Genomic DNA, 1,019,439 nt, shown 5'->3' on the forward strand with positions numbered 1-1,019,439 from the left:
CCAGGTTCCATTCTCTTATTTTAAAAATATTCCTTTTTTTAACTTAAAACATGTTTCAGAGCAGGTTTGTTTTTATTTCTTTTCTTTTTTTTTTAAATGAATGATTTGGAAAGAACATGGGCAGTGCCATCAGAATCTCCCCATTAGCTCTTACTCAGTATGTGACACTGAAAAATCTGCCAGTCTTGCCTTTTTTGGTTCTTCACCAGCAAATGGAGATAATCGTCTCCATCCCTGCAGAGCACTAAGGTTGTGCTCCAAAAGGCTCTGGCACATAACTCTCAACATTATTGTTTCTTTTACTGTTGATTTCAATCCAATTACTGTCAATTAAGTTAACATTTAGAGGGCTTGATAATAAATTCTTGATAATCATGTAGTAACTACTGCTTGAATCTTATTGAATATTATTAAAATATGTCTAATGATAGTTTGAATTTCCATGATTTAGTGAATTCTTTTTATGTAGATAAATCATCTTAAATTAGTGTTACTGTCATATAAACCATAACCAGATCAACATTTCTGATTTCCGCCTGTGTTCTATCCATCCGTTTGCAGTTAAGGTGGATAGATTTTCAGTAGGCAGGGTCTGTTTCCTAGAACTCACCTAATGACTGAACTCTACGGATGTGCCAAGGAGTTCGTGCCCTTGAGGAGATTACATTTTTTGGCGATAGAAGGGGGAGAAGAAAAGTAAGCAAGAGGGATTTTCTTTCAATTCCATGTGATAAAAAAGGTAAATAAGGGATAGTAGGGAACTGCAAAAAGACAGCATTAAGCAGAATCCCTTGGAGCACACACAGTGTGTTGGTATAAGCTACTTGAAAAGTATTCAGTTTGTCCCTGAAGCCCATCTGATTTTTATCACTCTACCATTTTCTCATCATACCTATTATATAACAAGCAGAATTTAAATATTTGTGCAAAGGATATGCTTGCTTGTTGGTGGAATTGTTAATAAATTACATTCACTCCTTTCTTCGAATGTTTCTGCTCCTTTTGTATATAAGTTCCATGGGTTTCCCATGAAGGATATTAATACCTACTGAAAAGAGTGACAATTGTGCTCATTGCTAAGCTGAAAAAATGTAATCTGTCTATCTGTTTTCTCTGCAGTACATAACACTAGAAAATCTAATCACCTTGAAATTGTTTGAAAGCAAGCACAAGAAAATTCATGGATGTTCACTATAGAATGAGCACAATAGAGCACCTCAGCTCATCTTATTTCAGACCAAAGCATTCTACAACTCCATCAAGAAGGAGCTAAGCTACATCAGGATAAAGCAAATACAGAGGTACATTTTTTAAAAACCCTTAAACAAGGTTTATGTCTGCTCTATTCTTCCCAATTGAAGCCTTAAAAAAAGAAAGTGAAATTACATGTAAGAGTCAGTGCCTTTATTTTTCAAGAGAAGCTAAAAGATGATTCAGTCTTACTTTATTTTCCCAAAGATGGCCTGCTAGGACTCCCTGCAGTGTATGCAATTTTAAGAATGATTGGTTTTCTGTCAAAGTAAAATAAATGTATTAACTTCAAAGAAAAAAATCTTTACCAAAGTTTCCAGGACAGTGTGTTTCCAGGACAATGAGTTTCCAGGACATTGGCTTAACAGACTACCTTTATAGTTATGAGTCTACACAGGGAAACTGAGGGTGATACTGGTTTCAAAAGTCACTTGAGAAGTATTCTTTTCACTACATTCTAAAACCACTGTGGTGGATTGATGATGTCTTCTTAGAGTGTTTGATAGACTCCGCCATTAGGAACGTCTGTGCCTGGGCTTTTGTTTTTGTGCATGTGTGAAATGTGTGTGTGTGCAAGTGTGTGAGTGCATATTCAGGCTTCATATTTTTAATAATTTTTAGCCTTATTATGTTGTCATTTTTATTGAATCTGTAGTAACATTGTCTTTCATTCATGATGGAGATAAATTGACTCCTGTCTTTTAAATCAACTTAACTACTAGTTACATCACTTTCATCTATCTTTTCATCAAAGGATTGCATTTTATTATATTGACTTTATTGATTTCCTCTACAGTTTGTTATTTTAAATTTCATTGATTTCAGCTTCTATTTGAATCATGGTTTTGCTCCTACTTTGGATTACTCTTTTATATCTTAGTTCTTTAGATGATGCAATAGATCTTTCAACTGGTTTGGGACATTTTTATAATAAATATTTAACAATCTAAACTTTTGTCTAAGCACTATTTAGCCACACCCCAATCTATTTATGTATTATGTTATGTTTTCATTGTTATTTTGTTTAAATGACAGGTTTCCCTGTCATTTCATCTGTGACCCATGATGCATGTACATGTATTTGTTTAGCAATATGTTGTTTGATTTCCAAATATGAGAGGATTTTCAGATCTGTTACTGTTACTAATTTATAATTTAACTCACTTTTCAGAAAATACATTCTGTTTGATTATAATTCTATTAAATATAGAGAGTGTTTCATGGCCCAATATATCATCTATGCTGGTAATCTTTCACTGTAGTTAAAAAGAATATAAACTCTTTCTTTGGAGTGGAGTGCACTATCAATGTCAATTAGCTTGAGTTATATTGTTCTAGTTTTCTGTAGTCTTTCTTATTTTCTGTCTGCTTATTTCATCAATTACTGAGAGAGAAGTTTTGAAATCTTCAACTAAAATTGTAGTGATATCTATTTCTTCTTTCAGCTTTGGGAGTTTTTGCTTTTTTCAAGTTTCTCTTAATAGATATCCCATGTATATGATTGTTATATTTTCTTAATTAACTCTTCCTTTCATCATTATAAAATATCCCCTTATTTTCTTTATATCTTCCTTTGAAGTTTGCTTTTATAGATGTTAATGTGTAGCTTCAGCTTTCTTATGGTTAGTGTTTTCATGGTAAGTCCTTTGTATGCTTTCAGTTTTAAACTATTTCTTTCATGTTGAAATAGCATTTCCTCAGATAAGATATATTTTGGTTTTAATTCTTTGAAGTTAAGTATGATAATCTCTATCTTTCTAATTGCAGTTTTTAGATTGTTTACATATACTTGTTTATATTGTTTAAGTTTCCCATTTGTAATTTGTTTTCTATTTGCATCATTTATACTTTTTTCTTTTTTTTCTTTTAGTACCCTTTTTGATAAAATAAGTACTTTTAGTATTGCATTTGAGCTCCACTTCAAATTACTGAGTGAACGTATCTGGTTTATTACTGGTTGTTCTAGGGTTTATAACATGAATCTGTAACTTATCACAGTAACTGTCAAATCATGTTATGCCACTTCACATGTGAGAGCCTTAAAAAACTGTATTTTCTTCTCTCCTCTCTTCATTCTTACTGTTATTTTTATCTACTTTACTTCAATATATTTTATTAATACCACAATATGATAACTAATTGGTCCTTCAATTATTTATCTTTTAAAGAAATCTTTGGAAATGTGTAAAATGCATTTACTGATATATGTCCATTTTCAGCACTGTTCATTCTTTTTTAAATTAAAATACCCATTTGGTATCATTTTCTTCAGTGTAATGAACTTCCTTTAACCTTTTTTTATAACTCATGTCTGCTCTTAAAATTTTTCCTACCTTGTTCATCTGAAAATGTCTTTATTTTGCCTTCATCTATTTTAAATAGGATATAGAATTTTCAGTCGACAATTGACATAATCAGTAAGTTTCCACTCCAAACTGAAATTCAAAGCCGTGTGCCATCATTCATTTTGCTATACCCTGACTTGCCCAATTGCCAAATAATAAGGAGCAGAGAGTCATATATGAATTATGCATGACTGGGTTACAATAAATTATAACAGAAAATACATGTTAAGCATGAATAAGTTAAAAGTATTGCTGTATGCATAGAAAAAAAATCATCCTTTGGGGGAATTTAGTTACTATGGTATAAAGTTTGGGAACAATTTAAATACTTTCCATTGATTAATATCTTTTGGTCATTATAATCCACAGTTAATACACCCATCCACACACCCATACCCTCCCTGTTCCACAAACACTACTTGTCTACATGCAAGCATACAGGTGATCAACCATACTTCTCTTTTCTAAGTAATATACAATTTATTTTTAATCAATCTCTACTAAATAAATGTCAATCTCATATGTTGAAGACATAAATTTTTAAAACTCCAACTTGCCTGTTTTAAGAAAAGTTTGGACTAATAATGATACTTGAGCAATTGTCTCTCCTTGCCAGACTGGAAATAAAAATATTGTCTTATAAACCAGTAAAATAAATATTAAAGCTTCAAGATATTTTTTTCCTGGTGAAGGTCCTCTTTTAGAATTTCTTTAAAAGTTCTGATCTGAACTGGAATGCCTTCCCATCCCCAGAGAAACCCAGCTTATTCCTACCATCAGTCACTAGCAGTGACTAAATAGCTAAAATAAGCTAAATAGCTATTTAGCTAAATAAGCTAAAAAGCTAAATGGCTAAAATAAGCTAAAATAGCTAAAATAAGTGACTAAGTAGCTAAAATAAAAAGAGGTAGGTATGGTCAAGTTTTTTGGATACAATTTGGTAACTAATTTACTCCCTTGGGAAAATCAGCCTCCGTTTTCATTTTAATATTCAGAATTTTCCCTTTCTTGTTCACAGTGCTGAGAGTCAGCCTTCTTCTCTTGTCAAATAAAGATGTAGAAGTTTCTACTTTAAAGCCTTATATACATTCCTAAAAAATGCCAAAAAATTTCTACAAAAATCACACACTAAAAATAATAAGGTTTGTGAGAAAACTAGGGTTGGATAAAAACAGTGAAAATCCCTTTGGAGTTCCAGTGAAACAATAATAATTTTAAAAATACTAGCACTGTTATATAGACAAAGACAACTGTATCCAGAATTATCATTTTTCAACATTTTCAACACCTTTTTGGGGCTTGTGTTTTCTCCTTTGGGATATAGGCTTTGAAGAAATTCTCTATTAACTGAAACCATTTTATCAAACTTAAAATTGTAAGTTCTGCTGAGCCGTATTCATTAACCATTATTATTAATACACAGTGCAATGTATTTGCAGGGTCTTAATCTTCACTTGTCACTTCTCTGTATAACTTGACGGTAAAAAATGTAGATGTTTCCGAAGACACTAAATCAGTTATTACACCAAAGGAAGGTACTTCCCAGGCTTATCAGGGTCTGTTTCAAAATCTGCAGCCAGGAAAAACAAACTGATCTTCGTATATTGGTAAAGCTTTTTCTTAATTGTGTGACAGTTTTCCCCTTTCCACTTCAAAATGTTAGCATTGTCTGAAAAAATATGAGTCTTTACTCTTTTCCTTTTTGTTGATACCACTTCTGTATTTACTCATGCCTAATGAGCTAATTCCAACTGCAGCAGAACAAACTCTATGCAGTATGCACAGATATATTTTCAAGAAAGTGAAAGCTATAAAGAAAGTATCTTACTCTCATGCTCTTTTCCTGTAAGAGGAAGGGACCAGCTCAGTCAGCCAGTGCCAAGCTCTTTTTGAGAGCTTGTACCAAGCCTAGATGTTCACAGTGATGCAACATCGTTGGGTAGTACAGGGCAAGAAGGGCCCTTGCCCACTATTCAGTATCCCCAGGGGTCCTATTCTTACTATCCCTGGATTCAGTTGTTGGAGTCGTCTTTCCTACGCTTCTTGACCTCCTTAATATTTTCTGCCCTTGGTCTATTCCCTCCTGTTTCTTTTTCTTTTCCTTCCTTCCTTTATTTCTTTCTAATAAGCCTTAAACTGAAACAAGCAAATAAACAACAAGACGAACAAAGGAATGGTTCAGTAACTCAATTAGTTCTGAAATTATTGCAAATGTTAAAAATTTTTATAATTTGACTGGGTCCCTTAAATCATAATGTCTATCCTAGCAAGACACCCAATGTGAAAATATATGTATCTAATTATAAATGATCCTCAGTTCTCTGTAATTAGCAAGGACTACTCATTCTCCTAGTATAACACCAGACAACTAACTTATTAACAATAATTTTATTTTTCAATTTTGAATTTTTATGTTTCACATATTAAAATATTTCATAAATTGTGCAGCTGTCTTTTTTTTTTTTTTTTTTTTTTTTGAGACGGAGTCTCGCTCTGACCCCCGAGCTGGAGTGCAGTGGTGCGATCTCGGGTCACTGCAAGCTCCACCTCCCGGATTCACGCCATTCTTCTGCTTCAGCCTCCCGAGTAGCTGTGGCTACAGGCGCCCGCCATCATGCCCGGCTAATTTTTTGTATTTTTAGTAGAGACGGGGTTTCACCGTGTTAGCCAGGATGGTCTCGATCTCCTGACCTCGTGATCCGCCCGCCTCGGCCTCCCAAAGTGCTGGGATTACAGGCGTGAGCCACTATGCCCGGCCGCAGATATTTTTCTTGAATGAGTACATTGTTTTTCCGCCCAGAGAAAATGTAGTAATTATCATTTAGTATAGGACTGATCCAAATATATATGTATAACAATGGGAAACTACGGGTATTTATTATTTCAGATATATTCAAAAAGTTTTTAAGTCCCTTGATAAATTTGAAAAAGAAAATATCTGGCACTTGTATAGATCCCTGGACAATTTCTGTTGTTTCCTCTGTTTCATATCTGAAGTGGAATCAGGATGCGTAAGACTTGCTGTGTTTTAAACCTACTAAATCACACTTTTTTAAGAGCAGAGTATTTGTAATGTTCTGAGAAGCATGCTACTATTCCAAAGGATCCCCTTTCCTGTCATGTTAAAATAACTTCTTAGCAGCAAAGGGAACTTCTTTCGTATTCTGATAATTTCTTCCTTATTTCTTTGTCTCCATAGTGTTTTGACACATTGTGTTTCCTTAGTCTCCTTGGTAGCTAAAGATAGCTCTGCTTTCCAAAGCAATAAAATGTGGAATTATTTTAAATTTCATGCTCTCAACTTTTTACGTTTTCTACAAGGGAACTTTACTGTTGGGGAAATAAAACAAACTGCCTTCATAGTCTCTTTCTCCTCTACTTCAGATCCAAATTTTCCAAACGCAGGACTTTCTTATACATCAATCAATACAATGTGAGGATGTTATTGCGTATGAATAATGAAGTGGAGTGGAGTGGAGTGGATGAACTGGATTATAACGTGACCAGAAGATACATTTGGCATAGGAATATGAACAGCCCTATCCTGGGATGAAATGATATTTCCTATTTAGGTAAAGATACCCTAGAATGTAGGATGCTTTACAAAATCCTAGTGACAAGACTTCTACATTATGGAAGAAGTGGTATGCTCTGTGTTTTCACTGAAGATCGAATTGTCAGTTCAGTTTTTACTAGAAAAATATAATTTTGTGTTCAAACATAAGTTTCGCTACCATTTGGCCACAAAATTTTACTGTCTCCCTGGTGAGTTAGTTTATTTGTTCTTATGTTTTCCATTTCCTTCATGTGACCAATATTGCATCTCTAAGATGCCATGGCTGTAATTTGTGAGAAGCAGGCAGGGGATGGAGAGGTAGAGAACTGTTTTAAGCCTTACAGAATTTTCCGCACTCTTTGATTTTCAACCATATACAAGAATGAATTTGATTAAAATTAATTTTACATATTTTTCTATTAGTACCTGATAAAACTGTTGCATCTGTTAACTGAAGAAATAAATTATTCATAAAATGTTAATATGTAATTGGTTAAATATTTAGAAACATATAGTTAGAGTATTGTCTCATGTCACCAAAATAATTTCCAACCGGAATAAAGATTTATATATAAAAATTAAACCATAAAATATGAAAGAGTACATTTAAGGAGGGGATGTTTTTTCTATATGATACCTAAAGTGAAAATGGAAAAAAAGGATAAACAGAATTAAGTACATAACAATTTAAAAGTCTATGTATTACAAATAGAGCATAAGTAAAGTCAAGACTAAATGAAAAACTGTAAAAATAGTTGAATATCATAAGATAAAAATTACTAGCTTTTTCAAGAATGAGCATTTAAAAAAACCAGTAAGAAAAGTTGAGGACTTTAGTGGAAATTGAGTGAAATTTATGAAGAGCTAATTTATAGAATAATAAATTCAATTGCTGGTAAATATATGGAGAAATTTAATTTCGCTAGCAAAAAATTAAAAATATGATAAATATATAGCACATATTTATCTATTGGGACAAAGTGTAACCATGTAAAACCAGTGAGTTTGTATTGCTATCTCATGGCTAGCATTCCAAGGTAAAAGCTAGTGGATCTGTGTGTGTGTGTGTGTGTGTGTGTATGTATAAATGTCTAGATGTGTTTACTTGTATGTACATTTATTAAGTTATATACTGTGTCTACCAAATTGGCTTATAAATTAAAAAGTGCTCATAAATTAAGTAAATAAATCCAAGCAATTTTCAAGTTCACCTGACTTAAGTAAATCATTACTAAACAAGCTGGCTTTAAAATTACTGGTAAAATAAAAATAAAATGTCTTCAGAATTGTCAGCATACATTGTTGTCTGGATTTTATATCTGTCTTTGACAGATGTTTTGAGATATCTGTGTTTGGCATAGATGGTTATAAAGCTATTTACCCAGCCAAAATAAAATGATCTTGGTTTGTGTGCCTTCTTTGAAAAATTAGACTAATTTAATGTTGTTAGCTGAATTTTCTGAGTTATTGGCAAAAAATACCTATGTGTTTAACTTTGAAGCTGTTCTTTAGGTGAGCATCTGATGTTTGCTGGCTATTAAAAAATGGTTATTTTAAAAGTGGTTAACAAGGATATAACTAGCTTTATAGTGTCTAATATCTCAGTTTATAGGAGTAATGTAGATAAATTGTTAAAAATGAAAGAATTGAGTACATGTAAATGAGATAAATGTTTTAGGTCAACTTTTTGAGTAACTGAAAATATTAAAATTATTTTTTATGTTCATTAAATATCTGGGTCATTTCCAACTAAGAAAAGGTTATGATATGGAGAAATGTTTCTAAAAATTACGGAATTGTTCTTATCTATAAAATGCTTTTATCTGATAGTTTAGGATTTCTTGCTTTTTAGGGTTTCACTAAAGTTTTAGGTTACTAAGGATAAGAATTCTAGTCAATACATAATTCTGTATACAAAATGTTCCAAAAAGTTTGTGTTGTTAGTGAGAAAAAGAATACTTTTCTCTAATTCAGAATTATTTAAAAGTTAGTTCAAATTACAGATTTAAAATGGTTATTTATAAAAGAATGTAGTAAAGAACCAGTAAGTAGGGGAGAAAGATGTGGAAAAAGTTATATATACATATATATATGATTATTTGTTTTTGGTAAGGAAAGTTATAAAGAAAAGGTAATGATTTTGAGGAAGGATCTTGTATGGTACATTTTTTGTCCTGAAGTAAAATGGGAAGAAGAAAGAAGGAAGGAGAAGGAGAAGTAGAAGGAGGAGATGGAGGAGGAGGAAGAAGGGGAGGGCATGTGCAGGAGGAGGAGAAGAAGGAGAAGGAGAAGGAGAAGGAGAAGGAGAAGGGGAAGGAGAAAATCTGGGGCTGAATGGAAACCCCAGGATGCTGTGGATGGTCTGTATAAGTCATATGTAGTTTTTCCTCTTCCTTTTCACATACAGAGAGAATAAAAAGTTGATAATGTTTAGATAATAAAATATTCTTTAAAATCTGATAGAGAATTGAAGAAATTTGTCTCATTAACATTTTCATAGTTAAAGCTCTTAGTCTTGATTAAAGCAAAATAAGAAATATTGTAAAGAAATGCATTGGCAGTTTGGCGATATTTATTTATTTATTTATTTATCTATTTATTTATTTATTTTTGAAGACAGGGTCTTCCTCTTTCACCTAGGCTGGAGTGCAGTGGCTCAATCTTGGCTCACTGCAACCTCCGCCTCCCAGATTCAAGCAATTCTCTTTTCTCAGCCTCCTGAGTTGCTGGAATTACAGGCACACACCACCATGCCCGGCTAATTTTTTTTAGTAGAGATGGAGTTTTGCCATATTGGCCAGGCTGGTGGCAATTTTTCTTTTTATATAGTTAAGAATGAAGCTGGATTTAGTGTACATGCTTGCATTGCTTCACACTATGTATGCTATTTTGCATGGATAGTGCTGGCACTAGAGTCCTTACTCGTCATGTGCCTAGAGCGAATTTCTTAATTGCACAGGATGTATGGTGATATTGGTGGACTTAAGGATATTGAATTGTGTATCAAAATAAAATATTCATTATATGGGGTTTGTAGACTCTAGGTAACACTTTGACCTCTAAGGTAAACTGAGAAATTTAGGACTGGTTTCCTGTTTATTTGTTTTTGCTTCTAATTTTCATTTGTTTTGCTGTTTCTTCTCCTTTGGGTTTTACTTGTGTATGCATACATATATAATCATATATAAAACTATAGACATTTTTTACCTTCCAGTCGAAGGCTTCTGTTTAGTTCTGTGAATATTTTGTTTCCTATGCATTTCTAGCAAGTCATCATCTGTTCTATTTATCTGGAATTCCTAGGTTGCCTTTGGTGGGGCTTGCAGGAATTGATGGAGCACACCAGCCACTTGGAATTTCATTGGTTTTGCTTGCTTCTGATAATCTAGACAGCTAAATAAGTAAAAGACCTATTTTTATAAATTCTGAACAGAAATAGTACATTATATGTTTTGTTGTTTGGAGAGGTGGATGAGTGCAAAAATATTTGAGTGATGTTTGTTTCCAGGGTGACTCAATTGAATCAACACTTTGGATTGGTTTCAGATCTTTCCTTTGAGGAAAAAAATTGTGAAATGAGTACAGTTTTAATGTTCAGGAAAGATTGGCTTTGTCCTTAAGGAAATTATATTGATTAGAATTTCTTTAAAACTAATTTAAAGTGACACTCACTTTTGATAACGAACATGTTGGACAGTCTACCCTCCCTTGGCAGGAAATTACTCTCATCCTGGAGCTTCTGTAGATCTAACCATTTTCTCCCTGCACCTAGCAGGCATCTCCTCTATCCTAGGGGCCATCAACTTCATTACAACAATCATCAATATAAAACCCCCTGCCATAACCCAATACCAAACACCCCTTTTCATCTGATCCGTCCTAATCACAGCAGTCTTGCTTCTTCTATCCCTCCCAGTCCTAGCTGCTGGCATTACAATGTTGTTAACAGACCGTAACCTCAATACCACCTTCTTCGACCCAGCTGGAGGAGGAGACCCTATTCTATACCAACACCTATTCTGATTTTTTGGTCACCCCGAAGTTTATATTCTTATCCTGCCCGGCTTTGGAATAATTTCCCACATTGTAACTTACTACTCCGGAAAAAAAGAGCCATTCGGGTACATAGGTATGGTCTGGGCTATAATATCAATTGGTTTCCTAGGGTTTATTGTGTGAGCGCACCATATGTTTACAGTAGGAATAGTCGTAGACACACGAGCCTACTTCACCTCCGCTACCATAATCATCGCTATTCCCACCGGCGTCAAAGTATTTAGCTGACTCGCTACACTCCACGGAAGCAATACCAAATGATCTGCTGCAGTACTCTGAGCCCTAGGGTTCATTTTTCTCTTCACTGTAGGTGGCCTAACCGGCATCGTACTAGCAAACTCATCATTAGATATCATACTGCACGATACATATTACGTCGTAGCTCACTTCCATTATGTCCTATCAATAGGGGCTGTATTCGCCATCATAGGGGGTTTTATCCACTGATTTCCCTTATTCTCAGGCTACACTCTGGACCAAACCTATGCCAAAATCCATTTTGCCATCATGTTCATTGGCGTAAATCTAACCTTCTTCCCACAACACTTTCTTGGCTTGTCTGGAATACCCCGATGTTACTCGGACTACCCCGATGCATACAACACATGAAACATTCTATCATCTGTGGGCTCATTTATTTCCCTAACAGCAGTAATATTAATAATTTTTATAATTTGAGAAGCCTTCGCTTCAAAACGAAAAGTCCTAATAATCGAAGAACCCTCCACAAACCTGGAGTGGCTATATGGATGCCCCCTACCCTATCATACATTCGAAGAACCCGTATACATAAAATCTAGACAAAAAAGGAAGGAATCGAACCTCCCAAAGCTGGTTTCAAGCCAACCCCATGGCCTCCATGACTTTTTCAAAAAGATATTAGAAAACCATTTCATAACTTTGTCAAAGTTAAATTACAGGTTAAACCCCGTATATCTTAATGGCACATGCAGCGCAAGTAGGTCTACAAGACGCTACTTCTCCTATCATAGAAGAACTAATAATCTTTCATGATCATGCCCTCATAATCATTTTTCTCATCTGCTTCCTAGTCCTGTACACCCTTTTCCTAACACTCACAACAAAACTAACTAATACTAGTATCTCAGACGCCCAAGAGATAGAAACCGTCTGAACTATCCTGCCCGCTATTATCTTATATCCTCTACATAACAGATGAAGTCAACGACCCCTCCTTTACTATCAAATCAATCGGCCATCAATGATATTGAACCTACGAATACACCGACTACGGTGGACTAATCTTCAACTCCTATATACTCCCTCCATTATTCCTAGAGCCAGGTGACCTACGACTCCTTGACGTTGACAGTCAGGTGGTCCTCCCAGTTGAAGCCCCCGTTCGTATAATAATTACGTCACAAGATGTCTTACACTCATGAGCTGTTCCCACATTAGGCCTAAAAACAGACGCAATTACCGGACGCCTAAACCAAACCACATTCACCGCCACACGACCAGGGGTATACTACGGCCAATGCTCAGAAATCTGTGGAGCAAACCACAGTTTTATGCCCATCGTCCTAGAATTAATCCCCCTAAAAATCTTTGAAATAGGACCTGTATTCACCCTATAGTACCCCTCTCACCCCTCTCCAAAGCTCACTGTAAAGCTAACCTAGCATTAACCTTTTAAGTTAAAGATTAAGAGAACCAACACCTCTTTACAGTGAAATGCCCCAGCTAAATACCACTGTATGACCCACCATAATTGCCCCAATACTCCTCACACTATTTCTCATCACCCAACTAAAAATATTTAATACAAATTACCACCTACCCCCCTTACCAAAAACTATAAAAATAAAAAACTACAATAAACCCTGAGAATCAAAATGAACGAAAATCTATTCGCTTCATTCATTGCCCCCACAATCCTAGGCCTGCCCGCCGCAGTACTGATTATTCTATTTCCCCCTTTACTGGTCCCCACCTCCAAATACCTCATCAACAACTGACTAATTACCACCCAACAGTGGCTAATTCAACTGACCTCAAAACAAATAATAGCTATACATAATACCAAAGGACGAACCTGATCTCTTATACTAATATCCTTAATCATTTTTATTGCCACAACCAATCTCTTCGGGCTCCTGCCCCACTCATTTACACCAACCACCCAACTATCTATAAACCTAGCCATGGCCATCCCCCTGTGAGCAGGCGCAGTAATTATAGGCTTTTGCTCCAAAACTAAAAATGCCCTAGCCCATCTCTTACCACAAGGCACACCTACACCCCTTATCCCCATACTAATCATTATTGAAACCATCAGCCTACTTATCCAACCAATAGCCCTGGCTGTACGCCTGACCGCTAATATCACTGCAGGTCACCTACTTATGCACTTAATCGGAAGCGTCACATTAGCAATATCAGTTATTAATCTTCCCTCAACACTCATCATCTTCACAGTTCTAATTTTATTAACTATCCTGGAAATCGCCGTCGCCCTAATCCAAGCCTACGTTTTTACACTTCTAGTGAGCCTCTACCTGCACGACAACACATAATGGCCCACCAATCACATGCCTATCATATAGTAAAACCCAGCCCATGACCCCTAACGGGGGCCCTCTCAGCCCTCCTAATAACCTCTGGCTTAGCCATATGATTCCACTTCTATTCCACAACCCTGCTCACACTAGGCCTACTAACCAACGCACTAACCATATACCAATGATGACGTGATGTAATGCGAGAAAGCACATACCAAGGCCACCACACACCACCCGTCCAAAAAGATCTCCGATATGGGATAATCCTGTTTATCACCTCAGAAATCTTTTCTTCACAGGATTTTTCTGAGCTTTCTACCATTCCAGCCTGGCCCCTACCCCTCAACTAGGAGGGCACTGACCTCCAACAGGCATCACCCCACTGAACCCCCTAGAAGTCCCACTTTTAAACACATCCGCATTACTCGCATCAGGAGTCTCAATCACTTGAGCCCACCACAGCCTAATAGAAAATAACCGAAACCAAATAATTCAAGCACTACTTATTACAATTTTACTGGGCCTCTACTTCACCCTCCTACAAGCCTCAGAGTACTTCAAAACCCCTTTTACCATCTCCGATGGCGTCTATGGCTCAACATTTTTTGTAGCCACAGGCTTTCACGGACTCCACGTCATCATTGGATCAACTTTCCTCACTATCTGCCTCATCCGCCAACTAATATTTCACTTTACATCTAAATATCACTTCGGCTTTGAAGCCGCCACCTGATACTGGCACTTCGTAGATGTAGTCTGACTATTTCTATACGTCTCCATCTACTGATGAGGGTCCTACTCTTTTAGTATAAGCAGTACCGTTAACTTCCAATTAACTAGTTTTGATAATACTCAAAAAAGAGTAATAAACTTCACCCTAATTTTAATAGTCAATACCCTTCTAGCCCTACTACTAATAATTATTACATTCTGATTACCACAACTCAACAATTACATAGAAAAATCTAACCCTTACAAATGTGGCTTCGACCCCATATCCCCCGCCCGCATTCCTTTCTCCATGAAATTTTTCCTAGTAGCCATCACCTTCCTATTATTTGACCTAGAAATTGCTCTCCTATTGCCCTTACCATGGGCCCTACAAACAACCAACTTACCACTAATAGTCATATCATCCCTCTTACTAATCATTATCCTAACCCTAAGCCTGGCCTACAAATGATTGCAAAAAGGGTTAGACTGAGCCGAATTGGTATATAGTTTAAATAAAACGAATGATTTTGACTCATTAAATTATGATAATCATATTTACCAAATGCCCCTTATTTATATAAACATTATACTAGCATTTACCATCTCACTTCTAGGAATACTAGTATACCGCTCACACCTGATATCCTCCCTACTATGCCTAGAAGGAATAATATTATCACTATTTATTATAGCTACTCTCACAACCCTTAATACCCACTCCCTCTTAGCCAATATCGTACCTATCACCATGTTGGTCTTTGCTGCCTGCGAGGCAGGAGTAGGCCTAGCCCTACTAGTCTCAATCTCTAACACATACGGCCTAGACTACGTACAAAACCTAAACCTACTCCAATGCTAAAACTAATTGTCCCAACAATCATATTACTACCACTAACATGATTCTCCAAAAAACATATAATTTGAATCAACACAACCACCCACAGCCTAATTATCAGCATCATCCCCCTACTATTTTTCAACCAAATCAACAACAATCTATTTAGCTGCTCCCTATCTTTCTCCTCCGACCCCCTAACGACCCCCCTCCTAATACTGACTACCTGACTTCTACCCCTCACAATCATAGCAAGCCAACGCCACCTATCCAACGAACCACTATCACAAAAAAACTCTACCTCTCTATACTAATCTCCCTCCAAACCTCCTTGATTATAACATTCACAGCCACAGAGATAATCATATTCTATATCTTCTTCGAAGCCACACTTATCCCCACCCTAGCTATCATAACCCGATGAGGCAACCAACCAGAACGTCTGAACACAGGTACATATTTCCTATTCTACACCCTAGTAGGCCCCCTCCCCCTACTCATCACATTAATCCACACCCACAACACCCTGGGCTCACTAAATATTTTACTACTCACCCTTACTGCCCAAGAACTATCGAACTCCTGAGCTAATAACTTAATATGACTGGCATACACAATAGCCTTCATAGTAAAAATACCCCTTTATGGGCTCCACCTGTGACTCCCTAAAGCCCATGTTGAAGCCCCCATTGCTGGCTCAATAGTACTTGCTGCAGTAATCTTAAAATTAGGTGGCTATGGCATAATACGCCTCACACTCATTCTCAACCCCCTGACAAAACATATAGCTTACCCTTTCCTCGCCCTGTCTCTGTTAGGCATAATCATAACAAGCTCCATCTGCCTGCGACAAACGGATTTAAAATCACTCATTGCATACTCTTCAATTAGCCACATAGCCCTTGTAGTAACAGCCATTCTTATCCAAACCCCCTGAAGCTTCACCGGCGCAGTTATTCTCATAATTGCCCACGGACTTACATCCTCATTATTATTCTGCCTAGCAAACTCAAACTACGAACGAACCCACAGCCACATCATAATTCTCTCTCAAGGACTTCAAACCCTACTCCTTCTAAGAGCCTTTTGATGACTTATAGCGAGCCTCGCTAACCTCGCCTTGCCCCCCACCATTAACCTACTAGAAGAACTCTCCATACTAGTAACCACATTCTCCTGATCAAATATCACCCTCCTACTTACAGGACTTAACATGTTAATCACAGCGCTATACTCCCTCTATATATTTACCACAACACAATGAGGCTCACTCACACATCACATTAGCAACATAAAACCCTCACTTACACGAGAAAACACTCTCATATTTATACACCTATCCCCCATCCTCCTTCTATCCCTCAACCCTGATATTATTACTGGATTTACCTCTTGTAAATATAGTTTAACCAAAACATCAGATCGTGAATCTGACAACAGAGGCTCATAACCCCTTATTTACCGAGAAAGCTCATAAGAACTGCTAACTCATAGTCCCATGTCTAACAACATGGCTTTCTCAACTTTTAAAGGATAACAGCCATCCGTTGGTCTTAGGCCCCAAAAATTTTGGTGCAACTCCAAATAAAAGTAATAATCATGTACACTACCATAACCACCCTAGCCCTAACTTCCTTAATTCCCCCCATCCTTACCACCTTCATTAATCCTAACAAAAAAAATTCATATCCCCACTATGTAAAATCCATTATCGCATCCACCTTTGTTATTAGCCTCTTCCCCACAACAATATTCATATGCCTAGATCAAGAAGTTATTATCTCAAACTGACACTGAGCAACAACCCAAAGAATTCAGCTCTCCCTAAGCTTTAAACTAGATTATTTCTCCATAATATTTATCCCTGTAGCACTGTTTGTCACGTGATCCATCATAGAATTCTCACTATGATATATAAACTCAGACCCAAACATTAATCAATTCTTCAAATATCTGCTTATTTTCCTAATCACCATGCTAATCCTAGTCACCGCTAACAACCTATTCCAACTCTTCATCGGCAGAGAAGGCGTGGGGATCATATCCTTTTTACTCATTGGCTGGTGATATGCTCGAGCAGACGCCAACACAGCAGCCATCCAAGCAATCCTATACAACCGTATTGGCGACATCAGTTTCATCCTAGCCCTAGCATGATTTCTCCTACACTCCAACTCATGAGACCCACAACAAATATCTCTCTTAAGTGCCAACCCTAGCCTTATCCCGCTACTAGGCTTCCTCCTAGCAGCAGCAGGCAAATCGGCTCAATTAGGCCTTCACCCCTGACTCCCCTCAGCCATGGAAGGCCCTACCCCTGTCTCAGCCCTACTCCACTCAAGCACTATAGTTGTAGCAGGAGTCTTCCTACTCATCCGCTTCCACCCCCTAGCAGAAAATAGCCCACCAACTCAGACTCTTACAGTATGTCTAGGCGCTATCACTACTCTGTTCGCAGCAGTCTGTGCTCTCACACAAAATGACATAAAAAAAATCGTAGCCTTCTCTACTTCAAGCCAACTAGGACTCATAATAGTCACAATCGGCATCAACCAACCATACCTAGCATTCCTACACATCTGCACCCATGCTTTCTTCAAAGCCATGCTATTTATATGCTCTGGATCCATCATCCACAACCTCAACAATGAACAAGACATCCGAAAAATAGGAGGTCTACTCAAAACCATACCCCTCACTTCAACTTCCCTCACCATTGGCAGCCTGGCACTAGCACGAATACCCTTTCTTACAGGTTTCTACTCCAAAGACCTCATCATCGAAACCGCAAACATATCATACACAAACGCCTGAGCCCTATCTATTACTGTCATAGCCACCTCCCTAACGAGCGCCTATAGCACTCGAATAATTCTTCTCACCCTAACGGGTCAACCTCACTTCCCAACCCTTACCAACATCAACGAAAACAACCCCGCCCTATTAAATCCCATTAAACGCCTGACAATCAGAAGCCTGTTCGCAGGGTTTCTCATCACCAACAATATTCTCCCCACATCTATCCCCCAAATGACAATCCCACTTTACTTAAAACTCACAGCCCTAGGCATCACTTCCCTAGGACTTCTAACAGCCCTAGACCTCAACTACCTAACCAACAAGCTCAAAATAAAATCCCCACTATATACATTTTACTTCTCCAACATGCTCGGATTCTACCCCAATATTATACACCGCACAATCCCCTACCTAGGCCTTCTTACAAGCCAAAATCTACCCCTACTCCTTCTAGACCTAATTTGACTAGAAAAACTATTATCTAAAACAATCTCACAATACCAAATCTCTGCCTCCATCACTACCTCAACCCAAAAAGGCAGAATCAAACTATATTTCCTCTCCTTCTTCTTCCCACTTCTCATAACCCTTCTTCTAATTACATAATCTATTACCCCGAGCAATCTCAATTACAATACACACACTAACAATGTTCAACCAGTAACCACTACCAATCAACGCCCATAGTCATACAAAGCCCCCACACCAATAGGATCTTCCCGAATCAATCCTGGCCCCTCCCCTTCATAAATCATTCAACTTCCCACACTATTAAAATTTACCACAACCACCACCCCATCATACTCTTTCACCCATAACACTAACCCCACCTCCATCGCTAACCCCACTAAGACACTTACCAAGACCTCAACCCCTGACCCCCATGCCTCAGGATACTCCTCAATAGCTATTGCTGTAGTATACCCAAAGACAACCATCATCCCCCCCAAATAAATTAAAAAGACTATTAAACCTATATAACCTCCCCCATAATTTAAAATAATAACACACCCAATCATACCACTAACAATCAACACTAAACCCCCATAAATAGGGGAAGGCTTAGAAGAAAACCCCACAAACCCTATTACTAAACCCACACTCAATAAAAACAAAGCATATGTCATTATTCTCGCACGGACTACAACCGAGACCAATGATATGAAAAACCATCGTTGTATTTCAACTACAAGAACACTAATGACCCCGATACGCAAAATTAACCCACTAGTAAAACTAATCAACCACTCATTTATTGACCTCCCCACCCCATCCAACATCTCCACATGATGAAACTTCGGCTCACTTCTTGGTGCCTGCCTAATCCTTCAAATCACCACAGGGTTATTCCTAGCCATACACTACTCACCAGACGCTTCAACCGCCTTCTCGTCGATCGCCCACATCACCCGAGACGTAAACTATGGCTGAATCATCCGCTACCTTTACGCTAACGGCGCCTCAATGTTCTTCATCTGTCTCTTCCTACACATCGGCCGAGGCTTGTATTACAGCTCATTTCTCTACCTAGAAACCTGAAACATTGGCATCATCCTCCTACTCACAACCATGGCAACAGCCTTCATAGGCTATGTCCTCCCATGAGGCCAAATATCCTTTTGAGGAGCCACAGTAATCACAAACTTACTATCTGCCATCCCATACATCGGAACAGACCTAGTCCAGTGAGTTTGAGGCGGCTACTCAGTAGATAGCCCCACCCTCACACGATTCTTTACCTTTCACTTCATCTTGCCCTTCATTATCACAGCCTTAACAGCCCTCCACCTTCTCTTCCTACACGAAACAGGATCAAATAACCCCCTAGGCATCCCCTCCCACTCCGACAAAATTACCTTCCACCCCTACTACACAATCAAAGACATCCTAGGCCTATTCCTTTTTCTTCTCACCCTAATGACACTAGCACTATTCTCACCAGACCTCCTGGGTGATCCAGACAACTACACCCTAGCTAACCCCCTAAACACCCCACCCCACATCAAACCCGAATGATACTTCCTATTTGCCTACACAATTCTCCGATTCATCCCTAACAAACTAGGAGGCGTCCTAGCCCTACTGCTATCTACCCTTATCCTAACAGTAGTACCTATTCTCCACATGTCCAAACAACAAAGCATAATATTCCGCCCATTGAGTCAATTACTTTATTGATTCCTAGCCGCAGACCTCCTCACCCTAACCTGAATCGGAGGACAACCAGTAAGCTACCCCTTCATCATCATTGGACAAGTAGCGTCCGTACTATACTTCACAACAATTCTAATCCTAATACCAGCCATCTCCCTAATCGAAAACAAAATACTCAAATGAACCTGCCCTTGTAGTATAACCTAATACACCGGTCTTGTAAACCAGAGACGAAGACCTCCTTCCAAGGACAAATCAGAGAAAAAGTTCTTGACTTCACCATCAGCACCTAAAGCTAAGATTCTAATTTAAACTATTCTCTGTTCTTTCATGGGGAAGCAAATTTGGGTACCACCCAAGTATTGGCTAACCCACCAACAACCGCCATGTATATCGTGCATTACTGCCAGCCACCATGAATATTATATAGTACTACAAATACTTGAACGTCCATAGTGCATACAAAACTCACCCCACATTAAAACCTCCCCCCCATGCTTACAAGCACGAACAGTAACTAACCCCCACAACTACCGAACATCAACCCCTCCTCCAAAGGCAATCCTCAACCCCTAGAATATCAACAGACCTATACATCCTTAACAGTACCTAGTACATAAAACCGTCCATCGTACATAGCGCATTACAGTCAAATCCCTCCTTGCCCCCACGGATGCCCCCCCTCAGATAGGAATCCCTTAATCACCATCCTCCGTGAAATCAATATCCCTCACAAGAGTGCTAATCTCCTCGCTCCGGGCCCATAACACTTGGGGGTAGCTAAAGTGAACTGTATCCAGCATCTGGTTCCTACCTCAGGGCCATAACATCTAAAAAGTCCCACACGTTCCCCTTAAATAAGACATCACGATGGATCACAGGTCTATCACCCTATTAACCAGTCACGGGAGCTCTCCATGCATTTGGTATTTTCGTCTGGCGGGTGTGCACGCGATAGCATTGCGAAACGCTGGCCCCGGAGCACCCTATGTCGCAGTATCTGTCTTTGATTCCTGCCCCATTCCATTATTTATCGCACCTACGTTCAATATTACAGCCGAGCATAACTACCATAATGTGTTAATTAATTCATGCTTGTTGGACATAACAATAGCCAACGAATGAACACGCAACCGTTCTTCACACCAACACTACAATAAAAAATTTCCACAAACCCCTCTCCTCCCCCCACTTCTGGTTATAGCACTCAAAAACATCTCTGCCAAACCCCAAAAACAAAGAGCCCTAACATTTAGCCTAACCAGATTTCAAATTTCATCTTTTCATTTTGATAAACGAAACAGTGAACACTTGGATTAAGTAGTAATATAAAAAAGGGTGAGACTTTCTAGTGATTTTTTATCTCAAGCCATTTATCAGTGATGGGCCTTCATGTTGTACTTAAAATATTTGCAGCTGTTGCACTGGTTTGAAGATTTTGGTGATGAGAGTTATCTAATTGAGGTAGGAGAACAGGGTCTGGGGGCAGGGAACCTAAGGACTTCCTAGAACTAAATCAAATAAAAAAACTCCAACTTCCTATGATCAAGTAAATAACTTTGTAACTCTACTTCAGCTGTAACAGGAAATATCCTCTTCATTTGTACACAGGGTGTGCATCAAGTAAATGACTTTATAACTTTACTTCAGCCTCTTCATTTCCATAGGGCATACAGCAAGTAACCAATGGGAAATATCTAGAGGATATTTAAACCCAAGACAATTTTGTAACAGAGCCTTTGAGCTGCTTGCTTGGGCCTGCTCCCCCCATGTGGAGTGTCCTTTCATTTTCAATAAAGCTCTGCTTTTGTTGCTTCATTATTTCCTTGCTTTGTGCTTTTTGTCCAATTCTTTGTTAAAAATACCAAGAATCTGTACACCCTCCACCGGTAACATAATCAGTTGTCGGTACTATATCTAGAAAGCAATCTTGGAAATACGTGGTGATGCTCTTTAAAAATAGCTGAAAGGAAATTATCATTTGCTTATACTTACTTTGTTCTTGTTTTGTCATATAGTATTTAAGTGAGAGGAGAGTATTTCTCATTGAATTTCCAAATCTGATATTTGCATTTATCATTTTTTAATGATGGAGAAAAAAGTTAGTTGTCTTACTCTGGTAAGTTTCGCATAGGACCTACGACATTTTTTATGTGTTCGGTCATAATTGCCAGAATGCTGGCAATTAGATATATGCAAAGAATACCTAACTACTTTAATACAGTGGTTTGAAGTACTGCAGGCAGTAATTCCCAAACACCAAATCACAGTGTTTTAATTTGTAACATGTTAGAGAAAATGATAGGATTTTTCTGCAGCATAAATATCCTATTAACTAAGGCCTGTGCTGTTAAGTTACAGGGCTTTGACTTTTGGGTCTAAAGAAAGCACCAACCCCTGCTACATTTTGAGCATTGACACCAGTTGAAGCATCATCACTAGACTAGGGAGAAGGTGACAATCAAAATGTATTGCTTTTGTGAGACATAGGGCCAGGAATTAAAACTATGTAATTCTCTAAGACCAGAGACTATTGTGGAAGAGATGGGTGCTTACAATTATAAGCGCCGATTTTGCGGGATAAGATTAGTTCAGAGTTTTTCTATAAATTAAACATTAATATCAAAGGCACTCTGATACAAGGCCAGCATCTGGGCCCATGTGTTGGAATAACAGGGTTTTCTTGGACCATTGACCTGGTATTTAATAGAAAATTGGAAAATGTTATAAAAAGTTTATGGAAATCTTATGGTCAAACTGATTAAAAGTAGGCAGATTTGTTTACGAGGTTTTATTAAAATCAATTTTCACATTTATTATACACCATGTAAAGGCAAACTTTTTCTCTTTTGAACAAAATGTTTGTGTAATTTTGAGAGAAAATATTTTGTTTACCTTCTGAGCAAACTGCAGGGAGAAGATGGAGGAAGGAGAGACAGATATAGCTGGCCTCATGCTGTCTGTATTAGGTCTTATTGTTTGGGAAACTGAGTCTCCTCTCTATCAAAAGGTAAAAGTTTTTGTTTTATCATTATGGATAAATGAATGACTGTTTTATGGTAATCAGTGATCCTACTTTATCATATCAAGTTTCTTAAAACCTTGATACTTGACAGACTTTCAACAAAATTCCAGGTTCTAAATTTAGTCTTTTTGATCTTAAACTACCTTTTTTGATATGAGGTTCCCTGAAGTCCAAGAGAGACATATTAGGCTTATTAGGTTTATTTGTTATGTTAGTGGAAATATTGTAAAATCTGAGGTGGTGTTTACCTTCCTTTGGGTTATATTTATACAGATGTATTGTTCATATGTGGTCCAGGATAGTACGACATTCCTAAAATTCTTAATGTATGTTGTAATTATTATGTTAAATTGTTGTATGCCACATAAATAACCAAATTTCCTTGTCAACCGTGTCTTTAACTATGGCTGTGTTAAGACTTTTGTCATCCACAATTGATGTTTTGCTTTGATCCTTCTCAGAAAAAGTGACTTATAATCAGCTACAGTCCAGGGTTTGCTTCTTTGGAGGAGTTCATGAAAAGGACTATTGAATGCAGGTTTCTGATAAATTTGGAGATTGTGCCCTTGGTTAGAGAGAAAATTTGCAGGGCATTAATTGAAAGATTGCTGTGTTCATAGAGATTACTAACCCAATATGAAGCAGAGAAGGTGTTGACATGCATGGACTGAACTAATGGAGAACAGAAATGATTTTTTATGGTGCTTTGGTTTGAAATATTGTGGATTGTTTTTGTTTTGCTTTTCAGAGTCTGGAGAGTTTTTTCCTTTTGAGCTACTTATAGTATTGAAATATACTTTATGTATATTGAGTAGAGTATACTTTTGTAAACAGAATTTGAGTCATTTCTTGGTCTGCCTAATTTCTCCAGAATTTGTAAGCTATTTGTGAATATTCTAATTAATGGCAATGTGTCTGTTTGCATACATTTAATAACCACAAGTTTTCTTTTGTAATGGTTATTTTCTCAGGGCTCTGACTGAAATGGCCATATGAGAGGTTCTGCCAAAGCCAATTTAGGAGAGCCTATGCGGACAATAATTCTTGCTGCACTTCATGTGGGTAATCAGGCCAAGTATATGGGACTGAAACATATTTTGCAGGTAGATTGGTCCTACTCTGTTTTGTCTTTGGAAGTGGGAGACTGGAGAGAGAAATATTGTATGTCAGAAGGAAACTCTATAAGAGTAACCTTTGATTCCTAGGTGGCTACATGGTCACCCATAGTATGGAGCTGACTGTGGCACCCCTCTTCATCATGAAGCAGCCAGAAAGACTGACAGCCTTTCATGATTAAGGAATTTATAAACAAAACAGAAAGGGGGAACTGAAACCAACCCAGTAATCCCATAGATCGTTCTTTTAGATGAACATAGAAATTGATCTTTCTGGTCTTAAGGCATGAAACTTATATTTGTTTTATCTGAGTTCCTTCCTCAGAATAGGACTTTCAGGCTCTCAAAAAACATATGGAAAAACTGAAACTCACCAGATTACCACATCCTGACAATGGGGCTCTGAATTTCTCATTCATCATGTTGCTTCCCTGCCCCTCCCTAGTTCCTGTTTTGTTTACACATTACTACATTTTTGTCCCTGCTATATAAGCCTCTAATTAGAAGTCAGGGAGATGAACTTGAGACTGAGGTTCCATCTCCTTGCCTGCAGCACTCAATGAAAGCCTTCTTCTTCGGCAATACTTGTTGTCTCAGTGATTGGCTTTCTGTGAAGCAAGCAGCAGGACCTAGACCAAATCCCTGGTGTTTCAGTAACAAGATTAGCATCAGTGTCCTATTACCTAGATTAAGAAAGAGTACAATATCAGTATCTTGGATTCTCTGTTGTACCCCACAATCATAGCTTCTTCTGCTCCCTCAGGATTAATCAACTTTCTAAATTTTGTGTAATGACAATCTCTTTATAAAAATAGTTTTATTTCCAAAATATGTACATCTATATAATATATCATTTAGTTTTTATTATTTTTAACAATTTTTGTATTCTAAATATCTTCTTTCAGTTGCTACTTTCTCTTATTGCAAAGTTTTTGAAATGTGTCGATGTTGTTGCATGTAGTTGCAACAACTACATGTAGTTCATTAATTTGTGAGAATATGTAGTATTCCATAATATAAATGCACCAAAATATATGTGTACATTTTACTTCTATTAAATGTTCAGCTAGTTTCCTCTTTTTTAAATGGTTCTATGAACGAGACAGAGGAGGGACTCCCTTTTAGAGGCCTCTTGGACCCCATAAACATGGAAATAAATGAAAATTTAAGTTTCTTCAAGGGAAATTCCAGACACCTAGCTAGCCCTGAAATGTAAATAAGCAACTTAATAAGAAAGAAGGAAGGTAATAGTAGCTTAAAACAATAGCCAAGGAAATTATAGTCAGGAGATGTTTGGTTCTCTATAGAAACTAAATGTAACATCTTTAAAAATGTTCCTGACTTGTTTATTTGAAACACCAAGCTCCACTGAACAGATTCCATGGCAGTACACTTCAGATAATGGGAATTGAAGACTGAACTCTGACCACCATTCCTTGTTCTAAATTTCCTCCTGAGGTGCCTGGAGGGAGTCACATGCAGAAACCAGAGCTAACAGTCTTTTCTGCTGGCCCAAAATTTTTAAACAAAGCTTCCTCCTTAGCCAATTGCAAATCAGAAAATCTTTGAACCTCCCTATGAATCCTGGTTCAAGATATCCTGCCCTTTTAGGCGAAAAGCAATGTGTAACCTCCATGTATTTATTTATGATTTTGCCTTTAATTTCTGCTTTCCCAAAATTTACTCCTGTCTTTTAAAAGTCTTACTTTAAAGCCATTGAGGAGGTCAGAGTTTAACCATAGTTGCCTGAGTCCCTTTGCTTGGTGCCTTGCAAATAAATACTTTCCTTTCTCCTGCTACAAAACCTTGGTGTGGATATCTGGTTTTACTGTCCTGGGCGAGTAGATCATAGTTTGGTTCTATAACATGAACAGTCCTATATTTTGCCACTTAATGCCACATATGCAAAAGTTTCTTTAAGCTAATATCTAAGAGCAAAATGGCTAGGCCAAAAAAATGTGCACATTTTAATTTTAATAGGTAATGCCAACTTTTTTTTCCAAAGTTGTTGTGATTTATATTTTTATCAGCCATGGCTGAGTTGCTATTGCCTCACATTTTAATGTACATTTGGCTTAATCTGATTTGTCATTTCACCAATTAGGTGCATATGCAATGGCATCTCATTTTGATGTTAATTTACATTTTTGTGATTATGAGGCAGGAGAATAGGGTCAGGAGGCAGGAAACTTAAGGCCAATTCATGCTGAGTCAAGGAAAAACACCAAGGTCTGGGGGAAGCAGGAAGTCTAAGGTCAATTGTTGCTGACTTCCCAAAGGTGGTTCAAAAGGAAAACACTTGCATATGGGGCAGAGACCCCAAGGCCAATTAACACAAACTTCCTAAAGCTACTCCAAAGGAGAAACCCCATCTCTCCATGCTGAGTAATAAAGGATCACAGGCTACTCTCCCTAAACCCTCTCCCTTCCACCAGGTCTCAGATGGAAAGGGAGAGTGCCCTGGATTGGCTGTGGGCCAAGCAGGGACCATCCCTTCATCTGCATAGGCCGCCAATTCAGCTCAGCCCTGAATTAGCCATGAACCAAATCCTTCATTCAGATAAGGAGTAACTGATAGGAACCTCAAATGGAGTACTTAAAAGTCCAGAAAAACTTGTAACTGGGCCCTTGAGCTATTTGCCCCGGACCCACTCACACCCTGTGGAGTGCTTTCTTGCTTTTATAAATCCTTGCTTTCACTGTTTCATTCCTGTGTTTTGTCCCTTTGTTACTCTGTTTGCATGTTTTGTCCAATTCTTTGTTCAACATTCCAGGGACCTGGACAGCTCACACTCAAGGTCTGCCTTCCAGTAATAATTATTAATGATATATGTATCTTTATGTAATTTTGAGCCACTTATATTTGCTCTTCTGTGAAATGACTGCTTGTATCTTTGCTCATTTTTTGCTTTTAGACAGATGGGAGAGGGCCAAGAGTTTGTCTGCTTCTCAGTTGCCTTCAGCTCAAAATAATTCTCATGCCAAACTGGCATATTTTGAGTGGCATATTCTGCTACCCTTCAAAAGTTTGGCAAGCTGAGTGGATAGACATTGTTCTGAGATAATCCAAGAAAATAGTCACAGAACTCTCACCTGTGCATGAAATGGACAAGGATGTATTCTTAAAGAGCCGGCTTGGTGCAGTGGCTCACGCCTGTAATCCTAGCACTTTGGGAGGCTGAGGCAGGTGATGCTGGAACCTGGGAGGCAGAGGTTGCAGTGAGCCAAGATCATGCCACTGCACTCCAGCCTGGGCGAAAGAGTGAGACTTTGTCTCAAAAAAAAAAAAAAAAAAAGAAAAAGAAAAGAAAAAAGTAAGAGCCTATGTGTCCCCTTAATGCTGATTGTGACCTGCAGCAGTATGGAGGTGAAGGAGTGATGGGCGACCCCTGTTTTCTGAGTGCATCAGTGACAGGTTCACCTGCCTTCCTCACCTTCCCTCTGTCAAACTCTTGCCTCGCTACTGATGGGCCTCTCTTCTCCTTTTCCTCACACAATTCTTCTCTGTTCTCTTTACTTCCTTTGTGTTGTTGTTTGCTAATTTCAATCTGCGCTCATATTTAGGCCTTATCTGAAAATGGCTGTGAAACTTGTCATGGTGCGCCTACTATTGTAATTGGATGCACAGCATGGGTTCTGTTTTTGCCTTTGTTTTCACAAAGCAAGGTACAAATGATTGGTTTCTAATGCTATTTTGAAAGTGGTTGATTTTCATCTGAATTAAACTGTGTTTATTTTCAGCTCCATGCTTGTGTGTTGGGGAAAGGACACGTGTGTGTGTGGGCATGTGTGTATGTGAGATTCAGAATCAATTCCTACTTTCTCCACAGCATGATACCCATAGCAATTCATTCTTAACAGGGAAGATTACAATTGAGGTCAATCATCCCTTCAAATTTGCTCATAAATACATTCATAGAATGACAATTTTGGATGAAAAGAAATATATAATAAATGAGAATAAAAAAAGTATATTGACAGTGTGCTTGAAACATTGAAAAAAGAAAAGTCAGTCATTAAAGACTTTTAAAAAATTGCTTGATTAATAATGATTGAGTTTTTATATTTTATCCAGATTTATTAACTTTCATGATACAAAATACTCCTAAGTGATTTCAGAAACTACCAAATATATTTATCCCAAGTCATTCTAGTTTTAAAAATTAATAACTTTTGCATAAATGCTGGACTACAGAGTCCCTATGAACATTGCTCAATGGCTTTTACTATAATTGAAACATAAAAAGTTCCAATCAGTATATTTAATGGTGTTGGACTCTAAAGATTTCTATATGCAAAGAAGTGTGAATTAAAAACAACTGTTAAAGTAATTACAATCTCCTTCAGTGAAACCTCATGGAGTCTCTGCTACTTCTAGTGAGGCTCCTCGTTGGCATACTCTCACTATGCAGGTTTTTAATTAAATTATTCCTTGATTATGTTACCCCAATTCCATGTTCCTTGTAGACCCAAATTCTTACCCAAAATCCTAGTTGTCGTCTCACTAACACAACATGTTTCCTCTTGTCATGGTCCTGTCTTCCTAGCCAAACTGAAGCTGAGCAGCCCTCAGGTCCTGTGTTATCTTGGGAACCGCATCGCTTCTCGAGCTCTCTTTTCTGAGATTACAAATGTCGATTTTTGAAGCAACTATTTTAATGCTTCACAAATTTACATCTTATACAAAAATGTGTGTGTACAGTAGTGTTGTGGTAAGGAAGACATGAATTACGTGGAAACATATCTCCCCAGGCTAATGAAACAACAGTGTCACTAGCTCATGTTTCTGAACATCTTCAAATGTTTTCTCAAGCAAATGATGCAATCATTATTTTTAAATATTTGCATTGAATATTGACATCGTTTCTCTAGTCTTATCTGTTCTTGAGGCTCAGGATCTGTGCTCTGCTTTTTGCTGACCTGGTTCTAGGTTTGTATTGATTTATTCATTCCCTTCAGAGTTTCCTTGGAATTTCGTCTTTCACCCTTGGAATCCTATTAACTCTCTTTTCCCAATTATCATGAATGATGTTCCTGTCTACCTATGATCCTTCTTCAGGGACCTGAATTCAAAGGAAACTGGTATAACTTAATGTTGTCCATTAGTTTCTTTGAATTTCTTCATCTTCTCTCATCTTTCTTCATGAGAATTCAGACTAATATGTATTTTTAATTTATTCTAGTGAAATATCTCTTATAGAATTTACTTAGCATTAACCATGATTCAAACACTGCAATAAATTCTTTGGTAGATATAATTATTCTCCCTTTTGTATGAAGAAACCAAGACTTAGAAATTGAATAATATTTCAAAGTTCATGTAGGTATTAAGGGTTGGAAATAATATGTAAACCTAGGCGTGTGTAATTTTACAACTCAGCTCAAACCACTTATTATATGGCTTCTCTTTTTTAGAGATTCTTAATGTTGGAATCGAGAATACTCTAAAATTATGATATGTAGCTCTTCCCTAGGAAAATATATTATTTTTATCACATAAACCATAGTAATTTAATAATACAAACCACAGTAATTTTTATCAAACGAGTAAAAAGAGAATTATACTTTTCTATAATTAAATATTTAGTTAAATATGTATATACTAGTAGGGATATAGCTTCTACATACTGCTTGTCTCCTATCCTCTGGTTTTTGTTTTTCTTTTTAACTTAGGGAGGAGCTGGGCTTATGGTGGATATTGGATATTTGATACAGATACGATCATACTTTTTAAAAATTTTCTTATTGCTTTGTTAGATATTTTAACATAACTATTTTCTATTTTTTACATAAGCATTTTAAAGTTATTCATAATAGCTGCATAACATTCAACCATGTGGATAAACCAAATTCAATTAAAAATTGTTCATATCCTATGTTTAATATGATTCTAATTTTTATATGTTAAAAGATTCCTGTGTTTTTCCTTATAAGTAATGAATTCATTGAGTATCCTTTTTAGAAACTTTTAATTTTATAAGAGTTTTTTTAATAGAAAAGTTGAGAAGGTTCGATATATATCTAGTATATCTAGTATCTCTATCTAGTATATAGAGATATACCTAGTATATCTATACTAGATATACAGAAAGTTTCTGTATGTCTAACATTCAAATCAATTTTGATACATTGTTATTAAGTAAAGTCCATAATCTATTAAGATTTCCTTAGTTTGTACTCAATGTCTTTTCTTGTTCTAGGGCCCCATCCAGGATTCTGCATTTGATTTAGTTACCGTGACTTCCAGGTTCCTCTTGGTGGCACCACTTTCTCACATATCCCTTATTTTTAATGACCTTGACAGTTTTGAGGAATACTGATCAAGAAATTCATAAAGTGTTCCTCTGTTAGGATTTATCTGTTTTTCCATTTCAGACTGGGGTTATGGGTTATGGGTTTTTGAATAGGTGAAGCTTGATTTTCATCCATCCTACCAAGGGTATACACCATCAACATGACTGATCTCTGTTGATACTGACCTTGACCACCTGGCTGAGGTAATGTTTGCTAAGATTCTGTGCTGCAAAGTTACTCTTTCCTCTCCTTTTCTATATTGTATTCTTTGACGGAGGTCACTATGTGCAGCCTACACTTCAGGAGTGGGAAGTCATGCTATACCTATGATAGCAACAGGAGACAGAGAAATTCTAGGTAGACAGTGGCAGGTCCCTGGCAAAGCCCCACCTTCAAGCTGAAAAGCCTCACACCATGGCCCAAAGTGAGAACTGACATCCCTGTTTTCCTGCTTGAATGTTGCCTTTTCAAAAACCACTTATGGCCCTGTCTCACCACTCCCATCCTGTGCCTATAAAAACCCCATATTCAACTGGCAGAGAGGAGAAACAGCTGGAAGTAAGAGAGAAGCAGCTTGATTTCAGAGGGACAGCTTGACGGTGTAACTTCAGGGAAGAATTTGGCTGGAGACGACCAGACTTCAGGAGAAGATTACCTTCCCGTCCTGTCCCCTTTTCAGCTCCCCTTGCTGCTGAGAGCCACTTTTATTGGCAATAAAATCACTGCATTTACCATTTTTCAATTCATTCATGTGAACTCATTTCTCCTGGATGCCAGACAAGAGCTTGGGAGCCACGAATACAGATGCAAAAGGCTGTCACACTTGCCTTTTACCCTTGCTGGCAGAAGGCAACCGCTGCACATGAAAAGGTAGAAGGCCCACTGAGTTGTTAACATTCAAGCCATCTGCAGATGGCCGAGCTAAAAGAGTACTTTAACATGCCCTATGGCACTTCAGGGATCATGGGCACCCCCCAAGATGCTGCCGCAAGGCCCACACGGAGTTTGCTCCTACCAGCACCCAGAAGTTCTCGCCCTGGCTCCTGCACCTGTTCATGTGTGTGCTCCCCCCTACAAGGGGTGGAATGCAGCGGGTCTGAGTGAGTGGAGTTTGCCCCTGCCTTACCAAAGCAATCAGCTGGTTCCAGTATGCATGCACTCTAGTTCCCTCCTCATTTGCTTACATGCTCCCTCCCAAGAGGAGTTGAAAGCTGTGGGCTGGGTAAACGAGGCACCCCTATTGTGAGTCCTGTGAAGAGGTCAGGGAAATATCCTGCTTCACCTATTTGAGGGCAGAATATATACATAAATTATTTTGAATCCTCTGCACTGGAGATGTGCCTCTTCTCCCCCACTTATGTATTTATTCAATCATTATTTATATCACTATGTACTCACAGCCTTTTATATTATAGTTTTAGTTATGATCTAAAAGTATTTTATTTATGTTGTTTGATCAGATTGTCCCAGGTTTGTCCATTGGGAGCCCTTCCAGTTGATTCCTGTGTCTCTTTGGCATAGTTCCATCGTGTGTGTGTGTGTGTGTGTGTTTGTGTGTGTGTGTGTATTTTGTGTGTGCACATGCAGGCATGTGTTTGAGCATTTTCTTTTCTTTCTGTCACTATGGGATGCTTCAAGCTTATCTTGTATATTCCTTGAAACAGAAAGTAATGTCATAAAGAAGAGATTGTAAAGAGCCCCTGCAGCTCAGGGCAGACTTTTCTGAAAATTGAAATTATCCCAGATAGCCACAGCTTTAGAAACTCTTCTAAAATGTTGCCTCTACTCTGTCCTCTGATAGGTCTGATGAACATAGGAGATTTTCACCTCCACTCTTACATTCTCACATTATACAGATTCTGGACTCTGCTGACAATGCCTTGAAAGTCAAAGACTTGTGGCAATAGAAGTATATTGAGGTGTGTTCTAATTTTAGGTGAATCAATACCCATTCTCTATTAATATGCCACAGCGACCATTTGCTGAGTGATTCTCACATAATTCATAGACTGCTGGGCTTCTAAGCTCCTTCTAGAAACAGGGTTTATGGCATCCCTATAGGCTGAGCAAGCACTTTGCTTCCTGTGTCTTTTACAGACCAAACCACTGGCTGTTGGGCATTTAAGTGCAGGAAATTTACACCAAGTACACAGTGAAGTGGGTAATGAATGCTGTCTTTTAGCTCCCTTTGCCCACACCTTAACAGAAAAGGACAGTGAGAATTTTGCAAAATAAGAAGGTAGGCATGTCTCCAAGCAGGGGGCTGATGACCTGTGTTGTGTCTTCAGGCCAAGTGGCTATGGGCAGTCCCTCTTTGGGTTTCTCCTACTCATGAAAGGGTTTGAAAAATGAACTGATGGGTGTCAATTAATGAATACTCAAAAGAAAGTAACATAATTCTTGAAGATAAAAGAACCATAATTTTGCCATTTCTTATATTGAAGGCATAAGGCAGGAAATTTATTTTCTTCTATTTTCTCCTCTCTACATTCCTTCAGATATCCTGGGAAAGAATAGGTTTTGGAAAAGAAAAGAAGCTGTTTCACAAATGCTTTGGCTTCGTTGCAATTCACATGCTTTGTCTTTGGGAAAAAGTTTTGAACCGAATGACTATTAATATCACTTCAAACTCTAAAATTGGCAGTGCCCTCAAACATTTTTAAAAACGTAAGATATGTACAGTAAAATATATTAATAACTTAAACTTCAAATAGGAAACATGTAAAATAATCCATCAGTTGAAGTGTTAAACTTGCATTGCCTCTCCAACTTTAGTAATTCTTCTCTCTCCTTCCCATTCTGCTTCTCTCCAGAGAGAGAGCTGTCATGCGGAGAATGAGAGAGAGCACCATGGGGTACAGCCAGACCTGTTGCATGCAGAACTAAGCCAGCTGAGGACAAAGAGGAAAGGGGCACAGAGGCGCATCTTCCTGAAACAATCGGTGTCCTCTTCTCTGCTACTGTGGATCTCTAACCGGAGAGGAGACAGGCAGAAAAGCCCTGTTTCTGGCTCCTGCTGAGACACTGACTGCCAGAGTAAGTCTGCTGTCTTCAGGAGCAAGGTAGCACCACGCACTGGGTCTACTTATTTCCTCAAATGCGTGAGATTAGCACTATTCCCAAGGGATACAGAAACTCAATTCTTAAGTTATTTACACATGAAAGTGAAAACTACCTGTTACATAAAATAATGAATCATAAATACATTTTATTTATTGTAAATTATCTAACTTAAAGACTACCTATAACATTTTAGTTTTAAGCTTGGTCATGAAAAATGCAGGCCTCATAAACCATTTAATGGGGTAATATTAATGGTTAAATCAAATTATTAGATATTTGAAGATTGCATTTTTTCTACTGAATATACAAAAGTTTCATTTTTTATTTTATGTTAATCAATGAAATATTTGACGTGCTTTTATGGCAGTGTCTTGGCGATCACTAAAGCCACTTAGCAAAAGCCATCACCCCAATGCTGAGACTTCTAATTCTCTGGTGTGTTTTATTGACATTATACATATTCTGTATCAATCAGGACAACTGAACCATGCTCAGTACCTGGGCAAGTTGTTTGTGCCTTTGCTGACAAGATTGATTACCCATGCAAAGCTTGAAATATTTAATTATCCATGATTAAATATAGCTTCCTTCTTTGGAATTTGCATGTTTATACTTTTTCAGAATTAAAAGAATGTGTACGTGTATATATAGCAACATCACAGAGTAGCATACTAACACAAGAAGGAAACCCTATGGAATCCATATGAGTTATACATTTGACAGCAAACATTGAGTCCTCTATTTAAAAAAATTAATGTACAAATTATTCTATATTAAAAATGACACCTCTGTTTCAAAATGTGGCTACTCCAATGACTGTATTTTTAGATGTTAATGTGGAAATACCAAATTAAATCTATTATCTACTATTATCTATCTATTCTTCTAAAGTGGAAATACCAACTTCAATTTACTATCTACTACCATGCTAACCACAACTTAGAATGTGGTTAGATATCTATCATTTCATGATAGTTCAGTCAGTTTTATCAATAACAGAATGTTTTCTGCAAAAATTCAGCCACTTTAGTAATTCTAAAATTCTGAAAAGGTGCTAGAATCAAAATTTAAAATTATTATCAACTGGTAATATCATATGCTAATAATAGCATGAAAGACAAAAATGTGCTCAGAGAAATGCAGGATAAAATGTCGACTCTCCCTTAAAGTAGAACTTTAAATCAAACAAATTCACTTGTGTTTAATGCAATTCAGGGAACAACTCTGTTTAGAAATGTATAGTACGTAGACAGAAGGCAGACTACCAAAGAGAAACAAATATTTGCTATCTGCGTGTAGTGTGTGTGTGGGAGTGTGTGTGTGTGTATACACAGACTGCCTAACTTTGGCTTCTGCTTTCAAAATGTGTGCTTTGTAGCACTTCTCATAACATAGAAGGAAGGCACCATGAGGCAAAGGACAGAGCTGACCAACAGAGATTATTGCTCCAGCTCTGACTTTCCCTAGGTCTCAGACTTTCTGTCACTCAGATAATATCATTGCACCTCGTCTTACCCACGTATCTAAGGGGAGTGTGTCATGGCCGACTTATGCTCAGCTCACAGGATGTGGTGAGCATTTAACTGTGCTCAGAGGTTATAAAAAATTGGGTTGCAGGAGAGGGTTCACATTCCTATATATAATCTGAACCTGTACTTAGGAGTGTAATCATCAAATTAGAAGAAATACTGTGTTTGTCAGGACTGGTGGAGGGGATCATTATTACTAGTTAGGTAAAGAGGGAAGGTGAGTTTTCTCAGTGATGGGCGTGGAATGAGAATACACACCTGGAGATAAAGCTATGCTGTATTATACCCAAACCTGGGTCTTCAAGCATCAGTCAGATTTGTTTTTAGTGGGATAAACTATTTATCACACTACAGATGTTATAATGATCATTAAGTTAGGTTCTTAATGCGGGGTCATCTGTGAACTTGGATAAGAAAAAAATATGTATGCCTTCAGCTTTAGTAACTTCTAATTGAAATTTGGTACTTTTTTCAAATATGAATGTAAATTTTAAAACACAGTAGCTTTGGACATACCAAGAAAACTCATAAAATTTTAAATACTTTAACATTTATATGCAGTTATTATGGATACATCAAATTTTTGTTTTGCTTATCACTATAATTATGGTATCTTAAAAAGTAAGTAGTCCTTATTAAATCATGGTACTTATTAATCCTTCATAGTTAGATCTCAATGTGGTTAATAAAAGAAGCACTTTTTAAATTGAATTTCAATATAATTTGTTTCCTTTGTGATTATATATATTTTAATCATTCTTCTGAGACAGGGATCATAGGTACACACTGCCAAAGGAATATTGGCAAAGTTTAAGAGCCTTTGTCAGTGCAGCATTTTCAGTGGCAGAGCAGAAAGTAGAGGCTGCCTTCCTATTTCAGCTTCTTGAAACTCTGAGATTTCTGAGGAGATTATCCTAAAGTAGAGATGGTAACAGGATGGGAAAAGAAACGGCTGCACACAGCAGGGAGAAGACCTTGCTAACCGACTCTCCAGGTGGTGGGAAGGGCCTCTGGGGGCTCTGGATCATGAGGTGCATGGAGAAGGGAGTCACCTGGGCAGTGGGGCTCTCAGGATCAGTAAGGCTGATGAACACAGCTTGACATGCCACAAAGTAGCCTGCAACTTCAAAGAACTGTGTGGACTTGGCCGTAAACAATGCCAGTGGTGACCACAATGGATTAGAACCCATACCCTTGTGTTCTGAGCTCCTGCAAAACCCCCTAACTCCCCACTCAGATAAACTGTGCAACATTTACGAGGGACAGGTTGTTTAAAAATGATTGCATCTGAAATTACAGAAATCTGTTGGCATGAAATCTGATTTATTTTGATGTAGAGAAAATGGAGTCCTTTCTCCTACATTCAAGTTTCTGAAGAATACATCATGCTGGTTACATTACTTATTATTTTATTAGAACATTAACATTTTTATTATAATCACTTTATGAAATGCAGTGAATATTATTTCAAATCCTGAATATTGGGAGGAATGTTGAAGCTTAATTTTTTAATAGCTTTTGTAAACTATACTCTGATTTGGAAGACATATTTTGGACTATTTCATACCAGACGGAGACATTTTTAAATGAATAATAATAACCTTTAAATATGATTACATGAAAATCAACTTTAATCTTTCATTAACGAATATTTATAATGTGTGTACTATGGAATGTACTGGACATTGTTAGAGGCATCAAAATTACAGCCATGGACAAGAGGCACAGGTACTAATTATAATCTGAAGAAGATAGGCAGATGAATGATCACAATAACTTTAGTTGAAGATGATGAATGTTATGAAGGGAGATGATGAGTACCATATAATAGAGACTGGTGAGTGGCTGGTAGGCTATTTTTGCTGAGTAGTGAGGAAAGTCTCTCTGAAGAACTGGCATTTCTTCTAAGACATCAATGTTGAGAAGAAGCTAGTCACACAGAAGCCAGAGACTCTGGGATGCAGAGGCTCCTGGGAATTAGTGAAAATTAACTGGGGCAGAAAGAACGCATGGGTTTCTGAACCTATGGCTAAGAACAAAGTGTGTGGAGATGCAGCCTTAGCCAAAAGCTTAGCCTTCCCATGTGGAATAGAATGCTTTAAGGGAAGTGGTTCCATTTGATAAAGACCATTTTAGATGCTACTTTCCAGAACGGGTGATGGAAACAAGATTGGATGCAGAGAGAATGGTAGGTGGAAGTGCTTCAAGTTCAAGACAACAAAGGCTTGAGCCATGGTAGTGACAAATGGAGAAGGAAGACTGGATTATTCAGATCTATATTTTGTAGTTTGCTCTTACAGGTTTTGATGAAAAAAATGATTTAGGAGACAGCAAGAGCCATCATATAATTTAGTCTCCAAACCACAATCCTTTTAAAGTAAAATGAGGTAATTATTACTGAGCCAGGACTAGAAGTATAAATCAGAGGATGTATTTAGAATAGATTTAAGGAAAGAGAAGAACCAAGACTGAGGTAGAGGTTTTGGCTTCATTAACTACACAGATGTTGGTGTGTTCCTGGGGAGGACCACAAAAGGCCACAGTAGGACAAGTTTGGGAGAAGAAATCAACTGCTCCCTAGTAGATGTTAGATCTGAGAAACCTATAGATTTGTAGTTGTTGTTTTGTTGTTTTTAAATCACTGGGACCTAAGTAAGGAGTTAGAGTTTAAATGCATTTAAGAGAAAAACATGTATTGCCAAATTTTTCAATAATTTTGCTGATTGATTTTCTAGAATAATTTGGTAATATTTTATAATTTTGCATTCCAAATTTGCTGAAAAATCAGTGAACCAATTTATTTTATAAGAAATTTTGTTAAGAAGCTGAAGTTCTCATTAAATATGTCAAAACATATTGCCTTTACACTATTGTAAATTACACAAAATTATTGTATAATTTTGCTTACATAGACTTGGCTCGCCATTTGAAAATTACAATAACGGAAAGGTTTCAATTCAACAAGAAGACTTAACTATCCTAAATATATATGTACCCAACATCAGAGCACGCACACTCATAAAACATGTACTTCAAGACCTACAAAAAGACTTAGACAGTCATATAATAATAGTAGGGTACTTTAACACCCCTCTGACAGTATTAGACAGATAGGGGAAAAAAAAAAACAACTAACTATGATACTCTGGACTTAAGTTTGACACTTGACCAGTTAGATCTAATGGGCATACTCTACCCATCAACCACAGAATATATATTCTTCTCATCTACACATGAAACATCTAAGATTGACTCATGCTTAGCCATAAAGCAAGTCTCAGAAATTCAAAATATCAAAATCATACCAACTTAGACCCAAGTAAAATAAAAATATAAATCAATACCAAGAAGATCTCTCAAAACCACATAATTATAAGAAAATTAAACAACTGGCTTCTGAATGACTTTAGGATAAACAAGTAAATTAAGGTAGAAATAAAAAATTATTTGAAATAAATGAAAACAGATACAGAGCATACCAAAATATCTGGGATACAGCAAAAACAGTGTTAAGAGGAAAATTTATTTCACAAAATGCCTACATGAAGTAGGTAGAAAGATCTCAAATCAACAACCTACCATCATACCTAAAAAACACAGAAAAACAAGAACAAACTAACTTCAAAGCTATCAGAAGAAAAAAATAGCTAACATCAAAGCAGAACTGAATGAAACTGAGACCCAGGAATCCATACAAAAATCAGTGAACCAAAAGTTAGTTTTTGGAATGGTAAACAAGATCAACAGACCACTAGCTAGATTAACAAATAAAAAATGAAAGAAGATCAAAATAAGCACAATCAGAAATGACAATGGTGACATTACAATTGATCCCACAGAAATATTAAAGATCCTCAGAGACTAGTATGAACATCTGTATGCACACAAAGTAGAAAATCTAGAGGAAATAAATAAATTTTTGCAAAGACAGAACCTCCCAAGATTGAATCAGGAAGAAACAAATATCAAACACCAAAATTGAATCTGTAAAAAAACGAAACGCCAACAAAAAAGGCCCTGGAACAGATGAATTCACAGACAAATTCTACCAAATGTACAAAGAACTGATACCAATTCTACTGAAACTCTTCAAAAAACTGAGAAGGAAGGACTCCTCCCTAACTCATTTTATTAAGCCAACATCACCCTGATACCCAAATCTGGCAAGAACACAACAGAAAAAGAAAACTACAGGCTAATATCTCTACTGAACACAGACACAAAAATCCTCAACCATTATTAGCTAACTGAATTCAGTAGCTAATTAGTTAACTAATTAATTTAAAAGTTAATTGAAAAATTAATTCACTACAATAAAGTAAACTTTATTTCTGGATGCAAGGTTGGTTCAATATATGCAAATTAATAAATGTGATTCATCACAACAGAATTCAAAAGAAAAACCATATGATCATCTCAATAAATGAAGAAAAGTTATTTAATAAAATAACTTTTATTTGTTTGTGATAAAGTTTGTGATAAAAACTCTCAACAAACCAGACGTCGAAGGCACATACCTCAAAATAATAAGAGTCATCTATGGCAGACACACAGTCAACATCATACTGAATAGGAAAAATTTGAAATGATTCTTCTCGAAAACTGAAACAAGATAAGGATGCCCACTTTCTCTGCTACTATTCAACATGGTACTTGAAATTCTAGCCAGAGAAATTAGGCAAAAGAAAGAAATAAAAGGCATCCAGATAGGAAAATAGGAAGTCAAAGTAACTCTCTTTGTAGACAATAAGATTCCATACCTAGAAAATCCTAAAAACTACACCAAAACCTCCCAGAAATGATAAATGATTTCAGTCATGTTTCAGAATACAAAATCACTGTACAAAAATACCAGTATAGAAATGCACCAACAACATGCAATCTGAGAGCCAAATCAAGAATAAAATCTCACTTACAATAGCCTCATACACACAAAAATAAAATACCTAGGAATACCGTTAATCAAGGATGTAAAAAATCTCTACAAGAAGAATTAGAAAACACTGTGGAAAAAATCAGAGATAACACAAACAAATGGAAAAAATATTCCATGCTTTTGGATTGGAAGAATTAATATTATTAAAATGGCTATACCGCCAAAAGGCATCTATAGACTCAACACTATTCCTGTCAAACTGCCAACTACATTTCTCATAGAATTAGAAAAAGTTACTGTAAAATTAATATAGAACCAAAAAAGAGCCCAAATAGCCAAAGAAATCCTAAGCAAAATAACAAAGCTATAGATTCAACAATATTCCTATCAAACTATGAATATCATTTATCATAGAATTAGTAAAAAGTATTCTAGCTGGGTGCAGTGGCTCATGCCTGTAATCCCAGCACTTCAGGAGACTGAGGCGGTCAGATCATCTGAGGTCAGGAGTTTGAGACCAGCCTGGCCAACATGGTGAAACCCCATCTCTAATAAAAATACAAAAATTAGCTGGGCATAGTGGCATGTGCCCATAGTTCCCACTGCTCAGGAGGCTGAGGCAGGAGAATCACTTGAACTCGGGAGGTGGAGGTTGCAGTGAGTCGAGATGGTGCCATTGCACTGCGGACTGGGCAACAGAGCAAGACTCCATCTCAAAAAAAAAAGTATTCTAAAATTAATATAAAAAAGAAAAAAGAGCCTGAATAGCCAAAGAAATCCTAATCAAAAAGAACAAGGCTGGAGGCATCACGTTACCTGACTTCAAACTATACCCCAAGGCTGTGGTAGACAAAGCAGCATGGTATTGGTACAAAAACAGACACATAGATTAATGGAACAGAATAGAGAACCCAGAAATAAAGCCAAACACCTGAAACCATCTGATCTTCAACAAAGTTGATAAAAAAAAGCAATGGAGAAAGGACTCCCTATTCAATAAATGATGCCAGGATAACCAGCTAGCCATACATAGAAGAATGAAAATGGGCCCCTACCTATCACCATATACAAAAATTAACTCAATATGGATTAAAGATTTAAATGTAAAACCTCAAACTATAAAAATGCTAGAAGAAATCTGGCAAATATTCTCAGTATTGGCCTTGGCAAAGGATAGATGGCTAACTCCTCAAAAACAATTGCAATAAAAACAAAAATTAGCACAGCAAAAGAAACCGTAAAAAGAGTAAATAGACAAACTATAGAATGGAGAAAATGTTTGCAAAATATGCATCTGGCAAAGGTCTAATAGCTAGAATCAATAAGGAATGTAAACAATTTAATGAATAATAATAATAATCCTTATAAAAAATGGGCAAGGTACATGAACAGACACTTCTCAAAAGAAGACATACAAGTGGCTAACAAACATATGAAAAATGCTAACATCACTAATAATTAGAGAAATGCAAATCAAAACCACAATGAGATACCATTTCATATCAGTCAGCAGTCAGAATGGCTGTTACTAAAAAGTTGAAAGACAACAAATGCTAGTAAAACTGTGGAGAAAAGGGAATGTGTATACACTGTTGGTGAGAGTGTTTATTAGCGCAGCCATGTGGAAAGCAGTTTGGAGATTTCTCAAAAAACTTACAACTATCATCAACCCAGTAATTCCATTACTAGATATATACACAAAGGAAAACAAATCACTCTCCCATAAAGACATGTGTACTTGTATGTTCATCATAACACTATGCTCAATAGCAAAGACTTAGAGTAAACCTAGGTGCCTAACAAGGAAGCACTGGACAAAGACAATGTGGTACATATACACAAGGGAATAAAAAAGAACAAAGTCATGTCCTTTGCAGCAACATGAATGCAGCTGTAGCCCATTATCCAAGAAAATTAACACAGGAACAGAAAACCAAATACTGTATGTTCTCACTTAAAAGTGATAGCTAAATATTGGATACGCATGGACATAAAGATGGGAACAATAAACACTGGGGAGTACTAGAGAAGGAGGAGAGAGACAGAGAGAGAGAGGGGAGGGCAAGAGTTGAAAACTTACGGACTGGGTCCTACACCCACCACCTGTGTGAAGGGAGCATTCAGACCCTACACTTCAGTTCAGTATTAAGTAATATACTCATGCAGCAAACTTGCACATGTACCCATGAATCTAAAATAAAGGTTGAAATTATAAAAACAAAACACAACATTACAAGAATTAGAGCATAGTATGATGATTCTTACCATTGAATTTTCTTTTTTTCTGAGACTGTCGTGATCATTGTAAACCTTGTCAACAGGAATGCTTTAATTATCTTTTGAAGATAATTAGGCACATTTACTCTTCAAGACATAGGCAGGGAATTGAAAAAAATTATGTGTTATCAAAATAACAAATTATTATTTGCTCCATACACTGTACTATACATTGAGTGCACAAATTCTATATAAATATCTCATCATATCCTATGGTAATAGTTTCCACATTAGGGATGCACCCCTCAAATATACACAAAATGATTCATTCTATATACACAAAATGATTCATTCTATATAATCTTTTAAAATTGTATTTCTGTGGATATTTCAATATTAACATAATATACAGTTATATTACTATTAACATAACATACAGTTGAGTGTGTGTGTATATATATATATATATACTCTCCTATAGTGCTAATGATCATAGAGCATATTTTCAACTTCTTTGATTTTTTTTACTTCATGGAATGAGCTTTAAGCCTGGCAAGACGGTAACCTAATATTTGGCTCCATGCTCATCCTGGAAAGCTCTAGGCTTCCTATTCATTTAAGGAAAAGTCACAAACCCTTGTCACAAGGCCTTCAGCAAATCACTTCATCTTTTAAAATCTCAATCTCCTTATGTACACAATCGGAAAATTTGAATAAATGGCTGGTTCGGTAAAATTATAAATGAGTAAATAATGACTGGAGGAATGAAAGGTCTTATTGGGATACTCTGGCATTCTTAGATACTCATTTCATTCTCAGATATTCTTTTTTAGTTTCTAAACTAGAAGGAAGAAATATTAATTCCATGTTTAAGATATCACAATGTAAGATTGAACTTTTCATGCCTTTTTTGAAATATGTATATACATACGTGTACACATTTTAACAGTAAATTGTAAGCAATGCCACTAAACATAGAGTAATATGTAAACATGGGAAAAAGTAAGTCATCATAGGTCACAATGTGGTAAAATTATCTTCTTTTTAAGTATTTATGGAAGATGAGTGGCAAAGAAAAATTTAGATAATTTATTAGATGTTCAGTTTTACAGAGAGGATAATATTTTTTAAAACACTGGAAAATTTTACTCAATGGATTTACAGTTTAATGTTGGAGAAATGTCAGAAACTAGTTATCTGCATACCTGCTGGGATTCCCCCTAAATTAAAAGATTTTGAAAAATAATTAGAAATGTAATATATGCAACCTTATCTTGTCTTATAGCATCCAAACTAATATATCAAGTACAAGAGTAAAGCTCTGGAACCACAGATTTTAATAGAGTAGAATAATTCTTCACAAAAACAATAAGGTCTACTAAAAATGTATGTATTATATAAGGCATGGTTTCAACTATATTTCCATAATATAATTTATGAAATCATAATGAAGTACATACTTCATAACAAGGTTATAAAACTAACTTGGGAAACATTATTCTGTTTCATGGAAAATAAAGTCATTTAGGTGAACTTCAATTTTCATTTCAAATGTCATAACTCTATATGTAATTTATTAAAAATGCCATCTTCCTGTCTCTGTAAGTTATTGAAAATGCCATCTTCCTGTCTCTAGTAAATCTGCATACCTATAATTCATTGCCAAGTATCATCATTTGAAAAAATTATCTAAGGACCATTTTCTATTGAAAAATCTCCACATATTTACTATATAGTATTTGCAACATGTAACTATTACTTGATAAGAATCATCACGTTTCCACATGGCATCCATAGAACAACTAATCTTGTTAAAATGTGTACATTGCTTTCTATTGCTCAATGCCATCATCATCATCATCATCATCATTATCACCATCTATTGGGCAAATACTATGGATGTTTCTCTGTATATCTATGTACTTGAAATATTTATATGCTGGAAGACATATCCTCTTCACCTAGATCTTTGATTGACTTTGTTCTGTCAGGTCATTCAGAACCCTACCAGTAGACAAAAGTTTTCTAGAATACCAGAAGAGAGAACTCTGGACACTCTACAATAACATTGCTAGAATGTGATGGGCTGGAAAAATTGGTTACAGGGAATGACTATTTGTTAGGCCATGGTTAGCTTGGGAGGACATGTTGAGAAAACTTAAAACAAATTCTTCTTGATAGTGTTTTTCATGTTTTATTCAGGCAAGGAATCATTTCATATGGAAAGCAAGTTAAGAAGTTCATTAGTAAGTACACTGTGCAGAGAAGCAAGCAGACCTCACAAGTTCTGCTTAGACTTCATAAACCGTGCACTGCCGGTTAGTATTAGGGTGCATAAAGCCCTCCAAATCCTTCCTCATTGCTGCAGTTACTGCTGGTAGAAGAGCAGAGATCTAAGGCTATGATGAAGTATAAGAAATTGGCATCTCTTGGAAGCAAGCTCAAGTCTTTGCATTTCTAGAAAATGTTTCTTATTTTTGCCAAGTGCCTACAGGCCGGTAGAATCAATTGGATGACTTCCACAGTGTGGTCCTAACAGAACAGCTCCTAGATTTGATTTTCAGGCCCTTTTGAAAATTGTGTGAGCTATCTAATATCCTTTAATAAGTCCCCTTTTCTGCTTAGATCAGTTAGTTTTATTGATTTGTAGGATAACTGTGACTGACAAGAGGCCTATGCCAACAGAGATGTGGAGAAGTTGAAAGCTTTCCTCAAGACAACTGAAACCAAGTCACCAAATGTCTTTGCTGGGACCCGGCAGAATGAGAGAATGAAGCCCTTACAAGCCCCTTATATTATTATCACTGTGGGAAGGTGAGGTATAGAAAATGAAGTTCAAGTCCCTGCTGTGGAAGAAGCAGAGAGAAGCACTGGGGCACGAGGATGCTGCTGAGATGCAGTTGCCAGCTGGTTAGGGCCCAGGCAGCACTGGGGTCCCCAGTGGTTAATCTGTCCCCTCTCCATGGCAAAGCCAGCCTCACCTATCTTGGAGCTGCAGAGAATGGGAAGGCATTCAAAAGGGAAACTGCATTTAGCAGGATTAAAACCATCCCTTGACAAATGTTGAATTTGTGGGACACATGGTTCTAAATAGAAAGGTCATCACAGATCAAAAAAATAGTTCTACCCTTTATTGCAATGCTCTCTTAAAACTGTAAAGACATAGAGGGATAAAGAGAAGTTGAAAGCAATCCAGAGTTCAGTTATTCACCATAAACAGATGCCATGACTCACTGGCCTGCATAGGACCCTATCCACAGGAGGGTTCCTGGGATGGCCCAGGTCCTGAAAGAGACTAGAAACCTCTGGCTGCTGTATTCACTTGGGGTGAGGTGGAGCCAGGCAAGGAGTGGTCATTCTCAATGCAGGAGATTGACTAGTCAGTGCTGTGATGCAGAAATTTGCTGAGTCCAACGTTGCTTTCACTATGTAAACTGGTGCCAGTTTAGAACTGCAGGTATTATGTAGTTAGTTTTTCTGACCATAGAGTTTTTTTTTTTAAAGTTATATTCATAAAATGAGGTATTAGTGCTGAAGCAAGCTAGCAGGGACAGTATTCAGTTCGTATTTTGAGTACATTTTCAAATGAAGAGTAAAACCCGCAGCTTATTAAGCAAGGGTTTCATTCTCCATGTGCACCAGACTGGACCCTGAGAGGCACAGATTTGGTGTTGCGCCCTCATCTCAGAAAACTGACACCAAGTCTAGCAGAGAGCATGGCCATCTGGGACAGAAAGGAGGATGGGTTCCAAATGTGGTTGAACCTGTGACAGAGTTAACAGCCGGGAGCTTCCCCAGGAGAGAGTGCCCTTGTGGATCTCCTCTAACCTGGGCTCATTTCTCCCACCTGGAAAGGAGGGTGGTGTGAGGATCCACAGGGAGACTCTAACCTGGGAAGAGTGGAGGCAGGAAGAGGAAGGACGCATTGATAGATACACCAGCCCCTGCCCAAGAAGTAAGAGGAGTAATTGTCACACATGAGTTATAGAAACAGTTGATTTTGCCACATTGTTATTTCATTTTGTGCATGAAGGGAAAACACACACTACAGCTAATTCATGATTACAAATCTTTTCCCCCTCTGGCTCTAATCTTACACTTAAAACAGTACTTCTTCCTCAATTATTTATATGTTATTTAACTAACCTCACCACTTTTAGAGAATCTTTATAATGTTCATTCATAGTCATGTAGTATTCATGTACATTTTGTTATCAAGGTTATGAATAATAAATAATAATATAAAAGAATGAAATGAAATCATGTCTGTTACCCTTTACCTTTGGTGAGCAAGTCAACACAGAGTTATCTGTGATTCAAAAACACCAGGTGGAATGGACATTTTGTATGAATTGGTTTGCCATTTGACAATGGTATTGACAGTCTTCACTGTACCACTCTCTGGAGAATGGATAGCTGTATAAATCATGATTTGGGGCATAGGTTTCATAATACCCCAACAATTATTAGATTTTAAAACATGTAGGATTTGAATAATTGGAAAATAAAAAGGAAATCTTGTCTACTGACCGGGACCTGTAGAAGAACCATCTCTCATATTTTAGTTTCTCAAAATTCTCAGCAGTTAATTTTTGCTGAGGAAAATTCTGAATCACATCACTCTTTATCTTTGCTTCTTCTCATTGACTACTACAAGACCAAAATATTGGTCAATTGTAGTATTTTCAGAAATACCTGGCTTATTTAGGGTATTATTTTTATCCCTGTGTCCTAATTTTGTCTACCTTTGTTTTCCCTTCAAGGTCGTGTCTTTAAATTTTTTCAGTGTTATATAACATGAATTTTAAAATTCTCCCAATTTTTTGGAAGAAATTGAGGGAATAAGTTGAGAATGAAGAAAAAAAACAGAAGAATAAAAAAATTCAGTTTAAAAAGCAAATCTAATTTATTTCAAAGTATTTTCTTTCTTGTGCTTTTAAACCATTATGGTTTGCCAATTGCTTATTCAAAATAGCTCTGAGCATCCCTGAGATCCTGAATGCATCTCAGAGCAATATAGCCTCCCAGACTTAGTTCTGCAGCCTCACACTGGTCCACTGTGGTGTCTTCATTTTTGGAAGCATTCAGTGAAATTGTTCCTGTAGTTCTTGACTTAGCTACTCTTCAGTTTGATGACTTGGCTACCTTTCAATTCAGTTCTCTGGTCTTTTGGCTGTAGAGCTTTTCTGATTCACTACAGTAGGTCTAAACAGCACCTCTGCCTTTTCTGTAGCCCCTTCAATGAAAATAAGATTTGCAGAGAGCCAAGCACAGCACAGTTATCATACTGCAAGGTAAAGCAGACTCAAAGAACTATTTCACACCAATGTCTTGTTTTCATTCTTTCTTTCCAGAAAGCTGTTCTATAAAGCTATTCCCTTTCCCTTAGGCACTGTGTGGATACCTCATATAGCAAAAGAATGATTCTGTTTTTTAAATAAATACATATTTATTTAAAGCTCTCATAGTTTAATTTGTGAGATTATTAAATAAACTTAAGTGATACAATTAATATCAGCAACTTGTATACATATTTATATTATCCCTTGCTGAAAATTAACATATCTACTTTGATAACATCATAACAAACATATTATAGGAGATTTCCACAAACCAGAATGTTCATTGATAATCCTCTAGAGGAGTAGTCAGTTTTATTTTGAAGTAATTGTTGGCAAGCTGTCAACTTAGAAGATGTGTACCAATAGAGAATCCTCACTCCACAAGGGGCAGAACTATTTTTTAAGATAAGAAGTTGGGGGGATAAAACAATATTTCCAAGTACTTTTCTTTTTTTTTTTTTTTTGCGAGACAGATATCATGTCAGGACGAACACTTTAGTCCATAAACCAAATATCTAAGGTCCCTGTAGTTGCCGCTGCCCATGCCCAGACTTCAAATTTTCCTCTGGGAATAAGGTATAAAATGTAAGATTTGTATGACAATAAGATATTAGGAACAAGAAATAAGAAGCAAGAAAACACGATTTGCTATAATAGCTATTTACTGTCCAGGCCAGACTCCTGTAGGACCACTCCTAGGCCAGAAAAGCAAGAGGATTTGATCAAGCAGGCTGATTCAAGCAAGATAAGTAATGCACTTTTTGAACAGGTGTTTGGAGAGCTAACAAATCTGTGCACCGCCAGGGAAGGCCTTTACGGTGCAGAAATAAAGAGAACTTCAGATTTGTCCCAAATTACAGGGCTTCTAGGTGTCTTTGTTTGAATTTCAGACTGATATGCACTTTCTAGCCTCAATCAAATACCAGCCTCTTAAGTGAGGGACCTGCTTCTCCTCCAATGAACAAGAGATTCTTGGAGACAGCATGCAACCTCAAAAGCACTGCTATTTATGTAGCTGACGTTGAGGGAAACTCACAGTCTCTGAGGATGACCTGGAGACTGGCATGAGGTATCTGTGAGTCTCAAAGACCTATGATGATTGTCTCAAATGAGATTCCCATTCGGTTCTTTATATACTGAACCAAATTTTAAGGCCAGATGAAGAAATTGGTGGGAGTAGATGGTATTTATGTCCTGAAGAATATTCTGGAACGACACCCTCTTGGGTGGAGAAGGAGCTACCCACAGGGAAGGGCATGGAAGATGTTTGGAGACAGTCATCATTTTATAAGTACTTGCTACAGTCTTTCTAAGATTAGTGGGGACGAATGAAGTATGTAAAGGTAGATTGTAAGGATCTGAAGGAATATTATAAGGTTATTTCTTGTAAAACACAAAAATGGATAGTTAAATAGAAAAGCAACCAAAAGACAGAGGAATTCAGGAGATCACCTGCATTCTTAAACTAAGGCTTTCACCCTAAAATAGGAAAGGAGAAGGAGTTACCAGAAGATGGCAAGCAGTTTGGGGTGACTCATCATGGTAGATATTCCACCCAATATGTGGCACCAACTGCCACTTGGAATGCATATGGAATATTTCCATGGGAACCTGAAATGAAAGTTGATTAGTGGATAATGCCACAGAGAGGTGTAGGAAGGATGAGGAAAGCCCTGCCCTGTGGACAAGCTGCATAGAGAGAACTTCAGTTATGTCTCCTTTTACCCATTGGACAAGGGAAAAACTGCAGGAGAATCCTCAGAAGAGTCCTCAAAAATAGAGAAAAAAAAAAAAAAAAAAATCATGGTGGTTCAACTCCAGAAAGTCATTCTGCTCAGTAAGCATAGAATCCCTGGCACTGTCCTTCCCCAGCACAAAACCCTGCAGCACAAATGCCAGCATGCCAAATTGTTTGAGGCATTGAAAAATTTTGTTTTTGCTGTGTTCTGCTCTATAAAATAGTACGACAAGGGTATAACTAGAAAATCTGTAATGAAAGATTCTGGAAGTTCTCCAAATGGTGATTTTCTGGTGGTGTAGAAAAGGCCTAGGAGAGAGAGATCGTGAAGACTTTCAATCCAAATAGCACAATAAGCTCTTGCTTCAAGGGGGAAGAAAAAAAAAAAAAAAAACAAGATTTACAAACAGCCTCATTCAGCAGAAGTTAAATCAAAATGCCAAATACTGAATGCAGATGAAGCTGAAAGATCCAGCTAGGGAGCTGGATGTGGGTAGTGAGGGAATCCAGGAAAGAAAAAGGCACTCCATACAAAAAGCTGGATGGAATCCATCCATGTATATTGAAGCCAGTTATTTGCAGAGCTTCCCAGCTCCTGAGCTGAGAACATAACTGCAGCCAGAGACTAACACCTACTATGAGCCCAGAAGGCTGGATGCCCAAGACTCATCCCTGCCTACAGGGGCTGAACCAAGTGCAGTGATTGGATGGCTATTTTCTTGAAGCTTCAAGCCACACTGAAGTGATTAAGATGAGCTTTTGGAAAAGAAAGTCTGTGTTAAAATCCTGACTCCAGAACTTACCATCTTTTGACATTTGGGAGATTACTTATACTTTTCTCTTTTCTTTTCTTTCTTTTCTTTTCTTTTCTCTTTTCCTTCTCTTCTCTTTCTTTTTTGCTTTTCTCTTCTTTTTTTTCTCTTCTTTTCTTTTCTTTTGAGACAGGGTCTCACTCTGTGACCCAGACTGGAGTATAGTGGTATAATCATAGGTCACTGTAACTCTGGGGCCCAGTGATCCTCCTCCTGCCTCAGCCTCCCAAGTAGCTGGGACTACAGATGCATGCCATCATGCCCATTTCATTTTTAAATTTTTTTTGTACAGGTGGGGTCTCACTATGTTGCCTAGGCTGGTTTCAAACTCCTGGCCTTAAGCAATCCTTCTGCCTTGGCCTTCCAAAGTGCTGGGATTAAAGTGCACTTTTCGTTTCTTATCTGTAAAATGGAAATAAAATTGCTGCCTATCTCAGAGAGTTACATGTAAGACTGGAATGTGTTAATACAGATAAATCACTTACAAGGTAACCTGGCCCTCTGAAGCACTCAATTACTGTTAGTTATTGTTTTTATTTCCATGGAAACCCAGCATATCATTCTAAGAATTGATTCTAGACTAGGAGCAGTGAAACAGGAAGCTGCTAAAGAGGTATGCATAAACACAGAGGGTAATTGAGCAAAAGAAAAAATGTCCACCCAATTGCCAGCAGTCTAAAAACACTGGCCTCAGAACACATGCAAATAAAAATTACTACCAAAACAAGTAGTTGACAAAATCAGCATCAGGTACATGACAACATTCCAGATGAAACCATTTAATGGAATAGTTTGAGAAGGACTTATAGAATAAGCATATCTAAGACATCAAAAAGATTAATTCAAGAATAATATCAAGAAAACCGCAAGAGATTGTGACCCTAAAAAAGGCAGAAATAAAACAACCAAAAATGTCTTCATAAGAAATAATTAGAAATCTTTGAACTAAAAAATAGTTCTGAGAACTAAAAAAAATTGCTACATAAGCCAAATATCTGTACTTGTCATAGTTAAGGTAATAAATTGAAAAACTGCAACAGATACATGAGACATTCCCAGAATACAACAAAGAAATGCAAACATAAACACATTAAGGGCAGTTCAAGACATAGAAGGTAAGTTGAGATGCTTCAGTTTGTATCTATTTAGAGTTCCATGTTAAAAAATATGAGAGAGACATAGCTGAGATTTTCCTGGAAATAAAGATGTCTTCCAACAAAGAACAACTAACCAAACGACTTCTGATTTCCAAGAAATATAGGTAAATAATAATTCAAATTTAGCAACACTGTAGTGAAAATGCAGAATATAGAAAATGAAGAGAAAAATTAAAAGCTAGCAGAGGGAACATTTAGAGTATAAAAGGCTGAAAGCAGGTTACTCACCAGTTATGCAGATGCCAGAAGACGAAGGATTATCTGTCTTCCAAGGGTGCCCAGAGAAACAATAAATCTGGACATTTATCACAAACAAACCACAGCACAAGACTAAGGGGAAAATAGCGATAGTTATAAACAAACAATGGCAGAGATATTTCACCACCCTCAAGCACTAAATAATTCAGTAGTATACCCAAGCAAGAAAGAAGGTAATCCATAGGAAAGCTATGAGAGAAAAGAAACCCTGAAAAACTCAATACTGATAAAATGTCAATGCACATTTACCACAGACTCTGAAAAAGTTACACTAATTAATATTAAAAAAATTAAGTCCAAGGCCGAGTGCTGTGGCTCATGCTTGTAATCCCAGCATTTGGGAGGCCAAGGCGGGCGGATCACGAGGTCAGGAGATCGAGACCATCGTGGCTAACACACTGAAACCCCGTCTCTACTAAAAATACAAAAAAAATTAGCCAGGCATAGTGGCAAGGCGCCTGTAGTCCCAGCTACTCAGGAGGCTGAGGCAGGAGAATGGCGTGAACCTGGGAGGCGGGGCTTGCAGTGAGCCAAGATTGCACCACTGCACTCCAGCCTGGGCGACAGAGCCAGCCTCCCACAAAAAAAAAAAAAAAAAAAAAAGTCCAAATAAAGTTGCCAGAAATATTAAGATGGAGGGAGTTAGTACTTGATGAATACTTTAAGTAGGTTGTTAAATCACTCTATTTTTATTTATTTTATTATTTTTTTTAATTTAATTTAAATTAATTTTTAATTTGTATGCATTTAGGGGGTACAAGCGCAGGTTTGTTACATGGATATATCGCATAGCGCTGAAGTCTAGGCATCTAGTGTAACCATCACTCATATTGTGTACATTGTACTCATTGCATAATTTCTCTTTCCTCACCCTCTCCTACCATCCCACCCTTCTGAGTCCCCTGTGTCTATTAATCCACACTCTGTGTCCATGTGTACACATTATTTAGCTCCCACTTATGAGTGAGAACACACAGTATTTGACTTAAGTACCATATGTTCTGCAGAAACATAGAATACTTCATACCTGCAACTCTTTTGGAAAAAACATATAAGGTTTATGTAAAATTCAGATGTAACTATTAGAGGACAGAAATATATCCCATAGCTTAGCAGCATTGTGCCACAAAGATCTAGGCATAGCATTAATCCCTAGTGTCTGAATAATGCTTCTTTCATGTGCAATATGAAAATAAATCTCAGGACCTTCAAATCACTAAACCAAGGGAAAGGTCAAGCTGGGAATTATGTCAGGCAAACCTGCCTCCTGTTTATTCCTAAATAAGATAGCTATGAAGATAAAAAAGCTATATATCTCCCTAACAATTTTCCCACAGGAAAATTCCTTGTGGACAAAGGAGAGAAAGAACTCAAAGTCATCCCTCTACTCGTAGGAGACAAACACATATCTGATGGCTTCCCCTGCCCTATTGTTTCACTAAGCCACACTAAGGCATAAGTGATGATTCCTCTACCCTTCTCTCACATGTAAATTGTGTATTCAGTGAAAGGCTCATCACAAAATCAGAAGAATGCAACTGCTTGTCTCCTATCTACCTATAACCTAAAAGCCCCCTCTCCAGCCTTGAGTTGTCCTGCCTTTCAGAATTGAACCAATGGACATCTTACACATTTTAACTGATGCCTGTCTGCCTGAAATGCATAACACCAAACTGCGCCCTGAACACCTTGGGCACATGTCGTCAGGACTTCCTGAGGCTGTGTCATGGGCCTGTCCTTAACCATGGCAAAACAAACTTTCTGAATAGATTGAGAATTGTATCACATGTTTTGGGTTCACAGGTGTGCTAGTTTGATGAAAAAGGGGAAGTTTCTGGAGCTTTCTGTGCCTCAGTTACCTCATCTTTAAAATGAGGATGATATTAGTACTCTCCTCATATAGTTAATATGAGGATGAATTAATGCCTGTGAAGCTTTCCTTATCATGCTGTGCACTGAAGAATTTCCCTTTGTGTTTCTTCCAGTTTCGTTATTTTCTCTTCAGGTGTGTCTGCCCTTCTGTATCTTATTAATAGACTACAGTGGCTAGGACCCACCCATTGGGTCTTATATATTAATGTCTGTGGTTTTCATTTTAGAAAGTTAGAGTTTGTTTTTGGAGTCTGCTTTGCATTCTAATATTGAGTCTTTCTCTTTCTTTAAGGATTGTTTAACTTCATCTTTGTAACCACATTAAACACTTATTTACATCCCTGTTTACATTGTTGTTTAAGCAGCTTAGGTCAAGTGCATTATTTCCCCCAAGAGTCTGTAATGCTTCAGGGCAAACTCATCTTAAATATGTGTGTGATGGAGGGAACATTTTTTCTATGAGGATCCCCCGAGGCATCACTGACATGAGACCATATTTTATGTTAACTTCTTAAACTGAAGTTTCTCATACAATGTAGAATTTGCATTCCAACAAAAATTAACCCCAAGTTTTAGATTTTTATGTAATAATTCCCCACACATAGAGTCCAGCAGAAACAAGCCACTTTGTTGTCTTCCTGGGCCAGTGGCTGATGATTTTTAGTCCTTAGAGTTGCAGCTTAATGCAAGAGTTTGAATTCCAATCCTCCACTTTTCTCAAGCCATGGACCTTAACTCCTAAGTTTCTCTACAGGCACTAAAGCCAAATTCCTTGAAACTACAGGTCAGGCTGCAGCCCCATCCCAGCCTGTAATAGCGTCGGCACATGTGCTCACTGCTGTAGCCCTCAGCTCCTTCCTGGTTCCTGGCTGTGGCCATTGCCTAGCTCTCTTGTGTCCTCCATCATACATCTCAAGCATCTCTCCATGTTTGGAAGAGGAGCTTTCCTGCTCATTGCTAGAATCATGACTTTGTCACCTACATTTTATTAAGCAAAATAATATAAATATTTACATTAATTTTAATATAATTTTTGTAATGTATTTTTGTTAACTTCCTGAGTGAGACTGCCAATGTTGTCTGCTTATACACCTTTCTCTAATAGCACTTAATATGAAATCGATTGCTGCATATCATGAGGGCTTCTTGCTAACTGAAGTTAAAGTTTTGTCAGAACAACTTCAGTATCATCAATACCTCTGTCGCTGATATAGTTGGAACTTTTTAATTGCCTTAAGAAGCAAAAAGAAAAAGATCAGTTTCATGAAATAACTCTGGCTGTTTGGACCTGTACTTCTACAGTTAGAATTTCGGAGGAAAAACGTTTTGGTTCTGTTTACTTATGCTCTAATTGGAAACAATGCCACGTGCATGATCAAGTGGAAAAGAGGAAAAGAGACAAAGGGAAGGGAGGATACAGAATTATGACATTATTAATATAGAAATATTCCATTTTTAAAATGTGTCAGCTCTCCAAAAAATTAATATGGGTCACAATACAGGATTAATGACCATACACATTAAATATGGAAACATCTGAAATTCTCTATCTTTAATTTGGTCATGTCATTTGGTGTGCAGTGATATGGTTTCAATGTGTCTGTCAATGTAGAGCTTGAGTGATTTTTTTCATGAGATTTAATATCCTTAAAGTATATGCTATGTTTTCATAGTATTTTTATATAGAGTTATTAGAATAATTTTTATCCAACTTCAAGTAGTCTCTACAAAAACAAGCAAATATTCTAAATGTAATTCAAAAAATCATTCAAATTTAGCAAATTTTGGTAGGTGACCATGTGTTGCTTGAACTGCATTTCTATTCTACAGACAGCACCAATTTTCAAATGAGTCCATATATTTTGGATGTAGAATATGTGACAGATTGAATTATTGGCCTGGTTCTTTACCACACTGAATACACATCCTTTACATCTAACTTTGAAGTTCTTCTCACTAGAGGTGGAAAATTCTTCCAACTTCACAAGGCTTGCTTTGGCCAAATGGAAGTTGACAGAAGTAGCACAAGCGGAAACTGAAATGTGTCTGAAATGTTCTGCCATTGCCATAAGAATAATTTTCCCACTAACTTACTGTTCCTACAGGTCCATGAAGGATGAAGACACAGAGAGCTTTCTAGACCATCCCTGTAGCTCAAAGTTGGCCATAGACAGACTCATCTCCAGCCATATGGTTCAGAGTAAATAATTATCATTTTAAGACAAAGTTATGGATTGGTTCCTTAATCCAAATAATTGCATCAATAGTTAAAATGCATTCTTTTAAAATGCCTAAATAATTATTTTGACAGTTAATCAAATGTATGTACCTAACATATTATTATTGATTTTTCAACAACAAAGAAGTTGACATTTTTGAGATTCTTTTTACTATTCAATTAATATGAGATAGGGCACTAAACCTAATATACCCTGAAATTAGAGAGACCACATAATATTTAATTTAAAAAGATTTCAATATAAAACTTGAAGCAGTTGAGTAGAAATTTATTCTGGCAATGGTAGCTGAAATAATTCAGATCTATCCTCTCGTTAAACACGATGAAAAATGCTGCATAAAATCAGAGATAAAACCTTATACAAGAAAAAAATCTCATTAAAACCTGGGCAAAGGCCATGAAGAGACACTTTTCAAAAGAAGACATACATGCAACCAACAATCATACGAAAAAAAGCTCAACATCACTGATCATTAGAGAAATGCAAATCAAAACCACAATGAGATAATATCTAACACCAAGTAGAATGGCTATTATTAAAAAGTCAAAAAATAGCAGATGTTGGCAAGGTTGTGGAGGAAAAGGAACATTTATACAATGTTGGTGAGAGTATAAATTAGTTCAGCCACTGTGGAAGACGGTGTGGCAACTCCTCAAAGATCTAAAGACAGAAATATCATTTGACCCAGCAATCCCATTACTGGGTATTTACCCAAAGGAATAGAAATCATTCTGTTATAAATACACATGCACACTTATGTTTATTGCAGCACTATTTACAATAGCAAAGACATGGAATCAGCCTAAATCCGAATCAATGATGGATTGGATAAAGAAAGTCTGGTACATATATACCATGGAATACTATGCAGCCATAAAAAAGAATGAAATCATAACCTTGGCAGGGACATGGATGGAACTGGAGGCCATTATGCTTAGCAAACTAACACAGGGACAAATACCTCATGTTCTCACTTATAAGTGGAAGCTAAATCATGAGAACACATGGACACATAGAGGGGAATAACACACACTGGGGCCTTTTAAAAGGTAGATGGTATAGGGTGACAGGAGGGAGAGGATCGAGAAAAACAACTAATGGGTACTAGGCTTAATAATCGGCCGATGAAATAATCTGTACAATACACCTCCATGGCACAAGTATACCTAAACCGGCACAAGTAACAAACCTGCACTTGTAGCCGGAACTTAAAATAAAAATTAAAAATAAATAAATAACTTAAAAAAACGCTTATTAAATGTTTCTTAAAACTTCTAAAAAGCTACCAAGCTAATGAGAAATTATGAGATCAAAATCTGTAGAAAGACAGGTCCCTGAGTTTTAAGACCAGGTTCAAAAGTGCTGTGATCCAAAGCCATTTGCTAATCCAAAAGAAACAGATGAAATATATCAATAAATGGGTGTCCACATGGAGAAAAAAGAAAATCCATACCTTATATTGTATGCATAAATCACTTGCATATAGATTAAAAACCTAAAAAACACAGTCCAAAAGTTAAAATTAATGTAGAAGCATATCTTTATATATTGAGGGGTAGATAAGTGACCGAGAGACTCGAGGAATTGCTTAACCAAAGAGGGAAGCCAAATGGTAACTAAAAATAGTGAAAAGTGTATCATCTCATTACTATTCAGAGAAATAAATGCACATTAGGCCACACTGAGACATGATTACATGGTCACTAGATGGTCTAAAATTTAAAGTCTGGCAATACTAACCCTCAGTAATGATGATGGTATGGAGTAAAGGATTATCATATATACCTACTGAAAACCCAATTTTTCATTACCTAACAAGCTTAAGATACACAAACCTATGGTCCCTAAATTTCAATCTTGGGAATATGTTAGAGAGAAACAAAAGTAGTTGTAGTTATGTATTGCTGCATAAAATGTATCTCCTAAGCTAGAAGCTTAAAAGAACACACAGTGATTATCTCACACAGTTTCTTATGGTGAAGGACTCCGGGAAAAATTTAGTTGCATTGTTCTGGTTCAAGATTTTCCATGAGGTTACAGTCCAGCTTTCAGGCCAGGACTGCACTTATGTCAAGGGGTGAATGAAAAAATCTGCTTCCAAGCCTATTAGTGTATTTATTGGGTTGAGTTGGGAGGGGCTTGGCTCCTCAGTAGCTGTTGCCCAGAGGCCTCCGTTCTCTGCCACATGGGTCTCTCCATAGGTTTGCTTACAACACGGCAGCTGCTTTCCGCAGAATAAGATATTTGACAGGAAAAGAAAGAAAGAAGGAGGAGAGAGAAAAATAAAGGCAGAGAAACAGACAGAGACAGACAGAGAGGTAGAGCAGGTGAGCTGGTGAGTAAGGAAGCAAATGCCCAAAACGGAACTGAAGACTTTTATACCTAATCTTTGAAGTGCCGTCCCATCACTTGTATCACCTGCTCATGCAGACCAACTTTGATATGATACATGGTGAGAGAGAACTACAGACTACACAAAGATGTGAAGACTGAGAGGCTGGGGTCTTTGGAGACTAAGCAATGAGCCCCAGGCAATATATACATGGATCTTCCAAAAACACGTTGTTTACAATAGCCCCAAACAGAAAAAAGCCCAGATGTTCATCAACACTAGGAAGAAAAAATAACCTTTGGTGTATTCATAAACTGGAATATTATATTGCTATAAGGAAAAATAAGTGATAGCCACAACATAGGGGTAACTCTTGCATATATAATGTAAAGTGAAAAGAATAAGACAGAAAAGAATAATTATACTGCCATACTTTGGAAATATTGTGGGTTCAGTCTCAGGCCACTTCAATAAAGGAAATATTGCAACAAAATTAGTCAAACACATTTTTAAATTTCCCAGTGCAGATAAAAGTTATGTTTACACTATACTGTTAAGTGTAAAATAGTATCATATTTGATACATGCACATACCATGATTAAATACTTTGTTGCTAAAAATGCTAATGATCCCCTGAGCCTTCAGCAAGTTGTAATCTTTTTGCTGGTGGAGAGTCTTCCTTCAATGTTGATGGCCACTGACTGATCAGGGTGGTGACTGCTGAAGCTTGGGGTGGCTGTGACAAATTCTCAGAATAAGATAATAATGAAGTTTGTTGTATCAATTAACTCTTCCTTTTATGAAAGATTACTCCATAGGATGAAATGATATTTGATAGCATTTCAACCACAGTAGAACTTATTTCAAAGTTGGAATCAGTCCTCTCAAACACTGCTGCTGCATTATCAACTAAGTTTATGTCATAGTCTAAATCCTTTGTTGTCATTTTAACAATATTCACAGTATCTTCCCCAGGAGTAGATTTCCTCTCAAAAACCACTTTCTTTGCTGATTAATAAGGAGCAACTTCTCATCTGTTCAAGTTTATTATGAGATTGCAGAAATTCAGCAATGTCTTCAGGTTCCATTTCTAATTCTAGTTTTCTTGTTATTTCTACCACTTGTGCAAGTACTTCCTCCACTGAAGTCTTGAACCTCTCAAAGTCATTCATAAATGTTGAAGTCAACTTCTTCCAAACTCCTGTTAATGTTGATATTTTTACCTCATTTGATGAATCATAAGTGTTCTTAATCACATTGAGAATAGTGAATCATCTCTAGAAGATTTTCAACTTACTTTGCTCAGATCCATCAGAGGAATCACTATGTCTGGCACTTATTGCCTTATAAAATGTGTTTCTGAAATAATAAGACTTAAAATTACCCCTTGATCTCTGAACTGCAGAAAGGTTGTTGTCTTAGCAAACATGAAAACATTAACCTCCTTGTACATCTCCATCAGAGGTCTTCGGTGACCAGGAGCATTGTTAATGAGCAGTTATCTTTTGAAAAGAATATTTTTTTTCTAAGGAGTGGGTCTCAACGGTGAACTGAAAATACTCATTAAGCCATCCAGTAAACAGATGTGCTGTCATCAGGCTTTGCTATTCCATTTCTAGAGCACAGGCATAGTAGATTTAGCATAATACTTTAAGGCGCTGGGATTTTCAGAATGGTAAATGAGCACTGATTTCAATGTAAAGTCAGCAACTGCATTAGTCCCTAACAAGAAAGTCATCATCTCCTTCCAAGTTTTAAAGTCAGGCATTGACTTCTCCTTCTTAGCCATGGATGTTCTATTTGGCATCTTCTTTCAACAGAAGGCCGTTTTGTTTACACCGAAAATCTGTTGTGTAGTGTAGCTACCTTCATCAATGATCTTAGCTAGATTCTCCGGGTAACTTGCTGCTGCTTCCACATCGGCACTTGCGATTTCACATCACACTTTCGTGTTATGGAGATGGCTTCTTTCTTTAATCCTCATAATCAACCTCTGCTAGCTTCGAACATTTCTTCTACAGCTTCCTCACTTCTCTCCGCCTTCATAGAACTGAAAAGAGTGAGGGCCTTGCTCTGGATTAGGCTTTGATTTACTGGAATGTTGTGGCTGATTTGATCTTTGATCTAGACCACTAAAACTTTCTCCATATCAGCAATAAGCCTGCTTCACTTTCTTATCATTCATGTGTTCAATGGAGTAGCACTTTTAATTTCCTTCAAGAACTCTCCTTTGTGAAGTTTCCTTGACTACTTTGTTAACTGACACAAGTCAGCCTATCTCAGCTTTCGACATGCCTTCCTCACTAGGCATACACATTTCTAGCTTTTGATTTAAAGTGAGAAACATTCAACTCTTCCTTTCACTTGAACACTTGGAGGCCACGGGCGGGTTATTATAAGTTGGCCTAATTTCATTATTTTTCTTCAGGGATTGTCTCAGGGCATCTGAGGAGAAGGAGAGATGGGGGAATAGCTGATAGGTAGAGCAGTCAGAACACACACAATATGTATACTTTTGTCATAATTAACACCATTATATATGCATTGGAGAGAAAATAAGTAAAGCTAGAAGTTAATTATAACAAAATTCAAGGTATAAGTTATATCTAGTGGGGTGGAGGAGAATGTGTTTGAACAAGAAACTGGAGGTTTCTGGAGTACTGGAAATGTCTTTTCTTAACCTGGATGAGTCCTCCATTGAATGTTTCCTGTGTAATTACTCACTATACTCTGTATTTATATTTTTGCATTTTTCTTTATGTATTTATAATCATGTCGAAACATTTAAAGGTTATAAAAAGTTTAACTAGCTTAAGTGAAAATCCATCCTATATGCATTACCACATTCTTAAATCTGACTTAATAATTGCTTAGAAATAAGCTCCTTAAATATTATAACATAAATGTAAAGATTCCCAGTGAAACAAAAATGTCTCATTGTCAAAGTTGATGACCACTGCCCCTGTTCTATGCCAATGTTCTTTAAGTTCAAAGGCATTGTCAAATATTTCTTAAATGTTGCACAATGGTCTCAGGGCTTCCATACACGATATGGATATTCAGAAAATGTTAGAACAGAAAAGGGGAGCAGGAAAAGAAAGAAGAGAGTGGAAGATGAAAGAGAGGGATCCGAGATCAAGGCTTTTTCTATGTCGACAAATAGACTTAAGTATCATCTTGCTAGTTTAACCAGTGTTAGTTATCCAGAAATATAATTGAGTGCTTCCAAAAATACATGGGAAAATGCTTGGCAAGTTATGTTTCCATACAAATATTATAGTCATTGGTCCAATATTTTTAGTAATGTATTTTGAATGAACAAATACCAAGTCATTTGAAAGAATTTTTATAATAATTTCTAAAAAAATAAGACTATCATTTAAATGTTACATTTTCCAATACATTCCACGTTTTCCAGTACTATGTAATTTTATAGATAATGTTAATGTATGAACATTTGAAAAAGCGGAAATCAACATTTTCATCAACTAATGCTGAGTTCAAAGAACATTGTTGTATTTCATCAGACCCAAAAGTCTAGGTCAGTGATTCATCAGATCCACTCTCCTGAATTGCTCTCCCCAGTTGACATCCCCAACACTGATGGTCATTGTGCAGGCCGAAATGTGAGCATTAACACAGCACCAAGTCTGGGCCACCAGGCTTCCAAAAAAAAAGCAGCATGTTCACCTGAAACCTTGGAATGGCTTTGTTTTGAAATAATACAATACAGTTTCAATAGTGTTTGGAATGGCTTCATGCATACAGATCTGAAATAAACACCTAGCCATTAAGATTTTGAAAGTTATGATCTGAAATGTCATGGAGGGCATTACCATCACATCATCTGGGGGCTCCTGATCACTGCACCCTCCTCCCTTCTAACACCATCTCTGGAAGGGATGAACTTCTTTACAGTCTTCATTATTTGTAGGTAAATACACAACATTTTTGTACAGCATGTTAAATGCAGTCAATTATATGTAGCACAAAATGCAACTCATACAAGCACTCCTTTCTGAGGCAATGTATATTATTACATGCATTGAATATAAACTTTAAGTAATAGTTCTAAGAAGGCAATAGCTAAAACAAAGTAAGTCACTTTCACTAACCCTCTCTGTGGCCCTCTGACCTGTTTCCCATGCAAATTCTTTGTGAACTCTCCTTTGTGAAGTTACCTTGACTACTTGATTAACTGACACAAGTCAGCCTATCTCAGCTCTCGACATGCCTTCCTCACTAAAGGAACATTCTGTAACACCAATGCTTGCATTGGTTTTGGCAATTTATATGCAGGCATGCCTGTCCTCTGCTGCTTTTGAAGTTTGTTTTTGCATCAGTTTTTTTTTTCCTTCAGTTCTAAATTGAGCATGAATGAAAAACATATCTAGTGTAAATGCAACAGAAAATATACTGCTCTTCACACCCTCCTGAATCCTAAGTTTCCAGCTTGCTGAAAAATATCAATATATACCTCATTTGCAGCTCTCTCTGCCCTGGCTCCACAAGCCTTACTGTGCATCCCTCTCTATTCCAAGTAGCTACTCTAAAACCCCAATGTGCATCACCAGCCTGATAATGGAAATACATAGACACATATTTTGAAAGAGATTTTTATTTCATCGTTCACTTTCCACACTGTGCACAGTTTTCGCTTGTAATTTCTACTTCCTGCTTAAAAAGGACTTACTCTGAGGTAGGGTAATGGTTGTTATCCAGCTCCACATAGGCAGATCCATGGGGAGATTCTTGGCAAATTATTCTTTTTCAGGGTATGAATGATCCACTTCAGAGCGTTAGAGGAATAACACTTGTGTAATTGCAACCTCACTTCTTAAAATCTAGATCTCGCTGCAAGTGAGCATATCAAAGAACTGTGTTCCCTATGAAAATTTTGATCTATATAAAAATCATGCCATCGTTAAAATTGAGATGGAGCAGTGTTATCATTCATCTCTTGAGATTTAAATATAACAAAAGTCACCTTTACCTTTTTTGGAATTACGACCTATGGGGACACATCACATAGTTATTGCATTGTTTCTGTCTAACTCAGTATTAACTGTGAATTTTGTGGAAATTAAAATTAGAACAGGGTGAACTAGTTGAAGTCCTAAAAGACTATATTGATAGTTCGGCTTCCATAGAATGTGCACATTTACCTTCCAGAAAACAGCAGGATGCTCCTCTACTACATTTCCTCTTCTTTACTTTGCTCAGCTTTCCAGGAAGTTGAAGGTTCAAAGTGGATCTAAAGGTAGACAAAGATGTATGTGAAAGTAGCAAATAGAGTGAGACAGTTGAATGAGATGGAGCAGACGTCAGCAGCCAGACACACATTTGAGGATGAGCCTAGAGCTCTTCCACCGCCCCTTTCCCAAAACAAGATACTGAAAACAGAAACACTTTGCAGCTGTGCTCATCGTGGTCAGACAGACTCTCCAGGAATATCATGAATATAGTGGCAGCGCTGGTGGGAGGATCCCACAGTAGGGGCCTCACATAGACAAACAACATGACTTGAAATTGGGATCTGCAGGTCACAGGCACCCCATAGCCACCCTCACAGTATCTTAGCTTCTTGGACAAAACCTCAATCAGTCATTGAATTTTCCTGAAGTAAGAGGCTCCTCTGATGTATATTCCAGAGCCCGCAGAGGTCAGTCAGGCAGCAGGAGGTTGAGGGCGTTTTAGAGCAGGGCAGGGTGGAGCACACACTCATAAGACCAGACAATATGTCAGAGAGAAGCAGAACCAGATGCTAGCTAAAGGCGGTAAGGCAGGTTTCATTCAGAGTGGCTGCATCAGGGGAAAGACACCAGTGTGACAAAAGCATTACTCACAAAACAAAAACCGCAGGCCATGTGACCCGGCAGTGTGCCAAAAGAAAAAACAGAAGGACATTAAGGGGTGAGGCTGGGCCAGCTGTGTCAGTTAGCTGGCCTTAGGGAAGTCAGGCCCCCACCACCCGCAGACACAGGGAGACCCCGGCCCTAGCCTTCCCACAAGAAAGACGTTCCTGGCTTGTGGAAGACACATGGATGTCTCAAAATGACAGAGAAAAACCCCACAACAGGCCCTACAAAGGACATCAACTCATCATTTTTTATGGCTGCATAGTATTCCATGGTGCATATGTGCCACATTTTCTTAATCCAGTCTGTCATTGGTGGACATTTGGCTTGGTTCCAAGTCTTTGCTATTGTGAATAGTGCCCCAATAAACATAGGTGTGCATGTGTCTTTATAGCAGCATGATTTATAATCCTTTGGGTATATACCCAGTAATGGGATGGCTGGGTCAAATGGTATTTCTAGTTCTAGATCCCTGAGGAATTGCCACACTGACTTCCACGATGGTTAAACTAGTTTACAGTCCCACCAACAGTGTAAAAGTGTTCCTATTTCTTCACATCCTCTCCAGCACCTGTTGTTTCCTGACTTTTTAATGATCACTATTCTAACTGGTGTGAGATGGTATCTCATTGTGGTTTTGATTTGCATTTATCTGATGGCCAGTGATGGTGAGCATTTTTTCATGTGTTTTTTGGCTGCAGAAATGTCTTCTTTTGAGAAGTGTCTGTTCATATCCTTTGCCCATTTTTTGATGGGGTTGTTTGTTTTTTTCTTGTAAATTTGTTTGAGTTCATTGTAGATTCCGGATATTAACCCTTTGTCAGATGAGGAGGTTGAAAAAATTTTCTCCCATTCTGTAGGTTGCCAGTTCATTCTGATGGTGGTTTCTTTTGCTGTGCAGAAGCTCTTTAGTTTAATTAGATCCCATTTGTCAATTTTGTCTTTTGTTGCCATTGCTTTTGGTGTTTTAGACATGAAGTCCTTGCCCATGCCTATGTCCTGAATGGTATTGCCTAGGTTTTCTTCTAGGGTTTTTATGGTTTTAGGTCTAACATTTAAGTCTTTAATCCATCTTGAATTAACTTTTGTATAAGGTGTAAGGAAGGGATCTAGTTTCAGCTTTCTACATATGGCTAGCCAGTTTTCCCAGCACCATTTATTAGATAGGGAATCCTTTCCCCATTTCTTGTTTTTGTCAGGTTTGTCAAAGATCAGATAGTTGTAGATATGTGGCATTATTTCTGAGGGCTCTGTTCTGTTCCATTGATCTATATCTCTGTTTTGGTACAAGTACCATGCTGTTTTGGTTACTGTAGCTTTGTAGTATAGTTTGAAGTCAGGTAGCATGATGGCTCCAGCTTTGTTCTTTTGGCTTAGGATTGACTTGGCAATGTGGGCTCTTTTTTGGTTTCATATGAACTTCAAAGTAGTTTTTTCCAATTCTGTGAAGAAAGTCATTGGTAGCTTGATGGGGATGGCATTGAATCTATAAATTACCTTGGGCAGTGTGGCCATTTTCACGATATTGATTCTTCCTACCCATGAGCATGGAATGTTCTTCCATTTGTTTGTATCCTCTTTTATTTCATTGAGCAGTGGTTTGTAGTTCTCCTTGAAGAGGTCCTTCACATCCCTTGTAAGTTGGATTCCTAGGTATTTTCTTCTCTTTGAAGCAATTGTGAATGGGAGTTCACTTATGATTTGGCTCTCTGTTTGTCTGTTATTGGTGTATGAGAATGCTTGTGATTTTTGCACATAGATTTTGTATCCTGAGACTTTGCTGAAGTTGCTTATCAGCTTAAGGAGATTTTGGGCTGAGATGATGGGGTTTTCAAGATATACAATCATGTCAACTGCAGACAGGGACAATTTGACTTCCTCTTTTCCTAATTGATTGCCCTTTATTTCCTTCTCCTGCCTAATTGCCCTGGCCAGAACTTCCAACACTGTGTTGAATAAGAGTGGTGAGAGAGGGCATCCCTGTCTTTTGCCAGTTTTCAAAGGGAATGCTTCCAGTTTTTGCCCATTCAGTATGATATTGGCTGTGGGTTTGTCATAGATAGCTCTTATTATTTTGAGATACGTTCCATCGATACCTAATTTATTGAGAGTTTTTAGCATGAAGGGTTGTTTAATTTTGTCAAAGGCCTTTTCTGCGTCTATTGAGATGATCATGTGGTTTTTGTCTTTGGTTCTGTTTATATGCTGGATTATGTTTATTGATTTTCATATGCTGAACCAGCCTTGCATCCCAGGCATGAAGCCCACTTGATCATGGTGGTTAAGCTTTTTGATGTGCTACTGGATTCGGTTTGCCAGTATTTTATTGAGGATTTTTGCATCAATGTTCATCAAGGATATTGGTCTAAAATTCTCTTTTTTTGTTGTGTCTCTGCCAGGCTTTGGTATCAGGATGATGCTGGCCTCATAAAATGAGTTAGGGAGGATTCCCTCTTTTTCTATTGATTGGAATTGTTTCAGAAGGAATGGTACCAGCTCCTCCTTGTACCTCTGGTAGAATTTGGCTGTGAATCCATCCGGTCCTGGATTTTTTTTGGTTGGCAAGCTATTAATTATTGCCTCAATTTCAGAGCCTGTTATTGGTCTATTCAGAGATTCAACTTCTTCCTGGTTTAGTCTTGGGTGAGTGTATGTGTCGAGGAATTTATCCATTTCTTCTAGATGTTCTAGTTTATTTGCATAGAGGTGTTTATAGTATTCTCTGATGGTAGTTTATATTTCTGTGGGATCGGTGATGATATCCCCTTTGTCATTTTTTATTGCATCTATTTGATTCTTCTCTCTTTTCTTCTTTGTTAGTCTTGCTAGCGGTCTATCAATTTTGTTGATCTTTTCAAAAAACCAGATCCTGGATTCATTGATTTTTTTGAAGGTTTTTTTGTGTCTATTTCCTTCAGTTCTGCTCTGATCTTAGTTATTTCTTGCCTTCTGCTAGCTTTTGAATGTATTTGCTCTTGCTTCTCTAGTTCTTTTAATTGTGATGTTAGGGTGTCAATTTTAGATCTTTCCTGCTTTCTCTTGTGGGCATGTGGTGCTATAAATTTCCCTCTACACACTGCTTTGAATGTGTCCCAGAGATTCTGATATGTTGTGTCTTTGTTCTCATTGGTTTCAAAGAACATCTTTATTTCTGCCTTCATTTAGTTATGTACCCAGTAGTCATTCAGGAGCAGGTTGTTCAGTTTCCATGTAGTTGAGTGGTTTTGAGTGATTTTCTTAATCCTGAGTTCTAGTTTGATTGCTCTGTCATCTGAGAGAGAGCTTGTTGTAATTTCTATTCTTTTACTTTTGCTGAGGAGTGTTTTACTTCCAACAATGTGATCAATTTTGGAATAGGTGTGTCGTGGTGCTGAAAAGAATGTATATTCTGTTGATTTGGGGTGGAGAGTTCTGTAGATGTCTATTAGGTCTGCTTGGTGCAGAGCTGAGTTCAATTCCTGGATATCCTTGTTGACTTTCTGTCTCGTTGATCTGTCTAATGTTGACAGTGGGGTGTTAAAGTCTCCCATTATTATTGTGTGGGAGTCTAAGTCTCTTTGTAGGTCACTAAGGACTTGCTTTATGAATCTGTGTGCTCCTGTATTGGGTGCATATATATTTAGGATAGGTAGTTCTTCTTGTTGAATTGATCCCTTTACCATTATGTAATGGCCTTCTTTGTCTCTTTTGATCTTTGTTGGTTTAAAGTCCATTTTATCCCATACTAGGATTGCAACCCCTACCTTTTTTTTTGTTTTCCTTTTGCTTGGTAGATGTTCCTCCATCCCTTTATTTTGAGCCTATTTGTGTCTCTGCATGTGAGATGGGTTTCCTGAATACAGCACACTGATGGGTCTTGGCTGTTTATCCAATTTGCCAGTCTGTGCCTTTTAATTGGAGCATTTAGCCCATTTACATTTAAGGTTAATATTTATATGTGTGTATTTGATCCTGTCATTACGATGTTAGCTGGTTATTTTGGTCGTTAGTTGATGCAGTTTCTTCCTAGCCTTGATGGTCTTTACATTTGGCATGATTTTGCAGTGGCCAGTACCACTGTTCCTTGAAAGGTACCAGTTGTTCCTTTCCATGTTTAGTGCTTCCTTCAGGAGCTCTTTTAGGGCAGGCATGGTGGTGACAAAATCTCTCAGCATTTGCTTGTCTGTAATGTATTTTATTTCTCCTTCACTTATGAAGTTTAGTTTGGCTGGATATGAAATTCTGGGTTGAAAATTCTTTTCTTTAAGAATGTCGAATATTGGCCCCCATTCTCTTCTGGCTTGTAGAGTTTCTGCCGAGAGATCAGCTGTTAGTCTGATTGGCTTCCCTTTGTGGGTAACCTGACCTTTCTCTCTGGCTGCCCTTAAAATTTTTTCCCTCATTTCAACTTTGGTGAATCTGACAATTATGTGACTTGGAGTTGCTCTTCTCGAGGAGTATCTTTGTGGCATTCTCTGTATTTCCTGAATTTGAATGTTGGCCTGCCTTGCTAGATTGGGGAAGTTCTCCTGGATAATATCCTGCAGAGTGTTTTCCAACTTGTCTCCATTTTCCCCGTCACTTTCAGGTAAACCAAGTAGATGTAGATTTGGTCTTTTCATGTAGTCCCATATTTCTTGGAGGCTTTGTTTGTTTGTTTTTATTCTTTTTTCTCTAAACTTCTCTTCTCACTTCATTTCTTTCATTTCGTCTTCCATTGCTGATACCCTTTCTTCCAGTTGATCTCATTGATTACTGAGGCTTGTGCATGCATCATGTAGTTGTTGTGCCTTGGTTTTCAGCTCCATCAGTTCCTTTAAGGGCTTCTCTGCGTTGGTCATTCTAGTTATCCATTCATCCAATTTGTTTTCAAAATGTTTAACTTCTTTGCCATTGGTTCGAACTTCCTCCTTTAGGTCGCAGTAGTTTGATCTTCTGAAGCCTTCCTCTCTCAACTCGTCAAAGCCATTCTCCGTCCAACTTTGTTCCATTGCTGGTGAGGAGATGCACTCCTTTGGAAGAGGAGAAGAACTCTGATTTTTAGAGTTTCCGGTTTTTCTGCTTTGTTTTTTCCCCATCTTTGTGGTTTTATCTACCTCTGGTCTTTGATGATGGTGACGTACAGATGGGTTTTTGGTGTGGATGTCCTTTCTGTTTTTTAGTTTTCTTTCTAACAGTCTGGACCCTTAGCTGCAGGTCTGTTGGAGTTTACTGAAGGTCCACTCCAGACCCTGTTTGCCTGGGTAACAGCAGCGGTGGCTGCAGAACAGTGGATATTGGTGAATGGCAAATACTGCTGCCTGATCATTCCTCTGGAAGTTTTGTCTCAGAGGAGTACCTGGCCCTGTGAGGTGTCAGTCCATCCCTACTTGAGGGTGCCTCCCAGTTAGGCTACTCGGGGGTCAGGGACCCACTTGAGGAGGCAGTCTGCCCGTTCTCAGATCTCAAACTGTGTGCTGGGAGAACCACTACTCTCTTCAAAGCTGTCAGACAGGGACATTTAAGACTGCAGAGGTTATTGAGGTCTTTTGTTTGTCTGTGCCCTGGCCCCAGAGGTGGAGCCTACAGAGGCAGGCAGGCCTCTTTGAGCTGTGGTGGGCTTCACCCAGTTCGAGCTTCCCGGCCACTTTGTTTACCTACTCAAGCCTCAGCAATGGTGGGCGTCCCTCCCCCAGCCTTGCAGAGGCCTTGCAGTTTGATCTCAGACTGCTGTGCTAGCAATGAGCAAGGCTCTGTGGGCATAGGACCCTCTGAGCCAGGTGTGGGATATAATCTCCTAGTGTGCGGTTTGTGAAGCCCATTGGAATAGCATAGTATTAGGGTGGGAGTGACCCAATTTTCCAGGTGCCGACTCTCACCCCTTTCTTTGACTAGGAAAGATAATTCCCTGACCCCTTGCACTTCCCGGGTGAGGTGATGCCTCGTCCTGCTTTGGCTCACACATGGTGCACTGCACCCACTGTCCTGCACCCACTTTCCGGCACTCGCCTGTGAGATGAACCTGGTACCTCAGTTGGAAATGCAGAAATCACCCATCTTTTGCTTCACTGATGCTGGGAGCTGTAGACTGGAGCTGTTCCTATGTGGCCATCTTGGCTCCATCCCTGGTGTGAGTTTTAATGATGAATCAATGCTGAGTTTTTAAATACTTTTTCTGTGACTATTGAGATCATCATTTTATCTTTATTTTTTATTCTGTCAATATGGTAGGTTACATTAAATGATCTTTGGATATTATATCAGTTTTGCATTTCTTTAATAAATCTCACTTGATTTATAGTGACGTAGTTTTCCATTGTTGTGACATCTATGTGTGGCTTTACTATCAGGATAATATTGGCCTCATGGAATGAGCTGAGAAATGTTCTTTCTCTATTTTCTGGAAGAATTTGCTGAATACCAGTATTAGTTTCTTCTTAACATTTTTTATTGATCTTACAGTGAGCCCATCTGAACCTGGGCTTCCCTTTCTGAGAAGATTTAAAAAAATTTTTTTAACTGCAATAATGTCTTATTCTGTCACTCAGGCTAGAGAGCAGTGGCTCATAGTAATGTAGAAGTCCTGGGCTCAAGAGATTCCCTGCCTCAGCCTCCTGAGTAGCTGGAACCATAGATGCACAGCACCAAGCCTGCTTCTGAGAAGATTTTCAATTATTAATTCAATTTCTTGTTATAGGTCTATTCAGATTTTCTATTTATTTTTGATTCAGTTTCAGTAAATTAATTTTCTCTTCCAGTGAATATCTCCAGTTCTTAAGTTTAAGTTGCCTAATTTTTTTTGGCAAAAGATTTCATGATTCTCTGCTACTCTTTTTAGTTTCTCTAAAGTGGAAATTTATGATTTGTTATCTTTCTATGTTTCAGTAGTTTGTGTCTCCTCCATTTTTTCTTTGTCAGTATTGCTAATGATTTATGAATTTTTTTGATAGTTAAAAAAACAGCTTTTGTTTTGATGTTTCTGTTTCAGTTTCATCACTTTACACTGTAATCATTTTATTTGCTTCCTTCTGCTTGCCTTGGGTTTAATTTATTCTTTTAATTTTAGTTTCTTAGCAAGGAAGTTGTTTCATATTTTTTATATGAAAAACTTTTGCTTTCATAATATAAGTGAATAAATTCATGAAATTTTCTCTAATGACCACTTTCAATGAAGTCCAAAAATTTATATGTTGTGTTTATTGTGTATGTTAAGTAATAGGGTCTAATTTTGCAACATTTGAATATTTGCTAAATATATTTGTTATTACTTCCTAATTTAATCTCCTTTTTTAGAGAATAGACTGTTATTTTTTCTTTTAGCACTTTGAATGTCATTCTACTGTGTTCTTTTTCTGATAAGCAGTTGAATGTTAATTACATTACTGTTCTTCTATACACAATAAGGTGTTTTTCTTTCCCTGCTTTTAAGATTCTGTTTTTATTTCACTTCAAATCATTTGATTATGATGTATCTAAGGGTAAATTTCTTAATGTTACCCACTTGGAATTTGTTAAGACACACCCATTTGGATTTATAATGTCATTGTTTTCATAAAATTTGGAAAATTTTTATCCATTTTTTTCTTACATATTTTTTATTCCCCTCTTTGTCTTTTCCTCCCGGAACGCTCATTACATAGACGTTTATATGCTTATTAATTCCCACAGGACTTTTTGATTTTGTTCATTTTTCTTTATTCTCTTTTCTGTTCTTCATATTATGTAATATTTATTGACATAATTTCAAACTCACTGTTTATTATTTCAAATCTTGTCTTTATCATGTTTAGTAAGTTTTTCCATCTGGTTCTATTTGCAGTTTATTTTTTTTGTTGAAATCCTTTTTTGAGGTGTTTTAATCATATTTTACTCTACAATTTTCATCATATTGTACTTATACAGTTGTATGAGATATACATCACATACCACAAAGTTTCCCTTTTAAAATGTAAAATTCAGCAGCTTTTGGTATACTTATAGTTGTGTGACCAATACTGCCATATAATTTTAAAAGATTTTCATCACGCCAATATAAAATTCATACTGACTAGCAGAAATCAAACCATTGATCTACTTTCTTTAGCTTTGTATTTGCCCATCACATTTCATATAGTAAATCGAACCATATGATACTTGTACTTTTGTACCTGCTTTCTTTCACATAGCATGGCCTTGTCAAGATTCATGCATGGTGTGATATGTCACAGTGCTTTATTCTTTTCTTACGGTTGGATAATATTGTATTATATGGATAAGTCACCATTTGTTTATTTATTCACCAGTTGATGAATATTAGTTTTATTTATTTTTTTGGTTATTTGGAATAATGTTGCTATGAACATTCACTATGAACATTCATGTACCAGATTATGTGTAAAAATATTTTTTCAAATCTCTTGGGTTTATACTTAAAATGGACTTGCTAAGTCTTATATAAATTCTGTACTTGACATTTTGCGGAACTGTTAAACTGTTTTCCAAAGTGACTGTATCTTTCTGCATTCCCAGGAGCAATATATGATGGTACCAATTTCTTCCCAACCTGGCCAAAACTTGTAAATGTCTAGTCATCCTAGTTGGTATGAAGTAGTATCTGATTGCCGTTTTGATTTACATCTACCTAACAACCAATGATGTTGAGCATATTTATATTGTATTAACCATTTATATATCTTCTTTAGGGAAATGTTTATTCGAATAATTTATCTATTTTCAAGTTGGGTTGTCATTTTATTGTTGATTTGCAAGATGTTTTTAAATACCTATTCTTGATTATAGAGCCTCATCTGATATATAACTTGCAATTTTTTTTTCTCCCATTCTATGGGTTTGCCTTTTCACTCACTTTGATGTGTCCTTTGATGTACAAAAATATTCATTTTGATGAAATGTGATTTATCCATATTTTGTTATATTTTTGTACTTTGGGTTTTATACCTAAAAACCCATTGCCTAATCCATGTTCATGAAGAACCACATGTGTGTTTTCTTCTACAAGTTTCAGTGATTCAGCTCTTATATTTAGGTTTTTTATTCATTTTGAGTTATTTTTTCTATTTCCTGTAATACATAATGAAAAAGTCATTCTATTGTATTTGAATATTAAGTTGTCACAGCACCATTTGTTGAAGAGACTTTTATTTCTTTATTAAATGACATTTGCACACAAGTTGAAACTCAATTGACCATAGATATATTGGTTTATTGCTAGAATTTAAATTCCATTTTATTGATTTATATGTGTCTTTTCATACAGTGTAGCTTACTATTAAATTTTTAAATTGAAAAGTATGAATTCTCAAACTTTGTTCTTTTAAAGATTTTTTTTTTTTTGGCTGTTCTGAGTTGCTTGTATTTCTGTATAAATTTTAGGATCAGCTTGCCAATTTTTGTAAAAATGCAGCCACAAATTTGAAAGAGAGTTTATTGAATCTATAGAAAAATTTGGAGAGTATTGCCATTCTATTTTTTTTCTTTTTTCTTCTCTTTCTTTCTTTTGTTTTTTTTTTTGAGTTGGAGTCTTACTCTGTTGCCCAGACTGGAGTGCAGTGTCACTATCTCAGTTCACCACAACCCCCGCCTCCTGGATTCAAGCTATTCTCCTGCCTCAGCCTCCGGAGTAGCTGGGATTACAGGCACCTGCCACCATGCCCAGCTAATTTTTGTGTTTTTAGTAGAGACGAGGTTTCACCATGTTGGCCAGGCTGGTCTCAAACTCCTGATCTCAAGTGATCCACCCGCCTCAGTCTCCCAAAGTGCTGGGATTACAGGTGTGAGTGACCATGTCCAGCCAAGTATTGCTATTGTAATATTATGTTTTCCAACCAAAATGTCTTTCCATTTACTTATATCCTCTTAAATTTTTTTCAGTGATGTTTTATAGGGATCAGTGTAAAAGGCTGATCTCATTGGTGGAATTGTTTTCTTTTGGATTATGCATTGCGAGTGTTGAGAAAAAAACTGATTTGGTATATATTGTTCTTGTACCTTATAATTTAATTAGCTCTAATAAAATTTTTTCTTGTTGATTCCTTAGGAGTTTTTAAAAATATATAATTTTCTACATAAGGAAATAGTGTTAGTTCTTACTTTTTAATCTGAATAGCTTTTATTTCATTGTTTTGCTTTTTTTCCCTGAATACAACCTTTAGCATAACGTGAATACAGAATGTGAGAGTGGGTCATCTTGTCTTCTAGATTTTGGGAGGAAAGCTTAAAGTTATTAATCATTAAAGTTACTAAACATTAAAGTATAATGTTTCCTGTGGGGTTTTCATAGATGTCCTTTATCAGATGAGGAAGTTCCTTTTCATGAGTGTATTTACTACGAAGAAGTGATAGATTTTGTCAAATAGTTTTTGTGTTTATTGATCACATGCTTTATTGTTCTTTATTCCACTGATATGGTGCATTGCATTGATTGACTTTTGTATGTTGAACCTACATTGTGTTGCTGGGAAGAATCCTGCTCTGTCATGGTATATAACTTCTTGTGTGTTGTTAAACTAGCTATTCTGGTTGAGGATATTGACATCTATATTCATAAAAGATATTGGTCTGTATTTTACTTTTCATGTAATTTCTTTGTCTGGCTTTGCTATTTAGACAATATTGACCTAAAAAAAATAAGCTGTGAAGTGTTTCCTTCTCTTCTCTACTTTGGAAGATTTTGTGAAATATTGGTGTCAATTAATTAAACATTTGATGAAATTAAATTAAACATGCTGGACATGGTGACATGTGCCTGTAGTCCTAGCTACTTGGCAGACTGATGTAGGACCATCCCTTGAGCCCAGGGTTTTGATGCCAGCCTGAGCAACACAGTGAGACCCCCATCTCTAAAATAATTAATTAACTAATTAATTAAACAGTGAAAACATCTGTTCATGTGCTTTCTGTTTAATTTTTTTTGCTTATCAATTATTTTTAGTTGTTTTGGGTCTGTTGGATTTTATATTCTTCTCTAATTAGTTTCCGATATGGTTTGGCTCTGTTTCCCCACTCAAATCTCATGTTGAGTTTTAATCCCCAGTGTTGGAGGAGGTGCCCAGTGGGAGGTCACTGAATCATGGGAGTGGAATTCCTCCTTGCTGTTTTTGTGATAGTGAGTGAGTTATCATGAAATCTGGTTGATTAAAAGTGTGTAGCACTTCCCCCTTCACTCTCTCTCTCTTCTGCTCCACCACGTGAAGACGTGCCTGCTTCCCCTTTGCCTTCCACCATAATTGTAAGTTTCCTGAGACCTCTCCAGCCATGCTTCCTGTACAGCCTGAAGAACTGTTAGTTAATTAAACCTCTTTTCCTTATAAATTACCCAGTCTTAGGTAGTTCATTTAAGCAATGAAAATGGACTAATATTGTTTCTACTTTTCTAGGATATATTTTTATGTCATCTAGGCTCTCTGATATGTTGGCATACAATTATTCACTGTATTTGTTATAGCACCACAAGTTTATATGCCCACTGTGTAGTAACAAATCAGTATACTGAGACAGTGGAATGTGCAGCAGAGAAAGAGTTTAAGGATGTCTGGGTGGTTGAGTGAAGGGATGGGAAGAGACCCTCAAATCCATCTTCCTGAGCAGTTCTGGGCTGGGATTCTTGAGGGGATTGTGGAGGACAAAGTGCTAGAAAATTGGGGTCTTTGATTGGTTGAAGTAAGGGGGATAAAATCATCAGGATGTGGAAACTGCATTCTTTAGTGAGTCTGTTTCTCAGGGAGTCCTTCAGACCATCTGACTTCGAAACATCCCACTGATATGCAGGACCTGAATAAATATCTCAAATGGAAAACATAATGTTTCCTAATGTTTACATCATTATCTGTAAAGAAGTTAAGGGGGTGAGAGGGGCAGTAGGCAGTGAACAACCATGAGGAAGCAGATCTGAGAGCAGGCTAATTAATGATTAATGTGGAATGTGCTGCAAGCTTGGTTTAATTTTATTTATCACTCTTCTTCCCTGTTTAATTGTATAAAGTATATAGGGATAGTTCTATAGTCTCTTGTAATCTGTTTTTATTTCTGTAAGGTCAGTGTTGATGTGCTTGTTTCATTCCTCATATTAGTATTGAATATTCTCTATTTTACTTAGTTGGTATAGTTAGTTGTTTGCTCTGTCAAAGAAAGTTCTCTGATTTAAATGACATTCTCTTTACTGTTTATTTTAATTTATTTACAACATAACATTCATCCTTTCTTTTCTTCTGTTTGCTTTAGGTCTAGTTTGCTGTTTTTATAGCTTTAAGCTGGAAGTTTATGTTACCAATGTAAGATGTTTCTAGTTTTCAGTACATATGTTTACAACAATAAACTGCTTTCTAAATACTGTTTTAGCTGAATTTCATAAGTTTTAATATGACATTTTTGTTTAAATTTATCTCAAATTGTTTTCTAATTTCCCTTGCGATTTCCTCTTCCTTTTTTTTTTTTTTGTTATTTAGGGGTGTGTTAATTATGACATATTTGTAAATTTTTTCTATTTTTAAATTTTTTCTACTTTTATTTCATTGTGGTTAGAGAAGATAGTTTGTATCATTTTAGTTTTTTTACATGTAGTGATACTTGTTTTACGGCTGAACATATAGTTCTTATTGGAAAATATTGTATGTACACTTGAGAAGAATGTGACTTCTACTGTTGTTAAGTGCTTGGTGGATTCATTTAAATACATTGGTTAAATTTACTTCATATGTTATGTTTCAGGTCTTTTAGTTCTTTCTTGATCTGCTGCATCATTTTCTATCATTTTTGAAAGAAATATTGAAGTCACCAAATGTTATTGCTTAATTTCATATTTCTCTCTTTAATTATGTCAGTTTTTACTTTCTGTATTTGGGGTTGTGTTGGTAGTTGCATGTAAGTTTGCATCAGTTATATCTTGATTGATTGACATTATAATCACAATAAAATTATCCTCATCTCTAGTAACAATTTATATTGTAAAGTATATTTTTCTTAAATTAGTACAGCCCTTCCAGCTCTCTTCTGTTTACTGTTTGCATGTTATGTATTTTCCCTCAACTTATTTATAATCTACTTGTGATTTTGAACATGAATATGACTCTTTTAAACACCTAATATTTGGGTGAGGCTTTTTATTCATTCCTCCAATTTCTATCTTTTTAATTGGAGTGTTTAAGTTATTTATTGATAATGAAATAGTGATAAAATAAGATTCATGTCTGTCATTTTATTACTTGTTTTCTGGTCTTAGGACATTTTTTATTATTACATTCTTCTATTACTGCCTCATTTTGTATGCCAGCCAAATTTTATCTGAAGTGACACCAACGAAATGCTAGAGCAGATAGCTCCAAGATTCTGTTCTTCCACAAAGGGGCTTTGAAAAACTTGCAGCTACTTTTAGAGCTAACTTTGTCAGAATCTGGAACACAGTCAGATGTTTAGAGCAACCAAACAAATGTTGCATCAAGAAAATGACATTTCAGAAATTTAGGTAAAACTTTGTGGCATTTTTACTTGCCCTTCTTCTACATCCTTTCCAGCTCAGTGGCATTGCTGAAGATTCCAACCTATTCTCTCAGTGTGAAAATCCTGGTCCCTGATTAAGGAGAAAGCAAAGTCCAACTTATTTACAAGTTATCATATATATATAATATATATATAAATATATATAATAATATATATAAATATATATATTTAATATAATAAATAAATATATATATATATATTCTAACTTGCATAGGAGCTACCAGAAGGACTGATGTAAAGTGAACATGTCCATTTTGCCTAAGTCATGGATCACACAGTTCAGCAACATGTTAGACATTGCTTAAAAATATTGTAAGGTGAACAAATACCCCCAAAATGCATGACACAAATGATTATAGTTGATACAGTTTCTAAGGCCCAGGGAGAAAAGCTGGACAGAGTTTATTTGGGAAATTAGGGAATACATAAACACTTAGAAAATTATATACATGCCAAGGTTATGATGTGTAATCATAAAAGACCAAAGAAGACCCTATGCTTTCAACTCCAGTTAATGATTAAGTTCAGTGCAAGCTTGGCTAAGTCAGCACAGAATTGATCTTCAAAGAGTGTGAGAAGTGGCTTACTTTGTTTTGCTTTGCTTTTTATTTGTTTAAACTCTTTCGGCTCTTGGCATTCAAGGATAACTGTCAAAACATCAGCTGAACACTAAATAAGCAACCTTAGTGACCAGAAACAACAAGAAACACAGTCTCTGCAAAAGTAGTTATGAAAAGCCACTATACAAGTGGACTACTACAGCCTCCAACAACCAAAACTCTGCAAAGCCTGGGGAAGGAGCAGATTCTGACTTTAACAGTAATCCCAATACATTATTCAAATGTCTCATTTTCAACAACAACAACAAAAATGACAAGCACATAATGAAATGAGAAAGTACAAAATGCTATAAAAGACAGCTCCAAGATTCTATTCTTCCAAAAATGGGCTTTGAAAAAATAGCAGCTACTTTTAGGGCCACTCCAAACCACTAAGTAAATTGGCAGAAACCATTACTAAAGAAATATAGATGTTGGACTTGCTAGAAAAAGGACTTATGATAATTGTCTTAAATATGCACAAAGAGCTGAAGAAAAACATAGGCAAAGAACAGAAGGAAATTAGGTAAACAATGTATGAACAAAATGACAGTATCACTAAGGAGATGGAAATTATAAATAGGGAACAAACAAAATTCTATAGCAGAAAAGTATAACTGAAATGATATGTTCATTAGAGAGGTGTATCAGCAGATGTGGGCAGGCAGGAGAGAGAATCAGCAAAATTGAAGATAGGAGAATTGAAGATGTACATTTGGGGGAACAGAAAGAGATAAAAATGAACAGAATGGGAGGCACCACGGAATTACGATCAGGCAGGCCAAAATACACATTATGGTAATCTCAAAATATTTGGAAAAAAAAAAAAAAGCTGGAAGCAGCATAAAGTTGATGAAAGACATTGATATACACATCCAAACAACTAAACCTAAATTTAAAAAAAACTCAAAAAATAAATCACACTTCATCACATTATAATCACAGTTGAAAGGCAAAGACAGGCTGGGCATGGAGCCTCATACCTGTAACCCCAGCCCTTTGGGAGGCTGAGGTGGGTGTATAACTTGAGGTCAGGAGTTTGAGATCGGCCTGGCCAACATAGTTAAACCCCATCTCTACTAAAAATACAAAAATTAACCAAGTGTGGTAGCAGGCACCTGTAATCCCAGACTACTTGGGAGGGTGAGGCAGGAGAATTGCTTGAACCTGGGAGGCAGAGGTTGCAGTGAACCAAGATCATACTACTGCACTCCATCCCTCCAGCCTAGGTGACAAAGTGAGACTCTGTCTCAAAAAAAAAAAAGAAAAGAAAAGACAAAAAGAATCTTGAAAGTATCACAAAGAAGCAATTCATCACATACGTGGCATCCTGAATGAGATTAATAACTGATTTTTTATCAGAAACCAAGGAATGACATATTTAAAGTGTTTGAAGAATAAAAAAGGCCTGTCAAACAATAATTCTATATCTAACAAAACTGGCTTTCATAATGAAAAAGAGTTTGGGTTTCTGGCCACCATGTAAGGATTCAGGAAATCATCACTTTCATTAACATATCAGGCAAAATATTGAATAAATGGAAAATCAAAAACTCCCCATGGATTAATTTGATAATTCTCAGGGCAAAGTGATGCTCCCCAGATTGGAGGGACAGAAGACAGGAAGACAGGGAGAATCAGTTGGTGGAGGAGATACCCACTTTGTGGGATGCAGCACTAAGGCAGGAAAACCTAAACTGTAACTGATAAATTTCTGAAGGTTCAGGGCGAAAAAGTTGGGGAGTTAAAAACTCCAGAAAAATCCAATCTTAGGACAACTCTTAAATTTTGGGAGTTTTAGCTCAAGGACCCCTACATGATTCTCAAACAGAATATAACAAAAACAGAAGCTCTTATGCTTCCAGAAGGGGGAAGCGGGGGGGGATTAACCATTTAAAATACGCTCTGAGTATTCTCTTATTTTTAACCAAGTCTTCCCTCAAGGCAAATTGTTTGACCAGAGCCTTAGGATAACCCTTAAAGAGCTTAATCCACTGTAGTTCTAACACAGATTGACAGACCTGGATGAAGAGAAATACTCAAGTCCAGCTGCTGCTAGATTTCCATGTGGGGAATGGCCCAGATCCAAATCTCTTTAGCCTTCCCATCTTGCCTAAGACAGTGGGGGAAACCCAAGGAGTACTTGTGATGATCATAGCCTAAAAGGAGAGGCTCACTAAAAGACTAAAACATAATCATAGGACTATGGAGTGCTTCCCCTCCCCTCCAATGTTACCTGGAGACTCTTGTATAATGACAGGGAATTAGAACTAAAAGAACTGCATATCTCAGACCTTATTAATAAGTATCTAGCAAACCCCCCAAACCAGAGGAAAGACAAATCAAAGGATATCAAACAAAGAACACCATTAGCTATAGGATACAGTAAAGAAGCTTAATTGCTAGAACTATAAATGACAATACAGGTCATTTACCTTAGTTCCTTTATCTAGTGCATTATGTCTGGCTTTCAAAAAAATCAAACACAATAAAAGCCACAGACAGACAGACACACACAAACACACACAGAGTTTGATGAGACCATATAAACGTCAGAACCAAACTGGAAGAGATGATGGAAATATTAGATTAGAACTTTAAAATATCTATAATCATCATGCTAAGAATTTTAATGGAAAAAGTGGACAAAATGTAAAAAAAGATGTGTAGTATAAGCAAAGAGACAGAGCATCTAAGAAAAAAATCAAATATAATGTATGTTAGAAATTAGAAACATTGTAACATAAATGTATTTGATGGACTCATTGCTTGATGAGATAGCAATACAAACTTCCAAAATTAAAATGAAAACAGAAAAAGCAATGAAAGAGACAGTACAGGTATCTGAAAACTATGGGACCATTAACATATGTGTAATGGGAATATCAGAAGGAGAAAAAATGTTTGAAGCTATAATAACTGAGAATTCTCAAAATTAATGATAGACACCTAACCCCAGAACTAGGAAGCTCAGAGAACACCATCAGGCTCAATACTAAAAAATATACACCTGTGAATACCGTATTAAATCTAAGAAAAATAGAAAAGAGAAATAAAAGAGCTTGAAAGACATCTGAGGGGTAACAAAACACTTTGCCTGTAGAGGAGCAAGAATAAAAATTGCATCAAACGTCTCCTCAAAAATATGCAAGCAAAAATACAGTGAAAAGAATAGGCTCACTAAAAGACTAAAGTATTTAAAGTGTTGAAGAAAAACTCATCAAGCTACAATTCTGTGTCCAGGGAAATTATCTTTCAAAAACTCTTATTTCAAAGAAATAAAAACCAAAAAAAATGAGAGAGGAAAGACTCAAGTAACTAAAATAAAAAATGAATGTGGGATGTTATGATAGAGCTTACAGAAATACAAATGATTAGAACAGAATACTATGAACAGCAGTGCCACAACAAACATAACAACCTAAACAAAAAGGACTTATTTCTACAAGCACAAATTTTCTAAACAAATTCAATAAGAAATAGAAATTTTTAACAGAACTATAACAAATAAAGAGTTCCAATGGTTAGAGAAGTCCAGAACCAAATGACTTCACTCATGAGTTCTAACAAGCATTTAAAAAAAGAATTAACACCAATCCTTCTCACATCCTTCCATAAAATAAGAAAGAAAGATATACATCCTCATTAATTATATGGTATTAGCATTACTTTGATTCTAAAGCCAGTTTAAAAAATAACAGAAATTACAGACCAATATCATTTATGGTATAAATTCAAATCATATGAATATGAATTATGAATATAAATGCCCATGTCCTTGACAATGTATTAGCAAATCAAGTTCAACAGCATATAATTGAATTATGCATCATGGCCAAGTGGGATTTATACCATCAATAGAAGAGTGGTTTACCATAAGAAAATCCATGTAATATACCTCATTGATAGAATTTAGGAATAAAAACACACAGGGTTATCTCAACTGAATTAGGAAAGGCGTTTGGCGAAATACAACCACTTCTCATGATAAAAATCCTCAGAAAACTGGAACAGAAGGAAACTTCCTCACGCAAAAGAAGATACTTTCCGAAAAACACAGAGGCAACATAATGCTCACTGAGGAAAGACTGCAATCTTTCCCTTTAAGGTTAGGAAAAAACAAGGATGTATACCTCCCCTGCTACTAATAAACCTTGTACTGGAGGTTCTGACCAAGGCAATTAATCAAAAAAAAAGAAATAAAGATTACTGAAAGTGGAAAGAAAAATTTACAGTTAACATGACCCTGTACGTGTTAAAACTCCCAAAATCCATAGGAAATCTATTAGAGCTAATATTAATACATGCAGAAAAGTCATAGGGTACGTTATCAACACAGGAAAATATACTGTGCCTCTATCTACCAGTAAATAAAAATATAAAGAACAAATGAAGAAAAAATTATATTTACAACAGCACCCAGAAGAATAAAATATCTTGGAATAAATTTAACCATCGAGGTAAGACTTGTGCACTGAATGTTACAAAGCATTGATGAGAGAGTTGAAATGAGACATGAATAAATGTAAGCCCACTTGTGTTCATGGGTAGCAATGGTAGACACTAAGGATATTATTAAGATGCCAATACTACCCATGGTGAGCCACAGATTTACTACAATCCTAGTCAAAATTCCAACAGCCTTTTATGCAGAAATGGAAAAGTCCATCTTAAATTCATGTGTAATTGCAGGAGGCCCTGAATACCCAAAATAATCTTACTTAAACTTTCCAATTTCAAAACTTACTACAAAACTACAATAACCAAAACAGTGTGGTAATGGTATAAAGATAGACAAACAGATGAATGGAATGAAATTAAGAGTCAAGAAATAAACCCATACATCTATGACCAATTGATTTTTTTTGTTTCCATAAGTTATTAGGAAACAGGTGGTGTTTGCTTACATAAGTAAGTTTTTTAGTGGTGATTTGTGAGATTTTCATGCATCCATTGACCAAGCAGTATACACTGCAACGTATTTGTAGACTTTTATTCCTCATCCCCTTCCCACCCTTTCCCCCTGAGTTCCAAAAGTCCATTGTGTCATTCTTATGCCTTTGCATCCTCATAGCTCCCACTTATGAATGAGAACATACAATGTTTGTTTTCCATTCCTGAGCTTCACTTAGAATAATAGTCTCCAATCTCATCCAGATTGCTATGAATGCCATTAATTCATTCCTCTTTATGGCTGAGTTGTATTGCATTACCACAGTTTCTTTATCCATTCATTAATTGATAGACATTTAGGTTGGTTCCACGTTTTTGCAATTGCAAGTTGTGCTGCTATAAACATGCATGTCCAAGTATCTTTTTTGTATAATGAGTCCTTTTCCTCTGGGTAGATAGCCAGTAGTGGGATTGCTAGGTCAAATGGTAGTTCTACTCTTAGTTATTTAAGGAATCTCCACACTGTTTTCCATAGTGATTATACCAGTTTACATTCCCACTAGCAGTGTAGAAGTGTTCCCTGTTCACTGCATCCATGCCAACATCTACTATTTTTTGATTATGGCCACTCTTGCAGGGGTGGTATCACATTGTAGTTTTGATTTGCATTTCCCTGATCATTAGTGATGTTGAGCATTTTTTCATATGTCTGTTGGCCATTTGCATATCTTCTTTTGAAAATTGTCTATTCATGTCCTTAGCCCACTTTTTGATGGGATTGTTTGTTCGTTATTGTGTTGATTTGTTTGAGTTCATTGTATATTCTGGATATTAATCCTTTGTCAGATGTATAGATTGCGAAGATTTTCTCCCACTCTGTGGGTTGTCTTTACTCTGCTGACTGTTCCTTTTGTCACGAAGAAGCTCTTTAGTTTAATTAAGTCCTAGTAATTTATCTTTGTTTTTATTGCATTTGCTTTTGGGTTCTTGGTCATAAAATCTTTGCCTAAGCCATTGTGTGACCAATTAATTTTTGATGAGGTTGTCAAGTTCATTCAAATAAGAGAGTGGTCTCTTCAATAGATCATGCTGACACAACTGGATTTCCACATACAAAAGGATGAGGATGGACCTTCCATAACAAAGCATACATAATAATTAACTCAAAATGGGTAAATTCTCTGATGATAAGAGCTAAAATTATAAAAATCTTAGAAGAAAACTTAGTTGTAACTCTTCATGACCTTAGGTTAGGCAATAGATTCTTATATGTGACACTAGAAGCACAAGCATCAAAAGAAAAAATAAATAAATTGGACTTCATCAAAATTAAATACCTTTGTGTGTCAAAGAACAATATCAAGAACATGAAAAGACAACAAAATTAATGGGAAAAATATTTACAAATCATATATCTGATAAGGGATAAATATCCACAATATATTAAAAATTCCACAAACAACAAGAAAAAGAGAAAATAGCCTAATTAAAAAGTGAAAAAAATTACTTAAATAGATATTTCTCTAAAAAAGATATACAAATAACCAACAAGTACATAAAAAGATGCTAACATCTTTAGTCAATAGATAAATAACAAATCAAAATCACTATGAGATATAATTTTACATCACCCCGAATGGCTATAATAAAAAACAAGAATGAATGAATGTAAAAATTAGCAAACAAATTACCAAGTGTTGGTGAAAATGTGGAGAAATCAGAACCCTTGGATATTGTTTTTGAGACTGCAAACCATGTAAGCTAGTGTGGAAAACATGTTAGAAATTCCACACACACACACACTCACACACTATATATATATATATATATATATATATATATGTGTATATATATATATATATATATATATATATATATATATATAACTCTATGGTTCAGCAGTTCCACTAATAGTTACATACCCCAAATAGTTGAAAACACGGATTCAAGCAGATAGTTGTATATCAGTTCATTGCAACATTATGTGCAAAGGACCAAAGGGGGCAACAAGTAAAATGTCCATCACTGGATCAATTGTTAAACAAAATAGATATATACATACAATGGAATATTTCAGCCATAAAAAGAAGGAAGTTCTAGCACACACTATAACATTGATAAACCTTGAAAAAGTCATGCTAAGTGAAGTAAGTCAGACACAAGGGGACAAAGATTGCATAATTTAACCTATATGAAATATCTATAATATGGTAATTATACAGACAAAGTAGATTAGAAATTATCAGGGGCTGGGATGAAGGGGTTCAAAGTTACTGTTTAATGGTACAGAATTTCTATCTGGGGTGTTAAAAACATTTTGGGGATTGATAATGGTAATTGATGTACAACATTGTGAATGCTATTGTCTTTAAATGGTATATTTAAAAAAAAAACTCTTATTTTAGGTTCAAGGGTACATTTGTAGGTTTGTTATATTGGTAAACTGACATCCAGTCTACACTTGATGGGCATTTAGGTTGATTCTGTGTCTTTGCTATTGTGAATAGTCCTGCGATGAACACAGGCATGCATATGTCTTTATGATAGAATAATTTATATTCCTTTGGGCATATACCCAGTAATGAGATTTTTGGGTCATATGGTAGTTCTGTTTTTAGCTTTTTCAGGAATCATCACAATGCTTTCCACAATGGTTGAACTAATTTACACTCCCACCAACAGTGCATAAGCATTCCCATTTCTCTACAATCTCAACAGCATCTGTGATATTTTGACTTTTACATAATACCACTCTGACTGGTGTGAAATGGCATCTCACTGTAGTTTTGATTTGCATTCCTCTGATGATTAGTGACGTGAAGCTTTTTTTTGGTATGCTTGTTGGCCACGTTTCCCTTCTTTTGAGAAGTGTCTCTTCATGTTCCTTTCTAATTCTTTAACAGGGTTGCTTGTGTTTTGCTTGTTGATATGTTTAGTTTACTTATAGATTCTGGATATTAGACTTTAGAAGCTTTAATTTAATTAGATCCCATTTGGTCAATTTTTTCTGATGTTGCGATTGCTTTTGGTATCTTCATCAAGAAATCTTTACCAGTTCCTATGACCAGAATGGCATTGCCTAGGTTGTCTTCCAGGGTTTTTATAGGTTTTGGTTTTATATTTAAATCCTTAATTCATGTTGATTTAATTTTTGTTTATAGTATAAGGAAGAGCTCCAGTTTTAATTTTCTGCGTGACTAGCCAGTTCTCCTAGTACCATTTATGGAATAGTTTTGTCAGCTTGTTTTTGTCAGCTTTGGTGAAGATCAGATGATATAAGTATGCAGCTTGGCTCTCTATTCTATTGTTTTGGTTGATGTGTCTGTTTTTGTACTAGCACCATGCTGTTTTGGTTACTGTAGAGCTGTAGTAGTTTGAAGTCAAGTAGTGTGATGCATCCAGCTTTGTTATTTTTGCTTATGGTTGCTTTGGCTATTTGGGCTCATTTTTTGGTTCTATATACATTTTAAAATAGCTTTTCCTAGTTCTGTGAAGAATGTCACTGGTAGTTTGATAAGAATAGCATTGAATCTATTCAATGTAAATTGCTTTGGGTAGCATGGCCATTTTAACAATATTGATTCTTCCTCTTCATGAGAATGGAATGATTTTCCATCTGTTTGTGATTTCTCTGATTTCCTTGAGCAGTGTTTTGTAATTCTCATTGTAGAAGTTTTTCACCTCCCTGGTTAGCTGTATTACTAGGTAGTTTATTCTTTTTGTGGCAGTTGCAAATAAGATTGCATTTATGATTTGGCTTTCAGCTTGACTCTTGGTATATAGAAATGCTAGTGAATTTTGTACATTGATTTTGTATCCTGAATCATTACTGAAGTTGTTTATCAGTTCAGGGAGCTTTTGGGCCAAGACAGTGGGGTTTTCTAGATATAGAATTATGTCATCTGCAAACAGGGATAATTTGACTTCCTCTTTTCTTTTTGGATGCCCTTTATTTCTTTCTCTTACTTGATTGCTCAGGCCAGAACTTCCAATACTATGTTGAATAGGAGTGGTGAGAGACGGCATCCTTATCTTGTGCCAGGTTTCAAGGGGAATGCTTCAAGCTTTTGCCCATTCAGTATGATGTTGACTGTGGGGTTCTCATAGATGGCTCTTTTATGTTGAGGAATCTTCTTTCAATACCTAGTTTATTCAGAGTTTTTAACATGAAGGGATGTTGAATTTTATTGAAAGCCTTTTCTACAACTACAAAGATGATCACGTGGTTTTTGTTTTTACTTCTATTCATGTGTTCATGTGATAAATCATATTAATTAAATTGTGGATGTCAAACCAACCTTGCATCTCAGGAATGAAACCTACTTGATCCTGATGAATTAACTTTTTGATGTGCTGCTGCATTTGGTTTGCTAGTGATTTGTTGAGGATTTTTGCATTCATATTCATCAAGGATATTGACCTCAAGTTTTACTATTTTTTTTGTTGTGTCTTTGCCAGGTTTTTGTATCAAGATGATACTGGCCCCATATAATGAGTTAGGGAGGAGTCCTTCCTCCTGCATTTTTTGGAATGGTTTTAGTAGGAGTGGTAGCAGCTCCTTTGCCAATCTGGTAGACTTTAGCTGTGAATTGGTCTAGTCCTGGACTTTCTTTTATTGGTAGGTTATTTATTACTGATTCAATTTTGGAGCTCACTATTGATCTGTTCAAGGATTCAGTTTCCTCCTGGTTCAGTCATAAGGGTTGTGTATGTGTCCAGGAATTTATCCATCTTTTCTAGATTTTCTAGTTTGTGTGCATAGAGATGTTCATAGTAGTCTCTGATGGTTATTTGTATTTTTGTGGGGTTGTTGGGAACTTCCCCTTCACTATTTCTAATTGTGTTTATTTGACTCTTTTCTCTTTTCTTCTTTATTAGTCTAGCTAGCAGTCTTTTTTTTTTTTCAAAAAAACAATTCTTGGTTTTGTTGTCTTTTCAATGGTTTTTCATTTCTCAATCTCCTTCAGTACAGCTCTTATTTTGATTATTTCTTGTCTCTTACAAGCTTTGTGGTTGGATTCTTCTTGCTTCTCTAGTTCTTTTTGTTGTAATGTTAGGTGGGCACGGCAGGCAGCAGGGAGAGGAAGTGGTGGAAGCAGCTCCAGATTCCACACAACAGGCTCACGCTAATCTCACTGACATTTCAGCAGTTTCTCATGAGTAAAAGTTTTTTGAGTTATTCATCTTTTGTCAAGTTCTGCACTCCTGAAAACATAAAGGTGTTTTTGACAATTCATCCAGTTTTGTAATTTCTCCTCCTGTTTTGTTTGCTTTTTGGGGGGAGTGGGGATTCCCTTCCTCTTCCCTCCACCATGGTTAGAAGTGCCTTTCCACCCTTTCTCTCTGCCCTAGTCTAGTTAGTTTCTATTTGTCCTTGAGTGGCATCTTCTCTGAATTACTTCCTTGACACCATCCAGCTTAGGATAGATGCCCCTTCTTCTTGTTTCCGTGGTATCCTGTGTGCTGCTTCAGTTAGCCATATTTATCTCTAACACCGACTATAACCTCCTTGAGGGAGTTCCTCTCTTTTCCTCCAATGTCAAGCACAGTGTCTGGTATTCAATAAGGAGACCAAAAATGTTTATGAAATTTCTATTATTATTATTATTAATAATTTTTATTACTATGCATATACTATAGATTGCAAACTGTTGTAAGAAAAAAAATTTTCTTTTTCACAGAAATTTGCAATATGCTATATGCATATTTGATGTTAAAATACCAATATTTTAAATAAATATTTGAGGTTTGATGCTAAACCATTTACTTCATCCTAAAATATCATGAGATCTCTCACTTCCTTGCCTTTGTACATTAATTCATTAGTTCATTAATGTGTGCCCGGATGAACCATGCCTACCTGCATTGAGATGTCAACTTCTCACTCTTGAAATCTCAAAGATCACTAGATACAGGAATAATTTTTTAATGCATGCCTGCCCTGTTGTTTAGCTTGGCTAATTGCTGTCCCTGCATATTCCCTCTCTCCTATGTCTTTATTAGAGAACTTATCACACTCCATCAAAATTTCTATTTAATTTATGCCACAGAAATAAATTTACCTTTTTATTTTCAGTGCCAAACACCATGACTAATACAAAATAAGTGTTCTGGAATAGTTTTGAAATAAATGCAATAGCATATATCCAATTAAATTCTTATAAAATCTCAAAAAAATCAATAAATATATATAATAACTTATTATCTTAAGGCAGAGACCTACCTCTTATATTTTATGTCTCTCTTGACACAATGGTAGCTTGGGTTATGATAATTCAGTATTTTCTCATCAATCCAGGTTAGTTTTTACATTTATTAATTTATTAACAAACATGTCTATTATTTTCCCAAATATTCTTATTCAACTATCCTCAAATTTTTAGGTACAGAAAGAGCATAGTGTATGTCCAAATTGCACATGACTTTAGCCATCGCTGATTTATTATCTTGCCAAAAATTATTATATTTACAACTGTTTTATATATGTGTGATGGAAATCAACCTAATTCTAGAATTCCAATTTAAGATGTGGTATGTCAGATATTACCCAAATAACATACTAGCAATTTTCAAAATAAAAGTAGAGCTAGTCAAAATTTATAACCTGATATTGCCATTAAAATACCATAAATTATTGAAAAAAAAGTTGTTCTTTAGGAGACTTTATAGGAGGGGCCTTATAAAAAGGAAAATGTAATCACTTTAGATTTGTACCTGCTGAGAGTCCGAGCTCTCACATTTGACTGCCTAGGTTTGAGTAAAACCTCTTTATTTACCAGTTGCGTGATCATGGCCAGATCATTTAACCTTACCTCTCTGAAACTTAGTTTTGGCATCAGTAAAAAGGGGACAGTAGAATTTAGATAAGTGCCTGGCACTTAGAAAACTCCAACAGGTGTCGGCCATTTTTACTATTGAAATTATTATTATTACGTTACTGTCTTTCTTGTGACCAAGTAGCTAGAAAGTGAGAGTGTTTTAACTCAGGACGACTTATAACGATTTGGCCATTTCCAGGCAAGGATTCTCGTGCATCCGAAAAATAGACTGCTTCTCTTTAAGCTAAATGAATTCAGGTATGCCAATCCAACAAAGGTACTGAGCATAACGCTAAAGACAATAAACACATATCTGAAAAGCAATAAACGTTTTCAATTCAGTGAATTTAAATGTTAGTTAAATTACTACACAGTGTACCTTTCACAGAGGCATGCTGCCTGTAAGATAATTAAGTCTTTTCAAATGGATGAAGCAGTTTCTCCTTCCCTGAGTAATTTACGCTATACTAACTTGCATATCAGCAAATAGCATAAACATGGTATACTCTTATCCTCTGAAGTCTGAAGATCCCATAGTAGATTGTCTTTAGTCTCTCCTTCCCTTTTCCCTCCCTCTCTGCTCTCTGTATTTCTCTCTTTCTCCCTTTCATGGGAATGTGTTCTCTGGCAGCATTATGCTTATGCTAAAGAGAGGGCAGCAGCTTACTATCAGGCCACCAGTGGAACCTCGGGGCTCCAGGGGATCACCAGCTCTGCTCTGAAGGCTGTTACCTGAGCTGTGGGAAGTGCTTCTTAGGAGCAATGCCAAGGCTGCTCTGCCTTTTAAGCGCTCTTCCATTATTCTCAGAACTGCCTCTCTTAATGGATGTGCTGTTTCAGAAGATGGAAACAAAGGGAAAGACAAAAATCTATTCCTCAAAAGCTATTTAGCAAAGATGTTCAGTGTGTTGGGGAGGAGATCATAACAGCTCTTTTCTCCCCACAGAAGTTCTTGGTCTAAAAATGACACTACCACCACCACAAAGAAATGACGTGTTCTCATAAAATTCCTATCTTCCACACATGAACACTTGTCTATTTCCCATGTTCTAAATAAATTACTGGACATATTCGACAGCTATTGTTCAGAACACAGGCTTCCTTTTCTCCCAAGCTGAATAACATATTTTGTTACCTTGTGTGGCACGGGTACTTTAGAAACTCATAAGAATTGTGAACACTTTCACGGAGAATGATGCATGCATTTTATCCAGCAATTCAACATGCAATTCATGTGGTTCATAGGACTTCCTGAAGTCCAAACATTTGAAAAACATAGGTGGCATATGTGTCTGTGTGCAGCATATAAATATGCTCATATTTAATTGTAATGAAAGCTGAGCAAATCAGAAAAAATATTGCAGGGCAATCTGAACATCAAAGCCAATTGCCAAATAGAAAAAAAAGAGGCAGGTTAAAGTGTAACTTTAAGTTAATAAATAGCCCTCGATCACTTGTTTCACTTGATGTCCAAATTAGATAATTTCTGGTGACCACTATGCTTGTTGATAAGCAAGATACACGTATTCTGAACTTTTACAAAGATAACAGTTGCACACAACCTCTTAATAGCTAAATGTAGTCTCCTTGAAAATGTCAGGCAATTACAAGTCTGTATATTTCTTTTCCATCTCTATTCTCCATGTTATGCCTTTTTCATTGTTTTTCCGTGAAAAGATTGCAGCTAAAAAAGTTGAAATTCTAGCCAAGGTTGTTGGTGTGGTATAATAAGAAAAAGGAAGCAAGAATGTTTTTGTAAATACACTGATATGAGTATACATTTTAGAAATAAAAGATAAATTGGGCTGGGACTTACAAAATGAAACACTGTAAATGATTAAAAATAGTTTTTCTTTCTCTCCCAAGTTTATTCAGAGACACAATAGTACCTTATAGTGTTAAGGGAGCTAGAAAATGTAGAAGCTTATGAGAACTGTGCAGCATTTTACAGAAGGAGACCAACTTGGGGAAAAATGAATTTGTTTAAGAAATTCAATGTCCTTTTTTATTGTGGTAAAATACATATAATATAGAATTTACCATTTTAACCATCTTTAAATGTACAGGAAAGTGACATTGACTACAGTCACCTTGTGCAATTATCATTACCATGCATATCCGGAAGGTTTTCATCATCTCAAACTAAAATTCTGCCTCCATTAGGCAATAAGTCTCATTCTCCCCTCCTCCAATCCCTGGCAGCCACTATTATATTTTCTATCAGTATGAAATTGACTATTCCAGGTATCCCATATAATAAATAAAATTGTATTATACCCTTTTACAAAGACTTCTTCCTGGATAATATGGCTTTAGAATTGATAACAGGATTCCCTATTTGCCTCAGGACCATATTGAACAGACAGACAATGGACCTTTTACATGAAAAGGGAAATAATTAATGTAAGCTATCTAAATTTTATGGCAGTAGAAAATAAAATAAAACAGCTAAATAATTACCGCAAAATTGTTCTTGTGCTGTTGTAGACAAGGCAGGATTCCTCAGTGTCCTGTAGAGTATTTTCAAAGTCTGAAGTTTCACAGAAGCCAGATATATTCTTCTCCTCAGAATTCTTCATTTAATTTTAATAGCATCTCGGTTTAGCCATTGCTAGGATCCCTTAATGGAAATTTTCTACTTCACTCTATACTTTCCACTGTCTCTTAAAAGTGATATTAAATGGCAATCAAGGAAAAGGACTGAGAGAGCCGTAAGAGGCCACAGAGGGGCCATTTCTCATCACACAGGCAAGATCTCTCTCTTGGGGCCTTTCCAGGGGGATCTCTCAGAGACAGGGAGAGTAACCTATTTGGATGAAATACTAAATAAGATGTAAATCCAGGAGAATCTTATGAATGTGATGCCTTGCAGAGGATGGAGACAAATGAAACCTTCAAAGAAGCTATGAAATATGAATGCAATAAGCAAAAGATTGAATGTGATGAGAATCCCTTTCCTCTTCATTATTTTATTGTACTTGAGCAATAATGAAGAACTAGCAATGTAAGGTATTTTCATTAGTTACTGGATACTTAGGTTGAGGAGCTGGAATGTTTTCCTAAGCACACATTTATAATTAATGTTAGATTACATTGCTGGATCCAGTTACAATGAGGCTCAATTTACTATCATGCTTCTCCACATACAATCATACATTTTCTATTCATCATTTTCACAAGTAGAATGTACAGTCTGGCTTACATAATTCCATATTTTGAGAGAGAACATTCAGGTTTATAATGTAAAATTCATTCATTTTTTTCAAAAAGTTTATTTAAATAACTAGAAGACAAGGTCAGGAGGTGAATAAATACATTATCAAAATTGTTTTGCTACGAAACGTATAAACATTTTTGTAAAAGGAAGAATGCTAAGATGGCTAGGTAAATATTTTTATTCCCCTTTCAGCAAAGACAGAATAAATTTGTCTTAGCTATAAATGCCAATATTATAACCCAAAATCTGTTAATCTAGTCAATTCACGGAAGTTGTGTTGTTTCAGTCCCCCTTAGCGTCTTCATATTTAAAGACTATGCTGCCACATTGAAGAATCATTTAGTAGTGATTATTTCGCCAAATTTTCAAGGTTTTGCAAGTAAGAACACATTGGCAAAGATCAGATCCTTGAAAACTAACTTAGCATCAATTGCTATCACCAATTGACTTGCCTCTGGATTTGTCTTCATGATTTGAGTAACATCATACATAAAATTTAAAAACATTCTAATTTATTTCTAGCATGGGTTGTGAAGCATGTTAGATATGTTTTCATTTCTCTCCCTCACTGAGGTTAAAATAAACTGGCAGCTGAAGATCTGGCTTCACAGACCTGCCTGTTTTAGCACCATCATTTGGGTAAATTCACATTCTCTCCAGTCACACTATGGGTTTTTTCTGTTCTCTAGGGTCAAGGACTGTGAAGGGGCTGAGATTTTGCCCTACTACAAGCTGACAAGTTAGCTTGCCACAGTTAAAACAGGAATCCAGGATCAGAGATAAAAGACTTTATTACTTGTGACGCAGCAAGCAGAATGAGCTTCATGTTCACATCTATTTCCCTTGTCTGCTAAGTCCCCTGGGGATGATGCAGAGATGAACCTAGATGGATGCTGTATTCACAGTGAGGTTGTGTCACAGTTGAGCAACACTGAGCTTAGGAAACCCTCAATTTTATAAGGGGGCTGCAAGTAGACCTGTTCAATCTTTATCCCAAAGGGAAGGATTATTTTTATTATCCTCGTCAGAAGAAGTCTTCCCTCTGCCCTGGAGGAAGACACTACACTACCTCTATCTTCCAAGGCTGGTTGCTACACAAACATCCTTGAAAAGATAGTATAGAAGAAAAGCTGCTACAAGACGTATAGAAACTCTGTAAAGAATCACGCACTCCAACATCTGTCTCCTCCCATTATTCACTAGAATGAAAGATACTTTCCTTTTGACATTATCTTAAAACAATGATGGGGGAGGATGAGGAAGAGTTAAAGTAAGACTTCTAAAACTGTAAGTCGTGGTCTATCTTATAATTTTCAAACACAAAAGTTCATACTTGTAAATATTTCTACATCACTTCTGATCCAAAAGGTTTAGCATTCTAAAGTTGTTGAATTTCATATGAGGTCCTGAAGCAAATTAAATGTTTATGTCCTGTCTTTTCTATTTTATACCATTACTTATTCAATGCATAAAAATTAAAAAATAAAGAATATGCATTTATTTGTCTCAAAAATTGAGAGAGTACCAACCATATTTTAAATGTAAAATAACAAACATAATTGTGGATATGGAATGTGTTGTTCTGTACTCTCTGTGGATGAATTTTAAAGTTTTCCACTGAATTCTTTGAATGCATTTGATGAAACGTTAAAGACATTAAAATATCTATGAAAAATTTTCTCTAAATAGAATTTATGCAAAGAAAGCAGTAAGTATTTAATACACTAAGCAAAATTTTTTTTAACCTACATAAACTTCTAAAGGATTTCACATAGAAAATTTATATATCAAACTCAAAATTCTCAATTCTTCCACAGCATTCTTTTAAAATGCTTCTGACATTAAGAATTGTTTGTTCACTGTTAACATTACATTAGCTGAACCATATCATGATCGTTAGAAATAAACTTTTTAATGTCCAAAAATAGATTATTTATAATACTGCACAGTTGTCCCAAATGTTCTCTAAAAATTTGACACCTGTACAATTAGAGACAGTAAACCTTCAAAGTTTCAGGAACTGTATTGCAATCAAGACTTCAAGAGCCTGAGCTGGAGGAGAATAGCCCGATGCTAGGTTATATTGGCAGCACTCTTCCTGTACCCTTTGGTGTTCTGGTGTGGGGCAGTGTGTAATCTGCTATCCCCAAGTCCTTGCTGCAGTTGCAACGGAGACTCCTCATGATGATCTTCTTTGCCAACCCATAAGACTTAGATGTTTTCATAAAAATGAGAGCCCTAGGGACCTGCAATGAATTGTGATCTAAAAGTAAGCCATTATTACCATAACTTCAGAGGACATCAGAAGACATCAAACAGTTTTGCTGCACGTGTATACATCTCCAATGGTTATGAAATGTTTGTGTCACGTCTATATTTTCTGTATACAGGATAAGCTAGAAAGGAGGAAAAAGAGTAATAAGAGAAAGAGTAAGTGAGGAAACAGGAGAAGCAAAAATCATCAACAGAGCATGAGAAAAAAGAGGAGAAAAAAGCAGAAGCAGAAATGAAAGAAGAAAGTAAAAATAAGAATAAGGTTAAAGAGTAAAGCTTTGGATACTACAAATGGTAAGCAAACATGGTCAGAGATTTAAACCAGCATTCTTAGCACAATTTTAAACATTCAGGACTATGGAAATATGAAACTTACTTAAAGGCAGACATAATTGCTTTGCATGAAAGTATTTCTCTATGACACCATATACATATATTATATATGTACATATATAGTTTATATAAAGAAACAGTAATATTTAAATTATATTCACAGAATAAAATAAATTTTATTCCAAGATTAAAACATATGTCTGGCCTTTATTTGTGAGGTTCTGCAATGTGTGTAAGAAACTACTTGTGAAGGGAACCATTCAGTTTCCTTCTAGGATGAGGGGCTTATTTGCATGTCAGAGTATGTGTGTTGTTTTCATACTTCCTAACTCAGAAACAAGGAAGGTTTGAAAAGAGATGAAAACACGATTAGCTAGGACAGCATGTGGTCTCTCGGGCTAAAGGTCAGACATATTTGCAATGTAGTTGAGGGAGAAGAAAGTTACTGGGTATAAGAATTTTCCACAGACCTGTGCATGCATTCCAGAGACCTTCACTGAGCCACTGTTAGAAACCGATTCATGTGTTCACTACTTGAAGTACAAAGATCATAAGATTCTAGCCCCTTTCGTTGCTTATTTCCTAGAGAGACAGGTGGATAAACAATACATTTTTCCCAACGGATTTGTTGGAGGATAGGAATCTGGAGCTATGTCCGTACTACAGGTTCAAGATCTAGGATCCAAAGGTCAATCTACTTTTCTAGGATTTGATTTATAAAAGTCAGTACATTTCCCCATTTTGCCTTAAAAACTCTAAAACGATAGCTAAAGGAATTGTAACTCAGTGTGAATGTGCTATAGAATTAAGTATCGATTGATGTTTGGTTTTTTATTTCTTACTTCATTTGCTTTCACTACAGGAAAAAAAAAAAAAAAACACTTATCAAGTGCTATATGAGCAGAGGCTGGGCGAGGGGGCTCACTCCCGTAATCCTAGCACTTGTTTGGGAGGTCAAGGTGGGAGGAGCACTTAAACCAAGTTGAAGATCAGCCTGGGAAACATAGTGAGATCTCTTCTTTACACACACACACACAAATAGGTGTATAAAGAGAGAGGAGATTGTGACTAATTAACTTGGTTGTTTGGAAAAGGAATCATGGAAATGCGATATTTGAATTCTGCATAAGATATTGTGTTAGTTAGTTATTGCAATGAAACAAATTACCACAAAACTTAGCGTCATGAATGTTGGTCATCTACTCTCAGACAGGCTTGCACATATATCCTTGTAAGCTGGAGGGATGGCTGAGGAATGGCTGGGCTAGGATAGAGTCAGCTGAGAAGACTCCGCTGTTCTCTGTATCATTTCTCATCCTCTAGCAGTCATGACCTTTTCATCGTGATGGGGAAAAAGGCCCACATGATAGTTAAAGCATTCAAGAGTTCTCAAGGCCCAGACTTGGGACTAACATAACATCACTCCTGCCACATCCTATTACTAAATGCAACTCTTCAGGCTACTCTGACTCAAGGGGTGAGAAAATGGATTCCAACTCTTTATGAAAACTGCCTAGACTCATCGCACTGTGTGGCTTGACAGAGGTAATTAATTAAATGTGTTATTTCAATCAATCCATTTGATAAGTAGGTAAATATTTAAGTAGGTAGATAGGTGCACAGACAGGCAGACTGGTAGATATGTGTCTGAACAACAGACTGTTACATAATCTATTGCATGGATAGATTATAACATAATACATATTTACATTTCTTCCGAAGGTTGGGTTTTCCCCCCTAAGGAATATTACAAGGCTATAAATCAGTATAAAAAGAAAGCAATGATCATGTTATGTAAAATCTATAGTTATTGGAGTGTATCACCACTTTTTATTTTTATACATTGCCTTTGGTATTGTCCGGTTGTGATGTTTTCAAAAAATAAACAAATGTAAGTTTAAGAAAGAAAAGGGATGAAAAGTTTCATTTACTTGTCTTTTATTATAACTTGTCCCTTATCAAAATCTGTATGAGCTTATTTTTTGGATGATCTTTTTTGAAGTATTTATGCTACATGAAATCTACCCAGGAGGACCCCAGAGAGAACTTCAAAGATGTTAAATGGTTCTCACTCCCAAAAAGTTGACTGAGAATGTTTTCACCACACTTGAGTGGCATTTTTATTCAGTTTTACCAAAGTGCAAGTTTTACGGTATTTACAAAAGTGCAAGAATTTGCTCTTGGGGAGCTGGGGAGTATGCCTCTAAAAAGCATATAGTCACCCTCCTGAGAGGCTGAAAATTTAATATTACAAGAGGTTTGTGATGCTGACACATACATATTAAGATACTGTGGATAGAGCAAATGAATAGTGGTTGTAAATATAAGCCCATAGGGAGAGTCACAAGTAATAGTTGCACATATGGATTTGAAATCAGGCTATCTCTCACTTAGGAAACTCTATGTAATGGATCACGGAGAGAATAACAGTATAATAGCATTCACCCATCACAATAGGTGGTTAATAGTTAATGATTCTTCCTAACAGAGTAGGCTAGCAAAATTTCTCTTTGACTACAGGCCATCTTATTCTCTCTCTCTCTCTCTCTGTGTTTCTCTCTCTCTCTCTCTTTCATACACCTCTCTCCATACACAAAGGCCATATATTTAGAAGCATAAAAGTAAGCAGGTACTTTAGGCTGATATTTGCATTGATTTGACTCTTCTTCCACCAAAAATAATTCAAATGATGGAAAAAGTATATCCATGAAGCTATTCATATAACATAAAAATTAAAAATACACTAAATGTCATAAAATAAAGATATGACAAATTATGTTACCTCCACATGATGGAGTTATATGCAGCTTTTACAAGTGATTATAAAGACTATATAACACATAGAAAATCTTACAGATTGTGTTAAATTGCAAAGGCTTGGTAAAAAATGTAAGTCAGTGGGGAGATGGCACATTGTAAAAAGTTAAGTGAAAATACAATAAAATTATAATGTAATTGGTAAGAATGTGTCAGATTGTTTTCTTCATTCCATTCCATTTTTCTTCATAGTTATCTTATTGGTTTTTATGATAAAATGCATTTATAAATAAAAATAATCACATACTATTCTTTCTGCAAAAGAAAGTGAAGATGATGAAAAGTGAAGATAGTAAAAATAATGAAGTGAAGATAATGAAAGCATAAGAAATGCAGATCAGAGTGCATGGGGGAATGTTTACAATGAAATCTGGTTCTATGCCTTTACTTTTGTTTTTGCCAGACTATGAAGAGTTTTAGTAATTTTACACATTAATAGCTATCCCATTAATTACACTAAAAAGTTAGAATTGTGAAGGCATACAAGGTGCACCTCTGTAAAAATAAATTCTTTATTGTAACATTGAAAACGTGGAAATATATAAGTATATTTTTTAAAAGCCACTCTTAAGGGAAATAACTACAATATTTAGGCTCTCATGCCTATAAATAACAAGTATTTCTGAAATCTGAAGAGCAAAGACACTATTTGGTTTAGTTTTGTATGTGCAGCAATTATCATACACCTTTATTCTTTGGTTGTTCAATTCTGAACTATTTACTAAGCATCTACAATCTTCTGGTGCATTGTTCTAGTACAGGAGACACTCAAGGCACAGAAGGTCTTTGGTTTCATGCAGCTTGTATTATACAGGGAGATGATTTTATTGAATGTTTTTTCTGTGTCGGTTGAGATGATCATATGATTTTTGTTTTTAATTTTGTTTATGTAGTGACTCACATGTATTGATTTGTATATGCTGATCCAACCTTGCATCCCAGGAATGAAACCCACTAAATTGGGATGAATTATCTTTTTGAGGTGCTGCTGGATTCAGTTTGCTAGTGTTTTGTTGAGGATTTTTGTGTCTGTATTCATCAGGGATATTGGCCTATAGTTTCTTTTTATTGTTGTGTCCTTGCCAGCTTTTGGTATCAGGATGCTATACTGGTTTTGTAGACTGAGTTAGGATTGAATTGCTCCTCCTCAGTTTTTTTGAATAGTTTCAGTAGGATTTGTACCAGCTCTTCTTTGTACATCTGGTAGAATTTGGCTGTGAATTCACCCGGTCCTGGGGTTTTTCTGGTTGGTAGATTTTTTTTTATTACTGATTTCCAAGCTGTTCCACAAACTACTATGTTTTCTAAAATTTGTACACTGTGTAGAGTGGACTAGAGGGGAATTGTATCCTAATTTTTTTAAAGAGAGATTGAATGAGCCAGTTTAGGATTCACAGTAATGATGCTAGGTTACTATACTTTCTTGTGCACATAACGCTTCATATATTGTTTTGATTATTTATGTTCACATTTTACTGTGTTTACATTTGTAAAATCATGGCAATTTAAATTAAGAATTTAAAAAATACACTTAATTTTGTAACTTCTTATTGGTCTGCTCAGGTTTTCAATTTCTTCCTGGTTCAGTCTTGGGAGGTTGTTTTTCCAGGCATTTATCCATTTCCTCTGGGTTTTCTAGTTTGTGCACATAGAGGTGTTCATAGTCATCTCTGAGGATCTTTTATATTTCTGTGGTATCAGTTGTAGTGTCACTTTTGTCATTTTTATTGTGTTTAGTTTAATTTTCTTTCTTTTTGCCTTAGCTAATCTAGCTAAGAGTCTATCAATTTTGTTTACACTTTCAAATAACCAATTTTTAGTTTTGTTGAATCTTTGAATGGTTTTGGGGTCTAGTTTTATTTAGTTCTGCTCTGATCTTTGTTATTTCTTTTTTCCTATTAGTTTTATTCTTGTTTTTCTAGTTCCTTTGGATGTGACATTAGGTTGTTGAGAAATAACAAAAAAATCATACACCAATAATTTCTCCTTGTGATGATGCATTCTTTAAAGATATTAAAACAAATTGGTGGACAGATAGAGACTGCAGACCCATTAAATTAGCTAGTCAGAGGAACCCTCTTTAAAAATGAGATGTTTGACCTGAGATCACAAGGGAAGACAAGGGGGTAGCCATGTAAAGATCTAGGAATAATATTTCAGATTATGGGAATGGGAATGGCACAGGCAGAGTCCAGTGTGAAAACCCAGAATGCCAGTGATCAAGAAGGAAAGAGTAATAAAATAAGAATCAGACAGGCAAAGCTAGACACGGCCCCAAGTGTATTAGAAAACCTTGGAGGGTTAGGCAATAGCATGATATGGCATGGTTCATGTTGTCATAAATTCATTCCTACAGCTGTGCAGGGAAAGGATTCCACAGGGAAAACATGCCACAATGAAATAAATTAGTAAACTGCATTAGTACTGACAAGAAACTCCAGCAGCCCGAACTAGAATGAAAAAGTTATATTGGAAGAAGTCCATGGATTTGGAACCTACGTTAGTAACAGGAGCAACAGTCTTTGTTGACTCTGTGGAGATGGTGGGTAATGAGAGAATATAAATATTGAGATAACTAGTTGGTTGTGATCTTTAAGCAGGTGTGTAATGATGCAATATTTGATACAGACATGGTCAAAGAAAGTTTTTCTGTGATGGTGATCAAGAATGTTGTTTTGGATACGTTAAGTTTGAGATCTCTAGTAAGTATTCAGGTAGAGATGTCAAATATATAACTTGTGTCCCTTTCTCTCCATATGAGTATCTTTAGCTCAATGGATAGGTAAGGACTCCCTACAGATTTGGAAGTCAATGTCATATAAATGATATTTAAAGCAATGGGAATGAATGAAATTATATAAGCAAATAATACAGATAAGTTCTGCGGAAATAATTTCTGTGGAATTCCAATAATGAGAAGTAGGAGCAAATAAGCTGTCATCAAGAAAGGCTGAAGAAAAATGGCCATTTGTGTGAATGAGTCACAATGGCCAAGAGAAGAGTGTTTCAAAAAATAGAAAGTCATCGAATGAGTCAAAGGCAGCCTGCAAGTCAGGTAAGATGAGTTAAATATAGTGAGGGCCAAATTATGACTGATGATGGTTTTGGAGATAGAGAACGCATTGGTATCTTAATAGAGAAGCTAATTAGATGTCTCTAAAGAAAAAATGGTATACTAGAAGGCGAAAAAATTAGCTCTCTGAAGACCACTTTAGATAATTTTTCCAAGAATTTTCTTCTGCTAATATTGAACACCAACTGGAAGTATCAAAGTAATATTTATTTCTTCTTAGAAATACATACACACACATTTATAGGCACACATGCACAGACACACATACTTGCGCACACACACATACACAGACACACACACGTATATTTTAAGAAGGAGGCTACTGAAATATATATGTATACTTATTAGAAAGGAGTATAGCTACTAGGCAATTAAAAACTATTTTATACCCTAGGCCAAATTGGCAGCATATCCTATAAGGATTTTTTTTCCCCAGTGGTCAGCAACTTGCTTCTGTGAATGATTTGTTGAGCTGTGAAGGGATTTCCATAGTAGTGAAATCTTGTGTGTGGAATTTCCACATATTTGTATACAAATTTTATCTACACCACACTTCAAATATAGCCATATTTACTGCTTGATGTTAATGAACAATAAAAATTCTCTGCAGCACTGTTCCTGTCAGAGAGGCATGGAGAGATCTTCTAGAGAGTGTGCCATGTCACATATGGACAAAACCTTGATCCAGGTGCTATTTATTAACTCTACTAAATAAGTTGCATTATTTTCATTTTAAAGTGAATACACTCAAAAAGTTTAAGTAATTTATCCAAGTGGCAGAAAGTAGCACTCTTGGTCAAGTAAGTCGGTATTCAACTTCAGAATTTTTGTGAATAGAAAAAACAGAAATACAGAAGAAAATGCTTAGGGAACTACTCTCTAAAATGAAATGTCTCTCCTAGGCAGTTGCAGTTAACAGTATCCAATTTTCTAAGCTTCTCTGGCAGCCACTTGTTACCTCCCGCAAAAGAAAAATTGAACTAATCTGAGGGACAGGTTTTTGTACCTCAGTCATTTGAGTACAAATTTCCATCTACTTTTGCCTGCAATACAAGTGCAAACACCCATGAAGTCCTCAAGATTTATCTGACCACAATTCAGCAAAATAGAACTCCTTAGCTGAGTAGAGGTATGATTGAGTAAGGGATCTTACATTCAAAGGGGGCAAAAGAAAATACAACTCAGTAACATTTCATCTGAAAACCCATAGAAGGATATTTTAAAATAGGATCACTGTTCCAATTCAGAAATAATTGGTAATAGATATGTAATATTTATTTGTACTTGGACACAATTTAAAAAAGCAGCTCAAAATTATACTGAAGATGTTAAAACTGTTAATTGAAAAGGGTTCAGATATGGGTATAGGCCTATTACAGCTCTATATCTATTAGGAAACATGAAGTAAACACAGAAATAATTAGAAATATATATTAACAAAAAATAGAACCTTTAAATGGAACCACCAGTTTTTCAATTGAGGTCTAAAAATTGTGAGCAAATGATACTCCACAGATGATAGGTGCTACTACCTATTTTTGTAGAAATATACAAGATATACAAAGTTTTTACATATGTTGATTTTTGCATATGACAGTTTATGAGGCTGGCAAAAATTATGATTATTATCACCATTTTACATATAGTAATGAGATGCGAAAATAGGAGGCTTCCGGAAGTGACACAGCCAACGTTTCACATAGTGTATAATGACGATTCATTTAGATCATATTGTATGGCGGTTTCAACTTACATTTCAAACTTCCTGACCCAAAGGACTTCCAATTGTTTACAAAATGTTCCACAAACTATTACGTTTTCTAAGATTTTTGCACTGCGTAGAGTGGACTAGAGGGGAATTATATCCTAGTTTTATAGAGAGGGATTGAATGAGCCAGTTTAGAATTCACAGTAATGATGCTAGGTTACTACATTTTCTTGTGCATATAATGCTTCATGTATTGTTTTGATTATTTATATTCACATTTTACTATATTTACATTTTTAAAATCATGGCAACTTAAATTAAGAATGTTTTTAAAAAATCATTTAAAAAAGACTTTGGAAAATCTGCTCCCGGGGTGAAATTTCTTAACATAATTCTTTAATTCACCTCAGCTTATTTGTCCCTTGGTTTTGTTATGTTGTACTTCATTTATATTCATTTGTAGCATCAGATGTTAGGCCGTATTTAATTTTCATCATCTTGATTTCCATAACTGGTTATACAACTTGATGAGAAAAAATATAAAGTGGATTTTGCTTCTTGAAGAAAAGACATCAAACTATCATAATCATACTGGGACTGTCAGTTCGTATTAATCAGCTGTTTCTGTTTTCTTTTACTGGCAGGACAGAGGGAGGGGGATAGAAAGATTGAGAGAGACCGCATAAAACTCAATCCGTGCTCAGGAAGAAGAGAATCTGTTCTTCTAGGTCTGAATAATCAAGTGCATATGTTTTTAATTAGCAACATCTTTGTACTCTCTGCTTCATTTAAATGCTCTTATTTGGTGTGTTGATTTTCTGTGATTATTCATGTTTCCGTATGTCCTGATAAAATAATTTTAACAATCAATTAAATCAACCTTAGTAAGCATAGAATTAAATACAGCAGAGAAAAGCTTCTTTGCTGACAAGGACGGATAGCCCCTGATTAGCATAACCCTCACACGGGGGGTTTGTTTTAATCATCTAACAAAAAGGGGGCATTTTCTGAAACACACACGACAGGTATTGTTTCTGCAGAAAAAAGAGGCACGTGTTTGACCACATTTGTCTAAGGAAAAGGGAAACTTCATTTACTATAACCTTAAGCAACGTTTTCACATGGACTGAAAAGCAAAAGACCCCCTTAAAAATTAGCCTCAAGCAGCAGATACTCTCTTTTTAGGTTTGTGTGTCTCCGTGAGGTCAGATGGATTCCCCAAACACGGTTTTAGAGAGAATCACAACCTTTAATAGATCCTCTGTTAAAAAAGACTGTTAGAGAAAGCTGACCAAGGGCTTCGTTCCACGGCGACCGTTTCCTGCGTATGCAGCTCCACACAGCGACCGCGGCCTGCAATGCGCGGAGCACAGCGCGGCCCCTTCCAGCCGGAGCTCGCGAGCCGCGGTGGCGGCTGGTGGCCACCCCAGGGAAATAAAGCCATTGCTGCTGCAGCAAAATGGCTCAAAGTTCAACCAAAGTCTGGCCTTTTCCTGTGAGTAAATACGCGGCCTGTTTGGTTTTCCGTCCCGAGTGATTCCCGGCTCAATAACGTTTCTCCTCCAGGGAGCCCACTGGAACTCCACTGGCTGTGCCGCCTCCTCGCGCGTCCCCCGCGCGCGCCGCAGGCCGGTGCTTGGAGAGCCCAATGTCCCCGGGAGGGAAGATCCCCTACCTGGAATGGATGGTTCCAGACCAGCGGGAACGCGCTCTAATCCTTGATGGAAGCAAGCGTGGGAGGAAAGCACAACATCTAGGACTTCCCTCTAGTGTCAGAACAGGAAGAAGAACCTGAGAAGTCGCCGGGGAAGGGAGGCCAGGAGCAGGCGTCCGGCCCCTTCCCACAGCCCGGGAGAAACTAGTGGTGCGCCCCGCCCCTCCCGGACCCCCGTCCCCACCACACACACTAGTCTTTCTCGAATTTCCTCTCATGTCTATCAATAACCTCCTGGTGCAGAAATCTACACTGCACAAGTTAGGAGCCTGCAAGGGCGGGCGGTGTTACAGTCTCTCTCTTTCCATCTTCCCCTTTTACTCCACATAGTTTCAAAGGTCCACATGGCCCTGGTTTTGACCAGTTTTCCAACAGTTTCAACGTTATGTATTTCAACTTCCCGTCTCAGTTCACTGGCGTCTGCACCCGTTGCCGAGTGTGGGTGGCTGAGCCCTGGGTGACAGCACTCGGGACCACGCACCCATACCCTTCTTTATGCTCGTTGTCAGCCAGTTGCCAAGAGCAGGAGTGAAGAGCCTGCAAGGCCCGGGAGAGCGCGGATTCCGGAGTAGGGAGGCGAGGGGGAAGCGTGGGAGACCAGAGGGAAAATGGGCTGAAAAGCCAAGCAAAAAAACAACGTAAATTGGGCTTTGCTCTGGCTTTACAAAGGCAGAGATTGTCGAGCCCTCTGACTGTCTTTGTGCCTTCTTTATCCCGTCTTTTGTGAAATAAGCCGTTTTCTGCCCCCACTGCAGGAGCCTAGGCTGTGGGCGACTCGCTAGCAATGCCCTGGGCCTCCAAGCTCCCTGCTCGCTGAGCTCAGCGCTGACACTCACAGGAGCTGCGTTCGCCGGATCCTCTGAGAGGCTCTGCAACGATCCCGATCCAATTCAGCAGCGTTTTAAAAGGTAGCCGAGTGCAGATGCTTTTCCTTGTCTTTTTCATTCTTTCATTCTCTGTCTTTTAAAATTTTAACAATAACCTATCATTTCCGCGTGGAGGGTCTAAGAATCTTCACTGGGTTTAATTTAGGAATTTCAAATTGGGTTTCTCAAAATTTGAATGTGGTCCCCTTAATTGGTAATCAAGATTGAGGAGTTTTCCAAAATATCCCTTTTCATCTTATGTAATTAAAGATCCACGAGCTTTCCAAAGAAGCTCTGGATTTTCCACGGTAGAAATCTATATATTTTTTCTCTCTCTCCCTCTCTCTCTCTCTCTGCCTCTCTCGTGCGTGTGTGTGCGCGCCCCTGTGAGTGCGTTTTCTTTCATTTCTGGCATTAGAAAACTCGTGCAGGGCCACTGAAAAGTCAGGGGAGGCTCAGATGTTATTTCCCACGGATTCCTGTTTTTCCAGAAACGTTGTCACCAAATAAGTATGAGACTGTTAATTTGGAGAAACAATTAGCCCCTACAAAAAAAAAGAAAAAGAAAAAGAAAAAGAAAAAAAGAACCGGAGGGGAGAAGGCTAGGGCGGAAGACAAGGAAGCTGCTGCTTGGATTCGCTGGTGGAGGAAAGTGCGACCTGGACCTGAGCTTGGGGGCTCCCGTCCCCTTGCTTCAGCACCAGAGGGGATGGACAGCGTCTCCGGACTGAGCTGCAGCCACAGGGACGGAACTACGCTGCCGCCGCCGCTGTCCTTGCCGCCACTGTCGTCGCCACGGGCAGCTGGGCTACTTGCTCCTCGCAGCTAAAAGGCGGTGCCTCCTATTACCCCCTCGCGTCCCGGCCCCCTTTCTTAATGGATGAAAAGTACCCCTCCCTCTACACCTGCTGTACCTAAGGACAGGACTCTGAGGAGTACTCTTGCTCCACGGATTAAACTCTCAGCAGCAACTTCAACAATCATTTTTCTATAGGGGCCTGGGAGGAATTCTGGAGGAGAGTAAAGTCGAAGTTCTTAGAAGCTCTGAGAAATCATGGGCCGTGCGGTAGGGGTTGAAATGCTCAAAGGCCCACACTTCTTGAAATAAACAGAATGGTCTTGAGTGGATTGCAACTCTTTTGGAAATAGCTTTGTAAAAAGAGGGTGGAGAGCTACTCAAAATTCTACGTTAGAGAGACTGAAAAGACATCTACTTTCATTGCTCGGCAGGTAAGTGATAGCGCTATTATTTTTGTTTTTTTAAACTCTAATGACTTGTCTTATGGTTTAACAGAAAGATCATAAGCAGTGTAATTTTTTCTGGGGTTAACGGGGAGACAAGCAATTTTGTTTTAAAATAATTGTTTCTGGATCATTGTGTGACAAGAAGAATCAAAATAACATACATGTTGCCTTACATAATTACAGTAAACTTTTAGCTGGCCATTTTTCTTATTGCTTATCTAATATCTTTTTGGATCTGTGCATATCTTGTTTATTTTTTCCTAAAACTAATGCAATCGTTTGGCAAGATAATTTTGTTGTCTTATGTATGCCATAAAAAGTGATCCTGTCTGTGTTACATAGTATGCAAGACTAAAAAAGTTAAAATAGAGAGGGTTTAACCATGCCCTCTAACATATTTTATATTGTTATACTAAACTATGCATGGGAACAAATACATGTATACATATACACCAGATTTCTCACTCCATGCCAACCTCCAAGTATACCTACACCTGTAGGATCTTATGTAAGGAGACACTCATATTTTTACTTAGCACCCTCTTTCCAGCCTTTGAAAGCTCAAGATTGCTTTCTCAAACCTGATCTGCCAGAAAGCAGAAAATGAGAAGCTTTAGTGTGCCTCTTTAGGAGAGCTGGATTTCAAAATCATTCTAACTTGTTAGTTCTGCAAAATACATTTGTCAGTGAAATCCAGAAAGTGATAGGGACCAGTAGGTTCCCAAAAAAACATAAACTTTAAAATGCTAATTAAATCTGTTTTCTGTTGATTCTTATTTCTAGTCTTCCCCTGGAGCTTTAAAATTACAATCTTTCACAGTGACCTTGATAAGCATTCTGATTTAATAAAAAGGGTCACTGGGCAAAAGCAGTTACACAAATTTATAACCCGTGCCTGACATTTCACTAAGAATCCGATCAATTCCAATGAGTACATTCAGTTCAGTGAAGAGTTTTGACTTGCAAGGATGGAATTTTACAGTCATGTAAATACATGTGATGAGATATGCATAATCAACTCTGTGAAAAGAGTCTACCCCTTTGAAAAATTACAGGAGATCTTTAGGTTTTACTTTTAATTTCACTGGTTGTGTGTAACGATAGTAAAATGGCTCTAATGCATATCTATACGTACCTTCCTTCTCAATTTTAACACAAAAATCATTGGAGGCCGTTACAGTGGCATTCATTGGTGGGGTGATGTCCTCTTGTTTTATATTGGCTGAGTGTAGCAATTACTCTGAGGAAAAATCATTCTTAACTGTCACCACTTACCATGAACCTGCTTGCTTAGCAGAAAAGGAGCAGAGGCATCTATGTCACTGAGCTCCTTGGGGGCTCTGTTGCCCTATATAGGTCAAGAATGATTATCTGAGGAGGAGAAACATGTATCATTGATTTGGATTCCTTCTCAGAAAACCTACAATGTGCTCTTAACACAATCCTTTTTTTCCTCAGTGGGAGAGGTATGGAAGTGAAATTATCACATGGAAGACTTAATCATATTTTAAGAGAGTTACAGCATGTCGTTAGACAATTATTTTGGCTGTCAATTAATTAACACAGAGGGACTCCCCTAGTCAGTAGGGCATAAAATGTAAGCAGAGAATGTGTTTCAAGAAGCACTCCTCTGTGTATATGGCCACAGTTCCCTCCTCAGGGGCAGAGGGGGCAGGCTTTCTCTATGTGTAACTGAAATCTCACAAAGTGAAAGTTACCTTTGCCTAATCCCTTAGGAGATTTAGTCACAGAAATACGTAACTCTAATTCACCCCAAACTCATGAAAGTGCATGGAAACCCTTGTCAATCCTTATCTGTAGGGAAATGTCCTTACATTGAGATAGAGTTTGGGAAAGCAACTTAATGCCTACCTAATGCTAATCTCTAATTGTAAAGTAGGTAGTCAAACAAACAAACAAAAAGGGGGTAGTGGAAACCAATCTTCATTATTATTGCACAGAATCACTTGTCTTTAAAGAAAAATCAACATTTTATTAAGGGATATCTGTACCCCACTAAGGACATCTATTTGCTTTGATAGTTATTTTGTTTTGCTAAAGAAAAAGGATGCATGAGGTCTTGGGAGTACCAAACACACTATCTTTTCCCCATTAAAAAAAAAAAAAAAGTTTTATTGGATAAGACTAAGTGTTGTTGGCTGTTGCTTACATTTGAGACTCAAAAGAGAAAAGTGAGATGGGATTACATAATCTAGAAAATGTAAAGTATATATAGGACCAGAGGATAATTTAAAATGAGCCCTGGAATCCATTCAATTGCCTTCTTCCAAAATGTTATAGAAACACTTCTTGATTAATTTTTGCATAGACTATATAAATATTACTTGTATATTCTAATGTAATTATTAATACCATGAAATCATATTGGATTTTAATGCTCACAGTTTGCCTTTGGAGTTATTTACTTGGGTTTCAATCAAGTTCAAACATTTATCAAAAAATATAAAAGTAAAAAATGACTACTGCTAATATTTAGTAATTGGCTGTTTTTGACCACTTAAAGATTTATAAATTCCAAGCAGCTAGCCTGCTTACTCACCTAGTTCTGTTAAGCAAGACAAAAGCCACTAGGAAAGAAAAAAGCATATTGTAAGCTAGAAATTATTTCCGTAGTAATCTCACCTTCCCAGAAATCTGTACAGTGTGTTATAGAATAGAATTCAAATGGAGAGAGATCTCTTATTTGGTATTTTCTTCCTATTTAGCTTAGCAGAGTGAGCACATAGCATGTGTTGGAACAGACAACATCCTGTGGTAAGAAACATGTTACACATCATGTTATAGGGAAACAAGTACTACTTGACAGTCAAAAGATCAGAATTTTTTAACTGCTGGCCATAAGATCTTTTACAAGTCACTCAATCCACTGCAGCTGAATTTTTCTTCCTTAAATTTGGGGATTCTTTACTTTTCAATGAAGACACAATAATTTATATACAGCTGATACCTGAACACTCATGAGATAAGTGAATGATGCCTACTTTGTGGGATAGTGGAAAGTCGAAATTCAATGATTTTGAGGGTGTTTTGGAAACAAGTGTTATATCTGTGAGTTATTATAAATAATTTCCAATAGCATTCATTCATTCATCAAAAAAATCCCACTAATTACTAAATAACAGGCACATCCCTTATACTTAACAACTCTCAGCATAGGGAATATAATACTTCCCTGATAATTCAGCAGTCATTTCCTTTACATCTCTTAATGGTATAAATATAAGTGATATTCAATGAAGGTGGACTTGGTTTCAAAAATATTTTATTACTCAGAACTGACACCACATTCTATATCAATTGGACAAACTTAGTTGACCTGAGTTTATTTCAACAACTTTCATTTTGACCTTCAAAGAATCTATCACGTCGTGTCATAATTTTCTAGTTTATAAAGGAGGATTAATGTTTGTCATTAGTGATATTGATAAGGAAACTCATAGGATGAAATAGACTTCAAAACTCCATATCCTAAAACATGCAGAAAGCATTGTGATTTGACTGCTGGCTTGTGAGCATAGAGTGAAATGTGGACAACATGCGGGCTGATCTAAGGGGCTAGCCTGGAAATGCTGTTAAGATGTTGTTTTGATTTAGTCCAAAGCCTAGATTTTATTCATAGGCCTCTTTAGGACATCTCTTTAGAAAACCAAATAAGCAGTATTTCATTGCTTATTTGCTTTTCTTAGTCGGGTTTTAAACGTCACTATGATTTTTTCAATGTAATTTATCAACATTTGGTCTGTATAGATTTCTAGACTATCACTAAAAATATACTGACAGTATGCTTAGGAAATATAAGTCAATGTTTGGTGTTACAGTTATTTCCAGCATTGTTTTGTGGTTAAATTATATAATTGCACCAGAGATAAAAAATTATATCATCACTTACTTAGTAATATAATTCAGATTTTTTTTTTGTCAAATACACACACACACACACAAAAACCCAGAAACAGTCAAAAACATAAAATGAAAAAGAACTGAGAGTAAGAGGTCATTAAAATAATGTCTTGAGGCCAGAGAATTTATCTTTGAATTATCCTTAAATTTTCACTGTGAAGTTTCTTCAGCACATTCTACACACTGAAAGAGTCAGAAAATCATTTTGGGTCTCCTGAATTTGGTCTTCAATTTGTCAGCAAAGATAAAGTGATCATGTTATATTTTTTTTCAAAAAGAGTATCATTAAATCAATTCATTTGAATACTTGCTTATTATCACTTCATCATATGTAATGTACATACTTGAAGATATTTTTAAAATTAAAAATTGTGAAGTAATTATATGCTCTATGTTTAACAAATTTACTCACAATTTCGGTCTAAGATTTAGTTTTTTAAAAGAATAAGTAATTGCCTGGTAAATTCACTAAATAAGCTAATAGAAAATAGAAATCTTTTAGAAATGGCGCCAAAATTTTAACAATAATGTGTTACTTATATAAAACTATGAAAAGGCCAAGTACAGTGGCTCATGCCTATAATCCCAACACTTTGGGATACCGAGGCAAGAGGATCACTTGAAGCCAGGAGTTCAAGACCAGCCTAGGCACCACAGTGAGACCTCGTTTCTTCAATAGAAAAAAAAAGGTAAAAAATAAAAAAATAATATCTGGGTGTGGTGAATGTGCCTGTAGTCTCAGCTACTCAGGAGGCTGAGGTAGGAGGATCACTTGAGCCCAGCAGTTTGAGGCTGCAGTGAGATATAATCACATCACTGCACTCCAGCCTGAATGAGATTCTATCTCAAAAAAATATATATATTAAAAATAATAAATTTTATTTGAATCTTCTCAAGGGGAGCCACAGTGAGAAATAAGTATGTGAGATTAAGAAATTTAGAGTATAGATGAGAAAAGAGTATTTTATGGTTAAAAATGCATCCAGTACACACAAAATCTGAGGTTCAACATGGTTTGTCATCAATTGGTTGTGTGGACTTGGGTAAATCACTTTATCTTAATTTAACTGCTCATCTATATCCTTGGTCCTGTTGGTAAATCATTATTATGTCCATGAGAAAATAAACAATGTCTATGTTTAGTTGAACTCATAAACTTTCCTTCCACATCTGTCATGCCATTCTTCTTGAAAATGTTTCCATGCTCTCATGGTGGAACATACATGGGATTTAGAATCAGACTTAAGTTCGAATCCTGTTATAGAAATGGCATTAATGACAAAAACTTGGGCAAGGAATGTGAAGTCTCTAAGTCTGATGTCCACTGCCGTGTGTTGCTGGGAACAGTTAATGAGCAAATTGTATACAATGGCTAGTACATTGCCAGAGATTTGTTGAAGCTGGTGAGTGTTATGACTTAGCCTGTTAGACTAGTCTATGCACATGGCTCTGATCAACTACCGCTCTCTCATTTCTCCAGATAAATCCCCCATGCTTTATATTCTCTTCCAAACATACTATCCTCATCACCACATAGTTCTTTTGTTAATGCTTTGTTCTAGACTTTCCCTTTTCTGTTTTCTTATTCAAACCTATATCTCTTTGCATAGATTGTAAATTCAAATGCCCTCAGGGTGCAGGCAGTTCCTGTAAGGAGGGAGGCTAGCCAGTGAGATCTGCATCACACTGCAGAAAGTGAGCCCGTCAAGAGTCCTCGACTCAGCTCTGCTCAGTTAGAACAAAACGTGAGAACTGAAAACAGATAATTTTGTGTGAAATCTACTTTTTGTTTTACCTAATTTAATTGTTAAAATTTTGCATGTAGCGAAACAGACTGCATGCTAGATTCCACACATAGCTGCCGAACCTTTTCGTTTCCCATTTCAGTGATATTTAATAGAAACCCTAAATTGAAATATTTAGTCAGATTTTTTCCAGACCTTTTTGTTTTTATCTAGAAATGAGACAATGAACCACGACTTGATGAAAAGGTTCATCTTAATATGTTTTTACAATTTTAAAATAAATAAACCTAAAAAATAATGAGTGGCTGAGATAAAATAGATACTTCATGTTTTTGAATGGGCAAAAGTTTTGTGGGGAAAAATTAACTCATAGAACAAATAGAAATGAAGATAGGTCAATAATATTACATAATATGTTTTATTCCAGCATCTTTTCCAGCTACTGTTTTTGCCCCTCATACACATGCAACAGCTACAATAACCCAGATAATAACATTGATTAACAGTGAGACTAAGAAAAGATTATTAGTTATTGACTAATATCTGCAAATATCCCTTCTTCCCAGAATACAAATTTTCTACTTTTGTGCCTACTCATATGTGTAAAAACAGATAATTTCTTTAGAAAGTTATTTTTTACATTTCATCAGCAAATTATAACACACTCTATAGAATATTCTGCTGGGTTTCACAAATTGGAGGCAGATGTCTTATTGTATGTTCAGTGATGTAAGTCCACACACCCACACAACCGCACAAACACAGGGATGGATAAGATTATGCTTTGGTTTGATATATGGCAATTTTTTTTTGTAATTTCTTCTTTTCTAATCCTTGTTAATAGTGACTGTGCCAAAGAGAAAAACAATTCTGCAGTTATTGATGGAAAAAAAGGAGCTTATTTTGCCTAATTGGTATTTGTATATTTTAATTTCTTTTTTTGCTAGAAGTGACAAAATCCCAGCTTAAAGTGGCTTAATCCAAATAAGCAACTAAATAAAAAATATATTTGCAAAAGAGAATTACTGGCTTATGCAGTAGCAGATTATAGCAGGTATGGCTTGATTAAAGTGTTCAAATACTATCCGCATTCTTCAGTGTTGTCTTCATTCCAAAGTACGGTTTGCCTACGTGATAAGATTTGCCTCTTTCTCTGTTCTCACTGTCTTTCTCCCTCACTCCTGTCTATGTTTCTGTTTCTGTCTGTCTCTTTTCTCCCCCTCTCCATCATCTCTTTCTCTGTCTTACTCACCTCCTTACCAGTTATAGGTCTACAGTGTTTCCTTCCCAAATCCAGTTCACTTCCTCAATAGTTCCAGTAGATGTACTGGGATTGACCAAGGGAATATTACATATTGGGCTGGATCTTGAAGTAGGATGGGCTTTACAAAACCACACTGATTGAGGGGTATTAGTTATTGACTAATATCTGCAAATATTCCCTCTTCCCAGAATACAAATGACTAGCATAGTGCAGTTTTCAGCGAAAGGGGAGACTACATTAAAGGATAGAAAAGAACAACACTTGTCCTCTACAATACTAGCGAAGAATCTACCCAAGATTTCTAAGTCACTGAATTTATCTACTGCTGAGGGAATACTCAGCAAAAGTGGGCTCATTGGCTTGTTGTTTCTCTAAAAGCTTTTTTTCCCTAAGGAAAGAATGTCTTAAGATGAAATGTTTGACTTTAAATGTAATTAACATATCAAAGTTTTGTGGGTGTCCTTTTACTATATTATTAACAAATGAATAATATGAAAACGACACACAAGTGGATTAAAAAATCATTGGGGGTAAAAAAAATAGTTATTCCAGAACAGTTATTTTTTCTATATTTGGTGACTTTTTTCAGTAGTTTTAAATGATATTTCCTTATTTTACATATGGTGAAGCCTGTTCCAGCTTAGCTAGACTATTTCCCTTTTGTTTTCCTGGTCTGGTTTTAATCTTGAAGAAGTAAAACTCCCGAAAGTAGATTAATCTACTTGTGTACATTTTACACCATTATTATAGATAAGCCAATCAAGAGTAATACAATAGGGCACACTTAGAGTCAAAGTAAGTCAGATTGTGGTAGTTTGTCAAATTCATTAACTTCATAAATTAACTTTATTTTTCTCTTCAAACACATCTTTTTCTCAACTTAAGACTTCTTTTAAGCAATTAGAGAAAACTAAAATATGTCCATTATCCACCTAAGTCATTTGCTTTTATTTTCCATATTGTGTTCTTTTCCAAGAAATCTCCTTGAAGTTGGAACTAGAAGTTTCAGTATAAAGTCTTCATAGGGCATAATAAATGCATTTTGGAAAATGTAACCCTACACTTTAGTTTCCATTCGTAATACTATTTTCTCACATTCTATGTGTTATTCATGATTGTTAGAGTCCTGTTTTAGGGAATCTCATGTGATTCTCACAGCAGGACTAGGAAGCTGACTTTTTCATTCCTGTTTTGCAAATGGGACAATCAAGCTCCAGGAAAGTTAAATGCTTCTCTATAGATTAAGTCAAAATTGAGATTTAGGATCAATATTTAATGCTTTTCTATTCATAAGTGGTTTAGGAAGAAAAACTGCCTCTCTTCTTATAACACCTATTATAGGCTTGACTTGCTTTAGATTGCAGTAAATAAATAAAAAAAATCAACAACAACAACAACAACAACAAACAGAACAGCTGAATTTCATTGACTTTAGTTTTACTAACTAAGTAACTGGAGGCGTTTAGATTCTCAAGAATCTTGAAGGGTTCATGTGTTATCTTGATCTTAATCTTATACAAACAGAGAGGTTTTTGGACAGCATAATCACATGTTGAAAGTCATATTTTACAAGCTTCAGGGAACCATGGTGGACCAGGGTTGATTCTATTGCAGAATTCAGACTTGAGATGATGAGAGCTGGACCTAATTGGGTGAAGTTTAGAAATTAGCCTATTAAAACTAAATGACTAGATGTTAGTGATGCCACTATCAAATAAAACAAGAATCAGGAGGAGGCCAAATGAGATAGTGTTGTTGTGTACTAGGTAAATGCTCACATAAGTAAGTGTGAAATACGCTTCTTTGGAAGGAAAGATGTGATACCTGACATGGGACATGTCAAATGGATAATGAGAGGACATAACAGCCAAATGCAGGTGAAGAACCCATTAATTTTAGAAAGAGGGTAAAACCTGACCTATCTAACTCAGAGCTACTGAAGTGGAGATTACTGCTAAAGCTATGAAAATTTATTAGCTATTTGAGGGAATAAAAGAAAAACAATTGTTTACAGACATAAATATCTTTCAAAAGTAAGAAAAAAATAAGAGAAAAGAAGGTCATAAAAGAGTCGTAGAAAGTGTAGGGGAAAGGTATAAAGGAAAATGCATACAGTTCTAACAAACATACCATGGTTAACAGTGTTGATACTGCACAGAGGTGAAAGGAATGGATGTCTGAGATTCCTTTGGGTTTGCTCAAAAGCAGATCACGGGGCATCCTGGAGAGAACGATTTCTGAAAAACGATTAACATAATGTTTGGACTGTCAGATCCTCAAGATCAAATCAAGGATAGACAGTAGAAAGATCACGTTCATTCTAGGAAGATAGTAGGGATCAGAAGGGATTTTGTGACAAGGGAAAAGCACTGCAGAATTATTGCTGACAATGTGTGTTATCTCCCTTATTGCTTCCGGTTTACAGCCTGCTTTAGAATTAGGTGATACTGCATTTCTGGGAATATGAGTGCTTTGTTGCATTTGATCACATCAGGTCTGTCTGTGGTGATTAAGGTCTAGTGATTGGAATTATAAATGAGAGTATAGTCAACCAAAAAGATACACATACTACCTGGGAAGACATCTGTTTAAAGTTTTCTTTTCTCCACCTCATTATATATTCAATTTTAAGTGATCATGTAAAATATGCATAAAATATACACATAAAATAGTCAATAGTTGCTCATTTGTTTTAGCCACTGAAAATTGACTGAGTTCTCCACTTGGAACATGTAAGGTAGTGTTGACTTTACTTGAAAGGCTGACATCCATTTCAGATAATGGTGTCTCTTTTTATTTTATCATCCTATTATATTCTCTTCTATGTGATTTGTCTTCTCTGCCTTTCATGTTGTGTACAATTTTCATATTTTTCTAAAAGAAATTTTGGAGCATGAAGAATGCATGCAAGCGGTCTGCAGACCCATCTAAACTTTGTTAGTAGACTTTATATCTCACTGTGGCTCAATGACCTGGAAGATAAACTGGCCCTGTCTGTTCCATCAGAACAACAGGAATTTCCCGAGTTCAGGCAAACAGAAGTTTGCTTTTGTCTGATACTCAAATTTCTCTCTCAATCACTCAGATTCTCCAGATAATTGCCTGGCTTTTTTCTTGGTACTAGAGGAGTGAATTATCTACTTTCTGGAGGCCAATTAAGTTTTCTAAACCACTAGTGGGCATTTCAGCAATTACCTTTTCAGTGCACTAAAAAGCTCCTCAGTAACCCAAAAGAATTAATGTACCACCAAACAGTGGGCAATTTATTCCCTCACCACTGATGAGGGCAGACAGTTTAGAGCATTAATGGGAGCATTTACATTGAGTCACAGTGAAGTATGGAGTCACTGAGCTTTGGTGAAGCTAACCCATGGAGGGTGAGGAGGTGTTTATCACTGTGGAGAAGGGAGGAGAGACAAAGGAGATGATCCCTACCCTTAAAAGCTGTAGATAATGCTGTCAGCCATTATCTGGAAGGAATTCCTATATCATCATCTGTATATTTGGCAATAATAGGCAAGTTAACAACCTATGGTCATGAATAATTATCTGGTTTTAGAGTTGTATAAAAGTATTCTTTGTGAAATAATCAACTCTTTTATTTTTTCATGTACTGACCATTGCTATTTTTATCCTGGTCCTGTTTGTGAAATGGGATAATTTATTTCTGTCAACTAAAAAAATCAATGACTTGGATGTAAATGAACCTACTACATGTAACTGGTTTTGGTTTTAACTCTTCTCCTGTTTTTCTCCATAAATGTACTGATAAATGTAATGATTCGTGTCTACTTTATTAATTACTGCTATTTCCTGCTGCGGTTGATATTCCACCTGAAATATCTGGAAATTCAACTGAAAGAATTGTTTAAGGCCCTTTTTCTTAGGTCTCATGAATCATATTTCAAGCAATATATGCATATTACTACATACCATTCTACCGAATAACTCAAAGATATCCCACCTTGTTTTTAGGAGATATTGTCAAAAACATTGACAAATACCAAAGATTTCCTAGTCATGCTTACGAATTGATAAAATTGTTTGGAGAACTAAACAATTCTACTATGTATAATTCAATGTTGGGATTTTGTTAAAAGATATAATTCATTTAAATCTTACCCAATCTTTATTTCTGTGAAACATTTTTGGGAGGGGAAAATATGGATAAAATAGGCCTAATAGTAGAATAATCAATTAAATGAAGCCTAGAAATTATTTACATTATTTTTATAAGCATATAAAGTCTTCAATAGCCTATTTTCTTCTGAGGAGAATTAACAAAATTCCAAATGAAATACAGTCTCTTCCTTCAATGTGTACTTCCAGAACATTTGCATAAGATCTTCACTGTAATGAAGCCAAATTACTCAGCCTTTTCACGTTTATAAAGGATACATGTTAAGACATTGAGTCCTAGGAGGAAGATGGCACTTAAATAAATGAAAGTTTTGAGCATCAATCTCAGACTATATTATAACTGCTCCTAATGAACATGGAATTTAAACAACTGGAACAAATCCAATAAGGAGAAAAAAAAAAAGGTTTGGCATCTGATGAATTACTTAGCATATCTTTTTGTAAAGAATAAAAGCTCTCTGGCTTCCAACAAAGAGTTTGTGAGCTGTATGGCAGTGTTTTGAACAAGGAGATCATTTATAAATGCTGTCTTTATTTGGGAAATAATTATGGGATGCAGCTGCAAGTTTTAATGACTTTTAATAAAGTATGTTATAAAGTGAATTAGCAATAAATGTCTAACAGATGATACTGAATCAAGACATTAAAGAACATCATTAGATCTATATCTTGGATTGCTAAAGCAATAAATGTGTTTTTGTTAATACCAGTGGTTTTTTAATTTTCTAGGACATTCTGAAGGAAATTTTAAGGCAGGTTAATTTTTAATGAATAGGGTTAGTCTATCAACTAGCTCTGCTAGCCCAGTACAATTTTAGATATATAACTAATAGGGTATCAAAGCTGAAAACTCTTAAATTTCAACAATATATAGAATTATAAAATAAGTTTCACCGGTAGTATCTGAAAATACAGTATTTCAGCCACTTAAATTATTATGACTTTCATAAAGAAAGGTATATGTACTTTATAGAGGAAAAAAAGTTTGTTAGAAAATCTGTGTTCAACACTTGCTTTGCTGGCATTACCACGACTAAATTTCAATGTCAGGTGGTCAGAATACCAATGATCAGGGGCAAATACAGATAATAACCCACATTTCCTGTTTGTACAAGTAACTGTGCCAACTCAGTATGCAGAATAATGCAGTAAAAATTTGTTTTAAAAACCAAGTTTAGTTACCAACCTCCAGAGGTGAGCAGAGCCGGGCTAACATAGCATTGTGATATCACTATAAGCTGGCTTTGGAAATGTACTCACAGATGATCAGGTTAGGAAGCTGACCCTCAGAATGTCTGCAATTTGTTTCAAGTTTCAAATTTAGTTTATGAGGGAGTTTAGACATTAATTATGTTTTATTTCATGATGATACTCCAAAAAGGCTAAAGAAAAGTTGAATAATGTTTAATGGGTACCTCTGTATGTAACCATAGTTCAGGGCAAATGAGCAATCTAGGATGCTGAGAAACAAGAGAAGAGGCAAGTTGTAAGTCTTGCTTGACTTCTCAAATGATATTCAATCATGGTTGAATTCCCTTCGTAGATGCAGCTATTGGCCAGGTGTAGTGGCTAATACCTGTAATCCCAACTCTCAGAAAGTCTGAGGCAGGAGGATCGCTTGAGGCCAGGAGTTCGAGATCAGCCTGGACAACAAAGTGAGACCCCCCCATCACTACAAAAAGTAAAGTAATTATCCGGATGTGGTGGTGTGTGCTGGCAGTTACAGCTACTCAGGAGGCGGAGGCAGGAGAATTGCTTGAGCCCAGGAGTTCAAGGCTGCAGTGAGCCATAATCATACCACTGCATTCCAGTCTAAGCAACAGAACCAGAACCTGTCTCTAAAAAAGTAAATAAATAAAATAAACAAATTACAGATGCAGCTATGCACAGCTATGTTATATTTAAATAATTACTTGTCTTTTAACTTTTTACTTTAATTATAAACTGAAAGAAGGTTGCAGACATAAATTTCTCATGAAAACTTCTCCAACTTCCTTAATGATAACATCTTACATAATTGTAATACAATACCCAAACCAGGAATTGATATTATACAGTATTGACAAATACACTATAGCCTTATTTAGATTTCACCAGTTTTTACCTGAACTAATTTGCCTGTGTGTGTGTATCTGTCTGTCTGTCTGTCGCTGTGTGTGTGGAGTTCTGTGTGGTTTATCCCATACATAGATTTGTATAACCACTCTCACAATCAAGATATACAACTGTTTTAGCACCACAAATAAACTTCCTTGGTTTATCTAGTACAGTGTGATTCACACCCAGCTACCCTGGAAACCACTCTTCTGCTATCTCTACAATTTTGTCATTTTGAGAAAGTTACATAAATGGAATCATATGGTATGTAGCATTTGAGATCCATTTTTTGCACTCAGAGTAAACTATCCAAGTTGTTGCCTGTGCCAGTAGTTTATTCATTTTAATTGCTAAATAGTATTTTGTGGTATTCCAGCTTTTCCAATCTGTTTGCTCATTTAGTGATTGAAGGACATTTAGGTTGCTTTCAGTTTGGGGCTACTGTGAATAAAGGTGCTATGAATACTCATGTACAAGTAATTGTTATTCAGTAATAGAGAACTGGAATATCTCCCTATGAGCACACTTGATCACTTAATAGGATGTAATAACAATATATTTTGAGAAGGTAGGTAGACCAGATACTAGAGAATGACTTGAATCGGTCATACTAAGTTTTAAACTCTGGTTTTCATGGATGGATGATGGTTTTTTACTGGTTGCCTTTTCTCTATTAGTTTCAGATATATAATACTGTAAAACAATAATAATGTTCTAGAAATTAATGTAAAATTTAAACAAATCAATAAACTTCCCACACAAGTATCGATTTTCTAAGAAGAGGTTCTAGGTAATGTCATATTTACTTGATTTTACAATTACCCATATGTTCTATTATGAAAAAATAAATAGGTTTGTGAAAGGTAACAAAAAATCTACACACAATTTGTGCAAGTATAATTTTTTTACAATTTATGTTTTTTAGAAGTTCACAAATATATTTATAAAAACTGGAGCATATATTGTGCCATAAAGAAAACTATGCTGAACTTCAAATGATTAAATTTCAAACACCATGATGTTATATCAATACAATTTAATTAAACATAAATTAATTAAAAATAACTAGAGTTTTTCAACAAATGAATATGAAACAACTGAACATTCACATGCAAAGAAAATGAGTCTAGACATAGACCTTAACAGTCTTGACAAAAATTAACTTAAAGTGAACCATTCATCCAAATGTAAAATTCAAAACCACTAAACTCCTTGAAGATATCATAAGAGAAAATATAGATGACCTTTGGTATGGCAATGACTTTTTGGATGTAACATCAAAGGCATAATCCTTCAAAGAAATAATTGATAAGCTAAATTCATTAAAATTAAAAATATCTCCTCTGTGAAAGGCAATGTCAAGAGAATAAGAAGACAAGCTATGGAAAAGGAGAAAATACTTGCAAAGGATATATTTAATAAAAGACTGTTATTTAAAATACACAAAGAGCACTTCAAGCCCAACAATAGGAAAATAAACCAACCAATTAAAAAATCGGTAAAGGACCTTAACAAACATCTCACCAAAGAAGATATGCAGGTGGCAAATAGGCATATGAAAAGATGCTCAACACCTTATGTCATTAATAAATTGCAAATTAAAACAACAGTGAGATGCCACTGCACAACAAAAAAATTAGAAAATTAGAATGGCCAAAATCTAAAACACTGACAATACAAAATGTTGACAAGAATGTGGGGAAACAGAAACTTATCCATTGCTGGTAGAAATGCAAAATGGTAGAGCCACGTGGAATACAGTTGGGGACTTTTTTACAAGACTAAACATACTCTTAGCATACAATCTAGCAATCACACTTCTTGTTATTTACTCAAATTGTTTGAAGACTTACGTCCAGCAAAACTGGCTCAGGAATATTTATAGCAACTTTATTCATAATACCAAGCTTGGAAGTAATCAAAATATTCTGCAGTAAATGAATGAATACATAAACTCTGGTACTTCCAGGTAAGGGAATACTAAAATAAATGAGTTAAAATAAATGAGTTATTAAGCCATGTAAAGACATGGAGTATATGTGGAATATATGTTAATATTAACTTGCTTAAGAAGTTGAGAATATATTTTAAATATTGTTACTTAAATATTATGGTACTAAGTGAAAGAAGCTAACCTAGAAAGGCTACATATTATATTATTCCAACTATATGACATTCTGGAAAAGGCAGAATTATGGAGACAGTAAAAAATATAAAAATCATAATAAATTATTGATTGCCAGAAGTTAGGGGGAGGGAGGGATAAGTAGGCAGAGCATAGATTTTTATCACAGTAAAACTAATCTGTATGACACTATAATAGTGGACAAAAGTCATTATATGTTTGTCCAGACCCACAGAATGTACAGTACCTAGAGAGAACCATAATGTAAATGATGGACTTTGGGGCTGGGAGTGGTGGCTCAAGCCTGTAATCCCAGCACTTTGGGAGGCTGAGGGGTCAGATCACAAGGTCAGGAGTTCAAGATCAGCCTAGCCAACATAGTAAAACCCCGTGACTACTAAAAATATAAAATAATAATAACAAAAATTAGCTGGGCATGGTGGCGTGCACCTGTAGTCCCAGCTACTCAGGGGGCTGAAGCAGGAGAATCGCTTGAATCTGGGAGGCGGAGGTTGTAGTGAGCCGAGATCACACCACTGCACTCCAGCCTGGGCAACAGAGTGAGACTCTGTGAAACTCTGTCTCAAAAAATAATAAATAAATAAATGAATAAATAAATAAATAAATAAATAAATATAAAAAAGATGGACTTTGGGTGAAGATGTGTCCATGCAGTTTTTTTGTTTTTTTTGTTTCTTTTTTTTGAGACAGAGTCTAGCTCTGTCCCCCAGACTGGAGTGCAGTGGTGTGATATCAGCCGCTCATTGCAACCTCTGCCTCCTGGGTTCAAGCGATTCTCCAGCCTCAGCCTCCCAGGTAGCTGGAATTACAGGCACTCACCACCGTGCCCAGCCAATTTTTTTATTTTTAGTAGAGACAGGGTTTTGCCATATTGGCCAGGCTGCTCTCGAACTCCTGACCTCAGGTGATCCTCCCACCTGGGCCTCCCAAAGTGCTGGGATTATAAGTGTGAGCCACCGCGACCGGCCAGAGATTCTTAGACTGTAATAAATACATTACTCTGCTGGTGTGCAACAAATGTTGATAGTAGGCTAGGTTGTGGGTGTGGCAGCGCAGGAGCTATACAGGAACTCTCTGCACATTTTGCCCAATTTTGCTGTCAATGTAAAACTGCTTTAAAAAATAGTATATTTAATTTTTTAAAAATTAGAAAATTTTCTTGTTTGTAAAATTAAGAAATGCTTTTCCCCAATGCAAGAAAAAAATAATATTTTTTAAATCAGAAAATATTTTAAACAAAAAAGTAATAAAATGTTATACATATGATTGTTTAGGACATGGATAATTTATAAGTAATTCTCTAGCCTTAAATATATTTTTGGAAAGAAACAAAGAATAAAGATGACTAAGCATCCATGTCAAATATTTTAAATAAATCTAAAAATAATCACAGTGGAATTGGACAAGAGGCTATAATTAATATAAGAATGTAATTAATGAAAACAAACACAAACATAGTATAGGAAAACAAAGACAAAGCTGGCTTTTCAATAGATTTATATGTGAACAAATTATGGTAGGACATCAAGAAAAAGGGAGGACTTAAATAACTAATAAAGAAAATAAAATCAAGATAAAATTTATTTAAAAGTTAGTAGTATATTGACAACCACTTCCCATCAATATTTTAGAAATTTTATTTTCAACTTATAAATTCCTAGAAAAATATAATTCATTGGAGAGGAAAGGATGAAAGCAGGGGGCATGGGATTCATTCCTCTCCTGAGGACATGATAAAGGCCAGCAATTGTTGAGTTTCCAATATGCAAAGAACTAGGGGTCATTGCAAACTAGTGGATATGATTTAAAGGGCTTAGTGCAGGCATAACAGAGTTAACCAAAATGTTGCCAGCTGACTTAACGCCCTTTAAAAAATAAATTTTATAATTGATTTAGGTACAAAGAACATTTTCCTTTTTTTTTTTAATGTGGCTCCTCTATCTGCTTTGAAAATTCAGTGTGCTGAAAGTGTCGAATTCCCTTTTGCTACAGTTTCCCTGTTTATTAATATGAGTTCATTTTATAGGGAATCTGAATATAAACAACTCGAAATTTTAGAGAATTGTGGTGGAAGTATCACTCACGTTTGGTAATTAAAATACAAATTGTCAAATTGGTTCAAATAAAGTAATAAATATATCAAGTACTTTTGAGAATGAAAAATATAAACAATGATTTCCTCCAGAAAATTCACTTTGGCACTATTTATGCTTTTTTACAATATGCTCTGTTTTCTGTAGTTTGGAAAAATGTGTCACTATTATGTAAAATTTTTCCTGCCACTTACTCATTCCACTTCCTGACTTTTCTTTTTGTACCCAAATGTTCATAGCACCCTTATCTAGTCAAAATTAGAAATAACCCAACAGTCCATCAACAAGTGAAGAGCAAACATGGTACATCCACACAAGGGAAATTTTTCAAGCAAAAAACAGCAATTATGTATTGAAATACTTATTGATACATACATCAACCTAGATGAACTTCAAAACAGTTATCCTGGCTGGGTATGGTGGCTCATGTCTGTAATCCCAGCACTTTGGGAGGCCGAGGTGGGCAGATCATCTGAGGTCAGGAGTTCCAGACCAGCCTGGTCAACATGGTGAAACCCCGTCTGTACTAAAAATACAAAAATTCGCCGGACGTGGTGACACTCGCCTGTAATTCCAGCTACTCAGGAGGCTGAGGCAGGAGAACCGCTTGAACCTGGGAGGCGGAGGTTGCAGTGAGCCAAGATAGCGCCACTGCACTCCAGCCTGGGGGACAGAGCTAGACTCCGTCTCAAAACAAACAAACAAACAAATAAACAAACCCAGTTAGGCTGATAAAAGAAGTCAGACCAAACAAAGGGAAAAAAGAGTACACATTATATGATTCCAATTACATAAAATTCTAGAAAATACAAGCTAAACTATAGTGGAGTGGATCAGGAGCTGCCTGGGACAGGAAGAAGCAGGAACGTCAGGAGAAAGGGATGACATAGAGGCCTGCGGGGACTTTTAGGGGTGGGGTTCAGCGTGCTGATAATGGCAATGGTTTCAAACTATACACTTTAAATATGTGCAGTTTGTTATATGTGAATTATCTCCATAAAGCTGTTACAAAATTAATTCTGGCTTTTTATTTGTACTGTTTCAAGGTGAACTAGAACATTTAAAATTCTCTATGTAGCTCACATTACATTTCTATTGGAGAGTACTGATGGAGATCTAACTATGGTTTTTCAGGAAATATGAAGGACAATGAAACATGCTAACCACACCACTGGGATCTAGTCAGCTACACTCAAAATGTGGAAACCATAGTGAACAAATGATTAGGCTTTTTTCAACAACTAATGACAAGGGAAACCAGAGGTAAAAAGGGTCATGTGAAAAATACCAACCAAATGCAATGTGTAGCTTTTCAGACTGTGATTTTACATTTCCTTTCAGAGTTATTCAGCTGTCTTGGTGGCAGCCAGTTCTCTTTTCTTTCTCCTTTCCTCTCTTCTTTCCTGCCTTCCTCCCTCCTCCTTTTGAGTTCCTTTTTGAAACATTATTCCTGTCAGATCCACAAGCTAATATTTTTGGCATAGTCATTGACTTGTCCCTCCCTTCTTTTCTTTATCCTATCAGTGATCAGTCTTAAATTCGGCCTTGTCCTTATCTTTGAACCTGCCTCTCCCTTCCCTGGCTACAAAAGTAGCCTCATTATTGGTTCCCTGACTCCTTTCAAATCCATGCCATGCCACTCTGTCTTATTTTCTGAAACCCAAATTCTAATCATTCCATGACCTTGACTATTAACCTCCATTGGCTACCCACAACTGACCATGTAATTCCTTGGTGTAATTTGTAAAGCTATTCTCAAGCTGAGCCCAATTGTCTCTCGAATCTCATATATGATCATTGCCCATGATGTGTTCCCAAATAACAGGATCAGCTCAGTGTGTGCCAAGCATTTTGCATGCCTTAGCTAATTTAATCCATATAATAATCCTAGAAGGTAGATAATAATTATAATCCCCATTATTTTATAGACAAAGGAACATGTGCATGTTTATTAAATTGGATACTCAGGATGAAAATCATCACTACATAGACAGAATTCAAATTAATTGCAGGGCTATACTGTTCTTCCAGTGCCAAAAGGTGCATTTGTGGAATTTCTCTTTGTCCCTCCCTATCTTACCATGCCTTCTTTCTTTCTTTTTCTTTTCTTTTCTTTCTTTCTTTCTTTCTTTCTTTCTTTCTTTCTTTCTTTCTTTCTTTCTTCCTTCCTTCCTTCCTTCCTTCCTTTCTTCCTTTCTTTCCTTCCTTCCTCTCTCTCTTCCTTCCTTCCTTCCCTCCTTCTTTCTTTTTCTTCTTTTCTCCCATTGTTTCTTGGACTTCATAACAAGAGTTTATTTTTTTCCTATGAAAATATAAATTTAAACTAGATAACATATTTTGACTGTGTAATAAATTTGTACAAATTGTATTAAATTTCAAATCTTGTTCTAGATGTTGCTCTTTTCCTTCAGCATTATGTTTGTTGGAAATCTCACCATGTTGTTTCTGAAGCTTTAGTTCAGTATGTGTAAATGTTTCATAGTATTCCACAGTGGTGCCCTATCACGTTTTACCAGTCTGTCTCCTAGAGATGGATTCTTAGGTTATTTTCAATTATCAGATACTATGCATAGTAGTGAAAGAAGACTTTAGGATATTTCTCTGATTAACTTATGAGTCTGCCGATTCAAAATGTTTTCACATTTTAAATTTTATTTAGTACTGCAGACTGTTTTCAGAATGGCCGTTTCAATTTATACTTACTCTTTCCACTAGCGTGTTAAAATTTCTGTTTTCTAACATTCTGTATAAACTTTGGCATTAGCCACCCTTTAACTTTACCGTTCTAATGGGCATAAATTCATATGTTGGCATCTAAATTTGTATCTGTATTACTACTAGTGAATGTGAGAATCTCTTTAATTTTCTTTCAACCATTAGGCCCTCATCTATAGCTTGTCTATTTATAGTCAGTTGCCAATAAATAGTTTAATTGAATAAGACCCTTGTCATTGACCACTTAGTATACACACCACAAATGCTCACTTAATAAAAAGCAATGTACTACACTTTGTTTGTTGTTGTTGTTGGGTTTTTCTGAAACAGAGTCCCACTATGTAAACCATGCTGGTCTTGAACTCCTGGGCTCAAACAACCTTTTCCACTTCAGCCTCCCGAGTAACTAGAATTACAGGTTTGGGCCACCATGCCTGGCCTGCTTATTTTTTCAAATTCCTGCTATGTCTTTTGAGTTGGCTCAGTTAACCATGGGTAACAAGGCATAAAATGACCTTTTCAAACTATTATTAAGCCTTTTAAAATAACCAAACTGAACAACTTGTTCTCTGTAGTATATTCTATGTTTAGCAAAGGCCCACCCTCAATTTCTCTATTCTGCTAGAAAGCATTGGGTTTCAGAAGTTCTAACCATGGGCTTCTTGGAAAGTCAGCAGCTCCTGAGAGGTCTAGGGTCTAGCAGGCTGAGAGCATCTCTTTTCTGCCTTTTACTTAAAAAGGAAAAATGAGGAACAATAAAACATGTGGAGTAAAATATAAGCAAAACTGAAAAAGTCTTATGATACACAATAATAAGATAATACATGAGAGGATATTTGAATCCGACATAGCATGAGATGATTTCTTGGCTTCTGGGAGTTGACTCCATCAGGCTTTGGTCTGTATAATCTGGAGTCTGTGAAATTTGAGGTGCTTGGGTTGAACAAAACCAATACAGAGAAATTGCACACTGAGTCCTTGAGGTTGCAGGATGGCACAAACCAAATGCCCTGAAAGACCTGGGAAATTGCACCAAAAGGTAGTCAGCTAGGTAACATGCACCAAATACATTGAGCAGGGATGTGCAAAATGCCTTGAAAGACAGAGGATCCCAGCACCCAGGCGGTACTATAATCACATATCTGAGGAACGGCTGTGCCCACTCTTGGGGTGGGTGGTGGTTGGTTAGCTTAGCGAAAAAGTAGATTTTCCTGGGAAATACTGTCTCAGTGAAAAGGGGAATGGCTAATTCAGTCACAGTGGCAGGTATATCTTTATTTCTACCTACTTTATCTCTTAACTTGATTATATACAATATGAAATTCATGTAAAAAAATCCTTTATTTTGACTCTGTTTTTTATGAAGCAAACTTTCATAACATTTGGCTTCCTCTCAGGTTTGCTCAAGGAGAGACAATGTGTTCAACAGATGACATTTCTGTACAGTCTCTTTCACCAAATGACGTTTTGTAAATACTTATTGAGGACCTAACATGTGCCCAATATTGTACTAACAACAGAGAACTCAAAACAGTTATGACCCTGTCCTCACAGAACTTGCAGTCAGATGGTAGAGAGAGATACTAAATATTAAACACAGAAATATTAAATATTTTAAGTATGTAATCATACATGTGAAAATAGAACACATGTTGCAAAAACATCATGAGACAGGATACTGCTTATGTGAATACTTTAGTCTCAGGGGTCAGGAATGACTGCTCTGAGGAAATGATCTCTTAGCTGATATTCTAAGTTTAAAAAACTTTAACTGATAAAATCAACATATGTTTGATGGAGCAACGTTTAAGGCACTGTTGGAACAGCCCTTGCCATTTAGAGATGAGAACATGGACTGGACTGAATTCATCAATAAAATGCCCCTTTGTGGGATGCATCTGAGTGGGGCACCCCCTCTTCTCAGGACAAACTCTTCAGTCCCGTAGCACTCTGCATTCAAGCTCTGACAACGCAAGAGTGGGTGGTTTCACAAAGGGGGGTTTCCCTTTGACCCTTTCCCTGCTTTCTGTCCAAAAAATATGAATATAACAACTCCAGCCTCCGTGCAGTTCCTTTTGAGGAGACTTAACATTGCTGAAGATGTTGAACAGCTCCCTTCTAGAAGAACCGCCCTCTTCCCAGAAGAAGTTGTCTTTATGGAACTCCTACACCTTTAAGACTCACCAGAATGGTCACCTCACTTATAACTGATATTCAGAACCTGATATCACTTTCTTCTGACTTTTCCTCTGAAATTCATTAAACAAATGTTTATATATTATATTAATATATAGTATATTTACGTTAATTTATATACATTATATATTTATATTTATATATTATATATTTACATTTATATATATGCATATTTGAAATGGCTTTGAAGCTGGTCATGGAGGCCTTTTCACCTGCTTCAGGTTCTTGGGCAGCCTGGCCTGCAGCCTGAGTGAGCCTCTCTGGGCTCTGGCTGCCTGCCTGCCTTGAAATCTGGCTGATGTTCCAGCTGGAAGCCTGTGTCACGTTCCACTAGCAGATGCCCTGAACTCTGGGATAAGTCTGTAATTGAAAGGTAGGAAGCTTTCTGGATAGAGGTTGGATTTGTCATTCTAATATATGTTAATCTGTCTAGAAGGATATATATTACCTTTTCTCTCTCGCTTTTACCATTTTGTGTTTATTTACTTGTTTTTAGATTAATAGATTTTATTAGTATGCAAGACCTACTGTGAACATTGCACTGGAGTAAAAATTTCGAGAAGTGTTCAGACATATGTTGGTCATATGTTTGACATGAAAAGGTATACAATCTAGTGGCATATATGAGAATGTATACAAATAATTAGAGATAAATATAGCTCAAAAAGACAAAAGGGAGGAAGGGTACGCTAAATATAGACTAGGACAGACCTGCCTTTTCAATCTGAACATTAGTAGAAAGGAGTAAAGGTAATATTGTAAACCTTGCCCACAAAATCTGATAAGAAGTTTTCTGAATTGATGCCCTATTTGTCTTGACTGAGACCTACCCAGGACTGAAGACAAGGAAAAATTTACTAACAAGTATCATAACTTTCATTTGCATATCACTTTCCAGCTTACAAAGCTCTTTATAGACAACATATTTCTTTTTCAAAATAAATTTTATTTTTTGAGTAGTTTTTAATATACAGAAAATTTGCAAATGTGGCACACAGAGTTCTCAAACACCCCATACGAAGTTTCTTTTATTATTAACATCTTACACTCGTATGGTATATTTTCTAAAATTAATAAACCAATATCAATGCCATTTTTTTTACTACAGTTCCTACTTAATTTAAGTTTTCTTAGGTTTTATCTGCTGTTCTTTTTTCTGCTTCAAGATCCCACCCAGGACACCACAGGACATTTTGTCCTCATGTTTCCTCAGCCTCCTCTTAGTTATGATCATGTCCCAGACTTCTTTTATTTTTGGTGACCTTGAGAGTTTTGAGGCATAATTGTCAGATATTCTGTGGGATGTCCCCATATTGGGGTTTCTTTGATGTTTCAAGTATGACTAGATTGAGTTTATGTGATTTGAGGTGGAAGACCACAGAGGTAAATTGCCATTTCATCGCATCCTGTCAACACAACATATCACTGTTGATGTGGACTTCAGTCACTTGGCTGGGGTAATGTTTGTCTGGTTTCTCCTCTGTAAAGTTACTTTCCCTTGCACTCCACCCACCTCCATACTGTGCTTTTTGGAAAATAGTCACTATGAGGATTTAGGCTTCATCTCTTGAGGGTTTATTATCTACAAAAAATATTTGCAATTTCTCTTCATAAGAGATTTGCCTCCTCTCCACCATTTGATGTTCAAATCTAATCATTCAATCAGTATGAACTCATGGATGTTTATTTTGTAATTTCAGTCATAATGCAATACTCCTTTATTCTGTTGCTCAATATGTTTCTTTAAAAAATATTTAAATCCACCCTGTTCAAAAAGAAGTTGGGAGTGAAAGAACGGTTCAGAAAGGTGAGGTGATTTGCCAAAGGACACACATCCAGGGATTATATCCAAATTATGGTACTCAAAGGCTGTATTCCTAGCTTACAAAAAGGGATCCTTCGATCTAGTGGAGAAACTGGCCAATTAAAGAAAGAATTGCAAAGTGGGTGCTTGCAGTATAAAGATGAAATGTATGTTCTAGTAACTATTGATAAATACTAAGCACTAAGTACAAGTGCTAATATTTTAGGATAATGTTAATGCCTTCACATCTCTGAAACTGCTATTGCTCTTCCTGAAACACAACAAAGAGGAACAGAATATTTGTTCAGGCTAGGAGAATGGATTTAGGATACAAGGTATGAGTGTGGAAGGATCTTTTTGTCTGAAGGCTTGAGAAAACTTCCTGTATTTCCAAACGACTTCTCTTTTGTCCAATTTGCAGAATTTTAATCCTTGCCCTTCTGGCCCTATAAGCCATGTATTTAAAATTTCACTGTGAGCCCCACATTAATATAAAACTTATTTGGATGAAAATATTTCTGTACTTCTAGTACTTTCAGATTACATTGCATTTCCTCTTCTTTTAAAATGAGTCTTTCTTGGAAAAGCAAACTTTTACATCACAATGTATTGTATTTGAATTTTATTTCCATTTTAATTTTGGTTCTATAAACATATTTTAGTACCCACTTAAGTTTAAATGCTTAGTTTTTGTTATCCCATTAATTTGATTAATGCATTTATTTTTTTAAAAGCTTTTAAATATTAAAGCAGGAAAATTTAATCTCATTATAGTTCAAAAGCAAATAAAGTGGTTACAATATGAATGTAGAATTAAGGAATTTTATCTCACTGTATTATCACTGAAGTATTTGTTGTATAATAATTTTAAAAAATATGTTTAAATGTCCCCTTCCAAATTATTTCAGCAGTTACTATATCCTTATGTTGTATACCTCTTGATTCTGGTGTGATAGGATCCAAGTACCAAGTCTTTGAAAGGTCCCAATTCTGACACTCATTTCACAACTCTCACTGAGAAAAGGGCAGCTCCTAGGAGAGTTAAACAGTATATCAGGTTTGACTTTGACTTTATAGAGCTCTGTAGGCTGTAGGGTGTGAGTCTAGAATTCTATTTTAGGGATTAATGGAATTTGCTACATCCTTCATTCTACAGATCAGTAGATGCTGTGCTAAGAAGAAATATTTGGAAAAAAAGATATTTGCATAATTTCATAACATACATTCTTTCTTTCTTTCTTTTTTAAGATGGAAATCATCATTCTCAGTAAACTATCACAAGGACAAAAAAACCAAACACCGCATGTTCTCACTCATAGGTGGGAATTGAACAATGAGAACACATGGACACAGGAAGGGGAACATCACGCTCTGGGGACTGTTGTGGGGTGGGGGGAGGGGGGAGGGATAGCATTAGGAGATATACCTAATGCTAAATGACGAGTTAATGGGTGCAGCACACCAGCATGGCACATGTATACATGTGTAACTAACCTACACATTGTGCACATGTACCCTAAAACAAAGTATAATAATAAAAAAAATCCATGTAACGTCTACTTCACCTTTAGTTAATAAATGAATTCATCACCTGCAAGAAAAAAAAAAAAAAAAAAAAAGATGGAGTCTCCCTCTGTTGCCCAGGCTGGAGTGCAGTGGTGCAATCTCGGCTCACTGAAACCTTGATCTCCCGGGCTCAAGCGATTCTCTTGCCTCAGCCTCCTGAGTAGCTGGGACTACATGCGCCCACCACAATGCCTGGCTAATTTTTTTGTATTTTTAGTAGAGACCAGGTTTCACCAGTTGGGCAGGCTATATATTCTTACTTCTTTAATCTGAGTACTAACTACTGATTTTTTAATGTATTTGGTATTGTTTTCCATTAAAATATTAAGCGCCATGTAATTTTCTCCTGTGGTGTGATGAGTATTCTGAATAGGTATCTAATAATTATAGATTTAGTACCCTACTTAAGATACCTGGTCATTTATTTCATCTTTAGTCTTTGGATTTACATTGTTCAAAACAGTGTTGGAAGTCTGGAAGGTTAACTTCAATACTTGAATACACAAACTCACAGACTGTTAGAATCTATGGCTACAGGATTGCCCTCCTCGCAATGTGGAACTTTTGGGAGCAGCATCCCAGCAGGCCTTCTATCCTCTGCTAAAGCTTACAGAATACAAATGCTTTATTTTTAAAGGTAGTGTGGTCCATCGTAGGGCAGCTCCAAATAATTAGAAAGCTGAGGTCTGCATTCATTTAACCTTTCGTCATGGGTCTTATGTTAAGCAGCAGTTGCCCCAGTAATGCTGCCTTATAAACAAAATGACTTACAATAAGCTTGAAACAAGCCTTTGTTTTCACATTCACCAGCCAGCAGATGACCCGTGTTCAGCTGATCTATGCAGGACTCAGTCTTCCTGCAGACTCGCTGGGTTCATGCGCTTTGCCTGCCAGGGCCCAGGCTAAAGGGGCAGCAGTTGTGAGTGTCCTTTTCCCTGTGTGGATGACTAGAGCATGACAGGCAAGCCTCAGCACACAGGCACTGAAGGCCTCTGCCTGTGTCAGTTAACTCAAGGTCTACGTGTCAAAGCACATGGCCAATCACATGGCCAAGCAGGAAAGGAGCAGGCCCGGACCCTTTGTGCACAGTGGGACCAAGAACAAGGGGATATTTGCTGGACAATAATTCACAATATCCTTCTCCTTAAACGTCATGGCTGTATGAAAGCAGGTCATTATAAGCATCTTCTTTTTGCAAATAAAGTAACTGACAATCAGAAAGATTAAATACCTTGCTCTCTAGGTTTTACTAACTAGGAAAACCAGGAAGCGAACTTGGATCTAAGTGACTCAAAAGCCCCTATTTTTTGCCAATGACCTCTCTAGTCCAGCATCTCTATCTATCATCTATGTATCTATATCCTCTATCTATTATGTATTTATAAATGTAGGAAGTACTTTCCTAAAGGTTTATCTTTTCCAGCTGTACCGTTTTTGAGTTACTGTCAGCATTCTTTTTCTGTTGTTGTTCATGTAAATCTGACTCCTGGCTACTTTTGTCAAAATTATTTCATACTCTTAAGCACATAAAAGTCCGTTACTATAACTGGATAAAATATTGTAAATAACTTTGTAGACATAATAGTTCAATATACATTCTCTCTAATTTAGGCTACAATGAGACCGTGAATAAAATCTTGAAAACTCTGGGAGATACGTGTATGGTGGTGGGATATATACACATACCAAGGATTTCAATCCTCCCTAAATTTTACTTGGGCTTTTGAACATTTTAAATATTTGAAAGGCACTGGTTTTAACATGGCTTGCAGTAGCTTTTATATTATAGAATCAAAAAGGAAGTGATTTCAGAATATTCTTTTCTTTACTCCAGAAATAAAAAGCTGATTTTTTTTTCTGTTCTTTGGAAAAGCAGGGAAGTGTATTAATATTGAATTAAGTCTCACAATATTTTTTTGTAGTCAAAGTGGGCCGTCTGATGTAATCTGAATCTGGTTAATTTTATGAAAATCAACCATTACACGATATTCTTGTTCCTTTTACCTAGACAAAATCTAAATCATGAAAAGATGAATGTTGTATCTCCATGAAATAATTAATAGGACATGTAACTTCTAGTTGGATTCAAATTCCATTTCAATTACATTGCATGTTCTTTCTTCTTAAAATTAATGTCCCCAAATATTCATATTTTCAATGATTATATTAGCATATTCAACATATATGTTTAACACATTCACAACAAATTTAGCAATTCGTAATAGCTACAAGAGGTATAAACAAGAGTAAAAAGAGCAGTTTTGGCCAAGTGTGGTGGCTCATGCCTGTAATCCCAGCACTTTGGGAGGCTGAGGTGGGCAGATCACTTGAGGCCAAGAGTTCGAGACCAGCCTGGCCCACATGGTGAAACCCTGTCTCTACTAAAAATACAAAAAATTAGACAGGCATGGTGGCACATGCTTGTAATCCCAGCTACTTGGGAGGCTAAGGCAGGAGAATTCTCAAACCTGGGAGGCAGAGGTGGCAGTGAGCCAAGATCCCACCATTGCACTCCAGTCTGGATGATAAGAGCGAAACTCCATCTCAAAAAAAAAGAGTAATTTCTGTCCTCAATCCGTTTACAACTTTTTCTCAGTGATAAGATAAACATGACCAATGTTTAACCATTTTATGTTTCAAGGCCATAAAGAGCTGTCCTGGGGAATACATTCTTTTTGTTGTCACCACTATCTTTATGAGGGTCCAAAGCAACCAGGGGGCTTTTACCCCGTTTCCACTGATACACACGTACACAGTATAAATGGCGTCTTCCAGGAAGGATGCTTCTTCTTAAACTTAAATGTATTCTAATATCACAAAGACGTTGTCTATGTAGATGAACATATTTGTGTTTCCCAACAAGGAGTGACAATTGGTAACAAGTTGTACATTGCTAGAAGACTTTTTAATCTCCTTGAGAGTTGCCTGAGGAGTGACTTTGTGTAATTGTAATGACCAATTTCTAACTTTTCTGGAGATCAAATCACAGGAGCTTAACATTTTATAGGAAAATGCTCAAATATACTTAAACATCATCCAAAAAATATGTTTTGACTCTATTAAGGCTCTGTGTTGATATTAAAATTTGATATCAGGCCTGGCGCGGTGGCTCATGCCTATAATCTCATCACTTTGGGAGGCCGAGGCTGGCAGATCACATGAGGTAAGGAGTTCGAGAACAGCCTGGCCAACATGGTGAAACCCCCTCTCTACTAAAAATACAAAAATTAGCTGGTTATGGTGGCAGGAGCCTATAATCCCAGTTACTCAGGAAACTGAGGCAGGAGACTTGCTTGAGCCTGGGAAGCAGAGGTTGCAGTGAGCTGAGATCTTGCCACTGCATTCAAGCCTGGGTGACAGAGCATGACTCTGTCTCAAACAAACAAATGAAAAAAATAAGAAAAAACACAGAACCTCTTAATTATTCTCTCCCTTTTAATCTCATAAAACCTCTGTAAATTAAACTCCACAGAGACTGATATTTTAATTATTTTAAAAATCTAACATTAACTCAATTCATGTTCTAAGCTGGGCCTCCAAAAACTGTTTTATGTATATCATCTTATTATTCATTAATTATCATGGGTTATTTTACTGTGGTGAGGAAGTTGAACCTTAAAAATGTTTCGATTTTCTCTACCAGACATGAAGATTGTAGATCTATTGTTGTGAGGAACACAATGTCTTCCCCACATCTGCTGATTTTTCTCTCATGACCCTTGTTTGGTGCATTTTTTACTATGTAATTTAAGATATTTCTTCAATTTGAATGTTGTAGTCACTGAACAATTACTATCCTCTTCTTAAATCATCTACTGAATAGTTTAGTTTGAAAATTATGTTCCTGGACTTTTGAATGTTGTACTCGAAACTTCTTAAGTACTCTTGTTATTTTCTTTGGTGCAAAACATCCTCTGTCTCCTCTAGAGGCTGTATTTTGGTACAGTGTTCTTGGCTCAGTCATGATTGGTGCCTAAAGCTCAGTTTCGGCAAAATTAGTGAGAAGGATGCAGTGTCTCTGCTCCTCGGGCTGGAAGGCTGTCAGTCTTTTGCTGAGGCACTGGAAAGAAGCGGTTCTCCCCTGAGCTGCCTTACCTACAAATTCCTAAAAGCCCCCAGGCTCAGGGCATGGAGAGGCCCAGTCCACCTTTTGGTCTTTCCTGCTACTTCTTCCCTGATCTTTGCCATCCTTCTCTTTAAGTGCTGCAGAGCTTCTGAGATCACGCCTTCCACAGGAGAGGTGCACCGATCCTCACCCACTGGATTTCAATTCTGGACCCAAAGCTCCCTCAGGTTAAGTAGGAAAGTTCTTTCTTTGTTCTCACGCTACACACCTTTAGTGTTTGAAGTCATATTCGTTCTGTCCAGGCCTGATGGTTCTAAAAGTTGCTCTTCTTAGGAAAGGCACTGGTCATTGGTTTGTGGTTGGTGAAGAGACCAGTGGGGATGTTGTCTAACAAATACTTACCAATGAATCATTTGAAATGGCACCACACATTTACATGAACACAAGAATGGATGTCATCATGTGAAAAATGGTGCTAGCAAACTATTCTATTTTATTTTAAAAAAATAATTTACAGCTTAATTGAAAATCAAGATGAATACTGAATCCTTAGGTGTTGGACTACATGTATCTCAGTCCTTATGTTTTATCTATAATTCACTGATCTTCTTGAGACCACTCTCTTTTTTTTCTTATAGACATGAAGCTCACTTCCTGGTATTATAGTTGCTATTTTGAATTGCATAAATCCATGTGAAATTATTTGGAGTGAACTTTATTAATTCCTGGCCTTCATGTAGCTCATTGTAAGAAACAGCATTACTTCATAGATGGACTCAGTGATGTCTACGATTTTTATATTTTTCCGTTAAATATGGAATATTTAGATCTTTCTTGTGGTAAAAGAGACATCTAAATTCCATGTGCTCATAGGTAGGTTGCTTGCCTAAGATTGCCATACTTCCAAAAGCACAAGGGAATACCTGTTAACCCACGTTTGGCTTCATTGAGCTATCCTGCTCTAGTTATGTTTTTGTGGACAATTGTTAGTGGTTGAAATTCTTAAGTATATTTCAGTTATTATTAAAGTATTCCTTGGCCAGGCGCAGTGGCCCAGGCCTACGATCCCAGCACTTTGGGAGGATTGCTTGAGCCTGGGAGTTCGAGACCAGCCTGGGCAACATGGTGAAACCTCATCTCTAATAAAGATACAAAAATTAGCCAGGTGTAGTGGTGCACACCTATAATCCCAGCTACTTGGGATGCTGAAGCAGGAGAATTGTTTGAACCTGTGAGGCAGAGGTTTCAGTGAGCTGAGATCATGCCACCACACTCCAGTCTGAGATACAGAGTGAGATGCTGCCTCAAAAATCAATCAATAAAAAAAAAAAAATAATTATTTAAAAACGCATTCCTTAAAGGAAAGTTCAAAGGACAACTTATGTCATTATATCTTTACAGACTCTTCTCTGAGTAAATTTTAAATGTTGCTTGCTTAATTTCTATTAAAATGAATGTTAAACATGTTATCATCTCAAAGTCCCATGGCACATGATAAATGCAATGAAATTGTATTAATATAATTTATTTCCCAGTTAATTACAATTGGAATGATTTTGAAAAACTGCTCAACATTTTATATGCTATTCCTCTAGTAGTTCTTATTTGTGCTAATATTTATGCTATTTTTAAAATTTTTAAATGGAATTGGAAATCCAGGGGAGATTTTTTTGTCAATTAAGTAAAATACACCTTATTAATATGCCAGTATTTTGTCATACTAATGTAACTAATTTTCATACCATTATACTATACTAATTACTGTGCTAATTCATCTTATTATTAGGCTATGGCAAATACTTAAAGTTGAAGGCAGAGATATTTCATCTGTGAAAAGGGAAATAATCAGTGGACTAAGAAATAAAAGTAGTATGTTGTGTATTTTGCTTAAGAAAAAGGGTATGTTTGATCATGTATAAAACGTCTAGGCAGTTGGCTTTGATTTGGCATGCAAAAAGGCTGTGGACTCCTACCTTCACATCTGCTAAATGTGGCTATACCAAATGCTACCCAGCTCTCCTCTACTTCTCACAGCTCTGAGACATGTGAAGTTCTCCTGAAATTCCAGAAAATATTGTCACTATTGTGATGCTGTGCAATTCTTTACTTGCAAAGAGCTCACTTTATTTTTTAAAAATAATTTTTAAATGTTATAAATCTGCTGTCCGAACAATACCTAAAACGTCTTTTGTTCATTGGTTATTCATAAAACCCTTACAATCTTAGGGTTGGCAGAGAATTTTAAATTAATCTATTCTAACACTTGCATTTGGGGGGATAGTAAAATTGAGACTAAGAAAGATTATATCTTTACTCTGACTTTATGCAGATAGTGGTCAAAGTAAAGCTAGAAATTAGGTTTGCTGACATCTAATTCATCATACTCTTATGCTACGGAAAATTCTTAAAGGTGAAGACAGCAATATTTTATCTGTGAAAAGGGAAATAATCAGTGGACTGAAAAATAAAAGTAAAAATAATCAGTGTTATTAAGAGAATGCCTAGTGGCATTTGGTTACAATATCTAAATAAATCCTCAAAAATCTTGAGAGACAAATGAAATTAGTCCATTTTACTGCTGAAACCACTGAGACACAGAGAATGTAGACACTGAGACGCTGGCCCCGTCAGATAACCAGGAAATGGCAGTGCTGTTAATGGGAAACCTGATTCCTTAGAAGTATCCATTGAACTCCTTGAGGCAATTTCTGAGTGAAGGGAGTAGTAAGGGTAGGTACTGGGAAATATATCACCCAGAACTACTCTTTTGTTTGTTGTTATGAGCATAGTTGGGACTGGATTGATCTCAAGAAGATTTTGGAGCCTGGGGAAAGCTTTCTGCAAGAAATGTTATTTTAGATCTAAATGTTTTTATCATCAACAGACTGTTCTTATAGTGCTTTTATTGTTTACTGCTTTTACTGTTTGTCTTCATTCACATAACTTCCATGTGCTATATACCGTATCATGCCATGAAAAATAAAACAATAAAACAAGCCCCTGTCCTCAGAGAGCATCTGAGGAAAGACAGTAGACAGATTATGAGAAGTGTTGTAAAGACTTTTTTGTGCTGTTGTGTTAAACAACCCAAAATCCTGATGAGAATGTGGGGAGAGAAGACCTCCCTCTAAGGGTGAGAACCGAAGAGAGGCATAAACGATGGTGAGAGGCATAAAACCATGGTGAGAGGCATTCCACAGAAGAGAAACAACTCACAAACGAGCATGGAAATGGGAAAGATCTTGGCCTGTCTGACAAATTAGAGGCTGCTGTGGCTGGAGCTCAGGAATGAAGAAGATGCTAGCATAGAATAGGTTAGAGAAATAGGCAGTAGGCTGAGGGTTTAAGGAGGTACGTGGTAATCCACCCATTATTGCTACTGTTATTGTTGTTCTTATCAACAGCCACCAAAAAGTATCTGACTTGGGATGAGGCAGTGATAGGATTGTGCAGAGGCTGATGCCACACCAGTGGACTAGGCCACACATGACAGTAATGTAGATGTACAGATAGATGCTGGCAGATTTGGAATGTGTTACCAGAGTTAAATATATAGGACTTTTTAATAGCTTTGACTTAATAGGTAATCATAAGAAGAAACCAAGGTGGACCTTCTAGGTGTTTGACTTGGCTAACTAGTTGAGTAGGATACAAATTACTGAAATGGAAATAACTTGAGATAGAACAAGTATTGACTGGTGGCATAGGCAGAAATCAATTATTCAGTATCATGTACGTTCATGTAGATAAATTTGTTGCCTTCCATGCAGAGATGCAAATCAATAGGTAGATACATGAGTATAGGGCTCTGAGGAGTCTGAAATTGACATATAAATTTAGAAATTATTAGCTTATAGGTGAGATTTATATTTATAAGAATTAATGAGATCACCAAGAGTGACAAGAAGATTAAAGTCCAGGAATGACTTTGAAGAACTCCAACATTTAGAAGAACAAAGTAAGGAGAAACCAGCAGAATAGACTGTGACAGACAGGGCTCTAACAGGAAACAATGAAGTCAAAGCCCCTCCCCCTCTTGTCCATAGATACAGTAGACCAACTCACAGAACTTCAGTCTTCTCTCCAGGGATCCAGCCAGTCTGAGAGGACCCTTGGGGGGAAACAGAGGATAAATTTCCTGTCCTCATTGTCCTCTGTCCTTCCTTGGTTCTCTGTTGATGCTGCCCATTGGCTATATTTCCCTGGGAACTAGAGATTACAAGTGCCCTTACCATACAGGTCGGGGTCCCAGGTGCTAAAGAGGGTAGACAAGCTGGGGAGTCATCTGAAGATGCCCACAGAAGGTGCCTGGCACAGAGAGTAAAATATTTATTTTAAGATTATGAAGATTATATGCTCTTTTCTTAATTTTGATGATATGTAAATGCAAAGGAAATGTAGAAGATATCTATTTGTTATCTCATCAGGGTATGTTCAGAATTAAGTTACCTGAGACACTGGAAATTTGCTGGAAAAGTTCATAGCCCTATTCAGGCATTGGTATTGTTATTGCTGATGTCGGGTAGCCCATTGAGTAAAGGAAGACACATCCTGTCAGAAAAATAAAACCAGTTTTGTGCAGATTCCGTTTGCTTATTGGAAAATCCTGTCTGTGAAAAAGGTACTATTTCAGCTCTGCAGAGGCAACTTGAAATTATTTTATGTAGTAATTGCATAACTACAACTTGCTGCTTTTTCCTTCATGCACTTCTATTATATTCATAGCAAAAATGTTCTAGATTGAAAACCAAAAGATGGAAATTCCTTTATTTCTTTAGTGAAAAAAGTTAAGGATTGAGATCATTTAATAATATTTTCTGTTACAATCAAATTGTAGAAGACAAGATTAGCACCGTTATGAGAATGATTTGTATAAAAAGATTTGTAGTCACTTAACATCTATTTTAATTCAATCTTTATCTTTCTGATAATTGTAAACTAACTGGGTAATTTTTAAAGGAAATACTACCAGAGAGAGAATCACATATGGTTAGAAAGTAAAACTTAAATGAATGCTATTGTCTTACAGTGTAGTAGTTAAATTAGTAGGCCACATTCAGAGAGATGTCAAGTAGCTAAATGGTTCAAGCACTTGATTAGTAACTATGTATCAAACATAAAAGTCACCAACAGCTCTCCTTTATAAAAATTATGTTAGGCTGTAAGATCTAATAAGTACTGCAAGTGAAAGTGAATTTGTAAATGCTGCTATTTAGAGGAGAAAGGTGATTTGTTTATAAGTCTTATTCTGTGGCAATTTTTCACCAAGAAATACGTACTCAAAAGCAATACTTGAAAGAACCAGAAACTGTATTTTCTCTGCAGTTTCTTTCAGTCTTTAATTTTTTATTCTAATACAATTTGTATTTCTAAATTGTCATGCTAAATTGAAATTTTACATGACAGAAGCCCTTAGTTAAATCTTCCCCTCTCATAAAATACTGAGCCAGAGACTGATGACAAAGCTTATTTTCATTATTATAAGTCCAGGGTTTTTCTTTTCCAATGTTAATGTTTCCTATTTCTTTTTTAAAGCATATTGACTTATTGTTCTGCAATATTACTGTAAGTAATATGTCTTATTGTATTACTCCAAAGAAGAAACTTTGTATTCTAGAAATATTGTAGAAAACTACAATAATTTTTAATTATTTGGGATCAATATATGCTAAATGTTTATTTTCCAGTATTCCAGTAAGCAGAATGTTTAACTGGCATCTATTTAATTGGTCTGTTATCAATGACTCAAAAAATGTGATCAAATCTGAAGTGTTTCCATGAACATCCAAAGAAAGATTATGCTTGGCACAATTTTAATATTAGGTATCTTTAGTGTTATGTTTATAAAAGGTTCATAATTTATACATGTTATAAGTGAGAACACTCTTAGTCAGAATATTTGGCACACTTCATTTCCTTTCAAGACCAAACACCAAAGACTTTGTGTAATCTATTTCAATATACATTCAGTTATCTCCTAAATCTGTTGTGTGTACTGACTGGACAAATCACTCTTTGTTTTTTGCTAGCTAAAATAATTTTAAACCTAAAATGATCTCATTAGATTGTATTCATGCGGTAAAGTGATGTTGTCTTCCAGCAGAGTTCCAGTCCCTGCTGGCTCGATGGCAGGCTGTCTTCATAAGGAGCTCAGCACGCACATTGCCCTGGCACCTCAGGCGAGGCAGAGCCTTGCACTATGGCAGGGTCCAGTGAATGCTTCAAGCCTCTTTAGCCCATTCACATGCACAGGCAAGAAGTAAAGCTCTTACAGTTACAAATCCACTGGGAGTACCTTTCCATCACTTACTTGTCTTTAATGGGAAATGAATTAACATGATTGGCTCTTACCAGGAACTTAGTAGTATTCTTTTGATTTTAATGGACTTGCTGCTTACAAATGTTGTTAACTCACCAGAAAGGGAGGAGTTCCCAATATTCACATTGGCAGTACTCTCCTCAGTAAAAGACAAAGGCTAAATCTTTGTCCAACATTACTAGAGGTGCTGCCAAACCACTGTGGTGGCCCACGCTGCAAAACTGCATTGTCACACATGAAAAGGGCTCTGTATTCCATCGCTGTGTCATCATGGAGATTAATATCATTTATAAGCTTTTCTCAGGCTTGTCGATTTATGGGCAGTAAGCTCTGAGAAGCCCTTGACATTGACTTCTGAGCCCTTGGCAAAATAATTCTAGGACCCAAGTATGTCATCTCATTTTCTATGCCATGTTTCTTCTGCTTTCTTTTCATTGCCATATATTGTTTTCTGTGCCAGAATACGTTTCTCTCCAGCTAAACAGATTTGCTGATCAAAGAAGTCTCCTGAAGTGTTACATACATCAATTGCTATTTATTTAACAGGTTTCACTGATACTAAGATCATAGGGATTTAAAATTCTGATCTGGGTTACTTTCATTTTGCAGAAAGATGTTTAACTTATTTTTGCATATATAGTAATTTTAGGTTCTGCAAAGACATAATTTAAGCATTTGAGCAAAACACATTGTACACTTGTTTGAGAACCTTACAAAGCCAATATAGTACAATTGAGGCAAAACCTAAAACAAACAACCCAAACAGTGTCCTTTGACTGAAGTATCCAAATTGACAAAATCTAATCTTTTCAGATAACTGGCAATCTTCAACTTTATTTTGCTATTTTATACAGTGGTTCTAGCATATCTCCTCAGTGTGTGTTAAAACTAATGTGGGTGGTAAGTTTGGTTCAGCTGTGAAATTGGATGGGTCATGTACAGCCAGGCAGTTCATAGCATAGGGTAGCTCTGACCAGACACAGGTTTGTCTCCAGATCCACATTTAAAAATTGTACTTTTGTTGATTAGTGTTTCCCAATTTCATTTATTTTACTGAGGGTTGCAAAATAGCAGTTTTCTAACTGGATTATATTCTCTGCATGTATTTGTTTTCATTTTTCTTTTTTTTTAAATTTTATTTTGCTGAACAGCTATATGAAAGGATCAGACAGACATATTCTGGACCCACTGATCATCCTCCATATAAATAAAAGCAGGAAAACAAAGAAAAAAAATGGGACTTTAAGAACCACGGTAAATAATATATTAACTTAGATAAGCATGGGTAATTCAGTCTCTCTCTTTTTTAAAGATTTTCTTTCCCCTCCTCCAGCTTTATTTCAGCCAGATATAGAAAGACAAATACTGCATGTTATTGTTTATATGTGGAATGTAAGAACTCATAGAAACAGAGAGCAGAAAGGTGTTTTGCCAGGGGATAGGAGGGTGAGGGAAATGGAGGGACTTTGGTTAAAGGGTATGAAATTTTAGTTACAAGATGAGTAAGTTAATTCAGTCTTTTAAGACAGCATGCTAAAAAGCTCTAACAAAAGTAGCACAGTCAGTAACCTAACCCAGTTCTAGAAGCACAGCATTAAGATGGTGCTTCTGCACCCCTAACTGGTGTTCATGTGGGGATCCTGAAGAACTGTATGGGTCTTGTCTCATTCTCACAGTTTCCAGCAGACAGCCATGTTTTGTAAAAAAGATTGGGAAGAGCAACATCAGCAAAATGCCATTCCCCTGAGCTAATTTTAGCTATGACAGTCCTACATAGAGTATATTTCTTCTCATTCTAATGAAATGAATTCATTTTCTAAATGTATTATTAACTACAGTTGTTGTTTATCTTTATGTTCCTTTACTTCATTATTGCTGTACTTTGTGTGAAGTAGTTTAAGCACTTGAAGTTGGTCTAGCCTCATGTAGGGGGGTAAGTGTGTCATGATTAGTGTGTCTCCACACACCAGATGAGTGACAAGCAGGCAGAATGTTTGGCAAGGATAGTCCAGCAGGAAAGAAACATGTTCCAGAATGCAGAGAACCCTCAATTACTTGATTTTACAGTTATGCAGATAAATGTAAAAACTGGAATGTCATTCAGTCTGAGCCAGGTTACTTACTCAGATGCTTACCTTCCCCTTTGCCCTTTGGTTGGGTTTTGGAGAGTTGACTGAAAGGGGTGATGGCTTTAAAACTACACAGATGAAGCAGACTGCACAACATGGGGAGACCCTATCTCCACACAAATTTTTTTTTTAAAAGCCAGGCATGGTGGTGTGTGCCTGTAGTCCCAGCTACTCAGGAGGCTGAGACTAGAGGATGGTTCGCACCGGGAGTTGAAGTCCAGCCTGGGCAACAGAGTGAGATTGCATCTTAAGAAATAAACAAATAAATAAACATTATTCAAACGACATAGGACTTGTGGATCATGAGATTAGAGTCTAGCTCTTAAAAAAAAAATTCTGCTGTCCAAGTTTAATGCTTGAACTTCCACAGTTAAAGATTTAACTCTTCAGTGTTGGTAAGAGGTTGGGAATTCAAATAAATGTGGAGACCACGAAATGAAGGTAGGTGAGAGAGAAGCCATTTACTAGGGCTCCAGGGAAGATGCAGAGGCCCACAAGAGGACAAAGGCCCAGCCTATGGGGATCACAGATCAGCACTTTAGGTTCACTGTAGGGCTGAACACAAGGCACACATCCAGCAGGGAGGCACATACCTGCGGACAGAATGGTGGAAAAATGATGTCCATTTTGACAAAATAGGGAGTGAAAGGACATCCATTATGGAGAGATGAACAGCTAACAGGGGGCAGTGTCCTACAATTCCAGGAGTGAGTGGCTTGTCAACATTTTCTTTGTTTTCTTTCTTTCTTTTTTTTTTTTTGGAGACAGTCTCGCTCTGTAGCCCAGGCTGGAACCCAGTGGTGTGATCTCGGCTCACTGCAACCTCCACCTCCAGGGTTCAAGCAGTTCTCTGCCTCAGCCCCCCAAGTAGCTGGGACTACAGGCGCCTGCCACCACGCCTGGCTAATTTTGGTATTTTTAGTAGAGACAAGGTTTCACCATGTTGGCCAGGCTGGTCTTGAACTGCTGACCTCGTGATCCACCCGCCTTGGCCTCCCAAAGTGCTGGGATTACAGGCGTGAGCCACTGCGCCCAGCCAACATTTTCCTTCTAATCCAAGAATTTACTACTATGAAATGTAGTTAGGCTCACTCTTAGGCAAAAACAGTATAGCACATAATTACAGATAAATCATTACTGGTCATAGAGTAGAAAGATAATTCTTATTATCAGAGAAATTTCTCCATTTGGGTCCCCAAAGCAAAGATTATGGCCTTCATAACAGTGTAAATGTAGCTTCAAACAAAGCCTAAAGTATCTCGTGTTTGAAAGTGTGCTTTTAAGCATAAAATTACATGCTTTTTGATCTGTTAGTTAATGTGCAAAATATGATTCTCCTTGCAATATACACGTTAAATTCATCTAATTAGCTCTTTTGAATTTTTTTGTTTGCTTCATTATTTCTCAACTACTCAAAATAAGTAGCTGATATGAAATTCTCGATATTTTCATTAGTAATTGTTAAATCATATTGCAAGCATTTTCTGATTTATGGAAATTAGGCTCAGAGGAAAAAGTATGGGTGCCAAGGGCTTTCTCCTCCCTCCTTGCTGTCCCTGGGAAAGAGCATGCTGGTGAAAAGCAAGAAGGGAGGACAAAAGGGGGAGACAAGTCTTTTCTGTTATTCTTGATTAAATGTCATTGATAAATAGGACGCCATTGACTTGGAGCCCTCGGTTTATGGGATTCCAAATGCTCTGGCATCACACTCATTGGCCCTTGACTTGTTTTCCACAGAGGTGTTGTTAGCACGCTAGCAGTCACTCCCCACTGCCCCATCTCAGCTCTACACAGACACTAATCTGCTTTCTGTCTGTATAGATTTGCCTATTTTGGACACTTCATATAAATGGAATCATACAATATATGTGTTTTTTGCAACTGACATTTTTACTTGGGACAATGTTTTCAAGGTCCATCCATGTTGTGTAGCACGTGTCAATACTTCATTTAATTTTATGGCTAAATAACATTCCATTATATGGAAATGCCACATTTTGTTCATCTGTTTAGCAGTTGATGAATATTTCACCTGTTTCTACTTTTGGGCTATTATGAATAATGCTTTTGTGAACAGCTGTATCCAAGTTTTTGTGTAGAGAAGTACGCTATAATTTACAGTTAGTTTTTAGAATACAAATGGTAACCTTTCCCTATCTGCATGGCCCACTTGCTTATCCATGAATGTTACTGAAGTCCATTTGAATCCTTTAAGGTAAAATGGATGAGGATTTCTAGTTTAACCCTTATGCTTTTGAGATTTAAAAAACTGGATCCCATGAAATTAATAAATTACCCAAGGTGTTACAGCTAATTAGCGTCAACAGTGTAACTCAAAATTTGCTTGAGATTCAGTTCAGCATTCTTTTACTGTGCATTGTAAACCCACACAGGGTGCAACTGAACTAAGCTGAGATCATATGAGCTGACCTGAGAAGCTTCCTTTTGTAACTGTTTTTCTTTGGAGAATAGATTTGGTTTCCAAACAGACCTATATCTAATTACCATATTTGATGCTTCATAAGAATGTGTGTGTATGCAGTGATTTATCTTCTTGACTCTCAATTTGTATCGATTTAATGTAACAACAAATATCTATTGAGCATAAACAATGCTGTTAACATTGAATATTTTGGAATGCAAAGGCAATTACAACTGTATTAATAAATCAAGAGTCAAGATAATACAACAGTTAATAATAAAGTAGGTAATGAAGGGTTAAATTGTATGTTTTTGGGCCACTTACAGCATAATATACAGAATTGATTGCTAAAAGATGGATTTTGATCCCACCTTTAGTAATAATTAGAAATCTGATTTTGAAAAAAGAAATCTATTTCTTTGAGTGAAAGTTACATTATCTTTGAAAGGACAATATGTTGATATCTAGGGTGCCTTATAGCCATAAGATGCTACAGTTCAAATGGCACCATGTGTTAGAGTAATACACACATATATGCAGAGACATATAATGGGCAGATGCTCACATATATCACATGTAAGTGAGTCAGAAAACAAGGTCATCATGAGGAAAGAGCTCTAAAATGAGCTGGGTCTTGTTCCAACTCTGTGGTGCCACTCAAAGCCCATGTGACTCTCTGAGTCTGTATTTACCTCAGATAGAGACAATAGATGCATCCTGCCCTCCTCTTCCTCTCGTTGGGATGCAATGAGATGATGGCCCCTCTATTCTTGGGTAGAGCATTGAATATCTTACGTGGATTAAGGAAATGTGGAGGACTCCCTAGGGCCCTACACAGGAAGAGCATTATCAGGAGCGGAAAGTTACCTGTATAGGAAAATGTGCTTTTATTGAAATACTATCTTGAAAACTTTCTATTTGATAGGACTGTCATCTTCCAGAATCTTACATGCTGGCTTGGGCAAGAATAAAACATATGGACAGTTGTCAGTGGATCTACAGGTTTAGCTAAGCTTGGTTATGCAGGGTCGCCCTGTTCTCTGTGGAGTCTACTTCATAAACATAGCTGGACTATTTTTATCCCCCCTCAGAGCTGTTTCCATTTAAAATAAATTTCTATTCATTGTTGTTTGCCAGGCAAAAATCATATGCAGCAATGCTACTAACATTGATATTTTATTTAAACATGTTGATAAGAATGTGGCACCTAATAAGAAATCCATATCCCACCATCAGCCATAGGCCCAGAATCCACTGTGGATGAGAAACTTTTGATTATAGGAAAAAGAATAATTGGTGCTTTCTAACCTGTAGAAACTTGGATGCCTGTTGGAGCCACTTGCTATTCCTTAAACATAATCATTCTTGCATCCTGACCCACTTTCTTCCTGAAACAAAATTTTCAATATTGTCTTTTTTGTTGCTGTTGAAGGTCTGTGTTTGCAATGATTACCTTGCTAAATAAAAACTTCTGAGTATTTCTACGTCACTGCTAAGAATAATATTTTAGTGGAATTCCTTAGAATAAGACTTTCTGCTATACATTATTGCACGAGAATATGCCTGATATACTTAAAAGAGAACAATGGTAGCTAACATTGATTGAAAGCATCTGTGGAGGCAGCTATTTGTTGAAATGCCCTCTCTACATCAGATCACATGGCTCACATTTACCTCGTAAATTTGGAACTCCTGTCACCCTTTTCTAATGGAGAAGGACACAGACTTGGGAGAATTCAATGACTTGTTGAAACCACACAATTAAGTACTATCAGGTCACCTCTTGAGTGTCCATCCAACTATAGAAAAAATAGCATCTTTTCTACTGGCTTTACAAAAGGGATTTGTAATTGACTTTGAGGGAGTTTGAGAATGGCAAGAAAAGCCATGTCAATGGCAGCCGGACAAACATTCTCCAGCTTCCCCTCTGCTCCCAGGGCCTCCCTGGGGCTCAAATTAGTAGGTTGTCCTTGAGTGGACATTGAGAAACAAATGCAAAGCCCTGTGGAAGGCAGCTAAGGTCAGAGGTGGAGAGGAAGAGGTGTAGGGTGGGGAGAGCACAGGTGACTGTCTGTCCATAAGATGAGCTTCATAATCAGATGAGGCAGCTAGTTGGAATGTGAGGTCAGCAAGGATGAGAAGCAGATGAGACTAGCCCTGGGGCATGCAGGAAGCTGAGAGACTTGAGAGAGTGTTCTTTTTTTGGGGGGCGGGTGATATCTAGGGTGCCTTATAGCCATAAGATGCTGCAGTTCAAATGGCACAATGTGTTATTTTGAGTAACACACACATACATGCAGACATATGTAATGGGCAGATGCTCACATATATCACATATAAGTGAGTCAGGAAACAAGGTCATCATGAGGAAAGAGCTCTAAAAAGAGCCAGGTCTTGTTCCAACTCTGTGCTGCCACTCAAGGCCGATGTGAGTCTCTGAGTCTGTATTTACCTCAGATAGAGACAGTAGATGCATCCTGCCCTTCTCCTCTTGTTGGGATGCAATGAGATAATGGCCTTGCTCTGTCACCCAGGCTGGGGTGCAGTGATGTGATCTCAGCTCACTGCAACCTCTTCCTCCCAGTTCAAGAGATGCTTCTGCCTCAGCCTCCTGAGTAGCTGGGATTACAGGTGCATGCCCCACGCCCAGCTAATTTTGTATTTTTAGTAGAAATGGGATTTTACCATGCTGGCCAGGCTGGTCTTGAACTCTTGACCTCAAGTTGTTCCACCTGCCTTGGCATCCCAAGTTCTGGGATTATAGGCATGAGCCACTGCGCCCAACAAAGAGTGGTTCTAACCACAGATTCCTGGGCTGTTTGTAGCAGGGAGGCAGGCAGTATCTGGCAGGAGCAGGGGTACAGCCAGGGATCCACGACTCCTGAGTAGGTGCTTCTCAAGCCAGAGGTGGGAAGTGCAATCCAAGAAGTGACCGTCTCCTTGCAGTTTCATGACAGCACCTCCTGTAGTTGTAGCAGATGAAAGCTAAACAGATTAGTTAAAGGAATACATGAGTGGATGCATGAATAAAGTATAAGGGAATGAATCCAACCCTAAGTTAGAAAACCCTCTTCATCCTTAATCATACCACCTCCATGGTTTTCCCTTCCTCAGGAAGCAAAGCGCCAAGACATCTACCCACAGCATGTGCTGTATGAACGGTTTGCTGCAAACACTCTGCCAGGATTCAAATAAACAGGAGATCAGAGACTAGTGTTGGAAAATGTCTTTTGGCACATTGCCCAACTGTGATCTTGGCACGGCTGATTTTGTTTTGGTTTATGTCTTGGGCTTTCAATGTTCATTTTCATACTGCTGTTTCACAATTTTATTTTCTTTTTTGAGTCATAGTTTGTAAGAACTTGGTTTATATTACTATTCCAATGCAATAGTGTTTTTCTTTTGGTATGTAGTATGTTCTCCAATAAATTAGAAGTCACTAGTCTTGCCTCTTTACCATGCAGAAAACTTTCCTGATCAAGCAAGCATTGCCCCTATATCTTGCTCCTCTCCATTCTGTCAGCTGGGTGGAATTCAGTCCAGTGCTAACAGGTTGAGGTTTCCTTTACTACAAGCTACTGGTCTTTGCATTGTACCTTCTGATGATTGTTTAATCTCAAATGCATGTAGCAATGCTATGAATAGCTCCCACTTTATTTCAGTGAGTTTTAAAACTTCATGAAAATAGAACTTCACAGAGACTTCATTTTCTTCTCTGTTTTCCATAGCCAATATGATAAAACGTGTTTGTAAATCTTTTCAATTTAGAAAGACTTTTTCTTCAGCTTCTCATCAATGTCTGATCTTTAAGAACTTATACATAAAGCTCAAAATGAGAAAAATAGCTTGCATCAAATCCATTAAATTCCCAGAAGTTATTTTCAACTCCACCCAAGTTAAATTAAATAACATGTATGCCTCACAAAAGTCACAGCACCTTGTTTATAGTAGGCACTCAGTGTGGTTGATGTGTCAACTTGTCTAGGCCACAGTACCTAGATATTTGGTTAAACATTATTCTAGATGTTCCTGTAAAGGTATTTTTTAGATGAGGTTAATATTTGAATCAGTAGACTTGGAGCAAAGTAGATTACTCTTCAAGTGGATGACCACATCTAATCAGTTGAAGACCTTGGAAGGATAAGACTGGCTCCCCACAAGGAAGAGGGAGTCTTGCCACATACTGCCTTCAGGCTTGAGCTGCAGTGTCATCTCTGCCCTGGGTCTGCAACTAGCAGCTGACCCTGCAGATTTTAGACTTGTCATTCTCCACAGTTGCATGATCACATGAGCCAATACCTTCAAATCAATCCCAATGTTTCTCTAGTTCTCTCTCTCTCTACATAGATAGCTAGGTAGATTGATAGACAGGTAGATGATAGATAGGCAGATAGGTAGAGATTATATACATAGGTGAATAATAGGTAAACAGGCACAGGCATATACTCTATCCGTTCTGTTTCTTTGGAGGACTCTGGCAAATACTTACTGACAGTTGGATTAGTCCTTCTTTCTTCCCATGTGGGAAATCTCTGGAACAGGTGCGTTCTACTCACTTTCACCTTGTTTAGGCATATTTGTTGAAACAAAGTTTCCCCTTTTCTCATTTCTATATTTTTATTCTATTTTCCGTTTTTTGCCAACATTTTGATATTTATCCAGTTCCATGATAGTAGGTATTCATTAGTGATATCTTCCAAAAATTGTCTTTGTTACCTCCAAGATAGATGGAATTATTCTCAGTATAATTTTGAAGTTTAGTGTATTTCTTTTTTTTTATAATTGATAGCCATGTATGGCACATTAAGTATTATCAAGCCACATTAGAAATATAATTTAATATAAATTAGAGTTTATTTATACAGTAGTTATTAAGACAAGTTAAAATTAATGGCATACCGAACAGGATAGGGCATGGGATCTCTGACCTTTATTTTCAGTTAAAATAGAAAACATTGAAATGATACTACTGTTTCATGAAATGTCTAGTATGACGCTCTGGCACTGACCACACTCGTCTATTAAATTGGCATGATTTAGCTATCACTGATATTTGCCATGAATTCTGCTTATACCTATGAGGGTGATAAAAGTCAACTGTGACAAGCTACACATCAATTTAGCAGTAAGGATACAGTTCTCCTGTGGATTCTAACAAATCTAGTACAGAAGGAGGCACTCAGTAGGTGATGATGATGATGTTAATGGAATGTAATACCCCTTTTTATATGAGTTTCTTTATGAGCTTCTGGTTATGTATACAGTGACTGAGGCCTGGATATATTTGCTAATGCAACAACTCACTGTCTAATCAGTCTGTTCTCCTCTCAAGGACATTTCACTTTGATTCTCATGCTTACTCACCTTAACAAACAGAAAATGAATTCAGAAATGAATAATTGTGCTTATGAGTGGAAGCTCAAGAGAATCCTGCTCTGGACACCAGGACAATAGTCTCTAGGGAAATGTGAAATCTACATAAGCAGACACTGGGTTGCTTTTAGCTGCTTAATGTGGTTGTTGTCATGCGCCTTGATTGCTCCAACCTCTCTAGCCCCATCAGAAATGTTCCATTTTTAGATAACAGAATGTTTTTCATGAAAATAACACAAATAGGGCCCACTCTGTCTTTTGCAATTTCAAAGATATTTAAAACCAAATGGCATATTACAAATTTTAGTTATCATCCTCCTCTTTTATCTATTTTTTCCCAAATGTCATTTCTACTAATTCAGTGTTTTTCTAACTTCCTCCTGTGATCTTTCATCTCCTTTCATTTTACCTTTTCTTTCAGTTTATATGGAAATTAAAGGGAGTCCATTTTTGAGTTCCTGCTGTTTCAGTGTTTTATGCTGGACTTTCTTATGCCTCCCCTTCATCTACCCAACTAAACTCTGTGCATCTTCCTTGTTATGACTTTTTGCTGCAAGTATACTCAGCATGTAATGTTCATCTCTAGAATATATCTGGTTTCTATTTCTGATTCAATTTCTACTTGCTCAAGTCTCTCTTGGACTATTTTTCTTGTCTCTATTGGGAAAATCTGAGAAAAAAATAGAGTTTGGAGCCTAATTAGGTTTGAAGCTTTAGTAAAGTTGCTTCTTTCAAGCCTCAGTTTCTGTCTTTGTAAAAAGGTATATTTATAGTTATTAGTCCATAAAATCATTGTAAATTTGTTGATTTGTACGGGAAATACAGTCAGTACTTTTAGTGTTTAGTTACCATTTTTGTTTTTCCTGTTTAAAAAAAGTCTATAGCTTATTCCAGTCTTTTTTTAAATTAATTAATTAATTATTATTATTTTTTTTTGACAGAGTCTCGGTCTGTTCCTCAGGCTTGAGTGCAGTGGTGCAATCTCTGCTCACTGCAACCTCAGCCTCCCAACTTCAAGCTATTCTCTTGCCTTAGCCTCCCTAGTTGCTGGGACTACAGGCACCCGCTACCACATCTGGCTAATTTTTGTATTTTTAGTAGAGGCGGGGTTTCACCATGTTGGCCAGGCTGGTCTCAAACTCCTGACCTCAAATGATCCATCCACCTTGGCCTCCCAAAGTGCTGAGATTACAGGTGTCAGCCACCATGACCAGCCTATTCCAGTCTTTTTGACTAAAACACATATTTAACCTATGGAAATAATTTATTTTTATTTTACTTTTATTCCATGGGTAGTGAATTTGTAACCAAGAATGGGTATGATGACGTGTGAAATTATTTCCTTTACTATATAGGCATATTTTTATGTGCTACTTTGTGTATATCTAGCATATATTAAATAATAAATAATTGTTCGATGGTTATATTGCAATGCAAATAGATGTTTATGTAAATTTAGTGCCATATCACAAATTTGCTAGCAAGATTTTTTTCAATAATCTATAAACAATGTCAAGAAAATATTTTTGTGCTTTCTTTACTATTTGGAGAGCACTGTATTACAAAAAATGCCAGGAATAATAACAATAGCTTATACTCACTATTGGCCAGGCATTGTCCCAAGGGCGTAAGTATTTTATCATCCTCATAACAGTCCTTCGAAGCTGGGCCAGTTGTGATTTTTATTTCACAAATGAAAAAACAGATGCACAGTAAAGGTTATTTCTTCCCCAAAGTCACATGGTTAATGGCAAGAAAAAGGGGCTTGAAGAATGCCTGTCTGGCTTTGGAGTCTGTCCTCTTAGCATGCAGAAAGCCTGTTCTCAGGGAGCTTACAGTCTGTTCTCAGGATGGTGTTTTGTCACATGTGACACAGCCATTTGTTTCATCTTGTTTTATCTATTATAAAATCTACTTCTGTAGACATGAGACTGTGAACTTTTCTGTATTGTTTACTTTCTGCTTTGGTAGACACATTTGCTCATTGCACATACGTGGTGATGCAAGTTTTTCATCTGATAAAATCTTCACTTTTCATTGATTTTTGTTCTCAATTTTTATTAATTTATTATAATATATAAACTTTGTTTAAATCCAAATTGGTTAATTTGGACAGGAAAAAAAAGTTCAGTAAATATAATTTTTAGCCTTTTCTCAACCTGCCTTCACCATAAGAGTGCCAGGTGTCTGAGTTCAGCCCTTTCTCTGAAATAGCTTTTTCATTTGTAGTGAGAATTGATAAGTGTTAATTATCACTGAAAGTGAGATTAAAGCAGTGAAAAGTTCCATTAAGAAGAATTAATTACTAGGCTGGCATTTAATGGAAAGGTCTTAAGCAAATAATAAGATGCCATCAGCATCTTATTACATCTCGCTACTGACATTTGTAGTTAAAGATCATGATTATCAAATTAATCTGGCTTTACAGCAGCTTCCTCCCTGTCCCCAGGAGTGTGCACTTTTCTACACAGATACAAGAGTGAGGGTATTCTCCTCAGTCTTTGTCCTATCCGTCAGTGTCTTGCAGTACTTCAGAGAATCACCCTATTCATCTTCCAAGTCCAGTTATGCTTACTCTATACCTGGTGAACAGTCTTTGTTTTTTTTTTTTCTGCAAATAAATACAATGGTCTTTTCAGTATATGTCAATATATACCATTGGAAGGAAAGATTTTGGGCAGAGCAGAAGGAAAAATGTATTTTGTTCTTCCAATTTCTTTGTGTCCAAAGCCATTGCCCACATCCTTCATTGAATCTGATGATTTAAAATGTGCCCCCAAAGTCTCCAGTACTTACCAAAACACAATATATTTGCTTATGAAATTTCAGCACCTTCTCTTCCCCCCCAATTATGGTGTATTTTGTCTCATGTAAAGATCATTAAACTTTTTTGACTTTTGCTTCTTGTGACTTGAGAATTACCAATAAAGAACACAAGCAAAAATATTTTACCCATTAAGTTGGCACAATGTCTTGACATTGCATTAATTTTTCAGTTCCAAAATTTTCATAAGATCTAAAGTGGAAAGATCCAGATCACTAGATGCAATACTGAAAGTATAAGGGCAAGAACTTGTAATAAAGTTTAAAGTTTCCAGGTTTCTACATGCAAAAGACATCTCCTTATTCAGAGGAAATAATATCAATTTGGGAGGATCAGATGTAGCTTCAGGATGCAGGTTATACCAAAGAGATAGACCCTTATTCTTCCAGATAGACCAAAGCTATAGCTGGAAGAATAATGAAGACTTCTCCTTGAAAGAGAGGACCTCCCAGGCAAGCAAGAAGCCATTTATCTCCTGCAATCCAATCATAATTATTTACAGGTGCTGTGTTCCAGAGTTCCAGAAAACCAAAAGGCAGACACATTCCGGATAGAACTGGGGATGACAGATCTTTCCCTTGGACTGATGAGCACTCCAGGCAAAGGGTGATACTGAGGCAGAAGAATATATTTCAGACTGCATTTAAAACTCCAGAGACTTGAGTGCCAAGTAAAGGAGTTTGGATAAAATCTGGAGGAAGGGGACAGAGAGAGAATATTTTTGAGCTTTGGAAATATTAACTGGGAATTAGTGTGTAAAATGAATTGGAGGCAGAATGATAGACAGATTAGGTGACAGCAAAGTAACTAATGGATTGGTGGCTTGTATGTGTGCTGCTTAACTCAAAATCTTCTGCATTGATTATTTTTCTTTTTAATAAGGTGGTGAATAATTTTTTAAGAGGCTTGGTTTACTTTTTAAATTTTTTTCTTTTAATTATTTATGAGTCTTTAATAATTCAGAGAGAGGCATTAATGCGAGGAAACCTTGGATTTGCTTCACCACAGGATGCCATAAACTACTTTATGGGAAGTTGTAGAATTTACAAAAATTCTCAAAAGCAAATACACATTTTAATTCATTTAATCTTTTTTTTTTTTTTTTTTTTTTTGAGATGGAGTCTCTCTCTGTCGCCCAGGCAGGAGTGCAATGGTGCAATCTCGGCTCACTGCAACCTCTGCCTCCCATGTTCAAGCAATTCTCCTGCCTCAGCCTCCCAAGTAACTGGGATTACAGGTGCCCACCACCATGCCCAGCTAATTTTGGTATTTTTAGTAGAGACGGGGTTTCACCATGTTGGTCAGGCTGGTGTCAACCTCCTGACCTCAGGTGATCCACCGGCCTCGTTCTCCCAAAGTGCTCAGATTGCAGGAGTGAGTCACCATGCCTGGCCATTCACTTAGTTTTTCAAGTTACATCCATTACATATGATCATGTAGGGTGGGGTCAGGTTAAAGAAGAGAGATACCCTCACTGTCAAAACAACAATGACATCATGGTGTATGTTCCAAGTTACAGAATTTGAAAAGTTGCTATTTCTTCTTCACTCTTCCTCAGCCACACTCAAAATGCTGTTATAGATTCATGCTGCTTTTTGATGGTGGAATAAAAAACCTGTGTGTGTGTGTGTGTGTGTGTGTTTTCAGGCTGGTGTGCTATTGAATCCTTATAAAACAAGACTGTCTCATGTTTTTATTTCTTATTTTACTCAAATTGCCAATACAAATACTTATTAAGGAAACAGTTAGACCAATCTCAGGGTGACTTGAGAATAGGATTGGTGTAAAGAATGCAACTTTTACTCTGGTTGGCCTCTTACTGCTAAAGGGTTTCAGTGATTTGACAACTCCAGTAATATCTCTGTATCTCACCATCTGGCAAAATTTCACAGTGCCTATTTGATGAGTAAGAGGTGCTACGAGATCATCACGAGGAAATTTCAGCACCAACAAACAGCTTCAAGAATTGTTTATGCCCACTGGGTAGTGCTGCAAACAGACACATACACTGAAATATGTTGCTTTGTTTTAGAAACACATGTACTTTCTGTTGTAGTTTTAAATTTTTTTCAGTAATGCATGTATGTTTAGCCGTACTCTTTTTAATTCATTCAACATCTAGCATTTAGTGACCCTGTCTGATGTGAACAGTGCTTCTCTTCCAGGGACTAATGCAGTTGTTTTAGATTATTGTTTCTTCCCTGCAGCTTCCAAAATAATTAATAGCAAATCACTCATTTCATTTAAGAAATAGGTATTTCCTCCCTTGGAATCCAAATTATATTTAGATGTTTTTATTTGTCCTCTATTCCATAAGATCCCTGACCACGTAGAGGGTCAGAGAAGGTTATAACTTACGTAGCTCTAATTCGCATGTCTCTAGAGAAGAACATTCTGTCGTCCTAAATTCTGCAGCTAGTGAGACTGGCAAACCACTTATTTTTAATGCTAGAGACTCCTTTCTCCCACCTTGAAGAGTTGGCAGCTCTGGTTAGGGAATGATGCCAGATCTAAGCAAAGCTGACTTAAAGTATAGGTAATCTGGGACACCAGTGGTGCTATGAATGCACACAGGACTCAATTCCCAGCTGGGTTCAGATGAAAAGAGTCTGGCTGATGAATTCTACCACAGGTACAAGGAGGAGCTGGTACCATTCATTCTGAAACTATTCCAATCAATAGAAAAAGAGGGAATCCTCCCTAACTCATTTTATGAGGCCAGCATCATCCTGATACCAAAGCCTGGCAGAGACACAACAAAAAAAGAGAATTTTAGACCAATATCCCTGATGCACATCCATGCAAAAATCCTCAATAAAATACTGGCAAACTGAATCCAGCAGCACATCAAAAAGCTTATTCACCATGATCAAGAGGGCTTCATCCCTAGTTTGCAAGGCTGGTTAAACATATGCAAATCAATAAACAATCCAGCATATAAACAGAACCAAGACAAAAACCACATGATTATCTCAGTAGATGCAGAAAAGGCCTTTGACAAAATTCAACAACCCTTCATGCTAAAAACTCTCAATAAATTAGGTATTGATGGGACGTATCTCAAAATAATAAGAGCTATCTATGACAAACCCACAGCCAATATCATACTGAATGGGCAAAAACGGGGAGCACTCCCTTTCAAAACTGGCACAAGACAGATGCCCTCCCTCACCACTCCTATTCAACATAGTGTTGGAAGTTCTGGCCAGGGCAAATAGGCAGAAGAAGGAAATAAAGGGTATTCAATTAGGAAAAGAGGAAGTCAAATTGTCCCTGTTTGCAGATGAAATGATTGTTTATCTGGAAAACCCCATTGTCTCAGTCCAAAATCTCCTTAAGCTGATAGGCAACTTCAGCAAAGTCTCGGGATACAAAATCAATGTGCAAAAATCACAAGCATTCTTATACACGAATAACAGACAAGCAGAGAGCCAAATCCTGAGTGAACACCCCTTCACAATTGCTTCAAAGAGAATAAAATACTTAGGAATCCAGCTTACAAGGGAAGTGAAGGACCTCTTCAAGGAGAACTACAAACCACTGCTCGATGAAATAAAAGAAGATACAAACAAATGGAAGAACATTCCATGCTCATGGGTAGGAAGAATCAATATCATGAAAATGGCCATTCTGCCCAAGGTAATTTATAGATTCAATGCCATCCCCATCAAGCTACCAATGACTTTCTTCACAGAATTGGAAAAAACTACTTTCAAGTTCATGTGGAACCTAAAAGGAGCCTGCATTGCTAAGTCAATCCTAAGCCAAAAGAACAAAGCTGGAGCCATCATGCTACCTGACTTCAAACTGTACTACAAGGCCACAGTAACCAAAACAGCATGGTACTGGTACCAAAACAGAGGTATTGACCAATGGAACAGAACAGAGCCCTCAGAAATAATGCCGCATATCTACAACCACCTGATCTTTGACAAACCTGACAAAAACAAGAAATGAGGAAAGGATTCTCTATTTGATAAATGGTGCTGGGAAAACTGGCTAGCCATATGTAGAAAGCTGAAACTGGATCCCTTCCTTACATCTTATACAAAAATTAATTCAAGATGGATTAAAGACTTAAATGTTAGACCTAAAACCATAAAAACCCTAGAAGAAAACCTAGGCAATACCATTCAGGATATAGGCATGGGCGAGGACTTCATGTCTAAAACATCAAAAGCAATGGCAACAAAAGCCAAAATTGACAAATGGGATCTAATTAAACTAAAGAGCTTCTGCACAGCAAAAGAAACTACCATCAGAGTGAACAGGCAACCTACAGAGTGGAAGAAAATTTTTGCAACCTACTCATCTGACAAAGGGCTAATATCCAGAATCTACAATGAACTCTAACAAATTTACAAGAAAAAAAAAAACAACCCCATCAACAAGTGGGTGAAGGGTATGAACAGACACTTTTCAAAAGAAGACATTTATGCAGCCAAAATACAGTGAAAAAATGCTCATCATCACTGGCCATCAGAGAAATGCAAATCAGAACCACAATGAGATATCATCTCAGACCAGTTAGAATGGTGATCATTAAAAAGTCAGGAAACAACAGGTGCTGGAGAGGATGTGGAGAAATAGGGACACTTTTACACTGTTGGTGGGACTGTAAACTAATTCAACCATTGTGGAAGTCGGTGTGGCGATTCCTCAGGGATCTAGAACTAGAAATGCCATTTGACCCAGCCATCCCATTACTGGGTATATACCCAAAGGATTATAAATCATACTGCTATAAAGACACATGCACACGTATGTTTATTGCGGCACTATTCACAATAGCAAAGACTTGGAACCAAGCCAAATGTCCAACAATGATAGACTGGATTAAGAAAATGTGGCACATATACACCATGGAATACTATGCAGCCATAAAAAAGGATGAGTTCATGTCCTTTGTAGGGACATGGATGAAGCTGGAAACCGTCATTCTCAGCAAACTATCACAAGGACAAAAAACCAAACACCGCATGTTCTCACTCATAGGTGGGAATTGAACAATGAGAACACATGGACACAGGAAGGGGAACATCACACACCGGGGCCTGTTGTGGGGTGGGGGGAAGGGGGAGGGATAGCATTAGGAGATATACCTAATGTTAAATGACGAGTTAATGGGTGCAGCACACCAACATGGCACATGTATACATATGTAACTAACCTGCACGTTGTGCACATGTACCCTAAAAGTTAAAGTATAATAATAAAAAAAAAAAAGAAAAGAGTCTGGCTGAGGTCCAGATGAGATGAAATTTACTGCTTCACTTTGGTGAGTCTTGGCTTTCATTAATATGCATCAGTGTATCTTTTAGAATTAGAAATATTTGAAGCAAGGAATAAAAATGAAAACACAGTATATACTGAAGAAAAGAGTATTCCTGTTCATTTGGCATAGATCAAATCAGTTGAACTTAGAACTGTAGAATAAAATTACAGATACAGAGGTCAAGAAAGGAATATTTGGAGAAAATAAAAATGAAAACAACAATGATAAATTCGGATACCATTTGGTAACATATAGAATTTCATTTCAACAAAACATACTTCTACAATGCTATAGTAACGACATTAAGTTCTGTGTTTTCATTCAAATTAAGTAAGAGAAGATTCTTGATGCTAAGAATTCTACCTTCTTAGTGGAAATCATATAAATATTTTACCATAAGCCCCAATTTTTTATGTCGTTAGAATGTTAGGCTGTTTCCTCTTTGAATTCATTAAGAGTATTCATCATTTCAAGTTTTCACTTTTTTATACTAGGAAGTATGCTGTTTTCCAAAGAGAATGCATGTAAGTTACAAAATTTCAAATCATCCAGCTTCTTTATTTTCCTATCTGGAAGCACAAGCCACAACTCCATTAGCAAAACATAGTAACGATAGCCCGATAAAATTAATTCCCAAAAATTACCTTAGAGTTTTAATCTTTTCCAAATGGAGGCCAATAAAATACAACAGCCACAATAATATTCCATTGATGAGCGCCAATACCTTCCTAGCCCTCCATGTTGTAGCGGGTGCCTTCATATATTTTATTTGCTTCTTTGGACTTCTCAAATATTCCATGAGATAAAGAGTTAAAGCATGATTAAAACATCTGTTTTCCAGAAAAGGAATCTATATGCCCAAGGGCACATAGTTAACATATGATGAAATCATCTTCAGGTCTTTCACTTCAAGTTCCTTGCTCTTTCAACTATTTCTCAAGACGAATGCAAAAGGGGTTATTTTTCTTTTGGTGTCATAAGAGAGCCCTGGCCTGGCCTAGGAATTGGAAGAACATAGTCCTCAGTGCCAGATCAGTGATTTGTATAGGCTGTGTGACCTTGTGGTTCCCTACATCAACTGTAAAATGAAGGCCCTGAACTAGATCATTTTAAGTACTTACAGCTATAAAATCCAACGACTCTATTTAAAATAATGTAAGAAGCTTAAGAAAAATTGCATCTATAATAAGTTTTATTGCTGAAAGTTTTCCAGAATGTATCCTGCAAACTACAGTGCCACATATGTTAATATATATATTATGGCATAAAAGAATCTTGTGGGTAATTGGTTTTGGGAAATGTAGAGTAAAACAAAATTAGTCATAATCCCTTTATGGCAGAACTTCTCTGTGACTAACTTTCCAATTGCGGAGTGAAACTAGAGAAAGAACATGGAGAGTGCACAGGTCCAGGCAGGGTCCATGGACACGTCCATGGAAATGATAGTCCAGGAAAGGTTCTCTGAGAAAAGCTGTTATGTCCAAACTGTCAGTGATGGTTCTCAATGGGCGAATCATGGCTCTCTTCCAAATGGACCTAGAGGTGGCTATGGGCTGTGTACTTAAAGACATATTTGGCGGAATAAAATTAAAAGAAGTTTCTTAATAAATATAACTGCAAACTAAACTTTTAGACTGCCTTAATTCATAATCACCTCAACTGCCAAGATTATTTAGCAATATTCAATTGATTTTTTCATTCTTCTTTACCTATAGTAGTGCTGGATAAAAGGATTTCTGGAATTTCTTAGAATTTCATATTAAGAATATCCAATTATCTTTGCCTTAGTATGCTTGTTGATGTTGGTGATATGATACAAAGCTATTCAAGGAAGCTTCCTAAGGTTCATGTTTCGATTAATCGCCACAACATGCACAGCAGCGCATGCCTTCAAGATCATTGGAGCTGTGCAGGGTTGTCAAATTGGCATGCAGTCTCTACAATCTGATAAATTTTTTTTCTTATTACTGTTTTCAGGATGAGAATATGAAGCTGATCTGAATGCTTTTGACATCCATAGGACTTGCAAGATAGCTCTCCAATAACTATAACAGACAGGTTCTCTATACACATAAATCATAGGTAGTCCACAAGAAGGGGACTCTTATTTTCAGTCCGAGGAAAGATTTCTCCTGTTTTAAAACAATATGACTGTGTGCCTGCAAGACTCACAAAACATATATATGTGTGTGTGTGTGTGTGTGTGTGTGTGTGTGTAAAGGCTCCATTCTTGATATATAATTTTAACAGTTTTTGTCTTAGAGACAAATTAATGGGATTGAGAATTTGTTAAATTGACTTTTCTTCAGCACTTTTTCCTACTTATTTGTTTATTTTCATGTTGGTGGTGAATTACATGAAATTGACTTTCATTTATTTTTTTCAGTGAACAGCTAGTTTTACAAACTACATTTGCTCCGTGAGTTAGTTATTCTTATTTTTATTTCAAAAACTGTGATGGAGAAAGAATTGGAAAGAAGACCTACTACCATTCTTGGCAACTATTACTAATTTTGAGATGCTTGTCTCAATTTACCCCAGAAGCAATGTTCATCCAGAGGTACCTTGCAATCAGTGATACATTTAATTAGATCCTATATCTTTTTTGAGAAAAGCAAGGCCTGATGTGAAGGCTCAGTGTGTGTATATTTGTGTGGAAAATGGAAAGAAATAGGAAAAGAAGTTTTTTTGTTTCATAAAGTGATATTTATATGAAATTATATTAGCTAAGTGCCTCAGACACAAACAGAAAGGATTGGATGGCAAGTCATCCACTTATTCTCTGTGTTTTTGCATTTTTGTATTTCTTCTAAAAATGTACATATTGCCTGATTTCTGCCAGGTTGTGGGGCTGAATAAGCAGATAGTTCCCTAGTTTCATGAAACTTTCATTGGAGTGTTTGTGTTTGGGAGGATAGGAGGAACAGGAAATAAGAAACAGAAATAGCCTGTGGAGTGTTCCTGAGTGTTTGGCACAGAATATTTAAATGTCATGCCAAAAGAAAAGTGTCTTAAATTTGTCCAGGGAAGCCTGCTCTGAGGAGTGAATTTTAAACTGAGATGTAATTGACAGAGCAAAACCAACCATACCAGGATTAGAAGAGTTAACAGCAGAGCGGAGGTGCCCAGGTAGGAGTGAGCCCACAGGTTAGAGGAAGCAAGAGAAGGGAGCTCTGAGTCCTGATCATGCAGGATATTGTAAAGCCAAGGAGAGAAATTTTGCTTAAATTCTGGGTACAATGGGAAGCCACCACCATATTTTAAGCAAGACTAAATGGCATGCATTTTTTGATTTTGAAGAGATCATTCTGGCTACTATGTGCAGAAACGAATCATAGAGGAAAGCAGCTCAGAGACTGGAGGTGGGCTTGTCTCAGTGACCATGGGCAGAGGCTGACAATTTACAGCAGGAAGTGCTTGTGAGAAAAAAATGGATATAGTTTAGACTTTGATTCCATGTTTTAATAACGAGGTGTGGGAAGGCACAGTCCTTGCAACTCAATTCAAAGAGAAGAGCAACCAGTCTGAGAGGGAAGGTGGGTGGGAAGTGGAGAGCTTACAGAAGTGTCTGCAAGATGAAGTAAGGATGAATGACAAGTCCTCTCAGCAAGCCAAAGCACACTCAATAGATAAAAATGGGCATATGACTGCAAAGCATGTTTAACTTCTTGTGCTAGACCCATAAATAATTTAGACTGTTTTTTTTCAGAAATTAAAAAAAAATCAGGCAAAGCAATTAAGAAAATGTAGGGACTGTGCTTTTTTTCATTCCCATTTTGAACGCAGTGCTTTGTTTGAAACTAGGAAGGATATGAAAGGTTGTTTTGAGAGTGCTCCATCCCAGAGACCTGTGCAAGGTCACCTCCATCTCTGAAACCCAGCCCAGTGCTCTTACTAGTTAGATCTCATCTTTATATACTGAATTCATTATTTTTATCTTCCAAGATCAGAACATTTTCAAAAGAAAATTTAAGCAGGAAAACAGAGCAGCAAACAGAAACATCCGAGGGTAAGAGGCTAGGCATGTGGCCTGGGCAAGGATCTCTGAGGGGAAAGATGCCGATGAAGATCCTATTTGTGTTCACTTATCTTTACTCAAAGGAGACAATAAATAAATAAATAAATAAATAAAGACCAGATGCCCTTTTCACCCTATCTTACATTCATTCCTCTTTTCCATTGTCAATCCTGTCATAGGCAGAAGATGGAAAGGGGAAGGCTTCATAGCAAGAGCTGATCAAAGATAAAGTTAGAAGGTCAGAAGACATGCAGCCTCTGTAGTGGAGATGTGGCACCACAAACACTGCTTGGGCGTTAGACGGTCTTCAGTTGGCTTCCCAAGAAAGCTGTTTACTAGATTTGTGACCTGGGGAAATCCTTGGAGCCTCAGTTTTCATATCTTCATAAGGGGAAATAATAATAATACAGATGCCTGGAGGATCATTTGTGAATACCTGCAAAATATTTCCCACGGGGCCTGTTGCCAACCCAGCTCACAACCGTCCACTCAACCTAATGGACGTTGGGATGTTGAAATGCAGGTCACTATTTTCTTCAAAGCCCTTTCTGCCTTTCTACAGTAAAGAGATGCTGGGATATGAAAGAGATTTGAAACAACTAATTCCCCAACTTAGACTAGAATGCACTGAAATAGAGAGAGAGGGAGAGAGAAAGGGAGAGAGAGAGAGAGAGAGAGACAGAAGGAGACAGAAGAAAGGGGGAAGAGGAGAGGAGAGGGAAGAAGAGAACAGGGCTAGAATGGAATGAGCTAGTCAGGAGCTAATTAATGACCAAAGATGAAGAAAAGAAAGCAATGCAAACAAATGAAAATGCAGCCAAGGCAGAGCACATTGGATAGGAATATACTTAACAGAGAAGTGTCTTGCTGTTGTGCAGGCTTCCTCAATCTAAAATAGCATGTGTGGCCTTCATTCATGGCCACGATCACTGAAGTGGCTCTGAAGTGTCTTTGTACCTGTAAAAATGGGCTTGTTTTGATTTTTTGAACATACAATTAAAATTGTTGTCTTTATTGTAAAGGCCCATGTTTCATTTAATAGTCTACCAGAAGTATGAGGACATCACTTAAAAACACTTAAATTAGAATGAAATAGTAATACAAATAAAAATAAGAAAAACAGCCATTTTATTGAGAGTTTAGCTGAGTTGGGCAGTTACTTGTTTCCCTCATTATCTAATGTTGAACTCCAGGTAGCAGGTTCTATATTTCTGTTCATTTTAGAAATGAGGAAATGGATGTTTAAGAAGTTGAGTAACATCCGAAATATCTTCCGATTATTAGCTGACTTCGGGATTCAGTCCTGGGTCTGCCTGACCCTAGACGTCAGTGTCACTAACCACTATGTTAGGAAGAAAATATAGGAGATATGGATGAATAAAGGTAATCTTCTTCCACACTTGGGTAAAATCACAAGCTTGGGAGAATTGACACCATAATGTAGGAATTCTTCCTTGGACAAGCTGAAAATCATTCTATTTCGGTACATTAAAAGCCTTCACACTGTTAAGATTTTGGAGAAGAATGAGCGAATTTGGTAGTGTAACTAGCAGGCGGGGAAGGACTGTCCCTTATGGCTTGGCAATGAGCAGCAGGGCAGTTCACAGTGGCGAGACGCAGACGCCTTTGGGGCGGTGCAGCCAGAGCGGAGTGCGCCTGGGACTGAGTGTCCTCCTCGGGGACTGCATGGGCCCCGCACCGCCGCCTGCCCCGCGCCACGACAGCCCAGAGCACGGATGGGATGGGCCCAGACTGTCCTACAGCAGTTTCAGCAGGCGAGGGTCTGTCCAGCAGCACCTAAACAGCTTTTGTATGTCCTGTCTCCAAAGTGTGTGGCTCAAAGTCAGGTTCTGTGCTTTTGATGACAATATTTTCTTTGGCTCGGGATCATTTTCATCTGTTGCCCCTTCTGCCCAACCTTTGCACTTCCCCCCGGTCCTCCTCACCCCTTCCCTTCCTCTGCCTGTCTGCACACCAACGTCCTTGGGCTCCCTCATTCTCCAGTTCTTGGCTTGGTCTGACTGGGGACTTCTCACACCTAGCTTGTCGTGGCGCTCTAGGGCCATTGCATCTTGGTTAAAAGGCCTGTCTCTGCAGACTGAAGGCTCTCTGCGGGCAGGACCAGGCCAGTTTGGCTTCTCCCTGCCCGCCCTCGGAGCCTGCTCCAGGTATACTGGCTGAATGTTCTGAGAGACCCGCGGCCCAGGATTGCTGAGTCGCTTATGTGTCCGCTGTTTACAGCTGTGCGTGCGTGTGTGTGCAGGGAAACAGCCAGGCAGATGCACATGGTTATTTATATCTTCAGATTATTTCTGTGAGGAAAATTCTATCCTGGTGAAAGAGCTTGCTGTTGAAAAACAGTAACTGTACCCATATAGACACCACAGTATTCGCTCAATGTATTTGACAGGCACACTCATATTGTCAGGGTAAAAGGAGGCAGCAGCTTCTTTGAAATGCAGGGACAGAGCAAGTGACGAGGAAAAAAACACACAGCAGGTATGTCCACATTGTTGTGCAACCAATCTCCAGAGCTCTTTGATCTTGCAAAACTGAGACAGCGTACCTATTACACATCAAACTCCTCGTTCCCAGTTCTCCTCCAGCGCCTGGCAGCCACTATTCTACTTTCTTTCTCTATGAATTACATTACTCTGGATATCTCTTCCAATTTTTATTATAGCCTGCTTGACGTTGTAAGGAAATCAAATGTTTGGCCCAGTAGCCATTCCCCTCTCTGCTTGCTCCATCACGCTGAAAATCAACTGGTAGCTTCAGCTCTAGCAGACGGAGCCCTGAGCTCTCCTGACTTGCACATGCGCTTATAAGTACACAAAATGCCCTGCTCCCTAGTTTCTGCCTGCACGAGTTCCTCCATATCCCTGCCCCAGGGCTTCCTGCTTTACTTTCTCCTCACATCCCTTCCTGTAGACTCCTTCGCAAAAAAAAAAAAAAAAAAAAAAAAAAAAATTATGTTTGCTTCATGAGCTCCCAGGGCACAGCTTTGCTGTCTCTCAGCTGCCCAGCCGACTCCACTCGCAAGAACAGTGTGTTCCTGAATTTTTTTAATAAAATAAAATAAATTGTACTTTTACATTATACATTATAATTGAGTGTGGTAGAAATAAAATTTAATTTCAGGTACTTTTGATAATGTGGCTCTGGGGTTTTTACTGAAAAAGTAAAAATTCAATAAAAAGTATTCTTTAGGGAAATGTGTTTTTAAGCCTTTTAGACACTTAAAGCTAACTTTTGGTAGGGGTTCATTCACAGACTGTACACTTTTATGATTTCTATTCATATTTTTCTCACTTTTGCTTAAAAAAATCTTTTCTTAGAGAAGAACTGTTTTTCCAATAAAAATGGAATGAATTCCCATACATTAGTCTCTTCTCTGTAAGTGCCCTTCTGAGCCCCATGCACACAGAAGAGAGTGAAGACCAGTGAAGCTCTTTAGGGAGCTAAATAATAGATGCAGATGAGTGTCTAACATCTATACAGACTAGGTTCCTGATAAACATTGAATTGAATCTCCTGGCAGGCCAGGGTATTAATCTGGGGAGAAGGAAAGCCATGTGAGTTAAAAGGGGAAGTATCACAGAACAGAAGCAAACAATAGTACCTGAAGTAACCTTAGCAATAATAGCCTAATAGCAAATGAAGAAAAGGAGAGATGGGAAAAAATAAACTGGCACCAGAGACCCCTGGGAAAGACTCATAATTAGAGGTACCAATAAAGGCAAATGTAAATACAGAGCCTCAGTCTTCTAAGGCCTCAGGCTCAGAAATTTTACCCATGGTTGCTAGACCATGGAAGTCACTGTTTCCTTTATCTTGGAGGCAGGCTAGACTGAAATGATAAAGAATCTGGACTCTGACATTTAGATTTACAGTAGTGCACTATTGTTTGTAAGGGCATTATTGATTAGAGTAGGGCAAAAAGATGGGCCAACATAATTTGTTTTAGTCTATCCTGTATTATGGTTACTTGTTTGTCTGCCACCAACTATGAAATGTGACTTTAGGAAAGCAAATATGGCTATCATTACATCTTGTTATAATAAATGAATAAAAGTGAATCATTTTATCATTTTCAGGTGGTCAATAATAGTTGAAATACTATAATCTTTTATGCATTTTTAAATTTTTATGAAATATTTTCCTGTTCCTCCCCAAAGGCATATAAAATATTTTGCTTTCAATTAAAAAATTAAAAATATTACAAACAAAACAATCCTTGCCCTCTTTGGGCTTTCAGAGTATGTAGACTTTCTAAAAAGTCTTTGTAGTGAAATAAAAAATATTTTAAAAGTTAAATGATGTCTTTAGAATATCTTAATTTTATTTTTTGTTGTTGTGGGTGTGAATATTATTAATTTTTTACCACAGGTCCTTCTTAAAAAAATAACTAATAGATAATAAAATCTATGGAGAAAACAATAGCTTTAAAAATAAAAGTCTTTGAAAAAAATGAGCATGGTTTTCAAATTGACTTGATCCAATCAAACTCTTATGTCTCCTTTAAGTTAAAGATGCTTTCCTAGTTCCACATGAAATCACTTATAAAAAGAAAAAGTACATCTATGCCCTGGAGAATTACTCAGTGAGTATGTCAGATCCTTCAGTTATAATATGTATGGGCACATAAAAATTTATAAGTCTCAGTGGTATGCAACTGCTCAGGTAGTTGGCATCTGAATCCTTCATTTTGAGAGCTCAAAATATTTTGTGAGTTCAGGTGACTTTGACTTCTTCAGTAAATGTTTTTGGCATTTTGGGCCCATCTGCTCCTTGGTAGACACAGTTCTAAACTCTGGAAATACAAAAGAATTCTGATAGCTAATTTTGAATCTTTTCTAAGTTTGAATCCATAACTATATATATTCATTATATATAGTGCAAAATATCACATATATGTATACATGTATACATACATAATGTGTGTGGGTTTATAAATATGAAATTCACCAGGTGCTGTGGCTCGTGTTTGTAATCCCAGCTACTCAGGAGGCTGAAGCAAAAAAAAAAAAAAAAAGTTTGAGCCCAAAACAGTGTGTGTGTGTGTGTGTGTGTGTGTGTGTGTAATTATATTTACTTGACCAAGGACCAAGGATGCTACCTTAACTTGCATTTATCTTTACAAAAAAATAGATGGCTTAACCTAGTATAGTTTAGATCATTCCTAGTTTTATTTTTAGAAAACTAATCAAGTGGATATTTGTCTATTAACACTTATGTCCATGTTTCCTACAATACTCATAGAAGATGTCAGAATACTTCAGAATTAGTATTAAATTGTGAGAGATGGGAACTACAGTAAAATTGATGTAATCCAATTCAATTGAGTTGTAAAGTTATTGATTTTTAAAAAGCATTAAACATTATGCACTGTGTATACTTTTAATACAGTTTTTCAAAGGCTACAGTGCTTGTCTAAAGTTATACCAATGAACCTTTATAAATGCAGTTTCCTCTCATCCCTACCCAAAGGATGCTTCAGGAAGAGGGGGATTTATACCACAGTCATTTCATGGACCGTAAAACCTCAAGTGTTATGCCATAGTTATGCAATCATTTTGATGCTTGACAACTTGTCTTTGATACATAATTATATTATTTGAAACTCAGCTATAACTGAAAAAGGAAAAACATTAACATAGGAACTTTCTGATTAATCATTGTAAAGAGCGAGTTGTCTATTCATCAAGTAAAAGTTTAGAGAATTTGAAGCAAAAATAAAATATCTGCACATTTTTCAAAATTCAGGTAACATCTTTATAAAATTGTGCATTTAATGTGCGTTATGTGTATATATCATTTATACTGCATTCAATAAGAATATCAAATTCAGTCTTTAAACATAAATAATGTGAATTTTATATATTTAAATAATCCTTTTGTTTTGTTTTTTGGATTTCTAAATACAAATAATCTCATTTGCTTTTTATTATTGAGAAATTTATGAGATCACAGCTTACATAACCAAATGAGATAACATGTATAAGAGCACTGAGTGTGGTGCCTAAACACCCAATAATTCACTGCTCTTGCCCTGGATAGCCCTGACTTACCAGCTGAAGGCCAACATGGGTCCTTGTCAGTCACAGCAACCAACAGAGGCCCCCAGAGAGGGCTGGGATGGTGCTGTCTACTTCACTGCCCTGATGCTTTTAAAAGGTTTGCAGAACAGTGGTATAGAATAATCACAGTTATTGAATTCTTGTTTTGCCCCCATTTAAAGTAAGAAGATAATGTTGCTCTACTGAAAATTTGAAACTACGTTTCATTTTATTCATGAGAAAATTCATTCCCAGTGAGATGAATGGGGGGTACTGTTATCCTGTGGCCTTGGTAGGACTTAACTTTCATGGATGTGCCAGTTCAGTTTATTACTCTGAGGCACAATTCTGCCTTGTTCTCTTCTATAGCCACTGTATTTCTTACTATCCATTATACTAGTTTTCTTTTGTGACATTTTATCTTTCAAATATTAGATTAAAAATCCTGTTTGGAATGAAGCTCAAACATTTGGCAATATAGTTCATGCTGTGAGAATTTCTTGTTTTTACTATTTCTAAACAATATATTTCTCTTGGATTGGATGGGGTCAAATATAATTTTTTTATTTTTATTTATTTATTTTTTTTTGGTGAGACAGATTTACTCTTGTTGCCCAGGCTGGAGTGCAATGACATGATCTCGGCTCACTGCATCTTCCGCCTCCCAGATTCAAGCGATTCTCCTGCCTCAGTCTCCCGAGTAGCTGGGATTACAGGCATGTGTCACCACTCCTGGATAATTTTGTATTTTTAGTAGAGACGGGGTTTCACCATGTTGCCCAGGCTGATCTCAAACTCCTGACCTCAGGTAATCCGCCCACCTCGGCCTCCCAAAGTGCTGGGATTATAGGCGTGAGCCACTGCGCCCAGCCTAGATGGGGTTAAATATAAATTATTTCCAGTATCAAATGAATGACTTGAGATATAAAATTTTCCTTAATGTTTTACACCTAAATGTATAACTTATATGGTTCAATTACTTGTATTGTTTGTTGTAAAATCTTATTTAAAAAATAAATGTTGTTTTTAAATTTTATTTAAAAAATAAGATCACTACATTTCATGCAAAGTAAGTTGAAGAATCGATACTTTATAGTAGGAAGAGAATCAGCATGCTAAGTACAGCATGCTAAGTATAGTTTAAGGAATTCTTACATGGCTGATTTCATTAATAAGATGGCACATTCCCCAATATAATAATAGCATTAAAAATGTTTGGCTGGAGGTGTGTCATGGAAAGTAAGTTGTCTCTATAATCTTAAAATTGTAAGCATCTGTATCATAAAGCAATCTGTTCTTCTGTTGGAGTATGTTTGTTTACCTCTGCCTTACCAATTTCCGGAAGGAAAATTGTCTGAAAGTTGTTTTTGGTTGAATTCTAATTAATCAGCTTTCCCTCTGGTGGCCAGGATTAGATTCCTAAGGTACTAAAATGTCATAATAATGAATTGAGAATGAAAGTTTCAGAGGCACAAAGTGATGGTTGAAATATACTGAACATGTTTTAAAAGTGGAAGCAACCACAATGTTTTTTTGTTTGTTTGTTTAATTTTTATTTTTTTGAGACAGGGTCTCACTCTGTCGCCCAGGCTGGAGTGTAGTGGCAGGACCTCCACTCACTGCAACCTCTGCCTCCTGAGTAGCTGGGACTACAGGTGTGCACCACCATGCCTGGCTATTTTTAAGAGAGATGGAGTTTCACCGTGTTGGCTAGGCTGGTCCCAAACTCCTGACCTAAAATGATCTGCCCATCTCGGCTTCCTAAGTGCTGGGATTACAGGCATGAGCCACCGCACCCAGCCTACAATGTTTTAAATCTATTAAAATCAATATTGAAATCACATTTCTTATTATCTCTGTAGAGGATATTAACAATATTAAGTTGTGATACCATTTTGTTAATGTAGATTAGGCTTTTAGTTATAGATGACAATAGAATTTTTTTATCATTACAGTATGAGGGGTTAATGACTAAAAATAGTTCATATAAATTATATTACATACAATAAATACAGTTAAATAAGGCGCATAAACAATGGCAATGCAAGTTTTGATAATCAAATTCACTACTGCAAATAACTCAGCAGAAGGGATGGTTTTCTTCAGTTATTTGGTGGCATATTCTCTCATGATAGGTAATACCAAATTCATGTGATTGTTTTTTAAACTTTGATTATATTTATAGACACCTGTTTGGCATTCATTCCATGATGATAATGATAATGATCTCTATTTGACTTAGTAAATCTGATATGACCTTTATGTTTTATAAGTACATATTTTTCATGTATCAAAGGTTTCGTAGAAGTCTACTTATTAAAAATCCAAATAATTTCTTTTTATAACAAAGACCTATGTGAGATAGGCTTTATAGAAAAGTGTTAGAGTTCTACAAATAAAAGAATTAGGTTCATTTGAATTTATTGAAGTGAACAATATTTTAGTATTAGTTCTATCATAAAAAAACCTAAAAACTTTCAAAGCAAAAGTTGTGCTGATCAGATCTATCGAGGTAAGTTTCTGGCATTATGGTAATGTATAAAATAAAAAAGGGGAAAAATATGCTCAGATCAACAGAAAAACTGCAATAATCTGAATTTCTTGTGCCAAGCAGAACTGTATATATTTTACTTCCACTTTCCCGATAAAGGATCTAATTGGGTCACTGTTCTTCAGATAATGAAGAGTGTTCTACAGTGTAGGTGGAGCACTCATTATGACCCCCTCTCATATGACTGGCCTGAATTGGAGTAAGATTCTAATTATTGATTAAGTCAATTGTGGTTAAGCTGGAGGTATCACACCAAGCAAATCATTGGGATTGTGCAATATTAATGACTTTTCCAATTTCTTGTGTTGCCACTTTTATCAGAATATGTGTACATGATACTCCGTATAGTCCAGATTAAATAATAAACATCTGAGTGGCCATGCCTGTAATCCCAGCACTTTTGGAGTGGTTCATGCCTGTAATGTGGTTCATACCTGTAATCCCAGCACTTTTGGAGGCCAAGGAGGGCAGATTGCTTGAGCTCAGGAGTTGGAGACCAGCCTGGGAAACACCATAAGACCTCGTCTCTACAAAAAGTACAAAAAAAACAAAAAATAGCCAGGTGTTGTGGTGCATGCCTGTAGTCCCAGCTGCTCGGGAGGCAGAGGTGGGAGGGTCACAAGAACCCAGGAAGTCAAGTCCATGATCGTGCCACTGCACTCCACCTGGGCGTCAGAGTGAGCCCCTGTCTCAAAATAGATAAACAAATAAATAAATAAATATGTAAACATAAATAAATATCTGGGTATGGAGAAGAAAATTCTTCTGTAATAGATGCTGAGATTAAAATGCAAGAGTATCCCAAAATTCCTAGCTAGAATGAGCAATTCCATTTGCCCTTAGCTTATGTTGGGAAATGAAAAGTAGGTTATGTTGGGAAAAGTATGACAAATTACATTTTGGAAATTCTGAGTTTGAATAGCATGTTGGTTTCCATGAGGAGATACTTCCAATTAAGTTGAAGTGTCATACTGGACACCAGGAGGGGGAGTAGTATCTAAGCAGATGATGAATATGTAGTGAAAACAATATATATAAGAGTGTCAAATACAAAATCATAGGATGCCTGAAAAATTAAGAGTATAAATAAAACATACAAGAATAAGAATGAGTTAGAAGAATAATTTCCAGAATGGCAATGTGAAACAACCATAAAAATTAAAATTATAAAACAAAAGTAAATAAACAATTATTTAAAGTCTCTGGAAATTATCTCAAAGGCATACTGCAGGATAAGATACACCTAAAAAGAGTCTTCTTGGGGTCACAACAACCTCAAAATCTGTTTCCAAAATCTATTCTTGAAATAGGGCCCAAATTTAATTGGATCAGACAGTGGAACAATTTATGCCCAGAGCATTTTTGAATATAGTGGTGAAATTATCCTGAAATTAGTGGACGCTAACAGCCTGCTATAATATTAGGTCGGTGCAAAAGTAATTGTGGTTTTTTTCCTTTAATTAAATTAACCTTTTTTTTTTTTTTTTTTGAAATGGAGTCTGGCACTGCTGCCCAGGCTGGAGTGCAGTGGCGTGATCTCGGCTTACTGCAACCTCTGCCTCCCGGGTTCACGCCATTCTCCTGCCCCAGCCTCCTGGGTAGCTGGGACTACAGGCGCCCGCAACCATGCCCAGCTAATTTTTTGTAATTTTGGTAGAGCCGGGGATTCACCGTGTTAGCCAGGATGGTCTCAATCTCCTGACCTCGTGATCTGCCCACCTCAGCCTCCCAAAGTTAAATTAACCTTTTATTAAAAGTTATGCCACTACCTTTAATGGCAAAAACTGCAATTACCTTTGCACCAACCTAATATTAGCAATGAAGGAAAGAAAGAGTCAAAAGAGCTCTATTAAAACCATTGATATCCCAGGGTGACTGTACACAGGCTCAAGGCTGTGACTTGTGAGGAGTGACACCAGAGACTGTACATGGCAGGAAAAGAGACTCCAGAGAAATAATCTAACCAAGTAGCTAGAGAGACAGACACAAAACAACAAAATGCCTTGGGATAATGGGGATAAAAATGGGCGTGCAGAGTTGTTACAATATATTATCTAAAATGTTCAATTTTCAACAAAAAAATTAGGACACAAAAACAGAAACTGTGTCCCATACATATGAAATAAACCAAGTTACAGTAACTTCTAGATGTCAGATTTAGCAGAAGACTTCAAAGCAGCTATTATCAATATGTTAGAAGAATTAGTGCAAATGATACACAGAGTAAAGAAGTGTAGGATGACAATGTCTCATCAGGCAGGCAATATAGGTAAATAGAGAAAATTATTTTGAAAAGAATCAAATGAAAATTTTGGAGTTAAAAAGCACAATCAATAATTGAAATGAAAAATATACTACATGAATTCATCAGTAGATTTGAGCTGGCAGAATAAATAATCAGAAAATTTGAAGGTATGTTGCTAGAGATTATGCAATCTGAAGAACAGAGAAAAAGAAACAAAGAAAATTTAATAGAACTTTAGAGAATAACCAATGTGTGAATAATGAGAATGCTTTGCACAAAATACTTTGATATAAATGAAAATGAAGTCACAACACACAAAAGCTTATTAATGCATAGAACTTAAGCACTACATAGAGATAATTTTATAGATTATATGCCTATATTTAAAGAACATTTCAAATGAGTAACGTCGTCTTTTTCATTAAAAAATGAAAAAGCAGCAAAATAAACAGAAAGAAGGAATAAAAAAGATAAGAGAAAAAATATAGTAACAGTAATTTACTATATATTTAAATACAACTGAAAGAGTTATTGGAATGTTTCTAACACAAAAAAGTCATAAATTCTTGAGGTGATGCATACAATTACCCTAATTTGATCATTATAGAGAGCATGCCTATGTGAAAACATCACCTGTACCCTATAAATATATATAACTATTATGTATCCAGAGTCACTAAAAATAAATTTTAAAAAATGTAAAGTAGAAGATATAGAAAATTGGGGAAACCAAAAGTTGGTTCTCTGAAATCATTTTCTAAAATCGACAAACTTTTAGCTGGAATGACCATTTAAAAGAGTGAAGATTCAAATTACAAAAATCAAGAATGAAAGAAAGATCTTAATAATGACCTTACAAAATTAAAGAGAATGATAAATTAGTACCCTGGAAAACTGTATACAAATAAATTCAATAACTAAAATGCAACGAATTAACTCTTAAAAATGATATAAACTATAGAAATTGACTCAAAAAACAGAAAATCTGAATAGATATATAAGCAGTTAACAGATTGAATTATTATTTTGAAAACTTCCAACAAATTAAAGTCCAGGTTTTACTATACCTTTCCCTTCTGGTGAATTTTACCAAACATGCAATAAATAGTCAATATAATTTTTAGCAAAATCTTTCTAAAAACATGGTAAGATGAAACACTTCCCAACCTACATTACGAGGCCAGTGTTACCCTGATGCCAAAAACCAGGCAAAAACATTAAAAGAAAACTATATACCACTGTCTCTAGAAATATAGACACAAAACTCCTTGGTTAAATACTAATGAATCTAAATCAGCAACCTATTAAAAGGAATATGCATCATGAACATGTTTGATTTATTTCATGAATACAAGGTAGTTTTAACATCTAAAAACCAAACAACGTAATATATTGATACAGTAATAAAGAAAATCTGTGTAATTATAGTAATATGGAAGTAATATAAAAGAAAAGCATATCACAAAAGTCAATATCCTTTCATGGTAGAAACACTAAATAAATTAAAAACAAAAGTAAACTTTCTCAATTTGATAAAAAGTATCCATGAAAAACCTATAGCTAACATAACTTATTGTGTAAAACAGAGTATCTTTCCTGTAAGATCAAGAACAAAACAAGGATCTGTGCTCTTGCCACTTCTATGCAACATTATTAGAAGTTCTAGCAAGGGTAGTTAAGGGGAAGAAAAAAGAAATGAAAGAAAGAAATACAACCGTCTCTATTTAGAAATCATATGATCTTGTACATAGAAAATCATAAATTCACCAACATTTATTAAAACTTATAAATGAATTCAGTAAATTATATTTCTATATACTATAATGAACAATCTGAAAATGGAACTAAGAAAAACAATTACAACACCAACAAAAGGAATGTAAGACTGAAACTATAAATAATTGGATGGCAACATGTCCCATATTGATCAAAAGAATTTATACAATCTTTATTAGATTCCAGCTTGGTTACTTATATAATTTTGCAGAAATTGACAATGTGATTTGAACATTCATATGAAATGCAATGGATCCAGAATAACCAAAAAAATCCCCTAAAAGAACAATGTTAGAGGCCTTACAATTTCTTACTTCTTGTATATATGTATTACAAAACTACATAAAATACATAATGTATTACAAAACTACAAAAATCAAAATGGTGTAATATTGGCATGATGATAGACATAGAGGTTAATGGAATAGACTTGAGATTCCATAAATAAACACCTATATTTATGGTAAATCTATTTTCAATTTGTGCACAGGCATTTTAATGGAGAAAGAAGTATCTTGTAAATAAGCAGTGTCAGGACACATGTAAAATGATTAAGTTTGACTCCTTCCCCACATAACAAACATACTCAAAATGGATCATAAGCATAAATAAGGCCTAAAACTACAAATATTATTCTTAGAAGAAAACATAGAAGGAAGTCTTCATGATGGTGTGTTATAGGAAGACTTCTTAGATATGGCCAATAAGCTTGAGTAGCAATAGAAAAAATGGACAAATTGAACTTATCAAAATAAAAATCTTGTGTTCTTCCAAAGACACCATTAAGAGAATCAAAGCGCAGCCTAGAAAACTGGAAAAAGTGTTGGCAAATTATGTATCTGATGATAGACTTGTATACAGAATACATGAAGAGCTTTTACAACTCAATAATAAAAAGACAATAATTTAACTTAAAATGGACAAAGAGTCTGAACAGGCTCTCCTCCATAGGAGGTATGCGAATCAACAATAAACACATGAAAAAGATGATCAACATCTTTTTACCTGCCAGTTGCAAATCAAAACCACACAATTAAATGGCATTTCATATACACTAGGATGCCTGTGATCAAAAAGAAAGGTAATAGAAAGTGTTGATGGGGATATGAAAAAATTGGAGCCCCGATGCAAGGCTGGTGGGATTGTAAAATGGTGCAGCCATCTGTGAAAACACTCTGGCCGTTCATTAAAGTGTTAAACTGTGACCACACAACCTAGGAATTCTACTCCTAGGGTTATACCTAAGAGAAATAATAACATAACATTTATCCATACAAAAACGTGTACAGCATTATTCATAATAGCCAAAGGGTGAAAATAACCTAAATATCCATCAACTGATAAAGAGATAAACAAAATATGGTACATTTCTATAATGGAAGAATATTTGAGAATAAGAATAAGAAATAAGAATAAGAAAGAAGAAAGTAATAATACATGCTCTATAACTGAGATGAGCTTTGAAAACATTACGCTGTTGAAATAATCCAGTTACAAAAGAGCACATATGTTGTGATTCCATTTATATATAATGTCCAGAATAGGCAAATCCATAGAGACAGAAAATAGGTTCGTGGTTGCCAGCATATGGGGTAGAGAAGAATGGAGTATGAATGCTTGTGAGTACTTCTCTTTGGTATGGTGGCATGTTCTAAAATTAGATAGCTGTGATGTTTGCACAACTGTATAAATACTACAAACCAATGAATTGTGGCATTTAAATTGGTGAATATTATGGTGTATAAATTCTATCCCATTAAAGCTGTTAAAAAATAATGTCTTAAAGGAGAATTCTTAATGATTTCTCCTCCTGAGCTCTCATTATACTGTACTGTTTCCACACCTCCCTTACAACATGTCTTCCTTTGCGGGAGCAGAACTGGAACACACCGGAAACTTATACGTATCTGACCCATATTTTTGGAGCTATGTAACATAGATTTGTAAATAGAAAGAGACTTTCCAAATTACATTATTGTATTGTAATAGTTTTCAGAATAAGAATGTAAGAAGTTAAAAAATATTCAGAAATGGTGTCACGTTGTATAATAGGTCAAGATGTGTGGGAGAAAAAAGTAAGAGAGTAGTGAATAAGCAAGGTCTACAGGGACTAACTGTACCTCCATTTGTAGCAGGTCCACCACCGGGCACTAACTTGGCAATTTTGCATATTAAGATTTGATATATTTTACATATTAGGATTTGATATATTTCTTAAATTTGGGGAAGATTTTTTATTTCAAATGTAGTTTGAAAACTATTGTTTTATTACATAGGATTTTCTACAGAAATTTGCACACTTGATTTGAAGCAAGTTAACTTTTCTATTATTAGAGACACTTCATAGTTAACTAAATCTTGGTGGGTATAAGCCTTAAGTGCACACAGGGAGCCTCAGCAAACTTGTTACCTGGAAACTTAAGTGCACACAGGGAGCCTCAGCAAACTTGTTACCTGGAAACAAACTCCCACACATCTGCATTGACAAATGGGTAGTGTTGGAAGAAACTTAAATTGCCTTTCATGATAGTGCCTACTATCAGCAGAAAGGGGGAATTCTAAGAAGCATGCTTGTCCTGATTAAATGCTTTGCCATCACTGTATGGGTGGAAGTGGGTTTTATTTAGTAATGGACCTCTTGAGAACAATTATGTTTTATGTATTGCTTTAAGTATTAATTTATAGACATAGTTCAAAATATAATGCTGAAAGTGTATTCTTAGTAAAGTGCTCACACATACTAAAATCACCTTTATTAGAATGACACTAGTGATAATTATATTTTGATTTTGCATTTGTTCACTTTCTTGGCTAGAGATTAAATACATGTTGATAGTGGAAGTTGAAAGCAAAGTATTATTTCTGCAGAAATATGTAATTAATAAATGCCATTTACATGTTTTAAATCTTTTTTTGTGGAAAAAAACACTAGTCATTGCATGCATGCTTATATGTATACTTAAAATTATCATATCTTTAAGAAGTTCAAGGAGAATGATACATAAGGGTTTTATTCACCCAAAAGGTGGGAATAAGACTTTTCTCTGGGCTTATTTTTCCCACCACATGCATGGGAGTACTGGCAGGTGCAAAGCCCAGAGTAGGGTCAGGGCCAAAGCGGGAGGGGGGCACTTTACAAGGTTCTCTACATATGATTCTTTGACACTCACTCTATTTATTTCTTTTTTTTCAGTAATAGCTTTTATTTAAAAATTTTTCTTCCTCTGTTGTAAATTTTCTGAGTTTTTTTTTTGTCGTTGTTGTTGTTTTATTTTTATTTTACTTTAAGTTCTGGGATACATGTGCAGAAAGTGCAGGTTTGTTACATAGATATACATGTGCCATAGTGGTTTGCTGCACCTATCAACCCATCATCTAGGTTTTAAACCTCACACACATTAAGTATTTGTACTAATGCTCTCCTCTCCTTCCCTCCCACACCCCGAAAGGCCAAGGGTGTGTGATATTCCCCTCCCTGTGTCCATGTGTTCTCATTTTTCAACTCCCACTTATGAGTGAGAACATATAGTGTTTGGTTTTCTGTTCCTGTGTTAGTATGCCAAGAATGATGGCTTCCAGCTTCATCCATGTCCTTGCAAAAGACATGAACTCATTCTTTTTTACAGCTGCATAATATTCCACATGTGTATGTGCCACATTTTCTTTATGCAGTCTACCATTGATGGGATTTTGGGTTGGTCCCAAGTCTTTGTTATTGTGTTCTCTGGGATTTATGTTGAAGAGTGGTGTTGATTATTGAACGAATGAAACATTATAACCATTATATTCCTGTTGAAAATACCTTTGAATTCTTAAGCATGTAAACATATGGGGAAAGTTCTCTTCCTCTCAAATCCTTTCTACCCTCTACCTTTAACCTTCCAGTCCCTCAGGATATCCATTATATAGTCTGTAGTTTATTGAATTTTACTACAAGCCTTTTCAGTGTTTTTAAATTGTGATGGGTGTATATGTGTACATACAAGTATATGGATATACCTATAAAACTTATTTCCTGTAGTATAATATGCTTTGTCTTAGTATAATTGAGACATGAAAAAATAAATTCTTCTTTCCTATTATCCACATGATATTGGGTATAATATTCAAGATTATTATTTTTATTATTCTTTTTTTTTTTTTTTGAGATGGAGTCTCACTCTGTCACCCAGGCTAGAGTGCAATGGCCCAATCTTGGCTCACTGCAACCTCTGCCTCTTGGGTTCAAGTGATTCTCCAGTCTCAGCCTCCATAGTAGCTGGGGTTACAGGCACCCGCCACCATGCCCGGCTATTTTTTTTTTTTTTTTTGTATTTTTAGTAGAGATGGGGTTTCACCATGTTGGCCAGGCTGGTCTCAAACTCTTGACCTCAGGTGATCCAGCTGCCTTGGCCTCCCAAAGTGTTGGGATTACAGAAGTGAGCCACCGTGCCTGGCCAAGATCATTATTCTTATAATGGAACTTTATAAAGAGCTATGTGCTGAATTGTAGTAACCCAAGAAATACGGATTCATGGCTTAAAAAACTGTTAAATATTATGTAATATAATCCCCTCACTTTGACTATAGCTACTCATTTTTTTTTTCTCTGAACCTAAGAAACATCCTCATATAATGAGATGAAAGATGACAATGTTTTATGTAGGAAAAGTCAGGAACATAATAAGACACTGAATGGGCTAAAGGGTACCTCAAAGGTAGAGAATTAAAGATAATGGCTACTTTTTCATTTCATTTAGAATCATCCCAGATCTTAAAATGTAGTAAAGGACACTTTATTATTTCAATGCCCTCATGGGTCTTATAATTAACAGAATGTAAGTGCTAGGAAAAAGTGTTGTAATTACATAGCCAAATCACCTCATAATTTAAATAACAATGTTGAGGTCCAATGGTAAGATGATGTGAACTTGGCCTTTTCTTTTAACATGTGAGAATCGAGAGATTGTGAAAGACTAATGGAAATGAAGATAATAATGAAATAAGAGAAGAAGAAATAATCAGTGAACAGAGGTTTCAAAAATTCTGGAGTGAATAAAATCCTGAACTCTGGTGAAGAGTTCAACATTAAGATTGGCAAGGCCACTCAATGGAGTGTGAAACAGAAAATGAAAAAAAGAAAGGACAGTTGCAGCTATAGGAATATTTGTGGGAGTTTAGATTAATGTTGATGTTATTTTTAGGTGGTTTTTTAAAAGAAAAATACAAAATAAGGCTATTTGCTGAAAATAAATCAGGTGGCCAGAAGGTTATGTTTGAGAATAGAGAAATTGTTCTGAATTCTTGTCTACTGAGAACTGGAGAGAGTATTGACATAGAAGGATTAGTGGGAAGAGCTAAGAACCCAGTGGAGTCTGGCATTCACAAGACAATGGTAGCACTGATGTGTGCATTTGTTTAATTTTTCTCCAATAGCATTCAGCAGTTCAAGGTTTTTGCAGAGCTGGCAGAGAATTCGGATTTATTCAGGTGAGGTCCCCCACACACAAAGTAGCAGGTCAGTGTAAAAGAAGAATACTGCAGTGAAAATGTTCAGGATATTGACAGAGTAGGCCTTGGAATCTCTGCTCATTAGAGAGAGAATGAGAAGTCAGCTCTAGAGGAGCACACCTTCTGTGGTGTCTGTGTGGGTCACCCTCCATGCCTTATGCTCAGGCAGGGCTCATTGCCTTGTCAATAAATCCTCATTTTACTCTGTCACTTACATACCATTTATTCAGCTTTGTATTAGCTGATTGCAAGATACTCTTATGCCCTAAAGTTTTTTCTCATTTGATGCCTATGCATCCATATCTTTAAGCATAAAAACTGGGTATGTTTTAATGAATCTATAACTTCATGCTGATAGCCAGGGAGTAGAACTAGAAGGAAAAACTGCAAGTAGAACTCTCAATTTTATGGAAAAAGATGAAACCTTAGAAATTAGTTACTGTAAACTAGAAAATATATGATATTTACTTTTATTATTAAAATTGAATTTTTTGGTTTGTCTTTTTTATTGCCATTTTAGAAAACTTTCTTCATCCTTCCATTTTCTCAGATTTATATATAAAGCTAAATAAGATAGAAGGTTTAACGAATAATACTGCTTGTTTTCTTCTGAGATGATATGATTTTTGTAAGAGAGGAGAAAAGGCCAAATCACCAAATAACTTGCATTACAATTCTTGGAAATAAGGATTGTACCACTCATTATTATTCAATAAGTGTATCAAGGTAAAAAATTAAAGAAGAAACAGTAAGAAGCTTTTTTTTTTTTTTACCTCCACAATGTTTGTTGAAACATTATTTAAAGAAAGAGCACTTCATTCTCCATGTCCTTGCCTTCTCCTTTTCCTTCAGTTCTAATTTTATCCAAAAGCCTCATACTGCATCTTGGAGAGAAATATTTTGTCACCATAAAGCTTGGAATAAGGACAAGCTTAAAATACAGAATATACTTTCTAAAAGGACTTCTTAAAATACTATACATTAAAATAAATTTTATTTGAATAAATGACCAATTGCCAGTCCAAATGTTTACTTACAGTATCTATACTGTCTGGCAATTATCTAGATAGATATGCCAACACTTTTCGCTACTTTGTCCCATCAAAAGGGTTATTGTTCTAATAACTATCATTTCACAGACCTTGAATTTTTAACATCCGGGACCTTCATATTAACAAGGAACTAAGAAAGTTTCTTGCTTTCTGATACAAATTCCAAGATAGAAGCTCATATTACATAGTTTTTAGATTGTGGCAATCCTGGAATAATTATAATTGCATAGCCAAATCACTTCATAACTTAAATAAGAATCTTGAGGTCCAATAGTAAGATGATTTGAACTTGTTTTATGCTATTTAATAGACTTATTTTATCCAATGTCTGTGTAATGAGTGGCACACCTAGAATATAATTAGCTTTTTAAATGGGAGCCTTCTGTGAGCTACTTACTTACTTTGTCCTTTGAGAATATAAAATTTAAGCTGTATTTACCTAAACTAGGCAACTCTGTGACTCCACGAAGCTGTTCTCTGTCTAAATGAACACTGAGGAATCAGAATTGTACACATTTTATTGTGATAATTATATGCATACAATTGTCTTGGGTCTATCCAAAGCTGCACCATCCACTTTTGTATCTCACCCCATTCCCTCTGGCCTATTCAAGAGCATCGCTTTCCATAAATTCTTTCCTTTTTCTATTATATCTTTAGTCCCCATGCCTTCATAGATTAGTCCCATAAGTATATAAATATATTGTTATTTTTTCAATCAAAAAAGCTAAAAGTTAATTTTCTGTAATTACCACCTTATTTCTCTGCTCCCTTAACTCAGTGGAGTCATGTACTTCTTGTATCTAAATCCTTCCCTCCTTTATTTCACTATGAATTCCTTCAAGTCCTATTTCTCCCACCTGGATCACTGAAAATTTTTAAGGTTACCACCAAAGCTTATGTTGCTAAAACAATAAACACTCATCTTAGTGAGACCTAGTGGATTAGCAATGAGTATATTTGTCACAACTGATCATTCCCATACCCTAGAAATATTTTATCACTTGACTTCCAGAAAAAATTTGTGTCCTGGTTTTCCTACAATCTCACAAGTTACTCTTTCTTAGACTTTTTTTTTGTTATTGTTGTTTTTTTAGCATCTTGATCTTGAGATCTTGTAGTGTCTCAGTCATTAGAAATCTATTGTTTCATCTGGTTTCATGTCTTTAGAGATTATGCTAAGAATAAAATTTCCTAGTCAACCAAGACTTCTCACCTGAAGTCTAGACGCATATACAGTCATCACTTTTCACTAAATAATGGGAATACTTTCTGAGAAATGTGTTGTTAGGCAATTTTGTCATGTGAACATAATAGAGGATACTTATACAAATTGAGATGGTAGAGCCTACTGTACACCTGGTCTATATGGTATAGCCTATTGCTCTTAGGCTACAAATCCATACAGCATGTTTCTGTCCTTGGCAATTGTAACAGCATGGTAAGCATTTGTGTATCTACACATACATAAACATACACATACATAACATAGGTAAAGTACAGCAAAAATACAGTATATAAGATCAATAACGGTATGCTTATATTGGGCACTTACCACAAATGGAACTTGCAGGACTTGCCGTGGCTCTGGATAAGTGAGTGAGTGAGTGGTGACTGAATGTGAAGGCCTATGACTTTACTTACTATACATTGTTGTAGACTTTATAAACACTGGACAGCTAGGCTAGACTAAATTTATAAAACATGTTTTTCTTTCTTCAATAATAAACCTTAGCCTGCTGTAACTTTTTTACTTTATAAACTTAATTTTTTTAACTTTTTGACTCTGTAATAACAAAGCTTAACACACACATTATAAAACTGTACAAAATATTTTTTAATATCTTTACTATACTATATGTTTTATTTTATTTTTAATTTTTTTCTTTACTACTTAAGCATTTTGTTAAAAATTAAGACACACACACACACACACACACACACACACACAGTATCCTAGGCCTACATAGGTTCAGGATCATCAACGTCACTGTCTTCTGCCTCCACATCTTGTCCCCCTGGAAGGTCTTCAAGGACAATAACAGGCATGGAGCTGTCATCTCCTGTGATAATGATGCCTTCATCTGGATACTTCCTGAAGGACCTAACTGGGGCCATTTTTTAGTTAACTATTTTTTGTATATGTAGAAGTAATAATGATAGATAATGATAAAAATTGTAGTATAGTAAATATATAAACCAGTAGCATAGTCATTTATTATCATTATCCAGTAGTATGTACTGGATAACTGTGTGTGCAGACTTCTATAGACTGGCAACACAGTCTATAAAATGGATTTGTTGACATTCACTTGTGTAATGCATTGCTTGACACTGTGATGGCTACCATGTCACCAGGCGAATGGAAGTGTTCAACTCCTTTATAATCTTACAGAACTGCTTTCATATATGGTGTTTCTTTAACCGAACCATCATTGTGGGATGCATGACTGTAAATGTAGTTCAACGTAGATCCTCAGAGGTCTAAAAAGAATTAAGATGTCCAAACCTAATTCTTGATTTTTCCTCTCAAACTTTTCCACTTTTCTTTAACAGTGCCCAGTTTCACAGTTGCTGAAGTCAAAATTTTCCTTCTCTTTTTCTCCCTCTATATTTACATTATTAAGAGTGTAGCAGCTCATTGTCTCACTGCCTCTCTGCTGCAATCTCCTCTGAGCAGCCTGGGTGAGTACGGTCTTCTGCCTGGAAGCAGAGTGTTTCCTCATCTGTCATTATTCACTCTCCTCCAGTCTATTCTTGACACAACAGCCACAGTGATCCTGTTATAATAAAGTCAATTCAAGTCTGATGAGTATCTCTCAGTGACTTACATCTCACTCTCCATGGCCTATGATGAGTCTGACCATTCGTCTCTATTCTTTTTGAACATTCTCTAGGCCTACATGGGCCTCTTTATACAGCGCTTTGCACCTGTGATTCCATGTGCCAGAACACTCTTCCCCCAATGTCTGCATGGCTCTCCCCATTTCTTCCTGGGGCTTAGCTCCGATGTCACCTTCACTGCCAGGGCTTTTTGCCCGTTTCCTGAATCCAGGACTCGGCTCTCCCACCGAGCCAGTGCTTCCTGTTTCCACCTTCTGCTTTATTTTCCTCTGTGGTACTTGACATTAGCTGGTATAATAATTACACTAAATACTTCACCTGACTTCATTTGCCTCTGTCCACTAGAATGGAACCTCTTTTTAGGAACTTGAATGATTTTTTGTCCCCTCTATTTTGTTTCCTGTTGTATTCCCAGGGCCTCGATCAGTTCCTGGCTTAATACATATTGTTGAATTGAATAATTGTATCTGGTATTGACTTGCAATCCTTCTTCACTACAAGAGAAATAAATCATCAGTTTGGTAAGGCCAAGAGAAAGTCTGTTCATTCATTTAACTTTTGTTTTTCATTTAGTGCTGACCATGATGACTGGCACCGTGCCACACTGGTCCAGATGTCATCTTTTCATACTGCAAGTTCCTGCCATATGATCTGCTTCTGTTTTTCCCACTTGTCATTGTGTTGAAATGATTGATTGCTTACTTCCGTCCATAGCAAAGACATTTCCATCTCTTTCTGACTGACATTATTCCAGTTCAGATTTTAAACAGAAGTATCATCTAGTATATTTCTAAAAATCTATCAAGCTCTATTCCTCCGAGTTTTAAAATCACAGAATGGTAGAAGTGCCTGTGTGCACTTTGCAAACTGCTGCTCCTCCGAGTTGTTCTGGAATGGGTCTTATTTTTTTTTATGTTGTGCTTTAGTTATGTTTTTCTCCTTCTCTACTCCCCTTTCAGATTCTTTGTGCAATGTAAAGGGTGTTTAAAGACTTACATTTTTGTGAAAAGAATTAAACTTCAGTGCATAACCTGACTTAAGAAAAGCTTGCCTGTAGTGCAAATATCACAGACTCTGTTCTACTTCTCATAAGCAATATAAAATAGTCTCCTTGGCTGCAATAATTGAAGCTTTTACGCTCTCGTGCCCCTAAATGTCACATAAATGTATAAGAAATGTATCTGTGCTTTACAAATATAGTCAGAAATAACTGCTCCCTGCTAGTTACTTAATGTACTTCCTTCTATTCTTGCTAGAGTCCTATAGATCTGGACAAGAGGTTATCCTTCCTGTCAGTAGCAGACAAGTTTGTTTATTTTAGGAGAACAAGTGAAACTGTTTCACCATATCTGAACTCTTGGCCCTCTGAAAACATCAGAGCACATTTGCCAAGAGATAGAGTTGTCAAAGCCTTTCTTTTGCCTTCAATTTTCTTTCCAGAAACTTATGTTAAAGGTAAACAAAGCAGGACAATAGATGACATGGTAAGGACAGATTTTAATCAGTCATATGCCACTGCAATAGGGAAAAGAGTCCAGGGTGAGCTGAGCTCAACTGTGACTTGTGCAGAAATGACTGTGTTACACAAGCATAAGTGAGTGGGGAGTGGGTGTGCAGGGGCTTAGTATTCAGAGAAATGGAAAATTACAGAAAGCAGAAATGAGGGTTCGGTCTGTGTGAAACCTATCTGGGTTTTTAAATTGGTGCTTATTGAAGTTGGGTTCCCACCCTCCCATAGAGACTGAGAGATGAGGATCCTGTCTTCAGGTGTCGGCTGAAACAAACAGTAAACTCTTTGGGCAGCCTTGAGTTTTCTCAGGACAGCACTTTAAGGGGGCTTATGGTGAGCCTAGGAAGGTGGCCTTGAACTGCTAGAAACTATATTAGTGTTTACTGAAGTCTTTATAGGACAAGAGTGAGGCCTAGTCAAAAGAGGGCCCAGAGGAGCCTGGCTAGAGTTCAGTTAAGGAGAGAACACTCCTCATCTATTGTCTTATATGACTCATACCTCTGGCTCATTGGAACTGTGGAGGCACCAACAACTTTCAGAGTTTCGTGGATTTTCAACTCCTCTGTTTACACCAGATCGTATATTGTTGTGAAATTAAAGCATTAAGTTATCTTGCAGTTCTAAACTTCTGTGAATTGGTTACTGCTTGGTGAAGTGCACCAATAACTTCCCTCTGAGAATCAGGAAGTAGCACTCTGCTAAAGTGTGCCATGTCATACCCAGAGACCTCATAGCTTGTTCAAGGTTAAACAGCGAGTTTGCAGCAAAACTTATGGTTTGTAAAGTAATTCCACAAATATCAGTGTATTTGATTTATACAACCGTCTTAGGAAGAAGACAGGGAACTGAGCTATGTTTTGTAGATAAGAACAATAAGCTTAGAGAAAGAAAGTGCTTGTGGAAGGTGACCCAGACAGTAAAGCTGACGAATCAGGCTGGGAAGGAGGTTTTGGGGCTTGTAGACTACCGCTGTTTCTGAGCGGCACCTCATCTAATCAGGCTTGTCATGCACTTAGCACCACCAACACTAGACATATTTCATGATATTTAAAAGTCTTATTACTGAATCTCTAGAAACTATGAAGAAACAAAGGTAAATCGAAATGATGAGAATAAGATGTTGCAGGAAGGTAATATATCACAAAGTGGGTATTTTTTTAAAAGGCCCAACTCCAAATGTTTTCCTCCTTCTTCAGATACAGGACCACGTGCTTTTGTTTAGCCATCGGCATAGTCCACTGTATTTTTTTCTTTCTGATTTTCCTTAATCCATGTTGTCTTCCCAAGTACCTTGTGATCTTCTGGAAGATAAGAGTGGTATCTCTTATTCATATGTATGTAGAAAAAAAGATTTCAAAAACTCAATATTGCCTGTTTTTCTGTGAGTTGGTTTATATATTTTCAGTAATAAAAGTGCAATATTTTATCATATGAACAGTCATTTAAGGTCAACAACAAAAACAATAAGCACAATTTTAATATTTTATTACTTTTTTTCTTTATTTTAGAAAGAAATATAAAACTATATTGGGTGGATTACTTGATTTTTCTGTTTGTTTGCAGTGAGTTTTGCTCAGGTTTCAATTCTTAAATTTATTTAAGAGATTACACATAACACCTCCTCCAAATCAGGTTGATATGAATGTTGCATAATAACAGAATAAAAGTTACCCTATGATGATATGACCCAGCAATTTTTGTTACAAATATATACCCAAGAAAAATAAAAACATACGCCCATACAAAAACGTGGAAAAATGTGAATAGCAACAGAATTTGTAATAGCCAAAAAACAGAACAAACAAATGTCCATCCACAGATACAAGGATAAACAAACAGTGGTATTTCCATACAGTGGAATATTATACAGCTGTGAGAAGGGAAAGGTACTGATACACGCTACAACATAGAAATGAACTCTGACAACATTATGCTAAGTGAAAGAAGCAAGTCACAACGCCCCACATATTATATGATTCCACTTATATGAAGTGTGAAGAATAGGCAAATCTATAGAGACAGAATGTAGATTAGTGGTTGTGAGGAGCTTAAGAGATAATAGACAGTCATATGTATTGGGCACTAGCATTTCTCTTGGGGTGATAAAAATGTTCTGGAATTAGATTGTGACGATCTTTGTACAACTTATGACTGTATTAAAAACCACTGAGTTGTACACTCAAAAGGTGAAGCTGATGATATAAAAATTGTCTCAGTATAACTGTTATAAAAATATAATGGCATTTTATATTTGTTCAAAGTAAAGGGCAAGGAAGATATTTATTCTTATCACTTAAAATAAAAATGAAATTTGTAACTGTCAGTGCTTTTTTTGCCAAACAATTACAGTGGTCTTATGTGAAAAACAGATGCTTTAGAAAAATCTTCACGGAAACTGGCAACAAGGATCACTTTTAATTAAATTCTTGAACTGAAAACATTCTACTTTATTTAATTTAAAAGATAAATTTAAATTTAAGAATAGAAGGCAATGCATTTTAAATGTTGATGTAATTATGGAATTTTTTGTCTTACTTTAATTAAAAAGCAAGATTACAGTGCAAAATTTACTTTTTCCCTGAAGAACCTTTTAAAAGGAAACTCTATTTAGAAGATAGACATTTTTCTGTTGTAATTACTTGATATTTACTTTTTGTTCTCTCAAGAGGAGCTGCTCTCATATATATTAAAATAATGTGTTAGTGCCTCTAGGGGGAATAAAAATGATTTGGTCATTTTCTTTCTGGAAAACACCCAAATGAAAACTGTTTGCTCCCTTGGCATGATCAGTTAGAATTAAGTAACCTTCCAGGTGTCTCTCTCCTGTTTTCTGGAGTCTGTTACTGGCCCAGAACAATCCGGGGGAAGTGAATTTCATTGTAGCTGATCTAGGTTTATTATTCTAGTTAAAAGAATTTGCCAGTGATCCAAAGTTTTGTTAGGGCTTTTACTCCTGTTTTGATCGTCAAGACTTGCAAAGGGTGCAGAGTACGGCAGTGTGAGTAGCATGTATATACTGGGATCAGGAAAAGCTAATACCCTGAGGCCATCATCTAGTGTCCTTGTGCCTGAGTTATATGAACCTACCATTAATGATTTTTGTAAGGAGTCAGTATGAAAACGTACACAAACCTTTAGCATAACTACCTCACATAGTTGTAATAATGAAAATAAAACTACTTAAATTCCATCCTCTCTTCCGGCCCAGGGATGTTTAACATACATTATTCCAACTCACTTCACATAAATTGAGGATCACTGAGTTTTAAAATATGTTTATTCCTAGTTAATTTGGAAAACATGATCACTTTAAGCTTTTATAACAAAAGCTGATAGTTTCCCAAATCTAAGTAGGAGAGAGAGGACAATGGTAAGTCCTAGTTGCTGGGAATTAAATATTTTCCAGAATCTAGAGGTTCCTCACTTACTGCAACTCTGCACCCAGTGTTGTGCTTCCTCACTCCAAACCTCATTCTCCTTCTCTTAGTAACTCCCCAACACGTCCTTTGCCATTTTACTTTTGGTAAGGCTGACTCCATCGTCTCATCTTTTTCTCCATAGAAAGAGAAAAATTGCTTCAGTAGCACTCCACCCACTGACAATATTTGCTATTGTAGTGATTGGCACATGACCCAATGTGGTCCAACAATTTCTATGTGGAGATTTCTGGAGCCTTTAGAGAAAGAAGTAAACTTCCTTTGTCTCCTGAAATAACTTCCAGAAGAAATCTTCTACCCTTTGAGAGAGAAGAAGCACCAGGTAGCCCTATGGCTACTTAGAACTAAAAGGGCAACCAGCATTAGAATGAACCCGACACACAAACCAAACCAAAAGCACACAAACCAAAGCAGAGAAAATGAACAAAGTTGGTGTTTGTAAGATTATTGCACTGCTGAATTAAACTGCGCATGAAACCTCCCTGACTGTTGATTTCCATTAGTTAAACCACTAAATGCCCTTTATTCCACGAGCCAGATACATTTTATTTTTGTTGTTTCTATAAATATAATAAAATACCAGAAAAAGTCATATATGTTTTTGTATTATTTCTGTTACTAATATTTATAAAAAGATACAGGCTAATAAAGATCTAAAATCTATTTCTTGATACTGTAAATGATAATTTAAATAAATTTACATAAAAGCATACCTAAAGAAGAAAAATATACATTCTAAACTAGAAAACAAGGAAAAGAGAGCATAACAGACGTATCATCAAGAGTGTTATACAAATAAAAACTATTATTTTATTTTTCAAAATGCAGGAATTTTTTAAGGTAATAAATATAAATTATCTTTACAGAAAGATTATTTACCTTTAATTGAACATATACATCTTAAATAAACTCAAAAATTTCCTTTTATGTTTCTCATATTGTAAAAAGGAACAGTGGAGATTATTTCAATACAATGACATAGTGTACAGGTACTACTGCAAAAATAAAAATAATTGATCATTTAGTTGCATATTTCAATATGGTATATATTTGTTAAATAGAGTTCAAATAGAATTTTATTGAAAATAAACTAAAAATATGCAATAAGGGTTACTATATACATACAAATACATAATTACATTTACCTTATTGCATTATTATGAAGTACAATGAAAATGTTGATTTACATACACAGATCCTTAGTTCAGGTAGTGTAGGATGAATAGTTGAAATTCAGATATAAAACCCTCCATGTGATAGAATTAGATTTGCTGATGTGAATATTGGCTATTTTGTGACTGTAAAAGGTCCCCTAGGCTATACTATTTTTTTTCAGTATTTTTCTCTCTACTGTTTCCAATGGGTCAGTTCTGTGGACCTGTCACCTAGCTCACCGTCTCTGTCATCTCAGCTCCAAAACTGAGCCCGTGTAGCTTGCTGTATTTATTTCTGTTACTTTACTTTTCATTTCCATTACTTGCACTTTTTTTTTTTGAGATGGAGTCTCGCTCTGTCGCCAGGCTGGAGTGCGGTGGCCATCTGGGCTCACTGCAACCTCCGATTCCTGGGTTCAAGCGATTCTCCTGCCTCAGCCTCCAAAGTAGCTGGGATTACAGGTGCATGCCACCATGCCCAGCTAATTTTTGTATTTTCAGTAATGACGGGGTTTCATCGTGTTGGCCAGGATGGTCTCGATCTCCTGACCTCGTGATCCACCGGCCTCAGCCTCCCAAAGTGCTGGGATTACAGGCGTGAGCCACCGTGCCTGGCCTAGTAGCACTTTTTGATAACTTCTATTCCTTTGTTAAAATTTTCTATATTTTCATTTGTTTCCAGAGAATTTGAAATTGCTGTTGAAACTTTTTTTTATGATGACTGCTTTAAAATTCTTGTCAGATAATTGTAATTTGTGATTTTTTTAATTGTTGGTGTTCTGTGATTGTCTTTTATCTTTCAAGTTGTGATCTTCCTAGTTCTCAGTATAACACATACTTTTTAATTGTGTTCTGTCTTTTGGCTTATTATGTTTCAAGGCTGGGTACTATTTAAGACTTTTTTTTAAAAGAGGGCATTTACCTTGTTTGGATTTAGCACATAGGTCCTGGTGTAGTTTTAGAGACTGATTGTCTGGCTCTATTAGCTGTCTCACTTTTGAGCCTGTGAGGTGCTATTTATTCTGAATGGTTTATCTTGTGCCAATGGGGCTTCCTCTGGTCCCTGCTGGTGCTGCTTTGGGTGGGCAGAAGAAACTGTGCAGGCCAGGTTGCTGGTGCCACTAATTAGGAAAGGGATCCTTTCTCACAAGGTGACTAAGAACATTTCCAGCCTCGCGCTTGGCAAGCTACGTCTGCCTGTTGAAAAAGTGGAATGATGAGGAGAACCTCTCAGGCTGCTCATGGGCTCAAGGTCACCTTTGAAGGTGTTTCCCACAGTGTGATATCCCTGCCTAGGGTAGGGGAGTCTTAGGCCCCAGGGGACTAAGTGGCTTCCCAGGTTGAGCATTTTGTTTGTAGCAGTTGCCCCTGCTGCTGTCCCTGGTAAATGGAGTCACTCAGTGGGAGGAGGAGTCCCAGGACAGGGAAGGAGACCACCACTTATTGCCACAGGGCTTCTGATCAGTCCCCTCTACTGGTTTTCCCCAACTTGCTTGGTATGGTGGGACTCTATTTCCACACACGTGTGGTATAAGACTAGCTGATCTTCCCTCTTTGAGGCTGGGGGTCAGGAAATGTTAGGCTTGGATGTCCTTCCACTGTTGCATGGGATAATATGACATCCTACTTCTGGGCTGCTCCTCCAGTTCTGGCCCCTACCTGGCCTCCTTTCTCTTTGAACATTTCAGAACTCTCCTTGGGTCATCTTTCATTTTTCTCCAACATGTCTATAGTTGAGCTTGTGGGGAGGAGGAGGGAGAGAGAGTTTTCACCATATTGTCTGGACTGGAAATCTCTTCCATTTTAAAACATAGGCATTTTTCTTACCCTTCAGTGATATTTCATTAACTGGAGGGGAAAATAAAGATTAGCAAGATTTAGGGATTCAATGTGCTGAGAGTTGATTAGACAAATTTTAAAGGTGAGAAAGGTAAAAACCATATAATGTAGTTGTATGCGTTGGTTTCAGATATGCTACGTGGCAGGTCATGAGTGATTCCTGAATGATAAGAGATTCCATAGGATTTCAGAGAAGAGTCACAGTGAGCTAAGAGGGTGGGGAGATTTCTTTGAAGAGAGTTACAGCTTTCTTGGGAATGAATTTAGAGGAACGAGAATGTGTTAGTCAATTTTCACACCGCTATAAAGAACTACTTGAGATTGGGTAATTTATTTAAAAAAAAAAAAAGGTTTAATTGACTCACAATTCCTCATGGCTAGAGAGACCTCAGGAAACTTATAATCATGGTGGAAGGCAAAGGAGAAGTAAGCACCTACTTCACAAGGTGGCAGGAGAGAGAGAGAGCAAAAGGGGAACTGCAACACACTTTTAAAACCATCAGATTTTGAACTCACTATCATGAGAGCGGCATGGGGGATACTGCCCCCATGATCCAATCACCCCCTCACCGGGTCCCTCCCTCAACACATGGTAATTACAATTCAAGATGAGATTTGAGTGGGGACACAGAGCCAAATCATATCAGAGAATTTAAAAGAGTTTATGGAAAAAAACTCACATGTTTCTATGTAGGAAGCAATACTTAGTTATTAAGAGTAAGAGCTCTAGAGTGACAATTTTTGGACAGGAATATTCACTCTTTCCAGTAGCCGATATCACAAACATTATCAGACCCTCTGTACTGCACTTTTCTTGTATGAAAATGAGCCAGTATTAGTACCTGCCTTAAAGGGCTGTTTCCAGGACTAAATGAGCTAATATGTACACATTTCACATTTCTTAGTGCAGTGTCTGGATAAGCACCTGATTATTGTTGTTCTATTATTAGACACATCCTGTGGAAACTATTGCTCTTCTTAGAAATTGGATCTAGTCTTCCTTATTATGTAAAGTTTATTACTGAGATATTGTTAATCATTAGGAATGTGATATGTGGGCACATGGATGGATAGATGGATGGATGGATCAATGGACAAGTGGATGAATGAATGAACGGATGATAGATGTATGATGGATAGACAAATGGATGGATAGGAAACTGGGTGGATGAAGAAACAAAGAAAAATTCCATCAGCCTGATAGTGAATAATACCAGATAATGTTATGCTGATTTAATCCTTCCTACAGCTTGTCTCAGTTAATCAAATTATATGTCAGCCACCTGTTTTGTCATATTGCTGATTTATTAGAACAAGTAAATTAGATTCCTCATAAGATTTTTAAATGATTATATTAAGATTTGTATAGATGCATTACTTAAATGCATGCTATATCTAGCTTGTCCATAGTTGCAAAATCAAATCAATATATTAAAGAGGCATCTTGACATTTTTGCCCAACATGTAAGTAGCTATCTTGAGTAATTTTCAAGTAATTTTAATTTTCATTCTTCAATCCCACAGTTTGCCTCTTATAGGGAATCAATATCCCAGTCAGTGCTTTGATTATTTATTTATTTGTGAGAAGTTAATTTATTTTTTATTGAATTTTGGATTCCCATGCTTATTTGTAAGGATAATATCTATAACTATTTCAGACTTTGCTAAAGTACCAGATTGTCATTTCTGGAGTCCTCTGCATCCTTATTCTATATGGCCTGCATGCTATTTGACTGGGGACTGATTTTTATATAGCATGTTGATCTCACTTAGATTGTATAATTTAATTTTAGTTGTCATGCTTTTGTCAACTTTCATTTAAATTTTGGATATTTGTGGAGTTTAATGTTCTTATTGTGCATGATATTGGGATTGTTATATAAGTACTACTCTTACGGGAATTATTTGGGTAGACTGGACTACCTTTTCTCTGGGTCTAAAGGGCATGGAAATGTAATTTGGTCTATGTTTTTCACCTTTCATGTAAATGTATCCTAAAGGAAGTTTGTCTATCGTCTAAGCATTAGGCTAAGCATTTTTGCATGGGGGTTTTGTGGTGCCATTTAGTTTCATACATTCTAGGGTCTGAGAAGAAATTCTTGTCATAGCCATTGTTTCTATATTTGTCTGTAGCAAATTATCTGAAACCTTTTTTATTGTTGCCAATCTTCCAAAATCAAGAGGTTCTTTTGCGGTATTATAAAGAAAAATGTTGCAAAGTGTCAAGTATTATTTACTCAAATAATAGTATGTACAAGGCTGCCTGTGGTGGCTCATGCCTATAATCCAAGCACTGTGGAAGGCTGAGGTGGGTGGATCATCTGAGGTCAGGAGTTTGAGACCAGCCTGGGAAACATGGCAAAACCCCATCTCTATTAAAAATACAGAAAATTCTCTGGGCACGGTGATGCATGCCTGTAGCCCCAGCTACTCAGGAGGCTGAGGCAGAATTCCTTGAAACCAGGAGGTGGAGGTTTTGGTAAGCCAAGATCATGCCATTGCACTCCAGCTTGGGTGACAGAGTGAGACTCTGTCTAAAAAAACCCAATTATTTATTTCTTGATTCTCCTTTTTGTTTTTCCTTTTTATCAAGTCTCAAGTCTTCTTAATTAACTTTACTTTCTTAATGATTTTCTTGTAATCAGTTTGTTTTAAAAGAAAGCCACTAACATGTATACAATTAAGGATTTTGCTCTTAGTCTCCTCTAATACTAGTTTGGGATTATGTCCACTCAATATCAACATCTAATAATAATTGTGTTCAATTATACCAGGCACTATTCAAGGTGTATTACTCAGAGTAACTCACTTAATCCTCACAAACTCCAATGAGACCTTTCCTTGTCTCATTTTAACAGATTTGGAAACTGAAGCACAGAGAGCTTTAGGAACTTGCCTATAATTACACAGTTAGGAAGGAGTGCTCTTTGACAATTTAATAATTTTAACAATGAGATGCAATTAATTCTTGTCATAGCCATTTTTCATTCACTAATGTTTAGAATGAATTAATCAAATGTCTGACTTCATAAAACAAAATCTGAATGTATGATAGGATTACTAACACATATAGATGAAAAAAACATATACCCTAAAGAATCACCAGTATAGTCATTTTCTAAAGAATGACAAATTCACTAGGTGCACCTGACAAATACCAATGCAGTTATCTTAAATTTTGATAAACTCTCTTAAATGGTAGATTAAAAAAAAATTCTTACTAAAAACATCCCCGTAGGGATACTCAGAATATTTAAGAGGAATTCTGATGTTTCTGAACTGGGTGACTATTTACCTGACATATCTAAGGACACAGGCCTCTCTTTGTTTTTTTGGTGAGGTGGAGGGGGAAGAGGAGGAAGTTAGTTACTGTTGTTTCAGATTCCTTTGTTTACTTCAACAAATAGAGTTGTGTTATTTTCTCTATATTTTACGTCTTCATATCATCACACCATTGCTCATTCATTTTAATGGTAGTGAAATAATTTCCCTAAATTGAAAATATATATATCACTTGACTTACTGTGAATGAATAAAATGAGACTGATTTAAATGATTTATTTCATATGTCTGGGTTTTCCATTAAATGCAAGACTACATATATGCTTGTGACTTCACATTGTCCTGCTTTGAAATGAAACAAGCTCTGTAATAAATATTGAGGATGACAGAATCCATCTCTTCATCTCATTGAGAAATCTTTTAAAGAACTAGAACATGACAAACATTATTCTGAATTTCAGCTCTGACTCTTACTAGCTTTTAACCTTAAAGAAGTTAGGAAATGTACCTGAAATCTCCATTAGCAAATAAAATTTTAAAATACCCCATTAAAGAGTCTTGAAGGATGAAAATAATGTTTGTAAGAGCTAGACACTTAGTGCATGATACTTATTGTTAGCCCAATGCAGGGATGTGCCATGAACTCTTCCATATTTTTAAGCACAAATATTTTTAACTTTTATCAAGATGTGTGACAACTCAGAATTTGAGGGACTTTGATGAAGTTATTTATCATTACATGGTGTTTTTAACCTCCTAAGTATTTCTTTATTACTAGCTAAATATTAAATTGATGGGTTGCAATCCAGTGCTGCCAAATTCTAATAATTTTTACACGTGATTCCAGGTCACTATCCCAAGGCGAAATAAAAAAAAAAGATCTTTTGAGCCTTCCTGGTTCCTTCTGTTTCCTTTGGGGATTATGGAATTATTTCAATTTTATTCAAAGATTATCACTGTTTTAATGTCAATGGGGAGGAATATATTTTGTTAAATCATCCTTTATTTCTCACAGTGAACACTGGACACGTTGGTGGGAGTTGTTCTGTGCTGAGAGCATAGCAATGAATACAGAGACAGCAGACCTGCCTTCACAGGTTGTATGTTCTGATGCAAGTGGCAACAACTTGAATGTCAATGAACTTTAGTGCTTTCTTTGATGGGCAAAGGGCAGAGCTATAAATGCTATCAACTTTTTTTCCTTTATATTTGGAAACATCCCATGGCCCACAAAACATTCCTCAAGTACGTCTTTGGGTAGAGTGAATTCAGCTTTTTGCACATTTAGAAGCCACATTAAATATGTCTGTGGCAAAAAGTTTGGTGAAGTTGGCAAGAGATGAGTAGTTATTTTCACACACATGTTAATTTCAATTTTAAAAAGTGTTTTATTTCTTTAAATTTTAAAAAAATGAGCACTTACACCACATGAGCACATTGGCTTTTTTTGTGGACGTTGCCTGCATCTTCTTTCCTGTTTTTCTATCTTCATGAAGTCAAGTGCAACTGAGGTGGTTTATGTTACTACTTGCATGTCAATGGAATGTGGATATCGGGGCTGTTGTATGTTCTGGATGGAAATGTGGTCCTGCTGCAATACAATAAATCTCATCATTACCCTATGTGACCACAAAAACGGTGAACCAGAAAAATGCTAGGAAGTATGGAGTCTTCATAATACTAATCACTTACATTAGTAAAAACTTAAAAATTTCAGAGGTTAGATATTGGCTGTAATTTCCAAAGGCTCTGAGGTTAGGAATTCAGGTTTTTAAATTCACTGGAGGGTTAGGCCTTGTTTTAAAATGTTTCATTATTCAGGTGTAGTGAGGCTGACAGATCAGGAGGTTACTGCCATTGAAAAGACAGTTTGTTACAGTTCCCTAGAAGAGGTGCCTGCTATGCCATGGGGGTCACATGGGGGAGCACTTGGGTGAGTCTGGAGACAGAGACAAAAGGGGAGCTGTGGGCAAGAGTCTTTATTGTGGTTTGTCTATGAAGGAATGGGTGAGGCAAAGTAAATGGGTTTAGGATGGACTAGATTGAGTAATTTCATTGGGTTTTGAGACAGCAGCTGTCCCTACTTGTCTGGTACCTCATCCTGGGGTAACTAGGGCAAGTAGATGGTGTCCCAGAGCATAAAAGCCCAGTAAGGAATATGGTTGGAATGTGGGCTCTGGATTTGTTGGTTTGCAAATGGAAGGCTGCACACTCACAGCTGAATCCTACTTCTAAGAGTTGGTGAAACCTAGAAAGAGAAGGGAAGTCCCTACTGTGTTAGCAAAGCCCTGGATATGAAAGCATTAGAATAAAAGGACACATTTAATACAGACCCAGGCACTTTGCTCAATAAATATTTGTTAAATGAATCAATAAATAACTGATTTGCAAATCTTTATACTGTAGTCTTGCTAGTGTTTAATCTTCATAGAAACAGTACTATTCTTTGAGTGATAGAGTGATAAAAAGTTTATTAAATGTGTAGAAGACTGCAAAGATTAAGAAGGATGTCTTAAAAAATAGCAACCGGCAAAATAGAACCTCGTCATAGACTTTTATTTGCATTTGAATTTCTGAAATTCAATTATCTGTGAAAGATTTGCTTGACAACTTTCTTTAATTTATTGATTCCTCCTTTATTTTGTAAAACTTTCTTTTCATTAAATCTATAACCTCCAGAATGGGGACAGATAGATAGGTAGATAGATAGATAGGGACATATATGTATGTGCACATATATACATATATAATACATATATATGGCTCTCTGTGACAGAAACTATCTGGAAAAGTAGGAAAAAGTACTGTGTTTAAATTTTTTTAAATTAACACATAATAATTGTACATATCTGTGGGATACATAGTGATGTGGTGATGCATATAATTACGGTAATGGGATCAGAATAATTAGCATGTTGTGCTTTTTTAAAATGGCAATTTTATATAATTGTATAAAACTTCACATATATTTAACATTTTTCCTAGGGGAAATAATAAAGGAATATATAAGCATAATCATGGGCTCAGGGATTTTATAAATACCCATGCTAAGGGAGGACTTGGAACCTGAAAAGTTTACATTGGAGAAAAACATTGCAGAATTGCAGAGTGAAGATCTTGGTTAACTCAGTTTTCCTCTAACTCAGTTTTAATGTGAAACATCAAAAATACAACAAGACAACTAAATAACCCATTTTTGATCTCAAAAAAATAACCAAAGCCACAGAATGTACTGAGGATAACCTATTCAAAAGAAAGTACTAAACTACAGTATGACAGCAGGCCCGGTGATGTTTTAAGTTGGTGCTATCCCCATCCTTTCCACCACACACAGCAGCTCAGTGGCACAGTAGCCAAAGGCTAAGAGCATTGCAGACAGCAGACAGATGTGAACATTTTTGGAGCTTCACTAAAAATACTATCCCCAGAGCACAGTCAATATTTTGTCCAAATCTGTAGCTCCCTGTGAAATCTCAGAGTGTGTTAGCTATTTGATTTGACCCACAGCTCAACTCAGGCAGGACAAATACAAAATGTGCACCCCACATTATTACAGAAACAATAGAAAACTGCTGGTAACATTTTAGGCACCTAGGGCTGTGATTTTAGTTGGGGAAAACAGGAGCCTGGCTGAGAATTTAAAAGGAAATTCTAAGATCTACACAATGATAAGGACTACCAAAAAGCTCTGAAATACTCCTGGGTATCTAAACTGATGCAAAGCCATGTGCATGACTAAGAAAGATCTTAGAAGAAGCCACCAGCTACTCACTGACCTTACGGTCCTCCCTAAGCAGGAAGTGAAGGCTAGTCTGTCTTGCAATACGCTGCCTGAAGTTGGAAGACATGGACTCACATACAGATCCCCACGGCAAAGGATAGAGGATCTATAGGCAAGCAATGTAGGGAAAACTTCTAAACAATAGTTATACACTAAATTATAATGTTTAAGGTGTGACTCATAGGAAAGCAGACTTTAAAACAGTAAAAAGAACTTTAAAAAAATGTCAGAAGAGATCTCAGTGGCCACACACAGCAGGAAATACGTAATCTATAGAATTATTCCAGTAAAGCTTCTAAACAAATAAGGAATATAAAAACAAACAGCTACAAGACACGTTAAGGGGAAAGGTATGGAAGAAATTATATTATCTAAATTGTCCAGTTTTCAACAAAAACTCATGAGCATGCAAAGAAGTGGAAAAGTATACCACATGCACAGAAAAAAAAAGCCAACAAAAAATGTCCTACAGAAGCCCAGATTTTGAACTTAGTAGGAGAAGAATTTAAGTCAGTGAACTTATATGTATACAAAACTGAGGGAAACCATGTTGAAATAATTAAAGCAAAATATAAAAACAATGTCTCACACAACAGAGAATATCAAGAAAGAGATCAAAATAATGATTTTGGAAGGATCACAGAAATTTTGGTGATGTAAAGCAAAATATTTGGAATAAGAAATCCACTAGAGGATTTAAACAACAGATTTGAATTAGGAGGAAGAGAGAACCAGGTAACTTGATGATAGGTCAATAGAGATTATGTAGTTTCAGAAAGAGAGTGGAAAAACAATGAAGAAACATGAACAAAGCCTCAGAGAAAAGTGAGACACTATCAAGCATAATAGGTGTATACAGACATTCACAGAAGGAGAAGAGAAAGAGAAACAGACAAATTATTTGAGGAAATAATGGCTAACAATTTTCCAAATTTGAGTAAAAAAATGTTAATGTACACATTCAAGATACTCAACAATCTCCAAGTAGAATAAGCTCAAAGATAACCAGCCCTAGACACATCAAAAGTGACTTACGCACAAGGGAGCCTTAATATCAGTTTAGTGCAAAAGTAATTGTGGTTTCAGATGGTGAATTTTAAATTACTATAACTAGGCTCAAACACATCTTTATTAACCAAAATAGGAACCATTACAATCAACACATTGTTGCCAATGACAAATCAGTTTGTTTATTCCTGTAGCATAAAAATCTGTGCTTTGGAATTTGATGAACTCTTGGAAAACATTCTCTGCAAAAAAATGGTTGGACTGCTTGAAGAAGTTGTAGTCGGTTGGCAAGAGGTCAGGTGAATATGGCAGATGAAGCAAAACTTCATAGCCCAATTCATTCAACTTTTGAAGCATTGGTTGTGCGACATGCAGTTGGGTGTTGTTGTGGAGAAGAATTGGGCCCTTTCTGTTGATGAATGTCAGGTGCAGGCCTTGCAGTTTTCAGTGCATCACATTGATTTGCTGGGCATACTTCTCAGATGTAATGGTTTCACAGGGATTCAGAAAGCTGTAGTGGGTCAGACCGTCAGCAGACTACCAAACAGTGACCATGATCTTCTTTTCGTGCAAGTTTGGCCTTGGGGAGTGCTTTGGAGCTTCTTCTCAATGCAACCACTGAGCTGGTAGTCACCGGTTTTCATATAAAATCCACTTTTCATCACATGTCACAATCTGATAGAGTAATGGTTTGTTGTTGCTGCATAGAATAAGACAAGATGCCATTTCAAAGTGATATTTTTTAAAATTTTTCACTCAGCTCATGAGGCACCCACTTATCAAGCTTTTTCACCTTTCCAATTTGCTTCAAATGCCAAAGGACCATAGAGTGGTCGACGTTGAGTTCCTTGGCAACTTCTTGTATAGTTATAAGAGGACAACTTAGATGATTGCTCTCATTTAGTCATTGTCAACTTCTGATGGCCAGCCACTATGTTCGTCACCTTCAAGGCTCTTGTCTCCTTTGCAAAGCTTCTTGAACCACCACTGCACTGTATGTTCATTAGCAGTTCCTCAGCCAAATGCATTGTTGATGATGCAAGTTGTCTCTGCTGATTTATGACCCATTTTGAACTTGAATAAGAAAATTGCTTGAATTTGCTTTTTGTCTAACATAATTTCTGTAGTCTAAAATAAACATAAACAGAAAGTAATAAGTCATTAGCAAAATAACATAAAGTGAGAAATGTCCATTAAAATGATGTATAACAAACCACATTTATTTAAGAATGTATTCCAATATCAAACAGCAAATTCCACCAATACAAAAAAACGCAATGAGTTTGCACCAACTAATAAGATTAACAACTGATTTCACATCATAAACCAAGGAAGCTGGAAAGCAGTGAGATGTCATAGTTAAAGTTGTGGCAGAAAAGGGCTGTCAACTGAGAACTCCATCTACCTCAACTCATATTCAACAACAAAAAGAAAATTAAACATTCCAGAAAACAAAAACTGAGAGACTAATACAATAAATATTAAAGTGAATCTTTCAAACTGAAATGAAAGGACAGTATATGGTTTCTCAAATACAAACTAAGAAATGAAGAACACCAGGAAATGTTACTACATTGTCCTTACGTTAGGTCAATATCTTTCTGTTTGTTACTCATTTGTTGTTCTGTCTCTTTTAAATACAATTGTATAAGCAATAATTATAAAATTATTTGATAGCTTTACAAAAAATATAGAAAGAGAAAAAGAGAATTTTAAAACTATGTTAGAAAATAACCTATTTAACAATCACAAAAGACAGGAATGGATGAATAAAGAAATTTTTAAAAATAAGGCACGTAGAAAACAAATAGCAAATAACAGATGCAAATCCTACTTCATCTGTAAATATACTGAATTGAATAATTAAACATCCCAAATTGAAGGTGGATATTGAAAGAATGGATAAAAATAAATATGATCCAATAACATGCTGTTTACAAGGACACATTTTTCATGGAAAGACACAAATAAGTTGGAAAAAAAAACAAATGGAAAAGATATACAGGACAAGATTGAATCAAGATGGAGATGGAATAGCAATATCAGGCAACATAGACTTTAAGATAAAATGTTATAAGAGCCAAAAAAAGCATACTTTATAATGATGAGTCAAAAAATGGAAGCTATATGATTATAAACATATATGCGCCTACAAATAAGGCCTCAAATTTAGTGAAGCAAAAACTGACAGAATTAAAGAGAGAGAGAAAGACAGAGAGAGAGAACTAAACAATTTATTTGACGATTCAATACCCACTTTCAATAATGGATAAAACATCTACAAAGAAGATAAAAAGGAAAACAGAAGACTTGAACAACACTATGAAAAAAGGTCTAGCAGATATTTAAATAACTCAGAACTTAATCACAGCAGAATGTAGCGTTTTCTCAAGTGCACATGGAACAATAAAAAATACAAAAATTTGAAAGAAATTAAATGATTTCTAAATAAACAGACAGAAAATCCATGTCCATCAATCATAAGACTTAACATTACTAAGCTGGCAATATACCTTGCATTAATCTACAGATCCTACATAATCCCCGTAAAAATCCTAGCAAGTGTTTTGCATAAATTTGTATGATGCTTATAAAATTTGTATGGAAAGATAATGATTCAGAATAGTAAAAACAAGCTTGAGGAAGAATATTTATGGAGGGCTCACCTTTCCCAATGTCAAAACCTATTTTAAGCTTCAGTAATAAAGACACTGAGGTATTGGCATATAGATAGAAATATAGATCACTTCAGAAGTAAGCCTTTACATTTACACTCAACTAATTTATGACAACAGTGCCAAGATCATTCAATGGAGAGGGAAAATTCTTGTTAACAAATGTTCCTGGGACAACTGGATATGCAAAGAATGAGTTTTGACCTCTACCTCACACCTTACTCAAAAATCCACACAAAATGGACTATAGACATGAATGTAAGATCTAAAGTAGTAATAAAACTAGAAGAAGACATAAGAGTAAACCTTCTTGACTATGTGTTAGGCAATGTTTTTCCTGTTGTTGTTTCGCTTTTTACTTATGACATCAAAAGCAAAAAAGATAGATAAAATGGACATTATTAAATTAAAAACTTGTGTATCAAAGAGCACCAACAAAGTGAGAAAACAATGCATAGAACATAAGAATATGTTAATACATCATATATATGGATCTAGATAAATTAGATAAATGCAAATTAAAGCCACAGTTTTGCTTCACACCCACTAAGATGGTTATAAACAAAGAAACAAAAAATAACAAGTGTTGGCCAAGATGTGGAGACATTGGATCCTTTGTACATTGCTGCTGAAAACTGGTGCAAGCCACTGTGAAAACAATTTGGCAGTTCCTCAAAAAATTAAACATAGAATTGTTATATGATTCAGCAAATCTACTCCTAGGTATATACCCAAGGGAAATAAAATAATATCCTAGCAAAAATAGAGATAGAAAGTAGACTAGAAGTTGATAAAGCTGGGTCTGGGGAAGGGTCAAGGAAAAGAAGAGAAGATGAATGATTGCTAATACGTGTGGGAATTATTTTGTAATTGATGAGATAAGTCCCAAAATTCTATTGCAATAAAGGCTGAACAACACTGTAAATATACTAAGATGGAAGTGAATATTTTAAATGGATGGATTTTATAGTATGTGAAATGTGTCTCAGTAAAGCTGCAGAAAAATTTTCATTGTCTTTCTGATAGATTTGAAGAAAATGATGTAAGTTCTCTTACTTGGTAAGACGTCCAGTCTTGAGAGTGGTTTTCAGGGACAGACTTATAAACAGAAAATACAAACGAGTGTGCATAGGTTCCTGCAATGTATTGAATTACCTTAAGATGGATAAAGAACAATGTATTAGTTGAGTGAAATCCAAAGAAGCTCTTTTTACACTTCCCCCTTGTTCTTAATAAAGTCTCTTAGTTTATCTTGCTTTCTATATCTATCTATGAAAAATTTATCTGAACTATTAATGCATCTGTTCATCATACATTCATGTACCCATTCATTCATGTATCCATGCATGGGTTCTTTCAATTCACTTTAAGAACCTCTTAATTCAAAGAAAGAGACCTGATAAAACTGTGATTCATACATTCTGTGAAAACATAAACAAAATCAAATAACCCCCCAAAGACACAAGGAAATGTTAAGAGTAGAGAGTAATATGATAATGAGGAAATGACTGTAGGCATATGAGATTGGAATACAATTGTACAAACTAGTGTTTGCATAGCTGTTGTCTATGCTGAGGTCCTGCTGGGTGTGAAACATCACAAGCAGTGCTATCATGCATGTCAAGAGACATAAGAGTGTCCTCTAAACAGAGGTGTTATTTTATCCCACTTGTCAAACTGAGAGGCTGTGAAAATATTGTAATCTTTCCAAAAGTTATTAAGACACTAAAACAGATGGCAATTTGACAGCAGAATTCATGACCACTTCTATTGTTGACCTTTAGAAAAAAAAATCAGGAACTAATTGAGCCTTTTGTGCCACTATACTCTATTCTTCAGCATGGGATTCCCTATTTACATTGTGTATTAAACAGCACCTGGAATGGTTATTTCTTACTGAGCATTGACAAATCTGGAATCCTAAAGGAAAATGTTTTGCTTTGATGTAAATTTCTTCTCCTCCTCCTCTTTTATCTTGTATTACTTGTTTTTTCATTTAATTAGAGAAGATAACACTTCCCTCAGTACAGAGTGAATAATAAGCCTTTACTTTCTTGGGATTGGTTTTGACATATTTACACAAGGTCTTAGATGGGAGACACGGACAAGGCTTCCTACATAGCTGCCAGGCTGCTATTCGTCTCTCTTTAAAATCATTGGTTTTAATGCAAGCACAGCCAAGCCAAGTTTATTAATTACCTTTGTGAATAGTAAACTTTATATGTACAATGCAATCATTTAGGAGATAATAAAGTTTCAATTGCATTCTCTTTGAAATATATTTTATCTGTAAAATATTTTCTTCTTATAATAATGATTGTCTAATTCATTTAGGCACATCATTAATCTGCATGGATTTTATTGTTGTTTGATAGGTTTTGATACACACACATCTTTTTACAAAGGGGCTATTTATTGGAGAGCAGATGGTGAAAATGCATAGACTACACCCCTGCATAGATTGATGATTTGTAATCTGAGAAGCTATGATAGGGAGGAGAGTGAAAATGCTTTTATTCTCAGGTTATAAATGGATGATCCAATGCACCTTGGATTTTTTACTTTATGTAGGACAAAAAGGCATTATTTACTTATGTAGTTGATATGCCCATGGATTCTAAGAAATCTGATGGGAAAATGAAAAACTCCATTATAAATGGATTCTTCATCCTAATCTAACATTTTAGATATGGGCAATCTAGAGTTTCTCAAATTGCAATCTACAGGCCTGCTACCTCAGAATCCTTTTAGCCATTGATATGACTAGGGGCTACTCTTAATCTACTGTGATGAATATCTTTGTTTGGGCAGAGGAGGTGGCATTTGAACCACAGTTCCAGGTATTGCTTTTGCCCACAAAAGCCTGAGTACTCCTAAGGTTTTTCTTTGGGTGTTCACCAGAGCTAATCCCACTCAATAAAACAGGCTCTGGCAAATTTCCATGATTCCAGAGTTGATTTTCAAACGAAAGAGCTATAAGTTATATCTATAATCTTCCAACATGACTTCCTCAATTGTATCTACATTGTCATTGTTTCTCACCACCTTTATTTGAATCCTGTCAATTTTACTCGTTTGTTTTGCTGTCTGTTGTCACAGCTGGTACAGATTCTAGTTTATCCTTTCCAGATTTGAAACTTCTCTTACTTTGTCCCACTAATACCATATATATGGTCAATGGCTCATTTCCTCAAATCCTTGTTAGATTATAATATTTAATTTGATGAATTCATTTCTCCCATGGAGTTAATTAAGCTAATGAAATTTTCTATATGTATTAACTAACATGAGAACTCTCGGAACTCTAGTGGGTCTGGAGGGTCAATCCTGTATCATGGTGCTGATCAGTTATGCGGTTTCGTGATCACAAATAACCCTTATCAAGCATCTTCTGCTGGACACTGTATGTGGGGCATGGTGCCCCAAGCCCAAAATCCCAGCATGTTGGGAGCCCAAAGTGGGAGGATCACTTGATCCCAAGAGTTTGAGACCAGCCTGGGCAACACAGGGAATCCCCATCTCTACAGAAAATATCTTATAAAAATTAGCCAGGCATGGTGGCTTGTGCTTGTAGCCCCAGCTAATTGCAATACTGAGGCAGGAGGCTTGCTTGAGCCTGGGAGGTTGAGGCTGCTGTGAGCCATGATCACACCACTGCACTCCAGCCTGGGTGACACAGTGAGACCCTGTCAAAAAAAAAAAAAAAAAAAAAAAAAAAAAAAAAAAAGCAGAAGAAGAAGAAAAAGAAGGAAAAATGCATAGTTATTTCTTTAAAGACATTTCATTCTAAATAGCAACACAGTAATGCAAAAATTCAGCATACACCTAAGAATACATCATAATGTAAAGAACACATTGGTATGGCAAGTATATGAGACCAAGCTCCATCACTTTCTTGTTGTGTCATTTTTAACAAGACATAGAATGAATGGGATTCAGAAATGGGGGAAATAACATCCCTGTGATGGAGACAATAACAATGTCTCGAGACTGCTCTGTAGATAAATGAGATAATAATGCCTATAAATGCTGTAATAGATATTTGTGCAAAATGCTTTGTGTTATTGGGGTAAAATGATCATTGATGCCTTGAGATGGAGTGGAGAAGGATCCAGCAAGGCTTGAGAAGGCAGCTAGACTGGAGTCCGATGCTGCCAGTGAAGTAATGTCTACACACTAGTAGGACAGGTGATGGAAAGCAAGTGCTATCTAATCCTGGGATTCCAGGGAAAGTAGAAGAGGCAGATTATTAAACCAATGAGAGCTTCAGATCCTCCCTAGCACTGATAAATTCCCTTGAAGGAGACCTGAACCTTGGTCAATGTCTTAAATTTGTAATACATTAAATTGGATGAAAGTGGATTTAATTAAGTGGAATACAGTGGTAGCCTAGCAGTTTGTTTGTTTTGTTCTTTCGTTCATCTGCCTGCTCAGGACTGCTTACTGTCTGTGTTTTCAGGAGGCACTGAGCTGCCAGAGCATACATGGATTAGGAAATAGTGTCCATGTTGCCTCTGTTCCCACTGGGCTCAAACCCAAAATGCACAGTTCTTGGTTAAGTGAAGGGTTGAGGGTGTGGACCTTGACTTTTTATTTAATCTCATACAGTACACATGTTGGTTTGGGGCAAAGAAGTTTCTGGTTCTCCATGTTAGGAGAGTGTTTCAAAATTATCCTAGTAGGAGTTAAATAGACAATTAGAGTTATTTCAGTGGCAAATAAACAAAAACAAAAACAAAAAATGTACAAACAACTAAGTTAGTTAATGTTTTCTGTGAATATACGATAGGAAAACTATGTCAACACCAGTCTGAGAAATCCGGTCCCCAAGGGGAGATCAACAAGGTTGGAAGTGGATGGATGGTGAAGTGGAAGTCCTTTCAGGCTCTGGAAGAACAGAGTTTGTTTGATATCCATCGGCAGGGAGCCTGTGGAGAGGGACAGATGGAAGAGATGGGAAGGAAGCAGTGCATGTTTTGAGTTAAAGCAGTGATATTAACAATCAGAATTGGAGTAAGCTAGTATTCCATTACTTCATCATTTTCTCCAGAAGAGCACATTGGTTACATGGCCCAAGTTTGGGGAGACTCATAGCTATGGATTTGAATAAAGAGGCATGCAGAGAAGAGATATTTTAATCCTCATCAAGAAGGGCAGATTTATAAATTTAAAAGAAGTCAACTGGCACTTAAAATGGCATTATTTTATTGATAACTTTCCAATCACAGTAGAACTTATTCTCCTTAAGGCCATCAGTATGAGGTTCAGAGGGTAAAAGCTAAAGCCTGTTGTCCTTAAAAAGTTTATTCATGTATGCAAATATGAGTTTCTGAAAATTTCGTGCCATTCCTGAAATTTTAGTAGGCTGTTAAGGATGATTTTCTTAGCTTTTTGACAGTAAAACACTTGGGAACCTCTTTCCTGGTCTTTTACAACAACCACCACATCTTTCAAAGACTCCTGCTGCCCCAGTATGAAGCAAATGCAGTTTCCCTTTTTTCCAATATATTTAGTAAGTCAATCTTCACTAAAAGAAAGGAATGAATGGCAATTATAATAACAAAAATGTCTCAGGTTTCATGAAATGCAAATAATGATTGACATGAAACAGGAGCCCCCATCAAGGGTCTTTGTGCCTGAGGCCTCCTGACCATCAAACATGAGCATTGTTGTGAGTCCATAGGGTTTTGGCCTCATAACCATGGGATTTCAGGCTCTGGGCCCAGAATCACATGGAGAGTTCACTAAAATAAACCATTGCTAGGCTTTACTGTCAGAGTTTCTGATTCAGTAGCTCCAGGATGGGAACCAAATTTGATTTTCTAGTAAGTTCCCAGGTGATGGCAATGCAGTTGGTTGAGGGATCATACACAGAGAACAGGTGGGATAAAAAATGAGAATGCCCTTCTTTTTGCCAATGTCTACTCTATATCCCAACTATTAAGAGAAACCTTATCATGGAATCAGTTTGGAATTTAAGTACATTCTCTCACCATACACATTGACCTGTCCATGACTTAACTCTCCAGGTGATTCTGATGTACAATCAAGTTTGAGAACCAGAGTTTTAGGCAAACAGAATCCAGAACTACAAAAAGGAATAATTATATAACTTCAGAGCAAGACGGCATTAGTCACTTACTAAAGGAAACCTGCAAAATCATGCAGACTGTATTTCTTTTAGGAAACTTATTTTTAAACAAATGAAAATAACTTATTTCATGTCAGTTGTGTTTCATTACTCTCAATACATTTTCTGTCCAAAAGCCAGTCAAGCAGTTCCCTTTATCAAAGGGAGACACGTTCCAGGACTTCCAGTGGGTGCCTGAAACCTTGGACACTGCCAAACGCTCTACATGCCATATTTTTCCCTTCTACATGTATATCTGTGATAAAGTTTAATTCATAAATTAGGCACAGAGATTAACAATAACAAAATGAAATGATTAAAACAGTATACTATAATAAAACTTAGTGAATGTTGTCTCTCTCTCGAGATATTTTATTGTACTGTACTCACCCTCCTCCTACTTGCGATGATGGAAGAGTATGAAAAAGATGGCTACTAAGGGATTAGTGGGTGGGCAAGTAGTGTAGACAGCACAGATATGCTGGACAAATGAATGATTCATGTCCTGTGGCAAGACGGACTGGATGGCATGAGATCTCATCACGTTACTCAGTATGCATGCAATTTAAAATTCTACAAGTTGTTTATTTCTGACCTCAGGTAACTAAAACCTCAGAAAGTGAAACTGTGGATAAGGGCAGGCAAGGGGCTGAAGGCTACCAGTTGTCTTTACTGAAATGTAATCTTTTACACCTTATTCTTGCTAATATTTCTTCACAGCAAACACCCTGAAAGATATACAAAACCAAGAAAATACTTCTAAAATAAACATTTTTAAATATTATAAAAACATTAACTCTGGAACTTCTCTGGCACAAAATACCATATAATTTCACATTTGAAAAGTATATATTCATTAATTTTAGTTATCTATAATAACCCACTTTCTCATTAATCTTAATCTTAATTCATCCACCATTCTAATTATTAGGTGTATTTTCCTCTACCAATTTTAACATGCATTCAATTGTGTCTGCCAAATTATTAATTAACTTAGAATGTTAAATTCACCCTTCCAAAAATTAATGGAAGCTAAGAAGTCTAGTACTATGAGATGATGTGATAGCCACCAGGCAAAAAGTATATTTTCTTTTTATAATTATACTCAGAGACATATAATAAATCAAAGAGAAGTGCTAATAAATGAGAACATTTGAAGAAGATAGATAGGGAAAGAAATGGCCATGGTAACTCCTGTAGTTGGAAAACCTATGTCGGTATTTTTAAGCCTTTCGATGGCAATTCAAGATTTCAAATGTTGAAGAAAATCTCATATTTTTATAAACCTTTCTGTCTCAGAAAAAAGTGTGGATATCTCAGTATGGTAAAAACAGTAGAACCACTCTGAAACTATTATTTTACTTTGTTATTGCTTTAGAAAATAACTTTCCTAATTGATACATTGTAACTCTTTTCTTCTCTCATGGTTATGTGTTGGTATGCAGAATGCATCCTACTGATTGTAGTGAAGAAAATACTTCTGTTTCTCACATTGATAAAATGCTAGACAATGGTTACATAAATGAGCTTGCATGCAGCCAGCAATCCTCCCTAGAGCTCTGTATTTAGGTCTGTGGCCCAGATTTTCTCAAACTTTTAGGCTGCTATATATTTAGAGTAGAATACAAATGAGTTTCAGAGGAACATAAATTATCTAAAATTGTTCCATACTGCAAAACGTTCAAATGTTTGTCTATAAAGATTTTCTTTGATCACTTGTATGCCATTTTCAATCAACACGCATTCTGTTTGTGTATAAAAACTATATTGTTACCAAGCTCAGTTTCTAGATTATTTTGAGTCCATATATACCTTGCCAATAATGATTTTACTGTATTTGTATGGTTTTTAAAAATGTCTTTAGAAATGTGCAGAGGGTAGTGGTTGACTATTTAGTTCAGGGCTCTTGTTCTGAAAAATCTTTGCTTTTTGAATTCTATGTTGTTTTGAACTAGTTAAGTGAATGTGCACAAGAGCCTAATGGATTTTTCCTGTTCTAATTGTAATACATGTCCAGCGAGTTGGCTCATTTGGCTAAAGGGAGTTGATAATGAGATAAGGGTTGAAGGTTCAAACTCCCTGTTGACCAATTAAAGTCATAAGAGTTTTCCATACTCCTGTCCCTAAGACTACCACATCACAAATACAAAATGTTGCACGAGAGACATTTATGAGTTTAAGGATGGTTCAACAGAAACCCAAAACCAACCATAAATTTAAAAATAGACCATATTTAGAACTCTCAAACAGAAGGCTATTAATATCTTCGTTCAAAAGTTATATTTATGGCATTTGTGTGTATGTGTGTGTGTGTGTATCCTAAAAATTATCTTGCCCGCTTGAAAGGAACAAATTTTAAACAAAACATCAGGAAGAGATGGGTTGTAGATTTTTAAATTTATAGATTTTGCATTGTTTAAAACCTATATTTTTTCACTATTAAGAAAAAGTGTTTTAAGTGTTGATGGTAAAAGAACAATAAAACAGGTAGATAAGTCAAGGTCAAATGCACAAGCCCCAAATGTGCTTGCTTGACAGTGCTGCTTGTTCCTGCCTCTCGTTTCCATTCCCTCTGGGCAAAGCCCATGTCACTCATTTGCAGGATTGCTATGTCCTTCCTTCTAGCTGGCCACCCACTTCTAGCCTCCTTTCTTTTGAGTACATCCTACACACCATTAGGGATTGACCATTCGACACATTATTTCTAACCATGTTATTTCTGTGTTTAAAACCAGCAAAAGTGGGGGTGAAAGCGGGTGCTTTGATGGTCAAAGGGGGAATTAAGTTCATTTTTAGAGCAAAATGTAGCATTACCTCTCAAGGCTGCTTGCTCTCTATGACTCACTGTTTGCCCAAGGTTTTGTTATATTTCTCTGGCCTTGGCTTCTCTGATCTCTCATCGGCTGGTAACCAGGTGTTGTTGACATCAGCCATATCCAGACACATCCTATGCCATTTTGGTGTCCATCTGTACTGGGTTGAACAATGTCTTCCAAAAATCTCTGTCCACCCAGAACATCAGAATGTAAGGATATTTGGGTAAAGGGTCTTTGTAGACATAGTTAAGATGAGATTATATGGATTAGGGTGGCTCCTATGGACCTGTGGAGACAGACATACAGAGGAAGGGTGGCATATGATGACAGAGGCAGAAACAGGAGTGATGCTGCTGCCAGCCAGGGGCTGCTGACCACAGGAAGCTAGAAAAGGCAAGGGGGCATTCTTCGTTAGGAGAGCATAGGCCTGCTGATGCCTTGATTCTAGACTTTTAGCCTTCCTTACTGTGGAAGAATAACTTTCTGTCATTTTAATCTACTCAGTTTGTGGAACTTTGTACCAACACCCAAGGACACTAATGCTTCATCCAACACAATTCATTGTAAATAGCACCTGTTCAGACTATATAAGAAGTACATTGATTTTTGTTCACCTTCGCTACTCTCTCAATTCATCCCATCCCTTAAATGATTAATCATTTTTAATCTTTTCATTTTGGACTAACTCACAGAAAGTTGCAAAAATAGTACAGAATATTCAGCATACCCTTCACCCAGTTTTCCCCAGTGGTTACATTTTAGAGTACAAAAAGTAGGAAACTGACATTGTTACATTGTGTGTGTGTAGTTCTATGTCACATTACCACATGTTCTTGAAACCACCATGGGCATCAATATATGGGACTATTCCATTACTAACAAAGAGTGTATATACACAGTCACACCCACCCCCATACCCTGGCAACCATTAATGTGTTCTCCATCTGTATGATTCTGTCATTCCAAGAATGTTGTATGAATGGAATCATACAGAATGTGACTTTTGAGGTTGACTTTCCATATTCAGCTTAATGACCTTGAGATGGTAAAAGCTTTTGTGCATATCAATATTCAGTTTGTTTTTATTGTTGAGTAATATTTCATGGTATGGATGGTTAAACAGTCTGTTTAACCACTCAGTTTTTTTCCCAAGTATATTAGTTTACAGGTTTTGGTTATTGAAAATAAAGCTATTATGAATAATTGTGTATAGATATTTGTGTGGACATGTTTCCATTTCCATGAAATAAATGGCCAGCTGTGCCATTGCTAGGTGATATGGCCGTCGCAGGTGTATCTTTAAAAAAAACTGCCAATGTATTTTCAGACTGAATGCACCGTTTTACTTCTCTACCAACAACGTTTAAGAGATACAGTTTTGGGAGGGGGGAGGGATAGCATTGGGAGATATACCTAATGCTAGATGACGAGTTAGTGGGTGCAGCGCACCAGCATGGCACATGTATACATATGTAACTAACCTGCACAATGTGCACATGTACCCTAAAACTTAAAGTATAAAAAAAAAAGAGATACAGTTTTTCTAACTTATTGACAGAATTTAACATTTTCAATATATTTTTAATTGTTTAGCTCTTCCAATACATTGCATCATAAGATTCCATTATTGTCTTAATTTGTATTTCCCTAATGGCTAGAGATGTCAAGCAACTTTTTTGTGTGCTTATTTTCCATCTGCATATTCTCTTCATAAAATGTCACATCATGTCTTTTGTCCATTTTCAAATTGGATATTTTGGTTTTTAATGTTGAGTTTTAATAATTCTTTATGTGTTGTAGGTACAAACACTGTGGCAGATATAAGATTTGAATTTTTTTCCAAATCTTTTGTTTGTATTTTCATCTTATTAACAAGATTTATTGAAAAAAAAAGATGGAGTCCATTTTTCAATTTTTTTTTGTGTTGTGCATGTGGTTTCATATCTAAGAAGTCTTTTTACATTTGTTTTATATTTTTAATTATTATAGGCTCATAATAGGTGTATAAATTTACAGGGTTACATGTGATGTTTTGATACAGGCATACAATGTGTAATAATCTCAATGGGTAATAATCACAGTGGAGTATCCATCACTTCAAACATTTATCATTTCTTTGTGTTAGAATCATTTCAATTCCATCCTCTTTGTTATTTTAAAATATGCAACTAATTATTATCAACTAAAGTCACTCTGCTGTGCTATTAGATACTAGATCTTACTCATTCTATCTAACTGTATTTTTGCACACATTAACCATCCCCACATTATCCTCCACCTCCCCACTTCTCTTCCCGTCCTCTGGTAACCATCATTCTATTCTCTATGTTCATGAGTTCAACTGTTTTAATTTTCAGCTCCCACATGTGAGTGAGAACATGTGAAACTTGTCTTTCTGTGCCTTGCTCATGTCACCTACCATAACATCTAGTTCCCTACATGTTGCAAATGACATGATTCCATTCTTTTCTTATGGCTGAATATGACTCCACTGTGTATATGTACCACATTTCCTTTATTCATTAGTCTGTTGATGGAAACTTAGGTTGATTCCAGATCTTGACTATTGTCAATAGTGCTGCAATAAACACAGGAGTGTAGATATCTCTATGATATGCTGATTTTTTTCTTTTGTGTATATACCCAGCAGTGGGATTGCTGGCTCATATGGTAGTTCTATGTTCCATTTTTTGAGGAACCTCCAAACTATTCTCCATAGTGGCTGTACTAATCTACATTCCCAACAACAGTGTATGAGGGTTCCCCATTCTCGACATCCTCACCAGCATTTTTTATTGCTTACCGTTTAGATAAAAGCCATTTTTACTGGTGTGAGATGATATCTCACTGTAGTTTTGTTTTGCATTTCTCTAATAACCAATGATGTTGAACAATTTTTCATATATCTGCTGGCCAGTTGTATGTCTTCTTTTGAGAAATGTCTATTCACATCTTTTGCCCAATTTTAAACTGGATTATTTGATTTTTTTCTCTGATAGAGTTTTTCGAGCTCCCTATATATGCTACTAGTCTCTTGTTAGATGCATAGTTTGCAAATATTTTGTCCCATTCTATAGGTTGTCTCTGCACTTTATTGATTGTTTCCTTTGTTGGCAGAAGCTTTTTAGCTTTATGTGATCCTATTTGTCCATTTTTGCCTTGGTCGCTGTGCTTTTGAGGTATTACTCTCTAAGAACTCTATACCTAGCTATAGGTCCCAAAGATTTTCTGTGTTTTATTCCAAAATAATGTATAGTTGAAAATTTTACATTTTAATTTATAATCCATTTTGAGTGGTTTTTTAATATATGGTGTAAGGTTTAATTATATATTTGTATTTTTGTCTATGGATAGCCAATTGTTCTAACACCATTTATGGAGCAGACTATCATTTCTCCACTTATTATTGTTTTTCCTCTCTTGCCAGGCATTAGATGTCAGTACTTATGTGTGTCTATTTCAAGATTCTCCATTTTGTTTCGTTGATCTATTGTCAATGCCTCCACCAACACCACACAATCCTGGTTAGTGCATAATATTTTTTTTTATAAATTGAGTGGAATGTTTTCTTCCACCTTATTCTTCTTTTCAAAATTGCTTTAGCTATTCTTAAATCATTGCCTGTCCATATATATTTTAGAATAATTCTGATTATATCTACTAAAAATGTGGTAGGATTTTGGTAAGAATTATGTTAAATCTGTATACACATTTGTAGAGAATTGACATATTTACTATGTTGAGTATTCTAATCCATGGATGTGGCATTTTTTAATTTAGTTCTTATTTGATTTTGGTGTCAGCAGTCCTTTATGATTTCAACATAAAATGCTTATAGAATTTTATTAGATGTATACTTAAATATTATTTTACTCATTGTAATATTATACTTCAAATTTCTATTTCCATGTGCTTCTTACTAATACATATAAATACAATTGAGTTTTTTTCTCAGAGATTTTTTAATCATACAGTTGATTTTTGTGTGTTGATCTTGTTGGATTCTGTGATCATTTTAGGTCCTTAAGCATAGAATTCTCAGGGTTATTTCTATAGATCACCATGTCATCTACAAATAAGTTCTATTTTATTTTTTCTTTCCAGATTTCTATGTCTTTTATTTCCATTACTTGCCTTACCGGACTGTCTGTAACTTGCAGTATTCTGTTGAAAAGTAGTTGTAAGAATGGATATCCTTGCCTTGGTCTAAAGCTTAAGGGGAAAACATTTAGTCTTTTACCATATGAACTGTAAGTTTTCGTAGATACTCTTTATCACATTGAGAAAGTTTTCTCTCAATTCCTAGTTTACCGAAGTTTTTATTATGAATGGTGCTGAATTTTGGCAAATACTTTTTTCCACATAAATGTATATGATTATTTGATATTCCTTCTTTAGGTTGTGAAGTTGTATATCATATAGATTTGTTTTCAAATGTTTAACTAGACTTGCAACACTAGAATAAACCACCCTTGGATGTAGTGTATAATTCCCTTTACATATTGGTAAATCCTTTACATTAATATTTTGTTAATAATTTTTAATCTATATTTATGAATAATATTGTCTGAAGTTTGTATGTACTTTCTTCGGTTTTGGTACAAGAGTAATACTGGCTGTATACAATGAATAGGGAAGTGTTGCTGCCTCTGTTTTCTAGAAAAGAATGTGTAGAATTTATATCTTATACAATTCCCCAATAAACCACTGAGCTTATAGATTTCATTTTTGAGAAGGTTTTTATTATAAATTTAATTTCCTTAACAGTTGTGAGGTTAAAGTTATCTTTTTCATTTCAGTTGAATTTTGTTAGTGTACTTTTCCAAGAATTTATCCATTTTGTCTAGTTTATAAAATTTGTGTGTAGAGTTGTTTATAGTAATTCTTTTTATCCTTTTGATGGCTACGGTGACTGTAGTGATGTTCCTTCCTTCATTTCTATTTTTTAGTAACTTGTATCTTCTCAATTTGTTTTTTCTTTGTCAGTCTTGCTACAGATGTGTCCATTCTATTGATATTTCTGGAAGAATCAACTTTTGTTTTATGGCTTTTTTGTTTTCTTTCTATTCTTCAATTCATTATTTTATGCTCTTTATTGTTTATTTCTTTTTTCTTTACTTGGGAGTTAATTTTGCTCTTTTATTCTAATTTTTGAGATGGCAGATTAGATTTTTAGTTTGAAATTTTTCTTTTTCTTTTAATAGAAACATTTAGAGTGCTATAGTTTAGAAAACAACACTCATGGTCTAAAGTTTTCTGTCTTTCTAGGCTGCTTTTCTTGTGGTTCTTTGGCTAGAAAGTGCAAATTTCTCTAGTGACCATTATTGCTTTTGTTTTTGTTTGTCTGCACCCATAGGCATTTCCAAGTCACTGACTTCTCCAGTAACCAATGTTCCAGTCATGCCCAGGCCCATAGCTGCTCTGCTGTCTTCTTTCTAGTTTGCTGTGTCTTCTTAGTTTGTTTCGTAGATACAATGTCGACTCTTTTCAGTTGTACTTTGAAGACAATAGAGAAGTAACTCTCCTTCACTTCCAGGAAGCAGAAGTCAAAATTTGACTAATCTTTTAACACTATACATATATTTTTTTCATGCTGCTCACCTGCTAAAAGTCCTAGGAACCATCAATTAGCCAATTAGCTAAAGGATATAATCAAATTTTTAATCCTGGTTTCTAAACTCACAATAATCTGGTCCCATCCCCAATAATCATGCATCAGATTTGTCCATTCTTCTTTAGATAACTACTCAAAATTTCCTACATAGACATTTTATTGGACCTCATTTTCCTCTTTCAGTTTTTTTTTAAATCTTGGGTTTGTTTTAGAAAACAAAATAAGATGTTATAGATAATACTGCTTTGAAAACTGCCTTGCACAGTGCTAAGAAACTACACAATAAAAAGTAATTTATTATTATTATTATTATTATTATTTTGAGACAGAGTTTAGCTCTCGTTGCCCGGGTTGGAGTGCAATGGCACTATGTCGGCTCACCACAACCTCTGCCTCCTGAGTTCAAGCGATTCTCCTGCCTCAGCCTCCTGAGTAGCCGGGATTACAGGCATGCAGCACCAGACCTGGCTAAATTTTGTATTTTTAGTAGAAACGGGGTTTCTCCATGTTGGTCAGGCTGGTCTCGAACTCGCAACCTCAGGTGATCTGCCTGCCTTGGCCTCCGAAAGTGCTGGGATTACAGGGGTGAGCCACTGCGCCCAGCCAATTTATTATTCTTAATAATAATAATTGATATATACCTAATGTCTTTGTATTAGTTTGCTAGGGCTGCCATAACAAACACCACAGACTGAGCAGATTAAACAATGGAAATTTATTTTCTCTCCCTTCTGGAGGCTACAAATCCAAGATTAAGGTAGCAGGATGGATTTCCTCTGAAGCCTTTCTTCTTGGATTGTAGATGGCTGCTTTCTCCCTGTATTCTCATGTGATTTTTTTTCTCTGTGAATGTAGCTCCCTGGTATCTCTGTGTGTCCTAGTGTCATCTTATTATTGTAAGAACGCCAGTCAGATTGAATTAGGACCACAACAACGACCTCATTTTAACTCCATCATCTTTTTAATGGCCCCATCTTCAATACAGCCACATTCTGAGGTATTGGGGGTTAGGGGTTTAACATATAAATTGCAGGGTAGGACTTATTTCATAAATGTTCCTATTATTTGGAATAAGAAGGTGTTCTGTAATCTCTTGAACTGATTTGTTAAAAGTCACAGGTGGGAAAAGATAAGCAGTAAGAGAAGAGATTGTACTTTTAGCAGTCACTCTTCTGATTGTGATACAAAGATTATTTAATTAATTGCTTTTTTGATGGCAGAAGGTCACAACTCAATGAAAAAGAAGGCAGCAGAAATGAAATATTTTCTTCTAACTGTTAAGTAGCTAACATAAAAGTCTGGAACAATCAGGCATATTTCTCTCAGGATCTGGACTTTGGAAAAAATGAGGGTGCTCTTTCTTCTCAATCCAAATAAATTCAGCAATTGGATCATCAAATTTTTTGCCAGAATGGTTACAAAGCATTAGAAGAAAGCTTTAAAACATGCAAGAAGGATAATACAAATCACACTCCTATATTCATTTTATTGAAAGAAATAAGAGATGATGCAACATTGGTGAAACTTTTCTTAGACTTGTTAACTAGTGTAGTTAGAAAACAAGCAAGGTTGTCTGAGCTCCTAGAAATGCTAATTGTTTTCACTGTTTAAGAAGTTTATATACAAGGCTAATGCCAGCATTTAAAAATCAAAGCTAATTCCTTTATTTGAAATTCCTACAGCAGTGAGAGCAGAGGTTGCTCACCAGGGTGGGATTGGGGTGGGGGAGTCTCAGCTTTCACTTGGTGTGAGCCCCTGCCCCAAACCTGGGATTTCATGTCAACCTGGAGAGTCTAGTGCAAGGGTGTCCAATATTTTGGCTTCCCTGGGCCACACTGGAGAAAGAATTGTCTTGGGCCACACATAAAATACACTAACACTAATGACAGCTGATGAGCTAAAGAAAAAAAATCACAAAAATATCTCATAATTTTTAAATAAAGTTTACAAATTTGTGTTGGGCTACACTGAAAGCTGTCCTGGGCCACATGCAGCCTGTGGGCCACAGGTTTGAGAAGCTTCGTCTAGTGTTTTAGCAATTCACCTCATTTTCTGAAAGCAGTATTTGTTAGTCCTGGATTGTCATGATGCAGATTGAGATGAATTACCCACCAGTGCCTAGCACTCCTCAACCTAATTTCCAGCAGCGGGATGAACAGAGGTTCCTTGCACAGAGCAATCTGCACTCCAAGTTGTCTTTCTGGCTGGGTGATGCCCCACATAGTTCCCACTAGATGTCACTTTGTTCTTTCCTACTTAGCTAATGTGGGATTTCCTTCTGGTTGGTTCTTTCCTTAGCATGCAGTGCACCAAACTTCTTCCTGAAATCACCCTCATTGGAAGCCTCACTCACTCTTCTAAGGAGGCTGAGCTTTTTGCAGTGTTTCCTCCTGGGTGTCTCTCTTAGAGTTGATGGTATTTCTTGAATAAAAGAATCCAAGTGCCCCCACTCCATGTCTGCACTTACCTGCGAACAATCTTTTACTCACACATCTCACCTCTGTGGGGGCTCCCTCTTTTCTTTTCCAACTTCTCATGCCATGTCCTCTCCAAGTCAAAGCTACTTACCTCTCCCCTCATCTGGCTTGTGAACACTCCCTGTGTTTCAGGAAGTAAGGTTTGAGCCCACATATCCTTCTTTTCTGGGTGTACATTTTTTCCCAGAGATGGCACATGAGCAAAAATGTGAAGATTTTAGAAACATAGAAGTCAAATGTTTTGTGCGTTGTTAAACTTCTCACCTTAGTGTGAAAATGAGGACTGTGCCTTCAGGAAATGTTTCAGTGTGTCCTCTGTGGTCAGTTCAATCCAACTTTCAATCCCATTTATCAGTTGAGATTCCAAATTCAGGCAAAGAAAAGACTCCCCAAAACTCCCAGCATCACAGTTCTTTGCTGAGGACTAACACAGACCATCACGAAGGACCCAGACAAGACTGTTTAAGGAACAGAGAGACTTGAAGAGAGCATCTGGGACTGGACCGGAACACACAAATCCGACAGCATGGAGGGCCAGATGGTGTTCCTCTGAACAAGATCTGGGTTAAGCTCTTGGACAGATGTCCAAGCACAGACTGCACCTGCCATCACCAGACTGAAGGACAGCTTGGTGAAGGCCAGCTTTGGGTTCATTTCTCAGATCATGTGAGAAAAAAAGCAAGGGAAAATATAGGCCATAAGGAATCAATCCTGCAAAATTAAAAAAAAAAAATGGTCTCTTTATGCATCACTTTCTCTTCACAACTCCATTTGGGATGGTTTAAGACGGTCGAAATTGGTGTAAAATGTGCAACTATAAGAATATAAATTAATTAGACTTGTTTCATGTGAATGCACAAGAATATGCATTAAATGTGTTTCATTTCACAGATAGGCTTTGACATACATTATCTCTCTTAAACACACACAAAAAAAGCTACAAAACAGTTCAACACCATTTTATTGATAAGAAAATGACAACTATGACGCCTCTATGCAGCTCCTGCATAGTCTTTCTGTTCTTTAATGTACTGTGCCCAGTGTCAACCACAATTCTGGGTATGCTCTCTTTTCTCTGCTTAAAATATATTATCTTTCCCACCCAACTTTCACTCAGTTCCTGCCTGGTTATTCACTAAGCTTCAGCATAGATAGCCTTCTTCCAGGAAGCCACCACAGTCTGGAATAAGTTATCCTCAGAAATAGTTTTTCTATCATCATGCTTACTGCACTCTATCATCCCAGCTGTTTTCTTGTTCATCTCCTCACTAGACGAGACCTCCTGATGGACAGGCAGAAAGTCTCATTGTTAAGGCATTCCCAGCTCTTAGAACGGTGTCTAGTCCATGTAAACAGACAATAATACGTGTCAAATGAATGGGTGGCATAGCTGAAGATTTATTATGTATAAATGTGTATTTATTTCTTATGCATAAACAGGCTAAAAACCAAACTCCTCTTCTTCGGCTGAAGTAAGCATTATCTATAAGTTTAGAACTATGATTTCATTTTCTAAGAAATATCATACCATCTTTTATTTTCCCTTAAATTGTATCCTAACAGTAGGCATTGTTCACTAGCTGACACTCTTTTGGGATTACACACTTAAGAAATATACAAGACCTTATGTAAGAATTAAAAAGTTAAGGTTATATAATCTGCAATCTCTGGAAGTGAATGTCTCTGTAAATTTCAATAATATGAGTTCATCATATTTAATGCTTCTTCATTTACACCATAGATACATAACTTTCCAAGCTCTTGCTTTTCAGCACTGGGTGGTCCTTCCTCCCTTCCTAATTAAGTTTGTGTGACAACTGGCTTGCACAGTCAGTGAATTTATTCTCTAAGTTTAGAAAATCATAAACATTGTATGTATTTTCACAATTTAATTAGTTGGCAGTTTTGTTAAAGTGCAGATCATTAAAAAATATTATTTTAATGTAGGTTATCTTAAAGGTTTTTTGCTGAGTCTATAGTAAACCAGTGCTTCTCAACCTTTATCAGGAATGATCTGAAGATTTTCTTAAAATGGTGATTCAGGTCCAGCAGGTCTAACGTGGGGCCTGAGATTCTGCATTCTAACCAGCTCTGTGAGATGGCCAATGATGCCAGCCTGTGAACCAGGACCTCAAAATAAGAGTTGTCATCTGGTTCACTCGTGCTCCCTAATGCTGAAAATGAAATTTATAGTAAGGTTGCTAATAAAATGCAATAGATAATAGATAAATAGTTAGAAGGTAAATGCTTCAGATTATTTTGTTAATGTGAATTTAAAATTATCCTGCTTCTCCTAATATATGTTGTGTATTTTAAAAGAAGCAATGATGTAACATAAGTTTTAAAGCCAGATTTGACTTCTGGATTGTCCCTTTAGTAGCCAGTTGTCCTTGGACAAATTCATTAATTATCTTGTCAAGTTACAAACATTGGGCTAGTTATCAAATCTCAGGTCTCTTGGTTTGAATAAAATGGGTAAATTTATATAATAGCAATAAGCCAGGGATATGGTAAATACATAATAAATCATAATTAAAGTAATAATAACAATCTCCCTTTAGAAACTGATGAGAGGGTGTGGAAGAATTACTCAATGTTAGCCATGAAAGGGACTTTGTGGGTGCTCTAACCCAAACCTTCCTCTGACACTGAAATCCCTTCTGGCATGCCATCTTGCCTGAAAAGCTGAGCCTCCTTGCCCTCGCTTTTAATTAAATCATCAGAAACTCCTTCCACACTCCAACTACGATACGCTTTCCTAAGACTTCCACCTCAGCCTTGTTCTTTCTTATGAATTCATACAGGAATGGCTCCATCATTTTGTCCTGTGCTGGTCCTCCTGTGCTTGACAATTGCCCATAGCTGGCCTCCTGGCCTTCTGTACACGTGGAAAACAATCACTCTTTTCCACCCTTCCCTCTGGCTGATCTATGTACCCCTGAAAACAGAGCATCCAGAGGCAAAAGGCAAGAATCGGGTGGACTAATCGTAGATGTGTACTGCAGAATGGGCTCCTCCAAGTTTCTGGTTCTGGGAACTGTAGTTCTCTTAGTGCAATCCAAGATCACATTGGCACTGTGGTCACATCACAGTAAGGACCCAGTGGAAATTATGACTGAGTGTCTTCACAAGCAACTCCTCTCTCCAACCCTCCTGTGCAGTGGGTTTAAGGGATGCACAGACCTTATCACTATTCCTGTCAAAGGTATTACTATTGCATTCCTTTTATATTACTCTCATGGCAGGCCACATTGATTTAGATCATTTTTCTTTCCATCAATGAATTTGCTGTTCCTCCCCATTTGATGTCAAAGGTAAAAGAAAAAAAAATTCATCACTCTGATTTCAAAGTTCTTGTCTAAGTCATGAATAAAAATCCTATAAAGGATAATTCTAGACACAAAAATCCTAATGACCAAAAGAAGTATCTCCCACCTGTGAGTCAGATCTACTGACACAGAGATAAAGACAGTGCTGATCGCACATTTGATGCTCTCTTATAATAGTGAATGACATACCAGGACTCTATGGACTCTTGGTTTGGCTCACACTGAGTAAGCAGAGTGTCTTCCGTACATTTCACTTTGGTTAATCAGGTGTTTGTGTGTGTTTCACATCAGCTGACCATGACCCATCAGGTTGCATATAAGACTTCATCCGTGGTGGTGTACCCTGCAGGAGCCCTTTGGGGCACTCCGATGACACATAAGGATGCCTTGTGCTTCTCATAGCTTCCCATTATCCCTGGTTTCAGAAATTAAAATGGGGTCGTTTGCTTAAGATGGCCATAGTAGGACCTTGCATTTATCTTAGTCTCCACCTGGGTGTGATGATTGTATCTGATAAGTAACTTGTGGAATAAGAGTTCAAATTAGGCTGGGCGTGGTGGCTCATGCCTGTAATCCCAGCACTTTAGGAGGCCGAGGCGGGCAGATCACAAGGTCAGGAGATCGAGACCATCCTGGCTAACACGGTGAAATACTGTGTCTACTAAAAATACAAAAAATTAGCGGGGCATGGTGGCGGGGGCCTGTAGTCCCAGCTACTCAGGAGGCTGAGGCAGGAGAATGGCATGAACCTGGGAGGCGGAGCTTGCAGTGAGCCGAGATCGCGCCACGGCACTCCAGCCTGGGTGACAGAGCAAGACTCTGTCTCAAAAAAAAAAAAAAAAAAAAAAAAAAAAAAAAAAAAAAAAAAAAAAAACTCAAGTTAATTCTTAGGCCATGTCTTTATCTAAAATGGGTATCAGCACAGGCGAGGCCTCTCGTTGGGATGCATCAACTGATCCATTTTATTTTAATCAGAATCACCATATTATCTTCCTTTAATCTTTCCCTATACATTTCTCTAATTAATGATTTACATTTTTTTTTGCCTATAGAGTATATTCCCTATTTCCCATATCAAATCTTGCCATTATTAGATTCCTCTGAGTGCTTTAATGGATGTGAATTTTACTAGTTTTTATGCTTTCGTTTTATTTCTAATTGGTCAAATCGGTGTTATATTTTTTCTAGTAATTTGGGAGGCAGAAACTTAAACCTCAGACCCGTAAGTCATGATTCAGAAGACACTGAACTTGCTAATGATTGACTGCACGGGTGTGGAGGGTGAAGGAGGCCTTTGCCTGCTACGGAAGCTGCACGGACCACAGCCCTAGTGCACATGATGTCGAGCTCTCTGTGTGCCTTCGAGGAAGGTGTCCAAGGGGCAGTGCACACACTGACTCTTGGACGCCACAGAGTTGATGAAATGAGAACTAAGATGAGTCATGTTGAATCCAACACTTGTGCAATTTATAAAACAGAGAAGTGGACAGGCAAGCTAAGAGCAGGAGTTTAGAACACCACTGACTAAGCACCTGAAGCCCACCTGTGCTGCTCTGGCGGTCGCTGGTTGTTGGCACTGATGTCTCTGCCTTGCCTGATGATTAAGAAAACACCTCACTTTTTGCTTCAGGTAGAAATATTTGCACCACACACTAAAACCTACTACATTTAACTCCATATCTTTTTATAAAAATTATATATGTAAAAAAAATTTAGAAATAAATGAGACACAGACTTTTTGTTATAAAACTTATAGCGTGCTTATTTTTTCTATCTCATTTTGAGGCATTTGTTATCTTTCTTTTTAAGCATTTCTAGTCATTGTAAGTTACTTAAACTATATATCTTAATTTGTTAGTGGCCACTTGGAATGTGTGCAAACTACACCATTAAAAACTTATTGGAGAAGAGTGACATGATTAAGCCAATGCAGGGATTATTAAGTATTGCAGGTAAATTCACAAGTAAGATATTCTGTAGGACAAGCAATCCTATTTCTTCAACTAATAAATGGCAAGAAAGACAAAGGGAAGGAGATGCTTATAAATGTAAGACATTTAAAACCAAAGCAAAGAAAGACGTTATGTGAACCTCATTTAGACCTGGGTTTAAAAAATACATTGATGAGAAATCTATGAGAATTTTAGGAGAAATTTTAAAATGACTTGGGTATTAGATGGTATTAAATAATAGTTATTAATTTCATTAGGGATTTTCATGACATTTTTGTTGTTTAAAAGTGCCCTTATCTGCTAGAGAAGCACAAAGGGGCATTTTTAAAATTAATTATTATTATTATTTTTTGAGACAGAGTTTTGCTCTTGTTACCCAGGCTGGAGTGTAATGGCATGATCTTGGCTTACTGCAACCCCCGCCTCCCAGGTTCAAGTGATTCTCCTGCCTCAGCCTCCCAAGTAACTGGGATTACAGGCATGTTCCACCATGCCCGGCTAATTTTGTATTTTTAGTAGAGATGGGGTTTCTCCATGTTGCCCAGTCTGGTCTCAAGCTCCCGACCTCAGATGATCCATCTGCCTCGGCCTCCCAAAGTGCTGGGATTACAGGCGTGAGCCACCACACCTGGCCAAGGAGCATTTGTAGTTAAAATAAAATAGTATTATTGAGTCGCTTTGAAATTCAACAAACAAAAGCAGAAGACATGTCCAAATGTCAATTGCTGTTGGAGATGAATGGTGGGTACAGGCAGAGTCACTACACCATTCTCTCCCAGTTGATGAGTTTTTGAAATTTTTCATAAGAAAACATATTTAATAAATTAACTAAAATAACACTAATAAAGACTCTAAACATTTAATATTGCAACATTAATGACAGTGTAAATCACTGTGAAGCTGGAGAGATTATTGACAACACTAAGCATTGTATTCAATGTAAAAATAAGTCTTGGGATTAAACGGAATTGAGCTCAGTAGAACTTATGATTGTAAATATTTTTTTCTTCTAAATCATCCTAACTCTTTTATCCAGTTTGTACAACTTTCACAATTTATACCTTCTTTTATTCAGGCATCACAGCTGCAGGAAATCTGTTAAGGGACTGTGGAACCATATTTGTGTCCCAGTTGAAAAGCGACAACATCCCCTTTTGATTCATGCCTCTCTGTTGTGGAACTAGTTTCTAGATGTGGTATTTCATAATCATTCTAATCTAGACTCTATGAATTGATCTTTCCTCTTAATGAGTTTGTTCAAGAGCAAAGGAAAAATATTGGTTACTGTTCTTTCCTGTAGACATGGCCTTTGCTCCTAGCAGAGGTGGCCACAAAATTCACAGCTGCACCTGGATCCCTTCCTTTCATAATCCACACTTTTGAATATCTCTATCTTGTCTTATATAGATGTTCCTCAACTTACAATGGGGTTACATCCTTATAAAACCATCATAATTTGAAAATGCATTCAACACCCTGATAAACCAATTATAAAGCTAAAAAACTGTGAGTGAAACCGTGGTATATTGGGGACTGTTTGTATTTCTAACCTTTTCTTCTCATTTTTTGGTCATCAGCCTTTATACATGAGACAATTTACTCAATCTTTGATTTTCTTTGCTTTCAATAAGCAACAATTAAATATAATTTTACCACCATCTCTCTCTGGGATCTGTTCCCATCTCTTCATTCCCACAGCAATCTATCTAGTCCCCTCCACCAACTCCCATCCCCACAGCCCACCCCCAGGGTGCTGCTGATGTGTTGTAGGTCCTACCCCTAATCCATTCTTCACAGAGGAGGTTGAAGAAACTTTTAAAAATGCAAATCTTAAAATAATTCTCATGAACTGAAAACTTCCGTGGGCTGGGAGCTCCTGTAGTCCCAGCTACAGTTGAGACTGAGGTAGGAGGAAAGCTTTGGCCTAGGAATTTGAGGTTGCAGTGAACCATGATAGCATCATTGCTTTCCAGCCAGGGTGACAGACAGAGACGGTCTTTAAAAAAGAAAAAGATAAAGAAAAAAACCCGGTGGAACCCATTTATGAAGTGCAGTGGTGTGATCATAGCTCTTTGCAGCCTCAAACTCCTGGGCTCAAGTGATCCTCCTAGCCCAGCCTCTCAAGTAGCTGGGACTACAGGCACATGCTGACATGCCTGGCTAATTGAATTTTTTTTTTTTTTTTTTTTTTTTGGTAGAGGCAAGGTCTTGCATTGTTCCCCAGACTAGTCTAAATTCTTGGATTCCAGTGTTGCCCAGGCTAGTCTAAATTATTGGATTCTAGTGATCCTCCCACCTTAGCCTCTCAAAGCAGTGGGATTATAGCCATGAGCTATGGCTCGTTGCCAATTTTACCAATAATTGTCTATTTAGCAATTAAAGCAATGTAAAGACTTTGGCTTGTGTCCACACAGGCATCAGCCATTGAGTAATAAAAAACTAAAAGTTATGATTTTTTAAAATTATGTGTATTTAAATTTATGATTACTAGTTTTATTTATTTCCCTTCCTTTCTTCCCTTCCCTCTGTTATTTTCCTTCTACTCTGAAAGAATGAAGATAACACAATTTTATGCACTTTCTCAAACTTTAAGATGCAAAATAATCATTTAGGGAGAACATGTAAAAATACAAATTTTCTTTATCAGTAGAGAATCTATATTAGCGAGTCTATATTAGCAAGTCTAAATTGAAGCCAGGAATATGACTTTTTATAAGTAAAGCAAATGATTTTGATAGATGATGTCCACATACAGAGAACCCAAATGCTTCTGGAATTATTTCTTGCATAGCAGGAAATTAAATTAGGATTTTTTGACTAAGGCACAAATGTATGCTATATATGGCATACCAGCAGGAACAAGATGAAAATTTTAAAAAGAAGTAACTGGAAACCATTTACATGACCTTTCATTCCTTATTCACATTGAGTTTATGAAAGCAGTCTGCTTTATAAAATAATTTGTGAAGGGGATGTCTTTGCACAGAGTTGCAGGAGTAAACTGTGAGTTCCTTCACACTCCTGGCCTCACACTCTTGAAGCTGACTATGCGTTCCTGCAATTAAGGGACCCAGTGGACAGATGTTTGACTCACACCCAGGCCATCCAGAAGTTGAGAGAGTGGGTGGCTCCAGCTTTAACAGTAAAATTAAAGATGCTTTGGTATTCAACAGTATTCCTACTTTGTCAGAAAGTGTTCCTTGTGGAACAGTGAGATTACAACATAGGGAGATAAGCACTCTTGTGCGTGCACACACATACACACACACACCAAAAACAGCAATGTAGGCTGAGGTGGGAAACTGCCACCTGAGGAAAATGCATTACGCATGTCATAGCAGCCTAGGGAGATGTCCTTAGTGAGGACATTTAAGAACCAACAGAAAATCAAGAAGCTTTAAACATCTCTCTGGTTTAGGGAAAAATAAATCATCTATGATAACACTAATCACATAAAACTTTATTATCATTCTGACATCTCTCTGAATAGTCACCTTCATGTAATACTAAAAAAAATTTCTGAAAAACTACAAGTTGCAAAGAAGAGAAGGGCCATATCCCCCTCTTTTTCACCAGGGGTTAAACTCACAGAAGTCCCTAGTTATGGAAGAAAGAAGATACAATTTTAAGCAAGTTAAATGCTTTGAATGTAACATAAGTCAGACATATTTTACCAATAAGTTAAGAATGTGTTTCTAAGTTGCCATCAAATTTTTTAACCAAGAATTATCAGATAAGTAAGGGGACGACCAACCTTTTTACCTAAGAGCAGGAGAGAAATTTACATTTTAGAGGAAATCAGAAGACCTGATTGTAAGAATCAGAAGACCTGCTTGTAAGAATCCTGAGTGTCTTTTAAATTTCTTTCTTTTGGGTCAAAATTAAACCGATTTCAAAAGCACATTAAAATAACATAGTTGTGCTATTAATGTCTTCTAATGGTGAAATTAGCTTAAAAATGGCTTTTCATTTGATCATTCTTTACTGGGGCATATGAGGGTCACCATTACTTTGAACATGATATTTTGTGTCCTTACTTCAGGAGGTGTGGCATGGAGCCTAGAACCTGGACTTCTTAATCGCTCTGTAAAATAATCTGGAATAAACTCTGCAAGAGAACTATAGGTTCATATAAAGGTCTAAAGCTATAGCCTTGGAATTTCTTCTTGTTTTCTCATAAAATAACATCTATAAACTGCTGTATATAAAATTTGTAACAGAATTACCACATTGTTTCATCATATTTGCCATTGAAAACTTTTGATCTCACAAGGACAGAAAAATGTATTGATTCTTCAAGAACTTCCAGATATAAGGACTTAAGAGATGATTTTATGGTTATAAGGAAATTTTCAATTTGTTCAGTGAATTAAAATAGATGATATTTGCAAACCATTTAAAATAGTGTCTAAAATATAGGAAGGACTCTGTTGGTTTAGATAGATAGATGATAGCTAGATAGATAAAGAGATTGAGACAGACTGAGAGAGCAAGTCTACATGATGTAGAGCCTTTTCCTATGGCAGTGGCGAGAAACAGCTCCCAGTGTTAGGAGACAGTAGGGTGCAGGGCCAGAGCACATGTGCTGGAAGTCAGAAAACGTGGGTTGACATCCGAGCCCAGTCCCTTAACTCGCTTGGTGTATTAGGCTGTTCTTTGCCTCACTATAAAGAAATGCTTGTGGCTGGGTAATATATATAAAGAAAAGAGGTTTAATTGGCTCATTTTTTCTGCAGGTTGTACAAGCATGGCTCCAGCATCTGCTTCTAGTGAGAGCCTCAGGAAACTTACAATCATGGCAGAAAGTAGAGCATGAGCAGGCACATCACGTGCTCAGAGTAGCAGCAAGAGCCAGAAGGAAAGATGCAACACATTTTTAAACAACCAATCTCATGAAGACTTAGACATTATTGTGAGGACAGCTAAGCCATTAATGACAATTTCACCCCCATGATCCAATCACCTCCCACCGGACCACATCTCCAACATTGGAGATTACAATTCAACATAAGATTTAGGGGGGACAACATCTAAACTTTATTACTTAGGATTTACTTCTTTTGGGGAGGGGGTCCTCAGTTTCTTCATTTCTAAATCAGAGATAATAAAAACTATCAAAAATATGTGTTGTTGTAATCAAAATAGTAAACCAACATACCCCACAAAAATGATTACATATAGTAAGACAAATAGTGGGTAATTTTCTAACTTTCAAACTCTTCTAGCACCAAATCCTATGGATATGTGATTCTGTTAGGACAAAAGAGATGCAAAGATATAGTGTAGTCAGCCCATCTGGGTTCTGATTTTAGTTCTGTTGAGAACAATTTGTAAGACATTGTTCAGTTGTACTGGCCACCAAAGCTCTAAGAACTTCCTAGCTGTGTGAAGAAGCTCAACGAGATCAGGGGTTAGCAAATTTTTCTTTAAATGGCCAAAGAGTAGAGTTCAGGCTTTGAAGAGCCACAGGGTGTGTGTAGCAAATACTCAACTCAATGATTTTAGTGAGGAAGCAGTCTTAGACAATACATAAACAAATTATCTTGTGCTTGTGATCTAATAAAATTGTATTTATGGGCACTGAAATTTGAGTTTCACATTTCAACTTGTCATTAAATAATATCCTTCTTTCGACATTTTTCAACCTTTAAATATGTAAAGGTCATTCTTAGCTACAGGCCATAAGTAATAGGTGACAGACTAGATGTGGTGCCAGGACTGGAGTTTGCTGATCTCCAAACTAGATTGTTTCCAAGAGCTAGCATACTCTCAAAACCTTGATTCTGTTGTTGTAATTGGTGCTCTTTGATCTATTTTCTCATTCTCATCCCCACACTCCCATTTCTGCATATCTACTTGGTATTCTTTCTGAAAATTACCTCATGGTTGCAAGCTCATAATTTTTAAAGGGCTGTTCTCAAGAAAGATAACATATTATTTTAAATATTTAAATGTTTAACTCACTATCATTCATCAAATGGTAAGTTATTTCTACTATTTTTTAAATATTCTGAAATCAAGAATCATAACCACCCCATTCTAGAGTGAATTTATATTACCAAGACTTGGGCCAAGAGTAATCATTCATTAACCTGAATTCAATTAAATGAACCTAAAACAAAGGAGTTCATAGAAAAAACAAAGATAATCCCAGCATTTCTCTGTTATTTGTATGTGTTTGTTTATTTAAACAAAAGAAGTGATTTTCCTCTGCCACAAATGCTGACTGTTCAATTTTTGCATCTTGTCAAATTTTCCCAAGTATCTGATTTTTTGATATGTTATGTCTTAGCCTCCTTTACTTTTACCTACTAGAAGTTGATGTTTCTTCATAACCAAATTATTAGCCTTTATACAAATAAGTTTTTGCATTATTTACAAATATTAGTTTTGTTCCAGTTACACTTTACTGTTCCAAAGATATTTAAAATGTCATTTATGTTATTAGGATAAGTTACTTTCTTTGAGTTTTCTACATTCCAAAATTCTTACTCTCCTTTTCATTTTTAGGAGTATTAAATTTTCTTAGAATATACGGTGAAAGTCTAAAAGAAATTTATTTTTAAATTCCAGCACTTTGGGGGGCTGAGTAGGGCAGATCACTTGAGCTCAGGAGACCAACCTGGACAACATGGCAAAACCCCATGTCTACAAAAAACACAAATGTTAGCCAGGTATGGTGGTGCATGCCTGTGTTCTCAGCTGCTTGGGAGGCTGAGGTGAAAGGAATGCTTGAGCCCAGGCAGTCGATGCTGCAGTGAGCCATGATGGTGCCACCGTGCTCTAGCCTTGGTGACACAGAGATGCTGCCAAAAAAAAAAATTTTTAGTTCAACATACAATCAATCATTAATATTATCATTTACCTATATGCAGACCTACTTAAAATTTATAAACTTATATTTTTTCATATAAAAGATGGCTCTATGTAAAATGTGAGAGATAAAAGTTAGATCCAAGGAAGGACTCAAAATTAAGAGATACTAGGTAATCATAAAAAGCTATTTTAATTACATGACCAGAATACATTCATGACCAGAATGTTTCATGGAACAAATTGATGGGGGAAATAGTTGCCATTTTAGAAAACTTTCTAGTTGTAAGACTTAAACAAAATAACTGTCATTAAGTAAGTATATGTAATAGGATAAACATAAAATGTCCTCCCAGTCACCTTCTGCAAAGTAAGGTGATGGGAAAGCTTATCCTGTGTTTCTCAAACTTGACTGTCATAACAACCTGGGGGTGTCACATGCTAAGTTAAATATTCTCCATGCCTTAGAGATCCTAGATGAAGATGCGCCAAAGAATCTGTATTTTACCAAGTTGCTAAGATGATTTTTGAAAATTATGCAAATTTGGTGAATCCTGAGTTAGTGGTTAAGACTTAAGGATCAAAATTTTAAGTTTTTTCTGCTTTAAAATTCGATAATCATACTAATTTCAAGGTATTTTTCGGAGTATTAAATGAGAGGGCATATGGAATGGACTTATTTGAGAACCTGGCACAAATAAAACAATTAATAAATCATCCTTGCAGGTGTAATACATTGTAAATACATTTTTTGTGTTGGCATCCATGAAAAAAACTAAAGTAATTTAAATTTATTTATCAGATTAAATAACTTCCTTTAAACAATCAGGCAAATTTATTAAATCTTCTGAATTTTAGTTTATCCTCCTCAAAAATAAGGGGTTAAAGTGGGTTTTAAAAATATTGGGATTGAGGGAAATTTGAATTCTTGAAGATAAACCAAGAGAAAAAAAGAGAAAGAAAAAAATAAAGTCATGCCCAGCATTCACAGTAAAATAGTTGTATATATGAAATAAGAAATCTGACAACTTGTCTTTACATTTACTGCTGCTAGCCCTGAAAAATGACAGAGTGTGGGGTGAATGCATGATCCTCATGTGCAGCATTACCTGCACCTCCAAATGTGCTCCTTCACTTTAGTATTATCTCTTTGTTTTCTTTCCGTCTTTTACAATAGTCATTAACTTAAATACTTTGATTTTTAATTACATTCTTTCGTTTTCAGCACTATATTTATCAAAACATACAAAAGGTGTCAGCTCCTAATGAACAAAACAAATATTAAATGAAGGTGAGAAAACTCTAGTTTTTTCAGTTAATTTATTTGTTCTGTTTCCTAGAATGTCGCTCATATTTTTTAATACTAATTAGTAAATTATGGCAATATCATAAACCTATTTTTTATGTGTTTGACCTTATCATTAATATTTCGGCTGATTTCTTAATATTTTACCTCTGACTTGAAATTAGTTTAGCATTGATGTGAATAATGGCAGTTGCCAAGTAAGTTTTGCCTAATAGCACTGGGGTTTGGTTTTTAATTTTGTAATTCTTTACATTGAAATTTGCTACCTAATTTTAACAGTATGTCATTTACGATTCATGCAGGCAAGAACTCTGTTATATTAATAAATAGTGCATCAATATTCTAAACCTCTCAAAAAAGTTAAAAAAACTATAATTGGTTGCTGAGAGAATTAAAAATAAAATTATATAAAATGCTCAATTAAAGCTAAAGAAGGCAGGATAGAGTGAAAACAAAAAAAAAGAAAAATGGAAAAGAGCCATGAATTGTAAAGATTAGCAAATACGCTATATATTAAGTCAACTATGTCAATAATCACTTTAATTTAAAATGTTCTAAATACATCACTTAAAGGACAGGCTAACAGAATGCACAAGGAAACAAGATCCAACTGCGTTATCTACAAGAAACTTACCTTAAATATAAAGAAACAGATAGACAACTTGTAAATATATAGAGAAATATATGCCATGTTAACACTAACCAAAAGAAAGCTAAAGTAGCTAAATTATATCAAAGAGGTGATTATATATAAAGGAGGTCATTATTATATTGATGCATGGATTGATTCATCAGAAGTCATAATAGTCATTAACATGTTTGCACTTAAAAACAGACTACCTTTATTTGTGAGAGGAAAAGCTGACAGAATTGTTAGGATAACTGGATGAATTAACCATTATATTTGAGCACTCATCTCCCCTCCATCAGAAACAGATAGATCCAGCAGGTAGAAAATGAGTGTATAGTGGAACTAAGCAGCACCTCAATCAACTAAATCTAGTTGGCACATATAGAATACTTTATCCAACAATGGCAGAATCCACAATAGACTACATTCGGGACCATAAAGTACATCTTAACAAATTTAAAATAATAGAAACATACAAAGTATAATTTTAGACCACAGTAGGATTAAAATAGAAATCAATAATAGAAAGATAGCTGGAAAACTCTAAAATGCTTACAGGTTAATCAACTTTTCAATAACACATGGATCAAAGGAGAAGTCTCAGGAGAAATTTAAAAATATTTTGAATGAAATAAAAATGAGAATACTATAATACATGTCAAAATTCGTGGAATTCAGCAAAAGCAATGTTTAGAGGAAAATTTATAGCATAGAATGTATATATTATAAAATAAATATTGAAATCAACAATCTAATCTTTCACCTTAGGAAATGAGAAAAATAAGAGTAAAGAAAATCCCAAATAAACAGAAGAAAAAATAATAAAATTAAAGCAGAAATCAATAAAATTAAATACAGGAAATCAACAGAATCAGTGAAAGCAAAGGCTGGCTCTTTGAAAAAAAATCAATAAAATCAAAACACCATTAGCGAGTTAATTATGTAAAAAAGAGAGAAGACACAAATTATTAATATCATAAATGAAAGAGAGGCCATCATTATTGATCTCATGGACATTCATAGAGTAGTAAGGGAATATTATGATCAAGCCTGTGCTTACAAATTTGATAACCTAGACAAAATGGACCATCTTTTTGAAAGACATGATCTGCCAAAACTCATACAAGCAGAAACAGAGAACATGAATAGGTTCTATATCTATTAATGAAATTTAATCAATAATTAATAACCTTCCAAAACAAAAAACACCAGGCTAGATGTGTTTACTTGTGTATTCTTCCCCAAATTCAAGGAGTAAACAGATTGAATTATAAATAAAAACTTCCCAAATAAAATCCTAAGTACAGATGCTTAATTGATAAATACAACCAACAGCTTATTGAAGAAATAATACAAATTCTTCACAAAATCTTTGAAAATACAAGAGGAGGGAGCACATAAAAACTCATTATATGAGGACAATATTATCTTGATATAAAAACCAGGCAAATACATCACATGAAAAGAAAACTATAGGCCAACATCCCATATCAATATAAACACACAAATCTTCAAAGTAATACAAGGAATCCAGAAACTTATTTATCCCAGTATTGTAAATTGTATTTATCCAGGAGTGTAATATTGGAAAATAAATTAATTTAATTTTCCATATTAATAGAAAAAAGAAATCTTAATATAAGCATAAATTATAGCTGATGAAATCCAACACCCTTTCATGATAAAAATACCCAACAAACTGAAAGTAGAAGAGAAATTCTTCAACTTGATAAAAGGCATCTATGAAAAATCCACATCTAATTCATCCTTATTGGTGAAAGATTGAATACTTTCTCCCTAAGACTGGGAACAAGACAAGGATATGTGCTCTTGCCACTTATATTAAACATTGTAATAGAAGGTCTAGCCAGGTTATTACGGCAAGAAAAAGAAATAAAACATACGTATTTTGGAAAGGAAAAAATAAAATTACACTAGAGGACATTATCGTTAGATAGAAAATCTTGACACACACACACACACACACAAACAAGAAGAAAACATTTAAATTAAAACCTAACAAGATAACAGCATATAAGATCGAAGTTTAAATATAAATTGTATTTTGTACACTAGCAATATGCAATCCAAATAAAATTGAGAACTGTTCCATTGACAGCAGCATAAAAATAATAAAATGCTTATGAATAAATTTAATGAAAAAGTGCAAACATGTATGTATTGTTTCCTAGGGCTGCCATAATAAAGTGCCACAAATGAGGTGGCTTAAAATAACCAAAATTTATTGTCTCACAGTTGTGTAAGTTTGAAGTCTGAAATGAAGGTGTCAACAGAGCCATGCTCTGAAACACATACAAAGATCCTTCCTTACCTCTTCCTAGCTGTCAGTGGTTTCCCAGCAATCTTCAGCATTCCTCGGCTTATAGCTACGTAACTCCATCCTCTGCCATTCTGCCACCCAGTATTCTTGTGTGCCTCTGTCTTCACATGGCTGTCTTCCTATAGAAACACCAGTCATATTGGACTAGGAAGTGACCCTACCTTTAAATATGTTCACATTCAGAAGTACTAGTGATTAGGACTTCAACCTACTTTTTTGGGGGCAGACATAATCCAAACCATAACAATTTGTATTCTGGGAACCACAAGATGCTTTTGAACAAAATTAAAGATGATCTAAATTTTTAAAAATATCTCATGGTGATGGATTTTAATATTGTTAAGATGTTTATACCTCCAAAATTGACCTAAAGAAACAATGCTTTCCTTACCAAAATTTCAGCTTTTTTGCAGAAATTGAGAATCAGATGATAAAATTCATATGCAAGAGACCTAGAATAATTGAAACAATTCCAAAAAGGTAGAACAAAGTTGGAGGATTCATACTATATTTCCTGATTTCAAAACTGACTAAAAGGATAGAGTAATCAGATAATATAATATAATCTGATTCCTGTAATGTAATATAAAGATACACATGTAAATTAATAGAGTAAACTTGGGAGTTTAGAAATACAGTTTTACACTTAAATTCATTGTTACAACATTTTATCAATGTGGCCAAGACAATTCATTAAGTAATAGCATTTTTATCAAACAGCACTAGGACTTCTGGATATCCACATGCAAAAAGAATTAAGTTGGATGCCTAATTTACACCATATAATAATTAACTTAAAATGCATTATGCACTTACATGGAAGAGCTACAATTACAATACTTTTATAGGAAAATGTAAGAATAAATTCTTGTGCCCTAAAGTTAGGCAATTGTTTCTTGGCTATGCCAACAAAATCACAAGGAAAAAATTTAAAAGTAGATAAGTTGGATTTCATTAAAATTAAAAAAGAGTTTTTACCTCAGTGGACACTATTAATAGAACAATTTACAAAATTAGATAAACTATTTGTCAATTACATTTCTAATAAGGGCCTAGTATCTGGAAAACATAAACATTTCTTTTCACTGACAGTAAAAAGACAACCCAAATTTAAAAATTTAAGGAATTAAAGAGATATTTCTCCAAAAGAAGATACACACATGCACCATATGCAAATGAAAGTGTGCTTAATATCATTACTCATCATTGAAATTAAAATCAAAACCACATTGAGCTATCACTTTATGTCCACTAGGATGGCCATTGCCAAAAAACAGACAGTAATAAATGCTGGCCCAGATGCAGAGGAATTGGAACACTCTTATATTGCTGGGGCATCTGAAATGGCACAGCTGCCTTACAAAACCTTTGCTAGTACCTCAAAATATTTAGCCTAGAGTTCTCATGTGACCCAGTAACTCCACTGCAATGATAAATGAAACCACGTCCCATATTCACCCAAGATAAATGAACACACATTAACAGAAATGCTTTTACAAAAAGGGTCATAGTGGAATTACGCACCATAGTTATAAAGTGGAAACGATCCAAATGACCATTAACTGATGAATGGATGAACAAAATGTGGAATGACTTTACAAGGGAATAGTCTTTGTCAATAAAAAGAAGGAAATGCTGATACATGCTATAACATGGCGAAACCTCATTGAAAACATGAAAACATTAAGCTAAGTGAAATAAGTAAAAAAGATCACATATTGTATGATTTCATTTATATGTAATGTCCAGAATAAGCTAACCCATAGAAACATAAATAGACTGGTGGTTTCCAGGGATTAGGGAGAGGAATGATTAGGGAGTGATTTTTTTCTTTGTGTAAGTAAAATATTTTAAAAGTAGACAGTAGTGATGATTTTGCTATCCTGGAATATAATAAACATCACTGAATTATAGACTTCAAAAGTGAACTTCATGGTTTACAATGAATGAATTATATTTTGATTATAAGTATGCATATATAAAAATATATATAATTGTGTGTGTGTGTGTGTGTGTGTGTATAATCCAGGATAGTATCCTGGATAGAATCCTGGATTGTTTAAGCTGCCAAAAGTTCCAAATTAGTAACACATGAACTTGTTCAATGACTCCTCTGTCACCTCTTAAAATTAATTCCAGCCATTTATTTATCTACAACACAATCCCCACCACAACACATACACATTGTGAGCTAAACTTCATTTTTCTGATGACTTCTCTCATATTCTAAATCCATATTTCCTTTTTCAAGCAATTTTTGAAACACCAAAACTATTGATTGAGCTCCCATCAGGTGAAGAACAAGATACTTCTCATTACTAGCAGGGACTGTGTCAGGCATCTCAAGCAATCCAGAAAAATTTATGCATCATATTCCTGCCTGTAAGAAGTGGCATTTTAATTCTGGCTTTGATCCTCTTACCTACTATAATATTGATTCTCAATAAAGAAGACAAAGTTACTATCACCCTTATGTGAATATTCCCAAATCTCCAATTTCAGCATTGGGTCTCTGATGAGTTGATGATTATTATTTAATGGACTCCAACTGTGACAACACAACTCATCTTTCCCAAATGGGCTCCCTTCTGGGCAGCTCCCTTCTCAGCAAATGATGTCATCATTTACCCACTTGCCCTTGCCAGAAACCTGGGCATTGTTTGTAAATGTTTCTTCTCACTTACTTATATTCTATATTCAACCAGTCACCAAGTTCTATGTACTTTACCTTCTAAAGAGATTTTACTTCTCTCCAATTATCTCCTTACCCACTACTTATTTCCTTAACCATTACTTATCTCCTTACCTGTTACTGCTATCCTTGGCCAAGGCATCATCTTTTCATACTTATATTACTGAACAAACCATAAACTCTTTCCATCTTTGTTCCATATCATTTTTCATACTGTTGCCAAAATGTTCCTTCTCATGAGAGCATTTCTCAGTGGCTTCCACTGTTCAAGGTAATGTATACGATTTTTAACCTGGTGATCGAATAACCTGCTCCTTGCCTACTGTTCCAGCCTCAGTTCTTATTATTTATTTATTTTTGAGTTGGGGTTTTACTCTGTTCCCCAAGCTAGAGTGCAGTGGTGCAATCATGGCTCACCGCAACCTTGAACTCTTGGGTCCAAGTGATTTTCTGACCTCAGCATCTAGAGAAACTAAGAATCCAGGTGTGCACCACCATGCCCAGCTAATTTCTTATTTTTATTTATTGTAGAAATGGGGTCTTGCTATGTTGCTCAGGCTACTCTCAAACTGCTGGGCTCAAGTGTTCCTCTGACCTCGGCCTCTCAAGGTACCTCCCACCTTGGCCTCTCAAGGCATAAGCCAATGAACTAGGCCTTCAATTTTTTTTTAAACTTCTCTGACTCATATGGCTGAACTACCCTGCCCTTTCTTAAATTCTTCAAATGGACTGCAATTGTCTCATCATTCCGACTTGCCTGTAATTCAGACTCACTCTTTCCCACACTAACCTCAACTGCTTCAATGGCTTCGCCTAGCTAACATCTGCTGAATGTTCGGAACTCACTAAGCTGATACTGCTTCTAGGACTTTTTCCCTGATCACCCCCAAGTTGGTGAGAGTATACTTGGTATTAACCTCCCTTAAGACTTTATAGTATTTATATGTTCCATTTTCTCTACTCCTGTATACATTGCTACCTCTGGGAAAGCAAGAAGCACTCCCATTTTATTATATCTTGCTTTGAAAAAAATCCGGTGATCAGTAAATATTTTTTAATGAAGAAATATGATTTGAAAGGTGTTTACCAGGCTTTCAATGAACTTTAAAAAACATGTTAATGCTCCTGTTTCTTTACATTGAAGGAGTCCCTCTCATGAGGCTCCATGGTGCTGGAATGCGTGGGGCAGGGAGGAAAACAGATGTCTTCTTATTCCTGTGTGGGCGAGTCTATTAACATCCCTGAATCTCAATTTCCTCATTTGTAAAAGGCATTAGAACACATGAGGACTGTTTGTGGGTAAAAAGAAATGTTGTCTGTAAAGCATGCCAATTGAGGAAGCAGCTCTTGTCTTTCCCATCTTTTCTCAGTACCTCTCCCCTCGCCAGTCAGTCCTGAGAAAAGGTACCTCGAAGTTGGTCCTAACTCATAACCCATTCTTTTTTTCTCTCATTGGAAAACAAGTCATTTGCATTACTTCTAAGCAAGAGTTGGAAAAACAAACACATTAATGTATTTCATAATTTTAAAAAATTGTTTGATAGACTTAACAGGCCCTGTTTTTCTTAAGAAAATATATTTTACTATCTTTTTATTGGAAACAATGGATAATGTACCAGGCCAGGTAATTCTATTTGACCCCATTTTTCTATCCTTTCTGTTTTGAAGGGCTTGGAAGCAGTTCCAAAAGGAGGGAAAAATGAATCATCACCTTTCCGTACATGCATTTGGGATTGTCAGATTGGATTTGAAAATAGCCTCATATTGTTTCACTCCACAATAGATAAAGCATGAATTTCTATCAGCCTCATGACCTTCTTGTTTCCCCGGTACTCCTGCTTTAATCTAAGGATTCTCTGTTCTTGAGCTTGCATAGTCGAGTTAGAGCAAATTAATGAAAGACAATATGTCCTACTATGTTCCACACATAAAATACCAGGATCATCCATAAAGGTCAAAACTGAGTGAGCCCAGAGGAGATTTTGAACCTGGGATTGGCCTTAGGCACTTTGTCTGAAAGAGAAGAGCCTGAACCTTACGCAAGGCTACAATATCTTCCTCCTCCTATTGCTATGGAAACGTTTCTCTTGTTTTTTAAAGCAAACATCCATGCCAGACATATGACACAGCAGAAAAGCTGTGGAGAAGGATGAAGTCAGGAGTTTGGAATCATCTTTCAAGATATATAGCCCAGTGGTTAAATTTTCAGGCCCTGGAGTGTGTCCAACTTCTTGGGTTCCAATCTGTTCACAAACCACACAAAGCAGGTTTCTTAATCACTTCGTGCAAGCAGTCACATCATTAGTAAAGTAAGAAAGATGACGACATTTCCTTCCTGTGGTGCCGTGTGGTTTACTGTATGTAAAGTCTTTTAGAACATTGTCTGGTGCAAAGCACCATCAGTGTTAGCTGTAATTATCAAGTTTCAGCTTCCAACAATGTCAAGCAAGATAGATGAGTGAATGGGCCCCATGGAGGCAATTGGGGATTGCTGGAACAGCAAGACACTGGGCTGCATGTGTTAGGATCAAGGGCAAGCATGTTTTATTTCAAAATAAACAAGCAAGCCAGCAAATCCTCACTGAGCCTCCAGGCTTAGGTTTATAGAGTGTAACCATGTCATCTACCCTGTGTTTTGAGATTTAACCTATAATTTATTATATTGAACCTAAGTATATTGTTGCAAGAGATAAGACAGTGAGTCATATTTCATCATGCACTTCTTTAGTGATTCAGCAAAACATAATTTCGAGGAAATATTTAAAATTGTTATAGTTACTAAGAAATAACTTACGTGGACAGCCTCTCTCTATCATTTCTTTCATTTTTAAGGGAAGAATTGTTTTACTCAGAACGTGGTGTTCTCCTAGCCAGAGAAACAGTCAGTTTGACATATGCGTTCATCTTTTGTCATATTTGTTAAAGGGCTATGCTGAGTGGAAATGCAGCTGCACAGGTAACTTCAGCTCATAGGTGGAAGCCAGATGCATGAAGACACAATGGGTTAGGGTGATTATATGTTATCGGGAGCAATGCCTTGGCTGAGCCTGTACATTCTTTTTTTTCTTCTTTAGAAGCTTTACACTTTTTTGTTTTTGTTTTTCATCTTTCTAACTTTATTTGAAATGCCACAGTGGAGCAGAAAGTGTGTAGGCTGTAAAATGAAAGAGAACAAGGTCAAAGTCAAATCCAAGATCTGGTACTAACCTGGGAAAATTACATAATCTCCCCAAGCACTGGTGTCAAAATCTGTAAAATGGAGGTGATATGTCATGGTAAGGACTGCTTTAAGGATTAAATTCATAAGATATATAGTAAGGCCTATAGCACTGTGTGCACAGGATGAAGTGTCATCGGAAGCTTCTTCCTCCTCTGTCTTTAGATTCTACAAGACCTGCAACCTGGGACTGTGTCCATCCCTGTTTGAGTTGCTCAACAGGACTTGGTTAGGCCCTTTCATGTCAGCACTTGGATGTCGTTATAGGAATGAACCTATTTTAGGGTTATTAATGATCCCAGGACCCATGATCATTTCAGTTTAGGGAATAATATGCACACAGTTTTTGAATGATATGTCTTTCAGGCAGTGATCGTCTATGTGCACTTTTTAACTTATTGAATATTATTTGCATGTAATTTGATAAAGCATTTACACATGTTGGAAAATATGACTCATACACAATCAGTGGTTGATGGTAAGTCAAAAACTTTTGTAAATTTCTATGGGTGAAAAACCTAAAGCTCCACCTCAAAATTCCAAGTCTGAAAGAGATCTTTGAGATTTCTAAAGCCACTTTTTAAAATTTGCACACTATCAACTGCAGACTCTGAGGGGTTGGGGGTTACCACCAGAGGCACTTGTACCACACAGGCTGCAAGCATGATCTATGGAATAGATAAATAATATTTTCACAACAAATACTATGCTTTTTCAAATGTATATAGATGTTTATATGATTAATAAGAGCAGAAACAGACAGATGAGATTGTTTTTAATGTAGAAATCCCGATCAGTGGTTTCTAAATACACTCATATAGTAAATGTTTTCTTCAGGTTAGAAACCACACACCTTATCTAAGTCTCTATTTCCTATAAGGAAGCTGAAACTTAGAAAGGCCAAGTGATTTTTGGAGTGGCAAAGCTGAAAGTGGTAGAGCAGAATTTAGAAAACATATCTTCAAACAATGTCCAACTTTCCACAACTATCTTGAATTTTTTAATTAAAGTTTTAACTTTGAGGATTGACATGCAGTTGTGAAGTTATATGCGATGATCCTGAGTACACTTTAAACAATTTCCCTCAATAGTTTACATTTTCAAATGATGGCACAATAAAGTAACGAGGATACTGACATTGATAAAATAAACTGATGTTTTTCAGATCCACAATTTTACTTATATTTGTGTGTGTGTGTGGTGTGTGTGTGTATGTGTGTGTTTAGTGCCATGCAATTTTATCACAGGTAAAATGTCTTAAGTACATCACCTGCATCAAGATACAAGCAGTCATTGCCACAAGAATTCCTGCTGTTGTGCTTTAATAACCATACCCTATCTCTCTTACCCTCTCCACCTGACTTCTTTAACCCCTAGTAAGCAATAAATTGTTCTCCATTTTCCAAACTTTGTCATTTCAAGAATGTTGTATAAATTCAATCATACAGTGTGCAGGCATTTGGGATTGCCTTTTTTCACTCAGTAATATTCCTTCAAGATTCATCCAAGTTGTTGCTCATATCAACAGTTCATTCCTTTTTTATTTCTGAGTAGTATTCCATAGTATCCATGTGCCAGTTTATTTAGCCATTCTTCCATTGAAGGACATTTGGGTTGTTTCTACTTTTTGGCTTTTATGAATAAAGCTGCTATAAACATGCATTTCATTTTTTTATATAAAATAAGTTTTCATTTCACTGAGATAAATGTTCATCATTAAGATTGCCAGATTGCATAGCAGTTGCACGTTTAACTTAGGTCAATTTTGTTGTTGTTTTAACAGATTTATTGAGCTATAATTCACATAGCTTATAACACGCTCGTTGAAGCATACAATTTAATGGCTTTTAGTATATCTACAGAGGTGTACACCCATCAACATAATCAATATTAGAATATTTTCATTACCCTTAAAAGAAACACTATACCTCTAAACATTACCCTCCCATTTATCCAATTCCTCAAGCCTTGGTATACCACTAACCTACTTTCTGTTTCTATAGATGTGCCTATTGTAAACAATTCATATAAATGGAATCATACAATATGTGACTTTTGTGATTCACTTTTTTCACTTAGCATAATGTTTCCCAGGTTCATCCATTTCGTAGTGTGTATCACCTAGATTTTCAAATTGTTGAATAGGATTTCACTATATGACTATATCATATTTTACTTATACATTTATCAGTAAATGGACAATTGGATTAACTATACCTTTTGGGTATCATGAATAATGCTTTTCTTAATATTTGTGTATAATTTTTTGTGTGGACATAGTGTTGTCATTTCTCTTAAGTATATACCTAGAAGTAAAATTGCTGGACCATATGGTAACTCTACCTTTAACTACTTGAGGAACTACCAGCCCGTTTTTCAAAGCAGGTGCATTATTTCATTTTACATTCCTACCTGCAGTAGATGAGGGTTCCAGTTTCTCACCATGTTTGCCAACACTTGCTATCTTCTGTCTTGATACAGATATCATAGTGGGTGTGAAGTGGTAACTTACAATAAAGGTGGTTTTGATTGGCATTTTCCTGATGGCTAATGATGGGAAGCATCTTTTTATGTGCTTTTTTGGTCATTTGTATAGATTCTTTGGAGACATATCTATTCAGATCATTTGACCATTTTAAAAAATTGGGTCGTTTGTCTGCTTATCACCAAGTAGTAATTAATTATTCTTTATATATTCTAGATACAAGTGCCTTATCAGATAAAGTATCTTATCAGATTTGCATTTTTTTTCACATTCTATGGCTTGTCTTTCACTCCCTTGATGGTGTGTTTCGAAGAGCAAAAGTTTTTACTTTTGATGAAGTCCAGCTTTTTTGTCATTTGTTGCTTATGCTTCTTGAGTCATATCTAAGCTTTATTCCAAATCACAAACACTTGTACCTATGTTTTCTTCTAGTATTTTTATTACATTACCTCTTACATTTAGGTCTTAATTAATTCTGAGGTTTTTTAGATGGTGTGATTTATGGGGATTTCTTCCCTTTTTTTTTTCTTATCACAGAGGCTTAACTTGGAACTTCCTGCACTATATTGAATCAAAGCAGTGACAGCAGACATCTCTCCCTGCCTCTGATCTTAGGGTTTCTCACTATTAGGCCTTTCACTTGTTGAAACACCTACAGCTTTTTAAAATGCTATTTCTCTAGTTGAGGTATTTTTCCATTATTTTCGGCTTGCCTGGAGTCTACTCTACCCCTATGGATATGTTTTGAGATTTGTTTAATGCTTTTTTACATCAGTTTATCTGATCATATTTTTCTTCTGTAGCCTGTTGATATGGTATATTACATTGATCGATTTTTGCATGTCAAACCGGCAATCCCTAGAATAAATCCCACTTAGTCACAGTGTAAATATCTCTTTATATACTGTTGGATTCAGTTGGCTAATATTTTGTTGAGACTTTTAATGTTTAAGCTCAAGAGGAGGATTTGAATATAGTTTATTTGTTTTTGTTCTGTCTTTGGTGTTGCTACCTGGGTACTGGCCTTAAAAATGAGTTGGAAAATGATCTCTTCTTTAATTTTATGAAAGCGGCTGTGTAAAATTATTGTTAAAAGCCTTATTCAAATGTTGTGTAGAATTCAAAAGCAAAACCATTTAAGCCTAAAGACTTTACTGGGGGAAAGATTTCAAATTATGACTTCAATCTATTCAATGATTATAGAATAATTTAGATTAATTATCCTTTTTGATGGAGTTTTTACAGTTTGTAGTTTTCAAAGAATTGATCTATTCCTCCTAGTCTGTCAAACTTCTGAACATAAAGTTGTTTATAGTGTTCCACAATTACCTTTTTAATGGTTTCAGGATTTGTATTAATACACCCTCTTTTATTCCTAATATTGGTCATTCGTGTCTTCTAATCTTTTTGTCATTTGTGCTAACAGTTTAATTTTATTGATTCTTTTAGAAAACCAGCTTCTTTCATTTTTAATTGTTTTCCTGCTTTTACTTTTACTTATTTCTTCTCCTCTTCTGTTTTATTTCTTCTACTTGATTTGGTTTCTCTCCCCACTACTTTTTAGGTAGGAATTTAGATTATTGATTTGAGATTGTTCTGTTTCTAATGTAAGCATTTAGTGTTATAAATTTCTGTCTTATTACTGTGTTAGCTGCATCCCACATGTTTAATATTCTACATCTTCATATTAATTGAGTTTTATATATTTTTAGATTTCCTTTATCATCTTGCATTATTTTGCAGTATATGGCTTAATTTTTAAGGTTTCAGTTATTTTCTTATTGTCTTGTTATTGACATCTAGCTTGATGCACTTATTGTCAGAGAATTTCAATTCTTTCAAATTTGGTGAGATTTATTTCATGGCTGTGGATGTGGTCATTCTTGGTGAATGCTTCTTGTCTATTTTTTTAAAATATGTATTCTGCTACTAATGGGTAAAATATGGTTGGTTGATTGTGTTCTTCACATCTTCCATATCCTTGCTGATTTTCTCTTTATCAATTGTATCAGATATTGAAAGTAAGATGATGGAATTTTTGTGTTTTTTTGTTTTTGAGACAGGGTCTCGTTCTGTTATCCAGACTGGAGTACAGTGGTGCTATCTCGCCTCATTGCAACCTGCACTTCCTGGGTTCAAGCGATTCTCCTGCCTCAGCCTCCTGAGTAGCTGGGAGTATAGGTGCATGTCACCACTCCCAGCTAATTTTTGTATTTTTTTAAATAGAGACAAGGTTTCGCCATGTTGGCCAGGCTGATCTGTAACTCCTGACCTCAGGTGATATGCCTGCCTCGGCCTCCCAAAGTGCTGGGATTACAAGCATGAGCCATGGCGCCAGATCAGATGTTGGAATTTCTAACTCCTGTTATGGATTTGTCTATTTTTTTTTCAACTCTTATCAGTTTTTGCTTCTTTAGGGTTCTGTTGTTTGGTGCATACACATTTAAGATTGTTATGTCTTTCTGCTAAATTGATGCTTTCATCATTACACACTGTTGCTTTCTGTTTCTAGCAATTTTCTTTGTTTTGAAACTATTTTTTCTATCACTAATGCTGTCAATTCTGCCATATTTTATTAATGTTCACATGCTAAATATTTTTTATTTTTTTTACTCACAACCTACTTGTGTCTTTGAATTTGAAATAAGTTTCTTACAGTCAGCAAAATCTGATTTATCTCAGTAGAATTTACTTTTTCTTGGTCAGCATTGAATTTTGAGAACTTTGAAAGATAATTTGCCCACAAACAATGGTTTAATGTATACATTTACATATTGTAAGACTGAGTGAATTTTCCAAATATTTTAAGCATTTCATATATTTTGTATTTTATTTCCATGCATAATATGTGCATATTTACCCAAAATTTTATATCCTTGCATTGTGAATCTAGTCAAATTAAGGAAAGTGATGATTAAATACATACAGAGACTTGATTGACCACAGACATATTAAAGAGCTAATGACTGCAGACTTAGATTTAATCCTCCTATCAAACTAGTTAAATTTACAAGATGTTTAAGATATATTCAGACCCATAATGACACAAGTGCATATTTTTGTTTCTTTAGGGAAAGGATTGTCCCATTGCAAGAGGCATTAAGGTGAAACACCACTAATATTGTGAATTTATTCAAGTCTGGAGTTCATGCATCAGATACATAATCTCAGATATCCAATTTTATTAGCAAAATAAAAGTGGATACACTTTTTAGAAGTTGGAACACAGTAACAAAACTTCAGAGATGAATTCATAGAAACAGGAATTGAAAAGACTGAGAATTTCCAGAGTATCAAGAATTCTCACGTTTGCATCACCATGCATTTGTATATGTCACAATGGCAATTTACTGTCATGTATCTTCTATCAAAAGACACATGATTATGAGGACAATTATGAAGAGAATAAAACACAAAGAAATGAGATGACTCAAGTGTTAAATGTCATCAGGCCATGAAATGAGAACAGCATTGCCAGTAGGATCAGGATACTTTGGCTGTCTTGTCACTGACCACTGAAATCAAAGCATTGGCTTATCCCCCTGAGGAAGCACAGACAGTTCATTGTCATCTCTTCTTTTGTCCCTACATTTATAACCAAACCACTTCTGATCAATGCATTCTTTGTAAATAGAAATTGTTTCCATCAGGTCATATTATTGTTGTATCACCCTTTTCTCCTGGAAACCATTGCTTTTTTTTTAAAATATAAAATGACTTAATAGCTTTTTTTAAAAATATAAAATGACTTAATAGCTTAACACTAACTAAAGCAATTTCGTTTTCACAAAGTAAAGGTAAACTTAACTGTAGATTCAAAATGCTGAAAATATATGCCAAAGTTGGTATAGATGTCAGTGATGCCCACATTTACATATCTCAAGCTCTAATCTCTTGCAGAACGTGTGTTATAGGATGAGGATTCACAACACAAGCTCTAGCCAGACTACTTGAGTTCATTTTCCATCTATAGCAACTTACTAATTGCATAACTCTGGGAAATTTAGTAACCTTGTCATGACTCTGTCTTCTCATATGTAAAATGGTGACAATCGTGGTACCAGCTAACACTGGGGTTATTATAAGATTAAATATGGAAATACACATAAAGTAACCTACACAAGTGCTTGGCACCAATTAAGAACTCAATACATGTTAGCTATTTGTAGAAATTGTCAGCATCATCACGTGTAAGATGACTAAAACAGAAGCTTTGATTCCCATATTCATACTTAAAGATAGTTTTGCCTCATCTTTGGAAATGGCATCAGCTCAGTTTCTCAGGACCATAAATTTGACATTGATGTATCTTTCTATACTTCACTCCTCCTTTCCAGCAGAAAGCTCTTCATTCTCTCTCTCCAGATCATAACTAAACCCATCTCCTTCTGCTTACCTTGATGGCTCCCACCATCACTCCTACATAGATTTGTACATTCATCTCCTAATGAACTTTCCCGTTTGCACTTTTTACCTTTGCACTACCACCACACCACAATCCTTCATCCGAAAGTTAGAAAAAGTCATCTTTTTAGACCCAGATATTTGCTGTCACCCTCAATGCTGATCACTGAAAACTTCCACTGCGGCCTGTGTGGTCATCCACAATCTGGCCCTGCCCACACCTCCAACCTCATTTCTCCTGAATATGGGTTCCTGTGGCTCTTGAACACATCCAGCTCTTTCCTATCTCAGGGCCACTGCTTGCTCTGTTTTTACTGCCTACGGGCTCTGACCGGACCTTTACCTCCTGGCTCCTTCTTATAATTCTGGTTGCAGCTCCCCTGCTAGCTTCTGAAGGAGCTGACTCTTGACAACCATATCTGAAATACCCTGCAACCCTTGATGCTCTTGTCCACATCACCATGTTTTATTGTCTTCAGAGCAGTTGTAAATTTCATACAGTATCTTACATTTATTATTTACTTCCCTCTCACTGGCATGTTAAAATATGGATTCCCTTGTAATGTTAAGTGCTTAGGACCGTGATTGGCATACAGTGATTCCTCAGTAAATGTAGAAGAAAAAATTTAAGAAGAAATATAAAGCCATAAAGTGAGTAATTAAATATGATTGAGAAAATTCCATAAGATTTAGGTTTTACGTCACCATCTTAAAATAGTTATTCAAATATCATGAGTCAATAAAATAATCAATTTACTTATTGGCAGGTGATTTTCAAATGAATGAATTGGATTATGTTGCATAGTTAATAAAATGTGATACATTGAATTTACTGTAATTAGGACATGTCTTTCACTAATGCCTGGAAAAAGATAACGTAAAGCATCATGTTTTTTATCTTATTTTTGTTTAGCTGTTTGCAGAATAAAAACAATTTTAATTTTACATAACAAATATCCTGAGGCAAGCAAATGAACAAATAAAAAGATGCATAAAGAAATTGAATAAATAAAATCGCATTTTAATTTCAAATCCAATTTAGTGATACTGAGTTGCTAGGCATTTCTTTGGTTATAACCTATCAAAAACATTAAATTCTAATTACATATCACCCTTAAGAAAAATATTTGACTCTATGATATTTTTCTTTTATTGCATCTTATAGAATACTATAAAATTCTTATTAAACAACTTGTTTCAGGAAATATTATAGACGTTTTCAGGATCATTTCAGAACATTTGACCACTGATCCAACAGAATGTTATGCATTTTGTTATAAGTACTCTGGTAGTTTAATAAAAATATAGTAGCTTAAGTTCTTAAATATGCTGTTTAACCAATATGGAGGGTATTTGCCAAGGAGGGAGTACATTTGATGAAGTATATACATACAACATAAATCCACTACCTTCCTAATCTACTCAAGGTGTAGATATCTTCCTAGGATGTTTTGTCTGGAAGACTAAGTCTATGGCACCTCATTTCCCATGATAGTTTCTCAGCTTAAAATAAACCCCACATCAGCTGGGCACTGTGGCTCACGCCTGTAATCCCAGCACTTTGGGAGGCTGAGGCAGGTGGATCACAAGGTCAGGAGTTCGAGACCAGCCTGGCCAACATGGTGAAACCCCGTCTCTACTAAAAATACAAAAATTAGCTGGCCATGGTGGCACACGCCTTTAATCCCAGCTACTCGGGAGGCTGAGGCAGGAGAATCGCTTGAACCTGGGAGGCGGAGGTTGTGGTGAGCTGAGATTGTGCCATTGTACTCCAGCCTGGGTAACAAAAGCAAAAGCTCCATCTCAAAAAAAAAAAAATTAAGTAAACCCCACATCATAATAGCGTTTTCATTTTCTTGGCTCTTCCTCCCAACTTTACTGAGGTATACTTGACAAATAAAAATTATATACATTTAAGATGTACTGTGTGGTATTTTGATATATATATATATATATATATATATATATATATAAAAACAATTACCATAGTCAAGCTAATTAACATACTCATCATCTCACATAGTTTTTAAAATTTGCTTTATTTTTGTAGTGAGAACTGGAGTGGCAACTTTCTGGAAATACTGTCAATAGTAATACTTAGGATAACAACACGATGTCAAGTTTAAAAATAATTAATTAAATTCCTTTCCTTTTCTCCTCCCTCCATTTTGTGCGTTTGTATATCTATGCTATAGCAATGAAAATGTTTCCAGGCAGAAATGAATGCAGACATTGACGTAAAAACATGTGAGCTCATAATTCCTTTTCCATGTTCCATGTTGTAAATCTGCAGTGAAGAATAAATAGAAACTATTTTCACTTCAGTGTTTAAAATAATACAGGATTTAATGGGAATATTCTAATTGCATGATCTTCATTTATCTTCACAGACAATTCCCTCTGCACGTTGACTTTGTACCGTTATATCTGTCGAACTAGCTAGTCACCAGTGGTTTCTAACACCTACTAAATGATTTATTGAAAAATCCTCAAATGGAAATAAATCTCAGTAAACTATCGCAAGAACAAAAAACCAAACACCACATATTCTCACTCATAGGTGGGAATTGAACAATGAGATCACATGGACACAGGAAGGGGAATATCACACTCTGGGGACTGTGGTGGGGAGGGGGGAGGGGGGAGGGATAGCATTGGGAGATATACCTAATGCTAGATGACGAGTTAGTGGGTGCAGCGCACCAGCATGGCACATGTATACATATGTAACTAACCTGCACAATGTGCACATGTACCTAAAACTTAAAGTATTAAAAAAAAAAAAAAAACCAGAAAAAAAAATATTGTAGTCTTATGTGGAAAACTCCACTGGAAAAAAGAAGGACAATGAATTTGATTATAGCAATAAACGCACACCATGAATATCATTAACCATCACTTATTCTTTCGTCAGTTCTTTTCTTTTTTTTTTTTGAAAGACATATAAAGCCATTCTGCTGTCACCAACAGTCATCTTACATTTGTCTTAAATGTGCCTTCTCTTATGAAAGACATCAAAGGTCTATGTGATTTTGCATTTAGTATTGCTGCTGTCTCTCTTTCATTTGTTTGTTACTTTTCTGTGCAAGCAATTCCAATGAACTTTTACAAACTTGAAAACATTCTTATTTCCTACATATGTGGCTTTTTTTTTACCAGTTTATTTCAAAATGCAAACTAATACCATTACTTTAAAAATTGAACTATTAATTTACACACCATTTAACTTTCAATTGCATTCTGAACCTAATTTAACTTTAAATTTACCTTTAAGCCATTAAGAAGATAAGATTAGTCGAAATACAATTGTAGGCCATATGGTTGTTTCAGGTCTCTCCATTTCTGATGTGGGATTTTATTTTGAATGGGCTTGTTTACTTAGCTCAGTGTGAAATTAATCGGTTTCTCAAACTACTCTTCTAGCTCTTACATTTTGTTAAACCTTTTTTAGCCTTCCCTTTGACAATCTGTAAGTTGCTTTCTTTTGAATTCTTTTCAAAATATAGTTAGGTAGTTATGACTCATGTATTATTTTTGTTAGGTAAAAACCCACAGTTGACCAACTTTCTCTTTTTGTTGGAGTTTGAGGATCCACACCCTGATTTTGGTTGCCTTGGCTGATGTCTTCAGCATGAGCTCTTGTAGATGCTGCTTCCAGATTCATGGATTGCTTAGGGTCATCCACAGATGACCTGGAATGATGCAGTGCACACAGACCCCTGTGTCTGCAGTACTCGGGCACACAGCCTGCTGGGGCCTGTTGCAGGGTCTCCATCAACCGTTGCTGCATGAATGATTGCAGATATCTTTCATGCAAATTCAGATTTTTTTCTTCCCTAAAGATTCCTCTACGTGTATTTCATCATCTTTTCACGTCCAGGCACACCCAAACATTCCAGTAATAACAAAAATCAGACAAAATACCTAGGAAAGCTTTCAAAATAAATCTGAGGGTCTCCTATGAAGAAAAGTACAAATCTTTGTTGAAGGACATAATAGATGTAAAGGAACAGAACGCAATCAGTTTTGGTCCTTGATCAATGATCTACATGAGAATATTTCCATCTTCTCACATTGCAGGTTTGATGCAATCCTAATTACAACCTCTGTGGGATTAGCGGGCCGGACTGAGAGAGGCTCTGGGAATGTTACTGTCACATTCATCAGGCATTATCCTCAGGCAGATTACCCGTGCGTGGTATCCTTGCTAATTGTAGCTTTTCTTGCCACCGGACTTGTACTTTCTTCTCTTCCTCAGTGCGGAGTCAAACCACAGTAGTCACTTTCCTGAGTGAAAAATCATTTCCAAGGTGTTTGACACAAAGAGATCCTGAGGACATTTGCTGTCGTCTTTGTTTGAGTACTCCAGACTCAGGGAGCTGGGCCTGCGCCGCGGGAGGTAAAGCTGGGGCCACACCCCCACCCCTGCCAGCCAGGACAGTTCCTAGACCCTTCCCCTGAGCTAGGTTTTCCAGTCGCATGGAGCACTTTCTCACATATTCCATGCTACTGATTTATCTCGCTTATTTTCTACCTCTTCTACACAAATGGATGCCCAATTGTGGTAGGATTCTTTTTCTTTCTTTCTTTCTTTTTTTCTGTTGATTCACTACAGTATCTGTAGTGCCTGAAACAATCCATGATATACTCTGTGGCTGCTGTTGAATGTTGAGTAGATGGCTTTGATTTTGCTTTTGCTCAGCTGATGTTAACAGTCCTTTTCCCCTGCTGCTGCTGTCTTGTCAGTCAGCTCCCTGTGTGTCTTCCTAAATCTATTCACAGTTACAATTACTTAAAACATTATTTTTAAATTGCAGGTTTTATAAAGCTATCATGTCTGATCTCTTCATTGCAGTACATTGTTCTTGACAAAATTGAAAACAAGCAAAAAATCATATCTTATTTATGATTTACAATTTATCTGTTTTCTCCAGACAGTTGATAATTGTCACTACCACTTATAAACTTGTATCCAGTACCTTCCTTTCAAAGCTAGATGCTAGGGTGACAGAAAAGGTTTATAAAGGAAAATGTATATAAATTAAGTATCCAAGAACAGAAAAAGGGAAATGAAGTTTGGGCTACTTATAGGAGTGAAAATAAACTCTGTGATGTGCCAGCACCAGCACAGGCTCTTGTAGTTTCCTCCCAACTTTGGGCTCAGTGGCATCATGTTGGTGGCCAGTTTAGGAGTATTTATATCACAAAATCCACAAGTGCTGCAAATCAAGGCTTTTCTATTCTAGAATGCTGGTTGATAAATAGTAGCCTCAACATTTACCAGAACACTATAAAAACAATTCAGTGATCATAAAGTTATTATCCACAGAATATTTACTCGCATGGAAAAATGTTCACAATAAAAATTGGTGTTTAAAATTGTTTATTGCAAAAAATTGTGTAATGAAATCATCTTGAAAATACTTGCATTACTAAGATATAAATGGTTCTCTCTGGGCAGTGAGATTGGGAGGAATTTTTTTTTTTTTTTTTTTTTTTTTGCTTTCTCTCCAGCAGCTTGACAATACAGCTTCACACGAAGATACCTTTTCCTTTTAAAACCCCCACTGTGTTCTCCTTCCTCCTGACTTCTCCCCAGGGTACCCATGTTGAATCCCTGGTGTGGATCCCATGCTTCATTCCTGCCCTGCTACTTGCTCTGCTCTCAGCTTGCTGCACAATCCCCCACCCTTCCTGCTCGGTTCACTAAGGGCTCTCTAGGCAAAGCTTGCCCAAGCTGCTCTCCTCCTGCAAGTCTGTGCTAAGGCCATCGGACTCGCCTGGGGCTGGTTCTGCATCTGCAGCCTGTGGGTGCTTCTGTGAGCGCAAGTCAGGCTGTGCAGCAGGTGGTCTGTTCTTGTCAGTTTCTTGTCTTCTGACCATTTGTGGGGCTGTATTGGCAGTAAAACACCCACGACACAGAGGACATTTAATGTATGTTTGGTAAAGTAGTAAAGAATGGATGCATGTGATACTAAAAATATAATCATTACAATAGTTAATAAGGTATTTTAATGCAAATCAATCTTTTTATAATATTTTGAGAAGAAAAACACATGTTCACTGGAGAATATTAAAAACAGATCTTAGCTCAGACGTGTTATTCGAATATTGAGGAAAAAATAAACATTATGTGAGTTCTTTCCGTCTTTTTGAAAATCGAGATTAAAAAAATTGTTCTTTATTGTGGCTCCCATAATTTAAAAAAATAGCTTTTCTTTTGTTATTTTAACTTTTAAAAAACGTTTTGGAAAATGTAGTGAAAACGTATCATCCACTAAAAACTAAAAGCATTTTGTTGTATTCTTGTGAACAGATGCAATCATAAATTCAATCTGATTTTTTTTCCTCTTAGAAATAAAACCATTAAATCAGATGACATAAATACCCATGCACCTGTGAATTACTGGTCAGGCCAAATGACTAGTTTCAGCATCCAAATTCCATAAAAGCAAGCTGAATAGGGCTTCTGTGTTAGAGATTTGAAATTGAAATGAAAAAAACAAAGCAAAAACAAAAACAAAAAGAAATGATTTCTATTCCATTCTGCAAAGCAAAATTGAGTTTCCTGGTCAGGTTCTCTATTGCTGCATAACACAGTACCCACGAAAGTGAGTGGTTTAAAACAGCCATCATTTTATTTTATCCAATCAATGTGTGGGTTAAGAACTCAGGCAAGGCATTCTCAGTCAGGTTTCTACCCCATGGGTTGCCATTCTTGGTCAAAATGTGTCCAGTTAGTATTCTCACTTGCAAGGTGCCCTGTTGGGGACGGCTGGAGGCTGAGCCCTTCTCGTCTCCTTCTTCATGGAGAGTCAGACTTGCCACAGTCATTTAGCTGCATGGTTGTTATTCTTACCTGGAAAGTTAGGGCTCCAAAGGAGAGTGTTCCAGGAGGCAGAAAGTGGAAACTATCCGTGTTCTAAGGCCTGGACCCATAAGCAGGTACAATCTATTTACTCTGCACTCTGTTGGCCAAGGTGGTCACAGAGATTGGTCAGATTCAAGTGGAGATCCCAACTCCTAAGGGAAGAATACAAAAGAATCTGTGGACCTCATTAGTCCATCACATATACATGAACTTATTTTTCCTGTTTTTGAGACAGAGTCTTGCTCTGTCACCCAGGTCGGAGTTCAGTGGCATGATCATAGCTCACTGCTGCCTTGAAAGCCTAGGCTCAAGCTATTCTCTTGCTTCAACCTCCTAAAGTAGCTAAGACTAAGTCTTTTTAATTTTGTTCAGAGATGGGGTCTTGTTATTTTTCCCAGACTCACCAACTTGTTCTAAGATATAACAAGATTAAATATATATATGCATATATATATGTTTGTGTGTCTTATATACGTATACATATACATATACATATTTATTTATTTTTGAGGGGAATTTTGCTTTTTTTGCCCAGGCTGGAGTGCAATGGCGTAATCTTGGCTCACTGAAACCTCCACTTCCCAGGTTCAAGAGATTCTCCTGCCTCGGCCTCACGAGTAGCTGGGATTATAGGCTCACACCACCATGCCCAGCTAATTTTGTATTTTTAGTAGAGACAGGGTTTCACCATGTTGGCCAGGCTGATCTCGAATTCCTGACCTCAGATGATCCGCCTGCCTCGGCCTCCCAAAGTGCTGGGGTTACGGGCATGAGCCACCACTCCCAGCTTAAAATATGTATATTTTTATAGAGAACATACTAGTACTAAAAAAAAAACTAAGATTAATTATGCAAAAATAAAAAGTTTCAGTTGATACATTTTTGCCATCCAATAGAGATAAGCATCAGGAATAAAATATAAAAATGTTAAGAGCTGATTCATATTTTGTTCTTTTCCATTAAAGAATACTATTTTCTTGCTATTATATTGTTCCTAGAAATTTAAATTATCAAAATACAGCAAAATGAACCCCCCAGTGTGATTGGTACCAACTCATTCTTGAATGCATTTTTGAAAGTCAAATATCAGAAAATTAAATAGTAGATTACAATTTAGTATTATGGCTAAGACCTTGAGCTTTTAATTCAGACAGACATGGATCTATTTGCCTTGGACAAGTAATATGTTTCTTGGACAAGTAATATATGAAGTATGATGGTTCACTGTGATAGCTAGAGGAAAAATAGTAACTGCTATAGAGAGTTGTTTATTATTAAATGAGAATACATATGAATGACTTAACATAGTGCTGAGACATACAGGTATCCAATAAGTAATATTATTTTTATGAGTGATACAGAGTGGTTCTATTCCATTTTACATGTTATAAAATTGAATATGAGTTATTCTTTAGGAGGAAGACACTAAATAAACATGAAAAAATTCTAAATTATGGCTTATACAGTTAATACTTGCCTGAGCTCAGGCGTTTTAACCAGAAACATAATAATAGAAATCCAAGCATCTTCCCTTTCATGAGTTAACTGCCTACATTAGTTTTGTAGAGCTGTTGTAACAAAGTAAATATAATACTTTATTGTTAATAAAGTTAATTCAGTGAGAAACATCATACTTTTATCTTGAAGTACTTGAAGATGATGTACAGTCTTAGAAGAGTTATGTGGGAGGAAATCTGATCATCTCTAAAACTAAAATAGCAAAGCTAACATTAATACAGGCATACCTCAGAGATATCATGGGTTCAGTTCTAGACCACAGCAATAAGGTGAATATTGTAATAAAGTGAATCACACAAATATTTTAGTTTCCTAGTGCATATTCCGGTTTAACTGCAGTGTACTAAGTGTACAATAAAATTATGTCTAAAAACAATGTACATAATTTAAAATTATTTATAACTAAAAAATGCTCACAGTCATTTGAGCCTTCAGTGAGTTATAACATTTATACCAGTGGAGGGTCAGGCCTCCATATTGATGGCTGCTGACTAGTCAGGATGGTGGTTCCTAAAGGCTGGGGTGGGTGGGGCAAACAGGAATAGATTCCATCTTGAGAAACCACACTTTTTTGCTCATCCATAAGAAGCAACTCCTCATACATTCAAGTTTTATCATGAGCTCAATAATTCAGCAATTCATACATCTTCATGCTCTACTTCTAATTCTAGTTCTCTTGTTATTTCCATCACATTTACACTTACTTCCTCCATTGAAGTCTTTAACCCCTCAAAGTCATCATGAGGCTTGGAATCTACTTCTTCCAAACTCCTGACATTGTTGAAATTTTGACCTCCCCTCATGAGTTCTGAATGTTATTAATGACATTTGGAATGATGCATTTTTCCAGGTTTTCAATTTACTTTGCCAAAATCCAGCAGAAGAATCACTATAGCCTTAGAAATTGTATTTTGGAAATTATAATAACAGCAACTCAAAATTACTCTTTGATCCATGAGCTGAGAAATGGATGTTGTTTTAACAGGTATGGAAAAAACATTAATCTCCTTGTATGTCTGCCTCACAGCTCTTGGGTATTCACGTGCATCATCAATAGCAGTCTGCTTTTGAAAGAAATTTTTTGAAAGAGATCTCTTAATTTTAATTTTTTTCTGAGAAGCAGGTCTTAACAGTGGGCTTAAAATATTTAGTGGACCATACTGTCAACTGATATGGTGTTGTCCAGCTTTGTTGTTCCATTTCTAGAGCACAAGCATACTAGATTTCACATCATTCTTAAGGGCCCTAGGATTTTCAGAATGGTAAGTGAACGTTAGCTTCAACTTGAAGTCATTAGCTGAATGAGCCCCTAACAATAGAGTCAGTTAGAGACTACTCATCTCTAGTTATGAAAGTCCTAGATGACTTCTTCCAATATAAGGCTGTTTTGTCTACATCAAAAATCTGTTGTTTAGTGTAACCACCTTCATCACTTACCTTAGCTAGATATTCTAGACAACTTGTTACTTTTTCTCCATCAGTACTTTTATGTTATGATGATGACTTCTTTTCTTAAACCTCATGAATCAGCACCTGCTAGCTTCAAATTTTCTTCACTTAGCCTTCATAGAATTGAGAGTTATGGCCTTGCTGTGGATTAGGCATTGGTTTAAGAAGAGTTGTGGCTGGTTTGATCTTCTAACTATATAGACCACTAAAACTTTCTTTATATCAGCAACTGTAGAGTTACTAACTTACCTAATTTCAATATTGTTGTGGCTTTGGATCAGGGAGGTCCGAGTAGAGGGAGAGAGATAGAGAAACAGCTAGTTGTTGGAACAGTCAAAACATACACATTTATCAATTAAGTTTGAAGTTGTATATGGTCGTGATTTGTGCCATCCCAAAATAATTATTATAGTAACATTAAAGATAACTGATAACAGATCACCACAACATAATAATAATGAAAAAGTTAATATTGCTAGAATTACCAAAATACTGAGAGGTGACTGTGCTGGCAGCCCTTGCTCACTCTCGGTGCCTTCTTGGCCTAGGTGCCCACTCTGGCCGCACTTGAGGAGCCCTTCAGCCCACTGCTGCACTGTGGGAGCCCCTCTCTGGGCTGGCCAAAGCCAGAGCCAGCTCCCTCCGCTTGCAAGGGAGTGGGGAAGGACAGGCACCAGAGGGAACCAGGGCTGTGCCCCGGCCGCACTCGCGGCCCACGTGAGTTCAGGGTGGGCATCCTCTCCACAGGCCCCACACTTGGAGCGGCCTGCCGGCACCACTGGCCCCAGGCAGTGAGGGGCTTAGCACCCAGGCCAGCAGCTGCAGAGGGTGCACTGGGTCCCAGAGCACTGCCGGCTGCCCACACTGCCCTCATATAAAAACCAGCTTCTTCCATGTCCCTGCAAAGGACGTGAACTCATTTTTTTAATGGCTGCATAGTATTCCATGGTGTATATGTGCCATATTTCTTTATCCCATCTATCATTGATGAGCATTTGGGTTGGTTCCAAGTCTTTGCTATTGTAAATAGTGCTGCAATAAACATACATGTGCATGTGTCTTTATAGTAGATTGATTTATAATCCTTTGGGTATATACCCAGTAATGGGATTGCTGGGTCTAATAGTATTTCTGGTTTTAGAACCTTGAGGAATCGCCACACTATGTTCCACAATGGTTGAACTAATTTACGCTCCCACCAACAATGTAAAAGCATTCCTATTCCTGCACAGCCTCACCAGCATCTGTTGTTTCCAGACTTTTTAACGATTGCCATTCTAACTGGTGTGAGACGGTATCTCATTGTGGTCTTGACTTGCATTTCTCTAATGACCAGTGATAATCAGCTTTTTTTCAAAAGTTTTTTGGCCACATAAATATCTTCTTTTGAGAAATGTCTGTTCATATCCTTTGCCCACTTTTTGATGGGGTTGTTTGATTTTTTTTTCTTGTAAATTTGTGTAAGTTCCTTGTAGATTCTGGATATTAGACCTTTGTCGGATGGGTAGATTGCAAACATTTTCTCTCCTTCTGTAGGTTGCCTGTTCACTCTGATGCTAGTTTCGTTTGCTGAGCAGAAGCTCTTTAGTTTAATTAGATCCCATGTGTCAATTTTGGCTTTTGTTCCAATTGCTTTTGAGATTTTAGTCCTGAAGTCTTTGCTCATGCCTATGTCCTAAGTGGTATTGCCTAGGTTTTCTTCTACAGTTTTTATGGTTTTAGGTTTTGCGTTTCGGTCTTTAATCAATCTTGGGTTAATTTTTGTATAAGTATAAGAAAGGGGTCCAGTTTCTGTTTTCTGCAATGGCTAGCCAGTTTTCCCAGCATGATTTATTAAATAGGGAATCCTTTTCCCATTGCTTGTTGAAGATCAGATGGTTGTAGATGTATGGTGTTATTTCTGAGGCTTCTGTTCTATTCCATTGGTCTATATATCTGTTTTGGTATTAGTACTATGCTGTTTTGGTTACTGTAGCTTTGTAGTATAGTTTGAAGTCAGGTAGTATGATACCTCCAACTTTGTTCTTTTTGCTTAGCATTGTCTTGGCCACATGGGCTTGTTTTTCTAATTTCATTTTCTAATGGCCATTGCTGTAATATAAAAACACAATGTATATTTATGGTGATCTTTAACTTATGACTTTACAAAACTTGTTTATGAATTATAAAAGTTTTATTGTGGTTCCATACTATTTTCTATGTTTTTATGATATACAGACACATTTATCATTATGAAATGTCCTTCTCATCACTGTACTATTTCTTGTCTTAAAATCTATTTTGTCTAATATTGATAAAACTAGGCCAACTCTCTGATGGATACAGTTTTAGAGTATACCATATGCTATCCTTTTAATTTCAATCTTTTTATGTCCTTGAGTATAAGATGTGTTTTTTGTTGATGATATAAAATTATATCTTACATTTTTATCAAGACTGATGATATATGCTCCATTAATAGAAGGTTTAGCAGATTCACATTTAAACTTATTATTATTATGTTTTGTCTGTCATTTGCTACTTTTTAAACAATTGTGTCCTTTCATTTCCTGTTTCTCCTTTACTGCCTCCTTTTGTACTAAATAAGTATTTTCAGTGTGCCATTTTAATTTCTGTTTATTTTTGCTGTATTATTTTGAGTTATTTTATTAGTGTTGGTTTATGTTAGGGGTTGGCAAACATTTTTGTAAAGATAGCAAATATTTTAAACTTTTTGGGTCACATGATCTTTTCTGCAACTGATCAATTTGTTATTGTAGTATGAAAGCTGACACAGCCAATATACAAATGAGGAACTAAGCCTGTTTTTCAATAAAAATGTACCTGCAATCAGTTAGCAGCCCAGTTTTATCTATGAGTGATAGCTTATCCACTCAAGTTCTGGGCATTACATTGGGTATATTAACTTGTTCAATTTACTTCAGAATTATAATTGCTTATTCTAATAAAATATATCAATTTTGCTCCAACTTCTTTTCTTCCTACCTCTTTTGTGCTAATATTGTCATATATATCTATATGTTATAAACTCCAATTACAGTGTCATGATTATCTATGTATAATATTTATATTTAATAAGTTAATAAAAGATAGAGAAAACAATGATAGAATCTTTCATGTATACCCACATATTTACCATTTGTGACACTTTTAATTTTTTCTGTCAACTTGAATTCAGGGCTGCTAGCAACAGTTTTTTTCCAAAAATATTTATATTTTGCCTTCATTTTTAAGTTTTGCTGGTTATAAAATTCTTTGTTGACAAATATTTTCTGCCATAATTTTTTTGTCTGTTATTTCTAATAAGAAGTCAAGCAATAATCATGTTGTATATGATTGGTCATTTATCTCTAGCCTCTACCAAGTTTACTCACTTTTTGGCTTTCAGTAGTTAGACTACTATGTGTAGATGTGTTATCTCTTTGTCTTTATTCCGTTTGGCATTTATCAGGTCTCTTAAATCTATAGGTTAAAATTTTCCATAAAATTGAGACATTTTCAATTATTATTTTTTCCTGTACTATTTTTCTGTCCCTTTCACTTTCTCCTCTTCTTCCTGTGGTGTCATTTCATGTATGTTGCTATGCATCATATATGGTGTCTTCCCGCAGGTGTCTGAAGGTCTGTTCACCTTTTTGTTTTTGTTTTTGTTTTTGTTTTTGTTTGGTATTTTTTAGAAGGAGTCTCTCTCTGTTACCCAGGCTGGAGTGCAGTGGTGCTATCTCAGCTCACTTCAACCTCCGCCTCCCGAGTTCAAGCGATTCTTCTGCCTCAGCCTCCTGAGTAGCAGGGACTATGGGCTCATGCCACCACATCCGACTAATTTTGTATTTTTAGTAGAGAGGGGGTTTCACCATGTTGGCCAGGATGGTCTCAATCTCTTGACCTCGAGATCCACTCACCTCAGCCTGCCAAAGTGCTGGGATTACAGGCGTGAGCCATTGCGCCCAGCCTATTCACTTTGATTTAATCTTCTTTCTCCCTGTGCTTTAGACTGGAAAATTAATTTTGTTATATCATCAAGTTCATTGATTCTTTCTTCTCCTATCTCAAATCTTATGCTAAACTCCTCTAAATAATTCATTTTTGTTATTGTCCATTTTAACTCCAGAATTTAAATTTGATTTATTTTTTCTCAGTAATGCCTATGAATATTGAGTTCCTCTATGTGGTGAGAAATTTTCATTGTACTTTCCATTAATTATTTAGATACGATTTTCTTTAGTTATTTGAATATATTTATAATAGCTGCCTTGAAGTCTTTGCTGAATTCCACATCTGTTGACAGAGACAAAAATCTATGGACTTTAAAAATTTTTGCTAAATATTGGTTACACTCTTGTTTCTTTTTACTTTTATGCACAATAATGAGCATTTTGATAATGTATGTTGTAATTCTAGATTCTGACTTTTCCACAGTATGTTTTTGTTGTCTCGTTTGGTTGTTTGTATAACTTGCCTGGACAAAGTTTGTGAAGTCTTTCTTCCTGAAATATGTGCCTGTTTATTTATCTGCTCCTGTTTTTTCTTCTTGTTTTTATTTTTAAGTCTGGCTTCCTACTGTAACTGGTCATCTTAAGAGTGGGTTCATCTTAAGAGTGGTAAAAGAATGTGCTTAAAGACTTTGAGCCAGTAAACTTCCTATTCCCTGATGATGAATTTATGAATGTCCTGGAGAAAGTTTTTAAATCTCAGGCCATTTTAAAGCTTCCCATGCTTTTACCTCCAATAGGCCCTTTCATGCCTCCTCCACACATGCACTTAGGCTTCTTTTGCCAAGAATGTTTGGGTGCCTTAGCACCCCTCTACTCTCTGCTGGACACATACAGTGACTCCCGTCAATCAGGGATATGTGGCTAGCTTAAGTCTTCCTTTGACTATCTGACTTCTACAGCTCCCTATTACATCCCGTGCTACTCCTACAGTTCATTGTTTACCCCAACTACGAGCTCAATCTCAGGCTAATGGAGCCACTGACCTCTTTTTTCAATTGCCACTGAGATTTCCAGTTTAATGTATGATACTCCCAATCAAGTGAGTCCTTTCTGACAATAGGTGTGAAGCTGCTGGTTTTCATATCCTTCCAATTTGGGTTAAACTACTATGCCAACAGAACTGAGGGAGTCCTGGGACTAGTGTGGGTGAAGCAATCACAGACTGTTAGGCAAGATTTTTAACTATTCTTAGCTGAAATTCAGTAGTCTCAATAAATTAATGTTTCTTAGTTGGTTTTATGACTTTTGTTAAATCCCAGAGCTCTAAAACTGCTGATTTGACCGTTTGTTCAATTTTGCAGTTGATTTTTGAGGGGAAGATTTGTCAAGCTCCTCAAGCCAAGAGTCAGAACAACATTTTTATATAAATGCTTATATAAAAAGCTAAAGAGACTTAGATAATTCTTTACAAATACATTGCTCAATAATTGAAGTCAATTTTGCACCCATAAATTATCTTGTGATGGATACATTTAATCAAATGCAGAAAATATAAGCAAAGCCTTTTAATTAAAGAAAGGGCTTCTAGTAAAACAGAAAGCAACTGGAAATCTGTGAACTTCATTATTTACATGCACATTCAGTTTTTAAGCTTGTGAATTTTATATAAAGCAAAATATTCTTTCACTAACAGAATTCCGGTAATCAGAAATAGTGTATGATACATATAAGCTATAAGATAATGCAAGCAACTACTTCAAACATTCATTTTTTTGGAATGTTAATATCCATTGTGGTGTTGTGCTAACACAGATATATATCTGTGTTGTGATATAGTCCTGTTTCCTGAGAAAATATTAACTGCTAAAGTGGTGGGATCATGTTTGCTTATACTTTTCATTTGTTCATTTCATCATGCCTTCTGACTATCCAGTCAGTAATTTTGCAACATTTGAGTATTATTCAAAATTATGACTCTTCAGTTATACAAATAATATCAAATGGTTTTCTTATTCTGCAATTTCTAGGAAAACCAGAAAAGCCTTAATTTGTTGATGTAACTTTAATTTAGAACCTCTTTCAATTCTGAGTTCTTCATTCTTTTAGCATTAAACACACAAATTATTTTATTGCTATAGCCATTCTAAATGTAATAGATACTCCAAAAGCCATCTCTAAAAGACACCTCTCACACTAAGTGGTTCATGTCGGGGGAAATGTGCTAAATAGTGTATGCTAGAAAATATTTAAGTAAACTGTAAAACTGGCCAGGTGCAGTGGCTCACGCCTGTAATCCCAGCTCCTTGGGAAGCTGAGGCAGGAAGATCACAAGGTCAAGAGATCAAGGTCATCCTGGCCAACATGGTGAAACCCCATGTCTAAAAAAAAACACAAAGATTAGCCTGGCATGGTGGTGGGCACCTGTAGTCCCAGCTACTGGGGAAGCTGAGGCAGAGAATTGCTTGAATCCTGAAGGCGGAGGTTGCAGTGAGCCTAGGTCACACCACTGCGCTCCAGCCTGGTGACAGAGTAAGACTCCATCTCAAAAAAAATAAAATAAAGTAGACTATAAAACTAATTTTTTGGCTAAAATTTAGATGACCAAAATCTATATGACCTCAGATAAGTCATTTGCAGGTCCTTGGTTTATTTCATGACTTAGATGAGAGTAAACTATTGTGCTATAACATCTAAAATCACAAATTGTAAACATCTCTCTCATTGCAATATGTTACATGTGCTATGGCTTAAATGTCTCTGAAAAAACTCATGTTGAAATTTAATTGCCATTGTAACACCATAAAGAGGTGGGGTCTTTAAGATGTGATTAGGTCACAAGAGCTCTGCCCACATGAATGGATTAATGCTGTTATTGTGGGAGTGTGTTAGTTATTGCAGGAGTTCAGCCTCTTTTTTCTATCTCTAGGGCTTGCTTGCCCTTCTGACATTTTATGACACAACAAGAAGGCCTTCACCAGATGTGGCCCCTTGATCTTGGGCTTCCCAGACTTCAGAACTTCTGTTTTTCATAAATTATCCAGTCTATGGTATTCTGTTATAGCAGCAGACAAGAAACACAAACATGTTTGTAACTACAATTAATGATGAACATGTTTGTAGTTTAACATGTATCAGTAAAAGTGCACTCTTAAGTTAGATGATGCAAGAGCAGGAAGCTGGTATGCTTTGTCTTCTCCAGGTAATCCTATCTGTCCATGTTAGAAAGTAATTATGGAAGAATTTAGATAAAGCCTCTTTTATTTACTTTTCTTTTAAATTCTAGGATATTAAGAATATAGAGAAAATGTGTGCAAGTCAGAACAAACAATTTAGAGCACCAAGTCTTTATAGAAAAATTCGTCAGTAACTGACAACTCCATAGCAGCATCTACACTCTCCTTTTTAAATGTCACAATTCACAAAACTGACTTCCTTCTTTCTTCTCTTCCTTCTATACTATATAGTTAGTACCAGAATGCCTTTATAGGCATGGGTAGGCAGTCCTGGATAATGCAAACAAAATATTTTTCTCATTTACTTTACATTCTTCTGAGGAAGTCAAGAGCTTAAGGATTTGAAGATCAAAGATAAGGCCCTATGCACAGTGTAACCAGCATCCTCATAGTATCATCAAGCCCTCAGGTTCTTTCTGTCTCTACTCCTCTAGTGTTAATTTCATTCTTAGGCTGCTCTCCTCATTGTCACATTTAGTAGACAATCTGTGCTGCAGTCTGCACTGCATGTCTGTTCATATTCAGCAGGATATAAAGTAATCCTGACCTGGAGCCTAGAATGTAAATCATTATTTTTCATCTGATTAGCTCATTAATTCATGCACCAAACCCTGGAACAGTAAACATCTTTGGGAACTCCACATGTTCTCACAATTTCTCTCATCCGTGGCTGTACTTTAGGATTTGGAAAACTCTCATAACACACACTGATGCCCAAGCCTTGTGTTGGACCACTGAAATCGGAATCTCTGACACTGGGGCCTTGTCAATGGTATCTTTTATAGGTTCCACATTTTCTGCCGGCCTGAGGACTGCTGGCGTAGCACAATGAGGATTTACTTTTTTGTCTTATATGAGTTCATACCCAAATTAAACTGGAATTCTCTCAGAGAAAAAAAAAAGGATCGATTTGGGGTAGCAACCAACCATGTCCATACAAGCTTTCATGATTTTCTTGAGGGTTAAAACAAATGTGGAACACTGTGCAGCAGAAGAAAAATGCAGAGAGACAATTGGGCCACATAGGGGACCACAGAGAGCTGCATCTGATGCTTGAGCTAGATCTTAAGGAATTAACAGGAATTCCCTAAATGACTGTTAGGCATCATCACAATTTTAGTGTTGTTTTTTCTCTCTGATGGAAGTGTGGAGACAACCATGGGTACAGAGGAAGAAGTTGGAGGCAGGGAGACCATTTGGAAGCTATAATTGTGTAAACTTCATTAGGAAGGATTATGGACTGAATTAATTTAGAAAAATGGAATCTAGACACAAGGCCACAGAAGGGATATGTAGAAAAAGGGTCAATATGATGTAATAATCAATTAGTGTTGCCCTGCATGATGAGGGAGATAACTTTTTAGGCTGAGGGCCAGTTTTCTGCTTGAAAGGTCAGATGAATGTCTGTATCATTTATAGAGATAGGAAATACCAGGGGAAGGACAGGCTTGGGAGATAATGTCATGGGTTATGTTTGAAGTGCCTGAGGCATGGGAGGCTGTGCCTAAGATACAAGAGAATGGCAATTTTGGGAATCAATTGAATGTTCATAACTAGAGACATGGATTTCTGTGTTGTTTGCAAGAGTTGGTTGAAAATATGGTCTTAGTGACCATCAGTGGAAGGAAACAAACCAAAAACTCACCTTATATTAAAAAGATTATAAACCTATTATATATTGTATAAAGTAGTGAAGGGTTAGAATATCTGCTTAAAAAGCACCAATAGCAAACTTGTAGGCAACTGTAGCAGTGAAATAAAGGTTTTTCAAATATTGGAAATGGACATTGTGTTCAGAACACTCTTTTTGAAGATCAGCATGTATTGTGGTATTCACACTTCTAAGGCAAGGTCATTGTTCTTTTATTTGTTTCACACAGAAGTCAGCTTCAAGGTCTTGTCAGGATTAAGAGTACCTTCAGCTTGAGGTATTACACCATTATGTTCCAGGTAGTTTTTGTGAAATAAGTGAGAGATTATCATGTCTATTTTTTAACTGCCCTCTGTGATTGATCTTTTCTGAATAAGACATGGTTTAGAAAGACTCAAGAATGTCTGGTTTGTTTTCAGCTTCTTCTTTTAGAGATATAATAAGGTCTCTCCGTTGTAATCTCCTGGGGATTTGAGCTTCCCCTGAAAGGGTCAAGTTTGTCTTCGATTGTAACAAGGCTACTGCTCAATTACCCCTCTGCTTTGGTATCTCAAATAGAGAGCTTCCACAGTTCCAGAGCAGCTGAAACTCTTAATCATGTGGTTTACTATTTTATGATGCCATGTATAAATATTTGTTTCAATAATGTCAAGCCTCTTTACACTGTGTCAAAATCATGCTGAAATGTTCCACCTTTTCTTGCATACCTCTTCCTACATTTCTCTTTTGTTTCTAAAATATTTTAGGTGCTTTCATGGGAAAAATATCCTTACATAGCCAAACCATATAATAGTCTATAAATATATTCTACTTAGTTCTGTGTGTATGTTTAATCAAAGCATAAACTTAATAACCTTCCTTATTGCAAAGTATATGAGGATAATAGTGTTACTAACCTTTAAATGTAAACAATTAGACAGACAACTATGGGCAGTCCTATTATACTTTTAAAAGTATTTAGAATTTATTTTAGAATAGAAAATTTCTATAGGATCACTCCCAGGGCTAGGGCCATAAGAGTGTCATCTTCAAGTAACACATAGAAATTAAACACAGCATTTCAGAGACGAATAAATTAAGTAAACATCAATTAATTGTATACCAGTCCTCTGCTTTTTCTTCTTAAATATTATAAAATTTTTGAGCAAAGTTTCAAATTTCATTAGTTTTCTATATTACTCAGGCTGTTTCAGTTGCAAGTGACAAAATCCAGTTGTAAATTGGCTTAAATAAAAGGGGAATTGGTTGGCTCACGACTTGTAACCGAAGAGATAAGGATAAAGCTGGGTCTATGCCCATCTTAAGTGGGGGACTCAGAAGACATCCCTGGATGCAGTTTCTCTCACTTTGTTTCTCTTCTCTTTCTCTGGATTGGTTTTCATGCAAGACAGGCTTTCCCTTCATGGTGGTAAGATAGCTTCAGTCCTGCGTTCTCACAAAATCAAAGAGCAGCAGATTTAGAAAGATTCATCTGCAGAAGGTTCTCTAGAAGTCTTGATACTCATTCTGGAATCACCAGCTCAGGTCAAGGTCTATATACCTCTTTAAGTTATTAGCTTGGCCGGGTGAAGACAATGAGCTAATTGGGTCCTGTACACTAACTTTGGAACCCAGTGCTCCCCTTCTCTCAGATTATACTGAATGGGAATCAAAAACGAGTGTGTGATCCAAAAATATCAAGGGCTGCTGACAAAAGCAGGGAAGATGGGTACTTGGGCAGACAATACAATCAGGAAGAGCCATTATATCTCTGCACATGTTGTACTAGTTAGAACCTGAGACACAAAGAAACAGACAGCATATGAATAAAGTGCATTGAAGGCAGGAAAAGAAATAAAAGAATGAAAAGATAGCTTTGCTGAAATTAAGGCCACAATGAAGCCCTTGTTAAAATTATGCTTTTGGAAAATTTATATAGAAAGGACTAGTTTACTACTTTTAAAAATGCTGGAAGATAGTAAAGAGATGAGGAGTGTTCACAAGAATCTTAATGGACCAAAAATATGTTTTCAAGATGAATTCTTACTTTCCCATGAATAGGAATAAACATAGTGGCATAGATAATTAAAATATTTGGTAATAAAAATATATTTTTTCTTAATTCGGAGCAAGAGAAAATGAGATTATCTATTTTTCTTTTTTCTTATTTATATTTAAGGTGTAAAGCATGACGTTTTGATATACTTACACATGGTAAAATGATTACTACAGTCAAGGAAATTTACATAACGGTCTTGAATTTCTCTTCTTTTCTTTTTAATGTTTGTGCGTGTGGTAAGAGCACCTGAAATCTACTCTTTTAGCAAACTTCCAGTATATAATACAGTATTACTAATCATAGTCACCATTCTGTACATTAAGTCTCTAGATTATTGACCCTACATAACTTCATTGAGAAACATCTTCTCATGATCTGCAACTCCCTATCCCTGGTTATCATCATTCCACTACTCTGTTTTTATGTCATTAACTTTTTTAGTTCCATACATAAGTGAGATCATGCAGCATTGTCTTTCTGTGCCTGGTTTATTTCAGTAAATAATGTCCTCCAGGTTCATCTGTGTTGTCTAAAATGGTAATATTTTCTTATTTTTAAAATTTGAATAATATTTCACTGTGTGTGTGTATGTATCATCATTCTATATTTCATAAGTATATTTCACCTAAGGTGCTGTTTATGTTTTTCTTGAGAATAACCTGCCTGATGATATCCCTGAAGAATGGTCAATGGGAAGTTTTGTGTAATCCATAAGCAGGATAATAAACAGATAAAAACTTTTTAAATTTAATTTTTTCTCCTATTTGATGGTCTGTAGAAGTCCCACATAATTTTAATTAAAATGTCAGATTTAATTTGAGTAAACTACAGTATGTTAAGGCCTCTGCTGAGTGAGATAGCAATGACAAAATATAAAATCTGTCACCTGGGAACTCCCAGTCTAAAAAAAACAAAAACCAAAAACTCAAACGAATAAAACCCTTCTTTTCCCACTTCGTATTCTAAGGAAAATATAATGACTTTATTTATTGTATGCCACTGAATGAGATTATAATTAATAATTGACTTGCATCAGGTTTGCTGTTTTGTGTCCTTTAGTTTTCTGATGGCAGAAGCCTGGCCCATCTGGTTAAGCTCTCTGTTCCTGGAAGGAGGACATAGCAGGGACTTCATACGTGGGGATGAATCAATGTCAAATGAGGAAAAATACAAAGACCTTAATTAGATGGTCATTGCTATCAGTGGACATGTTGTGAAAAACCTAAATACATCAGATTTGGGAGGTTTTTGAGAGCCACTGAGGCAGCTATCAAAATGCTCTTCCAGTCTCTTCCTTTAGGGAGGCCATGTTTCTGTACTCTGAAGTCTACAGATGTGTTTGCTCAAAAACCACATTTCCCATGGGCCACACCCAACCTGACTGACCGGCAGGAATGATAACAGGCAGATCCATTCCTGGAAAACTTGGGTGGGATTTGGCTCACACCTGATTTTGGCTTCAGGACTCCCTGATATCCTTGCTGAACTTTCTTCAGCTTAAATAGCTACTTAGGACACTTCCACCCCATTTTCCCTCTCTTCTTCACTCAGAGTCAGCCTTGCATCATGGGTCTTCCAGACTTCTTAGGCTTCTTCTTCATTTTCTTTCACAGGTATTTCCCTAATATAATTCTTGCACATTGAATCACATCTTAGCATTTGCTTCTCAGGAGACTAGGACTATCACAACCATGTTACACTGACAAACAGTTTTAATATTATTCGACAGTCTCTGTGCAGTACAATGTTGCTGTGCTAGATTCTAGTAATGCAAAGATAAGAAAGACAACACTCCCAATAAAACATACTGTATTGGGAGAGAGTGTAATTCAATACAGTAAAAGGATTATAATTTACATTCTATGGATTTATCCCAAAAGGAAAGCACTGTGGCTGGTGGGAAGACACCAGTGGATCTCGTTGAAGGAGAATTCTCAAGAGCAAATAATATTAACACCCATCTGTGTAGAGCTAGCCATGGGAAGCATTGATTCTAGTTGTGGAGCACAGATACCCAATGATGATATTCATATGTGGGTGGACAGTCATTGTTAATGATTCCACTTCTAAGGAAGGGTTTGCCAAACCCTACCATACTCTAAAGTAATTCTCAAACATTAATATACATATCCAAATGACCTGGAGGTCTCATTAAAACTCAGTAAGTTTAATATAAGGCCTGGGACCATATATTTTCTTTCAATTACAATCTTACTGAGATATAATTGATATACTGTAACAATCATCCATTAAAGTGTACAATTCAGTGGTTTTTAGCATGTTCACAATCACATAGACATCTTCATTACCTAATATTATAATATATTTATCACACAGACCACATTTTTTATATCAAGGTGCAAAGGGGCTGGCATACTCACCAGTAATTAGCACCAAATAACACTAGCCACTCCTGAGTGGTTTCTGTGAAGCCAAGTGAAATAGCAACCAAAATTCCATGTGGATTTCATTTTAGGGCTGGACTAGAACTTCAGTCCTGCCTGAAGTTCTTTCCTACAGAGTCCTTGGAGAAAGCATCAGGCACAAAGATGTTATGCCATGAAAGAATATGGTCCCTTGTAAGACCTACGAGATGTTAAGTATTATAAAATTTAGTTATAAAGTATAGGGGCAGTTGGCTAAGGTAAAGAAGTAGACTGTTAACAAATTGTGAAAAGTCCATATCCATGGAGGAGTTTGGGATTTTATCTGAAGGTAGTGAAAAGCCATCAAGCAAGATTAAACCATAAAGAGACATGGGATAGGAAGATGAATTCAGTGTTGTGAGGTTTCAGAAGAAAGATGTAAAAGAAATAGCAGATTCAAATAAAACTCAAGATTCTAGTGTGGTTAACTTGAGAAGATAATGAGGACATTACTTGAGATAGATAGAACAAAGAAAAAGGAAAAGCCATCTGTCTATGTGTTTGGTTTTCATTTATGCATATATTTTAGGATGCAGTTGGAGTATGAGGCAGTATGTGGCTTGAAGATACTGATGTCTGAGTCTTGTGGAGGTGTTTGCTGAAATTATATGTGTGTTTGGGAGTGTACAGGGAGGGTAGGAAGAAGTAGATAAGTAGCACTGAGGACACATCAACACTTCAAGAGGGAACAGAGGTAAAAAAGTGTGTAAAGAAATGAGAGATTATTGTGCTAAGGGAAAGAAGATGGAACTGAACTGTCAAACCAATTCGGGGAAAAAAGTTAACAGGAAGGCTTACTTATTTATAAATAAGTAAATTTACTGTTTATAAATTTAGTAATGTATGCAAGGGGCTTCTGTGCAGCAAAAGAAACTATCGAGAGAGGAAACACACAGTCTTCAAAATGGAGGAAAATACTTGCAAGTTATATGTCTGACAAAGGTCTAATATCCAAAATCTATAAGGAACCTAAAGAAATCAACAAGCAAAAAACAAATAACCCTATTAAAAAATAAGCAATGGATATGAACAGATACTTCTCAAAAGAAGACATACATGTGGCCAATAAGCATATGAAAAAAAAATGCTCCACATCACTAATCATAGAGAAATGCAAATCAAATCAACAGTGAGATGCCTTCACACCAAATCAGAATGGCTATGAAAGAGTCAAAAAAATAACAGATACATGTTGCAGAGACAAGGGAACACTTATAATGTTGGTAGGAGTAGTGGAAAGCAGTTTGGAGATTTTTCAAAGGATTTAAAACAGGACTGCTATTGGACCCAGCAATCTCATTACTGGGTATATATGCAGAGGAATATAAATCTTTCTACCAAAAAGGACACATGCACTCCTATGTTCATTGCAGCACTATTCATGATAGCAAAGACATGGAATCAGCCTATCTGCCCATCAATGGTAAACTGGATAAAGAAAATGTGGCACATATACACCATAGACTATTACATAGCCATAAAAAAGAAGAAAATCTTGTCCTTTGCAACATGGTTGCAGCTGGAGGACATTATCCTAAGCAAGCTAATGCAGAAACAGAAAACCAAATACCGCATATTCTCACTTACAAGTGAGAGTTAAACATTGAATACACATAGACAAAAAGACGGGAGCAATAAACGTCAGGGTCTACTTCAGGGTGGAAAGTGGGAGGACAGTGAGGGTTGAAAAACTGCTTGTTGGGTACTATGCTCACTACCTGGGTGATGTGATCATTTGCACACCAAACCCCAGCAATGCATAATTTACCCACATAACAAACCTGCACACATACCCCCAAACCTACAATAAAAGTTGAGAAAGAAGAAAAAAGAAATCTAGTAGTTTAAGGACTGAAACCTTTCTGTGGATGTGATCTCTGCAAGCATTTAGATATGTGAATGACAGAAACAGTCTCAGCGTTGCTCAAAATGAAGAAAGTCATTCTGGACAGTACTGAGGTCAGGTGGCCTATTGAGGAAAAGGTAAAAGTCTGCCAGTTATACAGTGGATTTTATATACAATAGATTTTTATACAAGCACATTTCATAATGAAATCCACATAAGATATGATCTTGTTTTTTTTCTGTGTGCAAAACCAGAAGGCAGAAAGTTGTAGCTATGCAGGTTACTACTGTGTACAATTGTGACATGCCCTTAATATTCAGAAAAGAATGTACAGAAATGTTGTACCAGAATATGTTTGTTTGCTTTGTTTATTTCTTTTAAAGTGCCTTTAAATACAGGTAAAAAATGTGGAAAAAACTGAAGAAAGATGTGGATTTTGTTTGTTTTTTTAGAATCTCTCCTTTGTGGTCAGTTTTTCTTTACTGGTGATTTTTTTTCAAATTCTCCAAAGTGAGCACAAGCCTATTTCTAACATTTTTGTTGATAAACAAAATACCTAAAATATGAAATTATTTTGAAATGTGAAAATTATTAATATCTTAATTACTATTACCTGAATCTAAAAAAAAATTCCATGAATGACAAACATTTTTAAGGTCAGTAGAGCCCCAGTCTAGTAAATGCTAAAACCTGGAAATTGCACTGTAATATATTTTACCATTTTAAATCTTTATAATGATGTGCAATTTGGTTTTGTTTCCTCTCCAAGGTCAGATGGCTAAAAACTGGCAAATCCCAAGACTAGGATTCAATTTCCATCAGTGTCAATATCCATTCCACACAACCACCCTTCTTGACAGTATTGAATTTGAGGATTAGATGAAAGGGGATAGATAAACAATAATGTAATACAATTGTGGAAGAGTTCAGCACTTTTTAAATTACAATAGTTCAAATTTGTTTCATTGATTTTTTTGGCTAAGGTGTAACTCTGGAAATCTTGGAGCTTCTGCAAAACATAAAGAAACTTATTGGATAGAAGTGGCGAGTATAATTGTGAAGGAGGCTATGGGGAATTTGTCAGTGTAAACGATGACATCCAAATGAATCTACCCTTGAAGTAAATAAAGGCTTTCCTTGAGTTCACGATACAATTATTGTAATCTTGCTGAAAACTGAATTGTGGAGTAATATGTTTTCAAGTGAAGGGGCAGTTTATATATTTCCCTGTTCATAATATTACCTACTGTCAATGGGAATCATAAAATGTGCACCAAAAGGTGGCAAGATATAACATATTTATGAACTAAAATAGGAGATACATATTGCAAAGTAGGGACTTTTTCCAGAAAGAATAGCTTCATGTAAGTTTGTCTTTGTTTTTAGAACAGCTCACAAAAATTTGGTAAGATTATCCACAAAAGTTATGAATGAGCTATCTTAATGTTTTTATGCCAAAGTAGTCATTCAGGATATAAGTGAATTAATACATTCTGCAAGTATTTGGATCTGAGTATGAAAAAAATAGTAGTAGTGTTACTCAAAAAGTAGCATAATCACTGCAGGAAAATACAAAACACTGAATTCTTACTAAAACTTTTTATTATTATTATTATTTTTTTTTGAGATGGAGTCTAAATCTGTGGCCCAGGCTGGAGTGCAGTGGCGTGATCTCTGCTTACTGTAAGCTCCACCTCCCGGGTTCACACCATTCTCCTGCCTCAGCCTCCCAAGTAGCTGGGACTACAGGTGCCCACCACCACGCCCGGCTAATTTTTTTGTATTTTTAGTAGAGACGCAGTTTCGTCGTGTTGGCCAGGATGGTCTCAATCTCCTGACCTCGTGATCCGCTTGCCTTGGCCTCCCAAAGACTAAAACTTTTTAAAATTGCTGACATAATATTCAATTAATAATTATGTGTAGATGCTTAGTTGTGAATTTGATATAGTCCATGTTGAAGAATTTGTTTTTGCTAGGAACTAATAGTTTTAAACAAATGTAGCTTTAAAAAAAATTAAAATGAAATTATTTCTTTCTTGTAGTTTTTAGAGTAGTGTCAACCACACTCACAATCACAAAATTCCTTATATGTCAGAGAAATATTCTTTTCTAACTTAGTCAATTTTGAAACTAAGGAGAGTTACAAGTGTAGTGTATACTTTATGTACTTTAAGATTATGAAGAAAATACAGTTTTGTTGACTCTGATTGAGAGTGAAAAAACTTAAGAGAACTTCATCATGAAATTCACCCATCATGAGTCTTGGCAGTACCAGATACAAAAGAACTTTTTATGTAAGAGAGGTGTTGCTTGTTAAGTATGCTGTGTTTCATTCAAATTTGTTTATGCAACAGCTTTTGTTTCAATGGTTATACTTGGCATGCTTAGTTTACATATGTCTTTTTAAAATATTAATATGTCTAAAGTTGTAAATATTTAGTTTTGGTGTGTGAAAAGCAATTGAATTTTTTCTACTTCCTACTTCTCCAAAATCTTATAATTGTCATTATTATTTTTCTTACAGGGAGTAGAAATTTCAGATTAATTAAAACATAGCTCAACTCCAGGAAAAACAGAGACATAAAAAGATTTATCTTCATTCTCTCCTGACATTGTTTTTAATTATTTTCATGGTTTCAAATCTTTCCAGTGGGCTCAGGATGTTGCTACTGATTTCATCTTGCTGGTCAAGAAAAGACCATGTGCCAACTAATTTATCCCAATTTCATGAATAAAATATTCTTCCAGTCAGTATTTCATTTCAAGATAGGGTAATATACAGTGGGCCCTTTGTATCGCTAGGTTACTCATTTGTGGATTGAAAATATTGAAAAACTAAATTGCATCTATACTGAAGATATACTGACTTTTTCCTTGTCATTATTCCCTAAATAATACCATCTAACAACTATTTACATAGGATTTTCATTGCATTTGGTATAAGTAATCTAGAGATAAGTATGCAGGAGGATGTGCATAGGTTAAACACAAATAGTAGGCCATTTTAGATCAATGGCTTGAACATCCGTGGATTTTGTTTTCTGTGGAGATCCTGGAGCCAGTTTCCCATGGATATTGAGGGATCACTGTAATGATTCTTAATATAGTGGAGAAAGCATGGGTTTAGAATTTAGACAAGCTCATTTCATAATGAGATCCATATAAGATGTGATCTTGAACAAGTTATGTGTTTGAATATCAGTCCTTATTTATAAGCCATATAATTTTGCAAGTGATTTAACATGAATATATACAGTCATTTATTCCTTAGGCAGGCAATGTTCTAGGTTTTGAAGATTTTGTGGAACATAAGTGCACTTTCATTGGAGTTCATAACCTAGCAAAGAAGACAGGTACTCATTACAGCTTTACACAAAATAGTGAACAAATCACACTATTGTTCTTCTGTAGGAGGTAAACAATGTTACATGTACACATAGAACAACGGGCCACAATCCATCTAGAGGTTACAGAAGGCATTTTGAAATTTTTGAGGTTTTATACTGAAATTTAAAACTATTTAAAAGCACCTCACAAAAAATAAGTGAGTCAACCATTAGGGATATGTGTCTAATGGTAGAATTTCAGACTCTGTGTTACTTGAACTGGAGAGCTATTTGGGAACAGGTAGAATTCCACTCTGAGTCCACCGATGATGATATTCTCTACATAACAAGTAGATTTTCTGCTGCTGGTCTTTGAGAATTTAGATAGTATTTTAATTGTTTTTAAACAGAACTCAGATATTCTTTATATTTTACATAGTATCTGTGGCTAAAATGCATACAGCCACACATGGATACACAAACAAGACAAAAACCAAATTTGTGATTATTCAAGAACATTGATTAGAAAGGAGGATCTTCAAAATTGACATATTCCCATTATCTTAGCAATTTTCAATAGTGCTGCAGTAAACGTGGGGATGCAAGTGTCTCTTTGATAAAATTTCCTTTCTTTTGGATAAATATCCAGAGGTAGGATTCCTGTGCCAAATGGTAGATCTATATGCAGCTTCTTGAGGAAACTTCATGCTGCTCTCCACAGTAACTGTACTAGTTTGAATTCCCTTCAACAGTGTATGAGTTTCCATTCTCCACATTCTCACTAGCATTTGCTATCTTTTATCTTTGTGATAATAGGCATTCTAATCGGGATGAGATGATATCCTTTGGTTTTGATTGCATTTCCCTGATGAATAGTGATGTTGAACATTTTCTCGTAAATCTGTTGGTTATTTGTAGCTTTTTTGAGGAATGGCTAATCAGAGCATTTGCACATTTTTAATTGAATTATTTGCAGTTTTTTTGCTATTGTATTGAGTTCCTTGTATATTTTGGATATTAATTCCTTGTTGGATGAAAGATTTGCAAATATTTTCTCCCACTTTGTAGGTTGTCTTTTCACTGTGTTGTTGATTCCTTGGCTTTTTTTAGTTTGACAGAATCCCGTTTGTCTGTTTTTGCTTTTGGTGCCTAAGAGTTCATCAATAGATGATGGACAATGGAAATGTGGTGTACATACACATTGGAATACTATTCAGCCATAGAAAAAAATGAAATCCTGTCATTCGAGACAACATGGATGAGCTGGGAAGACATTAAAGTAAGTGAAATAAGCCAGGAAAAGAAAAGTTAATACCACATGTTCTCACTCATATGCAGAAGCTAAAAAAAGTTGATTTCATAGAAGTAGAGTAAAATAGAGTAGAATAGTGGTTACTAGAGGTTGTGAAGGACAGAGGAAGGGAAGGATAAGGAGAGTTTTATTAAAGGATGCAAAATTACAACTAAATAGAAAGAACAATTTCTAGTGTTCTATATTACTATAGGATGACTATAGTTAACAATAATTTATTATATACTTTCAAATTGCTAAAGGAGAGGGTTTTCAATATTCGCAACACAAAGAAACTGTAAGTGAGGTGATGGACATATTGATTACCCTGATTTGATCACTATGCACTGTATGTATCAAAACATCACTATGTATCTGATAAATTTGTACAGTTTATTACCTGTCAATTAAAAAAGGACATATTCCTTCAAATATATTAACACAATATTATAATTGAATATTTACTTGACAAAGTTTTGAGGTAAGGCTAAGTTACTTTCTTTGAAGAGAAGCTTGTTAATTAGAGTTTTATCTAGATTTTTCTTCATAAACAGTACCTGGTATGCATTTTCTATGTCATATTTCCATTTTCAGGTTTTTAAAAGTACAATAATACTTACATTCCTTTTTAAAAAAAATTATTTTAGGTTCAGGGATCCATGTGCAGGTTTGTTTTATAGGTAAATTGTATGTCATGGGGGTTTGGTGTATAGATTATTTCATCACCGAAGTGAGACGCATAGTACCCAATAGTCAGTTTTTTCATCCTCACCCTCTTCCCACTGTCCACCTTCAAATATTCCCTGGTGTCTGTTATTTTCTTTGTGTCCACGTGTATTCAATGTTTATCTCCAACTTATAAGCAAGAACATATGGTATTTGGTTTTCTGTTCCTACGTTACTTTGCTTAGGATAATGGCCTCCAGTTCCATCTATGTTGCTGTGAAAAACATGATGTCACTCTTTTTTATGGCTGCATAGTATTCCATGGTATATATGTACCACATTTTCCTTACGCAATCCATCATTGGTGGGCATCTAGGTTTATGCTATGTCTTTGCTAATGATAATAGGGCTGAAATGAACATACACATGCGTCTGTTTTTATGGTAGAAAATTAATATTCCTTTGAGTATATAGTCAGTAATAGGATTGTTGGGTCAAACGGTAGTCCTGTTTTAAGTTTTTTGAGAAATCTCCAAACTACTTTCCACAGAGGCTGAACTAATTTGCATTCCCACCAGCAGTGTATAAGCATTCCCTTTTCTTCACAACTTCTTCAGCATCATTATTCTTTGAGTTTTTAATAATAACCATCCGGCTGATGTGAGAGAACATCTCATGGTGGTTTTGATATGCATTTCCTAATGATTAGTGATGGGGAGTATATTTTCTTATTTTATTTTATTTTATTATTATTATACTTTAAGTTTTAGGGTACATGTGCACAATGTGCAGGTTAGTTACATATGTATACATGTGTCATGCTGGTGTGCTGCACCAATTAACTCATCATTTAGCAGTAGGTATATCTCCTAATGCTATCCCTCCCCCCTCCTCCCACCCCACAACAGTCCCTAGAGTGTAATGTTCCCCTTCCTGTGTCCATGTGTTCTCACTGTTCAATTCCCACCTATGAGTGAGAACATGCGGTGTTTGGTTTTTTGTCCTTGCGATAGTTTACTGAGAATGATGATTTCCAATTTCATCCATGTCCCTACAAAGGACACGAACTCATCATTTTTTATGGCTGCATAGTATTCCATGGTGTATATGTGCCACATTTTCTTAATCCAGTCTATCATTGTTGGATATTTGGGTTGGTTCCAAGTCTTTGCTATTGTGAATAGTGCCGCAATAAACATATGTGTCCATATGTCTTTATAGCAGCATGATTTATAATCCTTTGGGTATATACCCAGTAATGGAATGGCTGGGTCAAATGGTATTTCTAGTTCTAGATCCCTGAAGAATTACCACACTGACTTCCACAATGGTTGAACTACTTTACAGTCCCACCAACAGTGTTCCTATTTCTCCACATCCTCTCCAGCACCTGTTGTTTCCTGACTTTTTAATGATTGCCATTCTAACTGGTGTGAGATGATATCTCATTGTGGTTTTGATTTGCATTTCTCTGATGGCCAGTGATGGTGAGCATTTTTTCGTGAGTTTTTTGGCTGCACAAATGTCTTCTTTTGAGAAGTGTCTGTTCATGTCCTTCACCCACTTTTTGATGGGGTTGTTTTTTTCTTGTAAATTTGTTTGAGTTCATTGTAGATTCTGGATATTAGCCCTTTGTCAGATGAGTAGGTTGCGAAAATTTTCTCCCATTTTGTAGGTTGCCTGTTCACTCTGATGGTAGTTTCTTTTGCTGTGCAGAAGCTCTTTAGTTTAATTAGATCCCATTTGTCAATTTTGGCTTTTGTTGCCGTTGCTTTTCGTGTTTTAGACATGAAGTCCTTGCGCATGCCTATGTCCTGAATGGTAATGCCCAGGTTTTCTTCTAGGGTTTTTATGGTTTTAGGTCTAACGTTTAAATCTTTAATCCATCTTGAATTAATTTTTGTATAAGGTGTAAGGAAGGGATCCAGTTTCAGCTTTCTACATATGGCTAGCCAGTTTTCCCAGCACCATTTATTAAATAGGGAATCCTTTCCCCATTGCTTGTTTTTGTCAGGTTTGTCAAAGATCAGATAGTTGTAGATATGCAGCGTTATTTCTGAGGGCTCTGTTCTGTTCCATTGGTCTATATCTCTGTTTTGATACCAGTACCATGTTGTTTTGGTTACTGTAGCCTTGTAGTATAGTTTGAAGTCAGGGAGCGTGATGCCTCCAGCTTTGTTCTTTTGGCTTAGGATTTACTTGGCAATCTGGACTCTTTTTTGGTTCCATATGAACTTTAAAGTAGTTTTTTCCAATTATGTGAAGAAAGTCATTGGTAGCTTGATGGGGATGGCATTGAATCTATAAATTACCTTGGGCAGTATGGCCATTTTCACGATATTGATTCTTCCTACCCATGAGCATGGAATGTTCTTCCATTTCTTTGTATCCTCTTTTATTTCTTTGAGCAGTGGTTTGTAGTTCTTCTTGAAGAAGTCCTTCACGTCCTTAGTAAGTTGGATTCCTAGGTATTTTATTCTCTTTGAAGCAATTGTCAATGGGAGTTCACTCATGATTTGGCTCTCTGTTTCTCTGTTGTTGGTGTATAAGAATGCTTGTGATTTTTGTACATTGATTTTGTATCCTGAGATTTTGCTGAAGTTGCTTATCAGGTTAAGGAGATTTTGGGCTGAGACAATGGGGTTTTCTAGATATACAATCATGTCATCTGCAAACAGGGACAATTTGACTTCCTCTTTTCGTAGTCGAATAAACTTTATTTCCTTCTCCTGCCTAATTGCCCTGGCCAGAACTTCCAACACTATGTTGAATAGGAGTGGTGAGAGAGGGCATCCCTGTCTTGTGCCAGTTTTCAAAGGGAATGCTTCCAGTTTTTGCCCATTCAGAATGATATTGGCTGTGGGTTTGTCATAGATAGCTCTTATTATTTTGAGATATGTCCCATCAATACCTAATTTATTGAGAGTTTTTAGCATGAAGAGTTGTTGAATTTTGTCAAAGGCTTTTTCTGCATCTATTGAGATAATCATGTGTTTTTTGTCTTTGGTTCTGTTTATATGTTGGATTACATTTCTTGATTTGCATATATTGAACCAGCCTTGCATCCCAGGGATGAAGCCCACTTGATCATGGTGGATAAGCTTTTTGATGTGCTGCTGGATTTGGTTTGCCAGTATTTTATTGAGGATTTTTGCATCAATGTTCATCAGGGATATCGGTCTAAAATTCTCTTTTTTGGTTGTGTCTCTGCCCAGCTTTGGTATCAGGATGATGCTGGCCTCATAAAATGAGTTAGGGAGGATTCCCCCTTTTTCTATTGATTGGAATAGTTTCAGAAGGAATGGTAACAGTTCCTACTTGTACCTCAGGTAGAATTCAGCTGTGAATCCATCTGGTCTTGGACTCTTTTTGGTTGGTAAGCTATTGATTATTGCCACAATTTCAGAGCCTGTTATTAGTCTATTCAGAGATTCAACTTCTTCCTGCTTTAGTCTTGGGATGGTGTATGTGTCGAGGAGTTTATCCATTTCTTCTAGATTTTCTAGTTTATTTGCATAGAGGTGTTTGAAGTATTCTCTGATGGTAGTTTGTATTTCTGTGGGATCGGTGCTGATATCCCCTTTATCATTTTTTATTGCGTCTATTTTATTCTTCTCTCTTTTCTTCTTTATTAGTCTTGCTAGCGGTCTATCAATTTTGTTGATCCTTTCAAAAAACCAGCTCCTGGATTCATTAATTTTTTGAAGCATTTTTTTGTGTCTCTATTTCCTTCAGTTCTGCTCTGATTTTAGTTATTTTTCGCCATCTGATAGCTTTTGAATGTGTTTGCTCTTGCTTTTCTAGTTCTTTTCGTTGTGATGTTACAGTGTCAATTTTGGATCTTTCCTGCTTTCTGTTGTGGGCATTTAGTGCTATAAATTTCCCTCTACACACTGCTTTGAATGTGTCCCAGAGATTCTGGTATGTTGTGTCTTTGTTCTTGTTGGTTTCAAAGAACATCTTTATTTCTGCCTTCATTTCGCTTTTGGCCATGTGTATGTCTTGTTTTGAGAAAAGTCTGTTCATTCTCTCTGTCCACTTTTCAATGGGGTTGTTTGTTTTTCACTTGTTGTTGTGATTAGTTTCCTTATAGATTATGCATATTAGACTGTTGTTGGATGCAGAATTTGCAAATATTTTCTTCCATTCTGTAGGTTGTCTATTTACTCTGTTGATGGTTTCTTTTGCTCTGCAGTAGCCTTTTAATTTAATTAGGTCATATTTGTCAATTTTTGTTTTTGTTGTAGTTACTTTTGGCATCTGCATCTTGAAATCTTTGCCATATCCTACATCCATTCCTAGGTTACATTCCAGGGCTTTTATAGTTTTAAGTTTTACATTGAAGTCTTTAGTCCCTCTTGAGTTGATTTATGTATATGGCTTAAGGAAGGAGTCCAGCTCCTATCTTCTGCATATGGGCAGCCTGTTATTTCAGCATCATTTATTGAATAGGAAGTTCTTTTCCCATTGCTTGTTTTTTTGACTTTGTTGAAATCAGATGGTTGTAGGTGTGTAGTTTTATTTCTGCACTCTCCATTCTATTCCATTGGTTTGTGTTTCTATTTTGTACCAGTACCATGCTCTTTTGGTTATTGTAGCCTTGAAGTATAGTTTGAATTTGAGTAACATGATGTCTTCAGCCTTTTTTTTTTTTTTTTTTTTTTGCTTATTATTGTTTTGGCTCTTTGGGCTCTTGTTTGTCTTCAAATAATTTTTTTCTAATTCTGTGAAGAAAGTTATTGGAATTTTAGTAGGAATAGTATTTAATCTGTAAATTGCTTTGTGCAGTATGGCCATTTTGACAGCATCAATTCTTCCTATTCATGAGCATGGGATATTTTTCTAGTTGTGATGTCTCTGATTTCTTTCAGCAGTGTTTTGTAAATCTCATTGTAGAGATCTTTCACTTTCCTGGTTAGCTGTATTCCTAGGTATTTTATTATTTTTGTGACTATTGTGAGTGAGATTTCATTCTGAATTTGGCTTTCAGCTTGGATATTACTGGCATATAGAAATCCTACTGATTTTTATACATTGATTTTGTATCCTGAAACTTTGACAAAGTTGTTTATCAGATCTGGAAGCTTTTGGGTAATGACTGTGGGGTTTTCTAGGTATAGAATCATATCATCTGCAAACTAAAATAGTTTGACTTACTCTCTTCCTATTTTGATGCCTTTTATTTCTTTCTCTTGCCTGATTGCTTTAGCTAGGACTTCCATTATGTGTTAGTCTATTCGTACACTGCTATAAAGAACTACCTGGGACTGGTTAATTTATGAAGAAAAGAATTTAATTGACTAACAGTTCTGCAGGCTTAACAGGAAGCATGAATGGGAGGCCTAAGGAAACTTACAATCATGGTGGAAGGAGAAGGGGAAGTAAGAATCTTCTTCACATAGAGGGAGGAGAGCAAGGAGAGGAATTGTCACACACTTTTAAATAATCAGATCTCATGAGAACTCACTCACTATCATGAGAATAACATGGGGGAAATCCACCTCCATGATCCAATCACTTCCCACCAAGTCCCTCTCCCAAAATTGGGAATTATAATTCAACATGAGATTTGGGTGGGGACACAGAACTAACCATTTCACAGTACTATGTTGAATAGGAATAGTGAGGGTTGGCCATCCTCATCTTGTTCCAGTTCTCAAGAGCAGTGACTCCAGCTTTTGCTCATTCAATGATATTGACTGCAGATTTGTCAGAGATGGCTCTTCTCATTTTGAGGTACTTTCCTTCAATGCCTAGTTTGTTGAGGATTTTTAACATGAAGGATGTTGAATTCTATCAAAAGTATTTTCTGCATCTCTTGAGATGATCGTGTGTTTCTGTTTTTAGTTTTCTTTATGTGATATGAATGCAGAATCCTTCTTGCATTCTCATGAGTTTGGCAAACTTTTCTGATTGACTTACTTTAACTTTGATAACATTGTGTTTGACAACTCACCTTTATTATGTCCACCCAAATATTCACAGATTGTATAGACTCAATTCTATATTTTAGCAAGGAATTTCAATAATATGTATATCTGAAAATCATTATATAATCACAATAGCAATTCATACTGCCATAAACAGGTTTGGAGACAAACAGAGCTGATTAACTCTTTGTTCCTAAATTAAAGTTTTATGATTGGCAAGAGCAGAACACATAGGAAATATGTTGCCTGCTGGTAATGAGCAACTGAAGCTCCAGGGTGCCCAGCAAGACAATTAAGAGACTTTCCAGTCTAAATTAAAAGAATTACAGAATGTAAAATTTTATTCTCAAGGAAGGGAATGCAGTTAATGTCCACTAAAGTAAGTTTTCTTGAATGCCCTTTTATATTTTCATCTTCTAAATATCTTTACCTTTTATAAATTCTCAAGACTATCCTAAGTTGCCAAAACAAAGTGTAACTTGGGCAACATGAAAGAACAAGGTATGGACCTTTTCCCCATCCTTTATTAGCATTCTGGATGGAATATTGGCAACATAGACAGATAGATATGTAGATAGATAGATAAAAGAAAATAGATTGAAAGATTCTCACGCATGTATGATATTTAAAGGTCAATTTTATAAAGTAAGTTGTCTTTAAATACTTCTTTAATTATGTTATATTTAATAACTAGAATTAATTGCATTCACTTTTTTAAAAAGTTTAGGAGTAACTTACCTCAAACATTATTTTAAAGGTTAAAATAACATAAATGCGGAATCAAGGTTTTTTGTTTTTTTGTTTTTTTTGTTTTGTTTTGTTGGCCGGGCTGGAGTGGAGTGGCACGATCTTGGCTCACTGAAACCTCTGCTTCCTAGGTTCAAGCAATTCTCCTGCCTTAGCCTCCTAAGTAGCTGGGATTACAGGCACCTGCAAACATGCCCAGCTAATTTTCATATTTTTAGTAGAGACGGGGTTTTACCATGTTGGCCAGGTTGGTCTTGAACTCCTGACCTCAAGTGATCTGCCCACCTAAGCCGCCGAAAGTGCTGGGATTACAAGCATGAACCACCATGCCTGGCTAGAAATCAAGATTTTTAACAAGAACGAATCATTAAGTGTTGTAAGAATGAAATGAGAAAATGTGTAAAATATTTTGTGTTAACATCACATAATTTTTTGATAAGCGTTAGTTTCCTTGCCTTTGCCGTGAGCATTTCCCCAAGCTATATTTTGAATGATGAGTCAGTGTCCATTTCATTGATCACATTCTACCTGTGTAGGTCTTTTACTGGCAACAAGAGAGATTCCGAGTTTTGATGAGGTAGCCACCAACGTGGGTCACACAAATTCTACCTTGCATAGTTTTCTCTCTTTAAATAATTAGGCCAGCATCTTTTACTAACTAAATAGAACTCTGTTCAAGAGGCATTGAAGAAAGATAGAGCAATTATTTTATTTTGAAAATAACAGCAACAAATGAACAGAATACTGTTATTAGACTTGACATGCTGAGTAAAATCAAGTTGCTGTTAGGGGAATGAAGAGATGTTACAAAGTACAAGACAGTTTATGTTCTGGTATTTCAGAAGGCAGGTCAAAGGCTAGTGTTGTAAGAATAATTTATATTTGCCATTCTTTGCAATAATTTCACATGGAACTGGGATTGAATTTGATGTTGTGTAAAAAACAATATTGAGAGTGAAGAAGGTGGTAAACGTATTTTCAATGCTATAAAGATGATACTGTACAAAAAGCAAGATTTATTTTGTAACAAAACATTCATGAAGGGAAAAACCCCCACAAAACTTTCGGTAAAATTTACAACTGAATAAAACAATAACAACAAAAATGATTTAGTATCTTCTTTCTTTGTGATTTTCTTGAACCTAAAATATTTTATATGCTTTTGTTCCATTTATAGAAGCTTTGTTAAAATCCTACTATGTCCAGCTCCTTTGCTGAGTTATTTGTGGGGGGATTTTAGTCATAGAGTGGCCTGAATAAATTTGCTTGATTTTGAGTATATCCAATACATTGCTCAAGGAACCTTACACTGAAACAACTGTGGTCTACTTTTGGAGTCTGAAGGAAACTTTGAAGAGGCCAGAGACCCAGGAATTTGCAGATGTGAGATGACCCTGTCTGGAGCAATCTTAGCATCACTTCTGTGTATGTATATAGTCTAGGTGGAAAAGGCGGGTAGGCAGGGAGTAGGAAGCATAATTGACTTAAGGAAATTCCATTATTGAATATAAAGGGACTCTACTCTGATTTCTGGGTCCAGCCCTGTGGGGCACCACCATTTCCATTGACAACAGAGACACTTTCCACTCCTGGGTATGGAGCATCCCACATTCCTTTTCTGGAAATTTATAGGAAGCCAATTCATGGCATACCACAGGAATCAAAAGAAAGATCTCTCCCTTGAACTTTGACTATCTTTCTTACCAAAAGACAGGACAGCCTGACTCTCTTGTCCACTGACATAAATACGCAAATATTTAAATGTACAAGGATACAATTAATACCTAATTCATGAGAATTTTTTAGCAGATGCAATTCATATTCACTTTCAAGTTTCTTCAATCTTAAGTTCTGTCATCCTGTAGAAAATCACATTACCAAAAACATGCCAGGAGTCTAAGTCCAGCGCCTCAATGGAGAGTATAAAACATGGAGGAATCATAGTGGGAAAAATTGGTAAAACTGCACCAATTTTCTAGTTAGATCAAGAGTTCTCAAATTATGTTCTGCAGCATTTAGCAAATGTTCATATGATATTGGTTAGAATTGTTCTCAAACTTAATGAATAGAATACCCTACTATAATTCCTTAAATAACTGAGCCATTGAGTGGTCTCATTCAACAGGAAGTCCAGGTGTTACCAGGAAGGGGGAGATCCTCGGTTCTTGGTCTTACTTGGGAGACAGATTTCTACTAAGTGACAATTCAAAGATATCAGTGAGCCCTATTGAAGGGAAATTGAGAACAGAGAGTTTACATAGAGAGACAGGATACTCTGAAAGGTGAGGCAGAGTGGGCTACTGAAAGCCAGTGTGCCGGCAACAGCCCTGAGAGTCTGCATGGGCTTTTTATAATGTTGGATTGTTCTGGAAGTTCCCACCTTTGTCTTAAGTCACCACCTTTTTCTTTCTCTAGTTTTCCCACTTCTGTCTTAAGTACCCACCTTTCCCCATCTAGTTTCTGCCCAGGCTTGTGGAATTCTCTCTTACTCTCTGTTGATATGCATGTGCAAACCAGGAATTGGATATGAATTCTACCTAATGGCTGTGTTTTTCACTCCAGGAAGGTTGTGTAGTGGTTAAACCTGTACTTACTGCTCCTGCGTATCTCTTAGGGATTTCTCCTCTGCCCTCTTCCCTTATCAGCATGCATCTAGTGACATTCTGACAGGTTAACTGCAGAGTGAGGGATTACTGCAAGTCATAAGGGACATTGCTTTCCATCTAGGTGTTTTCCCTCCTCTCTCCTCATATCTAGCATGGATGCTTTGAGTGGTCTCTGGGGTGTGAGATTTTCCAGCCCTCCCTTTTCTCAGGGGCTCCCCCTTCTGCTCATGTCTGGCTATCAGCCTACTCTAACACAGGTGCAGGCAGGACTCTCATCAGTGACCATCATCAGCCTTCCTGGAAAGCTCAGGCATCCTTGGTGAGCAACACTTGTGATTTCATTTGCAACTGTAGTAGTTAGTCTTTCTGAGCTCAGACAAGCCATTTGTCTTTCAGCTTTTGGTCTCTATAACCCTGAACCCTCTTAGCACTCCTGCAGATGCACAAAGCCTGGAAGAGCAAGGGGCTAAAGCTTTAGGAACCAACACCAACTGCTCGAGATGAAGCTTTTTGTCCTTTAAATCCAGGTAAACATATTTAGTATATTTTTTGGTAAATATATTTAGTACACATTTTAGCATTTTCTGGTCACACTGTCTTGCAGTTACTACTCAATAATACTACTGTAATGCAAAAACAGCCATAGACAATACAAAAGTGAATGAATGTGGTCATGTTCCAATTAAAATTTTATGTACAAAAATTGGCCCCTGGCTAAATTGGGCCAATGGGGAGGGTTGCCATATTTAGCATATAAAAATATAGGATGCTTACATTGGAATTTCAAATAACAATTAACTTCTTTAATCTAGGTATGTCCTAAACAATTATTTGTTATTTCTATGAAATTCAAACTTAACCATGTATCATTTATTTAACTTTCAACTCTACCTGCAAGTTGTAGTGTTATGACTTCTGGTTTAGACAGATTTTCTGAGGAGGAATTCATTATGATTATCCAGATCCCAGGAAGATTTTCAACTCTATTCATTGCAACATCAATGCCTATGAGTGTTAGTGTATTTTTGTTGTCATTGCCTTACTCTCCTAGCTCCCTCACACTTGCTTCCTGAGGTCACCTACTGTACTTTCCTGCTATGGACTAAATTGTCTCTCCCCAAAACTCATATGTTGAAGCTCTACCCCCCCAATATAATGGTATTTGGAGATGGGGGACTCTAAGGAGGTAGTTAAGGTTGAAGGACATCATAAGGTGGGGGTCTTAATTGAATATGAATAGTGTCCTTATATGAAGAGGCACCAGAAAGTATATCCTCTCTCTGTCTCTTTCTCTCTCTCTCTCTTTCCCTCTTCTTCTCATTCTTCTTGCACCTACAGAAGAAAACCATGTGAGGTCACAGTGAGAAGGGAGGAAGAGAGCCCTCACCAGAAATCCAACTGCTAGAAACGAGTTTAGGCTTCCAGCCTCCAGAAATATGAGAAAATAAGTTTCTGTTGTTTAAGCCACCAAGTCTATGATATTTTATTATGGCAGCGCAAGAAGAGCAATATACCCCTCCATTAAAACTCTTATTAAAGAGAGAAAATGATTACTACAAGTGGAACTGCATCAGTGTTTACCAAGGCCCAGTGGAGGGCATATATCTCAGCTCCAAGCAAAATCCTAGGAAACTGAAATTATGAGTGACAAATGGGACATGGAGAATAACTCTGTGGCCAAATAACAGGAGTTGAAATGGAAAGTAAGGAAAAGAAAGAATCAGAAGAAAAAAGGGACTATGGAAAAAAGAAAGTTTCCACTTTCAGAGTTAAAAAACTCAAAAAGGAAGATATAACAAAAATAATACTTTAGGCCAAACAAATAGCCACAATATAAGTAACTTTATGGCATAAATCTGAAAAGGCGAATGAATTATTTTAAGAAAATTATATTTTATCAAACTTGAAAATTTAGTAGTACTGGAAAAATGGTCTGATAGAAAAGACAAGTGTTAATCTTCAGAAAACACATGATTTTTTTCATCATCCAAAGAATTTGAGATCACAGAAAAGATAGTTGGCATATATTTTATTTCAGAATATTATTAAGATATGACTAAAACTAAATTTGCGTTAAGAACATAGATGTAATCACCCTAATTATAATTTTAGTTAATTAAATCTAAAGTCATACCAAAAGAATAATGTAGGAAACCAGGTAGGTATGATTTCAGGCATACATGGATGACTTTACACTAAACATATTAAAATAGAGAAAAAAGAATAAAGATAACCTTCTGATTTGAAGGTTCATATGATAGCATAAACTGAAGCAACACAGCAATTGGATCTAAGAATGCAGGTGTAAAAACCTTAATTAAAAAACTAGTTAATAAAATCAAGAGGTATATCAAAATAGTTATGCAGCATACACAAGAATTTAGTTCTTTTTTTTTTTTTTTTTTTTTTTTTTTTTTTTTTTTTTTTTTTGAGACAGAGTCTTGCTCTGTCACCCAGGCTGGAGTGCAGTGGCACAATCTCAGCTCACTGCAACCTCTATCTCCCAGGTTCAAGTGAGTCTTCTGCCTCAGACTTCCGAGTAGCTGGGATTACAGGCCCTTTCTACCACACTTGGCTAATGTTTGTATTTTTAGTAGAGATGGGGTTTCGCCATGTTGGCCAGGCTGGTCTCAAGTGATCCACCTGCTTCGGCCTCCTAAAGTGCTGGGATTACAGGCATGAGCCACTGCATCTGGCCCAAATATTTAATTCTAAATATGCATGGATGTTAAATAGGGAATCCTTTCCCCATTTCTTGTTTTTGTCAGGTTTGTCAAAGATCAGATAGTTGTAAATGTGGGGTATTATTTCTGAGGGCTCTATTGTGTTCCATTGGTCTATATCTCTGTTTCGGTACCAGTACCATGCTGTTTTGGTTACTACAGCCCTGTAGTATAGTTTGAAGTCAGGTAGCGTGATGCCTCCAGCTTTGTTCTTTTGGCTTAGGATTGATTTTGACTTGGCAATGTGGGCTCTTTTTTGGTTCCATATGAATTTTAAAGTAGTTTTTTTCAAATTCTGTGAAGAAAGTCATTGGTAGCTTGATGGGGATGGCATTGAATGTATAAATTACCTTGGGCAGTATGGCCATTTTCAGGATATTGATTCTTCCTATCCATGAGCATGGAATATTCTTCCATTTGTTTGTGTCTGCTTTTATTTTGTTGAGCAGTGGTCTGTAGTTCTCCTTGAAGAGGTCCTTCACATACCTTGTAAGTTGGATTCCTAGGTATTTTATTCTCTTTGAAGCAATTGTGAATGGGAGTTCACTCATGATTTGGCTCTCTGTCTTTTATTGGTTTATAAGAATGCTTGTGATTTTTGTACATTGATTTTGTATCCTGAGACTTTGCTGAAGTTGCTTATCAGCTTAAGGAGATTTTGGGCTGAGACAATGGGGTTTTCTAGATATACAATCATGTCATCTGCAAACAGGGACAATTTGACTTCCTTTTTTCCTAATTGAATACCCTTTATTTCTTTCTCCTGCCTGATTGCCCTGGCCAGAATTTCCAACACTATGTTGAATAGGAGTGGTGAGAGAGGGCATCCCTGTCTTGTGCCAGTTTTCAAAGGGAATGCTTCCAGTTTTTGCCCATTCAGTATGCAATTGGCTGTGGGTTTGTCATAAATAGCTTCTATTATTTTGAGATATGTTCCATCAATACCTAATTTATTTAGAGTTTTTAGCCTGAAGGACTGTTGAATTTTAAATGATTAGTTAATGGGTGCAGCACACCAACATGGCACATGTATATACATATGTAACAAACCTGCACGTTGTGCACATGTACCCTAGAACTTAAAGTATAATAAAAATAAATAAATAAATAAATAAATAAATAAATATGCATGGATGTCTCAACTTCACATAAATTATCATAGAAAAAATCTAATCACAAAACGACGTTTGACAAAATTATGTGATCTTTACTGCTTTTAAAGACTAATAATCTAGGAATAGATTGAGAATATTCGACATAATAACTAACAATTCACCCACAAATAATGTGAATAATACTATATCGCATAAGAGACACTCATTTACTTTGATTTATATTATTGCATGCCTAGAAAATCAAAGGTGCAACTAAAAAGCAGTTGGAATTATTTTAGACAATTTGATAAGATAATTATCTAAAAAATAAATACTTAAAACCAGTAGATTCTCTTTATATTAGTAATAAGCAGTAAAAGAATGTATCTCATTGCTAATAGTGACAAACATGCAATAACTTCTTAAAAAGAAGGAAATCCTGCTATTTGTGACAATATGGATGAACCTGGAGGACATTGTGCTAAATGAAATAAACCTGATTGAGAAAAACAAATGCTGTACGATATCACTTATTTGAGAAATTTTAAAAAGTCAAACCCATAGAAGCAGCATGTCAGAAGGTAGTTGGCCTGAGACTGAGGGAAAGGAAACTGGGGAAATGTTGGCCAAAGGGTATAAAGTTTCAGTTTTAAGATGAACAAAGCCGGGCGCAGTGGCTCACACCTGTAATCCTAGCACTTTGGGAGGCCCAGGCAGGTGGATCACGAGGTCAAGAGACTGAGACCATCCTGGCCAGCATGGTGAAACCCCGTCTCTACTAAAAATATAAAAATTAGCTGGGTGTAGATGTTCACGCCTGTAGTCCCATCTACTCTGGAGGCTGAGGCAGGAGAATCACTTGAACCCAGGAGGCAGAGGTTGCAATGAGCCGAGATCGTGCCAATGCACTACAGCCTGGTGACAGAGTGAGACTCCATCTCTAAAAAAGAAAAAAAAATATGAACAAGTTCTGGGGGATGTAATGTACAGCAGGAGCAGTGTAGCAATTAGTTTGATTGTGATTATTATAACACAATGTTTGCATATATCAAATCATCATGTTGGACACCTTGAATATATATGACATGTACTTGTCAATTAAATATGTTAAAATTCAAGAATAGAGTTGCCAGGAAAAATGAAAACATGAAAAAATAAATACTTTAGAAAGTAAATTTAATTGGAAATGTATTGGGTTTATAATGAAAGTCCATGTCTGAGGTCATGGATTTAAAGAAGTGCAACCAGTCAGCTTACTTTCTGATATTGTCTTGCAAAATTCAGGTGTTAAGACTGGAGAGAATGGTGATTAAATTCTACTAAGGATGTGGTTTTACAGTGTGAGTGAGAGGGTTAAGATGGTTGGCCAGGTGCCGTGGCTCATGCCTGTAATCCCAGCACTTTGGGAGGCCGAGGTGGGTGGATCACCTGAGGTCAGGAGTTCAAGATCAGCCTGGCTAACATGGTGAAACCCCGTCTCTACAAAAACACAAAAATTAGCCGAGCATCATGTCTGGTGCCTGTAATCTCAGCTACTGGGGTGGCTAGGTGGGAGAATTGCTGGAACCCTGGAGGCAGAGTTTGCAATGAGCCAATATCTTGCCATTGCACTCCAGCCTGGGTGACAGAGCGAGACTCTGTCTCAAAAAAAAAAAAAAAAAAAAAAAAAAACGAGATGGTTGAAGGCCTTTGTAGGAAAGTTGCTATGATACTCTGCAGTTAAGGAGACAAGTGATGACAAATGAGTGTTGAGAGGTGGAAGGAAATTGTCGTGCTCTGTGTGTGTGTCTAGAACTTTATTGTTTACATTGCATTTTATTGTTTACATTACATTAAGTCAATGACCCATTTAGAGATCATTTTTGTGCAAGGTATGACGTTTAGCTTAAGACTTATTTTATTTTGCTTATAAATGTCCAACTACTCCTTCATCATTCATTGAAAAGTACCACCCACCCCCCACCCAACCCCCAGTGGAGAGAATTTTGTTTTAAAGTAAATAAAATGTCAGTCGTACACTACAGCAGTCCCAAGGTCGTGTCAGGTTTGCCACTGTGCAGCTGAAGCAGCCCTCCCCAGCATCATACACACAGTCACAGCACCATGAGCGTAACTTGAGTGTTTGTTATGCTCAAGGCACTTTTTGAAGATCTTTCATATGTCTTTTTATTTAATTCTTTATAAAATATGCACCATTTTTATTTCCAGGTTACATAAAAGAAAATACGCTATGGGCAGACATCAGTGACTTCCAACAGTTAAATTGTTATTAAGTGGTCAAATTTAGGGTGTCGGATTCCAGACCCCATGCCCTGAACCATTATAACTAACACAATCTAGCATTAAACACTTTCCAAATGCCTTTTTTTTCTACTTAATGTAATACTTACAATGATTCTGTGAAGTAGGATTTTACTCCAAAATCAATTTCAGCGTAAAATTTGTCTTTCTTGATTTTTCTCAGCACTGGCTTTTCCCCAACTCCACTCTTAGGTCTTTTATTTCTATTATTTTTACCCACCCTTTGATTTACGTTGCTTATAATTTTTAAGAATCCTTGACTCTGTGTTGGAATGGACTTTAAAACCACGTAAGATAAAATTCTCACCCACTTCTCCATCCTCAGTCATTGCGTACCTAATTCGTATTCGTGCATTTATAAGAATTTTGAATATACACCTTCTTCATATGCACAAAGCATGCCCATTGGATGCAGGCCTACGTGAAGTTTTATAATTTTAAAACCTGGCCTATTTCTTTCTCTTGTTAGTCAGGTTAGGTTGTTGGTGTGCCAGAAATGTTTATTTTAGACTCATTTTCCATGAGCATTTTGCTTGAGGAGTGCAGGGGCTGCTGCTCCTATTTGCCTGTTGATGCAGAAGCCATATTCCAATAACTTCTGAGCTCTATGCTATTCACTCTGCAAATTTACTTATGACTCTACCTGACCATGGCATCAGCAGAATGACCTTCAGAACTGCAAAGGAGTCAAAAAACATCCTGGCATTTTAAGTTAAGTGGAAAACTTTATATTTAACTTACAGAATACCAAAGCTTCTGAGTACTTAGATTTTTTAATGCTAGGACTCATTTTCTCAGTGGAGAATGAGGCATGAAACAACATGACGAAGATTATATTTGATAATTTTAACATCATGGTTTACATTTTAAGACAACTTTAATAATACTGGAACTAATATATTCCGTTCTTTCTGCTTGAAAAAGTTCTAATCACTCAGCTGAATGTGAATCATCATTTGTCTTTGTTTTACATATGCCTGAAAATATTCAAATGCCTTTTAGACATCTTTTCCAGAGTGTGTGCACACAATTTGGACTTGTCATGCTGTAAAAAAGCGCTTAAGAACAGATGTAATTTACTATAATTTTAGAGTCCAGCATATCAAAAAATAAACAGGCTACGCTTGTTTATCCAGTATGATCAAAATGCGTGTGATTCTTCACATTCTGGAAAAATAAACAAGAAAGAATTGTCCTTATCTAAGATTGATTCCTGACATCAGTATACAATATGTTTTTCTTTTTCTTATAAAGAACATAAAATGTTTAGGGTCTAATTCACACACAGGGAAATGCCAATATTTCAGATAAAGCTGATCAATAATCATGGAGGAGGAAGGTAGGGCATGGCACCAGTCCTCATGCCTCTCAGCAAAATTGTTTTCGCTCCATTGCTGTCTGAGTCTTACAATTTATTTATTTTTAAGTGATTTTTTAATCACAGAATTAGCTCTCACTATATTTCAGTGAGTAGCGAAGTCTCTCTCCTGGTCACCGAGTTTACTTATTCTCTCTGTTACCACTAGACTGTAGATAAGCATGTACTAGCAACTGAAAAGTCCCAGGAACTAGGAGGAAGCCAACATTTCCTCTATTCATTTATATTTTCTTCTTTAATATTAATATTAGGTCTGAAGTTAGGTTATGTTTGGTTTTGCTTCACAATCTAATTAGTGTGGTGAGATTTGTGACTAGCAGAGCTGAAGTGTGCTGAGTTCCCTGTAACCTGGTAAAAGCTATGTGAAGTTGGCCCTGGGGAAGGGAAAGATGCTGACCACTGCAGAAGACTGAGCACCCTCCTGTTCTTAGGTTGCATTTTACAGAAAGCACATACTTGCTTCTCTATTTTCCAAATGTATGATTTATGAACAATCTATTTGATAATAAAAAATAAGGCTGCATACCAGCCACTTGGGAATATGATTTGTTTATTAACCTTAAATTTCCTAGTTGTTAAGGCATTGCAAGTGTTTGACCCACTAAGAGTCCATTCTCAACAGGCTTCAACCCAAAGAGTAGAAACCATGCTTCATGACTGGAGAAGACACTACAACTCCAAGAAGCAACAGTTCATTTTTCCCCTTCAGATTTAAAAAAAAAAATTACATGTACCATGATTTTCAATATTTTATTTCAAATAAATATGTTGGAAATGATAAGAAAATGAACTAAGATTTATTAACTGCTAAGTGTTGTTCTCAGTGCTTTACACATTTTACATATGTAGATTACTCACACAATCTTTGAGTGTCCCTATGAGGTAGATAATATCATCAGCTCTACTTTACATATAAGGAAATAGAAGCAAAGAGGATGTTAGTTATTGACTCTGGACACATAGCTAACACGTGGCCAAGCCAATCATGTGAGGAGTTCACCGAAAGGCTCAGCTCTTCTCTCCATTCCCTGTGGACCCCAAAGAATCCTGAGAATTTTGAAAGAAAAATCAAGAGCCTATGAGTTGAAAACAAAGTATTATTTTCTTTTATTTTTCCTTTATAGTTTATAAAATTAAAGTGTATTCTTAAATTCCACATTGTTTTTCAAATAACAAAATTACCAGCTTTTTACCATTCTAAAGAATTATATATAGATTAATATTAAAACCATGCTCAGTCAGAATCCAAAAATTAATTTCTTTAAATTAAAAGACTTGGAGGTAATGGGATCTAGAACTTCTTTGTATTAGACTTAGCAGAGATAGATGCCTGTTTTCTGCTTGAGTGATGAAATTCTACTTCTAACTACCTCAAGAAAATACGGCAGGATGCACTGGCTCACAGAAACTAATGAAGCTTTGGCCCTCCAAACTGCTGTGGTGGAGGCACACAGCTGGTGCTCAGAAACCACAAGGAAGCAAAACAAACAAACAAACAAACAAAACACCTCTGGAAGTAATTTTATGTTAACTATTTCTGATTTTCTTTTTTCAATGTGCCCTCTTCTTTCTCTCACTGCCTTTCTCTATATGGTAAAAAATTATATAGCCAGTGAAGTGCCCACTTTTATATTTTATCACTGATCACTGCCACCACAGAGAGAAGGCTAATTCTCTTTTCAGTGGCCATTTAAACAATTTCAGGAACACACTCTGGTTGACATGGCCGGGAAATGGCCTCCTTGGATTAATCAAGTACCTCCAGAGGCAACTTGTGCTCAGAGGAGTCCTATGGCTGAGGCTTGTTCCCAGGATTCCTGTAGGGGAGTGAGGCTGGCATGCAGCTGAACACACTCGACCCAAGAAAAGTTATGTTGCAATTCACCAAGAAACAAAATGATGTGATGGCAAGGACATGGAATTTAAGTGTTAAAGAAATAGTAATTCAACAAATCCTGGTTCAACTAATTACAACTAATTAATTAATTATATAAATTGTGATAATTTTTACATTATTATGAAAATTAGATGAGATAATAGGTAAACAGATAATAATAGCTAGCATTGAGCTAGCTAGCTATTATTTTTTATCAAAACCCTTGTATTGATTCAGTTTGTAATTTTACAATGTAAGGACAATTACTATACCCCTATCAGATGAGAAACTGAGGCATAGGGAAATTAAAGAAGTTGTTCAAAAACTCATATCTAGTAAATTTAGGAGCCAGAATTACTACACTAGAATAATACAAGCATGCTTGCTGTTACAGGAAAGTGCAATACTCAGGATATGCATTACATACTTCTTTGAATTGGATTCAGAATTGCTAAGATTATAAAAATATCCCTCATTCGTTATTAACAATTACTTATCATCAGTTTTGTTCATGATAATTTAGTTTCTTGCCTTGAGAAGCACAGTAGAAGATGAAGATGAAACCAGTCTTCCTGAGTTAAAAATGTAGCTTTGCCATTTACCTTGGACACATTGCATAACATCTGTCTTGTTATTTTTGTTTTCTCCCCCTCTAGCAAAAACGTTAATAGTAGTAGTAACTAGCTTTTTGGGTTATTGTAAGGAAACAATTAATGAATTAATACTTGTAAGCACTCTGAATAATGCCTGACCCTTAGAAAACACTTAAGAAAAAGTTAGCTCTTAGTATACTAGCTATTACTAGCTATTACTGTCACTACTATCATCACTACCACCACCACTACTGAAACTACCAGTGTTACTACGATCACGACTACTGCCACTAATACTACCAATATTACTACCATCACCACCACCACCACTACCATAACTACTATTATCCCTACTAGTACTACTACTACCACCACCACCCTACTGAAACTATTAACTATTACTACCATTACTACTGCCACTAACACTATCCAACATTACTGCAATCACCAATACTGCCATCACCAATACTGCTATCATGATAACTATTACTACCACTATTTGTACCACTACTACCACCACAACTACTACTCATTATTACTGCCATCTTTATACTACCATCACCTCTGTCACTACCAACCTCACCACCACTATTACCGCTGTTATCACCACCAACGCTGCTAATAGTATTGCAATGAGGTTTCTTCTCCTGAACCCACGATTTTTAGGTGATCACATTTTAATGTCCACATTCTGTTTTTATTTTTGGGTCTTATATTTCACTTAATCAAAAATTATGTACCAAGTTCTTAATTTGTAAGAAACTGGTAGAGAAATTATATGGTAGATATTAAACGAACAAGTCATGTAGCTGTGGAATGAGTGCAGTATTGCAGGACAACCGATCCTCTCTACATGTCTGGTTGCCATAACTTTGCATAAACGTATCATAGGACATTCTGACTTATAGGAAACACTGAGCTGCTTTTGCTCCCCATATTTCATTATCATATCAAGACACTGAAAGGAAAATATTTATTTATTAGATTTATTTTTATTTAAGAATATTAAAATGTCTTCATTAGTATTGAAAATAAATGCACACTTGCCATACACACAAAAATAGTCTCTCAAGACCATTATTTTTTATACGTAAGTGCCTCTGAATATAACAACAGCATTGTCAGAGTTAAAATTTATTGAACTGGGTGCTTGAAGACTAATTTTGGCCTCTGACTTGGCTATTTCTGTGAACTTAGACAAGTTAAAATTTCTGAGTTTTGGCTTCCATATCTGTAAAACAAAGCACTTTTAACTAGATGGGCTCAAAGGCCTCTTGGAGTTCTGGTGTTCCTACCTAGTTCTATATGCACTGCTCAGAAACCCTGTACATTCTGGAATGTTTAACCTCAGATATTTATCAGCACATACAAAATTTTATGTACAAAAACAAAAATAATGTTACAGGTACCTGCTAGAAAAAATGTTGATGTGCTTTGGAAGATTATAGAGTCTGTTAGGTGAGAAGTAACATGATTCACTCAAATAAGTATTAATACAAACTAACTTTAGTGGTATTGTGCCAGTATTTTAGAATAATTAGAAACTGAAACTAGTGACAGAGAAGGAGAATTTGTTGAGGATTTAAACCAATGTGTTACAACTGTACCAAAAAAATAGAATGAATTTTAAATCATGAAAATAAGCCAAACTTGGTGGCTCACACCTGCAGTCCCAGTTACTCGGGAGGCTAAGGTTGGAGGATTGTTGGAGCCCAGGACTTCAAGGCCTCATTGAGTTATGATAGCACCACTGCACTCCAGCCTGGGTGAAATAATGCAATGTTTAAGCTTGAAACTAAATTGGAGAAGAGAATAAATGCAATAAGGCAATAATATATACTTTAAATACAAATCTTAAGTTTTCTGGATAGGAAAATTTTTAGTAATAGTGCATTTTGGTGGTAAAAATTCTGGGACTGGGAAAAAACCCAAGTGAAATTGTTTTTAGGCTGGCTTGCCTGTGCTGGCCTCTCACCTGCTCCTCAGCACCATGTCCAACCCTCGATGCCCCCTGCCTTGGTTTAGGGACCCCAGTGTCCTCTGCCACACAGATATACACACACCTTGTAAGCTGTGCCCATGGTTGTGTGGGATAGTGTTTCTCAGCCTCTGTAGGCCATGCTGCCTTTGAATAAATGTAAAAATATTCAAGGCATCCTTGGTAACTTGTGCCTTACCTCATTTTGCAAAGCAAATAGTAAAATGGGTAAATAACCACTCCCTTATTCCCAGCAGAAGACTTCACTTTTCTTATGCACTTGGAGAGGGGGTGCAGCTGGGAGAGGTAGTGAAGGTGAGGGAGTGAGGTCCCTTTCAGGAGTTACAGTAGATTTGCGAGGCCTGGAATGCAGGAAGAGGGCAGGCTGAGCACTGCACAAGAAGTAGGTCAAAAAAAAGCTGTGACTGCACTCAGCCCTTTGGACCTCATCTTCAAGGCTGAGCCTGAAGAATGTTGAGGAGGAGGATGACATTGAGGCTCGTAGCTCATATTTTAGAAAGAGCATTTGGGCTGCAATGTCAATAACTAATTAAAGGAGGTGAGGCGGTAGCTCAGGAGCAGTGGGAAGATGGTTGGCAGCACAAGGAGGCACTGTGACTTCAATAGAGGCAGGAGGATGGTAATGGGGACAAGAGGATGCATTTAAAATAACTGATGATGAGTTGAAGGAGGATAGGAGTAGCACAGAGAAGAAATTCAAGAGATATACCAGCTAAAATACCCTAACAGTAGTTCTCCTCATAGAAAACCAAATTGTATGAGCTCTCACAGGAAGAATGCACCAAACCAATAGAGGGAAAAACCTAATTGCTTTGCATATAAAATGGGAATGGAAATACATTTATTTAACAAATATTTACATAGAGGCTTTTATGTGCTAAACACAAACACTCTGTGGATTCAGGGGGCTCATAACTTCTAGCATATTGTGACAGATTCGGAAACTAAGCGGAAGCCCGTGGCAGACCAGGTCATCAATACTGCAGGTGAGAGTAAGTCACCAGAGTACAAAATCTTAGACGCATTTGAGACATCTAAGATTTCATACTCCACATACCTCTGCAAAGTCCTAAGACTCACCTCAAACCTGATTTGTCAGTTTTTATTGAAGCATTGCAGAGTGTACATAAATACAGACTAGTGGCTGATGGTAATTATTGTACCGCTCAGTGCTCCAACACACAATTACATCGGTGCATAAAAGCATGGATATTTAAACTGCCAGACAGTTAATTTGAGAAAATGAATGCTTTTGCTGGTTTCAGTGTTCCTGAAAGGAGAATGGAGACTACTGCACAGGTCTTATGTGAATTCCTAATGATCGGTAGATAAACCAGTTGCACAAGAGCAAGCAAATGATTCAGTTACACTCAGCTAAAATATAGTTTTATTCACTGCTGCCAAAAATATAAAGAGATCAGGCATTTAGAACATCTTTACATTAAGAAAGCAAGAGTATGGTTTTTTTCTTATATGCATTATAAAAGATGAAATATCAATTTGCTAAGAGATGCCTATTATATGTTATTAATTCTCATAATTTCCAAACAAAAACCCTCTTTCAGAATAAAATCTGGCCTTCATGTATATGCAAAGCACAGATTCTTTTGTTTTGTTTTTCCTACTGGGAAAGGGTGACATTGTAGAGGCCAAAAGAAGGGACATCTTCAAGCATAGCAGTCCTGTGTGACAAATAGCTGTGTAACCTACAGGTAGCAGCTAAAAATGCACACAAGCCAACACATCTTTGCTTTCTTAAGTGATGTGCCCAAGGCCATACAGGTAGTAAGTGGCAGGGCTTGGAGTCAAACATAGACATCCCATTTCCCAAGGTGACTTTGCTTTTAACAAAACTGAATATAAATAATATAGGGTTTTCAGTGTCTTTTTCTTAACTATTAGAACAACAACTAAAACAACAAAATCCTTCAGTCAGGATCTGAACTGTGTCTCCCTCAGATTAATATGTTAAATTCTTAACTTCCGGTACCTCAGAATCTGTACTTGGAGATGGTGTCTTGGAAGAGCTAACTAAATTAAAACGAGGCCATTAGGATGGTCCCTAATCCAATATGCCTTGTGTCCTTATTAAAAGAGGAGGTTAGGACAGAGACAGACTCACAGAGAAGACCATGTGAAGACACCGGGAGAAAATGGCTATTTGCAAGCCCGTGAGAAAGGCTTTGGGAGAAACCAACCCGCTGACACATCAGCCTCAGAGTTCCAGCCTCTAGAATGTCGAGAAAACAAATTTCAGTTGTTTAAGTCACCCAGTATCTGCTACTGTTTTATAGTAGGCCTAGCAAACTAAAACACCTTCTTAACATGTGAATAGTATTGCTGCTAAAGGATAGATGTAATGAATCATTTTTCAGAAATTTTTTAATAGACTGTGTAAAATAGTATTTGTCTGATACTTCTAAAGTATAAATGTTATCTTTCAAAAAATTAACGTTGCATATTAATAAAGCTGACCTCTAAATATAAGATGCTGAATAGCAATACGGTCCTAATTACATGAATGAAATGGACTTGAAGCTTTACTTTTAATCCTCTGCTTATAAATTATTGATATAGCTTCAAATTATTGGTGAATAAGACAGAAAATGATCCTGTTCCCATGCCAAATTACCTCCAAGGGCTTTCCCTGCTTCCGCTTGTGCTAGGCAGTGAGGAAGAAAATTGTTGCCAAATTCCTAAAGAAATTGGCCCTAGTAATTGAAGCTTGTTGCTAAAATTTGAGTGTTAAGCAAAAGACAGTATGAGAGTGGGATTAAATACTCCATAGAATTTTGAAATATTTGTTGTGTTAAAGGGTTTGTAACTGGATTACAAATTCTTGTGGGCATGCAGTTACTTGCACTGAACATATGTTATCTTATTTTCATGGCATACCCTCTCATAAATGTTACTATAAGATAGTTACTTATCTATGGATAAAGCCATGCCTGAAAGCACTGAGATTTCTGCTATCACTATACAAGAGTCCAGCTGCTGATTATTGAAAGGCACATTTGGCTTTAGTCCAGAGTTCTGTAAAAAGATTATGTGAATACAAAGCAATTACAGAGGTTGGTTTGGGTAGCAGGTGGACTAGGAAAGTGAGCATATGCATTTTTAACATCAGGAACTCAGTAGTCAATGGCTCCTCTAAATGTGAAATTAAATCCCAGCTAAGAATATAAGCCATTATTTAAAGCAATTACAGGTGAAATTCTAAATATAACTATAATCAACACTTGTTTTTCTTTCCTGTAAACAGTATCAAGATAATGTAGTAGTTATTATTTTAAAAATGCATTAGCTAAATTGAAGAAGATGGTTAATTTTGTCCAATACCATTTTTGTTTGTTTCTTTAAATAGACATTAGGTTTTCTTTATTTATGAGTGTGTCACATGGAAATCTCTCAAATATATATTTAAGTAATGCCTAGTAAGTTTAAATATGTAGTATTAGAACATGATTTTTTTAATAAACACATAAAATGTAATTTTTATATACTAAGGCAACCATTGTAATAAATACTCTACTACTGAATTCACACTATGTCCTAAGAACGGTGCGAGCTCTGTGGATAGAAGGAAAAGATGCACACTTCCTTTCTTGGGGCTCAGGTCTGCTGTGATACAAAGGTGTCATTGTACAGTGACTTGTTTCCTAAGTGCTTAGTATATGGTGTGTTACATTGCTGTATTAGGATGTGCTAGGTGGCAATCATATGCTGTGCTAAAGAAAATGCTGATCGTATGGCATGCTATGTGCCCATCATACAGTGTGCTCAGTGCTCCTCAGAGGGCATGCTAAGTGCCTGCATATGGAATGCTATGTGTAGAGTCTGTGCAAGGTCAGAGGCATATTACTGTTGGTGGAATTCTGGAATATTTCATAGAGAAAGCAACATAAGAAGAGCTGTCTCTGGTTGTGTAGGTGAACTTTTCCTGCCATGCTTTGAACTTTATGCATGAGTACACAATGGCTGGTTCTGCGGCACCCTTCTTGGGTCACCACACCTGAGGACAAGTGGCCGCACACTGAGAAAGGTGAAGTGAAAAGGAGTCATAGAGGCCAGGGAAATTCAGGGACTCCATTTATCTGCATGACTCAGTAATGAAAACAGTGATGTTAAGTTTTGAAAGGGCCACGTGACTAAATTTCTAAGAATCTCAAACCAGGCCTTTGGACTCAGACTGCCTATTTTTAGTTGGTTGTGCCAGGCTGTATAGTTTTATGAGACTATTCACATCCATAACTGATACAGGAGAAGAAATAGGTTTGAATGCAAGGAAAATAAGCTTTTTCAGAATGTTTTATTGTAATGTACATAAAATTGATTAAAATAACATAGTAAATAATGGAACAATTGTGAGAAATTAGTGTGCATTTTTTTCAAAAGTTTAGTATTGATGAAAAAAAGATATGCATAAACTTGAGAAGATAGAGATTTACAATCACCAACATTGGGACCTGTGTTTTATATATAAAACATATATACATTTATATATGTGTTTTATATATAAATTTATATATGTTTATATATGTTTCATATATATTATATATATTTTATATATATATATTTTATATATATATTATATATATAATATATATATATATAAAAAACACAGATCCCAATGTTGGTGATTTGTCAAGATCATATTGTAGGGGAAGGTGTGTGAGTCAGCATTACCAGTGGAGAAACTTCTGGAACAGGTGACAATAGTATCCAGGTTAGACAGAAAGGCAGACAAAAACAAAAGAAGCCCATGAGCTATATGGGCCAGTAAAGGTCTAAGTCTGTAGTGAAGGTGAGTACCAGGCTCCACAAAGTGGTAGTGAAGGTGAGTACCAGGTTCCACAAAGTGGAGAGGTACAAGCTTTTTCCTCAGGAGCATACAATCTTGGAGGCAGCATGCTTTTACATACATCACAGTTATATCTGGGGTCATGGAAATTAAAATGGTTAAGAACCTCCGCAGTCAGGGATAAAAATATAAAGTCTCCTGGTAAATAAGGACAATGGAATGGTGAAGACAGAAAAATGTTAGGTATAATATCAGAAATTGTGATGTGTCCTACGGATTCTTTAAAACAGAAAGTAAAGGATTCCTGAGTGAAGGCGGAGGAGAAATTTGCTGACGCAGAGCTAGGAGCTGAGGCTGAGGTCCACTCTTCAGACCGACACATGAGGCCTATACGATAGAGGCACTTTGGAAGCCATTTACTGTGACTTTTAGTAGTAATTAAGTGGTACCAACATTGCATTAAAATACATCTTAGGAGTACTAGAGGGAATATGAGGTCATAATGAAGGTATGGACTTACTTAGCAATAGTAAAAACAGTGCATCAGATTTAATCATCTTGAATGACTTAAGCATTGGGTTCAGTTACAACAGGTGCTCTTTTTAGGTCCTTTTCATCAAAATGGTTATTCTGGCCCACCGCCCAGTGGGTAGATGGACTGGAACAGAAGTCTCAAGGGCTTTCTCAGAGCTGGAATCCTTTTAGAGCCAACTGCCTCAAGGCCTGGCAATTGTCCAGTAATAACTGCAGAGAAGCCTCCTGGTCTAGACCGGCTTTGCACAGATAGAAACATTCAAGACATTTATTCAGTTTTCTGTCACTCTTCTTGCTAGAATAATTTTTAATAAGGCTTCATTCCAGAATTTCCCAACAGGATATATTTCCAAAGTTATCTCAAACTACAAACTCTCTGACCAAAAGTATACAATTAGAACATATTTCCTTCAGTAAAATAAATGTTATCTTCATTTATTTTCATTGGTTTACCATTCAATCTGCTTTGCAAGTCCAATTGTTTTGTTTTTCTGACTGTGTCTGCCTCTGAGCAGCCACAAACCACTGCATTAAACACGCCTTCTAATATCACTTCTGTATTCAATAGGTGGCTTTTAAATTTATGTGTATCGTTATCATGCAAAACTGGTTATTAGATTGGGGAGAGAGTCTAAAAAAATGTCTTTTACTGAAAAGAAATGGGAAGAGTCAAACTTTAAATCATTGAAACTTAGTAGCACTGCATATTAGTTTCTAATGTAGCACTCTAATTACTCTCCACTGAGGAATCACAATTCACAAATATATTGGAAAAAGAAAGATTCTGTACAGAGAAACTACTTGCTTATCCCAAGATCGGTACTGATGTTTTAATTCTATCTCCCTCCATTACTGATGGTGAACAGGAATGAAAATAGAGACATAGTCCAAGCATAAATTAAATAAAATGATGGTTGTGATTAAGAGATAAGCAAAGAAATACTTTGCTCTTTTTGAGTGTCTCACTTGTAACAATGGTTCTTGTCTTTAGCTAGACAGAGTGTATAGAAAGAGTCTGTAGAAATTTAAAAGCAATATTACTTTATACAGTAAAAGCAATTTAAAAAGCATTCATGCCCATAGCAAAGATGCTAAAATTTGTAGGTTCTAAAAGCAGTAATAAGTACTTACATTCTTTCAAAAATTCCTACACAAATGTCCAGATAAATAAAGCATATATTGTTCCCAATACTTCATCCTAGGTTCAAATTCCAATACCATGACTTAAAAGTGGGATGACTTTGAACAAGTTGAGCTTTTTGTTGGTTATTGTTTCTCCCACTTTAAAATAGAAAAAAATAATTGAACCAGCTTAATGGAGTGTTGAAAAGTAAGTTAACTTAAGTTCTTACCCCAATTCTCAGCTTGCAGTTAGTTTCATAAATGTTAGTTCTAATTATAATTACAAAAATGTTTGAATAGAAAATTATCTATATGCTCACCCCATTATTTAAAGAACACACAATTTGAACTTTGTATCAATATATACTTATAATTTGGACATACAAATTGCATTTAAGTGTCATTTTAGTGATTTTGGGCTATACATTCATGGCTATGTCAGTCAGAAATGAAATTTCAGATCATGAAATTACTTTGAAATCCAACGTGACTTAGAATTGACATGACCAGTAGCGAGAGTCAGAACATCATTTGATGAAGATAAAATTGATGACAGACAACTGTATTCTCTAAAATTGCATATGTCTTAACTGATAGCATTAAACTGATTTATTTAGGCAACAAATATTTATTGAGTGCCTACTATGTGCCAAGCACTACACTAGATACTAAAGACATAAGAATGAATAAATTATATTAAAGGTCTTTTGTATTATTGTTTATACTTTAAAAGGTTAGTTTAGCACACAGGCTGCCTGATCATTCAGAGCATCGCATATGGCATAGAAGGGAAAAGAGTGGTTGAGGGTTTTGTTTCAAGGCTTCATAGCATCCAGAAGGAAACCTTAGTTTCTACGTCCAGGTAGAATGCAGAAGGAGAGGCCCTCAATAAATGGGACCTGAAACTTTTTAGTTTAAAGCCAGCAACCGCAGAGGACCCCAAATATAATTCATAAAAAACATCAGTCTTCCTACAGAAGTTGAAAACTTGATTCTCACTGTCTTGGCCTGAGTTGTCAGCAAAGCACAAGCTACTATGGGTAACAATTTTACCTACAGAGTTGCCCTCACAGGATCTGTGGGTTTGGATTCATACTGCCTTGGTGGAGAAATGGCTCAGACTTGAAACTTCTCCCAATTGTGTTATGGAGAAACCATCCTCCTATCACACATTATAGGTTCCTCAAGATTAAGAACAACCAAACATGACTTCAATCTCATAGTCAACAATGGCAAAAACAGCAGGAAAAAGCCTTCTGTTTTCAAAGCTCATAATAAGACTAAATACAGAGTAATTCCATTTTATTACTTTTTGTTGTTGTTGTTGAGGATCTTGCTGTGCTTCCCAGACTAGTCTCTGACCCCTGATCTCAAGCAATCCTCTTGCCTCCACCTCCCAAAGTACTGAGTCCACAGGCGTGAGCCACTGCACCTTGACCAAAGTAATTTTAAGTTACCAGAATTTCATACAAAGAGTTAATATACTTAAGGACATAAAATTCAAGTGGAAATTCTGTACAGTATCACTACGGAAAAAATGTTCATGTGAATGTGAAAAAGAAACAAGTGGAATGCTTTGGAAATATTCTCTAAGTTAAAACTCTAAGTTTAAAACTCTAAGGAGAATTATTAGATTGCCATAGCCCAAGAAGGACATATCTGTAGTTATAGCTATAAAATATAACAAAATAAGTTATCCTGAATATAGAACTGAAAAGATAGAAATTGAAACTAAGATAAGAGTCAAAGAAAGCAAAATGGGAGGCTCTCACACAAAGCTAATTGGAGTTTCAGAAAGAGAATAGTGAGAATGAGAGACAACTATTTTACAGATTTTTCATAAGTGAGGAAACACAAAAATCTACAAATCTAGGAGGCACAAATATCAAGAAAGAGAAATACAAAGAAATGTAATATATAGCTGATTTTGTAGTGGATTCCAAAATGCCAAAGGGAAATTGAAAAGTGTTTAAGTAGTCAGAGAGAAAAGGTTATATATTTTACTATCATGATAATGGAAACCAGGAGCAAAATATAACACTTTCACAATGCTAAAAGAATGCAAATGCCACCTTGCCTTTCCTGCATTCACCACTTTTACTTATAAAATTAGAAAGAATTTTTGTTTTACAAAACCTTTGAAATTTGCGTTAAAAGATGCTCAATAAATGCATTTCTGAAAGATGTACTTGAGGAAGAAGATAAAGGATCTTGCAAGGGAAGTCTGAGAATCAAAAATTTATACTGAGCAAAAAATTATTAAACATTTGGGTAAATATAAATAAACACTGACTACATAAAACAGAAGCAAATTTGAAGAGTAAGAAAGTATGGGAGCTCCAGATTATTGGACAACAGTATCATTTAGGATGGGAAATAATGGTTTCAAGTAACATTTGAGCTCTTTGTTCTGTTTAGAAAGATTACAAAGATATTCATTAACTGTAAACTTGAATTTTAGAATGTCTTCTAAATTTAACACCAGCAAGGTATAAAAATAATCTAGACCATAGGAAGGAGCAAATTAGAATAAAAACAGCATGTTTAATTTCAAAAAGAGGGTATGAAAAACACAGAGAAAAACAGAACATAAAAAATGAGCTTCCAGTGGATATAGATAGTGAAAGTTTCAAATAATGTAAAATATGTGTATTATAAATCAACACATTTATGACAGTGTTTGCTTTCAGTGTGAAGGCTAGCAAATGCCATCAGGAAAGCATTCACAAAGAACTGTTTCAGTAAGCCTTATATTTTGACCTGGAATAATCAAAGTGGGCACTCGATTATTTCTTGAATTTTTTTGCAGCTTTTTTGGAAGTATAATTGAAAAATAAAAATTGTATATATTCAAGGTGTACAACATTAGGTTTTGTTATATGTATGCATTCCACATATATGTGAAATCATGCAGTATTTTTTTTCTGTGTCTGGTTTATTTCACTCAGCAGAATGTCCTTCAGGTTCATGGGTGTTGCTGCAAGTGACAGGATTTACTTGTGTATTAAGGCCGAATAATATTCCATTGTACATATGTGTACATACACACACGACATTTTCTTTGTCTATTTATTTGTTGTTAGTTGTCTAGGTTGTTTTCATATCTTGGCTATTGTGAATAATGCCTCAGTGAACATGGGAGTATGATTATCTCCTCAAAATAGTGATTTTATTTTATTTTGTGGATATATACTCAGAAGTGGGATTGCTGGATCATATGGTAGTTCCATATTTAATTTTTTGAGGAATCTCCATTCTGCTTTATTTAAATGATTGTACCAATTTACATTTCCCACCAACAAGGATGTCCCTCTCTTCACATCCTTCCCAACACTTGTTACCTTTATATATAGCCATTCAAACATATGAGATGATATCTTACTGTGGTTTGGATTTGCATTTCTCTGATAATTAGTGATGTTGAGCACCGTGTTATATACCTGTTGGAGATTAGTTGGCCACACATGCATGTGCTTATTTCTGGGTTTTCTATTTCATTCCATCAGTCTATTTTTCTGTTTCTATGCTGGTACTATACTGTTTTGATTACTGCAGCTTTGTAATATAATTTGAAATCAAAATGTGATGCCTCTAGCTTTGTTATTCTTGCTCAAAATTGCTTTTGCTATTTATGGGTCTATTGTCATTCCATAAAAGTCTTAGAATTACCTTCTCTATTTCTGTAAAAAAAGTCATGTAATTTTTTAATCATCATTAAAATATATTCACCATATCCCAACATCCCCAAAGTAACCATTGCAGCATCAACTCTAAGTCTGAAATCTTATCTACATATCATCAAATTGAAACATCCTAAATTTTATCATTTAAATTATTTATGGGTGAGATTCAGGGTACAATAGATCCTGTGACAAAACCTCTCCACCTGTGGACCTGTGAAAACACCAAACAAGTTATCTGCTTCCAAGTTACAATAATTAGACTGAGACAGGCAGAATATAGACATTCTCATTCCAAAGGGAGAAACTGGAAGAAAAAAGGAATTACAGGTCCCAGGAAAGTCTGAAATCCAACAGGCAAAATTCTATTAGGTTTCAAGGACTACTACTAATTCTCTGTATCTTGAAAATCTGTCCTCTGGGCCTTCTGTGGCAAAAGTCCTCACTCTCTTGGACCAAGTAGGTCCCATTGGACAGTGACTCTGCACCCATTTTTATACCCTAGAATTTTTCCTTCATTTTGTCCCATCTCTGTCTCTTTCAGTCTAAACTGACAGTGTCTCTGCTGGTATAAAATTCTCGAAAGCCTTATCAGTTTCCTGGATAATTCACAGGGATCCAAGCCATAAGACAAGAATTGTGCCCCACAGATCATTCCTGGATAACTGTATCTCTATCCCTGGCTTCTGCTGAAAGGTTTGTGGACTGGATCCACAAGTTACACATAAAATCTCATTAAAAACAGCTGTCCAGTTTCATCCTTGACCCCGTCTCCAGGACATAGTATCTTAGTACCCTAGGGATTTTCCATATCAACAAGTACTGATTCCTTTTTGCTTCACTGTTAATTCCTCACTTTATCTCTTTTTCTCACATTTTACTATAAGAAGCAAGGACGAGCCAGTCTGCACCTTCTGTGCTTTGCTTGGAAATATCCTCAGCTAAATGTTCACGTTTATGACTTACAAGTTCTACTTTTCACTCAATTCTAGAACACGATTCACCCACATTCTCTGACACTTTATACCAAGTATTGCCTTTCCTTCCTTTCCTCTACTGTCCAATAATATGCTTGTCATTTCTCCATAAGGCCTCAACAGGAGCACTGTTAATGTCCATATTTCTAACATCAGTCTTGTCAAGACAATCTAGGCTTTTTCTATTAAGCATCTCAAAATTCTCTCAGCTTCTGTCTTTTACCCAATTCCAAAGCCACTTCCACATTTTTAGCTATCTGTATGTCAGCTCCCTTCCTTCTGGTACTAACATATGTATTGGCTCCCTAGGGCTGCCATAAACTGAGTGGCTTAAGAGACATTTATTCTCTCAAAGTTCTTGAGGCTAGAAATCCAACATCAGGGAGTCAGCAGAGCTATGCCCCCTCTGAGATTCTGAGTGGAAGCTGCCTCCTGGTCCTTTCCCAGCTTCCTCTGGTGGCCATCCATCTTTGACAGGTCTAAGCTTGCAGCTGTGTCACCCCAGTCTCTGCCTCCACTGGCACATGGCATCCTCATTGTGTGTCTCTTCTCTTCTTTAAAGAATATAAGTCATGTTGGATTCAGGGCCCACCCTACTCCAGTATGACTTTATTTTAACCATTTACACCTGCAATAGCTCCCTTTTCCAAATGAGTTTACATTCTGTGGTACTATGGGTTAAAACTTCAACATGTCTTTTTGAAAGACACAGTCTAATTCATAATAAGAAACTTCAATGTAATTAACAAAAGAAGTCATGGAAGCAGAGAAAAGGACAGCTAGTCCAGCCTGGGATGCTTAGCAAGACAACCGCTGGGAGGCTGTGCTTAAATTTTCTATATTGTTGAGTATATTAGTTAAGGCCAATATATAAAAAGGGCTATTGGGGTAAGGGCTGCCAAGATTCAGTACATAATATGCCTTTCATGGAACTCAAACTATGGTGGTGAGTTAGTATCAGTGTTGGTGGTGGTGGGTTAATATCAGTGTTGCTGTCAGAAAGGAAGAGATCCTTGAATTGATGAGAACATGCGAGGCAATTCCAGCCATTATCATAGCATAGGTTATAGCAAGAGCACTGAAAGTTAAAAAGTCACCCAGGTGAACAAATCTGCATGGTTAATAAGTGTAAAGGGGAATGGAAGCTGGAGATCGCCAATGCCTATGAAAAGAGCACAGGGAGAGGAGCTTTCCAAATGAGGCTTACAATCAATGTAAGATAAAATAAAAAGAGAGGGAATGCAATTGCTGAACCAAGTTGTCACAGAGCTGTTAGGCAAGGGAAGCACTGACATAAGTACACTGGATTTGGCAAGCAGGCTTTTCCTGGCTTATGGGAAAGCTTTTTTTAAATAGAACATGGTAGAAATGTAATCAGCAAGTATAAACAACAATTTTAAGAATCTTTTCTGTGATGACAGGGAAAGATAGAATAGTAATTAGAGGGAATGTATGGTTAGTAGGGTACATTCCTTTTTCTTAACTTTTAAAAATGAGAGACGCTGAGGTGTGAGTATGTACTTTAGGAGAAAAAATAGTTGAGCGGTTATAGATAGAAGAGGGGGCATACTTGAATCACTCATGGAACGTGATCTCAGGAAGAATTGAGATTCAGAGCACAGATAGAAGTGTTCACTTTGGACAGGAGACTAGAATGATCCCAACTTACTATCAAAAATGATCCAGCTTTGATGATATTCTTCCAGTGGTTATAAAGTAATTTTCAGTCCTCTTTTATGTATTTACAATGAAAAAAAGGGTCAAATAAATAGAAACTGTAGCATAGAACTGATCCTGGATTCGGTTGTTTTCTGTGATCCCAGTGGGAAATAGCTCCACAGGTTCAATTATGTGAACCCGGTAGTAGGCCTGGAAATGAACATCTCTGTGAGACTCAGATTCCCTTTTCTGCACGGCTGCGTGCTGCAGTCTGAGAAGAGCCAAGCTCTTTCAAAGCCCTACTCCCTGTCAACAAGAAAAGGCATGAAAAGTCAATTGATCTTCACGGCTATTCATCCCCTTACCAATACTGTTCTCAAAGCTTTCTGAATGAAGTTCGCCTGTGTTTTATCCTATGTGAATACTTGAATCGGACTCTAAATCAAAATCCTGAACATTCTTAACATTCCATCATGTGGTAATAAATACAAAGACAAATCAAAAAGTAAAATATTACATAAAGGAATGAAACTGAAGAACTGTAGTCTTCTTTTATATTTATGTTTATTCTGGTAAACATTTGTCATTATTTGAATTGTTATTATTTCTATTTGTGTGTTTAGCAGCAGAGAATATTGTTGATAGCTACCATTAATATGTAGTGGATATTAAAGTGATCAGTAGGAAGCAAGAACTATTTAATTCTTGTTTATATCAGCTTGTGGATACATGATATTTTCTCCTTAACCTTTACAAGGTCTTTCATGATTTTGGGGGACTTTTGTTTTTAAAAAAAAATTCAATGAATTTTATTTCTCTGCTTTTAAAAACTTTATTTTTCAGTAGCAGTGGAATATTTATGCTGCATCTCTTCTGTCCTTGTTATCTCTCAGTTTATCTGAAATTTTTGTTTGTATGTTTAATTTTTTAAATTTAGTTTTTAGTTTAGTTTACTATATTTAGGTAAACTGCATGTTGCAGGGGTTTGGTGTGCAGATTGTTTTGTCTCCCAGGTAATGAACATAGTAGCTGATAGGTAGTTTTTTAATCCTCACCCTCCTTCCAACCTCCTCCCTCAAGTAGGTCCCACCGTCTGTTGTTCTCTTCTTTGTGTCCATGTGTACTCAATGTTTAGCTCCCAGTTATAAGTGAAAACATGTTGTATTTGGTTTCCTGCCCCTGTGTTAGTTTGATTAGGATAATGGCCTCCAGCTTCATCCATGTTGCTGCAAAGGACATGATCTGGTTCGTTTTTTATGGCTGCATGGTATTTCACGGTCTATATGTACCACATTTTCTTTAATAAGACCAACTATTCATGGATATTTAGGTTGATTTCATGGCTTTGCTATTGTAAATAGTACTGCGATGAACTTATGTGTGCATGTGTCTCTATGGCAGAGTAATTTATATTTTGGGGGGGAATATGCCCAGTATTGGAATGCTGGGCCAAATGGTAGTTCTGCTTTGAGTTCTTCGGGAAATTGCCAAACTGCTTTCCATGGTGGATGAATTAGTTTCCCACAACAGCATATAAGCTTTCCCTTTTATCTGCAGCCACACCAGCATTTGTTATGTTTTGACCTTTCAGAAATAGCCATTCTGACTGGTGTGAGATGGTATCCCTTTGTGGTTTTGATTTGTATTTCTCTAGTGATCAGTGATGTTGAGCATTTAGTGGTCTTGCTTTTGTGTGAATTCAGCTAAAGGGCACAGACTCCTTTTGTCCTGAGAAACACCTGAATAGCAGGGCACGTGACCCCACCCACACCTGCTACTGATAGCCAGGTGGGCAATGCCTGCTATAACTTCCAACCCAGCCATCCTGCATCTGTGTGAACTTGGCCTGTGGCCACAGCCCCCTGTTGTCCTGGGAAGCACCCAGATGGTCATCAGAACAGGCGACCCCACCCACCCCCACCTCTTGTAGATAGATGAGTTACACTTGCTAGAGCTTCCAGCACAGTGGTTCTGCTTCTGCCTGAAGTCTGCAGGCAGGTGTAACCTTGTGTTTCCCTGAAAAGCCCACAGACAGCAGATAAGGGCCAACACAGCAAGGGTATGGCTTGTCTGCCAACTGTTGCCTCTGCCTAAGGGAGCTCCATGGATCAGAATATCCAAAAAAAAAAAAATAATAATAATAAACAAGGTTACAGAGATAGCAATCAGAGCAGACCCCTACAAGACCCAGGAGTGGATTAGAATCAAAGCCAGTGGGCCAAGCCCACCTTATACCATAATCAAACTTTCAAGGGCATCAAAGAAGATAAAAGGAAAAAAAAAAAACCCATCCACAGGACAGCAACTTCAAAGATTGAAGGAACATCAGCCCATACAGATGAGAAAGAACCAGGGCAAGAACTCAGGCAACTTAAAAAGCCAGAGAGTCATCTTACCTCCAAATGATCACACTAGTTCCCCAGCAAGGGTTCTTAACCAGGCTGAAATGGCTGAAATGGCAGAACTTAAATTCAGAATAAATAGGAATGAAATGAATAGGTATGAAAATCATCAACATTCAGGAGATAGGCAAAACCCAATCCAAGGATTCTAAGACTTTCTTCATAATATTCCTGTTTAGACAGAGAAAAAATATAATAGAAAATGTGGAACCCTTGGAAAAAAGATTCTTTACATTGTATTAAAATTATAGGAATCTTGAGGCCAGGCATGGTACAGGCTCACGCCTGTAATCCCAGCACTTTGGGAGGCCAAGACCAGCCTGACCAACATGGTGAAATCCCGTCTCTACTAAAAATACAAAAATTAGCCAGGCGTGGTGGTGCACACTTGTAATCCAAGCTACTCAGGAGGCTGAGGAAGGAGAATCACTTGAACCCAGGAGGCGGAGGTTGCAGTAAGCTGAGATCATGCCACTGCACTCCAGCCTGGGTGACAGAGTGAGACTCTGTCTCAAAAAAAAAAAAAAAAAAAAAAAGGAATCTCAAAGTCACTAATTATCTTTAAATTACAAAATGCAATAATTAATTTCTAGATCTTTCAATTAGAATCTTTTTAAAATCTTTTAATTAAAAAAAATCTCTTTGACCATAGATACCACTACCCTTAGCAATCTTTATTTCTTTTCTAACTCTCTGACCTAACTCCTTTATCACATATGTGATGCTTCTTTTCTTACCAACTCTGACAATGTTAGGGCTCCTCCTTGGAAAGCTATACACTGTTGGTGGTAGTGTAAATTAGTTCAGCCACTATGAAAAGCAGTTTGGCGATTCATAGTATCTTTTCTTTAAAGAATAGCAACTTCCTCTGCTTTATAATCTACATCTTCTGTGAGGATTATTTCATAAACTCCACACAAATCCAGCTAGTCTCCCTCACTCATCTCTCATTTTTTTTGTCTCTTCTCCCCCATTTTCCTTCCTGTCTCCCTCACAACCCTTCTCATTGAGTTCCACACTTGAGCTTCCATTTCCTTCCTGCAGCATCAATTTAATACCTGGTGAATGTTATTTTATGCCTGAGCTGCAGGGGGCACAGAGATGACTATGACTTACCTTGTGTACAAGGACATCATGTGAAACAGACCTACAGGCCTATTAGCCCCCTGGCAACTCACAGGGACTCTGACAGAGTACATACAGGGGTCAGGGTTGGGACCCATGGTAACTTGTGGTCCATGCTACTAAAATGAGAAAGAGGTCAGGAGACTCTTTAAAACCAACACATTTTAACTTTCTGTTGAAAAACAGTAGGTTTTCATCAAGCAGAACAGAGCATAAAGCATTTGGGGCCCTGTGGTACTCTCTGGAAAAGATATACGGAGAGCATCCCAAAACACCACAACACATTTAGGGGAAAAATACCTGCTTCAGAATTACTTCATTTTCAGCCGAGTAGTTGCCACAAAGACACTCTAAGAAATACAAACATTATCTCATGTCCGGTGTTAACATACTGTATTTAAACATCCTCCCATGCAGTGTGAAAGATGGAGTGTATTTGGTGAGATTTGAAAGTGAGAAGATGAGCTAGAAGGCTCCTGAATTAGTATAGTGAAAAATTTAAAAGAGTGCATAACACAGAACAGTGCTTTTAATCTGCCCATTCATCTTCATCGTCCTGCTGATGGGACGCTCTGAGTCCCCCATCTCATTGGACCAATCTCATCTCCTGACCACAGCTCTCACTGCCTGTAGTCAACTTTCCATCTTTCATTCAGCAATGGTTTATATGGTGCTTGCTATGTTTCAGTAGGTGTGGGAACCTGGAGCAAACAAAACCAAGACTTTGCTTGAAGAGTTTATCTTTCAGTGGAGGACAGTCACTCATTAAGTAAATGTGTACATAGATAGTATGTTAGAAGGCAATAAGTATTCCCGAGAATAAATAAGCAAAGCAGCAAGAAGGCGACAGAGGGACAGTGTGCTATTTCACCTAGAGCGGATGGGGAGGCTTCCATTCTAAGGTCAGACCTGGCAAGGGCATGAGGAAGTGACACAGAGTAAACCACCAGATCTGTGGGGAAGATTCCAGGAGACGTCCAGGCAGGAGGAAGCTTCCTGTCCTGAGGCAGCATCAACACAGAGATTGCACTGGACACTGAGGATGGACGAGCTCAGCTTGGAGGCGACTGTCCAGAGATGCAGCAGCTGGGGCCACAGTGAGTGACCAATGGTGACTCCTCTTGGAGTGACTCCTCAAGACAGGATTCCCATGTTAGCATGTCAGCCATGCCTCATCTCCTGGGCTAGTCTCTGTGTCCTGAGTCCAATTCTTCAGCCTTTCCATTAATTATGGGATCAAGCCAATATCTTTCTTATCAATAAATTTTCTGCTTGAATTCCATTCTGTTGTCTAAAGCTAAGAAACCTATCTAGTGGAGGAATAAGTTTTTTTAACAGATGCTGGTAATTGTGACTTCATAATAACCTTAAAAATGACATTAGTGTGAGGACTTTAACAGTCTGGAATAACGACGTCACGGCAAGACACTGCCTCTCAACCCCTGAAATTCACACATATGTTTTCCACGGATGACGAAAGCACTGAAAATGTCTGTTCAGAAAAAAAAACAGCAATTGAAATAATTCAGCATGATGCCACTGAAAATATACCAACCTTAATAATAAGAGTTCTGGCTGGACGTGGTGGCTCACACCTATAACCCCAGCACTTTGGGAGGCCGAAGCGGGTGGATCAACCGAGGTCAGGAGTTCAACACCAGCCTGGCCAATATGGTGAAACTCCATCTCTACTAATAAAAAAAAATAAAAAATTAGCCAGGCATGGTGGCACGCCCCTGTAATCCCAGCTACTCAGGAGGCTGAGGCAGGAGAATTGCTTGAACCTGGGAGGTGGAGGTTGCACTGAGCTGAGATGGTTCCATTGCACTCCAGCCTGGGCAACAAGAGTGAAACTCTGTCTCAACAACAACAATAATAATAATAATAATAATAATAACAATAATAATTCCTTGAAAGACTCATGCACCTTCAAAGCACCGAAGGACATGCAGTTCATACTGCCTGGTGAGTGCCATTTGCAGGCAGTTGTGTTTTTTCCTAATAAAATAGTTATCTATTTTAAACAGAAAAATCCTTGGGTAAGATATTGAAATTCATAAAAGTGGGTAGGATTATTGCATATTTTCCTAAGCAAATAAAAACTATAAGTTATATTTATATGATATACAGTGTATCATACTGACTTTTTAAGATTTAAATTTTGTTTATTTGACAATAAAATTACTGAACTAAAGTCTAAAAGTTTAGAAATAACAGAAAAACAGTGGGAAATAAAAGCCACCTGTGATCCTGCTACACACAAATGCTGTTACCATTTTGATGTATGAATCCATTTTTAATGTGTATATTTGCTTACATTTGTGTAGATTTTTGTGTACATATATTTGCATATATTTATGTACATTTGTGTATATCTGTGGGTATTTATGTTCCTATAGTTCAGATTACAATGAATTCTGACTTTTGGCATATAGCAGGGGAAATTATGTTATCAACATTTTAGAAAACATTTTGAATCGCAGCAAAATATTGTACTGAATGTACATATCACAATTTATGTAACCAATCATTTATATTTGAACATGCAATTTTTTACTCTAAAATTGCTGTGGACATTTGTATGCATAATTTCTGAATATGACTTATTTGCTTAAGTAAACCCTAAATATGGATGTAGTATAAGAGTGTAAGCTTTTAGGCTTTAACCCATGTTGACTAGCACTCCCAGAAGAGCTGCAATATGTAAGAAGGTGTCATTAACCTAGAAAACAGAATGCCTGTGTCATGTCTGCCAACATTCAACTTAGTTAAAACCCCCAAATATATGCTAAAATGACTCCAACTATTTTATTAAAAGTCCATCAGTGAAAACTTAACAGACTAGAAAGACACATCATTTGATGTGTTATAGTATGCGCTACTCTTGGAGATTGAGCAAGGAGAAGAAGAAAGAGCCCTCTACATTTATGGGACTCTAGAATTATCTTAATGCACTCCACGGTTGGGTCATTTGAAGAAACAGCTAATTATCTTTCATGTGCCCACTGTGCACATTCCCCAGATACCTGGCAAGATTGCAAAGCCCCAGAGCCAAGAGTGAGTCACTGGAATTTAAAGGAGATGAGAACATTTGCAGAAAGATTCACAGTGACTCTTAGTGATGAGTAAACTCAGATAGCTCAGTAATGTAGTTCAGTTTAGAATAGTCTTGCCAAATTCAGTTGATGTCTGAAGCTTTTCACATGTCACTAGCGAGCTTTGTGTTTCTGTTTTATATTGCAAAGAAAACAATGCAAAAATTAAAATAAGTGCTGGAGTAAATGGTCGCGAAACTTGCAATGTCATGAAGATAATATAATGTTCTATAAGGTCCCAGTTTAGTTGATAAAAAATAATCAATCAACCAATAAGCACTGATGAGGCAAATCTTTGTTCTGTGTGATGCTGGAAATCAAGAAGTGTGAGACAGAAATCTAACATTTAAAGAGGGATCAACTGATTCCACTATTGTTATTGTAGTTGAGAAGGGTTTCTGGAAGGATCCCACATTGTCACACATGGCATTGCATCTTTCCAGTTGTATCCATGTTCAGTCTTCTTCTGAGCCTAATGAACTGCTAAAGGTGATGCTTCCTTTCTCAGCCAGATTTCCCATTCTGGTTCATCTTGAACATGTGTGTGTCTGAAAGAGAGTGTGTATGTACGGTGTGTATATGCCTTATGTATGTGTATGTGGGTGTAAGAGTGTGTGTGTTTGTGAGAATGTGTGTGTATTTTATGTGGTGTGGTGAGTGTGGGTATGAGTGTGAGAAACTGTGTATGTATGAGAATGTTCATGTTAGTGTGTATGTGTGAATGTTTATAGCATGTGGATGTGAGTCTGAATGTGGATGGGTGGGTGTGAGTGTGTTTTTGAGTGTGTGTGCACATACATAATACAAACTCCCCCTTGGCTTGCAGAGACCAAGTGCCAACCTCACTTGTCTTTCATTTTAAATGCTTAAAGCATTAAGTTCATATTTTGACATATCTATCTTCATTCCTTCTTTATGGGAGGATCTTTCTGGATCATCTTTAAAATATGGTCATTTTGGAAACAGGGAGATTGTTTTCATCTCACCTCACACATCATTGTACAAATACTTGTATACATTGGTTCCATTATAAAGAAGTAGGTTGAGGGAGCAACCATCTAAGCTCTTTACTAATTATATTCTAAATCAGTGTGCTCATTGTCTGGTTTCCAAAGCAACGGCTTTAACATCCCCTGGAAACTTGATAGAAATTCAAATTATTTGGCCCACACCAGACCCACTGGAACAGAAACTCTGTAAGAATGCATGAAAATGTGTTTCTTCAGTGATCACTTGAAAGATACATGGAGTCTCCAGGTTTTGCTGATTATGAATTAGCCTGCTGTTCACGTTTTAGGCAGGTCTTCCTATGAATGTCTCTTTTCAACTTTCTTACTTAAATATAAGGGAACAGGATTGCTAGATCAGATAGTAAGTGCAGGATTGCTAGATCAGATGGTAAGTGCATGTTAAACTTCATAAGATACCTCTGAATGCCCACCAGCAACCTATAAGAGCTTCAGCTCTTCATCCTTGCCAACCCTTAGTCTGCATTTTTTCATTTGTTTCACTTTTGTTTTTAATTTCCAGAATTCTAGTAGGTGTGCAATTGTTCCACATCTTGGGTTTAATTAGCATTTTCCTAATGACTAATAAACAAAAATTGTGACTACTAATGGTTCAAACCTACCTAAAAGCTTGCAATGAGAGATATGAATATGTGCAAAAACGGACATGTGTTAGGAAGGTTAGCTAATTAAGCTTCCATATAATTATTTATCCATTTAAAATGTAACATTTTGAGTATCTGAAACACATTAGTTACTATGTGATCATTAAGATACACAGCAATGACAACAACAAAATGACATGAAATCCACCTTAGAGAATTCTTAATTTAGTGGAGGGTGAAAATGCAAGTTTAATGCCTTACAGCATGTTGTATAAATGTTCTACTAGATAGATCTACAGAGAAAGAATTAGAGGACCACAAGGAACCAATAACATATCTCATGATAAAGATTCAGTTAAGGTTTCATAATGCATAATTATGTATATTTATAATTTACTAATATTGAAAAAAGAAAATAAAAGCTGGGCATATATATGTGTGTTTCGTTATTTGTCATCCTTTACAATGGCATATAACTATTACACACACACTCACACATAGATACAAATTATTTATATTGACACCTATTATTGCAAAATCAGCTCACACTCTATTTTTCTATAACTTGCTTTTTATCTTTAAATGTTATGACATTTCTTTCTGGGTCGCTATAATTGTGTATGTTTGTATGTTTACCTAATTGTTTCTTATGGCTTCATAGTATTTTATAGTATGGCTGTAATATTGTTATCTAAACATTTTTAAAGTTATTTAGCCTGAAAACATACATTTCTTAAACACTTTCCACATGATAGGCATTTTACAAGATATGGGAACACAAGAATGAATTCCTCTGTATCTTTTCTACAGAAACCCAGACTACAGTTAAGATGAAGGATATAATATGATTTATAATACAAGGACATAAAGTTTATAACAGAGGAGCTATAAACAAAGAAAAGTGAGGAAGAGAGTAGGAGCTTGAAGAAGAATTCACAAGGAATTTCATAGCAAACATAAAAATTTTGGTTTTTACTTTTTAACACAAACCTGCAATTAAAAAGATATATATATATATATATATATATATATATATATATATATATATATATATATATTTGGGTTGAATGAATTAAATAGTTGGTTAAGTGAGATAATTTATTTATTTTTTAAGAAAAGGTAACCAGAAGTAAAATGAATGTTGATAACATTGTAGTTAGGTTTATTCAGGAAGAGATAAGGTTTTGTTAAAGAAGCTGATGGTAAATGAAGTAAAATTTTCTAATGGCTTGCATTTTTACTTTATACAAGTATTACAAGCATATGAATACAGATTGATGGATGTATTTCATCATGTTAAAACCTCTCACTGAAATTTTGCAAAAGCAAGACAAATTAAAAATAAAGTCCATGACCAGTGTGGTGGCTTACACCTGTAATCCCAACACTTTGGGAGGCCAAGGCGGGTGGATCACCTGAGGTCAGGAGTTTGAAACCAGCCTGGCCAACATAGTGAAACCCCATCTTTACTAAAAATACAAAAAAAGTAGCCGGGCCTGGTGGCGGGCACCTGTAGTCCCAGCTACTCGGGAGGCTGAGACATGAGAATCGCCTGAACCCAGGAGACGGATGTTGCAAATAGTCGAGATCACTCCACTGCACTCCAGCCTGGGGGCCAGAGCGAGACTCCATCTCAAAATAAATAAATTAATTAATTAATTAAAATAAAAAATAAATCAAGTCCATAGTGTCTCCCATTACCCAGAACAATTACATTATATGGCCATGCTGCGTCGACCTGACAGAACGTTCCATGTGGGAAATGTTCTAGTGGGACATTTGTACATGTTTCTGATTTCCAATACTCATAATAATATCACTTTCTGTCTGAGGTGAAATTTCCTGTCTAGTTTTCAAGTTTTGCCTTGCTATATTTTGTACTACTAAATTTTTATTGAGAAAAAAGTTGTGTTTGTTCCTTATCCACCCTTGGCATTAAAATACTGAATGGAAATGGGGAATACAATTACATTGTAGCAGTGGAAGGGATGACTCTAGAAAATATTTCCTAACTAGGGTGACAAATAGTAACTGGTGTAGCAGAAATTGCTTCTGTGTATTAAAGACTTATTCATATTAGAAACATCACTTTTCAAGTGTCTATGGATACTCTTTTCCACCAAACTGTGCCAGATAGTCTCGTACTTTTAAACATACATATGCATAACATTTGCTCAGATGCAAGTTTGATAAGAATCACTTAGCAAGCAGTCTGTACAAGCAATTTAGAAAGAACCAATATGTTACTGTTTGGGCGCATACCTCTGTTGGTCTGGTTTAATTTTAGAGTGTATTTTAGTATAATGGATATGTCACATATTCCTGAGTACAACCTCCATTAAAGATGCCTTGTATTTAGTTGATAATGGGGAGTAAGATATTAAGACTGACTTCCTAGGTCAAAACTTGGAATACAGCTACACTCTGCTGCTTATTAAAAGTTACATCATATACCTTAATCAGTATTAAAAATTAAAATTCCTTTTAACATGAGGTAGCTGAGAAGCATAACAAGAACATGTCACCAGAAGCCTTCCATCAACCTCAGTATGGATTTGAGTCCATGAATCCTGGAGAGCAGGACCAGAGTGATGACACATTTCATCAGAAGCACTGACACACAGATGCAGTCACACACATTCACTTCCAACATCCTGGCTAGAATCTTTAGCCTAGAAAATTTCATCCGATTGAATGAAATGCCTACTTAAAAAAATAACTTTGAAAAACACTACTTCAAGATATGCTATACGAAACCATCTTAATGATTAAATGACCTACTTTTTAGACAAATTACTTAGAATGCATTGTATGTTCGGGCCACAGATGGAAGGCAGATGGAGAAATCAATCAGGAAGGAAACATAAAAATGGAGACAATAGTTCCAGATAGTGTTGATTTTGATAGGACAGAATAACCTAAGGGTGAAATGATAGTGGTGAGTATGAGGTCCAGCATACCTAGGTGAGGTCCAGCATACCTAGGTGAGGTCATGAAGGATGGGCTCCTCTGAGCAGGAGATATTACAATGAGGAGGAGCCAGCTGCATACAGATTTTCAGGAAGAATTTCCATGGGTTATACAGGGACCAAGTCCTTTAAGGTGCTGTAAGTGAAGGGTGAGAATTTTATATGTTTCATGCCTTTAGCACTGTAGGGTGAATTGGAGGGCTCAAAAATAGGACTGGGGATCATTTAGGAAGCTTCTTCAGGAATGGGGATGGAGTGAATCATATGCTTCCATTTGCACTGCAGGGACCAACAGGTAAGAATGAGTGGCAGGCGACTGAGTGGGCAGGAGGAGCGGCTGTAGATTGGGAGTTGAGCAGTGGGTGGATAAACGTTCTACTCACATATATAGGTACACAGAGCATTTTTTATATAAAGGAAAGGGATCAATAGTTGTAAAGGAAAGGGATCAATAGTTGTATTTTTATGCTGGGTTTGAGACACTTATGAAAACTTCTAGTAGCATTGTCAGGTCAGCAGTCTTGGTAATCTTGAATAAAGATCAGGAAAGAGAGCAGGACTTGAGCTGCCTGCAGTGCTCTGGGCTTTGGGGGTCAGGATGACAGAAAACAATGACAAAAGGAGATGAGAAGGAACACCAAATGAGGTAGGAACGCCAGTCACATGTGGTGCCCTCCACGCCGAGAGGACTCAGTGCTTCAGGAATGATGGCAATGCCAACCATAGGGAGGATGCCAGGAGTGACAGTGGCAGAGCCCTGGCCACCTGGAGGACAGCAGTGTTAGGAGAAAAGGGGGAGCCTCATTGGAATGGATTGAGGGATTGAGGAGACTCTTCATCGAGTGTTAGTGGAGACAATGACTATAGATACATTTTAAAATAAGTCTTGAAACAGATAAATATGAAAAATCTATATACAAATATATATAGCCAGATGGAATTATAGACTCAGTTTTATTTGCTTGCTTCTTTGCAGAGGAAATAGCTCTGTATTTTTGATATTTTAATATTTACTTTTAGACTAATTCATACATAACTATTTATTATTCAAAAAAATTGATGTGAAACTAATGAAGTAACTCCTGGTTGCAGATCATAGTCAAAGAAGAAGCCTACTAATGTGAATTTTGGGCCCTTTTGTAGACTTACTCAAGATGAAACTCTAGGGATGAAGCCTGACTGCATTTACTGTCTTACAGAAAAAGTCATGGCAGTTGGGGCGGTGTTGAGAAACTCATGCTGACATACTCTGCTTCAGGGATTAATAACACAAACTGAAATATTTTTCTCACCCGACAAAGTTTAGGGAAAGCAGAACTGATTGTTCCAAAATAACAAATTTCCTTATTGTCAAATGCACTTTTTATTTTTATGTTCATCTATTTTAGAAAGTAGCAGTTTACATATTTAAATAATTTAAAATTAGATATATATTTTTGAATAATTAGATATCTATGAATAATAAAATTCAAATACATTTAAAGGGGAAATAATATAGCATATTCAAATTCTAATAAAAATATATAGATGACTTGAACTATCTTTGTATCATGTACCCTAGAACTTAAAGTATAATAATAATAAAAAAAAAGAATGTTAGGTGGAAACTTGTAGAAATATAGCTAAATATAGATAAATGATTTTGTTAAACTTATTAAGGCACTTTGGAAAGAAAATTAGAAAAATAAAATGCCTATACTTAATGTTATTTTGTATGAGGATAAGGAAATATTTCAACTAAAGAGTATCCAATTTGTGTGTGTGTGTGTTTTGTGTGTGTTTGTATGTGTGTGAACATGCTTTCAAGTTACTTGGGTAAATGCTTAAAAGTGGGAATGCTTGGCCAGGTGTGGTGGCTCATGCCTGTAATCCCAGCACTTTGGGAGGCCGAGGCGGGTGGATCACCTGAGGTCAGGAGTTCGCGACCAGCCTGACCAACATGGTGAAACCCCGTCTCTACTAAATACAAAAAAATTAGCCAGGCGTGGTGGCGCATGCCTTTAATCCAAGCTACTTGGGAGGCTGAGACAGGAGAATCGCTGGTACCTGGGAGGGGGAGGTTGCAGTGAGCCAAGATCACGCCATTGCACTCCAGCCTGGGCAACAAGAGTGAAACTCAGTCTAAAAACAAAAACACACAAACAAACAAACAAACAAAACAAAGTGGGAATTCTAGGTTGAAAGGTAAGGCAGGCTTACTTATCTAAAAAACTGCCAAACTGTCATCCAGAGTGGCTATGTCGTATTGCAACCAATTGTCAATGTGTGAGGATTCCTGTGCCTCCCGATCCTCACCAGCCATTGATATTGTAAGAGTTTTGTTTAATTTTAGACATTCTAAAAATTATGTAGTGGGCTTTCAATGTAGTTTAAATTTAGATTTATTTATATTATTATTTGCCATTAATATGTCTTCTATGGTTAAGTGTCTGTTAAAAGTCTTGTGATGATTTTTTGTTCTTTTTTTTTCTTGTTGAGTTTTAAGATTTTTTTATACATTCTGGATATAAATTCTTTATCACATATATGATTTGCAAATATTTTCTCTCACTATATGGCTGTCTTCTTATTCTCTTAACAATGTGTTTCACAGAGCAAAAGTTTACATTTTAATTAAGTCCAATTTTTAATTTTTTTTTTTTTACCATATATCCTGTTGATGTTGTATTTAAAACCAAAGCCAGGAGTGATTGAATGTGACAAGGATACAGGGAACTTTGAAAGTGATAAAATTCTTCTGCATGATACTTGGGTGGTAGATACATGACTCTATGCATTTGTCAAGAGTCATCTAGTAAATTTGAAAACAGGTCATTTAAGAAAAATCAACCAGGACATCAGGGCATGTCAGAATGGAATGCAGACTGTGAAAAATGAATCAAACTATATTATAAATGTATAACAAACTTCACTGAAGGTGGTGAGGGAAAAATTGGAGCTGACTTGAGAAACATCAGAAAAATAACTGTTTTGACTGGTAACTGTAAAGTAAGCTAAAGACAAAAGAATTATAGAATTAAAGAATTAATCACTGTACCTTATTTGGAAAACTTGTTTTTTACAGAAATGGAGGTTAGAAATTTTGAAACCACTTTACAAATACACTAGGGTTTGACAAATAAGTAATAAAATATAGGTAATGGGTTACTCTAAAGAGTGACTTTGGAGTAGATAAACCTTGCAGATGCCACCTTGACCAAATTGATTCAGCATTTTTTCTGTCAGAGGAATAAGCCAGGAGGGATGGTGGGGATTGACTTTGAAGCTCATAGTTCTGGATTACATCTGGAGGTATTATGAATTTATTTAATTCAATAACAAATACAGACAGATACATAAATTATATGAGATGCAGGTTGGGATACATGCATGTATTGCCTAGCTGTGCACATGCATGGGATCTAGAAGCACTGTAATTCCAGTAACCATAAACACACTGCATGTGCCGTGCCTCAGTTTCTAAATATTACTCTCTAATGAAATGAACCAGGATTTCCTGGAAAAATGGCTGATTCTCTACTTGAGACAGGGAAAATAGAGGATAAGCATAATGCATATTATAATGCTAGAAAGTAGAATACTGGCAAAAATAGAAGTTAAATAAAGATCAGGTTATATCAGAAGGACATGGGACCCAATCTGAAAGAACTCACAACAGCCAAAGTTTGTACAATTTGAGCAAAAATATGCGTAACATAGCGTGTGTGTGTATACATAGATATATATCCTATATAAGGTATATGTATATATCTATAGACACAATATTAAATATAAAATAAACATACATGAATATGAATTCATACTGGTATAAAAATGATTATGAATATAAATATATGGCACAGGGGAATCTTCCTTGCAGAGGAATTCAGAATAATATATGTTGATATACCTCCTTTCAAGAAGTGGAGCTTAATATCACTACTTTTGAGTGTAGGTTGAACTTAGAGACTCACTTTCAAAGAATAAAGTACATGAAGTGAGAAATAGTAACTTTATTTTTTATTTGTTTATTAATTTTGTTATTACTTTAAGTTCTAGGGTACATGTGCACAACGTGCAGGTTTGTTACATATGTATACATATGCCATGTTGGTGTGCTGCACCCATTAACTCATCATTTACATTACATATATCTCCTAATGATTTCCCTCCCCCCAACCCAGAACAGGCCCCAGTGTGTGATGTTCCCCTTCCTGTGTCCAAGTGTTCTCATTGTTCAATTCCCACCTATGAATGAGAACATGCGGTATTTGGTTTTTTGTTCTTGTGATAGTTGGCTGAGAATGATGGTTTGCAGCTTCATCCATGTCCATACAAAGGACATGAACTCATCATTTTTATGGCTGCATAGTATTCCATGGTCTATATGTGCCACATTTTCTTAATCCAGTCTATCATTGATGCACATTTGGGTTGGTTCCAAGTCTTTGCTATTGTGAATAGTGCTGCAATAAACATACGTGTGCATGTGCCTTGATAGCAGCATGATTTATAATCCTTTGGGGATATACCCAGTAATGGGATGGCTGGGTCAAATGGTATTTCTAGTTCTAGATCATTGAGGAATCTCCACACTGTCTTCCACAATTGTTGAATGGTGGAACTAGTTTACAGTCCCACCAACAGTGTAAAAATATTCCTATTTCTCCACATCCTCTCCAGCACCTGTAGTTTCCTGACTCTTTATGATCACCATTCTAACTGGTGTGAGATGGTATCTCATTGGAGATTTGATTTCTCTGATGGCCAGTGATGATGAGCATTTTTTCATGTGTCTGTTGGCTGCATAAATGTCTTCTTTTGAGAAGTGTCTGTTAATATCCTTCACCCACTTTTTGATGGGGTTGTTTGTTTTTTTCTCGTAAATTTGCTTGAGTTCTTTGTAGATTCTGGATATTAGCACTTTGCCAGATGAGTAGATTGCAAAAATTTTCTCCCATTCTGTAGGTTGCCTGTTCACCCTGATGGCAGTTTCTTTTGCTGTGCAGAAGCTCTTTAGTTTTATTAGATCCCATTTGTCAATTTTGGCTTTTGTTGCCATTGCTTTTGTTGTTTTAGACATGAAGTCCTTGCCCATGCCTATGTCCTGAATAGTATTGGCTAGGTTTTCTTCTAGGGTTTTTATGGTTTCAGGTCTAACATTTAAGTCTTCAATCCATCTTGAATTAATTTTTGTATAAGGTGTAAGGAAGGGATCCAGTTTCAGCTTTCTTCATATGACTAGCCAGTTTTCCCAGCACCATTTGTTAAATAGGGAATCCTTTCCCCATTTCTTGTTTTTGTCAGGGTTGTCAAAGATCAGTTGGTTGTAGATGTGTGGCATTATTTCTGAGGGCTCTGTTCTGTTCCATTGGTCTATATCTCTGTTTTGGTACCAGTACCATTGCTGTTTTGGTCACTGTAGCCTTGCAGTATAGTTTGAAGTCAGGTATCGTGATGCCTCCAGCTTTGTTCTTTTGGCTTAGGATTGTCTTGGCAATGCGGGTTCTTTTTTGGTTCCATATGAACTTTAAAGTAGTTTTTTTCCAATTCTGTGAAGAAAGTCATTGGTAGCTTGATGGGGATGGCATTGAATCTATAAATTACCTTGGGCAGTATGGCCATTTTCACGATATTGATTTTTCCTACCCATGAGCATGGAATGTTCTTCCATTTGTTTGTATCCTCTTTTTTTCATTAAGCAGTGGTTTGTAGTTCTCCTTGAAGAGATCCTTCACATCCCTTGTAAGTTGGATTCCTAGGTATTTTATTCTCTTTGAAGCAATTGTGAAGGGGTGTTCACTCAGGATTTGGTTCTCTGTTTGTCTGTTATTGGTGTATAAGAATGCTTGTTATTTTTGCACATTGATTTTGTATCCTGAGACTTTGCTGAATTTGCTTATCAGCTTAAGGAGATTTTGGGCTGAGACGGTGGGGTTTTCTAAATATACAATCATGTCATCTGCAAACAGGGACAATTTGACTTCCTCTTTTCCTAATTGAATACCCTTTATTTCTTTCTCCTTCCTGATTGCCCTGGCCAGAACTTCCAACACTATGTTGAATAGGAGTGGTGAGAGAGGGCATCCCTGTCTTGTGCCAGTTTTCAAAGGGAATGCTTCCAGTTTTTGCCCTTTCAGTATGATATTGGCTGTGGGATTGTCATAAATAGCTCTTATTATTTTGAGATACGTCTCATCAATACCTAATTTATTGAGAGTTTTTAGCATGAAGGGTTGTTGAATTTTGTCAAAGGCCTTTTCTGCATCTATTGAGATAATCATGTGGTTTTTGTCTTTGGTTCTGTTTATATGATGGATTACATTTATTGATTTGTGTATGTTGAACCAGCCTGTATGTTGAACCAGCCTTGCATCCCAGGGATGAAGCCCACTTGATCATGGTGGATAACCTTTTTGATGTGCTGCTGGATTCGGTTTGTCAGTATTTTATTGAGGATTTTTGCATCGATGTTCATCAGGGATATTGGTCTAAAATTCTCTTTTTTTGTTGTGTCTCTGCCAGGCTTTGGTATCAGGATGATGCTGGCCTCATAAAATGAGTTAGGGAGGATTCCCTCTTTTTCTATTGATTGGGATAGTTTCAGAAGGAATGGTACCAGCTCCTCCTTGTTATCTCTGGTAGAATTCGGCTGTGAATCTGCCTGGTCCTGGACTTTTTATGGTTGGTAGACTATTAATTATTTCCTCAATTTCAGAGCCTGTTATTGGTCTATTCAGGGATTCAACTTCTTCCTGGGTTAGTCTTGGGACAGTGTATGTGTCCAGGAATTTATCCATTTCTTCTAGATTTTCTAGTTTGTTTGTGTAGAGGTGTTTATAGTGTTCTCTTATGGTAGTTTGTATTTCTGTGGGATTGGTGGTGATATCCCCTTTATCATTTTTTATTGGGTTTATTTTATTCTTCTTTCATTTATTCTTTATTAGTCTTGCTGGTGGTCTATCAATTTTGTTGATCTTTTCAAAAAACCAGCTCCCGGTTTCACTGATTTTTTCAAAGGCTTTTTTTGTGTCTCTATCTTCTTCAGTTCTCTGATCTTAGTCATTTCTTGCCCTCTGCTAGCTTTTGAATGTGTTTCCTCTTGCTTCTCTAGTTCTTTTAATTGTGATGTTAGGGTGTCAATTTTAGATCTTTCCTGCTTTCTCCTGTGGGCATTTAGTGCTATAAATTTCCCTCTACACACTGGTTTAAATGTGTCCCAGAGATTCTGGTATGTTTTGTCTTTGTTCTCTTTGGTTTCAAAGAACATCTTTATTTCTGCCTTCATTTCATTGTGTACCCAGTAGTCATTCATGAGCAGGTTGTTCAGTTTCCATGTAGTTGATTGGTTTTGAGTGAGTTTCTTAATCCTGAGTTCTAGTTTGATTGCACTGTGGTCTGAGGGAGAGCTTGTTGTAATTTCTGTTCTTTTACATTTGCTGAGGAGTGCTTTACTTCCAACTATGTGGTCAATTTTGGAATAAGTGCAATGCAGTGCTGAGAAGAATGTATATTCTGTTGATTTGGGGTGGAGAGTTCCATAGATATCTATTAGGTCAGCTTGGTGCCGAGCTGAGTTCAATTCCTGGATATCCTTGTTAACTTTCTGTCTCATTGATCTGTCTAATGTTGACAGTGGGGTGTTAAAGTCTCCCATTATTATTGTGTGGGAGTCTAAGTCTCTTTTTAGGTCTCTAAGGACTTGCTTTATGAATCTGGGTGCTCCTGTATTGGATGCATATATATTTAAGATAGCTCTTCTTGTCGAATTTCTCCCTTTACCATTATGTAATGGCCTTCTTTGTCTCTTTTGATCTTTGTTGGTTTAAAGTCTGTTTTATCAGAGACTAGGATTGCAAACCCCTGCCATTTTTTTTTTTCCATTTGCTTGGTAGATCTTCCTCCATCTCTTTATTTTGAGCCTATGTGTGTCTCTGCACGTGAGATGGGTCTCCTGCATACAGCACACTGATGGGTCTTGACTCTTTATCCAATTTGCCAGTCTGTGTCTTTTAATTGGAGCATTTTGCCCATTTACATTTAAGGTTAATATTGTTATGTGTGAATTTGATCCTGTCATTATATGTTAGCTGGTTATTTTGCTCGTTAATTGATTCAGTTTCTTCCTAGCATCAATGGTCTTTACAATTTGGAATGGTTTTGCAGTGGCTGGTACTGGTTGTTCCTTTCTATGTTTAGTGCTTCCTTCAGGAGCTCTTTTAGGGCAGGCCTGGTGGTGAGAAAATCTCTCAGAATTTGCTTGTCTGTAAAGGATTTTATTTCTCCTCCACTTATGAAACTTAATTTGACTGGATATGAAATTCTGGGTTGAAAATTATTTTCTTTAAGAATGTTGAATATTGGCCCCCACTCTCTTCTGGCTTGTAGTTTCTGCCGAGAGATCAGCTGTTAGTCTGATGGGTTTCCCTTTGTGAGTAACCAGACTTTTCTCTCTGGCTGCCCTTAACATTTTTTCCTTCATTTCAACTTTGGTGAATCTGACAATTATGTGTCTTGGAGTTGCTCTTCTCGAGGAGTATCTTTGTGGTGTTTTCTGTATTTCCTGAATTTGAACGTTGGCCTGCCTTGCTAGGTTGGGGAAGTTCTCCTGGATAATATCATGAGGAGTGTTTTCCAACTTGGTTCTATTCTCCCTGTCACTTTCAGGTACACCAATCAGACGTAGATTTGGTCTTTTCACATAGTACCATATTTCTTGGAGGCCTTGTTCGTTTCTTTTTACTCTTTTTTCTCTAAACTTCTCTTCTCACTTCATTTTATTCATTCGATCTTCAATCACTGATACCCTTTCTTCCACTTGATCGAATTGGCTACTGAAGCTTGTGCATGCATCAAGTAGTTCTTGTGCCACGGTTTTCAGCTCCATCAGGTCATTTAAGGACTTCTCTACACTGGTTATTCTAGTTAGCCATTTGTCTATTCTTTTTTCAAGGTTTTTAGCTTCTTTGCATTGGGTTCAAACTTCCTCCGTTAGCTCAGAGAAGTTTGATGATCTGAAGTATTCTCTCAACTCGTCAGCATCATTCTCTCTCCAGTTTTGTTCCACTGCTGGCGAGGAGCTGTGTTCCTTTGGAGGGGGAGAGGTACTCTGATTTTTAGAATTTTCAGCTTTTCTGCTCTGTTTTTTCCCCATCTTTGTGGTTTTATTTACCTTTGGTCTTTGATGATGGTGATGTACAGATGGGGGTTTTGGTGCAGATGTCCTTTCTGTTTGTTAGTTTTCCTTCTACCAGTCAGGACCCTCAGCTGCAGGTCTGCTGGAGTTTGCTGGAGGTCCACTCCAGACCCTGTTTGCCTGGGTATCAGCAGCGGAGGCTGCAGAACAGCGAATATTGCTGAACAGCAAATGTTGCTGCCAGATCGTTCCTCTGGAAGCTTCGTCTCAGATGGGTACCCAGCTGTATGAGGTGTCAGTCTGCCCCCTACTGGGGGGTGCCTCCCAGTTAGGCTACTCGGGAGTCAGGGACCCACTTGAGGAGGCAGTCTGTCTGTTCTCAGATATCAAACTCCTGCTGGGAGAACCACTACTCTCTTCGAAGCTGTCAGACATGAACATTTAAGTCTGCAGAGGTTTTTGCTGCCTTTTGTTGGGCTATGCCCTGCCTCCAGAGGTGGAGTCTACAGAGGCATGCAGGCCTCCTTGAGCTGAGGTTGGCTCCACCCAGTTTGAGCTTCCAGGCTGCTTTATTTACCTACTCAAGCCTCAGCAATGGTGGGCACCCCTCCCCCAGCCTCGCTGCTGCCTTGCAGTTTGATGTCAGACTGCTGTGCTACCAGTAGGGGCAGACTGACACCTCATACAGCCCGGTACCCCTCCGTGGGTGTGGGACCCCCAAGCCATGCATGGGATATAATCTCCTGGTGTGCCGTTTGCTAAGACCCTTGGAAAAGTGCAGTATTAGGGTGGGAGTGACCCAATTTTCCAGGTACTGTCTGTCACCCCTTCCCTTGGCTAGGAAAGGGAATTCCCTGACCCCTTGCACTTCCTGGGTAAGGCAATGCCTCACCCTGCTTCGGCTCACACTCGGTGGGCTACATCCACTGTCCTACCCCCACTGTCCAACGTGCCCCAGTGAGATGAACCGGGTACCTCAGTTGGAAGTGCAGAAATCACCTGTCTTAGTAACTTTAGAATAGAGAAACCCAGCAGACGCCACTGTAACCAAGAGGGCAAGGTATATGTTACCAGAAATAAGTCCTGTCATTCCTCAAATAATGAAATAAGAAAGATGCTCATCTCTGTGATATTCTTCACAAAAATCTTTAAACCTAGTCTAACCATGGGGAAGCATTGAACTAACCAAAATTGCGACCGTCTATAAATCACCTGGCCTATACTGATCACAACTATCAAGGTCATAGAAAACAAAACACCTGAACAAAATGCCATTGATTGGAAGTGACCAAGAAAACATGATGACTAAATGAAATGTGGCGTGTTGGATGAAATCTTGCAGTGAAAGAAGACATTAGTGGAAAAAAGGTAAAGTCTGAATATAAAGCCTATAGTTCAGTTCATGGCAATGTGGCAATGTTAACCTGTTAATGGTTATGTAATTTGTTACACTTAGAATAAAATGGGTGTAGGTTATAGAGTAATTCTGTGTACTATACTTACAACTTTTTTCTATGAAATTATTTCAAAGTAAAAATTCAATTGAAATAATTTTAAAATAGCTTGTGAAAGAATTAGATTTTTCTTTTACTTGAGATCAATTAATAGAGACCAAATTTGCCACCATGCTTGAAACAAAGTTGTAGTGCTGCTGCATTTGAAAGCTCAAAATAAAACTACCTTGATTACAGGCAGTATGGTCCTGTTGTAAAAATACACAGAGAGATCATAAGAAAAGGATAGAGAGTACAAAATTAGACCCAGGTTCACATGATCAGTTGGTTTTCATCTAAGTTGCAAAGGCAATTCATTAAGAAAAGGATTATCTAAAAACAGCTGGTAGTAGAACAATTTGATATCCACAGTAAACAAAAATAATCTCAATCAACAATTCAAAAATTAGCTAAAAGTGTATTAGAGAACTAATGTAAAAGTTAAAACCACAACAGTTATAGAAAAAAAAATGGAAGAAAATATTTGTGACCTTTGGCTAGGCAAAAAATTTTAAGTTATGACACTACAGAATTAAATAAGAGATAAAATATTCTATAATGTTTAGAAATTCCCAAATATTTGTAAATTAAGCTATGCACAGGAAACCACAAAATAAATGAGAAACTATAGATAATTTAAAGATAATAAACATTTGTAAGATGAAGCTTAGAGGGAAATGTATAGCCTTAATTTTTTATATTAGAAAGAATAAAAGGTTTATGATAAAAACATCACCTTTCACTCTATAGGGCCATCTGAAGAAAGATTTAATGTAATTCAAGGTAAGTTGAAGAAAACAAATAATAAAGGTAACAGAAAACAAACATAAGATAGAAATAATAAAGACAAAAGTTGTTTGAAATGATGAATAAAACAAATACATCTTTAGTTAGAATTGTAAAAGAAAATAAACAGAAAAATCACAATTTGTCAGAGCAACACCATGAATACTACATATATAGAAGTGTAAAAAGGAAAAAAAATAAACACTATTCAGTAAAGAAAAAAGGGGAAATGAAATGAAATGAAAACTTTTATTGAAAAATAGAATCTGCTAAGACTAATACAAAAAGAGGAAATCTGAATAGCCTTATTTTGTTTAAATAAATGAAATTGAGACTTAAGACTTCATCCTTTGCCCCTATACACAAAACACCCCCAGGTACAGTTGGCTTCATTAGTCAACTCTACTAAAACTCAGGAAACAATTTTACAAAACTTACACAAACTCTTTCACAAAATACAAGGAGAGGAAACATTCCCAATTTGTTGTACGAAATCAGTATGGCCCTGAATCCAATATTGTCAAGTGCTATAGCAGAATGAAAATGTATTAAAATTATGGACCTATAACGCTTATGATCACGGATGCTAAAATCTTTTGTGAAATATTGTCAGATCTCATTCAGCAATACATAAAAGGATAACACACGTTGGCCACATAGATTTAGTCTAGAAATCTAAGATTACTTCAAAATACAAAAATCAATATATGCACTGATCAATATATGGCTGATATATATAATGTGCATCTGTATATATATATAGTTATATATGTATTACTGTATACAGTTTAATATATAACCTAAAATATAGGTTGGGATATGTGCATGTATTTCCTAGTTGTGCCCATGGACAAGATGTATCAAGAATAATAAAAATCATTGCTAAAAAGACAAATCAGCCCATTAAAAATGGGCAAGTGTTCTGATCAAGCACCCAGGCATGCCACTAAAGAAGATGTACAAATTGTGAATAAGTACATGAAAAGGCGCTGACATCATTATTAATCAAGTAAGTGGAAATTAAACCATCTTGGGCTACCACGTCACACCCACTAGAATAACTAAAAGGAGAAAGACTGGCAATACCAAGTGTTGTTAAGGATGTTGAGCAACTGAACTCACAAGCACTGTGTGAAATGTAAAATGGTACAGTGCTTCCATTTCCAAGAGGAATAAAATCAAGTGTTCATAGCAGTTTTTCATATCTAAATTGAAACTGCACAAAATTCTCATGATCAAATGAATAGATAAGCAAATGGTTTTATATTTATGCAATGATTGCTACTCAGCAATACAAAGAATGGAATACCGATAGATGAAAAAACAGAGATGAATCTCAAACAAGGAAGACTAGACAAAAATAGATATCGATATCTATAGATGTATGGACACTTCCATATGTCTGTATATAGATATTTAGATGCATAGCTGCGGTAGTATTTCATTTGTTTGCTTTCTAGGTAAATTAATCTATGATGATGAAAATCAGAAGAGTGACTGTGCCTGAGTGCTATAGAAATGTTCTGTATCTTGATCAGAGGAGTGGTTACAAAGCGATATAGGTTTGCTAAAACTCATCAAACTGTGTCTTTCATAAATGAGTATTTTATTTTGTTTAAATTGTTCCCCCAATAAACACTTACATTTAATGATTACTTGATAATTCTTCAAGGTAAATCTGATTATAAAAATACATATTAGTATACACAAAATACGTATTATTCAACACACAATTAAAAACTTATTCTTCACATCATTATTATTTTCTTATCAAAAAAGGAAGGAGGTTAAATATTAGAGCAGCAAAAGCCTTTAAGAAAATTTTAAATTATGGAATTTCCCCGAGCTTGCAGATAAGATATTATTGGATGACAAAATAAAAATGTGATATTTAAGACTTTTCATTATAAATCATTAAAACGGAGGTAAAATTCAGGAATTCAGCCAAGGAAACAAAACAATTTACACCTTCTTGAGATTGCTACTGGTGTTTTGTTTACAGCACTGAGACCTTTCCTGTCTTGCACATTCATAGAAATGAACATAAAGAAATCCATAGAATCGAGAATGTTATAAAAGTAGTTACCAAAGCTAGACAGAAGTTAACTTTTTCAAAAATTTCTAAAGAAATGTTCATTGACAGATAAAAGCAATAAGTGGTTGTTAGTTTTGGATAAGTTAAATGTATATTTTCTTTTCCCAGGGCATTCCTGGCTTATGTCAACTGTCCTGGCAAATTATTAATACCTCTTCCTATCACTCTCCCAAGTGACATTGTTTGGGTGGCAAATTCCATGATCATCTTAGTTTGGGAGACCTGGTCCATTTGGACATCAAGATAGGCACTTTTGGTTCATTTCTTCTACTAAGCAGTAAAGGGTTCTCTTCCCATTATCAGGTTCAGATTATGGTAGATCCATGATATCCAAAGCTTTCTTGATATTTTAATGTCACATGGCTGGAATTTTAGAAAATTCTTGAATTTATATGAAATCTATTCATCTTTCACATATGTAGTTTTATTTTTAGCCTGTCTTTTAGGAAATAAAAAACAATTGTACCCATGTACAAAGTAGCTTCTTGGGTGGGTTCTCAATACTTTTTAAGTATAGGAAGATGGCCATCAGAGAGCATTGGGCAGAGTCCCCAGGGATTGACTATACTCAGTGAATGCTATGCCTATGATCATGGAGCACACACAGGACTTCTATTTAGAATAACAGGGTAATAGTATTAGCTTCAATTTAATAAAAACAATTTTAAATGCAAAATAAGAAGTCAAAGTTTGTTAATTTTCAACTATGCAATTATTGAATACCTACAGACATTTTCCTATTTTTCCATGTTGATTTATGTAGCTGGAGTTCATTGTTTTTTTCTGTTGTAATCAACCTTCCATTGCAGTAATACTGCATAATTTGTTTCTCTATTCCTTATTACATTAACATAACTTTTAATTGATTCAATTTTTTGCTATGATAAAGATGCTTTGGTGAACAGACATTCTGGTAGGCCTTGATGCACATGTGTAAGAGGATTTTTGTTTTTTAAGGATATATATCTGGTGACAGAATCGCTGAGACCTTGGATATGGACACCTTTAACTTTAATAAATAATACTAGACTATTTTCCACAATTATTTTACAAATTTATGTTCTTACTAGAGTTTACAAACCAGTTGCTCCTCTTAGTCTCAAGCATTTATTGTCTGCGTTTGTTTCTAATTTGATGGTTGAATAACGTGTTGTGAACGGAATGTGCCTTTGCCTGATAACTAGTGGGCATTGAGTGCTTTTTGATGACTGGCTGTTTGGGTTTTTTCTCTTCTAAAATGCTTGTTCCTGTCTTGGCTCCATGTTTATATTGGATTATTTGACTTTTTTCTTTATTGACTTTTAGAAGGTTTTTGACTATTTTAAATATTCCTTTTTTTTTCACTTGTAATTTGTTGCAGTTATGTTCTATGAGTTTGTTACTAAACTCTTTAGGTATGCTATAAACCAGTCTTATTTTCTGTCCACTTGAGGCAATACTTTCAAACATCTAGATTTTACGTTTCCTGGTTTTACCAAATTTCTGCAATATAAATTATCTTATTCCTATTATTTGCCTACTGTTGGCTTAGGACAGGTTTAGGCATTAGGCTTCTAAGCAAGTTACTCATCACCCATCTGATTTTAAACTTCCAAAACATTGTTGTGTCCCCCGCTGTTCTTTGTAATTATTAATTTGTGTTTTTCTAGTCTCTTTACTATAATCTCAATGAGATTTTGGTCAACGGAAAAAGCAAAATGTGAGTCTTTACTATTTTATCATGTTTATATAGAGAATATTTTCACTATTTGACATGTGTATCAAAAAAGGAAATAAAATAGTAGTCATTGTTTTGCAGCTTCAATGAAACTAAAAGCCATACATGTGTACTTGAGTATTTGACTCTCTCAGCAATTTTATTCAGTACCTGAGCCTAGTGTTTCTATGGCATGTTCACAGGCATCCTTCCATTCTACCCTTATTCATTTGGTCCCACTGGTCTTACAGGTTCCATTATATATGACAAGGAATCACAGTTCAAAAACCTTAATTATCTTGTTCTGGAGTACCACCAGCAAAGCAGCTGAAGAAATTAAACCAAGTTCTTCAGAATCCACCTGCAGCTCCCTCTCCTACTGAAAAATATACCCAATTACCTAAGTTGGGCCCTTACCTGGTAGACTTAAACTGGGAGCAATTTTAATTCAGAACAATAAAACAGTAGCAAACTCTGCATGTTTGATATTTATGCAGGACAACATATTGAGTAATGTGTTTGTTGGTTTTTCTAATAAAAGGAGGACATGCTCTTGGGCATTGCACTTAATTTTCTATGCAGTTTGTGTCTCATCTTCTGAGAAAAATTTACTAATCTTTAGGGTTGGAAGAACTATTTCTAGATAATACTCACCTGGAGCCCTTATGGAATTGAATTCAATTTCTGACACATAAACGTTGTTACAGCAAATTGACTTTCAATAATATCTGAAATTTTTGTGTTAAAGGGATGATATAAACAATATCTCTTCTAATGGTAACTGGCAACCTTTTGTTGACTTTTGAGATGAATTTGAAAGGGAAAATGCTATTGCTTTGAAACAATTACCTCTTTCCAAGAAAAAAAACCTCTCAGTTTTCTTAAAGGGTTGTATGGATTGCTTAAGATTAGTCCTCATCACTTAGAAGCATGGACATTCTTTTGCTTTTTTGTGCTTTCATTTTATATCACAACTAGGATAGCTTCTAAGATTTACATTTATTGTGAATGAAATGTAAATAAAATAACATAGTGTATTAGTAAATTTCCCTGAATAACAAGGCATGTGATTTGTGATCTCTCTGAGTCATAATGTATTTCTGAAATCTCCCTTAGAAACACTATGCACAGCTAATTATTGCCTTATAATGTATCCTACAGATTTTGAACCTGAAGTCATACTCATACTTGTATCAGCTTATTTGATACTCACAGGGCTCTTGCAGAAGCATGGAATAGCTGTAGTACTTTTTTGGGAGCACAGAACTTGGGCATAGGACATAGACTGTAGAGAATATTTTTTGGAGGAGTTTTGAAAACAACTGGACACAAGCCTGGAAGAAGGATAGGAGTCTGAGAAGTGTGGGGAAAGGGGAGTTCAGGCAGACACAGCCGCCAATGAGAGGGACCACTGCTGCAAAGAGAGGATTTCATATTTAGAGAATGGCAATGACTTTGGAATAGTAAAATAGAGAAGATGATATTTTAATGTCAAGACTTATAGATAGATCATTAAGGACAGTGAATATTATTCTAAATGATACTGATTGTGTCCTGAAGATGATGATGATCCATGAAAGAACTTATTGTTGAAGAATCACATGATCACATAAGTTGAAATTTTATGTTTCAAAAAGATGACTTCAGCAGCAGCGCATAGAACAAATCAGGGATTTTATATGGAACACTATATGATCAATTTTTCATGATTATGGAAATCTAAGCAAGGAAAAATAACAGGATAAGCTAAATGAGGTAGAAAGACTTAAGGAAAGTACACAGTTGGGAAATTATTTGGAGATTTTAGTAGAACTTGACCCATTGATTATATAGGGCCAAAGTGAAGGAAGAAATCAAATATGAAGTTCAGTTTCATGGCTTGGGGCATGAGAGTTGTGATGTCACAATTAATAGATTACATGGAAAGACAGGCATGTTTTCGTAGGGAAAGGCTAACTTTCAGTGTCCATGTGCTGATTCTAGGGACTTTCCAAGAGGACCTGATAGTGTGTGGTGCATGTGTTGTGTGTGGTGTATCTGTTGTGTGTTCTGTATGTGCATCTGGAGTTCAGAGAAATCTCTGGCCTAGAGATAGAATCAGTGATTGGCCCTTGAGTGCATGAGGTAAGTATAGATTTGAAAGCCCTTGTCTAGTGAGGGAAGCATTCCCACAAAAAAGGTATGGAAGAATCAGAAAAAAAAAGAAAAAGAAAAAGAAAAAAAATGTCACCCAATCAAAACATCCTGGATAGCAGCAATATTTAAGGGGCGAAAGGAAAGACCACAAATTAGGTTAAGAGATAATTGTCTTTAAAAAAACACAATTCATTCCCTATTTTGCATTAATAAAGCATATAATCTTAGACAAGCATTCAAAATCCTTCACAACCTGGCCTAAACTGCTTTTAGAAGAATGAAAGAGAGGGGAATGATATTTAGGGAAAGAGAAAGAGAAGAAGGAGGAGGAAGAGCAAGAGGGAGAAGAAATGCTGTGTGATTTGTGGTTGAATTGAATTGTACAGTGTCAGGGAAGGTGGAGAGCTTGACTTGACTGCCACTTGCTTGGCAGGACAAAATAAGGAATTGAGATACAATTAGTCACCCTGGTTCTTGTCAAAGCAGCTCTGTGAATAACCTGAGAGCAGGAAAATAGTGTCACAAAGCCAATGGGAAGTGAGGCTGCCCAGAGTGAACCCTGCAGCCTGCTGGCTATAAGAAAGCACCGGCCGTGCCTGGTGGCTCATGCCTGTAATCCCAGCACTTTGGGAGGTCGAGGCAGGCGTATCACGAGGTCAGGAGATGGAGACCGTCCTGGCTAACATGGTGAAACCCCGTCTCTACTAAAAATACAAAAAATTAGCCAGACGTGGAGGCGGGTGCCTGTAGTTCCAGCTACTTGGGAGGCTGAGGCAGGAGAACGGCATGAACCCGGGAGGCGGAGCTTGCAGTGAGCCGAGTTCGTGCCACTGCACTCCAGCCTGGGCGACAGCAAGACTCTGTCTCAAAAAAAAAAAAAAGAAAAAAAAAAGAAAGAAAGCACCAGTCCCTAGCAGAACTTCATCCTCCATCATGCTTCCCTTCGTTAGCCCGCTGGATCTCCCGTTGAGGTGCTATCTAATCTAGGACATCAGGATAGGAAGGGGTATTTACGTCACATGTGTGAAGCTGAGTCCTCTGTCCTGATTGACATCAGCCTGGCCATTCCTCATGATTATGCAATGACGTGTTCTGCTCCTGCCATCTGCTCCCACTGCTGTTCCTGGAGGTAAACATGCCCCGGCTATCCCAGCTTCAGAGCATGCTCCTCTTACTGCCTCATGGGAGCCTGGACCCAGAAACTTTCTCACATATTCTATAGCAAGGCACAGCCGAGATCACCATGAAATCCTTAGGAAGCCTTTCTAATGGCTCAGGGCAAACAGAAGGGGATGGCATCTGGTGTCATGTGGCTGCTTCCAGGATTCATGGTTCCAGTCTTTTCCCATAGAGTTGCTAACTACCTGCTTCCATAAGCAACTGGCTAGGTCCCAGTTCACTCTTCAGAAGAGAGGCCTCTCCCTTCACCCTCCAGGGAGGCCCTTTCTGGTCTCTCTGTAGATTCTATCAACTGGGAAGAAAGCAACTCTCCTCAACTCAGCCAGTTATTCCACCGCCGTTTAGTGAGACAGACTCGTTTCACCCACAGAAACTAAATCCCATATTCTCTAGTTTTAAATTTTGAAAAATGTCTTCTCAACCGTAACCTATAACCTATTGATTAGAAGACGACTTTTCTGTGTCGCTTTTACTGTTGCTTCCGAGTATTCCAAAATATAATTTTTCCAAAATTTATGTCTTCCAGTTAGAATTCCAAGTTGTTGTTTTTTTTTTAATAGACAAACTAAGTATTACAAATTTCTCTTCAGGAATTTTCTTTTTTTTTTTTTAGACGGAGTCTTGCTCTGGCGCCAGGTGGGAGTGCAGTGGCGAGATCTCGGGTCACTGCAACCTCCACCTCCTGGGTTCAAGTGATTCTCCTGCCTCAGCCTCCCAAGTAGCTGGGACTACAGGTGCCCGCCACCACACCCGGCCAATTTGTGTATTTTAATACACAACAGTATTTCGCCATGTTGGCCAGGATTGTCTCGATCTCCTGACCTCGGGGTCTGCCACCTCCACCTCCCAAAGTGCTGGGATTACAGGCGTGAGCCACCACACTCGGCCCATGAATTTTTTTAGTAAAATTGATTTGCTTTTATAATAGAAGATTATTTAGACTGTAGTTTAAAATTCTAAATGGAACATGACAAGTTTAAGAATTCAAAAATATCACTTGTTGGATCCTACCTTTTCAAGATAATGACTACATCTTTACAATTGCTGCCTTTAGCACTGCAAATTATTGAACTGACAGACTGAAATCTATGGGTTTGATCTACCTCTTGTATTTGCTTTTTCCTCTTATCTCTCTTCCATTTTAATGTTCCCATTGATCTCAGAGACTTTGATAGAAAGACACAATTTCTTTTTTTTTTCTTTTTTTTGCTATTTATCATCACGGGCTTGCTGAATATGCTTAAACTATGGTCAGAAGTAAAAATGAACAGAAAGCTAATTTTTCACAATGCTTGTCTGAAATGGTCAAGGAGAATAGAACATTACTCTGCTGCTATTCAGATGCTTTGCCATGGCTGGTACAGCGTGATGCACAGTTACAAAGAACTTTGCGTATGAACATGTTCTGTTCCAGTATCAAATTCTGAAAGGGGATTGCTTTTTTCCAGAGAACTGGCAATTCTCCATTGACAAGCATGAACAGTGGATAACAAAGCAAACCTTGTTTACTGGTACTTATTCATTTAAAGCTCTATCAGGCAATCTGACTGAAATGATAGTTTTGTTCTGCAAAATCAAAAGATATTTAAAATTAGATAGGTTGTTAAGTAGATAATTTTTAGTGAACACATTTTAAATTACTAGGGGATATTTGGTTGCAACTCTTTTTGTGCATACAACATATTACATGTCATAATATAAATTTCACTTATTTATTTGTGCCTTGTTTTCTTTCCCTGCTACATTCACAGACCCTAGAAGAGCGCAAGGTCCCTAATATGCACTCAAATATGTAGTGAATGTGTAAATAGAAGTAACTCTTCAAAATACGCAACTCTTATGTTAACAGTTGGGAAACTCTTTGGAAAAAATATTATCTCCAACTATGAATTCTACTGTTAAATACTTATTATGCTCCTTGGCTTTATTAAATGGTATGGCTATACAACATCAGAAGATAAAGTTCATTCTTCTGAATATTACTCTAGCATTTTTGTCAAAGAATGAGTCATCCCTTATTTATAGGTTTTTAAATTGGCTTTTAGCTTATTTTATGTATGTCATAAATTAAGACAATAGTGACTCTAACTCATAGAAACTATGCTTCCCCCTCCCCAGCAGGAAAAATAATCTTTCATCTCCCACACACACACACAAAAAATGTTGAATTAGGTGTCAGGTGTTTATACTATTTTGGATAGAACAGTGTTGAGTTCTGCTTTGATGAGCTTCACAGGCATAGCTTTGCTTACTGAAAGAGAGCAATTAGCTTCATATTGCTCGATTTAATTAAGTGAGGTCAATTTAACTTAACGTTTAGTCTCCATCCCCAGCCAGAGATTCCCATTCACCTTGCTCCAGCAAGTTGTCAGAGTGAGAAAAGATTAATTTTCTATATCACAGTGCAGTCAGTGACAGAGATGAGGCTTTAGCAAACTGATGTTTGGATGTACAGAAATCATTTTTGCAGGTAGTGATTTATTCAAGCAAGAATCAGGAAAATGTCAAAACGTATCCAAAAATTATTTTGTGTCCTGTATACTGATGTTTGCTGTAGAGTTTGTTCATCCTTGTACTCATCTCCAGATAGAGCTTTTGTATCTGGAAAGAGTACAATTGACTTAATATTGCTTAATTTAAGTGAAGCAATTAAATTTACGTCATCTTCAGCCACGGACACTCATCGACCATGTTCTGCATATTATCTGCTTGAAAATTGCTGCCACTATGGCCATGCCATTTTTATTTTCCTTCTTCAGTGATTTACAACTATAATTTTCAGATAGTAACAGAAACCCTGGATTGGAAAACCTTAGTGGTTCCTAAAAAGATCGAGATATATGTTGATACATACATTTGTCATATAACCAATGGGCATTACTAGTTGAACCTAAAGTCGCATTGTAACTTAAATGTCATCCAATTATGCTAAATAAAAATATCTTTGAAATAAGGAAAGCAAAAGAGTCTGTTTCTAAACCAACTTTTCGTATATGTCACTCAGGTATTGAATCTTGTGTATGTAAAACCTTTCATATCACATTCCTTCAAATCACATTGACCTCTCTGGACCGTGATTATATGTAATGGTCCTGATAAGAAAATATATTTGGCCAAGTGCGGTAGCTCATGCCTATAATCCCAGCACTTTGTGAGGCCTTGGCGGGCAGATTGCTTGAGCCCACGAGTTTGAGGCCAGCCTGAGCAACAGAACAAAACCTCATCGCTACGAAAAAAAAAAAAAAATACAAAATACAAAAATTGGCCAGACATGGTGGCATGCGCCTGTAGTCCCAGCTATTCAGGAAGCTGAGATGGGAGGATCCTGTCAGCCTGGCAATTCGAGGTTGCAGTGAGTCATGATCGCACCAGTGGACCCCAGGCTGGGCAAGTTTGCAAGATTCTATCTCAAAAAAAAAAAAAAAAAAAGTGAAGAAAAAAAGAAAAAATAAAGTAAATTTGTTTCACTCAAGTATTATTTTGAGAGAGATTTAGAAAGCCATTAATTAGTTTGCATATCATTATGATTTTTTCTAATAATTTAAAAATTACCTTAGATAAGTATTATTTTAAAATACATGATTACTTAATGAAGGAATCTAAATTTTAACTTATAATTTGATGTTATGTGGCTACTTCTTGTGCTTTATTTCTCTTATTGAAATGTAAAAATATAATTTAATTACAATTCCTTTAATTTGTATAATAACACTTAAGCAAGTTAAATCATTAATAATCTTTTTCTAAAATGTTTAATATTTCCCAACTTCCTGAAAAAAATCTACACATCTTTAAGAAGGACCATATTTGTGAAAAATTATAATTCCCAACTATTAATTTTATTGCTACATACTTCATACAAACACAAACCAGTTTACATTGTTAACATAAAGACAATCAAATGTAAATAAGGCCACAAATTGTAGATTTACTATTAAGACCAAGTCATTCCATTCCTTATATTACTGCCATTAAGTAACAATTTGTTTTTTTCTCTAATAGTAAAGGAAAGAAAATATGTACCTCTCATCTGAAGATATGCACACACAAACACATAAACAGAGTATACAGTATAAGATGCATTTTTCTTGTTTTACTTTAGTGTAATAGTTGACAAAGACAAAACCTTAACACATCTGTGTGTGTATACATGTATATGCATGTGTATATATATATGTATATATATATGTTATAAAGCATATTAATACCAAAAGAATCTGTGAATCTATTACCCAATATAAGAAGTGGAGCATGACAACTGTAGTACACATGGTTTTTACTATATTTGTATTTTATTCTATTTTCCTTTAAGAGATAATACGAGTTGGAGTTATATTCAATATTTCCTTTACTTTTTAAGAAACTTTTAAGATTTTAATTAGTCATAATTTCTAGGAAGTTGCAAAGAAATCTACAGAGAGATCCAGTGTACACTTCACCCAACTTCTCCCAAATTTAACATCTTGCATAACTGCAGTACCTGATTATGAAAAGCAGGAAACTGACCTTGGTACAACCCACAGAGTTATTCGGTTACACGTGCACTCGTTTTTATGTATAAGTCATTTTATCATATGTATATTTCTGTGAAACTTCCATCACAACTAAGATATTTAACTTATTAAATAATATGGCAGGCAGAGTGATTGTTTCACATTTTTATATAGATGAGGAGTATTTTAAAACACTTATTTTCTTTCTGTAACTTTTCCATCTTTGTCATTTGTGGTTGATTTGTTTTCCTCAGTGATATTTGTGTTTCAGGGTTTTCAATGAACAATAATTTCAATGAATAATTTCAGTGAATAATAATTTATTTCACAAAAAGACATCATAGGGCACACAGATGGTATGGTTGTATCTATATTAAAAGACTTTGAATAACTGACATCAATAGTGTATTTTTAAAACTCACATGTATACTCATATTTCACACTTAAATTTTCCAGTTAAATTCCTAAGTCAAAAATGAAGTTCGACTTCTGCTTCTGAGAAAACTGGAGTAGGAGCAATTCTGATTCTTCCTCCCACTTAAATGCAACTTAATATCTTGGACATCACATAGAGAAAAATGTATAAAGACCTAGAAAGGGAGGGAGAAGGCAGCCCACTCTTAGGGAGCTCAGAACTGGGAAGGACATGGTGGCAAGAGCCCTGGTATTTCTTATTTGCCTCACATATTCCAGTTGGATAGAAACTTAAAATCCCTCCATTATTCTAGTTCCTTGTTAAGTAATACATTGATTAACCTACCATTTTTAGATTTTTATTTACTTCATTAGCTGTAGTGAACTCTTCTTTGGACTGTCTGTGTTTTGGTTTGTAGTTTTTATTTGATTTCTTCATTTCCCTCACAGTGTTAAGTTAAAGCCTTTGCAGAGGTCCCAACTAGGAGCTGAGTGTAGTGGCTTGCACTTGTAATCCCAGCTACTTGGGTGGTTGAGGCAGGAGGATCACTGGAGCCAAGGAGTTAGAGGCTGCAGTGAGTTATGCACTGAGGGTTCACCCACTGCACTCTAGTCTTGATGACAGAGTGAGACCCCATGTGTAAAATAATAATAATGAAGTAAAAATAAATGGGTAATCGTGGAAATGAGGGTGGTAAATATGTAAACAGAAGACTCATCTAGCCATTGAACTTCCTTTCCCTTTTTGCTCTTCATATTTGCACCTGGGGCTGTGAGAGTGGTGCTTTGGACATTGTGTTCTAGTTCTAACGTCCGCTCACCTCTGTGGCTATAGAGACCAGGAGCGAACCAGCCTCAGTGACGACAGCATGTTGTTCTTTAAGTAATGTTCCTACTTTCACACCTCAACATTGGTCCTTTGGAACAAGGTTACATTTTTTTTAATTCAAGAGGCTTAATGTATATTTATTATTTCATAAATAAAACCCACAAATACATCTATATAAAATAATAAATAAATGGAGAAAATCAGATTAGTCTAAAATTATTTCACATAAAATAACTAAGGAAAAAACCTGTGAAAAAACTTAAAAGATATGATAATGATTCCAGTGCAATTAACATTATTTTGACACAACATCTAATTCTGAACTCCTTATCATGTAAATTAAAAACAAATCTGGAATCACATGTATGACATATGTGGGGATACAGTAATAATAGAGTGAGGCATAAGATTTATCTCATGCATTGGTTATCTATTGCTGCATAAAAACATGTAGCAAACTTAGTCATTTAAAATAGTACTCTTTTGTTTCCTCATAGTTTCCATAGTCAGAAGTGCAGGCATGACATATCCAGATTGATTCTATGCAGTCTCACAATGCTACAATTGTAGTGTCATCCAGGCTGTGTTTGCATCTGGAACACGGGGGTTCTACCAAGCTTGTTTAGGTTTGTGGCAAAATCCAGTTCTTTGCATTTCTAGGACTGAGGTCCCCACATTCTTGCCTCATGCTGGCCAAGGGCTGCTCTGGGTTCCTAATGGCCACCTCCTGGAGGACTTGGGCATGCAACCATCTCCACAGGGCAGCTTCCCTCTTCCAAAGGCACAGGAGGATCTGTCCCAGCTTGATCCTCTGACCCTTTGTAGGAGCTCCCACCTGATTGATCAAGTATGGCCACCCATTTAATCTCCTTCAAACTGATTAATTCAAAATTGACTGATTTGGGAGATGACAGCTACAAAATCCTTCCACCTTTGTCATCTGATGGAATCTTAGAACAGGAGTGAAATCCACAACTGCCACAAGTCCAGTCCACAGCCAAGAGGCATTTCAGGGGCAAGAATCTGGGGGCCATCTGTATTAGTCAGGGTTCTCTAGAGGGACAGGACTAATAGGAAATATATATATATATATATATATATATATATATTTCCTTTTACATATATATAATGGGAGTTTATTAAGTATTATTAACTCACACAATCACAGTGCCCCACAATAGGCTGCCTGCCAACTGAGGAGCAAAGAAACCAGTTTGAGTCCCAAAGCTGAAGAACTTGGAGTCTGATGTTCAAGGGCAGGAAGCATCCAGCACAGGAGAAATATGTAGGCTGGGACGCTAAGCCAGTCTAGTCTTTTCATGGTTTTCTGCCTGCTTTATATCCTGGCAAAGCTGGCAGCTGATTAGATTGTTCCCATCCAGATTAAGGGTGGGTTTGCCTTCCCCAGCCCACTGACTCAAATGTTAATCTACTTTGGCAACACTCTCACAGACACACCCAGGTTCAATACTTTGCATCCTTCAATCCAATTAAGTTGACACTGAGTGTTAACCATCACACCATCCAAGAATTATTCCTAGCACATCTCACAAGATTTATTCTGGTTAAGGGTTCTCGACTTAGCTGTGCTTCAGGTTTTGAGGGAGCTTCTTAAAAATGCATATTTATAGGCCTCTATATGAATCTGATTCAGATTCAGAATTGAACTCTATCTCCTCAGTTATAAATATTATTTTCAATAAGCTACAGAAGCAATGCTTATGGAGCCAGCTTCATCCCCTTGAGACTTCTGATAACCACTGCTCTATTAAATATAGGCATCTCACCTGCCTATCATTGATTATAGTATTTTCAAAACTACAGTTGAGTTCATGAGGGGCCAAGTAACATAAACGGGATCTTTAAAAACTAAATGACAAAGGCAGAAGCACCACTCTAGCCTCTAAAATTAGCAATCTGTTGCTCAAGTCTTCAATTACAGTATGTTTTAAGAGGTCAGCCTGCCCCCCACCACCAGAAAACTGAGTTAACAGCTAAGTCTCATAAAAAAGTAATCACTTCTTGGCATTAAATCAATAGACTATTCCTCACAATGAATGCTTTTAAATATTATCACTAATTTAAACTTGGAGTCTGATTCTAAATTTAGATCCAAGTCTACCTACTGGCAAATGATATATCCTCTGGTACTCCTTTTGAAGTCAATTTCCCCAAAGTGTGTTCTACAGAACTTAATCTTGTGGCATTAGTCATTTGGAAAATATTACCTCATTTGGTCTCTAGATAATTTACAGGGATTTGAGCTATTCCTAGAAATTGACAAGAAAGTGTGGAAAATTGTGTATGATTTGAGTGTAAATAGCAGTCTTGTCTTCCTCATGGGTAAAGTAGATACATTTCGGTGTGTAGATTTCATCACTTCTATTTTTGAATGCTCATAGGACTTATTTTTTTTATTTCTGCATCTAGACTGCTCTGCAGAATGTTGAGATTGCCCGAGAAGTGACCCCAGCAAAAGAAAAATATTGCTGTACCTAAATTCAAGTAAGACCATTACTTTGCAATAACGTATCATGTGTAAATTAGTGGAAAAAATCAACTGTATTAGTCTACACTTCTAAGAGACAATTGTTTTCTTTGATATTAATCGTTTTGAAGCCTCTTTCTCTGTTCTTGAAAAATGACAAAAAAAAAAAAACAACAAAACCTCTTGTTATGGAAGGAGTAGAAATATTCAGAACGTATCTCCATGTTTAGTTGTAGTTACACAGCATTTTGGTGTGTCTTTCCACAATGTTTATTTAAACAGCTATGTTGAATTTGTGTTGTTTCTTTAATAAGCACTATTTATAGGAATGAGAAAAATCATTTAGTTTTTCAAAAATACCCTTTATTAGGTGAGGGATCTGTGTCTCTTCATGAAGATGGTAACTGGAGTTACACATTTCAGTGAGCTGCGATTTTCTGAGAAGGGCAGACACTCAACAATGGGGAGTGGGTTGCGATGCTTGGCAGAGTGATTATGAACTGTCACGTTCTCTTTTGTTTGTTCAGAGGAAGGAGTGAATGAGGTGAAATTAGTACAATGAATCAAATTCCTTCAGGAAGGGAGTGTGAGTCAGCATGGGTGATGCAGGTGGATCAATGACCTTGTAGTAGAATAAGTGTTACTTTAGGAAGGAATCATACACTATTTGTTGGAAGGAGGTGAACATGGCTAGAAAAGGTTAGGATTGAAGTCACTAAATCTATTTTTATAATAAGCTGTCACAGTATTTTTGATAGCTTATGTCCTTACAGTCCAAGGACTTGTAGTACGGCTTTAGTAAGATTCATCAAACTCACTGATATATGTTGGGTTTCAATGAGTGCCAGTACTGAAAAGTATACTGGGTGCTTATTTATGTACTCAATTATACTTAAATGTAGTGTAGAAGTGGCAAGAATCTTTGAGTGTATCATGTGTTATAAAAACCATGAAACTTTATAACTTTATGTAGCCATGCAGATTGCCTATTAAAGAGATTTCTAGGCTGGGTTTTCAAGGACTATGGCAAGTTCTGAGGCACTGAGGATTAAGCAATTAGGCCTCAAAGTTGTCCTGTTTGCTACCTATTCTGTTAGACATGGAAGCCACATTGTGCTGTTTCTTGTCATGGATGGGTTGCTAATAGATTGATTTCCCTCACCCAATCTGATCCTCAAATTATTCAGGTAGATTTTTTAAACAATTATCTTTTTAAAAATTTTTACTTTAAGTTCTGGGATACATGTGCAGAACATGCATGTTTGTTACATAGGTATACATGTGCCATGGTGGTTTGTTGCACCTAACAACCCATCATCTAGGTTTTAAGCCCTGCATGCAGTAGGTATTTGTCCTAATGCTCTCCGTCCCCTTGGCCCCAACTCCCAACAGGCCCTGGTGTGTGATGTTCCCCTCCCTGTGTCCATGTGTTCTTGTTATTGAGCTCCCACTTACACATGAGAACATGCAGTGTTTGGTATTCTGTTCCTGTGTTAGAGTGTTGAGAATGATGACTTCCAGCTTCATCCACGTCCCTGCAAAGGACATGAACTCATTCTTTTTTTATGCCTGCATATATTCCATGATGTACATGTACCACATTTTCTTTATGCAGTCTACCATTGATGGATATTTGGGTTGGTTCCAAGTCTTTGCTATTGTGAATAGTGCTGCAGTAGACATACGTGGGCATGTGTCTTTATAGCAGAATGATTCCTAATCCTTTGGGTATATACCCAGTAATGGGATTGCTGGGTCAAATGGTATTTCTGGTTCTAGATCCTTGAGGAATCACCACACTGTCTTCCACAATGGTTGAACTAATTTACACTTCCACCAACAGTGTAAAAGTGTTAAACAGTTACCTTTAAATTAAACAATGTATTTTCATCATTCATGTAAACTCAGAAATTTCCGAAGCACATTTTCCCCAAAGCAAAAATAACCCTTTCTAATGCATTATAAATGCCATTATATACCCAATGTTTTCAAGTTATTTTTCATTGCTAGACCTTTTTTCTTAGTTAAATATGTACTTCAAATAAAATCTCATAGGGGAGTCCAACAGATAAAAGAGGAAAAAAGAAGCATTTTTAAAATTTTTTTATTTTTATACTTTAAGTTTTAGGGTACATGTGCACAACGTGCAGGTTTGTTACATATGTATACATGTGCCATGTTGGTGTGCTGCACCCATTAACTCATCATTTAGCATTAGGTATATCTCGTAATGCTATCCCTCCCCCCTCCCCCCACCCCACAACAGTCCCCGGTGTGTGATGTTCTCCTTCCTGTGTCCATGTGTTCTCATTGTTCAGTTTCCACCTATGAGTGAGAACATGCGGTGTTTGGTTTTTTTGTCTTTGCGATAGTTTGCTGAGAATGATGGTTTCCATCTTCATCCATGTCCCTACAAAGGACATGAACTCATCATTTTTTATGGCTGCATAGTATTCCATGGTGTATATTTGCCACATTTTCTTAATCCAGTCTATCATTGTTGGACATTTGGGTTGGTTCCAAGTCTTTGCTATCGTGAATAGTGCCGCAATAAACATACGTGTGCATGTGTCTTTATAGCAGCATGATTTATAGTCCTTTGGGTATATACCCAGTAATGGGATGGCTGGGTCAAATGGTATTTCTAGTTCTAGATCCCTGAGGAATCGCCACACCGAAGCAGCAGCGAGTGATCTAGAACTTGGCTGCTCTGTCACTGCCTTCATTTCTTCTAAATCCATTCCCATTCCCCAAACCTCCAGACTAAATGGATATTCATATTTCTCCTGTGATTCCTTGGTTTCTCAATCCTTAATTTGGAAGCACTTGTGGAAGAATCAATTGAAGGGGACAGAGAGCAAAGGATGGAAGCTGAAACTTCCAGAATTATTCTGGGCTAGCCATCAGTGGCCAAGCTGTTGCTGTGCAAGAGGGGGTCATTTATTCCCTTCTTAGAATTTCCCAGTGTCAGGGGCTGCTCTGCATGCTTTCACACTACCATTGTGCAAAGGCTTCAAAGTATCATGCACAGTAAATCCTGACTAAAGCCCAATAAGAGTACAGGTTATACATGAAGAAATGGAGAAAGGCAGTTGTAAGGAAAATAATGGAAATTCACTTGAGGGCGGCTGTTCTCATCCTCAAGCCACCTTCTTCTGACAATCCTGAAAAGTAGTTAATATTTTGTTATTTTTTAAAAAATATGGCAGGATGCATTTCAAGCCGTCCTCTTTCTTCTTAAATATATCTCTTTGCCTCTTCATGTTTAATTCATGCTCATATTTGCCCACATTTAAAGCTAGGCTGGCTTCACATTGGAATTGAAAATAGCCCTAGGAGCATGAGGAACCCTGAGAGCCTGGGTGTCCTCAGCTGTCACAACTGGGTACCTGCCCCTTTGTTTTTGCTGCCCTCTCTGCCTGGCTAGAGGTGGCCCCAGGCTTCCTGGGCATTTTTAAATTACTGAAACAAGAGTATTATAATAAAACACTTGACATTTTAATACATAGATTTTTTTTTTGCTATTGCTGCTTTTGTGTGCTTTGTGGATGTCTGAGGCCTCTGCCCTTGACTGCAATTGGTCCTTCTGCTGTGGCCTGCCCCTCTCTGTGTCACAAGTTGCAGCTGCTGACAGGATGCAACTTCTATTGCCCCATGTACCACCAGAATCATTGTTCAAATTCCCAGTACTCTCAGACAGTTTTGTGATTGAAGAATCATTGGCTTCACTTGGAAATCATCTCTATTTCTAGTGTTGTCTGTCACAGATAAAATGACAAATTGACCAAATGCAAGCAAGCTTAGCATTCAGCCCAGTACTGACTTCATATCCTGGGCAAGTTTCTGAATTCGTTCTGACTGGGACCCACTGCCTATTTCTCTTGTTTCCCGGATCTGACTTCAAAAGCTTCATGTAGGGAAGGCAGGTAAAGTCCTCAGCTAGGGCACTAATAGCAGTGAGGTTCCCCTAGACTGGAAAAAAAAGAGTGACTTGCATTTGTTTGCTTGTTTTATGTTTCCAGGAAAGTTGTATGACAGGGAAGAAACGGTAGTTTCTCCTTGTGATCTCAGGATTAATTGGTGTACCACAATGTATAAGGTCCAAATGAACATTTCAGAAAAATTGATCAACTGAAGGGAACATTTCTGTAGCTCCAGTTTGTTCATTTCAAAGACTCTCTTAGTTGAGAAAAGCCTAGCTACACTTAAAAATAGTCCCTTTTATTGTTCGTATTGTCTACCCTAGTAGGTATGAAGGGACTTCTGGAAGTTCTCAAGTTCTTGGTATTGCTTTCCCTCATGGGCAGATTAATCTAGGCTGCTTTAGTCTTGGTGATTCCATCTCCCCCTGTTCAGTCAAGAGAAGGTGGGACTGTGCCATGCAGGTAAAGGCCATTGGCAGCCTCTCAGGACTAAAAGTGTGGGCCTGTATTTGTGTTTGTCTGTGAAGTAGAGTCACAAGAAAATCTTTAGGTCACCATCAGACAACTGTGGTAATACAGGGAAAAGCAAAAAAGTCTCAAAAATTATTCTCATAAATCTTATTGTGTTAAATGCTGCTTACAGTATCAAAGCTGCAGAACAGAATTACAGAAACTCTGGAGCATGGCAGCTGAAATGGTGGAGAGAGGTAGTGTCTCCCTGAGAGTGTGGGGCCCTCTTGTTCATATGACTTCCCACATCTGCTCAGTCCTGCCTTCTTTCCAAATTTCAGGGGTCTTCCTTGCCTTCAGGCTGGATTACCCCTAGTGATGGCTCTCACTACCCCATGGTTACCTTGTGTCAGCTGCAGTCAGTGCCTCATTCCCGAACATCCCTGCTTGCCTCCCTCTGTCCTGGATGCAAAAGCCAATCTTCACTTCAACCTCAACTATTCCCACGGAGGAGGAGTCACAGCTGTACAGTGTCTGCTCCAACCCCGTGGGACACACAGAGACCCTGGTTTGCTCAGAGAGGCTGGTTACAGCCAGCAAAAAGCACAGAGGCAAATGTTAAGAGGCAAACGTTGACAAGTGAAACAGGAGTGGGCAGGCTTCATGGAAACAAAGACTTACTTAGCCTTATAAGGCCCCTGCATACACAGCCCCACACTGAACGCTTTGACCTCTTTAACACTTGTTTGTTTTAATTTGCCTACATTCAAATGAGTGCTTTGTGTTGCAGTGTTCTATGGGTCTTGACAAATGCATATCATGGAACCATCATTACAGTGTCACAGAGAGGAGTTTCACCACCCAAAAATATCCCCTACGCTTCTCTTATTTAACTCTCCTCATTCCTGAACCCCTGGAAACCACTGATCTTTTCACTGTCTCTACCGTTTTGCCTTTTCTCAGTTGTCACATAATTGGAATCCTACAGTAGACAGCCTTTCAGAATGGCTTCCTTCACTTAACAAAATGCATTTTAGATTCGTCTATGTCTCTTGGAGGTTTGATAGCTGATTTTTTTCCTAAAAATATGGCATTCTGTGGTATACTCCGATTTATTTATTCATTCATCTTCTGAAGGCAGTTACAAATACAGCTGCAATAAAAATATTCAGACCTTACATAAGCTTTCAAATCCATTGGTAATGCTTAGTAGCATAACTGCTGCATCAAGTGGTAAGCTCTGTAGGGAATTGCAAAGCTGTTTTCCAATGTGGCAAAACCATTTGGCATTCTCTTTTTTGCCACTGCTGTCTTCTCCTTCCTCTACCTCTCCCTCTTTCCATTCCTCTTTTTCTTCTTCTGGTCTCTTCCTCCTCTCTCTCTTTTTTTTTTTTCTGTCACTTTCTGTCTCTCTCTTCACACACACGTGCGCACACACACACACACACAGGGATAGTTTAGGAAATTGTTGGAGGTTATCTAACACTTTAGTTTTGAAATTAACAAATTGAGAGAGGCCATTATAGACAATACTAATTAATACAAATGAATTATAAAGAGAAGATACAATATGAAGCCTCTTCCTCAGGTCCCAGTATTAATTAGTCAATATCTTCCTCTATTTATCTGCAAAATCAAACCTATAGTTGTCCATTTCTTTCTTCTTGAACTTCCAGGTGTCCATGAATTCTACAACCATCAGCTCTATCAGCCTTCTTATGCATGTTCTGTTCGTTGTTTTTGTTCTTTATCATATCGAGATATATATTTGCCTCATCCTATAATCTCACCTTTCTCCCTGATGTTATCTCTGTGTGACACTCTGCCAAAAAAGACACACTTTCCCTTACTAAAACGTTTCCTATTTTGATGTAGTCATGCTTGCTTATTTTTACTTTTGCTGCCTGAGCTTTCAATGTCGTATTCAAAATAATTATTGCTAAGACCAATATCAAGAATGTTTTCCCCATGTTTTCTTTTACAAATTTTACTGCTTCAGATCTCATATTGAAATCATCAATTTATTTTGAGTTGATTTTTGTGTGTTGTATAAGAGTCCAGTTTCACTCTTTTGAGTACTGATTCCCAGTTATCCTAATGTCATTGTATCTTCTTTGTGGCCTTCCCAAAATTAGTTGACCATGTATGCTTGGGTTGATTTTTGGGCTCTCTACTCTGTTCCATTGGTCTATGTATCTGTTTTTATGCCAGTACCATATTGTTCTTACTACTGTAGCTTTGTCATGTAATTTGAAATCAGGAAATATGATACCCCAAACTCTGTTTTCAGCTTTCAAGATCTCATTGGTTATTTGAGTCTTTCATGGTTCCATATAACTTTAGAATGTTTTTCTGTTCCTGTGAAAATGCCATTGAAATTTTGACTGAGATTGCATTCAATCTGTATATGGCTTTAGGCAGTATTTGACATTTTAAAAATATTAAAACTTTCAATCCATAGACATTAGTTATTAAACTAAAAAACATTTGCACGGAAAAGGAAATAATCAACACAATAAAAAGGTAATCTATGGACTGGGAGAGAATATTTGCAAGCTATACATCTGATAAGAAATTAATACACAAAATACATAAGCAGTTCCCACAACTTGAAAGGAAAAAAGTAATCTAATTAAAAAAGGGCAAAATATATGAATAGACGTTTTTCGAAGAAAGACATACAAATAGCCAAACATATGCAAAGGCATTCAACATCACTAATTATCAGGAAAATGCAAATCAAATCACAGTAAGATATCACTTTACATCTGTTAAGATGGCTATAATAAAAATGACAAGAGATAAGAGGTGTCAGCAAGGGTGTGGAGGGAAGGAAACCCTTGTGCACTGCTGCTGAGAATGTAAATTGGAACAGCTATTGTGAAAAACTGCATGGAGTTTTCTCAAAAAATTAAAAACAGAACTACTGTATGATACAGCTATCCTACTGCTGGTTATATACCCAAAGAAGGTGAAATCAGCATCTGGTAGAACTATCTGCATTTGTCTTTTCATTGTAGCATTATTCACAATAGCCAAGATATTAAAACAACCCTAACTGTTCATAGATGGATGAATGGATAAATAAATTATGGTATATGTACATAATATAATACTATTCAGTCTTAAAAAAGGACATGCTGACATTTGCAACAACATTGTTGAGCCTGGAGGATATTACACTAAGTGAAATAAGCCATAAACAGTAAGACAGATACTGTATTATTTCACTTATATGTGGAATCTTAAGTCAAATACACACAAACACAGAGTGCAATGGTAGTTACTTGGGAGGAGAGGGTGTGGAAATAAAGAGATGGGAATCAAAGAGTACAAACTTGAAGTTATATAGGATGAATTAGTCTAGAGATCTGTGGTACAGCATGAGGACTCTAGTTCATAATACTGTTCTGTATACTGGAAATTTCTGAAGAGAGTAGACTTTAGGTGTGCTTACCATACATACAAAAAAGAAAGTAATAAAAAGTCTTGAAACTAGATAGAAGTAATATTTGCACAATGTTGTGAATTTACTAAATGCCACTGAGTTATATACTTTAATCAATTTTATTCTATGTGAATTTTACCTCAATGAAAAGAAATGCAAAAGAAAATGGGAGAAAACAGACTTCCTATTATACAAAACCCAAACATAAATCCCACCAACTTCAACACATTTTTTTTAGGTGGCCCATCCTAATTATTCCTTTTCTATCTTTCTATATAATAGCATTTTAGATTAATTTTGTTTGCGTTTCCCATCAGATTGTGAAGTCTTTTTTTTTTTTTTTTTTTAAACAGAGTTTTACTCTTGTTGCCCAAGCTGGAGTACAATGGCTCAAGCTCGGCTCACTGCAACCTCCACCTCCCAGGTTCAAGCGACTCTCCGGCCTCAGCCTCCTGAGTAGCTGGGCTAACAGATGCATGCCACTATGCCTGGCTAAATTTTTTTGTATTTTTAGTAGAGATGGGGTTTCACCATGTTGGCCAGTCTGGTCTCGAACTCCTGGCTTCAGGTGATCTGCCTGTTTCAGCCTCCCTAAGTGCTAGGATTACAGGCATGAGCCACTGCGCCCGGCCTGTGAACTCTTGAAGAGAAGTCTTGCATTACTCCATTGCCAAGAGTACTTCTCCCTCCTAGTCACTTCACACAGCCCTGTCTGAACTGTGCTCTCCAGGGCAGCACTGTTGGTGGTGATTGCTCTGGACCTCACTTTTAGTTAACTTAATCTGACTCATGTCCTATGCTTTTACACATGCCCCATCCTTAAAACTCATTTCTTTGCACCTTGTGTGTCTCAGATCCTGAATCTGGATATTTGGACTTGATCTTTGTTTTTATTTTCCTAATGGAGTTTATCATAAACTTGACTGTAGTTTTATTAATTGCTTTAATATAATTTCAGGCTTCTTGCCTTTCCAAAAACTTATTCTCCAAAAGTAACCATTTGGTTAGCACGTGCATCAGTCCTACCTCCATGAATAGGTGGGGAAGGGCAGTCAGCAGAGTTTTTCAGGTGCTATTTCTGGGCTATACATTCTCATTTTATAAATTTAATTGGGTTTAACTGGTACTTACAATATTTATGTTTTCAACAAGTTATTTTGAGTATTTAAGGAAGAAAATAACACTAGTATAATGGATACTGTGATAATGTTTAAGGGATTTCATTTTTATCTTTAACTGTGTAATTGCTAGTATGCATAGAAAAATGATGAGAAAATGAAGCAAAATTTAATCTGTTAACATTTCTCAGTGATGGATAGTAACATGTACAAAGTTATATGCTTTTGAAATGTGATATTATCTTTTATTCTTTAAAAAGTTCAATTTGGGCTTTGCTGCATATTATTTCTTAATATGTAGAAAAAATAAGAAGGAAAGCTATTGATTTTCCTCTAGTATGAAAGAAAATCAATAGTGCAAGAAGGGCCAATTGACCAAGCAAAGAAACAGTTCCCTTGAAATAAATGTCATGACAGAATACAATAATTGTTAGGCTATTTAAAAACCAAGCCAGATTTTCAAAATTATTCTACACTTGTGTGTTACAGTATATAATGTATGAACTCAATGGAGCAAGTGGTGATATCATATTAAGAATATAATATTATTTTCTAAAGCAAGATCAATATGAAGATCTATTTTAGAAGAGTGTCATTTGCAGCATGAGCACCCCAGTCTAAATGCCTATGGGTTGAAGAGGCAAAGAATAACACATATATAATAATAACAACAGTCAAGTTTATGCCTTTTTAAAAATGAGAATGCACCATTCAGCTTTGATATAGATATGGTGGGTTATTTTATTGCCGATTGCACTTCTCCAAAGTTAGGTGGTGAGATAATGGCAGATCAACAACTGTATCTTCAGGTTTTTGTCAACTAATCCAAAAATTTTTTATGACATGACATTAAACCATTTTTATATTGCAGGGTATAAACACTATAAGAAATAAATCTTTAGTTGAGTAACATGTAATTAATAAGCTGAAAGAGATGAATAGGTACAAGATGCATGTTACTAAATAAAATATGTTTTATGTTTATGAGTACAGATATCCTAATATATTAGTTATAAAAGTAGCCCTATTTGTAACAGGAAGCATTTTTTCAAGAAAAAATGTGATTTGGCACTTGCATGTCTGTGTGTGTGCATGTGTGTGTACACCAGACATCTCTTAAAAGCTACTTCAGATTCTCTTAATTTCATCTGTTTTGGTCACTTCTTCCAGCTTCAGCCACTACTGCAGTGGTCAAGTTTCTGGAACTTGAAAAAAATTTATGCAAGCACAAGTGACCAGCTCTTCATCTTAAACCTGCATCCCATATCACTCCTCTTTTTTCTTCTGCCTGGAAATTTCCTATTGAGATGAGGCACCAACAAATGCTATGGAATTAATTGTCCATGAGGCAAATCTCTGACAACCTGGAGACTAGAGCCAATAAATGTATTATTCTCCCCTTTATCCTCAGAGACACCATCCCAAGATGATGTCACTGATGCCGCATACCAAGTGGTGGCCAACTTTACATTACATCCTCTCACGGTTTGCCCCAACTGACTGTAATGCCTAATCTGACCCATTCTGTTACCTTGCTCCTCCTTGCTTTTCCTGATCTCCACTTCCTTATAAACCACTGCTCCTTTGCTAGGCATTTCATCAGATTGCATTGCTTATTTGCATACTGATGACATCAACCTGGTCACTCTTGCTCATTTACTCAAGGTTTTAGTGTTTGACTAACAGTGTTTCTCTGCGCTATTTCTGTAAGTCTTACGCTTCCGCATTCACACAGAAGATTAATTCCACACCCTGGCTTTCAGTGCTGTGCTGCTTCCCTCTCAGCTATTTGTGCATTTGTCTGCAGGTGCCCATTCCCTAAACTGTATGATTGCCTGTGACTGTACCATCTCCAGAGTCTCCGTTTTATAACTCTATATCCCATTTTTTTAGCCCACTTACCTTAGTTATGCTATTCCAGACTAAGCTGAAGACTTCCAGTCCTCAACCCTTTACCTTCACGTGCCCATAGCACGTTATGGCTTCATTCCATCCTTATACAACTTAGATTCCATAATACATCAGTATAATCACCATTTACATACCTTCCCAGCATTTTTGCCTTTCTCTCCTTCCTACAGCACATCTGGAAAAATCTTAACCATAATTAAACTAAATTTCTATCTGCTTCCCCAAGTAGCAAAATATGACTCAAAGAAAACACACAACTATGTTGATGAATTCGCCTTCAACTTGTGACCCCCAAACCTCAGCCCAGTCATGACTCTTACTTATGAGTCATCATTTGTCTGAATTTGCTATTTATATCTATTTTCTCTCCAAACTTTCAGCAAATGTCCTTTATCGCTGTATTTAATAACCTTGCCTTAACTTTACTACTATAGTAGCATTAAGAAAAAAATTACTTATCTATTAAGAAAATCTACCAAAGTAGCTGCATTTGTTCCCGTATCCCTTCTTACTATGAAGGAAATATATATGCTCCCATCTTAGCCAAAAATCGTTCACTTTTACATTGGATTCCATTTTTTTTCCATCCGCTTAAGGACTCTGCTCCTGAAATTGTATCTTACTTATTCAAGTATCAACAGTTTGTCTCTCTCTGCTCTATTTGTCTATTTCCATTAGAATACAAACATGGTTACATCTTTTTTTTTTTTTTTTTTGAGATGGAGTCTTGCTGTGTCGCCCAGGCTGGACTGCAGTGGTGTTATCTCGGCTCACTGCAACCTCCGCTGCCCAGATTCAAGCAATTCTCCTGCCTCAGCCTCCTGAATAGCTGGGATTACAGGTGCGCACCACCACACCTGGCTAGTTTTTGTATTTTTAGTAGAGACAGGGTTTCACCATGTTGGTCAGGCTGGTCTCCAACTCCTGACCTCATGATCTGCCCTCCTTGGCCTCCCAAAATGCTGGGATTACAGGCGTGAGCCACCGTGCCTGGCCTACATCTTAAAATTAAAAATAAAATTCCTCCTTTAACTCCACTTATTTCTGTAGCTTCAGCCTGAAATGTCTGTTTCCTGCAATGTCAATCTCTTCTAAGTGGTTGTAATTATGGTATGTTTTCAAATCTTCACATTTTAGTCACCTTTGAAACTATTACAAGTAGGTTTTAACTCAGCATTCCACTGAAACCATTCTTATCAAACAAGCCAAGGGAAATTTAATATGTGTCCCAGTGAGTTTACTCCTGACTTGAAATATCTCCATCATTCAGAGATTCCTTTTTAATGGTTAAACAATATATATTAGTGCCCCAAATGTAAAAACATAAGGATTGGTATATTTTTGAGGAAAAAAAATTAAAATGTTCCTAGTTCAGTATTAAATATCCTTTTTGTGGTATTTAAGTATTACTGACTTTGTAAATGACAATTACTTATTACTGTGAAGATTCTCAATATTTTTATAATATAAAATTACGATTGTTCTTTTTTAACAAAACAAAGAAAAATTTGAGATTCTTCTTATTCAAGGTTACACTGTCTGACATTGATTCCTCTGAAGATGACAAATGTCTTCATAAGGTAACAGTGTTTTATAATATGCTTAGAAAATAGAATCAGGTTGATATGGTTTGCGTCTATGTCCCCACCCAAATCTTACCTTGAATTGTAGTAATCCCCACACGTCAAGGGCAGGACCAGGTGAAGATAATTGAATCAAGGGGGCAGTTTCCCCATTCTGTTCTCATGATAATGACTGAGTCTCTTGAGATCTGATGGTTTTATAAGCATCTGACATAACCCCTGCTCGCACTCATTCTCTTTCCTGCTGCCCTGTGAAGAGGTGCCTTCTGCCATGATTGTAAGTTTCCTGAGGCTTCCCCAGCCATATGGAACTGTGATGGATTAAACCTTTTTTCTTTATAAGGTATCCAGTCTCAGGCAGTTATTTACAGCAGTGAGTGTGATAATGGACTAATATACATGTTGTGTTAAAATTTGTCCAAAGAAATACTGCTTAGGTCAAAACCTGATGCTACCATTTACTAGTTGTGATTCATTTGACAGTTTCTTAAACTCTCTGAGTAAGTTCCCACATAGACCATACTGCTATGATAAACATAAATGTATATGTGAAAAGTGCTTAAGGTCATGTTTATCAGACAATATAAGCAAATAATATATGTTAATTGATTAACAAAAATCACACTTGTTTTTACTTTAAAGTTCACTAATAATTGTGGAAAATATTCTTTTTTCTTTTCCCTCATCAAACTTTTATCGATTAATTTATATTTCTATGAATTCATTTTTTTCTATATTATACAATGGAAGATAATATAGCACTATTGTTTTTTATTTTATTTATTTATTTTTTTATTTTACTTTAACTTCCAAGATACATGTGCAGAAAGTGCAGGTTTGTTACATAGGTATACATGTCCCATGGTGGTTTGTTTGCTGCACCTATCAACCCATCATCTAGGTTTTAAGCCTTGCATTCATTAAGTATTTGCTCTAATGCTCTCCCTACCCTAGACTCCCACCCTCTGACAGGTCTGTGTGTGTTGTTCCTCTCCCTGTGTCCATGTGTTCTCATTGTTGAACTCCCACTTAGGAGTGAGAACATGCAGTGTTTGGTTTTCTGTTCCCGTGTTAGTTTGCTGAGGATGATGGCTGCCAGCTTCTTCCATGTCCCTGCAAAGGACATGATTTCATTCTTTTTTATGGCTGCATAATATTCCATGGTGTATATGTGCCACATTTTCTTTATTCAATATATCATTGATGGGCATTTGGGTAGGCTCCATGTCTTTGCTATTGTAAATAGTGCTGCAATAAATATATGTGTGCATGTAACTTTATAGTAGAATGATTTATATTCCTTTGGGTATATACTCAGTAATGGGATTTCCTGTGGTCAAAGGGTATTTCTTATTCTAGAAATCACCTTAATTGAAATCAATCAAAGTCCTTGAGGAATCACCACACTGTCTTTCACAATGGTTGAACTAATTTACATTCACACCAACAGTGTAAAAACGTTCCTATTTCTCCACAGCCTCGACAGCAAATATTGTTTCTTTACTTTTTAATAATTGCTATTCTGACTGGTGTGAGATGGTATCTCATTATGGTTTTGATTTACATGTCTCTAATGATCAGTGATAATGAGCTTTTTTTCATATGTTTGTTGGCCGCATAAATGTCTTTTTTTGAGAAGTGTCTGTTCATATCCTTTTAACACTTTTTGATGGGGTTGTTTTGTTTTTGTTTTGTTTTGCTTTGTTTGTAAATTTAAGTTCCTTGTAGATTGTGGATATTAGACCTTTGTCAGATGGGTAGATTGCAAAGATTTTCTCCCATTCTGTAGATTGCCTGTTCACTCCGATGCTGGCTTCTTTTGCTCTGCAGAAGCTCTTTAATTTTATCCCATTTGTCAATTTTGGCTTTTGTTGCAATTACTTTTGGCATTTTTGTCATGAAGTCTTTGCCCATGCCTATGTCCTGAATGGTATTGCCTACGTTTTCTTCTACGGTTTTTTATGGTTTGGGGTTTTACATTTAAGTCTTTAATCCATCTTGAGTTAATTTTCGTATAAGGTGTAAGGAAAGGGTCCAGTTTCAGCCCAAAGTAATTTATAGATTCAATGCTATTTCTGTCAAACTGCCATTGACTTTCTTCACAGAATTAGAAAAAAACTATTTTAAATTTCATATGGAACCAAAAAAGAGATCATATAGCCAAGACAACCCCAAGTCAAAAGAACAAAGCTGGAGGCAACCTGCTACCTGACTTCAAAGTCTGCTACAAGGCTACAGCAACGAAAACAGCAAGGTACTGGTACCAAAACAGACATATAGACCAATGGAACAGAACAGAGACCTCAGAAATAACACCACACATCTACAACAATCTGGTCTTTGACAAACTTGACAAAAACGAGCTATGGGGAAAGGATTCCCTATTTAAGAAATGGTGCTGGGAAAACTGACTAGCCATATGCAGAAAGCTGAAACAGGAAAATGTTATACTTACGTTTTTGTTTAACTTTTAGATTATATGCTTGGGCCCATTTTATAGCTTATAGAATTAAAAAAATAAGCAATATCAAACTGCACAAACCCATACATATATAAACTCAGGATGCTATTGTTTTAGAGTTTTCATGAGCATAAACCAATGGTCACATTTCTTTTGCTCTGAGATGAGGTCCATGGTCAGAAACAATACTACGTACAATGCCATGATATTTGAAAGGGCATTTTATTAGTTCATGGATGGTAATTTTGCAAAAGCACTGTAATCAGGGAAAGCAAATCAATACCTGTAGTAAGTATTCCACTATGAACAAAGCTCTGCCCTTCCATGATGGAAGTGGCTCAGTGAAAACAACCAGGCAGCTGGCTGATCACCCAGGAAGTGGTTCCATGTTAGCAGGGACTGTATCCAAATCAGCCCAGGTGAGTGGAAGTCAGTGTTTTTCAGCACATACATATTCTCCATCACTGCCACCTTAGCCACTTTGTCACCAGCCAATACTTGGATATGATAGTAATGGCTGGTGAAAGAGCCTGGCTGACATCAACAGAACAGGCCATTCTATTTTCATCATTAAAATATTGGTCTACTGAATCCACTTATTGACAATCATTCCCAAACAACACCAATATCTTTATGGTGTTCCATTCAGTGACCATTCAGTGAGGTCTACCCACATGCTCCTTCCCTAGACTTCCTTGCCGCCAATATTCCAATCACGTTTCTTCAAATAGTGAACCATACAGGCAAGCCATTGGCTTCAGCTCATGAATCATTGTAGTCCCCCATCTTTAGCCCTCTCTCCTTCCAGGCAAAATGAACAACCAGGTGCACTCATCCACGTTCTGCCCACTGGGAGGATTTTCCTTTGCGATTGTCTTCAGGAAGACCCTGTAGGTGTGGGGCTGCAGTATTGCAGCTGCCCATCTCAGACAGTACGTGCACATCATTCAGATCCATTTGTAAACTACACAAGAGTTTTTTCACCCTCAGATAGTCATAGGGTACTCTCATGTGGGTTCAGGTACAGGCTGAGAGAGAAAAAGCAGTGTAGCAAGAGTAAGAGCCATGCACATTTGGGACACCTCTTCATGTAACTTTCCTATTCCTTCAAGGTGTGCCTGAGTCCACTCTGGTAAACACCACTTCCATTTGATAATGGAGTACTGCGGTGCACACCCAACTGTGACTTTTGGGGGCAAACAATACACAGTTCACAATGGACTATCTATTAAGTCCCTGTAGCAGACCAAAATCTGTTTCTCAAAAGCAGAGTAGACGTTCACTGAGGATAGTAAGGCCTTGATCCCAAATCCTAAAGGCCTGCACTGTGACTCACCTGTAGCAACCCTCTCTGCCACTGACATTTCAAGTTCCCTGAGGTGTACTCTATCATGAAACCCAAGAGGCAGAGCAGATTGCATAGCAGCCTGGATCTGTTCAGAGCCCTTTTGTGTTCTGGGCCTCACCCAGCATTAGCAACTTTTGAGTCACTATGTAAATGGGCCAGAGAAGCATATCTTAATGAGGTACACACTTCCTCCATAATCCATGGAGGTCTCACAGGAATAGCACAAAGGTGGAAAAACAACAACTTATCCTTTACCTAGACAAGGATATTTTGACAATCTCCAGGCCACTGGGCCATGGAAACTTTGAAAGACACATAATTAAGCCATCAGAGATATTATGAATTTAAGGATGAAATTAATGGGATAGAAATACAGTACTTTTTATTGTTATCCTATGTCATTGTTTATTTTTTTTCAGTAGTCTTTGACATCATAAAGCAGTGGTTCTCAAAAGTGAGCATACAATGGAATCACCTGGATATCTTGTTAAAACTCTGGTTGCTAGGCCCTAACCCCAGAGTTTCTGATTCGGTAGATGTGGGAAGGAGCCTAGGAATTTGCAATTCTAAGTTCCCAGGTGCTGCTGATGCAGGGACCACACTGTGCAAACCACTAGATGGAGAAAGAAGTGGATGATTTATGGTAGAAAGCAAGTTATAAGTTGACTGTAATATGATTTGTCCCTGATAACTCTCTGTTTTGTTTCTGAATTTGTTCTGTGGGTAAAGGATACTCTGTGTAAAAGGAAAGTTAACAACATTCAAATTCCAGGTACCAAGTCTGCTGTAAGACCACACAGACCTCTGTGTCAAGCCTCCTTGTGTCTAGGTGCTACATGGCATTTACATAGCAGAACAGAACATTTAATACTTTTCAGAAGAGATAAACATTTTAGTATAAATATTTAATATTTTAGGCATAAAATATAGTGTTTTTCAAAAACTATAAAAATAGAGATAGGATTTTAACTTGATTTCAGTAGCACATCTAATAATTGAACTTTTTTGAATCCCAATTCTAAATTCTAATCTAAGTTAAATTCTGATCTAAGTTAATTCTTCTCTAGAACACGTTTGAGTGAAGATTATTTTGTGAACAATGGGAAGACAATTGCTTGTGTTATAGACATTCCCTATTTTCTGTTTGAATGTTGATTACTCATAAGTCATTTGGTAGCTTTCATTCATTTATTAATCCATTAAACAAGCATGTACTGAATACCTGCTATATACTAGGTTATCTACTAGGCACTGGAATTCAAAGATGGATACAGTATAATTCAGTCTTTAAGGAGCTCACAGTCTACTGTAACTGAGTCTTCTCAGAGAAAGGCCAGCATTCTGCTTCTGATTCTTTCTAGAACAATATTATATTTCATAGAATATGATATTTCATGCAAAATGCAGCTGTTAACCATATTTTTATAGTTATTACCTCCCTGGATTGAGGAGAACAGTCAGAACAAAAGGTGGTAATATTTATATTTCATATTTTCTGCTTTTAAGATTATATTTCAGATTTATTTTCACTCAGTGTGCCCAATTTAAGTCTATTGTTGATAACATTGATAACATCAGTAAGGTTATGACTTTGCAATCAGTTTGAAATGCATAGCTCCAGTTGATTTAAATGATTTCTCTTTGAGAAAAAAAGGTAATGAATTGGCCGTAACTAATTAGCATGCCATAAATCATCACACTGGTGTTCTTTTCTACTTGAATACCTGAGAAAGGTATACTAACAGAAAATACTCTCTTTTTCTTTTTTTAAGTGTTTGCTAGTGCCTTTTAGAGGTAAATTGTTTCAATAAAGCTTCTTGCACACACTTGCAGAAACTTTGAAAGCCATTTTACTACCTCCTGTTGACAAACAGCAAGATCCTCCGCACATCACAGAGGTGACATGCTTGGTCATTTGGGGGTGGATAGTGGAACTGGTTCCCTGTGAGGAAGCAGCCACCTGTTCACTCTTTCAGTAGGTGAAGCAAAACAGCTAGAGCATATGAAGAAACAAGGTGGAATAACACGACAATAAGAATAAATTGGGCTTAGATAGAATGGTGCAATTATGCTACAAACAGCTTGCCTTTCATTGCCATAAATTATGCCGGGTTATAGTATTTTCTGGATAAGCACTTCACTATTTTTTCTTTCACTGGTCTTCTTTTTACATTTTACCATTCAGAATTCTCTATTTTCATCAGTCTTGCCATATATCATACTTACGCAGCCTTCTGAAAGCTCCAAAGTTTATGAGACTTTTATGTCAAATATGTTAGGCTGGGTTTTGTTTCTTTGTTATTTATATTATGCTGTGGTGTTTCTGGGATAAAATCCTCTCTGTCCTCACTATAAGCATTACATACAGCCATTTGGTAATGGTAAGAAAACTAAGATCTTATTGTAACAGATTTTTTATCCTTTTTTTGGTTCATCAGAAGCAGTATTGAAGGGCAAAAGGAGAAAAATGCTTGGCAAATCGTTGCTAATTTTGAAATATTGGGTTATCAGCATAGGATGCTCTAATATGCCAGGTGAATCAGTAAGTAGTGTTCCATTGATTCACAAGAGCACTACTGGAAATAGTTAGGCAAATCATTTGCCTCACTATCTTTGGTTAATCAGCTGTAATTTATGTTGAGAAACAATCCTCTAATACAGAATTATGAGGGGAAACTGTTCTTGTTTTTTAAAAAAATAAACTTTAAATTCTGGGATACATATGCAGAACATACAGGTTTGTTACATAGGTATACACGTGCCATGCTGGTTTGCTGAACCTGTCAACCCATCACCTAGGTTTTAAGCCCTGCATGCAGTAGGTATTTGTCCTAATGCTCTACCTCCCCTTTCTCCTCACCCCACAACAGGCCCCGGTGTGTGTTGTTCCCCTGCCTGTATCCATGCAAGGAACGTGTTCTTGAGATGAGACTGGTGATACCAATCACCATTGAATATTTGTCCTCTCAGTATATTGTCTCAGTTAGCCTATGTATGATGGGACAATAAAAGGGAGAATTTCATGGTCAATAACTCAAAAGCAAATGTAATAAAAACAAAGAAAAATAGCTGGGGCCTAATTAAACTAAAGAGCTTTTGCACAGCAAAAGAGGATTTCCAAATATCACCATATTGTTTTTACCTTTCCGTGTTTACTGGACTTCATGGAGTCAGAGAAGCCACAGAGAAGGCTTCCGTGTGGCCTGATTTATTGAGAGCCCTGGTGTGCCCAGTGGGCATCCCACCCTGAGTGCAGCACAAGAAAGCCAAATCTCCAAAAAGCTTTTGTTGTTGTTTTGTTGTTTGTTTTGTTTGTCATATCTTTTTAAAAAGAACAAAACCAGAAGCAGCTTGGTATTATCAGATTCCACTGGCCTGGGATGTTGGAGTCTCTGGCTCAACAACTCATCTGCTTTTTAGGTTTGAGAAATTTACTTGTTTTCTTTTGTCCTTAGTTTTTTCATCTGTGAAATAAGGAAGTTAGGCCCATTTTGTTGTTACACCATCATGTAACATTTCCCTGATCATTATTGATGTTGAGCATTTTTTTCATATGTTTGTTGGCCATCTGTGTATCTTCTTTTAAGAATTGTCTATTCATATCCTTAGCCCACATTTTGATGGGATTGTTTGTTTTACTGATTTGTTTGAGTTTGTTGTAGATTGTGGATATTAGTCCTTTGTCAGATGTATAGGTTGTGATAATTTTCTCCCACTCTGTGGGTTGTCTGTTTATTCTGCTGACATTCCTTTTGCTGCATAAAAGCTCTTTAGTTTAAATAGGTCCCAGCTATTTTTTTTTTAATTGCATTTGCTTTTGGGTTCTTGGTCATGAAATCCTTGCCTAAGCCAATGTCTAGAAGGGTTTTTCCAACGTTATTTTCTACAATTTTTATAGTTTTAGGTCTTAGGTTTAAGTCCTTAATCCATCTTGAGTTGATTTTTGTATAAGGTGAGAGATGAGGATCCAGTTTCCTTCTCCTACATGTGGCCAGCCAATTATCCCAGCACTATTTGTTGAAAAGGATGTCCTTTCCCTGTTTTATGTTTTTGTTTGCTTTGTCGAAGATCAGTTGACTGTAAGTATTTGGGTTTATTTCTGGATTCTCTATTCTGTTTCATTGGTCTGTGTGCCTTTTTTTATACCAGTACCATGCTGTTTGGGTGACTATGGCCTTATAGTATAGTTTGAAATCAGGTAGTGTGATGCCTCCAGATTTGTTCTTTTTGCTTAGTCTGCTTTGGCTGTGTGGGCTTGTTTTTGGATCCATATGAATTTTATAATTATTTTTTCTAATTCTGTGTAGAATGATGGTGGTATTTTGATGGGGATTGCATTCAATTTGTAAATTACTTTTGGCAGTATGGTCATTTTCACAACATTGTTTCTACCTATCCAGGAGCATGGGATGTGTTTCCATTTGTTTGTGTCATCTACAATTTATTTCAGCAGTGTTTTGTAGTTTTCCTCATAGAAGTCTTTAGGCTCCTTAGGTATATTCCCAAGTTGTTTGTTTTCTTATTTGTTTGTTTGTTTGTTTTTGCAGCTATAGTAAAAAGGGTTGAGTTCTTGATTTGATTCTCCACTTGGTTGCTGTTGGTATATAGAAGAGCTACTGATTTGTATACATTAATCTTGTATCTGGAAACTTTGCTGAATCCCTTTATCAATTCTAGGAGCTTTCTGGAGGAGTCCTTAGGGTTTTCAAGGTAAAGGATCATATCATCAGCAAACAGTGACAGTTTGACTTCCTCTTTGCCAATGTGGATGCCCTTTATTTCTTCCTTTTGTATGATTGCTCTGACTAGGACTTCTAGTACTTTGTTGAAGAAGAGTAGTGAGAGAGTGCATCCTTGTCTTGTTCCAGTTCTCAGAGGGAATGCTTTCAACATTTCCCCATTCAGTATTATGTTGGCTGTGGGTTTGTCCTAGATGACCTTCATTACCTTAAGGTATGTCCCTTGTATGCTGATTTTGCTGAGAGTTTTAATCATAAAGAGATGCTGGATTTTGTCAAATGCTTTTTCTGCATCTATTGAGATGATCATGTGATTTTTGTTTTTAATTCTGTTTTTGTGGCATACCACATTTATTGACTTGTGTTTATTAAACCATCCCTGCATCTCTGGTATGAAAACCACTTGATCATGGTGGATCACCTTTTTGATATGTTGTTGGATTCTGTAGCTAGTATTTTGTTTAGGATACTAGCAAATACATTCATCAAGGATATCAATCTATAGTTTTCTTTTCAGTTATGTCCTTTCCTGGTTTAGGTATTAGGGTGATGCTGGCTCCATAAATTGAATTAGGGAGGTTTCCTTCTTCCTCTATCTTGTGGAATAGTGTTCAAAAAGATTGGTACCAATTCTTATTTGAATGTCTGGTAGAATTCTGCTGTGAATCCATCTGGTCCTGGACATGTTTTGTTGGTAATTTTCAAATTAGCATCTCCATCTCCCTGCTTGATATTGTTCTGTTCAGGGTATCTAATTCTTCTTGATTTAAGCTAGGAAGTTGTATTTTTCCAGGAATTACTCATCTCTTCTAGATTTTCTAGTTTACGTGTGTATAGGTGTTCATAGTAGCCTTGAATGATCTTTTGCATTCCAGTGGTGTCAGTTGTAATATCTCCTGTTTCATTTCTCAGTGAGGTTATTTGGATTTTCTCTCTTCTTTTCTTGGTTAATCTTGCTAATGGTCTATTAATTTTATTTATCTTTTCAAAGAACCAGCTTTTTGTTTCATTTATTTTTTGTACTTCTTTTGGTTTCAATTTCATTTAGTTCTGCTCTGATCTTGGTAATTTCCTTTCTTCTGCTGGGTTTGGGTTTGGATTATTCTTGTTTTTCTATTTCCTTGAGATGTGACCTTAGAATGTCAGTTTGTGCTCTTTCATTTTTTTTGATGTAGGCACTTAGGGCTATGAACTTTCCTCTTGGCACCGCCTTTGCATTAGCCCAGAGATTTTGATAGATTGTGTCATTATTGTCATTCAGTTCGAAGAATTTTTTTACTTCAATCTTGATTTTGTTTTTGACCCAGAAGATGACTCTTTCTAGAAAGCATCAGCTGTAGTAGTGTACAGAGAGACAGGCGGTGGGCAGGGCCCTAGAACTCACAAGATTATATGCCCCTTGTCTTCCGCTACCAGGATGGATAGGGAAGGACCATCTGGTGGGGACAGGGCTAGCCATCACTGACCTCAGTCTCTACTTGGGCAGTTCTTGCTGTGGCTGCTGTGGAGAATGCAAGTGAGGTTCCCATGTCACTGGAGTTGTGTACCTGGAGGACTATGGCTGCCTCTGCTGAGTCATGCAGGTCGTCAGGGAAGTGGGGGAAAGCCAGCAGTCACAGGCCTCACCCAGCTCCCATGCAAACCTAAGGGCTGGTCTCACTCCCACCGTGACCCCCACAAGAACCCCGAGTCTGTTTCCAAGGAGAGGGCATGATGGGCTTGAAAACTTGCCCCGGGATACCTGCCTTCCAGCTGTGAAAGAAAAGGGCTTGGTTCTTCCCCCATCTGTAAAGTCTGCACACCAGATTTCCATCCTCCCCGGATTTCTGGCCAGGAGGTTTCTCGCCCCGTTCAAATTGTTACAAAATTCAGCTAGAGATTTCCTTCTCCCTGTGGAGTTATACCTCCTGCTCCTCTGGTCACCCTCCCAATGGATCCCTGTTGTGCCAGGCAAGAATGGCCTGCTAGGGGATGCAGCAAGCTCTCAGGGCCTTTCTGCTTCTTCCTCTACCCCTGTATTTCACTTAGCTCTCTAAATTGACTCAGCTCCAGGTAAAGTCAGAAAGGTCTCCCGCAAACAGACCTTCAGCTTTTCCACTGGGGGTGTGTGTTCTGGAGAGAAGGGTCTCCCTTTCCCACTTCTGCAGTTGTATTTGGGGTGTCTTCTGGGTCCTACAGGAGCAGTTCACTTCCTTCAGAGGGTCTGTGGGTCCTCTCAGGGCTGTTGGTTTGTTCTTGCAGTCGATCTGGAGCTAAAATTCACAATGAGAGTTTCCGCAAGCTGCTCTGTCTGGAATTGCAACTAGTCCTGCCTCCGGTCCTCCATGATGATGATTCTTGAGATGAGATTTTAATATCAATAATTTTCATGGGGATCTTTATCCATCCAAACATATGAAAGTGGCTTAACTGGAGTAAATTTCAGGAATTACTTGGGCTTAATATAAAAACTATCCTTTTATGTAATGTACTTAGTCTGTTTCACACTGCTGAAGTTGATGGAATTGTCCCAGGAAATCACTGTTGTATAAAGTCTAATGATTCTCTATCTGAGTTGACCAGTATCCATTAGAGTTTTTGACCTAGTGTCAAGGCAAAAGCACTTAAATAATTGTCAGAAGGCCTGGACAGAAGACCCTGATTTGCCATTTTATAGCTAGCAACTGGTATCTCGTAATCCATGCAACTGTCTCAGAATTAACAAGTACATGAGATTCTTATGAAAGCCTAATGAAATGATTTGTGAAAACTGCAATGCACAATGAATAATCATGATTATTAAAGATAAATTTAGAATATTTGTAGAAGCTGCCTTTAAACTCTCTTTTTCTCTTCTTTAAGCCGTGTCTACCTTTACAGCAAGTGTGGATGGTTGAAGGATCTCTCTCTCTCATTTGTTTTGGATTATTTGGATCAAAGCATTGTCTGCTTTCTCTTTTAATTTCGTTCTATGTAGAAAAATACTCTTCATAGAAGAGCAAGGAGAAAAGTTGTTTGGGGCCAGACTTGGCAAGTAGATGTGAACATTCTTGATGTTTTAAAAGTAGCATATAGGCTGGGAGTGGTGGCTCATGCTTGTAATCCCAGGACTTCGAGAAGCTGAGGCCGGTGGATCACTTGAGGTCAGGAGTTTGAGATTAGCCTGGCCAACAAGCTGAAACTCCATCTCTACTAAAAATACAAAAAACAAACAAACAAACAAAAAAACAAAACCTAGTCGGGCATAGTGATGTGCACCTGTAATCCCAGCTACTCAGGAGACTGAGGCAGGAAAATCACTTGAACCTGGGAGGTGGAAGTTGCAGTGAGCTGAGATCATGCCACGGCACTCCAGCCTGAGTGACAGAGCCAGATTCTGTCTCAAAATAAAGAAAGAAAGAAAAATTGAAAGTAGCATACAGAGAGAGAAAGAAAACAGGAATTTTTAAAATAAAAGATACCACTTTGCTACTACTTGGTTTATTTTCTTGAAAAGTAGGAACTGGAAGAGTACCGAAATTTAGCAAAAATGATTGTTATTTATTTCCATATTTATTTTTCTTTGTGGTCTTCACTTGCAAATAGTTGAATTAATCATATTATTTGGTCTATGGAAAACATCACCACTGGCCTATGCAAGGCCCGCCTGATTATACATTTATGTGTATGTGTGAATATGTTATATGTACATAAAGATATATACATTCAAATACATTCCTGTAAGCAGTATTTCTGTTGTCTGTTTATGTACATTTTAGGATTGCATAGTTTATTGTGCTCTAATGCTTTCTCATTCTATTGTACTTTTGCTCAGCATTTTTTTAAAAACTTGTCTCTGTTAATAGGTGCACCTTTTCTCTATCTTTTAATTTCTCAGTATTGTTCTCCAGAGATTGACTTTGAGATTGCATCCAGGGCCTTGTCATCACAGGATAACACCAGGATGAATATCCTTGCATACTTTCCCTTGTGTGAGAACATCTTTGGAATATTTACCTGTGATCTGACTTTCTAAGATTTGCACATGCTTAAATTTTGTATTGCCAGATTACTGTCCAGAGTGGCAAGCTACATATCACTAAAAATAAGGATATTCTACTTTATCATTTTACCTTCCACATTGAGGTTTCTGATGCATCTCGTTTCAAACTTGGAACATGGTGTTATGCAGGTACACAGTTTTATCATTTTTCCCTAGTAGTAGACATGTCCTAGTACCGTCTTCTAAACCATCTATTTTTCCCGTCGGTTTTACTGGCATATTTATTATATTTTCTTTTTTTATTTTAAAAATTATCAGTCTTTATTCTCATATGCAGTTCAAACAATACAATTTAACAATTCTAAGACATTATTTTCAATTGTCACTTATAAATTGACCATTCTTAAATCTCTCTCTTGTGTTCTGTTGGTGTCCACTTCCCTACCAATGTCATTATATTTATTTCCATACTTTGCAGTTTATCTGCACATTTGTCTTATTTTCAGAATGAGCCCCATATCAGATAGCAGCCTGTGCCCAGAGCGCAGGTGAAGTCTCCCATTTGCCGCCCCTCAGCAGGTGCATCCTAGGCCAGTGACTTGACTTTAGACTCAGAAAAAAACAGCATCTGATTGGGAGGGATCCAGCTGGGAGTAAGCAGTCTCCCAGGTTGAATCAGCCGGCTCTGAAGGTGGCAGTGGGGAGAAGGGAAATAAATGCCCTTTGGCGACTTGTCCTGCTAATAGCTGTTTTTCCTTCCCTGGTTTTATCATGCCACACCATCAGTTTGAGTTGCTGATTATTTCTCTGGAAATAGGATAGGCAATCATTTTACAAGGCAATATGGGGCAAGTAAATCCTGAAGTAGAAGATTTTTCTCCAGCCTTGACACAGTCCTCAGGCAGCTACAGAGCCCAAATCTGCTCCTCAAATCTACAGGGCTCTGCAAGCCCTGATGATTTACCTTTGTGACAGGTGACAGACACTCAGGAAGTTCATAATAGGGAAGGGGGCAGAGTGATTAACATCAGCAGCAAAGTACAGTAAAGCATCCATTTCTTTTTTAAAATGTCATACTTTCTTTTAATTAACAACTTGATGCCTTGTAGAATTTTTTGGTTCAGAAGATAGCAAGTACAGCTATGAATGCTACAATTCAAGGAATCACAGTGTGTTTCTACAATCATTTTTCCATACCAGCCAATACACTATGATCTTGGACTTTTTTGGCATCACAATCATTAGGAGGTTCAAGTCTTTTCGTAGAGTATCAACAGTATGAAAGAAAGGGACCTCAAAGCTAAAATGCCTGAATTAAAGTCCTACTTCCAGTGCTTGTTAAATGTGATCCTGGTCACACTGTTTTTATTTTTGGTGGAAGTTGTAAATGAAATGCTTACACAGGGAATTAGTACTGAATATGGTTAGCATTATCTCACCTGGGAAGTCAGGAACAAAAGTAATGTCATCAGGCTCAGATTTGGAATGCATTCTCTGGGATGAAGACGGTGGAAGATAGTTTCTTCTATTCTGTAAAAGTTTTTATTTTTCTTTGCAGTGTTTTTTTTTTAAATCACAGTTTCTTGTGATTAGACAAAACTGTTGAAACACAACGATTAGGACTTAATTTCCTTTTTTTTTTTTTTTGAGACGAAGTTTCACTCTTGTTGCCCAGGCTACAGTGCAATGGTTCAATCTTGGCTCACTGCAACCTCTGTCTCCCCAGTTCAAGTGATTCTCCTGCCTCAGCCCCCCAAGTAGCTGGCATTACAGGTGCCCACCACTACACCTGGCTAATTTTTGTATTTTTATTAAAGACAGTGTTTCACCATGTTGGCCAGGCTGGTCTCGAACTCTTGACCTCAGGCGATCCACCTCCTCAGCCTCCCAAAGTGCTGGGATTATAAGTGTGAGCCACTGCGCCTGGCAGGACTTAACTTCTAATGTGCTCATAGTAAAGCAAATCAACCAACGTGGAGTTGAGCCCAAAATTCTGTTGAAGTAATTCTGAGAAATATGTGGCAGGACAAGCAGACCCTCCTTGTGAGTACAGATTCTAGGAAATTATGACGACGCTGAGTGCAGGTCGTCAGCTGCCCTGTTTTGGTGCATGACTGCCTTATCTACAGGATAATATGGAACCTGGTGGATGTAGGGTGCTAGTCAGCCAACAGCTGTTCCAATCTTTCAGTGGGCCTTATCTTAGCAGAGAGTGCAAAATACTTCTTGCACGTGGTTTCAGTTTCATCAGTGATTTGATCTGTAGGGAATATTGATTCTGAAGTGAATGACATGGATAAGGAAACAAAATTAGGGAACCTGTATTGTGGGTGTGGATTTTAGCAAGCATTTGGGCACTAATAGGATGATAGGCAAGGAGTGCAATTAGCTATTTGTATCATTCCCCCAACAAATTGGTTTTTCTTTTGAGAGTCTGAATAATATAAATGCTTACCTTCATGTGCCTACCTGGTTGTTTTAGAAAGGTGTATGTGACATAATAAAAGCAAATATTTTCTTAGCCCCTGCTTCCTGCCAGACATTGTACTAAGCACTTTGCATATAATGACTCACTGAGTCCTCAAACAACTCTGTGAATTAATTCCCGTTAGTATCTCCACTTTACACTGAAAAAACAAGGCATCAAAATGAAAATAATTTTCCAAGGGTCGCATTGAGCAAGTGCTGGAAGTGGAAGTGGGACTTTATCTCAGGCAGTTTAGCTCTGAAGTCTCCTCACTTAAGCTCCTGAAGATTATGACATCAGAAAATCCAAGGTCACAATGACTTGGGCTGTGGAGAAAGTAAATGATCATAGAAACAGACGTTGATTCCTTGGGTTGTAGCATTAATACTTGAAACTCAATCACCAGACTTGGGCTAAAATGAAAAGTGTAGCAAGCAGAAATCTTCTCTGTGTGGAAAGATGTGTACTTGTAATTCTCTGCTCTCTCTTAAAATCTGTCCTGTTCCATCCAGGCGCTTACTGAACAAAATGCCATCTACACCAGGGATGCCCTTCCTCAACTCTAGTCAATTTAGTCACCAGAAGCACTAGAGGAGCAAGGATTGAAAGCATTTGAGCAAGGATACCTCAACTGATGACAGACACTAGAAAGGCAATTTCAGAATGAATCGCGATAAATGAAAACCAAATAGGCCTCTGTGAAGGGAAGGGGAAAGATCCATGCAATATTTATACATGTGTCAGTGATATTTGCAGCAAACTAGGGCTAAAAAAAGTAAAACAAACCAAAAAAAATTCTAAGTATAAAAAGAATAAATTTGATGTAAATAAATTGTTGACTTTGTTCTTCACAGTGGCTACCACTATGAATCCAGTGTACAAATCTTAATTTATTCCCCTAAATCAGAGAAGGGGCTTATGTTATAAATCAAAGGAGGGGCTCATTCATTGTCTTTTGATTTTTTATTTTAAGCATTAAAACTTTCTCTAACATCATGGCTTGCTTTGAGGTATACTGATGGAATACTTCATGAAAAAAACAATATGTCATCAACTCCTTCTCAAGATTAAAAACTAGAAGTTTAAAGGAGGTAACATACATCTTATAGCCATGTGCCCAGGATCAGACAATTAATAATGAAGTTTAGAGTTTTCTCATTTATCTGTAATTCCCAGAAATTTAAGTGATATTTTGCTATAATAATGTGACTGAAATCTCTCTTTTTCCTAAGAAAACTGAATTCCTTTCACTGTGATTTTTAAACATAATTTAATATTTAAAACTGTTTTAGATTTAAAGAAAAATTGAAAAGATAACACAAAGGGTTTCCACACATTCCACACAAAGTTTTCTGTATTATTAATACCTTCTATTAGTACTGGGTATTTGTTACAACTAATGAACCAATATTAGTATGTCATTATTAACTAAAGTCCATGGCACATTTTTAAAATTTATTTTACTTTTATGGAGCACTTTCTTCCTTTCTAGCGCTGCGTGACACTCCATGATCATCTTGTTTACTTTCTGAGTTCTAGAATTAGCCATTTCTCTAAGGAGCCTTGGTTTATTTTACTGAACACTGATACTAGAAATCAGGAACTGGGTGTTATGTGTCCTTGTAGCTCTTGATGTCCTTTTCTTTTAGACAATCTCAGCAAACATATGTGTGTATATTCATTGGCTTTTAAACAGATATTTATAAATATTTTTGTATATATCCATTTGTATCTATATTCAGCTAAACATGAATTGATACCAATGACCTCAACTCTCTAATCTATCACCACCTGAATCATTTAGCTTCTTCTTGTCTATAAAGTTTCACTTCAATAGTTAGAAACATGGCTCCCACCATCAAACAGCCATTTACTGATGTATTGAATTCTAGAATACAAGTATAGCAATATGAGGATTTTTAATCCACGTCTCCATGGGCAACACCTTTATCAACTACAGCACCGTTCTTATGTGCAGTTCTTTTTGCATTTAGCCTTATAGACAATCCTTCTTTCCAGAGTTACTTAGGTCAGCACCTTTTCTTCCCAACCCCATCAATGAGGTTGTTTCATATATTTGTAATACAGTTAGATTTTCTTATCATGGTCTGAATTCCTTCCTGGGATACCCAATCCTCCTTTTTTTTAATTTGCATGTATTAATTTTCACTTTATGTTCTGTAAATTCTATGGTTTTTGACAAATGGGTAGGGCCATGTATCCACAATTACATATCATACAGCACAGTGTTAATGTTCTAAATAATCTCCTATGCTTCCTTCCTCTACTCTCCTGTCCTCCCCTCATTCCCCTGATCTCTCTTGGAATTACTGCTCTTTGTATCATCTTTATATCTTTGCTTTTCCAGGGTGTGATATAATTGAAAGCATACAGTATGTAGTCTTTTTCCACTGATTCTTTCACTTAGCAATGTACAGTGTTTCCTCAGTGCCCTTTTACGGCTTGATAGTGCATTTCTTTTTACTACTGAATACTGTTCTATTGCACAGATGACCCACAGTTTTTTTATCCATTTGCTTATTAAAGGACATTTTGATACTTTCCAATTTTTGGCAGCAGAGAATAAGTTGATATAAACAGTTATGTGCAGTATTATCTATGGAAATAAGTTTTCATTTAATTTGTAAGGAGAGTTAAAGTAAATTTACCCTTTTTCTTCTAAAGGTAAGCATTCCCTCACCTCCCATTCATGACTTCTTTCAAGACTTTCTCTTTGTTTTGTTTTTTTTTTTTTACAGTTTGAAAATATTATGTGTAGGTGAATGTATTTATTTATTTTGCTATTTATCCTGCTCTGTGTTCTCTGTGTATTCTGGTTTTTTGTTTTGAGTAGCATTAATTTTGGAAAGATCTCAATGACTATTACTTCAAATATTTCTTGGTTTTGTCTCCTTTTTCTTTTGATATTGTCATTACACATATATGACAGCTTTGAAACTGTCCCAAAGTTCTTGGGTACTTCTTCTTTCTCCTCCTTATCCTCTTATTTTTCTCCTTCTTCCTCTTCATTATATATTTTTTGCTTTTTCCATTTCAGTTGGGAAGTTCCTGTTAACATGCCTTCAAGCTCACTCATTCTTTTCTTTGCCATGTCTAGGATTCTGATGAATCCATCAAAGGCATGTTTCTGTTTCAGAGTTTTTCAGTTCTAGCATTTTCCTTGAATTTTTCTGAGAGTTTTTATTTACATTACCCATCTGTTCTTCCATGCTGACCACTTTTTCCAGAAGTGTTAACTTTAGGGCTCCAGCAGCCCATCCTCTAGGTAAGACAATCTCAGCTGTTTCTCTGTGTTCACCTGTCTCTGCAGATTTCAGGTGACAGTTTGCCGTGAGACTTCAGTTCTTTAATGGGCCCAAGAAAAGCCATTAACTTTCAGTGCATTCATATTTTTTCTTGTTGTAAGGAGTGGAGTAGCTATTTCTAAGATTTTTTATACATCAGACCTGAAAGAAACCTATTGTATTTTTTTTAATAGCAGCATTTCGGCTCCTTACTTAGTGGTTGTTCTTTGTGTGCAGAAAACCATGTGAAAAAAAATGTGAAACATATACCTCTTATTTGGGCATTTGTAATGGTTCTGAGGAGCTGAAATTGAAGCTCAGTTTCGTATTAATACAAAATTTCATCCATTGTACTATTATTGTCATTGCTATGTGGCAGAATTAAATATGTGTGTGTGTGTTTCTGTGTGTGTGTGTGTTCGTAATAAAATCTTGTTATATTTGTACTGAAGAATAATGTAAGACTTTTAGTTTAAAAATGACAATGTAGGATGACTAGAAATAACTGCAATGTCAATGCATTTTTTGTAGCAAATCTATATTTTTTCAACCTAAAAGTTATGTTGTTATTGATGAGCTCTGTAAAGGGCAACTCTGCTTTTGTGACCTGTCAGTTTTATAAGGTGATGAAAAATGCATAATGATACCCCCTGGAAAAATTTAGTAGATACATTTTGTATACAGACATAGAATTTAGTGTAAATTTAACAATTTACTAATGGACTGAAAAAGGGAATGGGAATGTTTGATTTCCTCAAGTTTTGGTGGCTAAGAGACTAGCCATCTACCTTACAGCCCTCCGAAGATATGTGCCAAGTAAGATTTATTTTCTTCAAGTGAAGAACTTTTCATTATTTTTCTATTTCACAATATCTCCACTCTACCTAGGTCTGTACTAGATGTATAGTACATATCTTTTTTTGTCCAGTAAATATGGCACTGAAATGAATTGTAGTCAACACTCAGTATCTGGGCATGAATTATGTTCCAAGTAGATTATCTTGATCATGATTTTCTGTCTTTTCCTTGCCAATGTGTCTGTCCCTTGCCAGACAATATTTGTCTGGACTAGATATCTTCCAAATAAACTGCAAGTTCATTTTGTATAGCATATTAATCTAGGAATTGCATAAATGTAAATTTGTTGAAAATAGATCTTTGAAAATAAATTTAATCTTAAAATAAGATATAAATTTTTTTTATACTTCAAGTTCTAGGGTACATGTGCACAACATGCAGGTTTGTTACATATGTATACATGTGCCATATTGGTGTGCTGCACCTGTTAACTCATCATTTACATTAGGTATATCTCCTAATGCTATCCCTCCCCACTCCCCCAACCCCATGACAGGCCCCGGTGTGTGATGTTCCCCACTCTGTGTCCAGGTGTTCTCATTGTTCAATTCCCACCTATGAGTGACAACATGCGGTGTTTGGTTTTCTGTCCTTGTGAGAGTTTGCTGAGAATGATGGTTCCCAGCTTCATCCATGTCCCTACAAAGGACGTGAACTCATCCTTTTTTATGGCTGCATAGTATTCCATGGTATATATGTGCCACATTTTCTTAATCCAGTCTATCATTGATGGACATTTGGGTTGGTTCCAAGTCTTTGCTATTGTGAATACTGCCGCAATAGACATACGTGTGCATGTGTCTTTATAACAGCATGATTTATAATCTTTTGGGTATCTACCCAGTAATGAGATGGCTGGGTCAAATGGTATTTCTAGTTCTAGATCCTTGAGGAATCACCACACTGTCTTCCACAATGGTTGAACAAGTTTACAGTCCCACCAGCAGTGTAAAACTGTTCCTATTTCTCCACATCCTCTCCAGCACCTGTTGTTTCCTGACTTTTTAATGATCACCATTCTAACTGGTGTGTGATGCTATCTCATTGTGGTTTTGATCTGCATTTCTCTGATGGCCAATGATGATGAACATTTTTTCATGTGTCTGTTGGCTGCACAAAATGTCTTCTTTTGAGAAGTGTCTGTTCATATCCTTTGCCCACTTTTTGATGGGGTTGTTTGATTTTTTCTTGTAAATCTGTTTAAGTTCTTTGTAGATTCTAGATATTAGCCCTTTGTCAGTTGGGTAGATTGCAAAAATTTTCTCCCATTCTGTAGGGTGCCTGTTCACACTGATGGTAGTTTCTTTTGCTGTGCAGAAGCTCTTTAATTGGATCCCATTTGTCCATTTTGGCTTTTGTTGCAATTGCTTTTGGTGTTTTAGTCATGAAGTCCTTGCCCATGCCTATGTCCTGAATGGTATTCCCTAGGTTTTCTTATAGGGTTTTTATGGTTTTAGGTCTAACATTTAAATCTTTAATCCATCTTGAATTAATTTTTGTGTAAGATGTAAGGAAGGGATCCACTTACAGCTTTCTACATATGGCTAGCCAGTTTTCCCAGCACCATTTGTTAAGTAGGGAATCCTTTCCCCATTTCTTGTTTTTGTCAGGTTTGTCAAAGATCAGAGAGTTGTAGATGTGTGGTATTATTTCTGAGAGCTCTGTTCTGTTCCATTGGTCTATATAACTGTTTTGGTACCAGTACCATGCTGTTTTGGTTACTGTAGACTTGTAGTATAGTTTGAAGTCAGGTAACGTGATGCCTCCAGCTTTGTTCTTTTGGCTTAGGGTTGACTTGGCAATGAGGGCTCTTTTTTGGTTCCATATGAACTTTAAAGTAGTTTTTTCCAATTCTGTGAAGAAAGTCATTGGTAGCTTGATTGGGATGGCATTGAATCTATAAGTTACCTTGGGCAGTATGGCCATTTTCACGATATTGATTCTTCCTATCCATGACCATGGAATGTTCTTCCGTTTGTTTGTGTCCTCTTTTATTTTGTTGAGCAGTGTTTTGTAGTTCTCCTTGAAGAGGTCCTTCACATCCCTTGTCAGTTGGATTCCTAGGTATTTTATTCTCTTTGAAGCAGTTGTGAATGGGAGTTCACTCTTTATTTGGCTCTCTGTTTGTCTGTTATTGGTGTGTAAGAATGCTTGTGATTTTTGCACGTTGATTTTGTATCCTGAGACTGCTGAAGTTTCTTATCAGCTTAAGGAGATTTTAGGCTGAGACGATGGGGTTTTCTAAATACACAATCATGTCATCTGCAAACAGGGACAGTTTGACTTCCTCTTTTCCTAACTGAATACCCTTTATTTCTTTCTCCTTCCTGATTGCCCTGGCCAGAACTTCCAACACTATTTTGACTAGGAGTGGTGAGAGAGGGCATCCCTGTCTTGTGCCAGTTTTCAAAGGGGATGCTTCCAGTTTTTGCCCATTCAGTATGATATTGGCTGTGGGTTTGTCATAAATAGCTCTTATATTTTGAAATATGTCCCATCAATACCTAGTTTATTGAGAGTTTTTAGCATGAAGGGTTGTTGAATTTTGTCAAAGGCCTTTTCTGCATCTATTGAGACAATCATGTGGTTTTTGTCTTTGGTTCTGTTTATATGATGGATTACGTTTATTGATTTTCATATGTTGAACCAGACTTTCATCCTAGGGATGAAGCCAACTTGATTGTGGTGGATAACCTTTTTGACGTGCTGCTGGATTTGGTTTGCCAGTATTTTATTGAGGATTTTTGCACTGATGTTCATCATGGATATTGGTCTAAAATTGTCTTTTTTTGCTGTGTCTCTGCCAGCCTTTGTTATCAGGATGATGCTGGCCTCATAAAATGAGTTAGGGAGGATTCCCTCTTTTTCTATTGATTGGATTAGTTTCAGAAGGAATGGTACCAGCTCCTCTTTGTACCTCTGGTAGAATTCGACTGTGAATCCCTCTGGTCCTGGACTTTTTTTGGTTGGTAAGCTATTAATTATTGCCTCAATTTCAGAGCCTGTTATTGGTCTATTCAGGGATTCAACTTCTTCCTGGTTTAGTCTTGGGAGGGTGTATATGTCCAGGAATTTATCCATTTCTTCTAGATTTTGTAGTTTATTTGCATAGAGGTGTTTATAGTATACTCTGATGTAGATTGTATTTCTATGGGATTGGAGGGGATATCCCCTTTATCATTTTTTATTGTGTCTATTTGATTCTTCTCTCTTTTCTTCTTTATTAGTCTTGCTAGTGGTTTATCGATGTTCTTGACCTCTTCAAAAAACTAGCTCCTAGATTCATTGATTTTTTGAAGGGTTTTTTTGTGTCTCTATCTCCTTCAATTCTGCTCTGATCTTAGTTATTTCTTGCCTTCTGGAACTTTTGAATGTGTTTGCTCTTGCTTCTCTAGTTCTTTTAATTGTGATATTATGGTGTCAATTTTACATCTTTCCTGCTTTCTCTTGTGGGCATTTAGTGCTATACATTTCCCTCTACACACTGCTTTAAATGTGTCCCAGAGATTCTGGTATGTTGTGTCTTTGTTCTCATTGGTTTCAAAGAACATCTTTATTTCTGCCTTCATTTCTTTATGTACCCAGTAGTCATTCAAGAGCAGGTTATTCAGTTTCCATGTATTTGAGAAGTTTTGAGTGAGTTTCTTAATCCTGAGTTCTAGTTTGATTGCACTGCGATCTCAGAGACAGTTTGTTATAATTTCTGTTCTTTTACATTTGCTGAGGAGTGCTTTACTTCCAACTATGTGGTCAATTTTGAAATAAGTGAAATGTGGTGTTGAGAAGAATGTATATTCTATTGGTTTGGGGTGGAGAGTTCTCTCGATGTCTATTAAGTCCACTTGTTGCAGAGCTGAGTTCAATTCCTGGATATCCTTCTTAACTTTCTATCTCGTCGATCTGTGTAATGTGGACAGTGGGATGTTAAAGTCTCCCATTATTATTGAGTGGGAGTCTAAGTCTCTTTGTAGGTCTCTAAGAGCTTGCTTTATGAATCTGTGTGCTCCTATATTGGGTGCATGTATATTTAGGATAGTTAGCTCTTCTTGTTGAATTGACCCCATTATGTAATGGCCTTCTTTGTCTCTTTTGATCTTCGTTGGTTTAAAGTCTGTTTTATTAGAGACTGGGATTGTAACCCTTGCTTTTTTTTGTTTTCCATTTGCTGGGTAGATCTTCTTCCATCCCTTTATTTTGAGCTTATATGTGTCTCTCCACGTGAGATGGTTCTTCTGAATGCAGCACACTGATGGGTCTTGACTGTTTATCCAATTTACCATTCTGTGTCTTTTAATTGGAGCAACTATCCCATTTACATTTAAGGTTAATATTTGTTATCTGTGAATTTGATCCTGTCATTATGATGTTAGCTGGTTATGTTGCTTGTTAGTTGATACAGTTTCTTCCTAGCCTTGATGGTCTTTACAATTTATCATGTTTTTGCAGTGGCTGGTACCAGTCTTTCCTTTCCATGTTTAGCGCTTCCTTCAGGAGCTTTTGTAAGGCAGGCCTGGTGGTGACAAAATCTCTCAGCATTTCCAAGATGGCCAGATAGGAACAGCTCCAGTCTGCAGCTCCCAGCGTGAGTGAAGCAGAAGATGGGTGATTTCTGCATTTCCAAGTGAGGTACCAGGTTCATCTCACTGGGGCTTGTCGGACAGTGGGTTCAGCCCACGGAGCAGGGCAGGGCATCGCCTCACCTGGGAAGTGCAAGGGGTCTGGGAATTCCCTTTCCTAGCCAAGGGAAGCTGTGACAGATGGTGCCTGGAAAATCGGTACATTCCCACCACTTTTCCAACAGTCTTAGCAAATGGCACATCGGGAGATTATATCCTGCACCTGGCTTGGAGGGTCCCACAGCCACGGAGCCTCATTCACTGCTAGCACAGCAGTCTGAGATCGAACTGCAAGGTGGCAGTGAGGCTGGGCGGGGGGGTGCCCGCCATTGCTGAGGCTTGAGTAGATAAACAAAGTGGCCAGGAAGTTCGAACTGGGTGGAGTCCACTGCAGCTCAAGAATGCCTGCCTGCCTCTGTAGACTCCACCTCTGGGGGCAGGGCACAGCTGAACAAAAGGCAGCAGAAACTTCTGCAGATGAAACATTTCTGTCTGACAGCTTTAAAGAAAGTAGTGGTTCTCCCAGCATGGAGTTTGAGATCTGAGAATGGACAGACTGCCTCCTCAAGTGGGTCGCTGACCTCTGAGTAGCCTAACTGGGAGATGCCTCCCAGTAGGGGCCGACTGACACCTCATACAGCCGGGTGCCCCCCTGAGATGAAGCCTCCAGGGGAAGAATCAGGCAGCAACATTTGCCGTTCTGCAAGATTTGCTGCTCTGCAGCCTCCGCTGGTGATACCCAGGCAAACAGAGTCTGGAGTAGACCTCCAGCAAACTCCAACAGACCTGCAGCTGAGGGTCCTGACTGTTAGAAGGAAAAATAAGAAACAGAAAGGACATCCACACCAAAACCCCATCTGTACGTCACCATCATCAAAGACCAAAGGTAAATAAAACCACAAAGATGGGGAGAAACCAGAGCAGAGAAGCTGAAATTCTAAAAATCAGAATGCCTCTTCTCCTCCAAAGGAACGTAGCTCCTCACCAGCAACGGAACAAAGCTGGATGGAGAATGACTTTGTCGAGTTGAGAGAAGAAGACTTTAGGTGACTGGTAATAAGAAACTTCTCCGAACTAAAGGAGGATGTACGAATCCATTGCAAAGAAGCTAAAAACCTTGAAAAAATATTAGACTAATGGCTAACTAGAATAAACAGTGTAGAGAAGACCTTAAATGAACTCATGGAGCTGAAAACCATGGCACGAGAACTACGTGACGCATGCACAAGCTTCAGTAGCTGATTTGATCAAGTGGAAGAAGGAGTATCAGTGATTGAAGATCAAATGAATGAAATGAAGTGAGAAGAGAAGTTTAGAGAAAAAAGAGTAAAAAGAAACAAACAAAGCCTCCAAGAAATATGGGACTATGTGAAAAGACCAAATCTACGTCTGATTGATGTACCTGAAAGTAACGGGGAGAATGGAACCAAGTTGGAAAACACTCTTCAGGGTATTATCCAGGAGAACTTCCCCAACCTAGCAAGGCAGGCCAACATTCAAATACAGGAAGTACAGAGAACTCCACAAAGATATTCCTCAAGAAGAACAACTCCAAGACACATAATTGTCAGATTCACCAAAGTTGAAATGACGGAAAAAATGTTAAGGGCAGCCAGAGAGAAAGGTAGGGTTACCCACAAAGGGAAGGCCAGCAGACTAACAGTGGATCTCTCAGCAGAAACTCTACAAGCCAGAAGAGAGTGGAAGCCAATATTCAACATTCTTAAAGACAAGAATTTTCAACCCAGAATTTCATATCCAGCCAAACTAAGCTTCATAAGTGAAGGAGAAGTAAATTCTTTTACAGACAAAATATAAATATTTTAATGACAATCCCCTCCTCATTGGTACATAGTTAGATAATGATTAAAACATAAAGGATTTTCACTGTTGAGTTTGTACCACTCAAGGATTTTTCAGTAGACCAGTAAATTTAAAAACAAAAACAAAAACAAAAAACATAATTCATGTTATGATACTTTAGTTCTTAGAAATGACAGGTTAAAAAATGTACCATATTAGAAGCTAGACCTAATTGTACATAGTCACTAATTAGCTTTGCTCTTAGCTAAGTCATGTATCTTTCTAGATACTATTTGTAGTGCAAAATACCCCTGCAATGAGTGTAATTTATGCATTGGTAATGTATGATTGCTTCTTTCAAGTCTAATATTTTAGAATCCATGTTGTTAAACAATATTAAGTTGGAATATGGGTGTTACAAATTCAGATCAAAAATATGTAATGTAGTATAATCATCACAAAATATGTTGACTCTAGAGGCTGTGCACAATGGATTTTTTTAAATTACAAATGGTAATATTGAGGTAAAGTACATATCTTAGTGTAAAGAAACATGGAAATTTATTGTTTAGTGCTATCAAGAGTATATTAAAAGGTCTGCTTAACTTAATGAAAATTATTTTTAATATCTTAAATGCACCCTTAGAAACAATAGCTATTATCTGGCTTTTGAAGTGATTTGGTAAGATCTTTGTTATCAGAGAAATATTACATTTCATTTTCTCCATATAATTATATTCATTTAATAATCATTGACTAACATTGTTTATGTACTTGGTGCCATGCATTGTGCGAGTTCTTTAATGCATTATCTTTCTTAATCCTGAGAGCAACACTGTAAAGTCAATAATTTTATACTCAGTTGCACCAATGAGATTGCAAGACTATTAGGATCAGTATAAGAATTCTAAGCCAACACGGATTTGATTCAGAACTGCTATGTATTGCTACTTCTCAATTAAAACAATTCTAAGAGAAATGAAACAATTATCAATGAACTGAGCCATAAGATTTCACGTCTTATTTTTTTAAAAGAGAGATATCAAACATTTTTAAAAAATGTTTTATTTTCATAAGAATCATTGCAATTACAAATACAAAATCATTTTGCTTCAGTGAGATCAAAGAAGGTTTACATTTGACAGTATCTGACACTCAAATTTCAAAAGTTATTTTCCTATTATTCTGTGTTTTCTGAATCTCTAGTATCTGAGTAGACAGTTGTGAGAGAGATCAACAGAATTTTTCTCTCAAGGTGTTATTATTTTCTAAAGGAGAAATAGAAAATAAATAAAATAAAAAGACAGGCTGTTATATGTGTTCTGCAGTAATTCTTGAATTTATTCAGAAATTTCCGTAATAATTTTAATGAATTAAATAAATATACTATCACGCATTTTGGCAACATTGAGAATAGCCCCCAAATTTTACATCTTTCTCTCAAAACTGGTTTTTTTTCTCTTATTTTCTTCATCAGCGGACTTAATACAAACTCAGCAATTTCTTGTACAGTATCTGTTTTAACTTTCACTGTGATAATGAGGGAAGTCATTCAAACAAATCAGCTCTGTTGCCTGGGCAACACGTTTCTTTCCTGTGTTCATCCAGTTCCAGATAAGGGTCCATTTTAACCATAAGTAAAGCTATGTAGATTATATCCCCTAATGAATGATAGAGATTTTATCAAATGTGAGTAATGAAAATTGCCTCTAGGAGAAATTGCTCTTTATAGAGCAATTGAGTTTAGGGTTGAGATGCAGGATTACATGAACATAATCTCTCCATACCTATTGAACATTCATCAGGAAACATTCTCTGAGCACATAAGTAATGTGTGATGTATACAGAAAGATACAGATCCATGCTCTCCAAGAATTCATGGTAAGAGGGGGAGATGAGCAAGAAAATAAAAAGGGGAAAGCTGATAATACTTTCTCATAAGAAAATGATAAGTATTCTGTTTTCCTATTACAACAGGCCACAGTGGTATGAGACAGTTAATTCTCATCTCTAGCATGTGGTCTACTCACCAAAGCCATGTCTATATATACTCTGTGGCAGAAAAATTCAAATTCTGAAAGTGCTGTTGAATGGAACAGATCAGACACAGTTTTGTCCATGAGGCAGCAAAATTGGCTGAAATTCAAAAGTGCCATTCAGTTTCTTCCAGCAGCTGTGTTGTAAGATCAGACTGACCAATATGAATAGAAGTTTTGGCTGGAAGTTCTCAGAACTATTCTGTGAGAGAACGTGTGGAAGCAACCCCAGAGCAATTGAGACCTGCCTATGCGATGGCAAACAGCATTTTAATGACGCCTCTCCCAATAAACTCCATTTGGAAATAACATTTCTTCTGCCTCTAAACTACTCATATTTTATTGCCTGCTATGCATTCTCTTGAGTCTTTGCAGTGTTCACATATATCATCTTCCCTATGAAAGAGTAGACACTTACACATCATCACTTATCCAAAATTCTCAGACAGGCTTGCTTGTGCATAGGCGGTGTGCCAATAGATATTTCTAGAAGGAAATAAACCATCATATATGTGTGGAGGTGGCAAAATCTTAACATCTGAACAGGAATTTCTCAGTGAAGTATTCTGTATAGGAATTTCTTTCATATGGCTCCAGCAAACCAAATTATATTCTTGTGAATAATTACTGAGTGATAAAAGCAAACCCAAAAGGAATGAAAGTAGTACTGATAAAATTGACTTTAAAAGTAGGTAGGCTATGGCATACCACATACCAATTACTGTGAGGGGGATGTTTTCTGGCATATGAATAAATTCATGTGAGTTGATTTGAAAATAAACTATTTTGTCATCAAAATTTTGGAAAAAATAAATATGTACTTTATTTTCAATCACAGCATTAGAAAAAAATCAAAATTTTCTGTTCCTATTTCTCCACATCCTCTCCAGCACCTGTTGTTTCCTGACTTTTTAATGATTGCCATTCTAACTGGTGTGAGATGGTATCTCATTGTGGTTTTGATTTGCATTTATCTGATGGCCAGTGATGGTGAGCATTTTTTCATGTGTTTTTTGGCTGCATAAATGTCTTCTTTTGAGAAGTGTCTGTTCATGTCCTTCGCCCACCTTTTGATGGGGTTGTTTGTTTTTTTCTTGTAAATTTGTTTGAGTTCATTGTAGATTCTGGATATTAGCCCTTTGTCAGATGAGTAGGTTGTGAAAATTTTCTCCTATTTTGTAGGTTGCCTGTTCACTCTGATGGTAGTTTCTTTTGCTGTGCAGAAGCTCTTTAGTTTAATGAGATCCCATTTGTCAATTTTGGCTTTTGTTGCCATTGCCTTTGGTGTTTTAGCCATGAAGTCCTTGCCCATGCCTATGTCCTGAATGGTAATGCCTAGGTTTTCTTCTAGGGTTTTTATGGTTTTAGGTCTAATTTGCAGCCATAAAAAATGATGAGTTCATGTCCTTTGTAGGGACATGGATGAAATTGGAAATCATCATTCTCAGTAAACTATCACAAGAACAAAAAACCAAACACCGCATATTCTCACTCATAGGTGGGAATTGAACAATGAGAACACATGGACACAGGAAGGGGAACATCACACTCTGGGGACTGTTGTGGGGTGGGGGGAGGGGGGAGGGATAACATTAGGAGATATACCTAATGCTAAATGACGAGTTAATGGGTGCAGCACACCAGCATGGCACATGTATACATATGTAACTAACCTGCACATTGTGCACATGTACCCTAAAACTTAAAGTATAATAATAATAAAATAAAAATAAAAATAAAAAAAGAAAAAATCAAAATTTTATATTGTCTTTATGTTTATGTGGACCAGTAAAATAGTTAGAAAACCACTTTGGACTGGATGATACAACAGTTTTCACCTACAGGGACACAAGTGTTTGTATTTTCTATGTACTTGGAAAATTGGGGTCAAGAAAATACATTTCGTGCACTCATCTACTGTGTTTTATTTTCTGCTCCTGATAATTTCCTTGGTGTTCTTTGTGTAATGTAATTGGTTTGACTTGATTCAATACTAAGCCTATATCTCTAATAACAGTGTTATTTGGGATCTGGCAAGGCCTTTTCAATTGTCCACCCTAGGGTTGGACACTTAAAATAAAAATAAAAGGGACCTGGCAAATAGAGAATAGCCAAGTCAAAAAATTGCAAGTGAGATGGGCTTAACTCCAGTACCCTGACAAAGCTGAGGATACTGTAGAATAGTAACATGCTAGAAGCAAGGGGAAACTGTCTCGCAACTCAGCTACCTGGATGTCTCAAAGAGACCTCATTTGACTTCATTTAGTGGCACGTCCAGTGGCGTTGAAGGCAAAGGCAAAGAAATCTGTTTTCCTCTTCCAATTCTGAGAATCAAAATGCTGTAGACTGAGTTTGCTTTGCAGGGTGGGTTCTCACCTTGGGCTGACCACCAGATGGCCGCATGTGCACCAGTCCCGGAAGATCATTCTCCTGGGGCCCTGTCTCCTAGGGCAGGAACCACTCCTTTAATTACAATCGAGTGGATGTCACAAGACAAAAACAGAACAATCAGCTGAGACTTTTAGAAGATTACATTCTTCAGGAGATTTTGATGTTTTTATTTTTTTATAATAAAAGTTAAAATATCCATCTGGGAAAAGTTGTATGAGGAAGAACAAGACATTTTAATATTGGATACCTCAGTTTGAAGTGTGAACAAGGGGCATAGAGAAATGTGTATATAAATATATATATGTGTATATATACTATATATATAGACTATATATATATATTCTACATATATATAGTCTATATATATAGTCTCTCTCTCTATATATATATATAATATATATAGAGACTATATATATAGACTATATATAGAGAGACTATAATTAGGCATAGATGAAAGGTTGAGATTAGTTTAAGATATCCTGACATTTTATTATAATTGTTATTTCAAGTGACAATAATAAGGATCAATTAGGTTTATAACAAAGGTGATAAATTATAGCTTAATTTAAAAAATAATTTTAAAAGTATTATCAATCCAGAGAAACTGTTGAACTCTAGGTACTCATCGAATCCAAGCTCTCTCCTTTCAAAAAGATTATAGGCAGAGACATATCTTCTGAGACTAAAATCCAATCACTTTCAAACTTTCTAGAAAGTTTTCAGAAGGAGATTATGAATTTAATTAAATTTAATCTCAGCTAACTCTTCACATGGCATCTGCCACATGGATAACAAGGATCAATGCAAAAAACTTCTTATGAGTAATATGCAGTTTAATTGCAAAACTGAATTAGTGATAACTTTCACTAGAATAGGCTTATTTATGGTAAAATATATTAACAAATCTATCAAGATTTATTGTAAAATCAAGGAATTTTTTTTACAGAAAGCCAGAGAGTGTCTATCTCACTCGGGAGCATGGCTCAGGTGGGTCTTCCCTCCTGAAAAATGTCTGATTCTTTGGTAGTGACAGATGGTTTGGACACCTGTCATTCCAAGGACTGTTTTCAATGGGTCAGCTGATTTGGCTGGCTAGATTGATTTGCTCCTTCTGTATCTTTCCATGTAAGCATCTTTAAAAGCCACAAAAGGATAGGAACATTTGTAAATGACCTTTTTACATATTGCTGGTCTCTTTTCATGTTTTAGTTTTACCTTCCCTCTCATTAATCACTTCTAGTTCCATGTGTTTTTAGCTCTTTGTTTCACATGTTGTCTTTTACTCAACTTCTTTTGAAATGTAGAACTATCTTTTCAGTAAGATAATACATTGCTGAAGGAAAGAAGTGTCCCACTTATTTTTTCAATAATCACATATTAGGTTGTTATAAGAGTCTGGCATGAGGGAAATAAGTAGACTCCATAAATTTATACTGTTAAGAGTAGCAACAGACTTAGGGGATGAAAGCAGGTTGCTTCGAATCTATCACATCCTTTTGTTATAAATTACTTAGACAAATTTGCTTTAGATTTTATCTGAAGTGGTGTATACTAGACAGTATAATTAAAGGAACATTTTTTCTGGGTCTAGAATATGGTAATTACAACTTTGTTGGCAATTAAGAAAAATAACCATGGATCGTGCTATTTGAATGTTGAATTAGAAATTAAAATTCTTAATGTCTGAGAATTATTTTCATAAGAAGAGGAAAGTTGCTAAAATTTTATGTCAACAATTGCCCAAAAAGTGTAACTTAGTGAATGATTTTAGAGATTACTGGATGCATTTATTCCAGAATGCATGCCAGAATAGCATTTGGAGAACCATCACTAAGAGGTTTGTTACATCAGAGACTAGTCAACATACCAGATAGTATCCTGTTTATATTTAACAGAAGTAGAAAACTTATTTATTGAGTTTGGGAGAAAAGCAATTCAAGGGTAAATTTATAAAATATATATATATATTTATAAGTTTATTAGTATTGAAAATTAATGAAACAAATGGGCTGACAAACAAATGAAACAAATGTGCTGACACCAAAAGAAGTTGATTTTTAAGATGATGATTCAACTTAGTGTAGACATATTAATTAATAAAAGTAAAACTTCATCATGATATGACTACATATTTAAATATTACTCATTTATGAATGGTTAATATACTGGTACACACCATAATTTGTTTCATATTGCTGATGTAAAATCTCATGTAGGAAAAGTGTAATAAAACCACCTTGGCCTATGATGAAAGAAGTATTAATGAAGGAGGAGTCATTTTTTTCAATCACTGGGAAGACAGCCCAAAGGGATAAAGCACTATATATATATTATATGTCAGAATCAATCTGAAAAACTCTATTTCCTGACCTTTGCAATAAAACCCAGTCACCTATTTGTACTCTTACTTAGCACCTTCATAATATGTGCTGGCATGTAATGTTCTTACCTCAAGTTCATATATTGAAAATAGGCCAATAGCAGATTTAATAGAAAAAAGTCGAGTGGGTGCACACAAGGCCAAATCTATTTACAATTTAATTACAGGATCTAGAATCAACTTATGATATTAAAAACCTATTATATTAAAAGTTCCATTACATTCTACAAACCACTGTTTTCTCATTTAGCAGAATATACTCTTCATAATAACTCTTCAAATTATGAGGCTAAGAAAGGTTACCATATTTTCTAGTAGGCCAGAGAGTGATGGAGAAGTTATTCAAAATCTGTTGTTCTGATCTCCAGCTCTGTGCTGTTTCCACACCACTGAGCAAAAGCAGAGTCTGTGGATGTGAGGATGAGGAGGAAAGACTGTAGACTGCATTCATTCTGAGCCATGCAAAAGAAGAGGGCATATCACCTCAGTTCAAAGACTTTCATTCCTGGTTCTTAATGTTGTTAAGTTCTGCTCTGTGAATAAAATCAAATATAACAAAAATACCAAGTCACCTCAGACCTTGAAATGAAATTTCATGGCTTCAAAAATACTAAGCCATTATTTCAGCACGAGCTAATTCCTTGCCATGACATTAGGGCATAAGGCTTTTTTCATAATAGTTAAAATTTTCACTCTCAATGTAAATGTAATTTTTGAAAGTGAGACTAATGTTTTCTGTTGCCTAACACTGGCAATATACTTACCAACTATCTCTGAGGAATGCACTGAGCATAGGGATGGTTGTAGAAAATTACACAATTGAGGCCTGAATGCACGTTTAGCACTGTGGGTTACGCTTTGCTTCCAACAACTCCTCAATCATTGTAAAAATTTAAGAAAAAAAATTTAAATGCTCACAAAGAATTCATTCACATATCCACTATATCAGAGTTCAGCATTTATACTCATTGTGTGGTTGTTATATATTTAAGTTTATTTAGTATTCATAAATGCCTGCATTATATGTTCTTAGAGAAATAAAAATAACTATTTTTCTTAAAGGCATACAAACTTATAAAGTGCTTAATAATCAGTATTACATTTTTTCTATGTTTTTTTCAGTATAGTGAATGGTTTTATTTAAAAAATAATGTTATGTTTAAAGTAATACTTTCTCATGATAATATGTTATGGTTATTGAAATTTTTAAAATACAGGACCACAGATACTAATATAAAGTATTAGTAATATAAAGTGCAGCTATAATCAGACATCTAATCCCAGCAATGTAGAAGACTACTTGCCCAAATAGCCTTTGCAATGCATTACAAATTAAAGAATAAAAAACTGGATGCAAATATCCTCTTAATGTAGAGTTGAGTTGACAACAACGTAAGAGGAATCCAGAGAGGCAGAAACAATGAATTGGACAGGCACTGAAGCCACAGAGCCAAGGGCTCACAGCCTCCTTGATCCTCCATAGCCCAAGTATCTGCATTTAAATGGGCTTCACGAGGAAAAGAAGAGAAAGTCTAGGTCCTGAGAAGGTGGGAAATCAGTATGGGAATCTCCCACAAAAACAATTTCCAAAAGGTGATTTTCTCAAGGAAAGAACTAACTATGAAGAGAAGAAAGTAACCAAAGAATGAGACAGTGGGGAAACTTTGATGTTTTGGCTTATATGGAAGGAGGAAAACAGCTTTAATAAAGCATTTCCAATGACAGGCTGGTTACAAGGCATCTTTTAGACTAGAATCCACTCTACTTCTAATGCCAAAAGACCTAAGCCCAGCATTAACTTTAAGAAGCTCCCACTGGTGACCCTTCCTAGTTATCTGACAGAAAGAAGGCCTAAATCAAAACCTCAAAAATCCCACAGATCAAATTTTATTGATTGTGATATCACAATTTTCAAAGTCACATGAAATAAGAAGATATAAGCCATTGTGAGCAAATTTTAGAAGAAACAATAAACACCAGTGTTTTTGTCTGTTCTCATATCGCTACAGAGAACTACCTGAGACTGGGTAACTTATAATGAAAAGAGGTTTAATTGTCTCATGGTTCCACAGGTTGTACAGGAAGCATGGCTGGGGAGGCCTCAGGAAACTTACAATCATATGGGAAGTCAAAGGGGAATCAGACATGTGCTATATAGCTGGAGCAGGAGGAAGAGAGAGAAAGGGGATGTGCTACACAGTTTTAAACAACGAAATCTCATGAGAACTCACTCACTATCATGAGAACAGCAAGCAGAAAATCTGCCGCCATGATCCAATTACCTCCCACCACTTATACTCCAACATTGGGGGTTGCAATTTGGCATGAGATTTGGGTGGGGACACAAATCCAAACCATATCAACCAATAACAAAGGAGCAAAGATTCCAGATGGAATAACAGATTTTAAAAGGCAAATGATAGAAAAGTAGTGAACTTTTATTAGTCTAAGACGAAACAGACTTTAAGACCAAAAGCCTTTCTTGAGATCAAACATGAAAGTTTAATTCACCAGGAGGGGAGAACAATCCTAAACTTACCTAAACATAGTAACATAACTTTAAAATATATAAAGTCAAAAATGAAAGAACTACAAGGAGAAATTGACATATCTGGAATTAACTTTAAGAAGGTCCCATTGGTGACCCTTCTCAGGTGTATGACAAAAAGAAGGGCCAAATCAAAGCCTCAAAAAATCCCACAGATAAAATTTTATTGATCATGATATCACAATCCTCAACGTCACATGAAATATGAAGATAGAAGCCATCTTTGGGGTAATTTCAATGAAGCTGTCTTTAATGTCGATAGGAAGTGTGTGAAAGATTTGAACCACACAAACTGCAAGGTGAAACTGCAGGTTATATAGATATAGCTGCACTGAAGCACTGTCTACTTCCTGAAAAATATATTGTTCTGAAAAATATATTCAAAAGATAACAGGGATTATGAGAACAAAGAGTTGTGGAAGACAGTACAAAACTATGCAGCTTTGTAACAAGAGGACCAAACAGAAAGGAATACATGAGACTGGTGGGGATAATCTGTCTGCCCATCCAGATATATTCATGTGAGCACATGCTGCCACAGTGGTTGCTAAAAATGCTCCAGAACAATAGAGTGGAAATGTATTGAAGTTTTGTTGGAGCAGAGCTGGTGGGTACAAACTGGCAGTTGGGAGGAGCATGAGCCAGCATGCTCCTTTAGGGTGTCTGTGGAGGCAGGGCAATGGAGCAACAGTGCAGCACAGTAGGAAGAGAGATGTGGCCCTAAGAAGGACCCTGGCACTTGTTTCTAGTTTTCTTAAGATACATGCAGTAGTGCTTTTCCTGCCAGCATGGCAGCAACATTGAAGACTTCTATTTCCCAATAAAGATATGATCCTACCATCATTCTCTCCCCTCTTGTCTAAAATATTTGTGGATGAACCAACACAGTGTTTACTCCATTCTAAACTAACTCCCTTATTAACAAATCACCCATGAGTGAATTCACCTTACAGAAACTCACACTGTGGCTGCATATAGAACACTGCACTAAGCAGGTGGAGAAAATGTCTTCCTTTCAAATCCAGTCCATAAAACCAGTACTGGTATTACATATATTATATTATCTGATGACAGCACAATTGAGTTAATAATTGGTAACAAAGGAAATCATTAAAACTCCTATATATTTGGAAATTAAAAGAAATCTTCTAAGTAACTCATGGTTTAAAGAGGAAATCATAATGGGAAGATATATAAATGTACACAATATGGTAATATAGAAAATATTAAATATAAAAATTTGTATGACAGAGAGAAATGCATAGCCTTTAATGTAATGTGGGAAATGCAAGACTTAAAATTAGTTTGAATGTTAAGGAATGTGCAGTAGAGGGAAAAAATAGTTACAATGGGGAATTAAAATGGAAAACAAAGGCACAAGGGAGGGTTCAACAAAGCTGAAGTGTTAAAAAATATAAGATCAACGTGGCAAAATATTAATAAAAAATAGAATATTAATAAAAAATAGAGATGATAATGCAAGGACTTTTACATCTGCTACCCCTCCCAACACACACATACACACACACACACACACACACACACACACACACACACAAAAGACTGACAGTTAATAAAACCAAATACTTAAAGGCAATGAGAGAGTTAGTAATATAGGAGGGATCTGGTAGAAGATTGCAGTATATCCGTGTATGCTGTATGTGTGGCCCATTTAAAAAATATATTTTTTAATGAACACATAATAGTTGCATTTATTTATGGAGTACATAGTCATGTTTTGATATGTACAATGTATAGTGGGCATATCAGGGCAATTAGCATATCCATTTAACAATGCAACAGGTTCCTTTTGCCAGCTGCCCAGATAGAGCCAATTTATCAAGACAGGGGAATTGCAATAGAGACAGTGTTTAATACATGTATAGCCAGCTAAATGGGAGACCAGAGTTTTATTATTACACATATCAGCCTTCCCAGAAATTCAGAAGCTAGGGTTTTTCAAAGATAGTTTGGTAGGTAGGGTGCTAGGATATGGATGTTTCTAATTGGTAGGAGATGCAATCTTAGGGGTGCAGAAAATGGCCTTCATGCACTGAGGCCACTTCTGGGTGAGGGTCACAGGAGTGCTTGAGTGGAGAGTTGCAGGCAAAAGCCTGCAAAGGCCAGAAAAGACATATCAAAAGGCCAGTCTTGGGTTCTACACTAGTAAATTGGAGAAGTTGCAAACCTTGTGACCTCTGGAATAATGGCTGGTAACCATTTAACTACACCTACATCTTATAGGAACTCATCCTCCTAACCTGGTGGTCTTTCATTAGTTTTACAAAGGCAGTATAGCCTGAGGGAGGGGCTACTATCATTTAAACTATAAACTAAATTTCTCCTAGTTAGATTGGCCCAAGTCCAGGAATGACCAAGGGTAGTTTGGAGGTTAAAGGCACATCTCTTTCACTGTCATAATTTTCTGACTATTATAATTTTTTACAAAGATGGTTTCCCCATCATGTCAAACATATCATTTTTTGGTATGTTGGGAATCATTGAATTCTTCTTTTCTAACTCTCTGAAAATATGTGATAAAGTGTTTTCAACTAGAGTCATCCTCCAGTGCTATAGAATACTAGAACATATACCTCCTTTTTCCTTAATTGTCCAGTTTGGGAGGATTTTGACCACTGACTTCAAGGCATTATGGGGACATTAGTTTGCCGCTAGGGATTGCCAAGGTAGTGACCAGCCACTGGCTAAGAGTAAGGATTCACTTGATGCAGACAGACCCTCAGCGGGGATTGCTTCTCAGCCTCACAGCATCTCCAGCATCAAAATTAATTTAGAATGGCCCGGGGAACTAGTGACCACAGTTGCAGACAGAAGCAAATGTAGATGCTCTCTAGAGACATATAACACCATCTGAGGCTTTAATTTATTTCTGTAAAAACTCTTTTCAAATGCACTCTTCAACCCACAATAAAAATAAATCACTCATAGGAGAAGGGGCAAGAAAACATGCCTGAAAATCAGAGAAAGAGTATTCAATAGAAATAGACCAACAGAGGCTTCAGGAATTGGAGTTATTAGAAAGACCCTGAAAACCTTGGTACCAATAAATTTGAAAATTTATATAAATTGAAAAATTTCCAGGACCAACTCAAAATAAAACAAGCAATCTAAGTATTAAAGAATTCAAAGATATATCAAGGGGAGGGTGATGAGGAATGACTGCTAATGGGTATAGGTTTATTTCTGGGGTAACAGAACTGTTCTGGAATTAGATACTGAGGAAAAGTACACAACCTTGTAAATACATTAAAAACACTGAATTCTACACTAAAAGAACAAAAATACTGGACTTTTCTCCACAAGCAGAATACCTTAGTATGCTCATTTTATATGGCTAGTACAACTGATCTCCTAATAGAAAAGGAATATAAAAATATGCAATTTTAATCAAATACACAGATGCAAAGTAATTAAATTAAAAATTAGCAACAGGAATCAATGATATATAAAAATATCATAGGAAATAACTATTATTGGAAATAACTATTTATCCTTATTGGGTTTATTATGCAAAAGGAAGGTATTTTCAACATTAGAAAAATATGTCCTTAAGAAATTTAAGGAGAAATACGACCATCTCATTAAATGCAAAATATAATAATTTGATGAAATGCATCACTTATGAAACAAAAAGAAAAGAGCAATAAAATACAGAAAATATATTTTTTCAAAAGGCTGTCTCTACATCAATGGGAACTCTTCAAATCAATAAAGCACATTTTCAAAAGAGCTACAGCAAATTTATTGAATAGAGAAGAATATTTTTTTTAAATCCCTGTAAATTCAGGAACATGACAAAAATGTTTAATTTCTTTTCAGTGTAGAACAGATGCTTTAGCTACACAAAAATAGTGATAACCCTAAAGTATAAGGAATATAAGAAAGGAATAAAATACTGTCACTCTTTAAATGAGACATTCATCTATGTAGAAAATCCAGAAGAATCCCAAACTGATAGATTTAATAAAAAAAAGTAAAATTGCCAGATATAAATCTATTCAATTTAGTGAGTGACACTTTTATACAGTAGCAAGTGTTATCAAAAAAAACAAAAATTATTTAAAATGCCTAAATATTATATAATATGCATAATAATGAATAATGTAAGACATATAAGACCTACATATAAAAACATATAAAGTGAATAATGTACATTACAGAAAACTTAAATAAGTTGGGAGACATATCACATTAGTGGAAATATTACTATGCTAAAGATATAAATTCTGCTTACATTGTTTTAAATATTTAAAACAAGGGAAAAGTGACATAGATTACACACAGAGATTTTTCAAGCACTATCATACTTAGACCTAATCAGGGGACATCCCTCCATGGGCCCCAGGCTTTGTAGATCCCACAGATCACAAACAAACAGAAATGCTTTTACTAAAGAGCATATGGCTAATCTGTCATGCAGGATCCAGAACTCAGCTTTCAAAGGAAGACTCAGGACCCTAGGCCTCAAAGATGTGACTAACGCCATTCACACCTAAGTAAACCTTTCTTCATATCTATTCTCCTCTATCCGTAAAACAAGATATGTTTTTCCTGAATGCAGTTGTAAACCAAAAGTAAAATTCTAAGTGCCCCCCAACCAACTGACTGGACTCCTCCTCTCAGCTAAGGGCATTTTAATGTAAAGCTGAAGCTCTAGTTCAGGCCAAGATGGGAATGGATGGTTGAACATGCCTTGTTATACTTTCCTCCCTTTGGAATCCAGGCATAGCTGACCAGCATTAACATTGAAACAGAGACCTTAAGACTAACAAAGCAGACTCTGTAGCAATAAAATGCCAACATGACAGATAGCAGGCCCAAAATATATTGCCCTGACGTATTTTAAAATGTTCCTGCAAGGCTGTCTCTTCTGGGGAAAATCTACATTCTAGAGAGAATCCCCTTCTCTTTTCAGGCTTTTTCCTGATAAAGGAAAGAATTAACTAAAGAGTCTGGTGTATTTTTTTATTTTTATTTTTTTTTGAGACGGAGTCTCACTCTGTTGCCCAGGCTGGAGTGCAGTGGCGTGATCTCCGCTCACTGCAAGCTCTGCCTCCTGGGTTCATGCCATTCCCCTGCCTCAGCCTCCTGAGTAGCTGGGACTACAGGCGCCCACCACCACGTCCAGCTAATTTTTTGTATTTTTTTAGTAGAGACGGGGTTTCACCATGTTAGACAGGATGGTCTTGATCTCCTGACCTCGTGATCCACCCACCTCAGCCTCCCAAAGTGTGTATTTTTAAGTCTGATAAGAAACATTTTAAATCTGTTCTCTCTGAAGCAGGCTACCTGGGGGCATCATCTGCATAATAAGAACCTTGGTCTCCACAACCCCTTATCTTAACCCAGACACTTATTTCGGTTGGTTCCAGGTCTTTAGATAAACTATAAATGCTTTCAACCATTGTCAGTCAGCAAATGTTTGAATTGACCTATGACCCAGAAGTGCCACACACCCCACCCCACCACCTTGAGTTGTCCCCTGCCTTTTCAGACAGAACCAATGCTCATCTTACATGTATTGATTGGTGTTTTATGTCTCCCTAAAATGTATAGAACCAAGCTAATGCCCAATCGCCTTGGGCACATGTTCTCAGGATCTCCTCTCATATTTGGCTCAGAATAAATCTCGTCAAATATTTTGCAGAGCTTGAGTCTTTTGCCAACGCCATGAATATTTCTTCTTTTAACTATATAAAAAATAGGGAGGATTTTGAATAATTAAGTGCTTGAGTAAGAGAAAAGACAAATTAAGTAACACATTAGATACTTGCCAATTCATGAATGGAATACGTTTTTAGATAACAAAGTATTCTTAATCAGTAGAGCCAAATATCCATTTTGTTTACTTTATGTTGTAGCTTGTGGTTCAAGAAGTATTGACAATTGGCATAGTATTTGCAACAGTTATCACTGGCAGCTGAAAATATTTTGCAGTATTAAAAATTTACACTATTGTTAATTATGTACACATATAGGACTAGATATGCATACATAGAACATGATACCGATTCTTTATATTGACAACAAAATGAACACAATAGAATTGCAAATAGTGTTATTTTTATTAAAAATACTATAAAAGTTTATTTTCAAAAAGTTAAATTCTGGTTTTTATTTTTATTGAAATAATTTTATGCAAATGTTATATATATTGAGGACTAAGCTCTGATTTTTTTATCTTGCCCAAATTCCTATCTAAGGGGTCTGGGGAGTCATCCCCTACAAACCATAAATTCTCATCAGATGGGTTTTATTTAAGCCTATATATCATGACTCACTTTCCAATCTGACTCTGGCATAACACTATGAGACAAGGAAGAAAATCAAAATATTTGATTTTCGCATTTCCTTGATGTCCTTTGTGGGGGAAACTCTGTATCTGTAAAGAATCTCTATTAAGATAGCTAGTTTTTTTTCTTCCAGGCCCTCCCAATCCTAAAGAGATTAACTAAAAGTCTAGAAACTTTTAAAGATCTGAATAGGAAACATTTGCCATCTGTTGTCTCTAAGGGCAGCCACTATAAGACTTCAAAAGATCCGTGGTCTCCACAATCTTTTATCTTAACCTGAACATTTCCTTTCTATTAATCCCAGGTCTTTAGACAAACTCAACTAATTGTCAACCAGAAAACGTTTAAATTTACCTATAATCTGGAAGCCCCCCCCACCCACTTTGAGTTGTCCCCTTTCTGAACCAAATCAATGTGTTTCTTAAGTGTATTTGGTTGATGTCTCATGCCTCTCTGAAATATATGAAACCAAGTTGTAACCCGACCACCCTGGGCACATGTAGTCAGGCCCTCCTGAGTGTTGTGTCATGGACCATGGTCACTCTTATTTGGCTCAAAATAAATATTTTCAAATATTTTACAGAGTTTGACTCTTTTCATCAACAGTATATTCACTATAACACTTCATTTAATTTGAATAGATGGTTCTGAATATTTACCAAAAAAAATTTAGAAACAGATTTGAGGGGGAAGTTTGATTTCAGCACTAATGAGTAAAGAATTTGGATGTTGTTACTCTAGTTTTTACAACAAAATACATCTGGAAACACTGAAAATCAATGATTTTTATTGTACTTACCAATAACTGAAGCTGCCAGTTTTATCATCAATATAAAACTCTGGGGAGACAGGCCAATTTGGAGATCGACAGTCAAGATTGCTTCTGTGGAGAAGAAGGCCCTGAACTACAGACCTATAGAAAAAATGAATTGTTGATGTTCTCAAATTGGTGAAGGCAAAGTGTAGAATAGCATAAGAATGAGAAACTCATGGTGCTGCAGTTTTAGAGGGGGTTTCACTTCCAGGAACTGACCAGATTCTGATGGTAAAATCCAAGAAAGAGAAGAGGGAGGGGAAGAGTAATCACTGTGAAACAGGTCTTGAGAAATCTTCATTAGAAAACCTACTCTACAAGGCAAAAGACCACTACAGTTTTGTATCAAATGCAGAATGGTATTTCTCTCACTCTAGTTCCCTTTAGCTTTCCTGCATCACCTAAGAGAATATCTCTGGAGAAAAACTTGTGAAGGTCCCAGACCACACACAGGGGCCCATTTGGAAGAAAAAAATTTCATCATCAGGTTGTAGAATGATTCTCCTCTCTGACCCTTCCCACTGCATCAACGCAGCTCCAGTAAAATATCAGTAGCTAGAGTTGAAAGAGCTATAAGACACAGATTTTCCCTGAAGACGAATCATTGGAGAAGCCAAAAGTCAAGGGAACAAGGAGAAGAAAAAAAAAAGGAAACTATGAGAGACTTTGACAACCATAACTGAGAAAGTATTTATAAAGCCCAATTCCTAGCCAAATTAACATATATCCCAAAAGGTAAGGTCTATTTCATCTTTAGTTTATACTCAATGCAATACGTCCAGCCTCCAAAAAAAAATGACATAAACAACAACCAAAAAAAAAAAAAAGAAACACCAACACCATTATAAGCAAAACACAGTCTGAAGAGACAAATCAAAAATTAAAATAAGAATCAGATTATGACACAGATTTTGATATTATCAAATGGAGAATTTAAAAATAGTTATGTTTAATATGGAACATAACAGAAAAATATAGACAGAAGGTTAATGAAAGAAGAGTGATAGAAACTCTAAAAATGAATTAAAAGAAAATGTAAGAATCAAGAACATTGTAAGAGAAATGAAGAATATCTTTGCTGTTCTAATAAGTAGACTTGACATAGGCAAGGAAAAAAATATTACAAAACTAAAATATAAAAAGCAGAAGGAATAAAAGAAACAAAACATCTAAGAAATGTGAGAAAATTTCAAAACTATTACATACAGGTATGTGGGCTACCTTACAAAGAAAAAAAGATGATCAGAAGGAATATTTGAAATTATGATAGCTAAGAACTTTCCCAAATTAGTGACAGATACCAAACCACAGATCCAAAATGAACAATCAATGCCAAGCAAAATACTAAAATTACCTATCTATTCCTAGGAATATTTAAATTGTTGAAAACAATGGTGAAGAGAAAATCTTGAAATACACCAGAGGAAAAAACTTCTTAAATATGGAAGAACAAGAATAAAAATTACAAGAGACTTCTCATCAAAAACCAACCCAGCCAGAAAAGAGTGGAGTGAAATGTTTAAAATATTAAAGGAAAAAAATTACACTGACTTACCGTTCTCTATGTTCTACAAAACTATCCTTTGAACATGTAGAATAAATAAAGACCTTCTTAGACAAAAACTGAGGGAATTCATCACTAGAAAATATGACTTGTGAGAAATGTTAAAAGTTCTTCAGGGAGAAGGAAAAGAATATAACTCACAAATGCATACCTGTAGAAAGAAAGGGAGAGCACAGAAGGGGGAATACATTAAGATATATTTAATGTGTTATTTGTTTAATTCTTGGCTGAAAATATAGCTGCTTAAAATAATAATAGTAACAATTATAAAGTGATTATATCATATAGATAAGTTAAATGAATGATTTCAATGTCATAAGAGGTGAGAGAGGAATTGGGAGTACTCTGTTGCAAGGTCCCTATACAAGTAAAGTGGATTATTGTTATTTGATTGTGGATTTAGATCAGTTAAAAATGATATATTATGAACCCTAGGGCAATTACTATTTCTAAAAATGTATGGTGGATATGCTTGGAAAGGAGATAAAATGCTCAATTAAAACCCACTAAGCCAGAAAAAGAGGGGAAAATAAACAAAAGCAAATGCAACACATTGAAAATGCTTAAGTATGGTAAATATTAATTCAATAATTATTTCAAGTGGACATAATCTTAAACATACCAATTAAAAGACAGTGAGCTTCAGAGTATACCCAAGTGTATGCTGATACACTATTAGAAAACCACTTTAAATATAAAGAATTAAATAGTTTAACTAAAAGGATAGAGAAAGATACACTTTACTAACACAAATTAAAAAAAATAAAAATAAAAAGACTGGGTTAGCTATATAAATTTCAAGGAAAAAAAACCCAGACTTCCAAACAAGGAAGATTATCAGGAATAATGATCCGTTTTACAAAGCAATTTAACAATCCTTAACATGTACACAATTAAAAAGAGAGTCAAAATTTGTGAGGCAAAACTTGATAGTTTTTAAAGATAAAAATATGCAAATGTAAGAGTGTAGTTTGAGACTTTATCACCCTTTTTTTTAAGTAACATTGATTAAGCAGGCAAAAATTTCATTTAGTTGACTGAATAGCACTGTAAATCAGTTAGTTCTAATGGCTTTTTATAGAATTATCCATCCAGTGGCAAGAGAATTCAAATTCTCCTCCAGCTTATGTCGAACATTCATGAAGAAAGATTACGTTTTGGGCAATAAATACACATTAACATATTTAAAATAACAGAAATCATGCAAAGTCTATTCTCAGACTTCAATAGAGTTATGCCAAAACTCAATAACACAGTGAGATGTGGGACATCCTCCAATATTTGACGATTAAACAACACACTTCTAAATAACACATAAGCCAAAGTAGATGACTCAAGACTAACTTAAAAATATTTTGACTTAAATGAAAATGACAATGCAACTTATCAAAATGTGAGATGTGGCAAATGCAATGTCTAGAGGGTGATTTACAGCATTAACAACAAAATTAGAGAAGAAGATCTGAAACAATAATGTCAGCTTCCAACTTAAAAACTGGAGAAAAAGCAATTTTAGCCTAAAGCAACAGAAGAAAAGTAAAGCAGAAATCAATGAAACTGAAAACAGAAAATAATAGAGGAAATCAATGAAACAAAAATCTGTTTCTTGGAAAAGATTAATGAAACTGACAAATCTCTAAAAAGATTGAGAAAGAAAAACAGAGAAGACATAAATTACCAATATTACTATGAAAGAAGGGACATCACTACAGACCCTGGAAAAACCAAAAGTACATTAAGGGAGTAATACTATATGTATAGCTTTACACATAAATGAATAAGTTAGATAATATGGATCAATTACATTAAAAGGACAAACTACCTCAACTTGTCCAATATCAAATACATAATTTCGGAGCTTTATTACTATTAAGGAAATAGAAAGTATAACATAAAAACTTCTCAAAAAAGCAATCTATAGGACCAGATCGTTTCATTTGCAAATTCTACCCAACATTTAAGAGCAAAAATACAATGGGAAAATGACAGTCTCTTTAATAAACGTTGTAGAGAATACAGGATATCCACATGCAAAAAATCAGCCTGGACCCTTATCTCAGACCATGTATACAATCCAACTCAAAAGTATTAGAGACTCAAACATAAGACTGGACACTGTAAAACTACTAGAAGAAAATAGGGGGAAAACTATCTAACATTGGTTTGGGTAATTTTTTTTTAATTTGACTCAAAAACCACAGTCAACAAAAGCAAAAATAGATAAATAATGTTACATCACAGTAAAAAGCTTCTGCACATCAAAGGAAACAAGAGTGAACAGTCAACCTTCAGACTGAGAGAAAATATTTGCAAGCCATACATCTGATAAGGGATTAATATCCAAAATACATAAGGAACTCAACTAACTCTAAAGAAATAAAACAAATAATCTGATTAAGAAACGGGCAAGGAAACTGAATTTCTCCAAAGATACAAATAGCTAACAGATACATCAAAAAAATTCAACATCACTAACCACTGGGGAGATGCAAACTAAAACCACTATGGGATATGGCCTTATTTGTATTAGAATGGTTGTTATTAAAGAAAAGACAAAAGACAAGCATTGGCACAGATATGAGAAAAGGGAACCCTCATACACTAATGGTGGGAATGTAAATTAGTACAACTATTATGGAAACCAATATGGTGGTTCCTCAAAAAACTAAAAAGAGAGTTACCATATGATCCAGCAATCCCACTTCTGGGTATTTACCAAAAAGATTTGAAATCAATATGTCAAATAGATGTCTGAACTCATATGTTCATTCCAGCACTGTTCAAAATAACCAAGTGATTGAATAAACCTAAGTGTCTATGAAGGGATGAATGAATAAAGAAAATGTAATATATATGGAAAATGCAACACTATTTAGCCTTAAAAATGAAGTTCTGTTGTTTGTGACAACAGAGATGGAGAATATTATGCTAAATTAAATAAGCCAGAAACAAGAAAGACTGATTCCAAATGTTCTCACTTATATATGAAATCTAAAAAGAAACGTTTAGAATAGAATAGAAAGGTGGTTACAAAGGCTGGGGACTGGGGAGAATGGGAAGATGATAATCAAAGGGTACAAAGCCTCAGTTAGAAGGAATACATTTGCTTTATTTTTTAAATCAGTAGCACAATATGCTGAATATTGTTAATAACTGAGTACTGTACATTTCAGTTTTGCTGAGAGTAAATTTCTCATGGTCTCACCATCAAAATAGTTGCATATTTGAAGTGATAAATATGTTATTTAGCTTAATTTAGTCATTTTACATTATATTGAACTGTCATGCCACTTTGTACTCCATAAATATATTCAACTATAATTTATCAAAATATTAAAAAATGAAATGAACACCAATTCTATGCAACGTCTTCCTGAAAATGAAAGAAGATAAAACACTTACCAATTCATTTTAATGAAGCTAGCACTACTGTTCCCAAATTGGCAAAGGCAGAATCAAAACAAGAAAAGGCAAAAATAAATAAACTACAGAGCAATATGTCTTAAAAATATAGATGTAAAACTGTTTTTAAAAATTTTGTAAAGTAAAATTAAGCAACATATATAGGAAATATACACTGTGACCAAGGGGTCTTATTCCAGGCAAGCAGGCTGTTTCAACATTTTAAAAGCAATTAGTAAAATCCATTATTTTAGCAGGCTAAAAGGAAAAATCACCTGAATAATAATTTGACAATTCAGCACACATTTATGATTAATAAATACTCTCAGAAAATTAATAGTAGGAAAGAACATTCTGAACTTAATAAAGAGGATCTATAAAGAAAAATAGAAAAACTACAGCTAACTTCATACATAATGGTGAAAGAGTGAATCTTTACCCTTGAGTTTAGACACAAGGCAAGATGTTTACTCTTTTCAATTTTTGTGAACATAGTCCTGACATTTTTAAACAGTGCGAGATGACTTGGAAACATATGCAAAAGAGTCTGAAGGAAGAAATAATATTGTCCCTATTTGTAGATCACATGATCACCTACATAGAAAATCTTAAGGAATATAAAAACTAACTTCCTAGAACTAATAAGTAAGTTCAGCAAAAACCACAAAAATACAGATCAACATTCAAAAATTGCTTTGTATTTCTATATACTAGCAATACATTGAAACTAAAAATAAAATTCCAATATTACTTACAATTGCTCAAAAAATGATAAAATGCTGTGATATAAACTTAAAACATCTACAGGACTTTAACCCGAAAACTCAATGATTCTGGTGAAATAAATAAAAATGTAAATAAAGTCATACTGTGTTCATGGATTATAACACTCAAAATAGTGAAGATGTCATTGTCAAATTGATATATAAGTTTAATGAAATTCCTGCCAAAATTTCAACTTGATATGTTGTGGATATAGACGTTATTGTTGTAAAATTTATAGAGTCAAGCCAAAAAAAATGTAATAGCAAAAACAATTTTGAAAAGAAAGAATAAAGCAGGATGGATCATTGTACCTGATTTTCAAGATAACAGTACACAGTTATCAAACTATGTGGTATCAGCAGAGGGATAGATACATAGATCAATGGACCGGAAGAGATGGCCCTAAAATAGTCACATACAAAAATGACCAAGTGATTTCTGGCAAATATTCAAAAGCAATTAAATGGAGGAAGGATAGTCTTTTTAAAACATGGTTCTGGAGCAATTGGATATCAACAGGTAAAAGTAAACCTTGATTTAAACTTCACTCCTCATGTAAAAGAAAAAAATAAAGAAAACTTCAAAATGGAACATAAATTTAATTTCAGCCTTTAACTCTATAAAACTTTGAGAATAAAATATAGGAGAAAATACTAGGACCTAGAGTTTGGTTAAGACTTCTTAGACATGAACACCAGAAGCATGGTCCATCCAAAAACATCAATCAAAAATCAATTAAACACTAGCTTTGAAAATTCTGTTAAGAAGATGAAAGACAAGCCACAAGCTGGCAAAAAATAGCTTCAAACCACAAACCTGATAAAGAGCCCATATCTAGAATTTGTAAAGAATTCTCAAAACTTCACTTTAAAAAAACCCACTAATTAGAAAATGGAAAAAAAAATGAAGACACATTTCACTAAAGAGGCTATATGGATGGCAAATACGCACCTGATAGAATGTTAAACATCATTAAACTTTAAGGAAATGAAAATCATCCTAGCAATGTAATGTCCTACAATGTTAGGAGAGCTAAAGTAAAAGTTACTGATAACTCCAAATGCTGGTAAAGAGAAAGAGAAAACGGATCGTTCATATATTTTTGTAAGGAATATAAAGTCATAAAGCCACTCTGAAAAAATGCTTTGGCATTTTTAAAAAATCAAACCAAACAGAAATTGACCATGTTAACCAGTGGTTGTATTCCTGGGCATTTATTCTAGAGACATAAAAATTCATGCTTACACAGGATCCATACACAATTATTCATACCAAATTCAGTTGTAATAGCCAAAGACTGGAAATAATCAAATGTTTCTAAATAGTTGAATGATTAAGCAAACTTTTGTACCTCCATATCATGATATACTTTCATCAGTAAAAAGGAATGAACTAATGATATATACCAAAGCTTGAACTGATATGAAGAACATTACGCTGAAGGAAAAAGGCTGTGTCAAAAATTGCATACTGAGTGATGCCACTGAATGACAAAATGATTAAAATGGCAAGCAGATTAGTGGATTGCGTGGGTTAGGTGTGTGTGTAACTATAAAGGAGTAGTACGAGGGAGATGTGGTCATGGAATAGTTTTTCAAAATAGTTCTGTACCTTCATTTGGTGTTGGTAACCAGAATCTAAACATGCAATAAAATGGCATCGCACTATACACACACTTTGTACCAATGTCAATTTTCTGCAATGATATTTTACCATACTTACATCAAGTGTAACCAATGGAAAAAACTGGGTGAAGGGTACAAGCAACCTCTCTAGGCTGTCTTTAAAACTCCCTGTGAATGTATAAAAAGTCAAAATAACAAATTAAAATGTGTTACATCTATAAAACCATATCCTAAATATTGCTACTATTAGTATTTCTAAATATTATAAAAACCCAACAAGATAAATTTATATCACAAAGTGACTAAAAATGGCATCAAGCAATCACTTCACCTTTTAAAAATGGTCCTTTGGGTCTCTTTTTGTGATAGATCATATCAGAATCTTTTGCTAGAATAAGAAAAGGAGGACAATAGCTAACAGATAGAAGCTGTTGTTAGTAGATGTGGAAAAATTGATGAGATGGGCAGAAATAGTCATAGGGTATTAGACAAAATCAGTGTGAGGAAAGATGCAGGTGCATTTGGAAATTTCAGTGAAAAGTTAAAACTGAAAGAATCAAGGTTAGCTTGGTTAGTTGACAAAAATTTAAGAAATGCTGACAAAATATATACTGTTCTCTACTGGACATATATCAAAAGGAGTTGAAATCAGCATGCTGAACAGATATCAGCACTCTCATGTTCATTGCAGCTGTATCATAATAGCCAAGACATGGAAGTAACATACGTGACCACCAACAAATGAATGGATAAAGACAATGTGGAATATGTATATAGTGGAATACTACTCTGTCATAAAAGGAAGGGAATTCTGGCACTTGTGACAACAGGGATGAATGTGGAGGGCATTATGTTAAGTGAAATGAGCCAGGCACAGAAAGACAAACATAGCAAGATTTCACTCTTGTGGGACCCCAAAACCTTGTTCTCATAAATAGAATTAATCATTCTGTATATATCCTGCAAAACATCATGTTGTACATGACAAATACATACAATTTTATCTGTCAATTTAAAATAAAAACAAAAATTATGACGTAAAAACAACAGGTTTTCTAAGAAAAAAATGTACAGTGATCTGTGAGTGGAAATCAATCAACACATTTTTGTTGGAAAAAATAAATATCAAGGTCAACTATGCTTATTATTGGAATAAACTTGCTGGTTTATGGGGAATGTGTTGGCTAGTGGATTATGTGTGAAGGAAAAAGTTCATTAGATAAGAAGTAAGTCAAAGATTTGAAAAACAATTATGATTCTCTTCTTTTTACTTTGTAGGTGTTCTTTCCCTAAATGCATGGGAAGACAATGGTATAAAAGTATTCAAAATAAATGTACTTCGGTTTTCTTATTTTCCTCCAAGTAAAATATGTTAGCAGTTTCTCACAAAAACTTCAGCCAAAAAAAAAAGAAAAAAGAAAAAAATGTTTCTAGCATTATTTAAATTTAAAGTAGATAATATTCTACCCATAAAGAAATTCACACAGTTAAATAATCTCTTCTTAGTGAGTTTATAAACAAACCTAAGATACTAAAGCCCAGTCATCTAAAAGAGCCGTGTAGTTGTCTCTGTCCCACAGTGTGAGAGATTTTTGAATGGCATTGGGAGTATGGAGGAGAGGCTGTGCCACTTTAAGATGGTACAATTTTACCTGGATGGTTTTTCCACATTACACAAATTTCCTTTTCCTAGTCTAACAAAGAGTGCCACTATAGATTATTATAATATGCTATATTGCTCAGGTGTACTGAACACAAAAGTAACACATTAAGAAGATAAAATTTTTTGAATAGAAAATAGACTATAAATGAACGTAGACAGACATTCCATAATATTTATTTCTAATTAGTGTCTTAGTGACTAAGTTCTTAAACCTTCTCCTTCCAAGGTATGATTCCGGTGCATCATTTTTATACATTTAAATTTTACAGGTGATAAAAAGCTCTGAATGTTTACAGAAAGTTTTTAATTGTAATTTTTTTTTTTTTTTTTTTTTTTTTTTTTTTTGAGACGCAGTCTCGCTCTTTAGGCCAGGCTGCAGTGCAGTGGCGCTATCCCGGCTCACTGCAAGCTGCACCTCCTGGGTTCACACCATTCTCCTGCCTCAGCCTCCCGAGTAGCTGGGACTACAGGCTCCCGCCACTGCGCCCGGCTAATTTTTTGTGTTTTTAGTAGAGACGGGGTTTCACCGTGTTAGCCAGGATGGTCTCGATCTCCTGACCTTGTGATCCGCCCGCCTTGGCCTCCAAAAGTGCTGGGATTACAGGTGTGAGCCACCGCGCCCGGCCAAAAATTTTTAAAACATATATGTATATATACAGATATAAAATAACCTAATGAACTGAAATGTAGACATTACACAGCTTCAACAAATGTCAACATGTTGTCAGTTTTGTTTCTTCCTCCTGTACTTTCTCTGGGTTATTTGGAAGCAAATCCTAGATATCATAAAAACTTCCTTTAAGTAGTTCAGTGTGTGTATCTAAAAAATAACTTTTTGATTTACAGCAATACCACTACCACAAATATTGCTTGAATACAAACAGGTACTTAGTATTTGAATTTCCCCAATTGTTACAGAATATCTTGTAATAATTTATTAAAATCAGAAATCTAGTAAAGATTATAAATTAAGAATCACACATTAAATCTCTTTTTCCTCACTCTATTGTTTTACCTTTTTTTTTCTCGCAGTTCATTTCTTGAAAGAACCAGAAACTTTGTCTGATAGTGTTTCTCACAGTCAGGATTTGTTTGCAATTGCTTTTCTATGGAGTAGGTTAACATGATCCTCTACTCTCTACTGTCTATATATTTCCTGCTTATTTGTAATTGGAGCTCTAAGGTTGATAAAATTCGGGTTCCATTATTTTTGGCAAGAATACTTTATTGGTGATGTCATGTACATCTATCAGATGCCGTGTGTTAACTTTCTCTCTTTTCATGAATTTGGCCATCATTGCTGATCATTCATTAGATTTCTTATTTCATTGGCATTTTGAGGTGACATTCACTTATTCCCTAGAATACATTTAATGGAAAACATCATCTTATCAACTATTCATGTAACTTGAAAAACAGACCTTATAGAAAAGACAGGAAAAATGCTCAATTATTTATCTCTACTTTCAATATAATGATTTTTTTCCCGAACTCTCCTTCAAAGAAGGCAAAAGGGGATTTTATTTTAGTATCCATTTAAATTCATAGTTTTAAACATATTTAATCCATCACTGTTAAGATTCTCACTGATGCTAAAATAATCTCAAATTTGGCCAATAAGAACTTCTTCATATTGTCTCTTGAGTCTATATAATATATCCTAATAGTGTTAGGTAGTGTTTTGTCTTCTTTTATAAGAGATTTTAAGGGTTATACATTACTTGTCCTGAAATTACCTATTTCTATAAAAAAAGATATTTAGATATGAAACTCTGGGCACTCTGGCTACTCATTACTACTCAAACAGTCTTCGTTTCTTTGCCTGTTACTAGAATGATACAACTTTTTGTTTTTAAGATAAGACACACCATGAGATCATATCCTGATTAAAATTGTTGAGCCACATGCATAGGAGGAATCAATATTATTAAAATGGCCCTACTGCCCAAAGCAGTTTCTAGATTCAATGCTATTCCTATCACACTACCAACGACATTTTTCACAGAATTAGAAAAATTTCTAAAATTCATATGAAACTCAAAATGAACCCAAATAACCAAAGCAACCCTAAGCAAAATGAACAAAACTGGAGGGATCACACTACTTGACTTCTAACTATACTACAAGGCTATTGTAAGCAAAATAACATGGTACTGATACAAAAGTAGATACATAGGCTAACGGAACAGATTAAAGAACCCAGAGATTAAGTCACACAGCAACAGCCATCTCATCTTTGTCAAAGCTGACAATAAAAAGAAATGGGAAAATAACTCACTATTCAATAAACGATGTTGGGATGACTTGCTAGTCATATGCATGAGATTAAAACTGGACCCCTTCATTACACCATATACAAAAATCAACTCAAGATGGATTAAAGACTTAAATGTAAAACCTAATACTATAAAAATCCTAGAGGAAGACCTAGGATATATCATTCTGGGCATTATTTCTGGCAAAGATATCATGACAAAGACTCAAAAAGCAACCGCAACATAAACAAACATTTACAAGTGGGACCTAATTAAGCTAAAGAGCTTTGCACAGCTAATGAAACTATCAACAGAGTAAACAGACAACCTACAGAACGGAAAAAACATATTTGCAAAGTATGCTTCTGACAAAAGTCTGATATCCAAAATGTACAAGGAACTCAAACAAATTTGCAAGAAGAAAACAAACAACCCCATTAAAAGATGAGCAATGTTCATGGACAGACACTTCTCAAAAGAAGAAATACACATGAACAACAAGCATATAAAAAATGCTCAACATTATTAATCATTAGAAAAATGCAAATCAAAACCACAATGAGATACCATCTCACACCAGTGAGAATGGCGATTATTAAAAAGTCAAAAAATAACAGATGCTGGAGAAGTTGTGAGAAAGGGGAACGCTATACACAGCTTGTAGGAATGTAAATTAGTTCAGTCACACGAAAACCAGCTTGGAGATTTCTCAAGGAGCTTAAAACAAAACTACCATTCAACCCTGCAATCACATTACTGAGTACATAAGCAAAGGAATGTAAATTGTTCTACCATAAAAACATTTGCACATCTATGTTCATCACAGCACTATTCAGAATAGCAAAGACAAGGAATCAACCTAGATGCCCATCAGTGGAAAACTGGATGATTTAGTTCATTTGCACACTGCTATAAAGATAGTACCCAAGACTGGGTAATTTATAAACAAAGGAGTTTTAATTGTCTCACAGTTCTGCATGGCTGGAGAAGTCTCAGGAAACTTACAGTCATGGTGGAAGGGGAAGCAGGCACCTTGTTCACAAAGCGGCAGGAGAGAAAGTGAGTGCAAACGCTGGAAAAACTACCATTTATAAAACCATCAAATCTTGTGAGAATTCGTTTACTGTCCATGAGAACAGCATGGGGAAACTGCCCCCATAATCCAATTACTCAGTTGTAAATGAGGACCAGTTGGCAATGGAATTTCTCCTAATATCAAGGGTATCAGAATAATATCTGATTTCCCTGCTCCACTTTCTCCTGGAATCACTGCTGACTTCACCAGGGATTGTTGCAGTGTGTGGTTCAGGCTTCCAAATAATTTAGGTTTGTGAGGATACTTCGTCAATATTGTTACAGATGTTCTTCATAGTTTTGTTTGTCCCTTTAATTATTCACTAGGTTTACACTGCTTATGCTGTTGTTTCATTTATTTCAGGGATCAGGGGAGAGTTAAAGATTTTGGGGTGGGTAAATCTACTATTATCTTTCCAGACCTCGGTCTCAATTTGATAGTATGCTCAACAGTTAGAACAGCATCAAGTTAAAAATCCCAATTCTCCTTTCTGATATAAGAACAACCTTTGACTTCCATCACTTCTGAAAATTCACTAAGTAACTATAATCTTTTGACTGCTGCAATGGGCAGGAAGTTGTAGGTATATTTGTAAAAACAGTTAATGCTAAAGATATTGGGGTTAATGGAAAGACAAACTAAAGACTCTCTTGGTATTTGCAGAGAGAGCTCATTAATATGCCTGTTAGACTTTTGCAATGAGACATGCCTAGATATTTCCATTTGAAGAAAGTAAATTAACAAAAAAGGAAATAAGCCATTTTTGCTCCTGAAATGCAGGCAAGGCTTTGCGTATTGTTTGCTTTCACAAGGATTCCAAGCACTTTTCTTTTATGAAGTTGGTTTTGTATTTTTAATTTCAGCAGAAGGTGACAACAGGCTGAATTGCTTTTCTCAATACCAGAATTCATAATTTCTCCTTAATAATGATTGTGGAATAAATGACATTTACTTAGCTAAAAAATTTAAAATTCCAGTAAGTCTCTTTAGTTACATTTGAAATAATTTAAATTTTACGAACCATCATGAATCCTGAACTCTACTTTTGCTTTGTGACTTCTTAGAACAAACTAAACCTATCACAAGATTTTATATATTATGTAAAAAACAATTTTGTACCAAGAGAGCTCTCCTCTACGATTAGCAGGAAAGGCGGGAAACAAGCGGCACAGAGGATCCTGGAGCTCAGTCAAGCTCCATCCTCCCCGACGTCTCAGCCCATAGTTAAGCAACACTTCAGTTCTTCATGTTGGCCTCTGACTCATTCCCTCACCCATAAGTACTTTATAGCATAATGCTTAAACAAAGAAAATAAGTTTATATAACCTAATGCTTAAACAAAGAAAACAAATTTATGCTTAAATAATTTTGATTTACCAGTTTCTAAAATAGAGGTATTTCCTGTGAAAGATTCATATTCCAATTTCATATTTTTTAATCTCAAGGTGATGATTTATATTTTTCTGGATTTTTTTTTCCCTAACAACGAAGGGTGATAAATAGAAGAAAGGTAGCCTTAATGCAATTAAACCTTGATAAATTCAAACAGTGTCCACTATAAAAAGTCTTTAGGGAGTTTATGAGGTCATAGGATAGTCTTCTCTTGCCTTAGGAAGTTAGAGTAAGTAGAAAGACAATTTCCTCTCAGTCTGGATTAAGGCTAGTGGTAGAGTAAAAAGTTCTGATACACTTATACTTCCAGAGTTAATGTATACATTTGTTTTGTGTTTTTAATTTTACAAAGTGTTTAGAAATATTGTGGTTCTTTAAAAATGTTTTTACTCTCTAGCTACTGATTTATGTGAACCTACATTATATTTAAAGTCAAATATATAGAAAGAAGAGCAGAGAGTGTGAATGGCAATGGCTTGCCATCAGAGAGATACTTTGAGAAAGACAAGTTCAGACTGAATGTTACTAGATGAGGTGACAGAATGGTTCCAGGTAAATGGAAGAAAAACAATATTTTTTAATGTGTGGCAATATTCTGTTGAATTTTAGTCTCTAGGCTGCCACAGCGACAAAGATGAAGCTATGCAATATTTCTATGAATCTGTTTAGGGGCTGGAGTAAAGAGCAGTCATTTAGGTGGGTGGTGTCTGATGTCCCAGTGGGCAGACATTCAGCATCTATGAAGCTTCTTCAAGTCCTTAAGTACTGCTTTTAGGTTTACGTGAACAGACTTTACTTTTGGCGAAGAGAAGAGTAAGGTGATGTCTCAATGTGAAGAGGAAGTTGCAAAAACAGTTTTCATAGTGTGCCAACATGAACTAAGGTAGAACTATATTGATGAGCAGGGTTAATGATTCATGCCAGACGGGATGATAATGAACTTTACAATTATGCATTAATTCCTCTTCTCAGCTCGGAAGTGCCTCAGAGTATGCAGGTAGAACTTGGGAAGCAATAGGGATCCCACTGCCCAGCACTAACATATCAGTCTCAGGTCATCTGCCCATGGTCTTGAGGTTCTCACTGCAAACACTAAACCTCACTTCTGGAGTGATGGGGGATTTAGGCTGATACTTGCTTCAAAATGCTCCCTCTTAACTGGAGCCCTCCTTCCTCTCGATGGATCACTAGATAGATACATAGATAGATAGACACACAGATACACATACACATATCTACGTATATATGTATACATATCTACATATATATGTATACATATATACATACATATACATATGTATATATATGTATATTAATATTTATATTTGGTTTATCATAAAGAAAATGTCTTCTATAAGTCTTTGAATAAAGCTGATGCTCTAAGAAGGTGTATCCTAGGCCAGGTGTGGTGGCTTACACCTGTAATCCCAGGACTTTGGGAGGCAGAGGTGAGTGAATCGCTTGAAGTCAGGAGTTCAAGATCAGCCTGGTCAACATGGTGAAACCCCATCTCTACTAAAATAGAAAAATTAGCTGGGCATGGTGGTGTGCGCCTGTAATCCCAGCTACTTAGGAGGCTGAAGCAGGAGAATCACTTGAACCTGGCAGGTGGAGGTTGCAGTGAGCCAAAATCATGCCACTGCTCTCCAGCCTGGGTGAAAGAGTGAGAATCCATCTCAAAAAAAAAAAAAAAAAAAAAAAAAACCAGGAAATGTATTGTATTTATTCTGTAGGTTTTTATGGAAGCTTGCATATTGATGTGAAGCCCCCAAATATGTACACATTCCAACTTGTGAGGTGTGGGAGTGGTTAGTCATTACTCTGTATCTTTCCATTAATTCGTTTGTATAGCCATATCCATATCACGTATGTATTATCATATTATTACTATAATAATTACTATATAATTATCTATTTATATTACCATATTATCTATTTAAAGAAAATATAAGCATGTAAATAAACATAGAAAATATAAGCACATATACTACCTTTTATTTATTTATGTGCTTATAGAAAATAAATAATGTATGTTTTTAGAATAGCATTGCATAGAAATCATGAAATTTTCTTTGATTCATGCAGGACTTACAGAGCATGTCTGTTGAGATCTATGAGTTTGTCTGTTATTTCTACTAAGGTTTTGAAATAGTTTTTTGAATATTGACACAAAATAAATAAATTTGACTTCTGAGAGTTAATTACATGTGAGAATTAGTAAACTGTTGAACAAAAAACATATATCTATGAAATATTTAAGAATAAATTGACCACTAATGGTATATGTTCAGATAAATGAGTCCTGAATTATCTTAATATATATTTGAAAGACCTCTGTGAAAATTAATTATATTGTAACATTTTAACAGTCTGACCCAAAACTATGTGATAATATTATCTGACATTTCAGGTTCATAAAAGAATTGCAATTATATATGCTTAGTTAGGGTTTGATGCAAGTGTAGGTTTTCTGAATTTATAGATATTTCTGAATAATTCAATTATGGAGTAACTTTTCCCTATTTTACTAAAATTTATCTAGATCAATTTGATTTTTAAAGATCCTCTCATCTTTCTTTCCATCTCTACTGTATCCATCTTAGAAATAAAAACTCTCCGGATTTGAAGGGATTTTAAAATGCAAATGTCTGTTTGCTGCATCAAGCAATTCTACTCTATTCCTGGATACCACTGATTAACCATTTTTAAACATCTTCAGGTACAGAGAACTCACTAGTTTTAACACAACACTTTTTGGGCCTACTGTAAGAACAAATGTGATGCATTTTAAGGCGTTTGGGCCAGGTCTCAGGGTAATTAATTAATTTATTTTTAGTGTTGCATGGACATACACACAGATTACATGTTCTAGAATGTTAGATTAGAGTTTAAAACTCTAATAAGTTTCCTCTTTTCATTTTATGAAAAAAACAAATACATGATTCAAGAATGAACATATGATTGAGGATAGGAATAACTGATATATTCCCTAATATCTCCTTTTTCTTCATTGAGATAACCTTAGAAGACTGAGGAATCGACCTTTCTGTCATTGAGCTGGGGTTTTGGGGGAAGGGGAATATATTAGACCATTCTTGCATTGCTGTAAAGAAATACCTGAGACTGGGTGATTTATAAAGAAAAGAGGTTTAATTGGCTCCTGGTTCTTCAGGCTATATGAGCATGTTGCTGGCATCTGCTTGGCTTCTGGGGAGGACTCAGGGAGCTTTTACTCATAGCAGAAAGTGAAGTGGGAGCAGACATGCAGGAGCAAGAGACAAGAGAGTAGTGGGAAGGGGAGTACCATAATTTACAACACCCAGATCTTGGGAGTACTCACTCGCTATCATGAGGACAGCACCAAGCCATGAGAAATCCACTCCCGTGACCCAAACACCTCCCACCAGGTCCCACTGCCAACAATGGGGATTACAATTCAACATGAGATTTAAGAGGTGACAAATATCCAAATCATGTCTGAGAAGGCTTTTAGTAAGTGGGGAGATTCTTTTTTTCACTGTGTCAACAGGCTCAAAGTATCAAGGCAGGCCTACAAAATCCAACCTTAGATCCTCTTGTTATTCATATTTCTGTTTCATGACACTCTAAAATACAAGTCATGAGCTTCAAAACCATATCCATCTGATTCCAAAAGTCTGTGAATGTCCTACCTCAAGCATATATATTTTTAAATTCTAGGTTGAGCATGTTTAATTTTCTGTTTCCCTCAGGAGGACTCTGGTTACTTTACATTTCAATATAAAATTTAGCTGTTCTGAACATAGGGAGCTCTATTAGCACAGCAGACATTCTCATGGGCTCCAACCTGAATATCTACCGCATCCACAAATATATGAATATTTACCAACTCTTTGCCAATGTAAGACCACATAATGGTTAGTCAAGTGTCAAGATATTCAGGTTAAGAAAAACTTGCAGTCTCAAATATGCTTGGCGATCACAGAATAGATGCTAGATACTTATTTCAAGTGTATTATCCTATAAACCTAATTCAAAGAGAGAAAAGGATAGACAGACATTCTACAAAGCTAGGATTAATTTTAATTTGAAAAATTTTATTGTACAGTTTAAAGTATGATTCATGTTAATATAAGTAAATGCCATTTTTACATTTTTTTCCATTATCATTCTTGCAAAGAAAGTTTTATTATGTTTTCTTGGTTGGATCAGAGCAATTACAACTCTCAAAGTGTCTAGGAATCGTCTCAGTGCATGTGTACGCAGCAATAAACATGCTTCATTCTCTGGGTCAGTCAGATTGTTCTCTCTCTTCCAAATGGCCTAAGAAGTTAACAGACCAAATGAAGGTGACTTGAAAATCATGCTTGGGGCTTCTCTCACACTCCTGAAAGCACAATGATCTGGAGTTTTCAGTGTCTCACAATTCCTTGATTTGAGACAGATCACCAGACTATAGATTCTTTGGTTTCTTCTGCTTTTTTAAGTTTGATAGTTAAATAAGTAGCAGCATGGTATGGAGGGAGTAGCAGAAACTGTAAAGTGAATGTAAAATAGCCTGGGTGTGGTGGCTCACACCTGTAATCTCAGCACTTTGGAAGGCTGAGGCGTGCGGATCACCTGAGATCAAAAGATCGAGACCATCCTGGCCAACATGATGAAACCCCATCTCTACTAAAAATACAAAAATTAGCCAGGCATGGTGGTGCATGCCTGTAATCTCAGCTACTTGGGAGGCTGAGGCAGGAGAATCCCTTGAACCCAGGAAGCGGAGGTTGCCATGAGCCGAGATTGCACCACTGCACTTCAGCCTAAGTGGCAGAGTAAGAGTCCATCTCAAACAAAAAAAAAAAAAAACAAAAGAAAACAAAACAAAAAAAGGATGTAAAATAGATGTAAAGTCCTCTTCTCATTGTGACCTGGGGCTTGTCAGCCATCCCTGTGAGCTCAACTTTCTTATATGTCAGTCGTAACACTATAGTGATGAGAATATTCTTGTCTTGTGGTAGTCATTATGCATGATAGAACGTATAAGTACAACTTTGCAAACTATGAAAACTTTGTCGATTATTAAGAATTACATCAATGGCTATCCCTTTTGTCCTCAAATTAGGGTAACTGCTAAACAATTATAATCTCAAAAGCCATGGTCAATATAATAGCCAGATGAAGGCTTTATCTATTTTGTAATTAAAGAAAAACAGTGGAAAACATTAAATAATCCTTATTAAAATGTATTAAAATCTCTCATGCACAGAAGTAATACAGACCTGATATTAGATGCATAAAATGTGAAACTATTAATAATGGGTAAGTAGATATTGTCTGATCATTTAAAACTGGAGTAGAAATATAACATCCTTAATCTGCTTATTCTTTGGTAAGTTCCTAGGGCTATGGTAACAATGATCCACAAACTAGATAGCTTAAGGAGCAGATACAAGGGGACATCAAAAAGTGTGTGGAAAAATGGAATTAAAAGACAACAATAAAAATATCAATCAGCTCTACTTCTCAACATAAGTTCCATCAAGTTTAACACACTTTTCTAAATGAGGATATCAGCCATTTAGTTTATCCATAAAGACCTGAGGATCCTGGGAATAGAACCAAGTCAATCCACTCTTTTTAACATTACTAAGTGAAGAAAAATTAATGTCTTTCTTTTTTTTTTTTGCTTAATTAGAAAAGAAAAAAAGTCAGAAGGAGCCAAATCAGGGTCGTAAGGTGGATGCCTAATGATTTCCCTCAAAATTGCTCACAAAATTGCCCTTGTTTGATGAGAGGAATGAACGGGAGCATTATCATGGTGAAGAAGGGCTCTTTGGTGAAGCTTTCTTGGGTATTTTTCTTCTAAAGCTTTGGGTAACTTTCTCAAATCACTCTCATGGTAGGAAGATATCATGATTTGACCCTCCAGAAAGTCAACAAATAAAATGCCTTGAGCATCCCAAAAGACCAATGTCATCCTCTTGACTGGTCCACTTTGGCATTGACTAAACTACTTCAACCTCTTTTTAGCCATTGCTTCAATTGTGCTTTGTCTTCTGGATTGAAACACTGAAGCCACTGTTACAATTCTTTAAGCAAATGCTTCAGGATCTTGACCTCACTTGTTAAAGATTTCCATTGAAAGTTCGGCTCTTGTCTGTAGCTGATCTGGACACAAAGGGCTTGGCACCCACTGAATGGAAAGTTTGCTTACCTTTAATTTTTCCATCAGAATTTAGTAAGCTGAACCTATTAAGGTGTTGGCTATTGTTTCCGATCTTAGTCGTTGGTCCTTTTCCATTAGGGAACGAACAAGATGAATATTTTCTGCACGATTTGTGTATGGTCTACTACTGCAGGCTTCATCATGAACATTGTCTCATCCCTTTTTATAATGAGTTATCCACTCACAAACTGCTTATTTCTTTGGGGCATTGTCCCCATAAACTGTTCATAAAGCATCAGTGATGTTACCATTCTTCCACCCAAGTTTCACCATAAATTTGGTGTTTGTTCTTGCTTCAGATTTAGCAGAATTCATATTGCTTTGATAGGGGCCATTTTCAACCTGAAGAAAGCATCATCCTTCTTGTGCCTCAAACTAGATTTTGTTCTGTCATGTTATCTTAAGTTAGTGCAAGTTACTTTGGTGCAAAAAAATTGAAATCTATGAATAGATTAAAAAAATTTTAGAGACAAATACTCTGTCACCCAGGCTGCAGTATAGTGGCATGATCATAGTTTAATGTAACGTCAAACTCCTGGGTTCTGCTAGTCCTCCTGCCTCAGCCTCCTGAGTAGCCAGGACTAACGGTGCATTCCACCAGTCCCAGCTAAAGTTTTTTTTTTTTTTTTTTTTAATTTTTATTTTGTAGAGACTGGGTCTTGTCACATTGCCCAGACTGGTCTTGAAGTCCTGGGCTTAAGTGATCCTCCCACCTCAGCTTCCCAAAGTGTTGGAATTACAGCCGTGAGCCACTGTGCTTGGTCCCATGGGTTTTTCATAATACTAATTTTCCATGAGCTTTTTGAAGACCCTTTGTATTTATTGTCTCATAATTTTGTAGGCAAGAAGTCTGAGATCAAGTTGTTGGCAGGGTTGGTTTCTTCTGAGAGCTATGAAGGAAAGATCAGTTCTGGGACTCTTTCCTTGGCTTATATATGGTTATGGTCATCTTCTCCCTGTGTCTCTTCACATCTTCTTCCCTCCATTTGTGTCTTTCTCTGTACCCAAATTTCCCCTATTTATGAAGACATCTGTCATATTGAATTAGGGTCCACACATATGGCTTCATTTTAAGTTGATTAGTTCTGCAAACACCTTATCTCCATATAAGCTCAGATTCTAAGGAACGAGGAGTTAGGACTTCAACATTTGCATAATGGTGGGGGAGGGAAATTGTCAACCCATAAAATAGTCTATGTTTAAAAGCATAGCCCCCAAATCAAACCTCCTTATTTGATAACTATAAAGCCTTCTTGACTTGTCAAAAAAAAGTGACAAGTCTCTCCATATTTGACTTTCAATTTCTCTTCAGCCATATTATTTTAAACTCAATTCCCCCAAGGACAAACATGTTCTTATACATCTTTGCATTTCCAAAAGTTGATTTACTTGTCCCAAAGATTTTTTCTTTGCTTGACATCTTCATAAATCTCTCTGCATACCACTTTCCTCAGTCAGACTATTAATTCTCCAGTGAAGCCTTTTTCTAACACCTACTTCAGCCTTAATGATAAATTCTCCAAATTACAAGGCCTCTCTGGTCTTTGTAACAAGTTTATGCTCTTTGAAATGAATAACTCTATCTCTATCTAGATATATCCAGAGACCACCACAAAAACAAGGTACAGAATACACGGCAACCACTAAATATGTGTTAAAAGAACAAATAAAAAGAGAACAAAGTAATTAGAGAGATAGAAATAAAGATGGTGGTGCTGCTGATTATGATATTAGCAATAACTCATATTTCTTGAGTACTTACCATATGCCAGGTATGTGCTAATTGGTTTATAAATTCTATTCTCACTTTACAAATAAAATGTTATAATTTGGCTAAATATCCTGCCTCCGCTTACAAAGTGACTAGAAAGAGATGCCAAAAGAGAATGACATCAGCATGGTGGCCATCAAGGTAACATCAAAATTCCTGTGGAGCATGGGAGCCCAGTATAACACCATATAGAGTGGAGCATGGTACCCTATATCTGTCACACTGTATCTCCTACTAGATCAGATCACAGACAGGAGAAACCTCTTCCTACAAGGAAAATACAAGCTGGAGACACTCAGTGGTCTTCATCACTGCCAGATACGAATGGTAACTGATAGAGGAGGATCTTCTAGTCCTTACAGGCCCTGAGTTCAGTGTGAAAATTGTTGGAAGTCTGCACAGTTGCAACCCATCCCCAGGGCAGGAGTCCTCATGGCATTTGCAACCCGTATGACATAAGCAGCTATGGCATAGGCTTGGACATTGGAGCAGAGTTCTGCATAGCAGCAAAACTGCATGCACCTGTCCCCACCAACAGCCAGGCCAGAGGCAGTCCTGCCCCATAAGCTGGCCTCACCTCAGCAGAGAGGTTTGGGGGCAGCCCCTGGACTCACATGTACCTGCCCCTAGCTTGACAGCTTCCTAGAGGTAAACCCATTTCTCTAGAGGGACTCTTGCTCAGTTGTTTAACACATGCACACCCACCCCTGCCCCTTACAGACCGGGCAGTGACCCTGACAATTCAGAAGAGCCTACCACAAAATTTGACTTCCATGCCTGCATGTGTCCTACCAATGACTAGTCCACCACCCTTGCCACTACAACACCACAGTCACAAACTGCTGTAGCCTAGGCCTATAATAATCTCACACATCACAATCAAGGGTTGTAACTGAAGCATCTGCACAGAGAACATGCTACTGAGTTCACCCAGAACCAAAGCCAATGCTACATTCTCAACCAACATCCTAGGATCCATTTACAGGAAAAAGCTTTTTCCTATGAAAGTTATTCCATAAATTGGAAAAAGAAATTGTTCTACTAGATACACAGATATCAATGTAGGGACACAAGAAACAAAAAAGCAAAAAATATAACAACCACAAAATAACAGGGTTCTTTGTCTCTAGCAACAGATCATAAATGAAAGGGTATTTATAAAATGCTTGAAAAAGAATTACTAATAATGATTTCAAGAAAACTCAGGGAGATATAAGAGGATCTAGAAAAAAAAATTCAATGAAATCAGGAAAACAATTATGATATGAACGAAAAATGTAATAAAGAGATAGATACTATAAAAAACAGAATTGTTGGAGCTGAAGAATTTAATAAATGAAATAAAAATACAATAGAGAGTTTTGACAACACTAGATCAAGCAGAAGAAAGAATCTCTGAGCTTAAAAGTAGGCATTTTGAAATAACCCAATCAGAAAAAAATTTTTAAAAAGGAAAGAAGAATGAAAAAGAATGAAGAAAGCCTATGTGATATATGGGACTTCATTAAGCAAACAAATATTCACATTATACAAGTGCCACAGAAAAAGAAAATAACCAAGTATAGTAAACATACTTATAGCTGAAAAGTTCCCAAGTCTTAGGGGAGATATGGACATCCATGTCTAAGAAGCTCAAAAATTTTCAATGATTTTTAACCCAAAAATATTCTTTCCAAAGCACATTATAATCAAAATGTCAAAGGTTAAAGACAAAGAATTCTAAAAGCTGCAAGAGATAAATGTCAAGTTACATATAGGGGAATTTCCATTAGACTATCAGCATATCTCTCAGCAGAATCTCTGCATGCCAGGAAAAAAACTGATGACATACTACAAACACTGAAAGATAATAAACAAACAGAAAGAAAGCAAACAAACAAAAATAAAAAATTTCTCACAGCCAAGAATATTATATCTAGCAAAGCTATTCTTCAGAAATAACAAAATAAAGGCCTTCGCAGACAAGCAAAAACTGAGGCAATCCATCACAATTAAAATGACCTGATTAGAAATGCTTAAAGAAATGCTAAAAAAGGAAACAAAAGGATAATAATTAATATTATGAAAATACAAAACTCAGCAGTATAGGTAAATGCATAACCATACCCAGAATTCCCTGGTGCTGTAATAGTGCTATGAAATTCTTCAATATTACAGTATGTAGGTTTAAAGTCAAAAAGGTCAAAAACACCAACAGCTGCAATTAATGACTAAGGAACACATAGAAGATAAATATACAAATTACAGTAACCAAAATCCAAATGAAAAGGGAGAGGGAAAAAAGTCTATAGTATTTTTATGTGACCAAAGTTAAGTTGTTATCAGCTTAAAATAGGCCACTATACCTATAAGACTTTTCATGTTAACCTTATGGTAACCACACACACACACAGACAAAATTATAGTAAATGTGCAAATGAGAAAGAGAAAAGAAACAAAATTTAGCATTACAGAAAACCACCAAACCAGAGAGGTAAACAATGAGAGAAGGAAAAAGAAACAAAATATCTACAAAACAACCAAGAAATCGTTAACAAACTTGCAGGAGTAATTATTTGCCTATAAATAATAACATGAATGTAAGTGGATTAAATTTTCCAATTTAGGTTTAGAGTAGTTAAAAGGATAAAAAACAAAATCCCACTATATGTTGCCTATAACAGATGCACTTCGCTGTTAAACACAGACAGACTGAAAGTAAAAGGATGGAAAAATATATTTCATACAAATGGAAACCAAAACCAAGCAGAGATACGCATACTTATATCAGATAAAATACATATTAAGTGAAAAACTCAGAAAAGACAAAGGATATTATTATATAATAATAACATAACTAACTCAACAAGAATTTACAACAATTATGAATATGTATGCACCCAAAACAGGTCTAGCAAGTATTACTAGACCTAAAAGGAGAGTTAGATAGAAATACAATAATGGTAAGAGACTTCAACTTCACATTTTCAGCAATAGACAGATACTTTTAGACAGAACATTAATAAAGAAACAACAGACTCAAACTATACCATAGATCAAATGTACCTAACACATATTTACAGAACATTCCATCTACAGCTGCAGAATTCCAAGTTTTCTTAACTGCATATGGAACATTCTCGAGGGTAGATTACATATTAGGCCACAAAACAAGTCTAAACAGATTTAAGAAGATGGAGATAGTATCAAGTATCTTTTATGACCACAGAAGTATAAAATAGAAATTAACAAGGAAGACTTCAAAAACGTTACAAATACATGAAAATTAAACAGCATCCTCCACATTAACCAATAGATCACTGAGAAAATTAAAGGAGAAATTTAAAAATTTCTTGAAACAAATGATAATAAAAACACATCATACTGAACTGTATAGAAAATAACAAAAGCAGTTCTATAAGAAAGTTTATAGCAATAAACATCTACATCAAAACAAGAAAAATATTTATAATCAACAACCTAATTGTATAACTCAAGGAACTAGAAAAACAAGAATAAGTTAAGCCCAACATTAGTAGTAGAAGGGAACTAATAAAGCTCAGACCTAAATAAACAAAATAGAGACTAAAATAATTCATAAGATCAACTAAACAAAGAGTTGGTTTTTGGAAAAAATAAACAAAATTAACAAACTCTTGGTTAGATTAACTGAGAAAAAAAGAGAAAAAACCCAAATAAATAAAATCAGAGATAAAATTGAAACATGATTATTAAGATCACAGATACAAAGGTTGCACACAAAGCAGAATGCCAGCATCTGCTTCTGGTGAGGGCCTCAGGACGCTTCCATGGTGGAAGTTGAAGGAAGAGATCACAAATCACATGGCAAGGCTGAGAACAAGAGAGAGGGAGTGGGGAAATGCCACGTTCTTTTAAACAAACGGATCTTGAATGAAGTCATTACCACTCATTACTGTGGGGAAGGCACCAAGGCAGTCACAAGGGATTCACCCCCATGACTCAAACACTTCCCACCAGGCCCTATGTCCAACATTGAGAGTCACATTTCAACATGAGATTTGAAGGGGACAAAACATTGAACCATATCAGACAGTAAAAGACATTTCTCAATAGAACAAATACACATGGCTAACAAGTACATTAAAAAGTGCTCATCAGTAATAATGAGGGAAATGCAAATGAAAACCACAATAAGATACACCCTCAATCCAAGTAGAATGTCTATTATATAAAACCCAAAAGAAAACAAGTGGTGGTGATGATGTAGAGACAGGGGAACATTTACACACCGTTGGTGGGACTGTAAATCCGTACAGCCACTGTGAAAAGCAGCACGGAGATTACTTTAAGAATTAAAAATAGAGGCCATGCTCAATGGCTCACTGTTATTCCAGCACTTTGGGAGGCTGAGGTGGGTGGATCACCTGAGGCCAGGAGTTCAAGACCATCCTGACCAACATGGAGAAACCCTGTCTCTACTAACAATACAAAATTAGCCAGGCGTGGTGGCGGGCACCTGTAATCCCAGCTACTCAGGAGGCTGAGACAGGGGAATCATTTGAACCTGGGAGGCAGAGGTGGCTGTGAGTGGAGATCACACGATTGCATTTCAGCCTGTGCAACAAGAGTAAAACTCCGTCATAAATAAATAAATAAATAAATAAATAAATAAATAAATAAATAAAAATAAAAGTAGAGCTACCATATGAGCCATTGGGTATAAATCCAAGGGAAATGAAATTGGTATGTCAAAGAGATTTCTACTCTCCCATGTTAATTGTAGCACTATTTCCAAAAGCCAATTTATGGAATCAACCCATGTATACAACCATGGATGAATGGAGAAAGAAAATGTGATGTGTGTGTGTGTGTTCCATATATACACACATATATATGTATACACATATATATGTATACACACACACATATATATAAATACACATATATGTATATATGGAATGGAATACTATTCAGCTGTAGAAAAGAATGAAATCTTACCATTTGCAACAACATGGATGGACCTGAAGAACATTATGTTAAGTGAAATAAGCTGGACACAGAAAGGTCACAAGATCTCATTCCATGTAGAATCTTAAAAAAAAAAGAAAAACAGTTCATCTTATAGAAGCAGGGAGTAGAGCGAGGGGAGTAGGGAGGGAAAGATGGAGAGAGGTTGGTGAATGAATAACCATTGATAATTACAAGGAATAGGTTGTGGTATTTTACTGCACAATGTGATGAAAATAGTTAACAGTAAGGTATTATATATTGGAAAACAGAAACGAGAGGATTTTGAATATTCTCATCTCAATGAAATGATCAATGCATGAGGTGATGGATACACTCAATACCGTGATTTCATCATTATACAATGTATATATGTACTAAAATATTACATTGTATGCCATAAATATGTATAATTACAAGACTTCAACAATAAATTTAAAATAAATGCACAAGTATGATGTCAGAATTGGAACCATGAAGATGAAACTCAAAGACTATATTCTCGATCAATACAAATTTTTAACTACTAAAGAATAAAACACATGTAAGATGTTTTGGTTAGATGGTACAGTTTATTTTGCAGAACTCACCTTCATCCGTGTGCCTTTTTTGAACACTCAAAGATTACTAAAAGAGCTTTGAAATATCATCCTTATGGTTTGTTTTATAGCCTGAGTTTTACAATTCACATTTAAACTCCTTGGTAATTTTTTAAGGATTTTTCTTCTACTTGAGTCTCAAATTTCTTATGAACTATGACAAGACTAAAAGATACTGAGTGAGAATAGAAAATAGAAACAAACAGGGCCAGGTGTGGTGACTCACACGTGAATCCCAGCACTTTGGAGACTGAGACCAGTGGATTACTTGAGGTCAGGAGCTTGAGGCCAGGCTGGCCAACATGGGGAAACCCTGTCTCTACTAAAAATACAAAAATTAGCCGGGCGTGGTGATGCGTACCTGTAGTCCCAGCTACTCAGGAGGCTGAGGCAGGAGAATCACTTGAACCTGGGAGGTGGAGGTTGCAGTGATCTGAGATTGAGCCACGAGCCACTGCACTCCAGCCTGGGCGACAGAGCGAGACTCCTCAAAGAAAAACAAAAAAGAAAGAAAGAAAGGACAAGCTGCTGAGGCTCTTGCGCAAGACTTCTGCTGCTGGAGGCTTGATAATCTCTTTTATTGCCACTTTTTTTTTTTTTTTTTTTTTTTTTTTGCTCCAAACATTTTTATCACCTTCTGGTAATTTTTCTTCACTTCACTTCAATCTGAATTGTAGCCTTTCTGAAAGTGTTTATCACTGCGATTTTGTTTGCTGTAGCTTATTAAATGCCCTTTTGGTCCTTTTTAGTTGACCTTTTTAAATATGAGCTCATCTTAGAGAACTATCTTTATATCTAAAATTAGTCCTTAGAAGTTCCTAGTTGTATTTCTTATCAGGGTCACTTGTAATTATAATGTCAGACTTTTAGAATGAAACATAAGCATTTGTCACATTTAGCCATGATTGGTATTCTTAGCACTGAACTGGTTTCCTTAACTCTAGTAAGTTCCTTTCTAATTTATAAATTATGTCAAGTTTCTAATGTTTTGGATTAAATTCTAAAGGATATTATCACACTTTCCAACCATGTCTGTCATCATGCACATTAGTTTACTAGGGCTACCATAACAAAGTGGCACTCAGTAGGTGGCTTAAGAACACAGAAATTTATGTCCTCATAGTTCTAGAGACTAGAGGTCCAAAATCAAGTTGCTGGCCATGTTGTTTCCTTCTGAGACTTGTGAGCAAGAATCTGCTCTGTGCCCCTCCCATAGCTTCCGGTGGTTTGCTGGCAGTTCTTAGTGTTCTGACTAGTAAAAGCATCACTCTGATCTCTGTATTCATCTTTACATCAAGCTCTCCTTGTCTGCATGTTTATGTCTAAATGTCTCCTTTTTATCAGAACATCATTTGCATTGAATTAGTGGCCCACCTTACTCCAGTATGACTTCATCTTCACTAATGACACTGCACTGATCCTATTTCCCCCCAAAATGTCACATTCTGAAGCACTGAGGGCTAGAAGTTCAACATAAGAATTTGGGGGGTGGGGAGACACCATGCAGTCTGTAACATCATGTCACTTGACACAGCGAAACCACTAATGTTTTCCATTACCCCGTAGGACAGGCAAACCCTACCTTGCCTATAAGACCTATCACAAGGTGTCTGTAAACAGTGTCATGATAGACCACCTCTTCCATTAGCCCTTATCCTCAAATACTTGTCTATTCACCAAAAACAAAGCATGTTGTCTGCTTTCTGACACTGCCTTGTTGCTCTATACTTTGCCTGCTTGTATGTATGTCATTAGGATTTCTCTTCACCGACATAGCAGTTAAGTATGTTCCATGTGTCTTTTTGTTTATACATTCCATTTTGCTATATATTGTGAGTATAAAAAAAACAGCAGCCAAGCCTTTCATGTCTTTGTAACACCCACAGGGCCCATAAAAGTGTATACCACATAGCAGGTACTATATATTCTTTTCTTTAAGAGATGAAAAATAAAGAATAAAAAGTGAAAGACTAGTCATTATACTAAACTAATCTACAATAAAATGTTTAAAAATTTAACATTTTTATTTAAAAATAATATTAAAATATATTAAATATTTAAGCCTAAACACCTTATTAATCATAACACCATTTATTAATGTATTTTTAACTAATATGTTCTAAAACTACATGAATGTGAGTATGGATAAAACATGTCTTCAAAAATTTGCAGACTGATAGGGGAGATGGACAATATATAAGGAAATAGCAGAATTGAGGGAAATCCATTCCAAAAGCATTGTTTTGGAAAAAAAATTATATTTAACATGTTTAATAAATATTTTGTAAGAAAATTTTAAAAAGAAAGTTATTGTAACTTAGAAAATTAAGGGATCTTCACTCCCAGAACGGCATTTTTAAGAAATCAATGGACAGACCCACTCCACAACCATTTAACTGCTTAACTGGAAAAAAGGGTGTGTGTGTGTGTGTGTGTGTGTGTGTGTGTCTGTGTGTGTGTAGTTTCTAAAAATTGTCCTAAGAGCATACATCAAATGGAGAATCATTTATTCAAGGAAAGCTACTAAATCTTAATCAGAATAACAATAATCTGTGACATTTGAGCCAGCTGCCTGCTACCACCTCTGTGTCCAGTTCCATGTGATGGAAGAGCTATTCTGAATAAGTATGGCCAAGAAGGCATGGCTTTGTAGCCCCCCTGCTCCCCACTTAGGAGTACAGTTTAAACCCCAGAAGAGGCACACCCACCAGCATGAAACACCCCCACCAGCAGAAGCTCACCCACCAGCAGAAGAGGCACACCCAAAACCCTTCGGCTTGTGCAGCAGGAGCTCTTTTTGAGGCAGGCATGGTTAAAATTGAGGCTCCCTTCTCCCACTGAATATACACTCGTTAAGAAAAGCTTTATCCAAGGAATTGCAGATGAAAAATACTGGACCCTATTGTCCAAACCTAGCCCACTTATAGGGTGTAGTTTTCTTGCCAGGAGGAGAAAACTAAAAAGGACAAATGCTGCCATTTACATCTAGCACCCTCCTCGTAGAGTAGGGGTGCCCCTCCGTGAAAAGCAGAAAATTTTCCCTGTCCCCATGTGTGGTGCAGAGTTTCTGCCAAGAGTGAGGTATGCCATAAGGACAAAGAGCCTCATAGCTCTCCCTAAGTGAAATAGTGTTCATTGAACTAATTTCGAAGGGTGTTTTAGAGAACAATGTAGATTTGGTTGGTGAGCAGTTAAGAGGGGGTAAAATGGTAGGCCAGCTACAAGTTTAACTCATTTGTGCCTGAGATTCAATCTTTTTGAATTTTTGCATTCAGTCCTTGGCGATGGCCTTGAGCAGTATGATATAAATAACTCTCACATGCTTAGTGTTTCAATAATGGAACACTAGACATAAGTGGGAAGAGAGATAACCAGGAAAGAGGACAGCTAAGGAGCCCTCTTCAGTTAAGAGCAAGCTCAAAGAAGGACAAAAGAACCCTACTGCTGCAAATGGAGCCCCAAACTTAATTGAATCAGACTGTGGAACAATTATGCCCCTGGGTCTTGTCAAAAATAATAAAGCAATCAGCTAGCAATTAATGGAAGCCAACAGCTAGGTGTGAAACCAATAGAGGCAGAGCAGCCAGAAAGTTAACATGAAATCAAGGAAAGAAACAGTCAAAGGAAATCTGGAAAAGCCACATCCATTACTTTGTCCAAGGAATCTGTGCACATGAGCAGTAATATGTCCTCTGAGTCTGCACATGCAAGAAAACAGACTTCGCTGAACAAATCTAGCCTAGCTAGTAACAAATGAAACAACAGCAGCAGCAAGCTTGGAGTGCAGAATCAATATGCAGAGTTGCTACAATATATTATTTAAAATGCTGAGTTTTCACTGCTAGATGATCCGAAAGCAGTTTCACTGATGAGGATGCTAATACTGTATATTTTGAGTGTTTAAATAACACTATGAAATGTGAGAGTAGGAAATATTATATTACTAATTTTTCTGAAATATGCTATTTTAATGTGTATACAAATAAAATATATTTTTGATGAAAAATAAAATGTTCACTTTTCAGAAAAGCACTGTAAAACATGCAAAGAGACAAGAAGGTGTCATCCATACACAAAAGAAAATCAAGTGATAGAATTTGTTTTTGAGGGGTCATAGATGTAGACTTCAAAGCAATTATTGTAAAAATATTCAAACATTTAAAAAATTACATAATTAAAAGATGGTATGATGATAATATCTAATTAACTAGAGAATATCAACAAAAATAAATTTTATAAAAGAGCTAAGTGAAAATTCTAGAGTTGAAAGTAGAATAATTAAAACGAACTATTCACTCATGGGGCTCAATAGTATATCAAAACTTGAAGAATAAACAATCTATGAACTTGAAGAGACAAGGATAGAGATTATATCATCTGAATAACACAGGAAAAAAAGAATAAAGAAAATGAGCAGAGTCTAAGAGAAATGTATGATGCCATTAAATACATAAACTTACACATAATGAGATTACCGCCTGATGAGATTACCAGAAGAGAGGACAAAGAAAAAGGAGCAAAAAATTATTTTAAAACATAATAGTTGAAAATGCTCTAAATCTGATTAAAAACATTAATTTACACACCAAAAAGTTCAACAAGGTCTAAATAGGAAAAATGAAAAGAGACCTAAATCTATACATATCACAGTAAAAATGTTGAAAGGCAAAGAAGAAAATCGTAAAAAGATTAAGATACAAAGGGATCACCATAGGATTAATAGATGACTTCTCATTATTTACAAGGACATTGCCATGGAATACTGAAGTCAGCGTAATGACATATTCAAAATTCTGAAAGAATTATGAACCAAGAATCTTATATCAGGCAAAACTAGCTTTTTTCAAACATTAAAGGAGAAAATCAGTCACAGTGGCTCACACCTGTAATCCCAGCAGTTTGAGAGGCTGAGGCATGTGGATCACCTGAGGTCAGGAGTTTGAGACCAGCCCAGCCAACATGGCAAAATTCTGTCTTTCCTAAAAATACAAAAATTAGCCAGGCATGTTGGTATGCACCTGTAATCCTAGCTACCCAGGAGGCTGAGGCAGGAGAATCACTTGAACCTGGGAGGTGGAGGTTGCAGGGAGCCAATGTCACACCACAGCATTCCAGCCTGGGTGACAGAGAGAGACGCTGTCTCAAAAAAAAAAAAAGAAAGAAAGAAAGAAAGAAAGAAAGAAAGAAAATAAAGAAGAAAAGCACATTTCCAAATAAACAAAAACTGAATTTGTTCCTAGACAATCCACCTTAAAAGAATGACTAAAGATGTATGGTTTTCCATATGATATATATGGATCTTGGAAGTTGTCAATTTCATTCACACTATAAGAAGAAGCTGAACAAACTGAAAATCAAAAACTCTTAGATCCTTCAGAAAACTGAGACAATAGGAGAAATTGCTGCCACATAAATTGAAGAAGCAGGAAGGTAAATGCAGATGAATCACAATTTTTTTGGAATATAAACCTAGGAGAAGAAACTTTCATGAGACACAGTCTGGGGTTGGGAAACTGAAGCTGTAATTGATAAACTGGTGGATGAGTATTAATAGTTCCAAGGAGTACCTGTCTTAGAAGGGTTTCCCACACTTTTATGTAAGTTTTGCCACTGAGAGCCCTACCAGGTTTTCACCAAAAAGATTGGAGAAAAAAATCTCTTATGCTTCTGGCAGAGGGAGAAAAAAGCAACTGTTTTGAAATACACCTGGGACATTCTGTTCTTAACAAGAATTACCATCAAAACCAAATAGTTTACTAGAGTCTAACAAATGGTTTTTACCAGAGTTTAAGCAACTGAGAGGAAGGAAAATATCCAACTTCAGCCTCTCTCTAGATTTCAATGTGGCAGGGGGAAGAACAATACTCAACTGCAACCCACTCCTACCTTCCACATTGTATTAAGGACATACCTAGCTCTAGTCCCTTGTAGCATTTCTGTCTCACCAAAGCAGAGGAGACTGAAAAGGATTTGTTAAGTCACAACACAGAGGCACAAGCTCACTAAAAAACAGAACTAAGCACAGGACTATAGTACACTTCTCCACACACAACTTACAAATGCATCACTAAAGTACTGTTGAATGCAGGTTTTTTCACCCAGTACATCACATCCAGCTTTTAACACACACACACACACCCAGACACACACACACACTACACAGCATTCTAAAAAGCAAAAGAGAGTTTGAAACAACAAGAAAAAATAAGCATAAGAACCAGAATCAAATATGGCAGGAATGGTGAAATTATCAGACCAGAAATGTAAAATAAATATGACTATCGTGTTAAGAGCTAATGGAAAAAAAAACAGATAATATTCAAGAGTAGATAGGTAATGTAAGTAGAGAAATAGCAATTCTAAAAAAAAAAACAATTAAAAAGAAAAGCAAGAAATTAAAAGTATTGCAAAAGAATGAAGAATACTTTTGATGGGCTTATTAGGAGAATGAACATGATTGAAGAAAGGAGATCATGGAACATGAAAGTTTTTCTGTAGAAACTTCCAAACTGTGGGATAAATACAATAGCTATAACACATGCATAATGGGAATACTAGAAAGAGAGAAAAAAAAAAGGAGCAAAATATTTAAAGCAACAGTTACTGATAGTGACAACTCTTTTTCAAGATTAATTTCACAGAGCAGACTACATACCCAGGAAGTTCAGAAAACACCAAGCACAATACATTGCAAAAGAACTACATCTAAGCATATTATATTCAAACTGCAGAAATTCAAACACAGATCAAAAAAACATGAAAAAGTGAGGTAGGGGTGACAACCTTATCTGCAGATGAGCAAGGATAATAATTGTATCACTCTTGTCATCAGAAACTATGCAAGCAAGAAGAAAATCAAGTAAAATATTTAAAGTTTTGAAAAATGAATTCTCATCGACTTAGAATCCCATTCAAGTGAAATTATTCTTCAAAAGTAAAGGAGAAATAAAACTTTTCCAGACAAATAAAAATTGCGGATATTGTTGTTAGTAGCCCTATCTTACAATGAATGTTAGTTCTTCGAAAAATAGGAAAATGGTATAGGTTAGAAACCTTAATATAGTTTTCAAAATGAAAAGCACTAGAGAAAAAATAAGTAAAGTAAAATTTTTTTTTATTCTTAGTTGATCAAATAGACAACAGATTACTACTAATCTGTTAGTTGCTACTAATTATTAGCAACAATGTACCCAGTGGATATAATTTATGGATAAGTGAAATGAAAGTAATGACAGAAGAAATGGTAAGGCAAAATTGGGAATATTTTCTATTAAGGTACTTGCACTCTCTGAAAAGCAGTACATTATAATTTGAGAGTAGACTTGCGTTAGATGTAAATGTAAATTGCAAATTCTAGAACAGCCAATAAAAAAGTGAAAAAAATTATAACTGACATGCTAAGGAAGGAAAGAAAACGGAATCACATAAAACATTCAATTAAAACCATAGAAGGCTGAAAAAGAGTAGAGGATAAAAAGAAAAACAAGGAACAGAGGAGAATAGATTATAAATATATCATATATGAATGTAAATTTATTAATAATCACTTTAAATGTCAACGGTCTCTATGCACCTATTAAAATATAGAGAATTTGGCAGGGGTCCCTAACCCCAGTGTATGTGCTCAGATCACAGTAAAATTAAACTGGAAATCAATAACATAAAGGTAGCTGGAAAAATCACCAAATACTAGGAGATTAAATAACATATTTCTAAATAACACATGGGTCAAAGAAGAAATCTCAAGAGATGTGGAAGATATTTTGAACTAAATGAAAAATAGCATACTAAGATTTGTAGAATGCCATGAAAGCAGTGATTAAATGTAAATGTATAACATTGAGTGACCATATTGAAAAGAAGAAAGATCAAATCAATAATCTAAGTTTCCACCAGAGGAAACTATAGAAATAAGAGCAAATTAAATCCAAAGTAAGCAACAATAATTAAAATTAGAACAAAAATCAATACAATTATAAACAGTAAATCAAGAGAAAATCAGCAAACCCACATCTGTTTTTTTGTTTTTGTGTTTGTTTTGAGACGGAGTGTCGCTCTGTCACCCAGGCTGGAGTGAAGTGGTGCGATCTCTGCTCACTGCAGGCTCCGCCTCCTGGGTTCACGCCATTCTCCTGCTCAGCCTCCAGAGTAGCTGGGACCACAGGCACCCACCACCACGCCCAGCTAATTTTTTAATATTTTTAGTAGAGACGGGGTTTCACCATGTTAGCCAGGATGGTCTCGATCTCCTGACTTTGTGATCCACTCGCCTAGGCCTCCCAAAGTGCTGGGATTACAGACGTGAGCCACCGCGCCCGGCCCAAAATCTGTTTTTTTAAAAGATCAACGAAATCAATAAGCCCAGGCTATCTAAAAAGAAAGGAATTATCAAGCTGTGAAAAGACATGGTAAAACTTTAAATCCAAATTACTAAGTGAAAGAAGAAAACTGGAAAAACAACATACAATGCTACTCCAAATATATGGCATTCTGGAGAAGACAGAACTGTAGAGAGAATTTAAATCACTTGTTTTCAGGGATTAGAGGAAAGAGAGAGATGCATTATCACAGAAGGGAGAATTTTTAGTGCAGTTAAAATACTCTGTTTAATATTAAAATACTCCGTTTAACAGTCTATTTTATAATGGTGGATACATGTCATTATACACCTGTCCAAATGTATGTACACAAGAGTGAAACCTAATGTAACTATGAACTTTTCGTGATAATGATGCGTCAGTGTGGGTTATCAATTTTAAGAAATGTACCACCATGGTGGGAGATATTGATAAGGGGATAGGCTATGAGTGTGTGGATATGGTACATTTCTGTAACTTCTTTTTAATTTTGCTGTGAACCTAAAATTACTTGAAAAATAAGGTCTTTAAAGAAGATATATATTTGAGGTAAAGACATGGAGTACAAAAGGAAGAAGACAAGATGATAAGACATATAGAAAGAAAAGCAAAATGACAAACGTAAATCTAACCATATTAGTAATGTTATTAAATATAAATGGATTAAATAAGGTAATAAAAAAGCAGATATTATGAAAATTAATTGAAATGAAAATTGTCTCTAGGAGACACAACTTAGATTCAAAGACACACGTAAATTGAAACTAAAATGACAGAAAAAGACATATAATGCAAATGATGATCTTAAGATAGCTGGTGTGGCTATACTAATAGCATAAAATAGATTTAAAGGTTAAAAAATTTACTACTAAAAAAGTAACTTCATTTTTAATGAATTTAAAATTCATGGGGAGGAAATAACAATTATAAAAATTATAGGCATCTTACAGAGGAAACACATAAAGTGAAAACACAAGTTTGAATGAAGAACTAGACAATTTCACAATAGTAGCTGGAGACTTCAATACCGGTAGAGCAAGCAGAAAAAGCACAATAATGCAGAAGACTTGAACAGCTCTATGAATCCTTGCTAACCCCAACAGACATGTGTAGAACACTTCACTCAGTGATTGCAGCATACACATTCAAGAACACATGAAACATCTGTAGGACAAATCATATGCTAAGCCATAAAACAAGCTTCAATACATGTAAGAAAATTAAAACCATCAATTGTTTTCTCTGAATGCAATGGATGAAAAGCAGAAATTAATAACAAAGAAGATGTGGATAACCCACACATATATGAAAATTAAACATTAAGCATTCTCGAATAAACAAGATATCAAAATGAGAATTACAATGGAAATTAGAAAATACTTGAACATGAGTTAAATTAAAATACTGCATACCAAAACTTACGGGATCCAGATAATGTAGTGTTTACAAAAACACTACATTATAGCTGTAGTCTATTATATTAAAAAGCAGAAGAATCTCAAATTAATAACCATAATTTTATCTTAAGAAACCAGAAAATGCACTGGGTGCAGTGGCTGATGTCTGTAATCTCAGTACTTTGGGAGGCTGAGGCGGGAAGATCGTTTGAGGTCAGGAGTTCGAGACCAGCCTGACCAACATGGTGAAACCCCCGTCTCTAATAAAAATACAAAAAAATTAATTGCATGTGGTGGCGCATGCCTGTACTCCCAGCTACTCAGGAGGTGGAGGTAGGAGAATCACTTGAATCCAGGAGGCAGAAGTTGTAGTGAGCAGAGATCGCACCACTGCACTCCAGCCTGAGCAACAGAGCAAGACTCCGTCTCAAAATAAAAAATAAAAAAAAAAAAAGAAGAAAGAAACCAGAAAATGAAAGTAAACTAAACCCAAAACAAGCAGAGTAAGGAAATAATAAAATGGAAATACATAAAAATATAGAAGAGAAAAATAATTTAAAAAAATTAATGGTACCAAAAGTTGATACTTTGAAAACACCTGCGAAATTATAAAACATTTAAATAGAGAGAAGACTTGAATTATTCGAATCAGGAATGAAAAGGAGAACATCATTACTGAGCTTGCAGAATTAATGAAGAAGGTAAGAGAATACTATAAAAAACTCTATGTCAACAAATTAGATAATTTAGATAAAGTGGACACATTACCAGAAAGAAAAATATACCAAAGTAACTCATTAAGAAATACAAAACTAGAATAGACCTATAAGTAATAAAGAGTTGAATTAATAATTTTAAAAACTTCTTCCAAGGTTAAAAGCTCAGGTCAAATAATGTTACTGGTAAATCCTTCCAAATATTTAAAGAAAAATTTACATAAATGTTTTACATATGATTCTAAATATTTAAAAAAGAGTGAACACTCCTAACTCATTCTGTGAGGTTATTAATACCACAATATCATAACCATAAAAAGACAACACAAAGAAATAAAATTACCACCAAATAATTTTTATGAATATATAGCAAATATTTGCAAAATAGCACCAGAAAATCAATCCCAGCAACACATAGCATTATATTCCACAACCCGGTATCACATATTACTAGAATAAAAATTAAAATCAATAATATAATACATCATATTATTAGAATAACTGGAAACCACAGGATTTTCTTAATAGATGTAGAAACATTATTTGTCAAAATATAACACCATTTTATAGTGCATACACTCAGGAGACTGGACATAGAAAACAATCTGATCAACCTTATAAAGGGCATCTATAAAAAACCTATAGCTGGCAATATTCTTAATAATGAAAAACCAAAGCATTTCTTGGTAAGTTCTGGAGCAAGAAAAGAGTATTTGCTTTTGTCACTTCTATTCAAATTTGACAGGAAGTTCTAGTAAGGCAATTCACCAAGAATATGGAATGATAGGCATCCATATTGGAAATAAGTAATAAAGCTATTTTTATTTTCAGATGGCATGATATTATAGGTAGAAAATCCTAGGATCTACAAAAATTTAGAGTTAATTAAAAGTTCAGAGAGACATTAAATCAATTGTATTTTTATAAAGTAGTGATGAAAAACCTTTAAATGAAATAAAAAAACAATTACATTTACAATGATATCAAAAAAATGAAATACTTTGGAATAAATTTCATGAAAGTGGTATAAAACATATACAGTGAAAACTAGAAAACATTAAAAGAAATTTTTTAAGAAACCTAAATAAATAGAAAGACGTACCATATTCATAGATAGTAAGAAGACTGTTAAAAAAGCTATACTTTACACATTGATCTACAGATTAAACACAATTTATATCAAAATCCTAGCTTTCTTTTTTTGCAGGAATTGATGAGCTAATGCTAATATTCATGTGGAAATGCAAAGGACCTAGAATACCCAAAACAGTCTTGAGTTAACAGAACAAAGTTGGAGGACTCACATTTCTAGATTTTAATACTCACTTCAAAGCCACAGTGAGCAAGAAGTGTAAGACTGGTATAAGGAAAGACATATATAAATCAATAGAATAGAATTAAATTTCCGAAAAATAAGTCTTACATTTATGCCAAATTGATTTTCAACAAAGATGGTGAGAGAATTCAGTAGAAAAATATTCTTTTCAGCAACTTATCCTGAAACAACTAGTTATACGTAAGCAAATGAATGAAGTTGGATCATGTCCTCAAATCATAAACAAAAGTTAACTTAAAATAGATTATAGGTTTCAATGTAAGACCTAATACTATAAAAATCTTACAGAGAAAATAGAAGTAAATTTTCCTGAAATTTGATTATGCAATGACTTCTTATGACATGAAAACAAAAATACATGTGATGAATAAATATAAATAAATTAATAAAATTAATAATTTTGGTGGGGCATATGGTACCACAACAGAAGTGAAAGACACAGAATTATGTGTGTGTGTGTGTGTGTGTGTGTATATATATATATATATATGAATGATACAAATGTTAATAAGAAATTAAAGCAGTAAACTTTCTCCTTAAGCTAACCAAAAAAAACGAAAGAGAAGTAGAAATCACTGTGTGATTCTTGCCCCCCGGTTTTGAGCCACAGTGCTACTCTTCACTTTGGAAACTCCACTTTAAGCATCAGTGACTGGAAAAATCCCCTGAAGCCACTCCCCTTGGGTATTTTCCACTTGCTCAGACATCTCTGTGTAGGAACGTTAACAAGATCACCATGCCCCAGAGAAGCTGTCTGTAAAGAACATTTATATTTAAGACACCCTTTTTTTTTTCATAGTTACTAAAGATTTTCATTCTGCTATCCTTAGGACATACTTTAAATTCTTAAAAATGATAACCATTTCTCATTTGTCACCATATCTAAGCAAATAGTATACAGTGTAATGAAGTTCTAAATTTGCTTTCAGATGTTTACAGGTTTTTCTTTTATGCCTTTACTGTGTTATTAAAGTTTAAATGTATGAAGGTTTTTTTAGGGTTAACCTAAATAATTTTATGTAGCAGAAAAAATATTTTTAAATCATATGTCTGATAAGGGATTTGTAGCCAGAATATATAAAAACTTCTGCATCTCAGTAATAAGATGAAAAATGACCTAGTTAACAAGTGGGTGAAGCATTTGAATAGATATTTCTCCAACAATAGTGTACAACTGGCAAATATACACATGAGAATATATTCAACATCGCCAGTAATCAGAGAAATTCAAGTCAATCTATGAGCTATACTTTACATACACAAAGCCGGCTATAATAATAAAGTGATAGGCAATACCTACTGTTGGTGAGGTTGAGAAAAAATTAGAATGCTCATCTATTACAGATGAGAAGGTAAAGTGCTGCAGCCATATGAAAAATAACTTAGCAGTTCCTCAAAATATCAAGTTCCCACATGAAGACAGCAAGGCTTATTCAAAATTCAAAAGTCAATCTATGTAATCCACCATATTAATGGGCTAAAGAAAAAATATATAGTAGTATCATTTGATGCAGAAAGCACATTTGACAAAAAAATTCAACACTTGTTCATGATAAACATCTCAGCGATTTAAGAATTAATGAGAACTAACTCAATAGAGAGAATCTATAGGAAAAATAGATACTGCTAATGTATTCAGTGATATTGTGAGTTCTTTCCCTAAAAATCATGAACAAAGCAAGGGTATACATGCTCACCACTTTTATTCAATACAGTACTAGAAGGTAAAGTCACACACATTGGAAAGGAATAAATAAAACTATTCCTGTTTACCAATGACGTTTTTGACTATATAGAATATTTCAGTGCATCTGCAGGAGACTTCCAGAAACACTATATGAGTTTAGCAAGGTTACATGACGCAAGACCCACATAAATTGATTTGCATTTCCATGTACTAACAATAAACATGAGGAAACAAAAATTGAAAATACAATACCATTTAAAATGTATCCACAGGAAAATTATTTGGTAAAAATTTAACAAAACATGTATAAGATCTGTATGCTAGGAGTCACAAAATGTTGCTAAAATGAAATCAACCTATATTTAAATAAATTATGTTCATGGATCCAGAAGTAATGGAAGATTCAGCACAGTAAAGGTGCCAATTCATTCTCAAATTAATCTATAGACACATAATTCTGTGTCTTTCACTTCTGTTGTGGTACCATATGCCCCACCAAAATTATTAATTTTATTAATTTATTTATATTTATTCATCACATGTATTTTTGTTTTCATGTCATAAGAAGTCATTGCATAATCAAATTTCAGGAAAATTTACTTCTATTTTCTCTGTAAGATTTTTATAGTATTAGGTCTTACATTGAAACCTATAATCTATTTTAAGTTAACTTTTGTTTATGATTTGAGGACATGATCCAACTTCATTCATTTGCTTACGTATAACTAGTTGTTTCAGGATAAGTTGCTGAAAAGAATATTTTTCTACTGAATTCTCTCACCATTTAAATATCAATATTTTTTAAATAGACATAAAATAAACATATATGGAAATGCTCTGGTCCTAGAGTAGCCAAGACAATCATGAACAAAAAAAGAGAATAAAGTGAGAAGAATCACTCTAACCAGTACTGACCTTTAATAAATAGCTACAGCAAACAAGACAGCATGGCACTGGAGGAGGGAGAGATACACAGATCAATGGAACACAATTCAGTAGAGAACCTAAGAATACGTATACATACTCATACATATTCAATTTTTTTTTTTTTTTAATTTTTAGGCAGAGGCTCCCTCTGTTGCCCAGGCTAGAATGCCGTGGCAGGATCTTGGTTCACTACGACCTCCGCCTCCTGAGTTCAAGCAATTCTCATGCCTCAGCCTCCCGAGTAGCTGGGATTACAGGCACACACCACCACACCCAGCTAATTTTTTTGTATTTATAGTAGAGAAGAGGTTTTGCTATGTCACCCTGGCTGGCCTCAAACTCCTGGCCTCAAGTGATATGTCTGCCTCGGCCTCCTAAAGTGCTGAGGTTACAGGTGTGAGCCATCGCACCCAGCCTCAACCAGTTTTTGAAAGGTACAAAAGCATTTTATGGAAGGTAGGGTGGCCTTTTCACCAAATGATATTTGAGCAGTTAGATTTAGTGGGCCAAGTAAAAGGGGCTAAACCTTACATCTTATACAAAATTTAACTCAAAATGAATTACTGGTTTAAACACGAAATGTAAAACTATTCAACTTAAAGAAAATATCTTTGATATCTAAAACTGGGCTAAGAATTCTTAGTCCTAACATTGAAAGTATGATTCATAAAAGGAAGAATTCATAAATTGGGCTTTATAAAAATTAAAAATATTCACTATATAAAATACCTGTTTAGGAAAAGACAAACTACAGGTTGAAAGTAAATATTTGCAAACAAATAATATAATATCTAGAATACATAAAGAACACTTAAATTTAACATGGATAACTGAGAAAATTTGAGCAAAATTTGTTGATTTTATTACTGTCATAATTATGGTCATGATAGTGTATAAGTTTGCCCAGGTGTTACCACTCGGGGAAATGCTATAAAGTGTAAACTAGGTCTCTCTATATTCATTCTTACAACTGCTTGCCAATCTAAAATTAATGCAAAATAAAAAGTTAAGGAAAAAAAATTATGTGCCAGCAAAATTGCGTTTTAACATCTTCCACAGCAACCTCAAAGTATGGTACTCACATTGGTACATACAACCCAGCAGTCCAAATATGTATATTTATGTGTAAACTTTTAGTACTGACCACGTACAACAGCTTGCATTTGGCAAAAAGATAATTTGAAATAGAAAATAAAAAGAAAAAAAACAGAGTTTTTTCCTTCAAGGATTCTGTAAGGTAGTCAGAAAATAAGACACATACAAATGACTGTGGTACAGGCAGTATGTGGGGAGTTACATAAAAGACGTATACACATTTACTCTATGAGCTTAGGAGGAAGATAGCAATGCTTTTTGGAAAAGTTCATGGAACACAGGACTTCTGCAGTAAACTTTAAGGACAAAAAGATTTTTTCTTCTTTCTCCACGTGTTTTTAATTCTTGTTTAATCCTTTCTTTATCATTCCTTATTATTGAAAATAATTTTTAAAAAGATTTTTCCAAGTATAAGTTAGTAATGGGGTAACTTCAGGGTAAATCCAGCATGAACAAGAATATCAAAGCAGAAAACATGAGCTAGCAGAATACAATCAGCCTATTTCTTCCAAAGCAAGAGCTATAATATGTGATGACAGCAGAAAAAGATGCAGGCCAGATTTTAGGTTTTGAATGCCAGGTTAAGAATTTTATTTTTGTCCTATAGAGTGATAGACACTATTAAAAATGTTTCAGTGGGGCCACACAGAGATGAAACAGGCTATCCAATGAAAATGTGTATGTGAAAACTTTCAGTCCTATCATAGATATAAAAAGAAAAAGAAACAAGAACTATAAAAAGAGAAAGCTTTACTGTGGATAGTTCTCTAACAAAATTTAACCAATAACTCTCTTATCATCTTGCTGGATCTTCAAAAAAGTTTATGAATTCAACATGAAAAATCTGTTATGATTGGAGATCAGAGAGGTATCTCATAATTTTGCTGTCATAATCTTCCAAGTCAGAGGAATTGAGATCTGCATGGCCTTTGAAGGAACTAGGTTGATAAGCTAGATTTGAGAACTTTTCCTCCCTGTGAAGTCAATGAGGGAAGGAAACTCACTCCTATTCAGGTCTCTGTTGTCATTGCTTTGCATAGTACTTGGAACATAATAACAGATCAACATGTATTTTGAGTGCATTATGAATGAAGACAAACATGAGATAAAATCAAAAGGCTTAGCACATATTGATTCTGAGTGTAAAAGAGAAAGAAAGACCTAAAAACAAAGAGCTGTTCAAGCCCTGTTTCTGGTAAGAATAGAGTTTCAATAAAGAATCAGGGAAGTCACAGCCACACCGTGTGAATTATGAGCCAATCACTGCTCAGCTGTTTGCGATGCCTTTGGGTATAGTTGGAAGACGATAAAAGTTACTCTAAATATGTGCTTGCTGCCTCTGTTTTTGCCATTTACAAATACTCAGAGACAGAAAAATAGATGAATCTGATTATTTTTTCTAAAGGAGAACATGAGATACTCTGTACCAAATTCAAATAAAAAATGAGTGCTTTGAGATTGCATGATTAAATAGAATAACAACATCCCTGGCAAACGTGATTAAGGGAAAAGATTATAGAAGCATGTGAGAAATGGAAAGTGTTATTAAAAATATGTCAGCTTTTGGTATTTCATCCCTAACCCTTTCAGAAGATCCATTATTATGCCAACAAATTTCGTGTAAGAATAATGATAGTGACATTTACTGAAGAACTACAAACAATATAACTTTCCATTTTAATGTTTCATATTTCTCATGTTTATCTAAGACTCAGAAAGGTTTTAGGTTTGTATTCAAATTCAAGGTGTTTTTATTCACTTCTTTTTAAAATTACTAATTATTTTATTTTGGCATCTGCATAAAGTCTGAAATTTTATGAAATGTTCTGAAAATGATTAGGCAGTAAATTTTAATGGGCTGTAGCTTTTTAAGCTGTTTTTGTGGCTGATTAAATTTATAAGGTTTTATTTCATATCTATATAGATTTCTTATAACTATTGGCTTTCCAAAAACTAAATTATCAGGCAAAAAATTAAGGTATAATTCAGTTTTCTTTCATCGGGATGGTTCAACTGAGCTTTTTAGAGAGGTAGAGAGTACATTCGTATGACAGTTGACCTCCTAAATATTTCAGCCTGAAAATTCCATTACTAAGATTCTCTGGGAATCTCTGGGAATTCTCTGGGAATGCTTTTGTTTAAGACATAAAATATACATACCTGGTGTTATGATATGAATGCCTGTGTTCCCATGAAATGAATACATTGAAATCCTAGCTCCAATGAAGCTATTAGGAGGTGGAGCCTTTTGAAAGGTGATTAGGCAATGAAGGCAAAACCCTCATGGATGAGATTAATCCCCTCATAAAAGAGACCCCAGGGAGCTCTTTTGTTTTTTTGACCAGGTGAGAGTACAGCTAGAAGGTATCATCTATGAGCCAGAAAGCAGCCCTCACCAGATATCGAATCTGCCTGTATTTTTTTATTGGACTTCCCAGCCTTCAGTACTGTGAGAAATAAATTTCCATTGTTTATCAGCCACACAGTCTAAGGTGTTTTGCTATAGCAGCCAAAAGGAACTGAAACATTTAGTTATATATATCATCAATTTGGTAATTATTTGCAAACTGTTGAGATTTTCTCAAATGTTTATTTGGCTAGTCTGCATTGTATTTCCAAGAATTACCCTTCCTGTGTGTTTCTGGTTACAGTGGGCCACAGGAGATATTCTTCTGGGACAGTTCAAGTGTCAAAGTGAAGCAGCAGCTTTTTTGTAGCTCACATATATATTTGCTTTCATGCCTGCAACTTTCTGTCTTTCCCTGGATCCTCTGTCAGCTTCTTTGATTCCTGGGCCAGGTGTGCACAGAACTTTGTGCCATAACAAAGAGACCTGGTGCTGTAAGGCACCAGGACATGAAGGTTGTTCACAGCAAAAATTGGCACTGGCTTCAGCCTTCCCTGAGGACTTCAGCTCTTGCTTGACGGGTATAGATGGTTCTTGTTCTCTTTGGCTTTCTATGCATAGTTCCCTCCCAATGGCCACAGGATACCCGTGGACTTTAAGCACTAGTATCAGACTAGAAGAAAAGAGCCATGAACCTTGATTTGTATCATGTACATGTGTACGATGTATCATTTATATCATACAACTTGTAATTCTACACTTTCTTTTTTTATAGACAGAGTCTTTCTTTGTTGCCCAGGCTGGAGAACAGTGGCACAATCATAGCTCATGGTAACCTCAAACTCCTGGGATTAAGCAATCCTCCTGCCTCAGCCTCCTACGTAGCTGTGACTGCAGGTGTGTGCCACCATGCCTGGATACTTAAAAAAAAAATTATAGAGACAGAGTCTCTCTATATTGCCCAGGCTGGTCTAGAACTCCTGGCCTCAAGCAGTCCTCCCATGTCAGCCACCCAAAGTGCTGGGATTACAAGCACGAGCATATTTTTAAATATTAGTGTTTATTCAAATTTTTTATAATTACAAATAAGAAATAGTTATCTGAAATTGTCTTGGGAGAATGATGAAATTTGAATCAACATGGTAAATGGTTAGGATGCTGATGTTTAGAACAGTTTTAAGATATTTTTAACAAATCTTAGGATGTTATATTATAAGGGCTTTGAGGGAAATAAAAGCAGCCTTCAGAATACAATTGTGAAGTTTCATACTAAGAGCCTCATACAAACACTTAATCCAACATGGTTCAAAATGTTTTGAAAAACACAAGTTCTGACAGAAGTCTGCAAAAAATCCACATACTTTGTCATTCCTTCATTCGACACATTGATGTGGCATCTATAACCTGTGCCAGGCACTGTTCTAGGTCTCGGGTTATATAAATAACCAAAAGAGAAAAAGAATTCTGCCCTCTTGAGCTTATACTCAGGAAAGAAATAAAACATATGATAACTGCAATAGTAAGATGCTGTGTGTAGGTTAAGTCATTTTAAGCATTATGAATAAAATTGAAAGTTGTTCGGTGTCATGGGTATTGGAAGGATTGGAAGCACTAAATAGGAGCAGATGCATGATGCAGTTTCAAACAGAATGATCAGTGTAGGCCTCCTGGGGCTGGCATTTAAACAACAATTTAAAGAAAGAGATAAGAGGGTTAACAATGGTGGTGACGAATATCTTAAATTCTGGGAATAATCATGCCAAGGCCCTAAAGTGAGTTTTGGACTGGTATGTTTGGTAAGGAAGGAAGCATGTTTGACTGAAGCCAAAGAGGGAGAAGAGTGATGAGAGAAAAGTCAGATATTTAATGGAGGAGGTCCTGGAATGGCAGTATGAAAAGACTTAGGAATCATCTTATTTATTTAGACCCTTTTTGATTCATTTCATCAAAACTTTACAGTTTTCTGCATATAGATTGTGCACCTACTTAATTAAATATTTATCTAATTATTTCCTTTTTTGGTTCTATTTCAAATTTCAATTGTTAAATGCTGATATATAAGAGCACAACTGAATTTTGTATGACAATTTTTGTTGTTGTTGTTGTTGCTTTTGAGATGGAGTCTCGCTCTGTTACCCAGGCTGGAGTGCAATGGCGAGATCTTGGCTCACTGCACCCTCGCCTCCCAGGTTCAAGCGATTCTCCCACCTCAGCCCCCCTAGTAGCTGGGATTACAGATGCAGGCCACCATGCCAGGCTAATTTTTGTGTTTTTAGTAGAGACAGGGTTTCACCATGTTGGCCAGGCTGGTCTCAAACTCCTGACCTCAAGTGATCCACTCGCCTACGCTTCCCAAAGTGCTGGGATTGCAGGTGTGAGCCACAGCACCCGGCAATATATAAATCATGTACCCTGCAACCCTCTTATAATTACTTATAAGAGTATTTTTTGTCTATTATTGGGATTTTTTACATATATAATTATACTATCTGTGGAAAAATAAAAAAAAAGTTTTTACATTTCTTTTCAATTTGTATACTTTAAAATTTCCTTTTCTTGACTTATTGCATTAGATGAGACTTCCAGTACAATGGCTAATAGCAGTGGGGAGAGAGGACATTCTTGTCTTCTTCCCCATCTTAGGATAAAGACACCTCATCTCTCTGACTCGTGAAGTAGGATGTTAGTTGTAGGTACTTTTGGAGATGCTCTTTATTAAATTGAAGAAATCTCTCTATATTCCTAATTTGCTGAAAGGTTTTAATCATTGATGGGTGTTATTTTCTCAACCAAATTTCTGCATATATTGATATGATCATATGATTTTATCTTTAGCTTGCTGATGTGATTGATTGATTACATAATTGATTTTCTAGTGTTGAACTAGCATCAAATATGTGGGATAAATTCCACTCGGTAGTACTATGTAATTATTTTGATTATTTCGATTACAATTCTATAATCCTGTTGAATTTGATTTGCCAATATTTTTGAAGACTTCTCACCTATATTTATAAATTATGCTGCAGTTTTCCTTTTTTTTATAATTCTTTATCTGGTTTTGGCATTACGGTAATGCTGGCCTTCTAGAGTGAATTAGACTTCTATATTTTGGAAGGGATTTTAAAGAATTGGTGACTTTTCTTCCTTGACTATATAGTAGATTTTACTAGTGAAATCATCCAGGTCTGGTATTTTAAAAAATTATTAGTTATTGATTTATTTTCTTAAATGAATCAACACTCTAATAGTGTTTGTCTTTTAATTGATATTTAGACAACTGATATTTAAAGTGATTACTTATATAGTTAGATTACCTACAATATGTGTAATTGTTTTTATTTGTTATATTTGTTCTTTGTTATTTTTTAAATCTTTGTCTTTTTTCTGCCTTCTCTGATGTTAGTGAATATCTTATTACATTGTATTTCTTTTCCTCTTCTAGCATATTAGTTTATATCTTTAAAAAACATTTTTGTGTTTCTTCTAGAGTTTGCAATACGCATTTACAGTAATCTAAGTCCGGCTTCAAATAACATTATAACACTTCACAAGTAGTGCAGGTAACTTAAACCCCTGTGTAAAACATGAGGTGATTTTTCTCTATTCTTCACCATTAGAAATTGCAGTGCTGGAGGTAGAACCCATGAATTTGTGGAGCTCCTACCCCACCTAAGTCTGGGCCTCCCAGGCACCTTTACCTTCAAGCTTCACCACATTCAGCCCCCAGCAATTCATTAGTTACTGTGGAAATTTTCCTGCAAGATATGGACTCCAGCGACTACTGCTCTAAATTGATCTTGACTGTAAGATTCCCTGCATTTGCTTGTCTTTTCAGATTTTAGGGTGGCATTTTGCCCCGTGACCACCATTCTTACTTGGATCTAAGAAAAGATAACTTGTTTCTCTTTGCTCTGGTTTCTCTTGAGGAGGATGGAGTGATGCTTTCAGATCCCCAGTGCTGAAATCAGAAGTCCTCCAACTAACAAATATTTAATGTGTTTATTTGGTAACCAATGTCTATTTTATTTTTTAACTTATTTTACTTCTGCTAAATTTTGAATCTCTACATATTTTATTTCAATATATAACAATACCTACGTACCAGAGACATCTAGAAGCAGAACTCATTTAAAGAGCAAGAACTAGGCAGACAGCTGTGATTTGCCACAGTACAGGCCCACGGCATTCTGCTTGTTTGTTAATTGGTAGATGATGGAACAGTTCAGTGAGTCATTGCCTCACTACAGACCTATAGGCTCTCAACACTCACAACTGTGATACAGCTAGAAAGTGTTCTTAGCAGTATGCTGTGACTTATTCTAAATTTGTCATCAGCATTCAACTTAGGTTTTAGCACACATATATGTGCAAGTAAATTATATATATATATATATATAAATAATGTATTAACTAACTAAACAAAAAAATACAGGTTCTTGTACTTTAATCTTCCTTTTGTAACATACCTAGAAGGCAATGATTTTAACATTCTGGAAGGAAACTGTCATTGCTTTTTTCCTCTTCATTTTTCGTAAATTAAAAGCACCAGGACTCATTTGGGCAAGACACTGATTAAACCCTAAGCCTTAAATCTATGTTGAGTTTTTAATCATTTCATGCTATGGAATAAATGTAACAAGCACTGGAGTATTCAGCTGCCTCTCTACCTGAAGTATTCAATATCAAAAATAACATTTTTATACATAAAGCTCTAGAATATACAAATTATTCTAAATTAAAATGTTTGTCTTAGCCAGGAAACATAGTGAGACCTCACCTGTACAAAAAAGTAAAAAATTAGTTGAGCATGGTGGTGCATTCTTTTTTTTTTTTCTTTTTTTTGAGATGGAGTCTTGCTCCGTTGCCCAGGCTGGAGTGTAGTGGCATGATCTTGGCTCACTGCAAGCTCCGCCTCCCACCATTCTCCTGCCTCAGCCTCCCAAGTAGCTGAGACTACAGGCACCCACCACCACGCCTGGCTAATTTTTTGTATTTTTAGTAGAGATAGGGTTTCACTGAATTAGCCAGGATGGTCTTGATCTCCTGATCTTATGATCCACCCGCCTTGGCCTCTCAGAGTGCTGGGATTACAGGCGTGAGCCACAGCACCTGGCCAAAGTGGTGCATTTTTGTAGTTCCAGCTACTCGGGAGCCTGAGATGGAAGACTCTCTTGAACTTAGGAAATCAAGGATACAGTGAGCTATGATTGCACCTTTGCACTCCTGCTTGGGCAACTGAGCGAGACCCTGCCAAAAAAAAAAAAAAAATGAGGTTGTCTTTCACAGAACATCTAAACTGGAAACACATTATAATAATATAATGAATAAATCTAATTATGGTTTAATATTCTTTTATACTCAATTAACTACTGTGGCTTTATTAGATTACAGAAACTTTTCAGACACAGACAAATTATATGTATTTTTGAAATATTTGGTAAATCATTAAATGAAATAATTTCTTATCTAAAGTAAGGGAGACCTATGTGATTTCAATCTATTTTGAACAGAGTTGAAAATAATACTATTTGGCTGATAGTTGTTATAAAATGGAATCCAAAGCAACATTAAACAATTGTGTGATATGATCTTACATTGGTATAAATAGATATTCATTCTTTGTGCAGAGGTGTAGGTATTCTACAAACTTTTCCCAAGCTCCATTTCCAAGTTGTATACTTAATGCATCAAAAAATCATAACCTTTTCTGAGATATTATTCTCTTCTGTCTTATTAGGAAGACACCTAATTAGGATTTGTATAAATTTTTATTAATTTTATTTACATTTACTCATTATTTTAATTAATTATACCATATTAATTTTATCGATGGTTATGAAAGGTACCTAATCAGGATTTATATTAACTAGGAAGAGCACGGTGGCTCACACCTGTAATCCCAGCACTTTGGGAAGCCTAGGCAAGTGGATCACTTGAGGTCAGGAGTTTCAGGCCAGCCTGGCCAACATGGTGAAACCCAGCTGTACTAAAAATACAAAAATTAGCCAGGCTTGGTGGCGTATGCCTGTAATCTCAGCTGCTAAGGAGGCTGAGGTGGGAGAATCACTTGAACCCAGGAGGCAGAGGTTGCAATGAGCCGAGATTGCACCATTGCACTCTAGTATGGCCACAGAGTGAGACTCCATCTCAAAAACAAAAAGAAAATAAAGGACTTATATTAATTAATAAAAATTAATTCCATGAATTTTTCTTTCTCTATAATTTTAAGGAAAGGTGTAATTTTCTCTCGTTGTTGAATATAATATTTTTCAAAGACAAAGAGTTGCTTAGTTATTTATAGGTCTTTAATCCTTGTAACTGCAGAGATTGTTTTCAACTGGCTTTGTACTTTATGTCTAACTGTTGGCTTTGGCCTTGTTCTTTCTGCCTCAGTAAAAGTATAATAATGATGCCTGCCTAATTGAAATGGAAATCTCTTCAGAAATTCCTGTGATTGAATTTATTGTGAATCATAAACAAGGACTCTTTATGACATACAAAACTTTGCATATGGATTCATAGTTAAATGTTTAAGCTGTTATAGGTGGCTTATTTATCAAATTTACTGACCCCTTTTAGTATTCTCTCAATCATATGTTTAGGGGAAATATCAATGGACCCTAAATCAGTAATCTCAAACATCAACTAAAGGAGTCTATATGAAAAAATGCTAAAAAAAATTTGGAAAAATGTAGAATTTTTTTAAACCTTAAATTGAATCAAGTAGTTACATATCTAAAGAAACAAACTCAGACATCTTTCAATTAGCCACAGTGTTTCAGATAAGGCCAATATTTATACCTTTAACTTAACTTAAAAAAAATTCATGTCTAAGAGAGCAGTTTACAGTTATTAGACTGGCATTTACTGCTATATAAATTTCAGAAATGTTTATAACATTATCGAAGTCCTTTTAGGGATCATTTTGATGTTGTCATTGTTACAAAGTTATAGAAATAAAAGCTAACACAGTCCACATCATAATTTAGAAGAAGATGAGTACAAGATAAGAGAGTATGCTTTCAAATATTTTCTCACATCTATTCTTTATGCAATCAATTAATGAATATTTATCAAAAGCTTAAATGATGCATAAAAAATGCAGAAAACCATGGTCGACACCTAAATAATTTACAATCTAATTGAGAAAAATAAGTTGATTTTACTTATGAAGCATGGGTATTTGACAAAAGCAATAAGAGTATTGGTAAATCCAAAAAAATGCTCATAAGAAATCAATAAACATGTGGAAAATGGCCTTGAGAAAACTCTTTTAAAGATGTTTATGATTTTTGGTTCTTGCTTCTTGGTACTAAATGAAAAACAAAATCTGAGTAAAGCATTATGAAAATTTGAATTAATATATTTGAATACCATCTTGATTAACTTTACCAGTGTGTTTGTATAGTTATTAATTGTATAACAGACTGAATAAAACAAAGAACAAAGTTTTTTCAACTAAGGCTATCTTGTCATTATAATCATTTTATGAAATACATTTATCATATATATGTTTATGTGCATTTTTAAAGTATATCATGTAAATTTAAAAAAATATTTGTTTCTCTGCCCTTTTTGAGTTACTAGTTGGGACAGATGCTTGTATCAAAAAATAGATTAACAAGAGAAAATCAAACAAGTTTACTAAAATGTGTATATCATGCATACAAGGGAGATGACCCAGATAAATTACTATATTGCCAGAGTAGATCTCAAAGAGGTCGCTTTGACTTTGGGATTAAGTACCATCCCTTGCTGAAACAAAGAAAGAAGGGTCTGAGGAAAGGGTAATTATGGGGAAATAGCCAGGAAAAGTACAGTGAAAAAGAACAAAGTCTGTTATGTAGACTTCAATCAATGCCTTCCCCACTGATAAGACATTTTAGAGATGTAGTCATCCTTCTCTTCCTGGAGCAGAGAGGGAGACACCCTTACAAATGGAGATTTCCTTATAGATGTAAACCTCTCTTACAAAAGGGTAAGTTCTACTCTGTTTTCAAAGCTTCTCCCTTTTCTGATGTTTCTCAAAATAGTTTGTTCCAAATTATTTATATATACTAAAGAGACATATTTGGTGTAGCATATTCTGGCCTCCTACAGTTATATTTTGGCTGGTGAGTGATTGGCATGAGCCCTCTCATTTTTCCATTTGAAAATTCTGTAAGAAGTTTCACAGTCCAGGACATGAGTTGGTGGATTATCTCATAATTTGTTGAAGAGGCATTTCTATGGAAATAAAAGAAAAACAAATGTTAATAGTTAGAGCAAAGTAAAAACCAATTTCTGCATTTGGAGGACAGTCAGTTGAAAAAATTTCTAGATGTGGGTTGGGCTTAAAACATCTTTTGCAATTTAAATGTCTCAATGTTCCAGTGAACTTTCTGAATGACCTACATAGCTGTCAACAAAAAAAGAATTAAACCTGTAAAATATTTAAAGAGGTTTATTCTGAGCCAAGTAAGTGACCATGGCCCAAGGCATAGTCTCAAGAAGTTATAAATTGGTTTTGTATGTTTTAGGGAGACAGAAGACATCAATCAATACATATTAGGTACACAAGGGTTCAGTCTGAAAAGGTGGGACAACTTGAAGAGGGGGTGCTTATAAGTCATAGGTGGATACAAGGATTTTCTGACTGGCAATTTGTTGAAAGAGTTAAGTTATTATCCAAAGACCTGAAATCAGTAGAAAAGAGTGTCTCAGTTAACATAAGGGGTTGTGGAGATAAATTGTAGATGAAGTCTCATAGGAGTCCACCTTTAGAGATAACAGATGGCAAATTTTTCCTGTCTGACCTTTAACAGGTGCTAGACTCTTGCTAATCCATTCAGGATAAGAAAAGGACTTAAGGCCCAGCAAGGTGGCTCATGCCTGTAATCCCAGCACTCTGGGAGGCCGAGGTGGGCGGATCACGAGGTCAGGAGATCGAGACCATCCTGGCTAACATGGTGAAACCCAGTCTCAAAAAAAAAAAAAAGAAAGAAAGAAAAAGAAAAGGACCTAGAAAAGGGATGAGGATTCTCTACAGAATTGTAATTTCCCCAATAGAAGACAGAACTGCAAGACTATTTCAAAATATGTCAAAGAAATATGTTTTGGGGTAAAACCTCCTACATGTTATGTGGTGCTACACCAGAGTCAGGTTGGAATTTGGTATCCTACTGCAACAAAGAGTCTGTTTTGTCAGTCTTAAGATCTCTGTTTTAATGTTAATGCTGGTTAGTTGTGCCTGAACACCAAAGGGAGGAGAGTACAGTGAGGCCTGTCTAACCCTCACTTCCCGTCATGGCCTGAGCTAACGTTTCAGGTTTCTTTGGAATCCCCTTGGTTCATAGGGGGGTTCATTCAGTTAGTAGGAGGACTTAGAATTATATTTTTGGTTTACATAACAATACATTCAAGTCTATCCACACATGAGCTGTTTTAGCGATTTCTCTGAAGTTTTTATCAATCTCTTCACCTTCAGCTTGCAGGGCTTCAGGAAAAAGACAGTTTTGTTTTTAGTGATTTGAAGTCAGAAGAGTGACAGCAAATGAGAAATGCTAGTTTGGAAAGTCATAGTGAGATATTGGAGAAAAACTGGAAGAATTCCGAATCCAGTTTACTTTATGGATAGGTAACAGTAGTTCAAGGACAATGAAAAGGACTAGAATCTAATAGGTATACTATAATTTTTCTCTCTACATTCACCTCCATTTTTACCAAAAATAATCATAGTAACAATGGTTTCTTTGCAAGTTAAAAGTAGTCTCACTAAACTTCGAGTATTTATATAAGTGAGCAAGAGTAGCAATTGAACGTATAGGATCTGTTAAAGTCCACTTTGCTGGAACTTATAAGATATAGCAAATACAAGTTTTAAACCCTCTTAAGTTTAGGAAGCCAAGCCAAGGAATTGACATTGGACTTCATCTACAATACTTATTGACAGAGCAGGAGCATCGCCATCCTGGATAAGCACTGCCATTCTAAAGTTCACCTTGATCAAAAACTGCCCAAATCCAAAAGGCATCAGCCTAATGGCTAAGGTCAGCCTGACTAAACCACAAATAACATCTCTGACCAGAAACAGTCTAACCATAAGATAAACCCCTTCCCCAACCAGAGACATACCAGCTCCGAGATAACCTCCCCTCTGGCCAGAGAAATGTCAGCCCCAAGATAACCTCCCCTCCAACCGGAGACATTCCAACCCCACAATAAACTTCTCCCTCACACAGAAACTTTCTGAGCCCGTAATAAGCTCTCTCACCCTAAAACCAATGAATACTGTTAGTTTGTAAGAGAGAGTGCTCATGACCAAAATCGGCCAGAAGCCCCTCTCACGTTTATTCTCCAAAATAAACATGTCTTTCACTGTTGAGCCACTTTTCATGTTTCTTTCTTCTTTCTTTAACTCTTACACCTATAGATATGGGTAAATTCCTTACCTGAAAGTTACTCAACCAATTTACTCAATTTATAAGGCCAGGAAAACTTTTTAGCCAGGTGCTAGACCATGTTTTTCCCCCAAGGGTCTCTATTAGCTATATAAAGTCAACCTTATTTCCTTAAAACTGTCTGCCCCGTCCCTACTGAAAATACAAAAAAAATTAGGCATGGTGGCACACGCTTGTAGTCCCAGCTACTCTGGAGGCTGAGGCAGGAGAATCACTTGAACCCAGGAGGCGGAGGTTGCAGTGAGCTGAGATTGTGCCACTGCACTCCAACCTGGGTGACAGAAGAGACTCTGTACATCTCAAAAAAAAAAGGAAAAATAAATAAATAAATAAAAGCTGTCTGACAATATCTGTTTCTATGTACATTCCTAGTATGACATTCCAGCCAACCCTTGGTAATGCAACCAATGTTACCAATTGTGTCCTGTTACAAAGAGAACAGATTATTATTGAACTCATGCAAATAACCATATTGCCATGAAAATAAAAGTATTCACTAAGAGTTTCTAAATTCTGGATGAATTGGGTAGTAAACAAATGGTAAATGCTTCAATCGTTTTTACAAATGTGTATTTTACCATATTGCTCCAAGCTGTAGTTTAAGGAAAAAGGAAGGGAAAAATGTTTCCTTGAAGCCAAAAAATAAAACATTAAATAATCAACAGTGTTTGAAACAAAAAAGCGACAAAAATTACAATCATCCTCATCAGTTATTTCAGTCTCATATAATTAATTTCTGTTGTGCTTAATCTAGGGTTAGCAATTTTATGAATCCTGCTTTTCCATGAGAGTTCAGGAAATTCTTACCTAGTTCAACAGGATGGTTTTAAAGTTATCAGAAACATGTAATTGTTAGTCTTTTCCAAGAATCTCCTTAAAGACAAAGCACATTTGTATTATAGTTGTTCACAAAATATTTCAGGAAAGAATCAGAGAAAAATGATTGTCTGCAGGTGGCAAAAGATTTTACATGGCCATTGTTGAAGGTCTGATGAATGTACATTATAATGCAATTGACACTCATCAGTATAGGAAATATAGGAATATGGAACAAAACTGATTTTTGTGTAAATTCGCATTTTATTTTATATCCGTCAATTCCAGCATCCTTTAGTATTAGTTCTCCATTTATATATTTTCAGTGCTCACCCTATTTACTGTGCTTTTAACAGTTTCTCATTCCTGAGAAGTTCATCTTGAATCAACTCTTAACTGAGTACATTACATGGCCAAATCATTTCTTCAAAAGGGCACATAGTTCTGTATTTCCCAAGCTGCTCTGGTTGAGAAAGTTGTGGTTTTCTTGATGTTGGCATAATATGATACTCTGGGATCACACATTATTTTGTTTTTAATCAACTTTATATTTTATAACACTTTCAGATTTGTGGAAAAACTTAAAATATATTATGGAGAATTTCTAAATGCCCCTGCACAGAGTATCGTTTATGATTAACATAGTATATGAATAAGGTGCACTTGTTAAAATTACTATACATTGTTGGTACATTAGTATAAAGTAGAGTGCATACTTATTCAGATTTCAGATTTTAACTTAATGTTCTTGTCCCAGTCCACGATGCCTTCCAGGATAACACATTGTATTTATTCATCTTGTCTGTAACGGTGTCACAGACATTCTTTGGTTTTGATGACCTTAACATTTGAGGAGTACTGACCAGGAATTTTGCTTTTATTGTTTTATTAGAATTTGTTAGATGTTTTTCTTATGAATATATAAACATATTCATATTCTTATGAATAGATAAACATATTCATATTCTTATGAAATGATAAACATTTTCTATTCTTATGAATAGAAAAACATAAGATGTTTTTCTTGTGAATAGATTGAGATTATAGATTTTTCTTATGAATAGATTGAGATTATAAATTTCAGAGAGCAAGATCACAGAGGTAAATTACCATTTTCATCCCATCATCTCAAGCAGACATACTCTGAACATGCCCCATCATTGTTGAGGGTCATGATGCATTTCTACTGTCTTATTTCATTGTTCAAATGTTCTGACTTTGGCCATTGGTTGTCCTTTCAGGTGGGTCCTTTAACATCCACCTGTCAATGTGTGCTTTGGTTTTGCTGTTGTTGTTACTGTTTTTAAGCACTTCCTTACTTCCTGGAACCACAAAATGCTCCAATTTCATCTTGCATATTTCCTGTCCTCTGAAATCAGCCATTTCTCCAAGGAGTCGTTGTTCTTTTTACAGGAAAATGGGTATAAGCTTGTTGATCATTTGCTACTTGGTGTTATTTCATTGTGGCTCACTGACAGAGTAAAGAACATAAATGCATTTATTACCACTGAACTGTACACTAAAAGATGGTAAAGATGTTAATTACATATATACTTATTTATATCTATCTATCTAGATATATTATCTCAATAAAAATAAACTCTCCTATATCCTTAAAAAAAGAAATATATGTGTATATACTCACCTTTTTGCAAAAAGCAACTTATCAATGTTTATTTTTTTTTTTACTTTTAACGTATTTGTTTGCTTGGAAATGTTATTTTGAGCCTCAGTGTATTCCTTCAGATGGGCAAGTTCTCCTTTCATTTCATTCTGTTTTTTATTATTTCATTTGTGTGCTTTTATTACATTGAATTAAGGTGCTTATTAACGTGACAATGAACAATATAATTATAGCAAGTATAAAACATTTTCCTCAGTAACTTGAGTTATGTTGTTTTCTAAGTAAATTTGTTTCATCAATAACATGCTACTTTATTTCTTTTTCTATTTCAATATTATGTTTTCACAATTGCCATTTTGTTTTTACCTCACACTTGAACCCTTCTATTCTACCATTTATTTTATTCTAACATTATATACACATGTTTTGGCTTTTTTTCTCACTATATGTATAACTTCTCTTTTTCCTATATGACCATTCTGTTCTGTTTTCTGTTCTATCCATTTTTATGTGTGCCTTATGATTGAGGTGAGGGCAGTAGTGTTCAGAGAATGGGAAAATCTGAGCAGAGGAGACCAACAAAAAGCATATTCTCTTTGCTAGAATGGCAGATCTTTACTTTCCTTCTCATAATGTATTCTCTAACTGCTTTCTACTACTGTTTGTTTCAACCTATGTGGGGGCTGTATCTGTCCCAATGTGACAAACACCTGGGTTTTGAATGTGTTTTCTTTGCCTGAAATCAGTGTATGCTACAAGTGTGCTCTAGTCTGCAGTCACTCGTGCCATTTATGATCCCTGATTCACTCATTTCTCCCCACCAGTCACTTCGTTTATACTTCTATCCAAATGGGGAAACATAATGATAGTAACCACATTTTTCTCTTGATATTTGTATTAGGAGGAATTCCACAAATTGTTACCACATACCTGTGTGGCTTCACCATTGTGAAGGAAGAATGAAGACCTAAGCTGAGCCGGGTTGTCGGCTTCAACCCAACATTATTGTCGTTGTTGTTGTTTCCTCTTCCTTAATAGTTTTAAATGTTAATTGCACTATGTTAAAATTCTGTTGTCTGGGTTAAGGTTGGGGAATTTGTTGCTGTGTTTTATAAATTTTTGTTAAGTTCATAATTGGTGAAGAAATACTGTGATGCAGGTTTAACCTGTTATTTCAATACAAAAGGCACCAGAATATTTTTCAAGCCATACATTGAGGCTTCTGCCCCATGACTCAGCTGAAGCAGCTCTGATTGAGGTCATCAGTGCCTTCATTACCAGTCCCGTTGCTTGTTTTAGACCTAATTTTACCATATTGCACTCCAGTACCTAGCATCATTAATTTCTTTTTCTGTCGAAAAATTATCTTTTCCTTTCTTATCAATGGCCTTGTTCTCTCCTTGCCATGTGCTAACCAACCTGACTGTTATTCCAGTCCTATTTGCTTGTCTTTTTTCCTTTGACTCCTAATAAAATACTGTGTTCCCCTAGAGAACCATCCTTATCCTGGCTTTCTCTCTCTCCCTGAGCTATTACGTCCATCTGTATGTTTTCAACATCTACCTTTTTACTTACTGCCCCAAGCATAAATCAGGTTAAGCTCTATCTCTCAAAATCTAGGCCTACTGAACACTTACTAGTGAAACTTACCAAAAGCTGTAGTTGTCATATTTTTCTTCCAATGTTTTTCTTCTCCTAGTTCCCTTGTCTTTATGAATAAAAACACTCAGACGAGCAGTCTGAAAGTTAAGGTCGTTGCCATCTGGCCCTTGATTCCTGAACTTTCATGCAAAGTTATGCAAGTCACTGACTGCAAAACAGCACCAGGCCAGGGGATTGTCTGAGGCTCAGGTTTCCCAACAAGCACAAAGGTGCCCTGGGGTCAAGCAGCAGACCATCCCCACTTACAAAATGATGCCCAAATCCTTTAGCAGTAGCCTGAATTGCAGTTCTGTGGTCGGTTATCTCCTTTCTGCTTCAGTCATAGTTTAGGAGCTCTTCCTGTTATACCCAACTTGTCTTCCTGCTTCCACAATTACCACCACTGGATCCATCTTCCACATTGTCTGAGCAATGATTTTAATCCACAGTCCTGAGTAGGCTCTCTACCAGTTCCCTTGCTCCCCAAGAATCCTCATAACTCATCTCCTCATGGTAGACTCTGGTGACAACAATCCATACCATGTTTTAAAAAAATACTTTATACAACTTTACTTATGCTCATGGCATTTCCAGTATTTACTGTGTCCTTTCCACCCCTCTGTGTCCATCCAGCTCATCATATTGTGTTTTCCAGGCTCATTGCAAACGTCATCTCTATGAAGCATTTCTGTCTTTCTGCTATTCCTCTGTTTCTCCCTTGCTCCCCTCCAAATATGGCATTTATATTATAGACCTTTGGGGACTGTAAGTTATTTACAAAAATACCAGGATGTACTCACTTATTCATATTTATATTTCTAGTATTGAGAAGAATGCCTGCTCCATACATTAGTACAGGGGAGAATGGCATTGATTGAGGAAGCAATTGTTATTAGTTCTGAATAAGCATGCTTAAAAAATAATTTAGTCTTCTCAAAAGGATTAAGATTGCACACATCTACAACTCTCATATTTTTTAAATACAAAGATTTCCTTCCATATTTTTAATTGTTTTACAAAAAGAGAAATACAACTAACCTACTCAAGTAACAAAAAAAAATTAAATATTTCTAAATGGCAGGCCGTTGATTTACTGGTTTAATTGGTTTATTTGTTCTAGAGAATGTGTAATGTAATGTAAATTATTTCCCTGTAGCTAAAGACATCTACTATATTGAGAAATTCCACTTATTTTATACTGCCTGTGAGAGCAGAAATAGCCTTTGCTTGTCATTTTTTAAATTTACTGACAAACCCAGCACTCTACTCTTGCCGACATTAGATGAGCAATGAATTAAACAGCTTACTTTTGACAACTCAACCCTCTGAGGACATGCAGGCTCAGAAACATCAAAGATTTCATGGGATCAGTTTTGTGTGTAGAGCTATGAAATGTGTTGATTAAGGTCGTCTGGAAAAAAAAAGGATAGGATAAACAGAATGATTTTTAGTTATACAATTAAAGGATGTTGACATGTGAGGCTATTTTTGTCATTTCAGAGGTTAATGTACTTAAAGCTTTATTCTTACTCCACCTAGGAATTGCATGTTATAGGTTGCTAGCATTAATTTACAGTGTCTCTTCTCCTTAAAATAAACACAACAATTTTATCCTTTTCTTGGTGAAGGCACAGAGCTGTGTCCTAAGGTTAAATGTGTTTACTAGGAAAAATATTAATTCCAAAAATATTATTTCCAAATATTAGTTCCATTTAGTTCCAACATGTGACCAGTTTAACCAAGAGGAATTTGATTCTGTTGTAACATGTTTTACATTTTGCTTTGCAAAGTTCTTCTAAGAGGAGCAAAATGGTAATGTTCAACCTTTAGACTTAAGATAAATAGTATATAATAAGCCTGGGTAGAAGACTACTATATAAATATTTCAATCCTTGGTTGTATGTGGTATGGAAAACACAGTAACATAAAATTCACTAATCTGCTATGTAATGTTTATGTGGATCCAGATGAAGCTGTGTCTTCACTAGATAATTTATCAAGTTTACTGATCTTACAATATCATTTACTAAGTTATCACCGAATAGAATGCACAGACTTGGGACAAATCTCCAGGGTGCAACTGCATCAGTGCCCATGATTCTTTTGTAGCGCAATCATGCATAACAGTCTCAGAAAGTGGAGGCGTGGGGGCAGTGACTGAAGTTGTACTTCCTCTTGCTTATACCTTAGTTACAGTGAGACAGTGCTGTGCACCATTAAAGAGTTTGCACACATCATTGTATCACTAACACCATTGAAGTTCTTGCATTTTTAATTATTCATACTTAAAGAAATATTACAGAATTCTGAGCCGTTTCCACAAATGTAGAAGCTAGAATGTAAATGACACTGGACTGGAAATTTTGTCTGTTTTGCTCTTTGCTGTATTCCCAGTGCCTACAATAAGGACTGATATCATAAATGAACAAATAATAAATGTATTATTGTTTATGCTCAGCAAACAGTTTTGAAATGAATATTGAAAGAGAGGAGAAGTCAGATGTGTTTGCTGGTGGTTACAGTCAGGATTGGTACCAGGAAAAACTGCAGAGTTGCTTAAGGTCCTCCACCTTCCTTTGGGATGTCTGTTTTTCCCCTTTTATAGCAAGGGAATGCACGGAATGTACACATAGTAGGCTTTGGATTCCACAGAATGTCATCGCAGAATTTGATTGGGCATCTGTTGAAGAACATGAGGAATGGGTTCCTACTGAGTATTGCAGGGGATGGGGGTGCAATTACGTTATTTTCAATTTGAAGGATTATTCAGTTCCTTCAGTGCCAGCAGGATTCCTGGATGACTGCTATCCAGTTTTATCTTCCAGGAACCATAGCTCTCTATCCCACACAGGGCTGGGGTCTCTTTCAGAAACATTCCCTCAGCCTCATGTTTCTCAGACCCTCTCCTGTACCTAGGTTCCTCCAAATCCTGCCTATTTTAGGTATCTGGAGTTAATGTAATAAACAAGCCACTTGATGTGCTTCGTGAGTCATTACATTATTTCTCCCTAATAAGATACTCAATACAACTCTATAAAAAATGGCTTAGCTACAATTTCAGAATGCCATTTGCAATGCTTAAAGGTCCTTGAAAGAGGATTCTTTCTTCTTTTTAATCTCAAGAATCGTAGGGTGAATAATGCCATTTTTCACTGCTGTGTTCTCTACAGAATGTGAGGCCTTTGCAGGGAAACATCACTGTTTAGGTTCCTGGGGTTTAAGGAAAGTCCAGTCTTTGGCAAATACCTAATACTTTTAGTTTGCAGTTTCCAAAGATTTTTAGGTTTTTCCAGTTGTAATATCCTTGATTCCTAAATATAGTCATTAGTATAGCACATATATTACTTTATTGTCCTTATTTATTTACATTTGCTTATTCCTATTCATTCTTCTTGAGGACAAAATCTAGTCAGTTATCATATTAATAATAACTGTACTCATTTAAACATTTTTAAATTTTTTGTGATTTATTTATTTATTTTTGTTTTGCTATTTTTGAGACAGGGTCTCTGTTTGTCCCCCAGGCTGGAGTGCAATGGCGTGATCTCAGGGCTCACTGCAGCCTTGACTTCCCAGGTTCAAGCAATTCTGCTTCAGCCCCCCAAGTAGCTGGGACTACAAGTGCACACTAACACACCTGGCTAATTTTGGTATTCTTTATAAAGACGAGGTTTTGCCATGTTACCCAGGCTGGTCTCGAACTCCTGAACTCAAGCGATGCCTATCTCGGCCTCCCAAAGTGCTGGGACTACAGACATTGGCCACCCTATACATTTATTTATTTATTCATTCTTGCATATGTGGATTTCATTAAAGTAATAATCAGTGAGCATTTGCAATGCAATCTTGTCGGCCTTGAAGTTTCAGCAGAGAACAAAAGACATAAGGTCTCTCCTCAAACATCTTGCCTGTTAGAAAGAGACAGACTTATGTGTTTATATATGAGAGAGAGAGACAGACATATGTGTGTGTGTGTGTGTGTGTAGAATGCAATGTCAGATAATGAAAAGGACTGTGAAGAAAAACAAAACACGGTAGAAGGAAAGAGTGTGAGGTACTATTTTTTTAAAGAGTGATAGGGAAAACTTCTCCAAGGAGGGTTATTTGAGCAAAGACCTGAATCAAGTGGGGAAGCAAGCTATGTAACTATTCTGGGAAAAACTTTTTCAGGTGGAGGAAAAAGCTTGTGCACGTGCCATGTAATGGAAACCTTCATAGTGTGTTTGAAGGCCAGTGACATAATAAATGAGACAGCCAGGTAAGAAATGACCTCAGGAAAGTTGCAGGGCTAGATCGAGGAAGCCTTTCTAGGATGTACTAGGGATTTGGAATTTTATTGTTTGTATGATAGAGAATTAATGCAGGCTTTGAAAAGGAGTAACATGATAAAATGACTGTCTTTGAAAAATTACTCTGGCAACTGAGTGAAGAATAGGCTACAAGAAAGAAAATGAGATCGTAGAGACCAATTGGAGGGGTGACATAGCAATCTGACTGTTTCTTGTGTCCTAGACCAAGTTGTCATGAATAAAGCTAAGTAGAAGACATAGTTAGGATACAATTTTAAGACAGAAAAGACAGGACATGTTGATGGATCCGATCTATGTGAGAGAAAGGGAGACATCAAGATGCTCTCCGTTGTTTTGGAGTGACCAATGGTAGAGGCATTTATTGAAATGGAGGGAAGTTCATGGTAGGAAGCAGAATGAGGAAAGGTGTGTGTGTGTGTGCTCTAATGTTTGGTTTGAAATGTCTATGACACATACATGTATAATGAAGTAGTCAGTGGGTTTGAATCTGGAATTCAGGGGACAGGTTAATCCTAGAGCTGAAAATACGGTATCCATCAGTATATAGAGACAGCATTTACAACCATGGGGCTGGATGACATGTCAGAGAGTCATGTGGACAGAAGTGCAGAGGGAGGAAACAAGCCAGATGAGTAAGGAAGACAGGGTGTTCCAGGTTGGTGCAACATTTAACTGTAGTTGAGAGCATAATCTACTTGAATCCAGGACAGGTCAGTTTGGGTAAAATACGGAAAGAATGAAGGGTGTAATGTGGTATGAGCCAAAAGGAGAAAGCAGGCAATATGTTAGAAAATGGATGGCCAATGATGCTGCGGTCCTGAGGAACAACTGAAGGATTTTCAACTGGGAAATTACTGACATATTCAGTTATTTTTTAAAAATATCTCTGATTGAAGTGTGAAGACTGGTTCAGAGAGGAAAAGAGGAGAGGCAGATAGACTGTTCAGAATACTTATAGAAATACCTGTGAGGGATGACTGTGTCTGGCGCCCAGATGGTCACTATGGAAAGAGACAAGCAAAGGCATTTGAAAGACAATGAGAAGATGTGGGTTAGGTTTCTAGGTTGAGTGCTTGGAAGAGGTATTACTGTCAGTTGAGATGAAGATGACCAGGGCATGGGAGAGGCTCCGTGAGTTTAATGTGCTCCTTGTGAAAGGAACGTTTTGATATTTGGCAACAGAACTGGGATGTATATTTTAATATTTAGTTATCCACAACCTACAGGTGGCATTTAAAACTAAAATAATGAATGAGCTCTCTCTGTAAGTTTATAACATAAGGAGAGGGAGCAAGGGGCACCTGAGGAAAAGCAGTATGCAACAGCATTGAAGGAGACCCTAGCAGACGAGGTGGAGAAGGAGGATCCAAGGACCTGAGGCAAGACACAGCAGGTTCTGGCCTTGGAAGTCAACTAAAAAGTGAGAGCTTCATCACAGGGCCCCTCAGGAGGGTCCAGAATTGTGTTCATACAAAGTGTTTCCTTGGAACAACCTGCGTGTAGCCTTTGGAATTCATTATAGAACTGGGACATCCAGGTTGTCTTGTCACGTGATTGTCTGCTAGGGTTATCATAGCCGAGTACTAAACACTGATTGGTTTAAACAACAGAAATTTGTGTCCCTGTGATTCTGAAGGCTAGAAGTCCAAGACCAAGGTGTTGGCAGGGTTGGTTCCTCCTGAGGCCTCTCTCCTTGCTTGAAGATTGTCATCTCCTTCCTATGTCCTCACATGGTTTTCCTTCTACGTGTCTGTGTCCTAATCTCTTCTTATATAGAACCAGTCATATTGGATTTGGGCCCACCTTAGTAGGCTTCTTTTTTTTTTTTTCTTTTTTTTTTTAGACTGAGTCTTGCTCTGCCACCCAGGCTGGAGTGCAGTGGCATGATCTCAGCTCACTGCAACCTCTGCCTCCCGGGTTCAAGAGATTCTCATGCCTCAGCCTCCCGAGTGGCTGGGATTACAGGCATGCACCAAAACGCCCAGCTAATTTTTGTAATTTTAGTAGACACGGGGTTTCACCATTTTGGGCAGTTTGGTCTTGAACTCCTGACCTGAAGTGATTCACCTGCCTCGGCCTCCCAAAATGCTGGGATTACAGGCGTGAGCCACTGTGCCCTGCAGTAAGCTCCTTTTAACTTAATTACCTCTTTAAAGACCTTATCTCCAAACACAGTCATATCTGTAGTACAGGGGTTAAGATTTCAGTATATAAAACTGTGTAGTATAAAATTCAGCCCATAGCAGTTAGACCACACAAATCCTACATTTATGGGAGCTGTGACTTGAAAAAAAATAAAAATATCTTCAGAAATAATTCAATATTTGACATCATATAACTTTTGCTATCTCTAGAGAAAAATAATTTATGCTGTGACATTACTGGAAAGAACATCTTATCAAGAAAAAATTATGACCTAAACAATGATGATAAATTAATTTACGATCTGTTATTAGGAAATGTGGAAGATTGAATCAAGTTGTGCAAATAGGTACACATGTCTACTTTCTCTTCTATCAAAACTGTTGAAAATAATAAAATAAAAATAATCGAATAAATACACAGAATAAGAAAATTAAGATAACCTAATATTATTACACTTAAGATTAAGTAATTCCTAAAACTGCGACAAGTGAAAATGTCAAATAGACCAGTAAGAACCTCTATATCAATTTAATTCTGAATGTGTAGTTCTAATCCACATTAAATAGCTACAAGAAGCAAAAAAGGCTCAGGAGTCATCCAACAGCTTCAAAGTATTCTTAAGCTTTCTATGCCTTTTAAAGAGAAACAGAACTATAGGACATGTGTATATATTAAGAGAGATCTATTTTAAGGAATTGGTTCATATAATTATGGATACTGGCAAGCCCCAAAATTTGCAGTTGAAGTTCAAAGACCATCAGGCTAGAGACCTGGGAAACAGCTGATGTTGCACTTCAAGTTCAAAGGTTGCATGCTGGCAGAATTCCTATTTATGAGGCAGGAGGAAAAGAAGGAGTCAGTCTTTAGTTCTTTAGTTCTAGTGAGGCCTTCAACAGATTGAGTGAGGCCCACCCATGTTATGGCAAATCTCCTTTCCCCAGAGTCCACAGATTTAAAAGTTAGTCTCATCAAAAACACTTGCATAAAAATATTCAAAATTATATTCCCCCAAGTATCTGAGCGCCATGGCTCAGCCAAGTTGACAATAAAATTAAGCATCATAATACTCTACTTCTCCTCTACATTTTCTTATCAGTGCCAGCAGGAAAAATTAGTAAGGAGGTCAGTGGAGCAGATGTGCAGGTGAGTGGTTCAGATGGCCACTGTCCTGCCAATGGCTCACCAGAGCCGGACAACGAGCACTAAAAAAACTCCATCCAACACCACATCACATCTCTCTCTCAGTCAACAGATACAGGCTGAAGTTACCAGATCAGTTAGGTAAGTAGAATATTCAACAGACAAACCACTTTGTACATAGTATATACCTATGGAGGTACTGTAGTCTGAGAAGAAAACAATTTAAGACAATCCCTACCTCCAAGACATTTTGCAAATTTAGGGAAGAAACAAAGAAATTAAAATCAAACCTAGGAACAAAGTACATTCTTAAGGATACATTTTAAACAAGAAATAATAATCATGTTTTCTAATAATGATAATCCAGGTCACTGTAAACAGATAGAACTACAAATAATGGCAACGTTGATAGGAGGTTGAACATAGAAAATGCTTTTGGTTGCCAAACTCCATCATCTCAACCATTCATAATACTTCTATATCTCTACTTATTCCAGAAAAATCCATATATGTCTTTAATCATTTTGAAGTTTACCTTAAAGGATATTTTTCTCCTTTAAAAAGATAGGTAAATTATTTCTTTGAAATACAATTTTTTATCCAAACAGAACAGTGTTTCATTGAACATATTGCAGCTGCTTTGATTTAGTAGTGAGTTTCCAGTTGCCATCACAGATATGTTGACTGGAGTCACCTGCATTGTCAAGTCATAGTTTCTTCTTTGTGCCATAAGTTAAAAAGAGATAGACGTGACTGCCAAAGGTTGTTTGCATGTAAACAAACAACCTTCCAGAAATTTAACTATTCTCATTGTTTTAGTTGTTCTTTAACTGCCAGACTCAGCATTTGCTTGGCTATTCAAATGACAATTTAAGGACAATTTGGAATCTGCCAAGAGTTTGCCAAGATACATACGATGTATACTGAACCTATCATACATAGAAAATAAAGTGCTAAAAACAAGGATATCTTTGGACAAAATGTTCCTCATTTGAGCCTAATTTCATTCTAGAGGCTTCAACACCTAATGATTGATAACAAAACTCTTAATGTAAAAAAGTGCACCTAATGCATTTAAATCCTATGATGGCATTTGAGTGTGTGCATAGCTCATTAATGTGATGCTAGGCTGGGACTCTATGTTAAAGTGTTTAGGAAGATTTTTAGATTTAAAAATATTTAAGATTCAATTTGTCTTTCAGTAGACCACTCACAGCTCCCCAGGAGAGATGGAGAACACCATGTTCTGCATTTTAATGAGAAACACTAGGTAATGGAAAGACTGTGTTGCAGGCTACAATTGAAAAAACAAAACAGTGAAAGACAGTGTGGTGATTCCTCAAGGATATAGAACCAGAAATACTATTTGACCCAGCAATCCCATTACTGGGAATATACCCAAAGGAATATAAATTATTCTACTATAAAGACACATGCACATATACTTTTATTGCAGCACAATTTACAATTGCAAAGACTTGGAACCAACCCAAATGCCCATTAATGATAGACTGTATAAAGAAAATGTGGCACATATACACCATGGAATACTATGCAGCCATAAGAAAGAATGAGTTCATGTCCTTTGCAAGGACATGGATGAAGCTGGAAACCATCATTCTCAGCAAGCTAACACAGAAACTGAAAACTAAACACCTCATGTTCTCACCCATAAGTGGGAGTTGAAAATGAAAACACAGGGACACTGGGAGGGAACAATACACACTGGGGCCTGTCAGGGGGATGGAGGGCAAGGGGAGGGAAAGCATTAGGACAAATACCTAATGTATGCAGGGCTTAAAACCTAGATGACAAGTTGATAAGTGCAGCGAACCACCATGGCACATGTAAACGTATGTAACAAACCTGCATGTTCTGCACATGTATCCCAGAATTTAAGTAAAATAAAAAATAAAAAGACAGAGAAAGAGAAAGAAAAAGCAAAAGGAAAACAAAAACAGTTTATTCCATGGGCATTACATCATATTTGAGGAAATTAGTTATCCTGCTTATTAAGTAGTAAGCGCAAGAAGTACTCCCTAAATATTTGTCCCACATAGCTCATAAATCCATCTGGAGATTTGTTGTTCATCAATTCAACTCTAGATTTCTTAAAAATGGGGTCCACCTTATCCATCCCTAAATTTGTAGTTTTTGGCACAGGTTAGAATACATGGCAGTGCCCAGTATATTTTCATGGTCTTTAATTTCATGGATGTAAATATTTTGTGGAATTAATTATTTTTCGAATGGGAAACATTTGACCAATGAGTCATGATTGCACATGACAGTATGGTTGTCCTCCTTATCTGCAGAAGATACGTTTTACAAATCCTAGTGGATGCCAGAAAGCATAGATAGTATCAAATCCCAAATATGTTATGATTTTTCTTATACATGCATGCCTGTGATACAAGTTTAATTCATACATTAGGCAGAATAAGAGATTAACAACAACAATAATAAAGTAGGACAATTATAACAACATACTATTTACAATTTCACAGATAGACGGTTCATTCCTACCATAGATCTTAGCAACCCCAGCACACAATTTTTTTTTCCTTTCTTTATTGAGTCAAGAAGTTACAACTTTTCACTTGGAAGCACTTTATGGGTTGTCTTTGGCATATCTGGCCTCTCTACTTTTGCACTTTGGGGCATTACACAGTAAAATAAGGGTGACTTGGACATAAGCAATGTGATACTTCAACAGTCCAGATGGCCCCTAAGTGCCTCAGAGGTGGGGAGGCTACACAGTGTGGAGACGCTGGAGAAAAGGAGTATTCACATCCTGGGCAGAACAGTTGGAGATTTTCTTATGCTACTCAGAATAGCATGCAACCTAAAACCTATTAACTGTTATTTCTGGAGTTTTCCATTGAATATTTTCAGATTGTAGTTACTGCAGGTATCTGAAACCAGGAAAAGCAAAACCAGAGAGAAGAGGGGATTATTGTGGTGTGGTAGCAAGAGAACTGAGTTGCAGGAGGAAGATTTGGTTGAAATATGTGGCTTTTTTTTTTTTTTTACAACAATTTGGTTCGTTTATGAGGACACTATTACATAGAGAAAAATAGAAGTAAAATATTGTTTTTGTTGTCAAAAACAGGGTAATGGGGGAAGGAAGAAGACAGAAACACATTATGTCACAATCCTGTTGAAAAGCTAAAAAAAAAAAAATCCATATTAAGGGCTGAATCATCTTGTCACTGGCCAGCTTTACACCTGCTCATCCCTCTCCGCAAGATAAAGGCCTGATCCAAAAGGCAATGAAACTTTTCTTATCTCCCAGAGATGGACAAATGATCACATCTCAGATTAGATCCTATGTTTTGTCTCCAAATATCAGGAAGAGTAGAGTAGTTATCTGCCTAAGTATTTATATTTCAAGAAGTAATAATACCTGGAAATTTGGAAACATCTCTAGGTTGGAAAGATTCAGATACATGAGACTATTTGGCTTCTGGAGAGTATATTAATATTCCAATGGGGTGGAGTTAGGGCTCAGATTCATGATGTTTCCAAAGATGCACTCTCAAGAAGAGTGAGGGAAGCTGCCTTATTCCCTTTGTAAGCAGAGAAAACTCATTTTCTTCACCCCCTGCCCATGCAATGTACAGCTAGTTATGTTGGAAAAATTTCCCTCAGCTCTCATGGCATAAGATAAGGATGAAGGCAAGGGGCTGATGCACTTATTTACTTTGAAGTAATAAGTGGTCTGTCTCTGATCCAGAACACTTCATGTGTGCAATCAAGATACATTTAATAAAGATGAATATTAAAAACCTAACAAGCTTCAATTCAATTTTATTACCCTTTGGATCAGAGAAACAGAACAAATGGCCATAGATCTACTCCTCATTGTATGTGAAGAGTGAAATGTTTCTAGAGGAAGTGACGGCAAACATTTCCTATTTTTGTGCTGTATACACTTCTGTGTTTCAGGCTAGGGTTTCTAGCATGAGCTCTGAGAAATACAAGCAAGTTTACTTCACGGACACTTTATTCTTTGGTTGGTATTTCATATTCCTTCAAAATTGATCTTGTAGCAACAAAATCAACCATAAGAAATAATAGGAAGGTTTAATTTTGTATAAAGTATTGAAGTTCAGGTTGTTTTTAAATGCCTTTGTTTGAAAGTGAAATACATATATTGAACTTGAACACTCAAAATTCCCATGGAAACAAATCAAATAAAGTAATTACAAAGTAATTGCTTATGTTAAGTATGATCAAATTTAAGTTGTCTCTTCTAGGACCAGTTTACACCTTGACAGTTTTAGCATGGCAGGTGTAGATTTAAGGATACCATGAGAAAGAGAAATACCAAAAGTTTTCCGAAGAGACAGGGTTTTGTTGGTCAACCAGGCTGGAATGCAGTGATGTGATCATAGCTCACTGCAGCCTTGAACTCTTGGACTCAAGCTACCCTCCTGTCTCCTGTTTCTCCTTCTTCAACTTCACCTTCTCTTCCTCCTCATTATTGTTATTGTTGCCATCGTTTTAGTGAAAAAGAAAGAAGGGGGAAAAAGACATCATATATTGAACATGTATCATAAGAGGGGCATTCAAGTAACCTCTTTGGAATCTTACAAAGTTTTCAAATAGTCTTTTGGGGAACAAAGAGACATCATAGGCTAATGGAATCCTAAATTAGTGCCAAATTGAAATATTTGAGTCACATGTGCAACTTTAAGTTTTCTAGGAGTCACATTAAAAAAGTAAAAGAAATTGATCAAATTAATTATAATAGTGTTTTAATTTAACTCAATTGATCCAAAATATTGAAATTTCAGCTTATAATCAATATGAACATTATTAGAGAGGGATTTTACATTTTTATACTAAACCTTGTCTGTACCATATTTATTTTTATTGGGATCTCCGTTAGAACTAGCGCTATTTCAAGGGCTCAGTAGATAGGTGTCACTAGGAGTTGCCATATAGGACAGAATAGGCCTATGGAGTAAGATCTTACGTCTACAACCAACTTGCCTGTTCTTGAACCCATTTACTAACCTTGGTGATATTACATAAATGCTTTCAACTTTATCTTTCATAGCAGTATCTGATATAGGGTAGTTGTAAAGACTAAATTAATTCACATAGAACAGTTAGACCAAAGCCTGTCACATATTTTCAATTCTTATAGCACTTATAATTGATGAATAAATTTATTTTTAAAACGCTTTTTTTGAGATTAGTTTTAGTATCTCGTTCACAAAAGAGGAACTAAATGCAGAGAAGTCCAATAATCTGCCCAAGTTTGCTCAGTTAGTTAGTAGCTAACTTTTGTCAAATTTATTGTAATTTTCCCTAATACACTTATCTTTTCGACCAAGAGTATTATGAAACAGTTGTAGTATGCAAGCACCAGTTTGTATACTTATTTGTTTGCATGCTTCATGAAGACTTTTGTTAGTTGTTAATTAAACACATGCACATACATATCTATATAGTATACATTTTTGTGTGTGTGAATACACAAATTCGTTTGATTCATGTTGGACTGTCCCAGAATCCTGGAAGAGAGTTTCCTGAAAAACATATCTTAAATCTGTGCCCAGCCAATAAGTTTTCAAGATTATTCTTGGTTTTTCTTTGCAGCATCAAAATATAAGAATGGGAAAAAAAGTATTTCAAAGTACTTAAGTTAAAATTGGTATTCTTCTAATAAATTTCAATAGTTTGAAATTTCTTCTTTTGGTGATAAAGTAAAGCAGACAAATTTTTCCCATTGAAGAAAAAATTTAAAAAAGAGGAGACTGATTAAAAAAATTCTGATATAATTTTTATCAGTATTCATTGTTTCTCTGTGTGGATTCAAGTTACCATCTGGTACCATTTCCTTTTAGCCTGAAGTAATTATTTTAGCATTGGTTGTAAAGCAGGTGCTAGCAACAAATTTTATCTTTCTTTATCTTGGAATGTATTTAATTTGCCTGTATTCTGAAAGATAGTTTTGTTAGATATATAATTTTCAGTTGACGTTTTTATTTTCTTTTAACACTTTAAAAACATCCTTCTGCTGCCTTCTGACTTCATTTTAGTAACGAGTAGTAAGAGAGCTATATTGTGGTCCCCTTGACTAGAAGGAGTAATTTTTGCCTTGCTGCTTATAGGATGTTTCCTTTGTCTTTTTCAATAGTTTGAAAAGCCTGTGTAGAATTATCTAGGTGTGTGTTTTTGTTTGTGCTTATCCTATTTGGAGTTTATGGAGCTACCTAGATGTACAGGATAATATTTTTCATCAACTGTGGAAAGTTTTTATTCATTATTTTTCCATTTTCTTCCTTCATCACTCTCTCCTGCCTCTGCATCTCAGACTCACATTACACTCATGTCATTATGCTTGATGGTGTTCTAATGGACTACGGGGCGCTTTATTTTTCTTTTTACATTTTGTGCTTTCAACTGAGTGATCTTTACTGATTTAACTTTAGGTTCACTGATTCTCTATTCTAGCAGCTCATATATACTGTAACCCTATAGCAAAAAATGTTATTTCAATATCATATTTTTGAATTCCAGAATTTCAACTTCTTTTTTATATGATGTCTATCTCTTTATTGACATTCTATATTTCATAATTTATCATCATCATACTGTCATTTAATTATTTAAAAATGGTTTATTTTAGTTCTTCAAATATACTTACAATAATTGATTTGGAGTCTTTGTCTAGTAAGTTCAACAGCTGTAAATTCTCAGGAACATTGATTACTGACACCTTTCTATTTTTAAGCTTATTTTTTTCTGGAAACTGGATATTTTATATACTGTTTTATATAATATATTGTTGCAATTTTAGATTCTCACATGCCCTGGGATTGCCATTTTTGTTGTTTTTCTGTTCATTTATTTTGGTCATTCGTTTTTACATAATTTGTCTATACTAGTTCTCTAGAGCTGGTCTGCCCTGAAACATGTATTTATTGAAGTTTCTGCTCTGTTTTTTGTTTTTTTTGTTTTTTTTTTTTTTTTTTTTTTTTTTTTTTGAGACAGAGTCTCGCTCTGTTGCCCAGGCTGGAGTGCAGTGGCTCAATCTCAGTTCACTGCAACCTCCGCCTCCTGGCTTCAAGCCATTCTCCTGCCTCAGCCTCCTAAATAGCTGGGATTACAAATGCCTGCCACCATGCCCAGCTACTTTTTGTACTTTTGGTAGAGACAGAGTTTCACCATGTTGGTCAGGCTGGTCTGCTTTTTTCATTATTCTTATTTTTTAAGCATGCTTTCCAGGGATTACCTGCTTAAACGTATATTGAGTGACACTTTGCTGACAGACCGGTGTGTGGATTGGGGAACACATTTAATGTGGAGGCAGTTTATAGGTCTACCCAGCTTTTAATTTCTGCATGTGTAAGGCATCCTGCCCCACTAAGGGTTCAGTTAGCTGGGCCCTTTCCTGTTGCCTATTAGATGTGCAGACTTCCAGACAACCAACAGCGTTGTTTCATCAATGTTGTGACATCAGCTGTGATGTGTTTCCCTGATTATTTGCCATTGGGATCACTATAATTTTGACAATGCTCTGGTTAAAGGTTTTTTTTTCATACTTCACTCAGAATCAAGACGGCCACCTTCTGTAGTGAGTCTGTCAGTCTCCACGATCATCCCTCCCTGGTTAAACTACCAAGCAAAACACCATAAACTCCAAATGTTCTTACTGAGATTCAGTGAATTTTCTTGAATAAACGACTTTTAGTTTATTAATGGATTTAATTTAAAAAGGAATGAATTACTGTCATTTTAATGGGAGTATGTTACATATCTTGGGTGTGAACTCCTGAGAAGCGATTAAGTTTTGCCTCCATTTTCTCTCTGTCTTTCACACTCTCATAAATGATGCCTTTCAGCATGTTATAACATAACACAGGGGCCCTCACCAAATGCTGAGCAGATGCCAGCACTCTGCCTTTGGGTTTCCAGTCTCCACAGCTGTGAGCCAAAGAAATTTCTTTTCTTTATAAATCACCCTATATGCTTTTGGTCAATTTCTAGTGTTCTGAAATAATTGCTTTTGACAATTGTGTCCAGTTTTATCATTGCTGCTGTAGAAAAGATTTGCTGAGATGCTTACTTAGCATTTCCAGAATAATGAATACAAGTTTGATGGATAAAATAACTAATGAATGTATTCATATCAAACCATATGCCAAAATGTCTTAAAATTTCTCATTTTAAAAAACATTTAAATTAATTATATAGTAAGCACATAAACACATATTTATGTTACTACTTTGAAAATCTGTAAATATGTTAGTAGCATTTCTATGGTCTCTAGGATGAGGACTTTTTTCACAATGGACTCCCTGATTATTTATTAAGTTAGTTAATTAGATATTAACCTCCTTGATTCAAATAGTTCTTGTTTATAAAAGTGACTAACTTTTAACCACAACATTAAATTAGTTTCTGAGGGTAAGGGTGTTTTTAAATTATGATTTTAGAATGTCCTCAGTACATATAGCAAAATTAATATGCTAAAATTTCTCAATTTATTATTTGAATGTTAGATAGTAAATAAAGGTAATAAATATATTTGTGACATATTCATAGGTACTTAATATACAATGGAATATGCTTAAAAATAATATAGAACTTACGATTAGGCCTAAAATTATTTTGTATTGGAATACATAAAAATAAAACTACCTAACCTATATAATATGTATAATTTCATAGAACATATTACATCTTCTAGAAATAAGAAATATGTATTTGTAGCATCTTCAAATAGTAGGTGAATTTACAATGCATATGCTTTGGTCTTCTGCAAAAGTCTTTTTGTTCTTTTGTTTTTATTATTAAATATATAATTTTTAAAAAACAATTTTTATGTCTTAATGTTTTAGCTTGTGAGATTCATTTTATGCCTGATTGTAGACCCTAGAACATCCTCCTCTGTGAGCTGGACATGGCAAATGTAGTCATTTCAGAGTCAAGAATTACAATTTCAATATTAACAATTCCATTTGATGTTTTTATTTTATTTTTTAACTTTAAAAAAGAATCATATTGAATTGCCAAGCTGCTTTCTTCTATTTCTGCTACGTGCAGTAGAACGCTGCAAATCACACAATAGTTATGCCAAAACAGATATGTTTGCACTTTGCTTTAAAATCCCACACTGGCTCTGTGCTATTGTTTCAATGTCCACTCCAAAACTCATGTTGAAATTTAATTACCATATGATGGAATTAAGAGGTGGGGCCTTTAAGAGGCGATTAGAACCTGAGGGTTGTGCCCTCATGAATGGATTGATGTCATTATCATGGGAGTGTGTTGCATATCTTGGGTGTGAGTTCCTGAGAAGAGAATAGGTTTTGCCTCTATTTTCTCTCTGTCTCTCCCACTTTCATCATGTGATGCCTTGGCCCTCACCGAATGCTGAGCATATGACAGCACTCTGACCTTGGACTTCCCAGCCTCCCGAGCTGTGAGCCAAACAAACTTCTTTTCTTTATAAATCACCCTGTTTGTAGTATTCTGTTATAGAAGTAGAAAATGGACAAAGACATCTAATCTCTACCATGACATTACAGCTTCTTTTGAATTAATAATTTTTTGGATTAACTATAATACTGCACATTGTATCAACTGATTTTTTCTGTAGTTAAATAGACTGACACATTAAAACAAAGATAGAAAAGTTAAAACTAAAGTGGAGGCAAAGATATGACAAGCAAGCAGGGGTCACAAACATGATATTTGACAAAATACATTACAGAACAAAAAAAAGTATTTAAAAAAACTAAAAAGTTAATTTTATCCTGCTCCCACCCACTTCTAGTTCTTGACTTATATCTTTATTGTCTGAGCAGATAGCTTTTTCATACTATACTCTGGCTAATATAGCCATCATTTCATGATGATCCACCATCGGATAGAATTTGTGTGACCACTATTTCTTATGTCACAATCTCTCTTGTCATTTTGGTTATTTGAACCTTATTCTCTGTTAGATTCCTCGAGTTGCTCACAGGAACTTTTATTTTTATTTTTTATTTCTTTTGTTTTTGAGATGGAGACTCACTCTCTTTTTGCCCATGCTGGAGTGCAATGGCATGATCTCGGCTCATTGCAACCTCCACTTCCCAGGTTCAAGCGATTCTCCTACCTCAGCCTCCCGGGTAGCTGGGATTACAGGTGCGCACCACTACAGCTGGCTAATTTTTGTATTTTTTGGAGACGGGGTTTCACCATGTTGGCCAGGCTGGTCTCAAACTCCTGACCTCAGGTGCTCACAGGAACATTTTGTTGAGCTCTTGTATGTTGAAAGGAGTTGGTCATAGTCTTTATATTTCTCACATTCTCTTTTTATTAGTATCTTAAATATATTACTGCATTTTCTCTTGGCATAAACTATAGCAATGAAAAAAATTTAAGGACAGTCTAATTTTCTTTCTCTTATGGTGTACCTGCTCAATTTTTGCTCGGGTGATAAAACAGTTTTTTTAATGTTTGTTTTTAAAGTCTAGTATTTTTTACTAGAATGTGTCTTCTTGGTGTTGGTCATTTGGATTTGGTTTTTCCAGGTTTGATGTATTATTCAAATACAAATTTTAAGTTTTGTTTACATTTTAATTTGTGGAAAGTTCTGTGGATGTTTGGTTTGTTTGTGCTTATGTGTATGTGTGTGTGTGTGTGTGTGTGTGTGTGTCTGTATGTCTTCCATTCCATTATTTTCCCATTATTTTGGTTTTTACTTTGTTTTTGTATTTTTTCCAATGTGGAATTTCACTACTTATGTGTTAGATCACTTTGTCTGTTACTTTTTTTAATAATACCTTTTTATTTAGTTTATCTAAAAAATTGATGTAAGTAGAACATATAAACCAAAAATTACTCATAATAAAGTTTAAGGTTCAATGAATTGGATGTCGAATAAGTAATATCTAGATTAAGAAATCTAAATTTCAGAGTCTCAGTAACCCAGTAGCTCCAATTTACATTTATCCAATCACCAACATTGCCAAAAGGTATACAGCATCCTGTGTTTTATTTATTAAAAAAAAAAAAAAACTGTTTCAATAGCTTTGGGGGTACAAAGGGTTTTTGGTTACATGGATAAATTTTGTAGTGAATTCTGTGATTTTAGTGTACCCATAGTATACATTTTATCCAATATATAATTTTTTATCCCTACCCCCCCCACCCTTCCCCTTCTGAGTCTCTAAAGTCCATTATATCACTTTGTATGCCTTTGTGTACCCATAGGTTAGCTCTCACTTATAAGTAAGAATATACAGTATTTGATTTTCCATTTTTGAATACTTTCCTTAGAATAATGGCCTCCAGCTTCATCCAAGTTGCTGCAAAGGATGTTATTTCATTCCATTTTATTACTGAGTAGTATTCTGTGGTGTATATATACCACATTTTCTTTATTCATTCACTGATTGATGGAAACTGGGGTTGGTTCTATATCTTTGAAATTGTAAACTGGGCTGCAATAAACATATGTGTGCATGTGTCTTTTTCATATAATAACTCCTTTTTCTTTGGGTAGATAGCCAAGTAGCAAGATTACTGGATTAAATGGTAGATCTACTTTTAGTTATTTAAATAATCTCCATATTTTCCATAGAGGTTGTACTAATTTACACTCTCAAAAGCAGTGTATAAGTGTTCCTTTTTTACCACATCCACACCAACATCTATTGCTTTTTGACTTTTTCATATTGGCCATTCTGGTAGGAGTAAGGTGGTATCTCATTGTGGTTTTAATTTGCATTTCCCTGATGATTAGTGATGTTGGCCATTTTTTCTTGTTTGTTAGCCATTTTTATATCTTTTTTGAGAAATGTCTATTTATGTCATTTGCCTATTTTTTGATGGATTTTTTTTCTGATTTCTTTGAGTTCCATGTAGATTTCAGATACTAGTCCTTTGTTGGATGCATAGTTTGCAAATATTATCTCCCATTCTGTGGGTTATCTCTTTATTCTTATGATTATTTCTTTTGCCATGCAGAAGCTTTCTAATGTAATGAAATCACATTTACTTATTTTTTTGTATTTACTTTTGAGGTTTTAAAATTATATCTGTTTTTAAATTTTACATAAGGGATATTTACAGTATGTGCTCTTTTGTGTCTGGCCTCATTCTCTCAACATCATGTATATGAGCTCATCAATATTCCTGTGTATAGTTATTCATTACTTTTCATTTATATATGGTGTTTCTTTGACTGAATATACCATGATTTAATTCTTTGTTGTTCCGCTAATTAAAATTTGAACTTTTTAAAGCTCTTGGCTATTATGAATAGTTCTGACTACCAAGGTGTCAATCTCTTGATGAACCTATATATGCATTCTCTTGTACATAAATGTAGGCAGGAGACTAATGGGTCTTAGGGTATGAATATGTCCAATTTTAGCTACTGCCATTTTTCCAAAGTGATTGTACCTAGGGTTATATGAGATATTTAAGCACTGTTCAACACAATTAGAATTGTATATATTTCATTATTATTGTTATTTAGCTGATTGGACTATGTGTAGTGGTATTGCATTATAATTTTAATTCATATTTTCTCCATTTATTTTTTATTTCAAAAAAAATTTCCTCTCTTCCATCTTTCTGTTTTAAGGAATTTTCTATTTTTTTTATTTTCCTCTCAGCCTTTATGTCTGCAAAAAGTATTTTATTTATGAAATAAAAAATATTCCTGTGTTTTATTACTTGATTTTTGTTTTTAATTCTAATTTACATCTTCATTTTATTTTTCATCATCTTCTTAGCTCATTTTGAAACATTAGGTCATAATTTTCATCAATTTATGGGCATGTCCTATGCTAATGTTGCCTCTAAATACATTATTCTGTCTTCGATCTTTTTCTTGTATCAGCTTTATATGTAATTCAATTATAATTTCTTTCTGTTCTTCATTTTGTAGACATCATTTATTTATAGCTGAACTTTTAGGAAAGAGGTTACAAAAGGCTTGTTTTTCTAGCTTCATGGCATTAGAGATCTTTCTGTTGCCCTGTGAATTGTTTTAAAAGGCACTGTCCCACATTCTGAGATGTCCTGGATCTGTTCTAACATTTCGGCTTTCCCTTTGCCCATATTTTTCTTACTCCTTCAATGAAAAATATGTTGCTAGAGGTTTCTCTCAGCTCAGGGCTTTGTTCTGAAGAAAGCTTTGACTGGACAGTAAGTTCACTCACTCCAGTGATGCTGCAATTGCTTCCATTGTCTGTTTTGTTTTATCGTTGTCCTGCAAGGAATCTTTGGAAGCGCTCACAGGACTCAGATGGTCCCAGCACCTTCAGACTTTATCAGAGACCCCTTTCACTCTGGTATTAATTTGAAACAAAAACACTTCAACTTTCATCTTTTGTTCTCAAATCAGTCCATTGTACACTCCAGAGAGTTCCTATTAGTGGGATTAGTTTTTCTTTATTTAGTTCTTCCATAGTCGTGAGAGGCTTCTCTGCTTCTCTCTGCTTCCTCCACTCAGACGCTAATGCCATGCCGGGCCTATAGAGTTCACTTGTATTTTCTTCTTGACCAAGCAAGCACATTGGGGTGTGTATAGCTATCTTACCTCCTTTTGTGTGGTCATTGTTGTAGATGTTGCCCATATTTTAATATTTTATATATAAACCACTCTTCTCATTTTCAGAGGGATTTAAGAATGTTAAAAAATCTACATTGTCACCACCTCCATCTTCCTTCTGTTTTCTTTTAAGATTTGTAATATTCCAAGTTCTATTAAATAGATAGTCAGCTGGATAGAGCACACTACCATTAATTTAATGTCATTGTTTCTAATGGATTATATGTCATACCTACTCATTTATGTGTTATTAAATGCTTAATAAAATAAAAGTTGCTATCATTTCCCAATTGTCCATAGATATTGGTGTCTTCTAACAATTGGCTCTTAAAGTCAGAAATGGTATTTAGACATTTTTGTTCTTGCTAACTTTCTGCCCTCGTTTTCCTGGCAAAGGATTTCCAGAGCTAGATAGTTATACAAATGATGTTTTTTTTTTTAAAAAAAATGCTTCTATTCATAAACTAGATTTTTGTGTGTTATAACTAGGAAGCAATAGTTTTGATCTACACATCAAAGATGACTTTCAAAGGCTTTCCTGATAGAACACAAATGTGTCTTCACAAATTCTAGGCATTTATAGTCATCTGGAAAGAGCTAATACTTAGAAAAAATAAAAAAAAAATTTCTAAAGCTATTTTACAACATTCGTAGCCCTTTACTGAATTAAATCAAGCTTAAAGTTCAGAAGATGAAGAAAACCACAAGCTTTTGGTTATTGTTACATATTTGAAAGGGCACCTAGGTTTAAGTTTCTTTTGAAATCTGTATATCATTTTCTAAAGCAAAAAATGACAGGATTTCATGATAAGAAGGAAGCCGCGTATTTACTCTTTTCTCTCAGGTTTTTGAGTTCCTAAATATTAAATAGACTTTGCCTCTTTTTTTTAAGACAAAAAAAACCACTGTTCTGTAAAAGTGTACTGATTATTTCAAGAAGAGAAAGTCAGATGGTTTTGATTCCTTCGGCCCACATAGTTAAATGCAAAGCTAATGCTGGGAAAACAAATGAATTTGGTATCAGATGTTATTTTACTGTGCTCATACTTCAAGGAGATGAGTGGGGGATTTTGACATGCAAGCTGCATTCATTAATTTAGGGCAAATTGATTGTATCTTTCTTGGTAATAAAACTTCAAAAAGCTACAGAAGAGGCAGGTAACATTGAGGGCTGGAACAAATATACCATATCTTAGTAGCGGTTTAGGTATGCAGCTATTTTAAAGAAGAGTGACACTGGCTTTTGAGAGACGAAGTGGAGATTAAAGGAAAATGTGTATCTAATTTAGCTTTAACCAGTTATCTTCCAAAAGTTTTTAAGACCTTAGAAGCTAAGAATTTTAATACTTAGTATCAAAAAAAAGTTTTTATTGCAACAACAAATTAATTCACTGTCCGCAAACTCCATTGGTCAGTGTCCAGAAAATATTGGACTGAGACAATTAACTGGAAAACATTGTGTTTTAACTTCTGTGGTATTAATATCAAAATTAAAAAATTCAGTGTCTATGTGTGTAAAAATAGTCAAACAGCCCATTTTATTTAATCAGTATTAATTGAAACTCAATCTGTGTTTGAGCACATCCACTTGCATATGCATTTATCTATAAGATCCTCGTACATCTAAGCTTACAGTTTAAAATGACCATTGTCCTTTAAATTGGTCACCTGGGGAAGGAGTTTACCTATTCCAACCATGTGGCATTGTTTGAAATATCTGCTTTGTTTTATCTCAAACTTGTTACCTGGATTATTCTTTAGTTTTATTAAATAAAATAATTATTGATTCCTTGGAGTGTTATAACATTTCAGTTTCAAAGAATAAAGATTTTAATTGCTGACGAAAATTGCAGAAATGCATTCTGAAATCAGTTCTAAGAGTAGAATTTCAAGAAGCTTAAACAATCGCAATTTTATTTAATATAAGTATCCCGGCTGGGCTTGGTGGCTCACGCATGTAATCCCAGCACTTTGGGAGGTCGAGGTGGATGGGTCACCTGAGGTCAGAAGTTCAAGGCCATTCTGACCAACATGGAGAAACCCTGTCTCTACTAAAAATACAAAATTAGCCAGGGGTGGTGGCGCATGCCTGTAATCCCAGTCACTTGGGAGGCTGAGGCAGGAGAATCGCTTGAACCTGGGAGGTAGAGGTTGCAATGAGCCGAGACCATGCCATTGCACTCCAACCTGGATAACAAGAGTGAAACTCCGTCCCAAAATGAGTAAGTAAACAAATAAATAAATAAATAAATGTAAGCATCCTTTGAAAGTGAGTCTGTGAAGCTATTAAAGTGTTTTTACATAAGATTTGATATATTGGTTGAACAATTAGTATTGTGAGATAAGATATACATACCAGTATAAAATACACATTTCCCATATATAAAGAATGTATGTGTATAATTGAATCATGAAATGTCATAGCTAAATGGGGTCTTACAGTTAATCTATTTCAGCGTTCAATTGCCACCCCCTGCCTTTAGACAAATGAGGACAAATGTCCAGAAAATGTTATTTCAAGATCACACACCTACTTAAGGCCTGAGCCAAAATTAGGTCCTGACTTCTGATTCATTGCTTATTTCACTGAGGCATGATTCTTTCTAAAAATATTATCAGCCTTCCTATCAACTTAAAATTACTGTTTTTAAGTTCTGTTTTTGAAAATGTATTTCTTTCATTTTATACTTGGCTATCTAAGGTTTGTGTTCCATCTGTGTGTTCTCCATCATCCCATTCATCTCACATAGTTAAGGGACTGTGGCTGCAGCTAAGCCTGAATAATTGGATACCTCTGTCAGCATTCATTATCAGGGCCTGCAGAACCCACACAGTGTGCCACTTTAGGAAAGGTTATGTTCCGTTGTAGACAGCAATATGTGTGCTGATCAACCACCAACTTCACATTTTAAATGCAGAGCCTAAGTGCTTTTATAATCATGTTTTGATGAGGTGTGTGTTTATGTATGGCGTTTGAGGGAAAGCAAAATTAACCTTTTCTTAACAGGATCACTTGAGTGGACACATTGAGTAGGTTGTGTGCCTAGGGTTACGAATCATCTTTTACATACAAACGTCTTATTCTTAAAATATGTATTTTGATATGCATAATGTGACTGAAAATATAAATGCTTTGGGCCTATGTACCTTGAAATTCTGAAAATATATTTCAAAATCTTAAATTGTTATCCACTACAACTGGTTCAATTCTCTTTATATGTATATTTCTTATGAACTCAACAAAGAAAACACTTAAGAATGTAGGCAAGTGTTGGAAAACTCTATATCTTGAGATTATTCTCAAAAATATTCTATAGAAAATACATGGAAATACACTTTGTATAGTTTTTGACTCACCCAAGAGTAATGTGAAATATTCAATTAAGTTGCCAGGGTAACCAAGTACTAGTCTTTGCATTTAATTTCTCTAGTTCAGTTATTTGATATTTGTGCATTGTCTGTTCTCCTGGGATCACTGCAGGCTCTTAATTATCCCCATTAATGGAGAGGACTGGAAGAATAGATTCTCCATAATAACAGTAAAGAAAGGTAGTATGCATATGATTTTGGAATGTATTTTGTGAAGAATATGTTTTTGTATGTTTTTAAAATAGAAAAAAATCCAGCTGTATGACAATGGACAAGTTACATAGTCTGCTCTGGGTTTCACTGTGGGTTCAGTGTTCCTATTTTGAAAATATAAAAATTTAATAGTAAATCCAAAGCTATTAGAGTGAATATTATCTGGGATTTCAGTGATATTGTAAAATATTAAACCAACAAATACTTTTAGTTCCCCCCATCTATCTTTTCTGGTCAATTCCCCGCTAGTCTTATTTCCAAGGCGAGGGATGCTTAGTGATTGTCTCAAAATAACACAGATAGATGGCCCCAACAAAAGATAGCTTATTTCTCCAATAATCTTGATATGAAATTTTGGTATAATTTTTAAAAATTCTAGATAAAACATAATATTTTTATGCATAATGAATTCAGAAATATGTAAGGTGAGTAACAGAGTAAAATTGAAAATCCAAGCAGTAGCTGTAAGCTGGCACTTCAGCTGCCTCAAGGAGGAAAGAGATTGTGGAAAAAGTAAGTCTTTCACTCAGTAGCCAAGGGTTTGGGTTAAAAAGTTCTACGATTATGAAAATTTTCAAGCCTATACAAAAACAATGAAAATAGCATAATAGGCCACCTCATACCCATTACTAAACTTCCACATGGCAAAATATGTTCATCTATACCTTTTCTCAATTCCTAACATGCCTTCCAGGATTATTGTGAAACAAAAACCAGGGAACAATACAATTTCAACTATAAGGTTCTTCACTGGGCGTATGTTAACTATAAGGGCTTTAAAACATAAATATAATAAAATATAACTATCTTACCCAAAATTACTAACATCCAGTTAGGTTTCAGATTTGAGGAATTTAAAGTTTAACAATCATGTGCAGTCAGATGCCCTATGTTTGTGGATTGGGAGAATTAATATTGTTAAAATGTCCATACTACCCAAAGCAATCTACAGATTCAATACAATCCCCATCAATATTCCATGGTAATCTTTCACAAAAATAGAGCACACATGGGGAAAGGACAGTCTCTGCAATAGATGTTGTTAGGAAAACCAGCTATTCACATGCAAAAGAATGGCACTGGACCCTTATCTCACCCCATATACAAGAATCGACTAAAAATGGAGTAGAGTCTGAAATGTAAGATCTGAAACTATAAAATAATTCAAAGAAAAACTTAGAGGAAAAGCTGCATGATATTGGCTGAACAATGATTTTTTTGAATATGACCCCAAAAAGCACAGGAAACCAAAGCAAAAATACACAAATGGGGTTTCATCAAACTAGAAAGCTTCCGCACTGCAAAGGAAACAATTTAACAGGGCAAAAAGACAACCATAGATAGAGAAAAATATTTGCAAATTGTATTCTGATAAGGGGTTAATATTCAAAATATGGCAGGAATTCAACTCCATAGCAGGAAAACAATCCTGTGAAAAAAAGGGCAAATGATCTGAGTAGACATATCTAAAAAGAAGACATACAAATGGCCAAAAGTAAATGAAAAAATGTGCAACATCGTTAATCATCAGAGAAATGCAAATAGAAACCAAAATGAGCTATACCTCACACAAGTTAAAATGGCTATTATATTTTCAGTTTATTTTATAATGCCAAAATTATATTAAACGTATTTTTAAAAACTGGTGTTTGAAATATTTATCTTTTATATACTTACAGCTGCTGTAAATTATTTTATTCTGGAGAACCTAAAAAGACATAAAAAACAATGTAAAGAATTGACAGTGATCAATATCTTCTTTTATCTCCCTTTATCATAATTTGTTTTCCAGAAATATTTAAAAGTAAGTTTTGACATCCTCTTATTTCTGCCTCAAATACTTCAGTGTGCATATCTGAAATACAAGGATTGTTTTTCTACATAACTAGCTTGGCATTATCATGCTTTAAAAAATTATTGATAAAAGATTTATCAGTATTTAATACCCAACCAATTTTCTTATATATATCTTTTAATTTTCCCCATGCTATCTTTTCAATCTTAGTTTCTCCATTTAAAACACAAACAAGCCCTTACATTGTTAGGTACACCCACAGCCATGAGCTCATCCAGTCATCCCCTCTAGGCCCCTTCAGTGGACAGTTACTTATTAAAACTGAGGTGAGCATTCTGATTCGAATCTGGTTTCTGTGTTTTTATTTAATTTTCTTGAGTTGATTCTTTCATCTTTACTCCCTCATACTATATATCTTGTTTTTTTTTTAATTCTCTGGCTCATTTAAAGTTTTCCTTTTTATCTCTTGTTTTGATCAACTTGATTGGGACATGCTTCAGTGTAGCTATTTTCACTTTTCTTGTGCTTAAGCTTTATTGAGATTCTTGGATCTATGAATTTAAAGGTGTCACCAAATCAAACATTTCTTAGCCTTTAAAAAAAGTCCCTGTTCCCTCTTTTACTCTAGGCATTCCAATTAAGTGCATAGTGACTGGAGTGCCTGAAGGAGATGATTTTCAATGAAAGACTTTGAGAGCCTTATTAGGCACACCAACCAGTCATCCATTTGAATAAAATATATTGGGAGGTATAGATGGAGATCTGAATCTCATGAAAAAGTTTCACACTTTTTCTATTTCCTGAAAGTGTCTTATCATTTCTAAAATCATGCTTTTCTTTATGTTATTTCATGAATCTGAAATGATCTATATCACCCCTTCCTTTACCCCATGTCGAAATGTAAATGATAATTATAGGACAATTTCAAATTTTATTTCTTTTACAAAGATTTGTGTAATCTCCCCAGTTAAATGTGACCTCTTCCAACTCTGCATTTGGCTTATGCCTCTTTTGAGCACTTTTACTTACCTAGTGTTGTAAGCACTGGTGAACTTTTCTGTCTACTAGGTGATCATTACCTTGAGAGCAAGACAATGTGTTACAGTTTTTATACCCCTTATGGTACTGGTTCTAACTATAGTGTTTTGATAGATTGACAGCATTAAACTCATTGATTATAATTTATTTATTAAATAATTCATCAAAAAATTAATTACTAAATATTGTGAATGGATTGCCTTATTTTAAAAAATGAATTTAAAAAGTCATTTAATTCTGTTACAATGTTCTTGTATATATTATTTATAATTTCTAAAATGCAAGATAAGGCATAGAGCTGCAGTGGTCACTGAGGAATGTTAATTTATCTTCAGTTTGTTATGTCTATGGTGCAGCGTTCAATGCAATTCAATTTTATTTCCCATATGTTGCCTACGGGAAAGGAACAATATCATTGCTTTACTGGAGCTAATGGGAGATAATTTATATGTTGATATGAGTAATTACTTTTAAATGTACTTCATAAATACCTTAGTAGCATTCAAATTTTGTATGAACTTTATTGGCATTCCCCACAAATTATATAGTGTATAGTAAAAGAAATAAAAAATAACTGTATTGATCATATTATGCAACATTATTGAGAACTATTTAAGAGTAGATAAAAAAATGTTAGATATAATGAACTAATACTATAGGTAGTGAAAATGATAGTGGAGAATCATATTGAAATGTTGAGTGGAATGACAAAATGCAGATTGCTTCAATAAACAAAGCAGAAAACCTGCAGTGTAGAGCTAAAATGAAGCATACTTCAAGTATGTAGTGATTCTAAGAATGTTTTCTTTCTCTTGGACACTTATAGTGAATATGCCTTCCTAACTATCTTTCATTCAAAACCATTGAAAAGAAAAACGTACTAATACTAAGGATGCAAACCATCAAAGCTCTGCTATTGTTATTCCCACCATGAACACCTGCACTGCAATCAAGCACAACAATTCACAGATGTGAGCTGAAAGTGTGTTGATAAGCACATGTCTACCTTTTAGATTTTCATTGAATAAATACTACCTGGAAGTTCAGAAAAGTGGAAATTGAATGTGAGAAGACTTCACTCAAAAAAGAAAAATCTCTCAAATGTTTTTCCCAATTTTTTTATTCATATCACATTTCAGTTGCTTTTCAAGAAACCAACTTTTAAAAATCTACTTTTTTCTACAGACATCATGTGACATGGTAATTGAATTAACATCATTATTCTTTCATTTATATTTAATCTTCTCTCTCAGTCTTGTCACTGCAAGTGATCAATTCAAAACGTTTAAAAACAATGAGGTAAAATACAATAAACTTGTACAGATTTTCCTAGCTTACAGAATTTGGTAAACATGGTAGAATCCATGATGATGCCAGAACACATTTGTTAGAAAAAAAAGTTTCAGTTCGATCATGAAAGTTGGGTACATATTCTCCATCTCCTATGATGTCATACCATGTGACCACAATCATGTCTACTTAATTCATTTTGGATGTTTTGATGTACTTGAATTTAGAACATGTCTGTCAGAAAGAGGAATTAGTGCCTTTACTAATGTTACCATTTTAAAATATGACAAAACCTAATTAAGAGTACTGCAAGTTATTGAAACATTCTTTATGTGGCTTTTTGTTTGGTCACTCTATTATATAGCAAATCTGTCCAAAGAATGGAACTTATAAAGAAATTTTAAAAAATTTCATTTTCTGCTGATGGCAACCTTTTTATGACCTAGGCCATATGACAAAGAATACACTTAATAATTCGGCAAATGATGAGAAACTAATATGTTCCAAGCAATCCAGTTAGTACTAAGGATGTAATTCTAATCTAGATAAGTATACAGTTGATTGCAGAGGGATATGTACATAGGTAATACAATGAGAACTTGTAAACACAATAAGAGTATGCAATCAACAAATACATATTGAACAACCACTATGTCCCAAGCACTGTGCTGAAATTTACATACGCCAAAATTCCAGTAATAGTGGAACAACATTTCTACCGGAAAATGTTTAAAAAAATTTATGGAGATAGTACTTAATCTGCATTTTGAAGATAAATATGTTTTTAAATGAAGATGAGTTCAAGATTTCACTGCTAAAGAAGCAATGATTGTAAAGGTCTAAGCTGAATCTAGATTTAAAAAGTAGCGAGTGATTGTCACTGAAGCCCAAGATAAGTGGGGAGGAGAAGGAAAAGCTATTGGAGGTGCTTTTGATAAATATGTGGTAGATTCCTTAGGGGGATTATTTCCTTTAAGAGAAACTTGGTAATCTCATTAGCCTTTTCTGTTCTGGGAGGGTAAGCTTCAACCCAGCCCACAGAGGTCTCTATTAGTATTAGCAAAAACTTGTATCCTTTGCAAGCTGGCATGTAGGTGAAGTCTAATTGCCAGGTGACGTAGTTTGTCCAGAACAATACTGTTTATATCACTATTCCTGAAATCATGATTAACAGTGTCCCTTTTCACTCCCAAAAGTTTCTTTGGTCTGAAGATAAAGTGCAAGGTTATTTTCTATAGAAAAGTTAACTTACAGAGTTCTACACATCAGCCCTTTAGCAACAGTAAACAGCAGAAGACTCTAAGTGGAAAAGTAATGCACATGCCTATCCTTAAAGATAATCCTGGCAGCAATGTGAAGAATAGTCAGGAATGAGACTGAAATAGGATGATGGTGTATGAAACCTGTTAGCACAAATAGAAACAAAGGAGTTTGAATTAGAGCAATGCAAGTGGGAAGGAGAGGAGTCCTACCATAGGAAGAATTTGGTCTTTTTCATGTCTTCTCTGGAAAAGAGCTAGAACACATTCTTACTTTCCTTTTCTTCTCTATCTGTGTCCTCATGACATCGTTTGCCTATTCATGACATCTTGAACTATTCTTCATTTAACAACATATTTATCTTTCAAAATGCAGATTAAGTGCTATCTCTATGACATCACTTATTGTCTGAGTTTTTTTTTTTTTTTTTTTTTTGAGACAGAGTCTCTCGCTCTGTCGCCCAGGCTTGAGTGCAGTGGCGCGATCTCTGCTCACTGCAAGCTCCGCCTCCCGGGTTCACGCCATTCTCCTGCCTCAGCATCCCGAGTAGCTGGGACTACAGGCGCTCGCCACCACACCCGGCTAATTTTTTGTATTTTTAGTAGAGACGGGGTTTCACCGTGTTAGCCAGGATGGTCTCGATCTCCTGACCTCGTGATCCGCCCGCCTCGGCCTCCCAAAGTGCTGGGATTACAGGCGTGAGCCACCGAGCCCAGCCACTTATTGTCTGAGTTGTAATTACTACAGGCTTGTCTTGCTCCCTGGACTTGAGAGTAGGAACTCTCTCATGTCACTTTTGCTAGTCTGTTCTTGCAGCTGTTCTCAACATGTGCAAGGCAATCTACAAGTATGTGTAAAAGAATGTTTGAAGGTAATTATACAATTGTGCCATTGTGGAACGCATTGGATACAATGCCTAACTGCATAAAAAGCATCGGTATTTCTTTAACTTGAGAACACATACTAACATGCTCTTCGTGGCCTGAATCTTGTTTACCTCCCTAAAGCTCCATCTGTTGAATTTTCCAACTCATTTTCCCCAGGGAAAGAAAGATAATGCCTGATTCATTGCCCTCCATCACTTCACAGCAGAGAACTAATCTCTCAATTACTCACAATACAAATGGCGCTGTGTGACTCCCACGGTAAGACTCTGCCGTATTTTTCTCCAAAGGATCTTAATGGGGGACAAAGATCTGTGCTTCCAATACCACTGGGAAAATTTCCTTAAGTAGATTTGAGAAACTGAACCTTTTCTGTCAATTCCTGAATTGTGTTATCTGTGGAAATTTAGACTATAGAGCCATGTATATCAGTTCTAAAGTGTTGAAATACACATTCTATATATGTATATGCAACAATGTGTTTACATAAAAAATAATACATGCACATCCATCCTATCATCAACCTTCTATTTTAATATACCTCTCTTTTTGAGGACTTTTCAAGGTGGTATTACATATATTTTCTATTTCAATTCTATTATTCTTACGTTTTATCAACTAGAATACATATATGTGTTCTACCTGTGTATATATCTATGTATGTATATTTATATATATATATCTATGTATGTATATGTATATGTGTATATATATACACAGAACACATATACACATATATGTGAGTATATATATCTATGTATACATATATATACATATAATGTATTTCTTCTATTTGTTTACCTAGTGTTATAGCTCCTATAGGAAAGCCAAGACAAAGGCTCGATTCTATTTATTTAACGATTTTTGGAAATGATTTTATATATATAGTAGAAATACGTACTTACAAAAGTACAAAAATTAGCTGGACATGGTGGTGCATGTCTGTAATCCCAGCTACTCGGGAGGCTGAGGCAGGAGAATCGCTTGAACCTGGGAGGTGGAGATTTCAGTGAGCTGAGATCATGCTACTGCACTCCAGCCTGGGGGACAAAGCAAGACTCCGTCTCAAAAATAAATAAATAAATAAACAAAAAGGAATGCTACTGATTTTTGTATGTTGATGTTTTATACTACAACTTTACTGAATTTATCAGTTCTAATAGTTTTTTAGGGAAGTCTTTAGGTTTTTCCAAATATGAGATTACATCCTCTGCAAACAAGGATAATTTGACATCTTCCTTTTCAATTTGTATGGCCTTTATATCTTTATCTTGTCTGATTAATCTAGCTAATACTTCCAGTACTACGTTGAATAATAGCGGTGAAAGTGGGCATCCTTGTCATGTTCCAAATCTAAGAGAAAAGACTTTTTTCAGTTTTTCCCCATTCAGTATGATACCATCTGTGGGCCTGTCATATATTACCTTTATTATGTTGAAGTATGTTGAATTTTATCAAATGCTTTTTCACCATCAATTGAAATGATCATATGGTTTTTGTCCTTCATTCTGTTGATACAATGCATCATATTAATTGATTTGCATACGTGGAACCATTCTTGAATCGCTGGGATAAATCCCACATGGTTATGATGAATGATCTCTTTAAGGTATTGTTGAATTTGGTTTGCTAGTATTTTGTTGAGGATATTTGCATCAATATTCCTCAGAAATATTGGCCTGAAGTTTTCTGTTTTTGATGTGTCTTTGTCTGTTTTGGTGTCAGGGTAATACTGACCTTGTAGAATAAGTTTGGAAGTATTTGCTCTTCCTCTGTTTTTCAGAACAGTTTGAGTAGGATTGGTGTTAGTTGTTCTTTCAATGTTTGGTAGGGTTTAGCAGTGAAGACATTGGGTTCTGGACTTTTCTTTACTGGGAGACTTTTTATTAAGGCTTCAATCTCATTCTTTGTTATTGGTCTGTTCGGGGATTGTATTTCTTCATGTTTCAATCACGATAGGTTGTATGTGTCTAGGAATCTGTTCATTTCTTTTAGATTTCCGGATTTATTGGCACAAAGTTGCTTATAGGAGCCACTAATGATCTTCTGAATTTCTGCCATATCAATTGTAATGTTTCATTTTTCATCTGTGATTTTATTTGGCTTTTTTTCTCTTTTTTTCATAGTCTGACTACAGATTTGACAATTTTTTTATCCTTCAAAAAACCAACTTTTTGTTGAATTGATCTTTTGTATTGTTTTCTTCATTTCAATTTCATTTAATTCTTCTCTGATCTATATTATTATTTTTTTTTACTACTTTTGTGTTTGGTGTTCTGTTGACAGTTCTAGTTCTTTAGGGTGCATCACTGGGCTGTTTATTTAAAGCTCTTCTTCTTTTTTAATGTGAGCACTTGTAGCTATAAATTTTATCTTTGAACTGTATTTGCTGTATCCCACAGGTTTTGGTATGCTGTGTTTCCAATACCATTTGTTTCGAGAAATTTTCCAATTTTCTTCTCAATTTCTTCATTGACCCACTCGTCATTCAGGATCATATCGTTTCATTTTCGTGTGTTTGTATAGTTTCCAAAATTCTGCTTGTTACTTATTTCTAATTTTATTCCACTGTGCTCAGAGAACATACATGACATTATTTCATTTTGTTAAATGTTTTAAGACCTGTTTTGTGGCTTAATATGTGGTCTATCTTTAAGAATGATCCACATGCTGAGGAAAAAGATATGTATTTTGTGGCTGTTGGGTGAAACGTTCTGTAACATTACACGAAATATACCCAATATACATATAGGTCCTTTTGATTTATAGCACAGATTAAGTCTGAAGTTTCTTTGCTGATTTTCTGTCTGAATAATCAGTCCAACGTTGAAAGTGAGGTGTTGAAGTATCCAGCTATTATTGTGTCCAGGTCTATCTCTCTCCTTAGCTCTAATAATATTTGCTATATATATCTGGGTGCTCCAATGTTGGGTGCATATATATGTACAATTGTGGTATCCTCTTGCTGAATTGACTCCTTTATCATTATATTACCTTATTTGTCTCTTTCTATAGTTTTATCTTGAAATCTATTTTGTCTGATATAAGTGTAGCAACTCCTCCTCTTTTTTTGGTTTTAATTTGCATGGAACATATTTTTCCATCCTTTTATTATCAGTCTATGTGTGTCTTTATATGTGAAGTGTGTTTCTTGTAGGCAACAGATTATTGGGTCTTCCCTTTTTATTCATTTAGCCACTCTATGTCTTTTGACTGGAGAGTTTAGTCCATTTAAATTCAATGTTATTATTGATAAGTAAGGACTTACTCCTGCCATTTGTTGTTTTCTTGTTGTTTTGTGGTCTTCCTTCCTTCTTTCTTTCCTGTCTTCTTTTACTGAAGCTGACTTTCTCTGGTAGCTTGATTTAATTTCTTGCTTTTTAATATTTGTATACCTGTTGTGTGCTTGTAGATTTGAGGTTAAAATGAGGCTTGCAAATAATATCTTATAACTTATTATTTTAAACTAATGCCAGCTTAACAGTGTAAACATATAAGCAAAAAGAAAACTAATATAAACTGTACACTTTAACTTTGTTCCCCCAATTTTTAAGTTTTTTTGTTTCTATTTACATCTTATTTTACTTTTTACTGTCTATGTCTTAAAAATGTGTTGTAGTTATTATTTTTGATCAGTTCATCTTTTAGTCTTTCTACTTAAGAGTAGTTTATACATCAAAATTACAGTGATATGATATTCTCTATTTTCTGTGTACTTACTTTTACCAGTGAGTTTTGTGCTTTCAGATTCAGATGATTTTTTATTGCTTATTAACATCTTTTTTTTCAGATTGGAGAATTGCCTTTAGCATTTCTCTTTTTTTTATTATACTTTAAGTTTTAGGGTACATGTGCCTTTAGCATTTCTTATAGGTCAGGTCTGGTGTTGATAAAATCCCTCAGGTTTGTTTGTCTGGGACAGTCTTTATTTCTCTTTCATGCTTGAAAGATATTTTCACTGGATATACTATTCTAGGAAAAAGGGTGTTTTTTTCTTTGTTTGTTTTGGTTTGCTTTGTTTTGTTCTTCTTCAGCACTTTAAGTATACCATGTCAGTCTCTCCTGATCTAAAAGGCTTCCACTGGGAAGTCTGCTGCCAGCTATATTGGAGCTCCATTGTATGCTATTTGTTTCTTTTCTCTTGCTGCTTTTAGGATCTTCTCTGTGTCCTTGATCTTTGAGAGTTTGATTGTTAAATGTCTTGAGGCAGTCTTTTTTGGGTTAAACCTGCTGGTGTTCTATAACCTTCTTGTATTTGAATATTGATATATTTCTCTAGGTTTGGAAAGTTCTCTGCTATTATTCCTTTGAATAAACGTTCTACTCCTATCTCTCTTTCTACTCCCTCCTTAATGGCAGTAACTCTTAGACTTGCCCTTTTGGGGTTATTTTCTAGATCTTGTAGGCATGCTTCATTGTTTTTTATTCTTATTTCTTTTGTCTCTTCTAACTATATATTTTCAAATAGCCTGTCTTCAAGGTCACTAATTCTTTCTTCTGCTTGATCAATTCTGCTATTAAGATACTTTGCTGTGACCAGGCAAAGTGGCTCATGCCTGTAATCCCAGCATTTCGGGAGGCCAAGGCGGGCAGATTGCCTGAGGTCAGGAGTTTGAAACCAGCCTGGCTAACATGGTAAAATCCCGTCTCTACTTAAAATACAAAAATAAGCCAGGGGTGGTGGCACATGCCTGCAGTTCCAGCTACTTGGGGGGCTGAGGCGGGAGAATTGCTTGAACCTGGGAAGCGGAGGTTGCAAGATCGCACCACCGCACTCCAGCCTGGGCAACAGAGCAAGACTCGCCTGAAAAAAAAAAAAAAAAAAAAGATACTCTGATACATTCTTCAATATGTCATTTGCATTTTTCAACTCCAAAATTTCCACTAGATTCTTTCACTTATTTCAATCTCTTTGTTAAATATATATAATGGGATTCTGAATTCCTTCTCCGTGTTTTGTTGAACTTCCTCAGGTTCCCTCAAAACAGCTATTTTGAATTCTCTGTCTGAAAGGTCGTATATCTCTGTTTCTCCAGGATTGCTCCCTGGTGACTTATTTAGTTCATTTGGTGAAGTCTTGTTTTCTTGGATGCTGTGGATGATTGTAAATGTTCTTTGGTGTCTGGGCATTAAAGAATTAGGTATTTATTATAGTCTTCTCAGATTGGGCTTGTTTGTGCCTGTCCTTCTTGGAAAGACTTACTTGTACCCTAAGCCAAATAATGCTGTTGATTTTACAGACTCATAGAGGTACTATGTTGGAGGTCTTGGAAAAGATCCAGAAAAATTCTCTCAATTACCAGCCAGTGTCTTGGTGTTTTCCTTTATTTTCTCAGAAACAAGCGGAGTCTCTTTCTCCCTGTGTTGAGCCACCAGGAACTAGGGATGTGGTGATGCAAGCACCTCTGTGGCCACCACCAGTGGGACTGTGCTGGGTCAGACCTGAAGCCAGCACAGTACTTAACCTTACCCAAAGCCCTTATCTTCAGGGTGGCAAGATCCCCAGTCCCTGAACATGTCCAGAGATGCTATCTGGGAGCCAGGGATTGGACTCAAAAACTTTAGCAATTTACCAGGTGTTCTATTCTACTACAGCTAAGCTGGTGCTTAAATCGAATACTGGGGTTTGAGGAGGAAAGGCACAAGTCTTCCCTTAGCTATTCCTAGCTAGTGTCTCCTTAGGTAACATGCCACCCTAGCCCACCTGCTCTAAGCCCAGCCTAGCACTAGGATTTGCCTAGCAATTGCAGTCTTTGTATCCTATACTGCCTTTCAAGTTTACCTAGGACCCCAGAGCCCTTCAGCCTATGATGGCAAGGCTTGCAGAGAAACTTCCAACTGCTGGGATGGGCCATTCCTCTCCAGCTAGGGCTGGTAAATATTTTCCCTCCTTGTGCCGGCCCTGGCTAATCCCAATATGGTTTTATTCTCTGCTGTAGCAGGGCAGCACTGAGTTCAATGTAAAGTCCCTCAGTTGCTGTGCTCTTCCTCCCCAAGATGCACAGATTCTGTCTCCACAGTGCATGGCATTGGCAATTTATGCCACAGTTGTTGGCATTGGCAATTTATGACTGTCTCTTCGGCCCTCCTCAATACTCTTTCCACAATATAAAGTTTAAACCAGGTACTGTGATTGTTCACATGATTTTTGGTTCTCGTAATGGTGCTTTTCTGCATGTGGTTGGTTGTTAAAATTTGGTGTTCCAGCATGTGGTCGGGGTAGGAGGGATGAACAGTACTGTGAGCTTCTATTCTGCCCTCTTGCTCTGCCCCCAAATCTCCTTGTTTTGGCTTGCATTTCCCTCTTTAGTTCCTGGTATATTTTGAACAACATTCCCTTGTAGGATATGCCTTTTGAAAATATTTTTTGGAAATATTTTTCCCCAATATATGGCTTCTCTTCTCATTTCCTTGAGAGTGTCAATTGTAGAGCAGATGTTTTTAATTTTGCTGAACTCTAGCTTATCAATAATTTCTTTCATGAACCATGCCTCTGGTTATATATCTAAAAAGTCATCACCAAATGTAAGGTCATTTAGATTGTCTTCTGTTATTCCTAGAATTTTTGTAAACTTGTGATTTACATTTAGGTATATGATCCCTTTTGCATTAATTGTGTGTGTGTGCATTGTATACATACATATATATAGAGAGAGAGAAAGAGAGAGAGAGAATACTGTGTGTGTAATACACACACACACACACACACACACAGATAGATCAATAGAACAGAATAAAGAACCCAGAAATAGACCCACACAAATATATGCATATATACATATATAAAAATATATATGTATATCTTGATTACTGTAGTTATATGGCAAGTCATAAAGTTAGGCAGTGTCAGTCAATCCTTCAACTTTGTTCTACAATATTGTGTTGCCCATTGTGTATCTTCTGTTTTCCAATCTTAACTTTAGAATCAGTGTGGTAATATTCAAAATATAACTCTCTAAGGCTTCTACTGGAATTGTAATAAATCTATAAATAAAATAGCAAAGAATTGACATCTTGACAATTGAGTCTATCCGTAAATAGAAAACAATACTTTATTAATTTAGTTGTTTTTAAATTAATTTCATTCAAGTTTCATAGTTTTTCTAATATAGATCTTGAACATTTTTAAAAAGATTTATGCTGAAATATTTCATCTTTGGGGTGCTAATGTAAATGATATTGCATCTTTAATTTCAAACTGCACTAGGTCATTTATGGTATATAGAAAAGTGATTAAAATTTATATATTAACTTCGTATCCTGCAAGCTTGCTATATTACTTATTAGTTCTAGGAGTTATTTTGTCAATTATAGTATTTTCTATGTAGACTATCAAGCTTGCAAACAAAGAAAACTTGTTAAAACTTGTTAAAACTTGCTTAAAAAGCTTGCAAACAAAACTTTATTCAAATCAGTATACCTTTTATTTCCTTTTCACATAGTATTACATTAGCTAGGACTTCCTGTATGATTTTTAAAAGGAATGGTGATAGGAAACATCTTTGCCTTGTTCCTGATCTCAGTGGAAAAGCTTTTGGTTTTCTACCATTATGTGTGATGTCAGTTATTCTGTAAATGTTCTTTTTCAAGTTCAGGAGGTTTTCCTCTATTTCTAGCTTGCTGAGAGTTTTCTTCATGAACAGATGTTAAATTTTATCATACTTTTTTGTGTACACATAGATAAGATCATGTGATTTTTTTATTAGCTTGTGAATATGATAAATCACAATAATTAATTTTAAAATGATGAAACAGCTTTGGAGCCTGAAATGAATTCCAAGTGGCTGTAGTGTATAGTTGTTTACACTGTTGGATTTTATTTGCTGTCATCTTGTTCACTGTTTTTGCCTGTAATTTTCTATTCTTGTAATGTCTTTATATTGTTTTTGTATTAGTGTAATACCTGCCTCAAATGAGTTGGAAAATATTTGCTCCAATTCTGCCTTCTGGAAATGCTTGTAGAAAATTGGTATAATTTCTTCCTAAAATGTTTGGTAGAATTCATTTGGTAGAAGCCTTTTGCTTCCTGCTTGGAAAGGTTATTAATTATTGCTTCAATTTCTTTTATAGATATAGGACTATTCAGAATGACTGTTTCTTCTTGTGTGAGTTCTGGCAAATTGTATCTTTCAAGAAATCAGCCCGTTTCACCAACATTGTCAAATTTGTGGGCAGAGAGTTGTTATTTTATAGTATTTTTTGTTATTCCTTTAATTTCCATGTGATCTATACTTATGTCTCCTCTTTCATGTCTGATATTAGTAATTTGTGTCTTGTCTCTTTTTTTTTATTCCTAGTTAGCCTAGCTACTGTTTAACTAATTTTATTGATCTTTTCCAAGAATCAGCTTTTTAAAAAAATTTTCTCTATTGATTTTTGTTTTCATTTTCACAGGCTTTTGCTCTAAGTTTATTATTTTCTTCTGGTTACATTGAATTTCATTTACTCTTATTTTTCTAATTTTCTAAAGTGGATACTAATATTATTTATTTTGAGCTTACTTTTGTTCTGCAAATGCAGTATATGTTCTAAATTTCCTTCTAAGCACTGCTATCTCTACATCCCACACACTTTGAAAAGTGGCGTTTTTATTTTTATTTACTTTGTTTGAAATAGTTTTAATATCTTTTGATCTTTCTTTTTTGAGCCATGTTTTCTTTAGAAGAGTGTTGTTTAATCCTCAAGTGTTTTGTGATTTTCTAGATATCTTTCTGTTATTGATTTCTAGTTTAGTTCCATTGTAGTGTGAGAGCATATATTGTATGATTTCTATTCTTTTAAATATTTTAAGTTGCGTTTTATGGCCCAGAATCTGGTCTAACTTTGTTAATGTCCCATGTGAGCTTGAGAAGAATGTTGTGAATACCAATTAGATCCACTTGATTGATGGTTAATATTGAGTTCAACTATAAGCTTACTGCCTTTATGTTTTCTGGGTCTGTCCATCTCTGGTAGAGGGGTGTTTAAGTTGCAAAGATAATAGCGAATTCACCCTTTTCTCCTTCCAGGTCTATCCATTTTGCCTTACATATTTTGATACTTTGCTGTTAGACACATACACACTAAAGACTGTTAAATCTTTTTAGAGAACTAATCCCTTTACTATGGTTCAGTACTTTACTCCTGTTACTTTTTCTTGCTTTTTAGTCTGCTGTCTCTGAAATAAGTCTTTCTACCCCAGCTTTCTTTTGATTTGTATAAACATTGTATGTCTTTCTGTATCCTCTTACTTTGAATTGTATGTCTCTTCATATTTAAGTGGGTCTCTTATAGAAAACATATAGTTGATTTTTATATTTTTATCCACTCTGACAACCTGTGTTTTAACTGGTATGTTTAGACCATTGACAATATACTGGTTATTGATACCATTAGATAAATGTCTATAATATTTATTGTTATTTCTATTCATTGCTCTTCTTCTTTGTTTCATTTTTGTCTTCCATTCTGTTTCTACATTTTTTATTTCAATTGCACATTTTATATGTTTCCATTTACTCTCCATTCTTAACATGTCAGCTCCTTATTTTTTCACTTATTTTTAAAGTGGTTTTAGAGTTTGCAAAATACATTTACACTGAATCTAAGGCAACTTCAAATAACTACTTCTCTTTACAAATAGTTCAAATACCTTCTAATAACAAAATATTCCTAATTCCTCTATCTCATTTCTTTTATCTTTGTTGTCATTCATTTCACTTATATATAACCTATTATTATGAAACACATTGTTGCTATTATTATTTTTAACAAACGTTTTGCTGTTAGATTGATTAATAATAAGAAAAATAAAAGTTTTATTCTACCTTCACTTATACCTTCTGTAATTATTTTTCTTTATGCAGATCCGAGTTTCTGATCTATATCATTTTACTTCACTCTTAAGAACTTCTTTTAGCATATTTTGCAAGACAGGGCTATTGGCAACAAATTCTCTGAACATTTGTTAGACTGAGAAAATTTTAGCTTTCACTTTTGAAGGATAATTTTGCAAGATTCAGAGTACTAGCTTCATGCTTTTGTCTGTCAACTTTAAATATTTCACTCCACTCTTCTCGCTTACATGGTGTATTAGTTCTTTTCAATGCTGCTGTAATGTAATACCCGAGACTGGGTAAAGGAAAAAGGTTTAATTGACCCACAGTTCTGCATGACTGGGAGGCCTCAGGAAACTTACAATGGTGGAATGGGAAAGAGAAGCAAACATTTTCTTCACAAGGCAGCAGGATAGAGAGAGCATGTGTGAAGGAGGTACTGTCAAACACTTGTAAAACCATCAGATCTCATGAGAATTCACTCACTATCATGAGAACAGCATGGGAGAAACCACCTCATGATCCATTCACCTCCCTCCCTCAGCATGTGGGGATTACAGGTCCTTCCCTAGATGTGTGGATATTATAATGTGAGGTGAGATTTGGGTCAGGACACAGAACCAAACGATATCATTCTGCCCATGGCCCCTCCCAAATCTTATGTATTTTCACATTTCAAAACACAATCATGCCTTCCCAACAGTCCCAAAAAGTCTTAACTTATTTCATCATTAATTCAGAAATCCAAGTTCAAATTATCATCTCAGACAAGGCAAGTCCCTTCTACCTGTGAACATGTAAAGTCAAAAACAAGTTAGGTACTTCCAAGACACAATGTGGGTGTAAGCATTGGATAAATACTTCCATTCCAAATGGGAGAAATTGGCCAAAACATAAGGGCTGTAAGTCCCATGTGAGTCTGAAATCCAGCAGAGCAGTCATTAAGACTTAAAGCTCCAAAATAATCTTTTACTCCATGTCTCACATCCAGGTCACACTGATGTGAAAGTTGGGCTCCCACCCTGTGGCATTGCAGGGTTCAACCTCCCCGAGACCCTCCCCTGGCTGCTTTCACAGCTGGCATTGGCTGTCTATGGCTTTTCCAGGTACACAGTGCAAGCTGTCATTCTGGGGTATGGAGGACAGTGGCCCCCTTCTTACAGCTCCATTAGGCAGGATTTCAGTGGAAACTATGTGTGGGGGCTCCAAGTCCACATTTTTCTTCTATATTGCCCTAGTAGAGGCTTTCCATGAAGGCTCCACCCTTGCAGCAGACTTCTGCCTGGACATCCGCGCATTCCCAAACATCCTCTGAAATCTAGGTGGAGGTTCCCAAACCTCAATTCTTGACTTCTGTGTACCTGCAGGCAAAACACCACATGGAAGCTTCCAAGATTTGGCCCTTGCACCCTCTAAAGCAACAGCCCAAGTTGTACCTTGACCACTTTTAGCCACACTAGAGCTGTAGTGGCTCAAATGCAGGGCACGAGGTCCCAAGGCTACACACAGCAGCCAGGTCCTGGTCCTGGTCCACAAAATCATTTTTCCTCCTAGACTTCCAGGCCTGCAATGTGAGGGGCTGCCACCAAGATCTCTGACATGCCCTCGAGACATTTTTCCCATTGTCTTAGTGATTAGCATATGGCTCCTCCTTACTTATGCAAATTTCTGCAGCCGGCTTGAATTTCTCCCTAGAAATTTTTTTTTTTTCTATTGCATCGTCAGGTTGCAAATTTTCTAAACTTTTATGCTCTGCTTCCCTTTTAAACATAAGTTCCAATTTCAGATCATCTCTCTCCAGTAAAAGTTCCACAGATCTCTAAGGCAGGGGCAATTTGCCACCAGTCTGTTTGCTACAGCATAGCAAGAGTGACATTTGCTCCAGTTCCCAAGAAGTTCCACATATCCATTTGAGACCACCTGAGCCTGGACTTCATTGTCCACATCTAATATGGTTTGGCTGTGTCCCCACACAAATTTCATCCCATAATCCCCAAATGTGGTGGGACTCAGTTGGAAGTAATTGAATCATGGGGGTGGTTACCCTCATGCTGTTCCTGTGATAGTGAGTGAGTTCACATGAGATCTGATGGTTTTATAAGGGGATTTTCCCCTTTTGCTTGGCACTTCTCCTTCCTGCTGCCACATGAGAAAGGATCTGTTTGTTTCCCCTTCCACTGTGATTATACATTTTCTGAGGCCTCCCCAGCCTTGCTGAACTGTGAGTCAATTCAAGCTCTTTTCTTTATAAATCAACTAGTGTCATGTTTCTCTTTATTTGCAGCATGAGAACAGACTAATACAACATCATCATCCACATTTTGGTCAACACCATTCAAAAAATCTCTAGAAAGTTTCAAACTTTCTCACATCTTCCTACCTTCTTCTGACCCTCCAAACTGTTTCAACGTCTTCCTGTTAGCCAGTTCCAAAGTTGCTTCTACAATTTCAGGTTATCTTTACAGCAGTACCCCACTATCCCAGTACCAATTTACTATATTAATCTGTTTTCACAGTGCTATAAAGAAATACCTGAGACTGGGTAATTGATAAAGGAAAGAGGTTTCATTGACTCACAGTTCCACGTGGCTGGGGAGGCCTCAGGAAACTTACAATCATGGAAGAAGGGGAAGGGGGCGCAGTAAACTTCTTCACGAGGTGGCAGGACAGACAGCATGTGAGGAGGAGGAACTGACAAACACTTATAAAACCATTCGATCTTGTAAGAATTCACTCTCTATCACAAGAACAGCATAGGAAAAACTGCCTCCATGATCCAACCACCTCCCTCCCTTGACATGTGAGGATTAACAATTCGAGATAAGATTTGGGTGGGGACACAGAGCTAAACCATATCATGTGATTTCTGAGGAGAAACAGGATATAATTCTTATTTTTGCTTCTCTACAGGTAATATTTTTCTAGCTATTTTCCAAAATGTGTTTCTATATTTTTTATTTTCTAAAATATAAATATGGTGCACTAGGTATTTATCATGTGTGTGTGTATGTGCACATTTGTACGTACATGCTATATAACTGTCAGGGAAATCATCGGCTAGTAGAAATTGAAACAGCACACAGACAGGTGGGCAGACACATGTGGTATGCTTGTTGTATTTTGTACTAAGTGTGTCATTACAGCAGCACACCTTGTGGGGCTGGTGTACCCTCTAAAGTAAAGTGAAGGGTGTCTAGGATATCTGATTTTGACTGAGGGAATCAGAAGAAAAATCTCTGATACAGTTTGCATGAACCTGAGACCAAAACGATCTTTAATTAGTGTTCCAAGCTAGAGAAACAGCCCTGAGTGAGGAAAAGGCATGGTATTTTTGGAAATTTAAGGAGAGCTAGCAAGTCTGGAAGAATCAAACAAGAGAAGAAATCCTGCAGCTGAGAATCAGATGATACAGTGTCCATGGTCAGAATTTTTCCATTTCATTCTAAGTTTACAGAGAAGCCATTGGCAGTATTTGAGCATAGTCTTGGCAGGTGAGTGCTTCATCTGGGTACTTGTGGACAATAGACTGAATGATGTGGTTAAGAGAAGTATCTGCGTGAGAGATAGCAGTAGCTTGAATCACATGGTGCTTGCTGGTATAGAGAAGGATACTGAATCAAGGTATAGTTTGAAGGTACAATGGACAGATTTGCCGGGAGATTCTGTGAGTGAGAGGGAAGATTTCTCAATTTCTTTAAGTCAGAACTTATAATGAGAACAACTGGGTAACTGAAGATGCTATAATCTAAAGTGGAGAAGACAGCAGAAAAAAGTGTTCATTTAAAATATTTTAATTTTCAGAATTTTTCAGAAATCAGTCATGCCTGAGCTAAGGAAAAAGATGCAGATGGCAAATTTTTGTTTTTTAAAATTATAGTATCAGCAAATGGAATCACAAAGGTGAATGTAGAATTCTGAGGCCACGCTGTTAAGTAGTTGCAGATCCATAATTTAATTCTAAGCTTCTCTGACTCTCAAATGCATGTTCTTGACTATTGAGCTGTGGAGCCAGACAACCCCAAAATTTTTATGAAATATGAAAAATGTTCTGATCTTTCCATCTATTCAAATGAGCTACCATGTTGTAAGCACCACATAGTCTGTTTATGACATACATATTATTCCTATTCTTTTCCCCAATCCTGCATGTGATTGTCATTATTATTCATTTTTTCCAGAAGAAAAAAATTGAGTTTTGGAGAGTTAAAAACTTATTGGGTCCTCATTTTTTGAATGGCTTTCCTCTACAGTGTGCCCTCGTGTACATCCATGGCCCTCACCAGGCAAGAAAACAGAGTCCCCAATTAGGAGAAAATTATTACTTAAGCCTTGTTTTTTTTTTAAATGTGTTTTATAATTAATACTAAAATAAATTTCACTGAGGTATGAATCAAGTTTGTTTGGGAAATAAAATATTAAAATACATGGAATCGTGTATAATGTTTGACAACATCTGCATGCTTACTTAATCACATGATTTCCATGATGGAATCAGCTCTTAAGTTGAGATCTGACACCATCTTATATAGATAATGTATGTCATAGGCATACATGCCTCAGCTACTGAGGCAATCTTCTCTCTGTAAAATTAAAATAAAAGTTTTGCCAGCAATTCATCTCCTTAGCCATTAGAATAGATTATACACCAGTCCTTGGAGTGCAAGGAAGTCAGCATGTGAGAGTGTTTGAAGACCTGGCACTAAATGATTACAATGTCACCAGGAGAGAGCTCAGTTACAAAATAGCACAGTTGGAGCAGCTTATTTCTTCTCAAGTACAATTACTTTGTTCTCAGAACCAATGTAATCATTGGAGCACGTTTATTTCTTCTTTGTTCTCACATTGTGAGCATGTGTCAGCATGTAGCCTAATGCAAATATGGTAAAATATATTATATTTGAAGCTAGCTAGCAATAGTTTGATATATTTTCAGATATGAAGATATAAAAAACAAATAAAAAACTTTTAAAAAGTCATTGCTAACTTTGTAAAAACGTAATATATACTAAAGACTCAGCCTGCTGGGCTCAGGTTCTGGCCCTGGCCCCATCACAGAACAGCTGTGTGACTTCGATACAATAACTTAACCTCTCTGAGACTATGTATCATAATTTATAAAATGGGAAGAGTGAAAGTGTCTACTTCACAGGTTTGCCATAGAGATTAAATGAATTAACCATTATTGATAAATGTTAATAATGGTGTCTAATACATATTGAATGTTTAAGTGTTTGTTTGCAAGTATTTTCCTGACATTTTTGAAATATATGTGTTTTATATGTTCCCTAAACTTTTGTATATCTTCTTACCTCATTTATTAGCCACAATTTGATCATCTGAATTCCTAGCTGAATAACTGGTACCATGTTTATAATACTTCAGCTTCTCCTAGTGTTTCAAAGCTACCTCCTGCCATATTTTGCTATGAATGTACTTTCTTATTTCTTATTATGCTGGAAACAGCATTGCCTAGCAGTAGCAAAACATTTCTTATGGAAGAGGAACAAATATATTTCTTGTTGAGATTGTAGCTGCAAAACTTCTCTCGCTTGAGTTCCCATCATGAGAATGGCGTTATCAGAGAAATACAGAACCAAAATCTTTATGAGGCCAACGTTGTTTCCAAACATTTCTTAACGTTCCCTTGATTGACCAAAATAAAGTAACTAATAATAAGGAATCAAATCCTCCAGAAAAAATAAAAATCAAATTAAAGAAGGAATTAAGACTACTAAGGTAATTCTTAGGACAACTGAAATCAAATTGAGCTCTCATTATCTCCATTAAAGTGCCACATGGATGCATAAAATCTTACATGGATAATGTACATAATTTAGATTCTTGTCAAAAAAGACACTGCAGCCTCTGCCTCCCGGGTTCAAGTGATTCTCCTGCTTCAGCCTCCCAAGTAGCTGGGATTACAGGCACCCATCATCACGCCTGGCTAGTTTTTGTATTTTTAGTAGAGATGGGGTTTTGCCATGTTGGCCAGGCTGGTCTGGAACTCCTGACCTCAGGTGTTCTGCCCTCCTCGGCCTCCCAAAGTGCCGGGATTACAGGCCTGAGCCACCGCGCCTGGCTAGGAGCACATTTTTCTAAGTCAAGCATGAAGACAAAAGTGCACATGGCAGCCCCCTTGAATTCAGCCTCTTGCCATGAGCCAAGAATCTATGTATACCATGCTGGACCCTCGAGTTACAGAACTGAAAGCAAATAAAGCAAAGTTGTTTTAAGCCAGTAACTTTGTGGTGATTTGTTATGGCAGCAAAAAACTAACAAAAACCATAACAAAAGCAAGCTGCCTTCAGCTTTCTCTGATGAGTTTCTCCCCTATAATTGTCCTGTTCTGCATTGTTTGCCTGGGATTTTGTCCTCATTTATATCTCTGCTAAAAAAAAAAAAAAAAAAAAGGAAATAGCAGCCCTCATTGCTCAAACCAGTGTATGGTTTTCACTACTCATTTTACCTTATTTCTGTAGCAATTGAAGACTAACCTGGGAGAACATGCTGAAAGGTAGGAAATAAAAACAGCAACATAGTGTCAAAATCCAGAAATGCCCATTGCTGTGCTATCTGGGCAAATTACTCAACCTCTTTCAATCAAATTTCCTTATAAAATAATAAAGAAAAATGAGCTTTCCTTATAAGATTGTGTGGATTAAATGGGATAATAGACTGAACAATATTTCTCCAAGCAGCTTAAAAGCCATTTTTCAAGGGTGTTTTTCTAACCTCTAAATCTTCGAGGCTATGCTCATTCAATGCACCTCTTCTCCTGAACTTATTGTAACTTGAAAATATAGTTAATTGTGGGAATGTGTTCATGCCCAAATCTTCTGCTAGATTATACTTACAAAGGAGACTATTTTTGTTCACTGTAATATTCCTGTGTGTGGTGCAGGGCCTAAAAAATATTAGGTAGTCAATATATATCCGTTAAATAATTGAACATTAAGAATATGTCTAGAATATATTAAGTGTTCAAACAATGTTGATTTCCTTCCTTACTTGACCTTGTCTTGTTTATCAGCATTTAGGGCTGCATTTTTTGTTGTTTTTTCTCCTTGTTCTATTCCTTCTGGTTTCATGTGCTTTCTCTTTTTATTAGTTTCATATTGCAGTCATAACAGATAACCACAAACTTGGTGGTTTAGAACACCCCCGTATCATCTCACCACTCTGGTGGTCAGAAGTCTGAGCATACAACATGGCTCAACAGCACCCACTGCTTTGCTTATCGGAAAACTAAAATCACACGTCAGCAGAGCACTGTTTCCTGTTCAAGGCTCCGGAGAAATATCTGCTTCCTAGTTCAATCAACATTTTGGCAGTTGTTTGTGGTAGGAATACACATTGGTTATAGGAATGAAGTTCCCATGTTCTTGGTGGCTATCGCCAGGCCACTGATCATTGTACTTAGAAGTCTCTTTCTGTCTGTGTTCATGGCCCCTATATCTCAAAACCAGTATGGTTGAATCAAATCCTTCTCACACTTGGAAACCATCAGACTGCTCTCTCTCATATCCTTAACTCCAATGGGAGGGAGTTCCTACTTTTAAGGGCTCCTGTGATTAGACTGGGTCCACTTGGATACTCCAGGGTAACACCAAGAACACTCTTACACCACTGCATGGCAAGGCCTCTAGCTTTCTGACCTCTAATGCCAGCTAAGTCATAGCCACTGCCAATTCTATGCTTTTATGTTTTATTATTTTATTTTATTTTATTTATGTTACTCTTATGGGATCACATCACTTGTGGGAAACAATTTCTACATTAGTCAAGGTAAGTCATATTATATAGGTATATAACAATCACAAAATCCTAATGCCTTAAAACACAAAGGTCTTTCAGATGTTCTATTCTTCCTGTGTCTTCCGAATTCACCATCTTTGATGTATGCCTGTACTTTAACTTCAGGAAGGGTGAGATGAATGAAGTATTATGTTTTGGGTATAGAATTGGGAATATGAATTTTATCCACATTCCATTGGCCAAAACTCAGGCCATGGTCCCTGCAAACTGCAAAGAGGACTGGGAAATGTAATTTCTCTTAATGTTCCAGGGGAAATAAAAAAGAATTTGGAGACCATAGAGCATTCTCTTCATCCTGTAGACTCTTTCCAATTGAAAAGATTTCTAAACATATCCCCTTCTATACTCTGAATCTGTATTCATAGATTTTCTCTCAACATCTAGTCAATTCCCCATGTTTCTGTGCACTTCCTGCTGTTTCTTCTTTCCGTAATGCTCTATCCCTGTTTATGTGAATTGAGAGGTATTATTCAATTATCAGTGCCAATTGTTTTGAGGCACTGGTAGAAGATTTATGAGGTTCTTCTAGATTGTCTAAACCAGAGGTGGTCTTTTTTTTTCCTTATATTTTTAACAAAAACCTATTTATTTACATGCTGCATATCAAATGAAACATAGTTATAGTTTGTCTTTTCAAAATGTAGTTTTCTTAGGGCAGAAATTATGTCTGTGAATGCCCAGCATTAGCGAAGTTCCTTACATATGGTAAACCCACACTATGTTTGTTTGTTTGAAGGCTTAATATGTAAATGAATGTCCTAATAAATAATAGATTAATTTATTGAATGTATTTGTCTTAGTAATAATAACTCATGCTTATCTTGACCTTGCTGTGTGCTAAGCATGAGTATTCTAAAATGTAGAAACTAAGGCACTGAACAGTGAAATAACTCCATAAAATCATGGCCTAAGGAGTAGTAGAGATGACTTTGAACCCATAGATTCTGGCCATTGAGTTTGTGTTCTTTGCTACTATATGTCTCTTAATTTCAGCATTATTAAAGAAAATAACTTTTTATTTCTATATATTATGTGTCAGACATTATAATCATTGCTTTTGCTCTTTTTATCTTCAAAAGTTCTGTACAGAAAATGTATTGATAGTCCCCTTGCCTTTTTTCCCTGCATTGCATCAGATTAGAAAAATGGGGAATCAGGCTGCTTGTTTCTGCTCTTACATGTAAATGACTTGGCAGTTGTCACTGTCTTCTCTGCATCAAGAACAAGTGAACAAACTGTATAGTGACAACTCTTCTTCTAATCATAGAGAAAACTACCACCCCTAAAACTGGAGAAACAAGTGAATACAGGGAACCACAGCTTACTAGGAGCAGAAACCATCATTGGTGCCAATAAATTACAGAGAAACTTAAACTATAACTGATGAATTGGTGGTTGCTCAATGTGGACTAGTTGGAAGTTAAATCTCCTAGAGGTCAAGCCTCAAGGGGAACACTGCTCTTTCATGAGTTTTACCTCCAGGAGACTCACCAGGTTATCACTGTAACAATCTGAGAAAAATTTCTACCCGTTTCCTGCAAGGAAAGGAGAAAAGCAACCATGTTTAAATATACCCAGAGCATTCTGTTCTGTTTAACAAAGGTCTCCCCTCAAGAAAAACCTAGTTTATTAGAACCCACCTAACATGGAAGAAGGGAAATAACCCCTTGAAGACCCCTCAAACTTTCCTGTCTCACCTAAAGGAGGTGTAAGAAAAGCTGAGATGTATTTGTAAGGGTTGCAACCCATGGGCACAGGTTCACTGAAAGACTAAGACCTAGTCAGAAGGTTATGGAATACTTCCTCCTTTCTCACACTTTATCACACATCAACAAGGCTCTAGCATAATAATAGTGAAATACAGTTGAAAAATTTATGAGGATATAACTTTATTTAAGAAGTGTCTTTTAGGCCGGGCCTGGTGGCTCACGCCTGTAATCCCAGCACTTTGGGAGGCCGAGGCGGGCGGATCATGAAGTCAGGAGATCGAGACCATCCTAGCTAACATGGTGAAACCCCGTCTCTACTAAAAATGCAAAAAGTTAGCCGGGCGTGGTGGCGGGCGTCTGCAGTCCCAGCTACTCAGGAGGCTGAGGCAGGAGAATGGCGTGAACCTGGGAGGCGGAGCTTGCGGTGAGCCGAGATTGCGCCACTGCACTCCAGACTGGGCGACAGAGCAAGACTCTGTCTCAAAAAAAAAAAATAAAGAAAGAAATAAAAAAGAAGTATTTTTTGAGTTTGCATACAAACTCAAATGCAAAAAGGGAGACAAAAACAAGGACACTGGAGGAAATGGAAACTTCCGGCATCTACAGCTGCAGCAAGCGGTAAACACAGCCTAACTTCTGGCAAGACAAATGCAATAGCTCACACTAATGATCTACTCACATCAGTTTCTTTTACCAGGACATCATGTCTGGCTTTCAATAAAAACCCAGAAGGCACGGTAAAAGGCACATAATACAGTGTGAAGAGAAAAAACTAGCAACAGAACCAGAATCAGATATGGCAGAGATTTTTGAATTAATGAATTGGTACTTTAAACTAACTATATTATTCTAAGAAGTATAATGGAATAAAGTTGACAGCATGCAAGAAAAGATAGGTGATGTAAGCAGACAGATGGAAACTCTAAGAAGATAACCAAAAGAAAATGCTAAAAATCAAAACCATTGTTATAGAGATGAAAAAGTTACAGTCTTTCATGAAATTATTAAACTGGATACAGCTAAGGAAAAAAATAGTGAGCTTGAAGATACGTCTATGGAAGCTATCTAAACTAAAAATTAAAAATAAAGACTGAAAAAGGAAACAGAACCGTATACCCAAGAAATGTGGAACAATTTAAAAAGGGGTAACTTATGTGTAATGGGAATACCAGAAGAAGAAGAAAGAAAATATGTAGGAACAGAATAAATATTTAAAATGATAATGGCTGAGAATTTTCCAAAACTAATGACAGGTACCAAACTTCAGATACTGGAATTTCAGAGAAATCAAACAGAATATACACAAACTAAAAGCAAAACAACACAAACTACTATGCCTAAGAAATATTTTATAGAAGCTGCAGAAAATCAAAGAAGAAAATAAGCCAGAGGAAAAATATCACCTTACTTATAGAGGTATAAGTATAGGAATTACACTGGACTTCTCTTAGAAATCATGCAAAGAAGAAGTAAGTGGAGTGAAATAATTAAAATGTTGAAAATTTCATTAAAAAACACACCCAACTGGAATTCTGTATCAAGTTAAATTATCCTTCAAAAGTAAAGAAGAAATGAAACTTCTCAGTCAAACAAAAATTGGGGAACATATTTTCAGTTCATCCTTCTTGCTAGAGCTATAAAAGAAATTCTTCAGAGAGAAGAAAAATGATATGGGTCAGTAACTTATGTATACATTAAAAAAGAGAATTAAAAATAAATAAAAACAAGATCTTGTTTATATTTAACTTAGCTAACAGCTCTTCTGTGAAATAATAATAACAATGGTCTATATGGTGATTATGGCTTATGGATAAGTAAAATGAATTACAGCCATGTTATAAGAGATAAGGAAGGTGAGGTTTTGAATGTTCTACTATAAACCACATGCATTATCCATGAAGTGTTTTAGTATAGTAGTCTTATATTAGTTGTAAATGTATATTTCTAATATTAGGGAAATCACTAAAGTAAATTGAAAATATAAATAAAATTGATATACTAAGAGGGAAGTAAAAATGGAGTCATAAAAAGCTCAATTACAACCTGAGAAGGCAGAAAAAGAGGGGAAAATAATAAACAAATAAAAAGGGCAACAAACAAAAAACAAGTACACATGTAGTAGTTATTCATCCTACTATGTCAACAATGACTTCAAATATGACTGCTCTAAAATTGACTACTCATTAAAATGACTACTCATATTAAATGACTACTCATAAAAATGACTACTCATTAAAATGCTCTAAATATATCCATTAAAAGACAGACTTTCTGTATAGATAAAAATAAACAAGAGTAAACTATGTATTGTGTACAAGAAATCCACTTTAAATATAAGGACATAGATAGGTTAAAAGTAACAAAAGAAGCATAGAAAAAGAGAAGTACTTAGATACAAATCTATAAAAATACATAAAGGATCTACACTGTGAAATCCACAAAGCTCTGAAGAAAGACATTAAAGAAGATACAAATAAATTGAGAGATATTCCATATTTATGGGTGGGAAGAAATATTTTTAAGATGTTGATTTTTCCTAAATTGATATATAGGTTCAACACAATCTCAGTCAAAATTCCAGCAAGGTATTTTGTAGATACTAATAAACTGATTCTAAATTCCACATGGAAAGCAAAAGCCCAGAATGGCTAACACAATAGTGAAGAAGAGCAAAATAGAAGAGCTGAAGAACTGACACTATCTTATCTTAAGAGTTGCTATAAAGCTACATTAACCAAAACAGTGTGGTGTTAGCAAAAGAATAGACAAGTTGATCAAGATAACAGAATAGAGAAGTCAGAAATAGCCCCGCACAAATGTAGTCAATTGATCTTGACAAAGGAGCAAAGACCACAAAGAAAGGATAATCTTTTCAGCAAGTAGTGCTGTTAATAACTGGACATCCACATGAAAGAAATGAATATAAATACATTTCTTACAATCCTCACAAAAATAAATTCAAACTGAATCACAGAACTAAAAGCAAAACACAGAATGATCAGTTTTGATAAATTCCTAAGACAACATGGCAGAATATCTAGATGAACTTAAGTTTGGCAATGAGTTTATGGATACAATACCAAAGCATGATCTATGAAAGAAAGAAAAAAACTGAAAAATTGGACTTCCTTAAAATTAAAAACTTAATTTTCCCTCACTAATCTATTGATTAAAAGTAGATTAAAAACGATGCACTCTGTAAGTCTAGGACTTTGTTTTTGTCTGTACATTATCTCTAAAATGTAAAAAATACTTCTTGGTGCAAAATAGGTACTAAAGTTGTTTAATGACAATTTGCAGAGTTCAAAGTAAAGCAAAAATTACTTCACTTGTTCACACACAAAAAAATTTTACTTTTCAATTGAGACTTAATTCATCTAATCCAAACCTCCAAATGTGAGACAGTTACAAATGAAAGCAAAGAGGTTAAGATTGTTTGAGTTTTACTTAATTCAGCTGCTTTTGTTGTTGTTTGGTTGTATTTTTCTGGCTACATAGTAGTTTGGCCAACTGTATGCAATGCAGCCTTAAATAGAGAGGATTAGTAGCAAGCCTCCTTAAAGGGATTTATCTCTTTCCATATATTTTTTTTTCCTATAGAAATATTTAACCCAGGACTCCTTTTGGAACATTGATACATAATCAGTACTATTAAAATAGGAGTTAATATTGTGGAGTTCAAACATGGGACAAATAAGAGTTGGAGGAATGGTGGCTAACATATTTTTTCTCTGCTTGTTCCACAAATGGTACTTTTTCCCCCATCTGCATAATCAGATTTCAAATTTAATGAATATTTGCTATAGTCATTTCTATGTATAATAGTGAGCTAATATGATAATATTTATTAATTTATTCAACAAATATTTATGAAAGTGTCCTACTGTTTGCTACTCCTTTGAATACCTAATGATGATAGATGAAGGAAATGAAATTAGGGAAGATTGACTGAGCCATAAGACGTGTGGCTGAAAATAAATTTTAATAGGAGGAAAGAAAAAATTACCCAACTGGGGAGAAAACATTGTAGTAAAAAATGTAATCATTTAATTCTGTTTCCCAAATGAAATGGATTTTAATTCACTACAGGGCAACTAATATTAGTAGGGTTAAGGGGAACCATTAGTGGTGCCAGTTTGTAGGTGACAGTAGTCACCTTTGCCTTGTAAACTTAACTGATATTGAGAGTCTTAATAGCCATAGAAACATGACAAGATAATTATCACTGAAGAATAATAACAAGCTAAATGCAGATAAAGTTAACTTTTTATTCACTTTTAACTATGCCAGAAAATAGTTAAATAGCTGACCATTTTCCAAAACCAAATTTTGTATGATTGCCTATTTCCATATTTTCAGATTAAATTTCTATTCCAAATATTGTGCTTTTCATCATCATTTCATCCAAGCCACTCTTATAGTCTGGATGGCCGTAAAAATGGCATAATCACTATGTGTACAGTAGCAATTTTGTCATTACTTGCAGAATGACAATAAATATGTAACTTGTTTTTGCTTCAAAGAAAAAATAGACCTCTATAAAAGGCAATTTTTTTCCTTCTGCTCATTTTAGTTCGGCATGAAGTAGTTTAAAAGTTTCCAGGATAATATCATGCATCCTTTTAACATTACAGACGCCACCTTCTGGAAGATACAATAAATACTTAAGCACAGTTGTGAAAACATGCCCTCTTTAGCTTATAGAATACTTATAGGTAGATATAGGCAAATTCACCTAACAACATCGTTGTGTTTTGCATGAACAATAATTGGCTCCTTACTTCTATACTATGTTTTAAAGACAAGAAATGTTCGTGGTGAACCAGAGACTAATTATACTCTTTGCATTGCAAAAATAGTTATTTAAACATAAATCAATAGATTAAAAAAATGTTTTGCTAAGTAAGGCAAGCAAGAAATATATTTAGAAAGAAGTATTTTGGCTTCAAGTATTTAAAACACATCTATTGTGTTAACCTGCCAATGACTCAATCATGTTACATTCTAGGTTTTTAAAAATCTGTCATTCACATTCCCCCCAGCAAAACTGAAGCCATGTAGGTAAGAAGAGAAAACTAAGAAGCTTGTTAATAGAGAGGACTACTCTTCAAATAAGTTAAAAATAACTTTGCAAGAAAAAAAGGATCACCATAGTAGTATTTATATAAATTTATTTAATGCTTTTGTTTTGCGTGTGAGTCTGGGCATTTAGAAGTCCTAACATGTTAAATTGGAAAGGGAGAGCAGTCTCATCTGGTCTAATTCCTTCTTTCCAAACCTGAAGCAAAGGAGTTCTAGAGATATGGGGCCATCTGCCTGGAGCTCTCTGACAAATCCACCAGTATCATAATTCTGTTTTAAGTCAAAATCCTCTTTTAAAGAAACCACCTGGGATTTTACTCCCAGGAAACAAAATTGGGATCAAAACCAGAAAACAAACAGAGATACACAAATCAAAACAAAATTTTGTCACTGAAATTTTTCCTGCTTCACTGTTTAATCCCCAGTACTTCGTGATGGTATGTCACTCATAGGAATTGCACCCAGTCAGACCTGAACAAGCTTAACCTCCCAGTGAGTAAACAGCTTTCAAACCCACACTAAAAAGTGGGGAAAATAGGTAAGAACGACCATCAGCATTGATTCAATAGATTACATGGCATTAATTACAAAGTCGTTTACAAACCAAACACTAAATGGAAGACGTTTATATCCTTACCATTAGTGATTTCTGTGTCAGAGGACTCACTTGAGTTTATAAAACTGTATTTTAAGGCTGGAATCCTAAAGTAAGATATTTCTGTAAGAACAATCAGTTAGTGTCATAGGTATTAGTGTGGTTGAAAGCAATTAGCAATTGATTTATTTTAATTATAAAAATTTAAAGATCACAAACACAAACAAAACAAAGCCAAGCAAATCAATCTTAACATAAATATTAATGATGTATTGGATTTTTAATAAAGAAATGTAAATAGTGAACAAATAGCAAGCTATTAGATTTGGAAAGATAAGATTTGGGAAATGATTTATTGTAGTGTATTTTATTTGTAGTTGCATCAGAAATTACATTAATCATTGATTAAATTACATTTATGATTCTTATGTGATCACCATATCCATTTAAGAGTGAGGCTATTAGATAAAAGCCAAAGCAATAATCTTACTGATTTTTTGAAATAAAAAATAGTAATAACTCAGAAAAAATGAGATGCACATGTTCTTCCAGCATATTTTCTAGGCTTAATAGAGTTAAAATACGGGCCTTAATATTATCACAATAGTGATGAATATGCCTGCTTCCCAGGCTAGACAATTTAGGAATAAGATCCAGGGTGGCTGGTGTTAGTCATCTGATCAGGTAGTTAACTCCATCCTCAGCTGGCTTTTCTCTTTGCTGACAGACTGTCACAATGTCCAATAACAATTTCCCAAAAGCAACATGGAAATTGATACCAAGAACACTGTACCTTCAGCCTAAGAAGGTTTAGATTTGAGGGTATTGTTTTATTAGTAATCCATTATTCAACTGAGTTATAGTCAATTCATTTTTTTCTCTGAATCCTGATATATACCATTTTTATATATACCTTATATATACACCATTTTTGAAACAAAGCAAAGCAACTTACTATCCCAGTTAAAATGGCTTTGTTAAAAATTACACAAAAAAATAGCAGCTTAAAACAACGAGAAGATTTATTTAGCTCAGAGATCTCCAGCTGGAGCAAGGCTCATAGAAGATAGTTTGCTTCTGCTCCATGGTGGGTAGCTGCGGCTGGTGCAAGGCAGCCCTGGGAGGCAGGCAGCCTCACATCCGCCTCACTGTTTTTCAGGGATTCCACGCACTCCATCCAATTTCAAGAGGAATAGAAATAAACTCCATGTCTTGATGGGGAATGGAAAGGCACTGGAAGAGCACATGGAAACAGAAATATTACTGTGGTCATTTCTGGATGATATAATTTACAACATCTGCCCTCTGGCCACTACAACTCAATGGCAGTCTTCCCACTTGCAACACTCACTCATCTGCTCTTCAAAATTTCATCTCATTATTGCTCAAGGCGAAGATCCAGCGCAGATGCAGATGTGGCCAAGGCTTCTCAAAAGGCTTCTCACATTGGAATTCTTGAGTACTGCCCCTCTGGTGCTGAAAGAAGCTATGAGCCGAATTGCATTTCACCAAAATTCATACATCACAGCCCTAACCCCCAGTACCTCAGACTGTGACTGTATTACAAGATACGGCCTTTCAAGGTGTGATTAAGGTTAAATGAGGTTCTTAAAGTGGGCCCTAATCCAATCAGAGTGGTGTCTGACCTGAAGAAATTTGGACATACAAAAGAATAGCAGGAGTGCACAAACCCAGGGACAGGCCATGTGAGGACACAGGGAGAAGCAAGCCAAGGGGAGGCCTCGATAGAAACCAGACCTGCTGATACCTTAATCTTGGACTTCTAGCCTCCAGAACTCTGAGACAGTCAATTTCTGTTGGTTGAGCCACCCAGCCTGTGTTACTTTTTTATGGCAGCCCAGAAAAAGAATACAGATTTGAATCAAAGAGATAAGTTATCCCCTTCTCTTCTGTACCTTTTATACAATCGTGGAACAGGCACAGAATAAACATGACAGGCCCTCCTGTTCAGTAACAGGGAATGCTGGAGACTCACAGCAATTACTAGCCCATAAAAATTCTGAAAGCCAGCAAGGTGCATGTCTATTCCTTGCCTGAGGCTCTGTTTTAGTGCCTGCGAGTGGTCCACCGGCTTCCTGCCTCTGCCCTCTAGGATCCTGGCTCTGCCTTCTAGAACCCTACTCTGCCCTCTTGAATCTTTACTCTGTCTTCTGCATTTATGGCCCTGCCCCATAAGGTCTTGGCTCTGCACTCTGAATCATATTTCCACTGTGCCTTACCTGGGAAGATAAAACATGTGAAACATATGTTCCTGGTTCATAGGGAGGTGGGTGTATTATGCATATATTAAATCAACTGCCATAATTACATTAATTTCCACTTTATGCTCATGATTCTCTAATTGATTTATCAAGATCAAACAAAAATATGCAATGACTATAGACGTTTATCAATTTTTCAGTATATTTTATACCAGTTTTCTTTTTAAAATTTCAATGTTACATTGTGATATTCTTTTATCTATAAAAGTCTAAAATTCAAATTCTGAAATAATGCTTTTCCTCCAAGTATTCTTTTTGGTTAATATTCTCAACCTCTCTTTCATTTTGACTGCATTTATCTGATATCTTTTTCAATGCAGTTAATTTTAACCATCCTTGCTTTAGTTTGACAGTATTATTTTACCAAATCTAATAGTGTTTAATTTCATTAACTGGGTTTAGTTATCTCTATCGGTATTATGTGAATATTTGATCTTCTTTCATTCATGTCTTAATTTATTAACATATTATCTGGCATGATGACGGGCCATAATGAAGCAAAATGGTATTCCAACTGCCCAAATACCTATGACTTATAGGCATACTTCATTTTATTGTGTTTCACTTTATTGCATTTCAAAGATGTTTCCTTATTTACAAATCAAAGGTTTGTGACAACAGTGCATCAAGCAAGTTAATCAACACCATTTTCCCAACAGCATGTGCTCATTTCTTGTCTTTGTAATCGTCATGATACTTCAAACTATTTCATTATTATTATATCTGTTATGGGGATCTGGAATCCGTGATCTTTGATGTTACTGGTGGGATTTTTTCAAGTGCCACAAACTGTGCCCATATCAGATGGCAAACTTAATTGATTCATGTACTGTGTCTTTGCTCCACCAACCAGCCATTCCTCTGTCTTGCTTTCTCTCCTGGGGCCTCCGTATTCCCTGAGACCCAACAATATTAAAATTAAGCCAATTAATAACTCCACAATGGCCTCCTAGTGTTCACGTTAAAGGAAGCCACGTTTCTCCCTTTAAATCAAAAGCTAGAAATAATTAAGCTTAATGAGAAAGGCATGTGAAAAGCTGAAATAAGCTGAAAGCTAGGCCTCTTGTGCCAAACAACAAAGTTGTGAATGCAAAGAGAAAGATTTTGAAGGAAATTAAAAATACTTCTCCAGTGAACACACAAGAATCTTAAGAAAATGGAAGAACCTTATTGTGGATATGGAGAAAGCATTAGTGATCTGCGTAGAAGATCAAAACAGCTACAACATTCCCTTAAGCCAAAACCTAATTCACAGCAAGGCCCTAACTCTCTTCAGTAAAGAGAAGGTATGGCTGAAGGCTGAGAGAGGTATGGAAGCTGCAGAAGAAAAGGTTGAAGTGAGCAGAAGCTGGTCATGAGGTTTAAGGAAAGAAGTCATCTTCACAACATAAAAGTGCAGGGTAAAGCAGCAAATGCTGATGTAGAAGCTGCAGCAAGTTATCCAGAAGATCTAAATAAGATCATTGATGAAGGTGGGTACAATAAATAACAGATTTTCAATGTAGACAAAACAGCCTTAAATTAGAAGATGCCATTTAGGACTTTCTCAAATAGAGAGGAGAAGCTAATATCTGGCTTCAAAGCTTCAAAAGACACAGGCTGACTCTCTTGTTAGGAGCTAATGCAGCTTGTGACTTCAGTTAAAACCAATGCTTGTTTACCATTTTTTAAATCCTAGGGCTCTTAAGAATCATGCTAAGTCAACTCTGCCTGTGCTCAAGAAATGAAAAAACAAATCCTGAGTAGCAGCACATTTGTTTGTAGCATTATTTACTGAATATCGGAAGCCCACTATTTAGACCCATTGCTCAAAAATAAAACAAAACAAAACATTACTTTCAAAATATTACTGCTCATTGACAATGAACTTGATCACCCAAAAGCTCTGATGGAAACCTGCAACAGGATTAGCATTGTTTTCATGCCTGCTAACACAGTATCTATTCTGCAGTCCATTAGACCAATGAGTAGTTTTATCTTTCAAGTCCAATTATTTATGAAGTACATTTATTAATGCTACAACTGCCAAGATAATGATTCCTCCAATGGATCTGGGAAAAGTAAGTTGAAAACCTTCTGAAAAGGATTCACCATTCTAGATGCCATTAAGAACATTTATCTTTTTATCTCTTGAGCTATTCTAGTGGTTGATCCGTAGTAGGTGTTCAACTAATATTTACTCCTCATTCATTCATTGCAAGAAAGTATGACGTTATGAGTCTTTCAAGGAACTTTCAATTCAATTGCATGGGTAAGACATACGTACTTAAATATTCACATATATACTTTAAATAGAGTTGTGGGGAAATAACAAATTTCCGGGTTTCCCAGTGGGCCTGTTAAGAGCCCAGCCCTCATGAGCCATGAAAATATATATGATATAATGTTACAGGATGTTTGCTTTCACTTCCCCAAGAAACATTTTTACATACTGTAAGGTTGAGATCTATAGCCAATGTTTCTTTAATGATGCAGTTAATTGCTCTGATTGAAAAGGATGATAAAACTTCCTTCATCTCCCCAAAAGCCAACTGAGTACATCCTGGGATAGGTACCTAGGTTAGTTACCAAGGAGGCAGTGAGACTGGAGTCTTATCTCTCTAAGTATTTGCATTTCCAAAAGAAATAGCAACTCAGAGAACCCAGAGACATCTCCATGCCTTACAGGTCAGAAATGGGAATGAGGGGTGGTTGAGTGGTTATCTGGCCCTTGGAAGGCATATTTTCATTCCAGAATGTGAAGGTAGGATCCCAGGATGCTCCTCATCCCATTTCAACAGTGCAAACTGGATTCTGTCCCTGCACCCACCCCCACTACCCGCTCCTTTCTGGAGTTGGAGGGAAATGACTAATGTATGTTATATGTCTCTCTCTTACATGTGAATAGAGAAAATCCATTTTCTCCATGACTTGTGTATAGCTTTCCAGCTACTCATATAAGTCATTTGACCTGGCTTTAATTTGGTCACCGCAAGGAGTAAGGTCTGAGGAAAGCAGGACCAATGCACTTAATATTTAATGTAGGATGATAAATCAGAAATCCCTTCCTTGATTCAGAATACTTTCTATGCTCATTCAGAATAAAACTAATAAAGATGACTATTTAAAACCTTGCAAGCATATGACCCATAATGAATGTGACAAGTAAAGTATAATAACACTGTATAGACTTAAGACAAGCTGTTCTTGCACTGATTTTTCCCCTTCTAGGGAAGGAATGTAAACAGAAAAGGCAAATGCTTTGCATTTCCATCATCATGTCTATTTTATGGACACAAGGTCTAGTTTAAGTTTTGCCTTTCAATAACCCTGCTGGGCTGGGACTTTGTAAGAAGACATTTCAGTATATACTCATATATGCGTATGATTACAACAGCCTACCCTGTAGATTTTATTCTAATTTAAATCTCATAATAAGGATTGCTTAACTGTTATAAGTATGACGTGAAAGAAGACATTTTGTATCTTCAAGAATATGAAGAATCCCCAACATTAAGAGGTTTACTGGCCACTAAGTCAATGGACGTACTATTTGTCTTAACCAGCAAAATATCTTACTATACGATGAATACATTGTCCTTAGGTTTCATATGTGAAAAGTTCACTTTTGTTAGAAGAATAAGAAAATATTTTATGTATTCAACACTTAACAAATTGTCTGTGGGGACCTATCATGTTTTGGGAATTGTGCTAGGTGTTAAGTGATGGGAGTCTACACAGGGGTAAGACATAATTCTGCTTCAAAGATTCCATAGTCTAGTAGGACAAATTTGCAAGGAAAGTTAGTTTTTTAATCTATATATTTTCTTTTTTTAATTATACTTTAAGTTCTAGGGTACATGTGCACAACGTGCAGGTTTGTTACAGAGGTATACATGATCTATATATTTTCTATTTTTTTAAATCTCTCCTTATTTTTTCAGTGAAATTAATTTTGTTGAAACCAGACCTGTTTGGCAGAGTTTCTCAGCTTGGATTTTGCTAGCTGCACCTCTATGTTATTCTTTTTTTTACATATTTACATTGTCTTTGTATGTTGTGTAAATGAGTGTTCAGTTCTAGAGGTCCAGTGAGATTCAGGTCTAGTGTATGCTTGAGTTTTGGAAAGGCACTTTCCTGTGATGTTATGGGATTCCTTCATAAGGCATGCCATGTTCCCTTGTCCCCTTGAGAAGTGACAGTGTGCTGGCAGCCCTCGTAGCCCTCACTCGCTCTCAGCACCTCCTCTGCCTGGGCTCCCACTTTGGCGGCACTTGAGGAGCCCTTCAGCCAACTGCTGCACTGTGGGAGCCCCTTTCTGGGCTGGCCAAGGTAGGAGCCGGCTCCCTCAGTTTGCAGTGAGGTGTGGAGTGAGAGGCGCCAGCCGGAACCAGGGCTGCACCACGTGCTTGTGGGCCAGCTGGAGTTCTGGGTGGGCGTGGGCTTGGCGGCCCCACACTCAAGAGCGGCCAGCCAGCCCTGCCGGCCGGGCAATGAGGGGCTTAGCACCCTGGCCAGCGGCTGCAGAGGGTGCATTGGGTCCCCCAGCAGCGCCGGCCCACGGGCGCTGTGCTCGATTTCTCGCTGGTCCTTAGCTGCCTCCTCAGGGGCAGGGCTCTGGACCTGCAGCCCACCATGCCTGAGCCTCCCTGCCCCCACCCCGTGGGCTCCTGTGCAGCCCGAGCCTCCCTGACGAGCGCCGCCCCCTGCTCCACCGGAGCCCAGTCCCACCGACCACCCAAGGGCTGAGGAGTGTGGGCGCACTGTGGGGGACTGGCAGGCAGCTCCACCTGTGGCCCTGGTGCGGGATCCACTGGGTGAAGCCAGCTGGGCTCCTGAGTCTGGTGGGGACTTCAAGAACCTTTATGTCTAGCTAAGGGATTGTAAATACACCAATGGGCACTGTGTATCTAGTTCAAAGTTTGTAAACACACCAATCAGCACCCTGTGTCTAGCTCAGGGTTTGTGAATGCACCAATCCACACTCTATATCTAGCTACTCTGGTGGGGACTTGGAGAACCTTTATGTCTAGCTAAGGGATTGTAAATACACCAATCGGCACTCTGTATCTAGCTCAAGGTTTGTAAACACACCAATCAGCACCCTGTGTCTAGCTCAGGGTTTGTGAATGCACCAATCCACACTCTGTATCTAGCTACTCTGGTGGGGACATGGAGAACCTTTGTGTCAACACTCTGTATCTAGCTAATCTAGCGGGGATGTGAAGAACTTTTGTGTCTAGCTCAGGGATTGTAAATGCACCAATCAGCACCCTGTCAAAACGGACCAATCAGCTCTCTGTAAAATGGACCAATCAGCAGGATGTGGGTGGGGCCAGATAAGAGAATAAAAGCAGGCTGCCCAAACCAGCAGTGGCAACCAGTAGGTCCCCTTGGAGGCTGTGGAAGCTTTGTTCTTTCGCTCTTTGCAATAAATCTTGTTGGTGCTCACTCTTTGGGGCCACACTGCCTTTAAGAACTGTAACACTCACTGCGAGGGTCTGCGGCTTCATTCTTGAAGTCAGTGAGACCAAGAACCCACCAATTCCGGACACACCCTTACATGGTGTTGGCAGGTATTGGTGATAACTACCTAGACCCATTTCTTATTAAGGATGCCTGTGTTGCTCTTCTGATTTTGTCAGTTGTTCTCGTGTATTCAGTAGAATTAGGGTGTTGGAGTTTCTTCTCAAGTTGTGGGAGTTTCAGTGCAAAACTGGCAAAGTCCTGAAAAACCAGGACAAGTTGGGTACTTTGATGGAACACTTCTACACACGGAATGTCCCTTCACTCACCATTTGGCTACAGAGGTGTACAGTTTATACAGGAAAGGCGCTCAAGTAGTTTTGACAGAAATGATGAATGCTACCCTTGGAGCTTTCTAGATAATTTGCCTTTAGAAACATTGTGTTTATCTCATTTGATTAATGTACTTTCTTTTCTTTTTATTTTTACATTTTTGCTTTTGATCATGTATAATTTCCTAATGGACTTTAGTCAAGCATTCATTGAGATGTTCTTGAAATAAATAGGCTACTACATAGAAATATCACAGTAAAACACACATGCTGGAGTAAAAAACTGAAGAGAAAATAGTAAAAAAATAAGAAAAATATCAACAATTCTAAAACTGCATTCCAATTTTAAAACTGAGGAGATACAAAGAGCAGAGAACAGCTGAAAGTTTCCTTTTCAATATCAGGATATGCCTGGTCTGAAAACTCTGGAAAATAAATTCTGGAGTAATTGGCCAATTAAGGAGATTCTTAAAAAGTTGTGGCTAAAGTTGTATCTTCCCTGAAGTAGGTGGAAGTTACTTGATGATCTTTGGTAACTGGGAAATACCACTGAATTCCTGCTAAATTGGGAAAAAAATTTTGTTCATATGAATTAAAAATAAATATTGAGAACCTACAAGTTAAAAGTACTGTGGTCCTTGAGGGAGGAGAAGAAAAGGAGGAACATATCCTGCCATCGAGATTTTACTGCTTGTAATTCAGTTGAATATTAAAAAGATGGCACATGAAGCATAACCATGCTTTTCTTTGCAAGTGAGAGTCATGTACTCAGAGAACTTTGATCTCAAACAGACTTCAGTGATCTTATTTCTAGCGATCTCATTTTAGATATTGCGAATCCTATACCCAGAAAGGTAGACCTACCGAAATTAACTGTAAAGGGTAAATAAAATTAGATAATTAGCTTAAGACTGGAAAGCAATTTTCAGAACAGAGTTGAACTAATGTGTCCCTGTTTTAATTGATTCTTGAGGAAGGGAACTTTAAGTGCTTTCCTTGAACTCCTGGGACCCCCCAGGAACCACAGTTATTCAAAACATCTGACATCCTCCTTATGGTTTTTGGTTCGTTCTTTCTCTTTTTCTCTTTTTTTTTTTTTTTTTTTGGACGTAGTTTCACTCTTGTTGCCCAGGCTGGAGTGCAAGGAGGGCAAGGAGTGCAATGAAACAGTCTCGGCTCACTGCCACCTCCACCTCCCAGGTACAAGAGATTCTCCTGTCTTAGCCTCCCAAGTAGATCAGATTACAGGCATGCGCCACCACACCTGGCTAATTTTTTTATATTTAGTAGAGGCGGGTTTTCACCATGTTAGTCAGGCTGGTCATGAACTCCTGACCTCAGGTGATCCACCCGCCTCAGCTTTCCAAAGTGCCAGGATTACAGGTGTATACCAGGCTTTTGGTCCTTTCTGTTCTGGTAATTATTCAGTATAGAAGTTAAGACAGCTATTAAACATTTTCAGAAGCAGTTGAAATTCTCTTGCCTTGTCCTACAATATTTAGGCTTCTCAGAATACCTTTATTAAAAGAACACTTTTCAACCATTTTGGAAGACAGTGTGTCAATTCCTTAGGGATCTAGAACTAGAAATACCATTTGACCCAGCCATCCCATTACTGGGTATATACCCAAAGGATTATAAATCATGCTGCTATAAAGACACACACACACGTATGTTTATTGCAGCACTATTCACAATAGCAAAGACTTGGAACCAACCCTAATGTCCCTCAATGATAGACTGGATTAAGAAAATGTGGCACATATACACCATGGAATACTATGCAGCCATAAAAAGTGATGAATTCATGTCCTTTGTAGGGACATGGATGAAGCTGGAAACCATCATTCTGAGCAAACTATCGCAAGGACAAAAAACCAAACGCCAGATGTTCTCACTCATAGGTGGGAATTGATCAATGAGAACACATGGACACAGGAAGGGGAACATCACACACCGGGGCCTGTCATGAGTTGGGGGGAGGGGGGAGGGATAGCATTAGGAGATATACCTATTGTAAATGATGAGTTAATGGGTGCAGCACACCAACATGGCGCATGTATACATGTGTAACAAACCTGAACGTTGTGCACATGTACCCTAGAACTTAAAGTATAATAATAAAAAAAAGAACACTTTTAGCATTATCCTACTCACTAAAATTAGCATTGCAAATGGGCAGGAATATTTTAGTCTTTTTTTTCACAAATGCAGAACTCACCAATATCATGAAAAATAAGCATGCCACCTTGATGATACCTTGATTCAAGTCAATATTCCACTTTTATGAGATGTGACAAGTGAGTTTGGGCTTTGCTCCATACAATTCATAAGTCACATACGTAATGAGCATTTATTTGAACTACGTTGAGCCTGTCCTGTGTGTGGTGTGCTTTTATGTTGTTTCCCCATAATGGGCCAAGGCCAGAAACCATTTCTTTTCATTCATACAAGGTCAAGTTCAACCACAAAACCCACACTCATTATGGTAGCAGGAATGGTGCTTTGAATAAAAATGTGAAAGAGTGAAGAATTGATAAACGAAGACTGCAGGCCATCCAGGAAGGCAAGGGTGAAGGATTTATTATTCAGCAACAAATCACATGCTTCTAAGTGTTCAGTATTTTAACTGGTCTCAAAAGAATCTCATGGTGTTTCAAAAGGACTAATTGATAGTTTGTACCTGGCTCTCAGGTGAGGAAGAGACATGAGCCCTCAGCAGGGAGTTTCCCTATCTAGAAAGGGCAGACCAGTGAACTATTCACTTGATTATCTCCAAAGCAGGACTTTCCATTTCAGAGAGCTCTGTGCCTTCTTGTCCATATCCAGAAAGCTCAGCCAGCCTGTTCTTTTTGCATTACTGCTGATGGAAACCCCAGTTGTTCTTTATTAGCTGTTACTAAAGAAAGTCTTGACTTTCCCTTCATCACAAAGGTGTAAAAGTTACAAACAATTCTTTATGTCTGGAGCAAATAGTCACAGATCTACCTTTTTATTAAAAGGTGCTATTGACTCTGTGCAAACTAAAGCATGGTCAATCTTTCTTTAAATTAGAGTCTATCAAAAATCTTTGCAACATCATCACATAGAGCTGGAAATACTCTATGTAAAGTATTTTTTTCCATTTTTTGTACTAGATTTTAGGCCTTTTTTGGTATGGGATAACATTTTCTATATATTGTATTATCATTGAATCTTGCGTGTAGTAGTTAAAATTAATTAGCTACAATTATGTATTGTTTCATGTTGCCCTAAAAGCAGGAAAATCTTACATCCTGAGAGCTGACATTATTGTCTCTTCTGTTATATTAGTTTTTTTTTTATTGTCTTATAACAAATTACCACAAATGTAATGGCTTAAAACAGCATGTGTTATTCTCTCTCAGTTTCCACGTGTAAGGAGTCCAAGCACAGCTCAGGTGGGTCTGCAGCTCAGGATCTCACACGGCTGCAGTCAAGATGTCAGCCAGGCTGTGCTTCTTTCTGGAGCCTGGGTCTTCTTCCAGGCTCATGTAGCTAAGGCAAAACTCAGCTGCTTGCAGTGGCTGGACTGAATTCCCCATTTTCTTGCTAACTAAAAGTAATAAAATTAAAGGTGAAATAGGCATACAGAGCTGTGTCATCTGACTGTCTAAAATTAGAGTACAAATTTGATACTACTACATTTCCTGAAAGCTGAAGGATATAGGGAAATGTAGTTAGATTTGAGATGCACGTGTCTTTTAAGAAAAGAAAACCCGCCATCCTTGAGAAGCGTGCATTGTTTCAGTCAAGGAAGCCTGAGTTCGGGGAGGTGTGGAAGGCTATTTTAAATGCAAGTCTGTTTACTTTTCACTCCTACACTATTTCCTTAAAACATTCTGCCTGTCAGAGAATTGTAGTTCAAATATTTTATTTTACAAATAAAGCAACTGAGAAAAAATTAAGCCAAGCAGCTATGTAGTGAAACACTTTGAAATTAAATAATGTAGATTTTCTTATAGTCATTCACTGATTTTTTCATTAATTAAATTGCCACCTCCAATCGAAATGACAGGCATATATTTCTAATTTATGATATACTATGACCAGATGTTATCTACTGAAAAATAGAAAATTGAGATTTGTAAGATCTCCTAATGTTCTCCTACCACCCCTGCCTAAATTTGATAATTATGTTAGTATTTTTGGGTGAAATGGCACTTTTAAGTTGTGAACTTCTTTATATATTCAACATGCTTTACTATAGAAAGGATACATGAAAGGCGAAATTTATGAACCTTTTCAGGTTCAAAAAATGTTTTCGTTCTGCCTTAACATTTGAATGATTGGTTGAAAATGTTTTGCTCCAGAACTTTGAAGATGTTGTCTCAGTATCTTCTGTCATCAGTTGCTGCTGCTGAGAAATGTGATGCCCAAAATTTTAAAATTTATGCAAGAATCAGCTGTGGGATTTGACCTAAGTCTGTGAGATTCCTATGGTATAAGAGGAAAGAGGATTTCATTTTAAGACAATAAAACCCTCATTTTTAGCTTCAACTATCCCAACAGTACATTTAATCTGTTCATTGAGAAAGCTTCTGATTCTTTGCTGTGAGCTTACCGTGGCTTTTAGACTGAGCTGATTCCAGTCTCTGTGTGTGACTGATTGTTCTGAGCACCAGATCCTTCTGAGTGGCAGGGAGTTCGTTCACAACACCCCATGTAATATTGTCATAGCTCATAGTAGGCTCTGGCTTTTTCTGCTGCCCAAATCTTGTACTTCCTTTTTTTGTTTGTTTTTGTTTTTTGTCTGTCTTTCAGCATTTTGGGGATGGCCCTTGCAATTCTGATTTTCCATCCATGTGCAGTTTTAATTCGGTGGGTTTGTTTTTTTCAATACATTTATGTCAGTGGGGTCTATAGAGGGATAGAAGTCAAATATGTACTGAGTTCACCATCTTGACAGGAGCCATTCAAGTCATTTTTGCCAAATGACTTGATTCAGCTTCCCAGGGAAGGGGTTCAAGCCTCTCTTAACCTGGGTTTCCCATCTCCCTTCAGGATTCCTAATAGAGAAGTATGAGTCAGGGTGCCTCACAGTACTGTTGTGGACAGAACCAGGGATTTAGGGCCCAAAGGCAAGGTTCAATGTTGCCATAGAAATAAATGGCAGTGTTCTATTGAGCAAATGCTCTATACTCTTTGTCTTAGTCCATTTGTGCTGCTATAACAAAATATCTGAAACTAGGTAAATTGTAAAGGACAGAAATTTATTTCATACAGTTCTGGAGTCTGGGAAGCCCAAGATCAAGATGACGGCATCTGCTGTCTGGTGAGGAAGGGCCTTCTTGCTCTGTCCTCCCATGGCAGAAAGTGGAAAGGCAAAAAGGGACAATCTCTCGTTTTCAAGTCCTTTTTTTAAGGGCCTCTAATCCCATTCATGAAGGAGGAAGGAGGAACCCTCATGACCTAATTACCTCTTAAAGGCCCCACCTCCCATTATATGGGCCATTCAGTTTCAACACCTGAATTTCAGAGGGTACCCATTCAAACCATAGCATTTTTGAGTCTGATTCTTTATCTTCATAATGTAGAAATAACTCATTGGAATTCATGGAGACAGATTGTACAGTGCTGGACTCACTGCTGCTTCTCAAAAATCCAACAACCTCAGCGTGACTTTTGGGCCTCAATGAGCTGGACACGGGTTCTGTTTTTCCAGTCTTAGGGAATGCGCAACTGGAAGGGCTTCACACTTGTGTTATATCCAAAATTGCCTTCGGGCCTTAGCACATGAACTTTTTTTCTCTCCCTGGTTGGCCTTCCCTCCGTGGTTTGCCTGAGAATCTTCCCTTCCTTCAGGAGCTGGCTTCACCTCCCTCCTGCTCATTTCCCACGTCAGCCATACTCCTTGGTGGGGAGTTGCTCCTTCCCCTCAGTCACCAGGGCTCTGCAAATGAGGTTGTGCTTCTCCCTGGGGTCTCCCCCTCCACGACTCTCAGAGGGCAGCAGTCCAGTCTTCTACATCCCTGTATTCCCACAGTGGGGACTATCCTGCCATGTAGAAGTTAATCAACAAGTGCCAAGTCCAATTGGATGGAAACAAAAGAACAAGTTTACACATTGTTTCTGCGACGTGCTTTACAGTATGGTTTTATTATGCCACTGAGGTGATATGAATTGTAAAAGCACCAGACACAGTTCCAAATTAAGTTCAAAATCACATTCTAAAATCAATACAAGTGTCCTTGGCATGTGGGAATTATTATCACTACTCTTCCTGTTACCAAGATGAATAGATTTTATATTATATTAACATCATTCTCTGTGCAGTAAGACTGGACTTCAAAGGAAATGGACCAGCCTTGATACTGAAGCAGGTTTAATGTTGTCAGCTTTTGATTATCCTTGTCAGCACATTCATGTTTATCTGTTTTCCAGAATGACTTTCTCATGTCACCTAGAATATTTCTCAGTAGACTAATAACTGCTTAGTGGTGTGCCTTTAAAGAATATAAAGTAATTTTATCTTGTGTTACTTACAAATGATGAAATAAGCTTCATAAGAAAAAAATACTCATGTGAGGAAATCTAATGTCACCTGTAAATAATTGCTAGATGATCCTGGCCAGCATTTCTTGTCAATAATCCAGATGACAGATATTTGATTGTGTCTCTGTTGAGTGCATATGTAATTAGAAGTTTTATTTGTTTTCCCTTTTTGTGTTTTTTTTTTACTATTTCCTTCTTATTTTTTAAAAATCCAAGTCCCAGCTTATCCATAAAGTCCCTTTCCAGCCACTCTGACATAATGTGAATCTCTTCCAAATATTGACTGTGGCAGGCTCTGTGCTGGGTGCTAGGAATACTGTGCTGAACAGCTGGGAGCAAGGTTTCTCTCGGGAACCCATAGGCTCTTTTCAGAAGCACCTTGAACTTTATCGGAGTGAAAGGTAAAGAAACATCAAATAGTTTTGCCATACAAATGTACTCCTGGATAGTTTTCAGTTTGTTTGCAAGAACGCTCACACTCCTACATCTGCTCAGTATTCATTAGAGTAAGTTTTTGTTTTTAACTTCATTAACTAATGGAGGATAAAAGCAAAGGTCAGGACCAATGAGTTCCATGTGTCCTCAGGAAACCCTGAAGGACAGCATATGGGAACCAGTTTGATATTTGGCCTTGACACACTAAAGGAGAAAATCACATAAAGTGGGATGGATGGCCTTGGACACAATTAGTCCAGGACCGCAGTTATATTTCAATATTTCAGATAAGTTTGCAATGGTTTAGACCTTGAACAATTTTGACTCAATAACACTATGCACAACTTTCATAACAATTTCATTTCAAGAAGTGTCTAATGATTATCTGGATAATTTTCGTAACTATAAATTACCAAATGACTGACGAAAGTATTAAAAAATTTACTTTTAGCAGTACAGGGATTAATGCTGTAATTTTTTTACAGATTTCAAATGTAGCCAATAAATTAGAATCTTGTACTAAGAAAAATTACCACTTTCAATGCAGATATGGTAATGTTTTAAGGCTTGATGAACTATTCAAGTTCAGACCATCATCAAGTGTGACAAGAAAACACTTTCATACTTGAAATTGTCATTTCTTATTGTTCCATGTAAGTTAATGCGTGGTTTGATATTCCTTTGTCTCTCAATGTTATGGGAGACATGCATACTGGTATTCTGTGTCTGAAAATATGGCCTTGCTGACACCTAGTTGCTGATCATCTAAAGACAAATCATACTGTGTGGCAATGACAGGCGACAGCAAATGTTTCTGCCTTCCAGAACCAGAATGTTTTCTGTCTCCTTGTGCCTTTGCTGTCATAACTGAAGCTGTCAACCAGTTCTTTCCTTAGGTAGATGCACATAAAAATTTCCCAAAATAGGCATGCCATTTATTCTGCTTTGTGCTCAGTCTTCCTCTGAGTTCAGCACCTTAGTCCACAAAACCACTCCCCACGTGACAGGGTCTCCACATTTACCACATTTATGCCTTATAGACTCCTCAGCCCACAGGCTTCACTCTGTACCCTGCTGTATTCACCAGCATGTATTTGACATCTGAACCAAGGCTGGAATTTATCTTGCTCTATACAGTCTACTTTCTGGGACTGCCCATTGTAAACCGCTGGCATTTAAGTGTCCTGAATTTGCTGGCCTTGCACTATAAAACAATATAACCCTGGCTTAGCTCCAATTTTTGCATCTCTGTTTTCCTTGTTGTTCCCAATGTGATAATATTTTTCAACAAAATTTGCTTTGAGCAAGTTTTGTATCAGTGATAGCAGTAACAGTTTGAATCTTAAGGAGATTTTGGAAATCTGTCTAAAATATGCCACTGACTTGACAGTGAAAATAAATGAAAGATACTTTAAATGCGTGAAAGAAATTCTAGTTGTCTATCAGCTTCTCTCAATCTCAACTCTTTAAAAATCATCTTTCAGCACAATGTGGATAAATTTTAAGGTAGAAAACTTTAACGATAAAGATTAATACTATTTCAAAGTATTTTTCTGGTTCTGCTTTCTGTTTGCATCTTTCAATACTTATTTCACATTTAAGCTTCTAGTTTTCCATTCTCTTTTTATTTTTTCACTGTGATGCCTTTCTTTCTTTTTTCCACATGAGTGTGTTACAGATTTTTCTAACCACATTAGTGCACAATTAACTTACTAAAATCTTCATGTTAAAAAGAAAAGAACAAGTTTCTTAGAAATGCAGGCCTTTCTGTAGAAGAGTGAGGATAAATTAATGAGTGACTCAATTCTAATTTTCAGTGAATGGGATAATCAACACCTCTTATTAACTGGTCTAACAGTTCACGCAGACCCACACGAGATCAGATAGATCATCATCACTACAAATCATTGTGTTCCTATGATCAAACTAAATCGTGCTTCCTAGGATCAAACTAAATTAGGCAACAAACTTCGCAGTGAATTACATGTACAAATGGGAGTGACAATGAAACCCACCCCCATTTCCAAAATATTTTCTTGATGACTAGTAGTCATGTGGATTGCTCAGCATGTATTGATAATCCAGTTCTCTATCAACATCTGGCAGATCATGTGTTTTAAAAAATGTTTTTCTTTTTGGGTTTTCTTTTGTCTTGGGGAACCGTAGTTATAAGTCTTGCCATTGTGACCTCCTAGAAAGTGTGGGTGGGTTATCATTAATATCTTCTAACACATTTAAATACAACCATGCATCACTTAAGGACCGGGATACATTCTGAGAAATGTGTCATTAGGGGATCTTGTTGTTGTGCCAATATCAGTGTATTTACCACATACTTGGGAGTTATACACTATGACACACCTACACTACATGGGATAGCCTATTGATCTTAGGCTACATGCCTCCACAGCACAATTACTATATTAAAACTTGCAGGCAATTGTAACAGCACAGTATTTATATCTCCAAACATATCTAAACATGGAAAAGGTACAGTAAAACTATGGCATAAAAGATAAAAAATGGTACACCTATATAGAGCACTTATGATGAATGGAGCTTGCAGGACTATAATTTCAGTATAGAAGTTGCTGTGCACGAGTCAGTGAGTGAGTGGTAAGTGAATATGAAGGCCTAGGACATTACTATACACTACTGTAGACTTTTAAATGCTGGACACAGGCTACACAAATTTATTTTTAAAATTTCTTTAATAAAAACCTTATCTTATTGTAATTTTTCACTTAAACTTTTAATGATTTGCTGTTTTTTTAACTCTTTTGTAATAGCTTTTAGCTTAAAACACAAACATTTACAACTGTACAAAAATATTTTCTTTCATATGTCCTTATTCTATAAGGTTTTTTCTATTTTATTTTTTGAATTTTAACTTTTTTTACTTTTTAAAATAGTTTGTTGGAAACTAATACCCAAAGACACATGCTAGCCTAGGCCTGCACAGGGTCAGAATCATCAATATCACTGTTTTCCACCTCCTCTTGTCCCACTGGAAGGTCTTCAGGGGCATTAACAGCCACGGAACTGTCATCCCCCATGGTAATGATGCCTTCTTCTGAATACCTCTGGAAGGATGTGCCTGAAGCTCTTCTTGAGGAGGAGTCAGATTTTTAGAAATATGTCCATGATGGTTTGCTTCTTTTTTTCATTATAGACTTGTTTATAAACAGGTAAAGCATCATAAGCATTCCTCTGTATTAATGAAAACCTTTAGGTGTTGGGATCTATGGTTTCAAACTTTTTGTTTGTTTGTTTGTTTAGAGATAGGATCTCTCTAGGCTGCCCAGACTGGACTCAAAGTCGCTGGGATTACAGGTGCATGCCACAACATCCAACTCAAACATTCTAAGGAGCTTCTTGAGGTCTGCAGAATCTTCTGCTAAACCCTTCATTGTGAATTTTTTTTGGGGGGGTCACTGGGCAATAGAAATTTTTCAGTTCCTTTATAATCTTATGGGACCACTTAACATGAACCTAGGAGTTATAAGCTATTACACATCTAGACTACATGAGATAGTCTATTGTTCTTAGGCTACACACCTGTACAGCACATTACTATACTAAAACTTGAAGGTAACTGCAACACTATAGTAAGTATTTGTATCTCCAAACATATTTCAGCATAGAAAAATACAGTAAAAGTATAGTAAAAATATGATACAAAAGATTAAAAATGGCACACCTATATAGAGCACTCATGCTGAGCAGAGTTTGCAGGACTAGAAGTGGCAATGGATGAGTCAGTGAGTGAACATCTCCATGTAGCACCTGTCTGTGATACTTTCTTGTTTTCTTATTTACCCCCAAATGTGCTTCCTGCCCTATGTTTCCAGTGTCTTTCCAATTATATTTGTATAGAAAATCACCTCAGGACTATGGATTTTGTAAGCCAGGGAAGGGCTTGCTACATTTTATTGTCCCCTCATTGAGTTCACTTCTCATTCTGACCAATGCTGGATGTCACAGTCTTGACTAATTAGACCCTTGACTGAGAATGAAGATAACCAGTATATCTTCCAATGCGGTACCAAAGAAGGGGACAGTAACAGTAAACACATACACAAAACAAAACAGTGAAATTATGTTCAATAAACTAATGCTGTAGCTTTGACCTGGAAAATGAATTTTTTGAGGAGTAAGTCTTCTAATGAGGGAAGGGAGAAGTATTGGACACTTCAAAGAATACTTTAATATCTAAAGTTGATTTTCCTCTCATCCACTTGTAACATGCTTCATTATAAAGATAGTCAATTTTTTTTTTTTACTAAAAATATATAGGAATGATTTAGCACTCTAATTTTCTTCAGATGAGCAAACTAAATCCCTTTAAAATTATTCCACCAAGATCACATAGATATTAAGTAGTCACTGTAAGGCTAGAATTTAGTATTCTCTTCCCCTGGTTATTTTTACTATACGGAAGCTACTTATGTTTATTAGGATTTTAGGTTAGAGTCTTATGTATAGCAGGTGATAATTTATATCAGGTGCTATGCTTTGTTATATATGGTGAGTTTTATGGGAAGTATACTTTACTCTGGGTGTTAAATAAGGCTTCACAAAGACACATAAGATTGATATAAATTTAAAATGTGAAAGCAAAACATGAATGGGCCATATAACTATCACTGAAATCTACTGAAGATCTCATCTTCCTTAGTAAACACAGACAACTGAATTGCCAATAGATGATTGCCCTGTGGGAAGAGAAAGGATGGAAAATGAAACTCATGGCCTCTTCCTTTCTTTAGCCCTATCAGGACATAGCAGAACTTAAAAAAAAGAAAGAAATTCTTATTTTGTTTGTTTTATATTTATTTTTAAGGCTAAATAATGGTCTTTTTTTCAACCCCAGTGGTAAAGCCTAGAGAAACTTCTAACCAGATTTAGCTACTAAATCATCGACACTTTAGTCAATCTTTTACCTAGTCACTCAACAAATATTTATGAAGAAACTATCAAGTGCCAAGCATTTTTCCAGGAGCGGAAAATAAATAGGTATGATCCCTGCCTTACCTGAATTTACATCCCCTCTCCATAACTCTTTTTTTGATAGTGCAAAGGTGGTGAATCTGGGAGGTAACAGTTGTGGCCTATGTGCAGGTAGTGGCAGTGGTGGCCGAAGGTGCAGAGCGGGGTTAGAGCCTGCAAGCTGATCTAGGGAACTGCTGGTCATTGCAATCAGGCTTTTGTCTTTACAATTGGACTTTGTCCCTGAAGCTTGTGTTGGGGAAAATCACTTCAGGGTGTGTGTATGTGTGTGTGTGTGTAATAACTTTTAGATCCTCAGTTGTGAAGTGACTAGTGAGGAAACGAGAAATTCACAGAATTGTAAGACATATTGGATTTTGATTATGCATAAATATTAAGCATGTGACATCTTTTTTTATTAGATTGGATCCAAACACTTTTTTTTCTGTAAGAGGACTTGCAAGTTATATGCTATTATATGTTTAAGAAGATGCAGCCATTTTAAGAGTTTTTGTTGGTCTAAATAAACTCAACCATCTCTGGATACAATTCCGTTGGTAAGAGAGATTTGGAGAATCTCTCATAGGCATTTGAATACTGGTCTACCCAAGGACAGCCTTCTCTCTAAAGGTTCACAGGACTCAGAAAAACAGTTTACCTATTAGATTACTGGCTTAACGTAAAAGGGTGCAACTCAGAAAAGCCAGATGGCAGAGATACACGCCTCAGGCATGGAGGAAGGGGTTTGGAGCTTCATGCCCTGCCCATATGCGCCAATCCCTGAGGCCCTCCCTATGACACCAACCTGGAAGCTCTCAGAATCTCTTTGATTAGGGATTTTTAGGGAAGTTCCATTACACAGACAATAGATTATATCATCGGCCGTTGGTGATTAATTCAATCTCCAGTCCCTCTTGCCTTCCTAGAGGTTGGGGGATTGGGGTTGAAAGTTCCAATCCCTTAATCCATAGTTCCCCTGGCAAGCCACACCCGCTGCTTAGAGGTTTTCTGAAAGCCACTGCAATAACATAAACTCAGGTGTGGTTGAAAGGCACTTGTCATGAACGATGAAAGATACTCCTTTCACCTTTATCACTCTTATCACTTAGCAAATTACAAGGGTTTTAGGCAGTCTACCCAGGAACCTGGGACTAAGACCAAATACGGATTTCTATGACATCGTAATTTCACACACTTACTGTCATGGGCTCTTTTTCTTTCCTTTTCTTTGATGACGGTTTATGTATATTGTGGGAATAAATAGAGAAATGGGAGAGAGCAACTTTAGTTTATGTGTTTTTCTTTAGGATTCTATATCGTATATCTTAAAATGCTTATATCATAGCATTTTCTCTGAGACATAACACCATTGCATTAATTACAGCACCTCTCATTATTATATTGGCTGTAAAAAGGGTTAATATGAATAATTCATTCATATTCAAGATCAATACCTACATCTGCTTTCCTATAGGCCTTGAATTTTCATAAAAAATATTTAAAAATACATTATATTCAATTATATTTTACTCAGCATTTTTAGGTCAGCAACCTCTTTCTTGTTCTTTTTTATTGCAGTAATCATTTAAATCAGTTGTTGACTTCTTACAAATCACAAAAATTAATAGTAATTATGTGTTTTGAAAAAAGCTGAGTTTAAAATAATAGAATTTTATTTTTTCCAACAGAAAAAATCATTTAAGTCTTTCTGCAAAACCATAACAAATGTTCTTTTTACTACTGCTACTATTACAAATGCTTCCACTATCCATTCTCATAATTTCTATTTATTAAGCAGTTATTTTGTCCTTGTGCTGAGTACCTTACATATACTACAAATCTACTTGATTTCTCAAATTTTAGAGTTCATGTGAGAGTCAATTAATTTCCATAAGTTTAATTGCTTCTATATGAGTAGTCAGAGAAAAATTCAAGTGGAAAAACAAGAGATCAAAAAGACATCTAAAACTAGATTTCTAAAAGTTGTATTCATTGATTTTTCTCTTCAATGTCTTTAATTTTTGATGGTGTCACTGTAGCTTGTGTACAAAGGGACATGGTGAGATAATTACTGAAATAGACCTCTAAGGCAGAAGCAAACCAAATGCGGAGTGAAAACATGGTTAGATGAATTTACTTTTATGTTTGTCATTTATTAATATAGCTTTTAACTCCATGTAATATACAAATATGTCTATTTGAATTTGAATATATATACATTGAATATATGTATTTATAAACTTTCCCTTTGAAATTTGCTAGTCAAATAATAAGAAAATTTCTGTTATATCTGATCTAAAGTATTTATGAAAGGATTGTATAAAATCAAAGATTTTTTTTAAATCTTGCAGAAATAAATGAATAAATGTTTTTGTTTTAATTATATCTAGACTATGAGCTTAGGAGAATGGATACAGCAAATTGAAATTCAGTTCTTTGGCCAATTTCCTTTAAAATTTATTGTGTTCTTATTACAATAGACTGATTATTTTATGGTATCTTCTTAATTATAAGTGTTGATTAAGAACTCTTATAACCACAAATTACGAGTGGTAAAGACAATTGTTCTTGCTTATTCATTTTAAATTGCATAAAATATTTTAAAAGCTTATTAGTCTCTAAGTACTAACATAAATTATTTTGAAAGCTTTCTTTTGCAAAATGTTGCAAAACTGAATCTAGATTGGATTCTGGGCAGCTGACATAAAAGCAATTTTCTAACCATTTCCTACTTTTCTAAAATAACCAGTTGACTGTATTTTAAACACCTAAATTGATTGGCATGCCTATTATTTTCTAACAAACAATTTATCACCTGAGTATTTGAGGAATATAGAACTTTTATCATGCTATATTGAAAATATCCAGTGAACAAGAGAATGAGAACTAGAGTCTATCCAAAGCATGAAACATTGGGATCTGTGTAATAAAGTCAACGCACAACTATAACATTGCCAAGACATGCTTGTAGGACCTCTGCATGTTAGAGCCAGAAAGGAACCTAGCTCAATGCTTGCAGATGACTAAATCAGTATCAGGAACTACTACATGGTTGTGCCCAAGATCACAGAGTGAGTCAGCAGAGAACTGCATCTTTACCCAATAGCCTTTTTGCCATGCTGTGCAGTTACGTTTAAATTGGTATTTTTCAAAGTGTAGTCCTTGACTATCTTTATCAGAAATAATAACCATGTCCATGACCATCTTAATCAGAAATTCATAACAAGCCCCTTTCAACCACAACCATGCTCATGAAAAATTCATAATCCTGAGCTTTTCCCTAAATTTACTGAATCAGATTGAGGTTTGGGAATGTATAATAGGGATCTGCATTGAAAATAAGCACTATGTAATTGATTCTTCCATACTGGTTTTTAAATAATAATATATGCCTATATGATTTTATATATATATATTATTTTGTAATAATACAGGCCTATATTATTTTATATAATATATATTATATACTTACTATTTGCATATATATGCAAATACATATATTTTATATATAATATAGTATTATTTAAGAACCAATATGAAAGATATAATACTATAATATAATATATTATATATTATATATACTATTATATAGTATAGGCCTATATTATATATATTATATATAATATATTATAGTATATCTTCCATATTGGTTCTTAAATAATACCATATAATATAGTATAGGCCTATACTATATAATATATAATATAGTATACTATAAGGATGCAAATAGTAAGGAGTAGTAAAATACAGATTTAAGGAATCATCTGTTTTGTCTGCATCATTGGTAAAACTAACACCATCAAAGAGATCTCAACAGCAATAGCATGGAGTCCTAGAACCCACCCCGAGTTGATGATAATTGTTCTGATGTAAGCATAGGTGATTCTAAGAGAATATTTGTAAAACATTCATTTATATAATAGATCTACTTTACCAAGTAGATCAGCTTGGTATTTAAAATTCATAGTTCATTTCTTACATGTATTCTTTAAGCGTTAGAAATTTGAAACTTTGATTTTAGTCTCTTGACCACCAGGAAGTCTTCCAAAGTCTATGACATTTCCTAGTTCACAATATTAGAAAGAAAATAGTCATATAATTCATTAAATTCCCACAGTAAAATTAGCTAACATCAGATTAATTTTATTTAATTCTATGTTAAAATGCTGAATTGCAGCCACTAATAAAATATATACATTAGATTTTAACCCTGCATATAAAATTTATTATTTTTTTATTTTTTATATTAGTGAGAGAAATATGTGTTTACTTATGTAGTCTTTCAGAATATTACTATTTTTGATAATGACTCAGTTGAAAATACAGCAAAATGTACTTATTTTAACAACTGATTATACTAATGTAGAATCATTTCCAATTCTTATTTATTACATTTTGCTAAAGTATAAACTCATTCAATCATGAAACTGTATCAGGATATAATATCTAGTAATTACCTGTGATTGTTAATTTTTTGTGTCCACTTGAATGCGCCACTGGGTGCTCAAATATACTTGGTCAACCATTCTATTGTATACACACACACACACACGCACACACGCACCCTCCTGGTTTTGCTTCTCTGGAAATCCCTGAGCAACACTGCACTGATTTTGGTACCAGGAAGTGGACTGCTGCTATAACTAATACCTAAAAATGTGGACCTGGCTTGGCCTTGGCTTGGGAACTGGGCAATAGGGTAGAGGTTGGCTGAGTTTTGAGGTACAGACTAGAAAAAGCCTGAATTTCTACGAAGGGACTATTGGTAGAAACATGGACATTAAAGGCAATTCTGGTAAGGGATCGGGAGGGAAAGAGGAGAGCTGTAGAGAGGGCTTCACTCTTCTTAAAAAATAAATAATCATGAATAATCAAAATAGAATGTTTGTGGAAATATAGAGGTTAAATATTCTGAGAAGGTCTCAGATGGAAATGAGAACAGGCCACTGTAAGCTGGAGGAAAAGTGGTTCTTGTTATATAGTGGCAAATATCTTGGTTGCATTTTGTTCCAATGTTTTGAGAAAAATAGCACTTATAAGTGATACACTTGGCTATTTACCAGATGCAATTTTTAAGCAAAGTGTTGAAAGTATGGCTTGGGTCCTCCTTAAGGCAATACAATAGGAAAAACATGGATTAAAGAAGGATTTGTTAAGCAAAAAGACCCAGGACAAGGAGATTTAGAAATTTCTCAGCTTATCTATAATGCAAAAACTGGAGAAGTCTGTTCTGGAGACAACACTAAGAGTGCAGCTGAATCACCCTTTGCTAAAGAGATAATGGGGGTGACCCATCAGCTTAATCAGCCATATCAGCAGAAGCCAGGAACAGCAAATGGATTACACCATCAAAGACCCGGCCCATTTGAACTGAAGAGGATAGGGGGAGCAAGACAGATTAAGGAAAAGCTGTCAGACTTCTTGGATTCTACAGGACCAGACCATAGAGCTGTTAACCAAATGGTTGGGGTTGTCCTACACCCTCCTTAACAGGATATGGAAACAAAGAGGTTCTTCTTCAGACTTCAGATTTAATGAAATTGCCCTTGCTAGGTTTTCTACTTTCATGGGAATCATCACTTCCTTTTTTAATTTAGATTTTTCCATTTTGAAAAGAAAATATCTATCCTATGCATCTCCCATTATTGTATTTTGGAGACACATAACTTGTCTGTTTCACAGGCTCAGCGCTGGAGAGGAATTTTGGCTCATGATGAATTATACCTCAAGTCTCATTCATATCTTAGTTAGATGATTTTAGTAAGAGACTTTGGCCTTTAACCTTTAGAGTTAATGCTGGAATAAGTTAAGAATTTGGGGGCTACTGGAATGGGATGAATGTATTTTGCATGTGATAAGAACATGGATTTGGGGGAACCAAGGGAAGAATGCTATGAGCTGAATTGTGATGTCCTTCCAAAATGCATATATTGAAGCCCTAAACCCTAATGTGACTGTATTTCATGGTAGGGACTTTGGGAGGTATCAAAGTGAAATGATGCCATAAGAATAGCATCTTCATTTCATAATATTGGTGTCCTTTAAGAAAAGAAAGAGAGGCTGGGCACGGTGGCTAATGCCTGTAATCCCAGCAATTTGGGAGGCCAAGGCAGATGGATCACATGAGGTTGAGAGTTCGAGACGAGCCTGACCAACATGGGGAAATCCCATCTCTACTGAAAATACAAAATTAGCCAGGGGTGGTAGTGCATGCCTATAATCCCAGCTACTTGGGAGGCTGAGGCAGGAAAATCGCTTGAACCCAGGAGGCAGAGGTTGCAGTGAGCTAAGATTGCATCATTGCACCCCAGTCTGGGCAACAAGAGCAAAACTCCGTCCCAAAAAGAAAAAAAAAAAAGAAAAGAAACAGAACCCAGAGCTAGCTCATTATCTACCAAGTGAGGACACAGCCAGAAGGTTGCTATCTGCAAGCCAGGAAGAGAGACCACACCAGAAACCAAAGCCCACTGGACCTTGATCTTGGACTTCCAGCCTCCAGAACTGTGAGCGATACATTTTTGTTGTTTACTTCACCCAGTTTATGGTATTTATTATGGCAGTCCAAGCTGACTCGATGCCAAGAGTCATTCTAGGGAAAGAGACTTTTAAGGATGAATTTTCTGAGTTGGTTCTGAAGTATCTGGAATTGGCTCTTTAATCTGATTGGATTTAAATATGCCAATAACTCTATTTCTAGCAGAAAAGAGAGTCTAATATTCCATGGTGTGATCTGGCCATAGAGATATGCAGAATATCACCACTGGACACTCCTAATCAACCACTTATAAGAAGCAAGGATCTGAGTACTATGTATATACATTTGAGCATTTTTGGCAAACTAATGAATATAATGAGATTGGCTGGCAGCTCCTAACTCACTGCACAAAGTGAGAAAATAAAAGGATGAGTTCAGGAATTCAAATTCCAAGCTCAAGGGCTACATAAATGACATGAAAGATTCTGGGTGTGCTATGAAGGAGCTCTTTGTTCCTGTAGCCATAAGGCTGAGATTGTTAAAAATCAGGTGCAGAATACCACTCTGCGACTGGCTGAATCAAAATGCAACTTGAACTCCCAGCCTGTTGAACTATCTGCTACAGTGAGGGCATTGATTGGTAAGGAATGGGATCTTGAAAGTCAGAATGGGAACGACCCTGTGGGAAGACCCTGATGAGTATGGTCACAATGAGCCAGTAAATTGCGATGACTCATTTTTGCCAGTAGAGGAGGCTTCTCCATTTTCAGTGGAGAGTAGGAGCAGCGCTCCATTTTCAGGGCTTCAGTGGGAGCAGCCTCCCCACCTGCAATGATAGTAGTCTCCTCGCCCTTTCACCCCTGTCTGAGGGACTTAACCTTACATTGCCTGAAAAACCTATAATGGCCTCCCCAAAGGCAGTTACTAGGCAAGGTAATGCCATTTCTCTCCAGAGCCATCCCCACCTCCACTCCTTTCTTCCAGACCTATAACTAGACCCAAGTCCGAGTAGTCCCCGGAAGGTGAGGTACAAAGTATGACCCATGAGGAGGTGCACTACACTCCACAAGCACTTGAATTTTCTAATTTATACAAGCAGAATTCTGGGGAATATATATGTGAATGGATACTAAGAGTATGGATTAAGAATGAAAGGAAAATAAAAGTTGGATCAGGCCGAATTTATTGCTATGATCTCCCTAAGCTGAGATTCTATTAGGGAGGATTTTAATAATTTGTTTAATAGGATAATAATTTTTTGATAGGATAATTGAAACATGAACTTATATGTGGCCTAATGTGACCAAGTTAGAAATGCTAGACTGGCCTTTGGAGGCTTCTATAGGTGAACCACAGTATGGATCTTTATGATTTTGGAGAAAAGCCCAGCCATTCACTCAAGATAACTATTTTTCTTTTGAGAATCAGCTATTGGCCTACTATTGGATCTCAGAAAAGACTGAATGCTTAACTATTGGTCACCATGTTATTATGTGGCGTGAGCTGCCCCTCATTAACTGGATGTTATCTGAGTCACTAAGCCATAAAGTCGGGTGTGCACAGCAGTACTCCATCATCCAATAAATAAGTCATCAGGCCTCAGCAAGCCCTGAAGGCAAAAATAAGTCACATGAACTAGTGGCCCAAATTCCCATGGACCCCATTCCAGCTACCATGGCTTCTCCCTCCCAGCATATTCATATGGCTCCTGCCAAGTTCACTGTGATCAGTTGGCAGGGAAAGAGAAGTCTCTAACCTGGTGTGCAGATGATTCTGATGTTGTTGGGTGAAGTGTTCAGTATATGTTTATTAAGTCAGATTGGTGTAGAGTGTTGTTCAGCCCCTTTGTTTTCTTATTGATCCTCTGTCTCACTGACCTACCACTACTAAAAAGGCAATTTTTTAGGTCTTTTACTATTATTGTGTTAATATCTATTTCTAACATAAATTCTGTCAAGGTTTTATTCATATATTTGAGTGCTCTAATGTTAGCTGCCTATATATTTATAATTATTACATCACATCTTCCTGGTGAATTGACCCTTTTATCCTTACATCATGTCCTACTTCGTGTCTTCTGACCATTTTTAACTTAAAATCAATTTTGTGTAAGTATATCTACCCCTGCTCCCTTTGGCTACCATTTGTCTAGAGTATCTTTTCCTATTTTTTTACTGTCAGGCTTATATCAAAAAATAAATCTCCTGTAGACAGCATGTAGTTGGATCTTGTTTTTTAATCCATTCAGCCACTCTGTCTTTTGATTAGGGAGTTTAATCCACTTACATTTACAGTAATTACTAATAAGAAAGAACTTACCATTGCCATTTCATTATTGTTTTTTGCGTGTCTTATAGTTATTTCATTACTTTTTATTTCTCAACTCTTTTCATTTTTCATCCTTTTTTATTTTTCATTTATAGTTATCTTATCCCATGTCAGCTTTTCCTCTCTAGCTGCTTTCATTTGTGTTTCATTGATCTTTCTCTGTGTGTGTGTGTGGTGGCATGCTTTGATTCCTTTGCCATTTTATTTTATGCATCTTCTATAGTTATTTTCTTTCGGGTTACCATGGATCTAACATAAAATATCTTATATAATATATTTTAAATTGATTACAACTTAACTTAAATTACTTACAAAACCTACTCCTTTACATCTCTTCCTGTTTCTTGTCCCCATGTACGTACCATATATTGTTACGCTAGTGTCTCTGTGGTAGAAGAAGTTCTGGTATTTCCTATTCTGCCATCTTCCTGATACTTTGCATCTTTCTTTATTTAAAATGGGCAAATATGCATTTTAATTATTACTTCCTATTATGTATAAGTCACATACTCAAGAGATGGTCATAATTTAACTTTATGTAATTTTATTAAATGTCTGCTGTGTGTCAAGCTCATTGAGAAGCTCTGGGGATTCCAAGAAATGAAAGATATAGCTCTGACGTTATGTAACAGGATGGGATGACAAATAGGAAGAAAAAAATCATTAAAATCCAGTGTAAGGATTTCAATAATGAAACTCAGTACACAGTGCAGTCTGAGTAGTTGTTTGTCTCTGTGGAGTCAGATAGTATATCCCAAGAAACTGCATGACAGGTTGAATTTTAGGAAGTAGACTGGATTTCGTATACAAAAAATAACCTCACCATTTTGAACTGAAGAGCTTCCAAGAGACAGTTGGTAAACAAAACACCTGCTTTAGAAGTTATCAGTGTTATACTGAAAAATATTTTCTGTGTCTCTCCATCTGTCCAAGCAGTATAACTAAATTTAAACATTTAGCTATTCTGCATGTATATAACTGCATTTTACCCACTGACTAAAGAAATTATCTACAGAGAACAGAGGGAGGCAAAAATCACCAATGTAAGTAAAAATTTTTCCATGTGTTAATTACAAATCATTCTAATGTAGCACTTGGTAAATTCTGTTTTGTAAAGTTTTAATTTTTGTTTATTTGCTTCATAAAGATAAACAAATTGTAATTCTTTTTGGTTAGTGATTATTAAACTCCCAGATCCTCTTATTTAAGGAACACAAATATGTTTTCACCAAATACAGAAGTTAATTTAATTTTATGAGCTCAAATATGGTAGGTCATTGTTTAAATTGTTGAGTAAATCTCACTTGTTAAGTCTAGTGATCAGGATTTTTTCAAACAGCTCTCCATATTAATTTTTCAAGTGTGACAAGAGAATTCTAAATTAATTCTTGGTGAGGTGTAAGATTGTATAATGTTACCATGTGATTAAATGGATATACATACCTTTGTAAAAGTTTATTAAGTAGTAAAAAATGTACAGTATGTGCCTCAGTTTCCTCAACCTCACAATAGATAACTATTTTTCAGGATTGTTCTGATGACAGGGAAACAGTAGATGGGAAACTCATTTAAGAAGTGCAGAGTTTAATCTCACACGACAGCTTATACTTTTCATTATGGTTAAATGTATATTGGAAGATATATTTGAAGATATCAATATACTTGCAGCTAAATATTATTTTTTCTCTAAAGTGAGATGTTCTTAATTCCATATCTGTTCATGGTGACAATAACTTTGAAGTCACCTGGGCTATGTTAAGGCTGACTCCACACCTGTTCTCATGCCTTAGCATTGTTTGATCACCAGGCCCTTTTGTCCAAGGCTCCCACCAACACCTTTACTCCACTGTGAATCCTCGATCCTGGGCCATTACAGGAATCATCTCACTCCTCTTACAGATTCTAGTCCTGGGATCTCTGATGTAGCCTACACAATTTTTTTTATGGATTTAAATTTATCTTCCCCAAAATTCATATGTTGAAGCTATGTATTAGTGTTGAAATGCTTAGCTTGTTGGAAGACCTATTTTGATGGTGAAGGACTCTGAACAAAAAACATAGCCAATGGCCTTCTGCCGCAATTTTCACTGTCTTTTAGGTGTTTATGACCTCTCTGTTTGCTGTTAAAATCTTAAATTCCCTTTAGGCAAATCTTCCTGGTGAATTGACCCTTTTAGCCTTGCTAATAGTGTGATCAATTGTAGTTTCCTTAATATGTAAACATCCAATTAGTTAAAATATCAAGGTTGCTATTTTTGGAGTCCTGGAAGAAAGAGCATAATAACTAAGTAAATTCTGTTTAATAAAAATATATAGGCACTTTCAAATTTAGTCAATATCATTCCTGTTACTATTTTGTGAGGTCCAGAGACTAATCTCCCTTGCAGGTTGTAATGCATGGTACATTTTTATATGGGCAGCTCAACTGTTGTAAGGCGTGCAAGAGATCTTCATTTTCTGTCCTTTCTGTTTTAAGCCTCTTCCCAGACCAGGTACCCAGTTCATAGGGACAATTGGGACTGTAGTAATTAGTTAGCTTGGTGGTCTTTAAACTTTTCTCCGCAGAGCTCCAGGCTTCAAGAAGAGTGGCCTAATTTTCACTGGAAAATAAAGTGAACTTAAGAAACCTCAGCCTTTTTTCATGCCCAAATCAATGTGAACTGCTCAGCATTTATGTGTTTTTCATATTTGGCTTCTACACAGCATTTAGATGAAACAAGGCATCTCATAGCTAAATAAATAAATAAAATTCCCTAGGCAATTTGATCCTTTTTTTTAGAAGGTGGAAAACTGTTTTAAGTTGGAAACTTGTTTTCACATAAATAAAAATGTTTTCATCGTGAAGAAAGAAGGTCACAAACTCACTACCTCAGGCACTGGGAAGTAAAATTAAAAAGTGAAGGTGTAATGTGTCCTGGATAAGGAAGAACTTGCTATCCATTAATTGCAGAGTGAATGTCTGCCAGAGTAACATTTAAACAACATGTGTCTGCAGGCTAGATTTGGTCCTTGGTTTGCTGTTGGGGATCTCTCCTGTAGAAGATTCTTGAACATGCAGCGCAAAATAGTGTGTTTTAAAACAACATCATTTCTGAAACTCTATGCATGCTCCTTATAAAATGAGATGTTTGCATTGCTGACTTTTGTGGACATAGAGCCTTGAATCTATACTCTAATGTCATCAGATGGCCTTCAGGCACATGGTTGGGCACATTAGATTCTGGTGGATCTGGCTGGTATGCTGGGGCAATGGGACATGCACAGGAGGACCTGGGGGACAAGCTCCAGAACTTTACAGAGAGCCAAGAGTTTGTGCATGGAACAAACACGACTTATAGAGGAGCCAAGCAGAAGAGACAGTGATTCAGAAGGGCTAAGGTAAAGAATCAAGGGCATGGCAGCTGTGGGAGGGGTGCTGAGCAATTGTGAGCATGAGTGTGAGTGAGGTGAGAGTAGATAGTCCAGGCAGAGGGAAATGTTTAGGCTGAATCACTTAAAAAACATGTAGTGTCAACTTTACAATCCTAGCCTGTGCTTGTTTGGGGATATTATTCCCATGTAAAAGGAGTCAGGATAAGATAAGTCACAAAATCCTCTGATAATATGATGAACATTTGGAATTTTATATTACTATGTGGGGAAAAATAGTAACCCTATAGGTCCTTGGTTGGAATGGACCCCCATAACAAAAGACAGATTAACAAGAGAAAAACAAACAGAAGTTTATTACATGTATGTTTTATATATGCATGGGAGGCACCCAGGGAAGGAGTAGCTCTGCAAGGGGAGACTTTGAGCTCCAGGTTATATAGCACCTTTACGAAGAACAGTACATTTTTAGAGAAGTGATAAGAGAAAGGAAAAGGACTTTGAATCTCTATAGATGGCAATTCAGGGGAAAGGCAAATAAATGGTGAAGGCCGGTTAGTAAAGCTGTTATCTCCAGGCTGAAAGTCTAAAGATATTTCCAGTGGGTAAACTTTGTTCTCACTGGTAGAAGGAGAAGGCAGGATATCTTTTGTCTTTGTAAATTTACATCCTACTTTTAGGCAAATAGAGGGAGAAAAAAGAGCTTTCCTGCGTCTGCTGCACCATAATTGTCTTCAGCTCAACAAACCTTCCTATTTGGGGGCAACATATTCTGATTTCCAACAACTGTAACTATGCAGATTATACACATCCTCCACTTCATATTTATAACAAAGTTGGCAATTACTGAAACTTGAACCAGACTCTTGCTATTCAGATTTGAGGTTTACATGTCCCAGAATGGGTACAATATTTTTATATCATCTTACTGAGGTTTTCTTTGCTGCAGTAGTATTTTTCACTTGCATAATGATAATAATTTTGTGAAAAAAAATATTACATCTGCCTATTACCTCATCCTTGAGGAAAAGTCAGTGATGTATCATTGGATAGGAAAAGGGTATTGAGACTCAGATCGTTTAAGCAAATGATTCAGCAAGTAAGTAACCCAGCCAATGGTGAAGCCTCCTGACTTGCAGCCTGACACTTACCATACTGTGCCGTCCACTTTCAGAGTCTTCATCAAATTGTATATATTTTTTGCCTGCTTCCATGAATCCCAGGACTTCATTTTAATCTATTTCCAAAGTAGATTAAATATATAATATTATATATTTAATATTAATAAATTATATATATATATATATAGAGAGAGAGAGAACAATGCTTCCCCAAGGGTTTGAAAACAATATTACCTTGCCCTGAAGCTCTCCTCATCTTCACCTTCTCTTGTCAGTTACACACTTTGATCAGTTGTCTTGTGCTCTTTACATGCTGCATTTAGAACTTCTTTTATCCTCAAGCCTGAAAGCTAAAACTTCTGGCAGGTCAAAAGGAAGCAGTGAAGGATTCAACCTGGCCTGAGTGTTCCTGGACTCCGGCTCCTGCCTGGGCATCATGAGCCAAGGCTCACGATGGGTCGGCTTTCTGAGTCAGCTTCATAAAATAATAAGCACATAGAAAGGAGGCTGCTCTTGGGGAATTTGGGAGGTGTGTATTTGAGGAGGGTGAGAAGGACAATTGAGGTGAAATTCTGATGTAAGTGAGTTTGGCTGAATTTTTGAAATGGTAAAATCTAGGCACTCAAAAGCCTGCACCTTCATAAACTAAACTTTAGGAAAGGAAGAAAAAAAATGGAATGTGTAGGGACATGAATATTTATACCCATTTATATATCCTTTGTTGGCTTATTTCTGTGCACATGGGAAAGTTTAACAACTTCGTACATAATTTCAAGTACTTTATTCATTTTTTAGATTTGAAGGAGGAGAAAAATTTTGCAAAATAGGGTATTCTTCAGTTTTTTGGAAAACGTTTTATGTCTCTTAAAACATCTCATTTGTTTTTTTTCTAATTCACTCTTCACTGTGTTTGCAGTACTTTTCTGGAAATGTATTCATGAATTTTCAGAATTTTTTCTCCTCTAAGTGAAGAATCAATGGCTGAAAAGACCTTTTTTATAGCATATTATCAAATTTGCATAATTAAAAATAAATATACACACAAAAATGTCAAAAATCTAGCTAAATTGATTGGTTAAAAGCAATTTTATCATATAAAGCAAAATCACCTAAAGAATTGACATAATTGCCTAATATTAATTTAAGAATTATAAAATCAACTTAGACATTTAAAGCCCACATAAAATATCAAAATGTCCATGAGACTGCAGTTATTTTGATTTTTTAAAAAAATTGATTTTGGAATGTTCCTCAGGAATGAACAGAAAATTTCAAAACTTCATGACAACTTTGTGAAAAAGCAGAGTAGGTATAACTGGTCAAAACTGAGGTAATATCAATAATAATGCTATGGGATGCTTGAGGTGTCGCTTTTCCGGATGGAAACCTCTGTGGCTGGTGGCACCTTTGCCCGAGTTTTGCTCAGGTCCACTGGGCTCGTTCCGCCCACTCGGCCTGGCAGGCTGTGCTTGGCTCATGCTACCAGCCTGGATCTCATGCCTGCCAGAGCAAGTCATGCATGAAGTGGCAAGGGGTGTGTGAGTGAGCATGGGGTTCGGCCACTGCACGATCAGACACACCAACTGCTGCAGTGGGGAGGGTGGCTCCAGGTGCTGGCATGAGCAACAGCTCTCTGTGAGGCTGTGTCTTGTCCAGGTGCACTTCAAGCAGCTCCCACAGGTGACATTGCAGAACACAGTGGCACCCAGAAGTTTAGAGATGCCAGGAACCACAGGGCCCCAAAGATGGTGTCACAGCCCTGGCTCAGGGAGTTCCCAGGTCTGGGAATACTGAAGGGCCACAGCTCTTCCCTCCTTCTCTTCGCCTGCAACATGATAAGCAAGGGGCATGTTTCAGCCCTGCTAGTGTTACAGCTGTTTTAGCCCTGCCATTTGATAGATCCTGAGTTCTTGTGCTGTGACCAGGAAAAATGAGGTATGCAGACAAGTGGAGGGTGAGCAAGACAAAGAGGAGCTTTATTGATAGATAGGACAGCTCAGAGGAAAGCCACAGCAGGTAGCTCCTTTCTTCAGGCAGGATATCCCAATGAGTGTTCAGGTCTTAGCAGAGAAGGTAGCTCCTCTCTGCTAGGCAAATCATCCTGATGAGTGCTCAGCTCTCAGCAGAGAGGGTAGCTCCTCTCTGCAGTTGGTCATCCTGACACCTGCTCAGCTTTGGCTGATCCTAGGGCTTTTACGGGCCTCAGAGGGGAGAAAGGGCATGTGATTAGTCCATGGGAGCCATACATAGGCCCAGAAAAGGCACCACAAGCTCCCATTCTGGTCAGCAGGACTGACAGCCTGGCCCCCAGCCTTCAGGCCCTCCCTGACCTGAAGGTGGAGCCTTACCAGGGTCTTGCCCCCTTTCACCCAGGAACCTGTCTGCATTCTGCAGCTGTTCATGGAGCCCAGGCTGTAGGTACCAAGGGGCACCTGCAGGCTAGTGAAGAACTGCCCTCAACCCCACCTCAGCTTCCCTTCTGTGCTAGTTGGTGCCCCAAGTCTGGAGGCAGCTGAAGTGGCAAAGGGCTGGTGTGGCAGCATTGCCTCGAGCATGTGAACAGCTGGGTGGGCTTCAACAGCACCTGGGCTTGGCCCCGACTTTGCTCCAAGATCAGAGTAAGTGCTCACAGCAGGGAGTAGCCAGGCAGCAGGAGCAGGCACTTCCTAGCCTATGAAAGCAGGGGGGGCCTTCACGGGCCCCCAGAGATGCCTTGGTTTACAGCCACAGCCATGGCTTCACAGCTGCAGTTGGGCAGCTGCAGTTGTGCCGATGGGGGGTCAGGGGCAGGGCTCCCTCCTGCTCCAGGGCCCAGGAGCACAGGGATGTCTGGATCCACAGCTATGCATTGGGTGACTGCAGCAGCATCTGGGGAGCTCCCACCCCAACTTTGAAGGGGCAGAGCTCCCACTTGTTCCTGGCTCCCACCACTCCATGGAGCATGCAGCCATGGCTGCACCTCTCTTCTGCAGCTGGCCTGATGGCAACTGCCACTCCAGAAAGCCTGCTGCTGCCAACAGTAATAATAATAAATGTTAAAAGTGCATAAAACATCTCAATAATCCCAAGGACTACAGAAACTCTCTTCAAAGGACTCTTTCACACAGGTGAAAGTTACAAGGTGCAAGAGCAACTTGGGAAAATGACTGGCAGCCATCCCTGTTCTCCAGCATGTGTTAGCTGGTCACAGGGCTCCCCCCTTAAACACCACATTTGCCAGTACCAGCATGGCTAGATGTGATCTTGTAATGAGAGAATGGAATGCGAATGGTCTTGATGTGTCCAGCTCCCATTTTCTGCCTGGCAGGAGCTTGGACATGAGGGTAGCACTGAACTCTTGTCAGAGCACACATGCTGAGGATGGCAGAGACATTGGAGGGATGGAGAGTGGGTCCCACAGATTTTGAAATCACCTCAGGTCGTTTACGTTTGGACTCTTACAGGAGAAGCAAACTGCTCTCTGCGTTATGCCACTATTATATTGATTTTTTAAAAGAAACCAGTATCCTAACTAACATAAAAAGGTTAAAGATGCATAAATAGTTGCCTCCAAGGTACATATTGTTAAATGAACAAAAAGTTCACACAAAATGAAACTCAAGTGACTATAACCATTGTTTTAAATCCTATTGTTGTAATTGAGTTTGGAGAGAGGACCAATTAATATTTTTCCAACAGTCAAGGCATAACCTGAAGATGTGAATGTGTGTGGAGAGGGTACACACTGGGTTTCAGTTTGGGACACACAAAGAGATAGGAGATAAATTTTGCATATTTCATAATTTTGCCTAGAGCAAACTCTATAAATAGATAACATTTTTCTCTTCAGTAAACTGAGCTGTCAGAGTAAGCAGAACATTATAGAGACTTTTTAACACTCATCAAGTAAAGCATTATGGAAATTATCAAAATCATTTAAATCCAAAATATTTTTGCACCAATACTTCCTATTCTGTTTTGCATAACTACTTAGCTCTCCATGGGTGCAGCTGGAGAGGTGCATATCTTTATCAGTCTCCTGGCCAATGGAGCATTTGAAGGGAAGCAGTCTTATGTTTTATATTCAGCATGCATAAATTTGGCTGTGTTTGTCTCATTTTATTTTCCATGTTTTGGTCGCAAAGATGAAGTTTAATCAACAGCTATTGTTGCTGTTCTTATCATAATTGATCATAATAATTCTTGTTAATTTCTGAGTGTTAGATTTAATCATAATAGGCAAGATCTCTAGACAGAGGCCACATCTGATGATGTGACAGTCAGGAAATTTTCAGCTTCACTTTCACTTTTCTTGGTCAGGAACCAGGCTGTTACCATTGTTTGTTAGGTCAATGATGTAATAATAGTCTAAACAGGCTTCCTTAGGCTAGAGCTTTTCATGCTTTGTGGCTTATCACTGAGCTGTCCATGGAGATTCTACATGGATCAAAGATGAGGTAGGGGACATTCATATATTGTCATTTTTTAAACATTAAAGATGATTTCATCACATTATTCACCAAAGCTACTTATGCATTGCAGTTCTCACCTCCATATTTTAGGTAATAAAGTTTACTGATGAAATTTTAAAAATTATTTTCATAGGGGCTTTTTTATTGCCCCTAGAAAAACTTATGCTAGATAATGATTAACCAATAAACTTATTTTTCTTTTATCCATGGATACAGAAAAGAAGACATTTATAAACTATGTAATTGTTCCTGCATCATATTTTAGTACACATCAATTACTTTTAAAAAATCATATAGAGAAAGCATTAAAAATTTCATATCTGAATAAGAAAAAAAGTAATATGGGAAGATGAATGTGACTCCAGAGAAAAATAAGTTTTGTTGTTGGAAAAAAAAATCTAAAGTTTACATTTTAAATAACAGAATTAGTTAGCCTATTGTATTAGTCAGGGTTCTCTAGAGGGACAGAACTAATAGGATATGTGTGTGTGTGTGTATATATATATATATGTATATATCCTATTAGTTAGATATATATATATCCTATTAGTTAGATATTTATATATCCTATTAGTCATATATATATAGGATATATATATAGGATATATATATATATATCCTATTAGTTATATATATATATATCCTATTAGAGATATATATATATCCTATTAGTTATATATATAGGATATATATATATATCCTATTAGTTATATATATAGGATATATATATATATCCTATTAGTTATATATATATAGGATATATATATCCTATTAGTTATATATATATAGGATATATATATATCCTATTAGTTATATATATAGGATATATATATATCCTATTAGTTCTGTAGATATATATATAACATATATATATATATAACATATATATATATATATATATGAAGGCGAGTTTATTATTAACTCACACAATCATAACGTCCCACAATAGGCTGTCTGCAAACTGAGGATTAAAGAAACCAGTCTGAGTCCCAAAAACTGAGGAACTTGGAGTCTGATGTCCGAGGGCAGGAAGCATCCAGCACAGGAGAAAGATGTAAGCTGGGAGGCTAGGCCAGTCTCATCTTTTCACATTTCTCTGCCTCCTTTTTATATTCTAGCCATGCTGGCAGCTGATCAGATGGTGCCCACCCAGATTAAGGGTGGTTCTGACTTTCCCAGCCCACTGATTCAAATGTTAATCTTGGCAAAATCCTCACAGATGCACCCAGGATCAATACTTTGTATCCCTCAATCCAATAAAGTTGATACTGAGTATTAACCATCATGTCTATGTTACTAATAAACCAGCTACAAATGAAGTGTTTTCCTTATAGTTTTTATAGTATAACATAGAAATATCTAGTATATATTATATTCTGGAACTTATCATGTTATTAAATGGCTGGCACTTGTTAGTTGTGTTTAAAGGATTTTCAGGAATATCTAGAAATATGCGCTACTAGAGTTATTTGGATACAAGAGACCAAATCCAAATATGACTAGTTCAAACTATAAAATAATTTTTTGGAAAAATATGGACTGTTTCACCAAAGTGAAGAAGCAACTGACCAACTAGGCTTTGGAAAGAGCAGGAAGTAGGGTAGCTCACAGAATCCAGATAATGGGACTGATTGACAGTATTTTTTTCTAGATAATATCATCAAAATAAACTACTTTCAATATTTCAATTTTTTTAAAAAAAGAAATATGCTCTTTTAGTCAGTTATTGTCACAAAATATTACACAATAAAACAATAAAATCTCAGTGGCATACACAACTGTATCAGTCAGGATTCTCCAGACCAGCAGAAGCAGTAGAATATCTATGTATGTGTATACATATTTTAAGAGACCCATTTAAAGAAATTGGCTCATGCAATTGTGTGGGCTGGCAAGTCCAAATTCTGTAGGGTAGGCTGGCAGAATGGAAACTCTTGGGCAGGAGTTGGTGCTGCCTACTCGAAACAGAATTTCTTTATCAGAGAAACCTCAATGTTTGCTTTTAGGGCCTTTCAGTGATTGCATGAGGACCACCCACATTATTGGGAATAATCTCCTATACTTAAAGCCAACTGATTTCAGATGTTAACCACATTAAAATACCTCCACAGCAACACTTAGATTAATGCGTAATTAAATAATTGGGCACTATAACCTATTCAAGTTGACACATAAAAGTAACCATCACAGCTCACCCTTTGTCAATGTAACATTCATATATATCCCTTTAAACCTACTTTAGCTCCAAATAAAAACCATCACAAAGTCATCCTTCTAACGAATATGATACAACAGTCCTTTGTATAATCAAAAACACACTAATTATTTCCCTAGAAGGGGATACAAAGGCCTTGAGTAATCTCCTTGATATGCTGTAATTTAAATGCTGTGATGTAAAATTAACTATTATTAATAAATCTTATGTTAGATGATAAGGGAATAAAGAAGGGAAGAAAACAAAGATAGTTGACATATATTATACATATGTGTATACACACATATATATATGTTTGTAAGTGTACATGCACATACAGTCAAGTTTATAACAAAATGAGAAAGAAATAACAATTACAGTCCTCATTTTTGCAGCTGATCATGTGGTGGTAGTTGGTGGTAATAACTGCCTTTTTCCACTACCCATTCCTTATTCCTTGTGTCCTCAGCAAAAACCTCAACTGGTCGTAGTTCTTCACCTGGTAAGGTAACCCAAATCTTCATTCCTGAAGTGTCTGGGCCATTAATAGTCCCTGCCTGAATGGGGTTATTGCAGTTTTCCATTGGCATGAATCACAAGCATGGTAAGACACACCTAAGGAATCTCCTGTACATACTCTTCCTGACCTCCAAGCTGGAGCAGCCCAATTTCCCTTTGGAAGTCAGTATCAATCACCCCAGTCAGAGGAGTAACTCATTTCTTTGCATGTTGATTCAGAGGCAATGGAGTCCAAAGTGGCTGGGAGTATCTCAACTTCCAATTCAATGAAATCATTGTTGGATCTCCTAATAGAAACATTCTTCACTGTGGAATGAAGACCTCTAAACCAGAAGAGAATAAGGTCGCAGGTACAGGAAACAAAAGTTTTGCTAGTAAGTAGAGAGTAATACTGAGAGGAACTACCCTCATTTCCTAAACTCATGAATTCTGGTAATGGGAGAGACAGCACCATATATTGAACATATACAGCTTCCTGGAGAACTTTGACTCAGCCCTGCAAGAAAATGCCACCTGGCTGATGCCATAACTGTTTTCAAAAGGCCTTGCACTGTTCTGTCAAGCCAACTTAAAGATGGTGGGAAAATGGTAAGACCAGTCCAGTGAAATTTATGAGCATGGACTCACTGCTTCACTTCATTTGCTGTGAGGTGAGTGCCTTGATCAGAAGAAATGGTGTATGGAATATGATGGCAGTGAATAAGGCATTCTGTAAATCCACAAATGGCAATTTTAGCAAGAACGTTGTGTATAGGGAAGGCAAATTCATATCCAAAATAAATGTCTATTTTAGTAAGCACAACATGCTGACCTTTCCATGATGTAAGTGTGGCCCAATACAATAAACCTGCCATCAGGTACCTGGCTTATCTCTCTTGGGGAATGATGCCATACTGGGCTCAGTGTTGGTCTATGCTGCTGACAAATTGGGCACTCAGCAGTGGCTGTAACCATGTTGGCCTTGGTGAGTGGAAGTCTATGTTGCACCTGCATATTGTGCAGAACCATCTCTAACCCAAGTCAACTTTTCTCTTCCTCCAGTGAATTGTGGTTAGGAAACTCCCCATGAGACCATAGGTGTGGGCTAAGAGAAAGAAGGTAATAGAGCAAGAGTGGAATCCATAGATAATTGAAGTTCTTTCTCTTGTAAACTATTTGTGCCTTAGGGTCTGCTTGAGCCCGATCACTTCCATTTGATGATGTGTACCCCTAATTTTATGGCTTGATCTATTGGATGATACCCAGTTCATGATGAGCATCTCAGGTGACTCAGTGTCCCATGGTTAATCATTCTGTATCTACTAATAGCCAATAGCAGAACAAGAGCTGTCTCTTAAAACGGAGTTGTTATCCAGAGAAGAAAGCAGGGATTAGCTCCCAAATTATGAGGACTTGTCCTGTGATTCACCTACAGGGACATGCCAAAGGCTCTAAACAGCATCCCTGTCTGCCACTGCCACTTCACATGACAGATATTCTGCGTCATATGTTCCAAGTGGTAGAGCGGCTTGCACAGCAGCCTGGACCTGACGCAGAATCTTCTCCTGTTCTGGACCCCACTTGAAATCAGCAGTTTTTTGAGTCACTTCTCTAAAGATGCCATAGTAGTCCACCCAAATGAGGAATATGTTGCCTCCAAAACTCAAATAGGCCCCCTAGGCATTGTTCCTCTTTTCTGGTCATAAGCAAGGCCAACTGCAACAACCTATTCTTTACCTTAGAAGGGTATCTCAACTGACATCACACCACTGGACCCCAAGAAACTTTGCTGAGGTAGAAGGTCCTTGAATTTTTGTCAGATTTATTTCCCACTTTCTGACACACAAATGTCTTGTTAATAAGCCTAGAATAGTTCCTAATTCTCACTTACTAGGTCCAATTAACTTAATGCCATCACTGTAATGAGCCAATGTGGAATCTTGTGGAAAGGGGAAGTGATTCAAAATCCTTGTGAGCTATTGACATAGGGCTGAAGATTGATACATCTCTGAGGTAGGACAGTGAGGGTATATTGCTGTCCTGGCCAGCTGAAAGCAAACTGCTTCTGATGGGCCTTATGGACAGGAATGGAGAAAAAGGGATTTGGCAGGTCAATAGCTGCATACCAGGTACCAGGGGATATGTTCATTTGCTCAAGCAATAAAACCACATCTGCTACAGAGCTTCAATTAGAGTCACCACCTGGCTAAGCTTGTGGTAATCCATTGTGAGTCTCCAAAATCCATCTGTCTTCTGCACAGGCCAAATAGGTCAGTTGAATTGGGATATAGTGGGAATCACTTCTCCTGAAACTTTTGAGTCCTCGATGATAGTAATAAAGTCTACAATCTCTCAAGGAAAGTGGTATTGTTTTTGGTTTGCTATTTTACTTGCAAAGGTAAGTTAAAAGTAGTTCTAATGGCATCCATTTGGCCTTTCCCATAGCAACAACTTTCACTCCACATGTCAGAAAACCAATGTGGTGATTCTGCTAGTTACTGAGCAAGTCTATTCTAATTACACACTCAGAACCAGGGGAAAAACATACAATGTGTTCACAGACTACCCTGGCCTTACCCTGAGATGGACTTGAGCTAAAACTCCGCTGGTTACTTCCACAGCCCCTCTTCTGATTGGTGGACCACAGTGGTGTTTTGCGTCTTCAGGAATTAGTGTCATTTCAGAACCAGTGTCTGGTAGTTGCTGAAAGATATGGTTTTTTCCCTTCTTTAATTCATATTTAATTCACGTTTATTTGCCCTGGTAAAAGATTATGCAATTCTTTGGGGAAGGCTGGGAGCAAGATTAACAACATAAACCTGTGGTAGGGTATCAGCGTCCTTCTTTATGTGGCCCGACTTCCTTTCTGTATTAGTTCATTTGTATTGCTATAAAGGAATACCTCAAGCAGGCTAATTTATAAAGAAAAGGGGCTTATTTTGACTCATGGTTCTGCAGGCTGTGCAAGAAGCATGACACCAGAGTCTACATCTGCTGAGGTCCCAGGAAGCTTTTAGTCATAGCAATTGGAAGGGGAGCCAGCATGTCATGTGGTGAGACAGGAAGCAAGAGAGAGAGAAGGGAGGTTCCAGACTCCTTTAAACAGCCAGGTCTGGCATGAACTTATTACTACAGGGAGGACACCAAGGCATTCATGAGTGATCTGCCTCCATAACACAAACACTATCCACCGGGCCCATCTTCCACACTAGGGATCCCATTTCGACACGAGATTTGGAGTGGACGAACATTCAAACCTTCGTGCAAGGGGCTCTGGTTCTACAAACCATTTCAATTCTGGGAACTGAGTGAGAGTCTATGACTCTATTCTGGTGATTCATACTAGACTTTTCACTCAACCTAGAACTCATTTGCTTGTACTGATCAAATAAAAATTTAGTAGGCTTCCTGTCTATTTTGCTTCTAGGGACACATGATCAACTTGCCAACACCATAGGCCTCTCCGAGTTAAGCTACTCTGATTACTGCCTTGGCCCTGATTTCCATTCTCATAACCATGGCCTCTTTGTCTTTGCCACTTGGGCCCTGTCATCCCGGGATCCAATTACTGCCATTGCATGTAAGGATTCCAGTTCAGTGGCAATAGTTCCTATGGTAATTTCTGCCCTACAGAGAAGAGTGCCCGAAGAGCTCTTTAACAGAGCCACCACACAAATTTATTCCTCAGAGTCAAGTCGAAAGGTGCATTCTCTGGGCCCTCCCAGGGTCAGTGAGGGGCTCTTGTATGATAAATCCACTCTAACATTCCAATACTCTTAAGTCATCTGTTAATTTCCTCTTCAGTGTACCAAGGCGATCCTGGCATTTTAATGTAATTTATTATAAGTCATTTTTTTTTGGTCCATGTTTAAACCCAAATCAACTAAACAAACTGTCAGAATCCTTTCTAACACCCCAAATTTACATCCAGAATTTATGCTTAGTGGGGCAATATCAATCAATTTGACCTAGTCCAAATTCATGTGCCTTCCAACATTATCCAACATCATGAGTATCCATTCCACAAGTAGTTCCCAGAAGTCTGTCTGTATAAATTGAAAAAATATGCAATGATTTTGAAGTGGAACACACCTTTAATGGGTTAAACTTTGTATCTCACCTTTTTTCACCTGTTGCCACTTGAGTGTACTTATACCTATAAAAGAAAAGAGGGTTGGTGGGGTTGGATCCTCAGGAGAATCAGCATTGTTTTTAGGACAACCACCTCAGTGAAGGCTATCACTCTACCACCAAGGAAGACTCAGCAGAACTTAGGGGTTCACTGAGCTCAGCTTCATCACAGACTTCATATATGTCTTCCTTCCAATATTCAGGGTCCTGTTTTTCCCAATCAATGTCTGTGTTTAACAGAAGAAACTTTGCTAAGCTGGGGTTTAATTTGTAATGTAATTCAGTGACTAGCAGGATGAGACACTGGGTTTAGTGTTCAGAAATCTCAGGTTCATGGCTATAGGAGATAAGGGTATAATCTAAGACAGGCATATGCATTTTCAGGTCATATATGCAGGGCATAGGCTAGAAATTTGAAATCCTAGGCTCACCCTTTTTCTCTCTACTTTCTATACCACGGTTAAGAGCAAACAGCCAATCTTATTGCACTCATTATTTGACAGGACTGTTCTAAGTTATCAAATACTTGGTCACTGAGAAACTTGCCTTATCAATACTTGAGTAGTAGTATTTAGTGGTGATATTGTGTGTATCTCTATTGCCTCTTTGTGCCATGGACTACCAGTGTTCTTGTTAATACTGGAAATAGAGTCTTTACTGCCTTTAAATCTAATTAGATTACAGAATCAATTCCTGAAACCCCAAAACCAAGTCAAAAAACTCATTCTTAGAATTCTGTGCCTTTAAAACCACTGTTGGTACCCAAATCTATATCAGTCATGGTTCTACAGAGGAATGGAATCACTGTGTATATGACTAACATGACTGGGAGTCAGCAAGTCTAAAATCTACATCAGCCCAGCAGGCTGGAAACTCTCATGCAGAAGCTGATGATGCAGTCTGGAGGCAGAATTTCTTCTTCAGAGGAAACTCATGCTTGCTTCTGAGGCTTTTCAACTTATTTGATGAGACCCACCCACATTATTGAGAATAGTCTCCATTATTTAAAGTGAGTTGATTGTATATATCATCTGCAAAGAAACTTCACAGCACCACCTAGATTAGTGTTTGATTAAATGCCTGGGCTCTGTAGCAGCTAAAGCTCACAACCACAAATATCAAGCACTTATTTGACTCAGGGGTCTTCAATGTGATTGTGGCAGCTCTGTCCTGGGTAGGGATGTAAGGGTGGTTGGAATGAATCTTGCATTCTGTGGGTCATATAAGAAGTTTGGCTCTGTGTGTGTCACTTTAAGGCCAGGCCAACAGGGCAGCAGCTTCTTGGGGAAACTGTTCTCGTGCAATTGCAGAAGTGCTAGAGGGCACGGGAAGCATGTGAGGCCTGTAGAGAAACTAGCATATGGTCTTTTCTCCCCACCCATAGCTGGAGTAGACATAAGTAATTTTGATAATAAGTGCAGTCTATATGAATGAACGTAAAATAAACTATGCTGTAGTGGATACAGTTGTTTCCCACAGGCCTGTGGGTTAGCATTTCTTATGGCTATACATGTATACTGGGATTGCACAACTGAGCACATGAATGATTGGTTATTGGAAACTACGTTTCTCACTGTCAGAGACTTATCCGGTGGAAATACTTAATCGATTGTATGACATGCTCAGTTTCTACTAAAAATGAACAATCTATTTCCTTTCACAGCCAACAGGCCCTGGTGTGTGATGTTCCCCTTCCTGTGTCCAAGTGTTCTCATTGTTGGCTTGGTTCGAAGTCTTTGCTATTGTAAATAATGCCGCAATAAACATACGTGTGCATGTGTCTTTATAGCAGCATGATTTATAATCCTTTGGGTATATACCCAGTAATGGGATGGCTGGGTCAAATGGTATTTCTAGTTCTAGATCCTTGAGGAATTGACACACTGTCTTCCACGATGGTTGAACTAGTTTACAGTCCCACCAACAGGGTAAAAGTGTTCCTATTTCTCCACATCCTCTCCAGCACCTGTTGTTTCCTGACTTTTTAATGATCGCCATTCTAACTGGTTCAAGATGATATCTCATTGTGGTTTTGATTTTCATTTCTCTGATGGCCAGTGATGATGAGCATTTTTTCATGTGTCTTTTGGCTGCATAAATGTCTTCTTTTGAGAAGCATCTGTTCATATCCTTCACCCACTTGTTGATGGGGTTGTTTGTATTTTCTTGTAAATTTGTTTGAGTTCTTTGTAGGTTCTGGATATTAGCCCTTTGTCAGATGAGTAGATTGCAAAAATTTTCTCCCATTCTGTAGGTTGTCTGTTCACTCTGATGGTAGTTTCTTTTGCTGTGCAGAAGCTCTTTACTTTAGTTAGATCCCATTTGTCAATTTTGGCTTTTGTTGCCATTGCTTTTGGTGTTTTAGATATGAAGTCCTTGTCCATGCCTATGTCCTGAATGGTATTGCCTAGGTTTTCTTCTAGGGTTTTTATAGTTTTAGGTCTAACATTTAAGTCTTTAATCCATCTTGAATTAATTTTTGTATAAGGTATAAGGAAGGGATCCATTTTCAGCTTTCTACATATGGCTAGCCAGTTTTCCCAACACCATTTATTAAATAGGGAATCATTTCCCCATTTTTTGTCAAAGATCAGATAGTTGTAGATGTGTGGTATTATTTCTGAGGGCTCTGTTCTGTTCCATTGGTCTATATCTCTGTTTTGGTACCAGTACCATGCTGTTTTGGTTACTGTAACTTTGTAGTATAGTTTGAAGTCAGGTAGCACAATGCCTCCAGCTTTGTTCTTTTGGCTTAGGATTGACTTGGCAATGCGGGCTCTTGTTTGCTTCCATATGAACTTCAAAGTAGTTTTTTCCAACTCTGTGAAGAAAGTCATTGGTAGCTTGATAGGGATGACATTGAATCTGTAAATTACCTTGGGCAGAATGGCCATTTTCATGATATTGATTCTTCCTACCCATGAACATGGAATGTTCTTCCATTTGTTTGTGTCCTCTTTTATTTCATTGAGCAGTGGTTTGTAGTTCTCCTTGAAGAGGTCCTTCACATCCGTTGTAAGTTGGATTCCCAGGTATTTTATTCCCTTTGAAGCCATCGTGAATGGGAATTCACTCTTTATTTGGCTCTCTGTTTGTCTGTTATTGGTGTATAAGAATGCTTGTGATTTTTGCACGTTGATTTTGTATCCTGAGACTTAGCTAAAGTTGCTTATCAGCTTCAGGAGATTTTGGGCTGAGACGATGGGGTTTTCTAAATATGGAATCATGTCATCTGCAAACAGGGACAATTTGACTTCCTCTTTTCCTAATTGAGTACCCTTTATTTCTTTCTTCTGTCTGATTGCCCTGGCCAGAACTTCCAACACTGTGTTGAATAGGAGGGTGAGAGAGGGCATCCCTGTCTTGTGCCAGTTTTCAAAGGGAATGCTTCCAGTTTTTGCCCATTCAGTATGATATTGGCTGTGGTTTTGTCATAAATAACTCTTATTATTTTGAGATACGTCCCATCATACCTAATGTATTGAGAGTCTTTAGCGTGAAGGGCTGTTGAATTTTGTCGAAGGTCTTTGCTGCATTTATTGAGATAATCACGTGGTTTTTGTCTTTGGTTCTGTTTATACGCTGGATTACGTTTATTGATTTGTGTATGTTGAACCAGCCTTGCATCCCAGGGATGAAGCCCACTTGATCATGGTGGATAAGCTTTTCGATGTGCTGCTGGATTCAGTTTACCAGCATTTTATTGAGGATTTTTGCATCAATATTCATCAGGAGTATTGGTCTAAAATTCTCTTTTTTTGTTGTGTCTCTGCCAGGCTTTGTTATCAGGATGATGCTGGCCTCATAAAATGAGTTAGGGAGGATTCCCTCTTTTTCTATTGATTGGAATAGTTTCAGAAGGAATGGTACCAGCTCCTCTTTGTACCTCTGGTAGAATTCGGCTGTGAATCCATCTGCTCCTGGATTTTTTGGTTGGTAGACTATTAATTATTGCCTCAATTTCAGAGCCTGTTATTGGTCTATTCAGAGACTCAACTTCTTTCTGGTTTAGTCTTGGGAGTGTGTATGTGTTGAGTAAAATGGCATTTTACTTCTGAGATAGTCCCCCTCCAAAACCCCATAACCACACTATAATAGTTAAAAAGAACATCAGAATAATCCCAATGGAAGAATATCTTACAAATTCCTTACCAGCATGCTTCAACACTGCTAAGGTCTTTAAAAATAAGCAAAGTCTGAGAAACAGTCACAGCCAAAAGAAGCCCAAGGGAAAAAGGGGACTACATGTAATGATGTGCCTTGGAAGCAATCCTAGAACTGAAAACAGACAGTAGGGAAAACTAGGAAAACACAGATGAAGTTTAAACTTTAGATAGTACTAATGTATCAACAATGGTTCATTAATTGTAATCAATGTGACATAATCATATAAGATGCTAACAGTAGAGAATAATGGAAGTGGATAACTGTCAGAAGAAAAAATTACAACAATTGTAGCAAAATGATTGGATTGGCTTTGATTGTGATTTATGAATCATGGCAGCATCTCCTTTAAACATTTAGACAAGGTGTTCTGATGAGCTGAGCCCTGGAGGTGGGATTTATATGCAGAAAGGACTGAAGAAAGAATAAAAGCCAAAACATCGATTATTCATTACAAAGTTACTTTCCTTTTAGGGTTAAAGCAGAGGGGACTTATTTAATGCCAGCTAAAATTGGACTGTTTGGCTCTTTGGCTATTATTCCCTCTCCTAATGTTTTAGAAAAGTCAAATAATCATCTTGCTTTCAGTTTGGTGATGTGAAGCTTTAGCAAGAGTAACTTCATTTTGATATAGTCTAGTAGAACCTGAGGAACTCAATCCAAATAAGTTATCTCCTATATATTTTATCTAACTGTATGTAGAAATTCTTTGTGCTTATATATGAATTACTTTTCTGAACAAACAACTGATATTATCACCTAATGTTTTGATGAAAAAGAATAGAAGATTAGAATTAAAAAAAGGAAGATGTGCTAAAAATGGTAGAAGGTATAGATATAGCACCTGCTCAAATGTGCCGTGTTATGAAATAATTAAAAATTTAAAATGTATGCATTAAAATTAAATTCAGCATATGAAACAAATATGAGGTTATATTTAGATGGTTCAGTATCCTCATGTCTATTTCTCTGGTTGCTTTTTAGTAGCAAGAAATTGATTCCAGACATCTCTTGTTTTTATATAATCGATACATATCAAAATTTTCCTTCTTTTGTAGTAGAAGAATAACTTTACATCACAGTTAGAGAAAAGAAGATATTTACAGGTTCTTCAAATAAAATGTTTATGAGCAATTCTGAAAAATAATTAAGTTAGTAATAAAAATTTCATTAATATTAATGAGGCTCACAATCCACAAGATTTATCTAGAGGAAATATTTAATAGATTATATGATGCGTTTGGTTACTACTGATGATGGCTAATCTCTTTCTTTCAAAGTCAATAGTAATAATCTATCAGTTCAGTGACAGCATGGTGATACCTCCTACTCTGTTTTGCCACACTTACCTGATAAAGCATTAATTAATCTTGTATAATTAAAAAGAAATGCCAAAGAAGGATATAATAGTTTACTCTTCCAAAGGCTGAGATGAGTAATTTTGAGGAGTACAGAGTCTTCTATTTTGGAATTAATCATTCATCTTACTTTGACATCTCATTTACTTATCCATTATATTTTGGCTCTGCATTGCTTTGTTTTATAGTGTCTGGGTGTCAACTTTCCGTGACATATCTCAGTTTGGTTAGGTGTATCACGTAATGAAAACAAAACACTCCAGAATAATTTTACAAAAACATCTATATGTATTTAAATCTACATTCATCATTTAGGTATTATAGTGACTATAGATGAATCTATTTTAGATATTTTATACATTGATTTTTCTTAATATTATTCACTCTGACAAATAGCTTGCTTCCTTACATCATATTGTGAATACAATTTTAAGTTCCAGAGAGAATTATTCATCCATGTAGCTTTTTAATTAAAAGGAGAGAGATTAGTCAACCTTTTTTCATGAGATAACCATATGAAAGGCAACCTTTAATTGCTCTTTTTGAAGTTTCTTTCTCAATTGCAAACTCAGGTTTCACAATGCATGTTGGGAATGAGCGAGAAGAGGTTGATCTGATGATACATGGAGTCTGAATGCCTGCTGGCGGGGTGGAAAGGTGCCTGGAAATGCACACTCAATCACACTGAATGATGGCAGGATATTTATACTTCCTAAAAGCTGGGGATTAAGACTTTTTTCATCTGTTCATTTTCCTCTCTTCAGTATACCCTGGAGCTCTTGTTCCTTACAGGTGGTTGTAAACACAGTTTTCCCACAAGTTCTGCTTCACGATTTCCTCCACTATATTAGTGTTCTCTCTTACATGCCGTGCTGTGCCTAATGGCTTACCATTTCTGTGTCTTTTCAGACGACATCCTTTGTGGTGCCACAGCACATGGATTTCAGAACCGCCTGTGAGGAGGTGAGTACAGAGCTTTCTGCTTTTCAAACAGGGAAAACAGAATATAAGCAGGAAACACTTGGCTCCAATTTATATAGGGAAATTCTGCTTTTGGCAGAAAATGGAGAGAGGAGGATGGGCTCTTTTTCCTTCCAGATTATGTTCTCCTTCTGCAAAGACAGAAAACTTAACTGTACATGGAAAGCCTTGGACTTTAACTCTTTCTTTAGGAAGACTGGAGCATATTGAATATAATTGAGTTGCTCCTCTCCACCAACTCTGCACTTTTCAGGTAGTGGAAGTGTTGGAAAGAATTCTTTTCACATAAATGGTAATAAATTAGAAGACATCTAAGGTTCCTTTCAGCCCTAAAATTCTATGATTTTATGATTCTGATAGTATTTAAGTAATTCAATATTATTTAAGTATTAATACACAGCAATTTAGATTCTCTGTAGAGCTGTCATCACATTTCAGCATGAGTTAAAGTGGCACATTAGTATTTCAAGGATGATAAAGAGCGTTCAAGTTTGCAGTTCAATAGTGCATGGATGTGGGCCCCCAGGGAATATAACCATTCCATCTTAGGAAGAAAAACTATCTTTTTTTAAAATTTTTTTAATTTTTACTAAATATGTAACATTCAAAGTATTGTGTTTTCATTCTTCAGGCAAAATACAAATGCATGCAGCTTAAAAATGTTTTATATTTGTTTAAAAGGTTTAAAGCATTTTTTTATTGTATATAAACAACTCAACAAAAACTAACCATAACTGCTTACCTCTGGTAGTGTTAAAATCAAACTAGGGAAAGACTTCAGTTCTTAACCTTGTGAAGACTGTTACTTTAGTGAAATGTCATGTGTTTACAGTTCTTGCATGAATTTGTGGAAAGTAACTCCTTATTTTCTTTTAAAGCAATTGAAAAAATATATATTTAAAAATACTTGTCACTGTTGGTACAAAGTTCAGAATGTAAATATAAGGTTTTTCAGAAAACTAATAAATTGCTTTTATATTTCTATTCTAATGTTTCTACTTTTAATGCTTTAAGCATAACATTTTAAACATATCTCTATGCTAATGCTCATCAAATTACAAGGCAGTTTTTTGTTTACAAACCTTTCTCATGTGCTACACTGAATACTATAAGGTCAGAGTGTGTACATTATTCATCATTTTAACTTAGCACTTATTGGTTCATATATTTTTAAAAATTGAATTAATATTCTAGAAGCTTTGTATTTTAAATTTTAATTGTCTCATTTCTGGGTTTTTGTTTTTGTTTTTGTTTTTGTTTTTAATGGAGTCTCACTCTGTCGCCCAGACTGGAGTGCAGTGGCACGATCTCGGCTCACTGCAAGCTCTGCCTCCCGGGTTCATGCCATTCTCCAGCCTCAGCCTCCGGAGTAGCTGGGACTACAGGGGCCTGCCACTATGCCAGGCTAATTTTTTTATTTTGTATTTTTGTATTACAGACGGGGTTTCACCGTGTTAGCCAGGAAGGTCTCTATCTCCTGACCTCGCGATCCACCCCACTCGGCCTCCCAAAGTGCTGGGATTACAGGCGTGAGCCACTGTGCCCGGCCCATTTCTGGTTTTAATTGCATACTTAACTTTAAATGTAGCAAGTCTTCCATTTCCATTAATGTGCCACCTTATGTCTTGAGTAGTAAGGCATTCATTGAAACCCAGTGGATATTGGTGTGAATGAGATACTTATGGGACACATGACATTCATATGGTACAGATTGGACAGTGGCCAAATACTATTTAACAAATGGTTTATTTTGGATTTCAGAGGCTGGAAAGATTTACAAGAGCTTTTTGTAAACAAAATTGTTTTGATGTACTGATTTGGGATATTTCTCAAATTCTATTAAGATACAGAAGATTTATTTAATTGGTAATACTGTTATTACTATACTAGCTCTTGTAAATTAGTAATCCTTAGTACTGAAAAGAGTGACAACCTGTTACTGAGATAACAATATAGAAGAGGAAATTAAATCACTCATGTGAGATATAGCTAAATATTGCTGAAGTCACTATATGTGATGCCAAAAGACAATAGTGATCAATTTTGGGGTAAATATTTACTTAATGGAATCCATGTGTTCAGGAAAGTGAGGACTCATCTTTGAATAGAATGATTTCAGAAGGCTTCAAAGAGAAGGGAGTCTGGTGCCAGGACTTGAATAATGGCTAGAATTTAGTTAAGGAAAAGGCCATGATCAAAAGTAATCCAGGAATGGGAATGTAAATGATAAGATGCAGTTTGAAGCACTTTGCATAAAAGAACATTGAGTACACTACTGCTACAATGCAGTACAGTATAAGACAAAACAAATTAAATCGTATTTGGCACTTGAAACATGGAAATACTGTGGATACTTGCAAGAAAATTTGCAGTCCATTTTACTATCTCTGCCTACTTTTTGTAGTTTGTCATTTCTTATATCTGATATTGTGAGTATATTTCAAAATTAAGAGACCTTAAATTTTAAAGTTTCATGAAAATACATTTTGTACGTTTTGAAAGACTAGAATATAAATTAAAAAGGCCTTAACTTTTAAGTAGAAAATGGATGATATTCTACTTTTATAAAGATCCAACCTAGGTCCTATGTTTAAGAAACTACAAATTCTTAATAAGTTTAAATGTGAGATAAGTTAAATGTGAGACTTGTTTAAAGAGTAAACCCACGCAAATTCATAAACATTTTCTTGATTTGCAGAAAGCATAGCTAATTAATAATTTAAATATGTTGCCTTTTAGGCAATTAGGAAGTATTGCTTTTCAATAATTCCTTTAAGCAAATAGTCTCCAATGTGGATTTTGTAAAAAGTTCCATCTAGAATCGTCCATCAGTCAGAGAAGAAGAATATTTGACTTATATCATTTTTAAATGAATCATCCCTTTAAAATTATGTTTGGTGTATATTTTATAAAGTACAAAATACATTCATACAGTATCTATATCACATGCATTCCTTTATTTATGTGCAATGGTATGCAAAGTCAACGAAATTTGGAGACAAATGATGTTACATTAATAAAAAGAAAGAAGAAGAATTCATGTCTTTAGTTTATATTAAAATTTGAGACCAATAATTATGTAGGTGATTTTCGATATCTAAACAATTTGGGTCCACAGATCTGTAAAGACTGCAGGTGGGGCTGTTTTAGGTTTGCAGCACCAACCTGCAGCTGCTCCCATGATTCGGTCTCTCATTTTTAGCTCTTAAAGCACTTCAGGAAGGAGTGGAGATCAAACTTCTTCCTCTATCAGACAGTCTCCTAGTAGCGTGGCTTTGGGGAAGATCATCCTGTAAGTTCCAGAGTAGTCTCTTACTCATTTTTTCTCTCTAGTGGTCATTGCTTTAATACACGAAGAATAGCTGCTTCAAGATGATGTTGTTCTTTTCAAAATTATCCACACCCCATTAGGAGATTATTGATAACCATAATGCTCTCCAGTGAAAGATGCCAATAGCCATGTCATTGTATACAGGACAACTGGGGGTGGCATTCTTAAATAATCTGTGTATGCGGGAAAGCAGAGTGTGTGGTGAAGAGTCTAGCTGCCTGTGTTGAATTCTAGCCTTTTCTTCCTCTAGGTCCCTCTGCACTTGTCTAATCTGTAAAGGCAGATGGTTGCATTAATTTTTGTTAAGGGAGAAAAACAAATTAATACTTCTTGTCACACAGTGAGCACTATATAAATAATTATTATTAAACAACAAATAAATGAAATATGTGACCACATTTCATGAGTGAGGATCTCAGTCCAGCAATGCTGATTCTAATCAAGACAGTGCCCTGAAATGGAGTTTATCCTTCTTCTTGCATCTCTCAGAGGAGCTCTGAATCTAATGCACCTGTTTATTAGTTCCCAACTTCCCTGCTCAGTGCCTGTTTCTGTCAACAATAAGTGTATTTTAACTTTCCCATTTCTTCTCCATCTTCTACTCTGCTACAAGAAATACATTTAGAACACATAACAGTGAACATATTATCTCCTTGCTCACATTTATGTATGGCGTCTCCCTTACCGTCCACCATCTGCCCATCATACAGGGCGTTAGCACGCCTGGTCCTCTCCAGACATCTCTCCTGCAGCGGCCCCTGCTGGACCACACAGGCTCAGCGGCGAGCGCACCTTCATTTTCTTGCATCATCACGTGGCATGCATTTTCACACTTCCATATCTTTACTCATGTGCTCCCTCTTGATTAAAATGACATTTGTTCCTCTGATGATGGTTTCCTCAATTAATTTTTTTCAAGACAAACCACACATATTTCCTATCCTCCATAAACTCCCTTCCCTCAAGAATATTAAATTCCCTTCCCCATGTTGCTCCCATATCAGATGTCATATTGTGTTTTATTATATATGTACTTTCGAAGTAAGTACGAGGCCGAGCGCGGTGGCTCACGCCTGTAATCCCAGCACTTTGGGAGGCCGAGGCGGGTGGATCACCTGAGGTCAGGCGTTCGAGACCAGCCTGGCCACCATGGTGGTGAAACCCCGTCTCTACTAAAAATACAACAAATTAGCTGGGTGTGATGGCAGGCGCCTGTAATCCCAGCTACTCGGGAGGTGAGGCAGGAGAATCGCTCGAACCCAGGAGGCAGAGACTGTAGTGAGCCAAGATCGCTCCACTGCACTCCAGCCTGGGGCAACAAGAGCGAAACTCTGTCTCAAGAAAAAAATAAAATAACATAAGGTAAAATAGTTACGAATACTATGAGGCCAGGGAATGTTATCTAATTCATGTCTGATTCTCTGTTAATGCTGCACAGTATTTGCAAAATTAATAAATGTGTGGGATTTTAAATGTATTTCCATGTGCACCAGATGAATTTTCATGGTAGAACATGTGTAATATCTGTAGCCTCTGGAAATGTATTTTAACTGATCTGTTTTAGCACTTCGTGTGCTGTTTTCTCCAGCAGCTATTTATTGGAATGTGTGTTTGTGAGTGTGTGTGTGTGTGTGCTTCTGTGATTTATTATAAAAAAAATCCTCCTCATTCATTATTTTCTGCAACTCTTGTCCTTTCAGAACCCAAAAGCGAGCTCAAAGACTGTATCCTGTTTTCCAGACAACTATCTAATAATTTGTGAACATTTTACATAGTATTTAAGTGAATGATAGCTTTGGCCACATAGAAATTAAATGAGAACACCCTGATAGCTTTGTTTTAGCTCCTCAAACTTTCCCTGGATGATCTTTAGTATCTCTTTGATGTGCACCAAAAGTATATCTCTGGGCTTTCAGGGAAAACCCTTCTAACATCCTGAAGTTCAAACAGAGCATTATTTGTGATTATCAGCTATTCCATTACACTTCTGGGGGAAAAAATGTCCTGGAATATACTGTACTGAAAAATCAGGAAATGTGCTCATTTATGATCACTTGGCTTTGATGTATCATTTCATATTTCCACTCCTCAGAGTGGCTTCCCCCCTCAAAAAGGATGCATGTCGGCCCCTCTCCAATATCCTATTGTAAGCATGAGTGACTTTGTGTAAAAACATAGAAAAAATATGTTCTATATTAGGGAAAGTACAATCTGCTTGTGCTGAAAGATTTTTGTCCTCTAGATATATTCACTTAAAGTATTCTCTAGATTAATCAGCCTGGTTTCATGAGCATTTGTGTGCTAATGCCATGGATGAAGAAAAATTGCTTTCCTTGCTCATGAAAAATCTTCTGTTTTTCCTAAAAAAGACATCATACCTTTTACAAAATAATTCTAGAATAATATAAGAGTGTATATGATAGAGGGCAAAAGAGTGTGCATCAGCACACGAGAACAAAAGCAGTTTAGAGAAAGAGTTATCTTTGGAGGCTGCGGTATATAAATATATTCCCATCAATATTACAGCGGATTCCTTTAAAGTAGCAGACTCCCAGCAATAGCCATGGAAATGTATATTCCAAGAGAAAGTCTGGTATTATTTGCCTGGGATAGCATGCTCCTTAAATCTAAGGATAGATTTCACATGTAAGTGATATAATATGATATTTGTCTTTCTATGCCTGGCAATTTTTACTTTGCAAAGTATCCTCCAGCCTTATCTATGTTGTTGCAAGTTAAAGAATTTTATTCCTTTTTTATGGCTGAATAGTGTTCCACTGTGTATAAGTACCATATTTTCCTTATCCATTCATGTGCTGATGGGCATTTAGGTTGATTTCATATCTTGGCTGTTGTGAATAGTGCTACAATAAACATGGGAGTGCAGATGTCCCTTTGACATACTCATTTCATTTCCTTTGGATATATACCTAGTAATGGAATTGCTGGATCAGTTTTTAATTTTTTAAGGAATCTTCATACTGTTTTCTTTAAGGGATATACTAATTTACATTTCCACTAACAGTATGTAAGAGTTCACTTTTCTCCACATCTTCACCAGCATTTGTTATTTTTTGTCTTTTTGTTAGTCACCATTCTAACTTGGGTGAGGTGGTATTACATTGTGGTTTTGAATTGCGTTTTCCTTATAGTAAGTGATGTTGGAGTTGAGAGTAGAATAGTGGTTACCACACACTGGGGTGCATGGAAGGGTCAGAATTGGGAGATATTGGCGAACAGGTACAATGTTACAGTCAGATGGGAGGAATAAGCTCTGTTACTCTAGTGCACGGTAGGATGATCACAGCTAACAGTAATGCATTATATGTCACAAATAGCTGGAAGAGAGGGTTTTGAATGTTCTCACAACACATATATTATTAGTGTTTAAAGTGATGTATATGCTAATTATCATGATTTGATAATTACACAATATATACATGCATCAAAACCTCACATGGTTTGCCATGAATACATACAATTACTATGTGCTAAATTTTTAATTTGAAATTAATTAATTAATTAACTCTGAGGATAAATGTATATCCCCATATATATATTCCACTATCTTAAGAATGACTCAATAATTATTAAAAGAAAATGTCATTTCCAAAGTGGTCATTATTCCTATGGACTTTTTGGTGCAGAATAAGAGCTAAAGATTATATTCTATCTCAAAGGAATTACCTTTTGTGTCTGTGACAAATGGGAATGTTAAGTGCACTTTCTAGGGAGAATATTTATATTAATCCAGGTTAATATATGTATTCTGGATAAATGACAAGACTCATGGACTTCTTTGGTGATTACTAAGATAATAGCACAAGTTCAGAAATCTTTACAGTCTGTTTTCACAATTACCCAAAGTATATAAAGCAAACACATTGGATTAGGCATCAAAAATCTTGGGTCTTAAACTAGGCTCCAATTTTAATTAACTGTGTTAATCTGGGTAGTTTATTTCACCTTGTTGCCCTTATTTCCTTCTAGATATAAACTGTGTGTGTGTGTGTGTGTGTGAGAGTGCGTGTTCATGCATGTCTGTGCATGTGTGTATGCATGCATGCATGTGTTTGTTGGTGACTAGGAATGCTGACATAGTGGAGTTTAGAGTAGGCTGGGGCAGTGGGAGGGGAAATGGAGAAATAGGAGTGTGTTCCTTCTTTTTGAAGTAATGGAAATGTTCTAAAATTGATTACAGCGATGGTTGCACACCATTGAGTATATTAAAAATACATGAATTGTACATTTTAAAGGGTTGAATTGTATGGAATTTGAATTATATCTCAATAAAGCAATTACCTTTTTATTTTTAGATTATAAGTATTACAAAAATCCTCATTATTTTAAAAATGTAGTACATGTACCATAATCCTTACTCCCCACTTCTTTGTGTGAATTTTGTGACATTGTTTTCATTATCCGAGAGTTCACTTTACTTGAGATCATTCTCCTTTTTTTCCCTTGCACCCACGTTAAGTATTCAATTTCAGGCTCATCAGAGTGTGTTTTCACCACCTCTTACATGTTATTCACCATGTTTTGCTGTAAACTGGCCACAAAATTACAACCTATAAACTAAGTATAATTTTTCCTCTGTTTGTTTTTTTTTTTTAATCTGAAGACAAAGACAGGAATTTGTTTGCTGCAGGATGGTAACCAGGAGCCTTTCAAAGTGCGGCTGCACCTAGCCAAAGACATTTTGATGATCCAGGAACAGGATGTGATATGTGTGTCTGGTGAGCCTTTCTATTCTGGTGTAAGTAGCTTTTTCTTCTGTTGAAATTTTTTGTGTTTGTTTTTTGTTAATAAAAATGTTTATTCACAGAACATTTTAAATATGTTTTTCTTTCAGTGTCTAGTCAATGGTTCTTCATGGAATTTTTGCTTACATCATTAAGTAATCAGCGGCCCTGTATGAGAACCTTGCCTGGGGTCCATGAATACATATTTTGGGCCCATCTCCAGCCTGTTGTCTATGACTCCTAGCTGTCATCATATGATGGGAGTGACACTGTATTTTCTGATTATTCTACCATTTTACATAGAGAATTAATTGAGAACTGTGCATGGTGATGGCCTTGGCTCTGGTTTTATCTTTCATGACCTGGGACTATTGAGAGTGGTGCCAGGGTGGGGCCCATCCTTCAGCATCACTGAATCCGGAGACGTTAGGCAGCGGTCACTGAACTCAGCGTGAGTGGTGTTCCCCTAGGATAGTGTCTAAATGATTCTGTGGGCCTCCCTAATAGAATTATGCCCAAGTGCTGTAGCAAATTCTTTTCTCCAATGCTTCAACCCATTGACACATTACACTGCTCCTAATCTAACTTCAGAAAGAGCCATAAATTACAGTGCAAAACTGATTGCTGTACTTACTTCTGTCGAGGCAGCATAGCTGTGGAAGACATCCTTAGATGAGATTAGATTTTATTCTGCTAAAAGACATTATCATAAGACAAGTTCTGGAGTTTATCATTCATTGTATAATAATGCTATTAAAGGCTTCTTTTTAACAATGTTGCCGTATGTGATCTCAGAAGAAAATTACAGACAGTAGCATGTAGTCTGCTCCCTGCTTTCCCCAAACATCTGCAGCTATTTAGCATGGAGATTTAATTTGTACCTTATTAACAGACTTACCTTGGAGTGTTTAGTTGGTGGTGAATAATGCTGAACTTGAGCTCTCACATCACTTCTTACTAACACCCTATGGGAGTCACACAAGGCCCTAAATCAATAGGCCTTTGCCAACTAAAGATAATGGACATTTTGCAGACTGTTAACTATTCTTTTGTCACAGACCATTTAAATCATTCTGAATCATGGGCCTGGATGTCAAGGCTGATTAAACTGTTCTCATGGGGTTGTCCTTTCTTCCCTTTGGTTAATAATAGAGAAGTGACATGAGTCATATAACCCTCTAGAATAAATATATCACACTGGTCCCAGATCAAAAAATAAAATCAGTAAAATTTACTACTTTGATACTGAAATAATATTACTGATTTTAAACTTCACAGTCAATAATAGCTGATACAAATAGACCTATTCTCTTCTCAAAAGATAATTGTGCATATAAATAAAGCTCAGAGTGCTAGGAATAATGAAGAGAATTAAGGAGAAATATCCTATGGCATTGTCAACAAATTCAAAAAAGCATTTGACAAAATTCAACACCCATTTTTACAAAACACTTTAGCAAGATATGAATAGACAAGAATTTTCTTAATCTGACAACTGTCATCTAATTAAAGCCTCTCACTAATATGTTAGTTAACATTGAACATTTTCTCTGAGATTGAAAGCAAGTCAAGGATAATACCTTGCTTAATAATCAATGTTGTTCACCATGCTCCTACAGCAAGTCACAAACGATGTATAAAGAACAAAAATTATACAGGAAGAGGCAAAATGGCTTTACTTGTAGATTTCATGATGATATGCATAGAAAACCTTAAGAATTCTACAAAAGATAGAATAACACTAAAATTTAGCAAGGTTGCTGGGAATAAGGACAATAGCCCAAGTTAATTGTGTTTCTAAAACTACCTACAAGCAACTAGAAATGAAATGAAAATGCAATCCACAATAAGTCAGAAAGACAATACACTCAGGAACATATTTAACAAAAGATGTATATGATCTCTATCCTGAAAACTACAAAAACTATGTTGAAGGAAATTAAAAGATATAAACAAATAAATGGAGAAATACAATATGATCATAAATTAAAAGCTAAGTATTGATAAGCTGTCACATCTTTCTAAATATTCCAAACCAGTCAAAACCCCAAAATATTTGTGTGGATATGTACAAGTTGATGCCAAAATTTACATGGAAATATAAAGGACTTACAATAACCAGAACAATCTTGAATAAAAAGAACAAAGTTGGAGTGTTCATTCTACCTGATTTCAGCGCTTACTATAAGATTCTAATAATAAATACAATGTAATGCTGTAATAAATTCAGGCATAGCAATAAGTGGAACATTCTAAAGAGTCCAAAAATAGACCCACTCTTATATGGCCAGTTAAGTTTTTTTTTTTAACTGTCGTAAAATATACATAATATAAAATGTACCATCTTAACTATTTTTAAGTATAAAGTTCAGTAGCCTTTCGTGCATTCATTTTGTTGTGTAACTATCACCACTATTCATTGCCAGAATTTTCATCATGCCATACTGAAACTCTGTACGCATTAAACAGTAACTCTCCATGCTCTCCTCCTCTTAACCCCTGGTAACCACTGTTCTACTTTCTGCCTCTACATTTGACTATTCTGGGTAGATCTTGTAGGTGGAATCATACAATATCTGACCATTTGTGGATGACTTATTTCAATTATCCTAATGTCTTTAAGGTTCATCCATGTTGAAGCATATATCAGAATTTCGTTCCCTTCAAAGGCTGAATAATATTCCATTGTGTATTTATACCACCTTTTGTTTATCTTCTCACTCGGTAGTGAACATTGAGGTTGTTTCCACCTTGGCTTTTTGAAAAATGCCTCTAGGAACATGGGTGTACAAATGTGTTTGAGTCACCACTTTCAATTATTTGGTGTATATACCCAGAAGTGAAATTGCTGGATAAAATAGTAATTCTTTGTTCAACTTTTTAAGAAACTGTCGTACTCTTTTCCACAGTAGTTGTATCATTTTCCATTTCAACAAGCAAAATACAAGGGTTCCAATTTCTCCACATTCATGCCAAGCCTGTTGTTCTCTGTGTTTTTGATAATAGCTATCCAAATAAGTGTGAGGTTGAATCTCACCGTGGTTTTCATTTGCATTCTCCTGTCAATTAATAATGTAGAGCATCATTTTATGTGCTTATTGTCTGCTTGTGCGTCCTCTTTGGGTAAGTCTATTCATATCCTTTGTCTATTTTTGAATTGGATTGTTTGTTTTTTGGAGCTTAGTTGCAGGAGTTCTTAATGTATTTTAGATACTAGTCCCTTATCAGATATGTGATTTGCAATATTTTCTCCCAAATTGTGGATTGCCTTTTTACTCTATTAGTATTTTTGATGCACAAAAGTTTTTAATTTTAATAAAATCCATGTCAATTTTTTCTTCTATTGGTCGTACCTTTTGTACCACCTCCAATAAATAATTGCCAAATTCAGTGTCATGAATCTTTTCCACTATATTTTCTTCTAAGAGTTTACAATTTTTGCTGTTACTTGTAGGTTTGGTTATATTTTAAGTTAACTTCTGTACATGGCATTAGGTAAAGGTCCAACTTCATTCTTTAGCATTTGGATATCCAGTTCAAAATCATGTGCCGTATACATAAGGGGGTATTTGTGGCCTCTCTATTCTAGTTTATTAGTCTATATATTTGTCTTTATGCCAGTAACACACAGTTATGCCTTTTGTTTGTTTGTTTGTTTTTACTGTAGCTTTATAGCAAATTTTGAAATCAGCTAATTTGGGTTCCTTAAGATCTCAAATAAATTTTGGAATGAATTTTTCTATTTCTTGAAAAAATATCATTGCAGTTTTTATAAGCATCATGTTGAATCTGTAGATCACTTTTAGTAGTATGGACATCTTAATAATAGTAAGTTTTCTGATAGATGAACATAGCATCTTTCCATTTATTTATGGGTACTTTGAGTTCTTTTAGCAATGTTTTGTTGTTTTCATGTACAAGTCTTTCAACCCCTTGCTTAAGTTAAACCCTTAGTACTTGATAATTTTTGATAGTATTGTTAAAAATTATTTTCTTAGTTTACTTTTGGATTATTTATTGTTAGTGCATAGAAATGTAATGGGTTTTTACATTTTGATTTTGTATTCTGCTACTTTGCTGAATTTATTAGTTCTAATAGTTTATTGCGGAATGTTTATGGTTTTCTACATATAAGATTATGTCATCTGTGATCCAAGATAAGTTTACTCATTCCTTTCAAATTTGGATGACTATTATTTCTTTCTCCTGCCTTATTACTCTCGTTAAGATTTCCAATACTATGCTGAATAAAAGTGGTAAAAGCAGACATTTTTTTTCTTATTCCAGATCTTAAAGGAAAAGCTTCATTTTTGAGTATGATATTTGCTGTGGGTTTTTCATATACTGCCTTTGTTATGATGAGGTAGTTGTCTACTATTCCTAGCTGGCTGAGTATTGAGGCAGTTTTGAATTTTAACATCGAAAGGTATTGAAATTTGTCAAATGCTTTTTCTGAATCAATTGAGATGATCATGTGTGCTTTTTAATTTTTTTTCTTCTGCTCTATAACTCGCTTTTCTTACCTGAAAGTACTTCCTGGGACCCCTGTCCCGGGAAGGAATTCTATCTTCTAGGTCTGCATCTGAGGAAAGCCAATCTACAACAGAGAAAGTAGCACACTGTACTTTCAGATAACCAGATATTCTTTGAGAAAAACTCCCTTTGTCTGTTTTTTAAAACCTCCTACTGGTAAAGGCCCGCAGACACCTCTATATTAAAAGATACACTCTTTAAACTTGATCTTTCACAGTGCACTGTTTGTGTTGTATTGCCACAATACATAGTCCATGTGCTCTCTGGACAGGGATCACCTCACTTATCAGCTAATTATGAGATGAATTTGAGACAGTAGGGCAGAGATAAACATCCAACTTTGGAGAGCAGAAAGTCTCATCTGAGTATTACAACAAATAGAGTGTTAACTCTCAGTCTGCTTAAGTGAGTGGAAAGGTTAGGAGAATGTTCTAAGGAAAGGCAGATGTTAGTCTGAAGAACCATAGGCAAGGATGCTATTTTGTTATCTGGAAGCAATGCTCTGAAGTCCTGGGTGGAAAATAGAACAGTCAGGGGCAGGGGACTGAAAACAAGGTTGCTATCAGGCAGTTTACTCATGAGGGAGAAAAATGAAGCTCCACTCTGCTGAAAAATCCTGAGGATTATAGAATGTTGTAGTTTTTTCTCCAACCCCACAATAGGGAGGAAGTTGTTTATATTTTCAGGTCTATCACATTAGCTGAAAGCTGCTTCTAGGATTGTCTTTGCCTGACACTTTTGACCTGCCTTGCTCAGGCTGAAAGAAAGTGTTACAGTTCAGTCAAGCTCTTCTTGCCCACTTCACAGAAAAAGCCAATACAATGAGACAGCCAGTATTGCATTAGATGAAGAGTTTAATACTTGCAAGGCAGTGAAGCAAAGAGGACAGGAGATATTTCTCAAATCTCTCTGCCTGGAAATTTGAAGACTAGGGTTTTAAGGATAGTTTGGTGGGCAGGCAGCTATGGAATGGGTTGTACTGACTGGTTGGATCAGGGCCTAAATCACAGTGCTGCCAAAACTGTCTTCGGGCATTTAGTTAGCTCCTGGGTGGAGTCACTGGTCTGGGTGGCATTAGCTGGTCTACTAGAATGAAAAGTCTGAAAAATATCTCAAAGACCAGGCTGAGGTTTCACAATAGCAGTGTTACCTAGAGGGGCAACTGGGGAAGTTACAAATCTTCGGACCACTGGCTATGTGAATCCTGAGCAGCAAGCAATTATAAAAAGCAAGCTAGGAAACAATGCCTAGGTGCTGTTTATGCCTATATCTTAGCAGAATTCAGGTCCCTAGCATAATTATAATCTTGTGGCCTTTCATTAGTTTTACAAAGGCAGTTTCAGTCCCCAGTACGGAAAAGCTTAACTTTGGGAAGCGACTATTATCATCCTTGCTTTAAAGTTCCTTGCTTTAAAGTTAAACTATAAACTACATTTTTCCATTAAATTATAAAGTAAATCCCTCCCATAGTTATTTTGGCTTTTGCACAGAAATAAGCAAAGGTAGTTAGCTTGTGAGGTTAGAAGCACTAGGGAGTCAGTTATGCCAGATTTCTCTCATTGTTATAATTGTGCAAAAGTGGTTCCAAAAGCCCTTGTGGACTGGGACTCAGGGGTGGCAGTGGGACAAGGTCTGGGATAGGGAGTTAGCGGTAGGCCTGACAATTTCTCTGTATCTGCACCAAGGCAGGAGAGGGTGCCATCAGCCCCAACATTAACCCACTGACCATGAAGGATAAACAGTGAGATGTGAGCCCAGGTAAAAGGCTCACTCTGAGGGAGAGGGCACAGAACTGAGCATTTGGAGAAGCTCCAGTCAGGCAAAATGTTGGTATCTGAAAATCAAGGATTGGCAGATGGGTCAAAACCCGGGCATCATGCCAAGTGACCCTCTTAGCTCCTTGCTCTGAATTCCTGGACATATTGTAGGGCATAGCTCAGTTGCAGAAACAAGAATTGAGAATTCGTGGTAAGTATGTAAGGGCAGCCTCTGTGAGAGGGCAGGATATAGGATTTGGATAGTAAAGGGACCCCTGGGAAAAGGCTTTGCTTCACAAAACCTCTAGAATTAGGAGAGGAAACAGGTAATACAGGGTCAGAGCCAGAAAACCACAGGCTGATGAACCTGTAGCTGAGCTCCAGGGCTTTATCAGGGTGAGCTTCTAATGAAGGTGACTTAACAATAACCCCTATCAAATGGGGCTTAAACCTGCTCATCACTCCCTGATTAGTGGGTCTGGGAGTCTATAGTAGAAGTCAAGTAGCTCCTCAGAGGCTTCAGGAGGTGACGCAGAGAAAAATCACTCTTGACATATTTAGCACATCTGACTCTAATTCTAGTTATGCAGAAAGTCCTATAAAATATTGATCATTTAGAAACGTGTGTCAACATTTTCACCTACAAGAGACAGCTAGAGAGTTAAAACCGAAATATCCAATGCATTTACTGTGACTTCTATCAGCAAAATACTGCTTTCCCCCAGTGCCTTTTATTAACTACTTTTGAGGAACATTCTGTGATTTCTTCAGAGATTATACAGTTGAAGTTTCAGCATTGAGTTCATATCAGATAAAACCTGCTTCATCTGTGATCATTTAAAAATAGTATCAAAACGTAGGCAGCAATTATTCAAGATCTTTACATGCAGATAGTAAAGTGACTGTTGATCAGAATGATGCATGGCAGTTGTCAGATAGATGTGTTAAAGCTTCAGTTAACATACAAGAAAGCAATCATCTTACCCTGGTGCTCCAGGGGAGCTGAAATCCAACTTTCAGTTCCTGTCATCCTTCTGAATGGTTTACCACTCTAAGTCAGAGATATCTGTCGCTGTTCTCATGATAGTATACCCTTCAATGGGCCCTGAAGGAAAATTAAATTTAGCCTGTGCTAGTTTTAAATATTGATGAAATATTTTTGAAAGGTAAATGAGGGTAAAATCAGTACAAGATGGCTATCTACTTCCCCATAGAGACACCAGTTTCAAAGGTGTTGCTAGTAAAAAGATACGAAAACCATGAAGAATCATGGAGCTTAAATTCCAAACATGACAGAACTGTCGGATAAATAGCATCAGTACAATCAGTACCTCAGTGTAATGGGCACCATTAGACTTTAAAATCAACAAAACAACTTCTTCCAGTTTCCTTGTGGAATAAAACACACAATTAGCAATCCCACGAGTGAAACCACAATTTCCTGAAGATGACATTAAGAGAACTAATATCTACTATTAACCTTGGAATTTGTACTGGCTTCTACATGGGTGTGACATGATGTACGATGTGGCTTTTTGAGGTTCATTATCTGTGAAAATGTGATCCAGAGAGAGAATGTATCTAGACTAGTGCACCTATTATGGATAGATTCTTAATAGGTCATCTGGGAGGGATGGTGTGTGCAGGCCTAGATAGGAACATTGTTTTTTCTTTTTCCCACATCACAGAGCTACTCACTGAAATCTGTCAACATGGAGATTGGAGTCTGTGTACACACACATGCACAAAATACACGTTGTCTATATTTTTTAAACTTTAAAAAAAACCTCTTGTATGCCAATGTTATCATTTATTTGCTGATTTTAATGAGATTGCATTCTTCTTTTATTTAAAAATATTGAATTTACAAAGAATATATATATTCAAGGTGTATAATATGATGACTTGATAGATATATATATACATACACATTGTGTAATGATTATTACAGTAACGTAACACATCTATCACCTCCCCTGCCATACGTTAGACCCTGAGATCTTGTTCATTTTATAACTGAAAGTTTGTACCTTTTTATCAGCACCTTCTATTCTTCCATTCCTCAGCCCCTGGAAGCCACCATTCTACTTTCTGTTTCTGTGGATTGGACTTTTTTTTAGATTATGCATGTGCGAGGTCGTACAGCATTTGTCTTTCTGTGTCTGACTTATTTCACTAAGCATAATGTCCTCTGTTCATTTATGTTATCACAAATGGAAGGGTTTCCTTCTTTCCTCTGGCTGCATTATAGTCAACTGTGTATATATATGCTTTATCCATTCATCTGTTGATAGACACTTAGGTTGTATTCTATAAAATTTGACCCATTCTAAGTAAATGCAACTGATTTTTCAAAATGTTTTAGAGGTAAAAGTGGTCACTGATTACTAACATTGATAAGCTATCAGTTTAATCCCGTTTTTACATTTGATTGTACGTTTATAAACTTTTCAATCAGAAGTATTTTATGTTTGCGCTTCTCCTTGTTTGGCCTTTTTGGGTAGACTGACATTCCAAATGTGTGCAAATAAGACTAAGAAAAGGAAGGCTGGGTGCGGTGGCTCACGCCTGTAATCCCAGCACTTTGGGAGGCCGAGATGGCCAAATCACGAGGTCAGGAGATCGAGGCCATCCTGGCTAACACGGTGAAACCCCTTCTCTACTAAAAATACAAAAAATTAGCCAGGCATGGTGGCGGGCGCCTGTAGTGCCCGCTACTCGGGAGGCTGAGGCAGGAGAATGGCATGAACCTGGGAGGGAGAGCTTGCAGTGAGCCGAGATCTCTCCACTGCACTCCAGCCTGGGTGACAGAGCAAGACTCCATCTCAAAAAAAAAAAAAAAAAAATAGAAAGACTCCATCTCAAAAAAAAAAAAACAAACAAAACAAAACAGAAGGAGGAAGGGAAACATTTTTCAGGAGTAGAAAAATACTTGCAGATGGGCAAGTACTGTTTAGAGAGTTGTGATTTTATAACAGAAAGATAATACAAAGGCCTACTCTTGAAACCTAGAGTGTCCCTGTCTTTTATTATTAGAGATTGTTAAATTGAAAAGACAGTGCTGGAAACCCCTTCTCTCTATTTCTTATGTGATGTTTCATTTTTGCCAGTCAATAGTCACCACTAGGGACATTTACGTTCCTAATTTCCCAGGGCTTATGCGGTTCCAGATATGGCAGCCCTGGAAGAAAAGATTATGGCTCGAGTGAAAACATTGTCACCGGATCCCGTGGTGGTGGCCACAGTGGGATTAGCCCGAGTTGGTCACAGTTGTAGTCAGCCTGTGGCAACACCATCGCAGGTTCCATAGTCTGGGCAGCAGTCCCCAGGGACTACTGCCTGTGTCTCCTTTGATTAGGATAGACAGAACAGATGTAGTTGGAGGTGTTGGTGTTGTTATTTGAAGGCTCCTCCAAACGTAGAAGCAAATGAATGATAATATTTACCAAAAGAACAATGGCACCCACAGAAGGATACCTTATTAACAGAGTTAACTTTTTTGTGAAATACATTGCTAAGTATAAGATTCATATTAAGGATATTTATCTTAACGTGTTTTGTTAAACCTAGCATTGTTAAATCCACTTGTTATTGTGCATCTTGTTTTACTTTACCTTTAAAATAATTTTAATATGAGATTTTCTTTATACATATAAAGCAAATTTATTGACAACTCTTTAATACTTAGTTTTTCTTATATTTTGTACCTATTTGTCTTTGTATGGGGCACTAAAGGTGACTCCTTCTGTCTTCTTTTCAGTTCGTAACTCTTTCTTTGACAGATTGAGTCCATTATTTAAACTATTGAATTTCTGATTCTTATTATTATGTTTTTCACTTCTAAATGAATATAATACTATCTGTCTTATTGGGTAATTGTGAAGATGAAACAAGTGAATGCAAGTAAAAGAGAATACAGTCTCTGGCACATAGTAGGAGCTCAACAAATAATGTCTTTATTAACATGACACATGATACAATGTGGGTGTGTATAGACATGGTGATACACAGAGTACAGAGGTCTAGGTCAGGAACTGCTTTCCAGAGGATGTGATTAAGGTCCCACCTCTTAAATAGCAGGTAGAATTTTGCGGGATATATGTAATTTTGCAAGACATATGTAAGTAGCATTTAAAGCAGACAAAAAGTGTATGCAAAATTACCAATTACCAAACTGTTAAAAAGCATGCCATAATCAAGGATGGTTTAGTCATGGGACATGTTTCCTGCAGGATACAGTTGGGAAGGATGTAAGGTGGGGTGCAAAGTGTATTGGTGGGTTGTGGTGCCATCAATGAAGGGAGCAATTTAAGTAGGAAAATCGGGTTTTAGAGCGGTGTACAATGGAAGTTGAATTGAGACCAAAAAAGCTTAGACCATCTAGAACCAATGCAATTTTGTCACAGACTGATATCAAGATGGAAACTAAAATCAGTTAATTAAAGCAATGGTGCCTGGTTCCACTGGCTTATCAGTTACATTGCTCACATTTGTGATTTTACAGATTTGTCATACTTACAAAAAGATATGTCATTATTTACACAAATGAATTTTTATAACATTAAATGTGAGTGTAAAGTTCAAGAGGGTTATGATCAATCATGTGCCCATCAGCAGCTTAATGATAGATAGAGATGGATGATAGATACATAGAGGCATAGATGGATGACAGATATAGACAGATGATTGATTCATAGGTATCAATAGATTAATTTAACACTGTTTATTTGTTTTCTTTCTTCTTCCTTAAAAAGGTTGACAGTTTGATGTATTTTGTAATATTTTCATCCCTTAGCTCTCATACTGAGTTTTGGAGTTTGAGAAAGTCTGCCATCTATCTATTTTTTCTTTGTAGGAAAACTGTCTCTTCTTTCTGAGTGTTGAAGATTTCAGAATCCATGCCCATCCACGCCCCATGGTAATCTGCTGTGTCACTGTGACGTATCTATCTGAAGATGTATTTTCTTTGCTTGAGAGTCACAAGACTGGAATATGAAAATTTATGTATTTCTTCAATTCTGAAGAATTTTTAGCCATTATCTTTGAAGAGCCTCCTCTCTATTATCTGTGTTCTTTCCTTCAGTAACATTTGGACGGATGTTAGATCAGCTCCCTGGATTCTCCATTTTCTTACTTTTTTTCATATTTTGAACTTGTCTGCCCTCTGTGGACTGCTAAAGGCAACTCCTCCCATCTTCCTTTCAGTTCACTATCTCTCTCTTTGGATACATTGAGTCTATCATTTAAACTATTTATTGAATTTCTGATTCTGGCTATTATGATTTTCACTTCTGGAAGTTCTATTCTATCCTATTTTATATTTGCCTCATAGTATTTTACATCACGATTATACATTTGATATCTCCTTTCTATCAATATTAATCTTGTTAGACAATCCTATTTATATGCTGTATCTGTAGTTGCAAGATCTGCAGTCTGTATAGATCTGACTCTATTATCTGTTCTTTGTTCTGCTGCTGACACACTCACTAAATTCTATTTCCCCCCGGGATTTCTCACTGTGAGCTCATGGTCTTGGCACTCTATAAGTATCCCTCAGTTTGGCTCTATAATGTGTTATGAAGACAGAATTTACATTTAGTTCTTCCAGCTGAAGGGGCTATTAGCAACCCAGATATTCTTTAAACTAAATTCTCAGTTGGGGATATGAGGCCACACAGGTAGAGACAACTCATCACAAACCCACCTGTGGGCCAATTCACAAAATCTCAGAAATGGTTTTTAATTCTTTCATCCAGATCTGAGTTCAAGATTGGCAAGTTTTTTTACTATAATCCTTTGGGTGATAAGACTGGTTTTTCATACTGACACACTAAGAGAGTTTTCTATGCAGGTAATGGTGCCTCTCCTCTCCTGCCTGGGTCCTTCCAGTGGTGGCCCTGAATGTTTGCCTTTGGGTCTCTGCTCGTACAGACTTCTTACCTGTGAATCTTTATACTTCGTCATCATTCCTGACAACCGAGACATTTTTCTTCTTTCCTTATTACTCTGACTGCACGTTTGACATTATTTTTGTTTATTTTATTCATCATTTTATTGTGTGTTGTCTTGGAAACGGATTTTAAGTATATCTGACTCAAAGGAGTGCTAGACTCAAGATTAGTTGTGTGTGTGTGCATGTGTGTGCATGTGTGTGTGTGTTTGTGGAAAAGCTATCAGATCTGAAGTGTACAGGCCTGGTTTCTAATATCAGTCTCCCCATTTGCCAACTTTGTGAACCTGTGTGACTTCTTGCTTTCTCTGAATCGTTGTTCCTATGAGGGAAAAACAGAGACCACCTACTATACATAGTTCACTGTGGCAAAATTAAATGAGATTGCATTGCCTAGGTGACCACTAGAGGTGAACAATAAAGATGGCTGTCTTCTTCCTTTCATCTGGATAATTGTTTCTTTCTCTAATTCACTTTGTCTAAAACTTTAAATTATTATCCTGGATGAGTAATTTGAGCTGCATAAATAATCTTTCTGTGTAAAATTAGAAAACAAAACTTCTCACCTTAAAAGAAATTTTTCGTGAGTGAACAAATGTTATTTAAATGCAAAGGAGTTTCATTATTATTGCTTTAAACCAAGGAGTTCTGAAAATGGAAGTAATGTAAAGCAGCCTAGAGGTATTCCAAAGACTACAGTTTTATGAAGTTTATATTGTTTCTGCAGAAAAGCATTTACATTAAGAAGGTAATATTTAAATGAGATTGAATATAAACTAATAGGCTGAAATCTATATTGTTCTGGAAATCAGTAATCAGGACACACTAGAAAGCGAAATGAAATAGATAATAATGTAAACATAAGGTTAACATAACTGATGTAAATGTTTACTTATACCTATACATGTTAACATAATATATCAAGGAGTAAGATTTTTGGTTAAAATTTCTCATTTTTGTCAACAACGTATTTGTAATATACTCTTCCCATGAAACAGTTCCTCAGTTGTTTTAGTAGCACAAGTAGTTTTAGTTTTAAAAAATATATTTTTCTCCTCTCCAAGCCAGTAAAAGTTCCTCTTTCAGTATATTATATAAAACTTAAAATATTTTTGTATTTAATCCACATAATTTTGCATGATGCTTGCTATCATACATATTGTTAATTTTTACTACATATGTGGAAATGGTAAGATAGCCACCTTTTTAAAAAAATAATAATAAATTTATAAGTGAAATGTGGGTAACCAAAGCCCAGAGTTTAAATAAGCCTTTTAATTTTCAGAGCATTAAGAAGGTAGTGATTGAAATTTATATTTGATAAATGGATTGCTGTTAATGTATCTAGGCATTGAAGAGACTTGATCCATGATAACGATGGGTGATTATGATGAGAGAGTAAAATGGAGAATGTTCTGAGTGTTCAAATATTGAGCCACATAGGCCATCCACTTTTCTTTGTAGCTTAATATTTTTATTTTTACAATGTCAATGCTTTTATCTTCATGTTAATTATTTTAGATTGTATCTTTTCTCTCTTCATCTGTGACAGCAGTCTGTGCAATCTTAAACAAAATGTCCCAAGTACAATTAAACTTGTATAATCATCAGTATGGATATTGGTTTTTGCACTGGGCATTCACTCAGTGATAATCTGTGGTTTGTGGGATTATTTGCTCGCACACTAAATATTCCTGGATTGCCATGGAGGTTATAAGCATAGTCATACATGTGCACATGCATGGAATGGTTCTATAGTTCCTCCTGCTTCATTCCATTCTAAAACACTAAGTCTGTTACTTTCCTATACAGTGGGCTTGGATCCACATAGCCAATATGTCAAATGTGTAGCACAAAAAGTGAGAATCTGAGTGAGAATCTAAAGCCTTCTTACTTAAGAGCATACATTTTGAAATATGTATTAAACAATAGTGGTGATTTATTTTTCTTCTTTATGGTTTTCAAGACTATTATTAATATATGAGTTTGCAGATTAGCTAAATATTGGAAATTTGAGGGGTTACTGTGGCTTGTATTTGATTATACTTAGTTCTTGGTAATTTACAGAATATTTTAGATAGATTACTTAAAATGTTTGAAGTGTATTTGAGACATTTTGTTTATAACTACTTATATTCATATCACATCATTATTTTGCTAATTTGTCTGTATCATTGCCTTTTTCCATAAATGAAGACTTTGACGTCCATGTGATTTAATGCTAAGATCTGTCCATAATAGAGTGATAGCCGTGCTGAACTCCATGTCATGGATCCCATTACCCTTCATTAGAGCAATGGAGTCAAGCAGATACTTGCTCTGTTCTATCCATAGCTTAACACCTGAGTGACTGTGACGATGATTCACTGTCTTTGCTTCAAATGTCACATAAAGTAATATATTCAAGTGCACTTTGGACACTATAAATTGCTATAATATAGGAGGACTTATTTTTACTTGTACTTGAAAAAGTGTTTTAAAGAAGAAATTCTAGGTGGTTTTAAACCCACTGGAAAATTTGGTAAAATAATCGTAACTTATAAAAAATTTGTCTTCAAAGATATGTATAACTTTAGTTCAAACCTCCATGATATATACTTTTCTAAGTGACATCAATAAAATCAAAGCAATTCCTTATATACACAAGTTGGAACATCTCTGCGATAAGGAGCATATGCAGAATTTTGACACTCCTTGAATTTTCTACTAGTTATGAAGCATGGGCCACATTATCTTACTCTGCAGACTGTATATTCTGAGCCTTAGCGATTTATAGGAGAGAACTGACTTCTATTTCAGAGTCTGTCAAAAGGCACCTATGTGATCCTCACACTTTACTTTCTCTAGATGCAATATTTGCTTTCTTAGCATGTAGAATTATACTTATGAAATGTTGCCTAGTTATAATATTCCATGGCTTGCTTCTCTTTTTTCTTCTAAATCTCCTCTAACAGTGGAGATGTTATATAATTGCTTGCAAGCGGCTCATGTAAGATATAAATACGAGTGTGCTTTTCTCACCTTTCATGAACTACTACATCACACTTCATTTTCTTGTCCATTCAGTCCCTTGCTCCCTTAGATGACAATGTCATATCAACTTCTCTCTCCAAGTGTATCCAGTAACATCTCTCCCATTCTCATTCCAAGGTGATGCCCTTGCTTCCTCCTTCACTGAGAAAATGAAGCCGAGAAAACAATGCCCCACTGCCATTTATATCTACCTTCCTGGACTTGTGACCTTATGTGTTTTCTCCCTTTCCATTACCACAGATGATCTGTCTTTCCTCCTATCTAAGGTCACCATCTAGTCATACACTAAATTCCACCCTTGCATGCATCTTCGGAGACATCGTTCCAGCAATTTCCCACTGCATTTGATGATTCCCACTGTATTTGATTGCATCATCAAATGCTCATTTTCCACTAGATCATTCTGACCAGTGATCATTCTGATCATTCCAACCAAGCAACTATAATTTCCCCTTCTTCAAAAGCAAAATAAAACCAAACTCTCTCTTGGCCCCAAATTCTCCTCCAGCATCCACTGCATATCTCTGCTTCCTCTTCCAGAGCAAACTCATTGAAATGATTGTTTCTTTGCCATCATCACCCAAATTCAGTAATTCATCCCCACTACTCCACTGACATTTCTCTCTTCAACTTCACTAGTTATTTCAACATTGCTCAATTTAATGGATATTTCTCATTCCTAATTTTACTTGTGTTTTCAACACCACTGACACTCCTTTCTCCTACAAATATTTTCTTACTGGCTTCTTGGGTACCCTACACTCCTCTTTTCCTCCAATCTCTAAGCAACTTTGTCTCAGTCTTCACTGCTGAGTCTTTTCTTCATTTCCATCTATAGGCACTTTAATGGTGCAAAGCTTAGTTCTTTACGTTATTCTTTTTCTTTTACTTTTTGCACTTGCTCTTTCAGATGTCATCCATTCTCATGGCTTTGAAAGTGACTAAGCTCCAGCTTATATCTTACCCTGTCCTGTTCCCTGTACTCCAGATTGAGATAGTGCAACAATTTGTACAATATCTGCAGTTGGAGGTCCAGTAGGCATTTTCAACTTAAACATGAAGTTTTAGTTAAACTTCATGTTTAACTAAAACATAAGCTTAAACATGTTAGGCAAACTAAACTCTTGATTATTCCCCAAATTAATTCCCTTCACAACGTTTCCTATCCCAATAGAGTAAATGGATATGTCATCTTTCAGCTGCATTAGACAGAATCCCTGGAATCTCTCATTACTCTACTCTTTCATTGAAGCCACATCCAATCAGTTTAAAAAATCATGTTAGCTTTCTGTCAAAAATATATCCAGGATATATCCATTCTTTCTTCTGGAAAGTAGGGATAGAACTGTTTTTCTCTATTATTTGTACTAGGTAAAAATTAAAAACTATGACTATTATCTTTTTAAAAAAATACCATAAGGCTCTGAAAGGAACAGGGAGAAAGACAGGTTGGCTTGGGATTTTAGGATTTGAGGAATGTCATAGAACTATGTTCTCTGATGGATTTTTGGCTTCAAATATACCAGATTGGTTACAGGAGAAGCCAGTAACCTGGAAATGACAATAAGCCCAACCAAAACCTTTCTTTCTAGAAAAAAAATGGGCAGCTTAACAAGAAAATAAATTCTTCCAAAATAAATGCTCTACTCTACCAAAATACCACACACACAAAAAAGTGCCCTCTTTCTATCTCCAATGGCAATGGCCAAGTGGAAAACTTAGACTTATACCCTCACCAGGCTGCACTGATGTTCTCCAGCTCTGTCTGCCAAGGTGGTATTAGGGAAATTATAAATAGGAACAAGGACTTTCATCTTTATGGAGCAAGGCCAACAACAATCCCCCACAAACTCCACCTCACTGTGGTATCAGAGAAGATTATCTGGTTGTCTGAAATTCAAATCTGTGCAGCCCAGTGATAAAGAAGCCATCGCAAACAATGGAGTCAGTTGAGACCTCTCAGAAAGCAGTAATGAGGCTCTCCTCCTCCCCTCAACAAGGGTTGTCTCAGTGGAGGCTTAGTAGGGAGCTAAAATTCCCACCTATCACCAGCAGAAACAAGAAAATTCTCACCTTGAATGAGAAGCAATAATTAACAGATATCGAATCTGAAATGATACAGATATTAGAATTATATAATATGAATGTTAAAATAGCAGTCATAAAATTGCTATATATTAGTTACAAACACCATTGAAACAAATGAGAAAATAGAATATCTCAGCCAAAAAAAATTCAAAATTATTGAACTAAACAATACAATAATTGAAATAAAAACTCAGTGGTTGGGCACAACAGCACAATGGACGGGACAGAGAAAATAAACAGTTAACTTGAGACAGAGAGAACAATAACAATTACTCATTCTGGAAAAAAAAACAGGGAAATTGGACTGAAAAAAATAAGAAGTGTCTCAGGGACCCATGAAAATGTGACAGAAGTTCTAACATGTGTTTAAGCAGAGTCCCCTGAGAAGAAAAAGAGTTCAGACTCAGAGTATTTAAAAAACATAAAGGCTGAAATTTTTCAAAATTTTGCAAAAAGTATGAACTTATGTATTCTGGAAATAGAGCAAACCTCAAAAAGCATAAACTCAAACAAATTCATGTCAATCACTTCACAAGCAAATTCTGAGGACTAAAGACAAAGAAGAATACTTCAAAAGCAACAAAAAAGGAATAACAGCAATAGGAAGAAAACAATCCAAATGACAGTGTAGTTTTCACCAGAAACAATGAAGGCCAGAAGGAAGTGAAACAATAGTTTTCAATCGCTGAAAGGAAAAAAATTGTCAATCCAAAATTCTATATCTGTGAAACACATCCTCCAGGAATCAAGAGAAAATCAAGACATCATAAGATATAAGAAATACAAGAAAAGTATTTCACTAAAGGAATGGCTACAAAGATCTCAACAGAGAGGAAATGGTTAAAGAAGGAATCCTGAAACATCACAAAGGAAGAAAACTAATAAAAATAATTAAAATATATGTAAACATAATACATTTTCCTTTTCCCCTTAAGTTTTTTAAAGTAAGGGTGATGGTTCAAGCCAAAATTTTAACATTGCCTAATGTGCTTCTCAATGTATATAGAGAAAATATTTGTAACAACTAAAAATAGGGGAAGATAGGCCAGGTGCAGTAGTTCATGCCTGTAATCCCAGCACTTTGGGAGGCTGAGGCGGGTGGACCATCTTGGCCAACATGTTGAAACCTCATCTCTACTAAAAATACAAAAATTAGCTGGGTGTGGTGGCACGTGCCTGTGGTCCCAGCTACTTGGGAGGCTGAGGCAGGAGAATTGTTTGAACCAGGGAGGTGGAGGTTATGGTGAGCCAAGACTATACCACTGCACTCCAGCCTGGCAACAGAGTGAGACTCCACTTAAAAAAAAAAAAAAAAGGCGGGGAGAGGGGCCAAGATAAAGGGACATTTAAATGAAAGTAAGGTTTCTATTACTTCCCTTGAACTGGTAAAATGCTGACACTGTTACCAGAAAAGGGTACCAATCCAAACCCCAAGAGAGGGCTCTTAGATCTCCACAAGAAAGAATTCAGTGTGAGTCCACAGAGTAAAATGAAAGCAAGTTTATTAAGATAGTAAAGGAATAAAAGAATGGTTACTCCATAGGCAGAGAAGAGTTCGGGGCTGCTAGTGGCCCATATTTATGGTTATTTCTTGATTGTATGCTAAACAAGAGGCAAATTATTCATGCTTCCCACTTTTAAACAATACAGCATAACTTCCTCACATTGCCATGACATTTGTAAACTTTCATGGTGCTGATGGGAGTGTAGCAGTGAGGACCACCAGAGGCCACTCGTCACCATTTTGTTTTTGGTGAGATTTAGCTGGCTTTTTTTATTGCAACCTATTCCATCAGCAAGGCCTTTATGACCTGTATCTTGTGCCAACCTCTTATCTCATCCTGTGACTAAGAATGCCTTAACCTCCTAGTAATGCAGCCCAATAGGTTTCAGCTTTATTTTACCCAACCCTTTTTCAAGATTGAGTTGCTCTGTTTCAAACTCTGACAACACCAATAGTCAGTGTGAGGACCATAGGCTCTTGGCCCCCTAAAGGTCTGCTGAAAGATCACTGACATGAGACATATTCATTAATAGGAAAAAAGGCATACGGACTTACTTAATTAATGTGTATACCTGGCAGCCTTCAGAATGAAGACTCAACTTTTCAGTAAGTAATAAAAGCTTATATGCCATCTTGAAATTACAGACATAATGCAGATCCAGAGTATCTCCAAAAACAGGTTTTAATGGCAAGAGAGGTTATGGGAGGGAGAAAGGAGGAAGATTGACTCTCAAAGTGGCCTTGTTGTGCAGACCAAGCCTCTATAGAGTAAATGTTTCTTTTCAGACTTTTAAAAATGTCACACACTCAATCTCTCCTGGACCTGGAAAAGGCATGGAAAGGAGAGGCCTGATTGCATTAATGGAGATTCTCTACAGATGCAAATTTTCTTCACAAAAGACAGGCTAATAAGACCACTTCTGTTTGCTGGCCAGAAGGCAGCCATTTCAATATGTCAACATATATATTTTGGGGTAAAATATTTGAATTTCCTTCAACAGTGATCTATCTATCTATATCTATCTATCTATCTATCTATCTATCTATCTATCTATCTATCTATCTATGTAGATAGGTAGATCACATAAAATTGATTGACCAAGTAGACAAAAAGATATATCATATAGAAGGACTCAGAAACATTATCAACCAACCAGATCTAATGAGCAAATGTGTAGAACGTACAGCAGATTACACATTATTTTAAAATACCAAAGAACATTTACTGTAACTGTATGAGGGGTACTTTCTGCCTGCTGCACAAGTAAAGACCACAGTATTGCAGTAAATAAAGAAAGAGTTTAATTGACACGAGGCCAGCCACTCCATGCAGGAGACAGAATTATTGCTCAAATCAATCTCTCCAAAAGCTCATAGGTTAGGAGTTTTTCAAAGGTAGGTTGGGGGAAGGGGTGAGGTTGATCAGGTAATGTGTGAGAGATTAAATCATAGGGAGTTAAACCTTCTGGGTGGAACCACAGGAGTGGGGTTGGTGGGGCCAGATGGAGCCAGGTGTTAGACATACAGAAACCTGAAAAGATATCTCAAAAGACCAATCTTAGGTTCGACAATAGTGATGTTATTTGCAGGAATGGCTAGCAGTTGTGTATGTCTACACTTTACTAGAATGCAGGCTCCTCTACTCCCCCCTAGTCAGGTGATCTCTCATTAGCTTTAAAAGGTGACTGAGTTTTGGGGAAGGGCTATTACCATTTAAACTATAACCTAAATAGCTTCCAAAATTAGCTCTGGCCTAAGCCCAGATGTAATTCAGGCATGTTGAAAGTTAAAGGCAGGAGGTGGGTTTGGGGGGGTTAGCTCAGATCTTTTTAGCGGTCAAACTTTTCTCACTGATACAGTTTTTGCAAAGCTGGCTTTATTATGATGATATAACATATTTTTGACCAAAAATGAGTAAATATCAATATTTTGATAGAATGGAAATCCATACAGTGTGTGTTCTCTGACTATAGTGGAATCAAAGTAGAAACCAATAACAGAGAGATACAAGGCAAATCTTCAAACACTTCACTAGAGTGTGAGCACCTAATAGAAATTTTTAAATCAGTTTGTTCTCTGTTGTATTTATAGCATGTAAAACAGTGCTTAGTATATAGTAGCCACACAACAATTATTTGAAATATTCAATATTGCAAAAAACAATCATAAAAATCCTCTCATTTCTCCTGGTTCTGAATTCTGCATTTAAGTTTCATTGACTTTTTATAATTTAATTATCCCTTTCCAAAAGTTCATTTATTCACTTATGTTTTTGCACTCAACATGACTATAAAACCTTTAATTTTTAACTCAAGTTAACTTCTGTATCTTTTCCCCTATGTTCTTGCCAAAGGATGACCAAAACTATTCATTCAAAGGCCATAGGAGAATGCTATCTGACAGAGAGATATTGTGGATATATTCACAAAGGCAGTATTTTCAAGCCAACTATGAAGAAGGGTAGCTTTCAAATAAATCAGTAAATTAAAGCTCAGTACATGAAATGACTCTCAGCTTGAGAAAATCTACAAAGAAAATGGAAAAGAAGCATAAAGCAAATGAGAGATGTAAAAAGTATAATAAAACCTATGGAAATTGGCCAAAAAATATGATGAGATGAGACTTAACTGACTAGCAGTCAGAGAAAGGTAAAGTCTGAGTGCCTGACATCACGTTAGGGAGCCGACATAAAGTGGTCAAGTCCTTAACTTCAAATGATGAAAGGCTCAAGTATTGGAAGCCCAAAGTTCTTCTAAAGTCTTGGATATGGGGATGATCTAAAGATGGAGAGACTGATGGAACCTGTGTTTAAGGTTTTAGACAAGAACATCTCTTGTCATAGGCCAAAGACCCTTCTTCCCCAGTATCTAGCCCTAACAACAAATAAACATGATATTTGCTTTTGGAATGGGTGAATCAAAGGTTCCGGGAATGTGCTCCAGGTGAAACTGTGATGAGGCATTGCACTGCAAATGAAGGAATTAAACATGGAGAGAGAGCGATATGTGCCAGGTACCCTCCCTCAGCGTCACTCCTCTCCCAGAATACAAACCTAGGTCTGTAAGTCCTTGGCAAGTAAATGGAAGATTCTTTTCAGACAAAACAAACAAACAAACAAAAACAAAAAAAGGTAATCTCAAGAGAAGCCTCAACAACAGATGTTGACATTTGGAAGCTCCTCAGCATCTGTAAGGTGTACCAATCAAAAATCTAGCCACACATATACAGTTTCCACTATCATTTTTACACCATGCATGGATGAGTGACGAAAGTCACTAGTAAACACACTGAAGAAGTCAATTTTAAAAAGGAAGACATGGAGTTAGGAAACAGATCCTACATAGAAATATGATACAAGTTTCCAGGAATGGGATGAATAGAGGTCTCAGGGCAACAGCTGAGTAGCGCACAAAGAACTTAATTAGCTGACATGGGAACAGGAGGATGTATGAGTCCAGGAGAGAGATAGATTTTTGAAAAATTAAAAATCACACTGTCTTATGATTGAAAACATTAAAATATGTGACTTTGTTAAGAGGAGTTTTACTGTTCTTCAAATTTGGGAATCAATTTCTTGACATACAAGTATATAGAAAACTAGGAAAATTTCAAAAGCCATTTAGGAACTTCAGGAAATGCTAAGAATTGCACAAGATGGAAACATAATTATGCTCTGCTCATTGTATTCAGTGGGAATAATATTTCAAAGTAATTACATAAACATTGACTACTGACTCACTAGAAAATTATAATTATATTTACAGGTGAAACTGGAATATAAAAAGTGTATGTATGTAGCATTGTTTATGAGAAATCAATAGTTTTTTTCCATAGTAGAGATACCATTTTAAAATGGAAGACAATAAATCACAAGTATATTATTTAGAAATATGGAATGAGTCATAAGAAGAAATGGCACAAGATTTGCATCTGGGCAGGTGAAAGCTAAGTGGAGATAAGGGCAAAAAGGGATTTTTGTTGTTGTTAATACAATTCATGTAGAATATTAGACTTTTAACACAGGGATCCCAACTGGTACAAGTCCGTGACCTGTTGAGAACCAGGCCACACAGCAGGAGGTGAGCGGCAGGTGATCATGCATTATGGTCTGAGGTCTGCCTCCCATCAGATCATCAGCAGCATCACATTCTCATAGAAGCACATACCCTATTATGAATTGCACATGCCAGGGATCTAGGTTGTGCACTCCTTATGAGAATCTAATATCTGATGATCTGTCACTGTCTCTCATCACCCCCAGATGGGACCACCTAGTTGCAGGAAAACAAGCTGAGGGCTCTCACTGATTCTACATTATGGTGAGTTGTATAATTATCTCATTATATATTACAATATAATAACAATAATAGTAATAAAGTGCACCATAAATGTAATGAGCTTGAATCATTCCTAGTCCAATCCCCACCACCTGGTCTGTGGAAAAATTGTTTTCCATGAAACCAGTCCCTCATGCCAAAAAGGTTAGGGACTGCTATTTTAACATACATACATTACTTTGATACAGATAAAAATTAAGCATTAAACTGAATTATATAAAAGAAAGGTCGATCTGATATTATTGGTAAAAAATATTGGAGGGTGACGTTTGAATCAAGGAAAACACTTAGGAGATGCAAGAGGTGCTGAAATAAGCTTGCAGTGAAGAAGCAAACTGGACGAATTCCTAAATCCCAGTTGTTTTATATTCTTCTGTAAATCAAGTGCAAAGTAGAGTGTCTGGCATTCTGGAAGTCTTCATTAAATTTAATTTCCTCCATTAAAAATGTGCTTCATTATTTAGGACAGTTTTAGATTGACAGAAAAAATTGCAAAAATAATATAGAGATATACCACACACCGAGGCTCCCCTATTAACATCTTACATAGTACGGTAAGTTGGTTACAGTGAATGAATACATTTTGATAGGTAAATTGTAACACAAGTCCATAGTGTATTTAGATTTTCTTAGTTTTCATCGATAGTCCAGGATCGCATCCAGGACACCTCTGTATGTAGTCCTCAGATCTCCTCAGGCACCTCTTGTCTGTGACACTGTATAAGAATTCATTTGTTATTGCTTTCAGCAATAATGATATTTGGTCAATGAAGGGCCACATATATTACAGTGTATCATAAGATTATAATAGAGCTGAAAAATTTCTAGTTACATCTTAATGATCCTGACCCTGTGTAGGCCTAGGCTAATATGTGTGTATATGTTTTAGTTTTTAACAAAAGCATTTTAAAAATAAAATAATAATAATAAATAGAAAGGCTTATAGAGTAAGAATATAAAGAAAATATTTTCACACAGCTATACAATGTGTTTGTGTTTTAAGCTAAGTGTTATTAAAAGTCAAAAAAATAAAAAGTTTTATAAACTTTTTACTTTATAAGTAAAAAATGTTACAATAGGCTAAAGTTAATTTATTACTGAAGAAAGAAAAGTATTTTAAAATAAATTTAGTATAACCTAAGCATCGAGTATTTACAAATTCTACAGTATTATAAAGTAGTGTGCTATCATTCACAATCACTCACCACTCACTCACTGCCTCACCTAGAGCAACTTCCATTCTTGTAAAATGAAAAATATTTGGGAAAAAAATACAACAATAAGAAGTAACACAAATTTAAAAAGCAATAAAGTATAATAACTATTTACTATATAGGCTATAATACAGCAATATGGTATAATAGCTTTTTAATAACTATTTATATAGAACTTACATTGTATTAGGTATTTTAAGTACAGATGAGTTAAAGTATACCTGGAGATGTATGTAGATCACGTGTAAATACTATGCCATCTTATATGAGGGACTTGAACGTCTGAAGATTTTGGTATTCCAAGGAGATCATGGAGTCAATCCCCCACAGATACTGAGGAATGGTTATGTATACTTCTACCTATATAGATATAAAATTTCTTACCCACAGTAAAGGTTTCATGAAAAGCAAAAATCAATGTTAATTCTTAGTTTTGTGGTAATTCACCCCTAAATTACCATTATCATAAAAGTTACAGTCAAAAATATTATTTAACAACAATCTAAAATTACAAGACAATTTTACTAAGTAAAATATTAAGCTTTGCAGAAATGTAAACATAATGATTATTATTAATACCAATATTTACAAATGGTATGAATCTGTTTAAAAACTGTATTGAAGACACTGTTAAAGAAAACAGACACTAATGCAAATATTCAAATATGTGTATATACACTTTTTTTTATTTTTAATTTTTTGAGTCAGGGTCTCCCTCTGTTACCAAGCTTGGGTGCAGTGGCATGATCGTAGCTCACCACAGCCTCAAACTATTTGGTTCAAGCTGTCCTGCCTCAGCCTCCCAAGTAGCTTGGCCTACAGGTGCATACCACCATGCTTGGCTAAGCTTTTTTATCTTTTGTAGAGACAGGGTCTCACAATGTTGCTTAGCCTGTTCTCAAAGGCTAGGCCTCATGCAACCCTCCCACTCTGGCCTCCTAAAGCACTGGGACTAAAGGCATGAGTCACTGCACCCAGCCTCAAATACATTTTTACTAATAATTTAAAAATATTCTCGGAACAAATTTACTCAATTGTTCTTTCTATATTACGCCAAGAGGCACTGTTGGGACTACATGTTCAAATACAATTCATTCGATGATTTGAATTAGTGAATTTTTATCTCACACAGCCTTTTAAATATATATTTGTCTAAATCAATTAGAAGTCCCATGCCAGAGTTTTCAGTTAGAGAAACAGTAGATTAGACAAAAGGAAATAATGATGTTTAATACAGGGCTCCTCAGAGACATTACCATCTAAATAAGTGTTAAGAAATAGGAGACAGGAAGAGGTGCAGTGGCTTGCACCTGTAAACCCAGTGCTTTGGGAGGCAAAGGTGAGATCACTTGAGGCCAGGAGTTGGAGACCAGCCTAGACAACATAAACCACATTTCTACAAAAAATTAAAAAATTAGTTGAGCATGGTGGCATATGCCTGTAGTCCTAGATACTGGAGAGGCTGATGCAGAAGGATCTCTTTAGCCCAGGAATTCAAGGTTACAATGAGTTATAATGAAGCCACTGCATTCCAGCCTCGGCAACAGAGTAAGACTGTGTCTCTTAAAAGAAAAGAAAAGCAATAAAAGAATAGAACAGGGGATGAATATATGGGCAGTGGCTCCTAGTTCCTCCATTTCAATCCAGAGAATTCACCACTAACTGACCTTGGTAAAGTTACTTAACATCACTGTGGTTCTGTTTATATTACAGATGCATATTTGCAGAAACAAAAGTGGAATTGTGCAATTTTCAATTCTTTGCAAAGCTAACAAGGAATATTTAAATTTTAAATAGTCTCCATTATCTAATGACCTTAAGTCACATATGAAGGACCTGCTACAAACTACAATTTTCAGTGGGCTTTAGGGAATGTTAATCTCCTTTTTCACCACTACACCTGTAGCAAGAGAGAAAAACCCAAAACCCTGAGAGCTTGCCCGGGGAATGAATCAAAGGGAATGAAGCAAGAAACCTCGGAAGTGCTGTAAATGTGATCTGTAAAAGAATTTATAGGAAAGGGCCTTTTTTTGTAATTTATTCTCTTTAATTAGATTTTTGTAAAATTATCTAGGGAGGTAAGTTCTGTGCCTAAGTCTTCTAAGATGGAATGCTATTACTTCCTTGGGACCAAGGACCCCATTGTTCATTTAAAATAGCATCAAAAATACTTAGGAATAAATTTAGCAAAATTATAAAATACCTATTCTGAAAACTAAAAATCATGAGTAAAAGAAATTAAAGAGAGCCTAAATAAATGAAAAGACATACCATTTTCATGTATTAGAAAACTCAATATTATTGTTTATATTATCATAATAATCCCAAAATTGATCTACATTATAAATCCCTATAAAAAAATCCCAGCTGATTTCCTTGCAGGAATAGACAAACTGATCCTAAAATTCATAAGGAGATGAAAGAGATTTCAAATAGCTAAAACAATCTTGAAAAAAACAAAAGAGTTTGAGGGTTCATATTTCCTGATTTCAAAGCTTACTATGAATAGACAGTAATCTAAGGTGTGTGGTACTGGCATAACGATAGACATAATAGATCAGTGGAATAGAATTGAGAGTTCAGAAATAAACAAATTCATAGTCGACTTACTTTTAGTAAGAGTACCCAAACCAGTGAAGAAAGGACTGTCTTTTCAACAAATGGTTCTGCGACAACTGAATATTTACACATATAATAATGAATTTTGAAACCTACCTCACACCACATACAAAAGTTAATTCAAACTGCATGAAAAATCTAAATTTAAGAACTAAAACTATTAAAACTCAGAAGGAAACATACATTGGTTTCCTTCTGTCAAAACATACAATTTTGACATTGGTTCAGGCAATGGTTTTGTAAATTTGACATCAAGGTGCAAATTACACAAAACACAGAAAAAACAGATAAATGGCACATCATAAAAATTTAAAACTTTTGTGCTTCAAATAACACTATCAATACAGTGAAAAGACAATACACAAAAAGGGAGAACATTTTTGTAAATCACAAATCTAGTGTGGTATTTATATCCAGAAAGTGTAAAAAGTTCTCACAACTCAATTAAACGGGCAATCAAAAAATGGGCAAATAATTTGACTAGATGTTTCACTAAAGAAGGTATATAAATCGTAAGCAAATGAACAAAGTGCCATCAGGGAAATTTACATCAAAACCATTATATACAACTTTATATCAATTAGGGTGGCTATAATCACAAAGAAAGATAATAAGGTTTATTGAGAATATGTAGAAATTGAAATTCTCATACATTGTTGATGAGAATATAAAGTGACATGGCCACATTGAAAAACAGTCTGACAATTCCCATTTTCAATACTTGGTATATATGCAAGAGAAATTTTTACAAATGTGCCATAAAATGCTTGCACATGAATGTTACAGCAGCTTTATTCACAGTAGCCAAATAAATTAATTGTGGTGATGAATGCACAACTGTGACTATGCTAAAAGTCATTGAATTGCACGATTTAAATGGGTTAATTTCATGACATATGAATTATATCTCAAAAAATATATTCTTAGAAAGATAAAAACTGTGTATATTCACATATCTATAAATATTTTTATGCATAAACATCAGTATCAATATTAAGCTAAACATAAGTTTATACTGATGTCCCCAACTAGTTTCCACAACTTCATGAAATTTTTAGCCTCCTCATCTTGCTTATCTGTGAATTCTTCTCTAACACTGAGAAACCTGGATTCCCTTCATCCACCACCCGTTTACTTGTTAAATTTCAATATACATGTATAATAGTATTAGGATTGTTAACCTGTATGTACTGTGAAAGGGCCATTTATGCAAAGTAGCCCCCACGTGCTGAAGAAGCCAAGAAACCAAAGAATGAGGCGGACAAATCGACTTTGTTCTAAGCGGTGTTTTATTGGCAGAACTTGCAGACAGAAATGTGGTCTTGGTTGGCTGCAAGGCAAGTAGATCTCCGCACTGTTACTCCTCAGATCCAGGGCTTGTATACCATAAGGAAGGGTATAGATGCTCCAGCAAGACATTTAAATGCGACCATTCAGAAAAGGCAAGAATGACATGTTCTTACAACAGAGATGATAAATCAGGATGGTAAAGCAGAAATCAAAATGCATTCATGGGACTGGGATAGTTAGAAATCGACATGGAATTCCAAGATGGAATCACTCTTGTCTTCACACCATACCCTGATGTGAAACAACTTTATCAACCAGAATACAGTTCCATGTGCAGTTCCTTTAGCCTTTCATCTTTAGCCTTTGTCTTACAGATGCTTGTGCCTTACTTCATTTCCACAGTGACTTAGGTAAGCACATCTTCCCCCTGCCCCATCGCTGAGGTTGTAACATACATTTGTAATATAGTTCAAGTGTCACAGACTGCATTCCTTCTTTAGTCCTGAATGATTTTTAAACATTTGCATACATTAAGATTACTCTTGGTGCTCTAAAGTTCTATGGGCTTTGACAATGTATAATGGTATGCAATTTCTATTGTAATATCATATAGAATAGTTTCCTTAACATGGAGATTCTGTGTCAATGTGGGTTTATCATTTGTAACAAATGTTCCCCTCTGATAGGAGATATTGATAACGTGGGAGGCTATGCATGCAGAATCTCCATGTCTTTTTGCAGCTTGATTGCTCATTTTTAAAATTATTCAATACTTCACTATATAGATGTACCACAGTTTGTTTATTCATTCACTTATTGAAGGACATCTTATTTGGCTATTCATACTTATTGGTGATAATGGATACAGGTAGTATAAATATCTGCATGCAGATTTTTGTATAAACATAAACTTTCAAATTATTTGGGTAAAGACCTAGGAGTATCATTCCCAGATCATATGTTAAGACTAGGGTTAGCTTTGTAAGAAACTGCAAAAATCTCTTTTGCATTCACACCAATAAGAAATGAAAATTAACCGTGAACAGTATTCTTGAAAGCATTTGGTATTGTCAATGTTTTGGATTTTAGCCGTTTTAATAAGTGTATAATATTATCTCATTGTTATTTTAATTTGCAATTCCCCCCTGACAAATGATGTTGAACATGTCTTCATAGGCTTGCTTGCTATTTGCATATCTTTCTTGATTAAGTGTTTGCTCAAATACTTCAGCCACTTTTTAATTGGGTTGTTTGTGTTCTTACTGAGTGTTATGAGTTATTTGTATATTTTGGATACAAGTCTTCTATCAGATATGTGATTTACAAATATTTTCCTCTAGTCCACAGCTTGTCTTTTTATTCTCTTAGCAGTATCTTTCACAAAGCAAAGTTATTAATTTTAATATATTCTAATTTATCAACATTTTTATAAATCATACTTTTGGTGTTGTATCTAAAAACTCGTCACTAAACCAAAAATCACATGGGTTTTCTCCTGTATTTTCTTCTAGTACTACTGTGTTTTTAATATTTAAGCCTATCTATGATACACTGTGTTAATTTTTGTGAAGAGCATAGTATACATGCCTTTTCTTCTTATGGATGTCCAATTCCTCCAGCACTGTTTGTTGGAAAAAAATATCTTTGCTTTTCTCTATTGAATTGTTTTTATTCTTTTGTCAAATATTAGTTGATTCTACTTTTTTGTTTCCTTTTTTTTTTTTTTGGCCACCTGTTCTGTACCAGTGGTGTAAATGCTTTTTCTGTCAAAAATGCCATGTTGTGTTGTGTACTAAAACTTTATAGTAAGTCCTAGGTCAAGCATCCTGAGTCCTCCAACTTTATTCTTCTTCAGTATTGTACTGGTTATTATAGGTCTTTTGGCTGTCCATCTAAACCTAAAAATTAGTTTGCTAGTATCCACAAATAGCTTGCTGGGATTTTTATTGGAAATGCATAGATTTTAAAAATCAAGTTGGAAAGGAATGACATCTTAAAAATATTGAGTCTTTCAATTCATGAATACGGTTATCTCTTCATGTTTTGAACATATTTGTTTTTTTCTCTAGATTTTTTAGTTTCATATATAAATCCTATTAGTATTATGTTAGATTTATACCAAAATATTTTTCTTTTATTTTTATTTACATTTTATTTTTTATTTTATTTATTTATTCATTTTTTTGAGACTCTGTCTCACTCTATTGCCCAGGCTGGAGTGCAGTGGCACAATCTCAGCTACTGCAACCTCCACCTCCCGGGTTCAAGTGATTCTCCTGTCTCAGCTTCCCAAGTAGCTGGGATTACAGTGCACATCTCCATGCTCGGCTAATTTTTTCTATTTAGTAGAGATGGGGTTTCACCATGTCGGCCAGGCTGGTCTCGAAATCCTGACCTCCAGTGATCCACCCGCCTCGGCCTCCCAAAGTGCTGGGATTACAGGCATGAGCCACTGCACCAGGCCACAAAATATTTCCCTTTTAGTATGTGTTACTGTAAATGGCATTATGCTTTTAATTTTCAATTCCAATTTCTCATTGCTGATATGTAAGAAAGCAATTTAATTTGTATAATAATTCCATATTCTATGAACTTGCTATAATTACTTACCACTTCTAGAAGAATTTTTTTTTCAATTCTTTGGGATTTTATACATTGACAAAAAACAGAGACAGTTCTCTATTTTTGTTCATTTCATAAGCCTTTATTTCATAGTATTTCATCACTGCACTAGCTAGAACATCAAGATATTGAATAGCAATGGCAAACAGGGACATCCTGGCCTTATTCCCAATCTTGCAGGGAAAATATTACATTTCTCCCCCTTTTTACTACATTGCACCATGAGTTTTCTGTTTTGTTTTGTTTTGTTTTTTTTTTTCATTCTAATTCTTCATTTTATCTCAGGCCTGTTGGGATAGAAAGAACAGCAGAGATCAGAGAAACCTTGGTTTCAATCACAACTTGGATCTTGGTCAAGTTAATTTCACTCTTTTACATTTTGATTTTCTCATCTGTTAATTAGAAATACAATTTCCTACACCAGTGGGTTGCTGTGATAATTACTTAGAATAATGTTTGAATGAATATTTATTCATTTAACATTTTAATACCTAACTTTGATTCATGACCTGTGCTAAGTGCTTGTGAGATAACTTTGTGTAAGACATAGGTCCAGCTCTCAGAAAACTTGGAGGAAAAAAGTCGAGGGCATAGTTCTCTTCAATAAACAATTCTAAGTGCTATGAGAGCTATAAGTACACATAGTAGATTTTTATTTTTTTTATTATTATACGTTAAGTTCTAGGGTACATGTGCACAACGTGCAGGTTTTTTACATATGTATACATGTGCCATGCTGGTGTGCTGCACCCATTAACTCATCATTTGCATTAGGTATATCTCCTAATGCTATCCCTCCCCGCTCCCCCTACCCCATTGACAGTCCCCAGTGTGTGATGTTCCCCTTCCTGTGTCCAAGTGTTCTCATTGTTCAATTCCCACCTATGAGTGAGAACATGAGGTGTTTGGTTTTCTGTCCTTGCGATAGTTTGCTGAGAATGATGGTTGCCAGCTTCATCCATGTCCCTACAAAGGACATGAACTCATCCTTTTTTATGGCTGCATAGTATTCCATGGTATATGTGTGCCACATTTTCTTAATCCAGTCCATCATTGATGGACATTTGGGTTGGTTCCAAGTCTTTGCTATTGTGAATAGTGCCACAATAAATATACGTGTGCATGTGTCTTTATAGCAGCATGATTTATAATCCTTTGGGTAGATACTCAGTAATAGGATGGCTAGGTCAAATGGTATTTCTAGTTCTAGATCCTTGAGGAATCCCCACACTGTCTTCTACAATGTTTGAACTAGTTTACAGTCCCACCAATGGTGTAAAAGTGTTCCTATTTCTCCACATCCTCTCCAGCACCTGTTGTTTCCTGACTTTTGAATGATCGCCATTCTAACTGGTGTGAGATGGTATCTCATTGTGGTTTTGATTTGCTTTTCTCTGATGGCCAGTGATGATGAGCCTTTATTCATGTGTCTGTTAGCTGCATAAATGTCATCTTTTGAGAAATGTCTGTTCATATGTACACATAGTAGATTTTTAATAATTAGAGGCCATCATCCTCATTATTCCTTTTCCAACTTCAGCTACTCTTCCTCAGTTGTCAAAAAGAACTATTAACATTCTCTATTTTCTTTCCATTATTGTTCTACAAACAATAATGTATTGGTTTCTGTAACACAAAATTAATACAAACAATTTTCCAATGATAATCTCTTTAGTTTCTGCATGATTTCCACTTCTTCCTAACTTTTTTCCATACAAATCTCAAAATTTCAATACCTGAGATATGTGATGCCAACTTTTTTTTGGTGTCATGTATATTTTTCTTCCAATATAGTTCATATAATCTTTCTCTATATGCAACTTATAATATAATATTCCAAAAAGCAGGGATGCTAGTTATATTTTTCTACAAAGCATACTCAGTATTTAATACAAGGCTTTTTTTGTAACAATGATGTTGATTATTTAAGTGTGCAGCAAGTCTTGATACAGTCCGATATTAATCTTGGGCTCAATCCTTTGCATTTTTGTAACGAAAAAGATGATTAAATAAAGGCATTTTATATGTATGAGACTGTATAGGAGCATCAGCCTGGATTTTGTGTTTTACAAAATAAAATCACTGACAATACTTTGGTCTCCCAAAGGACGGTGCTTTGTTACCTGGCAACAGTCTTTACGACACTCATGATGTGTTAACTAAATATACTTTCAGATCAGCTTCCAGATATTGTCTGATTTATGAGCTGAGTATTTGAAATGGTTCATTTCTTCTTTTTATTATGTCTATTTTGGGAGGAGGAAAGAAGCAGAGGTGTAAGGGGATAAAATGGCAGAGCTACCGCAAACACAAACAACTGGGAATATATTAGCAGAGGCCACACCAAGAACAGTTATTTCCCTTTTCATGCTTCCTGATGCCTGCAGTGACCAATGTGCAATCTTGGTTTTAAAACACTAAGTAACTTGTTTTGCCTTGTCTCTCCTAACTTTCTTAAAAGTAAGCTAATGAAGAAGCAGCATCTGGAGACACTGGCTATAATTTGCATGTTATGTGTGTGTGCCCAGGTGTTTAATAAAACATTAAGATAAGTGCTGTTTTTGAGATTCTTTTGGTGGTTTCTGCTGACTCTTTAGTCTCTCCAAAATCTTTTCTGCATCAGCAGTTTTGTATTTGATTTGGAACATGTTCTAAATATTCTCCACCAGAGATTAGAGAGTGGGCTTGTAGAGCATGAGTAAAGAAGTTCAAAGAAACGGTTTTTGAGGACCCTGGAATGCTTGTTGTTTCTGTCAAAGGAAAGCAGCATTTCAGTATGCATTTAGCTATTGAGCAGCAATTACTGACCGAGTTTTCCTCATGGCCAATTATTGCTAGGCAAAATGCCCTACAAAATTTAGGGGATGGCATTTGCTGATTAAAATGCATTTGCTCTGACTGAAATTTGTATTTTAAGACAACTGATATGGGTTGTCTGGATGACTGCACCACTGATTTTGATACTGTTTTAAGGAATCACATATTTACTTTTTACAGAAAAGAAAAAAAAAAATAGTTCCTGTCATCCGAGAATTTTAGTTTAGTTGGGTTGTCAGTTTTCTAAAAGCAGTTTACCTATCTATTTTGTAGGAAAAATAGTCACGATTTAATTCACCTATTCCTGAATCTTAGTCTTCCAGTATTTGAGTTATTCTATGATGTAAATATATTAAAATGACTATTACATAAGAATCCCTATATAGAATATCAGATTGTGTGTGTGTGCGTGCATGTGTGTGTGTAAATACTAAATTTCTACTCTATGCCAGGGTCTTTTACAAATGTTAATTCTCAAGCCAAACCTTTTAATTGCTATGTATTATTTATAAGCATTTTCCAAATTTGAAAACAGAGGCTCACAGGGCATAAGTAATTTGCTGAATGGATGAAGTTGTATGAAGCTGTGGCTATTAGCATCATTGGCACATTGTCTAACTTCAATTCCAGTATTGTTTGCAATATTCAACTTCTCTTTAATGAACCATTTAATGAGAAATAATAAATATTAATTAATTATTCGACAGATTGCATTTCTCCTTTTCAATAAAAAGACATTTCTAATACATAGTTTATTTTAAATTATTCATAGATTTTGTGTACTTATAATGCACACGTTTAACCTTCCTTTTTGCTTTTGTATATGCAGCCCTGTTTATATGTGTAGGTTTTGCAATATAAATTCTAAAATATATCTTCCCGTATTTGTGGTTGCATTCCTGGGGTAATGCAACAAACAGTATGCTGAAAAATAAAAACAGACTTTGTGGTAGTATTTAATACAAATAGTTCGTCTTATATTTCAAGTTGCTTTGCATAAATTGTTATACACATAGAAACTTATTTGTACAATTATAATTTTAATGTTGGTTTGAAAGTATGATTAGATGACAGATTATAAGAGTAACATAAGTATTTTTGAAATAGATGAAATTACTCAGCACATTGTCAAAATAAAGAAAATTTATTTTATCGAATGCTACTCATTTGCATTCAATAGTAATAATAATAATTTCTAAGTAAATATGCACCATCTTCATCAAAAAGTCTTATTTTCAAAATTCAAAATAAATCAATAATAGTATACCTCAAATTCTGGTATGGCGATCTTGTTCTTTACGTATTATTTTGTTCTATTTATAGAAACCAAACTTTTGGCTAAACAAGGAAGTTTTTAACCTTGCCAAAATGAAGAGTCTTATGCTATCTTAAAATATTTAGCAAGAGCCACCAGAAGCACACATTTTTCCAATTTTCACTAGTTCTTTTAAAGTAATATTATCTGTTCCACACAGTTTCCGCAGAACAAGAGAATGAGGGAAGCAATTCATCTGTAAGAAAGAGGGCAGTATTTATATTTGGAAATGGATAATGTGGGCAAAAGGTATTTGTAGAGATATAGGGACCAGATAACAAACATCTACCCCAGATGCAGGGGAAAAGGGTCAGTGTCTCAAATGATTCTGCATAGGGGAATGTTCAAGAATATTGATGTAATGGAGCAAGCTATAAGTTAAAGCGTTCAGCCCTATAGCATGCCTCCGCAGTAAGCACTATGTAAAGATGACTGCCCAAAATCAGAGCAGTATCGATTTTTCAAATTGAAAATTACAGGATTTGTCTAAACGTAGCTCTTTGTTCTCATGTCATCATCTTTGTGATTTTGAAGTTTTATAGGCCAGTGATTGAATTACTTCTACTGTGGAGAGAAAAAGAAACTGATTTTTAAAGTTGATAATTCAATTATCATTATTACTTAGATGTGTAATTTATTCATTTTATGAACAAGCAATTAATTTATTTTGGACTTGGTTTATTCACTTTCAATCTAAAACACACACATGTATCATTTCTGTGCTGGCCACGGCAGCCTCCCAGCTTATCTCCCAAATTCCAGGCAGTGATGGAGACAGGGCCATGGTTTACCAGGATCATATTTACCATTGCCTCTGAGTTACTTTTATATAACCTAAAACTTATCATTTCTTAGAAAATAAGAATACGTAATGTGGAAATAAGAAGAGGTATAAAAGTTAAGATTCCAAAATATGTCCAAAATAATCATTGAGAAGAACTTATTTTTAAGAGTTTAGGAGTTTATAACACTTCAGTCCCTTTTATTTTAACAAGTAGCCCTTTGATTTAAAAGTCAAAGACTATTTATTACAAGATGTGGAGGCACTATCCCAGCACAAAAGAGTTCTCTTTTGTTTTAAAGAGCAAAAGCAAAACCCAGAAGAAAACCAAAAAAACAACAAAAAATGGTGTGTAAGTATAGTATTAGGAAACACTAACCATTCTTAAAAATCCTGTCTTTCAGGAAAGAACGGTGACCATCAGAAGACAAACAGTAGGAGGATTTGGATTAAGCATAAAGGTAGCCTGCCTTTCTAGTCTATCCTTACAAAGGCCATGCCATAAGAGCTGAACTTTGGTGCATTTCAATGTTTGCTGATTAGTAATTAGACAAGGATGGCTATAGCAAACTCCTTAATATTTGGATGGGGATGTAAATTAGATAGGTTCTCACAGAATTCCTGCAAACTCTTACCATTTGATTTAGAAAGTTTAGCAAAGAATATGGGAATTTACCTTATGATTGAATTTAACTCATTAACTTTCTTTGTCTGGTTTTTCTGAAATGTTAAATATGATGTCGTGTGCATATCATTCTTTAACCAACTGGAGTAGGAAATGATGATCTGCAGTAAATAGAACAATAACAAGTTTCACACGAATAAAGCCCAATAGTAAGTGAGATATTGTATTCTGTTCATCTTGTTTATTTTTCATTTTTAAAAAAGAAATCAGTAAATTTAATTGTATAGTGCTAATCATATAGGATAGACTTAAAGTCTTTGCATATGCTTTATTTTAAAAGTGAACTTATGTGTTCATTTAAATTTATTATCAAATTTTAAAGGCCTTTATTTTGTATATTATTGACTATTGGAGATGTACCATATCTACAATTTATTATCATTGAAATAAAGGATAAATTTTTAAAGCATAGGAAATTATGTAAATATTGAAGAGTTAATCTCATGACTGCAATGCCTTTGTCAAACCTACATCTCTTCATAGATGAATGAAGTTTAACTTTATAATTCTTGGGTTAGTTATTTGACTTATATAGGGTGAAAATAATTTATATATTTGAAGTACACATTGCTTGAAATTTCAACACAACTCATGTCATATATGTATGGAAAGCAGAACTCTAAATTTTGTGAACATCAGCTCTAGTTGACTTTGTGAAAATGACTCAGAGTAGAAATCAGTATGCAATAGCGTTGTATTGTCAGTGATAAGAAAAGAATATTGCTATAAAGAGCACTAGCTTTAAAACATATTTTGTACATTCAGTTTATCAAAGTGAAACTTTATCTTATCACCAACTAAGACCAGGGAGGCATGCAGAACAAATTATAGGATGTGCAATGTATTCTATGAGAATTTAATCACTCAATAAATGAGATTTTTTTTGGTTTTGCTTTTTTTTTTTTTTTTTTTTGGCCAGGCTGTTTATCTGTTTATTGAGATTGCTGTAAAGAATTTAAAAGTACCACTAAAGATACTAGAAAATCCATGAATAAAATCCAATAGTGAGAGCTGATTTCATCTGAAATCATCATTTTTACTGAACCAGGCACTAACTCTATTTCTGGTAGTAGAGCTTCCATTAATTTTGTGTCACCTAGAAATGTTCTTTTCCTTTTTTTGTTGTTTTTTGTATTTTTAATTTAAACCCAATAATGCAATGCTATTTATTTTTACTAAAATGCCACATTTTAACCTAGTTTTTAAAGCATCAATAATTTTTCTAAATAAATCTTTTCATTTTAATATTTTCATTATTTCAATCCAAACAAAACTATTGTATATATAATAAATAGAATATTTTTTGAATTAAATAAGTATGAATTTTCCATTCAAATATTGACCAAAAAGTGGTATTTGAGCTATGATCAATATCTTATATTAGAGTTAACAAAAAAGAACTTTTTGCAAAATTCTTATGACACACTCTGACAAGAAATACAAACATCAAGACTTTTATTTAGAATATTACTCATTCATCCTAAAGAAATTCCTTTTATGGTTTCTAATTTTTACTTTCTCATACTTACCTCTGAACTTCATTTTTCTATTTTTTAAACTATCTTTTATTGTGATTATTTAGATCAAAATATGATTCTTTCTTTTAACTAGCAATGTTATTACAAAAATCTCTTTCCCTGTCATATAGGAATTGAATAAACTACTGTGTTTATTTGTTAGCACTATTTTCCTTAGATCTGAGAATTTTAAAAAATGTATAAACTTTTTAAAAAATATCATTCTAGGCTAGAAGCAGAATTAGTATTTTAATGTTGAACTATTTATTTACAGTTTTCAGGAGCAATTTGAGCCACTAATAAAAATATGCATATAAATACATAAACGCATATCTTACCACTATTTGCTTCAGTTAAGTAATCCTCACTGGCACACACCGGAAAGACTCATGGTGAGAATTATTAATTAAAACCTTTATGGTCTCGACTTAAGATGACAGAAGGAAGATGATATGTTAGACAACTGAAAAGCCATTTACCAATGTAGTTAAGACTCCTACAGGTGCTTGTGAATTCCGCTGGACTCAGAACACATGGTATTTTAGTTTTATGTTAAAAACACATTCTTTAAAAAAAAAAAAACTTGGTTAAAGGGTAATGAATGTCCTTTTTAGACAGAATTCAGTCAAATGCTCTAACATGTGCTGCTAGAAGTCAAAGCCAGCTGGCCACGCCCTACACTCTTGACAGATCTTGGCTTGGGGACTTTCCTGTCACAGTCACCACTGTGCAGCATGGTAATTCCTCACATCTCCCCACAAACTGGACAAGGACAGTGTGATGGGGCTTCTTGTGTAGGTCTGAGTCCATTGTTTTGTTGATTAATATGTCTCAATGGCTGTGGGCTGTGGGCAACATGATGTCTCTGTAGCTACCAGTGTCCACAAATCCTTGATGTCTGCTGCTCATGTGCAATATTGATGTCTCTCTGAAGCCCTGTCTCCAGCCAGGGTACCTTGTAGGGTACAAGTTGGTGGGAAAATAAAAGTTAGCCTTTACCTTCATTTTTCTTCTTTACCTTATATAAGACATTGTACAAACTTCTGGGACAAAACGTGCAGGTGGCTTGGAGGTTGAGGCAGTTCGGTGTCCCTACGGCTTTATTCTAGGACTTTAACTCTTCCCTTGAAGTACTAATGCTAGATATGATGCAGACCACATTGACGAGGGTTCCTATGTCAAAAATTCCTGAAATCCCAAAGAATAAGAGAAAAATATATATTTAGTAGAAATGAAAGGAATATTGAAACAGCTTTACATTTTAAAAATATGACTTAAGTAAGTCCGAATCCTTTTTCTTTTCAAATTTAGTCTAGTTTTCTTTCCATTATTCCTTAATTTTTCTCTTTAAATTTTTTGAAGCATATTCTTTGGAGTTTCTTACCAAATCTGAGCCTGTCCTTTGAAAGTCATACTTACCATTTCTTCAAATCATCTCCAAAAATGCTAGACACTCAATTTGAAACACAGCCACCCAAAAAGAGTTCTGACATCAATTACATTGAGATTTAGGGTAGGAATTACTGATTTATCTTCATGGACTTATTTGTCCTTTAGATTCCTAAACTCCTATTGTTTTATAACAGGAATGTTTTACCATTAAAAGCTAAAGACCAAAATTGCCTGTTTCTCCATGTTAATTCTAAATAATAAGAAAAAAAAAGCAAAAGTAAAGCCCGAAATGACGTATGAGCACAATGTCCAGCTTTAGCGCATGCTGCACATGGAAAAGCAGATGCCTTGACTAGGGAGGTGCCACACACAGGCTGACACTCTCGCATCCCCATCTCCCAGTTTTGATGGACTATTTGCACTCAGCTCCTAAAGTGAAAAGAAATCCTTTTTAACCTCTGGGGAGAATGTCCCTTCCTGGTTGTGCTACTTTCTCTGCTTTCTTGTCTCATTCTACAGTTATTCTTTCATTGCTGTTTAGCAACTGTAGAAGGATCAAATGAGTAACTGAGCCATAATATAATGAGATGAAATTTGGAGTCATGACACACACATTTACACCGGTCCCTCCACTGTCTTTAAGTGAAGCAAATCCCTACTTTAGAGCCTGGAAGGAGACAGCCATGCCTCCTTCCTCTCTTATTGGAACCCTTCTAGGGCTTTATGCACCTGGCTCACTCCTGCTCCCAGCCCTCCAGGCATCCTTGCTTATCCAAGATATTCTTTCTCTCAGGTTGCCTTTCAGAGGCATCCTCACTCCTGCTGTAACTTTTGGGATTTTTTGACAGTGATTTAGATTTCTTCCTGCCTGTTATTATTTAATTTTCCTTTGTTAAAACATCTCTCAGAAATCACACACTTGTGTGCCTTTTTTTCTTTGTATTAATTTGTCTATCAGTAAAAAAAAAAAAAAAAAAAAAAAATCAAGCTCTTCAATTTACTTTTCACAAAAATTTCAACAAAAAGCCCTATCTGGGCTTCCCCCAAAGCTGGACAAAAGAACCACTAAACTTTCAACTCATAATCATATAGTCTGCTGCCTGTTCTCAGGCAGAAACTGCTCCTTTGAAGTGGGCAGATTCAGCAGGCTGGGGGCATCCTGCACATGGCCTCGGGCCTGGCTGCTTTTCCCTGCTTGCAGCACCATTTCTCCTGGCATTTCCTGGTTCTTCTCCCAGCCCCACCAACTCTTGTCTCCTTCCCCTCTCAAGTGCCCATCCTCTGGGCTGGACCATCCAGAGACTTGGCATTTATATAAATAACTTTAATAGTTTCCTCAACTACATCTGCAGAGATCACCAAATTTCTGCATCGTAGGATCCAATATTATTGTATTTTGCCTTATTCTTCGTATCGGGATTACCATAGGGATAGTCATGTTAAAGCAAGCCATCATCTTGCCCTTGCGAGGCTTTATTTATCTCTCATATCTTTTAAAATTCAATACTATCTAGCTGCACATTATTAAATTATACTTCTGTTCATTGTCATTTAAAAATTTACCTTTGAGGGAAAGGATGTTTTAAATGTTATTACTATAAATATATTTTATGCAGTATTTTCCAACAGACACAATTTTCTTATGCAAATAATAAATTATCTATGTCCATTAAATAAATGTATGCAATCAAAGGTGATTTCTATTTGGAAGATTTAACACTACAGCAATAAAAAATATAATTATAATCATTATTACTCTTAATCATCTTCTTATTTCTAAATAATTGCCAATATTTATAACCCACTTATTAAGTGCCAGATTCTGAGCTAAATACTTTATATTTAGTTCAATTTGCCTTTATTATCCAGTGGAGTAGATAACTATTGTTATATCTTCCACAGACAATGAGATTAAGTGTCAAGAGGTTAAGTAATTCATCAATTGTTATAAGCAGTAGAGTTGGACCTCAGTCCCCCTAGAAGCCGATGACAAAGTCCTTACTCTTAATAACTATGCTTAGAACTATAAAACCTGAAATAAATTACCTCAAAACTCTCTACTCAGGGACATAGATCATGTTTCCTCTCTATGCTGTTTACTTTCTGGTTTATTTAAAACTGAAATAAGGCCAGGCACGGTGGCTCATACCTGTAATCCCAGGACTTTAGGAGGCCGAGGCAGGCAGATCATTTGAGGTCAGGAGCTTGAGACCAGCTTGACCAACATGGTGAAACTCTGTCTCTACTAAAAATAAAAAAAAATTATCCAGGCATGGTGGCACATGCCTGTAGTCCCAGCTACTTGGGAGGCTGAGACAGGAGAATCACTTGAACCGGGGAGGCAGAGGTCGCAGTGAGCTGAGATCACGCCTCTGCATTCCAGCCTGGGTGACACAGTGAGTCTCTGTTTCAAAAAAATTACAATAAAATAAAATAAAACAAAACTGAAATAAATGTGTAGATCAAGTAAGCAGTTTTGTAAGATAAAGGGTTGAGTACTAATCGTTTCAAATTTTCCAAATAAAATATATATATTAGTTGTAATAAATGTATGCCTTTTAACTTATTAGTGGTATCTGGGCAAAAATATTTAACTAACAACCATTGCTATAAGTGCATGGACATGCTTGCATACATTTTCCTGCATTCTGCTTCCCCTGCCATTTTTACTCAAGTCTGATTCACTTGTTTTCACTCTAGACAAAATGAATATGTCCATTTCCATCATAAAAGTAGATAACAGGGACGGGCACAGGGCTCACACTTGTAATCCCAACATTTTGGGAAGCCAAGGCGGGTGGATCACAAGGTCAAGAGATTAAGACCATCCTGGCCAACATGGTGAAACTCCAACTCTACTAAAAATACAGAAATTATCCAGGCATGGTGGCACACACCTGTAGTCCCAGCTATTCTGGAGGCTGAGGCAGGAGAATCGCTTGAACCTGGGAGGCAGAGGTTGCAGTGAGCCAAGATTGTGCCACTGCACTCCAGCCTGGGCGACAGAGCAAGACTCCATCTCAGAAAAAAAAAAAAAAAAAAAAAAAAAAAAAAGAGATAACAGGCAGACAGTAAAGCTTAAATTGAGGGTTATGGATTAGTCCCAAAAATGAGTTGAAACCACTGGTCAATTATCATTTCAAAGACCATTACATTTTTTTTCATTAAATAGCTTTATTGAGGTATAATTCCAATACCATACAATTTACCCATTTAAAGTGTACAATTAAATTGTTTTTAGTATATCCGCAGATCTTTGCAAGTATCACGGCAGTCAATTTTAGAACATTCTATCACTTTCAGAAGAAATCTCATATTTATTCATCACCCTTTTATCCCCTATCTCCCCTCTTTCAACCCTGAGCAATGACCATTTCCCTATTTTAGACTTTCATATGAAGGTAATCATATAGCATGTGAGAAAGACAATTATTTTTTGCCAAAATCAAATGAAGTATGTTGGCAGGTAAAGATAGCATCCAGAAGGATGATGGCACATGCCCGTATTCCTCCAGGTGATATTCCTCTACTTGCCTCTTCTGTAGTTGTCCATTGCAGCTCTTAACTCTAATTACTGTTATTCTGTTTACAAGTAGTTTCCTTTCTCTAAAAGGAAAAATAGTAGTTAGCTCTATGCATCTTCCCTGTACCCCCATGCCCATAATATGATTGATTGATTAATTGATTGGAGTAATAATAATACTGAACGGAAAAGATTACTTGGCAAGGCTCCTGATGCTCTAAAAGCATTCCAGGTTTTATTTGGTGGTATTTCACAGTAATGCTAGTAAAACCGTTGTGTAGAGTCATTCTCAAAATGCTTTAGATGGAATTATATATCCTTCTTCCTACAGAGCTAGCTATAAAATCCACTATGCTTTGTAAAAAGAATATTACAAAGCTGAACGATGTATGTGCGAACATTACCTGGGCTGTGCTTTAGAACACTGCCTTCCTTTTCCTAATCTTGTATTTCTCCATAAACTACAATAACAATGCTCAGTTAATTCAAGCATTCTCTAAACCAAAGTCATGAGCCACAGTCCCGCCCAGGAGTGCCTTGGGAAGAAGATGGTGATGAAAGCCTTGCCTGGACCTCAGGCCATTTATACGCCAGTAGGAAAGTAGACTTTGATCAAATTGTTACCAGAATAAATGTAAATCACAGGCATGATCCAGTGCTACATAAGTGTATTATTTCAAGTAAGGAGAAACTAAAGGAGGGGGCTTTAAGCCAAAATTTCAAAAATGAACAGTTTCCAGGTTAGGAGGGAAGGAGGAGCATAACTGGCCAGACAACAGTGCATGCTGACATCCTTCAGGTTCAGGGCGATGGAGGTCCAGGAGCTGCACTGGAAGAGAGGCAGTTTAAAGATTCTCATTATTATTCAACTGTCATGGAAGCCTATCACCTGTTTTAAACAAGCCACATGATTTGATTATTGACTGGAAAACCTTACATTTCCCCATTTAGGCCCTGCACTAAATCTAATTAACTGTAGCAGCTGAGCTGCTCACATTTTCTCCAGTAATGAAGGCAGCATGATTTTGAGTTCCAATTTTATCTTCTGAGTTTTGTCCTAAAATTCAGTAATTACTGAAGTCATTTTCAGAAATTAGTTTAAAAAGTACATCAGAGCTCCAAATATCTAATTTAAAAGCAAAAAAAAAAAAAAAAAAAAACAGGCCAGGTGCAGTGGCTCATGCCTGTAATCCCAGCATTTTGGGAGGTTAAGGTGGGAGGATCACCTGAGGTCAGGGAGGGGTTCAAGACCAGCCTGGCCAACGTGTTGAAATCCCATCTCTACAAAAACACCAAAATTAGCTGGGCATGATGGCGAGTGGCTGTAATCCCAGCTACTTAGGAGGCTGAGACAGGGAGAATCACCTGAACTGGGAAGTGGAGGTTGCAATGAGTCAAGATCATGCCATTGCACTCCAGCCTGTGAACAGAGCGAGACTCCCTGTCAAAAAAAATAAAATAAAATAAAAACAGAAAACCAAAAACCATGTTTGGATTCAAACCATTCAAATTTCAGGATAAATTTTACATGTAAGAGAAAAACTGTGGTAAAATAAATGTTACATTTTGCATTTCAAAGATAGTTACAGTAGTCTCCACTTAACCTTGGGAGATGCATTCCAAGACCCCAGTAGTTGCCCGAAACTGCAGACAGTATTGAATCTTACACTGCATATAACATATTTGCTTACATATGCAAATTCATGATAAAGTTTAATTTATAAATTAGCATAGTAAAATATTAACAGTAACTAATAATAAAATTGAATTATAATAATACACTGTAATAAAAGTTATGTGAATGTGCTTCCTTTCTCTCACAAAATGTTGTATTGTACTGTATCCTGGATAACTGAAACCACAGAAAGTGAAACACAAATAAGCAGGGGATTGCTGTACAAGTCTGGGTGTTGAGGAAAGAATGGGATTATTGAGTCAACCCTCAGAAAAACTCTATCTCAAAAGCCTTTTCTCTGGACACCAAGAATAGGTTTCCCAATGTCTTGCCATGGTAATTTGCATTAATAGTCTATGCATTAAAAAAAAATTGGGTTCAGTAGCAGAATAAGAGAAAAGGGTGAAATGAAAAAACAGCTGAAGGAAAATACTCTGATAACAGCTTCACTGAGGAGACCAGCAAAATCATTGTTCCCTGTCCCAAAATATCTGAATCACAATATATGGATGATTGTTTTATGGTTTAATTCTAACTAAAAGTTCATCAGTTAATGATTCATTTGAGTTAACCAGCTTTTTCCTTCTAAGAAACATAGATGCATCCTTAACATCCTTTCTAATTTCCAAGTGTCTCTAGAGGCTATCAGTGACCTTACGCTAGGCCTGGAAAAGCCGTAGACTTCATTCATTCATTCATTCATTCAACTCAACAAACATGTCAAAGATAGACCAGACATTATTCCAGGCACTGGGTTTACATCGATGCACAAAATAAACTACCAAAAAATGTCTGCACCCTGAAGAAATGTGCATTTTAGTTAGGAATGGGAAGGAGAAAGAAAACAATAAGTGTGAGAAATGAAAAAATAGCATGTTAGACACTGATAACTGTAACGGGACAAAATAGAACAGATAAAAGGGGATTGGGAATTTGGAGTCCTAACTCATAAATATTAAGGGTCTTAGAAGGGATTAGTCCTAATCTTATTTACCACTTTAATGCTATGTGAGTTTCCTCATAAATCTTAATAGATGGGCTGTGTTAGCATAATAGCCTTCCTTTATTCAGTGTTTACTGTGTGCTAAATAAGCACTTAATTTCCACCACACTGTCAGCCACAAATCACTATCTCTGCTCAGATCAGAGGCAGGGTCATCTTAGACACAGTCTGTGTTTGTTAGGGACACACAGACCAAAAAGCAGAACAAGTGGGAGCCATTGTAACCTACGCCAGTAACTTCCCCCACAGAGCTGAGGGGTGCGGTGCATGAATATCAGGTTGCTGTGAAATAGTGAGGAAAAGGGAATTGAGCAGTGGGTTTGAAATTCAGTGAGTAGGATAGTTTTCATTACCTTAATTATCATATTTCTTCTTAATATTCCGGAATTAGAAAGGACTCTACTTGCCAAAAAAAAAAAAAAATTCAATATTCCTGCTTTTCTAAAAAACTATTGACTATTTTATATTTAAGTATACTGGCAATTCAGTGTTAAAAATGGGCATGCAAGGGAAAAAAGAATATCTCTTCCAAAATAATTTTTTATACTTGAAACAAAAGCTTAGGTGGTTTACATATTCTGAAGAGAGAACAACCTCAATGGAATTCAGATTGTCTTTTCAACTAGGCTGTGTTACAAGTTCTATGCTTCTTTTTATATACGACATTTTATTCTTTTATGTACTGATTTCATTTCTCTACTACTGCTTTTAACCTTCTCAACTCTGTAATACAGAAACGGGATTTTTTTTCAGTTTTTAAGGATTTATTTTATTTTCTTTCACATAAGTTTAGCTTACTTGTCTTTCTTTTTTCATATCTCATTTAGTCAAGTAATAAATAGTACTACTGCAGGCCGGGTGTGGTGACTCACCCCTGTAATCCCAGCACTTTTGGATGCCGAGGCAGTTGGATCACGAGGTCAGGAGATGGAAACTATCCTGGCTAACATGGTGAAACCCCGTCTCTACTGAAAATACAAAAATTAGCTGGGCATGGCTCACCTGTAGTCCCAGCTACTCGGGAGGCTGAGGCAGGAGGATGGCGTGAACCCGGGAGGTGGAGGTTGCAGTGAGCCAAGATCGCGCCATGGCACTCCAGCCTGGGCGACAGAGCGAGTCTCCTCTGTCTCAAAAAATAAAATAAATAAATACATAAATAAATAAATAATAAAAATAGTACTACTTCAATACTCTTGGCAGTATGTTTTACTCTGCAAATTGTTTAGTATGTGCTTTCACACAAGGAGGAATTCAATACTAAGGAAGGAAATGCAGATGAATCCCTCGTTTTTCATGCATATGTGCATTCTGATTTTGTTTATCCATTTGTTCTGGTAAAGGTCTCTCTACTTCCTTGGTATCCCAACAGGTCACTGTACCACCAAAAGCCCTTAGCTGCCAGCACAGAATAACTTAGCAGGATAACAGTAATATATAATTATCTGGTGTTTGGAATCCTAAATAAGAATTTCTACTGGACAGCATTGCTACACATTCAGGAGAATGCCTATCTAAATACATAATCAATAAATGAAAACTTTCAAAGCCAATTGTTATTATTGGATGTCTCAGCAAAATTCTAAACAGATAGATAATTTTCATGGGAGCACTTTCTACTTAGAGGAGAAATTCCACAAGTTTATTTAAATTCTGCCTAGTATCCACTTAACATTCCCTTCAGAGCCTGTATGGTTTCTTAGCTAAAAGCAGCATTTTTTTAGATTAAAAAGTACAATATATGATTTTCTCTTTTCAGGGAGGAGCAGAACATAACATTCCAGTTGTCGTTTCAAAAATCTCCAAGGAACAAAGAGGTAATATGTTTAGAGAATTGTGTACCAGCCATTTCTTTAAGGCATTGTTTTTGAAGTGTGAGATGATATTCAAGAATCCTAAATTACAATGTGATTGACTGGCTCCAGCTTCCCCACCTTCAGGCATTAGTGGCTGAGTCTGCTTCCGGGTCCTTGCCCTTTATCCTCCTGTGGGGGAGGACTTCTCTCACAGGAGGGGAACAAGGCTGAAAGATAGGAACCCTTGAAAGCACGTATGAGTTAGGGACTACACAGCTTTTCAGTTGTTTCATTAAACCAACAAAGATATAAAACTAATGATAACAAGTCCCATCGAGTAAAGACAATTTCAATTATCTGTTTTTCAGTTCTCATTTGCAGTTTTACTCAGCTAACCATTCATAAGAAACTGTAGGAAAAATAATGGAGATATAAAGCAGATGTTGCAAGAACTGAAATTAGTAAAACAATGTAATGTTTAAAAATGAACTTGGAGCCAATTCCATAGCTGACGGATTGAATGTCTGTGCCTTAAACATTTTCACAGAGACCTAATAATCTTAAGTGCGTGAGAAAATGTGGTCTTTTACCCTTAGAAGAGTGGCTCATTTTTAGCAACTGTTAGGTCTGCAATAGTAAAAGTAAATGGAAATATGTCTGCATGTGCTTCAGTAATTAGACTGAGTCACATTGTTTCGAATTTCCATTTTTTGTGGATCTTTTAAGATGCTAACCATATAAAACACTTAATTTTTATATTTGTAAATTTTACCTTTATTTAATTAAAAGTCCTTTCATCTGCATAACAAAAATAGTCAATGCATTATCAATTGTGCTTTTTCATTCGCAGCGGAACTTTCAGGACTACTTTTTATTGGAGATGCAATTCTACAGGTATACGTTTTATCACTATATGTGTGGTCAAAACATTAACTCAATTTACAATATGCCATGGGAAACTATGCTTTTCTTTTCATTGCAGATAAATGGCATTAATGTGAGAAAATGTAGACATGAAGAAGTGGTGAGTTTACTTTTTCCTAATGTCATAATTTTCCCCATGTGCAAATAAGAATTTAGTGCATTGCTAAAGACTGTCATTTCATTCATTAGGCAGATATGACATTTATCCAGTTTGATATCAAATTTTCAAATGTTCTCTTAATTTTTTTTTAAATTAGAAATAGATTAATGAGTCCTATCAAGGATGAAATGTGTTCTGAAGAATTCTTACTTAAAGATGGTCATTTTCTATGTTTTTCCAGTTTTTCTATCTACCCCTACCAGTCAATGTCCATTAAATACACCACTGGGCGAAATACATCTCTAAATCTCTGTAAATGTTTAAAAGCTTATAAACCATACATTTATGCCTGTAGAATCTCACACAGTACAGTTATCCCTCCCTATTCATGGGATTTCACATCGGCAGATTCAACCAACCATCTGGAGAAAATATGTGGGGAAGAACAATAAGAAATAACAATCAATAATAAAAATAATACAAAAAATAATGACTATTACATAGTGTTTGTATTATATTAGATATTGCAAGTATCTAAAGATTATTTTAGGCATACAGGAGGATGTGCATAGTTTATATGCAAATACTACAACTTGTTATATAAGGGACTTGAGCATCCACGGGTGTTGGTATCCTCTGGGGTCCTTCCTGGAACCAATCCCCCACAGACAGATTACCTAGGAACAAATGGAAGGGCATATAAAGACTGCGTGTGTGTGTAGTCTGTGTGTGTGAGTTTGTGTGTTTCTGTGTGTGGGATGGGGGGGAGAAAGAGAGAGACAGAGAGAGAGAATCTTAACCTCAAGGCAGACAGGTTTAGCAATAGACAGAGTAGTCATCCAGTTTTTCAGCAGTATTTTCTTAGATTGGTGAATGTACAGATTCCCAAGCCCTGGAATTAGATATTCTAATTCAGCCAGTTTGGGAGGGCCCAGGGATGTGGATTTTAGCAAGCGGCCTAAGTGTTTCCATCATAGGTGGCCTCTAAATTAAACTTATAGAGAAGCTGAAAGGTTAAGGAACTTCTGTTGGGGGTGGTGAAATGACATTAAAAAAATACAGAAAGGAACAGGACTGTGGTAGGCATTCTAGGACATGTCTGTCGTGGTTGAATAAATATCATTCAAAAACCTCACTGATTTCTTTATCAGCTCCTATGGGAAAGAGTAGAGGATAAATCGTATTTAAAAGTTTATACTCAAAGGTGAAAGAAAATAAGAAATACTGTAGGCCTTTTGCTTGTCACAGCTCTAGTTTATTTGGTTTTTGAATAGATTGCTCCTCTGTTAAAAGCTATTTAGAGAAAACTATGTTGATACATTTCACATCTAAGAGAGGCAACCTCAAGTGTCTGTGAAAAGCCACCGCTGCACAAGAACTGAGACGAAGGAGGGTTTTTAATTAGGAACACTTGGCATAACTAATCAAGGTTTTTTAGTATTTGTCACTTGTCTTTGTCTTCTTAAAATCTTATTGGAGTCATGCTCTTGCCACTCTGTGCTCAAGTTCATGTAAAATATACATATTTCAATTCCCAAGTTTCCTACAAATATGTGCAAACAAAACTAATATTTTAGAACAAGTTTGTAAACAAGTGAGAAACCAGCACAGCACAGAGCCTTCTATTTTGCAGATTCCTATGTAAATTTTAAATATAGTCACATAAGCAAAGCTGCTTGTAACTTGACTCTTTTTTCAAAAGTACAAAGTGATTTTAAACTCATTACCCAGGGAGTAAAACCAAGTGCATTCTCTTTTAAAACCACATGCTGTTAGACGGAATGCAATTTGCCCTTCAGAGGCAGGCAGCATGCTTAGACAAACTGAGATGGAGCTTTGATTAAACAGATTAGTGCGGCATGAAAGATTAGAACGCACCAATAATTCCACTTCTGAATGGTGCTCATTCTGTTATAAAGGAAAGAAATTTGGGATTGTATTGCAAATTATATGTTGTCCTTCACAATAAGCTTTTATTTTTTTCTGAGAAGCTTAACTCTACCAGCTTTGAAATATGAGTACTAATATTTTTATTTATTTCCAATATTTCACTTTCCAACAGCTATTAGATGCTTTGTCCTCACTGCTTATTAGCTAAGCCAGTAGACTTACACCTCAGTAGAACAGAGATATTAATTAAATGTTTAATAATAAACCTACAAGGGCAGAAAAAGGTATAACAAGCTGAGAGAATGTAGGTGGTTTTGAGCTAGCATGCTGATGTACCACATTTCTTATTCCAAATAGCATGCTGATATGCCACATTCCTTGTAAAACACCAAATTCAGAAACAAATTGGGCAGGTATGGAAGCATGTTGTTTGTGCATGTAACTTTTATTTTATATACCTACTCTATTCCTTGATGTTAGAAACTCTGCATTCAGTCTATGATCAGCTTTACTGTCAAACAGTCTTCAAAAGTGTAAATGTTACTTTTGTGTTGGAGTTATCAGGTTTGATTTATATAGAAGGGGGATTTTACATTGTTCAGGTAGTGGACAGTACCTGGTGCTGTGAGCAGTAGGTGCTCAGTAAATTTGTGGATGGGCTTCTGTAACCAAATGCCTAGAATTAGATCACGGAAGCATTTACATCTACTGTATATATTTCTCATGGGACCAGTACGGGAGTGTAAGTGAATTCCTGGCTTCACCACATCACCCACTGTATTCTTGCTGGAAGATTGTTAAGGAAGAGAAGCTCACAGTTTCCTCATGAAAGGAAACTAGAACCAGTGCCCAGCACCGCTTGGCATGCAGCATGGTGCACACATAGGGCTTCAATACTCAGAAACAACTCTGCAAATCATAGCTCAACCACTTACAAACATTGTAATTTAAGGTGAACGGAATGAACTAAACTTTTCTATCACTCTATTATGTATTCATAAAATGAACCATTAATAAATGTTATGGGAATGAATGAGAGTACCATATGTGAAACTCCAAGCATATACCTGGCAATTAATTGGTAATACATTATTTTGATGCCACCAAATGCCACCGCTCACATGCGGCTGCTCTTCTCCCTATTCCCCCTCCGTGGGCACTGCTGTGTCAAGGTGGGACAGGGTCTGCTTAGGAGCCATGATGGGCCCTGGGGGGGTCACACACAGACAGAGCCAATGCTGCTGCTCAGCATCCCATGCTTCCTCCAACAATTCCAGTGAGGAGTTGACATGGTCAAGAGTGGCACAGCAAGATTGGCAAGACTGTGTGAAAAATGGGGATTCCTTGTTCATTCTAGCAGTGTGTGTTTTTATTTTCCATGTGAACACGTTTTGGAGCTTATGAGTTGTACCTCCAAGACACCAAAGCCTATCAAGGAAAACGATCTATTGCCACTACTGATGTTAATTAACACTGATGCTATTCTCCTTACCACTGAACCCTAGACATATTAAGCTGATGGCCAGCTCTATATCTTGTCATCTGTATTTTTCTTTTGCTTAACAAGTAAACTGATCACATATCAAGAATTAGCTGGGCCAGGTGCAGTGGCTCATGCCTGTAATCCCAGCACTTTGGGAGGCCGAGGTGGGCAGATCACGAGGTCAGGAGTTCAAGACCAGCCTGACCAACATGGTGAAATCCCATCTCTACTAAAAATACAAAAACATTAGCTGGGTGTGGTGGCATGCACCTGTAACCCCAGCTAATCAAGAGGCTGAGGCAGGAGAATTGCTTGAACCCGGGAGGCGGAGATTGCAGTGAGCTGAGATCACACCACTGCACTCCAGCCTGGGTGACAGAGCAAGACTCAGTCTGAAAATAAACAAACAAACAAAACAAAACAACAACAACAACAACAAAATTGTCTGAGTGGCTGGGTGGCAGGGCGTGGTGGCTCACGCCTGTAATCCCAGCACTTTGGGAGGCCCAGGAGGGCAGATCACTTGAGGCCAAGGGTTCCAGACCAGCCTGGCCAACATGGTGAAACCCTATCTCTACTAAAAATACAAAAATTAGTCAGGCGTGGTGGCGCACGCCTGTAATCCCAGCTACTCGGGAGGTTGACGCAGCAGAATTGTTTGAACCCAGGAGGCAAAGGTTGCAGTGAACTGAGATCGTGCCACTGCACTCCAGCCTGTCAGACAGAGCTAAAAAAAAAAAAAAAGAAAGAAAAAAAAGAAAAAAAAAGAATTATCTGAGTGCCATCTATGTGAAAAGCACTGAGACTGAGTACTTTCTGAGGCTGAGTACTTTGTGTGATAAGAAAGAGTATATAAATAACTCTATATCGCTGTAACCTTATTGGTATGTAGACATCATTTCTTTAGATTTTAATGATTGAGTATACAGAAATTTTAAGAAAACTATTAGAAAGGGGCAATATGAAAACAATGTTTATTTACAATGGTCTTTAACATATAACAATGGTGATCTTCCTCTCTTCACTAGAAATAATAGGAAATAAGATTTAACTATAGCAGAAAAGTATTTGTTGAGTAAAAAGCATCCTGGTTCTAATAGGATAATCTATTCGTATAACTGAAATTTCCATCTAATGAGACTTTTGAAAGAGATCATCATTAGGCAAAGCAAGATGGATGCATAGCTGATTCCAGAGGTTTCCTTTTAAAGTAGCATTTCTGCTTTCAGACTTGAGATTTATGGGTTTCAAAAAAAAAAGTTCATCTGCTTTTTGTTTCTATGATTCTCATGAATAGAATTTATTAGGTAATTTGAATTGCAAAAATTAACACCTAATTCTGAAGTCATGATTTTGAACTAAACTCTAAAAACATTCATAATTCTACATAATTCTAAAAGAACAGACTGAGTAACTAAAAGTATGTAATTTAAAATGACACCTTCATACAGTGAAAACAAATGCTGATAAAACCTAATGCAAAAATCCTGGCTAATAGCATTTTGCTTGTTATGATATATGCCTAAGTCAATTTAAAATTTCCACTGGAGTAGGAACATATTCTTTTTTACTTTAGATTAATCAGACAGAAACAATACAAGAGTTATAACAAATTATCTGGAAAAAGGCATAAATTTATATATTGGAACAGTCTAGGAGGTTTTATATGTCACCAAGGAACATATTTAGCATGTGAGTTGAGCACAAAGATCATTTTAGATTAAAATAACATGAGGCACAAATCATGTTTTACCTAACTGCTAACGATTACATTGTTTACAATCTGGAAATAGGTTTTGAGCTCTAAGTGATTAATACTTCCTTAAGAATTCTAACCATACTGGATAGTTTTTCTTTGAATTAACTTCCACCAAGGAAAGCTATATACAATGTAATTTAACTTTGAATATTTCTCAGTGCTCTGGGAAATGTTTAGCACAAAGACAAAAGGCCAGAAATGCTGTCTACAATACGTCTGCTTTTGAAAAGAAATAAAATATCCTTGCCTTATTTTCATACTTAGCTTTGCATTAATACTTTTAGGGATGCCTTTTTTGCTAGACCCACATGTCCGTCCCCTGTATAAGCTATACATCCAGACAGCACAGGTGACATTTTAATGACTGCATGCTTGTACTCCTGACTGCTGATTCTTATCAAATCTTTATTTGTCCTCTTATTTTTTGAGTGAAGTTGAACAACTTAGAGAACTGAAAAACCCAATTTTGCAAAGCTCCATCTAGTCCATCCCCTCAGCTGTAACAAAATACTTGTAACTGGGTACCTTATAACTAATAGAGGCTTTTTTTTTTCCTCACAGTCATGGAGACTGGGAAGTCCAAGATTAAGGCACCAACAGGCTTGGAGTGCACTGAGGGCTGCTCTCTGCTTTAAAGATAGTGTCTTTTTGCAGCCTCCTCTGGAAGGGATGAAAGCTGGGTGGGTGCTCACATGGCAGAAAAAATTTGAAGGGCCAAGTAGCTCTCTGAAGATCTTTTATGAGAGCATTAATTCTGTTCATGAGAGTGAAACACTCCTGATTTAATAACTTCCCAAAAGACGCCACCACTTGCTACCACCACAATGTGGGTCAAGTTTCAATATAAAATTTAGAGGGACACAAACATTCAAACCTTAGCACCTTCTAATAATGAGACAAAACCAGGCCTGAAAAACCAATTACTTAGGAGGGCCCCAGCCTATTTCCTTGGAGAGGAGTCTAAAAACAGGATACATCTCAGAAGGCACACCTAAACCAGGTCAAATTGGGAGGAGAAAGCTGGCAGGGCAGGCATGGGTGAGCCTGCAATCCCTTCACACATTCTGCAAGGATCTTCTCAGACACTCTCCTGTCTGGGGGGTTGGAATGAGGAATGCGTGTTATACAAATTCCAAAATTTTCACATAGCTGACATTTTATTTTCACAATAACCAGCTGATCAAACTGAAAGCCAAGGAGAAGAAACTGTATGACAATGGAGATTTTAACTCAAGGTAAAAGTTTTGTCACACTTTCCATTGTTTGATGTTGATAAAGGGCTTCATTCTGTCTTGCCCTCCTTTTTCTCATCTGAAGGATTAAGAGGTCGAAGTAGATTATTGCTTAGGTCTTTTTCAGGTAAAATCTTCAGTTCTTTCATTGTCAAAGAACACAAACATTTGTTAAAGCCCACAGAGCTGCAGCACACAAAGAGGAACCTCTAATGGGGCTAACTATGGGCCTCAGTGGATGACAACGCATCCACACTGGCTCAGCGATGGTCACAAATGCACCTTGCTGATGCAAGATCTTAATAAGAGGGGAACTCTTTGTATTCCTGACTCTTTCCGAATTCTCTATCAAAAGACAATTTTAAGGCCTTCCCAAGGAGCAAATGTACAATTTTAAGCAAATGAATACAGAGATGTGAGATTAGGCAGAATGTTTTTACTTCTCTCCCCTTTTGAAACACTTTTTATATGACAATGAATAACTCTTTAAAGGTAAAAATCATACAGATAAAAGAGGAGGAGAAGAGAAGACAGGGGGCAAGGATTGTTGGTGACTTTATTTAAGAATAGACAGCAGATAGACAAGACGGGGGGAATCCTGAAGGGCCAAGGGGCTGTAGCCAAAGCCGCCATCCAGCAAACATCCCCACTGCAGGCCTCAGACAGCAATCGCGAATGGGAGTGTTGAAAGGAAGGGTTGAAGAGGTGTAGCCAAGAACAGGCAATCGAATTAGAGTTCAAGAGGCTCTGAGTATTCAGCCCCAGGCACTGCCATAAGTACAGCGAGAGGTACATTCTGGGCAGTAAGTGGTCTGCGTTTGTCCTTCTTTCAGCTCTTAGAACACTGGCAGCCGGTTTCACCACTCAGAGAAGAGGTGAGAGGATTCTTTTTTAGTGAAATTGATCTAACAGAAATAATCCACAAATAGTACATTTGGACTCTCCTGTTGCAAACAGGGTTCACCCTAAACCCCACAGTGGAGCCCAGTGGATAAACCATGAATCCTGTACCCAACGCTGTCAATTTGCTTTTCAGTGTCTCACTCTCAAATATTTTGTAATACCAAAGGATCATTAAGATTTGAAGAAAATCAACCACATCAAAGGCAGAGGCTAAAACAGGAAAAAAAAAACTGAGGAAACAGACAAAGCAAGGTTTATTGAACAAAAGGATTTTATATTGTAATATTTTGAGATAGATGGTGAAAATTAATTTGTAAATGAATTAATGCTACCATTATATATAAAAGGAACATGCAGAAAAAGAAGAGCTCTTGGATATTAACACTTTGATATCTATCTTCAAAAATTAGATTACAAAAATGTTGGGAAACATCTCAAAATGGAATAAAGTAGCAAACAAGAAGGTGATATGACAGACAAAGAATATGAGAGATACTACATTCAATAATTTTTACATTGAACCAATGGAATTCAGAAATAAAATATTACATGAAATAAAAGGAGCATCCATTATCAAAATAATAATACAAGAAAAATATCCAGACTTCTTGTATATATTTTCCAATAGAAACACACTACCAATTAAAAGAAAATAAAAGCATTTTACATGTCTACACTTGCCATGAAGTAGCATCACATTTTGATATTACTTTGCATTTTCCTAATGACAAAAAGTATTGAACATCTTTTCTTGTGTTTGTTATATATGCCATATCACTTTTATTAATTGGGTTCACTTCTTCTTACTGATTTCTAAGAGTTTGTTTACATAATCTGGCCACAAGTCAGATATACAATTTGCAAATATTTTTTCCTAGTCTGTGGCTTAGTCTCTTCAATTACTTAATGGTATTTTTTGAAGCTTAAAGGTTTTGACTGTTAATAAGTCTACTTTATCAATATTTTAATTTTGTCAGTTGTGCTTTTGGTGTCTTAGTTAATAAATCTTTTCCTAATCTAAGGCCATACAGACTTACTGCCATGTCTTATTCTAACGGTTTTATAGTTTTAACTCTTGTATTTATGTCTAGGTTCAATTTTGAGTTAACTTTTGTATACAGTAAGGTAAGGTGTCCCATTTATTGAGAAGACTATTCTTTCCTATTCTATTGCCTTGACACTTCTGTTGAAAATGAGTTGCCCTAAATGTTAGAGTTTATTTCCAAATTCTTAATGCTGTTCCATTAATTTATTCACATATACCAGTATTACATTCTTTTTTTTTTTTTTCTTTTTTTTTTTATTATACTTTAAGTTTTAGGGTACATGTGCACATTGTGCAGGTTAGTTACATATGTATACATGTGCCATGCTGGTGCGCTGCACCCACTAACTCGTCATCTAGCATTAGGTATATCTCCCAATGCTATCCCTCCCCCCTCCCCCCTCCCCACCACAGTCCCCAGAGTATGATATTCCCCTTCCTGTGTCCATGTGATCTCATTGTTCAATTCCCACCTATGAGTGAGAATATGCAGTGTTTGGTTTTTTGTTCTTGTGATAGTTTACTGAGAATGATGGTTTCCAATTTCATCCATGTCCCTACAAAGGATATGAACTCATCATTTTTTATGGCTGCATAGTATTCCATGGTGTATATGTGCCACATTTTCTTAATCCAGTCTATCATTGTTGGACATTTGGGTTGGTTCCAAGTCTTTGCTATTGTGAATAATGCCACAATAAACATACGTGTGCATGTGTCTTTATAGCAGCATGATTTATACTCATTTGGGTATATACCCAGTAATGGGATGGCTGGGTCAAATGGTATTTCTAGTTCTAGATCCCTGAGGAATCGCCACACTGACTTCCACAATGGTTGAACTAGTTTACAGTCCCACCAACAGTGTAAAAGTGTTCCTATTTCTCCACATCCTCTCCAGCACCTGTTGTTTCCTGACTTTTGAATGATTGCCATTCTACATTCTTGATTCTTGTAAATTTGTACTATGTTTTGAAATTAAACATTGGTAAGCCATCAAACTTTGTTCTGTTTATATCTGATTGTTAAGCAAACTATTTGTATTAGAATGGTTTTAGTTTTTATTTTTATTTTTTTATTTGAGCATTTTATTTGAATCATCATAAGAGAGGAGGTAATTAAAATAAAATATTCGAATATATATTTATTTTGAATTTTCATGTATTTTTCTCCAAATGAAATATACCCTTTTTATGCAAAATGATATACATTTTTTCTTTTTCAACTTTTATTTTAGATTGTGGAGGTACATGTGCAGCTTTTTAACCTGGGTATACTGCATGTTGCTGAGGTTTTGGGTATGAAAGACCCGTCGCTCAGGTAGTGAGCATATTACTCAACAATAAGTTGTTCAGACCTTGTACCCCTTCTTCCCTCCTGCCTCAGTGTCTATTGCTGCCATCTTTGTGTCCATGAGTACCCGATGTTTAGCTCCCACTTATAAAAGAACATGTAGTATTTGGTTTTCTGTTCCTGTATTATTTCACTTAGGATAATAGCCTCCAACTTTATCCATGTTGCTACAACAGACATGATTTATTTCTTTTTTACTGCCATATAACATTTCATGGTATACATGCACCACATTTTCTTTAATCTTCCCTTGGTGGGTACTTAGGTTGATTCTGTGACTTTGCTACTGTGAGTGGTGCTGCAATGAACATGTGAATGCGTGTGTCTTTTCTGTAAAATGATTTGTTTTATTTTGGATATATACCCAGTCATGGGAATGCTGAGCCAAATGGTAGTTCTATTTTAAATTTTTTGGGAAACCTATAAACTGCTTTCCACAGTGGCTGAACTAATTTACATTCCCACCAACAGTGTATAAGCATTCCCTTTTCTCTGCAGCCTTTATTAACAGACATTTTGAATGGTGCGAGATGGTATCTCCTGTGATTTTAATTTACATTTCTTTGATGATTAGTGATGATGGACATTTTTAAATATGTTTGTTTGCTGCTTCTATGTCTTCTTTTGAGAAGTGTCTGTTCATGTCTTTTGACCATTTTTTAACAGGGTTATTTGTTTTTTGCTTGTTCTATTGTTCCAGTTCTTTAAGGACTCTGGATATTAGTCCTTTGTTGGATGCATAGTTTGTGAATATTTTCTCCCATTCCGTAGGTTGTATGTATACTCTTTTGATGGTTTCTTTTGCTGTGCAGAAGCTGTTTAGTTTAATTAGGTCTCACTTGTCAATTTTTGTTTTCATTGCAATTGTTTTTGAGGACTTAGTTATAAATTCTTTCCCAAAGCCGATGTCCAAAATGGTATTTTCTAGGTTTTCTTCTAGGATACTTACAGTTCGATGTCATGCATTTAACTCTTTGATACATCTTGAGTTAATTTTTGTATATAGTGAATGGTAGGGGTCCAGTTTCTTTCTTCCGCATACGACTAGCTAGCTATTCTAGCACCATTTATTGAATAGGGAGTCCTTTCTTGATTGTTTATTTTTGTTGACTTTGTCAAAGGTTAAATGGCTGTGGGCATATGGTTTTATATCTAGGTTCTGTATTCTGGTTTTAGATTGACAGAAAATTGCAAAGATACTACCAAGAATTCTAATATACCCCTCACACATATTTCCCTAATATTAATATCTTTTGATATTATGAAATTATTACTAATATATTACTAGTAAGAAAAGTTTGCACTTTATTCAGATTTCATTAGTTTTTACCTAATGGCTTTTTTTTTCTCTTACAGGATCCCATCAGAATACACATTGCATTTAGTAGTCATGTCTCTTCAGGGTCCTTGCTTTTAATTTTTTGATGACTTTGAAAGTTTTAAGTAGTACTGGCCAGGTTGTTTTGTAGAATGTCCTTCAGCTGAGATTTTTCTGGTGTGTGTGTGTGTGTGTGTGTGTGTGTGTGTGTGTGTGTGACTGTACTGGGTTTATGTGGTTTTCCAGAGGAAGACCACGGAGTGAAATTGCCATTCTTATCACATCATATTAAGAGAAAACTACCAGCATGACTTATTACCATTGATAATAACCTTGATTACCTGTCTGAGATAGAGTTTTTCAGAATTCTTCATTGTAAATGTATTTTTTTCTGTCCAGACTATGTTTTCAAGAAGTATGTCACTATACCCAATGCCAATTATGCAGTCAAAAACTGTGCTTTACTGTGTGAGGGCAGGCTATCTACATAATTATTTAGAATTCTGTTAACATAGATTTATCTATTTTCTCAATTTATTATTTATCTGATCATTTTGATAAATCACTCTGGATGCATATGTATTTATTAAATTTGCCACATCTATTGGCTCTTCCTTTCATGAAAAAATTTTCCGTAATGTGATGCTGTTTAATAGCATTTTGAACTTCTTTCAATATTGGAGTCAACTTTCTCAAATCCTGCTACCGCTTTATCAACTAAGTTTACATAATATTCTAAATTCTTTGTTGTCATTTCAAGAACGTTCACAGCATCTTCACCAGGAAGAGTTTCCTTTGCAATAAACCACTTTCTTTGCTCTTCCATACAAATCAGCTCCTCATGTATTCATGTGTTTTCATGACATGGCAGCAACTCAGTCGCATCTTCAGGTTCTACTTTTTTTTATTTTTTTATTTTTGAGACGAAGTCTCATTGTGTTGCCAGGCTGGAGTGCAATGGCACAATCTTGGTTCACTGTAACCGCTGCTTCCCAGGTTCAAGTGATTCTCCTGCCTCAGCCTCCCAAGTAGCTCGGACAACAGGTGTGCACCACCACACCCAGCTAATTTTTGTATTTTTAGTAGAGATGGGGTTTCTCCATGTTGGCCAGGCTGGTCTTGAACTCCTGACCTTGTGATCCACCTGCCTTGGCTTCCCAAAGTGCTGGGATTATAGGCGTAAGCCACCGCGTCCAGCCCAGATTCTACTTCTAATTCCAGTTCTCTTGCTATTTCCACTGTTTGTTGTTATTTCCTACACTGAAAACTTGAAGCCCTCAAAGTCCTCCATGGGGGTTAGAATCAACTTTTTCCAAACTCCTGTTAATGTTGATATTTTGGCCTCTCCCATAAAACAGAAATGTTTTTTTAATGGCATCTAGAGTGGTGAATCCTGTCCAGAAGGTTTTAAATCAACTTGGCCCAGATCCCTTGTAGGAATCACTATTTTTGGAGCTATCACCTTACGAAATGTATTTCCTAATAACAAAACTTGAAAGTTGAAATTACTCCTTGATCCATGGGCTTCAGAATGGATGCTGTGTTAGGAAGCATGAAAACAAAATTAATCTTATTTTACATCTCCATTAGGGCTCTTGGGCGAGCAGGTGCATTGTCAGTGAGCAGTAATCTTTTGAAAGGAATCTTATTTTCTAAGCAGTATGTCTCAACAGTGAGCTTAAAATATTTAGTAAACTATGCTGTAAACAGATGTCCTGTCATCTAGGCTTTGTTATTCTATTCCTAGAGTACAGGTAGAGTAGAATTAGTTTAATTCTTAAAGTCGCCAGCATTTTCAAAATGGTACACAGACATTGGCTTCAACTTAAAGCCACCAGCAGCATTGGCCCCTAATAATAGAGCCAGCCAGTTCTTTGAAGCATTGAAAACAGACATTGACTTCTCCTCTCTAGCTATGAAAGTCCTAGAAGGCATCCAGCAGAAGGCTATTTTGTCTACAGTGAAAAATTGCTCTTTGGTGTAGTCACCTTCATCATTTATCTTCACTAGATTTCTTAATAACTTCCTGCAACTTCTCTATCAGCACTTACTGCTTCACCTTGCATTTTTATGTCATGGAGATGGCTTCTTTCCTTAAACCTCATGAACCAACTTCTGCTAGCTTCCAACTTTTCTTCTTCAGTGTCCTCATTTCTCTCACATTTCATAGCATTGAAGAGGGTTAGGGCCTTGCTCTGGATTAGGCTTTGGATTAAGTGGATGTTGTGGCTGGTTAGATCTATTCAGACAACTAAAACTTTCTCCATATCAGCAATAAGCTTGTCTCACTTTCTTACCATTTGCATCTTCACTTGAGTAGCACTTATAATTTCCTTCAATAACTTTTCTTTTAAATTTACAACCTGGCTAACTGCTTGTGCAAGAAGCCTACATTTTGCCCTATTTCGCCTTCCAATACCCCTTCCTCACTAAGTTTAATAAGTTCTAAGTTTTGATTTAAAGTGAGAGGTGTGGGAATTTTCCTTTCACTTGAACACTTACAGGCCATGACAGCATAATTACTTGGCCTAATTTCAATAATGTTGTGTCTCAGGGAGTAGGAAGGCCTGCAGAGAGGGAGAGAAATGGGGAAATGAACAGTCAGTAGAACAGTCAGAACACACACATTTATCAATTAAGTTTGCTACCTTATACAGGTGTGATTTGTGGCACCCTATAAATAATTATAATAGCAACAACTAAGATCACCGATCATCAAGAGGCTGATGCACGAGGATCACTTGGACTGGGAGGTGGAGATTAAAGTGGGCTGAGATCACACCACTGCACTCTAGCCTGGGTGACAGAGTGGAACTCTGTCTCAAAAAACAAACAAACAAAAACCAAAAAACAAAAAACACTGATCACATGTCACCATAACAGATACAATAATATCTGTTAACATAGTATCTGTTAAATAATATCTGAAAAAAGTATCCATTTTTCAAGTAGTTTGACTAACTGAAAAAGTCAAAATATTGTGAAAATTACCAAACTGCAACCCAAAGACACAAAATGAGTACATGCTGTTGGAAAAAAAAAAATGCTCTGATAGACTTTCTCCACACAGGCTTGTTACAAACCTTCAATATATGAAATATGTAATATCTGCAGAGGTCAGTTAAGTCAAGCACAAGGAAACAAGGTGTGCTTGTATCTATTCATACACATTTCTATATGTAACTAATATTAGCTACTCCTGAGTTTATACTGCTGTGTCTAACTCAACCCTTTATCACATGAAACACCACAGCCTCCTCCCCTTGCTCATCTCATTCTAACAAATGGTTATATTATCTGTCATTCATTTATTTAATTGTTCAAATCTAGTATATATGTACAGCAGTATCAGAATAAGCCACTCCACAATGGGAAACAATTTTATCAGGTAGAGTAGAAGAATTATGCTCAGTCCCTTTCCCCTTTGTCTTACAGACCTTAAGTGAAGTTGCTTCAAACATTTGTAATACAGTAAGATTCTCTTGTCACATTCTGCATTTTGTCATATCTCACAACCTCCTAAGTTGTTTTTATTCTAAGATTTTCACACACTGAAGTTAACTCTTTGATTGTAAATTCAATGGGTTTTGACACCTGCACAGTATCATGTATGTAGCCACTGTTACAATGTCATACAGAATAGTTTCACTGCCCTAAAAAATCCTCTAGGATCCATTTGTTCCTACTATCCTGGCCATGGCCTTCAGGAAGCCATGGATCATTTCGCTGTTTCTGTAGTTTTTCCTTTAACAGAATGCCAAGTAATTAAAATTGTGAAAATCTAGCCTTTTTAGATTGGCTTTTTTCACTTAGCAAGGTGCATTTAAGATTTATGACTTTTTTCCTGGCTTGAAAACTCTTTTCTTTTTGTTACTGAAGAATATCCCATTATATGGATGCAGTATAATTTGTTTATCCATTCACCTGTTGAAGGGCATCACACTTGCTTCTACTATTTGTCAATTATTATATGAAGTGCTATAACATTTCCATGCAGGCTTATGTGTGGACATATTTTTAGAAATCAATTGGCTCAGAAGGCAGTTTCTGAATTATATTGAGAGACTATCTTTAGCTTTGTAAGAAACTGCCAAACTGTTTTCCAAAGTGGCTATACCATTTTGTGTATATGCCTGTAGTAAATGAAAGTTCCTGTTGCCCTACATGCATGCCAACATTGTCATGCATTGACATAAAAACTAATTGTCAAGCTCAAGGTTATTTTATACTCCACTTTCTTTTAGAATTTTTATAGTATTGCATTTTAAATTTAGGTCTATTATTAATTTTGAGTTCATTTTTGTGAAAGGGGTAACACTTATATTTAATTTTTATTTTTTGCATATGACTTTCTAATAGTTTCAGCACATTTGTCGAAATCTTACCAATTTCCCATTGAATTGCCATTGCTTCTTTGTTGACCAGTTGATTATATTTATGTGGAGCTATTTCTGGTCTTTTTGTTCTCTTCCATTGATCATGTGTATTCTTTTGCCAACACCATGCTGCCTTAATTATTGTAGCTTAATTGTAAGTCTTCAAATTGGGAAACATGAGCCCTTTAACTTTTTCTTTCCCAATATTCTGTTGCAATTTAAAGCCTTTTGCTGTTTCATATACAGTTTAAAATCACTTTAAAATATCTACAAAATAGCTTTTTGGATTTTGATGGGAATTTCATTAAATTCATTGATCAGTTTGAGAAAATCAGCATCTAAGCAATGTTGAGTCCTCGAATCCATGAACATGGAACATCTATTAATTTAGATGGCCTTTGCTCTATCAGCAGAGCTTTGTAGTTTTCCACATATAATTCTGTACATATATTGCTAAATTTTGACCCAGGTACATCAATTATTTGGTGTTATTGTAAACAGTATTGTTTTTCTAACTTCAAATTTAAATTGTTTATTGTTGGTAAGTAGAAAGCAATTAACACTTGTATATTAAATGTCTACCCTTCTACCTTGCTATACTTCTTTATTAGTTCTAAGAGTTGTCGTGTTTTGTTTTGGTTTTGCTTCTGGTAGATTTTTTGATATGGTGGGTTTGTTTGGATTGCAAACTTTGATTCATACATGCTTAACTGGAATAAATCTCATTTGGTGTGATGTATAACTCTTTTTATACATTATTCAGTTTGATTTGCTAATATTTTATTCACAATCATTGTAGCTATATTCATGAGAAATATTGCTCTTAATTTTTTTTGTAACACTTTTAAAAACTTTCGTGGGTGTTAGGTTAATTATGTTATCACAGAATGAGTTACAAACTGTTGCCTTTCCTTCTGTGTTCTAGACAAAATAGTGGAGGATTAGTATTATTTCTTCATTAAATATGTGATAGAATTTACTAATGAAACTCTAGATTTCGTGCTTTCTTTTTGTAATGTTATTATTTATTCGTTAAATATCTTTAATAAACATAGGCCATTTCGTAATATCTATTTCTTCTTGCGGAAATTTACCCAGATCATGTAAGTTATCAAATCTGTGGGCATAGAGTTGTTCACAGTGTTCCTCTATTAGCCTTTTGGTATCCATGGGATCAATAAGTATGATCCCTCTTTCATTTCTGACACTGGTAATTTGTATCTTTCTCTCTTTATTTCTTGGTGAGTTTCCTAGCAATTTCTCATTTTCTTTATCTTTTCAAAAAACAAGCATTATGTTTCATTATTTTTTCCCTGTTGTTTTTTGTGTTTGCTTTCCATTTCATTGATTTCCTCTGTAGTTTTTGTTATTTGCTTTCTTTTTACTTTAGGCTTTGATGGCTGCTTTGTCTAATTCTGTATTGTGAGAGCTTAGATCATTGATTTTAACCTTCTTTACTAATATATGCATTCAATGGTTTAAATTTATCTCTAAGCACTGCTTTGCCTGCATGTCACAAATATTGATAAGATGTATTTTCACTTTTATTGAGTTCAAAATATTTTAAATTCTCTTCAGACTTCTTAATGACTCACATGCTATATAGAAGAGTACTGATTAACCTCCAAATATCTGGGGATTTTTGAGGTCTCTTTATTTTACTGATTTTTATTTTAAATTCTTCATTGTCTGGGAACGTATTTGTATAATAATTTTTTTTTTCAAAAAATAGTTAAAATTTGTTTTCTGGCATAGAATATAGTCTGCTTTTATAAATTTTCCATATAAGCTTGAAAAAAGTATATGTTTTGCTACCTGTAAATGGTATATTCTATAAAAGTCTATTATAACAATAGTACTGTTCAGTCCAACTGTATTTTTAAAAAACTGCTACCTGCTTGAACTATCAGTTTTTGAAAAAATGCCATTATAGGCTACAATTATAATAAACGTATATTTCTCCTTTCAGTTCTATCAGTGTTTTTGCCACACATATAATAACATGCTGTTGTTAGATTGTCTAATATTGCTATGTCTTCTTTGAGATTCTACTGGTTTATCTTACTTAATTCCTCACTTAATCATTATTTCATCCCCCCCCCCCTTAGCTTTAGTAATTCTCCTTGCTCTAAGTCCTCTTTGTCTGTAATTAATATATCTCCTCCAGCTACCTTCATTAATGTTAGCAAAGTATATTTTTCTCCATCCCTTTACCTTAAACCTATAGGAGTCTTCATTTAAAATGGGTTTCTTGTAGAAGTTAGAGTTGGGTCTTTTATATTCCCTAGATAATCTGTCTTTTGGTTGCTATATTTATACCATTCAAATATAAAGTTATTGATGTAACTGAATTAATATCCACCATGTTTGTAATGTTTCTCTATTTATTGCTTTGGTTCTTTGTTCTCCTCCCCCACTCTTTTTTAACTTCCTTGGTTTACCTTAAGCATTTGAGTAAGCCCATTACATCCTTCTCTTATTGTATCAATTATGCTTTTGAAAACAATTAGTGTTTGTTTTAGTTTCCATTATGCATTTTTAAAAATCTGTATGCATTTTCAGATAGCACTGTGCTGCTTCTTCATGTGTAGTGCAGGTACCTTTTAACGGAATGTTCCCAATTCCTCCCTCCCATCTCTTATGACATTACTATAATTTATTTTACTTATCTATAATCTTTAATCACCCCACATATTGTTAGTACTATTATTTTATACAAAGAGTTAAGTTGACAAGAATGAGAAAAGCAAGATAGTTTATTTACTTGCGTTTATTCTTTCATTGGCATTCTCCTTTGCTTGTGTGGATCTGAGCTTCAGACTTGTGTAATTTTTCTAATCCCTGTAGGAATTCCTACATTTCTTGCAGTGGAGAGTTCCTGGCAAGGCATTTTCTACTATTGTTTGCCGGATTAAGTGTTTATTCCTCCACTTTAGAAGGACAGTTTTATGGGACATAGGCTTCTGTTGGTGTCGTTTTTGTTTTCAGCAATTGACATGATTCACTTTTCTCTCTTCTTGTTTTCTTGGGTTCTAAGGAGACCCAGTAGTCTCAGGACTGCACTCCCTATTCCCCTGCTGCGTATCCACCCCCACCACGGTCAGGGTTCCATACTTCAGTCAGGTTCTGCCAGCATCCTGAAAACCTTCCAGAGGCTTCCCAGCATAGAAAAAATGAGTGCAAAGTCATTATCTGGGCTTCAGCAACTCCAATATTCAAAATTCATCTAATTCCTTCACCCTCTAACCCAGCATGTGCCAGCCCCCACTCCCCCACTTTTGTTGGGGCTCACACTCACCTTAAGGCCTTTGTCCTTGTCTTCTTTTCCTGCATTTTTCTCCCCTGATCTCTTCATGGTTTAGATTCTTGTCATTCAGACCTTAGATTAAAAGCCTCCTTATTGCAGGCGTGGTGGCTCACGCCTGTAATCCCAGCACTTTAGGAGGCCAAGATGATCAGATCTCTTCAGGCCAGGAGTTTAAAATCAGCCTGGCCAACAGGGTGAAACCCCGTCTCTACTAAAAATACAAAAATTAGCCAGGCGTGGTGGCGTATGTCTATAATCCCAGCTACTCGGGAGGCTGAGGCAGGAAAATTGCTTGAACTGGGAGGCAGAGGTTGCAGTGAGCCAAGATGGTGCCACTGCACTCCAGCCTGGGCAAGAGAGAGGCTGTCTCAATAAATAAATAAACAAACAATTCTCCTTATCACAGAAACCTTCTCTGGTAAGTCACACAATAGAAGCTGTTTGCCATTTTGGGCTGCCCAGCACCACACACACATTCTTATATGAGGGAACATTCCAAGACAATTGGGAAATAGGTCCTTGTCTAGAACAACAAAAATGAATTGAAGGAATATAAATTCCCCCATTAAGTTCTCTACAAAATAGAATGTTAACAAAGCAACAAAGTTTAGCCGAACCTAATACTCCCAGTAATGAACTTTAATCCTAAGAAATAAGAGTGAAATGTCAATATGAGATTATGTTCTGTGCCAAAATGGCCAAGACATTGTGTCCAGAATTGGTTCCTTCTGGTGGGTTCTTGGTCTCGCTGACTTCAAGAATGAAGCTGCAGACCCTCACGGTGAGTGTTACAGTTCTTAAAGATGGTGTGTCTGGAGTTTGTTCCTTCAGATGTTCAGATGTGTCTGGAGTTTCTTCCTTCTGGTGGGTTCATGGTCTTCCTGACTTCAGGAGTGAAGCTGCAGACCTTCGTAGTGTTACAGCTCTTAAAGGTGGCGCGTCCAGAGTTGTTTGTTCCTCCCGGTGGGTTTGTGGTCTTGCTGGCTTCAGGAGTGAAGGTGCAGACCTTCGCAGTGAGTGTTACAGCTCTTAAATGTGGTGCGTCCGGAGTTGTTCATTCATCCTGGTGGGTTCGTGGTGTTGCTGGCTTCAGGAGTGAAGCTGCAGACATTCGCTGTGAGTGTTACAGCTCATAAAGGTAGTGCGGACCCAAAGAGTGAGCAGCAGCAAGATTTATTACAAAGAGCAAAAGAACAAAGCTTCCACAGACTAGAAGGGGACCCCAGGGGTTGCTGCAGGGGGCTCTGGTGGCCAGCGTTTATTCCCTTATTTGGCCCCACCCACATCCTGCTCATTGGTCCATTTTACAGAGAGCTAATTTGTCCATTTTACAGAGTGCTGATTGGTTCATATTTACAGAGTGCTGATTGGTGCATTTACAAACCTTTAGCTAGACACAGAATGCTGATTGGTGTGTTTTTACAGAGTGCTGATTGATGCATTTACAAACTTTAGCTAGACACAGAGTGCTGATTGGTGCATTTACAATCCTTTAGCTAGACAGAAAAGTTCCCCAAGTCTCAACCCACCCCAGAAGCCCAGCCGGCTTAACCTCTCAACATCAGTGCCACAGCATAAATGTCCAGGTGTCAGCCGTGGTAGAAACATCCCAAGCAAGGCGTTTAAAAATCACATACTTTTTTTTTTTTTTTTGGAGACACCCTTGCTCCTATCAGAGTGTGTTTCGATAGACATTGCTTCAATTTTATGAGCTAATACCTTTGCGATATACTTATAGTCTATGTAAATTAAAAATTGTCATCTATGTATAATACTACATAGGAAATAATACTAAATAGAAAACAGCAAGATATTACTACAACCTTATTAGAATGGCTACAATTCAAAAAATCAAGCATATCAAATGCTGGCGAAGATGCAAAGCAGCAGAAACTCATTCACTGAAGCTAGAAATGCAAAATGGCACAGCCACTGTGGAAGGCAGTTTGACAATTTGCTACCAAGTTACATATTATCTTAGCATACAATGCCACATGCCCACTCATAAGTATTTATCCAAGATAAATACAAACATGTCCACACCAAAACATATACAGGAATGTTTGTAGCAGGTTTATTCATAACCAACAGAAACTGAAACCAAGAAAGATGTCATTCAACATATGAATGAAAAAGCAAACTGTGGTAAAATGAAATACTATTTTGGAATAAAAAGAACACAGACTACATGACCCTATATGTAGAAATCCCTAAAGAGTCCATAAAGCAAAGTTAGAACTAATAAATTTAGCAAAGTTGGCAGATTGAAAATTGACACATAAAAATCAGTTGGATTTCTATACACTAACAATAAACTACCTAAAAACATTAAAAGAAATTTTATTTAAAATAGCATAAAAATAAAATATTTAGGATTAAACTTAATGAAGGAGGCAAAATATTTTTACATAGAAAACTCAAAAATATTTCTGAAATTAAAGAAAGTACAAGTAAATGGGAAGACATCCTATATTCATGGACTGGGAGACAATTTTTATTAATACATCAGAACTACACATTGTAATTTACAGAGTTGGTGTGATCTCTCAAAATTGTGATGGTGTTTTTCTGAGAAATAGAAAACTCCATTCTAAAATTCATATGGAATTGCAAGAGACACCAAAGAGCAAAAGTTATATTGAAAACCAGGAACAAAATCAGAGGCATTACACTTCCTGATTCCAAAACGTATTACAAATCTACAGCCAAAACAATGTGGTAGTGATATAAAGACAGGCGCCACATTGTAGATGTGATGAAGAGAATAGTTAGCTCAATAAACGATTTTAAATAAGATTTTAAAGACCATTCAATTAGGAAACATAGTCTTTTCAACAAATGGTGTTGGGAAAACTGGATATCTATATGTGAAAAAATTAAACTGGACCATTGCATCATACCATATAAAAATTAACTCAAAATGGATGATTAAAGATCTAATAAGACCTAAAAAAATACTAAACTCATACAAGAAAACAGAGAAAAGCTTTATACCATCAGATTAGGCAAGGAATTTTTGGATGGAACACCAAATCACAGGCAACAACTGAAGAGATAGATAAATTGTACTAAATCAAAATGAAAAACTTCTGTGCATCAAAGGACACAGTCAAGAGAGTGCAAAAGGCAACCTATGGAATGGCATAAAATATTTGTAAATCATATATCTGATAAGAAGTTAATATTCAGAATATATAAAGAACTACATTTAACGACAACAACAACAACAACAAAAAAACCTTACCCAATTAAAAACTGTCTAAAAGACTTGAATGGACATTTCTCCAAAAAATATACACAAATGGCCAAAAAAAATATGAAAAAATGCTCAACACACTAATCGTTAGGGAAATTCAAATCAAAACCACAAAGTGATATTCTCACACCAGTTAGGAATGCCACTATTAAAAACAAAATCAAAACAGAAAACAAGTGTTGGCAAGTGATATGGTTAGGCTTTGTGTCCCCAACCTAATCTCATCTTGAATTGTAATCCCCATGTTCCCCAAGTGTCAAGGGAGAAACCAGGTGGAGGTAACTGAAGTATGGGAGTGGTTTTCCCCATGCTCTGCTCATGATAGTGAGTGAGTTCTCAGGAGATCTAATGGTTTTATAAAGGGCTCTTTCCATTTCACTTGGCACTTCTCCTTCCTGCTACCTTATGAAGAAGATGCCTTGCTTCCCCTTCACCTGCTGCTATAACTGTAAGATTCCTGAGGGCTCCCTAGCCATGCTGCACTGTGAGTCAATTAAACCTCTTTCCCTTAAAAATCACCCAGTCTCATATATATCTTTATAGCAGTGTGAAAATTGACAGATACAACAAAGATGTGGAGGAATTAGGACTCCTGTGCACTATTGGTGGAAATGTAAAATGATATAGCCATTATGAAGAACAGTATGATGGTTCCTCAAAAAGTTAAAAACATAGCTACCATATGATCCAGAGTGTCTCCTCTGGGTTTATATTCAAAAGAATTGATGGCAGTTGTGAAGAGATGCTTGCAATCCCATGTTCATGGAAGCATTTTTCACAATAACCAAGAAGTGGTGGCAATCCAAATGTTCATTAACAGATGAATGGATAAACAAAATGTGATATATACTTGCAATGGAATATTATTCTCCCCCAAATGGAAGTAAATCCTTTTACATGATACAACATGGATAAACCTTGATGACATTATGTTGAGTTAAATAAGCCAGTCACAAAACAATACATCCTGTATGACACCACTTATATGGGGTACCTAGAGTAATAAAACTCATAGAAGCAGAAAATAGAATAGTGTTTTCCAGAGCCTGGGGGAAGAAGGGAACAGAGGGTTATTGTTTTAGGGGTATAGAGTTTTAGTTTTTAAGTTTTTTTTTTTTCTTTTCCCCACTGGCTCCAGCACAGAGGTGCAACGGCTCCATGGAGTCTAGAGTTTCAGGTTTTAGAGTTGAAAACATTGTGAATGTTTGTTGCACAACAGTTTGAATATACTTAAAACTGCTGCACACTTAAAAATGATTAAGATGGAAGAAAACCTAGGCAATACCATTCAGGACATAGGCATGGGCAAGGACTTCATGTCTAAAACACCAAAAGCAATGGCAATAAAACCCAAAATTGACAAATGGGATCTAATTAAACTAAACAGCTTCTGCACAGCAAAATAAACCACCATCAGAGTGAACAGGCAACCTACAAAATGGGAGAAAATTTTCTCAACCTACTCATCTGACAAAGGGTTAATATCCAGAATCTACAATGAACTCAAACAAATTTACAAGAAAAAAAAAACAACCCCATCAAAAAGTGGGCGAAGGATATGAACAGACACTTCTAAAAAGAAGACATTTATGCAGCCAAAAGACACATGAAAAAATGCTCATCATCACTGGCCATCAGAGAAATGCAAATCAAAACCACAATGAGATACCATCTCACACCAGTTAGAATGGCGATCATTAAAAAATCAGGAAACAACAGGTGCTGGAGAGGATGTGGAGAAATAGGAACACTTTTACACTGTTGGTGGGACTGTAAACTAGTTCAAACGTTGTGGAAGTCAATGTGGCAATTCCTCAGGGATCTAGAACTAGAAATACCATTTGACCCAGCAATCCCATTACTGGGTATCTACCCAAAGGATTATAAATCATGCTGCTATAAAGACACATGCACACGTATGTTTATTGTGGCATTATTCACAATAGCAAAGACTTGGAACCAAGCCAAATGTCCATCAATGATAGACTGGATTAAGAAAATGTGGCATATATACACCATGGAATATTATGCAGTCATAAAAAATGATGAGTTCATGTCCTTTGTAGGGATATGGATAAAGCTGGAAACCATCATTCTGAGCAAACTATCGCAAGGACAAAGAACCAAACACCGCATATTCTCACTCATAGGTGGGAATTGAACAATGAGAACACATGGACACAGGAAGGGGAACATCACACACTGGGGACTGTTGTGGGGTGGGGGGAGCGGGGAGGGATAGCATTAGCAGATATACTGAATGCTAAATGATGAGTTAATGGGTGCAGCACACCGACATGGCACTTGTATGCATATGTAACAAACCTGCACGTTGTGCATATGTACCCTAAAACTTAAAGTATAATGATAATACTAATACTACTACTACTACTACTAATAATAAAGAGCATGCAGTGGCAAAAAAGGAAAAAAAATGGTTAAGATGGAACATTTTATATGTAGTTTCTCACAATTAAAATTTTTAAAAAATCATGACAAATCACATAAAAATTCAGATATGTGGCTCTTCATTTAAAAATCAGAAGCTCTGGAAACTGTGGGCCTCCACTGTTTCTTAGATATTTCACAGATTCCAGTTATCCTCCTCCTTGTGCATTTGCCTACCTGACTTCTGTAGATTCCTGAATGGCAATGCTGAAATGGCCAAATGCCAGAGTCAGACGCCATTTCCGTGTGTTCCTTCGCATGCTATAGTAGATCCCAGTAAAATTCAACCACATCATAAGCATCTCTTTACCGGCCTCCCAGTAAAACCTAGAGGCAATGGTGACAATAATGCTGTCTTTCACACCATGGTTTGTGCTCCTAGAGTAATGCCTGGTAAAAACAAGATAACTAAAAAGTTTGCTGAATAGAAATATTTCAAAAAAAAATCATTTTAGAAGTTTGGAAAATCCCAGAGTGGAAAGAAAATGTGACAACATAATATAAATGCATTACAAAGAAAGTGCTGACTTTGGAAATGAGGAAAAGTTGTAGATTAAAGGCAAATAAACTACATAAATACTATACAGTAGTCCCCTCCTTACCCATGGTCAACAATGGTACAAAAATGTGAAGTGGAAAACTTCAGAAATAAACAAGTCATACGTTTTACATTGTGCACTGCTCTGAGTAGCATGACTGGAGCACTGCTCCAGTCCCCCATGGACTTGAATTATCCCTCTGTCCAGCATATCCAGATTGTATACACTACCTACCCATTAGACACTTAGTAGCCATATTCATTATCAAATTGTCTGTCATAGTATCTCAGTGCTGTTTTCAAGTCGCCCTAATTTTACTTAATTATGGTTCCAAAGTGCAGGAGTAATGATGCTGGCATATTATCATAATTGTTCCATTTTTATTATTATTAGTTGCTGTTAATATCTTACTGTGCCTAGTATATCAATTAAACTTATTCATAGTTACGTATGTACAGGAAAAACATGGTATATATAGGGTTTTGTACTATCTGGTGATTTCAGGAATTACCTGAGTGTCTTGGAACATATGCCCTTTGAATAACAGAGAACTACCCTACTCATCTGATAAAGTTGTTTTTCATGGATTATGGGTTAAAAATTTCTGAAACTGCTATACATGTACACTGTATTTGAACTATTAAAACATACTGGATGGCAGAGCTAGGTTTCTCACTGTTGGAGTGGGAGGTTACAGATAAGCAAGGGGAAAAGATTAGAATGATCTGTGTGGTAATAGATAGGATACAGTTGGGAGATGTCATTATGAGCTCCTGTTTTGCCTAAATTAGATATAAGTCATTGCACATAGAAACATTTATAGACTTATGTAAATAAATAGGTTTATAAACCTACTAGATTTTTCTTGCTGTCCCAGCTGGAGGGCTTAGAAGGTACTGTCACTTCAGTGGAAATGAGCACACCTAGTACCTAGATCTTGGTATCTAATACTTTTCTCCAGTAAAGAGAAATGGATGATTCAAGGACTGGGGCAGGACATACACAAAATGAGCCTGTGACACACACACACACACACACACACACACACACACACAGAGGGATAAGCATACACACACAGTATTAATAGGGCATGTCAAAGGAGCAAAGGAGCCAACTGAAAGAGGCCCCAGTGGCCAAAGCTGAAACCATCTGAACAAGAAAATAAATCAGGTAATATTGGATTTTAATTCATTATATGAAATACATATCTATGAGTCCTCAGTGACATAGATGATTGAATCATTAAACTGGGGAAGAATAGAAAAATCTGTGCAGAACAATTTCAAATAATTCATGCAGATAGGCTATACTCATGGAGGTGAAGTATGACTTGCCACTTCTTAAGTATGGGCTGTCCATTCTGACTTCCTTATGAAGAATGAAGTATGAAAAGGAGGGGTGGGGAGAGGAAATTTAGCGTGTAGAAATGTGACATGACGGCCTCAGCAAGTTTATCAAGGATAATATCCACAATGAGAGTCCTATCGATAGCATGTACACTTGATGTGATATGAGGAAAATGACCCTTTATTTTTGTGGTCCCCTTCCCCAGATCACATATACCTAGTCTAATTATGAGAAAAAAAATCAGAAAAAATACAATTCAGGAATATACTACAAAATACCTGACCAATACATCTCAAACAGTTAAGGTCTTCAAGAAAAAGAAAACCTGGAGAAATTGTCAAAGCCAAAAGGAGCCTAAATAGGCAGAACGACTAAATGTAATGTAATATCCTGGATGAGATCCTGGAACTAGAATAAAGACATTAGGGGAAAAACTAAGGAAATCTGAATGAGCTATGGACTTTGGTTAGTAAGAATGCATGGATACTGACTCATTAACTGTGGCAAGTGTACCATAGTAATGAAGGATGTTCATATAGGAAACCGGATGTGGGGTACATGGGAACTCTCTGTGCTGTCTTTTCAAGTTTCTGTATATCTAAAACTGTTTTAACACAACCATTCTATTTTTACAAACAATTCATTTGTATTTACAATGATCTCATTTTTTTCCTTTTTTGTTTACTTTTATTTATTTTTCTCTCTCTCCTCTCTGGAATGTCAGCCCTTTGAGAGTGAAAGTTATTTCTCTTTTATTCAAAGTGTTATGTATTGATATAATGCTAATGGGCAATACATATACGGGTACAATGAATGAAATACTGAAATACCCTCTCCGCTGTAATCTAGATGCCCCATTACTTTCAGAAAGAGCTCTCCTCCTCTCCTGTAGATTTTGCTTCCTTCTTCTTTTCTGTTTTCAAATAATCCTCTCTACTTTCATATTCGTCTGGCATATCAGCTCTTCTACCAGCTTCAGGAAGGAACTTCCAGACAGCAGCCCTTGGTTTACCTATGTTTGTATACAGAAAACCATGGGATTAAAGGTGGATCAACACAATTTGGATTTCAACCTATTTTGAAAATATTCCTTTAAAAATTATTTGGACTTTAAGTCATCCCTAATATATCTCTATACTTGATGCTTTAGGATTAAACTTGTATTATTTTTAATGACAGGTTTTTGGATTCCAACATATCTATTCATGCATACTACCAATTGTAGATTTCTGAATAAGCAATACAATTTGATAAGCTAAAATTAAAGTTCCTTCTTGTTCCCAAAATTCCCAGTTTATTATCAATCGTTTCACTCTGCTAACCACTGAAGCCACTTCCTAATCACTAGTTTTTGTTTTTCAATTCTAGCATTTCTGGGATAACTCCTCTTTTGCTATAAGTTGTAAACTGTATCCATTGGACATATATTTTCAAATTTTCTTTCCTTCTCTTTCTCTGAGTAAAGTAGTGCCTGTGTGTGGCTGAAACTATCTTTGTTTTTCTTAGGGATGCATCTTATTCCAGACAGCTCTGTTATTCAAATGTTGGGTATGTTCTGGAGTTTGTATTGTGGTCCTTGAAATGAGAAAGCAAATGGGCACATATGGTCAGATACTTTTGAGTCTATTTCACTGGAGTTCCATATATTTATTGAATAATTTTGTTGAATAAAATATTTCTCTTATAGGAATACATAGACATCCCATAATAAAACATTTTATATGAAATTTCTCTTATTTTAATTAATCTAATACTTTTTCTAGTAACAAAAGGTAATATTTATTAAGTAAATACAAACTTCCAAGCTCCTAAGTAGTAAAACACATAATCTTCATAAAACTGCTAGATAGATATGATTATTACTACTATTTCATAGATGAGAAAGATGTAATGTGGAGAGATTAAATCAATTGCCCAGGGATATATAGCTGTCAAACTATGGAAATAGAATTAAAACTAATAGAATCTAGCTCCCAAGCCCAAATTTTAACAAGTACATGCCATTTGAAGAAAGTACTTTGGGGATGATTTTGTGATAATAATCTTTCTTCTGAGAATATAATTGGAATTAAAACACTTGGCTTTTTTTTTTTCTTCAAGAATTTAATAGAGCTTGGGCATTGAGGGACTCTTGTAATTATCCAGCTTTCCACCAAGAATTTGAATCTCATCTGATGCCAAGTTTCTGACTGTTTTTAAGCATTCCAAATCTGTGGTGTGTAGTGTGTTAACAGAAAAATGCTCTCTTTCCTACAGAATTTGAAATTAATTTTCTTAATGCCTGTCTTCTGCTTACTTCCCCAATGGAGAATATTCTTGGTTTCTTTCTTTTCCCATTGACACTTTCCTCCACATTCTTAATGCCTTTGATGCCTCATTTAGCTCCTCACCTACACAGAATTTGATTTCACAGGGCCTCAGACTTGTCCATCCCAGCTTTATTCCAACTCTGCCTGAGAGCCCTTCCTCTGCACTCACTGTGGAGTCTAGCCTTTGGTCTAGCACAGGGTGGACTCTGGGCCCCTGTGCCATCCTCCTCTTCAGCTGTCCCCCATGTTGGTTGTGGTGGGTTTCTACCGTTTCATGTTGCCTCACACTCCCTTGTTGAGGTTTTCCAAGACATCTCATGTTAAATTACCATTTGAAAAACCTGAATTGTTTTCTATTGACTAGATCCTGACAATTACAAACGTTTGTCAATATTTCAAGTTTTCCTGGGCTCTTAATGAATGTTGCTGTATTTCTCCTTGCAGAGGTTCAGTAAATGTTAGTTGATTAGGAGAATAAGTTGGATAAGAAAAGATACAAAAATAGACACAATATCAACTGTGGAGACTTTAAAATAGTGAGACCTTGTCTAACTGAGGATAGAGCACCTCCGGCTAGAATTACATGTCAAACATCTTGAAATATAATACTTACAATTTTAAAATAAAAATGTTAAATCATCAGTTTTAACATCTCAAGGGTTTTGCTGTAACAATCTTTAGTAAGTCACTCTCCTCCCACCTTCTTGCATTTACCCCACCTGAATTTTAATTTGCTCTGATTGTGGAGCTTAAAATTAGTGATGGGTATGGTCATCGTCTTTTTCTTTTTTGAGATTTTTTCCAAAATGAACAAATTTAATGTGAGGACCAGCCTGTAATCAGGTGTGTGTAGTCTCTTTCGGAATGAATGGGGCATTGTCATTCGATGACTTGAGATATCTCAAAAGTATACAAGGAGAAATATGTGTAAGGCCACTGTAATGGCTGGAGTTATAATGCTTGGTTTATTTAAATTTATTTTCTGTTTAGCTGGAGAGCTGCTCAGGCTAATTAACAAGCTCCTGACATGTAGCATCACACAATCCAAGGAAGTAAATGGAAACAAATTGCTAACTAGTGCTGAAATAATTAGAGGAGTATCGTCTTTTGGCATGAAAATGTTAACAACATAAAAAAGTCCACCACACATTAGTAATCTTTAAAGTGTTTCTTTCACAGTGACCCAATGTTGAAGGTTTGGTCAAAGAGGGTTTTGTATTCTTTACAAAATTATATTTGGATGATCAGATATAAACTATATTGCATGATTTAATAATAAATTAGGAAAATATTTTGACTTTCACAACAGAAATCAGCCTATATTTAACAATATTAAATATTTCATTGAAAGAATTACAGGTTGTGAAAATGAAAGAATGAACAGTTGTTTTTATTAGGATGTAGCTCAAATAGAAGACTCAAAACTATAATTACCACACTATTTTTATTAAAAACAAGCATTGAATATTCAGTGTACACATAGTATCCGCTTGTATATAAAAAGTATTACTAAAAGTTGTTTCTTGCCATAAATAACTTTATCATTTAAGGTGGCAGCACCCACAAAACAAGGCAGTAATAGTTTGAAGGCACAGCTGATAAACATACAGCACAGGCCGGGCGCGGTGGCTCACGCCTGTAATCCCAGCACTTTGGAAAGCCGAGGCGGGTGGATCATGAGGTCAGGAGATTGAGACCATCCTGGCCAACATGGTGAAATCCCATCTCTATTAAAAATACAAAAATTAGCCAGGTATGGTGGTGGGCACCTATAATCCCAGCTACTCGGGAGGCTGAGGCGGGAGAATTGCTTGAACCCGGGAGACGGAGGTTGCAGTGAGCGGAGATCATGCCACTGCACTCCAGCATGGGCGACAGAGTGAGACTCCATCTCAAAAACAACAACAACAACAACAAAACATACAGTATAAAGTATTATTAGATTCTACAGTGGACAATGTGTAACATTTGCTTTATTTGGGGATTTTTATACTATCTCCCTATAATTGTGCTCTGTATATTTAAGGAATGTGAAGATTTTATGTTTAGTGAGTAGCAAATAATTATGACCACAGCAAGTGAAATTTAAAAACTTAACTGTTCTATGTTAAGAAAAGCACTGAGATTGCATTTTAAGGACAAGAGGACTGCACTTTGGATTTCTATTACTCTAGATGTCATGAAATAAATCATATTGATTTCAGATACTTTTCCTCATCAATAATTGGAATAAAGTTATGTACTTCTACTTATATCAAGGAATGTTTTGATGATTGGTGTGAAAAATATCTATGAAATCCTTTTACGTCTCTTTCACTAGTCAATATCAAAAAGAACAATGCTTCATTGCTCTTAATGGCTTCCCTTAATGTGTAATGTTTTTCGTTACTAATCAGTTTTTTGATTTCTGCAGTCATGGAAGTGAGACGGTCAGTCCCAGCAGTGAATGGAAACAGTTCTGGTCCTGGATTTTCAGCCCTGCATGCAACATGTTATGGACATATTTATTCAGTCCCCAGTTTATGAAGTGAACATAGGAACAGAATCAGCAGAGCTGTAGCCATTTCCCAGTCCAGTGATCTGACAAATTGCTGCCCTAATCAATCTGTCAAGATGTATCTGTCATGCCTCCTCTTTCCTCCCACTAAGTTGTAGCTGTGGACTAGCTCTGCTGTAGCTGAGGCTCTGCTGCCCCAGGTTGCTATGGAGACCACAGTGATAGTAGATATGAAAGTAAAAGCTGCTCTTTTTCCTCTTCTTACTAACAAACATGAACTGCTATCCTACCCTAGACTCCAAATATAACTGAGGCAGGTAGGGTGAGAATGACGGGATTTCAAAGGCATGTGGGGCTTCCTTTCTAATCCTCCACGTGGGCAGGAAGCCCAGCTTCCCCGTCCCCGCCTACTTACCACCCGCTTTGCAAAGGAAATGTTTGTAAGAATTACCCTCAGTAGTTTTTGTAACACTGTCTCATTTGAAAGTGTTACATGTGAGTTCTCACACTCTCATTGTGAGTTTGCAAACTCCCAGTGAGCACTCATTCCTCTAAAATCTCTAACAGAACATAACCCATTTCAATCTTAGGTCTGAAGTAAATAGCCTACAGATTATAAAAATCAGCAATCATTTACTTCAATTCATTTAGAGAGTAGAGAGACAGAGCTTGAATTCCCCATTTCTACACCATTGCCGAGGACACATAGATGCAAGGATTCTAGGCAAGTGGCCTCTGAAAAATGCAATTATGAAACATGAGGGGGCTAATACTTTGGCTCCAAACTATGCCTAATATATGGCCATTGATATGTGTACTCCTTACCTGGAGGTTTCTTTGCATTGAGATAATGATGCATTTAGTTTGGAGGAGAGTTGGTATGATGCTGACATCTGAGCCTGAAGTTCAAAGCATGAACACAGGAAATTTCCCAAAGATGTTTTATTTATTGATTTTTCTTATCATTCAGATACCAGGTGATGGGAATGCCCTTTGGGACTCTCTTGTAAAAGAAGCAAGGCTTGAAGTAGAATAGTAGACTAGAAAGAGGTCTGAGATAAAATAGAAAGGTGACAATATTATAATTTTAAGGGTTATTTTTAGATATTCGCACTAATTTTCATATAAGTAAAATGGGGGCATAAATTACTTCCAACTATGTATTAAATATTGAACAGTCTCATAATGTACATGCATCTTGCACAATTTGATAAATATCTTAGTAATTTTTATAGTTATCCTATGTCTGACATTTTTGTGCATAGCAGACCTCTCTGAAGGCTGAAATTTAAAGTGATTATGAAGTGATAGAATGGATCTATGTATTTTTTTTCATGTATTAAGCAACATATAAGGCAGACAATTTTCTCCCTACCCATTTTTTAATACATTATATTTGGGATATACACATCTATTTTTAAGTGTTTAAAATTACTGGACTCTCAAAGAAACCACTGTTTTCTCATGGTGGTACAGCTCTGTTTCTCCCTATGCAGGCTTCAGTCATCATGAAAGTGCTAGCACAGCTCACTCCGTGGTGGCCCCAACAATGATGCTAATGGTATCAGGGTATTTATATTGTACTCAGTGTATATCAAAGGGGATGGCATTTAAAATTCAGAATAGCATGTTCAAATGACTCATACAGTGGACCGAAATGACAGTATATGGCAGGTAACAGTGTAAGCAATTCTACAATATTTACTTCTTAGTTCCATGTTGTGCAAACATTTTGTGATAATACGCATAAACAAATATTTAGCAACTGTATTCTGCAGCTGCAAATCTAATGTGGGTGTGATAGGGGTTAGCTTTGTTTTTCAGATCTTGATAATTCTTTATGCTTGAAATAACCTATACAAAATTCTATTAAAATAAGGATAAGTGCTATGTATTATTTCTTTTTCTTCACAAATTCTACTTAAATGTGGTACATAATTTTCAAGCTAAACATTTATATAGCTATGGTTTTACTATTATGAATTTAGAGTGCATATGTGTATAAGTTATTTCCATCTAATGTGGTTATATCAAATATGTATATATGTATGAGGCTTTAAGTAAACATTCTGGATTTTCCTTCTTTCTTTTCTCTCTCTCTCTTTCTTTCTTTCTTTCTTTCTTTCTTTCTTTCTTTCTTTCTTTCCTTCCTTCCTTCCTTCTTTCTTTCTTTCTTTCTTTTTTTTATGGAGTTTCCACTCTTGTTGCCCAGGCTGGAGAGCAATGGCACAGTCTCAGCTCACTGTAACCTCCACCTCCCAGGTTCAAGTGAGTCTCCTGCCTCAGCCTCCTAAGTAGCTGGGATTACAGTCATGCGCCACCATTCCTGGCTAATTTTTTGTATTTAGTAGAGACGGGGTTTCACCATGTTGGTCAGGCTGGTCTCAAACTCATGACCTCAGATGATCTACCTGTCTCGGCCTCCCAAAGCGCTGTGATTACAGGCGTGAGCCTCCATGACCAACCTGGATTTTCTTGATATAGACATGTTCTCTACTTCAATATCCTGCCTGTATAAGAAATATGCTGGGCCTGGTGCAGTGGCTCATGCCTGTAATCCTAGCACTTTGGGAGGCCGAGGCAGGTGGATCATGTGAGGTTGGGAGTTCGAGACCAGTCTGTCCAACAGGAAGAAACCCTATCTCTACTAAAAATACAAAATTAGCCACACGTGATGGTGCATGCCTGCAATCCCAGCTACTTGGGAGGCTGAGACAGAGGAATCGCTTGAACCCAGGAAGGGGAGATTGCAGTGAGCCGAGATCACGCTGTCACACTCCAACCTGGGCAACAAGAGAGAGACTCCATCTCAAAAAAAAAAAAAAAAAAAAGAAAAGAAAAAAGAAAAGAAAAAGAAAGAAATATGCTATAACCTTTCAGTCTGTAAAATATTTCTCGTCTTCCCATCTGCAAGATTTGAAATGAGTACACACTTCATTTCCTGTGCAATGATTGTATTTTATAAATATACTCTCTGCCATTGAAGGAAGGTGGAGGGACATTCAACATGGGTCTGAATTAAGTATTTTGGGGCCTCAGTAAACATGTGATTACATTTGATTTGATAATGGAAACATTGCTCATTTGAGGAAGTCACTGGTAGTCTCTGAGATATGACCAAGAGGGCACTGCAGAACCTTGTGGAAAAACGGTTGGGACCATCAGGTTGTGTGGGCAGGGTTGCCCAGGTTTTGTTGGTTTCCTTGTTTGTTGTATCACACTAAGCAACGAGGCAACTGTACCACATTTCGGTGATGTCCGTATTATTAGCACAGAGGCTAAAAAAACACTTTGACTCCTTTTATGCAGACTAGATTTGGGCCTGGGTTTTTTACATAATGCTATTTACTTTTAAAAACTTTTCTTATGTTTTTTTTTCCTTTTAACTGGTTGTAAATATTTGTCTTCCCACCAGCTTAGAAGTCTCTAGAACTTCTTTTGAGAAGTGTCTGTTCATGTCCTTCACCCACTTTTTGATGGGGTTGTTTGTTTTTTTCTTGTAAATTTGTTTCAGTTCATTGTAGATTCTGGATATTAGCCCTTTGTCAGATGAGTAGGTTGAGAAAATTTTCTCCCATTTTGTAGGTTGCCTGTTCATTCCGATGGTAGTTTCTTTTGCTGTGCAGAAGCTCTTTAGTTTAATTAGATCCCATTTGTCAATTTTGGGTTTTGTTGCCATTGCTTTTGGTGTTTTAGACATGAAGTCCTTGCCCATGCCTATGTCCTGAATGGTAATGCCTAGGTTTTCTTCTAGGGTTTTTATGGTTTTAGGTCTAACGTTTAAGTCTTTAATCCGTCTTGAATTGATTTTTCTATAAGGTGTAAGGAAGGGATCCAGTTTCAGCTTTCTACATATGGCTAGCCAGTTTTCCCAGCACCATTTATGAAATAGGGAATCCTTTCCCCATTGCTTGTTTTTCTCAGGTTTGTCAAAGATCAGATACTTGTAGATACGTGGCGTTATTTCTGAGGGCTCTGTTCTGTTTCATTGATCTATATCTCTGTTTTGGTACCAGTACCATGTTGTTTTGGTTACTGTAGCCTTGTAGTATAGTTTGAAGTCAGGTAGTGTGATGCCTCCAGCTTTGTTCTTTTGGCTTAGGATTGACTTGGCGATGCGGGCTCTTTTTTGGTTCCATATGAACTTTAAAGTAATTTTTTCCAATTCTGTGAAGAAAGGCATTGGTGGCTTGATGGGGATGGCATTGAATCTGTAAATTACCTTGGGCACTATGGCCATTTTCATGATATTGATTCTTCCTACCCATGAGCATGGAATGTTCTTCCATTTGTTTGTATCCTCTTTTATTTCCTTGAGCAGTGGTTTGGAGTTCTCCTTGAAGAGGTCCTTCACATCCCTTGTAAGTTGGATTCCTAGGTATTTTATTCTCTTTAAAGCAATTGTGAATGGGAGTTCACTCATGATTTGGCTCTTTGTTTGTCTGTTGTTGGTGTATAAGAATGCTTGTGATTTTTGTACATTGATTTTGTATCCTGAGACTTTGCTGAAGTTGCTTATCATCCTCAGGAGATTTTGGGCTGAGACAATGGGGTTTTCTAGATATACAATCAAGTCGTCTGCAAACAGGGGCAATTTGACTTCCTCTTTTCCTAATTGAGTACCCTTTATTTCCTTCTCCTGCCTAGTTGCCCTGGGCAGAACTTCCAACACTATGTTGAATAGCAGTGGTGAGAGAGGGCATCCCTGTCTTGTGCCAGTTTTCAAAGGGAATGCTTCCAGTTTTTGCCCATTCAGTATGACATTGGCTGTGGGTTTGTCATAGATAGCTCTTATTATTTTGAAATACGTCCCATCAATACCTAATTTATTGAGAGTTTTTAGCATGAAGGTTGTTGAATTTTGTCAAAGGCTTTTTCTGCATCTATTGAGATAATCATGTGGTTTTTGTCTTTGCCTCTGTTTACATGCTGGATTACATTTATTGATTTGCGTATATTGAACCAGGCTTGCATCCCAGGGATGAAGCCCACTTGATCATGGTGGATAAGCTTTTTGATGTGCTGCTGGATTCGGTTTGCCAGACATTTATGCAGCCAAAAAACACATGAAAAAATGCTCATCATCACTGGCCATCAGAGAAATGCAAATCAAAACCACAATGAGATACCATCTCACACCAGTTAGAATGGCAATCATTAAAAAGTCAGGAAACAACAGGTGCTGGAGAGGATGTGGAGAAATAGGAACACTTTTACACTGTTGGTGGGAATGTAAACTAGTTCAACCACTGCGGAAGTCAGTGTGGCAATTCCTCAGGGATCTAGAACTAGAAATACCATTTGACCCAGCCATCCCATTACTGGGTATATACCCAAAGGACTATAAATCATGCTGCTATAAAGACACATGCACACGTATGTTTATTGTGGCATTATTCACAATAGCAAAGACTTGGAACCAACCCAAATGTCCAACAATGATAGACTGGTTTAAGAAAATGTGGCATATTTACACCATGGAATACTATGCAGTCATAAAAAAGGATGAGTTCATGTCCTTTGTAGGGACATGGATGAAATTGGAAATCATCATTCTCAGTAAACTATCGCAAGAACAAAAAACCAAACACCGCATATTCTCACTCATAGGTGGGAATTGAACAATGAGAACATATGGACACAGGAAGGGGAATATCACACTCTGGGGACTGTTGTGGGGTGGGGGGAGGGAGGAGGGATAGCATTAGGAGATATACCTAATGCTAGATGACGAGTTAGTGGGTGCAGCGCACCAGCATGGCACATGTATACATATGTAACTAACCTGCACAATGTGCACATGTACCCTAAAACTTAAAGTATAAAAAAAAAAAGTCAGTAAAAAAAAAAAAAAGAAGTCTCTAGAACTAAAGGGCTTTATCAACTTCATTTCTTCATTGATTATTCTGTGTTACCTCATATGGTGTTTTGAATGTGATAGATATTTGATATATGTTTGCTGAGTTAATTTAAACTCTGCTTCTGGATCTCAAAAGAAAATATACACAAGTAAGTAACTTAAACAAATGGAGTCTTATTAATGTGGAAAGAAGCTACTTAGTCCATTCTATCTTGTTTTCTGTATCTAGGTAGAGTCTTCCTTCTCAGAACTAGGGCTGTGAAGTGGTGCTGTGCAGCTGGGCTCTATAGATAAAGACGCATGAAGAAGTTGATAGATGATGATCATCCTGAAATTGCTATGAGAGTAAAATAGGTTTTTTTAAGAAATTCTGCAAGATTTGCCACTGACTATTTTAAGAAAATGGCACAGTGGAAAAAAATGGAGAACTCACGTTTACATGTAGTTTTATTTGTCAGTCTGCCATATATTAGGTGCTATGTTTGAGCAAGTCACTCAGTTTTTCAATGTTTCCATAGAGTCTAGCATGCCCTTTACCTAAGTATCTATATGGCAAATATGCTTATCTCCCTCTATCCCTTGGTCGGAAATCCTATCAATGGGTCCTACCTTCATTGATCTATTTAAAATAACTCTCCACACAGCTCTGCTCTTGCTTGTCTGCTCTTCCTGCCATTTTCCTTGCATATGAGCACCTCTCAATGTCTCCCTTTCTGGGCTTGCATATTGTTTATTTCGTGCTCACCTAATGTCTATCTTCCATCATCTGTTCCTGCCCCTTGAAAATGAGCACTAGGGAATGACCATGATGACAGCAAGCCATGTTATTGACAGACGGGTTCCAAGAGCCCAGCATGACACTTAGCCCATAAAAAGTATTCACTAAATAGTCATTAATAAATAAATGTAATGAAGTCTTTTTTTATTATACTTTAAGTTCTGGGATAAATGTGCAGAACGCACAGGTTTGTTACATAGGTATAAACGTGCCATGGTGGTTTGCTGCACCCATCAACCCATCATCTACATTAGGTATTTCTTCTAATGCTATCCCTCCCATAGCCCCCCACCCCACAACAGGCTCCAGTGTGTGATGTTCCCCTCCATGTGTCCCTGTGTTCTCACTGTTCAACTCTCATTTAAGAGTGAGAACATGTGGTGTTTGGTTTTCTGTTCCTGTGTTAGCTTGCTGAAAATGATGGATTCCAGCTTCATCCATGTCCCCGCAAAGGATATGAACTCATCCTTTTTATGACTGCATAGTATTCCATGGTGTATATGTGCCACATTTTCTTTATCCAGTCTATCATTGATGAGCATTTGGATTGGTTCCAAGTCTTTGTTGTTGTAAACAGTGCCACAATAAACGTATGTGTGCATGTGTCTTTATGGTAGAATAACTTATAATCCTTTGGGTATATACCCAGTAATAGGATTGGTGGGTTAAATGGTATTTCTAGTTCTAGATCCTTGAGGAATTGCCACACTGTCTTCCACAATGGTTGAACTAATTTACCTTCCCACCAACAGTGAAAAAGCAAGCGTTCCTACTTCTCCACATCCTCTCCGGCATCTGTTGTTTCCTGAATTTTTTAGTGATTGCTATTCTAACCAGTGTGAGATGGTATCTCACTGTGATTTTAATTTGCATTTCTCTAATGACCAGTGATGAAGAGCTTTTCTTCATATGTTTGTTGGCCACATAAATGCCTTCTTTTGAGAAGTGTCTGTTCCTGTTCTTTGCCCACTTTTTGATGGAGTTGTTCTTTTCTAGTAAATTTGTTTAAGTTCTTTGTAGATTCTGGATATTAGTCCTTTGTCAGACGGATTGCAAAAATTTTCTCCCATTCTGTAGGTTGCCTGTTCATGCTGATGATAGTTTTTTTGGCTGTGCAGAAGCTCTTTATTTTAATGAGATGTATTTGTCAATTTTGGCTTTTGTTGCCATTGCTTTTGGTGTTTTAGTCATGAAGTCTTTGCCCATGCCTATGTCCTGAATGGTACTGTCTAGGTTTTCTTCTAGAGTTTTTATGGTTTTATGTATTACGTTTAAGTCTTTAATCCATCTTCAGTTAATTTTTGTATAAGGCATAAGGAAGGGATCCAGTTTCAGTTTTCTGCATACTGGTACCAAAACAGATATATAGACCAATGGAACAGAACGGAGGCCTCAGAAATAACACCACACATCTACAGGCATCTGATCTTTGACAAACCTGACAAAAACAAGCAATGGGGAAAGGATTCCCTATTTAATAAATGGTGTTAGGAAAATTGGCTAGCCATATGCAGAAAACAGAACTCTTAAGATAGTAAAGTACACGGAAATACAAACGGGGATTTTGGAGCATGATGGTACAACCATTTCCAATTTTGTTGTATTTTTTAAAATTCTGGCACCTTCTATGCATATGATCCTTTAGATGATATATTCTGTACAGAGGAAGAACCAGATCATCCAACCAAAAACAAATGAATGGATGCCTTACATATTCCTGAATGAACTTTTGAAGAGCTTTTGAGAGGCTGACTTCAAACCGTGTAGGAAACTACATGGAAATTGTGCAGACTTTTCTGGGACTTTTCTAATGTTTGTAATACTGTATTTAGGTTCTTTTCCTATTTTCTTTTAAGGAGTACATTTGGAAATTTAAAACAATTGGCAAACCTTCAATTAGTGTACTAAATGTAGGAGACTTCTGTATTTTGGGCACCTTCCTAATACGCTTTATCATTTAGCACTTTGACTTGAGTGGTGTTGATTAAACATTTGACCAGTAACTATGTTTTTATAAATCTACTGTACAAATTATACAGAGTTTAAGATTTAAGATACAGCTTCTAAGGTCAACACTGTATATATGTGTATAATTTTTAAAAAAGATTTTGTACATGGAAATTTTCTATTTATATATATAATATTTTTTACTTCTATATATTGAGGGTATTTAGTATACTTTTATATAAATAAAGACAGCTGGTAATTGCTGAAAAAAAAACAAAAATAATAAAACCATGTCAAATACAGTCAGGTACCAAATAAAGATGACCATTATCTCCATTATTTTTCAACAAATTTGATGAGTTCCAGCAAATACAGGTAAATAAAAAATTGAAATTTCTTTTAGAAATATTAAAGAGAGCCCTAAGTTGGAGGGTTGCGGGGGATATGCCAGGGAATTTTTTTTTCTATTCCTACTTTTCTTAGAGTTTTCATTAGGAATTTCTGCTCAATTTGACCAAACATCCTTTCAGAATCTTTAATTGAAGGGAGAAACATGTATATATGTATACACACACACACACACACACACACATATATATATACACATATATATGTACACACACACATACAACTTGTTGAGGAAATTAATTATATTCATAATAATTCATGGATATTTATTCAGGATTTCTCTTTTGAAATAAAGACCACTTGCTCATAGCAAAATTTCATTTCTCACTTGCTGAATTCCATATGCTAATACTGTATTCAAAATACAGTATTGGCATATGTATTTATATTAATAATTGTCTCATTTATTTTATTTATACTACTACATCTGCCTTTATTTTTAATTTTCATTTAAATTTACTTTAATAAAATGGTTTGAAGATACATGATTTTCTACTGGAATCATCTCTTCTTTAAGAATTAGATAAAACTCAGTTTTATCACTCTGTTCCTGATGCTTTTTCAAAGTAGAACTTTTATCAATTGTAAAATTTAAATTAACTTGCTTAATGGATCTTGAGCTACTCAGTTGGCCACATAACAATCAAAAGAAAAAAGAAAATGTTGCTTGAATCATTGAGGAAATCATCTTGGAATTACAACAAATGCTGAAATAGTATTTCCATAGCCATGTGAACTACCTAATAATGTATTTTACTTCAATTAGTTTAACTCAGAATGATATGTCTCTTTATGCACTTTTATCACATAAAATCTTGTTTTAATTGAGTCTTTGAAAACAACGAATTATTTTCAGTCATAGCCTTAAATATTAAGTCATTACCTTAAATAAGTACAATTTTATCAAATGTTTCAATATTCTTTTCTAACTAAAATAGGTGGCTCTTTTCTATATTGAAATTCAGTGATTTATTATTATTGTATTATGATTAGTTTCACTAAGATTTGTTATTTTTATTAGAGCTGAGAGCTGAAACTGCATTCTTAATTGTAATAAATAATTATCAAAATCAAACATTATTGCATAATTATACATTATTTTAGGCTGAAATTTTAGGAATTGTGAAATTTTAGGAATTCTGAAATTTTAAATTATTCATAGTTCTTTCTTTCATCATATAACCAGACGGACCTTCTTGTTGGGACTTTTCATTTTAAACGACATAAAATTTAGACTAGAAATGCCTATTGAAAGATTCCTATGTCATTTCTACATATTTATGAAGTATTTTTAAAAATTAAAATGCAGAAAAAAATAATAAAGTGAATGAATACATACAATGCCTCCCCAGGAACATCACATTACCTTCCTTGAACTATTATGTTGACGATAATCTGACTCCCCATCCCTAATGTGATGTATTTCTAGCTTTTCCAGCTCTGTCCTGTATCCTGTGGTTGCAGCAACCAAGATGAGAGCTGATGTGACTCAATCATGTCAAATTCTTTTTTTTTTTTTGAGTTATTTCCTCCACGTTCCCAATTATATTTGACTTCACATAGTTGATTAACCCACTACTTCCAAAAGTTATGTGATAAGGTTTTCTTAGATGCAGCTCTGTACCCTACTTTCCAGCTGGGTAATTTCTGCTGCTACACTTGATTTACTTTCCAATACAACAGTAACAGCTCTTGTGAATATTACAGACTCATTTCTTGCTCAAATGCTTCTCTCTTAAGAAGGCCTTATCTCCTGCCCATGGCTAGCAACTGCCATGACCCTGTGAGCAATCTGCAGTTGTGAATGTATATACCTGCAGGAAAACACAGAAGGGCAGTATGCTCCCTCACCCTGCCACCAGAAGACTCCTCTGGAAACATGAATATGCTAGTAGACACACAAATGGCAGGAGGACTCCCTAACACTGGCATGAAAGCCTTTACATTACAGTTTCAACCAAAGCTTTCACCCAGTAGTACCTGTAAAAAGCCAACTTCTTATTTTTCCTTCAGTTCGTAAATGACTGCATAAAAAAAGATACATTTATTTGGTTTCCACATATAGTCAGTGTTTTAGAGTGAACAGTAAAGTGTGTTATAGTTTCTAGATTAGCCTAGTTATTTTATCTGTAAAGTGACCTGTTTCAAAATCAACCCTCAAAGTCATGTTTAAGATCCTTTTCAGATAGGATCCAGAATAAGGAAATAATTTACTATGTCAAGTGGGATGAGTCCAATATCTAAGTGACCGTTTTCCATCATTGTTACTAGCGGGCAGAAATACGTGAATCTGACTCTCTTAAGATCAAAATCTTACTTGATTTCCTGACATCATATGAGGCCAGTTAACTATGATCCTCACAAGCTAATCTTCCTGCCCTTGCTGTCTGTGAAGGGAGGTGTGTGTGTGTTTCCTGATGTGTGCTTAAAATATGCCTAGACAAAGCAGCAGTGCCCTCTTTTTATCAATTAAAAGCAAGCTCAACTACGGACATCCTTGGCTTTATATTGCAGAGCAGTGGCAGGTAGCTAAATTCCTCCTTAGAATCTCATAGAAGTTAGAATGGCCTCCAAGAGGAAACCAGAAAGGGCAAAGAACCAAAAAATGTTGTATGAACTTTTCTTCTTAATCGATGAATGGAACTTAAGAGCTTTCAGTTCATGAACTGAGTCATTAGATTTGTAGTGGTTTTAATATTAGATTAAACGCATAAATATCTATTTGAACTTAATTTCTCTTTTCTATTCTTATTGATTGTCACCATTTATCAACCCTCTTGCTTGGGTACTCATCTATAGCAGTTTGAGAGAATAACTGTGCTAATACTTTATCTGATTAAAATTCACAACATTTTATTTGAATTATGAAATGTGAATGAAAGTAAAAAGGACAACTGGATTTATTGGTTATTTCTTATTTGGCAGGAATAATTCGTTCATTATTATTCAAGATATAGAACCTGTATTTTCCATCCTGACAGTATCAGGCTGATATAATATGCATTTAAAGCATAGAAGAAAAACTGAAAAAAAAACACACTATCTCAATCCTATTCCCTGAAAAGATTAATAAGCCCGCATGAATTAAGAAATGTGTGTTTGTCAAAGACTTAAAATTATGATTACACAGATACTCATAACTGACCTTATATTTTAAAAACTCATTATCTCTTTAGGGTGAGATTTTATTATTGTTTAACGTTCTTATATTTTTCACTGATACTTGAAAAAAACTTTGATTGAAGCACAAATATAAAGCTTTAAAAGTAAAGCAACTGCCCAGTGCCTATTTCATAGGCAACCATATTTAACCTATACATGTCATATTTTTCCCATATCTATAACCATATTTACATATTTACATATTCCCATATTTATATACTTATTCAAAATTGATTTTCATGCCATTATTTCTTTTTGTTTAATCCTAGATATTATCTATTGTACACTTAATATAGAATATGAGTACTTAGCTATTTTTCCACTGCCCCATATATTTTAATTTATCAGAAATTCCCAATAGAGTCACATAATATTGATTATATCAATATATAGAGGTTATAATATAATGTCAATACAAATACATAAGCCAAGTTCATAAATTCATTCTAAGCCAAAAAAAGTAAAAGAAAAAACACTGGAAATTTCAATGAGATTGTCCTAAATCTATAGAAAAATAGGGCAGAATTGTTATCTTCACAGTACTGTGTCCAGCAATCCATGACATAGAATACCCACCAACACAATCAAGGTAATAAAATACTCATTTACCCTAAAAGTTTAATCTTGCCACTGTATAATCTGTCCTTCTGCCACTTCTCTTCTCCCCATTCCATGAACAATCACTAATCTGCTTTGTGGCGCTATACATTTGTTTACATTTTCTACAATTTTATGTAAATGTAATTATATAATAGTATGTTTTCTGGCTTCTTTCACTAAATATAATTATTTTATATTTATTCACCTGGTATCATGTACCCATCACTCATTGCTTTTTTTCTTGTTATGTGGAGTCACATTCCATTATAAGGATATATCTCAGTTTGTCTACCCATTTACCTTTTGATGGACATTTGAGTTTTCTAAATTTTCTGATTAAAAATACAGCTTCTATGAATATTCATGAAAAGTATTTGTAAGTACATTTACTCTGATTTCTCTTGGATAAATTTCTAAAAATTAATTTACTAAATCATGTAGTATGGCTTGTTTCAATTTTATGAAATTGATAAATTATTTTCCAAAATCATTGTGACATTTTCAATTTTAATTCTTAGTCTCTAAGCATTCCAGTTCCTCCAAAACCTTACACACACTTAGTATGTGAGGCATACATAATTTGGACATTTCAGAAGATTTATAGTGGTATCTCATTATAGTTTTAATTTACATTTCACTAATTGCTATTATGTTAAGCATATTTTAATGCACTAATTTGCCTTGAACATAAGTTCAAGGATATACTTGCCTAAGATTTTTTCTCATGTTTTATTAGGCGTTTGTATTATTATTGAGTTTTGAGTGTTCTGAAACATATTCCAAGTATATATTATTTATCAGAAAAAGATTTACAAATATTTTCTCAAAGTTTGTGACTTTCTTAAAAGTATATTGCATAGAAAAGAATGGTTCAATTTTGATTACTCCCAACTTAACAATTTGTGTTTTTATTGGATGTACTTTTGGATTAATAACTACAAAAATAAATCCTGCCTTAATGCCACAACGGTTTTCTCCAAAGTTTACTTCTAGAAGTTTTATAAGCTTAGACTTTACATTCAGGTAATTGATTCACTCTGAGTTAGTATTAGTATGTCGTGTAAGGTATAGCTCAAAGCTCCTTTTCTTTTCTAATGAGGATTTGAAATAGTCCCAGCACAATTTGTTAAAAAGATTTTACTTTCTCTACTCCATTGCAACATTGTTGAAAAATTGTTGTTTATTTTTGTTTGCATTTATTTCTGGACATATATTATATTAATTATATTACATTATATCATGTTATATTATTATTTTATTTTACTTTATCTATTTGATAACACAATGTCTTGATGATTATAGTTTCTTTATATCTCTTAAAATCAAACGATGTTGGTTTAATAGCTTTGCTTTGATTTTCCAAAGGTGGTTTGGTTATCCTGGATTTTTTAAATTTCCACATGAATTTTAATAACAGTTTGTCAATTTTTATAAAAAAGTCTGCTGGAATTTCCATATGTCGATTAGGTTTGATAAATATTGAGTCTTGTGACACATATATTTAAATGTTTAAAAATTACTCATAGCAATGTTTTGTATACAGGGCTTTTACTACTTTTGTTAGATTGATACATAAATATTTCATGGTTTTGGTGATTTTATAGTTTTTTTAAACTAGAAATTCTGATTGTTTATAAAGAAATGTGATTATTTTATATTTATCTTATTACCTCAAACTCTGCTAAAAAGATTAGTTATGATTAGTTCCAGGAGCTTTTTTTTTTTTTTTTTTTGGTAGATTCTAGTGCACTTTTTGTAAGCCATCATGTCATCTGCAGATAGAGGCTTTTATTCCTTCTTTCCAAATATAGATACCTAAATTTTTTCTCTATACTGTCCTGCCTAGTACCTTTATGGAAATGTTGACTAAAAGTAGACAGTGTGGACACTCTTTTATTTTTTCTAAACTTAGGTCGTTAAGGCCTTTAGTCTTTTACCATTTAGTAATGATATTACCTGTAGGTTTTTTTTTTATAGCTTCCCTATGCCAGTTTGAGGAAGTTCCGTTCTACCATTACTTTGCTTAAAGTGTTCAACAGATATGAATTTTGAATATTGACAAATATTTTTTGATATTTCAACTTAGGTTTTTATGTGGTTAATTACACCAGTTGATCTTCTAATGTTAAACCAACCTTGTATTCCTGGATTAAACTCCATTTGATCATTTTTTATTATCTGATTTGCATTGATCATGTTGTATTGTTTGATTTGTTAAAATATTTAATAATGTTTACATAAGTCCTTTATCTGGCTCCTTTTAAAAGTTTTAAAAGTTTGTTCCTTTTTATCTTTAGTTTGCAATATTTTAATTATGATGTGTCTTAGTGTAGATTTATTTGGCAGGATCCTTTTGAGGTTTGTTAAGCTTCTTAAATCTGTGGGCTCATGTCTGTCATCCAATTGGAGAAATTTTCAGACATTATATGTTTAAATACTCTTTCAGTCCCTCTTCTTTCTCCTCTCATCTAAGACTCATATGATATGCATTTTATACATTTTGTTACTATCCTTCAGGTTACTTTTTCTTTTTTTTTTTTGGTCTATCTACTCTATTGTTCAGATAGGGTGAATTCTATTATTCTGTCCTCATCTTTGTTAATTCTACTCTCTCTCATTCCTACTTTGTTATTGAACTATTCCCAAGTGATTTTAAAATTTATGAAAAAATATTTGTATAATATCTATTTGGATATTATAACATAACTTTTTTGGCTGAAATTTTACAATTTTTCACTTGAATCAAAAAGCTTGTAATTTCTTATGGCAACATTTTTGTTGATTGCTTCAAAATCCTTGTCAGAGAGTTCCAATATGTGATTTATCTCATTGGTATTAGTAGATTATTTCTTCCCTTTAAAATTGTGATTTTTCTGATTCTCAATATGACATATACTTTTTACTATATCCTGGTCATTTTGTTTATTATATTAGGTGACTCTGCCTCTTACTTGAGACTTCTTTTTTTAAGCAGAAATTTACCGTTTAGCTCACGGGTTTGTGGTCCATGGTTCCATTTACAATATATGTTTTAGAGCCGTTTGGTGCTGCTTTGTTCTGACTGATTTATCTTGTGTCACTGGGCACCCACTGTTCCCTGCTGGGATTGTTTGAAGGGATGGAAAAAGCTTTCCCAGGTCAGTGCTGGTTATGGAGGGTTCCTCCCTGCTGTAGAGGAGGTAGGATAATGGGGACCTTGAAGCAGGTCTATCTTTGCTGGTACTCTCCACTAGGATGGTGTCTCTAGGCAGGGGAGGACAGTCTCAGGACCTTGACAAAGTGGCCTCCCTCACTGGGCACGTATGAGGAGGTACCCCTGCCAATGATCCTGGTTACACAGTGCCTCTGAGTGGGGCAGAGTGTTCTGAGGCCCAGGGGGAAGGCTAGCACTTCTGCTGGCTTCCCGTTGTCACCGCTCACTGATGTTTGCCGCCTTGCCTGGTATTAGTGTGGCTCCTTTACAATCCAGAGGTGGTATGAGCCTATATAGCGTGCTTTCTGTTTTAATGATGGGGCTGAGAAAGTGCCCGGCCTGTTTGGTGTTCCTCTGGTGGAGCAGGTAAGGTATCCGGCCTCTGTGCTGTCCAGTGCTGGCCTGAGACCCCTAATCAGATTTTCCTTCTCCTTCTGTCTTTCAGAGTTCTTATTTGGTTGTCTTTTGTATTTTCTTCAGTGTTTACAGTTGTACTTCTTTGGGAGGAGCAGAGAGAGATGAGCCTGTGCGTTTTTTGTTTTTTTTTTTTTTTCACGGAGTTTTGCTCTTGCTGCCCAGGCTGGAGTGCAGAGGTGCGGTCTCGGCTCGCTGCAACCTCCGCCTCCCAGGTTCAAACGATTCTCCTGCCTTAGCCTCCCGAGTAGCTAGGATTACAGACACCTGCCACGAAGACCGGTTATTTTTTTTTATTTTTTATTTTTTTTGTATTTTTAGTAGAGACGGGGTTTCACCATTTTGGCTAGGCTGGTCTCGAACTCCAGACCTCAGATGATCCACCTGCCTTGGTCTCCCAAAGTGCTGGGATTGCAGGCATGAACCACCATGCCCAGCCATCTGTGCCATCTTGTCAGGGCCAGAAGTCATTCTAAATTGGTTTTAAGTAGCCAATTCTTTAATTGCGGTTGAACAAGTTTTCTATGTATTTAACAAGATATATTTCCATGTTTATTAACTGCTTTTTCACTGGTTATTCTTGTCTCCTTATTTTACATGATAGTTTAAAATTATAAACACATTAATATCTTTTTCAGGTGTGTTTGCTATAAATAACTCTTCAGCTTCTTGTTCTTTTAATTTTTTTTAAATTTTAAAATTTTTACATGGCTTATATTTTTGGATATGATTCTTGGAGAAATTGAAATTATTTTAACTGGAAGAACTAGACTTACTAATTCTATATTTTAAAAAATGTTGAGAGTTATTGATAATAACAGACTTCAACATTATATTACAACTGATGCTATTGATAATAACAGGTTTGCAGGGGAAAGAAAAGAAAATATTAAGTAGAATATGTAATGCCTATTTATTTTTTGCAAGAGGATTAGAGTGAATTGGGTCAATTTGCTTTAATCTGAATTAGTACTCCGGTCAATATTGGCAGAATCAGATTTTTATGCTTTTAGAATCATTTTCTCTTACATCTTAGCTTATTTTATGTTACATAACATATGCTCCAAAGCTTATCCAATTTATTGGTGCAAAATAGGTGCTCAACAATTATTAATAATTTACCAGTAAATACAGTGACCTGAACATTCTATCTGCCTTTCTGTGGACTTCTTGATTCCTCATATTGCCTAATATAGACCATAAACTCAGGAAGACCTCAACAAGTATGAATGGAAGATTCACGTTGTGTATAAACAGGTGATCACAGAATGTGACAAGAGGATGAACATTGATGGCTCTTACTGCAATGATAAATGAAACAACCAATAATTTCAAGGCTTTGCCATCATATAACATGATAAATGTAATGATGTTTGTATTCTTTTTATTCTTTTTTTCAGGTTCAGGTTCTTCGGAATGCTGGAGAAGAAGTGACTCTAACAGTGTCATTTTTAAAAAGAGCACCTGCTTTCCTCAAACTCCCATTGAATGAAGATTGTGCATGTAAGCATTTATAAAGAATAGATAAAAGTGCTCACATCATTATAGTTACATAATTATTATTTTGGCAATAATTGGTGATTTCTCCTTAAAGTTGAGATTTTTGCCTGACTGTAAACATTTTTATATTACAAAGTGTTCTACTAACCTTTATGAAAAGGGAACAGATGTTATTTTTCTTGAAGAATAGATTCACCACATTACAGTTTTTTCTAACCTACAATTGGAGAAGTATTATTTGTTTTAAAAATAGGCATATCAAATATCATGTATGCATTATGCATGTCTATTAAATTTCATCAGAATATTTAGTGAATGTATTTTCTCTAACTAAAAATTAATACTAAACAAGAATATGTGCTTAAGTTATTCTGATGAGAGAAGATGAAAAAAAGCGTTTGCCTTTGAGGGAATGTACTAATTTACATAGAACTACTTAAAAAGTTATTTGTCAATTTTATTTTCATGTTCCATTTTCTAAAATGAAATGTATATTATCTAATGCTTTTGCTGAAAAATTGAAGAATAATATATTTTTCACTGAGACATAATTTGTATGCAATAAAATGCAAAGATCTTGCACAGTCGGATCAGTTCTGAAAAGGCACACATTTGCTTAATCCACTTCTTACAATCATAAAACTGTTCCCAGTAAATAACAGCCCAGAAATGACTACTCACTTACACTCTCTTCTTCATACATTATTTTGCTTCTTCTAGAACTTTACAGAATGGAATTATACTTTATTTTTTATTCTGGCTTCTTTCATTATGAATAATTTCCTTCAGATTCACTTATTTCTTAGATCCACATATTTCTTAGTTTGTTCATTTATATTGCTGTTTATTTTGCTGTTTATTATTCCATTGTATGAATGTACTACATTTATTAATGCATCTTTCTGTTGAAGATACCAGCACTGTTCCCAGTATTTTGCTATAATAAATAAAGCTGCTGGAAACGTTCTTTTATTTAACTTTTATTTTAAGTTCAGGGGTACAAGTGCAGGGTTGTAACATAGGTAAACTTTTGTCATGGGGGTTCGTTGTACACAAACCAGTTATTGAAATTAGTACCCATTAGTTATTTATCCTGATCCTGTCCCTCCTCCCACCCTACATCCCACTGAAAGGCCACAGTGTGCGTGGTTCTCCTCTATTTGTCTATGTGTTCTCATCAAATAGCTCTCACTTGTAAGTGAGAATGTGAAGTATTTGGTTTTCTGTTCCTGTGTTAGTTTGCTAGGGATAATGGCCTCCAGCTCCATCCATCCATGTCCCTGCAGTGGACATGATCTCGTTCTTTTTTATGGTGACATAGTATTCCATGGTGTATATGTACAACATTTTTGTTATCCTGTCTATCACTAATAGGCATTTAGGTTGATTCTATGTCTTTACTATTGTGAATAGTGCTGCAATGAACATACACATGCATGCGTCTTTATAATAGAATGATTTATATGTATTGGGTATATACCATTTGACCCAGCAATCCCATCACTGGAAGCTTCTTGTATAAGGCTTTTGGCAGTTTTGTAATTTTATTTTATTACAATAAGTACTTAAGAATTGAATTGCTGAGTGACTAGAAAGATGTATAATTAACTTGTTAATAAATTGCCAAATTTAGGTGGGGTGCAGTGGCCCATGCGTGTAATCCCAGCATTTTGAGAGGCTGAGGCCGGCAGATCACCTAAGCTCAGGAGTTCAAGACCAACTTGAACAACATGGCAAAATGCCATCTCTACTAAAAATACAAAAAAAACCCAAAATAGCCAGGCATGGTAGCATGTGCCTGTGGTTCCAGCTACTTGGGAGGCTGAGGTGGGAGGATGGCTTGAGCCTGGTAGGCTGAGGATGCAGTGAGCTGAGATCGTGTCACTGTACTCCAGCCTGGGTGACAGAGTAAGACCCCATCTCAAAAATAAATAAATAATTAATTAAAATAAATAAATTGTGAAATTTATTTCCAAAGTGAGCATGTTATTTATTGTGGTAAATAACACATAACATAAAATTTACCATCTTTACCATTTTAAGTGTTCAGAAGAGTAGTCTTAAGTCTATGTACATTATTGTGTAACATATCACCAGAAACTTTTGATATTGCAAAATGGAAATTCTATACCCCTTAAACAATTCCCTATTTTCCCCAGACCCACCCACTGGCAAACACCATTGTATTTTGTTTATAAGAATTTGACTACTTTAGACACCTTATGCACTTGGAATAATCCAGTATTTTCTTTTGGTGATTAGCTTATTTCATTTAGCATAATGTCCTTAAGACTCATCTATGTTGTAGAATAGGACAAAATTTCATTCCTATTTAAGATTGAATAACATTCTTTCATATGCATATACCACATATTCTTTATTCAGTCCTCAAACAGTGAGCATTTAGATTGGTTCCACATCTTTGTTATTGTGAATAATGCTGCAATGAACATGAGTGTACAAATATCATTCACAACTCTGCTTTTGGTTATTTTGGATACATACTCAGAAGTGGGATTCCTGGATCATATGTTTATTCTATTTTTAATTTTTTGAAGAATGACCATACTGTTTTCCATAGTAGCTGCATCATTTTATACTCTTAAGTAACAGGCAAAGCTTCCAATTTCTGCATATCCTCACCAGCACTTCTTATTTTCTGTTTTTTTGCTTTGTTTTGTTTTGGTTTTGATAGTGGCCATTCTAATTGTTGTCAGATGATAATTCACTGTGGTTTTGATTTGAATTTCCCTGATAATCAGTAATGTTAAGCGTCTTTTCACATATTTATTGGCCATTTGCATATTTTCTTTGAAGACATGTCTATTCAAGTCTACTATCCAGTTTTAAATCTGGTTATTTGTTTTGCTGTTGTTGAGTTGTAAGAATTCTTCAGATACTCTGGCTATTAACGTATTACCAGACATATGGTTTGAACATATTTTCTCCCATTTCAAAGGTTGCTGTTTCACTCTGTTAATCATTTTATTTATTTTACAAAATTTTTAATTCTTCTGTAGTCAAGTCTATTTTTGCTTCTAATGCCTGTGTTTTTGGTGTCATATTCAGAAAATAATTGCCAAATCCAACGTCATAAAGATTTTTATCTAATTTTTCTGCTAGGATTTTTTACAGCTCAAATCTAATGTTTAGGTATTTGATTTGTGTTGAGTCAATTTTTATACATAGTATAAGGTAAGTGCCCAACATTCTTTTGCATGAGGATATCCAGTTTTCCCAATATAATTAATTGAAGAGAAGACTATTCTTTCCCTATTGTATAACCTTAACATGTTTGTTTAAAATAATTTCATCACATATTGAGGGTTAATTTTGGGATTATTCCGTTCCATTGTTCTATGTGTCTGCATTAATGCCAGTACCACATTGTTTTTATTATTGCAGCTTTGTAATGTATCTTGAGTTCAGAAAGTGTAAAGCCCCAGCTCTGTTTTTCTTTCTCAAGAATTTTTGACTATTCAGAATTCGTTGAGGTTTTGTATGAAGTTTAGGATAGTTTTTCTATTTCTGCAAAATAATACCATAGAGATTTTGATAGGGATTGCATTGAACCTGTAGATTGCATTGCTTAGCGTGAACATTTTAACAATATTAATTCTTCCAGTGTATCAGCATGGGATGTCTTTCTATTTATTTGTTTCATCTTTAATTTCTCAATGATATTTTGTAGTTTTCAGTGTAAAGACTTTAAAATTTTGGGTGAGATTATTCCTAATTATTCTTTTTGATGCTATTATCAATAAAATTGTTTTTTATTGTTAATGGATAGAAACAACTGAATTTTTATGTTGTCTATTCTGCAACTTCCTTAAACTTGTTTATTAGATCTAACATTTTTGTGTGTGTGTTTAAACTTTAGAGTTTTCTACATATAAGCTCATATCTGCAAACAAAGATAATTTTACTTCTTCATTTGAATTTGGGTGACTTTTATTTCTTAGTCTTGCCTAATTGCTTCTGGCTAGAACTTTTGGTTGTATGTTGAATAGAAGACTTGAGAGTGGGCATCCTTGCCTTATTCTTAATCTTAGAGGGAAAGCTTTCAGTTTTCCATTATTCAGTATAATGTTAGCTATGGGCTTTTTATATATGAATGACCTTCATTATGTAGAGGTAATTTCCTTCTATTCCTAGTTTGTAAAATGTATTATGTTTTAAATTGTGAAAATATTGAATTTGGCAAATGCTTTTTTCTTCATCAACTGAGGTGTCTATGTGGGATTTTTTTTCTGCCATTCTGTTATTGTGATGTGTTAATTACATAGATTTTTTTTCATGTTGAACCATCCTTGCATTTCAGGAATAAGTCACACTTGATCATGGTGTATAATCTTTTAAATTTGTAGTTGAATTCAGTTTTTTAGTATCTTTTTGAGGACTTTTGCATTAATATTCATCAGGAATATTGGTTTGTAGTTTTATTTTTTGTAGTATCTTTGCTTGGTTTCGGTATCTGGGTAATGTTCACTTCAAGCTGGAAACTGTTTTCCCCTCATCAAATTTTTTTGAAAGAGTATGAGAAGGATCAGTGCTAATTCCTCTTTAAATGCTTGGTAAAGTTCTACAGTAAAACCATCTGGTCATGGGCCCTACGTTTTTTGTGAGGAATTTATTAATGATTCAATTTCCTTACTAGTTCTATGTCTGTCTGTATTTTTTGTTTCTTCATAATTGATTGTTGGTATGTCACATATTTCTAGAAGGTTATCTATTTTTTCTAGATTATTCAGTTTGTTGGCACATAATTGTCCATATTACTCTTTAACAATCATTTTGGTTTTTGTGGCATCAGTTGTAATGCCTACTATTTCATTTCTTTTTTTTATTATACTTTAAGTTTTAGGGTACATGTGCACAACATGCAGGTTAGTTACATAAGTATACATGTGCCATGTTGGTGTGCTGCACCCATTAACTCATCATTTAACATTAGGTGTATCTCCTAATGTTATCCCTCCCCCCTCCCCATACCCCCAAACAAGCCCTGGTGTGTGATGTTCCCCTTCCTGTGTCCATGTGTTCTCATTGTTCAATTCCCACCTTCATTTCTTTTTTTTTTTATTATACTTTAAGTTTTAGGGTACATGTACACAACGTGCAGGTTAGTTACATATGTATACATGTGCCATGTTGGTATGCTGCCCCCATTAACTCATCATTTAACGTTAGATATATCTCCTAATGCTATCCCTCCCCACTCCCCACTCCCCGCAACAGGCCACGGTATGTGATGTTCCCCTTCCTGTGTCATTGTGTTCTCACTGTTCAGTTCCTACCTATGAGTGAGAACAAGCGGTGTTTGGTTTTTTGTCCTTGCGATAATTTGCTGAGAATTTTATGGTTTCCAGCTTCATCCATGTCCTTACAAAAGACATGAACTCATCATTCTTTATGGCTGCATAGTATTCCATGGTGTATATGTGCCACATTTTCTTAATCCAGTCTATCATTGTTGGATATTTGGCTTGGTTCCAAGTCTTTGCTATTGTGAATAGTGCCACAATAAACATATGTGTGCATGTGTCTTTATAGCAGCATGACTTATAATCCTTTGGGTATATACCCAGTAATGGGATTGCTGGGTCAAACGGTATTTCTAGTTCTAGATCCGTGAGGAATCGCCACACTGACTTCCACAATGGTTGAACTAGTTTACAGTCCCACCAACAGTGTAAAGTTTTCCTATTTCTCCACATCCTCTCCAGTACCTGTTGTTTCCTGACTTTTTAATGATCGCCATTCTAACTGGTGTGAGATGGTATCTCATTGTGGTTTTGATTTGCATTTCTCTGATGGCCAGTGATGATGAGCATTTTTTCATTTGTCTGTTGGTGGCATAAAGGTCTTCTTTCAAGAAGTATCTGTCCATATCTTTCACCCACATTTTGATGGGGTTGTTTGTTTTTTCTTGTAAATTTGTTTGAGTTCATTGTAGATTCTGGATATTAGCCCTTTGTCAGATAAGTAGATTGCAAAAATTTTCTCCCCTTCTGTAGGCTGCCTGTTCACTCTGATGGTGGTTTCTTTCACTGTGCAGAAGCTCTTTAGTTTAATTAGATCCCATTTGTCAATATTGGCTTTTGTTGCCATTGCTTTTGGTGTTTTAGACATGAAGTCCTTGCCCATGCCTATGTCCTGAATGGTATTGCTTAGGTTTTCTTCTAGGGTTTTTATGGTTTTAGGTCTAACATTTAAGTCTTTAATCTACCTTGAATTAATTTTTGTATAAGGTTCATGGAAGGGATCCAGTTTCAGCTTTCTACATATGGCTAGCCAGTTCTCCGAGCACCATTTATTAAATAGGGAATCCTTTCCCCATTTCTTGTTTTTGTCAGGTTTGTCAAAGATCAGATAGTTGTAGATATGCAGCATTATTTCTGAGGGCTCTGTTCTGTTCCATTGGTCTTTATCTCTGTTTTGGTACCAGTACCATGCTGTTTTGGTTACTGTAGCCTTGTAGTATAGTTTGAAGTCAGGTAGCGTGATGCCTCCAGCTTTGTTCTTTTGGCTTAGGATTGACTTGGCGATGCGGGCTCTTTTTTGGTTCCATATGAACTTTAAAGTAGTTTTTTCCAATTCTGTGAAGAAACTCATCGGTAGCTTGATGGGGATGGCGTTGAATCTATAAATTACCTTGGGCAGTATGGCCATTTTCACGATATTGATTCTTCCTACCCATGAGCATGGAATGTTCTTCCATTTGTTTGTATCCTCTTTTATTTCATTGAGCAGTGGTGTGTAGTTCTCCTTGAAGAGGTCCTTCACATCCCTTCTAAGTTGGATTCCTAGGTATTTTATTCTCTTTGAAGCAATTGTGAATGGGAGTTCACTTATGATTTGGCTCTCTGTTTGTCTGTTATTGGTGTGTAAGAAGGCTTGTGAGTTTTGCACATTGATTTTGTATCCTGAGACTTTGCTGAAGTTGCCTATCAGCTTAAGGAGATTTTGAGCTGAGACGATGGGGTTTTCTAAATATACAATCATGTGATCTGCAAGCAGGGACAATTTGACTTCCTCTTTTCCTAATTGAATACCCTTTATTTCCTTCTCCTGCCTGATTGCCCTGGGTAGAGCTTCCAACACTATGTTGAATAGGAGTGGTGAGAGAGCATCCCTGTCTTGTGCCAGTATTCAAAGGGAATGCTTCCAGTTTTTGCTCATTCAGTAGACTATTGGCTGTGGGTTTGTCATAGATAGCTCTTATTTCTTTGAGATACGTCCCATCAATAACTAATTTATTGAGAGTTTTTAGCATGAAGCGTTGTTGAATTTTGTCAAAGGCCTTTTTTGCATCTATTGACATAATCATATGGTTTTTGTTGTTGGTTCTGTTTATATGCTGGATTACGTTCATTGATTTGCATATGTTGAGCCAGCCTTGCATCCCAGGGACGAAGCCCACTTGATCATGTTGGATAAGCTTTTTGATGTGCTGCTGGATTTGGTTTGCCAGTATTTTATTGAGGATTTTTGCATCAATGTTCATGAGGGATATTGGTCTTAAATTGTCTTTTTTTGTTGTGTCTCTGCCAGCCTTTGTTATCAGGATGATGCTGGCCTCATAAAATGAGTTAGGGAGGATTCCCTCTTTTTCTATTGATTGGAATAGTTTCAGAAGGAATGGTACCAGCTACTCTTTGTACCTCTGGTAGAATTCAACTGTGAATCCATCTGGTCCTGGACTTTTTTTGGTTGGTAAGCTATTAATTATTGCCACAATTTCAGAGCCTGTTTTTGGTCTATTAAGAGATTCAACTTCTTCCTGGTTTAGTCTTGGGAGGGTGTATGTGTCGAGGAATTTATCCATTTCTTCTAGGTTTTCTAGTTTATTTGCGTAGAGGTGTTTATAATATTCTCTGATGGTAGTTTGTATTTCTGTGGGATCGGTGGTGATATCCCCTTTATCATTTCGTATTGCATCTATTTGATTCTTCTCTCTTTTCTTCTTTATTAGTCTTGCTAGCAGTCTATCTATTCTGTTGATATTTTCAAAAAACCAGCTCCTGGATTCATTGATTTTTTGAACAGTTTTTTGTGTCTCTATTTCCTTCATTTCTGCTCTGATCTTAGTTATTTCTTGCTTTCTGCTAACTATTGAATGTGTTTTCTCTGGCTTCTCTAGTTCTTTTAACTGTGATGTTAGGGTGTCAATTTTAGAACTTTCCTGCTTTCTCTTGTGGGCATTTAGTGCTATAAATTTCCCTCTACACACAGCTTTGAATGTGTCCCAAAGATTCTGGCATGTTGTGTCTTTCTTCTCATTGGTTTTAAAGAACATCTTTATTTCTGCCTTCATTTAGTTATGTACCCAGTAGTCATTCAGTAGCAGGTTGTTCAGTTTCCATGTAGTTGAGTGGTTTTGAGTGAGTTTCTTAATCCTGAGTTCTAGTTTGATTGCACTGTGGTCTGAGAGACAGTTTGTTATAATTTCTGTTCTTTTACATTTGCTGAGGAGTGCTTTACTTCCAACTATGTGGTCAATTTTGGAATAGGTGTGGTGTAGTGTTGAAAAGAATGTATATTCTGTTGATTTGGGGTGGAGAGTTCTGTAGATGTCTATTAGGTCTGCTTGGTGCAGAGCTGAGTTCAATTCTTGGATATCCTTGTTAACTTTCTGTCTCGTTGACCTGTCTCATGTTGACAGCGGGGTGTTAAAGTCTCCCATTATTATTGTTTGGGAGTCTAAGTCTCTTTGTAGGTCTCTAAGGACCTGCTTTATGAATCTGGGTGCTCCTGTATTCAGTGCATACATATTTAGGATAGTTAGATCTTCTTCTTGAATTGATCCCTTTACCATTATGTAATGGCCTTCTTTGTCTCTGTTGATCTTTGTTTGTTTAAAGTCTGTTTTATCAGAGACTAGGATTGCAACCTCTGCCTTTTTTTGTTTTCCATTTGCTTGGTAGATCTTCCTCCATCCCTTTATTTTGAGCCTATGTGTGTCTCTGCACGTGAGGTGGGTTTCCTGAATACAGCACACTCATGGGTCTTGACTCTTTATCCAATTTGCCAGTCTGTGTCTTTTAATTGGAGCATTTAGCCCATTTACATTTAATGTTAATATTGTTGTGTGTGGATTTGATCCTGTCATTATGATGTTAGCTGGTTATTTTGCTCGTTAGTTGATGCAGTTTCTTCCTAGCCTCGATGGTCTTTACAATTTGGCATGTTTTTGCAGTGGCTGGTACCGGTTTTTCCTTTCCATGTTTAGTGCTTCCTTCAGGAGCTCTTTTAGTGCAGACCTGGTGGTGACAAAATCTCTCAGCATTTGCTTGTCTGTAAAGTATTTTATTTCTCCTTCATTTATGAAGCTTAGTTTGGCTGGATATGAAATTCTGAGTTGAAAATTCTTTTCTTTAAGAATGTTTAATATTGGCCCCCAGTCTCTTCTGGCTTGCAGAGTTTCTACTGAGAGATCAGCTGTTAGTCTAATGGACTTCCCTTTGTGGGTAACCCGACCTTTCTCTCTGGCTGCCCTTAACATTTTTTCCTTCATTTCAACTTTGGTGAATCTGACAATTATGTGTCTTGGAGTTGCTCTTCTCGAGGAGTATCTTTGTGGTGTTCTCTGTATTTCCTGAATTTGAATGTTGGCCTGCCTTGCTAGATTGGGGAAGTTCTCCTGTATAATATCCTGCATAGTGTTTTCCAACTTGGTTCCATTCTCCCCATCACTTTCAGGTATATCAATCAGACATAGATTTGGTCTTTTCACATAGTCCTATATTTCTTGGAGGCTTTGTTCATTTCTTTTTATTCTTTTTTCTCTAAACTTCTCTTCTAGCTTCGTTTCATTCATTTGATCTTCCATCATTGATACCCTTTCTTCCAGTTGATCGAATTGGCTACTGAGGCTTGTGCCTTCATCGCGTAGTTCTCGTACCTTGGTTTTCAGCTCCATCAGGTCCTTTAAGGACTTCTCTGCATTGGTTATTTTAGTTAGCCATTCATCTAATTTTTTTCCAAGGTTTTTAACTTCTTTGCTATGGGTTCGAACTTCCTCCTTTAGCTTGGAGTAGTTTGATCATCTGAAGCCTTCTTCTCTCAACTCATCAAAGTCATTCTCAATCCAGCTTTGTTCCGTTGCTTGTAAGGAGCTGTATTCCTTTGGAGGAAGAGAGTCACTCTGATTTTTAGAGTTTCCAGTTTTTCTGCTCTGTTTTTTCCCCATCTTTATGATTTTATCTACCTTTGGTCTTTGATGATGGTGATGAACAGATGGGGTTTTGGTGTGGATGTCCTTTTTGTTTGTTAATTTTCCTTCTAACAGTCAGAACCCTCAGCTGCCGGTCTGTTGGAGTTTTCTGGAGGTCCACTCCAGACCCTGTTTGCCTGGGTATCAGCAGTGGAGGCTGCAGAACAGCGGATATTGGTGAGCAGCAAATGTTGCTGCCTGATCGATCCTCTGGAAGTTTTGTCTCAGAGGAGTACCTGGCCGTGTGAGGTGTCAGTCTGCCCCTACTGGGGGGTGCCTCTCAGTTAGGCTACTCAGAGGACAGGGACCCACTTGAGGAGACAGTCTGTCCATTCTCAGATCTCCAGCTGTATGCTTGGAGAACCACTACTCTCTTCAAAACTGTCAGACAGGGATATTTAAGTCTTCAGAGGATTCTGCTCCCTTTTGTTTGGCTATGCCCTGCCCCCAGTGGCGGAGACTACAGAGGCAGGCAGGCCTCTTTGAGCTGCGGTGGGCTCCACCCGGTTTGAGCTTCCTGGGTGCTTTGTCTACCTACTCAAGCCTTGGCAATGGCGGATGCCCCTCCCCAGCCTCGCTGCTGCCTTGCAGTTTGATCTCAGACAGCTGTGCTAGCAATGAGTGAGGCTCCGTGGGCGTAGGACCCTCCAAGCCAAGCGCAGGATATAATCTCCTGGTGTGCCGTTTGCTAAGACCATTGGAAAAGTGCAGTATTAGGGTGGGAGTGACCCAATTTTCCAGGTGCAATCTGTCACCCCTTTCTTTGACTAGGAAAGGGAATTCCCTGACCCCTTGCACTTCCTAGGTGAGGCAATGCCTTGCCCTACTTCGGCTCACGCTCAGTGCACTGCACCCACTGTCCTGCACCCACTTTCTGACATTCCCCAATGAGATGAACCCAGTATCTCAGTTGGAAATGCAGGAATCACCCATCTTCTGCATCGCTCATGCTGGGAGCTGTAGACTGGAGCTGTTCCTATTTGGCCATCTTGGCTCCCCCTGCAATATTTCACTTTTAATTTTTATTTGCATATTTTACTTTTTTTTATTAACCTAGTCAAGATTTCGTCAATATTGTTGATCTTTTCAATAAACCAACTATTTGCTTAGTTGATTTTCTATACTGTCTTTCTTTTTTCCACTTTATTTATTTCTGCTCTAATCTTTATAATGGCTTTCCTTCTGCTACCTTGGGTTTAGTTTGTTTCTTTTTTTAGTTTTTGAATGGTAAAATTTGGTTGTTGATTTGAGGTTTTTAAATTATTTTGCAACATACTGCTTTAAAATACATATGTTTACTCATAAAATTTTCTCTCTTAGTAATGCTTTTGCTGCATCCCATGAGTTTTTGTATGTTGTGTTTCATTTTAATTTGTTGGATATTGTTTAAAATATTTTTAAGTCCCTTGTGATTTCTTTTTGACTTACTGGTTTTTCAAAACTTCATTGCTTAATTTACACTCATTTGTGTATTTTTCAGTTCTCTCTCTGCTATTGATTTCCATTTTAATTCCATTGTATCAGAAAAGATATTTGATATGATTTCAATCTTCTTAAATTTAATAAGATTTGTTTTGTGACCACATATGTAAACTATTAGGGAGAATATTTTGTGTACACATAAGAAGAATGTATATTTTATTATTGTTGAGTGAAGTGTTCTGTATATGTGTTAAGCCAAATTAGTGCTTAGTGTCACACATGTCCTCCATTTTGTTATTCTTTCTGTGTAGTGGTTCTATAAATTAGTAGCAGTTGAGGACTTAAATGTCATACTATTATTGTGTTGCTGTCTATCCCTTTAATTCTGTCAAAGTTTGCCTCATATATTTGAATATTTGGCTGTTAGGTGCATATACATATTTATAATTGTTACATCTTCATGGTGAATTGACAGTTTTACTATTATAAAATATCTTTCTTTGTGAAGGTTTTTATATTTAAAGTCTATTTTTGTCTGGAATAAATATGGTCACTCTGCTCCCTTTTATATCATTTGAATGAAATATTTTTCTCCATCATTTCATTTTCAGCCTGTGCTCATCATTAAATATAGAGTCTGTAGTTGACAGCATACATAAGCATATCTTGGAGATATTGCTGGTTTAGATCCAGATCAGCAAAATAAAGGGAATATAGCAATAAAACAAGACACACAAATTATTTGGCTTCTTGTTGCATATAAAAGTTATGCCTATTCTTATATTATAGTCTATCAAATGTTCCATAACGGCATTATGTGTAAAAATACACATACCTTAATTTAAAATATTTTATGCTATCTGGGCAGCCATTTGGGCAGACAACAAGCTAGCTGCAGGAGTTTTTTTTTTTTTTTTTTTTTTTGTACTCCAGTGGATCCTGGAATGCCAATGAGACAGAACCATTCACTCCCCTGGAAAGGGGGCTGAAGCCAAGTAGCCAAATGGTGTAGCTCAGCAGATCCCACCCCCACGGACCCCAGCACGCTAAGATCCACTGGCTTGAAATTCTCGCTGCCAGAACAGCAGTCTGAAGTTGATCTGGGACACTCAAGCTTGACGGGGGGAAGGGCGTCTACCATTACTGAGGCTTTAGTAGGCGGCTTTCTCCTCACAGTGTAAACAAAGTTGATGGGAACTTCTAACAGGGTAGAGTGCACCACAACTCTGCAAAGCCACTGTAGCCAGACTGCCTCTCTAGATTCCTCCTATTTGAGCAGGGCATCTCTGAAAGAAAGGCAGCAGCCCCAGTCAGGGGCTTATAGATAAAACTCCCATCTCCCTGGGACAGAGCACCTGGGGGAAGGGGAGGCTGTGGGCACGGCTTCAGCAGACTTAAACGTTCCTGCCTGCTGGCTCTGAATGGATCTCCCAGCACAGAGTGCAAGCTCTGCTAAGGAACAGATTCCCTCCTCAAGTGGGTCCCTAACCCCCATGCCTCCTGACTGGGAGATGCCTCCCAGCAGGGGTCGACAGAAACCTCATACAGGAGAGCTCTGGCTGGCATCTGGCAGGTGCACCTCTGGGAAGAAGCTTCCAGAGAAAGGAACAGGCAACAATTTTTGCTGTTCTGCAGACTCCGCTGGTGATACCTAGGAAACAGGGTCTGGAATGGACCTCCAGCAAAATCCAGCAGACTTGCAACATAGGGGCCTGATTGTTGGAAGAAAAACTAACAAAGAGAAAGAAATAGCATCACCATCAACAAAAAGGACATCCACAAAAAATCCCATCCAAAGGCCCCATCATCAAACACCAAAAATAGATAAGTCCACAAAGATGAGGAAAAACCAGCACACAAAGTCTGAAAATTCCAAAAACCAGAACACCACTTCTTCTCCAAAGGATCACAACTCCTCACCAGCAAGGGAACAAAACTGGATGGAGAATGAGTTTGATGAATTGACAGAAGTAGGCTTCAGAAGGTGGGTAATAACAAACTCCTCTGAGCTAAGGGATCATGTCCTATCCCAATGCAAGGAAGATAAAAACCTTTAAAAAAAGGTTAGAGGAATTGCTAACTAGAATAATAAGTTTAGAGAAGAATATAAATGACCTGATTGAGCTGAAAAACACAGCATGAGAACTTTGTGAAGCATGCACAAGTATCAATAGCCAAATTGATCACATAGAAGAAAGGATATCAGAGATTGAAGATTAACTTAATGAAATAAAGTGTAAAGACAAGATTAGAGAAAAAAGAATGAAAAGGAATGAACAAAGTCTTCAAGAAATATGGGACTATGTGAAAAGACCAAACCTACATTTGATTGGTGTGCCTAAAAGTGAAAGGGAGAATGGAACCAAGTTGGAAAACACTCTTCAAGATATTATCCAGGAGAATGTCCCCTACATAGCAAGGCAGGCCAACATTCAAATTCAGGAAATACAGAGAACACCACAAAGACACTTCTCAAGAAGAGCAATCCCAAGACACATAGTCATCAGATTCAACAAGGTTGAAATGAAGGAAAAAATGTTAAGAGCAGCCAGAGAGAAAGGTCATGTTACCGACAAAGGGAAGCCCATCAGACTAACAGCAGATGTCTCTGCAGAAACCCAACAAGCCAGAAGAGAGTGGGGGCTAATATTCAACATTCTTAAAGAAAAGAATTTTCAACCCAGAATTACATATCCAGCCAAACTAAGCTCCATAAGTGAAGGAAAACTAAAATTCTTTACAGAAAAACAATTGCTGAGAAATTTTGTCACCACTAAATCTGCCTTACAAGAGTTCCTGAAAAAAGTGCTAAATATGGAAAGGAAAAACCGATACCAGCCACTGCAAAAGTATACCAAATTGTAAAGACCATCAATGCCATTAACAAACTGTCAAATAACAGGCAAAATAACTGGGTAGCATCATGACAGGATCAAATACACACATACCAATATTAACCTTAAATGTAAATGGGCTAAATGCCCCAATTAAAAGACACAGACTAGCAAATTGGACAAAGAGTCAAGAACCACTGGTGTGCTGTATTCAGGAGACCTATCTCATGTGCAAAGACACACATAGGCTCAAATAAAGAAATTGAGGAATATTTACCAAGCAAATGGAAAGCAAAAAAAAAAAAAAAAAATAGCAGGGGTTGAAATCCTAGTCTCTGATGAAACAGACTTTAAACCAACAAAGATCAAAAAAGACAAAGAAGGGCATTATATAATGATAAAAGGATCAATGCAACAAGAAGAGCTAACTATCCTAAATATATATGCACCCAATATAGGAGCATGCTGATTCATAAGGCAAGTTCTTGGAGACCTACAAAGAGACTTAGACTCCCAGACAATAATAGTGGGAGACTTTAACACCCCACTGTCAATATTAGACAGATCAAGAGGACAGAAAATTAACAAGGATATTCAGGACTTGAACTCAGCTCTGGAGCAAGTGGACTTAATAGACATCTACAGAGCTCTCCACCCCAAATCAACAGAATATACATTCTTCTTAGCACCACATCACACTTATTCTAAAATTGACCACACAATTGGAAGTAAAACACTCCTCTGCAAATACAAAAGAATGAGAATCATAACAAACAGACTCTAAGATCATACAGCAATCAAATAAGAACTCAGGATTAAGAAACTCACTCAAAACCACACAACTACATGGAAAATGAACAACCTGCTCCAGAGTGACTACTGGGTAAATAACGAAATTAGGGCAGAAATAAATAAGTTCTTTGAAACCAATGAGAACAAAGACACAATGTACCAGAATATCTGGGACACAGCTAAAGTAGTGTTTAGAGGGAAATTTATAGCACTAATTGCCCACAAGAGAAAGCAGGAAATTTCTAAAATTGACACCCTAACATCACAATTAAAAGAGCTAGAGAAGCAAGACCAAACAAATTTAAAAGCTAGCAGAAGACAATAAATAACTAAGATGAGAGCAGAACTTAAGGAGATAGAGACTCAAAAAAACCTTTCAAAAAATCAATCAATCCAGGGGCTATTTCTTTTGAAAAGATTGACATAATAGACCACTATCCAGACCAAGAAAGAAGAAAAGAGAGAAGAATCAAATAGACACAGTAAAATATGATAAAGGAGATATCACCACTGATCCCACAGAAATATATTACTACTATCAGAGAATACTATAAACACCTCTATGCAAATAAACTAGAAAATCTAGAAGAAATGGGTAAATTCCTGAACACATACACCCTCCCAAGACTAAATCAGGAGGATGTCAAATCCTTGAGTAGGCCAATAACAAGTTCTGAAATTGAGGCAGTAATTAATAGCCTACCAACCAAAAAAGCCCAGGACCAGTTGGGTTCACAGCCAAATTCTACCAGAGGTACCAACAGGAGCTGGCACCATTCCTTCTGAAACTATTCCAAACCATAGAAAAAGAGGGACTCCTCCCTAACTCATTTTATGAGGCCATTATCATCCTAATACTAAAACCTGGCAGAGCCACAACAAAAAAAGAAAATTGCAGGCCAATATCACTGATAAACATTGATGCGAAAATCCTCCAAAAAAAACTCTCGAAATGAATCCAGCAGCACATCAAAAAGCTTATCCACCATGATCAAGCCGGCTTCATCCCTGGGATGCAAGCCTGGTTAAACATACACAAATCAATAAATGTAATCCATCACATAAACAGAACCAATGACAAAAACCACATAATTATCTCAATAGATGCAGAAAAGGCCTTCAATAAAACTCAACACCCTTTTATGCTAAAAACTCTCAATAAACTAGGTATTGATGGAATGTATCTCAAAATAATCAGAGCTATTTATGACAAACCCACAGCCAGTATCATACTGAATGGGCAAAAGCTGGAAGCATTCCCTTTGAAAACCAGCACAAGACAAGGTTGCCCTCTCTTACCACTCCTATTCAAAATAGTATTGGAAGTTCTGGCCAGGGCAATCAGGCAAGAGAAAAAAAATAAAGATATTCAATAGGAAAAGAGGAAGTCAAATTGTCTCTGTTTGCAGATGACATGATTGTATATTTAGAAAACCCAATTATCTCAGCCCTAAATCTCTTTAAGCTGATAAGCTACTTTGGCAAAGTCTCAGGATACAAAACCAATGGGCAAAAATCACAATCATTCCTATACACCATTAATAGACAAACAGAGAGCCAAATCATAAGTGAACTCTCATTCACAATTGCTACAAAGAGAATAAAATATCTAGGAATACAACTTACAGGGGAAGTGAAGGACCTCTTCAAGGAGAACTGCAAAGCACTGCTCAAGGAAATAAGAGAGGACACAACCAATTTGAAAAACATTCCATGTTCATAGACAGGGAGAATCAGTAGAGTGAAAATGGCCATACTACCCAAAGAAATTTATAGATTCAAGCTACCATTGACTTTCTTCACAGAATTTGAAAAAAAAAACTACTTTAAATTTCATATGGAACCAAAAAAGAGCCTGAATAGCCAAGACAATCCTAAGCAAAAAGAGCAAAACTGGAGGCATCATGCTACCTGACTTCAAACAATACTACAAGGCTACAGTAACCAAAATGGCATGGTACTGGTAACAAAACAGACATATAGACCAATGGAACAGAACTGAAGCCTCAGAAATAATGCCATACATCTACAACCATCTGGTCTTTGACAAACCTGACAAAAACAAGCAATGCGGAAAGGATTTCCTATTTAATAAATGTTGCTGGGAAAACTGGCTAGCCATAGGCAGAAAACTGAAAATGGACCTCTTCCTAACACCTTATACAAAAAATAACTCAAGATGTATTGAAGACTTAAACGTAAGATCTAAAACCATAAAAACCCTTGAAGAAAACCTAGGCAATACCATTCAGGGCATAGGCATGGGCAAAGACTTCATGACTAAAATACCAAAAGCAATGGCAACAAAAGCCAAAATTGACAAAAGGGCTCTAATTAAACTAAAGAGCTTCTGCACAGCAAAAGAAACTATAATCAGAGTGAACAGGCAACCTACAGAATGGGAGAAAAAGGCAAAGGCTGATATCCAGAATCTACGAGGAATGTAAACAAATTTACAACAAAAAGCAAATAACCCCATCAAAAAGTGGGTGAAGGATATGAACAGACACTTCTCAAAAGAAGACATCTATGCAGCCAACAGACACATGAAAAAATACTCATCATCACTGGTCATCAGAGAAATGCAAATCAAAATCACAACGAGATACCATCTCACGCCAGTTAGAATGGTGATCATTAAGAAGTCAGGAAACAACAGATGCTGGAGAGGATTTGGAGAAATAGGAACGCTTTTACACTGTTGGTGGGAGTGTAAATTAGTTCAACCATTGTGAAAGATAGGGTGGCAATTCCTCAAGGATCTAGAATGAGAAATACAATTTGACCCAGCAATCCCATTACTGGGTATATACCCAAAGGAATGTAAATCTTTCTTCTATAAGGACATATGCACACATATGTTTATTGCAGCAGTATTTACAATAGCAAAGACATGCAACCAACCCAATTGCCCATCAGTGATAGACTGGATAAAGAAAATGTGGCACATATACACCATGGACTACTATGCAGCTATAAAAAAATGAGTTCATGTTCTTTGCAGGGACAAGGATGAAACTGGAAACCATCATTCTCAGTAGACTAACACAGGAACAGAAAACCAAACACCAGGTTCTCACTCATAAGTGGGAGTTGAACATTTGAGAACACATGGACATAGGGAGGGGAATATCACACACCAGGGCCTGATGGGGGCTGGGGGTCTAGGGGAGGGATAGCATTAGGAGAAATGCCTAATGTAGGTGATGGGTTGATGGGTGCAGCAAACCACCATGGCACGTGCATAGCTATGTAACAAACCTGCATGTCCTGCACATGTACCCCAGAACTTAAAGTACAATAAAAAATACTTTTTGCTAAAACATGCTAAGAATCATCTGAGCCTTCACTGATTTGCAGCCTTTTTGTTAGTCTCTCTATTGATGGATGCTGACTGATCAGAGTGGTGGTTGCTGAAGTTTGGAATGGCTATGACAATTCCTTGAAATAGACAACAATGAAGTTTGTCACATTCATTAACTCTTCCTTTCATGAAAGATTTCTCTGTAACTTGTAATCTTCTTGGGGGATTTTACCCATATTAGAACTTCCTTCAAAATTAGTCAATCTTCTTAAACTCTGCAACCATTTTATCAACTAAGTTTATGTAATATTCTAAATACTTTATTGTCATTTCAACAATGTTCATAACATCTTCACCAAGAATAGAGTCCATCTCAAGAAAACACTCATGAGATTGGAACAATTCAGTCACATCTTCAAGCTCTACTTCTGATTGTAATTCTCCAGCTATTTCCATCACATCTACACTTACTGCCTCTACTTGAGAAGTCTTGAACTCCTCAAAGTCACCCATGAGTTGGCATCAACTTCTTCCAAATGCCTTTTAATATTGATATTTTTACCTACTCCCGTCAATATTAATCATGAGTACTCTTAATAGTATCAACAATGGAGAATCATTTCCAGAAGGTTTTCAATTGACTTTGCCCAGGTCCATCAGAGTAATCCCCATCTATGGCAGCTGTCCCTGTATTAAATATATTTCTTAAATAATACGACATGAAACTTTGAAATTCCTTTTTCATCCATGGGCTGCAGAATGGATTTTGTGTTAGCAGGCATGAAAACTACATTAATCTTGTCCATCTTCATCAGTAGTCTTGGGTGACCAGGAATATTGTCAATAAGCAGTGATTATTGGAAAGGAATGTGTTTTGATGTGTGTTTCAGGGTGTGTGTGTGTGTGTGTGTGTGTTTCTGAGCAGTAGGTCTCAACAGTGGGCTTAAATATTCAGTAAACCTTGCTGTAAACAGACATGCTGCCATCTAGGCCTTGTTATTCCATTTCTAGAGCACAGGCAAAGTAGATTCACCATAATTGTTAAGGGACCTATCCGTGCCCTAGGATTTCAGAATGGTAAATAAAAATGGAATTCAACTGATAGCAGCTGCATTAGCCCCTAACAAGAGTTTGCTGAAGCTTGGAAGGCAGACATTAACTTCCTTCCTTTTTTTTTTTTTTTTTTTTTTTTTTTTTTAGACAGAGTCTCGTTCTGTTACCCAGGCTGGAGTGCAGAGGTGTGATCTACACTAATTGCAGCCTTTGCCACTTAGGTTCAAGCAATTCTCCTGCCACAGCCTCCCAAGTAGCTGGGAATACAGGCACGCACCGCCATGCCTGGCTTATTTTTGTATTTTTAGTAGAGATGGGGTTTCACCATGTTGGCCAGGATGGTCTTGATCTCCTGACCTTGTGATCTGCCCGCCTCAGCCTCCCAAAGTGCTGGGATTATAGGCATGAGCCACTGTACCTGGCTTGACTTCCTTTTACCTGTGAAAGTCTTAGATGTCATCTTCTTCTAATATGAGGCTATTTAATGGATACATCAAAAATCTGTTTTTTAGTGAAGCCGTATTCATCATTAATCCTAGCCCTAGTTATAGCTTCTAAAGCTCCTGCAACAGCACTTGTTTCTTCATCTTGTAATTTTATATATGGTGACAGTATCTTTTCTTGAGTCTCATAAAGCAACATTTGCTATCTTCGAACTTTTTTTTCTGTACCTTCCTCACCTCTCAGCCTTTATCGAATTGAAGAGAGTTAGTATCTTGCCCTGGATTAAGATTTGGCTTAAGGGAATGCTGTGGATGGATTGATCTATCCAGGCCACTAAAACTTTCTCCTTATCAGTAAGAAGATTGTTTTGCTTCAACATGCATGTGTTCACTGGCGTAGCACTGTTAACTTCCTTCAAACACTTTTCCTTTGCATTCACAACTTGGCTAACTGGCAGAAGAGGCTAAGCTTTTGGCTTATCTTGGCTTTCAATATGACTTCTTCACTAGGCTTATTCTTTTCTAGCTTGTGATTTTAAGTGAGAGACTTGCAATTCTTTCTTTTATTTGAACACTTAGAGGCCATTGTAGGGTTATTCTTTGTTCTAATTTCAATATTATTGTGTCTTAGGGAATATGGAAGCCCAAGGAGAGGGAGAGAGATGGGGAACAGCTAGTCAGTTGAGCTGTCAGAACACATACAACATTTATTCATTAAGTTCCTTGCCTTATGTGGCATGGTTTGTGAAGCTCCAAAAGAATTACAATAGTAGCATCAATGATGACTGACCACAGATCACCATACCACGTATAATAATAATGAAAAAGTTGAAATACTGTGGGAATTACCAAAATGTGATGCAGAGACACAAAGTGACCACAAGCTATTATAAAAACAGCATATAGATCTGCTGGATGCATGGTTGACATAAACCTTCAATTTGTAAAAAATCTGTGAAGCAAAATCGAGCAAAATGTAATAAAATGAGATATGTCTGTACTTGGATATTGGGTTTTAAAATCCATTTAACCACTTTATCTCTGTGGTTTTGGAAGTTTATTCCACTTAACATTTAAATAATTGCTGATAGGGAAACACTTACTGCTGTCATTTTGTTGTTTTCTGTATGTCTTATAGTTACAGTGCCCCTCTTTTCCTCTTTAGCTACTTTCATTTGTTTCCTTGTTTTTTGTAGTTCCATGCTTTGATCCTTTTATCAATTTCTTTTGTGTATCCCTTATAGGTATTTCTGTGACTCTAATAGGTATTGCATAGAACATACTATAACAATCTATTTTAAATGGATAATAACTTAATCACAGTACACAGATCTTACTTCTTTACATCCCCTCCACACCTTCTATACCATATATTGGTTTCAAGTTAGTGTCTCTGTTGGGGAATGAAATATAGAGATTTCTATCCCACAATCTTGCTGTTATTAATTCCCTTTTACCTATTTTTAATGGACAAATATACTTGTTAAATTATTATTTTCTATTAAAAATAAGTCACCTAGGCAAGAAATAATCATGTTAATATACTTTATTAAATACTATTAACCGTTTTTAAGTAAGTGAATTTAAACTGATAACTCCATGTCAATCACATACACTGCCTTATAAATACAACTTGTTATATTTTATATCCCTTAAACCACTTGTATAGGTATACTTGTGACACAAATTCCACATCTGTGAATTTAGCCTGCCGCAAATCAAAATTATTAATTAAAATATTACACAACAATAAAAATAATACAAATAAACAGTACAGTATAACAACTACATACATATTATTTACATTGTATTTGGTATTATATGCAATCTAGAGGTGATTTAAAATATACTGAAGGATGTGCATAGGCTATATGCAAATACTACATCATTTTATATAAGGGACTACAGCAGATGTGAATTTTGGTATGTGAAGGGTGTCCTGGAATCAATCTCCCATGGAGGAATGACTGTATAGTTATTTTTCACAGTTTTATCATGTAAATTCTGTACCACAATAAAATTACTATGAATACACCTTCATTATTCTGTATTTGTCTACATCTACCTTTACCAGAGGACATTATTTTTTATATGCATTTCTCTTTCTGTCTAGTGTTCTTTTACTTCAATTTGAAGAATTCTCTTTAGCAATTTTGTAAAACAGTTCTAGTGGTGATGAAGTCCCATGGTTTTTGTTTATTTAAGAAGATCTTTATTTCTCCCTCAAATTTATTGAACAGGTTTGCTGGGTATGGTATTCTAGATTGGCTGATTTTATTTTTCTTTCAGCACTTTGAATATATCATCCCACTCCTTTCTCCCTATAATGTTTCTGCTGAGAAATGTGTTGATCTATGAGATCTTCCCTTTACCTGCAAAATTGCATTTTTTTCTTGCAGCTTTCAAGATTATCTGTTTATCTGTGACTTTTGACAGTTTGATAATAATGAGTTTCAGTGTGAGCCTTTCTAGGTTCATCCTAGTTGGAGATCTTCAAGTTTCTTCTATTGAATGTTCATTTTCTTCCCCAGATTTGGGACATTTTTGAAAATTATTTCTTTGAATAAGCTCTCTGCCCATCTTCTTTTTTTCGGACTTCTATAAAGTGTCTATTGGTCTGCTTGATGGTGTCATATAAATCTCTTAGCATTTCTTCACTTTTCCTAATTCTAATTTCCTTTTAGTCCTCAAATGTCATGCCTTTGAATTCACTTTTTCTTCTGCTTGATAAAATCTGCTGTTGATTATCTCTAGTGAATATTTCACTTCATTATTGTATTCTTCATCTTCAGAATTTCTGTGTGGGTTTCTTGTCTTTTCTATATTTTTTGACATTTTCAGTTCATGCATAATTTTTCTAATTTTATTTAGCTATCTGTGTTTTTGTTTTAGCACACTGAGCTTCTTTGAGATGATTATTTTGTGTTTTTAAAGATAATTTATAGACCATGGTTTCCACTTGGTTTTCGGTGGTTTATTTTGTTTCTCTGTTGCTTCATATGTCTGTGCTATTATTTTTTTTTCTGGGATTTGTGAATTTGAAAAAATCAGCCATGTCTCTTAGACTTTTTCTAACTGATTACACACTGGAAAAGAACTTCACCAATCAGCCTGGGTAAAGTGTCTTCCAAACATTTTCAGGGGATTCATCTTCTCTGGGCATGTAATATCCCAAAAGAGAGGTTTGTTGGTTTCTTTTTCCTGACCTTATAATTACTATTTCCTCTGCTGGTCTGGCTGCAGAACTGCAGGTTCTCTAGTGCTGCAATGAGCCCCTGAACTCTTCTGTGTTCTCTGAGCCTCAGGCATCCAGAGTATGCTACATCTATCAGTGCACCCAGTCAGTGACACAGAAACCAGACCCTTGTGCACTCCCCCAAAAGCCAGAATATTGGATGAGTGTTTTTTGCTTTTCTTCCACTCTAGAGAGTGGCTGCAAGTTTGACATTTACTTCTGATCACACCAAGTTATTCCAGCTTAGTGGAAGGGCTGTCATGGGTGAAATGAAATGGTCTTTTTACCCATTTTTAATGTGGCTGCTCTTGGCTTTGAGCTTACCTGGGTTACTGTGACTTATTAACTAGTTTCTGGAGCACTCTTCAAAGCTTTCTTAACTATATATTGTTGCAAAGTTGGTGTGTCTATGGGAAGCAAGGTCTGAGGTTTCTATTCCACCATCTTTCTGAACTTCATCAAAGTCAGCATATATATATGTGTGTGTGTGTGTGTGTGTATACACAAACACATATATACACGCATATATATGTATATATTTTTTGAGATGGAGTCTCGCCCTGTTGCCAGGCTCACTGCAACCTCTGCCTCCTGAGTTCAAGCGGTTCTCCTGCTCAGCCATCCAAGTAGCTGGGACTACAGGCGCTTGCCACCACACCTGGCTAATTTTTGTATTTTTAGTGGAGACTGGGTTTCACCATGTTGGCCAGGATGGTCTCGATCTCCTGTCCTTGTGATCATCCTGCCTCATCCACCAAAAGTGCTAGGATTACAGGCATGAGGCACCGCGCCCGGCCCAAAGTCAGCATGTTATTAAACAACTCCCACTGTGTTCCCCAGAAAGGTATGCAAGCACTGGCTGCCCTACATTCTTTCCAATATTTGATGCTCAAATATTTCTTCCAGCCATTCTATTGAGTGTGCAGTGAAATCTTATTGTAGTTTTAATTTGCATTTTCCTGATGACTAATAATAATTATCTCCATATTGTGTGATTATTGGCCATGTGTATATCTTCTTTTGGAAAGCTTCTGTTCAAGACTTTTCCCCATTTTTCTGTTGGTATGTTCTTTTTACTATTATAGTGCATGAGTTTTAAAAAATATTATCTATATAAGCCTTTTGCCAGTGATATAAATTACGAAGATTTTCTCTTAGTCTTTGTATATCTACATTTTTCACTTGAGGTTGTCTTTGTTAGCAGAAGCTTTATTTCCTTTTATTGTTTTTGTATCCTCTCTAAGACATACTTGCCTACCCCAAGGTTGCAAAGATATTTTTTCTTATTTTCCTCTAGAGGCTTGTTGCTTTAGCTTTTATGTTTACATTTATAATATATCTTATATTTTTGTGCATCTTACATAAGAATCAATTATGTGTGTGTGTATTTGATATATGTATATATATGATTATTATTTGATCATACATGTTTGGATTTATTTTGGGATACTTTATTTCCACTAATTTACATGTCTATTTTTTTAAATGAAAATCATATTATTTATTATTGTAACATATCCTAAAGTGACCTAGAAGAGGTTCTTCAACTTTGAAATTTGTAAAGATCATTTGGCTATTCTACGTCTATTGTATTGCTGCATATATTTCAGAAATCGCATGCCAATTTGCATAAAAAATGTATTGGAATTTTGAATGGAACTAAATTAAATTTATAAACAATTTGGAGATTACCTTTTCATTTATGTTTTCTTCTCAGCAATATATTAGTCTTTTTAATTTGGAATTATTGTATATCTTTCATTAAATTTATTTATATGCATTTTATGTTTTAATTTTATTGTAAATAATATTTTAAAACTTCATTGTCCAGTTGTTTATTGCCAACACATAAAATATAATTTAATTTTATATATTAACATATTGCAACATAGCATAATTCTAGAAAGACTTTTCTGCATTCTTAATGTTTTTCTATATATACGATTGTGTTATCTGCAAATAAGGTTTTGCTTCTTCCTTTCCAATCTACATTTCTTTAATTATTTTGACTTTCCTGTTGCAGTGGCTAAGACTTCCATTTTTATTTTTAACAATGTGTTAAGGGTAGACATCCCTTTCTTTCTCTTGATACTAGTGGGGAATAATCTAGGTTTTTTTTGTCATTAATTAGGGTATCGGATATAGGTTTTTAAAGATGTTCTTTATCAGATAGAGGAGCACATCTATTCCTAGAAGGCTAAAGTTTTTAATTTGCTTTTTGTAAAAAACAAAAATTGATGGTGAATTTTCTCAAATATTTTTCTACATACATCGAAATATTACATATATGCTTTTGTTCTTTAGCCTTTTGATATGGTAAATGTTTAAAATGGATTTTGAATGTAAAACCAAGCTTGCATTTCTAGAATAAATACCACTTACTTGGTCATGATGTGATATATTTTTCATATATTACTAGGCTTGGTTTGCTAATATATTGTTTACATTTTTCTTTTTTGCATATGTCCATAAGAGTTGATAGTCTCTTTCTTCTTTTGTAAATTTTGGTTAGATTTTTTTTTTAATGTATTTGTTCACTTCAACTAAGTTGTCAATTTCTTTCATGAAATTATTTATCATGACCACTCATCATTCCTTTTAACATCCGTTAGCTCTCGGTAATGACCCCTCCTTCATTCCTGATGTTGATAAATTGTATTTTCTGTCTCTTTTTTCTAAATTATTTTTTTTGCTATGGGTTTATCTAATTTATTAGTTTCCCCAAATATCTGATATTTGCCTTAATTAATTTTCTTTATTTTTTTCTCTTTTCTATTTAATTTTTCCCAGTTTTATTTTTATTTTTTATTTATTTTGTTTGTTTTGCTTTGGTTCAATTTGCTCCTCCATTCTTAAGTTCTTAAGATCATTAAGTTTATACCTACCTTCTTTTGGTGTATGTATTTAAACATTTAAATTTCACTCAAATGACTACTTAAGATTCATTCACAGAGTTTGATATGTTGTATTTTTATTTTGTTCAGTTCAAAATGTATATGCTTTAAAATACACATTTGCTTTAAAGTAATACATATATACATTAAAATGTTGTAGAAGATATAAATGCAAATAAACTTCACAGGAAAAATAACTAAAACATAGTGTGGTATTCTTACAGTTTAAAGATTAGAAAAATTATATCCAGATCAATATAGCAAGAAAGCCTATATTTCCCTTCTTAGTTCCAGGAAAATTACAGAATGTGAGAGTAATAAAAGAGAAGAACAATATCTTTTTTTTTAGCACATGGACTATTATGTAAGTAGTGTTCCCTATGACCTATGATGTTTGAAATCAAGTATAATATTTCAAATATTAATTGAGTGTCAATTATATTTGTGGGTAATATTTATAAACATTAATAACTTTTAAAAATATCTTTAGAAAAATCAAGTAATCAGAAGTCAGGAACTATGTATACTAATTGTGACTCTAATACGTACTAAACTGGGAAATCTTAGAAAATGACAAATCCTTAAGGCGTTACTCATCTTTAAAAAATAGATATTAGTAGGCATCTCATTAAAGTCTAATATGAAGTTTTTTCATTGCAATTATACAAAATTTGATAATTTTAATGGATACTTGAATACTAACAAAGAGTACCTATAAAAACAGAACATGCAAACATTTTTGCATCATGGAAAATTATAGTTTCTAAGGGTAGGATTTACCACTTGGTTGAAATATGACATTAAATAGAACTCTGTAGACAACCAAAATCTTGCATTATTTTAAGTATGGTTTCTAAAAGCAGGCCACTTTAGATAATTAAGCAAAATAATACTTTTTATAAGGCTGTACATTTTCCTTTATAAAGTCTTAATGTTTCTGAAATCAAAGACAAATTTTTGTGAGTCTCTTTTAGTGCCCAGATACCTGTAGTCACTTGGCTTACTTGCAAAACTCTGGCTTTAGTATAACTGAAATAAAATTGTATTGTAATATCTGATTTACTTGATATTACTGAGTATCCTTGAAAGTGTAATGGAATGCATCAGTTTAGAAGGTTATGGCATTCTCACCAGCGGAATGTTATGATTTTGTCTCCTGCAGGTGCTCCAAGTGACCAGAGCAGTGGCACCTCCTCTCCTCTCTGTGACAGTGGCTTACATCTCAACTACCATCCCAACAATACAGTAAGATGACCCAGGCATAGCTCAGATTAATAAGGAGATAACACATAGTTTATAAAAACTGCTAGTGAATCTGATTTATCTGACAGATAGGAAATCCCTGGTTGCATAATCATTTAGGAATTATGATAAACAAGAAATGGAAAATAAATAGATCAGGCTTCTTATGCCATTTTTTCCCCTCTCAAGTCTGTATGGATTAAGTTCTTTTGAAGCAATAGATACTATTAACTTGGGGATGTCACTGGGGATGTATAATATACAGTCATTTTAGAACATTGCACATTATATGTGATTTCAGGTTCAAAATGCTTTGACATTAGTTTTCTCACTTTTTTCTTTTGAAATTACTTAACTAAAAGTAACTATTTAATTTGCCATTTGTTAGGATTTTTTTAACCAACTTTATTCACAGTAAGCAATTACTGCAAAGTGAGAAAATCTGATTCACATATTATTTTAACATGTAAAGAACGTTTAACTATACATGCATTTAGTAAAAGTTAAAATTAAACTTTGTTTTATAGATATTTAATAAAATTTTAATCTTTGTTCTCTACTTGCATTTTGAGTAAATCGATTTTAATATCTTATAAATGTTTTTGAAGTTCCTTGCATTTCATCCCTCAAAACACTCACACATTCTTAAAGAAATAATTTTCTCTGATTATAAGCAGATCTAACAATCATCTTTCATGCTTACAAACATAAAGAGAAGCAGAGCTGACATTAAGCAGAATTTTATTGTTCTATTCCACATATCATGGTACATATGTCATATAGCTTCTTCAACCGACTGGTATGATTCATCCTGCAATTTGAAATTTTTGTCAAAATAGTGGCATTTTACTTCAAAGCAATCTTTTTGAACATCTTCAGTCCTGAATGGCTTTCACGGTACCTGATTTCCCTAGTATTACTCCTCAGCTGAGTACCTTAGGCCCTCAAGTTGTCAACTTTTTTCCTTCGTAAAAAGAAATTTGCCAACACCAAAGATTATCTGTACAAATCTAGGGATATTTTCTAAAACCATCTTCAGCTGGATATATTTCATGTGGCCATCTTTGAAACTTTTTTTTTTTTGCCAAAGAAATAATTGCCACACAATAAGTGGCATTTAAAACCACAATACAGCATGATTGGAGTGACTTAAAGTTTTTGAGGAAATATACAGGTTTCCTAATGAAAAACTTAGATATACAACCAAATTTTTTACCTCTTTATTTTGTAATTGCTTTGCTCACCTTCTTCCCTCCCGATCCAGATGCCTTCGATAATTTCGATCCACTTCTGTTTTCCTTCACCGCGCTGGTGCACCTGCCCTCAGTAGCTGGAGGTGTTGGCTGTGCCCCTTCACAGCTTATCCCTCTTGTCTGGATCCCCTTTGCCTGGGAGTCAGAGCTCACAGGGGTGTTTGACACCACATGCCCTGCTTCCATCAGTCCTCAGAGGTTGTTCCTGAGAGTGCCCCCTCCACATGTCCCTCACACAAGAATCTCCATCTCAACTCTGCTCCTAAGACAGAAACAAGAGCAACTTACTTCAGAACGGGAGAAAGCTGTTTGGAGCTGTTTTGTTCTAGGTCTTGCCTCATACCCTTGAACTCCTGTATAATAAGCAGAGCAGAGGAGTCAGATTGGCAGGTCTAAGGGTAGAAATCATTCTGGTTTGTTTTTAATCCATTCCATTGACATATAGAAAAACATATATAGAATAATGTCCTTCCTTATAAAACTGTAATTACAGCAAGAAAATAACTCCAATTCTATAACATGACTGATCCCAAATAAATTCAGTTTTATAAAATTAAAAATAAAGCAACTGTTATAAATTCTTCTTACTGGAGCTATGTCTCCCCATTTCCAGAGGCACATTTTATTTTCCTTTTAGCATTAGGATTGAACATTCTTTTGACATTGCTGAAGATATTTCAGTGTAAGGAAATTGAAAGTATCATGATGCTATAGAGAATAATAATAAAACCATATGAAAACAAAATAAAGTATATTCAAAATAAAGACAAAAATCTCAATGCATATCAATTAAATGCATTTTTGTTGAGAACTTACTCTGTGGAAATACCCCTCTAGCTATTTTACTTTGGGGAGCTGTTAATTATGATTTTAACACAAAAAAATTAAGATCCAGATCTATAGACAAAAGCATACAATTAACTATAACATAAGCAGAAAAAGAGAAGAATGAGTAGCAGCATTCTAATAACAGAGATAAAGAGTTGTAGAGACTTTGACCATCTGACTAAAAATTAAACGTAAGTTGAGAGACTACAAACCAAGTGTGTGCTTTGTTGCTCGCACGGGAGCATTAACCTGCAATGGTAATCGGACCGTGCAGGCTTGCACAGCCAGGGCTAGCACGTGCTGTTCCTTCTGTATCTTGAATAAGCTTTGATGGAGGAATGGCAAGTGGAGAACATCTCTACTCAGAGATGTACAAAATTAGGAGAGGTCAAAGACATGAAATAACAAGAGACAGTGGGCACTCGGAAGGAAGAGTGCATCGTGAGGCAAATTTTCTTTCCACAGAATATGTGTATATTATACACAGTCTACTTAAAAGAAACATTTGATTTTCTGATGTGTGTTAATTCTCAGTTCTATCCTAGGCTCACAAACTGCCTTTTCAATGTCTATACCTTGATCTGAAGCCAATTTTGAGTAGGTATTATTCTGGTTTTCTAACATGTCCTTACTGTATTTTAAGGCAGCATTTTAAGTCTAAGGGGAACTAAAGGCTTATAGTATATTAGCGTCATTCCACCATCCTACATAAAAATATAATCTATTCCTTCTAAAGATGCGCGACATCACTAATTTGAAGGTACACGAAAGTCACTTGTTTTGCCAACCAAGACCTTGGCTCTTAAGCCCCAGCCCAGATTCACTGAATTTCTTCTCTCTAGAGATGGAGTAGAAGAATTTGTTCTGTGCTTACCAGAAGACTCTGATTCAGATAATCAGCCAACCAGACTGAGAAACATTCTTCTTAACTGTACACCTTTAATTAATACATCCTATGCCACCAAATCCTTAATAAAATCTCAGCAGTTTGTCCTTTGTGCAGTTCTGTTTTGGTAAGATAGTTGTTCTTGAGGATATTGTGTGGCATGTGTAAAATTTTGGGAAACAAGCAAGGAGACATGATTGCTGCTTTTTCCAATCACATTATTAATATTTTAGGAAACAACATTTTTGACATTGTAGAGTAGAGCTATTGAAAAATAGTCATGGTTCTCAAAAGCACAAAAGTGATTGTGTTTTTAGACTACCCTTTATGCAAAAATAAATCAACTACTATTCCAAAAAATTATTAGAAAGTAAATTTATATTCTATTTACATAAATAAAATAAGTAAGGAGAAAAATTCTTTAAAGGATAGCTTGTGTTCCACTGTAAATCACAGGTCTATAATATGAAATACATCAACTCTGTTTAGTCAAATAACTGAAGTGGGACTTATTACATATTTCTTATAAAGAAGAAACATAAGAAAGTGACATACTTATACCTTTGGTACATAAAGGCATCAAATCAAGATGCCACAAGAAAGAATGTCAAAGGCCACATATATTTCCATACTTGCCAAGCTATGAAGTGTATTGATAAGATTTGTAAAACCTACCGTACTCATGTATTGGTGATTAGTCAGTCCTCAACATCTCATTACCCATATCTTTAACAATCTTTGACATTTTCTATCCCATTTATTGAAGAAACACAAAATTTGAGAGAAATTATTATTGTATTTTATGAAAGATGAGAAAGCATCTTTAAATAATATACCTGAAGTTATAGAACCAAAATGTGAAATAATCAATTAAAAAAATCCAAATTATTTTTCCATTGTTTCACCTCTGATTATCCATGTTGAATGTTAAATGTGCCACAGTAGATCTGTTGGCTCTGCTATCAAAGAGGTGTTAGTCTGAGTGAATCCTGGGGGTGCCCTTTGCTGGCTGGGTGACTTGGGTAAATTGTTTACTGTAGAACTTAGGAATGCGTGCGTGTGCACTGGGGTTCTGGGAAGGAGTTTCAGTTATTGCCAACGAGGACCTTGCTTTGTGCAGCTGGGTGGGTCCTGGGCCACTTGCAATCCCTGTGGACATCTCTGGCCTGGTCACAGAAACCTTGTTTGTTTACCCAAGCCTGCCACACAGTATTATTGCTTCTTCATATTCCCTCATGAAGAAAAGTTGGGAAGTAATAATAAAATACTTCTTTAAAAAAACCTTCTTGTCTCACGCCTGCAATCCCAGCACTTTGGGAGGCCAAGGCAGGTGGATCACCTGAGGTCAAGAGTTCAAGACCAGCCTGGCCAACAGGGTGAAAGCCTGTCTCTACTAAAAATACAAAAATTAATCAGGCCTGGTGGTGGGCACCTGTAGTCTCAGCTACTTGGGAGGCTGAGGCAGGAAGACCACTTGACCCCATGGGCGGAGATTGCAGTGAGCTAAGATCACACCGTGCACTTCTAAGTGATAGAGTGAGACCCTGTCTCAAAAACTAAAAATAAAAAAACCTTCTGTTTTTCCTTTCAAATATGAACACAGTAATAGCTTTGTTTTTCAAAGATGTTGCAAGTGGTGTAAGTCAAGCACTTAGTACAAGTAAGTATTATTAAAACTACTATTAAATAGTAACAGTAATATTCCTAAGAATGCCCTCCCTAAAAGTTCCATGTTTAGAAATAATTTTGCCCCTTATTTGAGCTTATTATTATTTCTCGAGAATATAATATTTGATACGTTTTACTTACAGCTACCAAGCCAGGCATCTAAGTAGTTTGTTTTACTAAATGTTAAATTACCATTAGCCTTTTAGATATATTGAAAATAGTATGGAGCTATTTAGCTGGGCTAGATTATAAGAAATTTTTTATTTGTTGCTATAATCTTACCAGTTGTTACCATTATTATCCCCACTTTGAAGATAAACATAGTAAGACAGAGACTACACAACTTGCCCCCAGGTAATGGACTAGTCAGTTGGGAAACTGGTATTCAAATCTAAGTGGTCTGATTCTGACTTGCAGCTTAAGCCCTCGCCACCTTGTACTATCGCCCAGCTGATCCCATGTCATATGCTGACCATCTGTAACAAATGACATGAAGATCTGACCTCACATCACATGCCGATCATCCATAACATCTGACATGAGGCCAGGAGAAAGAGTAATATGAAACTTAGGTTTGTGCCTTTGCAGTCACCAGAGAGGCATTAAAAGCAACTGAGTAGCATTGAAGGACAGGTGACTTGGAAGCTGAGGTGCTCATTGAGTCACCAGTAGGGACCCCTCACTAAGTGATCTTAGCCAGTCCACACTTCCAGGTATTCTAAACTGCTCCACTGACTTAGTACATTTTTATTTGCTCAATCTGCAACAATTAACATAAAATGCCAGGCAACATACAACCTTAAGTAAAAGTAATATTGTTTTTTCACTGGAAGCATTGTTAAAAAATTTAATGCCTGAGAGTAATGCTTAATAATATTTAGACTTCACAGAGTTTCAATATCTAGACTAAAATAGAATCTTTTCCAACACTATCACTCAAAAATTAGTGAATAAAGGGAAGTCAATGTTACCAGTTTACTGGTCAAATTGAGCTTACAACCCATGCCAATTTAAATATTAATATTATTTGATGTGCTGGTGTGATGAAGAAATTTTAACATTAAAACTGAAATAATGAAGGAAACATGAATCAAGTGAAAAAGCCCAAATTTTATCAAATATTAGTCTCCTCTATATATAAAGGAAGAAAAAAGCTCTAACAAAACTTAATGTATGTGTAATTTTAAGCCAGCAGTAGTTGCCTTGATATGCAATTAAAACAACATAAGAAAGTATAAACTTTTTATGAACATGAAGTTAGAAAAAGGAGCACAGATTTCCTTGAGCAGTGTTTTGAAAGTTGTTTTATAGGAAAGCTTATTCTATTCAAAAATATTTGCAAAAATCTGATAAATTAAAAACATTTATGATTGTACTTGGCACTCATAAAATACTCTCTAATTGAATGAACTACAGCTGATTTTTATTTTTTCACTTAATTGGTTAATTACAGTTACAGTTTTTTTCCCACTTTTTCCATTCTTGAATAAATTATGTTCTGTTACATTCTTATCCTTTCCTTCCAGCTCCCCTCATTTTAAAATATGTTTTCACTAGCATTCTTAGTCTCAATGATTCCTTTCTTAACTTCTTATAGCATTCTATTAATAAATAAGTTAACCAATACAACTTTAGTGTCCATAATTTGGACTTCTTCTCATGGTATTCCATTAAAGTCTTTTGATCATTTAGGGGAAAAATAATATCCCCCAGATAAAAGGGGTTTGAGACACAGAAACTCAAAGCACAGAAGAAAAAAATTACGTTGAATATTTATCTTCCTTTCAGGACACATTATCATGCTCATCGTGGCCGACGTCTCCAGGCTTGAGGTGGGAGAAGCGATGGTGCGACCTCAGACTGATCCCTCTACTTCATTCGCGCTTCTCTCAGTATGTGCCCGGCACAGATTTGAGTCGGTGAGTCCGTGTTTAGGAGTTATGATTGTTTTGTTTATGAAAAAAGAGACCTTTTAGAAAACCTTCTGACATATCACAATACGCCTTATGATTTTAGTATGTTTTTGATAGTAGAAAGAAGAGCTTCAAAATAATAATCTAACAAAGTTAAACACTTATTATTCTGATGACAAAACCACAAGTTAAAGCCCTGACTCTGCTATTAACTTATTGTAATGGATTCAATAGACTCAACAGATAGTTTTATTAAGTTTTCATATTTCATATTTGTTAATTGTTTACTTCTCAAGAATATTGCATAGTTTATTTATTTGTTTGTTTGTTTGTTCATTTATTTTGTGGCAAAGTCTAGCTCTGTTGCCCTAGCTGGAGTGCAGAGGGGCGATCTTGGCTCACTGCAACCTCCACCTCCTGAGTTCAGGTGATCCTCCCACTTCAGCCTCCCGAGTAGCTGGGACTGCAGGCACATGCCACCATGCCCAGCTAATTTTTTGTTTTGTTTTGTTTTGTTTTCGTAGACATGGGATTTCACCATGTTCCCCAGGTCGGTATTGAACTCCTGGCCTCAAGAGATCTGCCTGCCTCAGCCTCCCAAAGTGCTGGGATTATAGGCATATAAACCACATGCCCAGCAGCATAGTTGGTCTAAATTATAAGATTTATTTTCTGCTTTTAATATTCTTATATTATTATCTATTTTAGTAAGTGTAAGATAAGTAGTGCCCTCCTTTTCATTCTTGAAACTTTTTTTCTCTTTTTATCTTGATCAGTTTTGCTAAGGAGTTGTACATTTTGTTGATTTTTTAAAAATGATTAATCTGGTACTTTCTTGAATCTCTTAACTTGTATGTATACTTTATGAGTCTCTGCTTTTTCCCTGATTGTTTCCATTTCTTAAGTTTTTCAGCTTGAATTTTTGTTCTTATAGCTTTCTGAGAGATATAAGCTCCAGGGGTTGGGAAACTTTCCTGTAAAGAGCTGTATAGTAAATATTTTATGCTTTGCAGGCCTTCATGTCTCCATCACAAAGTACTCAACTCTGCTTTTCTGGCACAAAAATAGCCATATACAATATATAAATAAATGAGCACACCTTTGTTCTAATAAAACTTTTTCACAAAAACAGGTGGCAGGCTAGATTTGTCCCATAGGCTGTAGTTTGCCAGTCCATTTTGATAATTAATTTTAAGACTTTTATCTCTTAATATATGTAGTCAGATCTTCACATTTCCAGCAAATACTGTTTTAGTTACTCCTGCAAGTTTAGCATTACCTCTTGATTTATTTATAGTATTTTTGAGTATATCACTTTGCATAGTTTTCTGACTGGTTGCTTGAGGTATTATAATATGTGTAGGTAATATATCACAGTCTACTGGTAATGTTTTACCACTTTGAATGAAGAATAGAAATGTTGCTTCCATTAAGATTCCTTTATCTTTCCTGTTTGTAAAGATATTACCTTAACTTCCTATATATACATCAAACACTATATCGGGTGGTATTATGAGTTTTGCTTCAACCATCAAATAAGATTTTAAAAACTCGTGGAAAGGATAATCCATTATACTTAACCCAAAGTATACCCATCAATGATCTTTCTGAATTTCAAAGCTTCTTTTACCGCTTCCTTTCTGCTTAATTTTTTTAGACATTCTTTAAAGGTAGATTTGCTAGCATCTAATTCCCTTAGTTTTCATTTATCTGAGAGGATACAGACTTTGGAGTTGACAGTTCTTTTCTTTCAGTACCTAAAATATGTTAGGCATTAATGTCTACTGTCATTCAAATCAGCGTCCCCTGTAAGTAATATGTTCTTTCCCTCTGTCTGCTTTCAAGACTTTTTTTTCTTTTCTTTTCTTTTTTAGTTTCGGAAGACTAATTATGACGTATGTTGGCACATATTTCTTTAAATTTCTCCTAAATGGGCTTTATTCTGCTTCTTAAGTCTGTATGATTATGACTTTCACCAAATTAGGAAAGTTTTTGACCTTTATTCCTTCAAACACTTGATTAGTCCCGCTTTCCATTCTCTCCCTCTAGATCTCTGTTGATGCAAATATTAACCCTTTTATTATTGTCCTGCATGTCACTGAGAAACTTTTTAAAAAATCTGTTTTCTTTCTGTTAAACAGATTGGGAAAAGTTTATTGATCTGTATTTATGCTTTCAAATTTTATTTCCTGTCATTTAACTCTGCTCTTCAGCCAATTCAGCATTTTATTTTTTGTCGATGTATTTTTTTCAGTTCTAGTTTATCCTTTTAAAATAACTTCTTTTTTGAAGTTTTTAAAAATATTTTTATTTGTTTCAAGAAAACTTGTAATTGCCTGTTGAAGCATTTTTAGGATGGTTACTGTAAAATCCTTGTGAGATATTTTCAATATCTCATTCATTTCATTGTTAGTATCATTAATTCTTTTCTCATTCAACTTGTGATTTTCCTGGATATTGATATGACAAGTGATTTAACAAAATCATCCTAGACTTTTTGGATATTAAATGTTGAGATTCAGATTACTATTTAATCTGGGTTTTGTTGTTGTTGTTCTTGTTCTTGTTCTTGTTGTTTTTAGCAGGCAATCTCTTTGTTGTGAGGACTGGGTGGGTGTATATGTTAAGTTTCCTACTGCACCATGCTGACACCTGGAAAGGTAGATGGAGAGGGCTATTCATATTTCTTGGTTACTAAAGGTTGGAGGTAGAAGCTCAGCTCCTCAGGGAATTCTACTGACATAAGGATGGAGGTGGACGGATAGGTGAGGGCAACTAGCTCCACCTCATTCCACTGCGGTGATGATGGTGGGAGAGACTCAGCTCCTTGCTGGGCCACACCTGTCAGCATGGAAGTGGAGGCACAGTACTTGTCCCATCTCCCACAAGCCCATTTATTCTAATTGCTGCAGGTGAGTATGAAGGTTCAGCTGTCCATGACACCCCGCTGACACTACCCTGGCAGGGAAATTGGAGCCTGCTTCTTTAAGGTGTAGGATGGAAGACCAGCTTCTTGCTAAGCCCTGCTGAAAACCTTGTGAACAGGGAGACAATGGTTCCATTGGTATTTGACTGGATTTGGGCAGGTATTGCCAAAAGGTTTTGTTTTGTTTTTATTGTACCCATTCTCTAGTCCTTTAAAAAGGAGTTACACATTTTTATTGGAGGCTTTACGTTTTTAAAAGTCTTGCTGTTAGCCACTCAGATTGGAGGTTTCAGAGGGTCGTGTCTAGGACATGCAGGAGGAAAACCCAGGGGACTCAGCACTTTTCTTATCCCTGAATTTGAAGTCCCTAGCCATTCATGCTTAGCTGTTCACCTCACAGGGGCTTCCCATATTTTTGTCATCTTATGTGTGAAGTTCTTTAGTTGCATCAGAAAGCATCTGATAAGAATGAGGCCACTCTGTCTTGGCCAGAATAAGAAATCCACAAGTATTGATATTCATGTATTTTAAAAAATTCATTTGATAATATTTTATTTTTTGTTATAATTACTTCTTTGACCCATGGACTATTTAAAAGTGTATCACAAAATTTCAAAATATTTTGGGATTTTCTAATTATCTTTTTTTGCTATTTCTATTTAGTATAATTTCATGCTAGATGATTTCAATCCTTTGATATTTGTTGAGGCTTGATTTTACTCAGCATATACGTTATTTTGGGAAATGTTTTATATGTATTTATAAAGGATGAGTATTGTCATTTTTTTAGTGCTGTGTTGTACGTATTTCAATTAGGTCATATGTGTTCGTTAGAGGCTCTGATCCTCTGCATCATTCATGATTTTTTTCTGTTTATTGTATTAGGTTTTACATAAACATGGTAAAGTGTCCCACTATGATGGTAGATCTGTGTGTTTCTCTACATTGTTGAGTCAGTGTTTGCTGTATATATTTAATTATGTTGTCAGATGCAAGTAGATTTAGAATTTTTATAAATTCCTGTTATATGATGCTTGATAATTATGGCATGTCCAGTACCTTTGGAAATGTTTCTTGCCTTTAAGTCTATCTGTATTAGGATAAATAAAAAACAGATTTCTATTTATTAATATCTACTTGTAAATTCTTCTATCCTATTCTTTAAACTTTTATTAGTCTTACTGTATAAAATATGCCCCTTCTGCATTAAATATATATGTATATATACACATCTATATATTATACATATATTTGCAATATTCTTTGTTGTTTTTAATCCAAAGTAACAAACTTGGTCATTAAATCAAATTAGTCTAGTTACCTTTAATGTAACTACATATATATTTTGATTATACATCTTATTTTTTTCTATTGAAAATCCTAGCTTTTTATAATTAAACCTTTTATTTTGAAAAAATTGAATATTCACGTGCACTTGTGGGAAATAGTATTTTCATTTACTCTTATTATCCCAGATTGTATCACATTGCAAAACTATAATACAATATCCCAACCAGGGAATGGACTTGACAAAATTCACCACTCAGATTTTACGTGTGTGTGTGTGTGTGTGTGTGTGTGTGCATGTTTATTTCTGTGAAATTTTATCACATATGCATGTTCCTGCATCCACTAACGCAGTCAAGTTTTGTATGAACAGTTCCATCATTGCAGGCATTCTCCTGTAGTCCTTCCATAACTACACCAGCATCCCTCTTGCCTTCCTCCCTCACCACATTTCTAATCTCTGACAACTAATAATCTGTTCTTCGCCTCTGTTATTTGATCATATTAAGAACATTATATATGATACTATATAACCTTATTTAATTCAATTTTTGATGCATAATAGATGCATAGTTTTAGAATACATGTGATCATTTAATACATCCATAGAATTTGTAAAAATCAAGTTAGTATACTTACAATATCCATCATCTTAGTATTTGTCTTTTCTTTATGTGAGAACTATTCAAATCCTTCTTTTCCAGCTATTTTTTAAAAATATACAATAGATTATTATAAACTACAGTCACCTTACTAAGCTATTTAATACTAGGTCCTATTTCTTATACTATACTATATATTTGTGCTCATCAATCAACTTCTCTTCATTCTCTCTCTCTTCTAACTTTCCTGGTCTCTGGTAATGAACAATTTCCTAGCTGTCTCAATGAGATCAACTTTTTTAGCTCCCACTTAAATATGAGTGAGAACATGGAATACTTGTCTTTTTGTGCCTGGATTATTTCACTCAATATAATGACCTCAAATTCCATCCATGTTGCTGCAAATGACAGAATTTCATTTTGTTTTTCATGGATGAATAATATTTTATTGCATATGTATACATACATATATATATGAATGTAGTATATGTATATATACATATATATGAATGTAGTATATGTATATATACATACATATATATATGAATGTAGTATATGTATACTACACTTTCTTTCTGTTTTTTTTTTTTTTTTTTTTTTTTGAGACGGAGTTTCACTCTTGTTCCCCAAGCTGGAGTGCAATGGTGTGTTCATGGCTCACTGCAACCTCCACCCCTGGGTTCAAGCAATTCTTCTGCTTCAGTCTCCCGAGTAGCTGGGATTACAGGCGCACCCCACCATGCCCTGCTAATTTTTTGTATCTTTAGTAGAGATGGGGTTTCATCATGTTGGCTAGCCTGGTCTGGAACTCCTGACCTCAAGTGATCCACCCGCCTCGGCCTCCTAAAGTGCTAGGATTAAAGGCGTGAGCCACCGCACCTGGCCAAATGTATACTACACTTTCTTTAGCCATTCATGCACTGATAGACACTTAGGTTGATTTCACATTTTGGCTGTTATGAATATTGTTGCAATAAACATAGGAGCACAGATGTCTTTTCAATATATTGATTTCCTTTCTTTAAAATGTATACCCACTAATGAAATTGCTGGATCGTGTGGTAGTCTTATTTTCAGTTTTTTGAGAACCCTCCAAACTGTTCTGAAGTAGTGGTTGTACTAATTTACATTTTCACCAACAGTGTGTAAGGATTCCTCTTTCTCCACATCCTCAACAGCATTTGTTATTGTCTGTCTTTCATATATAAGCCATTTTAACTGAGGTGAGATATCTCATTGTAGTTTTGATTTGCATTTCTGTGATGATTAGTGATATTGAGCAATTTTTCATATACCTGTTGACCATACGTATGTCTTCTTTTGAGAAATGTCTGTTCAAATCTTCTGCCCATTTTTAAGTCAGATTTTTTATTGTTATTGAGTTGTTTGAGTGTCCTGTTTATTCTGTTCAGTAATTCTTTGTCAGATGGGTCATTTGAAAATATTTTTTCCCATTCTGTAGATTGTCTCTCACTTTATTTTTTGTCTTGTGGTGCAGAAGCTTTTTCGTTTGATGTAATAACTTTTGTCTATTTTTGCTTTGGCTGTGCTTTTGACGTCTTACACAAAACATCTTAGCCCAGACTAATGTCCCAGAGCATTTCCCCAGTGTCTTCTTCCAGCAGTTTCATAGTTTCAGGCTTTCGATTTAAGTATTTAATCCATTTTGATTTTATTTTTGTGTATGGTGAGGGATAGGGCTCTAGTTTCATTCTTCTGCATATGGATCTTCAGTTTTCCCAGCAACATTTATTGAAGAGACTGCCCTTTCTCCAAAGTTGCCACGTTTGTTGAATGTGAGTTGGCTGTAAATGAGAGAATTGATTTCTGGGTTCTCTATTCTGCTCCATTGGTCTATGTGTCTGTTTTGTTGTTGTTGTTGTTGTTGTTGCTGTTGTTTCCTCCCACAGGATAATTTCCTGGAGATTTTCCAAGTAGTTTTATTTTTTCAGTTGTTCATTCCTTTTCATTTCTGAGTGATATCCTATGGTATAGATGTAGCACATTTAAAAAATTCAACCTTTGAAAACATCTAGGTTGCTTCCAGTTTTTGATTATTCTAAGTAAAGATGTATGAATATTTGTATATAGATTTTTTGGAAGCATACATTTCCATTTATTTGGATAAATGCTAAAAAGTGCAATGAATGGATTATATTTTAATAGTATTTTAGTCTTTTAAGAAGCAACCAAATTGCTCTCTAGAGTGATTGTCCAATTTTACACTCGCACCAACAATGTAGGAATGACTGTTTCTCCACATCTCTGCCAGCATTTAGTTTTGTTGCTTTATTGAACCACTTTAATGGGTATGTAGTGACATGTCCCTGTGGCCTTGATTTGCATATTATAATGACACTGAGCATCTTATTATGTACTTATTTGCCATATATCTTCTTCAGTGAAGTGTCTGTTTATGTCTTTTGCCCATTTTGAAATTGATTTGTTAGATTTTATACTGTTGAGATATACATATATCTCAAATTCCTTTTTCTCAACACACGAGTTTTTGTGCTGTTTTATTTCCTTACCTCTTGTAATAATTAGAAATGTTTATTATTTAATATTCCCTCTATTCAATTTTCACATATTCGTGTTTTTGTTATCATTTAAGTTATCGCCTAAGCATTATCATAGAGCCATATATGTATAACTATTACAGTTTAACACAATTTATATCAATTTCAGAAAATGTTAGAACTTTAAGACCCCTTAATTCCTTTGTTTTTTCTTATCTTTGGGCATATTTTTGATATACTTAAAAATGTATGTTAGATATTTCAAAATATATTATTGCTTTCATATAACTATTCAAACATATTCTATTTTTAATCTTTCTTCTCATTACTTTCTTTTGGTTCTATTTTCCTTCTATCTTAAGAGCTCTCTTAATATTTCTATTAAGAGAATGTATATTTTTTAAAAGAGTACATTTATTTACTTTTTGATTTAAAAAAATGCAGTTACATTATTTGAAGACATTTAGCTAGAGAAATTTCTGACAAGAAAGGAATTGTCTGAATGGGTCCAGATGACTCCTTACATTTTCATTTTTATGGCATTCAGCACATCAACAGCTTCATCAGCTGAATTAATTACACTCAATATACATGACAGCAATAAGCATTTACAAACATAACACTATTCAGAATGGATTTCATAGAGATTCACATTCAAGAGCTAATTTATTGTTTGCTCATTCACTCAACCAATATTGACTTAATATCTGTAAGTGGGAGACATTGTGTTTGATTCTTTCTCTGTAAAAGCTCACAGACTAGTGGTAGTAGATTCAGTGAGGGAGTGGGGGGCAAGAAAAGATAAATAAGTGATTTATAATCGATTCATGGATGAATAATACACTATTGCATATATATATGTATATATGAATGTAATATATGTATACTACACTTTCTTTAGCCATTTATCCACTGATGGACAGTTAGGTTGATTTCATATTTTGACTATTATGTATAGTGCTGCCCATGATTACAAATAAAGAAAATTATTTAGCTTGGCTCAAATGTAGGATATTATTTCTTGGTTGCTTTTTTTCCATAGCCCATAATTTTAACTTCAGTGATATAATACCTGTCATATATAATTGCAACCAAGTTGTGTTACAGTCATGTACTATTGTGCATATATAAATTAAAACATCATGATATTTTTCTCAGTAATAATACAGTTTATATTTATCATAATGTAATGACCCGAATTCAGATATAAATATCTGCTTTAAATTTTGAAGTATGTTATAATATTGCAGTGTCAAGGGCATTAGAATAAGAGATAAAGATTGTTAAAATTGGCTGGTCTTTTAATCTCTTCAAGCTTTATTTTTCTTATATGCAAAATGAGCATATAAATATGTGCACCTGTCACTTTATATAATATTATATACATGTTATATAAATATATATATATATATATTTGAATTTGAGAAGTATAATTTTGAGGAGTACTCTCAGTGTTTAGCATACTTTATGGCTGAAAGTACTCAATAAATATTTATAAAATGAATTTTAATGAAAAAAATTCATGTCTTAGTTTTTTCTTTAGGTAGAATTATCATCTACTGCATGCTTTTTAAACACTATGAAAATCGATAATATTGAAAGTAGGCTTTTGGAGTTTAAAAATTCTCAAATGACAGTAGAATTTCTAGTTTTCTCCCAGAGTGCACACACTTGTTTACCTTGAGATGAAGACGTTTCAGATGGTGACAGGTTTGGCACTGGTGGATGAAATTTAGTATCTAAACAGTAGGCAAGTTTAGTGGTTATGAGAATTGTGCTTTTAACAACACAACAATCTTAGCAAATGGGTCTCTAACAATAAAGTGAAATATGAATCTGACTTATAGTAAATACTTAATTCATGGTTGTTCATTGAAGGAGGGAAACCTACAGGAATGTATATTTTGGGGGATCTGAGGAGGAAGCACAATCAGCGAATGTGTGAAGCAGAAAAAAGTAGATAGGAAGAAAAAGAAAAAATACTATCACGTAAGGATGTCATAGAAATTATTTCAATCAGGGTTTTAAGGAGAAGAAAGAGTAGATTGTATCAATTACAGAAAATAAATACTGAAAGAACTGAGGAACAGTGATTAATTTGGGGATGACTTTGGATAGAATAATTGTAGAAGCAAATTGATAAAAAAAAAGTTTGTAAGAAGAAAGATATTGACAGTAGAGAAAGGAGCACAATGTGTAAGAGTATATTCATAAAATGTGATGGGGGGAAAGGGGAATATAAAATTTAAGCATATCATGGTGTTGGTTACTAATTGAGAAGGAAGACTCTTTTTTATTGTTATTATTATACTTAAAGTTTTAGGTTACACGTGCACAACGTGCAGGTTTGTTACGTATGTATACATGTGCCATGTTGGTGTGCTGCACCCATTAACTCGTCATTTAGCATTAGGTATACCTCCTAATGCTATCCCTCCCCCATCCCCCCACCCCACAACAGTCCCCAGTGTGTGATGTTCCCTTTCCTGTGTAAATGTGTTCTCATTGTTCAATTCCCATGTATGAGTGAGAACATGCGGTGTTTGGATTTTTGTCTTTGTGATAGTTTGCTGAGAATGATGGTTTCCATCTTCATCCATGTCCCTACAAAGGACATGAACTCATCATTTTTTATGGCTGCATAGTATTCCATGGTGTATATGTGCTACATTTTCTTAATCCAGTCTATCATTGTTGGACATTTGGGTTGGTTCCAAATCTCACTCTGCCACCCAGGCTGGAGTGCAGTGGTGCAATCTCGGCTCACTGCAACCTCTGCCTCCTGAGTTCAAACAATTTTCCTGTCTCAGCCTCCAGAGTAGCTGAGATTACAGGCGCCCACAACCATGCCTGGCTAATTTTTGTGTTTTTTAGTAGAGATGGGGTTTTGCCATGTTAGCCAGGCTGGTCTGGAACTCATGATCTCAAGTGATCCGCCTGCTTAGGTATCCCAAAGTTCTGGGATTACAGGCATGAGCCACCATGCCCGGCAGAGAAGGAAGACTCAATGGCAAAGGTGCTCATAAACAGAAACAGCACCCACGTCTGATGCGGCAGCTGCCCTTGCAGTTTCATCATCCTGATGTTACATGTGGTTCTCAAAAGTGGATACAGAGGTTGAATTGATTGCATTCCACTTCACAGATTGGTCAGGAGGTCCACAAGGACTGATCTCTGTGTAACTCAGGAGCAATAAATAATTTTTAGAAAACATCAACTAAATACCATTAAGACCCTCTCCATAAGGCATGCAAGTATTCCTTCGTCTGGCATAAACCTCTTCACTTGTTCTTACACAATTATGTAGGGGATTAAAAAAGAAACTGCCACAATCCCCTTAAAATATATGAATCTCTTTGGAAAAGTCCACTCTTCCTTTGAACAATTCTAGATGAATTTTGTATAGTTCTTTCAATCTAGGGCAAATTATCTTGCCAAAGAGTCGCTCTTTGTTTCATTTCTCCAGTTTATTATAACACACTTATTTAATGATATGAATTTATTAATTAATATTAATTTTAATTTTGCCATAGCCAGAGGAGGACAGTATTCCAGGGTGCTTGAATATCTCTGGAAAACTGAACAATAAAAATAAAAAGAAATAACCCTTGAAGAAGTATATGTATTCTGGTAGGCTTTAGTCACAGAATAAAAAATTACATTTGATCAAATGATCGAATATATATTTTCAAAGACCATAAATTTTAACCAAATATAGGTTAAAGGTATATAATGTAGTGCTTCTACTGATGTCATGAGATATTCAAAATTTGCATGGCAATGCTTTCTGTTTCAAATGCCTTCGAGATGGCAGGATTCAGGAATAAAAGGACAGAAAAATTATGGAAGAGCTGTTATGTGACTAGGATTATCCAGGAAGAGATAAATAAAATGATGTCCAGGTAAGCATCTGCATATGTAATACCTGCTCCTGTGAGGGTAGAAAGGTAACAAAGTAGACAAGAGCAACTAAGGACCTTGGGGTCCCAGAGATCAATTGTACTGGGGCTTCTTTGCACAATTTATTACTTTTGCCAGGGAATCCTGCTATGCCAGGAAGAAAAGGGTATTCATTTAGTTAAACTGGATTTATTGAGGGCTGGGAAGTAGTAAGATTGGAGTGACTGGAGGTCACAGTGACAGGAAATTCTAAAATGAAAAATAACCACATAATTTGCGTGGATGAACAGGAAGCTCAGTCTAGGCAATGCAGCTAGATCCTGGATAGATATATGAACTAGGGTAATTGGAAGGGCTAAGAAAGATCAGAAAAATAATAAGGTAATTTGGTGGTGATGGAAAGGAAGAGGGTGTAGTTAAAGAACAGAAATGTGAGAATTCAAGTCTGACAGTGGAGCTGTCTTGGATAACATCAGATCTCAAGTTAGCAAAAGCAGGAGATTGCTAAAGTAAAGTGGAGATGGACTTGTTTGTTTTTGTTTCTTACTTACAGATTAAAGATTCCGAGCACTGTGCTAATGCTATGAGAGGTATAAAATAGCATATATGGCTTTTCCTTCAAGGAGCTAGCAGCTTGGTAAGATCGAACAGTATTTAGCGCTACACAAACATGTTTAATACCACAGAGAAGAAGTGTTGCAATAAAGGAATCAGGAAGTCTAGGGGCACTAAAGTGGAAGAGATTCATTCCAAATACATGAGTTAAAGAAAATCTCATGGAATAGATGGCACCTGAGTTAACTTCTTAACATTTGAAATGGATTTTGACAGGTAGAAATAACACAACTGGTATTTTTAACAGATTCTTCAGTTGTTAAGAAGTCCAGTCTATAGTCTTCAAAATACAGCCTGAGGTGTGCAGAATATGTGTTGCCTTCTTCATTTCACGACCAGAGGAACTGCGGGTCAGAGAGTTTCACGGTGTTAACTGACTTGCAAGGACCTCAGAGATATTGAAGGAGCATAGATGGGCATCTCAGACAAAGGAGTACTGGGGAGAAAGACGCTGTTGCAAAAAGTGCAGGACTTCTTTAGGGAATGACAAGTTATGTGGTTTCAATTCATGAAACAACTGGTGAATTTAAGATCTGGAAAATAAGCCACAAAAAATAACTTGAAAAATCTCCTGATGTATCTAAACAGCTTAGGTTTTGTGCCTGAAAAATTAAAAGAGATGACATGGCAGTGAACCAAAGTAGTGCACACAGGGAAGAAACAGCTCAGGCCTGCTGTGTGTGGATTACACTCAACAAGACAGAGTAAAATGCTACAGTCACAAACCCGAGGGGCCTCTTCTTATTTCTTTCTTTCCTTCAATAACATCCCCCTACCAATTAAGTAATAATGAAATCAAGTAAATGAGTCAATGTTCTGTCCTCACACACAGGGCCACTCTGTGAGACTGATTTTTCTCATTGTTCATTTTGTGTACTTTATTCTCTCTTTTTTCCATATCCTTCACCCCACAGAGAGATATTCCTAAAATATAAACATGATCCTTTCCTTCCAGTGCTTCAATGTCTCCACTGGCTCCCCTGACTCTCAGGATCAGGGAGAAAAATTGCAGCAAGATATGTGAGTTATCACTGATTACACCTTGTCTGATCACCAACTTCATGGATTGCCTCTTCTTCAGATCCACACACAATGTGCCAGACAACCCACATTTCTTTGGATATACTATGCTTTTCATGCCTTGTACGTTTTCTTTTGGATTAATTATCTCCTCTCTAAAAATTTTGCTTTCCCTTACCTGCCCAAACCAAGCCACTCCACTGCTTAGCCCAATAGGGTGGAGTAGCTTTGATTCTACTCACTTCTTCTTAATTCATTTTAAAAAGTAGTTATTGAATCACATCATTTCTAATGACTTTAAGGGGGAAATTATACATAGAACTTCAGCCATATGTGAAAGTACCGGGATCCACCAATTACTCATCAAATCCTTGTTAAATCTGTAAATTGTTCTCATTTTTAGGGGAAATTGAGGCACAACTAAGTGAACTAAGTTGCTTCATCTTCACTCTCACTAATATATGTTTATTTCAGTTTCATATCATCTCAAGTTTTACCAGTGACAGTCCTTTCCTCGCTGGTCTAATAGGATCACCCAAGCCACACAAATCTAGCCACTGTGGTCCTCTATGTGGAGTTGAGCAGTGGTTCCTTGCAGACTTTAAGCCCACCTCATTCTGAGCCTGCCTGTTTTTCCATGGTGAGCTTCCAGAACTTGTGCTCATTCCAGTCACTCCAAACTTTTACATTTTAGTCTCTGCAACTCTTGCTCCTTGTGCATGAAAGTGCATGCCCTCATGTGGGGTAAAATCAACAATGAATCAAAACAGGAATCACTAACTATATTAATTAGAAATGATGTATATTTATTGGATTGCTTATGTTCGGTTGAAAATTATTCATGAATTTGTATAGTGAGTAGTATATTTTTCATTCAAGGAAGACTAAATTTGTATTTTAAATGAATAAACCTACTTTGAGATTGAGCAACATTTGAAAATACTTTTCACTGCCAGAGCAGTTACCAAGAATCTTTAGAAAGCTGTATAAGTGGAGAGTGGAAAAACAAGCCTGAACAAAAAACTTCAGACTAACTCTTCAGTGATGTAATTTTTTTTAGTGTGTGTATATGTGTATATATGAGACACATAATTTTGCCTGGGTATCCATAAGGTTACTGTTAATGCTGTAAAAGTTTAATGTCTCACAATGCTAAATTAATGGGTAATGGAGTCTATTGATTTCATAATAAATATTAACTATTTTTGTTTATCTTGAGTTAAAAAATTACATTTTCTAAAAGCTACAAATAAAAACAAAAGCACTTCAGTTTTTCCCTAGTGCTTGATGAGAAAATAATTCTATGTGGGGAAATTTTCTTTTAACACTGAAATATTGCAATCAAGACCATATTGATGGATTATTCAGGGGAATATTATACATAGAACTTCATCCAGGTATTAAAGTATTTAGATCCACCAATTATTCAGAAAATACTTGTTAAATCTGTACAGTAAATTGTTCTCACTTTAGGTGAAATTGAGGCCCAACTAAGTGAGCTAATTTACTAATAACCTTCTTTACTTAGTAATGGAGGCCCCAGATAACTGTAATTTTTATGATCAACTTATACTATAAGAGGTCATATGTAATCAAAAAACTGTTCAAGTATTTCACTTATGTTCGTAAAAGAGTTTCCATATTTGAAAAGTTGAAACAGAATGTAAAAAGTGATATGTATTAACTTATAAGCCTAGTTTCATAAAATATCAGCCCCTCAGAATTATTCTATGTAGGCACTGTGTAACATCTATAATTACATAGATTGAAGATTTGATCGAAGTGTATTGACTTTTATTAGCTAAAAAATCTAGCTGCTATTTAAAGCAGAGAAGACAAATATGATCAAGATATGCTTTAATTTATGGTACATGAAGCAATGGTTATAACCAGAGAGCGGAAAGAAATATGTATTACTAAACTCCAATTATTTCTCATTTTCTATGGATGGTTAAACTTCTGTCTGAATACTTTAAACATCTTACTTGCCATTATGCATCAGAATTAAAGCTAAAAATATCATGTGAAATTATAACATTCTTTTCATTCAATGTTTATGCTGTCACAAATTCAAACTAACTTTATTTCAAAAAGATGGACAATAGTTATACTTCTGAAATTCTTTTAGTATATTTTTAAAAGAAAACAAAAGAGCATACCTAAGCACATCCCTTTTTTCATTATAAAGTGCTGTGTCCAAGATATGAGAACCAGTTTCTCTAAAAATATTAATAATTTGAACCCTCAGAGTCGTGGATGCCCAAGGCCTTATCATGTACCCAGTTCTGAGACAGGAAGGCAGAGTGGCATAGACCTACCAGTAGACCTGAGCCAGACATGCTCTATGGGGTTTTCTTTGGGAAATAAACTCATGTTTTATATCCAAAAATGTCTAGTAGAAGAGCCAGGAAAGGTGTTTGGAGAAAACATATAAATGTATACATTTTACATAGCATTTTGAATATTGAATTGCAAAAGTTTTCTGTTACTTCAAAATTGACTGGAATTGAAATATAGTTTGTGTATTGTGTTGCACAATGAAGTAATTCTTAAGCCTGAGACTTTGGCTAGTTTCCATCCATTTTGGGATTTTATCTATTCCTGTCCATTAAGTTTATATCTAAACATTGCAATATCTGGAAGTAAGGAAGTCATTGAAGCTATAGGAAACACTTTTAAATTCAATAGCACTTTTGTGAACAATTTTAAAAGGCATCATTTAATTGTCTATGACAACAAAAACAAAAGTCAATAAAATACTGTCAGAATGCTTAGACTGATCATAGCATTTTAAGAAAAAGTTTAATGCTAATGAAATTGGCAACATCCATGCAAATGGAGAGCATGATCATTTACACCTGGAAAGAAGGTATGAACCTCTTGTTCCAAATCATCTTTGGGAAGATGAACAGACTGAGAATGAGGGTGGAGAACAATGGACAAAGTGCTGCCACTCATGTTATCATCAAGTGACTTTTTAATATCACGCTTAATATTTTATTGCCTGTTTTTACGATCTTTCTAAGTCAGAAAATGCATTGACAAATGTTAAGGGGAGACAATGGTAGCCAAAATAATAAGTAAACTATGCATAATGTTATAGCAAACTGGGAAAAGAAAGCATCTAAAATTTCTTAGATTCTCTTTTATTTACATGTTGTATGTTTTAGAAGTCAAAGTTTCTCCATAGTTACCTGAATCTAAAGATGCTTCCTATGAAATTGAAATTGTATGTCATTTGGGTCTATCTTCAGTGTTTCATTTAAAACAGAGATGCTTATAAAGTCAGGTAACCAAATATGAATTTGGAGGCTGATATTTATATTGTATGAAAGATAAGCTTTTCAACAGATACTATTATGAGTTGCAAATAGATCAATGACATGAGGTTTTGATCTGATTTGTTCTGAACATCTGCAGGCAGAATGCCTTTCAAGTCATTGCTGTGGATGGGGTCTGCAGTGGTATTATTCAGTGCCTCTCTGCTGAAGACTGCGTTGACTGGCTACAAGCAATAGCAACTAACATTTCAAATCTCGCAAAGCACAATGTAAGTAATGATTCAAGGAATACCTAGCCAGGGTTTCTCAGGCTTTATAAAATCCTTCAGTATATATGTAACTTCACATCAATTGTTTGGTGTTCTTCTCAGAATGAGACATTCATGAAAGCTATTCTGGAATACTTATTGTAAGAAAACCGAGGGTTCTAGCCCAATTTATGAGTTCAATAATACACACAGATTTCCATTAACAGGCATTATAAACCCCTACATTACTTAAGCAAATGAAAATAACTAGTTAGCATATAATCACTAAATATATTTAAGTAAAAGCATTCTGGACTAATATAGTACTGGATTTCAAGACAGCATCATTGATTTACCTTTAGTGATCTTAGAATTGCAGCTAGAAAGGTTTGAGGAGTAGTAGGCTAGGAGGAAAGGAGTTAGCATAGAGACTGAAGGGAACAGTCAGAAGATTGCCATTGTGTCACATTAGATAGAGCCTGGTCTGTATTATTAGAAATGGCTTCTCTGCATTTTCTCTCTTTCCACTACAACCGTTGCTTCCTTCCACATTCCTGTGTCTCTTTATTTTAGCTATCTTCTCATTATTTTAACTCTTTGAAAACCTAAATAATTCTTTCCCCCGTTATTAATAATTCTATGAGAAATATAGTCTAACAAAATATACAAAACCATAAACCTTACCTTACTGAGTATCAATCTAGGTATCATTAATGATAATTATTTTAGAAAAAGTACTTGTCATCATCCATGCCTTTGTGTTAATTCTCTCCTCAGTCCGCAATTGTTCCATGCGATGTTGAGGCATTTCAGAAGTCCTAAGGGAGATCGGGAGTCTAATATACAAATGATCAAGCAGAAATACATAACTCTGTCACCAGCACGTGAACACACAAAATTGTTCTTATGTAAATGACCCTTCAGATCCAAGTATCCTTGCACAGAGTAGACTTTGCTTTGAAACCTAAGAAAGGATTGTGGCCACTATACCTTTCTAAAACGACAGGAGGACCACTAGCCAATAAAGGCAACTGTCTAGTTTCCAGTCTATGGCTATTTCAAACAACGCCATCATAATGGCCATGCATATGGTGATGGGATCCTCTGGGAATGGGGTTGACAGTCATGGGATATGTGCATGGTCAATTTTACCAGGCAATGTTAAGTGTTTTCCAATTGGCTGTGCAATTTACCCCTCACTCTTGGTGGATGATATGTTTCTTTCTATAATCTTCAAAACTCTGTGTCACGCTGCCTTTTGAATTTTTGGTTATTTGATACATGTGGAAATGTGCTTCCAGTGTGAATAAAAACAGATTTTCCTTTTTTTTTTTTTTTTTTTTCTGGTGGTTCCAGGATAGGTGTAAATACACCAAGACTTACCCAGGCTCATCCCTCAACAAGGAGGCTAAACATGGGTGTGTCTAGATTGGGCAAGAGTGAGCTCTCACTCCCAACCCACCCTTGCTAATCTGGTGTTGTCACCATATTAGAGTTGAGGTTGCACAAGAGGGCATAGGTTTCAGAAAGACTGAAAAACAAAGAAAAAAATAGAAAAGAAATGCAATGTTTCTCTAGGGATTGTTTCCTCTCCTTCGACTGACTTATATGGATGCTTCTAGAGTTAAACACAGAAAAATACCTGAGAGTAGGGAATTTGTTACAGAAATGATTAGAGTTTCTTAAAAACAAGATATGAACTTATATTTGTGAGACAAATATAATTGTGTTCTTTTGAAAGAACAGAATGTTAAACTTTAAATCCAAAGTTTTTTTTCCTTATCTAGATCCAAATTTGCATTGACCTAAAATCCTAGGAATATTGTCATGCCATATTTCTTCAAACGTCTATTCAGTTAGAATGCTGTGCTTCAGCTGACAAGCATTTGAAAAGTCAATGCTTTAGTTAAAAGCAACAGCAACAACAAAACAGTGAAGACGCAAATGTCTCTACCCTCTGTAAGCCTAAGGAGGGACAAGCCGCATTTTACTGCTTGTTTTTCATCCTTGTAATAAGTGCTCACCGTCATATGATTCCCCTATACTATTGTTTTAACTGTTGGGAGATCCATACGTCTGTTGCATATTAAAAGTTATGTATTTCTTCTTTCACCTCCTGTTTCTATATTCTAATTACATGTTCTTTTGTTCTTGCAATCAGTTTCCATTCAAAAGTATTAGGTTACAATGTATTCTGATATGGAAAGTACTACATAAATGTTGAAAAGTTATTAGGCATAGCAATAAAAAATGTGAAAGTCACATTGATTTCGGAGAAGGCAGAATGCATTGATGAAACAATTAATATGGTTAATTAGCATAAAGAAAGAAATTAGGCAGAAAGAGTAGCTAGGAAAGTTTTGCTTAGGTTAATTAGATATCAGTTCTACTTCTCTTATTTTTTTAATTCTAAAGATATACTGGAAATAACACCTTATGGAAAGATGTAGGCCTTTTTCTTTATTTGCCAATATTCTGAGAGTATAGGCTTGTATAAGTCTGACTTGAATAGCTTGTTAATAATAGGTGCAGAAATAAAAATATTGTGATAAATATTTAAAGAAATTCCACTCAAGAGATTATCAGGCATAAAATAAAACTGAAAAAAAGGATTAAAATGCATCTAAAATAATACGTTTGACAGTTTAAAAATTATGCTATTGAAATAAGACATACATATGTATATAAACTTTTTAATGATGAATCACATTTTATCGTAAAGCTAGTTGGAGAACAGACAGGGGAAGGATAAAAGAGAGCAAAAACAAAAAACAAAAAACAACCTGCGTTAGAATAATTAGATCAATGTGTTGATCATTTTCTTTTCTCTTTGCTCACTAGTTTCTCAAAGTAACTTTATGAGACAGGGATTTTCATACCCAGTTTTTAAAAATTCTATATAATTATAGTTGCTATAATTCTTCTTCCAGAAATAATTGATCATAATGGCTAAAAATACCTAGGCAAACACTGACAATGTAAAATTGTATTTTATCATTATTCAGAGTGGCTCCAAAATATTTACAATAGTTGTTAATATTTAATACTTATAAATGATGTCTAGTAGAATCAGGGTGAAGGCTTTAGGGACTTGTCTTAAGCTGTATTGGCACAGCTTTCAACTCATTTTACTTAAATTCTATGCTTTCACATTGGAAAGCAAAGCATGGCAGAGGCTATGCTGTTGTGGGGTGGGTGGGGTTCAGCTCATTTCTTAACCAACTCTCACATAATGAGCATTTGCTATTATTTTAGGTGAGCATTCACTCCCAGTGAACTATTATTTTAGGTAAAGTGGACTTGAGTAGATTCTAAAAGGTAGAATTTATAAATTGTAAAATACAGTAATTGCTTCCAATTAATAATTTACCAATTTTTTATTCATTATTTCACGAGCTATATGAACAAGTATTAGTAGAAAGTTATCAATTTTTATTTCCATGATCATTTCATATTAAATAATTGAAGACTTTAAAATATGCAATGTTGTAATAGGGTGAAGTTTTTGGGAACCTTGGAAATAAGTAAATATATTTGGCATAATATATAAGGGATATGAATCATCAGACTTTGATGGGTAGGTTAGTAAGATGCTCCCCCGTGATGTTCACTTCCTGGCATTTACACCCTTATGGGATCACCTTCCATGTGCGTTGGCTCCATACTGAGCTCTGAAGCAGACGCTTCTCTTATAAGACTTCAGATGAGATAGCAGATGACCCTTGAGAGCATTTTGAGAAATCCAGTACATTCTAACCCACACTAATCACATGCTGAGGACTCAGCACATGCCAGTCACATCCTGAGGGCTGGCTCAACACACAAAGATGTCCCAACCAGAGGCCCATGCCAGCTGTCCCTTACCCTGCACCCCATCTCACACCACTCACACAGGCACAGGCTGTATAGACAAGTTATTTACTTCTTATTATAACCTTGGGCCCTTTCTGCCCTGGAAAGTAGGGGTGGGCAAGGAGGCTGGGCCCAGCATGCACCCCCACTTCTTTAGGGGCTGATCCCTCCTACAGTATCAGGCCGGTGGTGGCAGGGGTAGAGGTTGGAGAGTAGGGGAGAAAACAAAAAAAAAAAAAAAAAAAAAAAAAAACGGGATGAAGACCCAGCTATGCCACATGTGGACTCCTGACATACAGAGATTATAGGATAATAAATATTTGGTTAAAGTCACAAAGTTTTGGGATATTCTGTTACACAGCAATAGGGAACTGTATTAGTTTCCTAAAATTCCAAAATTTCCTAAAACAATTTCAAAGCAAATTACACAAACTTGGTGCCTTCAAACAACAGAAATTCATTTTCTCACAATTCTGTGGCCCGTTTGTCTGAAATCAGATGCCAGCAGGATACATCCCTCTGGACTCTGTAATGCAGAAGCCTTGTCTCTTCCAGCCTCTGGTGGCTGCCAGCATTCCCTGGCTCACAGCCACATCACACTGACCTCCGCTTCTGTGGTTACATTGCTTCTTTCTGTGTGTGTCACTTATCAGAACACTTGTCATTGGTCCCAGGGCCCACTCAGGTATTCCAGTCTGACCTCAAGATCTTTAACTGAAGTAGTTCTGCAGGACCCTGTATCAGGTTCCAGGTTTTCCATGTGGATATTTTGGGAGGAGCATTTTTGGCCTACCACAAGAACTATCTGGCAGGAGAACAACATGATTAGATTTAGACAGTTCTGTCTGATTTTTGTGCGATGTCTCCTATAGCAGTTCAGTTTCAAAGCCTTTGCTTTGCCATTTGGGTGTTCCACACGTGCATTGCTTGGGGTGGGCCCAGAGCTTCTTGCAGTTCACACATAAAATCAGGATATCGCCTCCTTCCCTTCACTCCTAAGTGGGAGTTCCCCACTCTTACTGGATTCTAGCATCACTCTCTTTGGTCTTCTCTCCAGAAATCCAAGGCTTTTCTCAGAGTTTAGTTTCCTGTACTGATGCACATTTCCTCATGACTGGAGAAAACAGCATGAGAAAAGGAGAGTAGAGTGGGGATCCCTCATGCCACAAAAACTAATTTTTCCAGAACCTTTAGATAGAGGGTGGAATTTCTCTCTGAGTTTCCAGCTGGCCAGGCTGCCCCAGGCTCCATGGCAGCAGCTGCATGGCCAGGGGGGCCTTGGAGTCAGCTCAGGAACCAAAACAAAGGAACAGTAACAGAGATGTCTTCCACAGCTGTTGGCTCGCAGAGGCCTCTTCCCAGGTCTCTGATCAGCAAGACACGCTCTCTCAGAGATTTTGTTTGTTGTCCATGACTTAATTTGTCTTGACCTCAAGTCCATGCTGGGAGATAAACGAAGCAAGAAAAAGAAAGGAAAACAAAATAAAAACAGGTAAACTCCTGTTTGCCATATTAATCATTATTCAATTTTTGCTTCTTTCTAAAAAGTTCTTGCTATTATTTATTGTACAATGTTCTCAGATAGTTAGTTGCCTTTTGCATTTTATCTAGTGCATTGAGGTATAACCGGTGGGAAAGATGGCTGCAGTGTTTTTTTTTTTCCCTTCTTGGCTCTAACTGGAAACAATAGATACTTTTAATAGAAAACAAAATATAAGAAACAAAACAACTACATGATATTTGTAGAGTATCAGAAAAAAAAACTGCTATTATACCTTGGAAATATTTTTTTAAAGTTCTGATAAATTTATTTTCAGACAAATAGAAAAATAAAGAAAATTCAACGAAATAAAGATTTACTAAAAGAAATATTCAGGGTACTTTTAAATTTTTTGTATTTTTTATTTATTCAACAAATATTTATTGAATACTTGCCTATGATGTGTCAGATACTGTGTTCTATTTTTTTGTTTGTTTTGTTTTCAACTTTTATTTTAGAAACAGGAAGTACATGTGTAGGTTTGTTACAAAGGTGTATTTTGTGATGCTGAGGTTTAGAGTATAATTGACACCATCAACCAGGTAGTGAGCAAAGTAAGGGGTGCTATTTCAGGCAAAGAAAAATCATGCCAGACAGAGGCTTGGAGATGTGAGAAGGAGTAAATAGTACAGGAGAAAATGAATACATAGATGAATCTAGATGAACATTGTTTGTATTAAAATGGGAATAATTTCTTGTAGTGTTTAGATAAATAAACAAAATTAAAATATATTGCAAAAGCAATAACAAAAATATCCAAAGGAAGCAAATGTAATTAGTATTAAATTTTGTTATGTCAAAATGGATTGTTTGTTTCCTAGAGAAAGCCCTAACTAGCCAGAATGTGTATCTTCTAAATTAACAAAGGAATAAGTGAAAAAATAATGCTAATACCTACTAAAAGAAGTTCATAAAAAAATAAAAAAAGAAAGCAAACTAGAGCAGGTTGAACAAATAGTAAGTATACAGTAAGATGATGATTTATATCCAAATATAAGGTACACTTTTTACAAGAGGAATTCTAAAGATATTGGAAGATTGAAAGTCAAAATTTAGAAAAATACCTTGCACCTGAAAAAATAAGAACTTGGAAAGGATTCCCTATTTAATAAATGGTTCTGGTAGAACTGGCTAACCATTTCTGGAAATTGAAACTGGACCACTTCCTTACCCTTTATACAAAAATTAACTCAAGATGGATTAAAGACCTAAACGTAAAACCCAAACTAAAAAACCCTAAAAGAAAATCTAGGCAATACTGTTCAGTACATAGCCATGGACAAAGATTTCATGACAAAAATGCAAGAAGCAATTGCAACAAAAGCAAAAATTGATAAATGCAATCTAATTAAACTAAAGAGTTTCTGCACAGCAAAAGAAACTATCGTCAGAGTGAACAGACAACCTACAGAATGGGAGAAATTTTTTGCCATCTGTCCATCTGACAAAGGCCTAATATCTGGAGTCTACAAGTAAATTAAACACATTTACAAGAACAAAAATACGTTAAAAAGTGGGCAAAGGACATGAACAGACACTTCACAAAATAAGACATTCATGCAGCCGAAAAACATATTAAAAAAAAACCCTCAACATCACTGGTCATTAGAGAAATGCAAATCAAAACCACAGTGAGGTACCATCTCAGGCCAGTCAGAATGGTGATTATTAAAAAGTCAAGAAGCAACAAATGCTGGCAAGGTTGCACAGAAAAAGTAATGCATCTATACTGTTGTGGGAATATAAATTAGTTCAACCATTGTGGAAGAGAGTGTGGTGATTCCTTAAACGTCTAGAAACAGAAATACCATTTGATCCAGCAATCCCATTACTGGGTATGAACCCAAAGGAATATAAATCATTCTATTATAAAGACACATGCACGTGTATGCTCATTGCAGCACTATTCACGATAGCAAGGACATTGAATCAACCCAAATGTCCATAAATAGTAGATTGAATAAAGAAAACTTGGTACATATACACCATGGAATGCTATACAGTCATAGAAAGGAACAAGATCATGTCCTTTGCAGGGACATGGATAGAGCTGGAAGCTGTTATCCTCTGCAAACTAACACAGGAACAGAAAATTAGACACCACATCTTCTTATTTATAAGCAGGAACTGAATGACAAGAACACATGGACACATCGGGGGAACAACACACACTGTGGCTGGTTGTTGTTGGAGAGGAGGGAGAGCATCAAGAAGAACAGCTAATGGGTGTGGGGCTTAATACCTGTATGAGGGGTTGATCTGGGCAGCAAACCACCATGGCACATGTTTATCTGTGTAACAAACCTGCACATCCTACACATGTTCCCCAGAACTTAAAATAAAACTCAATAAAATAAAGAAGGAAAACAAATAAATAAATAAATTGACATAATTTGAATATTTCTCTAAGTGTTTAATAACTAAATGGATTTGAAGCTTTTAGACTGACATTATGACATTTTAAGTAATGCTTCCATGTAACTGAATGATTTGGTTTGTTCTGTGTCCGCACCCAAATCTCATCACAAATTGTAATCCCCATGTGTCAGGGGAGGGACCTGGTGTGAGGTGATTGGATCATGGGAGTGGTTTCCCCCATGCTGTTCTCATGATAGTGAGTGAGTTCTCATGAAAGCTGATGGTTTTAAAAGTGTGTGGCAGTTCCCCCTTTGCTCTCTCTCTCCTGCTGCCTTGTGAAGAAGGTGCTTGCTTCTCCTTTGCTTCCACCATGATTGTAAGTTTCCTGAGGCCTCCCCAGCCATGAGGAACTATGAGTCAATTAAACCTCTTTCCTTTATAAATTACTGAGTGTCAGGTATTTCTTTATAGCGGTGTGAAAACAGACTAAAACAGTTAATTTACAAATTAAATAAATATGTATTTTAAAAACCAGAAAAAAGGAAAAAAATACAGTGCAAACCATAAAAGAAAGGTTTGTAGCTTTGTTAATACTAGGCAAAGCAAACTTCACAGCAAATATATTACTAAATATAGATATGGTCACTTCATAATAATAAAAAAGTTTAATGCACTAGGAAACAAATGCAAACATCATGTCACATGGGCTTAAATATATCTAGATGGAATTGAAAATATAGACTGATGAGAAAGTAAAAATCATAAAATCTCAGAACTAGAGACACAAAATGGTTAAGGCCTGGCTATGAGGAAACTGAAAGTAAAATAATAGATTACAGAATCAGAAGAAGAAAATAAAATTCATGCTCAGCCTTTATTTCAACCTATAGGGCTAGTCATTATCACATTATTCCATCATACACAAGCGACATTTCCCATTGAACTATTCATTCAGTACTAGGTGTCTAGAATGTCTCCCCAGCCTGAGCTGGACATTAGAACTCACTTTAATTATCTTTCTTCTATAACCTTTCAGCTTTCCTCACTGTCATTCCTTAGGGTCAAAAATAGTCCTGTGAAGATTCTCGCCATCCAAAATCCATCTTATATATGTCCTTACCCAAAAAAGATAACTGTTCATACATTTTAAAGACTCCTAAAATTTTCTGATTTATAAGTTACAATGTGTAACTGGAAAGCAATTTGAAAAATGTTATTTTGTCAATAATTCAAAACTGACATTTTATCTTGGTTTCATCTTATAAGATTTAACTCTACCCATCTGTGGTAGGAAGAATAATGCCCACGCAAAGATGTCTATGTCCTAACTCCCACAACCTGTGACAATTCCATGTCATATGGCAATAGAGAATTAAGGTTACAGATACCATTAACATTGCTAATCAGCTGGCCTTAAAATGGGGAAATTAGCCTAGATTATCCAAGTGGGTCTAATGTGATTCTCTACAAGTGTAAGAAGTCAAAGTGAGAGAACAAGAGACAGCAGTGAAAGAGGAACTGAACCCAGTGTTTCTGGCTCTGAAGATGGAGAAGGGAATGCAATTCAAAGAAAGCAGTAGTCCAATAGCAGTGAAAGGCTGCACTTCTACTCTAGAGCCTCCAGAAAGCAGCACAGCCCTGCCAACACCTCAATTTCTCCCCTGTTTGATTCATTTAGGACTTATGAGCTACAGAACAGTATGATAATATATAAATGTGTGGGTTTTTCTTAAACCACCTTAGTTTGTAGGAATTTGATATGACAACAATAGAAACTAATACAACATATCTTTATCCAGTTGCATGTTTCCACTTAATGTAAAGTTCACAGTTTAATTTGAAAATCATGCCTTTAACTCATGTCATATGTAGCTTTTTCAGAATAGCCATAAAATGTACTTGCATATGTTAGAAAACAACCTAACATTTACATTATTAATTAGTCCCAGTGCAAATCAGCCTATAGTAATACTACTAGAGTTCCTATATACTTAATTTATAACCAACTGACATCACCAGAGAAACAATGATCAGAATCGTTGCATTCACGCAGTCTGAGCAAGGATTGTCTTTGGAACTGGGAAGCAGTGTTGGCTCTCAGTGCCTGGATAAACATGGCTAGAAGCTTTCAAATATCACAGGAAACCAGGAGGGAGAAGCCACACAAGACGAGAATAAGGAACTGCTGTCCCTGAAGAGCAGACATGACTGTTGAATTGTCAGGCAGTCACAACTGAGAAAGACGGCAACTGATCCCTGAGAGTGTCTGTGAAGATGGGGCCTAGTGCTGGCTGGCTCAGATCACACAGCAACTACTGCCTGTATCCTTGTATTTCCAGTACTTAACACAGCCCATATGGAGCAAATAAGAAGTGAATGAATGAGTACCTTATCAATCAACAGTTGTTTGAAGGAAACATTGCTGAGAATGTAAAGAAAAATGAAGACAGAAGAGAGAAAAACACATTTAGCTACAGTAAGCACTGCAATAAGAGATTCACATGTACTACTCCTTAAATTCTTACATGTTCCGTGGGGCCACTGTGCTTTAGAGTAGGGAAAAGTTGCTGTGGTCATGAGGAAACAGAGGTGCTGTCCATGGTAGATGTTCCCTGTGTTTCTGGGTGTAGTTCCTTTTGTCCATCATAAATCTCTGTCTCTCATAATGAAATGTCTGATAGACAAATTTTTTTTTAAATAAATTTTGTTTCTATAACTCACTGAGTCACTTTCTAAGTGGCAAGTACAGAAAAATACAGTGTAGCAGAGCAATTGGAAATAAGTGGACTTTAAAGCATATATCTAGTTGCAAATCAAGACAAATAGTTTTGAACACGTATCATGTACAACAACTTGGAGTCTCCTAAGAATACATTGACTTGTGGTTTCCTAAAACCTTCTTACTGGAAGGTATCAGGAGATTATCTAGCCCCATTTCCTGCCCAATTAGAAATCTCTCCTGAAAAGATTCTTTCAGACAGCTCTCTCCTGGAAATCTTTCAATGACATAGAAAGCCATTGCTTCACAATATAGCAATTAAATTTTTTGACAACTTAATATTAGGAAATACTTTTACTGAATAAAAATCTCTCTCATGACATTCATCCATTTGTACTAGTTCTGATTTGAGAAAGACACACAATAATCCAACTTTCTTTTTCAAAGACATACAATAATTCAACTTTCTCTTCCTCCAGCATACAAAGACAAGTGTCACATGTTGCATTCCGTTTTTTTTTTTTTTTAATAGAAATATCACTGACTCCTTTCTGCTTCTCTCTGACATGTCATCCAAGACTTTCCCTGTCCTGGTCGCTGTCTCTGGATGTAGAAGCCCTTTAGAATAAGTAGAGTGATAATATAATTAACTTTGTATTATTGTAATTGTCATGAGCTCAAATATTTTTGAGATTCACTATAGTTTGATGTATATTTACTGATTTTGTACAATAATATATAAACATATATAGCAAACAATGACCTTACATTTTATTATAATGATCAATGAAGGATCATATTTTCACATTAACTGATATTGCACTTCATTGTGGCAATAGTAAATAAAATTCAAAGTTTGAATAGTTATTTTACATTTAAACTCATGTATGGGCCAGAAAGCCCAATTCTTGTGCTGGCTGCACAAATTACTAAATACTCAAAGGGATGAAAGCCCCTCCCTCCCATACTCAAGTATTTACATGAAAATCTAGCTTCTCAATTTTTTACTTTTCAAAGACTGAGATTTTAGTGTTGTTGCCTTCTTTCTTAGCTTACAATGATATTTAAGATGTTTAACAGAAGTGTCTATAAGTTTTTTTAAAGATTAATAATTCATTAAACACTAACAGAAGGCTAGTTTTTGCCTTATATCTTTGAAAATAATGCCATACAATGAGGACTTCAAATGCAATATTGTGGATGTTACAATCTCCAATAAAAATATGCTATTATTAAAAATGTCCTTTCTTTCTTAATTTTGTTTATTAATGTGTATAGCGATCTTCTTCCAGCGTTAAGAAGGGAAAGTGGAAAATATACAACTTTGGAGTGGACAAACCTAACAAACACTACTGCAGCTGGGTGGTTAACGTCAACTGTGATGTCAAATTAATAATATGTACCCTTGATATGGTGTAACAAAAATGGCCCTTTGCCTCTGTGATTTTCGTCCCCAAATCCATAATCCTAGTCTCATCATGGAAAGATAGTGGACAATCCCAACTGATGAACATTCTACAAAATACCTGACCAGCACTCCTCAAGACTGACAATGTCTTCAAAAATAAGGAAAAATTAAACTGTTATAACCTAGAGATGCCTAAGGGGACCTGTTGACTAAATGTGCATCAGTCCAGTTGGGATCCAGGAACAGCAAAAAAAAAATGTTTGGTAAAACCTGTGGAAATCTGAAAAGAGTATGGACTTTCATTAATATTAGTGTATTCATATCATTGTATTATTAATCATAATAAATATGTCATTGTTATGAAATGTAAAATGCCAATAATAGGGGAGACTAGCTGTGTGGTATATGGCAACTCTGTTCTATAATTGTATGTTTTGTGTAAATCCAAAACTGTCCTAATATTAAAAAGTTTACTTAAATATATTCATATATATGTATAATTAAGTTAATCCCAGGTATTAACAAACTTGTGAGATGCTTATCAGCTTCCTGATGTATTCATCCATGTATTAATTCAGCAAACATTTTGTGAGAGCTTACTGTGTCAAGTTGTTAGGGAGCAGGACTGTAATATTGAGCAAAAAATGGTTAGTCTCTGCCTTCGTGGAGCCAAGAGTCTAGTTGGGAAGGGAGACATTAATCAAATTAGAGCATAAGCAAATGTGAAATTACAACATTCATAGATAATATGAAGAAGTGCTATGAGAGGTTGATTCTGTAGCTATCCAGGAGTATGAGGACAATTTCCTAAAGTTTATATATAAACAATGAGTAAGAATAAAATAAGAGAATTGGTGGGAAAATATATTTTATGCAGAGGTAATAAAAGGTACCTATTCAGGAAAAAAAGTAAAGAGATACAATCATAGCAATGGATATTATTTTTTATGGAAATTTTCACTTGTCTAGGGTAAAATGAAAATGTTTAAATTAATATAAGTGAATTTTTCATAAGACTCAACTTATTTTTTAAGGACAGGTCTTTAATTTTATATATTGTCTTCTTACATTTATGGAGTTAAATGTCCATTCTCTTATCAAATGATGGTAATCATAGAAAAATTTTGTTTTGTCTGGTATCCTTGCTTAATAAAAGAAAAGGCTATTTACTCAATGTCATTACTGTTGAAAGGTTTAATACTCCAACAAATACATTCCTCAAAACCATTGACCCAGAATCTTTACAGATAGGGCAAATCTGCATATAGTCCCAAAACAACCGGAAACTTTGAGATTAAAACCACGTCACTGAATCCTGAGGCTGGAAGAAAATGATGATGTTATCAGCAGAATACTAACCATGACAAATGGGTCAAATTTTGGAAAATCACAGAAACCATTTCCACAAGTCTCTAGAAGTCTGGTCTTTTATAAGTCTACAACGTTTGTGATATTAATTGACCAAGTAATAAAACGATCACACACACACACACTTGAAATATAGTAGGAAAAACAAATATTTATCAAAATTTAGGCAGCATAAAAGACAGAGGTCTGTATGACTGAGTTGGGAAGCATTACAAGCAACCAGTATTAAAAGGTATTTGGATATGCTGGATCTGAAAATAGGAGGAAGTATAACCTCAAAACTCTCCATTGTTTAATCAATCAAGGGAGCAAAGTCTACTGTTTTGTTTTGTTTTGTTTTGTTTTTCAGAAGTCTTTTTGTGTTGTGGAAAATGCATGAGCTTTGATGTTATCAAACTTGGGAACTTGGGTACAAAATCCTAGCTTCTCTAGTTACTAGCTATGTGTACTTGACTTCAATTTGCTCCTTAGAAACAGAAACTAGGTAACTTTAAGTTACTGTGAGCATTCAATCTAAAAAGTGCTTTAAACATTCTGTCCCTTATATGATGCTGAAACATTTGCAATTTTTCTTCTTTCCAGTTGAATTCTAAATTAAATGATGTAATCCATAAACCATCAATAAATGGCAGCCTCTATTTGTTTATTGTATAAGAGTTTACACATCTTTGTTGATGGAATAGTCTTTGGGATTCTCAAGAATCATTATTTGGGTAGTAGAATGTTGATGAAACTGGACAAAATTAGTTGAAATAAAATCGTGGCATCTTAAGCAGTTATGATCTTTGCCAAGTGATACATCTGTACTGCAGTTTCCTCCTCTGTAAAAGAGACAGAGGAGGCAGGTAAAATGCTAACCTCCCTTTCAGCTAGCACTTCATGAATCAATCCTTCCCAATTATGCTTTCCTACTGGAATACTGAAATTAATACCAATCTGTAAATAGAGATAATTTTACATGACATTTCTATTAAGGTTACTTACAGATGTAAAGGAATCTCCTCTTTGATTCTGATTCTTCCCTATATACCCTATATGTGTTGTTTATTTAGATATATTTTGTTACTTTGAAACATATGTGTATGTGTATAAATGTATATGTATCTATATAGAAATATACATATACATACACATATGTATATGAGATATTATTCTAGCCTTAAAACAAGAGAAACTCTATGTATTGGTGGAGTAAACTGTTGTTTTTCCCCACCTGACAAGAATTCTAGATGGTAGCATTTGTTAACTATCTTTCAGTGTGATGGTCAAATTAATAATATGTACAAGAACCAATTTCCTTTATTTTTTAAATTAATGTTTTAAATGGATAATGAACTCATTACAATTGTACATTTTAATGGGGTACATTGTGATGTGTCAATTCATGTAAAGATTGTATAATGATCAAATCTAGGCAATTTTTACAGTCATTACATTAAACATTTGTCATTTCTTTGTTTTAATAACATTCAAAATCTTCTATTTTAGCTACATTGAGATATACATTACATTGTTATTTGCTCTAGTCACCCTACTATATAATAGAGCACCATATCATTCTTCCTTCCTGTATCTCTGTATTCATTGGCCAACCTCTCCCAATTCTCCCCTTCTCTTTCCCTTCCCCAGGTTCTGGTAACCAATAACCAATATTCTACTCTCTACTTCTGTGAAAACAACCGTTTTAGATTCTACATATGAATGAGCTCATGCAATGTCTGTCTTTCTATGCCTGGCTTATTTCACTTAATACATTGTCCTTCAGGTTCATCCATGTTGCAGCAAATGTCAGGATTTCATTATTTTTAATGGCTGAATAGTATTCCATTGTCCATGTTTGTGTGTGTGTGTGTGTGTGTGTGTGTGTGTGCTATCTATTTATCCATCTATCTATCTACCATTGTGAATAGTGCTGCAATAAACATGGGAGTACAGATATCTCTTGGATAAACTGATTGTCCTTTGGATATATACTCAGTAATGGAATTGTTGAGTCATATGGTAGTTCTGTTTTTACTTTTTGAGGAACCTCCCTACAGTTTTTCATAGTGGCTGTACACTCCCACCACTGGTGTGTGAGGGTTCTCCTTTCTCCACATCCTCGCCAGCCTCTGTTATTGCTTGTCTTTTTGATAAAAGCTGTTTTAACTGGGGTGAGATTATATCTCATTGTGGTTTTATTTTATATTTCTCTGATGATTAGTAATGGTGACAATTTCTTCATATACCTCTTGGCCATTCATATTTCTTCTCTTAAGAAATATCTATTTAGGTCTTTTGCCCATTTTTTAATCTGATTTTTTTAGTTGAGTTATGTTCCTTGAATATTCTGGGTATTAACTCCTTGAAAGATGCATAGTTTGCAAATACATCTGTAGGTTGTTTCTTTACTTTGTTAATTGTTTTCTTTGCTGTGAGGAAGCCTTTTAGTTCAAAGCAATTCCATTCATCGCTCCATCTTCTATCTATCCACATCATTTATTTCCTATCATCTGTAGAGTATTGGCTTTTATCTTATGGCCTTCAAGTCCTGGTCATGGAGGGCGACAACAGCTACAAACATCACTTCAGTTTCAGGAAGGAAAGAAAAGGAAGAGGGATGAGTAGAATCAGCCACACCTGTCCCCTTATATCAGGTAAGAGAAAATTTCCCAGAAACCCTTTTGGTAGTTCTTCTCATTCTGTTTAACAAAACCCATGACAATTCTTTATGGGGTGGGGTAAGACAAGTTTGGCCAGTACTTAACTTTCCTATCCTCTGTAGTGCCATATGACACAGAAGTGGTGGCTGTGAATAGCTTCTGGATCAGTCAGTCAGTAGTATTTACCGCATTGCTTAATATGGAAGATGTATTAATTCTAAAGAAAAAGCATGGATAGCCAGTCCCTCTGTGGGATGAACACAGCCCTTCAGGATTCACAGACACACACACAAATAATTTAATCAGTTATTAGAGTTTATTCTACAGGTATTTCACCCATCTTTCTATATTTTACACACTTACGTGCAGAAGTGAAAAAAACTGTTTGGGAGCTATATATTTAACCCATAGAGATCTGCTGTGCTACCACTTGCAAGTTAAAAAATCATTTTTTTTCCATAAAAGCATTGGTTTTGAAAAGCAAAAAAAAAAAAATCAAAAAACAAAAAACAAACAAACAAACAAAAAACAAAAACCTTCTATTCTGTCTGCCACATTGAAAAGGCTCAACAAAGCTTGTAGGTAAATTGAAAATCATGACGGAATAAAGACTAACAGAGGGAAGATTTACCAAAAATGAACTAAAGGCTGTGATTAGAGGTTGTGGAGTGTGGTGCTGACAGGCATGGGTGTCACTGAAGCTGACATTTTCTTCCTTTTTTTATAGCCGCTGACATTTCTGAGTCCTAAAGTCTACTTTTTAGCATTAGTATATTGCTGTCTGCTTGTCTGCATTGTTATTCTTTATCCACCAAAATGTGAATGTCAGACAAACAGGTGCCAACCAAAAATGGGTTAGCGTGAGTGAAATAAATAATTGCAGAGAGAGTCATTTAAGTCAGAATAAAAGCAAAGGCAAGTTTGGGCACTGCACTGCATTCAGATTCTTAACAATCATATTTTTACATTTTACATAATTAGAGTTTGTCAAGAAGTATGTCAGGAAAGTAAAATATTTCAGTAAAATAGCCTGCTTTGTAGCTTGGAACAGTACTCACCAGAACTTAATTTTTTAAACAAGTTTTAATATTGGAAATTATCAGCTGATTTTTATTTACCACAACCCAAAACATCTGCGTTGATTTCCTTCCCTTTGGATATATACTCACTAATGAGATTTCTTGTTCATATGGTGGTTCTATTTTTATTTTATTTTATTTTATTTTATTTTATTTTATTTTATTTTATTTTATTTTATTTTATAGATGGAGTCTCGCTCTGTCACCCAGGCTGGAGTACAGTGGTGCGATCTCGGTTCAATGCAACCTCCGCCTCCAGGGTTCAAGCGATTCTCCTGTCTCAGCCTGCGGAGTAGCTGGGACTACAGGCTCACACCACCACACCCAGCTAATTTTTCTATTTTTGGCAGAGATGGGGTTTCACCATATTGGTTAGGCTGGTCTTGAACTCCTAACCTCAGGTGATCCACCCATCTTGGCCTCCCAGCGTGCTGGGATTTCAGGGTGAGCCACCACGTCCAGCCTTATTATTATTATTATTATTATTATTATTATTATGATTATTTAGGTGGAGTCTCGCTCTGTCACCAGACTGGAGTGCTGTGGCATGATCTCGGATCACTGCAGCCCCTCCCTCCCAGGTTCAAGCGATTCTCCTGCCTCAGGCTCCCAAATAGCTGGGACTGTGGGCATGCACCACCCTTCCTGTAGAATTTTTGTATTTTTTAGTAGAGACAGAGTTTCACCAAGTTGGTCAGGATGGTCTCAATCTATTGACCTTGTGATCTGCCTGCCTCAGCCTCCCAAAGTGCTGGGATTACAGGTGTGAGCCACCACACCTCTGGCTCTTATTTTTAATTTTTGAAGAACCTCCAGACAGTTTTCCATAGCAGTTGTATGAATTTACACTCCCACCACCAGCGTACAAGCGTTCCCCTTTCTCTACCCCTTCGCCAGCATCTGTCATAAATAATGAAGTCATAATAAAATGGAGCAGTTTTCCTGAACATAGTTTCCTTCCCTCTGCCCCCACCACCCTTTTGTCCAATGAGCCCTGCCTGCCTGCCCCCATGCCCCTCTTTGCTTTGCTTGTCTTTCTGGCCAGGGCAGCCCCAGCTATTAGCGTTTCAGCAGCCCTGGAACTATGACCCTGCACAGGGGCCACCCCGTAGCACACCAACGCTGCTATCTCCTTCAGTGCCTAGGGCTGGAGTTAGCATGGCCTTCATCACACCCAAAGAGACAGAAGCTAACTCCCTGGGACCTGCCTCCTGCCCCGGGCTCAAGAGAACACAGCAGGAATGTGGGGTAATTGATCCCCAGGTGACATACTTTGTCCAGTGAAAGACCAGGGCAAAGAAACAGCCTGCTGATAAATTTGCTCACTCTTGCTCAATAGACGAGCTGTTTGGATTTGGGAGTGCAGTGATGGCACAGGCCCCAGAGCCAAAGCACACTTAATGAAGCAGTGCTTCACTGAGAAGCTGAGGCCAGTTCAGGGATCTGAGAACTCCCACTTCATATTTGTTTTCTGCTGGCCTGCCTTGCTGGCCTTCACCTATGACCCTAAGTTTCTTAGGCTCAAACATCTTCCCTAATCAATTGTTAACATGTGAGACTTTGCCTCACACTCTATTTCTACAGAAGCAGGACTAAGGAAACAACTTTCACCTCTAAATGTTCATTGCAGAGTACTGAATATTCCCTAGGTGATTCGCTCTCACCTCCTACCAGGCATAGGAGTAAAGAGGTATAAGTGAATTGTGTTAAGCAGGTAGATGAAAGGCCATTAGAAAATTGCAAAAGAAATCACTTTGAGTGGGCAGTTGCTCCACTGAACATGTTTTAGAAACCCCTCATTCTAAAATGGAGCTTCAAAGCCAAGGACCCCTGATGAGGGAGCAGAGTTGGTCACACACGTCACTTGAGGGTGCTTTGAGCTTCTTATGTATGAACACTGTGCATTTCATTTATAGAATACTGGCTAATAATATACCAATGGTAAAACTATTTTCTTCACCTGTAACTAAAAGTAATACTGACAAACAAAAAACAATTTTTATTATTTCCTGAAGCCCACGGTGACTGTGCTAGGTAGGTACACCTGCCCCTATGAGAAGATTCCCCTCCTTCTCATACTCCTATAGCATCTTGTTATAATACTTGTCTCAGAGACTTAGGATTATTTATTGCATGTTTGTTTCTATCACCTATTTTATATATTTATATATATATATATATATATAGAGAGAGAGAGAGAGAGAGAGAGAGTCATTTCTGATGTTTGGTGAATTCATGCAAAAATGAATGATTCGACACTGAACATATACCCATAGATATTTGTAAGTGATTGCAACCTACTTTCAGGCTCCTGATTCACAGTTGTATGTGTGTGCGTATGCTAATCTTAAAATATGACTGAGACAGATAAAACTATATAATTCTTGTTATAGGAAAATAAAGTTTAAGAAATCTCCTTCAGATATAATATCTAATCATCCTAAGGCATTGATTTACTGTTAATGGATATGTTTTGAAAAGCAACATGGCCTGATTTTAATTTTTATACATAGTCATGAGAAATAACCAAAGTAAAAGGGCATAAAAGGAAAAATATGAGCTGAAATGTGAGCTCTAGAAGCAAAAGTCATGTTTAAATTCTTCCCTTCTCATGGTAAAAGTAGAGTTTTCTCAACAGTTAGAGGTGATATATGGTCATCTTGTGCCCTCACACTAATGTCATTATTTGTCAGGTGAATTTATATCTATAGAATAATGATCTCTCTAGGTTCTAACACATTTGTTAAATAGCATTGACCACACATCTCTAAAAAAATTGGAGGAATGTTTCTAGCTTTTTTGGTTAAATCTTCAAAATGGTTCTAGCTTTTTGGTTAAATCTTCAAAATTGATTTTCACCAGAAAATATATCCTGTTAAACAGCATCCTCCATTGTCCATCTGGAGAACATGCCTCCTCAGTCATCAAGGTGTCTTGTATATGAAAGCTGGAAATTAAAAAATTGGTATCGTTAAGATACAATTTAAACATATAAGATCTTTGATTAAACTGGCAACATAATTTTAAAAAATTCTATCCTTAAAGACATTTAAATTCAGAAAAGAGGAATACTTTTAAAGGAAGATTTGAATTTGATTGAATTTCCCTGATGGTCTAAAGAGGTCATCAAAGAGAATATTATTACTACTAAAAGTACGTTACAAATTACTGCTAAATCAATGCTGCTAAAAGTTAATAAACAAAATTCAGGGATTTAAGAAACAGGACAATATTTAAAACAAATGTGCACTTCTGTTTCTTAAATTTTTTAAGTAAATTAATTCCAAGTAGATCTTTATTAAAATCAGTTGTACAACTGGCTCTATTTAATGGATCTACAATAATTGAACTTACTTTAACCACTTTAAGAGGTTACCATTATTAACATTCAGTGGAATGAATTTGTAAGAAAAAAAATGTGCATATATTTGTCATTTTCCCAAGGATTTCCTCAAAGTGAATATTATTCCTTTGAAAGTTGTCCGTAATATCTAAGCAGATATTTAATTTTGACAACAATATAGTTTATACATTTTAGTAATTTGATAAACAGGATAGTTCTCATTATCATTTCAGTTCTTGAGTATGAAGCATATTGTTTCATTTGTAATATATGCATTCCATAACTTTATATTTGTTCCCATGTTTTAGAAACAGAATACTCAAATTTTAAAATCATAGTTCCAGTAAAAAATGTCTAATGAAAAAGTTTCTATTTAATTTAACTGAAATTTTAATAACATATAAGTATACTTCTTATATATAATAGTCTTATTTCTTTAATAACTGTTTTTAAATGTAAGGTTTCATTAATGCTAGTGATTCCTGTAGGAAAAAAAATAACGTGATAGAATCAAATAACAAGAATAACTGGTGAAAGTTCTTAATAAAATAGGATGATCTTAATTCTAACATTTTTTAATGTCTGGAAAAATATATATGATATTCAGCAAATACTATTTTCAGTAATTACCTGTAACATCTCAACCCATTTATGCCTAGGGTTCCATTATTGGAACGCTAAGCATCTGGGAGTTATTTATATTCTACTGCTCAAGGTCATTACCAAGGTCTGATTGCAAAAACTAAAAAAACTGCAGCCTCAGGCATAAATAGGTTAAAATACTATTTTTTACCATTCCATTTCAAACAGAGTATGAAGATTATTTTCATCTTGGGTACTTAGTATATTCTTTCACTTAAAAATACTATTCAAACTCCAGTTTCTGAAAGAGTACATCTATATTTACCTGATATTTTTATATTTTGGAAATAAAACATGGAATTCCGTTTGCTTATGGTTGGTAAAAGATATTTTTTAAACATGTGCCTTAATTATATTTTTACTTTAGAAATACAGTAAAGTGCAGAAAAACATTAAAGTGAAACATGTAGCAACAATAATGGCTCATGAGTATAATATTAATGTTTTATGAGTATATATTACATATACTTAAAAATGTGTATTTTTCTTTACACATATAAAACAAAATTGCCAGCTTCCTATGTTTATGGTATTATCTTTTGTTAATATGTGATCATAAACACTTCCTCAGAACAGTAATCATATTCTGAGATTACCCACTTTTAATGGATTAATAGATGTTTGGCTTTTTGTGTATATTATATAATAACTTATGAATGGATTAATATTTGACATGTAAGTCATTTAAAATATTTTATTAATCCAATGAAAGCCTATGGATTTTTTGGTGTACCAGTCAGTGAAAACATTGCTGACTATTTATTTGCATAAGAACATGAATTTTTTTATTCTTATGAACCTAGCTTGACTTTATGTAATGTGACAACAATGTGTGAAAGTATATTAACATGCTGTTCAATATTTGGCCCTTATTGGTTAAGATCACATTAATGGTTTTAATCTATTCATGTTTGATCATATGCAAAAGTGGCATTTCACATTTTCACATTTTTATGAATTTTCTCTTACATAGATGTCCTTTTCTGTTTGGTCATGTTTGTTTGGCACTCTGTGCACTAGGTACTGAGTGTGGTGGTGCAATTATGTCAGATCTAGTCTGTTCAGTCCTACAGCTATGAAGGAGAGCATATGTATTTTTAAGAAGAGTTTATTATATAGTGGAGCTATTAATCATTTTGTAATGTTTTCTTGTTTTCAAGTTTGTTTATGGGGGCTTTATGAATAGCCCACTTTTTGAATATTTATTTTTATGTAGTGTTCACATTAACTTTTCTACTGAAATGACCTTTGAATTTGATTAGTCCATTGCAAGGCCAAACACACCTACTTCTAAAATATGCCTGCTGATGAAGGTAATAACAGTGTGAGAATAACAATTGACAGAGCTATCATTTTCCTCTACATTTGTGGGGTGGCATCTTGAGTGACTGCATAGCATGCCCAAACACACCTCAGCTCCTTTTCTGTTTTCCAGACTCCACCATACCAAAGTAGCAAGCCCGAGGCCCTTACTTCTCTGATCTGCATGTTGGGTGCCAAATTTCTTGCTGTTTGGGGTTTAAGGTTTGGATGACTCTCCATGAGGGCACTGCTGCTACCTCTGTATCGTTGATTGCTTGTGTGTCCTCTGTAGGGCTAGTGTGCAGGGTCGGCAGTGGAACAGTGTGAGCCACAAGGAGACAAACCAAATGTGAGTCTGTATTTCCTTTTCTGTATTCTTCAAACATGTACTGGTCTTTCAAATGTGAATCTCATAGACTATTTCTGGAAATTTCTAAAAAATATTTCTAAATGAAGAGATCACGGAAATGTTCATTCATATCTTCTTCCAGGAAACTTCTTTCAGCCTCATTTTGTTTCCTTGAAATAGTTCCTCTTTCCCTCTGTCTGTATTCAATTGTTTTTCCTTTCCTTATTTTTCAGCAGTTTTACTATGGTGGGCTCAAAATTAGTAGATTTTCTTAAATTTGTAGATTAATGGCTTTATCCATTTGGAAAATTTTCAGCTCTTCCATACTACTCCGTTCTCTCTCTGCTTTTCTTCCAGGATGCCAATTGCATGCATCCCAAAAATGTTTTACAGCTTTATGTCTTATGCTCAGGTCTTTGAGTTAATTTTTGAATATAATGTAATGGAAGGTCCAGCTTCATGATTTTGCATATGAATTTCCAGTTTTCTTAGAATCATTAGTTAGTACGACTGTCTTTTTTCCATTGAGTGGTTTTGGCACCTGTGTTAAAAATTATTTGAACATATATGAGGGCTTATTTCTGGACTCTATTCTATTCTATGTATCTATGTGCCCGTTTTTAGACCTATAGCACATAGTTTACTGTAGTAGGAAGTTTTGAAATCAAGAAATATGAGTTCTCTGGTATTGTTTCTTGTTAAGATTGTTTTGGCAATTCCGGAGGGCCCTTGAGATTCCACGCAAATTTTTGGATAGATTTTTTATTTCTGTAAAACACCTCATTGAAATTTTGATAAGGTTTGAGGGAATCTGTAGGTTCCCTTGAGTAGTGTTGATATCTTAATAATATTAAGTCTTCACATCTATGAAGATGGAATTTTTTCCATTTATTTGTCTTGTTTAATTTTTTAAGAAACGTTTTGTAGATTACATTTTATAAGCGTTTCACCTCTTACTTAATTCCTAAGTATTTTATTCTCTTTGATACTTTTGATACTATTATAAATAAAAATTTTAAGTTTTCTTTTCAGATTGTTCATTGTTATTACATAGAAATGCAATTTATTTTGCATGTTGAATCTGTAATCAGATAGTTTTCTAAATTTATTAATTATAACAATTACTTTTGGATAAAGCTTTAGAATTTTCCACGTATGAGATCATATCATCTATGAACAATGATAACATTTTTTCCTTTTCAATTCTTTCTTTTATTTCTTTTTTCTTGCTTAGTTACACCTGCTAGGACTTGAAGTACTGTGTCAAATAATATGGTGAAAAGCAGGCATCTTTGTCTTGTTCCTGATCACATAGGAACATATTATCCTTTTCATAGGAAAAGGTTTCAGTCTTCTACAATTGAGTATAATATTCCCTGGAGGTTTTTATGTATGGCTTACGTTCCGTTAGGGTAGTTTCCTTCTATTTCTAGTATGTGGAGTGTGTTTATCATAAAAGAGTGTAGAATTTTGTCAATTGCTTTTTCTCCATCAGTTGAGATGATTATCTGCTTTTTGCTTTCATTTTGTTAATGTGGTGAACTACTTTGATTGATTTTCATGTGTTGAACCAATCTTCCATTCCAGGAATAAAACCCTCTTGATAATTGTGTATAATCTTTTTAATGTGCTGTTGCACTGTTGAATGTGCTGTTGAATTCACTTTCTTAGTATTTTGTTGATGATATTTTCATTAGGTTCATAAATAATATTGGTTCATAGTTTTTTTGTTTGTTTGTTTGTTTTTTCTTGTGGTGTCTTTGTCTGGCTTTGGTATCAGAGTGATAATGGCCTTGTAAAATGAGTTAGGAAATGCTCCTTCTTTATTTTTTGGAAAAGTTGAAGAAGGATTGGTGTTAGTTCTTCTTTAAATGTTTATACATTGAGATTTGACATAAAATACATTTTTAGAAAACGTAATAAATATGGAACACTGTGTTATATGTTGGCAAAGCAAGAATGTGTCAAATCTTAGTGTTAACTTCCCTCTTTAGTCAGGAAAATATACTAATTTGATGATTTCCATTATTGTTGCACTGCTGTTCTTTTACTTACGTTGAAATCATTGACAAAGTAGAAAATGAGGTTTCTTTAACAAACTACAAGATGTTGAGATTATACAAAGAAAGAGGTTAAATCAGCTTCTAGTAAAAGAAGAATTAAGAAGCCTGACCAGTTATAGATTTTCAAAGTCCAGTCCTCAGTGATAAGATGCAAAGCACCAAGAGCACAGAAAGAGAAAATGGCATTATGTTTATTCAGAGCTAGAATACTCAAAGCATTTGAAAAGATAGAAGTGGCATACAGTTTACCTCAAAAGATAGCTAATTTTTTCTGATAACACTTGTTAGGGTCATATGGACATTCTGCTAGACTGAGGGAAGTTAAAATGAATAAGACACATCTCTCTTCTTATGGATTACACTGCATTTAGTAAACCCATGCAGCAAGAGGAATAGCAGATGGAAATGTAGACCCAAAGAGAAAGTCACTGGACATTCTCTCTGAGTCCTCAGAAAAGCTTTCATGGCAGATATGGTTTTGATTATGTGGTACATGGGCATAGCCTTTGTGTTAGACTGAATTAGCTGGTGCCAATTTCAGGGTGAATTAAAGGATATTTAATCTCTGTGTACCTCAGCTAAACATGAAAATAAAATAGATTCTTGCTAGGTGAAAAAGTGAGAGGATGAGAGAGAAAGAGAGAGAGAGAGAGACAGCAAGAGCAAGGGAGGGTGGGAGGAACAAAAGAAGGAGAGAAAAATAAAAGACGGATTAACTGAGCTTTGGTGGGTGATATGACTTGGCCGTGTGCCCACCCATATATCATCTTGAATTATAGTTCCTATAATCCCCACATGTTGTCAGAGGGACCTGATTGTGGGAGGTAATCGAATAATGGGGGTAGTTACCCTCATGCTGTTCTCATTATAGCGAGTGAGTTCTCACAAGATCTGATGACTTTATAAGGGGCTTTTCCCCATTTGTTTGGCATTTCTCCTTGCTGCCGCCATGTAAAGAAGGATGTGTTTGCTTCCCCTTTTGCCATAATTGTGTTTCCTGAGGGCCTCCCCAGCCATGCTGAACTGTGAGTCAATTAAATCTCTCTTCTTTATAAATTACCCAGACTTGGGTATGTCTTAATTAGCAGTGTGAAGATGGACTAATACAGTAAATTGGTTCAGGAGTGGGGTGTTGCTATAAGGATACCTGAAAATGTGGAAGTGACTTTGGAGCTGGGTACCAGTTAGAGCTTGGAACAGTTTGAAGGACTCAGAAGAAAACAGGAGAATGTAGGAAAGTTTGGAACTTCCTAGAGACTTAGAGGGCTCAGAAGACAGAAAGTTGTGGGAAAGTTAGGAACTTCCTTGACATTTGTTGAATGGCTTTGACCAAAATGCTGATAGTGATATGGACAATGAAGTCCAGGCTGAGATGGTCTCAGATGGAGATGAGGAAATTGTTGGGAACTGGAGTAAAGGTCATTCTTGCTATTCAATGAGACTGGTGGCATTTTGCCCCTCCCCAGAGATCTGTGGAACTTTGAACTTGAGAGAGATGATTTAGGGTATCTGATGGAAGAAATTTCTAGGCAGCAAAGAGGAATCAGAGCATAAATGTTTGGAAATTTTCCAGTCTGACAATGCAATGGAAAAGAGAACCCCGTTTTCTAGGGTGACATTCAACTAGGCTGCAGACATCAGCATAAGTAGTGAAGAGCTGAAAGTTAATTACCAAGACAATGGAGAAAATGTCTTCAGGGCATGTCAGAGACCTTCATGGTAGCCCCTCTCATCGCAGCCACAGAGGAAGGAAAAATGGTTTCCTGGGCCTGGTCCAGGCCCCACTGCTATGTGCATCCCTGGGGCATGGTGCCCTGCATCCCAGCTGCTCTGGCTATGGCTAAAAAGGGCCAATGCATAAAGTATAATAATAAAACAAAGGGGGCCAATGCACAGTTCAGGCCGTTGCTTCAGATGATGCAAGTCCCAAGCTTTGGCAGTTTCCATGTGGTGTTTGCCCTTTGAGTGCGCAGAAGACAAGAATTGAGGTTTGGGAACTTCTGCCTAGATTTCAGAAGATGTATGGACATGTCTGGGTGTCCAGGCAGAAGTTTGCTGCAGTGGTGGAGCCCTCATGGAGAATCTCTGCTAGGGCAGTGCAGAAGAGAAATGTGGGGTAGGCACTGCCCAGTGGAGCTGTGAGAAGGCCACCATTCTCCACACCCCATAATGGTAGAACTACTGACAGCTTGCACCGTGTGCTGGGAAAAGCCACAGACACTCAATGTCAGCCTGTGATAGCAGCCAGGAGGGGAGCTATACCCTCCAAAGCCACAGGGGTGGACCTGCCCAAGGCCATGGGAGCCCACCTCTTGCATCAGCATGACTTGGATGTGAGACATTGAGTCAAAGGAGATCATTTTGGAACCTTAAGATTTAACAACTGCCCTATTGGATTTTGGACTTGCATGGGGCCTTTAGCCCCTTCGTTTTGACAAATTTGTCCCATTTGGAACAGGTATATTTACTCAATTCCTGTACCCCTGTTGTATCTAGGAAGTAACTAACTTGCTTTTGATTTCACAGGGTTATAGATGGAAGAGACTTGCCTTGTCTCAGATGAGGCTTTGGACTTGGACTTTTGAGTTAATGCTGGAATGAGTTAAGACTTTGGGGGACTGTTGGAAGGGCATGATGGTGTTTTGAAATGGGAAGACATGATTTTGGGAGGGGCCAGGGGCAGAATGATATGGTTGGGTTGTGTCCTCACCCAAATCTCATCTTGAACTATAGTTCCCATTAGCCCAATGTGTCATGGGAGGAACCCAGTGGGAGGTAATTGAATCATGGGGATGGTTACCTTCATGCTGTTCTCATGATAGTGAGTGGGTTCTCAGGAGATCTGGTGGTTTTATAAGGGGATTTTCCCCCTTTTGCTTGGCAGTTCTCCTTGCTGCCACAATATGATGAAGGACGTCTTTGCTTCCCCTTCCATCATGACTGTGTTTCTTGAGGCCTCCCCAGTCATGCTTAACTGTGAGTCAATGAAACCACTTTTCATTATAAATTACCCAGTCTTGGGTATGTCTTTATTAACAGAGTGAGAATGGACAAATAGAGTGGGCCAGGGGAGAGTGAACATGAGCAAAGACACTGTGCTGGGGCAGGACAGGGCCTACATCCTGGAGTTCATACATACAAGGACCTGATAGAGAAGTGACTCCTGAGAGACACATAGGCCAGGATGTGGAAGGATTTGAATTATATGTGATTTTGCTCTTTTGTTTCTGAAGTAATGGACAGTGTATAATTACTTAAGTAAAAAATGGCCATTTCAAATTTACATTTTTAAAATGTTCCTTTAGAAACAATAGGTGCATATATAATAGAAGGACAAACCTAAAATATTATTCTTAATCATCCATCTTATCAAGAGCACATAAAATTGTAAGAATGTGCACTTGCATTTATGATGTTCTTTTGTGTTAAATGATAAATGGGATGACTAAATTCCAAACTCTGCTCTGCAACAAAGGAGGTAGATCACTTGCAGAAGTCACCAGTGATAAGGAGAGACAAGATGCTAGGAAATCCTACTGAGAAGGTTATATTTAAGAATCAATAAACTCTATGGTCATGTTTCATAAGACTACATCTCTCTTTTTTGAACATAAATCAATTTAAATTTCATCATATTTACTCTATATTTTCTACTGATACTTCAGATACCTCTCTCTCTCCATGTTTCATTTCAGCCCAGAAACAATTATTATTATAATATAAGAACTTCCTTTTAAATTATAAGTATTCCTTTCAAATCTTGTATGCATGGTATGAATTCTACATTTTGAAGCCATCAGAATTACTATTGTCAATCTAAAACAAATTAGAGATTAGTATCTCCAAATATGTTGAGTTTACTCAGGAATGAAATATGAGGATTAAAACCTGGGATGCCACAGTGTATCAAGTGAGGGAAGGGGAAATGGAAGCTTTTATTGGCACAATGGGAAGGGATTACATAAGTTGCTTAGAAACAAAGTTCTTTGGTTTCAGAGACTCAAGCTCAGTTCGTTGTTGATGTCCTTACTCGGCAAGTGTTCTCGGCAGAGCATCTTATTGAAAATATTGCAGTCCTAAAGAATGTCTAGTGATAGACCTTGTCATACAAACATAAGTATATGTGCAAAATTTGCAAGCCATGCAAAGGAGAAGATGCTTGAAGGAGGTTAAGAAATTTCTTGTGGAGTTTTAGAGAGTCCTTGGAAACAGTTCTTTTCTTAGACATGTAATCATGAGTTCCCTCTCCTTCATGTCTTCCCAGTCCTATTTTGTCTGGATCTGACAAAAACAATCATCCAGTATCTGCAGGTTTCACACTATAGACATTAAGACTCAAGAACTTAGAGGGTTTTTGGTTGTTTGATTTTGTTTGTTTGCTTGCTTGTTTGTTTTGATTTTTAAGTGATTAGCTTTCAAGGCAAAGTTAAACTTCAAATTCATGAGTTTAACTTTGTTGTAACTGAGCTATTCTGTGTCTTCATTCATTCAACAAATATTAATTGAGCACCTACTAAGACCTAGGCCTTCTCTAGGTGCAAGTCAGTGCAGTATAGACTGAGACAGACAGAAGTCTGTGACCTAGAACTTACATTCTAGTGAGGGGAGCAAATAAATTATAAAAGAAACATATTAAAATAAGCAGTTATTAGATACTGATAAGTAGTATAGAGAAAATAAAGATATAATTAAGCACAATGTCACATTTTTAGTGTGTATGGGTGTGTGGGGGTGTGTGTGTACATGTACTATACATCTGAAAGTATCATCCTGTCTGATTTATTTGAGGTACTGCAACTTTTCTTTTAGCAGAAAATATTCCAATGCAATTCTAGAAAAAAACAGGAATTCAAGCATAACATATTTTTTTTACTGAATAAGTCTGGAGGTTCCCATTTAAGCAAATATGATGACCTAGGCTTGGTTTTGAATAGCATATTTTAATGAATGTCCTTTTAAGAAAATACTACACAAAAGTGTCATTTTTAACTTTCTGTTCTGTGTTTTGGGTCATTCATAGAACTACAATCACATATTTTGGGAATTAAAAGATATAAAAATACAGAATTCCCAAGCTCAAAGAGCCTATAGTTTTCTAGAAATCAAAGATAATTATAAGAATGACCCAATGAGTTTCCTTATCACAACTGCAGCATAAAATGAAATAAACTGATATTTTAAAAACTTGAATTTTATATTTTATGTTCTTAAAAAAATAAGAACTTAACACTACTTAGATTTTATTTCCTTTGTGTAGGTCACAACATCCTGAATCTAGGTATGCTCTTTGAGAATACACATGAGAGCAGGCGTGGTGGCTCATGCCTGTAATCTTAAGTACTTTGGGAAGCCGAGGCGAGTGGATCACCTGAGGCCAGGAGTTCGAAACCAACCTGGCCAACATGGTGAAACACTGTCTCTACTAAAAATACAAAAATTATCAGGGCATGGTGGCGGCGCCTATAATCCTAGCAACTTGGGAGGCTGAGGCGGGAGAATTGCTTAAACCTGGGAGGCGGAGGCTGGAGTGAACTGAGATCACATTACTGCCTCCAGCCTGGGCAACAGAGTGAGACTCAAAAAAAAAAGAAAAGAAAATACATGAGCCATTAAACCAATTTATATGATAGAAAATAACTCTAGCATCAAAAATTCTTGGAGCTGCAAAGCCCTCTGTCATAGACATATCACTCACCCTCAGTTCCTTTTTGCGATAGTCATCCTGAGGAAGGATATTCACAATACATTTTACTACCCAATGGAAGGAAATAGGTCAAATCAAATGTTTCTTATGCAATAATATGAATTTTCTTTTTTGCTGGAAGTCTCTATAAAGTTTCAAAGTGTCTATAAATCCCCTGGAACTGTAAGTAAATAGCAAAATGCTGAGCTTTTTTTTTTTTTTTTTTTTTTTCTGCTAGAGGTCAGGTAAGTTTCATCAGATTTGTTTTTTCTTTTCTTTTTTTTTTTTAAATTATGCTTTAAGTTCTAGGGTACATGTGCACAACGTGCAGGTCTGTTACATATGTATACATGGGCCATGTTGGTGTGCTGGACCCATTAACTCCTCATTTACATTAGGTATATCTCCTAATGCTATCCCTCCCCACTCCCTCCACCCCACGACAGGCCCCAGAGTGTGATGTTCCCCTTCCTGTGTCCATGTGTTCTCATTGTTCAATTCCCACCTATGAGTGAGAACATGCGGTGTTTGGTTTTCTGTCCTTGCGATAGTTTGCTCAGAATGATGGTTTCCAGCTTTATCCATGTCCCTACAAAGGACATGAACTCATCCTTCTTTATGGCTACATAGTATTCCATGGTGTATATATGCCACATTTTCTTAATCCAGTCTATCATTGATGGACATTAGGGTTGGTTCCAAGTCTTTGCTATTGTAAATAGGGCCACAATAAACATTCGTGTGCACGTGTCTTTATAGCAGCATGATTTATAATCCTTTGGGTATATACCCAGTAATGGGATGGCTGGGTCAAATGGTATTTCTAGTTCTAGATCCTTGAGGAATCGCCACACTGTCTTCCACAATAGTTGAACTACTTTACCGTCCCACCAACAGTGTAAAAGTGTTCCTATTTCTCCACATCCTCTGCAGCACCTATTGTTTCCTGACGTTTTGATGATCGCCATTCTAACTGGTGTGAGATGGTATCTCATTGTGGTTTTGATTTACATTTCTCTGATTCTTTTTTTTTTTTTTTTTTTTTTTGACACGGAGTTTCGCACTGTCTCCTGGGCTGGAGTGCAGTGGTGCGTTCTCGATGACACTGAGAGAGTCCACACTAGCTCCTGAAAGAGACAACAATGCTGCTGTCACAAGCATATCCCAGCATAGCACCTAAACAGTGGTAGCCCTCTAGGTTTTAGTTTAGACAGTATCTGGAAAGAAACATGATTGCTAAGATTTACTTTAGTGGTGGAAGGATGATGCATTAGTGTGCCTGTAACAGAAGAATACCAGTCTTCTTACTGTGATCTAGCACCGACCACAACTGTGCAAGTCAAACATGATGAAGTCCCCGCAGATGGAGCTGCCCTTCTGCTGTGTTGTGCTGAACAGCCACTGACCTGGGTGGGCACTGGGTCCATGCGTTGTTTGTTTCTCTCTGCCTGGAAAGCCCAAAGTGCTTGGAACAGAAAGTGCTCTCAGTCAAGGAAGCCTGAGGCCAGTATTTGGGAAGAAGGGGCAGGCATTGGCCCTGGGTCATTCATACAGAATTTTCATAGATAGAACTTACTTGTCTGCTACCTGAAACAAGAACACAAGAAAACAAGACCGTATGCTTTGGCAGCTGTCTGAGAAATGAGTTTCCAAGAAATCAAGCAGAGATGAATATAATTTATGAATTTATCTTCTGTTTTTCATTTTAAAGGCTTAACGTGGCCTTCATTTATCTGAATCCATTTTACTTTGTGGTCATTTATAGCTCTTGCTGGTTTTGTAGAGTGATGTGTTGGGCAACCCTGGTCTAAGCCATTCCGCTCCTTTTACAGCCAGAGGATTAATAGCTTAAATAAAGCAGCCGGTTTTGTGATACGGACAGAAATTATGCCCTTTGATCTCTAAAAGCCTTCAAGTTCAAACACAGCCTTTATTTTACTTAAAATTATACTCCCTTTTTAGCTACTTATAACACAAATTGTTCTGATAACATAAAATTAGCACTGGTTTCTAAGAAGTGTAACATGGAAAATGCCTTTTTGAAAAACGCTGATTTGTCTTATTTGAAGATCAGTCTTAAAATGATGCAGAGAATTTAGAATTTTCATTATTTGGAAATAGTATTACTACCAAGAGTAGAAAAATTTTAAAACTTTGCTCTATGAATGCATTTTATTACTAAAAATATTTATTTTTTAATATTTGACTGTATATAATATAGCAGACACTATATTAATCATATGAATAATGCCATGTTTTAAAAATAAATTTAAATTGTAATTAATGTATCTTTTTGGGTTTTCTAATTAAATTTTAATTTGCTTTATTGATATTAATGTTATAATTAAAAAGTAAGTATTTTTCAAAGCAAATTATTGCCAGTATCTTTATATTGAGAGTTCACTTATAATTTAGGTTTCCTAGAGAGTGGTTGTAAACAGAAATGAAGGTATACTATGTCCAATTGATAAACACTAGGATATTCCACCAGTGCCACTTATGAGAAAGCATCAATGGATTCATTTTCCCTCTATCTGTTCATTCCCCACCCAGCCTGATTCACACATGATTGTCACCCATTTGGCATCTGATTGTGCAAATCCTAGTCTAGAGTTGACAAGAAAATAGAAGGGAGTATGAAAACTACAGTGTAAGAAAGACATCTTTGCTCAGCATTCTTTAAAATGCACTTCTTATCTTCAACGGGAATTCAAGCTTACTTTATATTAATTATAATCACTACTTATTAAGCTCTATATTCCTGTCAATTTTTCCAACAAATATATGCAGTTAATGTCATTATTGATGTTTTACAAATGAAGGGATCTAGATATTTGATAATTAATGTTCTGTCTGAGGATATTTAGTAATAATTACAACTGGAATTCAACACCAGATCTCTCTGACTGCACAGCCTGACAAAGTCTTATGCAACTACATTTTAGCTCCTGTGTTGAACTTATCCTCATTCCCCTCTGCAGCCTCCTTGGATTGTTTGGATTCTGTAAAGGGGGCATCCTTATGCCATTGTCTCTGCATGGGATCTTTCATTTCCATGTTCTAGCACTTATCACCATGAGTTACACTTGGTAGAAGGTCATTAAAAGATTTTAGAAGTAAATAATGACATTCTCTCCTGTCTTCATTTCGTTAATACACACACACACACACACACACACACACACACACACACACATTACTGAGGACTGAGGATCCTTATAAGCCTTTAAAATGTTGTGAAAGATTTAAAAGTTTAGCTAGAGAGAGGAAAAATAAAACAGGTGTTTTTGAAAAATGTGTATTCTGGGGGTTGTTTTGATGACATTTTAGATTTTCAAAGTTTTAAACAATGGAGAGCTTCGTTAAAAAAAGTAAAGATTAAACTAATTTTATTTTCTAATGATAAAAGTTATATTTCAAAATAATAATAATTATAAAATACAAAGCAGCAAAGGAAGCATTCATGTAATAATCCCTAAATAAAAAACAAAACTGTTGGAATTTTGTATTTATAACTGTCAGTATCATTGTCATACACATATGTCTACTTATGTATGCATATTAAACATAAAATCAATTTCGGTTCATGCTTACAGACATTAATCTAAATTTATAAGACTGGATGTATGCCCAAATTATCAATCTTTGTGTATGTGTATATATATATGCATATATAAATTTATATATTTATGTTTAATATACATACACATATATGCATACATACATATATGTATATACATATATGTATGTATATATGTATGTATGTATGCATATATATGTGTGTATATGTAATTTTTAAAATACTGCATAAAATTGCCTTGAAATTAGAACATTTTGTAAGCATCGTATCTTATCAATCGGTAAATATCACCATAAGCATTTGTAATGAATGCACAGTGTTATAAAGTTTTGGATATATTGATTATTGTTTAGCATAATAAATACTTCAGTGTATGCTACAGATGTTTTAATTGCTGTGATTTTTCCACTTACTTTATACTCTCTGTGTGTGTGTATTTAAAAATGTTAGACTGTTAAAAATTAGTGGCTTGGCCGGGCGCAGTGGCTCACGCCTGAAATCCCACCATTTCGGGTGGCCGAGGCGGGCGGATCACCTGAAGTCAGGAGTTTGAGACCAGCCTGGTTAACATGGTGAAACCCTGTCTCTACTAAAAATACAAAAATTAGCTGGGTGTGGTGGTGCGTGCCTGTAGTCCCTAGCTACTCGCGAGGGTGAGGCAGGAGAATCGCTTGAACCCGGGAGGCGGAGATTGCCAGCCTGGGGGACGAGAGTGAGACTTCGTCTCAAAAAAAAAAAAAAAAAAAAAAGAAAAGAAAAAGAAAAAAAAAATAGCAGCTCATGGCTCATGCCTGTAATCCCAGTATTTTGGGAGGCCGAGGCGGGCGGATCACGAGGTAGGGAGATCGAGACCATTCTGGCCAACATGGTGAAACCCCATCTCCACTAAAAATAAAACAAACAAACAACAAAAAAAAATTAGCCAGGCATGGTGGTGGGCACCTATACTCCCAGCTACTCAAGAGGCTGAGGCAGGAGAATCGCTTGAACCCAGGAAACGGAGGCTGCAGTGAGCCGAGATTGCACCGCTGCACTACAGCCTGGGTGACAGAATGAGACTCCGACTCAAAAAAAAAAAAAAAAAAAAAATTGAAGATATGAAATGTTCTAATTAGACCTACCTTAAGTTATTGTTTTATTTTAAAATGTTAGTATAAGTACTAGGAAATGGAACATTTTATATTGTTATACTCCACTTGGTACAGGAAAGATGGAAATTATCTTTAAAATGGATGTGGGTGTGTGTACAGATTTTAAATCTTAACAAGGAATTATTTTGTATCTACAACACCAGGAAAAATTCCTGAATACAATGGAAGCACATTTCTTGCTGCCACAGTGAGGGTAACAGGCGGACGGAGTTTTCTGTGCTGGACATCCCACTCCCCATTTTGGTTACCCGCCTTCCATTCCTGTGCAGTCAGTAGTTTGGTTAGTTAAGTGTATATTTCCATTGAAACATGAATAAACATGAATAGATTATATTACCCTAATACACAATTAAAAAGCTACAAATTTCAGTAGAAATCAGCTTACACAAGTTATTTTCTTGCCAAATAAATCTATTAATACTACACACAGCAGTATTCAAGCATTGACCCATTCTTTTTGAATATTTTTACATAATCCTGGGATAACATAAATTGTTCAACTATAAAGTATTATGAAGTTACAGAGAAGAAGTATTTGAAAGGTTATGATGATATCATTTGACTAAGAGGCGCACAATTTATTAGTATTTCCACTTTAAAGAATATTACTTCTTCAATAATTGACTTAATGCCTTGTTCTACTTTATTATTTTATTATTGTATTCACCACATTACAAAAGCAATCTACACATAATTTCTAAAGGCCATTTTAATATTTTCCAAACATAGTTTTTCATATTATTATTATTTTTTACATATCATTATTATTTTTTACATTTTATTCTAGTTGTTGGCATATCTCACTGTCTTGTCATTCTCTCTAGTCATTAATATACTACCTCTTTTCTGTATTCTAATTTCTGATACAGATATTCTAATGTAAAATATATAATAATATATTCTATATTCTAAATTGCTCCCACTTTCTTGCCTTATTTTTGAGCCGTGGTAGGAAATACACCATACATTTTATTATTTTAATAGTAGTAATGTTATATAATAAACCATTCAAAGGATAGAGATGGTAACATTCACATATCAGTTAATAAGTTGATCTTTTCCAAGGTAAGTCAGGTATGTACTAAGGGAAACTAACAAAAACAAAAATTGATAATATAACAATTCCTCACAGGTAAATAATTCTGATGGTCTAGTAAACACTCTAGTGGGAGAGAAAGTAGATCTCTGTGGGAGAAAACATCTCAATTCTGCAAACGCTCCCAAGGGTGGGTTAGCAGGACAAGACGTCTGTGCTTGGCTCAGAAGTTTGGCTCAACCACTACTTTCTATCCCGTGTTTTGCTCAACCACTACTTTCTATCATGAAGTGTTTACTTTCATAGCTGATCTTCAAGTTTCCTAGAAAGATGGTTCAGATTATTTTTCAGATTAAAAAAAAAAACATTGCAGTTTACAAAGCTACATAGTACATTATTGAAGACAAGGGCCCACATAAAACATTACTTGAATTTTAGAATTCTTTATAACAATTCATATGAACTAGCAAAAAGTGGATTTCCACAAGGTACTCAGTATTGATTTTTTAATTGATTAATAAAAGATGTTTAGAGATCAGTTTTTTCCATCTGTATTTCCAGGCTATGCTGATTTTAGCTGAAGGCATATATGAGTAGGTTCAGAGATTCCTTAGCACATTCCTTAGCAGAGCCAGAAGGTATTTTGAAATGATTATAATAATGTAAGAAGTACATGGTTTCTGTACCTAACCTTGCTCAGATCACACGTATGTTCTCAAATTTTCTTTTATTTTTACATTTTACGTGAGAAATATCTTGCTAGTAAATCTGTTCTTGTAGATGTGACTTTTGTTAATTTTCCAACTTTGTGTACTTTTTCTGTTTAAATGACCTGTTATTTCACACTAGTCAGTAGGACAAAAGGGAACTAAAAAAGGACAAAATAAAATAAGTCAATGGCATGATTTATAAATGAAAATAGTCTGCATTACTTCTGCTGTAAGTGTATACCATAGAGAGTTAGCATGTTTAAGTTTCTCTACAAAGCTATTGGAAGGTAATTATTTTATTTAGCAAAAACACTATTGAAGAAAGACTTTGTGTGATGTCCTTTATCCAAGCCTAATGTTCATTTTTATTAGGTTTTTAAAGTTTGTTTCCATGGCATATGACAGAGGAAATGCTTTCTCTGGAGACCTACTTTAAATTCTTATAAAATGTCATTGATTAAATTTTCTTAAAGTAAATGTTATACTCTATCTGGAGTCTTGACTGAAAATGTTCAACACACATACTTTATCCTTTAGCGTTTGGATATTGCACTTCCCTGTTCTCTTGAGTACTAAAACAAATTGGATATAATATAATTTCAAAGTGCAAAAAATAAACCACAGAAAGTTACACTCTACATTCTTGATAGATAATCATTAATATTGTTTGAACACGGGCTTTTGGTTTCTCTGAGTTAAAAAAATTTTAAAGGGAAATCTTTTCCAAACTGTTTACATAAGAAGTGTGGGATAATTTTGATAGCCAATTTTAAGAAGAAAAAATCTGTTTATATATGTTGTTTTATATGTGATGATTTCCGCATATCAAAATAGGATATTAGTATATATTAGCTCACTGAAAATAATCTGCATAAAATTCTGGGGACCTTGTGTTACCATCTATTGTTCTTCTCACTTTTATTATTTATTTATCATTGCAGATTAAAAAAATCAACAGAAACTTTCCTGTAAACCAGCAGGTAAGATCAAAGCATACTTGGAAAGCTAAATAATATATTTCTTTAATTTTATTGATTATAGAAGATAACGTTACCTGATTTCTAGACAGAAATAATTGGCACTGTCATTTACTATCTTCAGTGAGAAACATACATTTCAGATATCTCCTTCATATTATGTAATATATTGGTTCCTCTACTTATATTAAAAAGTACTTTAAAAATGTTTATCTAAGTCAAAAATTATTGTTTCTACAAAATAATTATATTTATTTGAATACATTGTTGAAGAACTTAGAATTTTATTTACATATGATAGTTTTAGTATATCTTAACTTTTGGGAGACCTACTTTTAATTTATCTCAAAATTCAAATGAATTTTTCACAATTTGCTGACAGTATTTCAAATGAGTCTAAGTTAATGCATAGAACAAAAATAATTTTGAGTATTCAGTTCTATAAACTTCTTACTCTTGATATCAACTTTGATTTGAAACCATTGACAAATCTAAATATCTATGATAGCTATTTTTAAATGATACATAAATTACAAATTAATTTTAATGATAAAAACGTTTAAATGCTCTTCAACTTATGAAATGTAAGATCTTTTTCTTATCTAAACCTCAGTTCCCCTATGTGCAACATTTGTGTAAGGGCGACTATCCTGTAAGTTTATTTTGAGGATTAAATAATAGCACATGTAAAGTTCTCAATATATGCTATCATTATCATCAAAGTTTCTAAATGTTTACACTTGTTGTTTGGAATACAGAATTTTTGTTTTGTAGAAATTGTATCATTAATGATGCTGCTAGCCCAGATCAGCCTCCAAAGCCATGTGTAACTAGAACACTGTAGAGAACAGCTTTGGAGAGTTAATTGTGTCTACAATGCTCTGATTAGTTCTTTTCAGCTCCAGAGTTCCCCTCCCTCCTACCTTAAGTCCCTCAGCCCTGAGCCAAGTTGATATCTTGGGTAAATGCAGAGGTTGGAGAGATGTACGTGTCTTGCCACATGCTGCAGCAGCCTGTAGTTGTTTTTAAGGCCCTTACTTACAGTGTGGAAACCAGAGCTGTCACCAGCAGCTTCTGCTTACTTGCTCTGTGACAACACCTGGGATGCTCCCTTTGTTGCTCCCATGCTGTCCCAGGTGATTCTGGTATGGGTGTCATCTTGAGAACTGCAGATAAGTGTAGTTCAAGACAGGTGTCATCTTGAGAGCTACAGTTTAATGCTTTTACAGGGTTCCAGTAGAGGGAAAATGTCATTAATAAGAAATTACTCAAATAGAAGAAAGTATCAGCTATGAGGGAAGATTATAATGTCCATCAGTAGACAAGGCTGTTTTATAGTCAGATCTTTAAAAATGGAAATCTACTGTTTTGTCAGTTCCTCTCCAAAATAAAAAATTGTGAATTATTTTTTAATTTAAGAATGACTCTAGACCTGTGTCATCACCCTCTCATGCCCTTTCTAAACTCAACATGGGAGATATTAATATTGGTGTAATATACTACTACAGTGGTCATTCCCCTGATAGCCCCAAAGCTATTCTGTAATCATAATGACAACTACAGCTAACACTTCTCATGTAGTCAGCTTGCTGACTGGGAGCACTTCTTGTCACCTTTGCTTATATCCAGGTTTAGAATAGTATTAAGTAAAATAAGTGAGAATTTGAATAAATCACACATAGAACAAGTAATAAAAACTTTAATATTCTAACACTATATTTATAATATTCTGACACATATTCATATGTAAACATAGATGTTCATTAGTATTCATCATTTTTATATGCTAGCCTGTTAATATTATTCATTATATAATAATTTCAAATCCGAAATTATATAATTCAAAACTATTTCAGATTTTATTTCAATTATCTTGGCAGCTCACAGTTTTGAAAACTGTAACAAATTCATCCTGATATTTAAGAAACCTGAAAACAAGAGTTAATAGACTTTTTTCCTTACTACTTCCCATTGTGTACATGAAGAATTTTAAGAAATAGGATTAATTTATAGTTAAACATTTATATTATTGCATAATTAGGAAAACTCGCTGCACAGTATGATAACAACGCATTAATTGACTAGAGTACATTTCCTATTTAGTAAAATCTGAGCCAGTTTAAGGAATCGAAATTTAAAAACACATATAATCCCATTTCTGATGATATATACATTAAATAACTCCCTCATATTCCTGATGTTCTAAGTATCAAAACAGAAATTAAAAGTCACCCAAGCTACAATGAATCCGAGTTCTCTGCTCCCTGAGATTTGATTTTCAATTTGTGCTACCCAGATGGTACCACTACCCTAACCAGAGAAATTAAAATGAAAGCAAAACATAGGGAGAAAGCCACTGCGGTCCAGTTGAGACAACTGCTAAGATTAGCTCCACATGAACTCTGCCACACTCCAGAATGCATAAGGCTTTCAGACACTCTGTCTGAAGAAGAGGGTTGGGCCCAAAATTATAAACCATATGAGGAAATAAACTATTATAAAGAAGTGCATAATCTAGACACTAAAGAACTATCCAAAATATTTTTAATCATGATTTTTTTAAATAAAGAAATCAAAATCATAAGACAAGAACAGGACATGGTGCTAAAATTTGTAGTTGTAAAAAAAACCAAACAGGACTTCAAAAATGAAAAAAAAAAAAAACCCTACATTTAAAATTAGTTAACCAACTAAATAATCTTAGTTATTGCCTCCACTTGAAATCATATTAGTGTATCTCCTACTTCACTTTTCATGAGGAGTAAGTTTTCCATTTTTTCTATGCATCTGGAACACATTCATGTGCTTTTGTTCTATTAAGATTCTGATTTGGTTCTTTTTTTTTTTTTTTTTTTTTTTGAGAGACGGAATCTCATTCTGTCACCCAGGCTGGAGTGCAGTGGCACAATCTTGGCTCACTGCAACCTCCGCCTCCCTGGTTCAAGCGATTCTCCTACCTCAGCCTCCCAAGCAGCTGGGATTACAGGCATGCACCACCACACCTAGATAATTTTTGTATTTTTAGTAGAAACAGGGTTTCACCATGTTGGCCAGGCTGGTCTCAAACTCCCGACCTTAAGTGATCTGCCTGCCTTGACCTCCCAAAGTGCTGGGATTACAGGCATGAGCCACAACACCCAACCTGATTTGGTTCATTTTTACAGTGAACACACTGAAATTAAACTTGCCCTGGTAACTTTCTGTTGAAAAGATGAAAGGCGGGACAGTTGTCTTGCTGATGAACAAAACAGGGATAACTGAATGGATGTCAAGTGATGTTGTGATAATTCTCTCAATGTATTAGAGGTAAAGGCATATAGGCCCAGACAACCAGGCCTACATGACACTACTATATGTACCTGGACCATTAGGTTATAATTTATTATGTGTGTCATTTTTACTCATTTTTAACTGAAATTTCTTCATCCTGAAATATATCTCATTCCTCCCACAAAAATAGCATTTTTCAATAAATTTCTTCTATAATTACCTGGGAGTAACATTATAAAGTATTAATTTGTCATTAAAGTATTAATATAGTGAGCTTTATATTAGGCAGTATACAAAATAATGTAATCAAATTATTTATATTAGTTTAAATTAATAAGGTTATACTTATTTAAAATAACATATTAGCTCTGGTAGCTATTCCTATAGAAATATTGACATTTGATGAACCATAATAATTTGGACACATTATTATAGATGTGTACATACCATACATAGAATGCTGGCAGCTGGAATAGAAAGTGACTAGAGTCACTAGTCATGCTGGGGAGAATTAGGGAATGACAGGACACTTTAAAAATCTATTTCTGTAGTGGTATCAGAAAAGAAAGAGGAGTAGGATAAATTTTGTCAGTTTTGCTTCTCTATAAAAGCAACAGAAAAATGGCAAACATAGAATCAACTTTTAACAAATATGGAAATTCACAAAGGCTCACTGAACCCAGGGAGCATTTATTCAAGAAAAACAGCTGAGTCTTGGTAAGAACAGTAAGCTTTGTGGCATTATAACTGGACCTGGTCCCAACCCCTCTCTTTTCTCTGGCAATATGTTGGCTTACATAATAATGATGCATACCCTAAAATTTATAATCTAATCACTTGTATATTTAATTCATTAAATTTTAGCTTTATTGAAGATGTGTGTGCGTGTGTGTGTGTGTGTGTGTGTGTGTGTGTGTATTTAGACAAAATATTCTATTAATGAAATTGACAATTGGTCTTTATTTTTGGGGAATGTCAAAAATCTATTTTTTTTCAATTTGAGAAAGAAACTCTCTTAGTTCTTTATATATTCAATTTATTAATGTTAAAAACACATTATAGAGTCACACAATCTGAAGATAATGAGCCTGTTTTTGTTCTGGTCTATTTCGTAACATTCGGTGATAAAAAATGCTGGCACTTTATGATCTAAAGGAGAATCCACCTCAAAAAAAGTAATGTGTCTGTATAAATTAACTCTTGGAAAATCAACCAGCTCATAAATCATTTGATAACAAACATGATGGATATTTCCCAGGAAAAAGAGGTGTAAATGTTATTTTAAGTTAAACTAAAGGAGCCCACACCTAATTATGTAAAAATGTATGTATTACAGTTAAAATAAAATATACACTTCAGAAGACTTGAAAAAGTGTTATTCAAATAATAGAAAGTTGTATATGTGTGTGTGTTGAATTTATACACATATGTACCTGGGTTTCATTATTGAAAGAACTGTCTTAATTCTCATATTTCTTTTCTGTCTTAATTCATATATTTCTTTTCTAAATATATAGATTTTCAAAATCCTGAGGGAGCGGGGAACAAATGTAGCAAAATTGTCTTGTTTTACATTTTCCAGATTGTTATATAAATGGGATCATACTGTATGTATGAATTTTTGTGGCTTCTTTCATACAGCATAATTATTTTTAATATTGTTCATTTAACAGCGTGCATCAATCCATCATTCTTTCTAATGCTGGGTAGTATTTTATCGGTGGCTCTACCACCATTTGTGTATTGTGTATTATCCCATTAATGCACATTTGCTTCATTTTAAGTTTTAGTGTATTACAGATAAAGCTGATATAAATATTTATGAAAAGTCTTCTTCTTGACGTATGCTTTTATTATATTTGGGTAAAATCCTAGTAGTGTAATAACTGGATATTATGGCTGTGTATTTTGAACATTTTAAGAAACTGCAGAACTGTTTTCCGAAGGGTTTTACATTTCACATTGACACCAGCAGGGTAAAGATAATCTCGTAGATATCCCTATGGTCAGGCTTTTAATTTTTGGACATTCTAATAGATGTGTCATGATCTGTTAAATTTTAATTTACATTTCTCCATAGAATAATGATGTTGAGCATCTTTTCATGTGCTTATTTGACATCTGTATATATTCTTTTGTGAATTGTCTCTTCAAATGTTGCCCAAGGACAGAATTCTTTAAATTTGATGAATTCCAATTCACTGTATTTTAATGAGTCATGCTTTTGAAATTGTATTTAGTAAATCTCTGCCTAACACAGGAAATAAATTTTCAACTATTTTTTATCCTAGGTTTTTTACAATATTCTTTTTATTTTTAATCTATGATTTATTTTTATTTAACACTTGTTTCAAAAGTGAGGTATAGATTAAAGCTATTTTTAAGGGGAGGTACAATAGTTCCAGCATATTTGTTGAAAGTATTATTCTTTCTTCACTGTATTATTATTCCTCTACCAAAAAACAAATTGATCACATACATGTGGGCCTATTTCTGGACTCCAATGCTGTTGCCTTGGTCTGTTTGTATCTCGTGACACAAATACAAAACCATCTTGAATACTGTAGTACTACGATGTCTAACATGAGTAGTGTAAGTCCCCTAGCTTTGTAATTATTTGTTGTTGTTGATAAAACTTCTAATATTTTTATTAATGTTTTTATATAATTGAAACATAATAATTGTACACATGTTTGGGGGACAGTGTAATATTTCAAATCATATATACACTGTATAATGAGTCAATCAGAGTAATTGCCAAATTCATCACTTTAAACATTTATCATTTATTTTGGTGGTAACATTCAAAATCTCCTCTAGCTATGCTGAAGTTTACACTACATGGTTATTTGCTATAGTTACCCTACTGTGTAATAGAACATCAGAACTTACTCTTCCTGTGTAACTGTAACATTGTACCCACAGGCGAACCTCTCCCAATCTCCCCTCACTCTTCCCCTCCCTAGCCTCTGGTAACCACTATTGTACTCTCTACTTGTATGAGATCAACTTTTTTTGCGATAACACTGATGAGTGAGATCATGCGATGTTTGTCTTTCTATGCATGGGTCATTTTACTTAACATAATGTCTTCCAAGTTCATTCATGTTGCTGTGAATGACAAGATTTCATTCCCTTGTATAGCTACAGAGAATATATACATATATATATACACACACATATATATACACATATATACACGTATATGTACACATATATACATGTATATGTACACATATATACACGTATATATACACATATATACACGTATATATATACATATATATATGCCACATGTTCTTTATTCATTCATCTGTATATGAACATTTAAGTTGATACCATATCTCAGCTATTGTGAATAGTGCTGCTTATTGGGAGTGCAGCTATCTCTTTGACATACTGATTTCATGGTCTTTTGAGTGTATACTCAGTAATGGATTGCTGGATCATGTGGTAATTCAATTTTGATTTTTTGAGGAACCACCATACTGTTTTCCATAATGGGAGTACCAATTTACATTCCCAACAACAGTACAAAAGAGTTGCCCTTTCTTTACATCCTTTCCAGCATTTGTTATTTTTTTTTGTTTTGTTTTTTGATAATAGTCATTTGAACTGGTGTGAGGTGATACCTCATTTTGGTTTTGATTTGTATTTCACTAATGATTAGTGATTTTGAGCATTTTTAAATGTAAATGTTGGCCATTTGTATGTATTCTTTTGAGAAATGTCTATTCAGATCTTTTGCCCATTTTAAAATCCAATTGCATGGTTTCTTGCTATTGAGTTTTTTGAGCTTCTTATATATTACAGTTATTAATATCTTGTCTGTGAGTTGTCTCTTCACTTTGTTGGTTATTTCCTTTGATGAGCAGAAGTTTTTTGTTTGTTCGTTTGTTTGTTTTTGTTTTTTGTTTTTTGTTTTTTTTTTAGTTTGATGCAATCCCATTTGTCTATTTTTGCTATTGTCACCTGTGCTTTTGAAGTCTTATTTTAAAAAATCCTTGCCCAGCCCAATTTCATGAAGCAATTTCCCTATGCTTTCTTCAAGTGCTTCCATAGTTTCAGGTCTTACTTAAAGTTCAAGTCTTACTTAAATTTAAGTCTTTAAGACATTTTGATTTGATTTTTGTGTGTGGTGAGAGATAGGGGTCTAGTTTCATTTTTCTGAGTATAGACATGCAGTTTTCCCAACATCGTTATTGAAAAAAGTGTTATTTCCCTAATATGTGTTCTTGACATTTTTGTTGGCTATAAGTGTATTGATTTATTCTTAGGTTTTCTTTTCTGTTCCATTGGTTTATGTATCTGTTTTTATGCCAGAACCATACATTTTATTTACTATATCTTTGTAGTATATTTTAAAGTCATGTCATGTGATGCCTTAACTTTGTTCTTTGTGCTCAAGACGGCTTTGACTACTGGGAATCTTTTACATTTCCATATGAATTTGAACATTGCTTTAAAAAATCTGTGAAAATGGCATTGTCATTTGATAAGGATTTCATTAAATATGTAGATGGCTTTGGTTAATATTGACATTTTAATAATATTAATTATCCCAATCCATGAACACAGACTACCTTTCTATTTGTTTGGATTCCCTCCAATTTCTTTCATCAATGCTTTATAGTTTTTATTATAGAGATCTTTCATTTTTTTGGCTAAGTTTATTCCTAAGTATTTCTCTGTGGCCATTGTAAATGAAATTGCTTCTAATTTTTTTATGATAGGTTGCTATTGGTGTAGGGAAATACTACTAATTCTATGTTGATTGCGTATTCTGCAAATTTACTAAAGTCATTCATTAGTTATAACAACTTTTTGGAGTCTTTAAGATTTTCTACATCTATGGTAGGTGTGTATATTTATTGGGTTCAAGAGGCACTTTAATATAGGCATGCAATGCATAATAATCACATCATGGAAAATGGAGTGTTTATCCTCCATCCAGTTTTCCCAGCACCATTGATTGAAGAGACTGTCATTTCCCCCAATGTATATTTTTGGTACACTTGTTGAAAATGAATTCACTGTAGGTGTATAAACTTGTTTCTGGGTTCTCTATTCTGTTCCACTGATCTGTGTGTCTGTTTTTAACAGTACCATGACATTTTTCTTACTATATCTCTATAGTATAATTAGAAATGAAGTAATGTGATTCCTCTAGTTTTCTTCTTTTTGCTCAGGATAGCTTTGTTTATTCTGGATATTTTGTGGTTCCAAATAAATTTTAGGATTGTTTTTCTATTTATGTAAAGAATGTCATTGGCATTTTGTTAGGAATTGCATTGAGTCTGTAGATTGCTTTGGGTAGTATGGACATTTTAACAATATTGATTCTTCAAATCCATGAATATAAAATGTCTTTCTTTTTTGCATCCTTTTTAATTTCTTTCACCAATGTTTTATAGTTTTCACTGAGGTGATCTTTCATTTCTTTGTTATTTGTGACTACTACAAATGGGGTTACAGTTTTGATTTCATTTTCAGATTGTTCACTGTTGGCATTTAGAAATCCCACTGATTTTTGTATGTTGATTTTAAATCCTACAGCTTTAATGAATTTGTTTATCAGTTCTAATAGTTTTTTGGTGTCTTTGGATTTTTCCAAATATTAGATCATAACCTCTGAAAACAAGGATAATTTGACTTCTTCTTTTCCAATTTCGATGCTGTTTATTTCTTTCTCTTGTCTGATTGCTCTAGCTAGGACTTCCAGTACTATTTTGAGTAACAGTGGGCTTCTTTGTCATGATCCAGACAAAGATGCTTTCAAGAAAGGCTTTCAGTTTTTCCCTATTCATTATAATACCACCTTGGGTCTGTAATACATGGATTTTATCATGTTGAGGTATGTTCCTTGTATTCCCGGTTTTTTTAATCATGAAGGGATATTGAATTTTATCAAATGTTTTTACAGCATCAATTGAAATGATCATATGGTTGTTGTTCCTCATTCTGTTGACATGATGTGTCACATTGATTTATTTGTGTATGTTAAACCATTGTTGAATCTCTGTGATAAATCCCACTTGGTCATGATGAATGATCTTTTTAGTGTGTTGAATTTGCGTTGACAGTATTTTGTTGAGGATTTTTGCATCAGTTTTCATCAGAAATATTGGCCTGTAATTTTCTTTTTCAGATGTGCCTTTGTCTGATTTTGGTATCAGGGAAAACTGTCCTTATAGAATAAGTTTGGAAGTATTCGCTTCTCCATTTTTTGGAAGAGTTTAAGTAGGATTGGTATTAGTTCTTTAAATGTTTGATAGAATTTAGCAGTGAAGCCATTGGGTCCTCAGCTTTTCTTTACTGGGAGACTTATTAGAGCTCCAATCTCCTTCTTTGTGATTGGTATGGTTTGGTATTGGATTTCTTCATGATTCAATCTTGGTAAGTTGTATGTGTCTAGGAATTTACCTATTTCCTTTGGATTTTCCAATTTATTGCCATATATTTGCTCATAATAGCAAATATATAAATTTCTATTGAATTTATGTGATATCAGTTGTAATTAGAAATTCATCTCTAGTTTTATTTATTTGGTTCTTCTTTCTTTTTTTCTTGGTTTTGGTAAAAGTTTGTCAATATTATTTATCTCTTTAAAAACAACTTTTCACTTTGTTATCTTTTGTATTGTTTTATTTGTTTATTTGTATATAATTTATTTCTGCTCTGATCTTTATTCTACTGTTTTTTCCTTCTACTAATATTGGGTTTGGTTTGCTATTGCTTGTCTAGTTCTTTAAGGCATATTAGGCTAGCTGGGCACGGTGGCTCACCCCTGTAATCCTAGGACTTTGGGAGGCCAAAGTGGGCGGATTATGAGGTCAAGAGATTGAGACCATCCTGGCCAACATGGTGAAACCCCATCTCTACTAAAAATACAAGAAACATTAGTTGGGCATGGTGGCATGCACCTGTAGTCCCAGCTGCTTGGGAGAATCGCTTGAACCTGGGAGGTGGAGGTTTCAGTGAGCCGAGATCACGTCACTTCACTCCAGCCTGGTGACAGAGCCAGCGAGACAAAAAAAAAAAAAAAAAAAAAAAAAAAAGACATGTTACGCTCTTAAGCTATTTCTTTGAAGGCTTTTTGTTTGTTTGGTTTTGTTTTTTATGTAGGCACTTATAGCTATAAATTTTCCTCTTAGCTCTGCTTTTGCTGCATCCCATAGGTTTTATTATGTTGTGTTTCCATTACCATTTGTTTCAAGAAATTTTTCAATTTCCCTCTTAATTTCTTCATTGACCAACTGGTCATTCAGGAGCATGTGCTTAATTTCCATGTGTCTGTATGGCTTCTAAAATTCCTCTTGTTATTTATTTCTAATTTCATTCCATTGCAGTCAGAGAAAATGCTTGAGATGATTTTAATTTTTTCAGTATTTTCAGACATGTTTTGTTAGCTGACATATGGTATCTCCTTTAGAATAATCTATGTGCTGAGGAGAAGAATGTTTATTCTGAAGCTGTTGGATGAAATATTCTGTAAATATTTATTAGGTTCATTTGTTCTAAAGTGCAAGATTAAACACGATTTTCTTTGTTGATTTTCTTTCTGGAAGATTTGTCCAGTGCTGAAAGTTGGGTGTTGAAGTGTCTAGCTATTCTTGTATTGAGGTCTGTCTCTCTTTTTTACTTTAATAATATTTACTTTCTATATCTGGGTGCTTCGGTACTGGGTGCATATGTAATTGCTATATCCTCTTGATGAATTTAACTTTTTATCATTATATAGTAACTTTCTTTGTCTCCTCTTGTAGTTTTTGTCTTGAAATATATTTTGTCTGGTATAAGTATAGCTACTTCTGCTATGTTTTGTTTCAATTAGCATGGAATATCTTTCATTATTCCTTTATTTTCAGTCTTTGTGTATCTTCAGAGGTGAAGTGTGTTTACATTAAGCAACAGATAATTGAGTCTTCTTTTTTTAATCCATTCTGCCACTCTATGTCTTTTGATTGAGAGGTTAGTCTATTTACATTCAATGTTATTATTGATGAGTAAGGACTTACTCTTATTTTGCTATTTGTTTTCTTGTTGTTTTGTGGTCTTCTCATTCTTATTTCCTTTCATCTAGTCTTCCTTTTAGTTAACATGATTTTATCTGGTGGTATGATTTCAATTTTTTTTATATTATTTGTGTATCCACTGTATGGTTTTCGATTCGAGGTTGCCATGAGGATTGGTAGAGTATCTTATAACTCGTAATTTTAAACTAATGACAACTTAAAAATTGTTGCGTAAACCAAAACTAATATAAACTCTACACTTTAACTTCTTCCTCCAACTTTTTAACTTGTTGTTTCTCTTTATGTCTTATAGTACTGTTCATCTTGAAAAGTTGTAGTTATTATTTTTGATTGGTTTATCATTTAGTCTTTCTACTTAAGATGAATAGTTTACACACCACAATTACAGTGTTATAATAGTTTGTGTTTTTCTGTTTGCTTACTATTACTAGTGAGTTTTGTACTTTCAGGTGATTTTTTCTTGTTCATTAACATCATTTTCTTTCATGTCGACAAACTGCTTATAGCATTTCTTGTAGGACAGGTCTGGTGTTGATGAAATCCCTAAGCTTTTGTTTGTCTGGGAAGGTCTTTATTTCTTCCTCATGCTTAACGCATATTTTCACTGGATATACTATTCTAATGTAATAGTTATTTTTCTTCATCGCTTTAAACATGCCGTGCTAGCCTCTACTGGCCTGTCAGGTTTCCACTGAAAAGTCAGCTGCCAGATGTATTGGAGCTCCATTGTAAGGTTTTTTTTTTTTTTTTCAGTTCTGTTGCTGGTTTTAGAGTTCTTTCATTTTCTCTGGCCTTTGGAAGTTTGATTGTTAAATGCCTTGAGATTGTCTTCTTTAGATGAAGTCCACTTGGTGCTTTATAACCTTCTTGTACTTGAATGTTATCTTTCTCTATGTTTTGGAAGTTCTCTATTATTATTTCTTTGAATAAACTTTCCACTCTTATCTCTTTCTCTACCTTCTCTTTCAGACCAATAACTTTTAGATTTGCCTTTTCAAGGCTATTTTCTTGATCTTGTGAATGTGCTTGATTAATTTGTTTTTCCATTGTCTCTTCTGTGATTTTCAAATAACCTGTCATCAAGGTCACTAATTCTCTTTTCTGCTCCACAGTTCTGCTATTAAGACACTGATGCATTCTTCAGTAGGTCAGCTGCATTTTTAAACTCTAGAATTTCTGCTTGATTCTTTTAAACCATTTCAATCACTTTGTGAAATTTATTTGATAGAATTCTAAATTCCTTCTCTGTGTTGTCTTAAATCGCTTTGAGTTTCTTCAAACCAGCTACTTTGAATTTTCTTTGTGAAAGGTCATACATCTGTATTTCTCCAGGACTTGTCCTTAGTGTCTTATTTATTTTTTTTGGAGAAGTTATGTTTTCCTGGATAGTCTTGATGCTTATGGAGGTTTGTCAGCATCTGGGCATTGAAAATTTGGATATTTATTGTAGTCCTCACAGTCTAGGCTTGTTAGTACCTTTCTTTCTTGGGGAGGCTTTCCAGCTATTCGATGCGACTTGGACCCCAAGACCAATAACAGTGATTCTTGCAGACTCGTAGGTATGCTGACTTGGTGGCCTTGGATAAGATCAGAAGAATTATCTGGTTTTCAGGAAGACATTTTTGTTCTCTTCTCTTACTTTTTTCCCAAAAAGAAGACTTCCTCTCTGTGCTGATCAGCTTAGAACTGGAGGATGGGTGATGCAAGACCCCTGTGGCCACCATCATTAGGACTGCACTGGGTCAAACCCGAAGCCAGCAGAGCACTGAGTCTAGCTCAAGGCCAGCTGTGATCACTACCTGGCTACCACCTAGGTTCACGCAAAGCCCTAGGGCTCTACAGTCAGCAAGTGAGGAAGCCAGCAAGGGTAATGTCCTGTACTTCAGGGCATTGAGTACCTCCATGCCCCAGAAGGGTTCAGACATGTTTTCTAGGGGCCAGGGACTAGAGTCAAAAACCTTAGAAATCTACTGGGTACAGAGGCTCATGCCTGTAATCCTAGCACTTTGGGAGGCTGAGGCAGGCAGATCACATTAGCTCAGGAGTTTGAGATCATCCTGGGCACTTGATGAAACTCATCTGTACTTAAAAATACAAAAATTAGCTGGGCATGATGGCACATGCCTGTAGTCCCAGCTACAGGGGGCTGAGGTGGGAGGATCACTTGAGCCCAGCAGGTGGAGGTTGCAGTGAGCCAAGATCACACCACTGCACTTCAGCCTAGGTGACAGAGGAAGACCCTCTTTCAAAAAAGAAAGAAAGAAAAAAGAAAACCTTAGAAATATACCTGGTGTTCTATTCTGCATGGCTAAGATGGACCTCAAACTACAAGGCAATGCCCTTTCCACTTTTCCCTCCCCTTTTTACAGGCAGGGGAGTTCTGCCAGGCTACCACCAATATTCACTTAAAGTCCAAGGGCTCTTCAGTGTGCTTGTGGTGAATGCTGCCAGGCCTTGGAGTCATTCTTCAGGGCAGTGGGCTCCCTTCTACTACAGGACAGGTTCAGAAATGTCCAAGAGTCTAGACCTGGATTTAGCCACCACAATAGCCTGCTTGGTGCTCTACCCCATTGTGGCTGAGCTGGTTTCTAGGGTGCCAGACAAAGTCCCCTTCATTTTTTCCTCTGCTTTTCTCAAGCAAAAGGATTCTTTCACCCTAGTCACAACAGCTGGAAATGTACTAGGTCTCACCTGAAGCCAGCATGTCTTAGGGTGTCACCAAAGGCCATGGCGTACGAACAAGGTATCCCTGCAGGTTATTCAGGGCCAAAAGGTTCTTTAGTCAGCAGGTGATGAATTGTTCCCAGACTGGGTCCCTCCCTTCAAGACAGTGGGTTTCCTTCTGGCCAAAGGTGTATCTAGAAATGTCTAGGAGCTAGAGCCTGGAATGTGGCCTCACAACTCTGCCCTGTGCCCTGTCCTATTATGACTGAGCTGATATGCAAGATTTAAGACAAAGTCCTGTTTACTCTTCCTGCTCCTGTCTTGAAGCAGAATGAAGGAGTCACTTTCATTTCTGTGAGCTGCACAGCCTGGGGTTAGGGGAGGGGTGGTGCAAGCCCTCCCTTAGCTGCCTTGGCTGGTATCTCCCTAGGTCAGGTATTTCCCTGTTCCACTGGCTCTAAGCCCAGCCTAGCACTAGGAATTCCATAGGAATGTCAGTCCTTGTGGCTTAGACTGCCTTTCAACTTTACTTAGGATGCTGAAGCATTTTAGACTGCAGTGGTGAGGCTTGCCAAAACTCAAGTTCTGTTATCTGGGATGGGTAATTCCTTTCTGGCTGCTCCAAATGCTCCCTCCATGGGCAGGAACCAGCTGAGCAACAGTCTTTGTTCTTTATTGTGACAGTGCAGCAAAACAGTTCAATGGCAAGCCCGCCAGTCGCTGTGCTCTTCTTCCCTCAAGTGCACAGATTCTCTCTTCACACCATGAAGCCACTGCTAGAGGATGGGGGAGGGGTGGTCTCAGTGATTCAAAATTTTCTTTTCTATCCTCTTCAGTACTTTCTCAACAATATGAAGTTAAAGCCAGGTACTGTTATTGTTCACCTGATTTTTGGTTCTTTCAATCGTGCTATTTGATGTGTGGTTGTTGGTTAAAATTTGGTGCTTCTGTTGGGGAGAGGGGATTATCCACGGAGGCTTTTATTCAGCCATCTTGCTCTGACCTAACTGAAAAAAATAAAATAACACAAAAATAAAATAAAAACATCTGTCATATTTTTGTCCTTGATTCTATTTATGTGATATATTATGTTTGTTGATTGGTATATGTTGAACCATGTTTGCATCCCTTTGGTGAATCCCACTTGATCATGGTGAGTGATCTTTTTGATGTGTATTTGAATTTCCTTTGCTAGTATTTTGTTGAGAGTTTTTGCATTGGTGTTCATCATAGCTATTAGCCTGTAGCTTTCTTTTCTTTGTTGTTGTTGTGTCCTTGTTTTTATTCGAAGTAATTTTGTCTACTCTGGAATCTCGCTCTTTCTAAACAGAAAGTTAGAAATACGTGAACAACTTGTAGACTTATTCAAGAGTAGTTGGGTATTTTTGAAATTGCATTGAATCTTTATATTTAGGAAAGTCGACATATTATGAATATTGAGTCTTGAGATCCATGAAGATAGGTTAGCTCTCTACCTTTCTTAGAACTTTAAAAATTTCTCTTAGAAACCATTCTAGTTTCCAGTGTATACATATCATGCATACTTTATCAGATTTATTCCTAAGTACCTTATATTTTTAATGTTAATATAAATGACAAATTTTTGATTTTTATATTGATTTAGTTTCCTGCATTATTTCTAAAATGACTTCTAAGATGTAGGAACAATAGACAATTATGTTATCTACATAAATATAAATATTTTGAATTCTTTATTTCATTTTGGATACATTTTATTTCTTTTTAATAATTCATGGACTGTGAGATTCTCCAGTATAATGCAGAATGTAACTGATAAACATGCACATTTATACCTTGTATCTGATCATAGGGGAAATCATTAAATATTTCAACATTAAATATGTCAATAGCTAGATGTTTTTCATAAATGTTCTTTAGCATGTTGATGAAATACCTTTCTGTTACTAGTTTGTTAAAAATTTTAATCAGAATAAAAGTTCAACTGTGTTAAATGCCTTTTCTGTGACTATTAATAAATATACTGTGCCTTATGCCTTTTATTTCTATCAATATGCTATGTTCTATTAATGTATTGTTAGATATGAAACCAAGTTTGAATTTTGCGAATATATCCCAGTTAATCATAATGTTTTTATCCTTTTTATTTATTGTTGGACTCAATTTTCTAAAATAAGAAAATCTAAGAAATTTTTCAACTGTGTTTCTGAGAGACATTGATATGCAGATTTCTCTGCTTTTAACGTCTCTCAAAAAAATCAAATTCGATATGTTACATTTTATTTACATTGCCCTTCAAGATCGTTTCTAACTTATTTTTTACTTTTTATTTTACATGTGAATATTTGGAAGTATTATTTAATTTTCATATATTTGGGAATGTATATGATCTGGTATCAGAGTAATGGTAGCTTTGTAGATTGAATGAGAAAGCATTTACGCTTCCTAAATTTTCTGGAGAAGCTTGTGTAGGATGGGTTTTATTTATTCATTATCTGGTAAAAATCTCCCAGTTAAGCTATCTAGTCCTGGAATTTGATTTATATGTAGGGTTTTAACTATTTTTTTTGTTCTTTTAAAAGTACAGAGCTATTCAAGTTATCAAATTTATTTTTGAGTAAGCTTTGGTATTTTGTGTCTTTCTAGGAATTCATGCATTTCATTTTACTTATTTAAGTCATTGGTATATATTTGTTTGTAATATTCTCTTATAATACTTTAATGTTTCTTCTTGCTTTTCAATTTTGGTAATCTGTGACTTTTTATTCTTTCCCTCTCTCTTTTTTGTAATTTATCAGTCAACATAAAGCCTTATCAATTTTGTTGATTTTTCCAAAGAACCACATTTGATTTCTGTGACTTCTTCGTTGTCTTTCTTTCTTTATTTTTTACTGTTTTTCATTCCGATATTTACTTATGGATATTTATTATTTTCTTCCTTCTTTTGGCTTTCTGTTTAATTTACTCTTCTTTTTTAGCTTATTGAAATGTAACATAAGTTTTACATCTTTCAGCCTAACATATGTTTTAAAGGTATGAATTTTTTCTGAAATAATGCTTTACTGCATCTCATTGAATTTGATGTTATACTTTCCCTTATAAACTCATTCATGGTAGTTTCTAAATTTGCCTGTAATTTATTTCTTCTACACTTGTCTATTTAGAAGAGTGGTGTTGTTTAATTTTCACGTTTTTGGAGCTCCCCTATTTTATTTATTTTTTAAGTATTTCTAATTTAATTATGTTTTTAGTCAGAGAACATATTTCACGTGATTACAAATCTTTCAATTTTGTTGACATCCACGTTACTTTTCCTGGATCATGTTGCAGGAATTTTTATAAAACATGGATATGTACTCTGCTATTTTGGAATAAAGAGTATTTTTCAAATGTCAAGTATGTCAAACTGACTGATAGTTTTGTTCAGGTTTTCTATATTTCTATTGACTATTCAGTTAGTTTTTCTATTAATTATTATGAGAGTAATACGTAAATCTCCAACTCTCATTTTAAAATTTTTTTTTCTTTGAATTCTGTCTTATTTTGTTTCATTATATATTGGGTTTCTGTTGTTAGGTACTTATATATTTATAACTGTTATGTATTCAAAATATATTGACATTTGTGTCATCATGAAATGTCGTTCTTTTTCTGTATAATATTTCTTGGCTTAAAATCTATTTTCTATGATGTCAATATTGCTTTTCCATCTCTCTTATGGTTGCTATTTTCTTGGCATATTATTTTCTAATCTTTTAGTTTCAATCTGTTTTCCAATGGTAAATCAAATGCACATTTGTTCCAGTCAGAATAAACTTGGGTTATGTGTGTTTTTTTAAATTCAGACTGACAATATCTACCATTTGATTAAGGTGTTTCAGTCAATCACATTTGAAATAATTATGGATATGCTTAGATGTATGCCTGCAATTCTGCTATTTTTTCTAGATGTTTTATGTCCTTTTAATTTTCTATTTCTTTTTACTGCCTAAGTTATATTAAAGAGATAGCTTCAATGTAGTGCTTTAATTTGTCTGTTGATTTTTTAACTATATATTTTGATTTTTGAAAAAGATTGCTTTTGGGAATCACATATGCATCTTTAAGTGATCACAATCCACTTCAATTTTATACTGATTTAATTTTGGAATTATATAAATATTTTGCTGCATTGCAGTATAGATCTATTTCAAACTACTGTTTTTCATATTACATGCATGTATAAACTCAACAGTCCAGGATTATTCGTGTTTTAAGCAATCTCATTCTTTAAGTTATTAAAACAGAAAAGTTCCTTTTTTAATAAAAATAAGTAACAGCTTAATTATCCTTTTCTTTCCTGTGAATACAAGTTACTGCCTGGCATTAGTTTTCGTTTCTCACACTGTCGGACTTCGTTAAGTATTTCATGTGGGGAATATCTTGTAGCTGTGAATTCTCTCACTTCTTGTTTATCTGGTAAAGTATTTTGTTGTTGCTTCTGAAGGATAGTTTTATTAGAAATTGAAATCTTTGTTGACCTTTTTTGTTTGTATCATTCAACACTTTAAATGTCACTCCAGTCTTCTGGCATTCATTTTCTGATATAAAGTTAGCTGTTATGCATATTGATACTTTCCTATATTTGATAAATGTTTTTTTGCTTTCAGTATTTTCTTTTATCTTTGTCTTCCAGAAGTTTAATATTCCTAGCTGTACATCTCTTTGTGTTTATTCCACTTGAGACTTCTTGAATTTCTTGAATCTCCAGATTAACGTTGTTCCTTGAGTTTTTAAAGTTGTCAATTATTTCTTTGAATAATAATGTTATTCTCCCTCTTCTCTCTCCTTTCTGCCTTAGACTATCAATACACATGTTGATATGCTTAACACTTTTCCAAAGGTCTCTAAACCTGTCCATTTCTTCAATCCATTATTCATTCTGCCTTTCAGATTGGATAATTTCTATTAATCTATCTTTTAGTTTACTAATTATTTTTCCTGGCTGTTTTCTATTCTTTTCTACTCTAAAAGTTTCATTTGTTTCTTATTTTTAAATTTCTGTTTCTCTATTGAAGTTGTCTATTTGTTGAGTCATTGCTATAATAAATTATTTGAACATATTTAGAAAACTTCTGTTTTTGTTTGCTAAACAAAACTTGTTTTTTCATCCAGAGTCAGTTTCTATCAACTGCTTCTTTTTTCCCCCCAGAAATGAATCTCACTTTCTTCTTCGTTTTCTTGTTTGATACTCTTTCGTTGAAAATTGGACATTTTAGATAATAAACATTACCAATTCTGGATTTTTGTCTGAAAATTTTTAATTGTATCTTATTGTAATATGCCTGAGCAGTAGCTGTAGGATCTGTCTCCCTTGTGGTGTGCAGCCACTGATGTCTATGTATTTTAATTCTTATTTTTATTTTTTGCTTGACTTCCTTGGGCCCAGTTCTCTATTTTAATGGCTAGCCAATGATTTGGAAGGAGGTTCTGTGAAGACATCTTACACCCACAGGATTCCACTATCTACTGATCAATCTGTTCAGGTTGAGGTGTGTATTCAAAGTGCAGCCAGTTCTCAAGTTCTACTTGGCTTCCTCCCCACTGTGATTTGGGGGCTCTTTTCTCTGCATGTGCATAGCTTCCTACTCAGCCAGGTGTATGTGGAAAACTCATTTAGGCCTTATTTGACTTTCTCATTTCTAGGGTCAACCTGTTAAATTTGTCAGTGTCTGACAATTTCCCCAGTAAGCATCACAACTGCACTGTACCAAACTGTGAATTGTGGCCATTTGTAAACTACCAAATTTGTTATTTCAGTTGTCAAAGCCACAAGTTTATGCTACTCACTCCTATTTGATTCCATGCCATCAGATACCAAAGTTGTTGGGTTTTGTGTCATGTTCATGTGAACAAAGTAAGTAATATCATCGACCGCTGAGAGTAGGGGTGGAAAATGGGAATAAAATGAGGTAGTAAGACCATAAACTCCTACTGTTCTTACCCAAAGTTATAGCAGTTTTTGAAAGACAACACTTCTCAATTTATAGTCTGCATTAGGTAGACTATGAAGTTCCCAAATCATTATTTTTGACTGTTTATTTTTCAGCTTTATATTTGTTTTATGTGATTAGGATTTCTTTTTCGTATCATTCACTTCATGACACTGGTAGATAAGAAATAGCAAAAAAAAAATTAAACTTTTAACTTAAGGATATTAAAATTAAGGAACTGTTTAAAAATGCATGGAACTTTTTTTGAGAAACTAAAAAGATTATATATAGTCATGAGGGAGGCACTAACTCGGCCTGAAGAGGAAAGGAAAGGGAACTGTTATATTAATTATTAAACAGTGGTTATATGTACAAGAATGCCTGAGAGGAGATGTATCCTTTGGCAAAGGGTCCTGTTCCAACCTTAGCAGTCTCTGCAGGGACAGAGTTAGAAAATATACAGCATCATCTCACTCTCGTCCTTCCCTTTGCCTCTGAGTAGTTTCTCTGATAGAAGGACTTCAACAGGAAGCTACAGGGCAAGGACATTTCTTCGTGAACTGCATAAAAGTGAGAATACCAGACAGAGAACAGAGGGTAGGAGGATTAAAATTATAGTTAGTGTGGGGAGGGGTAGGGAACTGTAGATACACGGCATACTTCGTAAGTACCATCATATTTGATTGTTTTCACTGCTGGATTATAATCGATTTGCTGGAAATTTTTATTCAGAAAAAAGGCATAAAATAAGTGACTGTGATATTTATTCTATTACACACCATAGTAAATTTATATTTAAAAGCATTGAAGAATGTATTTTGCTTTTACTACTGTGATACCCTTAATATGTTGAATAAGCCAAGTGTGGTGGTACATGCTTATAGTCCCAGCCACTTAAGGACACTGAGGTAGTAGAATTGCTGGAGTCCAAGAGTTTCAGTTTAGTCTGGGCAACACAGAGAGACTCCGTTTTTTAAATTTACTTTAATTTAATTTTTTTTGAGTCAGGGTCTCGCTCTGTCACCCAGTCTGGAGTGCAGTGGAATGATCTTGGCTCACCACACCCTTGACCTCCTGGGTTCAAACAATCCTCCTACCTCAGCCTCCTCCATAGCTGGGACTACAGGCATTTGCCACCACGTACAACTATTTTTTGTGGAGACTGGGTCTCCCCATGTTGTCCAGGCTGATCTCGAACTCCTGGGTTCAAACGGTTCATCTGCCTCGGCCTCCCAAGGTGCTGGGATTGCAGGTGTGAGCCACCACACCCGGACAAGACCCTGTCTTTAAAACAAACAAACAAAAAAATCTGAAGCACATGTGAGAGCATAATGTTCATTGTAGTAACTTTACAGTAAATAAAATTAATGCCTAATATTGTATTTTGTAATCACCTTGTCAACCTTTGTGCTTTCTAAGAGTTTTTGAAAACCTTTATCTCCATAGTAACAGCTGAAAGATTTTTCTAATGTAGTGAAATATACAGGATCTTTTACACATTCTTCATGCACAGAAAAAAAGTATTTCATTTAAAAATGTCTTTAGATCTAGTAGAATCCTTGACTACTATATGAATGCTCTAAAATGTACTCACTTGTGTTACTAAACATATAATTTTATTAAAATGCTTTCTCTAAATTTCTCTTCATAATACATTACATTTCGACTAAAAGGAGAGAGAATTCAGCTATTCTCCTTTGTCACTTTTCATTAATTCTGTAATATGTTAGACTATATATTAGAAAAGAATGTTCAACCTTCAGTTTTCTATGTGAAATCAGTGTGATATTAGGAAGTAGACAGTAGGCTAGCAGTTGGAAAATTAGAGTCATAGTTATGTTCCCTACTATGCCTATGACGTTAAAAAGTTCTGGTGTATGTGCTTTACTATGTATATCTGACTTATTTTCTATATTAACTTGAATACAAAGCCAAGATTTCTAACTGATTAAATAGAAGTCCAAGTAGGTGAATTTTTCAGGACGTAAGAGCAATAGAGTCGTGGGCAGTTTCAGGTAGCCATTTAGAGTCTGGACTCTATAGGTGTAGCATTTACCTTACTAGCAGTTGCACATGGAGACATGAATATCTTGCAGCAGATGTGATTCAGAAATGCAAGCAATAATTTAGTTGCAGAGTTCAATTCTTGGGTGGTTAAAGAAATCGGTAATAAGATGAAAGCCAAGTGTACAGGAAAAAAAACACTAGCCAGGATTACTGAGGTTACCAAGGCTGCTTCTTAGACATATAAGACAAAAAGTGCCCCACTTACTAATTGAAGAAGAAGGAGAAGAGCATCTGTTAAAATCCAAGAGCAATATTAGAATTCAATAATAGAAACATTGCAAAGTTTATGGTGAGTCTCCCTTTCCTGCTAGAGTGCAATTCAAATCTATGTTTTCTGCATATAGAATGCATATGAAAGACTTGGGTGAAGTTCGTTTTAAGCCTGTTGTGGTGAGACTAGAAACGTAGGGTATTGATGGCTCAAAATTCCCTGAGTTTAGGATACCTTTATTTTGAAATTTGGAACAAGTAAAATATGTGTCTTCCAACAAAACATAGAATGTGTTCCTTGAACTGATGTATTTATCACCAGGAATGCCCTTAGAGGGCAATGATAAATTGCAATAATACTTTTGAAAATTCAAAAGAAATAATATGAATTTAATAATTTAAGTTTTAATTATGATCAGGTGAAGTACAGAGACAGAATGCAGGAAGATACATTTTAGCTATACTCTTTCATATTTTAATGAATTGATGAATACAGATATTTTGGGAAGCACAGATATCATCATTTACATTTAATTAATCTGCTTATGTTTATAAAAACATATGTTATTCAAAATACACATACATGGCTGGTGAGTGTGAATTGTTATATAACTTTTGGAGGGTAGTTTTGTGCTGAGTATCAGATTTTAAATTGCACACACCATTTTTTCCAACTCTTCTTTTTAGAAGAAGTTTTTTTTAACAAAATATTACATGTAATAGAAAAATGAAGACAACATAATTGTCTTCATTATAGGAACGATAACATAAATTTGTACAATCACTCCATAGATTATACCAAAATCCTTGAGTAGGTCTATATGTGTAAAAATAAAAGTTGTAAAATAAAACACTCACACATTCACAAAATAATTCCACCTGTTTATGTCTTGTTATGCCTATGAACACAAGTTTTGATTCAACTTTTAGAATGATATCTATGAGATTGTACACCTTGAGTGGTCCTAAAACAGACATTGGAGCTGGAGGAGAGAAAGAACTAAGCTTCCATATTTTATTTTGTGTATTTTTATATGTTTGACTTATTTTTAATCAACATTTATTTAGATATTATTTAATGACTTAAGAAACAATTGAAAATAATAACATTACATACAATTTATTACAAAGGAATAAGAAAAATTAGATGGGATATATATTTTTTGTGGCATTGTGATTCTTAGAGTTTCAAGTAAATTGTAACTCAATTATATTTTGAGAAAATGTGAACATATTTCTGAAACATAGAAAAGCATTCAATATTAAGCTTGAAATAGTTTCTTTCTAGATAAGAAGGCCTACAGTTCCTACAGAAGGAGAATTATACCATTTACAGTAGCAAGGAATCAAGAGATCATTTTCTTTTACCGTCTAAGGAAAATTTCTGGGTTGCTAATTTTACTTTATCTAAAAAAAAGAAATTGGATATCTAATGGTAGATTTAATTGGAGTATGTTGTGACAAATTGACGTATAGTAGAATGCTATGATAACATTTGTAGTTATTTTTAACTACTCAATGAGCAATGACCTATGTTGAAATTTGCATTTTAATTATACAATCACACCCACAGAAGCATGAGTAAATTTTAATTATAGTTTGAACAATATGCACATTTAGAAGAATGGCTAAAATGGATGTGCTTTATATGTATTTGTGTCAATTATTGAAAATGATATTTCAAAAAATAAAATTTATTTGGATTTCTTACATTCTATAAAATAATTCATTTTGTTCCATTAGCAAAACCATGAATGCATTATACATACCAATGCATATGTTAAATATATCAAAATATTAATTATTACTTAATAAATTATTTTAAACATTTCTGATTATGTAATGTTTTAAGATAATCAGGGGTTTCAAGAAGTAGTTTTTTCTTTTTTTTTTTTGAGATGGAGTCTCACTCTGTCGCCCAGGCTGGAGTACAGTGGTGCGACCTCGGCTCACTCCAAGCTCTGCCTCCTGGGTTCACGCCATTCTCCTGCCTCAGCCTCCCGAGTAGCTAGGACTACAGGCGCCTGACACCATGCCCAGCTAATTTTTTGTTTGTTTGTTTGTTTTTGTATTTTTAGTAGAGACGGGGTTTCACCAGGTTAGCCAGGATGGTCTCGATCTCTTGACCTCATGATCTGCCTGCCTCGGCCTCCCAAAGTGCTGGGATTACAGGTGTGAGCCACTGCGCTTCCTTAGAAAATTAGAAGTTAATGAATATTGAATATTTGCTGATATTTCTTAGAAGAAAAAAAGTATAGCAGCTGAATGGAACTGTGGCTGGAATAAGAAACATGGAAGCAAACACTTATCAGCTTATTTTGACATTTAGTTTAATTAAAGCATCTTAGGATTTCCATGGGGAGAAAACTATTCTGCTGTACTTTCTATAAAGACCTTGAAAAAGCAGGATGAGGAGGAAGCATAACCGAATACAGAAACAGTCGACACCATGTTTCTACTAGGTGACCAGGGACTTGTTGGAAGCAGAGGGATAAGAAATTATCATGCCATAGGAACTCTACAAAAGCTTCTAGTCACTCTTAGAATAATGTTCAAAGCCTTTACAAGAAAGCATCAGAGTGCATCAAGAGACAGAAATCACACCAGTTATTTAACTAGAGAGAACTTAATGTAAAGAATTGTACCTAGATATATAACATGTTAAATACGTAACTGAAAAGGTGAAAAGACACAGCTGACTTGTGTGCCACAAAAATAGCAGCTATAGGAAACAGACACCACATCTGGGGCTGCAAAGATACAGGAAAGAGGCAACGCATCTGTCAGTGTTCTCCAGAGAAACAGAACCATGGCACATACTGATCAATCAATCACTTGATCCAGACAAATTTTAAGAAATTGGCTTATGTGAGCATTGAGCAAGTGTGAAATCTGTAAAACAGGCCAGCAGACAGAAAGCGGAGGCAGAATTCCTGTATTAAGGCTTGAGGCACAATTTCTTCTTCTCCAGGAGTTCTCAGTTTTTGCTCTTATAACCTTCATGTGGTTTGAAGAGCCCTGCCACATTATTGAGAGTAACTTGCTTTACTTAGTCAGCTGATTGTAAATGTTAATCACATCTACAAAATAGTTTCACAGCGACATCTGCACTACGGTTTGACTAAACAGCTAGCCCAGTTGACACATAAAATTAACTGTTACAGTAAGAATAATTAAAAGAATAGTTAAAACATAAAACCTTAGATGATAAAGTGTTTTAAGGAAATGAGATTCGGGCTTCTAAGAAAGAGAAGTCGGTACTTAGCTAGTGCTGGTGTCCCTGAGCTCAGAGAAGGGACTTTATGGGTCAGGGTCATAGACTTGTGTAAAGGGCCACTGACACTATCCCTGAGATGAGCATACAATGAACTGGGTTCTGAAAATGTGGAAAAAAGCAAGAACAGGATTCAGCTGCTGCTACAGAAAGGAATTGCCACTGAAAAGGTGAAAAAGCCTTGCTGGAGTGATGTTCACAGGAAGCACGAGCAGGCAGGAAGCCACAGGCAGGCGATAGGACATGGATGAGAACAACCAAGTCCTTTTTCACTCTTGCAGTCTCTCTCTTGAGCCCTCCTCCTCAGCTTCTCAGAGTGCACACAGCCAAAGCCAATCAACAAGATGTCACCAGTGTAGTGGACCTGTGTTTCATGTGCAGAATGATTAGATAATTGTGCCTTTCTGCGGAACATATTACAGAAAATGCAGGAGCATTAACAGACCAGAGGCAGGATTGTGGCAGATTTACTCCGTAAGGCTTTAAATACCCTGCCTTCTGCATATCACTCAGCATTAGTGCTTAACTATTCTCTTCCTCCGACACGCAAGCCCCAGCTGTAGTGATCTACTTGCTACCCATCTACACAACAGCTGCATTCCCAACTCAGGGATGTGGCATTTGCTTTTGCCTCAGCTCATAAAGCTTTTCTATCAGACAGGAACTTGATTCAGTCACTTGCTTCATTTGTTTCTCAGCAAATATCACCCCTAAGCTACATTTTTCCAGATACTGTATCTGAGATATCATCTCTATTGTCCTGTGATTGTTTATCTCACTCATCCTGTTTTACTACTCCACATAACACTTATCACTGCCTGAAACCACAGTATACATCCATTTACTCCTTTATTGCTTACTTGACCTGCAAGAATACAAGCTTGGAAGGGAAGGAACCTGCTAATTTGTGTTCACTGAACTTTGACCTATAACTGTGCTTTGCATTTTTTCAATCCTCAGTTAATTTGTTCAATGAGCAAATGAATCTTGGCATGCATAAAAGGTTAATATGACCACACCAATTAAGATCAAGTAAGCATTTCACACACACACACACACACACATAAATAACGAAAAACAAGAAAAATAATAAAAATGTGCTCCACTGGGAAAGCTAAGCTGAGCTAAGAAAATATAAGGCCTGTGGAAACAGAAATCTTGTTGCCCTTTCTTCATTGTACTCTTGAAGCAGAATGAGCCACAGACAAAACTCCTCAGACACCAAGTTAAAGAAGGAAGGGGTTTATTCGGCCTGGGGCATCGGCAAGACTCCTGTCTCAAGAGCCGAGCTCCCCGAGTGAGCAATCCCTGTCCCTTTTAAGGGCTCACAACTCTAAGGGGTTCCCGTGAGAGGGTCGTGATCGATTGAGCAAGAAGGGGGTACATGACTGGGGGCTGCATGCACCAGTAATTAGATCGGAACAAAACAGGATAGGGATTTTCACAGTGCTTTTCTATACAATGTCTGTAATTTATAGATACCATAACCGATTAGGTCAGGGGTTGATCTTTAATTACCAGGCCCAGGGTGTGGCACCGGGCTGTCTGCTTGTGGATTTCATTTCTGCCTTTTAGTTTTTACTTTTTCTTTCTTTGGAGGCAGAAATTGGGCATAAGACAATATGAGGGGTGGTCTCCTCCCTTACTCTCAGTATATGGAAGAAAGTCTGGCAGACAGCAACTTCTCAATTATGAATTAATTTAATTTATAAAAATGAAAGTGAAAGACATTACTTATCTTCGCCTAAGTTGTTATGATGTTTGCATTAAACTACTTATAATTTTGTGATTTCCACAAAGCTGCAAATTACAAGTAACTGGAATATAGTCAAAAGAGAAACAACCAGTACCACTACCACAGCAATGACAAAAACTTAGAAATACCTAAATATACCTGTAACTGTTCCCTTGTTCTCCCCTAATATTTTTTCTGTGTATTTCATTTTCACCAAGCAATTTTACTTTCTATGTTTTTATTTCATACTGAAAGTATTTTCTTACTGTTGCATGCATAATCACTATTTTGGTATCTACATACTATTCACATTATAATTCTACCATATACTACATTTATCTCTATGGTAAAATGTTTATTTCAAGAAAAAATATTTGACTAGAAGCCTGATTAGTTTTCTCTCACTGCTATAATAAATTACCACAAACCAAGAGGCTTAAAACAGCACACATTACATAAGCTCACAGTTCTCAAAGGCCAAGATTCCTGAAAAACTAAGCTTGTTTCACAAGGCTGCAATCAAGTTGTTTGTCAGACTGTATTCTCATCTGGAGGCTCCGCTGTGGAAGAATTTGCATCCTTGCCCATCAGGTCGTTGGCAAAATTCAGTTTCTTGTAGCTGTATGACTGATGGCCCAGCTTCTTACTGGTTGTCAATTGGAGACCTCTAAATTTTACAGACCACACTCAATTCTCTGTCATGGGGCCCTGTGAATAGAGAGTTCACAATATGGCTGTTTGCTTTTCAAGGCCAGCAGGAAATGCATTTTAGAGTGTGCTAGCAAGATGGAATTATATATGTGTATATGTGTTTGTGTGTGTGTGTATATATATATATGTCTATGTGTGTGTGTGTAATTAAATGATCAAGTGACATTGATCACTGCCCAAGGACAATCACTATAAACATGCATTTTCCCTAGTCTGTCTTGTGCATATGGCTGTTTATTTTTATGTTTCCTGCTATCATTTTTATAAAACAATGTTTTGTTCTCTATAATTTAAGCTTTATATTATGTGCAAATTTTGATTTTCTATGATAGAGCATCACAGTGGTTCTGCTATTATTAGAGCACTATGCTGAATATCATGGCAGATGAAAATGTTCTACTTCTCAGATAAGAATTTAAGATTCACTCTAGGAATAGATTTTATTTTAAGTATGATGAATATTTTAATTTTTATGATAGTAATAGCAAAATTAGATTCAGAAAGGGTGCTTACACCCATCTGGAGTACCTATATATGCTTAAGTACCTATTTCTCTGCTTTCTGTTCAGTGTTGGGTGCTCTTATTTTAATTTTTAAATATTTTCCCAAAGTTTTTATCATCTCTGGGCCATTATAAGATACACGGCTCACAGGGGCCGGGCAAGGTGGCTCACGCCTGTAATCCCAGCTCTTTGGGAGGCCGAGGCGGGCGGATCACGAGGTCAGGAGACCGAGACCATCCTGGCTAACACGGTGAAACTCTGTATCTACTAAAAGTATAAAAAATTAGCCGGGCGTGGTGGTGGGCGCCTGTAGTCCCAGCTACTGAGGAGGCTGAGGCAGGAGAATGGCATGAACCCGGGAGGCGGAGGTTGCAGTGAGCCGAGATCGTGCCTCTGCACTCCAGCCTGGGCGACAGAGAGAGACTCCGTCTCAAAAAAAAAAAAAAAAAAAAAGAAAGATACATGGTTCCCAGGAATCAGAGGCAGTTGCCTTTTACCCATGCTACTAAGACTCCTATTATCTTTTTCCTTTCATAGACTCCTGATTTAACCCCTTTCTACTTGAAATATATTGGCTTCTACTCTTCAGCCTCTCTTCCAGGCATGTCTGCAGAAAAAAAAAAAAAAAAAAAAAAAAAAAAGCAAGCATGATTCTATTAGTTTTGCATTGCAGCCATATCAAATTGACACAAATTCAGCAGCTTAAACAGCACAGATTTCTCACCTTATGTTCCTGTAGGTCTGAAGATGCACATGAGTCTCATTGGGCTAATCCAGGTGTGGGCAGGCTGTGCTCCTTTCCAGGGGATCTAAGGGAGACTTGTTTCCTAGCTTCCTATGACTGGCATCCTGCTGTTCTTGTGGTTGACGATCTGAGGTCCCGATTTCCTTTCTGGCTGTCATCTGGGGGCCATTCCAAGACTCTCCAGGTTCACTGCATCCCTTGTGTCTCTCCAGCTTTAAAACTAGTGACGTGGGGTGAGTCCTTCTCATATTTTCAATCTCTGCTCATTTTTCTGTCACTTCTCTGATGGATTCTTCTGCTTCCCTCTCCCGCTGTGAAGGGTCTATGTGATTAGATGGATCCTACCTGAAATTCAGGGTCATGTCAGCAGCACAAACTCCTTCATCTTAATCACACTTGAAAAGTCCCTTTGGCACCTGTAGGAACACAGTCCCATGTTCTGGGGTTTGGGAGACAGGCATGTGTCAGGCGTACTATTCTATTGCTGTGATGTAGGAGTGAAGAGCACATACAGAATTCAGAGCTAGACATAGCTCCAGATATTTGCTGGGGTGCCTCAGAGAGAGTAGCTAATTTTTCTGCACTTCCACGTTATCATCTATAGAATGGGCATAATAGTTCCAGTTAAGAGAGGTAAACAATGAACAAATACATATTTACAGGAGAAGTAACAGGTTGTTCCATGTGGAGGAGACTGGGTAGCAACTTTTGCTTGTATATTAAATAAAAGTCTCACTCAAGGAGTTATCTTTTAAACTGACTTCTAGATAGAAAGAAGTCACCAGCTTGGGAAAGAAGTATAAGAAGGGTGGAGCAACCCTGTTCAGAGGTGAATGATCTTGGCCTTTATCTAGAAATAAATAAAGTGATTGTGGCTAGAGAGGCATGGATGATAGAAAGCAGGATCTCTAGTGAGCCTGGAGACATAGGCTATTGCCAGGCCATGCAAAATTTGCCATCAGAGCAAGGGGGTTGGAGGCAATTAACTGAAACAGAAACACATATAGTTATGCAGGGCTGTAACCATAAAGAGATAACTTTTTTTTTTGAGATGTGGCTAGAGTTTTACATTCTATACCATTTTCTTTTGGTGGAGTATAATCATAATTTTATATGTTTTTTACTCTATTTTTCTCAGATCTTTCAAATAAATATAGCATTTTTTGAGATGCCACACTGGTCCTAAAACTGAACACAGGCTGTGACTCAGACCATGCCTCCAGGGAGATAGTTCACACTTTCATAGGCAAGATAAACAGATTATTCCCACATGGCTGGGCTGTCACTACCCCAAGATACGGCCTTACAAGCACAAAGTAGGTGATTCATGAAGTAACATCACAAGTCCTCCAACAACAGGAAGAGGTGTAGAAGCAGGGGAAGAAAGTTCTTGTTATTTCCTTTTAATATTTTGTTCAGACAAATTTAAACAGACTTTGCTAATGTTTGATAGCCATTATTAGCTTAGAGGTAATAAAAAGCAAAGATATCAATTGCTTTCTAGTTATTTTTAGAGTAGAGCCTCGATAATACAAACAATGAAATAAGTAAGCACTAATACAAACTTAGGTGTTTGTCCAAAAGAAACTATTGGTTTGTAATTCCTCAGCCTGAGACAGCCAACAGACAACTGCCAAGCCTCATTAATGCATTATCCTGACAAGTCTATATGAGCCACTGATTTGTAGGTAATTCAGTACACATAGATAGCTTTTATTGATTTAGAAATCAACTTGGAAATGAAATTTAGCATCATGATAACCTATAAATATTTGATTTTATTTTAGTTGTATAAAACTCTTAGAAATAATTAGTCAATAAAATAACTTTTAGAAATAATTAATGACTTGCACTAAATGAAGAGTCATATATCTCTGATTTCATACCCAGATGCTTTCTATCTTCTTTCCTCTGCTCCAGCCTTGCTCCTATATGGGCTAGGTGTCAAATGCACTGAGGGTTCTCATTCTCTGAGACTTTGTGCTCACCCTCTATGCCAGCAGTGCTCTTCCACCTGATATATTCATGCTAATTCTCCAACTTGCCTCAAGATTTTCCTCATAGGTATTGCATCTGCCCCAATCTCTCTGCTTACCCTATTAGCAACTACCACATCCCATATGCTGATCTACTCTTCTCTCCTGTAGAACATTAAAAACTGCCAGTGGAAGAAAGTTTGTCAATGTGGTTCACCAGGGTATCCTACGTAGTTAAAATAGTGCTTGGAAAATAATAAGTGTTTAGTAAACACTTGCTGAATGTAAGAATAAATAGTGTTCCATAAATGATGCTAATACCATTTATATTACTTCCAAACACCTCAACTTGTATAGAAAGAGTTAATGTTTAATAATATACTTTGATAATAATCTGTAGGTTTTTTTCCTTAAGTTTAATTGTTATAGAAAACTTAATTTAGGGAAAATAGTGTTTGAATGTATGATATGTATTTTGTCCTTGGGAAGCTCACCATTAAAGTTTATGTCTTAAGGTAGTCGTTTAGTTAGGGTAAACTGTAAGTTCTCTTTATTTGTAAATTAACCATAATCAATTTACATTTAAAATTATACTTTATCAATGACATTTCCATATTTCTGTTGAAATTGTGAATCTGACCATTGGTAATAAAGAATATATATGTAAATATTAAATTACCTATAATCATACAGATAGTTAATAGTGCATTACAGATGAGATTATAATAAAAAAAGTCGGTGGCAATATTGTTGCTTTCTTGTAATTTCAAAGACATTAGCAGATGAAATTTCTAAGAACATAATAAAATAGAAATCTTTAAATAGTTAGGAGTTTTGAAGATTTCAGTTACATCTCCTCAAAGGTAAATATGTCTCCTCATAATGAATTCTTTCAAAATGAATTACCGATGTTTTCGGTGAAGATGTTTTCGGTTAAAATGTTTTCTGAAATTCCATTTATAAGTGTTTTTAAAAATTTATTTTTAATGCACAGAAATGCGACTGACTTTTATGTATTGATTTTGTATCCTGAAACTTCACTGAATTTGTTAGTCTAACAATTTTTGGTTTTGTTTTTTGTGTGTGGAATCTTTAGGATTTTGTACATGTAAGATCATCTTTTCTACGAATAGAGATAATTTTAGTCTCTCCTTTACAACTTAGACGCATTTATTCTTTGTGATCAATTATTCTGACAAGGATTTCCAGTATTATTTTTAAAAGAAGTGACAAAAGTGGGCCACCTTGTCTTGTTTTTGATCTGAGAGGAAAAAATTTCAGTTTTCACCACTGAGTGTGATGGTAGCTGTGGGGTTGTTATACATGGCCTTTGCTTTGTTGAAAAAATTTCCTCTTTGGCTTCTATGTCCAGTTTTTTGATTGTCTTTATCATAAAAGGGTGTTGAATTTTTCAAATGTAATTTTTCTTCAATTTATTTTCTTGTAGAATATAGTTGATTTATATAAAAACATCTGAGTATCTTGTAGCAATGAAGTTCTAGAATAGGAAGAACCTATTTAATTCAATGATCAAGAAATTCAATTTCCAGATTCCATGTCACTGTATGTGCCCATTTCTACCCCACAAAAACATTTTCAGAATGTTCACAAACTATTATTCTTCACATCAATTTTAACATAAAATATATCATGACTTTTTGAAAATTTCTTTCTCTATATCATGAAGTATTTGAAAATATTTGTTTTTATATATTGATTTTAAAATAAATGTTTTTATTATGAAAAGTTGAAAAATACATCCAAATAAAATAAAGTGTTGGTTTCATAATATCAACATACAGAACTAGTAATGTTTTAAAAATCACATGGATTTGTTTTGTTTATATCATATGTAATTTTTATTGAGATCATACTTTTGTTTTTATTATCTCTTTTTTATAACTCTTAAAATTATACTCAATTACTTTATTGTGAGATTTTTCCCATATTCTTTTGAAATATGATTTTCAGTGGTTATGTTAAGCTATCTGGAAGTAATCCTCTATTAATCTAAATTCATTTTTTCTATATTCTCCCTCTTACAAATACTAATTCAATAAACAGGCTTTTGTGTTTGGTGGTATGGATTTCTAATAATTTCCTTAGAAATTCTCTAACAGTGGAATTCTTGAGCCAGAGATGATTTTCTCATGGCTATGGTTATACACATAGTCATATATCAGAAAGCTCCTAAAGAAATACAAAAAATGTTTCTTTACAGCTATGTTAGAGTAACCACTACTGACATTTAATTCTAATGCCTCTCACTAGAATTCATGCATTTACTCTCCTTTGGTGAGATAATTTAGCTTTTGACCTCTGAAAGAAAAACAAAAAAAAATTTTTTTTTTCAACAATAGCAAGTAGCTTTTTATAATTTTGTTCGGCAGCTGTAAAGGAGAGTTTTATCTGCTCATATGTCAAGAATTTCTTGTTGTTATTGGGTTACTAAAATGACCAAAATGGCCCTGGATGTCATTTTAAGTCAGAAGAGGCATAAATGGAATTTGGTACTTGAAATTCTCGAGAGAATGAAGCCAATTCCAGCTAAGAAAGTTACCTTGGTAGTACTGCTACTAGAAATATAATGGTTTTGATTTAAAGTAGTCTGAGGCAGTATTGACATCTCTTTATTGAGCTACAGCACTCTAGCCTTGAAAAAGCCATACACGTTTTGTGAGCTAACCTCCATTCCTTAACATCACTGTCTTTCAAGCTTACAGTACTTAGTTCATGCATTACACTTTCACAACTAACTCCATTATTTGTAGGTTAGTTTTGTCTATTTCTGAAAAATCTATACTTTGAAAGCTTTCTTGAAATGACAAGAGTCAGGTTCCAACGGCATTGAGGTTCATACTGCAAGACACAAGGAAAGTGACTCTGTCTTCCACACGGAGACGTTCACAGAGTCAAAGAAATGTCCCTTCCTCTACACCTTCTCTTCTGTGGTCCAAAGTACTCAATTTATTTTCCTGTTTTCCTTGCCACTTGCTTTCCAAAAGCTTCAGCATTTCTTTTGCTCTTCCCTAATCATACATTAACTGGTCAATTTCTCTATTATAATATCACTACAGATTAATGACAATAACCAAGGGCCTTGTCTAAGCTCTTCACATATATTATCTCATTTAATCCCATCACATGTATACGCTAAGTTCAATGACCTCGACTTACAGGTAAGACCCTACAGCACATGAAGGTGAAGAAACTGAGCAGAACTACATGGGTAGTTGTTGACATGATTAGCTGCTGGGCTTTATCAATACATCCTTTCCTAAATTTTTCTGCAGGCATTGCCCCAGATGTGGCAGATCAATGCAGATACAAGAGGTTTCCCACTTCCCTTTTTGTAAGCACTGTATTTAATGAACGTTGTGAAGGATGCTGTCAGCAGTTCTGATGACTATGTCAAGATGAAGTCATGGATATACTGATCAACTTGGTTTAACCATCCCATAACACATGCATATAGCAAAACACCCTGCAGAACACCATAAATATATACAATTTTTGTCAACTAAAAAATCAGTAAATAAGGACCAAAAAAGAACAAATCATTTGCTTGTTTTGATCATTGTCAGTTACTTTTGTTTCTGAATCATAGATTATCATAGATAATCCCACTTATACTTGTGAAGTCAATTTGCTAAAAGTAAATGAATACTTTAAATACTCTTAAATCCCATCACTTTGTTTCAGTATGACAAAAAGTATTCAATTCTTGCTTTTAACTCCAATTCATTAGCAAATATTCCCGACTTTGTACCAAGGCAGTTTTGATAGAATATTTTCTGTTTTCATCTAAATTTGTCATAAAATTCTTAAAAATGACAAGAGTTTTCTGATATATGTAGATATGATACAGGCAGTTGGAATAGAGATAAGAGTACATATTATTGAATTATTTTTAAAACTCCTTTTGGAAGATGGACACCCCATGTGTGCTTTCCTTCCCAGTGAGACTATGGTGGTGGATTTTTTTACACAGCCAAAAGCTACACACGTCTTCAAACCGATTATATAAGTTGTTCAAAGTTTTTTCTGATATGAGAATTCAAACCCAGGTTTGCCTGGTCTGCCAGCATATGCTTTTTTGTAATATTCTTCTAGATCCGTGGGCTTCCTACATATATTCTTGGGCATTACTATGTTTATGAGAATATATGGGCTGAACTTCCTTTATATAACACTCGTTTTACTATGAATTTCTTCTTAGAATCTATCAAAATATTTCAAAAGGATGATGAGAATATTTGTTGCAGGCAGTTACTGACCACTCATTGAAGTAGACAACAAAGGCAGAAGTGCAAGTGGAGATTCCATAGTTCAATTTGAGAAACTAGATACAATTTGTTATTGGACTGTCCCGAGACCAGCTCGGTTGAGGAGACCTAACCCAATAGCACTAGATGAAATAAAGACACACACACAGAAATATAGCATGTGGAGTGGGAAATCAGGGGACTCACAGCCTTCAGAGCTGAGATCCCCAAACAGAGTTTGACTCACATATTTATTGACAGCAAGCCAGTGATAAGCATTATTTCTATAGATTATAGATTAACTAAAAGCACTCCTTACAGGAAACAAAGGAATGGGCCAAACGAAGGGATTGCCTGTGGCTAGTTATCTGCAGCAGGAACATGTCCTTAAGGCACAGATGGCTCATGCTATTGTTTGTGGCTTAGGAATGCCTTTAAGCGGTTTTCTGCCTTGGGTGGGCCAGGTGTTCCTTGCCCTCATTCTGATAAACCCATAACCTTCAGCGTGGGCGTCATGGCCGTCAGGAACATGTCACAGTGCTGCAGAGATTTTGTTTATGGCCAGTTTTGGGGCCAGTTTTTGGCCAGATTTGGGAGCCTGTTCCAAACAGGACTGGAAAGAGCAAATTCTTTTAGGTTATTATTTATGTTTTATGTTTCTGAGTCATTGTGGAAAAAAAATATATATATTAAGGTCTCATCTTATATGTCATTACAATCCCTATTTATTTTTCACTATTGATGTTGATGTTTTTATTTGTGTATTGATTTTGTCGACTGCACAGCTTATTATTTTAAAGTGGCTTTCTTAGCCTCATTTAATCCTTTTTGTCTGACTTCTACTTTTTCTGATTTAAACACCTCTCTTCATTTTGTTCCATTTCCAGGCATGACTGCCATTGCTCATCTTTGTATTTTCAACTTTCCTGAGTCACTTTGTTTTCTGTGATTTTTTGTAGGTATTACAAAGTTGAGTTTTGTTTAATGACTAAAACTCAAGTTTATATTTTAACAGATAAATTTACTTTTATTCTGAATCATAGATTATCATAGATAATAATAAACCATCATGAATGGATTAAAGCTGCTATAAACAAGGCTTGCAGGAGTGGGTCCTCTCTTGCTCATCTGTCATGTGAGGACAGAGTGTTCCTTTTCTATGGAGGACCCAGCTTTCACAACAGCATTTTGGAATCAGAGAAAGTGGGCCCAGCTTTCCAGAGACTTGATGATAAACTTTCCAGCCTTTAGAACTGTGAGGGATAAATTTTTGTTCTTTATAAATTCCCCAGCCTTAGGCATTCTGTTATGGCAGCACAAAACAGACTACAACATCAATTGTACTTCTAGTCAACTGGCTATAAACCAGGGTTCCCATGACCCCACCTTCAGGTTTGATTAATTTGCTAGAGCAGCTCCCAGAATGCAGGAAACATTTTACTTCTAATTATCAGTTTATTATAAAGAATGTTGCAAAGTCCACAGATGAATAGCAGATGGAAGAAATACATGGGGCAAGGCATGAGAGAAGAATGGAGCTTCCATGTCTCCTTCAGGAACATGGGGTGCTACCCTCCAGGAACACGTTCAGCTATCTGGAAGCCTTTATGAAGCCTGTTCTTTTGAGTTCTTATGGAGACTGCATTACATAGGTATGATTGATTACATTATTGGCCATTAATGATCAACCCAACCTTCAGCCCCTCTCCCCTCCCCAAGATTAAAGCATGGGCTGAAAGTCCTAACCCTCTAATCAAGACTTGTTCTTTCTGGTGACCAGCCCCATCCTGAAGCTGCCTAGGGGCTACCAGCCACCAGTCATCTCATGGAAACAAAGATCAAATATGTATTTCACAGTATCACTGTATTAAAAAAGTTCATATTTTCTTTCTTCCAGAACATTACTATCTTATCATGTTACATTTTGCTCTTTGGATTAATGAAGCCACTTTTTTTTTTCTTTTATGAGATTTTTGTATTGACCTGGCTGACTAAAAGATTCTGTCCTTTTTGAAATTTAATAACTTGATTGATTTGAGCCTCGGGATTGATTTTTCCAATTTCACTATTCTTGAAACAAGATGTGTTCATTTAATTGGTAGATGCAAATCATCTTATAGTTTGTGCATTTTTTCTCTAATTGTTTGTTTATGTTTGTTTCCCGTTAATTGTTCTGATCTTATTTAGGGTCACTAATGATGTACATAGAGGGTCTCCTTTGCTTCTCTTCCAGAACTGTCATGTTCTAGTCAATCCTTTTACATTTATCTTTTACTTCCATTTTTTCCCCTCATTTTCTCAGTCCTGTTGTTCATTCTTTGAGTGTTCATCAGAATCTATTCTTGTTGTAACTTTCAATTTCACCTTCATTTATGTGAATTTATAAACTTTTGTTTCTGCTTCTCTTCTAAAACTTAATAAGCTATATTTCTTTTCCTTTTTGCTTTACTATCTTACTTGTGGTCTTTAATAATAACAAGTAAAGCAAAATATATGTTTATTTTTGCTTGTTTACTTACTTTATTTTGAAGTAAAACTTAGAATGACATGAACAAATATTGAGGTATCTTTGTTGTGTTTTGACAAATTCAGGTGCTTGTGTAACACAATTCCCTATCAACATGTAGAATATTACCAGAATATTCCTGCATACCTTCTTTCTAGTGAATTCGTCTCTTGCTCCCAGTGGTAATCCATGGTCTGATTTTTTTCCCCACAGAAAGACAAGTACTACATGATCTCATTTATATGTGGAAGCTAAAAACATTGAAATCATAGAAGCAGACAGTAGAATAGTAGTTGCCAGAGCCTGAGGGGAAGGCAGAAATGGTGAGATGTTGATCAAAGGGAATAAGCTTTCAGTTGTAAGATAATTTCTGGGGATCTAATGCACAGCATGAGGACTATACTTAACAATACCGTGTTGCTCACTTGTGGTATATCTTCTTTGTTTCATTATTCTACAGCAGAGATTTTTTTCAAATTTCTTTAATGTATACAATTTTTTATCACTATTAGATTTTTTATTGCAATATTTTCTGTTGAATTTTTTTTGTTTTGAAATAATATTTTCTGTTCATCATCTCCTTTATGTTGTAGTAAGTTTACATAGAGACTATGCTTGTTCCTTCAAATGAGATGATTTTTTTCCACTCAAATCTATAGAGAAAGAGATAACTCAATTTAGATATTAGGATAATTCTCTGAAACAGTATATCACACTATGTAATCTAACAAATCCTTACTGTCCATACTCAGTTAATTGATACAGAATTCTCGTAAGATACATGATGTTTGCTAATCTTGTATGCTTCTCATGTCTGGAGGTTATTTAAGTGTGTCCTCAATGATATTGACTAATTTTAGAACCTGAGTGGTCAAATCCTTAAAATTAAAACTGGAGTTTCTGTTCATAAAAGATTCTTTTGCTCTCCTCTTGTTACACCTCTGTAAGATTTACATATAGCATTTATTTTAGTGACTTCAGAGTCATATTGGTTGTATCATTACCTCTGTTCATGTAAACTATAAATTCCTTATTTTCTCTACTTTTTAAAATGCTGTATGGTAGTTGATACATCTTATAACCCAAAACTATAGGGACGACCAATTGTCTGATGAATTTAGCTACTGTGTCAAAAGAAATGCATAACAGTGCTGCTTCAATATTATAAATACATGTGGCATTAGTACCTAGGCCAGGGCCTATGCAATGATAGCCATTTGATGTTTTTGTTCAATAGGTAAATCAGTGGATTATTTTTAACATCTGGATAGTTTTTCAATTACTTTCAAGATTAAATTTCTATTTTGCATGTTGTTGGTAAAAAAGTACAGGTGATAAAAGGTAAGTAGGAATTTATGGAAAACCTAAATTATTTATATAATCTTAATATTTACCCAAGATCATAAAATGAGGCTTTAAATATTAATTTGTGTCTATATCTGTATTTTTCTATTATTGAGTGATAAAGAAAGAATATCATGCATTTACTCTGCTTTCAAAGAGAGAAAGAGAAAGACAGAGAGAAAAAGGTAGGCTTACCTTAGTTTAAGGTTTTTAAGAAAATAGAATGCAGCAATCATATGCCTTGAGCTCTTAAATCCTAATAAATGCCATGTGTGATAAAGGCAGCCTAATAATTAATGCCAAGGGTTTTGGAGTTATGCCCACCAAATATTTTCTCCACAGTTCTTCAGTTCTTACTGGCCAAATGTCCTCAGTAGTTGAGCTATACTTTGTCTTTTAATTGCCTCATCTATAAGATGGGTTGTTTTAAAACATAATGTGAATTAACAGGTGTGAATAGCACAGAATTAATTTTATGTATAAATACTACAGAAACACAGAGCACCTCCTCTTTATTTATACAACCATATCTACAGCCAAAGTAATCTCAATGTCAGTCACCTGCACCTAGACCTGCAGGTAATGTGATGAGAACTGATGGAATTTTTTTACTTGAGAGTTATACCGCAAGAAGACAGATGAAGAACAATGAATTTTCTTTATTTATGTGCAAGTGAAGGACAACTGTCAAACAGCACTCCACTCCTGAAAGGAGAGAGATAACTTGTCCTTTGGAGACTGGATGGAAAGGATCCTAGGCTCTCTGCCTAACCTTTTGGAATGCCGAAGACTCTCCAAAAGTCAGATACATCTGAAACGTCTCTGGGTTTTATGAACTAGAGATGCCTCCAAGATTTCTCCTTTGTGAGATGTACATATCCAGGGAGAAAGCTTCCTAGTTTTCCAGGAGACCTCAGGGCTAAACCTAGGAATTTAGTCTGGGCTGTAACCTCTTGGCCCTCTCAGGGGGATAGGAGAAGTGTTGTTATCTTTTCTGCTCAGTTGAGAGCAATTCACTAGAAAAATATCTCCAGATGTAATTCTTGTGGTATGTAAAAAGAAAAAGCAATGTTTCCAGTAGAAGTGAAGGCAAATATTCTTGTCTTTTTCTGTATACAGTTCCTGTCTCAGGAAGCTGGGGCTTTGTATAAGCACACACAGAAATCTAGAGAAGTTTCATTTCCTCACAGTACCATAAATGGGAACAAATATTTATAATGTAAATGCAACAATTTTTGGAACACCATTTCTTCATAGGCACCAATTGTGATCCTGATTATATTACATTATATTATAGAGACATGAATCTAGTTTAACCAGAACCCATTTTGTGTGCTTGCCTGAGCAACATTCTTTTTATTTTTTTGGAATAGTTTTTAACACTTGATTGACCTCATCAAATTAACAGTGAATTACTCTGAATCGCAAAACCAAAGGACTTATTCAAGGGGGTGATCACATGTTATATAGGCAAATTCGAGAAGGATAAGTAAAGAGAAGCCCCATGGGTGAGAACTTTTATATTTTTAAATAATCCATTGATAGGACAACTGTTGTATTCTGCTTCCTTTATTACTTCTTTAAGTGTGATTTAATTGACCATATTGTGTAATTCATCCTCCTTGATACATAAAGAGAAATGTGATTTGTTCCACAGAAAAGCACAGTGTGAATCTATGGTTTAAGAGACCTATTCATCCCATTTGCAGTTTAATGGATTGACTCTACGCTCTGTAGTGCAGACACTGCAGAAACTTTCTATACTGCTGGAATACCCTTCTTACCCATTTTTGATGATTAGACACTAAATCAATCCTCACGTCTGCTATATTTTACTAGTCTAGTTTTTAGAGTTATTTGAAGCATTAAAGTAACTCAGAGTATATGACTATGTTAAGCGATTTGTCATTAGGAAATACTTCAAAACGAGGTCACTTGAAATAACTACTGTGCTGTTTAGGAAACACATTTTTAAGCACTAGTTAACTTTCACAAACATAGGATATGGCAGTCACTAAAGGGCAAAACAGGTCAAAATACAGAAGTGTCAAGTACATTATATTTATATTTATAGTTACATTCTAGCCTTAAAGGATGGGTAAAAGCTTAGGAATTGGGGTAACATATGATAAAATGATAAATATCATGGCATGTATTTTATTTTAATAGTCTTTTTAATTTTATTTATTTATTTATTTATTTATTTATTTATTTGAGAGAGAGTCTCACTCTGTTGCCCAGGTTGGAGTGCAGTGTTGCAATCTCGACTCACTGCAACCTCTGCCTCCTGGGTTTAAGTGAACCGTATGTCTCAGAATCCTGAGTAGTTGGGACCACAGGCATGCACCACCACACCCAGCTAATTTTTGTATTTTAGTGGAGACAGGGTTTTGCCATGTTGGCCAGGCTGGCCTGGAACTCCTGGCCTCAAGTGATCCACCCACCTTGGCCTCCCAAAGTGCTGAGATTACAGGCATGAGCCACCACACCCAGCCCTATTTTTATAATCTCTTATTAGGTTAAGAAAAATATATTTTATATGCTATTACTATTATGAAATAATAAATAAGTAAAACAAGTAAATCATGTATAGCTGTAAATCAAATATTTTAAAACTAGTAAGATGCATGCCTTTCCCAACCAAAATTCTGAAGACTATTATATTCAAAAAGAAAATGTGATTATGTGGCAGGGGAAGGTTTAGGCTATCAGTGTCTATTTGCAGGCCCAAGATGTCAGCTGTGCCATAATTAATAAAGGTCCTTTGTCTCTGATTCAAGAATACTGTGTCTTCTACCAGTACCTATAAACCTGTGTTAAGCTAACATATTCTCTTGCAAAGCCTCAGACCTTTCATGGCCTATAACAATTTGTCAGTGCGGCTGAAATGCTGATGGAGACATAGCTTTGCAGTAGAAATAAAGATGAGGGCCTCATTAATCATTAACTGGATTTGAGAGCATTCATGGGCATTAGTAATAAATATATTGATCAAATTGTTCCTTCAACCAGGCTATAAAGCTGTCTTCCATTTCATTGCCTATTAATGTGGAGTAATTTGAGAAAAGGGTATAGGAAGAGAATTGAAAAGTAAGTTCAAAAACAGCTTTCTGAACAATGTCTTCTGTGTTTCTAATGGTTCTTCACGTGGGGCCATCTTGCTCCCCAGTCTTGCAGTCAGTCTCAGGCCTGGTACTCTGAAATTGCTATTAAGAGATTTATCTCTTTTCAAACAACAGGTACATTTATGCTTCTGCCCTGGGCATTAAAGCAGGAAAATTCATAGCCACTCTGGGTAAAAACCAGTGGAATAGTTAGAACTTTACCTGGCTCACCAGAGAGATGAGAGAGCAGGTGCATAAAGCTTCCTAAAGATGGATAACAAGGGCTGTGCTCAGAAAGGAAAAGAAATATGCTCTGCTTACTAGCATGAAGTGTCTTTCAACTTTTGGGCCCTCATCCCTCCCTGCCTTACTACCTTGACCCCAGCTTCCTTAAGGAGGAATATGAATGTTGAGGTGGGCTGTGCACTAAAGTCTCTGTCTTTAAGAGGAACTGATACATAACCATCCAAACGAGCTGGGGAACTTCGTGTAGGAAATGAACCCCAAATTCTATGGCGCTGAAACAGGTACCCATGTTATCATCTTCCTATTCCTACGGGGTGAGGAGTGCCAGTATTTAATCAGTGGGATTTGGGAAGTGTTCACAGTGTAGGAGAGGCTAATGGGACATTGCTGTTTAGGCCTATTGGGATTCCATGGAAGGTTGTTTTTTATTCCTATATCTGTGTATGCAGTAGAAATTGTTGCATTATATGCCTATGATTCTCTCTTCCATAAGTGCCAAAGGGGAGTCTCTTAATTGAGAATAGCTGCATATATTCACAAAGGTTCCCCATATGCTGGGCTTGGGCTACCAGTGGTTCAGCTAAGCTGAAGCCTAGCAGTGTCCACTGGGCTGCCATAGCTGTCCAGCCTCAGCACCCACCATGCGGAGTCAAACACTGACATGGTAGTCTCCACAGTGGACAAACACAAGGCTGTTCTCACGGATGTTGTCAATACACCCCTAAATAAACCTCATTATATTTTTACTGACATTTAATCTGTTGCCAATAGCTTAGCTGTTTGGTCTGCCATTTGGAAAGCTACAAATGGCAGATTAAAGCCTCCTTTTCTGTGGGGCGGCTAACTGTGGCACAAATCACCTTTGCTGGTCAAATTGTCTGGGTCATGCATCCGGATGCCCTCTGCTGAGACTTGGGTCCTGTCTTGTGCAGTTAAATCTTTGAACTCATTTCATCTTTGAGCTTTTCAAACGTGATTTTTCAACGACCTTGCTTTATCTTATTAAGTCAGTTTTTTAACTGAAATTTTATTGAAATAATTGTACATTTACATGCAGTTCTAAGAAATAATGAAGAGAAAACCTGTGTACCCTTTACCTAGTTTCTCCCAGTGGTATCATTTTGCAAAACTATAGTATAATATGATACAACATCACAACAAAGATATTGAAATTGATAAAAACCTCTTCATATTGTTTAGCTTTTTTGTCTATTTTAATTTTTGCTTGTGCACATTGGTGGTATGAGTATGTGTAATTAGTTTTGTACAATTATAGAACATGTTTAGGCTCATATATCCACCACCAGTCAAACTAGTGAACATTTGCAGCCCCACCCTAATACCTTCTGTTGCCTTGTATAAACATCCTCATCTCTGTCCCCACACTTTTTTGTAACCAGAAATATGTTTTCCATTTCTACAATTTGGTCATTTCAAAAATGTTATATAAACACAATTACATATTATGTAACTTTTTGGTATTGACAGCCGCAGTCTGCACCTTTGGGATTGGTCTACCGCAGTAGACCTGTGGTATCCTGGGCCCTAGTGGTTCATGCTCCTCCCAAATGTAAAATACATTCAACCTTTCAAAGCTTTCCAAGAGTCTCACCCCATTTTAACGTCAGCTCAAACTCCCAAGTTTAATCTAAATCTTATCATCTCAAAGTCCAAAATGTCATCATCAAAAGCATATAAATCATGTGCAGATGAGATTTCTTGGCATAATACACTAAGCACTGCCCCTGGGACTCAATACCTGTCCCTCTATGGATCTGTAAAACTAAAGTGACAACTTTAGTTTGGCCAACAAAAGCCACTTCCTCGCTACTTCCTACATTCGCTCAAGGCCCTAGCACTCTACAATCAGTAGGTGGTGAGGTCAGCCAGCCTTGTGTCTTTCCCTTAGGGGCAGTGAGTTTTTTCAGGCCCTAGGCTGGTTTAGAGATGATTTCCAGGAGCCAGGGCCTGGAGTCAGAAACCTTAGAAATTTACCTGGTGCTCTACTCTACTGCAGCTGAGCCAGCAGCCAAAATGCAAGACAAAGTCCTTTCACTCTTCCTTCCCTTTTACACAGGCAGAAGAGTCTCTCCCCATGGTCACCACCACCAGAGGCGCACAGGGAGTGCTGCCAGGCAATTGCCGATGTTCACTTAAGGCCAGGCCACTGCCGAGTTCACTCAGCTTGTTGAGAATGCTGCCAGGCCTGGGACTCACCCTTCAGGGAAGTGGGCTCCCCTCTGGCCTGGGGTCAGAAATGCCATCCAAGGGCCAAGGCCTATAATCAGAGATCCCATGAGCCCACTTGATGCTCTAACCCCTGTGGTTGAGCTGGTACAAAAGCTGTAAGACAAAGTCCCCTTTACTTTTATCTCTGCTCTTCTAAAGCAAAAAGCATCAAAACTACCACAGCTAGGAATGTGCTTGGTATCACCTGAAGCCAGCAAGGCTCTGAGTCTTAGCCAAGGCCCACAGTGAGCTCTGCCTGGGTATTGCTGCTGATTGTTTAGGGTCCAAGGGCTCTTTAATGAGCAGGCGATGAATCCTGCCAGAATTTGCTGTTTCTCTTTAATGCAGCAGGTTCTCTTTTGGCCCAGAGTGTGTCTAGAAATGTCCTGGAGCTAGGGCCTAGAATGGGTTCCTCATGACTCTGCCTGAGGTGACTACTATGACTGAGCTGGTATCCAAGTTGCAAGACAAAGTCCTCTTTACTCTCCCCTCTCCTCTCCTCAAGCAGAAGAAAGGACTCTTTTTCAGAGCTGTGAGCTGTGCTGCCTGGGGTTCGAGGACAGATGGTGCAGGCACTTCCTTAGCCACCCTGGCTGGTGACTCACTAGGTCATATGCCCTCAAATCCACTGGCTTTGAGCCCAGCAGAGCACCAGGACTTGCCTAGAGTTACAGCTCTTGTGGTCTAGACCACCTTTCAACTTTATTTAAGACCCCAGAGCACTTTAGCACACGGTAGTAAAGCTTGCCAAAACTCAATTTTGTCTCCTGGGATGTGCAATTCCCCTGTGGCTATGGCTTATCTAAATGCTTCCTCCGTGGGCATCAGCTGAGTTCTACTAATGTTGGCAGGACTGACTTCCAATGAAAATTCCCAAAGTCACTATGCTCTCCTTCCCCAAAGAGCACAGATTCTCTCCTCTTGCCAAGCTGTCACTGACAGAGTATGGAGGAGAGATGGCACTTAGTGAAACAATTCAAGATTTTCTTTCTACCCTCTTTAGTGCCTCTTTCAGCAACGTGATGTTAAAATCAGGTACTGTGTTTGCTCACCTGATTTTTGGTTCTTATGAAGGTCCTTTTTTAATGTAGTTATTAAATTTGGTGTTCCTGTGGGAGGGCAATCAATGGAAGCTGCTATTCAGCCATCTTGCTCCATTCCAAGTCCCCAAATGTATAATGTCTTAAACACTATGTAAGTGTTTATAACTTTTTCTCACCAAACAGACTAAAACAGGTGTTCTTGATTGGCAGTCAACTTCCCTCCATACCATAATTCAGAAATTTGTCTTGTAGCTTTACCATCCTCCAGGGTCTTTTTGTCAAAAGACAATAAATTAAAAGAATAAAATAGGGAAGCCTTGCCTGAAAGTGCATGCATCATTTCAGCTCACATCCCATTGGTGAAATCTAATTGCATGGTCATATCTACCTGCAAAGAAGCATGAGACATGTAGTACCTTTGTTTACCTAACTGTATTTGTCATTTTAATTTACTAAAATTATCTCTAAATCTTAGTATTTTGTCCTTGCTTGCTTGGGGCTCAGGTGTTTTACGATGATTAAAATTTTCTTGTTATACAATCATGTCCATTAAACTCATGAACTCTTTATATAGAGTAGGCTGTCTCAATTCATGAGTTTACTTTTCTTATTTGCAGAAAAAATGTCCCACGAAGTTATTTCAATTAGGTAACCTTTCTTGCTATTATTTCTGTATGATAAAATTTGAAGGTTCTAGTATGCCCAAAATGAATAAATCATTATTAGTTTTAAGGAGCTTAAAATATAGTCTTGGTTAAATGGCTTACCCAAGGTCATAAGGCACATGAATTTTGGAAACAGGCTTAGGTTTCAGGTATCCTAAATCTTCTTCCACTACAGTTTTTAGTACAATTTTTAGTATAGTACTCCAGTAGATCACTCACTCCTATTTTACCTTTGATCCAAGCAATGCGCAGAATTGGATGCATTATCTTATTGATGAAGGAAAGATAGGTTACATAAAATCCCAGAAATAATTTGAATTGTTTACGAATATATTTAAATTAGTCATATCAATATTTTATTTATTTTTAAAATAATGTATCTAAAATACATATCTTTGTATAAATATTATTTTATTGTTCAATTAAATTACTGTAAGGTACAAGAGTTAATTAAACATCAAATAGTGTAATTCTCTGTGAGATAAGTATCTTAAACCACACCAAATATTAAGGTTAAGTTTTGCAAGAACATTTTCTCAACATACTTATTCTTATAACTTTGCTTTCAAAACATGACTTATCTATGTGATAGGTAGAAGAATTACCCCCAAAGATGTATCCATGTCCATACCCCAGGTACTTCTGAATATGTTACCTTATGTGGAAAAAGGAAGTTGGGTAGAGATGTTACACTGGTGGCTTTCCAGATGGAAGAAGAAGAGACCATGCTATAAGGAGTGCATGCAGTCTCTAGAAACTAGAAAACAAAAAGAGATGGACTCATCTCTAGAGCTTCTTGAATGGAATGAAGCCTACTGATATCTTGACTTTAGCTCAGTAGGACCTGTTTCATATTTCATATAGAACTGTAAGATAATACATTTGTGCTGTTATAAGCCACCAAGGTTTTGTGGCAATTTTTATAACCACAATAGGAAATGAATTCAGACTTAAGTATCTGAAAGTGAGGTGCCACTATAATGTACTAGGCCTGTAATTATTTATAAATTATATATTCAAAGCTATCATATAATAAAATTGATTTTCCTGGATTGCTTTCTGCTATGGTTGAGTGAAAAATCAAGAAGTAGAGTTACAAAAATTTTTTCTATAGCACTGGGTGCTCCAATGAAGAAGGCTGAGCAGGAGAAAATTGTGCCTCTATGTCTTAACAGAAAATACCTTACAAAATAGTGATATATTCAGATGAAGAATCAAAGCAGTTACTTTTGAAGTTTTAAGGTATTCTTGAGAGTCTTCTTGAGATTCTGTGAATACATCCCTCCACCCTAGAAGAGGCGGTGTGTCTCAGTAGACATTCTTTCCAAAAGAAGAAAACCCTCTCAAGTTTGCCCCATAAGTCACTATTTTACCTCACTGAGGATTTCTCCAAAAATCAAATCATGGAGTTTAGCATAGGGTATAACAGTAGCAGTTTTTCTGCACCAACAAAATATCAGATGTCTATAAAGACTTAAATATCACCATATGAGCAGATTACATCCAACTAGACCCAAATCTATCACTGTTTTACTTTACAATGGTTAGCAAATAAGATCATTTTATGCTAAAAGCTGAAAAATGCTTGTTGCTATTGTTTTTTAAACTTTCAAATTATTTAATTATTGAGGTTTATATAATATCATTTTAATTGTATAATAACTTATTCTAACTACAACCTGATATTAAGAAGGAGACATTATTTACAGAAAAGTAAAAACTAAGAATAAAATGGAAATACAAGTTTAAAGTTCTGTAAGAGCAGTTCATTATTGTGTTATAAAATAATGATAGTGACAGAAATGCTTTTCAGTTAAAAAAAAAAGCTATTTCTGTATTTCAGTGGCTTCTTTATTTTTACAGTGGTTCTTTACTCATTGGCTTTTACCAGAATAGGGAAATTGTGACTAATGCCTCACTATGTTTTTAATAATTTGCATCCCTTCATATGCTTCTTATTCTTTATACACATTTCTGAAATATTTATGGGTGTAAATTATTGCCTTTTTGTTTTTCTATGAACTTGCTTAGGAGAAAAAATGTAATGCCATTTTAGCAGTATAAATTAAAAAGAACTATAAGAAATATTATTTGACTTTATTGCTTCCATATTATTTTCAAATATATATTTGCCTAAAGTACTAACACATATGTTATTGATATCAACAGAATTGTCTGCAATCATGCTTATAATGTCCTACCTGCAGATTAATACAGATTACTGACAGAAAAAAATATTAAATTACACCTCCGCTACAATAATATACATTTTTAAAATACTTATATTTAAATAATATATCAAGTAAACTCTCAGCCTCAGTATTATAAACTGAAACATGTAACAATTAACAAGCCTTACCTTTTAGTATATTATGATTTTGTAATGTTCTTGGTATTTTCAACAAATTATTCTAATGGGTTTATTTTCTCCATAAGTAATTATCAACAAAAATGTCCCCATCTGTAAGCAGTATTTATTAAAATAGGTGACATGATAGGTTTTACTTTTTTCAGGACCAGTTATCATATATATCCTCATCCTTCAGCCACTTCAAGTTCTTATTTGGTCATAAAATTTCTTAGGTACTATCATTGTGGACTTAAACACATTCTAATTTTACCACCAAAAATGAATTTGACAAATTGCTTGAGAAGTTGATTTAGCATTGCAAAAGAAAACTTAATTAGATACTATGGATCAATTAATTTGCTTAATGAAAACTTTAGCTGTCTGAGGAATATGGTTACACAGAAAGAAAGAAGTATGACTTCCTTTATTGTGTATGGTGCATCTGCCTATGAAAAGAAATCGCTTTTCTTGATTTCCTCTATTTACACCCCAGGCTGTTTTCTTCCCTCCCCACTGTCCTATTCTGAACATAGTACAGGTTGAAAGATTTATAATAACAAGGTCAGTCATCTACAAAGCCTCTCTTTCCTCTAGCTTGTTAATCTACATTCTTTTCACCTTACTCTGCTAATTGAAAGCTGGCTTTCCTGCGGAGAATTGTTTGATCCTGCAGTTCTCTCAAGTGGTATCTGATTTCATTTCCTGTTTATAATCTTACTAAACTTGGAGATGGATAGGTATTCTTCTTGCTCCTCAGTCTTTTCTTCATGCCTTCATCACACACATAGGTACACATTCAATCCAATTCCACCATCCATGATCTCAGACATGGACACCTATCTGCCCATCCTGGTGATGATTCTAATCTCTGGATCATTATTAAATCTCTAACGTTTTTCTTTCAATACTTTCCATATGACAAAACTGTACATGAATGTCTCCTGGCCTTTCTGCTCTTGATCTGCTCTTCTCCGATGACCTTAGTCTTCATGTCTCCTTAACACATTCTCATGTTCAAACCCCACACCTTGTCATTACCAGTAATTACAATGTGAACATAATTTAAATTTCAAACAATCTTCCCTAGAGTGATACCTTCAAACCTTCCACTGTAGCCCCTCTTGTGCCCCAAGCTCTTAATATCCCAACTTCAATTTCCTAATCCATCATCTTTCATTTTAGCGTATTCATCTTATGCCACTTATCCAGCTTAAGTTCCATAATCAAGTATTATCATTCCCCAGCATACATGCTCAGTTCAATTGCTTCTTTACTCTTCCTTATTCTCCCTGAATTCAGACTAACTCCAACTTTCCTTCTGCTATATGCCTGAACTCATTTAACTAAACATGGATGAAGAAAAACAAATAGCCATAGTGACTCATCCCACATTAAATTCATGATCACTGACCTGAAGTACACGCCTAAAGCAACCTGCAATTATTCTTTCTTTCCCCAGTCTATTCTCTCCATTTCTTTTAAATACATTTCTGCTGTCACCTTAAGCCTCCAATACCACTGCCCTCATCCCCATTCTCAAAAGATAATTCTGCTTCCTGCTTCATTGAGAAAATTGAAGCAATCAGAGGAGAACTGAACACATCTGCCCACTTCCCTGCATCTGTGTTCTGCTGTGGCTGGAAAGGACCTGCACGTGCTCCCAGCTGTTGCTGTTGCTCACTCAAGCACATTGCTCAGCAGGTCTCTCCTCTGTCCTTGCATTTCTCTCCCTAATCCTTTTAATGACCAACACTTTCTGTGCTTTCATTTAGAGAGAGACTATTTAAAAGACAGACTATATCTACTGTCTCCAATTAGCCTCCTTCCCTTCTCTCTTGAATCAAATCCAATAACCATTTGCCCCCACTACTCCTGGGCAAACTTCTTTTATCAACACCACAAATGAACACTGTTTCACTAAATCAAATAATCAATTATCGGTCCTCGTGACAGTTGAGTCATCCATGCATTTGACACAGCTAGTCGCTTTCTTTTCATTTGTCTTTCATGACGTAAAAATTGCTTGAGTTTTTTCTTACACGTTTGTGGTTCTCTCCTCTTCTCTATTACCGCACAATCTCTTCTGTCCCAGGACCTTGCCATTCACTGGGTCTCCTATCTTTGTACACATTCACAGTTTCAAGACTTTAAATATCAGTCTTAAACTGATGAGACAGTCTTAAACTGAATAGTCTATCTGACAAGATTAGACCATGCCTTAGAACTCCAGAATGGTTTATCAAATTTATTTCTTCGTATTTTCTATTTCTTTCTAAAATAACCACAGTCTTGAAATGTCTAAAACTGAGCTCCTGGTTTTATCTCCAAAGCTGATTTTCTCAAAATCCTATCTTTTAATGGCCTCCTCCATTCTTCTGATTGCAAAGATCGAAAACTTTCTATCACTCTTAACTTCCATTTTTATTTCACACCAGAAGTAAAATTCTACTTTCGAAATATATCGAGTTAAACTACTCTCTAAAGCCTTCCCTGCTGCCAATGTTTCAAGCCTCTATCATCTCTCACCTGCTTTGCTACAAGAGCATTCTAAACAGGCCTTCTTGCTTCTTTTCTTTCTTTCTCTTCAGGCAAGCAATCCAGTCAAAACGCACATTAAATTCTATCTCTCCTCTGTTCAAACCCTCCAATGGCTTGCAGGGTGACTCAGACTAAAGCCAAAGATCTGTCAGGGACCTACAAGGATGTGTGCAACTGAAGGCACATTCCATTTTATCTCATTATCAACTACTCTCTTCAAACAATTTTTCAGTAACCATAACCATAATGGACTCATCATCCCCAAGATTGTCCTGGCAAGCCCTTGTATTTCAGCCCTTTCCTTGCTGTCCCCTCAGCCTTGATGCTTTTCCTTCAGATATCCATACAGGTAACTCACTTCCTTTAAGCCTATACTCAAATGTCCCATTGGTGTGATGTTAGGGCAATCGCAGCTCCAATTTCAGCCCTTCCCAGTATTTTCTGTCTTCTTTTCCTTGATTTATTTATTTATTTATGGTTTCCCCTTAGGATTCTTACTATTTAACATAACATGTATTTTACTTTTATTTTTATATTCTCATGCTTCCAAAGTAGAATCTAAGTTACATTTTCACAGGTATTTCCATCTATTTGGTTTCCTGCTGTGTGTCCAGTGTTTATGACAGAGGCCTGAATGAATTACTGTATTTCGGAGAGAATGGGAGATGGAGAAGAAAAAATGTTCAGGTTACCAATCATCTGAAAATGTCACCCTTATATGTGGACACTGTAGATGCCATTATATTTGATATTCCTCTTGGCAAAAAAAAAAAAATAACCTTGGGTTTTACTCCTTCTCATGAATCAAGATGGCCTGGAATTATTTTAATTGTCAGGGAAAAGTCAAACTCGGATAAAGAATGCATTTTAGATAACACTGAAACATGTCGACAGAAAATAGCCATCCTATTTCCTTCTAGCACACTGTTCCAAGTCTACCTGCTTTCTTGTGCTGACACTGGTGTCTCTTTTTTCTTTCCTGATTGCTACTCTCCAAAAGGCCCTGGCATAGTCCCAAACTGCTTAATTTCAATGACTTGAAAGCAGCTTTTATAGCCAGCCCTCTGTGGTGACAAATCAGGGTAATTGCCGTGGTCTCCCCATTTGAGGGGCTTTGTGCTGCTGCAGTAATTGCTGGCTCAGCAGTGGTTTTCAGGGAAGCAGCTGGCAAGAGGGGAAGGAGATGGTTTCTACAGCTGATATAAAATGACAATAAGTCCATTTGTAAACTCGCAACCAACTATGTGCCCTTCCCCAAAGTGAAGATTACTTCTTTCTGAGTGTAACAGAGCACTCATGGTATATTTAGTTCATTTTGTAACTTCTTTTCCACTTGAAGCACTTTTTGAAATTTATTTGATTAAGATTCCTCTTACAGAAATATTAACACAGGAAAAGGCTTGCAGAAACCGGACAAAAATAAAATTATCTGATAAGATGTATATCAGTGAGTGACTCACAGTAACAGCAGGGCTGGGGAGGGGAGCATTTCCTGGAAGGGATGGAGGGAGGGTTTGCTTGCTGCCCTGGAGAGCCTAGAGGAGGCTGAGCCCTGGTTTCCGAGAGGGTGAACATGGGTGTCGCAGAGTATCAATAACTTTGATGAGACCTGGTCTGGCTTGTTATTTGAATGGCTTTAAGCACTAGGAATGGTGCTCCTGAATGGGGAACCATGGAAGGAGAGTAAAGGATGCCTCCATCTTTGAAAGTAAATGAGTCCATCACAGCTCAACTGCAGGGCTCCACAGAGGGAATCCAACTGTGAGACAGGTTCCCTGGATGCCGAGGGAAGATAGCAGTGGAGTAAACAGTGGTTGCAGTGGCCATGCAATGTCATCGCTATGGGTGCATTTTTGTCAGAAATCTCCTGGAAACATCAAAAGCAGATGTCTGGATTTGTTAGGTGCTGTGGACCTCACTGTCTGGAAGAATAAGAGGCCAGGTGAAACATGAAAATGATTGTACAGTTGACCCTTGAACACTTGAACAACACAGGTTTGGACATCGAGGGTCCACTGATAATGTGGATTTTCTTCCACCTCTGCCACCCCTGAGACAGCAAGACAAATACCTCCTCTTCCTCTTCCTCCTTCTTCTCAGCCTACTCAACATGAAGACAATGAAGATGAAGAGCTTTATGATGATCCACTCCGACTTAATTAATAGTAAATATATTTTCTCTTCATGATTTTCTTAATCACATTTTCTCTAGCTTACTTTATTGTAAGAATACAGTATATATTACATATAACTAATAAAATGTGTGTGAATCTCCTGCTTATATTTTCAGTTAGGCTTCCAGTCGACAGTAGGCTATTAATAGTAAAATGTGGGGGAGAGTCAAAAGTTATACATTAAATTTTAACTGTGGTGTGGTAGTGGTAGGGGATTTCTGTCCCAAACTCCTGTGTTGTTGAAGGGTCTACTGTCATTTGTGAGATACATGTACCCTCCCTTGATTTAGAGACTTGACATTAATTCTTGAGTTCTGCAGGGTAAGGAGTGTTGTGGGGTGACAGTGCTAACAAACCAGGCCTCCTTGGCAAATAATTTTAACATTACTCTCTTGCCTTTTGTAGGCATTTTGGACTGTTGTGGCCTAAAGAAACACTTGCTATGCCCAGGTGCTTTTTTTTTTTTCCTACAGATGAGGTCCACTATGTTGCCGAGGCTGGTCTTAAACACGTAGGCTCAAGCGATCTGCCCACCTTGGCCTCCCACAGTGCTAGAACTAAAGGCCTGAACCACCCTGCTGTCCCTCAGCTGCTTTTAGTTGTAACATTTAAACTTCTGCTAGCACACACACATCAAAGATCAGAAAACTGTTCTTTTTAATATAGAACAGAATAGTTATGTTTATTTTATATACAGTAACAGTTAAATTCACTTAATTCTTTACTCTTCAACTGTGTATAAACTTCTGGTAAATTCATATATTGGGTTTATAGTTTTAGTTTTTCTATTTTTTATTTGTAGATATCCATTTTATTATTTTGTAATTTTTATTTATATATTTTTCTAACTAACCACCTAATGTTTGAACATATTAAGCATGATAGTTTTAAAGTCTGTCTGGTCCCTCCAAAATTAAAATATATTATGTGTGTGTGGATTTTTTTCTCTTGTCCATTTTATCCTCTGTTTTTTTAAGTTGTATTCTTATCTCCTTGTATGGCTTATAAATTTTGGTTCAAGAAAAGACATTGCATATAAATATATAGACATAATTTGGGGTTCATAGGGATATTACCTTCCTCCAGAGAGAATTTACTTTTATTCCTGGCAAAATAAAATAACAGGTACAATTTATCTCACTGTAATGAGAGGACTAAGGACTGTGTGCTTATGAAGGGCTCGTGGAACACTTAGGCTGCAACCTTTATGAGGTGTTGGTTATTACTCATTTATTTTTCCTCCTGTGTTATATTTTGCCTGATGTTTTTCTCTAGGAGGGCTCAGAAATCAAATATATATTACTTAGTCCTTTGATACTGCTGGGATTCTCTGTTTTAGCCTCTCGGCAATGATTTTACAATGAGGAAATGCCGAGGGGGAAAGTGTCTCGGAGGGGATGCACATCTCTGAGCTTTTCTTTTCCCAGGCAGCTTGGCTGGTCAAGTCTGTGTTGCCTTGGTAACATTGCAGCACTTTGTAAAATGTTTTTATACTCGTTTAAAAAAGAATATTTCCTGTTTTAATCATCGTCCCTGAAGTAGAATTGATTTGTAATAAAGTGTTCCAATATGTCGTATTTGGAAATACCATGTTTATCAAGAGCCCATCATTTCTTTTTCTCTTTCAAGTTCTAGGACATTTTCATTAATGGTTTCCTCTGTCTTAAGTAATAAACACGGTTCTCATTAATACACAGCCTTACCAGCTGTTGGAATTATAACATAATTAGATGGCCTTCTCCACTAAGCTTGAGGCGGCATCTCTGTCCTTTGGAAGGTTCATTAAAATATTGAGAGGTAGGTTCCACCCCTAAAGTTTCTTTTGAATTCAGTAGGTCTGGGTTAAGACCTGAGAATTTGCATTTCCAATAGGTTCTCAGATGATGCTGATGTTGCTGGACTGGAAACCACGGTAATATTAGATTAGCATGCTGTCCATCTTCACTTTAGCTGAAAAAATTTACAGATAAATTTGTGGGTTTGTTTTAATAAAAGTAAAGGACGTAGTGTGCTATCAAAATTAGACGGTGAGAATTTGCCATTTTTTCAGTTTTATTATTTATTATGAACATGTTACATGTTATCTTGATTCCTTCTTATAAAACACCTGAAATGCTCCCTCCTTCCTATTGTCTTCCAAAAACTAGGGATAAATGTACAAATGTAATTATTATGATGTAGATATATATTAAAAACTCTTTCTAAAGTTTATATGGAGAGGCAAAAGACCCAGAAAAACCAACACCATACTGAAGGAGAAGAGCAAAGTCAGGAGGCTCGTATTATCCAACCTCAAGTCTTAGTATAAAGTGACAATAATCAAGGTAGTGTTGTATTCAGTGAAAGGACAGACAGTATCTCAATGAAACGGAATGGAAAGCCAAGAAATAAAGTCAAACAAGTATAGTTAATCCTTAAAAAAGGAAAAAATACAACAAAAAAGGTGATGTTTTCCACAGATGGTACTGGAAAAACTGGACATCCACATGAGGAATAAAAAAATTATAATCTAGACACAAACCTTACACCTTCTACAAACATTAACTCAAAATGGATCATAGACTTAAATTTGAAAGGCAAATAAAACTCCTAGAGGATGACATAGGAGAAAATGTAGATGACCTTGGGTATGGTGATGACTTCTCAGATACAACACAAAAAGCATAATCCATGAAAGAAAGAATTAATCAATTGGACCCCATTAAAGGTAAAATCATCTGCTCTATGAATAATAGGGTCATGAAAATGAGAATACAAGCTACAGACTGGAAGAAAATATATGCAAAAGGCATCTGATGAGGAACTGTTCCCTGAACTACACAGAGAACTCTTAAAACTCAAACTCTTTCTAATTGGATGTTAGAAAGGAAACATCCAATTAGAAACAGGCAAAATACCCGAACAAGCACGTCATGAAAAAAATACACACACACACACACACACATATATATATACATATATATGTATACACATACACACATACACACACAAATGGCAAATCGGTTTCATTCTGTTTGGGGATTTTGCTAGTGGGGCAGCTGTGCAAGTTAGGGCAAGAGGTAGATGGGAGCTCTGTGCTTTCTACTCAGTTTTGCTGTGAACCCAAAACCACTTTAAAAAAGAAATTCTATTGAAGAAAAAATAACAAACTAAAATACATTTTAGAATAATAACAAATAAATTATTGCTGTGTAATACAAGCTTCACATATGGGGCGTGTTTTGTGATAATGATACGTTTAATTTAAAGTGAACAAGCTTCCAAATTATTTATCTTAAAATGATAGATGTTTGGAAGTCCTCTTGTCATTTAATGTGTTTAGGGAAATTCTCCTCTTAATTCTACTTTTTTCTAAAACATCCTACTTCTATTATGCCTGTAATTCCCATTTTTACATTTTTTTTAGAAATTAAGAGATACACTGTTTCTTTAGAATTATTATTTTCTGTGATACTCATAGGAAGAATGTACTGAAACTGCTTTATGTCTCTTCAACTGCGTAATTATTATACCCAAGTCCTGGCAATGATGGAAAAGGAAAGGTACTTTTTGGCATCTGAGACCAATTGAAAAGAACTCCCTTTTCCTGTTTGGCATAGTAAACAGGAAGGTGAATGTTTGACTCAGAGAGCAAACATGTAGATATATCCCTCACAGATCTGATAATCTCATTTTTATTAGGTATATTCTCAGCTCATTTCCAAAGCTAAACTCGGTTCAAAATCATAAAACTGCATACAATGATGATATTTCTGGAAGAATAATAGTACACCACCCTTAATATTTCAGCCTGCAGCAAAGTATAGAGGTTGGAAGAGACAACAAACTCAAATGTCATAGTCTTAAGAGTCTCGAACATATTCTTTTTTGTGATTATGTACACCACCGCATTCTTTTTTTTCTTTCTTGCCAAAACAGAGGAGTCATTAATAGAGAAACTGTAAGTTTTATCAGACTGAATTAAAACTAGAAACCCTGACTTAATTGAGAAATAATGCTTATGGGGATATAATTTACAATAACTAAAATTTCATCTTATTACAATGACCCCAGAATGACAATCTAACAATATTTGTTAGAATACTTTTTTCCTATACAACTTACAAAACTCTACATTATTCGAATAAAATAGTGGTAGAAAACTGTTATTAATACACATTGTATGACATTTTAAAAACAGGATTTAATAAAATATAATGCATATATAGAAAGTTCCTAAAACTTAGGCATACAGTTTAATTATTTTAAAAAAATCAAACCTCCGTAAACAAGCTGCATGTCAAAGAGAGTCTATTTTTAGCCATTGTGCTGCCTGCTCCCTACTTTGCACAACTGACTTGCTCTCCTCTCACATAACTGTTATCCTGAAAGTCTTGGTAATAATGGTCTTGCTTTGCTATACTACTTTTTTCTTTCCAACCATGAATGCATTCCAAATACTATAGTTTATTTGAATCAAACCATATATATATATGACCCTATATTGGTTTCTTTCAGTTAACATGATGTTCCTTGAGATTCATTCATGTTGTTCCATGTAATTATAATTTAATAATTGTACTTACTGTATACTCATACTATAACACAGCATGTTACTGTATTCATCTACATAAAATATATTGGTGGCACAGTTTATTGATATTTTCCACATCGCCACATAGTTGGGACTACTAAGGAGAATGCTGCTGTGAACACTGGTACACATACTTCTCTAGTGCACTTGCATGCACCGATGTTCAGTTCACATGAGAAGTGAGGAGTCCGAGGCGGGTGAATAACTTGAGGTCAGGAGTGCAAGACCAGCCTGGCCAACATGGTGAAACCCCCTCTCTACTAAAAATACAAAAAATTAGCCGGATGTTATGGTGCATGCCTGTAATCCCAGCTACTCGGGAGGCTGAAGCAGGAGAGTCACTTGAACTCAGGAGCTGGAGGTTGCAGTGAGCTGAGATTGTGCCACTGGACTCCAGCCTGGGTGACAGAGGGAGACTCCTTCTCAAAAAAAGAAGTGAGGAGTCAGTCTCACCAGCTGTGCTGGAGCTTTTCCATTACTACAGTTACTCACCAAAATTTATCTCTTTCTGTCCTTTTAATTGTAGCCTCTTTGGAAGATAAACACAGGATATGCAACAGTGGTTTTAAATTGCATTTCTTTGATGAGCACTTTGGTTGAATACTTTCTCTAAGTTGAATAAGCCAAAATCTCTTTTCTGAAAGCCTCATTAATGCTCTTGCCCACTTTTCTACTGGCTCGTCTTTTTTAGTTTTAGTCTATTATTATCTTATTTTAAAATTTCTATTTTTTACTATTAATTTAGGTTACTCAGTAATATAATTTATTTTGGATAAAATTTTATATTTGGCAACATTGAGAAATTTACAAAATAATTTTGTTTATTTAAAAGTTTTGTGTTTTCTATATATAAATTCATATTATCAACGAAAATGATGGACTTATCTTCTAAACCTAACATTTAATTTCTTTTTTTTTTCTCAGCACATTGAGTAAAAGTAGAAAATCATTGATTGTTAGTGGTGGTAGTGTATATTCCTGTATTGTTACTGATCTCCAAAGAATAATTTAAATAATTCACCATTAAATACATTTTTAAAAAATACAAATACCCATATTTGGACTATAAATTTAAAAAATTCTATTTTAAAGACAATTTCTATTTATAATTTAAAGATTCTATCATGAATACATGTTGAATTTCATCATTTTTTCTTCGTTTTTTGAGTATGAGATTTTAATCCTTCATTTGGTTCATATTGTGAATTATATTGATGCTTTTAAATCTCAAGTTATTTATTTAATTAATAAATTTAGACCTCATATAAAGAATGATTTAAATGTAAATTTCCCTTTTTATAAATATTCTTGTCAGGTGCTGTTCCTTGAGATTCATTCGCATTGTTCACTCATTCATGTAAAGTTATGGCTGGTCCATAAATTAAGTTGGGACTGATCACCCTTTTATTCTATTCTCTGGAGGACCTTACAAGAATTTAGATCATTTTAAAAAAACAATTAGTAGAAATTAAAAAGATTCACTAGTTCCTCAAGTTTTTTGTTGGAATGTTTTAAATTACAGATTATATTACTGTAATAATTATAGGATTCTATATTTAAAACAAATTTCTTTCTGCATCTATTCTGACATTTGTCTAAGAATTAATATATTTCATTTCATTTATTTATTTATTTATTTTTTGAGACAGAGTCTCACTCTGTTGCCCAGCTGGATTGCAGTGGTGCCATCTCAGCTCACTGCAACCTCCACCTTCTGGGTTCAAGTGATTCTCCTGCCTCAGTCTCCCGAGCAGCTGGGATTACAAGCATCCACCACCATGCCTGGTTAATTTTTGTATTTTTAGAAGACACAGGGTTTCACCATGTGGGCCAGGCTGGTCTCAAACTCTTGACCTCAAGTGATCTACCCATCTTGGCTTTCCAAAGTGCTGGGGTTACAGGCATGAGCCACTGCGCCTGGCCTCTCATTTAAATTTTAAAAGTAACTTGCAAAATATCATTTATAAGATTTTTAAACATAATTATAATATCTGTAGGATCTGATATCATGGATATTAGTAATTCATGCTGATGCTTGCCATGAGTATTTACATTATTATTCTCTCTTAACAATTATTTTTTGTTTTGTTGAATACCTATTTGTATTTTTTTTCTATTTCATTAGTGCCTGCATGCAATACTTCCTTTTTTTTTTTATTTTGGCTTTTGGGTCTCTCCTTATCTCTCATACTTTCTTTCTTCCTAAACTTTTTCTAAATTCTTGATCTAGATTCCTGGATTACAGATGTTGAGACTTAAAAAAAATGCATATATATAAGATATAAAAGCCCAAGTTTAGCCTTTGTTGAATCCCTCAAGTTTGATATTTCATATTTCATTGTATTTTAGTTCAAACTATTTTTTAACTTCATTTTGTTTTCTTTTGGGGGGTGGATGGATTTTCGCTCTTGTTGCCCAGACTGGAGTGCAATGGCATGATCTTGGCTCACTGCAACCTCCACCGCCCAGGTTCAAGCGATTCTCCTGCCTCAGCCTCCCGAGTAGCTGGGATTACAGGCATGTACCACCAAGCCCAACTAATTTTGTATTTTTAGTAGAGACGGGGTTTCTCCATGTTGGTCAGGCTGGTCTCGAACTCCTGACCTCGGTGATCCACCCACCTCGGCCTCCCAAAGTGCTGAGATTACAGGTATAAGCCACCTCACCTGGGCTTATTTATTTATTTATTTTCATTAAATTATTTATTTTTTTGAGACAGAGTTTCGCTCTTGTTGCCCAGGCTGGAGTGCAATGGCATGATCTCAGCTCACTGCAACCTCCACCTCCCAGGTTCAAGTGATTCTCTGTCTCAGCCTCCCGAGTAGCTGGGATTACAGGCATTTTTAGTAGAGATGGGGTTTCTCCATGTTGGTCAGGGTGGTCTCGAACCCCCGACCTCAGGTGGTCCTCCCACCTTGGCCTCCCAAAGTGCTGGGATTACAGGCGTGAGCCACCACAACCGGCCTTAACTTCATTTTTGATTTCTCCTTTGATCTGTGAAGTATGTTGCTTAATTTTCAAATCTTTTGGAGGGGGATATTCTAATTTTTTGTGAATATTGCTCTCTCATTTCATTCTATTTAGGACACCACATGTCATTTGAATGGCAAAACGTATTTAATACCTGCTTTATCACCTAAATATAATGATATAATTATTATAAAGGTGTAATCACTTCTTGTCATTTCCAGTGCACTTGAAAATAATTTATACTCAATTTTTGTTGAGTCAAGTGTCTTAAACATAATAAATTAAGCAGATTGTATTAATTGAATTGTTCAAAACGTCTATGGCTTGATGGATTTTTAACTCTTATTTTATAGTTATTCAATGAATTGTGCTAAACTTGTTCTACAATTATCAGTTTGTTCATTTCTTTTGTTGTAGTTCCATCAGTTTTTCATTTTATATATTTTAAAGGTATGTTATCAGGCCGGTGCAGTGGCTCAAACCTGTAATCTTAGCACTTTGGGAAGCAAGGGAGGATGGATCATTTGAGGTCAGGCATTTCAGACCAACCTGGCCAACATGGTGAAAACCCGCCTCTAGTAAAAATATAAAAATTAGCCGGGGTTGGTGGTGGGCACCTTTAGTCCCAGTTACTCGGGAGGCTGAGGCAGGAGAATCACTTGAACCCAGGAGGTGGAGGTTGCAGTGCGCTGAGATCACACCACTGTACTCCAGCCTGGATGACAGAGTGTGACTGTCTCAAAAACAATAATAAGTAAATAAATAAATAAATAAATAAAAGGTATGTTATCAGATATAAAAAAATCTAAACTTTATTATGTCTTTTTGATAGGCTTGACACTATCATTATTAAAAGTCCTTTTTTATTTCTAGAAATAATGTTTGCCTTAGATCTACGTTTTCTAATACCAGTATTGCTAAATCAATTGATTTTTGGTCTCTGTTTGGTATAGTTTTTTTATTCTTTTCTTTACAAATTTTCTGTACTTTTATGTCTTAGATAAACCTTACAGAGACAGAATATAGGGTTTTTCTTTTGCTTTTGTTTTTATTTTATTTATTTATTTATTTATTTAGTGTAGTGTAAAAAACTTTTTAAGAAGCGAGGCATGATGGGTCATTCTTGCAATCCCAGCACTTTAAAAGTCCTAGACGATCAGTTCGCTTGAGGCCAGGAGTTCAAGACCAGCCTGGGCAACATAGCAAAACTCCGTCTCTACAAAAATTAGCCAGAAGTGGTGGTGTGTGTGCCTGTAGTCTTATCAGGAGGCTGGGGCAAGAGGATCACTTGAGCTGGGGAGGTCATGTTAGAGCTGCAGTGAACTGTGACCCCCACACTTCAGCCTGGTTGATAGTGAGATACTGTCTAAAAAATATATATTAGTAAAAACTTTATAAGATTGCGTTTATTCTATTTATCTGCTATATAACTAATACCTTGTTTTGATTACATTCTACCACCTTACCTTGTGCCTTACATTTTTCCGCCACATTTGTTTCTTTTTAATCTCCTTTGCTTTTGCATTGTTTATGAAACAAATTGTTTATTTTTTTCTATATGTTTATTTTGAAGTTTTATACATTTCACTAATGTAGTTACTTTTCTTTTATACTTCTAATAAGTGATTACCTGAAAGATCACGACATTTGCTAAAGTTTTTACTTTACAACAGTGGCCCAGAGTATTTTGTATGCCCTTGAATGTTCTTTGGATACTTTTCAAGGATCTAGAAGGTCAAAACTATTTTCATAATAAAATGTAGATGGTATTTGCCTCTTTCACTCTCATTCATTCATAGGTATAAAGTTAAAGTTTTCCAGAAGCTAAACGATGTGTGGTATTACAGGAGAGTAAATGCGGAAACATATATTATAAATCGTCTGCCTTCTATTAAACCAATCATTAATGTACACGTTTTTTTTTCCTGTCTTCTTGCCAGTTTCACTATGCTCTTTGCTGTCTTTGGTTCTCTGAAGACACATGCCAAAGTGCCTTGGTGTGCTTATATTTATCTAGCTTTTGTTTTGTTTGTCTTCTGAATCTGTGTATTGACTTCTTTTTATCAATTTGCGAAAATTCTTAGCCATCATCTCTTTCAATATATCTTCTGTTCATTCCCTTTCTTTGCTGTGCTTGGGTTGGGACTCAAGTTTGAAGTTTTGTACTTCTCAGTGTAACACCTTTTTCTCTTATTCTCATATATGTTTTTTCCAAACTTTTGTCTCCCCAATCATCATTCTAGACCTTTTTTACTGAGCCATCTTTCTATTCACTAATTCTTTCTTTATCTGCTTTTTAATATGTTGTTAAACCCAACTTTACGTTTCATAAATATTTATTTGTCTAATTTCTAAATGGAACATTTTATAATCTATTATCTCAGATATACCCTGATGAAAGTTTCAATTTTGTATCTTATATTCATATACATAGCAAACTTAATTAATGTCTGTATTAGAAAATTCCAATATCTGAAATGCCTAAATATTCAATTCTGCTGTCTATTGTTTTTATTCTTCATGTTATTCTCCTGATGTACTTCATGAAGTTTTATTTCCTTATATTCTTGGTTATTTTTATTCTCTTCCAAGAGACAGGTCTTATGAAAATATATTGACATAAGTAATGTTATTGTCATCCAGAAAGAATTTCCATTTTCTTTAGTCAGGAGCCTGACAGAATTCCAGGATCATCATAAACCATGTAAAGCTTGGCATTTTCTGGATCATCTCAATGGCTTAAATCTGAGCTCCAGTCCTGGCAAGGGCTTGATGACTTCTGCCTTAACTTTGTAATTAGGATGCAGACATTTCTGATCCTAAGTAAAAGCAGAGCATGTTTACTAAGGCCTCCACATGTGGAAGATTCTGGACTTTAACATTTTGATCCAAACCTGTGAGACTGGCCAATGTAGCTGATTCTCTCATGTGACATTTCCGTGTAGAAAGCACACCTATGGCAAAAGTTGACCCGCATTTGTATTAATGATTAACCTCTCTCAATTTTCATATTCCTATAAATTTTTCCTGGTTGTCTTTTAATAGCTTGTAAAACATCTAGTGCTTTAAGCATATTCTTTTCCAGTTTCCTAAGGTAACATTAGATGGTGGGTTGTCTACATTCTCTAATATGCAACTACTGGAAGTGTAAGCTATAATATCCTTTTCATTTGAACTCCTGTAATTATTCTGACACAGTAAATATATATTAAACTAAGTCATAGTTTTCTTTATGGGATGGTTATCTATTAAGCTTCATTTACTTTTTCAAAACTGTGTTGTTATCTGATCAACTATACCTGGGCATATAAGCAATACAAAATAATCAGTTATTATAGCTGGTTCTTATTATGTTATTATTAACCAGTGAAGTCTCTATGTAATGCATATGTTAGTAACCTAAAAGATTACAGAATACATTATATAATTAAAAGAGCAAGGCATCTTGGTTCAAATTCCAATTCTAACTTATATCAAGTTTGATTCATTTGTTAAGCTAATTTATTTAAATCACAATCCCTTAACTTGTTAATTCAGGGACTTTATAGCTCATAGGCTTATTGTAAGACAAACTGAGATAATGAGATGGTGAATAATCCAATTATTTTAGAGAGTAAACATAATTAATGGAAAGAAGATGAGATCTATGAGTAGACGACAGTAATATTTCAAATCTTGCATTTCAAATTCTTGCATTGTTATTAGTCAACTGTCACCACATTAATGCTGCAAAACAAACCACCCCCTTACTAGCTGGAATACAACAATAAGTATTTCTTTCTTTCTGAAAGTAAACTGATTGTCATTAGCCACCAGTTTGGAGCTAGCTGGGCTTGGTCCAGGTGTTAAGCTGAGCTCTGGTCTGCTGGCATGTGTTCCTATCCTGGGTATGAGTTTTTCATGATAATGGCAAAAGCACAAGATACTAAGCTAACTCTACTTGCGACACATTCATTAATATCCTATTGATGATAGAAGGTCTCAGGAGCCAAAAAAAGAAAAAAATATCTAGGAGGAGGAGTTAACTCTGCCAACCATAAAGCCAACGTAAATTATATGAAGTGGGAAGTATATCCTCCCGCACAGAGTTGTGATGAGAAAGAAATTGAATGCCACATGAATATGTTGTTAGAAATGCCATACTTATTTGTTAAGTGTTTGTGTATATGTTTGACTCTCAAGAAAATCAGATCATAAAAAGAGGAGTGGCTCATCTCACAAAATCTTTGTTTGGAAATCGATCTGCCTTTATTAAGCACTAGAGGCTAAAGAGTTGATTTCAATGCCATTTGATATATGAATACACTAGCATAAATTGTATTCATCTAAGATCAAGGATTAAAAGGAGGACATTTATCATTCTCCCCTATCAGGCACAGAGGAGAAGTGGTGTGCCGCCCTAGTGGCATTGCCATAAGATGTCTATCTGATTTGCTTTCTTTACTCACTTCAACATTCTGTATTAAAGCACATTCCCAATTAATAAAATGTCAGTAATTGGTAAACAAGTGCGATGCATCAATGAATTCTATTACAAATAAGTATTTTTTTCTGTAAGAATTGATAGAGTGGGAAATATAATCCATGGCAGGTTGGATGGCATAAACACTTGATAAATGCTGGTAGAAACGTATAAGAAATTCTTATGAGAGGTTTACATTCATTTACTGAAGACAAATCTGGTTTAATGTACTTTTTTGCATCAATCAATTTGATAATTTTATGTGAGTTTTTAATACTACATGAAAAATACCTAAAATATTTTTAATATTTACATCTAAATATTTTTAGATATAAGATATCTAAAATAAGAAGTTTTGACAGTTGATTGTATTCCATTTTCTTGCAGATTGTCTACATGGGCTGGTGTGAAGCCCGGGAGCAAGACCCCCTCCAGGACAGAGTGTACTCCCCGACCTTCCTGGCCCTGAGGGGCTCATGTCTCTACAAGTTTCTGGCACCTCCAGTACGTGTTTTATCGAAATTTATTGGTCTTTTCCATATTATCGCAAGAGATTGACACCAACTTAACAGCACCAAATAGTATACCATCAATATTTTTAAAAAATAATATAGAGAAAAAGTAGAAATCAGTTTATCTGATTTAACTTACTAAAATATATATTCTGACATTAAACGTTTGCTTTAACACCCTTGAAAAGTCTGGAACTTACTTCTTTATAAATAGTGAACCTATAAAATAATGGATCAAATTATAATGCCATTACAAATCTCATGACGACATGGGAAAGGAGATTTTAAGAAACATTTTCAAGCATATGTCAGTGTATTTTGTTTATGGAATAAAAATTAAAGAAATGAATATATCAAAAGTGAAATAAAAAAGAATAAACTGTTTTAGGGCTATACATGAATGAACATGTTTACTAAACTCTTATTTTCCAAGGATCTTTTGAAAGTTCTTTTAAATTTATTCAGCACTTTTAATTACTAGTAATTTATTATTAGCAAAGAATAATAAGGAAATTTCAAAATGATAGCATCTTATCTAGCTACTATTAAGTCTGTCTCACCCTATGGTAATCCCATAGGATGATGTTAACTCTCATGGTGTTCAACATTTCAATTAGAGGATTCTATCCTTGGCAAACAACACAAATACATTCTGGTAAGCTATCATTTATGACAGTCGAACTTGCTTATCTATGTTGTACAGGTCTCTCTATATAAAATCAATAACATTTTCATCTTCTATTATATTCTATATCCTAGTTATTGAGATTTGTACTAGATATGTATAGATACCTATTGTACCTCAAGTCTTGCTTTTGGAAACATGTACCTTGCAGCTCAGAAGACACTTAATAAATATTTATTGAATGTAAATACCAAATGCCAGACCAGTCACTTGCAGGTCTAATAATACATAAGATTTAGAAATCATCAGGTCTAACTTGCTGCTGTTTTAAATGTCTGTCTCTACACAAAGTTTAAAGCACTAGGAAGACAGAGGAAAAATTGATATTTATATATTTTACTCTATTCCTACTCTGAATAATTTATTTGACAAGACAGTTAAATGTATGTTTCCAACCTAAGTAAGTGAAATAACTGCATTATGCTTTGGGTATGTTTGCAATGTCACAGTCATCTTGGAATTTCTTAATATAAATGATGTATATTTAAAAAATAGAGCTGTGTTGAGCTCTGGTATTCTCTGTATTTAACTAGTGGTAAATTTTAAAAAATATGAGTGTGGAATGTAAATACTTAGTATTTATAGGTAGAGAATGCGTACATTATTTAAGATATATAAGGACACTGGGCAAATGAGAACTGTTGCACATAATATAAATCATTTGCTGAAAGCATAAGACAAATGGTGACAAAGCTTGGAATAGAGGAAACAAAAGCATGATGTAGGGTCCTTTATGAGCATGGCTTCACAGATGACAGACTAACTAGATACATCTGTGAAAGTTTTTTCTTATTTTTCACTATATTATGCAAATCAAATACAGTGGTAAATAACTTTCTAAAACAAATTAAACATTATTTTCTTATCTTTTAAAGGTGACCACCTGGGACTGGACAAGAGCAGAGAAAACATTCTCAGTTTATGAGATTATGTGCAAGATCCTCAAGGTATGATCAATATGTAGTCAGTATTTGAATGGCTTTTCCTCAGCAAATAGTGCCTCTGGGCTCATAAGCAGCTCATGAAAACAAATCATTCATGGAATGAAAGAAGAGACACGATAAAGACAAATGAAAGAGAAAGAAAATAAACTAGACAAAAAAGAGAAAATATAGAATGCACAGAAGTGCACTGGCACTCAGCTATCTGCTTAAATAACTTGCAAGCAGACTCTGCAGTCCCGCCGTGGGTGAGGGAACAGGGAGAAGCTCCTCAGGAGTTCACTGGGGAAGAAGAAAATTCAGTTGAAAGTAGTCTGAATTTAAACGTCGGTTGTTACCATGTTTTTTTTTTTAATTCTTTTTTTCTGAATAAAATGCAAAAGAGAAAGATTTGGGTGAGACTTGGAATTAGAAAATATAGAAAATATCAGGAAAAATGCAAAGAAAAGTTTTGCTGTTTTGTTCTTAATCTCATGGCTTGACCATCTTTTTGCATATGTAAAAGAACATTCGATTGTCATATATCAGTTGAATTTCGTGCCATATGCAGATTATTACAATAGCAAGCCATCACAAATTCTATAAAATGTCACATGGTTTCTATAGCGTTTTTTAAAAAATTAAAATTGGAATAACCTATAAAACATGAAGACTAATATATATTCACTTTCTACTTTAGGGTTTGTAGGCTTGGACTCACCACAGATTGATAATTAAATTCCTGCATAAGGTTGACCTTGTTTCTGTATCCAAGGGGAGCTAATTTCCCTTTGCTTTATGTTAGCTATTTCTCTTCCCGTTAAAGACTTAGCAGAGTAAAAAAATGCTGAAACATTTAAAATATAATAAAATGCATCAAAAGTGTCTGAAGGCAGAGAGACAAAAATTATAATTACCTCAAAATTGTTCATAGTTTCTTTTCCTTATAGAGAACTTTGGATTAAAGCTGAAGTTCTCTGAAGTGCAAAATCCAGCTAAAAGTATAGTTCATTGATTGCTCATCACTGTGCATGCTTTGAGTTCTTCTGTAGGCGTAATGGTGGAAGGACAACCTGAAATACTTGAGTGTATTGTTAGTAAAGAAGGGTCTGACAATTTCTTAAACAGATGCTAGTATCTGAGGAAAAGGAGATCATACCCGACTCCAGTTTTATGAAATAATTGCCAAAATGGCTAATGAGATAGCTTTCTTTTTTTTGGAGATGGAGACTTGCTGTGTTGCTTAGGCTGGAGTGCAGTGGTGTGATCTCGGCTCACTGCAACCTCCACCTCCCAGGTTCAAGCAAATCTCCTGCCTCAGCCTCCTGAGTAGCTGGGACTACAGGCACATGCCACCATGCCCAGCTAATTTTTTGCATTTTAGTAGAGACAGGGTTTCCCCATGTTGCCCAAGCTGGTCTTGAACTCCTGAGCTCAGGCAATCTCCCTACCTCCGCCTCCCAAAGTGTTAGGATTACAGGCATGAGCCACCGCGCCAGGGTGAACTGTGTATTTTTAGGAAAGCTACTCATGTAATTAGAGGAAGAAAAGAAAGAAAGAAAAGAAAAGAAAAGAAGGAAAAGAAAAGAAGAAAAGAAAAGGAAAGAAGGAAGGAAGGAGGGAAGGAGAGAGAGAAAGAAGGAAAGAAGAGAGAAAGAAAGAAAAAGAAAGAAAGAAAGAGAGAGAGAGAGAGAAAGGAAGGAAGGAAGGAAAGAAGGAAGGAAGGAAGAAAGAAAAAGAAAGAAATAAAAGAAAGAAAGAAAAAGAAAGAAAGAAAGAGAAAAAAGGGAGGAAGGGCAGGGAGGGCACAGAGGGGAGAAAGGAAAGAAGGAAGGAGAAGGAAGGAAGGGAGGGAGGGAGGGAGAAGGAAGGGAGGGAGGGAGGGAGAAGGAAGGAGGGAAAAAAGAAAACTGCCTCAACAAATCAACTTTGTCTATTCTCTATCTGTACACTAATATAACTTTTATCATAGTAATAATGCAACACATATTTATATATTCTTACTTAGACTTAAATTATTTTCTAACCACTCTCCAAGTAGCTGCATGATCTTTTAAATCCTCTCTTTTAAAAAAAGCTGTTTAAACATTAGAACATAATGCAGTTTACTATAGTAGTTAAAAAGGATAATTTTAAAGGAAATAATAAACATTATGTTTACCTCTATCAAGATATACAAACAATATTTTATATCTCTTTGTTATAATTTTTGACAAAGATTATGCAATTCATGATCTGCTATTTTGTATAAAAATATGTCTTGAGATTTTTTTCTATGACAGTTAATGTTCCTTAAAAAACACTGATAACTTTTTGATAGATTTCATCTATCCCATCATTTGCCTATATTCATGGAGTCCACTTTAAAATTTTACATTTAGTTTTTTCCCCCACTTGTTCTTGCTATCAGGCATATCACAACCATCATTATTTGAATGGTTTAATAGAAAATTAAATGTTTGCTATATACCAGGTAACCTCAGCACTTGTTATGTGGCTGAGAAAAATGCAGAAAAAGCCACTGCTTTCATTGAGCTTGCATTTTATTAGGTGATATGATGTTAAGTAAATCAATAAAGCAGACAAAAATAGTAAGTAAATAAATGAGACAAAATAATAATATGTAGGAAGGACTGATATTTGCTCAGACTTTTATGCAAATTCTTATTTCCTTTAGTCTAAATTCTGAGCTTTGGAAATCCCATGTGGAAAAATATTTTAACATATTCAAGATATTAAATCCATGTGTACAAATTGCCTCCTACAAGTCATCTTAACTTATGTGGCCATCAGAAGTGTCTATGAGAGTGCCTGTATATTTACATTCTGACCAAATTAAAATCAAAGACTACTTCTCATTTTAACTTTCTATATAAAATTTTCTATAAGCCTTAGTTTACTTGAATTTTTTTAATACTTCAAGTTCTGGGATACATGTGCAGAACGTACAGTTTTGTTACATAGGTATACATGTACCATGGTGGTTTGCTTCACCTATCCACCCATCATCTAGGTTTTAGGCCCTGCATGTATTAGGTATTTGTCCTAATGCTGTCTCTCCTCTTGCCCCGAACCTCCCAACAGGCCCTGGTGTGTGATGTTCTACTTGGGAAAATGTTTACATAGGTTAGTGAGGCCTGGTGATAAGTATTCTCACACATCAAATACAATGTAAATCTACCTTCAGTTGTTGTATGTAATCAAGGAAGTCCCCCTCCCCTTAGTAAGTACAATGCTGGTGCTTTATGCTTTGTGGCTTGACATTAGACACATAAAGCCATCCTTCGAGCATCCCTTTTCCCAAAGGAAAATTTCATGTAGCATGAGAACAGAGGAGTGGCTTCTAGATTCGATGCTAAATGGATTATTTTCCTGCATGCAGATTACCTTCTGGCCTTCTCCTGTGTCAGGATCACTGGTTGATAAGGAAGCCAGTCAGATAGGTGGGGCAGGTGAGCAAATAAGAAGGGGCATCTTCTACAGCCTAAATCAGAGGGGGAGTCTTCTACAGCCCAGCCCTCTCCTGCCATGAGGTATCACTTCTGATGCAAGCTGTGCAAGTTGTAGACTTCTGCCTCCAGAAAATGGATCCCTCAGGTGAGGCTAATTAAAAGTCAGATTTGAATGTCTGGATCACAGAAGAACTTGCCTGTGACCATTAATCAGGAAAATCCTGTCCCTTCTGATGTGTTCATAATGAAGCTACACCAGTAATAACAAAAATGAAGCAATAAGGTTTATCTGGTACATATAGTTTATATGTATGTGCCAGGTGTTGTCCTAAGTGCTTAGTATATGAATTCAGTTTGTATTTACAGCACCGCTATCTGTCAGTTATTGTTATTCCCATTTTAGAGATTTGGAAATTGAGGCAAAAAGCAGTTTAAGTAAATAGCCTAAGGTCACACAGCTAGTAAATATCAGAGCTAAATATATGAATCTTGCAATGTGTCAAAATTCTGTGCTCTTGCACATGATACTACACTGTCTCTGTCTCTCAGCGTAAATATTGATAATTTGGGGAAAAAGATGGGAACCAGAGAGCCAGCCTGGAACTGATGAGAGAGCAAAGGTTTCAGAAAAAGGAATTTGACAACAAATGCCACTTCTGTTACTAAAACATTACCCTTTATGAGTGTATTGGGCACTATGAACTTCAGTTCTTCATCTGTGAAATGCAGCTATGGATGCAGAGGGTGCTGTGAAGATTAGGAATTGGTTAACTGATTTGTGAATGCATTTTTGTCTGTTAATTCGTATCAGTTACTTCGAGTACCTTCTATGTGCCAAGCACTCCACTAGGTATTAAGGATAAATACAACAGTATAAGAGAGTTGAACTCACAAAAATTCCAGCTGATGAAGGAGTTTAGGAAGGGCATTTTGGAGGAGGCTTTTAATGAACTGAAACCTAAGTGACTGTGAAAGGGCTCCACAGAGGAAGATGTGTCATGGCAGGGGTTGGAGTCCAGCCAGTAGGAGGGGAGGAGCAACCTGGTACAAGGAATAATGTATAAACTTGCCCAGAGCTACAAAGAAGTATGTGTCCCTTCAACAAGGCAAACAAGTTTGTTACAGCTGTAGTCAGCTTGGGTATGAGGTTGGTGTTGGTGTTTGGATGGAACAGATCATAGGAAAAGGCCTTAATAAAGCACATGAACTTTATCTGAGGAACAAAGGACAGCCACTAAAGCATGTCAAGCATAGGGAGGGACTGAGGTTACCCATTTAAAAATCCTCTTCGAATGCAACGTGAGATGGAGATGAAGGGGCCAGAGGGGAGTGCTCCTGGGACATCTTCTGGTCAACCAGGGCATGGACAGCGGGCTAGGAGGAGAGAGGCAGAGGAGTCGGGCCTGAATAGATAGTGCCCTCACAGTAGCTACTCACCTGCATAGACCAGCCCTCTTGCACCGCTCTGGTTTGACTCGTTTTGCTCTGATTCTAGCCTGAGCTGTAACTCCCTAACACGGCACTGTAGTGGTGCATGGCTGGAAAAAAGACAACCTGCATTTTCAATTACAGACTAAAATCTCAAGAAAGCCTCTAATTCTTCCTATTGTTATGTCATATTTTCTTAGCCTATTCTCTTGTCTAATCTACTGGAACTTATATTAAACCTTTTTCATTCTTTTTTGAAATTAATATATACTTCCCATTCTCACTTTTAGGAGATGATCCTACTTCTTACATGCAAACTCTCTCAGCATTGCAAATGCCTCCTGGCAGCCCTATCCTGACAGATAACTATCCTTGCTCTTATCTAATACTAAGTCTCCCATTGGGTAACAGATCTCAACCACACTTACATAAACAGCAATTCTATCCTGATGACTCCAAATGCATATGTTCTGCCCAGATCTTGTCCCTGAACTCTAAGTATTCAACAGTTTATATTTCTGCCTACTGACATACCTAGTAGAAATGTCCATGTTACACGTCTCAAAATTTAGGATCAACAATTGGAGAGAATGTAAAGCAACATGGAAGTTAGAGAAAAGAGAAAAACAAAAGCAAAAACTAGAGTTCGGCTATTTTTTAGAAACTCATGGCAATTAGCTGAGATGATACTAAGTTATAGCACGGAGTACATTTTAGCATTACAGACCTCTGGTGCCTGCCAACAGGGGTGTGTTGAGCTGTTAGGGAAACTGTCATTTATTCAACTTTGGGACTTTAATAATTAAGAAAATGCAAAACTAGGAATATAAAATTAGGCATGAAAGTGAATATATATCAAGAATGAGAAAAAGCTCATGATGCAGAATAAAGTTGGCAAATACCACAAACATTGAAAATCTATGAAAAATACCCTATATTTGTAATTAATTCACTAAGACACTTATTGAGTACTTTTTCTCCTATATTTTTGGGGGGCTGTGTATTCTTTGATCACCTCTTTGAATAAAAAGGATTTTGTAAACCAGTGTCTATGGGAAAAAGAAGTAGACCCCCTGCATCTTGCCCTCATCTCTCTGGGCACCATGATCACCTGCCTCCCAGAGGATACCCAAGGCCTTTAGCCCAGGGACAGCTACCAATGGAACTTAGATCTCATCCTACAGCTGAATTCAGGAGTACAGTTGCAATGATCAGGTTCTTCCTAGTGAGAGGAAGATCGGACGTAACTGCATGACTTGAAGCCCAAGTGTAGTAGTTGTTATGCTAACAGAACATACATGGGAAACATAGAGGAGTAGTGAAAGGAATATCTGTCTTCATTCATAATAGATGAGCAGTGTATCATTTGTATAAAAATGTACTCCCTGTCATTTGGCCAGGAAACCCTTAAAAACTAGAGGATCATTTTGTTTGTAGATATTCAACAACTGCCCGTTTCAGAGCTAGCAATAGATTTAGCAAGAACAAGTCTTTGGATGACGGAGATTATTTTTTTAAACAGTATTTTTCATGATACTGTTTTTCAGCCTGGTATTACAAATAAGTTTACATTTTTGATAAAATATACATAGTGAGCAATACCGTCACACTGATATTCATCTAAAATCATTTTTAGAAAAAAGGAGAAAACATGCCTGGCAGGGTTGAATAAGGAGGGTATTCAGAGTGAATGCAGGTGGAAGATGGGGAAGGAGAAAGAGGGATTGATCAACTAAGTAGATATGTTATGCGGAAGGTGAAATAGGAGCCTTATTTCTCACTGTTAGAGATGAGAGTCATAAATACAGAAAGAAAGAAGCCAAGAATAAATTCTGTGGTATTGGATTACAATTAGAAATATTGGTAGCAGCCTCAATTTGTAATGTGTGTGTGTGTGTGTGTGTGTGTGCATGCATGTATATGTGTGCAGCTGTACCTTACTCTGTCCCCAAAATATCTGGGGTCAGAGAGTTCTCAATAGCAAGGAGCACACTCAGCAAAGCTCTCCATTTCTCAATATTATTCTCCACTGCAAAAAGCCAGAACTCTGTAGAGAAATGTTTGATGGCTGGGTTGTGGCGTAGAAAGTCATAGATGAGGCTAAGTCATATTACTGTGCTAGGAAATAAGGAGGTGTTCAGAGAATGATGGAGATAGATGAAAAGACATAAAAGCAACTTTCAAGAGCATCTATTGGGCAAATTCGGGACAAATTGAGCAATTCTGGGATAAAATAAATGTTAGCAATGGATTATAACTCAGCAAATAAAATAGGAAACCATTAAGTCTATCTTCATAAAAATAAAGAAGTGAAAAATGTGACAAGGGACAAAGAACTTACTTAGTTTCAAAGTACCTCCTCAGAAATAACTTACTGTAATTATAAAAGAATAAAGGAGAACTTTACAGGGCACAAAAGTGACAGCATTGCCTTAACAAATTGATCAAAGTGAACACTTCATTAAAGCAACACATCAAAAATTATGCATGTCTGATAGGGAGACAGACTATAATAATTAGCAAAATAGCAGGTTCATGACATTCCCACTAAAGCTGGGTACAAATGAAATCTAACTAGGAGGAAACATCTATCTAATGTAATGTACAGGAGAAAACCAATGTAATCTAACCGAATCTAATGTGATTTAACCTATTCTAGTCCTGAGAAAATCTCCAACAAACCCAAGTGAGACACATTTCATATAAAATGAATGTCCTATTTTCTTCAATAGTGTCAAAGTCATTAAAGTTAGGAAAAGATCAAGGCATTTTTCTCACTGAAGGCAAGTAGCATCACAGAACAACCACATGCAGCAGAGGATTCTGAACTGGTGAGTCATGAATGAAGCCCAAGGACTAGACCACATCAGAGTCCTTGCTTTGATGATTGCATTGTGTTTATGTAGGTGAATGCCCTAATGTTCTTGTTTGTAGAAGGTACACACACACTGAAGTATGAGGGTGGGAGGTAATGAAGTATCACATTGGTAGTTAACAAACAGTTCAGAAAATAAGTATTTGTAATTCACTTGCAAATGTTCTTTAAATCTGATTGTATTAAAAATTATTCCATGTCAGGAGTTTCTATATAAATAGAAATGCAAAACAAGCAAACAAGAAAAAGTGAACCTGCCTCATATAGAGACAACACAGTAAATTATTATAGAAATCCCTAAAGGCTACCAGGCTTGTACAACATTCTAAGACAGTGCTAAAACTGTGCTCAAATTAAGAATAGCTAAGAAGAAATACTACCAAAAATAAGTAGAATAAACAAAGGCATAAATAGAAAAAATAACTTTTTAAAATTAAAATAATGGAATAATTACATCTTCAATAAATAATGTGTCAATTTATTTATAACCCTTATATTTTGATATCAAATATATATTTTCCCATACCCCATATTTACTTATTTGTGATTGAAAAGCTAAATCTAATATTATTATTTCTTTTATCACAACTGCTTGCATTTTAATAGAAAAGAGATGCTCCAAATTAGAGTATGTTTCTTATAATATGGTTTAAAATAAAAGCAAAATAAATCAATATACAAAATATAGAAATATATAATATACACATAAGATATAACGGAAGATAATACATGATGTAAGAGTATATCGATATCATTATTAGGCAAATGCTAAAGGTTTGGGAGAAACCAAAATATTTCCAGCAGACTGTAATTTATGTGAAGAATCATTTTACAATAGAATTTTATATCAATGGCAGGTATTAGTAGAAACTATTGTAAGAATGCCAAAGTAACTACTTTTTTAAAAAGTTACATTTTAGGGAGGCCATTTGTCTTTATCTGTTTTCTGTTGCTATAACTGAATACCACAGTCTGAGTAGTTTATAAGGAACAGAGGTTTAACTATTAGCTCATGGGTCTGGAGACTGTGAAGTCCAAGAGCATGATGCTAGCATGTCGTGAAGGTCTACCAGTTGTGTCATAACACAGAGGGAAGCATCACAAGGAGAGATAGCAAGCGTAGTAACTCAGGTCTTTTTCTTCTCTTTATAAAGCTAATAAACCCATCACGGGGCCCCATCCTGATGACCTTATCTAATTCTAATTGCCTCCCCAAGTCCCTACCTCTTATCAACATATAAATTTAGTTATTAAGTTTGCAACACATACAATTTTGGAGACATATTCAAACCATAGTACCACCTTAGTAAAAAGAGGTGTCTCTGCATTTTCTGACTATATTTATATCTATTTTCATTTTTAAAGTAATTTTTCTTAAAAAGTTTGATTGCTTTACATTTTATTAAGTAATTTAAAATTAATATGGTTCTTTTTTTACTGTAACACTTTAGAATTAAATTAGTATAAAAGTTTAGTCTCTTCCTAAACTACAAGCTTCTGAAAATATGTTTTTAGTTTTTCCTCTGATAATAGAACTTTAATTCCCTGGTGATTTTTAAAAAACTTTACAGGCCGTACACTTAGGTTTTAGTGTTGCTGCTCTGGGTGAGAACTAAGATTCAGTCATTCCTCGTTCTGTCTATGAACATGCCAGAGAGAACACATCAGAAGGAGGTCACTGCCATCCACAAAGCTAATCTCAGCAACTTCAAATCCAGCTTCATATCTTAAAAATATAATAATCATCTTTGATTAAAAACAAATTTTATTTTTTATTTTTGTTATCTAATAACATTTTCTTGGTTTATTAATATTTTATCACATATCCTTTTGTGAAAGTGACTCCCATAAATTCCCCATCTGTTATATAAAGTACTTATTTCCCTTTTACCAAGACATCTTTCAAGTGCCAAGTATTAATTAATTAATTCTCATGTTTCAAAATTTGTTTCATTGACCTATATTTGCTCTTAAAAGTTCAAAGACATCATTGTTTCATACTCATTTCTTGTTTTGTTTTTTTTTCCAAGGAGAAGTTTCTGATTCTTTTAGCTGGATCTTGTCTAGAGATACCTATGTTCTTTATCTTTCTCACATTATTATTATTATTATTATTATTATTATTTTGCTTTAAGTTCTGGGATACATGTGCAAAATGTGCAGGTTTCTTACCTAGGTATACGTGTACCATGGTGATTTGCTGCACCTATCGACCTGTCCTCTAAGGTACCTCCCCTGACCCTTAAACCCTCAACAGGCCCTGATGTGTGTTATTTCCCACCCTGTGTCCATGTGTTCTCATAGTTCAACTTCCATTTGTGAGTGAGAACATGTCAGTGTTAGTTTGCTGAGGATGATGACTTCCAGTTCATCCATGTCCCTGCGAAGGACATGATCTCATTTCTTTTTATGGCTATGTAGTATTCCATGGTGTATATGTACCACATTTTCTTTATTCAGTCTATCATTGGTGGGCATTTGGGTTGGTTCCACGACTTTGCAATTGTAAATAATGCTGCAGTAAACATACGTGTGCATGTGTCTTTATAGCTGAATGATTTATAATCCCTTGGGCATATACCCAGTAATAAGATTTAAAAGAATCTCTGGGACACATTCAAACCAGTGTGTAGAGGAAAATTTATAGCACTAAATGCCCACAAGAGTCTTGAAAGCAGGAAAGATCCAAAATTGACACCCTAACATCACAATTAAAAGAACTAGAAAAGCAAGCGCAAACACATTCAAAAGCTAGCAGAAGGCAAGAAATAACTAAAATCAGAACAGAACTGAAGGAAATAGAGACAAAAAAACCCTTCAAAAAATTAATGAATCCAGGAGATGGTTTTTTGAAAGGATCAACAAAATTGATAGAACCGCTAGCAAGACTAATAAAGAAAAAAAGAAGAATCAAATAGATGCAATAAAAAATGATAAAGGGGATATCACCACTGATCCCACAGAAATACAAACTACCATCAGAGAATACTACAAAAAACTCTACGCAAATAAACTAGAAAATCTAGAAGAAATGACTAAATTCCTCAACACATACACTCTCCCAAGACTAAACAAGGAAGAAGTTGAATCTCTGAATAGACCAATAACAGGATCTGAAATTGTGGCAATAATCAATAGCTTACCAACCAAAAAGAGTCCAGGACCAGATGGATTCACAGCTGAATTCTACCTGAGGTACAAGAAGGAACTGGTACCATTCCTTCTGAAATTATTCCAATCAATAGAAAAAGAGGGAATCCTCCCTAACTCATTTTATGAGGCCAGCATCATCCTCATACCAAAGCCTGGCAGAGACACAACCAAAAAAGAGAATTTTAGACCAATATCCTTGATGAACATTGATGCAAAAATCCTCAATAAAATACTGGCAGACCGAATCCAGCAGCACATCAAAAAGCTTATCCACCATGATCAAGTGGGCTTCATCCCTGGGATGCAGGGCTGGTTCAATATATGCAAATCAATAAATGTAATCCAGCATAGAAACAGAACCAAAGACAAAAACCACATGATTATCTCAATAGATGCAGAAAACGCCTTTGACAAAATTCAACAACCTTCATGGTAAAAACTCTCAATAAATTAGGTATTGATGGGATGTATCTCAAAATAATAAGAGCTATCTGTGACAAACCCACAGCCAATATCATACTGAATGGGCAAAAACTGGAAGCATTCCCTTTGAAAACTGACACAAGACAGGGATGCCCTCTCTCACCACTCCTATTCAACATAGTGTTGGAAGTTCTGGCCAGGGCAATTAAGCAGGAGAAGGAAATAAAGGGTACTGAATTAGGAAAAGAGGAAGTCAAATTGTCCCTGTTTGCAGATGACATGATTGTATATCTAGAAAACCCCATTATCTCAGCCCAAAATATCCTGAAGCTGATAAGCAACTTCAGCAAAGTCTGAGGATACAAAATCAATGTACAAAAATCACAAGCATTCTTATACACCAATAATAGACAAATAGAGAGCCAAATCCTGAGGGAACTCCCATTCACAATTGCTTCAAAGAGAATAAAATACCTAGGAATCCAACTTACAAGGGACGTGAAGGACCTCTTCAAGGAGAACTACAAACCACTGCTCAATGAAATGAAAGAGGATACAAACAAATGGAAGAACATTCCATGCTCATGGGTAGGAAGAATCAATATCGTGAAAATGGCCATACTGCCCAATGTAATTTATAGATTCAATGCCATCCCCATCAAGCTACCAATGACTTTCTTCACAGAATTGGAAAAAACTACTTTAAAGTTCATATGGAACCAAAAAAGAGCCCACATCACCAAGTCAATCCTAAGCCAAAAGAACAAAGCTGGAGGCATCACGCTACCTGACTTCAAACTATACTACAAGGCTACAGTAACCAAAACAGCATGGTACTGGTACCAAAACAGAGATATAGATCAATGGAACAGAACAGAGCCCTCAGAAACGACACCACATTTCTACAACTATCTGATCTTTGACAAACCTGAGAAAAATAAGCAATGGGGAAAGGATTCCCTATTTAATATATGGTGCTGGGAAAACTGGCTAGCCATATGTAGAAAGCTGAAAGTGGATCCCTTCCTTACACCTTATACAAAAATTAATTCCAGATGGATTAAAGACTTAAATGTTAGACCTAAAACCACAAAAACCCTAGAAGAAAACCTAGGCAATACCATTCAGGACATAGGCATGGGCAAGGACTTCATGTCTAAAACACCAAAAGCAATGGCAACAAAAGCCAAAATTGACAAATGGGATCTAATTAAACTAAAGAGCTTATGCACAGCAAAAGAAACTACCATCAGAGTGAACAGGCAACCTACAAAATGGGAGAAAATTTTCACAACCTACTCATCTGACAAAGGGCTAATATCCAGAATCTACAAAGAACTCAAACAAATTTACAAGAAAAAAAAAACAACCCCATCAAAAAGTGGGCAAAGGATATGAACAGACACTTCTCAAAAGAAGACATTTATGCAGCCAAAAGACACATGAAAAAATGCTCATCATCACTGGCCATCAGAGAAATGCAAATCAAAACCACAATGAGATACCATCTCACACCAGTTAGAATGACGATCATTCAAAAGTCAGGAAACAACAGGTGCTGGAGAGGATGTGGAGAAATAGGAACACTGTTGGTGGGACTGTAAAGTAGTTCAACCATTGTGGAAGTCAGTGTGGTGATTCCTCAGAGATCTAGAACTAGAAATACCATTTGACCCAGCAATCCCATTACTGGGTATATACCGAAAGGACTATAAATCATGCTGCTATAAAGACACATGCACATGTACGTTTATTGCAGCACTATTCACAATAGCAGAGACTTGGAACCAAGCCAAATGTGCAACAATGATAGACTGGATTAAGAAAATGTGACACATATACACCATGGAATACTATGCAGCCATAAAAAATGATGAGTTCATGTCCTTTTTAGGGACATGGATGAAATTGGAAATCATCATTCTCAGTAAACTATCGCAAGGACAAAAAACCAAACACCGCATGTTCTCACTCATAGGTGGGAATTGAACAATGAGAACACTTGGACACAGGAAGGGGAACATCACACTCTGGGGACTGTTGTGGGTTGGGGGGAGTGGGGAGGGATAGCATTAGGAGATATACCTAATGCTAAATGACGAGTTAATGGGTGCAGCACACCAGCATGGCACATGTATACATATGTAACTAACCTGCACATTGTGCACATGTACCCTAAAACTTAAAGTATAATAATAATTAAAAAAATTTCTGGATCAAATGGTATTTCTGATTCTAGATCCTTGAGGAATTGCCACATTGTGTTCCAAAATGGTTGAACTAATTTACATTCTCACCAACAGTGTAAAAGTATTCCTATTTCTCCACAGTCTCTCCACCATCTATTGTTTCTTAACCTTTTAATAATCACCATTCTAACTAGCATGAGATGGTATCTCATTGTGGTTTGATTTGCAGTTCTGTAATGATCAGTGATCTTGAGTATTTTTTTTCATATGTTTTTGGCCACATAAATGTCTTCTTTTGAGAAGTGCCTCTTCATATCCTCTGCCCACTTTTTTATGGGGTTGTTTGTTTTTTTCTTGTAAATTTGTTTAAGTTCCTTGTAAATTCTAGATATTAGACCTTTGTCAGATGGTTGCAAAAGTTTTCTCCAATTCTGTAGGTTGCCTGTTCACTCTGATGATAGTTTATTTTGCTGTGCAGAAGCTCATTAGTTTAATTAGATCTCATTTATCAATCTTGGCTTTTTTTGCAATTGCTTTTTGCATTTTTGACATGAATTCTTTGCTTATGCCTATGTCCTGAATGATATTGCCTAGGTTTTCTTCTAGGGTTTTTATGATTGTGAGTTTTACATTTAAGTGTTTAATCTATATTGAGTTAATTTTTGTTTAAGGTGTAAGGAAGTGGTCCAGTTTCGCTTTTCTGCAAATGGATCACCAGTTTTCCCAGCATCATTTATTGAATAGGGAATCCTTTTCCCATTGCTTGTTTTTGTCAGGTTTGTCGAAGATCAGACAGTGATAGATGTGTAGTATTATTTCTGAAGTCTCTGTTCTGTTCCATTGCCTGTTTTGATACCAGTACCATGCTGTTTTGGTTACTGTAGCCTTGTAGTATAGTTTGAAGTCAGGCAGCGTGATGCCTCCAACTTCATTCTTTTTGCTTAGGATTGTCTTGGCTATAGAGGGTCTTCTTTGATTTCACATGAAATTTGAAGTAGTTTTTCCTAATTTTGTGAAGAATGTCAATGGTAGTTGGATGGGAATAGCATTGAATCTATAAATTAATTTGGGCATTGTGGCCATTTTCATGATATTGATTCTTCTTATCCATGAGGATGGAATATTTTTGCATTTGTTTGTGTCCTCTCTTATTTCCTTGAGCAGTGCTTTGTAGTTCTCCTTGACGAGGTCCTTCACATCCCTTGTTAGCTGTATTTCTAGGTATTTTATTCTCTTTGTAGCCATTGTGAATGGGAGTTCATTCATGATTTGGCTCTCTGCTTGTTTATTGTTGGTGTAAAGGAATGCCTGTGATTTTTGCAAATGGATTTTGTATGTTGAGACTTTGCTGAAGTTGCTTATGAGTTTAAGGAATTTTTTGGCTGGGATGATTGGGTTTTCTAAATATAGAAATATGTCATCTGCAAAAAGAGACAATTTGACTGTCTCTCTTCCTATTCAAATACCCTTTATTTCTTTCTCTTGCCTGATTGCCCTGGCCAGAATTTCCAATACTATGTTGAATACGAGTGGTGAGAGAGGGCATCCTTGTCTCATACCGGTATTCAAAGGGAATGCTTCCAGCTTTTGCCCATTCAATATTATATATGTTGTGGGTTTGTCATAAATAGCTCTGATTATTTTGAGATATGTTCCATCAATACCTAGTTTATTGAGAGTTTTTAACATGAAGTGATGTTGAATTTTATCAAAGGCCTTCTCTGCATCTATTGAGATTATCACGTGTTTTCTGTCATTGGTTCTGTCAATGTGATGAACATATTTATTGATTTAGGTATGTTGAACCAGCTTTGCATCCCAGGGATGAAGCTGACTTGATCATGGTGGGTAAGTTTTTTGATGTGCTGCTGGATTCGGTTTGCCGTATTTTATTGAGGATTTCACATCAATATTCATCAGGGATATTAGCCTGAAGTTTTCTTTTTTTATTGTGTCTCTTTCCAGTTTTGGTATGAGGATGATACTGGCTTCATAAAATGAGTTAAGGAGGAGTCCCTCCTTTTGGATTGTTTGGAATAGTTTCAGAAGGAATGGTACCAGCTCCTTTTTGTACCTCTGGTAGAATTCAGCTGTGAATCTCCCTGGTCCTGGGCTTTTTTTGGTTGGTAGGCTATTAATTACTGCCTCAATTTCAGAACTTGTTATTGGTCTATTCAGGGATTAGACTTTTCCTGATTTAGTCTTGGGAGGGTGTATGTGTCCAGGAATTTATTTATTTTTCTAGATTTTCTAGTTTATTTGTGTAGAGGTATTTATAGTATTCTCTGATGGTAGTTTGTATTTCTGTGGGGTCAGTAGTGTTATCCCCTTTAACCTTTTTTTGTTGTGTTTATTTGATTCTACTCTCTTTTCTTCTTAGTTTAGCTAGCAGTCTATCTATTTTGTTTTTTTCAAAAAACCAGGACCTGGATTTATTGATTTTTGGAGGGCTTTTTTGTCTCTATCTCCTTCAATTCTGCTCTGACCTGAGTTATTTCTTGTCTTCTGCTAGCTATTGAATTAGTTTGCTCTTGCCTCTCTAGCTCTTTTAATTGTGATGTTAGGGTGTAGATTTGAGATCTTTCTAGCTTTCTGATGTGGGCATTTAGTGCTGTAAGTTTCCCTCTTAACACTGGTTTAGCTATGTCCCAGAGATTCTTGTACATTGCACCTTTGTTCTCATTTGTTTTGAAGAACTTCTTGATTTCTGCTTTAATTTCATTATTTAACCAGGAGTCATTAAGGAGCAGTTTGTTCAGTTTCCATGTAACTGTGTGTGTTTGAGTGAGTTTCTTAATCCTGAGTTCTAATTTTATTGCAGTATGGTCTAAGAGACTGTTTGTTATGATTTCAGTTCTTTTGCATTTTCTCTTGAGTGTCTTACTTCCACTTATGTGGTTGATTTTATAATAAATGCCAAGTGGCATTCAGAATAATGTATTTTCTGCTGATTTGGGGTGGAGAGTTCTGTAGATGTCTATTAGGTCCACTTGATCTAAAGCTGAGTTCAAGTCCTGAATATCCTTGTTAATTTTCTGTCTCATTCATCTCTCTAATATTGACAACTGGGTGTTAAAGTCTCCTATTATTGTGTGGCAGTCTAAGTTTCTCTGTAGGTCTCTAAGAACTTGATTTATGAATCTGGGTGCTCCTCTATTGGGTGCATATATATTTAGGATAGTTAGCTCTTCTTGTTGCATTGATCCCTTTATCATTATGTAATGCTCTTCTTTGTCTTTTTAAATCTTTGTTGGTTTAAAGTCTGTTTTTTCAGAGACTAGGATTGCAACCCCTACTTTTTTTTGCTTTCCATCTGCTTGGTAAATTTTCTTCCATCCCTTTATTCTGAGCCTATGTGTGTCTTTGCACATGAGATGGTTCTCCTGAATACAGCACACTGATGGGTCTTGACTCTTTATCCAATTTGCCAATCTGTGTCTTTTAATTGGGGCATTTTGCCCAGTTACATTTAAGGTTGGTATTATTATGTGTGAATTTGATCCTGTCATTATGATGTTATCTGATTATTTTGGCCATTAGTTGATGCAGTTTCCTCATAGTGTCATTGGTCTTTATATTTTGGTGTGTTTTTGCAGTGGCTGGTACCCGTTTTTCCTTTCCATATTTTGTGCTTCTTTTGGGAGCTCTTGTGAGGCAGGCCTGGTGGTAACGAAATCTCTCAGCATTTGCTTGTCTAGAAAGGATTTTATTTCTCCTTTGTTTATGAAGCTTAGTTTGACTGGATATGTAAGAATGTTGAATATTGGCTGCCAATCTCTTATGGCTTGTAGAATTTCTGCTGAGAGATCCACTGTTAGTCTGATGGGCTTCCCTCTGTAAGTGACCTGGCCTTTCTCTCTGGCTGCCCTTAGCAGTTTTTCCTTCATTTCAACCTTGGAAAATCCAATGATTATGTGTCTTGGGGTAGATCTTCTCGTAGAGTATCTTAGTGTTGTTCTCTGTATTTCCTGAATTTGCATGGTGGCCTTTCTTGCTAGATTGGGGAAGTTCTGGATATTATCTTGAAGTGTGTTTTTCAGCTTGTTTCCATTCTCCCTGTCTCCTTCAGGTACTCCAGGTTTGGACTTTTTATGAAGTCCCATATTTCTCAGAGGCTTTGTTCATTCCTTTTCATTCATTTTTCTCTGGTTTTGTCTGTATGGCTTATTTCAGCAAGGTGGTCTTCAAACTCTGATATCCTTTCTTCCACTTGGTTGACTTGGCTATTGATGCTTGTGTATGCTTCACAAAGTTCTCGTGCTGTGTTATTCAGCACCATCAGTTCGTTTGTGTGTATGTTCCTCTCTAAACTGGTTACTCTAGTTAACAGTTCCTCTAACCTTTTATCAAGGTTTTTAGCTTCTTTGCATTGTGTTAAAACATGCTCCTTTAGCTCAACATACGTTTCTGATTCTTTTAGTTTATTCTTATCTAGTGACACCTATTTATTATCTTTCTCACACTATTATTTTTAAATAATGTCATTTGCACTCCATTTTTTATGGCAGGTGTAAGTAAAGCATGATTTTGTCAAAATATTTTTAAATAATTTCATATTATTCTGTAATTTATCTTATAATTCTCAAGATGTTTGTTTATTCTTTTGTTTAAAAAGTTATATTCTCACTATTTTTTAAAGATATTTCTAAAACAATGCAAGATTATTATTTAGGTCAAATAAGTATTTATCAGCAATGTGATTTGGTAATAGAAAGATTCAGTCACTTTATCTCATTAAGAATTTAATATGTACACAGAAGCTATCTAATTCTGTTTTCCAATATTTAGAGTGAAAAAAATTCACACATATACAAAACAAACCAACATCTTATATTTATCTCTCTCAAAATCTATTTTTAGGGTATTATTTCCTCATTAAAGTGAGTCTAAAAGCAATATGTTTATGAATGATTATGGATTTCCATGTTACAGAAATTTATTCCCCTTTAAGCTGAGTCAGAAGATAATCCAAATATATTGAAAATAAGCACTGGAAAAGCATTGCTGTTTTAAATCCTAACATTTTAACTTACTGCAATAATTTTAATAAAAATGTGAGAGTACATCTATATTAGGAAAATCTACCTATCATATGCAAATAAATCTTTATGAATTGTGAATAAATCGAATGCTTAAAAATATTATATTTAATAATGACATCTTCCATAATAATATCTGGTTAGTAAAATTTTATATGGACACCCATAACATAACCTATCCTTAATGTAAGAAAAAAGCTAGAAAATGGGTTTTGTTGCACAAATAATTTGGTGCCAATCTCAAGGATTCATCCCTTAGGATGAGAATTACTTTTAATGCTCTATTTAGTTTAAATTCCTTCAGGTCTATTTCAGGTTTTTCCATAACCTTTCTAGACTTAATTTGTTTAGATTTCTGTTTACAGAAATGTTCTGCCTTGCAAATTTACATAGTATATGATTATAAAACTGTTTGACCTTCCAAAACCTTATATTACTGTTTTAAAAGTAAAAATATAATTTTAATGTCAGAAGAAGCCCAGATGTCATCTCCTTCTGAAGCCTTCATCCACTAAGAAATGTTATGGAAAAGTTTTCCAGTGGCCTTCAAATTGATTTAGAATATATTTTTAATGATACAGTGGCATAGTTTGCAGTGCCAGTTTTCAATACATCATTTCACTACTAATGAAATTAACAATATTTTAACTGTCATGCATTATTTTATTAACAATAATAGTATTGTTCTTAATGAGAACACATGGACAAAGGGAGGGGAACAACACACACCAGGGCCTGTTGGGGGAGGGGGGCAAGGGGAGGGAATTTAGTGGACTGATCAATAGGTGCAGCAAACCACCATGTCACATGTATACCTATGTAACAAACCTGCACTTTCTGCACATGTATCCCGGAACTTAAAGTAAAATTTAGAAAAAAAGAAAGAAAAGAAAAGAATAATAATAATAGTGTTCTTGCTATTTGTGCTATTTTTTAGAATAATATCAAAATCTATGATTAATATTGTTTCTTATGGAAACTCAGCAGCATATATCAAACACTCTCTACCTCCTGTTACTTAACTTTTGCATATTTTAAATAATTGAATTGATATGTTCTATTGCTCAACATTCATTTTTATTAAAAGTAGAGAAAGTGGAGATTACAGATGTGCTCAGCAGTATCTGCTGATATCCATAAGCACCCAACTTTTCTGGACCAAGTTGCTCTGTGTTCTTACCATATCCAGACAAGTCCTATTTCTGGAAAATGTGGTTGCACAGGACTGTAATGTTTACATTAAGTGTGTCAACATATTTATATTGTTTGAAATGGATTTGGAGCAAGTCAAGTTTTTGAATATTTAAGGAACATATGTACTTGATTTACTAACCTTAAGTTATACAATTTCATTTTTATTTGTTTTTGCCCTTCCAGCTTGGGGACTTTAAAATTTTGTCACATACATGATTGAAGGAATGTTCAGCCAAACTTTATCTGAAATATTTCCTATTAACTCATATTTATGTAAATAATAAAATTAGAAGCATGCAAAATTTACCTTTGGGATTATATCCCATAACTGGCTCTTGTCAAAATTGAAGTTGTTCATAATTTTTTGTAAAACTATTGAGAAAATTTTTTATAGTGTTCCAATTCATTGTGATGAAGAGTAGTTGAGAGAGAAATAATGCACTCCTGTGGAATGTTTTCTTTTCCAAGGATATATCTAAGGATATAGATAAATAAACACATACATACACAACTATATGTGTATATGTGTGTTTTATCATTGTGTCTTGGAGGTATTGGTTAAAATGGTTTTTAAATAATAGCTACATTTTTGATAGTTTTTAAATCAAAACATGGAATAATATTCAATTTTGCTGTAGTATTATTACAATATAATCTATTAACTCTTTGCTCTGGATAACAGCCTGTGGACTTCATAGAAACTAAGACAAGTTTTCTGACTTTATTCATGGCTACCATTCACTTCTGGAAATAATCTTATTTTTGTTTCTGTAAATGCATTTATACTTCAGTTATTCATTATGTACTAAGTATTACTTAGTTGTTGTATGTCTAATTAACATGGATTACTGAATTAGTTGGTCAAGAGAAAGAGTAGTGATGTGTTAATAGAATGAACTAGCCTGATGTTACCTGAACTTGAATTCTGGCCCCAATTAATATCAACAATATCTCAATGGTGTATTATCTTAAGTATCTTCAGAATCCTTACCTTTAAATCAGGACTTATAATTATAGCCACATTATGGGGTTACTATTATGAATAAGTCTGTTTAAACTGGTCACTTTGTAAGCATTCGATACATGTTAGTGATTTCTGACTCTAAATTGCTTGTGGAATAAATGCTACCCTTGAAGTGATATCAGTCATGCTAACAATGGCAATTCCCTTATTTTTTATCCAGTGTCATTCTCACTTTTTCTGAATAATATAACTTTCTGGCAATTCTGAAGACTTGGATTTATTTTACCTTAGTCCAAATAGGCATTAGAATAAGTTGTCCTCCCAGGCTTGGAATCAGAGAACTGTCTTCTGAGCAAGTGCTTGCTTGACATTAAGAGAATGGATTTATTTATCTGGTGGTGAGATGACATTTGATCATATTTGTAACTTTTGAAGATTGCTTTTCTCTGGGCATGGTATGAACTCAATTACAACTACATACAGTATGTAAAGGAAATTGAGAGAGTGTCAAGATCAGAAATAAGGCTACTACTCAGTGGTAGGTAATATGCAGAAGCCTGTATTTGGGCAAGGGGAGCTTACATGGCCTCCCTTGGGCCTTCTGTTGCATGGAATCAAGAGCAGAAATGGACATATAGCCTTGGCCTGTTAACCCTTAGAGTTCTCCTCTTTCTCCACTGCCCTCAGTCACCAGAAGTCTTCTGAGGATACTAATTGACTCCATCATGTACAATTCCTAAAACTTGCTGAATCATCTGCTTATGTTGTATGTCAGTGGGAGAAAGAGGCCAGTCATGCAGTGCAGATAGCTTCTTCAAAAAGGATAGTGTATGTGACAGGCAATTTTATTGTAAAAACTTGCTTAATAAAGCAATTCAAACAGAATGAATAAGATAGTATTATCCATTGTCCACATTCTCACACTGAATTTGCAAATCCTGTCAGGACTCTTTGTTCAGTACACTCTTTATGGGCTTCAGCCTCTCGACTTAGGGGCATATAGCTGATGAAGCTGTAGTTGGTCAATACCAATTATGTGAATGGGATCAAAACACCAAGAATGCAATTTTCAATTTTTCTCATTGGACTTTAAGTGTTGTTCTTAGTAGGCATCATTTTCAGATTCTTTTTCTGCTTGGAGAGGCTCTAAGCTTGCACACATTGAAATGTATGACAGCAAAGTGCTACAAACTAGAGCACAGTTACAAAATGGTAGTGGCTCTGTCTACCATTTCTACCAACACCCTTCGGAGGCAGTCTATCTCTATTGTTTTCCATTGTTTACCAGCCCCTAATCTGACCAATGGTCCTCAAGCGCAACATCCTAGGGCTCTGGTGACGTGGAAGCATTGGGCTGCGGCCCTGGAATGAGAACAAAGGTGAGACCAGATCCAGGTATGTGCTCGCAGCTCCAACCAGCTTAAAGACTTGCAGACAGTAAATGACCCGCAGGTAAGCAGCCTTCCCATCTGCATTGGGAATCCATCCCAATAACTCTGAGAACAGGTGTTTATTCGCTACAGTAATGTGCAAACACAATGTAAATAAAACTAAACAAAACTTAAATTTCGTTTGGTTTATCTTCTCCCTTATACTTTTGTTTTAGGAGAAATGCTTTCAAATAAAAAAAAGTCATACTCATCTCAACAAAAGATTAAATGCCATAGAAAATATTTACTAATTGATCTGATAATTTTTGAACTAATATAATAAATTATAGACATTAAAATTTTATCAAATTTGAGTGCAGAAATAATAACCTATTTTGGCCAGAATACCAATTTGCTTTGTATTTACATAAGATTGGAATTATGCAGGTTACATGCTTATGTTTTTTTGATGTTGAAATATTAACTAATACATTGAACATTATAGAGGATATAGTTTTTTTTAAATGTCATTTATGGAAGAGAATTACATACAAAAGGAGAGAGGGATGTGTTTTATTACATATATAAATAATGGCTCTGAGTTACACCATGCTCAATCATTTTCATAATCTATTTTTCCAGTAATGTTAAGTAAATAAAAACATATTTCATTAGGGTATATGTACACATCACATAATTTTATATAGTTTAAAATTATTCATTGTTATTTGTAGTTCTTATACATAATACATAACCTGTTTACTATTTAACTGAAATGTGTAAAACTGACAGCAATGCTATTTTTGGATTGTGAGAAGAAATTTATTTTTGAAGTATTTTTTGAGTGTTGTACTATTTTGTAAAACAACGAGAGAGGAGGACCGAAAGCCTCAGAATGAGCCAGCAATGCTAAGAATTCTTTGTCAAAACTCACTTTTTAGGAATTCCCAACCTATTTCCAACTGCCTTGCATTAAATGCCATTTATATGCCAATGATTCTAAATTTATTCAGAGCTCTCCCTTGCATTTCAAACAAATACTTTTAGTGCCTTCTGGATGATTCCATGTGGATGCCTAATGAATACCTCAAATACAACCAACACAACATGTCCTCTGACTCTGCAGACACACACCTCAGTCAAGAGATGTTCTGACTTTTCAGTTGCTCTTGCCCAAGACCTTGGAGTCACTCCTGAAATCTTTTATCATGACCCATATCTGACACATCAGCAAAACATATCTGGAACCACTGTTGTGACACTGGTGTTAGAAACAAATGCTTGTTCCTTGGTACTAAAAAGAAGAAATAGCATTTGAACATAAATTTAATTTTCTCAGCAAGGCAATCTTTACTTCTATAGAAGGGTGTGACTTGCAGATGGAGTAATGGTGAGGACACACATGGACAGGGAGGGTAAGGGGTTCTTATTCCTGATGCAGGTAGTCCCTACTGCTGTGTCATTCCCCTATTGGCTAGGGTTGGACCCCACAGTGTAAGCTAATTCTTATTGGCTATTTTAAAGAGAGCAGGGATACAAGCCGGAGTGGCAGGGTGGGTAGTTTGGTGGGAAGGGCAGTTACAGAACAGGTGACTCAGGATGATTCAGGTCAGAGCAGGTGACCAGAGGTGACTCAGGTCAAAGCAGGTGACCAGGGGAACAGATGTGAACTACTGATTACAGCTGGTGGGAAAGTTGTGAAACTAGAAGCAAGGGGTCAAAGAGGACCAGGAAGTTAAACTTTAAAATAGAGAATCAAAGAATAAGAGAGCTGAACATACTGACATACTGATTCCTTGAAGAGAACCTTGGAGTTCACTATATTCTAACACTGGTCATCCTCAGCCCTCAACTGTGTCAGTCTCACATTTCCCACCTGGTTCCCGCTTTGACCTTTGCCTCCTATCAGTTTCCAGTTTGATTCCAAGTAAAATACAAAGTTCTCAGGGCCCTCTGTAAGATCCTTCCCCCAACACCCTCAGGCATCCCCTATCTGCTCTAGTCTTTTGCTACCCACCCAATAACTCAGACCAATTCCACTGTCCTGTTAGGCATACACAAGCCTGAGGTCCTTTGAATTTGTTGCCTTCCTCTCCAAATAGCTTAATTAGTTTACTCTTTTACTTCATGCCTATTTTCAAATGTCACCTCCTGAAGATCATTTTTCCTATTATGCTTTATAAATGGCAATGCCCCAAAGGCTAGTACTCCCTACTGCATTTAACCGGTTTTATCATTGCCTGACATATTATGATTAAGCATTTTCTTATTTGCTTTATGGTTTGTCTTGGTCCCACTCAAACCAAAGCTCCAGGAGGCAGAGATGTCATCTGTTTTGCTTAGTGCTATGTCCCCACACTGGAACAGCGCCTGGCACACAGCAGGCTTGAAATCCATTTTTTGGTTGAATGCCTACTATGGATATTTCTGTAGCCCCCAAATAAAACACTTTCTGAAATAGTAGTGAGTAGTGAGAACTTTGCTTGAAAATATTTCCCCGTTGAAAGTTATTTGTATTTGCTTAAAAGAAAGAAATAACTATAGGCATGTATGGGGTGGGGGTAAGGGGAAGACAGTATCTAATGGGACTGGGATGGAATGAACATTCTTTAGTCCTGAGTCATTCTTTAGAAGAGGACTCAGAAGCCAGGCCAAAGATGATATCATCCATATTAATGAGCACTAATTGAACAGTTTGGCCAAAAACTTCCCCTTCATCTGACAAAATGTGCAGGACTAATTGAACACATTTTATGAGAGGTTTTGCTGCCAGATACCATTTCCCACAATGATCTGCACTTTTTACATCTCCCTAGGCAAGATACTAATACAGTATACTAGGGTATATAAATAGGAGAGCAATTTCAAGTGACACAAGTATTCCCTTTATATCCCATGGTGGCCAGATCCATATGAGTCCATTCTGCTACTTTATGGCTTTTACTACTTGAGGGATTTAGGAAAAGTGGAATAAGTTGCAATGGAGGGACACTAAGATAATTAAATAGCTAAAACGTAGCGCCTGTGAGGAAGGTCCAATCATTTGCTTCATTTGATTTTATTAAGAGAAAGCTGAAAGGTGATTTCATAATTGTCCTCAAGGATATAAAAGGTTACTTTTCAAAAAGTGGTGACCACCTGTTTTTAATCACAATTGAAGAAAGATTAGGAAAAAAATTGGTATAAGCTGCTATGTGAGGATAAAGTTTTCAAAAAGGAAGACTGGAACATTGAAGAACAGATTCTACATACAAATTATTAAAGATTAAGAACTGTAATTTCATTCTTAGTAGACATTTAAGTGTGGGTTTGTTTGAATTATTTTTTGGAGGCAGGGCCAAATGACCAACCATAATTCCTACTGTTTGTGACCCTCTGATATCCCCACTTACATAAACAAGTAGTATTTCCCCCTCACTGGATAGCTATTTCTCTGGAAAACCACATGCTCTCTACCTGTGTGTTTTCTAAACATGAATTTGAGAACGTTTTTTATTATGATACAATTAGTCTCAGAGATAGAATATTAGAGTTCAAATCTGGAAGATGAATCTTAGAACTATTAATCCTGGTTTGGATTAATCTCACTAAGCAATTTTGAAAGTAATCTATTCAACAATATTACAAGAAATTAATTTTGTTTTGTGTGTCTCTTGTTTGTTTGCTTTTCTGGTTCTAGGAATGCTAATTTATGGTAGTAAAGTTTCTTTCTGTTTCAATAATAATGTCTTAGGGAAAATTCTGTCTGATGTCAATCAAAAAAATAATGAAAACTGATTTAAGTATATTAAATTAAAAATTCAAGAATGCAAATAAAATACAATGATAAAAAGGGTTTTTATGATAATTACATTCTACATATGATCTATCCATATTTTAAGAAATTATCATATAAAAAAGTATTTTCCCTTTGAAGTTGCACAGCATTTTTCCATATGTGCTACTTACCTTTACTCAAATTCACCTTTTTTTTAATTAAAAAAAAAATAGAGCTTCACTTCTCCAAGCCCGTTGGAAAGCTAAATCTAAGACTTATTAAGTTAGTGAAGGAAATTAAGCCATGACGTGTAGATAGATTTAACAAATAAATCAGTAAGGATGCTATAAACGAAGGGGCATGTTAGAAGAACAAGAGCATGGTTGTGGTCAATGTATTCTCTGCTTATGACAAACGTAGGAAAATAACCTTGCTTTTCCTCCAAGAGATTGGTTAATGTATTTGTTTCTGAATGAGGTAAATGCTAGTGACATGAGAGACGCTGCTAGAAAGAACTATGCCATTTAAACTACCAGTCCTCCAGGGTAATAATGGTGTCCAGGAGTTTATCCATTATCTACCTTATATAAGCCCCTGTGCCTCCATAGATTTCCAAGCCTAAAATTGCTAATCTTTGAATATGTTTTCTAACTCTGATAATACAAAAAACTGTGGATGGTGGTTATATTTTTTAAAAAACATATTTTACCTGTAAATTTCAGAATCTCTGAGTTTTCAATGTTTGAACTTGTTTGTCATTTGGTCTTTTCAAACCTTAATTTTTTCAAAGGCAGAGTGGAAAATGAAATAATTTCCATAAAAACATTTCATAATATAAATGATATTCTTCAAATAGAAAATATTATTATTAACAGGAACAATAAATACATATCTATAGAGATCAGTGTTTGTATTTATGCAGCTATTTTAAGCTGTCACTGAATTCAGACACTTTTGTGGGCACACACACACACATACAGCACATGATCTCTAGAGAATGGAGGAAGAGTCAGATTTATCTATGTAGTACACAATTCTGGTGAGCATGTTTTCATTTCAGTGTTAATACTGTTAGCTAATTGTGTTAAAAGATGAAGTCTTCTTGTCTCTGCCTTATATATATTGTATTCTACCATGTAATATCACACTGTACTATAGAGACATGTGTGTGTGTGTTCATGGGTGCATGGGTACCACAACAACAGGTACGGGATTCAGTGTTAGATATGCTCTAGTTTTGTAGCAGTAGTCTATTTCAATTATGGTAAATATTACAATTATTAGACACATTATGAGATATTAGAAATATTATGGACTACTTAATGTGTTCAAGTCACTTTTTCTAAGTGATATACATCAATCAATTCTTTTAATGTTCACAGGAACTTAAGGCAGGTACTATCAGGCAGTATCATCTCCCGTTGAAAATGCCTACACTAATTCTTAATGAGATAAAAGGAGTGGTCAAAATTGGCATTCAAACTTAAGCTGAATGTCTCTGAAACTAATGTTTATAATTTTTAAGCCGAGTATTAATAGCTTCTAAAGCGGGAAAGTTATCAATGTGTTTGAGACCTATTTCCCTCATTAGATAAATTAAATTATAGCCAAATTTGGTGGATTACTATAATGATTAAACTAGAGACAGTATTTGAAGAATATGTCAATTTATATTAGGGATTCTTTCCTAAGAAGGAGTAGGAAATTTAAACTTGTATTCTCCTTTCTTTTTCTCAGATAAAGCAACTAAAACTCAGAAATAAAGAATTAATTTGCATATATGAATATTCATTTGGTTTTAAAAATGATTTTTAAAATATCCCAAATGTAATGTTTTATTTACAATTATTTAAAAATTTATTTAAAATTAATAATTGTAAAAACAAGTTACTTTTTTTCAGTAGTTGAAAATGTTTTCAGGTATAAAGTAGTTTTATGCAATCAAAGTTGTCAGCTTGAAACAGACAATTATAAGTAATAGAAATAGACTATGAAATAGACTATTGTAAGTTTTCTGGTAACCAAATAGCAAAAATCTGCATGACCTGCACAAAATAAACACGAGAGCAATTCAAAACATATGACTATAGAAAACCATGAAACCACAAAGAAAGACAGCAAGAGATGAAAAATGAAAAAAAAATGAAATAAACAAACAAAAAATCACAGAAAACAATTAAGTGGCAGTAGTAAATCCTTAACTATCAATACTAATCTTGAGTAGAAATGAATTAAATTCTCCAGTAAATGAATGAATGGATAAAAACAAAACCTGACTATATGCTGATTAAAATACATGTACCTCCCTTTTAAGGACACACATGGAAGAAATAGAAAAAGACATTTCATGCAAATAGAAATTAAACAGAATCAGAGGTAGCAATACTTGTATTAAACAAAGCAGATGCTGAATCAAAAACTATGAAAAGAGACAAGGAACAACATTATGTAATGATAAAGGGATAAGTTCTTTTTTTATTATTATTATACTTTAAGTTTTAGGGTACATGTGCACAACGTGCACGTTTGTTACATATGTATACATGTGCCATGTTGGTGTGCTGCACCCATTAACTCGTCATTAAGCATTAGGTATATCTGCTAATGCTATCCCTCCCCCCTCCCTCCACCCCACAACAGTCCGCGGTGTGTGATGTTCCTCTTCCTGTGTCCATGTGTTCTCATTGTTCAATTCCCACCCATGAGTGAGAACATGCGGTGTTTGGTTTTTTGTCCTTGTGATATTTTGCTGATATTTTACAGTCCCACCAAGGGTGTAAAAGTGTTCCTATTTCTCCACATCCTCTCCAGCACCTGTTGTTTCCTGACTTTTTAATGATCACCATTCTCACTGGTGTGAGATGGTATCTCACTGTGGTTTTGATTTGCATTTCTCTGATGGCCAGTGATGATGAGCATTTTTTCATGCGTTTTTTGGCTGCATAAATGTCTTCTTTTGAGAAGTGTCTGTTCATATCCTTTGCCCACTTTTTGATGGGGTTGTTTGTTTTTTTCTTGTAAATTTGTTTGAGTTCATTGAAGATTCTGTATATTAGCCCTTTGTCAGATGAGTAGATTGCAAAAATTTTCTCCCATTCTGTAGGTTGCCTGTTCACTCTGATGGTAGTTTCTTTTGCTGTGCAGAAGCTCTTTAGTTTAATTAGATCCCATTTGTCAATTTTGGTTTTTGTTGCCATTGCTTTTGGTATTTTAGACATGAATTCCTCACCCATGCCTATGTCCTGAATGGTATTGCCTAGGTTTTCTTCTAGGGTTTTTATGGTTTTAGGTCTAACATTTAAGTCTTTAATCCATCTTGAATTAATTTTTATATAAAGTGTAAGTAATGGATCCAGTTTCAGCTTTCCACATATGGCTAGCCAGTTTTCCCAGCACCATTTATTAAATAGGGAATCCTTTCCCCATTGCTTGTTTTTCTCAGGTTTGTCAAAGATCAGATAGTTGTAGATATGCAGCATTATGTCTGAGGGCTCTGTTCTGTTCCATTGGTCTATATCTCTGTTTTGGTACCAGTACCATGCTGTTTTGGTTACTGTAGCCTTGTAGTATGGTTTGAAGTGAGGTAGCGTGATGCCTCCAGCTTTGTTCTTTTGGCTTAGGATTGACTTGGCAATGCGGGCTCTTTTTTGGTTCCATATGAACTTTAAAGTAGTTTTTTCCAATTCTTTGAAGAAAGTCATTGGTAGCTTGATGGGGATGGCATTGAATCTATAAATTACCTTGGGCAGTATGGCCATTTTCATGATATTGATTCTTCCTACCCATGAGCATGGAATGTTCTTCCTTTTGTTTGTATCCTCTTTTACTTCCTTGAGCAGTGGTTTGTAGTTCTCCTTGACGAGGTCCTTCACATCCGTTGTAAGTTGGATTCCTAGGTATTTTATTCTCTTTGAAGCAATTGTGAATGGGAGTTCCCTCAGGATTTGGCTCTCTGTTTGTCTGTTATTGGTGTATAAGAATGCTTGTGATTTTTGTACATTGATTTTGTATCCTGAGACTTTGCTGAAGTTGCTTATCAGCTTAAGGAGATTTTGGGCTGAGACGATGTGGTTTTCTAGATATACAATCCTGTCATCTGCAAACAGAGACAATTTGACTTCCTCTTTTCCTAATTGAATACCCTTTATTTTCTTCTCCTGCCTGATTGCCCTGGCCAGAACTTCCAACACTATGTTGAATAGGAGTGGTGAGAGAGGGCATCCCTATCTTGTGCCCGTTTTCAAAGGGAATGCTTGAAGTTTTTGCCCATTCAGTATATTGGCTGTGGGTTTGTCATAGATAGCTCTTATTTTTTTGAGATACGTCCCATCAATACCTAATTTATTGAGAGTTTTTAGCATGAAGGGTTGTTGAATTTTGTCAGAGGCCTTTTCTGCATCTATTGAGATAATCATGTGTTTTTTGTCTTTGGTTCTGTTTCTATGCTGGATTACATTTATTGATTTGCATATACTGAACCAGCCTTGCATCCCAGGGATGAAGCCCACTTGATCATCGTGGATAAGCTTTTTGATGTGCTGCTGGATTTGTTTTGCCAGTATTTTATTGAGGATTTTTGCATTGATGTTCCTCAAGGATATTGGTCTAAAATTCTCTTTTTTGGTTGTGTCTCTGCCCAGCTTTGGTATCAGGATGATGCTGGCCTCATAAAATGAGTTAGGGAGGATTCCCTCTTTTTCTATTGATTGGGATAGATTCAGAAGGAATGGTACCAGCTCCTCTTTGTACCTCTGGTAGAATTCGGCTGTGAATCCATCTGGTCCTGGACATTTTTTGGTTGGTAAGCTATTGATTATTGCGTCAATTTCAGAGCCTGTTATTGGTCTATTCAGAGATTCAACTTCTTCCTGGTTTAGTCTTGGGAGGATGTATGTGTCGGGGAATTTATCCATTTCTTCTAGATTTTCTGGTTTATTTGCGTAGAGGTGTTTATAGTATTCTCTGATGGTAGTTTGTATTTCTGTGGGATCGTTGGTGATATCCCCTTTATCATTTGTTATTGCGTCTATTTGATTCTTCTCTCTTTTCTTCTTTATTAGTCTTCCTAGCAGTCTATCAATTTTGTTGATCTTTTCAAAAAACTGGCTCCTGGATTCATTAATTTTTGAAGGTTTTTTTGTGTCTCTATTTCCTTCAGTTCTGCTCTGATCTTAGTTACTTCTTGCCTTCTGCTAGCTTTTGAATGTGTTTGCTCTTGCTTCTGTAGTTCTTTTAATTGTGATGTTAGGGTGTCAATTTTAGATCTTTCCTGCTTTCTCTTGTGGGCATTTAGTGCTATAAAATTCCCTCTACACACTGGTTTGAGTGTGTCCCAGAGATTCTGGTATGTTGTGTCTTTGTTCTCGTTGCTTTCAAAGAACATCTTTATTTCTCCCTTCCTTTCATTACCCAGTAGTCATTCAGGAACAGGTTGTTCAGTTTCCATGTAGTTGAGTGGTTTTGAGTGATTTTCTTAATCCTGAGATCTAGTTTGATTGCGCTGTGGTCTGAGAGACAGTTTGTTATAATTTCTGGTCTTTTCCATTTGCTGAGGAGAGCTTTACTTCCAACAATGTGGTCAGTTTTGGAGTAGGTGTGCGTGGTGCTGAAAAGAATGTATATTCTGTTGATTTGGTGTGGCAAGTTCTGTAGATGTCTATTAGGTCCGCTTGGTGCAGAGCTGAGTTCAATTCCTGGGTATCCTTGTTAACTTTCTGTCTCGTTGATCTGTCTCATGTTGACAGTGGGGTGTTAAAGTCTCCCATTATTATTGTGTGGGAGTCTAAGCCTCTTTGTAGGTCACCCAGGACTTGCTTTATGAATCTGGCTGCTCCTGTATTGGGTGCATATATATTTAGGATAGTTAACTCTTCTTGTTGAATTGAACCTTTTACCATTATGTAACGGCCTTCTTTGTCTCTTTTGATCTTTGTTGGTTTAAAGTCTGTTTTATCAGAGACTAGGATTGCAACCCCTGCCTTTTGTTGTTTTCCATTTGCTTGGTAGATCTCCCTCCATCCCTTTATTTTGAGCCTATGTGTGTCTCTGCACGTGAGATGGGTTTCCTGAATACAGCACACTGATGGGTCTTGACTCTTTATCCAATTTGCCAGTCTGTGTCTTTTAATTGGAGCATTTAGCCCGTTTACATTTAAAGTTAATATTGTTATGTGTGAATTTGATCCTGTCATTATGATGTTAGCTGGTTATTTTGTTAGTTGATGCAGTTTCTTCCTAGCGTTGATGGTCTTTACAATTTGGCATGTTTTTGCAGTGGCTGGTACCGGTTGTTCCTTTCCATGTTTAGTGCTTCCTTCAAGAGCTCTTTTAGTGCAGGCCTGGTGGTGACAAAATCTCTCAGCATTTGCTTCTCTGTAAAGTATTTTATTTCTCCTTCACTTATGAAGCTTAGTTTGACTGGATATGCAATTCTGGGTTGAAAATTCTTTTCTTTAAGAATGTTGAATATTGGTCCCCACTCTCTTCTGGCTTGTAGAGTTTCTGCAGAAAGATCAGCTGTTAGTCTGATGGGCTTCCCTTTGTGGGTAACCCGACCTTTCTCTCTGGCTGCCCTTAACATTTTTTCCTTCATTTCAACTTTGGTGAATCTGACAATTATGTGTCTTGGAGTTGCTCTTCTCAAGGAGTATCTTTGTGGCATTCTCTGTATTTCCTGAATTTGAATGTTGGCCTGCCTTGCTAAATTGAGGAAATTCTCCTGGGTCATATCCTGCAGAGTGTTTTCCAACTTGGTTCCATTCTCCCTGTCACTTTCAGGTACACCAGTCAGACGTAGATTTGGTCTTTTCACATAGTCCCATGTTTCTTGGAGGCTTTGTTCATTTATTTTTATTCTTTTTTCTCTAAACTTCTCTTCTCGCTTCATTTCATTCATTTCATCTTCCATCACTGATACCCTTTCTTCCAGTTGATCTCATCAGCTACTGAGGCTTCTGCATTTGTCATGTAGCTCTTGTGCCTTGGTTTTCAGCTCCATCAGGTCCTTTAAGGACTTCTCTGCATTGGTTCTTCTAGTTATCCATTTGTCTAATTTTTTTTCAAAGCTTTTAACTTCTTTGCCTTTGGTTTGAATTTCCTCCTGTAGCTCGGAGTAGTTTGATCATCTGAAGCCTTCTTCTCTCAACTTGTCAAAGTCATTCTCCATCCAGCTTTGTTCCATTGCTGGTGAGGAGCTGTGTTCCTTTGAAGGAGGAGAGGTGCTCTGATTTTTAGGGTTTCCAGTTTTTCTGCTCTATTTTTTTCCCATCTTTGTGGTTTTATCTACCTTTGGTCTTTGATCATGGTGATGTACAGATGGGTTTTTGGTGTGGATGTCCTTTCTGTTTGTTAGTTTTCCTTCTAACAGACAGGACCCTCAGCTGCAGGTCTGTTGGAGTTTGCTGGAGGTCCACCCCAGACCCTGTTTGCCTGGGTTTCAGCAGCAGTGGCTGCAGAACAGCGGACATTGGTGAACCACAAATGCTGCTGCCTAATCGTTCCTCTGGAAGTTTTGGCTTGGAGGAGTACCTGGCCATGTGAGGTGTCAATCCGACCCTACTGGGGGGTGCCTCCCCGTTAGGCTATGTGGGGGTCAGGGACCCACTTGAGGAGGCAGTCTGCCTGTTCTCAGATCTTAAGCTGCGTTCTGGGAGAACCACTATTCTCTTCAAAGCTGTCAGAGAGGGACATTTAAGTCTGCAGAGGTTACTGCTGTCTTTTTGTTTGTCTGTGCCCTGCCCCCAGAGGTGGAGCCTACAGAGGCAGGCAGGCCTCCTTGAGCTGTGGTAGGCTCCACCCAGTTCGAGCTTCCTGGCCGCTTCGTTTACCTAATCAAACTAACTCAGCAATGGTGGGTGCCCCTCCCCAAGCCTTGCTGCCACCTTGCAGTTTGACCTTGGACTGCTGTGTTAGCAATGAGTGAGACTCCATGGGTGTAGGACCCTTGAGCCATGTGCAGGATATAATCTCCTGATGTGCCATTTTTTAAGCCCACTGGAAAAGCGCAATATTAGGGTGGGAGTGACCCAATTTTCCAGATACCGTCTGTCACCCCTTTCTTTGACTGTGAAAGGGAATTCCCTGACCCCTTGCACTTCCCGGGTGAGGCGATGCCTCGCCCTGCTTCGGCTTGTGCACAGTGCTGGGCACCCACTGTCCTGCACCTACTATCTGGCACTCCCCAGTGAGATGAACCCAGTACCTCAGTTGGAAATGCAGAAATCACCCGTCTTCTGCATCACTCAAGCTGGGAGCTGTAGACGAGCTGTTCCTATTCGGCCATCTTGGCTCCTCCCCTGGGATAAGTTCTTTGAGAGTGTGTAACAATTGTAAATATATAAATGCACCCAACAGTAGGACACCTAAATATATAAAGCTAATATTAAAGGACCTGAAAAGAGAAATGAATTGCAATATAACAATTATAGAGGCTTCAATATTGGACAGATCACCCAGACAGAAAATTAATAAGGAAATATTGGATTTGAACAATGTGTTAGACCAAATGGACCTCATAACATTTGTAGAACCTTCCACTTAACAGCAACAGAATACACATTCTGCTCAAGCACATATGGGACATTCTCCAGGATAAATCATTTAAGCCACAAGACAAGTCTCAGCAAATTTATGAAGATTAAAATCACATCAAGTACTTTTTCAACCTCAATAATATGAAACTAGAAATCAATAACAGTAAGGGTTTTATAAATTCACAAATATATGAGTATTAAACAACATGCTCCTGAACAACCAATGGGTCAATGATAAAATTGAAAGATACATTTAAAAATTTCTTAGGACAAATGAAAATGAAAACATAACATACCAAAACCTATGGGATACAGAAAAGCAAATCTTATAGGGAAGTTTATATCAACAACCACCTACATTAGAAAAGGAGAAAGATTTCATATAAGCAGCCTAATGTTACACCTCAAGAAATTAGAAAAGCAAGAGGAAACAGTCCAAAATTATTAGAAGGAAGAAAATAATAAAGAACATAAATAAACAAATTAGAGACTAGAAAAGAAAGACCAAGGAAATGAAGAGTTTTTTTTTTGAAAAAATGTATCATATTCACAACCTTTAGCTAAACTAAGAAAAAAGATAAGAGACTCAAATAAATAAAACCAGGAATTAAAAATGAAATATTACATCTGATACCACAGAAATACAAAGGATCATAATCAAATTTATGAAAAAGTATATGCCAAAAGATTGGATAACCTAGAAGAAATGAATACATTCTGGGACACATACAACCTACTAAGAGTAAATGCTGAATAAATAAAAATGTGAAGAGAACAATAATGGGTGAGGAGACTGAATTAGTAATAAGAAGTCTCCCATCAGAGAAAATCCCAAGGCCTGATGGCCTCACTGTTGAATTCTATCAAACATTTTAAAAAGAACTGATGCCAATTTTCTACCAATTACTCCAAATAATTCTTGAGGGAACACTTCCAAACTCTTTTTGTGAGGATAACATTACCCTGATACCAAAGGCAAAGACATCATAAGAAAAGAAAATTATAGGCCAACACACTTTATAAACATAACTGTGAAAATCCTCAACATAATACTAGCCAACCAAATTCAACAACACATTAAAATAATCATTTACCAGGATCAAGTGGGATTTATCCCTGGAATGCAAAGATGGTTCAACATTTGCAAATTAATAAGTGGGATATGCCACATTAATGAAATGAAGGACAAATATCATATAATTATTTTATAAAACACAAAGCATTTGACAAAATTCAACATTCTTTTATAATTAAAAAAAAACTCCCAACAGATTAGTTATAAAAGAAATGTACTTCAACACAATAAAGGCCATATATGACAAGCCAAAAGTCAACATTACTCTCAACAAGGAAAAGTTAAAAGCATTTCCTGTAAGACCTGAAACAAAACAAGAATGCCCACTATCACCACTCCTATTCATTATAGTGTTGAAGGTCCAAGCCAGAGAAATTAGGCAAGAGGAAGGAATAAATGGCATACAGACTGAAAAAGAAAATACTAAATTGTCCTGGTTTGCAGGTGATACGATCTTATATGTTAAAAAAACCCAAGATCCCCCAACTCACACACACACACACACACACACACACAAAACCGTTAAAAATAGAAACAAATTTAGGAAAGTTACAGGATACAATATCAACACAAAAATTAGTAGTGTTTCTTTACATTAACAACCAATGTTTTAAAAAAATCAAACAATACCATTTGTAATAGATACACAAAATGCTTAGCAATGGACTGTTTCTGACAGTCAAGTATAGTTTATTTACTGAGTAGATAAGCCAAAATATTAATAATTATTCCTAAATGAAGGAATTATGAGTGACTTTTAATTTTTGTCTGTTTTTATTTCTTATTTATTTATACTTAGGAAGTACCAGTGTATATTTCTTACATGCATATATTGTGTAGTGGTGAAGTGTGAGCTTCTAGTGCACCTATTACCCAAATAGGTAAATTTTTAATCTTTACCCATATTCCACCCTCTTACCCTTTGAAGTCTTCAATGTCTATTATTCCATTCTATATGTCGAGGCTTACCCATTGTTTAGTTCCCAATTATAGGTAAGGATCTACAGTATTTGACTTTCTATTTCTGAGTTATTTCATTTAGGATAACGGCCTCCAGTTCCATCAATATTGCTGCAAAAGACATAATTGTATTCTTTTTAATGGATGAGTAGTATTGAATTATATATACATATATGTATATATATAATTTTTGTTATTCATCACATAGGTTGATTCCATATGTTTGCTATTTTGAATAGTGCTGTGATAAACATATGAGTTCAGGTCATGTTTTGATAAAATGGTTTCTTTTCCTTTGGGTATATACCCAGTAGTGGAATTGCTAGATTGAATAGTAGTTCTATTTTTATTTCTTTGAGGAATCTCCATATTGTTTTCCATAAAGTTTGTACCAATTTGCATTTTCACCAACAGTGTATAAGCATTTCCTTTTCTCTATATCTTCACCAAATCTGTTATTTTATGACATTTTAGTAATAGCCATTCTGACTGGGATAAGATGGTATCTCACTGTGGCTTAAATTTGAATTTATCTTATGATTGGTGATGTTGAGCATTTTTTCAAATGTCTGATGGTCACTTGTATGTTTTCTTTTGACAAAATGTCTGTTCATGTCCTTTGCCCACTTTTTAATAGGGTTATTTGTTTTCTTCTTGTGGAGTTGTCTGAGTTCCTCATAGATTCTGGGTATTAGCCCTCTCTTAGTTGCATGGCTTGAAAATATTTTTTTCTCATTCTTAGGTTGTATATTTACTTTGTCAGTTATTTCTTTTGCTTTGCAGAAGTTTTTAATTTAATTAAGTCCTATGTTTGCTTTGAGGACTTTGTCATAAAATCTTTGCCTAGGCCAATGTCCAGAAGACATCCCTAGGTTTTCTTCTAGAATATTAATAGTTTCGAGTCTTATGGTCTTTAATTCATCTTGAGTTAATTTTTTATATGGTGATTGATAGGAGTCTGGTTTCATTTTCTGCATATGGCCATCCAATTTTCCTGGCACCATTTATGAAATAAGATGTCCTTTACCCAGTGTATATTCTTGTTGACTTTGACAAAGTTCACTTGGCTGTAGGTATATAGCTTTATTTCTGGGATCTCTCTTCTGTTCCATTGATCTATTTGTCTGTTTTTATGCCAGTACCATGCTATTTTGCTTACTATAGACATCTAGTATTATTTGAATTCAGGTAATGTGATGCCTCCAGCTTTGTTATTTTTGTTTATGGTTGCTTTGGCTAATTTGGGGTCTTTTGGGGTTCCATATCAATTTTAGAATTTATTTTCTAATCTGTGAAATATGACTTTGGTACTTTGATAGACATTGCATTGAAATTGTAAATTGTTTTGGGAAATATGGCCATTTTAACAATATTAATTCTATTGATCCATAAGTATGGGCTGTTTTGTCATTTGTTTGTGTCAACTATAATTTCTTTTATCAGTGTTTTGCAGTTTTTCTGGTAGATCTCTTTTTCCTCCTTGCTTAAATATATTTCTGAGTTTTTTTGGAAGTTATTATAAATAAGATTGCCCTCCTTTCAACTGCATTATTGTTGCTGTGTAGAAAAGCTACTGATTTTTGTATGTTAATTTTGTATTGTGAAACTTTATTGAATTTATTCATTGAATATAAAAGTTTTTTGGTGTAGTCTTTAGATTTTTTGAGATACATGATTATATCATCAGCAAACAAGGATAATTGACTTTCTGTTTTCCAATGTGGATGACTTTGGTTTATTTCTCTTGCCTAATTGTTCTGGCTAGTACTTTATTACTATGTTAAATAGGAGTGGTAAGAGTGGACATACTTCTCATAGTCCAGTTCTTATGGGGAATACTTTCAACTTTTCGATTTTCAGTATGATGTTGACTGTGGGTTTGTCATATATGACCTTTATTATTTTGAGGTATGTTCCTTCTATGCCTCATTTGTTGAGGGTTTTGAGCTTGTGCTCTTATGAAGCAATGTTGAATTTTAAAAAATTCTTTTTCTGTGTCTGTTGAGATGATCATATGATTTTTGGCCTTAATTCTGTTTAGGTAATGTATGACATTTATTTGTTTGCATATGTTGAATCATTCTTGCATCTCTGGTGTAAAATCAAGTTGGTCATGATGTAATATCTTTTTGATGTGTTGGATTTAGTTTGTTGAGAATTTATTGATAATTTTTATATCTGTGTTAATTAGGGATATAGGTCTGTAGTTTTATTTTTTGTTATTGTGTTTCTGGCTGACTTTGGTGTCAGGGTGATACAGGCTTTGCATAATAAGTTAGGGAGAAATTCCTTTTCAATTTTTTGAAAAGTTTCAGGAGTATTGGCACCAGTTCTTCCTTGTACATTTGCTAGAATTTGGTTGTGGATCCATCTGTTCCTGGGATTTTCTTTGTTGGGAGACTTTTCTTAGTTGGGAGATTTTTTTATTGGATTTTAAATCCAATGTTGTTATTTCTCTATTCATGGTTTTTATTTCTTCCTGATTCAATCTTAGGAAGTAGTAAGTTTTCAGGAATTTGTCCATTTCCTCTAGGTTTTCTAGTTTGTGAGCATATAAGCATAAGGGTGTGGACTCAGTACTGCTACCTTGGCCAAGAGGAGTGAGATGTGATTCTCTCTCATGCCCCCATTTTTGGTGGGGCTCACCACCTTCTCAACTTTGTCAGTAGGTTTGGCTATTCACTTAGTTAGTGCAGTTTACTTCTAGTTGTCAACACAAGCTGCCCCAGGCCTTAGGAGTCACTGCACAGCCCAACACTATGCCTCCCAAACAAATCCCCTCCTGTACTGGCGGGAGAAGGGGGTGAAGTGGAAGATGGGGTGAGCCTGGTTCCAGCATGCCAATGGCTGGAGCCCATGCCATACTTGATTCTCGGTTCTGGCTGTGGGAACCTCTTCCCTGCTTGAGCACCAGATCCCCAGGATACAGCTAGAGCCTCTTTAATGACAAAGGCTGCCCCTGCTGCTAGTTTTCAGGACTGTGCACAGCTTGCAAAGAGCTAGGATCAAGAATGGTGTTCTGTTGTATGTTCCGAGGTCTCGGGAAGTGCATGGGACACTTCCCAGAGCAGGTACTTCTTACAGTCTCCCAGCCACCCCCCAAGGTAGATCTAGGGCTTAGAAAAGTCATGGTGCTCTACCGTGGCCTGAATTATATGATTCTATAGTGGGAAATTGGACCACAGAAACATACTCACCCTCTCCCATATTGGGAATTTACTCTCTTCTCATTTTCAGCCAGTCCCACAGCCACACAGGCTGACTGTTCTTCTTTTTCTGGTCAGATTCTGGAGTTTCTTCATGTGTTACTGTTGAACTCCTGTGTTCTCTCTTGGATAATATGTTTGTAAACAAAAAAGTGACTGAGGTGGATCTTAATCAATTAGAGATTTATTTTGCCAAGGTTGAGAACATGCCTGGGAAAAAGAAACACAAATCACAAGGAGATCTGTACCCTGTGCTTTTTTTAAAAAAGGGTTCTGGGAACTTCAATATTTAACAGGGAAAAAGCAAGCAGGAAGAGGAAGAAAGAAAAAAAGTCTGGGTAGGCAATGAGATAAGTGGTCACGTTCTTGTGAGGATCTTACTAATGAGCAGAAAAGCTACATTTTACGTAAAGTAAAGTAAACATGAAATTACAGCTTTTTGGGAATGAAAGGAAGGCAGTTTTTTCATGACTAACTACCTAAACTTAGCCCTTTGGTATAGTGAGTTTGGGGTCCCAATATTTGATTTTGCTTTCATATGTGCAAAGTGTGATTGTCTACACACCATTGTCATTCTTCTAAGTGGATGAAGTACCCTGGAAAAGCATCTAGTCAGCCATCTTGAAAAAAAAACCTGTTGTTTCTTTGTAATATTGCTTTATAAATCTGAGAGAACTTGGAACAAATCTAACAAAATAGAAGATACTTCTGGAGAAGTGAGAGAATTGAGAAAAATGCAACTGATGAGTTCTTGATATGTTTAGCTATTATTATTATCATTACCATTATTAAATGATACTTTCCAGTTGGCAAAAAAGTATTCTGGAGGCTATTCTTTCTACTGGGGCATAAGTCAAACTATGACAAAAGAGAAATGCATGCAGAGAGCAAGCCATAGAAGGCAAGTTAGGAAATGATACAAATATTTATCTGTATTTATTTTATTGAATCAATACTGACAACAAAAATTTCCAACATTGATTAAGTACTTCCAAGTATTAGAGACTAAGCAAAGAATTAAATATAGTATCTTATTTAATCATCAGATCAATTAATTATTTCCACTTTAGTGATGAGTGAAGGAAGCTATATATATGGTAATCAACTTGCCAAGGATTACCTACTAATAAATAAAAGAGAGGAGATTCAAATCAAGACAGAATTCTGAAGCTAGAACTTTTGTTCTTATCACCTTATGACAGCTCCTGCATGTGTGTTAGAGAGAGAATGAGGGTGAGAAAGAGGAATATATACATTCTTATTTAAACCTATGTGGATAATCGTGTAAATACTCCTTATTATACTAATGCTTCTAGTCAATGCCAGTCTCTAAGAGTATCTTATTTAGTTTTTCAGTTAGTTATATATATATTATTACTTGCATATAACTTGATAATGACTGCAACCATAAAGGAACACAATCTTTTGAAATGTTATAGGCAGCAAAGGTAGAAACTCTAGTAAAAGAAATCTAGTGTCAATGATTTTATATGATTACGTTGAAAGTAGATCTTTAAAATGATTGAGCTATAGTCACTTTTCACTAAATTTCTAATAAAGGAACCCCTGCTTTTTCCAAAGTTTCTCCTCCTCCCACCCATCCACTCTTAGCCATCTAAAGCTTAGAGTCTGTGCTGCCCCCTTCTCACTTAACTCTCCAATATCTTTTCCTGGCAGGTGCATTCTATGAATTTCTTAGCAGGATCACCTGGTCTTTTTCAGGCTTGCACCAGGTTGCTCTTGCATTTGTCTTTAAGTCCTTGATGGTACTACAGTCTCTCCCTACAATACAACTTTCCCCCTCCTACTTTCCCTCAAGATGATTTATCGTTCCTTATTCTGCTTCCTTAGCATGATACCTCTATAGCACTGTCATATGCTCGTTATTTTAACATATTTATCTCCCTCACTAAAATGAGACCTGGGTGCTCAGATGCCATTTGCAGTGTGAGTCAGTTCATGAGAAGTATATTATAAATAACAACAGGAAATGGCAAGAAGTTTTCAGAGATGCTGAAACTATATTTGCAGAGTTGATTAGAGGATGCTTTGTCTGAGAGAGAGTCACGACTTGGGTAATATAACAGAAGATCTTAAATTGAGTTTTAAAAGAGCAAAGGAGTAAAGTTTTGCTAAGAGAATAGAAAATCTTACATGAAGTCCATTTTAAGATCCTATTGCTACATGTGATTTATGAAAAGGAAAAAATAACAAAATTTTCTGACTAATAATGACATTAGATAATATTTTTTATTATAAGGAAAATGAAGGGCAATTTAATAAACCATAAAATTGGCAAGGTTTCTGGAAACTGCAACGTTTAGTTATAGTTTTTTTTGCCAATTTATCAATTTAAAAAGCTAAGGTAGATGTTGAAATATCTGCAGTATAAAGAGAGGGCATACTAAAATTTTTGCTATAGTAGCTTGTCATTATACTGTGTTTAAGTCCAAACTTTATAACCAGATCAATCATCCCATGTCCTTCCCTAGCTTCAGCTCTCAATGTTTCTGCCTCCTTTTCTTAGAATCTCTGAAATGCCTGACTTGGCCCCAGCCAGTCCCATCCACTGTCTGGAAAGAACACCCTTTTTCTATACTTTATCTTTGATATTCTACTCGTTTTCAGCCACTGTTTAAAATTTACTTCCTAGAGAACATTTCTCTAGCTTTTCAATCTATTGTGATATAATACCTTTTTCTTCTTCTCCTTCTTCTTCTTCTTCGCATTCCTCTTCCTCTTCCTCTTCTTCCTCCTCTTTTTCTTCCTCTTCTTTTTCTTCTTCCTTCTTCTTCTTCTTCACCTTCCTCTTCCACTTCCTCTTCCACTTCTTCTTCTTCTTCTTCTTCTTCTTCTTCTTCTTCTTCTTCTTCTTCTTCTTCTTCTTCTTCTTCTTCTTTTCTTCTTCTTCTCCTTCTCCTCCTCCTCCTCCTCCTCCTCCTCCTTCTCCCTCTTCTTCTTCCTCTTCTTCTTCCTCTTTTTGAGATGGAGTTTCCCTCTGGTTGCCCACGCTGGAGTGCAGTGGCACAGTCTTGGCTCACTGCAACCTCCTCATCCCAGGTTCAAGTGATTCTCCTGCCTCAGACTCCCACGTAGCTGGAATTACAGGGATGCACCACCATGTCCGGCTAATTTTTGTATTTTTAGTAGAAATGGGGTTTCACCGTGTGGGACAGTCTGGTCTGGAACTCCCAACCTCTAGTGATCTGCCCACCTCGGCCTCCCAAATTGCTGGGATTACTGACATGAGCCACTGCGCCCAGCCTCTTATTTTTTTTTTATAATGGCATTTACAATAATTTGTACTAATATATTTACTTGCGTGGTTATTATCTCTCATTGTTCCCTCCATAGATATTATAAACCCAAAACTGCTAAAAAGTATTTACAATTTATCATTGGATTGTACTCTCAAACATATTATGTTTTCATTTTTTTCTCCCTTCAGACAGAGTAGGAAAATCAACAAGCACAGCGTTTATCGTCCTTTTAGCTTTCTGAGCATCTACTGGCAGCAAGGGTCAGAGCTAAATTCTACAACCCTGGAAGTAAATGCCTTCCATTAGCTCTCTTCCAGCAATTATAAGAATGCAAGCAGGAAACAATGAAAATAGTTATTATTTTTTAAACATTTGCCAGAGCAGAGAATTCCATCTAACATTTTGGGTGTTTAATAATGATACACTTACACCCCTCCTTATGAGAAATGATTACAGATACCAGTGATTAACCCTTTGACAATTTTCAGTACACTGCATAGATACAGCATATATACAGTCATTTAACAACTGAGATATATTTCAGGAAATGCCTCTCAGTTAGATGGTTCTACTGTTGTATGAACACCACAGAATTTGCTTGCACAACCTGAGACAGCATAACGTACTGCACAGCGAGGTTATACAGTACAGCCTATTTCTCCTAGGTTACACACATGTATAGCATATGACTGTACTGAATACTGTAGGCAAAAGTAACATAATGGTAAGTAGTTGTTTAAACACATCTACACATAGAAAAAGTAAAGTAAAAGTACAATCTCAAAGATTTTTTAAAAAAATGATACACAGGTACAGGGCGTTTACCATGAATGGAGTTTGCAGGATGATAGTTGCTCTGGGTGAGTCAATGAATGAGTGATGAGTAAATGTGAAGGCCTAGGATGTTACTATACAGCACTATAGACTTTATAAATACTGAGCACTTAGACTACACAACATTTATAAAAAGTATTTTTTTCTGCAATAATAAACTAACCTTAGCTTACTGTAACATTTTTTACTTTACAAAGTTAATTTTTTCAACTTTGGCGTTTTTTGTAAAAGTGCTTATCTTAAAACACAAACACATTATGTAGCTGTACAAAATTATTCTATATCCTTATTCTCTACATTTTTTTCTACTTTTAAATTTACAAATTACTTTTTTATTTTTGGCTTTTTAAAATTTTTATAAAAAGTAAGACAGAAACACACACATTAGCCTTGGCCTGCATATAGTCAGGATGAGTTCCACCATCACATCTTGTCCCACTGGAAGGTCTTCAGGGGCAATAACACGCATGGAGCTGTCATTTCTTATGATAATGATGCTGTCTTCTGGATACCTTCTGAAGGAACTGCTTGAGCCTGTTTTATAGTTAACTATATTTTTAATAAATAGAAGGAGTACACTAAAAATAGGAGTACAGTAAATACAGTAATATTTACTGTATTACTATAATACAGTAAATACATAAACCAGTAACATAATCTTTCTTATCATCATTATTATTATGTAGCATACATCATAATCGTATGTGCTAGACTTAAACAGCTGTCAGCACAGCAGGTTTGTTTACACCAGCATGACCACAAACACAAGAGTAATGCATTGCTCTATGACATTACAATGGCTATGACATTGCTAGGGGATAGAAATTTTTCAGCTCCCTTATAACCTTATAGGATCACCGTCTCATATGCAGTTCATCATTAACCCAAACATCCTTATGCGGCACATGACTGTATTTAAAATGCTATATCTGACATGTTGCATTGGGTTACTCTGTTTCATAAATTATTTGCTTCACTTTTTTTTCTCATGTTAATATCTCTTAAATTGGAATACATGTAAATTTGTGAACACTTCAGTTGAAAACTTCTGGTAAGACCAAGAAATTGCCAGCATCAAAGTCGTTTTTTTGATACAATGAAATACAGTTACACAAGTAGGGTAAATAATGCGTTTTTTTTAAGCAATATTATTGCTGTAGACAAATTAGACTCATTTTCTTTTTCATTTCTCATGGAGAAGAATGTTTTGGTTTGCTTATAAAGTTCCTTAAAATTTACAAACATGTTCACAAGCATTATTTAATTTCAACATCATAACAGTTATGTAAGGAAGGGAAGAGATAGTGTGTCACCCCTTTGTAGAGTAATAAACCAAGTCTTGTATGTTAAATGCTTTGGTGGTTATATTGTTAGTAAGAGATGAAGCCAGAAACCCTAACTTCTATTTTATGGACATGCTTCAGTGTAAAGACAGAGAAGTCATGTGTTGGGGCTTTGAAGCCCGGAGTTCTGGTATAATGTCTAATGAAGACTTGGTGAATTCGCAGAGTGTTGTCTTTTTACCTGTGGCTTCTGCACCTTGGTCCAGTCAGGAATGGCCAGGTTAGCAATGTGAAGTGATGTGTGCCAGTCTGTGTAACTCCAGGTTTTCACCAGGACAGTGACCTGCTGGACCGACGGAAACACTGCTTCACCGTGCAGTCTGAGTCTGGGGAGGACCTGTACTTCTCAGTGGAGCTGGAAAGTGACCTCGCCCAGTGGGAAAGAGCCTTCCAGACAGCAACCTTTCTAGAAGTAGAACGGATACAGGTGAGAGTCCGTGGGACTGCAGGATGTGTGGCTCCCTCAGATGCATGACCACTTCCCTAGAGTTCTAATATCATTCCAAAGTAGTGTAAAAATACAGTTCTGGGAATCTTGACCTCAAATACATTCTATAATTAGCCATTTTTGTTTAGTGACTAGTAATACAGCTCCGAATAAAATTTTAATTTTTCCACGACTTGATCTTTCCAGGCTATTTCCTACTACTAATTAAAAACATATTTCTAATTTTAATTAGACATTGCTCTGACTTAAATCTAATATAGAAAATACTCTGATTTAATGAATTGTTGACAAGGTCACTTCCTGTTCTCCAAATATGACCTCCTAATTTCCAGCCTGTTGGTGTCATTTACTCACAATGCTCTTTCCCTTTGCCTCCATCCTTCAAAGCCACACAGAGTTTTTGAGACTTTTTATCAAAGGTCATATCATCCAGGAGCATGTCCCTGATTTCCAGTCCACCCTGCCTAATGCTTGCCAATACTCCTTCTACAACTATCCTGTTCAAACAACTCTTCTTCTCACTTTTGAACACAATGTAATGTACTTTTCTGGGTTTTTTTTACAGATAAGAAAACACAAACTAATCAATTGTATTCATACTACTCATGAAAAACAATTACATTTTTACATGAAGTCATTAACACATACAACAATAAAAATCATAAAAGTAATATATCTGATTAGAAATACAATATAGGAAATAGATTTAAAAATAGTGTAGTTTAGTGATAAAATTTATACTGTGTTTTCTACTAATTTATAGCAGCATCTATAAGATTCTTCTATTTATTTGTCTTTTTTTTTAAGGATTGCACACACTCGGTCTGTTTTGTATTGCAGTAACATGTGCTTGTTATTCCCTGCACTAAATTATAGGTTGTTTGGAATTATCTTATCATGTGCCAACCAAAGTCCAGTGCATTTTGCACATCATGAGTATTCAACAGATATTTATTGAACTTAGTTTCTTAAGTGTGAAGTTATACACTAGATCAAACTTTATAGAGCCCTCAGCCTCTGTCTTCACAAGACCATTGAACAAAACAGCCTCCCAAAGTTGGTCCTGTGGCTGACCTCAAACAGACCTGTGGACAAATTAAAAGATTTTCACGCGCTTGCCACATGCAAATAGATCCATAGAGCAAGGACCTAAATACACACATGGACACTTAATTTTGAAAACAAATGTGTTGAATAATCTAGCATTGACTATACTGGAATGTTTGTGTAAAACAGGATTGTTGGATACATATATTTTGAACATGTTGAACTGATTTCTATTTTCTGACTACAAACCTCTGTAATCAACACATCAAGTTGTACCAGTGTGACATTACAATCAGGGGAAGAGGACAGAAAGAAAACTCCAATTATAGTTTTTTTAATTGTTCAGTTGACTCTTTTCAATAACTCTGCTTTTATCTTCATGCATCTAAAAAGTCTTAAATAGCCAAAAAATAGTTTCCACAATTAGAACCTCAATTCAAAAAAATAGATATTATATCAAAAATGGAAACAAAAATATATTAAATATGATTTTATTCTGAGTCAAGATCCAAGACCATTTAAAGCATTAAAATATAATTTAATGGAATGCAAGTTGACAGTTTTGTTATTGAAATTTATATTTTTAGGTTTCTAAAATTATTATTTCTCTACAATAGTCCACTTCGCTTGGAAACAACTACATGGTAATTTTAACATTTTGGTTCCAATTTAGTATTTTATTTTAAGTCTCCTGATATTTATAAATTAGATAGAGATAAAATCTGAATCTGGGCTTTGTATTCTGTAAACTGATACTCAGTGAAATACATTGGCCTATTTCCTTACCCATTCACAATGCCAGTGTAAGATAAACATCAGAAGTGAAAGGTAAAACATTTAATGTCTTTTTAGCTTTTAGTTGCTCTACAGATTTTATAACTCTTATTTATTTACCATATAAGAAATCAATGAACACCTTTGTAGTATTACTTTCAAATTTAACGTATGTGAATATATTTACATGAAGAACCTTAACACGTTTTTCTTCTATATTCTTAATTTATCACTTCCAGTAAAGTTGGTAGGGAATTAAATAAAGAACGAATGTAAGTTCTATCGTAAAATAAGCAGAAAGAAAAAAATTAATGAATTGACTTTCAAAGTGTTCCTCATTTAAACTTCCTTAAAAAGGATAATTTATTTATTGATTTTTCTCTGTATAATTTGTTTTTAAGGAAACAAATTAAACAACAAATTAAATATTTCAATATTAAACAAATTAACTATACACATGATATGCTATTAATATTATAAATGATAGAACTTGAGTCTGTATATAAATTGAGACTTCAATGAGTCTCAATTTATAGCACATCTATTTGTTTCAATTTCATGATTATTGAGAAAATCTAATTTAATTTGTAATGCTGAACTTAATAAAAAAATTTTAATACACTGCACCGAATTTATTTTCACCTGACATTTTCTTGTTTAAATGACAGTGCTTGAAATTAGCAAACCATTATGTCTAAATTAGGAGAAAATTTTATGGCCTTAAACATTCCTTAATGTTGATAATAGTTTTAATAAAGTGCTAATGGGTGGATGTAAGCATGCACAATGCTTATGTATTAAACAAATATAATTACTCCTGAAAATGGACTTTTGAGGCCCATTAAGTATGTTCTTTAGTCTGCTTTTTTTAAAAAAATGTAACTCCCAAAGAACAATTTTGCATTATTATAATTTTTGTATGCTAATAAGGCTTAAACACATGAATGTAATTTTTGGTGAAGGCAACTCGATGTATTTAGTCATGATTACATTCAGAATGGGATTCAATTAATGTAGTTTTATATACAGTATTATAAAAACAAATACAATGCAAGGATAGGTGTTAAAAATTTGCTTCAGATAAACTTCTCTTCCTTTTTTTCTTCTCTCTCTTTGTCTCTTTCTCTCTATTTCTGTCTCATCTCATACATGGATCACAAATATTTTTCATGATTGGAATATCCCACTACGATTTAAAATTAAATGCAAATAAAACTGGCTTATAGATGTAACAATACATTGTGTCGTATATAAGCCTTAAGTTTTTATTTCATATTTGATTTATATCCTGTTTTCTTTATATTTCAGTATCCATATTTACTATGAAAAATTAGGCTGGGCACAGTGGCTCACGCCTGTAATCCCAGCACTTTGGGAGGCCGAGGCGGGTGGATCACGAGGTCAGGCGTTCGAGACCAGCCCAGCCAAGATGGTGAAACCCCGTCTCTACTAAAAATACAAAAATTAGCCAGGCACGGTGGCGGGCGACTGTAATGCCAGTTACTCGGGAGGCCGAGGGAAGAGAATTTATTGAACCCAATAGACAGAGGTTGCAGTGAGCCGACACCGCACCACTACGCTCTAGCCTGAGCAACAGAGCAAGACTCTGTTTCAAAAAAAAAAAAACAAGAAAAATTATAATATTATCTGATCTCATTGTGAAAAGTAATTACTTGTTGATTTTTAAAGAATTATCTGTAGTTATAAACAAATAAATTGGAAAGTGGTAAATATCTGTAGGAATATCTCGTGCAATATCGAAGAACAGAGTAAGACTGTTAAGATCAAGATCTATTCTTTTGGCTTGGTTACTGAATCTGTATTTGTGTGCATGAGAATGTGGTTTAATAATATCCATGAAATTGATATCCTGAGAATTCAAGACAGTGCTATTTAACAATAGTTCTCTTTTAGTTTAATGAAAATGGTTGGCTACAGTAAATAACAACTTAACATAAACTTGCCTACACCTAAAACTTTTTATATTATATACCACCTTTATTGTCAACACAGCAAAGACAGACAGTGTAGCACAATGTACAGACAAAACTAGAGGGAGCAGGATTGGAAACTCGGCCGGGCATACACCTTGGCAAGTTAAATAAAACCCAACACTCTCAGCTTCTGTTTCATTAACATTAAAATGTTGATAATACTCCCTTCTTTATACAATTATTGTTAATATTAAATTAGATATTGTATGAAGTACTTATTGCAGAAGCTGTAACATAGTTCTTAATATTGATATTGCATCAATAACATGAAAAGTAACAATACTTTCTGTTCTACCTAGTGCAAGACCTATGCATGTGTGCTAGAAAGTCATCTAATGGGACTCACAATCGATTTCAGCACAGGATTTATCTGCTTTGATGCTGCAACAAAGGTAATGTGTTCAGGTCAGCTCTGAGATATATGCTGCAAACATTCTAATTCAAGAATGATTTAAATGCCTCATAACTCCTTTCAGCATTTTAATTGTAATCATGTGTCAAATTTAAGATCTTCGTTTTTGTTAATGGAAGATAAATTATGCTTCGATCTGAAAAAAAGTTTGAATTTTTAATAAAACATATGTAGTACCACAAAACTATAACTATGTGAAAGTATTTATTTATAAGTCTATCTATGTATGTATCTATCTATCAATCATTTTCCTGTTTTTTAAAGATATGACTTTATAATTGAAGGGACATTTTCTTCCCCAAAAAGCAGTTTTTAAAAAACATGTTTCTTTATACTTTACCTGCATCAACTTCTGCAATACAAAAAGAAGGAAAACATGTTGTTGTTTTTTAAAAAATTATAGCTGATATGTTAGAATTATTGAATGCTGAAAATTTAAAGTTTAGTTTCTAGCCAGGGAGTAGGACTTTTATAAACACTTGACTTAATAAGGATTATGCACTGTGAGGTGCTCTTTTCCCAAAGTGTACATCTCTGGGAGTGATGCACATTGAATGACAGAGGGTGCCTACTCAGCCAGTCATACCTGAAAAAATCCAATTTTGATTATTATGGAATGACAAATGACAAAGCCAAAGCATTGCACATTGTTATCATTATTTTTAATTGGAAGCGATCTTAAAGCTCAACTGACCCCCATTCAACTGCTAATCTCCTTCTAGTCACTGCTACAGTTTGTGACGTGGGACTGTTGTCCCCATGGAAGACATCCTCTTCCCTCTCATTGAGGATCTCAGTTCCTTAGATCCATTCCATTTCCTCCTTCATCAAAGTATGCCTTGGGTATAAATTGATTTGTTCCTTCTCACTAATTTTAAGGATTCATGAGTAATCCTTTACCAGAACACACATATTTTATCTAGAAATTAAGTTTTGTGTAGGATTTTCTAAAGCAAATGGCAACAAAATAAAACAGTGATACAAATGTGTAAGAAAGATGGAGTGTAGGAGGCAGTGGGGGTTCTTGAGTTGGGAAAGATGAATGTCTAATGGTGGGATCCAGGTAGGATGCAGCCCTGTGTTCATTCACCTTGTGAATCTTCATGACTCAGCAGTTGGCATTGTCCTGCAAAATCTCACATCACTTAAAGATATATTTATTTTTATTTTAACATGGTAAAATTAGACAGCACACATTTGCTGGTTAGATTTGGCCATCTAATGTGTTGCCTTCACATCATGACAAAAGAATACTTGGTGAGTAAGGAATTTTAAATGCCAGTGACTCTTGAAAACTTTCAAATGAGGCTGCCATAAACTATTCCTATTACTAAAGTTTTTTTTTTATTAAATGTTCATCAAATCAAGATAGGCTCCTGAGTATTAAATCAATTTGATAAATTAATTGAATTATTAAATTATCAATTAAATGAGTAATAAGTTAATTTTATAAATAAATTTAGAAACAAATTACACTAACTAGAAAAGTCAAAGTCTGATTTTAAAAAGAAAACGCTATTGCCAGAATTGTCACCAAACTCTATTACATGAATGTGTAAGAATCTTACATTAGCGAATGAGAAAAATAAAATTCACATGAATATATTTCTGAGTATGTGAATCTATTCTGAGTTTATTTTAAAGCTAGCGTAATACAGACCTATGTCAGTGTCCTGTTGGCTCTGTATAATAAGGGAGAAAATCATGACACCAATGTCCTATCTGACATTCCTGTCTACTTCTGCTGGGTGTTCTGGGAACGAGTGCGTAGTCAGGAGTGTCTAAGTGAATGATTATGATGCCATCCAGGGAAAGCAGTTTAGTAGGAAATGAGAATTTAATCAGTCCAAGCTTGATACTCAGGGAAAGCACCAGAGGCCTTCAGGAATAATAGTCACTGTTCTATTTTCTGATTCTTTCATTGGAAGCATCTAACTTCAAGGTAATCTGAGAATTGGGAAAGGCTAAAAGGAATCTACACATTAATCAAGAAGGTTATATTATCCATCACAGATTATACTTGGAGAATGAAAGTAGGAGCTATTAATAGTTATGTCAGACATAAGGAGGAGGACAAGCATAAATGGAGATTCCTGGGCAAACCACTGAGCTGGGCTGACTGCAAGAAACTTGCACCCCTTCATCAGATGAGGCTGGAAGTTATTTTTAAATATGATAAAAAGCTAATTGTTACATACAAATCAAAACATGCTTTGTCTAATGTTTTATTAAAATAAATAATATCTAGTTATTTTCTATCTATTTTTTCTAAGTAATATGAATGTGAAAAATATCTTTAAGACTATATGTCCAACAGTTTTTGAATGTTTGGATTCAGGAGAGTTTACCCTTTAGCTGAACATGCTTTGTCCTTCTGCACTTCATCTTGATCAAGTCCTCCAACTTTGAAGTTACTACAGAAGCAAACCAAAGGTCTTGAAATAAAGAAGAGATTCCAGGAAAGGGGTGGACTCTATTCTGGGTCATTAATTGAGCTCCATATAAAGCAAATAGTGTATTCTTAATACATCAGTGAAGGAAAGAATTGCTGCATCTCTCTTATTGCAGGGAATGAGAGTCGGCATGATTTTAGATTACACCGGTATGCTAAACGTTTGGATATAGAGGGATTTCTGGGAATGTCGAGCTAATTCTCATTATTTACCACCTGTGCTTGGAAGTTCCCAGAGTAAACGATTACCCTTGACTTGCCAGAGCACAAGACGTATTAAATAGCATTCTGTTCCCTATACTTACATTTACATTAGTAGCATATCAGGAGGTGATACATTCTTCAGTTCCCTTACTGTTGCTGAGTGATTCCCTCCCTAATTCATTACTGTACAGCTCAGCTTGTTCTTTGTAATTCTCTTCCTTATTAAAATGTAGCATTTTCACTGTTAGAGAAGGGTATTATTATTATTATGTCAAAGTATAATGCTAACCATACTTAAATAATTTACATAGCTAAAAGCATAGTCTTGTTGCCATTATATTCTTTTAAAAATGTATATGTGCATTAATTAATTTTATATAGTGATAGAGTTCCTAGTTAAACAGAAACCTCATCAGTGGCATCTACAAAACACTCATTTAATTTGTGAATAAATCTTCACTGAATGCCTGCTGTCTCTTGAGAGACATGGGAGGGCATACACATCAGTCTTCACAGATGTTTCCTTGAAGTGGAGACGAGGAGGATGAAACTATCCAGACAGATATCTGTAAGTGAGGACGGACATGGAATTTGAGGGAAGAGGAGATGAGAAATCATGTCTGTGGGTATCTAAGAGCCAGATTTGAAAAAAGGTCCAGTTAAGAAATTGGAAGTGATTCTAAGAACAGAGGGATACCTTTAGGGTTTGAGACAAAGGAAAGAAATGATCAGATGTGTGTTTGAGAATAGAAAACTAGTGGAATAATGTACGACTGAAATTAAGACAATCTGGGCAAAACCCAGATTCCAAATGTGTTTTTAGATTCTTTTTCTTATTTTTTATTTTTTTTATTACACTTTAAGTTATTGGATACATGTGCAAAACATGCATGTTTTTTACATAGGTATACACGTGCCATGGTGGTTTGCTGTATCCATCAACCCGTCATCTAGGTTTTAACCTCCACCTGCATTAGGTATATGACCTAATGTTATCCCTCCCCATGTCCCCACCCCTCAACAGGCCCCAGTGTGTGACGTTCCCCTCCTTGTGTCTACCTGTTCTCATTGTTCAACTCCCACTTATGAGCAAGAACATGTGTTGTTTGGTTTTCTGTTCCTGCCTTAGTTTGCTGGGAATTATGGTTTCCAGCTTCATCCATATCCCTACAAAGGACATGAACTCATCCTTTTTTATGGCTGCATATACTCCATGGTGTATATGTGCCACATTTTCTTTATCCAGTCTATCATTGATGGGCTTCTGGGTAGGTTCCAAGTCTTTGCAATTGTAAATAGTGCTGCAATAAACATACGTGTGCATGTGTCTTTATAGGAGAATTTATAATCCTTTGGGTATATACCCAGTAATGGGATTGCTGGGTCAGATGGTATTTCTGGTTCTAGGTCCTTGAGGAATCACCACACTGTCTTCCACAATGGTTGAACTAATTTACACTCCCCACCAACAGTATAAAAGTATTCCTATTTCTCCACATCCTCGCCAGCATCTGTTGTTTCCTGACTTTTCAATGATCCCCATTCTAACTGGTGTGACATGGTATCACGTTGTGGTTTTGATTTGTATTTCTCTGATGACCAGTGATGATGAGCTTTTTTTCATATGTTTGTTGGCTACATAAATGTCTTCTTTTGAGAAGTGTCTGTTCATATCCTTCATCCACTTTTTGATGGGGTCGTTTGTTTTTTTCTCTTAAATTTGTTTAAGTTCCTTGTAGATTCTGGATATTAGATCTTTCTCAGATGGATAGATTACAAAAATTTTCTCCCATTCTGTAGGTTGCCTGTTCACTCTGATGATAGTTTCTTTTGCTGTGCAGAAGCTCTTTAGTTTAATGAGATCCCATTTGTTAAGCTTGGCTTTTGTTGTAATTGCTTTTGGTGTTTTAGTCATGAAGTCTTTGCCCATGTCTATGTCCTGGATGGAATTGCCTAGGTGTTCTTCTAGAGTTTTTATGGTTTTCAGTCTTATATTTAAGTCTTACGTTTAAGTCTTTAATCCATCTTGAGTTAATTTTTGTATAAGGTATAAGGAAGGGGTCCAGTTTCAGTTTCATGCATATGGCTAGCCAGTTTTCCCAACACCATTTATTAAATAGGGAATCCTGGCTGGGTGTGGTGGCTCACACCTGTAATTCCAGCACTTTGGGAGGCCAGGGCGGGCGGAACATGAAGTCAAGAGTTTAAGACCAGCATGACCAACATACTGAAACCTTGCCTCTACTAAAAATACAAAAAATTAGCTGGATGTGGTGGCAGGCACCTGTAATCCCAGCTACTCAGGAGGCTGAGGCAGGAGAATTGCTTGAACCCAGGAGACAGAGGTTGCCATGAGTGGACATCGCACCACTGCACTCCAGCCTGGGTGACAGTGTGAGACTCCATTTCAAAAAAAAAAAAGAAAAAGAAAAAGAAAAAAAGGCTGGGGGCAGGGAATCCTTTTCTTATTGCTTGTTTTTGTCAGATTTGTCAAAGATCAAATGGCTGTAGATGTGCGGTGTTATTTCTGATCCCTCTGCTCTCTTCCATTGGTCCATAAATCTGTTTTGGTACCAGTAACCATGCTGTTTTGGTTACTGTAGCCTAGTAGTATAGTTTGAAGTCAGGTAGCATGATGCCTCCAGGTTTGTTCTTTTTGATTAGGATTGTCTTGGCTATATGGGCTCTTTTTTGGTTCCCTATGAAATTTGACCTCTTCAAGGAGAACTACAAACTGCTGCTCAAGGAAATAAGAGAGGACACAAACAAATGAAAAAAAAATTCCATGTTCATGGATAGGAAGAATCAATGTCATGAAAATGGCCATAAGGTCCAAAGTGATTTATAGATTCATTGCTATTCCCATCAAGCTACCCTTGACTTTCTTCACAGAATCAGATTCCAGATTTTTGAAATCTGTCCTCCACTGGGCATTTGCCACTCTATCACATTCCTGAGAAAAAAATACATGCATGGATGACAAAGTCAAAGAATAACACTATGAATTGAGGGAGGAAAATGATCAGAGTGTAACCTGAGAACAAAGAGACATCAGTACAATTGAAAGTTAACGTTCCAGGAGGTGGGTGTGGAGAGGAAAGCTGGAGAAACAGATTGGGCCACATGATCAAGGTCCAGCACATGCTCGACCACAATCTAATTTACACAGTGGAAAGACCATTCTAGCTGAGGTACAGCTTGCATCAAGCAGGTGGGGGCAATACTTAATGGGTGTTTATGTTTTCCCTCGATGACTCATTATAGAATAACTTTGAACTTTTTTAGAATCATGGAATTTTGTAAAAACCAAAACCAAAAACAACAACAAAAACAAAACCCATAAAAGGTAGATACTTGTTATGGGCACTTCCCTTTTACGTTTTTGTTTTTGCTTTACAAAATTCCATGATTCTAAAAAAGTTTGAAAGTTATTCTTTATATAATAAGTATGGGCATCCAACAAATAACACCTGAGTGTTAGTAGTTAAAATAAGAATGAAGGCATTGGAATCCCACACCTGAGACCTAGCATTTACTCCTCCTGCTGCAACTCAGGAGTCACAGGGCTCCACGGGATGTCACTGTAGCACAAAGAATATTCATACTATGTAAATATCCATTGTGATTATTAGAACACCATAAATTTGACTCTTAAACATGGGTAAGAGTAAAAGACAGCATTACTCATATCATTGCTGGTCTCTAGAATACTAGGTCCCCCAAATTGTTATAGTCTGATTGTTTTTATTATTATTTAATGTTTTAATAGTTGAAATTGAGAATGGCTATGTTAGAATACTTATAAAGGCTTCTTTACTTCAATTTATTTAAGAGCCAGTACTGACACATAGCTTGTTAAAAACATTTTTTGAAAATCAAGATTGGTTAACAGATCTATGAAGATAATAAATATGAAGTAAAAGGAAACAGTCTTAAGAATGAGCTCTATCACAGGTTATAAGCTACTGTATACTATTATATAATGATTTTATGGTTTATTTTCTCTTTATCTCCTTTATTAGCCTTAATTGAATATACATTAAAAGCATTGTTATGGAGGATGATTGTTAAAACCCACTCACATGTATATTGACCTTCATTTTGCAAACTTACATTCTGAGAATTAAGAGGCAATCAACGTAATCTTAGCTGAAATCACTTCATTCTGGTTTTTCATATTTTTTCTACAAAATTAGAGGACTTAATTATTTTCCAAAATAATTATGATTTACAATTAAATTCACTGTTAACACATTAACATTTTAAGTTCATGAAATACCTTAATCTTTCTAATCCACTTAATCCTTTAAATCAACCCTGATTTCTAGAATGTTTCAAGGTAAAATTTGAATTGAAGTTAATATGGCCCTTTTTATTTTCGAAAATCTTTGATATGGCTTTGATAAACAGAAGGAGCTCTGAGCTACTGTTTCTCCCAAAGGTGTATAACCCTCATGTACACACATGTGCACACATACACACACTTTATTATACATCTTTAGGCTTTTTATATAAAGCATTTGTATGATCATAATATGAATTCCATAGCTTAAACTTCTCAACATAGAATTAACCTTTTATTTCTTAAATTTTATGTTATTATTCCATAATCTTTCAATTATTTCACATCAAAGACAGTTACTAAAAATATAAAAAAATTTGAAAACATCAAAATGAATTCTTTCTTGAAATGTCTCCTGTGTAAGTAGAAATCTTCACTATACAAGTTATAATATAGTTCTGACAATATTCACATAAATCTTAGCATTTTAAAATTATATATATATTTTTTTTCTAATTGTGTTGCAGCTCAACAATACAAAGAGCTGTTTGATGTGATTTTTATGTTCTTCTTCAGATAAATTATTTCTTCTTTGCTTTTAGGGGAATGAAGAACATTGTATTTATTGCAAAATGAACTCAGACATTTAGGGAAACTAGCTATCAGGTAGTTGTTTCCTAATCTTCAAGTATTTCAAAGATAGCCCTAAAGTAAATATTCAAAAAAATTTAAACAAAAAAATATTTTGAATGACATTCAAAAAAACCTAACTTTTCATGCAATATATTATTAATGTGTAATATAAAAAATAAAATTCCCTGCCTTTCTTATTCTTTTTATTTATTTATTTATTTTTCTTTTTGAAACGGAGTCTCACACTGTCACCCAGGCTGGAGTGCAGTGGCGCGATCTCAGCTCACTGCAAGTTCCACCCCCCGGGTTAACGCCATTCTCCTGCCTCAGCCTCCTGAGTAGCTGGGACTACAGGTGCCCGCCACCATGCCCGGCTAATTTTTTTTTTTGCATTTTTAGTGGAGACGAAGTTTCACCGTGTTAGCCAGGATGGACTCGATCTCCTGACCTCGTGATCCGCCTGCCTCGGCCTCCCAAAATGCTGGGATTACAGGCGTGAGCCACCACGCCCAGCTCTTACTCATTTCTTGATATACAAGGACATTGTAGAGCATTGTGAAAATTAACACATAATTAACTGCTATGTTTATAATTCAAATATAGAAAAAACAAAATCAAGAAAGATTCAAAAGGTCTTTGGCTAATATATAATTTCATACCCTTAAATTTTATGTCTTGTTTTCCTCCTCCTTAAATCTTTAATTTTTTATTCTTTCTTTCTGTGGCTTCTGATATATTTTATTTTTTTCTGGATTAATATTTTTATGACTAAGAATAACTGACTTCAAACTTTTCTCATCGTATTTTAGTTTACCTTTGCTTAAATTATCAGTTTTTATTTCCATAAAAGTTTTGTAACTCAAAGTATTATCCTTCAAACCTGCATGAATTGAATGGGAATGATATAACTTTGCTTTTCCTTACAGCGTTATTCTAAAATTAAATGAGATAGCATGTTAAAAATAATAAACTGTAAAACATAAGGTAGAGATTCTGAAACATCTGAGCATTATTTCCAGCTAGCCCATATTTCAATAGATCTTGTCTCAACCACAACATATCCTTTCATCTATAACTAGAATTTTATCATGCTTTTTCTTTCTGTTTCAAATTCCTCAGAACACATCAGGGAGTTGCTTCTGCAAATCATACAGACACTATGAGCCTCATTTTCTTCATCTCTAAAATGGATATGTGAATAACACTTTTCTCACAGGCTTATGGTAAAGTGTAAGCAAGAAAATGTGTGTGAAGTGTTTTGCACAGTGAGCCTTGCATGATGAACCCTTAGAAAGAGATGAACATTTCTGCCCCTCACAAACTGTGGGATAGTCCCACCCACTGCAGTACATGAGTACCAGCGGCCGTTTGCTACTGTGCTACCATCCCCAAGATGTCAAGGGGCACTGTGTTTTCTGTAAGTCTTGATCAACCAGTCAGCAGAGTTAATGTCTGTTACATTCCAGTCCTTAGGGTCTGTGCTTTTGGAGGTCTCTGTCCTTTTAGCCCAATGAAGATTGATGTTGAACAAGTAGTCATGAGTTTAAATGGTTCTTAGCAAAGAGAGTTCAGGATAACCTAGAAGCTACAAACTAGATTAAGGGGCTATTAGCAATAGTTGGAAAAAAATACATTTCACTTGAGAATTTGTAGGTCCTGGGTGTCTAAGTAGGCACACGGTGAAGGAAGATTGAAAGGCAAGTGTGAAATCCCTGAGACTTGACAGAACACTGACAGAGGAGGAGGAAAATTAGGGGTTGGGAAGGGCACACAAAAGTAAAATAGTCAGGCACCAAATCTGAGGAGCTTTGGACTTCATGTTGAAGAGTTGGCCCTTACATCAGCAGTGGCCCAAGTTTGCCATGTAACACATAATGACTATTCATCACTGCCTTATGAAAGTAAACATTTGTTTCTCGTGCTTCTGTGGGATTCAGAAGATTGATCTGGACAGGCTAATTTATATGGCTGCAGTTTGGATGGTTCTCTCGAACATCCTCTGATTGTTCCTTATTCTTCTCTAAGAATGAGGAGGTTAGCCCAGGCATGTCCTTTTCTTGTGAATGGCAAAGGGAGAAGAGAGAAAGCCCTAATGCACAATTCTATTTTAGTCTCTGTATTGGGAACAACTGCAAAATCCCACTGTCAGTCAAAGCATGTCATGTGGTTGAGGCCACTATCAAGTGGGAGGGCAGATCAGCCCGGTCCATAGAATTGGCATCAATAAAGTTCATAATTAAATTCTAGAAGTCATATTAGTAAATGTGAAGAATAGTGTGGCCTCAAAAATAAAACTATACAGATATTTATTAATTTGGCAGTTATTTTATAAAGTGCTTAATCTCTGTCAGTGGGCCAGCCTGCAGACAACCTTGAGGAGAACAGAGACAGTGGTTGTTTCTTAGATTGCAGAATGCATTTACTTAGATGTAGATCTCTGGGGATACTCATTTGTTTTTCTCTTTAGAATGTTTACTATCCATTGAACTGGCAACTGTGTGTTCATATGTTAAAAAGAAATAAATAGAAGAGTTTATTCCTACAGAAAATTGATAATACAAATTATTAGTGATTGAATTTTATCATGTTTGCAGAAAAAAGCAACAATAACAACAAGTTAAACAAAAACAAAAACAAAAATAACCTTTGCCATGATTTGAATGAATGTGTTCCTTCAAAATTCATACATTAGAACCTAATACCTCATGTGATAGCATTAGGATGAGAGCCTTTCGGGAGGTGATTAAGTCATGAGGCTCTGTCTTCATGAGTGGAATTAGTGCCCTTATAAAAGAAGTTGAAGTGGTGCTCTAGCCCTTTTTGCCCTTCCTTCTTCTGCCACGGGAGAAGGCAGCAACGAGGCACTATTTTCGAAGCAGAGAATGACCTTTCACCAGACACCAAATCTGCCAGCACCTTGATCTTGGACTTCCAGTCTCCAGAACTGTAAGAAATACATTTCTATTGTTTCTACATTATTCAGTCCTGGATATTTTGTTATAGCAGGAGGAACAGCCTAACATGCTCTTAGAATCCAAGAAATCTGTACCAACAAAACAAAGTTTTTTGCCTATTTTCATCACACAGATGGCATGTAAACTTTCTGAAAATAAAATCTGTAGGTTAAGAATAACAAATAGCATACCATGACCAGCAGTATGTGGAAATGTGCTGGTGCGTTCTTTACCACATGAATTTGGGGCATTCTTTTGAAAAATTTTACATGGCTATGATTAAAATAAATATTGTAATACATCAACTTACCAGATTGATAACATTAAGCTATTATAAAATTTATCTGTAATATTTGAGTTTTAGAGAAATTTTAATAGAAAAAGATTAACTTTTCTCCTTAATAGATTTCAAATAAATTCTCAAAGTGAAAACCTGTATACTCCACTGAATGGTTTAATATAGTTGATGAAATATATATTTTTTATGTGGAGTTAATTTGAAGGGAATAAATTTAGATGAAATACATTTGAGGGAGAAGTTTTGAGCTTGATTAGACAATTTAGTTCAATCTTTAATTTAGGCAACTGGCCCAATGATAATGCATTCCTGTTCTATTATGTCCAGTTCAAACATGCATGATCTCTAAGACTCCATAATAATGACATTTCAAAAGTGTGTTCAACACTGAGCTTGCTGTCCATTTTAGTCTCACACCTTTGTATTCCCATCTCAACTATCTAAATAAATCCAAATTTAATTCTATCCTCTTGCCTTATCCTTACCCTTGCCATTTAGCCTTTGAATAACTTTCTCTAAACAAATCTAAAAGGTGTTCCCTCTTTTCCATTTTCAATATTACTAACTTAGCTAACCTCTTCTCATTTGTATTACCACAATATCTTCCAAATAGGACTTGTCAATTTATTTATTGAAGACATTCTTATTATGCATCAATTATGCTACATGACTATTGCTACATACTAGGAGTATAACAACAGATGCAGTCCCTTCCCTCAAGAAGTCTACAGTCTAATAAAAAGGACAGATCTAGAATTGGGTAGGTACTTTCATGCAGTATGGAGAAAAGTCTAAGCATTATGAGGGCGTAGTTACAGACTCAAGAGGGATGATGCCAAATGGAAATAGGATTTGGTGGGACAGTTTGATCAACTGCTTAAACAGAAGATTCATCAAGACAATTTGCAAAGGGTAAAAGGTATGTTTACGGTTATTGCTGGACACTCATGAGTCAAATATCAAATTCCAGGTGATTTGTGATGTGAGAAGAGTATAAATAGATACTGCCTTCAAAGCATTTTTGTTGTAATTTTTAACATGTTCTATATAATAAGTTATAAGCTACATAAATCGTTCTTTCAAATGTTGTTGTTTTTGTTTTTTACCTATGTGGTGAAAAGCTACTTTTATTGCACATAAAATAGTTAACATAGGGTTTAGTTTACCTTCATATGTGAAAGTTGCTTCAGTTTCTTTAAACAGAAATTTTTCTCTAGGGCATGAATAATTGAACCTGAAAACAGTGAGCTGGTAAGGAAATGAATAAAGAATGTGCTAGGGGATTTTTAACCTTTTTTGTTCAACATGTAAGCCTTTCATTAGCATTAATACAACTTCACCTTCCATTTGTACATTATTAATGCATTACAGTTTTGAATGGTCTGCATCCAAGGAACACTTGATGTCATTTGAAAGTGAATTTATTCATTAACCTGTGTCCCTTAGTTGCAGCCAGCTTTGTATCCCTGTTTTCTGATGGAGCTAGAAGCCAGCTTTGTACCTGTATTATAAGTGTCAAAAATAAAAAGTTAGGGCAAGCTTTGTTTCCTCTTCCCTTCCCACTGACATTCTCTAGGTTACTGGCATTTTCAAGCTTTGAGCCAATTTTACAATGGGTCTTACTCAAATGAATAGCTTATGGGAAACTTTTCACATATGGTGGAGACAAATGCTTAAAATAGCAGCATTATTATAAGAAGAAGTGATGACTCAGAGCATGCTATGAATAAATTGCTTTCCTGGGTTTAGTGTCTTATTCTAAATGGGACTCTCAGTCTTTCCTCTATTTTAAGAAAGAAGTCAGGCATTAGCAATAAGAGTTTATTTATAATCATGTTCAATAAATGAGTGTGATGTTTGGTTAGGGAAATCATTAAAAAGGTAGGTCAGAATAAAAGAAGAAATATAAACTGTGGAAAATGACAGACTTAGTTTTGATTTCTACTTCTTAGCTATGAAATATGGTGAACGTGTATGGTGCTTCCTTTATTGTATCCTGGGAAATTACAATAACTCTAGCTATTGCATAGCTCTTACAGGGATTAGAGATAACATAGGAAAGGGCCCAGCACAGTGAATGCCCATTTTAATAAATAACAAAGATGATGCTTCACTGAAAGAACAGCAGACTCTCAGAATGCATCACACACACTAAATGAAGTATTTTCAAATTACTTATAATCTGTGCTTGTGTTCAGCCATCAAATGATTCAGTGTCAGGAACAAATGATGGATTACATATTATATGCCTCATTCTCTTAATATGAAAAATTCTGCTTGATAAAATTTCAACATTTCATCTTCAATTGCACATGGATTAATCATTATTTATGATCACATTGTATGTATGTATATATATACGTATATATGTATACATATGTGTGTATATATATACATATATATGTATGTGTGTGTGTACATACATATATTGAGGTGGAGTCTTGCTCTGTCACCCAGACTGGAGTGCAGTGGTGCGATCTCAGCTCACTGCAACATCCACATCCCAGGTTCAAGCAATTCTCCTGCCTCAGCCTCCCGAGTAGCTGGGACAACAGGCATGTGCCACCACTCCCAGCTAATTTTTGTATTTTTAATAGAAACGGGGTTTTTACCATGTTGGCCTGGCTGATTCAGAACTCCTGACCTCAAGTGATCCTCCCACCTCAGCCTCCCAGTGTGCTGGGATTACAGGCGTGAGCCACCACACCTGGCCCACATTGTATAATTGAATGTGATTGCATTGAATCCAAGGTTCTGTAATGCTTACCTGTTTGCATGCATTCCTTCAAATAAGATTTATCTCTTATAGATAGTAGCTCATAGGCAAATTATTCTTCTGCAGAACGTATTTTTCTTTTATATTCTTTAATTAATTATTTAATCAGCCCTTAGATTGAAACAGTTTTACCACATACATGGCTTTTGCCATTGACAGTCTTCAATGATTCTGTTATAGTGAACTCCAGTAGTAAAAGTGCTGGGATTTGTTGTGTTGTTCTTTCTTCATCTTTACTTTCAGGTTTTGCGTATGGGAAATATTTAATTGTATTTTAAAATTCAAGAAAAATTATATGCTTATCATTTCATATAAATGTCCAAGGAATATTTTTAATGAAACACTGTTTTTGACTGTCAAAAACAAACAAGTTTTAATAAATCAATAGGTATCTTAAATCCATTAACACTATATGTAAATGTATTACATATTCTATTCTATAGTGCTTATTTTATCACTTCTCAACTTGTATTTCATGGGAAAAAGAAAGTGCTTGCATAAACAATGTTAAATGATTTTCTTTTATGAAAATATCCTCAGACTATCGTGCTAATGAAGCTCACCAAACGTACGTGACCACATTTGACTTCCTTGTTCTGGAGGAGCAAGCAGGAGCTTCACAGGTCCATGGAAAGACATGGGAAAGTAAAAATCTGGTCTGTAATTACTTAATATAAAGGTTTTGGGTCAAATTCCAGGCTTTAAAATATTCAAAAATTTCTTCATACATTGCTATTAGTTTTGTTCATTTATTTATTTCTTTTGCTCTCTCCTTTCGACTTGATCTCTACCAAGTTCAGCAAATTAAGACTATTACTAATGGCAGGAATTATTCAGTCCAAATTCAAGGTCCTTTGACCAAAGTTCTCGAGAGAAGACAGAGACCATTGGGCTTGCACAGTCCAGAAAATATTACTGGCTGTTTTCACCATGGCTTCTCTAAAGTTGGGCATTTCATAGGCTTTTATAAGCTCTCGTTTTAGTATATATTTCCCCCACTTCCTGATTACAGGCCTCCAATAACATGACACCCACATAACTAGAGGGAAATGAAGTGATTTTTCTTCATTAAAGTTGATTCTGTTTTAATATGTTTATTTTACAAAAGTTGGAATTATTGCATGTCCCCTGCATGCCAGTAACTCCATTAGGACCCAGGGCTTCAACAGTGGGTCAGTTAGACTGACTGGAAGCTCTCATTACAAGGAGAGGTGCACAGCAGGAGAGGTTCATGGCAATGAGGCCTATGGGAAAAAAAAAGGAGAAAGGTATTGACAGAGAGAGGTTTCAGAAGGTCTTTTAGTAGTTTTGCAGGAAAAGACTCCCTAAGGCAGTAATATTTGTAGTGAGACCATAGCAAGAATGGAATAGCTATGAAATTAGTAGGGGTAAAAAGGTTTCAAAGAGAGGAAATGAGAAGTGTTAAATCAGAGGCATGAAAGGGCTTTGCTATTTGCTTTTCTCCAAGAACATAAGGAGGGCAGGGTGAGGAAGAGGGAGTGAGAGAATAAAAAAGATAATTCTGATTGTAGTGTAGAAAATAAATTCATGTTTACTTTATCAAAAGCTTTTATTCCATGGTGTTGTTTGTATTTAACATTTGCTTTGTATTTTAAACAATCTTAGTTACATTTTTTATATTTGATATCAGAAACAGGAAGGGTCACTGGCTGTAGAAGATATCACAGATATAATATAGATAATCACAAACAAAGCAACAGAGGTGCCAAATGATTTTAAGTAAGGAATCTCTGTTTGGGAAAGGGGTGGGTGTCGGAGACATATTTAAATATTTTCCTCTTATCTGAGTTCCGTATAGTTTTAGTTGAATATGTGGTCTCCTCGGGCTAATAATAAGTAATGTGGCCATGCAATTTGCTGCCCAAGATGTGATAATAAATAATTATTAGCTAACAAATTGGTTTCCTGGTATTGGTTCACCTGTAAGATTATTTTGTCAAGCATTATTTTTAAAAGACTGTTATCTCTAAAATATAAACATATACTAGGCATACTAAAGAGAAATTGAGAGATATTTCATTCTATTAATTATCTAATCATTAATAAGTAGGCTAATCATTTTTGGTAGATTATTTTTAGTAGAGGATCACAGTTTGTTGAGATGCAATTATGAATGGCATGTTCACCAAAATCAATTCAGGTGCACTTCAGGTACATACGTTTTTTAATTTAGAAGAATTTGATCTTGCTACAACTCTGTGCTCTATTAATTGCATATATTCATATTATCAGTGTATAGTAAATAACATAACCAATGTTAAAGGTTTAGATGAATTTATGGTAGCATTCAAAATAATAGAGATAGTTTAATTCGATAGAAATAAATTTCTAAAACTTTTATTCTACAAATGGGATGGAAAAAACAGTTATTAGAGTTAACAGATTTTTTTAAATTTGAAGCATTAATAGAAAGAAAACATCATTTAATTATCTGTGGATTTATTCTACTAATGGAGACAAATAAATATCATTCGGCTCACTTTGATAAGAAAACTTCATATTCAAAATGAGTATATTTCATTTATATGGAGAATCGTTGGATCAAAATAAAAAGTTATGCATAAAGAATGATTTGTAAATATACCTTCTCCATCTAAATATATTAGATCAACTTATTTGGGCAACATTTTGTTTTTAAAATAACTACTAATCCTGTATTTCAAGCATATGCTAATTTGTTCCATTTGGCTTTTATGCAATCAGTAATACTGTTATTCCCATGGTGAATGGGTGAACATTAAACAACATTTTGTGCAATTGCATACTTCTTATCAACTTTATGATATATTAGAATTCACTAGTCAATTTTTCATTTAATGCTCACCTTACTTTTTTAACTTAACTAAAGTTGAGTCTAAAACATCAAACTGTAAGATAAGTATATATAGTTCTATATTATAATCCAAAATAATATAAAAATAAGAAATATAGTCTTAATAATATAATAAACAATAAAACGTCTTTTACAAGCATTCAGGTTACTGCCTACAAACCCTACAGAATGGCCATTTATCCTCTTTCCTGTCCATATTTTAAGTACGTGACACCTCTAATTTCCTCTGTTTTTCACCGCCCCATTGAAAGATTGCCTGATGCCAGAGGACAGGTTGCAGCAAGCAGGCTGTTGCACCAACTGGCTCATGAGCAGAGGTGTTGAATACTTCCCCTGCAATAGACCTGAAGAAACAAGCTGCCTTTAGCATCTCATATCCAGATGCACTTAGTTTTATCAGCAAGTACCATGTCTATTGCATTTTTGCTAACCAGGAGAATATTCTGGTTTGATATAAATTTTGACCACCAAAAACAAAGCCTTGTGCCGCTGCTGCTGAATTACAGAAGTGCATCTTCTCTACCCACGCTTCCTGAGTGTGACTGTAGGATTGGCAAGGCTCTTTAGTATTCCACACTTGAAAAAGAAATGAACTTCTACCTACTCTGTCTTCCCTCTCAGGTTATAACACAATAATACACATCTTCACATTTTATCCTTCTTCAGTGCCTAGTTGTGTACAGGTATGTGACATATGGTATGTGTGTGTACAAATATAATTTCCATTTGGAGAGCTAACTTCCTAAACCCACATTAACATGTTATTAACCAGGAACTCCTCATTGCATTAAAATAGTGCACTGAAAGAGCTCATAACAAAGTCATTCATAATCTTCTCATCAATATCACTAATTTCTAAAAATTAATTAATAAAATATTTTATTACTCTTTATTACACAAGGTGCTATGGAGCAGTTAGTAAGGACACATATTTCAGCCAGTAGTGTGTTTTTGAAAAAGTTTCCCTAAGGAGTTATGATTTTCCTGGAGACTGAAACATAAAACGAGACATGAACTGGCCGAAGTTGGGGGAGCGCTCAAGTGGGGCCCCTCAGGCAGAGTGGGCAACAGGCAAGGTGGAAGGAATGAGCAAAAGCATCATGATTTGTGAATAATCAAGAGTTGCTTGGCTGGAACAGAGTACAGTTGAAAGTCAGTGGCAAAAATGAGATTAGAAATTTGAGGCCGGGCGCACTGGCTCACGCCTGTAATCCCAGCTCTTTGGGAGGCCGAGGCAGGTGGATCACAAGGTCAGGAGATCGAGACCAGCCTGGCTAACACAGTGAAACCCCGTCTCTACTAAAAATACAAAAAATTAGCTGGGTGTGGTGGCGGGCACCTGTAGTCCCAGCTACTGAGGAGGCTGAAGCGGGAGAAAGGCATGAAACCAGGAGGTGGAGCTTGCAGTGAGCTAAGATTGCAACACTGCACTCCAGCCCAGGCGACAGAGTGAGACTCTGTCTCAAAAAAAAAATAAAATAAAATAAAATAAAATAAATAAATAAATAAATAAATAAAATTGAGCAAGGCTAAATCTTGAAGGATTTTGTGTGTCTTAACAAGGATTTAAATCTGATCATGATACTACCATTGAAAGATGTTATGTAGCAGAAATATGATCTAAGTTGAAAAAAGGGAAGGGAGTGGGCTTACATTATACAATGTGGAATGTCAAGAGTAGAGAAAATAAATTAATTTTGAATTTACTGTGAATACGCAAGAGAGAAAAGGTATCTAAACTATATTGGTGGTGTATAATGATAATGATGACATAGAGATTCATGAGGTGTGTGGGAATTAGAATTAACAGAATTAGAGGCAGGGGGTCTGATGGTAAACTTCATTTTATTTTCAAATGTAATGCTTAGAAGATGGAGTAAAAGTGCTGACAATCCCGAAAATAAATTAAAGAAGAGAGTGGTTGAGGGGAAGATGAAAATTCACTTCAAATATATCAATTTTAATCTCTATACAAGCTGTCTTAGATTGGGTTCCGTTAAGAGTTTTCTTTGAGAGAGCTTTCAACGATGATATTTCTAGATGCTGGGAGTCCAGCAGCCCTCCCAACAGATGTGAGCAGAGAACCACAATATCCACTGCAGTGCACATCTCCCATTCCACAGCCCCACTGGCTTTTTATGCTAAAGTGGGCCCATCCAGGTGCATTTTGGATTCTCACTGGCCCTGGATTCTCACTGGTCCTTCTGTAGAAAACAAGAGAAGGGTTAGTGAGATGATAAATGGCCCCTGCTGCTATGGCTGTTGTCAAGGCCATAACTGACAAGCATCATCCCCTCCTCCACTCCTCATTCTTGATTGGCCCTGTCATTACCATAACATCTGCTGCTCTGGGAAGTTTGCCTCCTGGGCTAACTCACACTGTCATCCCAAGAGCTGATCCTGTGGCTATGGATGCTGATTTATTCCCACTGACCATTAAAAGTGACAATGGCAGCATAAACATTTAGCAGAGTTATTGCATGCCAAATAAGTTCTTCTTCACCTTCCTCCTACCTCCTGATTGTGTTAAGAGACAATTATCCCTGCAGAAGGTGACTCCTTAAACTGTTTACTGATCTCTTGGTACAAAGTGTTTAGAAGCACCAGAAAGCACCGTGGCTTATGACCTCCACTTGCACAGTACAGAGTTGTCACCACAAGATGCTCACATTCCCCATTTGAGCAGCTGGGAATGGTGATAGCTGCAACCTGTCCTAAATCCACCTCTTCGTTCTCTGACCCATGTAGTCTACCTGCCAGGGACACAGAACTGTGTATTGGTCAGTGATTCCAGGTCTATTCCACCACACCTTGGGGGTGGTGTCCCCTTCTCATAGTATATCTCCTAGATGAAACACTAACTATATACGAAGAGACCATTGAACTGTCTGTCCTCTTTTGCCAAAACTCTGAGGGTGATGCAGCGCTGAGGGCACCACTAGGTGCCTTGATGATGCTCCAGCACCTCTTTTGTTGTACAATGGGTCTGTAGGGATGAGGAGTTACAAAGACTCCTGCAAAAATTCTGCAAGTCCTAAAATGTTGAGGCCTGGTGAACAGGAAAGGCAAACTCATACCAGACTGTGTGTCTATTCATGTCTAAATGAATTAATGCCTCTTTGGGGTGAAAAGAGCCCAAAATTATCAATCTGCCACCAAATAGTTGATTGATTTAGCCACATTGGTGGCACCTTGAGCACTCATTTTTGGCTTCTATTGGTGACAGATTGAACATTCAGCTGTGGTAGAAGCTGGATCCTCCTGTGTGCATGAGGAGTCAGGTTGGGCTCATGTGTGGCACCCATTTGTTAATGCATTCTTTATGCCAATGACAGAGCCAGGCTGTTGTAAAATCTCTGAAGTATTAGGAGTGCTCATTGTTTGGGGCTTTTTCCTTGGACCCCTTTTTCCCTAATGTTCTGATATTTTAGTACTCCTAGATCCCTGACTGGGTCAAATCTTTCACCTCTGTCCATGAATCACACATATTCTTATCTCATTCCACTTGTATTTGCAGAAAATGGATACCCAGATGCACCGTCCAGAGTTCTGTGCAGTGGGGAGCATTTTCTCCTCACTTATGTTTTAGGAACAGCTAACAGAGGGGCTGTTGAAGAGGAAACCTCAATATTTAGCTTGCATGCTGAGCCTGTCTATCTTTGAGCAAATCTTCGCCTTTTGTTCTATCTTAGGTCACCATAGGGATTGTCCCTTAGGTGGCATATTTGCTAGTTGTTGAGTGGTGCAGGTCCTAGGCTGGTGATGAGATGGAGGCCTGGGCTGCCAGCTTGGGTAGCTTGCTGGTGCCCTGTGGCTTGGCTCGTCCCTGATTCCAGGTGAATACATTACATGCAACTTTTTACATTGCCCTGCTGTACCTTATAGCTTATTAGGCAGACAGAGTCCAAATATAATGTGTAGCCCTGGATACATGGGATACATGTAAGCATTTCTCTCTACAAGGGCCTCTGATTAAGAAATGGTAAGCAGATTTGCTGGAGATGGAATCACTTTTCTCCAGAGACCAAAGAGGTCTATATTGTGATTCTCCTATGAGGGCTTCACATAAATTTCACACAGGTTCTTTCTTTGGAATAGACACTTCTAATGTCATAGAGTTTGGCAAATTAAGTTAAGCCCGTGTCTACCTCCCCTCCAGTGATGGGGGTCTCTTTTGTCAGCCAGCTAGCAGGCAATCCATGTCCAATATTTCATTTTTGCCTTTGTATTGAGAACTACACCTAGCATGAGCTATGCTAGTTTGAATTTCATAGAGTAGTATTCACGGCAGAGAAATAGGTTTGTGAGTTGGTACATTCAGGACACACCTGTATGTAAAGAGGAAGGCAGGATAGGCAAGAAGGATAATCTGACCCACAGGTAATTGTACCTAAGGGCTAGTCATACTTAAGGGGAATTCTGAAGCTTTGATTGTCCTACAGAGTTATCCCAACAGCAACAACAGGGTCAGACATTTATATTTCTATATCACCTAGGACTTCAACTGTGACCAAGGAACTCATTATGATGGGTAAAAAGGCAAATCAGCAGCAGCAGGTACACCCAGCAGCTGGGAGATGGGAGTGCTAACCCTGACCTGGAGGGAGCACCCCGTATTCACTACACGGACTGTGATGCTAAAAAGTAGTTGGATAAGAAAAAATGACAGCGACTGGGAAGAGAAGATAGATCAGTTTCAGAGGAGACTGGAAGAAAAAAATTTCAATCCAGAATATTGTACAAATATACTTTGGAAATGATAAGGTTTAATTATTTTTGAATGAAAGAAAGTGATTTGAATATATGAAAGTAAAACTATATTTGGAAAAACAAAGAGAACCGTGGAAAGACATGCTTAGTTTTCTCTGCTGAGTGTGGTCTGTGGAGGGGGCTATGCCACATATTGAGTAGGGCAGAGGGGATGAAGGCATTAATTAGTGTGAAAAAGAACACTGCTATTTAAAAGGCTTTGAAATAATCAAATTAGTGAAAACACATATCTCTTCAAAGGATTTAAACATTCACAGTAAAAAATTATTTCTGCTTTTATTATTTCACACTATTTTGGCACTACTCAGCACTCTGTTTGCTCTGACATTAGGGGCATTACATGACAAAAGCTTTATGCATTAACGAGGATGAACAAAAAGATTATAGGAGCAAATGGAACAAGAGGATGTGTTTTGCAGACGTGATATAACCTAGAACTAGGAGTCAGCATATGTACTGTTAATGGCATTGAAAAATCATTATAGACATTCATAAGGATATGTTGTCTCAAAATGCTATGAATTTTATGACATGTTTAAGATGAAATACAAAGAATTTTTAATGAATACAGAAAGATCCATCATAAAATATGAAGGAGGCAATATTCATCTTCAGAAAGTTCTTACTTCTGCTTCCATATCCTCCCAGAAGCATCACCATTAGTACTTGTATTCAGGTGACTTCTGACATTAAAGTTTGCCATCAGCTTACTGTTCTATTGGAAGAACGCTACTAAACTAGTTTGAAATAATAGAGGAAAAAACTTTGCAATCTACAAAGCGATTTTATGAGCATTATTATTTCATCCCTTTTTACACTAACCTTTAAAGTAGAATAGTCAGACATTATTACTTCTAATTTACAGTAAAATATGATCAGGCTCTAATAAATTAAGAATCTTGCCCAAAGTCATGTGGCTTATAAGTAGAATATAAAATTCAGATTACATTTTAGGGCTTGTGGCTCTGAGCTCAGTATTCATCTTTATTTCAGTACACTGCCAACAACAAAATACATGATCTTTCCTGGGATATATGCATTGTAATAGGGGAAAGCATCTCAATTTCCTGATGATGGAGTTCAGGCCAGTGCCTGGAGAAGAGGGCACAAAAGGAGATAAACAGGAGAGAGTGGTTTCTGGTCTTTATAATCCCCTTGATCTCATTCGATGTAGGCAACTACTGATTATCCTAGTGTGCATGAACTTTACCAGTATGAAAAAAAGGGAGACAAATTGGCATTTTTTTTGTGAGTTTTAGTATCATTACGCAAATTATTAAATTCTACACATATTTTATACAGATCTCATTACTATATCTTTATTTACTTTCTACCAGATTGAAAAGCTTTTGACGCCAGAAATTCTTGCTCCTGTGTTTCTTACTAGCACCTGGTTTCTAACCAAATCAAAGTGAATTAAATAAACCATCCCACTCTACATGTACTTCTAACAGCTTACTCAACACTATCCTGTCTGGGTCTACCTCAGAGCCAGCTATAAGGCATTTACAATGGCACTCACAATTTACATTACAGAGCAATGTAAACTACATGCTATCAAAAATGGTGATGTCTGCTCATCCTTTTCATCATTAATATTCTCAACACAATTGCCATAGTGTTTATCAGAATCTTAGGAACAAAATATTGCTAAAATAAATAAGACTGCCAATAAGTCCTTGAGTTTAGCCATTTTTCAGAACTTTATAACTTTCGTTGACAATAATTTTGACTTAGGTTATTCCAAATTGGCCTTAGTAAATTTCTTTGAGTTTTACAAGTTTACACAATTTGCCTACGTTCTTATCTCTTTTCCTAGTTTACTGCATTATCTTTTAGCTGACAAGTCCTTCAGTTAAGTATATTCATTAATTTCTTTATATCCATCTTCGGGGTATCCTACTGATAGCCAAGGGTTCATGCTTCATATTCAAAAATGTATCAAACCTCTTTCATATGACTCTAATACACATTCTTATAGCCAGAGGAAATTTAGTATGAGTTTTTAAAGTCTGTTCACTCTTAAAAGTACATCTAGTTGAAACAGCAAATTCCTGTTTAATAGTGTAATTACTATATATAAAATATCATTTCAAATTTATAATTATAATTTGAGAATTTCAAAACCTTGCATTTATAGCTAGGCCAAGCTAAAAATAAAGTATCCTGTCCAAAACTACACAGTAGGTTAATGTCAAGGAGTGCTACAAACAGTGAGGTACTTTGGCAGACATTTTTTCTCTATTTGTTACAGGTGTCTTTGTTTGTTTTAACTTAAAATAAATTTCACGTCCTTATGTTTCCCCTAACATTATATTACTTGCATTTTTCCGTATATCTACATAATACTCATCAGAATTATTTTAATGCAAAATGTTTAGAATTTTCATTTTTTGATATTCATTAATAATAAGGTGTTTAACATATTCCTTTACATTTTATATATTGTATTTCTGTACAATTAATTTTTATAAATGGAATTTCTGGATCAAATAATATTAACATTTTAAGGGCTTAAAATATATATTTAAAATTGCTGTACTAAAATTTTACAATGTCATCAGCAATGTTATGTAAATATTTTTTCCACATAACCTTACTAGCTTTAGTTAATATAATTTTCAGTGATCTTTACTAATATAATGATGAAAAAAACAGTCTCAGTAATATTAATGCAGTCTTCTTGATTTCTAGTGAGGTTGAACAGGTTCTCCTATGGTTGTTAACAAAAATAATTGTTTTTCCTTTTTCTAAAAATAACATCTTTCTGCAATATTTTTTGTATTTTGTGCATTTTTTTCAACTTTTATTTTAGATACAGGAGGCAAATGTGCAGGTTTGTTACATGGGAATTTTCATGATGCTGAGGTTCAAGGTATGGATCCTGCCACTCAGACTGTGAGCATAGTACCTGATAGACAGTTTTTCAACAGTCAACCCCCTCCCTACCCCTCTAGTGTTCTTCAGTGTTTATTGTTCTCATATTTATGTTATTTTATGCTCAATGTTTAGCTCTCCTTACAAATGAGAACATGTGGAATTTGGTTTTCTGTTTTGCATTTAATTTGCTTAGGATTATGACCTCCATCTCTATCCATGCTGCTGCAAGGGCAAGATTTTATTCTTTTTTATGACCATGTAGTATTCCATGATGTATAGGTACCACATTTTTTTTTTCCAATCTACCATTGATAGGGACTTGGGTTGATTCCATGTCTTTGCAATTGTGAATAGTGCAGCAATGAACACATGAATGAATGTATCTTTTTGATAGAATGATTTACAGTCCTTTGGATATATACCCAGTAATGGGATTTCTGGGCTAAATGATATCTCTGTTTTAACTTCTTTGATTAATCATCAGACTGCTTTCCACAGTAGCTGTGCAAATTTACATTACCACCAACAGTGTATAACACTCTCTTTTCTCTTCAGCCTTACCAGGATCTGTTGTTTTTGACATTTTAATAATAGCCATTTTGACAAGTGTGAAATGGTATCTCATTGTGGTTTTGATTTGCATTTCTCTGATGATTAGTGATGCTGAGCATTTTTTCATGTGTTTGTTGGCTGCTTGTATGTCTTCTTTTAAGAAATGTGTGTTTGTGTCCTTCGTCTATTTTTTAATGGAGTTTTTTTTCTTTATCAGGGGCTTAGGGTTTTTCTTACATTTTATCATATTTTATACTATATAGCATTATGACTATTATTTTTCTTTTAATATTGGTTAATATGCATTAATTTTACTAAATGAATTTGTAATTTCTTATTACTGTCATGTCTAGGACTTCATATATTTCCAAAATTACTAAAAATTCACTTATATAATTCTATGTAATTTTTCTATAATTTAGATTGCTTAAATTACTTTACTTTTTGAAATATGAGAGATTTGCTTTAAAGGAAGTTATGTGATGAAAAACTTAACTTAAAATATTTTTTCCAAAGACTTAATTGCCCCAAATAGTTTTATTGTGGAAGGGATACTATATAAAATATATTTAAAGGAAACATTGAAGATGAATTGAAATGACTGGATATTGCCTTTCAATAACTTGCATAGTTTAATGTAGTAAGAAACAAACTATAGACATGTATTTATACAGAGACTATTGCTTCTCGGCCTTTTGGCTAAGATCAAGTGTAGTATTTATATAGAGACTGACATCTTCAGGATAGTGACAGTATCTTTTTCATTCTAATTATCTAGCAAAATACTCAGTATATACTAGCCACTTCATAAATATCTGTTTTTAAATTTTTTAAATGAAATTCTATATTAATTTATTCTGCCTCAATATCATTACATATTACTTGAAAATTCTCCCATCATTATTGACATATCTATGATTTTAATGTTTCACTATGTATTTTTAAAATATAAAAATTTTAATTAGTATTTGCTTTGAATGGATTTTGAACTATGTTGTTTCCAGAATCTTTTCTTTCTAAATGGTGGCACTCTCTCTCTCTCTTTCTCTCTCTCATCTCTTTCTCTGTCTCTCTCTCTCTAGAGATATATATAGATATATATATATGGACATATATATCTATATATGTATATGGACATATATATCTATATATGTAAATGGACATATATATATATGTCCATATATATATGTCCATATATATATATCTCAACCATACAACTTGTAATGTTAAACAATTTTACAATTCAGTGGCTTTAATTAATTTACACCACTGTATAATCATTACTACTATCTGTTCATCATCCGAAACAGAAACTCTGTAACTATTAAGCAATAATTACTCATTCTTCCTGCCCAACATATTGGATTTAAAAAATGATCTAACTATATGCTGTACACAAGAGGCTAACATTGGATCTAAAGACACAGGTGGTTTAAAAGAGAATTGTTGAGAAAATATATTCCATGCAAATGATAGCCAAAGAAAAGCTAAGTTTCTAAACTAATATTAGACAAAAACTCCTCCAATCTAAAGGAGCATGTTCTAACCCAATGAAAGGAAGCTAAGAAACTTGAAAACAGGTTAGAGGAATTGCAAACTAGAATAACCAGTTTAGGGAAGAACACAAATGACCTGATGGAGCTGAGAAACATAGCACAAGAACTTCGTGAAGCATACACAAGTATCAGTAGTCAAATCGATCAATCAGAAGAAAGGGTATCAGAGATTAAAGATCAACTTAATGAAATAAAGTGTGAAGACAAGCTTAGAGAAAAAAGAATGAAAAGGAACGATCGAAGCCTCCAAGAAATATGGAACTGTGTGAAAAGACCAAACCTATGATTGATTGGTGTACCAGAAAGTGATGGAGAGAATGGAATCAAGTTGGAAACACTCTTTAGGATAATATCCAGGAGAACTTCCGCAACCTAGCAAGATAGGCCATTCAAATTCAGGAAATACGGAGAACAGCACAAAGATACTCCTCAAGAAGAGCACCACAAGACACATAATCATCAGATTAACCAAGGTTGAAATGAAGGAAAAAATGTTAAGGGCAGCCAGAGAGAAAGGTCGGGTTACCCACAAAGGGAAACCCATCAGACTAACAGTGGATCTCTCTGCAGAAACCCTACAAGCCAGAATAGAGTGGGGGCCAATATTTAACATTCTTAAAGAAAAGGATTTTCAACCCAGAATTTCATATCCAGCCAAACTAAGCTTCATACCCAAAGGAGAAATAAAATCCTTTACAAACAAGCAAATGCTGAGAGATTTTGTCACCACCAGGCCTGCCTTACCAGAGCGCCTGAAGGAAGTATTAAATATGGAAAGGAAAAAACAGTACCAGCCACTGCAAAAACATACCAAATTGTAAAGGCCATCGACACTATGAAGAAACTGAATCAACGAATGGGCAAAATAACCAGCTAGCATCATAATGACAGGATCAAATTCACACATAACAATATAAACCTTAATTGCAAATGGGCTAAATGCCCCAATTAAAAGATCAAAAAACACAAAAAAGGGCATTACATAACGGTAAAGGGATCGATGCAACAAGAAGAGCTAACTATCCTAAATATATGCACCCAATACAGGAGCACTCAGATTCATAAAGCAAGTTCTTAGAGATGTACAAAGAAACTTAGACTCCCACACAGTAATAGTGGAATATTTTCACTGCCCACTGTCAATATAAGACAGATCAACAAGAGAGAAAATTAACAAGGATATTCAGAACTTGAATCAGCTCTGGACCAAGTGGACCTAATAGACATCAACAGAACTCTCCACCCCAAATCAACAGAAGATACATTCTTTTCAGCACCACATCGCACTTATTCTAAAATTGACCACAAGATTGGAAGTAAAACACTCCCCAGCAAATGCAAAAGAATGGAAATCATAACAGTCTCTCAGACCACAGTGCAATCAAATTCGAACTCAGGACTAAGAAACTCAGTCAAAACTGTACAACTACATGGAAACTGAACAACCTGCTCCTGAATGACTACTGGGTAAATAAATGAAATAAATAAGTTGTTTGAATCCACTGAGAACAAAGACACAACGTACCAGAATCTCTGGGAGGCAGCTAAAGCAGTGTTTAGAGGGAAATTTATAGACTAAATTCCCACTGGAGAAAGTGGGAAAGATCTAAAATCAATACCCTATCAGCACAATTAAAAGAACTAGAGAAGTAAAAGCAAACAAATTCAAAAGCTAGCAGAACACAAGAAAAAACTCAAATCAGAGCAGAAATGAAGGAAATAGAGACATGAAAAACCCTTCAAAAAATCAATGAATCCAGGAGCTGGTTTTTTGAAAAGAGTAACAAAATAGAGCACTAGCCGGACTAATAAGAAAAGAGAAAAGACTGAAATAGAAACAATAAAAAATAATAAAAGGCATATTACCACTGATCCCACAGAAATACAAACTACCACCAGAGAATACTATAAACAGCTCTATTCAAATAAACCAGAAAATGTAGAATAAATGGATAAATTCCTGGACACATACACCCTCCTAAGACTAAACCAGGAAGAAGTCAAATCCCTGAATAGACCAATAACAAGTTCTGAAATTGAGGTAGTAATTAATAACCTACCAACCAAAAAAAGCACAGGACTAGATGGATTCACAGCAGAATTCAACCAGAGGTACAAAGAGGATCTGGTACCACTCCTTCTGAAAGTATTCCAAAACATAGCAAGAGAGGGACTCCTCCCTAACTCATTTTATGAGGCCAGCATCATCCTGATAGCAAAACCTAGTAGAGACACAACAAAAAAAGAAAATTTCAGGCCAATATTTCTGATGAATATCAGTGAGAAAATCCTCAATAAAATATGGGCAAACGAAATCCAGCAGCACATCAAAAAGTTTGTCCACCATGATCACGTCGGCTTCATCCCTGGGACATAAGGCTGTTTCAATGTATGCAAATCAAACCAGCACAAGACTAGGATGCCCTCTCTCACCACTCCAATTCAAGATAGTATTGGAAGTTCTGGCTAGGGCAATCAGGCAAGAGAAAGAAAGAAAGGATATTCACATAAGAAAAGAGGAAGTCAAATTGTCTCACTTTGCAGATGACATGATTATATGTTTAGAAAACCCCATTGTCTCAGACCAAAATCTCCTTAAGCTGAGAAGCAACTTCAGCAAAGCCTCAAGATACAAAATCAATGTACAAATATCACAAGCTTTCCTATACACCAATAACAGACAAACAGAGAGCCAAATCATGAGTGAAATTTTATTCACAATTGCTACAAACAGAATAAAATACCTAGGGATACAACTTACTAAGAATGTGAAGGACCTCTTCAAAGAGAATTAGAAACCACTGCTTGAAGAAGTAAGAGAGGACACAAGCAAATGGAAAAACATCCCATGCTCATGAATAGGAAGAATCAATATTGTGAAAATGGCCATACTGCCAAAAGTAATTTATAGATTCAATGCTATCCTCATCCAGCTACCATTGACTTTCTTCACAGAATTAGAAAAAACTACTTTAAATTTCATATGAAACTGAAAAAGAGCCCACACAGCCAGGACAATCCTAAACAAAAAGAACAAAGCTGGAGGCATCATGATACCTGACTTCAAGCTATACTACAAAGCTACAGTAACCAAAACAGCATAATACTGGTACCAAAACAGAAATATAGACCAGTGGAACAGAATAGAGGCCTCAGAAATAACACCACACATCTACGACCATCTGATCTTCCACAAACCTGACAAAAAAAAAAAGCAATGGGGAAAGGATTCCCTATTTAATAAATGGTGCTAGGAAAACTGGCTAGCCATACGCAGAAACTGGACCCCCTTTTTACACCTTATGCAAAAATTAACTCAAGATGGATTAAAGACTTAAACATAAGAGGTAAAACCATAAAAACCCTAGAAGAAAACCTAGGCAATACCATTCAGGACATAGGCATGAGCAAAGACTTCATGACTAAGACACAAAAATCAATGGCAACAAAAGCCAAAATTGATAAATGGGATCTTGTTAAACTAAAGAGCTTCTGCACAGTGAAAGAGACTATCATCAGAATGAACAGGCCATCTACACAATGGGAGAAAAGTTTTACAATCTATCAATCTCAAAAAGGGCTAATATCCAGAATCTACAAGGAACTTAAACAAATTTACAAGAAAAAAACAAACAACCCCATCAAAAAGTGGGCCAAGTATATGAACAGACACTTCTCAAAAAAAGACATTTATATAGCCAACAAGCATATGAAAAAAAGCTCATCATCACTGGTCTTTAGAAAAATGCAAATCAAAACCAAAATGAGATACCATCTCACACCAGTTAGAATGGTGATCATTAAAAAGTCTGGAAATAATAGATGCTGGAGAGGATGTGGAGAAATAGGAACACTTTTACACTGTTGGTGGGAGTGTAAATTAGTTCAGCCATTGTGGAAGACACTATGGCGATTCCTCAAAGATCTAGAACCAGAAATACCATTTGACCCAGCAATCCATTACTGGGTATATACTGGATGTGGGGCTGCGGGAGGAATAGCATTAGGAGAAAACTTAACATAGATAACGGATTGTTGGGTGCAGCAAACCACCGTGGCATGTGTATCCCAGAACTTAAAGTATAATAAAAAAATAAATAAATACAAAGTGGGGGCATCATTCCATTTGATTTTAAACAGGGCTATAGTAACCAAAACAGCATGGCACTGGTACAAAACCAGACACATATACTAGTGGAACAGAATGGGGAACCCCGAAATAAGACCATACACCTACAACTATTTCATCTTTGACAAACCTGACAAAAACAATCAGTGGGGTAAGGATTCCCTATTCAATTAATGATGCTGAGATAACTGGCTGGCCAGTTGCAGAAGAAATTGGACCCCTTTTTTTGCACTATATACAAAAATTAACTCAAGATATATTAAAGACTTAAATATAAAACCCAAACTATAAAAACTCTGGAATACAGCCTAGGCAATACCATTCTAGACATAGGACTGGGCAAAGATTTCATGATGAAGATGCCGAAAGCAATTACAACAAAAGCAAAGATTGGAAAATGGGATCTAATTAAACTAAAAAGCTCTGCGCAGCAAAAGAAACTATCAACAGAGTGAACAAACAACCTACAGAATGGGAGAAAATTTTTGCAAACTGTGCATCTGACAAAGGTCTAATATCCAGCATCTACAAGGAACTTAAACAAATTTACAAGAAAAAAAAAACAACCTTATTAAAAAGTGGGCAAAGGATATGAACCACACTTTTCAAAAGAAGACATACATGTGGCCAAAAAACATATGAAAAAAAAAAAACCTCAACATCACTGATTATTAGAGAAATGCAAATCAAAACCACAGTGAGATACCATCTCACACCTGCCAGAATGGCTACCATTAGAAACAAAACAAAACAAAACGAAAACAATGCTGACAAGGTTGTAGAGAAAAAGGAAAGCTTTTACCTGGTTGGTGGGAGTATAAATTAGTTTAACCATTGTGGAAGACAGTATGGTAATTCCTCAAAGACCTAAAAATAGAAATATTATTTAACCCATCAATCCCATTACTAAGTATATACTCAAAGGAATATAGATTGTTCTGTCATAAAGAGAGATGCACAAGTATGTTCATTGCAGCACTGTTCACAATAACAAAGACATGGAGTCAATCTAAATGCCCATCAGTGGTAAACTAGATAAAGAAATTGTGGTGTATATACACCATGGAATACTAAGCAGCCATAAAAAAGAATGAGATCATTTACATTGCAGGCACATGGATGGAGCTGGAGGCCATTATCTTTAGCAAACCAATACAAGAACAGAAAACCAAACACCACATGTTCTCACTTATAAAGAGGAGCTAAATGATGAGAACACATGGTCACATACAGAAGAACAACATACACTGAGGCCTATCAGAGGATGGAGGTTTGGAGAAGGGAGAAGAGCAGGAAAAATAACTACTGGGTACTAAGCTTAATACCTGGGTGACAAAATAATCTGTACAAAACTCCTCCATGATGTCAGTTTACCCATATAACAAACCTTCACATGAACTTTTCTTTTTTTTTCTGAGGCAGTCTTGCTCTGTCCCCTAAGCTGGAGTACAGTGGTGCAATCTCAGTTCACTGCAACACTCACCTCCTGGGTTCAAGCAATTCTTCTGCCTCAGCCTCCTGAGTAGCTGGCATTACAGGTGTGTGCCACCAGTCCTGGCTAGTTTTTGGATTTTTAGTAGAGATGGGGTTTAGCCATGTTGGCCAGGCTGGTCTTAAATTCCTGACCTCAGGTGATCTTCCCGCATCCCCTTCCCAAGTGTTGGGATTACAGGCACGAGCGACTGCACTTGGCCAAGTACCCCAGAACTTAAAATAAAAGTTAAATGTAAGAAAAAGATAATTTAACAGTTTCTCACATAACAAAACATACTGTTACCATCCAAATCTTATTCCATGGTATTTACTCAAAGTATCTAAAAAGTTATTTCCTCACAAAAGTCTGCACATGGATATTTAGAGCAGTTTTATTCATAATTGCCCAAACATGGAAACAACCAACATTCACTTTAGTATGTGAATGGATAACTAAACTATGGTATATCTAGAAAATGGAATATTATTGAGCATCAGAAAAAAAAAGCCATGAAATGGCATGATGGAAACAAATGCACATTACTAAGTGAAAGAAGTCAATTCGAAAGGATTATATACTGTATGATTCCAACTATATGAGATTCTGGAAAAGGCAAAACTGTGAAGATGGTAAAAGACCAATGGTTACCAGTTATTGTGGGAAAGAGAGGGATGAGTAGGTGGACCACAGAGGATTTCCAGGGCAATGAAACTACTCTGCAAGATACTGTAATGGTAGATAAATGTTATTATACATTTGTCAAAATCCATAGTATTTATAACACCAAAAGTGAACCCAAATGTAAACTTAGGACTTTGAAGGATAATGTCAATGTAGGTTCGTAGATTATAACAAATGCACCATTCTGTTTCTTTTGCTTATTATTTCTGTGAACATGAAACTGCTCTCAAAAATAAAATCTATTATTAATTTTTAAAAAATCATACACACACAATTAACCAACTGGATCTAACAGACATATGCATGCTATATATTCAACCACAGTTGAATACACATTTTTCTGAAGGGCACATGGGACATTCTTCAGATTAGACCATGTGTTAAGCACAAAATACGTCATGATAGATTTTAAATGATTGAAATTATACAAAATATCTTTTCTGCTCACAATGGAATGAAACTAAAAATCAATAACAGAAGAAACACTGGATAATCCAGAAAGAAATGGAAATCAACACACTCCTAATTGTTAACTGGATAAAGAAGAAAACAAATATTTAGAGGAAAATGAAAGTGAAACACAAACATACCAAAATATATGAGACAAAGCGAAAGCAGTACTAAAAGGGAAACTTATAGGAGTACAAGTATATATATTAAAAAAGAGGATGAAAACAAAAACTCATCTAAAAATAAGAAACATCACAAATCAGTGACCTGACATTACATCTTAAAGAAGTAGAAAAAGACGAGTAGACTGAAAGCTAGCTAGAAAGGTGAAAACAATAAAGATTATAGTTGAAAAAAATAAAATAGATACTAGAAAGTAATGAAGAAAAATCAACAAAATTAAAGGTTGGTTCCTTGAAAAAATAACAAAATTTATAAGTCTTTAGCCTGATTGTCTCAACAAGAAGACCCAAATTACTAAAATCAGAAAAAAAGAGAAGAGACATTTTGATAATATTGTAAAAATAAATGGATTAAGAGAGAATTTTATGAGCAATTGCATTTCAGAAATTTGATAACCTAGATGAAATAGATAAATTCCTGGAAATATACACACTGCCAAAGGTGAATGAATCTGTAGCTATTAAGGGGATTGAATCCATAATCATAAATCTGTCAACAGAGAAGAGGCCTGGACCACATAGCTTTATTGGTGAATTTTACCAAACATTAAAAAAACCAAAGTTATTCTCAAATTCTTACCAAAAAAAAAAAAAAAATTGAAGGGGTGGGAATGCTTTGTAAGTCATTCTGTGAGGCCAACATTACCTTGACACCAAAGCCAGAAGAAGGTGCTACAAGAAAAGAAAATAGTAGCTCAATATTCCTAATGAATATTAATGAAAAAAACTCTCAAAAAATACTAGCAAATAGAACTCAGCAACATATTAAAAGGATTATACACCATGGCCAAGTAGTATTTATTAATGAAATTCAAGGAAGTTTCAATATATGTAAATCAATCAATGTAATACAACACCTTAATAAAATGAAGTTTAAATAAAAATACAAGAATCTTCTCAATTAATACAGAAAAATACACTTGTCAGAACGCATCAACCTTTAACAAAAAAAACTTAATAAACTAGGAATAGAAGGAAATTTTAAATATGAAAAAAGACCCACAGATAATATTATATCCAATGCTGAAAGACTGAAGGTTTTCTCCTAAATCAGGAACAAGAATACTTGCTTTGACTTCTTCTGTTTGACATGGTATTATTGACAGTTTTAGCCAGAGCTATTAGGCAAGAAAAAAAAAAAAAAGCCAAAGAAAATTGAAAATTAGTAAAATTATCTCTGCTCACAGATGACATAATCTTGTATGTAGACAACTACACACACAAACACACACACGTCAGATGTATTAGGCCATTCTTGGATCGGTATAAAGAAATACCTGAGACTGGGTAATTCATAAAGGAAAGAAGTTTAGTTGGCTTACTGTTCTTCAGCCTATACAGGAAGCACGGTGCTGGCATCTGATGGCTTCTGGGGAAGTCTCAGGGAGTTTTTAGTCATGGTGGAAGATGAAGTGGAAGCAAGCTTGTCACATGGCAAAAATAGGAGCAGAGAGAGAGAGAGAGGAGGTGACACACATTTTTAAATGACAGGATTTCCTATGAACCCAGATTGAGAGCTCACTTATTGCCAAGGGGATGGCCCAAGCCATTCATGGGTGCAGATCTTTCAGATATCTGCCCCCATGATCCACACACCTCCTATAAGGCCCCTTTCCAAACACTGGGGATTAGATTTCAACATGAGATTTAAGCGGGGACAAATATGCAAACTAAATAACCACACAAAACCTGTTTTGGCTAATACATAATAATAGCAAAGTCACGGTATACAAAATCAACACACATACAAAAAGAGTTGTATATCTATACACTAACAATGAATAATCTGGAAAAGCATTTGAGAAGACAATTTTATTTACAATAACATAAAGAGAATAAAATAATTGGGTATATACTTAACCAAGTAGGTGAAAGTCTTGTATACTAAAATCTACAGAAAAGTTATGAAAGAAATATAAAAGAAACAACATCCTCTGTTTATGAATTGAAAGACATATTATTATTAAGATGACAATATGATACAATGCAGTCCTCATCAAAATGTCACTGATATTTTTTGAAGAAATAGAAAAGTCCATCTTATAACTAACATAAAATTTTAAGGATCCCCAAATACCCAAAACAATCTTGAAAAAGAACAAAATTTGTAGGTCTTTGACTTCTGATTACAAAATTTATTACAAAGCTATAGTAATTAAAATAGTGTTGTCCTGTCATAGAGACTGACATAAAAACATGTAATTGAATAGAGATCACAGAATGAACCTCACATGTATGGTAAAATGATTTTCAACAAGGGTGCCAAGACCATCCAATGAGGAAAGAGCAGTGTTTTCAACTAATGGTGTTTGTTAGTAAAACAAAATACTCACCTGCAAAAGGATAAAGTTAGACCCTGGCCTTATACCATACTCAAAAATTAACTCAAAATGAGTCAAAGACCTAACTGTAAGAGTTAAAATGATAAAACTTGTAGAAGAAAGCATAGGGGAAAAGCTTCATTACTTTAAATTTGGCAATAATTTCTTTGCTATGATGCCGAAAGCTCAGGCAACAAAATTAAAGATAGATAAATTGGACAACATTAAAGTGAATGACTTTTGTACATCAAAGGATACTACAACAGAGTGCAAAGGTCACCCACAGAATGGAAGAATGTATTTGCAAATCATATATGTGATAATGGGTTAATATCCAAAATGTATAAAATGCTTATACAACTCAGTAACAACAAAACAAGCAACTCAATTCGAAATAGAACATGAGTAGATATTGCAACAAAGAATATATACAAATGGCCAGCAAGCACACAAAAAGATGACCAACATCACTAGCCATTAGTGAAATGCAAGTCAGAACCACAGGAGTTACCACTTTACATTCATTGGGATGGCAAAAATCAGAAAGAAAACAAACAAAGTTGTTGATGAGGATGTGGAGAACCTCATAAATGAAAGAGTAACCCTTTCTTTCACATTGCTGGTATAATTATAAAATGATGTAGCCTCTGAAAACCATTTGGTGGTTCCACAAAAAGTTGAACATAGGTTACCATATGATTTAATAATGCAGCTTCTCAGTACATACACCAAAGAATTGAAAGCAGGGACTTAAACAGATACTTGTACACCAATGTTCATGGCAGTATGACTCACAGTTGACAAATGGTGAATGCAACTCAAGTGTCCATCGATAAATGAATGGATAAACAAAATTGGGATTTTCAGACAATGGAATATTATTTAGCCATGGATGGGCCTGGAAAACCTTACGTTAAGTGAAATAAGCCACACACAAAAGGAGAGATGTTTTATGATTCCCCTTAAATGAAATACCTAGAATAGGCAAATTCTTAGAGACAGGAAGTAGAATAAAGGGTACCTGGGGCAGTGGGGAAAGATAAGTGAAGACATATGATTAATGGGTACAGAGTTCCTGTTTAGGATGAACAAAATATTCTGTAAATGGCTAGTGGTAATGATTACACAACATTGTGAATGTATTTAACATTCTTGAATCATACATGTAAAAATCATTACAATGCTAAATTTTATATTATGTATATTTTACCACACCAAAAGAAAATGTGAATGTTCTTTTTATTTTTATAATTGTTAATGTTAAATAATAATTTGAAATTAGAAAAGAAGGAATTATAGATAATGTAAAAATACATGAGTATATTCTACTTAATTTTGACTGTTCTTATACAAATGTTTTAGTAATAAAGTAATCAAGACATGGAGTTTTAGTACTCTAAAAGTCATGCTTTTCTTCACATAGATCTATGTTGAAATAAACTATAAAATTGTGTTAAGACCAGCTACCCCAGCTGAACGAACACACACAACACATCACACTCAAATCACATGCCTCAAATGAAAGCCTCTCAGGGATATCCACTGGCATCATTAACAAAAAACTGTGAGTGCTTTTTCATTTAAAGAAAATCTTTGGCCCACCTATTCATGAGAAAAACATCAAAAACATTACAATAGGGGCTAGTCTACAAAATACCTGACAGGACTCCTCAAAGTTTTCAAGTACAGTCTGATGAGGAACTGAGAACCTGTCACAGCCAAGTGGAGCCTAAGAAGTCACAATGAATAAATGTAACATGGCACCGTAACAGAAAAAGACATTAGGTTAAAACTAAAGATACCTAAATAAATGATAGACCTTACTTAATAATCTGCTGATATTAGTTTATTAACTGTGACAAGACACCATACTAATGTGAGATATCATTAATTGGGCAAACTGGGTGTGGAGTGGATATGAACTTTCTGATTGTCTTAATATTTTTGTAAGTCATATATATGTATAATATATATTTGCATATACATATTGTAAATATATATAATATATAATATTATAAATATATATAATATATATTATATATATACACATATACTTTTTATTTTCCCTGCAAAACATCTTTAGACTTGTAGGATGGGTTCAATGTCATTATGTAGTCAAACAATAAATGCAAGTTTACTTTTTTTTAGTGCTTTTGCTCTTCTGCAGATTGTATGCTATCTAAATATGCTATTGTGATATTGGATGATGAGGTATAGTCAAAAAACCTTACAGACTTCTGGAAGGAATTCTGATCTAGTAAGAAATGAATTTCATTATAAAACTATTAGCTCCAGATTAACACCCCCTCAGGTATTCTTGGAGCTACAAATCTGGGAAAGTAGTATAATGCACTGTAGGCCTATATAAATTGAAAAATTGTCTCCTGAAAGGGGGTAGCAGAAAATATTGACTTCAATCATGAAGGGTTATGCTGCAGTAATTCCTTGTTGCATCTTTCTGAAATGATGCACTAAACTAGTAGAATTGTTCAGACCATGGACTTAAACTTTTTCTTGAGCGTGCCACTCATATTCCTCCACATTTGTCAAACTAAGTGTGCCTCAGAAATCTAGCCTAAGTACTACAAGTTTTTTGTGTGCATGTGTGTTTCAGTCTTAAAAAATTGGCGTATAAAAATTAATATTTAAGAACACATATAAAGTAAACTGGGTACTAGGATTCTACCTTACCATATGCTTACCTTATGTATTAGTAATACAATTAAGGTAACATTCTATTATTTTATATAATCTCCATGTCGAATTTTCCTTTTACCTCTGTTACTTTAATTCTTAAATTTTGATCTTGTTTTAGTATTAATCTGTTGAAGAAAAATGCCAAAATTTTAATTTCAAACACAAAAATTTTCACACTTCGTTCCTTCCTTCTTTCTTTCCTTCCTCTCTTTTTCTCTTTCTCTCTTTCTGACAGGGCTCACTCTGTAGTGCAGTGGCATGATCACGGCTCACTGTAGCGTCAACCACCGGGCTCAGGTGATTCTCCCATCTCAATCTCCCAGGTAGCTAGGCCTACAGGCTCATGCCATCAAGTCCAGCTAACTTTTTGTCTTTTTTGTAGACAGGGTTTCATCATGTTGCCCAAGCTGTGTAAGACACAATTTTTTTTTAAATGTAAGGTACATTTTTCCCCATGTACCAAGATAGGAAAAAAGCAAAAACACACACTTTATTGAGTTGAAGGTGAAAGTTGCAATTTTTTTGTCTGGCATTGTTACCACTCACCATTAAAATACATATGTACAAATGGAGACCATGGGTAATGTCTCCTAATTATAAACCTGTAATATCTAAGCTGAAAATATTACCACTAGGAAAAGTTATGCATATGAATATTTACTGTGGAATTGCTGGTTGGAGATAAACATTTTCTCACTCCATTTACCCTTAAATGTATTTCTTGGAACCTTTACCAATCTCATTTTCTCAGTGTCAGTGTGAGATAATATTGGAGAACAGGCATTTTACCAGGAATTATTTTACATTTTGCTAGGTGAGGGGGTACTACTTTCTCATTAAAAACTCTGCTTAAAGAGGCTAAGACCTCAAGAAATCTGGGTTTTAAGGATCACTGGTGATATGTTAAAATTGGTATTCAGGATATGTTTAACTATAACTTGCTCTTCATATGACAGTGTGAATGTATTGACATAAGTGCTAATATACAGGCGTACCTCATTTTATCATACTTTGCTTTATCGTCCTTCACATATACTGTGTCTTTTACAAATTGCAGGTTTGTGGCAACCCTGCATTGAGCCACTCTATCAGCTCTTTTTCCAACAGCGTGCACTTACTTTGTATCTCTGTGTCACATTTTGGTAATGCTTAAAATGTTTCAAAGCTTTTTAAATTACATTTGTTATGGTGTCCTGCAATTAGTAATATTTCATGTTATTATTGTAATTATTTTGGAGCACCATGAACTGTGCCCATACAAGATGGTGAATAATTTTAACCAAAAAGATGTGTGTTCTGACTGCTCCACTGACCAACTGTTTCCCACCTCTCTCCCTGTACTTAGGCCTCCCTATTCCCACAGACACAATAATTTGAAAATCAAGCTAATTAATAATCCTGCAATGGACTTTCTAAGCATTCAAATGAAAGACTCACATGCCTCTCACTTTAAATCAAAATCTAGAAATGATTACGCTTGGTGAGAAAGGCATGTTGAAAACAGAGATAGGCTAAAAGCTGGGCCTCCTGTGACAAACAGTTAAGCAAGTTGTGAATGCAAAGGAAAAGTTTTTGAAGAAATGTAATAGTGCTACTCCAGGGAACACATACATGATAAGAAAGTGAAACAGCCTTTTTGCTGATATGGAGAATGTTTTCATGGTATGGATAAATCAAACCAGCCACAACATTCCCTTAAGCCAAACCCTAATCCAGGAGAAGGCTCTCTTTTCAGATCTATGAAAGCTGATAAAGATGAAGAAGCTGAAGAAGAAAAGATTGAAGCTAGCATAAGTTTGTTCATGAGGTTTAAGGAGAGAAGCCATCTCTACACCATAAAAGTACAACGTGAAGCAGCAAGTGCTGATGGAGAAGCTACAGCAAGTTATCCGAACATCTAGCTAAGATCATTGATAAAGGTGGCTACACTAAACAATGGATTTTTAGTGTAGATAAAACAGCCTTATGTTGGAAGAAGATGCCATCTGAAACTTTCATAGGTAGGGAGGAGAAGTCAATGTCTGGCTTCAAAACTTCAAAGGACAGGCTGCCTCTCTTGTTGGGACCAATGCAGCTCGTGACTAAAGTATAGCCAATTCTCATTTACCATTCTAAACATCCTAGGACCCTTAAGAATTGTGCTAAATCTACCCTACCTGTACTCTAAATGGAATATTAAATCCTGAAGAACATCTGTTTACAACATGGTTTACTGAATATGTTAAGCCCACTATTGACACCCACTGTTCAAAAAAACAATTCCTTTCAAAATAATACGGCTCACTAAAAATGTACCAAATTATCCAAGAACTCTGAGGGAGATGTGCAAGGAGGCTAATGTCTTCTTGTCTGCTAACACAATATCCATTCTGCAGTCCATGAATCAAGGAGTATTTTCAACTTTCAAGTCTTACTATTTAAGAAATGCACTTTGTAAGGCTATAGGTAACATAGATAAAGTGATTCCTCTGATGGATCTTGGCAGTCAATTAAAAACTTTCTAGAAAGGATTCATAATTTTAGATGCCATTACATTATCTATGATTCATGGGAGGAGGTCAAAATATCAATATAAATAGGGATTTGGAAGAAGTTGAATCAATTCTAAACCCTCTTCGGAGACTTGGAGAGGTTCAGGACTTCAGTGAAGGAAGTAAATGCAAATGCCGTGGAAATAACAAGAAAACTAAAATTATAACTGGAGCCTTGAAGATGCAACTGAATTATTGCAATCTCATGATAAAACTTTGGTGAGTGAGGAGTTTCTTCTTATGGAGGAGCAAAGAAAGTGGTTTCTTCGGATGGAATCTACTTCTTATGAAAATGCTGTGAATATTGTTGAAATGATAACAAAATATTTAGAATATTACATTAATTTAGTTGATAAACAGCAGGAGGATTTGAGTGAATTGACTGCAGTTCAGAAATTCTGTGGGTAAAATTCTATTCGGCTATATTGCAGGCTACAGAAAAATCTTTCATGAAACAGTCAATCAATGCAGCAGACTTCATTGCTGTCTTATTTTAAGAAATTATCACAGCCACCCCAACCACCAGCAATCACCATCCTGATGAGCCAGCAGCTGTCAGCATCAAGGCAGCACCCTCCACCAGCAAAAGGACTACAGCTCACTGAAGACTTGAATGACCCCTAGCATTTTTTAGTAATAAATTATATTTTAATTAAGGTATATACATTGTTTTTTCGGCTTAATGTCATTGTACACTTAATAGACTACAGTATAGAAACAAACATCACTTTTATATGCATTGGGAAACCAAACAATTTCTGTGACTCACTTCATTGCAACACTTGCTGTTTCGTGGTGGTCTGGAACACAATCCACAAAAGCACTGAGGTATGCCTGTATATACCCCGAGGTATGCCCATATATGCTTTTATCTATCACATTTTATTCTGAAAAAGATGTGAGACATATACTCTGTTCTTTCTTTACTATTTTATCAGCGACAATAGCTTAAATAGGACTGCACTCAGAAAATATTTGACTATATCAGCTATGTTTTGTTGATCTATTTAGAAACCATAAGAAATCGTTTAAAAAATATTTGAAACAATAATTTGTTAAAAGTATTTGCTATCACATATTTAATGAGATAAAGGTATGCTAAGATAAGGTAAAACAAACTACATGGTGTGTGATCATGTTTGAACACACATACACAATTTTCTTCTTTAATGATTTATATCTTTGGTGTTTTACTTTGGACATGCATGTTTTTAGTTTCAGGACATACCAAAGAGTGAACTGCTGCACCTGCTCCCAGGAAATATGATTTATGATATAGGATAGACAAAAACTTGTTATAGACAATTCCCACTTATTGCCAATTTAACCTTTTATATCTCCATTTTTGTTATTTGGAAAGGCAACAGATTGCTGTTACTTTCTGCTTCAGAGAATTACATTTGTAGAATATGTTTCTGAAAGAGGCTCTACTTTCCAAGATATTACAGACTGATGCAGATGGCTCTATAAAATGCTTATTCTGCATCTCATGAAAGCACCATGTCAGTTTTTGTCATAAGGGTTTATTCAAGCTAATATGTCATCTTAATAAAGCGAAGGTTATTAGTTGAGCTTCAAGATGAAGTTCCAGAATGATCAATTCAAAATCACTTTGTCACTTCTATTGAAAAGGACTCAATGAAACATACAGTGCTTATTGACTGTGCACATAAGACAAGATACTAAAAGCAATTTATTTTTATGCATTTTTGCAATAATTATTTCATGGATAAAATATTTCTGAAAATTAAATGATAATATTGAATCACAAATGTTAACATTTGATAAATATTTTTAAATTTCATTTTAAAATATTGGGACATAGTACTAACTTTGTATGATTAACTTTTACCATTTAAAAAAGAACTATTTCTTGATTTGAAAGCAGATATTAATTCCACTGACTTACATTGTTTTTTTTCCCCCTTTAGGCTGTCCTTTGGAGGTATAAATTCTCTCAGCTTAAAGGTTCTTCAGATGATGGCAAGAGCAAAATCAAATTTTTGTTTCAGAATCCAGATACTAAACAGATTGAAGCAAAGGTAAACCCAAGAAATTCATCACATAACACCTCTAACTACATTAATGCCACTAAGGAACAAAGAGGGGAAACTTTCGGGGAATCACAAGACCAAAAACACACATTCTCTGCTCATCTTGAAATATCCGTCATGGCCAGAAGAATAAACTTACTTTAAGATTTTATTGGCAAATTTTCACTTAAAGGCAGCACTTAAAATAAATTACACAAAACTAATTGCATTTCTTAGTTTTAATTCCTTATGAACTGCATTTTTGTCACACTAAAATAACATCCTGGGAACTAAAGCAGTCCTTTGGTAGTTTCATTCTAAATAATAATTTAAAATACTTTGTAAAAATCTGACTATATTTACATAAATTTATATATTTACATTTTATTTACATATATTTTTTCACATATTCAAAATCTGCATTATTTTCATTACTATAATATAAAATTGACAATAACAATATTTGTATTAGAATAAATTATAAATGCATTATCCCAGTATAGAGAAAAGGGTAAATAACAAAGTGAAAAAATTGTATCTATGGACATGAAAGCTCAATATAATTTTTCAACTATGAATTAAAATTACCATATTTCTATTATAGCCCTTCACTTATTAAATTCAGGGCTAAGAAGCCTTAGCCTGACATTCAGAACCTTCCCAGGAATGTCCCTTGATGATATTTTTGGCAAAGTCTCCTGTAACACTGCTCTATGTTTAGATTAGACACTCTCCTTCTTTTAACAAGGTGACTCCTTGTAGCCTGATGTATCTTCTGCTTTTCTCTCAACTGTTTTCCTTAGCTTTTTGTCTGAGTATCTCTCGAGATGTCCCATTCTTGTCTCTTACTTGTCTTTGGACTCATCTTTTCTGCCTCTTCCTAGTTCACAGGTTGTGTAATGTGGGAACTGTGTCGTTCCTACAGCGGGCTCCTTTGCCACTGCATGTGTTTCCAGGGGGTTGCCTCACTTTGTCTCCCATCAGTTTAGACAAATGCCTTACTAACTTCTTCCACTCCCTTTATTTTATATGCCTCATAAGTTTTTAACTTACATTTCTAACACAGCCTCTTCCCTAAATATAGACCCATCTCTGCACCGGCCCTTTCTCTACCTCTCGCTACTGCTCCACTTCTCCCACCTCAGCTACCACTGATCAATCATTTACTTTGTGCCAACCACTTATTTTGATAATATCAAAGAATGCATTACTCTTGTCAATTTTTTTTTACCTTTAGCTCTTGGTGTATTTCTTAATCTTTCAAAGCACAGCACAAATTTTAATACTGGTGAAAGATGTTAATATTGTCAGTTCTGTATTATTCTGGCATTTATTCTGATGGGGAACCTCAACCACCAGTTGCTGACAGCGGTACAGTATTCAGTTACTTACCCCAACACTTTTTAATGAGCTAACAAACCCTTTGCAAAGGAACAAGAGTGATAAATGCAATCTAATGGCTACTAACTATGGTATTTAGATATTAATTTAGTGTAGCGTGTATTATACATGCAATTAATTATACTGACAAGTATACTAGAAATTACCTGTCAGCTACTAAGTATTATTCATTCTTGTAATTTTTGTGTTTTTAAGCTTTCTCTCATATGTAATTCATTAAGAGCTAGTGTAAGAATAGATATTTGGTTGAGTGTAATTCTCGAATTGATAGGAAGTAATTATGGAATAGAAAAAAAGTAGTCTTAAAAATAATGAGACTATGACATTTGGTGAGTTGTTGAAATTCTTTAAAGTCAGCATCTCCCTTTATAAAATAAAAGAAAATAATACCTCCATAGGTAATAATGAAAATACCCAATAAAATATGATGACTATTTAAACAACAATAATGCTAGACAATCAGAATGTTGGCAAGCCCTACAGAATTGTTTAGCCATACTTGTGTGTATCACCTGAACATTACCTCTGCTGACATAAAAATTGTGTAAGAACTGGAAGCAGGACATTTGCTAACTATTGTATAACCTCTATAACCATGACTTGTGAGCAGTAAGCTAACATACCATCACAGGAGCAAAACAATCGTAGTGTAGATGTTCTTGTGTGGACATAAGCTTTTATTTATCTGGGATAAATGCCTAGAAGTGCAAATTGCACCATAGAATAGAAAATGTTTGTTTAGTTTTAAATAAAATGCCAAATTATATTCTATAGTGGCTACAGAATATAGATAACATTTTATATCCTACCAATAATGTATAAAAGATCCAGTTTCTCTACATCCCTGCAAGGTTTGGGTATTGTCACTTAAAATTTTGGTTCTGCTCATCATAGTCTTCATTTACATATCCCTCAAGTCTGATAATGATGAACAACTTGTTATATGTATGTTATATCCTCTTTGTTATATGTATGTTATATCCTCTTTGTTATATGCCATGTATGTTATATCCTCTTTGTTGAGGAGATTTCTCTTCCTGTTTCTTGCCCATGTTCTGACAATATTGTTAGATTATAATTTTTTGGTGCCTTGTCTCTGTTTTTCTGTTAATTGTGCTAGAGGGTTTTCAAAGAACGACATTAATTTTTACTGATTTTTATATTGTGGTCTGTAATCCATTCAATGAATTCTGCCCTTTTAATATTTGCCTATTTTTTAGTTTCTTTGGCTTTTATTTTGCTCTCATTTTTAATTTTTTTGAGATAATATTTTAGATTTCTGATTTGAAATGTCCTTTCTAATATAGGATTTAGTTCTATAATTTCCTTGTTAGCACTGCATTTGCTGCATCCCCAAAATTCTGACATCTTGTGTTTCTATTTTCATCGGTTCAATATGTTTTTATTTCCCTTAAGTCTTTCTCTTTGACAAATGGATTTTTTTCCTTTCCTTTTTTAAATAGACTTTAGTTTTTCAGAGCAGTTTTCAGCTCACAGCAAAGTTGAGTGTAAGGTACAAAAATTTCCTGTATACCACCTGTCCCTAAACAAGCACAGCCCCCTCTGTAGTCAACATCCCCCACCAGAGGAGGGGATGAAGTTATAGCTGATGAACTTACAGTGACACATCATTACCACCCAGAGTCCATAGTTCACATTAGAGTTGACTGTTGGTGTTGCATATGTTATGGGTTTTGATATATATAGTGGCAGTTATCTGCCATTATAGTATCATAGTCGTTTCACTACCCTAAACATCTTTTGAGCTCTTCCTATTCACCCCTATCTTCCCCCCACCCCAAGAAACCACTCATTTTTAAAATTTGTCTCCTTAGTTTTTCCTTTTTCAAAATGTCATATAGTTGGATCATACAATAGTTACCCTTTTCATATTGGCTTATTTTACTTAGTGGTATGACTTTAAGTTTCTTCCATGTCTTTTCATGACTTAATAACTCATTTCTTTTTAGTACTGAATAATATCCAATTTTCTGGATGTACAACAGTTTATTTATCCATTCACCTACAGACAGACTTCTTTGTTACTTCCATGTTTTAGAAATTATAAACAAAACTGTTCTAAACATCCATATTCAGGTTTTGAGTGGACATAAGTTTTCAACTTCTTTGGGTAATATCATGGAGTGTGATTGCTAGATCATATGGTAAAACAGTGTTTAGTTTTTTTAAAATTGCCAAACTGTCTTCCAAAGTAATTGTAGAACTTTCCATCTCCATCACCAATAAATGAAAGTTGCTTTTGCTCCACAATCTCACCAGTAACTGTTGTTGTCCATGTTCTGGATTTGGACCATTCTAATAGGTGTGTAGTGGTATATTATTGTTGTTTTAATTTGTATTTATCTGATGATATACAACGTGGCACGTATTTTCATATGCTAATTTTCATCTGTATATATTCTTTGGTAAGGTATCTGTTAAGGTTTCTGGCCCATTTTTAATATTTTCATACGCTAATTTTCATCTGTATATATTCTTTGGTAAGGTATCTGTTAAGGTTTCTGGCCCATTTTTAATATTTCCATACACTAATTTTCATCTGTATATATTCTTTGGTAAGGTATCTGTTAAGGTTTCTGGCCCATTCTTAATTGGAATTTTTGTTTTGATATCATTGAGTTTTAACAGTTCTTTGCATATTTTCCTTAGCATCTTTTATCTGCTATGTTGTCTGCAAATATTTTTGTCCAATCTGCAGTGTGTCTTTTTGCTCTCTTGAGAATGTCTTTCATAGAGCAGAAAATTTTAATTTTAATGAGGTCCAGTTTATCAGTCGTTTCTTTTGTGCATCATGCCTTTGGCATAGAATCTAAAAAGTCATTGCAAAAGTGAAGGTCATCTAGACTTTGTACTATGTTATCTTCTAGGAGTTTTTAAATTATTGTCTTTTATAATTGGAGCTGTGTTCCATTTGGAATTAATTTTTGTGAAGGGTGTAATATTTCTGTCTAAGTTCTTTCTTTTTTATTTTTTTGCATTGCCTGTGGATGTCCATTTTTTCCAGGATCATTTGTTGAACAGGCTATATTTACTCCATTGTATTTTTTTTGTTCCTTAGTCAAAGATTAGTTGACTGTATTTATGTGGGCCTATTTCTAGGCTTTCTCTTCTGTTCCATTGATCTATTTGTCTGTTCCTTTCCTAACATCATGCTGTCTTGATGACTGTAGCTTTAGAGTACGTCTTGAAGTTTTATAGTGTTAATCCTTCAACTTTGATCTTGTTTTTCAATAGTGTGATGGCTATTCTGTGTCTTTTGCCTCTCTCTATATATTTTAGAATCAATTTGTCAATATCCAAAATTACTTGCTGGAATTTCGATTGGAATTTTATTAAATCTGTAGTTCAAGTTTGGAAGAACTGACATCCAGACAATATTGAGTCTCCCCGTCCATGAATATAAAATATATTCCATTTATTTAGTACTTCTTTGATTTATCAGAGTTTGATAGTTTTCCTCTTATAGAATTTTTATGTATTTAATTAGCTTTATATTAACTTACCTGACATGTGACTGAGAATATCTTTCCCTTTTTTATAATTTTAGTAGAAAATCTTTGGATTTCCCACCGTTAAGTATGGTATCGGCTCTTGGTTTGGTAGGTAATTTTTATCAAGTTGAGGATGTCCCCCATCTATTCCTAGTTTACTGAGAGTTTTTATCACGCATGAGTGTCGGATGAGTTTTCTGGATCTATTGATACAGACATGTGATTTTTCTTCTTTAGCCTGTTGATTTGATGTAATACATTAATTGGATTTCAAATTTTGAATAAGCTTTGTATATCAACTATGATAGTGGATTCTTCCATTTCTTCTTGAAGTTCTGTCAGTTTAGCCTTACATATTTGTATGCTCTTTTATCAGGTATATACATGCTAAGGATTGTTACGTCTTTTTTGGATAATTTATTTACCGTTGCTTAATGTCCCTCTTTTTCCCTAAACCTTTCCTTGTTGAAGTCTGCGCCATCTGGAATCAATAAAAACTATTACTTTCTTTAGGTTAGTGTTAGCATGGCACATCTTTCTCCATTCACTGACTTTTAATCCATATATGCCTTTAACATTGAAAGTGGATTTCTTGCAGATAACATATCATTTGGTCTTATTTCTTCATCCATTTTGACAATCTTTATCTTTTAATAAGCACATTTAAGACCACTGATGTTACAAATAATTTTTGATACAGTTGGATAAATATCCACAATATTTCTTATCCTTGTGAATTTATTGCCCTTGTTCTTTATTCTTATTTTAGTCTTCCATGTTTTACAGCTTTTGTAGTTTTAACACTTAACATAATTCTGTTCTCTCTCCTTATTAGCACAACAGTTATATATTGTTTTACTTTTATTAGTGGTAGCGCTAAACCTTGTAAAATATGTTTACAACTAAACCAAGTCCGCCTTCAAAACAACACTACACTGATTCACAGGTGGTGTATCTTATAATAACAAAATCCTCCTAATTCCTGCCTCTCCTTCCTTCTATTATTGCTGTCACTCATTTTGCTTATACGCAATCCTATACAATCTAATACATTGTTATTATTTTGAATAAACTGTTATGTGTTAGATAAATAACATTTCATTTGTTTCTCTTTTTTAGAATTTGCATTTTCTGCATACATTGCTTATTTGTTCTTGCATGTGGTCTATTTTATCTATTAAAGCTTGTGGTATATTAATCATAGTTGTTTCAAGTGCCTGTTCTAATAAATCCAATGTCCCTGCCATATCTGCACCTGGTCATGCTTGCCCTATCTCTGTAAACTGTGATGTCTTTTTTCCGTGTATTATGATTTGCAATATTTTCTTTTTTTAATTGTTTTTATTATAATTTAAGTTCAGAGATAAATGTGCAGAATGTGCAGGTTTGTTACATAGGTATACACGTGCCACGGTGGTTTGCTGCATCCATCAACCTGTCATCTAAATTAGGTATTCCTGCTAATGCTATCCCTTCCCTGCCCCACCCCACTTCTTGACAAGCTCCAGTCTGTGTTGTCTCCTTCCCTGTGTCCATGCGTTCTCATTGTTCAGCTCCCACTTATGAGTGAGAACATGTGGTGTTTGGTTTTCTGTTCTTGTGTTACTTTGCTGAGAATGATGGTTTCCAGCTTCATCCATGTCCCTGCAAAGGACATGAACTCATCCGTTTTTATGGCTGCATAGTATTCCATGATGTATATGTGCCATATTTTCTTTATCCAGTCTATCATTGATGGACATGTGGGTTGGTTCCAGGTCTTTGCTATTGTGAACAGTGCAGCAATAAACATATGTGGGCATGTGTCTTTATAGCAGAATGGTTTATAACCCTTTGGGTATATACTCAATAATGGGATTGCTGGGTCAAATGTATTTCTGGTTCTAGAGCCTTGAGGAATCGCCACTCTGTCTTCCAAAATGTTTGAACTAATTTACACTCCCATCAACATTGAAAAGCATTCTCCACATTCTCTCCAGCATGTGCTATTTCCTGACTTTAAGGATCACCATTCTAACTGACGTGAGATGGTATCTCATTGTGGTTTTGATTTGCATTTCTCTAATGACCAGTGATGATGAGCATTTTTTCGTATGTCTGTTGGCTGCATAAATGTCTTTTTTTGAAAATTGTCTGTTCATATACTTTGCCAATTTTTGATGGGGTTGTTTGTTTTTTTCTCGTTAATTTGTTTAAGTTCTTTGTAGATTCTGGATATTAGTCCCTTGTCAGATGGATAGATTGCAAAAATTTTCCCCCATTCTGTAGGTGGCCTGTTCACTCTGATGATAGTCTCTTTTGCTGTGCAGAAGCTCTTTAGTTTAACGAGATCTCATTTGTCAATTTTGGCTTTTGTTGCCATTGCTGTTTTTGTCTTAGTCATGAAGTCTTTACTCCTGCCTATGTCCGGAATGGTATTGCCTAGGTTTTCTTCTAGGGGTTTTATGGTTTTAGGTCTTCATTTAAATCTTTAATCCATCTTGAGTTAATTTTTGTATAAAGTGTAAAGAAGGGGTCCAGTTTCAGTTTTCTGCATATGGCTAGCCAGTTTTCCCAGCACCATTTATTAAATAGGGAATCCCTTCCCCATTCCTTGTTTTTGTCAGGTTTGTGAAAGATCAGATGGTTTTAGATGTGTGGTATTATTTCTGAGGACTCTGTTCTGTTACATTGGTATATATATATATTGGTACCATCGGTATATATATATATGAGATATATATATATATAGGTACCATTGGTATATATATATGTATATATATGTCTGTTTTGGTACCAGTACCATGCTGTTTTGGTTACTGTAGCCTTGTAGTATAGTTTGAAGTATGGTAGCATGATGCCTCCAGCTTTGTTCTTTTTGCTTAGGATTGTCCTGGCTATGTGGGCTCTTTTTTGGTTCCTTATGAAGTTTAAAGTAGTTTTTTCCAATTCTGTGAAGAAAGTCAGTGGTAGCTGGACAGGGATAGCATGGAATCTATAAATTACTTTGGGCATATGGCCATTTTCATGATATTGATTTTTTCTATCCATGAACATGGAATGTTTTCCCATTTGTTTGTGTCCTCTCTTATTCCCTAGAGCAGTGGTTTGTAGTTCTCCTTGAAGAGGTCCTTCACATTCCTTGTAAGTTGTATGCCTAGTTGTTTTATTTTCTTTGTAGCAATTATGAATGGGAGTTCACTCATGATTTGGCTCTCCATTTGTCTGTCATTGCTTATAGGAATGCTTGTAACATTTTCACATTTATTTTGTATCCTGAGACTTTGCTGAAGTTGCTTCTCAGCTTAAGGAGATTTTGGGCTGAGACAATGGGGTTTTCTAAATATACAATCATGTCATCTGCAAACAGAAATAATTTGACTTATTCTATTCCTATTTGAATACCCTTTATTTCTTTTGACTGATTGCCTGGTCAGAACTTCCAATACTCTGTTGAATAAGAGTGGTGAAAGAGGGCATCCTTGTCTTGTGCCAGGTTTTAAAGGAAATGCTTCTAGGTTTTTGCCCATTTAGTATGATATTGGTTGTGGGTTTGTCATAAATAGCTCTTATTATTTTGAGATATGTTCCATCAATACCTAGTTTATTGAGAGCTTTTAGCATGAAGGGTATTGAATTTTGTCAAAGGCCTTTTCTGCATTTATTGAGATAATCATGATCAACAAAATGGATAGACCTCTAGTCAGACTAATAAAGAAGTAAAGAGAGAAGAATCAAATAGGCACAAAAAAAGATAAAAAGAATATCACCACTGATCACACAGAAATACAAGCTACCCTCAGAGAATACTATAAACACCTCTATGCAAATAAACTAGAAAATCAAGACGAGATGGATGAATTCCTGGACACATACACCTTCCCAAGTCTAAACCAGGAAGAAGTCAAATCCTTGAATAGACCAATAACAAGATCTGAAATTGAGGCAGCAATTAATAGCCTACCAACCCAAAAAAGTCCAGGACCAGACGGATTCACAGCCGAATGCTACCAGAGATACAAAGAAGAGCTGGTACCATGCCTTCTGAAACTATTCCAAACAATAGAAAAAGACGGAATCCTCCCTAACTCATTTTATGAGGCCAGCATCATCCTAATACCAAAACCTGGCAGAAACACAACAAAAAAGAAAATTTCAGGCCAATATCCCTCATGAACATTGATGCGAAAATCCTCAGTAAGATACCGGCAAACCGAATCCAGCAGCCCATCAAAAAGCTTATCCACCACGATCAAGTCGACTTTATCCCTGGGATCAAGGCTGTTTCAACATACGCAAATCAATAAACATAATCCATTGCATAAACAGAACCAATGCAATGTCTTCCTGATAGTCAGGCATGATGTACTGAATAAAAGGTGCTGTTACAAACATGCCTTCAGTAATGTTGTGTTAAGGTGGGGGAGGGGAGTGTTCTACAGCTTGTGAGTAGGACTCAGTCTTTTAGCTGGCCTGTGCCTCTGAACTGTGGCTTCACATATGCTGCTCAGTCACCTCCGCTTAGGTTGGACAGGATGGCTGGAGGGGGTTGGAGTAGGGTATTTCCCTTCTCCAAGGTGAGTTAGGCTCTGATAAAACACCAGCAAGTTAGGCTCAGGTTACCTAGTTTCTCTTGAGGGCAGGCCTTGCTAAGAAGAACATAGTGCCTGAGCTATTTTTTTTTTCTCATGATCTGTGGTTTTCTTTTTAATTATCTTAAGTCTTATGATCACACATAATTTTAAAACTTGTGTATATCTCCTCTACTTTAATTCTTTTAAGTTGGCAAAAGAACCATTCCAATCACAAATACACAGCAGTTCTACAGTTTTATGTTTCTGAATGGCTGTTTAAAGACAATCCTAAATTATAACTTAGTTTGACTTAGATTGTGAAGAATTCAAGAATGAAGTTTAACTTACTACTATTTTAAAAGCATGTGACCTTACAGATCAATAAAATGTAAGAAGTGTTAAATAATCTTTGATATTGCACATAAATCACACTAAAATGCCTTCAATAAGTAAAAGGAACCATTTTAAATATAGGGAATTCTAATTACACTGGCATAGTTAAGGCCAAAAATATAAAGTAGATATTGCTACCTTATTTATCTTCAACCCTTGCCTTTAAGAGGCAAATTAACACAAAACACAAGTGAGTCTTGCTTGGTTCTGAGACAGTGAAGAAACTTCCCCCGTATTTAAATATACCCACGTAACCAGTTATATAAATCTAAATATAAAACCAATCTCCAGTAAGTTTTAAGATGGTACTCACCGTCTTTGTGAAAAGTTGAACATTACTAATGAAGTCTAACATATCTTTAGAAGGGGTGAATAGCGATAGCATTTACTGAATTGGAATTACTATTAAAATTCAAAAACTGAACATATTCATTTAACCACAAGCCAGTCTTTGTTTTAAATCAGGACTGCCCAACAAAATATTCTGTCAGTCATTCATGATCTGAATTCTGGTGTATGAGATCTCTTAAAGTATGGTGGTCATAAAAAACTCACGGGACATTCTGTTTTGTAATAAATAAGGCAGTGGCCAACTCGTTAGTAGCTTTTTTGAGATAAGCTATCAAGTCTGCCCTTTCTACCTTCTTAATGCAGGCAAAGATCATTTTTGTTCCAAGGATGTACTTCTTGGGAGTCTCCAAATACACCATCAGTGTATCCTCTCCCCAGGTGATGCCTTTGTTCTTATTAGCATCTGTGTAAGAGAATCCAACAGCCTGACCTGTCTTCTACCCGAAGAGACCATGGAGATTAGGCCCAGTCTTGTGCTTGCCTCCCTTTTCCATGATGTGGCACTGGACACACTTCTGAACAAAGATCTTCTTGCCTTTCTCAACATCACCCATGTTTAATTCTCTTTTTAGTCTCTTGAGCAATGAAGGTTCCTGCTCCGAAGCCGGACGTCACACTCTATTGCCTTAGCTATTTTTCAATGTTTTCCCCTCCTCCTACCAGCAGCATTGGGGATTTTTCTCCAAAATCCACTACGAGAATCTGGTCAAGGTCCTGGAAGTAAAAATTACAGAAGTATGGAGACACTGATAACTATGCTCCCCTAGAGTTCTTATCTCTCAGACTTGTCCACACTGAGCCTCCAGCAAGTCATCAATGATACTTCAGGCTTCCCCACCTCAGCACCGGTTTCTGCAGAGGTTTTTACTCAGTGATTTCTGTTCCAACAATCCGTGATTCTTGGAATATGACTGTCTGTCCTTCCAATTTTGGGGACAGTGGTTTTCCCCAATGGAGATAAGGAGAGTTGTCGATTTTTCAGTTCGTTTGGCCTTTTCGTTGTTGCCAGGATGGGCTAGAAACTTCTAGGTTCTTACACATTGAACTGGAAACCTGAAGCCCCTGATACTCAGAATTTTAGAAAGGGGGTGTTTAGTTTCTAAGTATTTGGGGATTTATCTTTCTAGAGTTGATTTTTAGTCTGACTCCAGAGAACATACTCTATATGATTTCATTTTTTTCATCCTCTATATCATATATCATATAATTTTGATTGAGGAAGACACAAATATATGGAAAGAACTCAGAATGGCATAGATTCTCTTCTGGCCTCTCTTTTATTTTATTGGTTGATGTGTCTGTTTTTATTAGTATTATACTGTTTTAATTCCTAGCTTTGAAATACAGTTTGAAGCCAGGTAGTGTGGTGTCTCCAGCTACACTCTTTTGGCTCAAGATTGCCTTTATTGTGTGTGTGTGTGTGTGTGCGCGCGTGTGTGGTTTTAAGAGAAAAGTATGAAAGATAATTCTGTGTTCAGGGATTGGAAAAAGTAATGTTGTTAAAACGTCTATATTACCCCCAAAAGATTAATAGATTCATTAAATGTTTTACCAAAATTTCAATTTTACTTTTTTAGAGATAAGCTCTAAAATTAATACAGAAACACACACACACACACACACACACACACACACACAAATAACCAAGGCAATTCCTATACATAGATATAGGAATTAAAACAGCAGAATACTGATAAAAAAAATAGACACACTGACCAATGAAACAAAATAGAGAGGCCACAAAAGAACCTGTGTGATTATGATCAATTGATTTTTACAATGGCCCCAATAATACAAAATGGGAAAAGAACAGTCTCCAATAACAGGGTGACAAGAAAATGGAATTTTCATGTTCAGGAGAGTGAAATTGGGTTCTTATCTAACACCATATATAAAAACAACTCTAAACATTATATGACTTTGGTCTGGGCAATGACTTTTTGGATTTGCCTCCATAAGCTCAGGCAACAACAGCAACAACAACAAAAAATAAACAAACAGGATTATATCAAACTCTAAAGCTTCCTCACAGCAAAGGAAATGAACAGAGTGATGAGGTGACCTATATCATGGGAGAAATATTTATGAGCTGTACATGTGATAAGATGTTAGTAATCAAAATATATAAGGAACTAAAACAACTTCAAAGTACAAAACAAATAACCCATTAAAAATGGGCAAATGACTCATTTTGAGACATTTCTCAGAAGAAGACATAATAATGGCCAACATTTATGTACATGTGAACCTATGAAGCAATGCTTAACATCACTAATCATTAGGAAAATTAGAAACTCAATGGGCTATCACCTCATATCTATCAAATGGCTATTATCAAAAAGGTGAAAGATAAGTGTTGGCAAAAATGTAGAAAAAAGGGAACCCCTGTATGCTGTTGGTGGCAATGTAAATTTATACAAACCACGTTGTAAACTGTGAAGAGCTTTCTCTAAAAACTGAAATAGAATCACCACTCTGTGTAGAGCCAGCAATCCCATTTCTGAGTATATATGCAAATGATTTGAAATAAGTATATTGAAGAGACATCTGCAATTTCATGTTAATTGCTACTCCACTCACAATAGCCAACACACAGAATCAACCTAAATGTCCATCAACCGATTAATGGATAAATAAAATATGGTATATGTATACATAATGGAATAGTATTCAACCTTAAAAAAGAAGGACATTATGTCATAGAAGAATCTGGGGGTCATTATGCTAAGTAAAGTCAGCCAGACACAGAAAGATAAATACTATATGTTCCCACTTCTATGTAGAATTGAAACCATGGAACTCTCAGAAGAGAATTAGTATTTACAGAGACTGGAGAATAGGGGGAATGGAGAGATTTTGGTCAAAATGTACAATGTTTTGTTAGACTAGAGTAAGAGATGATAATCTGAGGGGAAAAATGCCCAAGCTTATTACTGGGCCTTTGCAGGCATGAGTGGGTATGGGGCCGTGGCTTTTCTGTAGCATTTGGCTAAAGAATATCAATTATTGTATAACAGTTTCTGTCTTGCTAGACTGCCCCTCTCAGGTCACGTGGCTAGAAGGAGTAGGCTTCTCTTAGGTTTACTGGTCTGCATCCACTGGTATTTCTGGGTTGCCAGCCTCTCCACTATCTTGTTTGGGGGATATGACACAGAGAGGCAAACCCAGAGAACTCATCACGTGTTGTGAGGGTCCTGGGGTCTCTGGGTTCTTAGTCTGCCTGCCTCTTCTCTCTCTTTCAGGGTGTCCTTACATTCATTTTATGTATGTTGTCCAGGATTTGTGATGATACTTAGGAAGCGGAATAAGGAAAAGTACATCTATTCTATCTCCAACATAGTACTATGTTTATTTTTAAACTGTTAATGCCATTTTTTAAAGGAAAAATTATTTGACTTATTTTGATTACTCTGATTGTTAGTTTCTCGCTCTTGATAACCCCAATGAATAGTGACAAAAAATATTTTTAAAGTTGACAGTGGAAGTATAATTATCATGTGGCTCTTGTTGTAACTGCTGAGTAGTCTGGAGAGAGAACTTTTAACATGCAGAGACATTGTTATGTAGGCTTATTTTGTAAAATAATGTTTTCTATAATGCAATGCCTAGATTTCACATTATTTTTACACAAATATGACTCAAATAAGAGCAGATTTTATATGAGTAAACAATACTGAGGAATTTACATGGCTTAAGGTAATTTAACCCAATTTAATTTTTAAACAGTTATTTTAAACCTCAAATGTTAAATATAAAATACCTGTAAACTGCTGCTAAATTATGAGTTGCAGTGGATTCTATTGAAGGAGAGACTGGAAACCCAGGACAGTTTGTTCTGGTGGAGGCCACTGTCTGCATAACAAGAAGCTGGTTGTCTCCATACCTCCCTTACCCCATTAGTTACCATTCAATAGCACATTTTTCATCCCGAAAATATTAAACAATATTCATTCATCAAAGTCAAATTTTCTATTTCTTGCTCTGATCTCTCTTTACCAGACTTTAGATAGGTAAGCTAATAGGTAACTGTGAGTGATGTCTAAAAGTACTGTTACTAAGATGGTTTCTTACAGTATTTCAAAATTTTATGTGGCTTATGATGCAAATTACTTTTTGCCTTGCTTACTGCTGATTTGGAAATAATAATTGAAGGCTATCATTTTCACTTAATTTTATATAGCTTAATAGCTATTTGCATGTAAAGCTTTCATCAGAACGTATTATAAATGAAATGTTTGAGTATTTAAGACTTCATTATGAGACCAGGCTTGTTTTAGAGGGATTTAAGATTATACTTTACACATATTTCTACAGAAAACAAAACATTATTTTGGGGGTAGAAGCAAATAATATTTACCACTTTGTTTTCCTGTGTCCCCATCTCAAATATATTGAAGGCAAGAGAATATACCTATTTATTAACAATTAATGCCAAAAATTGTTGAAGTTGTTTACAGAAACTTATTGTGAGATTTTACTTATCTGCTGCCCATATGTCCTCCCATGCATCCAAGAATTCCAACAGTATGATAAGTAATTTGCAAATCTTTGAAAAATTCTAGGATATAATATATTTAATAAAGTGCTACATTTTAAAATCACCATCTTGATATGATATATTTTTGAAGTTATGATTGTCAATAAAAGATCATAACCCAAAAGAAATAAATTATTAATAAGTGAAGAGATTTTATTTCATCAAAGTAAAAAGAAAAGGTGAGCCAGGGTGTGAAATATGGGTCTGAAAATGTGGTTAAATGTGGAGGCTGTTACAACGTTTCTTTCCTTTTCTAAGGAAAATAATCTAAGCAGTGTTGAAAATGGTTCAGAATAGACTTAGAACTTACCATATGTGATAATAGGGAAATACTTTCAACAAAACATGCATTAGTTTAACAATTCATATACATATTCCCAGGGCAAATACATCATAACCAGAGCTTATTTAACAAGAAATATGGTTTCTTTGGGGAATATTATTGCATGAGCCGCCATATGTATTACAATATTAAACATTCCAAATAGTGCTTAATTCATTCGTTGTGAGAAAGCATCAGAAGTATTGAAGAAAATCGTGTGGGTTTACATAGGAATTGGGAGAACTTTGTTTTATCTTTTTGCTGTTGTTGTTGTTGATCTATATAAGACTAATGTCATAATACAAAAAACCTTTTATACTTTCTTCCTCTGATAGCAAAAATTCATAAATTCTTACTTCATTACTCAGAAAGCTTAATAAATTTCCCATCTGTTTTCCAAAGCCTAATTAAACTTCTCAGAACTTCCCTAGTGGAACAGGGGAGTGGATCCCAATTGAAGCCTTGAGCGGTATTATAGTTTTTTTTGACAAGTTACAAAAGCTTATTTTATTGCCACTGATAACTTAAAAGTTGTTTCTATATATAATATTCATTTAGACACTAATACAGCTAGGCTTACTGATATATTCTCATAGTCATTTATAACTAAACATTCTGAGTCACAATACTTTTCTTTACTGCCTCTAATATTATATGTTTATGTATATGTATTTTTTCTTAAATTATAATTGGACTTAACATGGAGAGAAAATCCCCTGATTTCAAAACGTGCTGTATTCTACACACATTGATGTAGCTTTATTCATTGAATTTCATGATAATTCCGTTATGGAAATAATGTTAAAATATTTCCTAAACTAGTGTACACAGCATATTCGTCTAAACTACTGAGTTTGAGATCTGAAAGTCATGCTAGTGCATTTTGTACAGTACATAAGAGAAGGGAAAGAAATTTGCTTCTCTATTTAATGGAACAGTGCAGAACTTGGGAAGATTTTTAAATGGAGCTGATCATCGGAGGCTCCTTTTCCCCAAACATCTCCTTGCCCCAAGTCCCCACCATCTCAGGTACTACAGCATCATAAGATAAATTTTCAAATATATTAAGTATTAGTGAAATTCAAGTCAGAAATTGAGGATTGACTCCATTAATACTACTTTCTGGCTAGTCTCTATAAATCTTCATTTTCTCATTGTAAATTGTGCCTTAAAGCACCTACCTTAAAGGGTTGCTCTAGAGAAAAAAAAAATGTTTCTGATTTGAACATAAGGATTGAATACATAACACAATTAATGGAACACTTTGGATGCTCAGTTTTTCAAAGCTCCTGACTGAAGAATTCATGATGTGTTGATGTCTGGATTTCAGAAGAAGATGGCCGGCAATCTAAATGAATCCCTGTTTGGCACTTGAGTCTTATAAATAAGGTCTTTTAATATTCACAAGGCTGGGTAGGTATTTGGGATCAAGGCTCTCTTTCTGTCTTGTAAATAAAGGATCAGCTTTCAGTCTATCTGGCTTTTCACAATTTCTGACTCTATCTGGTATGTGAAACCAAAGGTTTTCTAAAATTCCAAGATCTCTTTCCCTCTCATTTCCAGCTGTACAAAGCACTGGCTGTTTAGACTACAGAGAAGACAAACGAGGATGAGGCAGAGCTTCTGCTTAATAGCACAGGTCCTGCATAAATTCATGTTTGGAGTGCTTCATACTGTAAAATAGACTTAAGTAGATAGAAATAAGTTAGGACTAAAATTGAACTCACATTTGTGCAGGTGTGTGTTTGTGTATAACTTCCATAATAGCTTATTTTATGTAAAATTTTATTTCAAACTAATGATTGAATTGAGAACAGGAATGTGTGGTGAAGAAGATATCTGGAGAAGATAGTGCCTCTCTCTCCCTTAGAAGAGATTTTAAACTCCTGGGAATCACTGAGGATTCTGAATTATTTTTATTTTTCATTGATATATTTTTTCTCCTTGCATATAATTTATTTTCAAATCTCCTATTCTCCATCGGAATAGTGAATTTCTCTACCCATTTGTGTTAAGAGTACTCTGTACTCTTAACACTCTGTACATTTTCTTTCTCAGTAGACTATAAAATTTACATTAACATCTTATAGATAAAACAAATGTATTAACTGCCTCCAAAATAGTAGCTGTCAAAGGGAACATGCCTATAGTATGCAGCATTTTGTTTTATCCTTTTTGACAAAAGTAATCATCTACGAAGAGAAGAATTGTAAATAAATTTTTAGTAAGTGACCCAAGTAAGAACATTTTGAAAATCAGAATTTTAAAGTTGAAGACCTTCTGGAAGCAATTTCCCAGGAAGTAAAGTAACAAAACACAGAGTGTAGTAACCAAGTACTGTATTATGTTTTCATAGTAAGGTAATTGTAGCCAAAAAACACCATCATCATGAAAGCATTTAAGGGTAGAAATAATAAACTGCATTTCAACTGGAAAAACAGAATTATCCTGAAGCTATACATATGTCTATTTATAATTATTTGCACAATGAAGTAAGACTAACTGTATAAATTTAGGTCTCCCCATGCCCCAAGTAAGTTTCTTAACTGCATTCATCATGGCACCTTAACATTTATGGCCATAGGTATCAAGATATTGGCTGACATATTAATATTCACCAAATAATTTAATATGAGAAGAACAGTGTAAACCTGATATTGAGATACAAATCTCTTATTTTATTTACATTAATTTAAAAGAGATAAAGCAAAATTTTATTAAACATTTTTCTATTACATCAAAATCCTAAAAGAACCTAAAAGATTTTGAAGTAAGCAGTTTAGCAGAGATAGGCAATGTAATAAGATTCTATTTTTATTTGCCAAACTCAGTAATGAGGATCAGGAGATTAAGATACATAATAAACCAATAATCCAAATCACAAAGAGTACAGGTTATAGTCCTTAGAAACCCATAAAATAGATGAAGAGAGTAAAGGATCAAAACAATAGGTTGGATTCTGATCTATGCCTATAAACGCTGGAATGCAAATTAATTGATACTTATGGACCATAAACATTTTGCAAATTACTGTGCCTTAGGCATTTTAAGAAATCAAAAGTGAATGTGGGCTGGATTTTCAGAATGGCGTAGTAATGACTTCTGAAATTCCACTCTTCTGGAAAGGCAATGAGAAAATATTCATAATTATCAGAATCAATGTTATCCAGAATTGTGGAAATAAATTAAATGTTTGGAATAACCATACAGCATTTATTAAAAACAAAACAAGCTTCAAGTTTTGGTAAGAATGGAGAGCTTTGCAACATTGTAGCTTATTATATTCCTACTACCCTGTCCAGACCACCACTGTGACCTCGAAAATATGCATCCTAGAAACACGGTAGCTAGCTATAAGACCCAGCACCTCAGAACCCACTGAAGGGTGTGGACTGGGCTTGGAGATTCTAAAAAAGCACAATCTCAAGAAGATCATAATCATCTGACCTATCTGGAAGCTTCCTAGAGAAGTCAATTTGCAGGCTGCTATGGTTTTAATATGGCTTGTCCCCTCTGAAACTCATGTTGAAATTTGATTCTCAGTGTGACAGTGTGATGATGTGGGGCCTATTGGGAGGTGTCTGGGTCATAGTGGTGAATAATGCCCTCTTGTGGGAGTGGGTGAGTTCTCATTCTAGGGGGAAATGGATTAATTCCCATGAGAATTGGTTGTTAAAACAAGTCTGGCTTCACAGATTTGTCTCTCTTACTTACTCTCTCACCATGTGGTCTCTTTGCACATTCCCATTTCACTTCCACGTTCTGCCATGAGGTCAAGCAACCTAAGGCAGTCACCAGATGTGGCTGCCCCACCTTGAACTTTCCAGCCACCATAATCAGAGCCAAATAAACTGCTTTTTTAAAAGATAAATTATCCAGTCTCAAGTATGCTGTTATAGCAACACAAATGGACTAAGAAAATTGGCATGCAGAGTGGGGTGTTGCTCTACAGATATCTGAAAATGTGGAAGTGGCACTGGAAGTGGGTAATGACTGGTGGCTGGAAAAATTTGGAGGAGACTAGAAAAAGCCTGTATTGCTATGAATGGGATCCTTAGGGTGATTCTGGTGAGGACTCAGAAGAAGACAAAAAGATGAGGGAAAGTTTGGAACTTCTTAGAGATTCATTATGTGGTCAGGACCAAAATGCCATCAGAAATAAAAACAGTGGAAGATATGCCTATTACACCCTTGCAAAGAACCTGACTGCATTATGTCGATGCCCTAGTATTTTGTGGAAGGTCAAACTTAAGAGTGATTAATATTTGACAGAAGAAAACTTCAGGTAGTAAAGCATTCAGGCAACTGCATGGTTGCATTTAACTGCATGCAGTAAGATTTAAGAGCAAAGACATGACCTAAATGCACAATTTATAGTTAAGAGGAAAGCAGAATGTAAAGATTTTAAAAATTTGCAGACCGATTATGTAAAAAGAAAAGGCATGTTTGGAAAGGGTGCTGAGGGTTGGGTCCAGTGAGTAGTTGCTAAAGAGATTAGCATGGCTGAAAGGAAACCCAGTGCTAATAATCAAAATAATGGGGAAAATCCCTAAAGGCATTTCAAAGATCTTTGAGGCCAGTCTCATCACAGGCTGAGAGGCCCAGGAGTACAGAATGGTTTTGGGGGACAGGCCTAGGCTGCTGAAGTCCTTTGCTGCCTCAGGATGCTGCTCTCCACATCAAGAGCAGCCATGGCTCAAGTGGCCCCAAGTAAGGCTCAAGACTCTGCTTTGAAAGGCACAAGCAGTAAGCCTTGGCATCCACATGGTGTTGATTCTGCAGGCCTGCAAAATGTGAGAGCTATAGAAACAAGGCTTTATTGACTGAGATTTCAAAGGGTGTATAGAAAAACCTGCAGGCCCAGGCAGAGACTTGTCACAGGACAAAGCCCCCACAGAGAACCTCTCATAGGGCAATGCTGAGTGGAAATGTGGAGTTAGAGCTCTACCAAGTCCTCACCAGCACAATGCCTAGGTGAGCTACTGGGGCCACCATTGAGACATCTGAATTATAGAGCCACTAACACCATGTAATGCCCACCTAGGAAAACTACAGGCACCAAACTTCCATCTATGAGGGCAGACACATGGGTGACACTCAACAAAGCCATGGGAGTTGAACTGCCCAAGACCTTAGAACACACCCTTCACACCAATGTACACAGGGTGTGAGATATGAAGTAAAATAAAATTATCCTGGAGCCTTAAGATTTACTGTCTGCCCTGCTGTATTTTGGACTTATGTAGGGCCTGTCATTTATTTCTTTTTGTCTAGTTTTCCCTTTTAGAATAGGAACATTGAATAAATGTCTGTTATACTATTTTATCTTGGAAATAAATAATTTGCTCTTGATTTCACAGATTCATAACTACAAGGAACTTGCCCTAAGTCTCAAAAGAGAATTTGGACTTTGGGCTTTCAAGTTGATGCTGGAAAAGTTAAGACCTTTGGGACTATTTGGAGGGAATGATTGTATTTAGCATTGTAAGAAGAACATGAGTTTTATGGGGGCAGAGGTGAAATGCTTCACTTTGAATATGGTTTGTTCCTCTGAAACTCATGTCAAAATTTGATTCCCAATATGGCAGTGTTGGAATGTGAGGCCTAGAGGGAACTGTTCAGGTCGTGGGGGTAGATTCCCCCATAAATAAATTAATTCCCTGCTGCAAAGGTGGGTGAGATCTTACTCTTGTGGAAATGCATTATTTCCCACAGGAGTGGTTTGTTAAAAAGAGTCTGGCTTCCTCAGTTTCTCTGTCTTGCTTCCTTTCTCACCATGTGATCTCTTTGCACATGCCCATTCCACTTTCACTTTCTGCCATGAGGTGAAACAGCCTGAAACCTTCACCAGATGCAGCTTTCCCACCTTGGACCTTTCAGTCACCAGAGTAATGAACCAAATAAACCTCTTTTTTCTGTAAGTTACCCAGCCTCAGATATTCTATTATAGCAACACAAACGGACTAAGACACAGGCCTTGTCATTACTTGACCTCACTCAGACCTTTCTCATTGGAAAAATTGCTAACCTAAGTATTTAACAATCAACAGTTTAAGATCACACCTACTTGAATTGGCAATACCAGCTGTGGCAAGAAAGATGCTGGTGAAAAACTTAAGATCTGAGGAATGAGGTTCCAATGAGGGTCTTTTAGAAGCTCCAATACATTCCTGAGAACCTAGAAGGGCACATGAATGTGCCGGGCTATGCACATTATGAGAAAAGACGCCCTAAACTCTCAGTTCTGGCTAGCCTTAAAGATCTGTGCAAGAAGAAAGTAAAGACTTAGAAAGAGTTGTAAATTTCCAGAGGATTAAAGAAGTGCCACAAAACACACACAGAGCCCCATGGAAAAGTTGTAAGACTTTGCTTCTAGTAATTTACAGAAATATTGGTCAAAACAATAGATGACCAAGAAGCTAAATAGACAGAAATAGTCTGTTTCCTATCAGTGAAACAGATAGGAAAACAACAAAAACAAACTGCAACAGCATCAGACTCTTGGGAAGAATGAGAATCTGATTTCCAAGAATATTCTTTGAAATGCCAGTTTTAAACAAAAATTATGGGACATTGAAAACATTCTCAAAATTGAGGCCTTTCTGTAAGAAAATAGACTCAATAGAAGCTTTCTTTGAGGAAAATCAGCTGGTGCACTTACTAGTAAAATAATTTCAATTGTGTATTACAAATATATTAACTGGTCTAAATGAAGCTATGCCCAAAGAATTAACCTGTTTGACCAAATAGAGAATGTTAATGAAAGGATAGAAGTAATGAATCAAATAAAATTCTTCAGTTGAAAAGTACAATTACTGAAATTTTAAAAATTCTGAGATGAACTGAACAAAACATTTGAGTTTATGAAGAAAGATTAAGATAATATGAAGACTTCACAATATCTCAATGTCAATAGGGCAACTGAGATTATCCAGTCTAAGGAATAACAAAAATATAAATGAAGAAAAATAGCAGAGTCTCAGAAGTCTCTATGACAGCATAAGTTATACTGTCATATATATAAAGGGAATACCAAGAAAACAAGAAGGGACATGGATAGAAACAATATTTTAAGAAATAACAGCTGAAAACTTCTCAAATTTAATATTAATATACATATTTGAAGAGCTCAATGAACTCCATGTAGAATAAAAACAAAGACATAAAGTTATCATGGTTCACCAGCAAAAGGCCAGAGAATCTTGAAAACAGCGAAATAAAAATGACTCACAACATGCAAAGAGTCGTTAATAAGAATAACAGCTCATTTTTTATAGTAAACTGTGGAAGTTAGAAGGTAATAGAATGACACATTTAAGTGATGAAACAAAAAGGCCGTCATATAAGAGGTTCTTATTTAGTGAAACTCTCCTTCCAAAGTGGAGGAGAATTAAGTCATTATTACATATTTAAAAAAGAACATTTGCCACTAGTAAATATACACTACAGAAAATAATTTTTAGATAATAACTTGAATACACACTTAGAAATAATAAAAACACTGTTAAAGGTAAATACATAATTCAATATGTGACAGTATAAATGCATTTTTATTGGTGTTTTACTTCTAATTGATTTAAAAAAATTGATAAAATGATAATTATATCACTGTGTCTTTGGGCTTGTAATATATAAAGAAGTAAAGTGTATGACAATAATAACACAAAGAAGTGGGGGGAACAGAGTTATATAGAAACAAATTTTTGAGCACTATTGACGTTGTCATTGTTCTGAACTAGAATGTTTTAAAATATTATTATATCCCTCCAAATAACTAATAAAATAACTAATGATAAAAATGGGAGAATTAAAATTATATGAATGTAGTATATATTTATATATAATTTATATAAAAGTGTATATATATATATATACGTACATATATAGTGTTATAACCCCCAAAATAAAAACAGTAATGGAAAAATAAAGGAACAAAGATAAAAACTTATGATTTAAAGTGAACATAAATTTTACCTTATCTATAATTGTATTAAAAGCAAATATATTAAATATTCCAGCCAAAGGCAGAGATTAACATAATACATTTCCTTAAATGATTTGGCTATATGATGTTCTCATGAGAGCTTGTTTAAATTTTTAAATTGAAAGGTACTCTAGTATATATATGACTACAATCAAGAGATTGACAGTGAAACAGTCAAAGCAGAACACCTGCATCCTGATCCTGTTCTATTTTTATTGTTATTCAGTTCAATGTATTTTTTTATTTCTTTTGAGACTCTCTTGTATATAATGGATTATTTATAATTCTGTGCCTTCATTTTCTTTTTTTTTTTTTATTTATTTTTTTTTATTTATTTTTTATTTTTTATTATACTTTAAGTTTTAGGGTACATGTGCACATTGTGCAGGTAAGTGTCAGAAATTATTTTTGTTTTCTTTCTGTTACTCATTCTTCTCTGGTCAGAAAACACACGTTGTATGACTTTAATTATTTTAAATTTATTGAGATTTGTTTTATGCCCCCAGTATGGTCAAGTTTCTACAGAAACTTGCAAATAATGTGTATTCTATTTGTATTGTCCAAAAGTTCTAAAAATGTTAGTTTGATCTTGTCAGTTGATGGTGTTTTCTAATTCTTCTACATTCCTGCTGATGTTCTGTTTAACTCTTTTACCAATTGTTAAGAGAGATGTCGAAGTCTTCAATGTAATTGTGTATTTATCCATTTCACCTTTCAATTCTATCAGTTTCTGCTTTAAATACTTTGCATCTAAGTTATTTGATGCATATATATTTAGAGTTGATATGTTTTTCTTGTAGATTTATGCTTGTATTATTAATTAATTTGTCTCATTTCATCCAATAATTTTCTTTACTTTGAAGTTTAGCTCATCTAATGCTAATATAGCCACTAGTCACTTTTCTTCATCAAAAAAATCATTCTTTTACTTTAAATATAACTATATCATTATATTTAAAGTGAGCTTGTAGATAGCATATATTTGGGTCATGTTTTTTAATCTATTCTGCCAATCTCTGTGTATTGATTGGTGTATTTAGACAACTTACTTTTATTTTAATTATTGATGTGTTGACATATTTACAATTATATATTGAATTTTGTTCTCTCTCTTTTCCATTTTTCTGTTTTAATTTTTCTGCCTTCAAGTGACTTTTTTGAATATATGCTTTTAGAAATCAATTTTATCCATAGCATTTTTGAGCATACTTCAACATATATTGTTCTTAGTGTCTACTCTCAGCATTAAATTTTGTATATATCTTCACATTCTGGTGAAATTAACATCTTATCAGTTAGGTGTAGAAACCTTAACATATTTTAAGTCTCTTTACCTATTTTATTATATTTTACATTTTATAATATATAATATATTATAGCTTATAATATTTATATGTTATATTTAAGCATATATTAACATATACTTATGTATTATAAATATAGTTTATATTTATAATATATATTGATATATTATGTCTTATATTTCATATTTTATACTATTCTTTATATAATATTTTAAAATATTTCATTTACATATAGTAAGAACCAAACCAGACAATATTACAATTTTTGTTTCAATACCCAAGTATAAGGTAGAAAACACGAAAGCAGAAATAAAATATTTAAGGATCACTTTTCTTACCATATTCTTTCTTTCTTCCTAAGTTCCAAGATAGCTTCTATAATTATTTTCTCTTTTTGTCCTTTTTAAGCCATGCTTTTAGGATAGGTCTTCTTATTATAAGTTTACTTTGATTTTCTTTAGCTGAGAATGTCTTGATTTTCCCTTAATTTCTGAAGCACTATTTTGCTGGATATAGGATTCAGGATTGACAGTTCTTTTCTTTCAGCAGTTGAAAAATCTTGTGCCACTTCCTTCTGGCTGTATGATTTCAGATGAGAAATTCTCTGTCATTTGACTTGTGTTCTCCTATAGGTAAGGTTTTATTTCTCTCTTGCTGCTCTCAAGACTTTTTGCTGTCAAGTTTTCAGAAGTTGACTATGATGTGTCTTGGCAAGGATTTCTTTGAGTTTATCCTCTTTGTATTTCACTTAGTCTCTTAAATCTATAGGATGTATTCTTTCACCAATTTCAATGAATTTTCGCTATTATGTCTTTCAATATTTTTCAGTTCCCTAATTTTTGTCCTCATTTTTTGGACTCTGAAGACATGAATAGCATACATATATATAAAATATATATATTATAATATATATATATTTGTTTTAGTCTCACAGTTCACTGAATAGTCTTTCCTTTTTTCAATCTTTCTTACAACTTTTATTCTAACTGGTTAATTCTCACAATTCTTTTATCCAGTTCACTGACTCTTCTGTTCTCTTCTTTCTGCTGTTGAGCCATCTATTCAGTTTTTTATTTCTGTTATTATATTTATCAGTTCTAAAATTATTATTGCATTCTTTTTTATGTCTTTTATTTCTTCCTGGAGTTTCTGTTTCTTTTCTGAGACTTTCTACACTTTCATTTGTTCTAAGCATGGTGATAACTGCTTATTGGAACAATTTTGTTGTGACTACTTTAAAATATTTGTCAACTGATTCTAAAATCTATGTCATCTCACTGTTGGCATCTTTTGAATTTTTTTCCATTCAGTGTGAGTTTTCTTTTTTTTTCTCTCTCTCTTTTTTTAATTTTTTAAATTTTATTATTATTATACTTTAAGTTGTAGGGTACATGTGCACAATGTGCAGGTTAGTTACATATGTATATATGTGCCATGCTGCTGTGCTGCACCCATTAACTCGTCATTTAGCATTAGGTATATCTCCTAAAGCTATCCCTCCCCCGTCCCCCCACCCAACAACAGTTCCCAGAGTGTGATGTTCCCCTTCCTGTGTCCATGTGATCTCATTGTTCAATTCCCACCTATGAGTGAGAATATGCGGTGTTTGGTTTTTTGTTCTTGCGATAGTTTACTGAGAATGATGATTTCCAATTTCATCCATGTCCCTACAAAGGACATGAACTCATCATTTTTTATGGCCGCATAGTATTCCATGGTGTAAATGTGCCACATTTTCTTAATCGAGTCTATAATTGATGGACTTTTGGGTTGCTTCCAAGTGTTTGCTATTGTGAATAGTGCCGCAATAAACATACATGTGCATGTGTTTTTATAGCAGCATGATTTATAGTCCTTTGGGTATATACCCAGTAACGGGATGGCTGGGTCAAATGGTATTTCTAGTTCTAAATCCCTACGGAATCGCCACACTGACTTCCACGATGGTTGAACTAGTTTACAGTCCCACCGACAGTGTAAAAGTGTTCCTATTTCTCCACATCCTCTCCAGCACCTGTTGTTTCCTGGCTTTTTAATGATTGCCATTCTAACTGGTGTGAGATGGTATCTCATTGTGGTTTTGATTTGCATTTCTCTGATGGCCAGTGATGGTGAGCATTTTTTCATGTGTTTTTTGGCTGCATAAATGTCTTCTTTTGAGAAGTGTCTGTTCATGTCCTTCGCCCACTTTTTGATGAGGTTGTTTGTTTTTTTCTTGTAAATTTGTTTGAGTTCATAGTAGATTCTGGATATTAGCCCTCTGTCAGATGAGTAGGTTGTGAAAATTTTCTCCCATTTTGTAGGTTGCCTGTTCACTCTGATGGTAGTTTCTTTTGCTGTGCAGAAGCTCTTTAGTTTAATTAGATCCCATTTGTCAATTTTGTCTTTTGTTGCCATTGCTTTTGGTGTTTTAGACATGAAGTCCTTGCCCATGTCTATGTCCTGAATGGTAATGCCTAGGTTTTCTTCTAGGGTTTTTATGATTTTAGGTCTAACGTTTAAGTCTTTAATCCATCTGGAATTAATTTTTGTATAAGGCGTAAGGAAGGGATCCAGTTTCAGCTTTCCACATATAGCTGGCCAGTTTTCCCAGTACCATTTATTAAATGGGGAATCTTTCCCCATTGCCTGTTTTTCTCAGGTTTGTCAAAGATCAGATAGTTGTAGATATGTGGCGTTATTTCTGAGGGCTCTGTTCTGTTCCATTGATCTGTGTCTCTGTTTTGGTACCAGTACCATGCTGTTTTGGTTACTGTAGCCTTGTAGTGTAGTTTGAAGTCAGGTAGTGTGATGCCTCCAGCTCTGTTCTTTTGGCTTAGGATTGACTTCACGATGCGAGCTCTTTTTTGGTTCCATATGAACTTTAAAGTAGTTTTTTCCAATTCTGTGAAGAAAGTCATTGGTAGCTTGATGGGGATGGCATTGAATCTATAAATTATTTTGGGCAGTATGGTCATTTTCACGATATTGATTCTTCCTACCCATGAGTGTGGAATGTTCTTCAATTTCTTTGTATCCTCTTTTATTTCATCGAGCAGTGGTTTGTAGTTCTCCTTGAAAAGGTCCTTCAAGTCCCTTATAAGGTGGATTCCTAGGTATTTTATTCTCTTTGAAGCAATTGTGAATGGGAGTTCACTCATTATTTGGCTCTCTGTTGGTCTGTTATTGGTGTATAAGAATGCTTGTGATTTTTGTACATTGATTTTGTATCCTGAGACTTTGCTGAAGTTGCTTATCAGCTTAAGGAGATTTTGGGCTGAGACAATGGGGTTTTCTAGATATACAATCATGTCATCTGCAAACAGGGGAAATTTGACTTCCTCTTTTCCTAATCAAATACCCTTTATTTCCTTCTCCTGCCTAATTGCCCTGGCCAGAACTTCCAACACTATGTTGAATAGGAGTGGTGAGAGAGGGCATCCCTGTCTTGTGCCAGTTTTCAAAGGGAATGCTTCCAGTTTTTGCCAATTCAGTATAATATTGGCTGTGGGTTTTTCACAGATAGCTCTTATTATTTTGAGATATGTCCCATCAATACCTAATTTCTTGAGAGTTTTTATCATGTAGGGTTGTTGAATTTTGTCAAAGGCCTTCTCTGCATCTACTGAGATAATCATGTGGTTTTTGTCTTTGGTTCTGTTTATATGCTGGATTACACTTATTGGTTTGTGTATACTGAAGCAGCCTTGCATCCGAGGGATGAAGCCCACTTGATCATGGTGGATAAGCTTTTTGATGTGCTGCTGAATTTGGTTTGCCAGTATTTTATTGAGGATTTTTGCATCAATGTTCATCAAGGATATTGGTCTAAAATTCTCTTTTTTGGTTGTGTCTCTGCCTGGCTTTGGTATCAGGATGATGCTGGCCTCTTAAAATGAGTTAGGGAGGATTCCCTCTTTTTCTATTGATTGTAATAGTTTCAGAAGGAATGGTACCAGTTCCTCCTTGTACCTCTGGTAGAATTCGGCTGTGAATCCATCTGGTCCTGGACTCTTTTTGGTTGGTAAGCTATTGATTATTGGAACAATTTCAGAGCCTATTACTGGTCTATTCAGAGAGTCATGTTCTTCCTGGTTTAGTCTTGGCAAGGTGTATGTGTCAAGGAATTTATCCATTTCTTCTAGATGTTCTCGTTTATTTGCATAGAGGTGTTTGTAGTATTCTCTGATGGTAGTTTGTATTTCTGTGGGATTGGTGGTGATATCCCCTTTATCATTTTTTATTGCATCTATTTGATTCTTCTCTCTTTTCTTCTTTATTAGCCTTGCTAGTGGTCTATCAACTTTGTTGATCCTTTCAAAAAACCAGCTCCTGGATTCTTCAATTTTTTGAAGGGTTTTTTGTGTCTCTATTTCCTTCAGTTCTGCTCTGATTTTAGTTATTTCTTGCCTTCTGCTATCTTTTGAATGTGTTTGCTCTTGCTTTTCTAGTTCTTTTAATTGTGATGTTAGGGTGTCATTTTGGATCTTTCCTGCTTTCTCTTGTGGGCATTTAATGCTATAAATTTCCCTCTACACACTGCTTTGAATGTGGCCCAGAGATTCTGGTATATTGTGTCTTTGTTCTCGTTGCTTTCAAAGAACATCTTTATTTCTGCCTTTATTTCGTTACGTACCGAGTAGTCATTCAGGAGCAGGTTGTTAGTTTCCATGTAATTGAGCGGTTTTGAGTGAGTTTCTTAATCCTGAGTTCTAGTTTGATTGCACTGTGGTCTGAGAGACAGTTTGTTATCATTTCTGATCTTTTACATTTGCTGAGGAGAGCTTTACTTCCAACTATGTGGTCAATTTAGGAATAGGTGTTGTATGGTGCTGAAAAAAATGTATATTCTGTTGATTTGGGGTGGAGAGTTCTGTAGATGTTTATTAAGTCCACTTGGTGCAGAGCTGAGTTCAATTCCTGGGTATCCTTGTTAACTTTCTGTCTCGCTGATCCGTCTAATGTTGACAGTGGGGTGTTAAAGTCTCCCATTATTATTGTGTGGGAGTCTAAGTCTCTTTGTAGGTCACTCAGGACTTGCTTTATGAATCTGGGTGCTCCTGTATTGGTTGCATATATATTTAGGATAGTTAGCTCTTCTTGTTGAGTTGATCCCTTTACCATTATGTAATGGTCTTCTTTGTCTCTTTTGATCTTTGTTGGTTTAAAGTCTGTTTCATCAGAGACTAGGATTGCAACTGCTGCCTTTTTTTGTTTTCCATTTCTTTGGTAGGTCTTCCTCCATCCTTTTATTTTGAGCCTATGTGTGTCTCTGCACGTGAGATGGGTTTCCTGAATACAGCACATTGATGGGTCTCGACTGTTTATCCAATTTGCCAGTCTGTGTCTTTTAATTGGAGCATTTAGCCCATTTACATTTAAGGTTAATATTGTTATGTGTGAATTTGATCCTGTCATTATGATGTTAGCTGGTTATTTTGCACGTTAGTTGATGCAGTTTCTTCCTAGCCTTGATGGTCTTTACAATTTGGCATGATTTTGCAGTGGCTGGTACCGGGTTTTCCTTTCCATGTTTAGTGCTTCCTTCAGGAGCTCTTTTAGGGTAGGCCTGCTGGTGACAAAATCTCTCAGCATTTGCTTATCTGTAAAGTATTTTATTTCTCTTTCACTTATGAAGCTTAGTTTGGCTGGATATGAAATTCTGGGTTGAAGATTCTTTTCTTTAAGAATGTTGAATATTGGCCCCCACTGTCTTCTGGCTTTTAGAGTTTCTGCCGAGATATCCACTGTTAGTCAGATGGGCTTCCCTTTGTGGGTAACCCGACCTTTCTCTCTGGCTGCCCATAACATTTTTTCCTTCATTTCAACTTTGGTGAATCTGACAATTATATGTCTTGGAGTTGCTCTTCTCGAGAAGTATCTTTGAGGCGTTCTCTGTATTTCCTGAATCTCAATGTTGGCCTGCCTTGCTAGATTGGGGAAGTTCTCCTGGATAATATCCTGCAGAGTGTTTTCCAACTTGGTTCCATTCTCCCCGTCACTTTCAGGTACACCAGTCAGACGTAGATTTGGTCTTTTCACATAGTCCCACACTTCTTGGAATCTTTGTTCATTTCATTTTATTCTTTTTTCTCTAAACTTCCCTTCTCACTTCATTTCATTCATTTCGTCTTCCATCACTGATATTCTTTCTTCCAGTTCATCGAATTGGCTCCTGAGGCTTCTGCATTCTTCACATAGTTCTTGAGCCTTGGCTTTCAGCTCCATCATCTCCTTTAAGCACTTCTCTGTATTGGTTATTCTAGTTATACATTCGTCTAAAATTTTTTCAAAGGTTTCAACTTCTTTGCCTTTGGTTTGAATTTCCTCCTTTAGCTCGGAGTAGTTTGATCATCTGAAGCCTTCTTCTCTCAACTCGTCAAAGTCATTCTCCGTCCAGCTTTGTTCCATTGCTGGTGAGGAGCTGCGTTCCTTTGGAGGAGGAGAGGCTCTCTGGTTTTTAGAGTTTCTAGTTTTTCTGCTCTGTTTTTCCCCATCTTTGTGGTTTTATCTACTTTTGGTCTTTGATGATGGTGATGTAAGATGGGTTTTTGGTGTGGATGTCCCTTCTGTTTGTTAGTTTTCCTTCTAACAGACAGGATCCTCTGCTGCAGGTCTGTTGGAGTTTGCCAGAGGTCCACCCCAGACCCTGTTTGCCTGGGTACCAGCAGCGGTGGCTGCAGAAGAGCCGATTTTCATGAACCGCAAATGCTGCTGTCTGATCGTTCCTCTGATAGTTTTGTCTCAGAGGAGTACCCGGCTGTGTGAGGTGTCAGTCTGCCCCTACTGGGGGGTGCCTCCCAGTTAGGCTGCTCAGGGGTCAGGGGTCAGGGACCCACTTGAGGAGGCAGTCTGCCCATTCTCAGATCTCCAGCTGCCTGCTTGGAGAACCACTGCTCTCTTCAAAGCTGTCAGACAGGGACATTTAGGTTACTGCTGTCTTTTTGTTTGTCTGTGCCCTGCCCCCAGAGGTGGAGCCTATAGAGGCAGGCAGGCCTCCTTGAGCTGTTGTGGGCTCCACCCAGTTCGAGCTGCCTGGCTGCTTTGTTTACCTAAGCAAGCCTGGGCAATGGCAGGCGCCCCTCCCCCAGCCTCGCTGCCGCCTTGCAGTTTGATCTCAGACTGCTGTGCTAGCAATCAGCAAGACTCCATGGGCGTGGGACCCTCCGAGCCATGTGCGGGATATAATCTCCTGGTGTGCCATTTTTTAAGCCCGTGGGAAGAGCACAGTATTCGGGTGGGAGTGACCCGATTTTCCAGGTGCCATCTGTCACCCCTTTCTTTGACTAGGAAAGGGAACTCCCTGACCCGTTGTGCTTCCTGAGTGAGGCAATGCCTCGCCCTGCTTCGGCTCACGCACGGTGCACTGCACCCAGTGTCCTGCACCCACTGTCTATCACTCCCTAGTGAGATGAACCCGGTACTTCAGATGGAAATGCAGAAATCACCCGTCTTCTTCATCACGCACGCTGGGAGCTGTAGACTGGAGCTGTTCCTATTCGGCCATCTTGGCTCCGGAACTTCAGTTTGAGTTTTCACTGGTTCTTGGTATGATGAGTGATCTTCTATTGGAATTAGACATTTTTTAAATTTAGTTATGATATTCCAAATCTTACGTAAACATTATGTTTTATCTAACTGCCATTGATATAGCTTTATCAAAGTAAGGGAGAACGCCATGTTGTTCTTGCCAGATAGGGGTAGAATTTCAGGTTTACTACTTTACCTCCACTGGAAGTTAAACAGTGGGCTCTTCATAACTACTGTAAAAGAGTAGGAGATCCAGTTCGCCAGTAGGCTTTCACTGATCCCGCCCTGAGTAGGGTGGGTGGAGTTATCTCATTAACATTTACCTTTAAAATTTCCTTATGTTTGTTTTACATATAATATGCAAATAATTCAGTCCTACTTAGTGGGAGTAAAAGGGACAGATATGTCTACTCCATCTTCCTAGAGAAGTAGAATTATCCAAGCTTTACAGCTAAACACACATGTAGGTTGCAAATAAAAGGATACAAATATGTATATCTTGTATACAATAATGAAAAAAGAACCCGAATAACTATAGTAATTTTACAAAAAAGGCTTTAAGTCAAAAATTGTTTCAAGATACTAAAAAGGGCATTTTTTAATGAAAAATGAATCAATTTTCCAAGGAGATATAACAATTATAAGCATATTTGATGATAACAGAGCTCCAAAATGTATGGAACAAATGAGGCGAAATCGAAGAGAAAATGGAAAGTACCACCAATTTGTTGTAGACATCAGTACCCCACTGTAACTAATGGGTAGAGCAATTAGGCAGAAGAGTAACAATGATATTGACTTGGTCAGCATGATAGGCAACCAGACATGCTGACCTGTTTAGACTCTCCACCCAATTACAGAAGAATATACATTTTTAACTACAATATGCTAATATCTAAGATCTAACTACAATACACTAATATCTAAGATCACTTGTATGTCAGGTTATAAATCAAGCCTCACTACATTTAAAGTAGTTAAAATAATACAAATTCTGTTCTATGAACACAATGGAATAAAATTAGAAATGAATAACAAAAGAACAATTGAAATATATGCAAATATGAGGATATTAAAAGCAAATTACTAAATAACCAATGGGTCAAAAAAATCACGGTGAAATTATAAATTATTGGGAGATAAATAACAATGAAATCTCATCATGCTAAAACTTATGCTATGCAGCTATAGTTTGTTTAGAGAAAAATTTTAACTTCAAATACTATATTAAGTAATAAAAAAATCTTAAATACCTAATTTTTCTCAATAAGAAATTAGAGAAAGAGCAAAATAAACACAAAGCAAGCAGGAACGAGGACAATTATAAATTTAGACCAGAAATAAATAAAAAAAGAATACATAAACAATTGAGAAAATTAGAAAACCTCAAATTTAGTTTTTTAAAAAGGTTAACAAGAGTGACAAAACTTTAACTAGATAACCAAACAGTGAGAGAGAGAAGATTCAAATTTTTTAAAATCAGAAATAAAAGAAGGTATATTTTAGAGATTAAAAAGAAAAGCGTAACTATAAATAATTGCTAAACATTTACATAATTTAATGAAGTGTGTAAACTCTGAGAACAACACCAACTAATGAAACTGACTCAAAGAGAAATAAATAATTGGAATATACCTAAAAGAAGGAAAGATATTGAAATGGTATTTTCAAAACACTTCCCACAAGAAAAAGCCCCAAATCAAGAGGTTTGTCTGATGAACTCCATTAAACAATGAAAAAACAATTATTACCAATCTTTCACAATCTTTTCAAAATATAGAAAAAGGGGAAACACTCCTCTACTTATTTGAGATCTGAATTAGCTTCATAGCAAAACCAAAACCATCAGATGAAAAGAAAGCCATAGACCAGTATCCCTAATGGGGGTAGGTGAAACAATCTTTAACAGAAAGCTTGCAAACCAAATCCAGCAACATGCAAAAGTTATTATACACCATTATCACTTGGTATATATCCCTGGAATGTATGGTAGATATATATCTTAAAATCAATCAGAGCAATACACCGTATTAATTGAATAAGGACAAAAATACATAATCATTGTAATAGATTCAAAAATAAGAAAAAATAAATACCATTTCATAATAAGTATACTGAAGAAAACTAAGTATTGAAGGAATGTATGTGTTCCCCCTACAATTAAGAATAAGAAAAGGATGTATGCTCTCCCCACTTTCATCAACCTTGTGTTGGAATTTCTAGCCAAGGATAGATGATACAAACTTAAATATAGAAAATGTTCATGAATTCACTAAGAAAACTATTGGTACTAACTAGTAAATGACTTCTGCAAGGTTGCAGCATACAATCCCAATGCACAAAAATCAGCTGTATTTTTATATGTTAGCAATGGATTAGAGTAGGTAAAATTAAGAAAAATAATTCATTTATAACAGCATCAAAAATTTCTAAGGAATACATTTAACAAAAGAAGTGCAAATATTGTGTACTGAAAACTACAAAACATGGAAAGAAATTCAAGAAGATTTAAATAAGGGGAGCTACATCCCATGTGCATAAATTAGAAAACTTAATATTTTTAATATGACAATACTCCGAAAGTAATATGCAGATTTAAGAAATCTCCATCAAAATGCCAACTACCTTTTTTTCAGAAATGGACAAGTTGATCCTGAATGTATATGAAATCCAGTATAGCCAAAATAATCTTGGCAAATAAGTTGGAGAGAACCCCCAGTTCCATATTTCAAAACACTACAAAGCTATGGTCACCATGACTTTGTGGTATTGTCATAAGAATGGACATATAGAACACTGGAATACAATTGAGAGTCTAGAAATGAACCTTATTTATTGTTAACTGTCTTTTACCATGCTTTTCAACACAGCAGAATGTGGAAAGGAACAGGTTTTTCAACAAATAGTGCTGGGAAAACTGGTTATTGAATCCAAAAAATTAAGTTGAGTCCTTTCCTCATACCATAAAAAAATTACTTAAAAATGAATCATCAAATATATCTAAGAGCTAAAACTGTAAACCTATTTGAAGAAAACATGGGATTAAATTTTTGTAACGTTGGGTTTGACAATTGTGCTTAGTCTCCACACCAAAAGCACAAGAATCAAAGGGGAAAAAACTACACAAATTGAACTTTTTCAAAATTTAAAGCACTTGTGCTGAGTAATACTATAAAAAAGGTGAAATACAACTTGCAGATTGGCAGAAACATTTTCAAATCATTTATCTGTTAAGGAGACTTTATGCAAATATATAAAGGGTTTTCAGAGAAAAAAAAAGAAAAGAAACATAAATACCCCAAATAAAAATTGACAAAGGATTCAAATTGACATTTCTCCAGAGAAGATATTCAAATTGTCAATAAGCACAAGAAATGATGCTCAAATCATTAGTCATCAAAATGCAAATCAAAACCACAGTAAAATACAGCTTCCCACTCTATAGGATGGTTATAATATTTTTTTTTAAAAAGAAACTAGACAATAATAATGATTAGTGAGGATGTAGAGAAATTGGAGCACTCAGATTTTGCTAGTGAGAATGTAAAATGTGGTAACTCATTTAAACAAAAGTTCAACATTTTCTGAAAAAGTGCAAGCTGAAGTTGTCATATGACCCAGCAATTCCACTTCTAGATATATTCAAGAGCAATTAGAAGATATTCCCAAACACACAAAAAAGAAACTCTACACAGATGTTCACTGCAGCATTATTCACAAAAAATCAAAAGTAGGAACAACCAAAATGTTCAACAGGTGATGAAAGGGCAGGAAGAGATATGTCCACATCAGGAAATATTCATCAATAAAGAGAAAAGAAGTACTATCTATGCCACAACATAGGTGCACCTTGAAAATAGTGTATTAAGTGAATGTAGATAATCACAAAATATCTTATGTGTATGACACTATTTATATGAAATGTCCACAAAAAGCAAACCCATAGAAAGACAAAAAAATAATGCTTATCAGGCTCTGAAGAGAGAGGAAATGAGGAGTGACTTGTACTGGGTATAGGATATATTTTTGGAGTGATAAAAATGGTCTAAAATTTGATGATGATAGTTGTACATCTGTGAATATTCTAAAATCCGTTTACTTGCATGCTTTAAACAGGTGAGTACTATAGTATGTGAACTATATCTCCCTAAGGCTGATGCAGAAAAAAGGTGAATGACACATAAAGGGGATGTCAAGCCAGGGAACATATTCACTTACACAATAATGACATAAGTAAATCTGACCATAATGGCATTAACAAGAAATAAACCTATGAATAATGATGGAGGTATTTGTTTTTCTCTAATGACTGCAAGGCCATTAACAATATTAGAGTTAAATCTGGCCTGGAAGAAGAGATGACAATCACAGGAGAAATGAAAGAGAAGCCTATCTTGAAATCAAGAGCCATAATGGAAACATAATAATGCTATTAAGCAAGTGATTTACAGAATGTAATTTTCTCCAGCAATTTCAATATTTTTTTGTCCTCACATTCTAGGAGACTCACTTGAGTTATGGTTTAATGATCTATTGAATGTTGCATGGCCATGTTACTGTGGGAAACAGGTATGCAAATGTAGATGATGACTTAGTTGGCTCTCAATTTTGTTCAGAGGACTCAAGAGTTATTGACCCACTTATGCCATTATTGGAACACTAAGCGTGTGGGAGTTGTTTATATTCTACTTCTCAAGGTCATCACCAAGGTCTGATTGCAAAAATTCAAAAAACTGCAGTCTCAGGCATAAATGGGTTAAAAGCTTTTAAGGAGCAAGCAGAATGAGGAAGATAAATTCCAGATTTTATGCCTAAAATGATATCTATAAGTTAGTAGTTTGTCCAAATTCTCAACACTTCCTGCTTTATCCTATCAGCCTATGACTTTGCTTTGTATCCCACTTAAAACACAGAATGAAGCAAAGCTACACACCACCAAATCTACCCACCTTCCTTGAGTTGTACCCATATACTGTGCCTCATCTCCTGCGGCCTCAGATCAATTGTCCAGGTTTCCATCCATGTCCAGCCTCTCCATTTTTGCACCAGATCTCACCCTGCTCAAGAATACAGTTTCTACAACTGAACTCAGATTTGATATCTCAACCATTTCATGCCAGCAATTCTACAAATATATACTAATTTCATAAACCTTGGGAAAACATTTTTGATTTCCTATTGATATATTCCTATGCCCCCTTTAAAAAGGAAAAGAAGGATTTCTTTTCCAAAGAGAAGCTGCTTGTAGTAGACTTGCCTGTAGTAACTCTAATACCTTCACATGCAAGCTCTCATGAAGCCATTCTTATGAAGTTTTTGTTTCCACTTCTCCATAAAACGACTCTTGTAAAGGATTAAAATGGCCTCTGTGTTGCTAAATTCAGTGATCAATTTCCAGCTGTCATTTTACAAGACTCCCGGATTTTGCACTCACTTTCTTGGCAACTACAGCTATTTCTTCTTTGCTGGTTCTTCCCCATCTTTCTTACATTTTTATACTGTGGAGTCTCAGGGATGAGTGCCCAGTCATTTTCTCTACCTATCCTGCACACCTTGATCTTCTCATCCAGACCACAGTGCTTTACCTACCATCTATGTGCTGACAGAAGCTGAACTTCTATTCTGAACTCTAATTTTTCCCTTAAATCCACACTAATATATGCAGTTCTCCACTTATCACCTATATGTCTAATATGCGTTCAGATGTAACATGCCCAAAACCAAAATCTTGATCTTTACTTCCAAACCTGATTTTCCCATAATTTCTCCATTTGCAGAGCCACACTTTTTTTCCAGTTATTGAAATCTACTTTCAAATTCAACCCCTTTCCATATAGAAAACTTTGTAACTTCTCCTTCTTTCAATCCAATTCTCATAAAGCTCATTCTCAATAGTCTAACCAGAATCATCATTTTCTGACTTTTGTCAATGCCTGTCACTCCTCTGCTCAAAAATTTCCCATGGTTTCCCATGTCGCTCGTAGTAAAACTCATAAAGGCTCATGCAGCATGCAAAGTGTTTTCTTTGATCTCATTGTCTGCCAAGTACTTCTTAATTCATTCCATTCCAGACAAAATAACCCTTGCTTTTCTTCTGACTCTCCTGGAATGTCCCTATCTCTGGGCCTTTAAAAGTATAATTCTTGTGTCTGGAATATTTCCCCACAAACATGGAAATGGCTCACTCCATCTTCCCTTTCAAGTTCCATATACATGGCAACATGAATTTTCCTTCCCACGGCCCTTTGAGTAGTCTTTGCTGTCTCCTCCGCTTTATTTCTTGATGGTAACTGTCATATTCTGACATATTGTCCTTAATTTATTTCTGCCCTTAGTCACATTTTGCCTCCTGTCACTGGAATGTAACTCCCATCAGGACCGTTTTGTTCCTTTGTTTGTTTTTGTCTGTTTTATTCACTGCTATCTTTTAACAACAACAAAAAAGAGTAGATGCATAGGAAGCATTTGGTATTTTATTGAATGGCTGACTCTTTACATTTTTGAAGATAGCTTATATTTAGTGATATCTGAGGGATCATGATGATCATAAGACTTTTTTTACAAGGGAAACTTGTAAGTCTGTGACTTGGTGGAAGCTGTCGGTGGATGGATAGATAGATGTTCATCATCAGTGGATGTTTGATAGGTGGTAAGAATGCAGGTCTAGTACTCACATAAGAAATTAGTAAATGAGCAGTGTGAGTTTACATAAAAGGAATCGTTGACACCCTAGGAGTGGAAATGGTTGCCAAGGCTGATCACTGAGGCAGAGGAAAGATGTGTGGGCGTTGTAATGAAGAGTCAAACTTGGATCCATCTTGGTCTCCTGCTTTCTCTTCTAATCACCTGCTATTATTTCCTGTCTACCATTCCTTCAAAATGGGTATAAAAAGTTTAAAGTGTCAATCTATATCAAATTATTGATAAATAATTGACAAGGTGGGAATAATTGAAAATTTTTATTTTTCTAAAGATGCCTGGATACTTAGATATTTAAGGGTTGTTTATTTTTGGTAACCAAAATATAACCTCTATTTTAGTAAAGAGATGGCAGAATTACCTTTGAGAAAAAGTTATTTGCCATACTATTTTCACCCAATTGTAACACTCAACTATATTCTCCTCCTTACCAAGAATGAATTGCTTATTTTTGTTGTTGTTGTTTTATTTTTTAATAACATGCAAGAACATTTTACATTTTCCCAAAATTTCCAAACCTTTCACATTAGGTGGATTTAATTTGGGAAGATAGAGAAAGTATTTAAAATGTGTTTGGGAAATAAACTGGCTACACCAAGCATGATGGGGTGAATGGAGGATTTCTATGGTGAGTTAAGGCAAAGAGAAACTTGCTTATTTACAAATAACATATGACTAGTGCCACTGAAGCAGATTATTATAAATAAAGCTTCTAAGATCATTATGATGGAGTTACTAAAAACATTTTTGGTGGAAATATCTAAGGGAATTAGAATAGTTAAATGAATAACCTCTTCTATTCTCTAGGACAAGTTGCTATTTCACAAAGGAAACTATCAAATATTGAAGGTTTCAAGGGAGCTACTGAGAAAGCATAGCTATTTCTTCTATATTATAGAGACACCTGAATATATATTATGGGGTATCGTACTCCTACTGCATGACCTGAGAAAATACTCCTTGGATGAATTATTTTATTTAAATAGCTGTCTGGTACACAACAGATAATACAATGTGTCATAAAGTATTGAATATTTTGTAATATTTTCCACTGCCACATGTAAGTTGTAAACACAGTCGTGTACATATCAATTATAATTCTAAATTCTGTATTACATATATGTAGTGAAATATATAATAAAATAGCAATGAGTTTGTCAGAAATTTCATATGCTTTATTACCCTCTAATTATCCTCCTTGTGATAAGTTCATCGTATTGATTTCATTAAGCACATAAATGTATTAGTCTTTCAATCATCTTGAAATTAAAACATGTTTATGTGATTATTGATGGTCTTTAATAATAATACTAGCAACATCATCTTTCTAAATGTATTCTGAGCATAGCTTTAAGATTTTATAGTTATTTTGACATAATTATGGTTTGAAATAACTTTTTCTGTTTTCACTGCAATATATATAGTTTGGTTGCCACTGGTAATAAATGGGTTACAAATTTCCTTTGGTATTTAAATGAGAAACCTATTTCTAAAAATCCAAAATGAATTAGTGAGCTCTAGTTTATTTTTTTTTTAGTAAATATGCCACATAAACCATTAAACAGCCAGCCACAGTTAAAATTAATGCAGGAATTATTTTTTGAAAGTGAACCATTTGGCTCCTCTGGTTATAAGAGTTCATATCCCCTTACTTCTAGCATTTCTTATTCAGTTTCTTATGGCAAATATTAACTCATTCTAGAGAATACTCAAGAATAGTTTTAAATTGTCCTAATCCATATTTATCATCTGATGTGTGCACAGAGAGATAAAAATACTTTTAAAAGTACTTCCAAGTTTATCTTTAATTGTACATTATCAAGAGTAAAATTTTGGCAAAATATATTTATCAGTGCTAAAACAACATTCATAGACGATAAGAGTGATTAGTCCTCCTACCTCTTATCCACCATGTATTGAAATAAATTTTCAATACTTATGATGTTTACACGTTGACCAAAAATGTCTACATTTGAAATTAGTTCCCACATGTTACATATCATAGATTCTAGATAAGTGTATTGAAATTGAAAAAAAATCTAGCTATTATATAAATTTTTAAAGACATTAATTTTTGTGTTATCTGACCTGTTTCTCTTTCCCTTTCAGGAGTTGGAATTTTCTAATTTATTTGCTGTTCTTCACTGCATTCATTCCTTCTTTGCTGCCAAGGTAGCTTGTCTGGACCCTCTATTTTTAGGCAATCAAGCTACTGCTTCTGCTGCTGCCAGCTCTGCTACCACGAGCAAAGCAAAGTATACAACTTGACATGCTGAACTCTTCATTGACACACCCCATGACTGTATAAGCAGGACACATTTACTCATCATTTTAGACCCTAGAGAAACCATAACATCACCAAGTCGACAGTGGAGGCAAATCAAAATTTCAGCAGAATAAAAGAAGGTCATGTGGAACCTCAAAAACACTTCTATTCTGGATGACATCTGTGAAATATACTACATGAACAGAACAGCTTGTTCTCACTCAGTTGCTTTGTACCAGTAAGTGTATTGCTTTCACCAAAAGTGGAGACAAAATAATAAATTATTTGAAGAAGTATGTAAATAATATAAAAATAGTAAGCTACCTATAAATAAAAATACTTATTAAATGATTACTTCTGTATTTTAGATTATTTTGTATGACTAGTACATGTTGGGCAGAGTCATAGGAAAACGAATGCCCTATCTTGTATTATGAGGGACATAAAAGAGTTAAAAACCATAAATCAGCAAGGAGCATGCAAAAAAATCTCATCAAACAAGGATGCACTTTAATTTGCTGATGTAAATTTGCCCTTGTGTTCTCATCCCATGATTTGACACTGGCACTCCAATTGTTTTTATCTTATTGTAAATATTCCGAAGAACTTCCAAAGGATAATTACATTGATTCCATGATAGATACAATGTGAAATGGACTATTCTCCCTTGGATCACTGTTATTGAAATGTCTTATTAGCTGCCAAAGTCAATCAAATATGCCAACAGTGTATTAATTTAATTATGAGTGATGGAAAATTTCATGAACCTCTCATTTCTTCCTTGGTTTGAAAGAGATTTGTGTTTTACCTAATAAGATTTATTATCAAATTAAAGTTTCATAAATTTTCAGTGAACCCAAAACCTTTTGTAGAGAAAATAATGTAAACAAATATGGTGTGAGAAACAATTCTTTGTAATCCGAAGTCTACTAGTTAATCATGAACTAAAATGTCCCTCGAAAACAGTCCCAAAGCTATTACAGATGTTAATTAAATGACATTTTTTCATTTTAGTACTATTTTATGAGAAACAAAGGTGATATTTAAAGATAAAAGTTAAAATTCTTTAACCTCCCTTGTCATGGAAAGTGATTAAGTAATGCCAACTATGCAGGTTATTTTAGGTATTTTGTCCTAAGAATGTAAATGTGAAAGGCTGGGAAATTTGAAAGCCTTAGAGGTGTGCAATTTACTCAGATTCCAGGTATTATTCAACTAGTTGTATAACATGGAACACAGTCTCTGTCCTTTAGTACAGCTTTTTTGAGATATTTTAAAAAGTCAGCTGTGTATGTAAAAGAAAAAAAAAACTTTTTTATTGATACACATGCTCCCAGGTAAACCAAGTATTATGTGTGTCCTTGTGGAGATAACCAAGTATCTAATAAATTGATTCAATTTTCTTTTTTTTTCAAATATGTTTTTAAAAATCACTCAAGAAGGAAACAAAGTGGTTTCTATAAAGGACAGATTTATTAATTTAAAAAATTAATATCAAGTTGTTTTTATACTCGTGATTCATTAATTTATTTTGCATCAGATTAATTTGTAAATACCTCAGATTGAAAAGAAAAAGTGAGGGTTTATAATTGTCCCTGGGAAAATGTTAAACTGAATCTAACATACCTTACCCAAAGAACTGTGGCAAATTACAATAAACAGTTTCAGTGTAATGTATTTTGACCATAAAACTAAGTACACATTTGTAATTAGGATAGAACTTTAGAATTATTGCACACTATATTGATCAAATACAACAGTCATTGTAAAATTGAAACCCACCAAAAGCAGCCTTCAGTAGTAGGCCACTTCTGAACTTATGGAGAAAAAGCAGTGGGATACATCGAACTTAGAATTTTCAGCTGTGGCAAGCGGTTCATTATGGAACTTCTGCTTCCAACCAGAGCTGAATCTCAGTGTGCCCCATATTGGGGTTACATGAATGTGTCCACAATCTGGAAGGCAATATGACATGGGCTAATTATCCATAAGCAAAATAAAAACATTTCAACAGTTTACCTACCTGTAATAGAATGATTTAAAAATTGTGAAATTTTGTAAAGGTTCCATTTTAGAATTTAAAAAACCTATTAACTATTAGCTATCTTTTTTGTGACATTATGAAAATTTAGCCTATGCTCATGTGTGTTATGAAGGAAAAGGTGCACAATGAGATATGTATAAATATATATCTCCTCAGAGAATACACACACATCTACATATGTATTTATATGCATACGTGTGTATATATATATAAATATAATGAAATGCTGACCATTAATTATATTAGAAGAATGTTTTGTGTACATACATTTAATATACTTTAAATTACGTTGTAAAATGTAGCTTGATTAAAAACTTATGACAATACCATTATGAATATTTTTGATACTATTGATAAAAAATATAAGCCGTGATTTTTATTTAACATGATTAGTACAACAGCCAAAAAGTAACAAAATACTATTCTCGTTTTCATCAGTTTAACAATTAGTATTTAATGTTTTCTTTACAATGTGGTGATTAGTCATTGGCATTTGTTATAACTTGGACTACTTGAATGAGAAAGCTTTGAAATGAACAAAAACACTTAAAAATTTCTATCTCTCATATAATTTAGGTTTACATGTAAGAGATTTATTCATAAAATCCTAGTTTGTACATTAAGCACATTTTAACAGCAAAACGCTAATGTGTTAACCCCTCCAGTGCCTTGGTATGTGTGAGCGTGTATGTGTGTTTGGGTGTGTGTCTGTGTGTGTGTGTGAGTGTGTACGTGTTATCATTAAAGGGTTCATTACAGTGTACATAACACAAGCTTAATGGGGAATATTGTAGGTATTTAGGTCAGAGAATGAAGTTCAAAGTCATTTGAAAACTGCTAACTACTATAATAATGTCTTTTGCCTGATAAAGAATAACAATTCATCTAAGTCGAAGTATATTACAGAAAGGGCATTTATAATTTGTTAAAATGCAACAAGTATTTATTTAAAAAATAGTTTAATAGATAGTGTAAGTGTAATGTATATCCGAACACTTATCCAGCTTTTTTAAAACGGGAGGATAATCAGGTAATTATTTCTTGCCCATATTTCAGGCATGTACCAACTTATAATTTTGAAATCTTCGCTCATAAAGCTGTCATTCAGCAAGAAAAAGAAAGCAATTACTTGAAAATAAATGTCAAGTCCATATTAGCCATGCAAGGAGAGAAATTTTCCTTTGGGTGCATTAGTTTATAGATCAACATTTCCCTCATTTACAGTGCTGAAGCTTGATCATGAACTTTGTCTATGTTGAATGCTGGATTTAAGAAAAGCTTGATTTATTACTGAGAAAAATTAATAATCCTAACGATAATTTAGAATTACTGCTAGAAATCAGCAGTGTGGAGAAGCTTTAAAAGCACAAGGATGATCTTGTGCTTAACTTTTTAAGGTAAGTGTAGATGTTCGGATACTAATAACAAAGATTTTGCTACTATTAATATTGCTGTGCTCATAATTTCTCCTTATGAAATTGCTTTATTCATACTTCTAAAATTGTTCTTTATTGTTTATTCTTACTACCGAATACTTTAAAATCATAATGCCACTTATTTGCACATTTGAATTTGCTTTTGAAAATAAAATATTATAAATGTTATATATTTTATACATATTAAAATGCAATGAAAAGACCAGAAATATAAAATGTAAATATATTTATTTCATTTTTAATTGTTTTGGTGGATGTTTGTAAAATGTAAATTAATATCTGTGACAAAAATTTGTCACTTCATTCTTTCAGTTCATTAATGTACTACTAATGAAACCATACTTTTTTAAATGAAGCATTCTGGAAAATAAAAACAAATACTTTTTACTAGATTTGGGTTTTCATTTCTTTGGGTTTGATTTGTAAGTTTTACATATGTTTAAAACATGATCCTGAGAGATTTAACTTCAATGAAAAGGTTTAAGATATGAACTGTGTATATATAAGTGCAGACTATGTGGTACATAATCTGTTCTGGTTGACAAATATTTGTGAAGAATAGACATCTAACTCCCAAATGTTCCCAAAGTTTGAAGAAAGATGGTATTTGTCAAATTACTTACCCAACTAAGTTACAACTTCTGAAAAATATGACGTTTGATATCACTGTAATTTATCAATTCTAGTGCCCTTTCTGTAGGTTAAGATTTTCTGTGTTGACATCCGTGCCATCTACAAGAGAGTCTGTTTTATTTCTTCCTTTTTATTAAGTAAGTTTTAATTTTGGCTTCCTACCATATTACACTGGTTGAAACTTCCAATTTCACACTAAATTGTTGTTTAACACTAACTGTTGAAAGTAGACATCCTTCCATTGTAAATGATTTTAGGGGGAAAGTATTCAATCTATCACCGTTAAATACTTTGTTGGCATGGGTTTTCAGTAAATGTCTTTATCAGACTAAGCAAGTTTCTCTTCCTTTGTAGTTTGCTGAGAACTTAAAAGTTCATAATAAATTATGAATAAATACTAAATATTGTCATAGGCTTTTCCAGCATCATCGAAAGGATTACATGATTTTCATACTGAGTAACACTGATTCATTTTCAAATGTTGAACTATCGTTGCATTGCTGGGATCGATTCACTTGGTCATAACATAGTATCCTCTTTATAAATTGTTGGATTTAATATGAATTATTCTCTCTCTCTTTTTTTGTGATCACTTCTCCCCAGAAAGTCTTCTTGGTTATATTCTCTTTCAAGAAAACACTGATCCTGATCTCTTTTATTGTTTCCACAAATATTCTATAACCATCTTGGCCCTGAGTCTACTGGAGCCCACCAGTCTTCTTTGGCAGCTCCAACCAGCTTTAGAGTTTTCTAGGCACGAGTCAGATACTACTATTCCTTAAGTCTCACACACTCTAGGGACCACAGATGAAGCATTTTTGTTGATTTTTTGCAGAAATTTCCCACCCCTTTTGTAGGTGCAAGAAGCACCCAATTGCCATGTTAGGCAGGAAAACAGAAATGTCATAAAAGTCTTACAACTCAAAAGTTTCCACTAGATTAGGAATTTAACACAGGCAAGTAAGGAGAGAAGGAAGGAAACATACACCTGAAATGACACTCCATTTAAGAAAAATCCCACAATAATATATATTTTTTAGCCTGGTGAGGCTGGTCTCGAACTTTTGGGCTCACGCATTTCACCTGCCTCAGCCTTTCAAAGTGCTGGGATTACAGGCATGAGCCACTGCACCCAGCCCCCAATAATTTTTTTTTTTTTTTTGCATTGAAGGAAATGCACCAGTCCATTTTTGTGTGGATGGAGTTATTAAATCATTTGGATAAATATCAATGAATTCAATTGTCAGATCATTGGGTAGGAATATATTTAGTTTTGTAAGAAACTGCCAAATTGCCTCCCAAAGTGGCTGTGCCATTTTGTATTCTCACAAGCAATAAAGGAAAGTTTCTATTGTTCTTTGTCCTTGCCATAAATTTATGTTGTCAGAGTTCTTAATTTTAGCCACTCTAATAGGTGTATAGTGACTTCTCATTGTTGTTTTAATTTACAATTCCCTAACTCTCTTGTTTTTAAGAATTTCTGATAACTACTTATGCTAAAGAGAAGGCAAAGATGGAAAAATGTAATGTGATGAGTGTTTGCAAATAATTGTAGGAGGACAATAGAGACAGCTGGCAACTCTTCATAATGACATTGGACAGAAATTTATGGTACAGTAAACATGTAGCTTAAAGATATGTAAGGACACAAAAGAATGTACCTGTGCCTTGGATTGTTGTGATAAAGGCCAAAGCTGAAAGAGAACATTAGGTACACCTGTGAAAATAATTTATGCTATGATAAGGAATTTGAGGTTTAGTTTATTGACAATTGGAAGATTTTAGAATATTTTAACCAAGAAAATTACATCAATAGCTTTTTAAACAATTATATTTATTGGCAATATGAAGAATAAAATTAGAAGCAAGAAAAGAGAGATTATAAGTTTGAGAATAGCCAGAAATAAGTAAATCCTTTCTAGTTGATTAAATTCTCAGGATGATTAAAATATCTGATAAGCTAGAGAAATAGAAATAATAAAAAGGTGTAATAGTGTGTAGTACAAGTATAAACAGATTTCAAATGAGAATATGGAAAATTGTAAATATTTTCTTAAATGTGCTTATCTTTGTGAAAAATCTAAATTAACAAACTTGGAATCTAAACTATCAGCAGGTTACTATAATACTCCCAAGAGAGTGTATGTGATCACAATTTGCATGCTTGATATTCATGTTGAATATTATAGAATAAGCTCTGCATAGGAGTATCTTGTAAATTTCCAAGAGATTAATAAGAAACAACAGGGATAAACCTGGAAGAAATGAAAGACTTCTTGAGTGAGAGACAGCTGTTGTGTTAGGCTAATTGTATATAAAATAATAAGAAACTGTATGGGAAACATAGCAAAACTATTCTCAGTAAAGAAAACCATTCCACCAAGAACATGTAGATTATTTAATAGTGTTTAAGAACAATATTGGTATTGACGGAACTTAACTTGAACCAGACTGTTATAAAGATGCATCCCTAAGTTAATTATAACATGCCGCAGGATAGGGCTCTCTCTTTAAAGTACATCTTGTTTGCAAGCTGTGACTTACTAACAAATAGATTGCATGGGAAGATGAGTGTTATCACAGCAGAAAATTATCTCCAATGGTTCATATCATGGTAGAGAAGGATGAAGATATTGCTGAAAAATGAAAATTCTTTTTCACTATTTGTACCATACTTCCTATGTTTTCAGATTTGCATTGCATTGATTCTTTGTATTAGCATAATCAAATTAATCTCTTGAGATTTCAAGATCCATCCAAGTAATTAACATCCTGGAAATACTAAGACAGACAGATGTCTTAATAAGAAAAAATAAATATTCATTTCCATTGTTAAATAAAATTTTTATATATAAGTAGTTATTAAAAATATTATAAATTAATTAATATTGGGAGAATACTGTCTTTCCTTCTATCATTTAATACTTGATTTCTCAGGTGGCTTTGTAATGGGTCAATCTGTCATACTGAACTACATTTTCCAGAAATTCATTTATTGTAGACTTTCTTTGAGGGTAGCCACAGGAGACATTTTGCACGATATTTGAAAAGCAGTGGTCAAGCAACGTACTGCTTTTATGCTTGGTAGGTACCACTGCAACTCACTTAGGTTGTGGCTGAGTCCAGGCACTGCTGCAATTCACGCAGGTTTTTGCTCAGCTACTGTTTCACCTCACTGGTATAGAGCAGCAGCCAGGCTGTAACCAGGCCAGTTCTCCAGTGAACCTTCCTTCAGTTTCTACCACACGTTGGCAGGTGCATGTTTAAGTCCTCTCTCCTGAAAGACAATCGCATCTTTAAACAGGAAAGTGGGAGATGATGTAGGTTTCAGTCCATCTGCATGACCTGCAGCTCATTAGTTCATGATTATGTGTTCTAGTTTAGTTTACTCCCGCTCTTCCCCACTAGACATCCAACTTCGCTTACCCATTGCCTGCACAGGTGCAAAGACAATAGACTTGCAGAGACTGTTTAACCAGCTCTCAAAGCTAGGGAAGGTTTGAAGCTATGAAATAAATTTATATATTTACATACATATAAATATACCAGATAAGATCAATATCTCTATCTCCTGGTTGTGTTGCATTTTATTTGAATCTTTTATGATACTTTTGCAAAATGTTTATGAAAATATGAATTATCAAAGAGTATTAATAAATATTTTCAAATTCAGATGGCAAATTTTAGTTTAAAAGAAGTTCAACTCGTTTAGTTTGATGTTTTTCACAGCTATGGAAGTCATTCAATTAATGTTATTGATTACAGAATTTTCAGAGTACTCAATTGTTGATAGTTGAAAAGAAATATCTGTTGGTGCAAGAGGTATCAGAATCTCAGTCAGAGGAAAATCAGTTAGAATTTAGAGTCAATCAGAAGCAATGGTGTGAAGAGATTTAAGGATTATTCCATTCTTGTCTGTCAGAAAAGAAAATGGAAACAAAAAGTCATTGTTATCATACAAACTCACACAATTGGTAGACATAATCTTGAATATGATAACAAAATTACAGTGCTAAAAGAAAGGCCCAGTGGAGTACCTGAAAGCAAGTCTGCACATAGGATATGGAGTAAGATCCAGAGACCTCGACACTCAAGTTACTTCATCATCACCACCACCAACAACAAATGGTATATAGTGGCTTATGCTCATGAAAAGAATTTGAGGCATTTTAGTAACTTTAACCATGTTACTGTCCACTCTATACAACCTACCTTTTTTAAAAATAATTTATTCAATAGTTAACATGACTATTTTTATAAAATCAGCTTTCAATTTTGAATTTTTAGGGCAAACTTTGTGAATGAAACATTCACAATAGCTACATCATCTATAATCCTTTCAAATCAATTATTTGGAAAGAAATGGATTTAATTACACATAAGCACTTACAAATATATAGGCAAAACATTTGAATACATTCTCCTCCTAGATTGTCCAAACCAAATCAAATTTTAGAATGCTATCAAATTATACAAAGAAAATAAGTGTTAGGATATACATTAGAATCTGTCTTCTAACCCACAGATTATTTTTAAATCATTGTATTATAGTTACATATCTAATTTTCACTCATTTTCTTTTTCTTCTGATTTATAAAACTAATTGTTCTATTAATAGTTATTACTCTTGCAAAGTATTGATTTTTAAGCATAGGGCTTCAAAAATATGTAAGTAGAGTATTGAAAATTAAACAAAAATAAATTCTGAAATACTTCATGTGTAAGGATTTGCAAACAATAATGCAAAGAATATCCATGTACGCTTATACCAATTTATCCAAATAATAATATCTTGCATAAGTATAATGTATTATCAAGACCAGGAAATTGGTATTATTATAGTATAAGTAACTAAACCACAAACCTTATTCAGATTTCATCTGTTTGTACATGCACTCATATTTAGGTGAAATGTTGTGACATGTAGAGGCTTCATGTGGCCACCACCAGCAGGATGCAGAAAAGTTTTATCACCAGAGAGTAACTCCCTTGTTCCACCCCTTTATAGTTTCTTACTGGCCTAATTGTAGCCCCTGGCAACCACTGACTTATTCTCTGCCACTAAAATTTTTTATTTAGAGAATATCATATGCATGGAACCATACAACAAGTTACATTTTTAAATGACTCTTTTCACTCAATAGAATACTCTTGAGATATTTTCAAGTTCTTGCACTCATCAATTCTTTGTCACTTTTTACTGCAAATTCATTTCCTATTATATGGTTATCATGATACTGGAAAAAGGTGTCCTGATCCAGACACTAAGAGAGGGTTCTTGGATCTCATGCAAGAAAAAATTCAAGGTGAGTCACAGAGTGCAGTGAAAGAAAGAAAGTTTATTGAAAGCTACTCCATTACAGAGTAGGACAACCTCAGAAAGCCCGAGAGGGAACTCACCATCTTCGGTTTTAGTTTTTCTTATATAGGGGTCTAGTTTATGTAAAAACTATCCTTGACATTTTAGTTTGTGAGTTTATCAAAGCAGAACTATAATTATATTAAAAGCATATATTGTTATAAATATTGGGACACCTGGAATTTCCACTTTTGTAGGAGTGTGTCCTTGTAGATGTCTTTAGGCTATTTCCTCAACTATAAACATCTTAGAACCATGGATTGTGATTGGCAAGGAATGTTCTTTGCTGGTTTTAAGATGGGGTTGACTTTAAAATGTTGTCAGCCTGGCTTTCCTAGGTTCTTTCTTTCATAAAAAAATACCACAGTTTACTCATCATCCATTAAAGACATTTGAATTGTTTCCAGTTTCTGCATATTAGAAATAAAGATGAAACAAACATTTATGTGCCCATGTTTGGTGAACATGAGTTTTCATTTATCTGGGATGAATGACTAGCAGTCAAACAGCCCCAAAGAATCATTGAGACAACAGCTGCTAGGTTTTCTTGTCACACTTCAATAGATATATGTGGTAAGGAGATAAGGAGCCCGAGTGTATTTTTACAGTTCATTTTTCATGGCGTACCAGGCAGTGTAAGCTTCATATTGTCCTTTGTCCCCCATGATCCATGGAGGCAAAGCAGGCTTGGACCCAGGTAGTTACAGGTCATTCAGTGGGTCTGTGTCTGGCTGAAGAGCTTAAAAATCCCCCATCTGTATAAAAGAATTGCTCCCAAGCCTACCTATTTGTCTTCTCTGGAGAGATAGACATCTTTATTACTGTGGTGTGTAAGCAGATCTTCACTGGGAAGGGGAGAAAATGGTCGTTACTGTTATACAGTATCTCTGGGAAGGGAGAAGTTTTGTATCTCCACCACCTTGGTGATAAGATAAATCTATCTGTAGCTTCAAAGGATGTTGCTGTGTGAGAATGCTTGCACATGGGTGTGTAAAAATATTTGAAAAGATAACTCATGCTGCAAGATGTGTAGAAATATTATTGAGATGTGGTTCTCAAAAACCAATAGACAAATGTCCAAATGTTCTGTTATCTAATGTGTTTAACTTCACAAGAAACTTTTAAGTATTGTCCAGAGAGCTGTGATATTTTACATCCCCATTAGCAATGCCTGAGGTATCCAGTTGCTCTTCACCCTCCTCAGCTCTCAGTATTATTGGTATTTGTTTCAATCATTCTAGTAGGTAGGTAGTGTATTTTTTATCATGACATTAATTTGCATGTTCTGAATGGATAATGATGTTGAACAAATTTACAAGTGCTTATTGGCTATGAATATATCTTTTTTGCAAAAGCGGCTCTTCAATTCTTTCAGTGATTTTCTAATTGAGTTTTTAATATCTGTTGAATTTAGAAACTTACATATTCTTGATTTTGTCAGATGTGTGATTTCTGTACATTTTCTTCCAGTATAAGGCTTGAGTTTTTATTCTCTTAACAGGATCTCACACTTACCTTATACTTTTAAATTTGAAGTCCAATTCACAGATTTTTTAAAGGAATTTTACTTTTGGTGCTTTATCTATATTTATGTTCTTCTGTATATATGTATCTATGTATTTTAAAGTTTTTTATTTTGAAATATAAATTCACAGGAAATTACAAAAATAGTGCAATATGGTTGTCTTAATTTCTTCTTTTTTCCCTTATTAGAGTGACTACAACTTCCAAGATAATGTTAAGTAGCATTGATGAGAACATACATCCTTGTATGCTGCATCATGGGTAAAAGCGTTCAGTTTTTAACCACTAACTATAATCTTAGCTGTAGGTTTATTTCAGCTGAGTAAGTTGAGAAACTTCACCTCCATTTCCCTTTTACTAAGAGTCTATATTATATGTGGATGTTGAAATTTTCAAGCTTTTTCTGAATAAGCTTGAGGCAGCCAGTTGGAAAGAGCTCCCTAGCAAAACTCCAACTGTCCTCTGAACTGGGAGGAATGTGCACCTGGGTGGAACCATAGAATTTCATGCCATGTGCAGCAGGGAAGAGCTTGGCTCCTCCTCTTCCTGGGTGGAACCTAGAATTCAAACTACAAGGTGGGAAGCACACCATCATGGACTCTGGCTTTGAGGATGGTCCCTACTTCCCTTTTATTTCCCTTTTCAAGCCAATAAAACCCTGCCTTACTCACCTTTCAAATCATCTGCAAGCCTAAATTTTTATGGCTGTGTGACAAGGACCTTGCCTTTAGCTGAACTAAGGAAAAGTCCTGCAACATTTTTGGCACCCAACATGGGGCCTCAAGAAGCAGTGAATCAGATGCAAAACAAGAAATCTTTTGCCTTTCCTTTCAAAGATATTTCATCCTCGGACTTCTGAGGGTAGGGATAACTGTGCCCCCACCCTCATCACTCTCAGGCCTTGAGGACTTTTTCATGGCCTTTTCCTTACTTTTTCAGGCCAGATGGGTGAGCAGCAGCTCCTTGCTCCCCCTCCGCTCCATGCCCAGGCTGGGACACGTGGCCCAAGGTTCCTGCATAGCTGGGTGGCTGATTCTCAGCCATGTGCTGCCCAATCCTTCCCCTTCCACAGCCAAGGGGTTCAGCTCCATCAGACAGTAATTAGGCTTTTCTCTTGGTGGAGGAACAAGTTGTGTAAAAATAAAATAAGAGACTCTTCCCCACGCATTTTAAAACTATTTCCTTTCTTATTTTTCTCCACCCCATCAGCAGTTAACTTTTAAACAAGGTTTTTATTTTTGGAAGATGTTTTACTAGGTCAGGAATGATAAGAACCACTGTTTATATTCTCTGTAAAGTTTTAATTGTGAGAAAGGATTTGTGAGGCTGATATTAAGCTGTAGCTAATCTGGTGTGCTTTGCATGTCTGTACGGTTCATAGTAAACTTCCCTCCAAGCCTCCATCTTGTTTTACATCCTAGGGGCATGGCTTGTAACTCCAGTGGCAGGGCTTTCTTTAGCAATCCTGCCTTAGCCAATAAGTTCCTTTCTGGTTTGATATCTACATCTTTTTCCAGCCCTGTCTCTTAAAGAACTCCAACTGGGGACTGGGTTTTCTCCTGCCTATCTGTGTAGTTATATGTGTATGTGTGTGATGTCTGTAAAAGGAGCTCTAATTAATTTGGCCTAAAGAAAGACAGGTGATTAGATCAAATATTTTTTAAAGGGAAGATAAAAGCTGTGGTACCTTTCATTTCACATGGCTTTAACCTTTGAGATATAAAAACAGCCTTATAGATTATTGGTAAAATGCAGGTGTCATTAAAATTTAAATAGGTGAAATAAGTTATGCAGGTCAGATGCAAGGTTTGCTAAATGTTTCAAGGTTATAAACTGCTTTTTGGGTTTTGAGAACTATCTGTTTTTCCTGCTTCACAATTGGTAAGACCTGGGGACATATGGAACAAACCATGTCCTTAATTATGCTGGGAGACAAACTTTGGTGGAACTTATCCCACAGTTAAAGCAACTTACAGGTGTTTAATTAAAGGTAAAAGTTGCTAGGAGTTACCATTATAACAAGTAATTGAAACTACTGAAAATAGATTTACATGTGAGGTGTAATAACACTAAAATGTGCTTTATGGAAAAGGTTCTTAAAAGGCATGGAAATGTAAACTTTTTGCCTAGGGTTAAATAATTGTTTTAAATTAGATAAGAAACAGCTGAAGGTTTAAACGTGTCATAGAAAGATTGTGGAAATTAATCTAGCAGAAGAGATTCTCTGAGTGAACTTTTGACTTAATTCAAAAAGTATATTTTATGGTTTTTAATGTAAATTGAGCATTAAAATAAAAGAACAAGGTATTCTTAAGGCACTAATCTGCTCTTTAGGAAAATTTGTAAAGAGTTACAACAGATTTTCACTTCTTTAAAATTTCTGAGTCATCATTTTGGCAAAATAAATAACTTGTGGTAATCTAGAATTCTATTTCAGAATATCAAGTGTTTTAAACTTCAAACATATTTAACAGCCCTCTCAAAATCCTTCAGTTTCAAATTTGACTTTCCTAATGCCTGTCTGTTTGGATGGTTCAGATGTCCCTGAAACATCCAGAAAATAGGTAAACAGAATTATTTAACATGTCTAGGTGCGTGGGATTGCCAAAATGGTATTCAATCTTCTTTAGGTTATATTTTGGTGAATGTTAACATATGTTTCCAAATTGTATGGGATTTCTAAAATTCTAATATCTGAGTATGTGCTACCAATCATAATTAAGGTTTTATGTTAAGTTATTGTAATCCATGGAGATAAACAAGCTTCTTTGTCAGTTGTGTTTCCAACTGTATCTATCCTGGACATTTTGCTATTCACAAACAATTGTTGTCTTGTCTGAATCCTTTTCAAAAGGTGGTTTATAATAAGCTATAAGACTCTGATAGGTGCTCTCAAATAGTTATCAAAGTTTCTGATAACCTTGGAGAGTGTGACAATGGAATAAAGGCAAATTACAAGACTCATGAAGAGCTAAAATGCTCATGGATATTAAGCAAGACAAGAGTTAACTGAATGGATTGAACTCAGAAAGCTGAAGCAACCTTTTTACCTTTGCTTGAAATATTGCTGATCCTTGTTTTGTTTTAGAGAGTCAAAGAAACTTATTTTGAACTATTTAGGCCTTTAATAATTAAGCAAGGTATATTCTTGTGATCAAATTTTGGAGCATGTTTGTTTCTCTCTGCCTGGTTCCTCCAGAATTTGGAAACTCTCTCTGAGTATTCTTAACTTATGGCAATATAGTTGTTTGCATCAGTGCAATTAGAATCCATCTTTCTTTTGCCACAGGACTCAATTGGTAAAACTGGTTATTTCATCAAGGCTTTGACTGGAAAGGTATGCTTCTCTTTAAGGAGTTGACCTCAAATTGCAGAGTCAATAAAGGCCCTGTGGGAGAAAGTGGCCTCATGCCCTTGCCTACACCATCCATTTACAGGGTTCCTGACCTGTAGTCAGTGAAGAATGTCACTTTCTAACAGCTCCAGGCACTCCAAGTTTATCTTGTGACTTTAAGAGGAGAGGATCACCCAACTCACAGGAATTTGAGGATACAAACTCATGGCTGTGCTTGGCTTTAAAAGGTCTTATCTGAGATTCCTTAGGGAACAGAGTTCCATCAAATCTAATCCAAAAGGCCTATGTAGAAATAATTATTCTTGCTGTATTTTAGGCAAACAATCAGGCCAAGTATAAGATTAAATTCTATTTTGCAAACCACTCAGTTCTATGTTTATTTGGTTTTTTTTTTTAACAAAAATGAGGACTGGGGAGAAATAAATTATGTTTCAAATTTTAGCATGCATTTGTCATTAAATTCTAAACTCATTAGTTGTTTTTAAATTTTTGCATACATTTTTAAACTAATCCTGCTTGTTCCTGTGAACCAATCACCAATCTCTGGCTGCAGCTCAAAAAGAACAAGATGAATGGCTAATGTAAAAAACTGGGTCAATAATCTAGTTCTGAGCAATTATTCTGCAAATCTTGCCAGGTGATGGGAATAAACAGAATGCCCATCACTTGGAGGTTTCCTTTGAGAAAGTAAGACCAAGGGAGGTAACCAAAGCCAAGCACCAGGCACCCAAATCCTAGCAAGCATAACTATAGCAACAAATTTTGTGGGTGTGTAACAAGACATCCTTTTTCTCTCCCTTGTTGGAGGAGGACTCAGTTCCACAGTTTCACTTCAACATTCAGCTTATGATAAGGAGTCCATGCTACCCCCCTGAGGCACATTTTTGTCCTAAACTCAATTTCAGTGTTCAAGTCAAAGCCCTTGGAAGGAATACTGGATCGGAGGGATCAAGACGAAGACAATAATGGAAGTTAAAAGGCACAGCGCAGGTGAGTGTGGCTGATTCCTACCAGTTAAGCCAAGCCTCCCATTTCATGGATAAAGGCCATGTTAGTATCCACAACACAAATGAGGTCTAGGGAATTCAAGGCTACTGACAGGAGATGGGAAAGAGACATAGGTGACAGTGGATAATTCCTATTCTCTAGGACCTCCCTGCTTCATGGGTGCAAGCTGCTTTGGCACTCATGACAGCACCTGCCAAGGTTGCCAGGACTCAGGAATACAGGCACGGAAGAAGGAAAGAGGATGCTCTTCCTTCTGTTCCTCATGTACCCTGGGTATCTGCTAGGAACAGAAGGGAGCCAGGGATGCCTGCGTCTTTCTAGATGGGTAACCATTCATCTTCAGTCTGTATCCCTTTCAAATGCATACTGAACCCCTGGGACTCCATTGAAAAAAAAAACACCTTCCTTTCCCCCCCTCTCCTTCTCTGTCCTCTCTTCACAGATAAGTAATTGTGTCTCTGTACTATGGAACACTCCCCTCAGATGCATCCTCCAAACTGAAAAAAGTTAATTTTCCAAATCTTAAACTGGTTGGCTTAGTATTGGGCTTAGGGTAAGGGAACCCAGAAATAAGACATTCCAGCAAAAGGATGAAGTTTTTTTACCAGTTGAGCTTTTGGCCTCCCTCTCCCTGTGCAAACTGGTAAAAGGCCTTGGGATTTTTGAGCTCCCCTTACTCCTCCCCTTGTTTCATTTTGATATATATCTTCTAATAACCAAGTTTGTCTCTTCTTGCCTGCAGGCCATCAAACTCAAAATCGTCTTGCAACCAGAGCCTTGGAGGATGGCCCCTTTTTTCTGAGAACTCTTAGATAGCCCTCTGAGGGAGCTCTGACTGCCATTTTCCCCCAAACAGCGCCCCCTGTCAGCAGGAAGCAGTAAAAATTGGTCTTCATACTTATCCTTATTCTAACAGCAGTACATGTACTTTTTAGAAGGGAGAATGAGACAACCTGGAGGGAAGGGGTCCCAAGAGAAACTCAGGCTGGCCTGGGCACACAGGGAGGAGTGTGCACTGGGATGGATCCACAGAAGTTCTCACTGTTTGCAGAGGGGAGGAGCCCGGCCCCTCTTCTTCCTGGGTGGAACCTGGAATTCAAACTTCGAGGTGGCAAGCACACTAGCAGGGACTCTGGCTTTGAGGAGGGTCCTTGTTTCCCTTTTTTTCCCCCTTTTCAGCCAACAAAACCTTGCCTTACTCACCCTTCAAAACGTCTATGAGCCTAAATTTTCATGGCCATGTGACAAGGTCCTCATATTTAGTTGAACTAAGGAAAAGTCCTGCAACAAATTGATATAGTCATATAATTTTTCTTCTTTAGTCAACTTATATGGTGGATTGCATTGATCAATTTCAAATATTAAACCAGTCTTCTATATCTGGAATAAAGCCCAGTTAATCATGGTATATAGTTATTTTTATAGATTGTTGAATTCTGTTTGATAATATTTTGTTGAATAATTTCGTGTCTCTACTCATGAGAGATTTGCCTATTGCTTTCCTTTTCTGTACTATCATTTTGGGAGAGTGGGTTTATATTAGAAGATAACTAAGCTTACATAATAATTTGGTCAATGCTTCCCTCTTTTATGCTAGTAAGAGATTGTGTAAAATTTTTGTTAATTCTTTTTAAAAAATTTGTTTTTATTCTTTAATGAAATCATCTGAACCTGAAAATTTCTTTTCAAAGAGTTTAAATTATGATTTTTTTCTTAATATAGAGCTATCCAAATGATCCATTTAATATTAGACATATTGGAGTAATTTGTTACTTTTCAGGAAATTTAGTTTATCTAAATTATCAAATATGTGTGTTTAGTTTATGTATTTACAGTTGTTTATATCATATTTTCCTTTTCCAACTTTTTTTAGAATAAGGGGGTACATGTGCAGGTTTGTTATAAAGGCATATTGTGTGATACTAAGGTTTGGAATATGATTGAAACCATCACCTAGGTAGTGAGCATCGTATCAATACATCATTTTTCAGAACTTCCCCCTTCCCTCTCCCTCTTTCTATTAGTCACCAATGTCTATTGTTCCTATCTTTATGTCCTTGGGTATCCTGATCTTCCACAAACTTGACAAAAAATACAATTGGGAAAGACTCCTTATTCATATTCATATTATCCTTTCGATATCTGTGGGGTCTGTAGTGGTGCCCATGCTGGAGTGCAATGGTGCAATCAAAGTTCACTATAGCCTCAACCTTCCAAGCTCAAGGATTGTCTCACCTCAGCCTTTCAAGTAGTTGGCACTACAGGCACACAACACAATTCCCAGCAATTTTTTTTTGTTTATTTTAGAAGTTTATTTTTGTACAGATGAGGTCTCACTATGTTGCCCAGGCTGGTCTCAAACTCCTAGCAATCCATTCTCCCACCTCAGCCTCCCAAAATATTGGGATTACAGGTGTGAGACCCAATGCCTGGCCTTTATCAGTTTTTTCTGATACCCTTGAGACATCACCTTTTCCTCATGGATTATGTAGAAGTGTGTTGTTTTGTTTCAAAGTGTTTAGAAATTTTCCTGGCATCTTTTTTCATTGCTGATGTCTAGTTTGATTCCACTGTGGTCAGAGAACACATTCTGTATAATTCAATTTATTGAAGTTTTTTACGGCCCAGAATATGATATATTTTGATATGTATTCTATTAGTTCCATACATTTGATATGTATTCCATTTATCCATGCAAATTACAGTGCTATCATGTATTGCTTTACAAATAGTTCAGCTTTATTTATTTATTTATTTATTTGTTTATTTATTTATTTATTTTGGTGTCTAAACATTTATCATGGATATATCTTTTTGGTGGGTTGATGTTCTTATGATTATATATACTTATGTCTATCCTTAATACATTCTTAACCTGAATCCTACTTTATTTGATATTATTATATTCAATCCTACTTTCTTTTACTTAATATTTCTGTGGCATATTTTTCCCATAGTTTTACTTTCAATTTGTCTATATTAATTTATTTGGAATGAGTTTCTTCCAGATGGTTGAGGGTTGAGTCACCTTTTCTATAAATTCTAATATATCAATATCTGTTTTTTAATTGGTGTGTTTAGATGATTTATTTACAATGTAGCTTGTCATATGTTGGAGCTTAAGTCTGTCAATCTTTTGTTGCTTTTTGTTTCCTCTTTGTCACTTCTTTGTGTGTGTGTTTTTTTTTTTTATCTTTCTTACGTTCCTGTAAGTAACGTTATCATTTATTTTAGAATTCCATTTGGATTTACCAATAATGTTTTTGGGTGTAAATATTTGCATTACTTTTCTTTTGTTGAGTTCAAGTAAAATGTAGACATTTTATTTTCCTTTATATTTCTCTACCCACCTCCGTTTCTAGTATAATTGTATTGAGAACATCATCAGACAGTGTTGTAATTTTTGCTTCTACCACATACATAATCTGTGAAACTCATACAAGAAGCTTAAGGCTACTGGATGTGATCATTCCTTTCCTCTTCTGTTGTTCTTTCTTAAATCGTAATGTTCTAAGATTACTCAACTAGGATTTTTTTCCTGTGTAAAAAACTGCCTTTAGCAATTTTTTTCCAGGTAAGAATGCTGCCCATAAATTTTCTCAGATTTCCATCATTTGAGAATGTGTTGATTTCTGTATTATACTTGAATGATATTTTCATTGGATGTAGTTTTGTGAGTGGACAGTTCTTTTCTTTCTTGAAAAATGTGCTGCTTCCTTCTGGTGACTATAGTTTATAAAGTGAAATGTGTCATTGTTTTTTTCTCACTCTGTGTAAATGTCTCTTTCTAAATGTCCTCTCTCTCACTGCATTCAAGCTTTCTTTGTCTTTTATTTGACAATAAAAGTGTTTTGATTTTGACAGTATGGCTGTGATATGTTTCTTCATGGATTTCATTGGCTTCACCCTGTTTGGAGTTCACTCAGACTGTTTAAATCTCTTGGCAGTATGTTCTACAAATCTGGAGAGTTTTCAGCCATTACTTTTCTAAATACCTTTAAAAGTCCACCCAAGTTTTCCTTTCCTTCTGGGATGCCCACAACACAAATGTTATATTTTTTTCTTGTACACCCACAGCTCCCTGAAGCTATTGTTTCCAGTCTATTTTCCCTCTCTTGTTTAATCTTGCTAATTGCTCTAGTCCTTTTTTTCACATTCATCAGTTCCTTTTATAGTGTTTAAATGTTTTCTATCTTGCTTGTTTGTTAATTTACTTGTCACACAACTAAATGAACATGGTGTTTTTGAGATCTTTGTTTGGGGCTGAGTGCGGTGTCTCATGCCTGTAATCATAGCACTTTGGGAGGCCAAGGCGGGTGAATTGCTTGAGCCCAGGAGTTCAAGAGCAGCCTGGACAACATGGTAAAATCTTGCCTCTACAAAAAATACAGAGGTTAGCCAGACAGGGTGGCATGGGTTTGTGGTCCCAGTTACTTGAAAGGCTGAAATGCGAGGATCTCTTGAGTCCGGGATGTTGAGGCTGCAGTGAGCCGACATCATGCCACTGCACTCCAACCTGGGTGACAGAGAGATCTTTGTTTGGTTTGCTTGTGTTCATTGATGTTCTGATTTCCTGATTTCTTTAGACAGTACCTCGTCTGAGGTATGTGTGAAGCAACAGGAAAACCCAGGGAACTTGCTACTCTCCTCTTTCTCAGGCCCTAGGTTTCCCTGCTGGTCTGTATTGTTCTCTCCCTGCTTCATGTAGCCAAGAAACTTGCATTCACACCTGAACTATTTCACTTATTCTTTGGTCAACCTTGTGGAAATAGATAGGCCATCCTCGTTTTTCTTACATAGATTGGCTAGGGTGTAGTTATCTGGATCAAATAATGAGATGTAATTCACAGGTCATGGTGAGGGTGTTAAGGAGGAGAGGCATAAGGGAAAGTTCCTTGAAACCATGACATGTAAAAGAAAACCTGAAGAGTGAGCAGGGGGTATCCATGCAGGTTGGTCAGTGTGTTTCCAGGTAGAGGCCAACCCCATTCCAAAGGTTCTAAGCAGGCAGGAGCATGAGGCAGCCAAGAGCTAAAAGTGTGGAGAGGTTGGAACCAAATGGACAAAGGAGCACTGCACAGAGGAACCTGGAGGGCTCAAATGAGCCATAGAAACTAAGGTCCATGTCAGCAGAGATGCCTGGGATGCTGGTGCTTCCCTGTGGCTGAACTTTCCTGAGTCATTATTAAACATATTTGCAGCAGGAGCCTCTGGGTATTATGTTCCAACTTATAAAGAGCATCTGCCCCCCAAAAGATAACCTTGCTTCCCACTGACATTGACATAGTTGTCACTGTGAGTGCCCGCGTATTAATCCATGAATCTGAGACATCAGCCATGACAAGCTATGGTGTGAAGAAAGCTAACAGGAGAATCCACAAGGCCACACTCAGCAATATGACACCACAGCCCCTTGGACTCGAATGCAGAGGAGCGGCATTATTACCTGCCTTTTTTGTATTATCAGTTGTACTTGGATAATACTCAGCCATAAAAAGGAATGAAGCACTGATCCACACTACAACATGCGTTACCCTGAGAACATTTTCCTAAGTGAAAGAAGCTAGGCACAAAGTTTCATTCTGCTTAAATAAAATCTTTGAAACATTAGGTTCGTGCAAAGTAATTGTGGCTTTTGCCATTACTTTCACCAATTACTTTTGCACCAACCTATAGATAAATCCACAGAAAGAACAGACACTGATGTTTGTCAGGAGCTAGCAGAGGAGGAGGAATAGGGAAATTCTGACTAATGGGTGAGAGGTTTTACATTGGAATGATGGAAATTTTTTGGAACTAGATAGAGGTGGTAATTGCACAAGACTGTGGGCATACTAAATGCTACTGAGTTGTTCACTTTACAATAGCAAGTTTTATGTTGTGTGAATTTCATCTCAATAAATCATTTTTAAATGAGGTGATTGATTATCATTTACAACACTTTATGTACACAATTACATAATAGTAAGTTCTAAATAATTAGCATACAGTGGAGTTTTAGAACAGGACTCAACCATGAAGATGCTATAATTAAGACTAATATTTACCCAGGGGAATACAAGACGGCAAAGATGTCTGGAGATGATGCAAAAAGTGAGCATGGCTGGGACTATTCATAGTGGAAGTTACCAACTGTCCAAAGATACAGGTCAGCTGAGCGCATCTGGGGATGCACACAATGGGCTCCAGTGATTCTCCATGAGCCCTGTGCAGAGGAAAGAAGAAACACATAGAATAGTAGGTATAAAAATACATCATGATATACATATTATAAGATTAAAGAGGCCGGATACGGTTGCTCACGCCTGTAATTCCAGCACTTTGGGAAGCCGAGGCAGATGGATCCCCCCGAGCTCAGGAGTTTGAGACCAGCATGACCAACATGGTGAAACCCTGTCTCTACTAAAAATAGAACAATTAGCTGGGCATGATGGTGCGTGCCTGTAATCCCAGCTACTCAGGAGGCTGAGGCGGGAGAATCACTTGAACCCAGGAGACAGAGGTTGCAGTGAGCCAAGATCATGCCATTGCACTACAGCCTGGGCCTTTCAGTGAGACTCTGTCTCAAAAAACAAAAAAACAAACAACAACAACAAAAAAGATTAAAGAAATAATTCTGTGTTATAATACTTGAAAGCTTAGAGAAAGTAGATAGTCTATTAAAATGTAGACATGATAAAAGTGACCTCAAGCATAACTGGAAAATATTTAACCTTTAAAGAACAGATAATTTTAAAATGACAAATCATTCCAGGCCATTTTAAAAAATAGATACTTTTAATATAATTAGGGAGGCCATCATAATTAAATACCACGACCATATTACATAAAGGTGCTGAAACTAACAAATCACATAGGAAAGGTTATTGTATTAAGCAGGCTTCTCGAAAAAAACAGAAACGCTAAGAAATCTATCTATCCACCTCTCTCTCTCTATGTCTCAAAAATTTTATTGTAATGGTTTGGTTTATGCTATTATGGAGGCTGAGAAGTTTTAAGATCAGCCATCTGCAAGCTGGAGACACAGGAAAGCTGGTGGTATAAATTCCAGTGTGAGTTTGAAGGCCTGAGAACCAGGAACACCAATGGTGTTAGTCCTAGTCCAAGGGCAGAATAAGACTGATGTCTCAGCTGAAGGATATAGAAAGAATTCAACCTTCCTCCACGTTTTCATTCTTTTAGGGTCTTCAGTGGGTTGAATGATGCCCACCTACACTGGGAAGGGCAATTGCTTCACTCAGCCCACCAATTCAAATGCCAGTCTCTTCCACAAATTCATCACAGACACAGAAACAATATTTAACCATATATCTGGGCATCACAGGGCTCAAGTTTACACATAAAATTAACCATCACAGGCACAAATAAAAAAGATGATGGCAGTTAAAATACAGAAATAATGGAAAAATTAAGGTTGTTAATATCATAAAATATTATTAAGTATTAAAAAATGAGTTAGATTTGCACCAGCTGATTGAAGGGCTTTCTAAAGAGTGTTTTTTAACAAGTGCAATATGTAGCAACATTTACATAATAGGATCCCATTTTTATCAAATAATTTTATGTGGTGTGTGTGTCAGGACATGCATGCAAACACACGTATGTTTTCTCCTGTTTATTTGAAAGTGCAGAAAGCTATGCAAGATAATATGGTTTATGTGGGATTCAATTAATAAGGATCAGGAAGATGTCTGTAGTGTGAGTACCTATGTTTTTAGCACACATTTATCTCCTATGATTATTGCTGGGTTTATAGATGTTTTAGATTAGAAAGAGCAAAGGATTATGAGTTTGGCAGCTCTGAGTTCAAATATAAATTCCTCCATATATTAAAACTTTGACTTTGTGTATCTTACCTGGCTCTAGCTCCTCCAAAATTTGTTGCCATTGTTTATGTGTCAGGAATAATATTTTCCTGTTGGTATTGTTTGGAGATTAAGAAAATTAATTAAATCAAACTCTGTGATGCAAATTATTTATTTAGTATCAGCCCTTTTCCCAATCTCTGGGACCAAAGTTTTATACATAAAATTAAGAGAGAAAAGCAAGCAAACATATGTGTCACGTATTATAAAAGATTCAGTGTAATTGTGGTAAATGACAAATTTAATTCTTGTTTGAATAAGTGTATCTAGTGTGTAAATATTATTTGTGTTTCAAAAGAAGAGCATAGTTACATCTTTAGGTCATAAAAGTAAATGTCTTTATAAAAGTAAATGTCTTTACAAATGACAAGAGGAAATGGAGTTGAATGCACATTCATCATTCAAGTCAGCGATTAATGCGACCGGGTAGCAGGACATGGCATTGAGTCAGTCCAGCTTGCCACTACAGCTGTAAGGGAAACACAGCTTCTATTTTTGGCAAAAAGATAAGACTCTTACACAAAATTAAAATGTTTGTATGCCTGTGTGACATGTCTACAAATGTCCATAGACATCTTAAAAAAAAGCCTAATTAGCAGTTTTCTGTTTTATTTTCATTACATTCTTCTACGTAATTATAAGCTGTAATGACAATAATCCTAACCTCAAAACCCAATGTATGTTGGGTCTATTTCATAATAAAATGTGTCACATAAGAATAATATATTAATGTTATGTATATTATATTATTTTTATTATATGTTACAATAAATGCAGACAAGCCTCAGAAAAAACCAACCCTGATGACACCCTGGTCTCATAGTGGTAGCCTCCATAATTGTAAGAAAGTATATTTCTGTTGTTTAAACCACCTAGCATGTGGTACTTTGTTATTGGAGCCCTACCAAATGAATATACCAAGCCACATAACAATGGTCAAACTGGCTGGGCACAGTGGTTCACACCTGTAATCCCAGCACTTTGGGAGGCAGAGGTGGGTGGATCGCCTGAGGTCAGTAGTTCAAGACTAGCCTGACCAATACGGTGAAACCCCGTCTCTACTAGAAACACAAAAATTAACTGGGTGTGTTGGTGCATGCCTGTGATCCCAGCTGCTTGGGAGGCTGAGACAGGAGAATTGCTGGAACCCAAGAGGCAGAGATTGCAGCGAGCTGAGACCACACCACTGCACTCCAGCCTGGGCAACAGAGCAAAATTTTGCCTCAAAAAAAAAAAAAAAAGAAAAGAAAAAGATGATCAATCTCATATAGACATAATTTGCCTACGTATTTCAATTAGGAAAGGGTGGATTTTTTTAAAACCAATGGTGCTAGAAGAACTAGACATGCATTTAGAAAAAAATGAAGCTTAATAAGCAAGTCATGACATACATAAACATTGTCTAAATTGATAATGAACTTAAATGTAAACACTAAAACAATAAAAATTATAGAATAAAACACAGGAGAAACATTTCACAGCCTTTCTGTAAGCAATAATTTATCAGTGCACAAAATCTTGAACCATAAAAAATCCATTAATAACTTATTTGCATTTCTTTTTTCTATCATTGTATGCAAATCCTGATTATATGAGGCAGTGAAACTGCTTTGTGGCTCATTTTTATAAGGCCCAGGAGTAAGAATGGTTTTTACATGTTTAAATGTTTATAAGAAAAACGTAAAGAGGATATACAATAGAAACCATATGTGGCCCTCAGAAGCTAAAGTATTTTGTCTCTTCACAGTAACAAAATAGCTAAACCATGCCTTAGTGAAGAAAATTAAAATACTACTTTAACATAAAACTTTACTGCTAAAAGTTTCGTTTTTAGTACTACTTTACAGCACCTCACCAGTTTTGATATGTAAGGTTTTTACTTTCAATTCAATTAAAAGAAAAGAGATCCTATATGATTCCTGCTTCCACCTATGGGTAACAGAGAGGTATGTTGTTTAATTTCTTAATATTGGTGAATTTTCTACCTATCTTTCCTTTATCGATTTCCAATGTGATTCTGTTGTGGCCATACCTATGTATCACATAATCTTGAATATAACAAATGTGTTCAGAGTTAAATTATGGCCTACCACAGGAAAAGGGTTGAGTAAATGTTTTCTGTTTTACCAAGAAGACCTAAATATTTTAGAATTTGAGGGCCAGGCATAGCTTCTACATAATAATCTTTTCTGTTTGTTGTTGTGTTGGTTCATTCGTTTTTATAACCATTTTAGCATGTGATAAAAGCATATTGTTAGCTCTCAGTTTGTAGAATAGGCAGTGTGCGAAATCTGGTCATGGTTTTTCAATCAATCTTGAAAAAATGTATATTCTGCTACTATTGAGTGGAAAGCTCTTTTATCTGTAAATTAGGCAAGGCTGGTAAATAGTGTTATTCATGTCTTCTTTATACATATTGATTTTCTGTGTACTTGTTCCATCACTTACTAAGAAAATTATTCAAATCTCCAACTATAGTCACATGTTTGTCCAATTTTCCTTTCTGTTTTTTAGTCTTTCATTTACATACTTTGTAGGTCTGATAGTTCATATGCATTTAGGATTTTTCAGACTTTTGATAAATTGATGTCTATAATTACGAAAGCTGCTCTTTACCTCTGGTACAATTTCTTTTTTAATAAACTTTTTTTTCACTGAAGACGTAAATTACTCAAAATTGACTTAGTCATTTATTTCTTCGTATTATTGGTACTTTTTTCATTCTTAAGGCTTTTTTTGGCTTTTTTGAGGTATAATTGAAAAATCAAACTATATAAATATAAAGTATACAAGATGATTTGATATATGTATATATTGTGAAATGACTACCACGATGAGGTTAATTAACACATCTATAACGTCACATAGGTACCTTTTTTACTTTTACATTTATGTTTTTGATAAGAATGCTTAAGACTAACTGATTTTACTGTCATTTTAGCTATCTTTTGATTCATAACTTCATGGCACTTATTTTTCTTTCTTTTTTTTTTAACCAATATCTTCTAATTAATTTTTTTTTCTTTTTTGAGATGGAGTCTCACTCTGTAGTCCAGGATGGAGTGCAGTTGTGTAATCTCAGCTTACTGCAAGCTTCACCTCCCAGGTTCAAGCGATTCTCCTGCCTCAGCCTCCTGAGTAGCTGGGATCACAGGCATACGCCACCACCTCTGGCTAATTTTTGTATTTTTAGTAGAGACAGGGTTTCACCATGTTGGCCAGGCTGGTCTTGAACTCCTAACTTAGGCTGGTCTTGAACTCCTGACCTCAAATGATCTGCCTGCCTCAGCTTCCCAGAGTGCTAGGATTACAGGGGTGAGCCACTGTGCAGGTGCTAATTTAAATTTTTTGGGTTGACTGAATGTACTTAGTTCTGAGACATATACCCAAGTAAATAATTTTTGCTTTTTAAATGGCTGTTAGACTACTTATATTTCAGAAAATAATTAATTATATTAACATACATCCTATTGGCTGTGTTTCCTGAAGATCCTCAATATATTATCACATATTAATATCTCCAGATATATTATAAATCCCTCAATAAGTGTTACTACTGTCACTGTAGGTAAATTATATTTTAAAGCATTTAAAAATAAAAATATATGTTTTATATTTATCATCTTTTTGCCATTTTTAGCTTCCTTTATTTTTGTAGTACACAACTCCTGACAATGAGTTCTTTCAACCTTTGCTTATTTGAATATTTTAAATTTCACCTTAATATCTGAAAAATACATTTACTAGGAAAAGAATTCTAAGTTAACACATTTGTTTTTTTCATTTAATACTTTATAGTACTTTTAATACTCATCATTCTATTGATGAGAAGATTAAGGTAGTTCTTCAGTTTGTTCCTTGGTACATTTCAGTTGTCTTCAAGTTTTTATTATTTATTTTTGTTTCTGAAGTTTGACTAGAATGTGCCTGGGTGTGTGTGTGTATGCGTGTGTGTGTGTGTGTGTGTGTCCTTAGAATTTCTTCTGTATTAGGTCCTGTCATCTAATCTGTAAACAGAGATTATTTTATATCTTCCCTTCTTACATGGATGCTTTTATTTCTCTGTGTGGACTAATTTCTGGACTAGAGTCTCATGTGCAACATTGAATAGACATGGTAAGAGTGAGGAACCCCGTCTTCTTTCTGATCTTAGGTAGGAAGTATTCACTATTTCCCCCATTCAGTACAATAATATTTGTGCATTTTTCAAAGATACTTTTTATCAAGTTGAGAAGGTTCCCTTTTATTCCCATTTTGCTGAGCATGATTATTATAAAAGGGGGTGGATTTTGTCAGATACTTCTGTATCTATTGTGATGATGTAAATTTTGTCCTTTATTCATTAATTTGCTATATTACCTAGATCTTAATACATTAAATAATTCTTGCATCAGCGGGATAAATCCAGCTTAGTCATAGTTAATAATCCTTCTAATCTGCTGCTAATTGAATTTGCTAGTATTTTGTTGAGGTTTTTACATAAATATTTATAAGGGAAGGGGAGTTTGTCTGAGGTTTTCTTTTCTTTTTATGTCTTCATGATTTGGTATCAAGTTATAATGGCTTCATACAAGATGTGAAAAGTCTTCCTTGTATTGTTTATATATTTAAATTTTTTGTGTATTTTGCCATTTTGACCTTAATAAATAAAATTTCTCTGGCTGAGGAGAGACTGCCTCACCCAGAGCTGGCAAATTCTTAGATATAGCAAAAGGTTCAGCTGGGAGCATACCTCTGACACGCAAACTAACAATAAACTTTCTCTGTTTGGCCCCTGTATTCCAAAAGACAATAGAGTCATGCATCATTTAATGATAGGGATACTTTCTGAGCAATGCGTTGTCAGGCAATTTTGTAATTGTATAACATCATAAAGTGTACTTACACAAATGTAGATGGCATAGCCTACTGCACACCTAGACTATATGCTACAGCCCATTGCCCCTAGGCTACAAACCTATACAGCATGGTGCTACACTGAATACTATAGGCAATTGTAACACAATGGTAAGTATGTGGTATCTAAACATAGCTAAGCACAGGAAAGGCACAGTAAAAATGCTGTATAAAACATAAAATAGGCCAAGCACGGTGGCTCCTGCCTGTAATCCCAGCGTTTTGGGTGGCCAAGGTGGGTGGATCATTTGAGGTCAGGAGTTTGAGACAAGCCTAGCCAACATGGTGAAACCCTGCCTCTACTAAAAATACAAAAATTAGCCAGGTGTGGTGGTGGGCGCCTGTAGTCCCAGCTCCTCGGGAGGCTGAGGCAGGAGAATTTCTTGAACCCGACAAGTGGAGGTTGCAGTGAGCAGAGATGTCACCACTACACTGCAGCCTGGGCAAAAGAGAAAGACTGCATCTCAAAAAAAAAAAAGATAAAATATAGTACACCTGTATAGGGTACTTAAAATAAATGTAACTTGCAGGACTGGAAGTTGCTCTGGGTGTTAGTGAATGACTGGTAAGTGAATGTGAAGGCCCAGGACTTTACTGTACACTACCGTAGAATTTACAAACACTTGGGCTACACTAAATTTATATTAAAAAAACTTCAATAATAATTTAACCTTAGCATACTATAACTTTTTTACTTTATAAACTTTTTTTTTACTTTTTGACCCTTTTGTAATAACACTTAGCTTATAATACAAACATTTTATAGCTGTATATAAATATTTTATTTCCTTATATTCTTATTTTATTTTTACATTTTAAATGTTTTTGTTAAATACTAAAACACAAACACATACATTAGCCTGGGCCTACATAGGGCCAGGATTATCAATACCATTGTCTTCCACCTCCATATCTTGTCCCAGTGGAAGATTTTCAGGGACAATAATATGCATAGAGTTGTCATCCCTCTGGTAAAAAATGCCTTCTTCTGGAATACTTCCCTAAGAACCTGCCTGAGGCTGTTTAATCACTAACTTATCTTTTAGGAGTATACTCCAAAACAATGATAAAATGTATAGTATAATAAAGAAGCAGCAACAGTCATTTATTGTAATCATCAAGTATTAGGTAGTGTACACAATTGTATATGCTAGACTTTCATAAAACTGTCAGCACAGAAGGTTTGTTAACACCTGCATCACCACACTTGGGCATGCTTTGCACTACAACTTTAGAATGGCTACAACATCACTAGGCAAAGGAATGGTTTCAGGGCCATTATAATCTTATAAAACCACCATGATATGTGCAGTCCATTGTTGATCTAAATGTCATTATGCGCCTCATGACTATATTCCTCTGTATTAACCATTTTAGGGGCAATGTAACTATTTTCAAATGATAGTTTATCCCCTTTTTATATTAAATTTATTGTAAGACTTTTAGTTGTAGCTTCTTTGTGTTATAAAATTTGCATAAATTTGGGCAATAAGAAATAGCAAATTCCATTAATAATAGATATGCTATCAAAATATCACCCAAGTACAGTTTGACTCTGAATATAAAAACTGCAAAAAAGAATTGTCAGCAGCATTTTAAAAAATATGTCAAGTTTGATGAAGCCTACTGCAGGCAATTCATCAGCTCTTATCAAAGAAAACAAATATTTAATGAGACAGTAGCACCTCAAGCAATTGTGAACATTCTTTGAGATTGCTTGATTGAATGAATCATTCAAATTATATTTCACACTCATGTCCTCAAATTCATAAACCCCATCTCTTTGTAGCAGAGCTAAAAGTAACTGACATTAACAATCTATGCTAAATGTTTCATATTTACCTGAGCTTTCAAAATGAAATGGAACATTTTAAAAGTCTACTTAAAGCAACAAGTTTGCTCTGCACTATTAATTTTACAGATGTTCACCTGCTTCCATGGAGAATAATATTCTGATAATGTGTATATATATATATATATATATTTCTGAGACGGAGTCTTGCCCTGTTGCCCAGGCTGGAGTGCAATGGTGCAAAATCAGCTCACTGCAACCTCCGCCTCTCGGGTTCAAACAATTCTCCTGCCTCCGCCTCCTGAGTAGCTGGGATTACAGGTGCGCACCACCACGCCCAGCTAATTTTGGTATTCTTAGTATAGGCAGGGTTTCACCATGTTGGCCAGGCTGGTCTCTATCTTCTGACCTTATGATCCACCCACTTCAGCCTCCCAAAGTGCTGGGATTACAGGCATAAGCCACCATGCCTGGTCCTGATAAGGTATATCTTTATGCAGCTTCTAAGTGGAGTACTGCAGATTGCTTTAAAAATTGGCAGAGAAAAAAATTATTGGGTGATATCTGCAATGTATGTATGTAGATTCAAGCAATTTTCCAGTCATCTCTTTATCTAAGGAAAGGGGCATCCACTATAGAGAATATTTATATAAATTAAGCAGTCTTGTTTTTATTATAAAAATTTATTCTAAAATTCTTAGGGAAACATTTATGTGAAAGGATATGAGAATGATCATTTAATATTGTAGATGTGAGTTATTTTGTGTACATGTAAAACTATTATCTCTTTAGCATCATTTCCATGATTTAGATATAGCTCATATTTATTCTAGTGAAGATAATCGATCTGTTCTAATTGTCTATGAATCTAAACTATTAATACATAAGATGCCCATATTCTAAAATTCACTTCTTCCACCTGACCTAGTCAAACCTATTTTGATTACTAAATTCCTGCCCAATTCAAAGTAGAAAATCATTTTTGCCCATCAATGATAGACTGGATAAAGAAAATGTGCCACATATACACCATGGAATACTATGCAGCCATAAAAAAGAATGAGTTCGTGTCCTTTGCAGGGACATGGATGAAGATGGAAATCATCATTCTCAGCAGACTAACACAGGAACAGAAAACCAAACACCGCATGTTCTCACTTATAAGTGGGAGTTGAACAATGAGAACACATGGAAACAGGGAGGGAAACATCACACAGTGGGGCCTGCCAGGGGGCAGTGGGCAAGGGGAGGGATAATATCAGGAGAAAGACTTAATGTAGATGATGGGTTGATGGGTGCAGCAAACCACCATGGCACATGTATACCTGTGTAACAAACCTGCACATTCTGCACATGTATCCCAGAACTTAAAAGTATAATTTAAATATATATTTATATATTGATGGCATGAAGTCTTCTCCTTAGGCAATTGGTATAGCTACTCAAATTGAGATGGTGTTTCTAGTGTCATTATGAGAATATGTGTATCAACCATATGTAAAGAAAAATGTTAATTCTCTGTTGCCTCTCCCTGAGCAATAAATTTTTAATATTTTTTTCTAGAAATTGTGTTTCTTTGTTCTATTCATACTTCTGTTATTGGATTAAGCATTTGGAATCACACACATACTCAGCTTCGTTACATTACTAAGAAAAAATGACCACTAAAGTTATTTTGCTTTGTTTTTATGTAAGTGTATGTTTTTGTATTGCCATTCCACCAATTTGGCCATGAGCTTTGTAGTCACTAATGTGAAAAGCCATAATTGATGGGTAGTGTCCACAAGATTATTTTTAATTGCTTGGAAAATTTTCTACTGTTTTTAGTAATTAGGTCAGAGAAAAATATCCCATGATGCTCATCCTAGAAAAGACACTGGTGAACAATTAAAAATAATTGTTTATTTTCACACTGGTGAAAAAATAAAATTGCTAGAAACAATTCTGCCATTAAATACAGAGGTGAATTCTTTCAGAGTGGATAACTCAGTGGAGAGGAGGCTGAGGGGAGTAGGAGGGAGGCAGCAATTTAATACCAGGTGTCTGTAGATCTTTTTAGAAGTCCGGCTTAATTCCATGGTACATTGTAGAGTATCATTATTTTGACTGTACATCCTTTAGGCATGCAAAACTTTTGATAAGTCAAAAGTGGCACTGCCTGTAAGATTTTATTTTGCTATCTAGTGACTGGACAGCACATGTGGCATGATGCTCAACACCTGTAGAGCACAGAAATATTAATCTGAGTCAGGCACATGGCTGATTGCTCCTTCCAACAGTTTTTTTTTTTTTTTAAGTATAGCCTACAAAGTCCTAGTCTTGCATACAGAGCACCAACTCTGTCCTTCAGTAGATAAGAAAAAAGCCATGCATAAAACAAATTATTGTCAAGGAATAATTTCAAGTAATCTTCAATATTCGGATAGATGGGTAATAGTATCTATCAATCTCAACATTAATTATCTATAATTATTATAAATTATTTCAGAGTAAAAGGCATAGTAATGAAAAGTTATACTAGATGCTTACATACTCATTATTCTGATAAAATATAAATAATTCCCAAAACAGTTAAAGCCCAGTGCCCTGTCCAATAGCAAGCATTTCCCCTTATGAAAGACAACTACCAACCTGAGTTTGGTGTTTATTATTATAATGCCTTTACTTATCTTTTTCTTACAAATAATACACCCTTAATCAAAATATTTTATAGGTGTGCATGCTTTAAATCCTTATGTAAGTGTCGTCATACTGGATATAGAATTTTGAAACTTACATTTATTTAATTTATTTATTTATTCATTTATTTTTTTTGAGACAGTCTTGCTCTGTTACCCAGGCTACATATTTGAGATTTTTGAAGTTGATTCTTATAGGTCTAGTTTATTTATATTCAAAGATGAATAAGTGAAAATTTACAAGTATATGAATATATACACACATAATCAAATGACTCAATGCAAATTACCTATAATTTGGAACACTTCACATGTTTTAATTCATTTAATTTCCACAACACTTCTAAGATAGTAACATAAGAGTACCCATATTATGTCTAATTTATAATTGAAGAAAAGTTGTCAGGAAGTTTATAGTATTTTAATCCACTTTACCTATTTTCCACAAATCATTGTTTTATCTCTACTGGGGAACATTTTTCTATTTGCTATTTTTAAAATGCTGCTAGTGACATTTCTGCACACCTATTTTTGTGCATTTCTGTGAGGGGTGGAGCATGCAAAGCAGCTGTAAACGCTACCCAAGCAGATAGACGGTGGTGGTGATAATTTTGGTTTTAATTGGAATTTTCCTGATTTAATTTGCATAGATGCTACTGACTATTTAATTTTCCTCTTCTTTAAAACAACTTTTCATACCTTCATGTCTTTTGCAAATTTGTTTTTGCAGCAATCTGTATTTTCATTGAAGTGCTTTTTATTTTTCAAACACTTATATCTTGTTGGAAATATGTGAGGCAAATGCTTTTTCTGTTGGTGGCTTATTTGTAAACTTATTTTTGTTTGTTTAATTGACAATATTTTTAATCTCTTATATAGCAATATTTAATAACAATCACTTTTATGGTTCACAGTTTTTAGTTTTAAGAAATTCTACTTTATAAGATAGAAGATATAAAGATATCATTGCACACTTTCCTCTAAAACGTTATATATTTTTGGGTTTTATTTAAGGTCTTGGAACTAATTTTTATGAAATGCATTATATTGATATGATTTGTTTTCCTATGGAAACATAGCCGGTTGCCACTCTATCATTTTTGAGCAGGCTATCCTTTCCCTAGGGATTATTTTTGCCATCTCTATTATATTAACTTCCATATCAATGTGAATTTTTGTGTAGCTCTATTGTTTTACTGGTCTATTATTCCACCACTTTGAAAGGAGTCTAATTAATATAGTTTTAAAATAGGTCTTGCTATTTCGTAGGTTGAGTTGCCTATTTAATTTGCATTATTTAAGAGTATCCATACATCCTTCTTTACTCTTTTACATACATATATTTTTGGATTAGTTTATTACTCACAGTGATAATAACAGCTGTAATGACTCTTCTATTGGTTCTTTAGGCCCCATTTCCCACAGGTGAGGTGATGAAGGTGAGCAGCTGCCTGCACACACTGTGTGTGTATTTCTGTGTGTGTGTGTGTGCATGCATGCACATAGGGTGTGTTACAAAAGGGATATCTCAAGACCAGGAGACCCTGATCTTATATAAGAGCAGCTGTCAAGCCTGCCCATTCTCTCCTCCAGAGAGAAAGACATTGTCTGTGTATCTCTGAAACGTAAGAAACTGATCTAGGGAGAGGAAGAAAGAATCTCTCTGTTTCTGTTCTTTGAATTTTTCTGTGGCCCAAATGTGAACATAAGGTTTGAAACAAAGCAAACCTAGGCTCTAATTACTACTACCTCACAGCTGTTTGACCGTAGGCAACTAATATTGTAAATATTAGAAGAGAGGATGAGTAAACAATATAAGCTGTGTTCAAAATATGGTTCTGCTGCATATAGGGCATAGGGTAACGTCTAGGTTAATGTCTTCGGCCTCAGCTTCTTCACCTATAAAATTAGAACGGTAAGATCTACCTGATGAAAGAGTTCTGATGATTAAATGGTAGAATGTAGGACAATGACTGAAACATAGTGTTTAGTCTGTTCTCAAGCTGCTGATAAAGACATAATCAAGACTGGGTAATTTATAAAGAAAAAAGGTTTAATGGACTCACAGTTCCACGTGTTTGGGGAGGCCTCACAATCATGGGAGAAGGTGAAAGGCATGTCTTACATGGTGAGAGACGAAAGAAAATGAGAGCCAAGCAAAAGGGGAAGCTTCTTATGAAACCATCAGATCTTGTGAAACTTATTCACTACCACGAGAACACTATGGGGGAAACCATCCCCATGATTCAATTATCTCCCACCAGGTCCCTCCCACAACATGTGGGAATTATGGGAGCTACAATTCAAGATGAGATTTAGGTGGGGACACAGCAAAACCATATCACATAGTAAGCACTGTAATAAATGATTTTTTTAAGTAACAGGTAACACACCCAGAAGTCATTAAATTATTATTTTATTTATTTTATCAATAAATATTTATTGAATACACCTGGTGTCATACTACTGCTAAGGACAAAAGACAGTCACAGACTCTGTGCTCATAGAACTTACACTGCAGCTTAAAATTCCACTTTAATAATTTTCCTGCCCAGATCCTGAATCAAGTCCAGCCAAGATAGAGTAAATATATTAAAGGTGGCAAACGATGGTCATTAGAAGTCAGAAGTCAGTGATGTGAACTACGTATCTTCCACCAAAAGAAGCTCTCTCATATAAAGCAAAATTATGAAGAGCCCTAAGATATACCTAAAACTTCAGTCTTAATAGTCATTTTAAAAGATGTATAAAATAAAATTTTAAAAGGTTCCCATATAACTTACCTTTACAATGTAAATGAAATATAGTGTTTAAATCTGTCTTAAAAAATAAAACTAAAAAATAATCTGTCTTAAAAAATAGAACACTAAGAAAATGTCTCCATAAAATATTCTACAATAAATGTAAATAAGAACCTATTTTGGTATTATCACTTATAGTTCTAAAATAATATTAGATCTGGACAAAATTTTAATATACATTTTCAAAATTATATCTTCAATTTCAAACAAAAATCTAATTTGGAAGTAATCACTTCTATTGCCATAGACTTTAAGCATAGATGTGCATTTATTTCATGTGTGAAGGTGACTGAATCCAGCATACACTTGTCACCCAATAGAGAAACAACAGTGTATTGAACTAATTTTATGAGCTTTGCAATAAACTTAACAGTTACATTCAGTGGTATTACTTACTTTTATTTTGTTATAAATTGAACACAGCATTTTCATAAATTTTTTATTGTTTTTGTTTATTATTATATATATGGCAGGCCCAACTCCTAGCTTGCTCATATAAATGCTGGTGTGCAAACTTTCTAGTGACAAGTAATAAACAGTATTGCCAATAAAAAGATATAACATTTTGAGAATTATCTAACTTTATATTAGTTAAATGATTGTTAGTTAAATTTTGTACACTTACATGTTTGTATATATCATTAGGATTTTTTTCACAACAAACTTATTGAGGTATAATCTAAATAATATATGATTTACCTCTGTAAAATGTAAACAACAGTGAATTTTAGTATAGTTACGAAGTTGTGCAACCATCACCACCATCAAAATCCAGAATATTTCATCATCACAGAAAGAAACCCCAGACCCATTAGCAGACACTCCTAATTTACCCATTTCCCTAATCCCTGACAAACACTAACCTACTCTTTGTTTCTGTGAATTTGACTATCTGGACATTTTATATAAATGGACAATTTGACTATCTGGACATTTTATGTACATGGAACCATACAAGCTATGCTCTTCAGTGACTCACTTCTTTCAATTAGAATAATGTTTCCAAGGTTCATCCATGTTGTGTCACACATCAATACTTCATTCTTTGTTTGGTTAAGTAATATCCCATTATACAGATATAAGATATTTCATTTATCCATTCATCAATTGACAGATATTTGGGTTGTATCCATCTTTTGGCTATTTGGAAAAACTTATCCAATGAACATTGATTTACAAATGTTTGCGTAGACATATATTTCTAATTTTCTTGAGTGAATAGCTAGGAGAGATATTGCTGGGTCACTAACTCTACATTTAGTTTTTGAGAAACTACAAGGTTGATTTGCACAGTGTCTCAGTCATTTTATGTTTCCAACAACAGTATGTGGGACTTCCAATGTCTCCACCTCCTTGCCCATAATTTTATTATGTCTTTTCAGTGTGTCTAGTTGGTATCATTTGTCATCTGTGATTTTGATGTTGCATCTCTTACAATAAGATAAATTATATATTTGGAATTAATTTTAAGGTATAATCTGAGAAAAGCCTCCAAACACATTATTTTGCTACAGACATCCATTTGTCCTAGCACTATCTTTTGAAAACCTTATTCTTTTTCCTTGAATTGTCTTCGCATGTCTATCAAAAATCAGTATGCTGTAAATGTTAAGGCATGTTTCTGGACTGTCAGCACTTTTCCATTAATCTATATTGGACCTCAAGCTAATACCACACTGTTTTAGTGTATATGTGTAGGAAGTTTTGAAATTGGAAAGTTTGAGTTCTCTGACATTGTTCTTCTTTTCAAAAAAGTTTTGATGGTTCTGAGTTCCTTGCACACACATATGAATTGCTTTTTAATCTCTGAGAGAAAAAAAGCCAGCTGACATTTTGTTAGTGTTTGCATTGAATCTGTAGATCAGCTGTGAATCATTGCGATTTTAACAATATTAAATCTTATGATTCAAAAACATGGGGTTTTTCATATTTAGGTATTATATAATTTCTTGCAACAATCTTTTGGGGTTTTCTGCATACAAATCTTACAAATTTTTGTTAAAATTTTTCCTTAATATTTTATTATTCTGGTGATGTATTATAAATGGAATTGTTATTTTTATTTCATTTTTATGTATTTTCTTGATAACAGATACAAGTAAAATGAATGTTTATATTGACCATGTATCCTACAACTTCCTTTACTTGTTTATTAACTCTAACCATTTTTTGTTAAAATAGGTTCCTTGGAAATTTTTATATATGCACTCTTGATATTTGTGAGTAAGAATAGCTTTGCTACTTTCTTCTGAATATGGATGACTTTTTTTCCCCTTGCCTGTTAAACCTGACTAAAACCTCCACTGAAATGTTAAGTAGGAGAAGAAAGAGCAGATGTTTCTGTCTTGTTTCTGATTTTAGAATTTAATCTTTCAGCACCTTTATTTTAGGGATAGAAACTCCCTTATATTCCTAGTTTGTTCAGTGTATTTTATCATGAAAAAATTTTATTTAGTCAAGGGCTTTTTTACATCTATTGAGATGATCTTTTTTTGTTGTTTTTTATTCTACTGATATAGTGTATGACATCAACTGATTTTCCTATGCTAAACCAACCTTAACTTCCAGAGATAAATTCCAGTTGATCATATCATGTATTGCTATTTTATATATTGCTGGAATCTACTTGCTTGTATTTTATTTAGGATTTTTGTATCTAAACTTATGAAAAAAATTAGTTTATAGTTTCATTTTGTTACGATATATTTATCTGAATTACTAATTCATTTCAATCTCCTTACTTTTATAGCTGTAATCAGATTTTCATTTCTTACTGTCTGTTTTGATAGCTTATATCTTTCTATAAATTTGTACAATTCATCTAGGTTATCTATTTTGTTATCAGCATACCACTGTTTATACTATTCCCTTAAATCCTTAGTTTCTGTTCATTTTACTTTAGTTTTTTTTTTCTTTCTGTTTTTCAGACTGGAAAATCACAATTGTCCTGTTTGCAACTTTGCCATTCTTCCTTTTATGTATTGTCCATATTTTCCTAATTTTTTGCCTATTTTAGTTTTTTCTTGATAAATCCATATTTTAAATATTATAATGTGATAACTCTGGAAATCAGATATTCCCTCTCTCCCCAGCATGTGTTTTTCTTCTGTTTGTTGTTGTTGTTGTTGTTGCCATTTGTTTGTTTAGTGAATTCTCCGCACAATATGATAAAGTCTCCGTTCTTTGTCATGAGCAGCCACTGAGGTCTGAGCTTGTTTAGCATAACGAACAGGTAACGATTGGGCAGCTATTTCCTTAAGGCACTATTTTGAAGTTTTCAAAGCCCCTTATGGATATCTCATTCCCTAGATTTTCCTCTTACATTTTTGGGTCAGCCTTTGGTTAGCCCCATTTGGGACCAACATCATCTCAGACAGCTGCAACTTTATAAAGTGTTGTTGATTGTATTTGGCAAATATCAGAAGGACAGGGCTATTACAAAACAGCTCTGATCAGATGAAGAAAAGGAATACCTGAGAATGGAGCCTATGGTAGCTGTTAGGAAGTTCAAATGGTTACAGTTCTCCAGGGATTGGATTGCTTATTGTTGGAGCTCTAAGCCCACTTGGTTTTCAGAGCTACCTTAGTTAAACAGCTGCTGGTTTTCATGAGTATACGGTGAATTTGAATACCACAAATCTTATTGTCTTTATCATGATGCATCCATTTTTCTTGATAAACACTTTTGGATGATTGAAAGCTTTGGTTAATTTCCATTTATTTTGACAATATTTTATAGTGCTCTCTTTGTTTTTATGGGGAACTGGATAATCAGATGTTATTACCCTGATATTCCAGAAGTTTTTTCTTCTATCATTAAGTTTCATTGTTCTAGAGAAAGGAAAGATCGGAGGAATGAATGGTAGGCATGGAATTTTGGAAGAGAAAATGTCACTACAAGAGCAAGAAAAAAAGAATCTCTTTCTTCCACTTCAATTTCATGGTTGACATGGTAAAATGACCCCTTGACTATACTCCAGGCTGTGAGAAGAGATTTAAACATAGAAAATTAGAAATAGCAATTCACATAAAGCTGTTTAAAAGCATTATTTTCAAAACAATAAATGCATCTCTTTTCTTTTCAAAAACTAAAACAAAAACAAGAAATTTGTTTATTTTTTCCCGAGTTTGTTTTTTTAAATGATACTTTGTATTATTTTATTGATTCCATATTATGACCATACTTGCAATCTTAGCCTGAGTTACATTGATTTGTTTTTGGTAAAAATGATTGTCACCTCCTGAATTAAAGGAGGAGTTATAATTAGCCTCAATGTTCCCATGTTCTCTTCTCTAATTTGTTGATGTGTCCTCTCTTCTCTTCCACATAAGCTCTAGCTGCCTCTTCTCTGCATAACATCTAGATTTTCCTTCTCCAGTGCTTTACACTTTGACTTTTTTTGCATATTTTTTTCTACATAGGTAAATGTACTTACCCTAAATGTTGTTTCAGAAAGTGAACTAATCCCCTTTTACATAATTTTCAGATTATCCATTGTTTTAGTTGGTGAACATATTAAGATCACTTATTATGTGCTTGCTAGGCACTAGAGAATTTCCACAATAGATTTTTACCATGGCACAACTAGGTATGGAGAACAGCAGACACGCCTCCACCCTGAGTGGCCACTGACACCATGTGAACATACACAGAGGACACACACACAGTCCTGCACCCACCAGCAGCCCTCCCCCAGGCTAACATCACCCCTGGTGCAAATGCCTTCACAGACACCAGCAGGGGCAGCAGACACCTGTCTGCCACCCTCCTGTGCTGTGCTGCCACCACTGCTGCTGCAAATGCCCACACGGAGTCAGGCACCTCACTGCAGCCATAAAGCCTGCACCCCACTGTGTTGCTGTTGTCCCTGCTGCAAGCACACATGAATGAGGATGGATCCTGCTGCCAGCACCCTATGAGGAACTTTGGCTGGCACCACCCATCCGAGTGTTGTGACCAGCAGTTTGGGAGCACCTCAGCCCCTCCAGTGCAGCAGGTTTCTAAAGTCAAGGAGCCAGAGAATAAAGCTGGGGCCTGATAACAGTCCCTGAGTCCAGAAGCCCTGAGCTGAGTCTTGGCCCCCTAAAGTCTTCCAGAAATGAAGCCAGTTGACAAAACACACCTTATACTACAATCAAACACCTAAGGTCATCAAATAGGATAAAAGAAATAAAAAACATTCAAAGGACAGTAACCTCAAAGGTTGAAGGACCATCAGGCCACAAAGATGAGAAAAAAACCAGTGCAAGAACTCTGACACCTCAAAAAGCCAGAGTGCCTTCTTTACTCCAAACAACAGTACTATTTCTTCAGCAAAGGTTCTTAACCAGGCTGGCATGGCTGAAATGACATAAGTATCATTCAAAATATAGACATAAATTAATGACGATCATTGAGATTCGAGAGAACACTGAAACGCAACCCAAGGAAGCTGAGAGTCACAATGAGCAGATACAGGAGCTGATAGAAAAAGAGAGTAAGGATAGAAAAGAGCATAACTGACCCCACAGAGCTGAAAAACACACTACAAGAATTTAATAATATATTCACAAGTATTATTAGCAGAATAGACGAAGATGAGGAAAGAATCTCATAGCTTGGACATTGGCTTTCTGAAATAAGACAGGGAGACAAGAATAGAGAGAAAAAATGAGAAGGAACAAAGGTTACTCTGATAGGTTTCCATTTATAGGTGACAGAGTTTCTCCTTTGTGGGTGAAAAATGTTCTCCTTGGTCAAAATTAAAGAAAAAAATGTTAAAGACAGCTAGAGAGAAAGGACATATCAGCCACAAAGGGAAGCCCATCAGATTAACAGTGAACCTCTCAGCAGAAACTCTACAAGCCAAAAGAGATTGCGAGCTAATATTCAACATTCTTAAAGAAAAGAAATTCCAACCAAGAATTTCATATCTGGCCAAACTAAGCTTCATAAGTGAAGGAGAAATAACACCATTTTTGGACAAGCAAATGCTGAGGGAATTTGTTACCATCACACTTGCCTTACAAGAGCTCCTGAAAGAAGCACTAAATATGGAAAAGAAAGACCATCACCAGCCATTACAAAAACATGCAAGTACACAGAACAGTGACACTATAAAGCAACCACGCAAAGAAGTCTGCATAAAAATTAGCTAAGAACATGATGGCAGGATCAAATTCACACATATCAATACTAACCTTGAATATAAGCATTAATTCAAGCCAATTAAAAGTCACAAAGTGACAAGCTGGATAAAGAAGCAAGACTCAATGGCATGTTGTCTTTGAGAAACTTATCTTACATGCAATAACATATATAGGCTCAAAATAAAAGGATGGAGAAAAATCTACCAAGCAAATGAGAAACAGAAAAAAGCCGGGGCTGCAATTCTAATTTTTGGGAAAAAAACAGACTAAGCCAACAAAGATACAAAAAAGACAAAGAAGGGCATTGCATAATGGTAAAGGGTTCAATTCAACAAAAACTGACTATCCTAAATATATATTCGCCCAGATATAAAAGGCAATTTCTTAGAGACCTTCAAAGAGACTTAGACTCCCATACAATCTAAGTGGGAAATTTCAACATGCACACTGACAGTATTAGACAGATCATCAAGGCAGAAAACTAAAAAAGATATTCAGGACCTGAACTCAACACTAGACCAAATCAGTCTGATAGACATCTGCAGAACTCTCTACCCAAAAACAGAATATACATTCTTCTTATCACCACATGTCACATAATCTGCAATCAACCACACAATTGGACATGAAACAATTCTCAGCAAATTTAAAAGAAGAGAAATCATACCGACCACTCTCTTGGACCACAGTCCAAGAAAAATAGAAATCAAGACTAAGAAAATTACTCAAAACCGTACAATTACATGTAAATTAAACAACTTGTTCCTGGAAGACTTCTGAATAAATAATAAAACTAAGGCAGAAATCAAGAAGTTCTTTGAAACTAATAAGAACAAAGATACAACATACCAAAATCTCTAGGACACAACTAAGACAGTATTAAGATGGAAAATTATGACACTAAATGCTGATATCAAAAAGTTAGAAAGATCTCAAATTAGCAACCTAACACCACAACAAAAAGAAGTGGAGAAGCAAGGGCAAACCAACTCTAAAGCTAGCAGAAGACAAGAAATAACAAAAAATCAGAACTGAACTGAAGGAGATTGAGATATGAAAACCACTCAGAAGATAAATAAATCCACGAGTTGGCATTTTGAAATAATTAATAAGATACATATAATGCTAGCTAGACTAATAAAGAGGAAAGGAGAGAAGATCCAAATAAACACAATTAGAAATGACAAAGGAGATGTTATCAGTGACCCCACAGAAATACAAATAACCATGAGAGACTACTATGAACGCCTCTATGCACACAAACTAAAAAGTCTAGAAGAAATTGATACATTCCTGAACACATACATACTTCCAAGACTGAACAAGGAAGAAATTGAATCCCTGAACAGACCAATAATGAGCTCCAAAATTGAATAAATAATAAATAGCCTACCAACCAAAAAAAGCTCTGGGCCAGACAGATTCACAGCCGAATTCTACCAGATGCACAAAGAAGAGCTGGTACTGTTTCTACTGAAACTATTTCAAAAACTTAAAGAGGAGGGACTCCTCTCCAGCTCATTCTATGAGGCCAACATCATCCTGATACCCAAACCTGGCAGATACAAAACAAAAAAGAAAACATCAGGCCAATATCTTTGATGAACACTGATGCAAAAATCCTCCACAAAATAGTAGCAAACCAAATCCAGCAGCAAATCAAAAAGCTAATTCCCCACAATCGGGTAGGTTTTATCACTGGGATGCAAGGTTGGTTCAACATATGCAAATTAATAAATGTGAATCATCACATATACAGAACTAAAGACAAAAACCACATTATCATCTCAATAGATGCATAAAAGGCTTTTGATAACATTTAACATACCTTCATGTTAAAAACTCTCAATAAAGTAAGTACTGAAGAAGCATACCCCAAAATAATAAGAGCCATCCGTGACAAATCCACAGCCAACATTATACTGAATTGGAAAGAGCTGAAAGCATTTGCCTTGAAAACTGGCACAAGACAAGGATGCTCTCTGTCACCACTCCTATTAAACATAGTATTGGAAGTCCTGGTCAGAAAACTCAGGCAAGATAAATAAATAAAGGGCAACCAAATACAAAGAGAAGACATGAAACGATCCCTGTTTGCAGATGACATGATTTTATATCTAGAAAACCCCGCAGTATCTGCCCAAAAGCTCCTTCAGCTGATAAAGAACTTCAGCAAAGTTTCAGGATAAAAAAAAAAAACTGTATAAAAATCACTAGCACTCCTATACACCAACAACAGCCAACTCAAGAGTCAAACCAGGAATGCTGCAATCACATTCACCCAGATAGCAGTCCCCAACAGCTAGTTGTTCAACCACTGCCTGCTTCTTCCCTCCTCTAGTAGTTCCCAGTATCTATTATTGCCATCTTTGTGTCCATGAGTACCTAATGTTTAGCTCCCACTTAGAAGTGAAAACATGCAGTATTCAATTTTCTCTTCCTGCATTATTTTGCTTAACTATCCAGGCTTAGTACCAAGGTAACAAAATAGGTACTAACAAACCTAACAAAACTAACTAACAAACATAACAAAACAAACCCCCATAACCCTACTTTATCTATGTAATAAACCTGCACATATACCCCTAAACCTAAAATAAAAATTTAAATAAAAATGCTAGAATTTTATTAGAAATCACATTAAACCTACAGATAAATTCAGGGAGAATTGACATCTTTCTTATATTGAGTCTATGAGTGTGACCATCTCTCTATTTATTTATGTTCTTAGCATTTTGTAATTTTTAGCAGGCATGTCTTGTGCATTTTTGTTCAGTTACAAATAAGCATTTCATTTTATAGACAGTTTTAAAAGGTAATTTATTTTTAATTTCAGTTCTTGTGCATTTATTGGTTATATATATATGTATGATTACTATTTGTAAGTTGATCTGTCCTCTCACTTTGTTTAACTCACTTAAATTTCTAAGATTTTTTTGTAGATTCTTTGGAATTATCTACATAGGCTATCATGTCATCTGAAAACAAGGACAGTTTTCTTTATTTACTTCTCATTTTTATGTATTTTTTTTCTTGCCTTCTCGTGATAGCTGAAACCCTCAGTACTACATTCAATCATTTTGATGCTGTTTGATTTCTGGGGCTAGGTCAGGATGTGTAATGTAGCTATCAACTTATAGGCCATGATACTCATGCTGGAAGCCTTCCATGGCCTTATGAGTCTTGAAACTGCCATTCTGTGAGGAAGCTACACTAGTGCATCTGAGATCATGTAGAGAACCCTGAAATGGGGTGTAAAGGAGATGGACCATAGCTGCTGGCTACTCCAGTGACCCATTGTCTCAGCACCGCCACTGTCTGACTGAAACTGTATGAAGATCTCTGATGAAAGCTGCTCAGCTGAGCCCTTCCTGAGTTCCTAACCCAGAGAAACTGCGAGATATAATAAAATCATTGATTTTTATTGGAGGTACTAAATTTTGCAGAGTTTGAAACAAAAATAGCTACAACGCTATTTTTCAAGTAACTTTATGGGTGTTACATGCAGTTTTACAATAGATTTTACACAGAGGTGTATATTACTTGTGACTTATTTCTGAACAAATGATAAATGTGCTAATGTGCACATACTTGCTGGTTGAACTCTACTTATTCATTGAGTGTGCCAGCATGACACAATTATTGTAAACAGAATTTTTCCCCAATAATTTATAATTAATGTCATAAACATATATATATATAGAGAGAGAGAGAGAAAGAGAGAGAGAGAGGGAAGCTCACAGAAAAAAAAAATATTTTTGAGTGTTTTAGATAGAAAAGTCTCCAAGAATGTTGAATTGTAAGGAAATTTAGAGCATACATAAGTGGACAGAAAGTAAAAGGACGTTCTACTCTAGAGGAAATCGAAGCATGAGCCACAAGATTTCATATATACTGATATGGTTTGGCTCTGTGTTCCCAGCAAAATCTCATCTTGAATTGTAATTCCCAGGTATTGAGGGAGAGACCTAATGGGAGGATATTGGATCATGGGGGTGGTTTCCCCCATGCTGTTCTCATGCTAGTGAGTGAGTTCTCACAAGATCTTATGGTTTTATAAGTGTTTGACATTTCCTCCTACATACGCTCTCTCCTGCCATCTCTTCTGAGAAGCAGTACCCACTTCCTCTTCTGTCATGGTTGTAAGTTTCCTGAGCTCTCCCCATTCATGAGAAACTATGAATCAACTAAAACTATTGTCTTCATAAATTACCCAGTCTTACGTATTTTTTTATAGCAGTGTGACAACAGAGTAATAGATACTTTGTAGAATGATGATGATTCCACTGCAGCATTATTAATTAGAATATCACCAGGTGGTAAAGTCAGTAAGTGATTAGGGTCACAATTTCTAAGCAAATTATTATGGTCATATTATGTAAGAAATAGGATTACTTAAAGGTGCATAAAGAGATGACTGAGGGGGACAGAGTGGTGCTTGAGAAAACCTGAAGTTAATCCTTGTGATGGAATGAAGACCAAATCTCAAAAGAATGATGCTTGTATGAGTGCTGAAATCCTAAATTTAGGCAGTAGAAACAGGAAAGGAAAGAAAAAAAAAAAGAACAGAAGAAAATACATTTAAAATATGTTCCCCATTACCAAAATAAAGTGTATTTATTGTACAAAGAAGAAGGGGAGGAAGAAAAACAAAGAGAAAAATCCCATGATCATAGTAATTGAGGTACAGAAATCATTTGACATTAATTATAATGTCATTCATCAATAACAAAACTACAAGAAAAGTGGTAAGAATAGACAGAAAGTTCTTCAACTTGATAAAGAGCATTTACACAAAATGTCATTATAGTGAAAGACTGAATGCTTTCCCCCTAGGATCAGGAACAAGGCACACATGACAGCTACCCCTGCTGTTATTCAAAATAGTACTGGAAGTTCTAGCCAGCACAATAAAGCCAGAAAAAGAAGTAAGAGGTAAATAGTTCTGAATAGAAGGAATACTACTTCCTCTTATTTATTGAATACATGATTCTCTACACAGGCAATAAAAATCAGCAAAAATAACCCTCTTTAGATTAACAATTTAATTCAGCAATGTCACATAATACAATGAAGGAATAATAGTTTTTTCAACAAATGTTGCTGGAGTTATTGAATATGAATGAGCAAAAAAAAAACCCCTACTTAAACCACATACCATATCCAAAAAAAACTTTAACTGTATCATAGATTTCAATGTAAAATATAAATCTATAAAACTTTTGAAGGAAACACTGGTGAAAAATCTCTACAACTTAGGGCTCGGTGAAGAGTTTTTAAACATAACCCCAAAAACTCGATAGACAAAATAAATATCCAGAAATGCAATTTCTTCAAAACAACAACAAAAATATTTTGCACCTTGAAAGACACTGTTACAAGGATAAAGACCAGTTATAGACTGTGAGAAAATATTTGCAAACCACATATCTGACAAATGATGTGTATGGAGAATATATACAGAACTTAAAACTCAATATTTTTAATAAAAAAAACACTCCAATGAGAAAAACGGGCAAAGAATATTTCAGCAGAAAAAATACACACATGAGAAAAAGCACGTGAAAACTTGTTCAATATCACTAGCTAATCGAAAATGCAAATTAAGTTCACAATGAGATTTAATATATTAAATCCATATATTAGCTATTGTGAATAGCAATGTAATAAATATGGGAGTGCAGCCATCTCTTCGAAATACTGATTTCATGCCCTTTGGATGTATACCCACCTAGTGACAGAATTGTTGGATCATATGATATTTCTAATTTAATTTGATTTATAAAATTTTCACAAATTTTCTTAACTTTAGGCAAAAAAAAATTTTCACTGAATATAATGAAAACTTCAACCAATATTTTTGTTTAGAGATTTTTTTTATTCCAATAGAAGGAACACCATTGATTATTAGGAATTTTGCTGCTTTTTTCCTTTAAGAAACTTCCAAGATGAGGAATTCTAGTTATATCCAAAGTTCCAAGTAGCACTGTAATTCTCAATTATTTCTGGTGAAATTGTACCGTTTTGTAAGATAGGAAAAGAATTTGGACGGTAATGAAAATACATAAAAGTCGAGGAACTTCCATGCCACTTTTCATAATGACCGTAATAATTTACATTCCCGCCAACAGTGCATAAGGATTTCCCTTTCTCCACATCCTCACCTCATTTGTTATTTTTTTGTCTTTTTGATAATAGCCACTGTAAGTGGGGCAAAGTGATACTCATTGTGGTTTTAATTTGCATTACCCTGATCATTAGTTATGTTGAGCATTGTCTCATATGTCTTTTGGCCATTTGTATGTCTTCTTTTGAAAATGTCTATTGAGGTCTTTTACCAATTTCTAAATAATTTTTTTTTTTTTTTTTTTTTTTTGCTATTGGGTTGTTTGTGTTCCTTATAAATTTTAGAAATCAACCCCCTTTCAGATGCATAATTTGCAAATACTTTCTCCCATTCTGTAGGTTGTCTCTTTATTGATTGTTTTCTTGCTGTGCAGAAGCTTTTTAATTTGATATAATTCCATTTATCTACTTTTGCTTTTGTTGCCTGTGCTTTGGAGGCCTCTACTCAAAGAATCCTTGCCCAGTCAAATTTCATGAACCATTTCTTCCGTGTTTTCAATTACAGGGGTGTGCCACCATGCCCAGCTCATTTTATGTTTTTAGTAGAGACGGGGTTTCACCATGATGGCCAGGCTGGTCTCAAACTCCTGACCTCACACAGTGCACCTGCCTCGGCCTCCCAAAGTGCTGGGATTACAGGCGTGAGCCGCTGCTCCCAGCCAAAAAAATATCAGTTTTCTAGTGACATTATGGTTGTCATAACATTGTTACCTTCATAGCATCATAGTACAATGCATTAACGTATTACTTACTATTGTGTTACAGTTGCATACAGTATTCAGTACATCACATGCAGTATAGGCTTGTAACCTGAGAGCACTGGACTAAACCATGTAGCCTAGGTGTGTAGTAGTCTTCAACCTTAACATTTAGGGTTATGTGAGTACACGCTATGATGCTCGTTTAATGATGAAATCACCTAAGCATACATTTCTCAGAACATATCCCTATTGTTAAGTGACACATGACTTTATTTTGAGGTGAGATAGTGTGATGCTTTGTTTTGTTTTGTTTTTGCTCAAGATTGCTTTGGCTATTGGGGATCTTTTTCATTTCCATATGAATTTTAAGATTGGTTTCTCTATTGTTGTGAAGAATGTCATTAGTATTTTGATAGGTATTACATTGAATATGTAGATGACCCTGGGTAATGAGGACATTTCAGCAACAGTAATGTTTCTAATCCATAAACGTGGGCTATTTTTCCATTTACTTGAGTCCTCATTTATTTCTTTTATCAACTTTTTATATTTTTTATTAGTTGTGTATCTTGATTTTGGTGTGGTTACACACATCTACATCTGTGATACACATAAAAAATGCTGATTTTGACATTATGCTCTGATTATGTGAGCTGTAACTGTCAGGCCTCTGAGCCCAAGCTAAGCCATCATATCCCCTGTGACCTGCACATATACATCCAGATGGCCTGAAGTAACTGAAGAATCACAAAAGAAGTAAAAAATGGCCTGTTCCTGCCTTAATCGATGACATTACCTTGTGAAATTCCTTCTCCTGGCTCAAAAGCTCCCCACTGAGCACCTTGTGAACCCCGCCCCTGCCTGCCAAAGAACAACCCCTTTGACTAATTTTTCCTTTACCTACCCAAATCCTATGAAACAGCCCCACCCCTATCTCCCTTTGCTGACTCTCTTTTCAGACTCAGCCCGCTTGCACCCAGATGAAATAAACAGCCTTGTTGCTCACACAAAGCCTG

General features: G+C 35.9%; 1 protein-coding gene, 2 long non-coding RNA genes and 6 pseudogenes across 10 annotated transcripts in view; 6 read left to right on the top strand and 3 right to left on the bottom strand.

Annotated features, from left to right (window-relative positions):
• The window catches only part of LOC134810863 (uncharacterized), a 14,597-nt gene extending 4,052 nt beyond the window's left edge, over positions 1-10,545 (bottom strand). The window contains exon 1 of the long non-coding RNA XR_010159543.1: positions 10,360-10,545. This is a non-coding gene — a long non-coding RNA (uncharacterized LOC134810863). The remainder of the gene's footprint in view (positions 1-10,359) is intronic.
• Positions 10,546-12,103: 1,558 nt separating this feature from the next.
• On the top strand, positions 12,104-12,827 carry LOC129135708 (cytochrome c oxidase subunit 2-like; annotated as a pseudogene).
• Positions 12,828-13,022: 195 nt separating this feature from the next.
• On the top strand, positions 13,023-13,828 carry LOC129135709 (ATP synthase subunit a-like; annotated as a pseudogene).
• A 2,922-nt stretch (positions 13,829-16,750) lies between these two features.
• On the top strand, positions 16,751-18,684 carry LOC129135710 (NADH-ubiquinone oxidoreductase chain 5-like; annotated as a pseudogene).
• An 86,222-nt stretch (positions 18,685-104,906) lies between these two features.
• Positions 104,907-974,753, top strand: SNTG1 (syntrophin gamma 1). Of its 8 annotated transcripts, none has more exons than XM_016959458.4 (20): positions 104,910-105,766; positions 106,143-106,954; positions 354,132-354,206; positions 575,351-575,404; positions 583,378-583,512; positions 619,766-619,822; positions 630,913-630,970; positions 631,800-631,843; positions 631,932-631,973; positions 680,798-680,900; positions 708,253-708,335; positions 714,756-714,886; positions 731,170-731,299; positions 769,045-769,083; positions 835,079-835,195; positions 836,764-836,835; positions 882,136-882,288; positions 886,424-886,516; positions 929,144-929,254; positions 969,920-974,753. In XM_016959458.4, exons 4-20 carry the CDS (start codon positions 575,378-575,380, stop codon positions 970,076-970,078), a joined length of 1,554 nt encoding a protein of 517 aa, XP_016814947.1. In that variant the 5' UTR covers positions 104,910-105,766; positions 106,143-106,954; positions 354,132-354,206; positions 575,351-575,377; the 3' UTR covers positions 970,079-974,753. The 8 variants fall into 8 exon arrangements, with proteins under 8 accessions (XP_063673161.1, XP_009453622.1, XP_016814947.1 ...); XM_016959459.4 differs by having other exon boundaries at positions 106,216-106,954; XM_009455346.5 differs by having other exon boundaries at positions 104,910-106,954.
• LOC107976306 (uncharacterized) lies at positions 115,316-116,132 on the bottom strand. Its single transcript, XR_001720173.4, has 2 exons — positions 116,030-116,132; positions 115,316-115,543 (listed from the first exon to the last, which is right to left on the bottom strand). It is a non-coding gene; the product is annotated as an uncharacterized LOC107976306 (long non-coding RNA).
• Positions 160,872-253,955, top strand: LOC129135711 (uncharacterized; annotated as a pseudogene).
• Positions 911,871-911,979, top strand: LOC112204330 (U2 spliceosomal RNA; annotated as a pseudogene).
• LOC129135804 (cytochrome c-like) lies at positions 939,656-940,009 on the bottom strand (annotated as a pseudogene).
• Positions 974,754-1,019,439: the final 44,686 nt, after the last annotated feature.

This window comes from Pan troglodytes, chromosome 7, assembly GCF_028858775.2.
Source record: "Pan troglodytes isolate AG18354 chromosome 7, NHGRI_mPanTro3-v2.0_pri, whole genome shotgun sequence".
Lineage (NCBI taxonomy): Eukaryota > Metazoa > Chordata > Mammalia > Primates > Hominidae > Pan > Pan troglodytes.

Coding starts and splice junctions, on each gene's coding strand:
- SNTG1 (XM_009455347.5), top strand. CDS start 575,378: ATGGATTTCAGAACCGCCTGTGAGGAG. Junction 680,901..708,252: donor ATTGAATGAAGATTGTGCAT/GTAAGCATTTAT, acceptor TGTCTCCTGCAG/GTGCTCCAAGTGACCAGAGC. Junction 886,517..929,143: donor GCTTTGATGCTGCAACAAAG/GTAATGTGTTCA, acceptor TTCCCCCTTTAG/GCTGTCCTTTGGAGGTATAA.